The sequence below is a fragment of the Anabrus simplex genome, chromosome 6 (genome assembly GCF_040414725.1).
Source record: "Anabrus simplex isolate iqAnaSimp1 chromosome 6, ASM4041472v1, whole genome shotgun sequence".
Taxonomy (NCBI): Eukaryota; Metazoa; Arthropoda; class Insecta; order Orthoptera; family Tettigoniidae; genus Anabrus; species Anabrus simplex.
The window spans coordinates 8,091,167-9,244,599 of NC_090270.1; the positions used below are offsets into that span (position 1 = coordinate 8,091,167).

The window sequence follows — 1,153,433 nt, forward strand, 5'->3', positions numbered from 1 at the left end:
AATCCTCTCTGGATGATCTGGGAATAGTGTATCCACAATTTGTTTAATTGTTTGCGGATCCCCACTCGGGGTTGAAAATGTCCCGAGTTTCTTCATTACAATCTTATAACCTTGTCCCCATGGATCATCTTCTACTTCTTTAGCCAGTGCCCACCATTTATCGGCTTTACTTTTTCTGACTGCATTACGGAGTTCCTTCTTCGCTGATTTGTACTCCGCTGTGACTGAGGTATTCTCTTGACTGCCTCTCATCCTCTGAGCCCTGCGTCGAAGTCACAGACAATTCTTTCTCAGTTCAGCAATCTCTTCGGTCCACCAGTATGCTGGGCGCTTGCTATTTCGCGGTCTCCTTCGGGGCATTGAGGCGTTGCATGCTTGATGGATTAGCTGCACAGTGAGTTCAACACATACACCAGTTGCTTCTTTCCCTCTACGAGCAAAACATTTTCCAGTTATGTTCTCCATTCCATTCTGTATTACATCAATGAACTTTTCCTTGTCGATACCGGCTACGTTCCACCGTGCTGGCCTCCGCAAAATGTTTCTTTCTTGAGGAGATTCTTGGAGCAGTCGAAAGATGATATATTGGTGATCGCTCCCCGTGTAGTTCTCAATCACTTGCCATTCAGAAATCTTAGGCGTAATATACTCTGATGAAAAGGTTACATCCAGTATTGTTCCCTGACATCCTGGCAGTCAAAATGTTGGCACATTTCCAATGTTGTTGACCACCAAACCCGTTCTGGCTGCCATCTCCATTATACGACGTCCTCTGGAGTCTGTTTGTGGCATGCGCTATTCCAACGCTTGAGCATTTACGTCACCAGCGACCACTAGTTTTATTTTCATTCTGTGTATTACATCCTCAAGACCACCAAGTTTCATCTGAAAATTGGAAACAGATTCATTTGGCATAAAATAACAGCTTACAATAGTGGTTCCCCCAGTCTGTAGCCAAACAAAACCGTCATCGCATCCATGCTGTGTTACTGGGACTTTTCCTAGATCTGGTATCCAAATTGCAGCTGTTCTGAGGTTATCCACAAAGCACCCTAGATGGTCCCTCTCTTGATATGGTTCGCTAATAATAATGATGTCTACTTCCATCTAGTAAATCAGCTGTGTCATAAGATCGTTAGCTGTTTGACTCCTGTGCATGTTTGCTTGAAGTATTCGCATCATTTACTGTGATTTTTTGCCTTCTCCAGAGCTTCACGAAATATTGCACATGCTCCCGATCCAGGAATGTGATTTCGTTTAGCTTCATTGACATCCTTGTCTGTACAAAGCACTTTCTCCCGCACCCTTCAGCCCCACCTTAAGCCCTCTTCCTAAGCCATATTTCATTTCAATACAAGAACTTACTGATTTCCATGATTACAATTTTTACAACACCCCATTTATACTTTATTCTTTGTTAAAAACCTCTTAGTATGTATATTCCTTGTATTATTAACTATTACCATAATAACATCTCATTTCACTTGTTATTCTTTAAAATAACATTTTCTTAGGATTTTGCCACAAATGATCTTTGCTCCAATACGGCTGATGATGACCCCCTAGATGGGTCAAAACTAGTACCGTGTAATTTATAATTTTGTGAATATATTGTAGTATTGAAAAGGTGGAAACGTTTACGTTGTTATTATTATTACTTATATATTGTTCTTTTTACAGTCTACTGCCTTGTGGCCAGATTCTCCACACTTAAAACAGAGCTTACTTCTGTCGGGGCCTGTGCAGTTTCTTGCCAGGTGACCATATGATAGGCATCGGAAGCAGCGAGGTAACATGGTTCTAGCTCTTACTCTGCAGTATAGCCATCCTATCTTAATTCTTCCTGCTTCCAGTAATTTTTGAGCGTCCTCGTCTTTGGTTTCGAAGATGGCAAGTTTCTGTCCGCAGCTGTTTGGTTTCGAGACTGATATTTTCAGTTCTCCATGGGGATTGCCGGAATCTCGTCTTACAGCTTCCTCCACGTCTGCGGCGGTAATGACGCCATCCTTGTCTTGATTCTCCAGTGTAGTTCGGGGGATTAAAGCCTTTACATCGCCGTCACATCCGAGGGCATCTCTCAGAGAATTACTGAATACCTCCCTATTTTCAATCTTAGTTGTTTTGTGGAATTCAAGAAGAACAGCTCCAGCTCTTGTTTTACGGATGGATCGAATGACTCCTCCACTGTCTTCCGGCTTCACCCTGTTCCTGATATCCTTCAAAACATCAGCAAAAGTCTTACCGTTCATTGGTTTGATGATTATGGCTTCTGAACGACTCCTACATTTAGAATGAGGTCGTTTCCCATTTTTGCTAAGCACTGTAGTTTCAGGATCATTACTGGCCTGTTTTGTTGGAATATCGTCATGCTTCCTATCCTCATTCTTCTTCTTTCTCTTCTTCTTGGACAGAAACGTCTCCCATTTTCCTTGATCTTCCTCCTCCGAGTCATTTGTCACTGGTGATGTGTTGGACAATTCCTTATTCTCCATGGTAATTGGTCTCTGCTTTAGTTCTTCTGCAGATTTCTTCCACGACATCCTGCATGTTGCTCCAACCTCTAAACCTTCTAAACCTTCTAACCTCTAAAGCTTCTTCCAGCTTCATGAGGCCATTCTTTATTTCCGTTTTTAGGATTCTGAGAGGAATAGCCATTATGTTCTTCAGTCTCAAGATGCACCTCTTCTTTGTATTGATTCTCCATTATCTGCTGACTGATATCATCAATCAGATTTAGGTCAGTACTCCTACCATTTCGGCCATTGTGGAAACTTTCCCTTGATACACCAGGGAGCTCCACTGTATCACACAGAATGTCTGCTTCTGCCATCATGCCAATGCGAGAGTCTAGCTGGCCGTGTCTTGGGTCAAGGAGATGAAGTTGTGAGTAGGCGGCTGGGAGCGCTTACACTATAAAGTGATCGTCTATCTACCACAGTGTACCTTCTCCGTGATTTTGATCTTTGGCAAGATGGCTGCTCACAACAGGATTATTTCACCGCAAACTTTTCAATATTTCACTCAATATTCTGTCGTTCCAGTTGTAAACAAACACATCTATCATGCAATGGGGCTTAAAATAACCATACAAGCTCATTTCGGTAAGTGCCTTCACAATATAAACCCACTTTTTTGAGCTATTTTATAGCTGCGAAGTTCACGCATCCTTTCATGTCCAATAATAGTAATAATAATAATAATAATAATAATAATAATAATAATAGCTAACAATGATATTGTAGTAGCACGATCACTGAAAGGCCAGAAATTCACAGGTCACTCGCAACTTGCTGTACCTCTTAACGCTCTTTTAAATGACAATGTACTTGGTATTCCTCTGACATCGTCCAGTAAACGATTCCATTCTCGTGTGCCAAACACAGAGAATGAGCTGTTATATGCGGCTATACTTTCCAAAGTGGAACCACAATCAGTAATTCAATAGATTTTTGTAAAATAATTGAGAACACTAAATTAAAACCATCTTTCACCTTGAACTCATGCGACGTTACTAATATGTATTCTACCATCCCTACAAAAGAAACATTAGATATAATTAAGAATAACTTCAGGACACATAAGAAACTTAGTAACCATGAAATAGAAGAATTTATGCTACTCCTAGAATTTACCCTCAACAATAAGTACTTTTCCTTCAATAACGCAGTATATCAACAGAGAGGTCTCCCAATGGGATCCCCAGCATCAGGTATCCTTGCTGAAATATACACAGATCATTTAGAAAAAAATAAAATTTTAAATGAAGAAAAAGGTATTATTATCTGGCTAAGGTTTATTGATGACATTTTTGCAATTATAGATGAACAAATCAATAGTAGTGCTAATTTAATAGAACCTTTCATAAAATTTACATTTAAAATGGACAACAATAAAAAGCTAAATTTCCTGGATTTAACAGTCAAAAGAAGAAAATTTATCCTTTTCAATCTTTAGAAAACAGACCCAAACTATAAACACCATACAAAAGGATTCGTACCATCCTGCGGAACATAAAAGGAGTTCCTTTTTAAGCATTTTGACCCTTGTCCAAAAATGATTTCCAAACAGAAATTAATCTCATTTACAAAATAGCGATAAACAATGGATATACAAAACACAACATAGATAGATTAATAAATAAAATGAAGAATAAACCTCAAATACAGTTGATAATAGAGCATAAAAAGAAAAACATTGCCACCTTCACTTATAATAATGGGAACATTTACCAGATTATTAATGTTTTTAAGAAACTTAATTTCAAAATTTCTTTTCGCACCGATAATAATAATCAACATTTAATTTTCAATTCCAAAGCATTGCAAGTAATAACAGATATTCAAATTCGGGGATATATGAACTTAAATGTTCAAATTGTGCTAATTCATACATTTGACAAACAGGACATAATTTCCTAGTAAGATACCAGGAACATATTAATGCTGAGAAACATAGGAAATATTTGGCCATGAGTCTTCATATGACTGAATATAAACATAATTTACGACAATAGAAAAGGACTTGACCATTCTGCAAACGTTAAACAAAGGTAAATTAATGAACATTTTGGAAAATATCTATATTAAGATTGATCAAAATCAAAACCCTAGCCAGAACATTAATGAAATAACAGAGAATTTCAACATATTGTTAGAAGAGGCTACCAAATCAGATTTATCTAGAAAAGCCATCAACAAGGAGCCGGAAAAACATCCAACACATCTCCTCTCAGTTAGCTCCACCGTACACAGCATTCCCCCTACTCCTCGTACTGTTTCTCCTCGCCTATCACACCACCACTTCTCAGTTAGCTCCACCCTGCACAGCATTCCCCTTGCTTCCCCCACTTCCCCTACCTCTCCTTCCACTTCTCCTTGCCTACCGCAAGCTTCTCACACACACACAGAACTTAGTCAGTTGACGACATGGCGTAAGGGAGGACGCTAAATACAACACGACTGACTATGAGGTAAACAATTTCATGTATCCTTATATACTTCACCAACACACATTCTTACAAGGTTCTCTCCTTTAAAATATCTCCCTCCTTACTCAATTTCTTTTTGTTTCAGCACATTTTAACAGTCTAACTTCAAAGGTCAACTTCAACTACGGGTGTTTCAAGAGTTCTCCCGACAACCATATTTTAAGAAAATATTTTATATTCTCAATTTTATCTTCAAGTTCAACAAGTGTACATGTCTCCAGCATAAAGAAGACCCCTTACGCCGATTTTATTTGTCACTTGGACATTGACTTGGAAATTTTAACCAAACATGAATGAACATTTTATTTCATCACATAATCATTACCGGTACTAATGTTTTAATTGTCCTGCCCTTTTTTGTTTAATCTTTTAGCTGAAGATGTTCCATAATCGGAACTAAACATGATCTATTCTGTATACACCTAGAGACTAAGCTGGATTGTGTCATGTAAACAATAAACTAGCTATAGGAAATTGACAAATATTGGAAGGTGGGAATCTCCTTATAACTTAACCTTAGTTGTGTTGAGCCAATATGGTACAAAGTATGTGATTTATAAGCTGAGTTAAATCAAATAATTAGATTTAATTACCCCCCCCAACTTTCCTCTTTCAGCACCAAATAGTAATAGCTTTTTAAGGTTCCCATGGGAAAAAAGAATAAGGTTTTATAACATGCTTACTATTCATGTATTATCATCTAAGATTGTTGGACACAGCTGAAGATGACCACTAAGTGGTCAAAACATGTACTGAAATTGTTGATGTTTTTATAATTTGCCAAAGGCATGTAATAAAGTATCGATTAGGTGGTAATTTAATGTAATTTGTTATGGTTGTAAAAATATTTACGCGGGTTTGAAAAAGTTGACTGTGGAAAGAAAAGAAGTACCATATGTTATCTTTGTATGTTCATGTTTACTTGTTGAACTTCGAAAAATTGACTTGTGTAATATTTTAAAAAGAAGTTGTTTGTTTTTTCATGTGTGTTTTAAGTAAAAAATGTTATGTTCTTTTTTGGTATGTGTGTTTTAAGGGAAAAATTTTAATAATTTTAGGGTATTGGTTTTCGGCGATTTTATTATGTATACATCATGTTTTCCGTAAAGGTATTAACTTGCAAGGCACGGTGTAGTTGCACATGCCAGGTCCGGTAGGATGCTGTGAGGAATTTCCGGTTGCATCAGAATGGAAATTTGTTGAAGCTATGCTCGGTATTTTGTCAGCAGTTTTATCTGGCCCTTATTGGCCAAAATAAGCGCATTTCTTATTGGCGAATGTGGGAAGTCCAGGCGCGCTCATTGGTTGTTTTGTGATTTCACCACTTCTGGCCAAGTTCGTTCCCTCTGTCTTGTAGTTTTGACCGGTGACAGGAGAAGTTGTCTTCCCCACCTGATGGGTCCCCAGCCATCCAACGTAAGCACTATTCAGTTATGGTTTCGGGTTTTAAAGTTTCAAATGTAGTCAAGAAGGGGAATAGAAAAGAGCTTAAGAACTGTAGGGGAGTCACATTGATATGCCACTGTGCAAAGGTGTTTAAGAAGATTCTGGAGAATAGAATCAGAAAGAGAGTGGAAGAAAAGTTAAGAGAAGAGCAGTATGGTTTCAGATCAGGACGGTCCACAGTAGACCTTATATCCGCAGTACGCCAACTACAAGAGCGTCATTATGAATGGATGAATGGGGTAAGGATCTTGTGATGGCCTTCGTGTACTTTGAGAAAGCTTATGACTGTGTGTGTAGAAACAAGGTATGGGAAGCCTTACAGAGAAAAGGTGTCGAGGAACAGACCGTAGAATGAGTGAAGGAGATGTACAATGGCAGTGTCAGTTGTGTGAAAATAGGAGCAGAGAGAGCAGGCTGGTTTGAGAAAAAAGGTGGATTAAAACAAGGAAGTGCTCTGTCACCTTTGCTCTTTGTAGTAACAATGGACGAGATAATGACAAATACGGGAAAAGAAAATCAGAGAAGGAAAAATGAAAATGATGATGTTTGCAGATGACCTGTTTCTGGGGAGAAAACAAAGAGGATATCCAGGAACAGACAGTTAGATGCTTGGGTAGATGAGGAACAATATGGAATGAAATTTACTGCCCAAAAGAGCGAGATAGTGATCACAAGTAGAAAGAAGGAGAGACCTACAAGAGGGATAATGCTTGGAGGGAACAGCTTAGGAAGGCAGAGAGTTTCAAGTACTTAGGAAGTATCATAGGAGAAAGTGGAAGAAGGACAAGGAAATAATCGAGCGTGGAAGACAAGCAGGAGCTTCCTGAAAAGTGTCAAAAGCCTGGTTTGGAGCAAGGATGGCCCTCAGAGAAGCAAATGGGTGATATACAGGATGTACCATATACCTATTCTGACGTACGCAGCTGAGACTTGGGTAATAAGGCAGAGAGCCGTGAATAGAATACAGGCAAGTCAAATGAAATTTTTGAGAAGTAGGATAGGAGTGACAAGATGGGATAAGATGAGAAATGAGAAGGTTCGAGATATAGTAAAAGAAGAGCCACTACAGAATAAGATAGAGGCATCTAGACTTAGATGGTATGGACACATGAAGAGAATGACAGAGGAAAGGATACCGAGGAGGATGCACGAAATGTAGATAACAGGTAAACGACCAAGAGGAAGACCAAGTGACAGGTGGATAAAAGGAGTGGAAGGGTGTGTACAGAGAAGAGGAGAGGACTGGGGAGAAGTGGCGGGAAGACAAGAGGAGATGGAGAGGCTTATGTTACAAGCTGACCCGGACAACAGCTGGAAACTGCAGACGATGATGATGAAATGTGGTCTTTATTTCAATTTTCTTTTCCTCCGGAGTTTCCCTGGGATTACTTCCATTTGCCAAATTTAATTTCACATGACTTAGCACGTGTGGCTAGTCATATTCATTTTGTTTTAGAGACACTTCCCTTTTCTTCTAGTTTTGTAAATTGCTTTATATGTAAAATTTCAGTTTCATTTTTTTGGTTGTAATTGTATTAATGCATAAATTTTAATTTTTCCCAGGGTCTGCCTCTTGTAGTTCAGTTTCCTTTTAACATATTCTCATTCAGGACGAGCTCCTTGTTCTGAAGTGTTTTAGGAAAGGCTGCTTCTTGAACGGGTTCTGTGTTAAGATGTTATTCATTTTCACCTTTTCCTTCTGTCATTGTCTTAATATGTAGGCATAATTTGTGAACATGTGTTACTTTTCTTAGATGTATTAGGCTAAAGTATTCCTAAATTTCGATATATTTTTAAACTCATCACTGTGAAGCTTGTACACATCTGATGATGCAGAGTTGATTCCCATAGGGAACCTAAAATATTTGTCCTGAATGAGTAAATTTATAATACCAATATAATGGTCCGTTATTGGACATTATAAATTTTCCAGCTAACTCATTCTTGGTTGCCTGCGTTTCACCCTCGTGTGCTAAGTTAGGCTCGTCAGTTGGGACTTAGCACACCACCCAAGACGCAAGGCTAGTGCATAACGTGGAGGCCACTGCATAGGCTATTTGAAGCCACCAGCAGTGCAATGCACTATGAGAGCTATGTCTCATTTCCAAAAATAGATGCCTGCCTGGCCATCAAATGATGCAGAGTTGATTCCCATAGGGAACCTAAAATATTTGTCCTGAATGAGTAAATTTATAATACCAATATAATGGTCCGTTATTGGACATTATAAATTTTCCAGCTAACTCATTCTTGGTTGCCTGCGTTTCGCCCTCGTGTGCTAAGTTAGGCTCGTCAGTTGGGACTTAGCACACCACCCAAGACGCAAGGCTAGTGCATACCGTGGAGGCCACTGCATAGGCTATTTGAAGCCACCAGCAGTGCCAATGCACTATGAGAGCTATGTCTCATTTCCAAAAATAGATCCCTGCTTGGCCATCAAATGATGCAGAGTTGATTCCCATAGGGAACCTAAAATATTTGTCCTGAATGAGTAAATTTATAATACCAATATAAATGGTCCATTATTGGACATTATAAATTTTCCAGCTAACTCATTCTTGGTTGCCTGCGTTTCGCCCTCATGTGCTAAGTTAGGCTCATCAGTTGGGACTTAGCACACCATTCAGGACAAATATTTTCGGTTCCCTATGAGAATCAACTCTGCAATATTTGATGGCCAGGCAGGCATCTATTTTTGGAAATAAGACATAGCTCCCATAGTGCATTGGCTCTGCTGGTGGCTTCAAATAGCCTATGCAGTGGCTTCCACGGCCTCCTATATATTGTCGGTCCGTGGATGTTAGTATATTCAGTGTTTGGTATTTCTAGAACTTTCGAGCAGTATCGAGTGGTTTCTCTACTTCCGCTTCAAGAAGGTTCGAGTTTTCTCTCCGTTCTTGTTCTTGATCTTCGTCCTCGACATGACGCTTTGATGGCCTCTGATCTCCCGCCGTTGGGCTCGTCCAATATGGACGCCGAGAACATCAAACAAGGTTGACCACTCTCTCCGGAATCTGAGACTGAACGTAAGAAGTTGTGTGGCCCGCCGGCCGGTTCCAGCTCGTCTGGATCCACTTTTACTTCACCCAGCTCCACTAATACTCAGGTTTCCGGAATTCGACCCTTGGGCTTACAGGACGGTGATTCTACAGGATTGTCTCTACCACCACCACTTCAACCTACCCCTGCGCACTACTCGCCTGCCAATACTCGTAGCTATGCCCAAGCTGCCAAAAATCCGGCATTGGCTCCTACCATCTGCCAGCGCAGTGTGATTGCACCGGTACCGCTGCCCGCACCTCAATTCTACCTCATCAAACTCACGGATATGGATCCCGATAAATCGTCTCCGCAATATGTCTTTCATACTATCAGCACGGGTATCTATGGCTTCTCCTCCTGTGAACTGGAACTACAACCAACTAGAGATGGGTCTGTCAATATCAAGACGGCTCGCCCTTTCCTCACCGCTCTCAAAGAAACTATTGGCCTGCATCAATTTGGCAAAGGTGCCAAGGCTCAGGACCTTACTCGCCGGCCTCCTGCTCGGACCCCTGAATCACCGTCTAGATCGTTACCCTTGCACTCAGTGGTGGCTTATCGGGTTTTCGAGAGACTGGTCGGACGACGACATTAGTGACCATCTACGAACGACGAACTTCCAGATTTTTCGGGTGGTCTGTATCAAAAATGCTCAAGGTCCGACTACTCTCATCAGGATTATTTCCCACGATGTTACTACTCTGGACTCTTTCCTGCGTGATGGTGTTGTTATTCACGGCATCCGTCACCGTGTGGAACCGTCTCGCCAGGCACCCCCACAGAAGATCCGCTGTGGACGCTGTCAGCGCTACGACCATGCTGGAACATTGTGTCCGTCGGCCCAGTAGCCAGGAGCACCTTACCACTAACTGCCCTAACAAGTCAAATCCAAAATGTGTCAATTGTTCCCAGCCTCATCCTTCCTATTCGTATAAGTGTAAATCCTGTCCAACTCCCGATCCAGCTCATCCTGTGATCTCTCAGGATCTTCCTTCCCCCCAACCTTCCTTTCCCTCTCCTGCCTTTCACCTGGAAAACTTCATCCGCTTCATAACTATGTTACTCAAAATATCCTGCCTTTCCACCTTCCCTTTATCCTACAACAGGTTCAGTTGGCTTCCCGGTTGGCGTTTAATACCCATGTTGATGCAGTCTACTCGGGGAATAAAATGCACTTTGCATTTTTTCCCCTAACTGCTTCCCCTTTTATGGGTTAAACGTTACGCTTATATTACGCTCTCTACCAGCCCACCGGGATCTCCTGAACCTTTCCTTGGATCAGTATGACCCGGATGTCTTTGTCCTCAATGAAACTTTCCTAACGCCTACCCATCAGACCCATTTTTCGAAATATCGTTTTTATCGCGCTGATCGTATTGGCGAGGCACGTGGCGGCGTGGCTATCGGTCTTAAACGTTATATTACTAGCCGCTTGCATTATTACACTTTCACTACTGTTCCTTTTGAATATCTTATTCTTGAAACTTTTCTTTCTAACGGCTCTTCTCTTGCTATTGCTACACTCTATTTACCGCCTCGCACCCCTCCTCCAGTTGACTTTATTAAGTATCTCGACTCTAAATTTTCCACTTACATTCTAATTGCTGATATTAATATCTCTCCTACAATATTACTCAAACACAAATTTTTACTCACCTTCTTAACGACATCCGGGCTATACAGGTTCCTTTCCCTTTTCCCACTCGTCCCATTTCCAATACCACACCTGATGCCTTAATCCTCTCCCCTTCCCTTTTCACCAACCTCACAATAGATAAACTGCTCTTGATTGACTCCGACCACCTCCCCGCATTACTTACTATTCCCTCTGTCTCCTATCTGAATACTACCCCCCTCAATCGTCCCCCTCCTACCCATCGATATTCCAAAACAAACTGGACTAATTACCACACCACTATTACGAACCTCCTCCCTACTTACCCTCCTCCCACTACATTTGCCTCCCTCCTCACTCTCATTGCTCAGGTCGAACATGCACTTCAACTTGCAGACACTCAACATATCCCTCGTCATTCCTATCATCCCACTAAACCTCCCATTCCTCCTAAAGCTCTCTCCCTCCTCCGCCTCACTCATGAATATTATCATTCTTATATTCGCACTCGTGATCTGACCACTCTCCTTGCTCATCGACGCACACTCCGTCATGCTCGCTCATATATCAAAGCTATCAAGAAGCAACACTGGACTAACGCTTGTACCAACTTAACTGATATACATGACTCTCATAAATTCTGGACGACCTTTCGCAGACTTACTAAAACTGGCACCCCCTCTCCCACCTATCCTATTATTACTCCCCCTATTCCTCCTACTACACCTAAAGAAAAAGCCGATGCTTTTGCGGATTATTTTTCTACTGTATTCTCGCCTTCTCATTCCTCCCAATATTACCATCCTGACGAACCTCTCATTCTTCGCCATAACGATCCCACCCACCCTCATCATCAACCGTCTTTTTCCCACTATTGTACAATTGATTACTCCCACCCTTTAAATATGCCCATCACCCCTCATGAAATTCTCACCTATATCTGCAATAAACATAATACTGCTCCCGGCTCAGATCATATCACTTATCGACATATTCGTGAAGCCCCTTTAATTCTTATTTATCATCTTTGCACCATTTACAATACCATGCTCTATACTGGTTTTTTCCCTGCCCAATGGGGCCAGGCCATCATTCTTCTTTTTCCTAAACCTCATCTTCGTTCTTATTGTTCCATTTCTCTTCTTTCTGTTCTTTCGAAGATCTTTGAAGGTATCCTCAGTCAGAGACTCTCCCGCTACTTACACTCACTTCATCTCAATCCTTCCTCTCAAGCTGGTTTTCGACCCCACTTCTCTACTCATGATCATCTTTTTCATATTACTTCTTCACTGGACATCTATCTCCGTACTCATCGCCCTGCTGCCTTAATCTGTTTAGACGTTGATAAAGCCTTCGATTCAGTTTGGCATGCAGGTCTTTACTATAAAATGTCTCATCTCCCCCTCCCCACTAATATTCTTCATTTAATTTATAATTATCTTAAATGTCGCTCTGCAATGATTTCTATTCACGGTACTCATTCCTATTTGTTTCCTATCATGTCTGGAGTAGCTCAGGGTTCCCCACTTTCCCCACTTTTATATATCCTCTATACCTACGATATTCCCCACCCTGATCCCCCCCCTCCGACTGTATCAGTACGCTGACGATTTGGCACTATTAGCTTTTGCGCCTAATTTTACTTCTCTTTCTCATAAAATACAAATCTCACTGCCCTTGAAACTTGGCTTAATTCCTGGCACCTTACCGTTAATACTACTAAAACTCAATTCCTAACTTTCCGTTCTAAAACTCGTTCAGTTCAGAACTGTTCCAGAATAGTGACCATAAATCTCTAGTTGGGTGAGTAGCTGTTGGAAATCTGTGTTGTGGTCGAAAATCAGAGTGACATCATCAGCATAAGCAAACATATCCAATGTTCCTGGTGAGAATGTGCGCTTTAAATTACTAATAAAGGGTTCTAACGAGATAACAAACATTACCATAGAGAAAGGATAACCCGTCTCCGTCCTGTTAGTAATCGTCTTCATATTACTCTTTATAATGTTCCTCTTGTTGAAACTAAACTTCTCACCTATCTCGGTATACAATTTCAAAATAATTTTAAATGGTCCCACCACTTAGCTTCGATCCATCGTAAGGCATTATATCGTTTCCGCGCCCTTCGTACCTTAACCGGGTCCACTTGGGGATTGAAACCTCCACATATCCTTACCCTCTACAAAACCTTCATTCGCCCCTTATGACTTATGCCTCCCTGACCTGGATTACAGCCCATCCCACTGATTATGCCCGCCTATCCCGCCTTGATAGACATGCCATCCGCGTCGCATATAGTCTTCCCTATGATACTCCTTCTGCTCACTTTTTACTGTACTATGACTTTCGCCATATTCTCACCCATCTTTATTCCCTCCGTCTTAAATATCTCCAAACTGGTCACCATTACCGTCACCCTATCATTACCGAAGCACTCACATTATCTCCACTTGCCACCTCCCTTTTGCATAATACTCGGACCCCGCACACTGCTCATCTTTTTTCTCCCGCTCCGCTTTAATGTCCACTCCCTTCGCACATTGCGACCTACTTTCGAATAAGATATCCACTTTAAGCTCAGAGTGAGTTCATTGCCCCTGGCTACGGTCGCACATACCTCTGCCACACTCCGACAATGGTGCCATAAGCGCTCGACTATAACTGTGCAGTGCAATAAAGTGTTGTGTTCTCACAATTTTCTATCTTCACTAGTGGTTTATCGTTTCTCGTTATTCATGTAATTAATTTTTGTTGTTCATCATATACCTTGTGTTTTCATTTGTTGTGCTAAGACTCTTGTTCACCGGCACATCAGACTTAGTGACTGCTTATCATTGTGCTGATATAATACCGATATAATGTACCCTCACTTATTTCTGTCTTTTCTCTTTTGATGGCTGTGTTTACTACTTTTCTTGTTTATATTTTCTCTCTTCACTGTGTTTGGTGTGACAAAGTTGTCTTACATTAGTGATTACTATATCGCAAGATGGACAATATTTCTCTGTATTATTCGTACACTATGGACATATTTTCTCCCAGAGCTCTTTTTCTTGCCCATTAATGGATATTGTCTATATTGTATATATTGTATATGTTGTATCTTTGTGCTATTCTCAATAAACGGGGTCTAGTGGGGGTTTTTCCTTCTCGGGGTGGGGTGCGGGTCTCTCACTGGGGTGCCGCTTGTGGTCGCGTTTCCCCTGCGCCAGACATTCCCACGCTATTCCTTCCTCTCTACCCATGTTGATTTTCACTATGTTAATTATATTCTACGGCTGAAGAGCTCCTTTGTTGAGCTGATGGCCCGCTTTCCCCCATCACGGGAGAGAATTGAACATAACCTACTCTAGGCTAGGCTAGGCCTCCACGGTATGCACTAGCCTTGCGTCTTGGGTGGTGTGCTAAGTCCCAACTGACAAGCCTAACTTAGCACACGAGGGCGAAACGCAGGCAACCAAGAATGAGTTAGCTGGAAAATTTATAATGTCCAATAACGGACCATTATATTGGTATTATAAATTTACTCATTCAGGACAAATATTTTAGGTTCCCTATGGGAATCAACTCTGCATCATTTGATGGCCAGGCAGGCATCTATTTATGGAAATGAGACATAGCTCTCATAGTGCATTGGCACTGCTGGTGGCTTCAAATAGCCTATGCAGTGGCCTCCATGGTATGCACTAGCCTTGCATCTTGGGTGGTGTGCTAAGTCCCAACTGACGAGCCTAACTTAGCACACGAGGGCGAAACGCAGGCAACCAAGAATGAGTTATCTGGAAAATTTATAATGTCCAATAACGGACCATTATATTGGTATTGTACACATCTCTCTAAATTTGCTGTGTTAAACTTGCGTCATTGATGGTTCCGATTGTAATGTTATTTATTGTTATTATTTCAGTAAATTGTAATACATAAATTAAATCACCGCTAATTTTGTATCACCAGCAATATCAATACATTCTCACTGCCTGGGTAGGATCCCAACCACTTCCCATCTCCATTCCTTTAGTTGTCATGTTGCCTAAACAGATAATTACATTCTGCTGTTTTTCTGCATTAATCGTGCATATGTGTTCGAGGTTATTTGATCTGGTCTCATTATCATTATTATTCATCCATGTGTCATTATTAGTCAGTGATCCTGAGAAGAAGAGGATCAGTCACATTCATTTATCTCAAATCAAGATCCCTTAGTTATGAGATGATACTTTAGAAACCATTTAGGTACTTTGAGTAGTTATAAGGAATCTTAGTTGTAAGCATTTTTTTTTTTTTTTGAGGGGAAAAAAGCTGGCCAGCTATATTTGAGATTATATAGATTAGGATTTGTTTTGGTTGTAATGCGAATGGTCATTTGTGACCATGCTAGGTATAATTTTGAGACAGAATTAATAAAATCGTCTCCTTGTTTTGACATTTTCACGTTGGAGTTTATGAAGTAGAATAACAACTGCCAGATCATCTCAAACAACCAACAGGCTATAGTCACCTCTCTGTCAACACTAGGGTTTTCAACATGCGCTACATTGCGAATTCTTCCACATCTAAGGCTTTATTGAACACCCTATTTATTGAATCTACGCTAAACAGCTCACGACTACAATGTATTACAAAGATTATTCTAGAAGGAGGCACAACACCTCTATACTGATACTTCAAGCGCCTTTTGACCTTATCACGCAACCACTTGGAGTTAACAACTCTACCGTAATTCTAGTACCTGATTCTCAATCAACCATGTTCGAAGATTCATTTTTCAATATTTTAATTAATCCACGCTTCATTAATATCAAATAATCTTTACAATCCAAATGTATATCAGATCATTATGACTATGTCTCGTTCTACAAATAACCAACTTGTACTTTTTTAGACAAACACTAGTATTCATTCCTTGTACATATAATACTATGACAAGTTCATTATAGAATTTTAGTTGTATTTTAAGCATCGCTTTCTCCATAGACTAGATATTTCTGACTGTTTTATCTTGTATTAAAGCATGTATTATACTTTAATGAGGAACCCAGTTCAGGGCCCTGACTTAGCTTTAGATTAAGTATGGCTGAAGATGCTTACAAAGCCTAAGCAAAACATGTCTCATTTTAACATATTTGCAATATTTGTATCTTAAACATAAAAGATTGTATGGTAATGGAATGGTGGTTTTTTTATAAATTTGTTTGAAACTTTTACATTCTGTACTCCAATACGGCTATCATAATGAGACTCATGACATGTAATTATTGGAGTTTATCTCCGTAGAGATTGATTTGCGGCATCTTCCTGTGAGATGTGGACTTATTGGTTAAAGTCATTTAAAATTATGATCTGCTTACTTCTCCTATATGTGAGGATAAATTACTATTCATTTGAAACTTAACTGTATGCAGTTCCCTGAGATTACATTGTAAGAGTAAGATCCTGTCTGAACTACACTCTACCTGTCGTCGAGCGAGTTCCCTTGCTGGGTTGTAGCCTACTGCATAGTCCTCTTCAGGCATGTGCAAGCCAACTTTTGCTTGCCATTGGAGAAGAAGAATGGCCTGTCTGCCGAGAACATGGAAGGAGGACAGACGCGTGTTCCTAGCTTCGCTGTGAAGCTCTTGGACAATATGGATCCTGGATGATTTAGTGAATATTAGGGGTTTCATTCTCCCAACTGAAGTGCCTTTCTTCTCTGGACGGAACTCTTGGAACATCGCAGATGTAGTATATTTAACAAATTTTATTTTATTTTCTGCCTTGAGTAAGTTTGGCATCTACCTTCCACTACACTGCCAAGACTGTAAGTTTAAAAAATTTTCAACTTCATATCTGTTATGATTTCGTCGAAGTGCTTGTGCGGGTTGATTAGTGATACATGGAAAATCTTATCTGGAATAACAACATCGAAATGTACCTGAACTCGAGTTCGTGAATAATAATAATATTTTTGGCGGCGTGCTATAGTTGGAAATCAGTTCCCATGAAATGGTATTGTCCTTCAGATAAGGCAAAGTTCAAAATTAGAATCCTTAAAGATGTTTCACTGTTATTGTAATATTTATTTTATTATTATTATTATTATTATTATTATTATTATTATTATTATTATTATTATTATTTTCATTTCAAAAAAAGGTGATGCCTTAAGCCCTTGTTACAGAGGCTGTGTTAGGGTAATGGAATGTTACTAAGCGAGGCAGTATTCATAAGGTATTACCATGCGGTTATTTCCTGATTCTGCTTAATTCTACTTTTTTTTTCCTTCCCCTGGGAGCTGGTTTTTCAGATGGCATTGTTGCAACTCTAATTGGGATTGGCTCAACTTTTCCAGGGGCATTTATTGTTGTTGTTGCTATGGTGATTTGGTATTGATTGTTGGCAATGAATGGATTATTTTATGTTCCGGTGGGATGCTGTAATGTTGATTGCTAAATTCGATGACCTTATTTTCGGCAGATTATTTGTGTGTGATTTGATTTATTTCTTGATATCTCTCTTTATCCTCGGGATATTATTTTTCTGATTTTTCCCGGATTTATTTGTGGGATTTTTCTTTGCTTAACTCTGCGTGTATGTGGGTGTGAAAATCCTTGTGATAACTCCTCGCCTAGTGGCTTAAGGTGATTTTAAACTTACTTGGTGTATTTTCCGGAAGAAGGAAACATTGGTTTAAAAAAAAAAAATTAATTCAAGAATTAGAGTACCTCAACTAATAATTTTGTATGGATTTAAGCAAAGCCAAAGGCATTAAAATGTGTCATTATTTATTTGAAGTTCATTAACAAGGAAGGTAAGGTAGCTTAGTAAAGTTAATAATATTGGGTCCCAATAATCTAGGCCTGATCGATCCATAGGGTAATTTGTTGATTTTTCTTGTTAAATTTCTATTTTAACTTTTAATTCCTGTTGATGTTCTATTTTCCTGTTGTCCAGAGTTTATTTTGTTTTCTTCCTTTCTTTCATTAAATTTACATATTTATTCCAAAAGTACCTGGAAGTGTCTCTCTCGTAGTCATTTGAAAACATACACCCGTTTAATTTTCTTTCCATCCACGGGTTCTGGTCACCTGGTCTATTCGTGGAAAGTACTGCTTTTCACTGTGTTGTCTTTTTCTTATTGGGTAACAGTTGCTTCCACTTCGTTTTTGTTTTTCTGCATTTCCTTGTCTTGTTGCCACCAGTGCGGACACTGCAGGGATGGGTGTTCATGCGGGTTAATTTAGTATGATGTAGTTTGGGTAAGATTAAGATCTTCATTAATTTTCATAACTAGAGGTTCCCTGTAAAATTTTCTTGTGTAAGGGAAAACTCCGACAGGTTTTCTCTTACTGTACAAAAATAATATGAGTCACCACCTTATCAATACACTAATGTGTACAAATGCAAAAATAATTTTACTTCATATTGTGTAATATAAATTGTAAAGTGATAACATGTAGAACAGCATGTACCTCCCAGAAAATGTACATACTTTACTATCTTAGTAATCAATTCACTAGCATTTTGTCAAATTGATGAATTATATTCAATGCAATACTTTTGACACTATATGCAGGAGAACATAGGACCTATATACATAACAGCTCAAATAGAGTAGACCTATAAATCTCATATAACACATATTTCCAAACTAAGATGTACCTACCATATTCTAATGACAATTGAATTTAACTTAAACATTAATCATTATATGTGATGTTTTTGTAGATATTTTTGTGTATGTCAAATGAAGATGATCCCTTAGGGGTCAAAACCGGTCTTGACCTTATTTACCAGTTTGAAAGTAAATAAATTAGTGTATTGATAAGGTGGTGACTCATATTATTTTTGTACAGTGATACCAATCAATATGGAAATGAAGCTTATAAATAATAGTAGGTTTCCTCTTAGTCGTTCGCCATTTTTCTTTTTGAAATTATATTTAGTGCTTGACCCAGGGGGCTGGGGTATTCCCAAGTCTGTGGGAGGGGATCTCCCGATGGAGGTCGTTGAGACACCAGTTAAGTGGCTCGTAGCTTTTGTCCACCGAGGTGGCTTTGGCTTTGTATTCCCTGTCTGCTGCGTATTATGTTGCAGTGGCTGGAGGGGTCTGCAATCTCTCTTTGCAACCTGACGTGCCTAGTGGACGGGCACACTGAATGTCTTGGGCTCACAACCCAGTGGCCAGATGTCGAGACGGCGACTGCTTTATTTTTACCTGACAGCAACCTGATGTGCCTATTGGAGAGGCACATTGTATGTTTTGGGTTAGTGCCCAACACTACAATCCAGCGGCCAGATGTCCAGATGGCAGCAGTCGTGCTAGACTGCACCCCATTTCGCTACCAGATACCCGTTGGCTCAAAGTATGGATAGGCCGCGCTACAACTTGCCTGTGCACAGAGCTGGGACTGAACTTACATGGCACCGGGCGAGTTGGCCGTACGCGTAGAGGCGCGCGGCTGTGAGCTTGCATCCGGGAGATAGTAGGTTCGAATCCCACTATCGGCAGCCCTGAAAATGGTTTTCCGTGGTTTCCCATTTTCACACCAGGCAAATGCTGGGGCTGTACTTTAATTAAGGCCACAGCCACTTCCTTCCAACTCCTAGGCCTTTCCTATCCCATCGTCGCCATAAGACCTATCTGTGTCGGCGCGACGTAAAACCCCTAGCAAAAAAAAAAAAAAAATTACATGGAAGCTGGTGGAAATGGCCGTGTCGGCAACCACATATTCAGCGATAACCAGTGGTCAAGTGCAGCAAAGTCAATCCAATAACTAGAGTGAAAACTAATGCAAGATCTACTCATTTCAGACCTTGACAGGAAGAAGGTAGTGGGAGCCTTCTTAGAGAAAGTGAATACGACCTGCGTTAACAATTAACTATACCTTTACAGTGGACATAAGTGTCGAACATTAAATATTTTCACAAGATTCTATATTATTTTTTCACAGGGTTGTATTTTGTTATGTTATTTATCAGTGGACATGAAAGTTGATGTAGTGACATTTTAATTTATTTTTTTGGATATTCAACGTAAAGCTACAATGACTGACAATAAAGTGTAAGAAAGTCATTTGTCTCGAGCTATGCTCGAGTTTTGGGGAGGGGAGTATGTTATGATTATAAAAATATTTATCTGACTTTGAAATATTGGACTGTGGGAAGAAAAGAAGTACCATATGTTATCTTTGTATGTTCATATGTTTATTTGTTGGACTTCAAAAAATTGACTGTGTGTAATATTTTAAAAAGAAGTTGTTCGTTTTTCAAGTGTGTTTTAAGTGGAAAATGTTATATTTGTTTTTTTTTGGGTATGTGTGTTTTAAGGGGAAAATTTTAATAATTTTAGAGTATTGGATTTCTGCAATTTTATTATGTATTAATCATGTTTTCTGTAAAGGTATTAAATTGTGAGGCACGGTGTAGTTGCATGTGCCAGGTCTGGTAGGATGCTTCGAGGAATTTCTGGTTGCATCAGAATGGAAATTTCTCGAAGCTACGCTCGGTATTTTGTCAGCAGTTTTATCTGGGCCCTTATTGGCCAGAATACGGGCATTTCTTATTGGCAAATGTGGGAAGTCCGGGTGCGCTCATTGGTTGTTTCATGATTCACCACTTCCAGCTCTGGCCACTTGGCCATAGCCAATCTCGTACCCTCTGTCTTGTAGTTCTGACCGGCGACAGGAGAAATTGTCTTCCCCACCTGATGGGTCGCTGGCCCTCCAAGGTAAGCATATTCAGTTATGGTTTTGCGTTTTGAAGTTTCAAATGTAGTCCTTAATATAATTTTCTTTACCTCCGGAGTTTCCCCGGGATTTGTCCCATTCGCCAAATTTAATTTCACATGACTTAGCCCGCGCAACTAGCCATATTCATTTTGTTTTAGAGGCACTTCCCTTTACTTTTGGTTTTGTAAATTGCTTTGTATGTAAAATTTCATTTCCCTTTCCTTTAGTTGTAATTGTATAAATGCATACATTTTTATTTTCCTCAGGGTCTGCCCCTCATAGTTCAGTTTCCTCTTAAAATATTCTCGTTCGAGACGAGCTCCTTGTTCTGCAGTGTTTTAGGAAAGGCTGCTTTATGAACAGGCTCTTTGTTAAGATGTTAATCATTTTCACCTTTTCCTTCTGTCATTGTCTTAACATGCAGGCGTAATTTGTGAACATGAGTTACCTTTCTTAGATGTATTGGGCTAAACTATTCCTAAATTTTGGTATGTTTTTAAACTCACCACCATGAAGCTTGTACACATCTCTCTAAGATTGCTGTGTTAAACTTGCACCATTGATGGTTCTGATTGTATTGTTAGATGTAGTTAGTATAAGTGAAGTACGTTGGCAGGAAGAACAGGATTTTTGGTCAGGTGACTACCGAATTATCAACACAAAATCAAACAGGGGTATTGCAGGAGTTGGTCTAATAATGAATAAAAAAATAGGACAGCGGGTAAGCTACTATGACCAGCATAGTGAAAGAATTACTGTCGTCAAGATAGATACCAAACCAATGCCCACCACAATAGTGCACGTCTATATGCCTACTAGTTCAGCGGATGATGAGGAAGTCGAAAGAATATATGAAGAGATAGAATATTTAATACAATATGTAAAAGGTGACGAGAATCTAATTGTGATGGGAGACTGGAATGCAGTAGTAGGCCAGGGAAGAGAAGGTAATACAGTAGGAGAATTCGGATTGGGACAAAGAAACAAAAGAGGAAGTCGGATGGTTGAATTCTGCACTGATCATAATTTAGCCCTTGCCAATACTTGGTTCAAACACCCAAACGACGGCTGTATACGTGGACGAGACCTGGAGACACTGGAAGGTAACAAATAGACTTCATTATGATTAGGCAGAGATTCAGAAACCAGGTGTTGGATTGCAGACATTTCCCAGGAGCACACGTGGACTCTGACCACAACTTGTTGGTCATGAAATGCCATCTGAAGTTGAAGAAATTGAAAGAAGAAAAGAATGCAAAGAGATGGGATCTAGACAAGTTGAAAGAAAAGAGTGTGAGGGATTGTTTCAAGGAACATGTTGCACAAGGACTAAATGAAAAGGCTGAAGGAAACACTATAGAGGAAAAGTAGAGAGTCATGAAAAATGAAGTCCGCAGGGCAGCTGAAGAAATGATAGGAAGAAAAAAGATCAACTTAGAATCAGAGGATAACTCAGGAGATACTAGACCTTATTGATGAACAACGAAAATACAAGAATGCTAGAAAAGAAGAGGGCAGAAAAGAATACAGGCAGTTAAAGAATGAAGTGAATAGAAAGTGCAAGGTAGCTAAGGAAGAATGGCTGAAGGAGAAGTGCAAGGATGTCGAAAGTTGTATGGTTCTAGGAAAGGTAGATGCTGCATACAGGAAAATCAAGGAAACCTTTGGAGAAAGGAAATCTAGGAGTATGAATATTAAGAGCTCAGATGGAAAGCCACTTCTAGAGAAAGAAGACGAAGCAGAAAGACGGAAGGAACATATCCAACAGTTGTATCACGGTAAAGATGTAGATAATTTGGTTCTATAAAAAGAAGATGCTGTTGATGCTGATGAAATGGGAGACCCAATTTTGAGGTCAGAGTTTGACAGAGCTGTGAGTGACCTAAATAGAAACAAGGCAACTGGAATTGATGACATTCCCTCTGAATTACTGACTGCCGTAGGAGAGACTAGCATGGAAAGGTTATTCCACTTAGTGTGTAAGATGTACAAGACAGAAGTCCCATCCGATTTTCAGCAGAATGTTGTTATACCTATTCCCAAGAAAGCCGGTGCTGACAGGTGTGAAAACTACTGCACCATTAGTTTAGTATCTCATGCCTGCAAAATTTTAACACATGTTATTTACAGAAGAATGGAAAAACAAATTGAAGCTGAGTTGGGGGAAGATCAATTGGCTTCAGAAGAAATGTAGGAACACGTGAAGCAATCCTGACTTTACGTCTGATCTTACAGGATCGAATCAAGAAAGACAAGCCCACGTAGTTGGCATTCGTAGATCTAGAAAAGGCACTCGATAATGTTGACTGGACCAAACTATTTAAGATTCTGAAGGTAATTGGGATCAGATACCGAGAATGAAGAATTATCTACAGTCTGTATAAAAATCAGTCTGCATTGATAAGAATCAAGGGCTTTGAAAAAGAAGCAGCAATCTAGAAAGGAGTGAGGCAAGGCTGCAGTTTGTCCCCCCTCCTTTTCAGTGTTTAGACAGAACAGGCAGTAAAGGAAATCAAAGAGGAATTTGGAAAGGGAATCACAATCCAATGAGAGGAAATCAAAACCTTGAGATTTGCTGATGATACTATTATTTTATCTGAGACTGCAGAGGATCTCAAGAAGCTGCTGAATGGTATGGACGAAGTCTTGGGTAAGGAGTACAAGATGAAAATAAATAAGTCCTAATGGAGTGCAGTCGAACAAAGGCAGGTGGTGCAGGAAATATTAGATTAGGAAATGAAGTCTTAAAGGAAGTAGATGAATATTGTTACTTGGGTAGTAAAATAACTAACGATGGCAGAAGTAAGGAGGACATAAGATGCAGACTAGCACAAGCAAGGAAGACTTTCTTAAGAAAAGAAATTTGCTCACTTCAAACATTGATATAAGAATTAGAAAGATGTTTTTGAAGACTTTCGTGTAGAGCGTGGCATTGTATGGATGTGAAACATGGACGATAACTAGCTCAGAAAGAAAGAGAATAAAAGCTTTTGAAATGTGGTGTTATAGAAGAATGCTGAAGGTGAGATGGATAGATTGAATCACGAAGAGATACTGAATCAAATTGGTGAGTGGAGATCGATTTGGCTAAATTTGACGAGAAGAAGAGATAGAATGATAGGACACATCTTAAGACACCCAGGACTTGTTCAGTTTGTTTTTGAAGGGGATGTAGGTGGTAAGAACGGAAGGGGCAGACCAAGATATGAATATGACAAACAGATTAGAGCAGATGTAGGATGCAATAATTACGTAGAAATGGAAAGGTTAGCAAGTATAGCGTGGCATGGAGAGCTGCATCGAACCAATCTTTGGACTTATGACTCAATTAGGATGCTAATGGAAAAATAGTGGGAGAAGGACAAGCCTTTATTTCTAATATTTTTGGACATTGAGAAAGCATACGATAGTGTACAAAGGGAAAGACTTTGGTAATGCATGAAAGAACTTCAAGTGCGAGACAGCCTCATAGACAAAGTGAAAATGTTGTATAGTGGGAATAGAAGCTGTATTCAAGTAGGATGTGGTTTGTCGGACTGGTTTGAAACAAAGAGAGGAGTGCAGCAGGGCAGCTCATTGTCACCACTTCTATTTATTATTGTAATGGATGTAGTAATGAAATCTATTAAAAGGAAAGAACATGGAGATATCAAAGCCTTCACAGTTGCAGATGATGTTGCGATCTGGAGTGACTCGGAAGACGAATTGGGAGAGAGAATACAAAGCTGGAATGAGGAGTTTAAGAAATATGGTTTAAACATCAGCAAGACCAAAATTGTGGTGATGAAAGTGTATGGGGAAGGAGCAGAACCAATAGTCATATTAAATGAAGCCCAACTGGACAGTGTTCCAGTTTTCAAATACTTGGGTAGCGTTATATCAAATGATAACCTAGCAAAACATGAGGTGAACAATCGAATCAATAAGGCAACACAATTTTACCACCAGGTAAGACACCTGCTGTGGGATGAGCAAATACCCATGAAAACAAAAATGACATTGTACAAGTCCTATTATACTCCAATTCTTACATACAGTCTCGAAACCACAAAACTGACCAACAGAAATAATTCCAAGCTTCAGGCAGCTGAAATGAAATTCCTACGCACTGTGATCCAGAAAACCAGGAAAGACAAGATTAGGAATGAGAAAATTAGAGAAGAAGTTGGAATAGATGATTCTCTCCTCAATAAGATTCAGATATCAAGACTGAAGTGGTTTGGTCACATGAAGAGGATGCCAGTAAACAGAACTGCAAAGAAGGAATTTGACAGAAAAGTAGATAGGTCATGATTGGGACAAGTTGGTGGAGGAAGAATGGTTCAAGGACAGGATGAGATAGAGGAGGCTCATATACCACACCCGGGAAACTGGAGATGGTTTAGGATGATGATGATGATGATGATGATTATTATTATTATTATTATACGTGAATGGTCCCTTTTGGAAGGCACGAAGCTTTATTTATGATTTCGTTTGCGGAGGATCCAGGATGCTTTCATCTGTTGACTAAAGATCCTTTTCTGTTCTTCCGTCCACTTGGTACCTGCTCTTTTTGGTACTTCATTCTCTGGAGTAATTTCCCACTTGTCAATTTTCTTTCTATATATATTTCGATTCAAAATGTCTTCAGGTTGAATTTGTGCATTCTTCATGTCCACTTTTGTTTGTTGTATCCAAGGGAAATTCTTCATTTTATCAACTCTTTCAAGAACTTGGTGGGTTTATTATTATTATTATTATTATTATTATTATTATTATTATTTTATTATTATTTTATTTCAGTAAATTGTAATACGTAAACTGAATCACTACTAATTTCATTTCCCCAACAATGCCCCTACGTTCTCACCGCCCGGGTAGGGTTCCCACCTCCGTTACTTTAGTTGCCTAAACTGATAGTTCCATTCTGCTTTTTATCTGAATTAATCTTGCGTATGTGTTCGAGGTTATTTGATCTGGTCTCATTATCATTATCCTTTATACTTATAACTACTATTATTATGTTTTAATTTTTATGCAGTGTAATACCAAATGGGTTACATAATTATTTCAATCTCTACAGCATTAATATGCTCCAGCCCCATGGTGTAGGGGGCAACGCGTCCAACTGTCACCTGGCAGCCCCGGGTTCGATTCCCAGCTGGGTCAGGGGTTATTAATTGTAAAAGATTAATATGCCTATTCTGGGGACTGGGTGTTTGTGTTGTCCTTAACGTTCATTTCCTCACATTCAACACTCTACACTTCTGTAATTACACTTACACGCAGGTTCCTCTCATATGGTGAAAGTAGTGGCAAAAGATCTGCAGAGGTCGACACCACAAACGAATATCTTCTTTTTAAATTGGTCAAACATTATGCCATGAACTAAATGCGAGAAACATAAATATCATCTCAACTTGGATTCTGGAACATGCAGGGATTAATGGCAACATACACGCAGATAAATTAACCAATTACGCCGCAAATGGGTTTGGGATCAGACATTCTATTGCTCTTCCACATACGTATTATGGGAAAGCTCCAATATTAGCTAAAGAAGAATGAAATAATCAATGCCGAAGGCTGGCCGAGAAAAAAAAGAAAACACCTACATCGCATTCAAAGCTTGATTTCTAAAAGACTTGGTTTGCCACAGGAAAATATACGAGACGTACATCACAGCTATCATACGCCTACGTCTAAATCATGCATGTACTCCAGTACATTGTTTTAGAATCAAAATACGGGATAACAATTTGTGTCAAAGCAAAGAACATGTAGGTTTTACATACATACATTTTAAACATTTTTATTCACAGTCAATTTCATGGATATACATACAGAGGTAGTAAAAGATACGGTGTGAATCCCACATAGGGTAAATTTATGTGTGGGCTTCAAAGAATACAATATTTACCCCATGGCATCTACTGAATAGCATTTACTCCATTACCATCTGGTGATATTGTACTAATTTTATGAACTGGTTTCCTGCATTTGGTGTAATAAAGAAGAAGCTGGAAATGAGAGGCATGGGTTAAGGAGAAGGTGAAAGAAAGGAAGGTATTAAAATTATTACTATTAGGCAGTACCATATGGCTGATAAAGCATGCAAGAGGAAGTTTAAAAAAAGTTATTATGATCGGTGGAAAACGTTAAATAAAAATGTAAACAGACTCTGGGATGGGTTTAAAGCAATTGTTGAGGAATGTGAAAATGAGTTTGTACTTTTATAGGTGGTAAGGAATGGTAAAGGCCCACTATTTTATAACAGGGAAGTAAAGAGACTAAGGAGGTGGTGCAGACTGGAAAGAAAAAGAGTTAGAAATGGCTGTGGAACTAAGGAGAAATAGAAGGAACTTACCAGGAAATTGAATCTAGCAAGGAAGTCAGCTAAGGACAACATGATGACAAGCATAATTGGCAGTCATACAAATTTTGGTGAAAATGGAAGGATATGTATAGATACTGAACCCAAATGGGTCATATCATTGGCCTAGAATATTAATTATGGTAGAAAGTTACGGGAATAATGAAGACGAGTTACGTGGGAGGCCAGATGTGTGTTGCAATCCCGTTTGTTCAAGCTTGTAGCCAGATAGCACACGTGTCATGGTCATTTGATTGCACAAGAGAGAAGCTTCCACTCTACAGACAGAAAGTCTGCGACAGAGCTATTCAAAATTTAAGTTGGTAGGACTTCTAAACAGCGAATCAAAGCACAGCACGCTCGAGGCTGAGTGGAAAAACATATGGACACCAACATGAAAGCCCTCCAATACTGGTAAAAATCCACAGGGAGATAACATAGAAGAAGATTCAGGCTCTACACAGTCGGAAAATTAAGACGATATATCCTGGTAAATTATTGTAATTCATGAATATGAGTAATGTCCGGCTCCATGGCTAAATGGTTAGCGTGCTGGCCTTTGTTCACAGGGGTCCCAGGTTCGATTCCCGGCAGGGTCGGGAATTTTAACCATAATTGGTTAATTCCCCTGGCACGGGGACTGGGTGTATGTGTCGTCTTCATCATAATTTCATCCTCATCACGATGCGCGGGTCGCCTACGGGGTCAAATCAGAGGACCTGCATCTGGCGAGCCGAACTTGTCCTTGGACACTCCCGGCGCTAAAAGCCATACGCCATTTCATTTCAATATGAGTAATAAAGGCAGGATATTACACATCTGATCAGGGGATTCCCTAAACTCCATGCCATGAGGCAAGCATACGAAAGGAAGCCACACGCAGCCCAGGAGGCTCACTATGCTTTTTCGTTCGGGACAACTTGGATGGAGATGTGTGGTGTTCGCTGTGGAACGGAATTTTGAGCATTTCTCAGCCTAATACGTACTATATTGAGAACGCATAACTGAATCTGTTGGATTTATTTTACTAGAGAATTGGGAGTATAAATAACCAAGAATTTTGAGGTATAAAGTCTCAAGTTATAAACCTGTTCATTGGGCAGTAAGGACCGAAATGGTATAAAGTTGCGGGAAACTTTGCAGTGCCACGTGTTGGAAATCGCGAAGTTTGCAGAGACGGAATATTTACTAAATTGTGACAAGAGTGTATTGTGCACTTGTGTATAATTCATGTATATTTTTCTGTGTGTATTTTAGTGTAAAAATGCGAGTGATGTCATGTTCAATGTTGAACAAAACAAGAGTGAAGAAAATGGATGTCGAGGAAGGCATTTATGCACACGTTAACGCTACAGATATGATGGTGTGAATCACATAATGGGGCCTACCTGAGGGCCAAACATGCTTTACAGCTAACCAGGGAACAATGCCGGACTTGATAAGTACCTCCTGATTCATATTATTTTCACCTATGCATGATTAGCTGCATCAAACTTGTAAATAATTTTCTTGCATGAAATGATTAAGTTCAATTCTATTTTTCAACGTAGATATAGAGAGTAAATTTCAATACTGATGCCTTGGGGAGTGAATATGTGTAGGATAAGAAACATGTGTTGAGATATGATCTTCTGTAATAATAAGAAACACGTGTTGAGATGTGTATGTTCAGTCTTCAGCCCTAAGACTGGTTGGATCCTCAACAGCTCTGCCATCAGCTGTCATATATGGCCTAGGCATCACTGAAGAGGCGTACTAGGGAAATGAGGAGTGAGGTAGTTTCCCGTTGCTTTCCTCACTGAGCCAGAAGTTGCTATTACATATCAGTCTGCCAAGCCCACTGAAATGCATGCACCAACCAACCCTATGAGCAATGTTTTCACACCATTCATAGCAGGGACTGGCTGCAGAAGGAATGGCATTACTAGCATCGCTCATACCTCAGTCACTTTCATATTGTCAAAGCCAAGGATAAGACATAGACAGATCAATGAAAGTAACAAAATTGCTCTAGCCCATACCAGAAGACATAGTGCACTGTAAACACTAGGTCCTGCCAGCAAATGCTGGTATTGAGATATGATCTTATATAACGTGTGGTCTTCTAACATGATATTCATGTGTGTAAATATGTTAATCAGAATAGATGGTAATCAGTATGTGTTTTATAGTCATTGGGATAGGATAGTGATAATTTTAATCATCAAGAAAGAGTTCATTGACATCATGAAGATATGAACCAGTGACCAGTCATACACATCACAGTGCATATTCAGAGTCTGTTTCATCAATAAGTAACATGCATTTGACCAGAGAATGAAACTGTGCTGTGAGGAAGTAGATATTCTGTCATATAATTCATTTTTGTGATTTGGTTGAGATCAGCTTTGAAGTAAGACCTTTAACATACGACGCTAGTAGCAGGTAATGAACCAGTGATATTATGGAACGTGATATTTGAATATAGTGCCAGTAAATGAAGTAAAATGTTTCTCGATATGTTATGATAAATCCTGGTAAGAATTGCACCAGTAGACAAGTGAAGAGTGAGATAAATATTGTGTATTGAAAACTCTTGTATACTCATGAATAACTGATATTGTAGCCCAAAGGGAACTAAGTTATATGGAAGACGATTTCTGAAAGAAACATACGAAGTTAATTAGAACAGAGAGATGTTAGTCTGTGGTGACAGAAAGATTGCCGTGCGTGTTAAATAAATGAATGTAACTCGTTCTCAGATAAGATGTTCTTACTTGCTCTGCATGTATATAAAAGGAAATTTTAAACTACGTTGATTAGGGTCATAAAATTAAAGAATAAATGTCATTGGTTATATAATTCCGATTCAATGATTTAGGAACAGCACATTGAGGTTTAAAGATTTAATAATATTTCATGATAGTCCATTGTAAGATAGGAAATTATAGGTCACTGTAATGTTGCGATCCAGGTGGTCAGAATTTCAATTCCTGACCAGGTCAATGAACATGATTTTCCTGGTAATTATGAATATGACTGATTTTGTTTTTGTTGCATATGTGATTTATATTTACTGTGCATTTGACAACACAAATTTTGATTTGCAGTTGCAACCTTTGTGTTTGATGTTGTGAATTCATTTCATGTGGTTGTGTGTTTGAGGCAATAAGGTTCTGTCCTATTGTCATAGATTCAATGTAGATTAAGTTTTACTGAGCTCGATAGCTGCAGTCGCTTAAGTATGGCCAGTATCCAGTATTCGGCAGATAGTAGGTTCGAACCTCACTGTCGGCAGTCCTGAAAATGGTTTTCCGTGGTTTCCCATTTTTCACACCAGGCAAATGCTGGGGCTGTACCTGTACCTTAATTAAGGCAACGGCCGCTTCCTTCCCACTCCTAGCCCTTTCCTGTCCCATTGTCGCCGTGAGACCTATCTGTGTTGGTGCGACGTAAAACAACTAGCAAAAAACAAAAATTAAGTTTTTGGTGGGAATTCAAATTAGCTGAGGTCCCTTCGCTACAAGGTGATTGTTTATTTTATGTGTTAGTGAAACAGCTGATTATGTGTATGTGAAGTAATATCATAATGGTAAATTAAAATGTTAAATTAAAACGTTGACTTGAGTTTGTTTGCATCAGGAGTAGTTGTCGATCCGGTCGCATTCCGTGTTAAGTGTATATAGATGAGAGGAGGAAGCCGATATTAAAGAATGATTTAATAATTTTAGATTTAATAATTTTTGGATTTAATGAATGATTTAATAAATGTAATGAGTTAATAATTTTAACATTTAGTATTTTTAACAGAGGTAACATTTCGGATGATTTAATAATTTCTAATAGCTTCATGATTCAATGATCAAACTTACTGTAATGATTTCATAATTTTTAATAATAATAATAATAATAATAATAATTTTTTTGACAAGTCGACAGCTTCCGGTACCTAGGTGAGAACAGCACGGGTAAAGTACAAAGCAACAAAAGTACCACAGACAGAGCTCAACTGCTGCTGAAACTACGATATGCAGCCACGACTACATATGGAAAGAAGAACCTATTGAGGAACGCCAAACTGCAACACTACATGATAACCATCAGGAATGCTGCATTATATGCAACTGAAACGCTGACAATGGGCAAGAAAGCATGCATACAATTGGAGAAGGAGGAAAGAAGAATCTTGAGACATATATGGGGCACCAAAAAAGCAAGGTGAAATCTGGGTACACAGATCAAGGCAGGAACTATATGCGAGTATAGAACCAATCTCAAGTGTGATAAGAAAGAGAAGGTTAGGATTTGTTGAACATCTCATGAGGATGGATGACAGTCGGCTGACGAAGAAAATATGGAATGCAACCTGCTTAACTGGAAATAAGTGGATGAAGGAAGTCAGAGAAGATTGGGAGACTATTGGCATAAAGGTAAAATATCCACTGATGACAGTACAGGATAGGTCCAAATACAAAAATCTCGTGGAAGGTCACAGATGGACAGACACCAGGATCCAGATTCAGATCACGGAAGCCGAGAGAAAGAGGAGGAGTGAGAGAATGAAGAGGTATTGGGAAGAAAGAAGACATACTGAACAAGTCACTCGTGATCCTCAGGGGTCGTAAGAAACCAAATAATAATAATAATTAATTATTTGCGTATGGACCCTATTGGATCACGCATTACATTTATGATTCGCCTTTCTAACAGACCATATTGCTTTCATTCTTTCGCTGTGTGTCTGTTTTCTTTCTTCTGACCACTTAGTCCCCGATCTTTTAGGGACTTCATTCTCCGGCTTTACTACCCATCTATGTATCTTGTGACGGTAAATGTTTCTGTCCACTATTTCTGATGGTTCTATCTGGGCCTTTTCCAGATCATTTTTGACATCTTGTATCCATGGTACGTTCTTCAGTTTTTCGGTGTATGTCAAAATCTTGTGGGTTAGCCTTGAAGACGATAGTCTGTGAACGTGTCCATAGAATTTCAGTCTTCGTTTCCTGACGTCTGCGGCAAGGTTTGACAGTCTTTCCGTAGCTTTGCGTGATTTGAGCCTATACCCTTCTTCCTTGTTATCTGGGCCCAGAATTTTCCTCAAGATCTTCCTTTCCTCCTTCAAGATGTTTTCCAGATCACCTTTATTATTAAGAACCAAGATTTCACTTGCATACAGCACTTCAGGTTTAATCACCATATTATAATGTTTGATTTTTGTATGTATGGACATGCACTTCTTGTTGTAGATGTCACGGGTTCTCCAATATGCTCTTTTGAGTTTTTGTAATCGAACTTTCTGTGCTTCCTTTTCCAACACTGTTGGTTCTAGGATCTCACCGAGATATTTAAAGTATGGAACTCGTTTGATGTGTCCATATTTTGTTTGTAATTCCTGAATGTCGAATTTAGTGCAAATAAACTTGGTCTTCTCTAATGAGATTTTAAGTCCATTCTTCTCAGCGCATTCCTTGAGGATTTCAATCTGTTTGATCGCTGAAATATCACTGTCTGTTAGTATCGCTAGGTCGTCTGCGAAAGCTAAAAAACTGACCGTAATGTCACCGTTCTTTCGGCCAAGTTGAATGGGTTTCCAGTGCTTCTGAACTTTTAATTCCTTCTCCCATTCCTGAATGACTTTGTCTAGAACAAGATTGAAAAGCAGTGGTGACAGTCCGTCACCCTGTCGCACGCCGGTCTTAATGGCAAAGGGCTCCGATACTTCACCCATGAATTTAACTTTTGACTTTGTGTCCATGAGTGTTTCCTTGATGAGTCTTAATGTCTTTGGGTCAAGCCCTTGTTCTTCTAAGATGTTAAAGAGAGACTGTCGAGTGACCGAATCGTACGCTTTCTGGAAGTCGACGAAACTACAAATAATCGGGGAGTTTCGGGTTGCTCTATATTTCAATATCGTCTTCAAGTTAAAAATTTGTTCAACACAGGACCGCCCAGGTCGGAAACCGGCTTGATATTCTCCAATTTTGTGTTCAAGCTGTTCTTGTACTCTTTGAAGAAGACACGCGGAGAGAATCTTGTAGGTGACCTGAACGAGAGAAATCCCTCTGTAGTTATTTACATCGGTTTTGTCACCTTTCTTGTGTACCGGATGGATAAGTGCACATTTCCATTCTTCAGGTAGCTTTCTTTTTTCCAGATGTCCATGATTATTAGCGTGAGCTCCTCAAGTGTATTTGGGCCTATGTTCTTTAATAGTTCTGCAACTATGCCATCTTCTCCAGGCGCCCTGTTATTTTTGAGTCTGAAGATGTGTCTCTGGATTTCTTCTTTGGTAGGTGGTGGAGATTCAGGGTTTACGTGTACAGGAGTTTCTTTGGGCCATCATAATGTTGGCTCCTGGCAATTCAGTAATTCAGAGAAATATCGAGCCAACTCCTTACAATTATCCTGGTTAGAGAGCGCACGTTTTCCGTCTTGTTTTCGGAAGCATAAATTCTGTGGGGTGTATCCACGGATTCTTCCTGCAAAAGTCCTGTAGAAGTCTCGCATATTGTGATCTTGGAAATCTTTTTCTATAGATTCCAGTTGGTCCTTCATGTATCTCCTCTTCGTTTGCCTGATTACTTTTGATGTTTCCTTCCTTGTCTGAAGATAGTGTTGTTGAGCCTCGAGTGACTTCTTACAGTTACATTTCTGAAAGGTTCTCTTCCGCTTTTCCAGTGCTTCTTCACATGCAGAGTCCCACCAAGGGTGTTTCGTATTCTTCTTCAATGGAATCGTCTCTTTAGCTCTCGTAATTATCTTGTCATGGAACTGTTGCCAGGTGTCCGCCTTTTCCTTTTCCCATTCTTCTTTTATGTTAGTTTCCTTTATCTTTTTCGTGTCGAACTTCTGAAGATGACATTTCTTGTAGTGGATTATTTTTGGGGTAAATTTCACTTTGATACGCACTAAATAATGGTCAGAATCAATATTCGCACCTCTTCGAACTTGAACATCATGAATTTCTTTCTGTAAAGGATGTGTGATGGCTACATGGTCAATCTGATATTCTCCAAGAGATTGTAAAGGTGATCTCCAGGTCTTCTGTTTTCGAGGATGCATCCTCAGAGAAGTGGACATTACCTTCAAGTTGTTCTGTTGACAGAGCTCAATAAGTCTCATGCCATTCTTGTTGGTGAATTTATGAGCTGGATATTTGCCTACGGTCTTTTGATATTCTTTTTCCCTACCAATCTGTGCACTGAAATCACCTAGCAATATCTTTGTTTCTTCTCTGGGGACTGCTGCCAAGATTTTTTCGAGATTAGACCAGAATTGTTCTACTTTCTGCAAGTCCTTCTTATTTTCGATGTTCGTGGGGGCATGTACATTAATTATTGTGTATCTTTTGTTCGCACATTGTATGCGCATCGTCATTACCTATTACTTATGGGAGTGACTTCTTTGATCGAATCAACAATGCTTTTGTGGACTACAAAAGACATGCCCAAAAGAGGGGTGCCACCTCTTCCTATTCGTTTGTCTGTTTTACTTTTGATAATACGATAATTACCATAGTCTAGTGTGTTTTCATCCGGAAGGCGTGTTTCCTGAAGAGCTAGTATCTGTATCCTTTGTCGATCTAGTTCTGATGTTAAGGTGTGTAGTTTGCCTGGTTGTAATAACGTGTTAATGTTGAAGGTCCCAATGTATGTGGGTTTCTTTGATGGTAGTTTGCCAGAGAACTCCGACTTTCTCTGTGATCATGGTAGTCCAGGTCCCCCAGAATCCGAAGACCTGGTTGCCGTCCATTGACGGCTGGATTGGTTACCACCTGGGGTAATTTTGTAATTACTCTCACGAATCATAATTGCTTGAAATCAAGGATTAGTCCAGTGTTTCCACTGAGAGTTTAGGACCAGGGATTGCTAGTTCCTGGAATGTAATTTGTACAGCCGTACCTACTAGGTAAACAGACGCTGACCACTTTGCCGCTCGATCCAAGTCAGACGCGAAGTGGATTTCATTTTTGGTTCTTCCGCCCTCTCTGCCATTGAGACATAAGTCCTCTTCTGCCATCGAAGCCGTTGACCACAGTTCTATTCAGCTCAGTTGATCCGCGAGTGCTTATTTGACTAGGACTTATTCTTACCTGTCCTGTATATCTACAGGAAACTTCCCCTATTAGCCCCCCTCGTGTGTGCTTCTACAATTGTAGGGGGCTAACCTTGGTTACCCTCTTCAATTGAAGATCCTCTTTGTGGTGAGGGGGACTAGTAGCTCCTTTCTTGCGATGCCGAATGGAGCCCTATTGGGTAACCGTTCGGCATACAAGGAGGAGGAAGCTAAAGCACCGCCCAACCCTAAGGTGTAACGCGACCCGTGCCGATGGGGTGCATGGCACATGGGAGATGTGTCTTGGACGGAGCCTTCGAGATACTTGGCGCCCTCTCGAAGTAAGTAGCCTTACCCAGGTATGCGGGGCTCTGCCTGGGCGGACATAATTTCCCTAGCTACTCGTGGGATTTGTATGAATACGGTAGCCATCCATAAACCGGAGAGCCCTTCTGGGGCCTCCGAGAGAAACACTACAACAACGACCGAAGGGGACTCTTCGGAGATACCCTCGGATAGTTCATCTTCGACAGTTAGAGGGCTCACTCAAGAGGTGGGCAATCTACAGGTCCAGAAGAAGAAGAAGAAACAGCGCTCTGGCGCTGAAAAGAGGAGATATAAGAAGGCCTTAAAGGCCCGGGAGCAGGCCAAAGAGGGCCTGACTCCTGGGGCTGAGGGGACTTCTACTATCACAACAGCGACAACAGTGGAGGGATCCAATGGGCACAAGAGGCGGGACCCTGAAAAGGGCTCTGCTTCTAGGGCACAGAGGACCCCACCCACTACGATGCCAGCGGGGAAACGACTTCTGTCGGGGGCAACCCCAGAAGAAGACCGGCAGACCCGCAAGAGACCCAAGGTGGAGTACGCTAGGATAGCCAAAGCTGGGATCAGGATGGCCATAGTACCTGTGGGATATCCTGACCAGCAGCTATCCGAGAAACAGGTGGAAGCTGTGGAAGAGGCTATCACCAATCTGATAGATGGGCTTCCGGAGCAGGGGCCCATTAAGCCTCAGTTCCTGGATTGCTATCTGTCGAGGGGTGCGGCCGTCATCATAGCAGAGAACAACGAAACTGTAGCATGGCTTTCTAGTCTTGTTGCAGGTATACAACCGTGGGAAGGAGCCAGGCTCACAATTGTGGGCATGGACAAACTCCTTTCCTACAAGAGAGTCATGGTCTGGATACCAGGACAACCAAAGGACAATAATGTCCTTTTGGGAAGAATGGCACGCCAGAACCATGGCTTAAATCCCACCAGCTGGAGGGTCTACGACCGCAAGGAGGAGAAGAGAGGTGTCCGCCTTGTGGTCAGCATGGACTCGAGGGATGTGGAGAAAGTGGTGGGGAAGAAGATCTTCTGCGGGGTGCATGTGGCTACCTTCACCTTGGTGGAGGGCAAGCATGACAAGCAGAGGACCAACCACACCACAGGAAAAATCGAGACCAGCAGGGGCAAAGAGCTGGAGCCCGGACAAGAACTGGGGCCAGCCAAGCCCCAGGATCCATCGCGGGAGACGGAGCTGCAAGTTCCGGAGACCGCATAAGGTAAAGTATTCTATGAAAGTAAAGAATGATTACTTTCATACAAGCAAATATACAACATTGTATAGCGGCCTTTAGGGTACTTAATAGAAGTATCCAGAAAGGCGGGTTTTCGGTCGCCCTGATACAGGAACCCTGGCTTAGACAGGGGCATATCATGGGACTAAAATGTGCAGGTTTCACGCTATTCAGTGGAATAGCAGAGGAGAAGCCTAGAGCATGTATACTAGTTAAGGATCATAACGCTTGGGCTATACCGGGTTTCATTAGTAGAGACCTGGTAGCAGTCCTAATGAGATATGAAGAGGGCGGACAGCCAAGAGACTTGGTTGTCTGTTCTGCATATTTCCCAGGAGACTCTGAATCTCCACCCCCGCCGGAGGAGTTCAAGAGACTGGTGATATACTGTAGGAAACAAGGATTAAACCTCGTAGTAGGATGTGATGCCAATGCTCATCATAGCATTTGGGGAAGCAAAAATACAAACCGAAGGGGAGAGCACTTCATAGAATTTCTATGTACAACTGATCTTGAGATCATGAATATTGGTGATACCCCTACCTTTATTAATAATAGGAGCGAAGGGATCATAGATCTTACCCTGGGTTCCATGGGAATCATGCAGGAATTTAAAGACTGGAAGGTCTCTTTGGAGCCTTCCTTGTCAGATCATAGACACATTGTGTTTTATATAGAGGGATCCATCGAGATCCCGTCTTACAGAAACCCTAGAAGAACCGATTGGATATCTTTTAGGGAGGACGTGAGGAGGGGACTGGAGGGAGGACCCTCAAACATAATTAAAAACAAAGAGGAGCTGGAGCTCAGTGTGAGTTTTCTCACACGGACACTGGTTACCTCTTATGAATTAAACTGCCCTATTGTTAAGGCAAAGAGAGTAACAGGAAGCTTCAAGTGGAATAGTTATCTTGAACACCTGAGGAGAAATACACGAAGGCTCTGGAATAAATACAGGGAACTTCAGGATCAAGAAAGCCTAGATTCTTACAAAGAATCACAAAGAAGGTACAAGTCAGAAGTCAAAAAGGCTTCTAGGAAATCTTGGAGACAATTTTGTGACTCCATTGAAAGTCAACATGAAGCGGCAAGGCTTCATAAATTCGTCGCCATAAGACATATCTGTGTCGGTGCGACGTAAAGCAAATAGCAAAAAAAAAAAAAAGGCTTCATAAAATTTTAACCTTGGATAAAAGGGCAAGGCTGGGCTCACTGGAGACTCCTTCTGGTGGATACACATCCACAGAGGGGGAGACCCTGAGCTTACTGCTTGATGCCCACTTTCCAGGTTCGGTAATCACGAATTGTGAGGTAGAATCGAGCGGATCCTTCAGACCCGATAAAAGTGGCTGGAGGGAAGCCGCAGAGATTGTCACCCCAAGAAGGTTTAAGTGGGCATTAGAATCCTTTGCCCCTTATAAAAGCCCAAGTGTGGATGGAATCTTCCCGGCGCTTCTTCAGGAGGCGGGAGAGGTCCTTATACCATACCTGGTTAGAATTTTTAGAGCCTGTCTCACTATGGGGTACGTGTACTCCTTGTGGCGTCAGGCGAAGGTGGTATTTATACCTAAACCCGGAAGGTCTTCATATACTAGACCTAAGGATTATAGACCCATTAGTCTAACGTCTTTTCTACTTAAGACTTTGGAAAGACTGGTGGATAGACATATCAGGGAGAAAGTATTAAGAGACTTTCCCCTGCATTCCCACCAACATGCATATCAACCAGGGAAGTCGGCTGAGACGGCACTGCACCAGCTGGTTTCTAGGCTGGAGAGTGCCTTGGATCAACAACAACTTGCCATGGTTGTATTCCTAGATATAGAAGGGGCCTTCAACTATACATCTTTGGGCTCCATAGAACGTAGTCTAGAGAGAAGAGGAGTGAGCAGTATGCTCATAAAATGGATTATGGCCTCACTGCAGGGCCGTCAAGTTCTGTTTACCCTCAACGCTGTAATGTTGAGAGCTAATATAGACAGGGGGTGTCCACAGGGAGGAGTATTATCACCAACATTATGGTGTCTGGTAGTGGATGAACTACTTACCAGGTTAAATGTTGGAGGAATATACGCCCAAGGCTATGCAGACGACATAAGCCTGATGGTGGTAGGAAATTTCCCCAGTACGGTTTCCGAACTCGTACAGAGCTCTCTACGTAGGGTGGAAAGATGGTGCTACGAGACAGACTTGTCGGTTAATCCCGATAAGACGGAGCTTGTGGTATTTACCAAGAGGAGGAGGCTAGACGGACTGTCAGAGCCTTTCCTATTTGGGAAAAAATTAGTTAAGACAATTTCGGTTAAGTACCTAGGGGTAATCCTTGAGGCAAGACTGAGTTGGAAGAAACACATAGATCATAAGATAGATAAGGCTCGCAAGATTATCTGGGCCTGTCGCAGGGCCGTCGGGAAGACTTGGGGCCTAAGACCTAAGGTGGTCCAGTGGCTCTATATCTCCATTGTACGGCCCACGATCACCTATGCATCTATAGTTTGGTGGCCAGGCTCAGAGAGTAAAACTGTGAGCATCAAGTTAAACAGTGTCCAAAGACTTGCGTGTCTAGGAATAAGAGGGGCACTGGATACTACACCATTATGTGCAATGGAGGCCATCCTAGGTTTTCCCCCATTACATTTATATGTTAAAGTAATAGCGGGAATGAGTGCCTATCGCCTTTGGTCACTCGGAGGATGGTCCTTCAAAAACCCGAATAGAGGTCATGCCTCTATTCTTACAAGGCTTCACCAGACTTGCCCTATGACAATGATGATCGGGGATCTGATGAAGCCTAGCTTTAATTTGAACTATAAATTTACAGTGGTGATACCCACAAGGGAGGAGTGGGCCGCGGACGCTGGGGCCCGTCTTAAGTCTGGGGGCTGTACGTGGTACACAGATGGCTCGCGGACGGAGACGGGCACAGGCGCCGGGGTCTGGGGGCCTAAGACAAGGCTCTCCCTTCCTATGGGTAAATATGCTACTGTTTTCCAGGCTGAAGTATACGCAATACTAGCCTGTGCTGTAAATATATGGAATATGCCTGGACACAGAAGACATATCACTATTCGTAGTGACAGCCAGGCAGCGCTAAAAGCACTATGTGCAGTTAAAACTACATCAAAACTGGTATGGGAATGCCAAAGGATGTTAGATCAGCTGTGTGAGCTTAGCTCAGTTACCCTATTATGGGTTCCTGGGCACACAGGTATCAGTGGAAATGAAGAAGCTGACAAACTAGCGAAACAGGGCTCAATGGGTTCCTTCATAGGACCAGAGCCCTTCCTGGGAGTGTCACTCCGAAGTGTGAGACTGGCAATATCCCAATGGATAAACCAGTCTCACTTAGATAGTTGGAAGAGGTTAATTATAGCAAGACAGGCACGTGAACTTATCAAAGGGCCTAGTCAAAGCTATAAAAAGGTCCTAATGAATTTGAATAGGACCAGAATGAGAATGGTAGTTGGACTGTTAACAGGCCACAATACCTTACAGAGACACCTACACATCATGAAAATCACCCAGGATCCGATGTGTAGAAGATGCGGTAAGGAGGAGGAGACCTCTGCGCATGTGTTATGTCAGTGTGAGGCTTTTGCAAGCACTAGACATCGATTCCTGGGCTCACATTTTGTGAGCCTGGAGGACATCAGGAATGCCAAAATCCGGACACTGGTATCCTTTATAGGAGCACTAGGGCTGGACTAGGCAAACCCGTTCAAGGGGCACAAAGGGTCTTCATAGACCTACGTGTGGAGCTCTGCGAAAACAGGGCTCACCCATTTCTTATCTATCTATCTATCCCCTATTAGCCATTGGGATGTGCCGTGTCGGGGTTGAGAGCCCCATCCCAGTGTTTCACGCAGGGTTATGCTTAGCTCGTACTTAGTTCGGAACTAAACCCCCACGTGAACTGACCAGGTAATAATGTAGTATGCTATCCAGTACAGAAGTGTCGCATTGCCGGTCATAAAGATGGCTGACAATAGTGGCCGGCTGTGTGACCTAGGTAACGCCGAGAATATAAAGAATAGTGCATATCTTATTCGAGGTTTCTATGGAAATAATGACAAAGGAAAATAAAAGGGGGCAGTTAGGTCAAAAGTGCTATTCAGATATATGGAGTGCCCTCTAGATAGTGTTATCTATGGAATATTTGCCGCAATTACCAAGATGGCGGACAATTATGGCACAAAATTCATATTAAATATTACCCCAAAAAACACTATTATACAAGAACAAAATCACAAGATAACACTTACACACTTTTAGCACCAAAAGTTAAACCACTATTATTCCTCGGAAGCCACAAACAAAGTACAGTTCTTCTGTATAAGCCAATACAAGACGCAGCACCATTATACATGATCTTGGAGGCTGTGGACGAAATGAGATGGCTTCATGTTTCTTGAAATTAGCAATTAATCATCTAACTGATGAAACACACATCCTCACTGTATGGTCAGATAACTGCTCAGGTCAGAACAGAAATCATCAAATTATTATCATGTACTGTACTTCTGGCTTATTTCAAAATGGAAAAATTTGCAAGTTATTAACCACAAGTACTTGTTGCGTGGGCACACCCACATAGAAGTGGATACTGTACACAGCATTATTGAAAGGAAGAAGAAAAGGATCGAGACACAAAACATCTTCACTTGTAAAGACTGGATAAACTTAGTAGAAGAAAGTGGAAAAAAATCAAAGTTGAAAGAATGTGTTTGGCAGATTTCAAAGATTTCTACAGTTTTTCAAGCAAGGACAGCAACATGATTGCTCTGAGGAAGAAAAGCACCCTGGGAGAAAACGCACATATTTCTGAAATGGTTTGGATGCAGGTGAGAAAAGACAAACCATACAACTATCAGTACAAAACCTCATTCAAGGATGAAATGTTCAAAGAAGTCGATTTGAGGAGGAATACCAGAAGTGCCAGGACATCTTTCCCACAAACTCTTCCTGTGATTAGAACTGTTAACAAGTCAATTAGTAAAGAAAAATATAAGGATTGTGCACCATTTTGAAGTGGGTTCCAGAAGAATATCACTTGTACTTCAGGAATCTCAAGATTGAAGACTACCCTGACTCGGAATAAAAATTGCCCGGTTAGCAGTTTTGGCTCATGATTTCTAAAATTCAACATAAGCGCAATAGCGCTCAATGCTGTACTGAATTTTATTGATGTTTTATTTATTTTTATTTATTTATTTATTTATTTATTTATTCAGGATCAGCAACAGCATAACGCCGAATTACAACGATCTGAGCTATGTACAATAGATATGAACAGGGGTAGAAGAAAATAGAAATAATTCAGTAGCCAGCCCCTTTTTATCAGGAGCCAGCACATTTTTCGCAAATATACATTATGAACACCACAGGTTAGACTAGGATCAAGCTACGTATTATTTTTGAAATGTGGCCTTAAGTCGTATAGTCTCAGTTCATATAAGAATGGAAATTTATATTTTAAAGAGATACTAACCCAAATAATCACCAGTCACCTTCAAGGTCAGCGTCTTTTAAAATTACACTACATGTGCCTGTTTGATTTCCCACCAGTAACATTCAACTTGCTTAACAATGCAAACCAACCTTCAAAATCAGTGTAGGGTCTGTCTTTTTTTTGCAGTATGATAAGATGCTATGAACAATGCATTCATATGCTGTAACATATTAGCATTCATTTTCTTGACGCACCTCACTAAAAGTGCACATTCGGGATTTTTCATGAAACTTTCAGCCTCCTGCCGGCCCCGCGGTGTAGTGGTAGCGTGCCTGCCTCTTACTCGGAGGTCCCGGGTTCGATTCCCGGCCAGGTTACGGATTTTGACCTGGATCTGAAGGCTGGTTCGAGGTCCACTCTCTCTACATGATTACAATTGAGGAGCTATCTGACGGTGAGATGGCGGCCCCGGTCAAGAAAGCCAAGGATAACGGCCGAGAGGATTCGTCGTGCTGACCGCACGACACCTCATAATCTGCAGGCCTCCGGGCTGAGCAGCGGTCGCTTGGTAGGCCAAGGCCCTTTGGGACTGTTACGCCATTTTTTCAGCCTCCGGACACTTCGAGTGAGGATAGGATTTTATAGGATAGTAATGTTTTAAACATTTCCAGTTTAAATGGTCCTGAAAATCCGGATACACCTTTAGAATGTTTGTCGGCAATACTACGAAAGTTACTGCATAGTTTACATTTCGCAATTCCTTCTTCATAGCACAGCCACGTAGTCATTCAAGCTACGATTCTCTGCATTGTGTATCATTCTCATACTTCTCTGAATCGGTAACATTCAGCTTGCTTAACAATGTAACCAAACCTTCAAAATCAGTGTAGGGTCTGTTATTTTTTGCAATATGATAAGATGCCATGAGCAATGCATTCATATGCTGTGACGTATTACATTCATTTTCTTTACGCACTTCGCTGAAAGTGCTGAAATTTCCGTTTGCCTGAAAATTGAAATTTCGACGTATTTTTGATGTTTGACCTATCATTGTCTTGAACACCATAAATTTCACGCTGGTCATTGTCGTCCTGAAATCTACAGTCGGCACTTCCATTAAGTGTTTTCTCACATTCACTCCCTTCTGTATCACTTTGTGTTACGTTTACGGGCCCTACTTACGAAGAAATCTGAAAGAGTTCACTGTTTTTTACTCGCATCAGTCAATTTGTGCGGTTTTGTTCGTTTCAGTTTGCCAATTTTCTCCAGTACAGCACAGAAACGAGATATACACCAGCGTTAAATGGCTTCCGAGTTCGCGGGCTTCGATGTCTGACACTACGTTGCCAATTTTCTATACACGCACAGGAATAAAAACAATCGTATTTATAAAGTGCAAACTGTTCAATACCAAAATGCTGTAAGTAAATTAAAAGAATAAATATTGTTCGGTGAAAATACAAGAATTGATAAACACGTCATTCCGTATGTTCTAAATGCAAAGAATGAATTCCACGGGAATTTACAGTATCAGCACTGCTTTGGCGGCAATAGTTGAGGAACGGCTAGTCACGGGAAGGATGGCGGTAAAAAAAAAAAGTGTTTGTGGAATTATTTGACGTAGTAGTTCTCTGAATTTCTCCACAACTCTGGTCTGATCTTTGTACTCGGCTACCGATAGCTGATCATCTGTAATAGAACTCGATGTGTTACGATATGTTCACATGAAAGGATACTTGTTTGACGGGCTACAACGATATCTCCCATGGCCGTTAGGCAGCTCCCGCGCAGAACTGAAACGTCCAGTTCCAAGGTACGAAGAGCAATTACAGAATTCAAGACTCTGCCAAAAGCACAGAAAATGTTTATTGCACATATTAGAATATATGAGCTACAGAAAAAACCGTGAAACACCACACGACTTGTTACTTTGTAAAGTAATGGGAAAGTACATGTACGGGAACTCCGGATTTCAAAAAATAGATTTTCCAAACCGAATTTGAAAATTCAGGCGCCAGGTAAAAATTTTTAGGCGCCATGGCGACTGGGCGCCCGGTATTTTTCGACCCCTGGATATGAATCTAAAATGAAAGATATATAAATACTTACAAAGGACACGAGTATACACAATAAAAACTGTACAATCTATATATATAAAATAAGAGTTTTGTCTGTACATTGCTCAAAATTTGAAAAGAATGGTATTTCTGTATCGATCATGTCCACAGTAACAAGAAAATGCAGTTTTTACTTTTCTGTCATTTCTGTCTGTCTGTCTGTCTGTCTGTCTGTATGTATGTACACGCATCACGAGAAAACGGCTGAAGAGAATTTAATAAAAATCGGTATGTAAAGTCGGGGGGTGAGCCGCTACAATCTAGGCTATAAATAATTTTATTCACGCTGAGTGAAATGGTAGTTTAGGGGAAGGCCTGAAATTCAGTTCTCAAATATTTATATTATTAGTGGTCATATCGATAAACACTACATAACTAAAGTTATATAGAATTAAATTTCTGGTCATTTACGTTTTATACATTTTTACTGTACCGGCTATGATAACACAGATATTCATGAATTTGGATTTTTGTTGCTAAGTCCATATCAACGCCGAGCCCCGACAAAATGGGTAAACAGAATTTAATGAAAATCGGTATATAGAGTCGGGGAATAAGAAACTACAGTTTAAGCTATAAACAATGTTATTCACCCTGGGTGAAATGGTAGTTTAGGGGAAGGCACCTAAAATTTAATTTTTAAATACCTATGTTCTTGGTCCTATGGAAAAGTTCTACATAACAAAAGTTATAGAGAATACAATTTCCGATCATTTATGTTTTATTCAGTTTTACCGTACCGACTATGATAAGAGTGGTATTTCAGAACCGGAAGACAATTAATAATGTGAAGGCCTACAATATTGAAAGCGTGTAACATTGATCAACAATAACATTACACTGACCGTTGTTTGTTGTAATGTTCTTTATCTCTTATGCGGACATTCAACTCCGATAGATGGGATTACTGCTGCGTACCGAGTATAACAGCCTAACTGAATATTGGTGGGAATAGCTGAGGAGTTAAGATAACTTTCTTCTTTAGCATGCCATTCCTCTGGTTCATACATTTTCTGATACTGCTGGTACGTAACACACTGGTTCATCATAGTATGCCAGTTATTCGATACCTACCCTGACGCACTGTTTTGAATGAGCAGTGTGCGCACTTACGTCAGAGGCTCAGTTAGTAGTAGTATGAACTGGTCTAGAATTACAATTTAGGCCTATTCCAAATTATAGTACCATAGTTCACTAAATAACTGAAAATTCAACCCTGAAAAGGGCCGTTTCTTAAGAAATGCTTCTTTCTCTTCACTTTTATTAAATCTACATTAATTTTATTCCAAATTAGCAGCGAAGATGTGGTTTCTTCTCTGGCTTGGAGGAAAAATTGCCTCCACGTCAGATAGTTCTTTCCCCCGCCAGTGTAGTGAATTGAGATTTTCCGACTCATCGGGTACTCCCAGGAAACAGATAAGTAAACGGGCATAGTTTTTGCCTTGGGACTGTCCACTATTTGAACCCCCCGCCGAAAAAAGGATGAAGATTGTTCACGGATCACGGATGTCTGCGTCTTGGTCATTCCAGCTCAGTAGCTTTGGACTGTTAGTTTGAAGCATAGTGCTGTTCGTTAAAAGTGAGAAAATGTGTGGTTTCTCATTTGATCGAGTATTTCATATGAAAGCATTGCTTTTAATAGCGCCATTCCTACTAACGTCATTGTAATGACCCATGTTCATTAGAGTCTTTCTGAGAATCTATAAAGGCAGGCTGAGAGTGTCTGCCATTATAATGAAAACTCCCCAACCTGATTGTGACTGACGGTAGGCAAGCTGGCCTACCATTGCAATGAAAATTCCCTAACCCGGTCTTCATATGAGAAAAGACGTTGGTGACTTCCCCGTCGTGTATCTAGGGCAACATTAAGAGCCATGCAACTTAATATAATCTTGCTCATAACGTGTACACTACCTAACCTAGAATTCTGTATAAAATTTAGAATTCCGTAGCGAAGCACGGGTACATCAGCTAGTCATATATAATACATATTTACATAAACAACGTTATTAACAAAGAAAAATACATTTACAGTAAATACAGGAGCAGAATGGGAAAGAACAAGAAGGAAAATTACGTTATATGATAAATATCATGACAGAAGGAAGGAAACGTTTATAATAAAGTCAATGTGAAAGGAGTTAGCGCTATAATTTTATTCTTTAACATGTCTTTCTCCTATCCTAAGTCCTCTCCACATCCTGACAAACAGATATCTTAAGTCCACAAAAGTATTTAAAATATGAGAGAACAAAAACCTGTCATTACAGTATTAAGTACAAGTGCCTATGATTATATAAATGTAAGATAAATGTTATTTCAGTCTTTTGTTACGACCCTGTAGGGAAAGTTGCGAGCAAAAATATGTTCAGGTACAGATTTATGAACATGATTTAAGCTCTCAGAGTTGAGTACCCACACATGGGTTTTGTTTTTGTTTCAGTACATACACCCTGAATAAAATGTTGACACTTATGGAAAATGACGGAATAAATGTAGAGGGCACCGGTGAGGTGATGAATCTTATTTTAAGAGGAAGTACAACTAGGCAACCAACCTCTCAAAGGGCACTAGGAAAGTTTTGTAATACGCAAAAACGGTTGGTGAGGGGTGAAAACCGGTCTAGAAGACAGCAAGGTGCAACCTTCACACCAGTGGGATTGAAAGCAAGTTAAGATGTCAGTGTGGTCTAAAGGTGAATATCGCGCATATATCCGCTACAAATTTGCTCGTGGATTAACTGTTAACCAGTGCCTGGAGGCTGGTACAAAGAGTTCCAGAGGGGAAATTTTGGAGCGACGGTCTGAATCAGTGACTGAGGAAAACATTGAAGCTGCGAGGAAAATGTTGCAGCAAGAGAGGCAGTTGACATATTGGCAGGTAGAAGAGACCCTCCGCATCCCTGCACCAGCTATTCATTCAATTCTACATGACCATCTCCATGTTAGAAAAGTTTGTTTTCTTTGGGTGCCCCATTCACTTTCAGAGGAACAAAGGGCACATAGAGTGAAATGGTGCTGAACAATGCTAAAACAGTATGAAAATGGGACTTCGCGTAATGTTAATCGCATTGTTACAGGTGAAGAAACTTGGCTTTATTATTACGATGTCCCAACAAAATCCCAGAACAAGGTGTGGCTGTTTGAAGGTAAGGGTACTCCTGTGACTGTGCAAAAGTCAAGGTCAGTGAAGAAAAGGACGATTGCAGTATTCTTTACTAAACGGGGCATCCTGACTCGGGTTGTGCTAGAAACACAAAGGACAGTTACTGCGAAGTGGTACAGCGAGACTTGTCTGCCTCAGGTCATCCAGGCTCTCAAGCAGCTCCGTCCAAGGTCACGGCTCAACACTTGGCTCTTGCATCACGACAATGCTCCAGCACATCGTGTTAATGTAACAATGGATTTTCTTGCCAGATCAGGGTTGACTGTGCTTGATCACCCTCCATACAGCCCTGATCTTGCCCCATGTGACTTCGTACTCTTCCCAGAAGTGAAGATGAAGCTGAAAGGGCAGCATTTTGCATCCAACAAGGAGCTTCTGGCAGCATGGGATCAAGAGTGTGAAAATGTAACCAAAGAAAAGTGGCAGAGTTGGTTCAGTGACTGGTTTCGACATATGGAGAAGTGTATTGAGTGTGGTGGAAATTATTTTGAAAAAGTCTAAAGTGTTCACTCACATTGCAAAACTTACCTAGTGCCCTTTGTAGTAACACTAATCAGAGAGAAAAAATCGAAGGGATCCGATACTTGAAAAAATAAATATATTAGCCAAAGGAAGACAAGGGCCACGGAGGGCGTGAAAATGAAGGCTCCCCCGTTCAGAACCCTTGGGGTCCCTCTTAGTCACCTCTTATGACAGGCAGGAAATACTGTGGGTGTTACTCTACTGCCCCACCCACAGGAGGCTGGGCAATGGTGAGGTGGATATATACATGGATCCTCCTGATAATACCAACAAGGAAATATACATAGATCCTCCTGATAACACCAACAAGAATATAACTGACTAGCAGAAGTACCCGTTCTTCGTAGGGTTATCAGAAACTGGCTTTAGTTACTCATACTAATGGTGTGACTGACTTCATTAGATATTTATATCACTGGTGTATTTACTTAAGTACATAGAAATTATTTGTCATGTTTGGAATTATAGTGTATCTTCTTCTTCGTTTCTTCATGGTGGCCTCTAAATATTAGTTCCTAAATATTAGTCGACCTCTAAGATCTTTTGCTACCATGTTTTTCTTTCATTCCCACCTAAATATATATGCTCCCTTCACAGAGCTGCAGGTTTAGTGTAAGTATACTTCTGCTAGATAGTACCATAAATATAAATATTATTGAATGTATTTGTTTGATCCGACATTTCGTAACTATTACAAATGATCAAGGAAATACGCGATGCATAAAAGAAACTACTATAATTATCGAGAATTATAATACTCAGGGCTGCCACTCATGTCGCACATCATATAATGAAACTGAGTATAAATGTTGAGAATTTTTTTCAAGTCATAGACCATCTTGACAATTGTGTACAGTATATAGGTTGTTTTCATGGTTACAATGATCGTAAAAGTGGACCAAAATATCGGCACTAATAACATCAGTGATCCTTCTACTCCATGATTTGATATTTATTTATTTATTTATTTATTCAGGATCAGCAACAGCATAACGCCGAATTACAAAGATCCGAGCTATGTACAATAGATATGAATCTAAAATGAAAGATATATAAATATTTACAAAGAACACAAAGTACGTGAAAACGGAGGCCCGTTGGCAACCGCTGGTCACTGTACTATGGAGATCTCCAGGGCTATTATTTTTATACTTCACTACCTTTCTATCCCCGCCCAAAGGAGTGCTATGAGCGTCTTACACAACAGTTTAGTTTTTCCAGATAGTAAGTCATATGTGTATCGATTTTGGTTGGCAGCTATGCCCAAACATATATGCATAATCTAGCTGCTGTAGAATCCCGGAGCTGACGTTGCCATGGTTACAGCCGTTCGTTTCTTTATCCGATTCCTAGAGCAGGGGTAGTGTGGTTCCAATATCCCCATAACGGTAGGTTTTAAGGCCTTAAAACATGGTTTTCGGGCCCGAAGGGTTCAACGAGTTTTGTTCTTTGCGTCAAGGGGCTTAAAATGACCTTTGTCTCGTCCTTGTACGACAAATTTGATTTTGCCTATATTAGCCTATTATTTTAATATTTTCATATCTCCCCCCGTCGCCCCCCCCCCTCTCCCCCGCTCGAATTGTTTTGAAAATAAAGTACAGCCCATGTTACTCATTGCCAATGTAGCTTTCTATAGGTGAAGTAATTTTTAAAATCGGTTCAGTAGTTTTTGAGTCTATCCGTTACAAACATATATGCACAATTTTCCTCTTTATAAAATTAGTATGGAAGTATAGATTGCATCCCTGCACATACGGCTGCCATCAGGAAGGGCATCCAGCCGTAAAACAGGGTCAAATCTACATGTGTGACACGGTTTGCACCCGCAACCCCACAGGTGTGGCTAAAGCGACAGAAGAAGAAGATACTCATTTTAAAAATTCACCCGCTTTTTTATTCTTTTCATCCCCTTAAGTGGATTTTCCAAATAGAGTGTGTTCATTTTTAAAGGAGATTCCAAGTGCCAATTTTAAAGTCTGTAACATCTTCATTTTTTGAGATATATGTATCCTCATATAAATAATTCAACTCCTTCCTCACTTCTTTTCACCCTCCTCTCCCTCCCAAGTGGATTTTCTTAAAACGAATATTTGTGTTCTTTTATTTTTAAAGGGGATTCCAAATATCAGTTTTCATGTCTGTAACATGTTAGGTTTTTATGATATATTGCAGATAATTTCACTGCTGTAGAATCCTGGAGCTGACGTTGCCATGGTTATGGCAGTTCATTACTTTATCCGATTCCTAGAGCAGGGGTAGTGTGGTGCCAGTAAATCCGTAACGGTTGGTTTTAGGGCCTTAAAACATGGTTTTTGGGCCCATAGAGCTTACCAAGTTTTGTTCTTTGAGTCAAGAGGATTAAATTGAGCTTTGTCTTGTCCTTATACGACAAAATTTGATATTTTGCCTATATTAGCCTATTATTTTTATATCTCCCCCCTTCTGCCCCCCCCCAACTTGAATTGATTTGAAAATAAAATACAGCCCATCTTACTCACTGCCAATGTAGCTTTCTATAGGTAAAGTAATTTTTAAAATCGGTTCAGTAGTTTTTGAGTCTATTCGTTACAAACAAACAAACAAATTTTTCCTCTTTATAATATTAGTATAGATGAAGACTCTGGTGATGACAAATAACCTACCAGGAGTACATATCCTGGCCCCTGGTGAGCCACCTCAGTTGTCCCAGGGTGATATCAGTGAAAAAGGGGAGAATGGTGCCACAAACACAGACCAACCTCCTAAGAAGATACGCAAGAAAAGGAATGAAAAGACGTACACTTGGTGTAAACGTTGTTTAGATAACACTATGATTGGCCAGGAAAAAAAGATTGTAAACAATGAACTGAGTCCAATTGAGTTTATTTTCTGTTCTTTGATGAAGACATTAATATCTTTCATAGTGAATAAAACCAACCAATATGCTGTTTTGAATGACAGAATGGGTGATGTTACTGTTAATGAAATGTATGGTTTTTACAGAGTGCGTACATGCCTGTGCCTCGGAGATGAATGTTGTGGAAAAATACATCGGACACTTGAAATGAACTTGTTTTCTCATCAATGACTAGGGATCACTTTGCATTTTTATGGTAAATATTCACATTACAAGTTATAAATCTCATCGTTGGGTCCATATTGAGCAACGTATATCTTTCTAAAAGAATGGTTTTCTGAGAGTCCACCTTTTAAATACATATGTTTTTTGTTGATTTACAAAACTATTTTGACATTATTGTTATGTTTTAAGCGGGACATTTTTCGCCTATTTTCTAGGCATCTTCAGCTGCTGTTCTGACTACTTAAGATCAAAATAGCCAGGTTCCTGGGTTTTTGTTTAATAATAAAATACTTAAAATGGTTAAGGTGATATGAATTGCTTTAACTAAAAAATATTTTTATGTGTATTATATACTCTAGCTGATGTGAATTGTCTAAGATAAAATTCTAAAAGAATTTAATTGTATAAAGTTCAATACACATTTGCCACTTGATAAATGGTCTGTCTAAAAAGCTATATAGGACATGTTTAGCAAAGGGGGAAGTAACCAAAAACTTATATTGTTTATTTGAGGGAAGGCTATATCAGGAGCCCCAAGTATAAGTGGAACTAATCATATTTCTGAAACCCCCAATTATAATAGGTATTACCATGAAGAAAATTATTACAAATGAGTGGGTGGTGACAATTACATTTTAAACTTGAGATAAAATACAATCAACAAATGTAACAGAAATCTATGTTTAAATTGTACATAGCTTCAATCTTAAAATACAATCGACAAAATTTGTTGACAACCTTGTATCAAAAATCAAAACAAAAATACAAGGTCTATGGATGCGCTATGTCGATGACACGTTCATCATCATAGGCCAACGTTTCAACAACAGTAAAAATATTTTTGCAATACCTCACCTAACAAGATCAAAACATAAAATCCACAGCAGAAAATGAAATCAATAAGTCCATACAAAAAGATGGCAGATTCAAATACCACATTTATAGGAAGTCAATCTTTTCACCAAACACAATCAAGAACAACTAATTACATCCCAACACTCAAAAACAGGCAGCCTGCTATAGTTTAATACATCGAGCATTCAAAATACCCCTCACACCTAAAGACCTCAACAAAGAATTACAATATATAAGGAACATCCAAGTTCAACAGGTTTAACATAGAAATGGTCACTCAAATAATAAGAAAAATTTGAAATAGACAAATTTCAGAATTAATTCCAGAAAAACAAAAATGTCTTTATTTGTCACTTTTACTTACAGTAATCCTAAAGCCTCCATGGCTCAGGTGTCAGCATGCCAGCCTCTCACCGCTGAATACCATGGTTCAAATCCTGGTCACTCCATGTGAGATTTGTGCTGGACAAAGCGAAGGCAGGATGGGTTTTTCTCCAGGTACTCTGGATTTCCCTGTCATCTTTCATTCCAGCAACACTCTCCATTAACTTTTCATTTCATCTGTCAGTCATTTATCATTGCCCCAGAGGAGTGCGACAGGCTTCAGCAGTCAGCACATTTCCTATTTTCGCCGCTAGATGGGAGCTTCATTCATTCCATTCCTGACCTGGTCGAATGACTGGATTTTCATTTCAATCCTAACATATATCAAATTTCTAACCCATTCAAGAAACATGACTTTAAATTTTGTTCAAAACAACAAAAAACCAATCAAATCATGTTCCTAAGACCAATATTCAGGATCCGGGATTTACAAACTCACCTGTACCCAATGTTTCATCTCATACATAGCACAAACAGGATGAAGTTTCTCAATGAGATAATTAGAACACTATAATGCAAACATCATAAATTCTAGGCAATAAGCGTACACATGAAATAAACTGGACATGCCCACACGATCATAGAACAAGGTTTTAACTATACTAAAGAGAATTTTAAAACAAGGCATGCTGATGAGCGAATATGAAAACATCTAAATTTTCATAGAGCAGTTTTTCAACAGAAACCACAATTTAAATGACATTATAGACTTTACAAAAGAAAATATTTATAAAATCCTCCTATCAATACAAGTCAAGTCATCAGTTAGATGAAGCAAAGTGTATACATGTTTCAGCCTAATCTCAAGGCCATCTTCAGTAGTAAAACAATGATTACATAATATACAAACAAATTAAAAATCGTAATGATATGAAGTGACAGTGATCAAGATTAGTGAGTTAAAAACACATTGACGTGCAAAGTCCTCTCATCTAATAGATCTTGCTGGCTGTTAAATAAAACATTATGCTGAGGAGTGTAGTGAGACCGTCAATACTACGAATAAAACGTGTATAACATCTGTAATGAGAAAAAAAGGAATATATGAGTGAATGAAAAACAAAAACAAGTTAAAAATGATGTACGAAAAGAAAACTCACACGACTTACTTGTAATTAAAAGTTGTAGTCTCGAATGGAGATGACCTTGTAGGTCTCAAGTCACATTGACAACTAAGCCTGTGTGTGGCTTACTGTGTATCTGTGTCGATGTGGTTGGGAGGGGTAATGGAGGGGGAGGGGCAGGGAGGGAGGGACGTTGTGATTCGCGGAAGGAGGGTGTTGATGGAAGGGCCACAATTGATCAAGATTTAAAGATCCTGCATTACGAACAGAAAGGTCCCTTACTTAATATACTAGAGAATATATATATAGATATCGACCAATATAACAATTCCATCTATAACTTGAATGAAATCAACAAAAAGAAAAATATTTTATTGGAAACCTTTGTCCCGCTCATCTGCGAACAGTTCATTAATAAAAAAAGAGTTTCACTGCCGACATTCTAGAACAAGACCCGCCCTTCCATCAACACCCCCCTTCCGCGAATCACAACGTCCCTCCCTCCCTGCCCCTCCCCCTCCATTACCCCTCCCAACCACATCGACACAGATACACAGTAAGCCACACACAGGCTTAGTTGTCAATGTGACTTGAGACCGACAAGGTCATCTCCATTCGAGACGACAACTTTTAGTTACAAGTAAGTCATATGAGTTTTCTTTTCGTACATCATTTTTAACTTGTTCTTCATCCACTCATATATTCCTTTTTTCTCATTACAGATGTTATACACGTTTTATTCATAGTACTGACGGTCTCACTACACTCCTCAGCATAGTGTTTTCATTTTAACAGTCAGCAAGATCTATTAGACGAGAGGACTTTGCACCTCAATGTGTTTTTAACTCACTAATCATGATCACTGTCACTTCACATCATTACGATTTTTAATTTGTTTGTATATTATGTAATCATTGTTTTACTACTGAAGATGGCCTTGAGATTAGGCTGAAACATATATACACTTTGCTTCATCTAACAGATGACTTGACTTGTATTTATTTATTTTATTTAGCGTATGATGAATACAATATTATTTACAATATATACAACTACCATCTCAAGCTCGTAACTAAAGTTCCATGTCAAAATTTAATAGCCAGAGAAGAGCTTCGTTTGAGACACAGTTTAAGTCCTCAATAGAGCCTCTGTAACTACGCAAAGGACACTCAAATGCAAGGTGTTCCACTGTCTGTTCCCCTTGTCCGCAGTCACATTGCGGTGATGTCTTCCATCCCCATTTGAAGAGAGTGGCTCCACATCTACCTTGGCCGGTCCTATTTCGATTTAGCATCCTCCACTGCCGTATTGACTTGTATTGATAGGAGGATTTTATAAATATTTTCTTTTGTAAAGTGATAACCGTCAATACGGAATGAGATTCATAACTTGCAATGACATTATAGAGACTAAAATCCTTTATACGATCAAATTCCGCAATTATTAAAAATATTAAAAAGAAAAGAAAACATTCCAAAACATCATTAAATTTCCATACGTAAACAGATAAACTCCTCCTCCAAGAACAGCTACCCCTCCCCAACCCTAACACACACAGATACAACAGGAGGTGGAAGGAAGTAGCCATCACTAGTTGGACAGAAGATGTGAGGGGGTGAGTAAGAGCCCCCCATTTTACACTTCAGTTCACACAAACTTCACAACTAATCGTTATAGACTCTCAATCCATCAATATCAAGCCTTAAAAGAAGCAACAAGACCACAACAAATGTCACAAAGACCTTGAGAAGTCCCGTCTTCATACCCACACAGTGACAGGTGGCAACATTTTTACATAATTTTAATCTCCACAAAGCAACATTCAGACAACGGATCATACAATAGTTTATGAAAACGATACCTAATTTTGCTCCCAAGGTGACACTCAAGTCCATGAAGATTCCAGTGAGAGATGCACATTGGACTTTACAGACTAAAATCCCAAACCAACCAATGTCATCACAAGTTTTTAAAGCATATCAATTCACGTTTTTATCAAATGTACAATAATTGTAAACTTATCCATTTTTAGACAGACCAATTGTATGCAAGCTAAATGTTGTTTTATATATAAGAAATGTAAACACAATTCACTAGTCATAACAATTCACATCAGCTGTATGTATCTACAGAATATATAATACACAAAAAATATTTTTTAGTTAAAACACTTCATGTCAGCTTAACCATTTTTAGTATTTTATTATTAAAGAAAGACACAGGATCCTGGCTATTTTGATCTTAGGAAGTAGGAACAGTGGCTGAAGATGCCTAAAAAATAGGCAAAACATGTCCCGTTTAAAGCATAACAACAATGCAAAAAGATTTTTGCAAATCAATAAAAAAATACATATTGAAAAGGTGGACTCTCAAAAAAGAACATTAATTTAGAAAGAAATATTCACGTACTGTATATGAAACTGACAAACTGAATAAAGAATACAGGTGTGCTAAAGTTCACCCCCTGTATGATGCACTGAATGAAAGATTCTTACTGCATGCACCACATGAGGAAAACCACTCGAATGATGAATCTGTGTTGCCATATTATGTTTGCCACAGGTTAAAATAATTTATTCTGGGGAAACCCATAAGGTATGTGTTCAAAATCTGGTTTGGTGCTATGTTGTTTATCAAGGTAGATTGCTACAGTAAACCCTGACATCTATTGCGATAATTTAACCTCCGCTGCTCCATTTCTTTACCATTTCTTCTTTGACAGCCTTGTGTTATTGGAAGAACTGGAAAACAGAATGTACAATGAGCAAAAATCAAATTGCAAAATGTGCCTCAAAGGACAGCACTGTTATGAAGAAAACAGAGTGGGGCACAATTTGCTTCAAAACAGAAAGAGCAAGAAACTTGATTGTTGTGAAGTGGAATGGCAACAATATTGTTACAGTAGAATGAGGGGTATTTGGGGTTACAACACCCTTCCCATGAAAATAAATAGAAAGTGAGAATAAACAATTGACAGTCGACATTCAGAGAGACACAGCAACAGATATCTTGAATCTGTTTTCTAAGGAGTCTGAAAAGTTGGATTTTAGAATATACCATTCGTTCTAAAACTGTTGACCTTGATCGTATTGTCCTTGTTCTGTATTTTAATGTAAGATTTTGTAGTGCGCTGCAATAATTCACCTGTATCAGCACCTTCATTATGTTCTATCATCATTTCGTAATTATAACCCACCCCCATCGGTCGATCCTGACTATGAGTAACTCAGTTCTTTTTTATTTAATGTCAAAAAATTTATTTTTGGTCCGTATTGAAACGAAATTTACAATCAAAGATAAAGGTAGGGTTTTCCACTTGTTCAATAAGTTACTACAAAATAGTGAAATTATTACATCACATTTTTGTTGTCATTTTTTGGTACTGGTTTCGGCAACTTTATTTGCCATCATCAGCCTAGGAGATTGTTGCAGGACATTTTGATAGCTACATTCAAATATTTATAACATATGTACATAAATAGAACACAAAAGTATAAATATGAACACTTGAAGAAGAAGGCAACTTACTTTCCACAAAAGAGACAAGAGATCAGTTTTAAAATGTACACGTTCTTGTTACAGGGCAAGGAACTCCTGTCAGCTGTAATATATTCCCAGTGTTTTAGTGTAAATTACTTTCTTTTCATCCTAACATGATTTTGTATGCTTTCTAACATAACTGCATCTCCTAAACATTTTATTGAGGAGCAGTGTATAAAGGATATTTATTATTATACAATCTTCCTGCAACAGCTGCAGGTTGCTCAAGGAACAACAATATTGGATACAGACAGATACACAAGACAGTATGAAGTTAAGGGTAGGCAAAAGAGTGAGGCACATCAAATATTTATCTGAGGTCCACAAGCATGGCTCTTGAAGATTATGGTGGACTTCTTAAGTAACGGCATATCTTTTCATCAAATCTCTCAATTTTTCAAAGAAGGAAACAATGTTTTCAGATCATATAATTTTATTTCAATAAATTGTAAGCCATAGAAACAAAAGAGTGGATGGCCTGCTTGCTTCCTCTAGCATGTGTCAGTGTTTTGTTCTACATCAGGCATTACATGTACTGTATATTTCACTCCAGAGATTTACATCATTGCCTGAGGTTCTAACCCAACTTAAAGACATCATGTTGTGACAAGAAGTTCACAACCACAATTTTTGTTATTATATGTATTTTAATCTTATAATTATTCCTGCAACATTTTCTTGTGAGGCACATCAATGTTAATTGTTTGTTACCACATGATCTGTTTAATTTTTACTTTGGCTACAGATTTCTTATAACTGCACTTCAATATAGAAGAAAAATGAAATTTATAGCTTATAATTATGCTTGGTGGTGTTGTGGTATCAGAGGTAGCCTGGCCAGAGGCACACGTGATCATAATCCTGCTGCAAGCAGACGGTTCCCAATGGTCCTTGGTTCCAGTAGGTGCAACATGTGACCAGATTTCATTCAGTCGGCCACCGCAGCTCCCACAATGCATCCGTACTACGTGGACATCCGGAGCCTGGTCTATGGGTACGGGAAAGTTCCACAGACCACCGATACACTGAGCTGAACATGTGCAGAAATCTGTCGATGCGTCCATCCAGCTTCCCGCAGGCCCACAATGACTGTAGTTGTTCAACAGGAGCAGCAGACCATGGTTGAACCCTACAAACACTGTTCACCTATAACTCAGACAGGCCTGATCACCGATGTCCGTGACAAATGAATCGCTAACACAACAACCCCTCAATATGCACATATTACACCCAGGAGCCACAGAACAGTCCCTGAGGATGTTACATGGGTTTTTTCCCAGGAGTGTATATATTTTTCTATGTGATTATTTTGGTAAAATTTTTTATGTTAGAACAAGTTAAAATGTTTCGAGATCAATCTTTTATATGGACTTTTAATGTGATGTTTTTAAAGTGTTCTAGGATTTATTTCTTTTTCAAGCCTGAAGAAGGCCAAATGGTGCCAAAACATGTATCTTTAATATGATTTTACTTTAAATTTTCCTTTAGGCTGGGTTCACACGGAGTGAATTGACTCGGAGCGAGTGGACTAGCATGATTACATAAAATCAGCTTCATGGTTCGTATCGCACTTAAACAGATTCACTACTAAGTATTATTTATTTTCCACCTTGTCGATACACTAAATTGCGCATGTTTCGCCCACTACTCGCATTATGTGAACAGGTGATGTGAGTTCAGTTGCCTGAGTTTGAGAGAAGTGAGTCAACTCGGACCGTGCCCAACTTTCTACAAGCGAGTAACAGATTCAAGATGGCAGAAAGCTTGAAGACAATGCAAGGAAGGAAGTGGAGCAATACACAGAGAATAAAATTTGTACAATTATACGAATCTGAAGAAGTGTTGTTGAATACTAGGCTTCCCACTTATAAAATAAATATTCCTGGGGTAAGCATCGAAGAAATCATCAAAAAGATTAAAAACATTCGTAGCACTTACAGACAAGAAATATTAAAAATTAAGAAATCTACGAAGTCAGGCACGTCACCCGAAGAAATTTTTTATTTTTAAACGTTTTTATTTTGCAATTGCATTACGTCACACCGACACAGATAGGTCTTATGGCGACGATGGGACAGGAAGGGGCTAGGAGTGGGAAGGAAGCAGCCATGGGTTTAATTGAGGTACAGCCCCAGTATTTGCCTGGTGTAAAAATAGGAAACCACGGAAAACCATCTTCAGGGCCGCATCAAGATGGTGTCCAAGAGTAGTCGTGTGACGGTATTGCTCCGTGTCTTTTGTCTGTTAGTAGTGTTCAAATGTAGTATCACGTCTGTTCGAGTTTGCCTCCGGGATGAGAATGTGCTAGACTTCAACCTGAAATATGAAAACCGTTGGGAAAACACTTTTGTGTATGGTTCGGAGCTTCGTATTTCGGCCCACGTGCTGGCTTTAAATTGAACTATGTATCTGGTAACGTCACAACCAGGCACCCTGTCTGCGAGAAAACAGACGAACTCTAGCCCAAAGATATCTGGTTCAGCAATTTGTGTGCTTCTATTGGCTTTGTCCGGCGACATACATACTTCTGAACCCAGAACCCCAGCATGACAGCGGTATGAATTTCTTCTACCAAAATGTAGGGAGCATGTGTAATTCTTTGACGGACTTTAACCTCGCTTTCAGTGACGCCAGCAAAGATTGTATTTGTATAATTGAAAGTTGGTTAAATGATTCTGTTGGTGATAATGAACTGGTGTCTACTGATTACTGTGTGTTTTGACAAGACAGACATCAGGTCCATAGTAGCAAAGTGAAAGGAGGAAATCTGTGAAATCTGCTCTAAGGCCAGTTTCCCGGCCAGAGCTGGCAAGAGACTGGGAGTGTCTCGTGGTCAAGGCCACCCCAACATCAGGGAGGTCTGTGTTTATAGTGTGCTGCTACCTGCCACCAGAAGAAGTGACTACTAGGATGAGTAATCTTTGAGCAACACTGGCCAACGTCACAGCTGTTTTAAACCCGCAGGATATCCTTGTAGTTTGCGGAGACTTTAACATCAGGCATTTGGCTTGGAATCCTGGTCCCGTTATAAAACAAAGATGTGCGGGAGTATTCTTACTTCTTGAAATCATCAGTAAATTCAGACTCTAGCAAATATGTCACTTCCCAACAAGAAACAAGAACTTCCTGGACCTTGTTCTAATCTTAGATCAATACTGTAGACACTCGGACTGCTTTGAAACGGAAAAGGTAATTACATCCAACCATCGAGCTGTAGAATTCACTCCATCTTTACCGCGAGTTATGCGCCCCGTACCCCAGAGGAAGTCACATGGACTAAGGCCGATTTTCCTCAAATGAGAGATCTCCTTTTGTTGTGTCCCTGGAATTTAATCTCCCTCCGTCGACGAGGCGTTAACCCTTTTCTACGACTTCCTTCGCGCTGCAATAAAAGACATTGTACCATCCGAGATAGTTAGCACGCGGAAGTACCCATACTGGTACGACTCTGAGGTAATAGATAAATTAAAAGAAAAGGAGAGGGCAAGAAGGAAGTTTAAAAAAACAGGCCATAATAGTAATTATGTGCAATTTTCGACCATACACTGTGAATTTAAGCGTCTTCAGCTCAAAAAATACAGAAACTATATAACTTCGATGGAATCAAAATTAGCTGCCAACCCGAAGTGTTTCTGGAATTTTGTAAACAACAAACGGAGGTCATCTCGCCTGCCATCTACTATGCTTCAGGACAGGAAAGAACTACAGGACAAGAGAGGCATTTTGGACAGTTTTTCAGATACCTTTGAAAAGTATCACTCAACTGTCGCACAGTGTAATCTACCCACTTCGTCCATGTGTGATATAGGCCTAACTTCAATAGTAACCTCTCCAGCAGAGGTATCTTCAATTCTTGCTTCTTTGGATACCTCCAAATCATGTGGTCCAGATGACGTATCCGCAATAGTATTGAAGGAATGTACATCTGAGCTAGGTAGGCCACTTAGCATCATAATACACTGACTGACAGTGACAATGCAACACCAAGGAGGAGTGGTTCGAAAGGGATGAAAGTTGGGGAAAAAACAGAGACGGCACGGATGAATAATTGATGTTTATTTCAAACCGATATGCAGGTTACACAATGCGCACGGCATCGACTCAGTAGGATGTAGGACCACCGCGAGCGGCGATGCACGCAGAAACACGTCGAGGTACAGAGTCAATAAGAGTGCGGATGGTGTCCTGAGGGATGGTTCTCCATTCTCTGTCAACCATTTGCCACAGTTGGTCGTCCGTACGAGGCTGGGGCAGAGTTTGCAAACGGCGTCCAATGAGATCCCACACGTGTTCGATTGGTGAGAGATCCGGTGAGTACGCTGGCCACGGAAGCATCTGTACACCTCGTAGAGCCTGTTAGGAGATGCGAGCAGTGTGTGGACGGGCATTATCCTGCTGAAACATGGCATTGGGCAGCCCCTGAAGGTACGGGAGTGCCACCGGCCGCAGCACATGCTGCACATAGCGGTGGGCATTTAACGTGCCTTGTATACGCACTAGAGGTGACGTGAAATCATACGCAATAGCACCCCAAACCATGATGCCGCGTTGTCTAGCTCCACAGTTACTGCCGGATTTGACCTTTCTCCACGCCGACGCCACACTCGTCTGCGGTGCCTATCACTGACAGAACAGAAGCGTGACTCATCGGAGAACACGACGTTCCGCCATTCCCTCATCCAAGTCGCTCTAGCCCGGCACCATGCCAGGCGTGCACGTCTATGCTGTGGAGTCAATGGTAGTCTTCTGAGCGGACGCCAGGAGTGCAGGCCTCCTTCAACCAATCGACGGGAAATTATTCTGGTCGATATTGGAACAGCCAGGGTGTCTTGCACATGCTGAAGAATGGCGGTTGACGTGGCGTGCGGGGCTGCCACCGCTTGGCGGCGGATGCGCCGATCCTCGCGTGCTGATGTCACTCGGGCTGCGCCTGGACCCCTCGCACGTGCCACATGTCCCTGCGCCAACCATCTTCGCCACAGGCGCTGCACCGTGGACACATTCCTATGGGTATCGGCTGCGATTTGACGAAGCGACCAACCTGCCCTTCTCAGCCCGATCACCATACCCCTCGTAAAGTCGTCTGTCTGCTGGAAATGCCTCCGGTGACGGCGGCCTGGCATTCTTAGCTATACACGTGTCCTGTGGCACACGACAACACGTTCTACAATGACTGTCGGCTGAGAAATCACGGTACGAAGTGGGCATTTCGCCAACGCCGTGTCCCATTTATCGTTCGCTACGTGCGCAGCACAGCGGCGCATTTCACATCATGAGCATACCTCAGTGACGTCAGTCTACCCTGCAATTGGCATAAAGTTCTGACCACTCCTTCTTGGTGTTGCATTTGCTCTGTCAGTCAGTGTAAATATGTCATTCTCGTCAGGGTATTTTCCGTGTGAATGGAAGAAAGGTTACGTCATACCAGTGTTCAAGAAAGGAGACAAAATGGTGTTTGATAACTATAGGCCTGTTGTGTTATTGTCCCTAATTTCAAAGGTGGCAGAGAAGATCGTGTATAAGAGATTGTACAGTTCAGTTTCACAGTATATTAATATAGTGCAGCGCGATTTTGTACAGAAACGCTCTACCGTGTCCAATATGGTGGTGTATATCAATTTCATTTCCGAATCTCTCCATAGGAGGCAACAAGTGGATGTTGTTTATACGGACTTCTCCAAAGCCTTTGATTCAGTTCAACACGATGCTCTACTCACCAAATTTTCAGCATATGGGATAGGAAGAAGTGCTTTGGAGTGGATTAGAAGCTATCTCACTAATAGAGTTTGCGCAGTAAAAGCTGATGGTATTATGTCAAAGCCATACCACCCTACTTCAGGTGTCCCCCAAGGATCTTTACTGGGCCCTCTTTTCTTTGTCATATTCATAAATGATATAACATCAGTTATACAACACAGTAATTGCCTTCTCTATGCTGACGATCTAAAGATCTTTAAGGTAGTCAATAGTAAGTTGGACTGTAAGTTGTTACAGTCTGACTTAAACCTACTAAGTAACTGGTGTAAAAAGTTGCTGCTTGGTTTGAATGTTTCAAAATGCAACGCAATTACATTTTCACGCAAGTTGGAACCAGTAAATTACCCTTACTATTTAAGCAATTTCCAAATAGCTCGTGTGAATGAAATAAATGATCTTGGTGTGACACTTTCAAACTGCTACAGTCTTTCTTTTGAGAAACATTTAGACAAGATTTCTAGGGAAGGGTTTAAATTACTTGGCTTTCTGAAAAGAAGTTGTGCTGAATTTGTTTCTCCTAGAACTCTAATAACTTTGTTTTGCACTCTAATCAGGCCATCGTTAGAATACTGTTGCAAGGTGTGGCTGCCTTCTCAGCAGTATTTAATACAAAACTTGGAAAGAGTCCAAATAAGGTTTATGAAATGGATCAGCTAGAAGGGTTTGGGTATTTCTCTCTCTTCGTCAGATTACGAGTCTTTTTGTGAGACTATGAGCATGAGGACATTGCACTCACGCCGCAGATGTGCCAATGCCCTCTTTCTTTATAAGTGTCTGACGAATAGAGTGGATTGCTCAACATTACTGGAGCTGATTCCGTTACATGTTCCTTGTCGTAATACTAGGCAAAGATATATTTTTCATCTTCCTAAAGCGAGAACTGTGGCTCGGGCTAACTCATGGCTTGTAAGAGCACTAACATCACTGAATGAGGTGCATGAATCAGTGGACCTTTTTCACTCACCCCCGTCTAAAATCAGACATGCCCTATTGACCTCATGAATGTAAGGCCCTATCTGTAAGGTATGTAAAAATGTAAAAGATACTACATGTAGTACCGACCGACCGACTTATTTATTTATTTCTTCTTCTTCTTCTTCTTCTTCTTGCGTTCCGGCCTTCTAAGGACCACGTTACAATTTCAATTGTTTTCCTTAGTTGTTCTTTCCTTTTCTTCCAGTATTCTTTCATTGTTTCATTGTTTCACTGTGGTTTTTTTTCCTGTCTTCAGTCCACTTTGTGCCTGTTTTCCTTTCCTTCCTCCCTTGGAATCCTTCCATTTGTAAGACTTTCTTCCTAAAAATCTTTCTTTCCAATAATTCTTCTTCTCGTATGTTGTTCCTTTCCAGGTCTTTCTTGACTTCTTGAATCCAGGTGGTAGTTGATTTCTTTTCCCAAAGGTACTTGAAGATTCGTTTAGTTAGTCTATTGTCATCCATTCTGTAAATGTGTCCAAGAAATAGCAATCTCCTTTTTCTTATTGTTTCTAATATGTTTTCTACGTTCTGGTAAATTTCATTGTTACTTCTTAATTTCCAAAACTCTGCAATTCTTAGAGGACCTAATATTTTCCTTATAATTCTTCTTTCTAATATTTCTAATTTATCAAGCTTGTAGTTCAGTGCTAGACATTCGCTGGCATAAAGGCATTCTGGTTTCACTACTGTGTTGTAGTGCTTTATTTTAAGTTTTCTTGATAAGCACTTTTTGTTGTAAGTATTCTTAGTTATACCGTATGCTCTTTCCATCTTTTGTATCCTCTCCTCTATAGCAGATTTTTCTAAACCATTTTCTTGAATTGTCTCGCCCAAATATTTGAATTTCTTTACCTTTTCTATTTGACCAATATCCGTTACTAAAAACTTTGGGGCACTCTTTATATTCGTCAAAAATTTTGTTTTCTCGGCAGAGATTCTCAAGCCTGTCATGTTGGCTGTCTTTTTAAGGAGATTGACTAGCATTGCTGCATCTGTAAGGCTTTCTGAAAGTATGGCAAAGTCATCTGCAAATGCTAGGCAATTTATTGCAACACCTTTGTTCTTCTTCCCCAGCATGAGTGGCAATATTTTAGATTCTCTCAGTTTTTCATTCCAAATTCTCACAATTTTCTCCATGACACAATTGAAAAGGAGTGGAGATAGACCATCGCCCTGCCTGACACCTGTATTTATTTTGAAAGGTCGAGATATTTCACCCATAAATTTTACTTTCGAGATAGTGTCTGTACGTGTTTCACGAATTAGGTTTGCCAATTTAGTTTTAACTCCAAATTCACGGATTACTTTATCTAGGGTTTCCCTATCAACAGAGTCAAAAGCTTTTTTAAAGTCAATAAATGTTACAACTATGTCTTTGGAGTTTATTAATCTGTGTCGAATTATAGATTTCAGGTTGAAAATCTGTTCGGAGCAAGATCTTCCTTCTCTAAATCCACCTTGATATTCACCCAATTGACTGTCCAGTGTCGATTTTACTCTATTTAGTAGTATTGTTGAGAATATCTTGTAAGCAACTGGCAAGAGAGATATACCTCTGTAGTTGTTGACATCTTGCTTGTTACCCTTCTTGTGTAATGGGTGTATTAGAGCCACTTTCCAATCCTCTGGGATCTTTTCTGTTTCCCAAATTTCTTCAAAGATTATTTGCAGATCTTCTATAATTTTTGGTTCAGCCCATTTTAAAAGTTCAGCTGTTATGGAGTCTTCCCCACTAGCTTTGTTATTTTTAAGATTTTTTATTGCTTCCTTTATTTCTTCTGCTGTTGGAGGTGAATCAGATTCTAGATTTTCCTGAATTTCTGAAAATTCTAATTTATGATTTGACTCAGGGCAGTTCAGCAGGTCTTCGAAGTGTTTTGCCAGAATCTCACAATTCTCGGCATTGTTAAGGCCAATATTACCATTTGCATCTCTGAAGCAAATACTCCGGGATTGATAACCTTTCAGGTTATTCTTAAAGGTCTGATAGAAATTTCGGGAGTTATTTCTTACAAAATTATTCTCAATTTCTACTAGCTGCGATTTTTCAAAAGATCTTTTAACCTGCCTTATTATTCTTGTTGTTTCCTTTCTTTGTTGTTTAAATAGCTCATAGCGTTCATTCTTTCCGGAACATTTCCATTTTTTCCACTTCCTCGTTCTTTCCATAAGTGCTTCCTCACATACGTTATTCCACCATACTTTCTTTTTAGTTTTAACTGATCCAAATACTTTCTTCGCTGCACTATTAATCTGTTTAGATAATTCTGGCCATTTGCCATGCTGAGTTATTTTAATTTCTTCCTGAAAGTTTTCTATAGTTGCTTGTGTAATGTTGAGCCTATCTACGTTGTATTTCATTAATTTTCTTGGCCTTCTTTGATTCCTGCGAGGTAGAAGCTTTAGCTTAATTTTAGAGAGGTAATGATCGGAGTCAAACTCCCCACTTCTTATGACTTTAACATTCATAATTTCCTTAATACTTTTTTGAGAAATAGCTACGTGGTCCAGCTGAAACTCACCTAACATCGGATTTGGGGACACCCATGTTTTAGCCTTTCTTGGAAGTTTCTTAAAGAAGGTCGACATTAATTTTAGGTGAAAGGATTTACAGAGATTAATTAGTCTCATGCTATTTTTGTTTGTTCTTTTGTGTGCCGGATATGCCCCTACTATTTTGCTGAAAACTTTTTCTTTGCCTATCTGTGCATTAAAATCACCTAGTAGAATAATAACATTTGATTTTGGAATTTTTGACATTTCATCATCTAGAAGACTCCAGAATTCTTCAGTTTTACTTGGGTTCTTGCTATTATCTTCATTTATTGGTGCATGACAGTTAACAAATGTATACCTTTTGTTCTTGCATTTAAGTGTGAAAAGAGATAACCTTTCTGAACTAGATTTGAATTCCATAACATTATCAACTATTGCTTTATGGACATAGAAGGCGCTACCTAGTAGTGGCATTCCTTTCATAATTTTGATTGCTGGTTTACCTTTAAAGATTCTATAATTTTTGGTTTCTGTTACATTCTCATCCATAAACAGTGTCTCTTGAGCTGCTAGGATCTGGATTTCATGTCTATCTAAGAAAATTTCCAGTTCTTTCTGTTTGCCGGTTTTTAGCAAGGAATTTACATTAAGAGTGCCTGCAAAGAATTTCCTCTTAAATTTAAGTCTGAAAGGATTCCAAGGATGCTCCGACTCACCCTTAATGCAGATGTTGGGACTCCCCAGAACCCTAGGTCCCGATGCATTGCATAACGCAATGGTGGTTTTCTCTTCCGAGCTACCACCTGGGGTAGTGCTTTCATTCAGTGGACTTTCCATTCTGCAATTGAAATTGTACATTGTACAAGGTAGGAAATTAATTCCAAGATAAGATCGGATTGTTAGTCCGAAATGATTTTTTATTCGTGCTTTACTCCACTAGGTTCTTCCGCTCTCTCCGCCATTGGGACAAAATTCCTCATCCACCTTCGAGACCATTGACCAGGTTTCACCTGTAACCCTAGGCAGGGGCCCTTACAGGGTGCTACCATCCGGAGCCAGATGGACCCAGGTTTTTTTACGAGGTTGTTGCTCCTCCCCCTCCTCCTTCCCCATCACTTGCAAGATCAGGCCCCGGGCTTGGGACCGGCAATGGCAGAGTTTATTTATTTATTTATTTATTTATTTATTTATTTATTTATTTATTTATTTATTTATTTAAGGTTTTGTAAATATGCATATAAGAAGGTCTCTAGATTTAGTTAGAACTTGGTTATTATTTTAGGAAATTAGTGTTACTTACTTAAGGTGTATTGTTGTATATTATGTTTTATTAAATCATCTTTAATTGGGAAAATAACCTGTTGATGATAAATAAATCTATTTTATACTTAAGCGACTGCAGCTATCGAGCTCAGTAAGAAATTTAATCGCTGCCAATTCAATGGTTTGACATCACTGATAGATTCCTGAACGGAGTAATGAATACAAGAAGCATTTCACCAACTTTGTAAGTGTGCGATATTTTAGACATGATACTGTATAGGCTTTTGGGGCTTATGCCGTGTCAAGAAAATAAGGTGAAATTCTTTACGTTTCGCAGAGAACTGTGCTCTGTGTCATCAGAAGAAAACGATCTAGACTGTCCATGCAAAAGGCTTCTTAAACAATAAACTTTTGAAATTTAGACGTTATAATAGAAGTAGGAATGGTACATTCATTCGTCACCAGATAGCTCCCCACAAATGGCACTGTGCTAGCGTTCGAAGCGGAAGCTGACCAAACCATCAAAAATCAGTCTAAGAGGGTCACATAACATGTGTACGTAACATATGACATTGACAGGTGTACGACATTAACACAAGCCGGGAATGAAATTGGGGTTGTATTATTGATCCAGTAAAATAAAATATTGCTCCGTTAGGTCAAGTAGAAGACCTTTATTCATTATTTTGATGATATCTATATCATTATTGATGCCGTGGAAGGTGTGTTTGTAGTCTTGTATATGCTGTCCTATTGCCGAAAATCTTTTGTATTCGATAGCATTAACGTGCTCGTTGTATCTGGTTTTGAAGGATCTCCCAATGTATATGCTGGAGCAGTCATTGCAGTGAAACCAATAAACGCCTGACTTATCAAAAGGGTTGGAAATGTTGACACGGCTAGAGTTATGGAATATGTCAAGATTTCTATTATTGGTCTTGAAAGAGATTTTAGTATTTTTTAGTATTTTTCTTTTTAAATATGTTTGTTACTCGGTAGATGTCAGGATTAAATATAAAAGTAAATGTAAAATTTCAATCTTAACAATCTATTCCAAAAGCCTACTATTGTATTTGATATGCTTATTGCAGTTATTAATAATCTTAAAATACCACAAGATCGATCAGTATATAAAACAATACGTAACACGCTGGCTTACTACCTCCACCGGAATCTATGCCCCCCAACCCATGTTCTCCTATTACCGCGGCCTCCCCTCCCCTACCTGACACGCCCCGTTTCCCGCTGGTGCTCGTGGCTTGATGCCTGGACATTTTGCTCGGCAGTTCCTCTTTAACTCCTCGCTCGTGAACTTGGTGCGTGAGATGAGTTTCCTTCTTTTCTATTCTTTTTGCCAAGCAATTTTTTTGTCCCTGTTTTCGTCACACTAACACATAGTTAAAATTGAACGTTTGATTAGAGATCTTTCCAGATCCATGATTATCCACCTGAAAATAGCGCATTTTCAATGAAATCTCGTCTAACAATTCATGGTTTCAAGTTTACCACATAGGATTGGATGTAATATTAAAATATAGGACCAAAACTAATGACACACTATTAAGTTAAGCTGATTCAGTGAATCCATACAAGATATATGTCATTAAATCTTTTAATCTAACAACCAGAAAATCTTTTTTTTTTTTTTTTTTGCTAGTTGTTTTACGTCGCACCGACACAGATAGGTCTTACGGCGACGATGGGACAGGAAAGAGCTAGGAGTGGGAAGGAAGCGACCGTGGCCTTAATTAAGGTACAGCCCCAGCATTTGCCTGGTGTGAAAATGGGAAACCACGGAAAACCATTTTCAGGGCTGCCGACAGTGGGGTTCGAACCTACTATCTCCCGAATACTGGATACTGGGCGCACTTAAGCGACTGCAGCTATCGAGCTCGGTACCAGAAAATCTGAGCAATATAGATGGTTCATTGATTACATTCTATGAGGAACTGTTTTCTACAAAAATTGGTCACTGAAAATGGTCTTCTACCTACTTACACTTTACAACAATACTCTAGAATGAAACCAGCTGTTAATGTATTATTGTAAAGATTGCTCATGACAAAATGTTTTAAAATGTTTTTATACCTCTTCAAGGCTAGTTGTATGTCTTTAACAGCTGAATAAGATACACTTAAAAAGGAAATTTTATCTGAAACTGGTGTTATAATTTATTTTATATATAATTACAAACAGTTGACAATGCAAGGAGATATACATTTAAAAGATTATAAATAGAATTTTTTTTATGACTTTTCTAGAATCTCATAAGGAGTGATTTAGTCTCTGTTTTTCAACTACATAAGTTTTACAGTATATACGCAATTGTAAATAACAAAACTTATTCTAGAAGTTTCTGTTTATGTACATACATAAGTTATAAATATTTGAATGTAGCTATCAAAATGTCCTGCAACAATCTCCTAGGCTGATGATGGCAAATAAAGTTGCCAAAACCAGTACCAACAAAAATGTGATGTTTTAATAATTTCACTATTTTGTAGTATTGAACACGTGAAAAACCCTACCTTTATCTTTGATTGTAAATTTCGTTTCAATACAGGCCAAAAATGAAAGTTTTGACATTTAATTATGTGGCCTTGTAATAATACTCAACATGGCTTACTGTGTTGATACTGCTACGCAGCTGAAAGCAATGGAAAACTACAGCCGTAACTAACTCCTGAGGACATGCAGCTCTCTCTGTATGAATGATGTACTGATAATGGCTTCCTCCCGGGTAAAATATTCTGGAGGTAAAATAGTCTCCCGTTTGGATCTCCAGGTGGGGACTACACAAGAGGAGGCGATCATTAGGAAGATAGATACACAAGAACCTCATTTATCCGGCCCTCATTAATCCAGATCACCAGTTTATCCAGATCGAAAATAATTTTTAAAAATTTTACTTGTACAGTATTTCTTTTACGCCATCGACTCTTCTTGAATTTCTTTTCTGCCATGGATAGTTAAGGAGAGGAACTGGAAGTAATTCGACCATGGTCTATCAAAGGTACCATCCCGGCATTCGCCTACAATTGAGAATGGAAAACCCTGGAAAAACATTCCTGGGACGACCGAGATGGAATTTGAACCCACCTTCTTCTGAATGCAACGCCCTATTAATTCACTGATGGTGAATTTGAAAAAGAAACTGGCGCTCCATCAGAAGAACCAATGACTCATAGAGACAACAATGCAGCTGGACAAACTGATGGCCTATTTAGAATCTTTGACTGAAACCACACCGGCAGAACTGTTGTTAGTAAAACGTCTTCGTGATTGTGCTGCGTGCAAACGTGATACATATGTAAAAGAGAAAAAATTCTCATGCATTATTGTAGTGCATAAAACAGAGTTGTAAATGTACAAAAATTGTTCTTATATATTTTTTACAATTGAGAAACTGTACAACTTATGTTTATAGATTAGGTAACATGTACTGTATTTGTTATTTAGTATTTTACCTGATTATCCAGATTTACGATAATCCGGATCAGTTCCCGTCCCACTTAATCCGGATAAACGAGGTTCTTGTGTACTAACATTTTGCGAGTCGGAGCGTGGAATGTTAGAAGTTTGAATCATTGAGGTAGGTTAGAGAATCTGAAAAGGGAGATAGATAGACTGAAGTTAGCTGTAGTTGGTATAAGTGAAGTACGTTGGCAGGAAAAACAGTATTTTTGGTCAGGCGACTACAGAATTGAAAATGAAAATGAAAACCTACAACCTGTTTTCCAGTCATTGACCGGGTCAGAGATGTAATGAATGAAACATATATAGGGTGTTATTACAATGGGGTCGCCTATCCCAAGGTGATTTATTAATGAGTGACAATGATAAATGCTATGAAATGATAATGGAGAGTGTTGCTGGAATGAAAGATGACAGGGAAAACCGGAGTACCCGGGAGAAAAACCTGTCCTGCCTCCACTTTGTCCAGCACAAATCTCACATGGAGTCACCGGGATTTGAACCACGATATCCACCGGTGAGAGGCCGACGTGCTGCCGTCTGAGCCACGGAGGCACCCGACTACAGAATTATCAACACAAAATCAAACAGGGGAAATGCAAGTGTTGGTTTCATAATTAATTTAAAAAATAGGGCACCGGGTAAGCTACTATGACCAGCATAGTGAAAGGATTATTGTTGTCAAGATAGACACCAAACCATTGCCCACTACAATAGTGCAGGTCTATATGCCTACGAGTTCAGTGGATGAGGAAATCAAAAGAGTATATGAAGAGATAGAATGTTTAATAATACAATTTGTAAAAGAGAAAGTCGTTTGGTTGAATTCTGCAGCAATCACAAATTAGTCCTTGCTAATACTTGGTTCAAATGCCACAAACAATGGCTGTACATATGGAAAGACCTGGAGACACTGGAAGGTATCATATAGACTTCATTATAATGAGACTCAGAAACCAGGTGCTAGAATGCAAAACTTTCCCAGGAGCAGACGTGGACTCTGACCACAACTTGTTGGTCATGAAATCCCATCTGAAGTTGAAGAAATTGAAGAAGGGAAGGAATCCAGTGAGATGGGATCTAGGTAAGTTGAAAGAAAAGAGTATGAGGGATTGTTTCAAGGAACATGTTGCACAAGGATTAAATGGAAAGGCTGAAGGAAACACAGTAGAAGAAGAATGGACAGTCATGAATAAGGTCAATAGGGCTGCTGAAGACATGTTAGGAAGAAAAGAAAGATCAACAAAGAATCAATGAATAACTGATCAATGAACAACAAAAATACAAGAATGCAAAAAATGAAGAGGGCAGAAAAGAATACAGGTGATTAAAGAATGAAGTGGATACAAAGTGCAAGGCAGCTTAGGAAGAATGGCTGAAGGAGAAGTGCAAGGATGTTGAAAGTTGTATGATCCTAGGAAGGGCAGATATTGCATTCAGGAAAATCAAGCAAACCTTTGGAGAAAGGAAAACTAGGTGTATGAATATTAAGAGCTCAGATGGAAAACCACTTCTAGGGAAAGAAGAGAAGGCTGAAAGATAGCAGGTAGCAGGAACATATCCAACAGTTGTATCAAGGTAAGGACATAGATGATATGGTTCTGGAACAAGAAGAGCCTGTTGTGCTGATAAAATGGGTGACCCAATTATGAGGTCAGAATTCGACAGAGTTTTGAGAGACCTAAATAGAAATGAAGCACCTGGAATTGATGGCATTCCCTCTGAATTACTGACTACTTTAGGAGAGACCAGCATGGCGAGGTTATTCCACTTAGTATGCAAGATGTATGAACAGGAGAAGTGCCATCCAATTTTCGGCAGAATGTTGTTATACCTACTCCCAAGAAAGCCGGTGCTGACAAGTGTGAAAACTACCACACCATTAGTTCAGTATATCACGCCTGCAAAATTCTAACACATATAATTTACAGAAGAAGGGAAAGACACGGAAATGAAAAATGTTACGAGAGGAATAGACAGTTGTGTTTATGTTTCGTAGATCTAGAGAAAGCATATGACGGGTACCGAGGGAAAAGATGTTCGCCATACAGGGGGACGATGGAATTAAGGGTAGATTATTAGAGAAGAGCCCACTAAGATGGTTTGGGCACATAGAGCGAATGAGTGACGAAAGAATGCCAAAAAAAGTGATTGAAATGCAAATGCAATGAAGGAGAGGCCGTGGACGACCATGATTGAGATGGAAGTATACAATCCAACACAGTATTATAGAAAGAAACCTGGACTGGGACACAGTGTTGGAGGAGGAGTGGCGGAAAGATCGAAGAAAATGGAGAGGAACCATATTTGCTCCTACCTGGCTACAGCTGGATAAAAGGAAATGATGATGATGATGATGATGATGATGATGATGATGATGATATTGAAATCAATCAAAGGCATTTATGTTGACAATTGGGCTGCAGTGAGAATTGATGGTAGAATGAGTTCTTGGTTCAGGGAACTTACAGGAGTTAGACAAGGCTGTAATCTTTCACCTTTGCTTTACGTAGTTAGCATGAATCATCTGCTGAAAGGTATAAAGTGGCAGGAAGGGATTCAGTTAGGTGGAAATGTAGTAAGCAGTCTGGCCTATGCTGACGACTTGGTCGTAATGGCATATTGTGCCGAAAGCCTGCAGTCTAATATCATGGAACTTGAAAATAGGTGCAATAAGTATGTTATGAAAATTAGCCTCTCAAAGACTAAATTGATGTTGGTAGGTAAGAAATGCAACAGGACTGAATGTCAGATTGGTGCCACAAAGCTGGAACAGGTAGAAAATTTTAAATATTTTGGTTGTGTGTTCTCCCAGGATGGTAATATAGTAAGTGATACTGAATCAAGGTGTAGTAAAGCTAATGCAGTGAGCTCACAGTTGCAATCAAAAGTGTTCTGTAAGAAGAAAGTCAGCTCCCAGATGAAACTATCTTTACATCGGTCTGTTTTCAGACCAACTTTGCTTTACGGAAGCGAAGGCAGGAGTGTACTCAGAATGAGGAGATAAAGGCTAATTTAGGAATGAACTCAATGGATGAAGCTCTAGGCATAAACCAGCTTTGGTGGTGGGGTCATGTGAGGCGAATGGAGGAAGATGTGTTATCTGGGAGAATAATGGACTGTTATGGAGGGTAAGAGGAGTAGAGGGAGAGCAAGACAACAATGGCTAGACTCAGTTTCTAAAGATTTAAAGATAAGAGGTAAAGAACTAAATGAGACCACAGACCTAGTTGCAAATAGGGGATTGTGGCGACATTTTGCAAATTCACAGAGGCTTGCAGACTGAACGCTGAAAAGCATAATGGTCTACAGTTTAATAATGTATGTATGTATGTATGTATGTATGTATGTTATTTATTGTCCTCTTCAAATTTGGCCTACAATGAACATTTTATTGTGTATGGAAATAAGAGGTGATCATTCCTTTATTATGCATGATATATTTCAAGTTCAGTTTTACACTGTCGTATTCGCATACATAGAACCGGTTTTTACCAGCCGGGGGAGAAGTATTGATTTTTCAATCGACCAGTTGGTTGTATCATGTGACCTACTTGGAAACTTTCAAGGCCAAGCTATGAGCAGCGCGTGTGGATTATTCTGGAGAATGTAATTTCTAGACTTGCAGTAACCTATCAGGTGTAAGAACGACGTCCAATTACGAGACAATATTATGTCACACCCACCTGGTGGAAGGATTAAATACTCGTGTTTTATGAAGAAACACTCCCTTATACTTTGATAATTTGAGATGCTGGTACTTTCTCAGTCTTACTCTTACACTCTGATATTTGGACACTTTGAGACGCTGATACTACGATATTCTAACTATGATACTCTCCGACATCATACTAAGATGAAATACTGGTTAATAGAGCAAATGCCTGAAAAGCCATACATCTAATTTTTGATCTAATCATACTATTCGACGTGAAAAGCAGATTTTCAATGGCTAAGTTACCTACTGTTCTTCAGTAAATTCAACGTGGTTTCGTGTGGAACACAGACTAAAATTTTGTGTTAGTTTCAGCTTTCACCTCACCAAGAAAGAAGAGGACCGCAAAGTGTTCATGAACTTCGCCAGAATGTTTCAACTATCATCAAAAGGAGAAACCTACAATTCTACTGATCTGGACTTAGCTGTCATCATGATGAATTAAAATGTAGGCAACATCTAACATGAGGAGATAACTACTGGAGCAGATGACCAGCAACATGTGAACGAGCAGTTCCAGAACATCGACAGAGATCCACTTCCATCAGACATTTGAGTACCAATTTATAATATTTTTCCTGTTTATCTTTGTAGAAATAATACTTATTCATTAGTGGTAGTATTTCTATTAGATTTGTAAATTTTGATGATATTTCCATTCTTCTTTCATATGGGTAATGGTAGTGTTGTTATGTTGAGTGTATGAGTTATTGGATTCTATTAGAGTAGTTATACTGTGTGTCTCTTCTAACATGACTCTAAAATTCCCAACCAACAGCTTAGTGTTTTATTTAAAAATCATTGTCTTCAGCATTAAATTATAATTATTTGAGACGATTTTCAAACGTTGAACTTGTGTGGATCAGATTCATGGCATATTTAATATGTTGAATTTCAGTGTAAAATTGCATCTCACCTATTTCGTTGGATGTCGTGCGAGTTAGTATCATCTGATCTATTGTCAAACTCAGATTTATGTGGAAATAATATCCAGCACTACTGATAATAATGATAATAATAATAAATTTGCTCAGGTTAAACTAAAGATTAAGGGTCATGAGTTTAAACATTAAGTGTTCTTATTGTGAAATGTTGATATGTGCTCACTTAAATGGAATATGACTCTGGAATATGGCGGAATCCTGAGGGATCAATTATTGAATTTATTTGGGAAGTATGTGTTTGGTGAACTATGACTTCTGCAAATGTTAGAGCACGTGTTAAATGATGTGTGTAAGATTTAAAGTAATACTAATTTTAATCATGACTCATGAACCATGGGTTTGAGGTGTAAATGTTTTACCTGTATTATGTGCGTGTTTGTAGTCAACAATTCTTCTAAATATTAAACTGCTGACTTCTTTGTGACCAACATGTGAGAACTTTATTATCTCTGAATAGGTGATCACTCGTATTTTATCACATTTCCGTGAGGGTCATGAGCTGATATTTGACCGATACCGTCATCTTAAGATTCCATGAGCAGATGATAATAATCAAAATTTAATATTCAAACTCTAGAATCCGCTTGTAATATATGTAAATAATAATCATGTGTCATCTGTGTGAATGTGGAGTGAGTGTTGTAGTGATTTACATTGTTCTGTGATTTATTGAAATGGGGTTCTGACCTGGCCACGTGTTCACCATGTTGGGCCCAGGTTATTGTCAACGTTGTTTAGGATGATTTAATTTATGTGTATCTAAACCTTTAGTGAATTTTATTTATTTACATTGAGGCAACACTGAGGTACCAGACACAAATGAATAAGTCGGTACTATTTCCCAAGTGAGGACAAAGATTCCCGTATTTGATTTTTTTAAGGTGTCAAATGATAAGAATTAACTAGCATCACATGTTATTCAGTGAAATGATAGCGTTCGTGGAAATAATAATTATGAGAATGTAATTTAATAATGTTAAGTCTGGAATAGACATACTTTAATTAAAATTTCTATTATAAAAATTTTCCAAGCATGGTTCAATGGAACTCACCATAGATTGTGATAATAATGTAAATGAGACTTATCCACAAGGAGGACGACTTTGTTACACATTTTCTGATAGAGTTTTGGGAAGTCAATGATGCATAATTAATTTCTTGAGAGAAAGTCAAATTTTATTCATGTGAATGTAGATGTTACCACGAAATATAAGATAGCCTAGGATGGCACAGGATTGTTTACGAGCCATGATAGCTCTCTGATATTTAATTTTCTTATAACTTGTAAATAATTTCACCATTATTAAGAGGAGATTCTCCCATCATAACTTTAATTCCTTTATTCAATCCAGATGTAGGCTAATAACAATCTGTTATACTTTTGAGTTAATATTCAGCTTCGAAAGGGTTGGAGAACTATGGTGTTATGTCTCAGGCAACTTGCAGAGAAGAGTTTCGAGTTAAAATCTGTCAAGATTTTAATGTTAAATTCTGTTAAAAATTTTGTTTTCAGTGCTAGTGTTTAAATAAATGTCAAACCTATTGTTTTATGTCTTTTTTGTGATTGTCGCTAGTCCTTGTATCTTTCCTGCCTTTTAAAAGCAAGCAAAGCCAGACAGCAAACTGTCCACGCCTGGGACTTTCGCTCTCCAGCTGAGCATACCGGGAATAAAGGGGGCAGTATGTATGTATGTATGTATGTATGTATGTATGTATGTATGTATGTATGTATGTATGTATGTATGTATGTATGTATGTAATTATGTATGTAAAGACAAATTGAAGCTGAGTTGGGAGATCAGTTTGGCTTCAGAAGAAATGTAGGAACACATGAAGCAAGCCTGACTTTACGTTTGATCTTAGAGGATCGAATTAAGGAGGGCAAGCCCGCACACATGGCATTTGTAGATCTAGAAAAGGCATTTGATAATGCTGATTGGAACAAGCTATTTGAGATTCTGAAGGTGATCAGGATCAGGTACCGACAAAGAAGAAATATCTACAATCTGCGTAAAAATCAGACTGCAGTGATAAGAATTGATGGCTTTTAAAAAGAAGCAGCACTCCAGAAAGGAGTGAGGCAAGGTTACAACAGGCAGTAAAGGAAATCAAAGAAGAATGTGGGAAGGGAATAACGATCCAAGGAGAGGAAATTAAAACCCTGAGATTTGCTGCTGATATCGTAATTTTATTCTAGACTACAGAAGATCTGGAGAAACTGCTGAATGGTATGGACAGAGTTTTCAGCAAGGCGTACAAGATGAAAATAAATAAGTCCAAAATGAAAGGAATGGAGTGCAGTCAAACGAAGTCCGGTGATGCAGGAAACATTACATTAGGAAATGAAGTTTTAAAGGAAGTAGATGAATATTGTTACTTGGGTAGTAAAATAACTAACGATGGCAGAAGTAAGGAGGACATAAAATGCAAGAAGGAGGGCCTTCCTTAGGAGAAGAAATATGTTTTTGAAGACTTTCGTCTGGAGTGTCGCATTGTATGGAAGTGATACATGGCTGATAACTAGCTCAAAAAGAAACAGGATAAAAGCTTTTGAAATGTGGTGTTGCTGAAGATGAGATGGATAGATCGAATCACAAATGAAGAGATACTGAATCGGATTAGTGAGAGGAGATTGTTGTGGCTAAATTTGACAAGAAGAAGAGATAGAATGACAGGACACATCTTAAGACACCCAGGACTTGTGCAGTTGGTTTTTGAGGGAAGTGTATGCAGTAAGAACGGTAGGGGCAGATCAAGGTATGAATATGACAGGCAGATTAAAAGAGATGTCGGATGTAGTAGTTATGTAGAAATGCAAAGATTAACACAGGATAGGGTGGCATGGAAAGCTGCATCAAACCAGTCTAAGGGCTGATGACTCAAACAACAGCAACAAAAACATGAGAATGGGTGTATAATATGATTTACACTGACTGACAGAGCAAATGCAACACCAAGAAGGAGTGGTCAGAACTTTATGCCAATTGCAGGGTAGACTGACGTCACTGAGGTATGCTCATGATGTGAAATGCGCCGCTGTGCTGCGCACGTAGCGAACGATAAATGGGACACGGCGTTGGCGAATGGCCCACTTCGTACCGTGATTTCTCAGCCGACAGTCATTGTAGAACGTGTTGTCGTGTGCCACAGGACACGTGTATAGCTAAGAATGCCAGGCCGCTGTCAACGGAGGCATTTCCAGCAGACAGACGACTTTACGAGGGGTATGGTGATCGGGCTGAGAAGGGCAGGTTGGTCGCTTCGTCAAATCGCAGCCGATACCCATAGGGATGTGTCCACGGTGCAGCGCCTGTGGCGAAGATGGTTGGCGCAGGGACATGTGGCACGTGCGAGGGGTCCAGGCGCAGCCCGAGTGACATCAGCACGCGAGGATCGGCGCATCCGCCGCCAAGTGGTGGCAGCCCCGCACGCCACGTCAACCGCCATTATTCAGCATGTGCAAGACACCCTGGCTGTTCCAATATCGACCAGAACAATTTCCCGTCGATTGGTTGAAGGAGGCCTGCACTCCTGGCGTCCGCTCAGAAGACTACCATTGACTCCACAGCATAGACGTGCACGCCTGGCATGGTGCCGGGCTAGAGCGACTTGGATGAGGGAATGGCGGAACGTCGTGTTCTCCGATGAGTCACGCTTCTGTTCTGTCAGTGATAGTCACCGCAGACGAGTGTGGCGTCGGCGTGGAGAAAGGTCAAATCCGGCAGTAACTGTGGAGCGCCCTACCGCTAGACAACGCGGCATCATGGTTTGGGGTGCTATTGCGTATGATTCCACGTCACCTCTAGTGCGTATTCAAGGCACGTTAAATGCCCACTGCTACGTGCAGCATGTGCTGCGGCCGGTGGCACTCCTGTACCTTCAGGGGCTGCCCAGTGCTCTGTTTCAGCAGGATAATGCCCGCCCACACACTGCTCGCATCTCCCAACAGGCTCTACGAGGTGTACAGATGCTTCCGTGGCCAGCGTACTCTCCGGATCTCTCACCAATCGAACACGTGTGGGATCTCATTGGACACCGTTTGCAAACTCTGCCCCAGCCTCGTACGGACGACCAACTGTGGCAAATGGTTGACAGAGAATGGAGAACCATCCCTCAGGACACCATCCGCACTCTTATTGACTCTGTACCTCGACGTGTTTCTGCGTGCATCGCCGCTCGCGGTGGTCCTACATCCTACTGAGTCAATGCCGTGCGCATTGTGTAACCTGCATATCGGTTTGAAATAAACATCAATTATTCGTCCGTGCCGTCTCTGTTTTTCCCCCAACCTTCATCCCTTTCGAACCACTCCTTCTTGGTGTTGCATTTGCTCTGTCAGTCAGTGTATATTGAAAAGGGAATGCCCTGTCAGCATTCGCCGTTCATGTATTTCTTGAGGAGAATGCACTAACACCCGACTGTGTGGATTTAAAACAAGTGCTGAGCGTTCAGGCATCATGGGTGACAGCATGCAAGTGATCACTCGCTGCAGAGAACCAGCCAAGGCCAAGTGACGTCACGACCGAATGTTCCATTCGGTTCGATGTCATTATATCACGATTGGAATGTCAGATCGTGATTTGAAGAACGTCACCTTGTAGGCCTGGATAACAAATATACTACTGCACAAAATTTCATGAAAATCGACGGAAAGATGGCCGAGTTATAAATTTTTAAAGAAGCTCAAATATCCAGTCTGGCCGTCCAACCTTGAGCAATATAAGGAGCTCGCCAGCCCCGTAGTAGACAGCGTGTGATTTAGTCGTGTACCAGCCGCCACGCTGTGTGGGCCAGCTGAGGTAGTACAGTCCGCTACTCTGCCCGGCTAAGGACCGGTGATAGAAAATACGCGATACAAGTGTCCAACATATTCTCATCGGACTCTAACTTCGCGTACAAGCAGAAAATGTACTCACTTATAATATCGATCTGTCGAGCTGATTGACATTTTTTCCATCTTGTGAATTTTGTATTGCAGAGACTATACAGTAATCACTAGATATTTTTGAAACTGTGCTTAAAGGACTTAGGGCGTAAAGACTGTGCTTGAGTGAAACATTGTTTCCTCTTCAAGAGACTGTGTTAAGTTATTTCGTGAAACTGTGCCCTAGTGAAAGTACATTGTTTTCAAAGGACAGTGCCAACCTTTCTTTTCAAAGACTGTGTCAATTCACTTCGTGAAAAACTGTGTCGACATTTCTTTTCATAAGACTGTGCCAACCTTTATTTTCAAAAGACTGTGTTAATTTACTTCGTGGAACTGTGATAACATTTTCTTTCATAAGACTGTGCCGACATTTCTTTTCAAAGACTGTGTTGATTCGCTTCGTGAAATACTGTGCCTTCATTCCTTTTCAAGGGACTATGTTAATTCCCCTCATGAAAGACTGTGTCTACTTTTATTGCCAAGAAGTTCTGTTAAGCTACTTGTAAAACTGTGCCTCAGTGGAGAATTTATTTCTGAGAAACTGTGATTTTTTAAAAATTAAGACTGTGTCTTAATGGAACTTGGTTCCGACAAAAGACTGTGTCTTAATGGAACTTGGTTCCGACGAAAGACTGTGTCCGTAAGACTCAATTTATTTTTCTTCTTTGCACTGAGATTAAGTGAAGTTGAATCTCAGAAAGTTCCAGATTATTTTTCGTTACCTTCACTTCAAGTTTGCCAGTGACTATTTCATGAACAGTGTTAATTTCTATTATTTTCACAGAACTGTGATTTTCAATCCTTTTTTTTTTTCAAAAGTAATGTGCGTCCAACACCATTTACAGTGGTTCTTGTTCGGCTAATAAACAGTGTCTCGCCACAACTTGCAGTGCAATGCGGTAGAGAAGTGTCATATCAGATTCTATTGACATTCTGTGTGAACCTCTTACATACAAAGCTAATCAACTATTCCACGCTGCACTATCACCAGACGACCGCCCCAAGTTCGAGTCTTCTTTAACATCGAGGGTTGGTGGGAAGTGAGGAGTTCATTGACATGGGACGATGCCGACACCGAGGGACGATGCCTTCTTCACATCTTTGAGGACATTCAAACCATTCATCTGTAAAGGTGATATAATTTCTATGTTTTCTTGAATAAACTGTGAGATCCTTGCAAAGTACTTTGAAGACCTCCTTAACTGTGAATCACCACGAGAAAAATTGGAGATTGAGATGGACACAATCCAGAACCCAGATTCTGAACCACCAGATGAGGAAGAAGTAAGGGAAGTAATAAACTCCCTAAAGAACAACAAAGCATCTGGTGAAGATGGAGTAATAGCAGAACTGTGGAAGATAGCCAATGACGCCTTTATCACTGAAGTGACAGAACTGTTCTGGAATACTTGGAGAGATGAGAAAATACCAGAAGACTGGCTCGTGGCATTAATACACCCACTACATAAAAAGGGACCGAAAACAGACGTCAACAACTACCGAGGAATATCACTTTTATCTGTCACGTATAAGATTTTTTCTAAACTCCTATTGAACAGACTGACACCGCAAATTGACCACAAGTTGGGAGAATATCAGGGTGGCTTCAGGAGAGGGCGCTCTTGTCAGGACCATATCCTAAGTCTAAAAATGATAATCAAATATTACAATGCGCGGCCAAAGAACATCTTCATCTCTTTCGTTGATTTTCAAAAAGCATACGATTCAATAGATAGAGACACATTGATGGAAATTTTGAGAGAATATGGTATCGATCAAAAAACACTCAACTTACTTAGGTTAACACTAACAAACACCATATCCAAAGTGAAATTTCGAGGAGAGATCAGCAAACCCTTCCAGATAAAAACAGGTCTGAGACAGGGTGACAGCTTATCCCCAACACTCTTCAACGTGGTTCTAGATAAGGTCATGAAAACTCTGTGGAAACATAATGACTCAGGTGCTATAATAGATAGTAAAAATAAACATGTCAAACCCAAGTGTTTGGCCTTTGCTGATGATTTGGCACTCTTCGCTGAGACAGAACAGGAAGCAATAACACAGATAAATGAACTACAGGAGATAGCCGAGAAAACAGGTTTAAAAATCTCCTTCACGAAAACAGAGATGATGAGCACGGACAGGAATTATGTGAAGAGAACAATGAAGACGAAATATGGCGAAGTGAAGGTCACAAAACAGTTTAAATACCTGGGAGAAATTATCAGCAGCAACGGGATGGATAAAGAGGCCATGGAAAATAGAAGACTTAAGTTGGAAAGGCTAAACATTGCCACCAAAGCCATTTACAACAAAAAGAATCTCTCCATCAATGCGAAACTAAGACATTATGATGCTGTGGTAAAACCAGTGATTCTGTATGGGGTGGAAACAGCAACACTAACAAACCTGGAAAAACTACTAAAGATTGAAAGGAAAATATTGAGGAGGATTTACGGCCCAAGGGTGGTAGAGGGAAACTACAGATTACGCTCAAATAAGGAGATATACAAAATAACAGAAGACCTGGAAACAACAATAAGGAAAAGACGGTTGCGATTCTATGGACACAGGGTCTGAATGGATCCAACAAGGTTAAATAAACAAATTTTTATTAAAATATACTACTTGAAGAGCCAGGGGGGATATGCCAAGCAGATGAAGGAAGAACTCAAGAGGTTAGGAATTGCAGATGAAGAATGTCGTGATAGAGACCAATTCAGGAAAAGACTTTCCAACATAAAAGTTCTGGTTGAAGAAAAGAAAGAGCGCAGAGGGGGAAGATGGACTGAAGAGAGAAGAGCGCAACATTCTGAAAGAATGAAGGCACTGTGGAGAAAGAGGAAGGAAGAAGGGATGATTAGAAGGAAGTGAAGTGGTATTGGCGTGGTCCTAAGTTTGGCCGGTTCGCAAGAAAGAAAGAAACTGCAAGTTCCACTTTAAAAATGAACTCATTGCACTACCCTTCTCTCTTATACTCTCTGAGCATGAACCGTACACGCCCTAGCGTCATTCCATGCTCTCCACTAAGCTTAAGTATGGGCGTTCCTGTTTCAATATAATGTCACCTTTGCTTTCAATGGTACTTGTTTATCCCACAGCAGTTGTCTTACTTGGTGGTAAAACTGAGTTACCTTGCCAACTGTCCACCTCACATTTTGCAAGATTGTCTTTTGATACTATACTACCCAAGTACTTAAACATTGGAATACTGTCCAGTTTGGTGTCATTTATTCGATTTGTAGTTTGTCATCTCCCCTCTGTAACTTCATCACCATCATCTTAGCCTTGTTGATATTTAAATCATACCTTTTAAACTCTTGACTCCATTTCTTCAGCTTATCCTGCACATCATTTTCGGTTTCACCCCAGATCACCATGTCGTCTGTAAAGATGAAATTTTGCAAGTCCTGCTGCTCCTTCCTTTTTATGGCCTTTATTACGGCATCCATCAACAGTGATAAATAAGAGGGGTGATTTGCTGTACTCCTCTCTTCATTTCAAACCATTTGGACAGCCCACAACCCACTTGCACACAACTTCTGGTTTTATCATACAGCAACTTCACTTTTGCAATAAGACTGTCACGAACTTCCAGCTCTTTTAGGCATTCCCAGATATGCTCCCTTGGTACACTATCATAAGCCTTTTTCACGTCGAGGAATAGTAGAAAAAGTGGTTTCCCTTTTTCCCAGTGCTTTTCTATTAACATCCTGACAACAGAGATAAGGTCTGTAGTTATTCTTCCAAGCCTAAAACCATATTGTTCCTCTTCCAATAAAGGTTCTACAATTTCTCTTAATCTACTCTCTATGATTTTTCCAGAAGATTTAGAGCATGGGAGAGCAGAGTAATTCCACATTAGCTGATGCATTCCGATCTACTCCCCTTCTTAAAAAGAGGTGCAATTATTCCTCCTTCCAGTCTTCTGGGATAGTGTTTTCTTGCCATACTGTGTCAAGGAGTCTATATAACCACTGGACTGCTGGAGTTTCTGCTGCTTGTAACATATCTTTACTTAACTCATCCACTCCAACTGCTTTTCGTTTCCTCATACTTTTCATGGACTTTTCTATCTCCAGCCATGTAACTGGGGGTTCTATGCTTCTACTTTCCTCGTTACTACTACAGGGTTCCTTACTGTTTGATGTAGTACTCGCTATTTCATTTAAGAGATTATCAAAAAAGGTCTTAAATTCATTCCTGATTTAATCTTCTTCTCGCACTAAGGATCTGTTGTCTCCTCCTATTGCCTTTATATCCTCTTGTTCACACCTTCTGTTCTTGACTACACTGTACAATAATTTCCTACTTCCTCTACTGTCTAATTGCAATTTATCCACAAACTCATTCCATGCTTTTCTCTTACTACTCTCTTAACTATGAGTTTCTTTGTTCCTGTAGTCTATTAACTTCTTGGCTTGCTTGATCTTGGATAGTTTCTCTTTATTTAGCATCGAGTAATCACACATAAAAAACAAACCATATCATCTATATAATATACTTTGTACACAGAGTACATAAAAAATTATGAATAATGATTACTACAACTACTACTTAAGAGAAAGTTTCAAAAATATATACGTTTCTGCAATATACCGAGATAGATCATGTGGCCATGGATCGTAAATTTCACAAAGAAATTCATAATGTAAAGGTTCTTCGTGATGTTGGTGTTGATTAATATCATTACATCTCAAAGTCTGGCTCAATGGCTAAATGGTTAGCGTGCTGGCTTTTGGTCACAGGGGTCCCGGATTTGATCCCCGGCAGGGTCGGGAATTTTAATCACCATTGGTTAATTTCCCTGGCATGGGAGCTGGGTGTGTGTGTTGTCTTCATCATCATTTCATCCTCATCACGATGGACAGGTCGCCTACGGGAGTCAAATAGAAAAACCTGCACCTGGCGAGCTGAACATGTCCTCGGACACTCCCGGCACTAAAAGCCATACGCCATTTCATTTCATTACATCTCAAAGATTAAAATCAAATTAACTACTAAAAGGAAAAATAAACCACAAAAATTCATTAGGAAAAGAATGTATGGTCCTAGTTCAGTCACTAATAATCCAATATACTTTGAGAAATCCATAACGCTTTTAAGTGACAACTTGGGGACCACTGTTATCAAATTAACCTTTAATTACTCACACGGGGTCTTTGAGGCCCCACTCCCTTTTTAAATTGTTATATTTTCCCGAAGTGACTACCTGTGACCTTGACACATGCAATAGCTTCATGTAGTAGGGATGGGAGCTCAGTTCAGTAGTTGGCTCACTGTTGCCAAGTAAGGTACTCAGTGGAGAGCAGTGACCGGGCCTGGAAGACCCCACGCGAGTAATTACGTATGAAAATAAAAAAGTTAACTCTTTTCATATTCTTGCACATATTGCTTATAACTAACTATTTATTTAGTTTTGATGATGTGAATGTGTAATACACATATTTTGGCCAGCATCTGAACCTCTTGTGATGTCTGGAAATTGTTAATATATAAGAAGTAAGCCTATAACCTACAGTATAAGGCGCTCCTACTTTGACATGAGATACAGTGCAGCAAATAGAGCGATGTTCAGAGCAAAATTGATCCAGAGAGACTGTTCTCTTCTTGCACTTCATTACGTGATATGTATCACACTGTTCATTGCACAATACACATACACACTCCTGGCTGGCCCGGTGGTAGGATTTCTTGGCACAGATACATTGTGCGCAATAAAATTTATTATTAAATAGAGCGATGTGTTATTTTGAGATTGATTGCAGAAAAAAAGCCCGAGGGACCTTTCTGGTCAACCAATGATGATCAAAGTATAGTCAAGAGGCTGATTACCCCAATCAGGGGCACAGGGCGAAATGGTGGTGGTGCTGCTGCTGATGATGATGATAATTGGTATGGCAGCATTCCACTGGCTGAATTCCTACTAAATGAAGACAACCTAACGTTCGATGGTACACTGAAGATCAATAAGAAGGAAATCCCACAGAGCTTTAAGGCTAACAAAAACGGAGAAGGTTACAGTACTATGTTTGGATTTACTCACATCCTTACGCTCTGTTCATTCATCTCGAAGAAATCTAAAGCGGTAATACTGATCTCCACCATGCATCATGATAAAACTATTGAAGAATAAATCGGAAATAGTTCTGTTTTATAACAGCACGAAAGGTGGTGGAGACACAAATGACAAGTTATGCCAAACTTACAAGGTAGCACGACGAGCGAACAGATGGACACGCGTTGTTTTCTACCATCTCTTCAATGTGGTTGGTATCAATGCTTTCGTTGTATGGAAATTCAATTCCAGCCACGAGAAAAACATGCCAAGGAGAGTATTTTTGAAAGAGCTGGCGAAAGAACTCATTAAACCATGGCTGGTGGTGCGTGCTGCTTATACCTAGCTTGCCTAGAAATCTCAAGAAAAGACTACGTACAGATAATGGTGTTAGATAACATGTAGAGGAGCCAGACAATTCAAGAAAGAGATGCGTGATTTGCCCTAGGTCAGAGGACAGGAAAATAAAAACTAGATGTGAAAAATGCAAAGAACATGTCTGTGGAGAGCACATGAACAAGATATATGAGAAGTGTGTGTTATGTGAGAAAAAAAACCCTGTCATGAACTTAATGTGTATTGATTTCTTGTAAACATGCTTTTTAATGTGGTGCAGTGTTTGCAGTAAAATAAGATCCAATTGTATTGTAATTAGAGTATTTTTTCAATGAATACTATCCCGGAGGTCTTAAAGACCGCGAATGATCAGCAACAAAAAACTGAAAGTTCTAGGGAAGAATTAATCAATGCTAGATGATTAATGGCCAAAGAAATTAGGACATTAAAAAGGAACCATCAGAAGAAAACATTAAAATCTATTGATGAAGCTTTCAATCAGCATAAAACAAGAGATTACTATAGGACATTTAAACAATATCAAACAAATTATACTCCCCCTACTCTTCTGATGAAGGATGTGAACGGAAAGGTGGCCCATAATGGTTATGACAGCGTAATAATTTTGGCTGAATACTTCAAAACACTACTTAATAGAATTTTAGTTCTTGGGTAGTATAATGTCCAAGGATAACTTAGCTAAATATGAAGTAAACAGTCAAATCAGCAAAGCAATACATTTTTACCTCCATGTAAGACAGCTACTATAGGATAAACAAGTACCACTCAAAACCAAGATGACACTGTACACATCATACTACACCCCTATCCTCACATACAGCCTGGAAACCGCTTCATTAACAAGAAAGGACAACTCCAAACTCCAAGCAGCAGAAATGAAGTTCCTATGCGATATGATCCAGAAGAACAGGAGAGATAAAATCAGGAATGAAAAAGTCAGAGAAGACATAGGACTAAAAGACTCCTTACTCCAGAACATCCAAAAGGCAAGACTGAAGTGGTTTGGTCATTTGATAAGAATGAGTGCCAACAGGTCTGCATGAAAGGAGTATGAAAGAAAAATAAAGGGAAAGAGACCAGTGGGCAGACCTAGAGAAAAATGGACAGAGTGAAGAAGGATGTAGAGGAGTGAGATCAGAATTGGGAGAGGACTGTGAATGAAGAATGGTTCATGGACTGAACAAAATGAAAGGGGCTCGTATACCACACCTAGGAAACTGGAGTTGGTCAATGATGATGATGATGATGATTACTTAATAGTGATTAACCTGAAGATTATTTTGAATTTGATCAGTATCCCAGAAATAAAACACCTGTGGGAAAGATCACACCACTGGCTTATGATGAAGTGCGTGCAGCTTAAAAAATTTTAAGCGGTGGGAGAAAATCAACTAGTGGTGGAACTTTAAAAAAAATGCAAATGAACAGACTATTCAGAATTTACATAAACATCCCATTGACATATGGAATACCGAAAAATTGCCTGAAGAATGGAATGTTGCAATTATACACCCACTACACATAAAAGGCGATAGATCAGATCCTAGTAATTATCAAAGAATTTCTTTGCTGGATATCACTTATAAGATTTTTTCTAAGATTTTATATTCCAGAATTCATGAACTTATAGTGAATTTGGGGAATATCAGGGTGGTTTTCGTCCAGGACAAAGCTGTCCTGATCAAATTATCAGTCTCAAATGGATTATAAAACATCAAAGGATTAGGAGCAAAAATTTAGTGATAACTTTCATAGATTTTAGAAAAGCTTATGATAGTATCCATTGTGAATCATTAGTGCACATCTTTACTGAATTTGGTTTACATTAGAAACTTGTTAACCTTACTGCAGTCTTATTTACTCTTAGAAATACAAAATCTAGATTTAGGTTCAGAAATGAAATCTCTGAGCCATTTGAAATTCATACTGGTCTTTGACAGGGAGATGGATTATCCCCATTGTTGTTTAATTGTGTGCTGGAAAAAATTATGTATGAATGGAATAAGGTATGACCACCGACTCTTAAGATTGGAAGAAATATTCAACTAAATTGTCTCACATTTGCTGATGATCTAGCATTATTAGCAAATAGTATTACAATTTGCTTTATGTAACACCGACACAGGTAGGTCTTATGGCAAAGATGGGATAGGAAAGGCCTAGGAGAGGGAAGGAAGAGGCTGTGGCACAGGTACAGACTGGTGTGAAAATGGGAAACCATAGAAAACCATCTTCAGGGCTGCCAATAGTGGGGTTTGAACCCATTATCTCCCAGATTTAAGCTCACAGCTGCACGGCCAACTCACCCGGTCAATTAGTATTGAAGGAGCTAAATTTCAAGTAGAGAAATTGGAATGATTAGCAGTGAAGGTTGGTTTGAAAATTTCTTTTGAGAAAACAGAAATGATGCCATCTTTTCAAGTTGACACTTCACATATTATGTTACTCAGAAAATAAAGGATGTAAACAAATTTTGGTGAGATTATAACTTGGAATGCTAATGAAAAAGCATCCATAAACAGTAGAACTAAAAATCTGAGACGAGCACGATAAATTACCTGGCCGAGTTACAAGAAACAGTCTCTTTCGATTAAGGCTAGATTTCGACATTATTACTCCGTTGTTAAGCCAGAAGCAACATATGCAAGTGAAATATTATTTAAACTAAATACCCAATCAAGAACAGACAAACTGCAGAAAGTTAATAGAAGAATTCTTCAGACAATTATTAAAAAAAGCACCAGACTGATGGCCAGTGGAGACTTTTGTCAAATTCAGCACTTTACAAGGAAATTGAATCGATCACTGACATGATGCGAAAACAGACGATTGCACTCTTTGGACACATATACCGCTTACCAAATACTAGACTTCTGAAACAACTTTTTGATTTCTTTTGGAATAGTAAAACAAAAAATATCACAGCGTAAGCAGTATATCTGCAGAAGAACGGGTCGCAAGATCATCCAGAATGAAGAAGTCATTAAGTGTTAAAAGCTTAAGTTATTCTTTGAAGACATTGTTGTATAAGGTTTGATTCTGGTGCTCCAATGTGGGCATAAACAGTGTAAATAATTTTTTTAAGTACCAAGATATCGCATTTATCTGAGAGGTAAAGAGAAGGATTAGTAAGAAGAAGAAGATGATCTGTGAAAGGAAGAGGTAAATAATGAAGAGGAGGTAAGAGGACGTGTTTTCAGGTCAAAGGTTTATGATTCATACATGTTTATCTAGTAGTTCGACACAGGCATATTTAAAAGCTGAGCTGCTGGACATGCTTCTGACGCTCACTGGTAAGAGATTCCATTGTCGAGCTGAGGTAATGGTGAATTATTTCATGTAGATTGCTGTTCTGTGTACAGGAAGGGATAAACACATGATGCTGCAGGATCGGGTATTTTTGTTATGGTCTGTGGAGAGGAGTTTGATGTGATCACGGAGATAGACTGGTTGAGAAGTTTTAAGAATATTATGTAAAAAGCAAAGAGTATGAAGTGTGCATTGTTCTTGCAGGCGAAGCCACCCGAGCCATGTGTACGACGGTGTGACATTGTCAAGCATAATGAAATCCACAGATAAATCTTATACAAGTATTCTGAGCACACTGTAATTTCTACTCCTAGGTTGTTGTAAACTACCGTATATCGCAATAATCAAAATGAGGTAATGTGAGTGATTCAACAAGAATTTTCTTTAGTTTAAAAGGGAAAGTGAATTTGAATTTGCTGAGACAATGTAGCGTTCCATATATTTTTCTGCACACAGATATAGTTTGGGCAGACCAGGACAGATGTTCGTCAAATATTTTACCAAGATTCCTCATGTTTTGACTATACGGTATGGGAGTACCACTTATGGACAACTGTGGTAATACTGTTCGATTGAGTTTGCAAAGTAATTTAGGGTAACCGATAACTATTGCCTGGAATTTTCATGGGTTTGGACATGTACTAAGGGCAGACGCCAACACTATTGCAATAATAACGGGGTTACATGTTAGAAGTCGCCAGTAGGAGACCAAAAGGACGACCAAAACAGCGATGAGGAGATACCCTTCACAGAGATCTGAAGAGCATCAATCTCCACCCTGACATGGCCCAGGACAGAACTGAATGAAGACAACAAACCCATGTAGTGGACCCCACCTCCAGGAGGGACAAATGCTGAAGAAAATGAAGATTTTGATGGATTTAATTTTAATCCATGATTTTTGGCTCATATATCTATGGTCATTAAGTGTTCATTCAGGTGAAGTATTTCTGAGTGTAGGTTTTCGGGTTTACTGTCTATATATCTGTAAGTTATCTGCATATAAGTGGTATTACAGTGTTTTAATCCAGAAGCTATGCCATTTATATACAAAGAGAAAAATAGGGGGCCCAGTACAGATCCTTGTTGTATTCCTACGCCAACCGTACGCCAATTTGAATATTCATTGTAGTTATTAAGTACACACTGCCGGTGGCCAGTGAGATAGGAACTGATCCACTGGAGTGCACTCGTGGGGACTTTTAAACTATTTAATTTGGATATAAGTATGCCTCTGTCAACAGTGTCGAAAGCTTTACTAAAGTCCAATAATGCTAGAACTGTCAGTTGTTCGTTGTCCTTATGTCATCCATCACATGCGTTAATGCACTGCAAGTGCTGTGTCTTGATCCAAAGCCGGACTGGTGGATATCGAGGAGATTGTGTTGAGTAAGATAGTTGGTACTATAATTTGCTTGTGAATTATGAATTTTGAAGCTTTTGACAATATACATAAGATCCTAATTGGCCGATAGTCACTGACATCCATTTTCCATATTTCCAGATAAGTCCCTTGCAGCAGTGAATAATTAAAGATATTCACCAATGGATGTGATGGAGAATTTTCATGAGCATTTTGTGGTCTATATTATCTATGCCCCTAGCGTCGGTCTTGATGTGTTTTATTGACTCAATCACTTTTTTGCGGTGTGATGTAACTGAAGTAAAATTTATCCTTGTGTGGAGGATAAATATACATATCACATGTATTGTTTTCTCTTTCATGACTGAATTAATTCCCATTGGAGAGATGAAATGGTCATTTAATTCATCTATGCTAACATTTAGTTCTTCATTAGATGTCTAGTTATTGATGCCAAAATATTTCATAGATTTCCACATCTTTGCAGGGCGTACGTCAGGTCTAATCAAGTTATGGGCGTAATTTAGTCTAGCGGTTCGAATTTTAGAGGTTGTTTTATTATGCAGTGTTTTATAAGTCTGGTGGTTCACTTCTGTTGGGTAGTGTTTGTATCATCTAAGAGCAGTGCCTTGTTTAGCCATTAAGTGGCAAATTTTATCATCTATCCGTGGTTTACGAGCTCTGGAACCCTTTCCCATACGCACTGGGGCGTGCCCATCATAGCGTTGCGTTACTAGGTCATTCAAAATTGAAACCATATCCTGTACGAATTCTCATCCTTGTAATTGTTCTGACAGGTAGATAATGTCATGTCCAGATAGTCCCGGGGATGATATTTGTCCATGTCACAGAACTTTCACTGAATTATTTGTTATTATTAGATCAAGAAGTGTGTGACTGCAATTAGTGTAGTGGGTTGGTACAAGGGGTAAAATTGTCAAGTTACATGCTTCGAAATTATTACGAAACTAGCAAGTTGAAGCCACAGTACTGTCAAGAAAATTTGTGTTAAAGTCTCCCATTATAATAATGTGTTCATATTCTGGCAAAAGGTTTAGTATTTCAGTCTCGTGGTTGGTCAAATACCCTACTTTCGGAGGCTAGTAAACCACTCGTAGCAAGCATTTTGCTCTAAACAGTGTTATCTCTACAAACAAAAACTCTGGTTTACATTCATACTGTAAAGGTGAATGGCTAATTACTTGAAGGTTGAGGTCTCTGGCAAAACTAAGCAAGAAACACTACCCAACAACTTTACCCTCACGATCATTTTGTAGAAGGACGTATCCGTCCACATCAACAGCTGAGCTGGGACATTTGCTGGTTAACCACATTTCTGACATAAGAATTGCATGGAACTGATGCAAAAAAAAAAAACGTTAAGTGCTCTTGGATATTCTTTCACAGTTTCCTTCAAGATAGTAGCGGCTGAGAGAGGACCTGGGTTTGCTCTAGCAGCTATTTGTGTGAAGGGAGGTAAAGGAATGCGCTTAGACTTGCAGTTGACAGAAGCATGTCCTTGTTGTGTTAAAGGGTATGCCAACTTCAGAACAGAAAAGTAAAACTCAAACAGAACTAATAAGAAGACTACAAATTGTCAAACAAAATTAAAAGGCAAACTCCGTACGCAACTCAAAAAAGAGCAGAGTATAATAAGAAGAACTTTGCCATTTTCACCTACAATAACATTTATCAAATTACAACATTTTCAAGAGGCTTAATTTCAAAATAGTATTCCATACAAACAACACTAATAGACAACTCCTTTATAACCACCACAGCATAACAAATACCTTAGTTCTAGGATATATAGGATAAAATGCGCAGGTTGCAAATGTTTTTTCTTTGGACAAACAGGAAGAAAGTTTTCAATAAAATATCAGGAACACATCAAAGCAGAAAGACACAATAGATACTGAGCCATGAGCTCACACATGATAGATTCAAACCATACATTTAACAGTTCTACACACATGAACATCTTCAAACTCAAAAGCAACTTCAACACTAATGAGATTACAGAATACACAAACATACTCCTAGATGAGATTTCAAATTTAGATTCAAGAAGGAAAGTTGCTAAAAAGGACACCAAGAAACATGCAAACTTCCTGCTTATCTCACAACACTCCACTTACTTTCCCCTCCGTTTCCAATTTTGTCCCTCTCACTGATCAGCTGCTTGACATGAACATTCAGTCAGCAGACAAGCTCTCTCATAGAAAGCCTAACAGGACCAATGGGGAGGTGAGTAATTTGACACTTTCTAACAACCATCCTTCTCTTCTCATTTCAGATTCCTCAAAATATTTCATTACCGAAAGATAAAACTACATTCCTACAAACTTCAACTACAGTTTAGAGGAGTTTCTTCCTGTCCAATTAGAAACTAAGCTCCATAATAACTCAAATAAACAGCACCAATCATCTAGAAATAATCTTCAAATTACAACGTAGTGTTAAAGATAACAACTTGTTCCCCGAAGAGGAAGAAAGGAAGAAAGGAAGACAACACACAGCCAAACCTTTCACCAGTGCACGTTATCCTTCAAAGACTGAAATGTTATCACGCTTTTTTAATTGTCACCAAACATTTTACCAATGATGAACTAATTTTAAGCAATTTTAATTTGCCTAATGTTTATTGTCCACGTCAGTTTTCGCATGCACACTTTTTTAACTGAACACTTGCTGATGTACCCGTGCTTCACTACGGAATTCGCAGGAAGACTGTCTTTGTGGTTTTCCCAACTGAAGTCAACATAGGTCAATACAATGACCTATGTATTGATTAAAAGCAATGTTTTCATATAAGGTACGCGATCAAATGAAAAACCTACTGTTTTCTCACTTTTAATAAACAGTACTACGATGCCGATCTAATAGTCGAAAGTTCCAGAGCTAGAATGACCAGGCCACAGACAGCCGTGAATACTCCTCTGCCATTATTTCTGTAAACATGCACATTGCTCATTCCAATCAGCACCTCAGAATAGGGATTGAATAGGTGGAATGCTATGATAAACCAGTGTGTTACATTCCAGTAGCATCAGAAAATTTATGAACCAGAGGAGTGACATGCTAAAGAAGACAGGGATCTAACACCCCTGCCACTTCCTGCCAATATTCAGACAGCCTGTTACACTCGATATGCAGCAGTAATCCCATCTATTGGAGATGAGTGGCAACAGAAGACACAAAGCACATCATAACGAACAATGATCAATTTTGTGAGCTTTCTCTATTGTAGGCCAATTACATATAGTTTTGTTTTGACTCTGTGACATTAGGGCATCTTTAAAATTACTAATTTTCATTAAATTCTGTTTATCCATTTTCTTGTGACTCAGCACTGATATGGACTTAGCAACAAATATCCAAATTTATAAATATCTCTGTTGTCATAGCCGGTACGGTAAAAAGGTATAATGTGATACAAATTCTTATAATTTTGTTAATTACCACCTATTCAGTACAATAAAAACATAGTACAAACTTACATATTTATTAAGATGTTTATATGGTACATGTTTCGCTCCTTTTTCGTCAGCATCATCATCCAACTATCATTCACTTAAGGTTGTATAAGATCATGAAACAGTTCTTTTGGATCAAGATTATTCCTATAAAATTAATTGACACATCTTATAACATTTTAAAAGTCACACAACAATAAAATTATATCTTTAAGTTAAAACTTTTGTCTAAAATCTATCCAAGTCTAACATTTTATTGACGAAACTCATCTGGTGAACATCTTTTAAATTGTTTAAAAAATAAAAAATAAATAAAAAATGAAAAAACTTTTGAGATCTGGCTAATTCATGTTGCTTTACTTGTATGATTGTCGTTAAAACTTATTAAAACTTCGAAAATAACTCGATAACGGTTATGAAATAGAAATGGTTAACAAGATCATTAATAAGGTGAAAATAAAATTGGCCACTAATCTTATACCAGATAAAAATAAGAAATCCAAATTTGCAACTTTTACATTTACTAACCCAGTTATATACCAAATCACTAATACCATCAAGAGATGCAAGAGATATTAACATTGCTTTCAAAACCCAAAACACAAACCGAAATATTTTCTTCAACCACAATAAAGTTAATAAAAATAGTAATCAATATCAAGGATCTGGAATACATAGGCTCGCGTGCACAGAATGCAATTTTTCGTACGTTGGCCAAACTGGCCGAAGCTTTATGATAAGATATCTCGAACATGTAAATGCAGCCAAACACAAGAAACATTCTGCAATTGGTGCACACATGCTAGAAACTGGACACAGTTTTACAACTACTGAAAGGGATTTAAAAATTTTAAGAAGAGTAGAAAAAGGAAAAGAAATGACGGAATTGGAAAACATATACATTCATTTAGATCAACAATACACAAAAAAAACCTAAATGACGAAAGTGAAATAAAGAACCTCATCTTAGTACAATTACCGGAACTAATACAAATGCATAAATCAGATATAAATAAATTCTATAAACATTTTAATCCGACAAAAGTTAATGGCTTATTGACGCAAACAAACTCAACTCCTCCCCTTACTTCTCCTAGACAATCCCCTCCACAATCTACTGCAGCTATCAATGCACCGCCTACCTTAACTTCCCCTTCCCACTCCCCGCCAAAACGTAAACTCATCCACACGCACTCCTATAATACAAGGAGTGCAACAGAACAACAAGTAGTTTTCAAGAGGCTAGGAGTAACACCAAACAATTACGCAGTTGAAAGAAAAGTAAGTGGCAATTCTTCCAATAAGAAGTTATAGAATTATAATCAAAACCACAAACATATATTTTTTTTGATATTTCATTACAGATATACCGACAAGCCATTATGGAACGTACGAGAACATTTTAAATCCAATATCACATTAGAAAGTGTTTCATCAACAAGTTTGTTCACGAACAATGTTATCCTGTTAACAATATAAAATTAATACCAATACATTTGTATAAATGTTACTCCAGCAACCAGAACAAGTCAAATGTCCATAACATAGACAATTATCAACTGCAGAAAATTGTCAGTATAGTTTACGAAGTTTTAACGACAATCATACAAGTTAAGCAACATGAATCAATACAATTAGCCAGATCTCAAAAGTTTTTTATTTTTTAAACAATTTAAAAGATGTTCACCAGATGAGTTTCGTCAATAAAATGTTAGACTTAGATAGATTTTAGACAAAAAGTTTTAACTTAAAGACATAATTTTATTGTTGTGTAACTTTTAAAATGTTATAAGATTTGTCAATTAATTTTATAGGAATAATCTTGATCCAAAAGAATTGTTTCATGAACTTATACAACCTTAAGTGAATGATAGTTGGCTAATGATGCTCACGAAAAAGGAGCGAAACATGTCCCATATAAACATCTTAATAAATATGTAAGTTTGTACTATCGTTTTTATTGTATTGAATAGGTGGTAATTAACAAAATTCTAAGAATTTGTATTACAAGTAGATCTTCAATACGGACAAAGATGAAATTTATAACCTGCAACAAAAAAAGGTATAAGACGTAAATGATCGGAAATTGAATACTGTATAACTTAAGTTATGTAGTATTTATCAATAGGACCACTACTAAAATAAATATTTGAAATTCATTTTTAGGCCTTCCCCTAAACTACCATTTCACTCAGTATGGACAAAATTATTTATAACCTATACTGTAGTAACTTATTTCCTGACTTTACATACCAATTTTCATTAAATTCTCTTCAGCCATTTTCTTGTGATGCACTTACAGACAGACAGAAATTACGGAAAATTAAAAAGCGCATTTCCTTGTTACTATGGACATGACCGATAAAGAAATGCCGCTCTTTTCAAATACTGAGCAAAGTACAGACAAAACTCTTATTTTATATAGATACTAGCTGATGTACCCGTGCTTTGCTACAGAATTCTACATTGCATACGGAATTCTAGTGTACACATTGTGAGCAAGATTGCATTAAACTGCATACTAGAAACGTGACGGGGAAATCACCAAACATATTTTCTCATATGACAACTGAGTTAGGGAATATTCACTGTAATGGCAGACCCGCTTGCATACCATCAGTCACAATCAGGTTGGTGAGTTTTCATTATAATGGTAGACACTCACTCTCCATCTGCCTTTTTACATCCTCGGAAAGACTGTATTCGTGGTTTTCCCAACTGAAATGAACATAGGTCATTACTATGGACTCAGTAGAAATGGCGCGATTAAAAGCAATGCTTTCATATGAAATACTCGATCAAATGAAACCACACATTTTCTCACTTTTAACGAACAGGACTACACTGCCGATCTAACAGTACAAAGTTCCAGAGCTGGAATGACCAAGCCGCAAACAGCCGTGATTCGTGAACACTCTTCGTCTTTTTTCGGCAGGGAGAGGGTCGAATAGTGGAGACTCCCAGGTCAAAAAGTATGCCCTTTTAATAATCTGTTTCCTAGGAGTACCCGATGAGTTGGAAAATATCAGTTCAGTACACTGCCGGCGGAAAAATCTATCTGACTTGGAGGCAAATTTTCCCTCCGAGCCAGAGGAGAAACCCCCTCTTCACTGACAATTTGGAATAAAATTAATGTAGAGTTTAATAAAAGTGAAGAGGAAGAAGCTTTTCTTAAGAAACGGCTCTTTTCAGGGTTAAATTTTGAGTTATTTAGTGAAATTGTGGTGCTATAATTTGGAATAGGCCTAAACTGTTATTCTAGACCACGCCATACTACTACTAAGTCAGCCTCTGCCTTAAGTATGCACACTGTTCATTCAAAACAGCGCATCAGAGTAGGGATCGAATAACTGGAATACTATGAAGAAGAAGAAGTGTGTTACGTACCAGCTGCACCAGAAAATGTATGAACCAGAGGAATGGCATGCTAAAGAAGAAAGATTTCTAACTCCCCGGCTATTTCCCGCCAATATTCAGTCAGGCTATTATACTCGGTACGCAGCAGTAATGCCATCTATCGGAGTTGAGAGGCAGCATAAGAGACAAATAACATCACAACAAACAATGGTCAATGTAATGTTATTGTTGATCAATGTTACGCACTTTCGATATTGTACGCCTTCACATTTAGTTTTCTTCCGACTCTGAAATATCACTCTTACCATAGTTGGTACGATAAAACTGAATAAAACATAAAGGATCAGAAATTGTATTCTCTGTAACATTTGTTATGTAGTACTTTTCGATAGGACCAAATACATAGGTATTTAAAAATTAAATTGTAGGCACCTTCCCCAGTACTACAATTTCATCCAAGGTGAAAAAAAAGGTTTATATCTTACACTGTAGTTTCTTATTCCCCGACTATATATACCGATTTTAATTACATTATGTTAACCCATTTTCTCATGGCTCAGCGTTGATATGGACTTGGCAACAAAAATACAAATTCATGAATATCTGTGGTATCATAGCCGGTACGGTAAAAATGTATAAGATATAAATGGTCAGAAATTTAATTCTATATAACATTGTTTATGTAGTATTTATCGATACAACCACTAATAATGTAAATATTTGAGAAGAAATTTTAGGCCTTTCCCTAAACCACCATTTCATTCAGCGTAAATAAACTAATTTATAGCCTAAATTTTTGTGACTCGTTCTCCGACTCCGCATACCAATTTTTATTAAGATAAACTACTAATAACAAATGTTTGAACATTAAATTTTAGGCCTTCCACTAAACTACCATTTCTATCAGCGTGAATAAAATTATTTATAGCTTAGATTGTAGTGACTTATTCTCCGACTTTGCATACCGATTTTCATTAAATTCTCTTTAGACATTTTCTAGTGATGCGTGTACATACAGACAGACAGACAGACAGACAGACAGACAGAAATTACGGAAAAGTAAAAAGTGCAGTTCCTTGTTACTGTGGACATGATCAATACAGAAATACCTTTATTTTCAAATTCTGAGCAATGTACAGACAAAACTCTTATTTTATGTATATAGATATAGATGTCTCACAGCCTGACGAAACATGTAGTAATTAGACATTAAACTAAGTCTAAAATAGACATTAAGCTAAGTGTATGTAATTACTAGCTGAAGTACCCGTGCTTCACTACAGAATTCTGCACTGTATACGGAATTCTAAGTAGTGTGCACATTGTGAGTAAGATTGTATTAAATTGTATAGCTCTTAACGTTACCCTAAAAATGCAACGGAGAGTGACCATACGTCTTTTATCAGGTGAAGACTGGGTTAGGGAATTTTCAGTGTAATGGCAGGCGCTCTTGCGTACTATCAGTAACAATCAAGTTGGGGAGTTTCCATTATAATGGTAGGCCCACTTGCCTACTGCCAGTGAGAATCAAGTTGGGCATTTTTCATTATAATGGCTGACACTCACTCTACAGCTGCCCTAATACATCCTCAGAAATACTGTCCTTGTGGTTTTCCTAACTGAAGTCAACTTAGGTCACTGCAATGACATCAATAGGAAGGTCGCTATTAAAAGCAATGGTATCATATGAAATGCTCAATCAAATAAAAAAAAATTTTCTCACTAACTGATCTAACAGTCCAAATCCCGGAGCTGGTATTACCAGGCCGTGGACAGCCGTGAACATTCCTCTGCCATTATTTCGTTAAGTGTGCTTACTGCTCATTCCAAGTAGTGCCTCAGAGTAGGGATCGAATTGCATTTTCCACCAATAACAACATGAAACATAGTATTTTCAATTAAAAATAGGAAAGAATTTCCACCAAAAATACTTGTTTATTGCTTATATTAAGCTACAGGACCGGTTTCGACCCCATATACAAGGTCATCTTCAGCTGAACGATGAATACATATTTATATGATGAAGCTTTGATTAAATTGTCAAAGGAATGTCATATGATGATGTGCATTTAGTCACATACAAATGGGGCATGTCTTAACCCTCTCATGCATGAATTTAAGAAAAGTTAAATTAAAAATATTGTAATGTGATTTTCCTGGTTAAAATGACCCTATTAGATTATATAAACAAAAAACGAAGTTACCATACTTGGCGGGAATTTGATGTCCTCATATGAGGACATCATGCATTTAGTGGAATAATGTCAACAAGTCATACATTTACTACTTTGGTTTATTATACTAGTATTTACAAGAACGTTTTACATCTGAGGCAATTGTATGGGTACAGCGAAATTACACTGGTCCTACTGGGGCATTTATATGTAACTGATGTACTTCACATGTTCATATTTCAGGCAATGGTATGGAAACTCTGAAAGCACTTTGGAAACAGTGGTGCATTACATTTTCCACAAATATACTGGGTTTATTGCGCAGTTTTTGTCACGGCACCTGTTATCATTTCTAGCCTTTGTTTTCTGCGGATAGTGTACTATTCCATCCATCCTCTTTTCAGCAGGCACAGTATGTGTAGCCTGTTTCTTGAGTGGTGGTGATGGGCCATTTGTGCATGGCCGTCCCCTCTTCTGTGGTGCTTCTTCTGCCTCACCACTGAAGATAAGTCCTGTTGCCACTCGACTCTTGAACTCGAGCAGGTCGATAGGGGTCTTACAGTCCATTTTCCATAGTAACCAAACATTTACAACTGTGCCATTGAGCATATGGTAACTATCCTGAGAAATACTGTGATAAAAGGCACGTCAGCACAAATCTTACACAGAGGTTGTGCAATAATTTATCATAATAATTGATGTTACAGTTTTAATGGCCGGCCCCGTGGTGTAGGGGTAGCATGCCTGCCTCTTACCCGGAGGCCCCGGGCTCGATTCCCTGCCAGGTCAGGGATTTTTACCTGGACCTGAGGGCTGTTTCGAGGTCCACTCAGCCTACGTGATTAGAATTGAGGAGCTATCTGACGGTGAGATAGCGGCCCCGGTCTAGAAAGCCAGGAGTGGCGGCCGAGAGGATTCGTTGTGCTGACCACATAACACCTTGTAATCTGCAGGCCTTCGGGATGAGTGACGGTCACTTAGTGGGCCAAGTCCCTTCGAGGGCTGTGGTGCCATGGGGTTTGGTTTTTTACAATGTTAATATATTCTTTAAAATTGTAAGTTTAAAACATACTTGAGCCAGCTTGAGACGGTGAAACAGCTCAAAGTAAATGTAGAATGTTGTTTGACAATGGAGAAACACGAACACTGATTATTTCATGCTATCAGTTAAATGCTGCTATCTGGTGGGAAAATTGTAAACTACTATAATCTTGTCCTACAAACATCACTCGCTCATCTGATAACATTATAAACCATCTGGAGAATCCTGGAAAATAAATATTGGCTGAAGCAGTTGAGAATACAAGCTAACCTCAAAAATAACACATGGTAGTTTGTTGCATGATGTCCTCATACGTGGACGCCTATATTATACCAATATTGTGTAAAGACTATAAACTAGAATAAGCTAAATTATATTGGTAATGATGGTAGAATATACAAAATGAAGAACTACACACTTACCTTGGGCATTTTCAAGATAGGAACAGCTCAAAACAATTGGAAACTATGATGACTTCTCAAAAAATGGCGAACCATGAATATCATGTTTTCAATTATGCCAATTAAATGATGCCACCAATTGATTATTTTTAAAACTGATGTTTTCCACTCTTACCAACCTAAAATAATATTTTTAAAACTTTACCTCCGTCTTTGGAAACTCCATTGACTAAATAATGCCTAAAAATTAGGATGTCCTCATATGAGGACACCATGCATGAGAGGGTTAACGTGAATTGGCATATATGTCAGTATGCACAATATTGCAACTGTATGTCTAAAATATTATGTTGAGGTCCTAAAATTAGTGTATAAAACATATCTTTACTTAAACAGACTTATATATATGTACAGGATAAAATACAATATATAAAAAACATCAACATTCATATCTTGCTTGTTGGTCAATTCATCAACTCTCGTATTTAAGTCCCATTTACAGTTGTACACTCAGCTGCTGTTCTTGGAGTTTAAAAGATATGGTTGTAAAATTGCATGAGTAAAAGATTTAGTCTTCATGTGGGATAAAACACTTTCCATTTTTTTAAAAAGTTGCCAGATGTATGGATAAAATTCGGCTAAAATATGTTCAGCTCTGCTATGTATGTTGCCTTATGTTAGAATCAAATCTTGTTGTCCTGTGGCGTCCGTAAAATTGGGTTCAAAGTAGTGGCTCCCTTCCCATTTGTAGCTGTGCAATGGTGTTATGTTTATCTGTGGAAGATAAGATTGAGCTATGAGAGATATTATGTTGGAGGAATGTCTAAGGGTTATGTGTGTAAATTTGAATATGTACTTACTATTGTTGGTGTAGCCGAGTTGCGTTTGACGTGCGAGCTTGTAGTGTACTACTTCGTGTTCTTCTTGGGCTCATACTAGCTGCTGTGAGGGGAAGGGAAGGAGGGGTAGGGAGAGTTGTTGTTGTGGGGGTAGGGGTGGAGCTGGGTGTGTTGTTTGATGTTTTTCTGTTACGTGTCGCGTTCTGTTTGTCAATTAACTTAAGGTAAGAGTTTTATAGAGCGGGGATAACTGTATTGAAGATGATATTAGTTTTTTCTGTGATTTCATTTATGTTGTAATTTGGATTGGTGTACTGATCTAGAGTAATGTAAAATTCTTCTGTTATGTTGAGCAGGGGGCCTTTGGGGTTTATGTTTAGGATTTGCATATCGTTATCGATGTTTGTAAAACTGTGTTTATAGTCTGCGACATGTTGTCCTATTGAGGAAAAATGATTGTGTTTTACCGCATTTATGTGTTCGTTATATCGGGTTAGGAAGTTTCTACCGATGCGTCCGACATAGCTTGTCTCGCAATTATTACATTTGATACGGTATACCCCTGAGTGGTTGTATTTGTTGTTGCTATTGATTGTTCTGACGTTGTGTATGATGTTGGCACTATTGTGTGTAGTTCTGAAAGCTATTCTTAGGATATGTTTTTTAAAAATGTTGGTTACGGGGTATATGTGTGCATTATTGAAGATGAATAGTGCGTAATCGTTCTTGGATTCGTCTACTTTTGTTAGTTTGGTTTTGGGTTGGGATTTTATTTTGTGAACGATTTTGTTAACCATTTCTTTCTTGTATCCATTGTTCTTAGCTATGTCATGAATTAGTTGTAATTTTTTGTTTAGATCTTTTGTTAACGGTATATTGAATGCTCTGTGTATCATGCTATAGTAGGCTGCTCTTTTGTGTGTATTGGGGTGAACGGAATCCATTTTAATTGTATTTGAGGTTTGCGTGGGTTTTCTGTTTATTCTGTAAGAAAGGTGGTCATCATGTCTAGTTGTCGTTATGTCCAGGTAGTTCAGATTGCGATTGTTTTCGGTTTCCATGGTAAATTTTATATTGGAATCTATTGTGTTGAGTTTATCTAATATATCAGTTTCATTTGTGGACCTATTATCGATGATGACAAAAATGTCATCAACAAATCTGCACCAAAAAAATATATTGTATATTTTGTTGATGTATGTGTGCTCTAAATAGTCTATGTAGGTAAATTTCGGCGATTATACCAGAAGCGGGAGATCCCATCGGTAAACCCTGTTGCTGATAGATAGTATCGTGAAATTTTAAGTAGTTGTTACTAATGGCAAAATTAAGTGATTTAATTAACTCTTCTATTTCTAAAGTGCTTAGATTGCTGTGGCTTCTTAGGTTAGATTCAATGATTTCTATGTTTGCTTTGTGAGAATGTTCGGGTACATGTTTACTATGTCAAATGATGCGAGATTATGATATGGTTCAATCTTTAATCCTTTTGTTTTATTACAAAAATCTATTGAGTTCCGTGCTGCTTTTTTAGCTAAGAATACGTAGTGCTTTTTGAGAAATCTTTGAATAAATTGCGAGAGTTTATAGGTTGGGCTTGCTCTGTAGTTAATAACAGGTCTCATTGGAATATGTTCTTTATGTATCTTAGGATAAGCTTTAGCAGTGGGTATTTGAGGATTCATTAATATAAGTTTAGAGGATTCTACTTCTGTTAAAAGAAAGTGTGTATTTTTAATAAGATTTTGAGGTTCCTTTGTATGTTATTAGTAGGATCTTTGCGTTTGATAAGGAAAGTGTTATCTTGAAAACATTCTTTGGTTTTTAATATGTATTGGTCTTTGTCGATAATAACTGTGGTATTGCCTTTGTCGGCTTTCGTTATCAGTAGATTATTCTGTTTTATTTTATCTTTGAGTTTATTTATGTGTTCTTTATTAGTAGAGTTATTGTTTTGGGAGTTACTGTGAATTTTGTCGATATATTGTGGGAGCCTTTTTCTAATATATCTGACTTCATCTCGTAGCTCCTGTGGGATTTTCTGTACGGCGTTTTCTATTTCGGTGATAGTGGTTGTAATCTTCTGGAAGGTTGATGTGTTACCCCAATTGTGCTTGGGTCCCTTGCTCAAGATAACAGTTTCCATTTCGTTGAAAGTCGTATTTGTGAGATATTTTACGGGTGGGTGGAATTTGTGTTCAGTGATTTCGTTAGGAAAAGTTGGAGAGTTCGTGTTCGGAGTTTCGGTTTTTGGGTTTGGTTTGGATGGTTGTTTAAGTGCTTCTAATTTCTTATTTAGTGTATTCTGTTAGTTGATGGCTAAGTTCCTTATTTTTTCTGCCGTGATCTGCCGTTTTTTATATATTGTATTTTATCCTGTACATATATATATATATATAAGTTAGTTTAAGTGAAGATATGTTTTATACACTAATTTTAGGACCTCAACATAATATTTTAGACATACAGTTGCAATATTGTACATACTGACATATATGCCAATTCACGTTAAGACATGCCCCATTTGTATGTGACTAAATACACATCACCATATGACATTCCTTTGACAATGCAATTTAATCAAAGCTTCATCATATAAATATGTATTCATGGTTCAGCTGAAGATGACCTTGTATATGGGGTCGAAACCGGTCCTGTAGCTTAATATAAGCAATAAACAAGTATTGATTGGTGGAAATTCTTTCCTATTTTTAATTGTGTAATTCGTCAATACGGAAATGAAGATTATAGATTACGATACCGTAGCCAACCAGGCAAAACGGAACGCATATAGATTTCGAAAATTAAAGATCAAACTAACGAATGTGATTAAAAGCATTGATTTTCTGAAGGAATGTCTAGAGAATGACTTAACACCTAAATTCTTGAGAAGATATAACAATAAACACAGGCACACCATACAAACTCGTAATACGCAAAAAGAACAAACAAAATCTGGCTAAAAGAAGAAATAAAGTTTGTATACCGTAAAAAACAACATCTCAACAACGACCTATACCGAATACATTTAAAGGCATCTAATGAGTTACCACACAGCTATTGGGATGATTTTCAGCAGATCACGGCAGAAAAAATAAGGAACTTAGCCATCAACAAACAGAATACACTAAATAAGAAATTAGAAGCATTTAAACAACCATCCAAACCAAACCCAAAAACCGAAACTCCGAACACGAACTCTCCAACTTTTCCTAACGAAATCACTGAACACAAATTCCACCCACCCGTAAAATATCTCACAAATACGACTTTCAACGAAATGGAAACTATTATCTTGAGCAAGGGACCCAAGCACAATTGGGGTAACACATCAACCTTCCAGAAGATTACAACCACTATCACCGAAATAGAAAACGCCGTACTGAAAATCCCACACGAGCTACGAGATGAAGTCAGATATGATATTTAAAAAAAGGCTCCCACAATATATCGACAAAATTCACAGTAACTCCCAAAACAATAACTCTACTAATAAAGAACGCATAAATAAACTCAAAGATAAAATAAAACAGAATAATCTACTGATAACGAAAGCCGACAAAGGCAATACCACAGTTATTATCGACAAAGACCAATACATATTAAAAACCAAAGAATGTTTTCAAGATAACACTTTCCTTATCAAACGCAAAGATCCTACTAATAACATACAAAGGAACCTCAAAATCTTATTAAAAATACACACTTTCTTTTAACAGAAGTAGAATCCTCTAAACTTATAGTAATGAATCCTAAATTACCCACTGCTAAAGCTTATCCTAAGATACATAAAGAACATATTCCAATGAGACCTATTATTAACTACAGAGCAAGCCCAACCTATAAACTCTCGCAATTTATTCAAAGATTTCTCAAAAAGCACTACGTATTCTTAGCTAAAAAAGCAGCACGGAACTCAATAGATTTTTGCAATAAAACAAAAGGATTAAAGATTGAACCATATCATAATCTCGCATCATTTGACATTGTAAAAATGTACCCGAACATTCTCACAAAACAAACAATAGAAATCATTGAATCTAACCTAAAAAGCCACAGCAATCTAAGCACTTTAGAGATAGAAGAGTTAATTAAATCACTTAATTTTGCCATTAGTAACAACTACTTTAAATTTCATGATACTATCTATCAGCAACAGGGTTTACCGATGGGATCTCCCGCTTCTGGTATAATCGCCGAAATTTACCTACATAGACTATTTAGAGCACACATACATCAACAAAATAGACAATATATTTTTTGGTGCAGATTTGTTGATGACATTTTTGTTATCATCGATAATAGGTCCACAAATGAAACTGATATATTAGATAAACTCAACACAATAGATTCCCATATAAAATTTACCATGAAAACCGAAAACAATCGCAATCTGAACTACCTGGACATAACGACAACTAGACATGATGACCACCTTTCTTACAGAATAAACAGAAAACCCACGCAAACCTCAAACACAATTAAAATGGATTCCGTTCACCCCAATACACACAAAAGAGCAGCCTACTATAGCATGATACACAGAGCATTCAATATACCGTTAACAAAAGAAGATCTAAACAAAGAATTACAACTAATTCATGACATAGCTAAGAACAATGGATACAAGAAAGAAATGGTTAACAAAATCATTCACAAAATAAAATCCCAACCCAAAACCAAACTAACAAAAGTAGACGAATCCAAGAACGATTACGCACTATTCACCTTCAATAATGCACACATATACCCCATAACCAACATTTTTAAAAAACATAACCTAAGAATAGCTTTCAGAACTACACACAATAGTGCCAACATCATACACAACGTCAGAACAATCAATAGCAACAACAAATACAACCACTCAGGGGTATACCGTATCAAATGTAATAATTGCGAGACAAGCTATGTCGGACGCATCGGTAGAAACTTCCTAACCCGATATAACGAACACATAAATGCGGTAAAACACAATCATTTTTCCTCAATAGGACAACATGTCGCAGACTATAAACACAGTTTTACAAACATCGATAACGATATGCAAATCCTAAACATAAACCCCAAAGGCCCCCTGCTCAACATAACAGAAGAATTTTACATCACTCTAGATCAGTACACCAATCCAAATTACAACATAAATGAAATCACAGAAAAAACTAACATCATCTTCAATACAGTTATCCCCGCTCTAAAAAACTCTTACCTTAAGTTAACTGACAAACAGAACGCGACACGTAACAGAAAAACATCAAACAACACACCCAGCTCCACCCCTACCCCCACAACAACAACTCTCCCTACCCCTCCTTCCCTTCCCCTCACAGCAGCTAGTATGAGCCCAAGAAGAACACAAAGTAGTACACTACAAGCTCGCACGTCAAACGCAACTCGGCTACACCAACAATAGTAAGTACATATTCAAATTTACACACATAACCTTTAGACATTCCTCCAACATAATATCTCTCATAGCTCAATCTTATCTTCCACAGATAAACATAACACCATTGCACAGCTACAAATGGGAAAGGAGCCATTACTTTGAACCCAATTTTACGGACGCCACAGGACAACAAGATTTGATTCTAACATAAGGCAACATACATAGCAGAGCTGAACATATTTTAGCCGAATTTTATCCATACATCTGGCAACTTTTTTTAAAATTGGAAAGTGTTTTATCCCACATGAAGACTAAATCTTTTACTCATGCATTTTTACAACCATATCTTTTAAACTCCAAGAACAGCAGCTGAGTGTACAACTGTAAATGGGACTTAAATACGAGAGTTGATGAATTGACCAACAAGCAAGATATGAATCTTCATGTTTTTTTATATATTGTATTTTATCCTGTACATATATATAAGTCTGTTTAAGTGAAAATATGTTTTATACACTAATTTTAGGACCTCAACATAATATTTTAGACATACAGTTGCAATATTGTACATACTGACATATATGCCAATTCACGTTAAGACATGCCCCATTTGTATGTGACTAAATACACATCATCATATGACATTCCTTTGACAATGCAATTTAATCAAAGCTTCATCATATAAATATGTATTCATGGTTCAACTGAAGATGACCTTTTATATGGGGTCGAAACCGGTCCTGTAGCTTAATATAAGCAATAAACAAGTATTGATTGGTGGAAATTCTTTCCTATTTTTAATTGTGTAATTCGTCAATACGGAAATGAAGATTATAGATGACGATAGTATTTTCAACCATGATACAATAAATCTCTCGGAAAAAGATAAATTTTTTGATTCAAGAATATATAAACTCACATGCTTTGAATGCAAGAATACATACATAGGACAATCTGGCTGCAATTTTAATGTTAGATATTTGGAACATGTGAATGCTGAAAAACATAGAAGTTTCTCAGTAATGGGATCACACATGACTGCCACAGGTCATAAATTTACCAACATAGAACAAGACCTAACCATCATAAAAAAGTAAAAACAGGGCAGCTTAATGAACACATATGAAGATCTATACATTCATCTAGACCAACTTGTCAAGAAAAATGATAACCTTAATGAGGCTGTAGAATATAAGAATCCATTATATTATCAAATTCTAGTATATTTGAAAATGCTTGAGACAGATCACGAAAAAAAATTGGAATTTCTCCACCTACAGATAACCCTACAACTTATTCCTCCTCAGTTGAAGCTATAGGTGACAGCAAGGAAGAACGCATCATCAATATTACACCCGACGCAAAACTGTGAAAGAATGACAGGAGTTACTGTTCCAAAGGAAAGCAGGCTTAATAAGATTTGACAACTAGGAATTAGTTATATTTTCATCTGCATTTATAATAAGAGCCACACTGTGATATCTGGATTTCTTCATTTCGATAATTACTTATAAATTGTATAATTTTTAATTTATAAATTGACCTTTTTTCATGAATTATTAAGAAAAGAATATTCATTAGGACATATTCTCTATGGAATATTGTACAAGTGTTTCCTTGACGACTGCTTTCTATTGTAGAAATAATTTATGTAATTTCCCTGGAGTTATTTGTTTGTTTTAATGTTGTCAATCTTATGTTAACTTTAAGGACACTTCCTCTAAAGCATTACTTTGTCAATTTATATATTTTTCATCTAAACAGTGTTTTGTGGCTGAAGATGTTGATAATATACGAAACATGTACCACTTTTGACCATTAAAAATTGCCTTAAGCAATCATTGTATCGACTAGCTGGAAAATAAATAAATACTTAATTGTGAATCTAGCTGGAATACTACGATGAATCAGTGTGTAACGTACCAGTAGTTATCAACAAATTTATGAACTGGAGGAATAGCATGCTCCCCAGCTACTTCCCGCCAATATTCAGCAGAAGACACAAAGCACATCACAACAAACAATGGTCAATGAAATGTTATTGTTGATCACATTTAGTTTTCTTCTGACTGTGATATTAAGGCATCTAAAGTCTTCCTATCTTTCATGACTCCCTCTTGTCTTATTATTCCTTTATGGCCTTTTTCTCATTTTTATAATAATTTTCATGTCTTTGCTGGCGGGATGTAGTGTTTACAGTCTTCTGGTATGGGCTGGAATAAATTTGTTACCTTCATTGATCTGTCTCAGTCTGATCCTTGGCTTTGACAATATGAAAGTGACCAAGGTATGAGTGATGCTAGTAATACCATTCCTTATGCAGCCAGTCCCTGTTATGAATGGTGTGAAAAGATCACTCATAGGGTGCATGCATTTCAGTGGGCTTGGCAGGCTGATAAGTAATAGCAACTTCTCGCTCAGTGAGGAAAGCAACGGGAAACTACCTCACTCCTCACTTCCCTAGTATGCCTCTTCAGTGATGCCTAGGCTATCTATGACCACTGTTGGTGGAACTGTGGAGGATCAAACCAACCTTCAGGCTGAATACCCAACATACATACATACATACATACAAATCATTTTCACAATTTTCCTCGTGATATGGACTGATGACCATGTGTTCTTACACCTTAAGACAAATATGACAAAATCCATCACCAGTTAATGTTAAAATGATTGAATAATATTTTTGTGTCAGCAATGGTTGGCGTTGATATGGACTAAGCAACAAAAGTCTAAATTAATCTAAATTCATGAATTCTCTTATTATAGTCATCCCTCTGTGGGTGAGGACAGTATCCACTGTAAGGGGCGACTAAATGTGGCTCCAGGGGCTCTGAACAAGGAGGGTGGGCTGGCGATCACGGGGCTCTTTGCTTCCACTTACTTGTGCCAGGCGTCTCACCTTCAACTACTTTATCTGACCTCCCTTGGTCAACTCTTGTCCTTTTCTGAGCCCAACAGTATTACCTAGAGAGTCTTGAAATTTCACACCCTTCGTGGCCCTTGTCTTTCCTAAGCTAGTACCATCATTCTGCAAAGTGTTGGGCCCCTTCCATTTTTCTATCTGATTAGTAGTGAGAAGGCAGGGATGAAATGGCTTCATAGAGTAGAAAGATTAGCATGGAGTGTTGGTAAGGTACATTCAGATTGGACAAAAGCAGTAATTGCACCTATCTATAAGCAAGGGAACAGGAAGGATTGCAACAACTATTGAGGTATCTCATTGATTAATATACCAGGCAAGGTATTCACTAGCATCTTGGAAGGGAGGGTACATGCAAGCACATAAATGGTGTCCCAACGTAAACAATCAACACTGCCCCACTCTAGTACTGGAAAGGAGGAGAGTGAGTGAAGGGGTAGTGTTGAAGGCCACTTCAGCACCGAAAAGAAGGGGAAGGGAGTGAACGGGTAGTGCTGAAGGCACAGTGTGTGTATTGCTGTACATCCTCCACTGTGCCCATTTCAATCACAACAGCCTTGTAGCGGGCTGTCTCCCTGTAGCAATGCGTTAAGCGAGGAGGTGGGGGGATACAATGCTTTGTTTATATTGGAACACCATTTCTGTGCTCGGGTGTACAATGAGTCGTTGAGAGGAAGTTGGATGAAAACCAGTGTGGTTTCAGACCTCAGAGGGGCTGTCAGGATCACATTTTCAGTATGCGCCAGGTAATTGAAAAATGCTACAAAAAGAATAGGCAGTTGTGTTTATGTTTCATAGATCTAGAGAAAGCATATGACAGGGTACCGAGGGAAAAGATGTTCACTATACTGCGGGACTATGGAATTAAAGGTAAATTATTAAAATCAATCAAAGGCATTTATGTTGACAATTGGGCTTCAGTGAGAATTGATGGTAGAATGAGTTCTTGGTTCAGGGTACTTACAGGAGTTAGACAAGGCTGTAATCCTTCACCTTTGCTGTTTGTAGTTTACATGGATCATCTGCTGAAAGGTATAAAATGACAAGGAGGGATTCAGTTAAGTGGAAATGTAGAAAGCAGTCTGGCCTATGCTGATGACTTGGTCTTAATGGCAAACTGTGTCGAAAGCCTGCAGTCTAACATCTTGGAACTTGAAAATAGGTGCAATGAGTATGGTATGAAAATTAGTCTCTCGTAGACTAAATTGATGTCAGTAGGTAAGAAATTCAACAGAACTGAATGTCACATTGGTGATACAAAGCTAGAACAGGTCGATAATTTCAAGTATTTAGGTTGTGTGTTCTCCCAGAATGGTAATATAGTAAGCGAGATTGAATCAAGGTGTCGTAGAGCCAATGCAGTGAGCTCGCAGTTGCGATCAACAGTATTCTGTAAGAAGGAAGTCAGCTCCCAGACAAAACTATCTTTACATCGGTCTGTTTTCAGACCAACTTTGCTTTACGGGAGCGAAAGCTGGGTGGACTCAGGATATCTTATTCATAAGTTAGAAGTAACAGACATGAAAGTAGCAAGAATGATTGCTGGTACAAACAGGTGGGACCAGTGGCAGGAGGGTACTCGGAATGAGGATATAAAGGCTAATTTAGGAATGAATTCGATGGATGAAGCTGTACGCATAAACCGGCTTCGGTGGTGGGGTCGTGTGAGGCGAATGGAGGAGGACAGGTTACCTAGGAGAATAATGGACTCTGTTATGGAGGGTAAGAGAAGTAGAGGTAGGACCAAGATGATGATGGTTAGACTCTAAAGATTTAAAGATAAGAGGTATAGAACTAAATGAGGCCACAACACTAGTTGCAAATCAAGGATTGTGGCGACGTTTAGTAAATTCACAGAGGCTTGCAGACTGAACGCTGAAAGGCAAAACAGTCTATAATGATAATGTATGTATGTATGTATGTATGTATGTATGTATGTATGTATGTATGATTAGTGTGATAAGAGAGGATGGTTGCCTAGTACTTCCTCTTAAAACAATAATCACCACCACCACCAATCTTATCATAGTCAGTACGGTAAAACTGAAAAAGACATAAATGATCAGAAATTGTATTTTCTATGACTAATGTTATGTAATACTTTTTGACAGGACCAATAACATACGTAATTAAAAATAAAATTTTAGTTGCCTCCTCTTAAACTACCATTTCAACCAAGGTGGATAAAATTATTTATAGCATAGACTGTAGATCCTTATTTCTTGACTTAATATACTGATTTCCATTAAATCCGTTTACCCATTTTTTTGTGGCTCGGCGTTGATATGGACTTAGCAAAAAAAGCCGAATTCATTAATAACTCTGTTATCATGGGCGGTACAGCAAAAATGTGTAAGACATAAATGCTCAGAAATTTAATACTATATAACTTTAGTTATGTAGTATTTATAAATAGAACCACTAATAAAATAAATATTTGAGAATTAAATTTTAGGCCTTCCCCTAAACTACCATTTAACCCAATATAAATAAAATCATTTTATTACTGTTTATGGCCTAGACTGCTGCCATTTCTTGATGGATACAGTACTTTTGCATTCATCTCTTGGCACAGGCCAGAGTAAAGTGTAGCTTCCACCAAAGTCCCGGTCAACATCCGTGGCTGTGACAATATGGAAGTTGCTGGGGTATGGGTAGTGCTGAGTAATGACATTCAGAGCATGACTAGTGCATCTGAGTGTTATGAAAGGTGCTGCTCATAGGGTCAATCGTGCTACAATAGTACTTTCTGATCCAGTGAGGAAGGCAATGGCAAACTACCTCACTCCTTATCTTGCCTAGTACGCCTCATTTTGGTGCTGCCATTGGTTTTTGGGGTTTCCTTACAACCGCATAACCTTTGGTGGTGCTATTTGAGGATCTAACCAACCTCTGGGCTGATGACCTGACAGACAGACATGGCCTAGACTATAGTGACTCCCCTACTTTACATACCAATTTTCAGTAAAATCTCTTCAGCCGTTTTCTCGTGATGCACATACAATCATACAGACAGACAGAAATTACGGAAAATTAAAAAGTCCATTTCCTTGCTCCTGTGGACTCAACCAATACAGAAGTGCCATTCTGTTTAAATTCGGGGCAATGTACAGACAAAAATCTTATTTTATATACACTGACTGACAGAGCAAATGCAACACCAAGAAGGAGTGGTCAGAACTTTATGCCAATTGCAGGGTAGACTGACGTCACTGAGGTATGCTCATGATGTGAAATGCGCCGCTGTGCTGCGCTCGTAGCGAACGATAAATGGGACACGGCGTTGGCGAATGGCCCACTTCGTACCGTGATTTCTCAGCCGACAGTCATTGTAGAACGTGTTGTCGTGTGCCACAGGACACGTGTATAGCTAAGAATGCCAGGCCGCCATCAACGGAGGCATTTCCAGCAGACAGACGACTTTACGAGGGGTATGGTGATCGGGCTGAGAAGGGCAGGTTGGTCGCTTCGTCAAATCACAGCCGATACCCATAGGGATGTGTCCACGGTGCAGCGCCTGTGGCGAAGATGGTTGGCACAGGGACATGTGGCACGTGCGAGGGGTCCAGGCGCAGCCCGAGTGACGTCAGCACGCGAGGATCGGCGCATCCGCCGCCAAGCGGTGGCAACCCCGCACGCCACGTCAACCGCCATTCTTCAGCATGTGCAAGACACCCTGGCTGTTCCAATATCGACCAGAACAATTTCCCGTCGATTGGTTGAAGGAGGCCTGCACTCCCGGCGTCCGCTCAGAAGACTACCATTGACTCCACAGCATAGACGTGCACGCCTGGCATGGTGCCGGGCTAGAGCGACTTGGATGAGGGAATGGTGGAACGTCGTGTTCTCCGATGAGTCACGCTTCTGTTCTGTCAGTGACAGTCACCGCAGACGAGTGTGGCGTCGGCGTGGAGAAAGGTCAAATCCGGCAGTAACTGTGGAGCGCCCTACCGCTAGACAACGCGGCATCATGGTTTGGGGCGCTATTGCGTATGATTCCACGTCACCTCTAGTGCGTATTCAAGGCACGTTAAATGCCCACCGCTACGTGCAGCATGTGCTGCGGCCGGTGGCACTCCCGTACCTTCAGGGGCTGCCCAATGCTCTGTTTCAGCAGGATAGTGCCCGCCCACACACTGCTCGCATCTCCCAACAGGCTCTACGAGGTGTACAGATGTTTCCGTGGCCAGCGTACTCTCCGGATCTCTCACCAATCGAACACGTGTGGGATCTCATTGGACGCCGTTTGCAAACTCTGCCCCAGCCTCGTACAGACGACCAACTGTGGCAAATGGTTGACAGAGAATGGAGAACCATCCCTCAGGACACCATCCGCACTCTTATTGACTCTGTACCTCGACGTGTTTCTGCGTGCATCGCCGCTCGCGGTGGTCCTACATCCTACTGAGTCGATGCCGTGCGCATTGTGTAACCTGCATATCGGTTTGAAATAAGCATCAATTATTCGTCCGTGCCGTCTCTGTTTTTTCCCCAACTTTCATCCCTTTCGAACCACTCCTTCTTGGTGTTGCATTTGCTCTGTCAGTCAGTGTATATAGATAGGATTGGAAGGTAGAAATAATCTCTAAAAACCAAAGCTGAATTTAATGCCAATACAGAAATTTACAATGAAATTTATAAACTGTTTCTCTGAGCACATTTGTTCTTATCAAGTGGTTCAGAAGCTGCCCCAGTCTACTGCGAGTGTGGCAAGGGGTTCTGAGGATGCTGTTTGAAATTGTGAGAAAAGTAGTCAAGTGGTCCTTTACATGTTGGTGGTGGCAGCGGCAGTAGTGGAGGTGATGAGTGTGCTGGTGGAAAGGTACTTGGGTCATCAACATCATCGAGCTTGATGCGCACACCTGAGGGTATACTGGGTACATTTCCAGGCTTCATGTAGGGGTGTTGTGAACAGCAACATATCGTTCAAACAGTATGGTTACTTCACTTTCCCACCACTTTTAGGAGGCTTCAGGTTCCTGATAAACGCATTTATAATATTCTTTGACTTGTTCTTGAATTCATTAACTGAAACAGAAAGAAAATCACAACACGTTATGTTATGTAGACAGGATTTGCAGAGTTTTAAACTAAAACATTCTAATCGTGGCAGTGTTCATAATAAATGTCTCCACTATTTTGATTTTTGCTTCCTCATTCTTCAAAACGAGTATTTCTTGTGTTTGCAAGTACTTTGCAACTGGGCATTCTTTTGCCTCACATGGATTGTACTTTGCTAGAGGGCCAGGCTGAGTGGCCCAGAAGGTTAAGGCGCTGGCCTTCTGATGCCAACTTGACATGTTCAATCTGGCACAGTCCGGTTAGCCTCGTGTTGGTATATTTACTGACACTAAAAGAACTTCTGCAGGATTAAATTCTGGCACCTTGGTGTCTCCCAAAACTATAAAAGTAGTTAGAGCAACATTAAAACAAATAACATTATTATTCCTGCTGAAGATGAGACGACAGCTGAAACCTCAAAGATGTATTCATGCCCCTACCAAGAGATTAAAAGGAATGGAAAAGTATAGCAGAATGGTTTGGGATTTCCTAAACTGCGTGGGAGCAGAGTTAGTTATTTTAACCATAATGGTCAACTGCATGGGAGCACTCAGACATTCAGATACAGCAGCTTCCTAACAATGTCTATAATAAACATTATCATTCAACCGTTTTAATAGCATGCTATGATGCAGATGGAATTTTTACAATGACAGAATGTGGATATGCTGGAAGAAATAGTGATGGAGGCATATTTCATGTTTCATCATTCAAGCACTAATTGACCAGATCACATCTTAACATTCTACCACCATCAAAACTTTCACAGGATGAAAATGAATGCCTCGTGGTGGTGGTGGTGACAGCGGTGGTGGAGATTATTGTTTTAAGAGGAAGTACAACTAGGCAACCATCCTGTATGTAAAACTAATCACAAAAAAAAAATGGAAGGGATCTGACACTTCAAAAAATGAAGATATGGCCACAAAGGGCATGAAAATGAAAGACTCCCTACCGTCGGGATCAGAAAAGAACAACGAGATGACCAAGGGAAGGTGGATAAAGTGAGGAGATTGGCAGAAGCAATTGGAAGAAATTCCAGGACTCATCTCAGGGCCCCATTGTTGCCATCCTATGCTCCCAAGTTGGGAGACCCTGGGGGCCCTTTTAATCACCTCTTAAGACAGGCAGGGGATACCGTGGGTATTATTCTGCCACCCCCACCCACAGGAGTTAATGAATGCCTCCTCCCCTACTACCTCATTGAGGATGAAGCATTTCCTCTCAAAAAGAATTCTAAACAATGTCAAGAGAATTTTATAATTACATATAAGGTGGGGAAAATCAGCGGAGCTAATTGATTTTATGGAGAATGTTGCATTGATGGGACTGAGTGAGGTCAAGTGGAAAGGAAAGGGAGTGAAGAGGATGAGTAGAGGGTACACCCTATACTGGAGTGGAGGAGGTGAGGCAAAGAGTGGAGTAAAAGTCATTGTTAACAAAATCCTGAATGAAAATTTGGATAACTTAGACTGCATTAGTGATAGATTAATCAGAGTATGACAAGGACAGAAGAAGGAGGCACTCAAAGAAGTAATCATCGATGTGGAAGTGATAGGCATGGAAGACCTCAATGCGCAGGTTGGAAATGAAAGAACTGGAAAAGAAGAAGTGATTGGTCCGTTTGGATATGGAGAAAGAAGTTGCGAGGGAGATAAGCTGATTGATTTTATGAGAGAAATGGAATGATTGTGAATAATACTTCGCTTAGAAAGAAGAATAGTAGAAAGATCACATTGGGGTGAAAGAGAACAAAAACAGTTACTGATTTATTTATCTTTTCTTGGTTGAGAAAATAAATCGTAAACAGCTGATGGATGAAACAGCGCTACCAGGTGAGGCCTTTGATGCAGACCACAGAGTAGTGGTGGCAAAATTCAAAAGAGGTAAAACTGTGAGAGTAAAATAGATAAGACACAAGAAAATAAAAGTATGGAAATTAAAAGATAAAAGAATTCAGGAGAAATTTCAGGAGGAATTAACCTGATGAGTGCTACATCCGCCTACAGACGGGCGTAGCACTGGTGGACCAGCCGTGCGAGAATTTTAATTTTTTTGAGTTTCTCAGTTCACTTTCGAGTATGAATTTGATCTCTGACTTGTTCTGCCATCTGTTGGGCATTATGTAGAACTAACTGATCAGAGATTATAGCTTCGGGAAGTAACTTACAGAACTTTTCATAGACGTGTGTGGAGTTCTTCATCTGTGATGTAAACAAACATGGCGGAACAACAATTTAGTTGCTCTTGCAGCGATGTTATCTTTCAGTTATTAACTACAGCAGAAAGTGACGATGGAGATGATCATTTTAAGGAATTGTTAAGCAATTTTGAAAGTGAGAGTGATAGAGAGAGTGCCGAAAATATTGCATGTGCGAGAGAAACAGAGCCTCCTCCTAAACAAAAGAAGAAAAACACGGTGAGTACAAAAGCAATTTTATCGCTAATTTCATGGCGGATGGATTACTTTTCACCAGAGTTTCAGGTAACTGTGAAAGGCTCTGAGGGCCAAGTATTGTTTGATGACAACCCGAAAATCATTGATTTTTTACAAACCTTTGTGCCAGTGGAGTTGGTACAGATAGTTGAACAAATCAGTGTCACAAACAACCAGTAGGAAACAGTTAACTATCACCACATTCCAGGTTTGGAAAGTATTTTAAAATATCAACTTATATACTTCTAAGACATTGCCTACAGATTTTAGGAAATAATATTATTTTGGGCTCTTTACTTTGTATAAAGATAATGCACGCATGGGCACATAAGTGTAATTTTGTTTTCTCTCAAAATAATATTGAACATAAGTGTAGGATTTTCCATTTGCATGTAGATTTATAAACAACCAACATTTATAAACATTTTAAGCTAATCTCCCCACTAATAAGTTAAAAATTGAGGCTTCTACATTTTTTTTTTACATACGAATGAAAAAACTCAGCACTGAGGTACCGAGCAGTCAACTGGTAACTCAGCACTTAAAAGGTTAAAACAGGACATCCCTATATCAGAAATAGAAGGTGTAGAAGAATGGACCAAATTTAAAAACACATTTGTAAGCTGTGCAGAGAAGATTTCTGGCAGAACTTAGGCAAGAGTGAACGAAAAGGAGACACCCTGGTAGAACGGAAAGGTGAGGTGGTGGTGGTAGTGATTGTTTTAAGAGGAAATACAACTAGTCAACCATCCTCTGCATATCACTAATCAGAGATAACAAATGGAAGGGATCCGACACTTCAAAAAATGAAGGTATTGGCCAAAGAAAGACAAGGTCCACGAAGGGCGTGAAAATGAACGACTCCCTAGGCCTCAAAAACCTAATATTGTCAGGGTCTGAAAAGAACAGGAGTTGACCAAAGGAGGTTGGATAGGATAGATGAAAGTGAGGACCCTGACACAAGTAAGTAGATGCAATGCCAGGACTCAGCTAAGGGCCCCATGGTAGCCAACCCAAGCTCCAAAGTTCTGCATCTCTGCGGTCCCTGTTATTCTACCACCCCCACCTACAGGGGGAAATGAAAAGGTGAAGGAGGTTTTTAAACAATAGAAATTATAGCAGGAATGGATTAGAGATTGGAAATAAGGAAGTAAGATTAAGTATCTTTTTTTTTTTTTTTTTTTTTTTTTTTTTTTTTTTTTTTTGCTAATTGCTTTACGTCGCACCGACACAGATACGTCTTATGGCGACGATGGGCTAGAAAAGGCCTAGGAGTGGAAGGAAGCAGCCGTGGCCTTAATTAAGGTACAGCTCCAGCATTTGCTTGGTATGAAAATGGGAAACCATGGAAAACCATCTTCAGAGCTGCCGACAGTGGGATTTGAACCCACTATCTCCCAGGTGCAAGCTCACAGCCGCGCGCTCCTAACCACACAGCCAACTCGCTCGGTAGATTAGGTATCAGGAAATTAAAAGTAAGTGTAAAAAAGGTGGTGAATGAGGAAAAGAAAAGATACTGGGGGAGATTCACACAGGAGTTGGAAAAGGATGTAAATGGTGGACAAAAGTTGATAAAAAATAAGAGAAAAGAAAAATCTACACAAAACTAGTGAAGGAAGAGAGTGGAAACGTAATAACAGAAGCAGAGGAGGTAAAGAATAGGTGGAAAGATTATTCTGATAAACTCCTGTACGTGAGAAATGATGCAGACGAGAGTGTAGTGGTAAATAAGGGTGTGATCCAGAAATGGAGAGTGATAATTAAATGGCAGAGGTGGAAATGGCAAATGAAAACAGGTAAAGCAGCAGTGATGGATGAAATATGTGTGGAAATGATAAAGGCAGCTGGACATATTGGTCTACATAGGCTGCTAAGGTGTACCAAATACCTGATGATTGATGTAAAGATGTAATAATACCAGTATTTAAGAAAGGTGACAGAAAGGTATGTTATAATTATCAAGGAATTACGCTATTGTCACAAGTAGCCAAAATGTTGGAGAGAATAATAGAAAGGAGGATGAGAGGAAGGGTTGAAAGAAATTTAGAAGAACAGTATGTATTTCGATAGGGCAGGTCAATGATAGACCCTAAGGCCACGGCCGCTTCCTTCCAACTCCTAGGCCTTTCCTATCCCATCGTCGCCATAAGACCTATCTGTGTCGGTGCGACGTAAAGCCCATAGCAAAAAAAAAAAATGATAGACCCTATATTTACCATGAGATTACTCATGGAAAAAAAGTGGGAATATGGAAAAGATCTGGTGATGGTATTCTTTGATCTAGAGAAGGCATACGATAGTGCTAATAGAGAAAAGGTGTGGGAAACCTTGGAAAGGAAATCAAGGGAACTTGTGAAAGCAATGTATAAGAATTGTTTCAGTTATGTCCAGACTTCAGTGGGGAGAACAGATTGGTTTAGAAACCAAACTGGACTAAGACAGAGAAGTGTACTGTCTGCACTTATATTTATAATGGTTGTGGATGAATTTATAAAGGAAACAAAGGCCACATATGGAGGGGATATGAAAAAAAAAATGTTGTTTGCAGATGACACAGTTATCTGGGGAGTGCAAATCCAACTAGAGGCTTTAAATAACAATATTGAGAAATAAGGTATGAAAATCAATGCAGAGAAGAGCAAAACAGCAGTGATAACAAGAGGAGAAATAGAAGGAAAAGGACTCGATAGTATCAGAGGACAAAACCTTGAGGTTGTTGAATACTTCAAATATCTGGGAAGTGAAATAATGCAAGGTTGGATAACAAAATCGGCAGAAGTGTAAAAGCTGGAAGTACATTCTGCCAGAATGTAAGGAACCTGGTGTGGAACAAAGAAGTTCAGTCGTAATCGTGCAAGCGAAGAGGAAGGTTGTTAAGTGAGTGAGTGCTGACATGGGGATTTCAATAGAATTGTACCGGGCGACAATAGGTCGTTGGCATGGTAGAGGCGCAACATGGGTTGCAGAGCCAGACAGCAGGTGAGTCTGATTTCAATTTTGATGGCTGCATCAGTGATGGCAGTGTTGTTGGTCATTTGAGGGGTCGAGAAGAACCCCGGACCTGATCCTGCTAATGAAGTCGGATGGGAAGAAATGGAGAAGATAAGGGAAATCGTTAAGGGTCAAGCTGAACAAATGAGAGAGTTACTACGAGAGCAAGCCGATGAACTATGAGAAATAGTGAAAGAGGAGATAGGCAAGGTGACAGAAATGGTAGTCCAAAATAATAAAGGAATATCAAGTTTGAGGGATAAGGTGAGAAGAATGGAGGAAAAGTTAAAAGAATTGAGGTGGCAAGAGAAAAAGCGTCAGCAGGAAACCCGAAAGAAAAATATTTTTATATATGGGTTACCCGAGGACGCTAAAGAAGATCTGGTATCCAAAGTGCTGGAGCTAATAAACGAGAGGTTGAAGATCAGCTGCAGGGAGGCTGATATAGACGAGATACAGAGAAAGGCAAGAGACCAGTGAGAGTGAGGTTTGTATCAACCCTACTAGTGAAGAAGATTCTGTATAATACAAGCTGATTCAAAGGTGAAAAATTATGGATCAAACATGAGCTGGAGAAAGAAGCCTTCAGGAACCAGAAAATGCTACAGTTCCACCTAGGAAAAGCTAGGTGTGCAGGATTGATGGCCTACATAAGGGGCAACAAATTAGTGGTAGGTGATGGCAAGTGGACTAGAGCATAGGGGGTGGAGCAGTTAAAGAATATGTATAACACAGAAGGTACATTGGCCGAGGAGAAAGCTGAATGTATGAGGCAGCTGAGATCAGAATGCGGAGGAGCGAAGTGAAAGCAACAAGGACAGAGAGGGGAAGAAGCCGACACAGAGACAACTAATAGTGAGGGCAGTCCTGGTGACCTGCTGACTCCGTGAGAGACGCAGACATGTGAGTCTGAAGGACTTCTGGCACAGAAAAGGTAATTTAAACAAGGGTGGCCTCGATAGGGAATGTGTTAATACACTAGATGAGACCTCTGACGAACTGGGTGTTACTAGGATTACGAGGTCTAAGAAGAACAACCAGAGTGAGGGGCAGGGGAGAAAGAAATAACTACAGATAACAGTAGGGTGCATCAATATTGAAGGCCTTTTAAAGAGTTGGTACGAAGCTTGCATATCCTCGCATGTGTGGAAACCTTACAAGATATTAGAATCATTCCGTATTGACGGTTTTCACTTTACAATGGCAAAAAATGAAAGTATCCTCCTATTCAATACATCATATATTCCGTCATTAGACGGAGTAAACAAGTTCAGACATGTTTCGGCTCGTTTGAGCCATCTTCAGTGGAAAAAATTAGGGGGGTTGGAATAATTTACATAATATGAGTTGAAAAAATGCTAAAAAACATAATGAAAGCGCAAATGAAAAAACAAACAAAAGAGAGCCTAGACGGAAACAAAATTAACACAAATATACAATATTTACATCAATATGCAGAGCAAAAAACAACTTATTGTGACAAAATTCAGTGAAACAGGTGTTAATTTGAAATAATAATTGATACTAAAAACTGCGTTAACCTAAGAAACAAGGGAATGAGAAAACAAATGATGCAGATGGAAATGAATAATAGTAGTACATGGTGAGGTTTTTCGCCATTGTAAAGTGTGTGGAAACCTGGATTGCACTGAAAAGTAATGTAGAAATAGAAGAGTTCACGGTTTACTATAAGGCAAAAGAAAGACGAACCGGCAGGGGCAGGTGCCTGGGTGGGATAATGGTTTGGTTAGGGAGGATTTGCAAGCTAGAGTAGACCAAATTGAATCAGAAATGGAGGAGATGATGTGGGTTAAAATAAAGATGTACGATGAGAGTGAGCCAGATTTATGTATTGGTTTTGTCTACAACCCTCCTGAAGCCTCTCCATTTGCAGAAAAGGATTTCTTTGATGAGTTGGCACTAGAAATTAATAGAATTCAAAACATTTTTGAGGATGCAGGTATTCTAATAACGGGGGACTTCAATGCGAGGGCTGCGGATCAGAAGCCGGTGTACGACAAAGAAGCAGAAGAAGTTTATGTACAAAAGAGAGTGAGAATGGAGAAAAGTTGCTAGAGCTGTGTGGTACAGTAGAACTATATATTTTGAATGGATGGTGGCATGGTGACGAATTAGGGAACCTGACATACATAACGGAGACAGGGGGTAGTATCATAGATTTGGCACTATGTTCTAGGAATGCGTTGCCTGTGATTAAAAGCATGAAGGTTAAGGAATGGGGTGAGTCACATCATCTACCAATTATTGTCAGAGTAAATGATAGAGGGGGTAGGGCATAATAAGCAATACAATAAAATTCAAAGAAATGTTAGTTACTAAATACAGGTGGAGAGAGGAGCTAAAGAAAGAGTTTATGAACTATTATGAGGGAGAAATAGGCGAGATAGTGAAAGCTGGAATAGACTCAATGATCAAGATTAACCTACCAATACAGCAGTTAAAATAATAGAAAACACTGTAAAGATGGCAGGGGAGAAGATGAGGATAAAGGAGGGGAAGAACATAATAGGAAAGGGTTGGTATAATGACAAATGCAGGCATAAAAAGTATGAAGTACTGAAAGCATTGAAGGTGTATAGAAAGCACGGGGGAGAAAACCATAGGATTGAATTTTGTAACTTGAGATGAGAATATAGAGAAATACTGTATACAACTAAGTCCGAATGGCAGGAGCAGAGAGTTGTTGAATTGAATAGCAATGCAAAACAGAATGATAGTAGATAAGTATGGAGTACAATTAGGAGGATTTGTGGAATGCAAAAGCTTCCTTGGCAGGCTGAAATAAGTCAGGCTATCTGGGTGGAAAAACTATAAGAAACTATTAGAGGTTGAAGATAGGTGGAGACCGAGAATAGATGAAAATGGAATATCGGTAGGGCTGGGGTGATCTGTGCCTGCATTAGATAAGGAAATATCGATAGAAGAAGTAAGAGAGGTCTTAGGGAAAGCCAAGAAAGGCAAATCAGGAGCTATTTCAGGCATCACTAACGAATTTTGGAAGCACGTGGCGGAGAATAAGGATATCCTCGAAAGTATGGTGAAATTATTTAACAGAATATTTGAAGGGGGGGAGTTTCCAAAATCTTGGCAAGAGGAAGTGATCTGCCCAATCTACAAGAAGAAAGGAGATAAATCTAACCCAAATAATTACAGGGGCATAACGTTGCAGGGTACATATACATAGGTGTGTTAGCAAAAAGGATAATGAAGTGGGAAGAGGGGGATTGATTCAGGCTTTAGAGAAAGGATGAAGACAACTGATAATATTTTTGTAGTAAAAACAACAATGGTTAAGTATGTAAAAAAAGAAAGGTGGAAAATTATACATTACTGCTATTGACTTGGAGAAAGCATTTGATTCTGTGAGCAGAGGGGTGGTCGTGGCCAAGATGAGAAGGATAAGGGTGTCTCAGAAGATGATAAGAGCGGTTGAAAACGTATATTCAGAAGTGCAGTGCTCAATTAAAACTAAGGAGGGAGTAGTATTTAGGGAAATATTCTCAAAAGTAGGGCTGAAACAGGATTGTAAGTTGTCACCTGTACTGTTCTTACTGTTTATAAATGATATCTTTCAATCGAAAGGTTTTGAGGCAGGGGTTTACCCAAGTCTTGAGAACCAGGATATTCTAGGTCTCATATTCACTGACGACATACTTCTGCTCACTTTGACACCCAATAGTTATGCAGGGTAGTATAAATGTAGTGATAAATTACTGTAAAGAGTGGAATTTAAAAATTAATGCACAGAAAACCAAGGTAATGGTTTGTAAAAGAAAAAAAGGATATAAATTGTCAAAGAATGAAAAATGGTGGATGGGCGAGACAAGATTAGAAGTTGTCAAGAAAGTGGAATATTTGGGTTTGATATTAAGTGGAAATGGAAAATGGGCAGAGCAAATAAAAAGAGCTAAACTAAAAGGTATGAGTGCACTGTCAGCCATTAACCCACTGGAGAAAAAGATGCCCAACACAGATTACAGAGTGTATAAAAATGTTTATAATGCATTAGTTAAACCTAGAGTGTTGTACGGAGTGGAAATTTGGGGAGTTGAAGGGAGGGTTGATTCACCGATACAATCACCAGTAGATTTGGTAAAATAATTATGGGTCTACTCAGTTGTACAGCTAACTGTGGAGTGAGAATGATGTGCGAAGATATAAGTCTGCAAGCAGATATTATTAAAAAGATAATAAAGTATTGGCTGAGATTGAAGCTGCGAGAAGGTGGCGAAGTATTACAGATAGCATATCAACACCAAATGAAACATCAGAACCAAGGATAATGGGTGGATGGGGTACGGAACATTTTGGAAACAATAGGAATGGGATATTACTGGAAAAGAGACTGTATAGAGAAGATGAGAATATGTAAGAAAATAGTCCTAAGAGTTAAGGATATTGAAAAGCAATGTATTGCTGCACAAGTAAGAGGTCATTAGAAGAATTTTGTAATGCAAGTGGGAGAATGAAGATAAATGTAGAGATCATAACAAAAAGGGGAATGAGGGGTATATTATGGTGTTTAATGGGGATACATAAAAATAAAGCATACAGACAAAACAGAGATGAAAATAAATGTTTACTATGTTCTGAAGAAATGGGATGGGCACACCTTATAAAAGATTGTTCAATGACAAAGCAAATATGAGAGAAATTTATAGATGAGGAGGATGTAAGGAAAATTGAGAACGAAAATCAGATGTATACAATTGTAAAGTTATTGAACAGAGAATGGATGCACCCAGGGAGAATCGCAAAATTATTTAACATTATTAGGGGAATGTGGAGTAGGAAACTGAGGGAAGGATAAGATGTGATACATGTCAGCCAGGAACTGAATTGTGCCTAAGGTAACCTAGAAAATATAACTCCGTTGAAGTCTAGACCCATTAGGTACGTAGACTTAGGGTATAGTATGGAACTACAGTAGAACCTTAGATTGCGAGCATAATTCGTTCCGGCAACATGCTTGTAACCCAAAGTGCTCGTATATCAAAGCAAGTTTTCACATAAGAAACAATTGAAACGCAGGTGATTCGTCCACAACACAAAAATATTTATTCGCATACCATTTCTAAACCAAAATATAATGTAAAATAAATTAAAGTGCACTTTTCCTTACAATAGAATCATTGTTGGTGTGAGGGAGACGAGTTACTGTGTAGCACGAATTTCACTAATGGAATCACTGCTATCTGTTGGCTGACTGGAATTGTTTTCTTTTTGTGCATCTTTAACGAGGAACCTGTCCAGTGACTGTTGCTTTTGCCTCTTTTTGAGGATTCACAAAAACGTGACGTTTCATTGCCATTGAACTGATTCATCTTAGAAGTGAAGCTTCCACGGTGTGAAGAATTATTTAATTTATTTTCCGGGTTGAACCGTGTTGTACTTGTACGCATATCACGTACAGTTTGCCGACGTTTCGAATACATTGCAGTATTCTTTGTCAAGGCGACTGAAATACCCCTACTCGATCCGAGGTAATCAGTCTCGCAGGCAGAAATTAGTGTAATTAGTGTAATTTCTGCCTGCGAGACTGATTACCTCGGATCGAGTAGGGGTATTTCAGTCGCCTTGACAAAGAATACTGCAATGTATTCGAAACGTCGGCAAACTGTACGTGATATGCGTACAAGTACAACACGGTTCAACCCGGAAAATAAATTAAATAGAACTGATTCATCGCTCGCACTGTTACAGCCTTATTCGGGTGGTGTTTTTCTACAAAATATTGCACAGTTTCCCACATTTTGCACTTATCCTGATTCTCAGCTGAAGTGGGAGATTCCGTTGACTTTTCCTCCTCCTCCTCTTCCCTGGACGAAATCTCCATAACCTCCTCCTGTTGTTCGCAATGCAGGTCCATCAGTTCGTTGGTGGTCGGTTACTGGCTACGTTCTTCCACCAGCTCTTGAATGTCCATGTCATTCACCTCCAGCCCCATAGTCTTCCCTAACGACACAATTTCATCGACAATCAGTGGCTCATTGTCACCAACAATCCCCTCAAAGTCACGTCCAACAGCACAGTCAGGCCACAGCTTTCCTCAAGGGGAAGTGAGAGTTCTCTTGGTGACTCCAACTCAGGCTTTATCGATGATCTTCAGGCAGTTCACGATGGGGAAATGATTTCTCCCAAACTCTCGGAGGGTAAGGTTTGTTTCTTTGGTCACTTTGAAGCATCGCTGAAATAGTGCTCTGGTGTATAGCTTCTTGAAGTTCGAAATGACTTGCTGATCCATAGGCTGGAGTAGTGGAGTAGTGTTGGGAGGAAGGAATTTAACCTTAACGAACTTGAATTCCTCCAGTAAGTCGTCCTCAAGGCCTCAAGACCTGGAGGATGAGCAGGAGCATTGTCCATAACCAGCAAGACTTTGAGCGGCAGATTATGTTCTGTAAGGTATTTCTTCACTACAGGACCAAAGACCTCGTTCATCCATTCAACTAAATCACATGGGAGAGGAAAACGTAGGCAGATGTGACGCTCGTATTGCGAAACCTCAATCTCGCTTATCAAGTTACAATTTATTTAAAATGTTTGCTCGTCTTGCAAAACACTCGTAGACCAAGTTGCTCGCATTCCGAGGTTTCACTGTACTTTGTCGTAGTAGTTCTATTAGTCTGCCGAATTGCCGAATACTAATTTTCACTTTTTCCTTTTTCTCAATAGTCCAAAAAGGCAATATTGAGATTCTTTGAGGTTTTGTTTATAATCTGAAAAGATATTAATACTCATAGATGTTTTGGTTTTTCTTTCAAAGTGCCATCTAACAACGCAACTCCAACATTCAGTTCAGGGTATTCTTTCTCTGTTCAATTTCTAATCATCTGTGTTTATATTAATATTCTTTGAATGTATCATTTATTAACACAATGTCAATAGTTATTTCAGGTTACTCCTTCTAATTTTGTATACTGCATGTATCACAAATTATGAAACGCTTACAATAAAAAATACCCTCTCCCTAATCCATGGTTTTCGAGATTAGAAGAGACAGGTATCTTTGACGTGACTTGACGACAAAAACATTCCTATGAAATACAGAGAGATAATGTACAAGATGTACTATACCCCTATATTAATGCATGCAGCAGAGACCTGGACTCAGGCAGCAAGATTATGAGAATAATAATATTTTTTTTAAAATATTGTTGTTTTTATGTACTGCTAACTATTCTTATGGGTTGACTTGATGACAAAAACATTCCTATGAAATACAGAGAGATAATGTACAAGATGTACTATACCCCTATATTAATGCATGCAGCAGAGACCTGGACTCAGGCAGCAAGATTATGAGAGTAATAATATTTTTTTAAAAATATTGTTGTTTTTATGTACTGCTAACTATTCTTATGGGTTTTTGTTTAGATGCCGAGGTGCCAGAATTTAGTCCCACACAAGTTATTTTACGTGCGGGTAAAACTACCTACATGAAGCTGACACATTTGAGCACCTTCAAATACCACCGGACTGAGCCAGGATCGAACCTGCCAAGTTGAGGTCAGAAGGCCAGTGCCTCAACCGTCTGAGCCACTCAGCCTGGAAAGGAAATGAGAATAAAATTCAGGACAGTGAGATTAATTTCTTGAAGAGTATGGTAGAGAAGATGAGGAAAGACAGAGTAAGAAATGTTGAGGTCAGAAAAGATATAGGGGTAGAAAAACTGAGTGATAGGATGGAGTAGAATAAATTGAGATGGTTTGGACATGTTATGAGGATGGAGGAGGGAAGGATACCAAAACAAGTATTGGAGGCTAAGACAGAAGAAAAGAGGAGAAGAGGGAGGCCCAGAGCAAGATGGATGGACTCTATCAACAGCATAAGAAAAAAAGACTGGACTGGAATACAATTACTGAAGGGGAGTGGTGGAAGGAGAGGCAACAGTGAAGAAGTGGCATCAACAGGAGCTCGACAAGGGGAAATGAAAATTATCATGATTTATGCAGGGAAGGAAGACTTCTGGTACGACGACTGAATAATTTCAAGTTCTCAATAGTCCTCTTTGTTGTTAAATTATTGGAAAAGTTAAAGACATTGTAAAATCTTTGTTCATTCTCCACAATTATGTCCAGAATACACAGCCTCATGAGAATTAGAGAACGAGATGAACCTTCACCTCTACACTCAATGAATACACAAACCACGGCCAATGCTCATTATTCCTCATGCTGCACTGCATTGGCGTGTGTTCACTTTGTAGTTGTCCAATTTCTACTTACTGTCACTTGAAATTTCATACTTATACCTATACAACACTTTACGTCAAAGCTGTTCTACTTAAAACTGGAAATTTTCTATTTTTTTGGGTGTATACTGTAATAAAAGATATATAATGCTTCTTACCTGTCTAGTTGAATATTTTTCCAATCTCTGACCATGCTTGTTCAGTTAAATCCTTCACTGAAGAGCTGGAACTTGAGAAATTGTACAAAATATCCTTCTTCTTCCCTGACAAACCACGCTTCCATAGTACCTGACGTAATGCATGATCCGGAACACACCAAGATCAGTGTCATAAAGAACTGGTGAACATTTTAAACTTTCAAAACTACTCTTTCAAGCATATTTTATTACCACATCACTGTAATTTAGCATTAGTCATTCATAATTAACATAAGTAATGTTTTAATATTATATGTTGTTTTTGTCCGGCTCCATGGCTGAATGGTTAGCGCACTGGCCTTTGGTCACAGGGGTCCGAGTTCGATTCCTGGCAGGGTCGGGGATTTTAACCATCATTGGTTAATTTCGCTGGCTTGAGTGCTGGGTGTATGTGTCATCTTCATCATCATTTCATCCTCATCAATATGTCAAAGGAGATAAGAATCTAATTGTGATGGGAGATGACAATGCAGTAGTAGGCCAAGGAAGAGAAGGTAATGCAATAGGAGAATTGGAACTGGAACCAAGGAATGAAAGAGGAAGTCGGCTAGTTGAAATCTGTACTGGTCATAATTTAGTCCTTGCTAATACTTGGTTCAAACACCACAAACGAGGCTGTATACATGGAGGAGACCTGGAGACACAGGAAGGTATCAAATAGACTTCATTATGATTAGGCAGAGATTCAGAAACTGGGATTGCTAGGCGTTCCCAAGAGCAGACGTGGACTCTGAAACTGAAGAAATTGAAGAAGGGACAAAATGCAAGAAGATGGGACTGAGGCAAGTGGAATGAAAAGTGTGTGAGGGACTGTTTCAAGGAACATGTTGCACAAGGACAAAATGAAAAAGCTGAAGGAAACACAACAGATGAAGAGTGAACAGTCGTGAACAATGAGATTGGTAGGGCTGCTGAATTTCAAGTAAGAATCAGTGGATAATTCATGAGATATTAGATCAGATTGATGAACGGCAAAAATACAAGATTGCAAAAACTGAAAGGGTAGGGGGTTAAAGAATGAAGTAAATAGAAAGTTCATGTCAGCTAAGGAAGAATGTCTGAAGGAGAAGTGCAAGGATGTTGAAGGTTGTATGGTCCTAAGAAAGGTAGATGCCTGTGTACAGGAAAATCGAAGAAACCTTTGGAGAAAGGAAAACTAGTTGAATGAATATTAAGTGCTCAAATGGAGAACCATTTTTAGGGAAAGAAGACCAGTGGAAAGATGGCAGAAAAATTTTGAACAATTGTAACAAGGAAAAAAGTAGATGGTAAGGTTCTGGAACAAGAAGAAACTTGATTTTGAAGTCAGAATTAGACAGAGCCTTGAGAGACCTAAATAGGAACAAAAAACCTGGAATTGATGACATACCCTCAGAATTACTAATTACGGACCGCCTTAGAGGAAACCAGCATGGGGAGGTTATTCCATTTAGTGTGTAAGATGTAAGAGACAGGAAAAGTGCCATCCGATTTTAGACAGAATGTTGTTATACCCATTTCAAGAAATCAGGTGCTAACAAGTGTGAAAACTACCGCCTCATTAATTTAGTACCTCATGCTTGCAAAATTTTAACACATATTATTTACAGAAGAATGGAAAGATAAGGTGAAGCTGAGTTGAGAGAAGATCAGTTTGGCTTCAGAAGAAACGTAGGAACGCATAAAGCAATCCTGACTTTACGTCTGATCTTAGAGAATCGAATAAAGAAAGACATCCTTACATACATGGCATTCGTAGATCTAGAAAAGGCATTTGATAAATGTTCATTTTACCAAGCTATTTGAGATTTGAGATTCTGAAGGTGATGGGGATCAGATACCGAAACAAAGAATTATCTACAATCTGTACAAAAATCTGTCTCTGCAGTGGTAAGAATCGAGGGCTATGAAAAAGAAGCAGCAATCCAGAAAGGAGTGAGGCAAAGCTGCAGTTTATCCCATCTCCTTTTCAGTGTTTACATAGAACAGGCGATAAAGGAAATCAAAGAGGAATTTGGAAACTGAATCACAATCCAAGGAGAGGAAATCAAAACCCTGAGATTTGTCGATGATATTGTTATTTTATCTGAGACTGCAGAAGATAAAATATTCATATATTGACAAAGTATGAATGCTTTGAGAGAAAGGGTCCTTAAAATTAGCATAAGAAGATTAAATGACAACATATGAATTTTTCATATAAACAGTGTTATGTGGCTGAAGATGTGTATAATATACGAAACATGAACCACTTTTAATGTATTGACAAGGTGGAAAATAAAAAATACTCAGTTGTGAAACTGCAGAAGATCTCGAGAAGTGGCTGAATGGTATGGACGAAGACTTGGGTAAGGAGTACACGATGAAAATAAATAAATCCAAAACAAAAGTAATGGAGTGCAGTCGAACGAAGGCAGCTCATGGAGGGAATGAAGTCTTAAAGGGAGCAGATGAATAATTTGGGGTAGTAGAATAACTAACAATGGCAGAAGTAAGGAGGACAGACTAACACAAGCAACGAAGGTCTTTCTAAGAAAAGAAACTTGCTCACTTCAGACATTGATATGGGAATTAGAAAGACGTTTCTAAAGACCTTCAGACATCGGAGCATGGCATTGTATGGAAATGAAACATGGATGATAACTAGCTCAGAAAGAAAGAGAATAGAAGCTTATGAAATGTTATGGAAGAATGCTGAAGGTGAGATGGGTAGATGGAATCATAAGTGAAGAGATACTGAATTGAAATGGTGAGAGCAGAACAATTTAGAAGGGACACACATTAAGACACCCAGGTTTCTGAGGGAAGTTTAGGTGGTAAAAGACATTAGAGTAGATGTCGATTGTAGGGTGGCATCAAACCAATCTATGGACTGATGACCCAAATAACAATCATGAAACCTCAGCTACCATATGCAGCCAGTTTGTCAGGGAAACACCAATTGTGTCATCAACATCATCATCCCACTACCTCCACTAGGTCTATTCTCAGGACTCTGCCACTGATCTTCACAGCGATGGGAGAATGTTACTGCTACGCTCAGGAACAACTGTCATTCCTGTGCACAAGAATAATATGAAATTTCACGTCTTACTCAGTCATGAAACCTTCTCCGGCTCCTTGAATGAACGGTTGGTGTAATGGTTTTCTGTTCAGAAGCACAAAATTCATCCCAGCCAGATGGGTTTTTTGTCACTTTTTTTTTACAATTGCTTTATGTTGCACCAATATAGATATGTCTTACGGCGATGATGAGATAAGAAATATATAAGAGTGGGAAGGAAGCAGCCATGCCTTTAATTAAGGTACAGTCCCTGGTGTAAAAATGGGAATAAATGGAAAACTACCTTCAGGGTTGCGCACCCTAACCGGTTTAGTCATATCTGGTAGGCTATAGCCTAAATACACTACCAACCACCACAGTAGTTCAGGCCCGTGGTGTAGGGGGCAACGCATCCGCCTGCCACCCGGCAGTCCCGGGTTTGATTCCCGATATTCGCCGTGAAGTGGCAGCCAAGAAAGAAAAGAGAAAGGTGTTGACATCGGAAGCCCACCCTTTGTTTGGATATGAGCCACCACGCCAGCGGCTTAAGTCTAGGAAAAGCTTCTTGAGAGTAACCGAAACACTTGCGGGAACAGCGCAGCAAGCAAGAATTCAAGAATGGCGCGTCAGGAGTCAACATATGAGGATCAGTCAATGGATGACCCCAAAAGAGGAACTTCCTCCTGACCATGTCACAGATTGGGTGAATTGGAGAGCACTGAACAGACTGCGCTCTGGTGTTACGCGGTGCAGGGTAAACCAGAAGAAATGGGGTTTCGAAGTGGACAGTACCTTGTGTGTATGTGGAGAAGAGCAGACCACAGCCCATTTGCTGCAATGCAGTTCATGCCCATTCAGCTGCACAACAGAAGACCTGGTTAAAGCGAAGCCAAATGCACTTGATGTTGCAAGGTTTTGGGCTCACATAGTTTAATGTGGCTCTTCGCCATTGGAGTATTTATATTATGTTTTATGTTTTTCCTTATCTTTAATTTTAAACTTATGTATGCTTCTGACACGATATAAATAAATAAATAAATAAATATCCCTGGCCTGGGGACTGGGTGTTTGTGTCATCCTTAACGTTCCTTTCCACACATTCAACACTTTACACTGCCGCCATTTACAAAATACACACAGGTTCCACACATATGGTGCAAGTACAGGCAAAAGATCTTTCTAGGTCGACGCCCCGAACAAATAGCATTTTAAAAAACCACCACAGTAAATACATCCCTCCACATAGGACCAAAATGAAGTGCCGACACAAAATAATTGGGAAAAGGCCAAAACAAACCCTTCCTTCCCTTGCTCAAGAGAATACTCCAGCTATAGAAGTGGTGATGGTGATTATTGTTTTAAGAGGAAGTAAAAGTAGCTAACCAAAAGGAAAAAAAATGGAAGGAGTCTGAATGAATGTACAGGCCAAAGAAACACAAGGGCCACAGAGGGCATGAAAATGAAAGACTTCCTAGGCCTCAATACCTAATGCCATGGATGTTGGAAAAGAACAAGAGTTGAACAAGAAAAGGTCGGATAGAATAGATGAAAGTGAGGAGCCTGACACAAGTAAATGGAAGCAGTGCCAGGACTCAGCTAAGGACCCCGTGGTCGCCAATCCATGCTCCCAAGTTAAGAGCCCGTCAGGCTTTGTAGGACAGGAAGGGGATAACGTGGGTGTTCTTCTACCACCCCCTACCCACAGGAGGCTCCTGCTATGGCAGTCAAGAATGATGTGACCTATCACGAGTCCATTACAAATACTGTTGGGCGATGGGTTTATGACCCCAACTGGCATCCGTTACATAATGTATGAACTAATTTCGTTGTATGAAACCAGGAAAATTCAATTAACGTCATAGTGTGGACCATGATATTTCCTTCATCAATAATGAGATATACACTGGGGAAATTGCAACACCATGAATGAAAGGGTCATTTGTGTTGCCCATATGTGGACAGTGTTGTCCATCTTATGGCGAACAGGACAACACACACTGTAATTTCCATGGAAGCTCTCTAGGTCCTATTGAACATGTCTGGTATATGGTGGGTAGACAAAGTCAGGATGTGATGCCTGGAACAAGAGTGGCTATCCCACCCAAATGCGTAAAGAGGCACTCTCACCCGTCTAACGTGCAAGTTATTTGGGGGTGTTCTAAGCACACCCCCTTCATGATGTTGAAATTTGTATTTCCCCCAGTGTAATGACTGCCCATTCTGCTAAAATAAACAGATTAAATATTATCTCAGTACTAGAGGGAATAGAAAGATGCCTTGCCAAAGGAAAATAAAATATCTGAAGCACTCCGTGGCGGCTCGTGAAGTTTTGTGTATGAGGGGCACATTATGGTTTAAATACAGACATGGATATAATATACTGTAAATCTAAAATACTTGCACATATTTACACATACAAGTATAAAGAATAAAAGACAATATGCCAAAACACCTAAATTTACCACATCATTAATTCCTGTCAGATGTAGCATGGCCTCTCTCAGTTGTCAGGAATATCATTGGTATGGTTGTTGTATTATTTTCAAAAATAGCCAATGAACTGTGTAGCTTCCCTTACTCCAGGGTCCAAGACGTATATTTTCTTTGACTTGGTCCACCCTGTCTTCCAATTGAAATTTCCCCTCGCAGAGGTGGACTTCCATGATTTTCATCCTTAAACCAGCCAGCTGTACCATGCTCGTTGCACTGTAGGCTGCTACCCTTCTCGGTTACTGTTTGCTGGTGACAAAGGCAACCCCCTGTGGGTGGGGGCAGTAGAATAACACCCACGGTATCCGCTGCCAGTCGTAAGAGGTGATTAACAGGGACCCCAGGGGCTCTGAACTTGGGAGCATGGGTTGGTGACCAGAGGGCCCTTAGCTGAGTCCTGGCATTATTTCCACTTACTTGTGCCAGGCTCATCACTTTCATCTATCTAACCAACTTTCCTTAGTCAACTCTTGTTCTTTTCCGACCGCATCAGTATTAGGTTTGCAAATCCTAGGAAGTCTTTCATTTTCATGCCTTTCATCGCCCTTATCTTTCTTTGGCTGATACCTTCATTTTTTCTCTCTGATTAGTGTTGTATAGAGAATGGTTCCCTAGTTGTACTTTCTTTCAAAACAATAATCACCACCACTACAAGCCTCCACCCCAAGAAACATAGCCAGCAGCAATCTTTGGAGACCATATACTGTAACCGTCTGCTCTACAGTCACATGGGGGGAACCAACCAACCAACCAACCAACCAACCAACCAACCAACCAACCAACCAACCAACCAACCAACCAACCAACCAACCAACCAACCAACCAACCAACCAACCAACCAACCAACCAACCAACCAACCAACCAACCAACCAACCAACCAACCAACCAACCAACCAACCAACCAACCAACCAACCAACCAACCAACCAACCAACCAACCAACCAACCAACCAACCAACCAACCAACCAACCAACCAACCAACCAACCAACCAACCAACCAACCAACCAACCAACCAACCAACCAACCAACCAACCAACCAACCAACCAACCAACCAACCAACCAACCAACCAACCAACCAACCAACCAACCAACCAACCAACCAACCAACCAACCAACCAACCAACCAACCAACCAACCAACCAACCAACCAACCAACCAACCAACCAACCAACCAACCAACCAACCAACCAACCAACCAACCAACCAACCAACCAACCAACCAACCAACCAACCAACCAACCAACCAACCAACCAACCAACCAACCAACCAACCAACCAACCAACCAACCAACCAACCAACCAACCAACCAACCAACCAACCAACCAACCAACCAACCAACCAACCAACCAACCAACCAACCAACCAACCAACCAACCAACCAACCAACCAACCAACCAACCAACCAACCAACCAACCAACCAACCAACCAACCAACCAACCAACCAACCAACCAACCAACCAACCAACCAACCAACCAACCAACCAACCAACCAACCAACCAACCAACCAACCAACCAACCAACCAACCAACCAACCAACCAACCAACCAACCAACCAACCAACCAACCAACCAACCAACCAACCAACCAACCAACCAACCAACCAACCAACCAACCAACCAACCAACCAACCAACCAACCAACCAACCAACCAACCAACCAACCAACCAACCAACCAACCAACCAACCAACCAACCAACCAACCAACCAACCAACCAACCAACCAACCAACCAACCAACCAACCAACCAACCAACCAACCAACCAACCAACCAACCAACCAACCAACCAACCAACCAACCAACCAACCAACCAACCAACCAACCAACCAACCAACCAACCAACCAACCAACCAACCAACCAACCAACCAACCAACCAACCAACCAACCAACCAACCAACCAACCAACCAACCAACCAACCAACCAACCAACCAACCAACCAACCAACCAACCAACCAACCAACCAACCAACCAACCAACCAACCAACCAACCAACCAACCAACCAACCAACCAACCAACCAACCAACCAACCAACCAACCAACCAACCAACCAACCAACCAACCAACCAACCAACCAACCAACCAACCAACCAACCAACCAACCAACCAACCAACCAACCAACCAACCAACCAACCAACCAACCAACCAACCAACCAACCAACCAACCAACCAACCAACCAACCAACCAACCAACCAACCAACCAACCAACCAACCAACCAACCAACCAACCAACCAACCAACCAACCAACCAACCAACCAACCAACCAACCAACCAACCAACCAACCAACCAACCAACCAACCAACCAACCAACCAACCAACCAACCAACCAACCAACCAACCAACCAACCAACCAACCAACCAACCAACCAACCAACCAACCAACCAACCAACCAACCAACCAACCAACCAACCAACCAACCAACCAACCAACCAACCAACCAACCAACCAACCAACCAACCAACCAACCAACCAACCAACCAACCAACCAACCAACCAACCAACCAACCAACCAACCAACCAACCAACCAACCAACCAACCAACCAACCAACCAACCAACCAACCAACCAACCAACCAACCAACCAACCAACCAACCAACCAACCAACCAACCAACCAACCAACCAACCAACCAACCAACCAACCAACCAACCAACCAACCAACCAACCAACCAACCAACCAACCAACCAACCAACCAACCAACCAACCAACCAACCAACCAACCAACCAACCAACCAACCAACCAACCAACCAACCAACCAACCAACCAACCAACCAACCAACCAACCAACCAACCAACCAACCAACCAACCAACCAACCAACCAACCAACCAACCAACCAACCAACCAACCAACCAACCAACCAACCAACCAACCAACCAACCAACCAACCAACCAACCAACCAACCAACCAACCAACCAACCAACCAACCAACCAACCAACCAACCAACCAACCAACCAACCAACCAACCAACCAACCAACCAACCAACCAACCAACCAACCAACCAACCAACCAACCAACCAACCAACCAACCAACCAACCAACCAACCAACCAACCAACCAACCAACCAACCAACCAACCAACCAACCAACCAACCAACCAACCAACCAACCAACCAACCAACCAACCAACCAACCAACCAACCAACCAACCAACCAACCAACCAACCAACCAACCAACCAACCAACCAACCAACCAACCAACCAACCAACCAACCAACCAACCAACCAACCAACCAACCAACCAACCAACCAACCAACCAACCAACCAACCAACCAACCAACCAACCAACCAACCAACCAACCAACCAACCAACCAACCAACCAACCAACCAACCAACCAACCAACCAACCAACCAACCAACCAACCAACCAACCAACCAACCAACCAACCAACCAACCAACCAACCAACCAACCAACCAACCAACCAACCAACCAACCAACCAACCAACCAACCAACCAACCAACCAACCAACCAACCAACCAACCAACCAACCAACCAACCAACCAACCAACCAACCAACCAACCAACCAACCAACCAACCAACCAACCAACCAACCAACCAACCAACCAACCAACCAACCAACCAACCAACCAACCAACCAACCAACCAACCAACCAACCAACCAACCAACCAACCAACCAACCAACCAACCAACCAACCAACCAACCAACCAACCAACCAACCAACCAACCAACCAACCAACCAACCAACCAACCAACCAACCAACCAACCAACCAACCAACCAACCAACCAACCAACCAACCAACCAACCAACCAACCAACCAACCAACCAACCAACCAACCAACCAACCAACCAACCAACCAACCAACCAACCAACCAACCAACCAACCAACCAACCAACCAACCAACCAACCAACCAACCAACCAACCAACCAACCAACCAACCAACCAACCAACCAACCAACCAACCAACCAACCAACCAACCAACCAACCAACCAACCAACCAACCAACCAACCAACCAACCAACCAACCAACCAACCAACCAACCAACCAACCAACCAACCAACCAACCAACCAACCAACCAACCAACCAACCAACCAACCAACCAACCAACCAACCAACCAACCAACCAACCAACCAACCAACCAACCAACCAACCAACCAACCAACCAACCAACCAACCAACCAACCAACCAACCAACCAACCAACCAACCAACCAACCAACCAACCAACCAACCAACCAACCAACCAACCAACCAACCAACCAACCAACCAACCAACCAACCAAAAATATATTGATGGGGATGAGGTATATTTGTTCTACATCGCACCAACACAGACAGGTCTTATAGCGACGATAGGATAGGATAGGATAGGATAGGATAGGATAGGATAGGATAGGATAGGATAGGATAGGATAGGATAGGTTTAGGAACAAAGTGACTGTGGCCATAATTAAGGTGCAGCCCTGGTATTTGCAGGGTATGAAAATGGGAAACCATAGAATACTGTCTATAGCTAGGTGGGATTCAAACACACAATCTCCCAAATGTGTAGCTGGGGTGGGGGGGTTCTTTTTACAAAAGAAACTAAGAAGAAATGACGAGGAACAAGTGAAAGTTCACTCAAGGTGGTTGGTTGTTTCGAGCATTCACAGAAACATAACTGCAAAACCCACAGATCTCTTGATTCTGTTTTCAAAGAAGGCATGAAAGTTGTATTTCAGATTGTAATCTGAACAAACCATTCACTGTGAAATTGTGGACCTTGATCACATTGTTCTTGTAGTGTACTGCAATCTGAATATCAACATAATTCATTTGTATCAGTATCACTATAATGACACTCAAGCATGTGCACACCACATACGCACAAGCAGCTTCATTATGTCCTAACATCATTTTGTAACTATAATCCCCCAATCGGTCGATGCTGACTATGCTACTAATTTTGGGAGTGGGGATGAGGTATATTTGTTCTACATCGCACCAACACAGACAGGTCTTATAGCGACGATAGGATAGGATAAGGCTAGGATTAGGAACAAAGTGACTGTGGCAGCCCTGGTATTTTTCAGGGTATGAAAATGGGAAAGCATAGAAAACTGTCTATAGGTAGGTGGGATTCAAACCCACAATCTCCCAAATGCAAGCTGCAAGCTACAGGACTCAAATCACATAACTAACTTGCTCAATTGCAAATAACAATATATATATATATAGAGTACATGCATGTTCATCACACTAGCAGTGATCCACTCATTCCATACTAAGGCTTGATCATTCTAACAGGGCAATGGATGTTTCAAAAATGAACCTTACTGCACTAAGTCTGTTAAGTCATCAGCCTGGAAGCTGGTGGATGAATCCTCAAATAGTAAAACCAACAGTTATGTGGTTACAAGAAATCTGAAAAAAAAAAAAAAAAAAACAATGATCCCATAATGAGATGTACAAGTCATTAGCCTGCTCAAAACCATCCAACTGCCACAGCCAAAAATGACACTGAAAATTCTGTGGAAACTATAGGCTACGGTATTTTGCTCTAGCCTGTGCAAGAGACATGTAAATCCATCAAGAAATACTGAGCAACAGGTGGGACTTTTGACTGTTATTGTCATTATTTCCCGTAAGTACATTTCCGCTACGACTGTATCTTACACTACTGGTACCGTATTTTGAGTAATTTTCTTCGAAATCAACATCATCAGCTGATCCGTCAGATTTAATGCATAGGTAGATGTTAACAATTCTCCAGAAGTCCATCGTGCTCGCAGTAACAGATGAACATTTATCTGATATATTGCCGGATTAATTTTTGCAGGGAAGCACTCCAGTTTATGCAGTTGGTTAATGCCCTTTTCATTTTCAAATATTTGTAACTCACAATGGCAAATAATCATCCAATCACAGAACTTTGAAACCTCGTAGGCTATTGTGTACTCTAGCAACCAGTAGGAGTAGGCTATGTTTCTCTTTTTTCGTAAAATAGACCTATTCGCGAGTACGATGGTTTAGGTACCGGTACTAAGACATTACTGAACGTAATATTTCAATAATGTCTTGCCCCTAACGAACAATACAACATAAACGACACCCCTGTTTTATTTTGTTATTCGCTGTCGAAAATGAATAAATCAAATTATTTTTACTATATTTTACAGCGAAAATATGTTTTATATTTCCAAAGTTATCCTGAACACAGTGAGAAAAATAAATCCATACTAACCTGATCTGATTTTAAACTGTCAAGATCCAAATAATTGAATTCTTCTTTACAATGTAAACTAGCGATGTTGAAACAATCTTCTTGCGGAGTGGTCATTACTGCAATTGCAATGTTGCTCAAAATTAGTTTCAAAATAAATGAATACGGTAACTCATAAGTTTCTGAAATACGGTACAAAAAAAGTACCGCACGGTATTTTAATTTTGCAGTGACCAACGTATCTTTATTCAATTCGCAGGGTATAAACAAACCGCTCCATTATGACAGATAGCCCCGCACGAAATATTACCCCGTAACACGCTCGATCTGATGACAATGAAAAGCCTTCATTTGTTTCTCCACCGTTATGAAAAGCATACCGAAGGCCTAGTTGGAATTAAATCACACACTCTCGGCTGAGATTCCTTTTGTTTACAATCATTGTCTCTTCAATATTGTTTGATGCCATAGCCATCTTTTAAAAATATTTTGTACCGGTAACAAAATTACGACAGTGGTTATTGAAATGTTTAATGTTTTTTTAAATACTAAAACCTCCATTTACTGGTCAGTAATTGAATATCGATACGGTAACCGAAACCTCCAAGTTACAAACGGAAGTTTCTAAACGGAAAACCAAATCTGTTCGTAGAAAATATACAATAAAGAAATTCAAAAACATAAATCACGATTTACGAAATGATTATTTTATATTTAGAAACAATCATAATTCCCACGATAACCTACACCTTAATGTTTATGTTCTCATAATTACTTAAACAAACGTATGATGGCGATTTTTTTAAGGGAGAAAACAAGGTGATGTAAATCTCGTTCAGCAAGATATTAAGCTCCAGAAATAGGCCTACCTACATAATCATTTAGACGGCTGTGACCATTTTCGGTAATGCGATGCAATGTTACTTCACAGAGGAATCAGAAGCCTTCAGTCCTTGTGGGTAATTCGTAAGGCTTAAAGTAAGTCATTTTGTCGTATGCATGTCGAATGCACCATAAAACATAGTTCGGGATGGAGAGTGAAATGATGGTAGGGTTAGCTTCAAACAAGGATCATGTAGGCTTCAAAAGTACGGTACTTGGGGCAAATACAGTAGAGACAATATGCGACACTTCCGGATTTAGCCTTGTTAAAATGGGAGACCAAGGCCTGTCTAGGGAGGTCAAGTCACGAATGCTTCTTATGGAGCCGCCATATTGGGTCTTTAAGCGAGCGTAACAAAAGGAAAGTGTATTTGAATTTAGAGGATTTCGGTGCCGTTCATTGAAATAAAAACAAAATACCAACTATTTTTCATAAAGAATTTAATTGGGCATCTACTGTTATGTATATATAACTGTATAACAAATAAATGATATTAATACATTCACAGCTATTTAAATAGGAAAATTAGCAGAGTCTGATTTTTTTTAGAGACAAGAATCAACAACAAAGCTCATGTCCTACTCTTTTACTTCCTTACAACTTTGTCTTATTGTGTTTCTTATTAATATAAAACGCGGACGACATGGTGCTTGTATCCACTGAGTTAGCAAATCTCCAGGAGGCTTTCAACAAACTTACAGTATGGGCAACCGAGAACGAACTTCAATTAAATCAAAATAAAACTGTGTCAATGACTTTCAGGAAAGGAGGCAAACCGGCAGCTAACGATGTTATAATTTATAAAAGAGACGCACTATCGATCGTAACACATTACAAATATTTGGGAATCACATTACAGACTCACGGAAATGTATACAGTATCCATGTTCGGGAGAGAGTTATCGCCGCTTTATCAACTATGAACAGTATACCGAACTTACGGAAGTTATCATTAAATACCGCGTTAAAAATTTTCAAGTTAAAAATCACTCCAATAGTGACATATGGTTTGACTTTAATTTGGGACCAATTAAGAAAGAAGAATCTGAAGGAAATCGAAAAATTAAAAGCAAGATTCCTGAAGAAGGCCGTGTGCATTTCAAAGTATACACCCTCACGTCTGGCATATGTTCTCCCCAGAGAATCCTTCTACATTGAGGATTTAAGGTACGACCTATGCCTGCCATCAACAGAAGCATACCAGAGTCTACTCCGTGAACTGCAAGGAAAAAGAGAAGAAATATTTCCTGAATTTTACGCTACAGATGCTATGATCAACAGAGAATGGATAAAAGCCAATTACGCACTGAGACACTTCATGACGCGTTTTGCTGTTCATGATTTTCACCACGGTATCTGCGCGAGAGACATCTACCACCAACCGGATGAACTATGCGTGTGCAAACTTTGTGATAACTCATGTGACAGATATCACGTAATGACATGTAAGCGCAGAGAAATATCTCTGACAAAATTATGTGAAAATGCTTAAGAGTATGTCCTCTAATTATGGACATTGTGCGAAATTAAATTAAATTATTAATATCATCTGTCAAATAAAATACGTAATCTTATTGACAGAAACATAGAAATATGTAGGCCTACAGTACCTGTGTCATATTATGATTACCGGTACATGAAATACTGAACTTGAACTACTGTACTTAAAGTACGTACTAAAAGACAGTTGTAATAAATTACCTTCAGCGTTTTCTTTATTAAGAAAGTAATTACCCATACTGCGTTTCTGATAGGTTACCCAAGTATATTGACAAACACTGAATGCTTCTTGAGCTGAGTGCATTGAATTAGATATGGTAACTGTCGTTATCCATTCATGTGGTATTTCTTTGGGTTTGCAAATATGCAACAAGAGTGATGTTCTTAGCTACTCTTAACTAGTTTATTGATAACTCATGCAGCTATATAACACCAAGTAGTGGTGGTGATTATTGCTTTTAAGTGGAAGTACAACTGGACAACCACCCTCTACAAACACTAATCAGAAGAACACAAATGGAAGGGGTCCAACACTTCGAAAAATAAAGGTATCGGCAAAAGAAAGATGAAGGCCACAAAGTGTATGGAAATGAAAATCTTCCTAGGCCTCGAATGCGCTAATGCCGTCGCGGTCGGAAAAGAACAAGTGTTGACCAGGGGAGGTCGGATGGGCTAGAATAGGTGAGAGCCTAACACAAGTGAAACCAATGTAAAGACTCAGCTAACGGCCTCGCAGTCACAATCCAAATTGATTTCCCCTGTGGAAGGGGGCAATAGAACAACACCCACGGTATTCCCTGCCTCTCATAAGAGGTGACTGAAAGGGGCGTCAGGAGCTCCTAACTACTGACGACCTTCGATGTTAGGCCCCTTAAAACACCAAGGGGAGCGTGGGTTGGCAACCACGGAGCTCTTAACTGAGTCCTAATATTCATGCATATAATAATAATAATAATAATAATAATAATAATAATAATAATAATAATAATAATACCGGGCGAGTTGGCCGTGCGCGTAGAGGCGCGCGGCTGTGAGCTTGCATCCGGGAGATAGTAGGTTCGAATCCCACTATCGGCAGCCCTGAAAATGGTTTTCCGTGGTTTCCCATTTTCACACCAGGCAAATGCTGGGGCTGTACCTTAATTAAGGCCACGGCCGCTTCCTTCCAACTCCTAGGCCTTTCCTATCCCATCGTCGCCATAAGACCTATCTGTGTCGGTGCGACGTAAAGCCCATAGCAAAAAATAATAATAATAATAATAATAATAATAATAATAATAATAATAATAATAATAATAATAATATGCATGATGGCACAACATTTCAAGAAACATACCCCAGGGGGTAAATCTTCAGATAAATCCCTCGTCGTGAACGCCACGGCGCACGAGGTCTCGTTCGGATTCTGGGGGAGACTCGACATCATGCAAGAAACGAGTCGGAGCCTCTCGGTGTACCCCGAACAGTCAAAAACTCAGGCCAAAATCCAAAACCTTTCTAGCAACTTTCAACATAAATTCACTTACACAAACTGGCAAGCTGAAAACCCTCACCAAAGCTCTTCACGAAAATCAGATATCCATAATGGCCCTACAGGAAACAGGGTACCCAGATGAAGAAATTGTTTAATCCTAAGGCTACCGATTTTTCAAGAGCAAAGCGCAAAGAGGAATCCTCAATGGAGCTGTGATGCATGGAACCGCGTTTGCTGTTAGAACCAAGATCCTTAAATCGGTTGCAATTTTCGAACCTGTGAATGACAGATTGTCTATACTCACAATTAAATGCGCGAACAAAACCTACGCCCTAGTTAACGCACATGCTCCTACAAATGATAAGAACAAGTCTGATCCAGACGAAGTTGATAATTTCTGGGACCTACTGGATGAAAAATTAAACAAAATCCCCAAACACCATGTCAAGCTTCTTTTGGGTGACTTCAATGCCCAACTAGGTCGTGAACAGAAGTACAAGAAAGTTATAGGAAATTACCCTGCTCACAAAAGAACCAATCCCAACGGCAAAAGACTGGTGTCCATTTGCGAAAATCACAACCTGCAGGTCATGTCGACCCACTTTCGCCATCTACCCAGAAAGCAAATGACTTGGCGTTCTCCCGTCCAAGCTCTCGGAGAGTTCCAAATTGATCACGTTGCAATCTCCAGGAGAAACAGCCCTGAGATTATGAATGTGAAGGTAAAGAAAGGCATCAATGTGGCCTCAGATCATTATATGTCTCTTATCAAATTCAAACCAATTCCCGCAAACACAAGGAAGACAACCAAACAGATCACACGCTTCGACAATGATAAACTTCGGCAAAGTGTCGAGGAGTTCTAGGAGAAGGCTAGACCAAATGACTGTGACTTTAACAACGCCAAAAGTCTCCTTGTTGAGACCGCCAAAGACGTTGCAGAAATCAAGAGAAGCAAAAAGCACGCCTGGTGGAATGGTACCTGCGAATCAGTCCTCCAAGAAAGACTCAATGCGTGGAAACAGTACTACTCTACGAAATCAGAAAATGATTGGGAAACCTACAAAACCCAACGTGCTCAAGCAGCTAGGGTGTTCAGAACTGAGAAACGTAAATACGAAAATTCTCTCATTGAAAAGATAGAACAAAACTTTAGAAATAATGAAAGCAGAGAGTACTACAGAGTCTTCAAACGCAAACTCACTGGTTATAAACCACCATCTCTATGCTTTGAGCGAAAGGACGGCACACTGGCGACGTCAAATGAAGAAAATTGCAGCATTCTGGCAGATTACTTCAAAAATTTACTTAATTACATACATACATTTATTGAACATGTATGTATGTACTAAATTTACTTAATTGCTCTAAACCGCAAAGCGCCATTGAGACCAAGGAACCCTTACTCAGGTACCCAGATTCCAGACCACCCGACAGAGATGAAATCAAGCGCCACATTGCCCGTCTCAAAAGTAACAAAGCGCCGGGGGAAGACTCAGTAGTAGCGGAACTATGGAAATATGCCCCAGAGGAATCACTTGATATCTTGAAAAAGCAAATAGAAGAAATTTGGAACAAGGAGACCCTACCCGAAGATTGGAAAATAGCTTTGATCCATCCATTACACAAAAAGACAGCATGAAGAACATCAACAACTACAGAGGAATATCTTTGCTACCCGTGACTTACAAAATTCTCTCACTTGCCATCATGGAGCGTTTGGAAGCACAAGTCGAACATCAAATAGCTGAATACCAAGGAGGGTTCAGAAAAGGTCGCTCAACAGCTGAAAAGATCCAAAATCTCAAAACGATCATCAGATATTGTACACTAAGGTCCAAGCAGTATGTGTCTGTCTTTGTGGACTTTAAGAAAGCGTACGACTCCATTGACCGGGAAGTCCTGCTAAACATCTTAAATGAATTTGGAGTTGATTTGAAACTGCTGGCATTAATTAGAGCCACCCTGACCGATAAAATATCCAAGGTGAAGTTCCACGGATGTCTCTCGCACTCCTTTGACATCAAAACAGGAGTCCGACAAGGTGATGGGCTATCCCCGATACTCTTCAACTGTGTTCTTGAAAAGATCATCAGAACCTGGTGGGTGAGATTACAAGAAACCAACTATAGTCCATTGAGAATAGGAAAAAAATCCAAGGGAATCGCAACAGACTGCTTAGCATTTGCCGATGATATTGTTGTTCTCTCAAATGACATAGAAACCGCTAGAGCTCAAGTTGAAATTTTAAAGGAAATTTCGAACAAACTGGTTTGCAGATATCGTTTGAGAAAACAGAAGTAATGACTAACATTAAAGAGGCTCCACCAAAACTCCATACAAAATACAGGGACATCACCCGAGTAGACAAATTCAAATACCTGGGTGAGATCATCATGAAAAATGGATTGGACAAAGAAGCACTTCAGAAGCGAGTACGCAAACTGGAAATAACCTACCAAACATCCCGCACAATCTGCATCAAAAATGCCTTTCCCAAAACACCAAGATACGTTACTATGAAACAGTTCTGAAGCCAGTAGTTCTATATGCAGCCGAAACCCTGTCTCTAAATGCCAACAAAGGACTCCTTGAAGAACTGGAGAAAAGAGAACGCAAAATTGTGAGAGGAATCTTGGGATCAAAGTACAGAAATGGAATCCATCAAAAGAGATCCAGCAAGGAAGTCAATAGCAAAATAGAGAAAATTACCGACACAATCAGAAAAAGACGGGCACGATTTTACGGTCATCTGAAAAGAATGGACGGAAGAAAGTTAACTAAAGAAATCTGTCACTTTTTTTATTCAAACCCCAAAACCACAATTCCCTTGTTTAGAAATACCAAAGAAGACCTGCAAATGCTACATATCTCAGCTGAAGACGCCCTTAACAGAGATCTCTTCCGCAAGAAAATATTTACGGACGGGCTAAACCGAGACGAGGAACCGAAGAGAAGACACGGTGCCCCTTGGACAGAGGAACGTAAGCAGGCCCACTCACAAAGAATGAGGGAAATTTGGGCTCTAAAGAAGGCCAAGTTCAGTGTCAAATGCAACAAGACTTAACATGGTCCTTGATGACCCCAGCGAATTATATAATAATCATAATAATAATAATAATAATAATAATAATAATAATAATAATAATAATAATAATAATAATAATAATTGTACCGGGAGGTACACCTCTGCTCCTCTCATTCAAAATCAGCGCCTTAATAAACTCCTCTATCGACCAAAAAGTGAAACTGATAACACAACAAGTTGAAACTTTAAACGGAAGATGTCACTACTGAAATATTAAGTAATTTTGTTATTGTGAAGTTTCCTAAACTGATTGAATTCTCCTTGTTTTGTTTTGCTATACATCAAGAAGTTTGCTTATATTTTCCACAGATGACATAACCAAAAACTATGATCATGCACCCTGGTGCAAAGTAAAGGAAGTTGTTATTGAAATAAATTTTGTGTTTATAGGTTTTTTCAACTTTCATTTTTTTTTGTTTTTGTAACTCTAGGTTTGCAACACTTCTGTCTCATTCCGCGAGTTTTGAATTTGGCCAATGAATCATTTCTGTAATTAATTTTCAACCTATCACAGGCTTCTTGTTCGATTTTGAGTGTAACTTTTGTGTTTAAGCAATAAAATTGAGAGGGTGTGTACGGATTAGCCCAGAATTCTCTCGAACCTTCCCTGTGGGTATATAAACTGCGGCTTTTCATGTTTCCTCGTCAATTGATCGCCGTCTTTATAAGTGTGTGTGTTAAGGCAAGAGGCCACATAAGGTAATGGCCACATACAATATATCTTTCTTGCTGTCTCCGCAACTTTATCTGAGGGGAAGGTCCAAATCTTAACTATGTGACATACTTTTCTAAAATGTAAATTATCTTTGGGCTAATGTAAAACTTCATGAAGTCTTTAACTGTAAATCGGGTATAGAGAGTGAGTTACCCTCATGAGCTCCCCTTCATCTTGGTTTGAGGTGACTGCGATTTCGCAACCTTTCTTTCCTGTAATGTATTTCATTTATTTCCAGGCGTGCCACCTCAGTAGTTTGGTACTAGCCCCAGTTTCATCGGCTGAGAGCCCTGTAGGTTTTAATTTTTCATTATCTGGGAGTGCAGTGTACGCCTCCATTCATTTTGTGTTCGGGCCGTTTATTTAATCTGTTCTTTGTAGGTTGGGTAATAGATACTCCTGTGTAAAATTATTTCCATTTGTAAATCATGCATTGTGAGGCCTGAGAATGTAAGATTTTCATGTGAAGTTTGCATTGAGTGGGCCGTACGGAACTGAGAGCCTGTTAGCTCTTTTTCAAAGTATTGTAATAGTAACGAGTGCCTCTGGAAGGCTAGATATTGTATTTACGGAGCAAGTGCTCTCGAATTAGGGGATATCTGCCCTTGTCTAAATTGTTCCTTATTTTGAATTAAAGATTTGTAAACTGGATCCGGTATCTCTGAAATTGTAAAACTAGGGGCTTGAAGCCCAAAATTGTTTAAGTTCTGAATCTTGGATTTTTCAAAATCTTGTTTCAAGATTGGCATTGTACCTGATGTATCATTGCTATGTTCATTCAGTGAAAAAAATTGTTAAGTCTGAAATTCTAAAAGAAATATAACGTTTGTTAATATTTTAATTCAATTCTTGATATTGCAGTTAGACACATTCAAGACCGCACCTTCTTTCACCATCTCTGCGTTCCACACATACCCCGGAATAATAATAATAATAATAATAATAATAATAATAATAATAATAATAATAATAATAATAATAATAATAGTTAAGAAAATTAAAGCCATTGGTAGACACGATTCCTTAAGAAATAGAAATTCAGTCACTATTAAGTTGAGTTAACCTAGGTTAAGCTATTTTAGGAATTACATTAGGATATTATGTTAGGCTACGGTACGTTAAATTACAATAGTTGGTTAGTGCGAGTATTGTGATCTTTAAGTATTTGTTCAGCCATATAATGTACTCCATAGAGCATTTAAGAAGAATGAAATATAGCAGTAAATAAAAACTACAGTACCGTATAAGACTGCTATTAACAATTATTGTTGTGATGATAGCAAGCTGGTCACAAAGTGTTGCTTTAAAGAGATAGGCCAGCGAAATTAAGCAATTACGGTTAAGATTCCTGACCTTGCCGGTTATCAAACCCGGGACCCCTATGACCAAAAGGCCAGTACGCTAATCATTTAGCCATGGAGCCGGACACACGAAAAGGAAATTTTCATAAACAACAATACTACTATTACACACTTCCTGTTACTTGTCTTGCTTGTTTTGAAAGAAAATTCCCTCCTTTGTGAGATTTCCTATCATATGTCAAAGACTTGGGTGGATTAGGGACGTTGAAAATTGTTGGGATGGTATTCCACTTGATTAGTTTCCGTCCATCTGCCCTCTTTAGTTCAAATTGCGATTCTTCAAAATTATGCTAGAAGAAAATACATAATAAGACCTATAAATATAAAACATCGTTCATATAAACATACAATTATTCAGGAATAATACGAATGTATAACTTCACTAACCGCGCGCATGACAGAATTATCTGTTGATTACCATTTGTCACGCCTACAGTTTTGTACCCATTGAGCTCTTCTTTGCTTATCCCTCGGGAAGGGAAACTCTCTAATTCCGTCAGTTGTCTTATTTTGACAATTTGGTGTGGCACAGTATCCCATTTTCCTTCAAAATACAAGTAATAACTCACATCATTACATCGGGCACGCCCACATAATAACGATATTTAAGATCCAATATGGCCGCCAACGTAAAGGAATGTGGTAGCGTGACCAGACCTCCCTAGACAGACCTTGCGGGAGAAAAGTCGCAAGTGGCGCTCCTAGTGGCTTGACCTAAAAATTCGCGCTCAATTCAAATATCAATGGAAATGTATATAAGGAAATGGATAAATAAATTACGTCTAGAAAGAAAGTGTTACTAAGATATCAACTTCAAACTTGCTAAAGCAATTGTGGATAAATGAATGAAGAATTATTTAACAGGTTATTATTTAAAGACTGAAATTAGATGTGAAGATGTGAAATGGACTGCTGTGAAGGGGCTTTCATTTAATCTTTCATTTATGCATTACATTTTTAACTTTAGAATTCCTGCCTGAACGTTGACGGCTAGATTTTTCTTTTTTTCTCATTTAAAATCATTGTATCATGATATTAAAACACTTTTCAACAAAAATATCGCCACATTCCTTACACACATGTTTCAATGAATTTACATTTAAGAGCTGGACAATTTTCTTTTAAACTTGCCATAATGCTATTACATTAGGGTAAAGGAAATTTGCATCATCATATTGTTTCAAGAAAATATGTACATTTCTTAAATCACCCATATTTTCTTCAGAGTGCTTGACAACGCATTACGGCCTTCCAAATGGGGTAACTTGGAACACAATCAGCCACACTCATATGCATATGTATTTTCCTGAATTAAATCAAACCCACAGGTCACACCTACAACACATCGGTATTGAAGGTTAACTGCTGCACTATACAATAAAATATGCGTATTATATTTTAAGCCAGTTAAAATATGGGTCGAGCAGGTCAGAAAATTATGAAGTACTATAAAAATCTCTTTGTCACTGGAAGAATATATATATGCAAATGCAAACACAATATTACTTACATTTTCTTGTCACGAGGGAAGCAGAAGAAAGACCGCGCATTCTTCTCTACTTCATAGTTACTGCAGCCAAACACAGCACGTTCCCCTCATGTTGAGAGGAGATATCAAGGAATGACACACGCTACTATTTAATTATGTCAACTCACTGAAAACGCATGAATAACACCAAAAATTTCACACACAAATACACGTGCTCTTATGACAGAATCAGTAATTCTCAGGTCAATCCGCTAGAGAGAGAGCTCTAATAGCTGTCGCTCGATATCTCGCTGAGTGTCGCGTATTGTCTCTACAGTATTTGCTTGGGATGTTCTTCAAAATGTGCCTAGGCCTATATTAACCCTTTACTGCATACTTTACTGCAACAAACAAATTTTCACCTGTATAAATGGATACAGGTAGTTTTCCGGCACACCTTTAAAGGCCTTGGCACACAGAATGCGGGCTGCGACCACGGGCAGGACGTCGTGAAACCCAAAGCGGTCTACGATCCGGAGATGTCACACACATTGCGGCATGCTAGAGCGTGCGGACAGCTAGGAAGGCCACTTGCGTTTTGTCAGCACAAGAGAAATATATTCAAATATGTGGTGTTCTTCTGATGAAGAGGAACTATTAGCATTATTTGTCCTTATGACAAAGAATAAGAAGCGGAAATGGATTCACGAAATAAATTTGCAACGAGAACAATTAGGCGAATATCACAGATTATGTCGAGAATTAGAGAGTTTTGAAGATAGATTGTTACTTACTTTAGAATGTCTCGTGAGTGTTTCGAAATGTTATATAATCTACTGGAACCGACTATAAAGAAATTCACAACAAACTGGAGAAGCCCTATTCCTGCAAGAGAAAGGCTGGCAATTTGTTTAAGGTAAGTTATTTAAAATAATTAGAATATACCGTATGAACAAAATTTATTATAAATTGTTAATGATAAAAATTACAAATATTTTGTCACATGTCATAAAATGGAATGTTTAGATTGGAAAGCTAACAAAGCTTACGTGAAGTAAGAGGGTTTGCAGTTTATTGCTGAGCAAAAAAATTAGCTCCACCTTCGTATATGTCTCTTGTATTGAGATTTCCGATCATTGCTGATGTAGGAGGATCAGCTTCCTGCGATTGAAATTGTTCCGTACAAACAGGTTGTTCTGTAGCCGCAGAAGTGCTCTGACCATTGGAGAACCTACCAATAGTTGAACTGGTATCTCTGCTGCTGCTGCTGCTGCTGCTGCTGCTGCTGCTGCTGTAATCACGATAGAATCTTTCATCTGAGCCCAGTGAACTCCAAAAGGAAATACTTGAAGAACATGAATAATGTTCATCGATTTCTTCCAGTTCAACCTTACCAAATAGCTCAGCTCAGCTAACTGTATTTTCAGTTTAACCTGTCTCCTCAGCGAAAAACGTTTAAATGTTGCAGCGTAGCTCATGAAAAGATTATCTATTTCGTCAGCTTGACGTTTTGAGGCATTTTTCGTATCAAAATAATTTATGAGTTGTTTGACGTCATCACTCTGCTCTTTAGAATTTTTCTTCCTGCTTGGGGATTGGGCGTTTGTGTAGAGAGTGATTGCTGTTCTTCAGTCACAGGAACATTACTCCCTGAAGGGGCTGCACTATTCGTTTGGGAAACTTCCATAGCCCCGATTTCTGATGTTGGATTTTGGGATGGAACATGCGATTTTGTTGAAGGCCTTACTAATGAATCATCCAGGAACTGAAGGTGGCTGCTCCATGGCGATTTTTTATATTTAGTATATGCTGGAAAATTGCAATAGTCTAATTCATTTTTCGTCACATTTGTAAAGTTGTATTTCCAAAATAAATAAACTACCTCAGTCGCAAGTTTAGGGACCCTCAAACCCTTGTTGGAAAAACAATTCTGCCTGCAAAGCCTCTACCAGGGATGAACTTACCAGTCCCTCACGTATTAGTTGGAGATGAAGGGTTTGGATTACACACATTCTTAATGCGCCCCTTTCCCAAGACTGCTGCTCACAATGACCCACATGAAAAACAATTCAACCGACGACTCTCTAGGGCTCGACGAGTTGTGGAAAACGGTTTTGGTATATTAGTTCAAAAATGGCGTATCTTTCACAGACCTATAGAAACTGACGTCAACAAAGCGGTGCTCACTGTCCAAGCCTGTTGTTGTCTACATAATTACATTAATATAAATAAGACTTGGGACATAACCGCTGAAGTACCAAATCAAGAGGAAAACGGACAACCACATGCTTTACGTCCTCAAACACCAAACACTTTGTGAACTATTTCATCAATAATTGAAAGACACTTGAACTATTGTAAGCAATAATGTGTGTGTGACAGAGATGATACAATATTACGAAACTCTGTTTGGCGTCCAGCCCGCTGCGGGCTGAGTTCGCAGAACGTGGTCGCAGCCCGCATTCTGCGTGCCAAGGCCTTCACTGTACAGTTATTTAAAGACACATACCAGTGATGCCTTGTTTTTTTACATAACATAACATAACATAACATAATATAAGACAAAACAGCCAAAACAACCAAAGGCACTCCTTCCACCCCGTCAGCATCAACGCGTACCAACCACCGTTTATTTTACGTGGGCCCTCCCCATCACATTACCACAGGCTTCAGGAGTACCACTGGCTCAACCTCAAAGACATTACCGACCTACGGTCGTGCAAGTATACTTGCGCCCTGCAATATGTACCCATGGCCAGTAGGCAGTAATGTTCGGTCTTTGAATGTTAAAAGCTTAGCGTGGAATCGTGAAAAATCGTATATATACCCCGTTATGGCAATCCACATCACATACGAGTGTTAAGCTATTAGCCCCAGTTACGAATTGCTGGTAAATCTAAAACACTGAACGTAAGTTGAACATTGAAGCTTGAAATTTTCTTCACCAAACGAAAACGAAAAATAATTCATGCAGTAAAGGGTTAACATAAAGATATAAGGTCCCTACGACCGCTCAGCCTCAAAATTTTCGCCCTTCGCTTGTATCTTTCTCTGTCTACTTTATTAACTTCCAGGCTTCTCTGTGTTCCACGTAGTCCCAGTAAATTATACTCCTACATTATGCTTGCTGCCTTCTTTGCTAGATTCAATTTCCTAGTAAGGTCCTTCAATTTCTCCTTACTTCCACAGCCATTCCTAACTTTATTTCTTTCCAACCTGCACCTCCTTCTTGGTCTCTTTATTTATCTATTATAATAAGGTGGGACTTTGCCATTCCTTACCACCTTTAAAGTTACAACATGTTTTCCCATTCCTCAACAATTGCTTTAAGCTAGTGGTGGGTCGCGTGTTGCAAAGCTCCCGATGCATTCTGAGCAAGCGATACAGTACGTGCCTCATGAAGCTATCTCGATGCCGTATAGTGACGTCAGGCGCATGAGCTCTTTGTCTCGAGGCAGTGCTGGGAAACGTATCGAGAGCTCTCGATGCATTTCGAGCAAGTGATGCAGTCCATGACTCGTACCGGTAATCCTATCTCGAAGTTTGAATCGGGACATCATGCGCATGTTATTCCTCGCTATACTACGCCTGCTGATCAACTAACGACGTCTCCGAAAATCTTAATAAGTAGTTAGTGGGACGTAAAGCAAATAACATCATTATAACAATTAATGACGATACGCCCAGTTCTTTTTAATCTACTCGCAGTCAAATTAATACCTGTACTTCCTGTATTTTACTTCCGCACTGTCCGTTTCCACGGCGAAATGGTTAGCGTGCTGGCGCTTGGTCCAAGTACTTCCTGGTTCAATTCTCGGCTAGGTAAAACATTTTATTCTTCATTGATTAGTTCCTATGGTTCGGGAACTGGGTATGTTAGATAAATAGTAATGAAGAGTGTGACATATTTTAAACATTTTATTGAAACCATTTCTTTTACGACGCATCGAGTTGTGTAATAATTTTAACAGAACGGAAAATATACCGGTAATGGCATAAAGATACTGGTGTATGTGTGCATGTATCTGAAAAGGGACTCGTTCTCGCGTTAAGTCTCATTCTGGACTATCGATATTTTTATATAAGTATGGTAACAAATTGATCGTTTCCATGAAAAGGATCATTCAAGACCAGCCACAATATTATCCAACCTGAAGGCACATACACAGGATGAAGCCGAATTCCGTCGACAAACTTTCGGAAACTGTTGAGGGAAACCTTCTGTGTATATTGGTAGAAGGTACCCGTAGTCTCCGGTGGCTCGTTATAGAGTAGAACCGGTAATTAAATTATGATTTTTTCGGATTTATTACCACAAACAACCTTATTTCTGTGGAAATATCTTCACAACAGAGAAAAGGCCTGCAATATTCAAAACCAAAACGTACAACACAAAACCCAGAGTAACAAAGCCTGTAATATGTAATAACCAAAACGCACAACACAAAACACAGTAATGGGATAACCCTCTATAGAAACACGTACACTTTTATCACAGTGTGTTCAGTATTTTCTGTCAGTGTACTGTTTTAAAGGTAACAATTCCATGTCGTTGGCTTCCGGCACGTTAAAGAACTCCTGCGGGACATAATTCCCACACCCCGGCATCTGTCAAGAACTAGCATTTAGGACGGACGTAAAACAAATAACATTATTATGAGTACTATTTTTCAGTGCAATACAGATACAAAGCTAACTGATCTGATGACATGGCCACGAGGTAATCAGGTTTGTTTACATTATGATTGGTGTATATTGCATGTGCTCAAGTGGAAGAGATTTTATTATATATTGGTTATTTTGTATGTTCAGTAACGTTACAATTACTTCTATTAGCGATTTGGTTGTTTCTGCACGAACAGGCGTGTGTTTGGTAGCCGAAACTCCGATTGCAAAATAAAAAATTCTTTGAAGAGAAGATTCGAACCACCACAAAACGTAGCGGAGAATAATAACCAACGATGCTATTTAGCCAACTGAGCCATACTAATAGCTCGAGTTCAATGTTTGCTAATCATTTCTGTTTCTACCATATTCGTCCTGGCTGAGGTCCAATTGGAGCGTGCCTCGAGATGCATCGAGATAATGACGTCAGGCTCGAGTAACTCATACGAGAGTTATGCCCATCCCTACGTAGACCTCGAAGATGCATCGAGAGTGGTGACGTCAGTCTCGAGTATCTCGAACTTAGAGCATTAATACTATAGAGTGCGCTTAGCACCACCTCGTCCATGTTGCGGCTTGAAGCCAACATCTCGATCAGCTGACTGGGGGGTAGTTCGAAGCAGAGTCCGAGAGGATATAAGGAAATTGTCAAACAGTGACATTCGAAAAGGCGGCGAAATCGGAATATGATATGTACCCTGCTTAGCTGTTGTGGTTAAGCATTAATTACAATAAAAACCGTGGACATAAATGCATAATTACGACGAAAATGTTTAAAACCAAAAGAGAGCTACGATATGATACACCCTCATTATGATCGTTTTTTTGCAAGTATTACATCCCCGTGAGTAACACTAATTGTTTAATGTTAATTATTTATTATAATGTAAGAGACAAGTAATTTTTTCCAATTACCGCATCATATTGGGATTAATAGCTGAAAGCTAACCTCTGAAAGTTGTCCGTAAGGAAGTGTAGCCTATTTTGAAATATTAATGCGACTGACATCTACAATAAACACTTCATAACTTCCAAAAACAACTTTAAAATACTGCATTTACCGTGCTCGGTATACTTTTGACTGAAATAGGCCTACTTCAAACCAATGCCCAACAACACAAGATGCAAAGAGTGACACATAGCCTACAGGACCATTATGGAAAGAAAATAACACAAGTATCACACTTAAGTGAACCATACACCACCAACAGATGGCAACAAATATGAACTCTCCAGGGTAAACGATAAACAGGTACCATAACAAGAAATATTCACTTATCATAAGTTATAAAAATTCAGAATAGAGTAGGGTCAACTGCATATCAATTGGCACTGGTTGTAGTACCTATTTATGCCTATGAAGCAGGGATCTGTTGTAATATGCTGCTTCAACAACCACAAAATAATAATAATAATAATAAAATAATAATAATAATAATAATAATAATAATAATAATAATAATAATAATAATAATAATAAAGGGATACATAAAATGCTACACAGGTAAAATTTCACTCCACTGCCACCTACTAAATTAAGCTTAGTTTAAAGCACATGCCACATTTGAAGTAGGCCTATAAATAGGAGGTCACATCTGAAGAAAAGAAAACATCCTGCAGCATTCAGTAATGTTGTTCCCAAAATACAGAAACAAGACATGCCAATATAAAAGTAATTTAAGAATGAATTTCTATAAAAATCAACCTGACTCATAGACAGAATGATTAGAGGGAATATGCCTAAAAGTAGAACACTAATACAAATCAGTGAAACTAGCATACCACACCAGCATCCTCTTACATTAGCAACTTGAGTCTATATAAATATTCCAGTCATAGAAAGCATAGAAATCCTCATATAGGCCTACACACTCTAACACGTTTATATAACAAATGCAATAATTATATTATAAAGCAGCCTACCTTATATTACTGGTTCCTGAATAGAACAGTCTTTGTGTGAAAGCTTCGTACCCTCACACTGTGAAGTTTTTCTGTTTCAAGCCGTGCTTTATGGTGTAACCTCACTTTAAAGTATTCCATCAAAACTGCTCGCTTCAGCTGATGAATGTGGTTGTCAAGGGGCGGAGAAGCAAATGTATGCTCCTGAAGTTCATCAAACACTTCTCTCTTAGCATGGTTCAGTACTGCCATTAAAAGTACATTTAAAGGGTCCTTCATCCTTGTCATTTTGTGCTGGAATTGTCGCATCATCTTTTCACCTTCCCTGCAGAGGTATATCACATCTAATGATGGGATTGAAAGGCCACCTCTGTTTTTCCTCTTCAGGAGTGCTGAATGTGAAACTGCTGTTTGGAGAACCGCCTTACAAACATCACATTTAACTGCTTTCTGTAATCTTTTCACAACAAAACCTGCTATATATTCCACTACATCTTCAACATACAGTGTCAGGTTGGCTGGGTGTGGAATGTAGTCATGATCATGACTAACAAAAAGTACACCAGTACTGTTGGCAGGCAGATGAATAGGATCACCAGTTATTTGACTGCTGTCTCTACAATTCATAATAACAGTAGGGTCAACTGCAGAGCAATTGGCACTGGTTGTAGTACCTTTCTGTATATGGAGTAAAAGTCTTTTATATGCTGCTTCAAACTGCCTAGCTGTGGGGTTGTTGTTATGACCACCATGACTCCTAATGGCACTAAAAAATACTTCCAGATGATCCTGACTAAGTTTGTAGGTGAGCAGAAAATGCATCTTCAGCTGTGGCATGTTCAAAATTGAGTCATACACTCCTAAGACAGACTTTAGACACACAATCAAACCTATGAAACCAGTTTTCCTAGAGCACTTCACTAGACAAACACCACCATCCATCTCTTGCAGTGATTGTATATATTCAATAGCCTCCTGAATGTAGGCCCTCGTACTGTGGATATTCTCTGCTTTCAATGGTTTCTGCCATCCCTTTGAACAAAGATTACGGCTGTTCAAGATATCAAATATATTGTTCATGAGCCTAACAAATTTTACAGTCTCCTCACACCCTTGAAACTGAGGAAGATTTAAGTCTCTGTCACAATATGTCATTGCACTTGCAACACTTTCACTGAATGTTTGTGTGGCGAGCTTTACTTTCATGGGTTCCTTCTCCCAGTGAATGTGCCTTTTGGAAAGTTTTGTTCCTAGATGAAGGCCCTCGATACTCTGAAGTTTCTCTAACTCTTCTAAGTACCTCCAATCTATGACATTATCACCCCTGGCAAAAGTTCTCTTAGCTCCTAAAGTATTCCTCACTAATTTTATAGCATGGCAAGCATCTAGAAGAATAAACACTTTAGAATCATTTGAGGGATTTTCAAACCAGTTCACCATATTATTTTCATCAAAAGAAGCTCCCAAACAACGGGCCATGGATAAATTAGAAGCAGCACCATCAAAAGTAAGTGACACTACAATTACATTTAGGTCATTTAAAAATTTAAGGCACTCAATCACTAGGTTTGCTCTCTCCGAGCCACTTAAACCGTTAATCAAAAAATAACCCACTGGAATTTTCCAGTGTCCATTTAGTGAGACCACCATAAACACTAAAGCCTCCTTGGCTTCTGGTAAATCCTGATCCTCGATTTCAGTACCACAATTCACATAACCAAGAAATTATTTTCCATCAAATTCAATGTGCTTCCGGATGCACATTTCATCCATCATCAGTGCACACACTAGGGGCTTTCCACTGATAGCCATCTCCTTCCCTTTTGAAATGAGAGCAGTTGCAGCCTCTGAACTGAATCCTGGCTTACCATCCACTGACTGATACCACTTCCGCAGTGTACTTGGATGGGGCAAACCATGAGGAAATACATCCCTCAAGTAGCTGTATGCACGACTTGAATAGAAATTCAGTGTAAGTGCAAAGCAGCGTAGTTCAGGAGGATACTCTGCTCTTGTATCACCATCCTTTGTTCGCATCAGAAGTTGGGCAGCAGCAGGAGAAAGACATTTCTGGAACAATGGAAGTTAAAAGGTGCATTATGCTTTTTCACAAGTTAATTTATGGTATTACATTATTTTTGAAATATTTGTTTAACAGAGATTGTGATACAATAAAAACAAATTACAGACTTCTAAAGGCTCCAAATTTTATGTATGTATGTCTGTCTGTTAGGTCATCAACCCAGAGACTGTTTGGATCCTCAAATAGCACCACCAAAGGCTAGCGGATATAGGGAAACCGAAAAAATATTTAAGCTGTTGTTTTCTTACCTCAAGCGTGCAAGCAGCATCTTCAGTTATCATCATTTTCTCCTTCAGATTGTTTACTAAGGCTTTCCCATTCTGCAACTGATTAATAGCTCGCCGATACTTCTGCCTTTCCAATTTCAGCTTCTTATGGGATTTATGAACAACCTGCAACCTGCATGAAGGTCTGGGCTTTCCTTGGTGACTTTACCATTTCCTCAGTGTAATCACCAACATAAGATTTTCTGAACACCTTTGTTTTAGGAAGAGACTCATTCTCCTCTTCCTCAGGAACACTGAAAAAATATGAAAATTATAAGGGTCAACAACAAAAATGTATTACCTATGTGTAATATAGTAACCTAATATGCTGCAATAGATGTTGCAGTTGAACAGTATGTTAAATATCTTAAACACAAATATTTCACATAAGGATGACAGGCCACATTCCTGCATAAATCTATGGAAAATAATAAATAAAATAAAAAAATCTGCTCACACACAACTTGTTGATGCAACAGGATCCACTTGAAGTTTCCTCTTCACAGGAGGTTTTCTCCTCTTCTCAGCTGGTAAAAGGTGGGGTGGAAAATTAAAAATTGTTGGTACTGCATTTGGCTTCAGTTTAACTCCCACACCAAATGCTTCATTATCAAAACATTCTGGTGAAAAATGCTTAGAGCATAATCTTGAATGCTTTCCAGGTATGAAATTCTCTCTTCTTAATGCAACTACCCATTGCTTTTTCCTTGTCTCATCAGCAGGAAAACTGAAATCAATAAAAGCACAGTATTCAAAATTGCTGTAACCGGGAAACTGGAACTGTAACCAATACAATAAACGTACGTATTCTACAGACACCTGACAACTGTATGAAACCCCTTACATCATCATCATATTTACGTAAATATTTACTTACCCGTGAAAGGAAATGCCAGATCCTTTTTTGAAGGTCTCCTTGCATCCATACGCTACGCAATAGTGCACCATCGCTTCATTAACAGTAGCTAAAAGTCACTTTTAAGTACACTGATCACTATTCTCGCCTATAACACAATGTTCAAAACTCTCGCACTACCCACCAGTCAGCTGATTGAGATCCTTGCTTCAAGAATGTGACGTCATCAGCCATCTATTGGATATATGATCGAAGATCTCGAACGAGAGTTTTGCCCACCACTACTTTAAACCATGGCCGGACTTAACTAAGGCCGTGACATTGGAGATCCGACAACGTCGCTTGGAGTCAAGCATGTGACGTATCATTGTATTTTGTGTTGTGCGTGAATTAACTTTATGGTATTGTTTAAAATTCAGAGTATACTGAAGATATTTTATGTGTTATAGTTTAAAGCATCAACCTACACGCTATTTGGTTTCCTGGAACGGCATTAATTTACGGCAAAGGTGAGCTTTCTCATGTTACAACATGTATAAGAGTGACAATCCACATCGTTTTTTAAGCCATTCTGTGTTTGTAATTTTAAAATCGAGTACCGGTAGTTTAAAAGAGCGGCATGATTGTGTTATTTTATTTTACGTTGCAACAGTATGACAAGTATGACAAGTATGACAACCACGACTAAAGCTAGGCTTAATTTCAGATGCCAAGGCGTTGCTGTGTTCCTTCGTGCTCCAGCAACTATGGTTCTAATCAAGAAGGATACATTTCAGTGTTCAGATTTCCTAAAGATGATGCAGTGAAAGCTTTTTGGTTGAAATATATCCCCAGATACAACTGGAACCCTACTTCATCTAGTGTAGTCTGTGCGAAACACTTTGCTCCTGAAGATGTGGAAATATATGAGACTTACATTGATCACAATGATGAAAGGAAAACAAGGAAAAAAGATAGGCCTACATTAAAGCCTGGTGCACTCCCTAGGATTTTCCCAAACCTTCCCTATTATTTAACCAAACCCAGTCCACCCACAAGAAAAACTCCAGATGACAGGCGTAAAGAAATTCAGAAAAGAGAGGAGGAGGAATTTCAAAAACTTGTTGAACAAGACAAAATTGTAGATTTTGTAGCCTTAAAAGTTTGTAAAACCCTCCTTGTTGACTGTTTAGGAAACAGATAGTTGACAGAAAGTAGGTAGTGAAAATGAATTTGTATTTTACACTCTGTCAATCAATGAGGTACCAAAAGTTGAGGTAGCAGTAAAAGTGTCAGTGTTGTTGGAGCTATCAGTGTTTGTGAAAGGGAAAAATGTAGGTAAGGATGATCCCTTATTAAAGGGAAAGATACAGAAGTGGTCACAACTCAGGGACATTCTGAACAATTATTGTGAATGCCATGCAAATAATGAGTTGAAACCTCAGGTGCATTACAAGAAAAAGGTTAACCATATCAAAGGCCAGCTGTCAGATCTTGAGACTTTCATTGAATCTCACTCAGATGAAGAATTTCCAGACTCGAAACAAGCAGTGTTTTTAAGCCATCAGTTTCAGCTCCTGTGTGTGTCCAAGATGTTATATTCCTGCCTTCTTTTTCAGTTTTCATTTCTAATTTACTACATATCTTCTTCCTGTTATGCTGCTATTCACAGTCAAAACATTATGTTCCTTCCTCATTCTAGACATCTCAAACGCATAGCAAATGGATTACATGTGTCACCTGATAAAGATAATGACAGTTTTCTGAAGAGTATAGCTCGTGGTCTTTCTGTAAGACAGCGATATGTAAATCTCCTTTTGGATGAAATGTATGATAACTCATATTGCCAGTATAAGTCAGGTGTTGTGCATGGCCATGCTCAGAATCAGACAGGAAAGTTAGCTAGAACCATTCAGGCCTTTATGATAAGTTCTGCTTTGGGGAGTGTTTCTGCTGCAGTTGCACTGGTGCCAGTAAAAAAATTAACAGGTGATGACTTAGCTATCTTGACAAGAAAAAAGCTATAAGTACTGCCCAAAATTGCGGTTTTACTCTGCTTAGCATTATTACTGATAATAATCGGATAAATCGCAACATGTTTTCTGTTCTAGGTGGAAGTTTAAATTATAAGATGCAACCCAAAGTGTGATTCTTATATTTACTTTTTATTTGATACTGTTCATCTCCTTAAAACTGTAAGAAATAATTGGTTAAATCTGTGTGATGAAGCTAAAACCTTCTTTTATACCAAATTTGATCCAGTTGTTGGTCATGGTTGTTCAGTTTTCAAAGCCCAGTTTTCAGTATTGAGAGAACTGTACAAGTTAGAGTCCAACAAGTTATTGAAGTGTGCCTCTAGAATTAATTACAAGTCAGTGTGTCCATCAGTCATAGAGAGGCAGAACGTGGCTTTTGCTTGTAATATTTTTTGTAATGAGACAATTACAGCAGTGTCTACAAGGGGCTATTCTGAAGTAGAATATTTTCTTAACTTGATTAATGGATGGTGGACAGTTATGAACATTAAGAGCAAGTCAGTTGGAAGCAGAAAGAGAGAAGTGGATGCTTCTCCATTCACATCAAGAGACGATATCAGATTACAGTTTCTTGAAGAATTTGTGAATTGGTTGAGGACATGGTTTAGTATGACCTTCCAATAGGTCGATTTTCAGTAGACACTTTCAGGGCTCTCATACAATCAACAAGTGCCATGAGTGAGTTGATAAACTTTTGTTTAGATCTACCTGAAGTCGAGTATGTCTTGCCAGCAAAGTTTCAAACCGATAAACTGGAGAAGAGATTTAGTTCTTATAGACAGTTGTGTGGTGCCAATTATAATGTATCTGTTTTACAAGTTTTTGAAGCTGAGAAGAAGATAAGAGTGCAGTGTTTGCTAGGATTAAGGTCTGCAAAATATAAAGAAATATACTTAAGCAAGGATATGTTTGAATTAGATTCCGATTCATTGAACATAACGGACGAAACAGATGTATGCAGTGAATTTTCCAGTGTGCTAGTTAAAGTAAATGAAATAGAAGTAGACTTTGATAACATGTTTCCTGTCATTTACATTTCAGGTTATGTAGCTTTTAAGTTAGCCAGTAAACTTAATTGCAGGTACTGTATCTCAAACATATCAAATGAAACAGTGGAAAATGACATGTTTAATAGCTTAAACAGAGGTGGGTTATCGGTCCCATCACAATTACTTTTAAATGTGTGTACAAGTGTACCTATATAAGATCATGCAGATTAGGAATATGAACTAGTATTCCTCCAGAGTAAGAATCAGAAATGTGTATTGATTCAGCTTGCTAGGCAAAGTGTAAGTGATACAAGCGAGTGCTGCTCATATTGTGTAAACATTTTGATCAACAACTACACAAAACATGTTAATGATGCTGATGCCATGGTTAAGAGTTCTGGCAAGAAAAGAAAACTGATGACCCTGGAGTGATTATGTTGTAAGTTGATTCCCAATGTTAGAAATGTATTTTGATGGACATAGGATTGTATTGTTTTTTCTAGTTGTAGCCATATGTTTGTTTATTCTCACATTTACATTGACGTATTTATTTCAATTTTCATCTTGTTTTATATGTATCCAGTGAAAACTGCTCTTCCAGCAACGTTTTATTTGAGAAAACATCATTGAAGGTTAACTTCCCATATGTTACAAGTAAGACTCCAAAAAGTAGCAGTACAGTGTTGCCAAGTTTCAGTGTCACGGCCTTTAGTGTCGTCTGGCCATGTTTAAACTCATTCCAGAGTCTGTTTACATATTTACCGTTTTACACTGATCACAATTACTTTTTAACAACTGCCTCAGGCGTGCTTTATCAGCCATACGATTTACCAGCCTTAAGAATTGCTGGTAAATCTAAAACACTGAACGTAAGTTGAACATTGAAGCTTGAAAGTTTCTTCACCAAACAAAAACGAAAAATAATAGGCTTCTCTGTGTTCCACGAAGTCCCAGTAAATTATACCGCTACATTATGCTTGCTGCCTTCTTTTCTAGATTCAATTTCCTAGTAAGTTCCTTCAATTTTTCCTTACTTCCACAGCCATTCCTAACTCTATTTCTTTCCAACCTGCACCTCCTTCTTAGTCTCTTTATTTATCTACTAGCAAGATACCCGTGCTTCGCTACGGTATTATACTGAAATTTATAATTGAATGCTTATTGTTTTATATATAATCCGCCGAAATTCGCGATTTGACTGGTTATCTGAGAGAATCCACCAAAATTCGCAATCTGACTCGTTTTCTAATAGATTACGGCAAGTTTCCTCCCATTTTTCAATCTTTCTTTCCAGCAATCGATTTCGTACTTCCCGGGCTAGGTCCAGGTATTCCACCCGGTCAGTTGGGTCCCTAAATATTTGCCATCTTTTCCTATAAGAATTTTAATATGGATCAAATCCTTGAGGAGATCCGGCGTGGTGTCCTCTTGGGTGCCTTGGCGGTACTGAACCCGCGGCTGGACTGCATTCTTAGTCATTACCCGTCCAGGACCCGTTTCCAGCACGGTCTGCACATTTGACGACGGTCCAGAACATTATTATTATTATTATTATTATTATTATTATTATTATTATTATTATTATTATTATTATTATTATTAATTCTGTTGTTATTATAGATGTTCTGGACCCCATAGCAAGATGCAAGACCGCTACTTGGCAATAAATTACATCTGCTGCCACTGTAATTTTTGTGACCAGCACCATTGTCGCGCGTAGCCAAGTGAGCGGGATTTCTGGTGATACGAATGACATATTCCGTGGATTGTTAACCTTATTATAGAGGTGAACAATTGGACGGTCAATCTCATTCCTATCGTTTATTTCAAAGGTGTTTAAATTTTTATTTATATGCCAAGAGAATGTACTGTAATCTAAGAACGTTCTCCGAAGAAAAAGATGGCTCTCGAAAACGAACCCAGGAAAGATAAAAAATGATCGGTTTATGATCAGAATAAGTACATCGGAAATCTACAGCCTGTTTCCAGTCATTCGACAGGGTCAGGAATGGAATGAATAAAGCCCCCATCTGGCGGCGGCAGTAGGAATTGTGCCGGCTGCCGAAGCCTGTCGCACTCCTCTGGGGCAATGGATAATGAATGACAAATGAAATGAAATGATATTGGACAGTGTCGCTGGATTGAATGATGACAGGGAAAACCGGAGTATCCGGAGAAAGCCCTGTCCCGCCTCCGTTTTGTCCAGCACGAATGTCTCATGGAGTGACCGGGATTTGAACCACATAACCCAGCTGTGAGAGGCAGGTGCGCTGCCGCCTGAGCAACGGAGGCTCCTTATAAGTACATTATGAACAGTAAAATCAACTATTCTCACCTCCTTTTACACCCCACCGCCGTGTAGTTTATTTCCCCCCCCCCCCCCCCACACACAAAAAATAACAGAAAGCCATGTTTCTTTATGTTTAAAGGAGATTCCAAACACCAATGTTCACGTCTATTACCTTCAGCTTTGAGATATAAGTATCCCCATAAAAATAATTCACTTTTTAACTTCCTTTCACATTCCTCCCCCCCCCCCAATTGAATTTTCCGGCAAAAACCTTGTTTCTTTAATAGTAAAGGATCTTCCAAATACCAATTATCACGACTCTAACTTCCTCAGTTTTTGATTTGTGTGACCTCATGAAAGGAATTCAACTCCTTTTCAATCCCGCCCCCAAGAAGATTTCACCCCCCCCCCCATAACGCGTTTTCTTTGTTTCTAAAGGAGATCCAAATACCAATTTTCACGTCTGTAACAACTTTAGTTTTTATTAGACGTAAGTATTCTCATACAATTAAGTCAACTCATTTTTCAATTCTTTCAACCCCCCCCCCTTAATTGGATTTTTCGAGAATACGTGTTTCTTTACTTTAAAGCAGAATCCAAATATCAAATTTCACGTCTGTAACATCTTCATTTTTGAGATATCAGTAGCTTAATTAAAATAATGGCATTCTACCCATTATTCACCCTTTTACACCACCTATTAGTATTTTCCGAAAACAAAAAAATTCATGTTTCTTTATTTTTTTTGGATGTTTTAAATACCAATTTTTACAACTGTAAACTTTTCAAGTTTTAAGATGTAGATACACTCATTTTAAAAATTCATCCCCCTTTTCACCCCCATATTTGGATTTTCCAAAAACGAAAAAATACCCTGTTTCTTTATTTTTAAAGTAGATCCCAAATACCAATTTTCAGGTCTGTAATATCTTCAGGTTCTGAAATAAAAGTAGCCTCATTAAAAGCATTCAACCCATGTTTCACCCTTTTCCACCCTTATTACTGTATAAGGATTTTCCGAAAACAAAAAGGTACGTGTATCTTTATTTCTGAGGGAGATTCTAAATACCAATTTTTACATCTATAATCTTTAAAAGTTTTGAGATATAGATACACTCATTTTAAAAATTCACCCCCTTTCACCCCACATTAATTGGATTTTCCAAAAACAAAAAATACGTGTTTCTTTATTTTTAAAGGAGATCCCAAACACCAATTTTCAGGTCTGTAATATCTTCAGTTTCTGAGATATAAGTATCCTCTTGAAAGGCATTCAACCCGTTTTCCCCCCGTTTTCACCCCTCCTAATGGGATTTTCCGAAAACAAAAAATACTTGTTCCTTTATTTTTAATGAAGATTCTAAATACCAATTTTTACATCTGTACACTTTCAAAGTTTTGAGATATAGATACACTCATTTTAAAAATTCACCCCCCTTTTCACCCGCCCATTAATTGGATTTTCCAAAAATAACAAATCCGTGTTTCTTTATTTTTAGAAGAGATCAAAGGTACAAATTTTCCGGTCTGTAAATATGTTCATTTTCTGAAATATAAGTATCGGTATCCTGATTAAAGGCATTCAACCCCTTTATCACACTTTTTCAGCCCTCCTATTAGGATTTTCTAAAACAAAAAAATAAGTGTTTCCTTATTTTTAAAGACGATTCTAAATACTAATTTTTACATCTGTAAACTATAAAAAGTTTTGAGATATAGATACAATCATTTTAAAATTTCACCCCCCTTTTCACCCCCTTAGCGATGAAATATCCAAAAATCCTCTCTGAGCGAGTACCTACATCTTAATATGAATGTATCCCCAAAATTTCATTTCATTATGTTCAGTAGTTTTGGCTCGGCGATGATGAATCAGTCAGTCAGTCAGTCAGTCAGTCAGTCAGTCAGTCAGTCAATCAGGACAAGTTATTTTATATATATAGATTATAATAAGGTGAGACTTTGGCACTCCTTACCACCTTTAAAGGTACAACATGTTTTCCCATTCCTCAACAATTGCTTTAAACTCATTCCAGAGTCTGTTTGCATTCGTATTTACCGTTTTCCACTGATCACAATTACTTTTTAACAACTGCCTCAGGCGTGCTTTATCAGCCATATGGTACTGCCTAATAATACTACTTTTAAAACCTTCCTTTCTATCACATTTATTTTTAACTGCGACAAAAACAGCTTCCTGATCACCAATACCATCTATTACTTCGGTTTCCCTATAGAGCTCGTCTGGTTTTATCGGCGCCACGTCCAGGATATTTTTCCCTCTAATTGGTTCCGTCACTTTCCAAATCAGCTGTCGTTCCCATATTAGCTTTTTGTAGCTTACAAATTCTTCTTTCACCAGAATGAATACTCCACCTCCCACCATTCCTATCCCATCTGTACGATACACACTCCAGTTCCGTGAGAAAATTTCTGCATCCATTATATCATTTCTCAGCCAAGATTCAACTCCTATTACCGGTGCAATATCTGGTAAATGTATATCTATTAAATTACTTAAATCTGTCCCTTTCTTTACAATACTTCTACCGTTCAACACTAACATTTCTATGTCATTCCTACTTGACTTCCAGATTTTTGTACCTATACAACTCCGTTTCCCTGTGCGGCTCCATGGCTAAATGGTTAGCGTGCTGGCCTTCGGTCACAGGGGTCCCGGTTTCGATTCCCGGCGGAGTCCGGAATTTTAACCATAATTGGTTAATTTCGCTGACACGGGGACTGGGTGTATGTGTTGTCTTCATCATAATTTCATCCTCATCACGACGCGCAGGTCCCCTACGGGAGTCAAATCGAAAGACCTGCATCTGTCGAGCCGAACTTGTCCTCGGACATTCCCGGCACTAAAAGCCATACGCCATTTCATTTTTCCGGTTCCCTGAATGTACCTCCCTATCACCCTTCCAAACAATTTCCTAACTTATACGTACGACTGCGGTTTAAGTGTAGGCCATCTGAGCGCAGAGATCCATTAGGACCTAGAAATTTCACTCCTAGTTTCCCGCGTACCCACTCCATAGTCTCATTTAAATCCCCACTCCTCTCCAGTCAGTATCCCTACTACAGAGTATTCCACTGATAACAATCTCCGCCTCCTTAAACTCACCCGTGCTGCATTTACCAGATCCCACGCATCCCCAACTCTTTTAGAACAGTACTGATGAGAGCGAAAAAAGATTATAGAGCAAAAGGAGGGAACAAAGAACGAGAAGTCTTTTGTAGATTACAAACTTAGAATTGCCGAGAGGAAGAAGCTATGGATGAAGGAACAATAGAGCTAATAAATGTGGAATGTATGACGAGTCAACCTGAAAGAATATGGGAAAGAATAAACATAATTAATAAAGGAGGGAAGAGATACGAAGAAACGAATATTGATTATGATCAGTGGGTGACATATTTTAACGAGTTATTAGGAGGAAGAGATGAATGTGGGTATAAGGGAAGTAGGCAGGTCATATGGAGCAATATGGAAGCAAGTATATATGAACTAGATAAGGAACTTACAGTAGAAGAAGTTCAGGAGGTGATAGGTAAAATGAGGATGAGATCGGCGCGGGGAGAATGGTATTAGCAATGATGCGGGAGGGAATTGTAAAATTATTTAACAGGATTTTTAATGGGGGTAAAGTTCCAAAAGAATGGGAATATGGGATTATTTGCCCAATATATAAAGAAAGGGAATAACAACCTCCCGAATAACTACCGAGGGATAACTCTCTTAGGCTCACTGAGCAAGATCTACACAGGAGTCTTGTCAAATAGATTAAGAGATTGGTCTGAAGAGAATGCCATATTATCCATATTCCATGGAGGATTCAGGAAAGAGAGGCAAACGGTATATAACATCATAACTGTGAAGATGATAACAGATAAATACAAGAGTAGGGAAAGAGGTAGTGTATTTATAGCAGCTAGTGATTTCGGAAAAGCATTTGACACGGTGAGTAGAAGAGCGCTAATAGAAAAATTAGGGAGGATTGGAGTTTCTAGAAAGATGATTTGAGCAATTGGGGCGATATACCAGAATGTATATTGCTGTATCAAATTAGAGAAGAATTTAACTAGCAGACCAATAGAGTGCAAGGTTGGCTTAAAGCAACGGTGTAAGCTTTCGCCAATATTATTCTTACTATTTATAAATGATATACTAGATGGGCACGGAGGGGTAAAATGGATGGTACCGGTAGCGCACAATTTAGAGATTCCAGGACTGATATTCACGATGATATAATGTTAATGGCTCTAACAAAAGGCGGTTTACAGAAAAGTTTGAATGAGACTTCAGAATACGCAAAAAAGTGGTCACTAAAAATTAATTGTAACAAATCGAAGGTGCTGATTATACGTAAGTGAAAGAGGACGAAACATGGAATGAAATGGATGATACAGGGGCAGAGAATGGAGGAAGTCGAGGAGTTAGAATATCAAGGTGTGATGCCAATTAGCAGAGGATGATGGGACGATCACATTAATAGGGGTAAATTGAGAGGAGTTTCAGCTCTCGCAGCGGTAAAAATTCTAGTGGCTGAATACCCGAGGATAAACCATGAGGTACTGAGATTAGTATTAGAGATATTAGTACTAAGTAGGGCTCTAAGGGGTAGAATTATGGGGACTGAAAAAGGGACATTTTGAACCAAATCATACACAAATTTGGTAAGATAGTTATGAGACTACCACAATGCACTGCTAATGTGGAGGCGTTAATAATATGCGGAGTGTATTAGAGGTAGAATGTGTCAAAAGAGTAGTGAATTATTGGATGCGACTCAAGCGAGGAGGGGAAGTTATCGTGTTACAGGAAGCATTTTAACAAGAACTGAAAGGTATGTATGACGGCAGTCGGTTGAAAAAAATTAAAACCTATCTCGAGAATCTGGGTATGGGCTATATTTGCTGAGAGATATGGAAAGGAAAAGATAGCAGAAGCCAGAGGGTTATGATAGCGAGAATCAAGGATATTCAAATGCAAAAATGGTTATAAGAATGTAGCGAGAGACCTTCGCTCAGTTTGTTCTATAAGGTAATCCAAATCTCTAAGTTAAACATAAGATTTGGGGATAGAAGGAGGAAAGGCGGTCTATTATGGTGGCTTATGGTTTTGTACAGAAACAAGGTATGGACTTGGAGCAAAGAGAGATCACAGTGTATCCTATGTGGGGGAAAACTGATGACATGCATTTATTAGGCTTTTGCAAAGAAACAGAGACGTTAAGGGCATTGTTTCTAAGCTGGAAACAACAGGAGTTGTGCAAGAAAAATTGAAGAACGAAAAATGTTAGTGTGGATATTGAATAAGTTTAACAGTGAAGGAAACTTGAATAAGTTTTTATGTGCAGTCAAAAAACTTTTAAGAAAAGTGAAAGGTATCGTTTGTTAATATAGATGGTCAGGGATGTATGTATGTATGTTGGGTATTCAGCCCGAAGGCTGGTTTGATCCCCTGCAGCTCCGCCAACTTATGTCATAAATAGCCTAGGCGTCACTGAAGAGGCGTACTAGGGAAATGGGGAGCGAGGTAGTTTCCCGTTGCTTTCCTCACTGAGCCAGAAATTGCTATTACATATCAGTCTGCCAAGCCCTCTGAAATGCATGCACTAACCGATCCTGTGAGAGATATTTTCACACCATTCATAACAGGGACTGGCTGCATAAGCAATGGTATTACTAGCACCACTCATACCTCAGTCACTTTCATATTGTCAAAGCCAAGGATGAGACTGAGGCAGATCAATGAAGGTAACAAATTTGACATAGCCCATGCCGGAAGACATAGTGCACTGTAAACACTACATCTCGCTTGCAAAGGCATATGGTCAGGGATAGCAAAAATTAATTACGTAGTCGCGTAGGTGGTCTGGAATGTAAACAGAAAAGAGGCCAGCATATGTAGGACAATACACGATTTTCACTCAGCGATTTGCAATGTTTTGATAACGTCAGCTTGGAGTGGTAAGCTGTTACCAGACAAGCTGGCGAGGTCAGATGAACGTGTAGAAGTAGGTCAACACAAGGTTGCTTCTGCTTTCCCTCTCCTTGTTACGTAACCTAATCAGGATTCGTAACAATTCTTATTCTTTGTTAATCACCGGGCTCCATATCACTACTGGAGGGAGCTATTATCCCTATTATTCCAAACTCTTATTGTTATTATCGTGAGTATCCTCGCGTTTCCCTGGCACTATCCTTATTACAGTGTATAACTTTATATTAGATTTGATTAGTTCGTTACTAACATCACAGGATCTAAGTTGGAGGAGAACTCTGTATAGACCCTTTAGAAGTAAATATGTTATGATATGATGTGTTTTGATTTGGACTTTTGCATAGCTTAGGGGTTATTCTCGTAGACAACGAATGGGCATTCCACTTTGTCAGATTCAGTGTTATTAGGTGGGCGAGAGCCGTCTCCAATGGCGCACTTGGAGGTCGGCATGCGATTCCTCATCCCAATGCAAGACAAAAGTTTATATAGCCAAATCGGATCTGGTGTTGTTTGAAAACAAGACGAAAACGAGAAGCTGACAATACTGTCACATCCTTCAGTGCATCGGAATGTAATGGAGAAACGTGCATTATCCCGCTCTACAGTAACCACCGTCGCAGTTCACTGAGTAGACTGCTGGGTTATTAAACCCACATGCAAACCCACATGCACCATCGAGCTACGGCTCGAATCTACGTCAGGGTTTTTGTCTTTTGTGTGTGTGACGTCGGGCCCCTAGTTCCAGTCGTGTAACTGCGCTTCTAAGCATGACATCCTGTTGTCATATGACAATAGTCGCACAAATGACAGTGTGATCCATTCAACTGAATGCATGAGTCGACTAACCTCGCAGTGCGCAACCATAACTTGTCCTGTCAAGTGCATGTAGGGCGGCTTCCTGATGGAGTATACAAACGGCGAATACGTCGATATGCATTTAGTGTTGGGTGCATCCGATAACTAAGCTTATGCTGCTGCTCTTGAGTATGCAGCACGGTATCCTCAAAAGGCGCCATCACGATAAGAATGTTTTTCGTCGCCGTGAGCTATGGAAACTGGTAATCTTCGTCCACAAGTAGTGGACAGAGGTGGTCCAAGGAATAGACGTGCCGGTACTCCACAAACAGAGGACGACATTCTTGAAGCCTTTCACCAATCACCTGGGCAAAGTACCCGTGATATTGCAAGGCACTTTCAGGTATCTCAAACACTGGTTGTTGACTTGTTGCACGACGAAACACTGCATCCATATCATTACACGTTTACTCAACACCAGCGGCCAGAGTACAGTTCTGTGAATGGCTTTTACAACAAGTTGAAGATAACAAACATTTTATAATGTGATATGGAGTGACGAATGTAGCTTTACTCGGGAAGGTATTTTCAACCATCAAAACAGCCATTATTGGTCTGACCACAACCCGCATGTCACCCGGGCCCTCGCGAAGTCCTCGCTCCCGGCTACTTGCGCAAGGAGGATTTGATTTATGAGTTACTCATTAGAAAGTTCCAATCTGGAGGCACGGTTGTGGCAGATATTGCCAAACTCAAAGAATCCCTAGAATTACCAATTTGTATCCCACGGACAATACCACCGAGCTAGCGTCTGTAGTGAGTTTTTTGAAGTAAGCGATCCATCTTCTAACCAACTTAAGAGACTACAGGCTTGACTGTTTCATTTTTACAACAGGGCTAGAGACCTATTGTCTCTACTGTTGAAAGAAGGTCATGCTAAGGAGGCTAGCAATTTGGTAGAACATCTATCAGAAATGTTAAATAGAGTTAGTCAGTTGTTGACTGGTGCCGCCGCTCCCAAAATGGACCAAGTCCTTTAATCAACTTGCTTACTGAGGAGGATTCGTCTAAAGCTGTAGAAAGTAAAAAAATCTGCGGCTACTCAACAAACTCCGTCGCCATTGGATACTATGTCTGGTCATCCTAGACAAATTCCACCTTTCGTTTAGAACAATGGTGTGTTTGAGACCTCTCAACCCTCTACGCCGTCACCTGTTATGTCACCTGGTTTTAGTAGTTTGCCTCATCCATTGGATATGTTGGTGAAGGGCATTTCTAATTCTCAGTTAACTCCACTAACGAAGTCATTTCACTTCTCAGTTTCTTAGTTGAATTTCAAGATCACGCTTTAATGTTCTCTTTCTCTCATTCTCAAAAACTACAGATCATCCATATTCCGTAGGCGTCCTCTCGGACAAGATAGTCAAAACTATAGCTGATAGATCATCCATAGAAGACTTCCACGCCCACCTGTTGGCAAACTTGATTCCGGCTATAGCAATGTCATCATTGATCCAGAAGTTTTATTTTAGGGTACAGCGATGGGATGAGAAGCTTGCGGATTTTACCCAAGACATTAAATTCTACATCAGGGTGTTCGGACTCCATTCTGCGGAAGACAAAATAGTGCAAACTATTATCAAAGGCATCACTCCGCCCTATAGGTCTTACTTATGTTGCGCGTCTCGTCCCAAAATTTTGCAGATTTAAAGGCTATGGCCGTATCAGCTGAAGGAGTAAGGTATGCCGACACCTTACGAGTTGCAAAGAAGCCCTCTCCGTCTTCTAAAAGTTTTCGGCCTTCATCTCGGCGAACTTTCACCATCCGCAAATGCTATGCTTGTGAATAAACGGAACATTTGCGCAATAAGTGCCCATTGATAAAATCTAGTTGGACAAATAATGGAGCAGGGTCATCCCAAGGTTTTATCAAATGTGGCTCATTTACTCACCTCGCCAAGAATTGCACTAATGTCAAAAGCAGCCCCTCCTGCTCAAATTCTGGTACACCCTCCGCAAACTCCAATAACAGAAAGTGACTAGTGACATAGGCTGTGCCAGCATGTGCATCTTCGCAAGGCTCAGCCCCTGTTGAACCCAGTAAAAGCACTGGTAAGGGCAAAGGTTCTTCCAATTTATTGGTTGAAGGCCCCAAAGAATGCCTCAGAATTGCGGCAGAAACCCCCGCGTGTGTGCCATTTCTTAACATCGAAGTGAAATATGAACCTGTCACTGCTCTGTTAGACTAAGGGTGCGTGCGTTCTAATATTTCGACTGAATGGTATTCTAAATTTAAAACTGTTTGTAAGTTTCCTGACGTTTGTTCGTCTGCTGTCCAATGCGTTCCGGCTAACTCTTCTCCATTAGAAATTTTAGGTTTCATCTTTGCTAAAATTCGTATTTCCAAATTTACCTGGAGAATAAAATTGTTTGTGGCTAAACACTTGTCTTACCCTGTAATATTGGGAGCTGATTTCATGTCTTCCGCTGGTCTCTTGCTCGACATTCAGAGTAAGTCGTGTACCTTCAAATTTGCTAGTAATTGTAAGATTCCTATTTTAAAGTGTAATTCTGTGTCATGTTCATCTGTTTCGCCTACCCAGGATGAGATGTTGTTAGACCTTAGACATCTACCTGAGCAGCAGGCTGAAAGTATTCGTAAATTGTGTCAGTATTTTCCTTATGTATTTTCTGATACTCTTGGTGTTATTGACCGTATCGAATATAATATTGAGTTTACGGAATCGATTCCAGTTAGGTTTCCGCCTTATAGACTGTCCCCACCTAACATGAAGTCTCTTAAAGAGATCATCGATCAAATGTTAAAAGATGGTATTATTCGACCTTCACCGCCCATTTTTCTTGTGCCGAAACCGCAAGGTGGCTTCAGGCCTGTGATTGATTATAGGGCTTTAAACCGTAAGGTGGTGTTACAATCTGTGCCCCTTCCTGATCTTAACTCTTGTTTTTCGTGGTTTCGGAAAGCCAAGTTCTTTACCATCCATGATCTTAATCAGGCGGACAACCAAATTACTCTAACTGAATAATCAAAACATCTAACAGCTTTTGCCACGGATTGGAACTTGTATGAGTACAACCGCGTGCCTTTCGAGCTTCCCACGGGGTCAGCTGTTCTTACTAGACTGCTAGATAGGGTCTTCTCGGGCATCACATTTGAATACTTGTATCACCATCTAGATGATGTCATTGTATTTTCTGAGACCTTTGAAGAACACCTCGATCATCTAAAGGAAGTACTCTATCGCCTTCGTAAGGATCGGTTGACTGTGAAGATATCCAAGGTAGATTTTGCTAAGCCTTCCATGTCATTCTTAGGGCATATTGTGTCGCCCGATGGTGTTTCCATTGATCATTCTAGAATACAGTCCATCCGTGATTTCAAACCTCCTAAGGACATCAATGGTGTCGCCAGGTTCATAGGCATGGTGAATTTCTTCAGGAAATTTATTCCTAACTTCGCTAACAGAGCAGCGCCCTTGAACTTGCTCCGTAGGAAAGGCGTCAAATTTGAATGAGGTCCGCCGCAGCAAGACGCTTCCGAAGATCTGAAATTAGCTGTTTGTAACGCCCCTGTTCTAGCAATGCCAGATTTTTCGAAGAAATCATTCTCCAAACAGACGCCCCGTCATCGGCGGTTGCTGTTGTCCTTCTTTTGGAAACGGAACTCGGAAGGCGACCCATTGCCTATGCTTCTAGGACATTATCGGCTCAACAGGCCAAATATTCCATCTATGAACTTGAGGTTTGGTAGTTTTGTTTGATCTAGAGAAGTTCTGTCTTTATTTGGAACAGGTCAAATTTGATTTGGAAACAGATAATCAAGCCTTAAGTTGGGTATTAGCTAGGCCTCGTCGTGCTGGTCGTATAGCCCACTGGGCCATCAGGATTTCTGACTTCCAATTTGATGTGAGGCATATTCGAGAATCTGAAAATGTAGTTGCGGATGGATTAAGCCGCATGTTTTCTCTTGAAGTGGAGACCTCGAAATAGAAGATAGTTCTTCTCTTCCCACGCCCATTCTTTCGGGCATTAATGCCATTCTAACTGATGCCCCCATGTTATTTCAGGATCTTGAAAAATAGCAACGTGAAAATCCAGTGCTGGCTCCTATTATGGAAACTCTTTCTTCTGGGGAACATGTCGTCCTTTATGTGTTGAGAAACGGGGTTTTGTGTTGCCCGTCGGGGAATGATCAAAAGATAAAAGTAGTAGTTAGAGCGGTGCTTGTGCCTATGATCTCCATGAACTATCATCAGACCCCATTAGGGGCGGCACTTACGCATCTTCAAAACTCGGGAAAAGATGCGAGAAATATTTATTTGGAAAGGTTTGGACGGTGAAATTAGAGAAATTGTAAAAGCTTGTAAATCTTGCTTGCTTAGAAAGTCCACCATGTCCACTAAGCTAGGTCTATTGTCAGCGCATCAAGCGTCGCGCTCCATGGAACGTCTATACATATAGACTACGTCAGACCTTTCCCACAATCAAAGGCGAATGCTAATAAATTTATTCTGGTGTGTGTAGACGGCTTCACGAGATTTTCCTGGTTATTTCCGACTAAGCTGGCAACCGCTGAGTCTACAAATTCTTGTTTGAATACCATATTTTCTTCTTTTGGCCCTGTTCCGAGGTATATGTGGAACAGCAGAGGTGAAAGAAGGTGCGGGCTGGAATGGGTCTAATTATAAGTCCGCAAGATGATTTTTTATTTAAATAAAGGTTATATTTTCAACAGACAACAATATATAACAACTTTTCACTAGGTGAAATAACAATGAGAATTCGGGTACAATAATGTTTATACAAACGAAAACAAGAGTTTCGGGTATCAACAAGTTCTGGGCTTCGTGCCCCAAGTTACAATTCCTGAGCCCTCAGCTCACAACCACAAATTTCCAAAGGGCAGAATACCCCTAATTACATGGAGCATTTGCTCCCACCTCGTAACGTCAAGCCTCCTAGAGGCACCTTCCAAAATACCAGAAAGAGCTGACCTGCTCTCAATTTTACAAGCCTATCAAAGGCCACAACAAACTTTACTTCTAACTACCCTCAAAGCACACTCACAAAGAAACAGGGGTATTTGTACCCAACCTACAGGGCCTTCGCATGAAGAAAAAAACATCAGGTTAAGTTACTGGCCCAAAGTACAGAAAGGACTGGAGGCATGAACTTGCACTCCTAAATACACATTTTAAAACCTAAGTGGTGCTAGGCCGATAAACAGGGGCTAATCCCAAGCTAGGGAGGTGACTCGTATGAGAAAACTTTAATTCATTAAGGAGGAGAAGAAACGGTTACGAAAACGTAGTCACCTCAATTTCCAATGAAGGGGAGCTCGAGAGGGTAAAGCACTCTCTATCTCCGAATTACAGTTCAAGTTATGTGTTGTTTTTACAAGGGTAGAAAAGTTTTACATATTTAAAGATATAGGTTACATATTAAAGATTTCGAACCTTCCCCGGGAGTTAAACTGCTGAGCTAGCAAGAAATAAAGATGTTAAGAGGCCATTACCTTGATGAAGAGCTGCTACCTGAAGAAAGGGGCGCTTCCCGCCCCCTGCTACATATCCACACACTAAGCTAGATGTTACTGAAGTGGCCCGGAGACAAGAAAATCAGCAGTTTTTATACCCTCGTGGAAAATTCGAGACCTTTTAGGAATGAGTAGACTCACCCACTCAATTTTATTGGTTGACAGCAAAAACTTATACACAAGGCAATGAAGAAACACCTTATTGGTGGGAAATTAATTACAGAAATTTAGGATTGGTTCAATTCAAAACAGGCGGAAATTAAACTTGATATTGCCAACCCACCAATGACAGAACAAAATTTAGTAAAGACCAAACTTATGAATACAAACTTTCTTCAAGAGGGTTCATTCCATTGCACCAGAGTGTATTACCATAGTTTTTGGTAGAGACATCTGTTAGAGAATGTCCACACTTCTTGATCACTGAAAAACTAAAGCAAATCAAAAACACACAGTGACATCTTCTGATAAACAGTCGAGTTAATTCAGTTGTTAAAGTTCCGGGTTTCTCCAGTAGAGAAGTTTCAATTGGCGCAAGATTTGAACTTGCGTGTTAGAGGTGTAATGCCCGGTACAGGCCCCTGTCAATATATAGTTTCTGATAATGCTAAGGCTTTCACATCTAACTTATTCGGTAAATTCTGTTTTGATCTGGCTATTTCACATGTAATCACTTCAGCTTATTACCCTCAACCATCCCTGGTTTAGCGGGTCAATCGTAATCTTAGATCTGCTTTAATAGCATTTCATCATGAAGATCATTCCAAGTGGGATACTTCCCTGCATTGGTTGGCTTTTGCTTTAAATTCGGGTGTTCATGAATCCAATAATTTCACTCCAGCATCTCTCATGTTTAAATTTGTTCCTAACACGCCGGTCTCTAATCTTTGGTCACTTGATGAAGTATTACCATTGACAATAGATCCCGATAATCTTAGAGATCTATGGAAGAAGGCTAAACAGAACTAAAAGTCTTCCCATGAAAAGGTTAGAGAAAGATATGATCGTGGGCGGAGGCCCACCAATTTAAAAGTCTGAGATCAGGTCAAGCTAAAAAAATTGTTCCTGCTGGCAAGCTTGCCCCCAGATTCCATGGGCCTTCAATTTAGACTTTCCCACACCTGTTATATTGTTAATCAGTAAACCAGCCACAGAGAGGATCTTTAGTGTTCACCTCTCTCAAGTGAATACTGTGTAACTTCATTGTTGTTTACATTAGCCTTCTAAAGTTGGATGGAGTCGAGGGTTATGTTTCTTTGAAGAAACATGTTATATTAAAATTATTTCAATGTTTGATTCGAGGCCTTTTGCTCCGTGTTCGTATATTACCTGATATGTACGATCTTCCCCTCTGATTTTCCTGTGGTCAATTCCCTGGTGGCCTTTACCAAGCCCCGTCTCCTGCAACCACGCATTATTGACACACACTCACCATCAACGCCGCCGCCCCTCGGCCTTACACAAATAAAGATCGTTCTCTCAAAACTACTCCAACACATTTCTTTCGCCCAGATATTATTGTTTCAGTAACCCCTCAGCCGTCGGCGGGCGTGGCGCAATATCTAGCGAGCGATACCGGAGTTGGGAATGGCCCACTCCAGTCTAGTTAAGACTCCGTCTGGACGGCGCGCCGGAGTCCATCTTCCCGGCAAGGGCTGAAGTGCGGTGACACCACTGCCAATCCGTTTGGGGACTGCACATCTACATCTGATCTGCGGCGACCAGCATCACGACTACCCTTCTCATGGTAGTGGGAGAGGTGTATCTGAGGGTACTGGGAGGGTCCGGGCGACCTCACCTGGGTATCGGCTGCGGCGGCAGGATTTGCTGTCAAATTTTATCAGCCTGTAATTAACTGCTACGATCACAAGAAGACTTCAAATCTGGTTTTCCAAATTTTCTACGAAGGGACATTCTAAAAATACTTATCACCTTAAACAAATTAAATGGAAAAATTTTTCTTCTGTGTCACCCCAAGAAAGGACCTTTGGCGGGGAGGTCTGTACCAGAAGGTACACCTCAACTTCGCACATTCAAAAGAAGCGCCTTAATAAACTCTATCTATCCAACAGAACATGAAACTACTACTACCTTAAGTTGGGATATTAATCAGAAGATGTCACTGCTGCAAAATTGAGAAGTTTGTCAGTAGGTATAATGGGGGGTTCGGCCGCCTCCTCTTCCTCCGGCTACCAGGGACCCGCTCCTCCTCCTCCTCCCGAGGGGCCTTCCTAGGGGCCGCTCCTCCTCCTCCCGGGAAATTTTAATTGGTTAACAAAGCCACGTGCTTTTTGACTGCTATCAGCGACAACAACGCGTTCTATCGAACAAATTTAAACCTGCATCGCGAAGGCAAGATTGTGCAGCGATAACATCATTATGCGTGTTTAGACTTGCAGATGGTAAAAGAAACATAACAAGACTAGAATCAAACGATGTACTCGATACAATATGTGTTTAGAACATTGCTTGATGTGTTCAGAACACTAAATAAGTGATCAAGATTAGAATAGAACACTGTACTCCATACAACATGTGTTTCGAACATGTTAGGGGATACCTGAAGGTCAGATTACAAAAGAACAAAGTAGGAATCGAACCGTTGATCTCATCATTAGACTATGTTTTTCTTATGCTACCATGTTCCTCATACTGCGAACCCACATATTAGACGGAAAGATTTTGTCCGTTTTGCTCTACGAAACACCGTTTTCGAGATATCTAACCTTTTGCATTTACGCCCCAGATTTAATGAATCGAACTAGCACGACACGTTAGCCTCTATGCTAGCTTTCTTGATAAGAGCAGCAGCCATCTTGCGCAAGCACACTTAAGGCGTCTCATAACGAGTCGTGTATAGCCGCCATCTTGTGTCCGCCATCTTGCGCAAGCATCCTTAGGGCTTCTCAAGCCATGTCGTGCAAGCACCCTCAAGCCGTCTCATAAGAGCAGCCGCCATCTTAAGCAAGCATCCCTAGGGTGTCTCATAAGGAGCCATTTATAGCCGCCATCTTGCGCAAGCATCCCAAGGGAGTCTCATAAGAACCTATGTGTAGCAGCCATCTTGCGTAAGCACCCTTAAGGAGACATGTATAGCCGCCATCTTCTGCAATTAGCGTCGAGAGATAGCTGCTGTAGAATTTTTTAAATTATCCGCCACATATTTCAAAGGTAGTAGCTAAAGAGTGCAGCACTGAGGTTTGCGATGCAAGATTGCGGATGACAGCTAACGGAATTGACCGCAAGATAGCAGCACGGTGCTCTGTAGGTTAAAGATGGTGGATGACAGCTGTTAAGAAAGCACGTGAGTTTGTTTCCAAACAAGAGAATTTGGAATTTTTCAAATTGCCACCCCCACAATTCAAAGGTATGTACCTAAAGGGTGAAGCACGGTGCTCTCTTGATTAAAGATGGTGGATGACAGCTGTTAAAAAAGCACGTGAGTTTGTTTCCAAACAAGATAATTTGGAATTTTTCAAATTGCCACCACCACAATTCAAAGGTATGTACCTATAGGGTGAATCACGGTGCTCTCTTGATTAAAGATGGTGGATGACAGCTGTTAAAAAAAGCACGTGGATTTGTTTCCAAACAAGAGCACGTGGAATTTTTCAAATTGCCGCCACCACATTTCAACTAAAGAGTGCAGCACGGTGCTCTCTTGATTAAATATGCGGATGGCAGCTAAGGGAACTTTTCAAATTGCCCGCTACTACGTGCTTAAGGTAGTAGTTATAAAGAGGGCAGCACTGTGCTCCGTAGATGAAAGATGTCGGATGACAGCTGACGAAACTTCCTGCTACTACGGTAAAGAGGCAGCACGGTGCTCTGTTGATTAAAGATGGCGGATGACAGCTGTCAAGAATAGCACGTGGCTTTGTTTACCAATTCAAATCTCGCGCTAGTGCGGTAAGTTGGCAGCACTGAGGTTTAGGCCCGTTATGATAGCTACACCTTCGTTAGCGACGCGTTGTTTTCGATGATAGCTGTCAAAAAGCACGTGGATTTGTTTACCGATTCAAATCTCGCGGTAGTGAGGTTAATTTGGCAGCATTGAGGTTTAGGCCCGTCAAGAGATGGCAGTACTGAGTTTAGCGATGCGTTGTTGTCGATGATAGCTGTCAAAAAGCACGTGGCTTTGTTTACCAATTCAAATTTCCCCGCGGGAAGTGGAGCAGGCAACCTGGGAAGGCCTCCCGGGAGGAGGTGGAGGAACGGGCCCCTGGGATCCGGAGGAGGAGGAGGCGGCAGAACCCCCCATTATACCTACTTTTATCATTTCTAAGTTTCCTAAACTGATTGGATTGATTTTGGTTTTGTTTTGCAGTACATCAAGAAGTTTGGGCATTTCTCCATAGATGCCATTACCAAAAACTGTGGTCATGCACTCTGGTGCAAGGTAAAAAAAGTGTTATTGAAAGAACTTTTTGTGTTTATGGGTTTTCTCAAGTAAATTAACTTTCATTTGTTTTTTGTATATGTTTCAAAATTTGCAACACTTTTTTCTCATTCCGCCAATTTGAATCTGGCCAATAGGAATTTTATGTAATTATTCTTCAGCCTATCACTGGCTTCCTTTTGGTTCTTTGGGTGTAATTTTTGAATTTGCCAATAAAATTGAGAGGGTGTGTCCGGATTAGTCCAGAACCCTCTAAAACCGTCCCCTCGCGTATATAAGCTGAGGATTTCCTGGCTACCTTGTCATTTCTAAGAGAGTGTGTTAAGACAGGAGGCGGGGCGCCTCATTCATCGCCAGGCAGGTCATCAGCCGAGGTAATGGCCATCAGTTTTATCTCTCGTAGCTGCCGACTTACACGAAGGGAAGGTTGAAATTCCTTAACGATGTAACCACCTTTTTCAAAAATATAAATTCTTCTGGGTAATGTAAAGTTTCATAAAATCTAAAACGGTAAATCGGGGATAGAGTGTGTGTTGCCATCTCGAGTTCCCCTTCATCTTGGTCTGAGGTGACTTTTTGTAATGCATTAAATTAACCTTCATTCCTGTCACCTCAATAGCTTGGGATTGGCCCCTGTATCATCGGGCCGAGAGCCCAATTAGGGTTTTAATCTCCTAGGAGTGCATGGGTACGCCTCCATTAAGTTTGTGTTCGGGCCATTAATTTAACCTGCTTTTGTTGTTTTTACGAAGCCCCAGTAGGTTGGTATCCCTGTGTCGAGAGGCCAGAGATCGTAGCTCTTTGAATGTGGTTAATGTTGGAGAGCTTGTCAGCTCTTTTCTAACTTGTCTGTAACAGTGAGGAGTGGCTCTGGAACTTTAGGAGCAAAGTATTGGGGGATTTGTGCCCTTGCCTAAATTATACCTCATTTACAAAATTGTAAATTTGTAAGCTAGGGGCTTGAAGCCCAAAATTGTTAACGTTCTGAATCTTGGATTTTCCAATTCTTGAAATTGTCATTGTACCTGTAACCTCATTATTTCACTGAGTGAAAAATTTGTTGAGTTTGTGGTTAAAAAGAAATATAACCTTTGTTTAAGTTTTAAATTAATTTTTGAGATTGTAGTTAGACCCATTCTACCCAGCACCTTCTTTCACCTCTGCGATCCACCAAACCACGGTAACAGAAATAAATATGAATTACTGGGAAAGCATGAGAGAAAAATAATTTTTAAAATTCAGACTGAGGTGTTAAGTTTGTTGCCGAATTGTTTATTTTTCGAATTTGATCATTTGTTCACTACCGTGGAACCAGGCGAGGAATCTCATTATGCCACACCCATTAAATTAATTTTGCATCAGAATTTTACCTGTAGACTGCATCATGTTTGTAGAAGCAGATCTGAGAAGGAAAGTCTATAAGTATTTTGGATATTCAGCCCAAAGCCTGGTTTGATCCTCTACAACTCCACCAACAGCTGTCATAGATATCCTAGGTGTCACTGAAGAGGCATACTAGGGAAATGAGGAGTGAGGTAGTTTCCCTTTGCTTTGCTCACTGAGTCAGAAGTTGCTACTACATATCATTCTGCCAAGCCTACTGAAATGCATGCACCAACCGACCATATGAGCGATATTTTCACAACATCCATAACAGGGACATGCTGCATAAGGAACGGTGTTACTAGAATCGCTCATACCTCGGTCATTTTGATATTGTCAAAGCAAAGGATGAGACTGAGACAGGTCAATGAAAGTAACAAATTTATTCTACCCCATACCAGAAGACATAGAGCACTGTAAACACTACTTCCTGCCAGTAAAGGCATGAAGGAAGGAGAAAAGCAAGTTAGACAGATGTTGACAAAATTAATACAATGGGCACCTTAATATTCGGACAACACAGATAATGGAATGTTTCCTGACATAATGCGTTCGCAAACAAATGTATATACAACAAACACACCTCCAACAATTCATGAGTATATACCCCACGTATCACAACAAAATTAAATGTCAGGCGAATTGGTGAAGTGTTCTAATAGCGATAGAAAAGGAAAATGAGATACTACACATCATTTTAATATTCGGACACGTCATCGTTACTCCATTTGCACGTGACTACGTTACCCAATTGCGGCAAGGGAGAAACTTGAGGAGTAGGATACGTTTCCCTGAACTTCACTACAGAAACACGTTTGAACAGCGCCAACTGGTTATTTTCCACGATGCAAAGAGGCGTAGTTGCACAGATATTGCAAAAATGTTGTGTATGAGTAAGAGTACTGCCAATGACATTGTACGGCGATTTAAAGAAGAGGATGGGATTGCGTCTATACCGCAAAACGGGTCAACTGAGAAAGCTAACTGATCGTGGTAAGAGACTTCTCTTAAGAAAAATAGTGAACGATCCTAAACTGAATGTGCCACAACTTGCACGGGAATTAGAAGAGGGAGCTTGTAAATCAGTGCACCCTGAAACTGTGCGCAGGACTCTTCGAAAGGCCAGATTTAACGAGAGGGCGTCGAGGAAAAAGCCATTTATCAGTGAAGTGAACCGAAGGAAAAGACTGAAGTTTGCCATGCAATATGTACACAAGGACAAAGAATGGTGGAAACTTGTGTTGTTTTGTGATGAGAGAAAATTTAATATTTATGGATCGGATGGGAGGAGAATGGCTTGGTGCCAACCAAATGACGAATTAAAACCGAAGCATTTGCAACCGTCAAACATGGAGGCAGGAATGCAATGGTATGGGCGTTATTTCCGTCTGCTGGAGTAGGTGAAATGTCGTTTATTGAAGATACAATGGACCATAAAGAGTATCTAGCCATCCTGAAGCAGAATTTACACCAAAGTGAAGCAAAACTTGGGATAAGGGACGTTTTTCATTTCTATCAAGATAATGATCCCAACCATAAAGCGTGGAATGCCCGAATGTGGCTGTTGTTGAACTGCCTAAAGGTGCTTGAAACTCCACCCCAGATCCCGGATCTCAATCCCATTGAGAATTTATGGAGTGAACGTGACAAGAGAGTAAAGAATTCCAGATTAACGTAAAAAAGAACTGGAACGAAAACTGATACAAGAATGGGCTAATATTAACCTCAAGGACACGGTAAATTTAGTTTGTTCTATGCCACAACGACTGAAAGCCGTGGCAATGCCACAAAGTATTAGGTTGATCTGAGTTGCACGTTACGCTACAGTTTCGGTCATTATGATCCTTGTGTCCGAAAAGTGTTTTTTTATGTGATAAAGTGACGACTTATTTTTTGTCTACATATAATTTTTGTTCTGAGACACTTATATTATTATGTAATCATATTGGAAACATTGGGGTTTTGTACTGTCAAACTTTCTTTTCTCTATGTGTCAAAAATACAAATATAATGTTCAGATTGTCACATGCATATGGTGTCCGAATATTAAGGTATGTATTCACGTTTCGGACCAAAATCTGTACTATTTTATCAATGTTTTTGAAATTTTTACAATGAAATACTTGCATTTACGGAAGATATTTACACTATAAAAATTTCACACTTAAGGTATCGTTTCCTAAATAATTGACAAAAACCCCAAAATTTTGCATTAATTTCCAAAAATCATAGCTTCCTGGAAAATAGTTCAATTCCAATTATTTTTGCGCATAATTCATCCTAATAATGCATATAATGTGATGAACTAAACAGAATTTAAGAATTTATTGATATCATATTTTTTATAATATATTTTGCATGGCGGTCAAAATTTTAGAATATTTAGATTTGTTTTTTCATTTGGTACCTTCTTATTATAGTCTTATTTATTATTATGTTTAGTTCAAAACATTCTACTTTTAATAAGCTTCAATTTGACATATCAATGTATTCTATAACTTAAAATTTGATGACGTTATGATTTTTTTGAAATATGAAAACTCTGGAGAAATTCACTGTGTGGAAAATTGAACTTGAACTTGGAAGTTTATTTCGGGATTGAAGTTACTTACTTTGGCTAATTAAAACCCTCCTGACGCATAAGGGCCGGTCCAGTCGTGTGGGAGTAGTGTGCCTACCTCTTAGCCGGAGGCCTCGGGTTCGATTCCCGGCCAGATCAGGGAATTTTACCTGGACCTGAGGGCTGGTTAGAGATCCACTCAGCCTACGTGATTAGAATTGAGGAGCTACCTGACGGTGAGATAGCGGCCCTGGTCTAGAAAGCGAAGAATAACAACAGAGAGGATGCTTCATGCTAACCACACGACACCTCGAAATCCGCAGGCCTTCGGGCTGAGCAGCGGTCGCTTGGTAGGCCAACGCCCTTCAAGGGCTGTAGTGCCAGTGGGTTTGGTTTGGTTTGATGCATAAGTAGGTCCCTCTTATTGTAGTATTTTGTCCTCTTTGAATCGTTTTCTTCCTCAGATACTTTCAGTGGTAACTTCAGCCAGAATCTTGACATGTTCAGTATATACTGCAGGTGCGGGCGGTGAAGGTAAATTCAAAATATACGAAAATTTTCTTGCTTCACTTCGCCCACAACCATTTAAGCGCATCCCATACACAATTCTTCTATTAGTTTCAGGAATGTGACCAATTCTCCATGATGTACACTAAGGTTCAGATTGAAAATCACTACTACTACACACCAAACTAACAAGAAAAGCCCAATTTGTTTACAGAAGTTTTTCAGCGATATTGATCCACATTTCATACAGACAGGACATACCAGCAAATATAACATTTTTTCTACAAATTCCACACTAAATATAATGTTAAAACTACCTTGAGAATCACCACAATTACTGTCATAATGCGAAGTAGAAAGTTTTAGACTCAGAAGTACTACTGACATTGCGAAGTTTATTTTTATTGTTCTCATTTTGGACTACTGTCTCAGTAATATTTCGTTTATTCATTGTATACTTATTTCCATAGCAACGGCGCTTTCTTTTATAGCCACTATGTCTATTACTACCCATTATTCACTTAGCAGAAGTTAGTTACTCAATATAAACACAAATAACACAGCACATGGCATTCATAGTTGGATTGCACAGCATTTATGCAAGATTCAACATTCCTTCACCAGAGATATATCATATGACAACCAATGCTATCTTTTGGTTCACAAAGGTACTACGTGGGGAAACACCAGTGCAATGTATTGAAATGTAATTATGTAGAAAAATCTCCTAGAGTATGGAAAGCTAGTGAATGTTAGCACCTGACCACGCCCCCGGAGCAGAGAAATCATGAACGCAGTGGTCCATTTAAATACAATTTACGGCCTTTCTGTATGTCTCAGGTCAATGATACTTACATATTTGGAAACTAGAAATTCCAGGCTTTCATTTGACATCAAAAGCCAAATATTGATTATTTTGACCTAAATCGCAGTTTCAAACGTGAATACATACCTTAAGATGACTCACTGTATTATTAAAAGGGCAGTAGCTTGGCCTGTACCATGTGAAATGAGATACATTTTCTTTTTCTGTAATATTTTTTAAGCTTTTCAAATCTTTGTCAAAATACAGGCAAAGTTTATTCATTCTTTATGAAATAAACTGTTACCAGTCATAAGTTCTAAAAAGGGATCCAAAAATGTAGACACGTTTTGATAATTAATATCTTTGGAACAAAATGACATACTATTGCTATTCTTGTACAGTAGCGTAGTCCATTGTATTCTCAAGAGATCACGTGAATGGTGCAACAATCTTGGAGCGCGTTTTCCAGCAGATGACAGTGCCACTAGCGGCGATTAGGGGAGGCGAGGGGGGGGGGGGCAGTCGCCGAGCTACTTTGTAGAGAAAACCTTGCATTTGTATTCCATTTTAGCTGGATGAAACAAGGAATTATAGGAATTATTGAAACGAGCGATTTGTACAAGCCCTGTTTTTTATCAGCTAATTATTTGCTTTAATTAATTAATAACGAAATTATTAGCGGAAATACGCAAAGAAGTCGTTCACGCGGTTAACCGATTTGTATAGCGCCAGTGGAGACTTTATGTGCTGTGAGGAAGGGTACGCGCGCATTCGTTAGTCTGGCAGTCTCTTTAGTGTCTGTTAGTTTTTTTTAGTTTTTAGTCAAATACTAAATGATTTTTAATTATATAATCACGCCGTACGTCTATTTAATTGTAATACATGTGTAATATTGTTCTTCTCGTGAAAGTTTTATTGTATAGTATTGAATCAAAATCTCAAATAAATATTATCAACACCGTTAAGTTGTTTGGCTGAGAATCCTTACCTCTCTGTCGAAATTCCATTTAGTAGCTTTCTTTTCCAGTTTTAATGCACAACGTATATATACCCCCCATGCTATATCCCACAAACCCGGGTACTTCGTTGTCTTTACATTTTTTTGCCCCCCTACTTCTATTTCCCAATCGCCGCTACAGGACAGTGCAGCAATGAATGAAGTATGATTGTCGTTTGAACAACGCAAGGCCGTATTGAAGTGGTACTGGAAATACGAAAACATGGAGGAACTGCGGCAATGACGTAGTGTGTACGGAACTCAGCCACCAACACGCACAGCAAAATATCGTATTCGGGATAAATTTGAAGCCGATGGTACTGTTCAGAATGTGCTGACCCAAAATGTCAACAAATCCAGCTTCCAGCGCTGCTGTGTTGCAACATTTTACCAGGTCACCTCAAAAATATGTGAAGCAGGGTGCACGTGAAAGCGGGGTAAGCCGATTAACCGCATGACAAATTCTGAAGGCTGTAAAGTGGAAAGTATATGGTCCAAGATCGTTGCACACTGTGAACGAGGATGATGAAAAATTAAGTTTATCGACAGAAGCCAGTTACACTGAACGAGCTACGAGAAGCCATCGAGGCGTACATTTACGCCGGCAACGCTGACACCCGTAGTTCGGTCAGCTGTTCGACGTTGTTTAACTGCTAATGGGTCACTTTGAACACACAAAAGAACCTTCCCTCCGTGCAAGGATTGTTCCATTAATATTGACTATCAAAGAGTGTCTACAGTTTTCTGGACCCCTCATTATGAAAAGATTTTCTCAAAGTCTTTGAAATACATAGGGGAGTAAATCATTTAACAAAACTCGTGACTGGTAACAGATTTTATTATTTTATGAGAATAAATTCACGGACAAGGCCTTTCCTAAAACATGGTTATTTTTAAGATTAACGTTATTTATCTTTTTAAATACTTTGAATCAATAATGGCTCCATCAATTCAGTAGAGCGAATATGTTCACTTTTCATGTCCCTTTTTAATAAAGACTGTCATGTTTTTGCTCACTTTCATCTTTTAATCCGTAGTTTCTTAAACCATACACATTAACACAGTACCTATTAATTTCCTTGACTGTAATGTGTGCTAAATTAGAAACATGCTGTAAATTTATAACAGTCAAACTGACTGAGAAACCGATTGTGTGTTTTCTTTGTAACTCTCTAAGCAGTTTAATGTACTTTTATCGGCAATGTTCTGTGACTACTTTGGCATGTTTTTGTTATTCTAAGAAGTTGATTTTCTTGCTTAAATTATTGTTGCCGTGGAGAGTTATACCAAGTATTATGCTGAGGATAAGTGGCCTCCCACGACTTTATTTGTTTCTTTGTAGTATTTAATTGGTTTTTGAATATGTAGGGTGGGGATTGCTATGTTGGATGCGGTTATGGACGGTTGGCTGTTGAGAGAGCTCCTGCATTATTGTAGTGATAAAGTAGTTAAAACCTATTAAAATTATTTAATTTGTGTGTGTGTTCCATTTAGTGCTATTTATATATTGGTGTCTAGTGCTTGTTGGTAGAAATTGGGAGTAGTTATATTTATTTGAATTTTATAATAAGTAAATCATTTGGTATTCAGTAGATTACGTTTTCTAGGTTAAATAGGCTAACTAAGTGTACTTTGTATCGAATTCTGGTTTAGGTCGTAATATTAACTTTTAAAACAAAACTTTTAAATATCTGTAGGTCCGTTGTATAATACTTACGAAGGCAGATTATCATAAGGAGTTGTAACTCATTGTAATTTCCGCCGCTACTCTTTCGATATTTCGTATAGATATCCGTTGAAACTATCACGAAGGTAATAATTTATTACATTAAATAACAAGATACGCCTGTAAACTTCGATTTAAAAAGAAGTTGAAGAGAATACACGGTAATTTCACTGGATAATTACGGTACTTAAAAGTTTTTTGGATTGTTGACCTTTGTTGCTACATGCACATGGTAGTTGTGTAAATAAATACAAATTCAGCTGATTCATTATTTCGATAATTTGTAGTATTAGTTCCCTGCATACTTTTTACTTTCCACCTTCGTTTATTCATCGAGTAAAAGTTATTAATCAAATTACTATATCCCAATAATATTCCAGTTCAAGCCCCCGGCGAGGTTTTGAGAGAAATTATTGTAGAAAACCTCTTATTTCTCAGCATTTAAGGACACTTTTATTCTCCGTCCCGCGTAGTATGGAAAATAATAGTAATCCACCAGCGGTACAAGTACATATTGTACCCGCCCCTATCCAGAAAAGGCTCCAGCAAAATATCTACAGGGCATTAACGGGTTGAAAATATGATAAAATTGGCGCTTATCTAACATCACCTTAATGGCATACAGGGTAGGAGAAACGGGGCATACTTAACTACAATGAGAACGCAATCAAATTAAAGTTTAAATCAATACACGCGATTTATTAAACCTTGATGACGATGGGAATGACGCATCTATATTCACAAATGAATTACATTAATTATTAACAATTGTTGTGGTTTATTATCGACTTGTAGTCGTGTGTGATGGATCTAGTATTGTTTATCGCAAAGCGATCCGCCCTGACGTGATAAGAACGGAAACATTTACAATAAACACTGAGGCTATGTGACATTATTGACAAATAAAATTAACATTTTCCAACAAGTCTGAGCGATCCCTATTCTGAAAACACACAATTCTTTCCCAACGAAATACAATGAAAGAAACTATACAAATGTTGAACAAACACCCGGGTTTGAACCGACTCTCAGTTGAATGCAAATTCGCCGCGCCGATGAATTAGACCCATCGCCGACGCTAATTATAGTCACAACATGTTACATAAACAACATAGAGAATCATATATTATATACAATGAACAATTGAGGCACCCCATTCTTCATTTCAGCATTGTAGAATACCAATGGCGGCGTGTAGAACTGAACTGACAACCCCTTGGGATGAAAGTAGGACACTGAAATCCCTAGCTAAATTATACTTAAATGAATAACAGCAGTAGTCTAACAAATACTAGTACCAATCACCGTGTCATTTATTATTTAATACTTCATTCTGGTGTGTTGAATATTTCCCATTATTGGCCGATTCCTACAGGCCTTGTTTTCTTAGCTCAAGGCTCCCCTCTTATATGAGCGGACACACACACACAAAACGTATGTTTACTAGATCAAGCGCCTCACCCCCTACCACGGGTGGTCAATGGTCTTGGCTTTCACAGGCATAACAAGCACTTTCTTTAACAAAATCACCTCATCCCGAAGTACGTTCACAATAAACTGAGGTCTATTCCTCATTAAGCAAATTGCATCGACTACCAATAACTCACCTCGATTCAACACATATTTTTTTATGGCCTAATCATGCCTTCAAACATCTCACCTATCTTTCAACACGACACCAATATTTGTACGATTACCGTCATTACAATTTATATTATTATTATTATTATTATTATTATTATTGCTGGGTTCATCATTACGCTACATTCCGACGTGATTTGCCTGGTAATTAGATCATACAGTGTGATCACACCGAACTTCCTCGCAATTACGATGTGATTAAATAAGCCAGCGGCAATGAATTCATAATTAAACCCTAATAAATTTGCGATTAGCACAAAATTAATTTCTAATTAAATCGTCACACGGTAATACAATATTTATTTATTTATTTATTTATTTATTTATTTATTTATTTATTTAGTCTGATCCAGGACACCCTAGATTTGCCATAAGACACAGAATAATACACAATAACAATTTTGAGGGAAGATAAAAAGATTAATGTTTAAAAAAATGATAGGTTACAATTAACCACGTTAAATGGCATGAACTCCATATAAATGGTGACGAAGAATCGAAACGGAGTATTTGATGATTGAGACGACTATCTCATCTTGTAGGCTTCTCGCTAGTTTATATTTTTGTCGCCATGTGACGAAAGATTTGGGAATTGTTCCCCTCGCGCCAAATAAAAGTCCAGTCACCGTAATTTTTTTAAGGTTATACGACTCAAGAAAGAAAGGGATGGTTGGATTATAGACATCCTTTTTCTCATTGTCTACGTCAGTCGGCTGAGAGGCTGAAGATTCAAAGCGTACCGTAGGATCAATAATTTCTGCTTCGTTCCTCCGTCTGTCAATCGCTATAATATCAATCCTGCGAGTGATGCCTCCTTCGGCGAGGCAGTGGACTTCTTCGTACACTTCTAGATTTTTGAGACGAAGAGCATTAGCAATCAGGTTTCTGATGATGTTATGGCGTTTGATCCTAAGCAGTTCTCCTTGAGGGCAACTCCCCAGCACATGTGGTAAGGTTTCATACTCACTGCAGTGTCAGCAGTGGCCAGTGCTGGTAGAACGTCCCGGCAGAGTACGTACTGGGGCAACCATCGCTGTCATCTTCAACATCTCCCTCCATTCCGAACAAGTTAAACCATCTCTTCTGGTAACCCAAGAATTAGCAGCAGGAATTTGAGCAAATAACTCAACACCTCTTCCTTTTTGTGGATATACACACCAAGCTTCAAATTCGCGTGTTCTAAGTATATCGCGCAGTTGTCTAACAGATTTCGTTGATGTCTCTTCATTGAGTTGAAGTTCAGATAGGCAGGGAGTTTTTATTGCTGTGAAATTTCGAACAGCATTTACGTGAGAATCATTCACAGCTTCTAGCTTAAGATTGATGTTCAGCTGTTGAAGGTACGCTTCCCAAGTAGCGCGCATTAGTGCTAACCCTTTATAGTTGTGTCACGAATAGATCATACTTGTCGGTGTGTCACTCGGAAGTTGTAGAATTTCTTTAAGTGCGCTTCTGATCATGTTGTCGGCTTTTAACAGACTTGATTTGGGATTTTTGTCAACCGAAACAGTCTGGAAGGGGTATATCAGTGTAGGGCCAATAAACTGATTTATTACAATCAATTTTTGATGCGGTTGGAGTAAGTGAGTCCTGGTAATCTGATCTAAGTTAGCTTTTAATTTTTCAAGTACCTGATGTTCATTGAAGACTAAAGTCTGTCTGAAAGTTGCCCCTAAATATTTTATTTCTTCACTATCATTTATACTTCTAATGTTTCCAGGGACCGTCACGATATCATCAGAATGAAGTTTACCATTTTCTATAATAATGACATTTGATTTGTCTGCATTTATATGCAAACTTCTTGAAGCAGATATATGACAGAAGTGACTAGGATTGAAGCTGTTGCTTGGTCTTTAGATATGATCATCAGATCGTCGGCAAAGCATAGGGATGTTAAAGGTACAGTGTTAGGACTCAATTGAAAACCATACATTTCTGATACTTTGATGTCTGTGAGTTCATCAAGGATGTGGTTTATACCCCAGTTAAATAAGAAAGGTGAAATGGGATATCCTTGCATCACTCCACATTTGATGTTTATCTTATCTGTATTACCACGAGCAGTTTGAACTTGTGTTGTGTTTTCTGTGAGAAGGTTGACTAGTAACTTCTTAATGGATCAGGGTAGTATAGAGTTCTCTATTGTCGCCTTTAAGTGACTGTGTCCAATACTATCGAACGCTTTGCTGATGTCGAGGAATACTACGCAGTCTGAAATCTTTTTCATTACAGCTGTTCGTAAAATGCCATTAACAATGTTCACGTTAATGAAAGAGCCAGGGGTCATGACAAAACCTCTTTGGAACTGGTCCAAAGGGATGTATTTCCTTACAATTTTATCAAGGATCTTACTTAATATGCGCCGAATAATGGAGCAAATACTAATCGGTCTCCATTTGGACAGATCATTCTCTTCACCGCCTTTATGTAGAAGAACAGTCCTCGCTGCCTTAAGAACCTCAGGAATGAACCCACTTTCAAATATTCTTCTGATGATTTGGGCTAAAATATTAGCAGCAAGTAGATCATAAACAGATTTCAATAAAACCTTATCCGGACCTGGGCTAGTGTCAATTGCTATGCTCTTGATAATAGAGAAAACTAAATCTTGAGATATTGAAATTGTATCATCTAAGGTTGCATTCATATAATCAATATAGGAGTCTCTCATGCAATCATTAGGAGTTTCAAATCTGTTCCTAAAATATCCTTCAACAACATCTTTCTCTAGTTTCAAATTATTAGTTCTTTTGCCACTTAAAATTTATCTAATTGCTTTCCTCCTTTGGTAAAAATATTCATATCGAGTCAGTTCATACTCGAATTTAGCCTTCCGACGTTGACGATCATTCTTAGAGGATCTCTGTGGGTTACTGGAGGTTTTATACTGTCAGTTGTTATTTTTGTAAGTGCCACGTTTACGAGCTTCAATATATCTAGTAACTGGACTCTTTGGACCTGGCAGTAGGTCTGTAGCTGTGGCAAGGAAGTTTACAAAATTAGTGACTTGTTCGTTGAATTCAGCATCACTCAATTCATGCTGAAAAATACCTCGCCATTTACTCAGTTCGTCGTGGTAAGGTTTATTTTTTGCTCTCTTTGATCAGAGGTTATTTCCAACTTCGTTGATTGACCATTTTTACTAGAAATAGGAATAGGATCTGAAGGTGGAATTTTGGACTGGCTAGGTGTAGTCATAGATGGATTCAACAAGCAGGCTCTGTATTGCTCTGGGTGTGATTTACTGATATGTATCTTAAGGCCTTTATACATTTGCCCGCAAAATTAACATTGTGTTTTGTTTTCAGTGGTACTCTTATTGATGTCATTTGCAGCCATAGTACAGGTTGCATAACCTCGATAATATAGTTACAGATTACATTTGTCAATGATGATAATTTATTTGGCCCATGGACATTATTTCTATGAAACTGTAGAATATATCAGAAAGTAGGGATGTGTAAATTACTTCGTCTTGTAAATGCAAACCATGAACTGAAGTTATTATAGTGAGATATTTAAAGAGAGTTAAAGATGGCAAGAAGAGAGAAACAAAAATATTGAGAACATAGCCTAATTCAGACGTTGCTTGCAAATTTCATTTCTGTTTGTGCTTAGTAGTGACATACGGTACCGGTTTTGTAATTAGAATACATCTGAACGTAGTTAAAAAATTATTGTAGTGTACTGTACAGTAGTATACGAGTAATATCCTATTAGATTTTAGTGTGCTAATTTTATTATTGAAAAATATTTGTGTAGTACCGGTGTAGTAGAGGTATCCGTAGAAACTCTTACTAAAATTATGTTGTTGTAATTAGCATAGGCTTAAATGCAGTTTGAAATTGAGTAGTTCTTGTGTATTCCTTTTGTTATTCAGTATTTAACAGCAGTTTTTATCCTGTTAGGGGTTGTAGGGTAAAAATAGAGTACGACTAAGTAGTATTGTAGTGTAGGCGTATATTACCTTATCGTCGTGTGATCTTTGAGTACTATCCAAGATAATATAGCCCTCCGTTCATTTATTTTTTTGCAAATAAGTTATTTTATCTTTCCTTTTCTTTTCATTTTTTCCGTAAACAATGGCTAACGGGTGCAGGTGTAGGAACTGTGGGTGTGGCGAGGCATTGAGGGGTATGAGGGAGGAGTTGGAGTGTTTGAGGGAGATAATTAGGATTCTCGCAGAAGACAGGAAAGAAGATAGGACTCCCTCAAACGATGTACACGAGGGAGGGGAAGGAAAGGGGGAGTTTTAGAAGACAGGTGGTCTAATGTTCTAAGGGGAAGGCGATTGGAGGCTAAGGGCTCTCTTCAGGATCAGAATTCAGGACAGGTGTCCGTGCGAAATCGGTACGAGTGACTCCAGGTAGAACAACACAGCGGAGATGAGGGACAGGGAACTGTTGCTGAGATGTGTTGAAGTAGGTGGAAGGGAAAAGGTAGGAAAGGGAAATGTAGAGCAGAGGACAGGAAAAGACAGGTGGAACAGGGTCACGGGAGGGATAAAAGGGAGGAGGAAGTAGCTTCTACAGCTCTCAGGAAAAATAGGGCTGACCAGGAGGTGAGGAGGTCAAATGAATTGGGTAGGGTTGAGGCTCTGGTCATGGGGGATTCCATCGTTAGACATGTGGGGAAAGTGTGTGGAGGAAAGGGAACCAGGGTAGAGTGTTGTTATCCAGGAATTAGGTTGAGGCGGATGTTGAGGAAAGTATAAGAGAGGGTGGAGGGGGAGGAGAAGGTGGTAGTGTTTCACGTTAGTACCAACAACGTAAGGCAAGCTTATATAAGTACCAACATACTTCGGGATGTGTGGGATCTGGTAAATGAAGCACGGGTGAAATTTAAGGAAGCGAAGGTTCTTATTAGTGGAATACTGTGTAGGAGGGATACTGACTGCAGGGTGATTGGGGATTTAAATGAGACTATGTAGTGGGTATGTGGGAAACTGGGAGTGAAATTTCTAGATCCTAATGGGTGGGTAGGAGATAGGGATCTGCGCTCAGATGGCCTTCACTTAAACTGCAATGGTGCGTATAAGTTAGGAAATTTGTTTGGAAGCGTAATAGGAAGGTACATTCAGGGAAACAGGGTGGCCTAGGGAGCGGTGATAAGGGAGCAGGGAACTGGAAATCAAGTAGGGATGACATAAAACTGTTAGTGTTGAACGGTAGAAGTATTGTAAAGACGGGAATAGAATTAACTCTTTCCAGCTCAAATTTATTTCACCGAGGAAAACAAATATTTTTCTTGAAAATCCCCCTTAAGTAGGTATGAAAAAAGTTTGTGTGTCAAAATCCTTGCATTTTTGGAAAAATTATGAAAATGGAAAAATGATTTCAATTGGAATCATTGGGCAATACGAATGCGAAAGTTCTGAAATATGAAGCTTAATATTACACAATAGTGCCGACCCTGTCGTGTAGGGGTAGCGTGCCTGCCTCTTACCCGGAATACCCGCGTTCAATCCCCGGCCAGGTCAGGGATTTTTACCTGGACCTCAGGGCTGGTTCGAGATCCACTCAGCCTACGTGATTAGAATTGAGGTGCTAACTGACGGTGAGATAGCGGCCGCGGTCTAGAAAGCCAAGAATAAAGGCTGAGAGGTTTCGTCGTGCTCACCACATGACACCTCGAAATCTGCAGACCTTCGGGCTGAGCAGCGGTCGCTTAGTAGGCCAAGGCTCTTCAGGGGCTCTAGTGCCATGGGGTTTGGTTTTTGGTTTCGGATTAGATTTGACACTCAATGTCAAAGAATGTTCCAAACATGTAATAGCGTACTATAGTATGTTATGAAGAGTGGGGGTAATGTAAAATTGTGAATATCAGTTACATTGTGCAATACAACATTATTTGGACATGTCACCTGAGCACACACATTTAAAAATGAAGCGTAATTTGTCAGTTCTCGTCCATATTCATTTTTTTCATATGGAAGTCTTCGAAACTTTTTTATGAACGACAGAGAGCAACGCAACGTTTTGAGCATCGGAGCTTTGAATAGGTCTTGATAAACATGCCCTTTTGCTTCTAGTATTCAGGCCAGTGACCAATCTGGTCAAAGTGCTTGTTCACTAATGGAAGTTTCGGAGCAGGTGAAGATACCCGATCTGAAAAAGGATGCCCTCTTTCCTTTGATTCAGTTTTTCCAGCACTCATCAATGCAGACGCTATAGAAGCCTTGAACGCAAGGAGTGACCGGACCTTTTTTACATGATTTAGCTTGCAATGTCTCCTGTAAAGAATCCAAGCATCAACAGCACACTCATCCAATACAGAAAACACAACTCTCAATCTATTATGATAGAAGGAAGTCATTGAATTTGACAACACTACATGTACTTCATCTAGAACACTGCACACCAGAAAAGCCCACTGATTCCAGTTGGAATCATAAATTATTTGATCACTATATCATTCCCGTTCTTATTTAATGGTCAAATAAATACTGTTCATAAAAATTAAGCTGAAAGTCATACATAGATATTCATTCTAGCTTCATAGAGATGATATATTAACGGTAGAAGAAGTGTTGAATATCGCAAAACAACAAACTGTTCATAACATTGACAGAGCATATCATTCACTGCTATTACACACAAATGCTTGTGCAGATCATTCTGACAGCTTGACACATCTATGCATATGAAGCCAAAGCTTCCAAGGAATAAACTATATCTGGCAAAGAGTTACTTAGTAAAATCACAGAAAGTATGAAAATTAGTGATTCCATTTGGAGTCATCGGCCTGGAGAGGGTTAAGTAATTTAATAGATATATATTTACCAGATATTGTGATAGGAGTTGAATCATGGCTGATAAATGATAATGGATGCAGACATTTTCTCACGGAAATGGAGTGTGTATTATAGAGATAGGATAGGACTGGCGGGAGGGGGAATATTCATTCTGGTTAAAGAAGAATTCGTAAGCTACGGAAAAGTTAAAGATGCCATACATGAAATTCAATGTGTGAGCTCATTTCTAAAGATAATAGTCAACTCGATATATTTGGAGTGTACAGATTGGGAAAGGGTAGCGCTGTCATGGATTCAGAATTATTTGATAAGATAATCAGCTATCTGGGAAACGACATGGAAAGGAATGCGATGGTAGCGGGAGAGCTGAATTTACCAGATGTCAATTGGGAAGGAAATTCGAACGACAGGAAGCATGACCACCAAATGGCAAATAGGTTAATATGGGAAGGACAGCTGATTCAGAAATTGATGGAACCAGCTAGAGGGAAAAATATATTGGATGAGGTGGTGGTAAAATCAGATGAGTTCTATAGATAAACTGAAGTAATGGATGGTATTAGTGATCATGAAGCTGTTTTTGTCGTAGTTAAAAATAAATGTGATAGAAAGGAAGGTCTTAAAAGTAGGAATATTAGGCATTGCTATATGGCTGATAAAGCAGGCCTGAGGCAGTTTCTAAAAAGTAATTATGATCAGTGGAAAACGGTAAATAAAAATGTAAACAGACTCTGGGATGGGTTTAAAGCCATTGTTGAGGAATGTGAAAACAGGTTTGTACCTTTAAGGGAGGTAAGGAATGGTAAAGACCCACCTTATTATAATAGATTAACAAAGAGCCTTAAGACGGAGGCACAGACTGGAAAGAAATAGAGTTAGAAATGGCTGTGAAAGTAAGGAGAAGTTGAAGGAACTTACTAGACAATAGAATCTAGCAAAGAAGTTAGCAAAGGATAACATGATGGCAAACATAATTGGCATTCATACAAATTTTAGTAAAAAATGGAAGGGTATGTATAGGTATTTTAAGGCAAAAACAGGTTCCAAGAGGGACATTCCAAGAAAAATTAATGAACAATGGGAGTGTGTTTGTGAGGAACTTCAAAAGGCAGAAGTATTCAGTCAGCAGTATGTAAAGATTGTTGGTTACAAAGATAATGTCCAGATAGAGGAGGAGATTAATGCTAAAGAAGTATTGAAATTTACATATGATAACAATGACATTTGCAGTAAGATACAAAGGTTGAAAACTAGAAAATCGGCTGGAATTGATAAGATTTCTAGGGATATACTAAAGACAATGGGTTGGGACATAGTACCATATCTGAAGTACCGGTACTTATTTGATTATTGTTTGGTCGAAGGAGCTATACCAGATGAATGGAGAGTTGCTATAGTAGCTCCTGTGTATAAAGGAAAGGGTGATAGACATAAAGCTGAAAAGTACAGGCCAGTAAATTTGACATGCATTGTATGTAAGCTTTGGGAAGGCATTCTTTCTGATTATACAAGACATGTTTTCGAAATTGATAACTGGTTCGATAGAAGGCAGCTCAGGTTTAGGATAGATTATTCCACTGAAGTTCAACTTGTAGAATTCCAGCAAGCTATAACAGATATCTAGGATTCAGGAGGTCAAATGGACTGTATCGCGATTGACCTGTCTAAAGCATTTGATAGGGTGGATCATGAGAGACTACTGGCAAAAACGAGTGCAATTGGACTAGACAAAAGAGTGACTGAATGGGTGGCTAAGTTTCTAGAAAACAGATCTCAGATATATGGAGTAGGTGAAGTTTTATCTGACCCTGTGATAATTAAGAGGGGAATTCTTCAAGGCAGTATTATTCGACCTTTATGTTTTCTTATATATATAAATGATATGAATAAAGAAGTGAAATCAAAGGTAAGGCTTTTTGCGGATGATGTTATTCTGTATAGAGTAATAAATAAGTTACAAGATTGTGAGCAACTGCAACGTGACCTCGATAATGTTGTGAGATGGACAGTAGGCAATGGTATGTTGATAAACGGATTTAAAAGTCAGGTTGTGAGTTTCACAAATTGGAAAAGTTCTCTCAGTTTTAATTACTGCATTGATGGGGGTGAAAGTTCCTTTTGGGGATCATTGTAAGTATCTAGGTTTTAATATAAGGAAAGGTCTTCATTGACGTAATCACAAAAATAGGATTGAAAATAAAGGGTACCTATCTCTGCACATGGTTATGACGGTGTTTAGGGGATAATTGGTGAAAGGGCGATTAAACCCAAAGTTATTTATGACCGCAATCTCGATCCGCTTATCGGATACTCTGAGGCGCAATTAAAGGAATCGTTAAGAAGTTACAAAGTCGCTATCAGATTTCTCTGCTTCTTTCGTAAATTACTTATTTCGTTTAAGCATATTGTAAGAAATACGTTGTAGAAAATAAGTCAAACAATTGCTCTTGGTCTATCTTTGATCTCATATCTGTTTGCTGCCTTCTGTAATTACTAGTTTTAATGAATTTTTGTAGTTTTTCATATTCAAACGTGTTGTAATGAGCGGGCGAGACAGAACAGTAAAGAGAACTCTAGCGGCACTTGCTGGAAGTATCTGGAGGACGAGTCTATAATAGTGTGCTGTACTTTCCTACCTTGTGTATCTCGTAGGCAACGGCTGGGAACAATGTTTTTTTCACTGCCTGCTCGATCTGCATCCGATGGCTGCTATACTGCCTGCTCATTCCATATTCAAACGCGTAACACGACTTACAAACAATCTGCCGCTAGATCGCAGCACCTGACGAAGCCAGTTATTGCGTGAATACAGCTAGATAAGCATAGAAGCAAAATTTAAAATCTGAAAGGAACAGAAAAATTAAAGAATTGTACGTATAAAGTGGTGCTCTAGTGAGTGATAGCTTCAGGACTTTTCGAGAAAGAGATTTCGACGAACAAGAAAACCTGGAAACTTTGTCTGTATGGTACTTCCCTACATGACTAGGCAGAGGTTTCACGAATTTGGCTACCACAGTTTCTGACACAAGTTCCTGGTTCTTACTGTTACTAAAACCCTTTAAAATCTTGCAGTGGCACAAAGAGGGTAGAACATAGTATATTATAGTCTGGAGCAGACTAGCAGATTTCTTGCAGTACGATACGGTAGAGCCGCCTCAACAAATTTCTGTAGCCCCATAATTAGGCCAATAAATCGTTGCTTGGGATAGCGCAGGCATCCTCTATCCGACTGTCCGATTAAGTTCATCAACGGGGATGCATTAACTGATGTGGAAACGTTACTGAAGCACGTGCTACATTGTTCTTTCTTCGATTACACGCACTAAATAACCACACACTAATGCATGGGAAGCAGTTTCCAAAGTGACACACACCAACTCAGGGAACTCACGAACATCTTCCAGTAAATCAAGTACATACTCAGCGGGCATCACTGGTTCTGTTTCGTCAAGTCCGGAAGAGGATACTGAGGCAGAAAATTTTGAATTTTGCTTATGGATAACGTTAGCAACATCGTTGGACATTAAAATACTGGATTTTAGAATTCTCTTTATAGAATTCTGAGTAGCCCGGGAGTCAGTCATGTCATTCCACCCTCCTCCCATTCTTATAGAACTAAACATACCTTCAATTGGATCGCCTGAAAAAGCCCGTGTCATGGAATGATATACCACGGCATTGTGGTTTCCTTTTCTTCGATTTGCAGAATACGCAGCAGTACATAATTTTCACTGTAAACAAATATAGTACTACGGTACCCTACTTCCCGCTATTTCATTCCGAGAGTTCAGGAGCCGTTTGGTGCTGCCACCTGCGGTGGGTATTTGTAAATGGAGTGTTTCGTCACGGCCGACTGGATACCTCGCTGCGCTCCTCATACCGGCCTTGACAATCGCTTGTGAAGCCCAGCATAAAGCTGTAATTGGAAAGTTTCACCATAATGCCGTTGGAGCGCTGGTCTACTACCCAAGTTGCCGCATTTCCAGTGTTATTTTTTGGTTTTGCTGTCGTAAATGTTGGCAATGTGTTCGCAATGAGGTGCTTGTTGGCTTGATAATGAGATCTGATAGTTATGCGCTAGTGAGTTTATTTTTTATTGTGTAGTGTGGCGATTATATTTTTTAAATTGTGTTTACAAATCTTGGAATTTGAGACATTCGTGTGCACTTTTTCGTACTTCGAGCAGAAATTCTATGGAAACAAGAACAAAGAGATTTCTCGCTGTAACTTCGTCCTGAACAAGGATTTTAATTTATGTGCTAATTCTTTCTTTAATGGTGTGTTGATTTGTTTTTCTTTAACTGAGTTAAGAAATAGTCGAAAACTAAGACGAAACGAGAGTGTTACCTGCTTTTAGCCACTCCGTAGTGTGCCTTTTTGTATTCCGAACAGGAAAAAAGCAAAGGGACACTATCATTTCACGAATTCTCTGTAGACCAGGACAAAACTACGGAGTGGCTAAAAACAGGTAACACTCTCGTCTTAGTTTTCGGTTTCTATGTCGGGTATTTATCTTCGTTCTTTCTTCTTTTCTTACTCTGTTTACCCCTCCAGCGTTGACTTTTCTCTCGCACTCAGTGAGGGATGTCACCTCTACCACCTCAAGGGTAGTATCCTGGAGCGTGAGACTGCGGGTCCGGGATACAACTGGGAAGGATGACCAGTACCTCGTCCAGGCGGCCGCAACTTCTATGCTGATCAGGGGCCTTGTGTTGGGAAGATTGGAAGGCATAGCCAAGGAAGAGGGAAGGAAGCAGCCATGGCTTTAAGTTAGTTACCATCCCGGCATTTTCTTGGAGGAGAAGTGGGAAACTATGGAAAGCCACTTCGAGGATGTCTGAGGTGGGAATCGATACCACCCTCTACACAGTTGACCTCCCAAGGCTGAGTAAACCCCGTTCCAGCCTTCATACCACTTTTGAAATTTCGTGGCCGGGCCAGGACCCGAATCCGGGCCTCCGGGAGTGGCCACTAATTACGCTAATCAGGTATTTTTACCCATGAATTTTCTTTCATAGAATAATCCTTTAGGCGGTGTCGTATTTGCCATATGACAGCAACACAACACATTTTTGTTCAAGATAATCTGAACTTTAACATTTAAACACTGACAAGTAAGAATCACTACTGCTATGACGGTAAGGTCAACGTACGAAGTGTTGTTACCTGAGCAATGGGGCCGATGACCTAGAAGTTAAGCCCCTTTAGACAACAAGCATCATCATCATCATCATCGAGAAGAGAACAGTTTACAATTTATTTACTCAAAATACTTTTCTCTCACTGAATTTTTATTCAAAATTCTTCTTCTTCTTTCGCTATTTGTTTTACGTCGCACCGACACAGATAGGTCTTATGACGCCGGTGGAATAGGAAAGGGCTAGCAGTGGAAAGGAATCGGCCGTGGCCTTAATTCAGGTACAGCCTGATGTGAAAATGGGAAACCACGGTAAACCATCTCCAGAGCTGCCGACAGTGGGGTTCGAACCCACTATCTCCCGGATGCAAGCTCACAGTTCACAGCTGCACGCCGCGCGGCCAACTTGTTCCACCCTACTGCATTTCAAGTAAAATTTATTGTCTGAATTTAGCATGGCCAGCTTGCCCGGTATTTAATATTCTAGTGAAAGGTACGAATGAAATGAAATCTGAAACTATATATATATTGAAATTAACATTTAAACATGTTTGAGTCAAAATATTTGTGTTCTGCATACAACGAATGTGGAAAAAGTAAGACTCTTATGTTTTGTCCAGCCCCTCCCTGAGAGCAGCGCTTGAAGAATTCTAAAACTCTAATTTGTACAATGACACTTAATTTCAATATTAACATCAGAAGACAAAAGCATTGTGGTAAGTTCTGCTATGTATCTAAATGCCATTATAATAAAAACGATTACTATTATTCCTCACAATTAAGGAACGTCTGTTGGACTACTCCATCCTCCGCAGTTTCATTTCACGACGTTGTTTTGGCACATATAATGAAAGTAGCCCTTAGGATTAATCATTTTAACAATATTAGTCAATGTAACATACTATATTATTCCCTAAATTAAGATACATCGGCAATCAGAGTCAATATCAGAACGTCAGCTGGACTAAGTCATCTCCCCGCAGTTTCATTTCACGATATCATTTTGGCAAATATCAACGAAAGTAACCTTTAAAATTAATCATTTTAACAGTATTAACCCATTCTCCATAGCTCTCATTTATGATAAATCGGCAACCAAAGTCAATATATTTTCCATAAAGAAGTATGCATTTCTACCACAAATAGATAGGTCGGTCGCCAGTGCGTGGACCCGATTGTCAAGGCCGGTAAGGAGCTAGCTAGAGCGACGCATCAAGTCGGCCGTGGTTTCGTTAATGCCGTGTTAAAATGTAATGAGCAGGCAGTATAACGATTCGGTGTTAGGCTGTTGTGCAGTGCACACGTCTCTCTCCAGTCACTGGTGCAGCGGCTTTTTCACGTCTTTAGATAAGTAGAGTGCTTTGTGTTTTGTATCCTAGTAATTCTTCCCTTGTAGTTGTATAGGTGCTTGTATAGTGTAATCACCTTTCGGAGTACTATGTCTGTAGATAGTGGCGATGGCCCTTTAGGAAGACCTCCTGATATTGGCAAGGATGCCATGAGTGAGGACTTACACATGGACGCTAGTAATACTGATACCCAACGAGACAGTTCTCAAGATACAAAACGTGACATGGATCAGCGTCAGCACGTTCCTGTATCTACATATTCTAACACTCATCTTGGCCCCTACATAGTTTATGTAGAATCAACCGAATCTCAAAATAAAATAGGACATATTCACCCTATGACTCTGGGTCGGATTTTCTATGAGAGGCAAATTGGTGAAGTCAAGGCCATCCATAGGAAGGGAAGAAATAGGATCCAAATTACTTTCATGTCTAGCAAGGCTGCAAACGCCTTTCTTTCTCATCCCATTCTTAAAGAAAAGAAAGTGAAAGCTTTTATTCCGTCCTCGAATATTCATCGAGTAGGGGTAGTACGGGGAGTAGATACTACTATTTCCGAATCCGACATTCTCACCTATTTAGAATCGCCATATCCTGTAGTGAAAGTACAACGTCTAAATAGACGATCATCCAAAGAGGGAAAAACTGAATATATTCCTACAGGTACTGTGAAGGTTGTATTTGAAAGTCAACAACTTCCGAAAAGTGTGTCCATTTTTAAGGTCATTTTAGAGGTTCAGGCATTTATATTCTCTCCTTTATTATGCAAACGATGTCAGTGGTATGGACATACCGCTACTAATTGTCGTTCCAGGGAGCCGAGATGTGAAAAATGTTCACTTAATCACTCTACCGAAGATTGCACTCACCAACTAGTTAAATGCGCTAATTGTGCAGAAAATCACCCTGCGGGGGCTGAACGTTATGAAATCCACAAACAACAGAAAGAAATCAAACGCATTATGAGTGTTGAAAACAAATCATATTTAGAAGTAAAAAACTATTTTGCCCCATTAGAGTCCATATCCAACCCCCTTATGATGCCACAACATTTCCCTCCTTTATCCAATAGACCTTCCCAATCGGAAGAAACTCTCCCGCGAAAGCGTAAATTTACTATGGTGGTTAGTAACCCTCCCCGCCCACCCGTTAAACCAGGTTATGACAGGGCATCATATCTGAATTTGATAAGTAATCCGAAGACGGTTCCAGAACATTCTGGCACTCCAGTAGTGCGTTTGATGCCTGCTACTCCTAACGAGCCTGCATCTACATCACGGAAGTCAAGTCACCAAGGGCAACCTTCGGATCCCCACGCACAAATATCAGCATCTCCCTCTGTCATGGCTCTACATTGTAATTCAAATGTTAATTCTAATGAAAAATGTCGAAACGTCTCTAAAAAATTTGAAGATTTAATGGAACACATGGGACAAAACGTCCAATGGAAGCATCTGTTAAAGTCATTACATGATGAGGTTCTTCTTTTATTGGGACATTCCACTACTTCCAAGTAAAACATGGGGTTACTGCAATGGATTTGTAGGAGCATATTAAATAAGCAACATGAATTAGTGAGTTTGATAAATTCTCTTGATCCTGCGGTAATTTTATTGAGCGAAACTTGGTTGAAAACTCATTTTCATTTTCGTATGAAAGGTTTTACGGTCCTACGGCATGATGCATCCATCTCTGGAGGTACATGCATTTTACTCAAACAAGACATCACTTTCAGGAAGCCCCATTAAACTATATTATACCGGGAACTCAAGTCCTTGTAGTAAAAATTCAAGATTGGTACGTGGTTACAATATACTGCCCGCCGTGGATAAAAGGTAACTATGCCCAATGGGACAACATCTTATCACAATTCTCACAAAAAGACACTCTCATAAGTGATGATTTTAATGTCCGCAATCCTCTTTGGGGGAGCATATCTAGTTGCCCCAAAGGGCGGAATATTGAAAAAATCACCGTAAAACAGGAACTGGTTTTCCTCAACGACGGTTCTCCTACTCGTCTAACAGCTCCTAACATTAATAAAAGTTCAGTAGATCTCACTATTTGCACAGTTGATTTGGAACACAAAACAAATTGGAATGTAATTTATGATACCCATCAAAGCGACCATTTCCCCATTCTAATAGATATAGGCCCACAGGTTCACAGGAATGTCTCTCACTTTACTGCATCCCGTAATCTCCGCTCGTTTGATTCTACACTATTCACGACCTTTCTCGCAGATGAAATACGCTCTACAATTCCAGATCCACATATTCTTGACTATGATCTACTATTATCCTTTATCCATTCTTATTTAGATACCTATCATCCTATTGAACACAAGCAGCTTTTTAAAATGCAGAGCAATTCTATTCGTTGGTGGGATTCCGAATGTGCTTCTTTAGTTCGTCGAAGACAAGCTGCCTTAAAAGCTTATAGAACATATGGCACCTATGATCACTATATCCAATATAAAAAATAGTCGCTTCTATACAGACTATTTTTAATGCAAAACGACGAACAACGTGGAAGGTATTTGTCACATCTATCAATCGACAAACTCCTATCAAAGATATATGGGCAGCCATCCAACATTTAAGTAATGCTCACATAAATTTTGTTTCTCAATCGCACCCTAACGGAATTGCCCAATTTTACCACCAACTAACACCAGATTACGTGGAACCTTCTTATGAATACAGTTTAATACCTGCCTCCGAAAAATTTTCTAATCTATTACAGAATATCTCCCTCCATGAACTAGATATGGCACTCGAACATCGGAAAGATACTAGTCCGGGCAGAGATTCTATAACTTATAAAATGTTGAAATATCTACCGTCCCACGAGTAGTATAATAGGCGGATTCGGCGGCCTCCTCCACCCGCGAGAAATTTAAATTTTGGCGCGATATTTGAATTTGTAAACAAAGCCTCGTGCTTTTTGACAGCTGTCATCGACAACAACGCATCGCTAACCTCACTGCTGCCATCCTGACGCGCCTAAACCTCAGTGGTACCAACTTAACCTAACAAGCGCGAGATTTGAATTTGTAAACAAATCCACGTGTTTTTTGACAGCCACGTGCTTTTTGACAGACAACAACGCATCGCTAACCTCACTGCTGCCATCTTAACGGGCCTAAACCTTAGTGCTACCAACTTAACCTCACTAGCGTGAGATAAACAAATCCACGTCCTTTTTGACAGCTGCCATCCGCCATCTTTAATCAAGAGAGCGCCGTGCTGCACTCTATGTGGTGGCGGCAAAGTCGAAGTGCTTTACAAACTCACGTGCTTTTGTCATACGCCATCTTTAATCCAGAGAGGACCGTGCTGCCTTCTTTGTGGCGGTGGCAAATTCCACGAGCTCTTGTTTGGGAAACAAACTCACGTGCTTTTTTTCTGACAGCTGTCATCCGCCATCTTTAATCAAGAGAGCACAGTTCTGCCCTCTTTAGCTACTTACCTTTGAAATGTGGTGGCGGATAATTTGAAAAATGCTTTTTGACAGCAGCCATCTTTGAGCACCGTGGTGCCCTCTTTAGCTAGATACCTGTGGTAGCAGACAATTCTACGTGACAGCAGCCATCTTTGAGCACCGTGCTACTCTCTTTGTGGTGGCGACAAATTCCACGTGCTCTTGTTTGGAAACAAACCTATGTGCTTTTCTGACAGCTCCTATCCGCCATCTTTAATGAACAGAGCACCGTGCTGCACTCTTTGTGGTAGTGGCAAAGTCGAAGTGCTTTACAAAGCCACATGCAGCTGTCATTTGTCATGAGAGCACCATGCTGAACACTGCATTGTATGACTACAATCAAACACTGTTTAGAAAGAAAAAAATATCTTCTCAACATACTTACTAAGCTGCTCTTCTTCCTCTGTCAAGGTACATCTCTATGGAACATGCATTGCAAAAGCAAGAGTGTGCAAGTTTAGACTTGAACACATGCTACCATTCATAGTTCGATGTTGTTGAACACTGCATTGCAAGACTAGAATCAAACACTGTTTAGAAAAAGAAAAAATTCTCTTCTCAACATGAGGTAGACAATAACATACTTACCAATCTGCTCATCACCTTCTTTCTTGCTTTTCTTCTTTGAGTAATAAACGAAACTCTATCTTGCAAATAAGGAGCGGGAGGAAGGTACTACCTAACCTAAAATAAAAGAATATGCCATTTCTACATTATTTATTTACATCTTGTATGTACAAGTTTTATCTCGAATCATTTTACCCTAGTCATGTTTGCGTACTTCTCCTTTTCTCGACACAATTCTTGTATGTACAAATTTAAACTTGCCGTACTACGCTCTCAGCGTACCTCTCCCCATCTTTATACAATATGTACAGTGAATTGTGATGTAAGACAGCTTAACGTATATATTACAAAGTACACACCTCTAGCATAATGATTACACACATCTGCTTTATGTAAAGTAGTACCTATAAATACTAGTATGCCCCAGGCTAGAGTGTTGGTAGAATTTGGAATGACAAACCGTTTGCAATCATCATTATTAAGGGCTACCTTACTAATTAAATGAGTGTACAACTGGTGCTTCTTGTTTCTAATGACAGACATTTGCTTATGCAAAATAGGTGGATTACTTTTAATGCAATTGTTATAGTTTTCAAAACTTAGCTGATTCTGAACGACATTCTTTTAACCCCCTTCAATCTCCTTATTTGTAGTTCATTTAAGAGTTTTATGCAATATGACTTGGATTTAGTACCTACAAATGAATCGATAATATTCCCAGCACATTCATCTTTCATTTTACCTAGAACCTTTTTGTTCACTAGCGGTAGATGATATTGATTATTTTTCTGGATAGTTACTTGTATCAAACCTACCCAAGTCTGGCTTTATATCATTGTAACAGTCATCAGTTTTGATTTGATAAATAAACGAATCGGTATCTGTGTAGAGCAAATGCGAATTATGCGCGTACTTCTTCATCATATAATCGTAATGGAATTCATACATGAGTGTTTTAGCCAATTCAAGTACTGCAAAGCCGACGCAGGTAGGTTTGTCATACTTAACCTTAACACGATTCATCTGTATAATAACTAAATTCTCATGTATGATAGTGGAGCTGTGGAAATTTGGTTTACTTATTAAATAGTTAGCACCATACCTTTTCTTAATATTTTCCCAGTTTGTAATCAATTTTACATCAACGCGTTTGTCAACATTTTCCATAGTCTTACCAAACACGCTGTTATTCATGAGCTTGTAGAAATCTTTTTCAAACTCGTTAACCGCATTCGTTCTTAAATTATTGTTCAGATCGATATATGGCTTTAGCCACGGTGACTGATTAAATTCTAGTACGCGATGAATTTTGGATAACTTCAAACAATGCTGCAAACACTGTTTTAAATTTCGGTAATGAACGATATACTTAGATTTATCACACAAATTAGCAATTAGCATTTTCGTCGTTGATGCGATGTACGGGGACTTCATATTTTCAGGGCAGAACGGTAAGTCATTATAAGAAGTGTGTAAATCTTTAGGATACCGTAAGTCAACTTCGAGGAAATAGCCTTTATCAGCTTCATCGCCTAGGGCGTGCAGCTGTAAAGCATCAATTTCGCACTGCGTTAGCCAGCGGAAACCACTCACCGGTAGATGCTGACTCATCGCCCACCCATACTGATTATTAGCATCGAGATAAACAATATACTGAGATTCCTGACTAGAATCGAAACTCGGCATGTACTTATTATTTGCTTTAGAATACCGCCCGCTGCACTGACTTAGACCGCCTCGTATAGATGATTTTATAAAGTGCACCATATCAATATCAGTTAGCAGTTCCAAATTCACCTGCGTGTATTTTAACATCGCATCCCAACTTAACCCAGGCGCAGTAAAATACTGACATGGGTCAAGGCTGTAGGTTTTTTGCAAACACAGCGAAAATTTTCGAAAACATCAGCTAACAAAAGTACATCCGTCTTTAAATATAAATCGGAGTATTCACCTAGCGTTTGAATGTGGAACTGCTCCCAGATATGTTGTGCATGTAAATAGTCATCATCACTAATATCCGCTGAATTCAGCGAGCTGTAAAAGGATTGTTTCGATGGTAAAGCACGATCTTCGAGACGTTCTAAGCAGTCAAGATATTCATAACAAAAAACACCCTTACGCCGAAGTGAATTAAACTGCGTTTCTTCAGGAAAAACGCATCGAATTTCCGTAAATTGTTCTGACTGCAAATGACTAGAAAGTTTATCGAGGCTACTCGCCATAAAGAGAAACGAGTCAAGGAATCTCAGTTTTGTAGAATGCTCCTCATCTACTTTTACAGACTTTTCAAATGCAATGTACCGCTCTTTATTCTGAGGGATTATATCTACTTTTTCATCTGAAGCTCCAAATTGTGAAATGATGAAATGTGAGTCGTAACCAGATAAGTGATGAAAAATTACAGGGATAAATTTAGGAACTCTGTACTTAAGATTACAGCTATTATGAGCGGCACATCTGTAGAAACTAGTTAAATGATCATGATCAAAGACTTTTCGGAAAATTCCCCATCACAAATGCTACACTTTGTAGCACGTTCATGATCATTTAACTGAATTTCGGTGAGTGGCTTCATAGGAATATTACTATTTAGAATACGACCAAGACGAACTGCCTCACTTTCAAGTCTTTCTAAAAATACTTTAGCAGCATCGGGTCCTCGATACAGCTCTAACTTGTTAAGCGTACTATCATAACTACACTTGATGTAATACGCGAAGCTATACGGGACATGCATGTGCGTAGTATTAGTGAAAGAGTTGTCAGGATTAGGTAAGCATGTGTTGCATGGCGTGAGGGTGGCTTCAAAGTCTGCATAAATCACCAAAAGGTACCCACATCTGCTTGTGAAAATTTGTAAATTTTAAAACATCATTGCCCGTAGTAGGTATCTCTGTACGTACATGATTGCAGTCATTTTTGGAATGCTTCGTTAACTGATCTTCAGTTTTAAAATACTGCAAACATCCATCATATAGCCACTTTTTACACCTTTCTTTGGACAACTGACTACCAACAAGTCTACTCAGATTTTTAATCCAGCAAAAGTGGCTATTTTCACTGTTTTCGATATAGAGTAAGTTAATATGAGTACTCTTCATATGACATGTATAATACAGAGGGCTTACTACAGACTTTTTCTCTACACCATACACATTAATGCTAATGTTATTTAGTTCTTCAGATCGCTTAATATCTTTTAACTACACAGGAAATTCTATACTATCGAAATTTAGCTGCGTTGAATAGTGTGGATATGATGATATTCTCTTAGCTACGTCTGATTACGCAGGATTTAAAGCCGACATCACCGCCCATGCAAAACATGCCTCGTCATTGTTTTGGATGTTTACAACAGCTTCTTTTCGCTGAATCCATGTCGGCAGCTCGATGTACGATGAACCTCGCATGGGATTGTACTTATTGATGTTAACTAGATACATTATTTCAACTAAATGAATGTGGAACTGCTCCCAGATATGTTGTGCATGTAAGTAGTCATCATCACTAATATCCGCTGAATTCAGCGAGCTGTAAAAGGATTGTTTCGATGGTAAAGCACGTACTTCGAGGCGTTCTAAGCAGTCAAGATATTCATAACAAAAACACCCTTACGCCGAAGTAAATTAAACTGCGCTTCTTCAGGAAAAACGCATCGAATTTCCGTAAATTGTTCTGACTACAAATGAGTAGTATAATTGGATGGTTCGGCGGCTACCGCCACCGCAGGCTCCCAGAGGCCACCTCCACCACCACCACAGCCAGAGGCCTCCCAGAGGTCAAAACTTCCCATTTAATCATAGTACAAATACGCCTGCTTGTAGAACTTGTATATTTCGGTACCTCAGCGTTTCGTGTTGTTGCTAACAGGTAGGGGGGTACTGTGGATGTAGACTTAGCTTAACTCACGACAATGTCCGACCTCAGTAGGTTGAAGCTGGGTTTCTTCCGAACATCGTAACATTTAGCTAATTTCTATTGATGACGAGGTTCTTAGTTTTGTCCTGGCATTGCTTCTACTTACTTGTGCCAGGATCCTCACTTTCACATATCTACTCTAGGATTAGAAGGTGTAGACATGGCAGAGGTTAATATTGTAATTTCAAACTTACAGCAATGTCTGACCTCTATATGTTGAAACTTAGTTTCTTTCCTCAAACATTGCAATCACGTGCTAACTTTCCAAGGCTCGATCCACTGCAGAACTCTTAAATTCTGACACCTCGGCATCAACAGCAGGTTCGATCCCGGCTTAAATACGTCAGCCTGCAGAACTCAGCGTAAGGCACTCAGGCTAGCTCTTGTTGCATAAACATTTCGTTCCTACTGTACCACAAACGTCTGCAATTCTTGATATCCGCTAGGTAACAAAGAGCATATTTATTCACTGCAGTCTGCGTGAAGCGCTCACAGTTCTCTGTATGCGTTTATTACGTACACATCTCCCGTCTAAGTACTGTCTGCTGTGAATATTATTCTTCAGCCTTTATCTCAAGGTAAGCCAGAACTGTTAGTTACTGTTTGCAAAGCAACTTCTACGCTAGGTAATAGACATCTACATTCATATATGTCTGTTCTTTTCTTTTTAGGTACAAATAGAATATTATCATTCGAGTTACAGGCTTGAAAGTATGCATTTTATTCATCCGAGTAACAGTCTGCAGCACATGCATTTTTAAGGTATGTTTTCGAACTTTGAGTTGTAAAGATAGCTAGGTTAGCTGATGTACCCTACACTACATTCATATATGTTTGTTCTTTTCTTTTTAAGTACAACTAGAAAATTATCATTCGAGTTACAGGCTTGAAATTACGCATTTTATTCATCCGAGTAACAGTCTGCAACACGTGCATTTTTAAGGTATGTTTTCGAACTTTGAGTTGTAAACATAGCTAGGCTAGCTGATGTACCCTACACTACATTCATATATGTTTCTTCTTTTTAGGTACGACAAGAATATTATCATTCGAGTTTCAGGCTTGAACGCACGCATTTTATTCATCCGAGTAACAGTTTTGCAGCGCGAAGATTTTAAGGTATGTCTGACCTCAACAAGCTGAAACTTGGTTTCTTCTAAAACATCGTAACTTTAGTCTATTGATAAATAGTCGTTCTCTTCAATCCTCATGCTATATACGAGGTTAATTTTAATATTTCAAACACACACATAGCTATGTCTGACCTCAACAGGCTGAAACTTGGTTTCTTCTAAAACATCGTAACTTTAGTCTATTGATAAATAGTCGTTCTCTTCAATCCTCATGCTATAGACGAGGTTAATTTTATAATTTCAAACACATATAGCTATGTCTGTCCTCAACAGGCTGAAACTTGGTTTCTTCTAAAACATCGTAACTTTAGTCTATTGATAAATAGTCATTATCTTCAATCCTCATGCTATAGACGAGGTTAATTTTATAATTTCAAACACACACATAGCTATGTCTGACCTCAACAGGCTAAAACTTGATTTCTTCTAAAACATCGTAACTTTAGTCTATTGATAAATAGTTATTTTCTTTAATAAGCATGCTATAGAAGAGGTTAATCGTATAATTTCAAACTCACAGTCATGTCCGACCTCTATAGGTTGAACATCGCAACTTTAGGCTAATCTCTATTGGTTGTTCTCTTTTCAGATGTTTCCCTGCTCGCAGTGCGATGTAACTTTTACAAGACGAGATGCCCTTACGCGTCATGTAAAATCGAAACATCGTGAGGCGTCTGATACGTTCTCCTGCGAGCAGTGTGAGGCGACGTTTACGATGGTAGATACCCTTACGCGTCATGTTAAATCAAAATACCCTAGCATAACATCCGCTTTATGTGATGTTTGCGGGCTGTACTTCGCTAATGTAGAGCAATATCAGGCTCACTTAGCAGAGGTACATCAAATATCTACTTGCCCTCAGGTAGTAGGGAAAAAGCGTGCAGCTACTAATGTAGCTGTAGAAAGTACTAGTAGTAAAAAACCTAGGAAAAATGAACTTCAAACTATTCACTGCGAGCACTGTAACACTGATGTACCATCTTCACATTTTCAGGGACACTTACGGAGTAATGCACATAAAAATAATGCGTGTAGAAGTGTTAGCAACACAAACATCGAGGAAATTAATACAGCATTTAAAAGTAGGATTTCTAGTTACAGAATTCGCGTTAGTCAAAAGTTTCAGAGTACTGAACACTTTTTAAATTGTGTTCAACCGGATGTACAACAGCTTCTTGCTAAATCTTTGTCCAATCATAATTTATTTAAAGTTAATTTTGAACTTTTCGCCTTGTACATTAAAAGCAAGGATGAATCCGAAATAACGGACATTAAATCATTTAATACGAAGAATTTTGCCATAAGTCAGTCAACTAATTTTGGTGATGTACTTAGGGATGTCTCTAACATTATTTCAACTAAGATCGAGGAATTTCAGGAAAAGGAATCAGGGTGGGCTTTAGTTGAAATAATGTATCTAGAAGTTAACATCAATAAGTTCAATCCCATGCGAGGTTCATCGTACATCGAGCTGCCGACATGGATTCAGCGAAAAGAAGCTGTTGTAAGCATCCAAAACAATGACGAGGCATGTTTTGCATGGGCGGTGATGTCGGCTTTAAATCCTGCGAAATCAGGCGTGGCTAAGAGAATATCATCATATCCACACTACTCAACGCAGCTAAATTTCGATAGTATAGAATTTCCTGTGCAGTTAAAATATATTAAGCGCTTTGAAGAACTAAATAACATTAGCATTAATGTGTATGGTGTAGAGAAAAAGTCTGTAGTAGGCCCTCTGTATTATACATGTCATAAGAAGAGTACTCATGTTAATTTACTCTATATTGAAAACAGTGAGAATAGCCACTTTTGCTGGATTAAAAATCTGAGTACACTTGTTGGTAGTCAGTTGTCAAACAGGTGTAACAAAAAGTGGCTATGTGATGGATGCTTGCAGTATTTTAGAACTGAAGATCAGTTAACGAAGCATTCCAAGAATGACTGCAATCATGTACGTACAGAGATACCTACTACGGGCAATGATGTTTTAAAATTTACAAATTTTCACAAGCAGATGTGGGTACCTTTCGTGATTTATGCAGACTTTGAAGCCATCCTCACGCCATGCAACACATGCTTACCTAATCCTGACAACTCTTTCACTAATACTACGCACATGCATGTCCCGTATAGCTTCGCGTATTACATCAAGTGTAGTTATGATAGTACGCTTAACAAGTTAGAGCTGTATCGAGGACCTGATGCTGCTAAAGTATTTTTAGAAAGACTTGAAAGTGATGCAGTTCGTCTTGGTCGTATTCTAAATAGTAATATTCCTATGAAGCCACTCACCGAAATTCAGTTAAATGATCATGAACGTGCTACAAAGTGTAGCATTTGTGATGGGGAATTTTCCGAAAATGACCCTAAAGTTTTTGATCGTGATCATTTAACTGGTTTCTAAAGATGTGCCGCTCATAATAGCTGTAATCTTAAGTACAGAGTTCCTAAATTTATCCCTGTAATTTTTCATAACTTATCTGGTTACGACTCTCATTTCATCATTTCACAATTTGGAGCTTCAGATGAAAAAGTAGATATAATCCCTCAGAATAAAGAGCGGTACATTGCGTTTGCAAAGTCTGTAAAAGTAATAAAACTGAGATTCGTTGACCCGTTTCGCTATATGGCGAGTAGCCTCGATAAACTTTCTAATCATTTACAGCCAGAACAATTTACGGAAATTCGACGCGTTTTTCCCGAAGAAGCGCAGTTTAATTTACTTCGGCGTAAGGGTGTTTTGTGTTATGAATAACTTGACTGCTTAGAACGCCTCGAAGAACGTGCCTTACCATCGAGACAATCGTTTTACAGATCGCTGAATTCAGCGGATATTAGTGATGATGACTATTTACATGCACAACATATCTGGGAGCAGTTCCACATTCAAACGCTAGGTGAATACTCCGATTTATATTTAAAGACGGATGTACTTTTGTTAGCTGATGTTTTCGAAAATTTTCGCTGTGTTTGTAAGAAAACCTACAGCCTTGACCCATGTCAGTATTTTACTGCGCCTGGGTTAAGTTGGGATGCGATGTTAAAATACACGCAGGTGAATTTGGAACTGCTAACTGATATTGATATGGTGCACTTTATAAAATCATCTATTCGAGGCGGTCTAAGTAAGTGCAGCGGGCGGTATTCCATGGCAAATAATAAGTACATGCCGAGTTTCGATTCTAGTCAGGAATCTCAGTATATCGTTTATCTCGATGCTGATAATCAGTATGTGTGGGCGATGAGTCAGCATCTACCGGTGAGTGGTTTCCGCTGGCTAACGCAGTGCGAAATTGATGCTTTACAGCTGCACGCCCTAGGCGATGAAGCTGATAAAGGCTATTTCCTCGAAGTTGACTTACAGTATCCTAAAGAGTTACACACTTCTCATAATGACTTACCGTTCTGCCCTGAAAATATGAAGTCCCCGTACATCGCATCAACGACGAAAATGCTAATTGCTAATTTGTGTGATAAATCTAAGTATATCATTCATTACCGAAATTTAAAGCAGTGTTTGCAGCATGGTTTGAAGTTATCCAAAATTCATCGCGTACTAGAATTTAATCAGTCACCGTGGCTAAATCCATATATCGATCTGAACAATAATTTAAGAACGAATGCGGTTAACGAGTTTGAAAACGTTTTCTACAAGCTCATGAATAACAGCGTGTTTGGTAAGACTATGGAAAATGTTGACAAACGCGTTGATGTAAAATTGATTACAAACTGGGAAAATATTAAGAAAAGGTATGGTGCTAACTATTTAATAAGTGAACCGAATTTCCACAGCTGCACCATCATACATGAGAATTTAGTTATTATATAGATGAATCGTGTTAAGGTTAAGTATGACAAACCTACCTACGTCGAGTTGCAGTACTTGAATTGGCTAAAACACTCATGTATGAATTCCATTACGATTATATGATGAAGAAGTACGCGCATAATGCGCAATTGCTCTACACAGATACCGATTCGTTTATTTATCAAATCAAAACTGATGACTATTACAATGATATAAAGCCAGACGAGGGTAGGTTTGATACAAGTAACTATCCTGCAAATAATCAATATCATCTACCGCTAGTGAACAAAAAGGTTCTAGGTAAAATGAAAGATGAATGTGCTGGGAATATTATCGATTCATTTGTAGGTACTAAATCCAAGTCATATTGCATAAAACTCTTAAATGAACTACAAATAAAGAGATTGAAGGGGATTAAAATGAATGTAGTTCAGAATCAGCTAAGTTTTGAAAACTATAACAATTGCATTAAAAGTAATCCACCTATTTTGCATAAGCAAATGTCTGTCATTAGAAGCAAGAAGCACCAGTTGTACACTCATTTAATTAGTAAGGTAGCCCTTAATAATGTTGATTGCAAACGGTTTGTCATTCCAAATTCTACCAACACTCTAGCCTGGGGGCATAGTAGTATTGATCGGTACTACTTTACATAAAGCAGATGCGCGTGTGTGTGTGTGTAAACATTATGCTAGAGGTGTGTACTTTGTAAAATATATACGTTAAGCTGTCTTACATCACAATTCACTGTACATATTGTATAACAATAATAAGAAGTACGCTGAGAGTATAGAACAGCAAATAATTCAAGTTTAAACTTGTACATACAAGAATTGTGTTGAGAAGGGAGAAGTACGCAAACATCACTACGGTAAAACGATTCGAGATAAAACTTGTACATACAAGATGTAAATAAATAATGTAGAATTAGCATATTCTTTTATTTTAGATTAGGTATTACCTTCCTCCCGCTCCTTATTTGCAAGATAGAGTTTTTGTTTATTACTCATAGAAGAAAAGCAAGAAAAAAGGTGTTGAGCAGATTTGTAAGTATAGTATCGTCTAGTTCGGTAAAGTATAAACATGCAGGTACGCGATATGTGCACTGCCTTATGCATAAGATTGCGTTGTATGTTCGATAAAGCTATGCCTTAGCAAAGTAAAGGAAGTTATAAGAGTTGCTATCTTACGAAAGCTGTTCAAAATTTTAGTCTTACTTTTTCTCTTAGAACAAAGGTATACACCAGATATGTTGTAAACTCATCAACCGATGTTCTAATCGTATGTTGTATCGAGTACCGTGTTCGATTATATTCTTAATCACTTCTCTTGTAATATCTTCTTAGAACAAAGGTATTCCTTGACATTTCTTTTAAATTGTCTACCGCTACCACAAAGAGTGCACAGCACGGTGCTCTGTTGATTGAAGATGGCTGCTTTCAAAAAGCATTTTTCAACTTATCCGCCACCACATGTCAAAGAATAAAGATACCAGCACGATGCTCTCTTGGCATCTTTTCAAATTGTCCGCCACCACAGAGTGCAGCGCGGCGCTCTGTAGATTAAAGATGGCGAATGTGGAATTTGTCACCACCACATAGAGTGCGGCACTGCGCTCTCTTGATTAAAGATGGCGGATGACAGCTGATGGAATTGCCCGCAAGAGTGCGGTACGGTGCTCTGTAGTTTAATGATGGCGGATGACAGCTGACGCAAGAGTGCGGCACGGTTCTCTGTAGTTTAAAGATGGCGGATGACAGCTGACGCAAGGGGGCAGCACGATGTTCTGTGGTTTAAAGATGGTGGATGACAGCGCATAGGTTTGTTTCCAAACAAGAGAATGTAGAATTTTTCAAATTGCCGCCACCACATTTCAAAGGTATCTAGCTAAAGAGTGCAGTACTGAGGTTTGTGATGCAAGATGTCGGATGATAGCTGTCAGAAAAAAGCACGTGAGTTTGTAGAGTACGTGGAATTTGCCGCCACCACAAAGAGGGCAGCACTGTGCTCAAAGATGGCTGCTGCCACGTGGAATTGTCTACCACCACATTTCAAAGGTATCTAGCTAAAGAGGGCAGCACTGAGGTTTGCGATGCAAGATGGCCGCTGTCAAAAAGCATTTTTCAAATTATCCGCCACCACATTTCAAAGGTAAGTAGCTAAAGAGGGCAGCACTGTGCTCTATAGATTAAAGATGGCAGATGTCAGCTGCACGTGGATTTGTTTATCTCGCGCTAGTGAGTTTAAGTTGGTAGCACTAAGGTTTCGGCCCGCCAAGATGGCAGCACTGCGGATGACAGGTGACGAATTTGCAGTTACTGCGATAAAGAGGGCAGCACAGTGCTCTGTGGTTTAAAGATGGCGGATGACAGCTGTCAAAAAGCACGTGGCTGTCAAAAAACACGTAGATTTGTTTATCTCGCGCTAGTTAGGTTAAGTTGGTACTACTGAGGTTTAGGCCCGTCAAGATGGCAGTACTGAGGTTAGCGATGCGTTGTTGTCTGTCAAAAAGCACGTGGCTGTCAAAAAACACGTAGATTTGTTTATCTCGCGCTAGTTAGGTTAAGTTGGGACCACTGAGGTTTAGGCCCGTCAAGATGGCAGTACTGAGGTTAGCGATGCGTTGTTGTCGATGATAGCTGTCAAAAAGCACGTGGCTTTGTTTACAAATACAAATTTCCCGCGGGTGGTGGAGGAGACCTCTGGGAGACCTCTGGGTGTGGTGGTGGTGGATGAGGCATCTGGGAGGCCTCTGGCTGTGGTGGTGGTGGAGGTGGCCTCTGGGAGCCTGCGGTGGCGGTGGCCGCCGTACCATCCAATTATACTACTCAAATGACTAGAAAGCTTATCGAGGCTACTCGCCATAAAGCGAAACGAGTCAAGGAATCTCAGTTTTATAGAATCCTCCTCATCTACTTTTACAGACTTTTCAAATGCAATGTACCGCTCTTTATTCTGAGGGATTATATCTACTTTTTCATCTGAAGCTCCAAATTGTGAAATGATGAAATGAGAGTCGTAACCAGATAAGTTATGAAAAATTACAGGGATAAATTTAGGAACTCTGTACTTAAGATTACAGCTATTATGAGCGGCACATCTGTAGAAACTAGTTAAATGATCATGATCAAAGACTTTAGGGTCATTTTCGTAAAATTCCCCATCACAAATGACACATTTTGTAGCACGTTCATGATCATTTAACTGAATTTCGGTGAGTGGCTTCATAGGAAAATTACTATGTAGAATACGACCAAGACGAACTGCATCACTTTCAAGTCTTTCTAAAAATACTTTAGCAGCATCAGGTCCTCGATACAGCTCTAACTTGTTAAGCGTACTATCATAACTACACTTGATGTAATACGCGAAGCTATACGGGACATATATGTGCGTAGTATTAGTGAAAGAGTTGTCAGGATTAGGTGAGCATGTGTTACATGGCGTGAGGATGGCTTCAAAGTCTGCATAAATCACGAAAGGTACCCATATCTGCTTGTCATAACTTGTAAATTTTAAAACATTATTGCCTGTAGTAGGTATCTCTGTACGTACATGATTGCAGTCATTCTTGGAATGCTTCGTTAACTGATCTTCAGTCTTAAAATACTGCAAACATCCATCACATAGCCACTTTTTACACCTATCTTTTGACAACTGACTACCAACAAGTCTACTCAGATTTTTAATCCAGCAAATGTGGCTATTTTCACTGTTTTCGATATAGAGTAAGTTAACATGAGTACACTTCTTATGACATGTATAATATAGAGGGCCTACTACAGACTTTTTCTCTACACCATACACATTAATGCTAATGTTATTTAGTTCTTCAAAGCGCTTAATATCTTTTTACTGCACAGGAAATTGTATACTATCGAAATTTAGCTGCGTTGAATAGTGTGGATATGATATTCTCTTAGCTACGTCTGATTTCGCAGGATTTAAAGCCGACATCACCGCCCATGCAAAACATGCCTCGTCATTGTTTTGGATGTTTACAACAGCTTCTTTTCGCTGAATCCATGTCGGCAGCTCGATGTACGATGAACCTCGCATGGGATTGTACTTATTGATGTTAACTAGATACATTATTTCAACTAAATGAATGTGGAACTGCTCCCAGATATGTTGTGCATGTAAATAGTCATCATCACTAATATCCGCTGAATTCAGCGAGCTGTAAAAGGATTGTTTCGATGGTAAAGCACGTTCTTCGAGGCGTTCTAAGCAGTTAAGATATTCATAACAAAAACACCCTTACGCCGAAGTAAATTAAACTGCGCTTCTTCAGGAAAAACGCATCGAATTTCCGTAAATTGTTCTGACTGCAAATGACTAGAAAGTTTATCGAGGCTACTCGCCATAAAGCGAAACGAGTCAAGGAATCTCAGTTTTATAGAATCCTCCTCATCTACTTTTACAGACTTTTTAAATGCAATGTACCGCTCTTTATTCTGAGGGATTATATCTACTTTTTCATCTGAAGCTCCAAATTGTGAAATGATGAAATGAGAGTCGTAACCAGATAAGTTATGAAAAATTACAGGGATAAATTTAGGTACTCTGTACTTAAGATTACAGCTATTATGAGCGGCACATCTGTAGAAACTAGTTAAATGAACATGATCAAAGACTTTAGGGTCATTTTCGGAAAATTCCCCATCATAAATGCCACATTTTGTAGCACGTTCATGATCATTTAACTGAATTTCGGTGAGTGGCTTCATAGGAATATTACTATGTAGGATACGACCAAGACGAACTGCATCACTTTCAAGTCTTTCTAAAAATACTTTAGCAGCATCAGGTCCTCGATACAGCTCTAACTTGTTAAGCGTACTATCATAACTACACTTGATGTAATACGCGAAGCTATACGGGACATGCATGTGCGTAGTATTAGTGAAAGAGTTGTCAGGATTAGGTAAGCATGTGTTGCATGGCGTGAGGATGGCTTCAAAGTCTGCATAAATCACGAACGGTACCCACATCTGCTTGTGAAAATTTGTAAATTTTAAAACATCATTGCCCGTAGTAGGTATCTCTGTACGTACATGATTGCAGTCATTCTTGGAATGCTTCGTTAACTGATCTTCAGTTCTAAAATACTGCAAGCATCCATCACATAGCCACTTTTTGTTACACCTGTTTGACAACTGACTACCAACAAGTGTACTCAGATTTTTAATCCAGCAAAAGTGGCTATTCTCACTGTTTTCAATATAGAGTAAATTAACATGAGTACTCTTCTTATGACATGTATAATACAGAGGGCCTACTACAGACTTTTTCTCTACACCATACACATTAATGCTAATGTTATTTAGTTCTTCAAAGCGCTTAATATATTTTAACTGCACAGGAAATTCTATACTATCGAAATTTAGCTGCGTTGAGTAGTGTGGATATGATGATATTCTCTTAGCCACGCCTGATTTCGCAGGATTTAAAGCCGACATCACCGCCCATGCAAAACATGCCTCGTCATTGTTTTGGATGCTTACAACAGCTTCTTTTCGCTGAATCCATGTCGGCAGCTGACGTACGATGAACCTCGCATGGGATTGTACTTATTGATGTTAACTAGATACATTATTTCAACTAAAGCCCACCCTGATTCCTTTTCCTGAAATTCCTCGATCTTAGTTGGAATAATGTTAGAGACATCCCTAAGTACATCACCAAAATTAGTTGACTGACTTATGACGAAATTTTTCGTATTAAATGTTTTAATGTCCGTTATTTCGGATTCATCCGTTCTTTTAATGTACAAGGCGAAAATTTCAAAATTAACTTTAAATAAATTATGATTGGACAAAGATTTAGCAAGAAGCTGTTGTACATCCGGTTGAACACAATTTAAAAAGTGTTCAGTACTCTGAAACTTTTGACTAACGCGAATTCTGTAACTAGAAATCCTACTTTTAAATGCTGTATTAATTTCCTCGATTTTTGTGTTGCTACCACTTCTACACGCATTATTTTTATGCGCATTACTCCGTAAGTGTCCCTGAAAATGTGATGATGGTACATCAGTGTTACAGTGCTCGCAGTTAATAGTTTGAAGTTCATGATTTTTCTAGGTTTTTACTACTAGTACTTTCTACAGCTACATCCGTTTTTTACGCTTTTCTCCTATTACCTGAGGGTTGTAGTTGCAAGTTGATACCTGATGCGCTTCTACTAAGTGAGGCTCTTATCGCTCTATGTTAGCGAAATACACACCACAAACTTTACATAAAGCAGATGTTATGCTAGGGTATTTTGATTTCATATGGCGCATGAAGTTATCTCGCCTTGTAAACGTTACATTGCATTCCTCACAGCAGGGGAACATCTGAAAAGAGAACAACCAATAGAGATTAGGCGAAAGTTACGATGTTCGAAAGAAACCAAGTTTCAACCTACAGAAGTCAGACATTGCTGAAAGTTTGAAATTATAAGATTAACCTCTTCTACAGCATGCTGACTGAAGAGAATAACTATTTATCATTAGACTAAAGTTGTGATGTTCGTAAGAAACCAAGTTTCAACGTATAGAAGTCAGACATGGCTGTAAGTTTGAAATTATAAGATTAACCTCTTCTACAGCATGTAGATTAAAGAGAGCCACTATTTATGATTAGACTAAAGTTACGATGTTCGGAAGAAACCAAGTTTCAACGTATAAAAGTCAGACATGGCTGAAAGTTTGAAATTATGAGATTAACCTCTTCTATAGCATGCTGATTAAAGAGAACAACTATTTATCAATAGACTAAAGTTACGATGTTCGGAAGAAACAAAGTTTCAACGTATAGAGGTCAGACATTGCTGAGAGTTTGAAATTATAAGATTAACCTCTTCTACAGCATGCTGATTGAAGAGAATAACTATTTATCAATAGACTAAAGTTGCTATGTTCGGAAGAAACCAAGTTTCAACCTATAGAGGTTAGACATTGCTGTAAGTTTGAAATTATAAGATTAACCTCTTCTATGACATGCAGATTAAAGAAAATAACTATTTATCAATAGTCTAAAGTTACGATGTTCGGAAGAAACCAAGTTTGAACCTGTACAGGTTAGACATTGCTGTGAGTTTGAAATTATAAGATTAACCTCTTCTATAGCATGTGGATTAAAAAAACAACTATTTATCAATAGAGATTAGCTTAAAGTTATAATATTCGGAAGAAACTAAGTTTCGACCTATAGAGGTCAGACATACCTTAAAATGTACACGCTCCAAACTGTTACCCAGATGAATAAAATGCGTGCGTTCAAGCCTGAAACTCGAGCGATAATATTCTGGTCGTACCTAAAAAGAACTAACATATATGAATGTAGTGTAGGGTACGTCGGCTAGCCTAGCTATCTTCACAACTCAAAGTTCGAAACATACCTTAAAAATGCACGTGCTGCAGACTGTTACTCTGATGAATAAAATGCGTGCGTTCAAGCCTGAAACTCGAATGATAGTATTCTGGTCGTACCTAAAAAGAACAAACATATATGAATGTAGTGTAGGGTACATCAGCTAGCCTAGCTATCTTTACAACTCAAAGTTCGAAACATACCTTAAAAATGCACGTGCTGCAGACTGTTACTCTGATGAATAAAATGCGTGCGTTTAAGCCTGAACCTCGAATGATAATATTCTGGTCTTACCTAAAAAGAACAAACATATTTGAATGTAGTGTAGGGTACATCAGCTAGCCTAGCTATCTTTACAACTCAATGTTCGAAACTTACCTTAAAAATGCACGTGCTGCAGACTGTTACTCGGATGAATAAAATGCGTTCTTTCAAGCCTGAAACTCGAATGATATTATTCTGATCGTACCTAAAAAGAATAAACATATATGAATGTAGTGTAGGGTGCATCAGCTAGCCTAGCTTTCTTTACAACTCAAAGTTCGAAACATACCTTAAAATGTTCGCGCTGCAGACTGTTACTCGGATGAATAAAATGCGTACTTTCAAGCCTGTAACTCGAATGATAATATTCTAGTTGTACCTAAAAAGAAAAGAAAATATATGAATGTAGATGTTTATTACCTAGCGTAGAAGTTGCTTTGCAAACAGTAACTAACAGTTCTGGCTTACCTTAAGTTGAAGGCTGAAGAATAGTATTCACAGCAGACAGTACTTAGACGGGGGATGTGCACGTAATAAACACACACAAAGAACTGTGAGCGCTTCACGCAGACTGCAGCGAGTAAATATGCTGCTTGTTACCAAGCGGATGTGAAAGTCGCTGACAATAGCAGTACAGTTGGAACGAAATGTTTATGTAACAAGAGCTCTCCTGAGTGCCTTACGCTGAGTTCTGCAGGCTGACGTATTTAAGCCGGGATCGAACCTGCTGTTGATGCCGAGGTGTCAGAATTTAAGTGTTCTGCAGTGGATCGAGCCTTAGAAAGTTAGCGCGCGATCCTCGACCTCTGGACTTAAACGGGAGGGTACTAAGCTAAGCAAGAAGCCGACATCCGCGGTATTCCTTACCTGTAGGCACTTAAAGGTATTGAGCTAAGACCGCATCCGGCTAGATCATGTAATTACACGTTATGACGATCGCGCAGGTCCCTCGCCTAGCATTTGCTTTTTGTACAGCTTCCGACAGTAGGAGTTTGAACCCGCTATCTCCCGAAGTAGAGAGAATGATTGTGGGTACAAGAGTGTTGAGGGTGATTAATTTGTCGGATGGAGGCGATCCTACTGTTGCATATTACTTTCTCAGGTAGTTTCGAATAACCAGAGGGCGTGCAAAAAACCAGCATTAAGTAAGGGCATATAAAGCTGTTGATGGGGACGTTAAACCTTGCGCAGTCTCCTTCGAAAATGATTGTGAGTACAAGATGTTGATGGTGATTTATCTGTCGGATGGAGGCGATAAGCTATGTGCAGGCTTCTTCGGTAGGAGTAGGCTATGTGCCGGCACCGAGTTTTACCCTCTCCCTACTGTTGTATATTACATTCTTAGGTAGTTTCGAATAACCAGAGTGTGTACAAAAAGCTAGCATTAAGTAAGTGTATATAACGCTGTTGATGGGGGCGTTAAACCTTGTGCAGACTCCTTCGAAAATGATTGTGAGTACAGGATGTTGATGGTGATTCATCTGTCGGATGGAGGCGATAAGCTGTGTGCAGGCTTCATCGGTAGGAGTAGGCTATGTACCGGCACCGGGTTTACCCTCTCCCTACTATTGTATATTACATTCTTAGGCAGTTTCGAATAACCAGAGGGTGTGCAAAAAGCCAGCATTAAGTAAGGGTATATAACGCTGTTGATGGGGGCGTTAAACCTTGTACAGGCTTCTTCGGTAGGAGTAGCCTATGTGCCGGCGCCGTGCAGGCTCTTTCGATAGGAGTGGGCTATGTGCTGGCACTGTGTTTTAACCTCTCCGTACAATCATAATATTTTGTGTTAGGAACTTACACTAGAAGGAATTACCTACACGATTACGAAAATGTTCCGTGAGTTACAAGTAGCTTATCAGCACGCAGTGTCCTCGCTGTTCGTTCAAGGTTACTACAGCCGGAAGACGAGTGTACAATTTCAGTCAACGCATGCATTCCTCACTTCGCTCTGACTGACTGCGCCGATACAACTTCAAAGACAGTGTTCTAAACAGTGGAACAAAAATGTAATCTGGTGTGAGCACATAGCATGTTCCTAAAGCTTAACACTGTAAATGTTTGGAGCTCCTGTTTTTACAGCTAGATGTGGTTCCTAACGTAACAGGGCCGGGATTAAAATATATTTTACAGCCGAGTGCCCCTTCCAAACATGAGATTTTAAATCTCAAGAATCTGTTTTACGGCCGGTTGCCCTTCCTTGACGCTGAAAGACCAGGATTTAGCCAGTTACCCTTCCTGATGTAACAAGACTAGGATTTATTTTTAGACTGCACTTGGCTAGAAATAGCTACACGAAATTATTATATAGAAAGAGAATTGCCGGCTCCTACAGTTTGGTTTAGTGTGCTTGCCTCTCACCCGGCAGTCTCGGGTTCGATTCTCTTGGGATTAAAAATATGTTTTACAGCCGAGTGCCCCCTCCTGACACAAGAATTTAAATAGCAAGAATCTGTTTTACAGCCGATTGCCCTTCCTGACGCTGAAAGACCAGGAATTAGCCAGTTACCCTTCCTGATGTAACAAGACTAGGATTTATTTTTAGACTGCACTTGGATAGAAATAGCCACACGAAATTATTATATAGAAAGAGAATTGCCGGTTCCTACGGTTTGGTTTAATGTGCTTGCTTCTCACCCGGCAGTCTCGGGTTCGATTCTCTTAGAACGAAGGTGCACCCCAAACACATCATTCAATGTTCTGATCATATGTTGTATCCAGTACAGTGTTCGATTATATTCTTAATCACTTCTTTTGTAATATAATCTTCAAGTATTCGATAAAGCTATGCCTTAACAGAGCAGGGAAAAGGAGGCTAACACAATCGCTATCTTAGGCAAGCCGTTCAGAACTGTAGTCTTTTCTTCTCCTAGAACAAAGGTATTCCTTGACATGTTGTCCGCTACTACGATCAAGAGCGCAGCACGGTGCTCTCAGATGGCGGACGTGCAATTTGCCACCACCACATGTCAAAGAATAAAGATGCCAACACGATGCTCTCTTGGCAGCTTTTCAAATTGTCTGCCACCACATTTCAACTAAAGGGTGCGGCACTGCGCTCTCTTGATTAAATATGGCGGATGACAGCTGACGGAATTGCCCGTAAGAGTGCGGCACGGAGCTCTGTAGTTGAATGGTGGCGGATGACAGCTGACGAAATTGCTCGCAAGAGTGCGGCACGGTGCTCTGTAGTTTAAAGATGGCGGATGACAGCTGACGCAAGAGGGTAGCACGGTATTCTGTGGTTTAAAGATGGTGGATGACAGCTGACGAAATTGCCCGCAGGATAGCAGCACGGTGCTCTGTCGATTAAAGATGGCGGATGACAGCTGTGACGTAGAAATTGCCTACTACTCGATAAAGAGGGCAGCACGGTGCTCTGTAGATTAAAGATGGTGGATGACAGCTGACTAATTTGCAGCTACTACGATAAAGAGTGCAGCACGGTGCTCTGTTCATTAAAGATGGCGGATATTAGCTGTCAGAAAGGCACATAGGTTTGTTTCCAAACAAGAACACGTGGAATTTGCCGCCACCACAAAGAGGGAAGCACGGTGCTCAAAGATGGCTGCTGTCACGTAGAATTGTCTGCTACCACAGGTATCTAGCTAAAGAGGGCAGCACGGTGCTCAAAGATGGCTGCTGTCAAAAAGCATTTTTCAAATTATCCGCCACCACATTTCAAAGGTAAGTAGCTAAAGAGGGCAGCACTGTGCTCTCTTGATTAAAGATGGCGGATGACAGCTGTCAGAAAAAAAGCACGTGAGTTTGTTTCCCAAACAAGAGCACGTGGAATTTGCCACCGCCACAAAGAAGGCAGCACGGTCCTCTCTGGATTAAAGATTTCGGTTGACAAAAGCACGTGAGTTTGTAAAGCACTTCGACTTTGCCGCCACCACATAGAGTGCAGCACGGCGCTCTCTTGATTAAAGATGGCGGATGGCAGCTGTCAAAAAGCACGTGGATTTGTTTATCTCACGCTAGTGAGGTTAAGTTGGTAGCACTAAGGTTTAGGCCCGTTAAGATGGCAGCACTGCGGATGACAGGTGACGAATTTGCAGCTACTACGATAAAGAGAGCAGCACGGTGCTCTGTAGTTTAAAGATGGCGGATGACAGCTGTCAAAAAAACACGTGGATTTGTTTATCTCGCGCTAGTGAGGTTAAGTTGGTACTACTGAGGTTTAGGCCCGTCAAGATGGCAGCAGTGAGGTTAGCGATGCGTTGTTGTCTGTCAAAAAGCACGTGGCTATCAAAAAACGCGTGGATTTGTTTACAAATTCAAATCTGGCGCTAGTTAGGTTAAGTTGGTACCACTGATTTTCAGGCCCGTCAAGATGGCAGCAGTGAGGTTAGCGATGCGTTGTTGTCGATGACGGCTGTCAAAAAGCACGTGGCTTTGTTTAAAAATTCAAATCTCGCGCCAAAATTCAAATTTCCCACCAAAATTCAAATTTCCCGCCGAAATTCAAATTTCCCGCAGGAGGAGGAGGCCGCCGAATCCGCCTATTATACTACTCCCACGCTAAGTGAACGCTGCTAAATACATTTAACGCCATACTCGATAGCCATGCAATTCCTGTCGATTGGAACGATTTTCAAATTATACCACTATTAGAAAAAGGTAAACATCCTCAAGGCGCAAACGGGTATAGAGGGATCACTTTGGGTTCCTGTCTTCGTAAAACTTTTCAACGAATCCTCTTGCACCGTCTGCTATGGTGTTTAGAATATGATAATATACTTCCAGTGTATCAGTTTGGGTTTTTGAAAGACCGAAGTACGGCAGACGCTCTTAATATATTTTTTACAGATTTATTACTCGCTCGAAGTCGAGGTGACGTTTTGACGGCTATATTTCTCGATATAAAAGGAGCATATGATAATGTGGACATCGGAGTACTTCTTGCCAAATTACATAAGTGTCAATTTCCTATTCCGTTTATTAATATCATACGGCAATTATTCACCAATCGTCACATTTTTATAAAGAACCATGGCCAGAGTCTCGATTCTAGGTACACTTCTAAAGGTATCCCACAAGGTGATATTTTGAGCCCTATCTTATATCTGTTATATACCTTTGACTTAGAGCGGGTGATTTCTCAACAGGCTAGAATCCTACAATATGCTGACGATATGGTTATTTATTCCATTAAAGAATCGGCAATTGAATCCCGTACTACCATTGAACGTACACTAACGATCCTCCATAAATGGCTCTTACATCATAATTTAGAAATAGAATATCAAAAATCCTCTGCAATGATTTTTACGAGGAAACGAAATTATGATCATACGCCAATTACCTTTGGCTCCCATGAGATTAGTATCAAAACTTCGATCAAATATTTAGGAATTAAAATTGATAACAAATTACTCTGGAAAGAACATATCGAATACATTCTTTCCAAATCAGAAACTAAATATCATATCATTAAATCTCTCACTAAACGCACCTGGGTATCGGATCCATATGTCCTTCTTACGGTATATAAAAATATCATCCGGTCAGTATTCGAATATGGCTGTCACTTTCTTGATATAGCATCCAATAGCCACCTACGCAAACTCGATACCTTTCAGGTTAAAATATCCTCCCCAACGAACGCACTTTTAGCTGAAGCATCGGAACCGCAATTAAAGTTTCGACGACGACTACTCGCCAGCAAATATCTTCTTAACAAATTAAATAAATATCACCACCCAATCCTCCCGAAACTTCAGCTGTTACACGAATATTATCAAAACCGGAATGTTAATGAGGAACATCAACCGGCTCTATTATGGGAATTTAACCATTTCGGTCACTTTCGTACTAGCATGGTATAAACATTAAACCACCCGAAATACTCTATACCTTTTCGAGCTAGTACATTTAAACCCGACATTCCTCACACTATCTTCGAAAATAGTCCTCCAATACTACGAACAAATAGTCATGTCACGAACAGTCTATTTCAATTTGCGTTAAGTAGGCCTAACCACGAGCAATATATCACTTTTTACACTGATGGTTCAAAGAATCTATCCCCAACTGGTGTAGGTGCTACATTTTACTCCCCCCAACTGGCTGTGAACAAAAAATGCACTCTCCCACACCTAGCTTCTTCTTTCAAGGCCGAAATTTTCGCAATACGCCAGGCTTTATTGTACATAAAATATTCCGGAATATTAAAAGCTCTAATTTGTACTGACTCCTTAAGCACTTTGATGGCTTTAGACAATCCCGATCATACCAATAATGGGTACATTCAAAATTTACGCAAATTAAGTTATGACTTGTCCCTCCGTAATGTTAATGTATAATTCGCGTGGATTCCGGGCCATTCTGGAATACAAGGTAACATCACAGCAGATATCCTAGCTAAAGAGGCAGCCCAGGGTACCGGATTAGACTACTACATCGCAGTTCCACACACAGACTTATGGGAACACTGTCGTCACTTCATCCACGATCAGTGGAGTGCAGAATGGCGCCGAACTTCCCAGTTGAAAGGGAAGCACTTATTCACGCTTATGCCTCATATTCCTACACTCGGCGTCATATCAATCATACGGCTCCGTCTAAATCATGTCTGTACGCCTGCACATCTCTATCGCCTTAATCTTATCGAAAGTAACTTATGTTCATGCGGACGGGCAGTAGGTACTGTAAATCACATCTTTTTTCAGTGTCAGACATATGAACATCAATGTCGCGAATTCATAGCTAAGCTTCTTAATGCGGGTCACCAACTGCCGTTAAATGTTTCGTGTTTAGTGTTCCAACCGACTTTTAGCGTTGTAGACTTAATACTCAATTTTTTAGTTACCTGTAACATCCAGTTGTAACCTTTTCCTTTCCTCTAGGTATGGACTTTCACATCCCAACCCCTATTTGTGGTCCGGTCTTGTTTGTTTGTAGTAAGACGTCGTGACAGACCACACAGACGTGAAGAATTAGAACCCTGTGTCCCAGTGTTTTTGTGTTATGCCCTGATAGTTTAGCCTAAATATCATTGGTATTTTCCTAAGTTTCATCATTACCTGCTGTAATTAGCTTCGTTACATAGCTAACCCTACTCTCTCGTAGTGTACTAATTTCTTCTAATGTTGGCACCTCTCCCAGACATTAATTAACCCGCAAAACAGTGACTGGACGTAGCGTCTTACGACGATGTCCAACAACTAACCAAGCAGGAGAAGAAGATAAAGCAGGCAGTATAAGCAGCCATCGGATGCAGATCGCGCAGGCAGTGGTTTTGTTAGAATAGTTTTCTTAGGCGGTACTAGGTAGGGCTAGTATCGATTTTAAAGAGGAAGATAAATTCGATGGTGGTTCAGAGCAAAAATAGATGTATTTCTTGTGGGTTTTTTCTTACCTTTCAGTGTAGCCAGGACTACACTTAAGATTTCAAGCTAAACGAAATGTTACTCCTAGTGCTTTCATTAATATTATATATAAATGACATGAACTGTGGGAACTGGTAAGTCTACCTTGATGTTTACCACAATCAGCTGTCATATAAGTTTGTGCTGTGGTTTGAGGTTAAGGTCTTTTTCCTAATCATGTTGTTGCAACATCGGAACGTTGCAGTTTTCGACATGTCATATACTCCCGATTGGCTTACGGTAAATTGTTTATATTATGTCCTTTATACATTGAGCGTATTCGTTAAATTGTCATTGTGCATTACTGTGTTATTTTTCGGAAGGTGTCAGTTTCCGAAACTTCATGTGTTTTTCTGAGTAATGTCATGAATAGTAGATCAGTGTTGAAACTGGGAACGTTGTATGTTTTTCTCCAGAAAATGACAGCTACATTAGAGGCTAGTTATCAACCCCTCCAGCCATTCGGTGCTGAAATAGGGGATGAAGAAACCCCGCAAGAGAGTGGTGTTATGATACATGTTGTTCCCGAAAGTGGGCGAGGTGAGTTCTTGTGCTTTTTATTTAGCTTATAGTCTTGAATAAACATGTACAGAGTGACCAAGTAGGAAAAGGCAGGATTAGGTGTAACTTATTTATATTATTTGAATATTTACCTATGCATTTATTGCATCCAGTATCACGAAGGGAAGAAATTATACTTAGCTTTTCCTGAAATGACTGGTTTAGTTTCTGATCAGTGCAGAAATGTGAGATGGCTCAAATTGTAGGTCTGGGAAAAATTGGTCAGATAATATGATCATAATATTAACAGTTACTTCTTCAAGCTTACTTAACTCTAGGAGGGTAGATAACAAAATGTGCGGTGTGTGTAATGAATATTGAACATATTGTATGACTTATTTTGAAATAATAATAATTCCCTAATGGACATGAAATCGTCGCCATAAGACCTATCTCTGTCGGTGCTGCATAAAGCCAATAGCAAGAAGAAGAAAAAAGAAGAATGCACATGAAAATCTAATAGACATTTTTATTTACTTATTTATTTATTACCCCCTATGGGTGGGGGACGCAGACGAAGAATACACCCACTGTATCCCCTGCCTGTCGTAAGAGGCGACTAAAAGGTTCGACCTAGGCGCGGATATGATTGTGGTTTGGTATAATGTGTTGAACCTCCTGTGGATGGGAGTGGTTGAATACATTCACAGGTAATACCTGCCTGTCGTAGAAGGTGACTTAAAGGGTCATGTGGCCATGGTCCCCTCTTTATTTTTTATTATTTTTCCGAGGGTCAGTTGTAGACCATTTCAACATTTTTGATGAACTGATTATTTTCACCATGTTGGTCCGTATTTACTTATATTAAAATCTCTATAGAACACTTTCCCGCCTTGTCAATACTTTACATATTTTATTATATTTAATTACCGTACATGTTTCGAGAGCCAACTACTCTCTTCTTCAGCGGTGCCAAACATTAATTAATCTTTGGACTTGTTGCATTAGTACAAATAGAACAATTATATATAAATCTTGAAATTGTTACAGTATTTCTCTGTGTTTCACCTTTCACTTACGTACTACCAGTATGTCGTTTGTTACAGACTTTAAACTACAATTTTCAAATCATAAATAATGAAATCTATTAAATTAATCACTATATGTTAATTTTACGTCCTTATTTACATTTAAAAAGAATAAAATGTTTCTTCATGTCTAAATTTAACATTTACTTTACCATTTAGTAGAACCCTTAAAATAAAATAGTTCCAATTCGTAAAATAATACATAACATCTATAAAATTAGTCACTACCTTAAAATCATAAATAATAAATAGCCAATTCGTAAAATAATAAATAACACCTATAAAGTTAGCCACTCTCTTAAAATATTTTCTGCTCTCTTCTTTTTCTTCTTTCCTTAAGTCTGTTATAATTCCGAGACCTCACATGAATTAGAATTTCCTCCTCTTAATCCCATCCAATTCTTCATTTTATCTAATTTATCCACAAATTAAAGTGATGTAACATTGGTCCGAACCAAACAATATGTCCTCCTTGTTGTCAATGACCTTATTGGGGGGTGAGCTGCTACTATGCTGCCGTTACGTGATGACCATGCTACCTACTTTTATAACCGTCAAATTCTTCAGTTCGATTGGTTGCCAAATTTAACCATGAACAAAATATTATTGCACTAGTCTGAATAAACAAACATATTCTGACAGCGGAGTCATATTGTTTGGTTCAGACCAATGTTACATCTTTTTAATTTGTGGATAAATTAGATGAAATAAAGAATTGGACGGGATTAAGAAGAGGAAATTCTAATTCATGTGAGGTATTGGAATTATAACAGACTTAAGGAAAGAAGAAAAAGAAGAGAGCAGAAAATATTTTAAGAGTGTGACTAACTTTATAGGTGTTATTTATTATTTTACGAATTGGCTATTTATTATTTATGATTTTAAGATAGTGACTAACTTTATAGATGTTATTTATTATTTTACGATTTGAAACTATTTTATTTTAAAGGGTTCTACTAAATGGCAAAGTAAATGTTAAATTTACACACGAAGAAACATTTTATTCTTTTTAAATGTAAATAAGGACGTAAAATTAACATATAGTGATTAATTTAATAGATTTTATTATTTATGATTTGAAAATTCTAGTTTAAAGTCTACCGAGCTCTATAGCTACAGTCGCTTAAGTGCGGCCAATATCCAGTAATCGGGAGATAGTGGGTTCGAGCCCCACTGTCGGCAGCCCAGAAGATGGTTTTCCGTGGTTTCCCATTTTCACATCAGGCAAATGCTGGGCCTGTACCTTAATTAAGGCCACGGCCGCTTCCTTCCACTTCCTAGACCTTTCCTATCCCATCGTCGCCATAAGACATATCTGTGTCGGTGTGACGTTAAACAAAATAGCAAAAAAAAAAAAAAAGTTTAAAGTCTGTAACAAATGACATAGTAAGTAAGTGAAAGGTGAAACACAGAGAAACATTGTAACAATTTCAAGATTTAGCCTACTTATAATTGTTCTATTTGTACCAATGCACCAAGTCCAAAGATTAATTAATGTTTGGCACCGCTGAAGAAGAGAGTCGAAACATGTACGGTAATTAAATATAATAAAATATGTAAAGTATTAATTTATTTATCGTATGATGTGCACAGATAGATTATATAAATAAGTATACAATATATACACAGTATATACAAGCAGAAGCCTATAGTTCCAAATCAAGTCCATTGATCCATTTTAAGGCCTCCTCAGTTGCGTTATGAATGTCCTCCAAAGGACCTTGAAATGCTCTCTGTGGACACTCGGCAATTACGTTGTGGATGGTCTGTGAGGTAGCTCCACAATCACACCCAGAAGACTTCTGCCAGCCCCATTTATAAAGAGTATAGCCGCATCTTCCTTGATTGACTCTTATCCTGTTTAGAGTCCTCCATTGACGTCTGGGTAGATGGAATCCGGAAGGTTGAACATGAGGTAGAGTCACAGGCGTTCGTGATGGAGAACCCAGATTCTTCCAGTGTAAGTGCAGTGCGCCAAGGTGGAGATCTAGACTTAAGTCGTGGAGGGGCAGGTTGAGTAATATCCTGGTGAACGGGGAGGTTGGAGTCCTGGCTGGTCTTCTTCCACAGTTTTAGAAGAGCTTCAGACCTTCTTAGGCAAGGCGGTGGAATATTACTGAGTGTAGGCAGCCAGGCCACGTTTGTAGAGCGAATACAACCGGTTATAATGCGCATTGCTTGATTTAGTTGAGCATCAATCTTCGCAGTATGAGCACTTTATTGACTTCTGAAGTTAATAGCTGAAATGGCATTGGCATCTAATGATATGTAAAGTATTGACAAGGCAGGAAAGTGTTCTGTAGAGATTTAAATTTTTGATGTGCGTGCTGCTCGGAGATGGGCCTCTTACGTGTGCGATTACGCCCAAAAGCCCGCAATTGACCACCCAGGAATCTTGCGGGTGGGAGCGCCATGTACGTGGGCAGTAGTATCCGCCTGACAACACAGGTCCCCGCACAGCCGAATGCCAGAAGGACATATTATTATTGATTATTTTTTTCTCTATATTTAGTGCTCTGCACACGCTATGGGGTACATGCTATTGCGGGTGACTGGAGGAAGGGAGTCCTAGTGCTCATTGCCTCAGTCATCCCATACTAGGCATCGTCCAACATCGGACCCCGGGCAGTACCTGCTACGACCAGGTGGGTATTTCCTTGGCTGCTTGATTTGGCTACAGAGACCCCTGATCAGAGTGGGTGGTATTCGGGGAGGATGATTTCGGGCATGGCTTCGAAACAAAGTCACCCCTCTCAAGGTGGTCCCCCACCGAAGTCTTTAACATTTGCTTCCCTGAGAGGTTCAACTCCTTGGGAACATGCCCAACATGAAGGAATGGGATCCAGCTTCCCTAGGTTTCTGGTCGCTACCAGAACCGATGGGCATGATTTTAAGCTGGTAAAGTCGATCCTTTTTAGTAGACACATTGAAGGCATCTACGGCGAACTTGAGGACTTCAAGAAAATGCGCAACGGTAGTTTGCTTTTGAAGACTCGTACAGCACTGTAAGCTGATCAGTTGCTTCAGTGCGACTGCTTTGGTAAAATCTCCGTCAAAGTGGAGAAGCACAAGTCCTTGAAACTGGTTTGCGGAGTCATCTTTCACTGCAACCGTATTTTGAACACTGACGACGAGTTGATGGAAGACATGAAGAACCATGGCGTGACACACATCCGGCGCATTATGCGCAAGGACAATGGTGAAGACGTTGCCACTGGTGCCTTCATTGTCTCTTTCAAGTTGTCAGTGTTACCAGAGAAAGTCAAGGTAACAACTTATCGTTGCGATGTGAGGCCGTACATCAGTCTGTGTGTGGTACATGTGGACGAGTAGCTCACGGCGCGGAGGAGTGTACAACAATTACAAGTGTACAACTCCGTACAAGTGCACTAACTGCTCCGGTTTTTATTATCCTCGGGATCGGAACTCTCCGACATATTTGAGTGAGAAGAAGATCCAGGAGATTAAGACCCTGGATGGTCTTTCCTACCAGGAAGCGCACCGTGAGTTTAATTCCAGGAATACACCTGCCCGTACACTAGACTATAGCATGATAGCTTAGAGTCTTCCAGGTTCGTCATTTACGACATCGTCACCTGTGCTGATCACTGCACCCAAGGCGACTGTTGCTCCTCCGAGCATCGTCGCAAAGAGTAAAAGCTAGAAGAGGGGGGACCACCCCGCCTTCGACCAACCAGAAGTCTGTGCCAGCTGACAGTTCCCGGCCGGCACAGCAACGGGAGAAGGCTAAGTCCCCCCCCCCCCCCCTAAGAGGTCGGCGAAAGCCGTGCCCCAGCTGGCGGAGGCGGCAACGTCAACCAGGGCGGGGAAACCATCTCCCAGCCCGTCTAAACCAGAAAAGAAGGCAGCGAAGAAGAGTGCCCTTGCTGAGCGTTCTCGCACTTCCCTTGCGAAGGAGAAATCATGCCCCCTATCTGGGGAGTATGAGTTTGCGCCAAGAGGTACTCCTGCTCCAAAACCTGTGCGCTCTCTTCGTAGGGTAACTGCCCGCCCCCGAATATCGAAGTTCTGGGCGGCATCCCCGCCGTCTGTTGATGACGGGATGGATGTCGCGCTGTCATCTACATCTACGGATGTAGATGTTGATAGTGTTTAGGTTTGCGAGCATTTTGTCGCTAATAACGTAACACTACTTTTATAGTCCACACTATGGCACTGTTACAGTGAAATTGTAACTGTTATGACAGGCATCTTGCTGAGTTACGTCAGCTTATTAGTGAGTTCGCAGCGAGTATAGTCTGTATTCAGGAAACCAACTTCAGACCTGGTCATCATACGGTCTTGAGAAATCAAATCAAATCAAAATCTCTTTATTTGCAAATGAGGTGTCTACCTCGGTGGCAAATGGTACACTAAAATACATTATTGTCAAGCACTAAATATTAAATTAACAAGAGAAGAAAATTTTTCCTATAATACAATATTATACAATTTACGCTAACAATGTTTTCTATTAAACACACAGCTCATCCTTAATAAATTTATATTGTTTACAAAATTCTACTTATAATATATCCTGTCCTACTTACAAATATAGTCAACTGATATACAGTATGTGGAATTACTTCAAATGATACTATACAACTGGTATAACATTAATATTTACATTGCATTTATTTATTTACTTTTTTTTTTTTTACCCGTTCTGGATCCTAAGTAGCATAACGACCTGCTGCGTCTTAACCAGAGCCCCTTTTGCCACCACTTTTCAGAGTTCCTGAAGGGCCTTCACAGCTACCGTAGCGGTCCCAGGGCCCTCGAAGTCCCCACTGTACTTCACCCCTACAGGCAGTCCCCTACTTTGGCTGTCCAAACTCCTTAGACCAGGGGATGGAATTAATTTATTCACACACATTTTTTTTATATACAATAACCTGCACTGGTCGAATGCCTTCTAACATTTCATTTATTTTCTCTGTTGCTGTTTATTCTCTTCTTGAATATCTGTACAGATTTTGGAAAAGGATCAAACACTACCCCTGGTAAACTGTTCCACTCCTTCACACCCTTCCCAATGAATGAAAATTTACCCCAATCGCTTCTGCTAAAATTCCTTCTAATTTTATATTTGTGGTCAGTCCTGCCGATATAATTATTTTCCAACTGAAGCCTCTCACGGATATCTCCCCATGCTTCTTCTCCTGTATAGGCTCTATATAATCCTGTAAGTCTAGTTTTCTCCCTTCTCTTACTTAAAGTTTCCCACCCAAGTTCCTTTAACATTTCTGATACACTACTCTTTCTCCTGAAATCCCCTGTTACAAATCTTGCTGCTTTCCTCTGCACACTATCTATTTCTTTTATTAGGTATTCTTGGTGAGGATCCCAAACACTGTTTGCATATTCCAATAATGGACGAACCATACTCAAGTAACTTTTTTCTTTTAATTCTTTGTTGCATCCTTTAAGTAGCCTCATTATGACATGTAATGATCTGTATGCTTTCCCAACAATGTCATCAATATGACCCTTCCAGTGCAAATTACTTTCAAATCTCACACCTAAGTATTTGCACTTGCCATCTTTTGGGATAACTACCTCATCCAAGTATATTCAAATTCAGTTTTAAAGCTCCTGTTTGTAAAAGTTGTAACAGTTGATTTGCCTCCATTAACCTTCATATTATTTTCTTCAACCCATTGTTGGATACTTTCAAGGTCCCTTTGTAATTCTGAACAATCCTCAATGTTGTTTATTTCTCTATAAACAATTATGTCATCTGCATACAATCTTATTTTTGATGTTATATTGTTCCCTAAATCATTTGCGTATATTAAGAAAAGTAACGGACCGATTATACTACCCTGTGCAATTCCCTTCCAAACTTTCTCTTCCTGAGATACATTATTTCCTACTTTGACTTTCTGAACCCTTGAATTTAGAAATGCTTTTATTGTTGACAGAACGATATTATGCCCACCGGGTGTCTGGTGGCGTGGGCATTTTTGTCCATTCTGATACTTGTAGCGAAGAGGTTCCTCTAAGGACCCCACTGGAGCAATTGCGGTGCGGATTCCTCTGCCTGTCATAGCAACTGTGTGTAACGTTTATTTTCCACCAGGCCAGCCTCTTGACATAAATGATATCACTGATCTTATAGATCAGCTTCTACCTCCTTTCATCTTGTTTGGCGATTTTAACGCCCATCACCCCATATGGAGCTCTGAGACGCCTTGCCCCAGGGGACGAGAGCTTTAAAGATTAGTTACAGAGCTGGATTTATGTATTTTGAACACAGGGGAACCAACTCACTTTAGTGTATGTTACGGCACATATTCTCGCATAGACGTTGGTTCCGCTGTTTCGATGGAATACACACGATGATCTCTGTGACGGTGACCATTTTCCCATCATCCTTACTTTGTTGAAACATAAATCTGTCGAGGCTCCCCCTCGATAGATTCTTAAACATACTGATTGGCCAAAGTACACATCACTAGCTGTTTTTAATGACGATATCAGTCGGACCATCGGCGAGCAAATAACTTCCATCACACAAGTTATTCTTGCTGCTGCTGAGGAGTCCATTCCGTCCTTCTCGGGGACTCCTCATCGAAAACTCGTTCCTTGGTGGAACGAAGCAATAGCAGCAGCTATCAAAGAACGCCATCGAGCTCATAAACGTTACCGTAGACAGCCTACTGTGGCCAACCTGATAACATTTAAACAACTCCGCGCTAAGGCGCGAGTCCTTATTCGCCAAAGTAAGAAAGCTTCGTGGGAGAAATATGTGTCGTCTATGACGTCACAAACTCTATCATCTCAAGTGTGGACTAAACTTCGACGTATTTCGGGTATCCATGGATCATCTTCGGTACTGGGAATTTCCATTGCAGGCAATATCCTCACTGAACCACTCTCGATTACTAACCATCTAGCTCACCATTTCGCGGATGTGTCTGGCTCTGGGAATTACCATCGTGATTTCGTTGCTCTGAAGCGGGAGGCAGAACGTCATCACCTCAGTTTTTTGCCACTCAGGCTTCAGAGGACTATAACGTGCCCTTTACAGAGTGGGAACTCTGCAGCGCATTAGCGCTTTGCAAGGACACGTCTCCTGGACCAGACAACATCCATAACCAGGGCCCTGTTTCATAAAACATCTTTCACTAATATTATTAGTAAGAAACCAATAATATTAACTAATAATATTATATTATGCTTCATAAAATTATTAGTTAATAATATTAGTTATTAGTTTATGAGTCAAAATTATTAGTAGATGTTCCTAATAATATTAGTAAATTGTTTCATAGACAACATGACTAATAAAAGTTGCTCATATTATTTCCATGAGTGTACTTTGACTCATAATTCATATTATTAGTGATAAGGAACGAGTGTAGGTATTCACCGTTCAATAAATGTTACGCCAAAAACTGCCAGTACTGACATGTAACAAACATATGAATACCGGTGCAATGGGAGATTTAGGATAGATTACATAACTTTTGAGTATTTGCTTGATAGGATTTGTAGGTAAAAGAACGTTCCACTGCAAGGAATGAAGCATAACCTTAAAATAGCAGCTTCGCATTGCACTCCAGCGGTTGGCAGTGATACACAGTATCATTGTGTTTCTCTAGTGCAGTTGTTCTGCTTGGACACTCCAAGTATCTTTTAAAATCTTGGCTTATATCACCAGTAAACTAAGATGATGCTGGTGATGATTATTGTTTTAAGAGGAAGTAGGCTACAACTAGGCAATCATCATCTATAACAACACTAATCAGATAGAAAAATGGAAAGGGTCCGACATTTTGAAAAATTAAGGTATCGCCTAAAGAAACGGAAGGGCCACGAAGGGCGTGAAAATGAAAGACTCTCCGGCCTCGCAACCTAATACTGTCAGGGTCGGAAAAGAACAAGAGTTGAACAAGGGAGGTCAGAAGGGTAGATGAAAATGAGCCTGGCAGAAGTAAGTTGAAGCAATGGCAGGACTCATCTCAGTGACCCATGTTCACCAATACACGCTCGCAAGTTGAGATACCTGCGACCCCTTTTAGTCGCCTCTTACAACAGGCAGGGGATACCGTGGCTGTTATTCTACCGCCGCCCCCACCAACAAGGGTAGTAAATAAAGATTTTGCTAGTCCATCGCAACAGAGATTTTTAAGAGCACATAAAATAAAAAAGTAAAAGGAACAAGGAGAGTTATAGTGTGCAAAAGGCTGCGAATAGTTGATGCTTTAACTCAGTCACTTTCCGCAAAGAAATTTTCTTCTCTCACATTATTTTCACTTCTTTTATCCATTTTGATATGTATTGAAGTCACAACAACGAAAATATCAAGTAAGCCTTTTGAACATGTGGATTAATAGTCGGTTGTAGTCAAGCATTAGCCTACTGCTAGGAACAAACCCAAACCAAGAACATAAACAGACCGATTCTAACCTCCATTTGTATCAGCTGACTAATGAACTAATATTATTAGTGAAGATATTTTATTAGTCATGTGTAAATCTTTATGAAACAGAATTTGGTTAACTAATAATTATTTTTATGAGTTCTAATATTATTAGCTAATATTATGAGTTAGTTTTATGAAACAGGGCCCAGATGTTGAAACACCTTAGTGAGGACAGTCTTCTATATCTCCTTTGCGTACAACCGAATCTGGATGGAGGGTGATTTTCCGTCTCAGTGGCGAGAGGGCATCATTATTCCTGTCCTCAAGACTGACAAAGATCCTAAATATGCAGGAAGTTACAGACCTATTTGTCTTACAAGCTGCCTGTGTAAGCTATTTGAGAGGATGGTAAATCGCCGACTTGTGTGGTGTCTGGAGAAACAAGGACTCTTGTCCGAGTACCAGTGTGGTTTTCGAGCCACTCAATCCACCACTGACCACTTGGTATGCCTGGAGATCTCTATCCGGGATGCGTTTCTCCGCAAACAGCATTTGGGAGCTGTTTTCTTTGACTTCAAGAAGGCCTACGACACCACATGGCGATATGGTATGCTTTCAGCCCTGCATCACTGGAGATTCCGAGGTCACTTGCCGGTATTTATTGCAAATTTTTTGTCCCTCCGTCTATTCCGTGTCCAAGTAGGGAGGACATATTCGCAATACCACGTTCAAGAAAATGGAGTCCCGCAGGGATCGGTTCTTAGTGTCACACTGTTCGCGATTGCCATAAACAGTGTTGTCGCTGCTGCTGGTTCAGCAGTAATACCGTCGCTATATGTGGACGATTTTGCTCTGCACTATAGCCCGCGCAGTATGGCAGTCGCAGAGCGACAATTACAGCAAACTATTAGGAGGGTGGAGCAGTGGACCTTAGAACATGGCTTTCGGTTTTCTTACATGTGATATTGTGTATTGATTAGGTGGTCAAATTAATAAATTAACTTATTGTTATTATTCCAATATTGCAGTTTTCTACCACAAAGACCTCTGTTGTCCACTTTTGTTGTCAACGTACTCTTAACCCCCATCCTGAACTTTCTCTAAAAAATGTCGCTCTTCCCGTAGTTGACACTTACCGATTTCTTGGGCTCCTTTTTGACAGTAAATTATCATGGGAGCCACACGTGCAGGAGCTAAAAGTGCAATGCACCAAGATGCTTAATCTCTTGAAGTTTGTTAGCAGCACTAATTGGGGAGCTGACCGCGCGGTGCTCCTACGATTCTACAGGGCACACATTTTATCCAGGTTAGACTACGACAGTGCAGCATATGGCTCAGCAAGACCAAGCGTTCTTGCGAAGCTGAACAGCATCCACCACAGCGGGATTAGGTTGGCGACGGGAGCTTTTCATACAAGCTCAGTAGCCAGCCTGCTCGTTGAGTCTGGTGTGCCGCCTTTACACCTGAGGTGCCAGCGGCTCCTACTTTTGTATGCTGAAAATTTACGACAGATGCCACTTCATCCAAGCTATCCTTGCATGTTCAACAATGGCAACCGTTTGCTGTACTTTGCTTCTCCTTGAGCTACGTGGCCACTTGGAATACGCTTGGATAGCAGTTAGATTGTTTCACGTACCTTCGGTTCCTTGCATTGTCAGACAACCAAGTGGGGTACCTGCGTGGGTAGTACGGCGATCTGAAATAATCCTGGATCTGCACACTGGCCCGAAGAAAAAACACGGACCCTTCGATTTATTGGAGGCTCTTCGTGTCCGTTGTTGGCCGATATCCAGGTTCAGTCGTCATCTACATGGATGGTTCAAGGACAGACACGAAGGTGGGCTGTGCGTTCATTGTCGACAATGATAGGTTTCTTTTTGCTCTCCCGGAAACCTGTAGTGTGTACACAGCAGAGCTTTATGCTATCTGTGAAGCTCTGCGGTAAGCACTGTCCAATGAGCATCGACACTTTCTCTTGTGTACTGACTCCTTGAGCTCGCTCCAGTCTATTGATACACGTTTCCCTCAGCACCCTCTGGTGCAGCTGGTCCAGGACCTGCTGGCCAGGTGTTCGGATGCCGCCACCAGAATCACGTTTATGTGGCTCGCAAGCCACATGGGTGTAGAGGGTAATGAATTAGCCGATCAGGCTGCCAAGGAGGCAGTTACACTGTCGCCGTTGCCTTTCAAGGTTCCAGCAAGTGATATTCGCACTCTAAAGACATCTGGTTATGTCCCATTGGGAGATGGAGTGGCAGGCCATTCCACTTCCCAATAAGCTGAGAGCGATAAAAGGAACAATGAAGGTATGGAGGACTTCCCTTTGGGCTTCGCGGAGGGAAGCCGTGGTATTATGTCGTCTTCAGATTGGCCATGGTATCCTGACTCACTCGCATCTTTTGAAAGGGGAACCCCTCCGGTGTGTACCTGCGGAGACCACCTTACCGTGGTACACATCCTTACGGAGTGTATGGACCTGGCCGATCTTCGCCGTAGTCTTAACGTCCCGGGTACCATCTCCCTTATCTTGCGAGATGGCAAGCAGTCAGCAGACCTCGTCATCCGCTTTATGAGGGATAATGGTCTGTTTTATGGTGTATAATGATGTCCTTTGTCCTAGTGTATTTGTGTCAATTGCGCTTTTATCCCATTGACGTCATTTTAGTTTGTGTTGCGTATTTTAATTTGTTATTTTAACGTCTAATGTAAATAATGTATATATATCTGTACTAGCAGGCAATGCCTTATTCCTTTGTTTTCCCTGTATTTTCTCTTATTTCATTAGAAAATAAGTCATTGCGAATTAAATCCACTGATTGTTTTAATCTCATACTCATTTTCTCATCACCATTTTTTTAATTCTTGTCAGTGGATACATTTTAAAATTTTAAATATCATATATCATGTCGTCCATCTCGTTCCATTCGATGTTAGGCCCCTTAAAACAACAAGCATCATCATCATATTTATTTATTTTGATATTACCCCTGAGAACACAGTATACAAAACAAAAACAAAAAACAAGATGAATATTAGAAGTAATTATGAGTTGGTACCTTGATGTTTTCACTTAAGGCTACAGCCACTTCCTTCTCACCTCTAGGCCTTTCCCATCCCATCGTCACCATAAGACCTATCTTCAGGATTTGGATGGAATATTTCAAAGCAGTCACTGTAGTTTCTTTCCTTCCTTCACTTGTGTTGACCTTCGATTTTAGGCCCCATTTAAACAACAAGCATCATCATCAAGCATCAAATTATAATCCGTAAATAAAAGTTCATTTTGTAAGGATCTAAAAACCTGTAACTTATGGTAGTTTTACCACAAGCAAAGTTGGTTTAATAAGGTTACAACTCATTTCTTCTGAATACGTTCTATCAGAAGATAAGTGTCATCAAAAGATAAATGAAAAGCCATTAAAAGCTCAAAATTACTTATAGAGTTTCAGTTATGAGAGAACTGAGTAAATGGTCTCCAAACAATAATTTCATCTTGAATGCGTTGTGACTTAATTTTGCAAACTGATCTTACCCAAGTTTTCTTGGTTTTGTTTATTTTGAGAAACTGAATAGTAAGCTTCTGTTTGGGAGATGTATGACTAACATACGCTTGTAAACCATTATGTTAGAGCATTTAGTTCTACAAATTCATCCATTCTTAGATATGTCATGAACTGTGACATTTGTGGGGCGTAGATTTCCAGTGAATTAATTTTGTAATTACCAGACGAGTTGTACGTGCGGTTAGGGGCGTGCAGCTATGAGCTTGCATCCAGGAGATAGTGGGTTAAAACCCCACTTTTGGCAGTCTTGAAGATGGTTTCCGTGGTTTCCCATTTTCACACCAGGCACTTTTCATTACTGCCACGGCTGCTTCCTTCACACTTCTAGGCCTTTCCCATCCCATCGTCACCATAAGACCTATCATAGGTTATGACCTTGTTGACGTTTAACTAATAAGATAAAGTTTGAGGGATGTTCACCATTCAACACGTTGTAAAATATATTAAATTATAAGAAGACCGGTTTCGACTCCCTTGGAGTCACCTTCAGTTCTTGTTGAAAATCAAATCAAGGGGAATCTGATAATAATCATCATAATTGCATGGAAACACATCAGTGGGTTGCAAGGCATTACCTTGAAATGTAACGTACACATGGCAACCAGGACTTGTAACTTACAAAGTTCTTAGTTCTGGCTTAAACTGTCCCGTGTTCATGGAACACGGAACACTGGAAACACATGCACTGGTTGAAAACACACACATACGATATGAAACAATTGGCGCTTCAAGAATGTTCTTGGGCTTGACAGTCCTGCCTTCATCTGACTAAACTAGATGAAACATATATACATTGAATGTACAAACCACTTGATTTGATTTTCAGCAAGAACTGATGATGACTCCAAGGGAATCGAAACCGGTCTTCTTATAATTTTATATATTTTACAATGTATTGAATGGTGGAACATCCCTCAACTCTATTTTATTACCATAAGACCTATCTGTGTTGGTGTGACGTAAAACAAATTGTAAATTTAAAAAAAATATTAAAAATTGGGTTCTGATAAATATGTTAATTAATTAGTAATTTTGTGTTAAACATTCCAAATGTCTGCATACACCATCCCACCCACTAATATTTTTTTTGTAAAATACGTTTATACAATATTTTTGTGTAAGTCCGTCAGTGGTTCCGCTGGTGGGATCCTCAACAGCTCTGCCATCAGCTGTCATAGATGGCCTAGGCATCACCGAGAGGCGTACTAGGGAAATGAGGAGTGAGGTAGTTTCCCGTTGCTTTCCTCACTGAGCCGGATTTGCCATTACATATCAGTCTGCCAAGCCCATTGAAATGCATCAACTGACCCTATGAGCAACATTTTCACACCATTCATAGCAGGGACTGGCTGCATAAGGAATTGGCATTACTAGCATCACTCATACCTCAGTCACTTTAATATTGTCAAAGCCAAGGATAAGACAGAGACAGATCTATGAAAGTAACAAAATTGCTGTAGCCTATATCAGAAGACATAGTGCACTGTAAACACTAGGTCCTACCAGCAAAGGCATATTTTTTGCATCTGCTAACTACTAACAGTTTTGTGAACTTACAGTGAACTGCAGTGAAGTGGTAGAACTTGTAGTAGTCCTGGACTTGTAGAAGGGTTTAACATGCAAATCCTTTCTATGATGGTATTTTCCATCTTGTGGCATGTGGTTATATTGTTATTCTGTTGCCCTAAGACAAAGACAAGTGCTTATAGTTCTGGAAGTGTCACATGCCCTTAGCGCTAGTTTACAGAGGAAAACATCACCAGCAATAATCTCAAATTAGAATTAACTAAACTACAAAACGCTGTTCAGAAGTACATGAAACCGGGCGAGAAAAAGAGAAAGTCGTAGATGACAGATGAAATACTGAACCTAATGGAGAAAAGAAGAGTCAATAAAGGAAAACCTGCAGAATGCAGGAAGATAAATGCAGACGTCAGAAGAAAGATTAGGGAGGCAAAAGAAAAAGTGGAGCAATGTGAGGAGATTGAGTTATATCAAAGTAGGTATGGCAGCTTCAATGTACACAGGAAAGTAAGAGAAGTAACAGGGAAATACAGGAATGGCACTGGTGGGAAGTTAATAGATGAAGCTGGGAACTTGATGGTCGATTTAAAAGACAAGAAAAAGATTTGGAAAAAAATATATAGATGATTTATTTCGTGACACTAGATGTGCTTTTACACAAAATACAAATGCAATAAGCGGCACAGATATATTAGAAGAAGAAGTTCAAACAGCCATCAATCAGATGAAGGACGGAAAGGCAGTGGGACCAGATAAAGTAAAAGCAGAGTTCTTAAAACTGATGGATGAACATCATGTAAAATGGTTGACCAAAATTTTCAACCGGATTTATGTATCCGGTAACATTCCATCGGAATGGCTCAAATCAGAGTTCATCACCTTGCCAAAAAAGCCAAACGCAAACCAATGTGGAGATTACCACACAATAAGCTTGATGAGCCATCTCTTGAAAGTGTTCTTGAGAGTGATACACAGAAGAATATACAGACTGTGTGAAGATCAGATAGCCCCTAATCAATTTGGGTTTATTAAAGCCGTAGGTACGAGAGAAGCTTTGTTCAGTGTGCTGGTTCTCTTTCAGAGATGTAAATAAGAATGTATTTGCTTGTTTCATAGACTACCAGAAAGCCTTTGACTGTGTAAAACATGAAAAATTGATGGAGATTTGAGAAATATTGGAATGGAGGAGAGAGATCTGCAAATCATCAAGATGCTGTACTGGAATCAAACAGCGGTGAAGCATGTTGAAGAAGAACATACCGAAGCAGTCAAAATTCTGAGAGGAGTGAGGCAGGGATGTATCTTGTCACCTATACTATTTAATTTGTATTCAGAATACATATTTAGAGAAGCCTTGGAAGATATAGAAGAAGGAATTTTGATAAATGGAGTGAGATTAAACAACATCCGGTATGCTGATGATACAATTGTATTTGCTGATACTATCCAAGTGCTACAATCACTAATGGATAGAATTGTAAGAGTCAGCAGCCAATACGGGCTTGAAATAAACACCGCAAAGACAAATCTCATGGTTATAAGTAAGGAAAATATTTCCAAAATAAACTTGGTTATAAATCAAAAGAGTATAGAAAGGGTAAAACAATATTCATACCTTGGAACCATAATAAATGAAGACTGGGATTGCTCACAAGAAGTCAAGGTACGCATTGGAAAAGCAAAAAGTGTGTTCGAGAAAATGAGTAATGTGTTTAAAAGCCACAATCTAACTTTAGGGACTAAAATCAGACTTCTGCACTGTTATGTATTTTCTGTTTTTTTATGTGGTGTAGAGACATGGACCTTAAATAAAAACACAGAGAAGAAGCTGGAGGCCTTTGAAACATGGCTTTATAGGCAGATCCTGAGAATATCTTGGGCCCAGAGAATGACAAACGTGGAAGTAATGAGAAGGATGAACACAACACCTCAGTTGATCAAGGTAGTGAAATGCAGAAAGCTGCAGTATCTGGGACATATAATGCACAACACAGATAGATACAACCTATTCCAAAAAATACTCCAGGGGAAAATCAACAGCAAAAGAGGTCCTGGAAGAAGACAAATATCTTGGCTTGACAATCTTAGAGGCTGGTACAATATGTCATCAGTTGAACTGTTCCGCGCTGCCACAAACAAGACGAAAATAGCCATCATGATCGCCAACATCCGAAACGGATAGGCACCGAGAGAAGAAGAAGAAGAAGAAGAATTTATCCATCAGCAGGTCTTTTGTCTTTCACCAGTTTACCCATTGAATCTTCACCTGGATATCAATTATGCTGAGTTCATTTTTCTATTTCAACTTGTCTAATCATGTTCCAAGTTTCATCTGTAAGTTGTAATATGTTCACTCTATATTTCCTTATCATATCATAACATGGTGAAGTCATGACAGGCCCAGCAAGCCAGTGTTGGATTAAAAGATGCTTTTAAGAAAAGGAACATTAAGCTGGACGGATATCAGAAGACTACCTTGGTGAGGCAATGGACTACGATTTGGAACACTGAACATTACGACATTAACAAAGTGGAGGAAATTGTAGATGTGTTGGAGGGAAGGGAAGTAGATATACTAGGTTTGGCAGAGACAAGATTGAGAGGAGAGGGTAATAAAGAACAGAGGAATGGTTTCTGGCTGTGCTGGAGTGAAAAGGAAGAAGGGGAAGGGATAGTGGAGTGGGAGTAGTAGTGAGAAAGGGACTGAAACGAATAAGTGACTGGATTATGAATATAAAAATATTTGTAAAAGGAAAGAGCTTGGAAGTTCTTTGGGTGTATGCCCCTCAGGTAGGCTGCAGTCAACAAAACAAGGAAGATTTTGAGGATCAATTGCAGAAACAGCATATTACAGTCATGAGAGATTTAAATGCCTATGTGCATATGGACAGGAGGGGCTGGGACTAGAAGGTTCGAGGAAGAGAAATGGGCTGATGGTTCAAGAAGAAGGAGAGCCACAGCAGGGATTGGTCACTGAAATCAGTTGTGGACTGCGAGATGAAGAGGAAGTGACCACCGGCTCTTGATAATGAATACTAAAAGAAAGAAAAAATACAGAAGGGCAGGAAAGGAAAATAAAAGTATGGAAACTGAAAGAGAGCCAATAAGGAAGAAATTACCAACAGAGGAACCAAGGACAGGAGAGATTCAGTAGAAGCTGTGGAAACATGTGGAAGGAGATGCCATGGTGGAATGTCAGAGTGAAAGAAGCAGTAGGGAAGAGAAACAATACCAACAAAGAACACCAGAGACGAGAGAAGACTATACAAACAAATGGATGGTTGGACAGGAGAGGAGGAAGTGGACACAGATGATGGAGGAAGATAGCAAGGGCAATCTGAAAATATGGTATGGATTGGTGAGAAATAAAAGTAAGTGTAGGCAGAGAGAATAGAGGATAAAAATGGTGGAGAAAATTAAACTAATCTGGAAGGAATACTTTGAGGACCTCCTGAATGTGGTTGGATTAAGTGAAGAAGAAGATCATATTGAGGTGTAAGGAGAAAATGGAGGAATTAACCTGAGCACAAGTGGAGGAAGGTTTGAAGAGGATGAAACTGGGGAAGTTAAGTGTGGAGACAATAAGAGCTACAGGATGGTGTGGAAGGAGAAAATAGTACCAGAAGATTGGAGGAAGGATGTAATAGTACCCATCAAAGGAAAAAATGTCAGAATTACCGTGGCATAACCCTGAATTCAGATAAGAACAAGGAGGCGCTATGAGTAGTAATGGCTTCATGGACATACCAATCAATGATTAATAAAATCTGCATTTAGGGCTGTCACCCAGGTGACAGATTTACCTAGTTGTCAAAGAACTTTTAACTTACTCTTCATCCTATAAATGTATATTTGCCTCAATTTGTACTCTTGAAGTCCAACTTTATCTTCATGCTCCACTCGAGCTTCTATTTACGTCATTCCACGCTACCTCTCCACTGACAACTCGAAACATACCTGAAATATCCGTCCCGAATGAGCGAATTCATAATTTCAATATGAATTGTTTCTTATTCGACATTATAAATTCTCCAGCGAACTCATTCTTGGTTGCCAGCATATTGCCCCAGTGTGCCAGTTTGGACTCATCAGTTGGTAACTAGCACACTTACCAAGGCGCATGTCTCATGTATGTAACTACGTGGAGCCACAAGCAGTCAGATAAAAAATTAGATGTATGGCTTTTCAAGCGTTTGCTCTATTAACCAGCGTTTCGTCTTAGATCTGACACTAGACTCTTCAGAGTGGGATGTGTCAGACCCTACCCACTGACGCTGGGGTGTATGCAGGTACTGGCCTTCGGTTCAGAGGGTCCCGGGTCATGGATTTTAAACTTCATTGGTTAATTTTTGATATACTCTATTGGTGGAAAAATATCTAATTCCCTCCATGGGAACCTTTTTTTTGCTATTTGCTTTACGTCGCACTGACACAGATAGGTCTTATGGCGACAATGGGATGGGAAAGGCCTAGGAGTTGGAAGGAAGCGGCCGTGGCCTTAATTATGGTACAATCCTGCAACTCATTTACTACTGTTCTGCGGGACAACGCTTCTCCTACTCTAATTCTCTGAGTTTTATTTTCTAGAAATATAGCGAACCGTATGACCTTGCCACGGTGCGGAGGCTTGCATGTCCCAATGAAGCAGATAGCCGAGCCGCAGGTGCAACCATATCGGATGGGTATCTGTTGAGAGACCAGACTAACAAATGGTTCATCGAAAGGGGGGTAGCAGCCTTTCGGTAGTTGCAAGGGCGGCAGTCTAGATGATTGACTGATACGCCCTTGTAATAATACTCAACATGGCTTAGCTGTGTTGATACTGCTACACGGCTGAAAGCAACAGGAAACTACAGCCGTAACTACCTCCCGAGGACATGCAGCTCTCTCTGTATGAATGGTGTAATATTCCGGAGGTAAACTAGTCCCCCATTCGGATCTCCAAGTCGGAGTGTGGAATGTTAGAAGTTTGAATCGTTGTGGTAGGTTAGAGAATCTGAAAAGGGAGATGGATAGGCTAAAGTTAGATGTAGTTGGTGTAACTGAAGTACGTTGGCAGGAAGAACAAGATTTTTGGTCTGCTGACTACCGAATTATCAACACAAAATCAAACAGGGGAAATGCAGGAGTTGGTTTAATAATGAATAAGAAAATAGGACAGCGGGTAAGCTACTACGACCAGCAAAGTGAAAGAATTATTGTCGTCAAGATAGACACCAAACCAATGCCCACCACAATAGTGCAGGTCTATATGCCTACTAGTTCAGCGGATGATGAAGAAATCGAAAGAATATATGTGGAGATAGAAGATTTAATACAATATGTAAAAGGTGACGAGAATCTAATTGTGCTGGGAGACAGGAATGCAGTGGTAGGCCAAGGAAGAGAAGGTGGTACAGTAGGAGAATTTGGATTGGGACAAAGGAACGAAAGAGGAAGTCGGCTGGTTGAATTCTGCACTGATCATAATTTAGTCCTTCCCAATACTTGGTTCAAACACCACAAACAACGGCTGTATACGTGGACGAGACTGGAGACACTGGAAGGTATCAAATAGACTTCATTATGATTAGGCAGAGATTCAGAAACCAGCTGTTGTATTGCAAAACTTTCCCAGGAGCAGACGTGGACTCTGACCACAAATTGTTGGTCATGAAATGCCATCTGAAGTTGAAGAAATTGAAGAAAGGAAAGAAATAAAAATATGGGATGTAGACAAGTTGAAAGAAAAGAGTGTGAGGGATTGTTTCAAGGAACATGTTGCACAAGGACTAAATGAAAAGGCTGAAGGAAACACTATAGAGGAAGAGTGGAGAGTCATGAAAAATGAAGTCGGTAGGGCTGCTGAAGAAATGTTAGGAAGGAAGAAAAGATCAACTAAGAATCAGTGGATAACTCAGGAGATACTAGACCTGATTGATGAACGACGAAAATACAAGAATGCTAGAAATTAAGAGGGCAGAAAAGAATACCGGCGATTAAAGAATCAAGTGGATAGAAAGTGCAAGGTAGCTAAGGAAGAATGGCTGAAGGAGAAGTGGAAGGATGTCGGAAGGCTGTATGGTACTGGGAAAGGTAGATGCTGCATACAGGAATATCAAGGAAACCTTTGGAGAAAGGAAATCTAGGTATATGAATATTAAGAGCTCAGATGGAAAGCCACTTATAGGGAAAGAAGACAAAGCAGAAAGATGGCAGGAGCATATCCAACAGTTGTATGAAGGTAAAGATGTAGATAATTTGGTTCTGGAACATGAAGAGGCTGTTGATGCTGATGAAATGGGAGACCCAATTTTGAGGTCAGAGTTTGACAGAGCTGTGAGCGACCTAAATAGGAACAAGGCACCTGGAATTGATGACATTCCCTCTGAATTACTGACTGTCTTAGGAGAAACCACCATGGCAAGGTTATTTCATTTATTGTGCAAGATGTATGAGACAGGAGAAGAATGTTGTTATACCTATTCCCAAGAAAACCGGTGCTGACAAGTGTGAAAACTACCGCACCATGCCTGCAAAATTTTAACACGTATTATTTACAGAAGAATGGAAAAACAAGTTGAAGCTGAGTTGGGAGATCAGTTAGGCTTCAGAAGAAATGTAGGAACACGTGAAGCAATCCTGACTTTACTTGTGATCTTAGAGGATCGAATCAAGAAGGACAAGCCCACGTACATGGCATTCGTAGATCTAGAAAAGGCATTCGATAATGTTGATTGGACCAAGCTATTTATGATTTTGAAGATGATAGGGATCAGATACCGAAAACGAAGAATTATCTACAATCTGTATAAAAATCAGTCTGCATTGATAAGAATCAAGGGCTTTGAAAAAGAAGCAGCAACCCAGAAAGGAGTGAGGCAAGGCTGCAGTTTGTCCCCTCTCCTTTTCAATGTTTACGTAGAACAGGCAGTAAAGGAAATCAAAGAGAAATTTGGAAAGGGAATCACAGTCCAAGGAGAGGAAATCAAAACCTTGAGATTTGCCGATGATATTGTTATTTTATCTGAGACTGCAGAAGATCTCGAAGTTGCTGAATGGTATGGATGAAGTGTTGGGTAAGGAGTACCAGATGAAAATAAATAAGTCCAAAACAAAAGTAATGGAGTGCAGTCGAACGAAGGCAGGTGATGTAGGAAACATTAGATTAGGAAACGAAGTCTTAAAGGAAGTAGATGAATATTGTTACTTGGGTAGTAAAATAACTAACGATGGCAGAAGTAAGGAGGACATAAAATGCAGACTAGCACAAGCAAGGAAGAGCTTTCTTAAGAAAAGAAATTTGCTCACTTCAAACATTAATATCAGAATCAGAAAGATGTTTTTGAAGACTTTCGTGTGGAGCGTGGCATTGTATGGAAGTGAAACATGGACGATAACTAGCTCAGAAAGAAAGAGAATAGAAGCTTTTGAGATGCGGTGTTACAGAAGAATGTTGAAGGTGAGATGGATAGGTTGAATCACGAATGAAGAGATACTGAATCGAATTGGTGAGAGAAGATCGATTTGGCTAAATTTACACGTTATAATTCTCATGTTAGGTCCGTATTGAAATGTACGTAAATACAAAGTATGTTACAAGTGTTATTATTTTTTATATCCACCTATTCAATACAAAGAGATATTTTTAGAAATTAAATATTATTATAAAATGTTAAGGGACATGTTTCGCCCATATTAAGGGCATCATCAGCCTCAAACTCAAACCTGTATGGTGAAAAATCAGGATCCTGATTGCTCTTACAAGTCATAAAAAGATGATATCAGTGTAGGTGTCTGTCCAAACATACAAATTGTTAGAATGTCCTTGGCTAAAATTGCAGTATCAAGCTGCATGTCAAAAGTTCAGACGATTATACTTTCTGGAGCGTTGAAAAACTTGTTGGGGGTAGAGCAATAAACAGCTCAGTCTTTATAATGAAACAGAAATATGCCTCCTTGAATACTCCTGTTAGAGGATAAGAAAAAGCAAAGCTGATAAACTGTCACAGATGCCAATTTCATATGTTGTGAAAAGACAACAGCCTTCTTAAGTGGCTGTTCAGCTGCCTATAGTCTATTTAACTGGCTGAAGGAGTGAAAGTCGAATGCGTTATGATAAGATAACTGTCTTCTTTAAGTAATTGTGGGAGTAAGGAAAAAGCATTCCGTTGTCTATAGGTGTATTTATCTTGTTTGAAGGAGTGAAAGTCGAAGGTTTATCTGGGCTAAGCACTAGTCACTTGGTAGGACAAGGCCTTGACATAGTAGTGTTTGTTCAGTCCAACAGGTAAGAATAAGGACCAAGAAGATTTGTCTCCTCGTATTATACAGGCCCTCGGGCTAAGCACTAGTCACTTGGTAGGACAAGGCTTTGACATAGTAGTGTTTGTTCAGTCCAACAGGTAAGAATAATGACCAAGAGATTTGTCTCCTCATATTATACAGGCCTCCAGGCTAAGCACTAGTCACTTGGTAGGACAAGGCTTTGACATAGTAGTGTTTGTTCAGTCCAACAGGTAAGAATAAGGACCAAGAAGATTTGTCTCCTCGTATTATACAGGCCCTCGGGCTAAGCACTAGTCACTTGGTAGGACAAGGCCTTGGCGCTGCAGTGCTTCTCCAGTCTAGACAGCTAAGTGTAATGACCAAGAAGATTTGTCTCCTCGTATTATACAGGCCCTCCGGCTATGCACTAGGCACTTGGTAGGACAAGGCCTTGGCGCTGCAGTGCTTCTCCAGTCTAGACAGCTAAGTGTAATGACCAAGAAGATTTGTCTAGACAGCTAAGAGTAATGACCAAGAAGATTTGTCTCCTCGTATTATACTGGCCTCTGGGCTAACAACTAGTCACTTGGTAGCGCAAGGCCTTGACACTGTAGTGTTTCCGCAGTCTAGACAGCTAAGAACAAGTACCAAGAATATTTGTCTCCTCATATTATACAGGCCTCCGGGCTAAGCACTAGTCACTTGGTAGGAGAAGGCCAAGGCGCTGGAGTGCTTCTCCAGCCTAGACAGCTAAGAGTAATGACCAAGAAGATTTGTCTCGTATTATACAGGTCTCCGGGCTAATAACTAGTCACTTGGTAGGACAAGGCCTTGACATTGTAGTGTTTCTGCAGTCTAGACAGCTAAGAATAAGTACCAATACTATTTGTCTCCTCATATTATACAGGCCTCCGGGCTAACAACTAGTAGGACAAGGCCTTGACATTGTAGTGTTTTCCCAGTCCAACAGCTAAGGATAAGGACCAAGAAGATTTGTCTCCTCGTATTATACAGGCCTCCGGGCTAAGCACTAGTCAAGCGTCATGAAAGGAAAGAAAAATTCCACCTAATCAATACATTTATTTTCTTGTAAAATATTACAATCTAGGACCGGCTATATCAGCTCAGAATCACATTTGCATTTCTATCTTATACCTCCTATAGACCTTCATGATATATTATTTCATAATTTTCAATGAAAACTTACCTTAAAAACTTACAAATTAACAAGTGTTATGATAAGAATAAAATTACAAAACTTTGTCTATTATATACATGCATTTTGGCTGATAGAATGCGTCCTTGGGTTGATTAAGCATCTATCATAGGTATTTTTGCTTATTCTGTTGAATCGATTCCTATTTTATTCTTATTATTTACAATCGTGAATAGACTATCAGTAAAATGTGATAAATAAAACTTGCATGATAACTACAATAAAATATCATGTTACATCATTACACCATATTACTGGAGTGATACTATTTTAGGTAGAATATAAATGCGTGTTGATCTCTATAAAATATTTTTACATAAACACACTAAGATATTTTAAAGTGTAATTATTGTACTTTAAAGTCTAAAATACTTATTGCTTGGACCTTGCGTTGTTAGGTGGTAAAATATTGTAACAATTTGTCTTTATATTACTTCAGATATTTGATAATATTTAAATATGCTGTATATGGTTGGTTTTTAAGTCTAATGATTAAATGTTAGTTCCTTCTTGCATAAATTACAAGTTTCATATTATGTTGTTTATGTATTGTATAAAACATAAATGTCTATTAAATAGAATGCTTATCATTTACTACAGAAGTTTTTTAAAAACACTTAAATGTCTAGTAATATAGTCAATGTATTAGTGACATTGAAACGTGTTGGCCTTGATTCTTGTGTTGTATTTTTTTTGCATAATTTGCCTTTTTTATATATATGTCAAATATAGGTTTGTAAATAACAGCACTTTCCTATAATTATGAGATGGATCAATACAAGCTTGATACGCGTTAAATTATGCGACATATGTGTGATTCAATCCTTTGTTTACTGTATGTTCTGGAGTTTTTCTCCCATCAAATGCCATAAAAATGTGGTGGTTCCTTTCCCTTTTTGAGGCTGGTAAAGTCTGTAAGCCGAAATGAATGAAGTGAATTAGATTTCAATAGAAGTGTAATATTGTGTGAATATGTAAAGCCTGAAATAATCTACTTACTGCTGGATGTTTGAAATGCGAGTTTCTTGGCCGTTTGACGAGTAATGTACCTCGTACTCATGGTTCTGGTGTTGTCTGTTGTGAGAGGGGTGGAGGGATAAGTAGGGAAGGTTGTTTCGTGTGTACGGGCGGAGTCATTAAAGTTCGCTGTCTGCACCGTAGCTTGTGTATGACGTCGTCTGTTGACTAGTTTGACGTAGTCATTTTTTAAGACAGGAACGATTTTATTGAACAAAATATTAGTTTTTTCAGATAACTCATTTATGTTATTATTAGGATTTGCATACTGATCTAGTGTTATATATAATTCTTTGCATATATTAAGCAAAGGACCTTTAGGTTCTACATTTAATATTTTCAAATCGTTATTTATGTCCGTAAAATTGTGCTTGTATTCATGCATATGCTGCCCTATTGCCGAGAAATGATTATGCCTAATTGCGTTTACATGCTCATTATATCTAGTCGTCAAATTCCTGCCCGTACGCCCGACATAACTTGTTAAACAGTTGTTACATTCCATTCGGTAGACTCCTGATTGAAGATATTTGTTACTGCTATTTACTGATTTGCTATTATATATGATATGCCTATTATTTTGTGTAGTCTTAAATGCTATTTTAATGTTATGCTTCCTCAGAACATTGGTTAGTGAATATACGCCCGTATTATTGAAAGTTGCGTGATATTTTCTGGGTTGATCTGGTTTTGTCAGAGTAGTATTGGGTCGTGATTTTAACTTATGAATGATGGAATTAACCATTTCTTTTCTATAACCATTTTTTTGAGCTACTTCATGAATTAGTTGCAGTTTATCTTTGAGATCTGCTTTTGACATCGGTATATTAAACGCTCTATGAACCATACTTTGATATGCTGCTTCTTTATGCGGATTAGGGTGATTAGAATCTATTTTTCTGGTATTTATTGTATGTGTAGGTTTCCGGTAAATTTTGAAGGTGAGATGTTTTTCGTGTCCAGTAACCGTTAGATCTAGGTAATTTAGTTGACCGTTATTCTCGTATTCCTTGGTGAATTGTATACATGTGTCTATGGGGTTTATTTTATCTAGTGTTTCTGAAGTCTAGACAGCTAAGAATAAGTACCAAGAAGATTTGTCTCCTCGTATTATATAGGCTTTCGGGTTAAGCCCTATTCTGTTGTTAGGACAATGCCTTGGCATTGTAGTGTTTTCTTGAGTCCAACAGCTAAGAATAAGGACCGAGGAGATTTGCCTCCTCATATTATACAGGCCTCCAGGCTAATCACTAGTCACTTGGTAGGACAAGGACTTGGTGCTGTAGTGCTTCTCCAGTCTAGACAGCTAAGGAAGATAGGAAACTTAAAAGGGTCCACCTTTTCAATACAAAATTGTTATAGTTTATGACAACATATATTTACATTTGGAACTAGTTTCGACGCTGTTTGGCGTCATCTTCAGCCAACATGTGGGAAATAGGCTAGCATGTAGACATTTATATTACACAAGGCGTTATATTAAACAATACACATCTTGCAAGGAGATAAAAACAGGGACAAATATAGAAACAAATGAATCGTTGAGAAAGCAAAAGTTATACATATTAAAAATAACCTTAACCACACACCTTGTAGTGCGAAAATATTCGCCTTGAATGATTCCTGACTACAAAACGCACGCGCACACATTTCTGAAGAGCCAGCAGGCAGGAAAAAGTAAAGTGAAACCTTAAGAGTTCTTCTGAGAAGAGTTCATCATTTTCTTTATGTTCGGACTAACCAATGAAGTCTCCCTTGAGTTCCTGATAAACATACACAACAGGAAAAACTCCTTCACTCTCAACAATAGCTATAAAGACCAACGGTAAATTGTATTTTAAATACTGTGCAGAGACGTGAAAGCATGACCTTGAACATGATATAACTTCTTCATTTAATCACCTTTGAAAGCCTCTCTCTATATTACGTAGCTTCATTAACACCACCCTTCTGTAGATGCACAAAATAATCTTGTAATCTTCACAGGTCCGGTACTCAGCTCGACGAGAATATAAAATTGGTATTAAGGAATTCGTTTCCTGAGAGTTTGGAGGTTGACTGTGCCAGTATTTGTGGTGTAATGTTGCAGCGTTATGTGTAGGGTGGGGGCAGGTTTCTATGATGTTTATTGCGGTACATAAGGCGGTAAAGCTATGGCGCGAGATGAAGAGGAGCAGGGCGTGTTGGATAGTTTAGGTCTGGGGAGTGGCCATTGTTGGATTAGGAGGGGAGAGGGAAAGAGCGGTAGGGGAGGAGGAGTGGAAGGAGGGGAAATATGGAGGGTGATGTGGTGAAAGTGTGTGGCGTGACAAAGTATTATGCATAATGTGAAAGACAGATCTGTTTTTCGGGATATTCATGTTTTTGAAAAATTCAGTGAGAAAGTCGAATAGGATCTTTGGTTTCTCTGAGATATCATTTAAGTTTAGGTTGGGATTGAAATATTGGTCTAAATGAATATAGAGGTTTTCAGTGACGTCTAGGAAAGAACCTTTGTTTAGAATATCTAATACTTCAAGATCTTGATTAATTTCAGTAAAGTTGTGCTTAAATTCTTTTATATGTAGGCCGACCGCGGAAAAACGGTTGTGTTTTATGGCATTGACATGTTCTGCATATCTGATTTTAAAGCTGCGTCCTGTTTGCCCTAGGTAAGAACTTTTGCAGTCTTGGCAAGAAAACCTATTTACACCTGATTTAGAAAAAGGACTACTTTTATTTATTGATGAAGAGTTGTGTAGGATCTCTGTGCTTCTATTGTTAGTACGAAAGGCTATTTTAACGTTGTGTTTTTTAAGAACGTTAGTGACGTAAATTTCTTTATTGAAGGTGAATGTGGAAAACGTGGCAGTGCTAGTATTGTCTTTTATTAGGGTGGTTTTTGGGCGGTGTCTGAATTTATTGATTATTCTTTCAATAAAGGATTCATTATATCCATTAAATTTTGCTATAGAGCGAATGGTGTTCAATTCTTTATTTAAGTTTTTTCTTTGTTGATTCCCTTACTGAAAGAAAACAAATTCTCAATCTTAAAAAGAAAGTCAAAGACAACCAACTCATCATTACAAAGGTCGACAAAGGCAACACAACAGTCATTATGGATAAAACAGATTACATTCAAAAAACCAAAAATTTCTTAGATAATGACTCCTTTTCGATAGTTAAGAAGGACCCAACACCATCAATTCAAAGGCCATTGAAACAAATTATAAAGAGCACATCTTTTCTCCTCACTGAGCAAGAAAAACAAAAGTTAATTACTATGAACCCAGGCCTTCCAACAGCTAAAGCACTACCCAAAATCCACAAAACCGGTGTCCCTATTCGACCCATAATAAACTACAGACCAAGCCCCTTATATAAATTATCTCAAGTTATCCAACAATTTCTTAATAAACATTATAAATTCTCATCAAATAAATCCATCAGGAACACTGTAGAATTAGTGAACAAACTAAACAGTTTCAAGCTTCAACCATATCATTCAATGCACTCCTTTGGTATAGTCAACATGTATCCCAGTATAAAAACCAACTCATTATTCCCGATCATCGAAAAGAACTTACTTGCTAACAATCAACTAAGTAAACTAGAAGTTCAAGACTTTATGACCATATTAAGATTACTAATTAACAATAACTATTTCACATTCGATAAGATCATTTACAAACAAGATGGTTTGGCTAAGGGTTCACCAGCCTCAGGAATTTTAGCAGAGATCTACCTTGATTTCCTAGAGCACACCGCCATCGACAATAACATCAAATTTGCTAATATCCAATTCTGGGCGAGGTACGTAGATGACACATTTATAATCCTAGATGAACGCTCCATAGACGCGCCTTCCACCCTCAAAAACCTTAATACCATTGATCATGACATTAAATTTACCTTAGAATCAGAGATAAACAACTCCATCAACTTCCTAGACCTAACAATCAATAGGCACCCCTCTTCGTTCACATATAGTATCTATAGAAAGCCCACTCAAACGGCCACTACTATAAGAAATGACTCACTACACCCCCAAACATACAAAGCGGCTACATATAATAGCTTAGTAGACCGAGCATTCAAAATTCCGATGTCAAGAAAAAACTTAAATAAAGAATTGAACACCATTCGCTCTATAGCAAAATTTAATGGATATAATGAATCCTTTATTGAAAGAATAATCAATAAATTCAGACACCGCCCAAAAACCACCCTAATAAAAGACAATACTAGCACTGCCACGTTTTCCACATTCACCTTCAATAAAGAAATTTACAACGTCACTAACGTTCTTAAAAAACACAACGTTAAAATAGCCTTTCGTACTAACAATAGAAGCACAGAGATCCTACACAACTCTTCATCAATAAATAAAAGTAGTCCTTTTTCTAAATCAGGTGTAAATAGGTTTTCTTGCCAAGACTGCAAAAGTTCTTACCTAGGGCAAACAGGACGCAGCTTTAAAATCAGATATGCAGAACATGTCAATGCCATAAAACACAACCGTTTTTCCGCGGTCGGCCTACATATAAAAGAATTTAAGCACAACTTTACTGAAATTAATCAAGATCTTGAGGTATTAGATATTCTAAACAAAGGTTCTTTCCTAGACGTCGCTGAAAACCTCTATATTCATTTAGACCAATATTTCAATCCCAACCTAAACTTAAATGATATCTCAGAGAAACCAAAGATCCTATTCGACTTTCTCACTGAATTTTTCAAAAACATGAATATCCCGAAAAACAGATCTGTCTTTCACATTATGCATAATACTTTGTCACGCCACACACTTTCACCACATCACCCTCCATATTTCCCCTCCTTCCACTCCTCCTCCCCTACCGCTCTTTCCCTCTCCCCTCCTAATCCAACAATGGCCACTCCCCAGACCTAAACTATCCAACACGCCCTGCTCCTCTTCATCTCGCGCCATAGCTTTACCGCCTTATGTACCGCAATAAACATCATAGAAACCTGCCCCCACCCTACACATAACGCTGCAACATTACACCACAAATACTGGCACAGTCAACCTCCAAACTCTCAGGAAACGAATTCCTTAATACCAATTTTATATTCTCGTCGAGCTGAGTACCGGACCTGTGAAGATTACAAGATTATTTTGTGCATCTACAGAAGGGTGGTGTTAATGAAGCTACGCAATATAGAGAGAGGCTTTCAAAGGTGATTTAATGAAGAAGTTATATCATGTTCAAGATCATGCTTTCACGTCTCTGCACAGTATTTAAAATACAATTTACCGTTGGTCTTTATAGCTATTGTTGAGAGTGAAGGAGTTTTTCCTGTTGTGTATGTTTATCAGGAACTCAAGGGAGACTTCATTGGTTAGTCCGAACATAAAGAAAATGATGAACTCTTCTCAGAAGAACTCTTAAGGTTTCACCTTACTTTTTCCTGCCTGCTGGCTCTTCAGAAGTGTGTACGCGTGCGTTTTGTATTCAGGAATCATTCAAGGCAAATGTTTTCGCACTGCAAGATGTGTGGTTAAGGTTATTTTTAATATGTATAACTTTTGCTTTCCCAACGATGCATTTGTTTCTACATTCGTCCCTGTTTTTATCTCCTCGTAAGATGTGTATTGTTTAATGTAACACCTTGTGTAAAAAATTGGGTTAAATGAAGAAGTTATATCAGGTTCAAGATCATGCCTTCACGTCTCTGCACAATATTTAAAATGAAATTTACCGTTGGTCTTTATAGCTGTTGTTGAGAGTGAAGGAGAATTTCCTGTTGTGTGTATTTATCAGGAACTCAAGGGAAACTTCATTAGTTAGTCGGAACACAGAAAAAATGATGAACTCTTCTCAGAAGAACTCTTAAGGTTTCACTTTACTTTTTCCTGCCTGCTGGCTCTTCAGAATTGTGTGCGCGTGCGTTTTGTAGTCAGGAATCATTCAAGGCGAATATTTTCGCACTACAAGATGTGTGGTTAAGGTTATTTTTAATATGTATAACTTTTGCTTTCTCAACGATTCATTTGTTTCTATATTTGTCCCTGTTTTTATCTCCTTGCAAGATGTGTATTGTTTAATATAACGCCTTGTGTAATATAAATGTCTACATGCTAGCCTATTTCCCACATGTTGGCTGAAGATGACGCCAAACAGCGTCGAAACTAGTTCCAAATGTAAATATATGTTGTAATAAACTATAACAATTTTGTATTGAAAAGGTGGACCCTTTTAAGTTTCCTATCTTCCATTCTCAGTTCAATACGGACAAAAATGAAATTCTTAGATTTAAATAGACAGCTAAGAGTAATGACGAAGATGATTTGTCTCCTCCTATAATATAGGCCTCCGGGCTAAACACTAGTCACTTGGTAGGACAGCGCTTTGGCGCTAGTATTTCTGCAGTCTAGACAGGTAAGAATAAGTACCAAGAAAATTTATCTCCTCGTATTATACAGGCGTCCAGGCTAAGCACTAGGCACTTGGTAGGACAACGCCTGGACGCTGCAGTGCTTCTCCAGTCTAGACAGCTGAGAGTAACAACCAAGAAGATTTGTCTCCTCATATATACAGGCCTCCGGGCTAAGCACTCGCCACTTGGTATGACAATGCCTTGATGGCGTAGTGCTTCTTCAGTGTAGACAGCTAAGAGTAATTCCCTAGAAGATTTGACTCCTCGTATTATACAGGCCTCTGAGGTAAGCACTAGTCACTTTGTAGGACAAGGCTTTGACATTGTAGTGTTTATTCAGTCCAACAGCTAAGAATAAGTACCAAGAATGTTTGTCTCCTCATATTATAGAGGCCTCCGGGCTAACAACTAGTCACTTGGTAGCGCAAGGCCTTAGCGCTCTAGTGTTTCTGCAGTCTACACAGCTAAGAACAAGTACCAGGAATATTTGTCTCATATTATACAGGCCTCCGGGCTAAGCATTAGTCAGTTGGTTGGTCAAGGCCTTTGGCACTCTAGTGCTACCAGGCAACTAAGAATACGAGGTTCTCCAGTGTAGACAGCTAAGAGTAATGACGAAGATGATTTGTCTCCTCGTATTATACAGGCCTCTGGGCTAAGCACTAGTCACTTGTAGGACAAAGTCTTGGCGCTGCAGTACTTCTCCAGTCTAGACAGCTAAGAATAAGTACCAAGATAATTTGCCTCCTCGTATTATACAGGCCTCCGGGCTAATAACTAGTCACTTGGTAGGACAAGGCCTTCATGCTCTTGTGTTTCTGCAGTCTAGACAGTTAAGAATAAGGACCAAGAAAATTTGTCTCATTTTATGCAGGCCTGCGGGCTAAGCACTAGTCACTTGGTGGGACAACACCTGGTCGCTGCAGTGCTTCTCCAATCTAGCAGCTGAGGATAAGGACCAAGAAGAATTTTATGTAGTGGGTGTATCAAGGCACTAGGAGTAGTAAGGTTAGTCGTTCAGACGCAAATTTCTTTAACATTTCTGTCGCTTCAGTGATAAAGGCGTCATTGGCTATCTTCCACAGTTCTGCTTTTACTCTATCTTCACCAGATGCTTTATTACAGGCGGTTCCAGCTAACATCGACAAGACAAGTAAGTTCGTCGAGTTTTATGCGGCAAACACTTTCACTTTACAATTATGATTATATTGGGTTCTACATTCACATTCCATTTTTCTCTTATTCAGATATAGAGATCTCATAATTCCTGCCAAGGTTGAACAATGCACCAACATTAATCGACAAGAATGGCATAATATTAAAAAAAAAATTTCAGATGAGCACCAATGAACAATACCAACAATATGTTTCCAACATACATGCTTTAACCTGTTAAGCGTAACCATCCAACCATGCTTCTTTCTAAAGGAATATTCAAATCCAACACGATTGACTTTAACCACGGTTCCGGTTGCAACAATATACTTGTGATAATGACCATAACCGCTTTTGAATGAACCAGCTGCAAAGCCTTCAACCATAAAGTTTGAGAAGCCTCAATTCACGCTGTGATCAATCTCTAGCCAATACGTACACATTTGCATAAGCGTTCATCCGACGTCTCAAATGTTTTGTAGTCATATTTTATTGCTTCCTTGTTCACAAATTCTGGCATTTAGTTAATGTACATATTGTAAACTATGTAAATGTGTAATAAGCATTAGACCATTGTATTTAGTATTTGATATTAATTTAAGTTTAGTATTAAGTTCCAATGTTAATAGATTTAAGACTTGACCTTAAGATTAGTATTAGGCTGATGCCCAAAACTAGGGCAAAATATGTCCCTAGCTAGTGTTTATATTTCATGTAGAATTTAATCACTACAAAATATAATTGTATTGAATAGGTGAACACAGTAATTTTATTCAACAAAGAATTTTACTCAATTTCTTCATTGTAAACAGAAGTCACAGGATGATCTTGAACAGGCCATGATCTACCCAGGGATGCAGTAGCCCTATCGGTTGTCATCTATCTGGATAACGTTCTTGAGACCGGATTTGTGCCTGGTATGCATTCTGTCTACTTATTTCATAGATGAGTAACTTATCCACACACCGGAATACAGCACAAGCTTTATGCATGTTATTGTTGTATGAAGTTTGGAACATATACAACGTAGTTAACTGACCACCATCTCCTGGCTCTGTACCCTATGCCATGATACAGGGCGAAATAAACAAATCAGTCTGTGGAAGCTACCTTACCACATTGCAGGCAATTGGTAGTAAAAGAATACTTGCGTGTCCATATCGCATCCCCCACCATGTCCTTGCTACTGTGAGGCTCCTGATCTCTGTGTGTAAGGTACATGGGTTCATTTGAGTTCCTGCCGTCTTCTAGCCACTCCTCTCGTTATATGTCCGCCTCCGTAGCTGCCGTCCTCGGGGGCCCGGGTTCGAATCCCGGTACTGCAGGAGCGCTGGTACATGCAGCTCACCTCCAGTGGGGGTGTGCCTGAAAAGAGCTGCACCACCTCGGGATGAGGACACGAGTTTACCCTGACTCCAGAATAGCAAGGTTCTGGTATATATCTCAAGTACATACTTTTCACATTCCCAGTGCTGACCTGGAGATTCTTAGCACCCGCCAACCACTGAAAATCTGTCTTCCTTGATGATCGTCAGCCTCTCTCTCTGTTTGAAACTGCCCAGGGATTTGCTGGGGACGCACATGTTCCTCGCAACTGTAACTCTGTGTTTAATCATAAGCCACGATTTTTGATGTATTTTTGAACACTTATTGTTGCAACAATAATTTGTTTTCATGTTTAGCAGTCATGTTTGACATATCTTATCTCTCTGCTAAATCAGCAGCCATGTTGTTAGATGTAGTTGAGGTTTTATTTAATAAGAATTCGGTCATTACTTTATGACTCCTCAGTCAGAGAAGAAGAAAGGAGAGCCGTTGTAAACAAAATGATAAAGAGCTTCATAAAATTCTGGTTAATCACACAGGTAAAAATTCCTCTATCAATCAGGTATTACTCTTCTGCTGTATGTGCTTGTACTTCTGATTACTGAACAAGCCAATCCACGCAGTTTGTACTCAATGGATGGGGAAGGACAGATTCGTTTAGCATCTTCATGCCTGTGATGCTGTTGTCCAAACGTGTGCTAGGGTTGATGTTTAAGTTGGTCTTTATAATGCTTCAAAGTGGCAGCATGGGGTCTTGTGCCTGAGCAAATTTCACCATACAGAAATTGATGCCGCTCATACAGCATGCCACCCAAGCTGATGGCCAGCGTTCATGCACACTTTTTTAAGAACTGCAAGTTCAGGGACATGGTTCTCCCATTTGATACATGACATGGAGTGAATTTTCTTTTGATGGAAAAGGTCGCAGTGGTTGAGGGTCCAGGTTTCACATCCATAGAGTAACATTGTGATGACTGTTTTGGTATGAGGTGTTAAGACCTGGTTGGATAGCTGACGGAATGCCAAATTAGCAGCACCGAGTGTGTTCCTCACATCCTCTCCTGAGGAGCAGATGCTCCCAAGGTACGTGTTGGAGACTCTGCGATGCTAGTAGAATCTTGTTTGAAACGGTCATATATGCTCTTGACTGACTGCTGCCAGCATACTGGAGTTCAGCTGATCACCAAGTCTGTATACATGATATCAGGGCAACACCGCTCAAGACCTTTTCCAGATCATAGGTTGCACTATAAAGCTAAAAAGGGAGCGTTCATATTAGCCGACATAACATAAGCTATGGTTTCCAAGAAACACGTAAATATCATGCTCAAGAATCATCACATTAATTATATACTATCAGAATCCACCAAAAATAGTAATTGAAAACAATCATATTATAATAAACAAATCAAAATAGGGACAAACTGGAAACGATTATTGATAAACTAAAAAATATTGCCAAAGAAATTGCTCCTATGGAAAGGAGAAAGAAACGTGCCTAGTGGAATGAGGAATGTGATATGGCAATACAGAAAAGACACACAGTGTGGCTAAATGATCAACAAAGAAAACGGCACAATCTCGAGATGAACTAACTATTGCTAGAAGACAAACACCCAAATAACTTAGAAGAATCAACAGAGACCATCAAAAAGAAAACCTAGCTAACATAGATGAATCATTCAAACAACATAAGGCATGAGAAGTGGGGTACCTCCGTAGATAATACGATGAAGAAATAATCCTGGATCTGCACACTGGCCCGTAGGAAAACCCGGATCCTTCAATTTATCGGAGGCTCTTCCTGTCCGTTGTTGGCCGGTATCCAGGTTCAGTCATCATTTACATGGATGTTTCGAGGACAGAAACGAAAGTGAGCTGTGCGTTTGTTGTGGACAATGATGGGTTTATTTTTGCTCTCCCAGAAACCTGTAGTGTGTACACAGCAGAGATCTATGCTATCTGTGAATCTCTGCGGTACGCACTTTCTTCTGTGCACTGACTCCTTGAGCTCGCCACAGTCTATTAATACCTGTTTTCCTCAGCACCCTCTGATGCAGCGGATCCAGGACCTGCTGGCCGGGTGTTCGGATGCCAGCACCAGAATTACGTTTATGTGGCTCCCAAGCTACATGAGTATAGAGGGAAACAAGTTAGCAGATCAGGCTGCCAAGGAGGCAGTTACACTACCCCGTTGCCAGCAAGTGATATTCGCTCTTAGCTGAGACATTTGATTATGGCTCATTGGGAGATGGAGTGGCAGGCCACTCCACTTCCAAATAAGTTTGAGAGCGATAAAAGGAACAACGAAGGTATGGAGGACTTTGCTTCGGACTTCTTGGAGAGAAGCGTTGGTATTGTATCGTCTTCGGATCGGCCACGGTATACTAATGCACTCCCATTTTCTGAAAGGAGAAGCCCCTCCGGTGTGTACTTGCGGCGATCATCTTAGCGTGGTACACATCCTTACGGAGTGCATAGACCTGGTTGATCTGCGCCGTAGACTAAAACTCCCGAGCACCATCTCCCTCATCCTGCGAGATGACTAACATTCTGCAGACCTCATCATCTGTTTCATGAGGGATAGTGGTCTTTTTAATCGTGTGTGTTACCTTAACTACAGTGGTTACACAAAACAAGGCACAACACAGTAAAGGGGGAAGGTAAGAGCAACTACACAATATCAGAGAACACTACACAGTCAGAAAAACATTAGCTGGCATTACGCGGATCTCCAACAACAACATGTACGTAAATATCAGTACGGCCAACTACTGGACAACAAACCGGGAAGGTGGAAAAGGCTGGGAACCTCCCAAAGGCATGGACATGGCTTAGATTGCGGATTCCGAGATAAATCGGCGTGATCCTTAGATTTGAAAAATATTATTTACAAAAGAGGAGCCTCCGTGGTTCAGACGGCAGCGCGTTGGCCTCTCACCGCTGGATACCGTGGTTTAAATCCCGGCGACTCCATGTGAGATTTGTGCTGGACAAAACGGAGGCGGGACAGGTTTTCCTCCGGGTACTCCGGTTTTCCCTGTCATCTTTCATTCCAGCAACACTCTCCATTATCATTTCATAGCATTTATCACTCATTAATAAATCACCTTGGGAGTGGCGATCCCATTGTAATAACAGCCTATATCTGCTTCATTCATCCCATCTCTGACCCGGTCAATGACTGGAAAACAAATACAATCCCGACTTACGAACTATAAGTTCTGTGATATACATAACTTAGAGGTTCTTTGGTAATACCTTCGTAGCAGTATAAATTCAAATTTCAAATCAACTATATATCTAGTTACCAGTGCAGTCGTACAATGCAATATACAGTGAAGTGAACAGGTTCTCCAAAATCTAGCGTACCTCAAGTGATACAGAACTACCAGAGGCAAAGCCCAACTTACAATCTACATATTTTGTGAAATAAGAAAAAGGGAAGCCTCGGAAAAAAACAGGCCAGCCCAGCTGAAAAGCTAAGGCGTCCTAAATAATTAATTTGGCGAATCTAGGTTAGGCTAGGGCAGACTCCTATATGAAAAGCAAATCGGAACATCATGGAAATTTTAGCAGGAACGGAATTCAAGAGTGCTTACCCGAGGATGCGCCATTTCGGAAGCGAGGGGTTGCACATGACGCAGACCAACACAGACTAAAGGCAGATCAGGCCAAGACAAGACCGAATAATCATTATCGCTGCCTCGCTTACTATATATAGGAAAACTCTGGCTTGGAGTAGCCAATCAGAATGTATGAGTCCGCCCATCCCCTCCTAGGTTCACCGATCACAATTCCTACTCCCGTCGGGAACTTTAACTAACATTCTCGAAGACACACGTTCGCGAATCTTCCATTTCCAGAATAGTAAGAAAATTCCTTCAAGAAAACATAACCCACAAAAGGCACACACCCTGTTCAACAATTTTCTAGATACTTCCAGTAAGTACAGAATAGAAATCTACTATTTACAATACCATATGTTACAAATATTACACAGTACAGGTTAGGTCATTACAAATAAAACGTTATATTATACTTTACAAATAAAGTCTTCAAAAACACTTTCCACTTCCACAATATTGTTCACCTGTGACAGTGTGTAATAATTGTCTTAGTGTATTTGTGTTAACTGCGCCTTTATCCCATTTGTAACCGTTACTTCAGCGGCTACAGCAAACACCGTAAAGGGAGGAAAGCAAGTGCAATTACACAGTATCAAAGACCACTACACACACAATGAAACATCAGATGAACTACGCGGAACTACGCCGAAACAACACTGGTAAATATCAGTAGGGGCAACTTTATGATAATAAACAAGGAACGTGGGAAGGTTACTGGGAAACCTTACAAAGGGCATGGAGATGGCTTAGGTTACAGTTTTCGAAAAATCAACCGTGATCTTTGATTTTCAAAAATATTATTTACAAATGGACTTTACTAATGAATTCTGAACAAATTCAGCCATGCGGAAGGTACCGTTACACAACTTGTGAAATACAAGTTACATGTTCCTTGAGACACACAAATTGGACGTTCCTTGACAATAGCTTCCTACAAGTTCAAAGAGTCAAGCAAATACCATACATCTAGTTACAGCCCAAGTCGTAATATGTAATATGTTTAAGCGTACCTTTCAAAATCTCTGAACAATATAATTGAAAAAGGGTAAAATCAGAAATATCTAAACTTGGCGCAGAGGCCAGTTCAACTTGGTTACACACTAAAAACACTTCTGATGCGGGGCAGTGGAAAACTAGCGTGGGTCAAGTGACACGGAACTACTAGAGGCAAAACCCCAAGGTAAATACATAAAATTACAATTTACACGTTTAGTGAAAGAAGGAAAGTGGGAATGCCTCGAAAGCAAACAGGCAAGCCCAGCTGAAAAGCTAAGGCATCTGAAATAATTGAGTGGCGAGTCTGGGTGAGGTTAGGGCCGGCAAGCGAACATTAAAGGCAATTTAAGGGGGAACAGAAATCAAGAGTGCGAGGCATCACTGACGACAGTCAAGAGATAGAAGACACTCTCTTTAAAAAGGGAAACCCTGGCCTATCACCAATCACAAATCTTACTTCAGTCGCGATGTTTAAATAACTTTCCCGAATACGCGCGATCGCATATTTTCTAGAATACATAACTAACAAAGGCCAACACACCCTGTTCAAAAATTCATGTCACACCTTTCTTGACAGTTTTAGTAAATATAGAAATGAAATCTAGTTGTTACAAATACCATATGTTACCAAAATATTTACACTGTACAGGTTAGGTAGTTACACGGAATACAAATAAAATATTTTAGCACAATGCTCCAGATCAAACAGTAAGTACTACTTAACAAGGTTTACAAATAAAATCTTCAATAAACGCTTTCCACTCCCATATATACTACACCTGTGTCACCATTGACTCTATTTTAGTTTATGTATTTTATTGTGTTATTTTAACTTCTGACTTGATTTCTCTGTACTTTCAGGCAATACCTCATTCCATTGTTACCTATAACTCTATTAGAAAATGAGGCATTGCGAATTAGATCCACTGATTGTTTTAGTCTCATAATCATTTTTCATCACCATTTACTTTAAATTCTAGTCAGTGGATACATTTTAAGGTTTTAATTATCATGTTGTTAGTTCCATCTTGTACCATTAGGGACCGATGACCTAGCTGTTAGGCCCTTTTAAACAATAAGCATCATCATCATCATCATCATCAAAGAGTAGTGTTACAAAAATGTTACAAAGTTTGGGCTGGGAAGACTTGCGAGAAAGGAGACGAGCTGTTCAACTAAGTGGTATGTTGCATAAAGACAAAATGAGTCACCACTGCTGGGAGTTTGTTGTTGACTGAGGTAGGCTTGGTTTACCCAGAAGGACATGTGTTTAATTTCTTGTCAGAAATTTTGTTGTTTTGTTTGTTATAATGTAAGCATTTTTTCTTTGGTTTTGACTCAATTAATTTATGACTGTGAGTACAACAGTAGCAGATCATGCCTACTGAATTAGACTGAAAAACCTCGTAGTTATTTGAAAAGATTCCCATCACGAAGTCTGGGGACAGATTACATGTGACTGCATATCCACAGCTTTGGGGTCAAAATAGCTATAGTGAAATTAGTAAAATTGTGTGGTTTAGAGCATTACATTTACTTATATTGTATGATATTGTTTGCAGCAAGATGGAATCACATAGAAGATTTGGACTCCTTCTTCACACGCATGTACCAGTACCACCAGAAACATGGCTTCACGTGCATGATGTTGCAAGAAACTCTGGAGCTCCTACAGTTCATCTTTGTAGTTGTCTTCTCAACGTTCTTATTCCATTGTGTAAACTATCCAGTACTTTTTAGGTGAGTTACACTTTGTCTGAGTTAACTGAGTTCTCCATTTTCACACCAGGCAAATGCTGGGGCTGTACGTTCCCACTCCTAGCCCTTTCCTATCCCGTCTGTGTTGATGCGATGTAAAGCAACTTGTGTAATACTTCCTCTTTCTTCTTATTCTGAGTGCAAAGCATCATTGTACTTTCAAAATTGCACAACCATAAAACAATTTGAAGAATGCAATGGCCACTGTGTTGGACTCTCAGTAATGTGTGTTACGATCCTATCTGACAGTGTGTTGTGTCCTGCAGTAGTATCACCGATATACCAATGTGATGGCATGATACTGACAACTCGTTCTTGTAGTGGTTTGATGCAGCTACTACCTCCTGCATCTGCTTGTCATATTCATTTCTTGATCTAACATTCTTATGCCTACACTTCCCTCAAAAACTCCTGGGTATCGTAAGATGTCTCTTCTTCATTTGCTCTCCTTGGATTGTGATTCCTTTTCCAAATTCGTCTTGGATTTTCTTTATCGCCTGTTCTATGTAAGTCATAAATGAAAGAGAAGTTCCACCTAATCAATACTATTTTATTGTCACATGTAGGACCGGTTTCGACCTCTCAAAAGGTCATCCTCAGCTACACTAGGATTGCATTTACATATTATGCCTCATATTGAGAGCTAATGACATACTCTAGAATTCAACGATTTTAAAGTGGTTATGCCCATGTTGAGAATTCAATATTATACAATTACAAAAATTAATTGCTCTTCTTACACTCAATGTACATATGTGAGAAACTAGTATGAGTTCATCTTTTCTTTAATGTGATGAGTATGTCAGAGTATTTTTAAACATAGGCATTTGCCTAGTCAGTTTAATTGATCTCCAATCTTTTGAATATTTAGTCCTTAATGAAATGAACTTAATTGAACAATTGTAAAATGATCAGTATTATAGTCGTTTTAACAATTATAATATCAACGAACTGAGAAAACCAACATTTTATTTAATAAAATTATCCCAATTGTAAAGAATGATTACATCAAATTAGTTATTATAATTAATGTACCACCTTTCCAATACACAAAATCCTTATATTTAGGATGAAACCATTTAATCACAAATTGGACATGTTTCACTCAACTTTGTGAGCATCATCAGCAATAGTTAACATAAATCATTGGTGGGTCAGGGCCCTGATCCTGGTGTATATCACAAAAGAATGTCTAATATACATTGATAAAAATATATAAATTTAACACTTTAAAAATAATCAATAAGATTATTTATGTCTATTAAAACAAAAATTTTAATCATTCAAATTGTTTAAAATGTAAAACGGAATGGATGGCTTAAATGTTAAAAATAGTATATGGTAATTAGATGTTCTTAAAAATCGTTGTCCAACATATCTACGCTTGATTATATTAGACTGTTTATGATAAAATCAGTTTTCATATCAGACGACATTTTATCACTAGTGAACTCGTTTTTCAACCATCATGTGCGAATTTAGCGTTTCTCATCATGTTTATTCTTAAAAAACAGCAACATAGTCTATAATAAGAACTCACCCTGATATGAAAAACTGATTTTATCATAAACAGTCTAATATAATCGAGCGTAGATATGTTGGACAACGATTTTTAAGAACATCTAATTACCATATACTATTTTTAACATTTAAGCCATCCATTCCGTTTTACATTTTAAACAATTTGAATGATTAAAATTTTTGTTTTAATAGACATAAATAATCTTATTGATTATTTTTAAAGTGTTAAATTTATATATTTTTATCAATGTATATTAGACATTCTTTTGTGATATACACCAGGATCAGGGCCCTGACCCACCAATGATTATGTTAACTATTGCTGATGATGCTCACAAAGTTGAGTGAAACATGTCCAGTTTGTGATTAAATGGTTTCATCCTAAATATAAGGATTTTGTGTATTGGAAAGGTGGTTCATTAATTATAATAATTTGATACTCTGAACTCCAATACGGTTGGAAAATGAGATTTATAACTTGTAATCAAATTAGTTAACGAACAGCGTCATACGCAAGCCATAGCGCAGACAGCGGACACGCCCGGCCCCGCCCATACACACAACAAGGCTTCCCCCACACACCCCTCCAAGCCCTCCACAACAGCCGACAACATTATCAGAAGTACAAGGTATAATACGCGACAGACAGCCAAACAGCAAACATCTCAACCACCCCACAGCAGTAAGTAAATTTCATAGAACTCACACTAGTATTCAACTTTTATTTCAATCAGAATTTCTAATTCAATCATTTCGACTTGCAGATATTCACCATCATAAGAAAGGAAAGAGCCACCATTAACGTCCTTGGATTCAAAAAGTGAACAATTTCCAGAACATTAATCAACATCAAACAAATAGATTATCCAAAAGTTACAAATACTAAATTGGAAAGTGGTTGAGTAATATTCAATACATATTGGCAATGATTACAATAATTTAAGCTTAAAACTTGCAAACAACATAAGAAAGTGTCTGTCTCTTATTAATTTGGACTGTCAACTGAAGTTTACATCCAACGCACATTACAGTGATTTTAATGTTTTAATGTGTTTAAGAGTTTTGCTTATGAGCTATTTCACATAATTCTAACATAATACGCACTGCAACAACGCAAGAACTACTATTATCTGCCGCATTAGACAATCAACAGTGCAGTCAAGCACGTTAAACTATATTTACTAATGTTTTATTTTGGCTAGTGATTTGTTTTATTGAACTATCAACATGTATATCTCTACATTTAGTGTAAATTATTGTTAAAACGACTATAATACTGATCATTTTACAATTGTTCAATTAAGTTCATTTCATACAGGACTAAATATTCAAAAGATTGGAGATCAATTAAACTGACTAGGCAAATGCCTATGTTTAAAAATACTCTGACATACTCATCACATTAAAGAAAAGATGAACTCATACTAGTTTCTCACATATGTACATTGAGTGTAAGAAGAGCAATTAATTTTTGTAATTGTATAATATTGAATTCTCAACATGGGCATAACCACTTTAAAATCGTTGAATTCTAGAGTATGTCATTAGCTCTCAATATGAGGCATAATATGTAAATGCAATTCTAGTGTAGCTGAGGATGACCTTTTGAGAGGTCGAAACCGGTCCTACATGTGACAATAAAATAGTATTGATTAGGTGGAACTTCTCTTTCATTTATGACTTGTGGTGACTATCAATACGGAATAAAAAATGAAATTTATCAATCAAGATGTTCTATATAAACTCTGAATAGCAAAGAAGGGGTGGGGGGGCTAACTGCAGGCTTGCCTCACTCCTTTCTGGATTGCTGCTTCTTTTTCAGAGCCTTTGACTTTTATCACTGTAGACTGATTTTTATACACATTGTAGATAGTTCTTTGTTCTTAGTTTCTGATCCCGATCACCTTCAGAATCTCAAATAGCTTGGTCCAATCAACATTATGAAACGCCTTTTCTAGATCTACGAATGCCATGTACATAGGTTTGTCTTTCTTAATTCAATCCTCTAGGGTAAGTCGAAAAGTTAGGATTACCTCACGTGTTCCTACATTTCTTCTCAAGCGAAATTGGCCTTCTCACAACTCGCTTTCAACTTGTCGTTCTCTTCTTCTGTAAGTAATTGGTTTGCCCAGGATTTTGTTCATGACCACTTGAATTATTCTATCTGAAAGCATTGATTGATTAGATTTGTAGTGTTTTTAAGGTTTTCAGGAGTTTATACATAGATCTGTCCCTCCATACAGTGTCAAAAGCAGCCGTGAAATCCATGAATACCTCATTGGTCTTTAGCTTCTCTTCAAATCCAGCTTCAATGAATATCGTCAGAGCAAGTACTTGGTCTTCGCAACTTTGTTCTGGTCCAAAGCCTGGTTGTTCTGCTGGGAGGACCTTGAAGATGGCTGGATTGATTCTGTTGTAGATCAATCTTTCCAGTAGCTTGACCTTAATAATGCTGTGTATCTATAGCTTTTGGGAGCATTGTGAGGTTTTCCACGTTTCAAGAAGGCAATGATCTTTGATCTCTTGAACTCCGGTGGCAGGTGTCCTGTGTGTTGGATGGATGAAAAGAAGTCAGCAAGCCACTTCCTAGCGTTTTTACCACTGTGAATGAGGAACTTATTGTGGATTTATCAAAGCCTGGTGCCTTTCCATTTGGCAGCTTTGAAGGGCTATTGTGTCTTCATCTATGGTGGATGGTGATGCTAGCTCCGGTATACTGGAGCATGATTTTCTTAGTTTTCTCAGGTCTCTTCTGATTGTTTTGGAGTGTGCTTTGTCTGATTTAGCCCTGGACATCTGAATGATTCGGTCTACTATTCTGTCTGGTATGACTTCTTGAGGTGCTTGTGGTTTGTGGGAATGGCCGGTTTCACAGTTTGAGTTTAAGCCGAAGCTTTAGTAAGCCACGCACGCCACTTAAGCAAGGCTTACTGTTTGGCTTAAACACTATGAGTTTCACAGTAGGGGGACCATGTGCAGCTTTACTAAGCTGAACATCTCCGAAGTTGGTAATGCTTGCGCATGCGCAATGATTCAATTCTCATCTTTGTTTACATCTGTAGCCTATGATTGATTGACTTGTAGGTTATACATTGTTTATCAGCCAAGATAATTGAGAAAAATGAACGGAAAATGTGTTTCCAATAATAGTAACAAAAATAAAGTTTAAAAAAGGTCACTCGCCCGTCCTGCAGACACGCATTATCACTACAGTCTAAAATGGCCATAATTTCTGAATCATTCATGCAAATAATGTCCTGACAAGGTTATTGTAATCCTTATAAAATACTGGAAGAGGTCAAACAATTTATTTCGATGAGGAATTCGAGGATAATATGGAAATATTTATTTAATGTTAAGGAGTTATATTTTTTTACCGCTGAGTATAGCATAAAATCGCTTCTAGAGGGCAAACGGTTGGAAATAGGTATATACCATCGTGGACTTTTTTGTAGAGGTTTCTATGCTCTACAATTCGTACACTTACACTTGGGGGTCTATCGTTGATGGTTCACGCAGCGTAAGCCAAGAAAGCAAGTGACCGACCGACATTTTTGTCTCTTGAGCCTCGAAATATATTCAGAAATATAAGTTATTTAATGTTAATGTTATTGGTTTTACGTCCTACTAACTATGAATTTGAGCACCTTCACCACAGGACTGAGACAGGATCGAACCTGCCAAGTTGGGCTATAAGAGGGCCAGCGCTCTACCATCTGAACTGAATCCTTAGCTTAAACCTCAGTTTCATACAGCTTAAGCCAGTCACAGATAAGCTCGGCTTACCACTTGCACTCCCCACTGTGAAACTCGTCCAGAGTTTAAGCTCCCGCTTAAGCCCGATCCAAGGCTTAAGCGTATACTGTGAAACCGGGCCTTAGTTTCTTTAGAAGGCTCCAGGATTTCTTATTTGCATGCTTAAAGTCTAGTTCCTCAACTGTTTCAGTCCATCTTTCTTCTCTGTTCTTATCCAAACTGCTAATGAGATCATCTGCAACTTCTACCTGACCACTCTGTAAGAATTCTTGGTACAGAAACTCACTGGTGTCGCTCCAACAAGGTATGTTTTCAAATGCATCTAGGTATGAGTTTCTTGGCCGTTAAGATTATCATCCTGACGAACTTCTGGTGGTTACCAGGGGTGGGAGCAATCCATCGGATATTGCTGTTCAGTTTAAAGTTAAAAACTTCATCACTGATCCGTATTGAACTAATGGTTACAATGCTAAAAAGAGAAAAATGTTCCACCTTTTCAATACAATAACACTGTTGCACGAACCAATGTAGCAACATATTTAATTTATTAAGGGACCGGTTTCAACATCTGTCCATGTCATCATCAGCCTGCACAAAAAAATGGCAAGAAATTAACACAATTGTAGCACTTATGACACTTTTCTTGAATTAAAAATAGAAGTTCATGTAGAGGTTCTTGAGCACTCTTGCTGATCTTGAGGTTGACATGATGATGACATGGACAGATGTCGAAACCGGTCCGTTAATAAATTAAATATGTTGCTACATTGATTCGTGCAACAGTGTTATTGTATTGAAAAGGTGGAACATTTTTCTTTTTTTCTCTTTTTAGTATTGCTGTTTAGGTCTTGAGAAAATTGGTCCCAGTTGGCTTTGGAAAAATTCCATCGCAAGTGTGGTGAATTTTCAATGATTGGTATCTGCATTCCTACTTCTAGGATGATGGGCCGATGTTGACTGTGTGGTCGGCAGAGGTAATCCTGCATCGTCAGTTGTGACAAAGCCCAGGTCTGGATTTGTTTCACATTTTCATCTGGCTGAACAGAATGTGCGTTTGTCTTTAGGATCATACACAAGGTGCGGATAGTGTGCTTTGGCCCAGTTGATACTAGAGTACCATCCTGTCTATATCCTCGGTTGGTATATATATTGTACCAGGAACTGTTTTAGCCAGGTACATTATTTTAAAGTTGCCGGAATATTTGGAAAAGGACGGCAGTAGTATTTGTTTATGTGCCCAACATCTTATGTGAGCTCGATACGAAGTTCCTCGGGCAAGCAGGACACGTCACGAGCGATGAGCCTGCGGGTGACATCAGTGCCACATGTATGCTTTTCTCTCGAATGTACTGGAATAAAAATTTTCTAACTTTTTAACTGATGTAGATACAGAAATGAGACAACCTCGTCATGTAGCTAGTGTTCTGAAGGCCAACATATGTCAGTGTCAACAAATTCCATCAAGGCGTTCATGAGATAATAAGCGAGAAATAAACCACATTTCTCCTCGTGACGTGGCGAGTTACCTTGGCCGTACAGAATATAAACCGCGGTCCTGGCCGAAACAAACCAGTTCAAATCCTTCACAGCTGGCTTGTCAGTCATGCTACTCGCGACAAGTGAAGTCAAACTCAGTGTTCGGGAACGTCGTGATACTTGTATAATTTTCGACAGTAAGTTGACACTTAGTTTATGTGAACACCAGTGAGTAACCAATGGATTTTCTTGAGAAATTGTGGTACTTACATTTCGTCAGGAACATTTGAACTTCGGAAATTAACGTGTTTATAACATCAAAGTCATAAGACTTGTAATATTTCGCCAATATTTGAACTTACAAAATATATCGATTTTTGTGTGAATAACTTTAACAAACTTGAAGCTAGCATGACTACTTTAAATTTTAATGATCATGAATTGTTTCAACTTAGAACATCGCGAGTGTAGGTTTGCAACACATTAACTATTTCGAGCCGTGCGCGTAGTGGAGCGCGGCTGTGAGCTTGCATCCGGGAGATAGTAGGTTCGAATCCCACTATCGGCTGCCCTGAAAATGGTTTTCCGTGGTTTCCCATTTTCACACCAGGCAAATGCTGGGGCTGTACCTTAATTAAGGCCACGGCCGCTTCCTTTCAACTCCTAGGCCTTTCCTATCCCATCGTCGCCATAAGACCTATCTGTGTCGGTGCGACGTAAAGCCCCTAGCGAAAAAAAAAAAAAAAACTATTTCGAATGTTATCAAAGTCTAAAACCACTTTAACTTGTGCATAAAGACTGTTTCCTAATTTACATAACAGACTGTACCATCTGAAACAACTCGTGTGAATAGACTGTCTAATGAACTGTAAATACGCCGTAATACATTACGCATACTTCGTAATTCAGTGACATTGTGAATTATAGGATTCGTACACGAATACTTGAGGAACTGTGACAGTGAGAAGGAACATTACGATATATTACGAGAGAGAACTATTTATTTTTTTACTGTGAAAGTGAGTCATGATAAACTGTGCTTCGAACGATGTTTTTCATTTTCCAAATTCGTGCAACTTACGAAAAGAAACTGTGCTTCGACACATTTCTCATCTAGTGAATGGTGATTATTACAATCAGTTCTAACATCACAAATCAAATTGTGCTTGTTTCAACATAGGACACTCTATCAGTGGCCTAGTCAGATGGACTTTCTCGTGTTAAAGCCACTCTTTTATTAACATGAGAAATCCTGACTCAAGACAACGGAGAACGACGACGGAGAACGACGTAGATCGATGGAGGTTTGATGCAGATCAACGCGGAACATGGACTTGTTACTACGAGGGATGGTTCCTGAGAGGTGGTACTATGGAACATCGTAGTGCTTGCTGTTAGCTGAGTTCCAGAGTTGCAGAGCAGTATTCAACATTTCGAGCTTAACAAGAAGACATAATTCAGGTGATATAAGTGTCTTTTCATTCAGAAATATACTTCTGCTTTCAACAGAACTCTTATAGACAGTGTCATTGCTGACAAAGAACTTTCATTCAATTCAAAAGTTCACTTACCTAATATTTTGACGAACAATTATTAGCAGCTTATAAACTTAAAAAATTAACGTTTTACAATACTCAAAAATACGGACAGACTTTGGGAAGGCAGTGTGCTCTCGTAATATCATATGCTTTCATTTGTTGGAAATTTAGAACTTCAATTCAGTGCTTTATTTATAGTGAAGGCGTATAATAAACCCTAAATTAGCGATATTCATATAAAGTGTATAATAAGTTATGTAAAATAGGACAACACTTAGAACTTTCTACCAGAAGATCAAACTTAATTTAGTGTTTGATATTTGAATATAAATAGTTTGAGATGTTCACGATAAGGAATTACAAAATTTACCTTGTTTAATTTACGTAGAAAACATACTCTGAAATCACAAGTGAAATATTAACTTACTTTCAACATGCTTTATTATTTTATATTGCACCCGTCATGCCGGGCTCAGCTCGGCCGGTGAGCGAAGATCTCCAGGGTGTAGATCGTTCGCTTATCGGCTGTGCGAAAATTTTAAAGTGCAGGGATAGATGATGAACTAGTGGCAAATGAGAGAAAGCTAAATAGGTTTTACACATTTATTATAACTACTGCTCTTCATAAACTTCACAATAATTTACAAAATCTAGGTATTTTGTTTATATGATTTGTCTTCTTTTATGTCGTAATCACATAGACACTTCATCGAAAAACGGAACAGCAAATGGCTGAATCTGCAAATATAATATTTATATTTTTAGTGGAAAATTAATTAAATAATTAATAATAATTGATTTGAGATGATCTCTCCCATTGATAATTTAATAACTTGAAAATAAACTTCCTTCTTTCATAGATTTGATTTTAAACAAGTTTGAAAATGATCATTTTCATTCCTCTTTGAAAATTAAATAAAAAATTTTCTCTCACAAAATTATGGTTAAATCGTCTTCCTTGACCTTTAAATTAATTAATAAACTCAACTTTATAATTATTTAGTAGTTGCTTCTCACATAATAGCTTGGAACTTGACATTATGTCAATCTATGTTTATCCATTAATTGAAATAATTAATTAATTAACGCTTACAATTTTTGATTTTGTGAGTTCAATCCACTGACATGGCCTATACTTATTTATGTGTATTCGTTAAATAAGATCCTATTCTTCCTTAAAAATGAATAAAATTCACTAAAGGTTTAAATTCATTCAAATGGTGAACCACTAAAGTTGGCGTAAATTAGGCCAAAATTCCACGAAATAACGAAGAGCATCATCACAAATATGGATTGGAAACTTACATTAAGCAAAATACAGTCAAATCACACACACTACACTCACACAAAGATACACGGAAATATTATATACATATTTACACGAACGCTAGCCCTTGACTATTAATTTTCATGTTTAGACAAAGTTAGGAAAATTATTCTCATGATGACACTATCGTGGTGACCTCCTCTCATCAACTGGAAATGTGACAGAGCAATGATTGTCACTTTATTAAAGAGCATAGTTATACGACGATGTTCAGAGAAAATTTACGAACACAAAATCATCCAAAAATCATCGATAAAATCGCTTAAACATAGGCCAGAATTAACATTCCGCGCACGCGGTTCATGAGCTACGATATTTATTTTTACTTCTCCACTATAATTGTGATTCTCGATTAATCTGCACTCACAACGAAGAAATTACATCAAGTAACATATTTTATTCTTAAATTGACTCACTAATGGATGCACAGCTCGACTGCTGAATTCAATAATATCCATCTACCAGTCAACTAATCATCACAACACAGCAAATATATAAAAAATTGTATCGGTCAGATACTGCCATTTCCCAGGCCTAAATTACTATAAATGAGCGCACATCAACCATATTCAATAATAACTAATATTATGCTCATGACCTTAGGTGTTCTTTTACGCGATAATTTAGTTGAATTATTTTTATTATTATTATTATTATTATCCCTGGCCGCGCAAGATCATACGTGCGGAAGCTACTGCACAATAATATTTCAGATGACTCTATTGCACACAAAATTCAACCATACGTCGCATAATTGAAGAATGAACTCTGACATAATAGAATCTACGAAATTACTGTCCCATTTCATCTCATTTTAAGTCTAAAAATATTCAAATAGTCCTAGTTTAACATTGAGGTCGTTTTACATTTATTTCTCCTGCCACAATGAACTCGGGACAGTTGAAACACTTCTCGAAGACATCCACTCAAACAAACTAATAGGTTCAAATACTCACACATCCTCAATCTACCATCACCAAGAAAGAAGAGATGGAAAAATTCTAACTAATAGAAAGTTTCTAAACAAATAAGTAGAGGCTATGTCATTACAATTACATTACAAAAGGAAAGAAAGAATAACAAAGTTTAAATATTACTTGGTGGTGACTGTCGGTTGTAGAACTCGGGCTGATGACCTAGTGCATTATCACATTACGCACCATTGATCCTGGTCACGCCCGCCTGGACTGCCTCACATTTTACTCGTGCATTGGAGACATGCTGGCGCGCTGGAAATCACACCATTCACCAAGAAAGAAGACTGGCATCCTGACTTGAACTCGAACCGGTGATCTCTTCTGTGAAATTTCTTGTGAAGCTGAAACTGAAAATCACGTCTGAGACAAGGTCCAAAACTCACACCGATGTTTGATAAGATGGGAAAGAAACTTAACTTTTAAAATCTGTTGAATTATAGGTGGAATCCGTAAATATCTGAACTGCAGTTGCAACAAGTTGTAGGCTCTGAATGACGAAGTTCCCTCAGCAAGCGAAGTGCGTCTTCTTCCGTCCGTAGTTGAAGCTAGAGTAATTCTCCACACGACGTGTTCAGAGGTAGAAATTTCTGAGTAAATTTTCCTTAGGAAAATCCATTATTCACTGTCTTAAGACAGGGGTGCGTCTTTTCCTCATAAGCGATTGGTTAATTTATTAATTTCGCACCAAATTAATCGCTTGATTGGCTTCCATAGTCAGACGTCATGCACCTTCACTATTATCGATCGAGCACTTGACACACATTCTGCCTGGTCACGTGGCATTCACGGCTGATTTGAAGGTTATTTGGCTAGCTGTATCTGCGCTCTCCCCTCGTTTGCCCTTGAGTGGAATTCCCTGACACCTGGCGTATCTCGCTCAGCCGACTCGATGTGATAAAACTCCCTTCCTGGTTCACGAAATAATATTTCAACACACAGTAGAAATAAAATATTTTCCAATAAATGATTTTTACCAATTTTGAAGGGGACATTTTCTCCCTTGGTTGGTTAATGATTTAGTTGGAAGATGAAATCATTAATGCTGGAAATAGACCCTTAACATGTTCCCTGAAAAATTTGAGTGGTAAACATGTGTCACACTTCTAAGCCATATTTTCAGCTCTTGTTCCGGCACGTAGCCTCCTGTTGTCCGCTTCTAGTGCTGCGCCCAGTAGTCGAAGTTGATTCATTATCGTGCTCTGCATTACTTGACATTCCTCACAGGTTTCTTCTTGCAGGTTGACTTGGGTCGATGCATGGTGGTACACTGCATCCTCACTTGCATCCCATGACGTTTCTTCTTCCATTATAGTGTTGACTTGGGCATCATTTACTGGTTCAGGGCAGTTGTAGCTTCGTAAATTTGAGGTATTATGAATTCGCTCATAGCTCTTATCAAGACTTTGAATTTTATAGGCATTGTTCCCATATACTCGGATAATTTTGTAAGGACCCACGAAAAGAGGTGCGAATTTCGCGTAGAATTTGCTGGTAGGTTCCGAAATGGCTGGTTTCTTTAAAAGAACATATTCATTCAATCTCAGGGGTCGATGAAATTTTTTTTTCTTACTCTCCGTTGTCTGCGATCAGCTTGCTCCCGTAATGAAGTAGCAGCCTTTTGAATGTTTTCCTCTAGTAGATCCTCCGACTTTGTCATCCAGGAATCAATCTGCACTATTATCCATTCTCGTGTCTTATTGACAGTACAAGGGCTAGAATTCAGGCTATCTCCCGTTAGTTCAGGGATTGTTTTTTTTTTTTTAATAGCGCCCTGACTCTGTTCTTCCCTTTCAGGACGTTCCCTTTCTTCCTTTTCTTTGGCTCTCTGGTATTCTAGGCTCTCGGCGTCGACCATGTCCGGATTGACGTCTTGGTCGTGGATAGCACGGTGCCATTTGCGTCGTTCTTGGTTGGATTGTTGGAGCTTGCGGAAATATTTTTCACGCTCTTCTTGCCTCCAGTTCCTCTTCCGGTTTTCGAGTCTGCGGTCGTTGGGTTCTCTTCTCCAGCGATCTCTATTATTTTCATACGGCCTTCTTCGATTGTTCCGCCGGTAGTAATTCCATTCTCTTTCGTTCCTATAGCCTGGTCTTGGAGAACGATCCCTAGACGGTCTTTCTTCATTTTCGCGATTCCGGTTTCTCCCTTGGCTGGTAAGGTTCCTGTCGTCTGGTCGATTGACAGTTGCATGGAACACCTGTTGCTCTGGGTTTGTACTTCGCCTAGATGGCTCCCTGGATGTCATATCTAACTGTCTGAGAATAGCCTCTGCTTGAATTGCCGTCTGAACGTTCGAGGCTATCATAATTCTTTGGATATCCGCAGGCAGCTGTCTTACAATGACCTTTATTAGTTCAGTTTCTGTAGGTGGTGCGTCAAGCTCACGCAATTTGCGTAATTGACTTGAAAAAAATTCTGAGAAGCGCGTGGGTGTGGACTGAGCATATTTCTTAGCGTACAGTTCTGTCTTAAGCTGGTCCTGAATATCTGAGTTCCAGTACTTCTCTAAAAATGCCCTTTTAAAACCTTCAAAATCGTCAAACGAGTATCGGAAGGCTGTAAACCACGTCAACACTGAGTTTTCCAGGTATCTCTCGGTTACTCGTAGCTGACGTTCCACAGGAATTTTATTGTCTCGGAAGAACTCCTGCAATTCGTTAATAAAACTCTTGGGGGTTATTCCTTTTACATTATTAAATTTCTTTGGGTGATCCTCATGTAATCGTATTATATTCACGATTTGGGTTTGACCAGAAGTGTTCAGTTGACTCGTTTCCCCTCTAACAGGCTCTAAAAATGGGTTGGTGGTGTTTACGGGAACGTTTAGAATTACTCTTTCATCGGTCTTGGGAGTTGAGAATTGAGCTTCCCCGGACACACGTTTCTCCAGTTGTCCCTGCCGTTCTAACAGAGAATTAGCTACAGTGTTATTACTCTCTCCTTGTAACTTGAGTAGCTTTAGTTCCTTGGTAAGCTCCTGTATTTCTCCCTGTAATTCCTGTTTGTAGACTTCCGAACTGGCTCTAACTTCACTTATTTCCTTGTCCATCGTTTTAAGACTCTGCTGGGTCTCCTCGATCGTCTCATAAAAGTATTCGAGTCGCTCCGAATTAGTGACTTGGGCTACCTTAATCTCGGCTATTACGCCCTTCTCCACCTGTTTTACCATTTCATAGATTTCGGTGAACTTCCTGCTCCATGCGGTTTTAGTTGCAGACAAGTCCTCGGCATTGTCACTAATTTTCTCTTCAATGGTCCTAAAATTTCCCTTTACTTCGTCCTTGTATTGGTCTAGTCTATGCAGTATTCCTGTCTGTACTTTGGCTAGCCTTTCGCTAAACTCATTTGACATCGCTGACATGGAGCTATCGATTCCGGCCTGGATTTTCCCTTTCAGGTTAGAAAATTTTTGCTTAACGGACACCAACTCGCTTTGGACCGACGCTAATTTTCCGTTAAATAATTTAACGTCCATGTGCAGTTTCCCTAAGTTTTCATCCGTCCTAGCTTGAAATTCCTCTAGGGCACCCTTAAGATCTTGTTTGAGTTTGTCCTGTCCTGCATTCACATTCTCACTAATCTCACGCTTTAACAATTTATTGTTTTCACCTAACTCACGTTTTAACAATTCATTGTTCTCACCTAACTCACGTTTTAACTCCTGTTTCAGTAAGTTATTGTTTTCATTTAATTCCTGTTTCAATAAGTTACTGTTTTCAGCTAACTCCTGTTTCAATAAATCACTATTTCCATTTAGCTCAACTTTTAGCTCCTGTTTCAATAAGTTACTGTTTTTGTTTAACTTTTGTTCCAAACTGTCTTTCAAGTCTGCAGTCACTACCTCTAGGAGCCTACGAAGATCCTCCATAGTAACAGTACCCATTCTAATTTGAGACAACTAGCAGTTCAGACATTGGACGGACCAGGTTCGATGGTCTAATACTCGAGTTCCGATCGACAGTCACGTGTGGATTGAATTCACAGTCATAAAAGAAGATTATTATCGCATAAAGTAATATCTTATAATTTAAGTCCAAACTATGCGGAAATCTGCCGCAAAAGATAAATTTTGAAAATATCATCCAGATTTTGTTTATAATATAGCACCAAGGCCCTTCCTAACCTTTAACATGAGCGTAGTTCGCCACAAAAATTTGGGCTAATAAATGTCACAAAATAAACCTGAAATTTTTAATTTGCCACTGCATCTTGTTTGCATCCAAATTCTGGACTACAAGATCGAGTTCTTTTATTGGTACAGCCAATAAATCGGGCCTTAACACATTGGCCGCCAAATCTATACCTGCACCCGTCATGCCGGGCTCAGCTCGGCCGGTGAGCGAAGATCTCCAGGGTGTAGATCGTTCGCTTATCGGCTGTGCGAAAATTTTAAAGTGCAGGGATAGATGATGAACTAGTGGCAAATGAGAGAAAGCTAAATAGGTTTTACACATTTATTATAACTACTGCTCTTCATAAACTTCACAATAATTTACAAAATCTAGGTATTTTGTTTATATGATTTGTCTTCTTTTATGTCGTAATCACATAGATACTTCATCGAAAAACGGAACAGCAAATGGCTGAATCTGCAAATATAATATTTATATTTTTAGTGGAAAATTAATTAAATAATTAATAATAATTGATTTGAGATGATCTCTCCCATTGATAATTTAATAACTTGAAAATAAACTTCCTTCCTTCATAGATTTGATTTTAAACAAGTTTGAAAATGATCATTTTCATTCCTCTTTGAAAATTAAATAAAAAAATTTCTCTCACAAAATTATGGTTAAATCGTCTTCCTTGACCTTTAAATTAATTAATAAACTCAACTTTATAATTATTTAGTAGTTGCTTCTCACATAATAGCTTGGAACTTGACATTATGTCAATCTATGTTTATCCATTAATTGAAATAATTAATTAATTAACGCTTACAATTTTTGATTTTGTGAGTTCAATCCACTGACATGGCCTATACTTATTTATGTGTATTCGTTAAATAAGATCCTATTCTTCCTTAAAAACGAATAAAATTCACTAAAGGTTTAAATTCATTCAAATGGTGAACCACTAAAGTTGGCGTAAATTAGGCCAAAATTCCACGAAATAACGAAGAGCATCATCACAAATATGGATTGGAAACTTACATTAAGCAAAATACAGTCAAATCACACACACTACACTCACACAAAGATACACGGAAATATTATATACATATTTACACGAACGCTAGCCCTTGACTATTAATTTTCATGTTTAGACAAAGTTAGGAAAATTATTCTCATGATGACACTATCGTGGTGACCTCCTCTCATCAACTGGAAATGTGACAGAGCAATGATTGTCACTTTATTAAAGAGCATAGTTATACGACGATGTTCAGAGAAAATTTACGAACACAAAATCATCCAAAAATCATCGATAAAATCACTTAAACATAGGCCAGAATTAACATTCCGCGCACGCGGTTCATGAGCTACGATATTTATTTTTACTTCTCCACTATAATTGTGATTCTCGATTAATCTGCACTCACAACGAAGAAATTACATCAAGTAACATATTTTATTCTTAAATTGACTCACTAATGGATGCACAGCTCGACTGCTGAATTCAATAATATCCATCTACCAGTCAACTAATCATCACAACACAGCAAATATATAAAAAATTGTATCGGTCAGATACTGCCATTTCCCAGGCCTAAATTACTATAAATGAGCGCACATCAACCATATTCAATAATAACTAATATTATGCTCATGACCTTAGGTGTTCTTTTACGCGATAATTTAGTTAAATTATTTTTATTATTATTATTATTATCATCCCTGGCCGCGCAAGATCATACGTGCGGAAGCTACTGCACAATAATATTTCAGATGACTCTATTGCACACAAAATTCAACCATACGTCGCATAATTGAAGAATGAACTCTGACATAATAGAATTTACGAAATTACTGTCCCATTTCATCTCATTTTAAGTCTAAAAATATTCAAATAGTCCTAGTTTAACGTTGAGGTCGTTTTACATTTATTTCTCCTGCCACAATGAACTCGGGACAGTTGAAACACTTCTCGAAGACATCCACTCAAACAAACTAATAGGTTCAAATACTCACACATCCTCAATCTACCATCACCAAGAAAGAAGAGATGGAAAAATTCTAACTAATAGAAAGTTTCTAAACAAATAAGTAGAGGCTATGTCATTACAATTACATGACAAAAGGAAAGAAAGAATAACAAAGTTTAAATATTACTTGGTGGTGACTGTCGGTTGTAGAACTCGGGCTGATGACCTAGTGCATTATCACATTACGCACCATCGATCCTGGTCACGCCCGCCTGGACTGCCTCACATTTTACTCGTGCATTGGAGACATGCTGGCGCGCTGGAAATCACACCATTCACCAAGAAAGAAGACTGGCATCCTGACTTGAACTCGAACCGGTGATCTCTTCTGTGAAATTTCTTGTGAAGCTGAAACTGAAAATCACGTCTGAGACAAGGTCCAAAACTCACACCGATGTTTGATAAGATGGGAAAGAAACTTAACTTTTAAAATCTGTTGAATTATAGGTGGAATCCGTAAATATCTGAACTGCAGTTGCAACAAGTTGTAGGCTCTGAATGACGAAGTTCCTTCAGCAAGCGAAGTGCGTTGAAGCTAGAGTAATTCTCCACACGACGTGTTCAGAGGTAGAAATTTCTGAGTAAATTTTCCTTAGGAAAATCCATTATTCACTGTCTTAAGACAGGGGTGCGTCTTTTCCTCATAAGCGATTGGTTAATTAATTAACTTCGCACCAAATTAATCGCTTGATTGGCTGCCATAGTCAGACGTCATGCACCTTCACTATTATCGATCGAGCACTTGACACACATTCTGCCTGGTCACGTGGCATTCACGGCTGATTTGAAGGTTATTTGGCTAGCTGTATCTGCGCTCTCCCCTCGTTTGCCCTTGAGTGGAATTCCCTGACACCTGGCGTATCTCGCTCAGCCGACTCGATGTGATAAAACTCCCTTCCTGGTTCACGAAATAATATTTCAACACACAATAGAAATAAAATATTTTCCAATGAATGATTTTTACCAATTTTGAAGGGGACAATATCAAGAAAGTCATGATGGACATAACTGGTTGAAAAGAACATCATTCAGTTGGATTTTTACACGATCATAATTTTTCGATATTTTGTTGTTGGAATTGGGGTATATTTTCCAATAAATATCTATGATCACTACAATCAAGCGATATAATAGGGTAACTTTTCATAGATTGAATAAATGGAAGAAAGTTATATCTATTATTTTGCCTTGCGATCCCCCTCTCTGTACCCTCTCCTAAGGACTCAGAATGACCTCATGCTCTTTGAAATAAATTCTTCCTGGTACAATATATGTATATATTTATTGAATGAATCAACGACTTTCTGCAATTAAGGGTTGCTACAATAGACAAAGTAAAGTGTATCAAGATACAGAATGTTTTATTATTGTTACCTTTATTACAGCGGTTACACTAAACACAATAAAAGGGGGGAGAAGGTGCCTTTACGCAGTACCAAAAAACTTCGCACACAGTTGAACATCAGTTGGAACTACGTGGATCTCCGCCAACAACAACATACGTAACAATATCAGTAGGGCTGCTACCTCAGACTACAGGGGTAACACCAAACAAGGCACAAACACAGTTAGAAGGGTAAGCTAAGAGTACAATACACAATATAAGAAAACACTACACACTCGGAAAAACAGTAGCTAGCATTACGCGGATCTCCAACAAAACAAGTACGTAACTATCAGTAGGGCCAACTAGTAAACGACAAAACGGGAAGGTGGAAGGGCTGGGAACCTACCAAAGGCATGGACATGGCTTAGATAGCGGATTCCGAAATAAGTCCCCGTGATCCTTAGATTTGAAAAATATTATTTACAAAATAATCTTACAAATACATTCGAAGTTACGAGCTATAAGTTCAGTGGTATCCATAGCTTATTTTGTAGCAGGATAAATTCAAATTTCAAAACAACTATACATCTAGTTACCAATGCAGTAGTACAATGCAATTTACAGGTTATCCAAAGTCTAGCGTACCTCAAGTGATACAGAACTACCAGAGTGCCTCGGAAACAAACAGGTAACTCCAGCTGAAAAACTAAGGTGTCATAAGTAACTAATTTGGTGAATCTAGGCGAGGTTAGGGCAGACTCCTGTATGAAAACCAAATCGCAATATTACGGAAATTTTAGCAGGAACGGAATTCAAGAGTGCTTACCCGAGGAGAGTGCCATCCCGGAAGCCGGGGGACATCAACCAGATAGGCTGCTCGCAGACAGATAAACTGAGACCGACAGAATTCAGGATACAGAATTCTACTATTTACAAATGCCTATGTTACAACATTATACAGTACAGGTTAGGTCAATAAAAATAAAACATCATATCATATTTTACAAACAAAGTCTTAAAAAAAATACATTCCACTCGCATTACATAGTTCACTTGTAACAGGGCCAACTAGTGGATAATAAACCAGGAAGGTGGAAGGAGCTAGGACTTACTGAGGGCATGGGCATGACTTAGATTGCAGACTCCGAAATGATCAACCGTGATCCTTAAATTTAAAAATATTATTTACAAAAGGTTTTTACAAATGCATTCCGAACAAAATCTGCCAACTTGCAACTTATGAACTATATGCTCTGTGGTACACATAACTTAGAGGTTCTTTGATAATACCGTCGTACAAGTTCAAAATTCCAAACCAACTATACATCTAATTACAGATTCAGTTGTACAATGCAATTTACGGTGAAGTAAACGTACTCTCCAAAACTCTAGCATACATCAAGTGACATTGAACGGCCAGAGGCAAACTGCAAGGTAAACATATTAAACTACATCTACCTATTTAGTCGAACAAGAAAAGGGAATGCCTCGAAAGGAAACAGACAAGCACAGCTGAAAAGCTAAGGCATCATAAATAATTAATTTGGCAAATCTAGGTTAGGCTAGGGCAGACTCCTATACAAAATAACAACCAAACATTACGGAAATTTAGCCGGAATGGAATTCAAGAGTGCTTACCCGAAGGTGGCCCATCCCGTTAGCGAGGTGTGGCACATGACGTAAAACTTCAGATAGACTAAGGCAGACCAGGGCAAGACAAGACCATGAAATGCTGCCTCGCACTCTATATAAGGGTAAACCGTGGCCTTGGAGTAGCCAATCAGAATGCATGAGTCCGCCTATGTCCTCCTAGGTTCACCAATCACAATTCCTACTACAGTCGCACGTTCGCGAATCTTCCATTTCCAGAAGAGTTAGAAAATGCCTTCTAGAACACATAACCAACAAAAGGCAACACACTCTGTTCAAAAACTCATGTAACAATTTTCTAGATACTTCCAGTAAGTACAGAACTGAAATCTACTATTTACAAATACATATGTTACAAATACAAATGGAATACCGCCGTATGTACCGAAAGCATGTTCTAATGTGTTGGATTTTCCCTTACGAGCCTTATATAACATTGTGGTAAAAACGCAAACCTTTCCAAATAAATAAATGCTGTTTCCTTCAGATTTCAAATCAGAAAAATACATTGAATTATAAATATAAAATTAATAATGAAGAACTCAAAGTTGTTCACTCTGTTAATGACTTAGGGGTAATTGTTACAAGAAATTTATCTTTCAAGGACCATATTAATACAATGGTTAATGATTCCTATAAGAAATTGGGTTTTATAATTAGAAATTCAAGAGATTTTTCTAACACGTATGCACTCACCTTATTATTCAATAGTATTGTCCGGTCAAAATTTGAGTATTCATGTATAATTTGGTCTCCATGTTATAAATCTTATCAAAATCAAATTGAAAGGGTGCAGAAACGCTTTTTAAGATATATTTATTATAAAAAATATAAGATATTCCCCTTTAGAAATTGTTTTATATGGATTTTTGTTGAATGAATTTAAATATGTATCGCGAGCCAGTAGGCGTGTAATAGCTCAACAAATTTATCTCTATAAGATGGTCAATGCATTAATTGATGACAATAGTTCGCTTCACGAGTTATGCTTTAATGTTAGAAAAGGAAATTTAAGATTTCGGCAATTGTTTATTACTCCAGTCTCCAAAACTGTATTTTTTAAGAACTCTCCGTTTATCAATATGTGTAAAACATACAATAACTTAATTAATAAGTATCATATAGATCTTGACTTTGCTTATGAATATGACACATATGTAAATATATTAAAAGAATTTTTCTCGTCGAAGTGATTTGTTTATATGTATAATATTTACATGATTTTGTTACAATTTTTTTGTTTGATTTATTAGCAGGCTTCTGTATATGATATATTGTTTCATCCATTTCATACAGAGCATTATCATCTCATTTACATAGCGTTTTCACATTTTCTTCTTTTTGGTATTTCAATGTTATTTGTTCAAATAATTTGTAAAAGCCACGTATAATTGGAGCGTGTCTCTGTTGGTGGCACATTTATTAAATAAATAAATAAATAAATATTACACTGTACAGGTTAGGTCGTTACAAATAAAACATATTACCACACTTTACAAATAAAGTCTTTCAACAAACATTTTCCACTTCCACTACATTGTTCACCTGTGACATTATATATAAATATGGGGGTAATATGGATTTTTTTTAAATTTATGGAAGTCTGAACAAATGAGATGTGTACAGATCCACGTATGGTGGTGGTAACTATTCTTTCGTTGCTGTTCACAGGCAGGTTGAACTTCTTCCAGAATTCTATGAACAAGGCAGGTATCGTGCCATGAGCACCAACCATTAGGCCGATAATCTCTCTTTCATTCAGCTGGTATTTATTTTTGTAGAACAGTATGGTGGGCGCATAAATGTTCTGCTTTTCAAGATGAACTTCAGTGCACTGGCTGACATGGTGTTCGAATTGGATGGTCGGATCGATAATGAAATCTTGTTGTTGTCTTTACAGGCAATTATGTCAATTCGTCTTGTAGTCCCTCTCGTAGACAAACCATGGACTTATTCATGTACACGGAAGTTTTTACTACTGAGTTCTTCTGCAATCAGTGATCTTATCTTGTGGTGACATGAATTTCTCAGTACTTTGTCGTAGGGTTAAGAACCCAAAACATGAGCCAGTGTTTCTTTCTCTCTGACGCATCTGCGACAGAGGTTTCTGTCCTGAGTTCTGCCCAGAATAGTTTGAACTGCACAAATATTTGATGTTAAACCTAGGCATCGGTTGGGGTCTATGTTCCCGCCAGCTCCTCAGGGTAAACATATTGATTTGAACCCTAAAATATGATAATATTATCGTAGGTTCCATTGAAGAGTAAGACCATGTGCATTAAAATATTATTTAACCCCTAAACTCTACCAATGTATTTCATCTTTCATCATATCATCTCAGTAATCCTTGTCATTAATAGTTATATAATCTTACAGCTACATATCATTACCTATTTTCCATAATAAAACTGAGAAATAATCCTTACACTAGTTTATTAGCATGCTAATTTCATATGAAAGAAAATAAAATTGAAATATTTGTTGTAGAGAAAAGAAGATGTAAATACAATAATTAACAATCTTATATACATTGATTCTTTTTGTCAACAAAGTTGGAATTGGGTCTTTTGTATCCTTACATTCATCATTTTGCCATTAATGCTTCGCTGAATTACTTAAATCCATCATTTCGCACAACTGTTGTTCATAGGGTAATTTTTTTACAAGGTCATATTCTTTATTCATGGTGGGATGTTAAGGATTTTTCATATTTGATATTCGATATTTAATATTTGGTATTTGATACTTGATATTTGGGTTTTCATGTTCATTCTGTGAGATACGAGATAATTAACAAGTTTGTTTATTGTGGCTTTAAACTGACACCACACTCTAAAATACTATTATAATTAGAAATACTATCTAGGCAATGTTATATCAAATCATATATGTAATCAATAAGTGGCTCTAATGAAATAGCCTATCGTTATTAACTCTGAAATTGTGCCACTCGTTTATATATGTGCTAATATTAACAATGTCTACTCTACCGCTGTGCCAGTACTTCGACGTAATATAATTCCTCAATCTACATTTTATTCTGGGAGACATTCTCGTTCTTTAGGGCGATAATTATCAATGTCCCTACATGTACACCAATAATCACGTTATATCACCAATCGACATTAAATCAGCTATTCTGTAACTCAATATACGCATCAACATGACTTAACCTCAGAGCTTTCATTTTATTTAACATGGATTATCAGTATCTGCCACACGAATCCGTTACAACAACTTCCTTCCTATAACCTTATGACGAAATTAAAACATTATACCACAATTCTCTCATTACTACACATTTCTCATGTACCTCTTCCTATTAATCTACCAGAATATATATATTCTCATTTCGATTCTATTAAATAATATTTCTATTATGGTTTGACACTCCCACGACGATATATTCTTCTTATAAAATGCAGATTCCTAATATAATCCATCTCTTCGTATAATAAGGTCATTACAGCCATGTCAGTCGATTTGGTTTACTCAAAAATTAGGTTATGCTCTGCAATTCATGTCTACTCTTTTTAATCTTCTCCCATTTCATAGTAAAATAAACTTTCTGTGTAGATTGGAATGTTAAGATCGATATATTCACTTCACGTATGTTCAAAATAAACTAAAACTGCATTTTGGTTATATCCGCTACTGAAATTGGTACACACACTCGCGGTTAACAGCTTAAGATCTACCACTGACATTCACAATTTGGCACATATAATTCGTTTATAGGTAACACTTATTTGCCTTTAATTTAATACAACTACTACTATTTATTTTATATACATCGGAAACTTATCTCTTATCTCGATTCGTGTTGGTCAGCTGCTGGCTCCTGGTTATACGCTGTGCCATCTCTGATAAATTATATTCCATCTCCGGTCATGTCACAGCTGGTTACTGGCATCGTAATCTTGGTCTCCGTCATAGTAGCCTGGGCAGTCTTCCTCCATCAACTTAAGCGGTTCTCATCATGTTGGCAGTGTCCATGCAAGAAGAAAACAATATTGTACTAGCAGAATAATTATCTAATTCATTCATTTAAAACATTAGCAGATGTGAATAAATGCTAGTATTTCTCCTATATCTTGAAATTGCGCTTTTATCTGAATTTAAATGCGGCTTATTCTCATCAAATAGGTCTTTTTCTTCACATTGGCTAGTGCTTCTAGGTACTACTTCTGTTATTTTTTGTTATATTCAGCCACTTATAGTGCTAGAATTTTCCCTTTCTCTTCGATCTTGCACTGGTCCGTATATTCCTTTTCTTTCAATAAGTGAAATTGAAATAAATACGTATCCCCTCGTCTTGACTAATTCTTTAGCTGTGAATAATCAAATTTTTCACCAATATTTATATTTTAAATACACAGTTCTCTTCCTTTTTGTTGATGAGCCTTTCCTTAGTTTCAAGTAGATTACTTTTTCTAAATGCGATCTTCTTCCTCAAAGTAGTAAGAATTAATTGAATTCAATTATTTCTCAAGACAATAGTTGTTCCAATATGAAACTCCTTTCCGATGGTCTTTCATACGACTCCGCCTTCTAAACTGTGATTAACTTGCCTCTTGGTGACAGTTCATATGTGTTCATGTCACATGAAGCCGGCGCACGCCATTTTGTCCTCTGTATCTCTGCGAGTAGGATCGCCTCGACTGTAACGTAATGGTACAATGTCATCTTGATTGCCTCTCTCCATTCGCTACAAGAAACTCCCTGATGATGTCTAATCCAATTGAATACGTCATTTCGAAAAGGCCCCATGTGCATGGAGACTAGTTTTGAGAAAAACACCAAAATATGTTTTACAATTAAATTATTTGAGACCAACAATTTTTTGTACAATACATGTAAATGTCATAATAGATGTTTACAAACAAAATTTGTTTGGTCTGGTTCATTAGGAAGTACAGAATAAGCTTCCAAAATCTGTAAAATAAGGGCCTTTTAGAAATGACCCTCCAGAGTCAATATTTATATGTGCTAAATGTTTAATATTCTGATGGTTATTACTTTCTTTTTAATGATCACATCCGATAAACTTGTCAAAAACTTTATTTTGTAATGTTGTAATTTTGAATAATGTTAAGTATAATAGTATTTCATAGCACCGAGTAGCATCAAGTATTCTTCTTGTGTATGGCTCTAGTTCTCTTCTGTCGGGCATTTGAATATATCGTCATAATACTCCAAATATTCGTGGAATGTACTTCATAACTTTCTTGATGTCTTCTTTATTGTTCAAGTTAATTGGAAGACGTCCGTTGTACACAGGGCACTGAGGAAGATTAATGCGAGGATTTCCTGGCAAACTTAAATCAAAAGTGTGCTTTACAAGTCCACCAATGAAATCGAAAGTGGTCACAGTGTGTGGAATTGTTGACTTATATTTGAATTCACAGTAACTGGCAGGACTGAATGATGCCTTTGACTGGCGTTCACCTCCCTTTCCTCTAGATTCCATGGAGAGTCCTCCCTTTTTGTAGAGATTTGGACACCACCTGTTAAAATCCAAAATGTCCTCTGTACCTACCATGTGAACTGTAAATTTGTTGTTCTTGGCACAGTTTACAATGGTTCCCACATACTCTCTTGGTATATACACTGTCTAACTTATTAACAGCTCGCTTGATGAGTCCAAAATCCCTATCACATGGTAAGTGTGAATGACCATGAATTGGAAATCTATGAACAATTTCTTCAAACCAACGAGTGTCAGTGAGAGCTGTCAGAAGCTGAATCATGGAATGATGCTTGTTCTGACCTGCACATGAGTTAGAGTACAAATGCTAGACCTTCACAGAACGTAGAACATACTCCTCTGTGTAGTTGTAAAGAAACGAACACACCTCGTTGGCACCTTTCTTTGCTGTACTTTTATCATACACGTACAGTACAGCTTTCCCCTTTTTAATATTGTGTATGTAAAATACACTGACCCACAACTGCCGTAGATAGAACAGTTGCTGGACAGGAATATTAGGCAAAGGTAGGTTTTGCATAAAATCAAAACAAAGAGCAAGTACATCGTATCTTTCACGGCAAATGTCCTCAGATTCCTTCATGTTAACATAAAACATGTTTGCACGCCATTCATGAACCATTAATTCAGCAACTACCGGTAACATCTTGCTTATCTGTTTTTGCATCTTAAGGAGTCCTCTGAGAATGGGAGTATTTATAAGGCATCCTGACTGGTCGTTAAAGCCTCGTTGGTGTTTGCTGAAAGTTACAAAGGAGCGCAAATGCTGATCTAATACCCTTTCAATAACACGTCTAATTACTGCACAGTTCTAGCACGCTTTTAGACACTGGCATATTTTGCCTGTTGAAAGCATTTGAATCGCAATGATTGCTATGATTTTACATACTGTGTCTCCCTGATGACTCGTACTAGGATACAGTCGGAACCAGGAGCGGTGTCTACTGCAATTCGACGTGCTGCTATGGAAATTTCTTCTTTTGTGATTCTGGGACTGTACATTTTATCTAGCTCTACGCGGTCTACATCACTGATTTTGGAGCAGTAATTGTGCCTTATATTGGAATTTGCAATGGAAAATAAATCGGAGTAAGTAGCAAATATTTTGGAAATGTCGACATTGCAAGATTCGGATTTTGGATTCAGTAACCTATGCACGGCTTTCCTTTGCTGATTGTAGAACTGAAACTCAGTGAGCTCATAGTCATATTTACATTTTCTTTTGTGGCGTTCTCTTTTGGTCACATGTTGTGGATTCAAGGACTCGCTGTATGTGTTATCTTGATGTCCGAGACATTGTTTTCTCCTGGCTGTGTAATATTTTGTAGCAGGGTGTTTTGGACCAGGTAAGAGATGGATGGAGTTACTCAGATATTCTGACAACTCCCACACGAGTGTGTCAAACTCAGAATCCTTTTCACTGGAGAACTGAGTGAATTTGTTCTTCCATCCCTTTAATTCTGACCAGAAAGTAGTTTCCTCTTGAACAGGATGCTCATATCATCTTCTGACTGAGATACCCATTGACTGAAGTTGGTTAACAAGGTAGTTCAATGTATTTGTGGATGAATGTTTACACCTCTTGCTCCTTGAAAATATTCACCACAGTAAGGGCATTGGGCTCTTCGTGTATCAGAATTATCTTCCGGTCTGTTTGCAGTTTACTGATTTAGTTCATCTTGTACATCTTCACCTTGTGTCTCAGAGTCCGAATATTTATATTAAGGTATAAAATTTCTCCTTAATGAAGACTATATTCCCGTGGAGCCTGTGGATGTAGTAGATCGTTCTGTCGGGGCATAGTACTTATTCTCTTTCTGGCTTCTTCATGTTTCTTCCCCATATGGACAGGCAAGCCTTTCTGAGAAAAGGTTATATCACAGTGAAGGCATTTATTTCTTGTCTCTAAATCGGTCTCCATTCTGAATGAGGACGGTGGGTAAGAGGAGTACCAATTCATGCCAGAGTACCATAGCGACCCAATAACAGCTTAAGTAAAATCTGGCGCCTGACTGTTGCTGGATGTGAGGTGGTTGGCAGGAAACCATCAGGCCATGAAGCATTGCATAACTCCTTGATACTTGTGATGCTGAAGTTATTGTTATTGCTGAGGAGTTATTGTAAGAACTTATTGCAATGAGTTGGGCGTTCGGTAGCTGTGCCATGGTGAGTGGTAGGGTTTGGTCCGCGTTGTCCACATGTGACATAGATGTTGATTCCCATAGGGAATCTGAAATATTTGTCCCGAATGAGTAAATTTATAATACCAGTATAAATGGTCCGTTTTTGGACATTATAAATTTTCCAGCTAACTCACTCCTGGTTGCTAGCGTTTCGCCCTCGTGTGCTAGGTTAGGCTCAGCAGTTGGTACCTAGCACACCTACCAAGACGCTGGCTAGTGCATACCGTGGAGTTAGCTGGAACATTTATAATGTCCAATAACGGACCATTTATATTGGTATTATAAATTTACTCATTCGGGACAAATATTTCAGATTCCCTATGGGAATCAAGATCTATATCATCTGATGGCCAAGCAGGCATCAACTTTTGGTAAAGGGACAAAGTCTCTCATAGTGCATTGGCACTGCCGGTGGCTCCAAGTAGCGTACGCAGTGGCCTCCACGGTATGCACTAGCCAGCGTCTTGGTAGGTGTGCTAGGTACCAACTGATGAGCTGAACCTAGCACATAAGAGTGAAACGCTGGCAACCCAGGAATGAGTTAGCTGGAAAATTTATAATGTCCAATAACGGACCATTTATATTGGTATTATTGTCCACATGTGTCAACATCTCGTTCGCGCTCTCTAAGGATTGTACATTTTGATCTGTTGATGCCTTGAATGTTGAGATGGCAGATACGGAGAGCTCCTCCATAAAAGTAGTTGGTGGGACATAAATCAAATAATATCTCCAAACGTACTCGTTGGATTTGCAAAATAAGCACATCACTGAACTTGTCGCCATTTTTTAAAAAAGTTGCTACGGTTTTTCGGTAATTACTTATGTGATCGTGTCTAGTCTGCTTTGTGCAGTCTTTGCACAGAACATGCGACCTGAGAGACGGGGTTGGATGTGGTTGGGTTTGAGTTCTCTTCTTAGATGAGCCTTTGTTTGCAGTCTTTGATGGTCTCTTTCAAACTGCTGGACAGCAGTGGAATTGGTTGCATGCCAGCAGGGTGATCTTTAGCAAGTGGGCTCGATGTTTGTGCTTCTCATGGTCTTTTCGAGCTGATATTGGTAGCGTTTCAGAGTCCTCCTGCCAGAACTGAGTTCACTGTACAGTAATTGCCAAGGTATTCTGTTGCCACTCATGCGTAGGACATGTCCCTGGTGACTTGTATACTGTTCATCTGTGCCCTTTCAAGAGATGCAACATTGATTACATAATCCTCCCATTTGATATGATGATCCTAAGCTTCTGCTGGTGAAAACATTCCACTTTCTTGATGCCATGACATGAACTGCAGGAGTAACGGATGATGAGAGGAAAAGAACAGCATATCATGAGCTCGTTAATATAATTTAAGAATTTAAAAAAAGTCTATTTCTTTAACGGATCAGAAAATATTTCAGGTGGACAACTTAACTGAATGACCCTGTATATAACAAAATTTAAATACCCTACGACAGGAACCCTTACTCTGTTTTCTAGAAATTTAGCCACCTATTCAGCCACCCAGTAGCCCTCATTTTCATCTCTACTTTCCCCTATCGGTATTAATAGAGTCCATTTGAACTCCTGAATGTAAAATTCTGCTGTATCTTCTATCAAACCAGTTAGTAATTTCACAAACATGCCTAATTGTTACTGTTACAACTTTATTGGCCACATTGGAGCACTTGTCATTTCATGTTCACTTTCTCTTTGAAGATAGTATTGTTTGGTTCTTGTAATCTGCCCAGTTCTGATTGTAATTTTCTCAATTCATCTGAAATCATTATACAGCGTTTTTATTTATGCTTGGCAAGGACTTTCGACCTTGGCCGCCAGTGATGGTTCAGTTGCCGGCTACCGCGTGTGTATGTACGGCAGAATACGGTGCTCAAAATCATTATCATGCATTTTACTCACCATTTTTACAGTTTATGCTGAAAATGTTCCCCATGCGCTGCCAAACATAATTGGCATCTCCTAATGAAGTTTTTGGTTACTCTACCAAGTTCTTCAGCACTGACGGATGCAATTACAGCTCTTATGATGTCTTTAAGTTCATCTAGTGTGTGAGGGTTGTTCCCATAAACTACATTTGTTAACATTCCTCACAAATAAAAATCATATGCCGTTAAATCTGGGCCACAGATTTTTACTTATGATTCCTGTACCAAACACACTTCAGTAAGGAGATAACGACCTTTATGTCTATTTTTATTGTTTACTGAACCTGTACGTTTGAATCTCTTGGCCACTTGTTTTATTGTCCGATTGATAGGAATGGGTCTCCCTGGAAATTTCGCTCGAAACTTTTGTCTTGTCCTAGCGCACAACTTTCTGCACTTAATGTGAGTATTGTGCAGATGTACACGTTCACGTAACAAATATTTCAAATACATTACAGCACTACACACAATCACAATAAAACACTATACAATACTGTCACAAGCGAAATATGTAGTACAAGTGGAAAGTGTTTTTAAAGACTTTATTGGTGAAGCACTGTATAATGTTTATTTTTAATGACCTAACCTGTACTGTATAATGTTGTAACATAGGCATTTGTAAATAGTAGAATTCTGTCTATAGTTCCTGGAAAGATCCAGAAAGTTACGTAACTTTTGTACAGGGTGTGTTACTTTGTTGGTATGTGTTCTAGAAAGTGTGTTCTGTCTATTCTGAAAAAAATACGACTTTCGCGATCATGCGTATTCTAGAATGTTAGTCAAAGTTCGCGATCGAAAGTAAGGTTGTGATTGGTGAGTCTAGGTGGCGATAGGGAACTCGTGCACGCTGATTGGCTGCCTCCAAGGCCGGAATTTCCTATATATAGTGAGCGAGGCAGTGTTCGAATTAATTCTGTATCCTGAATTCTGTCGGTCTTGGTTTATCTGTCTGCGAGCAGCCTATCTGGATGACGTCGCCCGGTTTCCGGGATGGCACTCTCCTCGGGTAAGCACTCTTGAATTCCGTTCCTGCTAAAATTTCCGTAATGTTCCGATTTGGTTTTCATACAGGAGTCTGCCCTAACCTCGCCTAGATTCACCAAATTAGTTACTTATGATGCCTTAGTTTTTCAGCTGGACTTACCTGTTCGTTTCCGAGGCATTCCCATTTCTTGTTTCACTAAAATATGTATATTGTAGTTTAACATTATTTTCCTTGGGGGTTGCCTCTGGTAGTTCTGTATCACTTGAGGTACGCTAAGTTTTGGATAACCTTTTTCACATCACTATATATTGCATCGTACAACTACATTGGTAACTAGATGTATAGTTGATTTGAAATTTGAATTTACACTGCTACGAAATAACCTATGTATATCACTGAACTTATAGCTCATAACTTGGAATGTATTTGTAAAATTATCTTGTAAATAATATTTTAAAAATCTAAGGATCACTGTGATTTATTTCGGAATCTGCTATCTAAGCCATGTCCATGCCTTTGGTAGGTTCCCAGCCTTTTCATCTTCCCGGTTTGTTGTTCACTAGTTGGCCCTACTGATATTTACGTACATGTTTTGTTGGAGATCCGCGTAATGCCAGCTAATGTTTTTCCGAGTGTGTAGTGATTTCTTATATTGTGTAGTTTACTCTTACCTTCCCCTTTTAACTCTGTTTGTGCCTTGTTTTGTGTTACCCCTGTAGTCTGAGGTAGCAAATACGACATACATTACGCAGTAGCTTCATTGAACACCCTACTATCTCGGAGCTCAGCTCTCGGCAACTGCAGAAAGTGCCGGAAACCGCGCGCGCCAGCGGCCGGTAGCGGCCTGTCATCGGCGGCCAAGCGTAAAAAAAGACTCTGTTGCCCTTCTGGGTGTCATATCTGCTGAAAATTTGTGAGTCTCTGCATCTGTTATCTCGAAGTGAATTGCTTTGAGATCTTGCTCCTCCTGTCCTCTTTCCAAAATTTCTCATCGTAAGTTGTAACATCCAGTTTCCTGGCAGTTGCAAGATGTGAAAGAAATACGAGATTCTTTTTTCTTCCTCGTTCTGATAATCCACTGAATTTCTCAATAGAAAGGATTTTCCAGACTCCTTGGACTTGGTATTTTTTATTTAGACAAGTTCTTTGAGTTTTGAGGAGCTGGTTTTTAATTTGGAACAGGGTTTCACAAGTGTATGACCAGACTGTACAGGTGGATGAGTCCCCTCAGTGGAGTGGCCTTATCACCTGCTGGCAGCAGGGAGCGGCGAACCCATTGTAATCATCATCATTGTACAGTTCCAGTGTTAATGAGCCTCTTCCATATACAACTTGTCATCCACTGCCCATCCTCTGGTAACTAGATCAACCTTGATCATGTCCATCCATCGGGTTTTAGATCTTCCTGCAGGTCTTTTCCCCTCCACCTGTCTTTCCAAATTTATTCTGGCTGTTCTTATAGGCTCCATCGTTATCACATGCCCGTACCACCATATTCTGAATGTGCCGATTCGGTCTAATAGGGATGTCTTTATTCCGGCTTCTTTCCTTGCTTTCTCGTTTCTTAACTTGTCCATCTTGGCCTTCTGGGTGGTGGATGTAAGAAATTTCATCCCTGATGCTTGCAGTCTTAATGAATCCCTTTTTGTGCGGGTGTACGCTTCAATACCATAGGTCAATATTGGTATGATATAGCTGTTAAACATCATCAGTTTGGCCGGTTTTGGAATCATGTCATCCCATAAAAGTGTTCTTACTTGTTGGTAGAATTCTGATCCTTTTTGCACTCTGTAATTTCCTTTCTGACCGAATTATCACTGGAGATTACACTTCCAAGGTAAGGAAAACTGTCCACACACTCTAGCTGGTGATCTCCTAGTTATACACTTGCTGGTCACCCTTCTCTGTTGACTGCCATCACCACTGTCTTGGTCTCGCTGATGTTGAGGTTATATTCCTGGAACTGGGATTTCCATACGTTGAGTCTCGTCTGTACTTCCTCTTCTGTTTCACCCCAAATCGTGATATCTGGTACCTCTACTACAGTGGTAACACTAAACAAGGCACCAACACAGTTAAAAGGGAGGGTAAGAGCACAATACACAAGATAAGTAAACACTACACACTCGGGAAAACAGTAGCTAGCATACGCAGATCTCCAACAAAACAAGTACGTAACTATCAGTAGCGCCAACTAGTGAACGACAATAAGGGAAGATGGAAGGGCTGGGAACCTACCAAAGGCATGGACATGGCTTAGATAGCGGATTCCGAAATGAATCACCGTGATCCTTAGTTTTAAAAATATTATTTACAAGATAATTCTACATATACATTCCAAGTTATGAGCTATAAGTTCAGTGATATACATAGGTTATTCGTAGCAGTGTAAATTCAAATTACAAATCAGCTGTACATCTAGTTACCAGTGCAGTAGTACAATGCAATTTACAGGTTATCCAAAATCTAGCGTACCGTACCTAAAGTGATACAAAACTATGAGAGGCAAACCCCAAGGGAAATACTATTAAACTACAATATACATATTTTAGTGAAACAAAACGGGAATGCCTCGGAAAACGAACAGGTAAGTCTAGCAGAAAAACTAAGGCATCATAAGTAACTAATTTGGTGAATCTAGGCGAGGTTAGGGCAGACTCCTGTATGAAAACCAAATCGGAACATTACGGAATTTTTGCAGGAACGGGATTCAAGAGTGCTTACCCGAGGAGTGTGCCATCCCGAAAACCGGAGGGACGTCATCCAGATAGGCTGCTCGCAGACAGATAACCGAGACCAACAGAATTCAGGATACAGAATACCTTCGAACACTACCTCGCTCGCCATATATAGGAATTACTGGCCTTGGAGGCAACCAATCAGCGTGCACGTGTCCCCTATCGCCACCTAGACTCACCAATCACAACCTTACTTTCGATCGAGAACTCAGACTAACATTCTAGAATACGCATGATCGCGAAAGTCGTATTTTTCCAGAATAAACAGAACACACTTTCTAGAACACATACCAACAAAGTAACACACCCAGTACCAAAGTTATGTAACTTTCTAGATCTTTCCAGGAATTATAGACAGAATTCTACTATTTACAAATGCCTATGTTACAACATTATACAGTACAGGTTAGGTCATGATAAATAAAACATTATATGATACTTCGCCAATAAAGTCTTTAAAAAAAATTACATTCCACTCATCCTACATAGTTCACTTGTAACAATATCATTAGCAAAGCCACTACATTTGCTTCACCTAACTTTTCCTTGACGTTCTTCTCATTCGGGACAAATATTTCAGATTCCCTATGGGAATCAACATCTATATCATCTGATAGCCAAGCAGGCATCAATCTTTGGTATAGAGACAAAGTCTCTCATAGTGCATTGGCACTGCCGGTGGCTAGAATTAGCCTATGCAGTGGCCTCCACGGTATGCACTAGGCAGCGTCATGGTAGGTGTGCTAGGTACCAACTGATAAGCCCAACCTACCACACGAGAGCGAAACGCTGGCAACCAGGAATGAGTTAGCTGGAAAATTTATAATGTCCAATAACGGACCATTTATATTGGTATTTGCTTTATGTCGCACTGACACAGATAGGTTTTATGGCGACGATGGGATAAGAAAGGCCTAGGAATGGGAAGGAAGGGGTCATGGCCTTAATTAAGGTACAGCCCCAGCATTTGCCTGGTGTGAAAATGGGAAACCACGGAAAACCATCTTCAGGGCTGCCGACAGTGGGTTCGAACCCACTATCTCCCGAATACTGGATACTGGCCGCACTTAAGCGACTGCAGCTGTTGAGCTTGGTAGTAATTTCTCTCATCAAGAATTGAAGTGTATGTATTATGCAATGATCCACCCACATCTAACATACATAAGCTTCATTTGAGGAAGATGTAGGAAGGATTATGTTAATAATTTGGAAATCCTAGAAAAAAAAGCCATCAAAATCATGTATGGATTTCCCTTCCTCAAAGTCACATGAAGTTGTTTCAGAGTCAGATATTCTGCCATTCCATAAACAAATTGCATTTTCATCATCAGTCTTTATGTATAAGCTAGACAGGGTATTAACTCACTCTACTGTTAACTTCTCCCATTTTAGTGAAATTCATACATAGGGAACTAGAGGATAATTAAGGTTATATCCCTCTCACTGTAAATCAGTAAGGTATGGAGTGAAAGGTATAGAATCATCAATGTTTAAGGAATATAATGTGTTGTCTCCTGTTATAAAGAACTATAAATCGGTTATATGTTTTAAGAAAAAACTGAAGGAATATTACTCTTGTACAGATATCTTAATATAATCTGTATATAACTTACTTTAATTAATACAATAATATATTGTACATATTTAATATCTTACAGCCATGCAATATCTGAATATACTTCTGAAAAACTATGATGCTAACATGTTTTAAAAAATTTTAAAAGTTATCCAAAAATGTACTTGTCACTTTACTGAAAAAGCTATTGTATATGAAATGTAATTATTGTGTCGCCTTAAGAAAAGTATGTACTGTACTGTCCCTATCACGAGCCAGAGGCTCATGGGACCTTTTGTCACCAATAAATAAATAGATAAATATGTATGGAGAGAGAGAGAAAAGTGCCCAAGGATTTGGAAGACGGGGTTTTAACACCTAATTTGAAGAAAGGAGATAAGAAAACATGCGGTAACTACCAAGGAATCGCTATCTTCTGCCATGTTGCCAAGATAATGAAAAGGATATTGGAAAGAAGAATTAGAGAAAATGTGGGAAGTCATTTACAAGAAGTGGAAGATGAACAATGGAACCCATTTTTATTCTGAAGCAGATCACGGAAATGAGCTGGGAATATGGGAAAGTTGTAGCAATGACTTTTATAGACTCAGAAAAGGCATACGTCAGCATCCTGAGAACAAAACTTTGGGAAAGCCTGACGCACATTGTGTGAAGACAACAGTGGATAGAACTGACAGTGGGCTAAAACTGTTCATAATTGTGAGGATGACATCATAAAGACAGCAAGGAAAAAGAATGAATGTAAATGTACTGAACAGAAGGATTGAGAAGAACAGGACGGTGATGATGTGTACAGGAAGTAAAGAAGAAAAAGGAGCTATCAAAACTGGAGACAAGGAACTGGAAGTTCAAATACTTGCAGAAAATGGAACACTGAAGACCGATACAACTGGGAAGTGCCTTTCACCACCAGGTATGGAGATTAATATGGGAAGGCATGCAGCAGAAACCCTGACAATGACTCAGAGAGATGAGTGTAGAGTACAGGCAGAACAGATTGAGGTGGTTGGGACATGTCAACTGACTGGAAAGGCAGATGATTATGCTGCGTAGGACAACAGAACCTGGACTGGGACACATGGTGGAGAGACAGGATGAAGTAAAAGGGAGATGATGAGGATGATTTCTATTTCTATCTTACCTACAAATTCTCATTTTGTGTTCTTTCACAAAGTGAAGAATTTTGTTGTTAACAATTTGATTTTCTGAAAAGAAATATAACCTTTATTTCAAAGTTTTAGAAGAATATTTGACTTTCGTAGAGAGATCCATTCAGCCTGCACCTTCCTGTCACCTCTCTGTGTTCCACAGTAAACCCCGAAACAAGGCTGAACAGAGCAGACCGATGAGGGTGCTGCATGTGAGCATACAGGGAAGGATGAGTGTTTAGGCTGATTCACCAGGACACACTGGTGCGGCAGATACATCAGAGCATATTGGGCTGCTTGGTTGTCTAGATAATTGGCTCGAGATGTAACTAAAGCATTCGGTCTCCAGAGAGGTCCAGCAACTTGAAGGCTACTTGGTGCTCTAGAACGTAGCTCCACGTTTAAATAGAACACTCGGACTCCAGAGTGATCGAGCAGCTTGGAGGCTGCTTGGAAGTCTAGAAAATTGGCTTGAGGTGTAACTAGAGCATTCGGTCTCCAGAAAGATCCAGCAGCTTGGAGGCTGCTTTTTGGTCTGGCTCGAGGTGTAACTAGAACATTAACTCTGAAGAGAGCTCAAAGTAGTTGTTAGCTAAGAGAAGGTGACACGCTACAAGAATTCTCACAAATTCTGAGTTTGCATTTGTGAGAACCTAGAGAAGGTGACAGGGAATGAGAATTTGCGGCAATTCTCAGCTCGTAGAATTTGATATACAAGTATGAAATTTGGCAAGGGGTGAGAGGTGTTGTTCTCGGTGACAACATTGAGAAAGTGGCGGCCAATAAGAGTTTGCTGCATTTCTCAGCTCGTATTATTTGATATACAAGTTTGTCAATTGGCAAGATGTGAAAACACACAGAATGTGACAGGCATTGTGAATTCTTGCGATTTCTCAGATGGCAATCAGTGAGAACCTAGAGAAAGTGACAGGCAATGGGAATTTGTGGCGTTTCTTATCTCGTTGTAGATGTTAGCTAAGAGAGCATTTTGACATCCCGCAATTTCTCAATCAAAGTAGTTGTTAGCTAAGAGAAGGTGACAAGCTACGAGAATTCTCATAAATTCTCAATTCGCATTTGTGAGAACCTAGAGAATGTGTCAAGAAATGAGAATTTGCGGCATTTCTCAGCTCGTTGTAGTTGTTAGCCATGAGATGGCAGTTGTTAGCTAAGAGTGACTGGTATTTTGACTGTTCACAATTTCTTAAAGTAGTTGTTATCGAAGAGAATGTGACAAGTTACGAGAATTCTCGTAGATTCTCAGAACCAAGAGAAAATGACAGGAAATGGGTGTTCGCAGCTTTTCTCAGCTTGTAGTTTCTCAATTTTCAAGTGGTGAGAACACACAGAATGTGACAGGTTCAGGTTTAAGCAGACAAATCTGTCTCCAGAGAGATCCAGCAGCTTGGAGGCTGCTGGGTGGTCCAGGAACTGGGTGGATGTGTAACTAAGCCATTCGGTCTCCAGAGAGTTCCAGCAGCTTGGTGGTATAGAAAGTGGCTCGAGGTTCAACCAGAGCATTCGATCTCCAGAGAGAGCCAGCAGCTTAGAGGCTGCTTGGTGGTCTCGAAGTGTCTCAAGGTGTAACTAGTGCATTCGGACTCCAGAGAGATCCAGCAACATGGAGGCTGCTTGTTAGTCTCGAAAATGGCGCCTGGTGTAAGCAGAACACTCGGTCTCCAGAGGGATTTGTGTAATGATGAGTGGTGCCTTTGGAAGGCCGAAATTTGTAACGGTGCTCGATTTTGTGTTCTTTCACAAAGTGAAGAATTTTGTTGTTAACAATTTTATTATCTGAAAAGAAATATAACCTTTATTTCAAAGTTTTACAAGTTATTTGACTTCCCTTCCAACCACCACAGCACAGCGCGATGATCTTTGAGTACAATTAGTGGGGTAGGCCGCAGATAGTACGATCATGACTTCCACGTTCCTTCAAATTTCTTTGCTTAGTGTCAGAGGCAGAATTTCACATGTTCTAATGAAGGCCAATGCATTTGGCTGAAAGCTCGGTTTCATTAAATAAATATACAGTAGAAGTCCGATAGTCCGGCACGTTCGGGATTGGCCCGGTGCCGGATTACCGAAAATGCTGGACTATTGGGCGGTACCTCTTACTTTGATATAGGTTAAGGTGCACAGCAAAAACAGCTGTAACACAGCATTTTATAGTGAAATGTTGAGCAACAGAATTATTAGTTTAATAACTTTAGCTCAAAATTAGGGCAGCACTAAATTTTCATTCAACACATTCAGTTTATGTGCATGTACTGTACAATATTTTAGTGTGACTTCAAAAATTTTTGAATATCTTTTGGTTATCTAGATCGTTATGAGTCATAAATGAAAGAGAAGTTCCACCTAATCAATACAATACAATCAGTTCCACCTAATCAATACAATACAATCAATAGTATTGATTAGGTGGAACTTCTCTTTCATTTATGACTTATGGTGACTATCAATACGGAATAAAAAATGAAATTTATCAATCAAGATATCGAGATCGTTGTCGCTTGGCATAAAAGGTATTTCTGATGATATGTAAATCAATAAGTTCAGTGGCCTTTGTAATTAGCATTACACTCACAAAAGTGATGAATTTATTTAGGGACTCTGTGCGGCTTCTGCCCAGCTGATTCTCTCCTTTTCTTCGGTTTCCTCATCTGAGTCACTCTCTTCAAGGTTGTGTATATGTTGAGGGTTTAATACACTTTGGATAATAACCTCATCGGTTAGCTCCTGCTCGGTAGGTTCATTGTTATCTATTTGAATCCACTCCGCGAGTTCCTCTTCAGATACGTTATCCAAAGGATTGTTTTTGGTTACACTTTTTACAACATCCAAAACTTCAGACACTGATTTGGGATGTTGTTCCTCCTCAACAGTCTGTGATGTTGAATCAAATGTAGGATCCGCAGTTCGCCAAAGTTTTCCCCATCACTGTTGTAAAGTAACTGTTTTACTTGAGCCCAGGACAGTCCGACAGCATAGACGGTATCTTGTACATTAAACTTTCTTTGAAATTCAGTTACATCACACTCAACGTTTAACAGGTTGCGAACGAAAGAACTCCTATGAAAACGTTTAAAGTTCTGGATTACCCCTTGATCCATTGGCTGAATCATTGACGTAACATTAGGCAGCAGAAGTGTGGCAAATATATTTCCAGAAACTAACTCAGCTACTAGTGGATGTGCTTTACAGTTGTCCAAAAGAAGGATGGCTTTGCTGTCTTCTGGTAGACCAAAGTTTTTGAAGCTTTCTTTGACTTGTGACACAAAATGATGAAGGAACCAATCTTTGAATAGGGTGGCGGTCATTCACGCATTTGATTGAGCGTCATAATGAACAGGCAAGTTCGTAATATTTTTAAATGCCTGAGGTTTTCTAGATTTACCAATTACAAAAGGAGTTATTCGGTGGTTTCCGGACGCATTAGCACATAGCAAAACTGTCAATCTGTCTTTGTTGATTTAAAAACCTTTAGCTGCCTTTTGACCTCCCGCAGCTAGAGTAGATGTTGGTAAGCACCACCATAGTAGGCCTGTTTCATCAGCATTGTATATCTGATCAGCTGTTAGATTATTAACTGCGATTATTTCTTAAAACTCATCTTTGTATTTTTCTGCTGAATCTTGGTTTGCTGAAAGTGTCTCTCCGGTTACATCAAGTCTTTGAATTCCATGCCGAAACTTAAAGTTTCTGAGCCAACCATCAGAAAAATTGCATTCACTTCCTGCAACACCTAAGTCTTATCCAACTTTCTTTGCCTTTTCAATAACCATTGGCCCCGTTACTGGCTTTCCTTTGGAGCATACTGCACTGAACCATTTGTACAATAAGCTATCTAATTGTTCCAGTTTTTGTTACCGTTACTACAGCGGTTACACTAAACGAAACTAAACACAGTAAAGGGAGGAAAGTAAGTGCAATTACACAGTACCAAAAACCACTACACACTCAGTGAAACATCAGTTGAAACTACGCGAATCTCCGCAGATAACAACTTTAGTAAATATCAGGAGGGCCAACTAGATGGCAATAAACCAGGAAGGTGGGAAGGGGCTGGAACCTACCGAGGGCATGGACATGGCTTAGGTTGCAGTTTCAGAAATAATCTACCGTGATCCTTAATTTGAAAAATATTATTTACAAATGGACTTTACAAATGAATTCCGAACAACCTAACATTAAATTTACAGGCGAAGAAGGTGGTATGTTCAATTTTCTAGATATTCAAACAATTCGGAAAAACAACATTTTCCAGTTTAAAATTTACAGAAAACCTACTTTTACACTGACCACAATAAAAAGCGATTCTTTACATCCCATTTCACAAAAGAAATCTACTTACTATAGTTTTGTCAACAGGGCCTTTGAAATACTGTTAACAGAAACTGACAGAAATAAGGAACTGTCTTACATTCGTCAACAAGCCCTACATAATGGTTTCAGTCTAAAATTCGTCAACAAAATCATCTCTAAATGCAAATATCAACAACAAATTAAACAGCAATCAGAAAAGACTGAGAGGTACGTCAAATTCACCTTTAATAACTCGAGGATTTATGAAATCACAAATTTGTTTAAGAAATACAATGCCAAAGTAGCTTTTTCAACCAAACACAATACGAAACATAGATTCTTTAATCACAATAGAGCCAATAAACTTCAAGATGACGAATTCCAAGAATCTGGCGTTTATAAGTTGACATGTTCTCAGTGTAAAAAAACATATGTGGGACAGTCAGGAAGGAGCTTCATAATTAGATATCAAGAACACGTCAAAGCAGAGAAATACAGAAGATTCTCTGCTATGGGAGCTCATATGAAAGAAGCGAACCAGAAATTCACTAATATCAAACAGGTCCTTCAAATCATAAGTAAGATCAATAAAGGAACACTAATGAACAACCTAGAAAACATCTACATTATTCTTGATAAATTAGTAAATGGGGAACGGAATCTTAACGAAATGAATGAGCAAAAAGACCTCTTACACGAGCACATCAGTAGAAACATGGAATGGGTTGACAGACAACAAATAAGATGAAAAAATGTAATAATCAAGCACGACGTCGCGGAATCACTGCTAAGTCACCCTCCTCCCTCAAATGACGTACTAGACGATGACACAACTCCACTTCCCATTTCTTCTGTGGATTGCACGAACAATCAAACCGTGTCACTACACTAGATCGTGCACAAAGACAGATCCCCAAGGCAGCGCGGAATAAACATCTTTCCAAGATATGATAACGTGAGACAAGCTGCCCTAACGAGATGACCGCATTTTATAACAGAGAAGATACCAAAGAACTTTTACCAATCAAACAATCGACACAGCAAATATTTTTTCCGTAACTTAAAGATTAATGCTTGTGCTTATTGTCCAATATTTTTCATCTAAGTTTTCCTTATACAGCTGATGATGACCACTAAGTGGTCGAAACATGTTCTGTGACTGATAATGTATATTTAATTTTGCCCAACGCAAAAAATAAAGTATCGATTACGTGGTTCTTTAATTATACTTGTTAATTGCAGAAGGTACCGACACACAACTTGTGAATTACGAACTACATGTTCTTCTTGCTTTACGTCGCGCCGACACAGATAGGTCTTATGGCGACGATAACTACATGTTCGACGTTCTTTGATAATGGCTTCCTAAAAGTTCAAAGGTTCAACCAAACTATACATCTAGTTACAAATCCAGTTGTACAGTGCAATTTAGTAGGTAAGAAGAAACGTAATACGCTATTACAATTTACAGTGAAGTTAAACATACTTTTCAAACTCGAGCGTACATCAAGTGACACGTAACTACCAGAGGCAAAACCCCAAGGAAAATATATTAAACCACAATTTACATGTTTAGGGAAACAAGGAACGGGGAATGCCTCGAAAACAAACAGGCAAGCCCAGCTGAAGAGCTAAGGCATCAGAAATAATTAAGCGGCGAATCTAGGTGAGGTTAGGGCAGACTCCTATATGAAAAAGCAAGCGAACATTACAGGAAATTTAAGCTGGAACGGAAATCAAGAGTGCTTACCCACGACGTCAAAACTTCGGACAACCAGATAGACTGCTGACAGACCATAGGCAGACCACGACCCGACCAAGAATGCTGCCTTGCTCTCTTTATAAGGGAAACCCTGGCCTTGGAGTAGCCAATCAGAATGCATGAGTCCACCTATCGCCACCCAGATTCACCAATCACAACTCTTACTTCAGTCGCGAACTTTAAATACTTTCTCACCGAGCTCGATAGCTGCAGTCGCTTAAGTGCGGCCAGTATCCAGTATTCGGGAGATAGTAGGTTCGAACCCCACTGTCGGCAGCCCTGAAAATGGTTTTCCGTGGTTTCCCATTTTCACACCAGGTAAATGCTGGGGCTGTACCTTAATTAAGGCCACGGCCGCTTCCTTCCCACTCCTAGCCCTTTCCTGTCCCATCGTCGCCATAAGACCTATCTGTGTCGGTGCGACGTAAAGCAACTAATAAAAATCATTGTTATCCGTATTGAAGATACTGAATGTAGGATGCTAAAAGGTTTGTTTTGTCACCTATTCAATACATATAAATTTTACAATTTAGGAATTTATTATTGATTCCACTTGAGACATGTTTCGCCCTTCATTGAGGGCATCATCAGTCAAATTATCTCCTCAAGGCAAAAATCAGGTACCTGGTTAGTAGTTGACATGCATTATTAATACACATTACAAAAATTAAGTATGAGAAACAGTTGTACAATAGTGATGGTTGAACATATAGGTTTATAGAATAAGAAGTCAGCACCAAGCGTAAAATTAAAATAGTAGAGTTCGGCAGTGGTGCTCTGGAGAACAGTTGACGCAATCATAGGAAAATATAAAGTTTTAAAAATATTTACATTATAACAATCAAAGGAGAAGGGTGTAGTGCTCGGCGTCAATGTTTGTAACCAAAAATTAATGTCAATGGTTGGTAACTATACAGTATTTACATTGTCCAATTGAACAGTTGAGGATAAGGTTTTAAAAAATATTTACATTATAACAATCAAGGGAGAAAGGGTGTAGTGCTCGGCGTCAATGTTTTTAACCAAAAATTAATGTCAATGGTTGGTAACTATACAGTATTTACATTGTCCAAGTGAACAGTTGAGAATTTTACAATTTATATACATATTTACACAAGAGCAGCTTGGTGAGCAAGGATATAAAAAAAATCTAGTACTAAGTGCGTCCTGTTGTTTTAAAGGTTGGAAGAAGAATGTAGCATTGACGTTTCACAATATGCAGAGTGGTTTATGTTAGTTAAAATCACCGGGGGTAGGGAAATGTTCATAGCCAAATGAGGTTTTATAGGACTCAAGCTGAAAGTTGTCTGGTTGCAGCACCGAGATCGGTATGGAGACTGGTCAGTGTGGATGGAGACTCATGGGTGTTCAGTGCGTTTGAATGGCAACAATGATGACAGTTATTTGTAGGTAATTGCTTATTAGGAATATGTTGCGGGTTGAAACTTTTGCTTAATCTTTTAGTTGACTTCTGTAGCTTCGAATGTTATGTGAAGACATCGTTGTGAGATGCCGGTGAGACTAAATTGATATTATTCCGTGGAAAAAGTATGACGGACCTCGGGATGAAGTTATTGTTTTTTTTGTTGCTGGTCTGGTGAAATAGAATAGAGTTGCTTGTGTTGTGAACTGCGGTGGAGAGATTAGAATGTATACGGTAACTGCAAAGTCAGAGCGTTGTAGCTGGGATGAGGCATCTTCTCATTCTGACTGCGAAGAGGAGCCGTAGTGACACGCCATTTTCGTGCCGATGTGCGCTGGGTTCTGGCGTGTTGTTGAAAGTTTTATTGTATGAAGTGGAAGTTATCTGATGTGTCGCTGAGAGGTAATTGTTGATGAACATTGGTGCACTATGAAGGAGGCTCAGTCGGTAATACGCAGTCGGTTGATTGCCAACCGCATGTGCACATGCCTGAGCACAAGGAAGGCCATGACTCGGAATATGTTCGAAATGCCCTCTCCCATTCCATAGCAACTAGTATCCTGACCTTGAGGACCACTTACTAGGCCACTACAGTAACTCACACCATGAACCTGACATTAAGATGTAGATAAGCAAGCCAGTGGTAGCATCTTCAATCAAATGACCCTTGGATGGAGATAAAAAATAATACCAAAATTGACAAAGTCTTCGAGCAGATCTGGCAGCTATGATGACCAACATGTCCGAAGAACAATGTAAGAATTGGGACTATGAATATTTTGACCCTGACTGGAAAATCTGAAGAACTTATCGATATGATGAAGAAGAAAAAATCTATCCATATTGGGAATGAGTGAAAGGCAGGTAGCAAGATCCTCAGAAATGGCTACAAATTAGTATGTAGTGGACACAAAGAAGAGGCCAGCTTTCCTGATAACAAAAGACATGGACACCATTACTGAAGTATCCTTATTACACGGTAGTGCAGGTATATGCACCACTGGTTGGATGTAGTGCTCAAGAGAAGGATCAATTCTGTCAAGATCTAAAAGATAATAATTGATGATGAAAATGTCATTATCATTGGGGACTTAAATGCACAAGTTGGGACAGACAGACTTGGTTATGAGGAAATCATTGGACCACATGGGTTTGGGAACAGTTATGCAGAAGGCAAACAAGTGCTTGATTTGTGCAGAAGAAATGGATTGATCATCAAAAATACCTTAAAAAACAAGCGAAATAACCTAGAAGAATCAGGGTAATAGAGCAGGACAAGGGATCAGTAATCCGGCCCCGCGGTGTCACCCGGCGGCCCTGGGTTCGATTCCTGGCCGGGTCAGGGGTGTTCAATTGTAAATGATACATATATGTGGCCTGGGGACCGGGTGTTTGTGTCGTCCTTAATGTTCCTTTCATCACAGTCAGCACTTTACACTTCTGCAATTACAATTACACACAGCTTCATAACATTTGATCTTTAGAGGTCGACGCCACGAGAGGAGGATGGAATCAAGCTCTTGAATGGAGAGGCATAAAATGTAATTCAAAACAGAGAAGAAAGTGAAGAGCCCAGTAAAAATATGGAGCCACCAATCACATGGCTGGAGATAGAGAAGAGTATGAAGAAAGGGAAAGCTGCAGGAGTAGATGTGTTAAGAGCAGGAGAAACCCCAGCAATCCAATGGCTATATAGACTCCTAAATGTAGTATGGCAGTAAAATACCACCCCAGAAGACTGGAAGAAAGGCAGCAGATGGAATTGTACCAACTACCGTGTCATCACTCTACTCTCTCATGGACTAAAAATTCTGGAAAAAGTTGTAGAGGATAGACAATGAGGAATTGTAGAATCACTTTTAGAAGAGGAACAATATGGAAAATCAACAACAGATCTTGTATTTGCTGTCAGGATGCTGATGGAAAAACATTGGGAAAATGAGAAGCCTTTATATGTACTGTTCCTTGACATCGAAAAGGCCTATGACAGCATACCAAGGGAGCTTATTTGAGAGTGCCTGAGAAAGCTCAAAGTTTGAGACAGTCTAATTTCAAAAGTTAAGGTGCTTTACGAGAAACAAGTCGGTTCTGGACTGTCAGACTGGTTTGGGACAAAAAGCAGAGTACAACAAGGTAGTGTTTTGTCACCCCTATTATTTATCATGTAATGGATACCATATTTTATAGGCACCAAAAAAAAAAAGGGGCAAAAAGACTTAAAAGCATTTGCATTTGCAGATGATGTAGTAATTTGGGGTAACTCAGAGAAAGATGGGGAAAGAGAAACTGCAGGTGTAGAGTCGGGAGTTTGAGAGATATGGTTTAAACATCAACAAGGCTAAAAGGGTAGTGTTGAAGGTACAGAAGGGTGACAATCAGCCAGATATCATGCTAAATAGCACTAAGCTGGGCAGTGTCACTGTATAATGTCCAAGGATAACTTCCCTATGTAATATGATGTAAACAGTCGAATCAGCAAAGCAATACATTTTTACCTCCAAGTAAGGCAGCTACTATGGGATAAACAAGTACCGTAAAACGGGGTGATTTCGGACAGTATGGTAGATTTGCCGTATTTTGTTGCATAGCAACGAGCCACCGGTGCTTTGCACTTCCGTGCGTGTTTTAGTTTGATCTTGAGGTTATGTTTCCCACGTTCTGTGCTTTTTATTACCAGTCGACTTCATACTTTTGAAAATTTTTCATGTGCACTGGCATTGTTGAAAGTTCAAGTTTAAACTTCATGTTTCCATTAGATTGTTGAAAGTTCATGCATTTTCATTAGATGAATACTTTCGATTGTCGCGACCAGAAGGAATTCATTATAACTATGGTTCTTAGTGAGATCAACTGACTGAAGTGTTTATAAACAATTGCTGTGGAATTTTGGTGTGATTGAGTAGAAAATAGTGTTTTACGCATATTTTGCTGAAAATTGAAAGCTGACTGGGTGATTTCAGACAATGCCTAGAAATTATCAGAGGCAGAAAGATGCTGCTTTAAGGTGTAATAACAAACTGAAATTATTGGAAAAACCATACACGATATTAAAAGTGGCAAGTTGTTTTATAGGAAAGCCTTGGTCCACCCTACAAAATGAAGTGCAGAGAGTACATCCAAAAAATGGGAAGATGACCAGTGATAAATGAGGAAGAAGGAAATACTCAAGGAAATTCGTCACCCTCCGTCCATGCTTCAGCACTTCCCGCCGAGATGAAAGCAGTGCAGAAACAAATGATGGTGCTGGCAGCAGCAGTGAAAGGTGTTGGTGTTGCAAGAAGAGGCTTTGCTTGTTGCAGGTTAAAAAAAAAAAAGCATACACGCAGTATTTTAGCCTGGCCTGAAATATTCGTTCAAGGGATTTGGATGTCAAATAGTTGCGCCCACATAAAAACAGCAGAAAAGTGTTTGTGTTCCCTAACATCCCTGATAAGGATACAATAGCTAAAGAACAAATTTTGAAAATACTTCCAGCCCAAGTTGAGAAGAGAGGAATGTTTATTTTCAAAGAAAACTTATTTTAGATTTATATGCCGTGGCAGCTACATGTTCATTGCATCGACCTTTATTTTTGCATTGAAATTTGCATCGTTTGTAAGAAAAATGATTAAGATCTTGATCTCTGTGCAGTTTATAACTATTAATATTTTTAGACCGGAAAAAATTTCATTTACCTTGTCAGAAAATAAAGATCGATCAGTAAGTTACATTAAATTTATCATTACAATGATTTTAACCAGCTAGTCATATTTTGGTCACCCTCAGAACACTTTAAATATCACAACACTAAAGCAAAAAGAACGAAGAATTAAAATAAAAGACTATTTGTGTCCGAAAGCACCTAATATGCTTTGAAACTTCGGACAGTGCCTCCAAAATCACCTTCCTTTCTGGTTTCTCAGGAAAACATGTGTTTGTAAGGTATTGTATTAATTGGATTTATTCCTCATTATGAGGATGATAAACAATACAATTTAAGATTCCCTTCGTGAGTCAAGATAAAAATAACCTCACCCCGTTTGACGGCACTGTATAAATCATACGACACCCCTATCCTCACATACAGCCTGGAAACCGCTACATTAACAAAGGACAACTTGAACCATCAAGAAGCAGAAATGAAGTTCCTATGCAGAATCATCCAGAAGACCAGGAAGGATAAAATCTGGAATGAAAATGTCAGAGAAGATGTAGGACTAGAAGACTCCTTACACCAGAAGATCCAAAAGGCAAGACTGAAGTGGTTTGGTCATGTGAAAAGAATGAGTGACAACAGGTCTGCAAGAAAAGAGTATGAAAGAGAAATCAGGGGAAAGAGACCAGTGGGCAGTCCTAGAGAGACTTAGTGAAGAAGGATGTAGAGGAGAGGGGTCAGGATTGGGAGTAGATTGTGAACGAAGAATGGTTAATGGACCGGAAAAAAAATGGAAGGGGTTCGCATACCACACCTGGGAAACTGGAGTTGGTAAACGATGATGATGATGATGATGATGATGATGATAATGTTTAAGATGTAGATATTTTGGGGTGGGCCTATTGAAATAACTCAGTGGATGCATGAGAGAGGATGAAAATATAGATTACCACAAGTTCAGGAAGCAGCCTCCTAAGAAAGAAGAAGAAGAAGAAGAAGAAGAATTAAAAAGAAGGAAAGAAGCAAGATTGCAGGTACAGGGATGAAGAATGAAAAAAACAGCCAAATAATAATAAATAATAATAATAATAATAATAATAATAATAATAATAATTGTTTCTCTGGAGCAGAGAGGGGAAGGAAGCATGAGGGATGAAGGAGTGAACTCAACAGTAGAGCCAGAGAGGCCTAACTTACAATTATACTAGAGTTGACAAAAAAAATTTATGGTATTAAATTGAGTGACTGCCCTGACGAAGTTTAATAGGCTCCCCGATACGTTGAAAAATGATGACCGCCAGCGGTGTAAAAGTGGAAATTGTAACACAAACTACTTAACGACACCAACATGGCTGATTAATGTGGGCAGAGTTGTTCTGAGAATAATGAATGGGAAGATTTGAAATATTACTCAAAACATTAAAGTTGAAAAAAAGAAACCTTGTAAATTCGCAGATATTCTAACTCATAATAAATGGAATGTTTAAGACAAAATGAGAAGGCTTGGATATAAGGAGGGACAAGCACATTAATATCTAAACTTGGAAGAGAAAGAAACAAAATGATTGATACAGTGATAGTTACTTAAACTGGCTTCTCTTGTGGTAAATAAACTCTGAAGATTCGCTCAGTCTCCGGATTACTGACCAATAACGTAACAGGAGTGGCAAAATCTACAATAATACAAGGCCTATGAAATCTGGGGGCAAGTTTACCAGATGGAACGAAGTTCCTAACATAAACCTTTATAATGGTGGGTCGGCGTCCACAATCATACTTCTTCTTCATTCCCTATGGAGATCTTAAGAAGGATTATCATAGTCTTTTTCCACAAATCGCAGATGTTTTCAGGATCTATTTTCTCAGGTAAAAGCTCATTAATAGACCACAAGTTAGACAGTGGAGAGTTCTGGATGAAAAAGAGGAGAGAAGTTGTGACACTCATGAACAGCACAATTGAAGGTGAACACCAACCAATAGAGCGATGAGTGATTCTCATAATAAAAGGCAATGAGTGCCGAACGAAGGTTGTGATAACACACACTGCCAAGGAGATCATATGAGAAATAGAATGTTCAAAACAAAAGTTATGGAAGGTATTAGAAGTGAAGCTTTAGTATTATCGGAAATTAAATATTGGCAAGGTTCAAAAGAAGAGAAAATGGGCTTAAAACACAAATAGTAGTTTGAGCAAAGCAAGCTTAGTAGGGAATAACCAAGAAAAACGAGTGAACCTGTCCACACACACAGGTATGAATTATTGCCATTCCCTTTGGATTGTGGAAATGGTCACACATAGTTGTTATACAGCAGGTGTTTAATGGGGGCTTGCTAATGAAGCAAGTCGTACATGCTCTTTAATCTCACCGTCCATAGACTTCTAAATGAAAAACTCCCTAATGTTTTCTCTGGTGCCTGGTGTTTAATATAATACAAATCAGATGAAGGACATAAGGGACAACATGTTACCCAGAAGAAACGGTCTCGTTAATAGGAGCAACCAGAGAATCTTTTCGTTGGTGCTTGGCAATATCTCATACAAAACAGGAGCATCGGAAAGAATAGTTTACCAAAAATGAAATAGGAGAACTTTCTTCAGAATCAACATTCGACCTCGACTGTCAGTGACTACATTCTCAGAGCTCCGAATGTGTTGTACATCACATTGAAAAACTGAAATCTGACTGGTCCAAGTGAAATGGCGGGGAGTTCAGTCATAGTGTAAAGTGTGTGTCAAGGCAGACTCGTAAATCTGCAAGATAAACAGCAGCTAAGTGCCACTCGTGACCTAATCTCCGTAGTTTTAGTAATCACCGTCCAAGATTGACAACGATCATGACGCTACGGGATGTAGTTCAAAAGGTATCAGCAATTGAAGATGCAATGCAGCATTTCCGCGCCCAACTCAAGGAGGCGACGAGCAGCGCCAGCCAGGAGGAGAAACTACAGCGGCTGGAGGAGGAGTTCTGTGCGTTTCAAGAGAAAGTGTCTGGTGAACTGAAAGACATAAAAAACAATATTTTAAAAGTAGAGCAAAAGCTGGATGAGCAAAGTGAACGCATGGATGGAGCAGAGCAATATGGCCGCCGAAACTGTCTAATTTTGCACGGGGTCCCGGAAGTACCAGGTGAAAATGTGTACGCTTAAGTATTATCAACTATTAAAGAAAAACTGGATATCGAGCTTAATATGTCAGACATTGACCGTTGTCTGAAGCGAACAATGGCTGATGAGGTTGCCACCTGTCCACGCACGCAGGTACGAATTATTGCCATTCCCTTTGGATTGTGGAAATGGTCACACATTGTTGATACACAGCCACTCCATTGTGCAGGAGGTGTTTAACGGGGGCTTGCTAATGAAGCAAGTCGTACATGCTCTTTAATCTCACCGTCTATAGACTTCCAAATGAAATCATTAAGTTCCTGCGTTACCAGGATCGTGACCGCATCTGGAGGGCTAAACATCAGCTAAATGGCACGTGCCTTCTTCTGACGGAATCGTTCACGGGTACGAGGAAAAACATCTTAAATCGCGCACGTGATCACTTTGGCTTAAGTCGTGTCTGGAGCCAGGACGGTCACATTGTTGTGCTATGTGACAATGGACGAAAAGTGTTTGTTACTACAATGGTACAACTTGCTAGTTTAATGTAAAACACGAGTGAGCAATGATAACTGGCTTATTACTGTGATGCCATTAACGTGTAATGTTGTAGTTTTAAGTAAATGTGCGTGTGAGTGTGTGAGTGAATGTGATTGTGCTCCTGGAAGTACTTGTGGAGAAGACAAGGTGAGTAAGCAGAAGTATTTTCTAGACAATGGCTAGTCACAATACAAGTGTTATTTCTACCGATTGTAGTGCCCTTGATGTCAGTGACCCGCTCTCACTCCCTCCCCAGTCTCCCCCCCTCAACCTACCCTTCAACAACGTCAGCGGGAAACATTCTCAGGGAAAGTCTTGCAAGCTATTGGTGAGCCCTACAGTGTTGTCATATTAACGCGCAATTGTTAATGGCTCACATTGACGAAATACAATCCCTCTTTCATGATAGTAATACCTTGCACTGCATATGTGTAACCGAGACTTGGTTACAACCCTCACTCAACTCAGGCCTTGTTGAATTAAATAACATGACTATTCATCGTCTAGGCCAACGAAAACGTATAGGGGGAGGGTGTGCTATATACTGTCGTAATGATCTCCAGAGTAAAATAGTGGCTACTTCAGACCAGACAACTCCCAATCGACCTGAGTTTATGTTTGTGGAAGTTTCGCCTAACAATCAAGAAGTACTGATTGGAGTAGTTTATAAACCCCCAGACGTAAGACATATATCGGACCTTGAACTTTGCTTAGCCAAGTTAATTCCACTGTACGAAAATATAATTATACTTGGAGATTTTAATACAAATCTGCTGACTGCGACAAATGACTCATTACATTTACAAAATATGTTCTGTAGCTTAGACCTGAACATCCTACCTCTAAATGCTACTAACCATCTACATACAGTAAACCGGACGACTCATACTTTGATTGACTTGATCATAACTAACAATACTCAGAAAGTATTAAATCACAGACAGCTTGCAGTGCCAGGTATTTCTACTCATTATCTAATATATGTCTGCTATTCATTAAAGATGCCAAAATATGAACCTAAATATATAACACGTAGGGATATAAAAAATCTGGACAAGGAGAGAATACGACATGAAGCATATTATCTGCTGTGGAATGATATTTTACACATGGATGATATTGATGTAAAAATAAATTGCACCCGTCATGCCGGGCTCAGCTCGGCCGGTGAGCGAGGATCTCCAGGGGGTAGATCGTTCGCTTATCGGCTGTGCGAAAATTTTAAGTGCAGGGATAGATGATGAACTAGTGGCAAATGAGAGAAAGCTAAATAGGTTTCATACATTTATTACAACTACTGCTCTTCTCAAATCTACAAATAATTTACAAAATCTAGGAATTTTCATATGACTTGTCTTCTTTTATGTCGTTACCAACATGGACACTCCATCGATAAATGGAACAGCAAATGCCTGAGTCTGTAAATATAATATTTAGATTTTTAGTTGAAAAATAATTAAATGATTAATAATAATTAATTTGAGATTATCTCTTCCATTAATAATTAAATGATTTGAAAATAAAATTTCCTTCCTCAATGGACTTCACTTAAATCGAGTTTGAAAATGATCATTTTCACTCCTTTCTGAAAATTAAATAAAAAATTTTCTCCCATGAAATTATGGTTGAATCGTCTTTCTTGATCTTTAAATTAGTTAATGAATTCCCTTTCATAATTATTCAGTAGTTGATCTTCACACAATAATTTGGAATTTGACATCGTGTTAACCTACATTTACCCATTGATTGAAAATAATTAGTTATATTACTCTTACAACTTCTATTTTGTGAGTTCAATCCACTGACATGGCCTATACTTATTTATGTGTATTCGCTAGTTAAGACCCTATTCTTCCTTAAAAACGAATAAAATTCACTAAAGGTTTAAATTCTGTCAAATAGTGAACCACTAAAGTTGGCATAAAATTGTCCAAAAAATCCATGAAACAACGAAGAGCATCATCACAAATATAGACTGTAAAATTACAATGAGCAAAATACAGACAAATCACACACACTACATTCACACAAAGATACACGGAAATATTATATACATATTTACACGAATGCTAGCCCTTGATTATTTTCATGTTTAGTCAAAGTCAGGGAAAATATTCTCATGATGACAATATCGTGGGGACTTCCTCTCATCCACTTGAGATGTGATAGAGCAATGATTATCACTTTATTGAAGAACTCAGTCATACGACGATGTTCAGGGAAAATTTACGAGCAAAAATCATCCGAAAATCATCGACAAAATTGCCTAAACACAGGTCAGAATTAACATTCCGCGCACGCGGTTCATGAGCTGCGATATTTATTTTTACCTCTCCACCATCATTGTGGCTCTCAATTAATCTGCGCTCACAACGAAGAAATTACGTCAGGTAACATATTTCTTCTTAAATTGACTCAATAATGGATGCACAACTTATCTGCTAAATTCAATAATATCCATCTACCAGTCAACTAATTATAATAGCACAGCACAAATATATATAAATGTATCGGTCAGATACTGCCATTTCCCAGGCCTAAATTAATATAAATGAGCGCACATCAACCTTATTCAATAATAATTATTATTATGCTCATGACCTTAGGTGTTCTTTTACGCGATAATTAGGTTAATTTATTTTTATTTTTATTATTATTATTATTATCATCCCTGGCCGCGCAAGATCATACATGCGGAAGCTACTGCACAACAATATCTCAGATGACTCTATCGCACTCGGAATCCAACCATACGTCGTATAATCGAGGAATGAACTCTAATATAATGGAATCCACGAAATTACTGTCCCATCTGATCTCAATTCAAGTATAAAAAATATTCAAATAATCCTAGTTTAACGTTGAGGTCGTATTACTTTTATCTCTCCTGCCACAATGAACTCGGGACAGTTGAAACATTTCTCGATGACATTCACTCAAACAAGCTAATAGGTTCAAAATACTCACACATTCCCAAACTACCTTCACCAAGAAAGAAGAGGTGGAAAAAAAAATTCTAACTAATAGAAATTCTTCTAAGCAAATAAGTAGAGGCTATATCATTACATTTACATTTACAGATAGGAAGAAAGAATAACAATGTTTAAATATTACTTGGTGGTGACTGTCGATCGTAGAACTCGGGCTGATGATCTAGTGCATTACCACGTTACGCACCATCGATCCTGGTCTCGCCCGTCTGAGCTGCTTTACATTCTACTCGTTCATTGAGGACATGCTGGCGCGCTGGAAACCATACCAGAGCAATATAAGCAATATATATTAAGTCTGAGACAAGTCCAAAACACACACCGCTGTTTGACGAGATGGAAAAACAACTTATCTTTTAATATCTTCAGTTTTGTAAATAGAATCCGTGAATGTCTGAACTGCTGTCTGCAACAAGTTGTAAGCTCTAAATAAGACGAAGTTCTCCAGTAAGCAAAGTGCGTCTTCTCACGTCCGTAGTTGAAGTCAGAATAATTCCCCACGCGTCGCGTTCAGAGGTAGAAATTTTCAGAGTAAAGTTTCCTTAGGAAAATCCATAATTCACCGTCTTAAGATAGGGGTGTGTCTTTTCATTATACACGATTGGTCACTTCATTAACTTTACACCAAATTGATCACTTGATTGGCTGCCATAGTCAGACGTCATATACCTTTACTAATATCGATCGAGCACTTGACACACATTTCGCCTGGTCACGTGGTATTCACGGCTGATTTGAAGGTTACTTGGCTAGCGGTATCTGCTCGCTCCCTCATGCTCGCCCTTGGCTGGGATTTCCGTACACCTGGTGACTGGTTCTAGTCGACTCGACGTGCTAAAACTCCCTTCCTGGTTCACGAAATAATGTTCCAATTTACAGTAGAAATAAAATATTCTCCAGTAAATGATTTTTACCACTTTTGAAGGGGACAAAATAAACTATCTGATCTGGTGTTAGAACTGTATGACAGATTTGTTCCCAAGAAAGAGATCCGGGTAACTCGACCACATTCTCCGTGGTTGACTAGTGAGATTAAATCAGAAATGGCAAAGCGTGACTCATGGTACAGAAGGTTTAAACGAACGGGTAATGCTAATGACTTTGAAAATTACCGCATTCTCCACAACAGGGTTAAACAGTTAATCAGAAACAGTAAATATAAACACGTATGTCAAGTATCGAAATGCAAGAACTCGACAGAAATATGGAAACAATTACGAACGATGGGTATAGGCCGAAAGTTATTAAAGCAGGCGCCGAATGTATCCCTTGATGGCTTAAATTTACACTTCACGTCGGCTGAATCCACTGTAACAGCAAATAATAATAATAATAATAATAATAATAATAATAATAATAATGTTTCTTCTATGCCAATTCAAAATTCATTTGTGTTTAAAGAGGTTGATATAAATGATGTAAAGCGAGTTATGTATTCTCTCAAATCAAATGCTGCTGGACACGATGGCATACCTCTGTCTTTCTACAAATATATCATTATACACGAGAAAGGTTTCACCTTATCAATACAAATTTATTTATACAAATATCTACAGTACCGGTTTCGACTCTTTACATGTAGTCATCCTCAGCTGTACACCGTTACATGATTTACATGATTTTAGGCCTAAAAAAAAAATTCACCTACACATTTTAGATTGTACATAGTCGAATTTTACCCTGGTGTATGCTCAATTAGAAGTAAGAATATATCCTACCATTATGACTATTATTATGGACAAGGCAAATCAACTAATTTGATTTATGTGAAGGTAACGGTGTACAGCTGAGGATGACTACATGTAAAGAGTCAAAGCCGGTACTGTAGATATTTGTATAAATAAATTTGTATTGATAAGGTGGAACCTTTCTCGTCTATAGCTTGCAATAACGGTCAATACGGAAAATGAAACTGATAAATCAAGAAATATATCATTGGCGCCATTCTGCCAATCGTAACACACATTATTAACTACTGTTTAACCCAAGGAATTTTCCCTACGGCGTGGAAGGATGCCCTCGTCATCCCAATCCCGAAAAAGGATGGACCCAGTATTCCTTCAGATTACCGACCAGTTTCTATCCTACCAACCCTGTCCAAAGTGCTGGAATGCCTGGTACATGAGCAAATCCTTACATACTTACATAAATATGCTTTACTCGACTCTTACCAATCAGGCTTTAAGAAAAAACATAGTACCATGACAGCTCTGCTGAAAGTGACAGATGACATTAGATATGCAATGGACAACAAACAAGTGACAATACTTACTCTTTTAGATTTCAGTAGCGCATTTGATACTGTCGATCCTAGGTTGCTTCTTCCCAAATTACAGTCCTTAAACTTTAGCCAGAAAGTGCTGCAATTTTTCTATTCTTACCTCACGAACCATCGGCAGTGTGTGGTTGCAAATAGTAATAAATCAACGTGGCGAACAAAAAATATTGGTTTCCCACAAGGGTCAGTCCTTGGCCCTCTCCTGTTCAGTTTATATATAAATGATATCACCAGATCAATTAAGCACTGCAAGTACCATCTTTATGCTGATGATCTGCAAATTTATTACCACACTAGAACTAATAATATACAACAAGCAATATGTAATGTAAATGCTGATCTTGAGCAAATTAATGACTATGCAATTAAAAACAACCTTAAATTAAACCCCCATAAAACGCAAGCCATTATCATCGGTACATCAAAGAACCTTCACATTCTAAAACAAAATTGCATTCCTTCCATAAGTTTAACTAATACTGATATACGTTATTGTGAATCAGTTTCTAACCTTGGAGTTGTTATAACAGAAACTTTAAACTGGTCAGCACAAGTTAAGAATATCTGTAAAAAGTTTTATTGCAGCTTGCACCCCTTAAAACGGTTCAGAAATGTATTCCCTTGATCACTAAAAATTCAACTTATTCAGTCATTATTATTTCCCATTTTTTACTACTGTGATGTAATTTTCACATAACAAATGAATGAAGCTAGAAACTACAACGCACTCAAAATGCTTGTCTTAGATATGCTATGTATTTACGGTATGACGCTCAAGTTTCTCCCTCCTATAAACAATTATCTTGGTTACCACTAGATGACAGGCGTAAACTACATTCAAATACTCTTGTGTACCAGGTACTTTCGGAAGGCATCCCTGCTTATCTCGGCAGCAATTTTCGTCACCTTGGTTCTTTACATCTCCATGATACTCGCTCAGTGTCCCTCCTAGAAATACCTGTCCACCGAACAACCACATACCATCGATCATTTACTATCACCGCTTCGGGATGGTGGAATGCTCTTCCCAAAGACATCAAGGATGCTGCATCAAAAAGTATATTTAAAACCTCCTACCAGCAGTTCCTCGTTAAGTGCTTCCAGCAAGGTACGTGTATGAGTGGAACGAGTGATTGTGTGTGAAAATGATATGAGATTATTGTACAATAAAATATTCAGTTAATATGATAATTTAAATTAAATTAAAAGCATCTGTACTGTATTTACGAACTAGAAGTAGCCTAAACATAGCTAATAGTAACTACAGTATTTAACTTAGACTAGTATTGCAAGGATACAATTAGTTAGATTTCATTTAATATTTTTATTAAGCTTACTAGTATTTTTATATTAGTATTTCTTTCGTTGTGTATTGAAATGAGTATTTTTTGAAATCTGTATTATCTAGGCAGTTCCTTTTTCTTTCTTTCTTCTTTGCTTGTATATACTCATATTCTTGTCTTAAAAATTAGTGTTATTTGTAGTTGTTGGTATTTTAAGTTAATCAGTGTCATCGTGTGTGGTTAAGTGTAAGAGCCCTAACTTCGCCACAGAAAATAAAGGCTTTTATATATCTATCATAGTACATCTGGTACAGTGAGGTTTAGCAAGAACCCAACTCTTAATACAGGCGGAATCTTTCCAGGGCAAAAAGAACTGCCAGACCCTCTAGCTCATATACCGAATATTTAGCCTCTTGGTAACATGAAACTTAAATTTCCAAGTGAATTAAGCAATATGAATCTTTCCAAAAATGAAACCCAACATTTCTGAAGTTAGCCAAAACACATTTCAAAACTGAAGAAATTTACAACTGCACATTCATTTTGAATACCAATCTTCAGAAATAATAGGCACAATACTCCCATAATCTAATAGAACAGTAACAAATTCATTATTGTGTTCAATTTGAAGAAAAGGTACAAAGCCTGGAATGTTAAGCACTCAGTACTTGTACATCATCACAGGAAACAGATCTCTTGGCTCGGTCACAGAAAGATGGTTGGAGGTAGAACCAGAATGAAATGATTGGACACAATTAGCCACACTTAAAACAACGAGAAGAAGTGCTTTGAAAGCAAAAATGGGCACTTATTTCTCAAATGATCCATAGACCCACAAGCGGGGAGGAGACGTAGAAGGTGGTGGATCTGCGCAGATCTAAGACTATTGGTATACAATAGTCAGCCACAACAGACAGTCTAGAGGTGAAATGCCCTCATTTAATGTCTAAACCATCGGAGCTTCTGAATCATAAAGGGCATAGAACCGAATATGTGGAATGAAATCAGCTAAATTTTTGTGTAGCTTTGGAATTCTACCAAAAATTGTAGGAAGGAAATAACATCACTCGTAGAGTTGACAGAAAACCTAGGAATCCCTTTCAATGTGATAAATTATAACCGGAACAACAGGTGTAAGTTTAGTGGGTTCACCATGGGTTTGAGAGATGAAAATGGGGAAGACGTTAATGTCTAGACGGGTCACCAACTTGCATGCCAAATGGTGTAGAGGACTTATTGTGATCGTCTCCTTTAGAGGGAGGAAAGGGACAAACTTCTCCCAGAAAACACTGAATTAACATTTTGAGACAATGGGGGGCAGTCGGAGAATGCTCATCACTCAGTTACTTGGCGCTGGGAGTCAATAAGGACTTCCCCAAAAACAGGAATAGAAATAGGCTTTTCTAAAGAATCACTAAGGCGTGCCACATCAGCGGAAACGGTACCACCAGATTCAACATCCCTCTCCTCCTTATGGAGATGTCACAGATGTCTATGATGAAGGTACAAAGTTTATGAAAACTTATCGTTCTTATCGTTGTGATTTTATTTGACGTAAATAAATATGGAAGATAGGAAAAACTAGAAAGGTTCCACCTTTTCAATACAAAAATAAATATCACACGAGAACACGTTCACTTCCTTATATAAATTACTTTATTTGCACTGTACGACCCAACACACAATTATACACAGTCGCAAATGACACTATATAAAACACTCAATAGCTGAGTACCCTGAAGTCGATTCTGACAAATACAGATATCAACAAACTGACGCGCGCACTATAACGTACTCTCTCTTGAATCTGCTGCCTGACTCACTTGAGTCCAGTACTCAGACTCTACCTCAGAGACCAACAGTCACTCCCAGTCCATCACTTGCCTGAGTCCCAAGAACCAAGATCTACGAACTTAGAACTAAGAACTGCCTTCACTGACTGACAGCTCGATATTTATACTACTCGACCAACCATCTAGAATGATCGACTTCTGGAAGAGTTCTTACAACACTCTAATGAAACACACTCAAAACATCGTTCGACCAGCTAGTCGAATGGGTACTCGAATGTTCTTTCGATATAGAAAAATGTGCATGGAAATATCTACAACATTCGTAATGACTCTACATGTATCTGAATAATAAAAGCTTACAGTAAGTTTCCAGAACCTTTTACCTATACCAAATTATAGTACAATAAGTCTAACATACAAACATTATGGATTTTTCTACCGCTTTCAACCATATAGATTTTTTTTTTTTTTTTTTTTTTGCTAGGGGCTTTACGTCACACTGACACAGATAGGTCTTATGGCGACGATGGGATAGGAAAGGCCTAGGAGTTGGAAGGAAGCGGCTGTGGCCTTGATTAAGGTACAGCCCCAGCATTTGGCTGGTGTGAAAATGGGAAACCACGGAAAACCATCTTCAGGGCTGCCGATAGTGGGATTCGAACCTACTATCTCCCGGATGCAAGCTCACAGCCGCGCGCCTCTACGCGCACGGCCAACTCGCCCGGTCATATAGATTTTTAGGTTATACAATATGTATTTGAGGTTATACAAAGTTATACTACATATTTACAGAGAAGCCATATACTAGTCATGTATAACACTTAGTTTATTTAATGCTAAATTATCTTTTATTGTGATTAAAAATATTAAACATAATAATTGAAGGTTTTTACACCAATTACGATGTCGTACCTACGACAGTTATCCCCCCTAAAACCTTCAATATCTATCCTGTACATTCCTTATTCTTGGTCTTAAATTACATCTAGGTGTCCTTATATCTATATCTACGTCTCTCTCTTAGTCCTCACCATTCAGTTACACTTAGGCCACCTCAATCGCACTGTCTTCTCATTGGCATTGTTGAAGTCACATACCGCAGCTAGGTAGTTCAATCGATGACCACCACCTTCCCATGGGGGATCCGCTGGGTCTGGCTGACGGTGTCCCTGTTCTCCGTAGCAATGATTCGCAGGTCCTTGCGAGGCAGTCGACACTCCACTGACTCTCCCCTTGGTCGTGCCTTTGTATTCTGCCGGGTTGTACGCGTCTTCGTAGTCCATTGATGTGATGCACAGGGGAGGCTCGCACGTCGTGGTGTTGGTCCCGTTGAGTCTCCTCTTTTTCCGGGGTGCTGAATTCATGGTCCCTACCGGCATATGATTATGTGCCGGGACTAGTTTCCTGGTTATGTGGCACCCTCTTTTGTCGGTTGCCGTCGCCACAATGATCCTGTCGTCCCGTGGAGTTGTCGTCTTCACGACGCCGGAGTCGTCATCACTGCTTGCGGGCTTCACCAGTCTCTCCAGAGCCGTCGTGCTTTCACACAGCGCACTCGCTGTTTCCGCTGGGCCTTGAACTACGGACTCCACCATCGCTGCAATGATCCCGTCGACCCATGGAGTTGCCATCTGCATGACGCCGGAGCCGCCATCCGTGCTTGCAGACTTCACCCGTGTTCCGGCCTAGCTATGGCTAGACCACCTAGTTGCTCGCTACCACTTCCTAGGACAGATAGCAGCACCCTTCAGCACCCAGCCGGAAGTGGTGTGGACGGAAGGGGATGAGAGACTGTTATGCTTGCGTGCCTCGTGCGAGAGGACACGAGAACATGTGACTGACTGTTATCGAGGGCATCAGCCCATCAATACTCAGTGTTATGTATTATAATGTGTTATATAAGTGTCGTAAATGTAATAAATATTGTTATTTAAGCAAGTGAGTGAGTTACGTACAAAACATGGTCCAATTACCGGGCCGGATTATCTACACCACGAGGACCTCGTGAAAGCAGCGTGGCGTGTATATGGACGACTAGTTTCTACAGTAACATGGAAATACTTGGAAGTTCACTTTAATGACATCATCTGGCAGTCCCAGGTTCGATGTTCCAGCACCAGAGGTAAACTAAACTGAAGGCAGGTCAGTACTATTCATTTAAGGCTCTCCTTTTCTCCTTGTTATTGTCTTACCCTCTCCATCATGGAATCTTCAACAAGGCAAAAGCTTCTTAAGCAGAGGTCGCGATTTAAAGCGCAACTTACCCGCTCGGAAACTTTCGTTGAGAATTTCATCGCTCAACAACATTCGAATTCGCATGAAATTAAACTGCGATACGAAGACATGAGTGCATTAATGTCGAAGTTTGATGACGTGCAGTCAGAATTAGAATTAGGAGACGCTGAAAACGAGCAAGCTCATGATCAGGCGCGTGCCGTATTCGAAACCAAATACTACAAGGTAAAGGGCGAAATGAGTAAAATAATAGCGAACCTTGAAGAGTCATCACGCGACACGATAGATTCAGGAAAAACTCAGGTCAGCAGTGTCGCGAGTTTAAAGTTACCGGCTATTAACATTCCACATTTCGATGGAAAATACGAAAACTGGCTCTCATTCGCAGACAGTTTTCAAGTTATGATTCATAACAACAATAATCTGCCAAGTGTCCACAAATTTCACTACTTAGCATCTGTTCTCAAGGGCCCAGCCAGCCAATTAATTCAAAATTTACCCATCACAGAGGCAAATTATGAGGTAGCGTGGAAAATGTTGAAGGACAGATTTGAGAACAAGAAACTAATAGCAGCTACTGATGTTAAGGCACTCTTAACTTTAAAATCAGTCTCCAGTGAAACAGTCACAGAACTGTTAAGGTACTCTAACACTTTTAATAGTCATTTGAATGCACTCAAGGCCCTAGAACTTAACATTCCATTGCATGAAGTTATTTTGACTCAACTGTATGCTCAAGGACTTGATGCTTGTACTAGACGAGACTGGGAATTATCACAAGCAGACACTCGGGTTCCATCACTTGATGACTTGCTGTCATTTGTTGAGCACAAACGGCAAGCTCTGGAGAACTTCCCTAGCTCACAGCACACTGCACCATCGCACAGACAACAAGCTGACAGAAATAAGCCTAAACCTCAAGGGGATACTCAACCACGTTACACTTACACCACTACCAGTCTCATAAAGTGTCCCTGCTGTCATGGTAATCACCCGATATTTAAATGTGAAGAGTTTGCAGCTCTGAGTGTGGAAGATAGACAAAGAAGGGTTAAAGAAATGGACTTATGTTTTAACTGTTTGCGTACACAGCATTCTGCCAAACAGTGCAAATCACGTGGTTGTAAATTATGTAGTAGGAAGCATCACACCTCATTACATAATCCATCAGGTAGAGAGGGAGGTACAGCCCATCAAACTGCATCCAACTCCTCTCACACATACTGCAATACAAAAGACCCTGTAGGGGTTCTGCTGTCCACTTCCATGGTCAAGGTACTAGATTGTAGGGGGCAAATGCAGGTCTGCCGGGCACTTCTTGACAGTGGCAGCCAGGTTAATCTTTGCACTGAAAGTCTAGCACAGCGATTAGGCCTTAAGAAAATGAAGAATCCCATACCAATCAGCGGCATAAATGATTCCATTTCTCAATCAAGGTACAGTGTTCAGTTAGAATTGCAATCCACTGTAAGTAACTTCACTGTGAGTATGACTTGCTCTGTCTTTCCACGTATCACAGGTAACATGCCCAGTAGTTACATTCAGCATGAGCATTGGAACTTGCCCACTGATTTGAAGCTCGCTGACCCCAAGTTCTTCCAGCCAGGTGACATTGAATTGTTAATAGGCGCAGAACATTTCTTTTCATTACTGAAACCTGGGCGCAGAACTTGATCACCAGATTATCCTATCCTTCAAGATACTGAGCTAGGATGGATTATTGCTGGACACTACCATCGTAGGGAAGAGAAAAATCCTACTCTAACTACATGTTTCTTGAAGTCAGAGGACAGGTTAGACACTCAACTACAACGGTTCTGGGAAATAGAAGAGCTTACGTCACGAGTCATGACAAGAGAAGAGAGAGCTACCGAAAAACACTTTACAGAGAATACTACTAGGGATGCTATAGGTAGATTCATAGTTCACTTACCCCTCAAGCAGAAACCTGAGGTTCTAGGAAACTCCTTCAGTCATGCCATGTCAAGACTAACTCAATTAGAACGGCGTTTCAGCAGGCAGCCCTCACTTAAGCACGAGTACTCTAACTTTCTTCACGAGTATGAGGCGATGGGGCATATGGTTAAGGTGGATACATCTACTCAGTCAGGGAATAAAGGTGGAAGCTATTATCTACCCCATCATCCAGTTTTTAAGCTTAGTAGCTCGACTACCAAAACTAGGGTTGTATTTGATGCATCTTCTAAAACTTCTAATAATATTTCATTGAGTGATATATTAATGGTTGGAATGACAATACAACAGGATCTTTACTCTATCATTCTAAGATTCAGAATGCATACCTTTGCCTTCACCGCAGATATTGCTAAAATGTATCGGCAAGTCATGGTTCATGCAGATGATAGGCAACTTCAGCGGATTATCTGGAGGGAATCACCTAGGGACCCACCCTCTCACTATGAACTGACAACTGTAACATATGGTACAGCATCAGCACCCTTCCTAGCTACCAGATGCCTGCAGCAACTTGCTGAAGATGAAGAATCGAGGTTCCCCAGAGCAGCACAAGTTGTTCGCAGAGATTTTTATGTTGACGATTTATTAAGCGGCTGTGACGATATCCAGGATGCTCTTCAGTTGCAGTCTGAAATTATTAATTTACTAGAGAGTGGAGGATTTCACCTCAGGAAATGATGTTCAAACCACCCAGCATTACTAGAAGCAGTTTCAGAAGAGGACAGGGAAACCCAGCTGCCTTTAAGTCTTGATGAAGTTGCTAGCGTGAAATCTTTAGGCCTATTATGGCATCCAGTTACTGATCATTTTCTCATTTGTGGCAATCTGTATTCAGACAGTCCCTATCATGCTGACTCTCATGTAACTAAACGAAAGGTCTTATCTGTTATTGCATCAATATTTGATCCACTTGGGTTGGTCAGCCCTTTGGTAATTTCTTACAAGGTTTTTATGCAGAAACTTTGGCTAGTCAATCTGAACTGGGATGACAGACTACCATCTCAACTAGTCAGAGAATGGGAAGAACTTCACTTTAAGCCACAGGCAGTAAGAGAATTTTATATTGAGCGGTTAGTCACACGTAAGGGACCCCCTGTTGATATACAAATTCATGGTTTTCCTGATGCTTCAGAACAAGCTTATGGAGCTTGTCTTTATGTACGGTCTGTCGACAAAGGGGGACAGACCTGTGTCAGATTATTATGTTCGAAATCCAGAGTAGCACCGGTAAAGAAACTGACACTACCAAGACTTGAACTGTGTGGAGCGCTACTACTTGCCCAACTACTCCACAAGACCCTTCCAGCTTTGTCTCTGCCAGTCAGCAAGCTGTACCTGTGGACGGACTCCACCATTGTCTTAGCCTGGATCGCATCTCCTGCTACTCGCTGGAAAACATTTGTGGCCAACCGAGTCTCTTCAGTTCAAGAATACACTCACAAGGCTGAATGGAGACATGTTCCTACCAGTTGTAATCCAGCAGATTTAATATCCAAAGGTGTTGCTCCAGGACAACTACAAGGTATGAACCTGTGGTGGCACGGACCATCCTGGTTAACTGAGCCCACTGAATCATGGCCAGACACAAGCTCAGCCCATGCAGAAGAGGAACTACCTGAGTCACGAAGCACACTTCCTGTAGTTATGTTGATAGGTACAAACTGGGATGAAGTTATGCTGAAGTACTCGTCACTGTCCCGACTGACTCGAGTTACTGCATATTGTTGGCGATTTATTCATAATAGTGCCAATCCTCAAGACAAGAGGTTAGGGATATTAAGTTCACAAGAGCTGCAGATGGCCTTGCACTCCTGTATCAAAATTGCACAGCAAGTGTGTTACGCTCAAGAGATAGCCAGTCTCAACTCTAAGTGTTGCATTTTAAGGAAAAGTAAAATTGCAGATTTACATCCTTTCTTAGATGATAAGGGAATGCTAAGGGTAGGAGGAAGACTAGTAAATTCAAAACTACCTTATGACAATAAGCACCAGCTTATCCTTCCTCCCCAGCATGCTCTCACAAACCTTGTTGTGATGGCACAACACATTAGGCTTTTACATGCAGGTGCTCAATTAGTAATTGCATCATTAAGAGAAAGATTCTGGATTCCCACGGCTAGGGCAGTTGTTCGAAGAGTCATCCACAAGTGCCTGACCTGTTTTAGATTCAAGGCGTCAACAGCTGAACAGCTGATGGGACAGCTCCCTGTTACCAGAGTGCAACAGAGTCGCCCATTTCTTAATGTAGGAACTGATTATGCTGGTCCTTTCTTCGTCAAGAGGGGAAATGTGAGAAGCAAACAGACAACGAATAGCTACATTGCATTGTTCATCTGTCTGGCTACCAAGACTCTTCACCTGGAGGTGGTGAGTGACCTCTCTACTGATGCCTTTATGGCAGCCCTGAGGAGATTCATAGCTCGACGTGGGAAATGCTCCATCATCTATAGTGATAATGGGACTAACTTCATTGGTGCCAATAGAAGAATGCAGGATCACCAAAAACTATTCCTTTCAACCAGCTTTTGTGAAGAGATAAGGAATTCATTAGCGATGGAAGGCATCACGTGGCACTTTATACCTCCCAGCTCTCCACACTTTGGCGGACTGTGGGAAGCAGCTGTCAAGTCCATGAAGTACCACTTGAGAAGAGTTACGGGTAATGCGCTATTGACATTTGAGGAGCTCTGTACCCTTGCTGCACAGATAGAAGCCTGTCTTAATTCTCGCCCCCTATCTGCCTTATCTAATGACCCCAGTGACCTTAATTATTTATCACCTGCTCATTTCCTAATTGGTGCCCCCCTTACAACCATCCCTGAGCCTGACATTACTGACCTGCCCATCAACAGATTGTCTCGATGGCAGCGTATCCAGTCAATGCAGCAGCAGTTGTGGAAGAGGTGGTTTGCCGATTACCTGAACTCACTGCAGCAGAGGAAAAAATGGACCTGTCCCAAGGAGAACCTAGCTACTGGTACAGTTGTTCTTCTGAAGGAGGACAATCTTCCTCCTCTCTGTTGGAAGTTGGCTGTGGTGGAGACTGTTCACCCTGGGAAGGATGGACTTGCACGAGTGGCTACCATCAGGACAACCAGTGGTCTTTTTAAACGACCTGTTAACAAATTAATTCCATTACCTATTGAGAACTAAACAGGATCGTTGTGGCTAAAACATAAAGTGTTTCATGTGAATATTTTTTCTTGTTCATTTCAGAGTGTAATTATGGTGTTGTGTGTGTGATTTGAACTGAGAACTTACAGTGTTCTTAATTCATACTGCATAATAATGGATGAGGACACAGTCAACCTACTTAGTACCTTCTGTTAACAGTGTGTAAATATTTTGTTGCTTATGTTTCTGTTTTGCCTATGTTTATATGTATATTTTGTTGAATGATCAACTCATTTTGGTTACTGTACATGAACTCTGTATGTCAGTGCCTGTGTGATATTTGAACTGAACTCTCATGAGGGCATATCAGGCAATTTAATTCAGTTGAATCATGGTGATTCAACGGTGGGGAGCATGTTCCGGCCTAGCTATGGCTAGACCACCTAGTTGGTCGCTACCACTTCCTAGGACAGATAGCAGCACCCTTCAGCACCCAGCCGGAAGTGGTGTGGACGGAAGGGGATGAGAGACTGTTATGCTTGGGTGCCTCGTGCGAGAGGACACGAGAACATGTGACTGACTGTTATCGAGGGCATCTGCCCATCAATACTCAGTTTATGTATTTATAATGTGTTATAAGTGTCTTAAATGTAATAAATGTTATTATTTAATCAAGTGAGTGAGTTACGTACAAAACAACCCGTGTCTCCAGAGCTCTCATGCTTTCACACAGCGCACTCGCTGTTTGCGCTGGGCCTTGAACTACGGACTCCACCGAGGCTCGTACTTTGTTGTCCAACGACTTGATTTGGTCCGATATTCCTTGAGACTGGGTCTTGATTATCCGCCCGAGTTTTTCGGACTGGGCCTGAATTTTACCCTCGAGTTTTTCGGACTGCGCCTGAATCAACACAGTTAGTTATGCAAACATACTGCATACCCGGTCGTTGGTTTCTTCCTCCGAGGTGACTTCGAAGTCGAAACTGTCTGGGTCCTCCTCGCTGTCTATCAAATCCTGGCGTTGCCTCTCCTTTAGGTCCGCTTTGCTTCCAGCCGTCGGTAAAACTGCATCTAAGTAGTTATAAGTCTTTGATGCATGACGGGTTTGTTTTTGAGGGAAACTTTCAATATGTTCCCACAAAAGCTGTTTTGTATCTGGCAATTGGGCTTTTTAACGTGTTTTCCACATTGGTCAACAGGAGTTTTACCCAATAGTTTCAAGGATCTCAGTCTCTTAACTCTTTTTACTGACACTGAATGGAGAGCTGTTTGATCCTAGCATCACATGATAACGAAAAGTATTGCTATTTTCTCTGGCAGCATCTCCTTCATTGTACTGCACAAATATCAATCAAATGTTGCAGATGCAAATCTTGTACATCTTTGGAGGACAAATCATAAAACTTAGCCAAAATGTCAGCTTGTTCATCTTCGGTTATGATTTCAAACAATTCATTTTCTTGCAACTGAAAGAGAACATACAAATTATTAACATAGTTTAGAAAGGCAAACAAAAACACTTTGTTTATGTTGAGTTAGGCTATATTCTTTACAATATAAAAGGTGTAAGTCTCATTAAAAAGATTTTGATTTCAAGTTCCAAATTACATGTTTGTATGTGTAGAACTAAGTAGTTTCAAAGATTGCACTGATATATGTTACCTGCAGGCAAATTCTTCATTGTTAACCCTAGCTCTTCACTACTCTACTAAATCTTCCATTGATATTATTAAGTACAACAAACTTAAATGTTTTATAAAACTACAGTAAAACAAACGTTTATGACACACTACTCACAGTGCAGGCTTGCTAAGTATGACAGCTGATCAAGCGTGCGAAACAGTCAGGCAGTGTTGCAGCTGGCGTATGCCAGAAGGGCCTTAGTCTCAGACTGAGAACCTTTTAGCATACGTTAGGAATTTCCCTAGCTAATATTAGCTAATCGATGCATGTGACTCAATCCCTTTTAGCATAGATAGTTGAAGCTATCCTATAACATGCGATTTTCATGCTTAACTCACTTTGCCATTTTTTGTGACTGAGGCCCTTTTAGCATGTGCCAATTCATTTAGATTTACTGTATTAAGTGGTATACTGAATGCCCTGTCTACCATACTGTTGTAGGTAGCATACTTGTGTGCTTTGGGATGAAAGGAATTTTTCTTGATAGTAGTGGCTGTCTGTGTCGATTTTCTGTAAATTTCGTATTCTGTTGATGAAGGAAGCCTGTTTAACGTGAGATCCAGAAAATTTATGCTTCTGTTTGTCTCAGATTCCAGAGTGAACTTTATCTGAGGATCAGTGTTGTTTAAATTGCTAAGAGTGGTGGCTGCATCAGTAATTCCTTCGTCAAGGATAACGAGTCACAAAGTTGATACAAGGAGTAATTTTAATACCACCTATTCAGTATAATTTATTCCAGTATTGTGTGGAAATTACCAGAAATTTGCAGGGCACATGTTTCGCTCACTGTTTATTGGGCATCATCAGCCTCAATCAATCTTAAAACACACATGGTCTAAGGAGTCATAATAACTTACGTAAAACGTATTGAAGAATATTTACAAGTGTTAATACTGTAGATGCAAAATGTACAGTACAAAAATATGTCTGTAATTGTTTATTGAGGTTGCTATATTTATTTAGATTGTTTTGGATTGTAGGAAAGAGTTTCTTAGTATTGATGCTTGGATACATATTTCTTACGTCGAAAGAATGCATCGAGTAGAAAGGTTGCATTTCAAAGTCATCAAGTTTTTTAACTAACTCCATGGTATTTTTCACTGATTTATTTGATAGAAAATAGTAGTTCTTTTTCAGAAATTTCTGGATGAATTGTGTTAGCTTATAAAATGGACTTGGCCTATAATTTATGATAGAGCATATGGGGACGCCTGTTTTATGGATCTTGGGTAAAGCTTTCACTAATGGAAGTCCCGGGTTCATGGTTATTAGTTTCGTCTTGTCCTGTTCTGTGAATAAAAATGACATATTTTTCAGGGTTGCTTTCAGGAGATATTGCAATTTTGGGTTGGATCTTTTTAATCACTGAAAAAGAGCTATTCTCAAAAAATTCTTCAGTTTTTTCAATGTAATCAGTTTTATCCATTATTACTGTTGTGTTCCCTTTATCTGCTCTTGTGACAATAAGATTCATATTTTTAATTTTCTTTTTGAGGTTAATTATCTGTTCCCTTTCTACAGAATAATCTTGGTTTCCAATGTTAAGTGGTGGTTTTTGCTACCTCAGACTACAGGGGTAACACCAAACAAGGCACAAACACAGTTAAAAGGGGGAGGTAAGAGTACAATACACAATATAAGTAAACACTACACACTCGGAAAAACAGTAGCTAGCATTACGCGGATCTCCAACAAAACAAGTACGTAACTATCAGTAGGGCCAACTAGTGAACAACAAACCGGGAAGATGAAAAGGCTGGGAACCTACCAAAGGCATGGACATGGCTTAGATAGCAGATTCCGAAAATAAATCACCGTGATCCTTAGATTTTAAAAATATTATTTACAAGATAATTTTACAAATACATTCCAAGTTATGAGCAATAAGTTCAGTGATATACATAGGTTATTCGTAGCAGTGTAAATTCAAATTTCAAATCAACTATACATCTAGTTACCAATGTAGTTGTACGATGCAATATATAGTGATGTGAAAAAGGTTATCCAAAACTTAGCGTACCTCAAGTGATACAGAACTACCAGAGGCAACCCCCAAGGAAAATAATGTTAAACTACAATATACATATTTTAGTGAAACAAGAAATGGGAATGCCTCGGAAACAAACAGGTAAGTCCAGCTGAAAAACTAAGGCGTCTTAAGTAACTAATTTGGTGAATCTAGGCGAGGTTAGGGCAGACTCCTGTATGAAAAGCAAATCGGAACATTACGGAAATTTTAGCAGGAACGGAATTCAAGAGTGCTTACCCGAGGAGAGTGCCATCCCGGAAGCCGGGGGACGTCAACCAGATAGGCTGCTCGCACACAGATAAACCGAGACCGACAGAATTCAGGATACAGAATTAATTCGAACACTGCCTCGCTCACTATATATAGGAATTACTGGCCTTGGAGGCAGCCAATCAACGTGCACGTGTTCCCTATCGCCACCTAGACTCACCAATCACAACCTTACTTTCGATCGCGAACTTTGACTAATATTCTAGAATAGGCATGATCGCGAAAGTCGTATTTTTCCAGAATAGACAGAACACACTTTCTAGAACACATACCAACAAAGTAACACACCCTGTACAAAGGTTATGTAACTTTCTGGATCTTTCCAGGGACTATAGACAGAATTCTACTATTTACAAATGCCTATGTTACAACATTATACAGTACAGGTTAGGTCAATAAAAATAAAACATCATATCGTATTTTTCAAACAAGGTCTTCAAAAAAATACATTCCACTCGCATTACATAGTTCAACTGTAACAGTTTTCTTTTTGACGCATGGATTTTATTCAGTTTTCTGCTAATATCAAGTCTGATCTCATCCTGTATTTCCAGGGGCATTTTATTAACAGCTGTGTCTGATTCGATAATTTTCGGTGTTTTTTTGGAGCAGGTACAGAGACGGATAGTATCGCAGGGCGAATAATAGACGGTAATACTTTTTTTTTGTAAAATTTATTAACAATATCCACAGATATATCACCCTGCAATCTGAATTGAAAAGCTCAAATTTGTAGCTAATGTTTGCCAAAATGTAAAATCAAAGATTTATGTTGATCTTCTTGACGTCTGTTTGCTTGAGAAGATCCCCCCTCCCCCCAAAAAAAAAAAAAAAAAATATTGCTCTTCTATAAATCATGAACAACCTACAGTCTTTCTAATTTTCAATGTAAACACAAAATATCACTTTGCACCTGGGATCAGTTCATTATTTATAGTGCTGACCTAGAGTCTTTCTAATTTTCAACCACAAAAATGAACACACACTTGTCATGGAAAAATTAAATAAAATGTTTAATCTCTTGCTGAATGTCTTTCAGTTTGTTTGAATTTAAAAAAAATGGAATTAATAAAGCACTTGAAAATCCTAAAGTTTATCTAGGTAATGTGAATTAAATTAATTAATATCTTTGAAAATGAATTTATAGCAAAATATGAACTTCTTTTAAGTGACGATAACATTATGAATTGATATCCACACGAAGCATTTGTAATAGCACTGTACTGGACTAAGTGCTTTGTAAAAAGTCAGTCAGTTGTGATTACTCACTCAGAATACGAGAAGATCTGCTTACGAGTGTTGGAGTTGGAGAATTGGTGTCTGGGACATTCCGCGGAGTGCGGGCGAAGACTCGAACTCGGCACCAGCGATGTTCAGTGAAGATACCACGTCAATCTCCCTCGTCGACGTCCCTCGATGGGTACCATAACTGAAGAAACCGTGTAAATCCCTCGTTGGAAGCGGCGTTTGATGTAGCAGGATCTCGTAGTACTTTTGCCGAGATTTCCGTTGTTCTTGGAGGTAATATCGGAACATGGAAAGTTCAATTGGCACTATTGAATTCACAAATATCATGGAAATTAATACTACACACCGTCGTAATGCACAGTTTTATTCTTACACTGATTTTATGGTGTTGAATTAACATTCACAGTCCATGCTGCAGAAAACACAGTTCTTATATACACAGTTCATGGGTTTGAGATGTAACACAGTTCATAATCGTCACTAATTATGTCTGAAATACGATTGTAAAGTAGTGAACACAGTCCACAAGCACTTGAAAATGTGATTTGTATAGTCCTGACGCTCAAAGCATACCCACGCGGTATCCTCTGATCTCAAAACTTGGCCCACCCTGGTAATAATGAGGGTTGTCATTCTGCCCGCCCTAGTGATAATGAGGGTTGTCAGTCGGTTTCTTTCCTCTGGACACAAGAGGCACGTGTCATTTAAAAGGCAAGTGAGCTCTGTCAAAAGCAAGGTTGTCATATTTTGCGTTGATTATTGAAACATGTTAACATTTAATTTATTTTAAAGTCAAAATATAAATATAAAAACTTGATTGTGAACCGCAGCACACACCGATATCGCAGAATAATTTGTTTCGTGGTTAACACGTGCGGTGGTCGCAGATGTTGAAAGAAAGAAAGAAAGAAAGAAAGAAAGAAAGAAAGAAAGAAAGTAAAAACAGGAAGAAGGAATTGGCAAATAAACTCGACAAAGACTAAACTTAAATTGATACCAAAGTAGGCCTATTAAAATATTATACATAATTTCATGCTGCTAATATCAGTGTCTCGCTTTCAGTAAAGAAAGGAAAAGTACAACAATTATTTACAATTTGTTTTATGTCGCACCTTCACAGGTAGGTGTTATGGCGACGATGGGCTAGGAAAGGCCTAGGAGTGGGAAGGAAGTGCCCGTAGCCTTAATTAAGGTACTTCCCCAGCATTTTCCTGGTGTGAAAATGGGAAACCACGGAGAACCATCTTCAGAGCTGCCGACAGTGGGGCTTGAACCCATTATCTCCCCGATGCAAGCTCACAGCGGCGCGCCCCTAACCACACGGCCAACTCGCCCAGCAAAGGAAAAGTAAAATCACGAACTAGGGACTGGGATAATAATAATAATAATAATAATAATAATAATAATAATAATAATAATAATAATAATATTAATTGTCCGCCTCTGTAGTGTAGTGGTTACTGTGGTTAGCTGCCACCCTTGGAGGCCCGCATTCGATTCCCAGCTCTGCCACGAAATTTGAAAAGTGGTATGAGGGCTGGAACGGGGTCCACTCAACCTGGGAAGGTCAACTGAGTAGAGGTGGGTTCGATTCCCACCTCAGCCATCCTGGAAGTGGTTTTCCGTGTTTTCCCCCTTCTCCTCCAGGCAAATGCCAGGATGGTACCTAACTTAGGGCCACGGCCGCTTACTTTCCTCTTCCCTGCCTATCCCTTCCAATCTTCCAATCCCCCACCAAGGCCCCTGTTCAGCATAGCAGGTGAGGCCGCATGGGCGAGGTACTGGTCATTCTCCCCGGTTGTACAATTTCCATGGTCTCCACATCACTGCATGAAGTGAAATGAAAAGCAACACACTTCACCAATATTAATTAACGAATCAAAGAAATAGTCCAAAATTTTCAAACAGCGAACAAAGCAAGTGTGAATTGTCTGAGCTGAAAAAAGAGACTGACGTCTATTTAACAAGAGGTGCATTGGCAACAGAGTTGTGAGGATTTCTGAGTGGCCAGGGTGATCAAACGTTTGCCGAACTCTTTGAATGCCGCTGGGTACGCTTTCCCCGTCTCAGCTATAACAGTCTCTGAACAAATATTATTAACAGATTAAGGCGATTTTATGGTTGTATTTACACCACACTAGTCGGTTCTACTTAATATTATTGTAAAAAGTCCTTTATGTTCAGTGGGTTTCTCACAGTGGTGATCAAAAGATGAGAAAGTGCACTAGGAAAATAGTTAAGTCTTGCCCTGTTATGGGACACACAGTTCACTGATATATTATCGTAAAAGAAATATGTCTTAGAATGATTGAAGTTCTCGTAAATTATGATTTCAGTTTGCCACAGACAATGATTTAGGATATTGTCATAGTTCACAATTATACGAAATTAGTAAAGTTCACGATGTCGTGTACTAGTCCGTAAAATATTGGACACTTCAGTTCTCACTCCAAATTATAGCTTTACTCTGTTAATAAATTCACAAGTGTTATATTACGTTAATTCACCTTGAGAAGCGTCGGAAACTTCACGTACGGTACGACGTTCTTTCACTATTTCAACAGCGTTCGATTACGGCCATGATTACCGGTGATTCCTTTCTGAACACTCAAATTTACTGATTATTAATTTTGGTTAGGGTACAGATAAATTCAAAATAACATAATACAATATATGTGCTAGCACACCTCCGTTGAGAAGAACATTTCCACCTTGCTGGTTCTTGAAAAAATATTTACAATAAATAGTGAGAATCAATTATTGAATTATAGACGATGGTAGGGTATTCACCATCGTCTAGAAATCAACGTGAAAATTATAACATGAAATTAAAGAAGGAGCCTGTTGACGGCAGGTAGCAGCAAAATAATAAAATTTAATGTAGAGGCCAGTTAGGTTGCAGCATTTCCTAAAACAGTTCATAGCTTCAAACTGGTAGATAGAGATAGAGAATTACTGGAGGCATCCCCAAGGAAAAAAACATTACAAATTACTTGAAAGACTTGAAAACAAAGTGACGTTTACATTAGATTAGAATGTTCAAATCAAGAAAAGTGGATCACCTCCGAAAACAAGGGGGGTATGACTAGCCGTGAGGGCTAAGTCATTTGAAGTTAAAAATTGGCGAATGGAAGATATCCCGGGCAAACTCCGGCACACAAAGAAATTTAAATTAAGAATTTACATTTAAAAGTTAAAATCCAAAACATGAACCAAACAGTGGTCACGTCGGAGGGCCGGTAGTCCCATCACAGGACAGAGGGAGTGGACCTATGCTCCCTTCGCTGGTCACAAATCACACTAGAGCTGCCTGTCGCCGGAAATGGGGCAATCAGGAGATAACCAGTTAGGGCACAGGAATAACACTCGCTACTGTTACATTCACCAATAGGAAACTTTGTCATTCTAGCTATCCCAGAGCACTTCCTGAAAAATCTTTCCGCAGAACCAGCATATTACCAGATATGAAGAAATGACTGGAAAATACCTCTTACACGTGTCACTACACCCTGCCTCACAAGTTATTACCCTAAATGCTCCAGATGCTAATTACACTGTTATTTACATTATGAAATTTTACACTATAACCGAATTAATTTAGTAGAGTTGCAGAATAATTAAATAACACTAAATATCTTAAACGTATAATTTCAGGTTACATGAATAATTTATAGAGTTCACATTTCCAAATCAAATGACACTGTCTTGACGTACAGAAAATAAAATTATAATAACAATAACTAGCTGATGTACCCGTGCTTCGCTATGGATTCTCAGAAAGACTGACTTTGTGGTTTTCCTAACTGAAGTCAACATATCTCATTACAAAAACATCAGTAGGAATGTAGCGATTAAAAGCAATGTTATCACATAAATCAAATTAAAAACTGCACATTTTCTCACTTTTAACGAACAGTACTACGGTGCCGGTCTAACAGTCCGAAGTTCCAGAGCTGGATTGAGCAGGCCGCAGACAGCCGTGAACACTTCTCTGACATTATTGCGTTAAATATGCACACTTCTCATTCCAATCAGTGACTCAGAGTAGGGATTGAATAGCTCGAGTGCTATGATGAACCAGTGTGTTATGTACCAGTAGCATCGGGAAATTTATGAAACAGGAGAATGGCATGCTAAAGGGGAAAGTTACCTAACTCCCCAGCTACTTCCCGCCAATATTTAGGCGGACTGTTACACTCGTATGACTGGGCGATTTGGCCATGTGGTTAGGGGCGCGCAGCTGTCGGCTTGTATCCGAAAGATAGTGGATTCGAACCCCACAATCGGCAGCCCTGAAGATGTTATTCCGTAGATTCCCATCTTCACAGCAGGCAAATGCTGGGGCTGGCCAAGGCCACTTTTTCACACTCATAGCCCTTTCGAATCCCATTGTCGCCATAAGACTTAACTGTGTCGGTGCGACGTGAGGCAAATTTAAAAAAATACTCATTATGCAGCAGTAATGAGATGAGTGGCACATCACAACAAACAGTGGTCACTGTAGTGTAGACAGTAGTTCCTTATTTTCCGACTTTACATATCGATTTTCTTCTTCTTCTATCGATTTTGGCCAGCTGTGGACCACGTAAATAACTCCTCATTCTTTGGCGCCAGTACTCCTTCATCCTCCTGCTTGCTGCTTCTTTTCTTTCAGCCGTCCATTGGTCGCTGTTTCTGGCTCTAGGAAACCCTTAAATGTGTGTAACTTGTTTCTGAAGGTGGTTCTATTGTGGATGTCTTGATGTGTGATGTTCATTTCTTGCAAATCCTTCTTCGTGTTAACAAACCATTTTTCATAAGAGCTGCCTTTCCTATTGGGCTTATTGAAGTGGTTAAAGATTTTCTTGGCAAGTCTGTTATCAGGCATTCTTGAAATATGTCCAAAAAATTTAACTCTTCGCTTTCGAATGACATCTGAAATCCTACTGCATGTTTTATATATTTCTTTGTTACTGCGTAATCGATATGTGTCCGTACATTTCTTTGGACCGAGGATTTTTCTTAGAATCTTTCTTTCCTTCTTCTCGATTTCTTCAATGTCTTTCCTGGTTGTTAATCCCAGGCATTCTGAAGCATATAAGCACTCTGGTTGAATTACTGCCTGATAGTGGCGTAGTTTTGTCCTAATAGAGATCGCTTTCTTGTTATGTATTTTTTGTAAGGTGGAATGCAAGCTCCATTTTTCTGGCTCTCTCGCGGTTTGCTTCTTTATCAAGCCCATTAGGTTGTATAATCTCACCAAGGTATTTGAATTTAACAACTTTATCTATCTTATCATTGTTTATTGTTACTATGTATCTTGGGGCTTCTTTAATGTTGGTCATGAAATGTGTCTTTTCAAATGATACCGATTTTCATTAAATCCTGTTTACCCATTTTCTCGTGACTCGGCGCTGATAAGGACTTAGTAACAAAAATCCAAATTCATGAATATCTCTGATCATAGCCGGTATGGTAACAATGTATAAGACATAAATTATCTGAAATACTACATAACTTAAGTTATGTAGGCTAGTATTTATCGATTCGACCACTAATAACATAATTATTTTGGGAATTAAATTTTAAGTCTACCCCTAAACTACCATTTCATTCAGCGTGAATAAAATGATTTATGGCCTAGATTGTAGTGACTTGTTCCCCAACTTTGCATACTGATTTTCATTAAGAAATTGCAGATGAACTGATCCAGTCTCTAGATTCATCTAGAAAAGAAAAATGGTTCAATCTCATGGAAAATATGAGTTTTCAACATTCCACTCGAAGCATGGTCACTTCTAAGGAAACTTGGCAACAGCACTCGCAAATTCGGTCCCAACAGTTCTAAGATAAAACCAAACGAGGTGGCAAACAGATTAGTTAGCCTGACAAGAAAACCTGTCGGCACAAATAAGAAAGAGTCAAAAAGAATTCAACAAGAGCTAAAATCGAGGATAACCCAGGCCAAAGCAGTCTCTCAGTTTTCCTCTGATTTCACAGCTGCTGAGATCTCAACTGCGCCAAAAGAAATAAAGTCGGGAAAAGCAGCCGCATTGGATGGAGTATACCCAGAATTCCTTATACATTGTGGCCCCCGAACAACCGAATGACTTGCCAAATTTTACCGCAATATCTTACATGTTGGACAACTACCATCAATACTCAAAAGAACAAAAATAGTAGCAATCCTTAAACCAGGGAAAAGTGAAGACAGTGCAGTAGATTACAGACCCATAGCCCTTTTAAGTGTCTGCTACAAACTACTGGAGAGAGTAATATACAATAGAATCTCAGCCAAAATCCTAGAGCACATACCAGTTGAACAAGCTGGCTTCAGACCAAGCCGCAGCTGTACCGACCAGGTGTTAGCCCTAACCACCCATATTGAGAGGGGATTTCAAGATCGAAAGAAGACCGTAGCAGTGTTCGTGGATCTGTCATCAGCTTATGACACAGTCTGGCGAAAAGGAATGATCCTCAAATTCCTGAAGTTAATCCCTTGGAAGACGCTTGCCACCCTGCTGAATAATATGTTGGCTAATAGAATGATTGAAGTACACCTACATGGCAACATAAGTAAAACTTACAAACTGAGTGACGGATTACCACAGGGATCGGTACTGGCCCCATTGCTCTTCAGATCTACCTTCAACTAATGCTAGGAAGTTTATATACGCTGACGACATCTGTTTGGCAGCCCAGTCTAGTGATTTTGCTGGAGCAGAAATCACACTCACTAAAGATCTCTGCAGAATTGATAATTATTTTAAAACCTGGCGACTGAAACCAAACATAACAAAAACAGAGGTCAGCTGCTTTCATTTGAGCAACAGACAAGCCAATTATGTCCCTCAGGTTCAATTCAGAGGTCATATACTGAAGTTCAATCCTCATCCAAAATATCTAGGCGTTACCTTGGATCGATCTTTGACTTACAGCGAACATGTACGCAAAACATCTGCCAAGATCAAAACCCGCAATAACATCCTGCACAAACTCACAGGAACAAGCTGAGGCCCATCTGCATCCATCCTCCGAACTACAGCACTTGCGTTAGTATACCCAGTAGCCGAATACTGCTGCCCAGTATGGCTCAACAGTGCCCATACAAAGAAGATAGACACTTAGTTAAACGATACAATGAGGACTATATCAGGAACCATCCAATCCACACCTTTGGATTGGTTACCAGTTCTTTCAAATATTCCACCTCCTCATCTCGGAAGACAAATGGCACTGAAGAAAGAATGGCTTAAATGCTGTGACAATCCTCTTCTACCAATGCATCAAGACTGCCTACGTGAAGATCTCAGGCTGAAATCCAGGAACCCTTCTTGGTTACTAGGAAAGATGAATTTCATACTAACATACTAACACTGCCTGGCGCGATGGGTGGGCAGCTTCAAACCCTGACAGATTAGGTCTAATTTCAGATCCAGTTAATGCAGCCTCCTGGTTTCCACTTACCCAGAAAAATCTGGTCATCACTTAATCGGATCAGAACTCAACATGGCAGATGCAACTTCTGGAAAAACAAGTGGAAAATTACCAGCGATCCTTATTGCGACTGCTCTGACGTGCCTCAGACCGTTCAACGTATCGTCACAGAGTGCCCACTCCGAAGATTCAGCGGGACAGTAAAGGATATCCACGAGGCCAGTGATGAAGCTGTGAGTTGGCTAACAAAACTTGACATTCAGCTTTAGCATCAATGCAGATATTTGTAAATAATCAAATTGTAACAATGTATCCTCATGCCATACGAAATATATATTAAGATAGGACCACGAAGAACATAAATATTTGAGAATTTCATTGAAGGCCTTCCCCTAAACTACCATTTCAGTTAGCGTGAATAAAATTATTTATGGCCGAGATTGTAGCGACTTATTACCGGACTTTGCATACCGATTTTCATTAAATTCTCTTTAGCCGTTTTCTCGTAATGCGTGTACATACAGACAGACAGACAGACAGACAGACAGACAGACAGAAATTGCAGAAAAGTAAAAAGTGCATTTACATATTACTGTGGGCCTGACTGATACAGAAATACCATCCTTTTTAAATTCTGAGCAATGTACAGACAAAACTCTTATCTTATATATAGATAAGACACGTTTCCAAAAGTTCTTCTTTGTCGTCATTCAACATGATCACACTCAGTCAGTTTTTCAAGTCAAAACAAAATGAAGACGATGACTTTTGTCCGGTTATATTCGTAATGTCTTTTTTCTTAGGGTTTCCAAAATAAAATGAAGTGATGCACGACATCTTAACACCGTAGTACTTTCCTCTTCCCCATGAGCTCCGTTGCTAGCAACATCACCAAAAAGATTTCCTTTTATGCTGAGAAGATTTTCAAATTATTCGCTCCACCTGTCCAGAGATTTCCTGGGATCTATTATGAGTTCACCTGAATTACCCAAAACACAGTTCATTTCCTTTTTCCTTCCCTTCGTAAGATTCTGTATTACTGTCCAGAAAGTTTGCCCTGCTGCTTGACCTAGCCTTTCTATGTTATTACCAAAATCTTCCCAAGACTTCTTTTTGGATACAACTATTTGTTTCACTCTGTTTCTTTCATCTGTGTACAATTCCCAGGCTGTATCAGCCCTTGTTTTGAGCCATTTCTGATACGCCTTTTTTTTTTTTTACAAGCTGCTCTCACTTCATCATTCTACCACGATGTTAGTTTTTTCCTCCTCTTTACACACAGTTGTTCCTAGTTATTCCGTTGATGTGTCCACTGTTCAGAACCTCTCACTAACCACATCCATCTACTTCTCTAATTTCCTCATTCTGGAGATTTTCTGCCCTTATTTGTGTGCAAACAGATTTCACTTTCTTTATCCTAGGCCAGAGATACTTAGTTCACTAGAGATCAGATAGTGGTCTGTATCATCGAAAAATCCCTGGAAAACCCGTACATTGCTAACGGATTTCCTGAATTCGAAGTCGGTTTAGATATAGTCTGTTGTGGACCTGTGCCTCTACCCTCCCATGTGTAGTGGTGAATAACCTTGTGCTTGAAGAATGTATTTATAACTGCTAAACCCATACTAATGCAGAAGTTCAGCAAATGCTTCCCATTCCTATTAGCTTTCTTATTTTCTGAGCATTTACCAGTCACCCTTTTGTGTCCTTCAGTTCTATTTCAAACTCTCGCATTGAAATTGCTCATTAGCACTATCCTATCCTTGCTGTTCACCCTGACTATGATGTCACTCAATGCTTCATAAAATTTGTCAACTTCATCGTCATCTGCACCCTCACATAGTGAAACAATTCTCATCCTCTTTCCTCCAACTGCCAAATCTACCCACGTCATTCGCTCATTTACGTGCCTAACAGAAACTATGTTGCGTGCAATGGTATTCCTGATAAACAGCCCTACCCCCTACTCTCCCTTTCCCTTTCTAACACCCGTAAAGTACACATTATAATATCCTATCTCTTCCTCGTTATTTCTCCTTATCTGAATATCACTTACTCCTAACACATCCAGATGCATCCTCTCTGCTGACTCACACAATTCATTACTGCTATACAGGCTGAACGAAAATTCAACCAGGTGTCATTCAGACAGAAATCGAAGTTCCTCCGAGTAGCTCAGAAACAGGCGGTCCCTTGCACGAACCCGGAGGCTAGTAAAACTGTCGTCAATCTTTCCAAGATATCCTTGGACAAGAACCAAACAACAGTTCTAGCTAGGGGTCTTAATTTCGCAGACTCGGTCATGTCTCTCATTGAACACCTGTTCCCTGAGGACATTACGAAGCTATTTTACCACTGCATGACTTCCAGCTATTTCTTGTGGGGTGAGAATTTTTACGGACAGACTGAGTGGCTATGGGAAGCCCATTTTCTCTCGTAGCGGCTAATTCTTTATGGAGCATTTTGAGGAGGAGGCTATTGCTTCGGCGACCGTCAAACCTATGATATAGTGGATGTATATTGATGATGCATTTGTGGTCTGGACAGAAGGTCCTGAGAAACTTCATCTATTTCTAAACCACCTAAATCAGCAACATACTTCAATTAAATTCACTTCACCGAGCTTGATAGCTGCAGTCGCTTAAGTGCGGCCAGTATCCAGTATTCAGGAGATAGTAGGTTCAAACCCCACTGTCGGCAGTCCTGAAAATGGTTTTCCGTGGTTTCCCATTTTCACACCAGGCAAATGCTGGGGCTGTACCTTAATTAAGGCCACGGCTGCTTCCTTCCCACTCCCAGCCCTTCCCTGTCCCATCGTCGCCATAAGACCTATCTGTGTCGGCGCAACGTAAAGCAACTAGCAAAAAAAAAAGAAATTTAAATTCACTTTGGGGATGGAGTCAGACGGATGCCTTCCTTTCTTGGATGTTCTAGTAATAAAGAAACCAGACGGCTCCTTAGGACATACCATCTATCGTAAGCCTACCCACACAAATCGCTATCTTAATGCAGATTCTCACCACCATCCAGCACAAAAACAAGGCATTCTCACAACACTCACCAAGAGGGCGAGACAAATTTGTGAGCCATCAAATATCTAGGTGGAGATGGACATGCTCAAAGTCGCGTTCAAGGGTAATGGTTACAGCGATTTACAGATTCATAGAACCCTACATCCTAGAGAAATGACCAAGCAAAGCTCGCAGAAGGTAGAAGTGAAGGGAACTGCCTACTTGCCTTATATTCACAACACCATAGACCGAATTGCCAAGGTCCTCTGCAAACACAATATAGAAACCATGTTCGGCACTGCCACTAAAAATGCTCACAGTCTGAGTAAAACCAAGGACAAATTGTCCCCACTTTTACATCCTGGGGTATACGAAATTTCCTGTACTTGTGGTAAGGTATACATCGGCCAAACATGCCCATCCATTGGTACCCGTACCAAGGAACATGAACATAATATTCATCTCAACCAGCCAGACAAATCGGCAATAGCTGAGCACGCTTTATCATCGGGTCATGATGTCATGTTCCAAGGTGCTCGAGCTCTTACCCACACTAGACACTACAAGTTCAAGATTATACGGGAAGCTGTGGAAATACGTAGAAATCCTAACAATTTCAACAGGGACACTGGCTATCAATTAAGTAATACCTGACTGCCAGCCATTAAGGATTTACGTAGGTAGTTCCCATCCCTGTTCCTTCACTGTTTTTATTTCGTCTTGGTGTTTTCCAAATTTGTACATTCCTCATCGCCAGATGTTTCATTCCAGGCTTGTGTCAATGTCATACACCTGTCAATGTCATATGTTACGTACACAAGTTATGTGACCTCCTTAGGCTGATTCTGATGGTTCGGTCAGGTTCCGCTTCGAGCGCTTGCCCTGTGCCACACCTTGGGAGCCATCTGGTGATGAATGAACGTACAATTTCCACTCCTATTATAACGTTCTAAATTTCAAAAAAGCCTTTCTCGTGGACAGTTAAGATTTTCTTCTGATGATGCAGAGCACAGTTCTCTGTGAAACGTAAAGAATTTCACCTTATTTTCTTGACACGGCGTAAGCCCAAAAATCTATACAGTATCATGTCTATAAGTACGGGCCGTGAAAGCATCAATAGCAAAATGTAAGATAATACGGAACTCTTGAGTAAGAACTTCTCACTTCACATGCTTGCTTCAGAGCAAATTGCAATATCATGTCACTTCACGTGCTTGCTTCAGAGCAAGTTGCAGTATCTTCTCACTTCACATGCTTGCTTCACAGCAAGTTACAATATCATCTCACTTCACATGCTTGCTTCAGAGCAAGTTGCAATATCTTCTCACTTCACGTGCTTGCTTCACAGCAAGTTGCAATATCATCTCACTTCACATGCTTGCTTCAGAGCAAGTTGCAATATCTTCTCACTTCACGTGCTTGCTTCACAGCAAGTTGCAATATCATCTCACTTTGCATGCTTGCTTCAGAGCAAGTTGCAATATCTTCTCACTTCACATGCTTGCTTCAGAGCAAGTTGCAATATCATCTCACTTCACATGCTTGCTTCAGAGCAAGTTGCAATATCATTTCACTTCACATGCTTGGTTCAGAGCAAGTTGCAATATCATCTCACTTCACATGCTTGCTTCAGAGCAAGTTGCAATATCATCTCACTTCACATGCTTGCTTCAGAGCAAGTTGCAATATCATCTCACTTCGCATGCTTGCTTCAGAGCAAGTTGCAATATCATCTCACTTCACATGCTTGCTTCAGAGCAAGTTGCAATATCATCTCACTTCACATGCTTGCTTCAGAGCAAGTTGCAATATCTTCTCACTTCACGTGCTTACTTCAGAGCAAGTTGCAATATCATCTTTCCTCTTGAAAAACTATTCATTTTGTGTACATTCAATCACCAAATTCTCACGAAACTGTTAACTTCTTGTGGCTTACAATATTTCACTCTTGTTGTTTTCACGCTAATTTGCATGTGAAAATGCAGTCCTGTAACACAGGAAACAATAATAATGTTCCCAATAACAAGCACACTTCATTATCATACTCCAGTAGTGAAGGAAATGTCAATTGACTCTTCCTTTCCATGAACAAATTACTTAGAAGAGAAATGTCTCACATGTGCCATTTCCGTCCTAAAAGCACCCTGGACTGCCACCTTTATGCCACACTCTGAATCCACAGGGAATGGCAACAGGACTGTTGTATACAAGGAACTTGGTATACAAGGTACAACATAAAAGTTTATTGCTTCAACACATTTATAAAATATGTACATGAAATAGAACAAAACTTTTCTTGAAACTTGTTGAGTTGCACACGTTTAATGTTAATATAAGGTAGTAGGCTGAGGGCCTGAATAATATTTACATTTGTACCAATGGAGATTCCTATATACATTCAATCTTGTCTTGATGAGACAGTCTGTTCAAACAAGAGAATGTTCTCGATAGTCGAAAACTATCCGTCATGTATAATAACAAGTGGAACTTGTAGAGAGAGTTCGTATTAGCAGAATGCTAACCGGAGGCGTATAACTTGCAAGGAACTTGCGTCTAATGTCCATATATAGCAGAATGGTATGATTGGAGTTGGAGCGCTGTCGGGGACTTGAGTAAGTAGCAGAATGCTTGGATGGGTGCTCGACGTGGCTACGGAATGCAGGATGAATGAGGCAATGTCCACAGGTGAAACCTCACGGCCAGGAATCAGTCCGCCTGTTCAGAACACATTTTTAAGAGGGTACCTCCGTGTCTGACTTGTGGTGTAGTCTGGTCGTAGGACACTGTAGGAGTCCTGGAGAGGCTTTTTTTTTTTTTTTTCTTCGGGGGGGCCCCCGAAGCCCGCTCCCCCCGCGTGACCATCGACTCAATCTACATGGCCTCCGACATGCTATTATTTCTAAGAAGAAGAAAGAGATAGCAGGGAGGAGTGGGAGGTGATACAAGGAGTATCTGCCGGTTTCCGAGTCAGACTCGCTACCACGGCAAAGTTTGTATTGGTTGGATAGTGTTAAGGTATGGTATTGAAGGGTCAGGGAAAAACCACATAGGCAGAAAGAAGAAAGAGCCTACATGTAAAACCTGACATCTTGTGATAGCACATGCAAGGATGTGGGCTGGAAAAAGACCAGAGGTTATGTTAGTTAGGAACAGGTAACATGCACAAAACATAAACCAATTCCTTGCAATTTTTGTTATTATGGGGATCAGTCCTTCTTGTCACTGCCGGGTCGGCTCGGGTCTGCTAGCGTCTGGGCTTTGGGGCACAGGTTCGTCCCATTGTCCAGCAGCCAGCAGTCCCTGGTGCCAAGTCTCCTTTTGGAGAGGGGGGAATTAGAGCCAAGCCTTGCATGCAAGGGGCTATCTTCTTCCTCCTGTCGATGTCCCTCTATGCGGTGTTGTTTGAACACACTTGTCACTGCAGATCTAAAACTAAGATTATTAATAACATATGTATATACAAGTTCTCATTGGAGTGCCGGCTGTTTGCCTGCTCTCATGTCCAGCTTACAACCTAGATAGGAAAGAGATAACAGATAGATATTAGTGCTGTTTATAGGGCGCGGGCTGGTGTTCCGCTCCCATGTCTCTGTAGGGGGGCGGGGGTGGATTGACACGTCCTTGGCCATCTGGCTGCGTTGCCGTCGTCTTCTTAAGTTGTACTTTTTGTCAATCTTCCTCGCCTGGTCCCTGGGTCTAGGACAGCTGAAACATATTTACATAGGTGTCTGCAGTGTGTGGGTGTATGTGGTATATAGGTGTCAGCTTGGCGGGAGTGGGTTGGCTATCGGCCCCTCGCCCACCCAACCCTGTGGCTGAACAGAATGTGCTTCGGTGTAGGATACTTTTTGTACAGATCAACGTCGTAGCGTCCGATCCCGCTTATTAACGGGTTGATCTTATTACTCCATGACTTTCTGTACATGTTTAGTGTCTGTTTACGTATTTGGTGCCTTATTGAGCTGACTTTCGCAATACTGCGTAGTTGGCGTAGTGGCGTGTCGAAAGGGAGTCTGGTCGCTGCTCGTAGGCATTTATTTTGTATTAATTCCAGCTTATCCAGGTTCGTCATTGCAGTGTACCCCCACGCTGGGGCCGCGTACATGATTATTGGTCTGATTAAGGCCTTATACATGTTTATGGCTACTTCCGTTTTAATACTGGACTTTTTGTTCAGTATAGGATATAGCTGGTTAAGTCGTATGTGTGCTTTTCTTTGAATATCATTGATGTGGTGTAGCATGGTGAGCTTTCTGTCTAGGATTACTCCTAGGTATTTGACTTTGTCATGCCACACTATATCTTCGTTGAAAAGCTTTAGCGCTTTTATGTTGACTGGTTTGCGTGTGAGTCTGTTCTTCTTAGTGAACAGCACTGCTTGGCACTTGTCAACATTGACCTTGATGCGCCATTTCGTTAGCCAAGGCTCGAGAGTTCTTAGTGCTACTTGGAGCCTCTTTCGAGCGCACGCTAGCTGTGGATGTTGAACTGAGATAGCGGTGTCATCAGCGTAGAGGTGTGTGGTAGTGAGTTCTGTCGTAGGCATGTCGTTTGTATACAGGACGAAGAGGATTGGGCCGATAAGGGACCCTTGGGCTGCGAGTACTTGACAGCGTGTTATGTACGTCTACTTTGAACTCTCGGCCCTCCAGATAAGATTTAATAAGTCTTATATAGCCTGGGTGGAATTCGTGGTCTATTAGTTTCGCTAGTAGGCCTTCGTGCCAGACTTTGTCAAATGCTTTCTGGATATCAAGGAAAACCGTTCCTGTGTCTCTTCGTTTGTTGAGACCTATGGTGGCTTGTTCTATGAATCGAGTGAGCAGTTGTGGGGCAGAATGTGCGTTCCTAAAGCCAAACTGCTCGTTGCGAATTATGCCTTTTTCCTTGATATGCCCTATTAGTCTTTTCAGTAGTATTTTCTCGAATACTTTACTGAGGGCGTCCAGAAGGCTGATGGGTCTGTAGTTGTTGGGGTCTGACTTGTCTTTGCCTGGTTTTTCAAATACGAGGATCCTAGCCCTTTTCCATTGTTCAGGGTAGTATTGGAGTCTGAACATTGCATTGAAGATGCTGGTAAGTAGTGTTAGGGCTTTGTGAGTTAATTTCTTAATTATTATGTTCTGGATCTCGTCTGGGCCTGGCGCCTTCTTGGAGTTAAGATGACCTATAATCCACTTAATTTCGTGTATATTTGTCCTCTTAACCTCCGGCTTGGGTGCGTTTTCAAGGAATTCTGCTACCTTTGCCTCAGTTTGCCTGATGAAGGCTGGGTCAGATGGTATTTCGTTTGGGGTGAAAGCCGCCTCTATGGAGTCCGCTATGATTTCGGCTTTGTCACGGTTCTCGTATACCGGGCCGTTAGGTCCCTTGATGGTAGGGATGTTGTGTGGTTCTCGCGTGAAGTGTCTCGCTAAGTTCCACACTGGCCTGGTGTTGGTGTCGAAAAGTTTGAGGTGGTTGTTCCACTTTTCCGACCTGTATTCGAGTAGTTGCTTTTGTATTTCCGTGTTTAATTCGTTTTTCATCTCGCGGTCTTCGTCTCTGTGATGTCGAGCCCAGTTACGCCTGTGACTGTTGCGCCTGCGTATTAACTCTTTAATGTGCGCTGGAATCTCGAAAAGAGGTGTTTCTCTGTGTTTGCTTAGCGGTATGCTCGCAGTTGTGGCTGTTTGAATTGCTTCTACGAGGGGTTTGACTGCTTCGTCAATTTGGGCTGTGCTGTCTATTAGCATGCCTTCGCTTCCCTGTAGGAGTGTGTCTAGCTTGCGTTCGAATTTGCCCCAGTTGGCTGCTTTATAGTTGAGCCGGCGTCTGGGGTTTTTCTCATATTCCTCTGGGTTCGCATCTAGTGTAAATATCACTGGTTGGTGCCTCGACCCCAGGTCGTTCACTACCTTAATGCTATGCCTTTGAGGAATATGTCGCAATAGGGCTATGTCAAGTATGTCGGATACGTGATCGTTCGGTGCTAGGAACGTGGGCTCACTGGGGGCTGTTACCACATAGTCCTGGGATAGCATGTGGTCATACAGCCTTGTGCCTGCTGGGTTTGGTTTCAGGCATCCCCAGGTGGCGTGTTTCGAGTTTAAGTCGCCTCCTAGCACTGTGTTTCGATTTAGCCCTAGTACTGTTTCTATGTCCTGAGTGTTAAGGCTTGTCGGTCTGGAGTATGCTGCTATTACATTTATGAGTGTTCCCTGCACTGGTAGGGCTATTCCACATGCCTCTAGCGTGACCAGCTCTGGTATGTCTACCTCCATGTGCCTGATGTCCTTCCTTACCAGGACTGCCACTCCTCCAACTTTGTTAGCCTTATCGCTTCTGTGCATTTTGTAGCCTCTTATAGTGAACTTCCTCCCCGGAGGGAGGAAGGTCTCTGTTAGGAGAGCTACGTGTATTGAGTTCGCGGCTAGGAAGGCTTCGAGTTCATATTTCCTGGACCTGACGCCCTGGCAGTTCCATATTAGAACTCGAAGCTCCTGCGTGTTATTGTTGTTATTATTATTATTATTATTATTATTATTATCTTCGTTGGGTTGTTCAGCCATCCAGGGTTAGGAGTTCGGAGATTGCATTAGCCAGGTCCCTTAGCCAGGGGTAGGGGAGCATGTTGGCCATCATAACCCCAGTGGTTATGGCTACCGACAGGTTCAGGTTCGGAAAGAACGTTTTCAGGATTTCTTCTATCCTTTCCCTGAACGCCTTTACTGCCATGTTCCCCGCTGGCTGTTGTGCCTGTAGCTGTGTTGTTGGTGAGATTGGTGTGGTGAGAGGTGAGGGCGAGGGGGGTGGTGGTGCGGATGCCGGCTGACTATCGGCAGGTTCTCTGCGGGGGGTGGAGCTGGCCTGGGGTGGGCCTTCTAGTAGCTCGGGAAGTGCTGGCGTGGACTTAACCTGCCTTTGTTTGTTTTCTTGGGGCTGGGCCTTCTTGTTGTTCTTACTTGAGGTCTTAGCTCGGACGGTGGTGGGGGCTGGTTGGGCTGAGGGCCCGTACGGGCTTGAAATTTAAAATGCCTCCGCCTGATGGGCGCTGGTTGTCTGAAGGACCTTGCTTTTGGCCCTTTGTGCCTGACGGGCCTGCGAGACCTGAAGGGTCCTTTGTACCTGATGGGCCTGGGTTCTTCTTGCGTGATGCGCCTGTGCCTGAGGGGCCTGCTTGGGCCATAGGGTTGCCACGCTTATTACCCTTTGGCCCTTGCCTTGATGGGCGGCTTCGTAGTCCTTGCGGCTAGGACAGTCTTTAAAGTTGGCCGCGTGTTTTCCCCCGCAGTTAGCGCACTTAGAGTACGCGGGGTCGTTGCCGTGGGGGCAGTCGCGGGACAAGTGGGAGGCGGCGCATCTGCGGCATCTGGGCTCCAGTCGGCACGCCGCCCCTGGATGGCCATGCCTCTGACACACTCCACATTGGGGGCCAGTGGCTGGGGGGCGGTATGGCTCGACCGACACCAGCATGTTCGCGAGCATCCGCATTTTCCGCAGATTGTCCGCGTCTGGGGTGTCCGCCACTGCAACTAGGAATAGGTTGCCCTTGGCTGGCCTATTCCCTGCCCGCATCCGCACAACGGAGAATGCGGGGATATCCTGAGCTTTCAATGCAAGCTGGATTTCGTCCGCATTACTTCCGTTAACGGGGGTCCTCACTACGAACCGCTTCATAGTGCTATTGGGCAATATTCTTACAAATGTAATATTCAGCCGTTTTAGCACCTCGATAGCGGTTTCGTAGCTCTCAAAGCTCGTCATGTGCAGCCGAATCGCTAAATGTGCGTCTACTCTCGGCCTAGAGAAATAATATTTTCTCTCTTCATGCGGCAGCTTTTTGAGGAGCTCCGTTTCGAGTGTCTTGGTGTTGGTGGTGTATACCGTAAGGGGTTGGGGGGTTGACCCCTTACGGGTGATCTGTTTCTTTTGTTGTGGTGGTGGAGGTGGGCTCTGACGAGTCTGCCTCTTGTGTGTGGAGTGCTGGGGTTGGGTTGAGCCGATAGATGTTTCGGTGCTACTATCGACTCGGGTACTTGGCTTATTTCTCCCGCCTGCCTGGGCCTTGCGGCTCAGGGGCTGGGTTACTTTTCCTTTCCCCTTTCCCTTCCCCCTCTTCCTCCCTTTTGCCTCCCTGAAGCCGTCACCCTGGTTTCCCGGCTGGGTGGCTGGGACCTCGGGTTCGGTCACCCCGTGCTGGCTGGGTCCCTCTCCCTCGGAGCTCTCAGATTCGGCCTCCCGGGATGCGCCTGAAAGGTCGATCACCAGTGGGGCCTCGTCCGACTCCGAGTCCGAGTTTCCCGCTCGCCCGGGTGGGGGTTGGACTGTAGTTGGCGCCATCTGCCGAGTCCGTTTCCCCCTCTTATTCCTCCCCTTGTGCGCTGTTGTCCTCGCGCTCGGGTTTGCGGAACTGGGTCCCGCTTTCCCGGCGTCCGACCGGCTGACCACTGGGTTGGGTTCGAGGGTTCGGTTCGTGTTGGGGGGAGGAGTAGCCTCCTTTTTGTTTTCGTGTTCCTCCTCAGCCGCTAGCTCAGTGGAGCCATACGACTGTTCCTTCCCGTGTTCGGGTTCCGGCACATCAGGGGCTAGCCCCGGTTCCCGGTCGCCCGAGCACAACGTCACGCACTCCAGCTCAGCTTCCAGGCTTCGCCTGCTCTTATTTCGGGGGTCAGCCCTGTGGCTGGCCGGCCGATTGGGGAGCGGCTGCACTGGTATGTGCGAGCTGGCTTGTACTGACGGGGTGGTAATCGGAGATGTCGTGGTGTATGTAGTAGTGGTGGTGGTGGCGCACGCATAGTTACGCACAGCTTGCCCCGTCAGGTAAACGTTTCCCGTCAGGTTTATTTGCTGGGAGTCAGGGGTAATGTCTGCTCCCAGCTCCTGCACATTTCGTTTCCTGCTCTCGGAGCACGCTAGGCGCTGAGTCACCTCCAGCTCCCGCTCGGCCGGGTCATTGACCCGAGCGAGGACTGGTAGCGACAAGCTATGCGCGCTTGTAGCATTCCACCCTGCAGACAAGTGCAATATATTATTATTAAACAATATATTGCCGGTTGGGGTATTTGGCGGGGGGCGGCGCTGTGATAACTGCGCTATGCCCTCCGCTGATGTACTGACGGCCGTAGAGTGGTCAGAGTGCCGTAATAACGACAGCTCCTCACTCTCCGTCATTTCTAGAAGTTCTCGGAGTTTTGTCTGTGTGGTTCCAGGCTTGCCGACAAATTGCTCTTTCCGAAGCGTGACATTGCTCTTTTCTGAATAACAAGCCTGGTTCCGTGTGTGTAGCTGTTGGGACATACGAATTCGAGCTAGTAGACGCGGGATGATCCGTTGTTAAGCGGGTCCCTGGCCTACAGATTCCCTATCTAACCCTAGGTACCGAGAGGCGGTAACCGGCTGGGACAGGTAGTGTATTCTCTCGAAGTTCTCGGTGAAAGGAGAGAGAGAGAGCGCAGCGAGAGGCACGTACGTGCTTCCCCTACGACAGTCAGCTCGTCCTTTCCTGGAGAGGCGAGAAACGTTGCTCCTTATATAGCGCTGGCTGACGTCACAGAGCACTGCAGTCTGCCTCGTGGTCTCTGGAAACATCCATGCTCGGCGGGCTGCAGAGCTTGTAGGCACGGAGGACACACACAACAAGGACAACCACCCTTATTCCATAGATGTGGTCAATTATACCGAACACAAAAATGGCCGTAACTTAGAATCACATAAAATGGATATACACCCTTTTGCCTCTCAGGTCCAGAAACTGTATAACTCGTAAATGCCATGAATACATTGACAGCTATTGGAATAGAAAGATACTTAATAGAAGCTAAATTTCTTTTTTTTTTTAATTTTTTTTTTTTATTTTTATTTATTTTTTTTTTTTAGAAACAGGAATCGGCAGAAGTGCACATGTATACTCTTTCACTTCTATACAACTTGGTCTCACTGTGTTTCTAATTAATATCATCTGTAACCTCATTAACAAAAATCTGTTTGGTACCTCTGTTATATTTAACTTGAAGTACTTAAAGACAATTTCCTTTATTAAGAAAGTAGTTATCGGTACTGCAATACTTGAACATGTTGACAAATACTGAATGCCTCTTGAGTACAGTGCATTAAATGGTTCTGTTCTCGTATACAACAAGAGTGATGTTCCGACTAGTTTATGGATAATTCACACAGCTATGTATCAGTCAATCAATCAATACTGATCTGCATTTAGGGCACTCGCCCAGGTGGCAGATTCCCTATTTGTTGTTTTCCTAGCCTTTTCCTAAATGATTTCAAAGAAATTTGAAATTTATTGAACATCTCTCTTGGTAAGTTATTCCAATCCCTAACTCCCCTTCCTATAAATGAATATTTGCCCCAGTTTGTCCTCTTGAATTCCAACTTTATCTTCATATTGTGATCTTTCCTACTTTTATAAACGCTATTCAAACTTATTCGTCTACTAATGTAATTCCACGCCATCTCTCCGCTGACAGCCCGGAACATACCACTTAATGTAGGATGTTAAAAGGTTTGTTTTTTTCACCTATTCAATACATATAAATTTTATAATTTAGGAATTTATTGTAGATTCCACTTGAGACATGTTTCGCCCTTCATTGAGGGCATCATCAGTCAAAATATTACCTCAAGGTAAAAAATCAGGTAACTGGTTAGTGGTAGACATGTACAAATTAATACATATTATTAACAACATACAAAAATTAAGTATGGGAAATAGTTGCACAAAAGTGATGGTTGAACATGTAGGTTTATAGATGAAAGGTCAGCACCAATGCCTAAAAATAACATAGTAGAGTTCTGCAGTGGTGCTCTGGAGAAACAGTTGATGCAATCATATGATAATAAAAAGTTAAAAATATTTACATTATAAACAATTAAGGGAGAAAAGGTGTAGTGTTTGGCGTCAATGTTTTTAACCTACAATCAATGTCAAAGGTTGGTAACTATACAGTATTTACATTGTTCTATTGAACAGTTGAGAAAAAGTTTTAAAAAATATTTACATTTAACATTCAGCGTAAATGTTTGTAAATAAAAACTAATGTCAATGGTTGGTAACTATATAGTAATTACATTATCTAATTGAATAGTTGAGAATTTACAATTAAATACATATTTACACAAGAGCAGTTGGTGCGCAAGGATAAGAAAAATTTTTTTTTTTTTTAGTACCACGTGCGTCCTGATGTTTTAGAGGTTGGAAGAAGGAAATAGCATTGACATTTCAGAAATATGTAGAGCAGTTTATTTTAGTTAAAAATCACCGGGGGTAGGGAAATTTTCATAGCCGTATGAGGTTTTTTAGGCATCAAACTGAAAGTTTTCCAGTTGCAGCGCCGAGATCGGGATGGAGACTGGTCAGTGTGGCTGGAGATTCATGGGTAATCCGTGCGTTTGAACGGCAACAATGGTGACAGTTAATAGTGGGTAATTGCTAATTAGGAAAAATGTTGCGGATTGAGACTTCCGCTTATTCTTTTAATTGACTTCTGTAGCATCGATTGTGATGTGAAGACATCGGTGTGAAATGCCGGTGAGACAAAATGATGATGTTCCGTGGAATAAAGTAAGGCGGACTACGGGATGAAGTTGTTGTTCTTTACTGGTCTGGTGAGATAGAATAGAGTTGCTTGTGTTGTGGACTGCTGCGGAGAATTAGAATGTATACAGCAACTGCAGAGTCAGAGCGTTAAAGCTGGGGTGAGGCATCTTCTTATTCTGACTGCGAAGTGGAGCCGTAGTGGCACGCCATATTTGTGCCGATGTGCGCTGGGTTCCGGCGAGTTGTTGAAAGTTGTATTGTATGAAGTGGAAGCTATCTGTAATTGAGATGTTAATAGTATTAGTTGGTGTGTAAGAAAGGTTTATGGTAAGTAATGAAGAGTGAAAGTTATGTTACGTACCTGTTGTGTCGCTGAGAGGTAATTGTTGATGAGAATTGGTGGACTATGAATGAGGCTCAGTCGGTAATACGCACATACGGTTAGCAATGGCGGCGGGAGGAGTGGTGAGCTTTCGGGGGGGAGGGGCATGGGCGGAGTCATGCGCAAAGGTGAGCTATCAGAATGGAGGAAGGTAGAGGGGAGGGGCGAGCTTGTTGTGTATAGGGAGTGCAGGTTGATGTAGTGTTGGTTATAAAAAGAGGGGGGGGGGGGATAAAGAACCGAAAGTTACGCGGATAATATTGATGCCATTTGTTAATGTGGTGAATGTTATTTGCTTGTGCTGGGCGTTGTACTGTTTTTGAAGGTCGAGTGGTTCTTATTTCTCGTGTTGTATCGGTGGGGTCGTGGTGGAGGGGGAAGTGCTTGGGTGGGAGGACGTGTGGGCTTGCTGTCGTTGTGTGTGGGGGAATTGGTCGGAAAGGGGGAGGTGCGTGCCACTACGGCTCCTCTTCGCAGTCAGAATAAGAAGATGCCTCACCCCAGCTTTAACGCTCTGACTCTGCAGTTGCTGTATACATTCTAATTCTCCGCAGCAGTCCACAACACAAGCAACTCTATTCTATCTCACCAGACCAGTAAAGAACAACAACTTCATTCCGTAGTCCGCCTTACTTTATTCCACGGAACATCATCATTTTGTCTCACCGGCATTTCACACCGATGTCTTCACATCACAATCGATGCTACAGAAGTCAATTAAAAGAATAAGCGGAAGTCTCAATCCGCAACATTTTTCCTAATTAGCAATTACCCACTATTAACTGTCACCATTGTTGCCGTTCAAACGCACGGATTACCCATGAATCTCCAGCCACACTGACCAGTCTCCATCCCGATCTCGGCGCTGCAACTGGAAAACTTTCAGTTTGATGCCTAAAAAACCTCATACGGCTATGAAAATTTCCCTATCCCGGGTGATTTTTAACTAAAATAAACTGCTCTACATATTTCTGAAATGTCAATGCTATTTCCTTCTTCCAACCTCTAAAACATCAGGACGCACGTGGTACTAAAAAAAAAAAAATTTCTTATCCTTGCGCACCAACTGCTCTTGTGTAAATATGTATTTAATTGTAAATTCTCAACTATTCAATTAGATAATGTAATTACTATATAGTTACCAACCATTGACATTAGTTTTTATTTACAAACATTTACGCTGAATGTTAAATGTAAATATTTTTTAAAACTTTTTCTCAACTGTTCAATAGAACAATGTAAATACTGTATAGTTACCAACCTTTGACATTAATTGTTGGTTAAAAACATTGACGCCAAACACTACACCTTTTCTCCCTTAATTGTTTATAATGTAAATATTTTTAACTTTTTATTATCATATGATTGCATCAACTGTTTCTCCAGAGCACCACTGCAGAACTCTACTATGTTATTTTTAGGCATTGGTGCTGACCTTTCATCTATAAACCTACATGTTCAACCATCACTTTTGTGCAACTATTTCCCATACTTAATTTTTGTATGTTGTTAATAATATGTATTAATTTGTACATGTCTACCACTAACCAGTTACCTGATTTTTTACCTTGAGGTAATATTTTGACTGATGATGCCCTCAATGAAGGGCGAAACATGTCTCAAGTGGAATCTACAATAAATTCCTAAATTATAAAATTTATATGTATTGAATAGGTGAAAAAAACAAACCTTTTAACATCCTACATTCAGTATCTTCAATACGGATAACAATGATTTTTATCACTTGCAACATACCACTTAGTCGAGCAGCTCTTCTTCTTTCTCTCAATTCTTCCCAACCCAAACATTGCAACATTTTTGTAACGCTACTCTTTTGTCGGAAATCACCCAGAACAAATCGAGCTGCTTTTCTTTGGATTTTTTCCAGTTCTTGAATCAGGTAATCCTGGTGAGGGTCCCATACACTGGAACCATACTCTAGTTGGGGTCTTACCAGAGACTTATATGCACTCTCCTTTACATCCTTACTACAACCCCTAAACATCCTCATAACCATGTGCAGAGATCTGTACCCTTTATTTACAATCCCATTTATGTGAATACCCCAATGAAGATCTTTCCTTATATTAACACCTAGATACTTACAATGATCCCCAAAAGGAACTTTCACCCCATCAACGCAGTAATTAAAACTGAGAGGACTTTTCCTACTTGTAAAACTCACAACCTGACTTTTAACCCCGTTTATCAACATACCATTGCCTGCTGTGCATCTCACAACATTTTCGAGGTCACGTTGCAGTTGCTCACAATCTTGTAACTTATTTATCACTCTATAGAGAATAACATCATCCGCAAAAAGCCTTACCTCCGATTCCGCTCCTTTACTCATATCATTTATATATATAAGAAAACATAAAGGTCCGATAATACTGCCTTGAGGAATTCCCCTCTTAATTATTACAGGGTCAGATAAAGCTTCACCTACTCTAATTCTCTGAGATCTATTTTCTAGAAATATAGCAACCCATTCAGTCACTCTTTTGTCTAGTCCAATTGCACTCATTTTTGCCAGTAGTCTCCCATGATCCACCCTATCAAATGCTTTAGACAGGTCAATCGTGATACAGTCCATTTGACCTCCTGAATCCAAGATATCTGCTATATCTTGCTGGAATCCTACAAGTTGAGCTTCAGTGCAATAACCTTTCCTAAAACCGAATTGCCTTCTATCGAACCAGTTATTAATTTGACAAACATGTCTAATATAATCAGAAAGAATGCCTTCCCAAAGCTTACATACAATGCATGTCAAACTTACTGGCCTGTAATTTTCAGCTTTATGTCTATCACCCTTTCCTTTATAAACAGGGGCAACTATAGCAACTCTCCATTCATCTGGTATAGCTCCTCTGACCAAACAATAATCAAATAAGTACTTCAGATATGGTACTATATCCCAACCCATTGTCTTTAGTATATCCCCAGAAATCTGATCAATTCCAGCCGCTTTTCTAGTTTTCAACTTTTGTATCTTATTGTAAATGTCATTGTTATCATATGTAAATTTTATTACTTCTTTGGCCTTAGTCTCCTCCTCTATCTCGACATCATCCTTGTAACCAACAATCTTTACATACTGCTGACTGAATACTTCTGCCTTTTGAAGATCCTCACATACACACTCCCCTTGTCCATTAATTATTCCTGGAATGTCCTTCTTGGAACCTGTTTCTGCCTTAAAATACCTATACATACCCTTCCATTTTTTACTAAAATTCGTATGACTGCCAATTATGCTTGTCATCATGTTATCCTTAGCTGCCTTCTTTGCTAGATTCAATTTTCTAGTAAGTTCCTTCAATTTCTCCTTACTTCCACAGCCATTTCTAACTCTATTTCTTTCCAGTCTGCACCTCCTTCTTAGTCTCTTTATTTCTCTATTATAATAAGGTGGGTCTTTACCATTCCTTACCACCCTTAATGGTACAAACCTGTTTTCGCAAAGTTGTGATAAGGAGGTGCAACTGGGCAACCATCCGCTATTAACACTAATAAAACCAAACCAAACCCCATGGCATATCAGCCCAGAATGGGCCATGGCCTACCAACTGGCCGCTGCTCAGCCCGAAGGCCTGCAGATTACGAGGTTGCATGTGGTCAGCACGACAGATCCTCTTGGCTGTTATTCTTGGCTTTCTAGATGGGGGCCGCCATCTCACTGTCAGATAGCTCCTCAGTTGTAATCACGTAGTCTGAGTGGACCTCGAACCATCCCTCAGATGCAGGTAAAAAATCCCTGTCCTGGCCAGGAATCGAACCTGGGATCTCCGGGTAAGAAGCAGGCTCGCTACCCCTACACCATGGGGTTCTTAACATTAATCACAGAGAAAAATTTGAAGGGATCCGACACTTTGAGAAACGAAGGTATCGGCCAAAGAAAAACTAAATGCATGAAGTTCGTGAAAATGAAAGAGTCCTCTAATTCTGGTCAGGGTCGGAAAAGAAGAAGAGTTGACCAAGGGATGTCGGAAAGGATAGAAAACGTGAGGAGCCTGGCATAAGTAAGTGGAAGCAATGCCAGAACTCAGCTAAGGGCCCTGTGATTGCCAACCCACACTCCGTAGTTTAGAGTGTCTGGGTCCCCTTAGTCATCTCGTATGACAGGCAGGGGATACCGTGGGTGTAGTCTACCGTCCCCACAAAATTATATGAAATTGACATCTGTATTATGTTTGCCGGCAAGCCGGTTAGGAACCCCACCCCCCCCACCACAATCCGCCACCTGGGACGCGCCACGTGGGAGTATCACCTCTCCCCCTGCTACAACAGCGTAGTAGGTTCGTGGGGATAGCTTAGGACGAGGTCTGGATAAGTTAGAACATGGAGGCGAACGTATGACACAACCACATTGGCACTTCAGACAACTTACTAACATATTTGTATGTTTATAACATGTAATAAGATGTGTAGTGGCAGTGCGTCTTATATCCATCTGTTAAGAAGAACTGCACTTCGTTTGTGGTTTCCAGAGGGTATTTGTGATTTTATTTTAGGTGCTGAGTTTATGCTAGTGTTATCTAGGGAGTCCACGTTCATTTAATAGTGTTTTAGGGTCATATTTATTCTCAGTTTTGTGCCCTAAATATCTGCCATCTTGTTCACTGCTACAATAGTTCCACAGATATCACTACTTAGATGGAAACTCGCTATATCTCTTTTAAACATTTTGCCCTAACTGGCACCCATATTGTCTCGTCTGCCATCACTACCATGGATGTGCACTCTACTCTCTTTTCACGCGGTTGCCTAGGACACAGAGCCTGCCCATTTTGTCAGCCATCTTAAGAAGGGCACATTTTGATACGACGTGTAGCGTCTGATCCAGAGTGGGCGGCTACACCCAGCGTCTGTTCTCCATGTTAGGAGCGGCTGTATTCATACAGGGTAAGGCAACGGGTTTGATAGCAGGTAGAGACCCTCCTTGGAGGCAGCTCTACCCAGGGAGTGGCGCCCCTGCCTATGCGAGTCCCAGAGCACGCTGACCCGGTGTGTAGTATCTGGTAAGGGTCCCAGCTCAGGGTTACGAGTGAAGACCTCAACGACATCAACGGTGGAGAGGGTGACCTTCGGTATGGCGGAGATGTTGGAAGAGGCAGCCCTGTACATGGGGATTAATACGTGTACAACACACAAAGGGCACGACGGTTCCACATGTTAGTGGCGGTACCCCGACAGCGTCTGTTCCCCATGTTAGGGGCGGCTGAATCACAACTCACCAACACGTCTGGCAAGCGTGGTGTTTTATTGCCGAACACCTTCCATAAACTCCTATGACTTCGAATTTTCAAACGAAACTACCCCAGGTGAGTAGAGTGAAAGACTCAGAATCTCACACTGACAATACGTCAGTCTGCCTCAAGGATTCTGGGGGAGGCAAAAATTCGAAAAGAACGACTAAAAAAGTAAGAATAGCCACATACAACATAAGAACTTTGAGACTAGCTGAAGACCTTGAAAGGCTAGAACAAGAACTACATGACATAAAATGGGATATTCTGGGTATTTGTGAGACTCGCCTTCAAGGAGAAAAAGCTGAGACCCTTCCATCAGGTCATGTCATCTTACGTAATAACGGGGATGCTTCTACACATGGGGTTGCTATTCTTGTCAATAAAAATATCAAAGAATTCATACACAAGATGATTTGTTTCTCTTTCAGAGTGATATATATCGTCCTCAAATTGAATAGTAAATTCTCCATACAAGTCATACATGTCTATGCTCCAACCAGTACTTCTGACGAAAAGGCAGTGGAACAGCTGTATGAAGATATCACCAAAGCGAAAAATTCAGAAAAGACACAACTCTGTATCATCATTGGAGACCTCAATGCAAAAGTGGGTCAAAAGGAAATCGGAGACCCAGAGAACATTGGTACATATGGACTAGGCGATCAAAACGAAAGAGGAGAAAGATTGCTAGAATATCTCACAGCCGAAAATCTCTATTGCATGAATACTTTCTTTAAAAAGCCCATCCAACGAAAATGGACATGGAAGAGCCCCGATGGACAAACCAAGAATGAGATAGATTTTATCCTGACCAACAAGAAGAAATATTGTACAGATGTTACTGTTCTCAATAGATTTGATACAGGAAGCGACTATAGGCTAGTTCGAGCAACCTTTACATTTGACCTCAAACTTGAACGGTCCAAAATGACAAGGGGGTACACTTTTCCAAGAGTAGAGGACTTAGAAACACATCAATCATCATTTCAACAAGCTCTTACCAAAAAACTTAACCCAACAGAAGATTTGAAATACTTGGACGTGAACAAACTTAATGAGAAAATTACAGTCAGTATTCAAAATGCAGCAAAGGAGATCCCATTGAAGAAAACTAATAAGAAGAGCCGACTTTCACTCAATACCATGCAGCTCATTAAGGACAGGAAGACAATGGACAGGGATACAGCAGAATACAAAAATCTTAACAAGACCATTCGCAAGGAAATAAGAAAAGATCTAAGGAAATTTAATAATAACATGATCATGCAGACAGTTGAAGAAAATAAAAACATGAAGATTTTAAAGAACAGCATGTCTACAGGAAGACCAAAAATTACAAAACTTAAGAACCAAAATGGAGAAATAGTCACAGATAGGCAAAAGATTACTGAAGTTATTAGAGATTTCTACTACAAGCTGTATACATCAACCATTAATAAACCATCCAGTGATGAACAACTAGCCCAGAATTATACACATGAAGTAACACCGGAAGTAACCACTGCTGAGATTGAAAATGCTCTTAAACAACTAAGGAATAAAAAATCCCCTGGGGAGGATAAAATAACGAATGAAATGCTGAAATTAGGTGGAAGAGATCTGCTAGAAGCCGTGAGAATACTCATGAACAAGTGTATTAACTCTGGAAGAATACCAGAAAATTGGAAAAATGCTGAAGTGATACTTCTCTTCAAGAAAGGTGATAAGGAAAATTTAGAGAACTATCGTCCTGTGAGTTTGTTATCACACCTTTATAAGCTCCTGACTAAAATTGTAACCAACCGCCTCACAAGAGAACTGGATTTTTATCAACCTGCCGAGCAAGCGGGATTTCGTAAAGGTTTCTCAACTGTTGAACACATCCAGACTATTCGTCTTCTTCTGGAGAAAACCACTGAGTACAACATCAAGATTCATCTGGCCTTCATTGATTATAAAAAAGCTTTTGACTCAGTGGAGATCTGGGCAATCATGAAGGCACTTCAAAATGCCATGATAAACTCAAGGTATATAAAGCTTCTGGAAAACATTTATGATCAAGCAACAATGGTAGTCAGAGTGGACGAAGACCTCATCACCAATAAAATCCCAGTTGGCAAAGGAGTTCGACAAGGTGACACAATCTCTCCAAAGCTGTTTACCCTTGCCTTGGAAGATGTATTCAAAACCCTTCATTGGGATAACAAAGGAATAAGAATCAACGGGTTATATTTGAACCACCTGCGTTTTGCCGATGACATTGTGCTCATAAGTGAAAATCTAGATGAGCTAGAAAGCATGATCCAAGAATTAAAAACTGCTTCTGCTAAGATTGGTTTAGAAATGAACATTAATAAAACGAAAATACTAAGCCCAGAGAGTCGACCACTTAAAATGGGAAACCAATATATAGAAGCTGTCGATGAGTACATCTATCTTGGACACAAGATAAAACTTGGAAAAGACAACCAACGTGCAGAAATTCCTCACAGAATAGGTATGAGTTGGACTGCATTCCGAAAACTAAGATTCATCCTCACCAACAAGGATGTTCCAATTAACCTGAAGACCAAGGTTTATAATACGTGCGTGCTGCCAGTTACAACTTACGGTCTGGAAACGATGACTCTGACGAAGGAAAGTGCTCGCAAGCTTCAGCGAACACAACGAGCCATGGAGCGACAGATGCTAGGGATCAGCCTTAGGGATAAGATCCGTTCAGAGGACATCAGGAGAAGAACTAATGTAACAGACATCCTAGAGATAGTAGCAAGACTAAAGTGGCAATGGGTAGGACACGTAGCTCGACAAGACTACAACAGGTGGACCTCTAGGATTGTTCACTGGAGACCATGGGGACACAAGAGAGGCATTGGAAGACCCCTGAAGAGATGGCTCGACGACATAAAGCTGTTGGCTGGAACACGCTGGTTCCAAGTGGCTCAAGCCCGAAGACGATGGAAGCACATGGAAGAGGCCTATATCCAGCAGTGGATTGAAATAGGCTAGAAAAGAAGAAGAAGAAGAAGAAGAAGTATTATGTTTATGTGAACATCATTTGAAAACTACCACAATCGTAGTGGTGGAGGTGATTACTGTTTTAAGAGGAAATATATATATGCAACCAGGCAATCGTCCTCTTTGTGAATGGGTCACTTAAGACCACGCAGAATCAACGTTTGTCCTCCTTGCCCAATAGTTCTTCATTTTCGATTGTTGTAATTTCTGTTCATCCGACTAAGTGTGATGATTACCGTATGATTAGTTTGATGTCCCATGTCCTCAAAATATTTCTGCGAATCATACACACCCGGATTTCCAAGAAATGTGAATCTTATATGGATCAGACCCAGTTTGGCTTCCGAAATGGGGTCGGCACACGTGAAGCACTCTTCTCCTTAAATGTACTAGTACAGAGGTGCAGGGACATGAATGTTGATGTATATACTTGTTTTATTGACTACAAAAAAGCCTTCGACTCTGTGAAACATGAAAAGATGTTAGAGATACTAAGATCGACTGGTATTGACCAATGCGATTTACGCATTATCAGCGCATTGTACTGGAATCAAACCGCAGATGTCAAAATCGACCAAAGAACATCAGAAGCGTCTACAATCAGAAAAGGTGTTCGTCAGGGTGTGTGCTGTCACCTCTCTTATTCAACATTTATTCTGAGGCAATATTTAAGGAGGTATTGTTGGAGGAAAACAGCGGGATAGTTATAAATGGACAGACAATTAACAATATCAGGTACGCAGATGATACTGTTGTCATAGCAAATGAATTACCTGTGCTCCAACGCATGATAGACAAATTAGTCCAGCGCAGTGAAGAGTTTGGCCTGTTTGTCAATGCTTCCAAGACCAAAGTTGTAGTCTTCTCTAAAAGAAAAATTCCAGCAACCCTGTCAATAAACGGCAGTAAGATTGAACAAGTATACTCCTTCAAATACTTGGGTACTGTGCTAGATGAGGAATGTGATTCCAAGAGGGAGATAAAATCTAGAATAGAACAGGCCAGGAGGCAATTTTTTAGCATGAAACAGCTATTTACAAAATCGGACCTAAGTGTGCATTTAAGAATGCGAATGATTCGGTGCTATGTATTCTCCATTGTTCTCTTTGGATGTGAAAGCTGTACCCTTGACCAAAATCTAGAAAAAAGAATTGATGCTTTTGAAATGTATCTATATAGCCGCCTACTCCGAATACCGTGGGTGCTGAAAATTTCAAATGACGAAGTCCTTCATCGCATGAAGAAACGAAAAGAACTATTACTTACTGTTAAAAAAAGAAAAACCCAATATCTAGGGCACATTATGAGAGGCGAGAAGTACCAGCTATTACAACTCATCATTGAAGGTAAAATACATGGGAAAAGGTCTGTTGGCAGGAGGAAGAATTCATGGCTGAAGGACATCCGAAGATGGCACAACTGCACTTCAGAAGATGCTTTCCATGCTGCAACATCACGTTCAGAGCTGGCTATGTGGACCGCCAACCTCCGCTAGGAGAAGGCGCCTCAAGAAGAAGAAGCCTCAAGAAGAAGAAGACTAAGTACGTCGTGTTGGTTTCTTCTAGTCTCCCTCAAATCGCTTTTTCTGATTACATTTCCATCGTGAAGTGAGGTCTTTCTCGTATGTTTGATTTGTGTATTCAATAAGTAAGTCTATTGTTATTCCAAATGGCTTACAAATTGAATTAATCGCGGTCTCTTTAGATCTCTATAGGTCGACGCCCCAAACAAATAGCATTAAGTATATTTGCGAGTTGGGTTTGGGGTAACGTGGCCCTAACATTTTCCTTTCTTTAATCTCTAATTGTTCCTTTAAATTTCTATGACGAAAACTGAATGTATCAAGAGCTTCAGGTTAAGTAATGATGAATGTTACTGTTCCAGGACAAGCAGTTTTTGTTTGTGTGTTGAAAAGCAGTTTCCATTTTCCGAATTCTTAAAGCTACTGATATATTTTCATCGCCATTTTCAGTGATATATTCACCTTTACTCTTGGAATTCTATTTGTATCAACAGTAAGTTCAGGTGGAGCAGTTTTTATATTTGTCATAAATTTATTTTTTTTTCATATGAGATTTTAAGAGCTGCTTGCTCTTCCACAATAGCAATCTGTTTTTGTGCATCAGAGATGTCTTTGGCAGTTAGTGTCAGATCATCAGCAAACACTAGACAATCTATCTCAGTACCCGTAATTTTTGGTCCTAGTCGGTGACATGGTGCACTCTCTTACAACTTTTTCAAGAAGATAGTTAAACAGTAAAGAGGACATACACCTGTATTTATTTCAAATTCATCACTACATCAGGACAGTCTGAAATGCCAACAGCATGACCTATACGTAACGAAACGTTAAGGGGATAAGGACAGTCTGAAATGCCAACAGCATGACCTATACATAAAGGAACGTTAAGGGGATAAGGACAGTCTGAAATGCCAACAGCATGACCTATACGTAACGAAACGTTAAGGGGATAAGGACAATCTGAAATGCCAACAGCATGACCTATACATAAAGAAAGAAAAAAATAAGAAATAAAATAAAATGAGGCACGAAAATTTCTAAGTGCAAAATATGTGAGAACTGATTACTGATTTTCCTTGGGTATATTCTTCTTCTTAATGTGCCATCTTCTAGCAAAGGTTGGTGGTCAACATGGCGATCTTGAATTTCGATGCAGCGACACGGAACAGAGACATCGTGTCCAACCCATACCAGTCTACAGTGTTCTTCATCCATAGAGTTCGTCGTCTACCAGAACTCCTACATCCTTGTATTCTTCCTTGTATAACAAGCTGCGGGATTCTGTACTTATCATTCCGCATTATATGGCCGAAGTATTCCAGCTTCCGCCTTTTAATGGTCAGCATGACTTGAGTTTCCTTTCCAAGTCGACTTTGGTATATAATTACCCTAATTTAAATTTGTTTTCCAACAGTTTATACTGGAACCGCTTTCAACTTGTACATAACATTTGATAAGTTTTGATAGAAGGCTACATAAAATAATAATGTAAATCAAATAAAAATGGTTTAATTAAATAAATCGTGCACTTTTTCATTTTGAAGAATTTCTTACACATCTAGGTTCGAGTAGGCGATGTCATTTTCTGTGGATAAGACACCAAACATGGCTTTGCTTGATTTGCCACAAGATATTTACATTTACAAAAGTTTTTATTCTTAGTCGGGCTGAGTGGCTCAGACGGTTGAGGCGCTGGCCTTCTAGCACCAACTTGGCAGGTTCGATCCTGGCTCAGTCCAGTGGTATGTGAAGATGCTCTAATACGTCAGCCTCGTGTCGGTAGATTTACTGGCACGTAAAAGAACTCCTGCAGGACTAAATTCCCGGCACCTCGGCGTCTCCGAAAACCAAAAATGCAGTTAGTGGGACGTAAAGCCAATAACATTGTACCGGGAGGTACACCTCAATGCCGTACTTTCAAATTCTGCACCTAAATGAACTCCTCTATTGGCAAAACAGTCAAATTGAAACTACACCAACTTAGAAATTTACTCAGAAGATGTCACCACAGAAATAAGATGTAATTTTGTTATTGTGAAGTTTCCTGAACTGACTGAATTTCTACTAGTTTTGTTGCTATCCATCAAGAAGTTTGGACATTTTTCCACAGACGACACTACTAAAAACTATAACCATGCACCCTGGTGCGAGGTGTAAGAACTTATAATTTAAAGAAGTTTTGTGTTCATAAGTTTCTTTTTCTGATTGATGTTAATTTATTTTTGGGTTGGCAATATTTCCTTTTTATTTCCACCAGTTTTGAATCTAGCCAATCCCCAATTTCTGTAATTAATTTTCCACCTATCACTAGCTTCTTCTTCGATTCTTTGTGTAACTTTGAAATTAACCAATGAACTTGAGAGGATGTGGCTAGTTTAATCTTGAATGGTCCCGAACCTTCCCTGAGGGTTTATAAACTGTGGATTTTCATATTTCTTGGCCAATTGATCGTCATCTTACTAAATGTGTTTGTCTTAAAGCAGGAGGCGTGCGGCCTCTTTCATCAGTCAGCAGTACATCTACAAGGTAATGGCCACATAACATCTTTCTTTCTTGCTAACTCCGCAATTTAACCCAAGGGAAAGGTCCGAATCGTTAACTATGTAACCTACTTTTCTAAGCATGTACAGTAACTCTCTATGTTACTCTGCAGCGGAATATGCATCCCCATTATGGTACAAGTCAAGTCACGCCAGGAAGGTAGATGTTGCTCTAAACGATACCTGTTGCATCATTACCGGCTGTCTAAAACCTACTCCGTTGGACAAATTGTATAGTCTTGCTAGTATTGCCCCTCCTGATATCCGTCGAGAGGTTGCAGCAAAAAACGAGAGGAAGAAGGCGGAAACATCTGAAGCTCACCCTCTGTGTGGATACAGGCCAGTTACTCCAAGACTCAAATCAAGGAAAAGCTTCCTCAGAACAACAGAGGCTCTTAACAGGACACCTCAGCAATCCCGAATTGATATGTGGCTCGCAAGCTGTACTCGCTCCGAAGAATGGCTGACACCAAGTGAAGAACTACCACCTGGTCACATGGAGAAATGGAGTACTTGGAGATCACTGAACAGATTACGGGCAGGCGTGACAAGATGTAAAAGCAACCTGCAGAAGTGGAGTTTCAACATCGAGTCTTCATTGTGTGAGTGTGGTGCAGTCCAGACGACGTATCATTTGTTGCGGTGTAGTAGGTGCCCTAAAACATGTACAGTACAAGATCTACTTCAGACAACAGAAAATGCACTGGATGTCGCCAATTTCTGGGCAAAAGTAGTATAGACATTTTTATTTGATAAGTGTGACTTTGTCTATAATGTATACAATTCAGTTAGAGTATATATGTATTTATAGTATTAATGCTTCTGATACGAATAAATAAATAAATAACATATAACTTTCTGCCGGCTAATGTAAAAACTTCATAAAAACTTTAACTGTAAATCGGGGATAGAGAGTGCTGTACCCTCTCGAGCTCCCCTTCATCTTGGTTTGAGGTGACTACGTTTTTATAACTGTTTTTCATTCTGTAATGTGGTAGTAGGGTAATAGCCCCTGTTTCATCGGCCTAGAGCCCTTAGGTTTTTAAGTGTTCATTATATTGGAACGCCATGTGCTTCCATTCCTTTTGTGTTTGGGCCAGTTATTTTACCTGTTCATTTCCACATTGGCCCGGTAGGCTGGGTATTAAATACCCCTGTATAAATCAGTTTTCATATCGCAAGTTGTGCTTTGAGAGGCCAGTGTTTGTAAGTTGATGTTGCCTTGAGTAGTCAGTAAGAAACTGAGAGCCGGTGAGAGCTGTAAAGTGTGCCTCTGGGAGGCTTGATATTGTGATTTTGGGAGCAAGTGCTCTTGAATTAGGGGATTTCTGACCCTCACTATATAGTTCCTCTTCCTTTTGTAAAATTGTAAAACTAGGGGCTTAAAGCCCGAAGTGTTGATTCTGAATCTTGGACGTTTTTTTTTCCTATCTTGTTTGATGATTGCTACTTGTACTTGAAATATTGTCATGAAAAAATTGTTAAGTTTGAAATTCTGAAAATATAACCTTCAGTTTAAGTTTTAAATTCAATTCTTGACATTTTAGTTTGACCCATTCCAGCCCGCACCTTCTTTAACCTCTTTCTGCTCCACGGGTAACCCCGTAACAAGTAGTAGCAGAGCGTGGTTGAATGGGTCTCAATTAAGTCCCTTTTGATGTCTGAACATAGGATTTGATTTGTACTCTAACAATTTTCTCGGTCGCTGGAATTTTTTTTTCTAAATTCGTAACCTTTCTTTCATCATGTCCGGCCCTCACGAAGTCCTCCATCCCGGCTACTTGCACAGGGAGGAATAAATGTATGAATTACTAATTAGAAATGTTCAATCTGGAGGTATGGTTGCAACAGATACCACCAAACTTAAGGAATCCCTTGAATTACCAATTTGTATCCCAACTTTGGGAGAGAAAGAAATTGATGAGGCTCTATCCACTATCACAGACAACACCACTGAACTAGCCTCGGTAGTAAGTTTTTTTGAAGTGAGTGACCCATCTCCCAATCAACTTAAAAGAGTACAGGCAAGATTGTTCCATTTTTACAATGGAGTTAGTGATCTATTGTCTCTTAAGTTAAAAGAATGTCATGCTAAGGAGGTGAGTAAGTTGATCATCTATCAAAAATGTCAAATAAAGTCAGTCAGTTGTTGTCTGGGGCAGCTGCTCCCGAAACCGACCAAGCAATGGTGATAAACACTGTGAGTGAGGAAGATTCTTCCAAGAATGTAGAAAGCGGAAAATCTGTGGCAACTCAACAAACTTCTGCCCCATTAGAAAAAGAGTCTGATAGGCGTACCTCAATTCCACCTTTCTATTTGAATAATGCTGTATCAGAAGCTTCTCAATCATCTAGACCGTCACCAATTTCGTCACCTTGTTTTAGCAGTCTGCCCCATCCTCTGGCTGTGTTGCTTAGGAGAATACAAAATTTTCAGTAAATTTCACTAACTATGTCATTTCATTATTAAGATTTTTAGTTGAATTTCAAGATCACGTTCTAGTGTTTTCCCTTTCTCACTCTCAAATTCTTCAAATTATGTACCCATATTCCATAGGGGTCCTATCGGACAAGATAGTTGAGGCTATAGCGGAGGCTAGGCTATGCTCACCTGTTGGCAAATTTCATTCCACCTAGGGCAATGTCCTCTTTAATACAGAAGTTCTATTTTAGGGTACAACGTCTGGACAAAAATCTGCCTGATTACATCCAAGATATCAAATTTTATACCCGAGTGTTCGTCCTGCATTTTTCAGAAGTCCAGATAGTGCAAACTATTGTTGAAGGGATCTCACCAGTTTATAGATCTTATTTATGTTTTGAGTCTCTCCCCCAAACCTTGGCAGAATTAGAGGCTATGGCGGTCTCAGCCGAAGGAGTGCGGTATGCCGACACCTTGCGAGTCGCTAAGGAGCCCCCTCCATCTTCTAATAGTTTTCGGCCTTCACCTCGCTGAACATTCACCACACGTAAATGCTATGCTTGTGGTTCTACGGAACATCTCCGTAACATGTGTCCTTTGATCAAATCCAGTGGGACAAAGAATAGAGCAGGGTCATCACAAGGATGTTTTAAATGTGGCTCGTTTACTCATATAACCAAGAATTGCCCTAATGCTAATATCACCCCCTCCTGCTCAACTTCTGGTGCAACCTCACCAACTCAAATAATCGAAAGTGACTAGTGTCATCGGCTGAGTCAGCAGGGTCATTTTTCTAAGGGTCAGCCCCCGTTAAACCTAGCAGAAGCTCGGGTAAGGATAAGAGTTCTTCTAATTTATCATTTGATGGTCCTAAAGAATGCCTTAGGATTACGGCGGAGACCCCCGCACTTGTACCATTTCTTAAGATCGAGTTGAATAGTGAACCATTCACTGCTCTATTAGACTCTGGGAGTGTTTGTTCTATTATTTCGGCTGAATGGTACTCTAAATTAAAGTCTGTTTGTAAATTTTCTAATTAGTGTTCGTCTTCAGTTCAATGCGTTTCGGCTAACTCTTCTCCCTTAGAAATTTTAGGGTTTATCTTTGCCAAAATTCTGATTTTTAAATTCACCTGGAAAGTTAAATTGTTTGTGGCTAAGTACTTGTCTTGCCCCATAATATTAGGAGCGGACTTCATGTCTCATACCGGTCTAGTGCTCGACATTCAGAGCAAGTCGTGCACTTTCAAATTTGCTAATAACTGTAAAATTCTTTTGCTTAAGTGTAATTCTGTATCATGTTCATCTGTTTCGCCTACCCAGGATGAGATGTTGTTAGACCTTAGACATCTACCTGAGGAGCAGACTGAGAGTATTCGTAAGTTGTGTCAGTCGTTTCCTGATGTGTTTTCTGATACTATTGGTGTTACCGACCTTATTGAATACAAGATTGATGTTACGCACTTGACCCCAGTTAGGTTTCCACCTTGGAACTTGTACGAGTACAACCGTGTGCCTTTCGGGCTCCCCACAGGGGCAGCTGTGCTCACGAGACTGCTAGATAGGGTCTTCTCTGACATCAAATTTGAATACTTGTATCATTATCTGGACGATGTCATCTTATTTTCTGAGACCTTTGAAGAACACCTAGGTCATCTGAAGAAAGTACTCAATTGCCTTCGTAAGACCGGGTTGACTGTGAAGTTATCTAAGGTAGTTTTTGCTAAGCCTTCTATGTCATTCGTAGGACATATTGTGTTACCCGATGGTGTTTCTATCGATCATTCCAGAACACAGGTCATCCGTTATTTCAAACCTCCTAAGGACATCAAAGGGATTGCCAGGCATGGTAAATTTCTTCAGGAAATTTATTCCCAACTTCGCTAACAGAGCGGCGCCTTTGAACTTACTTCGTAGGAAAGGCGTCAAATTTGAGTGGGGGCTGTCTCAACAAGCCGCTTTTGAAGACCTGAAATTAGCTCTTTGTAATGCCCCTGTCCTTGCTATGCCTGATTTTTCGAAGAAATTCATTGTATAAACCGACGCCTCGTCATTGGTGGTGGCTGCTGTCCTTCTTCAGGAAACTGAACTCGCGAGACGACCCATAGCCTATGCGTCTAGGACACTATCGGCTCAAGAAGCCAAATATTCCATCTATGAACTTGAGGTTTTGGTAGTCTTATTTGCACTAGAGAAGTTCCTTAGCAGTCTTATTTGCACTAGAGAAGTTCCGACTCTATCTGGAACATGTTAAGTTTGACCTAGAAACTGATAACCAAGCCTTAAGTTGGGTCTTGGCTAGGTCGCGTCGTACTGTTCGTATAGCCCATTGGGCCATCAGGATTTCTGGCTTCCAGTTTGATGTTAGGCATATCTGAGGATCTGAAAACGTTGTTGCGGATGGACTAAGCCGCATGTTTTCTCATGACGGGGAGACCACTGAACAGGAAGATAGTTCTTCTCTTCTCGCGCCCATACCTTCGGGTGTAAATGCCATTCTAACTGATGCCCCCATGTTGTTTAGGGATATTGAAAAATATCAACGTGAAGATCCTGTGCTGGGCCCTATTATGGAAACCCTTTCTTCTGGGTAACATGTCGTCCCTTATGTATTGAGGAACGGGGTTTTGTGTTGCCCGTCGAGACATGATCAGAAGATGAAAGTAGTGGTTCCAGCCGTGCTTGTACCTATGATCTTCAAATACTATCATGAGACCCCATTAGGGGGGCATTTAGGCATCTTCAAAACTTGGGAAAAGATCCGAGAGATGTTCATTTAGAAAGGCATGGACAGTGAAATTCGAGAATTGGTAAAGGCTTGTAAATCTTGTTTGCTTAGTAAACCCACCTTGTCCACTAAGCTAGGTCTATTATCTTTTCACAAGTGTCACGCCCCATGGAACGCCTCTATATAGACTACGTCGGTCCCTTCCCCCAATCAAAGGGGAATGCCAACAAATTCATTCTAGTGTGTGTAGATGGTTTCACTAGGTTTTTCTGGTTATTTCCGACTTAGCTGGCTACCGCTCAGCCCATCATTTCTTGTTTAAATGCTTCTTTTGGTCCTTGTCAATATATAGTTTCTGATAATGCTAAAGCCTTTACCTCCAACCTCTTCCGTAAATTCTGTTTTGATCTGTCCATATCACATGTAACTACTTCAATGTATTATCGTCAACCATCTCTGGCGGAGCGGGTCAATCGTAATCTTAGATTGGCTCTCATCGCATTTCATCATGAAGATCATTCCAGGTGGGATACGTCCATGCATTGGTTGGCCTTTGCTTTGAATTTGGCAGTTCATGAGTCCCATAAGTTCACCCCAGCTTCTCTGATGTTTAAATTTGTGCCTAACATGCCGCTCTCTAACCTTTGGTCACTTAATGATATCCTTCCAGAGACAATAGATCCCTATAATATTAGAGATCTATGGAAGAAGGCTAGAGCCAATCTTAAAGTATCCCATGAAAAGGTTAGGGAAAGATATGATCGTGGACGGAGGCCCACCAATTTGAAAGTCGGAGATCAAGTCATGGTTAGAAACTTTGTTCCCGCGGGCAAGCTTGCCCCCAGATTTCACGGCCCGTGCATTATATTGGATTTTCTGACTCCCGTTACATTATTAGTGAGCAATCCAGCCACGGAGAGGATCTTTAGAGTTCTCCTATCTCAGGTAAAACTTGTGTAATGTCATTGTTAACTTAGTCATCAACGTTTAGCAGCTGTTTGAAGGTTATATTTTTTGATATTTTGAGGACTTCTGCACTATTATTTTATGTAATTATGTAGATGATCTGTACGAACGATCTTCCCCTCTGGTTTTACTGCTGTCAATTCCTTAGTGACCATTACCAAGCCCGTGACTCCTGCATCTCCGCACTATTGGCACTAAAACATCTTCCACGCCGCCCGCCCCTCTGCATCACCAATAAAGTTCGTACTCTCAAGTCTGTAACAAAACTTCTCTGTCGCTGAGATCTTACTGTTTCAGTGCCCTCTCAGCTGGCTGCCGCCATACTGTAACATCTTGTGAGGGACACAAGAGAGAAGAAAGGGCCCTCTTCACTGTAGTAAGGCCTCTTTCTGAACGGCACGCCGGAGCCCATCTCCCGGCAAAGGCTGAAGTGCGGTTCCTCTACCGCCAACTCATCTGGGAACTGTACATATACTTCTAATCTGCGGTGTCCTTCACCATGATTACCCCTCTCAGAGTACACGGGGAGTCCGGGCGACCTCAACTGGGTATCGGCAGCGGCGGCAGGTATTGCCATCAAGACTATCAACATGTTGTTAATATTCTACAACAAGGACACCCTAAAACTGAAGTTAAACAAGTTTCCAACTATCTACTTCAAAAAAATAAAAAGACTTAGAAATTTTCTTCAACTGGAAATATATTTTTTTCAAAATTCTTCTGCGTCACCCCAAGGAAGGACTTTGGGGGCGGGGGGGGAGGTCTGTACCGGGTACACGCCAATGGCGCGCATTCATATTCTGCACCTAAATGAACTCCTCTATTGGCAAAACAGTGAAACTGAAACTACACCAACTTAGAAATTTACTCAGAAGATGTCACCGCAGAAATAAGATGTAATTTTGTTATTGTGAAGTTTCCTGAACTGACTGAATTTCTACTAGTTTTGTATGCTATCCATCAAGAAGTTTGGACATTTTTCCACAGATGACACTACTGAAAACTATAATCACCTTCCCTGGTGCGAGGTGTAAGAACTTATAATTAAAAGAAGTTTTGTATTCATAAGTTTTATTCCTGATTGATGTTCATTTATTTTTGGATTGGCAATATTTCCTTTTTATTTCCACCAGTTTTGAATCTAGCCAATCCCCAATTTCTGTAATTAATTTTCCACCTATCACTAGCTTCTTCTTCGATTCTCTGTGTAACTTTGAAATTAACCAATGAACTTGAGAGGATGTGGCTAGTTTAATCTTGAATGGTCTCGAACTTTCCCTGAGGGTTTATAAACTGTGGATTTTCACGTTTATTGGCCAATTGATCGTCATGTTACTAAGTGTGTGTGTGTCAAAGCAGGAGGCAGGTGGCCTCTTTCATCAGTCAGCAGTACATCTACAAGGTAATGGCCACATAACATCTTTCTTTCTTGCTAACTCCACAGTTTAACCCGAGGGAAAAATCCGAATCGTTAACTATGTAACCTACTTTTCTAAACATGTAACTTTCTGCAGGCTAGTGTAAAAACTTCATAAAATCTTTAACTGTAAATCGGGGATAGAGAGTGCTGTACCCTCTCGAGCTCCCCTTCATCTTGGTTTGAGGTGACTACGTTTTTATAACTGTTTTTCATTCTGTAATGTGGTAGTTGGGGAATAGCCCCTGTTTCATCGGCCTAGAGCCCTTAGGTTTTTAAGTGTTCATTATATTGGAACGCCATGTGCTTCCATTCCATTTGTGTTTGGGCCTGTTATTTAACCTGTTTGTTTCCACATTGGCCCGGTAGGCTGGGTATTAAATACCCCTGTATAAATCAGTTTTCATATCGCAAGTTGTGCTTTGAGAGGCCAGTGTTTGTAAGTTGATGTTGCCTTGAGTAGTCAGTAAGAAACTGAGAGCCGGTGAGAGCTGTAAAGTGTGCCTCTGGAAGGCTAGATATTGTGATTTTGGGAGCAAGTGCTCTTGAATTAGGGGATTTCTGACCCTCACTATATAGTTCCTCTTCCTTTGTAAAATTGTAAAACTAGGGGCTTAAAGCCCGAAGTGTTGATTCTGAATCTTGGACTTTTTTTTCCTATCTTGTTTGATGATTGCTATTTGTACTTGAAATATTGTCATGAAAAAATTGTTAAGTTTGAAATTCTGAAAATATAACCTTCAGTTTAAGTTTTAAATTCAATTCTTGACATTGTAGTTAGGCCCATTCCAGCCCGCACCCCGTGACAAACATTATTATTATTTTTATTCTTAAAGCGAAGGTATAGGTCCCTCTTTGGGACATCGTCAGCCTAGCGAAGGTTAAAAAACATGTCTACAGCAACTTCTTAGTGTGCTGTTTGACAAGAAAGTGGTGAAACATCTCATCATAACTTCGCTTTAAGAATGAAAACTTTTGTATGTATTGTAAATGTTAATATCTTTATTGACAATACAGGCCAAACATATAACAACAACATTCTAAGCATTCGGATGATTGATGGGTGAATATAGGATAGTGAAGTGCAAATAGAAGACCTTTCCATTGTGGTTAAAATTGAAGAGGGTGATGTAGCAACTTAGCCTGGATCGTACACAATACAACTCGAAATGCGTCCAGAACAATGACAAGTCTCCTAGTCAGCCTGAATGAATAAATTTATAATACCAATATAAATGATCCATTATTGGACATATGGAAATCAACATCTATATCATCCGATGGCCAGGCAGGCATCAATTTTTGGTAATAAGACAAAGTCTCCAAGTGTCTCCAAGTAGCCTACACAGTGGCCTGCATGCTATGCGCTAGCCATGCTTCTTGGTAAGTGTGCTATTTACCAACTGATGAGCCCAACTTAGCATACAGAGGCGAAATGCTGGCAAGCAGGAATGAGTTGGCTGGAAAATTTATGATGTCCAATAACAGACCATTTATATTGGTATTATAAATTTACTCATTCGGGACAAATATTTCAGGTTCTCTATGGGAATAAACATCTATATCAGTCTTGAAAATGTTTCACACTTCTTGTGTCAGACTAAGTGCTGTCTTGTTGGCACACCGGAACCAGCAGCAGTGTATCTGTTGTTGAGTAAAACAACCAAATGATTGTTGGTTTTCGGCACTGGGCCTAACTTTCCTTAACTTTTTAATGCAATTCAAACTTGTTTTTGAATATGAAAACCTGCTAATTTTTTGCCAGACGCAGTGCTGAGTGCATCATTTTTTAGCAAAACTAGTTTTGGAAATGATCTCCTATATAAAGAGCTGTAATGAGGAGCCGTCATTGTATTCGTCCATGTTCTGAGTTGCTTATAACTTGGTTAATCACTGTAAACACCTGTACCTTTATTAAACACTCTGTGCACAAAAAACAAAAATTAAATATTTAACAAAATTTTAATTGTTTCGATAAAAACTCGGGGCCAGTGTCCTTCTGGCCCAGTGCTGCACATGTAGTGAAAAAACCCAGAGGAGATCGACGTTGCAGGTAAATTCCGTATTAGAATCCATGTGTATTCTGAAAACGTTGTGAGCATGTTAAGTTGTACTTCTGACCTGAGTGAATTTTAAAATTGTAATCTTGTCTGTGTAATGTGCTACTAGATGTTGACTTTTATAACAAAGCTGAAAATTGCATAAACTGTTTAGGTTTGAGGAGCCTCAAAGCAAGATTGTATGACTAATGACTGATATGTCAAGACAACTCCAAGTAATGGATGTTGTGAACAGCTCCTCCTCTTATCAACAGAATGTAATCCAACATTTACGAGGATGACCATACAGTTTCAGTTCAGTAACTAAATTTTAGATTTTCATTTGTCAAATTCCATTAACAAAGAAAAAATTGGTTAGATTTAGAGTAAACTCGTCATATCTTGCCTCATCAGGCTCCTCTTATACTTTACTTTTTGAGCAATTCCACAATAAAAAAGTGTCTCTGTCCAAGGTAGAACTCTTGCAGGATGAAATCGAAACATACTTGTGTTCACAACTTTGATCACATTTTGTGTTTATAGAGATAATGTTAGCGGGAACAACTCCCCTCGGAAGATCTCTCTCGGCGATGCTGTGATTTCGACCGACGTGTGTGTAGCAAGCCTTGGCTTGATTTCCTGGATCTGCATCTCTGTGGCGATTGTGTTTTGGTGTCTTCGTGCCATCAAAGTCCTGTACCATCTAGTCCAATTCTGGGATATCAAGGCCTTTTTCAACACTGCACTAAAGATAAATGATGTAAGTCAATACATTGTTTACATCTCAACTATTCTAATATTATATTTACAATGAGATAGAAACAATATTTCGTATGTAATCTAATTTAATCTTTATAAGAAAGAGTAAAATATAAAAATAAAAACCCTAACTTCATATCTAAACTATTATTTTGTTCCAATTTATGGCATGTAGAAGGTTTGAAGTACAAGTTATTTAGAGAGTTTTCGCGGAGATTATAGAAACAGTTGTAGGCATTGCATAACCTGTAAAGTGGGAAATTTTTCTGAGCAATTGTTTTGACTTTTTTATTCTGAAAAGTTATATTTGTCCTTGCATTAAAGCAGAGCATGTGAATATTCAAGTGGCATAAAAAGTCAGGGTTGTCAATACAGTAATAGAATTTACAGTTTTGTACAGAGACTTCATGTCATCCTTTTGTCTGCTCAGTTCCAAGCTTTCTATTTCAAGATTTAGGAGAAGTTCATTGTATATTGTATGTGGTAAATTACCGTTTTTTTTTAAACATAAGCATTTAATATCTCTTTTGCATTTTCTGATCTTTGCAATATATATTTTGTTTACTGGATTCCATATAACACTTGCATATTCTACTTCGGACCTGACAAGAGAGATATAAGGTTTTAAGACATTCCTCATCGCAAATCCTAATGTCCTGTATGACTCAGCACTCCCTTTTGTATATGTGGGGTGAAGGCGAGTTCTCAGTCTATAATAATATACCGAGGTCCTTCACCTCATTTACTGGTTTCAGGTCTTCGTATGTTTTATTTCGGGTGAATGACATTGATACACATTTCTATACATTTAGATACAGTTGATTTTCAGTCGTCCAGTGAAGTATGTTACTCAAGGCAGTTTGCAGTCGTTAATGCAGACAAAGTCATCAGCGTGTAAGAGACAGTCCGTTCAGCTATGTCAGTGATAAATGCGAGGAACATCCACAGCCCTAGATTAGAGCCGTGGACTAATCCTGAATTTACAGGGTATTCTCTATACGAGTTTCTTTGATAAATTGAAGGAGTGGGTGGAATATGGTCATAAGCCACAATAACTTAGTTCGGAGTAAATGACAAATTAAAGTTCAGCGCAAATCTGTAAATCATCCATTACATTTGTAATAACTTTCCTTGTATAAATGAACACTTGTATGGGAGACAGTGAAACAACACTTTGCCCTAGTATATGATTTAAGAACTTTTTTGATGAATGAGGGCTTATGACTTTATTTCCCGGAAAGAATTTTAAATACTTGACGGCGAATACATTTTTATTTATCAAGAAAAGCACAATATTAGAGAATGAATAAGCCTAAAGACACAATATTTGAGAACGAACACACTTAATTTAAGAAAACACAATATTTGAGAATGAATACACATACTTTAAGAAAAAACAATGTGTATCTCAAGGGAATTCTTCCACATCATTATCTTCAACATTATATCCTGTACGGGACAAGAAGATGTGTTGATTGGCTACATGTGAGACATGACATCAGTCAATTTCTTCTGGTTGACAGGGAGTTGATTTCTGTTTTTTACTCTGAGTTGAAATGGATCACGTTCCACAAGTCTTCCTTTCTTCTTGGTGCGAATGTTTGCATACTGAACTGGCCCTAATGTAGTATAACAGTGCTTAACACCTAGCTGAAAAGGATCCTTGAAATTCAATTGAAATTGTGTAGCTTCACTGAAGTGAACTGAATCTCCAGTTGTGAATTTAGTGGGTATTGATAGCAATGACTTGAGATCATCTAAAGTTTTGAAGTTATCTCTTTTCATTTTTGTCACAATGAAGTTTTCTGGACTTGCTGACTTCACAACATCCAGCCATTCATCTGTGGTATATACTATTGGTGATTCCTCACACATCCTACTAACTTCAAGCTGTAAAATTAGGAGTAACAAATTCAGACAATTTCAGATGAACATAGTTATAAGCCACACCAGCAGATATTTAACTGCTAATTGCTTTCACATGATATCCTATGTAAATATTATTGGTAATATTAATAGTTCTACTAAATTATTCTATGGTTATCAAATCGAACGCTATTGTTCATGCATTTCCAAAAGATACGAGTTATTTGTAAAGTAAGTAGAATGAGTAAAATACAGTCACAAGCCACAAACTAGAGGTTATCCATGATAAAATATGTCTATGTTCTTACCAAGTTGTCATTAGAGCTGGAACTGCTGCTTGATGGGTGTCAAGAATCATCACCATCTATATCAAACGGATCTGACTCTTCACTTTCAGCTTCATTATTCTCAAAAGTCCTCTAAACAAGAGATAGATCTTAATTCACTCTTGATTTCGACGCCACTAGATGGCAAAGTAAAGAACTTCCACCTAGCGTATGCTGCCATCATTTATAAATACAAGAAACATCTTGGTGTGATATTAAAGAGGGAAATTTAAAGAATACGATGGCATGGACATCTAAAAAAAAAAAAAAAAAAAAAAATGGTGACTTATGACTATATACCACCGAGCCCTACAATTACGTATCGCTTTCTATCTCTTAGGTAGGAGCTGAACAGACATAGTAATGGGCAAGATAATCCCACAAATTTTTATTTTTAGGAGTATGTCTCAGTCAATTTTGTCATAGGCCTTTTTGAAGTTTGGTAAATATTGCATCTATCTGGCAACCTCTATCAAGTTCTGCGGATATTGATTGCGTAAAATTTACAAGATTTGATACTGTAGATCGTTCTGAAATAAATCTACATTGCTATTCTGATATTAAAGGTCTTGTAAAGACGGTGAATCTGTGACATATGTAAACTTTAGCTATACAGTAGCTGAAGGAATTGTTAATTGTTATTGGTCAGTATTTTTGTATGGATTACATGATTTAAACTCAGGACATACTCGGAACATTGATACTGAGAGAAATAGGGAAGTTTTGAGAATTAAGTTATAAATGAAGAGGAGAGTATATTTCAGTACCGGCGCTATCTGATCTGGTCCCGCGGAACATTTTGGCTTGAGCTAGTTCGACATCATCTACAGTAATGCCGTCAATGTGGATATTCACAGATATGAAGTTTTGAAGCTTCCACCTAATCAATACTGTATTTATGTATTATTATTGTACAGGACCAGTTTCGACCCCTTTATAGGTCATCCTCAGCTGGCTAATATAACATATAAACAAAACATCACTAAATACAATAAAGAATGTCACATAGTATAAACAGAAGCATTATCAATTTACAATACTCTTCTTCCTGACGTCAAGTTAAATGATACGAGAATTAAGACATAAATTCTACTATTCTGTACATGGATGATATATGTTTAAAATACATGTTCTTGGATTTAAAAAGTTCACTGTTCCACACTAAAACTTATGGCTGAGTTGATAAAGCAGTTTTGAGGCACAGGTGAGTTCATACGACAATTTCGTATTATGTACTTATGTTACTATATTACATCATATGGTCCGCCGTGTTTGTCTACTAATGACATGGCTATGATTATAAAGGATTTCTGGATCCAGTGATAAATGCTGCTAGAAATGTTGTTAGCACTTATGTTGAAGTATTATCAAATTCATTGTCTGTATATAATGATATTAAAAACTTTACATAAAATCAGCTTCATGGTCCGTATTGCACTTCCTCTTAAGCATTACTTTGTCAATTTATATATTTTTCATCTAAACAGTGTTGTGTGGCTGAAGATGTTGATAATATACGAAACATGTACCACTTTTAACCATTAAATTGCCTTAAGCAATCATTGTATCGACTAGGTGGAAAATAATAAATACTTAATTGTGAATCTATTAAAAACTTTGTCGATCTACATTTAAATGAAACTTAATCTATCAGGTACCAGTGTTCTCCCTGAGCACTGAACAGACTGCGCTCTGGTGTTACGCGGTGCAGGGTAAACCAGAAGAAATGGGGTTTCGAAGTGGACAGTACCTTGTGTGTATGTGGAGAAGAGCAGACCACAGCCCATTTGCTGCAATGCAGTTCATGCCCATTCAGCTGCACAACAGAAGACCTGGTTAAAGCGAAGGCAAATGCACTTGATGTTGCAAGGTTTTGGGCTCACATAGTTTAATGTGGCTCTTCGCCATTGGAGTATTTATATTATGTTTTATGTTCTTCCTTATCTTTAATTTTAAACTTATGTATGCTTCTGACATGATATAAATAAATAAATAAATAAAGTGTTCTCCCTAGGACCTTTTTAATAGGCGCACCGCCCGGCTAACATAACCCAGATGTGTGCTAGTTCATATATTTCAGTCATTGGTTGTTTCGAATTAAAATATAAATACTGTGAAACTGTTTATTTAAATGATAAAACTTCATTGTTGTCAGCATAATTACATTGGGGTTTAAGTGTGTAGCGTTGTGCACCACGTGAGCGACTCTTGGACGTCACAAACTCGCACGGCACTCCACAGCAACGTAGTGGCCCAGCCCGATGATACACCATTATGAACGAGTGGTAGAACACTACAAGTTTGAAATTCTCTGTTAATACTTAATTTAATAACGATTATAATGACTTCTATGCAATACATATGGAAGAAATGCACCATGTAATATTGGCCAGGATCGTTAGAGACCAATATAAGAATGGGATAGTAATTGTGATATATTAGTAGCATTCTAAAACACAAAATTCTAACTACATTCTCTCAATATAGAAATATATTTACGAATCAGTTGGAGAGGATTGTCTGTTGCAGCAGCATTATTAAAGTCATGCATCCCAATATGGTACTTGGTACAGGCATCCTTCCAGTCACCTTGGTGAAGTCATTAACAATGTTATACTGATAATACTAATGTCGTCTTTACGTGCCAGTAACTACTTTGGACTGTTTTCGGAGATTCTTAGGTGACAGAATTGTGTCCCGCAGGAGTTCTTCTATGTGCCAGTAAATCTACCGAGGCTGACATATTTGAACACCTCCAAATACTACCGGACTGAGTCAGGATTGTACCTGCCAAGTTGGGGTCAGAAGGCCAGCTTCTCACCACCTGAGCCACTCAGCCGGGCAACATTATCACTAGTAGCTACAGAGAAATTACTGACATTCAGTCCTTCAGTACTGGTACTTAATTTGATGAAGTGGCAAGGCAAATACCACACTAATGTTTAATGAGATTATCGTAAGTTAAGATTTAACCGAGTTTGGGATTTTGTTCATTATTTTATTCTTAATTTGAAATGTATGTACTTCGCATGTATTGGACCATATCATTGTCTTGGAATCATTAAGTGTTATTTTAAACACACTTCCTTCGTTATATCATGATTTCCTTCCCGCTAGTTTCATTGTTACAAGTAATTTTACGAACTGTCAAGAGATATCGACGCATATTCCCATGGACTCGATTCTGGGGCATTGTCCATTTCCAGGAATAAAACTCAACTCAAGACCGACTTTCTCGACTCTACTCCATCGCTAGCTCATCACAATGTTTTACCAAACACTTTAATTCGCATTTGCTACGGCGGCCATTTTGACGGAAAATATCGAACTACAATCGAACATGAAACACACGAATCGATAGAGTATGTATTAGTGTTCAGTGTCACCAAATTAGTTGTTTTCTGTTTGTTCGATATTCTTTAACATTTACCACTCTTAAGAATGATTTATAGTTCTGATTTAATTACATTTTAACTATTGTTAATGTTGGTGTTTTCCATTTCTGCTTTACTTTCTAATTCATCACGAATATTGATATTATTTTCAAACTCTTGGCGGGAATTACCTACATGAACTGCCCGTTTCATTTCTTTGTGTTTTTGAGGCCTAATGTTGTATTCTCAAAATGAGCAGGAAATCTAGTCAAAACATCTACTCTTCTAAGTTTCTTTAAGAAAGAACCTAGTAAAAGAAGTAATTCAACACCAGGAGAGATTTCCGGAAAAAAAAAAAAAAAATTTGTATTTGTGGATTTTAAGAAAGCCTATGATTCAGTCGACAGAGCAACCTTGATAAGCACGTTAGAAGAGTTTGGGATAGATAAAAAAACTAGAAATTTAATCAAAGAAACCATCACTGACACTACATCACAGGTTAAGTTTATGGGTATGTTGTCAAAACCATTCAAGATCGAAACAGGTGTCCGACAAGGGGACGGGATGTCACCACTTCTGTTTAATGTTATACTTGAAAAAGTGGTCAGAGAGTGGAGGAAGTGACTGATGGAATTAGGGGTGAAAAATGGAATATCACTGGGAAGATCTGGAGTCAAAATTGACTGTCTAGCATTCGCAGATGATATGGCAATACTGGCAGAAGACACTGAAACAGCCAAGGTACAAATTGAAACACTTCAAGAGACTGCTGTAAAGACGGGACTTCAGATATCCTTCGAAAAGACGGAACTAATGATTCAGGACAAAAAGGATCCGACACAAAATATTGTCACCAAATATGGAACAATTAAAAGAGTACAGAAGTTTAAATATCTAGGGGAATGGATAACCCCAACAGGACTACCAGGAATAGCATTACAGGAAAGGGCAAGAAAGATGGAATCAGCATACCAGTTATGTCGAAATGTCTACAATAAGAAATCAGTTTCATTCACTGCAAAAATCAGACATTACAACACTGTCATCAAACCAGAAAGTCTATATGCGATCGAATGTATTCCACTGAACAGGAAGGGCTTACTAGAAAACATTGAAAAGACAGAAAGGAAGATCTTGAGGAAGATACTAGGGCCCAGGAAAGTGGGTCAAGAATTTAGACTGCAACCAAATGAGGAACTATACAAAAGGACCGAAAAAATCACAACATTCTTCAAGAAGAGAAGACTCTGCTTCTACGGACACATTAAAAGAATGCCACCAGAGAGAACAGCCAAGCGAATTCTGGAATACATGGAGAACAGGAAGACACAAACTAGCTGGCTTAAAGGGGTCAAGGAGGATATGGAGGAAAATAATATATCACAGCAGGCAGTATACAACAGACAGGAATACAGAAAAATCATCAACAAAATTAAGGGATTCCAAGATCAAAGTAGCAAAAAACGGACCGGCAACAACTGGTCACGAGAACGTAAAGAAGCCCACTCCGAAAGGATGAAGTAGTACTGGGCCGATCGAAAGAGGAAGAACCGTAAATGAATGATGCTTAACGTGGTCCATAATAGACCTATTCCAAAACAAGAAGAAGAAATAAATTGCTGAGGCTGGCTCATCTGGTGAAGTGGAAAGTATTCAAAATGAAAAACCACAAGTGAAACGTTCTTCTAAACATCGCTTATCGGGCATCAGCAATGACTTGGTTTAAGCAATTTACGTGGTTAGTTGTGAAAGAAAATAGTATGTTATGTTCGACATGTATAAAATGTTCATTGAAGAAACCGACAAAGAAAGAAGTGACTTGGGTGACTATACCGTGTGCAAAACTTTGAAAGGAGAGTTTAGTTGACCATGAACAAAGCAAGTTGCATACCGATTCTTGTTCAAATTTAAGTGAAAGACGTGCATACGAAGAAACTGGATTTGGGCAAATAGAAAAATCAGTTTCTATTTTAAACAATTTACAGAGATGCTTTTCTCGGAGCCCTAAGATCAATGTATTGGTTGGTAAAAAATGAGCTACCACACACTACATTATACGGAAAATTGCCCAAACACTGTGGGGCTATGGGTTGTACATATCTAAAGCATCTTAGTACTGGTGATAATGCTAATTATACTTCAGAAAGAATAACGCAGGAGTTACTTGATATTATAGCTTCAGAAATTAGATGGGAAATATTAAAGAACATACATTCATTGCTCTGTGTGTTGAAACTACAAATATTTCCGTACTGAATCAACTTAGTGTGTACATAAAATATGTCAACCAACTTGGAAAAGAGGTTAATGTTAGTTTTGTGTCAACCTGCAACATCATTGATGGTAAAGCTGAGACCATAACAAATAAACTAACTGAAATCCTTGAAAATTTAGGGTTAAAAACTTGTAATTTGGTAGGTCTAGGATCTGATGGGGCAGCTGTCATGATTGGTAAGCAAAAGGGAGTAGCAACACTGCTAAGAGAGAAAACAAATGGACTCATGGTAAACTGTCACTGCATTAACCACAGATTGGCACTTGCTAGTGCCCACGCAGCAGCTGATGTGCCTTATTTAGTGAAGTTTAATGACATTTTAAACAACTCTTTTTCTTTTTTCAAAATTACTCAGTCAGGATGGCTGGTTTAACTAAAATCCAGAATATCATGGACAGCGCTCAAATTAAACTAAAATTGGCCAGTGATACTAAATGGTTGTCTCATGACTCTGCTGTACAGTCTCTAAGAAGATCTATGGTGAGTGTTGTTGCTGCACTTGAAGGAGAGGCCACTGAAAGGAATGATATTACAGCTGTAGGCTTAAGCAAGTACATGAAGACATACAATTTCTTAGCTGCAATTATTATGCTTTCAGATATCTTACCTCTTCTGTCCACATTGTCCAGAGATTGGCAAACACAAGATATTGACTTGACAGAAATTGAGCCAATCTTAGAAGCCACAAAAAACAGCGTCGTACAATTGAAAGACACTCCAGAAAATCATTTTCAAAGTCTCAGTCACCATTTTGCAGGTGAATGGTCAGACTTCCACATCACATCACTCAGATGTCGATGTTGTGACCTTCAGGACAACAATTTATAACAAGTACATAGATACTGTTATCCAACATCTAGAGCAAAGATTTCCAGATATGCCCATCATTTCCTGCTTTTCAAGAGTGTTTAATGGAAAAAGTCAATATCAGAATGAAGCTTCTTGATTTCTACTCTACCGAGCTCGATAGCTGCAGTCGCTTAAGTGCGGCCAGTATTCAGTATTCGGGAGATAGTAGGTTCGAACCCCACTGTCGGCAGCCCTGAAAATGGTTTTCCGTGGTTTCCCATTTTCACACCAGGCAAATGAAGACCTGTACCTTAATTAAGGCCACGCCCGCTTCCTTCCCACTCCTAGCCCTTTCCTGTTCCATCGTCGCCATAAGACTATATGTGTCAGTGCGAGCAAAAAAAAAAAAAAAAAAAAAAAAAAAAAAAAAAAAAAGATTTCTACTCTAAAATGGGAAGCCCTCCAGTCATAAATTACAATAGCGCTAAACTGGAATGGTCTGTTGCATCAAAAATGTTCCAAGGAGAGTCCTACATCAGGTCAAGACCTAAACAAATAATGATTAAGTTTGCAACAACATGCGAGCTTAAGAAATATTTTCCAAATTTAGCAACACTAGCTACCTGTGAGCACAGCTGAATGTGAAAGGGGATTTTCGGCTTTGAAGAAAGTTAAAACCTGTTTGAGGAATCATATGAAGCAGACCACACTCAGCAATTTGATGCTGACTTCACTGGAGTGATCTGTTATGTAAGAGCTGCAGACAACTGGGCCTCAAAGAAGAATCAACATATATAGTGTCATGTTAAAAGTAAATTTCAATTTTGTAATGGTAGAAATAGATATATCTTATTTTGTCATGTTTGTGATTACAGTGAAATAGTTCAATTTTGCAGTTACTATGTAGCTCTCTGATATTATTGTTAATGCCTGAGGGGAATAGATTGAAATTTTATCAATCATTTTTGAAGTAATATTCCTCCACCTGGCTGACAAAAATTTCTGGGGACAACACTGAGGTACACTGTTGCTCAGCTTAGAGCTGTTGCATGGCATACTTGCAGTCCATGTTAAGGATTGCAATTGTGCTAGGAAACATTGTATAAAAATGCTTAGTAGAATTTGTGTAAAATTGTATGTAGGTGAATAATCTTGCCACGTGCTTCCCTCAGTCTTTATGTTATCTATTTTTGTTAAAATATCGTGACATGTTGTTTGACTTAGCGTACGTTATATGATAAGTGTGAGTTTGAGAAATTTACTCCTGCCTAGTTGGAATGTCTATTAACTCTCCGTCGGTCACACTATATCCAGAAGGCACCAGCGCTAGGTTTTCACACCCTAATACACAGCGCATGTGTCAGGTGAACCTGCACTCACAGTATCTTCACAGCTCCCAGTGTCTTACAGTACAGTTGAGAAGTTGTGATTGTTGATAACATTAGTGTTGGGATACTGAACGTTGGCGCCTACTGGATGCCACGGGACCTAAACCTTCCGTGTTTTTAGTATGGCCGGTAAACGACAGTGACTTGAAATTAATGCACAGTATACTTACTGATGATAATTTTGACGAAGAGCAACAGACATTGACGCTGAAGATCTTCCGACTGAGAACACTGAAGATAACTCTGATACTGAGGGACATCCTGTTCTATGCAGAGAAGGATGGAAGCACAAAATGGGGCAAGCACCTGAATCTAATCGTAGGAAGAAAACTCCAAACTGCCAGGAGTTATTGGTGATGCACGTCATGTGTTGGAAATTGTTTATAAGTGAAGAAATGTTACATAATGTCATTCGGTATACAAATCAGTATATATAACAATTAGGACTTGGCCGGTACAAAATAATGCTGAAGGACTTGTACAGCAATGGAGTCTTGTTATGAATTTGACGAGTTTGCTTCATTGCTTTCATTTTGACGAGCGTAAGAAGTTGGATAACTTGGCAGCTATTAGAATCATTCCGTATTGACAATGGCGAAAAATGAGAGTATCCTCCTATTCAATACATCATATATTCCGTCATTAGACGGAGCAAACAAATTCAAACATGTTTCGGCTCGCTTGAGCCATCTTCATTAATGGTTATGAATTTCATGTTTTTGGTCCGTATTGAACTGAGAATAATATATAAGTAATAATAATAACAACGTAAACATTTCCACCTTTTCAATACTAAAATATATTCACAAAATTATAAATTACACGGTACTAGTTTCGACCCATCTAGGGGTCATCATCAGCCGTATTGAAGCAAAGATCACTTTTGGCGAAATCCTAAGAAAATGTTATTTTAAAGAATAACAAGTGAATGTGGTAGATGAAATGAGATGTTATTATGGTAATAGTTAATAATACAAGGAATATACATACTAAGAGGTTTTTAACAAAGAATAAAGTATAAATGGGGTGTTGTAAAAATTATAATTATGGAAATCAGTAAGTTCTTGTATTGAAATGACATATATAAAATTATATATGGCTTAGGAAGAGGACTTAAGGTGGGGCTGAAGGGTGTGGGAGAAAGTGTAATTGTCTCGGAAAAGTACCTTTGATTAAATTTAGGATTGAGTTTAGGTTGGCTGCATTATTGTTTCTGAGGAAAGTGATAAATAGATCGAAGAGTATGTTGGGTTTCTCTGAGATTTCATTGAGATTGTGACTGGTGTTAAAGTATTGGTCTAGGTGTATGTAGTAATTTTCCATTATGTTGAGTAAAGGGCCTTTGTTTGCTAATTCGAGGATGTCCATGTCTTGTTCAATATTGGTGAAATTATGGTTATAATCTTGCATGTGTTGGCCGATGGCCGAAAACCTGTTGTATTTTATTGCATTAGTGTGCACGTGGTATCTGATAATGAAGTTTCTTCCGGTTTGCCCGATGTAGGTTTTTTTACAGGTGGTACATTTGATCCTATACACTCCTGATTTTAGAAAACTGCTGGTCTTGTTGATGTGTGAAGTATTGTATAAAACATTCATGTTCTTATTGTTGGTTTTGAAGGCTATTTTAAGCCTTGTTTCTTAACGATGTTGGTTAACTTGTAGATATCATTGTTGAACGTGAAGGTGGAAAATGTTAGAGGTTTGGTTATTTCTTTTTTGAGGGTAGTTTTTGGGCGATGTTTGTGTTTATTGATTATCCTTTCTATAAAATGATTGCTGAAGCCGTTGAATTTTGCGATTCCGCGGATTGTGTTGAGTTCATTTTTTAGATCTTTATTGGACATAGGTATGCTGAAGGCTCGGTGAACTAGGCTGTTGTATGTGGCTCGTTTGTGGGACTGGGGGTGCACTGAATCTTGGCGAATGGTGGAGGCTGTTTGAGTGGGTTTTCTGAAAATTTTATAACTGAAAGAATCTGAGTTTCTAGTGATGGTTAAATCTAGAAAGTTGATTTTTTGATTTGATTCGGATTCTAGTGTGAATTTGATATGAGGATCAATATTGTTGAGTCTTAAGAGGGTGGTGGGTGCGTTAATTGATTTCTCATTCATGATTACAAAGACATCGTCGACATATCTGGCCCAAAAGAGAATGTTTTCGAATTCGTTGTCAATAAACACAAACATCGCCCAAAAACTACCCTCAAAAAAGAAATAACCAAACCTCTAACATTTTCCACCTTCACGTTCAACAATGATATCTACAAGTTAACCAACATCGTTAAGAAACAAGGCTTAAAATAGCCTTCAAAACCAACAATAAGAACATGAACGTTTTATACAATACTTCACACATCAACAAGACCAGCAGTTTTTTAAAATCAGGAGTTTATAGGATCAAATGTACCACCTGTAAAAAAACCTACATCGGGCAAACCGGAAGAAACTTGATTATCAGGTACCACGAGCACACTAACGCAATAAAATACAACAGGTTTTCGGCCATCAGCCAACACATGCAAGATTATAACCATAATTTCACCAATATTGAACAAGACATGGACATCCTCGTATTAGCAAACAAGGGCCCTTTACTCAACATAATGGAAAATTACTGCATACACCTAGACCAATACTTTAACACCAGTCACAATCTCAATGAAATCTCAGAGAAACCCAACATACTCTTCGATCTATTTATCACTTTCCTCAGTTACAATAATGCAGCCAACCTAAACTCAATCCTAAATTTAATCAAAGGTACTTTTCCGAGACAATTACACTTTCTCCCGCACCCTTCAGCCCCACCTTAAGCCCTCTTCCTAAGCTATATTTCATTTCAATACAAGAACTTACTGATTTCCATGATTATAATTTTTACAACACCCCATTTATACTTTATTCTTTGTTAAAAACCTCTTAGTATGTATATTCCTTGTATTATTAACTATTACCATAATAACCTCTCATTTCATCTACCACATTCACTTGTTATTCTTTAAAATAACATTTTCTTAGGATTTCGCCAAAAGTGATCTTTGCTTCAATACGGCTGATGATGACCCCTAGATGGGTCGAAACTAGTACCGTGTAATTTATAATTTTGTGAATATATTTTAGTATTGAAAAGGTGGAAACATTTACGTTGTTATTATTATTACTTATATATTGAGCCATCTTCAGTGAAAAAAATTAGGGGGGTTAGAATAATTTACATAATATAAGTTGAAAAAATGCCAAAAAAACATAATGAAAGAGCAAATGAAAAAACAAACAAAAGAGAGCCTAGATGGAAACAAAATTAGCAGCTATCCGGGAAGTATTTCAATCATTTGTTGACAACTGTAAGAAGAACTATTCCCTCAGGGTGTTCGTAACAATAGATGAAAAGCTTGAAGCCTTTCGTGGAAGATGCCAGTTTAAGCAGTGTTTCGCATCAAAACCAACCAAATACGGGATGAAAATATACGCCCTGGTGGATGCAAAAACTTTCGATTGTCATAATTTGGAAATTTACCGAGGGAAACAGCCAGAGGGACCGTTTCATATTGTAACCGCAAAGGGACAAGTACGGTTACACATAATAATATAAGAGTAGTAATAATAAAGTACTTAATAATATGACTAAGGAAATAGTAAATAACGCAGTGGCGGAGTATTCATATCAGAACATAGAAGCGTGACGAGTATCTTTTAAAATGCACAAAATTAAAGCAAATATAGGGAACACTTACAGGCCTAAAAGGACAACTAAGACAGGATGTGGAAGCTGCTGGAAAACACTACGAGGTCTAAGGAACGTATAATGTTATGGGGAGAAAAGACTTGCATGAAACACCCTCTATCTCAATTCTGTTAAAATAACAAATAACCAAAATTACAGGAGACTAAGTTACATAACAGAGCAGCAGATACTTTACACATTTGACAAACGGAATAACTACGAAACAAAACACAAATGAAAGGATAGTTGATTAAAAGACAGGAGAAAAACTTTAAATTACGAGATCAAGAATCTAGGGCAAACTCAGACACGTTAAATATTAAAACTTTGAAAATCACATTAACCAAGAAAATACCGAAACACAAAGGAATTAAATTAAATTAAACAAAATCAGAAAACATTGATAATAACATGAAAATAGCACTGAAATAACACTTACCTCGGAAAGGCAGGAGTTCCCGAGGGTAGCCTTCGAGCGCGAACGCTCGCTAGGGCGGTCGGATGGAAAATGACACCGAGCGCATGCATCATTTTTCCAAAGCCGGCAAGAAGACCGGAAATAGCCCGATAACAATCGACCAATAAGAAACAATTTCCACTAGAGTCTCGTTCGCCAATACATTCGCATAACCATATATGGTCATTTCCGGGCTACTGATGCTAGAGAAATTACATCACTAATTTCAACATCCCTAACCGCGCGTGCGGTATAGGCTGTTCCAAATTAAAGCACCTTTACATTTTTTAAATGTTACCAAATTACATCGTGATATACAGATCACTTTATCACTCTTGCAATGTTAACAATCCAATCTTGAGGTTTTCTTAAATTACATTTTACTAGTTACATCATTTCAGAATCAAAATACTTCTTGCATCTTGCAATGTTCATACCTTGCCTATTGCCTAGAAGAAAAATTATTACACACATATTTCAGCTACATAAACAAATATTCCATTAGAGTCCAGAGTTCTTATTTCTTCATTTCTCAAAATATTACAAACAAAATAAAATCCTTCAGATATGTTAAATTTTTTTAAAAAAAACTTTTACATTTCCAAACTCTAACTTCTTGCAACACACAACATCCAGTTCCAGTTCTCTATCCCACCACAGCTTACACATATCAATAATAAACCGTCAGATGTTGTTAAACAGTTGGCACAGCCTATCTAAAACACATGTCGTTCTATTACGGAGGATAATTGGTTGACTTGAAGAAGAGATTATCTTATGTCGACACAATTAGAAAGAATAAAAGATGTCTGCCAGCTGAGCTAACTAATGTGAAACAAAGGACTGTAAAGTCATCAATGTTTGGTTTCAGTGAACATGCCCCTTTAGTCTCCTACGTTCCTAAGAAAAACAGAATGTTTCCAGTCATCATTTAGATGACGACTCGATTGATAATGAAACTGGAGAAAATGCCAAACCTATAATTTTGACATGCTACAATGGCACAAAGAGTGGAGTAGATGCCCTGGATAAAATGTGTGTTAGTTACAATGTAGCACGAAATACCATGCTATGTTGAATGTAGCTGGCATAAATGCTCAAGTAGTGGCTATTGGGGAGGGAATGAATGTCGGTAGCAGGAGACTATTCTGAGAACATTATCTGACCAGTTGGTGTCAGAAGAGATTAGGCGAAGGAGCATGAATCCAACAGGTCTCAATTCTACACTGCGTTTCCAACTTGAAAAGTACCGACCTGCAGAGCAAGACAAAGAAGCATTAGCCACTGGAACTACCCTTCTTCCACTTGCTGAAAAGAAACGATGTGACACTTGCAAACTCGCTAAACCAAAGAGAATCACTAGAATGACAAGGCACAGCTGCAGGAAGTGTAAGAAACATTTCTGCCTGGAACATGGAAGAATGATTTGTCATGAATGCTTTGAAAATCTGGACTTGGGAAAATAAAAGGAAAGATGAACAGTTCATTCTGTATTTTTTCTTTAGTTCTGTACTACATTGCATACTTCTCTGTTTTTATGTTGTTATTATTACCTACTTCAAATTCTGTGAACAAGGTTATGCTATAGTCCTTATTGCTGAGTGTGTGAAATAAATACTACCTAAGAGATATGACACTGAGCATTCTTGTAATATTTGAAACGAGGCAAACAACCTGCAGGACTTTATTGTTGCTCTTAACAATGGAAATAAGAGTCAAAGGAAATTCAACATTATTTAACTCAATTATATCCATACATCTTTACAGGAAATGTATTTTTAAAATTAATAACACAATAGCGCCCCCTAATGCTGCGCGTCTTACTGTATCGAAAAAGGAGCACGAACGACGGAGGCTTAAACATGAAACGTGTGTGTGCTTACTGCCACTGTGGACTTCTTGATGTGTGCTACTCGGGAGCACGTCGTGCACTGTTTCGTGTGCGTGGGGGCTGATGCTTGTGGTTGTGGAGGGGACGTTTGGAGGGGTAGGAGGAGCGGCTGTTAAGGGGGTTGGGGTGGAGCGGGGCGTGTCTTCTGGCGGTTCTTTAATGTGTATTGGGTTCTGTTTTAGGACTCTTTTTAGATAAGTGCTTTTTAGGGAAGAAAATGCTGTATTGGAAAGGATATTGATTCTATCTGTAATTTCATTTAGATTGAAATTTGGATTGGCGTATTAACCTAAACTGATGTAAAAATCTTCCATTATGTTGAGTAAGGGGCCCTTGGGGTTTACACTTAGGATTTGCATGTCGTTTTCAATGTTTGTAATCTTCAATACGGGTGAAAAATGATTACATTTTACTGCATTAATATGCTCATAACGTATTTGAAAGTTTCTTCCAGTGCGTCTGATATAACTGTCACACTTCATACGATACACTCCTGGATGGTTGTATTTATTGTTATTGTTGATAGATTTGGTATTGTGTAAAATGTTGGCATTATTGTATATGGTTCTGTAAGCTATTTTTAGATTTTGTTTCTAAAAAATGTTAGTTAAAGGATATATATGGGAGTTATTAAAAGTGAAAAGTACGTAATCTTTCTTGGTTTTATTAGCCCTGGTTAGTTTTGATTTAGGTTGATGTTTTATCTTTTGGATAATTTTATTGATAATTTCTTTTTTGTATCCATTTTGTCTGGCTATTTCATGCTTCAGGGTGGATAGAATCTATTTTTATTGTGTTGGACGTATGTGTGGGTTTTCTATATATTTTATTTGTTAGATGATTTTCGTGCCTATTATAGATAAGTCTAGGTAGTTTATGGTATGGTTATTTTCTGTTTCCATGGTAAATTTTATGTGTGGATCTATTTTGTTTCATTGTTCTACCAATTTGATTTCTTTGGTGAATCTATTATCAATTATAACAAAAATGTTGTCTACGAATCTACACCAAAAGAAGATGTTGTCTATTTTGCTGATTTCTTGATGCTCTATCTGATCTATGTAAATTTTGGCTAAATATGCCTGATGTTGGGGATTGCATTGGTAAACCTTGTTGTTAAGATGGTGTCATGAAATTTAAAGCAGTTGTTGATAGCGAATTCAAGTAATTTACAAGTAACAACTCTCATTATTGTTCCGTATTGAAGATGACGTTAGGCATAGATATCAAGGATAATTAAATAAAAAACCACCTATTCAATACTTTCCACGTTTAATGTGGTTATTATCTACATGATTTTATGTAGACTTATTTGGTCAGGTACATGTTTCACCCATTATTTTGGGCATCTTCAGCCTGTAAACAACCTTTAGGTCAAGGTTTGGGACCTTTTTAACCAATATAAACATACTAATATATGCACAATATACAACATATACATTATATACAATATATACAAACATAAGTCAATACAGTAAAGTTTTTTGGTCCTAATCTATCTAATATGGAAAATGTCCAAAACTAAAATGGATCTTCTTTTCGGTGAAGAGGATTGCATATCGGGGTTTATGTGACCCCTATATCACATTAAGTACTTGACGTATCGTGTCTGGTGACAGGATGTGTCGTCAACAATAAGTGGAGATTTGAACTGATTGTAGGTTGGTCAAGATTGAAAATATAAATTTAAATTGAATGTGTTTTAACTTGGCAGTTCTGGTTAACTTAAAATGTTCAAAACTAAAAATAAAATGAAACGGATCTTCTTTTTTCTTGAGAAGGGGTGATATTAAAACTGGAGCTTGTTTGACCCACGATTTTCATTTTCATGTTCTTGACGTAACTAATATTTAAATGTGTTGTCGTGCACAAGTGGAGATTCAAATGCCGATTGTTGTAGGTAGACTGGTCAAAAACGTTGTGAATGAAACTGTTAGCGTCTTGACTTTGGGTCTCATGTAACGTCAAGGAATTGACAAGAGTACAATATTTAGCTGTTTCATAGTTTTAGGCTGCTGCTTAATTGGGAAGAGACATCCTAGACACTTGATACAGTCTTGTGTGAAAATTGTTCCCGTTGATGTGTTGCTTGGTCTTTGGGAGGGATCTTAAGAATATCTGTAATGAAGTAGAAAATAATTTTGAATTAAATTATTTTTTTTTTTTTATTTTTTTATTTTTTTTTTTTTTTTTTTTTTTTTTTTTAGCACGCGTTGTGATAAAATGTATTAAATTAACACCTCTTAACTGTAAAATGACTTACTTGTTCAGTTAATACTAGATGGATCTGTCTGTTCCGGCAGCACCTGTCTTGTCACCATTTCTACTCCTGGTGTTGTACTGGTGCGGTAATGGAGGGGCGGGGCATGGAGGGAGAGTGGGGATAGGCTGGTCTATGGGCGTGTGTGCTGTTGCTGGAGGGGAGTTTTTAGAAGCAATATGGGCGGGTTTAACTTTTGGCATGATGGATGAAGCGTTTGAGTGTGGAGATTTAAATAATTGAGGGATATTGTTTTGATCTGAATTCACAATATTAATTAATCTAGGTGTTAATTCGTACAAAGGATTTTTAATATGGTCAACCGTTTGATTAATAAAATCAAAATTAAATTGTACACTAACCTCATCCCAGAAAAACCTAAAAAAACTAGTTTCGCCACATTTACATATAACAACCCAGCCGTCCATCAGATCGCAAATAATTTAAAGAAGCACAATATCAATATAGCCTTCAGGACAGTTAACACTAATCGAAACATGTTTTTTAACCACAACAAGGTCAATCACAATAGCAACCATTATTCAAGGTCCGGCATATATAAACTAACATGTACACAATGTGGTTTTTCTTATATCGGACAGACTGGCCGCAGCTTTAACACGAGATATCTGGAACATTATAACGCTCAAAAACACAATAAGTACTCAGCAATGAGCCAACATATGAGAGAAACGGGCCATCACTTTACATCCATAGAGAAAGATCTTACCATCATTAGAAGCATAGGTAAAGGGAAATTAATGAATGAACTGGAAAACCTACACATCTTTTTAGACCAAACCTACAATAAAAATAAAAATCTCAACGACGTCAATGAAATTAAAAATCCTTTGTACAAATTAACACCTAGATTAATTAATATTGTGAATTCAGATCAAAACAAAATCCCTCAATTATTTAAATCTCCACACTCAAACGCTTCATCCATCATGCCAAAAGTTAAACCCGCCCATATTGCTTCTAAAAACTCCCCTCCAGCAACAGCACACACGCCCATAGACCAGCCTACCCCCACTCTCCCTCCATGCCCCGCCCCTCCATTACCGCACCAGTACAACACCAGGAGTAGAAATGGTGACAAGACAGGCGCTGCCGGAACAGACAGATCCATCTAGTATTAACTGAACAAGTAAGTCATTTTACAGTTAAGAGGTGTTAATTTAATACATTTTATCACAACGCGTGCTCAAAAAAAAAAAAAAAAAAAAAAAAAAAAAAAAAAAAAAAAAAAAAATTTAATTCAAAATTATTTTCTACTTCATTACAGATATTCTTAAGATCCCTCCCAAAGACCAAGCAACACATCAACGGGAACAATTTTCACACAAGACTGTATCAAGTGTCTAGGATGTCTCTTCCCAATTAAGCAGCAGCCTAAAACTATGAAACAGCTAAATATTGTACTCTTGTCAATTCCTTGACGTTACATGAGACCCAAAGTCAAGACGCTAACAGTTTCATTCACAACGTTTTTGACCAGTCTACCTACAACAATCGGCATTTGAATCTCCACTTGTGCACGACAACACATTTAAATATTAGTTACGTCAAGAACATGAAAATGAAAATCGTGGGTCAAACAAGCTCCAGTTTTAATATCACCCCTTCTCAAGAAAAAAGAAGATCCGTTTCATTTTATTTTTAGTTTTGAACATTTTAAGTTAACCAGAACTGCCAAGTTAAAACACATTCAATTTAAATTTATATTTTCAATCTTGACCAACCTACAATCAGTTCAAATCTCCACTTATTGTTGACGACACATCCTGTCACCAGACACGATACGTCAAGTACTTAATCTGATATAGGGGTCACATAAACCCCGATATGCAATCCTCTTCACCGAAAAGAAGATCCATTTTAGTTTTGGACATTTTCCATATTAGATAGATTAGGACCAAAAAACTTTACTGTATTGACTTATGTTTGTATATATTGTATATAATGTATATGTTGTATATTGTGTATATATTAGTATGTTTATATTGGTTAAAAAGGTCCCAAACCTTGACCTAAAGGTTGTTTACAGGCTGAAGATGCCCAAAATAATGGGTGAAACATGTACCTGACCAAATAAGTCTACATAAAATCATGTAGATAATAACCACATTAAACGTGGAAAGTATTGAATAGGTGGTTTTTTATTTAATTATCCTTGATATCTATGCCTCAAGTAATTTTACGAACTCTTGTATTGCAAGTTACTAATCTCATGTTTTAATCCGTATTTAATCTGTTAATTTACAATAACAAAGTTTTAATATGAACAGGTGGATCATAATAAAATTTGTTATTGTGAACTTTCCTATTTCGAGGATGCGCAATTTGCTGTAGTTTTTTAAATTGGATTCTATTAATTTTATAGTTTTTTGAGTAGGTATATTAGGGCACATATTTGTTATGTCATATGATGCCAAGCTGTGGTGTTGTTCGATTTTTAGTTCATTTGTAATATTGCAGAAATCTATTGAATTTTGTATGTGAATTTCCTTATAAGCTTTGGCGGTCGGTAATTAAGGGTTCATTATACAGTGGAACCTTGAATAGCGAGCATAATTTGTTCCGGTAACATGCTTGTAATCCAAAGCACTCGTATATCAAAGCAAGTTTTCCCATAAGAAATAATTGAAACACGGATGATTCGTCCACAACACAGGAATATTTATTTACATACCATTTCTCAACCAAAATATAACTTAAAACAAATGAAAGTGCACTTCACCTTACAATAGAATCATTGTTGGTATGAGGGAGACGAGAGATGACATGAGAAGTGTTACTGTGTAGCACGAATTTCACTAACGGAATCACTGCTATCTGTTAGCTCACTGGAATTTTTTCCTTTTCGTGCAACTTTAACGTGGAACGTGTTCCAATGACTGCTGCTTTTGCCACTTTTTGAGGATTGCATGTTAATATGACATTCCATGATCATTGAACTGATTCATCACTCGTACTGCTACAGCCTTATTCGGGTGGTGTTTTTCTACAAAATTTTGCACCATTTCCCTCATTTTGCACTTCTCCCGAATCTCAGTTGAAGTGAGAGATTCCATTTACTTTTCCTCTTCCTCCATAACCTCCTCCTGTTGTTCGCGATGCAGGTCCATGAGTTCATTGGTGGACAGTTCCTGAATATGTTCTTCCACCAGCTCTCGAATGTCCACGTCATTCACCTTCAGTCCCATAGTCTTCCCTAAGGACATAATTTCATCGACAATCGGCGGCTCATTGTCACCAACAATCCCCTCAAAGTCCCGTCTCAGACACAGTGAGGCCACAGCTTTCCCCAAGCGGAAGTGAGAGTTCTCTTGGTGACTCCATCCCAGGCTTTATCGAAGATCCTCAGGCAATTCACGATGGGAAAATGATTTCTCCCAAACTCTCGGAGGGTAAGGTTTGTTTGTTCGGTCTCTTCGAAGCATCGCTGAAATAGTTCTTTGGTGTATAGCTTCTTGAAGTTCGAAATGACTTGCTGATCCATAGGCTGGAGTGGTGGAGTAGTGTTGGGAGGAAGGAACTTAATCTTAACAGACTTGCATTCCTCCAGTAAGGAGCATTGTCTATAACCAGCCTCCACGGTATGCAATAGCCTTGTGTCTTGGGAGGTGTGCTAAGTCCCAACCGACGAGCCCAACTTGGTACACGACGGCGAAACGCAGGTAACCAAGAATGAGTTAGCTGGAAGATTTATAATGTCCAATAATGGACCGTTATCTTGGTATTATAAATTTACTCATTCAGGACAAATGGGAATCAATGGGAATCAACATCTATATCATCAGTCTGAGGTATTTCCCCAATTATGTTTGGCTCATTATAATGAACCCTAAATTACCAACCACCAAAGTTTATCTGAAAATTCACATATAAAACATACCGATGAGACCCATTATAAACTAAAGACCGAGTCAAACTTACAAATTGTAATAATTCATCCAAACATATTTTTTTTTAAACATTACATATTTATAGCTAAAAAAACAGTACAGAATTCAATAGATCCCTGCAATATTACAAAAGAAGTAAAAATTGAACTACACCACAGCTTGGCATCATATGTTATAACAAATATGTACCTTAATATATCTACACAGAAAACTATAAAATTAATAAATCCAATTTTAAAAAACTACAGCAAATTGAGCATCCTCGAAATAGAAGAGTTCTGACATGCCCCCTCACATAAGTGATATCAAAATGGTGTCCGGCTAGTGACACCATGGGAAGACGTATCACTACAAGGAAGCAACAAAATCAAAATGCTACCAAAACAGAGAAAAAAAATTAAAATAAATGTGGAAGAGTGAATATAGAACACAAGGGACCCATTTCCCAAGGAACTAAAAGGGGTGGGATCAACAAGGGAACCAGAACAAGCATCTACGAGAAAAATTTATACACCCTTTTCAAAAAAACAACTATACTATAATTAATTCTAAAATTAATACAAACAATTACATCTTTGGCTGCAAATAAATAGGTGAAATAAACCAATTTTATCTAGTTAGAAGAAATATTTGAAGTTTCAAGTAAATGAAAATAAATACATAAGTCATATCTACAATTCTTTTTTAAAGGAAGAGAAATTTGGTTAAATATAGTGCTTTTTAAATTAGAGGTGAGGTTTTTAACAATAAATATACTATCTCTTAATTTGAATAAATAAATAAATAATTTATGTAAAAGTAGAAAACTTAAGAAAATATAAATTTATAAAATGAAATACTAACCCTAGCGACCTAACTAAGAAAGGAGCTCCTTCAATAAACCTAAAATATATCATATAACATGCTATCTACACTTAAAATAAATAAATTGTACAAGGACCATTCTTAATGGAGGGTTCACTACCCCGAACGCGTAGCAGGAGAAGATAAATGCAAAACGCGTCGCACGAATCAATCACCAAGACGTATCAGTCACATAGCATACCCCCGAATAGCATAGTAAAATAAACATCACCAGTATAAAACCACAAACAGAAGTCGTACACTTTAAGAGAGAACCGGTCAGGTAATTCCAAAATGTTAGTAATCACATACTTGAATACACACCCGTAAGAAAGCAACAACAATTGAGAGATCCGTACACAACAGCATTAGAGGTAGACTCCACACGCGTTACTACAGTTACGTAACGACCAGGAAAAGATAGGGGCAGATAATCTACAATGGCAGACAGAGACGGTTCGAGGAGATAATCTGACTCAACAATGCAAGAATGATGATACGAACGTTATAAAGTCCTCCAGTAACAATGTCCTTACATTCTACAGAAGCACTACATGTAAAATGAATAATACCGAACCTTACTGTCACCAAATAGCCCAAAATATAACTATCTACCTTAAATTACTTTTAATAATAATAATTATAATAATTTTGGAACGTAAGTGTCAACAGAGATTGCTCGGTGCACCGTACAGTTACAGCGGAGAAACTAACCCGAATTAAAATATAACGTCACACACCGGCAGAATTTACAGGTACGGGTAGCAATAAATCAAATGAAAACACCAGCATGAAGGGAACGTCACGAGAAACACACACAAATTTACCAGAATAAAACTAAATAAGATGAAAAAAGTAAAATGGAAAACGATCAAAACACACCAAGAGTTCAGCGGACATCACAGTGCACATCCAACGGCTCCAAAATACAAGTCCACATGACGAAAATGAACGAACATAAATTACGCCTCACAAAATTATGAATGCAAACAACAAGGCGCAAACAAAATTTAGAAAAAAACATATCCACAAATAAAGAGAGGCAGTACTTACAGAAATGAAAAAAATTAAATAAAGAGAGGCAGTACTTACAGAAACGAAAAAAATTACATACCAAATAACCCATAATGAATTAAGCAACCGAACAGTCACTATCAACTACAAGGCAACACTACACTTTAAAACAAATACCTCACCATATTCTTCTTATACACTAATGTTATACACATTATTTACAATTCCCAATACAGAATGTTTTTCACCCAATGCCTGAACTAGGCATGTTGAATACGCCAGCTGGCCTGAGAGACCCAGTTCTCAGCGTCATGCTCCAGCGAGTTCAAATTGCAGACAGTTCAAACAGCCAGGCGCTATCTGTTTAACAACGCTCAAACTGCGCGCGCATAGATGGCATTAACGCACATATTTCAGGCAGTTGAATACACTATGTTACCAACATAGGAGTGTGCAAATGGTCCAACAACACATACGAAAAGTCCAAATATATTATGCAGATATACGAAGATGTACACCGTCAGATTTCAAATTTATTCATTAATTATAACGCCTCAGTTCATACAATTACTTGAATTCGCTATCAACAACTACTTTAAATTTCATGACACCATCTTATCAACAACAAGGTTTACCAATGCGATCCCCAACATCAGGCATATTAGCCGAAATTTACAAAGATCAGAGCATCAAGAAATCAACAAAATTGGCAGACAACATTTTTGTTATAATAGATAATAGATTCACCAAAGAAATCAAATTGCTAGAACAATTAAACAAAATAGATCCACACATAAAATTCACCATAGAAACGGAAAATAACCGTACCATAAACTACCTAGACTTATCTATAATAGGCACAAAAATCATCTAACAAATAAAATATATAGAAAACCCACACATACGTCCAACAAAATAAAAATAGATTCTATCCACCCTGACGCACACAAATTACAGCATACCATAGTATGATATACTATACCACTAACACAAGAATTAAACAAAGAACTGAATCTGATTCACGAAATAGCCAGACAAAATGGATACAAAAAAGAAATTATCAATAAAATTATCCAAAAGATAAAACATCAACCTAAATCAAAACTAACCAGGGCTAATAAAACCAAGAAAGATTACGTACTTTTCACTTTTAATAACTCCCATATATATCCTTTAACTAAGATTTTTTAGAAACAAAATCTAAAAATAGCTTACAGAACCATATACAATAATCCCAACATTTTACACAATACCAAATCTATCAACAATAACAATAAATACAACCATCCAGGGAGTGTATCGTATGAAGTGTGACAGTTATATCAGACGCACTGGAAGAAACTTTCAAATACGTTATGAGCATATTAATGCAGTAAAATGTAATCATTTTTCAGCCATATTGAAGACTAGCTGATGTACCCGTGCTTCGCAACGGAATTCTAAATTTTATACAGAATTCTAGGTTAGGTAGTGTAAACGTTGAGAGCAAGATTCTATTAAGTTGCATAGCTCTTAAAGTTGCCCTAGAAGCACGACGGGCAAGTCACCAACATCTTTTCTCATATGAAGACTGGGTTAGGGAATTTTCATTGTAATGGTAGGCCAGCTTACCTACCATCAGTCACAATCAGGTTGGGGAGTTTTCATTATAATGGCAGACACTCACTCTCCGCCTGCCTTTATAGATTCTCAGAAAGCCTCTCGTAGTGGTTTTCCCAACTGAAATGAACATGGGTCATTACAATGACGTCAGTAGGAATGGCGCGATTAAAAGCAATGCCTTCATATGAAATACTCGATCAAATGAAAAAACACACATTTTCTCACTTTTAACGAACAGTACTATACTGCCGAACAAACAGTCCAAAACTACAGAGCTGGAATGACCAAGACGCAGACATCCGTGAACAATCTTCGTCCTTTTTTCGGCGGGGGAGGGGATTTTCAAATAGTGGTTAGTCCCAGGGCAAAAACTACGCCCGTTTACTAATCTGTTTCCTGGGAGTACCCGATGAGTCGGAAAATCTCAATTCACTACACTGGCGGGGAAAGAACTATTTGACGTGGAGGCAATTTTTCCTCCAAGCCAGAGAAGAAACCACATCTTCTCTGCTAATTTGGAATAAAAGTAATGTAGATTTAATTAAAGTGAAGAGGAAGAAGCTTTTCCTAAGAAACGGCTCTTTTCAGGGTTGAATTTTGAGTTATTTAGTGAATTGTGGTACTATAATTTCGAATAGGGCAAAATTGTAGTTCCAAACCAGTTCATACTACTACTACTACTAACTGAGCCTCTGACTTAAGTGCGTACACTGCTTATTCAAAACAGCGCGTCAGAGTGGGGATCGAATATGATGAACCAGTGTGTTACGTACCAGCAGTATCAGAAAATGCATGAACCAGAGGAATGGCAAGCTAAAGAAGAAAGTTATCTAACTCCTCAGCTATTTCCCGCCAATATTCAGTTAGGCTGTTATACTCGGTACGCAGCAGTAATCCCATCTATCGGAGTTGAATGTCAGCATAAGAGACAAAGAACATTACGACAAACAACGGTCAGTGTAATGTTATTGTTGATCAATGTTACGCGCTTTCGATATTGTAGGCCTTCACATTATTGTCTTCCGGTTCTGAAATACCACTCTTATCATAACATATGAATAGTAACACAGTAAAGGTTTCCACCTATTCAATACTAATATGTATTTACAATATTATAAATTACATGGAACTAGTTTCAACCCACCTAGGGGGTCATTATCAGCCATATTAAAGCATACATAAGTTTTTGTCGAATCCTAAAACATGTTATTTTTAACTGTAATAATTTATAAAGTGAAGTGTGGTAATGAGATGAGAAATGTTAGTATGGTACAGGTGAGTAGTAATTAATAATAATACGAGAAATATATATACAAAGAAGTTTGGAACAAAGTACAAGTGGTGTAAAAATATAAACTCATGGATATCAGTAGTCCTCGTACTAAAGAATACAATGTAAAATAACACATATATACAAGTATGTACAAAGTCTGGAGAGTAAAAAGTGATACTCTTTTAATGCCGAGTCGGCTTGACACTGATCAGCTTAGGCAGAGAAATTAGGCATTTGGTGTATTAAAGCTGTGTTGACCGGCTGCGTTGTTGATTGTTGGACGTGAAGTTGTTTTTGAATTTCTGGCTAAGAAGAAGGTGGATACTGCGCGTGGATGTATTAATTCTCAGTTCTTAGCGGAAACCAAATTTGACCTGTTAAAATGGAGAAAGCCGGTAAAAACAAAAAAACGGAGATAGGAAAAGGTTAACATAAAGTGAAAGGATGCTTACCTCGCGCTGCGGTGTGTGTAGTATAGCTGATGGTGTGCGATTGGTGGCGGGGAGTGAAATGTGGGCAGAGAGGAGGGCAGGCGCGTGCGGGTTAGGTGTGGGTTAGGAAGAGTGGGGGTGGCTTGGAGCGGGGTGGGGGTGGGAGCCTTAAGGCGGGGCTGAAGGGTGCGGGAGAAAGGGTAATTGTCTCGGAAAAGTACCTTTGATTAGACTTAGGATTGAGTTTTGGTTGGCTGCATTATTGTTTCTGAGGAAAGTGATGAATAGATCGAAGAGTATGTTGGGTTTCTCTGAGATTTCATTGAGATTGTGACTGGCATTAAAGTATTGGTCTAGGTGTATGTAGTAATTTTCCATTATGTCGAGTAAAGGGCCCTTGTTTGCTAATACAAGGATGTCCATGTCTTGTTCAATATTGGTGAAATTATGGTTATAATCATGCATGTGTTGGCCGATGGCTGAAAACCTGTTGTATTTTATTGCGTTAGTGTGCTCGTGGTATCTGATAATGAAGTTTCTCCCGGTTTGCCCGATGTAGGTTTTTTTACAGGTGGTACATTTGATCCTATACACTCCTGATTTTAAAAAACTGCTGGTCTTGTTGATGTGTGAAGTATTGTGTAAGACATTCGTGTTCTTATTGTTGGTTTTGAAGGCTATTTTAATGCCTTGTTTCTTGAAGACATTGGTTAACTTGTAGATATCATTGTTGAACGGGAAGGTGGAAAATGTTAGAGGTTTAGTTACTTCTTTTTTGAGGGTAGTTTTAGGGCGATGTTTGTGTTTATTGATTATCCTTTCTATGAATCAGTTCCAACTACTTCACTCCTTCCACCGTTGATAGAGAAAATCCGGTAACACATGAAACAGAATTAGGATTATGGAGAAATGAGAGCTTGAATGTTAATATGGTTCCTTTACAGCACACCTCCGCCCGGAACACACCTTTAGAGGCAAAACAAAATAGGGAAGAGTATCTTCACTTTTTTAACAATAAGGGGAGAGTTCCGTGGCAGGATGAAGTGATAAGAACTGGGAAGGCCTAATGTAAGCACACTGCTGTAGGACAGAGGCACAAGATTTAGGACAATCTTAAGGTCTTAACACATGTCTATTGGCAAAAATAAGAACCTAAAGGAGTGATTTCACAAACATCTAGCAGATATATTAAGAAACAACAAGAGACGGGCTTTTAAAATATGTACCGATCAGAAAGCGACATTCTTGAGTATATAGAAGTAATATGAGTCACCACCTTATCAATACACTATTTTATTTACTACCAAACTGGTAAATAGGGTCAATACTGGTTTCGACCCCTAAGGGGTTATCCTCAGTTGACACATACAAAATATCTACAAAAACATCACATATAATGGTTAATGTTTAAAATTCATATGTCATTAAAATGCTGGTAAGTACATCTTAATTTGGATATGCGTATATTATGGGATTTATAAGTTTGCACTATTTGAGCTATTATATAGGTCTTCTGTTCCCTTGTATACAGTGTCAAAAGTATTATATTGAATGTAATTCATCTATTTGACAAAATGCTAGTGGATTGACTATTAAGTGTGTACATTTACTGAGAGGTACATGCTATTCTACTTTACAATTTTTATTACACAATATGAAGTAAAATTATTGCATTTGTACACATATGATGATATTGAGTCCAATGTAGGGTCTTAAAGATATACTGTTTGGATTTTCAGTATCTTGATTACATTTCATGTAGTGGTTTGTAAGGTTTACTTATTCACTTATTTAGTTCCGTTAAATACAGAGAAGGACCTTGTTGATTTGAATTCTTATGATTAAAATATTGGTATATGATACCTTGTTGACGTGGATCCTTAATACTAATGTATAAGTTTGTAGCACCTTCTATTCTTGTTTTTTGTCTTAAAATAGAGTTGTGTCTTGACACTGTTTATTTTATTAGGTATATAAAAGTCTTGTTAAAATGAACCCTTGGGGCTAAAACACCGGTATGAGATACCTGTTAAAATACTTTAGATTAAAAGTACTGATATGTGGTGCTATGTGCATATTCTTGAAACATAAATGAATTTAAACATAGTTTGATAACAGTACTGTAGGTTATTGTGATTAGTTGTTGTAGTTTAATGACTGGTCCATTAGAAATATATAAATGTTTACTTGAATAGGACCGATCACATGTTCATGCTGTATGCATTACGAGTGAAATTGCGTAACATATGATAGTAATAACTGGCAATTTTGTGGGATGCTGCTGTTGTTGTAGCTGGAAATCTTGAATCTTATTAAGAAAGCGTTCTCATCTTGTCGCGTGTCGTATACAGGTTGGGTTGGTGACAATTATGAGATGAAGTACATTTTGGATGTCGTATGTCTTAATTGGGTTGCACGTTGGTTGTATCGTAAAAGCTTGTTGTAAATTAATATATCTGTAAGTAGAAATAATGAGTGTGTGAGATGATGTATCATAGGAATGTAGTGGCAAGTTATGTATCGTATTACTCATATTACTTACGTTAGCTGTTGAGATCGTGCACTCTGGGTGGCTGTCAGTTGAGATCTATAGCGTGTTGTTCTGAGGTTATAGTTTGCGGCGGTAGAGGGGAGGCTTGGAGGGATGGGTGGAGCGCTTGTAACGGGAGTGGGGTTAAAGGAGGAGAGATCTTGGAGCGGTTGATTTGTATTTATGGATTTTTGTTTATCAATTCTTTTTAAGTAATAATCTTTCAGGAGGGGAATAACTGTATGAAAAAGAATATTATTTCTGTCTATGTTATCGTTCAAGTTGGAATTTGGGTTAGCGTATTTATCTAAGTTTATATAGAATTCTTCTAGTATACTGAGCATTTTATTTTATTACGACGTAATCTTCTTCGAATATACAACAGCTAAGAAGAAGCCAGCATTCAACCTACTATTCTTCTTTATTACATCATTTAGTGCACAGTGGACTTTTATAATATACGGCGCACCGAACTTTACATAACTTCCGCTCAGTGCTTCGTCAATTGGAAGAGTTATTTTTAATATATCACTACTCAATTTACCACATGGTATGTACCTTTAAAAAGACTGTACTTGTGTTTACATTGTTTATGTTTTCTTCGATATTTACGCTTTAATTTACTTCAGGCTGATGATGACCTATTACTAGGTCGAAACTAGTCCCTATGTAATTTTCATTTTGTATTGAAAAGGTGGACCAATAATAATATATTATTTTACTCTATGTATTCTTAAACTTCAGTTTAAACAGCAGATGAGTGGCAGTAAAATTAATCTCTAGTTAAACTTAAGATTAAGTTTTATAATACACGACTAACAGATAAACCGAAGTTTAAACTGAACCAACAGTTTAAACCTCTATTATAATACCGGCCCTTAGAGGTGTATATCATAATAACATTCGCCCACCTTGTACACCACTGTTGATCTTTTTAGAGGTGTATATCTTAATAACATTCATACATCTTGTGCACTACTATTGATCTTCTTAGAGATGTATATCTCAATTGCATTTGGAGAGAAACTTAGGAAAAGGATTCTTAAGTTTTACGGGAATACAGAGAGAAGAAAGCAGGTTGTAAGGAACAGCGGTTACAAATTTTATTTAAATTATAACTTGTAACTGCAGCAAGTACACGCATTACCGACGATGAGGTGGTTGACCTTGGGCCAGAGTGCTGATGAAGGAATGCAGCTGAATGCGTGCAGCCAAGGAGCCGTCAATGAACGTGCGTGTGTGGCCAGCGAGGTGTGAGTGCGCATCAGCAAGCCAGGGGCTGGCGTTATGTAGAGTTGTAGAAAGTTCTCGAAGCAGCAAATGAAAAATAGTGCTGGAAAACTAACGGTTAAATTACTACAAAGAATGACAAAAACTAACAAAAAATGCAAGGTAATTGGGAAAAAGGTCCGGAAAGAATATTAACAATAACATGAAATAAATAATTCAAGAAAGTGTTAATAATGTAATGGTTATAGCGTCCGCCATGCCAACTTGCTATGGGCCCGGCTCGTCACCGTATTCGGCCCACCCCCTTACTTCAACCGCACCAATCACGAGCAGCACTTAAGTGCTAGGCCAGCCCCACTCGCTTCCGCCCGCGGTCCTGTAGCAGAGGAGTATGGAAATGACTCCACGATTAATCTGAATTCTTCCAATTCGCGAGGTTCCTGGATCCATCGAGCATCCAGACTATTCTAGAAGGGCCAGCGCAGGTATATAAGAAAGGAACGACCTGCCTGTAGTTAGTGAGAGTTAGACTGGGTTAGTGAGTGAGTGAGGGCGAGATTGAGTTCGCTGGTAGCCTGGGCTGGGGATGTCAGCCTGATGGAGTATCTGCCTGTTGGAGCTGAGGACTTGTTCCTAGTTCCCTGACGTCGCATGTGTGAGTCTCTTGGATCCAGCTGCTGGAGAAGAACTTTGGGTGTTCTGGAGCAGCGCAAAGGAAACACTGGGTGACGACGTGTGCAGACTGCTAACAGAGTTCGACGGATTGAGTGAACAGCCGATACTACCCCGACCCGTGTGGACTGCCGTGATGTCGGACTAGCGTGCTACAGTGCGGACTGACGGCGAAGGAGTGAACATGTAGCCGTGCGACGTGAAACCTTGTCTGTGAATGTAGAACTGTATAGCGTGAGAACATGAGAAACTAAGAGAGAGAGTGCGAACCGTGTAGGTATGGAATCGTGTGTGTGTGTGTGTGTGTGTGTGTGTGTGTGTGTGTGTGTGTGTGTGTGTGTGTGTGTGTGTAAATCTGTAATTGTAGTGCTTAGTTAATAAATCATAGACACTACAAGGTTCTGAACTCATTTATTTATTTATTTATTTACCGAGACAACACGTTACAATAATGAATTATTAAGAATAGCCGATGAAAAGAAGAGAACAGCGGAAGGCTACATTATCAGTAGCAATCAGCAAGAAAGTTGCCGATGACTTACACAGTCTTGTCGAGGTAAAAGTAGCGAATGAAAAGTCGACAATTTGATAGCCGTAGGGTCAACATACCCAGCGAGAAAGAAAGGCAGATAGTCTCCATTAAACCTGTGACATGTATGTACTCCAAAAGGGAACTTATACTGAAACAATGGAAGAGAAACCACATTAAAGGTAAGAAAAGTATCATTAAATAATGAATTTAGCGAAAGGCAAGAGGTGCCGAGAATACATAAATTTGCCAACAGACTTCACGTATGTTCAAGTGAAGCATGAACCAACATTCGTCCACGTTGAGCAGTACTGTTGATCTTCCTACAGGTATATACCTTAATAACATTCGTCCCCCATGTTCACAACTGTTATCCATGGCCATGGCTAAATGGTTAGCGTGATAGCCTTTGGTTACAGGGGTCCTGGGTTCGATTCCCGGCAGGTTCAGGAATTTTAACCATAATTGGTTAATTCCCCTGACACGGGGACTGGATGAATGCACAGTATTCATCATCATTTCATCATCATCATCATCATCATCATCATGCGCAGGTCGCCTACGGGCGCCAAATAAAAAACACCTGTACCAGGCCTGTCCAAAGGCCACATGACATTTCATTTCACCACTGTTGATCTTCCTAGAGGTGTATCTATATATATATATATATATATATATATATAAAGTAACTTGTCCTGACTGACTGACTGACTGACTGACTGACTGACTGACTGACTGATTCATCATCGCCTAGCCAAAACTACTGGACATAAAGATATGAAATTTTGAGGATACATTCATATTAACATGTAAGTGCTCGCTAAGAGAGGAATTTTGGATATTCCGTCGAAAAGGGGGGGTGAAATTTTGAAATGAGTGTATCTATATCTCAAAAGTTTAAAAGTTTACAGATGTAAAAATTGGCATTTAGAATCTTCTTTAAAAATAAGGAAATACGTATTTTTTTGTTTACGGAAAATCCTAATAGGAGGGGTGAAAAAGGGTGAAAAAGGGGTTGAATATGTTTAATGAGGATACTTATATCTCAGAAACTGAAGACATTACAGACCTGAAAATTGGTATTTGGGATCTCCTTTAAAAATAAAGAAATACGTATGTTATTTTTTGAAAATCCAAATGATGGGAGGGTAAAGAGGGGGGTGAATTTTTAAAATGAGTGTATCTGTATCTCAAAACTTTGAAAGTTTACAGATGTAAAAATTCGTATTTAGAACCTCCTTTAAAAATAAAAAACACGTATTTTTTTGTTTTCGGAAAATCCCACTAGGAGGGGTTAAAAAAGGTTGAAAAAGGGGTTGAATGCCTTTAATGAGGATACTTATATATCAGAAACTGAAGATGTTACAGGGCTGAAAATTGCTATCTGGAATCTTCTTTAAAAACAAAGAAACATGTATTTTTTTGTTTTTGGAAAATCCAATTAATGGGGTTAAACAGGAGTGACAAATTGGAATGAATCTTTAGAAAGACTATATCTAGAGTATATTTCATAAACGTAAAATATTACAGACGTAAAAATTGGTATTTGGAATCTCCTGTAAAAGTAAAGAACCATAGGTGATTTATTTTTGCAAAATTCACTTAAGGGGAATTAAAAAAGGGGGTGAAATTTTAAAATGAGAATTTCTACAGCATATCTCAAAAACTGAACATTGTACAGAAGTGAAAAATGGTATTTTTATCTCCATTAAAAATAAAGAAACGTGTATTTTTGGTTTTCGGTAAAACCACTTCGGTGGGTGGGGGGTAAAAGTGACTGAAATTGGGGTTGGATTCTTTTAATTAGGATGCTGATTTCTCAAAATCTCAAGAAGTTACAGATGTGAAATTTGGTATTTGGAATCTGCTTCAAAAGAAAAGAAACGTAATCTCGGAAAATCCAATGAAGGTTGGGGGAGGGGTAGGTGAAATAATTGAAACATTAATTGAATTAATTGTATGAGGATACTTACATCTAATAAAAACTAAAGTTGCTATAGACGTGAAAATTGGCATTTCGATCTCCTTTAAAAACAAAAAAGAACGCGTTTGGGGGGAGGGGGTGGAAGTCATCTTGGGGGCGGGAGTGAAAAATAGCTGAATTCCTTTTATGAGGTCAAATATCTCAAAAAATTGAAGATGCTAGAGTCATGATAATTGGTATTTAGTAGATCCTTTACTGTTAAAGAAACAAGCATTTTTTGCCGAAAAATTCACTTTGGGGGTGGGGGGTTGTGAAAAGAAGCAAAAAAAAGTGAATTAGTTTTATGGGGTACTTACATCTCAAAACTGAAGGTAACAGACGTGAACATTGATATTTGGAATCTCCTTTAAACGTAAAGAAACACGCCCTACTTTTTGGGAGGAGGGGGGGTTAAATCAACTTAACGGCGGTGGGGTGAAAAAGGAGTTGAGACCAATTGATTTTACTGTTCATAATGTACTTAATAGGAGCCTCTGTGGCTCAGGCAGCAGCGTGCCGGCCTCTCGCCGCTGGTTCCGTGGTTCAAATCCCGGTCTCTCCATGTGAGATTTGTGCTGGACAAAGCGGAGGGGGGACAGGTTTTACTCCGGGTACTCCGGTTTTCCCTGTCATCATTCATTCCAGAAACACTCTCCAATATCATTTCATTTCATTTGTCATTCATTAATCATTGCCCCAGAGGAGTGCGACAGGCTTCGGCAGCCGACACAATTCCTATCCTCGCCACTAGACATGAGCTTCATTCATTCCACTCCTGACGCGGTCAAACGATTGGAAACAGTCTGTGGATTTTCAATGTACTTATTCTGATCATAAACCGAACTTTTATCTTTTCTGGGTTCGTTTTCAAGAGCCATCTTTTGCTTTGGCGAACGTTCCTAGATTACAGTAGATTCTCCTGGCATATAAATAGAAATTTAAACACATTTGAAATAAACGATAGGAATGATATTGACGGTGCAATTGTTCACCTCTATAATAAGGTCAATAATGCACGATAGTGTATCATTCGTATCGTCAGAAATCTCGCGCACTTGCACACGCGCGGCAATGGTGCTGGTCACACAGTCAGCAATGGAAATGGCAGCAGATGTACTGTAATTTACCACCAAGTAGCGGTGTTGTTCTTGCTGTGGGGTCCTGAACATCAATAATAATAATAATAATAATAATAATAATAATAATAATAATAATAATAATAATATTGTTGTTGACCGTCTTCAAAATGTGCGGACCGCGCTGAAAACGGGTCCTGGACGGGTAATGACTACGAATACAGTCCGGCCACGGGTTTAGTATCGCCAAGGCACCCAAGACGACACCACGCCGGATCTCCTCAAGGATTTGATCCATATTAAAAATGCTTATAGGAAAAGATGGCAAAGATTTAGGGATCCAACTGACCGGGTGGAATACTTGGACCTAGGCTGGGAAGTACGAAATCGATTGCTGGAAAAAAATTGAAATATGGGAGGAACTTCGCCGTAATCTGTCAGAGAACGAGTCAGATCGCGAATTTTGGCGGATTCTCTCAGAAAACGAGTCAGATCGCGAATTTCGGCGGATTATATATAAAACGTTAAGCATTCAGTTATGCATTTCAGTATAATCCCGTAGCGAAGCAGGGGTATCTTGCTAGTATCTTAATAATATTAGTCCACCTTGTGCACCACTGTTGATCTTAGAGGTGTATATCTTAATATTAGTCCATCTTGTGCACCACTGTTGATCTTAGAGGTGTATATCTTAATATTAGTCCACCTTGTGCACCACTGTTGATCTTAGAGGTGTATATCTTAATAATATTAGTCCATCTTGTGCACCACTGTTGATCTTAGAGGTGTATATCTTAATAATATTCGTCCATCTTTTGCAGCACTGTTGATCTTAGAGGTGTATATCTTAATATTAGTCCACCTTGTGCACCACTGTTGATCTTAGAGGTGTATATCTTAATATTAGTCCATCTTGTGCACCACTGTTGATCTTAGAGGTGTATATCTTAATAATATTAGTCCACCTTGTGCACCACTGTTGATCTTAGAGGTGTATATCTTAATAATATTAGTCCACCTTGTGCACCACTGTTGATCTTAGAGGTGTATATCTTAATAATATTAGTCCACCTTGTGCACCACTGTTGATCTTAGAGGTGTATATCTTAATAATATTAGTCCACCTTGTGCACCACTGTTGATCTTAGAGGTGTATATCTTAATAATATTAGTCCACCTTGTGCACCACTGTTGATCTTAGAGGTGTATATCTTAATAATATTAGTCCACCTTGTGCACCACTGTTGATCTTAGAGGTGTATATCTTAATAATATTCGTCCATCTTTTGCACCACTGTTGATCTTAGAAGTGTATACCTTAATAATATTCGTCCATCTTTTGCAGCACTGTTGATCTTAGAGGTGTATATCTTAATAATATCAGTGCATCTAGGTGCACCACTTGTCAGGGATTGAGACGCCCTCTATGTCCTCTATCAGTGTAGCATTCTATGACAGAGACTACAGGGAGTTGTCTATCTGTAAAACCAGAGAGTTTGTACTAACTAACAATAAAGGGATTTGTTTATAAGTTGTAAACGGTCGTTACTCGCGAGGAACAAAATATAATACTGGTGCCGAAAACCCCGGGAACGAAGAATCATCAACACTGGCATTAAAGAAGACTACAATGAACGGATATCTGTAAGAGATTTTCCTTTCCTTCACGCCGCGAGTATTAATATCACAAGAGAATCAACATCACGACAGACGGCAGATGAGTAGATCGCATTCTATTTATTCTGTAATAGTTAATTAGGAAAGTTGTTGTAAAGGAAATAATGTTGAATGAAAAGGGTTGTAGTAAAGGGAAGCATGCCTATTGAGAAATGGTCAAGCTTACATCGCAATAGAAGTTTATAAGTGCATGATATCTTAGAAGCAGAGAGCAGCCATCTTGAATATTAATACATACGTAATCTGCTGTTATACGAAGGTCATCCACGAATCAGTAAGGTACAGGTGCTGCCATCTGTCGCAAAGCAATACAATTACAGAAGATCCAAAAAATCTGTCAGCGCACACTCACAAACGTCTCCATCACTGCCATACTAGCCCACCTCAGGTCAACTTTCCCTTGAGTTTCACGATGACGGAAAATGAACAGCTTCTTAAAAAACTTAAAAGGACACGAAAGACCCACCAGTCGACTGTTACACGTTTCTCCACGTACCTGAATGAAGTTAACGACTCGACGGAACAGGATGAAATAGCTCACGCTCTTGACCGCTTACAAGACACTCTACAAAAACTATTAATCCTAGATGAACAAGTACACGATTTGTTGAATGATGATGAGTACGAGACGGACGCACAGGATTGCGAGCAATATATTGACCGCTCGAAGCGTGCATTACGGAAGGCCACTAATCTCATTAAAGAGAAGCATGAGGACATCACTCAAGCCACCGCTGATTCCATTACACAACCTCCAATCACTCAAGACGTTAAACTACCTACTATCAGACTTGAACCTTTCACAGGCGATATCGAGACATGGCCCAGGTTCTGGGAACAATTCCAGTCTTCTGTGGACAACAACGCGCGTCTTTCAACCATAAATAAACACGTGTTTCTCCGAGGTTACCTAGAGGGTGAACCTAAGCTCCTGGTTGACGGAATAGCGGTCACGGCAGATAACTACGACCGAACGAAGCGGATTCTTCACTCGAGATACGGCGACACGGACCGAATCATACAAAGCCACCTAGATTTCTTGGAAAATTTAGAACCTGCCACCTCGGATAGCCCAGCGATGTTAAACACTACCTACATTGAGTGCCATCGACGATTAGAAGCACTAAGAGCACTAGGGGAAAACATAGACGCGTTCGGACGGATATTAGCACCCAAACTGTTGAGAGCATTCCCAGAAGACCTTTGCCGCCGCTGGCTAATTCATGCAAAAAGAAATGGCTTACAAGAAGGCAACCTTACACGTTTAATGGAATTTTTAAATGAAGAAATTCAAGGAGCTCTAGCTGCTCAAAAGATACGTGGTGATGCTACTCAACCACTGAACTACATGCCAACGGCAGCCGCTCTTCAAGTAAATACGAAGACCAATAAGAGTAAGAGAGGGGTCAATTCCACACTACAGCCTTTCTGCGTGTATTGTGAGAAGAATTCCGGACATTGGGGTCAAGACTGTCATCAAATGAAAGATATCCAGTCAAGAATCGAAAAACTGAGAGCTACGAATCGTTGTTTTCTATGCTTAAGGCGAGGCCACAACAAAGGTCAATGTTTCAAACGCGGGAAGGCATTCTGCACTAAATGTAAAGAGCAACACCATGTCTCCATCTGCAATAGAAACGACAGCTTGCAGACATCAGTTGGCAAGATTTCAGTTACGACTCCAAACTTCACGTACTTACAAACAGCACGCATATGGATCAAAGGCCCAACAGGGAGAAATAAACTAACGCGCTGCATACTGGATTCGGGAAGCCAGTCGAGCTTCATTCATAGTTCCTTAATACATTCACTGGAACTTAATGTCACCGGTAACACGAGTCTAGAAATCACTGCTTTTGAAGCGCCCTCTAGCACTGCAGAAAAAAGAAGAGAAGTCAGCTTTGACATCATGGGATACTCAACAAAGGCTTTGATTACCGTTAAGGCTTTCGAAAGTAATAACACATATTCAGCGCAACCAACACCGCCGCAAGACATCGGAGTTCTGGCTGCGGTCAGGAAGGTAAAACTAGCTGATCCACGAGACGAATCTAACGAAGACCTACCTGTAGAAGTTTTTATAGGTGCGGATTACTATTGGAAGATCGTGACTTCAAAACAGCCAATTAGAGTGTCACCTTCACTGGTCCTGATTTCCACAATTTTCGGACACATACTTAGTGGGAACAGATCAAGTACTACAGTCAAACAAACCACAGTACATCACATTTCATTGCACGGAGACGTGATATTGGACAACGTCGTTAGACAGTTCTGGGAGCTAGAGTCTATCGGGATACAAGAGAAGGCCACCAGGACACCCCTGGCGAAAGATAAGCTTATCCTTCAAGAGTTTCATGACAGTTATTGCATTAAAGATGGAAGGAGAGTAGTGTCACTTCCTAGGAAGAAGGATGTTCAGTTTTCAAGTAATCTCCCCACAGCAAGAAAACGGTTTCAAGCCCTAGAGATGAGACTGAAGAGAGATGGAGACTTTCGTGACATGTATCACAAGCATATGCTAGACTACTTTGCTAAAGACCAGATAGAGAGCGTGCCTGCAAACGATTCATCTGAAGATGTGTTCTACTTGCCACATCATGCCGTGAAGAAGAAAACTGGTAATGTTACTAAGTTCAGGATTGTATTTGATGCGTCATCACATGAAAAGGGGTCACCGTCCTTAAATGATGCCCTAGAAACTGGACCAAACTTACTGCCCGAAATTCTTGCTACCCTATTACGTTTTCGGCAGTATCGTAATGCAATCGTTTCAGATGGAAGCCAAGCATTTCTCCAACTTTATCTAAATGAGAAAGACCGCAACTTAACTAGATTTCTGTGGTATCGCATAAATTCAGATGGCTCCGGAGACTATCAGGTGACGGAAGAGATCATAGCATATCGCTTCACACGCCTTCCCTTCGGTCTGGCAAGCAGCCCATTTCTATTATCTGCCACTTTAAGGGAACTAGCTTCACTTCATAAGGAAACGTACCCATTAGCGACAGCTCTTATTGACAAATCAACCTTCATGGATGATTTCACAATCAGCCTAGAAGATAACAACGAAGTGATCACAACCTACTACGAGTTGAATAGTCTTCTGAGACTAATAAAACTCCCGCTTTCAAAATGGGCTACGAACTCAATACCACTTAAGGAGATATGGAAAGCAGAGGGCAGGGAAACAAAAAACGAAACTACTGTACTTGGAGTTAGTTGGGATACAGACAAAGATTCCCTGACATTCGATTTCAAGCACATCTTAGAATATCTGGCAGAAGAGCCTGGAACCAAACGTAGCGTTTTAAAGGGAACAGCTAAATTCTATGATCCCTTAGGTTTACTTGCACCGATACTCATCACGGCGAAGATCATCTTTCAAGACACTTGGCGTCGAGGACTCGCATGGGAAGAAATTCTCCCACCAGATCTGGCGCAAAGATGGCAATGTTGGTTGTCAGAACTAATTCACTTATCACCAATATACGTTTCCCGATGGATTGGCATTTCAAAAGGCAAAGGGAACACTGAGATACATGTATTTTGTGACGCAAGTGAGAAGGCATATGGTGCTCCACTATATTTGAGGTCAGAGTCTGATATGTTGTGTTCCGTATGCCTTGTTTGCAGCAAGGCACGACTAGCTCCTGTGAGGAAAGTAACGATTCCCAGATTAGAATTGCTTGCTGCTCTAATTGGTACACGCCTCCTCTACTACATCTGCACGGAGACCGATCTCAGCATAAACAAGGCCACGCTATGGAGCGACAGTAAGATAACGCTTGGTTGGATTCGCAGTGACCCAAATAGGTGGAAACCTTTCGTTGCTAACAGGGTTAATGAAATTCTAAGCTACACAGCCCCTAGTCAATGGCGACATTGCCCCGGCGACACTAATCCCGCAGACTACCTCTCGCGGGGACTCTCGACAAATGACTTACGCTCAAATGATTCTTGGTGGCATGGTCCTTCTTGGATCGTTGGTGAACACACATCATGGCCATTGGAAAACCCGTCAGACATAATATCTCTACCAGATGCAAAAAAACCAACTAAGCAAATTCGACTAATCACTTCGCATGAATCACCGCTAGACACATCACAATTCAGTTCGTACTGGAAACTGATACATGTTACTTGTTGGGTTCTACGTTTTATCAGAGTGATGAAGGAAAGAGTACGATACCCCAAGTATCTCACAGAAATAGATATAAATAACGCTCGACTTTACTGGATACGTCAGACTCAAGAAGAATGTTTCGGTATGGAACTCACCGCTTTGAGACGAAACATTCCGCTTCCAAATAAGTCCAAGATTGCAAGATTCAATCCATACATCCAAGACGACATTATTCGACTTGGTGGACGACTTCAATACGCAGACCTGACGCATAGAGAAAGGCATCCAATACTTTTGGATGGATCCCACACTTTCACCAGACTTCTGATAAGGCAGACACACATCAGGCTTCATCACTTAGGTGTACGGATAGTGCTGTCAGAGCTACGATCAGAATATTGGATTCTTCGCGCCAGGCAAGCCGTAAAGAAAGTTCTGCACACTTGTCTGCCCTGTAAAATGGCGCACAACAAATTTGGTGAAGCTATTGAAGCACCCTTGCCACCTGACCGTGTAAAGCCCTTACGACCATTCGAAGTGACTGGCATTGACTTTGCAGGCCCCTTATATATCAAGGTGGGGAATGAGTCGAAGAAATGTTATATTGCTCTCTTCACGTGTGCATCAACGAGGGCCTTACACCTAGAATTATGTTCAGACATGACCACTGAAACATTCATCCTCGCATTACAAAGATTTGCAGGAAGACGAGGGTTGCCGCATGTAATCTACACGGACAACGCTAAGACTTTCCACGCTACAAACAAAGAATTGTCTTCACTCCGGCAATACCTCACCGCATCTTCCGTCCACCAGTACCTAGCACATCATTCTATCAAATGGAGGTCCATTCCTCCACGGGCGGCTTGGTGGGGAGGATGGTGGGAGAGGATGGTTGGCACTACAAAACGATGCCTGAGGAAGGTGTTAGGCAAGGCGTTGATAACCGAGGAAAGGCTTAACACCATTCTAGTAAATATTGAAGCCGCCATCAACTCACGACCCATCTCTCAGAATGAAGATGAAACAGAAGCTCTGACTCCCGCCCATTTCTTGACCGGACAAAGATTAACGGCCATACCAACTGGACCAGAACCACCATTAAGGACAAACCTGACAAAGGAGTTAGCAGTACGACGAAAGATCTCAGACGACTTCTGGAAGCGCTGGACTAAGGAATACCTCATGGAGCTGAGGAGCTTTCACGAAGTTCGACGTCCTCGAGGTAACAGACCACATCTGAGAGTTGGAGACGTAGCACTCCTTCAAGAAGACAACCAACCACGACACATGTGGAAGAAGGCCCGCATAGTGGAAATCCGAGCTGGAAGAGACGGAGTGATCAGAACTGTGATCCTTAAGGATTCAAAGGGGACTGTGATAACTCGTCCAGTGCAGCTGGTCATCCCCCTGGAGATAGACCAGGGTGAGGAGGATGTCAGGGATTGAGACGCCCTCTATGTCCTCTATCAGTGTAGCATTCTATGACAGAGACTACAGGGAGTTGTCTATCTGTAAAACCAGAGAGTTTGTACTAACAATAAAGGGATTTGTTTATAACTTGTAAACGGTCGTTACTCGCGAGGAACAAAATATAATACCACTGTTGATCTTAGAGGTGTATATCTTAATAATATTAGTCCACCTTGTGCACCACTGTTGATCTTAGAGGTGTATATCTTAATATTAGTCCATCTTGTGCACCACTGCTGATCTTAGAGGTGTGTATGTTAATAATATTAGTCCACCTTGTGCACCACTGTTGATCTTAGAGGTGTATATCTTAATATTAGTCCACCTTGTGCACCACTGTTGATCTTAGAGGTGTATATCTTAATAATATTAGTCCACCTTGTGCAGCACTGTTGATCTTAGAGGTGTATATCTTAATATTAGTCCATCTTGTGCACCACTGTTGATCTTAGAGGTGTATATCTTAATAATATTAGTCCACCTTGTGCAGCACTGTTGATCTTAGAGGTGTATATCTTAATATTAGTCCACCTTGTGCACCACTGTTGATCTTAGAGGTGTATATCTTAATAATATTAGTCCACCTTGTGCAGCACTGTTGATCTTAGAGGTGTATATCTTAATATTAGTCCACCTTGTGCAGCACTGTTGATCTTAGAGGTGTATATCTTAATATTAGTCCATCTTGTGCACCACTGTTGATCTTAGAGGTGTATATCTTAATAATATTAGTCCATCTTGTGCACCACTGTTGATCTTAGAGGTGTATATCTTAATAATATTAGTCCATCTTGTGCACCACTGTTGATCTTAGAGGTGTATATCTTAATATTAGTCCATCTTGTGCACCACTGTTGATCTTAGAGGTGTATATCTTAATATTAGTCCACCTTGTGCACCACTGTTGATCTTAGAGGTGTATATCTTAATAATATTAGTCCATCTTGTGCAGCACTGTTGATCTTAGAGGTGTATATCTTAATAATATTAGTCCACCTTGTGCACCACTGTTGATCTTAGAGGTGTATATCTTAATATTAGTCCACCTTGTGCACCACTGTTGATCTTAGAGGTGTATATCTTAATATTAGTCCACCTTGTGCACCACTGTTGATCTTAGAGGTGTATATCTTAATAATATTAGTCCACCTTGTGCACCACTGTTGATCTTAGAGGTGTATATCTTAATATTAGTCCATCTTGTGCACCACTGTTGATCTTAGAGGTGTATATCTTAATAATATTAGTCCACCTTGTGCACCACTGTTGATCTTAGAGGTGTATATCTTAATAATATTAGTCCACCTTGTGCACCACTGTTGATCTTAGAGGTGTATATCTTAATAATATTAGTCCACCTTGTGCAGCACTGTTGATCTTAGAGGTGTATATCTTAATATTAGTCCATCTTGTGCACCACTGTTGATCTTAGAGGTGTATATCTTAATAATATTAGTCCACCTTGTGCAGCACTGTTGATCTTAGAGGTGTATATCTTAATATTAGTCCATCTTGTGCACCACTGTTGATCTTAGAGGTGTATATCTTAATAATATTAGTCCACCTTGTGCACCACTGTTGATCTTAGAGGTGTATATCTTAATATTAGTCCATCTTGTGCACCACTGTTGATCTTAGAGGTGTATATCTTAATAATATTAGTCCACCTTGTGCAGCACTGTTGATCTTAGAGGTGTATATCTTAATATTAGTCCATCTTGTGCACCACTGTTGATCTTAGAGGTGTATATCTTAATAATATTAGTCCACCTTGTGCACCACTGTTGATCTTAGAGGTGTATATCTTAATAATATTAGTCCACCTTGTGCACCACTGTTGATCTTAGAGGTGTATATCTTAATAATATTAGTCCACCTTGTGCACCACTGTTGATCTTAGAGGTGTATATCTTAATAATATTAGTCCACCTTGTGCACCACTGTTGATCTTAGAGGTGTATATCTTAATATTAGTCCATCTTGTGCACCACTGCTGATCTTAGAGGTGTGTATGTTAATAATATTAGTCCATCTAGGTGCACCACTGTTGATCTAAGAGATGTATGTTGTTGTTGTTGTTTCTTGAGTCATCAGTCCATAGAGTGGTGTGATGCAGCATCCATGCCACCCTATCATGCGCTAACCTTTTCATTTCAACGTAACTATTGCATCCTACATCTGCTCTAATCTGCTTGTCATATTCATACCTTGGTCTACCCCTACCGTTCTTACCACCTACACTTCCTTCAAAAACCAACTGAACAAGTCCTGGGTGTCTCAAGATGTGTCCTATCATTCTATCTCTTCTTCTCGTCAAATTTAGCCAAATCGATCTCCTCTCACCAATTCGATTCAGTATCTCTTCATTCGTGATTTGATCTATCCATCTCACCTTCAGCATTCTTCTGTAACACCACATTTCAAAAGCTTCTATTCTCTTTCTTTCTGAACTAGTTATCGTCCATGTTTCACTTCCACACAATGCCACGCTCCACATGAAAGTCTTCAAAAACATCTTTCTAATTCCTATATCAATGTTTGAAGTGAGCAAATTTCTTTTCTTAAGAAAGCTCTTCCTTGCTTGAGCTAGTCTGCATTTTATGTACTCCTTACTTCTGCCATCGTTAGTTATTTTACTACCCAAGTAACAATATTCATCTACTTCCTTTAAGACTTCATTTCCTAAACTAATATTTCCTACATCACCTGCCTTCATTTGACTGCAGTCCATTACTTTTGTTTTGGACTTATTTATTTTCATCTTGTACTCCTTACCCAAGACTTCCTCCATACCATTCAGCAACTTCTCGAGATCTTCTGCAGTCTCAGATAAAATAACAATATCATCGGCAAATCTCAAGGTTTTGATTTCCTCTCCTTGGACTGTGACTCCCTTTCCAAATTTCTCTTTGATTTCCTTTACTGCCTGTTATATATAAACATTGAAAAGGAGAGGGGACAAACTGCAGCCTTACCTCACTCCTTTCTGGATTGCTGCTTGTTTTTCAAAGCCCTCGATTCTTATCACTGCAGACTGATTTTTATACAGATTGTAGATGATTCTTCATTCTCGGTATCTGATCCCTACCATCTTCAGAATCATAAATAGCTTGGTCCAATCAACATTATTGAATGCCTTTTCTAGATCTACGAATGCCATGTACGTGGGCTTGTCCTTCTTGATTCGATCCTCTAAGATCAGATGTAAAGCCAGGATTGCTTCCCGTGTTCCTACATTTCTTCTGAAGCCAAATTGATCTTCTCCCAACTCAGCTTCAACTTGTTTTTCCATTCTTCTGTAAATAATACCTGTTAAAATTTTGCAGGCATGAGATACTAAACCTGACTCATACATCTTGCACACTAAATGAAATAACATTGCCATGCTGGTTTCTCCTAGGGCAGTCAGTAATTCAGAGGGAATTTCATCAATTCCAGGTGCCTTGTTCCTATTGAGGTCACTCACAGCTCTGTAAAACTCTGACCTCAAAATTGGGTCTCCCATTTCATCAGCATCAACAGCCTCTTCATGTTCCAGAACCAAATTATCTACATCTTTACCTTGATACAACTGTTGGATATGCTCCTGCCATCTTTCTGCTTTGTCTTCTTTCCCTAGAAGTGGCTTTCCATCTGAGCTCTTAATATTCATACACCTAGATTTCTTTTCTCCAAAGGTTTCCTTGATTTTCCTGTATGCAGCATCTACCTTTCGCAGGACCATACAGCCTTCGACATCCTTGCATTTCTCCTTCAGCCATTCTTCCTTAGCTGCCTTGCACTTTCTATCCGCTTCATTCTTTAATCGCCTGTATTCTTTTCTGCCCTCTTCATTTCTATCATTCTTGTATTTTCTTTGTTCATCAATCAGGTCTAGTATTTCCTGAGTTATCCACTGATTCTTAGTTGATCTTTTCTTCCTTCCTAACATTTCTTCAGCAGTCCTACTGACTTCATTTTTCATGACTCTCCACTCTTCTTCTATAGCATTTCCTTCAGCCTTTTCATTTAGCCCTTGTGCAACATGTTCCTTGAAACAATCCCTCACACTCTTTTCTTTCAACTTGTCTAGATCCCATCTTTTGCATTCTTTCCTTTCTTCAATTTCTTCAACTTCAGATGGCATTTCATGACCAACAAGTTGTGGTCAGAGTCCACGTGTGCTCCTGGGAAAGGTCTGCAATCCAACACCTGGTTTCTGAATCTCTGCCTAATCATAACGAAGTCTATTTGATACCTTCCAGTGTTTCCAGGTCTCGTCCACGTATACAGCCGTCGTTTGTGGTGTTTGAACCAAGTATTGACAAGGACTAAATTATGATCAGTGCAGAATTCAACCAGCCGACTTCCCCTTTCGTTCCTTTGTCCCAATCCAAATTCTGCTACTGTACTACCTTCTCTTCCTTGGCGTACCACTGCATTCCATCTTAATAATATTAGTCCACCTCGTGCAGCACTGTTGATCTTAGAGGTGTATATCTTAATAATATTAGTCCACCTTGTGCAGCACTGTTGATTAAGAATGTGACATCAGTTGTAAATTCTGGTTCTTGTAATCCTTCCGGGATTACACAGCATTAAAATTTTAAACATAATAATAATAAATGTTATAAAGGAAATAATGAGTTTCAGACCTGATCAAATAAAATCAAACACTCGTGCACGATAAGTACACGAAAACATGAGAATGTGACTATCAGGTTAGCGAACATAGCAACTAAAGGAATGGAGATGGGAAGCTTTTGGGACCCTAGAGAGGCTGTGAGAAGGTATTGTGTTGCCGAGAAAATAAAAATAGTGGTGATTCTATTTAGGTACTACATTTACTGAAATGATAACAATTTGAAAGTAACATTACATAGGGGCCATCAGTGACGCAAATTAAGGTTAGAGAGAGCCATCATACCAAGAGTACAAGCATCACGGCGGTGAGTTTAAAATAACATACAGAAATAGTTAGAAATATTTTAATCAAATACGTTTAAAAGAAGGACACACACACACAAACCACACCTGCATGTTAAGACGTAAGGAGTGTAATTAATTAAAATCTTAACCCAGAGTCTGCTTAGGAAGCAACCTTTTCTAAAACACTTCCGAATAAGGAGCTTATCCTGAACGAGAGTATGCTAAGATGCAAACCCGAGGGAAACTTAAACTTACTACACTGTTAATAAAGCCAAATGGGTATGACTAGCCGCAAGACTAAGAAATCTGGGCAAACTCCCGAGGGTAAAGAAATTTAAATCAAGAAACTAGATTTGAAAGTTAAAAACCTGAAACATGAACTGAGTAGTGCTTACCTCGGAGGGCTGGGAGACTACTTCTCCCTTCGCCGGGCCAACAAGAAAGAGCTTGGCTCTGGGCAAGTGGCCAGCGGCCGGGTGGTGAATTAGTGCACCCGCAGATCTTACATTCGCCTATAGGGACCAATGAGGGCCCAGAGAAAACTGATGACCAAATACTTTACAACGCTTCCAGAATATTCCTTTCTGATGCAACGGGAAATTGCTAGAATCATCTTACCAGCACAACCACATGTGGCTACACCCTTACATTCAGATGCTCATAATACAGTTATGTACATAATAAATTTTTTTCACACCAACCAAACAAATTTTAGAAGCAGCAGAGTAATTAAATAACCCTAAATATCTTCACATACAGAAAATAAAGTAGGAAATTTTTACAGTATTAAACGATTTTGCACCAGTTCTTCTTTTCCACAGTCCAATTTTCAAAGTCAGACAAATACACATATTTTACAATCATAACATTGAACTCCCAGATTTAAAATAAATCCTCTCTTCACACAATAACTGAAAGAAATAGCTTTTGAGTTCATCTGAAGAAATATTTGCTAGTTGCTTTACGTCGCACCGACACAGATAGGTATTTTGGTGACGATGGGACCGGGAAGGAAGCGTTCGTGGCCTTAATTAAGGTACAGCCCCAGCATTTGCCTGATGTGAAAATGGGAAACCATGGAAAACCATTTTCAAGGCTGCTGACAGTGGGGTTTGAACCTACTATCTCCCGAATACTGGATACTGGCCGCACTTAAGCGACTGCAGCTATCGAGCTTGGTCTGAAGAAATCGAAAAGCATTGTAGTGGACAGAGATGATATTATATTGTGGCATAGGTGTTATCTCCACAAGATAAGGGAATTTAGACAACTAGCTTGAAAATTATACTATTTGGACAGGACGTGGATTAAGGGACGACATGGCGAGACAGTACCGTAAAGTCGAAGAAACACTCATTTCTTTGAGGTTTGGCTCAGCGACTGATAGTGTTACACAGTGCAAGTGATGACGGCTTTGTGGAGTGTGTTTATCTTGTGTTCAAGTCTTAGAAAGACAGAGACTATCACGATGAAATGACTGGTGATTTATTTAAATTGTGGCTTGAAGGAAGATTACCAAAGCTGATGCCCAGTAATGTTATCGTGTTACAGGACGCTGCTTGTCACTGTGTGAAGTTAGAATGTATCTCAAACAAATCCTGGAAGAAAACTGAAGTAATTTCCTGGCTGAGAAGTAAAAACGTAACGTGATGAAGGAATTGCTCGAATTGGTGTAAACTCACAGGCCTCGGATCTAGAAATAGGTAATCGATGACTGCCATACTGTACTCAGACTGTAAATTAAACCCAATTATGCCAGTTCACATTACGACATGCCCCATTTGGATGTGACCTAATGTTTATTATCGTATGGCATTCCTTTGACAATACTATCTTAATCATAGCTTCATCACTTAGATATGTATGCATGGTTCAGCTGAGGATGACCTTATGTAAAGGGTCGAAACCGGTCCTGTAGCGTAATAAGTGCAATAAACAAGTATTGATAGGTGGAAATCCTTTCCTATTTCTAATTGAATCACTATTGAGACCTGATATTTTGTATCGCTTGTGTGCTTTCTTCTTTTCAGTAATCAGGGACTTCAATTTATGATTAAACCACTTTGGGAATTTGGGAGTCATAAAATTCCGTATAGGGATGTAAAGTTCCATGCCATAATGTAGTACTGAATAGAAGGTATCCACTGCTTTATCAATTGATACATTTTGAAACAACACCTTCCAGCTGAACTGTCTTTCTTCTTTCTTTATTAATGTCAGATGTATCAACTTTACTTACAGGTATTTAACAAAAAGCAACAAGATATCTACATTCCTACTATACAAATATACAAGTCTATTATACAATCACAGATAGAGCAACAATATTCGAGAGCTAGATGATGCTTGCCCAGTATTGGGCGACGTCAATAGCGTTGGGGGAGGCTGCAATCAAGTCTTTCATAGCGCACATTGAAGGACATAAAACACACTGACATAGATGTTGGATCGTCTGCTGCTCTCCACAATCACAAAGTGATGAATCACTTGAGAAGCCCTACTTCCGCAAATTTACTTTGGTTCTGCCGACTTCTGTACGGAGTCTGTTAAGGGCTTTCCATGCTGTCCACTTCTCCTGGTGTCCACATGGAAGACTTTCCTTCGGCTCTATCCAGTTGGAAAGGTGGTGGATTCTTTCTTTCCACATTGTGACTCTAGCATTCTCTGCTTTCCCCTCAAGGTTAACTGATGTGCGGAGAAAACTTTTCCTAGATTTTAGCCTCTGTGTGGCTGGGTGGTATCCATAAAGAGGATGTGCTTCTGAAGAAGATGACTGGAGCCTTTCTTTGTTAGCTGCTACCTCCCTACGAATCTCACCGGGAGCAATACCAGCTAAAAGTTGGACCTTCTCAATGGGTGCAGGTTTCAAACATCCAGTAATGATCCTGCAGCTTTTGTTTAAAGCGATGTCGACCTGCTTCGTATGAGCTGACCTGTACCAAACCAGGGAGGCATATTCTCCTGCAGAATAGCATAGAGCAAGAGCTGATGTTCTAATTGTTTGTGGTTGTGTTCCCCAACTTGTTCCTGATAACTTTCGTAGAATGTTGTTTCTGGCAGCTGTTTCAGGGTTTGGCAAGGTTTCTCATATGTTAATGTGCGATCCAGCATAACTCCCAGGTACTTTGGTGTAAAACAGTGTTCCAGTAAGTTCCCCTTCCACAGTACTTTGAGTTTCTGAGAGGCCTGTGCATGCCGCAGATGGAACGCACAAATTTGAGTCTTAGCTGGATTTGGTTTGAGTTGGTTTTTCTCATAATAGGTACCTAGCTCTTCTAATGCAGCAGTTAGAGAGATCTCTGCTTCATCATAGGTATCAGTTTGAGTTGTAAGTGCAAGGTCATCGGCATAGATAAAGCTTTTAGTATTTTCTGGTAATGGCTGGTCATTAGTGTAGATTTTGAAAAGAATAGGAGCCAGTACACTGCCTTGAGGTAGTCCATTCCTTTGATAATAATTTAGTCCATTATAGTCACCATTTAAAAAGTCAAAATAAAAACTATCAGCAGGCAAGGAATTGTATAGCTCATTTATAGGTAGAAATCTCTAATGCTGGGTGGTGTCTATCGAGGCGGACAATGCTTTCATTGCTAGATTTTACTTCAATGGAACTGGAGTTACTGAAAACCAAATCAAGAAAGTGATTCAGAAAATTTGGGATAGTATTAAACTGATTTAAACAGAGATAAGAAAAAGTGTCTATAACTAAACTGGACTGCATAGTGTGGTTACCTACTGACATAAGGCCAGAATATGTTTCTTCATTTACTATCCAATTAAGATGTGGTAGATTGTAGTCACCAACAATGAGCAATAAATGGTTGTCGAGATTTGACATAATTTTTTCAACAGCACTGCAATGTTTGAAATATTTTTGGACAGGAGACTTGGGTGGAATGTATACAGCACCATTGATTAATTTTGAGGTGTTAAAAGTCAGGGACACAAACAACTGTTCAACTGTGTTAATGCACGGTATCAGAGTAGGTTTAAACCTCTTGCTAATACAGATCATGGGATGCCTTCATACTCGTTAAAAACGACCCATCACATCTGAAAATTGAATACGTTTCGAGTCCGAGTTCCACATCACTAATTTCAGTTAACAGTCAGCTAAACGTGAAGAAATTTTAAGTTCAGTTCGAAGTCCATTTACATTTTGATAGTATCCTCTAAAGTGTGGTGAAATGTTTCCTGATATAAGTTATACTTTCTAAATCACGCCTCATTTTCTTAATTAGTTTCCCGAGAGCATTCTATTGAGAAGTTTACCAAACTTTTCTATTAAGGTGTACTCACTGATCTCTATACCTGGATGGCTGGTGGCTTGGGTAGCAGTAAGCCGAATAGATGATGACTGGCGTAGTAAGATGGTATCGAGCGCACGGTGCAATAGACCCATTGAATAGACCACGAGGAGCGCGTTTGCTTTGTTTTGCTTAGTTCAGTGACGCCAACCCCTTTGATTGTAGTTCCACGGGTGTTCTGTGCTGGGTTATTTCAAAAGAAATAGTAGTGTATTTTATGAATTTAGGTTTGTTGCCTTGTAGTATGCTTGTAAATTCGTTTCCTCCAGGGTTGGTTCTTCCCTCGGACTCAGCGAGGGATCCCACCTCTACCGCCTCAAGGGCAATGTCCTGGAGATTCAGACTTCCAGTCGGGGATACAACTGGGGAGTATGGTCAGTACCTCACACAGGCGGCTTCAACTGCTGTGCTGACCAGGGGCTTTGTTGGGGGATGGGAAGTTTGGAAGGGATAGAGACAAGGAAGAGGGAAGGAAGCGGCCTTGGCCTTAAGTTAGGTACCATTCCGTCATTTGCCTGAAGGAGAAGTGGGAAACCACGGAAAACCACTTCCACGATGGCTGAGGAGGGAATCGAACCCCCCCCCCCCCCCCCTCTACCCAGTTGACCTTCCGAGGCTGAGTGGACCCCGTTCCAGCCCTCATACCACTTTTCAAATTTCGTGGCAGAGCCGGGAATCGAACCCGGGCCTCTGGGGGTTGGCAGCTAATCACACTAACCACTACACCACAGAGGCGGACACTGCTTGTAAATTACAAAATTAAATTTAAATGTGCATGTATTTATGTGAAATCCAAATGAAGAAACATCCTACCGGGTATTAACATACCGCAGTGTTCAGCTTATGGATGTACAAACAGAAACGATCAGCAGAAGGAAAAATCATTTCATCGGTGAGTTTTATACTGTACATAATAATCTCTCTAGGGTAGTGTTTTGAGTTTTAGGTTTATTGTATCTTATTTCGCATATTCTGGGTGCAAAATGGCAATTTTTCTAGGTTTCCTTTCTCGAAACCCGAACATCTAAGATCATGAATTAGGAATATCAGGCGGGAGATTTGGGAGCCTTCTAAAACAGCTGTTCTCTGCTCCCATCACTTTGAGGAAGACTGTTTAGATAAAAATGGACAAACTGCACGGCTTAGAAATGATGTATAGCCAACTGTTTTCAATTTTACTGAACTTTAACTGCAAGTAAAGATTTACTTATATTTTTATTTATTTGTCATAATTAAACTGACGGTTTTGATGAAAAATTGACGTGACCTTATAACAATCTTAGAAAATTAAGTCTGGAGGAATTCTAGACCTTATTTACATCAGTAATAATTATGGGTTTCAGACACTGGAGTGGTGGGAGAAGGCAAAGTGTGGTGGGTGTTTTAGGCTATCCCATTATACTAGTTGTGGTATTTGGGGCTCATTTAACGGGTGTTACATATTTCTGATGATGACCAATATTGCTTAGGTAGCTGAATTTAATTAAATAGGTCTGTAATAGTAAATTAAGCTGCAGGTAATGTGATATATTGACAAGTTTTGAATATTTGCTGGTTGTATGAATGTGTACATTTGCTTCAATTATATTTTAATTTGATAAACTGCGCGTTATTTCATAGAAACAGGAAACAGGAATTCATTATCAAGCACCGATTATGGTATGTCGAATCTAGGCCTGTATAGTGAGCTACGTTTATAGGTACATCATTTTAAGAATGCATAATTTCGTGACATGTATACAATTTACAGCAATGTTTCCAGAAACTGATTTTCACTCGTATTGTGTTACCGATCGCTAATTGCATGTATTCAGCACCTAAGTTAATATTAGTCGGCCGTTATTATACACTCATTTTTATTGCTATCCCGGAGATTTACTGACCTAGGAACGACGTGTCAGTGATCCCAATGTCCTTATGCTTTGAGTGAACATGTCCCTATATTTTTAATTATTCCAACGCGCCATTAATTGCGATTTAAAATTGACTATATTATCATTGCTTCCCCATAAGGAGAGCTCTAGGATGGGTACGCCAACATGGCGAACCGCGCTCTCAACTTGGCGTACTTTCTCCTGCAGCGGAGAGCTGCCATCAGCGATCCATGTATAGAGATCAGTGGGTGTAGCCCATCTTTTCTAAGCCAACTATTACCATCGACAAAAACGACATCTCCATTACAGGATAACCAGTCAAGAGTGGAGTTTACAGCATCATGCCGATATAAAACAAAGCTTTGCTGCTGGGAACCTCCTTTTTATCGCAGTAATAAGCCATTATGTCAGTAGGTGTTGAGAAATTATGAAGGTCATTTGTGCCAATATGAACTATCAGGGCTTCAGGATTTTCTTCAATACTGTCACTGTTTACATGTTCAGCAAGTTGACCCACTCGTATGCCTGGATAGCAGAACGCAATTCCCTCTTCCACTTCGGGTCCAACATTTCTTATCATCGAGTCCCCCACTGTTACTGTACGGGCTTGTTTATGAACCGGTCTTTTCGACACTGCAGCTGAATCATGTTCTATGATTGCCTCATGATCATTACATTCTAACATTTGAAAACTGTTTTGTGTCACTAAATTACTATTTACAGAATCCTTAAATGCAACATGTTTCTGGTTAGGCCTAACAGTCTTCGACTTAACCTCTTGTCTCGGCATTTCAACATCATTTTGTTAAAGTTCTTCAATTCCAGCAGAGCATTTTCTAGATCTGTTGATAACATTTTAATTATTTCATCTTTGGATGAGAGTTCAAGTTCCAGATCTCTTATTCTAAACCTCGAATGCGAGGAGATCAAAGTGAGGTTATCAGAAACGAGATCGTCTACCGGATCTGAAACTTCGCTACCAAACGTATTCTTAAATACGCACTCATAAGAAGCATTAAGACCATTAAGACGAGCATTACTTCCGTGAATAGCTCCATTACACTTCATGCACATATTATTACCGAACATATCACCACTCGGAGAAAAAACTAAATCACTGTTTACCGCCATGTTGCAACTTGAGAACAGAATATTATGCTCCAAAAGAGATTATTTGAACAGCAATTTGGCATTTGTCACCGCAGTTTCATTACTTTTTACAAAGAACGATGAAACAGACTAGTTTCGTTAAGTTTGATTCATCATGTGTGTGATGTTTCTTGGATTCTATGTGTCTTCTGCAATCATCTCGTCCACCGTGAGCCTCAGAGAAATCACATGAACACACACTGCTGTCTTCTTAGAAGAAGATGCAATTTGACAAGTGCTCTGCTTGGTTTTACAAAACCAGTCACTTCTTTTTGATGAATGACTAGGATAATTAGAATTCAAATACGCTAAATATATCACTCACCGTCTACGCACTCAGCAAAGAGAGAGCCAAATGTGCGCACTGGAGAACAGCAGAGCAAGGAGTAGAGCCTACTTCACGGCCGACTTGATGCGTCACTCTAGCTGAGAGAGCAGCGTATATCTATGTAGCTGGCCGTGATTTCACACCGCTCGCAGGAAACAAAAGGAAGTGATGTCCGAATAACCACCAAATATGTTTATTTGCCAACTTACAAACACTGAAACGAGGAGGGTTGACCAGTAATGCTTTGAGGGATTGAACTTTTTTTTTTTTTTTTGTAGAAATTAATTTTTATCGTGATAATGTTCTTTTCTGTAATAATTTCCTCTTTGACCATAATGCTGTAACTGCAAAGTGAAATCCGTAATAGTTGGCACCTCTGTAATAATTATAACAATAACGAAAATGGGAGCTCGTATGCAATTTTATTTTTATATTTTTATGTCACTGTAGTGGCTCGGATGGCAATATTAGCAAAGATAATGAGAGTGAAGATAATATGTTAGGCCCCTTTAAACAACAAGGCATGAACCTCTTACATTTCATTATGACTGGAATTGTAACATAATCTACTTACAAATAACCTATCTCTGTGATCTCAGTTCAATACGGAAACAATAATGAAGCTTATGTTTATGAATATCTACTTATTAGTAAAGTTTTCTGTTTTTTTTCCCTCCTAGATACGAGGGACTATAAAATATCACTTTTATCAAGTACTTGTTTGTCTCGAGAAGCCACATTGAGTGCACGCTCCTTGATAATATCGTAAATTGTCCGACTTAGATAATACTGCCATCTGTTGTGGCATAGCTCGCTCTCGATTTTTGGTCAATTGTCAAAGAACTATGCTCGCAGCTGCTGCGACCATCTTCATAACATCTGTCCATACCATTTTTGTGTATAGGAGTGAAGATATTAGGAAATACTTTTTATTTCACAGAGTGACCTGGATAACCTGACGTGGCACGAGATCCAACGGCGTATTCGAGAGGTGCAGTTGGAGCAACAGATGTGTATCCACAAGCAGGATTTGAGTGAGCTGGACATATATCACAGGATACTCAGGTAGTTTCCTCTTATTCATCACATGTATTGAGATGTTTCCAAAATAAGTTCAATGATTGTGTGAATTCGCTCTCATTCTTTATTGCACTGCTCCCTCCCTCTTTAGATTCTATGTCAGTTCTTGACTGGCTCATAAACTTCACTTTGTGTGACATTTAGATCACTCAAGATCTTGAACATTGTATGGTAATGAAATACTGCAAACAACCTGGTAACTTGCCTTTCCCGTTGAGTCTGTGGTCACTCGCAAGGTCTCAGTTTGATGTAGTGAGTACAGTGATTTTATTGTACTCTGCTTCTATAATCCAAGTGTAGCTACAGTCAGCACCCAGAGTATTGAGTGAAGTGAAGGTGCAGATGATACTTAGAGCACTCAAATATAACACATTTTATTAGAGACAGGACCATCGCAGTGTTTCATAGCACATGTGATTTGCATATTCTGGGGGAAGTGAATATTTACAATTTTTTACGTAAAAAATATTTATTTTATTTATAGCTGCTATGTCATTGACTAATCACTAATAATAAAATCCCTGCAATCAGTTGGGTGTAGTCTGTGTAACTCATGCTCATTAAGAAGTTGTCATACAATCTAGGACAAGGAGGACAACTTTCCTTACATTACATATGCAACAAAGAGTTTATTTCATTTTTGTTCACTTGAAATTGCATATTTGCACAGATGTTGTGCTATTTAATTGTGCACACAAATCTAGGCTCTACACATCACCAGGAAAAGGACAGTAAGTTGTATTGCGGTGCTGGATGCTGTACCCCGCTATTAAGCGAACACTATCTGTTATTGTGTTAGACCAGCCCCATGTTATTCTTCTCGCATGCCCACAATTTCTTTTATTATTTTCTGATTAATTGTATTATATGTGTGACTGAACCTGTTGGCTGATTCAAGTTATGAGGATAGTGAATTGTGTATCAAACCCATGTATTGTTTCCAACTGGGCTGGTTTTCCATTCTCTTTTTGATTTTCGTGTGGCCATCTATTATTTAATGAACTCGTTTGTTGTTGGAATAGGAGGGGCAGCCTTTTCACTTAATAGGCTCCAGTTCAGTTCAGGACTCATTTTCAACCCAGTCCACGTGATTTACCTCTGCTTCATTTGAGCTTCCACTGATTTTTTTCATTGTTTTCATTTCTTGGTTATCTTTCTACCTGTCTGTGTGTTGTGTTTTTTGGGCTATTTATTCCTCGGTGCTCATCATGCCCAGATCTGCAGATTCAGACTTGCATTCATTTCTTAATTTCGAGAAATGCTGATAATCACTATTGAGACCTGATATTTTGTATCGCTTGTGTGCTTTCTTCTTTTCAATAATCAGGGACTTCAATTTATTATTATTGGAGTCATAAAATTTGGTATAGGGATGTAAAGTTCCATGGCATAATGTAGTACTGAATAGAAGGTTTCTACTGCTTTATCAATTGATACATTTTGAAACAACACCTTCCAGCTGAACTGTGACAGATAATAATTTAGTCCATTATAGTCACCATTTAAAAAGTCAAAATAAAAACGATCAGCAGGCAAGGAATTGTATAGCTCATTTATAGGTAAAGAAATCTCTAATGCTGGGTGGTGTCTGTCGAAGGGTTGGAAGAACCTGCATCAACAAAAAATACCAGAAAGTTGGACAGTGGTGGTTAATACCTAACAAAGTCGTGTACAGAGAGCTAGAACCCATTACAGATACTATGTGTAAGAGGAGACTGGGATTCTTTGGACATATCTTGAGGATGCATGAGTAGAGACTTCTGAAATAACTAATACAACACAATCTCGTCTCAAAAAATGCCACAACAGGATGTAAATGGATCAGAGAAGTAAGAGAGGATCTGAAGGAAATAGGCCTTACAACACCACAAATAAGATAAAATTGAATACAAAACTCAAGAATACAATCCTCCGCTTTACCCTTACACAAAACAAACCAACAACACGCACATTTTCAACTGAGGAAAGGGCACGAAGATCGGAGCGTGTGAAGAAGTACTGGGAGGACCACAAAGCCCGAACAATCCCTTCAAAGAGACCTGAACGATGTACTGGCTAAAGTGATCCTATGCGCTCATAAAAGAAGAAGAAGAATGTGAATAAAAATTGTTACACGTAGACCAATTATTTGACATCACATGCGGATATATTGTAATAGTTTTAATTTCTATGTTAATAATTTTTATATCCTATATCACAGTTATACGACATAATATATAAGATAATTATATTTATGAGGTTTCTTAAAAATTGTTTGCTAATGACAAATCATGTATACAAATTCAAGATCAATGTTCCTAATTAACCTTGTAATGACAATATGGCTGAAGATGCTCAGAAAATGAGCAAAACCTGTACCACGTTTTTAATAATTTGGCAATAAAATAAGGATGCTAGTTAAGTATTGAATAGGTGTGAAACAAAGTTTTATTATTCTCCTTTCAATTGATTTTCAATTCTTTTTCTTCTTCTTCTTCTTCTTCTTCTTCTTCATTTTGCCTCATGACTGAGGCGTCATGACTATCATAAAATTCAGCTATCTAGCCGGTGAACCATACTCTGCCATTCTTCCCTATCTAAAGCTTTCAATGTGGTTGCTCTGAGAGAACTCTGTAGGGGGCCGTTTACCATGTCAATCCATCGTGTTGGTACTCGTCCTCGTTGTCTGGTTCCCTGGACTTTACCCTCAACAATCAACTTTTGAAGACTACCATCTCGGCGCATTATATGTCCAAAGTAGCGTACAATCTGCTGGGAGACCTTACACGATAGACAAACTTTTATCTGAAGTTGGTTCAGGATTGATGTGTTTGTGCAATGAGCTGTCCAAGGAATCCTTAACATTTTCCTCCAGCACCACATTTCACCACATTTCAAAGCTTTCTATCTGTTCACGATCACGTTTGAGGATGGTCCACGTCTCTGCACCATACAAGAAGACTGAGAAGACTAGAGATTCAACGAGCTTCTTTTTTGTATTCATGGTGGTGTTGTTATCTTTCCAGATCTTCCACAGACGGATCATTGCTACCTTTGCTATTTCAATTCTTCGCTTTATTTCATCTTTGGAACCACCAGAATTGGATAGTAAGGAGCCTAGGTATACATACTGATGTACAACTTCACAACCTCCAATCTCAAGTTGTTGATCTTGCATCCCCCAATGGAAAATCCTTTGTCCCAGTCATCTAATGCAGTTCTCATTGTATATTCATCATAGAGATTGGAAAGTAACGGTGACAGGATACATCCCTGATGGACTCCAGCCCTCGTACGAAACTGCTGAGACTGTTTGTTTTGAATCTTCACAGTGGCTGTATTTTCCTTGTACAAGGACTTGAGGAGATCAATCAAATGGAGTGGCAAACCCATGTCATCTAAAATTTTCCAAAGATGGTTCCATTTGATGGTATCAAAGGCCTTTTGGTAGTCAATAAAGCACAAGTATACCGGAACATTGAATTCCCTTGCCTTTTCTATGATTTGTCTTAGGGTTAAGATCTTTTCTCGAGTGCTTTTTCCTTTCATGAATCCAGTCTGGACTTCAGGAATTTAATACTCTAGGAATGCCTGGAGTTTCTTATGCAGAATATGAAGCATAACTTTACTGGCATGTGACATCAAAGCAATTAAGTGATAATTTCCACATTTTTCCTCGATCCTTTCTTATGGATTGGGACAAAGATTGACTGTATCCATTCCTCGGGCCAGCTTCTAGAATTCCATATTGCTTAGCAGATTTTCAACAGCATTTCAATTCCAGCATCACCTGTAGCTTTCAAGAATTCTGCACTTATTCCATCAGGTCCACACGCTTTTCCAGTTCTTAGCATTGTCAAAGCCATTTCTACTTCATCTCGGAGGATGTTAGGTTCAGGATTGTTTGTCCATCTTCACTTGGTCTTTTGCATTGCATTGTTCACTGTACACATCCTGGGAGTACAATCTCCGTGTTTCTAGAACATTTTCTATATCCACAACATCTTCACCCTGTGTGTTCTGTACAATCCAGGAATATGGCTTGAAATCTCGAGTGATTATTCTAATTTTGTCAAAAAGATCCTTTTGATTTGCACGGTCTTCAATCTCAAAACAAATGTTACTAAGGAAATTATTCTTATCTCTTCTACAAGAAGACTGAATCCTTCTGTCAAGATCAGACATTTGCTCTCTTTTTTCTATAGTGTTAATGCCAGATTTTTTAAGGCACCTTCTTTCTTCTACAAGCTGAAGGGTCAAGTCAGAGATCCACTGTTGCCTTCTAGTATTTGGTACTCGAGATTCATTCAAAGAGGACTCTATCCAGTTTTTAGTCACATTCCACAGCCCTTCTGCAGTTGTTACTGGATCCTGTAATATGGAGGCTCTTCGCGCCAGTGATTCCGTGAATGACGACATATTAACTACTTGTGGTATCCTGTGTGATCTTTTAACTGGTGTTTGAAGTTTTATTTTTGTTCTAAGAAGCTGATGATCACTGCCACATACTGCACCTGGACAGGTTTTGGTGTCAATTAGAGAAGACCTCCATCTTGAACTGATCAGGATGTAGTCAATCTGATTTTTATATTGACCATCAGGCGATGTCCATGTGTACATGTGCCGTATGTGATGCTTGAAGACTGTATTAGTTATAGTGAACCTGTTTTGAATTGCAAACTCAAGGAGTTTTCAAAAGTGAAAACAGCACAAACTATCCATGTACAGGTCCTTCTGACACATGACAACATAGTGGGGACATCGGAGAGTAATTTGGTACATGAATAATAATAATAATACAGAGACTTCCACACATGAACCATAGAATAAAATTGACGTAAAACATATCCAAGGTACAACAGAGCTCATTCATGCAATACAGACATCCAATTATAGTAAGATGCAAATCAATGTACTGAATTGTGTCGCAAAGAAAAACATAGTTGAAGTGAATAACGTTACATGGGCAACAACAGAAAGATCAAAACGGACCACCATATAAAGAAATACCACGCCGCGAGGTGATATAAAAAGATATGATCCACGAGGCCAACATCAAATAACAGAAAGAACAGAAATAAAAGGTAGTTATACTACCTTTATCAGGCCATACATATATGTGCAAAGGCACGTTGGAAACCTCTGAGACAAAATGCATATTCTTAAAGCATTTATAATAACGCTTTACAAGCGTTTGCGAACATTGCGTTGCTCGCTTCCCTGTTGCACTCACCGCTCACACTTCACTTCCTCTCTACCGGCACACTCGACCCAGCATGACTGCATCCGATGCTTGCTTAGGCTAGACAGTCATTACAACAAAACCTGTAGACTCCTGATTTAAAAAAAATGGTTGGTTTTGCTTATTGAAGTGGAATTATGCAAGACCTCGTATTTCTGTTGTTGGTGCGGAAGGAGATGTTGACATTATGTTTTCTAAAGATGTTAGTGACGCTGTATATGTCTTTATTGAAAGTTAAAGTTGAAAACATACTAGGGCTAGGTTTGTCTTTTTGTAATGTTGATTTAGGACAATGTCTGAATTTGTTAATTATGTGTTCTATAAATGCCTTGTTAAAACTGTTAAATCTAATAATAGAGCGAACATTGGACACTGACTAGTATAAGATCTCGGCTATTTTGTCAGAGCCTGTTTACAGACTGAGCTCACGTGACCCCACCACTCGTGTGTCCAACGCCACCGTGAAGCTCTTAAGGCAATCTTCAATTCAAAAAGAGGAGGCTAAACATCTTTCCCCGGGGGATGCAGTGCCACCTAGATTATATGGACTGCCTAAGATCCATAAAAAAGATGTTTCCCCCAAACCTATTGTTGGTGCGATAGGTTCTCCTACGTATGCTCTGGTTAAATACCTAAGCAAATTGCTTCAGCCACACACAGGACGTACTGAATCATAGGTCAGGGACCTACGGTATTTCATCAACAAGCTCTCAACCATAATCCTTCAACTTAATGCACTTTTGGTGTATTTCGATGTGGAGTCCTTGTTCACTAAAGTGGCGATTGACTGGGTCATGTCTCTCATTGAACACCTGTTCCCTGAGGACATTACTAAGCTATTTTACCACTGCATGACTTCCAGCTGTTTCTTGTGGGGTGGGAATTTTTACAAAATAGATGGTTGGAGTGGCTATGGGAAGTCCACTTTCGCCTGTAGTGGCTAATTTCTTTATGAAACATTTTGAGGAGGAGGCTATCGCTTCGGCGCCCATCAAACGTATGATATGGTGGAGGTATGCTGATGATGCATTTGTGGTCTGGACAGAAGGTCCTGAGAAACTTCATCTATTTCTAAACCACCTAAATCAGCAACATCCTTCAATAAAATTCACTATGGAGATGGAGTTGGACGGATGCCTTCTTTTCTTGGATGTTGTGTGTAACAGTGCCGGAAATGTTTTCAACAACTACTATTCAGATGAATAGAAATAGTTTTTAAAGTATCCATTCCGTCTCATTTAACCACCGCATTGTTTTTAATTTCATTTTAATTCTATTTATATTTAAATAGTTTTTAAGAGGAACAAGGTACCTGATGATAATGTACTTAAAAAACATAGTAATTCACCTAAACTATGTAACAAAACATGTAGTGTTTGTAATTAGTTAATTTGCTAAAAAAGCAAACAAAAGTATCAAAAAGGGGGAAGATTTTTAATATTGTATATCTCTGTGAATAGAATTTGATACGGAAAATGAAGCTGATTTCTTGCAAACTCCCCAAGAGGGCGAGACGAATTTATGAGCCTTCACATATCCAGGTGGAGATGGACACGCTCAAAGTCACGTTCAAGGGTAATGGTTACAGCGATTTGCAGATTCATAGAGCCCTGCATCCCAGAGAAACGACCAAGCAAAGCTCACAGAAGGAAGAAGTGAAGGGAACTGCCTACCTTCCTTAAGGATTTACATAGGTAGTTCCCTTCCCTGTCCCTTCACTATTGTTATTTCGTTTTGGTGTTTTCCAAATTTGTACGTTCCTCATCGCCTGATGTTTCATTCCAGACTTACTGTGTCCGAGGAGAAATCTGGTATGAACTTACCATTTCTACATCTATTGGGTGACGTCTAAATTCAAAACTCATTTTAGAAGCTTTTCTCGAGGGCAGTCAGAGCGAAACCTTATTTTCTTGACACGGCAAGCCTATATCATGTTTAACTCTTTATTTAAATTTACTGTGGTCATAGGCACGATCGACCAAACTGTTGTAGGTGGCATAGTTATTGGTTTGAGGGTGTGATGAATCTTGTCTTATCGTTGTCGCTGTGTGGGTAGGTTTCCTATAAATCTTGTATGAGAGAAAAGAGGGAGGTCTAGTGCATGTCAAATCAAGGAAGTTAATTGACCAGGTAGTTTCTGATTCTAGGGTGAATTTAATGTGAGGATCTGTACTATTAAGATTTATAAGGGTGGCCAGCGCATCAGTGGTGCGGTCATCGAGAATTATAAAAGTATCAACAACATACCTAGCCCACAAATGTATGTTTGCAAATTTCAGAAAGTCTAAATAAATATCGGCTAAAATGCCGAAGACCGGTAACCCCATCGCTAAACCTTCTTGTTTGTAAATGACATTGTCAAAGGTAAAATAGTTGTTCTTGATAAACAGTTTTAAAACAGACATGAAATCGAGAATTTTGAGTTTGCTTAACTGGCTGTTAGTATCCCTTTCAGACCTGAAAGAAAACTGGAGGTGTGAATTTTTGTTTGTATGTCAAAAACTGACTAAAATGCTCTTCAATACACATATTGATAGTTTATTTTACAAAATAAAAACTAACATCCGAAAAACAGGACCCACACAATTGTGCGTATCAAAATTCAAAACCTCGTATCATGTACGATGGTGTAGCTTCAAAATTTACGTTCACTAACCAATGTACACACTTCATTGAATATATTCCGATATTCGGTAAAGCTTCTAGATTAATATAAACGCAATAAATAAATACTTACTTTCGGCACTACTGCTTCTCGCCATCTCGCCGATCAACTGTGCTTTTTAAACTCTTCTTCCTTCGCCCTGGCGGTCAAGCGCATACTAAAATCAATTGAAATACACGCCACGTGTCCTGCACAATCACTGCAGTCCGGTCTAGCGCCGAAAAAACATCAAATACGGTCAGGGATAACTAAAATACGAACCCACACAATTGTGCGTACACGGTCTGAAAGGGGTATTTAGGTTCTTTTCAATGATGGAAAATAGTTTTTATGCTTGGATACATATTGACGATGTCAAAAGAGGGTAGGGTTGAAGTTCAAAACTATCTAGCTTCTCAATTAATTCTATAGTGTTCGTAATGGCTTTACTAGAATAAAATTTGTAGTGTTTCTTGAGAAATTTCTGAATAAATTGAGATAGCTTATATAAAGTGCTAGGCATATAATTAATTATAGGGCAAATGGGGACAAAGTTTGAGGATGCATTTTCTTTCTGCTAAAGATTCATTAGTGTTATTAGAGTTGGAAGAAGTAAATATTTTATTTAATTGCCTTTTTACATCCAGTCTTACTTCTTGAAGTCCTGCAGCATTTTTATAATGGCTACTTCTGATTCTATAACAAGCTTGGAAGCTGTATTGGTTATGTTAGAATTAGGTCAATTATGTTTCGGACATTTTGAAAGAATTAAATTCTCCTAGGATAGTCTTAGATTATTATTATTATTATACAATCTTCCTGCAACAGCTGCAGGTTGCCCAAAGACAAAGAGTACCTTCGCAACAATAATGGATGTGGATACAATAGATAATGTGTTCGTATGATGTTAAATGTAGGCAGTCGAGTGAGGCATGTCAAACATTTATTTGAGGTCCGCAAGCATGGTTCTTGAAGATCATGATGGACTTCTTGAGTGTGGTAATGGCGATGTTATAGATAAAATCTCTATTTAGCCCAAAGGTATTGCAGAAGTTGACAAAAAATGCAGGTATTGTTCCTCGAGCACCTAACATCAAGCCGATTACAGAAATGGATGAGAGCTTATATTTTTGCTTGTAGAAGTCCGCCGTTTCTTCATAAATTCTTCTTTTTTCTGCATCGACCTCTTCCGGCTGGTTTTCGTTGGTCTCAAATCTAATTGTTGGATCAATGATGAAACCTTCAGAACAGGATGGCTTAAAAGCAATAATGTCAATGCGTCGGTTGCTTCCTCTGTTGGAGAGACCGTGTACTTCTTCATAGACATTATAACCTTGTCCTCTAAGAGCGTTAGCTATCATTGATCTGACTACATTATGGCGTGAGGTGCGCAGTAATTCACCATGTGGACAGGCTTCCAGGACGTGTGAAAGAGTTTCGAACTCTCTGTGGCAATGCCGACAGAGGCTGTTGCCCTGGGATCTGCCAGGTACAGTACGCACAGCAGAGACATTGGCGTTCATTTTTATTGCATCACGCCATTCACTGCAAGACAATCCTTTACGATCACGAATCCATGTATTCGCTGGAGTGTACTGTTTAAATAGGACTACACCTTTGCCTTTATGCTCTTTTTTGCTCCAGTTGTCAAAGGCTCTTCTTCTCAGTTCGAGTCGGACTTTCTTTGTATCTACAAAGCCATGTCTTTTGTCTCGAATAGATTCTGTTTCTGCTACATTTAATACGGCAAGGCTTGTGCTGATTTCTTGACATAAGTTTCTCGTTGAATGTAGAAAATTACTATTGGAAGATTTCAAAATTTTGCATGCATTAATATGTTGCAGATATATTTCCCATGATACACAAAATAAACCCAGACCTTTAAATTTCATTTCAGCGTATATCATATCATTCGGGACATCCATGGGAAGTTGCAAAATTTCCTTTAATGCCCCCCTAACCATAATATCGGCGTCATTTGTAAATTTGACTGGAATCTTTTGTGGTGGTACTGTCTGAAATTTATATACCAAACTGGGACAGATTGAAGTGTTTATGATTACAAATTTTTGATCGGAATGCAAAAGGGGTGAAGAAATGAGGAGCTCTAGGGTGTTTTTGAGCTTATTTAGGACCTCGACGGACTGGAAGGTAATTTCATTGGAAAAATTTACACCCAAATATTTGATAGATTCTCCTTTCTTCAGACATGGTATCTGTTTTTCATCTGCCGTGAATAGTTTTTCTTCTGACAGGTGACCATGTTTGATGCATATTCCTTTACATTTTCCAGTATTGATGCTAAGTCCAATTTCTTGTAGTTGATGTATGGCCGCATGAGCAAGTACTAAAGCTGACTCAGAATCTTTTCCAACAATAACTACATCATCAGCAAAACTTAACACTGTTAGAGCTTAATGATCTGGACTCAACTGAAAGCCATATTGGGTAGATATCGACGTTTCGCTAAGGTCATCCAGAATATGATTGATGGCGAGATTGAACAGGATTGGCGACAGAGGAGAACCTTGCATAACTCCCCTGCTTATCAAGAGAGGTCTTGTTTTGCTTCCCTGCGTCTGAATTTGTGTGACATTTCCTGATTGCAGATTCATGATTAAATTCGTAAGTTTGGATGGAATTGGTAACGACTTTAGTGTCTCATTTAAATGGGCATGACCAACGTTGTCAAAGGCTTTCTGGATATCTAAGAATATAGCAGTCAGATTAGCTTGTTTATTTTTGGCTTCACGGAGAAGAGAGTCGAGTATCGCAGTGTTGACATGCGTTCCAGAGGAGTTGGTAAATCCTCGTTGATTGGGGTTTAAGACAACATGTTCACGAAGACGCCTGTCAAGGACCCGCTCAATTATTCTCCTTATTACTGAACAGATTGTGATAGGTCTCCAGTTCTTAATATTGAGTGAATCTCCACCTTTATGAATTAGAACAGTCCTGGCCTTTTTGAAGATAGAAGGTACAACCCCAGTTTTCAACATACGTGTGGCAATGTGAGATATTATGTCGATTGCAATACTTATGTAGAAACTTCAATTCCTTTAACCAATGTTTATTAGCTTTTTGTTGAACTTCCTGTTGATGAAAAGGGACGTGATGTTTTTTTATGACACCTTTTAAGCAATTAGGGGTTAAGTTATGCTTCATACGTGGCTTAATAAATTCTATATCTTTGCCCAATATTTCAATCTTAATTTTTAAGCCCATATAATATTGGGCTTTTGACATTGCCTAGTAGGCCATATCATTTAAAGTTAATAACTTCATCATGGGTCCGTACTGAAGTGATGTTGGTCACAATTCCATCATAATATTGGGACCTTTCCCATGAACCCCCATTTTCGCAATATAAATTCCTGAAAATGCCTATTGAAAGTGTCGAAATGCCTATTTCTGCAAAGGCCAAAAATGCCCCACATTGGGCGCCAAATGGGACATTTCCCATCAACCCCCATTACTTTATTGAATGATATGACGGCAAAATCACCTCAATTGGCCCGTAGTCATATGGGGCCACACGCCACGGAGATCAATAGTCAAGGGACCTTTTTAGTCTAGATACAAATGTCACCTCATCTGGATTACCAAGAATGATCCATATTAATAAGCCAACAAATGCTCTTACAACTGTGCGAGGATCCACCACACCTCCTCCGTTCTGAGATATGAACACCAGCCTCCCAGGGCCGTAGTGCGTCCGCGGCTAAGATTAACTAATAATCTAACTTATAGGTCTAAATGAACGGAGGAAAAATAGGATGCATTTTATTTCGGCAAATGATAAGCATAACAGCTTTTAAAGAATTTAATAACTCTTGTTAAAGTAAAACATGATCAAATGCATAAATTAACACTGAGCAGCAAAAATATAATTGAACAAGCAAATCATTTGGATTAAATAAAGTTTTGGAGATCTCACTCGCTTCGTAAAATTTTAAAGATAACATCACATTTTGATCAAGTATTGATCATAAATGTCCTTGAATTAGTTTCAACTTGATCAAACCCTATATTCATAACTTGGCATTAAGTACACGATTATCCCATCCGTAAACACTCATTTGAAACTTCGTTGAATACAACACTAAATATCTTCTAAATGCGAAGGTATTTCTTAAAATCTACCATCCCAACTTGAAAACACAACACTTTCAAGAACCTGGAATCGCTTTAGAGTGGTCACCTAATTATAATCGTAACACTCAAAATTGCAAACAAAGTAAAAATTGAAAACACTACCCCTGATACAACTATAACACAACAAACAAACCAGTTAACAGATGTCGGGCGTGGAATTGAACCCTCATCTCCATGAACATGATGACTCACAACAATACAACATACATGGCAGAACCCTCTTCACAAAGAGATATCAACGATAAAAATAACCCTCAAAATCACGTTAAAAGAATAGACACTGTATTTACACGTAAGTCACACTAAAATCCATTTTAAAAAATAATCCTGAAAGAAAGGACAAATAAACAAACAAAAAAAGAACACAAATCTCTGGCTGTAGTCCTTGACACGAATAAGTTTGTGTGTGATGGGAAATCCCTAATGTGCCCTGGAACTTGAACATGTGGCCTCTAGTGTACCACCATCAACTGGTTCATGGGAAATCCCTATATAAGTTTACCTTAGGATGAATAAAATCTAAATATGACGTTCTTTTATTCAAATCTGTACTGCAGCAAAATGGGAAAACAATTATCAATAAATCCTCTAATGCAAGCTATGTTTACTATAGCACCCGGCATTCATTTCTTATCTGGAAGCTGTCATTCAGCAGAGCCATTCCTTTTAACAGGCCATGGTCAAGGGCGCACCCTTGATGATCATAAATCTCCCGGTAAGGTCTCGCCTCTAGTCGGTTAAGAGCTTCATCTTTTACAAATCTCACAACAACGAAGCATTATTGTCAAGAAATTTTTGTGGCAATTATCTAATTCCACTGCACCATTGTATCACATTGGGTGCTTAATTTAACTAATGCATTCTCTGCCCACTTCAATAATATTATCATGTCATGCCATCTCATGAATCTATTACAGAGCTATTTAAAATAGTTCTGTAATAGATTCAGACAAGTCAATAGAGGATCAAACAACCATATTAACCTATTATGACTAAGTTCATCAATAATACAGTCTCATCTCGTCACATCTCTTATTCCTAAAGACTCTGGTTTGTTCACAGCTCATCACATAGAAGATCTCCCTACAGTTTTCTCAAAGCTCAAACATCACCAAAAAATTCATGATTATTTAACGTGAAAAGAGTGACTTTAATAAAATAAATAAAACAAAATTCAATTGGTTGAAAGAAGGAAACCCTATCTATATGAGTGGACGTAGCTTCGAGCACAGGCACAGTGTATTTTCACATACAATATACAGCCACAACTATCTATATTCATGCAAACTAACTACAAAAGAAAAAAAATTACATTATAGTCAGAGTGCATTGCTATTCCCACGATTGACATATTACAACAAGCAATTTTGAAGACGCTGTCATCATGTAGAATACAATATGAGTGCTTATTTGAATCTGAACAGATATCATCCATTGGCTTAGCAGCAACACATAAACATTTTTCCCTCTGTATAAAGCACTCTCGAAGCTTATTGAAAATTTAACTCCATGCATATGCATTGCCCCAAATAAAGCTAGGGTGCTTGGCATTATATCTGATTCTCTAGTCTCCATTTCCCATCTAAGCTAACCTGATTTAATAAAATCCTAAAGACCACTACAAGCTATTCCCTACTTGAAAATCTAAATTCAACATACTCTGATAATCCTATTATAACATGATCTTCATATTTACAGAAAGGAAATTACCCCGCATTCACAAATATTTCAAATTAATGTTTGAGCCTCGGGAGGCTCCTAGGTGTTAATAGACCATCTTGATTTTGGTGTTGACCACTGGTTCACATCGTCTTGTGTGCATTCTGGGTGTCTTCATGATCCTTGGTTTGTAAACACTGGAAAAAAATACACACCACGTTCAATGTTAATCCTGTCATCACAGTCAGTCCTAACGATTTCAACTGCAATATCCATATCCATTGCACCTTCACCTACACTCACTAGCACAGTTTATGAAACATCAGTCCTCTGAATTCCACCTCTTGGTTTTACGTTCAGACTATTGTATATTTACTACTACGGTTTGTGCGATTCAAAAATTATGGTGGATTCCTACATTCGAGTTTCCATCACAGTTTCTGTACTTCTGCAGCTCGCTCGATATAACCGCCACGAGATTTGTCTTTGATACAACGGCACCATACTAATTTAACGTCCTGATTGTCCCGTGAATCAAATTTTCACCACCGTCTATAATGTGACCACAGAGCACGCGTCAAGTGTCCTTCTCCCCTAACAAGCAGGCTCTTTTAGAGATTAGTTAGGGAGTTGTCCCCACTCCAATTCACATTTCTCACGTTCTACGGCATTACGCGGATCTCCAACAAAACATGTACGTAAATATCAGTAGGGCCAACTAGTGAACAACAAACCGGGAAGATGAAAAGGGCTGGGAACCTATCAAAGGCATGGACATGGCTTAGATAGCGGATTCCGAAATAAATGGCCGTGATCCTTAGATTTGAAGAATATTATTTACCAAATAATTTTACAAATACATTTCACATACAATTCCAAGTTACGAGCTATAAGTTCAGTGTAGCTTATTTCGTAACAGTGTAAATTCAAAGTTCAAATCAACTATACATCTATTTACCAATGCAATATACAGTGATGTGAAAAAGGTTATCCAAAACTTAGCGTACCTCAAGTGATACAGAACTACCAAAGGCAAACCCCAAGGGAAATAATATTAAACTACAACCTACGGATATTAGTGAAACAAGAAATGGGAATGCCTCAGAAACAAACAGGTAAGTCCAGCTGAAAAACTAAGGCGTCATAAGTAACTAATTTGGTGAATCTAGGCGAGGTTAGGGCGGACTCCTGTATGAAACGCAAATCGGAACATTACCGAAATTTTAGCAGGAACGGAATTCAAGAGTGCTTACCCGAGGAGTGTGCCATCCTGGAAACCGGGGGACGTCAACCAGATAGGCTGCTCGCAGACTGATACACCAAGACCGACAAAGTTCAGGATACCGAATTCATTCGAACCCTGCCTCGCTCACTATATATACCAAATTCCGGCTTTGGAGGCAGCCAATCAGCGTGCATGAGTTCCCTATCACCACCTAGACTCACCAATCACAACCTTACTTTCGATCGCGAACTTTGACTAACATTCTAGAATACGCCTGATCGCGAATGTTGTATTTCGAGAACAGTCAGAAATATTTTCTAGAATACATTACCCACAAAACAACACATCCTGTACAAAAGTTATGAAACTTTCTGGATGTTTCCAGGAACTATAGAACAGAATTCTACTATTTACAAATGCCTGTGTCACAATATTATACAGCACAGGTTAGGTCAATAAAAATAAAACATCATATCGTATCTTACAAATAAACTCTTCAAAAAAATGCATTCCACTCGCACTACATAGTTCACTTGTAACAGATAAAATAAGGAATGTGTATATCCAACAACAGGTTGGATTGGAAAGATGCTTGTTGGAGACTCTAGAAGAAAAGAGATTGCAATGTTATGGTCACATGAAAAGAATGAACCCTCACAGGACCCCTCGAACATACTTTGACCACAATGTTCCTGGCAAGAGACCAAGAGGAAGACCTCGTGATGTTTGGGAAAAACAGATGTTGAAGGACTTTGAAAATAGAGATGTGAACTGGTGTCACATATATGAGCAGCAACTGTGGATGTATAGAACAACTGGAGGAGACTCGTACACAACCGCACCTGGCTTGCTGGAGCTAAGAAATGATGAAGATGACCGATACGGTTATAATATACGTCCATCTCCTTGCATCTAAAGCTGACCATCTTCATCTCGTATAGTAACCAATAGGATTTATGTTGGACATCTGTTATAATACATGTCCACCTCCTTACTTCTAAAGCTGACCATCTCCTGCTCATATAGTAACTTACAGGACTGGTGTTGGACATAAACCTGTCATAATGCAGGAGATATATACCTCCTTACTTCTAAAGCTGACCATCTCCTGTTCATATATTAACTTACAGGACTGGTGTTGGACACAAACCTGTCATAATGCAGGAGATATGTACCTCCTAACTTCTGAAGCTGACCATCTCCTGCTCATATAGTAACTTACAGGACTGATGGTGGATACAAACCTGTCATAATATACATCCACCACCGTACTTCTAAAGCTGACCACCTCCTGTTCATATAGTAACATACAGGGCTGGTGTTGGACACAAACCTGTCATAATGCAGGAGATATATACCTCCTTACTTCTAAAGTTGACCATCTCCTGTTCATATACTAACATACAGGACTGATGGTGGATACAAACCTGTCATAATATACATCCACCACCGTACTTCTAAAGCTGACCACCTCCTGTTCATATAGTAACATACAGGGCTGGTGTTGGACACAAACCTGTCATAATGCAGGAGATATATACCTCCTTACTTCTAAAGTTGACCATCTCCTGCTCATATAGTAACTTACAGGACTGGTGTTGGACACAAACGTGTCATAATGCAGGAGATATATACCTCCTAACTTCTAAAGCTGACCATCTCCTGCTCATATATTAACTTACAGGACTGATGGTGGATACAAACCTGTCATAATGCAGGAGATATATACCTCCTTACTTCTAAAGCTGACCATCTCCTGCTCATATAGTAATTTACAGGACTGATGGTGGATACAAACCTGTCATAATGCAGGAGATATATACCTCCTTACTTCTAAAGCTGACCATCTCCTGTTCGTATAGTAACAGGACTGGTGTTGGACACAAACCTGTCATAATGCAGGAGATATATACCTCCTTACTTCTAAAGCTGACCATCTCCTGTTCATATAGTAACAGGACTGGTGTTGGACACAAACCTGTCATAATGCAGGAGATATATACCTCCTTACTTCTAAAGCTGACCATCTCCTGTTCATATAGTAACAGGACTTGTGTTGGACACAAACCTGTCATAATGCAGGAGATATATATGTAAGCTATGGTGAGACCGTGAACTGGAACTGGATGTTGTGTGTTGCATGAAGTTAGAGTTTGGAAATGTAAAAGTTTTTTTTTAAATTTAACATATCTGAAGGATTTTATTTTGTTTGTAATATTTTGAGAAATGAAGTAATAAGAACTCTGGACTCTAATGGAATTATTTTATATAACTGCGAGAAATATTAATTTAAATATGTGTGTAATCCTCCTCTGCGAACCATGTGACCTTGCCGCGGTGGGGAGGCTTGCGTGTCCCAATGATGCAGATAGCTGAGCCGCAGGTGCAACCATATCGGATGGGTATCTGTTGAGAGACCAGACTAACGAATGGTTCATCGAAAGGGCGGTAGCAGCCTTTCGGTAGTTGCAAGGGCGGCAGTCTAGATGATTGACTGATACGGCCTTGTAATAATACTCAACATGGCTTAGCTGTGTTGATACTGCTACACGGCTGAAAGCAACGGGAAACTACAGCCGTAACTAACTCCCGAGGACATGCAGCTCTCTCTGTATGAATGATGTACTGATGATGGCTTCCTCCCGGGTAAAATATTCCGGAGGTAAACTAGTCCCCCATTCGGATCTCCGGGTGGGGACTACACGAGAGGGGGCGATCATCAGGAAGATGGATACTGACATTCTGAGAGTCGGAGCGTGGAATGTTAGAAGTTTGAATCGTTGTGGTAGGTTAGAGAATCTGAAAAGGGAGATGGATAGGCTAAAGTTAGATGTAGTTGGTATAAGTGAAGTACGTTGGCAGGAAGAACAAGATTTTTGGTCAGGCGACTACCGAATTATCAACACAAAATCAAACAGGGGAAATGCAGGAGTTGGTTTAATAATGAATAAGAAAATAGGGCAGCGGGTAAGCTACTACGACCAGCATAGTGAAAGAATTATTGTCGTCAAGATAGACACCAAACCAATGCCCACCACAATAGTGCAGGTCTATATGCCTACTAGTTCAGCGGATGATGAAGAAATTGAAAGAATATTTGAGGAGATAGAAGATTTAATACAATATGTAAAAGGTGACTAGAATCTAATTGTGATGGGAGACTGGAATGCAGTGGTAGGCCAAGGAAGAGAAGGTAGCACAGTAGGAGAATTTGGATTGGGACAAAGGAACGAAAGAGGAAGTCGGCTGGTTGACCTTGCCAATACTTGGTTCAAACACCACAAACGACGGCTGTATACGTGGACGAGACCTGGAGACACTGGAAGGTATCAAATAGACTTCATTATGATTAGGCAGAGATTCAGAAACCAGGTGTTGGATTGCAAAACTTTCCCAGGAGCAGACGTGGACTCAGACCACAACTTGTTGGTCATGAAATGCCATCTGAAGTTGAAGAAATTTAAGAAAGGAAAGAATGTAAAAAGATGGGATCTAGACAAGTTGAAAGAAAAGAATGTGAGGGATTGTTTCAAGGAACATGTTGCACAAGGACTAAATGAAAAGGCTGAAGGAAACACTATAGAGGAAGAGTGGAGAGTCATAAAAAATGAAGTCAGTAGGGCTGCTGAAGAAATGTTAGGAAGGAAGAAAAGATCAACTAAGAATCAGTGGATAACTCAGGAGATACTAGACCTGATTGATGAACGACGAAAATACAAGAATGCTAGAAATGAAGAGGGCAGAAAAGAATACAGGTGATTAAAGAATGAAGTGGATAGAAAGTGCAAGGCAGCTAAGGAAGAATGGCTGAAGGAGAAATGCAAGGATGTCGAAGGCTGTATGGTCCTGGGAAAGGTAGATGCTGCATACAGGAAAATCAAGGAAACCTTTGGAGAAAGGAAATCTAGGTGTATGAATATTAAGAGCTCAGATGGAAAACCACTCGTAGGGAAAGAAGACAAAGCAGAAAGATGGCAGGAGCATATCCAACAGTTGTATCAAGGTAAAGATGTAGATAATTTGGTTCTGGAACATGAAGAGGCTGTTGATGCTGATGGAAAGGGAGACCCAATTTTGAGGTCAGAGTTTGACAGAGCTGTGAGTGACCTCAATAGGAACAAGGCACCTGGAATTGATGACATTCCCTCTGAATTACTGACTGCCTTAGGAGAAACCAGCATGGCAAGGTTATTTCATTTAGTGTGCAAGATGTATGAGACAGGAGAAGTCCCATCCGATTTTCAGCAGAATGTTGTTATACCTATTCCCAAGAAAGCCGGTGCTGACAGGTGTGAAAACTACCGCACCATTAGTTTAGTATCTCATGCCTGCAACATTTTAACACGTATTATTTACAGAAGAATGGAAAAACAAGTTGAAGCTGAGTTGGGAGAAGATCAATTTGGCTTCAGAAGAAATGTAGGAACACGTGAAGCTATCCTGACTTTACGTCTGATCTTAGAGGATCGAATCAAGAAGGACAAGCCCACGTACATGGCATTTGTAGATCTAGAAAAGGCATTCGATAATGTTGATTGGACCAAGCTATTTATGATTCTGAAGATGATAGGGATCAGATACCGAGAACGAAGAATTATCTACAATCTGTATAAAAATCAGTCTGCAGTGATAAGAATCGAGGACTTGAAAAAGAAGCATCAATCCAGAAAGGAGTGAGGCAAGGCTGCAGTTTGTCCCCTCTCCTTTTCAATGTTTACGTAGAACAGGCAGTAAAGGAAATCAAAGAGAAATTTGGAAAGGGAATCACAGTCCAAGGAGAGGAAATCAAAACCTTGAGATTTGCCGATGATATTGTTATTTTATCTGAGACTGCAGAAGATCTCGAGAAGTTGCTGAATGGTATGGATGAAGTCTTGGGTAAGGAGTACAAGATGAAAATAAATAAGTCCAAAACAAAAGTAATGGAGTGCAGTCGAACGAAGGCAGGTGATGCAGGAAATATTAGATTAGGAAATGAAGTCTTAAAGGAAGTAGATGAATATTGTTACTTGGGTGGTAAAATAACCAACGATGGCAGAAGTAAGGAGGACATAAAATGCAGACTAGCGCAAGCAAGGAAGAGCTTTCTTAAGAAAAGAAATTTGCTCACTTCAAACATTGATATCGGAATTAGAAAGATGTTTTTGAAGACTTTCGTGTGGAGCGTGGCATTGTATGGAAGTGAAACATGGACGATAACTAGCTCAGAAAGAAAGAGAATAGAAGTTTTGAAATGTGGTGTTACAGAAGAATGCTGAAGGTGAGATGGATAGATCGAATCACGAATGAAGAGATACTGAATCGAATTGGTGAGAGGAGATCGATTTGGCTAAATTTGACGAGAAGAAGAGATAGAATGATAGGACACATCTTAAGACACCCAGGACTTGTTCAGTTGGTTTTTGAAGGAAGTGTAGGGGGTAAGAACGGTAGGGGTAGACCAAGATATGAATATGACAAGCAGATTAGAGCAGATGTAGGATGCAATAGTTACGTAGAAATGAAAAGGTTAGCACAGGATAGGGTGGCACGAAGAGCTGCATCAAACCAGTCTATGGACTGATGACTCAAACAACAACACATGTGTGTAATAATTTTTCTTCTAGGCAATAGGCAAGAAATGTTGAATCATATGAACATTGCGAGATTCAATAAGTATTTTGATTCCGAAATGATGTAACTAGTAAAATATAATTTAAGAATACCTCAAGATTGGATTGTTAACATTGCAAGAGTGATAAAGTGATCTGTATCATGATGTATTTTGTGACATTTAAAAAATGTAAAGGTGCTTTAATTTGAATCAGCCTATACCCCACGTGCGGTTATGGATGTTGAAATAACTGATGTAATTTATCTAGCATCAGTAGCCCGGAAATGACCATATATGGTTATGCGAATGTATTGGCGAACGAGACTCTAGTGGAAATTGTTTCTTATTGGTTGATTGTAATTGGGCCATATCCGGTCTTCTTGCCGGCTTTGGAAAAATTATGCGTGTGCTCCGCGTCATTTTCCATCCGACCACCCTAGCGAGCGTTCGCGCTCGAAGGCTACCCTCGGGAACTCCTGCCTTTCCGAGGTAAGTGTTATTTTGGTGCTATTTTCATGTTATTATCAATGTTTTTTTGATTTCGTTTGATTTAATGTAATTCGTTTGCGTTTCGGTATTTTCTTGCTTAATGTAATTTTCAAAGCCTAATATTCAACGTGTCTGAGTTTGCCCTAGATTCTCGATCTCGTAATTTAAAGTTTTTCTCCTCTTTTAATCAACTATCCATTCATTTGTGTTTTGGTTTCGTAATCATTCCGTTAGTCAAATGTGTAAAGTATCTGCTGCTCTGTTATGTAACTTAGTCTCCTGTAATTTTGGTTATTTGTTATTTTAATAGAATTGAGATAGAGGGTGTTTCATGCAAGTCTTTTCTCCCCCATAACGTTATAGGTTCCATAGACCTCGTAGGGTTCCCAGCACCTTCTACTCTCCTGTCTTAGTTGTCATTTTTAGGCCTGTAAGTGTTCCCTTTATTTGATTTAATAAAAGATACTCGTCACGCTTCTAAGTTCTGATATGAATACTCTGCCGCTGCGTTATTTACAATTTCATTAGTCATATTATTAAGTATTATATTATTTACTAATGGTATTATTATTATTATTATTATTATTATTATTATTATTATTATTATTATTATTATTATTATTATTATTATTATTATTATTATGTGTAACCGTAATTGTCCCTCCACGGTTACAATATACCTCCTTACTTCTAAAGCTGACTATCTCCTGCTCATATAGTAACTTACAGGAGTGGTGGTGGATATAAACCTGTCATAATATATGTAACCGGCACGTCAGCGGCTACACCAAACACAGTTAAAGGGAGGAAAGTAAGTGCAATTACACGGTACCTAAAACACTACACACACAATAAAACATCTGATGAACTACGCGGAACTCCGCCGATAACAACACTGGTAAATATCAGTAGGAGCAACTTGATGATAATAAACCAGGAAAGTGGAAAGGAAACTGGGAAACCTTACCACGGGTCATGGAGGTGCGAAGGTTGTGGTTTTCCAAAAGGCCAACAGTGATCTCCTGTTTTCAAAATGTTATTTACAAAATCAGCAATACAAATTAACTTCCAAAACAAATTCGCCAGTACATCAAAATCAAATCAAATCAAAATCTCTTTATTTGCAAATGACGTGTCTACCTCAGTGGCGTATGGTACACTAAAATACATTATTGTCAAGCACTAAATATTAAATTAACAAGAGAAGAAAATTTTCGTATTATAATGTGCCTTTTCACTGTTCACAACAAGATCCAATCGGAACAAAAATAGAGTTCAAGTCATCAGAACGTCGATATTAAATTGTCAGTATACTACTATGAGCCAAAGGAGTGATGTTTCCGTCAAGCGCTCGGCGAAAAAGAAATATAGAAGGCGGTGGTAAAGAATGACGTATGAAGATTTTTAAGAGTTATTATTAAAAAAATGTAACATTCAATTTGCAAGGAAGGAAAACGTCACGGTCATACGTAAAAGGAAGAAAAGTATCATTACACCAGAAAACTAGCTACAAGAGAGAGTGAAACTATATTCACAAGTATTTTATGAAGTATTAGCGCTACAGAATATTTCACGCTGCAAAATTAAATTGTATTTTAAAATATAGAGAGTTCCACATTGCTACGTCGCAATACACACCCAAGACGACGTATTAGCCGATACCAGCAATTCTAAGAGACTAAAGGGCTGTAATATCGACAAGGAAAGAGAGAAGAAAAATATAAAGACACATACATCTCCATAATTTGATTGGAGTATTCACTTTTACATATTCCAAAACTTAGAATACTTCCAAGATTAACTTTTCTAAGATCAGTATTCATTTATCACATGCAGATGGTAGAAAAGCAGATCCATAAGATGACGACATTAACCAAACTGACGTCTTGTTTTGTTCCAATTGCTCGAGAGACCAGCAGCATGCATTAAGAAAATGGAGGCGAGGCTACCTAGATGAAGGCCACACAGGATGACGTTTCCAGCCCATAAGGACCCGTAACCAAACGAGACAGGCCCAGATGTTCCCAAACAGATGAGGGAAATCAGATATTTTCAATCTAGTATTTTTCAATTAATATCTTTTATTGTAATGCTTTACATTTTTAATTATCCTAATTTGATATTTTATTTTGATTCAGTGTCTCTAATGTAATATTTCAAGATGAATTTTGAGACTCATTACTTACCATTTCAAAGAGGAAATCTTGACAACCTTTTGCGTCTAACCTTTCTTGATTCATAATATTTGTCGCATAGTAAAAGTTAACCATTCTTTTAATGACTTTTAGAATAGTTGCTTAGATGTAAGTACTTACAACTTGATAATTTTATAAGCCGCAGGTAGAAACTAACTAGGAATACGAGTAGGAGACGTGCTCTGCGTAAGTTAGGTATTTCTACTAGTATAAATCGGTGATCTTGTCTCTAATGCGGAACCCATAGCCCGTAAACTGTGAACAGTGACAAGTGTGATCACATTTGAGCTAGCCTGGATCTTGTGCGTCAAGACCTGGACGCGGGAACGGTGCAATACAATATTATACAATTTACGCTAACAATTTTTTCTATTAAACACACAGCTCATCCTTAGTAAATTTATATTGTTTACAAAATTCTACTTATAATATCTCCTGTACTACTTACAGATATAGTCAACTGATATAAAGTATGTGGAATTACTTCAAATAATACTGTACAACTGGTATAAGATTAAACTTTACATTGCATTTAATTACTTTTTTTTTTTTTTTACCATTCTGGATCCTAAGTAGCATAACGACCTGCTGCGTCTTAACCAGAGCTCCTTTTGCCACAACTTTTCAGAGTTCCTGAAGGGCCTTCACAGCTACCGTAGCGGTCCCAGGGCCCTCAAAGTTCCCACTGTACTTCACCCCTACAGACAGTCCCCTACTTTGGCTGTCCAAACTCCTTAGACCAGGGGATGGAATTAATTTATTCGCACACATTTTTTTAATTTACAATAACCTGCACTGGTCAAATGCCCTCTAACACTTCATTTAATTTCTCTGTTGCTGTTTATTCTCTTCTTGAATATCTGTACAGATTTTGGAAAAGGATCAAACACTACCCCTGGTAAACTGTTCCACTCCTTCACATCCTTCCCAATGAATGAAAATTTACCCCAGTCGCTTCTGCTAAAATTCCTTCTAATTTTATATTTGTGGTCTGTCCTGCCGATATAATTATTTTCCAACTGAAGCCTCTCATGGATATCTCCCCATGCTTTTTCTCTTGTATAGGCTCTATATAATCCTATAAGTCTAGTTTTCTCCCTTCTCTTACTTAAAGTTTCCCACCCAAGTTCCTCCAAAGTTTCTGATACACTACTGTTTCTCCTGAAATCCCCTGTTACAAACCTTGCTGCTTTCCTCTGCACACTATCTATTTCTTTTATTAGGTATTCTTGGTGAGGATCCCAAACACTGTTTACATTCCAATAATGGATGAACCATACTTAAGTAACTTTTTTCTTTTAATTCTTTATTGTATCCTTTAAGTAGCCTCATTATGACATGTAACGATCTCTATCCTTTCCCAACAATGTCATTAACATGACCCTTTCAGTGCAAATTACTTTCAAATCTCACATCTAATATTTGCACTTGTCATCTTTTGGGATAACTACCTCATCCAAAGTATATTGAAATTCAGTTTTAAAGCTCCTGTTTGTAAAAGTTGTAACAGTTGATTTGCCTCCATTAACCTTCATATTATTTTCTTCAACCCATTGTTGGATGCTTTCATGGTCCCTTTGTAATTCTGAACAATCCTCAATGTTGTTTATTTCTCTATAAACAATTATGTCATCTGCATACAATCTTATTTTTGATGTTATATTGTTCTCTAAATAATTTGCGTATATTAAGAAAAGTAACGGACCGATTATACTACCCTGTGCAATTCCCTTCCAAACTTTCTCTTCCTGTGATACATCATTTCCTACTTTGACTTTCTGAACCCTTGAATTTAGAAATGTTTTTATCCAACGTGTAACCCTTATATCCAATCCTATTCCCTCCAATTTCTTTAATAATATTCCATGTTCCACTCTATCAAAGGCTTTGGAAAGATCTATGGCTATGCAGTCTAACTGACCTCCTGAATCCAACTGATCTGATATGTCCTGCTGAAATCCCACCAGTTGTGCCTCACCTCGAAATTTCTTTCTAAATCCATACTGGCTCCTCATGAACCAATTTTTATCATCACATATCCCTCTGATGTACTTTGATATTAAACTCTCTAGTATTTTACAAACTATACTGGTCAGGCTGATTGGTCTGTAGTTCTCTGATTTCCTTTTATCACCCTTTCCTTTATAAATTGGTATTATCATAGATTCCTTCCATTCCTTTGGTATTACACTATTATTTATGACATAGTCAAGGAGAAATTTTAAATAAGGCACTATGTACCACCCCATTGTCTTTAATACCTCCCCAGTAATTTGATCACTTCGTGCTGCTTTTCCTTGCTGAAGCAGTTGGATTTCTCTGAAAATATCTTCATTTGTGAATGAGAAGCTTCTTGTTTCCCTCTGTGTCTCTCCTTCTGTATCTTCTGTTTCGGTTTCCAACTCCTGACAATCGTCTACTAAATCTCTGAATTCCCTACTAAAGAGGTTTGCTTTCTCAGTATCTGTTAAATAGTGTTCACCCCCTTCTCCCACCATTGTAGGAATTTGGATTCCTTTTCCTTTTTGATTCCTGATATATGAATACAGCTTTTTCCATTTCCCTTTGTGGTCATTACCCTCTTGAACAATGCCATTCATATAATTCTCTTTTGCTTCCTTTTTCACTCTATTCAGTTCCCTCATTAGCTGTTTTCTAGTTTCTCTACTCTCCCTACCTTCTTTGATTTTCCTGTTTACTATTCTACATTTTCTTTTTAATTTTCTTATTTCCTTTGTATAATAAACAGGATCTGAGGTCATTTTACCCTTCTTAACAGGTACAAATCTCTTCTCTCCTTCCCAAATGATTCCTTTAAATTTAGCCCAAAGTGTATCCACATTACTCCCTTCACTTATCCAACAATTGAATTGTGATTTAAGGTAAGTCCCAAATTCATCAACTTCAGTTTTTCTGTACAATTTCTTGTCTTGTGTAACCCTAATATTAAGCCTTTTTGGTACCAGTCCTACATCCATTATTACAGCCTTATGGTCACCTATTCCTTCAATTACCTCAGTTTTATCAACAATTTCCCATGGTTTAACCAAGAATACATCTAGTAAGTTATTGAGAAGAGTCGGTTCTGGTACTACTTGTGTAAATCCTCCCTCCCAAATTAACTTATTTGCCAGTTTCTGTTCATGGGCTTCACTTGCAGCTCCATTCCATTCTACTTCAGGCAAATTTAGATCTCCCCCAATTATTACCATATCATTATTATTGTTTTTATGAGTATAATCTATTATTTTCTCAAATATTTCTATGTCTCTTTCCCCTCTTCCAGGCCTGTATGTTCCTATAATTCCCACCTCCTTCGTATTATCACAAACTAATTTTATCCCTAATATTTCATCCCTTTCATCGTAAACCATTCATGTGAACAATAAATTTCCTTCACCAGAATAAACACCCCACTCCCTTTTTATCTCCTCGGTCTCTAGGATAGACTGTGTACCCTTCTGGAAATACTTCTCTATTACCCACCCCTTCTTTCAACCACGATTCCACTCCTATCACCACATCAGTCTCATAAGATTCCATCAATGTACCGAATTTTAATTGTTTATTTACTACACTTTGACAGTTTACCAAGAGCTATCTCAGACCCCCTTCCTCCCTAAAACTTGACTGTTGCAATTGGGTAACTTGAAATTCCTTACTACCCTGAGTTTCTTTTTCTAGTTGACTGAGCCAGCTTGAAGTACAGCTGGCTCTTTCTACTAGTTTTCCTGGTCAGTATTATAACTCAAGGGAGCTGCCTTTTTTTACAGTAGGCTACATATCTTAAGATTAATAAAATCTAGAACAATATTTGCTATCTTTCGTTTACCTGAATTGTTTAGATGGAGGCCATGTTTTGTATAACAGTATCCCTCAAAACTGCTGCATTCAATAACCTGAGTATTCCAAAAATGTTTACAAATTTTAACATTATCTGTATTGACCTTGTCCACTTCAATGTTCACACACGAGTCTCTACTCAAATCATGCCTGTGGGGCACGTTCACTGCAAAGACGTTAGTGTGGGTCAGCTTCCCTAGTGTATGTTTAAGTTGTGATCTTACATTCTTGGCGTCGTCGCGAGCTACGTCGTTCGTCCCACCGATGATAAGCACTTCATCGCCGCTCCCGAAGTTCCTAGTTGCTGCTTCTACGTTTTCCACAACACTGCTGATAGAAGCTCCTGGATACATATCTCCGGTTGCTGCTATATTCTCGTCGTAAATCACTCCCGCAATTCCCCTTCCTTGGCCATCACCAAACACAGCTACCTTCGCTGATTTAGGCCTAACTGGGTCTTGAATCTGAATTCTCGGCCTAAATTTTAAACTCGGCACGGCAACGGCAGCGGGTCGCGATGATGTGGTTTCACGCGCGATACATAAAATCTAGACACACACTACACACGACATACACGTTCTTTGACAAATATAATTTTAGATTTTCCTAGACAAGAGCTTTTCCTTAAGTTCAAAGAGTTCAGCAAATACATCTTGGTACAAAACAAATTCCACAAATACAATATTGAAAGTAAGAGGAAGCACAAAATACTATTACAACTTAGAGTGATATCAAAACTTTCTTTTCACATCTGATCAGAAGATTGGCGATTAGCATAAACTCCTGTGATATACCAACAAAAACTAAAAGGAACTTAAAACCGGACAGAAAGCAACAGCGCTTACCCCAAGGCAGCCCATGCTGGTACCGAGGAGACGTTCACGATGTCATAAACTTCGGCAGGCCAAGACCACGATGGCTCAGAGACTTAAGACCTCTCACGAAATGCTGCCTAGCCCCTTTTAATGGGAACTCTGGCCTTGGAGTAGCCAATCAGAACACAGGAGCTTGCCCGAATTGACCAATCACAACTCTTTCAGTGGTCGCGATCTTTGAACCATTTTCTCGAACACAATCGCAATCCTTCCATTTCCAGAATAGTAAGAACATATTTCTCGAGTGCGTAACTAACAAAGGCCAACACACCCTATTCAAAAATTTGTGTCACAAACTTTCTGGACTGTTCCAGTAAATATAGAAGTGTAATCTACTAGTTACAAATACAGTACGTTACAAAAATATTTACACTGTACAGGTTAGGTAGTTACATGGAATATAAATAAAATATTCTATCACAACACACCAGATCATAGAGTAAGAACTACTTAAAAAGGTTTACAAATAAAATCCACTACAATCACTTTCCACTTCCAATATATTCCACACCTGTGTCCACCTCCTTACTTCTAAAGCTGACCATCTCGTGCTCATATAGTAACTTACAGGACTGATGGTGGATACAAACCTGTCTTAATATACGTCCATCTCCTAACTTCTAAAGCTGACCATCTCCTACTCATATAGTAACTTACAGGACTGATGGTGGATACAAACCTGTCTTAATATACGTCCATCTCCTAACTTCTAAAGCTGACCATCTCCTGCTCATATAGTAACTTACAGGAATGATGGTGGATACAAACCTGTCTTAATACACGTCCATCTCCTAACTTCTAAAGCTGACCATCTCCTGCTCATATAGTAACATACAGGACTGATGGATACAAACCTGTCATAATGCAGTAGTTATCCACCTCCTTACTTCTAAAGCTGACCATCTCCTGCTCATATAGTAACTTACAGGACTGATGGATACAAACCTGTCATAATGCAGTAGTTATCCACCTCCTTACTTGATGCGTTGATCCGTAAGCATGCATGGGGACTCTCAAAGCACTAGACATAGAACATGCCCAGCTCGAGAGAGAGTTGCACCTGAGTTCATAACTTGATATTATTCGTAGATTGAAGGAAGGTAAAAACTTGGTTAGGAAACGCCATGCTCCCAAATTAAATTTCCAAAGGGAAGGTTTTCCTTCTGAAGTTTCAAATTTAAAAGAAAGAATAGAAATGTTTGTCATACCTCATCACGTAGTTCGTTGCACTTGCACAGGAAAGGCACTCATATCTACAGCTCCATAATGATGGAGACGATGTTTGATGTTCCATCCTCCATACAGGCTAAGGTCCATCTCAATTAACATGGTTTATATATGCTTGAGTAGAGGGGAAACAAATGTTCTGGGATGTTGTGCAGCAAACTAAACATTATTGTGTGACGTCATCAGGAGTGGGAGCAGGCAAGAAGGTAGTCAGTTGACAGCAGACGGTGGACATGAATAGAGCTGAAGTCCGTAGAGAGTATATGATTTTCAATAAATATTAGCGATGAGGGTATTGAGTCCCAGTTGCAGAGAGAAATGCGGTATGTTATCGTAATGAAGATGGGTTATGTGCATGGTAGATTTCCTTGAAGTAGACGCTGGTGATGAGACGAATCCATTACACCTGCTCATAATATTCTCCTTACTTCTAAAGCTGAGCAGTATCACAATTTCCGATTTCCAGTGCCCATCAGAGGATGAACATTTTTTTGGGTTATTATCATGTGGATGTGACTGTCCAGTCGAGTAGTGGTTTAATGCATCTTTCTTAGCTTCCTGCCATTCAGGATGAGTGGAGCATGGCTATTTTCCTTGGTCCCAGTTCTAACATATACTCATTAACATACTTTTCCTTTACACTTGAGATGATCAGATTGCAATTCCAGTGTTTTACTGGACATTTTCCCTATTATGAACGACAAAATTAAAAATTTAGTGTAATTTATCTTGTATGGCATGGACCAAGTGGCCATCAGTATAAGTGGCCCCCCTCAATGTCGTCAACAGCCTCCTCCGAGGGTGGATGAACGAATTGAGGTCAGGGCACTCTCTTGTCCTTGGGGTAAGAAATTGCCCCTAAAGGTGGATGAACCTATACATATTGGTCAACGGCATAGAATGGAGAAGGCAATGGGAAACCACTCCATTAAAGATCCTAAGGATATCCCAAGTAGAATGCAACCATGGAAGCTGATATTAATGAGGAAACGTTAATTACTGATCATGGATTTCGAAACTCAAGATCTGGCAGGAGGGGTAAGAGGGCTTCTCAGGTCATTAGCAAGCGAAATCCCTCTAAAACTGCTATGAAGATGGGAACATGGAATGTACGAACGATATTGAAAGCTGGAAACTGGATGAAGTGAAAGTCCAGATGAAGAAGAATGAGATAGATATATTAGGTATGTGTGAGACAAGATGGGAAGGAAATGGAGTCGTATACAGTGATGAGTTTAGAGTAATTTATAGTGGTGGAGAGAAAAGAGGAAAGCATGGAGTGGCAGTTATAATAAGAGGAAAATGGTCAAATAATGTTTGCAGTACCTACCATGTCAGCGACCGGTTAATGATGGTGAAAAATTAATAGTGCACCCGTGGACTTAGTAATAATCAATCAATCAATCAATCAATCAATCAATCAATCAATCGCAATTCTCAAACCAGGAAAAGACCCAAATGATCCAAAAAATTACAGACCTATCTCACTGTTGTGTCATCTGTATAAGATCCTAGAACGGATGATCCTGGAAAGACTTACTGTGATCATAGAACCACTTCTTATCCCAGAGCAAGCAGGATTTCGTAAAGGGGAAAAGTTGTACTTCACAGGTCCTCCATCTGACACAGTATATCGAAGATGGATATGAAAATCATAAAATCACAGGGGTGGCTTTTATCGACTTATCTGTTGCATATGATATAGTTAATCATCGTAAACTGTTGCGCAAATTATACAACATGACAAAAGATTATAAGACGACTCAAGTAATTTACAATCTTCTCCAAAATCGTAGGTTTTTCGTTGAATTTCAGGATCAGAATAGTCGATGGAGGAAACAAAAGAATGGTTTGCCACAAGGCAGTGTTCTTGCCCCTATGCTCTTCAATATCTATACAAATGACCAACCTCTTCCAGTTGGCACCAGAAGCTTCATATATGCGGATGATCGAGCTATTGCTACTCAAGCAAACTGCTTTGAGGTTGTAGAAGAAAAGTTATCAGAGGCTCTTTCTGAACTATCCTACTACTACAGAGGAAACCAATTGAAGCCTAACCCATCTAAAACTCAGGTATGTGCCTTCCATTTAAGGAACAGACAGGCATCAAGGAAATTGCAGGTAGTATGGGAAGATACTCAACTAGATCACTGCCCAACTCCTAAATATCTAGGTGTAACATTGGATCGTGCTCTCACCTACAAACAACACTGCATGAACATCAAGCAGAAAGTGTCGGCTAGAAACAACATCCTTCACAAGTTGTCTGGAACCAATTGGGGTACACATCCAAAGACGTTGAGAACTACAGCCCTAGCTCTGTGTTACTCCGCTGCAGAGTACGCTTGCTCTGTTTGGTACAGATCAAGTCATGCTAAACAAGTTGACATTTCTCTAAATGAAACATGTCGACTCATTACTGGCTACTTGAGACCAACTCCACGAGATAGAATCTACTGTTTGGCTGGAATCGCCCCACCAGATATAAGAAGAGAAGTTGCATCCATGAATGAGAGAACTAAAGCACTTGCCTCATGTGCACACCCATTGTATGGATATGAACCTGCCCACCGAAGATTGAGGTCTAGGAGGAGTTTCCTGAATACAACCGAAGATGTAAACGAATCTGCTCAATCCACAAGGTTGAGATTATAGAGAAATAGAAATCGTCAGCTTGCTGGTTGGATGCTACCAATTCAACATCTCCCTCCAGGACACGAGGAACATTGGTCTACGTGGAAATCGTTGAACAGGCTTCGCACTGGGGTTGGTAGATCAAGAATCAATATGGTACAGTGGGGCTTTCCTGGCACATCCAGACAATGTGAATGTGGTGAAGACCAAACCACAGCCCATTTCATGAACTGTAGTATATGTCTTTTAAGTTGCACAATAGAGGACTTGATGGCTGCGAAACCTAATGCCTGTGATTTGGCAAAATTCTGAGCAGACACTGTTTGGTATGTATGTCATTACATACCATTATGCTATGTAAAATATATGGTTCTGATACAAATAAATAAATACTACTGATCTACATTCAGAGCAGTCACCTATCTGTTGTTTTCCTAGCCTTTCCTTAAATGATTGCAAAGAAATTGGAAATTTATTGAACATCTCCCTTGGTAAGTTATTCCAATCCCTAACTCTCCTTCCTATAAATGAGTATTTGCCCCAATTTGTCCTCTTGAATTCCAACTTTATCTTCATATTGTGATCTTTCCTACTTTTAAAGACACCATCCAAACTTATTCATCTACTGATGTCCTCCCACGCCATCTCTCCCCTGACAACTCGGAACATACCACTTACAAGTCATCACTCTCATTTTTGGTCCGTATTGGAAACAGCGATCTCGCTTAGTTTACAGAAGCAGTACATTTATTGTTCAACCTATTCAATACAATCAGTACCACGTTATATGGTTAATTAGACAAAGAAAATCTGAATATTATGGGGACATGTTTCGCCCTTCTTATTGGGCATCCTCAGCCATATTTATTTAATCTTAAAACAAACATTGTTAAAAAGACAATGACATTTATAATTTGTAAAAATAGAACTTTGATTTGTTATGATATTAACTTTATAAAATAGTGGTTATAAAATATGATATTGGGACATACAACACCAGTTAAAGTTCAATTTTTACAAATTATAAGTGTCATTGTCCTTTTAACAGTGTTTGTTTTAAGATTAAATAAATATGGCTGATGATGCCCAATAAGAAGGGCGAAACATGTCCGTGGTACTGATTGTACTGAATAGGTTGAACAATAAATGTACTCCTATTGTAAACTAAGTGAGACATACCACTTAGTCGAGCAGCTCGTCTCCTTTTTCCCAAGTCTTCCCAGCCCAAACTTTGCAACATTTTTGAACGCTACTCTTTTGTTGGAAATCGCCCAGAACGAATCGAGCTGCTTTTCTGTGGATTTTTTCCAGTTCCTGAATCAAGTAATTCTGGTGAGGGTCCCATACACTGGAACCATACTCTAGTTAGGGTCTCACCAGAGACAAATATGCTCTCTCCTTTACATCCTTACTACAACCCCTAAATACTCTCATAACCATCTGCAGAGATCTGTACCCTTTATTTACAATTCCATTTATGTGATTACCCCAATGAAGATCTTTCCTTATATTAATACTAAAGTATTTACTGTTACCTCTACTACAGTGGTAATACAAAACAAGGCACAAACAGAGTAAAAAGGGGAAGGTAAGATCACAATATACGAAAACACTACACACTCGGAAAAACAGTAGCTGGCATTACGCGGATCTCCAACAAAACATGTAGGTAAATATCAGTAGGGCCAACTAGTGAACAACAAACCGGGAAGATGAAAAGGGCTGGGAACCTACCAAAGGCATGGACATGGCTTAGATAGCGGATTCCGAAATAAATCGCCGTGATCCTTGGATTTGAAAAATATTATTTACAAAATAATTTTACAAATATATTACAAATACAATTCCAAGTTACGAGCTATAAGTTCAGTGATGTACATAGCTTATTTCGTAGCAGTGTAAATTCAAATTTCAAATCAACTATACATCTAGTTACCAATGCAGTTGTACAATGCAAATTTACAGTGATGTGAAACAGGTTATCCAAAATCTAGCGTACCTCAAGTGATACAGCACTACAATCTACATATTTTAGTGAAACAAGAAATGGGAATGCCTCGGAAAAGAACAGATAAGCCCAGCTGAAAAACTAAGGCGTCATAAGTAACTAATTTGGTGAATCTAGGCGAGGTTAGGGCAGACTCCTGTATGAAAAACAAATCGGAACATTACGGAAATTTTAGCAGGAACGGAATTCAAGAGTGCTTACCCGAGGAGTGTGCCATCCCGGAAACCGGGGGACGTCAACCAGATAGGCTGCTCGCACACACATAGACCAAGACCGACAGAATTCGGGATACCAAGTTCATTCGAACACTGCCTCGCTCACTATATATACGAAATTCCGGCCTTGGAGGCAGCCAATCAGCGTGCACGAGTTCCCTATCGCCACCTAGACTCACCAATCACAACCTTACTTTCGATCGCGAACTTTGACTAACATTCTAGAATACGCCTGTCGCGAATGTCGTATTTCAAATCAAATCAATACATGATTCTACTTATTTTAATTTACTCAAATCAAATCAAATCAAATCAAATCAAAATCTCTTCATTTGCAAATGAGGTGTCTACCTCGGTGGCAAATGGTACACTAAAATACATTATTGTCAAGCACTAAATATTAAATTAACAAGAGAAGAAAATTTTCCTATAATACAATATTATACAATTTACGCTAACAATGTTTTCTATTAAACACACAGCTCATCCTTAATAAATTTATATTGTTTACAAAATTCTGCTTATAATATCTCCTGTACTACTTACAAATATAGTCAACTGATATACAGTATGTGGAATTACTTCAAATGATACTATACAACTGGTATAAGATTAAAATTTACATTGCATTTATTTATTTATTTACTCTTTTTTTTTTTTTACCCGTTCTGGATCCTAAGTAGCATAACGACCTGCTGCGTCTTAACCAGAGCCCTTTTGCCACCACTTTTCAGAGTTCCTGAAGGGCCTTCACAGCTACCGTAGCGGTCCCAGGGCCCTCGAAGTCCCCACTGTACTTCACCCCTGCAGGCAGTCCCCTACTTTGGCTGTCCAAACTCCTTAGACCAGGGGATGGAATTAATTTATTCACACACATTTTTTTATTTACAATAACCTGCACTTCATTTATTTTCCCTGTTGCTGTTTATTCTCTTCTTGAATACCTGTACAGATTTTGGAAAAGGATCAAACACTACCCCTGGTAAACTGTTCCACTCCTTCACACCCTTCCCAATGAATGAAAATTTACCCCAATCACTTCTGCTAAAATTCCTTCTAATTTTATATTTGTGGTCAGTCTTGCCAATATAATTATTTTCCAACTGAAGCCTCTCACGGATATCTCCCCATGCTTCTTCTCCTGTATAGGCTCTATATAATCCTATAAGTCTTGTTTTCTCCCTTCTCTCACTTAAAGTTTCCCACCCAAGTTCCTTCAACATTTCTGATACACTACTCTTTCTCCTGAAATCCCCTGTTACAAATCTTGCTGCTTTCCTCTGCACACTATCTATTTCTTTTATTAGGTATTCTTGGTGAGGATCCCAAACACTGTTTGCATATTCCTATAATGGACGAACCATACTCAAGTAACTTTTTTCTTTTAATTCTTTGTTGCATCCTTTAAGTAGCCTCATTATGACATGTAATGATCTGTATGCTTTCCCAACAATGTCATCAATATGACCCTTCCAGTGCAAATTACTTTCAAATCTCACATCTAAGTATTTGCACTTGCCATCTTTTGGGATAACTACCTCATCCAAAGTATATTGAAATTCAGTTTTAAAGCTCCTGTTTGTAAAAGTTGTAACAGTTGATTTGCCTCCATTAACCTTCATATTATTTTCTTCAACCCATTCTTGGATACTTTCAAGGTCCCTTTGTAATTCTGAACAATCCTCAATGTTGTTTATTTCCCTATAAACAATTATGTCATCTGCATACAATCTTATTTTTGATGTTATATTGTTCCCTAAATAATTTGCGTATATTAAGAAAAGTAACGGACCGATTATACTACCCTGTGCAATTCCCTTCCAAACTTTCTCTTCCTGAGATACATTATTTCCTACTTTGACTTTCTGAACCCTTGAATTTAGAACTGCTTTTATCCAACGTGTAACCCTTATATCCAATCCTATTCCCTCCAGTTTCTTTAATAATATTCCATGTTCCACTCTATCAAAGGCTTTGGAAAGATCTATGGCTATGCAGTCTAACTGACCTCCTGAATCCAACTGATCTGATATGTCCTGCTGAAATCCCACCAGTTGTGCCTCACCTCGAAATTTCTTTCTAAATCCATACTGGCTCCTCATGAACCAATTTTTATCATCACATATCCCTCTGATGTACTTTGATAATAAACTCTCCAGTATTTTACAAACTATACTGGTCAGGCTGATTGGTCTGTAGTTCTCTGGTTTCCTTTTATCACCCTTTCCTTTATAAATTGGTATTATTATAGATTCCTTCCATTCCTTTGGTATTACACTATTATTTATGACATAGTCAAAGAGAAATTATAAATAAGGCACTATGTACCACGCCATTGTCTTTAATATCTCCCCAGTAATTTGATCACTTCCTGCTGCTTTTCCTTGCTGAAGCAGTTGGATTTCTCTGAAAATATCTTCGTTTGTGAATGAGAAGCTTCTTGTTTCCCTCTGTCTCTCAGCGCAAATCATAACCTCCAATTAAATGTGGCTAAGACCCAGCTTATTTGCATAGGTTACACAAAACTCCTGAAAACTGTAGACCTCAAATCCCTCCCAGCAATAAAAATTCTAGAGACAGATATTCGTTATAGTGACACCGTTAACAATCTAGGTCTAATTTTCGACAGAACCTTATCCTGGTCTGATCATACGTCAAATGTAATCCGAAAAGTTGTGTCATCCATGCATATTTTGAAACGTAACGTGTCATGTACACCACCTTTCATGCGAAAACTACTTGTTCAACGTCTTATATTTCCAATAATTGACTATGGTTCAGTCGTATGCAACGACTTATCTGAAACTTTGAACATAAAACTACAGAGGGTACAAAACGCATGTGTTCGTTACGTTACAAATGCCAGACGTGATGAACACATAACACCCTATTACATAGAGCTACAATGGTTGAAACTCCATGAACGTCGGGAAATCTCAGTAGCTGTTGCTACGCAGAAAATTCTCAAACTGAAGTCACCATCCTACCTTTATAATGCATTTAAACCTATGGAGTCGGTACATAACAGAGATAATAGGTTTACAAAAACCACCCTTCAAATTCCCTTCATCGTACCACTAAATTTAACAAATTCTTTGTTTGCACTGCATCACGTATCTTTAACGTCTTTAATCTTCACCGTTTCGCAAGTAACACTAACTGTACCCAACTAAAGCAGTTCTTAACATCTATCTTTCTGGAGGAGTATGCAAGAGGCTGAGATCAGGCATTCTTGTGTCGAACAATCAGGAATATGTATATTTCGAAGAAAATTGTTTCTCTGCTTTAGCTTTATATTCTTTAAACCCATGTAGTCCAGAATAACAGAAGGGCCTAATGATTTACTTTCTTACTTATTATATAATGTATGTCTTAACCTTACTGGATTTGGTTTCTGTATTTTCATTTTTTTTAAGTTTCTTGTTTAGTTTAATACTTTATATTATAAAAATGTAGTTACTGTTTTCATAAATCTGCATTGTATTATAAGAAGACGCTGCATAAAGGGGCTTTTCAGTCTCAGTGGCATGTAAATCATGATCAATAAATTCAAATCAATTCAAAATTCAATTCTCTATCTTCTGTTTCGGTTTCCAACTTTTGACAATCATCTACTGAATCTCTAAATTCCCTACTAAATAGGTTTGCTTTCTCAGTATCTGTTAAATAGTGTTCACCCCCTTCTCCCACCATTGTAGGAATTTGGATTCCTTTTCCTTTTTGATTCCTGATATATGAATACAGCTTTTTCCATTTCCCTTTGTGGTCATTACCCTCTTGAAGTATGCCATTCATATAATTCTCTTTTGCTTCCTTTTTTCACTCTATTCACTTCCCTCATTAGCTGTTTTCTAGTTTCTCTACTCTCCATACCCTCTTTGATTTTCCTGTTTACTATTCTACATTTTCTTTTTAACTTTCTTATTTCCCTTGTATAATAAACAGGGTCTGAGGTCATTTTACCCTTCTTAACAGGTACAAATCTCTTCTCTCCTTCCCAAATAATTCCTTTAAATTTAGCCCAAAGTGTATCCACATTACTCCCTTCACTTATCCAACAACTGAATTGTGATTTAAGGTAAGTCCCAAATTCATAAACTTTAGTTTTTCTGTACAATTTCTTGTCTTGTGTAACCCTCTTATAAGCCTTTTTGGTATGAGTCGTACATCCATTATTACAGCCTTATGGTCTCCTATTCCTTCAATTACCTCAGTTTTATCAACAATTTCCCATGGTTTAACCAAGAATACATCTAGTAAGTTATTGAGACGAGTCGGTTCTTGTACTGCTTGTGTAAATCCTCCCTCCCAAATTAACTTATTTGCCAGTTTCTGTTCATGGGCTTCACTTGCAGCTCCTTTCCATTCAACTTCAGGCAAATTTAGATCTCCCCCAATTATTACCATATCATTATTATTGTTTTTACAAGTATAATCTATTATTGTTTCAAAGATTTCCATGTCTCTTTCCTCTCTTCCAGGCCTGTATGTTCCTATAATTCCCACCTCCTTCGTATTATCACAAACTAATTTTATCCCTAATATTTCATCCCTTTCATCGTAAACCATTCATGTGAACAATAAATTTCCTTCACCAGAATAAACACCCCACTCCCTTTTTATCTCCTCGGTCTCTAGGATAGACTGTGTACCCTTCTGGAAATACTTCTCTATTACCCACCCCTTCTTTCAACCACGATTCCACTCCTATCACCACATCAGTCTCATAAGATTCCATCAATGTACCGAATTTTAATTGTTTATTTACTACACTTTGACAGTTTACCAAGAGCTATCTCAGACCCCCTTCCTCCCTAAAACTTGACTGTTGCAATTGGGTAACTTGAAATTCCTTACTACCCTGAGTTTCTTTTTCTAGTTGACTGAGCCAGCTTGAAGTACAGCTGGCTCTTTCTACTAGTTTTCCTGGTCAGTATTATAACTCAAGGGAGCTGCCTTTTTTTACAGTAGGCTACATATCTTAAGATTAATAAAATCTAGAACAATATTTGCTATCTTTCGTTTACCTGAATTGTTTAGATGGAGGCCATGTTTTGTATAACAGTATCCCTCAAAACTGCTGCATTCAATAACCTGAGTATTCCGAAAATGTTTACAAATTTTAACATTATCTGTATTGACCTTGTCCACTTCAATGTTCACACACGAGTCTCTACTCAAATCATGCCTGTGGGGCACGTTCACTACAAAGACGTTAGTGTGGGTCAGCTTCCCTAGTGTATGTTTAAGTTGTGATCTTACATTCTTGGCGTCGTCGCGAGCTACGTCGTTCGTCCCACCGATGATAAGCACATCATCGCCGCTCCCGAAGTTCCTAGTTGCTGCTTCTACGTTTTCCACAACACTGCTGATAGAAGCTCCTGGATACATATCTCCGGTTGCTGCTATATTCTCGTCGTAAATCACTCCCGCAATTCCCCTTCCTTGGCCATCACCAAACACAGCTACCTTCGCTGATTTAGGCCTAACTGGGTCTTGAATCTGAATTCTCGGCCTAAATTTTAAACTCGGCACGGCAACGGATCGCGATGATTTGGTTTCACGCGCGCGATCACTTTCTTCCAGAATTAAATTATTTAGGGCAGAAAACCTATTTCTGATGTTTATTTTTGGAAATTCAGTTGTAGATTTCTTCTTAGCCGGCCATCCACGAACTACTTGACACCACGTGCTCGAGTTTGTTACTTGTACCGGTATATCACTCGAAGAATGGTCAGTCCCAAATTCTAGCGATCGCAGTCTTTCTTTTAATTCTTGATTTTCGACTTTAAGAGTCTCATTGTCCTTTTTTAGAATGTTTATAATTTCTAATGCACTTTTATATTTCTCATCGACTATTTTCGGTGCTTCGTCAACGCTGTCCCCAACAACAACATTCCGAACACACTGCTCACAAATCCAGTCAACATTTTCATTAGTTTTTACGTCTCTAGGGCAATTTCCGCACTTATAATGCCACCATCGATTACATGAATCACACAACATTCCATTTTTCACTAATTTTCGACATTTTCCGCACTTTTCGTCACATTTTACGGTTAATTTACTCGGAGAATAAAACACAACGTCGTCATTACCGGGCGCCATTTAAAAAAAAAAAAAAAAAAACAGAACAAAGTAACACACCTTGTTCAAAGGTTATGTAACTTTCTGGATCTTTCCAGGAACGATAGAACAGAATTCTACTATTTACAAATGCCTATGTTACAACATTATACAGTACAGGTTAGGTCAATAAAAATAAAACATCATATCGTATTTTACAAACAAAGTCTTCAAAAAAATACATTCCACTCGCACTACATAGTTCACTTGTAACATTTACAATGATCCCCAAAGGGAACTTTCACCCCATCAACGCAGTAATTAAAACTGGGAGGACTTTTCCTGTTTGTGAAACTCACAACCTGACTTTTATCCCCGTTTATCATCATACCATTGCCTACTGTCCATCTCACAACATTATCGAGGTCATTTTGCAGTTGCTCACAATCTTGTAACTTATTTATTACTCTGTACAGAATAACATCATCTGCAAAAAGCCTTATCTCTGATTCAACTTCTTTACACATATCATTGATATATATAAGAAAACATAAAGATCTGATAATATTGCCCTGAGGAATTCCCCTCTTAATTTTTACAGGGACAGATAAAGCTTCACCTACTCCAATTCTCTGAGTTCTATTTTCGAGAAATATAGCAACCCATTCAGTCACTCTTTTGTCTAGTCCAATTGCACTCATTTTTGTCAGTAGTCTCCCATGATCTACCCTATCAAATGCCTTAGACAGGTCAATCGCGATACAGTCCAACTGACCTCCTGAATCCAGGATATTTCCTATATCTTGCTGGAATCCTACAAGTTGAGCTTCAGTGGAATAACTTTTCCTAAACCCAAACTCCCTTCTATCAAACCACTTATTAATTTTGCAAACATGTCTATTATAATCAGAAAGAATGCCTTCATGGGCGCCCGCAAGGGGGGGCGCTTGCCCCCCCCTGGAATTCTAAAAAAGTTGATGTTCAATTGTTTAATATCATACCAGATTATTTCATAAACTGAACTTACTGACAGTCATCTAGCATCTGTTATATTCGCAAATTTCTGTAAACAATTTAATGTTGCTGACGTTATATTGGTATTTATATTCAAGAAAATTGTTAATGTGCCCCCCCTTGGAAAAGATCCTGCGGGCGCCCATGAATGCCTTCCCAAAACTTACATACAATGCATGTCAAACTGTCTGGCCTGTAATTTTCAGCTTTATGTCTATCACCCTTTCCTTTATACACAGGGGCTACTATAGCAACTCTCCATTCATTTGGTAAAGTTCCTTCATGCAAACAATAATCAAATAAATATTTCAGATATGGTACTATATCCCAACTCATTATCTTTAGTATATCTCCCGAAACCTTATCAATTCCAGCTGCTTTTCTAGTTTTCAACTTTTGTATCTTACTGTAAATATCATTGCTGTCATAGGTAAATTTTAATACTTCTTTAGTATTAGTCACCTCCTCTATCTGGACATTATCCTTGTAACCAACAATCTTTACATACTGCTGACTGAATACTTCTGCCTCCCCTTGTTTATTAATGATTCCTGGAATATCCTTCTTGGAACCTGTTTCTGCCTTATAGTAGGTACCACTCTTCCATTTTTCACTAAAATTTGTATGACCATCAATTATGCTTGCCATCATGTTGTCTTTAGCTGACTTCTTTGCTACATTCAATTTCCTAGTAAGTTCTTTCAATTTCTCCTTACTTCCACAGCCATTTCTAACTTTATTTCTTTCCAACCTGCACCTCCTTCTTAGCCTCTTTACTTCCCTGTTTTAATATTGTGGATCTTTCCCATTCCTTACCACCTTTAAAGGTACAAACCTATTTTCACATTCCTCAACAATTGCTTTAAACCCATCCCAGAGTCTGTTTACATTTTTATTTACCATTTTCCAGTGATCATAGTTACTTATTAAAAACTCACTCATGCCTATTTTATCAGCCATATGGTACTGCCTAACAGTCCTAATTTTAATCTCTTCCTTTCTTTCACATTTATTTTTAAGTACCACAAAACCAGCTTTGTGATCACTAATACCATCTAATACTTCGGTTTCTCTATAGAGCTCATCTGGTTTTACCAGCACCACATCCAGAATATTCTTCCCTCTAGTTGGTTCCATCACTTTCTGAATCAGGTGCCCTTCCCATATTAACTTATTTGCCATTTTTTGGTCATGCTTCCTGTCGTTCGCATTGCCTTCCCAATTGACATTTGGGAAATTGAGATTACCCGCTACAATCACGTTCCTTTCCTTATTGTTTCCCACATAGCTGATTATCTTATAATAATTCTGAATCAGCATCTGTGCTACTCTTTCCTGGTATGTACACTCCAAAGACATCAAGTTGCCTATTATCTTTAGAGATGAGCCTTACCCCTAGAATTTCGTGTTTGTCATCTTTAACTTTTTCGTAGCTTACAAATTATTTTTTATAAGAAGTTATTATATTAATAAAACCACCTTTTCAATACACAATAGTCCTTTATATTTTGGATTTCTATTAATGGTTTTATCCTAAATATAAAGGACTATTGTGTATTAGAAAGGTGGTTTTATTAATATTAAAAAAAATGTCGTATGGCTTTTAGTGCCGGGATATCCCAGGACGGGTTCGGCTCGCTAGGTGCAGGTCTTTCTATTTGACACCCGTAGGTGACCTGCGCGTCGTGATGAGGATGAAATGATGATGAAGACAACACATACACCCAGCCCCCGTGCCATTGGAATTAACCAATTAAGGTTAAAATCCCCGACCCGGCCGGGAATCGAACCCGGAACCCTCTGAACCGAAGGCCAGTATGCTGACCGTTCAGCCAACGAGTTATTAATATAATAACTTCTTATTCTGAAATCCAATACAGTTTTATAATGAGATTCATAACTTGTAAATTCTTCTTTCATGAGAATGAATACTCCCCCTCCTACCATTCCTATCCTATCTCTACGATACACCCTCCAGTTCCGTGAGAAAATTTCTGCATCCATTATATCATTTCTCAGCCATGATTCAACTTCTATTACAAAATCTGGTAAATATATATCTGTTAAATTACTTAATTCTATTCCTTTCTTTACAATACGTCTACAGTTCAGCACTAACAGTTTTATGTCATCCCTACTTGATTTCGAGTTCCATGTTCCCTTATCACCGCTCCGTAGGCCACCCTGTTTCCCTGAATGTACCTGCCCATAACCCTTCTAAACAAATTTCCTAACTTATATGTATCACTGCGGTTTAAGTGAAGGCCATCCGAGCGCAGATCCCTGTCTCCTCCCACCCATTAGGATCTAGAAATTTCACTCCCAGTTTCCCACATACCCACTCCATAGTCTCATTTAAATCCCCAATCACCCTCCAGTCAGTATCCCTCCTACACAGTATTCCACTGATAACAATCTCCGCTTCCTTAAACTTCACCCGTGCTGCATTTACCAGATCCCACACATCCCCCGTGCTGCATTTACCAGATCCCACACATCCCCAACTATGTTGGTACTTATACCTGATTGTCTTACTTTGTTGGTACCAACGTGAAACACTACCACCTTCTCCTTTCCCTCCTCCTTCTCTTCTACTTTCCTCAACATCTGCCTCAACCTAATTCCTGGATAACACTCTACCCTGGTTCCTTTTCCTCCACACACTTTCCCCACGTGTCTAACGATGGAATCCCCCATGACCAGAGCCTCAACCCTACCCACCTCATTTGATCCCCTCCCCTCCTGGTCAGTCCTATCTTTCCTGACAGCTGCAGAAGCTACTTCCTCCTCCCTTTTCTCCTTCCCATGACACTGTTCCACCTGTCTTTTCCTATCCACTACTGCACATTTCCCTTTCCTACCTCTTCCCTTTCTCCTACTTGCACACTGCTCAGCAACAGTTCCCTGTTCCTCATCTTCCCTCGGTTGTTCTACCTGCAGTGACTTTCTCACGGACACCTGTCCTGAATTTTGATCCTGAATGGAGCCCTTAGCCTGCAATCTCCTTCCCCTTAAAACATTAGACCATCAGTCTTCCACAATTCCCCCCTTTCCTTCCCATCCCTCTATTACACCTGCTGTATCCTGTACATTGTTTGGAGGCCTACTTTCCTCCCTCAAGCTCTCCAACTCCTCCCTCATACTGTTTAATGCCTGGCCACACCCACAGTTCCTACACTCACACTGCTTAGCCATTTTTTTTACTAAATAATGAAAAGGAAATGAAAAATAAGATAACCTATTCTGTGCAAAATAAAAATGAAAGGAAAGAAATATTGTCTAGGTTAGTTCACAAAGATCACATGACAGTAAGTTAATTAATATAGGCTACTACTACACTACAATACTACTTAATCGTACTATTTTTTATTCGTACAACATGCTAACACGATGAAAATTGCTGTTAATTATTGGAAACAGAGAATAATACACAAGAATTACACAATTCTTAACTGCAGTTAAGTCTACCCTAATTACAACAACAGAATTTTAGTAAGAGAGTTACTACAGATACCACAGAAATGGTACTATACTACACAAATATTTCACAGTAATAGAATAAACACACTACTTTCTAATAATGCACTACAATAATTTTAACCCGGCAGTGGTCGCGTGGTCGGTGGCACATAAATGGTCGCGTCTGAGGGTTTCCCTCACCCAGTAATTTTTATGTTTTTGTGATAAGTAGTTTACTTAAATGCATCTGTTAAAGATATGGAAGTATTCACGGACATGCCTCATCGTGTAATATGAACTAAAAGAGTCCACAAATTATTTACGGTGTTAGTTTCCAACATAATATTCTAGTCTGAGAATTATGATGTCATTCTGATATATAAGTAATAATAATAACAACGTAAACGATTCCACCTTTTCAATACTAAAATATATTCACAAAATTATAAATTACACGGTACTAGTTTCGACCCATCTAGGGGTCATCATCAGCCGTATTGGAGCAAAGATCACTTTTGCAAATTTTGTGAATATATTTTAGTATTGAAAAGGTGGAAACGTTTACGTTGTTATTATTATTACTTATATATTATTCTCAGTTCAATACGGACCAAAAACATGAAATTCATAACCATTAATGTCATACTGATACAAAAGTGGTCGCGTGTTGAGCATTTCGCTCTCTTCAAAACCAATACTAAAATCGGTTTTGTTTATTGTTTATCCTTTCTTTGGTTTTATAATTATCTTGAAGTGGCTTTTAATGTATTTATTTTACAAATGTAAATAATACATAAATACAATATAAAGCAATACCAAGTTTTAATGTGTGTCATCGAGAATATGTTATGTAACGTTTCAGAGGGAAAGAATAATTTGCAGGACTTAAGTGGTGATCTGACAAACTTGGCATTTGCTTTCACGCCTGGTAACTTAAGGATAAGGTTGATGTGCTCGGTACACAAAGGATGCCCCACACAGTGCAGTTGTCCTCCTCTTCCAGCTCTTCTCTCGATACCTCTGAATCAGTATATGATCACTGTTTTCCACGTGGTCACTCTCACTCTCATAAGGATCACCAAATCACTTTCACCATCCGTATTTGTTACTTGCTTTAGTTCCTGTTCCACTTCGTCCATCCATTGCACGATTCGCTATTCTTGTGAATTAGCCACAACTCGGTAAATCACTAACGAAAGAACACCCTAACAAATAAAACAATACACCAGAGATACATTGTCGAGTTATAATAAAACAGTAACACTAGTGCTGAGCAAATCCCTCACCGAGCGCACTGCATATTAAGAACAAAAATAACTCTTCTCTAGTGAACGGCTAACTCCTGCATGGAAGATAAGGGATTAGCCAAGGAATACCTAGAGGGGAGGGGAGCTGTGCACATGGGTTGGGCAACGACAACACTTCACTCACCACGCGACCACGTTCAGACTAAGTACAGATACTACAATACACTAGAATAATTTTAAACTATGTACAGACGTATTCTAATTGTTGTTGTGTTTGAGTCATCAGTCTGATGCAGCTCTCCATGCCACCCTATCCTGCGCTAACCTTTTCATTTCGACGTAACTATTGCATCCTACATCTGCTCTAATCTGCTTGTCATATTCATACCTTGGTCTACCCCTACCGTTCTTACCACCTACACTTCCTTCAAAAACCAACTGAACAAGTCCTGGGTGTCTCAAGATGTGTCCTATCATTCTATCTCTTCTTCTTGTCAAATTTAGCCAAATTGATCTCCTCTCACCAATTCGATTCAGTATCTCTTCATTCGTGATTCGATCTATCCATCTCACCTTCAGCATTCTTCTGTAACACCGCATTTTAAAAGCTTCTATTCTCTTTCTTTCTGAGCTAGTTATCGTCCATGTTTCACTTCCACACAATGCCACGCTCCACACGAAAGTCTTCAAAAACATCTTTCTAATTCCGATATCAATGTTAAAAGTGAGCAAATTTTTCTTAAGAAAGCTCTTCCTTGCTTGTGCTAGTCTGCATTTTATGTCCTCCTTACTTCTGCCATCGTTAGTTATTTTACTACCCAAGTAACAATATTCATCTACTTCCTTTAAGACTTCATTTCCTAATCTAATATTTCCTACATCACCTGCCTTCGTTCGACTGCACTCCATTACTTTTGTTTTGGACTTATTTATTTTCATCTTGTACTCCTTACCCAAGACTTCCTCCATACCATTCAGCAACTTCTCGAGATCTTCTGCAGTCTCAGATAAAATAACAATATCATCGGCAAATCTCAAGGTTTTGATTTCCTCTCCTTGGACTGTGATTCCCTTTCCAAATTTCTCTTTGATTTCCTTTACTGCCTGTTCTATGTAAACATTGAAAAGGAGAGGGGACAAACTGCAGCATTGCCTCACTCGTTTCTGGATTGCTATTTCTTTTTCAAAGCCCTCGATTCTTATCACTGCAGACTGATTTTTATACAGATTGTAGATAATTCTTCGTTCTCAGTATCCGATCCCTATCGTCTTCAGAATCATAAATAGCTTGGTCCAATCAACATTATTGAATGCCTTTTCTAGATCTACGAATGCCATGTACGTGGCCTAGTCCTTCTTGGTTTGATCCTCTAAGATCAGACGTAAAGTCAGGATTGCTTCACGTGTTCCGACATTTCTTGTGAAGCCAAATTGATCTTCTCCCAACTCAGCTTCAACTTGATTTTCCATTCTTCTGTAAATAATACGTATTAAAATTTTGCAGGCATGAGATACTAAACTAATGGTGCGGTAGTTTTCGCACCTGTCAGCACCGGCTTTCTTGGGAATAGATATAACAACATTCTTCCGAAAATCGGATGGGACTTCTCCTGTCTCATACATGTTACACACTAAATGAAATAACCTTGCCATGCTGGTTTCTCCTAAGGCAGTCAGTAATTCAGAGGGAATATCATCAATTCCAGGTGCCTTGTCCCTATTTAGGTCACTCACAGCTCTGTCAAACTCTGACCTCAAAATTGGGTCTCCCATTCCATCAGCATTAACAGCCTCTTCATGTTCCAGAACCAAATTATCTACATCTTTACCTTCATATAACTGTTGGATATGCTCCTGCCATCTTTCTGCTTTGTCTTCTTTCCCTAGAAGTGGCTTTCCATCTGAGCTTTTAATATTCATACACCTAGATTTCCTTTCTCCAAAGGTTTCCTTGATTTTCCTGTATGCAGCATCTACCTTTCCCAGGACCATACAGCCTTCGACATCCTTGCATTTCTCCTTCAGCCATTCTTCCTTAGCTACCTTGCACTTTCTATCCACTTCATTCTTTAATCGCCTGTATTCTTTTCTGCCCTCTTCATTTCTAGCATTCTTGTATTTTCGTCGTTCATCAATCAGGTCTAGTATTTCCTGAGTTATCCACTGATTCTTAGTTGATCTTTTCTTCCTTCCTAACATTTCTTCAGCAGTCCTACTGACTTCATTTTTCATGACTCTCCACTCTTCCTCTATAGTGTTACCTTCAGCCTTTTCATTTAGTCCTTGTGCAACATGTTCCTTGAAACAATCCCTCACACTCTTTTCTTTCAACTTGTCTAGATCCCATCTTTTTGCATTCTTTCCTTTCTTCAATTTCTTCAGCTTTAGATGGCATTTCATGACCAACAAGTTGTGGTCAGAGTCCACGTCTGCTCCTAGGAAAGTTTTGCAATCCAACACCTGGTTTCTGAATCTCTGTCTAATCATAATGAAGTCTATTTGATACCTTCCAGTGTCTCCAGGTCTCGTCCACGTACACGGCCGTCGTTTGTGGTGTTTGAACCAAGTATTGGCAAGCACTAAATTATGATCAGTGAAGAATTCAACCAGCCGACTTCCTCTTTCGTTCCTTTGTCCCAATCCAAATTCTCCTACTGTACTACCTTCTCTTCCTTGGCCTACCATTGCATTCCAGTCTCCCATCACAATTAGATTCTCATCACCTTTTACATATTGTATTAAATCTTCTATCTCTTCATATATTCTTTCTATTTCTTCATCATCCACTGAACTAGTAGGCATATAGACCTGCACTATTGTGGTGGGCATTGGTTTGGTGTCTGTCTTGATGACAATAATTCTTTCACCGGGTGAGTTGGCCGTGCGCGTAGAGGCGCGCGGCTGTGAGCTTGCATCCGGGAGATAGTAGGTTCGACTCCCACTATCGGCAGCCCTGAAGATGGTTTTCCGTGGTTTCCCATTTTCACACCAGGCAAATGCTGGGGCTGTACCTTAATTAAGGCCACGGCCACTTCCTTCCAACTCCTAGGCCTTTCCCATCCCATCGTCGCCATAAGACCTATCTGTGTCGGTGCCTGTAGCAAAAAAAAAAAAAAAAAAAAGTTCTTTCACTATGCTGGTCGTAGTAGCTTACCCGCTGCCCTATTTTCTTATTCATTATTAAACCAACTCCTGTATTTCCCCTGTTTGATTTTGTGTTGATAATTCGGTATAGTCGCCTGACCAAAAATCTTGTTCTTCCTGCCAACGTACTTCACTTATACCAACTACATCTAACTTTAGCCTATCCATCTCCCTTTTCAGATTCTCTAACCTACCACAATGATTCAAACTTCTAACATTCCACGCTCCGACTCGCAGAATGTCAGTATCCATCTTCCTGATGATCGCCCCCTCTCGTGTAGTCCCCACCCGGAGATCCGAATGGGGGACTAGTTTACCTCCGGAATATTTTACCCGGGAGGAAGCCATCATCAGTACATCATTCATACAGAGAGAGCTGCATGTCCTCGGGAGTTAGTTACGGCTGTAGTTTCCCGTTGCTTTCAGCCGTGTAGCAGTATCAACACAGCTAAGCCATGTTGAGTATTATTACAAGGGCGTATCAGTCAATCATCTAGACTGCCGCCCTTGCAACTACCGAAAAGTTCCTACCCCCCTTTCGATGAACCATTCGTTAGTCTGATCTCTCAACCGATACCCATCCGATATGGTTGCACCTCGGCTCGGCTATCTGCATCATTGGGACACACAAGCCTCCCTACCGCGGCAAGGTCACATGGTTCGTAGAGGAGGGTATTCTAATTACAGCAGGTTATTACCAACCAAAAACAGAAAAGAAAATTACCATTAAAGTTCAAAATTCACAAAATTACGTACTCAAAGTTATTCAATAGGCACTCTAATTTCTAACAAGTTTCTATACTACACTACAATAATGCTAAAACTATGTTCAGACGTATCCTGGTGTTAGGAATGTATCTTCGAACACCATATTTATTAACATTCAACTGTTTGATATATGTACCAACACAAATATTTACAAGAAAAGGTCAAAATTTCCCAAACATACCGGCCACCAAAAGGCACTGGCCTTTTAAGAAGGGAAGAAGAAAGATAATTCACTTCAGGAATAAACACATAACACAGATAGTCAGGGAGTTCATAAATGTATAAATCACATCACTGAGTAACTCGAAACTTTTAGTATTCTTTCTCATTCTCAGGCAAAACACACAACTTCTTGATGGGTCGTTTTATGATACCGGAGTTTGTTCTCACAGTGGCGACCCGTACGAGGTTGTCTTCACCAGGATGAACAGACTCTATTATGCCCATTCGCCATTGCAGAGGTTGTAGGTTGTCATCTTTGATGAACACGAGATCTCCAATTCGAAGATTAGGATGTTTCTCAGTCCACTTGTGGCGCTGCTGCAGAGTGTTAATATATTCCTTATGCCATTGTTTCCAGAAGTCCTGGGTCATCTTTTGAAGATGTTGCCATCTGGAAAGTCTGTTTATGGAACAGTGAACAAGGTCGTGATCAGGAAGTGCAGTAATTTGTTCCCCAATTAGGAAATGAGATGGGGTTAAACAAGATAAGTCTGTAGGATCATCGCTGAGTCTTGTTAGAGGACGAGAATTCAAGCAGGCCTCTATTTGGGAAGAAAGGGTAGTTAGTTCTTCAAAGGTAAGCACCGTGCTACCCATAGTTCTTCGCAGATGGTACTTGAAAGATTTCACCATGGACTCCCAAACTCCGCCGAAATGCGGTGCTGATGGAGGGATGAAATGCCAGGCGATCCCCTTTGTGATTGCAGCTTCGACAATATTTCTGTTTTGATCAGAATCTTGGAGAAATTCTTGCAGTTCTTTCAGCTCCTTTGCAGCACCAACGAAGTTAGTGCCATTGTCGCTATAGATATTTGATGGACATCCTCTGCTTGACGTGAAACGTCGCAGTGCGGCCATGAATGCATCCGTTGTAAGGTCTGAGACAACTTCCAAATGTACAGCTCTTGTGGCAAGGCAAGTGAAGATGGCGGCGTAGGCCTTGCCCATTCGTTTGCTTCTCAGTGTTCCAATTCTTATAAGAAATGGACCAGCATAGTCTACCCCCACGTTCAGGAATGGTCTTGCAGGGGTGATTCTTTCTTTGGGAAGATTTCCCATCTTCTGTTGATTTGTTGTCAATTTTAATTTGTAGCATGGCAAGCATGAATGAATATACCCTTTAACGACTTGTCGAATTCTTGAAATCCAATATCTCCCACGTAATGATGATATCAGAAGTTGGGGTCCAGCGTGGAGTAATCTTTGATGTTCACTTAAAATAATAAGTTTCGTGAGGTGATGCTTGGGAGGTAATATAAGTTGATGTTTAGCTTCGTAAGAGATGGATGATGCATTGTACAGTCTTCCACCAACACGAAGAAAGCCATGTTGGTCCAGAGTCGGGCTTAAATTCCTAATTTTGCTAGCTGAGTGAATGTTCTTTCCTTGCTCGAGGCAATGAATTTCTTCGCGATAGGATATTGCTTGAACAATCTTGATACATACATTGAGGGCATTACTTATTTCTTGAGGCCTTAACGGGGACATGTCGCGATCATCGGGGTTTCTCCTGCAGTTTGAAGCAAATCTGAGGCAATAGCTAATCGTCCTGAGTAGTCGGTTTAACGAAGAGAATGTGTTTAGAGATGAGTCGTTATGTTGCACAATAACAAGTGAAGTTAATATTCTTTTGTCTGGTATCTTGTTAGGGTCGGAGATAGTTTCTTGTTTCGGCCAAGCTGAGGGGTCTAAGCATAGCCAGGCTGGACCGTGCCACCACAGCATGTTGTTCTTCATGTCTGTTGGTTCAATGCCTCGCGAGACAAGATCTGCTGGGTTATCCTGTGATTTAACATGAGACCAGTGATTCGAGGGAGCAATTTCTTGAATTTCTGCAACCCTATTTGCTACGAAAGTCTTCCATTTAGTGGGGCACGCATTTAACCATGCTAGTACAATTGTCGAGTCAGTCCAAAGCTGTATCTTAGTGAATGGCAGTTGTAGAGAGGCAAGTGTTTTCTTCAGGAGATGGGAGAGCAGTAAGGCACCACACAATTCTAGTCGGGGAATTGAGACTTGCTTTAAAGGTGCGACTCTCGATTTTGCGCATAACAATCTGATAAGAACGTCACCATTGTTGTTCACAGACCTCACGTAAATACAGGCGCCATAAGCGTGATGTGAAGCATCGCAGAAACCATGGATGTCTATGGACTTGATTTTCCCTTCAGCGAGAACACACCTTGGGACCTTGATGCTATTAAGCGTGGGGATCTGATCATATAATTTCAACCAAATATCAAGTAAGTTTACTGGTAAAGGGTCATCCCATCCTGACCTTTCCTGCCAGAGACGTTGCATGAAAACCTTGAAGCTGATTACTTTTTTTTTTTTTTCTTTGCTAGTTGCTTTACGTCGCACCGACTCAGATAGGTCTTATGGCGACAATGGGACAGGATAGGGCTAGGAGTGGGAAGGAATCGGCCGTGGCCTTAATTAAGGTACAGCCCCAGCATTTGCCTGGTGTGAAAATGGGAAACCACGGAAAACCATTTTCAGGGCTGCCGATAGTGGGGTTCGAACCTACTATCTCCCGAATACTGGATACTGGCCGCAATTAAGCGACTGCAGCTGATTACTACAGGGCTTATAAATCCAAGTGGGTCGAAAATTGAGGATATCGTTGAGAGCACCATTCTCTTTGTGAACGTCGTATCACCCATTAATTCTTGAAAATTTGCGTTACAGTTTATTTGAAACTTGTCCGTGGATGGATGCCAAGTCAACCCTAATGTCTTTACCATGTCACTAACGTTGTCAGTTAACGAGTGCTTAGTTTCTCGTAAGCTTTCTGGGATGGAGTTCAGTAATTCAGGGCTATTGGAACACCATTTTCGCAAAGGAAACCCTGCACGACTGAGAAGCTGTTGTAACTCGATTCGCAGCTCCAAGGCTCCTTCTAAAGTATCTGCTCCAGAAAGACAGTCATCAACATAGAAGTCACGTTTGAGGATCGCGGCCGCTCTCGGGAATTCGGACGCTTCTTCGAGTGCTAATTGCTGGAGACATCTTGTGGACAGAAACGATGCTGCAGACGTGCCGTATGTGACAGTGTTAAGAGCATAAGGTTTTAGATTATCTTGAGGATGTTCTCTCCATAGGATGCACTGTAAGTGTCGATGTTTAGGATGAACCATTATCTGGCGGTACATCTTTTCAATATCAGCGGTGAAAGCAATGTTGTGAGTGCGGAATCTCATAACTATTGAGCAAAGATCTTCTTGAATTGTAGGTCCTACCATTAAGATATCATTTAAGGCAGTACCGTTGTCAGTCCTTGCTGATCCATCAAATACGACTCTTGTTTTAGTAGTGCTGCTAGAATGCTTGACAACAGCGTGATGAGGCATATAATATCTTTCTCCTTCAACGGGTTCTGACGGAAGTTCTGTCATGTGTCCAAGGGTCTGGTACTCTCTCATGAAGGTGATGTAATTTTTACGAAGGTCGTCTTGAGTTTGTAGTTTCCGTTCTAATAGATGAAAACGTCGGCTGGCAGTCTGCATTGAGTTTCCAAGTTGCAACTCTCCCTTAAGGGGTAGCTCTACGATGAATCTCCCAGTTTCATCTCTTCTTGTGGTGTCCTTGAAATGGGCTTCACATTCCTTCTCTTCAGGTGAGTGTGTAACATGGTTCACTTCCTCGAGGCTCCAGAACTTCTGAATTTGTATTTCTAAGTTGAGGTCAGATCTGATAAAGAGCGATTTGGTTGGTGTCTCCTCTTCCCTTTCTCGATTGAGTTGTGAATATTCTCCGCTGAGAATCCATCCTAGCTGTGTGTTCTGTAGGCATGGGTACCCTTGTCGGCTTTTTCTTCCGGGTTGCAGGAGCTGTAAGAAAAATTGTGCGCCAATCAGTAAATTGGTAGCCCGAGGGATGTGAAAGTCAGGATCAGCGAGAGTGATGTCTTGTGGAATGTTCCAGTCCTTGCAATTGATATGTGAGACAGGTATATTGCCAGTTATTCTGGGAAGAACAATACATTCCATGTTGAAGTGATAATCGTTGATTGTTGAGTGAACCTCAATATTCACTGCTGTGTTTGCTTGGGATGTGAGTTCACCAAAAGCTTGCAGTGTTATGGCGCTGGTCTTTTTCTTTTTCAGTCTCAGTTGTTGCACCATGTGTTCGGATATAAAGTTACTCTGCGAACCATTGTCGAGTATGGCACGAATTAAATGGAATCTTCCCTGACCGTCCTTGATCTTTACTAAAGCCGTACTCAGAAGTATCTGATTCTTGGATGTGCTTCTCAGAGAATGATAAGATGATTGTTGTGGATTGTTGTTTTGATTTGCAGGAGATGATATATGGTCAGTCTCATGATGCAACAACGTGTGGTGATATTTGTTACATGATCTACATGATGTTTTTGATGTACATGCCTTCCAAGTGTGGGATGAGCTCAGGCAATTGCTGCATAGATTTTTATCCTTTACTACTTTGAACCTTTCATCACAATCTAATTTAAGAAAATCTGGGCACCTATAAAGCTGATGTTCATCTGAACAGATGCAACATTGTCTTGACGTTGTAATGTATGACTGTTGAGCTGCGATTTTTGACCTTGAACTTGTCTGATGGTTTTGCGATAGACTGGGAGAGGGGTTGGAGGCACAAAGTTGCAATGTCTGACAACGTCTCTCCAAGAACTTAACAAGTTCTTTAAACTCTACAGCTTCGAGATGAGAATGTTTATTTTCGAACTCTAGTCTCAATTTCTTATCCACTCGCGATAGTAGGAGCTCATTTAGGAGAAGATCTAGAATGCTTATCTTAGCATCTAGTGCGTTCAGCGCATCAATGCTACCTCGGAATTTATTTACGAGTTGGCGTATCTCTGTTTCGGTTGAACATACTTTACCCGGTGATTCTAGGATCTGTTTAATATATTCAGCAGCTATTAATTTTGGCGAGTGATACCTGCTCACGAGAAGGTCATAAGCTACAGTAAAATTGGAGTCTGAAATGCCAATATTCCTAATAGCATCCTTGGCTTCACCTTTAAGCGAGGATAACATGTAATGAAACTTCTCAACATTTGACAGATCATTGTTATTAACTATCAGGTTCTGAAAGGTGTCCCTGAAGTGAAGCCAAGTTGTTAATGTACCGTCAAATGTAGGGAGCTTGATTTCTGGCAATTTTATTTGCCTTGCTACATCATTGGTTGAAAGAGAACGTACTTCGTCAGCTAAATGTGAAGTCTGGGAAATGATAGCCTTTCTAAGCTTAGCTTCCAGAAGATCGCTATTATTTTCGAATTCCTGGTGGTAATCGATATGTGAATCGATATTTTCGTCATCATTTAGCTCGAGTTCAGTTTGAATGTATTTGAAATCTTCCTTAAGAGAAAGTAGCCTATTCAGTTTTACTTCGATTAAGGTTGCGTCTGCCGTATCAAGTTCTGAGCTCACAAAGCTTTGTATGCGTGTTAAACCGGCTTTAAGAACGGATCTTTTCTTCATTAGAGCTCTCTTTGTATCGGGATCCATATTGCATTTGTAGAGATTAATACGAATGATTGGTGTCGTCTTTACGACGTGTCAATTCCGTCTAATTTCCGCCTTCTAAATCATGTGGCACGAATGTAACCGTGTAGAATTTCCGTGCCATGGATAATAGTTCTCATATGTCACACTAGATGACGCTACTTGTCATTATAACGATGTGCAATCCGTTGTTTTGTACAGGTCGCTTATTCTCTTTGGCACAAGTTAGTTTGTAAACACTGCGGTAGATGTCGTAATCGAAATGTCCAAGGCAATGCGTTGAAAACACACAAAATCAACATGTTTCACGAAATTGATGCAGTAAGTAATAGTATTTCATTAGATTATATCCTTTGATACCTTGTAAATACCAAAACTTGCCAGGTTCATGGAGTTTGCCGTTGAAATCCACATCCAGGCCGGAGGACCAATGTTAGGAATGTATCTTCGAACACCATATTTATTAACATTCAACTGTTTGATATATGTACCAACACAAATATTTACAAGAAAAGGTCAAAATTTCCCAAACAGCTGGCGTATTACTAAGCACAAATATAAATGAAAATTCCTGTTAGGCCTAAATTAGATATTCGCTAGAACTACCGGTAGGTACTCAAAGATTACCAACAGAGTTAAACACGTATACAGATTAATATTAGTACTACTTTGTCCTACTATGCTGTAATAGAAATGAAATCTGCTGTTCGCACAAAATTACACACAAATATAACAGGCAAGATACTATCTAATATACTGTAGGCTATTTACACTACAAATCTCAACTGAAATGTGGTTATGTGTTCTTTACAGATGGTGGATTACTATTATTTTCCCTACTCCGCAGGACGGAGAATAAAAGTGTCCTTAAATGCTGAAAAATATAAGGTTGTTTACAACAATGTCTCAAAAGTATTTCTGTCTAAACTACGCCATGGACTTGAATTGCAATTATTGGAATGTAGGAACTTGATTATTAGCTAACCGCTCATAAATACTGAAATGTCGAGGGTGTGAAATATAAATTACGGATACTTTAACTGCCTACTCAGAACTACAAATGATCGGAATACAAGAATCATCTGATTTCTATTTTTATTTTCTTGATACACTACACCCTTTGTTCAGGACTGTAGCCAACAATGCCAATATTTGAATATGAAGAACGACAATAATCAATAACAATACGACTGTTAACTATTTCGCCACTGAAATACTGTCTATTCTGTTGAAATCCTTTCTTTTAAAAAATTTACAACAGTATCGCGTTATTAAAAGAAGTTATTACCTTCGTGATAGGTGGGACCGTTGACTGCTATTTGAAATAACCTGTCAAATGCCTGCACTAATGGACTATAACCGCTGCCGAAAATTACAACTCTTTTTAATATCCCATCTTTGTAAGTATTTTATCAACAAACCTATTGATATTTTAATAATACTATTAAAAAGAAAGAGATATTTCTTCTTTCACACAGACCTAAATTACAGGTTGTAATCTAGCGAATGCCTATGGAACTACTCAGTGTGAAAACTGTAAATAAATACCACTAATCGCAGATTACTACAAACAAACACTAAACACAATTATTTGTGGAGCTAAATATATATTACACGCACGCACGCACGCACACACACACACACACACACACAAAATATTTGGTAAATTTCTACAATTATTAACTACTTTATCATTAAAATAACACAGAGCTCTTGGAACAGTCAACCACTCGCTAGCGCATCCAACAATTCAGAACTATTAAAACTAACTAAAGAAAAAGATGATGTCGCAATAATGGGCGATTTTAATGCAATATTGGGATCCCATACAGGCAATAAGATAGTAGGAAATTTTGGTCTGGGGGAAACAAATGAAAGAGGTTAAACTTTGGCAAATTTCTGCAGTCAAAATGATATGGTTATTACAAACACATTGTCTGAAGTTCGTCTTAGAAGAAGGTACACGTGGGAGGCGCCAGATTTCAGTTGGATTGTATACTAATGAAGCAAAGATACAGCTACCCAGGTCCTGATATAGATAGTGATCATACACTTGTGTTAGCCAACATTAGATTTAAAAGAACCAAAAGATTTGTGAAAAAGAAGTGGAGACTAGAAGGACTGAATGAAGCAGCTTGTGAAGAACGAACCAATAAAGTAGATAATGGAAGTGATGACCCAACGCAGTGGAATAACATGAAGATGAGCAACAAATGAGCATTTGGGAAAAAAGAAAATTGGAGCCCAGAAAACCCTGGATGACAGAAGAAATACTAAACCTAATTCAAGAAAGGAATAAGTTCAGGAAGGAAAACAATGTAGATGACTACAAAAGGATTAAAAAGTCAGATCACAACCAAATGCAGAGAAGAAAAAGAGAAATGGACCAAAAACATTGCTGAAGAGATACAATAAGTTATAAAAAACGGGAAACAGGATCAAGTTTATAAGAAAATCAGTGCCCTTCAGTACAAAAATAGAACCAAATCTGCAGTAATAAAAAGCAAAGAAGGAATGTTACTGATAGACAACGATAAGACATGTGCTCGATGGAAAGAATACAAGAAGAACTGTACGATGATAAGGACTTCAAGTATGACAATAAGCTAATTGAAGACATCAGTGAGTGTGGAAGAGAAAAGCAAGGTCCTCCAATCATGAAACATGAATTTGAACATGCCCTAAAGAGTCTGAAAGAAGGAAAAGCAACCGGTGTAGATGACATCCCAGCAGAATTACTGAAAAATTTAGGTATCAGCATGAAAGACCAGTTATTCAGAATAATAAATGAATGCTGCTAAAGAAGAATCGTTCCAGAAGACTTCACACAATGCAGAACCATTACATACATAAAATAGGAAGGTCAGTTAACTGCACCAATTATAGAACACTATCAATATTAACACATGCCTCCAAGATACTCCTTAACATAGTTAAGAACAGAATAAAAGGAAAAGTTGATAAGTATGTTGGAGAAGACCAATTTGGATTTAGAGAAGGCAGAGGAAGAAGAGAAGCAATTCTGGCTTTACGCATGTTATTGGAGAGAAGGATGCAAATGAATAGAACGACTTCAAATCAAAATCAAAATCTCTTTATTTGCAAATGAGGTGTTTACCTCGGTGGCAAATGGTACACTAAAATACATTACTGTCAACCACAAAATATTAAATTAACAAGAGAAGAAAATTTTCCTATAATACAATATTATACAATTTATGCTAACAATGTTTTCTATTAAACACACAGCTCATCCTTAATAAATTTATATTGTTTACAAAATTCTGCTTATAATATCTCCTGTACTACTTACAAATATAGTCCACTGATATACAGTATGTGGAATTACTTCAAATGATACTATACAACTGGTATAAGATTAATATTTACATTGCTTTTTTTTTTTTTACCCATTCTGGATCCTAAGTAGCATAACGACCTGCTGCGTCTTAAGCAGAGCCGCTTTTGCCACCACTTTTCAGAGTTCCTGAAGGGCCTTCAGAGCTACCGTAGCGGTCCCAGGGCCTTCGAAGTCCCCACTGTACTTCACCCCTACAGGCAGTCCCCTACTTTGGCTGTCCAAACTCGTTAGACCAGGGGATGAAATTAATTTATTCACACACATTTTTTTATTTACAATAACCTGCACTTCATTTATTTTCTCTGTTGCTGTTTGTTCTCTTCTTGAATATCTGTACAGATTTTGGAAAAGGATCAAACACTACCCCTGGTAAACTGTTCCACTCCTTCACACCCTTCCCAATGAATGAAAATTTACCCCAATCACTTCTGCTAAAATTCCTTCTAATTTTATATTTGTGGTCAGTCCTGCCGATATAATTATTTTCCAACTGAAGCCTCTCACGGATATCTCCCCATGCTTCTTCTCCTGTATAGGCTCTATATAATCCTATAAGTCTAGTTTTCTCCCTTCTCTTACTTAAAGTTTCCCACCCAAGTTCCTTTAACATTTCTGATACACTACTCTTTCTCCTGAAATCCCCTGTCACAAATCTTGCTGTTTTCCTCTGCACACTATCTATTTCTTTTATTAGGTATTCTTGGTGAGGATCCCAAACACTGTTTACATATTCCAATAATGGACGAACCATACTCAAGTAACTTTTTTCTTTTAATTTTTTGTTGCATCCTTTAAGTAGCCTCATTATGACATGTAATGATCTGTATGCTTTCCCAACAATGTCATCAATATGACCCTTCCAGTGCAAATTACTTTCAAAACTCACACCTAAGTATTTGCACTTGCCATCTTTTGGGATAACTACCTCATCCAAAGTATATTGAAATTCAGTTTTAAAGCTCCTGTTTGTAAAAGTTGTAACAGTTCATTTGCCTCCATTAACCTTCATATTATTCTCTTCAACCCATTGTTGGATACTCTCAAGGTCCCTTTGTAATTCTGAACAATCCTCAATGTTATTTATTTCCCTATAAACAATTATGTCATCTGCATACAATCTTATTTTTGATATTATATTGTTCCCTAAATAATTTGCGTATATTAAGAAAAGTAACGGACCGATTATACTACCCTGTGCAATTCCCTTCCAAACTTTCTCTTCCTTAGATACATTATTTCCTACTTTGACTTTCTGAACCCTTGAATTTAGAAATATTTTTATCCATCGTGTAACCCTTACGTCCAATCCTACTCCCTCCAATTTCTTTAATTATATTCCATGTTCCACTCTATCAAAGGCTTTGGAAAGATCTATGGCTATGCAATCTAACTGACCTCCTGAATCCAACTGATCTGATATGTCCTGCTGAAATCCCACCAGTTGTGCCTCACAAGAAAATTTCTTTCTAAATCCATACTGGCTCCTCATGAACCAATCTTATCTTCATTGACTTAGAAAAAGCTTTTGACAATGTGAACTGGGAACTAGTATTTAGAACTATGGAGGAAATTAGGACTGGACTGGAAGGATAGAAGAATGATTAATCAACTGTATCCGAACCAAAGCACAAAAATAATCATCAATCAGGTAGAAGAAAAGGCCAGGATTAGGAAAGGAGTTAGACAAGGTTGTCCCCTATCACTGTATTTATTTACTATGTTCATTGAGGAAGCTATTCAAATCATGAAGGAGAAGACAAAGGGAATAAAAGTCAATGGTGAAAGGATACATTGTATCAGATTTGCAGATGACATCTTATTAATTGCACACTCAGAAAAAGAAATGAATAGAATACTAAAAGTCCCCTCAAGCACTCTTAAACTATGGAAATTAAAAGTAAACAAACAGAAAACGAAAGTAATAGTAGTACGGAGAAAATATGGAAGAAATTAAAACCAGTATAAACATTGATGACGTCAGAATTGATCAGGCAAAACAATTCTGTTATCTTGGTAGTATGATAAGAGGATAATCGGTGCTTCCTGGAAGTAAAGAGAAGAATAGCATTGGCAAAACAGACATTTTAACCAGCACACACATGAATATAGATGTCAGCAAATCTTTTGCAAAATCATTTGTATGGAGTACACTTCAGTATAGAAGTGAGAGTTGGACTCTGGGTAAATTAGAAAAGAATCGACTTGAAGCTGCTGAAATGTGGATATGGCGGAAAATTGACCAGAATGAGGTGGACAGAAAGGGAAACCAAACTGGAAGTCTTCAGGGAAGTTAAAGAGGAGAGAAGATTTTAAACAAAATGGAAAACAGGAAATTAAAATTTATTGGACATGTCATCAGACAAGGTACTTGAAGGGAAAATGCTGGGAAAGAAAGGGAGAGGAAGACCCAGGATGAAGTAGGGTTAGATTGTTTCAACTACATGGAACTGAAACGAACAGCCAAGGAAAGAAAAGAAAAGAGCGGTTGCATAGACAAGGCATTAGCCTTTAGAATATTGATTGATTGATGTAGTTTTTGTCAACTTGTGATTGTCCACTCAGTGCCTTAGTTTGGAGAATGTAAAGTGCGGCAGATAACTAATTATAGTAAGCTGATGTTTATTTAAGAAGTGGAGTGCAGTGTGTGTGTGATATTGCATACATACTAAGCAAGGGAAAATAAATTGAACATAGCTGTGGAGAAGGCCAATGGAGCGCGAGGGCTGTGTTGAAGTTGCGAGGAGACCATACACACTTCTCGAGAATTACATTCAAATGATGATTTCAATGTTTTAAAAAATGCAAAATCCGTTTTCTTGTGACCAGTGTGCAGCACCATGTAATATCACCATACTACTGGGTACTTCTCCACCTTCATCTCCCCTTCCAGTCTAGGCTTCTTCTTATTGAATTGATCCAGCTTGTTCGAGGTCTCCCACTCGAGGCATTTAGTTTAATCTTATCAATTCTCACAATCTGTCATACTTATCAGCTTGAATTCTACTCCCCTCCCTACTTGCCATTGTCCAGGTTTCAACCCATTGGAGCACCTTTTACAATGAAGTCTTCAAAGAATAACATTTGATGACTTCTTCATTCTGGATGATGTTACGGCCTGTTCTTCTGCAGATACTGCTAATGCCGCAATATTTTTAGTGATAGTCATGTGTTACTTAGAATCTGTTTCTTGTCTCTATTTTCAGTTTGATCTATAGGATGATGTTCTCCATGACAAGTTGTATATGGACAGGAAGAGGCTCATTAACACTGGAACTGTACAATGATGATGATGATGATGATGATGACTGCTCCAGAAGATATCAAAATGTTGTTTCAGGAGTTTCCTTTTTGTACATTATCTCTCTATACTTCCTTATTCCAGACAAGGCTTCTTACACTCTGGTCGAATGCATGGCCCTGTTCCTAATCTCCACATCCAGCCTTGCTATTTGAAACTGTCAAGGCTTCGATCACCATTTTTCACTGCCTTTCCCATGTGAATATCTGTTGTACTTTATTGCCTTGAAATGTTCTTGATACACTGAAGAAAATGAAAATTGCAACACCCAGAAGCAGTGGTGCTACATTGCTGCAATTGAACATGCAGGATGAGTGTTCAGTTGTGATTCGATGATTACACTTTCAGGTCCCTCTGACTGCAAGTTTGGACAACAATCAATACAGGATGTGCCCACCACGAGCTGCAATAGATTGATGAATTCATCGAGGCATTGAGTCAATAAGGCCCGGGATCGCTTCCTGAGGAATTGTGGCCCAATGCTTGCTGCACTGCACGGGTCAGTTGTTCCAGAGTTGTGGGTGGCTGGGGATGGTTGGCCATTTGTCGACCCATCATGTCCCACACATTGTAACCGTACGTATGTACGATCCCCGAATTTTTAGGTTAGGAAATTTTCGTATATAGTTTGTAATGTTAAAATCATGTAATTTTGTTTATTGAGAATGTAAAAACGTAATATTATAAGAAGAATGTGTAGTTAGGGAATATTGCATATGTGCATCATTATATTTGTATAAATTTCCGTTTGGGTAAGAGTCTGTAAATATGGCCTAGCCGTAAGGATTGTACAACCGGGAAAACTGCGACTATATTGGGAAGGACGGTTGAAGTCTGTTGAATGTGTTGCAGCAAAGTGGCTTGGAAACACGCGGTACGGCAGGTGGTATAGGCTGAAGATTGGAGTGGATCAATGTGTTGCAACAAAGTGGCTTGGAAACACGCGGTACGGCAGGTTGTATAGGCTGAAGATTGGAGTGGATCAATGTGTTGCAACAAAGTGGCTTGGAAACACGGCAGGTGCTATAGGCTGAAGATTGGAGTGGATCAATGTGTTGCAACAAAGTGGCTTGAACCGGGCGAGTTGGCCGTGCGTGTAGAGGCGCGCGGCTGTGAGCTTGCATCCGGGAGATAGGAGGTTCGAATCCCACTATCGGCAGCCCTGAAGATGGTTTTCCGTGGTTTCCCATTTTCACACCAGGCAAATGCTGGGGCTGTACCTTAATTAAGGCCACGGCCGCTTCCTTCCAACTCCTAGGCCTTTCCTATCCCATCGTCGCCATAAGACCTATCTGTGTCGGTGCGACGTAAAGCCCGTAGCAAAAAAAAAAAAGTGGCTTGGAAACACGCGGTACGGCAGGTAGTATAGGCTGAAGATTGGAGTGGATCAATGTGTTGCAACAAAGTGGCTTGGAAACACGGGGTACGGCAGGTGGTATAGACTGAAGATTGGAGTGGATCAATGCTGAATGTGTTGCAGCAAAGTGGCTTGGAAACACACGGTATGGCAGGTAGTATAGGCTGAAGATTGGAGTGGATCAATGTGTTGCAACAAAGTGGCTTGGAAACACGCAGTACGGCAGGTAGTATAGGCTGAAGATTGGAGTGGATCAATGTGTTGCAACAAAGTGGCTTGGAAACACGGGGTACGGCAGGTGGTATAGGCTGAAGATTGGAGTGGATCAATGTGTTGCAACAAAGTGGCTTGGAAACACGGAGTACGGCAGGTGGTATAGGCTGAAGACTGGAGTGGATCAATGCTGAATGTGTTGTGGCTTGGAAACACACGGTACGGCAGGTAGTATAGGCTGAAGACTGGAGTGGATCAATGTGTTGCAGCAAAGTGGCTTGGAAACACGGCAGGTAGTATAGGCTGAAGATTGGAGTGGATCAATGTGTTGCAACAAAGTGGCTTGGAAACACGGCAGGTAGTATAGGCTGAAGATTGGAGTGGATCAATGTGTTGCAACAAAGTGGCTTGGAAACACGCGGTACGGCAGGTAGTATAGGCTGAAGATTGGAGTGGATCAATGTGTTGCAACAAAGTGGCTTGGAAACACATGGTACGGCAGGTAGTATAGGCTGAATGTGTTGTAGCAAAGTGGCTTGGAAACACGCGGTACAGCAGGTGGTATAGGCTGAATGTGTTGTAGCAAAGTGGCTTGGAAACACGGGGTACGGCAGGTGGTATAGGCTGAATGTGTTGTAGCAAAGTGGCTTGGAAACACGCGGTACGGCAGGTAGTATAGGCTGAAGATTGGAGTGGATCAATGTGGATGTACGTGAGTGGACGTTCGATGTCACATCAGACGCACGATGGCCAATACGAGGGCTTTGTTTTAAGAGAGGTTGGGTTGACTGAGTGACGCGTCAAGAAGTGCCTGTGAGAGCGTTGCTATCTATAAACTTTCCAGGACGCTATAACCACGTGTAGCAAGCCTATATAAGCAGGTACGCGTGTGCGGCAAGTCATTCCAATGCTGTTTCTGACTCTGATACTGATTGTGTTTCTGTGTCTGATTCTGTGTGTTTCTCACTCGGACCGGCGCGCGGGAGCTACTTTGCGCATAGTCGTAGGCAATGTTGTATTGTTCTTGAGTATCGTTTTCGGAGTGAGCATGCTATATGCGCTGATGCTAATGAGTTTCTGGTGGCTGTTAGGTCAAAGACGCTACTTTAGTGTTTATTTGTAACTCCAACTCTGTATAATAGTTGGACTACAATTCTTCTACGAGATTATGTACAGTGGATGTGGTGATGCGTACAGAATCGAGATTCGGTAGTGGATGTGTGGTTGTGCACAGAGCTGATTCTTGGTCGAGGAAATCGTCGGCCGAGTATCTAGTTTCAGTTGCAGAAACCTGAGGCGTTACACCAACCTCTGCGGCAGTCAGGAAGGACTCAAGACGTCGATGAAGTGTGTAAATAAGGTTAGGGATTCTCTTCGCAAAGAAGGTTGCATCCGTACGTAGAGAAAGTCGTCGTACTTTTCTTTACCAGAATACGATTTTGATCTGCAACAGTAGAGTAAGGTATGATAAATGTAAATAGTGAAAATAATTTTATAGTCGTTTGAAGGCGTTTGTAATTTGCCTTTATAAGCAGCAAACACGAGTTGGTCTCGTTAAGTGATTTTTTTAAATGGGTGTTTTTTTAGTGGTAATTCTAAATTCCCATAGAGGGAATCAGATATTTTTCCACCAATAGAGCATATCAAAAATCAGATCAAAAATTAGATGTATGGCTTTTCAGGCGTTTGCTCTATTAACCAGCATTTCGTCTTAGGTCTGACACTAGACTCGTCAGAGTGGGATGTGTCAGACCCTACCCACTGATGCTGGGGTGTATGCAGGTGATCTTATCAGAAGCCTCTTATGTGGCACAGTCTGATAACTGCATACGGGAGATAAAACTCCACAATGGAATTAATGCCCGCCTAGCAATTCCAAATGGTAATTCTAAATTCCCATAGAGGGAATCAGATATTTTTCCACCAATAGAGCATATCAAAAATCAGATCAAAAATTAGATGTATGGCTTTTCAGGCATTTGCTCTATTAACCAGCATTTCGTCTTAGGTCTGACACTAGACTCGTCAGAGTGGGATGTGTGTTTTTTTGACTTTTTTTAAATGGGTGTTTTTTTAGTGGTTTGTAATTTGCCTTGTAAACGGCAAACACGAATTGGTCTCGTAAAGTGATGTTTCTTTCTTCATGTTGGTGGTTTGTAGATGTTTGTAATTTGCCTTGTAAACGGCAAACACGAGTTGGTCTCGTAAAGTGATGTTTCTTTCTTCATGTGGGTGGTTTGTAGACGTTTGTAATTTGCCATCATAAGCGGCAAACACAAGTTGGTCTCGTAAAGTGATGTTTCTTTCTTCATGTTGGTGGTTTGTAGACGTTTGTAATTTGCCTTGTAAACGGCAAACACAAGTTCGTCTCGTTAAGTGATTTTTTTAAATGGTTTTTTTTTTTTAGTGGTTTGTAATTTGCCTTGTAAACGGCAAACACGAGTTGGTCTCGTAAAGTGATGTTTCTATCTTCATGTTGGTGGTTTGTAGACGTTTGTAATTTGCCTTCATAAGCGGCAAACACGAGTTGGTCTCGTTAAGTGATGTTTCTTTCTTCATGTTGGTGGTTTGTAGACATTTGTAATTTGCCTTTATAAGCGGCAAACACGAGTTCGTCTCGTTAAGTGATTTTTTAAATTGGTGTTTTTTTAGTGGTTTGTAATTTGCCTTGTAAACGGCAAACACGAGTTGGTCTCGTAAAGTGATGTTTCTTTCTTCATGTTGGTGGTTTGCAGACGTTTGTAATTTGCCTTTATAAGCGGCAAACACGAGTTCGTCTCGTTAAGTGATTTTTTTTAAATTGGTGTTTTTTTAGTGGTCTGTAAAGTTGCCCTTTGTTAACGGCAAACACGAGTTGGTCTCATAAAGTGATGTTTTTTCTTCATGTTGGTGGTTTGTAGACGTTTGTAATTAGCCTTCATAAGCGGCAAATATGAGTTGGTCTCGTTAAGTTTTTTTTTTTAATTGGTGTTTTTTAGTGGTTTGTAATTTGCCTTGTAAACGGCAAACACGAGTTGGTCTCGTAAAGTGATGTTTCTTTCTTCATGTTGGTGGTTTATAGATGTTTGTAATTAGACCTTGTAAGCGGCAAACACGAGTTGGTCTCGTCAAATTATTTATATTTGTATGTGGTTTTTAGTGGTCTGTAAAGTTGCCGTTTGTTAACGGCAAACAGGTGTTGGTCTCATCAAGTGATGATTATTGAGGTAATTTATTTATTTTTATTTATTTTGGGAGTAAAGTCATGGAAGAAAAGTTGCAGACAATCTTTTATCAGTAGAGTATGGATGAACCTGGCTTGCTACCCAAATCTAATTTCAGGGGTAAACAGGTAAGGTAAGTCTGGAGCTTCGTCAGCCTGATGACCATCGCCTTGGGAGAGGGAGTTACTCATTGCTCTACAAAGTTATATATTCCTGTAAATGTTTTACAGCTGGCGCCCATTGTCTTGGTATTTATACTTATTTCACTCACCGTTAATTCATTTCATATTTTCTATAGATTGCAAATGGTTGCAATTGGTGCCCAACGTGGGGCCCGAATGATATCCAGACTTGCTATATGACCTCGATAGGCACATTTGGTCCAGTGTTTTAGTGAGCTTGTGTTAGGAGTTGTGTATCGGTGTTGTCATGTTTTGAGTTCTGTGTTTTATCAGTGGAATATGAATAATAGTAAGAGTAATAGTAGTGTAATGAATTTGAGAAGGAGAAAAGTGCATAAAGGAAGTATGTCAGTTAATGATGAGGAGAGCAGCTTTGACGCAAGCACACAAAGTTTGATGAAAGTAGTTTTCAGAGTGATAATATGTCTATGGAAAAAGTGTATGGAATTGTAATGGGGGGTGCAGGGGAAGGTAGTGAGCAAAATCAAAGTAACATGGGGGGTAATAATGAGTTTATGAAGTTAGTATTGGAGCAGTTGTCCAAATTGATTGATCAAGGGAATAATTTAAGTAGTCAAATTAGTAATCAGGGAAGGAATTAAGTGATAAAATTAGTAATGTAGGGGAGGAGGTAAGTAATTTAATTGATAAGCATTGCACGGCAGCTAATTATTGGGGTAGTAGTGTGGAGAAAGGAATTGATAATGTAGGGAGGGAAGGTGATGATTTGAGAGATTTTGGGGGTAAGGGGTGTGAAGAAAAGGAGGAGGATTTGTCGGAGGACCTACTATGTGCTAAAATTGATGGTGATAACACGGTGGTAATTGATACTCTTTGGTAAGTTGCAGAAATTGAAAAGGAAGTTAGTTGTAAAGGTGATGAAGATTATTTTGTGGAGGAGGAGTCTTTGAGGAAGACATATCATGTTGTAGAGGATGGTGTAATTGAGGAGATTAATGTTACGTCGATAATGTGTCAGAGTAGTGATGATTTTGAGATTAATGAAACTTCCGTTAAGAGGGTCAAGAGCAACAGTGTTGATAGCATGAATGATGTGCGAGTGGGAACAGCGATGAAAGATATGGAAGTGGGAGAATTTAGTAGTAATGGTCGGGATCTCGAGTTCAGTGATAGTAGTGATTTCAGGAAGAGAGAGAGTGTGAGTGAAGGAAAGTGTGAGAAGGGTTGTGTGAATGGGATTGAGGTGATTGAAGCTGGTATGTCCGATAAGGATGAGTGGAGGAAAACTGTCGATGCTGTGGGTGAAAGTCTTTGTGAAGTGGAGGTTAGGTCACATTTTGTGCATAATGAGAATCATAAGAGTGGTTGTGAATATTATGGGGATTCAGGGTTTGAAGATTTTATGAGGAGTAATTGTGTTGGAAAGCTTTTGGGTATTTGGAGAAAGTTCAAAGAAAGTGAGAGTGATGATGTGTATGAGAGAACAGGAGGTCGATTCAAACGTATGTTGAGTGAAATATCTGATGCTGAAGATCGTACGAATGATTTCATTGAAGTGTGGAAGAGTATTGATGAAAGAGGTGCGATTGTGGTGTGTTTTCAGAACAGGAGGGATGTTTTGATTGTGAAATGTATATGTGTTCCGAATGAAAGTCTGTGTAAGTTGTGTGTGAAAGAATGGGAAGAGAGTTTTTGTGTGAGATTGGCAACCAGGGTAGATCTACCCTCAGCAGAAGTGGTATCTTCAAAGGGGATTGAATTAGCAAGGCAGTATTTAAGGAAGCTGATAGGAGGATGATGCAGCAGGGGAGGCATCATGGAGATAGTTTTGAAGTAGGGGAGGAGGTGTTACTAAAGGTTCCACACATTTCATCTGCAGACAACAAAGAAATTCATAAGTTTTTTAAATTGTATCAGGGACCTTACACAGTAGGTAAGAAAGTTGGCAAGTGTGCTTATCACCTGTTGAATAACAAAGGTGACATGATTGGTACACACAATATTCACAATCTTAAGAGGTATGTATGGTGAAGTATTGTAAGTTCGGGTGTTCTGTGTATGGTAAGAAGAATGTGTGAATTTTCTTTAAATCTTGAGTGACTTTGACAGGCTGTGTAGACTGCTGTACTGAAAAGATTGTGATTTGCTCAGATGTATTGTATATAATCTTCACAAATCAAGGGGAGGTATTTTTAATTGCAACCATTTGCAATCTATAGAAAATATGAAATGAATTAACGGTGAGTGAATTAAGTATAAATACCAAGACAATGGGCGCCACCTGTAAAACAATTACAGGAATATGTATCTATGTAGAGCAATGAGTAACTCCCTCTCCCAAGGCGATGGTCATCAGGCTGACGAAGCTCCAGACTTACCTTACCTGTTTACCCCTGAAATTAGATTTGGGTAGCAAGCCAGGTTCATCCATACTCTACTGATAAAAGATTGTCTGCAACTTTTCTTCCATGACTTTACTCCCAAAATAAATAAAAATAAATAAATTACCTCAATAAGCATCACTTGATGAGACCAACACCTGTTTGCCGTTAACAAACGGCAACTTTACAGACCACTAAAAACCACATACAAATATAAATAATTTGACGAGACCAACTCGTGTTTGCCGCTTACAAGGTCTAATTACAAACATCTATAAACCACCAACATGAAGAAAGAAACATCACTTTACGAGACCAACTCGTGTTTGCCGTTTACAAGGCAAATTACAAACCACTAAAAAACACCCATTTAAAAAAATCACTTAACGAGACGAACTCGTGTTTGCCGCTTATAAAGGCAAATTACAAACGTCTTCAAACGACCATAAAATTATTTTCACTTTTTACATTTATCGTACCTTCAGGTAAGAGTCGCACTACACTCTACTGTTGCAGATCAAAATCGTATTCTGGTAAAGAAAAGTACGACTACTTTCTCTACGTACGGATGCAACCTTCTTTGCGAAGAGCATCCCTAACCTTATTTACACACTTCATCGACGTCTTGAGTCCTTCCTGACTTTAGGCATAGATATCAAGGATAATTAAATAAAAAACCACCTATTCAATACTTTCCACGTTTAATGTGGTTATTATCTACATGATTTTATGTAGACTCATTTGGTCAGGTACATGTTTCACCCATTATTTTGGGCATCTTCAGCCTGTAAACAACCTTTAGGTCAAGGTTTGGGACCTTTTTAACTAATATAAACATACTAATATATACACTATATACAACATATACATTATATACAATATATACAAACATAAGTCAATACAGTAAAGTTTTTTGGTCCTAATCTATTTAATATGGAAAATGTCCAAAACTAAAATGGATCTTCTTTTCGGTGAAGAGGATTGCAAATCGGGGTTTATGTGACCCCTATATCATATTAAGTACTTGACGTATCGTGTCTGGTGACAGGATGTGTCGTCAACAATAAGAGGAGATTTGAACTGATTGTAGGTTGGTCAAGATTGAAAATATAAATTTAAATTGAATGTGTTTTAACTTGGCAGTTCTGGTTAACTTAAAATGTTCAAAACTAAAAATAAAATGAAACGGATCTTCTTTTTTCTTCTTGTGAAGGGGTGATATTAAAACTGGAGCTTGTTTGACCCACGATTTTCATTTTCATGTTCTTGACGTAACTAATATTTAAATGTGTTGTCGTGTGCAAGTGGAGATTCAAAAGCCGATTGTTGTAGGTAGACTGGTCAAAAACGTTGTGAATGAAACTGTTAGCGTCTTGACTTTGGGTCTCATGTAACGTCAAGGAATTGACAAGAGTATGTTTATATTAGTTAAAAAGGTCCCAAACCTTGACCTAAAGGTTGTTTACAGGCTGAAGATGCCCAAAATAATGGGTGAAACATGTACCTGACCAAATGAGTCTACATAAAATCATGTAGATAATAACCACATTAAACGTGGAAAGTATTGAATAGGTGGTTTTTTATTTAATTATCCTTGATATCTATGCCTAACGTCATCTTCAATACGGAACAATAATGAGAGTTGTTACTTGTAATCCTTCCTGACTGCCGCACAGGTTGGTGTAACGCCTCAGGTTTCTGCAACTGAAATTAGATACTCGGCCGACGATTTCTTCGACCAAGAATCAGCTCTGTGCACAACCACACATCCACTACCGAATCTCGATTCTGTACGCATCACCACATCCACTGTACATAATCTCGTAGAAGAATTGTAGTCCAACTATTATACAGAGTTGGAGTTACAAATAAACACTAAAGTAGCGTCTTTGACCTAACAGCCACCAGAAACTCATTAGCATCAGCGCATATAGCCTGCTCACTCCGAAAACGATACTCAAGAACAATACAACATTGCCTAGGACTATGCGCAAAGTAGCTCCTGCGCACCGGTCCGAGTGAGAAACACACAGAATCAGACACAGAAACACAATCAGTATCAGAGTCAGAAACAGCATTAGAATGAATTGCCTCACACGCGTACCTGCTTATATAGGCTTGCTACACGTGGTTATAGCGTCCTGGAAAGTTTATAGATAGCAACGCTCTCACAGGCACTTCTTGACGCTTCACTCAGTCAACCCAACCTCTCTTAAAACAAAGCCCTCGTATTGGCCATCGTGCGTCTGATGTGACATCGAACGTCCACTCACGTACATCCACATTGATCCACTCCAATCTTCAGCCTATACTACCTGCCGTACCGCGTGTTTCCAAGCCACTTTGTTGCAACACATTCAGCCTATACAACCTGCCGTACCGCGTGTTTCCAAGCCACTTTGTTGCAACACATTGATCCACTCCAATCTTCAGCCTATACTACCTGCCATACCGCGTGTTTCCAAGCCACTTTGTTGCAACACATTGATCCACTCCAATCTTCAGCCTATACTACCTGCCGTGTTTCCAAGCCACTTTGTTGCAACACATTGATCCACTCCAATCTTCAGCCTATACTACCTGCCGTACCCCGTGTTTCCAAGCCACTTTGTTGCAACATATTGATTCACTCCAATCTTCAGCCTATACCACCTGCCGTACCGCGTGTTTCCAAGCCACTTTGCTGCAACACATTCAACAGACTTCAACCGTCCTTCCCGATATAGTCGCAGTTTTCCCGGTTGCGCAATCCTTACGGCTAGGCCATATTTACAGACTCTTACCCAAACGGAAATTTATACAGATATAATGATGCACATATGCAATATTCCCTAACTACACATTCTTCTTATAATATTACGTTTTTACATTCTCAATAAACAAAATTACATGATTTTAACATTACAAACTATATACGAAAATTTCCTAACCTAAAAATTCGGGGATTGTACATACGTACTGTTACAACATGCTCAATAGGACTGAGGTCTGGGGATCTGGCGGGCATGCTAAGGTTGTGATGTCGTGGAGAGCTTCTCTGGAGATGCATGCAGCGTGAACCCGGGCACTGTTCTGCTGAAACTTCCCATTAGCAATGTTTGCCATCATAGGGACAACCACTGGATTGAGTACCCTATCAACGTACGGTCGAGCAGTCATAGTGCCCTCAACAAGCACTAATTGTGATTTCACATTAAAACCAATAGCTCCCCAGACCATAATGCTTGTATGTTGGCTCTGTGTGCCTCTCGACAATAAGATCTGGGCGGCCCCTCTCCCCGGTACATCGGCGCACACGATTCCGGCAATCACTGCGGGCAAGACAGAAGTGCGATTCATCACTAAAGACAACCCTATGCTGTTCGTCGACCCACGTCGATCTTTCTCGACAGCAGGCCAGCCTTACACGTCGCTGTTGTGGGGTCAATGGAACACCTTCTGCAGGGACACGGGCTCGTAAGTCAGCTACACGCAGGTGATTACCAACTGTTTGTTGTGTAACATGGGGTGCCACAGCTGCTCGAATTTGCGCTGCTGTTGCATGGGGTTCCATCCGGGCTATGCGAATGATGCGGCAATCCTCTCTCACAGTTGTCTGTCGCACTGGGCCTGTGCCAGGTCTGCGAGTGTGAGTACCTTCATTTGACCACTGCTGCCATACACGTTGTACCGTAGATGCCTGTCGGCCAATACGTGCAGCGACAGTCCTTAGCGATAATCCAGCCTTGCACAGCCCAGTTATCCGAGCCCTCTCAAACGGCGACAGTTGTTGATAGCGTGGTCTTCTCTGTCGTCGAGGCATGTTTGACGGGGATACTTCACTGCACAGACCGCAAGTCAACTACGCTACACCAGAGTCCGTATACTGGAGTTGATTCCTCCGCGACCAATCACGTGGGGAGACCTGTAGCAACAATCCAATGGGTCTGAAACTTTGATCGTTCACATACCTACATGTCATCGTTCCATATCTTTAAAATCAACACAAACGACCAATGCCTTCATGGTGTTGCAATTTCCATTTTTTAAAGTGTATCTTTGATTTAAGGTTCATCCATTTCTTCCTATATAAAACATTTTACAGTCCTCACAAGTGAACCTATATACTCCCAAATTTGTATATATGTCTTTTTTATTAATGATATGTGCATTATATATAATTATGTTCTGATATTTTATTTCTAGTTTTAAATGCTGTTTTGCGATGAAATTTCTTAAGTATATTTGCGAGGAGCTGGAATGCAAAGTCAAAAATGCAGCTTATTTTCTTCTTTCGTTTCACCCTCTTTGGGGTACGTTGAATCAACCACTTCTTTGTGCATTGTTCTTTCCTTCTTCTTTTTGCTACCTGTCTTAATATCGCTGGCCGGAACCTGTGTATCAGCTCTCTCAGTTCAAATACTTATACGAACAGGACATTGAGGTCTTTGAGAACTTAGGAAAAGGAAGTTTGCTGGATGTTACGGAGTGTTGCCATATGAACCTGGAACCGTATTTTAATCCAAACCTTAATTTAAATGAGATTTCCGAAATATTCTATTTGATTTCCTTATTACGTTTTTAAAAAACGTACATATCCCGGCAAATAGTTTGGTGTTTCATATTATGCGTAAGAGCTTTGCTAGTTGCTTCTTACGACCACGCCCTCCAGAGCTCCAACAAATTGCCATTCCTCAGTTGCTCCTCCCACTTCTCCTCTTCAGTTCCGTCCAACCTTGAGCACAACACTGCTTGCTGTGCTTCATTGCACTTTGCATGGCCGGCAATCTTTTGAGGTGAGTCACGTAAAAGGCATTACGTTATAAGACGTAATTTTATATCTTGCCTCTTCAGTGAAGTGATAGTTTATTACATTCTATTATTACAGGTCCACATTGAACTGGGAACGTTGTCCTTAATAACATCTCAAAGGGCTTATGACTCGTTTCCACCTCACTAGGATTGCTCCATTAAAGGGACACTGTAGTTTTTAGTGAATCATTTCTACTATGATTCTACGTCAAATTTTAAGAAGCGCAATAAATTAAGCACAAAGTTACTTCAAGACTATTTTATTTTTATGTTTTTGTTCTTTTAAATCCATGTTATTTCATAAGCGAGGAAACCGGTTTGCATATGTTTTTATCAGTTTATGGCTTAAGACTCACAAGTCTTGGACTTGTAGAAAATATAGTAAAATTTTAACACAGTTTCAAGTTGTTAATATGGTTTTAAATTGTGATCAATTTGAAGTAGATAAACTTATATGATCGTTGATTTTTCCACAAACTTATATCAGCTGATGAAGACGCAGTGGGGCATCGAAACTAGTTCTGATTGAAATATATGTTGTAATTACCCAAATTATAATAAATGTTGTAATCTTGGTTCAGTACGGACAAACAGTGAAGTTTATTCATTTAATTGACCGTCATGTCTTGATGGGTTGCAGCTAATTATTTCATGTGGTATTTATTCAGTGAAAAAATTATATTGATGGTAACGAAATTCAGAATTATGCATAGATTATTTCCACTTCTTATTTTTGTTGCTGTATTTTGTCAGTGATAAAATTACAATGACAATTTTACAAATTCTATTATACTGGTAAATTTATTCAGTGACACTTGTGCTTTTTTTGCAGTAACAAATTCTCACAAAATAATAAAACGTTCCTGGAGCCCATCAGTGCAGAAATTCAGCGAAACCTGAAATATATTATTATTTATAAGTTTCATTTTCCGTATTGATTGGATGCACTATACAGACAAATGTGTTCCACCTATCAATACTTTATTATTTATTATAAGCAGATTTTCGCCACTACCAGTTTCGGCAATCATCAGCTGGTATATTACAATATTGTAGCCATTAGACATATGTTAGATGATTCGGATGTCTAATGGGGTATATTGTAGTAATGTTTCGTCTCTGTGGGTTTAAAATAGTATATGATCAATGTGGCTTATTGAGTATATGTTCTTCTTGTACATGAATACTTTTTGGCAGTATTTACATCAAATTACCCTTCTCCCACAACCGTAAAACATCGCTGTTCGTGAAGGGTTAAAGACTGGTTTTCCAAGTCTTCTGACACATGTTTCTGTTTCCATATGCATTTTAGCAATCTGTACACAGATTGTAGTCCATCATATCCACACTAATTTCATCCATCCCTGGTGTTTTCCCCATTTTCATTTTACAGACCACTGATTCCTCCTCCGACAGTGTTATATCATTTTCTACCATTGAGTCATCGCACCGTATTTCTACCATCTCCTCGGCACAATTTCTCACATTCAGCAGTTTATCAAAATACTCTTTCGATCTTCTCTTTATGTGTTCCCCCACCGGGCGAGTTGGCCGTGTGGTTAGGAGCGTGCAGCTGTGAACTCGCATCCAGGAGATAGTGGATTCAAACTCCACTGAAGATGGTTTTCCGTGGTTTCCCGTTTTCACGCCAGTTAAATGCTGGGGCTGTACCTTAATTAAGGCCACGGCCGCTTCCTTCCCATTCCTAGGCCTTTCCTGTTCCATCGTCACCATAAGACCTATCTGTGTCTGTGCGACGTAAAGCAACTAGCAAAAAAAAAAATTTATGTGTTTCTGTGTCATTACCTTTGTATAAACTATTTTCTTTCCTAATACTTCATGTATGCCCAACCCTAGAGAAAGGGGACAGGATTCTTTTAGTGTCAGCTGCATCTAAGTCCATCCTTAGTGTAAATTCTTCCAACTTTTCTTCTCTTACCAATTCCTTACATTTCCTATATTATCAAGGTACTTCATTTTGCTTTCTTCTTTTTTTAAATTTCTATTACATTCTTGCCATGCTTTCTTCTTTTCTTTCACTGCTTCACTATCCTGTTGCTGATATATCCACATAACTCCTGCCGGCCCGCTCCACTTTTCACCTCTCGCCCACCACTTCCTTTCCTCATTCTCTTTTTTCCCTTCCCCTTTCCCCATAAAATCCAGCACTTTTTCCTGCCAGGGACCTTGGCAAGAGTTCCCCTAGCACCCAAGGAAGAGCGCATCGCTTGCAGCAGGGTACACCCTTCTGCTCCCAGGTGTAACTTTAGGCTGCTTCTCAGACATTGGGACTGGGGTCCTCTTCCGCCATCTAAACTTTTCACCACCTTTCTGGTGAATTTGTGTCACAAAGCCTTTTCTTTGGATGCCAGACAGTTGCAAAGTGAGGACGATGATGGGTTCTGTCACCCCAAAACAGGCAACATTAATTAAAAGAACACATTTAAATCAATAATAATCATAATAATAATCATAATAATAATAATAATAATAAGGATAAAGGGAAATATACCAAATGACAAGACAACAGGTATTACCATAGCAAGTTTCGGAAACACACGTTGCTAGATACAAAAAACAAACAGGATAACCAACATGACAACTAGTGAAAGATGTAGGAAAACGGGCTGGGATGCGTAAGAGAATGGAGTATTACTTTCCTTTGTAGGGAAAGAAACGTTAATGCAGTTACCCTTCAGTCCACATTTACTGACAAATTAAAAGAAAGCTTAACATGAGAACAGAACAATAGCGAATTAAAACAAAGATAACATTGGCAATAAAGGTTTAACAAAGAATAATGTAAATGAACCACGAGGTTCGTATCCATGACTTTCAGAAAACACAAATTTAACATTACACGAATCGGAGCTGCTGCACGTCAGTTACTACCTTACTTTTCTTTAAAGGCGTATTTAACCTGAAAACACAAAACTCTTCACACAAGTGACCAGCGGCACCCTAATTACAGACGGTAATCTTTTAAGGTTACGCTGAAGAAAACGAAATCAACTTTACAATTTGATTTACAGGGAAAATGAAGGAAACAAGAATTTAAAACTTAATGCAAAGACCTTTGGAATGGCTGCCTTTCCTAAAACGCTTCTGCGAAAGACTCATAGCACCAACTCGTGTGCATTAAATCAGAACAGATTTACGGGAGGCAATCCCGGAGGAAAATTAGTTTTACATGTAAACAACCAAATATGTTAATTAAAAGAAAAGGGAATTGCCTCCAAAATCAAAAGGATGTGCCTAGCTGTAAAGCTAATGCATTACAAAGAAAGGTGGCGAATGCCAAGGTCTAAGGTAAACTCCATGTCCAAAAGAAATCTACATTTGAATTTAAAGTTCGAGAGGAGGAAACATGCTTACCCTGAGGTGGCTGGAGCCCGCTGCCAGGACGAGATCCGAAGTGCGTCCAGCTGCTAGGCCGTTCAAAAACCAAAGATGTGGACAAGAGCCCTGCTCCCACCAAGGAGCCAATGGCCGGAAATTGAGAAACGCGCAAAAAGCCAATCAGGGAAGCTCACTACAATTCAGACATAAATTTCACCAATAGGCGAGGTTGTTATTCTGACCTATCAGAAGGCTGTTTGAGCAACATCTTTCTGATGAGCCAGCAAAGGACAGGAAACGACAAGAAAAATGCTCCTAGAAATGCCACGTGTCCACACACCCTGTCACAAAAGTTAGGTTCTGCACACGGTTTCACCTTATTACAAAATACAGTTTGTTCAGTATCAAACAAACATAAGTTGAAATAAAATTTTACATTTTTCCTAGATCGAAACTTCTTCATAATAATGTCTCTGAATTAAGTCCTCTCAGGCATTGCTTTTCGTAAAATCTGAAAATGACGTAAGTAGCTCTTTAAGAGGACGTCAGATGCTAATCTATGTTGAAGGTGAAGCAGTAATATTTTTGTTTTAGGTACAAGAACTACATGGTAGCCATGGTGAACAAGTCCCTCCTGCCTGTTAGACTTCGCATGCCGTTGCTGGGTGAGGTGGTATTTCTGACAAGAGGACTCAAGTACAACATAGAATTACTTCTTTTTTGTAAGTATATAAGGCACTGATTACACGTACCTGTCGTTGTTGGTCCATGAAGTACATGTGGTGTTTCCTCAGGGGGACCGTGGGCACCCTTCGAGAACTGGCGACTTAAAGAAGACTACAAGAAGGTTTCGAAACGCCAGGAGTTAGCCCAGTACTTGTCCAAGCGTATCTTATGGGTTGGGATAGCAAACTTCGTGTTGTGTCCTGTCATCCTTCTCTGGCAGATTTTGTACTCCTTCTTCAATTATGCTGAGGTGAGTTCAGTTGTCTTAAGTTGTCTGAAGTCCTTTAAGGTTGTATTCAAGAACAAAGTCTACTTTGTAGCCACCTAAGTCACCATACTCGAGACTTTGCAGTAAGTAGACTTTACTTCAAAGTCACCAATGACCCGTACTTTGACCTCACAAAGTTGACTGCAGAGGATAATACAATGGCGCACGTTCTAAACATAATCCAGTTTGTAGAAGATTTTGAATATGTCCAGGAGATTATCTAAGTGCCACATATTCTTCATTGAGTTATACAATTGATTATTTTAACCATGATAGTTCAATTTTGTCCGTATTGACTTGCATTCAATATATGAAAACACTTCTCTGCCTTGTCAGTACTTCACATTTTATTATATTATCTCCCTTACATGTTTCGAGAGCAAAACATCAAACAAAAATCCTTGGACTTGACACATTTGCACAATACAGTATGTTAACCTGCATGTTTAAAACCTTGCTGTGTTGAAGGTTCAATGGGAGAACACTAGCTATAAGAATCCTTCCAAAAATATCAGTTTTTAAACTACAAGTCCCTCCTGACAAGAGAATTACTGTGTTTTGTTTTAGGTACAAGAACTACATGGCGAACAAGTCCCTCCTGGCTGTTAGACTTCACATGCATCGTTAAAACATCCCTTTTATGTCTAAAATTTTCACTTATCGTTACTATGTCCTTTAGTAAAAACTTTAATCAATTTCAAATCACAAAATGAATAAAACCTCTTAAGTTATTTATTTATTTACATAGTTTACGCCCACATTGGAGCACTTAAATCAAACCCAAATACATTTACGTTAACAAAGAATTAACTGAAGATTTAGCTTGCATCATCTTCTTCCTTTCCCAAAACTTCTTCATTCTTGCTGACCTGGCTGCCCTTTCTTCATCAGATATGACATATTATTTATTATATACTAAAATTTGAATCACTCTCTGCTCCGTTCTTGAAAACTTCTCCTTTCCTTAAATCCCTATTTACATCTTAAAAAGAAAACACATTATATTTAAATTTCTTAATCTGTAATTCAAAGATGTTATTTGTATACTTTATTCCAAAAAATTGTTAGTTGACTTACTGCTAAAGTTCTAAGACTTATTCGACACTATAAAGTGTCAAATCCACTATGTTTTTGTGACTTTTTTAAAATTTCTATGGACTATTTGATACATTGTGCAACTCGCGCTTTTGGCTGATGATGACCCTGATAATGGGTCAAAACTAGTACCTAATGTTTCTTCTGTAAAGTAACCTACTTTACTTGAATTTGTATTGAAAAGGTGGAACTATTGTACTTTTAATTTTAATTGTAATCACAGTTCAATACAGACCATTCACAATGAAATCTATATGTCTTAAAGTTAGACTCTGTAAATTATCCACTCAAATTCATGTTCTTGAATATGACCCTTAGTAGAAGGTAGTGTTGGTGAGGTGAATGCCACCTTCAAAAATAAATTCGCCAAGGCAAATGCTCAAATGGAAAGGAGGCTTACGGAGTCCTTCACTTAAATTGACACAGGAATTGAAAGTAAGTTTGCTGAGACAAACAATAACTTAGAACGTCAACTAGTGTTACGGTTGAGCTGAGATTAATACTGTAATCATGCAATGTTGAAACACTTAAACTCAAGTAACTATCTTGAAGGTGCTCATTCTCAGAAACTGACTGACTTGGTAATCTGCCTTCAAATTCAGCTTTAACACTTGTTTGGAGTCTAAGACATTTCTTAAACAATTTTGGAATGCAGAAACACATCTTGTAAAAATGAAATTATATTCCAAAAAAATACAACACGTCACTAAATTTGTCTAGTATTCAGACTATTTCATTTCACAACTGAAGATAATACAATTCCTTGATCTGCCGTTGAGGGGATGGTCTACTCGAGTATCGCCCGAGGATGTTGAGGTCACAACCCCAGGTAAGTACTTATTAGTGAAGAAAGACTCCCATGAAAAAATGAAGCCAAAGATTGAACTGCTGAGTGAGGTTAATGAAAATTGATCATCATGCTAACCTGATTAAGAATGCTGTAAGTCAAGGAGTAGCGACTGAAGTGCCTATTGAACATACAAGCCCAACATGGCAGTGCCATCTGAAAACAACCAGTGTATACTTTTTTCGGAAGTAGTGATTGGCAAAACTGAAAAGTGCTACAAGTTCACAGTTAAGCCTAAAGGAAACCAGTAAGTCGACTTGGTCAAACAACTATTAAATTCAGAAGTAAATTCTACAGAAAGTAAAGAAGCAGGAGACGTGAAGCAAAATGAATTATAATTATTAACCACAACATGGGGGAGCAATTAAAAGTTAATGTATACAATTTACTGTACATGACATAACCACTGAAAAAGCTGAAGCTACAATATTAGCTCAAAATCCAGAGCTCAGTGTTTATTTTCAAGACAAATAGTGGTTGAAGTAGGATCTGAAAGTAGGAAAGTTTTGTTGAAGACCAAATTGAGTATAGGCTGGTTGATATGTAGTGTAGAAGATTACATAGTCGCTAGCACATGTTTTAAATGTTGCAGGTACAATCACAGGTATAAGAATGGCAGAGGAAAGGAAACTTGCCCCGTGTGTGCTGGTAATCATATGCTACGGGAGTGCACTGCATCTGACTGTATATAAATGCATAAATTGTATTACGTATGTCTGAAAGTCATTCGTCACTTGACAAGAACTGTCCAAGTCAGCATGCAGTTTTAGAAAAATACATTCATAACACTGATTATTAAATGGAATGTCAAACCGATTATAGTGAGAGGCAAAAGAATACATGTTAAAAACAGAGAATCACTTTGGTCAATCAAGTGCACTCGCGGGTGGCGACTACGGGTCTGATCATTCAAGAACCCTATGTAATGAGAGAGAGAATCCGTTCTCCAATGATGGTGACCATTCGGATCCGGAATACAGTTACAATTTCAATGGAGTTTAAAAATTCCAAAAATTGAAAATTTAATCAATAATGCTGTTATCTTCTTTTCTCCAGGTTTGTCACGTTCTCAGAGAGTCCCTCAGTATCTGTATTACAACTAGCAGAATGGAACTTTCAAATTTTGTAGGTAGGTCGATGTCTAAATAGCAGGCCTCTGACAATCCACCAATAGAGAGGTATTTTATACTTAGATGACAGGTAAGGCAAGCATGGAACATAAATAGCTTGCTTTTCCAGGTCCACATCCGGAGTCTGATTAAGGTCTCTTTCAAAGCGAATGGTGGTATCTAAGACCATTCCTTCTTTCTGTTGATGGGTATGGTGTGAGCTTCATCGGTAGAAATGCAGTGAACCTCCCACCTACGCGTTTCAAGCCTTGAGCAATCGACGTTCTTACGCGGTGGTGACGATGGTTGCGCATTAGCTCAGTCATAAATAATACATTAGATGCTCTACTTATTAGACACTTATCAGATGAGGACAATGTTTTTGTAGAAATAGCTTATGAGAAAGTAAGGTTCTACATAGTTAGTATGTATTACTCAACAGCTAGATAAGGAATTTATCATACTTCAAAAGGACTGTTGACAGCCTGGCAGACTAACAAACTCAAGAGTCAATATCTGATGAGGAAACAGCTTCATATAATGAATGAAGAATCCAGCCTGTGCACTTCCCAAAGCAGAAGAGGATCTAGCAATGTCTGCATACTGCCTTAACAGATAAAATAACAATATCATCGGCAAATCTCAAGGTTTTGATTTCCTCTCCTTGGATTGTGATTCCCTTTCCAAATTTCTCTTCGATTTCCTTTACTGCCTGTTCTATGTAAACATTGAAAAGGAGAGGGGACAAACTGCTGCCTTGCCTCACTCCTTTCTGGATTGCTGCTTGTTTTTCAAAGCCCTCGATTCTTATCACTGCAGACTGATTTTTATACAGATTGTGGATAATTCTTCGTTCTCGGTATCTGGTCCCTATCATCTTTAGAATCATAAATAGCTTGGTCCAATCAACATTATCGAATGCCTTTTCTAGATCTACGAATGCCATGTACGTGGGCTTGTCCTTCTTGATTCGATCCTCTAAGATCAGGCGTAAAGTCAGGATTGCTTCACGTGTTCCTACATTTCTTGTGAAGCCAAACTGATCTTCTCCCAACTCAGCTTCAACTTGTTTTTCCATTCTTCTGTAAATAATAGGTGTTAAAATTTGGCAGGCATGAGATACTAAACCTGACTCATACATCTTGCACACTAAATGAAATAACCTTGCCATGCTGGTTTCTCCTAGGGCAGTCAGTAATTCAGAGGGAATGTCATCAATTCCCGATGCCTTGTTCCTATTTATTTCATTCACAGCTCTGTCAAACTCTGACCTCAAAATTGGGTCTGCCATTTCATCAGCATTAACAGCCTCTTCATGTTCCAGAACCAAATTATCTACATCTTTACCTTCATACAACTGTTGGATATGTTCCTGCCATCTTTCTGCTTTGTCTTCTTTCCCTAGAAGTGGCTTTCCATCTGAGCTCTTAATATTCATACACCTAGATTTCTTTTCTCCAAAGGTTTCCTTGATTTTCCTGTATGCAGCATCTACCTTTCCCAGGACCATACAGTCTTCGACATCCTTCCACTTCTCCTTCAGCCATTCTTCCTTAGCTACCTTGCACTTTTTACCCACTTGATTCTTTAATCGCCTGTATTCTTTTCTGCCCTCTTCATTTCTATCATTCTTGTATTTTCTTCGTTCATCAATCAGGTCTAGTATTTCCTGAGTTATCCACTGATTCTTAGTTGATCTTTTCTTCCTTCCTTCCTAACATTTCTTCAGCAGCCCTACTGACTTTTTTTTCATGACTCTCCACTCTTCTTCTATAATGTTTCCTTCAGCCTTTTCATTTAGTCCTTGTGCAACATGTTCCTTGAAGCAATCCCTCACACTCTTTTCTTTCAACTTGTCTAGATCCCATCTTTTTGCATTCTTTCCTTTCTTCAAATTCTTCAGCTTCAGATGGCATTTCATGACCAACAAGTTGTGGTCAGAGTCCACGTCTGCTCCTGGGAAAGTTTTGCAATCAAACACCTGGTTTCTGAATCTCTGCCTAATCATAATGAAGTCTATTTGATACCTTCCAGTGTCTCCAGGTCTCGTCCACGTATACAGCCGTCGTTTGTGGTGTTTGAACCAAGTATTGGCAAGGACTAAATTATGATCAGTGCAGAATTCAACCAGCCGACTTCCTCTTTCGTTCCTTTGTCCCAATCCAAATTCTCCTACTGTACTACCTTCTCTTCCTTGGCCTACTACTGCATTCCAGTCTCCCATCACAATTAGATTCTCGTCACCTTTTACATATTGTATTAAATCTTCTATCTCCTCATATATTCTTTCTATTTCTTCATCATCCGCTGAACTAGTAGGCATATAGACCTGCACTATTGTGGTGGGCATTAGTTTGGTGCCTATCTTGACGACAATAATTCTTTCACTATGCTGGTCATAGTAGCTTACCCGCTGCCCTATTTTCTTATTCATTATTAAACCATTTCCTGCATTTCCCCTGTTTGATTTTGTGTTGATAATTCGGTAGTCAGCAGACCAAAAATCTTGTTCTTCCTGCCATCGTACTTCAGTTACAAAACTACATCTAACTTTAGCCTATCCATCTCCCTTTTCAGATTCTCTAACCTACCACAATGATTCAAACTTCTAACATTCCACGCTCCAACTCGCAGAATGTCAGTATCCATCTTCCTGATGATCGCCCCCTCTCGTGTAGTCCCCACCCGGAGATCCGAATGGGGGGCTAGTTTACCTCCGGAATATTTTACCCGGGAGGAAGCCATCATCAGTACATCATTCATACAAAGAGAGCTGCATGTCCTCGGGAGGTGGTTACGGCTGTAGTTTCCCGTTGCTTTCAGCCATGCAGCAGTATCAACACAGCTAAGCCATGTTGAGTATTATTACAAGGCCGTATCAGTCAATCATCTAGACTGCCGCCCTTGCAACTACCGAAAGGCTGCTACCCCCCTTTCGATGAACCATTCGTTAGTCAGGTCTCTCAACAGATACCCATCCGATATGGTTGCACCTCGGCTCGGCTATCTGCATCATTGGGACACGCAAGCCTCCCCACCGCGGCAAGGTCACATGGTTCGCAGAGGAGGAAATAATACCTATAGTGTAATAAAACCAGGTAAAGAAAGTAGCAAAGAAGTATCTAAATTAAGTTTAATAAATATAGGAGGAAAGGTACTTGAGAAAATTATCATTAAAAGAATAATGCATCATTTCTATACTAACAATCTTATGAATTGCAACCAATATTGATGTTGTGATGTTGGCTAAGGAATTTATTGAAGAAGTTTTAAAAGCAGGTCAGATAGTGGTGCTTGTTAGCCTTGATGTTGGCTTGGTGGCTGAATATTCTAAAAGCTTTAAGAGACATATGATGTCCAAGAAAATTTTACAATCTGACAAGGATTTACGACCGTTAATGGTGAAGTCTTCGAGACAAATATAACTAAGGGCTGCCCACAAGGATCAAGCTGTGGACCAGGATTTTGGAATATACAGTACGACTCATTGCTTAAGCTTGAATTTACAAAAAGTACATTAGCAGTAGCATTTGTAGATGATTTAATATTAGCCATCAAAGAGGAAACTGTTAAAGAAACTGCATGCTATACAAACATGGAAATGAATAAAATAGCAACATGGGCTAAAAATTGTCCTGGAGGTATACCCGCTCCATGCATTTAAATTAAGCGCATTTAGAACGCCATCTATAACTGGAACAATGAAGCTCATTTCGGAAGAAGTTTGATCATTCATCAACAGATGTCTCTTCTATCAACTTATGTGTGCCCTCTGCTGAGAGGAGGGACACTTAATTTTCAAGAAAATTTTTGTAAACATTGGTTTCCTAAACTGTGTTGTTTCTAGATTGTTTTTGGTGTTCTAATGTTATCAGCACTTCTATCTCTTCCTGCCAGCTTAATATTGTAGCCAATAGAAAATTTCGTACATTTATTTAAGTAACCAATCAGGGTTCTTGATATTTATTTCATTGTCCAATGGAAATTGGGGTGTGTCAGGGCTTCGGCCCAGAGAAGTGTGGAATCTTCCTCTCCGCTATAAGAGCTGGGACCTTTCGATCGCTCCAGTCCAGCAGTAGTGTGTGTTAGTAGAGGAAGTTCCACCTGCTCAGGGTAATGGCAGACAGAAAGTTAAGTCAAAGTGAATTCTTTTTTAATGTAATCTGGCCATGAAAATTCTACATCTGGTTTAACTTAGGGAATAAAGAGTGGGTACCTAGTCACCTTTGTTAGGGCCACCAGGTATTTCAGAGGAGTGCGAGGGTTTCTCTTTTAACTAAGGCCTGTTACCCCTGTTAAAGTTAACTTCCATTATTCATTTTCTTTTATCAAACCGTTGAGCAGGTATGCAGTAGTGCTCTAGTTGTAACTGGGGAGCTTAACGGTACCTGACTATTTGTTATTGCTTAGCAAAGTGTAAAAACTGAAAAGAAAAGAAAAAGCAATGTAGGAAAGAAATAAATTCAGTATTTTAAAGTTTCAAATTACTTTTCTCTATCCACCCATTCATGCCCGCACCTTCTTTCATCTCTGCGTTTCACAGAATCCCTGAATCAGAAATAATAAAATTCATTTCATTGAAGAGAAATCACAGAATATGCTTATTACAAGGAAAAAGCGATGAAGACAAAAAGATATAAACATCTACCTCAGTAATAGTACCTTGAATCAGGTTCTAGGATGAAATATCTGGGGATAATATTTGACCACAAGCTTAACTTTAAGCACCATGCAGCTGAGAAGTGTACAAAATTAATTTACTCATTGTCAAAGTGAAAATATGTTCAGACAAATTTGTCTTTAATCAGAGCCATGCTGGCCGTCATACCTACCAGATCTGCTCGAAGACTTTTGTCAATTTCAGTATTACTTTTGATCTCCATCTGAGGCTCGTTTGATTGTTGAGAGCAATACAAAGGCACTACCACTGGCTTGCTAGGCCTACCATGGATCTTCGTGTCAATACTTTATTATGCACTAGATTGTCAGTGCCTGACACGCATTTCCCAATCTCGGTTAAGTCTGTGGTTTACCAGCCAATACGTGGGAGGCTGGGCGATGGGGTCGCCACATCCCTACGCCAAAATTAAAGCATCCACAAGATAAGACAGTGTGATGCAACAGTACATAAATGATAAAACAAACATGGAGAAATATGTTAACTTTACTTGTATTTCATTATTGGCCTTGTTTTGTATCGTCATTTTCCAATGTTTTAAATTCAGTAAATGTAGCGTTCAATTGGGATCACCGTTTATTTCGTTTTCCCAGCAACGCACTACCTTTTTACGGACCTGATGGCGTTCCCAACTGCTACCCATTTCCTTTCTCATAGTTGTCATGTTGGTTAAACTGTTATCTATATCTCTATGTTGTTTTAGGAGTGTTAATGTGGTGTGTATGTTTCCTTTACTTTGGGCGATGAAAATTTATTATGTTTAAAATTGTCTTGTTCCTTGTTGTGCAATCCATAGCAGTTACAAAACTGAAACCAAGAGAAGGTATTGCTAAATTTACATATAAATTACCATTTTTTGAACAAAAAAAAATGGAATTGCCTCCAACAAAAAAAGGTGTTAAATGACTAGTTGAATATTAAGTCATTTCAACGAATGAATTTGTGACATGTATATGGGAATCCATAACTTTTGGACATGTTTGTGTACGGGGATTTTATTTCCATCTAATCATCCATTGTTTGAAATGGTTGTCTATTCGTGTGGTCTACAATGCAAATTTTTTTAAATCTGTACTCTGCAATTATTACATCAATTGCTGCATATTCCCATTCGTTCAATGAGCGAATCGATAATGGCACGTATGCGCATGACTCATTTCTGATCTGTGAGTTCCGGCACGATGGTGACTTGTCCCCTGGTGTGCTACAAGATGGTTGTACAGTCGCGTGTGCTTAGTTAACTTTAGATTCGTATATTAGAAAAAATTTATGATGTGAGTGTTAACCATTACCTGCGTGTATCGTAAGTTTGTGCCATTGGATATTCTACTACAAAGATGTACAAACTGGTAACTCTTACTATTTTGGAAGCGGTTCCAAGGCCATGGATTGTTTGAAGTAAAAGACTTTTCGTGAATTCAACTAAAAAGGGATCGTTCATCATGTGACCTCACTAAAATTTTTCCTACATATTAATGGACATTTTCAGCAACCGTTTATTTATTTAATTGAACTTGCGCAGGTGAAATTTTCTTAAAAAGGACAAAATCGTGTCATCAAGATTTGTAAAATGTAACTAGCTCTGAATGTTAGACCATTGTCTTAAAATTTTAGGATCTAATGGTAATTAAATATTGAGGTAATTTGGAATCCCTATATATGTGCCTATGAGGCTGTGTGTTGGTCTATTTATTTAAATTTATTTAGGTTATCGTTTGCGCTGGACTTTCTGCTAATTTTTTGGGGGGTATTATTATTATTATTATTATTATTATTATTATTATTATTATTATTATTATTATTATTAATTTTTGGGTCGGTTTCATCATCATCATCATCATCATCATTTCCCTTTATCCAACTATAGCCAGGTAGGGGCTAATATGGCTCCTCTCCACTTTCTTCGGTCTTTCCGCCACTCCTCCTCCACCAACACTGTGTCCCAGTCCAGGTTTCTTTCTATAATACTGCGTTGGATGGTATCCTTCCATCTCAATCATGGTCATCCACGGCCTCTCCTTCCTTGGATTTGCGTTCCCATCACCTTTTTTGGCATTCTTTCGTCACTCATTCGCTTTATGTGCCCAAACCATCTTAGTCGGCTCTTCTCTATTCTATATTAATTTTTTCCACTCCAATTTCTTCCCAGATTTTCTCATTCCTTATTTTGTCTCTTCTACTCTTCTGTATCGTACATCTCCAGAATTTCATTTCGGCTGCCTGTATTCGACTCTCATCCTTCTTTGTCATTGTCCAAATTTCTCCTCCGTAAGTTATTATGGGTACATCTTGTACATAGTTTCCTTTGCTTCCATTGGCACATCTTTGTCCCATAACATGTCTCTTACACTATGATAGAAACAACTTCCAGCTTGAATCCTCTTACTAATCTCAGCATCCAGTCGAGCATTCTCCATTAATTCACTCCCCAGGTATTTAAACGTTTCCACTACTTCCAAGGGCTTGTCTGCAAGTCTAATCTGACCTTTCCCTTCTTTCTCCCCTCTAGTCATAACAAGAGTTTTACTCTTTTCTACACTTATTTTCAATCCACATTCTTTGATCTTCCCATTCACCACATTCAACTGTTCTTGAACCTTCCTGTCGTCTTCTCCCCAAATTTAAAGATAAAAATTTCATTGTTCCGTATTGAAAAGTATCAGAGTTAAATTGAAATAATAAATATGGTAGTTCAACCTATTCAATACAAGTAAATAAGAGATGTTGAGATTACATTCTTATTTAATTAAAAGTGGAAATGGTACCGGTTTCGACCCCAGTCTGGGTCATCATCAGCCGATTATAACTCGAAAAACAATGCATAAGTAAGAAAGAAGTTAACGGTCAAGTCCACACAATATCAGCTGAAGAGGTGATATAAAAATGACGGGGGTAGGCACTGTAAAATTCAGGCGAAGTGGAATGTAAGTCACTTAAAAGAAGTAATGCGTAATCTTCCGAGCATCAGCATGGCACACGCAATGTTTGGCACTGTCTCACCATGTTCACGAAAGGCAGAGAACAGTTAAATGAGCCAGACTGCATACACCGTCAGGCACAAAGTCACAACACAATCCAAATATGAAGATCTAAAGTCATAAAGAAGCTGAAGACGAGCAGCTCAACCGAAGTAACTTGCAAGCTCCAGAAGATCGGCGCGGTGTTTACAACGTCAAGTGCTGTAGTTTAATACTCTGGCGGAGATTGAAGGATAGATTAATGATCAAGTATTTGCTTAGTTCATGAAAATGTACCTATATGTATACTTATAATACGATTCAATATAATTGAATGCGTAATTCTGATCTTGAAGATTTTTAGAACAGTTGACATGAAAAAACAATAGTGAATAGAAAAAATGGTAAAAAGCGCAATACCGGAAACAAATGAAAACGTGTATTCACAGTACGCTATTTCTTGAATATTAAAAAATTCAGGTTGTGATTGAAGTAGTCAAAGTTGGCAGACGCAAGGCATGAGTGGTTTGTTTTTGTTTTTTGGATGAAAAGAAAGATAGGATAAATTAATAAAGAAAGAAGATTAGTGGATAAGAAAAGATTAAAAGGGTTTAAAGTTGAAAGGTCGTGAGAAAGGATAAGATAGAGATGAAGGAGGGGTAGTCTAGGGTGGGTTACTGGGGGTACAGAATGTGGGTAGGAACTTTGTAAGGCATGGAAAATTGAATTCAGGTTTTGAAATTTAGAATTTTTGAGAAGAAGAATTAGGAAGTCACTCAAGATGCTTATAAAATAACTAATGTTCTTAAAAAACATAACATGAAAATTTCCTTTAGAACCAATAACAGAAATTTTGATATATTATGTTACAAGTGAACTATGTAGGATGAGTGGAATGTAATTTTTTTAAAGACTTTATTGGCGAAGTACCATATAATGTTTCATTTATCATGACCTAACCTGTGCTGTTATTTGTAGAGCATAAGATAATTTAATGACCTAACCTGTACTGTATAATGTTGTAACATAGGCATTTGTAAATAGTAGAATTCTGTCTATAGTTCCTGGAAAGATCTAGAAAGTTGCATAACTTTTGTACTGGGTGTGTTACTTTGTTGGTATGCGTTCTAGAAAGTGTGTTCTGTTTATTCTGGAAAAATACGACTTTCGCGATCATGCGTATTCTAGAATGTTAGTCTAAGTTCTCGATCAAAAGTAAGATTGTGATTGGTGAGTCTAGGTGGGGATAGGGAACACGTGCATGCTGATTGGTTGCCTCCAAGGCCAGTAATTCCTATATATAGTGAGCGAGGCAGTGTTCGTGAGAGTCTGATTCTGTATCCGAATTCTGTCGGTCTCGGTTTATCTGTCTGCGAGCAGCCTATCTGGTTGACGTCCCCCGGCTTCGGGGATGGCACTCTGCTCGGGTAAGCACTCTTGAATTCCGTTCCTGCTAAAATTTCCGTAATGTTCCGATTTGCTTTTCATACAGGAGTCTGCCCTAACCTCGCCTAGATTCACCAAATTAGTTACTTATGACGCCTTAGTTTTTCTGCTAGACTTACCTGTTCGTTTTCCGAGGCATTCCCGTTTTGTTTCACTAAAATATGTATATTGTAGTTTAATAGTATTTCCCTTGGGGTTTGCCTCTCATAGTTTTGTATCACTTTAGGTACGGTACGCTAGATTTTGGATAACCTGTAAATTGCATTGTACTACTGCACTGGTAACTAGATGTACAGCTGATTTGTAATTTGAATTTACACTGCTACGAATAACCTATGTATATCACTGAAACTTATAGCTCATAACTTGGACTGTATATGTAGAATTATCTTGTAAATAATATTTTTAAAACTAAGGATCACGGTGATTCATTTCGGAATCCGCTATCTAAGCCATGTCCATGCCTTTGGTAGGTTCCCAGCCCTTCCATCTTCCCTTATTGTCGTTCACTAGTTGGCCCTACTGATAGTTACGTACTTGTTTTGTTGGAGATCTGCGTATGCTAGCTACTGTTTTTCCGAGTGTGTAGTGTTTACTTATATTGTGTATTGTGCTCTTACCCTCCCTTTTAACTGTGTTTGTGCCTTGTTTAGTGTTACCACTGTAGTAGAGGTAACATATTACACAACTCTAAATCACTAAATAAATCTAATGCTTTTTCAAAATCTGGAGTGTACAGATTCAAATGTAACAACTGCAGCTCCTCGTACATCGGTCAAACTGGCCGCAACTTCAACATCAGATACTCCGAACATATCAACGTCATTAAATACAATCGATTCTCCGCCATAGGACAACACATACAAGACTCCAACCATAGTTTCACCAATATTGAAAAAGACATGAAAATACTTAAAATCATTAACAAAGGCCCCCTCTTGAACACTACTGAAAATTGTTTTATTCACCTTGACCAATACTTCAACCCCAATTTCAACTTAAACGACATTTCTGGAAAACCGAACATCGTATTTGACTTCCTAATTCTTCTTCTCAAAAATTCTAAATTTCAAAACCTGAATTCAATTTTCTATGCCTTACAAAGTTCCTACCCACATTTTGTACCTCCAGTAACCCACCCTAAACTACCCCTCCTTCATCTCTGTCTTATCCTCTCTCACCACCTTTTGACTTTAAACCCTTTTAATCTTTTCTTATCCATTAATCTTCTTCCTTTATTAACTTATCCTATTTTTCTTTTAAGCTAAAAAAAAAAACCTCATGCCTTGCGTCTGCCAACTTTGACTACTTCAATCACAACCTGAATTTTTTTATATTCAAGAAATAGTGTACTGTGAATACACGTTTTCATTTGTTTCCGGTATTGCGCTTTTTACCATTTTTCCTATTCACTATTGTTTTTTCACGTCAACTGTTCTAAAAATCTTCAAGATCAGAATTACGCATTCAATTATATTGAATCGTATTATAATTATATATACAGTATATAGGTACATTTTTGTGAACTAAGCAAATACTTGATCATTAATCTATCCTTCAATCTCCGTCAGCGTATGAAACTACAGCACTTGACGTTGTAAACACCACGCCGATCTTCTGGAGCTTGCAAGTTACTTCGGTTGAGCTGCTCGTCTTCGGCTTCTTCATGACTTTAGATCTTCATATTTGGATTGTGTTGTGACTTTGTGCCTGACGGTGTCTGGCTCATTTAACTGTTCTCTGCTTTTCGTGAACCTGGTGAGACAGTGCCAAACATTGCGTGTGCCGTGCTGATGCTCGGAAGATTACGCATTACTTCTTTTAAGTGACTTACATTCCACTTCGCCTGAATTTTACAGTGCCTACCCCCGTCATTTTTATATCGCCTCTTCAGCTGATATTGTGTGGACTTGACCGTTAACTTCTTTCTTACTTATGCATTGTTTTTCGAGTTATAATCGGCTGATGATGACCCAGACTGGGGTCAAAACCGGTACCATTTCCACTTTTAATTAAATAAGAATGTAATCTCTACATCTCTTATTTACTTGTATTAAATAGGTTGAACTACCATATTTATTATTTCAATTTAACTGTTCTCCCCAAATCACAATATCATCTGCAAATAACATCATGTTCATTTCTCTTCCTCCATATGCTGCTCATGATTTCATCCATTACTGTTGTAAACAGGATTGGTGATAGAACACCACTAGTTATTTTGAACCAACTTGTGTTTGCACGCAACTACAACATTCCTTATACAATGTCATGATCCCCGTCCAATTCCTTTTTGCACCAGACTGTTGGACACTTTTCACCATATCATTCCCGTAATTTGATCTCTAATTCTGATGTAATTGTCTGTGTTGCCCGAATTATTGTAATGGGATCATTATTTTAATTTTTTGGGGTCTAATTTATATGATACCTCATACACGCACCAAAGCCACCTCTATTTAAATTTGTTAAGAAAGATTTTGGCCTACTGTTTAATGAAATGTAAATCTAATTTCATACAGTCATCTATAATAATAATAATAATAATAATAATAATAATAATAATAATAATAATAATAACATACATTATCATTATAGACTGTAATGCCTTTCAGCATTCAGTCTGCAAGCCTCTGAGAATTTACTAAACGTCGCCACAATCCTCGATTTGCAACTAGTGTTGTGGCCTCATTTAGTTCTATACCTCTTATCTTTAAATCGTTAGAAACCGAGTCTAACCATCGTCGTCTTGGTCTCCCTCTACTTCTCTTACCCTCCATAACAGAGTCCATTATTCTCCTAGGTAGCCTATCCTCCTCCATTCGCCTCACATGACCCCTCCACCGAAGCCGGTTTATGCGTACAGCTTCATTCATCGAGTTCATTTCATTCCTAAATTAGCCTTTATCTCCTCATTCCAAGTACCCTCCTGCCATTGTTCCCATCTGTTTGTACCAGCAATCATTCTTGCTACTTTCATGTCTGTTACTTCTAACTTATGAATAAGATATCCTGAGTCCACCCAGCTTTCGCTCCCGTAAAGCAAAGTTGGTCTGAAAACAGACCGATGTAAAGATAGTTTCGTCTGGGAGCTGACTTCCTTCTTACAGAATACTACTGATCGCAACTGCGAGCTCACTGCATTAGCTTTACTACACCTTGATTCAATCTCACTTACTATATTACCATCCTGGGAGAACACACAACCTAAATACTTGAAATTATCCACCTGTTCTAGCTTTGTATCACCAATCTAACATTCAGTTCAGTTGAATTTCTTACCTACTGACATCAATTTAGTCTTCGAAAGGCTAATTTTCATACCATACTCATTGCACCTATTTTCAAGTTCCAAGATATTAGACTGCAGGCTTTCGGCACAATCTGCCATTAAGACCAAGTCGTCAGCATAGGCCAAACTGCTTACTACATTTCCACCTAACTGAATCCCTCCCTGCCATTTTATACCTTTCAGCAGATGATCAATGTAAACTATGAACAGCAAAGGTGAAAGATTACAGCCTTGTCTAACCCCTGTAAGTACCCTGAACCAAGAACTCATTCTACCATCAATTCTCACTGAAGCCCAATTGTCAACATAAATGCCTTTGATTGATTTTAATAATCTACCTTTAATTCCATAGTCCCCCAGTATGGCGAACATCTTTTCCCTCGGTACCCTGTCATATGCTCATATGCTTTCCCTAGATCTACAAAACATAAACACAACTGCCTATTCTTTTCGTAGCATTTTTCAATTATCTGGCACATACTGAAAATCTGATCCTGACAGCCTCTCTGTGGTCTGAAACCACACTGGTTTTCATCCAACTTCCTCTCAACGACTGATCGCACCCTCCCTTCCAGGATGCCAGTGAATACTTTGCCTGGTATACTAATCAATGAGATACCTCGATAGTTGTTACATTCCTTCCTGTTCCCTTGCTTATAGACAGGTGCAATTACTGCTTTTGTCCAATCTGAAGGTACCTTACCAACACTCCACGCTAATTTTATTACTGTATGAAGCCATTTCATCCCTGCCTTCCCACTATACTTCACCATTTCAGGTCTAATTTCATCTATTCCTGCTGCCTTATGACAGTGGAGTTTTTTTCCCATCCTTTGCACTTCCTCAAGCATAATTTCACCAACATCCTTTTCCTCCTCCCCATGAGCTTGGCTGTTCGCCACACTACCATGATGATTTCCTTTTACATTGAGAAGATGTTCAAAATATTCCCTCCACCTCTCCAGTGATTCCCTGGGATCTATTTAATAATAATAATAATAATAATAATAATAATAATAATAATAATAATAATAATAATAATAATAATAATAATAATAATCATTCTTTCCGCATGAGAAATTTTCTTCTGAGATTTTCTTCTGATGACACAGAGCACAGTTTTCTGCAAAACATAAAGACTTTCACCTTATTTTCTTGACACGGCACTAGCCCAAAAGCCTATACAGTATCATGTCTATAAGTAAGGGCCAGGAAAGCATCAATGGCAATATTATTATTAATATTTATTTTCTATAATCTCGACTCTGTGGAGAATTGAAATTTGTTTGTCACGATTTTTAAAAAATCTCATTCGGTTAACGTTCTCCTGTGCTATTCTTCTCCATGTTTGTTTCCTTATCTTTTATGTGTTTTGCGTCACATTATCTTTTCTTGTGGACGCTTTAATTTTGACTAGCCTTGGCTTGGGTAGCGGCAGGCTTCTGTTTGTGTGTGTCGTCGTTCTGTTTTTAATTGTGGAACAAATATTTTTTCTCCCTTTTTAAATTTATAATTGGTTTGGGGAATACTTTCTACCATTTATAATCATTTTTAATTATCTATTTGTGTAATTCTAACTACTGATCCAGTTACATTTTTTGTTTATGTGTGTGTCCATGTTTTTGTAATTGCTTAAACATTCACATAAGAATGAATGCAAACAAATTTCAATTTAACCAGATTAATAGTTACTGGCCAGTATTCTAATTTTGAAAGGTATACCTTAAAATTAAATTTAAATTTTTTAAAAAGGTGTCAGTTTCATAGTAATAATCTACACGCGTCTCAACCTTTCACTATTATAATTTTTAAAGGTTGTAGTTAAATATTAGTTATTAATTTATTTAAAGATATCTGTATAGTCTGTGAAGGTATCAGCTATTCAGTGTTCTTAGGTTTTAAACAATGGTTCAATTTAATATTATTTACTAGTTCATCTATTTCTCAATTTTTTTGTTATTTTCATTGATCTTATTAATTTAAGAGGTGTCAAGCTTCAATTGTAAATATTCATGAAATTTTAATCTTTATTCATTAAATAAATATTTGACTCCAATTCTAATTTGGATTCATTATTTCATTTTATTAGTCACGTTGATCAGGCAACCCTTCAAGTGTTTATTCAAGATCCTGTCCTCTTTAATTCCTCAATATTTCTGGGCCCTTCCACATTTTACGTTCGTATGCTACTGCCACAAGGTATCGATTGTTGTTTGTGTCCTTGGGCGTTACAAAATTGGCAAATATGGACACTGTGGGCAAACTCTAGGGCACTAAGTAAAATTTTCATCCAAAAACAGAAATAGTGCTTACCTTAGGGGCAGGTATCCCCACAACGGGATAGACAACGAACGCGTCTGGTCAGCAATCAAAGACACGGAAAGCTTGCTTCGCTCTCACGGCGAGCCTGACGCTGGAAATCGTGCAATGACAGGTGACCAATCAGGTCACGGAATTTTCTCACTCGGCAATATTCACCAATTAAAAACGGTCTTATTCCTACCAATAAGAACGTTTTTTTGAGATGAAACCAGAAACAACTAGAACCATCCTTCTAAAATCGGCACATGCAGGTCTCGAAAGTACATGCTACAAAAATTTCAAGAACTTAACGTAGTAATGATAATAATAATTTTTTACAGTTCCAGAAAAGATTTTCAGTATAATATTTCTTTGAATGTAATTCTTGCAGTGTTCGTTTATAGTTCCAAATAATAAATAATTTTTTTCTTCACCAGTCTAAATTATAATATTAAACGCCACACAAATATTCCCACCCAACTAATTTTCCAGTTCGAAAGGTCCAATTCTCAAATAAACAATAAATGAATATTTTGATGACTTCAAGCCTTTGCTGTCCCAAGTCAGGTCACAGTACTGAAGATTGCCTCTCACCAGTCGCTACAAGAAAGTCCTTAGTGATGCCGGAGTGTACTCTTTATACAGCTCTACACCGATCCCCTTCTGAAGTAAACAGCACCAAATTGCCATCTCACGATTTCTTAGGTCTTGGCAGAGTTTTCTTGGATTTGGAAGGTCACTGCCCTTTTTTGGGGAATCTCTTAATATCTGCGATGTTAGGGCCTGTAAACAATGCGTCATTTCGGTTGACAGATCACGCATCTTTAAAACATGGCTATTGCTGGCTCGGTGAAGAGCGTTGCATGCGCTTATTTGTTGCAGATGTACTTCCCAGGTCCAACGCCTTGAATCTTAAATTAGAATACAGAGCACTATCGGGTGTATCCATGGGTAACTGCGAAATTTCCTTTCGGGAGCTCTTTAACATTTTGTTAGCGGTTTTCATGAAGCTAACTGGTACTTTTCTTATTTCAGCATACACAAGTGTAGGGCTGACTGTTTTGTTCAAAACAAAACCTTTAAAAAAGGTGAGGGTTTCATTAAAATTAATGCGAAATATCAAATTTCTTCTCTTTTGTTAATAGTACTAATCTTAAAATTTTCCTGAATATAGAGGACTCCATCTACGAGCTTCCCCTTCTCAGTACATATGTCCACACATTTGTTGACATTTATCTGTAAACGGATTTCCTGGAACGTGATAGCATTGCGTGTCAACTGAAGAGCTGCTTCCTTATTTTTGCCAGCAATGACTCTGTCATAATACTAAGAGAGGGCAATTCTGCAGAAACTGTTTTACCATATTCTTGCAGTACGTAATCTCATCAGAAATGCAATCTGTGGTGATAATGGTGATCCATGCACAAGTAAACTGATCTGTGTTGTATTGTCAGTCTGCAGACGGATTCCTTCAATTTAGATGGAAGTGGCTCAGCAGTTAGTGTTAGATTTAGGTGCTGATGTCCGATGTTGTCGAAGGCTTTTGATATGTCTAAAAGAACCGCAGTAACATCTTGCTTATTTATCTTTGCTGTCTTGAAGAGCCCTCTGAATATGGAAGTATTTATAAGCCTTGTTGGTGTTCGCTGAAAGTTACAAAGGAGCGCAAATGCTGATCTAATACCCTTTCAATAACAGGTCTAATTACTGCACAGATCATTATCAGTCTCCACTTTGACAGACGTTCATCAACACAGTTCTAGCATGCTTTTAGACACTGGCATATTTTGCCTGTTGAAAGCATTCGAATCGCAATGATTTCACATACTGTGTCTCCCTGATGACTCGTACTAGGACACAGTCGGAACCAGGAGCGGTGTCTACTGCAATTCGACGTGCTGCTACGGAAATTTCTTCTTTTGTGATTCTGGGACTGTACATTTCATCTAGCTCTACGCGGTCTACATCACTGATTTTGGAGCAGTAGGTAAGGTAAGGGTTGTTCTGCCCGAAGGCAGGTCCGAACCTCCGCAGAGGTGTTCCTGAGCCGGAGTTTACGTGTGGTAGGGTGGCCAGTTCCTTTCCGCTCCTCCATTCCCTTACCCCCCTTACCCATCCAACTCCTGACCACGCCCAATGTTGCTTAACTTCAGAGATCTCACGGGATCCGGTGTTTCAACATGGCTACGGTCGTTGGCTTGGAGCAGTAATTGTGCCTTATATTGGAATTTGCAATGGAAAATAAATCGGAGTAAGTAGCAAATATTTTGGAAATATCGACATTGCAAGATTCCGATTTTGGATTCGGTACCCTATGCACGACTTCCCTTTGCTGATTGTAGAACTGAAACTGAGTGAGTTGCTAGTCGTCAAGGACTCACTGTATGTGTTATCTTCGCTTGGCTGTATAATATTTTGTAGCAGGGTGTTTTGGACCAGGTAAAAGATGGATAGAGTTACTCAGATATTCTGGCAACTCCCACACGAGTGTGTCAAACTCAGAATCCTTTTCACTGGAGAACTGAGTGAATTTGTTCTTCCATCCCTTTAATTCTGACCGGAAAGTAGTTTCCTCTTGAACAGGATATTGGTGCTCATATCATCTTCTGACTGAGGAAGAGAAAGTTTGGAAGGGAATTGCACAGGGTAGTATAATCGGTCCGTTACTTTTCTTAATATACGCAAATTATTTAGGGAACAATATAACATCAAAAATAAGATTGTATGCAGATGATATAATTGTTTATAGGGAAATAAATAACATTGAGGATTGTTCAGAATTACAAAGGGACCTTGAGAGTATCCAACAATGGTTGAAGAGAATAATATGAAGGTTAATGGAGGCAAATGAACTGTTACAACATTTACAAACAGGAGCTTTAAAAATGAATTTGAATATACTTTGGATGAGGTAGTTATCCCAAAAGATGGCAAGTGCAAATACTTAGGTGTGAGATTTGAAAGTAATTTGCACTGGAAGGGTCATGTTGATGACATTGTTGGGAAAGCATACAGATCGTTACATGTCATAATGAGGCTACTTAAAGGATGCAACAAAGAATTAAAAGAAAAAAGTTACTTAAGTATGGTTCGTCCATTATTGGAATATGCAAACAGTGTTTGGGATCCTCACCAAGAATACCTAATAAAAGAAATAGATAGTGTGCAGAGGAAAGCAGCAAGGTTTGTAACAGGGGATTTCAGGAGAAACAGTAGTGTATCAGAAACGTTAGAGGAACTTGGGTGGGAAACTTTAAGTAAGAGAAGGGAGAAAACTAGACTTATAGGATTATATAGAGCCTATACAGGAGAAGAAGCATGGGGAGATATCCGTGAGAAGCTTCAGTTGGAAAATAATTATATTGGTAGAACTGACTACAAGTACAAAATTAGAAGGAATTTTAGCAGAAGCTATTGGGGTAAATTTTCTTTCATTGGGAAGGGCGTGAAGGAGTGGAACAGTTTACCAGGGGTAGTGTTTGATCCTTTTCCAAAATCTGTACAGATATTCAAGAAGAGAATAAACAACAACAGAGATAATAAATTAAATGTTAGAGAGCATTCGACCAGTGCAGGATATTGTAAATAAAAAATGTGTGTGATTAAATTAATTCCATCCCCTGGTCTAAGGAGTTTGGACAGCCCAAGTAGGGGACTGCCTGTAGGGGTGAAGTACAGTGGGGACTTCGAGGGCCCTGGGACTGCTATGGTAGCTGTGAAGGCCCTTCAGGAACTCTGAAAAGTGGTGGCAAAAGGGGCTCTGGTTAAGATGCAGCAGGTCGTTATGCTACTTAGGTTCCAAAATGGGTAAAATATAAATATGTAAATAAATTCAATGTTAATTTTAATCTTATACCAGTTGTATAGTATTATTAGAAGTAATTTGACATACCGTACTGTATATGAGTTGACTATATTTGTAAGATATTATAAGTAGAATTTTGTAAACAATATAAATTTATTAAGGATGATGTGTGTGTTTAATAGAACAAATTATTAGCGCAAATTGTATAATATTGTATTCTAGGAAAATTTTCTTCGTCTCCTGTTAATTTAAAATTTAGTGCTTTACAATAATGTATTTTAGTGTACCATTTGCCACCGAGGTAGACACCTCATTTGCAAATAAAGATATTTTGATTTGATTTGAGATACCCATTGACTGAAGTTGGTTAACAAGGTAGTTTGATGTATTTGTGGATGAGTGTTTACACCACAGTAAGGGCATTGGGCTCTTTCTTCCGGCCTGTTTGCAGTTTGCTCGTTTTGTTCATCTTGTATATCTTCACTTTCTGTCTCAGAGTCCGAATATTTATATTGTGGTATAAAATTTCTCCTTAATGAAGACTATATTCCCATGGAGCCCGTGGACTTAATAGGTCGTTCCGTCAGGGCATAGTACTTACCGTATTATCTTTCTGGCTTAACCTATCTTTATGCTTCTTCCCCATATGGACAAGCAAGCCTTTCTGAGAAAACATTTTATCAAAGTCAAGGCATTTATTTCTCGTCTCTAAATCGGTGTCCATTCTGAATGAGGACGGTGTTTTAAGAGGTGACAGCTTAACTAAAATCTAGCGCCTAGCGATTGCGGCGGAAGTATTGTCAAGTAACAGTGAGGTCAGACTGCACACCATATTATGGCAGCCTTTACCAGCCTCTGTTGGCAGTTACTTGAGTTAAATGTAGTATAATCCATGCGCTATTTTCAGTGGATGGTTTGCTTGGTAACATGCAATCTGTGACTAACTTAAAGTGGCTACTATCATTGGTACCAAGTACAATAACTCACGATTACATTGGATAACATCAGTGCACTATTAGAATGCACGAATAAAGAATGACACCTTAAAAACTGACCTGGCACTTAAAGCTCAGTGTCAGAGTACAGCCATTTTGACCCTGATGCCAAAGAACATGCTGAATGGGTGATGAGTAGGGCCTGGATTCATATCCACAAAAAATAAATAATAATACATTTACCAATTTAATTTTAACGCAGTATTAAATTGATAAACATGTTTCATTCCTAGCCAAATTGTGCATGGCAGTAGGTTATCAACAGTGTTTCAATGTTTTCAGTGATCAATGACTATTTTTTTGTCGGACAGAACTAATTTATACGCTGAAAATTATAATTCAATGTCGATAGATGTAACCGGGCATTACTTGTTCACTGGCACTGACTGTTCAGAACATTCTTCTGGCAAAATCGGTCTGATTCCACTTATGTAGTTGCTTATAGATTGAATCTTCTTCAGTCTTGGGTTTGAGTCTAACACCGCACTGAGTTTCCTTTTAACCTTTCCTCCATTTTCATTAGTGTGCCATTTCATTGTTCTGAGAGAAATTACGCGGAGTCGAACTGCATGCGATTACTGCTAATGTTAAAACATCAAGGAAATATGGAATTGCACGGAACAGTTATGATCGGAATCCTATTGGCCGTGAGCAAGACAAAGTAATGGTTGAATTGTTAACGCACATTGAAAGAAACGGCGCACGCAAGTTAGCTGCAAGAAGAGCGATTCGAAGGGAAATACCAGGGTTATTGAGACCTGTCTAGAATCTCTTTTAAAGCTTTTCTCTATGATGTGGAAATTTGTTGTAGAATATTTTATTTGTAAATCTTTTAAGGAAAACTTACTGTGAGATGTGGAGTGTTGTGGTAGAATATTTTATTCATATTCCATTTAGCTACCTAACCTGTAAGGTGTAAAATATTTTGTAGTATGTTTTATTTGTTATTCACCTTATCCACTTAAGTAACTACTAGATTGTGAATTGTTGTTGGTCTATAATAGCTGGAACAGTCCAGAAACATTGTGATGCAGACTTTTAGAACAGGGTGTGTTGACCCCTGTCAGTTGTTGGATTCTAGAAATATGTCCTTACTAATTCTGGAAAATGGAAAGTTCACGATTGGTGTCTGTATGTGTTTGGGAACATTGTATAAACATCGTGACTGGATAAAGAGTTGTAATTGGTGAGTCTGGGTGGCAATAGGCAAACTCCTGCATTCTGATTGGTCAGTCAATAATCGGACCAAGGCCAGTCTTCCCTTTTTAAGTGAGCGAGGCAGCGCTTCGTGGTCTTTCGTTCTCTCGTCAGCGCAAAGTTTTCACGGACGTCGGCGACTTCTCGCTCCCGGGAGCTTTGGGTAAGCACTTTTGATTTCTGTTCCACCTTAAATTATATTTAAGGGTTCTCTTGGATTTTCATATAGGAGTTTGCCCTAACCTCCCCAGACTTGCCACTCAATTACTTCAAATGCCTTCACTTTTCAGCTGGGCTTTTCCCCATTTCAATTATGTTTCTCAGATGTGTTAGAAAGCACGTTTTCCTTCATTCTAAATTGTATTTGTATCTCGTGTGCTTACTTACCTTCAAAAATGCATTGTAGAACTTGAATTATGCTAGGGTGTATTTAGTTAACCTCTTGACCTAATAGCAAAGATCTTATCAAACAACATCTAAACTTGTATTCATAAATTGTGTATCTGGATTGTGGAGGATAGATGCATTTTGTTCAAAACTCACCTTGTAATGTTCACGTCGAGAATATTTTGAAAACGGGACATCACCATTGATTTTTCTGTAAACCCACAACCTTCTCATTTCTATGGCCCTTGGTAGGATCCCAGTCCCCATTCCACATTCCTTGTTCATAGTCATCAAGTTGTTTAACCTGATATTTGTTGATGTGTATTTGGCACAGTTCATCGGATGTTTATGGCGTAACTAGGGTTTAAGGTACCGTGTAATTTGATTTCTTTTTCCTTCCTTTTAACTGTGTATTGTGTAACTGCTGAAATACCGGTTACAGTTATAATATTAACTAAAGAAGAAAGAGATATTGTACGCTTATACGTGTAAAATACATATAAGTTTAATATTAACATTAAAAGAATTTCATTGAATATGAAAAGCACAGCAAGACTCACCTAGCCAAATCATAAGAAGAGGGCATTGAACAGGCCTTGGCTTATAAGAAGAAAGATTCGACTAGAATACACAATTTTAGCTAAACAAATACAACTAGCAATTACAGTTGAGATAAAGCTAAAGCAGATATATTGGTAGTCTGCAGAGAATTTAAAAAAATATCTAAGCCAATATTTAAGATCATTATCATACAAAGAAGGCTTTGCATTTGTCAGTATGTTTTCACTAATCTCTTCTATAATTTTGTATTTCCTGATTGCTCAAGACATCTATGTCATGGACCTGTAAAGAAGAATATGGGAGAGCTGTCCGGAGGAAACCCAGCCGATTTGATGGGCAAAACAGAATTCAATTCCTGAGGAAATCCCGACGGCTCGTGGCGGAACAACGAGGCTGACCAATGCAACTGATGCTAAACAGAATTAATGCAATTTTGGCAGGTGGAGAATGAGATAAATTTCAGAGTAACATAAATTGAATTCCATAGTTTTCATGCATTGTAGATTGTTTGATTATCATGTGATAGATCGTTTATATCTTTGAGACATATCAATCTAAGCTCTTTTCTTGCAAGTGACTCAATGGTGTGTCGTTTTAAGGCAGTCTTCTTAAGAAAATAAGATCATATCCAATTAGGGAAGAGACTATATTATATGATAGTGTGATTTTTGACGATATCAGTTATAGTATATCATGCCATAACATGTGTGAAATATTTTAAGAATAGAATGCCGTGGGAAGTTTCTGGAAATGTAGGATATCGTATTTAACAAATATAGGCTACCTGTTGCCATAAATGGTGAGATAGATGGAAGATATGCTGATATTGAAAATGTAAATATTGATCCAAAGATGAAGAGAATTTTTGCGTCAATGTCGGTTATATAGGATGGATATTGAAATGTGTTACATTAGATATGAAGTGAAATATGAGAATAGAGATATGACATGATGTTATATGAAGATAGGAAGGAAAGAATTGAGAAAAGATGTTAATGCACATCACTAATATTTATTGAAGCAATAAAGATGTTTCTTTGGTAGATAATCCATATCACATTAATAAATGGCAGCGTAATACGATACTTATGAATAATATGGCAGGAAAAATAAAATAAATAAAACTCTAAATAAACTCTAATATGCATGATTATTTGTTTAAATGAACATTACATACCTACTTCTAGGTTGCAATCAAGTGTGGCAGGCATGTATTGTCACTAATACATCTTATTAATAATATTGACTTGGGCCATACATGAAAAAGGCAAAGAAAAATCAACAATTTTGGCCCTGGTTAAAAAAAATAAAACACGAAAAAAAACCGGTGCCGCATATTTTCGGAATTGTTATATTTATACTAAAATGGCCCCACCTATTCCTAAGTCTACAGAAAAATCTTGTTGGTGATACTTGCAACCAATTAGAGTATTCAGTACATTACATTACCAAAATTTTTGATTTTTTGTTGTGACCGTCCAAGAGTTAAAAATTCATAACTTCTACAGTACTTGAACTAACTCAATGAAATCAGGCGACATATATCCTATTAGATGTGAGATATTAGAAAGAAAATTACAGAGGTCTAGTGGCACAATTTTAGGTTCTAGGTGACATTTCGTGATTTCTTTATGTGGTCCTAAACATTTGACTGGTACTGTATATACATTATATATAATATATACAAACATTAATGAACTCTTAAGATGGGTAACATAAGTTAATACACTTAAGGTTTTTGGTCCTAATCTATCTAATATGAAAACTGTCCAAAACTAAAATGGATCTTCTTTTTGGTAAAGAGGATTACATATCGGGGTTTATGTGACCCCTATATCATATCATGTTCTTGACGTACCGTGTCTGTTGACAGGATGTGTTGTCAACAATAAGTGGAGATTTGAACTGAACAGACTGGATCCTCCGCAAACGAAATCATAAATAAAGCTTTGTGTGTTCTGAAAGGGACCATTCACGCATAATAATAAGAATAATAATAAGAAGAAATAGAAGCTCACTGGAAGAAATCATGTGTAGTGGAGTTCCGTGATCTTGACATTTATTCTCGTGTTCTGTGTAGTGTTAGTGGGTATCAGGGAGTATTTGAACATTTAATTGGTGTGGTGGTTGTGTGAACGTGTTGTCTCAAGAATCTGGAGCTTATTTTAATTGATTTGAGGGCATAATTTTATTTCATTTTATTGCCCTAAGTGCCTCCATGATGGATTTTGCTACAATTGCTCCATAGATAAATTACTAAGAGTGTATTTTGGTTGCTAACCTTGCCCTAACAACCACCCACTCGCCTAAATTTTCTTGGTCTCCATAGATACTAGCCACTAGATATATAACTCCACTCTTCCATTGAGACGTTTCTAAGGCAACAGATCTTTGCCTACTGCTGGGAGCCATCTTGGTGGTCTGCAATAATACAATAATAAACTTAAGAGAAAAACGGTCAACGGCTTCTGAGGCGGATGAAGATGGTTTACATCATCCAAGGGCAAGGAAGGCGGAAGAACCACTGTGGGGAAGATTGGTCTCTGTTGTAAGCCTGGGAAGGCAACCAGTCTAAGGGAGAAAACCCTAAATAAACCTACCGGAGCTCACAACCTCAGTAGTAACTCGATCAAGGGGTTTAACCTCTGGTCTCCTAAGACAATTTTCAACTAAAGCATGAAGGACAAACTCACTTAAGTAACTACCCCAGGTGGTATAATAGAGGATGGTTGCCTAGTTGTACTTCCTCTTAAAACAATAATCACCACCACCACCAGGTGGTATCAAATCCACCTCCGCCTTATGCAGTGTTAGTAGGCCTTCGGATTCTGGGGAGCCCACACCAACATGCTTTGAGGACGAGTCGGAGCGTCCTGGAACTACTAGCAATAAGATCCGATATAAGGAACAGGACTATTTCGCCACATTGAACATCAACTCGCTACTTAAGCATTTAACTGACACTTTGACTCACCACAAGATACTACTCGCAGCAATACAGATGAGCATGCCTTTGATTCGCAGGAGAATGAAGAATGTGCCACACCTGGGGACTGGGTTCATTGTAAGCCCAATAGTCGAGTGTCCCTTCTGACCTGCCGGTGCACAAACAAGATAATGAAGACAATAAACGTCACCCTGAAAGTACCGACAAATTTTGGGAAGAAGTAGAGGGCATCATCAGCAAAGTCCCAGAGCGACATACAATCATTTTACTCAGGGACTTCAACGCACAGTTAGGGAAAGGGCGCAAATTTAGAGACATTGTGGGAGAATACCCAGCTCACTTACGAACAAATAGAAACGGGGAGCGTCTAGTGGGACTCTGCAAAGCCTTCAACCTCGTAATGAAGTCAACGGCCTTTAAGAGACTACCAAAGAAACAGAAGACCTGGACGTCACCCAGCAACCTCTTAGGAGAATTTCAGATAGATCATGTTGCCATTGCAAGGAAAGCTCATAGAGAGATCCAGAATGTAAGAGTGTTAAGAGGAGCAAATTTGAACTCCGACCACTACCTCTCCAAAATAAAGCTGAAATTTCTACCTACGAAAACTAAAAGAACCAAGTCAGTTAAACTTTCTAAGTTTGATTTAGAAAAACTTGCAACTTGCAAACAGTTTACAGAGAAAATGGAAAGAATAGAATGCAGAGACTAGTTAAAGTAGCAACAGAGACTGAGCCATTACTAAAACAGAAGAAGCATGCCTGGTGGACAGCTAGATGTGAAGAAGCGGTAATGCAGAGGCAGATGGCCTGGTTAAAGTGGAACTCACAGAAGACAAGACAACAGAGTGAAGTTCTTAGAGCAATGGAAGATAACTGCCAATATCATCAGGCAAGTGAAACAGCAATTCACAAAAGACCAATTGACAGAGTTGGATGATCACTTCAAGAGGAACAACACCAGAAACTTTTACAGAGGCTTTAAATGGAACCTTAGTCACTTCAGTCCACCCAGTCTCCATTTCCGTGGACCAGATGGGAAGATAGCCTATAATGACTCTGACAACTGCCACCTTCTCACCAAGTACTTCAAGGATCTCCTTAATTGTGAATCACCTGATACCTTTTTTACTTACCAAGACAACATCAAGCAACGAAACTCACAACCACCATCCAAAGAAGAAGTAATACAAATCATCCTGTCTCTGAAAAGCAACAAAGCATCCGGAGAAGATTCAATAGTAGCCGAACTTTGGAAGCAGGCTGGAGACAAGACTGTAAGCAAGTTGACAGAAATTCTACAAAACATCTAGGAGACCGAAACATTACCTAGTGACTGGACCACTGCATTGATTCATCCCTTACACAAGAAAGGAGACTTGACTAACATCAAACGGGGTTAAAAGTCAGGTTGTGAGTTTCACAAATAGGAAAAGTCCTCTCAGTTTTAATTACTGCGTTGATGGGGTGAAAGTTCCTTTTGGGGATCATTGTAAGTATCTAGGTGTTAATATAAGGAAAGATCTTCATTGGGGTAATCACATAAATGGGATTGTAAATAAAGGGTACAGATCTCTGCACATGGTTATGAGGGTGTTTAGGGGTTGTAGTAAGGATGTAAAGGAGAGGGCATATAAGTCTCTGGTAAGACCCCAACTAGAGTATGGTTCCAGTGTATGGGACCCTCACCAGGATTACCTGATTCAAGAACTGGAAAAAATCCAAAGGAAAGCAGCTCGATTTGTTCTGGGCGATTTCCGACAAAAGAGTAGCGTTACAAAAATGTTACAATGTTTGGGTTGGGAAGAATTGAGAGAAAGAAGAAGAGCTGCTCGACTAAGTGGTATGTTTGAAATAATAACATTAAGTTATTTATTAGACCACCTAATCAATACAAAATCGTCTTGGATGATTTACATTTACATTTGTTAGCTAACAAATTTATGTAAATCATCCAAGACGATTTTGTATTGATTAGGTGGTCTAATAAATAACTTAATGTTATTATTTCAATCTAATATCATCAATACGGACCAAAAATGATATTTATTACATGTAAGTGGTATGTTCCGGGCTGTCCGCGGAGAGATGGCGTGGAATGACATTAGTAGACGAATAAGTTTGAATGGCGTTTATAAAAGTAGGAAAGATCACAATATGAAGATAAAGTTGGAATTCAAGAGGACAAACTGGGGCAAATATTCATTTATAGGAAGGGGAGTTAGGGATTGGAATAACTTACCAAGGGAGATGTTCAATAAATTTCCAATTTCTTTGAAATCATTTAGGAAAAGGCTAGGAAAACAACAAATAGTGAATCTGCCACCTGGGCGACTGCCCTAAATGCAGATCAGTATTGATTGATTGATAATAATTATCAAGGAATTTCATTGGTACCTGTCACATAAAATTTTTTCTCTAAAGCCTTATTAAATAGAGCCGAACCTCAACAAGACCCACAATTAGGAGAGTACCAGGCAGGATTTAGAAAAGGACGCTCTTGTACAGAACAGGCACTCAATCTTCAATAGTATTACATCAAGCAAAAATGGCCGGTAAGAAATACGTTGTCATTTTCGTCGACTTTATAAAGGCGTATGACTCAGTAGACAGACCTACTCTAATGAAGATTTTGCAGGAACTAGGACTAGATGAGAAGACCCACAACCTAATCAAACAGACTTTAAGCAACACCAGGCCACGAGTAAAGGTCAGAGGAACCATATCCGAAAGTTTTGAAATTAAATCAGGAGTGAGACAGGGAGATGGTTTGTCCCCTCTCCTCTTTAACTGTGCCCTGAAAAAGGTAATAAGAGAGTGGCGAAAGGAATTAGCAGAAAGGAGATTCCAAGTGGCATTTATCTGGGACATAAGCGCAATGAGCTCAATGTTGACTGTCTGGCGTTTGCCGACGACCTGGACATTATATCTAATTCAATAGAAACTTCAGTGAAACAACTAAATGTTCTCAGACAACAAGCAGCAAAGGTTGGGCTACATGTGTCTCTTGAAGAAACACAATTCATCACGAACATCGGTGAATCTCCTTGTACGTTGCATCTGGAACAGGGAGAGATCAGGAAAACTAACAGGTTTAAGTACTTGGGAGAATGGTTGGAATCTAATCTCACTGAAGGAACAGCTTTGTCAACTCGAGTTAACAGGCTTGAAATGGCCTACCAACTGACGAAGAATACCTATAATAAAAAGTGTCTCTCTCGTAATACTAATATGAAGCACTACCGGACAGGCATCCGCCCTGAAGTGTTATATGCTTTAGAATGTTTAACACTCAACAGAAAGGGACTTATGGAAAAACTTGAAATCCGGGAAAGAAAGATAATGAGGAAGATTTTGGGGCCAGTCAAGGAAGGTGACAGTTATAGAAGACGGCCTAACCAAGAGCTCTACAAGTACTGTGAAAGGACGAATGTAGCAAGGAAGAGACGCCTAGCATTCTATGGGCACATCTATAGGATGCATCCGACCAGGATGACCAACCGGATTCTCAGCTACTGGCAAAATAGGAAGACCAAGTCACCATGGTTGATGGAAGTGGATAAAGATCTACAGGAACTGGGAATAACAGAAGGAAACTTAAAGGATCGGACAACACTCAGGAAGGTACTTAAACATAAGGAGTTCCAGGACAGACTACCAACGAAGAAGACTGGCGCCCTTTGGACAAAGGAGAGGAAGGAGCAACACAGCCTGAGGATGTGCAACTACTGGGCAAACATCAAAGCCCATTCCAAAATGTAAGAGTTCAATGTCGTGGTCCTTAGCTGGCCTATGTGAAACAATAATGATAATAAATAATAATAATAATAATAATAATAATAATAATAATAATAATAATAATAATAATAATAATAATAATAATAATTTGGCGTAGGGATGTGGCGAACCCATCGCCCAGTGGGAAACCACTGCAATCAGCCACCCGAGTATTGGCGGGAAAACCATAACGATTCGGGTAAGGAGGAAATGCCTGCCCGCAGCCGGAAAACATCTTGAGGCTCTCCAGGGCTAACAACCTTGGTTGTATGTAAAATGAGCAATTTGCTCCAAGCTAAGCTAAAGCTTCTCAAGCATGATGGTAAAACAAAGACATGAAGTTAATACCCCAGGTGGCAACTTTTCAAAGAAATCCACCGTCGCCGACAAGCGACGCATGCATCCCGTTCGGATTCTGGGGGGGATGCAACATCATGCTAAAGACGAGTCGGAGCGTCTTGGAAATCCTGAACAGTCACGAAAGCTGAAACCCATATCTAAGACTTTTTTGGCAACGTTCAACATAAACAGTTTAATACAAACTGGTAAGATGAAACAGCTGACCAATGCCCTCCATGAAAATAAAATCGCAGTAATGGCTCTGCAAGAAACTCGCTTCACTGACGAAGATACGTTTGAGTCTGAAGGGTATCGGTTCTTCAAGAGCAGATCCCATAAGAGAGTAATGAAAAACACCCCTATCTTCGGTACAGCTTTTGCTGTCAACACCAGAATTCTTAGGTCAGTCTCAAATTTTGAAGCTGTTAATGATAGGTTATGCCTACTATCCCTGCGTTGTGCAAATAAAACATATACGCTAGTCAATGCACATGCTCCAACTAATGAACAAAACAAAAAAGACCTGGAAGGCATAGATAGATTCTGGAACATCCTGGATGCCAGATTAGCGAAAATCCCAAAGCACCACGTCAAGATTCTATTGGGTGATTTTAATGCACAGGTAGGACGTGAGCGGAAACACAGGAAAGTTCTTGGGCTCTACCCAGCACACAAAAGAACCAACAAGAATGGAGAACGCCTCGTTGAACTATGTGATAACCACAACCTCCAACTGATGTCAACACACTTTCGTCACTTACCAAGAAAACAGATGACATGGAGATGCCCAAACAAAACAATAGGAGAATTCCAAATAGACCATGTTGCTATATCTCGAAGATACAGTCCGGAAATCATGAACGTTACTGTAAAAAAGGGAATAAACATAGACTCAGATCACTATGTATCAGTAATCAAGTTTCGGCCAATCCCTCTCAACAAAAATAAGAACGAACCTACCATAATTCGCTTTGACACAAAAAAGCTCAGAGAAAGAGAGAAGGAATTCAAAGAACTTGCCCAACCAGTGGAAAAAGACTTCAACAGCACAAGAAAGATGATGATACAAGCTGCAAAAGGAGTGGCGGAAATCAAGAAGAGGAAGAAGCACACGTGGTGGAACGATAACTGCGAGAAGACCTTAGGGGATCGTCTGAATGCCTGGAAAAAGTATTACACCTCGAAAAAAAGAAGAAGATTGGAAGATGTACAAAACACAACAAGCACAAACAGCAAAAATAATACGCAGTGAGAAACGCAAGTATGAAAAGGAACTACTGGACAAGATTGAGCAAGACTTTCATAGAGGCGAGACCCGTGAATACTTCAGAAATTTTGAAAAGAAGGTACAAGGATACAAGGCACCTTCCCTTTGCTTTCTAAGGAAAGATGGAACTCTTGCAACATCAAATGAAGAAAACTGCAAAATCTTAGCTAAGTATTTTAACGACCTTCTAAACTGTGAAAAACCAGCCAACCCCATCAAAACAAACAAACCAGTGAGCCAAAACCTGCCATCTTCTCCACCAAATCGCGAAGAAATCAAACGCCACATAAAGAGACTGAAAAATAACAAGGCTCCTTGTGAAGACTCCATGATTGCAGAACTGTGGAAACATGCCCCGGAAGAAGCAATTGACATCCTACACCAAACCATTGTAGATATGTGGGAAAAAGAACAACTACCAGAGGACTGGAAGCTAGCCTTGATCCATCCTTTACACAAGAAAGGAAATATAAGAGATGTGAACAATTACCGTGGAATTTCTCTTCTGCCAGTAGCCTACAAGATCCTGTCACTATCCATCCTTGAAAGACTAGAACAGCAAATTGAGCACAAACTCGGGGAATACCAAGCAGGTTTTCGGAAAGGCCGATCAAGTGCAGAACAAATACTTAACCTAAAAACCATAATAAGATACCATATGCTGAGAGGTCGAACCTATGTATCTACATTTGTAGACTTCAGGAAAGCATACGACTCCATCGACCGTGATGTGTTGTTTAACATCCTTGCAGAAATGGGAGTCGATAAGAAACTGCTGGCGATAATAAGGGCAACACTAACCAATACCAAATCCAAAGTAAAATTCCAAGGATGTCTCTCTGAACCCTTTGAGATCAAGACAGGCGTTCGACAGGGAGATGGGCTGTCACCTCTTTTGTTCAACTGCGTACTTGAGAAGGTAATACAGGAGTGGCGAAAGACGTTAAAAGAAAGAAACCTTTACAAACCCATAAAGTTTGGGACAAAGAAAAATGGAGTGGAAATAGATTGCTTAGCGTTTGCTGATGATATAGCCCTTATGGCAGAAAATTTTGAAAGTGCAACAGAACAGATCAATGTGTTGAAAGAAGTAGCAGTACAAACAGGTTTACAAATTTCCTTTCAAAAGACAGAAGTAATGTCAAATATCAAAGATGATACGGCACAACTAAACACCAAATATGGAACGATAAACCGTGTTAGTAAATTTAAATACCTTGGGGAATGGATTCAGCAAAATGGACTTGACAAAGAGGCCATAGCAGCAAGAATCAAGAAAATAGAAGTCACTTTCCAAACCACCCGCAACATTTACAACAAAAAGTGCTTTTCCCTGAACACAAAAATTCGTCACTACAACACTGTCATTAAACCAGTATCACTGTATGCATCTGAATGCCTTATCCTGTCCGAGAAATGTTTGCTTGCGGATTTAGAGAGGAAAGAAAGAAAGATCTTACACACCATACTTGGTCCAAACTACAAAAATGGCATCTACATTAGGAAATCCAGGCAAGAAGTATACTCTAAGATAGAGAAGATCACGGACACAATGCGTAAAGGCAGAGTTCACTTCTACGGTCATATGCGACGGATGATCGACTCTCGATGGACGAAACATATCTTCAGTATATTTGACGCAAAACCAAAAACGGCAATGCCATGGTACGTTAATGTCAAGAAAGATCTTAAAGAACTGGGCCTACAAGCAGAAGATGCACAAGACCGAAATCTTTTCAGAGCAGCCATCAAGACTTTTGGGACTTTCCGGGACGAAAAACGGGCAACTGATGCTAAATGGACAGAAGAACGTCGTGCTAAACACAGTGAGCTAATGAAGACGATGTGGATCAAGCGAAAGATGAACAAATGCCAGAATGTAAAGTGAGGCTTATCGTGGTCCCTAGTTGGCCGATTAGCGAAGTTGAATAATAATAATAATAATAATAATAATAATAATAATTAAAATACTGTGATAAATAGTGCTTACATAGTACATAGGTCAATACAAGGCAGAAGTGAGTAGAAACATACGCAAAGATGCACGAATAAATCAGATCAGAATTACAACTGAAAATAAACACAGCTACGGGCCAAAAAAACTCAGCAACGTCCCGCGATATATTTAAAATAGTAACCACTCACACACCCAGGAAATCATACCCATAAAACACTCGCCAAATATCTGGAAAAACAAATATATCTACGAGTAAGGGGAAAAATGAAATTTAGTAAGGCAAAGGAAAAATTCAAAAGGTACCGGACATCAATAGCACCACGTTCACGCGATACGCTTGAACGTTGTCCCACACGAATTCATATCACAAGTAGTATGACACATTAACAGAAGTAAATCATAAAAGGAGTACTTACAGGTAAGAATTAAAATACATTTAAATATTTACAGGAGTTTCAAAATATTAACACTAAAGAAAGATGTATACATAATCCTCGCTTGATGGGGTATACTACCCATTTCAACCGATGCCAGATGGTTCTGTCATTATGTTAGAAGCTGGGAAGCCACCCATGGCTCACAAGCATCTCTAACGGTAGACAGTCTCTTCCTGAGGTAGGTCGCTCACAGTCTAGCGATGCAGAGTCAGTACACAATCCAAGTTCCAAGTTTCGCACACAGATGGCATAAGTGAACGTATTACCAACACAGAGGCCAAGCGCTCAAAGCATTTATCATAGAAGATGAACCATGCCATCTAGACACGCCATTAAATTATATGCCTCGTTTAATATTCAGATTCCAACTTATATATATGTACATTTTACATTAATTACGCCACACTAACACGGAAGTACAAAGTGGAGAAGAAGAGTGGGACAATTTAAGACAGACATTGTAGAAGGAGCAACTGAGGTATGCGGGAAAACAGACAAATGTTGAGGGAAAGGAGACACGGTGGTGGACACACAAAATAAAAGAAGAAATAAAAGAAAGGAACAAGGTGTAGAAAGAAATGGATAAGGAAAAGTAAAAAAACATATCAGAGGGATGGGAATAAGATAGAAAGGTTACAAGTGGAATACAAAAGATTGAAACTACAAGTAAAGAGGAGTATCAAGAAAGGAAAGGAGAAATGTTGGGGAGGGCTTATCAACAAAATTGAGCAAGATAGTCGAGGTTATCAGAAACTATTATGCAGACTAATAAAATCAAAAAGAATAAATCAAGAAAAAATCAAGGCATTAGAGAGAGAAGATGGATCCATCGTACATGACGAAAAGGATCTTCAGAAGGTGATGGCAAAGTATTTTGAAAATCTTTATAATGAGGATGACTGCTCGGAGGAAGAAGGAGATAAGAAAATGGAAATAGCAGATGGAGAAATAGAAGAGAACCCAATAACATGGTTGGATCTTCAAAGGGCAGTGAAAGCAATGACTAAAGGTAAAGCAAGTGGAAAAGATCAATTCAGTGTTGATATGTTATAGCAGCATTGGACTACAGTGGCTATACAGAGCCCTCAATGTCATATGGAAGGATGAAAGGAGACCTGAAGATTGGCAACAAGGAAGCATTGTACCACTGTTCAAAGAAGGAAATAGGAAGAAATGTGAAAATTATATTATCACATGGGCTAAAAATAATGGAGAAAGTCATAGACAAAAGACTGAGGGATATAATAGAAACACAGCTAGAGCAAGAACAATATGGCTTTAGACCAAATAGATCAACAATAGACTTCATATTTACAGTGCGAACGATAATGGAAAAATATCTGGAAAGTAACAAGGAAATCATCTTCGTATTTTTGGATTTGGAAAAAGCTTATATATAGTTAAGAGAAAACATGTATGGGAATGCCTACTGAAAAGGAATGTACCAAATTCATTAATTAACAAGATAAAAATGTATCATGAGAGTAAAAGGAGTGTACAAGTGGTGAGTGATGACTCTGAAACATTTTATACAAAAAAAGGTCTCAAGCAAGGAAGTGCACTGTCGCCATTATTGTTTATTATATTGATGGATGAAATCATAAAACGTCTAAAACAGAGTATCAGTAGTGATGAAGTGAATGCTGTGGTATTTGCAGGTGATGTGGTGATTTGCAGAAAGGGAGAAAAGGAAGTACAAAGGAGACTGTACATTTGGAATGAAAATCTGAAGGAGTTTGGAATGGTAATTAATAAAAAGAAAACTGTAGTCATGCATTGTGGAAAAGAGAAAAAGAGAAGCCAAGTGAACATAGACGGAGAACGGTGAGAGAATGTGGAACAGTTTACACATCTGGGTAGCTTTATTGATGGAAGAAATGAAATCAACCCTGAAATTAATAACAGACTAAGTAAAGGTGCAACATTTCATCATCAAGTCAGAGAGCTTTTATGGGATGACAAAATACCCAAGAGAACTAAACAGTATAACATACAGACGAGAAACACTGGTAACTAATAAGAGACAACATAGTAAGATCCAAGCAGTACAAGTGAAATTTTTAAGAACATAGGTTAAAAGGACAAGAAGAGAGAGAATTCAGAATATTAAAATCAGAGAAGAGCTAAATATAGAACCAGAGGCAGATGTTAAGGAAAGTAGAAGAGAAGGAGGAGGGAAAGGAGAAGGTGGTAGTGTTTCACATTGGTACCAACAACGTAAGGCAAGCTGATATAACTACCAACATAGTTGGAGATGTGTGCGATCTGGTAATTGCAGCACGGGTGCAGTTTAAGGAAGCGGAGATTGTTATCAGCGGAATACTGTGTAGGAGGGATACTGACTGGAAGGAGATTGGGGATTTAAATGAGACTATGGAGTGGGTATGTGGGAAACTGGGAGTGAAATTTCTAGATCCTAATGGGTGGGTAGGAGATAGGGATCTGCGCTCGGATGGCTTTCATTTAAACCGCAGTGGTACGTATAAGTTAGGAAACTTGTTTAGAAGGGTTATAGGCAGGTACATTCAGGGAAACGGGGTGGGCTAGGGAGCGGTGTTAAGCGAACAGGGAACTGGAAATCAAGTAGGGATGACATAAAAATATTAGTGCTCAACTGTAGAAGCATTGTAAACAAAGGATTTGAATTAAGTAATTTAATAGATATATACTTACCAGATTTTGTAATAGGAGCTGAATCATGGCTGAGAAATGATATAATGGATGAAGAAATATTCTCACAGAACTGGAGTGTGTATCGTAGATGCTACCTCAGACTACAGGGGTAACACCAAACAAGGCACAAACACAGTTAAAAGGGGGAGGTAAGAGTACAATACACAATATAAGAAATCACTACACACTCGGAAAAACAGTAGCTGGCATTACGCGGATCTCCAACAAAACGTACGAAATATCAGTAGGGCCAACTAGTGAACAACAAACCGGGAAGATGAAAAGGCTGGGAACCTACCAAAGGCATGGACATGGCTTAGATAGCGGATTCCTAAATAAATGGCCGTGATCCTTAGATTCGAAGAATATTATTTACCAAATAATTTTACAAATACATTCCAAGTTGTGAGCTATAAGTTCAGTGATATACATAGGTTATTCGTAGCAGTGTAAATTCAAATTACAAATCAACTGTACATCTAGTTACCAATGCAGTAGTACAATGCAATTTACAGGTTATCCAAAATCTAGCGTACCTAAAGTGATACAGAACTACCAGAGGCAACCCCCAAGGGAAATAATGTTAAACTACAATATACATATTTTAGTGAAACAAGAAATGGGAATGCCTCGGAAACGAACAGGTAAGTCCAGCTGAAAAACTAAGGCATCATAAGTAACTAATTTGGTGAATCTAGGCGAGGTTAGGGCAGACTCCTGTATGAAAAGCAAATCGGAACATTACAGAAATTTTAGCAGGAAAGGAATTCAAGAGTGCTTACCCGAGGAGAGGGCCATCCCGGAACCCGGGGGACGTCAACCAGATAGGCTGCTCGCAGACAGATAAACCAAGACCGACAGAATTCAGGATACAGAATTCATTCGACCACTGCCTCGCTCACTATATACACTGACTGACAGAGCAAATGCAACACCAAGAAGGAGTGGTTCGAAAGGGATGAAAGTTGGGGAAAAAACAGAGACGGCACGGACGAATAATTGATGTTTATTTCAAACCGATATGCAGGTTACACAATGCGCACGGCATCGACTCAGTAGGATGTAGGACCACCACGAGCGGCGATGCACGCAGAAACACGTCGAGGTACAGAGTCAATAAGAGTGCGGATGGTGTCCTGAGGGATGGTTCTCCATTCTCTGTCAACCATTTGCCACAGTTGGTCGTCCGTACGAGGCTGGGGCAGAGTTTGCAAACGGCGTCCAATGAGATCCCACACGTGTTCGATTGGTGAGAGATCCGGAGAGTACGCTGGCCACGGAAGCATCTGTACACCTCGTAGAGTCTGTTGGGAGATGCGAGCAGTGTGTGGGCGGGCATTATCCTGCTGAAACAGAGCATTGGCAGCCCCTGAAGGTACGGGAGTGCCACCGGCCGCAGCACATGCTGCACGTAGCGGTGGGCATTTAACGTGCCTTGAATACATACTAGAGATGACGTGGAATCATATGCAATAGCGCCCCAAACCATGATGCCGCGTTGTCTAGCGGTAGGGCGCTCCACAGTTACTGCCGGATTTGACCTTTCTCCACGCCGACGCCACACTCGTCTGCGGTGACTATCACTGACAGAACAGAAGCGTGACTCATCGGAGAACACGACGTTCCGCCATTCCCTCATCCAAGTCGCTCTAGCCCGGCACCATGCCAGGCGTGCACGTCTATGCTGTGGAGTCAATGGTAGTCTTCTGAGCGGACGCCGGGAGTGCAGGCCTCCTTCAACCAATCGACGGGAAATTGTTCTGGTCGATATTGGAACAGCCAGGGTGTCTTGCACATGCTGAAGAATGGCGGTTGACGTGGCGTGCGGGGCTGCCACCGCTTGGCTGCGGATGCGCCGATCCTCGCGTGCTGACGTCACTCGGGCTGCGCGTGGACCCCTCGCACGTGCCACATGTCCCTGCGCCAACCATCTTCGCCACAGGCGCTGCACCGTGGACACATCCCTATGGGTATCGGCTGCGATTTGACGAAGCGACCAACCTGCCCTTCTCAGCCCGATCACCATACCCCTCGTAAAGTCGTCTGTCTGCTGGAAATGCCTCCGTTGACAGCGGCCTGGCATTCTTAGCTATACACGTGTTCTGTGGCACACGACAACACGTTCTACAATGACTGTCGGCTGAGAAATCACGGTACGAAGTGGGCCATTCGCCAATGCCGTGTCCCATTTATCGTTCGCTACGTGCGCAGCACAGCGGCGCATTTCATATCATGAGCATACCTCAGTGACGTCAGTCTACCCTGCAATTGGCATAAAGTTCTGACCACTCCTTCTTGGTGTTGCATTTGCTCTGTCAGTCAGTGTATATAGGAATTACTGGCCTTGGAGGCAACCAATCAGCGTGCACGTGTTCCCTAGACTCACCAATCACAACCTTACTTTCGATCGCGAACTTTGACTAACATTCTAGAATACGCATGATCGCGAAAGTCGTATTTTTCCAGAATAGACAGAACACACTTTCTAGAACACATACCAACAAAGTAACACACCCTGTACAAAAGTTATGTAACTTTCTGGATCTTTCCAGGAACTGTAGACAGAATTCTACTATTTACAAATGCCTATGTTACAACATTATACAGTAGAGGTTAGGTCAATAAAAATAAAACATCATATCGTATTTTACAAACAAAGTCTTCAAAAAAAAATACATTCCACTCGCGTTACATAGTTCACCTGTAACAGTAGAGATAGGATAGGAATGGTAGGAGGAGGAGTATTTATTCTTGTGAAAGAAGAATTTGTAAGCTACGAAAAAGTTAAGGATGAAAAACATTAAATCCTGGGGGTAAGGCTCATCTCTAAAGATAATAGACAACTTGGCGTCTTTGGAGTGTACAGACCGGGAAAGGGTAGCGCTGACGTTGATTCAGAATTATTTGATAAGATAATCAGCTATGTTGGAAAGGTGGTAAGGAATGGGAAAGATCCACAATATTATAACAGAGAAGTAAAGAGACTAAGAAGGAGGTGCAGGTGATCTCAATTTACCAAATGTCAATTGGGAAGGTAATGCGAACGACAGGAAGCATGACCAACAAATGGCAAATAAGTTTTATGGGAAGGGAAGCTGATTCATAAAGAGATGGAACCAACTAGAGGGAAGAATATTTTGGATGTGGTGCTGATAAAACCAGATGAGCTCTATAGGGAAACTGAAGTAATAGATGGTATTAGCGATCATGAAGCTGTTTTTGTGGTACTTAAAAATAAATGTGAAAGAAAGGAAGAGATTAAATTTAGAACTATTAGGCAGTACCATATGGCTGATAAAACAGGCATGAAGGAGTTTTTAATAAGTAACTATGATCACTGGAAAATGGTAAATAAAAATGTAAACAAACTCTGGGATGGGTTAAAAGCAATTGTTGAGGAATGTGAAAATAGGTTTGTACCTTTAAAGGTGGTAAGGAATGGGAAAGATCCACAATATTATAACAGAGAAGTAAAGAGACGAAGAAGGAGGTGCAGGTTAGAAAGAAAGAGAGTTAGAAATGGCTGTGGAAGTAAGGTGAAATTGAAGGAACTTACTAGGAAATTGAATCTAGCCAAGAAGTCATCTAAGGATAACATGATGGCAAGCATAATTGGTGGTCATACAAATTTTAGTGAAAAATGGAAGGGTATGTATAGGTACTATAAGGCAGAAACAGGTTCCAAGAAGGATATTCCAGGAATCATTAATAAACAAGGGGAGTGTGTATGTGAGGATCTTCAAAAGGCAGAAGTATTCAGTCAGCAGTATGTAAAGATTGTTGGTTACAAGGACAATGTCCAGATAGGGGAGGTCAGTAATACTAAAGAAGTATTAAAATTTACCTATGACAGCAATGACAATTACAGTAAGATACAAAAGTTGAAAACTAGAAAATCAGCTGGAATGATAAGATTTATAGGGATATACTAAAGGCAGTGGGTTGGGATACAGTACCTTATCTGAAATACTTATTTGATTATTGTTTGGTTGAAGGAGCTATACCAAATGAATGGAGAGTTGCTATAGTAGCCCCTGTGTATAAAGGAAAGGGTGATAGACATCAAGCTGAAAATTACAGGCCAGTAAGTTTGACATGCATTGCATAGAAGCTTTGGGAAAGCATTCTTTCTGATTATATTAGACATGTTTGCAAAATTAATAACTGGTTTGACAAGAAGGCAGTTTGGATTTAGGAAAGGTTATTCCACTGAAACTCAGCTTGTAGGATTTCAGCAAGATATAGCAGATGTCCTAGATTCAGGGGGTCAATTGGACTGTATTGCGATTGACCTATCTAAGACATTTGATAGGGTAGATCATGGAAGACTACTGGCAAAAATGAGTGCTATTGGACTAGAAAAAAGAGTGACTGAATGGATGGCTATATTTTTAGAAAATAGAACTCAGAGAATTAGAGCAGGTGAAGCATTATCTGATCCTGTAATAATTAAGAGGGGAATTCCTCAAGGCAGTATTATTGGACCTTTACGTTTTCTTATATATATCAATGATATGTGTGAAAAAGAAGTAGAATCAGAGATAAGGCTGTGTGCAGATGATGTTATTCTGTACAGAGTAATAAATAAGTTACAAGATTCTGAGCGGCTGCAGGGTGACCTCGATAGTGCTGTGAGATGGACGGTGGGCAATGGTATGATGATAAACGGGGTTAAAAGTCAGGTTGTTTCACAAATAGGAAAAGTCCTCTCAGTTTTAATTACTGCGTTGATAGGGTGAAAGTTCCTTTTGGGTGTTAAGATTGATTTGATTGATTGATTGATTGATTGATTGATTGATTGATTGATTGATTGATTGATTGATTGATTGATTGATTGATTGATTGATTGATTGATTGATACAGAATGCAAGGCTGAGATGGTTCAGACATGGAAAAAGAATGGGAAAGTAATGGATATCAAGGAAGGAATTGGAAAGAGAAGTTAAGGGAAAGAGACCAGTTGGAAGACTGAGAAGAAGGTGGATGGATCAGATTTGGAAGGACATTAGAGAAGCTGGATTGGATGTGGCGGAAGTAATGGAGCAGGAAAAGTGGAAGGACAGAAAGGAGTGAAGGAGGTTTGTTAACCACACCCTGGTGGCGGGAGTGGGACGTTGGTGGTGATGATTATGATGATGAATATACTGCCTGCTGAGGATTGATAAGAAACTATCTCGCCACACCAGTTTACTAGCAAAACTTGTCTGAACTACAGGATCATTTGTCCAATAATCTTTCAATTTCGGCTTCTTCACGGGGCACATGTGTAAAACTACGACAAAGAAATTTTGGAGATCATGTAATTTTACGCATGTCCATTTATTCCACATAGAATTCACTTTCAACATGTTAACTTGTCAGTTGACTGCCTGGCGTAATTATTAGTTTCTGTCCTGATTGTTTTGAACAAATCAATATGTGAAGGGGTCCATTGCTGTTTGAATTCGTTCACCAGATATTTAATCAAACAAAGGAAGTTGAGGCTGTTTCTTAGCAGTGATGGAGGGGAATATTTGGTTAACTTTTGCTTGAAAGTTCTATAATAATTCCTTGTTTAAACACATCTTCTATATTATATCCTCACTTTGTATTACATCATTTGAGGGTGTCATCTACTTTACCCACCTTGTTAATTGCCAAGAAAATCCACTGACTTCGCCGCACAGGATGTACTTGTGCGACTTTTTCGTATTGAATGTATAATGTAACTATTTAAAATAGTTTATTTGAATCCGCCTTCATCAATACACTCATTAAATGAAAGAAAAACTATTTATTAAACCAAACATGTTTTGGGAAATCTCAACCATTCCCTTCCTCAGTGGACAGATAAATCTATTAAACAATTTCGTTGCCTGGCTGGCATACTCACTGTTAATCAATTGAGGGTGTCGTCTACTTTATTGGCCCTGTTAATTGCCAACAAAATCGGTTTACAATTGAGTTAATATGATAGTTTATCCAGTAATTCATCCCCCTCCTGTTTACTGTTTTAGGTTATAAAACGTGAACCTGGCAGCTTAGGGTCGCGATGCTGGTCATTGTATGGGCGGCTCTACTTACGTCACTTCAATGAACTGGATCATGAATTGAATGCCCGGCTGAATAGAGCTTATCGCCCAGCATCCAAGTACATGAACATCTTCACGTCACCACTGATGACAGTTGTTGCCAAGTAAGTAAATATCTTGAGTCTGATACTAGATGTCATTATGGGCATGTTCTGTTGTCTTGTCTACGACACTTGTGACTTAAGGTGTTAATGCTTTGAAGATCCCATGAGTCATGCCAGCATATTCAATTACATCTTCCCAAATGATCCAATTAATCGTCAAGAGATGTGTAGAGAGGCGTGAGTAACATGGATAGTAACCATAATGTTCATGTCCCAGGAACTTGGCGTTCATAGCAGGAGCTTGCCTGGCGGTTCTGCTCATCCTTACTGTCTACGATGAAGATGTACTTACTGTGGAACATGTCCTCACAGCAATTACTGTCCTCGGAGCCATCGTTGCTGCCTGCAGGTAGGTTTGTCATACAAATAGCAGTTGTTAGTGTTAGAACAACAAGTAGAGGAGTTGTTAGTGTTAGAACAACTACTATTCACCAAGAGAACCGAACCTGATGTAAACAAAGAACATTGTGTATCCATCCGCGGTGTGAACGCTGATTGGAGGATCACTGGGCTTCTTCCAAGCGCATGGCAAGAACCCAGTGTTGCCAACTTAGCGGATTTTCCGCTAAATTTGGCGGAATTAGAAGATTGTCGGCGGAGAAATATACCATTTAGCGGACAGCGGATTTTTTGGTGGAATTCTAGATTTATTATAGCGGAATTTAGAGTTTTATCCATTTTACTTTAAAAAAAAAATTATACTCCAGTCTGTCTCTGAGCTATTCCATATTTCTTGTCAGGAGCTAGCAGACACATGAGGAAATCATGTTATTTGGATTTGATGTTATGTGATCGTGGTATCATAAATTTGTAATGGGTGAGGAAAGGTTACTTATCTCTTAGTTGACGAATGACGACAAATAAGGAAACTGTGAGAGATTAGCATTTATATTTATGATATGAAGGCCGACCGTTTAATGAACTGGCCTGTTCTGTGTGTGGCCGTTGAGGTAGGGGATTCACCTAGTTTGCACCCGGCAGTAATACGCCTACAAGTTTTAGCTCGCCGGCTCGCAGTCAGGGGGTTAATCCCAGCGGAACTCACAGATCAGGTGAGTACAGACATTTACTAAAATAATAATAATAATAATAATAATAATAATAATAATTATTATTATTATTATTATTATTATTATTATTATTATTATTATTATTATTATTATTATTATTATTATTATTATTGCCCATTATTTGAGATCAGATTTCTTGGCGGAATTTTAGCGGATTTTTAGTAGTATTTGGCAGATCTTGAAAATATAAGTTGGCAACACTGCAAGAACCATGTGGGCTGTCTTGACTTCGCCTGGTTGCGGCGATTACATCAGAGTTAGTTCTACATAGACTTGCCGGATACCACTGATTGACACGCAATTGTGACAGTTAAAATTGAAATAATTGATAAATAGATTCAACCTATTCAATACAAAAGAATAAGAAATGTAGTAAATTACATTCCCATTTAATAATAAGAAGAAATGGTACCGGTTTCGTCCCTAGTCCAGGTCATCGTGAGCCGATTAAAACATGAAAAACAATGCATAGGAAAAGGAAAAGATTAAGTACACTCCGGATCAGTAGAAGAGGCGATATAAATGAACGGGGGTAGACACTGTAAAACTCAGACATAAAATGCAAGTCACTCAAAAGAAAACAGTGCGCAATTCTCTGAGCGGCAGCGTGGCACACGCAGCGGTAGGCAAAGTCCCACAATGTTTACGAATAGTAGAGAACGGTTAAATGAGCCAGTTTTTAAACACTGTCAGGCACAAAATCAAATCAAAATTGAACACATAATTGTGCAGGAGTTGAACACAACATGAAAATTTCTTTTAGAACTAACAATAGAAATTTAGATATTTTACACAACTCTAAATCACTAAATTAATCTAATGCTTTTTCTAAATCTGGAGTGTACAAATTCAAGTGTAACAACTGCAATTCCTCCTACATCGGTCAAACTGGCCGCAACTTCAATATCAGATACTCCGAACATGTCAACGCCATTAAATACAATAGATTCTCCGCCATAGGACAACACATACAAGACTCCAACCTTAGTTTCACCAATATTGAAAAAGACATGAAAATACTTAAAATCATAAACAAAGGCCCCCTCTTAAACACTACTGAAAATTGCTTTATTCACCTTGACCAATACTTCAACCCTAATTTCAATTTAAATGACATTTCTGAAAAACCCAACATCCTTTTCGACTTCCTAATTCTTCTTCTCAAAAATTCTAAATTTCAAAACCCCAATTCTATTTTCCATGCCTTACAAAGTTTCTACCCACATTTTCTACCTCCAATAACCCACCCTAAACTACCCCTCCTTCATCTATCTTATCCTTCCTCAACACCGTTTAACTTCAATCTCTTTTATTCTTATCTTATTCCACTATTCCTCTTCCTCTATTAATTTATTCTATCTTTTCTTTATATTTAAAAAAAATGCAGTGCCACCTTCATTCCGGTTCTTCTCATTCAAATTTAACTCTTGCCTTGCGCCGACTTCGACTACTTCAATCACGACCTGAATTTTTTACGTTTTAAAAAATAGCACACTGTGCATATACGTTTTCATTTGTTTCTGGTATTGCGCTTTTTACTATATTTTTTTTCTTCACAATTGTTTTTTCACGTCAACTGTTCTAAGTATTCTGTAGGAGCACAATTACTTATCCAATTATATTGAATTATATTATATTTATCTATATACTTACTTTCCCGTGACCGAGGAAAATTACTGGATCTTCAAGCTATTCTCCATTTTACTTTGGCTTTTGAAACCAGAGTGCCTGATATTGAATGTGTCGCGCTGATCACTGGGAGCTGGCAAGTTGCTTCAATGGATCTGCTCGTCTTCAACTCCTGCACAATTATGTGTTTGATTGTGATGTGACTTTGTGCCTGACGGTGTTTAAAAACTGGTTCATTTAATCGTTATCCACTATTTGTAAACATTGTGGGACTTTGCCTTGCGCTGCATGTGCCATGCTGCCGCTCAGAGAATTGCTTACTGTTTTCTTTTGAGTGACTTGCATTTTACTTCTAAGTTTTACAGTGTCTACCCCCGTTCATTTATATTGCCTCTTCTACTGATCCGGAGTGTACTTAATCTTTTCCTTTTCCTATGCATTGTTTTTCATGTTTTAATCGGCTGACGATGACCTGGACTAGGGTCGAAAACGGTACCATTTCTTCTTATTATTAAATGGGAATGTACACTGACTGACAGTGACAATGCAACACCAAGGAGGAGTGGTTCGAAAGGGATGAAAGTTGGGGAAAAAACAGAGTCGGCACGGAAGAATAATTGATGTTTATTTCAAACCGATATGCAGGTTACACAATGCGCACGGCATCGACTCAGTAGGATGTAGGACCACCACGAGCGGCGATGCACGCAGGAACACGTCGAGGTACAGAGTCAATAAGAGTGCGGATGGTGTCCTGAGGGATGGTTCTCCATTCTCTGTCAACCATTTGCCACAGTTGGTCGTCCGTACGAGGCTGGGGCAGAGTTTGCAAACGGCGTCCAATGAGATCCCACACGTGTTCGATTGGTGAGAGATCCGGAGAGTACGCTGGCCACGGAAGCATCTGTACACCTCGTAGAGCCTGTTGGGAGATGCAACCAGTGTGTGGGCGGGCATTATCCTACTGAAACAGAGCATTGGGCAGCCCCTGAAGGTACGGGAGTGCCACAGGCCGCAGCACATGCTGCATGTAGCGGTGGGCATACAACGTGCCTTGAATACGCACTAGAGGTGACGTGGAATCATACGCAATAGCGCCCCAAACCATGATGCCGCGTTGTCTAGCGGTAGGGCGCTCCACAGTTACTGCCGGATTTGACCTTTCTCCACGCCGACGCCACACTCGTCTGCAGTGACTATCACTGACAGAACAGAAGCGTGACACATCGGAGAACACGACGTTCCGCCATTCCCTCATCCAAGTCGCTCTAGCCCGGCACCATGCCAGGCGTGCACGTCTATGCTGTGGAGTCAATGGTAGTCTTCTGAGCGGACGCCGGGAGTGCAGGCCTCCTTCAACCAATCGACGGGAAATTGTTCTGGTCGATATTGGAACAGCCAGGGTGTCTTGCACATGCTGAAGAATGGCGGTTGACGTGGCGTGCGGGGCTGCCACCACTTGGCGGCGGATGCGCCGATCCTCGCGTGCTGACGTCACTCGGGCTGCGCCTGGACCCCTCGCACGTGCCACATGTCCCTGCGCCAACCATCTTCGCCACAGGCGCTGCACCGTGGACACATCCCTATGGGTATCGGCTGCGATTTGACGAAGCGACCAACCTGCCCTTCTCAGCCCAATCACCATACCCCTCGTAAAGTCGTCTGTCTGCTGGAAATGCCTCCGTTGACAGCGGCCTGGCATTCTTAGCTATACACGTGTCCTGTGGCACACGACAACACGTTCTACAATGACTGTCGGCTGAGAAATCACGGTACGAAGTGGGCCATTCACCAACGCCGTGTCCCATTTCTCGTTCGCTACGTGCGCAGCACAGTGGCGCATTTCACATCATGAGCATACCTCAGTGACGTCAGTCTACCCTGCAATTGGCATAAAGTTCTGACCACTCCTTCTTGGTGTTGCATTTGCTCTGTCAGTCAGTGTAATTTACTACATTTCTTATTCTTTTGTATTGAATAGGTTGAATCTATTTATTAATTATTTCAATTTTAACTGTAATATTCTTCAATACAGAACAATTAAATTTTAAACTTTAAACGCAATTGTGATGCGTACTGTATGCGAGAAATAAAAATTGAATGGCAAATGACATCTGGATATTTAACATATCAGAAAAGAAAGGTAGATTTGAATTTATGGCCGAAACGTAAATACGTAATCAATCAATCAATCAATCAATCAATCAATCACAGCAGCGCATATAAGTAAAACTTCACACATTTAATATTTCAATAAAATAAAATTCTAGAGAAGAACATACAGCATAGACAAGGCAATATTAAAACAATAAAAAAAGTGCAGTACTATACCTAATCAAAATCTGATAAAGGACGAACTCCTTCCAAGTCGGATTCCTCTCTCGCCTCTTCATTACTGCTGCTCACTTCATTCAGATTAACGACCAGACGCTCCACTGTTATATCGCACAGACCGTCCAATTTCCGAAATGTCTCCTCTTCCCCCACCATGTGATGAATAAAGGCTTGCCACATTTCAGCGGTTACGTTAATCTCCTCATGAATATCATTCGTTTTCTTCGATTCCATCATAAATTCTCCACCCTCTAAAAACCCATCTTCACTTCCTATGTGCAATAAAATCAGACCTGTACTTAATCCTGCTTTGAATGCCTGTTTATGTTTGTATCTACCCACACTCTGGAAGTGGTATGTCCTTCGTTTACCCGCGTTTCATCCAAATAATACAATTTTCGCCCAGCTTGCCTAAATGCACGATTTTTCCTCAAATAATACCTCCGCTAAAGCAGTATGTCTTCGCAATCAAAAACAAGATTTTTCCTATTTCTTTTAACAAATTCGAAACCTATTTCCCGAAGAAGCTTGTGAAATGTTGTTCTTTTAAAATTGGGTAGTCGGGGATCATCATTCACAAAATCCATTATTTTTTCCACTGTTGGCTGCTCGTTTCTCTCGAACTGATGTACTTTACGCCGCACAGCACTTCTAAAAAGTTCATCGCACTGAATCTCTAACACAGGTTTCTGGCGCTTCTTCGATTTCTCGGGTGTTTTTATCAATCCTTGATGCACTTTAAGGTTAAGTCAATATTCCACCTTTACAATACCAAAAGTTTATTGTCTAATTACTTAAACATCATTATTTAAAATATGACGGGACATGTTTCGTCTAACTTGTAGACATCATCAGCTGTAAAATATTGAAGAAAAAGCACAAAAAAGACAAGGACAGAATAACACATTGAAATAAATCGGGCTGCCGAATACGTCAGTTAAAATAGTGAGGCTGTTCTAGATTGTTCCGAGCACAAACATTAAAAAGTTGTTGATGAGCTTAAAAAACTTAAAATTATACACGAGATGATACAGTAAAACTTGGTATTAAAATTCTTCTTGACTGTGCTGTTGACATGCAGTATTCAGGTCCGTCGGTACAAGCTGATAATTAGGTGCCCAATGTTATTTCTAGTAGAAAAAAGACGATCACCGAGCATGTGAGAAGATATAAAGATCGTCTAATTGGTGCAAAGTTGACATTCTTATTAAAAATTAGGTGGAATATCTGATTGTATGACGTATGTAGAAATACAGTGGATGGCCCTAGAATAAGAATAAGGACTATTGTAATTATTGAAATTAGGCAGTTTTTTTGTATCTTACGATATAAGAATGAAAGAAAGGGAAGAATGCGGCACATCTGATTACTTGCATTCTCGCCTCTCAAGAGTAATTAACTTAGCATGGATGATTGTGGCTGACTGAAGACGAACTATGGAGGTCCTGTGTGATGGGAGCTGGAGTGAGGGAAAATTAGGGGAAGGTTGGAATCAATAGGCGGGGAGCAATCACGTGAAAGCTTGTTTGAATGTTTGTCGAAATAAGAACTGTTGAGCAATGCCTCAAAAATTACGTTCGTAGTTTCAGAAATCTCATTCATATTAAGAGTGGGGTTGCGTTTTTGATCTATGTTGATATAAATATTTTTTAAAACATTGAGTAAACTGTCCTTATCCTTATTATGAAAATAAAGAATTTTTAGGTCCTGTTCTATGGAAGTGAAGAAATGATTGGACTCTGTCATATGAGTGCTCATGGCGGAGTATCTTCTATGTTTAGTGGCGTTGACATGTTCCTTATATCTGATCAAAAAGCCTCTCCTGGTTTGCCCAATATATTGCAAGTAATCAACTTCATTTTCCGTATCAAAATTTAATCACTAAGTTTTACAATATTTAAAATTCTTCCACCGTTTTGATACTTTTTTTGCCTTTCGGCAAATTTATTTGTCAACAGTACATGTTTCGTTCCTTATTTAGGAACATCCTCAGCTGTTATTGTAGCTTAGGTGAATTGCTAAGATTTTAAACACGTTAATTTGCAGGTACATTGATTCACTTAAAAACTACTAAAAATACCAATTAAATTAAAAGATATTAAAAACAGTTGAGGGGTTAGTGTGTTAATGATATGAGAACGGACGATTACATAGTTGGTCAGCTTAAAAACTATGTCTATTCATTTGAATAGTTGTTAAAAATCTCATTTTGTTACATTAAAATGTCTTTTTGTGGTTAAAAGTTTTAAAAATGTTTGAATTCGTAACACTGGTCAAATTATTGAATGTTTTATCTTCTGTTCCTTCCAGGTAAGTTGTTATATATTATGAGTTTGCTTATGGTGTCTTGGATTGAGTTTAATGTGGAACCTTGAAGCTGATTGCTGAACAATTTTTGTGAAGGGAGCTTCGTTTCAATTTCTGAAATGAAATAAAATAAGGAGGAGCATACAATGGAACGCACACACCATTACTATACAAGACGCAAAGCAGCAACAAACGTCCCTCCAGGGTCACAGTAGAATTGGAGTCTACCATAGCAAGGTAAAGGACTTTTTTACACATTTAGTTATTACGTAAAGACACATGTTCTTTAAACAAATTCCCAATTCCTTATTTTTTTCATTTCATTTCATTTGTACCTGCAAATTAACGTGTTTAAAATCTTAGCAATTCACCTAAGCTACAATAACAGCTGAGGATGTTCCTAAATAAGGAACGAAACATGTACTGTTGACAAATAAATTTGCCAAAAGGCAAAAAAAAGTATCAAAACGGTGGAAGAATTTTAAATATTGTAAAACTTAGTTGCCCAATATAGCTCGCGGAACATTGATTGTAATTCAACTTATATACACCTGATTTATTGTATTTGGTCACAGTGTTGTTGATTTTACGATGAGATTAATGTTATTGTTAACTGTTTTAAAGGCAATGTTGATCTTATGTTGGCGATTTCGTAAATCTTATTATTGGTATAGGTGAAAGAGGCATAGTTGTCTGTTTTTCTTTTTGTTTCTCTAAGAAGGGTTGAACTGGGTTTGTTGACAATTTTGTTGACTATCGTGTCAATGAAATGCTTACTAAAACCGTTTTTTCTCGCTATTAAGCGAATGGAGTCGAGTTCTTTTTTTACGATCTGCATCAGATAAAGGGACATGGAAGGCTCTATGGATCAAACTATAAAAGGTTGCTCTTTTTTGAGATTCCGAATGTATTGAATCTTGCCGATTGGTATTAACAGTTTGGGTGGGCTTCCTGAAAATAGTGTAAGAGAATTTATTGGAGCTGTTGTTGATAGTGATATCTAAAAAGTTTAAAGAATTATTAACTTCAGCTTCGGAAGTAAACTTGATCCATGGATCGACTGCATTTAACTGTTCGAGATGTTATGATCTATTATGGCAAATATATCATTGACATAGCCTATGCCTCTTTAATTTCTTTCTTACCTATGCATTGTTTTTTGCGGAACATTATGAAATTTTTATCTCTAAACAGCTTGTAAACGTAAAAATAAAGAAGGCTTATCACAAAGGGCTCCAAGCAAGGGCCGATGCATACAATTCCCTGTATGCATCGGCCCTTCCTAAGGTTTCCCTGCTGCGTATTGATGAGAGAAACAGAGTGAAACAAATAGTTGTTGAATCCGAAAAGATGTCGTGGGAAATTTTGGTAATAACCTGGAAAGGCAGCAGGGAAACCTTAGGAAGGGAGGGAAAGTGGAAATGAACAGTGTTTTGGGTTATTTATTTATCGTATGACATTTAAAATAAAAACACACAATCACAAATATGCAAACAATTTTATCATCAAGCTCTGCAAATACAAGAAGGATTTGGGTAAAGAAAGTCTTTTGCGTTACCTGCAACTACATTCCGGGGAGGGAAGTCAGCGCAGTTTCCATGGCCTGTCCTGATACGATTGAGGGTTGTCCAGGTTTTGCGACGTAGGTAAAATCCTTTTGGTATTCTTGTAATACAGGGGAAGTTTGATACTCATCTGGAGCCATGGAAGTCCATTCTTGAATCCAATACTGCTGCAGGCTGGATTTGTCAACCAGGATTTTGGCAGTCCTTACTGGTGGATTTCTGGACCGAAGTATGTTGTTCAAGGCGTTGACTATATCTCCATGAATTGGCAGATTGGAATTCCTCGACAGTTTCTGTTACTCACGCAGCAAGGCATTCTTTCTCCGTAGGTGAGGTGGAGGAAATATTGCTCAAAACTGGTAGCCAAGAAGTGGGGGTAGATTTTATGGTTCCCGATATAATGAGCAAAGTATGATTTAGCTATATGTCAACCAGTTGTGTGGAAGAGCTGTTCAGTTAGACTGGAGAGCAATATTCAGCAGCTGAGAAGACAAAGGCAAGGGCTGAAGTTCATAAGGTCGAAGCGGAAGAACCCCAGGTGTTGCCACACAGTTTGTGTATGATATTGTTCCAAGACTGGAGTTTAGCTTTTGTCATTTTCAGATGTTCCTTAAAGGACAGTATTCTGTCAAGGGTTACTCTGAGGTATTTTGGGTGTTTGTTCTGAGGAAGTCTAGTGTTCTGGAATTTGACATTAAGTTCACGGTGGGCCAGTTTGTTGTTGAGATGGAAACATGAGACTTCAGTTTTACTCATACTTGGTCTAAGTCTCCACTTACGAAAGTACTGATCTAAGGTGGCGAGATCAGCTGTCAGCGTATCTTCGATGTGGTCCATAGATTTGCCCTGCGTTGCGAATGCCCATTTATCCGCATAACCGAATGCTTTGGAGGCTGTTTTCGGTAAGTCTGATATACTGTACCTAAGTTAAACAGCAGAGGTGCTAGTACCGATCCTTGAGAAAGACCGTTATTAAGGATCCTTTCCTTACTTGTCTTGTTTCCCAAAATTACACAAAACCTCCTATATATAAGCATGTTTTTGATGAGTTTGGCGATTTTCTTGCAAGGTATTACTCGAAACAGGTTGTAGATGAGTCCTTGTCTCCATACTGTAGTGTTTTGAGTAATTCAGGTGAACTCATAATATATCCCAGGGAATCACTGGAGAGGTGGAGGGAATATTTTGAACATCTTCTCAACGTAAAAGGAAATCTTCCTGGTGGTGTTGCGAACAACCAAGCTCATGGGAGGGGGGAGGAAAATGATGTTGGTGAAATTACGCTTCAGTAGGTGGAAAGGATGGTAAATAAACTCCATTGTCATAAAGCAGCAGGATTAGATTAAATTAGACCTGAAATAGTGAAGTATAGTGGGAAGGCAGGGATGAAATGTCTTCATAGAGTAGTAAAATTAGCGTGGAATGTTTGTAAGGTACCTTCAGATTGGACAAAAGCGGTAATCGCACCTATCTATAAGCAAGGGAACAGGAAGGATTACAACAATTAACCGATTAAGAACTGGTGTCGGCAGTGCTAAGTCCTCACTTAAGTTATGGGGTTTCACTTCAGAGGACAGCAAGTGCAACTGCGGTGAAGAACAACCAGTGCACCATTTGTATCAGTGTCCTCTCTGCCCATTTTCATGCTCAGAGCAAGATTTGATGCTTGCTGATGACAACGCCCAAGGTGTGGCTGAGTTTTGGAAAAACACCATCTAGATGTACAGTAAATTTGGTCAATTTCCTTTCTCTGTTAATTTTTGTAAATAGTTTAATTATTTTATTTTTAGCTGTATGCTTCTGACACGAGTAAATAAATAAAAATCTCATTGATTAGAATACCAAGCAAATTATTCACTGGCATCTTGGAAGGGAGGGTGCGATCAGTGGTTGAGAGGAAGTTGGATGAAAACCAGTGTGGTTTCAGACCACAGAGAGGCTGTCAGGATCAGATTTTCAGTATGTGCCAGGTAATTCAAAAATGCTACGAGAGGAACAGACAGCTGTGTTTATGTTTCGGAGATCTAGAGAATGCATACGACAGGGTACCGAGGGAAAAGATGTTCTGCGTACTGGGGGACTATGAAATTAAAGGTAGATTTTTAAAATTAATCAAACTCATTTATGTTGACAATTGGGCTTCAGTGAGAATTGATGGTAGAATAAGTTCTTCGTTCAGGGTACTTACAGGGGTTAGACAAGGCTGTAATCTTTCACCTTTGCTGTTCGTAGTTTACATGGATCATCTGCTGAAAGGTATAAGGTGGCAGGGAGGGATTCAGGCAGGTGAAAATGTAGTAAGCAGTCTGGCCTGTGCTGACGACTTGGTCTTAATGGCAGATTGTGCCAAAAGCCTGTAGTCATTCTTTAATATCTTGGAACTTGAAAATAGGTGCAATGAGTATGGTATGAAAATTAGCCTTTCGAAGACTAAATTGATGTCAGTAGGTAAGAAATTCAACAGAATTGAATGTCAGATTGGTGATACAAAGCTAGAACAGGTAGATAATTACATGTATTTAGGTTGTGTGTTCTCCCAGGATGGTAATATAGTAAGTGAGATTGAATCAAGGTGTAGTAAAGCTAATGCAGTGAGCTTACAATATTCTGTAAGAAGGAAGTCGGTTCCCAGACGAAACTGTCTTTACATCGGTCTGTTTTCAGATCAAATTTGCTTTATGCGAGCGAAAGCTAGGTGGACTCAGGATATCTTATTCACAAGTTAGAAAAACAGACTTGAAAGTAGCGAGAATGATTGCTGGTACGAACATGTGGGAACAATGGCAGGAGGGTACTCTGAATGAGGAGATAGAGACTAAGTTAGGAATGAACCTGACAGATGAAGCTGTATGCATAATCCGGCTTCAGTGGTGGGGTCATGTGAGGTGAATGTAGGAGGATATGTTACCTAGGAGAATAATGGACTCTGTTATAGAGGGTGAGACCAAGACGACAATGGTTAGAATCAAGTTTTTAGCGATTTAATGATAAAGAGGTATAGAACTAAATGAGGCCACAGCACTAGTTGCAGATAGAGGATTGTGGTGACATTTAGTAAATTCACAAAGGCTCGCAGACTGAATGCTGAAAGGCATAACGGTCTATAATGGTTATGTATGTAGTGTTAGAACAACTACAGGATGAACAAATGTAAGTTGTTAGTGTTACAACAACTACTAGAGGATGAACAAATACCAGTTGTTAGTGTTAGAACAACTACTAGAGGATGAACAAATACCAGTTGTTAGTGTCAGAACAACTACTAGAGGATGAACAAATACCAGTTGTTAGTGTTACAACAACTACTAGAGGATGAACAAATACCAGTTGTTAGTGTTACAACAACTACTAGAGGATGAACAAATACCAGTTGTTAGTGTTACAACAACTACTAGAGGATGAACAAATACCAGTTGGTAGTGTTAGAACAACTACTAGAGGATGAACAAATACCAGTTGTTAGTGTCAGAACAACTACTAGAGGATGAACAAATACCAGTTGTTAGTGTTACAACAACTACTAGAGGATGAACAAATACCAGTTGTTAGTGTTACAACAACTACTAGAGGATGAACAAATACCAGTTGTTAGTGTTACAACAACTACTAGAGGATGAACAAATACCAGTTGTTAGTGTTAGAACAACTACTAGAGGATGAACAAATACCAGTTGTTAGTGTCAGAATAACTACTAGAGGATGAACAAATACCAGTTGTTAGTGTTACAACAACTACTAGAGGATGAACAAATACCAGTTGTTAGTGTTACAACAACTACTAGAGGATGAACAAATACCAGTTGTTAGTGTTACAACAACTACTAGAGGATGAACAAATACCAGTTGTTAGTGTTACAACAACTACTAGAGGATGAACAAATACCAGTTGTTAGTGTTACAACAACTACTAGAGGATGAACAAATACCAGTTGTTAGTGTTACAACAACTACTAGAGGATGAACAAATACCAGTTGTTAGTGTTACAACAACTACTAGAGGATGAACAAATACCAGTTGTTAGTGTTAGAACAACTACTAGAGGATGAACAAATACCAGATGTTAGTGTTACAACAACTACTAGAGGATGAACAAATACCAGTTGTTACTGTTAGAACAGGGCCGCTGAGGGTGCATGCGCAGGTGCACTATACATTATAAGGCGCAGGAGACGACTTCACTGCAGAGTACGAAACCCCACCCCCCTTTGGCTACACCTGTCTCACCTATTCGTCCAGTCTCTGCCTTCCTCTCCTTGCCCGCTGTTTCTCCCCTCACTGCGAAATGTTTTTGTGCAGTGAGCCGACACACTCTGTTGTATGTGACAATTTTTCTTTCAATTTGGTTTGAGCACACTTGATTTTCTCTAGCTCTTCTTTTCCTTTTTCTTAGCAATTATACCAGTAATGTCTAAAACGAGGGATTGGCTGACAGCAATTCTTAGAGCATTCCTTAAATTACAATCAGAAATGCTTGAATGCTATCTAGTTTTCGGACAAGTCAAAACAGAAAAAACCTTTCACATATGCATGTGGAAGCAAACCTAGAAATAATCTTAGCTGCTTCTTGATGCAGCTTTGGAAAATCTTCCGTTGACTAATTTTGGTAGAATTTGAGCTAAGTCTTTTAAATGAAAAATAGATCTTTTTGATTATCATAGTTTTGAAAATCTATTACTTCAAAGTGCAAATTATTTTTACAAACACATCAAGTAGTGGCTGCAGGTCAGTAATATCCTGTAACAAAAAAAAATAGTTTTTTAAAATGTTTTTAGTATATTGTAGCTGCTCAGGAGCACGTACACCTATAGTAATAATAATAATAATAATAATAATAATAATAATAATAATAATAATAATAATAAAGAACTCTGAAAATAATAATAATAATATGAATTTAGAATAAGAAAAACATGAATTAGGCGAAGAGCATAACACATAATAATAACAGGTAAAATGGGAAAATTATTAATAATAATAATAATATAAATAGTGAAATAACGACGGTTGACTTATAAACCTAATTTTTAGGCCTAATAAACGACAACTAAGGAAGGATTGTGGAACGCACTGGGGTCCGCGGGAAGGTATGCCGTTATGGGGAAGAAAAGGTTCACGATCTTCGACCTTCAACTCATAATATTGACAAATTAAAGGATACAATTACAAATAAAGGAAACAGCTAGATAGCAGAACAGTTGGCAATTAATTTTTAAAATAAATGCATTAAACTTTCATCAGAGATTCACAGAGTGATTGGAGGCATCTTCGATAGAATCAAAATTAATACAATATGTTATTCAAGAGAGAATGTTACATTTACTTGTAATAACAAAATATTGAGTCAGAAAAGGTTTGCCTCTGAAGACAACATGTAACGAATTAGCCTAACAGCTAAGATCTACCGAAACTCAATTATGGTGAATATGGTAATCTAGAGGAACCTCCGGGGCACAAAATAAACTCTTACATTATCACAGAAAGTTACATAAAGGTGACAAAGGCCAAAACATAAGAATGATTTTAAATTAAAGGAAATACAAAAGAATTTGAAAATTAGCGCTTACCGTGGAGACCATGAGGCGGGGCGGACGCAAAACACGTCCGCCCGCTTGAGTGATCTGAATTCAAAGACCCTGACAATACACATCGCACACGCGAAGCCGGTAGAAGGCCGGAAAATGGACCAATCACAAATAACCAATAGAACACTGAATTTCTCTAGATTCCCGTTTTTTGGCCAATTGGAAACATCGTTATTGTGACCAATCCAATTGCAAGACCATATATAGTAATTTCCTAACCTGCTGATGCAAGAGGACTTGCATCACCTAAGTCTCCACGGGCCAAAAGTTATGTACCGCATGCGTTTCGCCAAAGCACAATATTACAATTTTCTTCCAATTACGTTAAAAATCTACAATCTTGAAATTTTTTTCTCTTGAGGCTTCTTGAAATCAATTTAATTGATCCACAACACTAATACACCACAACTAAATGAAATTTAAATACAAGGTTACTTCAAACTCCAGGTATTCTCAAGTGAGTATATGAGTCACATGTATTGCTTCGTTACAAACAAATATGAAAGGAGAAACTATAAGCCAGAATATAGTTAGTAAATTACCAGGTGTCAAAGGTAATGCAAAACATTGTAAAACAGTTGTGGATTGTTGGAATTTTTTTTCTAATGAAACAATCAGTGACATTGTTTCATTCACAAATATCCACCTTTCTGAAATGGCCTGTTCTTATAAAAATGGTGAAAATGACTGTCCACAAACCAATCTTGATGAAATATTGGCCCTGTTTGTTGTTTTATATATGTTGGGTACGAAGAAAGGCAATCATCTAAACACATCAGAAATGTGAGAAACTAATGGTACAGCTCCCGAGTTCTTCAGGGGGTTATGAGTGAAAATATATTTCACCAGTTGTACAGAGCTATTCGGTTTGATGACAAACGTACTCAAAATGCTCATACGATAATTGACAACCTGGCCCCTATTAGACAAATGTTTGATAGTTTCGTCAGTAGTTGTATTTCAAGCTATACACCTGGAGAATATGTAACCATTGATGAAATGCTTGAAGTTGTCTCAGGAAGATGTAAATTCCGTCAGTATATTAGTAACAAACCTGATAAATACGGAATTAAAATCTATACCTCGGTTGATGCCAGGACCTCTTTTACTGTAAATATGGAAATTTATCCCGGTAAACAACCAGCTAGAAGTCCTTACGCTACAGACAATTCTGCATCCGCTGTTGTGAAGAGGCTAATTCAACCAATTGACAGTTGTCCCTATGGACAATTACTATACATCTGTTCCACTTGCCATTGACCTTTTTACTTACCATAGAATGACAATAATTGGCACAGTAAGAAAAAACAAACCTCAATTGCCACCAGACTTTTTGAATGTCAAGAACAGACCCGTTGGAAGTAGCACGTTTGCATTCGGCAAAGAACCTAACAGTATGCTATTAGTTTCATACGTTCCCAAGAAAAAGAAAAATGTTCTTATGCTGTCCACTTTACATAATGATGACACCATGGGCCCAGCGACCGGAGATGTCAACAAGCCAGAAGTCATTACATTTTACAACTTTACGAAAGGAGGAGTTGAATACCAATATAAATGGTCCATTATTGGACATTATAAATTTTCCAGCTAACTCATTCTTGGTTGCCAGCGTTTCGCCCTCGTGTGCTAGGGTGGGCTCATCAGTTGGTACCTAGCACACCTACCAATACGCTGGCTAGTGCATACCGTGGAGGCCACTGCGTAGGCTAACTAGAGCCACCGGCAGTGCCAGTGCACTAAGAGACTTTGTCTCATTATCAAAAATTGGTGCCTGCTTGGCCATCAGATGATATAGATGTTGATTCCCATAGGGAATCTGAAATGTTTGTCCTGAATGAGTAAATTTATAATACCAATATAAATGGTCCGTTATTGGACATTATAAATTTTCCAGCTAACTCATTCTTGGTTGCCAGCGTTTCGCCCTCGTGTGCTAGGGTGGGCTCATCAGTTGGTAACTAGCACACCTACCAATACGCTGGCTAGTGCATACCGTGGAGGCCACTGCGTAGGCTAACTAGAGCCACCGGTAGTGCCAATGCACTAAGAGACTTTGTCTCATTATCAAAAATTGATGCCTGCTTGGCCATCAGATGATATAGATGTTGATTCCCATAGGGAATCTGAAATGTTTGTCCTGAATGAGTAAATTTATAATACCAATATAAATGGTCCGTTATTGGACATTATAAATTTTCCAGCCTCTCCGATCTCCGTAGTGCACAAATCACTCATCGCAAACTTTTTTTCTCGGCCGGGTGGCCCACATCTCTAATCGCAGCCCAGCCGAGCTCAAAAAAGCACAAATAGGCAGACGCCTAGTTGGCAGTCGCCTCCCCAATACCATGCCCTATGTACTCCTCCCCTGGGTAGATCTCTCTATCCCAGAGACAGAAATACAACAAGCACTTAAAACGCAATATGCCCAAGTTGTAAAATCCTTTCGTGTAATAGATGGCCGAACAAGGAGAGCTTCAGAGCACATCTTACTACAAGTCATGACCGACCAAGAAGTGCACCGCCTAATACTGCAGGGAGTCAACCTGAGGAACTACAACTACGTGGTAATAACACCACCACAAAACATCCTCGACCAACTTCAAGCCAAACCTGAATTAATTCCCATCCTCCATGAGCCTCCAATAAAGACAAAACCATTGCCACTCTCCCTCCCTATCACAACCACTACCACAACCATCATAACCACTACCAGCACCCATGCCACAACCATAACCACCACCAGCACACCCTGCCGCTCCTTCCCGGTCATTACATCAACCCTTCCCCCCCCTCCCATCTACCAACCCCCCAGTCCACAGCAAACAATGTCCGAAATAACTCTGCAGGACTATACCGCTGACCACGTAACACCATCCAAACAAGAGTACTACACCGATCGAGCAACGCCGACCGAGCAGCCACCATCTCCCATGTCCATCCACAGCTGTGTACTGCGTGGCATCAACCCGGACATCCCTACAAGAGCCATCATTCAGGAACTCCGCGCTGCAGGCATCCCAGTGAAGAAGGCCATAAGGATCCGAAACAACCATGGCCCTACCTATATGGTCCGCCTGCAACTACCATCGGAACGAGATGTACAACAACTCATCAACAACGGAGCACAAATTTACGGCGAACATCACCGAGTGGAACCCTCCTTTTCACCACCCCCATCCACCCGCCAACCATCAGCCACTATACATCCCCGCCCCCGGCCACCCCCCACGCAAATCCCACCATACCACCAAGCTCTCCCACCTCTCCCTCACTCCAGCCCCTACCAGCCGCCCCCACCCTCACTGGATCTCCTCCACTTCCTCATCCTGTCTCTTCACAACTGTACCACCACTCTTCATCTCCTAACCTCACACCTGCTCCCAACCATGGCCATCCCACCATACCCACAGTCAAACCTAATCCCAAATCACATATACTAAAATTGTAACCCCTAGCATAACAGCATAACACCAAATTGTAAACCAAATGTAAATATGAAACACCATTGTATCTATTGTATCTCCAAATGTATATATGTATCACCATTGTAACACCATTGTATTTAACCTAATAAAAAGCACAAGAGCAGAGACTGCACACTTAGCCAAGAGGCCAAACTCCTTCACATCTCCAAATCCCAAAGCTACTGCCCTCTTAACTTCAAACCCCCATCAAATCCCCAAACCCCGCCAAATCTCCTGGCCAGAGAGAAGGCGTAACCTTCTAGGTGGCCCGCCCCTCCCCTTCGGGGAGGGGAATGAAAACATCCCCCTTGGTCCTTGGTCTTACGACCTGGCCGGAGAGAAGGCGTATATTTGTTTTACGTCGCACCGACACAGATAGGTCTTATGGCGACGATGGGATAGGAATGGGAAGGAACCGGCCGTGGCCTTAATTAAGGTACAGTCCCAGTATTTTCCTGGTGTAAAAATGGGAAACCACGAAAAACCATCTTCAGGGCTGCCGACAGTGGGGTTCGAACCCACTATCTCCCGGATGCAAGCTCACAGCTGCGCGCACCTAACCGCACAGTCAACTCGCCCGGTATTCTGAAAGGGAAGACGTCGCAAGTTCTCGTATTACGCTCGTACGTTTGAGGACTTCGACAATAGGGCTCAGCAGCTTAAACAAACTCCTGCAGATGCTTCACCAGAGCAACAAAACAAGGTTTTGGGTATCGAACTCCTCCTCTGTCCTGATGTATAATCAGTTCCATTTAGAGGTGTCGAAGCTCTAGGCAGTGAGATGTTACTGACACAAATGTCACACTCCATCCTCTCTTCAACAACACGAACCTAGTACCCTCAAATTGGGATTTGATTTCCGGTTTCTAGTTTGATTGGAATATTATCGTCTGGATATCTGAGGTTGTACAAAATGTCTAAACATGAACACGTTTGTTTTGTGATTGTCCGTCACAATTCTTATCACAAGGAATCCACTATCCTTCACGGCTTTAATCACCTTCTGAAAAAAATCCGCAGCCTGTTTCCAGTCATTTGACCGGGTCAGGAATGGAATGAATGAAGCCCCCATCTAGCAGCGAGGATAGGAATTGTGCCGGCGGCCGAAGGCTGTCGCACTCCTCCGGGGCAGTTATTAATGAATGACAGATGAAATGATATTCGAGAGTGTTGCTGGAATGAAATATGACTGGGAAAACCGGAGTATCCGAAGAAAAACCTGTCCCGCCTTCACTTTGTCCAGCACAAATCTCACATGGAGTGACCGGTTTTTGAACCACAGAACCCAGCGGCGAGAGGCCGGCGCGCTGCCGCCTGTGTCGTGGAAGCTCCATCACCTACTGAAATAAGGTGTAAAGTCACAGATGCGAGAGTAATCTGAGGATATCCAATTACTTCCTTCATTAGGTCCTTGCCTAGATAAAGCCGACAGCCGCTTTTCGCTTAATTCCCTTCTAGACGGTATTTCATTGAGCCGTATCTGTTCTGCCTGCGAACCACCTGGCCGAGATTGGCAAAATGGTACACAACAGTTGAATATTTCGGTGAAAGAATCTGAAGTTTCAGTTCTATGAAAAATATACCTTGCACGAACGGAAAGAAACAAGTACCAACACCTTAAAATCACTTTTGAAATATCTATAAGCATAACATGATTAATTCATTTCACAGTTCTGTACAAAATATATCTTGTACGAACGGAAGTGACCAGACACGTTTACTCATTGTACGAAATAACTCAGGTTTTCACACACATTCATGCACCAACAACACAGTGCTACACCCACACTGACAGCGAAGATTGTGCGTCTGCTGCTGCACTCTTACGGCGACTTGGAGAAATATTGGTAGTCGCGCCTTCGCGTGTTAAACTAGTGGCATAGAGCAGGCAGTATAAGAGGATCGAGACGGCGGTGGTCTAAACTTTTACGTCTTCTTTCTTTTCTTTCTTTCTTTCTTTCTTGAGGAGATTGGTTGGGATTGAATGTTCTATTTCCCAGTCACAAGCCGTTCTTAATATTGCACTTAATTCACTTTTTGGTTACACGCGCATCACTAGTAGTCTTCAGAACCACTAAAATACTTAATAGCATGTAATAGAAGTAAACGCTATATGGCCTACAAAAAGGGATGTGGGGAATGCCCTGTCAACTTATAGAAGTGTCACTTCCATGCATTCGTGAAACAAGTGAATGACTATAGCGTAATTACAACCTTATTTGAGCGGAATCAAGATAATCGTTAGAATAGTGATGATTTGTGGTTAAGGTTGGAATAGCAAGACTGAAACTCGCGTGGGCAAAGGTACGTGAAGACTGATTAACTTCCGCATTAAGAGTCTCTGTTGAGGCACATATTGGGGGCACTGAAAAAATAAATGATCACTATCTCCATTATTGTATCCACAAGAACAAGATGGGCTATTTGCTATGTGAAACCGATGTTGATAAACAGGGGTTAGTGAATGGTTAAAGCGTAATCTTATAATATTAATAATATGGCGTCGCGTGTACGTACCATTGACAAACCATGGTTGTTTCGGAATGGTAGGCTGCAATTGATAATAGTGTTGTCCCTTCGTACCGGCAGAAAGTCGCCATAGTGTATTCCATGCTTGATGAGCATCCCCTTTAATACGTGAGAAGAAATCGGAAACCGGGATTTTAAGTTGCAAATAATGTGCGATATCATTACTTGCCTCTTTGGCTGCTAAATCGGCTGTATCATTATCTACGTGATTACTATGTCATTTTATCCAAAGTAACGTTATAGAAAAACCAGACTTCTCGAGTTGAAAAAGAAGGTATTTAACCTCGTATACATACATTTTGTAAATTTGTGAAAAAGATTGTAGAGCCTGAAGCACACTTTGGGAATCGCTAAAATATTAATTTTTCGGGAACTCAGTCGTTGAACATATAAAAGAGCTTGGTATATTGCATAGAGTTCCGCTGTAAATATAGTTAGACTATTCGGCAACGGATATTTAAAACTTGTGTGGGTTTGGGGATCAAAGAATGCTGCCCCTACGCCAGTAGATGATTTTGCTCCATCAGTAAATATATGATAATCTTGGGAATGTAATAAACCTTTAAATCTCTTATGAGGAAGAGTTTGCGAGTTAATTTCACGTGAATATTGGGTAGGTGGACAAGAAGAAGCTATAATTATGGATGGACGGAATATGATAATGTCATAAATGTCTGAGTACATGATGAAACGCGGTGTTCGTAGTGTGGAATCGTGAATATTTTGCATTTCAACGTATGCCGCATATATTGCAGGGTATCGGTGTTTCTTTGGGGAACGCTGTTGGTAGTATTCATATAGTACCGGTAATTTCAATTTAGGAAATATAATAGAGTTCGATCTACTGATGTGCTTGAGCAGAAATTTTTTCGCAATTTTTAACCGTCGAATATGAAGAGGCTCTTCTGTGGCTTCAACTAACAGAGCGTTAGTCTGTGTTGTTTTGAGAGCACCAACACTTATACGTAAAGCGGAAAATTGTAAAAGCTAATATCCGGGCATACGGTGTTACAATAGATTCTAGATCCCTAATATAGAGAGAGAACAAGATTCCACTCAGTATGGATCCCTGTGGTAAACCCTATGAAGTATGTCGACTGTCAATTTGATGTTGGGTTGATTTAATTGTTAAAATGCGGCTGGTGAATAATTGGTGTAAAATAGAAATGAAATGGGAGGGAAAGCCATAAGTAGACAATTTGTCCCATAAGATATGTAATAAAACGGAACCATAAGCACCTTTGATATCCAAAAAAACTGCAATAATAGATTGCTTCCGCCATTTAGCTAATAAAATATCAAGTATCAGAATGGTAAGGGGTTCTTGCAAATTGGTACTTAGGGAACAAGGAATAATATTCTAAAATCCACGCAGTTCTTTTCATTATAATTTTGCAAAATATTTTACGTATACATAATCCTAATACAATTCCTCAAAAAGTTTCGGGTGCATTCGGTCGTTTGGTGGGTTTTAATATGCGGGTTATAAAAAAGTTGTTCCAGTGTATTGGGACGTTTAGAGACGTAAGAATATCATTATAGTATTGTAGTAAATGAACTTACGCTTGCGAAGGAAGTGATTTCAGCATAATATACGTGATAGCATCTGGTCCTGGCGCGGAACTGTTGACATATAGGACAGATTGAAGTTCATTATAGGTGATTGGTTGTAACAAAATAGTAAATTGGCGAGAATCACCAGATGATGAGGGTAGAAAGGGAGGAATTGCTGAGTCTGGGGAGATTGCTTGGAGAAATTCTTCTAAAACCGTTCGAGGAAAAGAATATTGAGGTTGATATTGAAACGTTCTAGTTATCATACGAATAACATTCCAGAATTTCGCGGCGGGTAGCTGAGGGCTTAAAGATGAAATAAAAGATTTGCAGGCCGTACGTTTCTTGGTGTTAAAAATGAGCCTTGTTTTTGCGATATGCTTGCGTAATAGTAAGTAATGATGTGTCATGGATTGACGATATTGCTTAAATAACTGTTTCCTCTTATTGATGAGTTCATGACATTCCTTATCCCACAATTTAATTTTGTGAACCGGGGGAGGACTCGATGCTTTGAAGGCCTGCACGGAAGAAACATGTTTAAGTAATGGGTTAAATAGGTAACCAAATTTGGAAAAGTGATAGGGGTGCCACATTCATGCTGCAGAATATGATTTATATATGCTTGATAAGATTGGGTATTGAAATTTTTGTATGAACGTACGTTACTTACTATGTGTGAGGCGTAGGATTTGGGGACAGATGGGCTATTATCATACGTTATAATGATGGGAAAATTATCGCTGGTGTGTCTGCTAAGGTATGCCACGTGGTAATAGGAACCATGTTCATACAACACAACGTGAGGTCCACCGCACTTGGTGGGGATCCGGGATGTCTAAGACGTGTTGGTGAACCATCATGTAAAATAAAAAGGTCGTGATTACTTGACATGACGAGTAAATTTGAGCCCTTTATTGTATCAGTTGTACACCCCCATTCGGTGTGGTGACAATTGAAATCGCTGACAATGAAGAGATGCTGAAAGTGTGTAAATTGTTCAAAAAATTGTGCCCATTGTCCTTGGGTGATATAAATTTGAGGGGGGCAATATATATTCAGAAAACAAATGTTACTATAGACTATCCCTACCGCATAGGTATGTGGGATAAGATATTGTAGAGTTAGCGTGGTATAACTTAAAGTCTTCTGAATGCACGTGGCTACACCATCATAACCGTTACCATCATGGCGTATGACGTGATAACCTCGTAATCGAAAGGAAAAATGTGTTTGAAACCACGTTTCCTGCAGAAAGATAAGATTAGCCTGCGTCGCATTTATTAAGAGATGCAATTCTTGTTGCTTGGGAATGACACTTCTACAGTTCCATTGCAATAATCTGATCATGTAGTAATATTCATAATATGGTCCCTCAATTTATAGATTATATTACTTAGTTGTGGCTCGTGACCTAAATATTGAATTAACATCACTAGGATACGTTGAATTTCATGTTAGATGTATTCCTTCGTAGAGACAGAACTTGTGGCTTGGGGGGCCAAAGGAGTTCGTTGCTCACGTTGTTGTGACAAAGGTGGTGTATGTAATACTGGTTCCGTTGTTATCGTTGTACTCGATGATGGAATAGGACGTTCTGAAATGGCGTGGTCATTCCTAAGAATGGCTAAATATCCCTGCTTATCGTATCCAGGCTCGGGCGTGGGGGTGGAGATTGTAAAATAACTTGGGTAAACTTGCGCTTTCGGGGGATTTTTGTGGGTGGAGATTGAGGATCTGTTGGTAAGGGGGGAGATTGGTTTGCCTGTTGGTCTGAGTAATACACTGGAAGCGTATGACAGATATTCCGTACTCATAAGCCGTTTAATTTTGACTTGATATTTATGCTCAGGACAATCCTGGGAGCCCGTAATATGGTCTTTCTTGCAATATACACATTGCAGGAATTGTTCAGTACAGGTATTGGTTTCATGTTGTTGGGAACGTTTGCCACATCGGGAGTTTTTTGCCTGACATTGTCTGATATTGTGTCCATATCGCTGAAATTTTCGGCAGCGGATAGGAGAGAAAATAAAAGGCTCAACCTCCATATAAACTTTATATAAAGCAACCTGTTGAGGGAGCATTTGCGCACGAAACACTATCTTAATGGAACCCGTAGGGAGATACTGCATTTCACCGTCTTGGACAACCCTGCCTTTGCACAGATTTAACTGCAGCCACAGATTCAAGATGCTGGAGAATGTCCACATCTGAGATACCCTTATCAACCCAGCGTATTATTCCCACTCGCAGAACTTGGGAGGAGGGAATATAGGCTTTAATTTTCAAATTTTCTAAGATGGAGTTGTTCAAAAAAGCATTGGCTTGCACAGCAGTATGGAAGGTCACCTGTATTCGGTTTCGGCCTTTAGGCTGAATGGATTTGACATTTAACTGTTGTTCATAGAAACGGCGACCAAGGGCCATGGGATGTAAACTACCAACATTCTGATCGGTCGTATATAATACAAATACGAAATATGACTCATGATGAAACCTGTTATAATACTCCAGTGTAGGTACTGCTTGTTGCACTGGTGGTTGTTGGTTAGGTTGTTCATCATTAGAACGAGGTGATACTTCTGTATTGAGACGTTGCTGGTCACTCTTAGTTGAATGGGATACCTGCTGTTGCTAAGTATTGATAGAGGTATCCGACATGGATTCCTCTTCCATGGGAAGCTCAACTTCACTTTCCACTAGTAATTTATCCCCTGTCATCGCCAATTGCCCTCCACTAGCGGCAGCTATGGCTTACTACTCCCTCACCACACACTCACTAAGCACATTTAATCACCAATGCCGCACTCAACTAAGACTCACGACCGAGATAGTGTGCCGCACGGGAAGCAACGACGAACTGTCGAACTTTTACGTCGTGTGCGACGCTTCGCTACCGGGATGGGCCACCTTCGGGTAAGCACTCTTGAATTCCGTTCCGGCTAAAATTTCCGTAATGTTCGGTTGCTATTTCGTATAGGAGTCTGCCCTAGCCTAACCTAGATTCGCCAAACTAATTATTTATGACGCCTTAACTATTCAGCTGGGCTTGCCTGTTTGTTTTCGAGGCATTCCCATTTCTTATTTCACTAAATATGTAGATTGTATTTTGATATATTTACCTTGGGGTTCGCCTCTGGTAGTTCAGTGTCACTTGTACGCTAGAGTTTTGGAGAGTGCGTTTACTTCACTGTAAATTGCATTGCACAACTGGATTTGTAACTAGATGTATAGTTGGTTTGGAATTTTGTAACTTGTACGTAGATATTATCACAGAACCTCTAAGTTCTGTGTATCACGGAGCTTATAGCTCGTAAGTTGCAAGTTTCTTGATTTGGTTTCGGAATGTATTTGTAAAATTTCACTTGTAAATAATTTTTTTTTTCAAATTTAAGGATCACGGCGAATTATTTCCGAATCTGCAACCTAAGCCATGTCCTTGGCCTCAGTAGGTCGTAGTTCCTTCCACTTTCCTGGTTTATTGTCCACTAGTTGGCCCTACTGATATTTACGTATGTTTTGGTCGGCGGAGATCCGCGTAATTTCAGTTAATGTTTCTGAGTGTGTAGTGGTTTCTGATGTGGTGTAGTTGCTCTTAATTTCCCCCTGTTATTGTGTTTAGTGCTTTGTTTTATGTAACCACTGTAGTGAAGGTTACATTTGGTAGCAGAGACAAGCGCTGGGTTGCGGACGACGAACGGTGAACCGTGATCATACCTAACCTAAAACTCCTAAAAAGTTGTGATTCGAAATCTTGTTTCTACCTGTCAGGATGGCTCGCGCTGTTCCTAATCCTTTCCATTTGAGAAAAGCTGAACTCGTTTATGAACTTCGTATCCGAAAAATTAATTCAACAGGCAATGTCAGAGATGACACTAGACTGTTGAAACAGTCGCTTAACGTACCTATAACCATACCTGAGTTAACGACAGACGAGTTGCGTGAGTCTTTGTCCGTGATTAAAAATAGGTTACCTGAATTGAACGCCATTCTTGTGCCCTTTGGTGCTTCTAAGCCCTCGCATGGCCAGTTAGCGCGTGTTAACGGGCAGTTACTACATTATCTCGACAGAATTAGGATTTGTTGTCTCTCAATTTGCCGGAAGTTGAGCGGCCGGAATGTCAAGCCTTACTAGAACAGTTTTCCAGAATTTTCGATAGAATCAGTGGTTTGCTTGAAGGCAATAAGTTAAATCACAGTTTCTGAAATTCAAGTGTCTATCCCATCTGAAATGGATGAAAGTGTTAATTCTGGTGATGCATCTGTTGCTGCTCAAGTGTGCAATCCGACACCTAGTGCTGGTGTTAGGCCTATTCAGGAGTCTGAGGTGAATAATGCTGCCCTGGGATCTTCTGTTTCATTATCTGGAACTAGGACATCTGTAGGTCATTCTAATGATATATCTCTTTTGCATGTTGGTACCCGTACAAGTTTTCCTGTGGTTCTGCTAATTCTGTTGTGGCTCATTGTTTGCCCTCTATTATTACACAACCCGGTTCTGATGCAATGGTGCAAAACCACCCCCCTGTCTTAGCGCCATCGGTATCAGGTTGCATAACCTCTACACAACCGGCTAATGCCCAAATGGTCTCTCAGGTTAGTGAGAAACTTTCTCATATGAGGTTATCTGCCCCCGTAACTTTGCAGGATAACGTTAGTCCTAACCTATCCTGTACTCTGTCCTTTTCACAAGGGCACCCGAATCAAAGGCACGAGGCCTCACTAAACTCTCTGGACTATTCTAAGCCTTCCCAAGCACCCCTACACCTGTTTTTCCCTAGATTTTCTCCAATCTGCCTCACCCGTTGACCACTGTGTTTAAGGGAGTCTACATTTTCAGCTAACTCTGTTGATGAAGTTATTTCCTTCCTTCGCTTCCTAACAGCGTTCAAGGATCAGACAATGGTGTATAATCTCAGTAACGACAACGTATTTCAAATTCTATACCCGCATGCCTCTGGCGCTCTTTCTGAGCTTATTGTCAGGACCATTTCCGAAAGATGGTCTGTAGATCAATTTCATGCCCATGTGCTTGAATATTTCATTCATGCTCGTGCCCTGTCTGCATGAGTGCAGAAGCACTATTTCAGAGTACATCTCAACGAGTCATTATCCGAATATGTCCAAGACATTAAGCTCCAGTCTAAGATTTAACGGCTCCACTATTCAGAGGCTCAGATGATTGCCAACATAATTGAAGGTCTCGCCCCGAACTATAGATCATATCTGGCTCTTTCACCTCGACCAGCAACTTTCGCCCAGTTGGAAGCCGTTACAGTGTCTGCTGAAGGCATTCGATATGCCGACCACTTACGCCTTGCATTAGCCCCACCTCCTATAAGCATGCCCTCTCCTCAGGATTCTAAAACCACCCGTCACCTGCTTCCAACTCGAGTAATCCTCGTTCGTGCTTCAGTTGTAGTTCCACGGCTCATCTCAAGCGGGATTGTCCCAATGTTGCGACATTAGGCAGTGCGAAACCTGCCATGGGTAGAGGCTCTTCCACCAATTCTTTCTGTAGCTGTGGATCAACTGAGCACTTCGCTAGGCAGTCCCCACGTAACACTTCAGGCTTTGGACCCCCAGGCCATAGTAGTGCTAGATGACTAACAGCCAGTTCTGATGGTAAACCCCAAAGCGTGGCTTCTTGTCTTGTCGATGATGACTGCACCTTGGATGATTTACTTAATTCTGAGGCTAATGTTTGTTTCCAGTCTGACTCTGGTGTTCATTTCTTGCAATCTTGTAGGATTTCTGCCATACCTTCTTGTAAACTACCGTATTTATGCATAGAGGTAAATAATGAACCTGTCTGTGCGTTAACTAGACTCTGGGAGTAGTGTCAGCTTGATGAGTGAGACCTGGTACGATTCTATGAAAACTGTTTGCAAGTTACCTACATTAGAACCCGTGTCCTTAACCTGCCATACTGCTAATTCTAATTCGTTGAACATTGTAGGATCACTAGTGGTCAAGATTAGAGTCCGTGATTTCACCTGGAAAATGCCAGTACTCATGGCAAAGGATTTAACCTGCCAATTCATACTGGGTGCAAATTTTATTGTTGAAACAGGCATTATTTTGGACCTCCAGTTCAACAGATTCCATTTTAAATTTTGTGCAAGAACCTTTTAGCTGTGTGATCGCTCCCCTATTCTGCCTTGTCACGTTAATGCTATTCCTGAAGATTCTGATGAACCCAAGGCTTTTGATTTTAATCACTTACCCGAAGAATGGGCCAATCAACTTAGAAAACTCTGCGATAAGTTCCCTGATGTCTTCACCGACAGGTTAGGTGTCACCAATGTCTTAGAATATAAAATTGAAGTTACGGATAACATACCTGTTCGCTCTCCTCCGTACCGGTTGTCACCACCCAAAATGAAAGCCCTGAAGGCTATCATTGATCAAATGCTCGCTGATGAAGTGATACGCCCGTCCAAGTCAGCCTATTCTTCTCGCATGTTTCTGGTCCCTAAACCGCAAGGTGGTTATCGGCCTGTAGTTGACTATTGGATGTTGAACCGTAAAATAGCCCTCCAATCTGTCCCACTTCCTGATTCGCACTCTTGTTTTTCTTGGTTCGCTAATGCAAAAATTTTCACCACCTTTGATTTAAATCAGGCTTATTACCAGATACCCCTTGCCGAAGAATCCAAGCATCTCACAGCATTTGCGACCGATTGGAACCTATATGAAATTGAACGCGTCCTTTTTGGGCTGGCGACTGGAGTGGCTGTCCTTACACGGTTACTATATTATATCTTATCGGACATCAAGTTCAAGTTCGTTTATAATTACCTTGATGATCTCGTAATTTTTAGTGAAACCTTCGAGAAACACCTACTCCATCTCAACGAAGTGCTTGAAAGACTGCGTAAAGCAGGTCTAACCCTCAAGGCATCCAAGGTTTCCTTCGCACAACCCCAGATGTCCTTCTTAGGACATATTGTGTCGGGGAGGGGTGTCTCAATCTATCAGTCTCGTACTGCCGCTATCCAGAATTTTCCCCCTCCAAAGGACGTCAAGGCTGTAGGCAGATTCATTGGCATGGTTAATTTCTTTCGTAAATTCATTCCCAATTTTGCTGAAAGTGCAGCCCCATTAAATACTTTTAGAACAAAGGATGCCAAATTTATGTGGGGTGATGCCCAACATGAAGCCTTCATGGACTTGAAATCTGCCTTATGTAACGCTCCTGTACTGGCTATGCCAGACTTTTCAAAAACCTTTCATCCTTCAGACGGACGCCTCTTCCTCAGCATATCAGATGTTCTTCTTCATGAATTTCAAGAAGGTCGTCCTACTATTTCTTATGCTTCACGTGCCCTGAATCCTACTGTGCGAAATTATTCCATTTATGAGTTGGAAGCCTTGGCCGTTGTCTTCTCTTTAGAATGCTCCAGAGTGCACCTGGAACATCTTCCTTTCGAACTGGAAACTAATAATCAGGCGTTGAATTGTGTACTGGCCAAGTTGCGAAGGACCGGTCGTCTAGCACGTTGGGCAGTGCTGTGGCTACTCCAACCACTACTCTTATACCTTCATATCTTCCACACAATATTGCACCCGCCCACCTCCTGAGTCCCAGACTAGCATTTATCTCAGGGGTGATCAGTTCGAAAACGATAAAAAAATTATATAAAGAAAATCAAAAAAATATATATCGGCGCATCAAATGAACACAGGGATGAACGGGGCATGCAAATTAAAGGTTACGGGGGACGACTCATTCATGGATACAAATTTCTGACTCCACAATAGGACTGGGAAGTGACAACTTAAATTCCATGGGCATACTGGACTAACTACAATGAAAAGATATGGAAACTGTTTCCTATTGAAATTGCAATGAAGAGCAATTTATTCACTTATTTTGCATACTACACATGATGACAAATTTACATTGTGACACTTTAATCCTGAAAAATAAATGACATAATACTTGGATTTTACCTCACTACTCTGGTAGTGTAAAACATCTGGTGAATTCGCCCCAATTGGTTACTGGGGATCGAATTCACATCCGTATGATTGGACGTTTCACCGCTGGAGATCCTCTTTCGGAGACGAAGGCACGATAGTCACGCAAAGAGACAGAAGAGCATTCCAACATTGCAGCAGACATCCGCAAAAGACGTTTGAAATTCTATGGGCACGTCCACAGATTGCCGGCAAGTAGACTGACACACAAGATTCTCACTTACATAGAACATCTAAAAAACATTCCATGGGTACTAGAAGTGAAGAAGGATCTGGAAAAAGCCCAGATAAACCCAAATGACACCGCGGACAGAAACCTTTATAGGAAAAAAATTAATGGATGGAAAGTGCAACCAGAGAACGAAGTGAAAAAGAAGACTGGAGCAAAGTGGACAGAAGAACGAAAAAGGATCCACGGAGAAAGGATGAGAGCTGTTTGGCAACTCAGAAAACAGAATCGTTAGAGCTTTGCGTGATCCATTGGGTCCATACGCACATAATAATAATAATAATTATGATATTCGTAACAATGAATCATCGCCCATTAAATATCTTAATTTCCGTTCATCATAATTATTATTCTCAAATTACTATTGCAAGTTCTTTATCTTCTGCTCCTTCAACTTTTCATTATTATTATTATTATTAGTTAAAAATCTCAAATCTTTCATTTCATCTCCCCACATCATTATTATGTCCAAAATATAAAAAAATTATTCTTCAAAAAAAAAGTAGCTTAGTTTTTTTTGATTCGTTGTGCCCAGCTGTGGAGCGCGTTTGAACTTATTTTGCACAATGTTTCTTCTTCTTTTCTTCCCAATATCTCTTCATTTTTTCACTGGGTTCCTTTCTGCGTGTTTCTGTCCAGCCTGTATTTTTTCTTGTTGGTTTCTCTGCAAATTTATGTTTGTTTACTAAGCTTCTAAATTTCATTCTATCTTGAATGGTTTCGTCCTCGATACCCATTTCTTGTAGATCTTCATGTATTTCTGCTAACCAATTGTTGCGGATTTTCAGGGTTAGAGCTAGGTTTAGAATGTTCTTTGTCAGGCTGTTGTTATCCATTCTGTGTAGGTGTCCGTAGAATTTTAGTCGTCTCTTTCTGATGGTATCTGTGATTTTTTCTGTGAATTGAAAAATTTCGTGTGGTTTCTTTTTCATCCAAATTCCATTTTCGAACTTTGGTCCTAGGATTTTTCTGAGAATTTTCCTCTCTTGTTTCTCAATGCTTTTCATTTGTGACCTGCCGCCAATGATCAGTGTTTCAGATGCATAAAGTGCCTCTGGTTTGATGACTGTATTGTAGTGTCGTAATTTTGCATTTTTTGATATACATCTTTTGTTGTATCTGTTCCATGTGATTTTGTAAGCCCTTTGCAGTTTAGCAGTTCCTTCTTTGTTAGCTTCCTGATTTAACCCTGCTGGCTGAATAATTTCACCTAGATACTTGAATTTGTCTACTTGGGAAATTATTCCACAATTGGTGATTAATGGTTGATTGTCGAATCTTGATTTAGTTCCTTCCATAAACTGCGTCTTTTCAAATGAAATTTGAAGTCCGGTTTTTGCGGCTGTTTCATTCAATTTTTCTATGGATTGGATTGCTTCTTGTCTGTTGTTCGAAAGGATCGCAAGGTCATCTGCGAAAGCTAAGCAGTCAAGGTGAATTTTGTCTTTAAGAAGTCTGCCAATGTTTATACCTTTAGTTTCTTTTCTCCATTCACGAATCACTTTTTCCAAAACTAAATTGCATAGTAGTGGGGATAGTCCATCTCCCTGTCGGACGCCAGTTCTGATTTCGAACGGTTCAGAAATTTCTCCCAAGAACTTAACTTTTGATGTTGTGTTGGTCAGAGTTTGTTTAATCAATTCCCTCGTTTTCCTGTCGACTTGAAATTCCTCTAGTATGTTGAACAGGGTCTGCCGATCTATGGAATCATACGCTTTTTTGAAGTCAACAAAGGTGATTACTGTTTGTTTGGTTTTGCGAATCTGTAGTATGGTTTTTAGGTTTAGGATTTGTTCTGCGCAGGATCTCCCTTTTCGGAATCCAGCCTGATAATCTCCGATCAGGTGGTCTGTTTGTTTCTCTAATCTATTAAGTAGAGCTTTAGAGAAGATTTTATATACGAGTGAGAGGAGAGAAATTCCTCTGTAGTTATTAATATCTGATTTGTCTCCTTTCTTGTGAAGTGTGTGAATCAATGCACATTTTCAATCCTCCGGAATTCTTCAGAAAACCAAATGTTTTTAGTTTTATTATTATTATTATTATTATTATTATTATTATTATTATTATTATTATTATTATTATTATTATTATATAATAATACTTAGATTCGCCTGTTACACGGTAGTTCACTCTTAATATGTTTAACGCATAACCCCTTTTTTACAATTTCGATTTATCTTGGCACTAAGCACTCGATTTAAGACAAGATTCACTTGGAGTATGATTATTGTTATTATTATTATTAAAAATGGAAAGATGATATTTTAATATCCACTCTTTAGAATTTAGTCACATATGTTAAATCCCGTTATGAACCACTAAGATCTGCTTTATATCGGTCGGGACAACACGGTATTCGGGACCGTACCTTCAACTTCGTACTGCCGTTAATTTTATATGGGGACACCTGTCCTCCCAAGACACATCTCACAACCTATGGCACATCGCGGCTGGGCAAATACCTCGAATGCCGGCGATTGCTAAACTATTCCTTCAAATTTGAAGTCCATTTCCTTTCATCGGAACTCTTCAAACATTTAATTCATAAAATAATCCTCGGTGCGTGGATTCTATCACTAATAACACCGGCATATGCATTTATATCATCTTAGGCCTTGAGATTCATCTATTTCATCATTACAAACAATACGGCTCAATTTATTTCACGCCGGATATTCGTCCCTCATGACTTCCAACTCTAAATATGGGCTCAAATCATTCTGGGCTTTTAACATATCGTGACCATTCTAATTCACGTGCCTATATCGCTTTTAAACAAAATTTTAATGGTTAAATTAAAGTCCAAAAACGTAAAATCAAAAATTTACGTAAAATCAAACTGACTACGCGAATGAAGGTCTTTAACGCTACATGTCATCTCCACTTTGATTATTATATTTGCACTGGCTAACTCGCGAAGCACCGTCATTATTATTATTATACTTTAACTTGCACACGCCCAAATATTATTATTATTACTTTACTTTCCTTTGTCAACTCACAAACATGATTATTTTTAGTATTTTAATGACCTTCCGTACGCAACACAAATCTTCCATACTCTGGCTCTTTCATAATCTGGCTGTCTAATAGAAAATATTCCTAATTAAATTACAAATGATCACCGCAGTGAATGAAATTCAAATAAATGGGTTAGCACAAAAAAAAAAAGAATTTAACACTTGAAATGAACTTAATTCAAAGTATTATAAACAGCATGCATTAATTGAAAGAAATATATCCCATATTTACATTATATACAACAAACAAATACTCAAATTAATTAATCTAACCCATTATTACGTTAATATACATTAATTCGTCCGTCTAACAAAAAAATAAAATCATGGACTCGGGAAGCGGACCATGTTAAGTAACCATAATTAATTTACACTGAACCCCGTTTAGTCGCGATAACATCCCCTAAATATCAAAATTGTGTACTCATTCCTATGTAGAATTCCATTGTCTCGTAGCGGAGGAGATATAGGCCTTACGGCCCCATGGTGATCTACACGTCCATCATGCCGCACAATACAAATTTAACACCATAAAACACTTCTGGGTGACTACCCATGATTAATACCTTATTACACTATTTTACACAGGAATACTAATAACAAAAAAAACACTTATAGGTGCTCCTAGACCCCTGACACTCGCACAATATACTCTTCATATACGCCCGAAACACACGTCGTGACACATTACGACGAAATGTCGTTCATTTGAACCGGCGCGTATCGCGTCTTCAACCGGCACTTCCTGGTTTATTTTCAAGCCGTCTTGATCATCGCCTAGCTCCTATAATTCCCTGCTCGGATAGTTATTCACCGTCTATCTTGAGGTGTTTACTTCAGGCTCCGCACACTGCCTTCCAAAGGTACTATCGGCGTTCCGTTAGTTATTTATTATTTAAACACATGACATTCATTAAATTCAACATACAATTGTACTGATTATACACACTCGGTACTATGGATAATTTCACTGTTCGTATTCATTCTCCTAATAATTCACGTACTTTCAGCTCTAATTGACTTCGAATACGTCCCGAGGTACTGACTTACAGAGTCAACGTGTCAGAGTCTCAACTACTCCATTACGACGGTCACAACTGGTGACTTCCAACGACTGGGTACTGGTAAGAACTGAGTACTGGTAAGAACTGAGTGATGTGAGGTCCGCTTCTGGACTTTTATGGACGATACGGTTTCCCGCCGGGGTCATCTGCGGTCATTTCCTGGAGAGGGGGGTTGGTTTCCTAAATCGGCATATGCAGGTGGATTTGGATCTCCTGCTTTATCCCACTTAATACACTGGCGATACACATTCATGTGTCGTATTCTGAACTCCTATCGTTCGGTGATCATGGAAATATCACTTAATTTCTGTCCTCCACCTTTCGCGCGCTAACTCGGCGTCCCTGATGGCGTGCTCATCTCGACCAATGGCGAGATAGCGTGGGTCATTTCCACGAATTCATTACTTTAATTTATTACGATTACCATTATTCAACATGGGAACGATATCACAAAAATCCCCTCTATTCAATTATGTGGTTGGAATAATTTAATTATTGTTATCGGAGAAGCTAACTGGAGTTCACTCTGAGTTTTTCTTATGTTGGTTTATCTGCGGGCCTGTGATATATTTTCTCATTGGTCAACACCGTTTCGGTTAGTTTGAAATCTCTCCCTTGAAACGTTGACAACACCAAATGCCTCGGGCGTGGAAAAACTGGCACGTCACATTCTCGGTATTGGTGACACATCCGCTCGCCCTTGGTCCGAAATATATACTCTTTCACTTCCTCGAAGTCATTATTCTGTTGTTGTGAGCTCTAGATCTAATCCTCTTATCTTCTGGCCAAGAAACATTTTCCCCCTAATGACAAGCTTATTGTGGCGCCGGACAGTCGCGATCACGGCTGGCTTATGTCGAAAATTTTCCCGTCCACACAAAACTGCCACTGTATTCATTTAATATTCCTATATATCTGTATTTCTCGTATCAAATCAAATCATGAAACTAGGGGCCTATCTCATCAGGGTACATTTTCCTGTTGCTCGGTAAAAAAAATCTTGTGATAATCATGAGATTTTTTTATATATCCGCATCATACTTTCATCATGATTTGATTACTGCTTTCGTTCCTTTTCGATGGTGACTGATCTCGTCCCGCAGATTGTGGTTATTGAATCTCAATTCTTCATTCTCTCGTTGAATCAGGTGGATCCTGTTAACGAAATCTTGGACATCACTGTCGATCTCTCCGCATTCTGGGCATGCTCTTGCTTCTATTTGCCTATGGATCAGCAGGACTTCTTCTCTTCCGTCTTCTTCTTCATCATCCTCTCCTTCGTCCTCATCTTCTTCTTGTTCATCCTCTGCTTTATTGAAACTCTCTCGTTTTTCTCCTAGCTCCGAGTTGTCGTTCGTCCTCGAATCTAGGGGCGTTTGGATTTAGCTGGCTACCATATTGAGAATGTGACAACGGCGCGTTCCTTTCCCCGTTGCGACCACCATTTGCCTCCTTCTTCCATTTGTCTTCTAAATATTGCTTGGTCTCCTGATGTAGCTCCTCCATAGTTTGTATCGTCGCCTCTATGTATGGTTTCCCATCGTCTCGGTCCCAAACACTACATGGCTTGTCATCCTTTCGGTCATGATTTTGGATTGCCTCCTTCCATTTCCTCTTCTTCAGCTCATCGAGGTACTGCTGGGTTTCTGGGTGTCGATCGTCCCCATTTCTACGGTATTCCTCCGTGTAATGCCTTCGGTTATTCTGATTTCTTCGGTGGTATGGCTGAGTTTCGCTCCTTCCATTCCGATATCCACGGTATCCCGTTTCGTCATGGAATTTAACATGCTTCGTTTGCCAGTTGCCTTCCGCAAATCCTCCTCCGTGATTCCATTGTCGGGGTCTCCATCCTGGATCATACATCCTCTTGGGTTCTGGATCGGTACTCGTTCCTTGACTTCTAGTACTGATGGTTCTAGTTTCCGTCTGCCTCTCGACGTTATTTATCTGTTGCTCTCTAGGCCTGGGTTGCCTCTGGTTAGAGTGATACGTGGTCTGATCTAATTGAGGTAATAGAGCTTCCGCTTGAACTGCAGTCTGAATATTCGACGCAATCATCATCCGCTGGACCTCAAATGGTAACTGCTTCCCGATAGCGCTAATGAGTTCTGTCTCACTGACCGGATTGTCTAATTCCCGCATCTTATGAAATTGGGATACGAAATACTCTGAATATTTAGTTGGGGACGATGTTGAATAACGTCTAGAATACAACTCCAACCTAAGATCTTGCTGTTCTTGGATACTCCAGAATTTTTGCAAAAACGCCTGTCGGAATCCTATGAAATCCTCGAATGTGTATAAGAAGGCCCTGAACCACATTGCAGGTGCTCCGTCCAAAAACTTCTCTACAGTTCGTAATTGCCGCTCCGCCGGAATTTTATTTTCACTAATATAGTTAGTGATCTCGCGGATGAAGCCTTTAGGGGTTATATGTCCTCGAGCGTCGTATCTAGGTGGTTTGTCGTCTGACATTTTGATGACGTGGACCACAGATGTCGGAAGGGCATTTGATGATGATGACGATCCGTCTCCTACTTCAAACTTAAGTCCGGTCGTATCGGCTTGTGACATGCCTTCCTTTTTATGAAAGCCCTGATTGTCTGGGGTCTCGAACTCTCGGTACTGGAGATGGAAGTCCTGAAGTGGTCCTGGCTGTTCTAACCTGGCCTTGACCTGTTCCAGATCCTTTCTAATTTCTTCCAGCCTTTCGGTATTACTGTCGGGCATTTGCTTGGACACTGAATTCTGCCCCGTGTGGACCTTAAATTGTTCCACTATTCTGACCTCTGTGTCAGCGATCGTCTGGCTTTGTTCCGCCAACCCATCAGTTTTTCTGAACAATGCTATATTTGCCTCCTCACACTGCGTGAGTCTACGGCTACGATCTTCCGAATTCGTCTTTATATCCTGAATTTCATTTCTGAGACCGGCTACTAGTACTAGGGTACGAACAGTTTCACCTCGTAACTCATCGATTCCCTTTTCGTGCCTGTCCAAAGTATTTGCAGTATGTGCACCTTTACTTTCCACGTGGCTTCGGATGATATCGTTTTCCTTGCGACATTCACCCCTCACCTCTTCGATGTGCGCCTTTAAATCTTCGCGGTCGACCAACCTCTGAGCTGAAATCTCCTGAATACTGGCCTTTAATTTCTCCTTAATTTCGTTACGTTCTAGTAACGCCTCATCCCTGAATCGGTCAACCATTTCATTGACACTAATAATACAAGAGTCGATATGCCCTTTCAATTCGTCCTTAGCGAAATGACACGCCTCCTGGACTTGGGTCATTCGGTCCCGTAATTCCTGTCCTAGTGATATACTGGCGGCATGAACCTCAGCTATTTGTTCTGTGAGTTTTATTTTATTAAATTCACACGCGGCCTGTACCATCTCGACTTTATTTTCTAATGAAACATTAGCGGCATGTATTTGTTCCGTCAGTTCCTGTCTATTAGTCTCAATTTTACGCTCTAGTGAAACACTCGCGGCCTGAACCCTGTCCACTTTATTTTCTAGCGTACCACTAGCGGCATGAACTATAGATGTCAATTCCGTGAGTTCTTGTTTATTTAGAACCATAACTCGCATTAAGTCTTCCAAAGTGAGAGCTTTCACCTCTCCCTGTCCTTCTAACTGTTCACCTTGGGGACGCTCCCCACCTTCGTCTGACATTATATCAAATGAGAAAAGAGGGCCGATCAGCCTCTCATCCTATCGCACACGATTACGACAATTCTGGGTCTAGGCCCTATCATACGGTTATATCCTCGTTAATAATTTCTAAAATTTTTAAATTTCCAAATTCAAAACCAAAACAATATTTTTCGCTTTCACATAGCGAATTATTATATAACGTAATTCAAATTTGCCTATTAATTGCCATCACGTGCTTATAATGCCCGAAATCCATATCATTAGTCACTCCAGACTATGACAATAACAACAACAACAATCGATAATACAACGATGGAAAACCTTGAAGTCACCTGTCTTGAAATAATTCAAATTTAACTTACACAGTTCCATTATCTTTTTATTAATACTTGAATCTGGTTCTCAGTCACATTTTTACCAAATACAGTATTCCTAATAAATTTTGCCTATATAAAATTCCTGCCCATGGATAGTTACATTTATGTGGAGTCTCACTAGATCACAATAAATTTTAATTTCATAGAATAGGGAATTATTAATTTAATGAGTCTTTATAGCAATAAACTACTCTTGTATAATTATCAAGTCTAGCCCCGTTCGAAACTAACCTTACTTTAACATGAAATACTACTTGACATATCTAAAACCACTATTCAACCGTGATGCGGTCAAAATTTAATTAAATATCCCGATTGGGTTTACATTGAAGTTAAACAACTGGGCCTATTTATAATGCAATCGGGCACTGAGCTGCTCGCTAATGATATCGTCGCTAATACAACAAAAGGTTCAGATTTTTTTTTTTTGCGAAAAAAATATAAAGTCACCCGTTGCTCAAACATGATGCAATAGGCCCTTTTACGTTGGGCGCCATTATGCACCCGCCCACCTCCTGAGTCCCAGACTAGCATTTATCTCAGGGGTGATCAGTTCGAAAACGATAAAAAAAATTTATATAAAGAAAATCAAAAAAATATATATCGGCGCATCAAATGAACACAGGGATGAACGGGGCATGCAAATTTAAGGTTACGGGGGACGACTCATTCATGGATACAAATTTCTGACTCCACAATAGGACTGGGAAGTGACAACTTAAATTCCATGGGCATACTGGACTAACTACAATGAAAAGATATGGAAACTGTTTCCTATTGAAATTGCAATGAAGAGCAATTTATTCACTTATTTTGCATACTACACATGATGACAAATTTACATTGTGACACTTTAATCCTGAAAAATAAATGACATAATACTTGGATTTTACCTCACTACTCTGGTAGTGTAAAACATCTGGTGAATTCGCCCCAATTGGTTACTGGGGATCGAATTCACATCCGTATGATTGGACGTTTCACCGCTGGAGATCCTCTTTCGGAGACGAAGGCACGACAGTAACTTTTTACTGTCGTCTCCTCGTTCCGTTTGGACATGAGACACTTCCGGTATGTACATTCTGGTGAGCCGGACACCCACCGTAGAAAATGTTATCGCCTCGAAAAAACGGGAATTTATAATACGGACAAACTCTAGCCTATTATTTCCAGATTCACAAACACACCAGGTAGAGTTCATTAACTCAAAAGCTACTTTAATATTTACACTTGTCAATACGACAAGACGTACGGAAAGGTTCATTACTATGCTCTGACCCTGCAAACATGTGCCGTCCGTGGGTTATTTACGTATCTACTGCTAACAATCTCCCCGTGAAAACCCAACATCTGGTTCAGAGCAGTTCGACACAGGATGACTGTCCCTAGCATATCCTCCTATTATTATTATTAGATAATATCAATACCATTCTTTATCTGATCATTAGCATATACTTTGACTACCATCAATTTATTTTATTATTATCATTAATTTCAATTTTAATCCGGTATTTGATTATTATCATTTGTCATCCGGGTTGATTATATGCCAACCCTTGCCGGCGTTTCAAACGAGGGTCGTTCTTACTCCTAATTTATCCGCACAATATAATGATCAGCTTCCTCATAAATATTTTTATTATTATTATTATTATTATTATTATTATTATTATTATTATTATTATTATTATATTCGTAACAATGAATCATCGCCCATTAAATATCTTAATTTCCGTTCATCATAATTATTATTCTCAAATTACTATTGCAAGTTCTTTATCTTCTGCTCCTTCAACTTTTCATTATTATTATTATTAGTTAAAAATCTCAAATCTTTCATTTCATCTCCCCACATCATTATTATGTCCAAAATATAAAAAATTTATTCTTCAAAAAAAAAGTAGCTTAGTTTTTATTATTATTATTATTATTATTATTTTAAAAAAAACTTAGATTCGCCTGTTACACGGTAGTTCACTCTTAGTATGTATAACGCATAACCCCTTTTTTACAATTTCGATTTATCTTGGCACTAAGCACTCGATTTAAGACAAGATTCACTTGGAGTATGATTATTGTTATTATTATTATTAAAAATGGAAAGATGATATTTTAATATCCACTCTTTAGAATTTAGTCACATATGTTAAATCCCGTTATGAACCACTAAGATCTGCTTTATATCGGTCGGGACAACACGGTATTCGGGACCGTACCTTCAACTTCGTACTGCCGTTAATTTTATATGGGGACACCTGTCCTCCCAAGACACATCTCACAACCTATGGCACATCGCGGCTGGGCAAATACCTCGAATGCCGGCGATTGCTAAACTATTCCTTCAAATTTGAAGTCCATTTCCTTTCATCGGAACTCTTCAAACATTTAATTCATAAAATAATCCTCGGTGCGTGGATTCTACCACTAATAACACCGGCATATGCATTTATATCATCTTAGGCCTTGAGATTCATCTATTTCACCATTACAAACAATACGGCTCAATTTATTTCACGCCGGATATTCGTCCCTCATGACTTCCAACTCTAAATATGGGCTCAAATCATTCTGGGCTTTTAACATATCGTGACCATTCTAATTCACGTGCCTATATCGCTTTTAAACAAAATTTTAATGGTTAAATTAAAGTCCAAAAACGTAAAATCAAAAATTTACGTAAAATCAAACTGACTACGCGAATGAAGGTCTTTAACGCTACATGTCATCTCCACATTGATTATTATATTTGCACTGGCTAACTCGCGAAGCACCGTCATTATTATTATTATACTTTAACTTGCACACGCCCAAATATTATTATTATTATTACTTTACTTTCCTTTGTCAACTCACAAACATGATTATTTTTAGTATTTTAATGACCTTCCGTACGCAACACAAATCTTCCATACTCTGGCTCTTTCATAATCTGGCTGTCTAATAGAAAATATTCCTAATTAAATTACAAATGATCACCGCAGTGAATGAAATTCAAATAAATGGGTTAGCACAAAAAAAAGAATTTAACACTTGAAATGAACTTAATTCAAAGTATTATAAACAGCATGCATTAATTGAAAGAAATATATCCCATATTTACATTATATACAACAAACAAATACTCAAATTAATTAATCTAACCCATTATTACGTTAATATACATTAATTCGTCCGTCTAACAAAAAAATAAAATCATGGACTCGGGAAGCGGACCATGTTAAGTAACCATAATTAATTTACACTGAACCCCGTTTAGTCGCGATAACATCCCCTAAATATCAAAATTGTGTACTCATTCCTATGTAGAATTCCATTGTCTCGTAGCGGAGGAGATATAGGCCTTACGGCCCCATGGTGATCTACTCGTCCATCATGCCGCACAATACAAATTTAACACCATAAAACACTTCTGGGTGACTACCCATGATTAATACCTTATTACACTATTTTACACAGGAATACTAATAACAAAAAAAACACTTATAGGTGCTCCTAGACCCCTGACACTCGCACAATATACTCTTCATATACGCCCGAAACACACGTCGTGACACATTACGACGAAATGTCGTTCATTTGAACCGGCGCGTATCGCGTCTTCAACCGGCACTTCCTGGTTTATTTTCAAGCCGTCTTGATCATCGCCTAGCTCCTATAATTCCCTGCTCGGATAGTTATTCACCGTCTATCTTGAGGTGTTTACTTCAGGCTCCGCACACTGCCTTCCAAAGGTACTATCGGCGTTCCGTTAGTTATTTATTATTTAAACACATGACATTCATTAAATTCAACATACAATTGTACTGATTATACACACTCGGTACTATGGATAATTTCACTGTTCGTATTCATTCTCCTAATAATTCACGTACTTTCAGCTCTAATTGACTTCGAATACGTCCCGAGGTACTGACTTACAGAGTCAACGTGTCAGAGTCTCAACTACTCCATTACGACGGTCACAACTGGTGACTTCCAACGACTGGGTACTGGTAAGAACTGAGTACTGGTAAGAACTGAGTGATGTGAGGTCCGCTTCTGGACTTTTATGGACGATACGGTTTCCCGCCGGGGTCATCTGCGGTCATTTCCTGGAGAGGGGGGTTGGTTTCCTAAATCGGCATATGCAGGTGGATTTGGATCTCCTGCTTTATCCCACTTAATACACTGGCGATACACATTCATGTGTCGTATTCTGAACTCCTATCGTTCGGTGATCATGGAAATATCACTTAATTTCTGTCCTCCACCTTTCGCGCGCTAACTCGGCGTCCCTGATGGCGTGCTCATCTCGACCAATGGCGAGATAGCGTGGGTCATTTCCACGAATTCATTACTTTAATTTATTACGATTACCATTATTCAACATGGGAACGATATCACAAAAATCCCCTCTATTCAATTATGTGGTTGGAATAATTTAATTATTGTTATCGGAGAAGCTAACTGGAGTTCACTCTGAGTTTTTCTTATGTTGGTTTATCTGCGGGCCTGTGATATATTTTCTCATTGGTCAACACCGTTTCGGTTAGTTTGAAATCTCTCCCTTGAAACGTTGACAACACCAAATGCCTCGGGCGTGGAAAAACTGGCACGTCACATTCTCGGTATTGGTGACACATCCGCTCGCCCTTGGTCCGAAATATATACTCTTTCACTTCCTCGAAGTCATTATTCTGTTGTTGTGAGCTCTAGATCTAATCCTCTTATCTTCTGGCCAAGAAACATTTTCCCCCTAATGACAAGCTTATTGTGGCGCCGGACAGTCGCGATCACGGCTGGCTTATGTCGAAAATTTTCCCGTCCACACAAAACTGCCACTGTATTCATTTAATATTCCTATATATCTGTATTTCTCGTATCAAATCAAATCATGAAACTAGGGGCCTATCTCATCAGGGTACAATATAAATGACATTTGTTTGAGCGCCAGTTGCTTTTTTAAGAAAAACAACAAAATTCGGTAGAGCATACCTCTTATATCAATTATCTCAAGGCGTGAGGTGATAAACTCACATATCTGGCAATATACAGGGATATGGATCAGGAAAATATTAAATTACTGTTGCATTTCCACAATTGAGGATTGTACATGGAACTGGAATCACTTATTATAATTAAAATAAAACTGAGTTTATGACTATAATTTCCGTCACAATGAACAATCATTGACGTCTTTTAATTTAACAAAAGAAATATATCGTGAGATTTGCGGTACTAATAAAAGGAAAATTTAATCTAAACAAAAAAGCTATTGGCATGAACTTGAAGTGAGATGTGATATCGCCGCTGATTACATTCTTCTTCATGTTATGAATGCATAACATGTCTGATGCTTTAATTACCTTATGTCGGCATACACCGCTGTTGAACTTGAAATTCTTGGGAAAACCTCTCAGCTGAAGTCGGGAGCCGTCTGCTGTTATCTTCTTATATAACAAGAAGTTGGCCTACATACCATGTATGCGTGTAGGGAGCTCCAATGTAATTATGTCCACTCAATATATTATAAGAAATTTGAAAATATTGAAACATCTTGTGAAGTCCATCCTCACAAGAAGATGATGTTTCTTTATCAGCATAGTACCCGTCTCTGCTCGGATACAACCACCACTTGTAGACCTCCTCGATGATTACAAGACCTCTTGAAAACACAACTCTTAGCTCTGACCATCACACTAAGACCACTTCTTCCATTTGATACATCTGACTGTTACATATGATCTGCACAATATGATCTGAATAATATGAACTGAATACCTCTCCCCACCGTTGCATCAGCAAACCCGCCCCGAATACTCTTCTAGGTCTCTTGTCTTCTGAGCAAGCTTCTCGCCCAATGGAAAGACTGTTCATAGACTACATCGGGCCCTTCCCGAGATCTCGGAATGGTCATCGTTTCATACTTGTGTGTGTTGATGCCTTTTCGCGTTTTAGGTGGCTGTTCCCCACTGGATGGCTAACGCCAACACCACCATCTCGTGCCTGTTTGGACCCTCTGAATTTTTGGTAAGTGATAACGCAAGGGACTTTACTTCTATCCAGTTCCGAAATTTCTGTTTTGATCTATCCATTGCTCATGTAACCACCACCCCGTATTACCCGAAGCCAAATTATGCTGAGAGAGTGAATCGTAACCTGCGATCTGCCCTCATCGCTTATCACTCCTCACACCACTCCAAGTGGGATTCCTCACCGAATTGGTTGTCATTTGCATTTAACACTGCTGTCCATGAAAGCCACAACCAAACCCCTGCTTCGTTAATGTTGGCTTTTACTCCAAATTCTCCTCTATCTAATCTGTGGTCAATTAATGATCTTCTGCCCGATGATGCTAGCCCAGAAAATATCCGAGCTAATTGGCACCGTGCACGAAAGAACTTGAAGGTTTATTACACTAAGGTCCAGCGTAATCACAACCACGGGCGAAGGCTGCACGATCTGTCTGTGGGTGACCAGGTGATTATTAAAACACATCCCTTCAGTAGTGCTGCGGACCATGTTATTAGTAAGTTTGCCCCAGATTTCGAGGTCTCTGCACCATCTTAAAGTTCCTTACCCCGGTGACATTATTGGTGAGCGATCCCAAAAGGAAAAGGATTAGCAGAGTCTATCTCTCCCAGGTCAAGGTACCTTAAGTCTGGTAGGGAGAGGTAAATACCATTGTTGGTGACCATGTAGATTTAGTTATAAGATAATAAGTTTAATTGTAAGTTAGTTGTAAGTAATTGTGTAAGTGAATACCTTAGGTACCCTCTAGTGTAATAGATTTAGTATTATAAGTTAGGTAGGTTTTAGTTTAGGGTCACTCCTTGGAATTTTTTCCCCTTACTTTCAGGTTTAGGGTAATTTCCCATAGGTTCCTTTCACCCCCACCATATTCTTGTCAAATGATTTATAGAAAGCAGTGCTTACCCCGGGGCTAGTGCCCTAATATCCCTGGTGTGCGAGGGAGAGTCCCTATTGCACACTCATTAAGCCACCCATTGGGTGACTGTACGCAAGATCTTTGAGCCCAGCAGCATACTTTTACCTCAAGTATTCCCCTTTCTGCAGCGGTTTGTTTATGTTGCAGTGGCTGTAGTGATCAGCTTCTTCTGACGGCAACCTGAAGTGCCAAGTTGGGAGGCGCACTCTGTACGTTGGGCGCTACCATCCCACACCACGATCCTGTGGCAAACATCCTAATGGTGGCAGCCTGACTGGACAGTATCGCACCCATCTGTCGATTTTGTGCAAGATACCACTGGACTGCAATTACATAGCTACCTGGGTCGGACTGAAGTTGAATGTAGGCTGGCGGCTGCGGCCGTGTCGGCAGCTGCATCATAAGTGAGAACCTGTGGCATAGCTGTGCTGTGACTGGTGTGGAAAAGGGGTGCAATAATACTTAGTCCGTAATCTCGCCTATAAGGAGGCTTTGAACGCTGTTTGGCAACAAAGTGAGGAGTTCCCGGATGACTAACATTTGGCAGCAAGAAAGTGTGTACATCCTTTGGTGGACAGTCTAGAAATTGTCTAAATAATTGTAAAAGGTTCAGAACGCATTTTTGAAGTGTAGTGTGACTATCCATGTGGATTTTGTTGTATTTATTGAATAGGTGGATTTATGAACTCCTTTATTATTTTTGAAAATTATTGGTGATTCGTAAAATCTTGGCTACTGAAATTACCTTGATGTAACGACAGTTAGTTTTGATTGCTTAGAAAGTCAACTTCAAGAAATCGTGTGTGTTAGAGTAATGTATCTTTACTATATGTACTGTGCGAGAATGTTTTATTGCGCTCTCCCCAGTGAAACTATGTTAATGGTCGAGCGTGGCTCGACTTTCGGGGGGGAGGAGGATGTCACAGGTGAACAATGTAGTGAAAGTGAAAAATGTTTGTTGAAGACTTTATTTGTAAAGTGTGGTAATACATTTTATTTGTAATGACCTAACCTGTACTGTGTAATATTTGTAACATATTATATGTGTAAATAGTAGATTTCAGTTCTGTACTTAATGGAAATATCCAGAAAGTTAGATGAATTTTTGAACAGGGTTTGCTGCCTTTTGTTGGTTATGTGTTCTAGAAGGTATTTTCTAACTATTCTGGAAATGGAAGATTCGCAAACGTGCGTATTCGAGAAGTTCGCGACTGAAGGTAGGAATTGCGATTGGTGAAACTAGGTGGGGGTGGGCGGACTCATGCATTTTGGTTGGCTACTCCAAGGCCAGGGTTTACCTATATAGAGAGAGCGAAGCTGCGTTTGTAATAATTCGGTCCGCCTTAGTCTGTCTTCGTCTGTCTGAACTTTTACGTCGTGTGCGACGCTTCGCTACCGGGATGGGCCACCTTCGGGTAAGCACTCTTGAATTCCGTTCCGGCTAAAATTTCCGTAATGTTCGGTTGCTATTTCGTATAGGAGTCTGCCCTAGCCTAACCTAGATTCGCCAAACTAATTATTTATGACGCCTTAACTATTCAGCTGGGCTTGCCTGTTTGTTTTCGAGGCATTCCCATTTCTTATTTCACTAAATATGTAGATTGTATTTTGATATATTTACCGTGGGGTTTGCCTCTGGTAGTTCAGTCTCACTTGATGTACGCTAGAGTTTTGGAGAGTACGTTTACTTCACTGTAAATTGCATTGTACAACTGAATTTGTAACTAGATGTATAGTTGATTTGGAATTTTGTAACTTGTACGTAGATATTATCACAGAACCTCTAAGTTATGTGTATCACGGAGCTTATAGTTCGTAAGTTGCAAGTTTGTTGATTTGGTTTCGGTATGTATTTGTAAAATTTCACTTGTAAATAATATTTTTTTTTCAAATTTAAGGATCACGGCGAATTATTTCCGAATCTGCAACCTAAGCCATGTCCTTGGCCTCAGTAGGTCGTAGTTCCTTCCACCTTCCTGGTTTATTGTCCACTAGTTGGCCCTACTGATATTTACGTATGTTTTGGTCGGCGGAGAACCGTGTAATTTCAGTTAATGTTAATGTTTCTGAGTGTGTAGTGGTTTCTGATGTAGTTGCTCTTAACTTCCCCCTGCTATTGTGTTTAGTGCTTTGTTTTGTGTAACCACTGTAATGAAGGTTACAATAATATTAACTCTAAGCCATATATATGGTGTATATACACACTGTTCATTTCTTGTTAATGTCTGTTGTAATGCAACACATTGACACATACTAGAACACTTTAAAACACTCGTGAAAAGTTCAAATATTCCTCCTATATTGTACAACTCTTACAACTATGTATCATAACTGTAACCGTTACTACAGCGGTTACACGTAACGAAAACTAAACACAGTAAAGGGAGGAAACTAAGTGCAATTACACAGTACCAAAAACCACTATACTCTCAGTCAAATATCAGTTGAAACTACGCGGATATCCGCAGATAACAACTGTAGTAAATATCAGTAGGGCCAACTAGATGGCAATAAACCAGGAAGGGGGGAGGGGGCTGGAACCTACCGGGGCATGGTCATGGCTTAGGTTGCAGTTTCAGAAATAATCAACCGTGACCCTTAATTTTGAAAAATATTATTTACAAATGGACTTTACAAATCAAATTCCGAACAAATTCCGCCATGCGGAAGGTACCGACACATAACGATAGTAAAATACAACCTGCAGACACACCAACTATTAATATACGTTCTTTGACAACAGCTTCCTATAAGTTCAAAGATTCAAACAAACTATACATCTAGTTACAAATCCAGTTGTACAATGCAATTTAGTAGGTAAGAAGAAACGTAATATTCTATTACAATTTACAGCGAAGTTAAATGTACCTTTTAAAAGCTCTAGCGTACATCAAGTGACACGGAACTACCAGAGGCAAAACCCCAAAGGTAAATATATTAAACTACAATTTACATATTTAGCGAAACAAAGGAACGGGGAAAGCCACGAAAACAAACAGGCAAGCCCACCTGAAAAGCTAAGGCATCATAAATAATTAAGTGGCGAATCTAGGTGAGGTTAGGGCAGACTCCTATATGAAAAGCAAATGAGTACAGAAAATAAAAGCTGGAACGTAAATCAAGTGTCAAAACTTCGGACAACCAGAGAGACTGCTGACAGACCACAGACAGACCAAGACCAACCACGAAAGCTGCCTCGCTCTCTTCATGAGAGAAACCCTGGCCTTGGAGTAGCCAATCAGAACGCATGAGTCCGCCAATTGTCACCCAGATTCACCAGTCACAGCTCTCACTTCAGTCGCGAACTTTAACATACTTTCTCGAATACTTACGATCGCGAATCTTCCATTTCCAGAACAGTCAGAAAATACTTTCTAGAATACATAACAGACAAAAGGCAACACACCCTGTCAAAAATTCTTGTGATAACTTTCTGGATACTTCCAGTAAATATAGAACTGAAATCTACTCTTTACAACCAACCTATGTACAATAATATTTCTTACTCTGTACAGGTTAGGTACCTGAATGGAATACAAATAAAATATTCTATCACCACACTTCAGATCATACAGTAAGTACTACGGAAGGTTTACAAATAAAGTCTTCAATAAACACTTTGAACTTTCCAACACTTTCTACACCTGTGACATCTTCCTCCGCCCCCCCCCCCCGAAAGTCGAGACATGCTCGACCAATAAGATAATTTTACTGGGAGAAGGCGATCAATATATAAAACCTTGTCACACAATATAGATAGTGAAGGTACATGACCCTAACAATCATGATTTCTTTAAGTTGACTTTCTAACAAAGACAAAACAAACTGTCACTACACTTCAAAATGCCTTCTGAACCTTTTACAATTGCTTTGACAATTTCTACTCTGTCCACCAAAGGATGTACACTCCTTCCTTCTGCCCATTGTTAGAAATCCAGAACCTTCTAGCTTTCTAGTCAGACAGTATTCAAGGTCTCTTTAGTCAAGTTATGGACTAAGAATTTTGCACCACTTTTGCACACCAGTCACAGCAGAGCTAGGCCACAGGTTCTTGTTGATGATGCGGCTGCCGACACGCCCGTTTGTCCCCAGGCTCCATTCAATTTCAGTCCAACCCAGGTAGCTATGTAATTGCAGTCCAGTGGTATCTTGCACCAGATAAGTAGATGGGTGAGACACGGTCCAGTCAGACTGCCTCCATTAGGATGTTCGCCACAGGATTGTGGTGCCGGGTGGTAGCGCCCAAGGCACAGAGTGCGCCTCCCAACTTGGCACTTCAGGTTGCTGTCAGAAGAAGCTGATCTCTGCAGCCACTGTAACATAAACTGCAGCAGACAGGGGAATACTTCAGGTAAAAGTATGCTGCTGGGCTCAAAAATCTTGCGTAGAGTCACCCAATGGTTGGCTTAATGAGTATCCAGTAGGGACTCTACCTCACACACCAGGGATATTAGGGCACCAGCCCCGGGTAAGCACTGCATTCTATAATTCTTTTGACAAGATTATGGTGGGGGTGAAAGGAAACTACAGGAGTTTACCCTAAACCTGAAAGTAAGGGGAATAAATTCCTAAATTAAGACCTACCTAACTTATAATACTAAATCCATTACACTATAGGATACCTAAAGTATTTACCTACACAATTACTTACGATTAACTTACACCAAAAATTATTACCTTATTACTAAAACCTTATAAATACCCTACAATAATCTAATCATTATCTTATGAATAAACTCTTACAAATAGCTTACAAATAAATCTACATGATCACCAACAATGGTATTTATCCCTCCCTTCCTGACTTAAGGTACCTTGACCTGGGAGAGGTGCTGATCCATTTCCTTTCGGGATCGCTCGCCAATAATGTCACCGTTGTAGGGAACTTTAAGATGGTGCAGCGACCTTGAAATCTGGGGGCCAACTTACCTATAACATGATCCGCAGCACTACTGACCGGGTGTGTTTTAATAAACACCTGGTCACCCACAGACAGATCGTGCGGTCTTCGCCCGTGGTTGTAATTACGCTGGACCCTAGCATAACAAACCTTCAGGTTCTTTTGTGCACGGTGCCAATTAGCTCGGATCTTTTCTGGGCTGGCATCATCGGGACGAAAGTCATTAATTGACCACAGATTCGATAGAGGAGAATTTGGGGTAAAAGCCAACATTAAGGAAGCAAGGGTATGCTTGTGGCTTTTATGGACAGCAGTGTTAAATGCAAACGACAACTAATTTAATGGGGAATCCCACTTGGAGTGGTCTAAGGAGTGATAAGCGATGAGGGCAGATCGCAAGTTACGATTCACTCTCTCAGCATAATTTGGCTTCGGGTAATACGGGGTAGTGGTTACATGAGCAATGGATAGATCAAAACAGAAATTCCGGAACTGGACAGAAGTAAAGGCTCTTGAGTTATCACTTACCAAAAATTGACAGGGTCTGAACGAAGCCAATATCTGTTTCAAGCACGAGATGGTGGTGTTGGTGTTAGCCATACGAGTGGGGAACAGTCACGTAAAATGCGAAAAGGCCTCAACACACACAAGTATGAAACGATGACCATTCCGAGATTTCGGGAAGGGGCCGATGTAGTCTATGAACAATCTCTCCATTGGACGAGAAGCTCACTCGGAAGACAAGAGACCTAGACAAGTATTCGGGGCAGGCTTACTGATGTTAAGAGTTTTACAGGATTTGACAAGGGTACGGATCTCACTATCCATGGATTTCCAAATGAAGTGGTAATGAATCTTTTCTCTCGTTTTGAAAATGCCCACGTGGGATTCATGAAAATATTTGAAGAGAGCAGAGATCAGGTTAGTTGGGACTACAATTTTGGGGTCTCTGCGACCGCGAGCGGGATAACACAGGACATCACTCTTAAGAATGTGGGGCTTAACATGCTCACCGGAATTAATCCTGTCGATAATACCTTTTAACTCAGCATCGTCCTCTTGATGTTTGGTTATACCCTTCAAAAGGAAGGGAGAGTCTGTTAGAACCATATTCACGAAGCTGATACTTTTTCTGGAGAGGGGTCTGCAGGCTCTAATTGGGGGTCAGAGCTGTCTGGATAGAACATCCTATTGAGGCCATCAGCCACATTTTCCATGCCATGAATGTGGCGGGCTTCAAATTGGAAGGCTGCGATGCGCACTGCCCAACGAGCTAGACGACCGGACCTTGACGGCTTGGCCAGTACCCAACTCAAAACCTGATTATCAGTTTCCAGATCGAAAGGAAAATGTACCAGGTACATTCTGAAGTGTTCTAAAGAGAAGACAACAGCTAAGGCTTCCAACTCATAAATGGAATAATTTTGCTCAGCAGGATTTAGGAACGAGAAGTATAAGAAATAGGATGATGGCCTTCTTGAAATTCCTGAAGGAGAACACCATTATGCCTAAGGAAGAGGCGTCAGTCTGAAGGATGAAGCGTTTAGAAAAGTCTGGCATAGCCAGTACAGGAGCGTTACATAAGGCAGATTTCAAGTCCATGAAGGCTTCGCGGTGGGCATCACCCCAACAAATTTGGCATCCTTTCTTCTCAAGGCATTTAATGGTGCTGCACATTCAGCAAAATTGGGAATGAATTTTCGAAAAATTCACCATGCCAATGAATCTGGCTACAGCCTTGACGTCCTTTGGAGGGGGAAAATTCTGGATGGCGGCAGTATGAAACTGATCGATTGAGACACCCCTCCCCGACACATTTGGCGTTGTGCGAAGGAAACCTTGGATGCCTTGAGGGTTAGACCTGCTTTACGCAGTCTTTCAAGCATTTCGTTGAGACGGAGTAGGTGTTTCTCGAAGGTTTCACTAAAAATTACGAGATCATAAAGGTAATTATAAACGAACTTGAACTTAATGTCCGATAAGACATAATCTAGTAACCGTGTAAGGACAGCCGCTCCAGTCGCCAGCCCAAAAGGGACGCGTTCAAATTCATATAGGTCCCTATCGTTCGCAAATGCTGTCAGATGCTTGGATTCTTCGGCAAGAGGTATCTGGTAATAGGCCTGATTTAAATCGAAGGTGGTGAAAATGTTTGCATTAGCGAACTAAGAAAAACAAGAGTGCAAATCAGGAAGGGGGACAGATTGGAGGGCTATTTTACGGTTCAACATCCAATAGTCAACTACAGGCCGATAACCACCTTGAGGTTTAGGGACCAGAAACACGGGAGAAGGATAGGCTGACTTGGACGGGCGTATCACTCCGTCAGCGAGCATTTGATCAATGATAGCCTTCAGGGCTTTCATTTTGGGAGGTGACAACCGATACGGAGGAGAGCGGACAGGTATGTTATCCGTAACCTCAATTGTGTATTCTAATACATTGGTGACACCTAACTTGTCGGAGAAGACATCAGGGAACTTATCGCAGAGTTTTCTAAGTTGATTGGCCCATTCTTTGGGTAAGTGATTAAAATCAAAGGCCTTGGGTTCGTCAGAATCTTCAGGAACAGCATTAACGTGACAAGGCAGAATAGGGAAGCGATCACACAGCTCAAAGGTTCTCGCACAAAATTTAAAATGGGATCTGTTGAACTGCAGGTCCAAAATCATGCCTGTTTTAACAATGAAATTGGCACCGAATATGAATTTGCAGGATACATTTTTTGCTACTAGTACTGGCATTTTCCAGGTGATATCACGGACTCTACTCTTGACCACTAGTGAACCTACAATGTTCAACGAATTAGAATTAGCAGTATGGCAGGTTAAGGTCACGGGTTCTAATGTAGGTAACTTGCAAACAGTTTTCATAGAATCGTACCAGGCCTCACTCATCATGCTGACACTACTCCCAGAGTCTAGTAACGCACAGATAGGTTCATTATTTACCTCTATGCATAAATACGGTAGTTTACAAGAAGGTATGGCAGAAATCCTACAAGATTGCAAGAAATAAACACCAGAGTCAGACTGGGAGCAATCAATAGCCTCAGAATTAAGTAAATCATCCAAAGTACAGTCGTGATCGACAAGACAAGAAGCCACGCTTTGGGGTTTACCATCAGAACTGGCGGTTAGTCATCTAGCACTACTATGGCCTGGGGGTCCAAAGCCTGAAGTGTTACGTGGGGACTGCCTAGAGAAGTGCTCAGTTGATCCACAGCTACAGCAAGAAGAATTGGTGGAAGAGCCTCTACCCATGGCACATCTCGCATTGCCTAATGTCCCAACATTGGGACAATCCGGCTTGAGATGTGCCGTGGAGCCACAACTGAAGCACGAACGAGGATTACTCGAGTTGGAAGCAGGTGACGGGTGGTTTTAGAATCCTGAGGAGAGGGCATGCTTATAGGAGGTGGGGCTAATGCAAGGCGTAAGTGGTCGGCATATCGAATGTCTTCAGCAGACACTGTAACGGCTTCCAACTGGGCAAACGTTGCTGGTCGGGGTGAAAGAGCCAGATACGATCTATACTTCGGGGCGAGACCTCCGATTATGTTGGCAACCATCTGGGCCTCTGAATAGTGGAGCCGGAAAATCTTAGCTTGGAGCTTAATGTCTTAAACATATTCAGATAATGATTCGTTGAGATGTTGTACTCTGAAATAGTGCTTCTGCACTAATGCAGACAGGGCACGAGCAGGAATGAAATATTCAAGCAGATGGGCATGAAATTGATCTACAGACCATCTTTCGGAAAAGGCCCTGACAACATGCGCAGAAAGAGCTCCAGATACATGCGGGTATAGAATCTGAAATACGTGGTCGTTACTGAGATTATACACTATTGCCTGATACTTGAAATCTGATAGGAACCGAAGGAAGGAAATAACCTCACCACCGGAGTTAGTTGAAAATGTAGAGACTCCCTTAAACACAGTGGTCAACGGGTGAGGCAGATTGGAGGAAATCTGGAGAAAAACAGGTGTAGGGGTGTCGGGAAGGCTTAGAATAGTCCAGACGTTTTAGTGAGGCCTCGTATCTTTGATTCGGGTGCCCTTGTGAAAAGGACGGAGTACAGGTTAGGTTAGGACTTACGTTAGCCTGCAACGTTACGAGCACAGACAACCTCACTTGTGAAAGGTCCTCACTAATCTGAGAGACCATCGGGGCATTAACTGGTTGTGTAGGGGTTATGCAACCTAAAGGAGCACTTGATACCGGTTGTGCTAAGACAGGGGGGTGGTTTTGCACCATTGCATCAGAACCGGGCTGATTAACAATAGAGGGCAAACACTGAGCCACAACAGAATTACCAGTTACCACAGGAAAACTTGTACGGGTACCAACATGCAAAAGAGATATTTTATTAGAATGACCTACAGATGTCTTAGGTCCAGACAATTAAACAGAAGATCCCAGGGCAGCATTATTTACCTCAGATTCCTAAATAACATCGGCACTAAGTGTCAGATGCATCACCAGAGTTAACACTGTCACACATTTCAGATGGGATAGACACTAGAATTTCAGAAACTGTGTTATTTAACTTACTGCCTTAAAGCAAACCACTGATTCTGTCGAAAATTCTGGAAAACTGTTCTAGTAAGGCTTGACATTTCTGCCGCTCAACTTCCGGCAATTTGAGAGACAACAAATCCTTAATTCTGTCGAGGTAATGTAGTAACTGCCCCTTAACCCACGCTAATTTTCCATGTGAGGGCTTAGAAGCACAAAAGGACACAAGAATGGCGTTCAATTCAGCTAACTTTCCGTTGATCACGGCCAAAGACTCACGCAACTCGTCTGTAGTTGACTCAGGTATGGTTATAGGTAAGTTAAGCGACTGTTTGAATAGGCTAGTGTCATCTCTGACATTGCCTATTGGATTAATTTTTCAGATACGGAATTCATAAACGAGTTCTGCTTCTATCAAATGGAACGGATTAGGAACAGCGCGAGCCATCCTGATGGGTAGAAACAAGATTTCAAGTGATACACGAATCACAACTTTTACGGTATTTTAGGTTAGGTATGATCACGGTTCACTTTTCTTCGTCCGCAACCCAGCGCTTGCCTCTGCTACCAAAATGTAACCATTACTACAGGGGTTGCACGTAACAAAAACTCACCACAGTAAAGGGAGGAAACTAAGTTCAATTACACAGTACCTAAAACCACTACACCCTCAGCGAAACATCAGTTGAAACAACACGGATCTCCGCAGATAACAACTTTAGTAAATATCAGTAGGGCCAACTAGACGGCAATAAACCAGGATGGTCTGAAGGGCCTGGAACCTACCGAGGGCATGGACTTGGCTTAGGTTGCAGTTTCAGAAATAATCAACCGTGATCCTTAATTTTGATAAATATTATTTACAAATGAACTTTACAAATCAAATTCCGCCATGCGGAAGGTACCGACACATAACGATAGTAAAATACAACCTGCATGTTCTAGAGAGACACACTAACTATTATTATACGTTCTTTGACAACAGCTTCCTATAAGTTCAAGGATTCAAACAAACTATACATCTAGTTACAAATCCAGTTGTACAATGCATTTAGTAAGTAAGAAGAAACGTAATATGCTATTACAATTTACAGTGAAGTTAAATGTACCTTTCAAAATCTCTAGCGTACATCAAGTGACATGGAACTACCAGAGGCAAAACCCCAAAGGTAAATATATTAAACTACAATTTATATATTTAGCGAAACAATGGAACGGGGAAGACTCGAAAACAAACAGGTAAGCCAACCTGAAAAGTTAAGGCATCATAAGTAATTAAGTGACTAATCTAGGTGATGAAAAGGCAAACAAACATTAAAGAAAATAAATGCTGGAACGGAAATCAAGAGTGCTTACACACAAGGTGGCCCATCCCGGTAGCGAGTCGACGTCAAAACTTCGGACAACCAGATAGACTGCTGATAGACCACAGACAGACCAAGACCGACCACGAAAGCTGCCTCGTTCTCTTTATAAGGGAAACCCTGGCCTTGGAGTAGCCAATCAGAATGCATGAGTCCGCCTATTGTCACCCAGATTCACCAAGCACAACTCTCACTTCAGTCGCGAACTTCAACATACTTTCTCGAATACATAAGATCACGAATCTTCCATTTCCAGAACAGTCAGAAAATACTTTCTAGAATACATAACAGACAAAAGGCAACACACCCTGTTCAAAAATACATGTGATAACTTTCTGGATACTTCCAGTAAATATAGAACTGGAATCTACTATTTACAACCTACCTATTGTAACAGGAACGCCCGTACTTCAGTTTGTCGGAGAGCATGAGGAACGACAAGGCGTGTACGGCCCATGCTAAGAGAGTGAGAGAGAAGGGTAGTGAAAAAAAAATTCATGATTAAGTGGATCCTTCAGTTTATTCAATAGATATGCAAAGAATTATGTCACCTTTTACAGCTGAATCGTGGAGTTATCCCTGAAGGCGTGGAGAGGACGTCGTCCTGCGGCGGCTGCGTCGTCTTGCGGTCGGCGTCGGCGTTGTCTTCCGTTGTTGGGGTTTTCTCTGTATTAGTGTTGATGACTCGAACCTGAGGCAGGAACGGGGAAATGTGGAGCTTCCACATTGGACGTCATGGGACACTGGTGTGACACTTCTCTAAGGCGAAGCACGCCGAAATAGTTCCCACAGTCAATGATGTTGAACGCACTTTAGCAGCAAGGATAAAGTTAGAGTCACAGTTCCACGAGGATAAGATGGAAGGAATTATCGTATTTGGAATAATAAACAAACGAAAACAATCTAGGACCTTCCGAGGTGCAGTGATTAAGCACTTCATAAGGAAAATTAAATTTACCGGGTACAGTCTCTGCACTGTACTCCATCAGCACAATACACTTGTTGAAAGAAATGACAGACCAAGTTCCATTACGTCGTAAATTTTAGAAGATTGGCACTTAAGATCATACGTGATTCTGAACAGGTTATGATGGGAATTGACATGGTTCCTCGGAAAGAAATCACGATACTGCATTCCACTGTCTTTAAGAGGGAATGTTGGCACAGTTTATTATAAACACAGTTCAACGGATAGACACAGTCTTTAAATGAAATGAAGATCGGCACAGTCTATGCTAGAAACACTGTCGCTGTTTTCACACAGTCTTTAAATGAAATCAAGGCTGGCACAGTTTATGCGAGAACACAGTCTTTAAATGAAATCAAGGCTGGCTAGAAACACTATCGCTGTTTTCACACAGTCTTTAAATGAAATCAAGGCTGGCACAGTTTATGCGAGAACACAGTCTTTAAATGAAGTCAAGGCTAGTTAGAAACACTATCGCTGTTTTCACACAGTCTTTAAATGAAATCAAGGCTGGCACAGTTTATGCGAGAACACAGTCTTTAAATGAAATCAAGGCTGGCTAGAAACACTACCGCTGTTTTCACACAGTCTTTAAATGATATCAAGGCTGGCACAGTTTATGCGAGAACACAGTCTTTAAATGAAGTCAAGGCTAGTTAGAAACACTATCGCTGTTTTCACTCAGTCTTTAAATGAAATCAAGGCTGGCACAGTTTATGCGAGAAACACAGTCTTTAAATGAAATCAAGGTTGGCTAGAAACACTACCGCTGTTTTCACACAGTCTTTAAATGAAATCAAGCCCACGGAGAAAGCTCTTAACACGAACGTTCTGAACTCAAGTATACAGCCGGACCGAGTGACGAATTATGCCGCGACGTGCTTGCTTGCACACACTCACTAAACTCACGGCTTACTGCCGACTCCATTCACTCACTGCCTACAGCACACTGCCGCTGCGTACCGCACACTCTCTCTGCTTTACCCCAGGCTGGCGACTCGCTTATATTGCCGAAGGCCGGTGGGCGTGGCTACACATGTGGGCCCCAAGAAATTTTTTTATCTTGGCCATCTTCACACCGATTGACACGAAATTTCGGCTAGCAGCGTTCATTATTCCTGCCTGCAAGGTGACGTTATTGAAATATTGATATTATATTTCGTTCATGCAGCAATGCTATGGAACACGAAGGAACCTTCTGCGTGACGTCGCTTGTCCTTGGCCGGTGTTCTAGAACATCGCGAGCTTGTTTGCAGCTCCCACTATGCCTGTGCGCTCGGCGCAAGTTTTAAATGCTTACGGCCGGGTGTTAGCGAGCTCCTCATAATAAAAGAATGAAACGTGAATGCTCGTAGGGCGTTCCCGTTTCATCTCCCCCCCTGCTCGGGAAAAAGAAAATTGCTGGGCGATTTTCTTTTCGCTCATCTTCTAGTAAAGTATTTCAAAAACTTGAACAGTCTTCTCACTATAGCCAGAGGATTAATGTAAGGTGTGACGCATTTTGATATGATTCCATCATTCTCCATCTGTTTAATGATGACCCGTGCTTCTTCCAAGTACTTCATGGGTATCGGATAAGGCCGTTTCTTATAAGGTGAAGTGTCAGTAACATCTAAGTGGTGCTTGAAACCCTTAATGACTCTAGGTTTCTCGGGAAATACATCTGGAAACTTCTTGAAAAGCTCTTGGATTGCCTTTATTACTTCATCATCATCGTAATCTGGGCTTTCAGCTACATTGGCGTAAAGCGTGAAGTTGTAGTGGTCCTCGTTAAACTCATCATCGATAATGGACGCCATCTGGTCCTCTACGGGTCCCACTTCCTCGGGTCGCCCCTCTTCGTGGACGCTTTCTTCAACAGGCGGAGCCTCGCTCATCTTGCCTTCTACTATGTCCACCGGGGTCTCACATTCCGGATTCTTCACGTCATTATAAGTAACCAACTGTAGCCCTACAGATTCGACGTGGAAAAATTTAATTACATTAGCGGGATAATCAATGATTCCCCCATGTTGAATGAGAAAGTCTGATCCAAGAATTAAGTCAAATTTCATTTGCGTCAAAATCAAAAACAGATGTTGGAACTTAACACCACCAATTTCTAACTCAAGAAACGCTTGGAGTTTGCATTTAATAGCTTTGTCAGGAACTATGCCTTTAACCTTAACTTGAGCAACCGGCAAGATGGAGATGTAGGTCGTCTCCTGCGCCACATCTATTAATTTCTGCGAAATTAGTGAGGCTTGCGATCCTGAGTCTACTAAAGAGTGGACAATCATATTGCCTAACTTAATGATAATGATCGGTAAGCCGCGTTGTATCTGAGGCTGTCGTGGTGTTGAATCCTCATATAGTAAATCTGCATCCTCTAAATACCAATGGTTAATGAGTGCGCTACATACTACTTCTCCTCCCTCCGGGTTTTCAGGCAATCTCTTTATTGCTTCGACAAAGTTTTTTTTTTTTTTGGTACCCGTAGCTCTTGGATCCATTTCCGTTCTCTCATTTCTTCTCTGCATCTCTGCCTGGTATTCCAAAGAAGCTGCTCCAGGTAAGCCCTCTTCCCTGTTCTTATTCCTTACATATTCCGTAGTCTCTCTCCAACGTTTCTCTAATTCTTCCCGCTGGGAGTTCCTATTATCATTGGGTTGGTTAGCTGCCTGCTTCCATGAAGGTCCAGGTTGAAACTTAGCCCTCCCTTCGTAGGGACGATTCCTAGATCTTCTGTACCGAAACGGAATATCTCGGCGAGTTTCTCCTTCTTCTCGCGGTCCTGGATTTACTTGAACCGGAGTCTTCATTTCCGTAAAGTTGGTCGTAGTTTCTTTGGTTCGACCTGCTTTTGCTGCGCTCTGAGTGTGCGCAGTATCGAGTTTCCTCAGGACATCATCGAGCTGCTCCAAGTCCTGGACGTTTGCTGCCACCAATATTTCCTGAACATTTGGTGGAAATTGCAGCGTTATGACCTGAATAAGTTCTTGCTCCGGTAAAGGAGGATCGAAAAACTGCATCTTTTTAAGCTGAGATATAAGATAATCTGAATATCGCGAGGAATTAACGGATGTGTTATACTTTCTGGAGTATAATTGAAGTTTTATCAGGTGCTGAGCCTCAGCACTCCAAAATCGTCTAAGTAAGGCTTCCTTAAACTCTTCGTAAGTGTTAATACTGAATTTAAAAGCGGTAAACCACATTAACGCCCTGCCTTCTAACAATCGAGACGCTATTCGTAATCGGCGGTCGGTCTTAATGTGATTTTCTTGAAAGAACTCTTCGAGGTTGAGGAGAAACTCCTTAGCAGTATACTCCTCCTTCCCCGAAAATTTGGCTGGTTTTTCCTCAGTTATTTTAAAAACTGTGGAAACATTCATGGATTCTCCACTAGTGTTGTGAAGGCTAGATGATGAAACATCCTGTTCGATTTGCGATACTTTGCTGTTGAGAGCTTCTATACCTCCTTGGAGTTCAAGTTTTAGGGTTTTAATTTTCCCCTGTACGGAATTCTCAATTTCCTTGACCTCCTTTTCTATGTCGGTCTTGACTTCCGCTACATCGCGACAGATACGAGTAATCTGCGTGTGAGCATTATCTAACTGAGTCTTGACGCGTTTATCGGCCTCCTCTTGCTGACTTTTCAGAAGAGTAATTTCGTTTCCCAACTTCATGAAATTATTTTTAACAGATTCATGAAGTTTGTCTTGAATAGAAGCGATTTTAGTTTGCGCAAGAGATAATTGAGCATGGGACTCTTGAAATTCTTCCTTTAAGCTTTCTACTTCTTTAAGGACTTCCTGAGAAGAAGACGGGAAAGCAAGTTTTAAGTCCTCCGCCACTTGTGATTTTATATCTTGCGTAATGGTTTCCAAGTCACGTGTTAATCTTTCATTTATTTCCGTAAACTTAGAATCCATTCTTTTGTTAGATTCTTTAAATCGTTTTTCAATTTCGGCACCTGCACTATTGAGCCTACGTTCCAAATTATTATTAACTTCTGCAAACTTTTGCTCAACAGCTTCTGTCAATTTTACAATGTTGGCATCATTAGCCTCCCTAAGTTGACCTATACTAGCCTTAGTGTCTTCCATACGACTTTTCAAGGCCGCGTTAGATTCAGCAATCCTACGCCCGAGATTAGTGTTACTTTCCGTAATCCTGTCATTTAGACTGATTTTTAAAGCCTCAATGGCAGCTAATATATTTTCCATATTAATGTCGTTATTTTCACAAAATGCAGAAAATACAATCATTCACTTCATACGTAAAATCACCATTATTGTCCAATGGTAAAGTTCAATGTTTCACTGACATAAATATCAAACACTTGTGCATAAAATTAAATATCACCATTATTGTCCAATGGTAAAGTTCAATGTTTCACTGACATAAATATCGAACACTTGTGCATAAAATTAAATATCACCATTATTGTCCAATGGTAAAGTTCAAAATTTCACCAACACAAAATATCAAACACTTGTGTATAAAGTTAAATATCACCATTATTGTCCAATGGTAAAGTTCAATGTTTCACTGACATAAATATCAAAAATTTATATGAGACTGTGCATAAATATTATGCCTGAAATGTTTTACATAACCAGAGAAAGAGAAAAAAAAAAAATCACTTGTGCCATAAACTTAATCAGAGTTCTGTGCCAAAAGTTTAAAATTTCGTCAAAGTCATTGAATTGAACTTCGTAAAATTTTAACACATTCACTGAACTGGAATTAACGTATGTACTATGCACTTTTATTTGAATTGGTAAGTTAAGATATCACTGATTTCAAAGTTAATTTTTATCACTTTACTCTCTTTAATCTGGCCCCAACGTCACGGGTGCCACGATTCACTCTCTTTAATCTGGCCCCAACGTCATGGGTGCCACTATTCACTACCTTCTCTCTGTAACAGGAACGCCCGTACTTCAGTTTGTCGGAGAGCATGAGGAACGACAAGGCGTGTACGGCCCATGCTAAGAGAGTGAGAGAGAAGTGTAGTGAAAAAAAAATTCATGATTAAGTGGATCCTTCAGTTTATTCAATAGATATGCAAAGAATTATGTCACCTTTTACAGCTGAATCGTGGAGTTATCCCTGAAGGCGTGGAGAGGACGTCGTCCTGTGGCGGCTGCGTCGTCTTGCGGTCGGCGTCGGTGTTGTCTTCCGTCGTTGGGGTTTTCTCTGTATTAGTGTTGATGACTCGAACCTGAGGCAGGAACGGGGAAATGTGGAGCTTCCACATTGGACGTCATGGGACACTGGTGTGACACTTCTCTAAGGCGAAGCACGCCGAAATAGTTCCCACAGTCAATGATGTTGAACGCACTTTAGCGGCAAGGATAAAGTTAGAGTCACAGTTCCACGAGGATAAGATGGAAGGAATTATCGTATTTGGAATAATAAACAAATGAAAACAATCTAGGACCTTCCGAGGTGCAGTGATTAAGCACTTCATAAAGAAAAGTAAATTTACTGGGTACAGTCTCTGCACTGTACTCCATCAGCACAATACACTTGTTGAAAGAAATGACAGACCAAGTTCCATTACGTCGTAAATTTTAGAAGATTGGCACTTAAGATCATACGTGATTCTGAACAGGTTATGATGGGAATTGACATGGTTCCTCGGAAAGAAATCACGATACTGCATTCCACTGTCTTTAAGAGGGAATGTTGGCACAGTTTATTATAAACACAGTTCAACGGATAGACACAGTCTTTAAATGAAATGAAGATCGGCACAGTCTATGCTAGAAACACTGTCGCTGTTTTCACACAGTCTTTAAATGAAATCAAGGCTGGCACAGTTTATGCGAGAACACAGTCTTTAAATTAAATCAAGGCTGGCTAGAAACACTATCGCTGTTTTCACACAGTCTTTAAATGAAATCAAGGCTGGCACAGTTTATGCGAGAACACAGTCTTTAAATGAAGTCAAGGCTAGTTAGAAACACTATCGCTGTTTTCACACAGTCTTTAAATGAAATCAAGGCTGGCACAGTTTATGCGAGAACACAGTCTTTAAATGAAATCAAGGCTGGCTAGAAACACTACCGCTGTTTTCACACAGTCTTTAAATGATATCAAGGCTGGCACAGTTTATGCGAGAACACAGTCTTTAAATGAAGTCAAGGCTAGTTAGAAACACTATCGCTGTTTTCACTCAGTCTTTAAATGAAATCAAGGCTGGCACAGTTTATGCGAGAAACACAGTCTTTAAATGAAATCAAGGTTGGCTAGAAACACTACCGCTGTTTTCACACAGTCTTTAAATGAAATCAAGCCCACGGAGAAAGCTCTTAACACGAACGTTCTGAACTCAAGTATACAGCCGGACCGAGTGACGAATTATGCCGCGACGTGCTTGCTTGCACACACTCACTAAACTCACGGCTTACTGCCGACTCCATTCACTCACTGCCTACAGCACACTGCCGCTGCGTACCGCACACTCTCTCTGCTTTACCCCAGGCTGGCGACTCGCTTATATTGCCGAAGGCCGGTGGGCGTGGCTACACATGTGGGCCCCAAGAAATTTTTTTATCTTGGCCATCTTCACACCGATTGACACGAAATTTCGGCTAGCAGCGTTCATTATTCCTGCCTGCAAGGTGACGTTATTGAAATATTGATATTATATTTCGTTCATGCAGCAATGCTATGGAACACGAAGGAACCTTCTGCGTGACGTCGCTTGTCCTTGGCCGGTGTTCTAGAACATCGCGAGCTTGTTTGCAGCTCCCACTATGCCTGTGCGCTCGGCGCAAGTTTTAAATGCTTACGGCCGGGTGTTAGCGAGCTCCTCATAATAAAAGAATGAAACGTGAATGCTCGTAGGGCGTTCCCGTTTCACTATGTACAACAATTTTTCTTACTCTGTACAGGTTAGGTACCTGAATGGGATACAAATAAAATATTCTATCACCACACTTCGGATCATACAGTAAGTACTACGGAAGGTTTATAAATAAAATCGTCAATGAACACTTTCCTTTTTCCAACACATCTTCACCTGTGACAGTAACCTTACTGTCGTGTAATCTTTGTGAACTAACCTAGACAATATTTCTTTCCTTTCATTTTTCATTTGCACAGAAAAAGTTATCTTATTTTTCCTTTTCTTTTCATTATTTAGTAAAAAAATGGCTAAGCAGTGCGAGTGTAGGAACTGTGGGTGTGGCCAGGCATTAAGGAGTACGAGGGAGGAGATGGAGAGCTTGAGGGAGATAATTAGGATTCTCTCAGGGGACACGAAGGAAAGTAGTAGGTGTAAAGGAGAGATGGGCAGGAAATGGGGGAATTGTTGAAGACAGGTGGTCTAATGTTTTATGGGGAGGGAGATTGCAAGCTAAGGGCTCCATTCAGGATCAAAATTCAGGACAGGTGTCGGTGAGAAATCGGTACGAGTCACTGCAGGTAGAACAACCGAGGGAAGATGAGGAACAGTGAACTGTTGCTGAGCAGTGTGCAAGTAGGAGAAAGGGAAGAGGTAGGAAAGGGAAATGTGGAGTAGTGGATAGGAAAAGACGGCTGGAACAGGGCCATGGGATAGAGAAAAGGTAGGTGGAGGTCGCTTCTGCAGCTGTCAGGAAAGATAGGACTGACCAGGAGGGGAGGGGATCAAATGAGGTGCGTAGGGTTGAGGCTCTGGTCGTGGTGGTTTCTATCCTTAGACATGTCGGGAAAGTGTGTAGAGTAAAGGGTACCAGGGTAGAATGTTATCCAGGAATTAGGTTAAGGCAGATGTTGAGGAAAGTAGAAGAGAAGTAGGAGGGGAAGGAGAAGGTGGTGGTGTTTCACATTGGTACCAACAACGTGAGGCAAGCTGATATAAGTACCAACATAGTTGGAGATGTGTGGGATCTGGTAAATGCAGCACGGGTGAGGTTTAAGGAAGTGGAGATTGTTATCAGTAGAATACTGTGTAGGAGGGATACCGATTGGGAGGTGATTGGGTATTTAAATGAGACTGGAGTCCGTATGTGCGAAACTGGGAGTGAAATTTCTAGATCCTAATGGGTGGGTAGGAGACAGGGACCTGCGCTCAGATGGCATTCACTTAAACCGCAGTGGTACATAAAATTTAGCAAATTTGTTTAGAAGGGTTATAGCCAGGTACATTCAGGGAAACAGGGTGGCCTACAGAGCAGTGATAAGGGAACAGAGAACTTGATATCAAGTAGGGATGACATAAAACTATTAGTGCTCAACTGTAGAAGTATTGTAAAGAAAGGAATAGAATTAAGTAATTTAACAGATATATACCTACCAGATATTGTAATAAGAGTTGAATCATGGCTGAGAAATGATATAATGGATGCAGACATTTTCTCATAGAACTGGAGGGTGTGTCATAGAGATAGGATAGGAATGGTAGCAGGGGGAGTATTCATTCTCATGAAAGAAGAATTTGTAAGGTACGAAAAAGTTAAAGATGACAAACACGAAATTCTAAGGGTAAGGCTCATCTCTAAAGATAATAGGCAACTTGATGTCTTTTGAGTGTACAGACCAGATGCTGATTCAGAATTATTTGATCAGCTATGTGGGAAACTATAAGGAAAGGAACGTGATTGTAGCGGGTGATCTCAATTTACCAAATGTCAATTGGGAAGGTAATGCGAACAACAGGAAGCATGACCAACAAATGGCAAATAAGTTAATATGGGAAGTGATGGAACCAACTAGAGGGAGAATATTCTGGATGTGGTGCTGGTAAAACCAGATGAGCTCTGTAGAGAAACTGAAGTAATAGATGGTATTAGTGATCACGAGCTGTTTTTGTCGTAGCTAAAAATAAATGTGAAAGAAAGGAAGGTATTAAAATTAGAACTATTAGGCAGTACCATATGGCTGATAAAACAGGCATGAGGGAGTTTTTAATAAGTAAGTATGATTGGTGGAAAACGGTAAATAAAAATGTAAACAGACTCTGGGATGGGTTTAAAGCAATTGTTGAGGAATGTGAAAACAGGTTTGTACCTTTAAAGGTGGTAAGGAATGGGAAAGATCCACTATATTATAACAGGGAAGTAAAGAGACTAAGAAGGAAGTGCAGGTTGGAACGAAATAGAGGTAGAAATGGCTGTGGAAGTAAGGAGAAATTGAAGGAACTTACTAGGAAATTGAATCTAGCAAAGAAGTCAGCTAAGGATAACATGATGGCAAGCATAATTGACACTCATACAAATTTTAGTGAAAAATGGAAGGGTATGGATAGGTACTTTAAGGTAGAAACAGGTTCCAAGAAGGACATTCCAGGAATCGTATTGAACAAGGGGAGTGTGTATGCGAAGATCTTCAAAAGGCAGAAGAATTCAGTCATCAGTATGTAAAGATTGTTGGTTACAAGGATAATGTCAAGATAGAGGAGGTGACTAACACTAAAGAAGTATTAAAATTTACCTATGACAGCAATGACATTTACAGTAAGATACAAAAGTTGGAAACTAGAAAAGCAGCTTGAATTCATAAGGTTTTGGGGGATATGCTGAAGACAATGAAGGAACTTTACCAAATTAATGGAGAGTTGCTATAGTAGCCCCTGTATATAAAGGAAAGGGTGATAGACGTAAAGCTAAAAATTACAGGCCAGTCAGTTTGACATCCATTTAATGTAAGCTTTGGGAAAGCATTCTTTCTGATTATATAAGACATGTTTGCGAAATTAATAACTGGTTTGATACAAGGCAGTTTCGGTTTAGGAAAGGTTAGTCCACTGAAGCCCAATTTGTAGGATTCCAGCAAGATATAGCAGATATCCTGGATTCAGGAGGCCAAATGGAATGTATCGCGATTGACCTGTCTAAAGCATTTGATAGGGTAGATCATGGGAGACTACTGGCAAAAATGAGTGCATTTGGACTTGACAAAAAGTGACTGAATGGGTGGCTCTGTTTCTATAAAATAGATCTCAGAAAATTAGAGTAGGCGAAGCTTTATCTGTCCCTGTAATAATTAAGAGGGGAATTCCTCAAGGCGGTATATATATATATATATCAATCATATGTGTAAAGAAGTGGAATCAGAGTTAAGGCTTTTCGCATTTGATGTTATTCTGTACAGAGTAATAAATAAGTTACAAGTTTGTGAGCAACTGCAAAATGACCGTGATAAAGTTGTGAAATGAACAGTAGGCAGTGGTATGATGATAAACGGGGATAGAAGTCAGGTTGTGAGCTTCACAAAGAGGAAAGGTCCTCTCAGATTTAATTACTGCGTTGATGGGGTGAAAGTTCCCTTTGGGGATCATTGTAAATACTTGAGTATTAATATAAGGAAAGATCTTCATTGGGGTAATCACATAAATAATTGTAAATAAAGGTTACAGATCTCTGCACATGGTTATGAGAGTATTTAGGGGTTGTAGTAAGGATGTAAAGGAGAGAGCATATTTGTCTCTGGTGAGACTCCAACTAGAGTATGGTTCCAGTGTATGGGACCCTCACCAGGGCTTCTTGATTCAGGAACTGGAAAAAAATCCAAAGAAAAGCAGCTCGATTTGCTCTGGGCGATTTCCGATAAAAGAGTAGCGTATAGAGAAGAAATGTGTTTTCCACCAATTAATACACGATTTATTGTAAATAGATTACACTAGTAGCGGCCATCATCAGCTAGTACACAGCCACAAGTTGTTATTGTGTTAAACATCCGGATGTTTAATGGGGGATGGAAATGCAGTATACAGTAGCATGAAGTTAAAATATCTGTGGTCAAAGGTAAAAAGTTACAATAAGTTAGAACATGAGTAGCGTTACAAAAATGTTGCAGAGTTTGGGCTGGGAAGACTTGGGAGAAAGGTGATGAGCTGCTCGACTAAGTAGTATGTTCTGAGCTGTCAGTGGAATTGTGTTTTCCACCAATTAATACACGATTTATTGTAAATAGATTACACTAGTAGCGGCCATCATCAGCTAGTACACAGCCACAAGTTGTTATTCTGTTAAACATCCGGATGTTTAATGGGGGATGGAAATGCAGTATACAGTAGCATGAAGTTAAAATATCTGTGGTCAAAGGTAAAAAGTTACAATAAGTTAGAACATGAGTAGCGTTACAAAAATGTTGCAGAGTTTGGGCTGGGAAGACTTGGGAGAAAGGTGATGAGCTGCTCGACTAAGTAGTATGTTCTGAGCTGTCAGTGGAGAGATGGCGTGGAAAGACATCAATAGACGATTAAGTTTGGGTGGTGTCTTTAAAAGTAGGAAAGATCACAATATAAAGATAATGTTGGAATTCAAGAGGACAAATTGGGGCAAATATTTGTTTATAGGAATGGGAGTTAGGGATTGGAATAACTTACCAAAGGAAATGTTCAATAAATTTCCAATTTATTTGCAATCATTTAAGAAAAGGCTAGGAAAACAACAGATAGGGAATCTGCCACCTGGGCGACTGCCCTAAATGCAGATCAGTATTGATTGATTGTTGTGATTGATTGTAGATGGATTTACTAGCCAAGTCGGTCACAGATAATCTGATTCTTCTTACTATTTGAATTTTTGTTGCCATTTAAGCATATGCCCATTACTTTTCAAGGTGAGCTGCTTTTCACACAGATCCTCGCAAACAAACCATAGTAGCGTTTTGATTAAAGCACTGTGTAAAACTTAGAGTATTTATTCAAAGTTACAGTATATATCCTTTACCTAGTTCAGTAAAGGGTTCTCTATTTTTTTCCGAAAGGTAGTTTTTGAGGAGTTGAAGTTTTGTGTTGGAAAGCTCACCATGTCGTTGATGAAATGATTTTGTTTTTAGAGCTTCGGACTTAGATAATTCAGAGGAGCCATAAGTCTGCTGCCCATTCAGAGTCATTTAAAAGTGGCTCTGGACGTCCTCATTCCTCCTAAAAATTCAGCAATTGTGTGGCGTATTCGAAAAACGAAAAATCTCCTTCCCCTTGATAGGGGATATCAGGATACTCTTCCTCAAGTGAAACCAAAATTTCTTTAAATTGGCGATATGTGAGCCCGTGGGAGCGAATATATTTCACGACATGCACTATTACTCGTGGCCATGTAGAATGTATTAGCCAAGGATATTGCATGTGGTCTTTATAGGATAAATCTTATAAGTGATGTATTCTTCAGCATAATAGGATTGTGATTGTGATTATTTATATTGATTGTTATACGATACTATGTTATCTGTGTTATTGTCAGCATATTTTTTGATATAATCTTTTCAAGTTGAATGTGTATACATCTTCAGTCTGGGAAGCCATGTTTGTTTATTTACTTACAGTGTTTAGTTACCATAGCACTTGAATGATCAGCTGGTGATCACCTAAGTAAGGTTAACCGAAGTTTATATACCTCTGCTGACACATCACTCATTGAGATGGATGATTCAAACAGCTAATGACAAAAGTAACTCGGGGGGGTCAATATTCATATCTCAAAAGCACATCCCAATGAGCACCAAACACGGCTATTGAATAGACAGATAGCTAGGGAATCGAACCACCAAATAAGTACTGACATAAATTTAGGAACATCTGCAGAACAAGGGCATAAATCTTGAAAAGACATAAACCAACAAAACATACATAACTCGTACTACAAAGAGCAAATGGTGATATGGAGGGAAATGCTACAAGGTGACATCAATGATTCTGAATTTTTCTTATTTGTAGAAGACTTTGTAAAGTTTCTGTCCAATGCAATTGATTTTTTTCCTGGGCCTAAACACCCAGAAAGGAAACTTTATGTGGCGCGTAAAAAGAAATCGTGTGTTAATACGGAAAAAGGATCTAAACAAAGTTCAAATCGGCAAAGGTCCGCTAATAGGGATAGAGAAAAAAGACGAAGTAAATATTTATATCAGTTAACTCAATTTCAGTTCCACAATCAACGTAGGAAAGCAGTTAGAACTTTCCTTCATGAAAACAATGAAAGCTGTCTGATTAATTCTCAACATGTATATGGCTATTTCCATGAAATATTAGGATATGAAAATAATTCAGTGAGAGAAAATTATCCCCCAAAAGTGACTGAAGCTACACAAACGATTTATAATGACACGTTTAATGATGTTACATCTAAAGATGAAATACAGCTTGCAACATGTAGAATTGCGGTGGACACTTCACCTGAACCTGATTACGTCATCGTTAGAGCTATCAAAAGTGACATCGCTTCCGAGATAATTGCCACAATAGCCACTCGTTTGCTTCAAACAGAACAGGTACCACCGTGTCTTAGAAAGGCAAGAACCGTTCTTATACACAAAGGAGGGGCCCCTGATGACATTGCAAACTGGAGACCAATCGCAATATTTTCTGTTGCTAGGGGAGTACTTGAGTGAGCTCTTGATAAACGCCTGAGAGAGTACGTTGCTTTTAATCCACAACAACGGGGATTTATATCTTCAGCCGGTACACATATCAATACTTCTACACTCGATTCGGTTTTAAATTCCGCGAAACTGAACAAAACTGATCTAACAGTGATTTTTTCTAGACGTCAGAAACGCGTTTGACAACATTGGGGACCTTCATTTACATGAGACCTTGAGGACATTAGGAATACCTGAGAAATTAAAGGAACTAATAGTTAATCTCCAGACAGGTAACACTACAAAAATAGAAACTAACTGGAAGGACAGCCACCTTAAGCCTAAAAAGTGGTGTTATGCAGGGCTCACTTCTTTCTCCATGTCTCTACAATCTAGCGACAGATCATATTTTAAACGAACTAACTGAAGACTCTCTCACAAGCCACTATGGATTTTCTTTAGTACCACATCTTCCACCTTTAACGATCATGGGTTTCGCTGATGATTTGGTTGTCATAGGAAATAGTCGAACAGCAGCACTTGAGCTCTCGAAAATAGTCACAAGGAGATTTCATGAAATAGGGCTTTATATCAACCCAATTTAATCTACGGCAGTCTGCATCGAACACGGAAAGTTAATCAAGACGTTAGTATAAATAACCACCTAATCGATTAGGTGGTTATTTATACTAACGTCTTGATTATACTCATCAATTGAAATAATAAATATGGTAGTTCAACCTATTCAATACAAGTAAATAAGAGATGTAGAGATTACATTCTTATTTAATTAAAAAATGGAAATGGTACCGGTTTCGACCCCAGTCTGGGTCATCATCAGCCGATTATAACTCGAAAAGCAATGCATAAGTAAGAAAGAAGTTAAAGGTCAAGTCCACACAATATCAGTTGAAGAGGCGATATAAAAATGACGGGGGTAGGCACTGTTCAGCAGGAGCACAATTACTCATTTAATTATACTGAATTGCGTTGTATATTTCTATATATACGTACTTAACTTCCCGCAACCGAGGCAAATACTGGACCTTCAGGATATTCTCCATTCTACTTCGGCGTTCGAGACCACAGCGCATGACCTTGGATGTGCCGCGCTGATCACCGAGAGCTGGCAGTTTGCTCCTATAAATCTGTTCGTCTGCGACTTCAAAATATTTATGGATCTTCATGTGTTGTTCGATAGTGTTGTGACTTTGTGCCTGACAGAGTGTAAAAACTGACCCATTTGACCGTTCTCCACTATTCATAAACATTGAGAGACTTTACTTATCATTGCGTGTGCCGTACTACCTTTCATAATATTACGTACTGTTTTATTTTAAGTGACTCACAATTTCTACCCCCATTCATCAATTTATATTTCATCTTATACCGATCCAGAGTTCACTTATTCTTTTTCATATGCATTGTTTTTCTTGTTTTTTATGTTTTGAACGGCTGACGATGACCTGGACTAGGGTCGAAACCGGTCCCATTTCTAATCACTATTAAATAAGAATGTAATCACTACATTCCTTTCTTTTATGTATTGAATAGGTTGAACCTCTTTTTCAATTATTTAATTTTTAACGTCAGCACGGCACACGCAATGTTTGGCACCGGTACCATTTCCATTTTTTAATTAAATAAGAATGTAATCTCTACATCTCTTATTTACTTGTATTGAATAGGTTGAAGTACCATATTTATTATTTCAATTTAACTGTTATAATTTTCAATACGGAACAATGACATTTTTTCTTTAAATATACTCATCGATACGGTCATGAAATGGACACACCGAGCTCGATAGCTGCAGTCACTTAAGTGCGGCCAGTATCCAGTATTCGGGAGATAGTAGGTTCGAATCCCACTGTCGGCAGCCCTGAAAATGGTTTTCCGTGGTTTCCCATTTTCACACCAGGCATATCCTGGGGCTGTACCTTAATCAAGGCCACGGCCGGTTCCTTCCCACTCCTAGCCCTTCCTTGTCACATCGTCGCCATAAGACCTATCTGTGTCGGTGCAACGTAAAGCAACTAGCAAAAAAATAAAATGGACAACTTGTAATGCAGAAAGTTAATCGAAGATCCAGCTGAATTTAAGAGCTATGATATATCGAGTTTGCATTTAAAATTGAAATAATAAATAAAGAGGTTCAACCTATTCAATACAAAAGAATAAGAAATGCAGTGATTACATTCTTATTTAATAGTAAGTAGAGATCGGGCCAGCTAGGAAGACATCCGGTGAGGGGAAGTGTGCGAGTGAGAAAGCAGAGCCGTGGGAGCGAGAACGCTGACTTCCCCTTCTCGCTCAGTGTTGTGGCGACGTACAGTTGACCCGAAATATTTGTAATACTGACATGTAACACTCCGCAGATTTTCAGTTAGTGGAATTCCCTTCCGGCTGTAAATTACAGACATACCTAGCCAAAATGAATGCATTTAGAAGTGTTACAGATGACAGATAGATTGAAGGAGTTAGAACATAATTTAACCTCTTATTACAGTAGCTGTCAAAGTCGTTTCCATGTATCAATTTGCGTAGTCCTTATTTGTAAATTATAATTTGATGTAAAATTAACTTTACGACGCTGTAGATGTACAGTGTAGAATATGGTTTGCTATAACACCAGGCTTCATAACCTGAGCCACGTCATGTAAAACAACTCGATAAGAAGAAGAAGAAGAAGCTTCAAGAAAATTGAAAAACCCTCAGAAACTATGCGAAGAAGGAGGATAAACTTTTATGGTCATCTTCTCCTCAGAATGAACTCTATAATTAACCGAACAAATCTTGACTTCTTCCGTAACCCAAAACAAAACCGAACTGTTTTATAGAAACTGAAAAAGACATGGTAGAATTAAAAACTACAGAAAATTCACTATTCGGTCGAACAGCTAAAGTAATAACTAAAGAAGAAAACATAACGTTCCAAAACAAATCTACATTAAAAGCCAAATCTATTTGTCTCGGAAGACGAGAAGAAACGAAGATCAGAAAGAATGAAGAAATACCGGGCACTAAGAAAAGAACAACACAGAGAGAAAGAATTGATTCAACATACCCCAAAGAGGGTGAAACGAAATAATAATAATAAGAAGAAGACGAAGAAGAAGAATGTCCGCCTCTGTGGTGTAGTGGTTAGCGTGATTAGCTGCCACCCCGGAGGCTCGGGTTCGATTCCCGGCTCGGCCACGAAATTTGAAAAGTGGTACGAGGGCTGGAACGGGGTCCACTCAGCCTCTAGAGGTCAACTGAGTAGAGGTGGGTTCGATTCCCACCTCAGCCATCCTGGAAGTGGTTTTTCATGGTTTCCCACTTCTCCTCCAGGCAAATGCCGGGATGGTACCTAACTTAAGGCCACGGCTGCTTCCTTCCCTCGTCATTGTCTATCCCTTCCAATCTTCCAATCCCCCACCAAGGCCCCTGTTCAGCATAGCAGGTGAGGCCGCCTGGGCGAGGTACTGGTCATTCTCCCCAATTGTATCCCCCGACCTAATGTCTCACGCTCCAGGACACTACCCTTGAGACGGTAGAGGTGGGATCCCTCGCTGAGTCCGAGGGAAAAATCGACCCTGGAGGGTAAAAAGATTAAGAAATAATAATAATAATAATAATAATAATAATAATAATAATATAAGTACTTTTGCTTTAAGGCGAGAAAGCAGTGTTAGACTATGAATGTGACTCAACGATATGACATATATAATTATATAATTGTTCTCAGGTACAGAAACATAAAAGGAAACACCATAAAGGGTCTACATATGCTGAGTAACAACGTATGTACACGAAGATAACTTAAATGGCACTATAAATAATAAGTAATAAAATAATGACACTGTAATTATTCACAAAATGAGCACATTCTTGTTTTATTATGTCCACTACATCTCTTCAATTTCGCTGAGTCCTCCGTCATCACTTCTGTCGTCCTCACCGGATGACGTGTCGTCGGCTCCCAGCTGGATCGCAAAGGACTCCATAACGTCTTCAAAATGTTCCCCATCGCTTATGTTCCAGTCTTCAGCGGATATTGACGCGAATTTCTGTCTAGTGAGTTTCTCTACGTCGTCAATAGGGAAGGTGACGTTGTGAGAAGCTACCCAGTTCTTCACTTTTGCCCACATTATTTCAGTACTGTTTAATTCAGGGTGATATGGGGGCAGTCGAATTACCGAGTGTCCGTCCTGTTCATCTAGGACGTAGGTTTTGTGTGCCGGCTTGTGCAGTTTGATAAGCTCGTAAAGCTCGTGTTGGTATATCGTCTCACGGTGTGGAATGTTCCTATTCACTAGCCAGGAGATCATCGTCACTTTACGTGAGCTGGAGGTTGGAGTACGATCTACTTCCTTGTTGTGATATGGCGAGTAGTCAATTACGAGAACACTGCGAGGTGGAAGTTATCTTTCATATCTTTCATTCTCTTTTAAAAAAAGTCACTATTCATGTCATCGTGGTAGTCGCCACTCTTGCTGCCAGACTTCCAGATTAGCAGACAGTTCTCGATGAAACCCATTTCACCGCCAGCATGTACAACTACCCTCCACCCGATACTGGGTATTTTTTTTAATAAACAAACCTTTTGTATTTAACGTCATGTTTTTCCATTAGGATGCGCTTGTTAGTGTTAGCTTTTTCTGATGATATCCTAATGATCGAAGAATTCGCTTGACACTAGTATTGGATCCTATGAACTTTAAGTCTTTACCTAACTTTGCACGAATTTTTGAAACTGTAGGTAAACATTTTTCATCTAAATAAAAATTGCCAACAATAAGACGTACGGCACCTTCGTCAAAGTTGTCCAATCCAGTAATATTCTTTGTGCGCATTCGGTTTTTGTTTGGTGTTTCAAACAGACTATCCATAGGTTTTCCTAATTCTTTCGTTTTTCGCTCTTAATCCGTACCAAAGAACTTTCTGACACGCCAATAACTGCTGCTACTCTTTCCTGCACTTTTTGTACAATCTGTCACGAAGTTTTCTTCCATTGCCTCCCTTTCCATAAAGTCTATACTCTATAATGTTCAAGATTGCTGCACGAGTCTGACTCTTTAGCACCATACGATGCAGGCTACTTTTAACGCCTTCCATACTGTTACAGATAGGCCTAACGTACACTACCACTAACCACAGTTACTACTCAACGGGAAATTAGAAAGGAGAGCGCGGCAGCTGAGTGTTAACTTATGCACTGAACTGTCCTTGTAGCAGGAGCTCTGTTAGGAGGGGATACGCTACGCGAGATAGTCCAAAGTGCGCATGCGCTCCCAGATGTCTTCCTACCTGGCCCGATCTTTAGAAGTGGTACCGGTTTCGACCCTAGTCCAGGTCATCATCAGCCAATTAAAACATGAAAAACAATGCATGGGAAAAAGAAAATAAAAGATCAATTTCACTCCGGATCAGTAGAAGAGGCAATCTAAAAATGACGGGGGTAGACACTGTAAAATTCAGAAGAAGTAAAATGTAAGTCACTTAAAAGAAACAGTGAGTAATTTTCTGAACAGCAGTATGGCACACTCAGTGTTTGCAAAGTCTTATAATGCTTATGAAAAGCGGAGAATGGTTAAATGAGCTAGCTTGTATACACTGTCAGGCACAAAGTCATAACACAATCGAACACATATGAAGATCCATAATCATGCTGAAGCTGAAGATGAGTAGATCAATTGAAGTAACTTGCCAGCTCCCGGTGATCAGCGCGATATATTCAACATCAGGCACTGTGGTTTCAAACGCCAACGTAAAATGAAGAATAGCTTAATGATCCAGTGTTTGCTTTGGTCGCGGGAATGTAAGTATATATAGATACATATAATATAATTCAATATAATTGAATAAGTAATTATGATCCTGTGGAATTTTTGGAACAGTTGACGTGAAAAAAAAAACAATTGTGAAGAGAAAAAAATACAGTAAAAAGCACAATACTGGAAACAAATGAAAACATATATGCACAGTGCGCTATTTTTTAAAATGTAAAAAATTCAGTTCGTGATTGAAGTAGTCGAAGTCGGCGCAAGGCAAGAGTTAAATTTGAATGAGAAGAACCGAAATGAAGGTGGCATTGCATTTTTAAATTTTTTTCTTGAGGTGAAAAGAAAAGATAGGATAAATTAATAGAGGAAGAGGAATAGTGGAATAAGAGAAGAACAGAAGAGATTGAAGTTAAACGGTGTTGAGGAAGGATAAGATAGAGAGATGAAGGAGGGGTAGTTTAGGGTGGGTTATTGGAGGTAGAAAATGTGGGTAGGAACTTTGTAAGGCATGGAAAATAGAATTGGGGTTTTGAAATTTAGAATTTTTGAGAAGAAGAATTAGGAAGTTGAAAAGGATGTTGGGTTTTTCAGAAATGTTGTTTAAATTGAAATTAGGGTTGAAGTATTGGTCAAGGTGAATAAAGCAATTTTCAGTAGTGTTTAAGAGAGGGCCTTTGTTAATGATTTTAAGTATTTTCTTGTCTTTTTCAATATTGGCGAAATTATGCTTGGAGTCTTGTATGTGTTGTCCTATGGCGGAGAATCTGTTGTATTTAATGGCGTTGATATGTTCGGAGTATCTGATATTGAAGTTGTGGCCAGTTTGTCCGATGTAGGAGGAGTTGCAGTTGTTACATTTGAATCTGTACACTCCAGATTTAGAAAAAGCATTAGATTTATTTAGAGATTTAGAGTTGTGTAAAATATCAAAATTTCTATTGTTAGTTCTAAAAGAAATTTTCATGTTATTTTTTTTTAAAACATTAGTTATTTTATAAGCATCTTGAGTGAAAGTGAAAGTGGAAAATGCAGTGGGTTTGGTTTTGTCTTTAGATAAAGTGGTTTTAGGACGGTGTTTGAATTTGTTGATGATGCTGTTTATGAAGGAGTGGTTAAAGCCATTGAATTTAGCGATGTTACGGATGGTGTTCAATTCATTATTTAAATCTTTTTTAGACATAGGGGTGTTGAAGGCATGAAAAATTAAGCTGTTATAAGTAGCGCGTTTATGTGCTTGAGGGTGCGAAGAGTCTTGTCGTATTGTGGTTGCTGTTTGGATTGGTTTTCTGAATATTTTGTAAGATAAAGAAGAAGGATATCTAGTGATAGTTAAGTCTAGAAAATTAAGAGTTTGGTTGTGTTCTGATTCGAGGGTGAATTTAATGTTAGAGTCTATGTTATTGAGGTGAAGAAGTGTAGAGGCTGCACTGGCTGATTCTTCATTTAAAATTACTAATGTGTCATCGACATATCTGGCCCTAAAGAGGATGTTAGAGAAATTATTATTATTAATTTTTGTGTTTTCTAAGAAGTCAAGGTAAATTTCAGCAAGAATGCCTGAAGCTGGTTAGCCCATAGCCAAGCCATCTTGTTGATAAATGGTGTTATCAAAGGTAAAATAATTATTGTTGAGAACCAATTTTAAAATTGTCAATTAAGCAACAAACCCTGGAGAAAAACTCAACATTCTTAAGAAAAACTCTTCTTCACATAAATTTCAGATTAAGAACAATAACACACCATCCAAAACCATTGAACAATTCCATCATCCCATTGTAAATTTATCTGAAACAACTCTGAGTGATGGTGAAAACTTAATTCTTTCGAAGGGCCTCAAACACAATTGGCCCAACCTCAACACTTTCAATGTAGCCACCAATTTAATTATTGAATCTGAAATAGCCATTAACAAAATGCCAACAGATGAACAAGATGAAATCAGATATGAAGTAAAAAGAAAACTCGAAAAAATCTTCATTAACAATAACAAACACACTTCTCTAAATAATTATAATAATAACAATAATATTAATAACTTAATTAATGATAATAAACTCATTTTAGATCTAAAAAAGAAAATCAGTGACAATAATCTCATCATCACCAAATCTGATAAAGGCAACACTACTGTCATAATGGAAAAAACTGACTACTTAGATAAAACTAAAAATTTTTCAGTGACTCTTCTTTTTCTATAGTAAAAAACCCAACCACGAAAATCCAACGCCTACTCAAACAAACTTTAAAAATCACTTCCTTTCTCCTCACTGATCAAGAAAAAACTAAACTCATAAACATGAACCGAGGCCTACCCACTGCGAAAGACCTCCCGAAAATTCACAAAACTAACATTCCCCTCCGTCCAATAATCAATTACAGACCCAGTCCCCTATACAATAATTCTAAATTCATCCAAACATTTTTACTAAAACACTGTCAATTTTTATCCAACAAATCTATCAAAAACACTTCTGATCTAATCAACAAATTAAAGAACTTTGATATTCGACCAAATTTTTCTCTCATAAATAACTCCTGTGACAAATTAAAACTTGAAATAAAATGAAGGCACATTAGGAAATCTATGATTTATCATGATCCCAAGATGGCTTCCCAAAGATAGCCCGCACTGGGTGCTGCAACAGGAAACAGGACTGCACAGAAGTTAGCTTCCCATTTTATTTAAGCTAATCTAATTAAAAATTTTGTCTTCTCCTGGTAAATATCTCGAAGCTAGTATCTTGTGCAAGTCTCAGAAAAATCGACTCGTGCAGTACAGGTTGTCCCACAAATTTTGACAATTAAATGTAATACAATTTTGGATAGAGACCCGCGGAGAATCTCTTTCAAAGGAATGTTTACTGTATGATGTAAAATATTATTGTAAAATATTTTATTTGTATTCCGTTTATCTACTTAAGTAACTACAAGATTGTAGACATGATATCATGTCTATAAGTACGGGCCATGAAAGCATGAATGGCAACTGTAAATTATTATTGTTCAGTGATATTTGGTAATGTTCCAGAAATGTTCTGACGCAGACTTTTGAAAACTCTGGCGCAGAAAATAAACTTTTATATTATCACGGAAAGTTAAGTTTAAGATGATAAAATCTGAAACATAAGAATGAATTTAAATTAAAGAAAATACAAAGAATGACAAAAATATCGCGTACCATGAGAGGCAGTATGCCCCGACGGAGCACAGCTGCTTGCGAGGACGTCAGATGGTAAAGACCCGGGCCACACGCATCACACACACGAAACCGGTAGAAAACCGGAAATGACCCCATCACAAATAACCAATAGGACACCGAATTATTCTAGATTCCCGTTTTACGCCAATTGGAAAGGTTGTTATTCTGACCAATGCAAATTGCATGACCATATATGGTCATTTCCTAACCTGCTGATGCAAGAGGAATTGCATCACCTATCTCTCCACGTGCTGTACCTACTGATCCAAAAGTTATGTAACACACGCGTTTCGCCAAAGCACAATATTACAATTTTCTTTAAATTATATTAAAAATATTTCTTCAGTGTCCAAAATGTCTTTCTTGAATTTTTCTGAAATTAATTACATGACACACAATCAAACACAACTACATGATATTTAAATATGAGAATCACTTCAAAAATAACTCTTACAATGTAAATCATTTCTTGATCTGTACAGAAAATTCTTCAATAGTTTGTAAGTCCCAAATTCTATTCCTGAGGTTTCCTAAATTGCATTTTTTAAATATTACAATAATATTCAAAACACATTCTAATTAACATTTTCTCATCAAACATAATTTATTCTAGTTACATTACATTCTAGTCCAGAGTCCATATTAATTCATTTTTGGGAATAAGTAACATAAACTAAAATAAAGTTCTGCTGTCCTTTCTTGATGATGCACAGGTCACAAGAAGTTAATATTGTGTGAAATTGCGTATTATAATTTGTGCAAAATCTTTACGCCTTCACCATCTCTTCTGAGATTCACTCTACTTATGTCCAATATTTATGTTGGCAACTCTGCGTGTGCCATCCTGACAGGAACCTGTTATGCTGTCATGTACTGTGTGTGTCTTACTTACAAGAACCTGTAGTGATGTCATGTACTGTAGTGTGTGTCTGTTTTACTGACATGAACCTGGAGTGATGTCATGTAGTGTGTGTGTTGTACTGACATGAACCTGGAGTGATGTCATGTAGTGTGTGTGTTGTACTGACATGAACCTGGAGTGATGTCATGTATTGTGTGTGTCTTACTGACATGAACCTGGTGTGGTATCATGTTGTGTGTGTGTCTACATGTGTCTTACTGACATGAACCTGGTGTGGTATCATGTTGTGTGTGTGTCTACATGTGTCTTACTGACATGAACCTGGTGTGGTGTCATGTTGTGTGTGTGTCTACATGTGTCTTACTGACATGAACCTGGTGTGGTGTCATGTACTGTGTGTGTCTACATGTGTCTTACTGACATGAACCTGGTGTGGTGTCATGTACTGTGTGTGTCTACATGTGTCTTACTGACATGAACCTGGTGTGGTGTCATGTTGTGTGTCTACATGTGTCTTACTGACATGAACCTGTGGTGATGTTATGTACTGTGTGTGTCTGCAGGGTGTTCATTCCTGACGAGAACCTGGTGTGGTGTCCAGAGAAGTTGATGACAGCAGTCTTGGCGCATGCCCATTACCTTCCTGACAGCTGGAGAGGACAAGCTCATACCCACAGAGTGAGGGAGGAATTCTCACAGCTGTTCCAGTACAAAGCGGTTTGTATGTTAAGGTGACACATCGCATGCTTCTCCGCTATATGTAGGAAACTCACTCTCATCTGGTTGTCCAGGAGACACAGTATTGCATGACTTCCCTCATTTCAATCAACTCAGAATGCTGATACCAATTTGACTCACGGTTAGAGAATGTCGCCAGTTCCCATGCCTCTCTGGCGCGAAGTGTTGTAAAACTAGTTTCATTTCTTGTCTCTCAACTTAAATCCTTCGTGGCAGTGGCTTTGATTTAAGTCTCCAGTAAATTACCCTTGCATTTTGCTCCTTCTCCTTTAAGTTTGATGTTGCTCGGTCACTTACTGACTACTTTCGTCCTTCTCTGAAAGTTGTTTCACCCTCTTTCCAAGGAGTTTTCCTGCACTTCAGGCATCTACACAAAATAATAAAATAGAAATGTTGAAATAAAGTCAAATCACGTCATGTTCACTTTAAACTTCCAGGACTAACAACGACAACTATGGAAGGAGATCGTATCTTGTAGGGAATGAGAAACCACCCTTGATTAACAAATGTAAAGATACGAATTAAAATAAAACTAAACACACAAATGACAATTAAGCACATTTAAGACAAAGAATACCTTTAACACAAACGGTAATCTTCCGACGATATGGATTAACTTTAACATAAAAGATGATACAGAATTACAGTAAGGCAAACTCCAAAAACAGTTAAATATACGTTAATTACACAACTCTGAACAGTCAAAGAGAGTTGCCAAAAGTAAAATGGTATGACTGTGTGTCGAAGCACAGTTGTTCTGCAATGCGAAATTGGTGAATGTAGGAATCTAGGGGAAACTCCGACATGCAAAATAAAATCTTACATTTCTACGGAAATTTACGTTAAGTGAGAAAAGGCTGAAACACAGGAATGAATTTTAAAAAATCAGAAATAGCGAAATACTGGGCGAGTTAACCATGCGGTTAGGGGACGCAGTTGTGAGCTCGCATCCGGGAGTTAGTGGCTTCGAATCCCACTGTCGGCAGCCCTGAAGATGGTTTTCTATGGTTTCCCATTTTCACACCAGGCAAATGTACCTTAATTAAGGCCACAGCCGCTTCCTTCCCATTCCTAGGTCTTTCCTGTCCCATCGTCGCTGCAACCTTACCAAAAGGTACACAAAACAACAAATGAAAACAAAACACAATACTTACCGTAAGGGCAGTAGCACAAAATACGAAGCGTGGAGGGCAAAAACATGAAGGAAGAAAGGCCTTGATCTTATCATTAACGGTTGACAGGTTGCCAGGTCAGTATTACTAATTACTAAATAACACTCGACATAAAATTTAAAATAAATAATATTTACTTAGTAAATAAAATTTGAAAATTAGAATAATGTAAGAACAGCTATATATATATATTCCATTTTCTAACATTTTCTAAAAAAATTTTAAAACGCAATTAAAATAAAAGGGAGAAACGGTATTTTAAACTGAAATTTAAATGAAGATGAAATGAAGCTGACATTAACATAGGCTTCCACAAAATTAACATAACATTAAATTAGTCAATTACATTACCTTAATTATTTCATGGAAATTCATTTAAAATATAAAATAGAGTATTACAGTATGCGGGCCCGCGATATAAATACTGTTTAAAATTGAAATTTGCTACACTACTAACAAATAAGAGGACAGACAATAACACACGTACAATAGGCTAATAAATCAGTGGCTCCAACCGCGAATGAAATCTACATAAATTAACAAAACCAGAATAAATAAAATAAACAAAGGGGGAAAACTATCCCAACAGAATAAAAATATCATTGGAAAAGATACAATATTCGTTCCCACTTAGTAACAGAACATAGAGGCATGCGTCTGTGAGCTTGCATCCGGGAGATAGCAGGTTCGAATCCCACTATCGGCAGCCCTGAAGATGGTTTTCCGTGGTTTCCCATTTTCACACCAGGCAAATGCTGGGGCTGTACCTTAATTAATGCCACGGCCGCTTCCTTTCAACTTCTAGGCCTTTCCTATCCCATCGTCGCCATAAGACCTATCTGTGTCGGTGCGACGTAAAGCTCCTAGCAAAAAAAAAAAAAAAAGTAACAGAACACGGAAGCACACAACAGGAGTGACCTTTTCCGACGCCAAGCCATGATGCCATTATAATCATCAAAGCACCAAAAGTTTAATCATCGAGTCCATCAGATAAGATAAGAAAGGGATGACCATTACGTAATAATCCACAAAGGCAAGGAACTCAAACAATGGGTAGTATGTGACAAGAAAACGTTAAGAGAATGGCATACCTTAAATTAAATGTCAACCAGCAAATTTCAGTTTTTCACAGACTCGACCTTACCAAAAATTATAATAATAATTTTAATTATTACTCCCATGGGTTATAGTACGAAAATACATTTACCTATTTTTAAACAGTACGCCAACAGCTTGGATAATTTAGAATGGAGGGGGCTTTGGATAACGCTAAGATGCATACATGAGGCGTCATTTAATTAACGTCCCGACAATGCAAATAATGATCTCATACAAGTGGTCAGCCAGCAAACGCAAAAGCAACACAGTTGGAAGGCAAATCCAAACAATGAAGGATAAATTAGAGAGGAAAATACACATAGAAAAAAAAAATTAAAAAAAAAAATAATAATAATAATAATAATAACAACGACGGAGATAATAAAAACATCACTAAGAATGGGTAGGCAAACAAGATACGAACCACAACACAGTAAGTTTAAACAACACCCACGAACTACAGCCTCATACACGCATACCTAGCGATTCCAAGTTCCCGTAAAACTTTGTTACATACTTTTACAAATTTAAATCCTATCCGTTACAGTAAATTTTGTTACCAGACGTTTACAGTTTTTTTATTAATAAACAGACGTTTCGAAGATGTGCTCCTTGGCTGTACGAGGTCACTTTAATAATATATACTTTACAGTACTTACTTGAGTAGAGTTAAGATATCCAACTTACAACACATTTTGCACATCCCATCAGGTTAACGGTAAACACTCACACGAAGTTTTCTTCTTACACCAATAAAAATAAATTAAGGTTGGAGCACACTGAGAAATATTTAAAAAGTAAAGGGCAGTAGATTATCCCCCGGAGTCAGGCTCCATTACAAAGCCGCTCTCCTCAACACAGCCATGTTGAAGGCCGACTGCCTCGCTCTCCGCAGAGAAACCGGAAGCTCACAGTACCCAGCATTCAACGTCGCACACTGCGTCTGCCTGCACGGCAGTCGATCAAACTCGAACGAATCAGATTAATCCAGCAAATACGTAATAATAGGAGAAATAGTTTGAATTAAGTGTGCATGGCAAGTTCCACAACTAGATGACAGTTTCCAACAATGAACGATAGATAACGTCTCGTTTCACAAGTACACATGCCAGAGACATAAATAAATATTCATAGGCGTTTTCAAGTAGTAATTCCATCATGCCAAATAAATGTTAGTTCCCATTTTCACGTCACAGTCGCCATAAGATGCATCTGTGTCAATGCGACGTTATGCAAATAGCAAAAAAAAATGAAATAGTGCTTACCTAGAAGCTAGAGTCCCAAGGCAGGACGGACGCATAGCACGTCCGCCCACTAAGGAGATCAGAATTCAAAGACACAGACAAATTGCCTTGCACGCACAAGGAGCCCACAATCGGGAATCATGCGATTATGAGGTAACCAACAAAAACTAGAATTTCCCCTCATCTCTGTATTCACCAATGAAAAAAGCTGTTATTCCAACCAATAAAAATACATCTCCTTACATGGGCAAGTTCTAGAGGGTTCAATTACGAAACATAGCAGTTTCGTTATCGAAACCTCCACGTGTTGGTACAAGCTGACACGAAACTTGATTATCAATTTTAAATAGAATTTACAACAGACTGATGACTACAGGAAATCTTAAATACCCATCACTTACAATAATTCCAAAAAAAAAAAAAATATCTTTCAATACATTCTTCAATTATTCTTGCAGTATCTGCTGGGTGGATTGAGTAGCTCAGTAGTTGCTGTTGCCGGTCCCAAGCCCGGAAAAAATAGGAGGGTTGGCGTAAAGCTGTAAAATTACAGCCAGAAAATAAACATCATGAGGCAATAAAGGGCACAACGGTTCCACATGTTAGTGGCGGTACCCCAAGAGTATCTCTTTCACATGTTAGTGGTTCCTGAATTAATATCCTCTGCGGCTAACAACCGTAGTTGTAAATCGGAGCTTGCTCCACTTAAGGTTGATAACCTTTGATAGGCATATATGGAAAAGTTTTTTAGCAAAAGAATTCCACCGTCCAAACCCTTAAGGATGGAGAAGACTACATCGGATTCGGTGGATAGTCGCCTAAAGGACAAGAATGAATATGAACACTGAAATATACATACATAGAATCAAACATAAGCATATTAACTATATTGCGATGCACAATATAAACTCTTTACTGAAAACTGGAAAGCTCAAGAACTTCACAGATGAATTAGATAGGCAAAATATTCTTGTGGTAGGACTCCCGGTAATGAGAAATTAACAGAAGATCCGTTTGAATCTCAGGGTTATAGAGTGTACAATGGGAAGCCAGGCCAAAGGGTCATGAAACATTGCCCCCAATTTTATACAGGATTTATAGTAAATTTGAATATAAGAGTTTCTGTAATAGATTTTAAAGCCATTTCACTGAGAATTTCAATTCTGATTTTACAAACCACAAACAAACTTTACACCATCATAAATGCTCATGCCCCTAACAATCAAAAAAAATTCCTAACAAAAACTCTGCAAGAAGTCAATAATTTCTGGGATCTCTTTGATCACACAATGAATGAAATAAATATTAATAACATAAAGATCCTTATAGGAAACTTTTAATGCTCAACTAGGTAAGGAAAAGAAGTATCGAGACATAGTAGGAAAGTGGGCTCCTCATAAATATACTAACAGAAATGGCCAAAGACTGATAGAAATTTGCAGAACCCATGGGCTAATCTCCAAATCTACATATTTTAAAAGAAAACCACACAAACTTAAAACTTGGAAACATCCTGATTGGACAAAAGGACAAATTCTTTCACAAGGAAATCCACAATGTCAAAGTTCTAAGGGGAACTCTGTGGATTAGCGGTAGAGTGTCGGCCTACGGATCCCAAGATAGCGGGTTCAAACCCGGCAGAGGTAGTCGGATTTTTGAAGGGCGGAAAAAAGTCCATTCGACACTCCATGTCGTACGACGTCTGCATGTAAAAGATCTCTGGTGACACATTTGGTGTTTACCCGACAAAATTCATTAAATCTCAGCCATAGACGCCCAAGAGAGTTTCGGTTTACTCGGTCTGCCATCTAGTGGGGGCCTAGAGTAAAACGGAACGTCGAAATTGCCGAGCAGACAGCCAGATGGCATCAAATTGAAATGTCTGCACACAGTAGCTGAGGCCATATGATTATTATTATTATTATTATTATTATTATTATTATTATTATTATTATTACTGGTTCAGATCAATACTTAATTAAAATCAAGATTAAATTTACTCCATTAAGAAGAAAAGGACAAAATAGGGTGGGAGAGAAAAGGACATACGACTCTCATCACTTAATCCAGAATGCCCAGTGTCGGAAAAGAACAGGAATTACAAACAGTTTAGATGTCCTAATACCAATTTTTAAACAGAATGCAGAAGATGTAGCTCCATTAAATCCAAGGAAAAAAACATGCCTGATGGACCTCTGATTGTGATAGAATGCATGAAGAAAGACATCAAACTTGGTTGAAATTTCAAGCCCATGAAACAGAAGAAAACACCATGAACCTCAAGATTGTCAGAAAAGAATTCACCCAAACTATTAGAAGAATTAAGAGAAAATATCTAAAAGATTTAAAAACTGTATTGAGAAAAGTTATTACAAAACCAATTCTAGAGATTATTACAAAGCCTTTGGTAAACACCCCCACATTATTGTTGAAAAATAAAGATATAAAAATAGCGCATAATGATAAGGAAAACGTAGAAATCATGGCGGAAGCTCTTGATACACATACTGCGATAAACCCAGCTACAGCAAAAGAAGTTGAAACAATGCCTAAAGAACTACGAAGTGTTCGGAGAAGACCAGCTTTTTGGAGAGGTGTGGAAATATGCCAGCAGTGCAACTCAGACATCCCTCCATATGATATTACAGAAGATTTGGATATCAGAGAAATTCCCAGAACAGTGGACAACAGCTATATTTAATCCAATTCATAAGAAAGGTGAAAGAAGTAATCCAGACAACTATAGAGGTATTTCCATCCTTGATTGCACGTATAATATTTTCTCTAAGATACCATATAATCGGATTAAAGAACAATTGATCAAGAGTTAGGTGAATACCAGGAAGGCTTCAGACCTTGGAGAAGCTGCTCTGAACAAATAATAACTTTGAAGCTAGTCTTGACATATTACAGAAAACAAAACAAGCCCCTTTCAATAACATTCATAGATTTCAAGAAAGCTTAAGACTCCATCCACAGACCATCGTTATTACAAATTTTAAGACATTTCAGACTTCACCCAAAGCTAATCAAATTGATTGAACTTACTGTAACAGATGCATTGAGTAACATCGTGGTCAGGGCCAACAGCAAGGATAGAATAGTGCTAATGGGCGATTTCAATGCGAGAGTTGGGAATAGAACTGAAGGATACGAAAGGGAGATTGGTAAATGTGGGGAAGATATGGAAGCTAATGGGAATGGGAAGCGTTTGCTGGACTTCTGTGCTAGTATGGGTTTAGCAGTTATGAATACATTCTTTAAGCTGTCTGTACCTTGTCGTCCAACAGTATGCATATCGGGTAATATTTCGTGATCCTTCCGTTTTGGATCTGTTCTGTCTCTATCATCAGGTATGTTCTCCCGTATGGACGGGGTCTACCTTTGCTTCAGTTTGTGTTGCTGGTTGGATTTCCTGCCAGTGCTGTTTTCCTTGACTAGCCACCTCTCTGAAGCTCTTCATGGAATTGGTTGGGCCGGTTGGGTTTGTTGGTTCCTTGCTATGTTGTTCGGAATACTTTTGTTGGTACCCGGAGTTGTTATGTCACCTATACCTGCTGTAGGGGATCTGCTATGTTGTCCGGTGACGGTTGGTCTGATATCTGCTAATTCCTTCTTTGTTTCTTCCACTGTTTCCTTGATCATCGTCAGGATGTGACCAGTCAGATACTCTATGAGAAAATTCAACTTCTGATCTATTTAATTTATTTTCCGATCTCTGTCGTCATTCCATTTTAGCGCGTGGGGTTTGCATCTACTGCATAACCAAGTCAGCTTGCAGTTCTTTCTTTTCTTCATATCATATTCACCCTTGATCATGCCGGTAAATTCTTGGTGCTGCCATCTGTTGCTACTCTCACATTCAATGGCGTGGTCTTCATCTCCCACTGGTTTCCTACAGATGTCACACTGCCTCTCAGTCATTACCTGCTCCGCTCCTGACTCTGTATTCTCCTTGCTGCTTGTCATTGTCAAGACGTCAAAACGGTGACTTATTGCTATCTGCAAAGTAAAGTTCAATGTCCCTCTCAATCCACAATGCAATGTCCCCTAGATAATAACATTGCATGACAAGGATTTCTGCACGTGGCTGTTCAATGTTGCTCGCATATTGGTAGATTGAAACTTTTTCATTATTAACGTCCCACCACAGGCGACAGTTAAATCCAAATGGCCCTGAAGTTTTTCTCTCGTCTAAAATTAAAACCTTTAATTTAAATCCTGGGTGATTCCCTCGACAGGTGATATCTGTGCCTCCCACGTACGTCCTTGAGCATGCTTGCGAGGATATTCCACTACTGGCCTTTAGCTATTTCTGTGGGCGGAATATTTTTAAGTCGAACCACAAGTCTGTAGAGACTGGTGCACCCTCGATACTTGCTGCAAGTGGGCCAAGTGGACCGGCATCTGCAGAAAATTGACACTAAAATTTCAGAAAATAATAAAAGGAAAGACTGGAAAATGTCACATCCTGACCTTGGCAAACACTATGGACATCATAAATGAGAAGTATGAGTGACTTAGCCACACACCTGTTCAGTTCCTGAGTCTTGTCATTCTCAACTTTCCCGATGCTAACATCACTCCCGTGCTTAAAGATGGAAAGGGAAAAGATTTCACAAATGACGCCCTGTCACTCATCTGTGAAAATATTATACACCAGGCTCTCCATTCCTTATATATCGTCTCAACAGTGTGGCTTTAATCCTGGCAGCTTGTGGCCTTCTCCATCACGCAACGTATGCTCTTATTGTATGTTAACTCTTCTACAGAACTTCCTCTATACCAGAACTCAGCATGTGGTTCTTGATGGATTCAGTTTCACTCCTGATGTCCCACAGGGCAGTGTCCTTGGTCCCCTTCTTTTTGTCCTATTTATTCTCCAATTTTTGTGAAGTTCTACTATTTCCAGAAGATTGGAGAATATTCAAACAAATTGATTCTTGAACAGATGTAGCCGCCATGCAGAATGGGCTTGCATCTTAAGCGTGATCCTAGTCTCAATCACTCTTCATAAATCTCCTATTCCTAGTAAACACTTCCTCCTCAATAAGCCATTCTATACTCTAAGAAAACAGAATAAAGTTGGAGTGTATACTCCGTACGGCTCTACTTCTACTTCTAAATTGACGTTTTAGCAGATTTTGGCTCTGTCTGGTGGTTATGCGCTGAAGCATAGACATCCAAGCAATCCCAAGCTGCCATTCATATCGATTTATATCGGCAGAGCACGATCTCTAAATTCAGTTGCCACGTGGTTAACCTCTCTCGCTCAGCGTGTGTGGTATTCGGTACGGTTCGCGATCTTTTGCATTTTCCTTCAATATTTAGTGTGTTTGTCATATTGTTGGAGGGTTCCAGTGACTCTGAGATCAGTCGAGTGTTCCCTTTGTAGGCCATAACCTCCTTTCTGTGCCAGCCATTAGCCGTTAGTGATGTATTATTTCCTCTTTATTGTTAATAATATATTCTCTTTTAGTGCCAGATATTGTTAGAACGTGTAGTTTTTGTGAATTTGTTTTCAATCTATATTCATTCGTTTTTCTGAGTATGTATTACAATTTAAAAAGGGCTGTTTACCGCGGTCATATTGCATCAGCTGTTCTCGCAGGCGTAGCGCACTGGCAACAGAGGGAAGGTGATGCTCATTTGTTTTGCGAAACTTCAATTTAGAAGTAAGGCCGTGCGGAGTATAGTTTGACAGTCGTGTAATGGCCCACACCTTGGCTATAAGTGATGGGAAACATATTTATTTTACTTAACTTTATGGGAAAGACAAGGGTACTAATATAATAAATCTTGATAGGCAGACCAGATTGATGAAAATATTTATTAAACTATGGCATGTAATTAAACTTGATCAGAACAACAAATTTACATATTAAAAATGCCCTTCAAATAATATCTCTTGATGGAGTTCATCTTGATGCAAGCTCTTTATGCGCCGTCACGTGCATTTAACGTTAATAAATTGGGCTGGCATCTGCTTACATCGCTGTGGAACCTGCATTATCGCTTTGGGAAATTCCTAATGGTAACCATATAGAGTTGCAGTAAACATCACAAGAGATAAGTGTACAAATTTCACACCAACAAAGGTCTCAATTCTCCATGAAAGGAAACAGTCCCTGTCAAAGTTGTTTCATGTAATAAAAGACACACTGCTGACTTAATTCTGTCATAAATTGAACTTTGTTTCCTGAAATAAAAGACAGCACTCACCAGGCAAGTTGGCCGTGCTGTGAACTTGCATCCAGGAGATACTGTGTTCCAATCCCACTGTCGGCAGCCCTGAAGATGGTTTTCTGTGATTTCCTATTTTCACACCAGACTGTACCTTAATTAAGGCCACAACTGCTTCCTTCCACCTTCTAGGCTTTAGTATCCCATCATCACCATACGACCTATCTGTCTTGGTGCGACGTAAAGCCACTAGCAAAAAAAATAAATAAAAAAAGACAACACTCGAAATAAGTAACACACTCTGGACTTAATTCAATCATAAATTCAACGTTGTTTCCTGAAATAAAAGACAAGACATACGGTAACTCAGTCCTCACTGAATTACGATGAGTAAAGATCATAAGTACCACACTAAGGATCAGGTGTGAAATATAACAGTTAGCTACTTTAGACAAAAACACTCCTTGATGGACAATTATTACCCTCCCCTGACTATTCCACAGCAGTACACAAAAACCAATGCTCCTTATGGAGGTACATAATTCTTGTGTACCAATCCCCAAATGATTAAATAACACACTGGCCTCCAACAGGCCCAGGCTGACACAACAATGCTGCAAATTACATAACTTCAGAAAGCAAGTCTGACACAAAGTATATACACACATTAGAACAATCTTGCCATTAACAAATAATCACTACATTAAATTTGGTTTAAATTATAACCACTCTGATTATCACAATTATGTGTACTAGAATATATATAATCTTATGACTGAAACTTAACTCAAGCGGTAACTGAACTACATTTATAACATTGATGACTTAGAATACAATTAACCCCTTAATAATGAGCTACTTAGATCCTGCAGATTCTTTCCATTCTAAATTATGACAAGACGACTCTATATCGGTTCCTGGAGCACACTCATAAGCTGGTTAATTGTATAAAAAGTGACCTATAACATGACTGCGTATATCCCAAAAAATGACCAAAAACTTTTTAAAAATGTCCTAAAAATTTGAATGAAAGTGACTAAAAATGCAGATTATGTCATTGTTTGTTGAAATAGGTACCTAATATTGTTACCCCAGCATTAAACACATTCAAATCAAGGATAAAGGGAAATATACCAAATGACGATTATAACCATCGCAAGTTTCGGAAGCACACGTTGCTAGATACAAAAAACAAACAGGATTACCAACATGACAACTAGTGAAAGATGTTGGGAAAACTGGCTGGGATCCCGAAGAGGATGGACTTGTAGGGAAAGAAACGTTAATGCGGTTACCCTTCAGTCCACATTTACTGTCAAATTAATAGAAGGCATAACATGAGAACAGAACAACAGTGAATTAAAACAGAGGCAACATTGGCAATAAAGGAGTAACAAAGAATAATGTAAATGAACCACGAGGTTCGTATCCATGACTTTCAGAAAACACAAATTTAACATTACACGAATCGGTGCTGCTGCACGTCAGTTACTACCTTACTTTTCTTTAAAGGCGTATTTAACCTGAAAACACAAAACTCTTCACACAAGTGACCAGCGGCACCCTAATTACAGACGCTAATATTTGAAGGTTATGCTGAAGAAAATGAAATCAACTTTACAATTTGATTTGCAACGAAAATGAAGGAAAAACGAGAATTTAAAACTTAAAGCACAGGCCTTTGGAGTTGCTGCCTTTCCTAAAATGCTTCAGTGAAAGACACATAGCTCCAACACATGTGCATTAAATCAGAACAGAATTACGGAAGGCAATCCCGGAGGAAAATTCGTTTTACATGTAAACAACAAAATATGTAAATTAAAGAAAAGGGAATTGCCTCAACAATCAAAAGGATATGTCTTGCAGTAGAGCTAAGGCATTACAAGGAAAGGTGGCGAATGCCAAAGTCTAAGGTAAACTCCGGGTCTGAAAGAAATTTACATTTTTATTTAAAGTTTGAGAGAAGGAAACATGCTTACCCTGAGGTGGCTGGAGCCCGCTGACGGGACGACACCCGAAGTACGTCCGGCTGCTAGGTCGTTCAAAAACCAGACGCGGACAAGAGCCCTGCTCCCACCAAGGAGCCAAAGGCCGGAGATTGAGAAACACGCAAAAAGCCAATCAGGGAAGCTCGCTGCAATTTCAATCAATCAATCAATCAATACTGATCTGCATTTAGGGCAGTCGCCCAGGTGGCAGATTCCCTATCTGTTGCTTTCCTAGCCTTTTCCTAAATGATTTCAAAGAAATTGAAAATTTATTGAACATCTCCCTTGGTAAGTTATTCCAATCCCTAACTCCCCTTCCTATAAATGAATATTTCCCCCAGTTTGTCCTCTTGAATTCCAACTTTATCTTCATATTGTGATCTTTCCTACTTTTATAAATGCCATTCAAACTTATTCGTCTACTAATGTCATTCCACGCCATCTCTCCGCTGACAGCTCGGAACATACCACTTATTTAAAGTCAAAAACTTCATGATCGTTCCGTATTGAATAGAGAAATAAGAAGATGTACAATATTAGAAGGATCCACCTTTCAATACTCCGTTGTAAGTTGAACTAAAAAGAAGTCACAACTTGTTTATTGGGACTGGTTTCGACACATTACAAGTGTCATCATCAGCCAAATAGTAAAATAGGGCAAGATATAAAGATCTTAAAACAACTAATACATTGAACACAGGCAAAAAATTAACATTGATTCATATCGTAACAATTCAGTTAATGTCCAAAACACAATGATCGCAGTCAAGAGAGTAAACTGAACATCATTGTCTTGCGCCGAAAACAAATATAGTTGAAGTTCACAAGCAGGTCAAGTTTGCACTTATGTAGAGTCGTTGCTAGGCAAGTCTTGTAGGCATTTGTTTCTCAGGCCGAAGAGTAAAAGGTGACGTAATTGAAGTCTTAGGAAAACAGTGTAGGATTTAATTTCGTCAAATTCAAAGTAGGTATATAAGTTTGAAAATAATTTAAAACATTAAAAAGAATAAAGTCAAATAAAAATATATTAAAAATAGGAAGAAATAATAAAAGAAAATTGCAATGTGAGGTTCAACTCGAAACAACTTGCCGTAGTAATTGATAGATGAATGGGAGATGATAAATAGAGAAAAGGTTGGGGAACGTTTATTAGAGGGTGGTGGTGGTGGTGGTGGTGGTGGTGATTATTGCTATTAGAGGAAGTACAAATGGGTAAATATCTTCTATATAACACTAAACCGAGGAAAAAAGAGGAAGAGGTCCGACACTTCGAAAAATGAAGATATCGGTAAAAGGAAGACAAGGGCCACGAAGGGCATGAAAATGAAAGACTCTCTAGCCCTCGCAAACCTAATAGCGTCAGGGTCGGAAAAGAACAAGAGTTGACCAAGGGAGGTCGGACAGGATAGATGAAAGTGAGGAGCCTGGCACAAGTAAGTGGAAGCAATGCCAGGACTCATCTAAGTGTCCCGTGGTCGCCAACCCACGCCTCGACGTTCAGAGCCCCTGGGGGGTTAGAGAGTGGGAAGGAAAGGAAAAATGGAAGGGATCCGATATTTCAAAAAATGAAGATATCGGCCAAAGGAAGACAAGGGCCACGAAGGTCGTGAAAATGAAAGACTCCCTAGTCCTCGGAAACCTAATAGCATTGGGGTCGGAAAAGAACAAGAGTTGACCAAGGGAGGTCGGACAGGATAGATGAAAGTGAGGAGCCTGGCTCAAGCAAGTGGAAGCAATGCCAGGACTCAGCTAAGGGCCCCGTGGTTGCCAACCCACGCTCCGAAGTTCAGAGCCCCTGGGGCTTAGAGGGTGGGAGGGAAAAGGAAGAAAGGGGGGGAAACTAAGGAGGATCAAGGGGGGTGTTGCGGAAGGGGGAAGTGGCATGAGAGGGTATTGTGTAAATTGTGAAAGATTGATCTCTTACTTGTTGACTTCAGGTTATTTAAAATGGAGATGAGAAAATCGAAAAGGGCATTGGGCTTCTCAGAAATATTCAGATTAAGATTTGGATTGAAAAACTGGTCAAGGTGTATAAAACAGTTTTCGGTGATGTCTAGGAGAGGGCCTTTATTTAGAGTGCTGAGAATTTCAATATCCTGGTTTATTGTAGTGAAAACATGTTTTGTGTCATGTATGTGTTGTCCCACTGCTGAAAATCTGTTGTGCTTTATTGCATTAACGTGTTCAAGGTACCTAATTTTGAAGTTATGACCAGTTTGACCTATGTAAGAAGAATTACAGTTGTGGCACTTAAAACGATATACGCCTGATTTAGAAAAGACACTTGTTCTATTTATGGAGTTGGAGTTATGTAACAATTCAAGGTTTCTACTATTAGTTCGAAAAGAAATCATGGTATTATGTTTTTTGAAGACATTAGCTATTCTGTAGGTATTTGTATTGAATGTGAATGTGGTGTAAGCAGCTGGTTTAGGAATATCTTTTAAGAGTGTTGTGTTAGGGCGGTGTCTAAATTTGTTAATGATTTGTTCAATAACATATGTATTATAACCATTAAATTTGGCAATGGAGCGGATGATGTTTAGTTCCTTATTTAAGTTATCTTTTGATAGCGGAATTTTGAAGGCACGGTTAACCATACTGTTGTATGAGGCACGTTTATGTGACTGTGGGTGAAAAGAGTCTTGTTTTATGGTATTAGCTGTATGTGTGGGTTTTCTATAAATCATATATGATAATGAGGAAGGTAATCTGCTTATTGTTATGTCTAGAAAATTAATTGATTTGTTTTGTTCTGTTTCAAGAGTGAATTTAATATGCGGATCAATTTAATTGAGGCTATTAAGAGTAGAAGCTGCATTGATAACTCTATCATCCAGTATCACAAAAGTGTCATCTACATATCTAGCCCAAAATAATACATGTTTAAAGTCGTCATTGTTATCAATGAAATTGTGTTCTAAAACGTCTAGGTATATTTCTGCTAGGATCCCTGAGGCTGGAGAACCCATAGCCAAACCATCTTGTTGATAAATTATATTGTCAAAGATGAAGAAGTTGTTAGTAACTACTAATTTTAAGATGGTCATAAAATCATTAATTTCAAGTTGGCTTAAGCAACTATATGTGTTTAAATTATTTTCAATAATAGCAATTTTCTAAATCAGGTGTATATTGTCTTAAGTGCCACAACTGTAATTCTTCTTACATAGGTCAAACTGGTTGTAACTTCAAAATTAGGTACCTTGAACACGTTAATGCAATAAAGCACAACAGATTTTCGGCAGTGGGACAACACATACATGACACAAAACATGTTTTCACTACAATAAACCAGGATATTGAAATTCTCAGCACTCTGAATAAAGGCCCTCTCCTAGACATCACCGAAAACTGTTTTATACACCTTGACCAGTTTTTCAATCCAAATCTTAATCTGAATGATATTTCTGAGAAGCCCAAAGCCCTTTTCGATTTTCTCATCTCCATTTTAAATAACCTGAAGTCAACAAGTAAGAGATCAATCTTTCACAATTTACACAATACCCTCTCATGCCACTTCCCCCTTCCGCAACACCCCCCTTGATCCTCCTTAGTTTCCCCCCCTTTCTTCCTTTTCCCTCCAACCCTCTAAGCCCCAGGGGCTCTGAACTTCGGTATGTGGGTTGGCAACCACGGGGCCCTTAGCTGAGTCCTGGCATTGCTTCCACTTACTTGTGCCAGGCTCCTCACTTTCATCTATCCTGTCCGACCTCCCTCGGTCAACTCTTGTTCTTTTCCGACCCCAATGCTATTAGGTTTCCGAGGGCTAGGGAGTCTTTCATTTTCATGACCTTTGTGGCCCTTGTCTTCCTTTGGCCGATATCTTCATTTTTTGAAATATCGTATCCCTTCCATTTTTCCTTTCCTTCCCACTCTCTAACCCCCCAGAGGCTCTGAACTTCGGAGCGTGGGTTGGCGACCATGGGACCCTTAGCTGAGTCCTGGCATTGCTTCCACTTACTTGTGCCAGGCTCCTCACTTTCATCTATCCTGTCTGACCTCCCTTGGTCAACTCTTGTTCTTTTCTGACCCTGACGCTATTAGGTTTGTGAGGGCTAGGGAGTCTTTCATTTTCATGCCCTTCGTGGCCCTTGTCTTCCTTTTACCGATATCTTCATTTTTCGAAGTGTCGGACCTCTTCCTCTTTTTTCCTCGGTTTAGTGTTATATAGAAGATATTTACCCATTTGTACTTCCTCTAATAGCAATAATCACCACCACCACCACCACCACCACCACCACCCTCTAATAAACGTTCCCCAACCTTTTCTCTATTTATCATCTCCCATTCATCTATCAATTACTACGGCAAGTTGTTTCGAGTTGAACCTCACATTGCAATTTTCTTTTATTATTTCTTCCTATTTTTAATATATTTTTATTTGACTTTATTCTTTTTAATGTTTTAAATTATTTTCAAACTTATATACCTACTTTGAATTTGACGAAATTAAATCCTACACTGTTTTCCTAAGACTTCAATTACGTCACCTTTTACTCTTCGGCCTGAGAAACAAATGCCTACAAGACTTGCCTAGCAACGACTCTACATAAGTGCATACTTGACCTGCTTGTGAACTTCAACTATATTTGTTTTCGGCACAAGACAATGATGTTCTGTTTACTCTCTTGACTGCGATCATTGAGTTTTGGACATTAACTGAATTGCTACGATATGAATCAATGTTAATTTTTTGCCTGTGTTCAATGTATTAGTTGTTTTAAGATCTTTATATCTTGCCCTATTTTACTATTTGGCTGATGATGACACTTGTAATGTGTCGAAACCAGTCCCAATAAACAAGTTGTGACTTCTTTTTAGTTCAACTTACAACGGAGTATTGAAAGGTGGATCCTTCTAATATTGTACATCTTCTTACATACCACTTAGTCGAGCAGCTCTTCTTCTTTCTCTCAATTCTTCCCAACCCAAACATTGCAACATTTTTATAACGCTACTCTTTTGTCGGAAATCACCCAGAACAAATCAAGCTGCTTTTCTTTGAATTTTTTCCAGTTCTTGAATCAGGTAATCCTGATGAGGGTCCCATACACTGGAACCATACTCTAGTTGGGGTCTTACCAGAGACTTATATGCACTCTCCTTTACATCCTTACTACAACCCCTAAACACCCTCATAACCATGTGCAGAGATCTGTACCCTTCATTTACAATCCCATGTATATGATTACCCCAATGAAGATCTTTCCTTATATTAACACCTAGATACTTACAATGATCCCCAAAAGGAACTTTCACCCTATCAATGCAGTAATTAAAACTGAGAGGACTTTTCCTATTTGTGATACTCACAACCTGACTTTTAACCCCATTTATCAACATACCATTGCCTGCTGTCCATCTCACAACATTTTCGAGGTCACGTTGCAATTGCTCACAATCTTGTAACTTATTTATCACTCTATAGAGAATAACATCATCCGCAAAAAGCCTTACCTCCGATTCCACTCCTTTACTCATATCATTTATATATATAAGAAAACATAAAGGTCCGATAATACTGCCTTGAGGAATTCCCCTCTTAATTATTACAGAGTCAGATAAAGCTTCACCTACTCTAATTCTCTGAGATCTATTTTCTAGAAACTTAGCCACCCATTCAGTCACTCTTTTGTCTAGTCCAATTGCACTCATTTTTGCCAGTAGTCTCCCATGATCCACCCTATCAAATGCTTTAGACAGGTCAGTCGTGATACAGTCCATTTGACCTCCAGAATCTAAGATATCTGCTTTATCTTGCTGGAATCCTACAAGTTGAGCTTCAGTGGAATAACCTTTCCTAAAACCGAATTGCCTTCTATCGAACCAGTTATTAATTTCCCAAACATGTCTAATATAATCAGAAAGAATGCCTTCCCAAAACTTACATACAATGCATGTCAAACTTACTGGCCTGTAATTTTCAGCTTTATGTCTATCACCCTTTCCTTTATACACAGGGGCTACAATAGCAACTCTCCATTCATCTGGTATAGCTCCTCCGACCAAACAATAATCAAATAAGTACTTCAGATATGGTACTATATCCCAACCCATTGTCTGTAATATATCCCCAGAAATCTGATCAATTCCAGCCGCTTTTCTAGTTTTCAACTTTTGTATCTTATTGTAAATGTCATTGTTATCATATGTAAATTTTATTACTTATTTGGCCTTAGTCTCCTCCTCTATCTCGACATCATCCTTGTAATCAACAATCTTTACATACTGCTGACTGAATACTTCTGCCTTTTGAAGATCCTCACATACACACTCCCCTTGTTCATTAATTATTCCTGGAATGTCCTTCTTGGAACCTGTCTCTGCCTTAAAATACCTATACATACCCTTCCATTTTTCACTAAAATTTGTATGACTGCCAATTATGCTTGCCATCATGTTATCCTTAGCTGCCTTCTTTGCTAGACTCAATTTTCTTGTAAGTTCCTTCAATTTCTCCTTACATCCACAGCCATTTCTAACTCTATTTCTTTCCAGTCTGCACCTCCTTCTTAGTCTCTTTATTTCTCTATTATAATATGGTGGGTCTTTACCATTCCTTACCACCCTTAAAGTACAAACCTGTTTTTGCATTCCTCAACAATTTCTTTAAACCCATCCCAGAGTCTGTTTACATTTTTATTTACCGTTTTCCACCGATCATAGTTACTTTTTAGAAACTGCCTCATGCCTGCTTTATCAGCCATGTGGTACTGCCTAACAGTCCTACTTCTAAGACCTTCCTTTCTATCACATTTATTTTGAACTACGACAAAAACAGCTTCATGATCACTAATACCATCTATTACTTCAGTTTCCCTAATAGAGCTCATCTGGTTTTATCAGCACGACATCCAGGATATTTTTCCCTCTGGTTGGTTTCATCACTTTCTGAATCATCTGTCCTTCCCATATTAACTTATTTGCCATTTGTTGGTCATGCTTCCTGTCGTTCGCATTTCCTTCCCAATTGACATCTGGCAAATTCAGATCTCCCGCTACAATCGCATTTCTTTCCATGTCGTTTCCCACATAGCTGACTATCTTATCAAATAATTCTGAATCCGCGTCAGTGCTACACTTTCCCCATCTGTACACTCCAAATATATCAAGTTGCCTATTATCTTTAGAAATGAGCCTTACACCTAGAATTTCATGTGTCTCATCTTTAACTTTTTCGTAGCTTACAAATTCTTCTTTCACCAGAATGTACACTCCCCCTCCCACCATTCCTATCCTATCTCTACGAATACATACTCCAGTGCCTTGAGAAAATTTCTGCATCCATTATATCATTTCTCAGCCATGATTCAACTCCTATTATAATATCTGGTAAATATATATCTATTTAATTAATTCTATTCCTTTATTTACAATACTTCTACAGTTCAACACTAACAATTTTTAGTCATCCCTACTTGATTTCCAGTTCCCTGTTCCCTTATCACCGCTCCCTAGGCCATCCCGTTTCCCTGAATGTACCTCCCTATTACCTTTCCAAACAAATTTCCTAACTTATACGTACCACTGTGGTTTAAATGAAGGCCATCCGAGCGCAGATCCCTATCTCCTACCCACCCATTAGGATCTAGAAATTTCACTCCCAGTTTCCCACATACCCACTCCATAGTCTCTTTTAAATCCCCAATCATCCTCCAGTCAGTATCCATGCTACACAGTATTCCACTGATAACAATCTCCGCTTTCTTAAACTTCACCCGTGCTGCATTTACCAGATCGCACACATCTCCAACTATGTTGGTACTTATATCAGCTTGCCTTACGTTGTTGGTACCAACGTGAAACACTACCACCTTCTCCTTCCCCTCCTCCCTCTCTTCAAAGACCCTTTAAATTTTTCAAACACATTTCAAAATGAGAGTACAATTTAGTTCAGTAATTCTTTTTTAGAGTTCATGGTCTTCATAGGCTTAAATTTTAATCTTGGTAGTAGTAGTAGTAGTAGTAGTAGTAGTAGTAGTAGTAGTAGTAGTAGTAGTAGTAGTAGTAGTAGTAGTAGTAGTAGTAGTAGTAGTAGTAGTAGTAGTAGTAGTAGTAGTAGTAGTAGTAGTAGTAGTAGTAGTAGTAGTAGTAGTAGTAGTAGTAGTAGTAGTAGTAGTAGTAGTAGTAGTAGTAGTAGTAGTAGTAGTAGTAGTAGTAGTAGTAGTAGTAGTAGTAGTAGTAGTAGTAGTAGTAGTAGTAGTAGTAGTAGTAGTAGTAGTAGTAGTAGTAGTAGTAGTAGTAGTAGTAGTAGTAGTTTTGTCAAATCATAATTAACCTTCTTTTCGAGTCCAAATTAAAATTTTACATTCTTCGTAGATCAAAACTTCTTGATGTCTCTGAATTAAATTAAAAAACATATTACAATAAATTTTAGAACAAATAAATTTCTCCATCCTTTCTTGATGACTGTTCAAACTATTCAAACACAGGTCACATCTCCCCCCTTTAAATTCGAGCCACACACTTTAATTTTACTGGGGGGTTGTGACCACACGCAGCACTCGTTCTCCCCGGGAACGTCTATCGGGATCAGCATGTTCCAAGTTTGACTACTGGTTTTGCTGTTTATAGGGTCGCTGGCATTGGCCAGTTGCCAATAACTGTATCCACATTCAGTCCTACCTTTGCCTCCAGCGAAGCTTCATTTCAGCTCACCCGTGTAGTGAACTTACAATAAGAAAGTAGTGAAGCGTGGCACAGTACAGAGCAACTGCTACCACTAGGAACTTTAGGTCACTCAGCTCCAGCGTCTGATGCTAATCGGCCGGGAAATTCATAGTGCCCTTCCCACTGGCACGGCAGATTATCCCAGTCACTGTAACCACCAGAGATATCTGCAGCAGAGAAAACAAGACATAAAGAAAAGCCATCGTCCAGCCATTCAGAAGGGCTGAAGGGTGGTTTTCTATTTTTCTTCACTTAAGCTGAGGTACCAAACCGGTGGCTAAATAAGTCGCACACTATGCTTTCAGGATCTCCAGGGCAGGCACATTTAATAAATTTCAAAAGATGAAAAATAAAAGATAGAAGAAAGGGAGGTTTACCACATATAATCCCTAGTTATGAGCACGAATGCAAACCTTAATACAACATTCATTACTCTTGAAGGACACCTAATGTGGTCACCTAATTCCCAAACTACTAAAACCAACTATAATTTAAGTATGAGGGTACCCAAATAACTTGCTGGCCAGCATAAAAAAAGAAATTTGTTTACAACTTACAACTTTTCCTTATAACCAAAATTTTCTTATAGTTAAAACATAAATGGTTGCCAACTCATTAATTCATAACTACAGGATTATTATTTATCACATGATGGATGTTTTTAGGATAAATGTGCGTAATCACTAGTCTGTACAGTACTACAACTCTAGGTCTAGTATTTTGACCCAATCAACTGCTTCATCCGATGTGCGGTGAATGTCCATTAGCGTTCTTTGAAAGCTCGAAGTGGGCAGTCAGCAACAATGTGGTGGACTGACTGAGAAGAGGTATCACAATCACAATCTGCAGAGCTAGTCAACCCCATTTGCACAATAGATAACCACATCTGGCTTGTCCAGTTCTTATCCACTGTCGCCTTGTACGTGTTTAGAAGGATTCTCAACTAGATGTTTGTTGACTACTGAAGACTGATCCCACTGGGCTTTCCATGAACTGTTAAGATGAAAAGAGGTTTTTTCAAGATCTGTTGCTGTTCGCCAGAGTGGTTTCCTTGATATCAATCGTTGATATTCAGTGTTTGGAATATCTTGATGGATGGGTAGTTGGGGGTTCTGCTGAATGTTTTTCCAAACCTTTAGGAGAGCTTCTGATCGTCTGAGGGCTTGAGGTAAAATGTTGCTGAGAACAGGAAGCCATGGCGTGTTCGTGCTCCAAATGCATCCCGTGATTATGCACATTGCCTGATTGAGTTGTACATCGATCTTCTTAGTGTGAACACTATTGATACAAGAGGGGCAGCAGTATTCAGCAACAGAATATGATAAAGCTAATGCTGTTGATCTTAGAACATGAGTATTGGCTCCCCATGATGTACCAGCAAGTTTCTGAAGAATATTATTTCTAGTTTTAACTTTAGCAGCTACATTTGAGAGAGGTTGCTTGAAAGTCAAAGTTCTATCAAGAGTTATTCCCAAGTAGTTTGGTGTACTGCAGAACGGCAACACTTGACCTCGGAAAAATATTGTTGGTTTGTAATTAGACTGTCTGTTGCGTAAGTGGAATGTAGATATAACTATTTTTTAGGATTTAGGTGAAGGCACCATTTCTTGAAGTATTCATCCAAGGCTTCCAGATCAGTGGTCAAAGTAGTTTCAGCATCATAAAAGCATGTTAAACGTGTTGTTACACAGACTGAGCCGGACGAAGTAGGAATTCATCTTTATTTATATCACGATCTTACATGATCAAAGTAAACTTCCCTGGAACCACCTAATATCAAGGGAATAAATGTCACTCACATAGACAGCATACAACAGCACAAATTCACTTATCCTGGATGTACACAGACTTAACTATGTAACGAACAGCCAGAATTTTAAGAATTTTATATCACAGCAATCAATTGTAACATAATTTTAACTTATCTCATGTAACACTGCAGTAATTGTATTTTATAATGTGTTAAAATGTGTTTTAGATGTTTTAGGAATATATATATTGTTTAATTTGTACTTACGGCTGATGATGGCACATAGATGCCGAAACTAGTACCATTTGACCATTTGACATGTGATTGAATCACAATAAAACGTCATTGTATTGAATAGGTGGACCTTGAAAGAATTTAATTTAATTACTTCTGTCATTATCAATGTCGATCTGGAAGTACCTATTACTAAGCATATTGCTAAGTAAGACCGTAAGTTTACGACATGGGATAATACTCAAAAATTTTGGAAGGAGTCTTTCTCCCCAGACAGTCATAGGCAGCTGATAGATCCAAAATGGCAACCACGCTTACTGATTTCCTCTCATATCCATTTTCGATATACGTGGTGAGAGACAATACTTTATCATTACAACTTCTTCCAGGTCTAAATCCTGCTTGCTCTATAGGAATGTAGCTGTTGATTGTTTTATAAATTCTATTGTAGATCAGTCGCTCAAGGAGTTTATATGTGACACTTAGAAGCGCTATTGGACGGTAGCTTTCCACTTTAGATGGATCTTTAATTGGTTTCAGTATGGCTATTATCTTTTTTCTTCCTTCATCAAAGGTGGGATGTTTCCAGTTTGCAGAATATTAGTGAAGAAGTTGGTTAACCATTTTATTGTGGCTGGTCCACAGTGAGCCAAAAATTGAGGATTAATTCTATCAAATCCTGCAGCTTTTCCAAGTTTCATACTTTTTATTCTTTGAATGGAGTAGAGAACTCAGAAGACTGCAGCACTGCTCTTTTCTTGATGTTCAACTTTAATTTGATATCCTTTTTGGTTCGCTTGTCTTATGTGTTTTTGGAAACTGATATTAGATGATTAGTAAAATCATTCAGATTGATGGCTGTTTTTGATCTTTTAGTTGCAGGGTGTGAAGAGTCCAATTTCCTAATTATATACCAGGCCTTCCTGTTAGAATGGGTGTAACCTAGGGATTCCACTGTTTCATGGCAGATCCTTCTTCGTCTCTCATCCAAGGATTGGAGGAGACCAGCTGCATTGTCAGAATTAGGATGTTCTTCATATTCTCGTAGTAATTCCTCACTCTCTGAACTCCAGGCAGGGATATACCCTTATGATATCTTCTATGGATGCATCATCTGGCTGCACCTTTTATAACGCCTACAAATCTGCTGTAGTTGTTGTATGTTGGTTTGATCCATCTGATACTGGAATCTGTGTGCTTTGCAAATTTAATCCAGTTAGCTTTCTTGAAGTTCCACCTCAGTTCATTGAACAACTTTATAGACATCCCAACCTAGAAGAGAACAGGCCTGTGTTGACTATGTGGGAAATCGTTGGGCACTGTACGTCAAACTTCATCATCGTCATCATCATCATCATCATCATCGGTTTGCCCTTCCAGCAAGCCGGGTAGGGTGTTTGAAAACGAGCGTCTTCCAAAGTTGCCTGTTCAAAAACATTTCGTTGTCTTATACAGATTCCCAATTCCATCCTCTTCTCTCTACGTCTTCCCTCAGTTGGTCTATCCATCTTCTTCTTGGTCTTCCAGCTGGTCTTCTACCTGTTATTCTCTTTTCCAAATAAGCATATGGTAACCTTGTGCTATTCATTTGTTTAACGTGCCCAAACCATTTAAGTCTAGATGACCTAAGTCTTTCCTCCATCGATTCATTTAGACCTAGGTTAGATGGGATCTCATCATTTTTCACTTGATCAAGTCGGGTCTTTTGGAGGGCTGTTCTAAGAAATTTCATTTTACAGGCTTGAATCCTACTACAATCCTTTGATGTTAGTGTGCAGGTTTCCAGGGAATATGTAAGGATGGGAATGAAATATGACTTGTACAGGGTCATTTTTGTTCTTTGTGGGACCTTCTCATTCCATAGTAGGTGTCCAACGATACTGTAAAAGTTAGAGCTTTTGGTTACTCTGTTTGTTATTTCTACCTCAGCTCTGTTATTACTAGCGATTACGCTTCCTAAATAACTGAATTGGTGTACTACTTCAACAAGGTGGTCATGTATTTTTATGTTGCATTCTGTATTATGTCTGCAGATTTTCAACGCTACTGTTTTTGATGGGTTCAGTTTCATTCCATAATCATCAAACTTCTTACACCATGCGTTCAGATTATTTTGCACTCCCTTCACTGTTTCATCCCATATTGCCACATCATCTGCAAACACCAGAGCCTGAAGATCTTTATTACCTTTTCCTTTTAGTTCCTTTAAAATGGTATCCATAACTGCTATGAACAGAAGAGGTGATAAGGCACTTCCCTGTTGTACTCCTTTGGTTGTATTGAACCATTCAGAGTGACCATCTCCAATTCTGACACAGCTTTTACAATTAGTATATAGCATTTGGATCTTCCTAATAAGGTACTCCGGTACACCAAGTTTTCTAAGACTTTTCCAAATAGTTGATCTAGGAACATTATCATACGCCTTTTCAAGGTCCATAAACACAATAATTAGGTCTTTTCCTCTTTCCCAGTGTTTCTCTGCCAACATCCTCAAAGCAAATATCAGATCTCTTGTGCTTCTTCCAGTCCTAAAGCCCTGTTGTTCCTCTTCTAAGATAGGCTCTAGTATATCCCTTACTCTGGCTTCAATGTTCTCCATAATTTTAAGGCCGTGTGTTAAGAGGGTAATGCCTCTGTAATTTTCACTTTTCTTTCTACTCCCTTTCTTAAAGATAGGAACTATCATCCCTTTTGTCCAATCTTCAGGTATCCTTCCATATTGTTCTGATAACTCTATACAGCCACTGTATTCCTGGCGGTCCAGCAGCTTTAATCATATCAGCTGTAACTTCATCAGCTTCTGCTGACTTACCACTTCTCATCCTATGGAGAGCTTGCTCTACTTCTGTCCATGTAATTCGGATATCTTCCTCTATTGTTTTCTGTCCTATATTCTCAACAGACCGGGCGAGTTGGCCGTGCGCGTAGAGGCGCGCGGCTGTGAGCTTGCATCCGGGAGATAGTAGGTTCGAATCCCACTATCGGCAGCCCTGAAGATGGTTTTCCGTGGTTTCCCATTTTCACACCAGGCAAATGCTGGGGCTGTACCTTAATTAAGGTCACGGCCGCTTCCTTCCAACTCCTAGGCCTTTCCCATCCCATCGTCGCCATAAGACCTATCTGTGTCGGTGCGACGTAAAGCCCCTAGCAAAAAAAAAAAAAAAAAAATTCTCAACAGAGATCTCTTTAGGGCCATTTAGGAGCTTGTCAAAATACTGCCCCATTGTATCCGTGATATCTTTCATATTGCGAACTATATTCTCATCTGCTGTCTCCAGAGCTGTAATTGCTTCTTTATCCTGATCTTTTACTATTCCATATATCATTTTCATATTCCCTTTACTGTCTTCTTCCAGTTTAGTTGTAAATTCTTTCCAACGTTTCTCTGTTTCTTCCCGTACAATTCTCTTGACTTCCAACTTTCTGTATCTATATTCCTTTGCCATCTCTTCCAATTTATTGTTGTCTATTTGGTCGCTGTTGATTCTTATGTCAGACTTAGCCACATCAAGAAGTTTTTTTGGCTTTATTCCTTTTCATTATGGCTTATTTCACTTTATCATTCCACCAAGATGTTCTTTTCTCTCTCTCACTCTTCTGCTTGTTCTTCCACATATTTTATCTGCACTACCAAGCAGACTTGCCTTAAAATCATTCCATTCTTCATTACCTTTCTTTGTGTCTGTTACGGGTATTTTAGCTCTGATTTCCTCTTGAAACTGCTGTTTGACTTCCACATCTTTCAATTTCCAGTCTTTAATTTGTGGTTTTTTTCTTCTTGTTTACTTTAATAATAGGTTTGGTGATTCTTAGGTCTGCAATGAGGAGTCTATGGTCACTATCTCAAGGCTCTTACTAGGTATCACTTTTACATCATGCACCTTTTCTCCACTTGACCTGTCTGTGATGATAAGGTCTATCACTGATCTATACTGACCATCCCAGCTGTATCTCGTTATCTTGTGGCTATCCCGTTTCTGAAACCACGAGTTCTTCACCAGAAGTTGGTTTCGTGTACATAGATCAAGCAGAAGTTCACCCTCTTCATTTCTATTTCCAAATCCATTTGGACCAATAATGCCTTCATAACCTGACCTATCAGTTCTTACCTGGGGATTATTATCATTATGTTCTATTCATCAATGATGTCCTCTAGTTTTTCTAGGAAGCTTGCTTTTTGGTCATTGCTACAACCCTGCTGGGGAGCATAAACTTGGATGACAGTTTGAGTTTCTCCATTTAGGTATATTTTAGCTTTGATTAATCTCTCATTGATGAAGGAGACATCTGTTACACTATCAGATTCTTTATGGAGTATAAAACCAACTCCATTCCTCGCCACTGCAGGATTACCACTCGAGTATAATTTATATCTGTCTTCTAACATTCTTGTGTTGCAGCCTTTCCATTTAGTTTCACTTAGCCCTAGGATGTGAATATGTCTACGGTTCATTAAATCCGTGATTTCATTACATTTTCCTGTTAGAGTCATAACGTTTTAGGTTCCAGTCCGAAGCTTGTTTCTATGATCGGTTCTTCTCATGCATCTTGAATGAACATCGGACATGACTTCATCATTAGTTCCAAGAGTACTTGAAGTATTGTCGACATTCAGAATATGTTTCTTTCCAAGGCTCGTTTTCATTTTGAAAGCAACTGCATTGTACTCCTGTACTGACTTGCTAGGCCTAACGTACCAGAGGATTTTTTTTCAGGGTGGTCTCCCTTAGACTTTGGCAGTCCCCTGCCTCACTGCAAGGCAGCAACTGATGAATTTAAGTGTTATTTCCCACACAAAGGTCTCATCTTACCCAACCTTCTAAGGGAAAACTCCTCTGCTCGCAGCTATTGGTTTTCCCTTAGTTTGCCTGGTTTGGTATCGGCCGCCAGACCCTCGGCCAGAAAGTCGCAGGTAGTACCGTCTACTGTCGCATACGATAGCAGAATATATTCTGACCTGACTGTGTGTACGTACGTCAAACTTGATTGTGTGAATTATGAAGCCGATTCGTGAGACAAAGATCTGGGGTGTTGCCTCAAGACCAGTGAGCTGATTGAAAGGTAGGCAGGTCCTTAGCATCAAAAATCAGATTCAAATTTTCAGTTTCCATCCAGTCCACAAGACCTTCACCATTAGAGTCATCCTTGTTATATCTCCAAAGATGATGATGACTGTTGAAATCACCAAAATATTGCCCCCATTATTGCCTGGCTAAGCCCAGCCAGTGAGCGAGAGATCCCGAGGTGGACCGTTCGTTCCTGGCTTTCCGTTTTCTAGAGGCATTTAAGGGTAAAGGGGTTGACGACCAAGCAAAATAAAATAAATTTTTAAAACACAACACTCTTACATTTATAACAAAGAACTACTGGTGGACACCTCAACTTACAGCACTCCGAAATCGCTTCTTAGCAGCTCAGAGAAGATACACTCTCAAGCTTGCATATGAAGCCTCGTATAAAAGTATCAGAGAACTATATAGAAAGACAATTATGCAAACTAAATTAAATAGCTGGAAACAGTTCTGCTCTCGGAATCAACTAGAAACCCCTGGGGGGAAAATTTATGAAGTATGTCGAAAAACAGGGAACCTCAACACTACTCTGCATACTGTTGACACTGGCAATGGATTCACAACAACACGATTAGAAACTGCAAATGCCCTAGCAGAGACATTTTTTCCCAGAGACGATGCTGATAATGAAAGGCAGGCTACACTTTGAAAGGAAACCATGCTTGCACCGGAAACAGAAGATGAAAAGCCTTTTAGCATGGAAGAAGTTAATCATGTGATCTCGAAGTTAGATGATAAGAGAGCCCCAGGAATTGATGCCATATCTGCAAATATTGTGAAACATATTCATAGTGCCTGTCCTGACTTTCTCCTGAAACTGTTCAATAAATGTTTAGAAATTTGTGTTTTTCCAGACTGTTGGAAGGAGGCCACGATAAAAGTGATCCCTAAACACGGAAAGCAAAATAAATATACAGCCAAATGTCTACGCCCAATAAGCCTACTCCCTGTGTTAGGAAAAGTCTTAGAGAAACTCATAATTAATAGAGTGATGTTCAACTTCGCGATGAAGAACAGTTTACATGAAAACCAATTTGGGTTTATGCCATCAAAATCTACGGAGGATGCAGTACATAAGGTGACACAATGGATGAAATCTGTCTACGATTGCAAAGAATTCGGACTACTATTATCATTAGATATCTCCGGCGCTTTCAACTTTGCTTGGTGGCCTAAAGTGTTGCATCAGCTGAAAGTGAAGGGTTGTCCAGAAAACATTTATAGGCTAATGCAAAATTACTTCACAAATAGAAAAGTGCACCTGACCATTTGTGGCACAACTGTGACAAGAAACGTAGATCGAGGATGCCCACAAGGCTCTGCTTGTAGCCCTGGTCTCTGGAACATACTCTATGATGAAATTCTTCAACAGAAGCTTCCCGATAACTGTTCGCTAACTGCTTATGCAGATGACTACTAGTTAGGAGTAAAACAACAAATACATTAATATCTGCAGCAAATGAAGCACTCAACATACTTCTAAGGTGGGGACAGAACAACAAATTGAAATTCAACGCATCCAAGACTGTTGCTATGCTAGTCACCAAGAAAAGGAAATTTGAGACACCGGTGGTTAAACTAGACGGCCAAAAATTAGATATTGTAGATAGCATGACATATCTAGGAATAATTTTAGACAGCAAACTTTTATTTAGACCGCACTTTCAACATTTGGAAACTAAAGCAGCCAAATTGTATAGGAGCCTGACAATGGTAGCACAACCCACCTGGGGACTAAACTCGGAAATTTTGAAGATTATATATCGTGGAGCTGTTGAACCAATGGTGCTTTATTGTGTCACTGCTTTCGAACATGTTCTGCATAAGAAATGGGCGCAACAGAAATTGTCTCAAATTCAAAGAGGTTTCGTGTTACGCATCACACGCGCTTACCGTACAATATCGACAGACGCTGCCCTTATTATTTCTGGTATAGAACCTCTGCATCTCACAGGACTCAGCATGTCAACTTCTGTCAACTGTAAGAAGAAAAGAATACATCCACGGGATTTGGAAGGAGTGGAACTTGAACTTCCTGCACACCATACTGCCGCCAGACATCCAGCAGACTATATGAGATCTGTATTTGACCAACCATGTACCAGAGATCACAGCCATTCGATATACACAGATGGTTCTTGCATTTCCAGCAACGGAACACTAGTGGGCTGCGCCTTCGTGGCATATGAGGGTGAAGACGAAGTTCATTCTGAGAAAATAAAACTAAAGGAATACTGTTCCGTGTTTCAAGCCGAGCTGCTTGCAATACTGAAAGCAGTCGAGTGGTGCATAAACAAAAATACGTGTGCGACTATACTCAGTGACTCACAAGCGGCGCTGAATTCCATAAAAGATAAATCTAACTTACACAATTAGGTAGTACATGTAAGAGAGAATATAAAGTACAATAAGCATATATGTTTCGGTTGGGTGCGAGGTCATTCCGCCATAAAAGGGAACGAAAGAGCTGACCAATTGGCCAAAGAAGCTTGTAATTCTAACTTGTCAGAGAGTTTACTAAATGCCCATTTTCTTTTTTCGAAAGAACCGTAAAGGATGAAATGCTCTCTCGCTGAAATGAACTGTGGTTAACAAGTAAAAATGGCTCGGTAACCAAAGACCTGTTCTTTCCAAATGTATATAGTAGGCTGGGATGTAAATATATAGTGTGCAACTTTCATTCAACTCAAGTTCTATCAGGTCATGGTAAATTCAATGCTTACTTCGAGCGATTCAAAATTCCAACACAAAATGGCTCACTGTGCTTCTGCACTGAAGGCATTCAAACTGTAGAACACATTCTGTTCAACTGTCCTGCTTTTGAGAGAGCACGTTTTGAACTTAAGATGCATTTGTTAACTTGCAGTTGCTATTTTGAAAAACCACTAAATTTCATATTTCATAAAAAATGCTGCACTTCTCAGTTTTCAGAATTTATTGACTATGTATTTAAACATATATAATTTGATACTGTCTGCTTTATTAGCTGCTTAACATATGTATTGTATATACTGTATATATATTGCATGTCTGGTATTTTTAAATATTAGTACGGTACTCTTAGTATAGGATTGTATATATCATACTTTTATTTTTCCATTTCTGTTCATGTCTATTTTGCTGTTTATGTATTTTGAATTTTATCAGAGAAATTGTATATTTTTTATAAACTACAACCCTAACATACCTTATGGTAAAATAGGGTTCACAGCACTTTGGAGATTAAATAATAATTTATAACATAAAATATCCTTGCTGGATTTCTTACGGTGAACTTTCATAATATCTCATTTTCCAGTAGCACTTTCTAACCAAATGTACTTCTCGTCCTCCAGCATTACTGTTCTGGAATGAAAATTAACAAACAATATCAGGCCTTTACTGCCTTAAAAAAGTAAAGTATTTAACTGAAAGAGTCCAAAGACTTCAATAAAGGTTTGTACAAAATTAGTAGACAGCTGTCTCGCTTCTTATTCCACAGAAAAATTTGCTAAAGGCTCCATGAATTTTTATTAATCTCAACACGTGGTGAATGTTGAATTCTGATGAATCTCAGTCTTAAAGTGTAAAATACTCATCAATAACACCAGTAAAAGTTTTAGTGAAAATCAGAATTAATTCCAAAATTTTATAATCAATTAATTATTATTAATATTAATAATCTCTAACCTTGTCTGTGCAATATTTTACCTTGTCATCACACGATCGTGTTTTCCAACTAGTGTATCTCACTAAATAATTCTCATGGTAATTATAATTCACATTTTTAAATGATTATCCTTCAATTAATTACTATTACTCATTATCACAGAATCCAAGTTAATTATGCCACTTGTGAACATTTAATTCTTACATTTGCATAGCATTCCAAATTTCAAATTCATTTGAAAATATTTCGAAATTTAAATATAAATGTATTGGAAAATTTTCTTATCCACGTGTGAGTTAATTGGAAATTAATTACAAATCGCTTGCCTTTGCGGAAAAATAACGAGATGATCTTTCCCTTAAATCTTAATAAACAGCAAATTAAATCCTAGTCTAGTCTTACTTGACACTAATCTCCTTAAACTTTTCCTTAAGGTGCGCAAAATAAATCCTCATGGTGGCAAACTACGTTGGACACAATCTGTGCCGTTGCCATAAATGCACGACCAGATGAAATCACATCGAACAATCAAAGACAAGGAAAATATTTATAATTACAACACACAAGGTAACACGTACTTTTTATATACATTATTTACAGCGAATCCTGCCCTTATAAATTTATTCTTTATTTTTAAGCATGGTCACGTCGATAGTTTCCGGAAGATGAATTTGTGAATGAAAATACTCTTTCTTCAATAGTGGCTAGTGATCTAAATTCGTGATATCACTTGGGTTGAAATGTTCCACAAGCAACAATGGAGATTCATCTAAATTTCCGAAATTTATTTAAAGATTCCGATAAGATTCCATAATCATCACCATCACATGGGTTACAAGTCGCAACTATCGCATTCGTGAGCCTCAATCGCATTATTATTACTCCCTATTCGTGAAATATATACACAACATGTGCTCCACTTACAATAAATTATTGTGCTCCCAAAGACACAACAACCAGTCATTCATCAATAATAAATTCTCCAATTAATAAATAACTCAATTAACATCCCGCAGGATAGCTGTATTCCAGGCACTCATGAACTGAGCACATTAAATCTCACATATAAAGAATCTAAGATAATTTATAGCTCACGACCGTTTAATTCCATTTTAACCCGATCTTTACTTGATTTATTATTATTCACGTGATTATTATATCTATCAATCCTCATGAAATATCATGAAATCAGATGACTCGATCCTATCTCACAAATTTTACACATAATTCCAATCCAGATTAATTCCAATATCACAGGCAAATAAATAAAGTTTATTGCATGGTCAGTGATTTTTATATAAATCTAACTCATATGCATGGGAACTCACTCAAAGACAGACTACACATCTAATCTAATAGGTTCCAAATTTCAGTCACACACATGTAACTCGACTACCATGACACCTCAAGAAATGGAAAATGAAATCTACAACAAGAACTAATAGATCTACGATTTGGAGAAGAAAGATCCTCTAGTTTTACAAAGATGAGAAAGAAAATAAATTTTTAGATGGTACTCAAGTTTTAGATGAGGTTCGATCCCTGGTTGCAGTCAGTCATTCCGGCATTTCTCCGGTCAGTCACCTTCCCTGTCCAGAAGCGCCTCACATACGTAGAAGATCATGGAGACACGGCAGTAGACGTCCCACGATGAAATTAAGATGCACATTGTAGAGGAGTAATCCATCTTGATGTACACAGCGATTACTGGGATGAATGAAGTCACGTTCCAGAAGTGTAGGCTGTAACTAAGATGACAAATATTAAGATATGCTCACACATGCAGAACTACTGAATGTTCTCCTGGATAAATACACTTAACTTGGATCTCCGAAGTTGGAATTCACTCCATAAGAGTTGTTAATAAACTTCACTAAATTAGGCCGAACGGATGTCTGCTTGCACGGCAAAGTTCTCCTTCCACGTGGTTACGATGAACAGCAGAACAGCGCCTAGTAGACCAAAGTAGAGTACAGCAGAGTAGAGAATGATTTACTTTGAACATGGCTTTTTGTAGTCTTGGCTTGGGAGGTGTGTATTTCTTGAAGACGATCATTGGTTCACGGGGTCTCTTATAATTGGCTATGACTGTTCTCGAAGCTTGCTCGCAGCTCTGGTCATCCATGCGTGGCAGGCTAGAAACACAGGCACGTCAGGTGATCTACCTTGCACTCAGTCGAAGATGGATCAATACATCGCCCCTCTGAATGACAAAAATATCTGGTTTGGAGCTCGCTCACTGCTTCCGAAATGACAAATACAGCACCCGGCGAACAATAAAACTTTTAATGTTAACTTGTCGTAAATATTCTAAATATCGTCAAATTTGAAGGGGACAATATATAGAAGGACACTGCAGAGAAGGTATAGAAGGATTAGGCCAAGTAATATCTGGTGGCTTGTACACATTAACTATTGTCAAGTTTTAGTGTTGACCGTAGTAGTAAAAATGTCATTTTCAGAGTTTACTGATAGTAATTGGTAATTTATTATATAATTCCTGACATAAGTTGCAAGGTCGTAATATTGATGTTAGTTGGATGCTACCAATTTAAAGCCTGGAATTTTCTCCTACTCTGTAACAGTAGTTCGTCTGCTGTGTGTGTTTCTTGAAGCACGATGACATCAACTCCATATTTCAGTGCAATCCTGGAAAGATACTCATATGAAGCTGGACTAATCCCTTCGATATTCAATTGACAAATACACAGTGATGGTTCAATTCTACGAACTTGAGGGTCCTGAAAATGACCCCACATCTCCTTCTTGCTCGCTCTTTGACCGAGAGGTCGTTTCCGACAGTTCGGTCTCATCTTATCACTGTTGCTTTCTTAGCACCACCCGGGGGACAGGTGTAGGGCTGTGTAGTGGTTAAACCTACGGATGTGGGACAACTGGACTCTGCTGATCCTCTTTCTCTCAGGATCGCGGTCTAATAACGTCATACTGACAGGGACCTCAAAATCAGGGGGCTAACGTGCTAATGACATGGTCCGCAGCACTACTGACAGGATGCGTCTTAATATAAACCTGGTCACCCACAGACAGATTGTGTGGTCTTCGCCCGTGATTGTAGTTACGTTGAACTTTAGCGTAATAAACCTTCAAATTTTTACGGCCACGGTGCCAAGCAGTTTCTGGATTAGCGACGTCAGGAAGAAGATTGTTAATGGACCGTAGATTTGAAAGTGGAGAATTGGGTGTGAATGCTAGCATTAATGAAGCAGGAGATTGCTTACGACTTTCATGAACGGCAGTATTGAAAGCAAATGACAACCAATTGAGCGATGAATTCCAGTTTGAGTGGTTAGCCGAGTGGTAGGCAATAAGAGCAGATCTAAGATTTTGATTGACTCTTTCAGCATAATTTGGCCTTGGATAATAAGTGGTAGCGGTTACATGAAAAATTGACAAATCAAAACAGAAATTACGGCATTGTCAGTCACCAAAAATTGACAGAGTCCAAACGAAGCAAAGTTCTGTTTCAAGCAAGAAATAGTAGTGTTAGCATACGAATAGGGAACACGAGAATGCATCAACACACACAAGTTCCCGTGACCTGGGGAAAGGACCAGTGTAATCTCTCCATAGGGCGGGAAGCTTGCTCAGATGACAACAGAGTATAAGGGTGGGTTTACAAGATTTGACAAGCGTACAGATTTCACCATGTGTGGATTTCCAAATAAAATGTTTACGGATTTTGTGTCTCGGTTTGAAAATCCCAAGGTGACCACCAACTGCAGATTCATGAAAATATTTGAAAAGTGCCAGCACTAGGTTAGATAGGACGACAATTTTGGGGTCTTTGCGACAACACAGAACACCATTCTTAAGAACATAAGGTTCGACATGTTCACCAGACTTAATCCTGTCAATAATAGCCTTTAATTCTGCATCATCTTCCTGATGTTTAGCAATATCTTTGGAAAGAAATGAGGAGTTAGTGAGAAGTACATTGACAAAGGCTGAAACTTGTTCAGGGGAGAGATCTGCAGGCTCTGATTGAGGATCAGAACTACGAGGATAGAACATCCTACTGAGACTATCAGCAACAACGTTTTCCATGCAACGAATGTGACGAGCTTCAAATTGAAAAGCTGAGGTGCGTACTGCCCAACGCGCAAGACGACCAGTCCTTCTTGGCTTGGCCAGTACCCAACTCAGTGCCTGATTATATTATCAGTTTCAAAATCAAAAGGAAGATGTTCAATGTACATCATAAATCTTTCTAAAGAGAAAACAACAACTAAGGCTTCCAATTCATAAATTGAATAGTTCTGTTCAGCAGGATTTAGATTGGATGATGTCCCCTTCACATTTCTGAAGGAGAACACCAGATATACCTGTCAATGAGTCACTGGTGTGAAGAATGGAACGTTTAGAGAAATCTGGCATAGCCAGAACGGGGGCGTTACACAAGTCAGATTTCAAGTCATAGAAAGCTTCAAGTTGGGTATCGCCCCACTCAAATTTAGCATCTTTTCTTCCCAAAGCATTTAATGGAGCTGTTCTTTCAGCAAAATTGGGGATGAATTTGCAAAAGAAATCGACCATGCCGATGAACGTAGCTCCAGCTTTGACATCTTTAGGGGTAGGAATATTCTGGATAGCTGCAGTATGAGATTGATCAATAGAGACACCTTTCTCAGACACAATATATCCCCTAAGAAGGACATCTGGGGTTGTGCAAAAGTAACCTTGGTAGCCTTAATCGCCCGACATGATTTTCTTCCATATATAACTCCTTTGTAGGGTTGTGTGTGCATGAATTACAGCTACAGTAAGCTACTGCTATCCTTCAATTACAATTTGAAGCCAGGCTTTGTGCGCATTCTTTGAAAACCATGTGAGTTTGTAAACAAACGTTGCTCAGCAACATGGTGTCGTTCGAGCAGCATGAGAAAGAAATAGCCAGACGTTTAGGTGAAAGTGACGTTGATTTCAGCGATAGTGAGGGTGATTTTCAATTAAGTGGTGAGGAAGATATTGCGGAACAAGATTGTGTTGGTAAGTTGAGTGATGAAAATCCTGATAATGAGAAAATTATGCTAAATGGCAATGCTGGTACCTCTGCTAATAGCTGGAGGAAATACCGTGACACTGACTTGGACTTCAAATGTCCATTCACTGGTACGTCAGGTTATAAACCACCGCAAGGTGAAATGAACTTGACTTTTTCCAATTATTATTCCTGACAGACGAGTTATTGTCGGTAATTATGCGCGAGACTAACCGGTATGCTAGTGTAAACATTCAAAAGGTTACGCCCCTCACACATGAGTCTATTAGGAGGTCATGGATAGATGTTACTCTTCCTGAATTCAAAGCATTTTTAGGCGTAATCATAAATATGGCAGTGAACAATAAGCCTAAATTACGACGCGAGACTGTGTTTTTCAGCAATACTTGCAGAATAAAGCCTATATTACATCCCGGCGAGTGTTTTGGGAAGTTCCACACAATGCACTATTACAGAAAAAAGTGGCTGTCTGAGATATTTTCAGGATGAAAATGCTGAACATTGCATTTGAATACTATATTGTACTTGTATTATATTTATTTTGCATTTGCTTTAGTTGATTTTTATAAACATGCTGTCAGTATTTTTGTGGTATCTGTTATCCATCTGTAAGCAGATTCTTAAATAGAGCTGGAGAGGCAAGAGTGTTCAGAAGGAAAGGAGGACTATGGGTTAATATGAAGTTATATACGGGACATGTTTCGCTCCTTTATAGAGCAACATCAGCCAATCCAGAATCTGAAAGGTTGGTTTATGTTCATAAAAATGACTTAAAAACTATTTGTACATATTACAATCTTAAACTTATTTTATTACCAGCGTAATAATTTATTCCCTCTCAGTAAACATTTTTGGACTGGCTCCGTGGCTATTGAAATTTGTGTCTTTAAAATGGTTCACCGCTACGTATTCAACAAGTAATTCATGGTCACAGGTGTCATGGTTTTCAATGTCTATAAACAGAAACTTCCACCGACTTGAAAGGTTATTAAGATGCCCATCTGTAGTGTATGCCCAGACGGTGCCTTTTCCTGTATTCTCCGGCATTCTAGTGTCGAAGGTATGAAGTACATCGCAATGCGCTCCCCCTCCACTGGGCGCGTATGCGCACACCATCATTGCGGCTGTGCACTGACTGGAGGCACCTGGGTAATCACCATTATTGTTTTGAGAGTGAAGCGTGATGCTTCTCTGCCTGGCAGCATGGATTTGGTATTTAAAATCGAGCATGGTTGAAGTTAATTCAATAGGGCTTACACCCTTGTGAACTTCAAGGTTTTTTCCCTGATTTTTAAAAGTTTTTATCTTCCTCATCTGGAAATTCTGTGTGCTTTTAAGGATTCCCTCTGCCATACGTAAGTAAACATTGGAGGCTGCAACTACTTCTCTACCGCAGCAAGCTGATGCAATGTAAGTGTTTTTACTACGCTCCGTTTACTGATTCGGTGTGGTGAACTGAATATTTCGAAAAGTGGAGTGCACTCCGGAACATAATGAAACTTTGCGTCATCTAAATTCTGTAATTTAACCTTGTGGTTTTCAAACTTTTTTTTTTCGTTTCATGTTCCAAAATAAAAAAATAAGTAATTTGTGTGTCAACTAGTTCTGTTCACTGAGGACTTACGTCTACTGTAATTGTTGATTTAATATTTAACGTTTGGTGGTAGCCTTTCTAGGCCCGATAGGTAGTGGTTAACGCAAAGTTTTGGCAAGGTTACTAACCAAGCAAGTTCCTACGTTCGTCTTCTATTTTCATTCTAACTTCTTTTGCGACTTCTTAACCTAACATTATTTATTTGGGTTCTATTTTGGTGGTTTATTTGCATTCTGTTTTTTCTTATCTCTCAAAATGCTTTTGCCTATTGTTGATTGGCCTCTTCCCTGAACTGACCTAGCATGTGTTCGTTGCGATGGGAACAGTAATGTTGTTGTGGGAGGTGCGGATTGTTGATGGAAATGAATTGATGTTCCTGTTATAAAATTGGTTTTATGGGTGGTTCAACCTGTTCCCTTTAATTATATTTGGCACTTTCCTCTCCCGGATGGCATGTGTTCCTACACCGTATCGCTGACATGATTATTATTATTATTATTATTATTATTATTATTATTATTATTATTATTATTATTATTACTATTATTATTTTTTTTTATTTTTTTTTGGGGGGGGGGGGGAGGAAAACTTTTCTTGACACTCGATAGTGATATTACGCCTTTCCTTGCTTGGGATGAACCTCAAATAACATTTACGTGAACTCCATTCTTAAAATTCAAACCAAGTATATTATGGCAAAATCAAATTTGGAGTGAGGTGTATTGGATTCTATTGATTTCTAACGAATCGGTCGACTGTAGGTTTTTCTTAAAACAATTTTTAAGTACTAAGTTTTGGTTTTGGTTTATTTCCAGCGAGGATTTTTCAATTAATGTGTAAGTTCCATTAAACCTGTTATTTGTTTTCCAAGTTGTGTAAAAGGTAAACATTTTAAGTCTCTTCAGCGGTTCATTAAATGGTGAGTTCTTGTTCATTTTTCTCTTTCTTATTTATTTAGTTTTGCACATTTTCACAACTCTGATCTGTACCTTTTAGGTATGGTCAGAGAATTTGTGCTGCCACTTAGAGTAATGGAGTAGTTGATTGCGCTAAGTGGTACTATCATAGATGGCAGAATCATTGGTAATGTGCCTTATTAGCAAGGTCTTAATAGTAGAAAAGGTGATAAAAATAGATTCATTTAAAATTATGATAGAATAAGTTTGCTGTCAAATATTTACAAACAATTGGTATGTCTAAAATCTTGAAGAATGATTCAATCTTAAGAACTAATGATTAGGTTATAGTCATTTGAAGTTTGAAATGAGATCGGGCTAAAAGTTTAGATAATTTTTTGTGGATAAGAGTCTCTAAAATTCTAATATCTCATCATCTTGATAATTGAAACATGTGACAGTCTTCATGAAGTTTAAACTCTTGTTGTCATTTGACACTGGCAATGTTGTTGAAAAAGTATGTATTTGTTGACATCAATGACCAAAGCTTTGAAGCAATGAATTTAAATGGAGCGTAGTTGAAAGGGATGCAATCTGTCACCCCCTTCACTTTTAGCCGCTGGGTCACATAAAATTTGCACATGTCAAACAAGGTAATAATGTAATAATCAAAAATAACAAACCTAAAGGAACATACGACAGCCGGTGATACACCACGAAAAACATTTCAAATTTCAACAGCATACACATGGCTAGAAACAAAGATACGCAGGATTACCAACATGACAACTAGAGAAAGGATATAGGAAGCAGGCCGGGAAACCCTACTGAGGACGTGATCGTACGTGACGTAGGGAAAAAGACGTGAGAGCGTCAGACAAGTTTAGTAATAATTAAGAAAATTTAACAAGTTAAAATCACAGTAATTAAAAAGATAACATTAACCAACAAACAAGATGAAACGAAACACAAGATTTCTGTCCATGGTTCTTCAGAAAATCAAAATTGCGATAAAATGTTTTAACTATTTTAAGGAAGGTGAGCCTAGCTTGACAATGAAATTCACAAGGAAAATTTAACAAGGAACATAAACATAATTACAACCATCTTACAAGGCAAATAGAAAAAGAGTTTACAAATTATTACCAATAGCGTACAAAGAAAATAACGAAAGAATTTGAAATGTAATGCAGAGACCTTTAGAGTTGCTGTCCTCTCCTAATGCACATCAGCGAGAGACGCATCACCTCACAGGCTTACCCTAAATTGACACACCACTACGGAATGCAACCCGAATGGAAAAAATAAGTTTTACGTTACACAAAAGGTTAATAAAAATGAATTGCCTCCAAAACAAAGGATATGCCTAGCTGACGAGCTAAGGCATTACAAAACAAAACGGCGAAAACCAGGATCTAAGGTAAACTCTGCGCCACTTGGGAAGCCAAACTACAGCATATTAACATCTGTAATAAATTATCGCTTGCAAATAACGGCTACATTAATGCAACTAGGAACTTGGAACAAGAATGTACAATTTGTTTGCAAGATCTAGGCATAGAAATGAATGATCGAGTTACGTCCAAAAATAGCCATCTTCCCAATTTAAGGAAGGTCCGACAGATACTACGAGACAGAGAAGTTCAGTCATGGACGAAGTTGCCGCACAAAGGAAAGAGCTTTGGACTCTTCCAGGAATACACGCCAGGGAACAAATGGATAAGAGATCACCGAGGCTTATCCTGTGCGGAATGGAGAGAAGCATCAAGATGACAGCGAATATGTGCGCCGTTCGCTCCGTGCCAGGAAGGTCCCAGGACAACATCCTCTGTCGGTGTTGCCACAGAGAGCACGAAACTATTGCCCATGTCCTGGGAACCTGCCCTCATGGGGAGGTATTGAGAAATTCCTGCCATCATACAATACGACACATGATTGCGACCTCGCTGAGGGATCACGGTTTCACGGTGCACGAAGAGGTCTCTGGCCTAGCTACCGATGGGAGTAACAGGCGTTTTGACATGATAGCCTTTCAACCAGCTAGCAAGCAAGGAGTAATCTTAGAACCCACGATACGCTTCGAGTCACACGTTGGCCAGGCCGAACAGGTGGACGCCGAAAAGAAGTCATTTTACCAGCCAACTGTAAACTACTATAAAGATAAATATCACCTAGACAATATTTCCGTCCATGGACTCATGATCGGAGCTCGAGGCACAATCCCTAAATTTATTGTACAGCTATGGGATTCCCTCGGTCTCAGCCGGACACGACTTCACGACATCGCTATCGCCGCAATACGAAGTTCAGTGACCATACTCCATAATCATCTATATAACATCTGAAGAACCGTATTGCAAATTTATTCCTAGCCTTGTGGTGATTTTTCTACCTGGCACACTAGCAAAGTCAACAGTAACTTAGAAGACAAAATACTGTGTAGTCGACATACTTTGTCCTTGTGGCAGCCTCCACATGGGGGAAGTTGTAATAACAGTTTAACATTTGAGAAAAGAAAACATGCTTACCCCGAGGTGACTGGAGCCGCTGAGTGGACCACCTTACAAGGCGAAGATGTAAGAAAACCAAAGACACAGGCCAGAGCCCTGCTACTACCGAGTAGCCAAAGGCTAGAAATTGAGAAACACTCAAACAGCCAATCAGGGAAGCTACCTACGAATTGACCTGAAATTTTCACCAATAAAAATGATCGTTATTCCAACCAAAGAGAATACCTTACCTAATATGGTAATGTGGGAAACACATTCTAGAGGTTTTGATTGCGAAGCCTCCATGTGGCAAATACAGGGTGATGCAAAAATGGGTTACAACAAACACACTACTGGAGATCTCCAATACCAAAATACAACATTTTTTCAACACTCATAATGATTAAATAAACGCAATCATCTGTCTCTCCTGTGAGCCCTGAAAATTCTTATTAAAATTTTTACATACACACATACATACATTCATACATTATCATTATAGACTGTAATGCCTTTCAGCGTTCAGTCTGCAAGCCTCTGAGAATTTACTAAACGTCACCACAATCCTCGATTTGCAAATGGTGTTGTGGCCTCATTTAGTTCTATACCTCTTATCTTTAAATCATTAGAAACCGAGTCTAACCATCGTTGTCTTGGTCTCACCCTACTTCTCTACCATCCATAACAGAGTCCATTATACTCTTAGGTAACCTATCCTCCTCCATTCGCCTCACATGACCCAACCACCGAAGCTGGTTTATGCGTACAGCTTCATCCATCCAGTTCATTCCTAAATTAGCCTTTATCTCCTCATTCCGAGTACCCTCCTGCCATTGTTCCCACCTGTTTGTACCAGCAATCATTCTTGCTACTTTCATGTCTGTTACTTCTAACTTATGAATAAGATATCCTGAGTCCACCTAGCTTTCGCTCCCGTAAAGCAAAGTTGGTCTGAAAACAGACCGATGTAAAGATAGTTTCGTCTGGGAGCTGAATTCCTTCTTACAGAATACTATTGATCGCAACTGCGAGCTCACTGCATTAGCTTTACGACACCTTGATTCAATCTCACTATATTACCATCCTGGGAGAACATACAACCTAAATACTTGAAATTATCAGCCTGTTCTAGCTTTGTATCACCAATCTGACATTCAATTCTGTTGATTTTCTTACCTACTGACATCAATTTAGTCTTCGAGAGGCTATTTTTCATACCATACTCATTGCACCTATTTTCAAGTTCCAAGATATTAGACTGCAGGCTTTCGGCACAGTCTGCCATTAAGACCAAGTCGTCAGCATAGGCCAAACTGCTTACTACATTTCCACCTAACTGAATCCCTCCCTGCCATTTTATACCTTTCAGCAGATGATCCTTGTAAACTACGAACAGCAAAGGTGAAAGATTACAGCCTTGTCTAACTCCTGTAAGTACCCTGAACCAAGAACTCATTCTACCATTGATTCTCACTGAAGCCCAATTGTCAACATAAATGTCTTTGATTGATTTTAATAATCTACCTTTAATTTCATAGTCCCCCAGTATAGCGAACATCTTTTCCCTCGGTACCCTGTCATATGCTTTCTCTAGATCTACGAAACATAAACATAACTGCCTATTCCTCTCGTAGCATTTTTCAATTACCTGGCGCATACTGAAAATCTGATCCTGACAGCCTCTCTGTGGTCTGAAATCACACTGGTTTTCATCCAACTTCCTCTCAACGACGGATCGCACCCTCCCTTCCAAGATGCCAGTGAATACTTTGCCTGGTATACTAATCAATGAGATACCTCGATAGTTGTTGCAATCCTTCCTGTTTCCTTGCTTGTAGATAGGTGCAATTACTGCTTTTGCCCAATCTGAAGGTAGCTTACCAACACTCCACGCTAATTTTACTACTCTATGAAGCCATTTCATCCCTGCCTTCCCACTGTACTTCACCATTTCAGGTCTAATTTCATCTATTCCTGCTGCTTTATGACAGTGGAGTTTATTTACCATCCTTTCCACTTCCTCAAGCATAATTTCACCAACATCATTTTCCTCCTCCCCATAAGCTTGGCTGTTTGCAACACCACCATGATGATTTCCTTTTACATTGAGAAGATGTTCAAAATATTCCCTCCACCTCTCCAGTGATTCCCTGGGATCTATTATGAGTTCACCTGAATTACTCAAAACACTGTTCATTTCCTTTTTCCCTCCCTTCCTAGGATTCTTTATTACTGTCCAGAAAGGTTTCCCTGCTGCTTGACCTAGCCTTTCCAGGTTATTACCAAAATCTTCCCATGACTTCTTTTTGGATTCAACAACTATTTGTTTCGCTCTGTTTCTTTCATCTACATACCAATCCCTGTCTGCCTCGCCCCTTGTTTGGAGCCATTTCTGATAAGCCTTCTTTTTACGTTTACAGGCTGGTCTCACTTCATCATTCCACCAAGATGTTTGCCTTTTCCCATCTTTACACACAGTTGTTCCTAGGCATTCCCTTGCTGTTTCTACTACAGCATCTCTGTATGTCACCCATTCACGTTCTATATCCTGAACCTGCTTCCTGTCTACTGTTTGAAACTTTTCACTAATCATATCCATTGGGCCAATGACCTCGATGTTAGGCCCCTTTAAACAACAAGCATCAATCATATCCATGTACTTCTGTCTAATTTCGTCGTCCTGGAGATTTTCTACCCTTATTCGTTTGCAGACAGATTTTACTTTCTCTACCCTAGGCCTAGAGATACTTAGTTCACTACAGATCATATAGTGGTCTGTATCATCGAAAAATCCGCGAAAAACTTGTACATTCCTAACAGATTTCCTGAATTCAAAGTCCGTTAACATATAGTCTATTATGGATTGGTACCCCTAGCTTCCCATGTGTAGCGGTGAATAGCCTTATGCTTGAAGAATGTATTCGTAACAGCTAAACCCATACTAGCACAGAAGTCCAGCGAATGCTTCCCATTCCCATTAGCTTCCATATCTTCCCCACATTTACCAATCACCCTTTCGTATCCTTCAGTTCTATTCCCAACTCTCGCATTGAAATCGCCCATTAGCACTATTCTATCCTTGCTGTTGACCCTGACCACGATGTCACTCAATGCTTCATAAAACTTGTCAAGTTCATCCTCATCTGCACCCTCACATGGTGAATACACGGACACAATTTTAGTCCTAATTCCTCCAACTGACAAATCTACCCACATCATTCACTCATTTACGTGCCTAACAGAAACTATGTTGCGCGCAATGGTATTCCTGATAAAGAGCCCTACCCCAGACTCTGCCCTTCCCTTTCTAACACCCGTCAAGTACACTTTATAATCTCCTATCTCTTGCTCGTTATCTCCCCTTACCCGAATATCACTTACTCCTAGCACATCCAGATGCATCCTCTTTGCTGACTCAGCCAGTTCTACCTTCTTTCTTCCATAAGCCCCATTAATATTGATAGCTCCCCATCGAGTTCCATTTCGTTCGCCAAGTTGTTTCCAAGGAGTCCCTCGCCTGTCAAATGGGAGTGGGACTGCGTTACTTCCATAGGTCCAAGGCTTGCTTAAAGTGTTCTGAGCTCGGTAAATTCATGAAGCAGGATGCTGCCCTACTTGCACGTAGTCCAAGTGAGGATCTCTTTTCTAACGGGTTATGGACCAATATATAAGTAATAATAATAATAACGTAAATGTTTCCACCTTTTCAATACTACAATATATTCACAAAATTACAAAATTATACGGTACTAGTTTCGACCCATCTAGGGGTCATCATCAGCCGTATTGGAGCAAAGATCATTTGTGGCGAAATCCTAGCCGCCTGAGCACAAGGAGAGCCATGACTCAGAATATGTCCGAGATGCCCACTCCCATTCCATAGCAACTGGTATCCCGACTTTCAGGACCACTTACTAGTCCACTCAGCCTTTGCCCATGGTTCACGAACTAGGACGTGACTACAGTAACCCACAAACATGAACCACTTCACAAAATATTCACAAGAAATGAAACAAATATTTCATCAATTTCTTCGCAAATGTCTTAATTCTTGCGATGGTGATTTTACCAAAGATTTTCATCAAACCAAAAAACAAATATTTAATTGAATTCTTCGAAAATGTCTGAGAGTTCCTTAGTTTCTTTTCTTGACGATTTCACAAAAATGTTTAGCATAATGACAAGAATTAAATGATTCCATCCACGTTACAAACTTCTCACCACCGGCGACAGATTCCACGATCTATGTAGTTAAAAGTTGTTAAATAGGATATCGCTTGTTGTCATATCTGTAACGAGAAAAACGATTTGGATGAGTCAAATGTTGTGTTACTAGTTGAGTGAGCACATAAGGAAACTTCACTTACCCCTCCCATTACTGCTTGTCTGTCTGCTGATCACCGAGAGCTGGCAGTTTGCTTCTATAAATCTATTCGTCTGCGACTTCAAAATATTTATGGATCTTCATATGTTGTTCGATAGTGTTGTGACTTTGTACCTGACAGAGTGTAAAAACTGACCCATTTGACCGTTCTCCACTATTCATAAACATTGGGAGACTTTACTTATCATTGCGTGTGCCGTACTACCTTTCATAATATTACGTACTGTTTTATTTTAAGTGACTCACAATTTCTACCCCCATCATCAATTTATATTTCATCTTATACCGATCCAGAGTTCACTTATTCTTTTTCATATGCATTGTTTTTCTTGTTTTTTTATGTTTTGAACGGCTGACGATGACCTGGACTAGGGTCGAAACCGGTCCCATTTCTAATCACTATTAAATAAGAATGTAATCACTACATTCCTTTCTTTTATGTATTGAATAGGTTGAACCTCTTTTTCAATCATTTAATTTTTAACGTTAATACTTTCAATACGGAACAATGAAATTTTTATCTTTATATAGCCATTATCTAGAAAATACTTCCGCTTACTCACCTTGTTTTCTCCATACACGCGTATTTACTTAAAACTACAACATATCTAGGCAGAACGTCTCTACAACAAATCACTTCGCCTCTCTCACACACCCCTCCACACCTCAACCAACCCAAAGCAAGCTACCCCCCCCTTTCCCCCCACCTCTCCTAGCCAACAATAAGCACCACACACACACAAGCACAGTTGAACACATCGCAACCCACTCTTCCAATGGCAGGTCAGCTCGAGCGGGAACAGAGTGAGTAATATAAATATAATTTTACAATTATACTCGAACACACACAACAGTTTCTCATTTCTTTCTTTTCTTTTTGTTATTGTCAGACACCCACCTTCAATGCACGGTTCCATAAGCCAAGGCCATACCATCACCAACAACAATAGTAGACGACAGTTTCAACTTCATAGGCAAGTGTTCCATAACGAAGAATGTTCCCCCAGCCAATTTAAATCTACTAATTATTCATAACATCAGCTCACCACAAAACCAATAAGTTTACTCCATACTACAGTATACTAAAGCACTGCAACTAGAACAAGCAAATTCTACATTTTGTTACAGCTACTACAGTGGTTACACAAAACAAAGCACTAAACACAATAAAGGGGGGAAGTAAGAGCAACTACACAATATCAGAAAACACTACACAGTCAGCGAAACATCAGCTGGACTACGCGGATCTCCGCCAACAACATAATACGTAAATATCAGTAGGGCCAACTAGTGGACAATAAACCAGGAAAGTGGAAGGAGCTAGTACTTTACCGAGGGCATGGGCATGACTTAGATTGCAGACTCCGAAATGATCAACCGTGATCCTTAAATTTAAAAATATTATTTACAAAAGGATTTTACAAATGCATTCCGAGCAAAATCTGCCAACTTGCAACTTACGAACTATTTGCTCTGTGGTACACATAACTTAGAGGATCTTTGATAATACCTTCGTACAAGTTCAAAATTCCAAACCAACTATACATCTAGTTACAGATTTAGTTGTGCAATGCAATTTACGGTGAAGTAAACGTACTCTCCAAAACTCTAGCGTACGTCAAGTGACACTGAACTACCAGAGGCAAACCGCAAGGTAAATATATGAAACTACAATTACATATTTAGCGAAACAAGAAAAGGGGATGCCTCGAAAACAAACAGGCAAGCCCAGCTGAAAAGCTAAGGCGTCATAAATAATTAATTTGGCGAATCTAGGGCAGACTCCTATACTCCTATACGAAATAGCAACCGAACATTACGGAAATTTTAGCCAGAACGGAATGCAAGAGTGCTTACCCGAAGGTGGGCCGTCCCGGTGGCGAAGCGTCGCACACGACGTAAAACTTCAGACAGACCAAGACAGACTAAGGCAGACCAGGCCAAGACGAGACAGGACAGACCGAATTATCACAAACGCTGCCTCGCTCTCTATATATAGGTAAACCCTGGCCTTGGAGTAGCCAATCAGAATACACGAGTCCGCTATGCCCACCTAGGTTCACCAATCACAATTCCTACTACAGTCGCGAACTTTAAATAACATTCTCGAATACACACGCTCGCGAACCTTCCATTTCCAGAACAGTCAGAAAATATATTCTAGAATACATAACCAACAAAATACAACTCACCGTGCTCTAAAATTCATGTAACAATTCTGGATGCTTCCAGTAAGTACAGAACTGAAATCTACTATTTACAAATACCATATGTTACAAATATTACACAGTACAGGTTAGGTCATTACAAATAAAATGTATTACCAGACTTTACAAATAAAGTCTTCAATAAACATTTTCCACTTCCACTACATTGTTCACCTGTGACACATTTATTAAATATTTCATAGTCAAATGTATTTAATTTCAATTATGTCATATGTTCAAGTTGATTGAAACAGGACCGACAATTATGTTCCGTGTTCCACAAACACACGGCAATAATTTTAGATCAGATCCAAGAACTTTCTTAAAATACCAAGCGTTTCAGGTCAATGTATATATTTCAACTAATTCATTTTTCCAAGTAGATTTATTTATTTATTTATTTCGTATGGCATATAGAGGGTACAGAGAAACATATATATACACACTTAAAACTATATACACTTAAAGTAGATAAAAACAACAATCGGACAAATGATCAATCAATGGTAATTAACTTATAATTTAATGTCCAGAGAACTTAGCGAATTCACTGCCTCTTCACGTGTTGCATGAAGTTCGTGGTATCCTCCCTGGAAGCTCCGAAGTGGGCACATCATTACAACATGGTGGACTGTCTAAGCCACGTCACCACAGTCGCAATGAGGGCTGGAAATTCTTCACTTGTGGAGCCAGAAGTTGCGTCTTCCAAGACCAGTCTGCACCTGTTCAATGATGTCCAGATACTTCTTGGCAAGTTGAACCCAGCAAGTTTCCTACAAGGGTCAGATATCAATCCAAGCTGGTAAGGGTTTGAAGCAGCCCACTCTTCCCTCCAGGCATTATTCATGTTGTACTTGATTCAACCAGTCTCTTTCCTAGTTGCCATGATGGATGTCGCGATTTAAACTTCCATTCTTCTTAGCGTTGCAGTCCTGATGAATCGGCAAGAGTGTATTTGCAGAACACTTTAAGCAGAGCAGTTAGCCTTCGAAGGTGAGGAGGATGGATGTTAGTTAATACTGGCAGCCATTTGAGTGTGCCAGACACTGTCCTCATGGTATCATTCAGCTGTGTGTGCACTGTTGATCCATACAGAGCTGCAATATTCTGCAGCGGGGTATACTACGGCAAGAGCTGTTGTTCGGAGGACATTGGCAACTAGTGCCACTGAGTTTGTGAAGGATGTTGTTACTGCTGCTGTTCTGCAGAGGTGTTCTTTATACGTCAAAGAGCGATCCAGGGCCGACGACCTAGATGTTAGGCCCCTTAAAACGACAAGCAACAAGCACAATACCCAAATATTTTGGATGAGCACAGTATTTTAGCTGTTGGCCCCTGAATTGAACTTGTGGAATGTAATGGGCTCTCCTGTTGTCTAGATGGAAGGTACTAATCTCTGTTTTGTTTACATTGGGTTTCAATCATCAGGTGTTGAAGTATCTATCCATTGTTAGGAGATCTTGTGTGAGAATGGCTTCAGCTGTCTCAAAGTCTGTGCTGTTAGGGCTATGTCGTCAGCATATATAAACTTTTGGCACGTAGTAGTTTTTAAGATCTGCCGTGTAGAGATTGAAGAGAAGTGGAGCACTTCAGCATTTAATCTGTAAGATATGCTTCTGTTTCCATTGAGATGTACTTGAATTAGGCGATTGCATATCATGTTGTTGAGCAAGAAGCTAGGGTCTTGCAAGGGATAATTTTCAGGAACTTCAGGATCATCCCTTTTCGCCAGACTGTATCATAGGCTGATGATAAATCCACAAACACAGCAACCGTTTTCATTTTTTCTTGAAAGCCTGGCTCAGTATGGCTGGTTAGTGCCAGAACCTGATCACAACAGCTCCTGTTAGGTCTGAATCCTGCCTGTTCAACTGGAATGTGCTGAAGTACTGTAGCTGAGATTCTGTTGTAGATCAATCTCTCTAGTAGTTTGTAGCAGATACTCAGTAGAGCAATAGGTCGATAATCTTCCGCGTTACAGCCACTTTTCCCAGGCTTCATAACAGCAACTACTTTAGTTCTTTTAAGAAGAGGTGGGAGCCTTCTTTTCATTAGGATGTCACTAAAGAATTTAGCAAGCCATTCCATAGTTCTAGGAACACTGCACATCAGAAATTTGGGGTGGATACCATCCAAGCCTGCTGCTTTCCCTGATTTTGTTTCCTTCAAAGCAGCTGAGATCTCTGAAACAGAAAAATCCTCAGAGAACTGCGAGTTTGTTTCAGCTCTGGGCAGTTCGTTTAGGATTTGCCTTGTTCATCCCTTTTTGTGTCTGCTAATGCTCTGGTTAAGCCAACAATTCTGTTTGCTATATGTTTCGGCTTTATTTTAGAGTTCTTGCTATGGTAATTAGGGGCACTACTGCCCAGCTTCCTAAGGAGGGACCATGCTTTTCTGCTGGAATGTTGAAAGTTAATACTAGACGTCAATGTATGCCATTTTTCCTTCGTGGTAAGCAATGCAGTAATCTTCAGCGACTTCCATTTGATTGCTGTGTTGGTATTCTTCGTACAGCTCATTGCACCTCTCGCTCTACCCTGGGATGTATTCCTTTCTAAATCCTCAGGGAATGTGCTTCTTTGCTATAGAACATATCAGCCCAGTAAAACGGTTATAGTTTTCAAGACCTGGTAGTATCCATTGGATGTTGTATTCCATCTCACTGGTGAAGAGATCCCATTTAGCCCTGGGCACTGGATTTGATCTTGTAATTGGAATTTCAATACCGACTTTCAGAAGAACTGGTCTGTGCTGACTTCGGGGAAAATTGTTTAGCACTTTTCTTCTTCAGGGGAGAGGTCTGGGTCATAGTCATGTTTCCATATAGCACAGTGAAAGGTACCTCTCTCTTTGGCATCATACATCAAGAAAATATCTTCAGCCTCTGCCCATTGTAGTATACTGTTGCCATCAGAATTGGTATCTTGATATCCCCGGATGGTATGGCGACTGTTAAAATCCCCGAGGATGGCAGTAGGATGTTTCACATTCTGGATGGTTTCATTAACCCAGGGCTGGGAAGGAGGTTTATAGATGTTGTTGACTTCTGTGCCAGCAGCTCTAATTTTGAAGGTGAATATACTATTATCAGTGCTTGTACTTAAAGCTTCTATCTGCTCGATGTTGTTCTTAGCGTAAGTTGCTGCCACAAGACTGTATGCTGGACAGGAGTTGGCTTTGGTCTTCACAGTGAGTTTCTTACATCCACTTGGTTGTCATTTGAAAGTATATCGCTCACTGCCTTTATTTGTAACATTGTCAGTGAATGTCCTAGGTCCTGATCATGTATCCTATATTTGCTGGGATATCCACAAGAAAATTTCTTTTGGTCCAGCGGCCAATGTTGTTGCTTACTTATCACCACCCGGGGGACACATGTAGGGCAACAATGACCCCCTTCCAAGTAGATGAAACAAGTCCAACAAGTGTAGTGTTCTAGCACAGATCCAAGAACTTTCGTAAATGACCAAACGTTTCATGTGATTGTGTGGTATAATTAGTCATTAAGTTTTGTTTCAAAAGGTTCACATGTTTTCAAGATGATTGTGGCAAGACTGATAAGTCTTGTTCCAAGTCATACAAACATAAGATGGTATTTTTTAACCCAAATCCAAGAACATTCTTAAAGTGCCATGTGTTTCATGTCAATGTGTATATTTTCAACTTGTGCATTTGTTTCCAGTAGATTGAAACAAGACCAACAAGTCTGTTCCGCATTCCAGGAACACACGACAGTTTAAACCAGAACCAAGAACTTTTTTAAGCTCCAAGTATTGCATATCATATGTACGTTACAATTCAATGTGTATATTTCACTAGTTCACATTTTTTCAAGTAGACTGAAACATGACCAACAAGTCAGTTCAGTGTTCTACAAATACTTGGCAGTATTTTCAATCCAGAACTAAGAACTTTCTTAAAGTGCCAAACACCTTCAGTCAGTATGTATATAATTATTCACTAGTTTTTTATTTCAAATGATTCACATATTTTCATATTGATTGTAACAAGACCGACAGTCTGCTCTGTGTTCTACGAACACACGACAGAGTTTTAAACCCAGAACCATGATCTTTCTTAAAGTGCAAAATGTTCCATGTCATTGTGAGCATAATTTGTCACTATGTTTTACAACCCATCAATATGTTTTTAGGCAATTGCCATTGGGTGATATGAATAAACCGGAGACGTATCTCTTGTCTCATAAATATTAAGACATGTCTCAAATGTATATGAATAAAAAAGAGCGATGTCTCAGCAGTGACCTTTGCTCCTTGAGACACAACTCGTTAGCGGATTCTCTCGGAGACACATCTCCAAATGTATATGAATAAACTCGAGTTTCGTCTCTCTGGATGGAGACTGGTCTCAGAATTTCTTGAGACTGCCCAGAAGGTGACTCAAGCCGATAGAATCAGGCTGAAAACGTGATGGCGGAGCTTATGATGGTTTTACAACGGAGAAGAAAAATTTATGAACCACGAAGAAATTCTCTCGAACATGATTATAAAGATCTCTACCATTACCGGAAAGAAAATGGGGAATGGTTAGCACATTTTCTGGGGTGAATACACGAGACATTCATAAAACAATAATGATAAAGATAACGATGATAGCCATTTGCAATAGAATTTACATGCAACATAAAGTCTAAAATGTTCAAAATCAAACCAGAAATATGCAAAACCGTGCAACATACAATTCTCATAATTTTCTTAGTAATTATTAAATTAATTTAATTATTCTTAATCGATTCTACATTTGTGATTTTTTCTGTACGTTGACATTTTTTCTATTCACAAAATACGACTAACATTTTATAAATAAAATTAATTCACAATCACGGAAAAGGCCGAAACAAAACATAGCTATGTTTAAGATATGACTTACAATTATTCAAGGTTTTCATTATTCACTTTGTCCTGCTCCTTAGCTGAATGGTCAGCGTGGTACTTTTCGTTTCAGGGGGCCCCTGGATTCGATTCGCTGTCGGGTCAGAGATTTTAACTTTAAATCCTCAACATTTCTGCAACTCACAACACTATCCTCCACTACAATAACACGGCAGATGACACCCATCCTCGACGGAGGGTCTGCCTTACAAGGACTGTACCAGGCTAGAAATAGCCACACGACGTTATTACCTATTATTATTATTATTATTATTATTATTATTATTATTATTATTATTATTATTATTATTATTCACATTTTGATATCTGCAAGGATATTTTTTCAAGTCTGAATATTATCGCTCTCCATCACATGTTGGCCAAATGGTATTGAATGAATGTGCGAGTATCTTTGGTCTTGGTGTAAGCTATCCCATTTATGTTTAAGTGCCGTAAAATTCCCTGCCCATGCCTTTTTCGATTGCACTGTTTCTAAGTTTATTTAAAAGTTTCAACCGGCGGCTCGTGCCCTTGAAAAAAATATGCTGTAACTGGTTTCACAACATTTAACAGATTCGCATAATGACGTTATTCGGCCAAGGATTTGCTGCCTCTATGAGTGCTGCTCTTTCTTAACCATCGCACCAAAATCTCACTTACGCCGAATACTACGAGGGAAGCATTTGGTTTGGATCAGACAGATACAATTGAAGCTAAAATATGTAATATGAAACCTCGTCATTTGTATATAAACTTGCATGCTATAAATAGCCTTAAACTTTCGGATTCTTGTTGAGAGTGATTCATTTTGTTACACTGCGGGTAACCTATATTATAACAACGTCAGTCATGCAGCAATGTTCTGATATCTTAATTGACCATCCTACCACGTTCCATTTAAAACTGGAGCAAAAATGTACTGTCAATAAATACCGGTACGAAAATGTTATTTCACGGCTATCACCATTGAGTTCCGGATGTCTTAGCTCATCGTGTTATTAAGTTTCATTGCAATTTATCCGGTCCAAATCAAACAACTCCCTTGTTAGTTATATTCGTTAATGAATATGGATAGCATTTTGTATTATTTCTATGTTTTGAAAGTTTGAAATTTAGACAGTTTATGTAACAGAATATAGGTATTTGTTGTATATTATATACCGGGTGAGTTGGCCGTGTGGTTAGGGGCGCGTGGCTGTGAGCTTACATCCGGGAGGTAGTGGGTTCAAGCCCCACTGTCGGGAACCCTGAATATCGTTTTCCGTGGTTTCCCATTTTCACACCAGGCAAATGCTGGGACTGTACCTCAAGGCCACGGTCGTTTCCATTCCACTCCTAAACCTGTCCCATCGTCGCCGTAAGACCTATTTGTGATATAGATGTTGATTCCCATAGGGAATCTGAAATATTTGTCCTGAATGAGCAAATTTATAATACCAATATAAAGTCCAATAACGGACCATTTATATTGGTATTATAAGACCTATTTGTGTCGGTGCGATGTAAAACAAATTGTAGAAAAAGTACATTATATGCAGAAACACCCCTAGCTGTGCACAGGTATGATCGATAAACTCCTCATATTCGTGAAGAATGAAGTACGAAGCATGTTTAAAAAGTGTTTGAATGACTTTCAATGACTGCAGAAAATTATGCATTTGTATGTGAATCTTAAATGTGATGATAAGTACAATGTAACTTCTTACACAATATCTTGAAGGAAACTTACAGGAAAAGAAACCTTAAATCAGTCGTTCCCAAGCTGGGTTTCAAGTATACTAAGTGTACGAGCCACTACGTTTATGTAAGCCTAGAAAGAAGAGAAATAAGAACTAGTGATTATTGAATATTGATTAATACGAAAGGTAGCCTATAGTTTGCAGAACAGGCTCCCAAGTTAAACATAACTGAAGAAGAAAAAAAGTCTATCAAGAACTATTCTAAATGAAAAAAATATCGGTGGGTGTTCCATTTCGGTTGTACTTGTTTGTTCTGCTCTTTTCTCGCTTTCATGTAAAAGATTTTCCATTTGCAGTTGCAAAATGTATTTTTGCACTGAAATGAGTTCTTCTGTTTTTTTCGAGAACACACTGTCGCTTTTCAATCTTTTTTGCTTGTAAATCTAACACTTTCATCTGTTCCAACAAAACCACTTTTTGTTGTAATTCACTCGTCAGCTGACAGATACCAGAGCCAGTGTGCGAGACTCGTCTCAAGTGGAAGGAGACAAGTCTCGTTAGCGAGAAACAAACTTTATTCATATACATGACGAGTTCTGTCTCGCAAGTGACTTCCGTCTCCGAGTTACATCTCATTTTTATTCACATCACCCATTATGTGTATAATTTTATATTGATGTCTTATGTCAACCAATCGAGATGTATGTAGGCAACCCTAATGATGATTGTTATCAGTTTCCCCTTGATTTGATATTCAACAAGAATTGATGATGACTCCAAGGGAGTCGAAACTGGTCTTTACACCGAGCTCGATAGCTGCAGTTGCTTAAGTGTAGCCAGTATCCAGTATTCGGGAGATAGTAGGTTCGAACCCCACTGTCGCCAGCCCTGAAAATGGTTTTCCGTGGTTTCCCATTTTCACACCAGGCAAATGCTGGGGCTGTACCTTAATTAAGGCCACGGCCGCTTTCTTCCCACGCCTATCCCTTCCCTGTCCCATCGTCGCCATAAGACCTATATGTGTCGGTGCGACGTAAAGCAACTAGCAAAAAAAAAACTGGTCTTTGCTTAATAAATTTAATATATTTTACAATGTGTTGAATGGTGGAACATCCCTATTAGTTACACGTCAACACAGAAATGAAAATCATAAGTTCGCTCACTGATCGGTACCTAATTTAAAGACCTGAATATACTTGTTTCTTGTAGCTTTTCAGTATTTCCGCCAGATATTTATAAAATTATTACTTCAGGTTCCTATTCTTGCCAAGCGATGTCTCTGACTGTACTGTAGTGGATGTCGGTGACTCAGGCAGCTCGTTTTATTGCTATCTAAGTGTACTTTGTGTGTTAGGTGAAAATGGAGAGTGAAGAACAGTTTGACAGTGAATCTGATAGTTGTGTGTGCACGATGCTAGAGGGTGAAAACACGAAGGAAATCCAGGTACATGTGTAAGGAGTGCAAGGTAGCATTGTGTGTTGATCCTTGTTTTAGGGCATTTCACACAGTCACAAACATATGAACAATGTCTTTCTTGTACAGTGTTGAGTGTCATGTTATCTGTTTAGTGCTGTGTCCCACTACAGTCATGCATTTTCTCTCCATCTGTTCATCGGATGTCCTACAGATCTTTTTCCTCTGGATTGGTATCGAGGAATCTCTTTTGGCAATCTACCAGGTTCCATCCTTTGTACATGACGTTTCCAGCTTTTCTGATAACTGTAGATGTAGTCAGTTGTTTTATCTGTACGACACATGAATGTCATTTCTCGTGCTGACGTCCATAACAAAGTGTTGGTTTAGCTAGCATATTATAAAGGCACAATTGTGTGTGTTTCTGAACGAGTGATGGTTTCATGATGTTCTTTATTATTCCTGTTGTTTTTGTGAATTTATTAATTTTTGCTGATATATCTAATTGTGGTTGGTATGATAAGTTTTACCCAAGATAATTGAACACATTTACTCTTTCCAACGTTGTATTATCAAAACATATTTTACTAGGAATTTCTTATAAGCATCTCTTTTTATCCAATATGACCATTTTTTTCTCTTCATCCCAGATTCTCAGGCCCTTTTTTCTCTTCCATTTTCTTTTTATTCCTCAACTTTCAAAAGCTGCCTGTTTCAAAGCGAAGCTAATATTTAACCATTCTTCCTCTACATTGGGTTTTACTTGAATTAGATGCTACAGCCATCTTATGCTTGGATCTCCTAAAAAACCAATTTTAAAAGTTGTTTCATTTTGTTCCATGCAGGTTGTATGTTTCTTCATCAATCTTTGTTTTATGCAGACTGGTGTAACTACTAACAAATGATCTGTTTCCACTTCAGGACCTCGATATACTCTTAACACCTAAAATTAATCCTGCAAGCTTTTCGTTGCAGATGACATAATCAATGATAGATCGCTGATTCCTAGCTGACCATGTGAACTTATGACTGTCTTTATGTGGAAACATATTCATTATTTTTAACTGATTGAAGAGAAGAAACTCGGTATGTTTCCTCCATTACTATTGCAAGTTTTCTTCCCATTTGTTCCTATATTGTTTTCAATTTTGCGATTTCCTGCTGTAGCGTTAAAATCTCCCAGTAAAAGTATCATATCTTGCTTATTAATTTTGTTAATTACATTCTGTAAATTGTTAAAGAAACTATCATTGTCCCTATGTTGGGGCATAAACACCTCTGGATAGCTTTAGCCTTATCATTCCAGAAAGTGTAGTTATCTATTCTCGATCTTAGTCTTTTATGTACCGTGCTTGCATCCGGGAAATAGTACCTTCGAATCCCACTGTCAGCAGCCCTCAAGATGGTTTTCTGTGGTTTCCCATTTTCACATGAGGCAAATGCTGGGGCTGTACCTTAATTAAGGCCACGGCCACTTCCTTTCAACTCCTAGGCCTTTCGTATCCCATAGTCGCCATAAGACCTATCTGTGTCGGTGCGACGTAAAGCCACTAACAAAATAAAAAGTATTTGATGTATCGTGATCATGACTCCTGCTTGGGCTCTATCCTCTTTCTTTTTCTTCCACTTATTATCCTTATCATTAACCTTTTTTTTGCCACGTTCATCATCTTTAATATCCGTCCGGTTTCTTTTCCTTTTGCAAGACTCGAAAGCAATCAAATGTCCTTCCGACGGGTTGCTAGCCCGTTGCTGCCACCTCTCGGCTATGGACTAGCTCCGTAATCGATGTAACTATGACTCGTTTGTAGAAAATAAACTATCACGAGTTTACTCAGGATTTTAAAACAGAAACTTTTCAGCGGCTTGTTACCACTGTCACTGTTTCTCTATAAGAAGTCCATTTTAACAATTAAAAAATTAGGTAAAAATGATTCACAATTTTGTAAATAAGAGCAAGAAGCCAACAGTTTTAAAATAATATACTAACAATTCTTATTGTTAGGGATTATTTCGTGGAACAGAGAGGTGGTGTGCGCTACGAGAGACAAAACTTTAAAATAAAGGTTATATTTCTTTTCAGAAACTTAATATTAATAAAAGATGTTTTCGGGTGCAGGTAGTAATTTAGATACAAGAATAGAAAACCCAAGGACTGGTAATTGAAGCTCCAATTTTACAAGTTTACACGTCGCTAATGTTAGAGCACTCTGCTCCAACCGTACAGTTTTACAAGTTAACACGTCGCTAATGTTAGAGACAGAGCACTTTGCTCCAACTGTACAGTTTTACAAGTTTAGAACGTCGCTAATGTTAGAGCACTTTGCTCCAACCGTACAGTTTTACAACGTCACTAATGTTAGAGACAGAGCACTTTGCTCCAACCGTACAGTTTTACAAGTTTAGAACGTCGCTAATGTTAGAGCACTTTGCTCCAACCGTACAATTTTTAGCCTTCGGAAGGCATCACTCAAAGGTACACAGAAATTTATTCCAGAATTTCACAAGAGCTTACATGCTCTACAATTTCTGCCAACGAGACCGTGCTCCCCAACTCTTACGCCCTACTCGAGGCAACTTTACACAATACCTTTCAATTTATGGCCTCTCTAGGCATAATCTACAATTAACAATTTACATTACACAGGGGTATCTAGAACAGGTTTAATTACTGGCCCAAATTCCAAATGGAGTCGTACACTTGCAAGTTCAAAACCCTACTTGGGCTTGTGGCCCGATCATACAGATGCTAATTCCAAACTACTGAGGTGACTAGAAGGACAAGTTATTTAATGATTTACAGGATCACCGGGCTGAGTGGCTCAGACGGTTAAGGCGCTGGCCTTCTAACCCCAACTTGGCAGGTTCGATCCTGGCTCAGTCCGGCGGTATTTGAAGGTGCTCAAATACGACAGCCCCGTGTCGGTAGATTTACTGGCACGTAAAAGAACTCAAGCGGGACTAAATTCCTGCACCTCGGCGTCTCCGAAGACATTAAAAAGTAGTTAGTGGGACGTAAAACAAATAACATTATTATTATTGATTTACAGGATGAAAACAGTTACAAAATCATAGTCACTTCAAGATAAACTGAAGGGGAATTCGAGAGGGTAACGCACTCTCTATCCCTAATTTACAGTTTAAGTCTTTATGAGATTTTACATGAGAAAGAAGAAAGTTTACGTTTATCAAAACAGACACTTACATAATTAAAGATTAGAACCTTCCCCTTGGGTCACTTTGTGGAGATAGCTACAAAGATAGAAAACTGGTGGCCATTACCTGAGCTGATGTTCTGCCTGCCGAAGAACGAGAAACCCCGCCTCGTCTCTAAACACACGCACTCAATAACAAAAGTTAACTTGGAAAAGCTGCAGCTTTTATACCAGAGGGGAAGCTTCGAGAAGGCTCTGGACGAAATCCGGACACACCCTCTCATTTTATTGGATAATCAAAAAAGGTACAAGAAGCCTATGATTGCCTGAAAAATGAATACTGAAAATTTTCCATTGGCCAGACACCAAGCTGGCGGGATGAGAAAGAAGTGTTGCAAACCTTAAAGTTTCAAAATAATAAAAGTCAATTCAGTTGAGAAAACCTAAAAACACAAAACTTCTTTAAATCTCCAATTATATCACTGAGCCATCTATGGAGAAAAGTGCGAACTTCTTGTGATACATCAAAACAAAATAAGGAAATCCAGTCAGTTTAGAAAACTTTAAAATAACATGTTACTCTGTCATTTAATAGTGACATCTTCTGATCAATGTCCCAACTTCATGTACTAGCAGTTTCAAGATTTGTTCAATAGATAGCGTTCCTTAAGGCGCTTCTTTTAAATGTGCGGAGTTGAGGTGTACCTCGCAGTACAGACCCCCCCTCCCCCCCAAAAAAAGTCCTTTGCTGGGGTGATATAGTAAAAATTTGAAAACAAAAATTTTACATATGAGAAGCTTCTTGCTGAAGGTCCTTTGTAGACACTTCATTTTGAAATTAGTCTTGAAGTATTCTTTTAGTCATAGAAGACTCGGATAAGCCAATCAAGTTTGACGGCAAGCCCGATACACCTCAGATACACATCTCGTGCTAAGTTACTATGAGAGGGGTAGTCGTGGTGTAGATCAGATGTAGAAGTACAGGTCCCAGATGGGTTGGCGGTAGAGTCACCGCACCTCAGCCCTTGCCAGAAGGATGGAGCTCCAGTGCGCCGCTCGCCAGATGTTGAGACGCAGCCGCCAACCGCTGAGAGGGCACTGAAACAGAGATTGATTGATGGAGCTGGTAGAGAGGGGAAGGTTTTACAACTCTGATGGTATGTTACCATCTACTAGCCTTCAAGGTAATACACCTGAGAGAGGTGAACCCTAAATACCCTCTCTGTGGCTGGGTTACTGACCAGTAATGTAAACGTGGTTAGGAAATCCAAAATTATACACGGCCCATGGAATCTGGGAACAAGCTTGCCCGCAGGTACAAAATTTTTAATCATGGCCTGATCTCCGACTTTTAAATTGTTGGGCCTCCGTCAACGATCGTATCTTTCTCTAACCTTTTCGTGAGAAGCTTTAAGATTACTCTTCGCCTTCCTCCATAGATCTCCAAGATTATCGGGATCTATTGTCTCTGGTAATATGTCATTAAGTGACCACAGATAAGAGAGAGGCGTGTTAGGAACAAACTTAAGCATGAGAGATGCCGGAGTGAACTTGTGAGACTCATGAACCGCCGAATTTAGAGCAAACTCTAACCAATGCAGGGAAGTGTCCCACCTGGAATGATCTTCATGATGAAATGCAATTAAAGCAGATCGAAGGTTTCGATTGAGCCACTCAGTCAGAGATGGTTGAGGGTAAAAAGCAGAAGTTGTTACATGTGAGATAGGTCAAAACAGAATTTGCAGAATAAGTTAGTTGTGAATGCCTTAGCATTATCAGAAACTGTATATTGACAAAGACGAAAAGAAGCAAAGATAGTATTCAAACAAGAAATTTTAGACTGAGCTGTGGCCAGCTTAGTAGGAAACAACCATGAAAATCTAGTAAAGCCGTCTACACACCCAGAATGAATTTATTTCCATTCCCCTTTGATTGTGGGAAAGGTTCAACGTAGTCTATACAGGGTGTCCCACCCAACTCTGCAACCCTAAATATCTCCGAAATGAAACAAAATATGAAAATTCCAATTGCCCAGGAACGTACCCATGTCAGGGGCTCACACAGTGAGAAGGTGTGCACAATCCATAAAGGTGAACAAGTAGCACTTCCAATGCCAAGTTGCGGTTTTTTAAATGGGGCATGTATGCTTGTTCTAGCAAAATAAAAACTAGAGCTGCAATTGGTGATCACACACTGCTTCATGTTTCTAAACCTCATACGTTGTGAAATACGTGGCTGTTAGAGGATGGCAATGGCGCCACCATTTCTGACGTAATGCAACGCGTGTATCAGAGCAGGGGTTGCTTCCACTGGCCTGTAGCCTGTTATAAACAAACCGATATCAGCTCGGCACGTTCTAGCTTCAGTGTACTAGTGTCTCCTGATCTGGTCTGCTGTCATACTGTACCGTAATTCACGTACATTTCGGATATTGCTTTCCATATTGACACATTAAACCGTGTTTTCGTATGGCATGTAACAATTGCCATCATGTAGTCGATATGCCGGCCTTCAGTAACGAAGATTACCTGGATATTATTTTAATTTACGGCGAATGTCGCAGAAATGCAACCATAGCTGTGGCATTGTACGCTGAACGCTACCCAGATCGACGGTGTCCTTCGCCTCGTACCATTGCCGACATCTGCATGAAACTCAGCGAAACAGGAAGCTGGGCTCCCACAAAGCAGCAATGTACAAAGACAGCGACTAGCACTGGAAACGAAATTGCTGTTCTGGCTGCTGTAGCGCACAATCCTCAGGTGAGTGTCCAACAGATTGCACAAGGTTCTGGAATAAGCCGCAGTAGTGTGAGCAGAATTTTGCAGAGGCATCGGTTTCATCCGTTCCATATCTCACTGCACCAGGAACTGTACGGGACAGACTTTGAATCCCGCATTGTATTCTGTCGTTTTTCACTTCAGCAGTTGCAAGGTAATCCAGCATTCCTACGTAATACGTTGTTTACGAATGAAGCTTCATTTACAAATCATTGCCATGTGAATCTGCGGAATATGCACTACTGGTCCGAGCAAAATCCCCACTGGATTCACCAAGTTGCTCATCAACGACAGTAGACTGTCAATGTTTGGTGCGGATATCATTGGTAACCGTATTTTAGGTTCCTATTTTTATCAGGGAACATTAAACGGACAGTGATATTCATCATTTCTGCAACACACTCTACCCATCCTCATGGAGGGTGTGGGATTGGAAACGCGTCTATCAATGTGGTTCCAGCATGATGGATGTCCCGCACCTTTGGCACAAGTTTCCAGAGATGTTGTGGATGCAACGTTTTCAAATAGGTGGATAGGATGGGGAGGTCCTGTGTGATGGCCACCTCCGTCCCCAGACTTGACGCCATTAGACTTCTTTCTCTGGGGCACAGTGAAAGATAGAGTGTATCAAGAACCGCCAACGACAGTAGAGGATGTGCAACATCGTATTACTGGGGCATGTGCGGAAATATCTGCAGAAACAGTGCAATCCGTGCAACACTCTCTTGTTACCAGATTCCAAAGGTGTATTGATGCAAACAGAGGGCAATTCGAACATCTGTTGAAGTGACACGGTTTCATCGGACAAGACGCTACTGGTGATTTGTGGGTGCATTTTCCATGCCAGATGTACTGCACAACAATGAAGTTTCTGCGGGCTATAGGCCACTAGTAAATGTGTTTAGAAAAGCGGAACCAAGTGTGTTATCACTAGTTGTAGCTCTAGTTGTCATTTTGCTAGAATAAACATACATGTTCCATTTAACATGTTGGAGGTGTTATTTGTTTGCCTTTGTGGATTATGCGTGCCTACTCACTGTGTGAGCCCCTGAGATGGGTACATTCCTGGGCAATTGGAATTTTCATATTTTGTTTCATTTTGGAGATATTTAGGGTCGCAGAGTTGGGGACATTCTGTATATAGGCGTTCCATGGGACGAGATGCTTGATGTGATGGCAATAGCCGAAGCTTAGTGGACAAGGTGGGCTTACTAGCAACAAGAAAACAGCTTTTACCATTTCCCTGTCCGGCTCTATGGCTAAATGGTTAGCGTGCTGGCCTTTGGTCACAGGAGTCCCGGGTTCGATTTCCGGCAGGGTCGGGAATTTTAACCATCGTTGGTTAATTTCGCTGGCACGAGGGCTGGGTGTATGTATCGTCTTCATCATCATTTCATCCTCATCACGACGCGCAGGTCACCTATTTGCGTCAAATCAAAAGACCCGCCCCTGGCGAGCCGAGCTTGTCCTCGGACACTCCCGGCACTAAAAGTCTTACGCCATTTCATTTCATTCTCACCATTTCCCTAATTTCACTGTCCATACCCTTCCAAATAAACATCTCTTGGATCTTTTCCCGAGTTTTGAAGATGTCTAAATGTCCCCGTATGGGGTCTCATGATAGTATTTGAAGCACAGCTGGAACCACAACTTTCTGCCTCGAAGGGCAACACAAAGTCCCGTTGCTCAAGACATAAGGGACGAAATGTTTCCCAGCACTGGTTCTTCACGTTGATATTTCTCAATATCCTGAAATAACATAGGGGCATCAGTGTTCCTGTTCATGTCCATCAGCCACTACATGTTCAGATCCTCTAATGTGCCTTACATCAAATTGAAATGCAGAAATCCTGATGCGTCCAGTCCGACGAGGCCTAGCTAACACCCAACTTAAAGCTTGGTATCAGTTTCTAAGTCAAATTTGACATGTCCCAGATAAAGGCGGAACTTCTCTAGGGCAAACAAAACTGCCAAACCCTCAAGTTCTTAGACTGAATATTTGGTTTCTTGAACCGATAAGGTCCCCTAGAAGCATAGGCAAAGGGCCGCCATCCGAGTTCCGTTTCCTGAAGAAGGACAACCGCAACAGCCGATTATGATGCGTCTGTTTGGACAATGAATTTCTTAGAGAAAACTGGCATGGCTAATACAGGGGCATTACAAAGAGCCAATTTCGGGTCTTCAAAACCGGCTTGCTGAGATGGTCCCCATTCAAATTTGACACCTTTCCTACGCAGTAAGTTTACGGGCGCCGCTCTGTTAGCGAAGTTAGGAATACATTTCTTGAAGAAATTCACCATGCCTATAAACCGGGCAAGGCCTTTGATGACCTTAGGAGGTTTGAAATCACGGATAGCCTGTGTTCTGGAATGGTCAATGGAAACATCATCAGACGACACAATATATCCTAAAAACGACATGGAAGGTTTAGCAAAAGCTACCTTAGATAATTTCACAGTCAACCCAGCCTTACGGAGGCCATTGAGTGTTCTTCAAAGGTCTCAGAAAACGCGATGACATCATCGAGGTAGTCGTACAGATATTCAAATTTGATGTCCGAGAAGATCCTATCTAGCAGTCTAGTAAGAACAGCTGCCCCCGTGGGAATCCCGAAAGGCATGCGGCTGTACTCGTACAGGTTCCAATCCGTGGCCAAAGCCGTTAGGTGTTTCGATTCTTCTGCTAGAGGGATCTGGTTGTACGCCTGATTAAGATCTAAGATGGTAAAGGACTTGGCTTTCCGAAACCATGAAAAACAAGAGTGAAAATCAGGAAGGGTCATAGATTGTAACACCAGCTTCCGATTTAAAGCCCTATAATCAATCACAGGCCTGAAGCCACCTTGGGGTTTCGGCACCAGAAAAATAGGCGATGAATACGCTGACTTAGAAGATCGAATAATACCATCCTTTAACATCTGACCGATGATGTCCTTAAGGGCCTTCATTTTAGGCGGGGACAGCCTACAAGGCAGAAACCTAACTGGAATTGAATCTGTTAACTCGATCTTATATTCAATAAGGTCAGTAACTCTAAGTGTATCAGAAAATTCATCAGGAAAGGACTGACACAACCTTCTAATACTTTCAGCCTGTTTCTCAGGAAGATGTCTAAGATCTAACAACATTTTACCCTCGGTAGGCGAAACAGATGAACATGACTCAGAATTACATTTCAAAAGGGGAATATTCCCATTACTATCAAATTTGAAGGTGCACGACTTGCTCTGAATGTTGAGCACAAGACCAGTAGAAGACATGAAATCGGCCCCAATATTACAGGGCAAGACAATTGTTTAGCGACAAGCAATTTCACTTTCCATGTGAATTGTGAAATACAAACCTTAGCACAAATGAAACCTAGAATTTCTAGTGGAGGTGAGTTAGCCGAAACACATTTAACAAGACAGGAACAATAGTCCTGAAACTTACACGCAGTTTTTAATTTAGAACACCATTCTTCCGAAATTATGAGGCTCACACTCCCTGAGTCTAATAGAGCAGTGACTGGTTCACTTTTTTACTTCAGTTCTAAGGAAAGGCACAAATGCGGGTGTGTCTGCCGCAATTCTAAGGCTTTCTCTGGGGCCTCCAAATGATAAATTAGAAGAAACATCACCCTTAACAGAACTTTTACTGGGTTTAACAGGGGCTGAGCCTCGGGAAGGAGAACATGCTGACTCAGCTGATGACACTGGTCATTTCCTATTATCAGTGTTAGCGAGGTAGCACCAGAAGTTGAGCAAGAGAGTGTGCTATTGAAATTAATACAATTCTTGGCAAGGTGAGCAAATGAGCCAATAACCCTGAGATGGACCTGCTCCGTTCTTAGACCCACTAGATTTTATCAAGGGGCATTTGTTGCGAAGATGTTCTGTTGAACCACAAGCATAATATTTGCGAGTTGGCAAGGTTCAAGAAGTAAGTATAAATAACCACCTAATCGATACTTTATTAATGCCTCAGGCAAAATTGAATAAAATTAAAACTTACAGGACATGTTTCGACCACTTAGTGGTCCTCTTCAGCTGTATAAATAAAGAACTGAAAAGAAAAACATTGACAATAAGCACAAATAAAAGTTCTTTGGAGAATCCTTTGATAAAAATGGAGGTCGTCAGAATAGGTTATCTTGCCTTTCGTTCTTGTTTGGAAAAGATGTTTATTCTGCGCTGTCTAGAGGGTCTGTCTTTGAGCGCGACCTGGTGAAGTAACGATGTGATACAGTTTGACAGTTCATGGAAAGCTCTGGAGAGAAGGGAAGTAGAGTTTCATCGTCATCTAAAATAACATGTGAGGGAGGAGGGAGATTGGGCTGTGCTTCTGCGATGTCGTGTTTGATTATATCTCTTGTTCGTCTAGTCTGTTTCATGTCTACCCATTCTAAGTATTTGCTAATATTCTCATATAAGATGTTTTTATGCTCGTTGTTTTCGTTGAGATTCTCTTCACCGTTTTCCAATTTATCAAGAACGATGTGGATGTTTTCCAGGTTGTTCATAAGATTACCTTTATTAATCATACAGATAATTGGAAAACGGTGAAGAGAATCTCAACGAAAACAACGAGCATAAAAACATCTTATATGAGAATATTAGCAAATACTTAGAAAGGGTAGACATGAAACAGACTAGACGAACAAGAGATATAATCAAACACGACATCGCAGAAGCACAGCCCAATCTCCCTCCTCCCTCACATGTTATTTTAGATGACGATGAAACTCTACTTCCCTTCTTTCCAGAGCTTTCCATGAACTGTCAAACTGTATCACATCGTTACTTCACCAGGTCGCGCTCAAAGACAGACCCTCTAGACAGCGCAGAATAAACATCTTTTCCAAACAAGAACGAAAGGCAAGATAACCTATTCTGACGACCTCCATTTTTATCAAAGGATTCTCCAAAGAACTTTTATTTGTGCTTATTGTCAATGTTTTTCTTTTCAGTTCTTTATTTATACAGCTGAAGAGGACCACTAAGTGGTCGAAACATGTCCTGTAAGTTTTAATTTTATTCAATTTTGCCTGAGGCATTAATAAAGTATCGATTAGGTGGTTATTTATACTTACTTCTTGATTAAACATCGATACGGTCATGAAATGGACAACTTGTAATTGGCAAGGTTCGGCGATACGGTGGCTGAGAACTGTTAGAAGACAGAGGAGGCTCCTTAGCGATCCGTAATGTGTCAGCATACGTAACTCCTTCGGCTGACACAGCCATTGTCTCTAATTCTGAAAAGGTTTGAGGTCGATATGCAAAACATAGGTACGTACTATAGGGTGGAGAGATGCCCTTGACAATCGTTTGCACTATTTGGTCTTCAGAGAAATGAAGAGCGAATACCCTAGTGTAAAACTTAATATCTTGGATAAAGTCTGCTAGGTTTTCAGCCAACCACAGTACTCTAAAGTAGAACTTTTGGATTAATGATGATATTGCTCTAGCCGGAATAAAGTTTGCCAGGAGGTGGGCGTGGAAGTCTTCTATTGGTGATCGATCAGCTATGGCTTGAACTAGTTTGTCCGAAAGGACGCCTACCGAATAAGGATACGCAATTTGAAGTATTTGGGAATGAGAGAGGGAAAATACTAGCACATGGTCTTGAAATTCTACTAAGAACCTAAGGAAGGAAATGACTTAATTAGTTGACTTTACAGAAAATTTTGAAATACCCTTAAGCAGCATAGCCAATTGATGAGGCAAACTACTGAAACCGGGTGACATAATAGGTGACGGTATAGGAGGTTGAGAAATTTCAAACACAGCATTATTCAAAACGAAAGGTGGAATTTTTCTTGGGGCAGATGTTTGTTGAGTTGCCACAGATTTCCTACTTTCTATAGCTTTACTATAATCCTCCTCAGTAGCCAAATTGTCTTACAAATTGTCAAATTGTGTTTAATTATCCTCCTAGTCAATACATAATATACATAGTTAAGATGAACTTTCAGTTAGACAGGTTTCAACCCAACATAGTAAAATACATATTAGACACACGACTGTATACATCGCTTGTTAAGAAGATTTTCCTTAAAAATCACGATGAAATTAAAATATGAGATGATGGTCGTTATAAAAGATTTTGTGCTGGGGGTCTTCATTGTTGCCCCTTGATGGAGTTCTCTTCATGAAGTGTTACTTCACCTTCTACAGGCAACTTTGCACAACCTCATTCAAAGATGGCCAACGGATGAAGATAAGGTGATCGCAGAGGCCAAGCAATTGGTCTCCGTCTACCTATCCAGTGACCAGGGCGATGTAAGGTGTTCAGAGAGATTACGACTAAAATGTATTAATTGTGTATAAAGTACATATCTTGACGTATTTATAGTGGCATGTCTTAACCTATTAGTAATAATATGTATAAGCTCTAATATATTGACTTCATCGCTCGCAGCAGGAGTGCTCAAGACCGTCACATTCCTTACGATGTCCGAAAATTTTATCTTCGTAGAAAAGTGTTATATTTTACTTCAGTTCTTTTAACACTCACAGCAAGAGTATAAAAACTATATGAACTTCAATGGATCACTTCTTCATGAAAGTGTTATATGTGTTTAGTGTGTTGATAATTGTATACTTCTTGCGATGATGGCTCCAAATATGTGTCGAAACTGGTCCCAAATTAAACATGTTGTAACATAAGTTTGTGCAGCAGTATATTGAATAGATAGAACCTCTCAGTTTTTAACTTTAAATAATGTGATAAACCTCTTCCTGTCCATAGCCAAGATTTTCTTTCCTTTGATGTTGTTCAGCATTTGATAATTTTTGCTTCGTTGTCTTGTCCCTCCTCAAACAATGTCCGTATGTAGCCACAGCACACAGATGAGATATCTATTAGGTTCCACCTATTCAATACTAATTACGTGTTGATGTTACTAATAAGTTTCATTCCACTTGGAACTGGTTTCGACACACATAATGTCTGTCTCAAGTATTATTACAATATTGTAATTGTAATATTGTAGTAATACTTGAGACATACGTCAACTTCAATACGGAACCAAAATGAGAATAGTTACTTGTAACTTGTAACACATAATGTCATCATCAGTCATAAAATGAATCACAAATATATAAGCAAAGACATAATAATCAAAACTATTGTAGATACATATTGAAATATGATCATTAAAAATCTTTAACCGTTCATTCACACATGTATTAAGATAAATCACCATAACAGAAGAGCAACGGCATAATAATTAAATCTGGCGCAGTGACACTTTGAAGTATGCATATAGCCTCTCATTATTCAAAGAATAAAAGAAGGTTCTTCAATATGTAGTATTTGTGCATCCGTTTAATAGAAGGCTCCGACAGCCTTCCAAAGTAAGGACTTATTTAAAACATTCACACATGCTGTGTGTCAACCACAGCGTCGAGAACTTATTTCAATCACTTGGTATGTAATTTATACCTGATAAAAATTTTGAACAATGATGAATATGAAACCACTCAGCGGTAAAAGACGTTAGTCTTGTGAGAAGGAGACATAAAATGTTATATGTGGTAGGTCTGGAGGGGAGAAGACGGATTGGGGGGGAAAGAAAAAGATCTTGTTAGGGGAGTAGTAGGTTTAAGGTGGGTCTTGTGAACAGTGTGGTGGGGATTTGTAACGTGATAGGATACTGTGTATCGCGCTAAATATTGACCTCCTATTCGGAAGATTAAAATACTTAAATACTTTAATTAAAAAATCAAACAGAATGTTTGTTTTTTCTGAGATGTCGTTCATATTCGAATTGGAGTTGAAGAACTGGTCTAAGTGAATGAAGCATTTTTTTTGCGACGTCAAGAATAGGGCCTTTGTCCATATTCATGAGCACCTCTATATCTTGTTGTATGTTACTTAAGCTACGCTTTGAATCTTGAATATGCTGGCCAACTGCCGAGTATCTATTATATTTTGTAGCAGTAACATGTTCCATGTATCTGATTTTGAAGTTCCTCCCTGTTTGACCAATGCACGAGGATTGACAGTTTTGACATTGGAATCTGTAGACTCCTGATTTTTGGTAAATCTTAGCCTTGTTAATTGAGCTGGTATTTGATATCCATATTTCTATTATTAGTTTGATATGCGATTTTGGTGTTGTGTTTCTTCAGAATATATCAAGGTGGCACTGCATCCCCCGGGAACAGATGTTTAGCCTCCTCTTTTGGAATTGAAGATTGCCTTAAGAGCTTCACTGTGGCGTTGGACACATAAAGGTCCATAAAAAAGATGTTCCCTTCAGAACTATTGTTAGTACAATAGGCTCTCCTACGTATGCTCTGGCTAAATACCTAAGCAAATTGTTTCAGCCACACATAGGACGTACTAAATCATACGTCAGGGACTCTCGGTATTTCGTCAACAAACTGTCAGCCATAACCCTTCAACCGAATGCACTTTTGGTGAGTTTCAATGTGGAGTCCTTGTTCACTAAAATGCCGATTGACTCGGTCATGTCTCTCACTGAACACCTGTTACATTAGAAAGCTATTTTACCACTGCATGACTTCCAGCTATTTCTTGTAGGGTAAAAATTTTTACAAACAGACGGACGGAATGGCTATGGGAAATCCACTTTCGCCCGTAGTGGCTAATTTCTTTATGGAATATTTTGAGGAGGAGGGTATTGCTTCGCCGCCCGTCAAACCTATGATATGGTGGAGGTATGTTGATGATGCATTTGTGGTCTGGACAGAAGGTCCTGAGAAGCTTCATGTATTTCTAAACCACCTAAATCAGCAACATCCTTCAATAAAATTAACTATGGAGATAGAGTCCGATGGATGCCATCCATTTTTGGGTGTTCTAGTAGGAAAGAAACCGGACGGCTCCTTAGGACATGCCACCTATCGTAAGATTACCCACACAAATCACTACCTTCTTGCAGATTCTCACCACCGTCCAGCACAAAAACAAGGCATTCTCACAACACTCGCCAAGAGGGCGAGACGAATTTGTGAGCCATCAAATATCCAGGTGGAGATGGAGATGCTCAAAGTCGCGTTTAAGGGTAATGGTTACAGCAATTTGCAGATTCATAGAGCCCTGCATCCAAGAGAAACAACCAAGCAAAGCTCACAGAAGGAAGAAGAGAAGGGAACTGCCTACTTGCCTTACATTCACAACACCACAGATTGAATTGCCAAGGTCCTCCGCAAACACATATAAAAATCGTGTTTGGCACCGCCATTAAAATTGCTCACAGTCTGAGTAAAACCAAGGACAAATTGTCTCCACTTTTACATCCTGGGGTATACGAAATTCCCTGTACGTGCGGTAAGGTATACATTGGCCAAACATGCCAGTCCATTGGTACCCGTATCAAGGAACATGAACATAATATTCGTCTCAACCAGCAGACAAATTGGCAATAGCTGAGTACGCTTTATCGCCGGGTCATGATGTCATGTTCCAAGATGCTCGAGCTCTTATCCACACTAGACACTACAGTTCCAGGATTATACAGGAAGCTGTGGAAATACATAGGAATCCTAACAATTTCAATAGAGACACTGGCTATCAATTAAGTAATACCTGGTTGCCAGCCATTAAGGATTTACGTAGGTAGTTCCCTTCCCTGTACCTTCACTATTGTTATTTCGTCTCGATGTTGTCCAAATTCGTACGTTCTTTATCGCCAGATGTTTTATTCGAGGCTTGTGTCAATGTCAATACACCTTTAACGTACACACGTTATGTGAACCGCTTCGACTGATTCTGTTGGTTCGGTCAGCTTCCGCTTCGAACACTAGCACTGTGCTATGTCCGAGGACCCATCTGGTGGCGAATGATCGTACCATTTCCACTTCTATTATAACGTCTAAATTTAAAAGTGTCATTGTTTAAGAAGCCTTTCTCGTGGACAGCCGAGATTTTCTTCTGATGATGCAGGGCACAGTTCTCTGCGAAACGTAAAGAATTTCACCTTATTTATTGACACGGCATAAGCCCAAAAGCCTATACGGTATCATGTCCACATAAAAATTGAATTAAGAATATTTTTAAAATTCGGCAGCCGGCAAAATTCCTATCCTCGCCGCTAGATGGGGCTTCATTCAGTCCATTCCTGACCCGGTCAAATGACTGGAAACAGGCTGTTGATTTTTCATTTTAAAAATGACATTAAAAAACAACAAACTTAAACTAAATAAATTAAATAAAGAATACGGAGAAATCAATTCTTTCACTGGAACAATATTCAATCACAAATCATTTAATACGAACTGCAGATTTTTTACTTTTAATCGATGGTCATATGACTATACCAGTTTGTGAGTTCTCAATAACGATTTTTTAAATAATGGGGTACCCCTTTCAGTAGACTGATTTTTCTACTAGAATATTGAAGTACCTAAAAATAACAACTCCATTTAAAGGTCACACAAGAAATAAAATAAAGAAAATGAACCAGAAGGGAAGGTGAAACATCTCAACCAACAAATTCAAAACACCATGAATGGCAGAAGGCGAAGTAGGAAACAAGTTGGCAACATGTCTAAACACTACATGTTGACACCAGAAAACGCATCACAAATTAAACCGAAGAGATCACATCGGCAATGTTATTTAATACGAGGTACAATAAACCACAGTCATCATTAATAGTCAAAGGCTAAACCACCACACCGCACAACGCTTCCCGAAACAGTGGCGGAATGCATATCTTACCAATACCCATTATGTTTACACAACAATGACATAACCATTATAAGATGATGTAACAACAACAATAGCAAAAGTAAAAGTTAACAGAAATTTGAATAAATCCATAACGTTAAAGGAAGTGAAGCTCCAATAGCAACCAAGAAAACCTATTAATAATAATTAAGTAGAGTACATCTGAAAACATCAAATTTAAGTATTAACAATTATAATAATATGCTATTAGGCTTTAGCTGTACTTAGAACTAGAAGAACACTGAATGACGGAGATAACAGGTTTGTTTTGTTTTAAAGCCGTCAAAGTACATACTGAATATCACTTCGGTATTTAGAAAGGAACACGTTTAAACTGCTTCAGATATTATTTCAACCGATGAATCCAAAATTTGAGACATTTTTCACTCAAAACCGCAGGAACGAACAATGCGCTGTAATCCAGTCGAGCTTCTTCTGTTTGCAACTTCCCATGCATGTCCCGAATGATGTGATATACGCTGAAATGAAATTTATTGTGTGTATTATGGGAAATATATCTGCTACATATTAATGCATGCAAAATTTTTAAATCTTACAATAAAGTATTTTTACACTCAACGAGAAACTTATGTCAAGAAATCAGCACGAGCCTCGCCGAATTCAATGTAGCAGAAACAGAATGTATTTGAGACATAAGGCATGGTTTTGTAAATACAAAGAAATTTCGACTCGAATTGAGAAGAAGAGCTTTTGACAATGAGCAAGAAAGAGCATAAAGGTAAAAGTGTATTCCTATTTGAACAATATACTCCAGCGAATACATGGATTCGTGATCATCTTGCGGTGAATGCTGTGATGCAATAAAAATGAACGCCAATGTTTCTGCTGTGCGTACTGTACCTGGCATATCCCAGGGCAACAGTCCCTGTCAGCGTTGCCACAGAGAGTTCGAAACTCTTTCACATGTCCTGGGAGCCTGTCCACGTGATGAATTACTGCGCACCTTGTAGCGTTGGTTCGAGACAACGCGTACACAATAATAATTACTTAAAGTGTCAATAAAGAAATAGTAAAATAACGCAGTGGCGGTGAATACACATCAGAGCATGGCAACGTGACGGATAACTTTCAATACGCAAATTTAAATCAAATACAAGGGATCACTTACAGGCCTAAAAATGACAACTAAGAAAGGATGTGGAAGCTGCTGGAGCCCTATGAAGTCTATGGGAAGATATGGCTTTGTGGGGGAGAAAAGGTTTACGATCATCACCTCGAAACTCATCATATTAATATAATTATAACCAATATTACAAGAAACAAGATCATGACATAGCAACTGATACCTATGCACAAACGAAGTGTGTTTAAAATACTTTAACAAAATACAGTTCCACGACACGGAATGAAGACAAGTTAGTGAAAATTTGATTTAACATAGAAAGGTGTTGCTACATTACAATGTATAGTTTTAAAACAAAAGTAAGTGATAGAACTGAAATTACGGCAACGGGAACCGTGAATAAACTCGGACACGTTAAATTTACAACTTTGAAAATGACATTAAGCAAGGAAATACCGAAATACCAATGACATGAAATTAAATCAAATGAAACCAGAAAACATTGAAATAACAGTTACCAACAAAAACTGGAGTTCCCGAGGGAAGCCCTCGCTACGGCGGTCGGATGTAAATGACGCCGAGCACACGCATCGTTTTTCCGAAGCCGGCAGAAGACCGGAAATATCCCGATCACAATTAACCAATAAGATCAACCTTACACTAGATTCCTGTTTGCCAATACAATTGCATGACCATATATGGTCATTTCCTGGCCTACTGATGCGAAAGGAATTACATCACCTGTTTCAACATCGGTAATCACGCGTGTGGTATAGGATGCTTCAAAATCACACCTTACAAAAGTTTACATCAGATTACAATTTTGACATACAGAATTTCATAAAACTCACATACAAAAAAATCACTGTTTGCATCTTGCAATGTTCATACTGTTCAATATTTCTTGATGTTTCCTTATTTAAAAAATTACAAACATGTTTCAATTACATAAAAAATATTCCAGCAGAGTCCAGAGTTACAACACAAAAATGAAATCCTTCAGACACGTAAAATAAAAAACTTTCAAATGATATTTCCCATAGTTTCACTTCTCCGTCCCACCACATATTACATTCTCCCATAGTTTCACTTCTCCGTCCCACCACATGTTAAATTCTCCTCCTCCCAACGTCGAGCTCTGATCGACAAAAATCAATTTAAATGAAATTAAAAGGGAGGCTTAAATGGAGATTTGAAGATTCTCGCAACGCCACAATTGCACCACACCACCAATTTTTATCGTTCTCTTCAGGATCGTCTACACAGGCAAAAACAAGTAGAACGTTGGTATCGCTGTCAAACGAAGGCGCAGACCACGGCCGACAACAACGTCTACATCCATACCATAGCTCTCTTACAGCCCACCAGCTTAGTGAACTGGCCCAAATCAGGCAAAGGTTACCGACATCAGAACCACCTTCCTTTTCCACCATCAGATAGTAGTGGCCAATAGGTGCGTTGCAGGCTCCAAACAGATACCCCAGGTTGAACAGAGTCCGTGGTATTGCAGTCACTGGAAGATAAACAGACACAGCAGAAACTTGGAACTGAAGAAATAAGGCCACTGGCCTGAACTACTGAAGACTTAAAGTTGAGTTTCGAGGGTGGTTTTTTTGTAACAATAACAAACCCATTAGGGAGGTTCCCTCTGATAGTTCTGGGATACTCCAGCACCCTTGGCAAGTGCTATTTCAAAATTTAGGACAATTTAAAAGACTGAAAGGAAATCTGCCATAGTTTACCCTAGTACCAAACACGTTACAGAAATCCCTAAGTAAGCATATAAATAAAATTCTAACTTTACCTCAAATACATAACATTAAAAATTTACCTAATATGGTCACAAACGACCATCCTAATTACAACTAAGGCTATCCTTAATTAAATTATTAACTATAAGGTCCAAAATATGTGTGTGCAGCGAATTAAATAGAATTTTGCCTACAACTAACTACATTCCTAATAACTACTAAATTAAGTTACCATGTGCATTCTTAATCACACTACATTAAGAAAGAACCAAAACAAATAAAAGGAAAAATTTAGAATGTTGCAAGGGAACTCAAAACAGGAAAATAAATACTTCATCACGTTAGCTTGAAACCGTTTTCAATGCATTGAGGTTAGTAAGTAACCATTCGTTTACCATGCCATGTAGTCATAGAATGTTTGCATAGATAAACTCACATTATGTATTACGTGTCACACCAGTCAAAGTTAAACGCAATTAAGCCAGGAATACCAAATCAAAATCACATTACTTGACCAACGGGAACTCAAAAATGAAAACCGAAAGCGATGCGCAAGAGTGCGCATACAGAAATCCAACTCATTGATAAAAGAAATAAAAGGCACAAGTACAACCTTCATACCAGAGTTTACCAGATAACCGCATGACACATAAGACTATCGAACTTATCTGTCCCACAACATACACACAGACAACATCACCAAACCCCCAAAACAAGTGCGACGATCCCCGAATCAGCATAACCAACCAATGGTAAAAGGCACGAACTACCTCAACACCGACTCCCATCATATGACATCACAAAACACAGTACACACACACAAACCCGTGCGATGACACATCAAGTAATACCCACAAAAGAAAAAGGACAATACATGACCTCAAGTGCACTTGAACTTATCACACGACAATGAGACTCTTAGGACCAATATCGTACTCCCAGGAGAGGAATGGCCTCTCAGCACCTTAAGCGCTAAGTCTCAGTACACACACATAATATGCCTACCCAAGGCACCCAATGCAGACACACAATTATTTACAAGAATGGTAGGACAGATACGGCATGGCTACCCAAATTTTGAAACTTACTCAGTTTACAGAATCCCATACTTCCACAAACTGAGTAAATTTAGAAGATACGAAACCCGTAATACACGAAATATTAACATCGAGTAAATCGGATAAAATAAAACAATCAGGAAAATGAATTACAGAACTCTTCCTAAATTATAACACCTACAAAATTTCACACATGATGGATTTAAATAACAGAAACGGAAATCTTGACAACCTGCAGACCTACTACGAATTTAACAACAATTTATAGCTCAACATAAGGACACCGAAATGAACGTTTGCAGAAAATCTTCCTAGTTTTCATTCTACAGTCACAAGGGACATTATTTTCCATCTAGGCACCTAATACCAAGAAGAAGATTACGAGGAATCCCATACGAAACGCACCAGATTTCAAACATGTCACGAGCACAAGTGCAGATCCGTAACCCGTCAGAATTGCGAACGCTGGCCTATTAATATGGTGAGCACGTTTCACCCTATCACAGCCAATGTAGCACCCTCCTAGCAAGTATAGGACCACACGTGACAAGGGAACAGACGCTTACACGATGGAAAAGCACAAGACAAACTAGGAAACTTTCAAATTTACCAGCTGGCTGGAACTGTCCCCAAAATAGTCCTATACCTACTCAGAAAAGAACCCAAACACAGCAACAGACCAAAAACAACATCACACGAGCGGGAATTTAAATTTACACCGAGCTAAAATACGACACCATAATAATTTTAAAACATCACACACGTGGAATACTGCCATATAAAATATAGCAAGCTTTAAGGGACAACATTTTGAAAATAATTTACTATAACACTAAATTCACGAACAGAAAGACTCTCAAAGAAATCGATGAAAAGTTACGAACTTTAACTTCAAAGTTTGCGAACAGAAAAGCACCCGAAGAAATAGATGAAAATTTACGAACATTAACCTCAAAATTGTTGCCGGAAATTTACGAACATAGACATTTCAGAAAATTTAATGAGACGACATGCTAAACCACAGAACACAATGATCATTCTGACAATTCACACAACAATTTACGTGGTCTAGAAGGAAAACAAGCAGAACGGACACGCTATAACTTCGGATGTCGAGAGTGCATTTTGCAATGGGTCAAACGCTAAGCTGTTTTTAACACACTTCAGCTGTTTAAGAGATAAACATGGATTCAGACACGGAAGTACAGTACTTAGCACGATATCACGATGTAGTTTAAAACAACCGGAAATTACACAAATGTTACAATCGGAACACAAATGGAAGACAACATGACATAATCAAACATATTGAAATTTATCAAAGAAGACTTTTGGAACGTGAACAAAGCACACGAAATGTGAAGATATCGCTTTACTACAAAATACCTGGTCAAGCGAAACCTTGCCACACAAGAAAATTTATTAAATTTAACGAAACCAAAAACTACTTATTACAAATAGTGACGCCCCACTTCCTTCAACCACAGAGCTCGATAGCTGCAGTCGCTTAAGTGCAGCCAGTATCCAGTATTCGGGAGATGGTAGGTTCGAACCCCACTGTTGGCAGCCCTGAAAATGGTTTTCCGTGGTTTCCCATTTTCACACCAGGCAAATGCTGGGGTTGTACCTTAATTAAGGCCACGGCCGCTTCCTTCCCATTCCTAGCCCTTCCCTGTCCCATCGTCGCCGTAAGATCTATCTGTGTCGGTGCGACGCAAAGCAACTAGCAAAAAAACTTCCTTCAACTGTTAATTACAAGGTGAAACACAGCAACGCAAACCGCACAAAAAAATGGTGAGATGAACTCGCGCAAGATTCATAAAAAAATAGAAATAAATAGGGATTAAAACTACACACGCAACACTTACAACCTATATTCAAACTTAAGATATAAAATTCATTTTAGAAAAATTAGCCGATAATGATCATTTTAAACCCTTTATACTTCCATAACCTACGATTCTGCTACCAATGTAGCGTTGATTAGAGCGCGTACACAAATAAATAATAAACATAATAATGCGAACATAATAATAATAAAATAATAATAATTATTACTTAAAGTGTCAATAAAGAAATAGTAAAATAACGCAGTGGCGGTGAATACACATCAGAGGATGGGAACGTGACGGATAACTTTCAATACTCAAATTTAAATCAAATACAGGGGATCACTTACAGGCCTAAAAATGATAACTAAGAAAGGATGTGGAAGCTGCTGAAGCCCTATGAAGTCCATCATATTAATATAATCATAACCAATATTACAAGAAACAAGATCATGACATAGCAACTGATACCTATGCACAAACGAAGTGTGTTTAAAATACTTTAACAAAATACAGTTCCATGACACGGAATCAAGACAAGTTAGAGAAAATTTGATTTAACATAGAAAGGTGTTGCTACATTACAATGTATAGTTTTAAGACAAAAGTAAGTGATAGAACTGAAATTACGGCAACGGGAACCGTGAATAAACTCGGACACGTTAAATTTACAACTTTGAAAATGACATTAAGCAAGGAAATACCGAAATACCAATGACATGAAATTAAATCAAATGAAACCAGAAAACATTGAAATAACAGTTACCAACAAAACCTGGAGTTCCCGAGGGAAGCCCTTGCTACGGCGGTCGGATGTAAATGACGCCGAGCACACGCATCGTTTTTCCGAAGCCGGCAGAAGACCGGAAATATCCCGATCACAATTAACCAATAAGATCAACCTTACACTAGATTCCTGTTTGCCAATACAATTGCATGACCATATATGGTCATTTCCTGGCCTACTGATGCGAAAGGAATTACATCACCTGTTTCAACATCGGTAATCACGCGTGTGGTATAGGATGCTTCAAAATCACACCTTACAAAAGTTTACATCAGATTACAATTTTGACATACAGAATTTCATAAAACTCACATACAAAAAAATCACTGTTTGCATCTTGCAATGTTCATACTGTTCAATATTTCTTGATATTTCCTTATTTAAAAAATTACAAACATGTTCAAATTACATAAAAAGATATTCCAGCAGAGTCCATTGTTACAACCAAAAAAATCCTTCAGACACGTAAAATAAAAAACTTTAAAATTATATTTCCCATAGTTCCAGTTCTCCATCCCAACACATATTACACACCTCATGCCATAATATAGTCAGATCAATGATAGCTAACGCTTTGAGAGGACAAGGTTATAATGTCCATGAAGAAGTACACAGTCTCTCCAACAGAAGAAGCAACCGACGCATTGACATTATTGCTTTTAAGCCATTCTGTTCTGAAGGTTTCATCATTGATCCAAAAATTAGATTTGAGATCAAAAGAAACCAGCCAGAAGAGGTCGATGCGGGGAAAAAGAAGAATTTATAAAGAAACGCTGGACTTCTATAAGGAAAAGTATAAGCTCTCATCCATCTCTGTAATTGGCTTGATGTTAGGTGCTCGAGCAACCATACCTACATTTTTTGTCAACTTCTGCAATACCTATGGGCTGAATAGAGATTTCATCTATAACATCGCGATTACCACTTTCAAGAAGTCCATCATGATCTTCAGGAACCATGCATGCAGACCTCAAATAGATGTTTGACGTGCTCACTCGTTTGCATCATACGATCGCATTATGTACTGTATCTAGATCCATTATTGTTGTTAAGGTACTCTTTGTCCTTGGGCAACGTGCAACTGTTGCAGGAAGATTATAAAATAAATAATAAATTCACACCAAATATGAAGTTTTCAAAACTTACCGACGAAGAGGTCCATTAATAATCCTTACAGGTCCCCTTTTATTTAATAGTAGTATATAACACATGGTTAGTATTTTTAAAAAAATTAAATTACATTGCACCAATCACCCACTTGAAGAGTAAATAGTACCAAATAAATTAACTTATCACTTAGTATCTACACAATAAGTAAGAGGCTCCACAGCCACTTAGGTCCCTTAACTAGGGCGGTAAGTCATCATTTCGTTAGCCATAATGACTAGACAGAGCGTCGCTTCAAACACAGCCATCTTGGAGATGACCAGCTGCTGACTCCCAGTTCACAGAGTAGGTTCACAAGTCAACGCACGTTGACATTCGCACAGCAGAGTCAAGGAATAAAAGCCTTAGAAATCACTCCACATCATCCCATCAATATATTAGATGTACCACAATTAACAAATTGCAGCCAATTGTTGTCCTGCAGTTCATGGCGCATTGATAAATGATACATTTTAAATTCCATACATACAAAAAGTCATAGATGGCAGTTGTTATACTAATCCTTTTTTAAATTATACTGTCACAGCAATATTGTTTTAATGTCATAATATTTGATTTTGACTGTGTTTCAAATGGGTGAAAATTAATTTTTGTCTGAAATACGTAGTGTTTCACCTTTTTACCAATGACTGTAGTTTAGCTTGTAGGAGAGAATGAAATAGAAATGTAAACGCCCCTGAACAGGCAAAGTTTGATGAAAAAAACAGTTCATGTTAAAGTTGGAAATTTGAAGAAACAGCATGGTGCTGCCAATGGTTAGAGATAACAGTTCACATTTCGTTATCATAGATCTTGAAGTAAATGGGGAAAAAATGGTGAAATTTCTGCACCCGGCAGAAAGTAGAAGCTTGAAGCCATCCTTATTGATGAATTGTGCTACACGCACAATTTTTAATGAAAAGAGTTCTGTAGAGATCACATTAGCATGAACTACTTCACTCATTCACACTCTTTACTGTGAATCGTTCAAATGAAGTAGGTCTTTAACGATGAACCTGCTGAGTATGTCATTCGGCAGCAACTTCGTTCACAGCATCTCATTCACTCAGTAATATTACCAACAGATGGCAGATGGACACCAAATGGCTTACCCGCTTACAGCATCTAGATGATGGAAAAGATGAACAGAGAAACCTGTCTCATATAATGAAGGAAATACATTTAATCCAGGCTTGTCTGATTCGCATGATGCCCTCAACAGTGTCTTTACCTGCGATGTTATATTTTTTTAGCTGTACTCTAGCAGAAAACACCAGGGACGATATTCATCATACGCCTAAGGACACACACATGAAATGACAAAATGAGCACAAAGCACAAAATACTTACCATTGGGGGCAGCAGGAGTGGAGGGCCAGAACATAAAGGATAAGAGGGCAGGATCTTAACTTACTACTTGACGGGGTGCCAGGTCTATATCGCTAACTACTAAATGAAAGCGAAGTTAAAATTCAGTACATCATCTTTACTTAAAAATTAGGAAAAAAAATAAGTTATGAATGATACTTAAATAAGATTTATAACTTTCTGCAATATATTGAAAAATTAAGTAAGTTATGAATAATTTAATGATAAAATAAATTATTTGAATTATGCATTAAAAATCAATTTTTAAAATAATTAAAATTATTAGTGCACACTCAGATAGCAATGTAAAATAATTCTTATGATGTAATAAAATAAGCAAGTCAAAGAACTTATACCCAAAAAAAATTTCTTGTTAAATTAATTCATTCAAATAAGAAACACTACAATTAATCTCACTAAACTCTACGTAAACATTTCAATCATCCCAGAAACACGGTAACGATAGCAAACCAGAACAGACAAGAGAACTTCAGGAAATCAAAAGAAAATATTTCCCAAATTAGTTACAAATTACGAAGGGAAACAATTAAAATTCCACAGTTAACTGAACAATGGTACATACGACAAAGCCTACAGCTTCGCAAGCCAATCCAACAGCAATCATAAAACAGCAGGCAAGGTCCACAGAAAATTAGCGTACAGGGAGATAAGATTAATGAAAGAAAGAAAGAAAACACGGACATGAATAGTCCGAGGAGCGTAAACGTAAGTAATTGGAGAAACAAATTTCAGTTCCCTACAACCATGATATTACAGTAATACGTCCAACAAAATATTGATAGAGGACAAAAATGCCTGTTGATAAATTTAAATTTTAGGTGGCCCTAGAAAATGGTAATGTGTGAATAAGACAGGAAATAACCATCCTATTAAGGAGTTAAAGAATGATCCCATAAATATGAACCAGGAAAAGTAGAAGGAAATCCACCAACCAATATTAATAATAATAAAAATAAGAATAATAATAATAATAGCATTAAGAAACAATAAAAGGTATCACAACGATAATCTTGATTAAATGAAATGAATGGAATAATATGCCTCTCATCCGTGCATATACCGAGTTCCAGAATTACTCCGTAATTAATTATAATTTGGATACAGAATTTTACAGAAACCTTGTTACATTTTAATAGCTTGAAGATTCAAATTATATCTTTAAAATGTCCGATGCAGAAGAAATCCCAGTTTAATTTAATAAATAAACGGTGGCCGACATGTCCATTAAAGATAGGCGTAATTTCAATTGTGGTTGCGAAGTTGACCTGAAACAATTCTGGCAGCGTTGCCGAAACTTCCCACATTATTAATGTCAATGATAGCGTGTTACTCGCATTCTTCTTCTCCAAATAATCTGGCAGTAGAACAGTTTCGAAACAATGAAGAAGATCTTTGGGTGTCCAATTTAATATAATCCGATAGCTTACGTTGTTAGGTTATTTTGCAATGAAGTACACTCACTCAATATTCAGGTCACGCTAATACTGAAGAACAGTAAATAGGAAATACATTTAAACACACTACAACTAACGCAAACGCCCTAGTTCACATGGCTATCAGCTTGGAGTAACACATTGTATTCCAGCAAATCTCAATCGCGTCGTGCACAGAGCAGCTTTATGAAATGCTTTCATCATGGCGCTGGGTTCCCCACTGACTGGCTTGCAGCCAGCAAGCAGCACATAGCTCAGTTTGAAGCAGTAGCTTATTGAGCGAACCAGAAAAATCAAAGCTACCGATGTAACAATAGCAGATTACACATTTAAGTAGGCAGACATGCACAGTGTTGGCTTAACACCAGAAGATGTCAACGACAGACAGAAATGGAGGAGATGTAGCAAAGCAGCAGACCCTGCAAGTCGGGATTAATGCTAAGAAAGAGAGAGAGAGAGAGTTCAGTCACATAAATTAGCGGCAATTCAAACAATGGGCGATTATGGTAGATAAACTCCCCACACACAAATACATATGTCCAATAAATGAGGGTAGCTTTAATTCTTGTCACAATGTTTTCCTCTTAAAATTGAATCCAAAATAGAATGAATATGATTACCACTGCCATAAATATCTATTTACCTACCTTGATGAATCTTTCATTAATTTTCTTTTCTATTTTATTTTTGTCAGGAATAATATTCCTTGAAATTCAGAAAGTAAATTGTCATGTTGGGCCGTTTGAGTTAAAATTCCTCTTTCTTGTATTTGTTTTTTTTTTTTTTTATCTCTTCTATCACGTTATAGTGGGAGTAGATGATCAATCACCACTGATCTGCATTTAGGGCAGTCTTGTTAAATAATTGCAAAGAATTTGGAAATGTATTGAACATTATTCCAATCCCTTACCCCTCTTCCTATAAATGAATATTTGTCCCCATTTTCCCCCTTGAATTCCAGCTTTCTAATAGTCCTACATTTACGACATTCCTTTCAAATTCATTTATATTTAGCTACGACGAAAAAAACTTTGTGATTGGCTACACTTTAATATTATACGATCACATTATCTACTGTATCCATATCCAGTATTGTTGTTAAGGTACTCTTTGTCTTTGGGCAACCTGCAGCTGTTGCAGGAAGATTCTATAATAATAATAATAATAAACTATTACTTCAGTTTCTCTATAGAGCTCATCTGATTTTACCAGGACAACATCTATAATATTCTTCCCTCTAGTTGGTGCCATCGCATTCTGATTCAGCTATCCTTCTCAGATTAACTTATTTGCCATTTGTTGGTCATGCTTCCTGTCGTCGACATTACGTTCCCAATTGGCATTTGGTAAATTGAGATCACCTGCTACAATCACTTTCCTTTCCATATCGTTTCCCACATAGGTGGTTATCTCATAATTCTGAATCATCATTGAGGTCATTGCTTCTTTTAACCCTTTGAGAGTCAGGTTTCTTAGCCTACTGCACACCCCAAAATTTAGGTTTTTGCACATGTTTGTAAAACTACTCTCAAGAGGCATTATATTTTAATGAAACAATTGAATTTAACACAGTATGTTAACAAGACATCAAACAACTAGTTTAAGCAAAAAATTTGTGCAATGCTTTTTGGTATCATAATCCTCAAAACAAGGTACAAGGCACTCCTTACAAAATGTCAGTTTCTGAGGAATGTTTCATCAGTGAAACATCCTGAATTCCTGAATGTCCGGCTCCATGGCTAAAGGGTTAGTGGTCACAGGAGTCCCGAGGTCGATTCCCGGCAAGGTCGGGAATTTTAACCTTAATTGGTTAATTTCCCTGGCACGATGGCTGGGTATATGTGTCGTCTTCATCATCATTTCATCATTATAATTTTACCTTCCGCAGCCCAGCACTCGCTACATTCCGCTGCGCGCTGTACGACTGTCGTTTGTTTACACACTCGGGTAGAATGTTGTCGAGGCGATCAGGGCTGCCAATCTCTGTACATAGGAACTAATGAGTGGTACTTATTGTTACTGGTGGTGATTATTGTTTAGGATTCTTGCTGTGGGACAAGGCTATTGGTCTGGGCAGTTAGGATTCTTGCCGTGGACAAGACCATTGGTCTGGATGGTTAGAAGCCACGAAGCGGCCTTAGGCACCTAGTTTTGTGAGCAAACACAATTGATCTGGACAGAAGACGATTGGTCTGGACGGTTAGGATTCTTGCTGTGGGACAAGGCCATTGGTCTGGATGGTTAGAAGCCACGAAGCGGCCTTAGGCACCTAGTTTTGTGAGCAAACACGATTCGTCTGGACAGAAGACGATTGGTCTCGACGGTTAGGATTCTTGCCGTGGACAAGACCATTGGTCTGGACGGTTAGGATTCTTGCCATGGACAAGACCATTGGTCTGGACGGTTAGGATTCTTGCCATGGACAAGACGATTGGTCTGGACGGTTAGGATTCTTGCCGTAGACAAGACCATTGGTCTGGACGGTTAGGATTCTTGCCGTGGACAAGACCATTGGTCTGGACGGTTAGGATTCTTGCCGTAGACAAGACCATTGGTCTGGATGGTTAGGATTCTTGCCGTGGACAAGACCATTGGTCTGGACGGTTAGGATTCTTGCCGTGGACAAGACCATTGGTCTGGACGGTTAGGATTCTTGCCGTAGACAAGACCATTGGTCTGGACGGTTAGGATTCTTGCCGTAGACAAGACCATTGGTCTGGACGGTTAGGATTCTTGCCGTAGACAAGACCATTGGTCTGGACGGTTAGGATTCTTGCCGTGGGACAAGGCCATTGGTCTGGGCGGTTAGGATTCTTGCCGTGGACAAGACCATTGGTCTGGACGGTTAGATTCTTGCCGTAGACAAGACCATTGGTCTGGACGGTTAGATTCTTGCCGTAGACAAGACCATTGGTCTGGACGGTTAGATTCTTGCTTTAGACAAGACCATTGGTCTGTATCACGGCCATCTTGAGGCCTGCTACGTGACGCGTATAGTGCTCACTCTCCGTCGTCGCGTGTAATTCCTATCTTAATGATACGATACTTGTTCTCACAACATGATTAAAGAAATGCAATAATAAGCCTATAAACACATAACATCGAAGAAACACTATCAAAAGAAAACATACGACAAATATATGCACACAAGGTAGTATAGGGTCTGTTACATATCGTGAAATGTTCGACTGAAGGGTCCTCACCTGGACTGTACGCTGATGGTGACTAGGTGAATTATTTTCTCTCAAAACAATGTCATTATTTTATACTTGTTTGAGCACATAATTTTGTTAATTATTTATGAATAACTGTTAAAGAAAATATTTCCCAAAATATCACAGATCTTAGTCACAACACTCATTAACTCAGCACCACATACCCACACTTGTCACAGGTTTTTCAACTTTCATTATCAAAACATTGAAAGAAACATCCCTACGATTTCTACTGTTTAAAAATGCATCATTGAATCAGGTGCCAAGGTCTCAGTTAACGTGTAGCTCTCCACAACAAATTAAAAATAGCATAATGGTCACTAGGCAAACTGTTGCTAAAATGATATTATATTACACGTATTTGAGCACATAGTCTTGAAGGTTAGTTTGTCATTCTGCAAAATACCCTCTCTCCTTTCTTCTGGCGATTTTCGTTTGGCAGGTGTCGGTTGAGAAATATATAACGGTTACCCAGGAAATATAGTTGTCACAGCATCATCAGTTAATTTTGGCTTTACCCTAGGCACAGCTAAAACTGAACAGTCTGATCTTTTTGCAGTGTCAACTCGAATAATGTGATTTTCGGAAAAATGTTTAATACAGACATAGGCATATACTGGGATCAAAATTAGCTCGGTGTATAGCATGAACCCACTTAGCTCGCTTTCCCTTTGCTAGGAAACGCAAATGTTGAGATAGCCACCTCCTTGTTTGAACGGTAATTGGATGTACATCCAGGCACACTACACCTTCGTCCCGTTTTGCAAAAAGGAGCATACACTACACTAACACATTATAATAATAATAATAATCATAATTAAGTAATAGCTCAGTGAATTCACTAAACCTATCACATAACCTAGGAATACTTCCTAACACTAGGCTTCTGAAATTACAATGCTATAGTATTTAACACATACTATTGCTGAAAATACATATTTTACTGATGCGTTTTCATACAGTTGTCACTTGGAAACACCTCTAATAACGTTGAAATAACAATAACGTGCTACCAAACCACCACGAGAACAAGACTCGTACCTCCATACAATGCACTAAAAGGCTGACATGATCACTATGGAACTGTCATGTGTAGCAGGCCGGAATTTCGAGTTGGCCGTGTCTGCCACAGCCCTGTATCCGCCTCTACATTAACGTAAGTATTAAATTACTGCTGTTGTGTATTTCACATTGTTTCTTTTACATGGTGTTTTTTCCATGGCTAAATGGTTAGCGTGCTGGCCTTTGGTCACAGGAGTCCCAGGTTCGATTCCCGGCAGGGTCAGGAATTTTAACCTTAATTGGTTAATTTTGCTGGCACGGGGGCTGGGTGTATGTGTCGTCTTCATCATCATTTCATCCTCATCACGACGTGCAGGACAGCTACGGGCGTCAATTCAAAAGACCTGCACCTGGCGAGCCGAACTTGTCCTTGGACACTCCCCGCACTCAAACCAAATGCCATTTCATTTCAATTCTTGAATTACTGTTATCAAAGTTAAAAGCGGTTGACGTGAATTGGTTAGTTATAGTCTCGTCTTCCCAAACTCTGTGATTACTAGGCACTTTATTTACCTTCGTTCGCTTTGGACGTACGACCTCATCCTCACTTTCATTTAAGTCTTCACCACTTTCAAATATTTCCAGATTTACCTCCTACATCGTGTTCATCACTGTCTTCAAATACTGAACATTCACTTTCATCATTCATAAGAATTTCACGAACTGTATCCTCGCTTGTAAGCAAGTGAGCTCGAATTGGCGCAGCTATTTTCAACTGTTTGCAATTGACTCGCTAAAGCTGAAGACATCTGCTTAAAAACATTTCATTTCTAGCGCTCCTTGTGGTGATAACAATAACCTAACAACTTCAGAAAATTGGTCAAACAGGGAGGAACTTCAAAATCAGATACATTGAACATGTTAATGCTACAAAATATAATAGCCAACAGATGTCGGGAGCTCTCCATTTTTCAATTGTTGTCCAAAGACATACAGTTACGAAGATATATCACTTCAAATTCTGACACGCAATATATTGCACCATAACCAGAGCGGCACTTACCGCTACACACAATATATTGCACCATAACCAGAGCGGCACTTACCGCTACACACAATATATTGCACCATAACCAGAGCGGCACTTACCGCTACACACAATATATTGCACCATAACCGGAGCGGCACTTACCGCTACACGCAATATATTGCACCATAACCAGAGCGGCACTTACCGCCACACACAATATATTGCACCATAACCAGAGCGGCACTTACCGCCACACACAATATATTGCACCATAACCAGAGCGGCACTTACCGCTACACACAATATATTGCACCATAACCAGAGCGGCACTTACCGCTACACGCAATATATTGCACCATAACCAGAGCGGCACTTACCGCCACACACAATATATTGCACCATAACCAGAGCGGCACTTACCGCTACACACAATATATTGCACCATAACCAGAGCGGCACTTACCGCTACACGCAATATATTGCACCATAACCAGAGCGGCACTTACCGCTACACGCAATATATTGCACCATAACCAGAGCGGCACTTACCGCTACACGCAATATATCACAGAGATGAGTTCAACCTATGCAATACTAATTACGTGTTGTTATTCACAATATTTATTTAACATGGGACCGCTTTCGACATTTAAATGTCATCATCAGCCATAAAATAAATCACAAACAAATGAGTGAGTAAAACTGGTGTAGTTTAATATGTACATTAAAAGTCTTTCTACATCTATTCACACCTTGTGTCACATAACAGTCTGTACCTCCTTCTCACAAGGTTAACGTCTCAACATGCTGTTCCAAAGCTTACGAAATCCTTCCAAACTGAACTGACAAGCGCTCAAGTTTTTTGATGTCACGGTGATAGAGTGTCCAAGTTTCACAGCCATACAGCAGCTTTGTACACCATGAGTTTGGTATGCAGTTTTAGGTCGTTATTCATGCATTAACCATGCTCCATGAGCAGCCCCATTCTTTTATCAATATCTTGTTCACAGGTACCCCGTTTAGACAAGATGCTTCCAAGATATAAAAAGTGATCAACCTGTTCCAGTGTTGTGTCTAAGATGGAGATACCGAACACAGGAAGAGTTAATCCTGGGGCCGGTTGTGAAATTACCTTTGTTTTTCTGCATTAATGGCAAGACCAAAGCGATCACATGCAGTTGACCGACTGTTGTAGTTCTGCAGGTGTTAGAGCAGGAGATGCGGTGTCATCGGCATACTGCAGAAAAAGCCTCCATCAAAACGAAATTTAATCTCCATGCCTAAGTTGTTTGCATATGATTCATGCAGCATGGCAGCCATGTACAGTGCAGAGTGTAGGAGCAAGCACACAGCGTTGTTTCAATCTATGAGTGATTGGGAACGAATCTGATACTGAGTTAGCATGAAGAACCTGTCCAGACATGCCATCATGAGCTTGAACCAATTCCACACAACGTTCACGACATCCAAAATGTCTCGATACTTTCCACATAGCACATCTTGGTACTGAGTCAAAGGCTTTTTCCAGATCATAGAAAACTAAATACAGAGGCTGCTGCTGATCTGGAGTTGTCTAGCACAGAAGATCATATCTGTTGTGCCTCTGGAGGTTCAGAAACCACATTGAGACTCAGGCAAAATCCTCTCTGAGATAACTCAAAGCCAGTTTAATAGAATTCTTGCGAGAATTTTACCTGCAGTCGACAAAAGTGATACACTGCGGTAGCTCCCACATACACTACGATTGCCTTTCTTGAAGATAGTGATGATGGTAGCATTCTTCAAGTCGTCATCGTGTGTTTCTCTAGTCTTCAAAGGTATACCTCCATTCTGTACCAGTTTCAGAGGGATGTTATCAGGACCAGGAGTCTTTCTTGGTTTTGGTTGATTGAGTGCTTTGGTGAAGTTTCTGTATGTAGGTGGAACTGCCATCCATGGTTGTTGGGGCTGCTGAGGGATATTACGAAGAAAGTCCTCACCAGCATTGGAGACACGATCTAGAAGCGCAGAGAAATGTTCCTTCCAGTGCTCTAAAATTTCTCCATTATCAGTTAAAATGATGGAGTTGTCAGCAGTCTTCAATGACCCCGATGAAGATAGAGTTGGACCATATATCTCCTTTATGCCAGCATAGAAGTTTTGCAGGTCACGGGCATCAGATAGTCTTTGCAGTTCTTCAACTTTTTGCTGCCACCAGTCCCTAATTTGTGCCTGACATTTTCCTTTAAGTTCCAAGAATTGTGATTTCTTCACATTGGAAGATGGATCTTGAAGATAGGATAGGTGGGCTTCCCATTTGGCATTGATCAGACATTTAATTTCTTCGTTATTTTCATCAAACCAGTCCTGTCTCTTTTTCGTCACAAAACCAATTGTTTCTTCAGCTGACTCAGTTATGACCTACTGAAGCATGGCCGATTTCTGATTTGTACTATCACTGCTGACTGGATGACTAGCCAGTTTGTTTGAGATTGCATTTCTGTAATGTGTAGCAATGGATTCAATTTGAAGTTTAGAAGTATCATATTTCTTTTTGGATAGGTTGTGGATAGATCTTTTTTGGTTTGCAACAGATTGAGGTTCTCAGCTGGCAAAAAAGGAGCTTATGATCTGTCCAGCAGTCATCTACGTTTCTTGCGTCGTTGGAATAAGGACATCTTTTTTATCACATTGCCTGGTGATGATATAATCAAGGATGTGCCAGTGCTCTGAGCGAGTATGCTTCCAAGTGGTCTTGTAGCGATTAGGCAGGCGGAACAGAGTATTAGTAACAAAGAGTTCATGTTCAGCACATAAACCAAGGAGCAGTAGACCATTGGGATTACAGTTGCCAAGTCCATGTTTTCCCATCACACTGCCCCATAATTGGTGATCTTTACCAGCTCTGGCATTGAAATCGCCAAGTAGTAAGAGTTTGTCTCTTGGTGGTCCTTTGGTGATGGTGGTTCTCAGCGGGTTTAGCTTCTACGTGGGCATTCAAGGTGGGAGCATACGCAGAGATGAGTGTCATAGATTTGGCTCCAGAGAGTGGGGAGAGTCTTCACTGACTGCAGTTGCAGTTAGCTCCAATGTGGTCTTCACAGCGAATCCTACACCATGAATGCGGTATTCTCCCTTCCAGCCTGAGCTGAACTCTGGAGAGTCTGGCTCGTCTTCTCACAGGTCAATATTCCAGGTTCTTATAATCAAAGTTTTGGTAATCTTCGTTTTTCGACCGCGCTGGGTGCGGCCTCCCAGCGACCGATGAGAACCACAAAAACAAGGTTCCTCCATCCATTTTGCCGCTGGGGCAAAGACGCAGATGATGGGTTCCGGTGTCATTTCCTACACCGAGGGGACCATCACCCCACTCAAAGGGGCTCATCCGCCCGAAGCTGTTGCCCCCTAGGGGGGTAGATATATTTCTCTGAAGAGTCTCGATACATCCATGTTGTGCTTAAGGATAGTTTTAAAAACTTGTTCCTCTAGGTCAACAAATTTCATTAAATAAAGGGTCTGTTCATCATAATTTGTAAATGCTAGGAAATAGGACAGTTTTAATTCACACTCAATTCTTTACACCCAGATCTCCTACACATTTTACTGGAGTAAGCTGCCTCCTGCATCTGTTTTTCATCAACTTGTGTACACCGCTCGGGGACAAGAGAACATTACGACCGCTAAACACCAGAACAATAATCTGACTAGAATTCCTTACATTGCATTCAATTTGTAGCACTTCCGAGCGCTCGTGCAGGGAACGATGTAACACAGAGATTTGGCCCGTTATTGCATTTTGGTTCACAATTTTGGGGCTGACGTGTGCTCAAACTACCTGCAAATACAGATCCAGGACACATCCTTGCCACCAAATGTAACATACAACTGAAATACAGTACACTCAGTTCAGCTCGTCTTCTTCTTTGTGAATAACTAATATCCAATAGCGCAGTGATTTCCTGCCTTGGTTCCATCGAATTGAGTAAAATATTTTTAGAAATTTTGCTGAGGATGTAACATCAAAGTTGTTGCCAAGAATATAAATTTTGTGCTCTATGAGGAAATAAAGTAAATAAGTCTGTAGTTTGAATCCAAAAAAAATAGGAATATTAAAAATCTAAATTGGTGTCATTATTTGCAGGTATATCTATTGGAAGAGCTCCTCTCTCCTGTGATAACTCCGTTCATCCTCTGCTTCCATGTGCGCTCTAAAGCACTCGACATTGTAGACTTTTATCGTAACTTCACGGTGGAGGTGGTTGGCGTAGGAGACGTGTGCTCTTTTGCACAGATGGACGTTCGACGCCACGGGAATCCTGCCTGGCAGACTTGTGCCGTGGCTTCTCCAGTGCCTGCTGCAGGTGAAGGTCTCCTGCCCAAGACAACACTGGAGCAGGCCAATCAGTATACTCAGGTAACCACTTCTTGCCTCTCACCCCTAAAATGTACGCACCACAGAATACAAGTTGTTAATAACATTGTGCTTTCAAGACAAAAACTAAGCTCAGTTCAAGATTACTTTCACTTAGTTGCTTATGTCCTGTGCGCACTGTACCCAGCTTCAACAATCTAGCACTTTGTTTAGTGATGAAGATGTTGTGCCCACACACTGTTTCCTAGGTCTGTCTCTATAACACTTTGTTTAGTGATGAAGATGTTGTGCCCACGCACTGTTTCCTAGGTCTGTCTCTATAACACTTTGTTTAGTGATGAAGATGTTGTGCCCACACACTGTTTCCTAGGTCTGTCTCTATAACACTTTGTTTAGTGATGAAGATGTTGTGTCCGCACACTGTTTCCTAGGTCCATCTCTATAACACTTTGTTTAGTGATGAAGATGCTGTGTCCACACACTGTTTCCTAGTTCCACCGCTATAACACTTTGTTTAGTGATGAAGATGTTGTGCCCACACACTGTTTCCTAGGTCCATCTCTATAACACTTTGTTTAGTGATGAAGATGCTGTGTCCACACACTGTTTCCTAGTTCCACCTCTGTAACACTTTGTTTAGTGATGAAGATGTTGTGCCCACGCACTGTTTCCTAGGTCCATCTCTATAACACTTTGTTTAGTGATGAAGATGTTGTGCCCACACAATGTTTCCTAGGTCTGCCTGTATAACACTTTGTTTAGTGATGAAGATGTTGTGCCCACACACTGTTTCCTAGGTCCATCTCTATAACACTTTGTTTAGTGATGAAGATGTTGTGTCCGCACACTGTTTCCTAGGTCCATCTCTATAACACTTTGTTTAGTGATGAAGATGCTGTGTCCACACACTGTTTCCTAGTTCCACCGCTATAACACTTTGTTTAGTGATGAAGATGTTGTGCCCACACACTGTTTCCTAGTTCCAGCTTTATAAGAATTTGTTCAGTGATGAATATGTTGTGTCCGCACACTGTTTCCTAGGTCCATCTCTATAACACTTTGTTTAGTGATGAAGATGTTGTGTCCGCACACTGTTTCCTAGTTCCACCTCTATAATACTTTGTTTAGTGATGAAGATGTTGTGCCCACACACTGTTTCCTAGTTCCACCTCTATAACACTTTGTTTAGTGATCAAGATGATGTGTCCACACACTGTTTCCTAGTTCCACCTCTGTAACACTTTGTTTAGCGATGAAGATGTTGTGCCCACACACTGTTTCCTAGGTCCACCTCTATAACACTTTGTTTAGTGATGAAGATGTTGTGCTCACACACTGTTTCCTAGTTCCACCTCTATAACACTTCGTTTAGTGATGAAGATGTTGTGTCCGCACAATGTTTCCTAGGTCCACCTCTATAACACTTTGTTTAGTGATGAAGATGTTGTGTCCACACACTGTTTCCTAGGTCCACCTCTATAACTAATTGTTTAGTGATGAAGATGTTGTGCTCACACACTGTTTCCTAGTTCCACCTCTGTAACACTTTGTTTAGCGATGAAGATGTTGTGCCCACACACTGTTTCCTAGGTCCACCTCTATAACACTTTGTTTAGTGATGAAGATGTTGTGCCCACACACTGTTTCCTAGTTCCACCTCTGTAACACTTTGTTTAGCGATGAAGATGATGTGCCCACACACTGTTTCCTTGGTCCACCTCTATAACACTTTGTTTAGTGATGAAGATGTTGTGTCCGCACACTGTTTCCTAGTTCCAACTCTATAACACTTTGTTTAGTGATGAAGATGTTGTGCCCACACACTGTTTCCTAGTTCCGGCTTTATAAGAATTTGTTCAGTGATGAAGATGTTGTGTCCGCACACTGTTTCCTAGTTCCAGCTCTATAACACTTTTATTAGTGATGAAGATGTTGTGTCCACACACTGTTTCCTAGTTCCAGCTCTATAACACTTTGTTTAGTGATGAAGATGTTGTGCCCACACACTGTTTCCTAGTTCCGGCTTTATAAGAATTTGTTCAGTGATGAAGATGTTGTGTCCACACACTGTTTCCTAGTTCCACCTCTATAACAATTCGTTTACTGATGAAGATGTTGTGTCCGCACAATGTTTCCTAGGTCTGCCTCTATAACACTTTGTTTAGTGATGAAGATGTTGTGTCCACACACTGTTTCCTAGTTCCACCTCTATAACACTTTGTTTAGTGATGAAGATGTTGTGCCCACACACTGTTTCCTAGGTCCACCTCTATAACACTTTGTTTAGTAATGAAGATGTTTTGTCCACACACTGTTTCCTTGGTCCACCTCTCTAACACTTTGTTTAGTGATGAAGATGTTGTGTCCACACAATTTTTCCTAGGTCTGTCTCTATAACACTTTGTTTAATGATCAAGATGATGTGTCCACACACTGTTTCCTAGTTCCACCTCTGTAACACTTCGTTTAGTGATGAAGATTTGTCTGCACAATGTTTCCTAGGTCCACCTCTATAACACTTTGTTTAGTGATCAAGATGATGTGTCCACACACTGTTTCCTAGGTCCACCTCTATAACACTTTGTTTAGTGATGAAGATGTTGTGCCCACACACTGTTTCCTAGGTCCACCTCTATAACACTTTGTTTAGTGATGAAGATGTTGTGTCCACACACTGTTTCCTAGGTCCATCTCTATAACACTTTGTTTAGTGATGAAGATGTTGTGCCCACACACTGTTTCCTAGGTCTGCCTCTATAACACTTTGTTTAGTGATGAAGATGTTGTGTCCACACACTGTTTCCTAGGTCTGCCTCTATAACACTTTGTTTAGTGATGAAGATGTTGTGCCCACACACTGTTTCATTGGTCCACCTCTATAACACTTTGTTTAGTGATGAAGCTGTTGTGTCCACGCACTGTTTCCTATGTCTGCCTGTATAACACTTTGTTTAGTGATGAAGATGATGTGTCCACACACTGTTTCCTAGGTCCACCTCTATAACACTTTGTTTAGTGATGAAGATGTTGTGTCCACACACTGTTTCCGAGGTCCACCTCTATAACACTTTGTTTAGTGATGAAGCTGTTGTGTCCACACAATGTTTCCTAGGTCTGCTTCTATAACACTTTGTTTAGTGATGAAGATGTTGTGTCCACACAATTTTTCCTAGGTCTGTCTCTATAACACTTTGTTTAGTGATGAAGATGTTGTGTCCACACAATGATTCCTAGGTCCACCTCTATAACACTTTGTTTAGTGATGAAGATGTTGTGTCCACACACTGTTTCATTGGTCCACCTCTATAACACTTTGTTTAGTGATGAAGCTGTTGTGTCCACGCACTGTTTCCTATGTCTGCCTGTATAACACTTTGTTTAGTGATGAAGATGTTGTGTCCACACACTGTTTCCTAGGTCCACCTCTATGACACTTTGTTTAGTGATGAAGATGTTGTGTCCACGCACTGTTTCCTAGGTCTGTCTCTATAACACTTTGTTTAGTGATGAAGATGTTGTGTCCACACACTGTTTCCTAGGTCCACCTCTATAACACTTTGTTTAGCGATGAAGATGTTGTGTCCACACAATGTTTCCTAGTTTCAGTTTTATGACACTTTGTTTAGTGATGAAGATGTTGTGTCCACGCACTGTTTCCTAGGTCTGTCTCTGTAACACTTTGTTTAGTGATGAAGATGTTGTGCTCACACACTGTTTCCTAGCTCCAGCTCTATAAGAATTTGTTCAGTGATGAAGATGTTGTGTCCACACACTGTTTCATTGGTCCACCTCTATAACACTTTGTTTAGTGATGAAGATGTTGGGTCCACTCACTGTTTCCTAGGTCTGTCTCTATAACACTTTGTTTAGTAATGAAGATGTTTTGTCCACAAACTGTTTCCTTGTTCCACCTCTATAAGAATTTGTTCAGTGATGAAGATGTTGTGTCCGCACACTGTTTCCTAGGTCTCTCTCTATAACACTTTCTTTAGTGATGAAGATTTGTGCCCACACTGTTTCCTAGGTCTGTCTCTATAACACTTTGTTTAGTGATGAAGATGTTGTGCCCACACACTGTTTCCTAGTTCCACCTCTATAGCACTTTGTTTAATGATGAAGATGTTGTGCCCACACTCTGTTTCCTAGGTCCACCTCTATAACACTTTGTTTAGTGATCAAGATGTTGTGTCCACACACTGTTTCCTAGTTCCACCTCTGTAACACTTTGTTTAGTGATCAAGATGATGTGTCCACACACTGTTTCCTAGTTCCACCTCTGTAACACTTCGTTTAGTGATCAAGATGATGTGTCCACACACTGTTTCCTAGTTCCACCTCTGTAACACTTTGTTTAGTGATCAAGATGATGTGTCCACACACTGTTTCCTAGTTCCACCTCTGTAACACTTCGTTTAGTGATCAAGATGTTGTGTCCACACACTGTTTCCTAGTTCCACCTCTGTAACACTTTGTTTAGTGATCAAGATGATGTGTCCACACACTGTTTCCTAGTTCCACCTCTGTAACACTTCGTTTAGTGATCAAGATGATGTGTCCACACACTGTTTCCTAGGTCCACCTCTATAACACTTTGTTTAGTGATCAAGATGATGTGTCCACACACTGTTTCCTAGTTCCACCTCTGTAACACTTCGTTTAGTGATGAAGATGTTGTGTCCGCATAATGTTTCCTAGGTCTGCCTCTATAACACTTTTTTAGTGATGAAGATGTTGTGCCCACACACTGTTTCCTAGGTCCACCTCTATAACACTTCATTTAGTGATGAAGATGTTGTGACCGCACAATGTTTCCTAGGTCCACCTCTATAACACTTTGTTTAGTGATGAAGATGTTGTGTCCACACACTGTTTCCTAGGTCCACCTCTATAACTAATTGTTTAGTGATGAAGATGTTGTGCTCACACACTGTTTCCTAGTTCCACCTCTATAGCACTTTGTTTAGCGATGAAGCTGTTGTGTCCACGCACTGTTTCCTATGTCTGCCTGTATAACACTTTGTTTGGTGATGAAGATGTTGTGTCCACACAATGTTTCCTAGGTCTGCCTCTATAACACTTTGTTTAGTGATGAAGATGTTGTGTCCACACAATTTTTCCTAGGTCTGTCTCTATAACACTTTGTTTAGTGATGAAGATGTTGTGTCCACACAATTTTTCCCAGGTCTGTCTCTATAACACTTTGTTTAATGATCAAGATGATGTGTCCACACACTGTTTCCTAGTTCCACCTCTGTAACACTTTGTTTAGCGATGAAGATGTTGTGCCCACACACTGTTTCCTAGGTCCACCTCTATAACACATTGTTTAGTGATGAAGATGTTGTGTCTGCACACTGTTTCCTAGGTCCATCTCTATAACTCTTTGTTTACTGATGAAGATGTTGTGCCCACACACTGTTTCCTAGGTCCATCTCTATAACACTTTGTTTAGTGATGAAGATGATGTGTCCACATACTGTTTCCTTGGTCCACCTCTATAACACTTTGTTTAGTGATGAAGATGTTGTGCCCACACACTGTTTCCTAGGTCCACCTCTATAACACATTGTTTAGTGATGAAGATGTTGTGTCTGCACACTGTTTCCTAGGTCCATCTCTATAACACTTTGTTTAGTGATGAAGATGTTGTGTCCACACACTGTTTCCTAGTTCCACCGCTATAACACTTTGTTTAGTGATGAAGATGTTGTGCCCACACACTGTTTCCTAGTTCCAGCTTTATAAGAATTTGTTCAGTGATGAAGAATTTGTGTCCGCACAATGTTTCCTAGTTCCAGCTCTATAACACTTTGTTTAGTGATGAAGATGTTGTGTCCACACAATGTTTCCTAGGTCCACCTCTATAACACTTTGTTTAGTGATGAAGGTGTTGTGCCCACACACTGTTTCCTAGGTCTGCCTCTATAACACTTTGTTTAGTAATAAAGATGTTTTGTCCACACACTGTTTCCTTGGTCCACCTCTATAACACTTTGTTTAGTGATGAAGATTTTGTGTCCACACAATTTTTCCTAGGTCTGTCTCTATAACACTTTGTTTAGTGATGAAGATGTTGTGCTCACACACTGTTTCCTAGTTCCACCTCTATAGCACTTTGTTTAATGATGAAGATGTTGTGCCCACACTCTGTTTCCTAGTTCCACCTCTATAACACTTTGTTTAGTGATCAAGATGATGTGTCCACACACTGTTTCCTAGTTCCACCTCTGTAACACTTCGTTTAGCAATGAAGATGTTGTGCCCACACACTGTATCCCAGGTCCACCTCTATAACACTTTGTTTAGTGATGAAGATGTTGTGCCCACACACTGTTTCCTAGTTCCACCTCTGTAACACTTTGTTTAGCGATGAAGATGTTGTGCCCACACACTGTTTCCTAGGTCCATCTCTATAACACTTTGTTTAGTGATGAAGATGTTGTGCCCACACACTGTTTCCTAGTTCCACCTCTGTAACACTTTGTTTAGCGATGAAGATGTTGTGCCCACACACTGTTTCCTAGGTCCACCTCTATAACACATTGTTTAGTGATGAAGATGTTGTGTCAGCACACTGTTTCCTAGGTCCACCTCTATAACACTTTGTTTAGTGATGAAGATGTTGTGTCCACACGTGTTTTCTAGTTCCACCTCTATAACACTTTGTTTAGTGATGAAGATGCTGTGCCCACACACTGTTTCCTTGGTCCACCTCTATAACACTTTGTTTAGTGATGAAGATGTTGTGTCCGCACATTGTTTCCTAGTTCCAGCTCTATAACACTTTGTTTAGTGATGAAGATGTTGTGCCCACACACTGTTTCCTAGTTCCGGCTTTATAAGAATTTGTTCAGTGATGAAGATGTTGTGTCCACACACTGTTTCCTAGTTCCAGCTCTATAACACTTTTTTTAGTGATGAAGATGTTGTGTCCACACACTGTTTCCTAGTTCCAGCTCTCTAACACTTTGTTTAGTGATGAAGATGTTGTGCCCACACACTGTTTCCCAGTTCCGGCTTTATAAGAATTTGTTCAGTGATGAAGATGTTGTGTCCACACACTGTTTCCTAGTTCCACCTCTATAACAATTCGTTTACTGATGAAGATGTTGTGTCCGCACAATGTTTCCTAGGTCTGCCTCTATAACACTTTGTTTAGTGATGAAGATGTTGTGTCCACACACTCTTTCCTAGTTCCACCTCTATAACACTTTGTTTAGTGATGAAGATGTTGTGCCCACACACTGTTTCCTAGGTCCACCTCTATAACACTTTGTTTAGTAATGAAGATGTTTTGTCCACACACTGTTTCCTTGGTCCACCTCTATAACACTTTGTTTAGTGATGAAGATGTTGTGTCCACACAATTTTTCCTAGGTCTGTCTCTATAACACTTTGTTTAGTGATGAAGATGTTGTGCTCACACACTGTTTCCTAGTTCCACCTCTATAGCACTTTGTTTAGTGATGAAGATGTTGTGCCCACACTCTGTTTCCTAGTTCCACCTCTATAACACTTTGTTTAGTGATCAAGATGATGTGTCCACACACTGTTTCCTAGTTCCACCTCTGTAACACTTCGTTTAGTGATGAGGATGTGTCCGCACAATGTTTCCTAGGTCTGCCTCTATAACACTTTGCTTAGTGATGAAGATGTTGTGCCCACACACTGTTTCCTAGTTCCAGCTCTATAACACTTTTTTTAGTGATGAAGATGTTGTGTCCACACACTGTTTCCTAGGTCCATCTCTATAACACTTTGTTTAGTGATGAAGATGTTGTGCCCACACACTGTTTCCTAGTTCCACCTCTGTAACACTTTGTTTAGCGATGAAGATGTTGTGCCCACACACTGTTTCCTAGGTCCACCTCTATAACACATTGTTTAGTGATGAAGATGTTGTGTCAGCACACTGTTTCCTAGGTCCACCTCTATAACACTTTGTTTAGTGATGAAGATGTTGTGTCCGCACATTGTTTCCTAGTTCCAGCTCTATAACACTTTGTTTAGTGATGAAGATGTTGTGCCCACACACTGTTTCCTAGTTCCGGCTTTATAAGAATTTGTTCAGTGATGAAGATGTTGTGTCCACACACTGTTTCCTAGTTCCAGCTCTATAACACTTTTTTTAGTGATGAAGATGTTGTGTCCACACACTGTTTCCTAGTTCCAGCTCTCTAACACTTTGTTTAGTGATGAAGATGTTGTGCCCACACACTGTTTCCTAGTTCCGGCTTTATAAGAATTTGTTCAGTGATGAAGATGTTGTGTCCACACACTGTTTCCTAGTTCCACCTCTATAACAATTCGTTTACTGATGAAGATGTTGTGTCCGCACAATGTTTCCTAGGTCTGCCTCTATAACACTTTGTTTAGTGATGAAGATGTTGTGTCCACACACTCTTTCCTAGTTCCACCTCTATAACACTTTGTTTAGTGATGAAGATGTTGTGCCCACACACTGTTTCCTAGGTCCACCTCTATAACACTTTGTTTAGTAATGAAGATGTTTTGTCCACACACTGTTTCCTTGGTCCACCTCTATAACACTTTGTTTAGTGATGAAGATGTTGTGTCCACACAATTTTTCCTAGGTCTGTCTCTATAACACTTTGTTTAGTGATGAAGATGTTGTGCTCACACACTGTTTCCTAGTTCCACCTCTATAGCACTTTGTTTAGTGATGAAGATGTTGTGCCCACACTCTGTTTCCTAGTTCCACCTCTATAACACTTTGTTTAGTGATCAAGATGATGTGTCCACACACTGTTTCCTAGTTCCACCTCTGTAACACTTCGTTTAGTGATGAAGATGTGTCCGCACAATGTTTCCTAGGTCTGCCTCTATAACACTTTGTTTAGTGATGAAGATGTTGTGCCCACACACTGTTTCCTAGTTCCAGCTCTATAACACTTTTTTTAGTGATGAAGATGTTGTGTCCACACACTGTTTCCTAGGTCCATCTCTATAACACTTTGTTTAGTGATGAAGATGTTGTGCCCACACACTGTTTCCTAGTTCCACCTCTGTAACACTTTGTTTAGCGATGAAGATGTTGTGCCCACACACTGTTTCCTAGGTCCACCTCTATAACACATTGTTTAGTGATGAAGATGTTGTGTCAGCACACTGTTTCCTAGGTCCACCTCTATAACACTTTGTTTAGTGATGAAGATGTTGTGTCCGCACATTGTTTCCTAGTTCCAGCTCTATAACACTTTGTTTAGTGATGAAGATGTTGTGCCCACACACTGTTTCCTAGTTCCGGCTTTATAAGAATTTGTTCAGTGATGAAGATGTTGTGTCCACACACTGTTTCCTAGTTCCAGCTCTATAACACTTTTTTTAGTGATGAAGATGTTGTGTCCACACACTGTTTCCTAGTTCCAGCTCTCTAACACTTTGTTTAGTGATGAAGATGTTGTGCCCACACACTGTTTCCTAGTTCCGGCTTTATAAGAATTTGTTCAGTGATGAAGATGTTGTGTCCACACACTGTTTCCTAGTTCCACCTCTATAACAATTCGTTTACTGATGAAGATGTTGTGTCCGCACAATGTTTCCTAGGTCTGCCTCTATAACACTTTGTTTAGTGATGAAGATGTTGTGTCCACACACTCTTTCCTAGTTCCACCTCTATAACACTTTGTTTAGTGATGAAGATGTTGTGCCCACACACTGTTTCCTAGGTCCACCTCTATAACACTTTGTTTAGTAATGAAGATGTTTTGTCCACACACTGTTTCCTTGGTCCACCTCTATAACACTTTGTTTAGTGATGAAGATGTTGTGTCCACACAATTTTTCCTAGGTCTGTCTCTATAACACTTTGTTTAGTGATGAAGATGTTGTGCTCACACACTGTTTCCTTGTTCCACCTCTATAGCACTTTGTTTAGTGATAAAGATGTTGTGCCCACACTCTGTTTCCTAGTTCCACCTCTATAACACTTTGTTTAGTGATCAAGATGATGTGTCCACACACTGTTTCCTAGTTCCACCTCTGTAACACTTCGTTTAGTGATGAAGATGTGTCCGCACAATGTTTCCTAGGTCTGCCTCTATAACACTTTGTTTAGTGATGAAGATGTTGTGCCCACACACTGTTTCCTAGGTCCACCTCTATAACACTTTGTTTTTTGATGAAGATGTTGTGTCCGCACAATGTTTCCTAGGTCCACCTCTATAACACTTTGTTTAGTGATGAAGATGTTGTGTCCACACACTGTTTCCTAGGTCCACCTCTATAACTAATTGTTTAGTGATGAAGATGTTGTGTCCACACACTGTTTCCTAGTTCCACCTCTATAACACTTTGTTTAGTGATGAAGATGTTGTGTCCACACACTGTTTCCTAGGTCCACCTCTATAACTAATTGTTTAGTGATGAAGATGTTGTGTCTGCACACTGTTTCCTAGGTCCACCTCTATAACACTTTGTTTAGTGATGAAGATGTTGTGTCCACACGTTTTTCCTAGGTCCACCTCTATAACACTTTGTTTAGTATTGAAGATGTTTTGTCCACACACTGTTTCCTTGGTCCACATCTATAACACTTTGTTTAGTGATGAAGATGTTGTGTCCACACAATTTTTCCTAGGTCTGTCTCTATAACACTTTGTTTAGTGATGAAGATGTTGTGCTCACACACTGTTTCCTAGTTCCACCTCTATAGCACTTTGTTTAGTGATGAAGATGTTGTGCCCACACTCTGTTTCCTAGTTCCACCTCTATAACACTTTGTTTAGTTATCAAGATGATGTGTCCACACACTGTTTCCTAGTTCCACCTCTGTAACACTTCGTTTAGTGATGAAGATGTGTCCGCACAATGTTTCCTAGGTCTGTCTCTATAACACTTTGTTTAGTGATGAAGATGTTGTGCCCACACACTGTTTCCTAAGTCCACCTCTATAACACTTCGTTTAGTGATGAAGATGTTGTGTCCACACAATGTTTCCTAGGTCCACCTCTATAACACTTTGTTTAGTGATGAAGATGTTGTGTCCACACACTGTTTCCTAGGTCCACCTCTATAACTAATTGTTTAGTGATGAAGATGTTGTGCTCACACACTGTTTCCTAGTTCCACCTCTGTAACACTTTGTTTAGCGATGAAGATGTTGTGCCCACACACTGTTTCCTAGGTCCACCTCTATAACACTTTGTTTAGTGATGAAGATGTTGTGCCCACACACTGTTTCCTAAGTCCACCTCTATAACACTTCGTTTAGTGATGAAGATGTTGTGTCCACACAATGTTTCCTAGTTCCAACTCTATAACACTTTGTTTAGTGATGAAGATGTTGTGCCCACACACTTTTTCCTAGTTCCGGCTTTATAAGAATTTGTTCAGTGATGAAGATGTTGTGTCCGCACACTGCTTCCTAGTTCCAGCTCTATAACACTTTTATTAGTGATGAAGATGTTGTGTCCACACACTGTTTCCTAGTTCCAGCTCTATAACACTTTGTTTAGTGATGAAGATGTTGTGCCCACACACTGTTTCCTAGTTCCGGCTTTATAAGAATTTGTTCAGTGATGAAGATGTTGTGTCCACACACTGTTTCCTAGTTCCACCTCTATAACAATTCGTTTACTGATGAAGATGTTGTGTCCGCACAATGTTTCCTAGGTCTGCCTCTATAACACTTTGTTTAGTGATGAAGATGTTGTGTCCATACACTGTTTCCCTGTTCCACCTCTATAACACTTTGTTTAGTGATGAAGATGTTGTGCCCACACACTGTTTCCTAGGTCCACCTCTATAACACTTTGTTTAGTAATGAAGATGTTTTGTCCACACACTGTTTCCTTGGTCCACCTCTATAACACTTTGTTTAGTGATGAAGATGTTGTGTCCACACAATTTTTCCTAGGTCTGTCTCTATAACACTTTGTTTAATGATCAAGATGATGTGTCCACACACTGTTTCCTAGTTCCACCTCTGTAACACTTCGTTTAGTGATGAAGATGTGTCCGCACAGTGTTTCCTAGGTCTGCCTCTATAACACTTTGTTTAGTGATGATGATGTTGTGCCCACACACTGTTTCCTAGGTCTGCCTCTATAACACTTTGTTTAGTGATGAAGATGTTGTGCCCACACTCTGTTTCCTAGTTCCACCTCTATAACACTTTGTTTAGTGATCAAGATGATGTGTCCACACACTGTTTCCTAGGTCCACCTCTATAACAATTTGTTTAGTGATGAAGATGTTGTGTCCACACACTGTTTCCTAGGTCCATCTCTATAACACTTTGTTTAGTGATGAAGATGTTGTGTCCACACACTGTTTCCTAGGTCCATCTCTATAACACTTTGTTTAGTGATGAAGATGTTGTGCCCACACACTGTTTCCTAGGTCTGCCTCTATAACACTTTGTTTAGTGATGAAGATGTTGTGCCCACACACTGTTTCATTGGTCCACCTCTATAACACTTTGTTTAGTGATGAAGCTGTTGTGTCCACGCACTGTTTCCTATGTCTGCCTGTATAACACTTTGTTTAGTGATGAAGATGATGTGTCCACACACTGTTTCCTAGGTCCACCTCTATAACACTTTGTTTAGTGATGAAGATGTTGTGTCCACACACTGTTTCCTTGGTCCACCTCTATAACACTTTGTTTAGTGATGAAGCTGTTGTGTCCACACAATGTTTCCTAGGTCTGGGTCTATAACACTTTGTTTAGTGATGAAGATGTTGTGTCCACACAATTTTTCCTAGGTCTGTCTCTATAACACTTTGTTTAGTGATGAAGATGTTGTGTCCACACAATGATTCCTAGGTCCACCTCTATAACACTTTGTTTAGTGATGAAGATGTTGTGTCCACACACTGTTTCATTGGTCCACCTCTATAACACTTTGTTTAGTGATGAAGCTGTTGTGTCCACACACTGTTTCCTATGTCTGCCTGTATAACACTTTGTTTAGTGATGAAGATGTTGTGTCCACACACTGTTTCCTAGGTCCACCTCTATGACACTTTGTTTAGTGATGAAGATGTTGTGTCCACACAATGTTTCCTAGTTCCAGTTTTATGACACTTTGTTTAGTGATGAAGATGTTGTGTCCACACACTGTTTCCTAGGTCCACCTCTATAACACTTTGTTTAGCAATGAAGATGTTGTGTCCACACAATGTTTCCTAGTTCCAGTTTTATGACACTTTGTTTAGTGATGAAGATGTTGTGTCCACGCACTGTTTCCTAGGTCAGTCTCTGTAACACTTTGTTTAGTGATGAAGATGTTGTGCTCACACACTGTTTCCTAGCTCCAGCTCTATAAGAATTTGTTCAGTGATGAAGATGTTGTGTCCACACACTGTTTCATTGGTCCACCTCTATAACACTTTGTTTAGTGATGAAGATGTTGGGTCCACTCACTGTTTCCTAGGTCTGTCTCTATAACACTTTGTTTAGTAATGAAGATGTTTTGTCCACAAACTGTTTCCTTGTTCCACCTCTATAAGAATTTGTTCAGTGATGAAGATGTTGTGTCCGCACACTGTTTCCTAGGTCTCTCTCTATAACACTTTCTTTAGTGATGAAGATTTGTGCCCACACACTGTTTCCTAGGTCTGTCTCTATAACACTTTGTTTAGTGATGAAGATGTTGTGCTCACACACTGTTTCCTAGTTCCACCTCTATAGCACTTTGTTTAATGATGAAGATGTTGTGCCCACACTCTGTTTCCTAGTTCCACCTCTATAACACTTTGTTTAGTGATCAAGATGATGTGTCCACACACTGTTTCCTAGTTCCACCTCTGTAACACTTCGTTTAGTGATGAAGATGTTGTGTCCGCACAATGTTTCCTAGGTCTGCCTCTATAACACTTTGTTTAGTGATGAAGATGTTGTGCCCACACACTGTTTCCTAGGTCCACCTCTATAACACTTCATTTAGTGATGAAGATGTTGTGACCGCACAATGTTTCCTAGGTCCACCTCTATAACACTTTGTTTAGTGATGAAGATGTTGTGTCCACACACTGTTTCCTAGGTCCACCTCTATAACTAATTGTTTAGTGATGAAGATGTTGTGCTCACACACTGTTTCCTAGTTCCACCTCTATAGCACTTTGTTTAGCGATGAAGATGTTGTGCCCACACACTGTTTCCTAGGTCCACCTCTATAACACTTTGTTTAGTGATGAAGATGTTGTGTCCACACAATGTTTCCTAGGTCTGCCTCAATAACACTTTGTTTAGTGATGAAGCTGTTGTGTCCACGCACTGTTTCCTATGTCTGCCTGTATAACACTTTGTTTAGTGATGAAGATGATGTGTCCACACACTGTTTCCTAGGTCCATCTCTATAACACTTTGTTTAGTGATGAAGATGTTGTGCCCACACAATGTTTCCTAGTTCCACCTCTATAACACTTTGTTTAGTGATGAAGATGTTGTGCCCACACACTGTTTCCTAGTTCCACCCCTATAACATTTTGTTTAGTTATGAAGATGATGTGTCCACACACTGTTTCCTAGGTCCACCTCTATGACACTTCGTTTAGTGATGAAGATGTTGTGTCCACACACTTTTTCCTTGGTCCACCTCTATAACACTTTGTTTAGTGATGAAGATGTTGTGTCCACACAGTGTTTCCTAGGTCCATCTCTATAACACTTTGTTTAGTGATGAAGATGTTGTGCCCACACACTGTTTCCTAGGTCCATCTCTATAACACTTTGTTTAGTGATGAAATTGTTGTGTCCGCACAATGTTTCCTAGGTCCATCTCTATAACACTTTGTTTACTGATGAAGATGTTGTGTCCACACACTGTTTCCTAGGTCCATCTCTATAACACTTTGTTTAGTGATGAAGATGTTGTGCCCACACACTGTTTCCTAGGTCCACCTCTATAACACTTTGTTTAGTGATGAAGATGTTGTGTCCACACTCTGTTTCCTAGGTCCATCTCTATAACACTTTGTTTAGTGATGAAGATGTTGTGCCCACACACTGTTTCCTAGGTCTGCCTCAATAACACTTTGTTTAGTGATGAAGATGTTGTGTCCACACACTGTTTCATTGGTCCACCTCTATAACACTTTGTTTAGTGATGAAGATGTTGTGCCCACACACTGTTTCCTAGGTCTGCCTCAATAACACTTTGTTTAGTGATGAAGCTGTTGTGTCCACACACTGTTTCCTATATCTGCCTGTATAACACTTTGTTTAGTGATGAAGATGATGTGTCCACACACTGTTTCCTAGGTCCACCTCTATAACACTTTGTTTAGTGATGAAGCTGTTGTGTCCACACAATGTTTCCTAGGTCTGCCTCTATAACACTTTGTTTAGTGATGAAGATGTTGTGTCCACACAATTTTTCCTAGGTCTGTCTCTATAACACTTTGTTTAGTGATGAAGCTGTTGTGTCCACGCACTGTTTCCTATGTCTGCCTGTATAACACTTTGTTTGGTGATGAAGATGTTGTGTCCACACAATGTTTCCTAGGTCTGCCTCTATAACACTTTGTTTAGTGATGAAGATGTTGTGTCCACACAATTCTTCCTAGGTCTGTCTCTATAACACTTTGTTTAGTGATGAAGATGTTGTGTCCACACAATTTTTCCTAGGTCTGTCTCTATAACACTTTGTTTAATGATCAAGATGATGTGTCCACACACTGTTTCCTAGTTCCACCTCTGTAACACTTTGTTTAGCGATGAAGATGTTGTGCCCACACACTGTTTCCTAGGTCCACCTCTATAACACTTTGTTTAGTGATGAAGATGTTGTGCCCACACACTGTTTCCTAGGTCCACCTCTATAACACTTCGTTTAGTGATGAAGATGTTGTGCCCACACACTGTTTCCTAGGTCCACCTCTATAACACATTGTTTAGTGATGAAGATGTTGTGTCTGCACACTGTTTCCTAGGTCCATCTCTATAACACTTTGTTTACTGATGAAGATGTTGTGCCCACACACTGTTTCCTAGGTCCATCTCTATAACACTTTGTTTAGTGATGAAGATGATGTGTCCACATACTGTTTCCTTGGTCCACCTCTATAACACTTTGTTTAGTGATGAAGATGTTGTGCCCACACACTGTTTCCTAGGTCCACCTCTATAACACATTGTTTAGTGATGAAGATGTTGTGTCTGCACACTGTTTCCTAGGTCCATCTCTATAACACTTTGTTTAGTGATGAAGATGTTGTGTCCACACACTGTTTCCTAGTTCCACCGCTATAACACTTTGTTTAGTGATGAAGATGTTGTGCCCACACACTGTTTCCTAGTTCCAGCTTTATAAGAATTTGTTCAGTGATGAAGATGTTGTGTCCGCACACTGTTTCCTAGTTCCAGCTCTATAACACTTTGTTTAGTGATGAAGATGTTGTGTCCACACAATGTTTCCTAGGTCCACCTCTATAACACTTTGTTTAGTGATGAAGGTGTTGTGCCCACACACTGTTTCCTAGGTCTGCCTATATAACACTTTGTTTAGTAATAAAGATGTTTTGTCCACACACTGTTTCCTTGGTCCACCTCTATAACACTTTGTTTAGTGATGAAGATTTTGTGTCCACACAATTTTTCCTAGGTCTGTCTCTATAACACTTTGTTTAGTGATGAAGATGTTGTGCTCACACACTGTTTCCTAGTTCCACCTCTATAGCACTTTGTTTAATGATGAAGATGTTGTGCCCACACTCTGTTTCCTAGTTCCACCTCTATAACACTTTGTTTAGTGATCAAGATGATGTGTCCACACACTGTTTCCTAGTTCCACCTCTGTAACACTTCGTTTAGCGATGAAGATGTTGTGCCCACACACTGTTTCCTAGGTCCACCTCTATAACACTTTGTTTAGTGATGAAGATGTTGTGCCCACACACTGTTTCCTAGTTCCACCTCTGTAACACTTTGTTTAGCGATGAAGATGTTGTGCCCACACACTGTTTCCTAGGTCCACCTCTATAACACTTTGTTTAGTGATGAAGATGTTGTGCCCACACACTGTTTCCTAGTTCCACCTCTGTAACACTTTGTTTAGCGATGAAGATGTTGTGCCCACACACTGTTTCCTAGGTCCACCTCTATAACACATTGTTTAGTGATGAAGATGTTGTGTCTGCACACTGTTTCCTAGGTCCACCTCTATAACACTTTGTTTAGTGATGAAGATGTTGTGTCCACACGTGTTTTCTAGTTCCACCTCTATAACACTTTGTTTAGTGATGAAGATGCTGTGCCCACACACTGTTTCCTTGGTCCACCTCTATAACACTTTGTTTAGTGATGAAGATGTTGTGTCCGCACACTGTTTCCTAGTTCCACCTCTATAACACTTTGTTTAGTGATGAAGATGTTGTGCCCACACACTGTTTCCTAGTTCCACCTCTGTAACACTTTGTTTAGCGATGAAGATGTTGTGCCCACACACTGTTTCCTAGGTCCACCTCTATAACACATTGTTTAGTGATGAAGATGTTGTGTCTGCACACTGTTTCCTAGGTCCACCTCTATAACACTTTGTTTAGTGATGAAGATGTTGTGTCCACACGTGTTTTCTAGTTCCACCTCTATAACACTTTGTTTAGTGATGAAGATGTTGTGTCCGCACACTGTTTCCTAGTTCCAGCTCTATAACACTTTGTTTAGTGATGAAGATGTTGTGCCCACACACTGTTTCCTAGTTCCGGCTTTATAAGAATTTGTTCAGTGATGAAGATGTTGTGTCCACACACTGTTTCCTAGTTCCAGCTCTATAACACTTTTTTTAGTGATGAAGATGTTGTGTCCACACACTGTTTCCTAGTTCCAGCTCTCTAACACTTTGTTTAGTGATGAAGATGTTGTGCCCACACACTGTTTCCTAGTTCCGGCTTTATAAGAATTTGTTCAGTGATGAAGATGTTGTGTCCACACACTGTTGCCTAGTTCCACCTCTATAACAATTCGTTTACTGATGAAGATGTTGTGTCCGCACAATGTTTCCTAGGTCTGCCTCTATAACACTTTGTTTAGTGATGAAGATGTTGTGTCCACACACTGTTTCCTAGTTCCACCTCTATAACACTTTGTTTAGTGATGAAGATGTTGTGCCCACACACTGTTTCCTAGGTCCACCTCTATATCACTTTGTTTAGTAATGAAGATGTTTTGTCCACACACTGTTTCCTTGGTCCACCTCTATAACACTTTGTTTAGTGATGAAGATGTTGTGTCCACACAATTTTTCCTAGGTCTGTCTCTATAACACTTTGTTTAGTGATGAAGATGTTGTGCTCACACACTGTTTCCTAGTTCCACCTCTATAGCACTTTGTTTAGTGATGAAGATGTTGTGCCCACACTCTGTTTCCTAGTTCCACCTCTATAACACTTTGTTTAGTGATCAAGATGATGTGTCCACACACTGTTTCCTAGTTCCACCTCTGTAACACTTCGTTTAGTGATGAAGATGTGTCCGCACAATGTTTTCTAGGTCTGCTCTATAACACTTTGTTTAGTGATGAAGATGTTGTGCCCACACACTGTTTCCTAGGTCCACCTCTATAACACTTTGTTTTTTGATGAAGATGTTGTGTCCGCACAATGTTTCCTAGGTCCACCTCTATAACACTTTGTTTAGTGATGAAGATGTTGTGTCCACACACTGTTTCCTAGGTCCACCTCTATAACTAATTGTTTAGTGATGAAGATGTTGTGTCCACACACTGTTTCCTAGTTCCACCTCTGTAACACTTTGTTTAGCGATGAAGATGTTGTGCCCACACACTGTTTCCTAGGTCCACCTCTATAACACATTGTTTAGTGATGAAGATGTTGTGTCTGCACACTGTTTCCTAGGTCCACCTCTATAACACTTTGTTTAGTGATGAAGATGTTGTGTCCACACGTTTTTCCTAGGTCCACCTCTATAACACTTTGTTTAGTATTGAAGATGTTTTGTCCACACACTGTTTCCTTGGTCCACATCTATAACACTTTGTTTAGTGATGAAGATGTTGTGTCCACACAATTTTTCCTAGGTCTGTCTCTATAACACTTTGTTTAGTGATGAAGATGTTGTGCTCACACACTGTTTCCTAGTTCCACCTCTATAGCACTTTGTTTAGTGATGAAGATGTTGTGCCCACACTCTGTTTCCTAGTTCCACCTCTATAACACTTTGTTTAGTGATCAAGATGATGTGTCCACACACTGTTTCCTAGTTCCACCTCTGTAACACTTCGTTTAGTGATGAAGATGTGTCCGCACAATTTTTCCTAGGTCTGTCTCTATAACACTTTGTTTAGTGATGAAGATGTTGTGCTCACACACTGTTTCCTAGTTCCACCTCTATAACACTTCGTTTAGTGATGAAGATGTTGTGTCCGCACAATGTTTCCTAGGTCCACCTCTATAACACTTTGTTTAGTGATGAAGATGTTGTGTCCACACACTGTTTCCTAGGTCCACCTCTATAACTAATTGTTTAGTGATGAAGATGTTGTGCTCACACACTGTTTCCTAGTTCCACCTCTGTAACACTTTGTTTAGCGATGAAGATGTTGTGCCCACACACTGTTTCCTAGGTCCACCTCTATAACACTTTGTTTAGTGATGAAGATGTTGTGCCCACACACTGTTTCCTAGTTCCACCTCTGTAACACTTTGTTTAGCGATGAAGATGATGTGCCCACACACTGTTTCCTTGGTCCACCTCTATAACACTTTGTTTAGTGATGAAGATGTTGTGTCCGCACACTGTTTCCTAGTTCCAACTCTATAACACTTTGTTTAGTGATGAAGATGTTGTGCCCACACACTGTTTCCTAGTTCCGGCTTTATAAGAATTTGTTCAGTGATGAAGATGTTGTGTCCGCACACTGTTTCCTAGTTCCAGCTCTATAACACTTTTATTAGTGATGAAGATGTTGTGTCCACACACTGTTTCCTAGTTCCAGCTCTATAACACTTTGTTTAGTGATGAAGATGTTGTGCCCACACACTGTTTCCTAGTTCCGGCTTTATAAGAATTTGTTCAGTGATGAAGATGTTGTGTCCACACACTGTTTCCTAGTTCCACCTCTATAACAATTCGTTTACTGATGAAGATGTTGTGTCCGCACAATGTTTCCTAGGTCTGCCTCTATAACACTTTGTTTAGTGATGAAGATGTTGTGTCCACACACTGTTTCCTAGTTCCACCTCTATAACACTTTGTTTAGTGATGAAGATGTTGTGCCCACACACTGTTTCCTAGGTCCACCTCTATAACACTTTGTTTAGTAATGAAGATGTTTTGTCCACACACTGTTTCCTTGGTCCACCTCTATAACACTTTGTTTAGTGATGAAGATGTTGTGTCCACACAATTTTTCCTAGGTCTGTCTCTATAACACTTTGTTTAATGATCAAGATGATGTGTCCACACACTGTTTCCTAGTTCCACCTCTGTAACACTTCGTTTAGTGATGAAGATGTGTCCGCACAATGTTTCCTAGGTCTGCCTCTATAACACTTTGTTTAGTGATGAAGATGTTGTGCCCACACTCTGTTTCCTAGTTCCACCTCTATAACACTTTGTTTAGTGATCAAGATGATGTGTCCACACACTGTTTCCTAGGTCCACCTCTATAACACTTTGTTTAGTGATGAAGATGTTGTGCCCACACACTGTTTCCTAGGTCCACCTCTATAACACTTTGTTTAGTGATGAAGATGTTGTGTCCACACACTGTTTCCTAGGTCCATCTCTATAACACTTTGTTTAGTGATGAAGATGTTGTGCCCACACACTGTTTCCTAGGTCTGCCTCTATAACACTTTGTTTAGTGATGAAGATGTTGTGTCCACACACTGTTTCCTAGGTCTGCCTCTATAACACTTTGTTTAGTGATGAAGATGTTGTGCCCACACACTGTTTCATTGGTCCACCTCTATAACACTTTGTTTAGTGATGAAGCTGTTGTGTCCACGCACTGTTTCCTATGTCTGCCTGTATAACACTTTGTTTAGTGATGAAGATGATGTGTCCACACACTGTTTCCTAGGTCCACCTCTATAACACTTTGTTTAGTGATGAAGATGTTGTGTCCACACACTGTTTCCTAGGTCCACCTCTATAACACTTTGTTTAGTGATGAAGCTGTTGTGTCCACACAATGTTTCCTAGGTCTGCCTCTATAACACTTTGTTTAGTGATGAAGATGTTGTGTCCACACAATTTTTCCTAGGTCTGTCTCTATAACACTTTGTTTAGTGATGAAGATGTTGTGTCCACACAATGATTCCTAGGTCCACCTCTATAACACTTTGTTTAGTGATGAAGATGTTGTGTCCACACACTGTTTCATTGGTCCACCTTTATAACACTTTGTTTAGTGATGAAGCTGTTGTGTCCACGCACTGTTTCCTATGTCTGCCTGTATAACACTTTGTTTAGTGATGAAGATGTTGTGTCCACGCACTGTTTCCTAGGTCCACCTCTGTAACACTTTGTTTAGTGATGAAGATGTTGTGCTCACACACTGTTTCCTAGCTCCAGCTCTATAAGAATTTGTTCAGTGATGAAGATGTTGTGTCCACACACTGTTTCATTGGTCCACCTCTATAACACTTTGTTTAGTGATGAAGATGTTGGGTCCACTCACTGTTTCCTAGGTCTGTCTCTATAACACTTTGTTTAGTAATGAAGATGTTTTGTCCACAAACTGTTTCCTTGTTCCACCTCTATAAGAATTTGTTCAGTGATGAAGATGTTGTGTCCGCACACTGTTTCCTAGGTCTCTCTCTATAACACTTTCTTTAGTGATGAAGATTTGTGCCCACACACTGTTTCCTAGGTCTGTCTCTATAACACTTTGTTTAGTGATGAAGATGTTGTGCCCACACACTGTTTCCTAGTTCCACCTCTATAGCACTTTGTTTAATGATGAAGATGTTGTGCCCACACTCTGTTTCCTAGTTCCACCTCTATAACACTTTGTTTAGTGATCAAGATGATGTGTCCACACACTGTTTCCTAGTTCCACCTCTGTAACACTTCGTTTAGTGATGAAGATGTTGTGTCCGCACAATGTTTCCTAGGTCTGCCTCTATAACACTTTGTTTAGTGATGAAGATGTTGTGCCCACACACTGTTTCCTAGGTCCACCTCTATAACACTTCATTTAGTGATGAAGATGTTGTGACCGCACAATGTTTCCTAGGTCCACCTCTATAACACTTTGTTTAGTGATGAAGAAGTTGTGTCCACACACTGTTTCCTAGGTCCACCTCTATAACTAATTGTTTAGTGATGAAGATGTTGTGCTCACACACTGTTTCCTAGTTCCACCTCTATAGCACTTTGTTTAGCGATGAAGCTGTTGTGTCCACGCACTGTTTCCTATGTCTGCCTGTATAACACTTTGTTTGGTGATGAAGATGTTGTGTCCACACAATGTTTCCTAGGTCTGCCTCTATAACACTTTGTTTAGTGATGAAGATGTTGTGTCCACACAATTTTTCCTAGGTCTGTCTCTATAACACTTTGTATAGTGATGAAGATGTTGTGTCCACACAATTTTTCCCAGGTCTGTCTCTATAACACTTTGTTTAATGATCAAGATGATGTGTCCACACACTGTTTCCTAGTTCCACCTCTGTAACACTTTGTTTAGCGATGAAGATGTTGTGCCCACACACTGTTTCCTAGGTCCACCTCTATAACACATTGTTTAGTGATGAAGATGTTGTGTCTGCACACTGTTTCCTAGGTCCATCTCTATAACACTTTGTTTACTGATGAAGATGTTGTGCCCACACACTGTTTCCTAGGTCCATCTCTATAACACTTTGTTTAGTGATGAAGATGATGTGTCCACATACTGTTTCCTTGGTCCACCTCTATAACACTTTGTTTAGTGATGAAGATGTTGTGCCCACACACTGTTTCCTAGGTCCACCTCTATAACACATTGTTTAGTGATGAAGATGTTGTGTCTGCACACTGTTTCCTAGGTCCATCTCTATAACACTTTGTTTAGTGATGAAGATGTTGTGTCCACACACTGTTTCCTAGTTCCACCGCTATAACACTTTGTTTAGTGATGAAGATGTTGTGCCCACACACTGTTTCCTAGTTCCAGCTTTATAAGAATTTGTTCAGTGATGAAGATCTTGTGTCCGCACACTGTTTCCTAGTTCCAGCTCTATAACACTTTGTTTAGTGATGAAGATGTTGTGTCCACACAATGTTTCCTAGGTCCACCTCTATAACACTTTGTTTAGTGATGAAGGTGTTGTGCCCACACACTGTTTCCTAGGTCTGCCTGTATAACACTTTGTTTAGTAATAAAGATGTTTTGTCCACACACTGTTTCCTTGGTCCACCTCTATAACACTTTGTTTAGTGATGAAGATTTTGTGTCCACACAATTTTTCCTAGGTCTGTCTCTATAACACTTTGTTTAGTGATGAAGATGTTGTGCTCACACACTGTTTCCTAGTTCCACCTCTATAGCACTTTGTTTAATGATGAAGATGTTGTGCCCACACTCTGTTTCCTAGTTCCACCTCTATAACACTTTGTTTAGTGATCAAGATGATGTGTCCACACACTGTTTCCTAGTTCCACCTCTGTAACACTTCGTTTAGCGATGAAGATGTTGTGCCCACACACTGTTTCCCAGGTCCACCTCTATAACACTTTGTTTAGTGATGAAGATGTTGTGCCCACACACTGTTTCCTAGTTCCACCTCTGTAACACTTTGTTTAGCGATGAAGATGTTGTGCCCACACACTGTTTCCTAGGTCCATCTCTATAACACTTTGTTTAGTGATGAAGATGTTGTGCCCACACACTGTTTCCTAGTTCCACCTCTGTAACACTTTGTTTAGCGATGAAGATGTTGTGCCCACACACTGTTTCCTAGGTCCACCTCTATAACACATTGTTTAGTGATGAAGATGTTGTGTCTGCACACTGTTTCCTAGGTCCACCTCTATAACACTTTGTTTAGTGATGAAGATGTTGTGTCCACACGTGTTTTCTAGTTCCACCTCTATAACACTTTGTTTAGTGATGAAGATGCTGTGCCCACACACTGTTTCCTTGGTCCACCTCTATAACACTTTGTTTAGTGATGAAGATGTTGTGTCCGCACACTGTTTCCTAGTTCCAGCTCTATAACACTTTGTTTAGTGATGAAGATGTTGTGCCCACACACTGTTTCCTAGTTCCGGCTTTATAAGAATTTGTTCAGTGATGAAGATGTTGTGTCCACACACTGTTTCCTAGTTCCAGCTCTATAACACTTTTTTTAGTGATGAAGATGTTGTGTCCACACACTGTTTCCTAGTTCCAGCTCTCTAACACTTTGTTTAGTGATGAAGATGTTGTGCCCACACACTGTTTCCTAGTTCCGGCTTTATAAGAATTTGTTCAGTGATGAAGATGTTGTGTCCACACACTGTTTCCTAGTTCCACCTCTATAACAATTCGTTTACTGATGAAGATGTTGTGTCCGCACAATGTTTCCTAGGTCTGCCTCTATAACACTTTGTTTAGTGATGAAGATGTTGTGTCCACACACTGTTTCCTAGTTCCACCTCTATAACACTTTGTTTAGTGATGAAGATGTTGTGCCCACACACTGTTTCCTAGGTCCACCTCTATAACACTTTGTTTAGTAATGAAGATGTTTTGTCCACACACTGTTTCCTTGGTCCACCTCTATAACACTTTGTTTAGTGATGAAGATGTTGTGTCCACACAATTTTTCCTAGGTCTGTCTCTATAACACTTTGTTTAGTGATGAAGATGTTGTGCTCACACACTGTTTCCTAGTTCCACCTCTATAGCACTTTGTTTAGTGATGAAGATGTTGTGCCCACACTCTGTTTCCTAGTTCCACCTCTATAACACTTTGTTTAGTGATCAAGATGATGTGTCCACACACTGTTTCCTAGTTCCACCTCTGTAACACTTCGTTTAGTGATGAAGATGTGTCCGCACAATGTTTCCTAGGTCTGCCTCTATAACACTTTGTTTAGTGATGAAGATGTTGTGCCCACACACTGTTTCCTAGGTCCACCTCTATAACACTTTGTTTTTTGATGAAGATGTTGTGTCCGCACAATGTTTCCTAGGTCCACCTCTATAACACTTTGTTTAGTGATGAAGATGTTGTGTCCACACACTGTTTCCTAGGTCCACCTCTATAACTAATTGTTTAGTGATGAAGATGATGTGTCCACACAATGTTTCCTAGGTCCACCTCTATAACACTTTGTTTAGTGATGAAGATGATGTGTCCACACACTGTTTCCTAGTTCCACCTCTATAACACTTTGTTTAGTGATGAAGATGTTGTGTCCACACACTGTTTCCTAGGTCCACCTCTATAACTAATATTTTAGTGATGAAGATGTTGTGTCTGCACACTGTTTCCTAGGTCCACCTCTATAACACTTTGTTTAGTGATGAAGATGTTGTGTCCACACGTTTTTCCTAGGTCCACCTCTATAACACTTTGTTTATTATTGAAGATGTTTTGTCCACACACTGTTTCCTTGGTCCACATCTATAACACTTTGTTTAGTGATGAAGATGTTGTGTCCACACAATTTTTCCTAGGTCTGTCTCTATAACACTTTGTTTAGTGATGAAGATGTTGTGCTCACACACTGTTTCCTAGTTCCACCTCTATAGCACTTTGTTTAGTGATGAAGATGTTGTGCCCACACTCTGTTTCCTAGTTCCACCTCTATAACACTTTGTTTAGTTATCAAGATGATGTGTCCACACACTGTTTCCTAGTTCCACCTCTGTAACACTTCGTTTAGTGATGAAGATGTGTCCGCACAATGTTTCCTAGGTCTGCCTCTATAACACTTTGTTTAGTGATGAAGATGTTGTGCCCACACACTGTTTCCTAAGTCCACCTCTATAACACTTCGTTTAGTGATGAAGATGTTGTGTCCACACAATGTTTCCTAGGTCCACCTCTATAACACTTTGTTTAGTGATGAAGATGTTGTGTCCACACACTGTTTCCTAGGTCCACCTCTATAACTAATTGTTTAGTGATGAAGATGTTGTGCTCACACACTGTTTCCTAGTTCCACCTCTGTAACACTTTGTTTAGCGATGAAGATGTTGTGCCCACACACTGTTTCCTAGGTCCACCTCTATAACACTTTGTTTAGTGATGAAGATGTTGTGCCCACACACTGTTTCCTAGTTCCACCTCTGTAACACTTCGTTTAGTGATGAAGATGTGTCCGCACAATGTTTCCTAGGTCTGCCTCTATAACACTTTGTTTAGTGATGAAGATATTGTGCCCACACACTGTTTCCTAAGTCCACCTCTATAACACTTCGTTTAGTGATGAAGATGTTGTGTCCACACAATGTTTCCTAGTTCCAACTCTATAACACTTTGTTTAGTGATGAAGATGTTGTGCCCACACACTTTTTCCTAGTTCCGGCTTTATAAGAATTTGTTCAGTGATGAAGATGTTGTGTCCGCACACTGTTTCCTAGTTCCAGCTCTATAACACTTTTATTAGTGATGAAGATGTTGTGTCCACACACTGTTTCCTAGTTCCAGCTCTATAACACTTTGTTTAGTGATGAAGATGTTGTGCCCACACACTGTTTCCTAGTTCCGGCTTTATAAGAATTTGTTCAGTGATGAAGATGTTGTGTCCACACACTGTTTCCTAGTTCCACCTCTATAACAATTCGTTTACTGATGAAGATGTTGTGTCCGCACAATGTTTCCTAGGTCTTCCTCTATAACACTTTGTTTAGTGGTGAAGATGTTGTGTCCACACACTGTTTCCTAGTTCCACCTCTATAACACTTTGTTTAGTGATGAAGATGTTGTGCCCACACACTGTTTCCTAGGTCCACCTCTATAACACTTTGTTTAGTAATGAAGATGTTTTGTCCACACACTGTTTCCTTGGTCCACCTCTATAACACTTTGTTTAGTGATGAAGATGTTGTGTCCACACAATTTTTCCTAGGTCTGTCTCTATAACACTTTGTTTAATGATCAAGATGATGTGTCCACACACTGTTTCCTAGTTCCACCTCTGTAACACTTCGTTTAGTGATGAAGATGTGTCCGCACAATGTTTCCTAGGTCTGCCTCTATAACACTTTGTTTAGTGATGAAGATGTTGTGCCCACACACTGTTTCCTAGGTCTGCCTCTATAACACTTTGTTTAGTGATGAAGATGTTGTGCCCACACTCTGTTTCCTAGTTCCACCTCTATAACACTTTGTTTAGTGATGAAGATGTTGTGCCCACACTCTGTTTCCTAGTTCCATCTCTATAACACTTTGTTTAGTGATGAAGATGTTGTGCCCACACACTGTTTCCTAGGTCTGCCTCTATAACACTTTGTTTAGTGATGAAGATGTTGTGCCCACACACTGTTTCCTAGGTCTGCCTCTATAACACTTTGTTTAGTGATGAAGATGTTGTGCCCACACACTGTTTCCTAGGTCTGCCTCTATAACACTTTGTTTAGTGATGAAGATGTTGTGCCCACACACTGTTTCATTGGTCCACCTCTATAACACTTTGTTTAGTGATGAAGCTGTTGTGTCCACGCACTGTTTCCTATGTCTGCCTGTATAACACTTTGTTTAGTGATGAAGATGATGTGTCCACACACTGTTTCCTAGGTCCACCTCTATAACACTTTGTTTAGTGATGAAGATGTTGTGTCCACACACTGTTTCCTAGGTCCACCTCTATAACACTTTGTTTAGTGATGAAGCTGTTGTGTCCACACAATGTTTCCTAGGTCTGCCTCTATAACACTTTGTTTAGTGATGAAGATGTTGTGTCCACACAATTTTTCCTAGGTCTGTCTCTATAACACTTTGTTTAGTGATGAAGATGTTGTGTCCACACAATGATTCCTAGGTCCACCTCTATAACACTTTGTTTAGTGATGAAGATGTTGTGTCCACACACTGTTTCATTGGTCCACCTCTATAACACTTTATTTAGTGATGAAGCTGTTGTGTCCACACACTGTTTCCTATGTCTGCCTGTATAACACTTTGTTTAGTGATGAAGATGTTGTGTCCACACACTGTTTCCTGGGTCCACCTCTATGACACTTTGTTTAGTGATGAAGATGTTGTGTCCACGCACTGTTTCCTAGGTCTGTCTCTATAACACTTTGTTTAGTGATGAAGATGTTGTGTCCACACACTGTTTCCTAGGTCCACCTCTATAACACTTTGTTTAGCGATGAAGATGTTGTGTCCACACAATGTTTCCTAGTTCCAGTTTTATGACACTTTGTTTAGTGATGAAGATGTTGTGTCCACGCACTGTTTCCTAGGTCTGTCTCTATAACACTTTGTTTAGTGATGAAGATGTTGTGTCCACACACTGTTTCCTAGGTCCACCTCTATAACACTTTATTTAGTGATGAAGCTGTTGTGTCCACACACTGTTTCCTATGTCTGCCTGTATAACACTTTGTTTAGTGATGAAGATGTTGTGTCCACACACTGTTTCCTGGGTCCACCTCTATGACACTTTGTTTAGTGATGAAGATGTTGTGTCCACGCACTGTTTCCTAGGTCTGTCTCTGTAACACTTTGTTTAGTGATGAAGATGTTGTGCTCACACACTGTTTCCTAGCTCCAGCTCTATAAGAATTTGTTCAGTGATGAAGATGTTGTGTCCACACACTGTTTCATTGGTCCACCTCTATAACACTTTGTTTAGTGATGAAGATGTTGGGTCCACTCACTGTTTCCTAGGTCTGTCTCTATAACACTTTGTTTAGTAATGAAGATGTTTTGTCCACAAACTGTTTCCTTGTTCCACCTCTATAAGAATTTGTTCAGTGATGAAGATGTTGTGTCCGCACACTGTTTCCTAGGTCTCTCTCTATAACACTTTCTTTAGTGATGAAGATTTGTGCCCACACACTGTTTCCTAGGTCTGTCTCTATAACACTTTGTTTAGTGATGAAGATGTTGTGCCCACACACTGTTTCCTAGTTCCACCTCTATAGCACTTTGTTTAATGATGAAGATGTTGTGCCCACACTCTGTTTCCTAGTTCCACCTCTGTAACACTTTGTTTAGTGATCAAGATGATGTATCCACACACTGTTTCCTAGTTCCACCTCTGTAACACTTCGTTTAGTGATGAAGATGTTGTGTCCGCACAATGTTTCCTAGGTCTGCCTCTATAACACTTTGTTTAGTGATGAAGATGTTGTGCCCACACACTGTTTCCTAGGTCCACCTCTATAACACATTGTTTAGTGATGAAGATGTTGTGTCTGCACACTGTTTCCTAGTTCCGGCTTTATAAGTATTTGTTCAGTGATGAAGATGTTGTGCCCACACTCTGTTTCCTAGTTCCACCTCTATAACACTTTGTTTAGTGATGAAGATGATGTGTCCACACACTGTTTCCTAGTTCCACCTCTGTAACACTTCGTTTAGTGATGAAGATGTGTCCGCACAATGTTTCCTAGGTCTGCCTCTCTAACACTTTGTTTAGTGATGAAGATGTTGTGCCCACACACTGTTTCCTAGGTCCACCTCTGTAACACTTCGTTTAGTGATGAAGATGTTGTGTCCGCACAATGTTTCCTAGGTCCACCTCTATAACACTTTGTTTAGTGATGAAGATGTTGTGTCCACACACTGTTTCCTAGGTCTACCTCTATAACTAATTGTTTAGTGATGAAGATGTTGTGTCCACACACTGTTTCCTAGTTCCACCTCTGTAACACTTTGTTTAGCGACGAAGATGTTGTGCCCACACACTGTTTCCTAGGTCCACCTCTATAACACATTGTTTAGTGATGAAGATGTTGTGTCTGCACACTGTTTCCTAGGTCCACCTCTATAACACTTTGTTTAGTGATGAAGATGTTGTGTCCACACGTGTTTCCTAGGTCCACCTCTATAACACTTTGTTTAGTAATGAAGATGTTTTGTTCACACACTGTTTCCTTGGTCCACCTCTATAACACTTTGTTTAGTGATGAAGATATTGTGTCCACACAATTTTTCCTAGGTCTGTCTCTATAACACTTTGTTTAGTGATGAAGATGTTGTGCTCACACACTGTTTCCTAGTTCCACCTCTATAACACTTCGTTTAGTGATGAAGATGTGTCCGCACAATGTTTCCTAGGTCTGTCTCTATAACACTTTGTTTAGTGATGAAGATGTTGTGCTCACACACTGTTTCCTAGGTCCACCTCTATAACACTTTGTTTAGTGATGAAGATGTTGTGCTCACACACTGTTTCCTAGTTCCACCTCTATAACACTTTGTTTAGTAATGAAGATGTTTTTTTGTACACACACTGTTTCCTTGGTCCACCTCTATAACACTTTGTTTAGTGATGAAGATGTTGTGTCCGCACACTGTTTCCTATTTCCAGCTCTATAACACTTTGTTTAGTGATTAAGATGTTGTGCCCACACACTGTTTCCTAGTTCCGGCTTTATAAGAATTTGTTCAGTGATGAAGATGTTGTGTCCGCACACTGTTTCCTAGTTCCAGCTCTATAACACTTTTTTTAGTGATGAAGATGTTGTGTCCACACACTGTTTCTTAGTTCCAGCTCTATAACACTTTGTTTAGTGATGAAGATGTTGTGCCCACACACTGTTTCCTAGTTCCGGCTTTATAAGAATTTGTTCAGTGATGAGGATGTTGTGTCCACACACTGTTTCCTAGTTCCACCTCTATAACAATTCGTTTACTGATGAAGATGTTGTGTCCGCACAATGTTTCCTAGGTCTGCCTCTATAACACTTTGTTTAGTGATGAAGATGTTGTGCCCACACACTGTCTCCTAGGTCTGCCTCTATAACACTTTGTTTAGTGATGAAGATGTTGTGCCCACTCACTGTTTCCTAGTTCCACCTCTATAACACTTTGTTTAGTGATGAAGATGTTGTGTCCACTCACTGTTTCCTAGTTCCACCTCTATAACACGTTATTTAGTTATGAAGATGTTGTGTCCACACACTGTTTCCTAGTTCTACCTCTATAACACTTTGTTTAGTGAAGATGTTGTGTCCACAAATGTTTCCTAGTTCCACCTCCATAACACTTTGTTTAGTGAAGAAATTAGTGATTGCGTAAATATTAGGGTTGTTGAAGGTGAACCTCACGTACTTTTTTGTTTGCTCTGACTGTTTTAATAGATTTGTTTGTAGTTTGTGTTTACGTTTGGTAATTATCTCCTTAATAGTTTTTAAACTAAAACCGTTAATGTGGGCGAGTTGATGGATAAAAGCTAATTCTTTATTCCCCTCTTTATTGGTTAACGGGATTTCGAAGGCTCTATTAATAGAGCTGTAATACGCGTATTTTTTCTGTGAATCAGGGTGTAGAGAATTGTTATGTATCGTAGTTGGAGTGAATGTAGGTTTTCTATAAATTTCAAGTGAAATTGGTTGTCTTTTTTTAGTTGTAGTAACGTCTAAGAAATTGATCGAACCGTTTTTTCCTTCCTCAACAGTAAACTCTATATTAGGATCTAAGGTGTTCAAAGTGTGAAGACTATCATTGAAATTCTTGTCAATTATAGCATGTGTCACCCACATAGCGTACCCACAAATCAAGCCCTTTGATGTGGTCTACGATATACGAATGTTCCAGGTGATCCAAATATATATCAGCCAGTATGCCTGAGGCTAGAGTACCCATAGGGAGGCCATCTTGTTGATATATCTTGTTGTTAAATAAAAAGTACCGGTAGTTCTGGCTAAGTACATATTTAAGGATTGCTATAAACTCTTTTATTTCGGGTATACTTATCCATTTGTGTTCTAATAAATAAGTTTTTATGATTTTAATCGTCTTCTCTATGGGGATATTAGTATACATATCTTTTATGTCGAATGAGTATGTTACATGAGAGGATTTAAGTTTAAAGTCCTTAATCTTCTTGCAAAAATCATTAGAATTTTTTACGGTTGTGTTAGAATAGAAAACATAGTTTTGTGTTAAGAACCTGTGAATGTATTGTGATGATTTATATGTGGGGCTCTTACGGAAATTGATTACTGGTCTGATAGGTATATCTCTTTTATGCAACTTGGGCATGGCTCTTGCCGTAGAGAGTCCTGGGTTCATATTTATCAACTTTTTTGTTTCCTACTCACTAAGAAGGAAAGTATTTTGTTTAAGTATTCCTTTCAAGTTTCTTTGAATCCGTGGGGTAGGATCTTTACTTACGACTTTGAACTTCGGTTTTCTCAATATAATCGGTTTTATTTAGAATAACTATTGTTTCTCCCTTATCCACTTTAGTTACGACTACGTCACTTTGCCTGATTTTTCGTTGTAGTTCATTGTTTACTCTAGTGTTGTGAATGTTTTTCTTAAAACCGTTTATAAGGGAAGGGATTTTTTTTCTTTGCCTCAAATCTCAAGTCGTTCTGTACTTCGGCTGGGAGAGTCTGTATGGCTGCTTCGGTTTCTGCTAAAGTGAGGGTTAGTTCCTTGCTTTTGTTAGAAGCGCGCCAGTTATACTTCGGGCCCTTACCTGTGAAAACTGTTTCTGAAAAGTTTTCGACTGCGGGTGGGTATCTGTTTTGTTCAATGGTTGATTTAAACTGTAACCTGTTCCCCTTTTTTGGATTGTCCTCTTTCAGGTTCTCTAATTTCTTGTTTAATGTGACTTGTTTCTTTTCCATTAACTTCTCTATTTTGTCCCTGCTATGTACAAGGAAGGAATTCCATTCTAACAGTAAAAGGGTGGCTGCCGCTGTAAGATGAGCTGTGTATAATTCGTGGTTGAGAAATTGATTCTTTTTTATACAAGAATTTTATTTCCCTCTTCAACCAAGTTCGAACAACCATTTTCTGAGTTGCTGAATGATATTCTGAGTGTAAATTTTTCTTTTGAATTCCTTTTAGAAATTTGGGTATTAAGTCGTTTCTTTCAGAAAAGCTATGTCTTTGTTTACTTTTGCTATTTTCACCTTTAGTTTTGAATAGGTGTTCGCGATGGTTAGCACCTATGCGCTTTCTACTAACACCTGTTTTTAATGTTTTAATGTAAATTAAGAGATTGACTTTATGCTATTTTTACCTAAGCTACATGTAAACAGCTGATGGTGATTGCTAAGCAATCGAAACATGTTCTGTGATTATTAATGTCTTTATAAATAGCCCAAGGCTAAATAAAAAAGAGAAAGTATCGATTAGTTGGAACCTTTTTTCATTTATTGATTGGGCCATTTATATTGTTGGTGATTTCAACCTAGAAATTACGTGGTCCAGAAATGCTGCACCTGTTCCAAATAACTCCCTCGCCAAGAAATTCCTTTCCGCTTTCTATGATTTATTCCTTCATCAATTAATGTTCGAAGTCATGCGTACTACGCAAACAACACGCTCAAACCTTGACCTTTTCCTAAGTAACATACCATAGTCCGTCCAATCTCTTAATACTATTCCTGGATTCTGTGACCATCAGGCAACTCTCGCAACACTGACCCATATAAAACCTTCCCCCAAACTGCATACCAGAACAGTTTATAACTTTCCCCAAACAAACTGGAATGATCTATCCAACTGCCTCCCCGTTCTCACCTCAGATTTCACCGGCAGTACGGACATAAACAAGATATGGAATGACTGAAAGAAAAGTTTCTTTCAATGCATAGAAGAAACCACACCGAGGGTAAATATAACCAGCAGACGGAAATCTCCATGGATTACCAAGGAGATAGTGCGAGAAATTCGAAGAAGGGACCGCCTGTACCAGAAATGGAAAAGAAATCCAACCGATTATGAGTGGGAGAAATACAGGCTGGCTAGGAACAAGGCTAAACAATCTATCAGAGATTCCTACGATTCTTACATCCGCAGTCTCAACACCAACTCCAAGGAACTCTGGGCTCTTCTCAGAAGTAAAGGTTGCAACAGAGCTCCATCTGTATTTAAACATAACGGTACGGCAGTCTCCACACCACAAGAAATTGCAGACACCTACAACAGGAAATTTAAAAGTAACTTCTCCGTCCCTACTGAGGAAGAGAACATGCTATATTCAAGGACAACATCTACCCCTCTCTTCCCTCTAACCAACCTGTATTTCTCAACGAATGAAGTAAAGGAGAGCCTTCTGAAAACAAGACCTCATGCCGCGCTCGGGCCGGACCGAGTGCCAGCAAGAATTCTCAAGAATTGTGCAGTCGCCTGGGCGCCCTCTCTTTGCGCTCTCTTCAACTATTCCATTAATGCCGGGTCTGTACCTGTGGAGTGGAAAGAAGCCAACGTAGTGCCGGTTTTCAAAGATGGAGATAAGGAAAACGTAGATGATTACTGTCTAGTTTCTATAACATCAGGGGTCTGTAAATGTATGGAACGTCTAGTTGCTAAATGTATGTTGGATTTTCTCAAGGAGAGAAACCTGTTGAACTCAAACCAGCACGGCTTCATTCCGGGAAAATCCTGCACAACACTTTTAACTAAAGTCATTGATGACTGGCAGTTCTCTTTGGATTAGACTGATGTCTCACAAATAGACTGTGTGACTCTGGACTGGAGCAAAGCTTTTGATCAGGTGTCACATCAAAGATTTCTGTTAAAACTTAGCAACTACGGCATTCAGGGTAAACTGCTGTCATGGTTGAGGTTACTTTTGGTGGGTTGAACGCAATGTGTTGTGTACGGAGGAGCCAAGTCAGACCAAACCATAATTACTTCTGGAGTAATTCAGAGCAGTGTGATAGGGCCCCTCCTGTACACGATTTATGCTCTCGACTTACCGGATTGTGTAAATTCAACCATGGCGCAGTATGCCGATGACACAGTTATTTACAGAGCCATGAAAAACAGTGATGATATTGTACAATTCGAATCGGATCTGGATAGTATAGCTCTGTGGTGTGAGGTAAATAGATTGTATATAAATATTAAGAAGTGTAAATATATAAGACTAAGCAGAGCTGAACAACCACTCCGGAACCAACCTACTCTATGTGGAATCCAACTGCCGACTTCTAACTCCATCAGACTGCTCGGTACTCACATTACGGACAATCTGAAATGGAATAAACACGTGGAGGAAGTGAGGTGTAAGGCATACCGGGCGCTAGGTTTCGTCCGTAGATGTCTCTCGGGAGGAAGAAGTAAAGCCCTACGAACGGCTTATATTTCCCTTGTGCGGCCCATACTATTATATGGCCTTCCTTCCTGGCATCCAACTACAACGGAAAATATGAGGAAACTAGAAGGTATCCAGCGACGAGCAGAACGTTTAATTAACAAACACATCCCCTTAAACACAGCCAGGTCATTGCCACCAGAGAACTCGCTATGTACACAAATAGATGTAGCCTTCCTTAGGAAATCCCTGACAGATCACACACACCTCTTCCCTTTCCACCGCCTGCAGCTCAATTACCGCTCTGTTAAAAGAGGCCAAGGAGTAACTCTTGTCCCTCCCTTCGCTAGAACAACCTCATATTTAAATGGGTTTTACTCAAGGGCTGCTCTTACCTGGAATCTTCTACCATCTGAGGTAAAGCTGCTTCCTCTCCCTCACTTCCTCCGCGAAGTAAAGAAAATGTATATGTAAATAGAAACCCATATGCGATGTATAATGGGTGCAAGTACAGGTGTATGTGGGCGAATGTGTATGCGTGCGCGTGTGTGAGTGGTTGTGAATGAGTGTGTATACAGGGGTCTGAGTGAGAGTATAAATGGCTGGGTGTTCTTACTCTAATATTTGCAGGATAAATCAAGATAATTATTATTCTAAGGGTACAGTGTTTGTAGTTTAATTATGTAAATTTAAAATTGACTACATAAGTTCATATGTAAATATTCAGTAGAATTTATGTACACATGTGGAGATGGAGGCACTTCCGTGTATGGGGGGCTTGCCCTTTCTCCATCTACCACCCCTTAAGGAAAATAAATAATAATAATAATAATAATTTATAGTCTGTAAAGAGTCTAATATCTCGAAAAATGCCTTTCTGGACACATGTGTATATGTACTTTACTCTATATTCCACCCGTGCAATTCTTCTTCTTCTTCTTCTTCTTCTTCTTCTTCTTCTTCTTCTTCTTCTTCTTCTTCTTCTTCTTCTTCCTAGCTGGTGCAGGGTCTGCTGTTCTTGGCTCACCATTTTGCACGATCTGTGTCATGTCAGTGCTTCTTTGGTCGTCTGGATAGTCGTTGTCTATTAATTTCAAAGGTGTGGTTGAAATTGGCAGCAAGCAGGACATGGCCATACCATTGATGCTGGTGGACAGGAGTGTGATTGTCGACATTCAACAGGATGTACTATCATGTGGTCTGCCATTTCTCTCCATCTCATCCTACTTCACCCTTCATCACCATCAGTCTGTAGGCAAGATCCTAGGTACCTGAAGCTTACGGCCTTCGTTAAGGTCTCTCCATGAACATGAATCGAGCCTTTTATTGGGATGGTTTCCAGGTATTTGGTCGTCTTTTTGTTCAGTCTAAGACTACATTGTCATAATAATAATAATAATAATAATAATAATAATAATAATAATAATAATAATAATAATAATAAAAGACCACTACAGCATGGATTAAGTAAACGAAGAAGGATATGGAAAGGTTGAGCATCTTGGAAAACCAGCTGTTACAAAGGAATACGTTTAGGAACACACTGAAGAATTTGGAAGGTGTTCAAGCCGTAGCAAGAACTAGGAAGACCAGAAGAGCCTGGACAGATGAACAACGGAAGCAGGCCAGCGAACGCATGAAGGAGTATTGGACACAGAGAAAACTCCGCACGAAGGGAAAGAAATGAAGTTGTAGCATGATCCTTAGTGGTCCATTCGTTTGTAAAATAATAATAATAATAATAATAATAATAATAATAATAATAATAATAATAATAATAATAATAATAATAATAATCTTATTTTCTTTACATCCCACTAACTACTTTTACGGTTTTCGGAAACATTGAGGTGCCGGAATTTTGTCCCGCAAGGAGTTGTTTTACGTGCGAGTAAATCTACCGACATGAAGCTGATTATTTGAGCACCGGACTGAGCCAAGTTGAGGTGAGAGACGGCAGTGCAACATCATCAGTGACGAGAACAAAGAGCAACTTGTGTACACCACGGTAACGAAATGCATACCTGATCACGGTCCAAGGCCAAGGAAGGCAAATGCAGTGGCTGTTGTTTCTGTCAATGCTTTTCAATGAGCATTCTGGCAGCAAAGATGGCATCGGTTGTTCCAGCACCCTGCTTGGTACTAACGTCGTCGATCGAGGAGTCTCTCAAAAATCTTCATTGTGTTCGACAGGAGGCAAATTGGACAATAATTTGCACAGAGATTCTTGTAGCCCAATCACTGGGAACACAGCCAGAGTCAGCCAGTTGATCCATACGTCTGGTCCCGGCACTTTTTGCTTCTTCATACTTGTGATGGTGTTGCCAGCGTTTGAGGATGTCCTTTGAGTCCAATGTTGTGTAATGGACTTGGACCATCAATACAGCGTGAACTAAGTTTTGTTGTGGGGAATATTTGACATGTTCACATTTCTTCTTGCAATTTCTTCAACAGATGTCATGACAGTCTTCGCGAGTTCCAACCTCTTTATTTCACAGAAATTAGTATGGCAAAATTTCTTGGAAGTTGAGCGACGGATCTGACCTTGAAGTTATTAAGAATGAATCAACAGATTTGGAATGTCTATCAGCTGTTTCTTCACATCAATGTATGAAAGTGATGACAGACTTTTCATGAAGCAACCTATCATAACAATGTTGTATAAGGTCACGCCTCCAATTGATTGCATGCCAATACATTGTTCCTAATATTTTCAAGAACATGCTTCTCAGATTGATGAAACTTTTGATAGTGCATTGCAGGTACATTATTGACAATCTGTATATCTCGCTTCTTTTGTCACATGTTCCACTTCTCTGTACATATGATCGAAAATTTTATTATTATTATTTTGAAGGAATTACACTTTTTGAACAGACTGTAATTTAGTCTCACCATGACAATCCTCAGTTTATAAAACTTTGTACATGTATTTCATATCTTGTATTTATTTAGAAAAGTGAAAGATGCCATCACAAGAATCAGCATTGCCAGTTCTAGGGTTAATGTGGTCCACATGTTGTCAATCGCATTCATTATGCCAGTTCATCTGGAGATATTGTGTTTCTATCTCAGCAAGGTGTAGTGAACTTTGAAGGACCTTGACAATATCTGATGACCTACCCGTGTAATGGTGATGTAATGACTTTCAGGCTGAAGACGGTAAGACAGAACTATCTCTCGTCCACTTCACGCTGACAAACCCCGAATGGCGCCCGCCTGCTGATGCAGAGAATTTCGTAATGGCTCTAAGAAACCAAGCTAGGAGAGATGCTGGCCAGATGAATGCAGAAAATGCCCTTTACTCATCTCTTCATTCTGTGTCTAGTCTAGGAGCTGGGGTAAGTATAGTACTGTCTTTGTGTTTCACTTGGCGATGGGGACCTATCAACATTAATGGGGCTTATGGAAGAAAGAAAGTAGAACTGGTTGAGTCAGCAAAGAGGATGCATCTGGATGTGCTAGGAGTAAGTGATATTCGGGTAAGGGGAGATAACGAGGAAGATATAGGAGATTATAAAGAGTACTTGACGGGTGTTAGAAAGGGGAGGGCAGAGTCTGGGGTAGGGCCCTTTATCAGGAATACCATTGCACGCAACATCGTTTCTGTTAGGCACGTAAATGAGCGAATGATGTGGGTAGATTTGTCAGTTGGAGGAATTAGGCCAAGAATTGTGTCCTTGTATTCACCATGTGAGGGAGCAGATGAGGATGAAGTTGACAAGTTTCATGAAGCATTGAGTGACTTCGTGGTCAGGGTCAACAGCAAGGATAGAATAGTGGTAATGGGCGATTTCAATGCGAGAGTTGGGAATAGAACTGAAGGATACGAAAGGGTGATTGGTAAATGTGGGGAAGATATGGAAGCTAATGGGAATGGGAAGCGTTTGCTGGACTTCTGTGCTAGTATGGGTTTAGCTGTTAGGAATACATTCTTCAAGCATAAGGCTATTCACCACTACACATGGTAGCCTAGAGGTGCCAGATCCGTAACAGACTATATCTTAACGGATTTCGAATTCAGGAAACAGCCAAGCTGATCGGGAGGAGGAAGATGATGTTGGTGAAATTATGCTTGAGGAAGTGGAAAGGATAGTAAATAAACTCCATTGTCATAAGGCAGCAGGAATAGATGAAATTAGACCTGAAATGATGAAGTATAGTGGGAAGGCAGGGATGAAATGGCTTCATAGAGTAGTAAAATTAGCGTGGAGTGTTGGTAAGGTACCTTCAGATTGAACAAAAGCAGTAATTGCACCTATCTATAAGCAAGGGAACAGGAAGGATTGCAACAACTATCGAGGTATCTCATTGATTAGTATACCATGCAAAGTATTCACTGGCATCTTGGAAGGGAGGGTACGATCAGTCGTTGAGAGGAAGTTGGATGAAAACCAGTGTGGTTTCAGACCACAGAGAGGCTGTCAGGATCATATTTTCAGTATGCGCCAGGTAATTGAAAAATGCTACGAGAGGAATAGGCAGTTGTGTTTATGTTTCGTAGATCTAGAGAAAGCATATGACAGGGTACCAAGGGAAAAGATGTTCTCTATACTGGGGGACTATGGAATTAAAAGTAGATTATTAAAATCAATCAAAGGCATTTATGTTGACAACTGGGCTTCAGTGAGAATCGATGGTGGAATGAGTTCTTGGTTCAGGGTACTTACAGGGGTTAGACAAGGCTGTAATCTTTCACCTTTGCTGTTTGTAGTTTACATGGATCATCTGCTGAAAGGTATAAAATGGCAGGGAGGGATTCAGTTAGGTGGAAATGTAGTAAGCAGTTTGGCCTATGCTGACGACTTGGTCTTAATGGCAGACTGTGCCGAAAACCTGCAGTCTAATATCTTGGAACTTGAAAATAGGTGCAATGAGTATGGTATGAAAATTAGCCTCTCGAAGACTAAATTGATGTCAGTAGGTAAGAAATTCAACAGAATTGAATGTCAGATTGGTGATACAAAGCTAGAACAGGTCGATAATTTCAAGTATTTAGGTTGTGTGTTCTCCCAGGACGGTAATATAGTAAGCGAGATTGAATCAAGGTGTCGTAAAGCTAATGCAGTGAGCTCGCAGCTGCGATCAACGGTATTCTGTAAGAAGGAAGTCAGCTCCCAGACGACACTATCTTTACATCGGTCTGTTTTCAGACCAACTTTGCTTTACGGGAGCAAAATCTGGGTGGACTCAGGACACCTTATTCATAAGTTAGAAGTAACAGACATGAAACTAGCAAGAATGATTGCTGGTACAAACAGGTGGTAACAATGGCAGGAGGGTACTCAAATTGAGGAGATAAAGGTTAATTTAGGAATGAACTCGATGGATGAGGCTGTACGCATAAACCGGCTTCGGTGGTGGGGTCATGTGAGGCGAATGGAGGAGGATAGGTTACCTAGGAGAATAATGGACTCTGTTATGGAGGGTAAGAGAAGTAGAGGGAGACCAAGACGACGATTGGTAGACTCAGTTTCTAATGATTTAAAGATAAGAGGTATAGAACTAAATGAGGCCACAACACTAGTTGCAAATTGAGGATTGTGGCAACATTAGAGGTTTGCAGACTGAACTCTGAAAGGCATGACATTCTATAATGATAATGTATGTATGTATGTATGTAATGTTGTTGATTGTGTTAAGTGTTTGTTGTTTTCTAGGTCTGTCTTAAGTTCCACCATTTTGATTTCTGTATCGGGTCCATAGATTACTCTCTTTTATCATCTTACCCTCGCAGTGTCCATTTTGAATTCCTTTGATTAGTACTTCAAGCTGGCTCAGTCAACTAGAAAATGGAACTCAGGAAAGTAACGAATTTCAAGTTACCCAATTGCAACAATCATGTTTTATGGAGGAAGGGAGTCGGAAACTGCAGTAAACAAGCAGTTGGAATGGAATAGAGAAGGAAACTTATTGCTCACATGAATGGTTTACCGATGAAATCAGTTTGTGATAGTATGAAGGAGGTGGGAATAGGTTATACTGATAAAAACAATAATAATATGGTAATAATTGCGGGAGATCTAAACTTGCCTGCAGTTGAATGGAATGGAGCTGCAAGTGAAGCCCATGAACAGAAAATGGCAAATAAGTTAATTCGGGAGGGTGGATTTACTTTGAGAGGGTCACACAAAACAAGAAATTGTACAGAAAAACTAAAGTTGATGAATTCGGGACTTGCCTTAAATCACAATTCAGTTGCCGTATAAGTGAAGGGAGTAATGTGGGGACACTTTGGACAAACTTTAAACGAATCATTTGGGAAGGAGAGAAAGATTTGCTCCTGTTAAGAAGGCCAAAATGACCTTATACAAGGGAAATAAAATTAAAAAGAAAATGTAGAATAGTATACAGGAAAATCAAAGACGGTAGGGAGAATAGAGAACCTAGAAAACAGCTTACGAGGGAACTCGATAGAGTGGCAAAGGAAGCAAAAGAGAATTACATGAATGGCGTACTTCATGAGGATAATGACCATATAGGGAAATGGAAAAAGCTGTGTTCACGTATTAGGGATCAAAAGGGAAAAGGAATACAAATTCACACAATGGTGGGAGAAGGGAGTGAGCACCTTTTAACAGATAGTGAGTAGGGAATTCAGAGCTTCAGTAGAAGATTGTCAGGAGTTGGAAAGCGAAACAGAAGGGAGGGAGAGACGCATAAGGAGTTTCTCGTTCAGAAATGAGGATATTTTCAGAGAAATCCAACTGCTTCAGCAAGGAAAAGCAGCAGGAAGTGGTCAAATTACTGGGGAGGTATTAAAGACAATGGGGTGGTACATAGTGCCTTATTTAAAATTTATCTTTGACTATGTCATAAATAATAGTGTAATACCAAAGGAATGGAAGGAATCTATAATTTATTTACACTGTTCATGCCCACATTGGAGCACCGAAATCAACCTTATACAATAAGATCTTCAAAAAATAAGTACATTAAAAATAAGTTCATTTTTTTAAACTTGCTCATTTCTTCTTTTCGCAAAACTTCTTCATTCTAGACGATCTTGCTGATATAACATACTGCTTATGTTTTGATGTTTTAAGTGATAAAAAACCCAGGCACTTAACGCACTTGAAAGGACCTTGGCCTGTCCAGCGACCGCTGCTCAGCCCAAAGGCCTGCAAATTGCAAGGGGTCGTGTGGTCAGCACGACACGTCCTCTCGGCCGTTATTCTGGGCATTCGAGACCGGGGCCACCATCTCACCATCAGATAGCTCCTCAATTCTAATCACGTAGGCTGAGCGGACCTCGAACCAGCCCTCAGGTCGAGAGCAAAATCCCTGACCTAGCCGGGAATTGAACCCACTACCCCTACACCACGGGGCCGGCGTTTACAATCTTTTTTCTCCTCTCTATTTTCAATTTGCTCTGTAGTAATTTTCAATTGATCCAAATACATTTGTATTTCTTTAAACCAAGTGTTTTTTGTTTTACTATTCCAAAAGAAATCAAAAAGCTGTTTTAGGAGTCTAAAATTTGGCAAACCGTATATGTGTCCAAAAAATACAATCGTCCATTTTCTCATCGTGTCAATAATTGATTAACATTCCTTGTAAATTACTGAATTGGATAAAAGTCTCCACTGGCCATCAACCTGACGTTGCTTGGGTATGGTGGAGTTATAACTTGTCTCAGTTTTAGAGTTCTATTCGCATTCCAAGTGACAATTTCACCAAGATATTTACAAGTTTTATTTTCTGAGTGTTAACCTTCCTAGTTCCTCTACTTGAAATGTTGCTCCTTCTGTAGCGCCAGATCATCATCAAATGCAAGACAGACGGAGGACATACCTTACTCCATTCACGCATAATTTTTTCCGGCACGTAATTAAACATCAATGGGGATAATCCATCTCCCTGTCGAAGACCAGTATGAATTTCAAATGGTTCAGAGATTTCATTTCTGAACATAACTTTAGACTTTGTGATTCCCAAGTTTCTGATTTCGACCAAATTCAGTAAGGTTATGTAGTAATGATTCACGATGGATTTATCATAAGCCTTTTGAAAATCAACAAAAGTGATCACTATATTTTTGCTCCTAATGCGTTGATGTTTTATGATCCATTTGAGACTGATAATTTGATCTGGACAACTTTGTTCTGGATGAGAACCACCCTGATATTTACCCGATTCACTATCAAGCTGGTCATGGATTCTGGAATACAGGATCTTAGAGAAAACTTTATAGGTGATATCTAGCTAAGAAATTCCCTGATAGTTACTAGGATCTGACATATCACCGTTGTTGTTGCAACATTCCATTCTTCAGGCAATTTTTCTGTATTCCAAATATCAATGAGATGTTTATGTAGATTTTGAATAGTCTGTATTGGGACATATGAGTCCAGTCCCACAGTTGGGTAACTTTAAATGGGACATACTGTCTATAAACAAATTAAGCGCAGTGAAAATACATGAGGCCTAACTGTTACATTGTTTATAATATGTGCTGTCAATATCATTCATCCTACAGCTTCTGCCATATGATATCCAGCAAGATATAGCAGATGTCCTGGATTCAGGAGGTAAAATGGACTGTATCAGATTGACTTATCTAAGGCATTTGATAGGGTAGATCATGGGAGACTACTGGCAAAAATGAGTGCAGTTGGACTTGACAAAAGAGTGACTGAATGGGTAGCTCTGTTTCTAGAAAATATAACTCAGAGAATTGGAATAGGCAAAGCTTTATCTGTCCCTGTAGTAATTAAGAGGGGAATTCCTCAAGGCAGTATTATTGGACCTTTATGTTTTCTTATATATATCAATGATATATGTAAAAAAGTGGAATCAGAGATAAGGCCGTTTGCGGATGATGTTATTCTGTACAGAGTAATAAATAAGTTACAAGATAGTGAGCAACTGCAAAATGACCTCAATAATGTTGTGAGATGGACAGCAGGCAGTGATATGTTGATAAATGGGGTTAAAAGTCAGGTTGTGAGTTTCACAAATAGGAAAAGTCCTCTCAGTTTTAATTACTGCATTGATGGGGAGAAAGTTCCCTTTGGAGATTATTGTAAGTACTTAGGTCTTAATATAAGGAAAGATCTTCATTGGGGTAATCGCATAAATATGATTGTAAATAAAGGGTACAATTCTCTGCCCATGCTTATTGGGGTACTTACGGGTTGTTGTAAGGATGTAAAGGACAGGGCATATAAGTCTCTGGTAAGACCCTAACTAGAGTATGGTTCCAGTGTATGGGACCCTCACCAGGATTACTTGATTCAAGAACTGGAAAAAATCCAAAGAAAAGCAGCTCTATTTGTTCTGGGTGATTTGCGACAAAAGAGTAGCGTTACAAAAATGTTGCAAAGTTTGGGCTGGGAAGAACTGGGAGAAAGGAGATAAGCTGCTTGACTAAGTGGTATGTTACATGTTACAAACCTCATGTTATGATCCTTATTGAAATGTACTTAAAGTCAAATAATAATACTAGATTATAAATTCCACCTGTTCTTGTAGCTCTACTCAACCTCGCACATTTTCCTTTCGACTTATAATACAAGAAGCTACCAACTAATTATAAATATAGCTAAGTTTTCTGACGAGTACCTGTCCTCGCTCCTAAGTGCTTCAAGAAGTTTGTCGTCTTAACTTTTCATATAAAATTAACAACTTCAACTTTGGATTTAAATTTAACTACCACTAAGAGTGACTTTTATCCTAAATATTAAGTTATTATAAGCTCCTTATGCCATCTCCAGAATAAGGCACCATATATACCGAATTTCATTTCAACGCAGCAATTTACGTATTCTTTTTGAACTTTTAACTAACTACTTGTTACCACACTTAAAAAACAAGCCTTTCATAAAGATCAATAAGGTTTGATTATAAGACTTTGTCATAAGAGTACTTATAACTACTATATTCTACTTGCTTGTCATTTTATACACATTTGTACCTAAAACAGTATCCTTTTATTTATATTCTAGACCTTTGTTAAAAACTATGTATAAGAACAATCAGGATTCTGATCTATCTTTCTTTCAGGTAACAACTTCAACAGACAAACAATTTTTAACCAAATTAACATAACTGCCGAAGGGACATAACACCACAAGCACTGCTCAACCTCGCACATTTTCCTTTTGACTTTTGATACAAGAAGCTACAACCACGTCTACCAGCTAATTATAAAAAAAATAGCTACATTTCTGATGAGTACTCATTATGGGTGAAACATGTCCCTATATCTAATATGTTAAGAACTATTTCTTAAATTTAAATAAAAAACTCTTATATATTGAACAGGTGGAATTTATAATCTAGTATTATTATTTGGTATGTTCCGAGCTGTCAGTGAAGAGATGGCGTGGAATGACATCAGTAGATGAATAAGTTTGAGTGGTGACTTTAAAGGTATGAAAGATCACAATATGAAGATGAAGTTGGAATTCAAGAGGACAAATTGGGGCAAATATTCATTTATAGGAAGGGGAGTTAGGGATTGGAATAACTTACCAAGGGAGATGTTCAATAAATTTCCAATTTCTTTGCAATCATTTAAGAAAAGGCTAGGAAAACAACAGATAGGGAATCTGCCACCTGGGCGACTGCCCTAAATGCAGATTAGTAGTGATTGATTGATTGATTGATTGATTCATTCATTCATTCATCATAAATCCATTACAAACAACAACAGATATGTACATCATGGATCATAATTACATCAAAATCATTGTTATGTAGGATGTCATAATAGATATCTCATGTGGGTTCCGCGCATATTCATATTCATCACATCGCATATCATCATATCTTATTATTGTCATATTATATCATTTATGTACATATTTGTATTTTGCTTAGCTCCGGCAGAACATAAGATTCCTAACTCATGAGTATGTTCTCACAACAGTTTCACCACAGTGTTAAAATAATCGTAAAAGAATAAAATTTTGTATAGTGAAACAACAACAAACTGTACCAACAATTGGAGAGCAATTACAACATCTATGAGGAAGAGGAGATTGAACTTCTACGGTCATGTCATGAGAATGGACAATCAGAGGCTCACCTCCAGAATCTTCCACACCATCTCTAGAGGGAAAGTGACTAATGCCAAGTGGGCAAGACTCGTCAGAAAAGACCTTCAAGAATTGGACATTGCTCCCAGTGAAATTTAGGACAGGAATAGGTACAGGACGTTGATCAGAACATCAAACTCTCTCCAGTCACTAACAGAAAAAACAGTACGTCTGGGAGGAGGTGTGAAATGGACTCAGGAGCGAAAAGACATTCACAGTGCAAGAATTAAGGAGTACTGGTCAAAGAAGAAAACGGCTAGATATAAGAACCACGTGGTCCATAGCAGGCCCAAACGGAACTAAAAAAAAGAAACAGATAGGTGCCTTGTGCAATGGTAATAATTAATTATTATGAAGGAATGTGGAAGATTTCTAACTATCAAATAATAAACTTAAATAAAGGATGGCTGGTTTATTTACATAAGATGTGCTATTGTTGGAGGACACAATGTACATTGTTGAAGATAACATGGGATTAATGGCGGTCTTTAGTGACAACAATGATGTATCTAAATAATGACCTTTAAATGACATCATGTCCATAATTACAATTGCGTTTACAAATATTTAATCGTTAGTCCATTTGAAATTTCGTATAGTGTAACATTGACTCAATCATAAATAATATCTCTTCAAATGAATATTTAAGTACCTTGAAAATGATTTAAAACATTGCCATAAATGGTGGTTTAAATATCACCTTAATCATTGATTTAATACATGTCACCATGATATAAGTTAATCTTGATTGTAATTGATAATAACATGATTACCAAATATTACCTACAGTCTGACATGTAAATATTTTATATAAGTTTATTGTATGTTTCCTGTGTATCCTTATTTTGGCATACAAAATTCATAAATAAAAACATGATTAAATTTGGATATAAATGGGTCCGAATGAGTTTGAGTTGGTTGATTCTCATCTCCTTTGCCCGTGGTTCTAAGAGAAATCCTTACATTGGTCAGTATTTGCCTTCGGGTTATTTCATTTGAGCAATTATAAATTAACGTTAATTCAATGGCAGCAACATAAAAATATTCATAAAATATGAGAGAGATTTTCCCTTTCTCAAACAATGTACTCAATTCAATGCAGAAATAAATAATGTGAGATTAAGGATCGATCCAAAGAAGATAAACAAAATGTGGTACCATCAAGTAAAGAATTAATAATCTCAATATACTAATAAAATGAGAAGAATGTGGCATCACCCTAGAATGTATAAAGTACATCCCACAATATTACAATATAGCCACACTGCATCGATTCAAGGCTGAAATAAAATCTCGTGCACAACCATAATATTACAGTACTACTGTTGGTGATTATAGGATCAATTCTGGTCAGATACTCATGGAAATACATCCGTAAATAACAAGAGCAGAACTCAACATACGGCTTCTAATATTCATTGAATAATATTGCCTTTCTTATTTCATTGCTACATGCTATCTATTCATTTCTATACTCAAAGACTCTATTCAACAAATACCTCTCATAAAATATCAACACGTAGATTCAGTAGCTTGTAGACTCATAAACATGTAGATTCAATAACTTGTCGACCTGTGATACAAAAATTCAATAATACTGTCCTCGATTCTCATGAAAAATAAAAATTACCGTACAAATCTGCTGAATACTCTGAAATAGAATTGCTACTCTCTACTCAGTCATAATAGTATGCTCGATGCATAATCATTGTTTCGAAGATCCTAATTTACCTGACCCGTGGCTTGAAATTGTTAATTGAAGATATACTATGACCTACGGTATCTTGATATATTTGAAGATATACCAGCAATATCAATCTCATATTCCAAATATTATTTTCTGCTCTGCAGATTGTAAATGATATGTATACAAGAATCAAAATAAATAAAATAACCTGAAAGAGAATTTGGTATTCTTCTTCTTAAGATGCCGTCTCCGAGTGGAGGTTGGCGATCCATGTAGCTAGCTCTGATCTTGACAGCACAGAATGGAATGCCACTTCTGAAGTACAGCCGTGCCATCTTCGAAGGTCTTTCAGCGATGAATTCCTTCTTCTCCCAACATATCTCTTCCCCTGTGTCTTCCCTTCGATAATAAACTGTAATAACTGATACCTCTCACCTCTCATGATAGGTTCTCTGTTTTATGGTGAGCAGTAGTTCTTTTTGTTTTTTCATCCTACGAAGGACCTCGGCATTGGGGATTTCCACTACCCAGGATATTCGCAAGAGACGGCGATACAGGAACATTTCAAAGGCATCAAGACGTTTTTCTATGATTGGATCCAGAGTCCAGCTTTCATATCCATATAGGAGAACAGAAAATATATAGCAGCGGATCATACGAATTCGTAGTTGGAGACTGAGATCTGACCTCACAAAGAATTTCTTCATGGTAATGAATTGTTTCCTGCCCTGCTCAATTCTAGATATTATCTCCCGTTTGGAGTTACATTGGACATCCAAGATGGTACCCAGATATTTGAGAGAAGATACTTGCTCAACTATTTTATCTTTAATTGTGAGATTAGTCTGAATTGTCTTCTTAGAGAACACCATCAGTTTCGTCTCTGAGGGGTTAACATCTAATCCAAACTCTTTACTGTGCTGAACTAAGGAGTTTATCATGCACTGAAGGGCAGGCATGTCATCAGCTATGACAACAGTATCATCTGCATATCTGATGTTGTTGATGATTTTCCCGTTAATTTTGATCCCACCATAGTCTGCCAATATTTCTTTAAAGATTGCCTCTGAGTAAATGTTAAACAACAGAGGTGACAGTACACAACCCTGGCGGACGCCCTTCCTGATCGAAGCAGTTTCTGACCTTCCTTGATCAGTTTTGAAATTTGCAAACTGATTCCAGTACAGGTTACTGATTATACGTAAGTCACCGGAGTCAATACCTGTTGATCTCAGAATCTCTATCAACTTATTGTGCCTGACACAATCAAAAGCTTTCTTATAGTCTATAAAACAGGCATAGCCATCAACATTCATATCTCTGCACCTCTGTAACAACACATTTAACGAGAAGAGTGCCTCACGTGTACCAACGCCATTTCGGAAACCAAACTGATTCTGATCCATGTGGGATTCACATTTTTTGTATATTCTAGTGTGAATGATTCGCAAGAATATTTTGAGCACGTGAGACATCAAACTTATCATACGATAATCATCGCACTGAGACGAGTTAGGCTTCTTCGGTAGTGGTATGAAGGTTGATTTCAGCCATTCTGATGGTATTTCTCCTGATACATATATTTGATTGAATAATGATGTTAAGATATTGAGGCGGGCAGATTCCTGTTCTGTTATTACTTTGAGAACTTCAAGGTACACACCGTCAGGTCCAGTTGCTTTACCATTCTTTTGAAATTCTACGGCATGTACAACTTCACGTTTTGTTATTTCAGGGCTATTTTCATTTATTCTCTCGTCAGGTGAAGGAGGATCATTTCTGTCATCTTTGAAGAGGTTTTCTATATATTTCTTCCATCGTTTGAGTTTCCCTTCCACACCCAAGATGATTTCATTATTGGCATCTCTCAAAATTTGACCACATCGTCTGCGTTTCAAACCAGCAAGTTCTTTCACTTTCTTATGCAAGTTAAAATAGTCGTGCTTCTCCTGAAGGATCTCAATTTCTTTACATCTGTCTGTCATCCATAATTCTCGGGCTTCCCTGCACTTTCTGCGTACAGCTTTGTTTAGAATTTTGTATTGAATGTGATCTGTATTTTTGTGCTTTCTCCTTTCATCGATAAGTTCTAGAATTTCATCTGTCATCCAGCCCTGTCTTTTGATGTTGTTGCAGTGTCCAATTTCAGTTACTTGGATTTCAATCACACAATCTTTAACGGCGTTCCATGTGTATTCTACCTCTGATGACTCAGTGTTTCTTTCTTAATTCTATCTTCTTTTCCAGTGCAGTTCCAACATTAGTTCTTATTTTGGGATCCAATAGTCTCCTAATATCTATCAGCTTGGATGGTTTAAGATTTCTTTTAATTTTTCTGAAACGTAGCATTTTGAAGTACATTACAACTGGATTGTGGTCACTATTTACATCAGCACCGGGATACGTCTTCTCGGATGTCACATATTTCTTTAGTTGTTGTTTTACCGAAATGAAATCAGTTTGATTTCTTATGACCTTTTCGTCGTTATTGGCGGGTGATATCCATGTGTAAAGCCGCCGAGGAGGAAGTTTGAAGAATGTGTTAGAGACAAACAGATTGTGCTCCATACAGAACTGAACAAGTCTTATCTCCTCTTATGTTACGTTCACCAAGACCATGTCTGCCTACAGTATTGTCTTTTGAGTTGAAATCACCCATGACCAATGTTATTTCTCCATTCTTAGTTATTTTCATAGCTTCCTCTAAGGTGTCATACCATGCTTCTACTTCATCATCATCTTTATCGGCAGTTGGCGCATGGACCTGAATAACGTTCATGATCCGCTGTGATGTTTGTAACCTCAGCAACATTACTCTATCACTAAGTGGTATAAAATCTAGAAATGAATTTGCGATCATTGATGAAATAAGCACAGCAACTCCATATCTGTGATTGGTGTCGGTTCCTCCGGAGAAGTACATATATCCTTCCTTCGTGTTCTGAATTCCTGATCCAGTCCATCTTACCTCACTCAATCCAAGGATGTCTGCTTTCAAACTAAATCTTTCTGCTTCCACATTTCCTAGTTTTCCACTCATATACAAACTGCGTACATTACAAGTAGCAACTCGTAATTTCTTGTCATAGATTTTGATTTTCCTAGCACTGTCAAGTACACAATCGTTCACAACTATGTTCGCAGCATTCCTCCCTGGAGATCCGATTGGGGAATAGAAACTCCGGATACTAATTTCCGAGCCATGTTATGTGAATTTATAGGAATGTCCTTCAGGACCTTTAATGCAGTGGTTTCTGTTGCCTTCTGCATTCTACTGCCGTTGACCACACTTGCCCCTAAGGGCGGAGGAACCCCTTTAGGGGCAATTTCTTACCCCTTGGCCAATAGAGTGCCCAGACCTACACCCGCTCATCCACTCTCAAGGAGACTGTTGGCATCTGGTGTAGAGTGTTTCCTTATACCGGGAGATATTCGGTCCCCTTTTAGTCACCTTTTACGACAAGCAGAGGTTACCGTGGGTGAATTCTAACCCGCAAACCACACCTTCCAAAAATGAACTGCAGAGTAGACACTATCAATAAAATATTCTACAATAGAAATTTTGATTAGTAGTATCACTTTATAAGAGATGACAATTTAAATTCTTTTAAGTTACGTTTAAAACTGGATACAAGAGATGTAGCTTTATATCTCTTCAGCAATCCTCAGTATTATCTGAAATGCAACGCTCTATTACGTGACATAAATTTTTGGCGACGAAATACCTAGCATCCTTCGAAATATGACGTAGCATATGTTACACGAAGGACTTAAAGCCGCCTCTGCTGGGATTAGGTTAAGTATTACAGTCCTTGTGTTTCACACACTAAAGAAAATACACATCTTGAATGTCGCGCACTGTAATAAGCGTGCATAAATTACAGTTAATAAAATCAATATTTATATGATCGAGACATTATAATTCCAATCTCGAAATTATCACAGCAAACAGTTCAGATTAATGTTAAATTCCGTAACTTTGACCATACGACAGAATACCGGTTGCATCAGTCGTGAATATTGGCGACAATCCTTAGCGTGAAATGCGGCGATGATGATAATAATAATAATAATAATCATAATAATAATAATAATTTTTTATGAGGCATTGTGGAAAATCTTCAAAAGACACTTGTGAACGGTCTGCACTCCACAAGTGTGAAGGATTCTTACCCACTAGAAATCACACACCCTTTTCCCACGATGTGTGTCAACACCCCGGAATCGCTCTCGCATTACTTCAGGGTGATATCGTACTTTGTCTTTCAGACGTCTTCTTTCTTCAATTCTCCTTTATGAACGTTCGTATGCTTCCAAATCCTTCTTCTTCTTCTTCTGACGAAGGACGTTCTCCACGTACACTGCCACACGATCCCAGGATTCCTGGTTTCGCAGCATTCCGAAATAATATTATTTATTGTCAATTCTCCTAGTTCAGTTTCCACACATCTTCTCTGAATCGGCATACAAAAAAGGTGTGAAATACGTCGTCAATGTCATCACAGTATATGCATGCTGTGTCACTCGCTCTGCCCACTTTATGTAGGGATTTCCGGAAATATCCATGCCCTGTTAGAAGCTGCGTGTGGTAGTAATTTACTTTACCATGGGCCCTTTCAACCCAGATATCCAAACGTGGTGTCAGTCACTTGATCCATTTGCCTCGAGGGTCACTTTCCCATCTGAGTTGCCACCACCTCATCCGTTGACTGAAGGCACGCTTCTTTGCACATTTCTTTCCCAGCTCTCCTTGGGTACGCCAGATTTCATGTCGCTCCAATGCAAGTAGATCTATTGGGGCTATTGCTGCCACCATGAGGATTGCAGGTTCGGAAACTGTGAGGTATGCACATGCAATACGTAAAGCCGCTCTCCGTTGTACGGCAGCTATCCTTCTCCGATACCAAGCAAATCTCAAGGATTCAGCCCAGTTTTCAGAGCCATATAGGAGCACTGACTGAACCGTCGACATGAGAAGACATCGTTTACTGGATTTCGGACATTTAATATTTCCCATTAGTCTGCTAAGTGCAGTCATGTATTTTACTGCCTTGTCTGTCGCTCTCTGAATATGATTCCAGAATGTGAGCTTGGAGTCAAGTGTCACTCCTAGATATTTTGTGCTCGCAGATGTTTCAATCACTAACTCTCCAACAGTCATTGGTACACGAGTTTCGATCTTTTTCCTCGTCAGAAGAACTATCTCCGTTTTGTGTTCAGCTAATGTTAGACTGTGGATCATCATCCATTCTTTTATGCACCGCATCACCTGGTTCAGTTTGATTTGAGCCATTTCAACATTACGAGCTACTATCAAGCTTTGCTAAGCATTGTACTATCAAGGTGGCCACATCGTCAGCGTAGCCCACAAGCTTCGTGTCCTCTGACATCTCCAAACGTAACAAGCCATCATACATTATGATCCAAAGATCTGGACCAAGGATCGATCCCTGCACTGCACCAGCCGTCAGGCGTTTTCTCTTTTCTCCATCTTCCATATCATACAACAGAGTGCGATCTTTGAAGTAATCTCTCATTATGCGCATAAGATATCGTGGTAGCTTGAAAGTTTCCTCAAGAGCTACCAACATGTCGCTCCATCTTGCCGAATTGAAGGCATTCTTCACATCCAGGGTCACAAGAAATGTCAATTTACGGGAATGATGGTTGCCCATTTGTGCCTTTTCTGCTGTATTCAGCATCTCCCACACTGCATCTAACGTCTAGTGTCCTCTACGAAATCCATGTTGGCGAACAGATAGATCCACTGCTAGTTGAACTGCTGAGAGGATTCTGGGCTGCAGAAGTTTCTCCAGGCCTTTTCCAGCTGTGACCAGCATACATAAAGGTCTATAACCACCAAGTTTCCCTTTGCTGATCAGAACCAAACGAGCCATTTTCCATCGGGGACTAAAAACACCCGTTTGCAGGCAATTATTGTACATATTCAGCAACAGTTCTGGACATAGTTCTGCTATTATCTTTAGCACTTCTGTAGGTATACCATCTGGTCCTGGAGTTTTCTTGTTTCTAAGAGAGCTAATAGCTCTATTCAGCTCTTCTACAGTGAAGAGGGGTATATCATCCAGGTCTTTTTCGTCATCACAGTCAATCCTCTCTGGATGGTCTCGGAATAGTGTATCCACAATTTGTTTAATTGTTTGCGGATCCGCACTCGGGGTTGAAAATGTCCCGAGTTTCTTCATTACAATCTTATAACCTTGTCCCCATGGATCATCTTCTACTTCTTTAGCCAGTGCCCACCATTTATCGGCTTTACTTTTTCTGATTGCATTACAGAGTTCCTTCTTCGCTGACTTGTACTCCGCTGTGACTGAGGTATTCTCTTGACTGCCTCTCATCCTCTGAGCCCTGCGTCGAAGTCGCAGACAATTCTTTCTCAGTTCAGCAATCTCTTTGGTCCACCAATACGCTGGGCGCTTGCTATTTTGTGGTCTCCTTCGGGGCATTGAGGCGTTGCATGCTTGATGGATTAGCTGTATAGTGAGTTCAACACATACACCAGTTGCTTCTTTCCCTCTACGAGCAGAACATTTTCAGTTATGTTCTCCATTCCATTCCATATTATATCAATGAACGTTTCCTTGTCGATACCGGCTACGTTCCACCGTGCTGGCCTGTGCAAGATGTTTCTTTCTTGATGAGGAGATTCTTGGAGCAGTCAAAAGATGATATATTGGTGATCGTTCCCCGTGTAGTTCTCAATCACTTGCCATTCAGAAATCTTAGGCGTAATATCCTCGGATGAAGAGGTTACATCCGGTATTGTTCCCTGGCATCCTGGCCGTTGAAATGTTGGCACATTTCCAATGTTGTTGACCACCAAACCCGTTCTGGCTGCAATCTCCATTATACGACATCCTCTGGAGTCTGTTTGTGGCATGCCCCATTCCAACGCTTGAGCATTTACGTCACCAGCGACCACTAGTTTTTTTTCCATTCTGCGTATTACATCCTCAAGACCATCATCTGAAAGTTGGAAACAGATTCATTTGGCATAAAATAACAGCTTACAATAGTGATTCCCCCAGTCTGTACCCAAACAAAACCGTCATCGCATCCATGCTGTGTTACTGGGACTTTTCCTAGATCTGGTATCCAAATTGCAGCTGTTCCGAGGTTATCCACAAACCACCCTGGATGACCCTCTCTTGATATGGTTCGCTAATAATAATGATGTCTACTTCCATCTCGTAAATCAGCTGTGTCATAAGATCGTTAGCTGTTTGACTCCTGTGCATGTTTGCTTGAAGTATTCACATCATTTACTGTGATTTTTTGCCTTCTCCAGAGCTTCACGAAATATTGCACATGCTCCCGATCCAGGAATGTGATTTCGTTTAGCTTCATTGACACCCTTGTCTGTACAAAGCATACATCGTGGATTGTTCTTTTTACAGTCTACTGCCTTGTGGCCAGATTCTCCACACTTAAAACAGAGCTTACTTCTGTCGGGGCCTGTGCAGTTTCTTGCCAGGTGACCATATGATAGGCATCGGAAGCAGCGAGGTAACATAGTTCTAGCTCGTACTCTGCAGTATAGCCATCCTACCTTGATTCTTCCTGCTTCCAGTAGTTTCTGAGCGTCCTCGTCTTTGGTTTCGAAGATGGCAAGTTTCTGTCCCCAGCTGTTTGGTTTCGAGACCGATATTTTTAGTTCTCCATGGGGATTGCCGGAATCTCGTCTTACAGCTTCCTCCATGTCTGCGGCGGTAATGTCGCCATCCTTGTCTTGATTCTCCAGTGTAGTTCGGGGGATTAAAGCCTTTACATCGCCGTCACGTCCGAGGGCATCTCTCAGAGAATTACTGAATACCTCCCTATTTTCAATCTTAGTTGTTTTGTTAAATTCAAGAAGAACAGCTCCAGCTCTTGTTTTACGGATGGATCGAATGCCTGCTCCACTGTCTTCCGGCTTCACCCTGTTCCTGATATCCTTCAAAACATCAGCGAAAGTCTTACCGTTCATTGGTTTGATGATTACGGCTTCTGAACGACTCCTACATTTAGAATGAGGTCGTTTCCCACTTTTGCTAAGCACTGTAGGTTCAGGATAATTACTGGCCTGTTTCGTTGGAATATCTTCGTGCTTTCTATCCTCACTTTTCTTCTTCCTCTTCTTCTTGGACAGAAACGTCTCCCATTTTCCTTGATCTTCCTCCTCCGAGTCATTTGTCACTGGTGATGTGTTGGACAATTCCTTATTCTCCATGGTAATTGGTCTCTGCTTTAGTTCTTCTGTAGATTTCTTCCACGACATCCTGCATGTTGCTCCAGCCTCTAAAGCTTCTTCCAGCTTCATGAGGCCATTCTTTATTTCCGTTTTTAGGTTTCTGAGAGGAATAGCCATTATGTTCTTCAACAGTGATCTTGCAGTCTCAAGATGCACCTCTTCTTTGTATTGATTCTCCATTATCTGCTGACTGATATCATCAATCAGATTTAGGTCAATACTCCTACCATTTCGGTCATTGTGGATACTTTCCCTTGATACACCAGGTAGCTCCACTGTATCACACAGAATGTCTGCTTCTGCCATCATGCCAATGTGAGAGTTTAGCTGGCCGTGTCTTGAGTCAAGGAGATGAAGTTTTGAGTAGGCGGTTGGGAGCACTTACACTATAAAGCGATCGTCTATCCACCGCAGTGTACCTTCTACGTGATTTTGATCTTTGGCAAGATGGCTGCTCACAACAGGATTATTTCACCGCAAACTTTTCAATATTTCACTCAATATTATGTCGTTCCAGTTGTAAACGAACACATCCACCATTCAATGGGGCTTAAAATAACCATACAAGCTCTTTTCGGTAAGTGCCTTCACAATATAAACCCACTTTCTTGAGCTGTTTTGTAGCTGTGAAGTTCATGCCTCCTTTCATGTCAAATAATAATAATAATAATAATAATAATAATAATAATAATAATAATAATAATAATAATAAAATAGGAAAATCTCAATGTTGCGGCAATTACACACCTAAGGGTGTACATCCCTTTAACCCAACAACGATCCTTAACCAGGATCATATTCCTTTCCTCTTACCATCCTTTTTAGAAAGAAACACAACATTCCATCTGAAGCAGACTCCATCACCATATAGACAACCAATAACATTCTTCACTTGTCCGACTCAATAACTCATTGTCGCAGTTTATACTGGCAGCTGCTAGGAGTGCCACCAACTGGGCGATACTCTATTAACGAGGTACGCCAACAGAGTGCGCAGAAATGCACACTCGTTTCAATTCAAATTACACAAATCTCAAATTATTTGCCAAAGAAATCCAAGTTCTTTAATAACGTCTAATTCTCCTCCCGCAAAACTCGAAGGAGGGTGAGAATAGAGAACGGACATGGTATATCAGAATGTAGAGGTGAGAAAATTCAGTTTTCTAGATAACGTACCAAACACTGTCCCGAAATAAGGAGATTATTTCACATAAGTGATGCAAGAGATAAAATTTTCAAGAGAAATATCCACGAGGTTTTACAATAATAAGTGGAGAACAGTGACCAACCAGAAAATAATACTGAAGCATGCATCTTACTTTACGTCATCACCAGTTCCAATCTGGTAGCAGGCACAGTTTCGCGATGAAGATATGGCCAGTACCGCCATCACAATGCCAATGATGTTGTTAATACCTTTAGTATACCGCAGAAGTTCATGATGAGTTGAAGCAATAGCACGGCCAATTTTCGATTGCTTCTTCAGCTGAGATGAAAAAGAAATGAAATGGCGTATGGCTTTTAGTGCCGGGAGTGTCCGAGGACATGTTCGGCTCGCCAGGTGCAGGTCTTCTGATTTGACACCCGTGGGTGACCTGCGTGTCATGATGAGGATGAAATTATGATGAAGACGACACATACACCCAGCCCCCCGTGTCAGCCAAATTAACCATAGATGGTTAAAATTCCCGACCCTGCCGGGAATCGAACCCGGGACCCCTGTGACCAAAGGCCAGCACGCTAACCATTTAGCCATGGAGCCGGACCAGCTGAGATGATGTTAATTGGACGTCCATATAGCTGCAACATAACCAGAAGGCAAGAGCGAAGAGTCAGAAGAGCTTGCAGAACCATTAACCTGAATATCCCAAAATTGTTCGTTGTACTAATTCCTTTAGTACCAATGTCAACTGGCAAACACAATTCCAGATGAATAAGTAAATTCTTTTAATTGACTGCTATTTGAATATAAAATTGCACATCGACAATTAGTGTGATGACATTACACAATTAAAGGTTCCTATTACCTTGTGCATCCACAACATTTTCATTACTTTAGGCCTGATTACCTTTAACATACATTTTATATATAACCTGAAGAAATAGTATATCAACTCCTTGTAATAATATTAACAAGCACCGAATCTTTCAAAATTACATGACTGCCATACAATACAGTGAAAGGAGTTTGAAGCAAAACCTTAACTTCTGATCAACATATTTTCAGGCATTTTTGATTTGGCTAAGGTGAACTTGCCTAATACACTTGGTATTAGGGTCACTGACCAACAGAGTAACAGGGGTCAAAAATTCTAGGATGGTGCAAGGACCGGAGAAACGGGGGGCTAACTTAGCAGCAAATTTATTTACGGCCTTGCTATGCGGATAAGTTTTTACAAAAACTTCATCACCGATGGCGAGCTTGGTAGGTCGGCGACCTTTATTGTATCTTTCAGCAACCTTTTGGTAGGAAACAACTGATCTCTGTTTAGCCTTACGCCACATTTTCCGAATTTCATCAGGATTCCTGCTATCAGAGAGAAGCTGGTCAATATTCATTAGGTTAGACAGAGGAGAATTGGGTGTAAAATTAAACATGAGAGCCATAGGAGTTTGCATACGTGATTCATGAACCACAGAGTTAAATGCATACTGCAACCATTGGATGGAAGTATCCCACTTGGCATGATTATCACTATGAAATGCAATAAGAGCAGGCTTCAGGTTTCTATTCATCCTCTCACTAAATGAAGGCTTAGGGTAATATGGCGTGGTGGTTACGTGAGATATAGAGAGGACAAAACAGAATTTTCTAAACAAACGAGAAGTAAAAGACTTCGCATTATCAGACACAATGAACTTGGGCGGTCCAAAAGATGAAAATATTGAGTTCAAGCAGCGGAAAGAGAAAAAGAAATTGGCAGTTCTAACTTTTCGAAATAAGCATTCTTATCAACTGGCTAAAATTTTCAGGAAAAACAACATCATTGTCACATATAAAACGGATAATAATACTAATAAGATAATTTTTAATTCAGAAAAGACAGAGAATAAATGTATATTTAATAAATCAGGAATTTACAAATTAACATGCCAAACATGAAAACAAGGATACATAGGACAGTTTGGCTACAAGGTACAAAGAACATGTTAATGCGGTTAAACATATAAGATATTCGGCAATGGGAGAACATATGATTGAAATGAATCATAAATTTACAGAGATTTCCAATGACATGAAATTATTACATTCGGCCAAAAAGGGAAAATATTAATGAATGTTTTGGAAAATTTAGAAATTTACCTTACACAAAAAAAAAAAAAAAAAAAAAAAATTTGAATCAAATTTAAATGAGAGAAGTGCAGAAGAAAACCCACTGTACTGTTACGACTGCTCTACTACATCTTACCTTCTGCCTTCTGTCGCATTCTACCGTCCATCTGCTTGCTCGCCCAGCTGTTCACTGACTGGCCTGTTCTCCGGCACTGTTGCTGCTCCCTCGTTGTGACGTCACACCTACGTATTTTTCATCGAGTAACTTCTCGAATCTCTTCACCACGTATATAAGCAAGCTATTCCTTAGTTTCCCCGGTCAGACATCGAGTTGGAAAACAACACGAGTGGAGAGAGCGGAACTGTTCGCTAGCGGCTGGCCCGTTGCGACGTTTTACCTACTTTTAGTTTGTGAATAGCTGCATTGTTTATCAACAGACTGGGTGAGCAAAATGTTACAACTTTTTATATCTTTCGTGGCTTATATCAAGATTTGAACTTTGAATGTTAAATTATTTGGTGGCTTCATGGTCTCCACTCTAACTGAGTCCTTCAGACTGATACCTTTATCTATCTCATACACCAAAATAAACTCGTGCTTGGACAAGTGATAGAAGTGTTGCCACATCCTGAACATTTTTACAGGCCCGAGTGGTCGCTTACGTTGCCAACGTGATAGCGTTTAAGCAGCCTGGAAGGATTTCCCCCCCTCCTTTTCCTCTTTTCTTCCCTTCTCACTCAGTTTTCTTTTCCTTTCCCTTTTTTCTTTTCCGGTATTGAGTGGTAAAAATTTTGCCTCCCGACGTGCTTTAATTCTCTTGCTTTCTTTTGGGTTTCAAATGAAGATTGTAAGGGTGGCCTTAAATCATTATTTTCAGTTATACTAATGTGCCCCCCCCCCCTTTAATTCTTAACCAATGTGTTAAAAAAAAAAAAAAAGGTAGTAGTAAATTTAAATAGGTGCTAATTCTGGTTTTTTTCTGTCGAACTCTGGTCTTGGGCTTTTCTTGAAAATCATAATCGTTATTCCCAAGAATTCTTAATTATTATTCATATTGATTGTATTTTGGTTGTCAAACGGGCTGAGCCCTTGCTAAATGTTTGTAATTCCCATTCTTTGTTTGTTATACACTGCCTATTCTAGTCATTTGAAGTTTAAATACAATTTGTTTTAAATCAATTCACCTTTCTTACATTTGGTTCGTTGTACGTTCTCTCTCACTCTTTACCTTTTCCTTCTCTTTTTTTTTTGAACATTGTACTTACCACGGACAGCCCTCTCGGTTAGCCCGCCGTGGCGTCCACTGGCTCTGCTGATTGATAAATAATAAGTCTGATATACTAGGTTTGACCCAACGAGGCATCAAGCGCCTGCCTTCCCGTGGTCCGACAAGTCACCACCAGTGAAATAACATTTGTTTGCTTCTAGCGTTATGGTGTCTTAATGATTACCGTTTGACGATCTTTGATGTTGTGGGTCGACCATCCTATCATTATCTATACCAAGATTTTCGTCCTGTTAGCCATTTGTATGAACATAATATTTATTAGCACCCCACATTGACTAATACGCCACAAATGGTAGCAGACAATCTTTTCTATTAATTATACGCCCTGTTTTTCTTTTACTTATCGTTATGGCATGTTTTTCGGATAACTTTCCTCTGGGTGACAGTTCTAATTCTTCACCACTTCCTTCATATCATAATTTGTCCTTACCCAACCCTCCTGTGGGGGACTTGATTTCTTTCTCTCCTTCTTCTGATTCATTGATGCATTCTTCTGATGACATAAAATCTCCTCCAGTCCTTGCTCAGCATGCAATGTTTCCTTCTCCACCATCCCATTTTTCTTCCTCCCCTCACCTTACTTCTGTTGACAGTGCACTTAATATTCAGATAGTTAAGCAGTCATTGCTTCTTGTACCTCAGCTATAGGCTACTGATCCTCGCAGCTTGACCATTTGGCTTTTCTCTGTGAGAAAATTTTTAAATATTACACTTGCTTTCTTCCCTCAATTAATCGGTCTTTTGTCAGCTAAAACTACTGGTTTCTTTTCAAAATTTTGGCGTGATAATATGTCTAATTTCTCTTCATGGTTTCACTTACGGACTACAATACACAATTATTTTTTGCCATATGAGATTCGTTATAAATTAAGTACTGAGTTTGTCCGTCGCCACCAACTACCTACTGAATCTACACATGACTATCTTGATTCTATTACCACCTATAGTGATGTATTGAACATTGCTTATAATACTTCTGAATTAATTTCAATTGTCCGTTTTTATGCTGCTCCTTCCTTTCGTCAGCTCCTTGATGCACTTAACCCCCCCACTACCATGCTTCAGTTATATAATTTGGGTCAGTCTCATGTCATTAATTCTGTAGGAGATCTTTCATATTATTCATCTATTCCCCCACCTGGTATCGTACCCCCTCCCTTACCTATTTCGTTACCTTCGCCTTCCGTCTCCCCTTCTCCATCAACAAATCGTTCAACTATAACATGCTTTCGTTGTAAAGGTCAGGGACATATTTCTCAGTATTGTACTGCCTCACTTTCGGGAAACACCTTCCACCCACGTCGTTAGGCAGTCGTCGTATTATTGGGGAAAACCTGCCTTCATCTACTTTTTCTCCAGCTGAAAATGTTCCTCAATTTTCTTCCAGTATATATAACGCTTCTTTTCTTCCATGTACTTCTCATGTGTTGATAACTGTGAATAATTTGCCATCGGTTGCTCTTTTAGATTCAGGTGCTGCCGTATCCCTTATTAGTTTACCATTTTTTGAATCATTAAAAGCTAATTTTCCTCATTTGCAGTATACTCCATCTTCTCGGCAATGTATTTCCGCATCAAACCAACCCCTTCATGTCCTTGGTACTATATCTTTAAACATTAAAATGCAATATTTTTCCTGGCCTTTTACTTTTCTTGTGGTTGAACATTTATCATTTCCTCTCATTTTAGGTTTTGATTTTTTTTCTCACACTGGTCTCATTCTTGATTCAGTTCACTCCCAGGTTTCTTTATATTTTTCATCTAAATCTGTTCCATTGATAAACCTCTTTGATTATCCCTTTTTCCATCAGTCTTCCTCCCTCACAATTAATTCCCTTTATTCTGATCAGGTACAGTCTCTGCTCCAGGAATTTTCTGATGTGATCACCCCTAACTTAGGGACTGTTAAGAACTTCACTGCCCATATCGATCTGACCGCAGCGCATGACCTTGAATGTGCCGCGCTGATCACCGGGAGCTGGTGGTTTGCTTCTACAAATCTATTCGTCTGCGACTTCAAATTATTTATGATCTTCATATATTATTTGATAGTGTTGTGACTTTGTGTCTGACAGAGTGTGGAAAGTGACCCTTTTGAATGTTCTCCAATATTCATAAACATTGTGAATCTTCGCCTATCATTGCGTGTGCCATACTAGCATTCTTAATATTACGTACTGTTTCATCTTGTACCGATCCAGAGTTTAATTAATCTTTTTCTTTTTCATATGCATTGTTTTACATGTTTTTACGGCTGACGATGACCTGGACTAGGGTCGAAACCGGTCCCATTTAAATAGGAATGTGATTACTGCATTTCTTTCTTTTAAGTATTGAATAGGTTGAACCTCCTTTTCAATTATTTAATTTTTAACATCAATAATTTCAATACGGAACAATGAAATTTTTATCTTTAAACTGACTGACACTACTCCGGTTTGTTCTTTTCCGTATTTTCTCAGCCCTCCTAGGATGAAGATTCTTAATGAATTAATTGATAAGATGCTTCGTGATGGCACTATCGTTCCTTCATCCTCCAATTATGCTTCTCCTGCCTTCATTGTTAATAAACCTGATGGCTCCTTTCGATTTATTGTCGATTATAGGAAATTGAAATCCCATATATTGTATGATGCCTATCCAATGCCCAAATTACAATCCGCTTTTCAACATTTTTCTAATTCTCATTATTTTACTATTTTTGATTTCAATTCCGCTTACAATCAGATTCCCCTTGATGACATTAGCTCTCGCTACACTGCGTTCATTACGCCTAATGGTTTATATCAGTTCAAAAAAGTTCCTTTTGGTTTAAATCTTGGATCCCAGATCATGCAGCAGTAGTATAATTGGATGGTTCTGCGGCCTCCTCCTCCTCCGGCTCTCGGGAGAGGCCTCCTCCCGCGGGAAATTTGAATTTTGGCGGGAAATTTGAATTTTGGCGCGAGATTTGAATTTGTAAACAAAGCCACGTGCTTTTTGACAGCTGTCATCGACAACAACGCATCGCTAACCTCAGTACTGCCATCTTGACGGGCCTAAACCTCACTAGTGCCAACTTAACCTAACTAGCATGAGGTAAACAAAGCCACGTGTTTTTTGACAGCCACGTGCTTTTTGACAGATTTGTAAACAAAGCCACGTGCTTTTTGACAGACAACAACGCATCGCAAACCTCAGTACTGCCATCTTGACGGGAATAAACCTTAGTGGTACCAACTTAACCTAACTAGCGAGAGGTAAACAAAGCCACGTGTTTTTTGACAGCCACGTGCTTTTTGACAGATTTGTAAACAAAGCCACGTGCTTTTTGACAGACAACAACGCATCGCTAATCTCAGTACTGCCATCTTGACGGGCCTAAACCTTAGTGGTACCAACTTAACCTAACTAGCGAGAGGTAAACAAAGCCACGTGCTTTTTGACAGCCACATGCTTTTTGACAGCTGCCATCCGCCATCTTTGAGCACCGTGTTGCCCTCTTTCGTCACCTGTCATCGGCAGTGCAGCCATCTTGACGGGTCTAAACCTTAGTGCTACCAACTTAACCTAACTAGCGCGAGATAAACAAAGCCACGTGTTTTTTGACAGCTGTCATCCGCCATCTTTAATCCAGAGAGTACAGTGCTGCCCTCTTTAGCTACTTACCTTTGAAATGTGGTGGCGGATAATTTGAAAAATGCTTTTTGACAGCAGCCATATTGCATCGCAAACCTCAGTGCTGCCCTCTTTTGTGGTGGCAGGCAATTCCACGTGACAGCAGCCATCTTTGAGCGCCGTGCTGCCCTCTATGTGGTGGCGGCAAATTCCACGTGCTCTTGTTTGGAAACAAACTCACGTGCTTTTTTGACAGCTACCATCCACCATCTTTAATCAACAGAGCACAGTGCTGTACTCTTTAGCTAGATACCTTTGAAATGTGGCGGCGGCAATTTGAAAAATTCTATGTGCTCTTGTTGGGAAACAAAGCCACGTGCTTTTTTGACAGCTGTCATCCGCCATCTTTAATCAATAGAGCACTGTGCTGCGGGCAATTTCGTTAGCTGTCATCCGCCATCTTTAATCCAGAGAGAACAGTGCTGCACTCTATGTGGTGGCGGCAAATCCCACGTGCTTTACAAACCCATGTGCTTTTCTGACAGCTGTCATCCGCCATCTTTAATCCAGAGAGAACAGTGCTGCACTCTATGTGGTGGCGGCAAATTCTACGTGCTTTACAAACCTATGCGCTTTTCTGTCATCCGCCATCTTTAATCTAGGGAGAACAGTGCTGCGCTCTATGTGGTGGCGGCAAATTCTACGTGCTCTTATTTGGAAACAAATTCTACTCGCTCTTCAGCTGTCATCTACCATCTTTAATCAAAAGAGCACCGTGCTGCCCTCTTTGTGGTGGCGGATAATTTGAAAAATTCAGCAGCCATCTTTAATCCAGAGAGAACAGTGCTGCCCTCTTTAGCTACTTACCTTTGAGGCGGTTAATTTGAAAAATTCAGCAGCCATCTTTAATCCAGAGAGAACAGTGCTGCCCTCTTTAGCTACTTACCTTTGAGGCGGTTAATTTGAAAAATTCTAGCTGCCATCTTTAATGAAAAGAGCATCGTGGTGCTATCTTGCGAGTAATATTTTACGTCACAGCTGTCATCCACCATCTTGCATTGCTAACCTTAGTGCTGCCCTCTTTAGCTACTTACCTTTGACGAGCTGTCACCTGCCATCTTGCATCGCAAACCTCAGTGCTGCACTCTATGTGGTGGCGGATAATTTGAAAAAATCTTTTTTGACAAGCAGCCATCTTTAATCAACAGAGAGAACAGTGCTGCCATCTTTAGCTACCGCCATCTTACATCGTTTACCTCGCTGCTGCACTCTATGTGGTAGCGGCTAATTCGAACAAGTTTAATCACCCATCAGGCAAGCTAGAGTAAGCACGTGCTGTTGTGATGACATCATCATGCATGTTTAGACTTGTCCGTTTTCTTAAGAGTAAGTCGATGTAAAGGAATGTGGTAGCGGTAAATTCGAACAAGTTTAAACATGCATCGGGAAAGCTAGAGTAAGCACGTGCTGTTGTGATGACGTCATTGTGCATGTTTAGACCTGATCGTTTTTCTTAAGAGTAAGTCGGAGTAAAGCAATGCAATAAGTACAACATTTTTGAATGCGATCAAATATTTATTTACAAATCTACTACAACAGTGTTCGTTTTTTGCTGCTGACAAGGTTGGTGTGCTTCTTAACAACGTATGCTTCTGAAATGCCTCCTGCAACATTCAAATTAAACAAAGCATTTAGAAATATATTATACTAAGTATGTTATGCTTTACAGAGAAGATCATATACTTCTTACCTTGCTGTTATTCCTTTTCGGAATCATCATCATCATCATGAAGTACTAGAGAAAGTTCATTCATACACTGTGTACAGTGTTCAATCCTCGGATTTGGTCCATCCCAATCATCATCACCATTTTCTCCTCGATGCTTGTAATGTCGTTCACAAGTTCTGCATAAAGCTACTTCGATTGACATCTTACTGTGTAGAGGAAGGATGTCCCAAAAATTATGTACGTAAGAGGCAGCGTACGTATATAAAAATCCTGGTGGTAAGTATTGAATAAGATGTTTCGGCATCGACGATCTACGTTTATAGAACATCTTAATAGCCTCACTCACTCGTGAAACATAAATAAGATGTTGCGTATGAGCATGCAAACAGCATGCACATTTACAGTTTTGTTCCATAGCGTACGATGTCGAAGCACACACTAATGAAAATGAAAAAGATCTATTCTTATTTATAGTCTCGTAACAATATTCGTTAGCGGATGGTAAGTAACATCACTCATATGAATAATAAGACAATAGGCTGCTGTGTTAGCAGGAATGTTTTCAGATGTTTCAAATTCTAAACGAATATCAACTGGAGATTCTTTTATAGATTCTTCATGATAAGAGCAGTCTATAACTACAATCGGTGCTTTATTTTTAAATTCTTGAGGTGTAAATAGCGGACGATCTTCTTTCTGATAATACGATGATTGAAATTTACAAAACATGTCATAGAGCATCCCAAACTTATTTTTCTCAAAGTTAATGTCTATGTTTTCGTAGGGATACGTAATTCCATTGAGATATAGTCTAACGTGTCTTAATTTGCAGTGATCAAACAGTGAGCTATCTTTTTCGTGATTGAATTTACGATTAGTTTGAAATCCAAAAATAATGTACAAGGGCTTCTCAGTAAAACGTGATGTTTTAACAGCCCAGCTATGCTTGTTTGTAGGTGGTAACACAGGATATTCATGCAGCTCCCAACTTCTAAAACGTATAGGTAATGGTGTATCATTTTCTACAATCTTGAGCAATCGAAGTTTTTCACGATCAGATAAGGTTACATGTGGGATCCGCCACAGTATACGATGCAGTGTTATTTTCGATTCTACAGGTGTTTCTACTGCTTTAAGAGAATTGTAATCACTTCGATCACGGATTAGAATAAGCTCTTGTTTTGCGTTGAATATAATACGTGTAAAGTCTTCTGCGAATCCAAAAATATGTTTCAGTGATAACATACCCGTAAAAGTTCCATCCTCATTAATCATCCAGTTGTTAGTAGCTTTTGGACACCATCCAGCCATCCGCAAAAGATTACTTTCTTCATCACAGAAAGAAGGGTAGAGTTTCATTGCACTTGTAATACCAACATTCTTCGTTCGATCTATTTCAACATTATTTACTTCATATCGCGCTTCAGAAAAGAGAAAAGCTAGAGCATGGTTGTTTAGTTGTGAAGTGCTTGGTCCACTTCCATCAGACTTTTCTAATCGTCCTTCAATATAGAGGTAGCTTTCGTGTGGTAAGGTGTAAACATCTTGTTGATTAATGATAAAATGAATTTCATCATTGTTATTTAATCCAAACGTAAAAGGTTGATAGGAATGAAGCTCACTTCGTACTACACCTTCACGACTTTCTACTGTATTCGTAATGTCTAGCATTTCTTCCATTCTGTTGTAGTAGTGTATATCCTAAATCTTGGAGTATCTGCTTATGGGTATCTGTTAACTCGATGAGTCTCTGCACACATGTAGTATGTCTTCGGAATGTACACCGTGTTTTATAGATGGTTTTCATACTGGTTTAAGATGTAGTTTGTAAGCTACGTACGCGTGCTGATCTAAATGAATAAGCTGATTATGTTTATTTACAAGTCTAAGAGTAATGTTGCTAATGTGTTTTACAGACACAGGATGATAAAGAACTACTGCTGGTTTCTCACAAATAGTATATCCACGTTCCTCTGTAACGATAAAGTCGTGCAGGACGTGCGAAGGTTGTAGATTACTATTCAAGTCTGTAATAATATTACAAGTAATGTTCACATTATAATCATCGAAGAGTTTTATAGGTTGATCAGACTCGTAACGTACGTTCGGTAGGAGCTCCCTCGATGAAAATCCAAGCAGTGGTCCAATCGAATCAGGTTGTGATTTGAAGTCAATCTTAAATGATGATTCAATAACACATTTATGCGTAATGTTGCTTATAGTGATTGAGAACTTGTAATTAAGATTACTAAAACTATCTTCCCCAAACTGATCAATTAACGTACTTTCAATATAGTCGTGAATATCATCTACTGTATAACTACCTGAGGGTAGTGTTAGCACATACTCATCGTAATAGAACTTGTTTAAACCATCACGCACATTATAGATTTTATTGTAGCTTTCAAACGATACTAGTCCAAGACTATGCGGCTGATAACCAAGTTCGATTGGTGGATTAAAATAGATGGTTGTTTCAGGTCCTTCTCCACGTACAGCAAACGTTCTTTCACTGTTCGTCATCACGTAGACACTAATACACTTTCTCTACTGTCTGGGTTTGATATAAGAACATAAGACATAATCGTCCGCACATGCGTGTATTAAAGTTTTGCACACGGTTTTTATTGTAAACAATGTCTGCACTGCTTCCGAAATAACGTATGAGCTCAAAAGGAGGAGGTAAATCTCCATAGCTATCAAAATACCATACTTTAGATTTACGTTTTACATAAGCAACGTAATGAGTTCCAGGTCCACGACTGTCGTCCAAGTTAATTACGGCACTTTCACGTTCACGTGGACGTGCTGGTAGTTGATCGCGCATATACACTCCTCGAAAATAATGAATTCCTAGTTGTTTAGCAAACGTAAAAACTTCATCATGCGTTAGAGCTCGATATGGCAGTGCATTCAGTAGACGTTTTTTGGAGAAATGTAGATACCAAGCCCTTTCTTGTATGGCGCTAGCTTCATGTTCACACCTTTGCCTCGTAACGCAATTGCCTCCATCGTCTTGTTATGACGTTCACTCTCTTTCAACTGTTGTTTCGCTTCTTCTACAGCTTTGACAGTTCTCGCTACAGCACTAGCACCACCTAGCAATGACCCTAAAGCTGCTAAGCCAGCAAACAGCGCAGGAAGAAATCCACCTCGTTTTGGTACAGGAATAATTCGCGCACGTTTACTAAATATTGCTCTGCACTTTGGAGAAATTCTCGCTCTTGCTGCGCGTAACGCCTTAGTAATAGCTACACGAGGATTTTATTCCCCTCGAATAGCTTTTTGCGCAGCCTTTATAACATCTTTCCATCCAACAGTTTTTACTTTCTTCTTCTTCTTCATGTCGTTTGGATATCGTTGTTTCACCATGCTGGACACGACTTTACTAGTCAAGAGCAAATCATAAACTAACCGTTACCTCTTGTTTCGTTTAATATATATATTACTATTACGTACTTTATGATTCAGTTATCATGAAGATTATAAAGCAGCAAGACACGCTACCTGTTACCGACATTGTACCACATCTCTTACCTAGTTCTAGTACAACTACAAGAAAACGTCATGGAACGTTGTTTCCTTTTACTGTTCGATGTATTATATCAGGTCCGTCGGGATGCGGTAAAACAAATCTTTTACTCACACTTATTACTTCTGTAAATGGTGTACGCTTCGAGAATATTTACGTTTTCGCAAAGTCACTCTATCAGCCGCTATATACTATTCTACAAACTGTAATGCACGATCTAGTTAAAGATGGAATAAGATATTTTAAATTTAATTCACATGAGCAAGTACCATCACCAGACGATGTGCTTCCTAATTCTCTAATGATCTTCGATGATGTCGCAACAGAACAGCAAAACGTTATTCGTGCATTCTTTAGTATGGGTCGACATAAATATGTTGATTGCATCTATTTGTGCCAAACCTATTCTCGTGTGCCCAAGCAGTTGATACGCGACAACGCAAATGTTATTGTGCTTTTTCGGCAAGATGAGCGCAACATGCGACATGTGTATAACGATCATGTTAACACTGATATGACATTCGATGACTTTAAACGTATGTGTGCTAAATGTAGGTCATTACACCGTTACAGCTTTTTAGTTATTGATAAAGAAAGTGATGTACAGCATGGACGATATCGCATGGGTTTCGATCATTTTATATGCATTAACACAGAATTACAGTAACTACTTGATTAAAAACCGCCATCATGTTAACATCTAGCAAGGAGATCACAAAACATATCATCCAAGCTCGAAACAATATTCGACGGAAATTTAAAGAGCTTAAACGTATTCAAGCAGACACGGATTTATTTTTAAAAACACAGCTAAGTACACCACTCAAAGAAATTTTTAATTCTACTTCATTACCGCAGCCTACTTCAAGTTTTGCTTCTATGCAAACATCATATCATAAAGAGAAGCATGAAGAAGAAAAGCATGAAGAAGATACGGAAGAGAAGAAGCAGGATGTAGATCAAGAAGAGGAAGATAAGGAAGAAGAAGAAGAAGAAGAAGAAGAAGAACTTAATGATGCATCACCATCTAAGCGTGTTGAGTTTTTAACTACAGATGTTATTGCAGAAACACCTACTACATCGACGCAAAATCTACCATCTTTGTCTGAGGTTATGATTACACCAGAGTATCGCAATCAGTTTAGAACTTTTATTCAAGATACCTATGGATCTCTCTTTGCACCTTATATAGAAAAACTTTTTACAGGACAAACTGACACTACCTATGGTATTCGCTACGAAGATGACTGTTTCCGGATAGGAAATTCAAATGTTAAGATTAATAGCAACAAACTCATTGTAAAAGGTGTTACCTATAAACCTACGAAAGGACTCTTAGAACTTCTTTTCTCACGAATACCTGACAAGGATATAATTTTACAGGATGATCTTAAAAAGTATAAAGCAATACTTTTTGCTACAGATGCAACACGACGTAATTACAAGAGAACAGAAGCTGTAAATGCGAATAAGAGTTACAAGTATCGTGAGTTTTTTTCTAAGCTGTTTCCGACTGCACGTAGTCTAGATGTTATCTACAAGCCTTTGTTGCCGTATGTGGATGTAAGATACTGGAATGACCCAAACTTACTCGTTGAACGATTACAACTTTTAAGAGCATCGCAAGAGGCTGGTCACACGGGTCACGGATCAGAAATTCTAGAAATAGAAAGAGAACTACGTTATGCCGGTATTATTTTGTAATGGCTCGTCAAGAGAAGATCTCACCTGTAAAGGTAAACATCGCACATGAGTTACATAAACCAGCACGTCGCACCTACTGTCGCAGACGCGTTATTACACGAGGAAAAGATGATCTCTGGCAAGCAGACTTAGTGGAAATGATTCCATATGCTTCTAGTAATAAGGGTTATAAGTATCTACTTACTGTTATCGATGTGTACTCAAAGTTTGCTTTTGCACAACCCGTGCGTTCTTAAACAGCAGCTCAAGTTAAAGAAGCATTTAAACATATTGTTGAAGAATCGAAACGCTGCCCAAGGCTTCTTCAAACTGATCAAGGTAAAGAGTTTTACAACAAGGATTTTTCTTCTTACCTCAAGTTACTTGGCATTCAACACTACTCTACGTTCAGTAATCTCAAGGCAAGTGTTGTAGAACGCTTTAATCGTACACTCAAAACAATGATGTGGCGAGAATTTACAGCGCAAGGTTCATATCGTTGGATTGATCTGCTACCTAGACTTTTATCTACCTACAACGATACACCTCATCGCACTATCGGAACAAAGCCACGTCTTGTTACAAAGAATACACCTCGTCTAGATGCTATTCTTCTTGTAATCAAAACAGCTGATCCACGTCGTCATCGCTTTAAAGAAGGTGATTTCGTTCGCATCAGCAAACACAAGTCTATCTTTGCAAAAGGATACACACCTAACTGGAGCACTGAAATTTTTCAAATCAGAAGTGTTAAGCTTACTAATCCAGTTACGTATTTACTTCGCGATCTCAGAGGACAGCCTATTGAAGGAGGATTCTACATCGAAGAACTGCAGAAAACAAAATATCCTGATCACTATTTAGTTGAACGTGTTATTCGACGTCGTGGTAATAAACTGTATGTTAAATGGCTTGGTTTTAATAACAGCTTTAATTCATGGATTAATAAAGAGGATATACTTTAAATCTTATGTGTGTTTTCTTTTAATCCTCTACGTTTCCTTTCTTCTAAGTCACTAGGACATGCTGTAGGATTAAACAACACCTGTAATATGTTTTGACAATTCATATTTATTTTAGACTATATACATACATTTTTATCCTTTGTTTATGTTACGGTCTTTGACACTCAGTTTTCGTTTTATTACACCAACAACGACAAGTGCTGCTATATTCTTCTGAGCAGCTAAAGCACTAGGTAATAACACATACACACACACAGCATAACTTTACGAAGCAGATTTTAACAGCTACACGACATACTCTATGCAGGCAGCATGTAACTACATGTCAGGCGAATGTGTTCTAGGGCCGCAGGGGAGATGAAGCACGAAGAAAAGAAGATCAATCACTCTATTGATGAGCCCACGCCCAACATGCTTCCTCATCTTTCTCCCAGCACGTTTCTTCACCTTTTCCTTGTTTACTCTCTCCACAGCCATGATAAGTGTTTATAAGCGAAGACAACTCGTTAGTTTTAGGTCCGTGATACAGTTTAATTAGTTGACATGTACGGCACTGTCTCACAGAAGGTCTTCTAGCTAAACTCACGTGTTCATGATGTAAACTACACGTTTGAAGCTCTGACAAAACAGGATCTTGAGTCCACTCACGGGGCACCTTTTCCCAAATCTTCTTTACAGCATTCGCAGCTACATTAACCAAAAATGCCTTTGGTAATGCATTTAACTCTTCTTCAGTAAAAGTGTTTAGTTTCTTCTTGCATGCATAAAACTTTACGATCGCCTTTTCAACTGCGTTACACTTAGTATCTGTTAGAAATGACATGATGTCTTTACAAATGTTTCTTTTACACTAAGGTTATTTCGACACTGCACTTTACATATGTTGTTCACTTCCCGGCATGCACTGCGACACAACCAATCAAAGAGCATACCTACATGTTGTAAAGACTGTTTACTTGTTTCTCTGCTATGCTCTTTCGGAAGAGTTTTAAATGATGGGCACCCCAATTCATGCATGTCGATAACTTCACATGATGATGGTAGAAAATCACGCAACCATTCTTTCTTTTCACAACCCTTTAAAAGAACAAGATCTGCTCTTGACAAATGTGCATTCATCATTAAAGGTAGAAAACGATAAGGTATTCCTTTTTCTTCCCACTTCAAACCTAAATTGTTTTCAATCCACTGAGTCTGCTTTTTATCTTCATCTGTTTGCAAACAGTAAGGGAACGGTGGACTAAATACTAAACTAACAAGTTTTGGAGCCCACAACACACTGCAATCTAACACAGCCACCTCTTTAAACACAAATTTGTTTCCATTTACTTTAAAGCCTTGCACATCAACTATTAATGTTTTTGTCATGTTTGCACTCTACACTCTATCACTGTTTCTCGAAGACTAAACCTTTTAGTCAACGAACGGGTTTAAACATGCACAATGACGTCATCACAACAGCACGTGCTTACTCTAGCTTGCCTGATGGGTGATTAAACTTGTTCGAATTAGCCGCTACCACATAGAGTGCAGCAGCGAGGTAAACGATGTAAGATGGCGGTAGCTAAAGATGGCAGCACTGTTCTCTCTGTTGATTAAAGATGGCTGCTTGTCAAAAAAGATTTTTTCAAATTATCCGCCACCACATAGAGTGCAGCACTGAGGTTTGCGATGCAAGATGGCAGGTGACAGCTCGTCAAAGGTAAGTAGCTAAAGAGGGCAGCACTAAGGTTAGCAATGCAAGATGGTGGATGACAGCTGTGACGTAAAATATTACTCGCAAGATAGCACCACGATGCTCTTTTCATTAAAGATGGCAGCTAGAATTTTTCAAATTAACCGCCTCAAAGGTAAGTAGCTAAAGAGGGCAGCACTGTTCTCTCTGGATTAAAGATGGCTGCTGAATTTTTCAAATTAACCGCCTCAAAGGTAAGTAGCTAAAGAGGGCAGCACTGTTCTCTCTGGATTAAAGATGGCTGCTGAATTTTTTCAAATTATCCGCCACCACAAAGAGGGCAGCACGGTGCTCTTTTGATTAAAGATGGTAGATGACAGCTGAAGAGCGAGTAGAATTTGTTTCCAAATAAGAGCACGTAGAATTTGCCGCCACCACATAGAGCGCAGCACTGTTCTCCCTAGATTAAAGATGGCGGATGACAGAAAAGCGCATAGGTTTGTAAAGCACGTAGAATTTGCCGCCACCACATAGAGTGCAGCACTGTTCTCTCTGGATTAAAGATGGCGGATGACAGCTGTCAGAAAAGCACATGGGTTTGTAAAGCACGTGGGATTTGCCGCCACCACATAGAGTGCAGCACTGTTCTCTCTGGATTAAAGATGGCGGATGACAGCTAACGAAATTGCCCGCAGCACAGTGCTCTATTGATTAAAGATGGCGGATGACAGCTGTCAAAAAAAAAGCACGTGGCTTTGTTTCCCAACAAGAGCACATAGAATTTTTCAAATTGCCGCCACCACATTTCAAAGGTATCTAGCTAAAGAGTACAGCACTGTGCTCTGTTGATTAAAGATGGTGGATGGTAGCTGTCAAAAAAGCACGTGAGTTTGTTTCCAAACAAGAGCACGTGGAATTTGCCGCCACCACATAGAGGGCAGCACGGCGCTCAAAGATGGCTGCTGTCACGTGGAATTGCCTGCCACCACAAAAGAGGGCAGCACTGAGGTTTGCGATGCAATATGGCTGCTGTCAAAAAGCATTTTTCAAATTATCCGCCACCACATTTCAAAGGTAAGTAGCTAAAGAGGGCAGCACTGTTCTCTCTGGATTAAAGATGGCGGATGACAGCTGTCAAAAAACACGTGGCTTTGTTTATCTCGTGCTAGTTAGGTTACGTTGGTAGCACTAAGGTTTAGACCCGTCAAGATGGCAGCACTGCCGATGACAGGTGACGAAAGAGGGCAGCACGGTGCTCAAAGATGGCAGATGGCAGCTGTCAAAAAGCATGTGGCTGTCAAAAAGCACGTGGCTTTGTTTACCTCTCGCTAGTTAGGTTAAGTTGGTACCACTAAGGTTTAGGCCCGTCAAGATGGCAGTACTGAGATTAGCGATGCGTTGTTGTCTGTCAAAAAGCACGTGGCTTTGTTTACAAATCTGTCAAAAAGCACGTGGCTGTCAAAAAACACGTGGCTTTGTTTACCTCTCGCTAGTTAGGTTAAGTTGGTACCACTAAGGTTTATTCCCGTCAAGATGGCAGTACTGAGGTTTGCGATGCGTTGTTGTCTGCCAAAAAGCACGTGGCTTTGTTTACAAATCTGTCAAAAAGCACGTGGCTGTCAAAAAACACGTGGCTTTGTTTACCTCATGCTAGTTAGGTTAAGTTGGCACTAGTGAGGTTTAGGCCCGTCAAGATGGCAGTACTGAGGTTAGCGATGCGTTGTTGTCGAGGCAGCTAGAATTTTTCAAATTAACCGCCTCAAAGGTAAGTAGCTAAAGAGGGCAGCACTGTTCTCTCTGGATTAAAGATGGCTGCTGAATTTTTCAAATTAACCGCCTCAAAGGTAAGTAGCTAAAGAGGGCAGCACTGTTCTCTCTGGATTAAAGATGGCTGCTGAATTTTTTCAAATTATCCGCCACCACAAAGAGGGCAGCACGGTGCTCTTTTGATTAAAGATGGTAGATGACAGCTGAAGAGCGAGTAGAATTTGTTTCCAAATAAGAGCACGTAGAATTTGCCGCCACCACATAGAGCGCAGCACTGTTCTCCCTAGATTAAAGATGGCGGATGACAGAAAAGCGCATAGGTTTGTAAAGCACGTAGAATTTACCTCCAGCGACTTAAGCAGTTTTTTCCTACCAGTGTTTCTTGTTTGCTCTGTAATCCTACAGAAGAGATTATTAGAGTGCTAAATTTGTTTCTAGATGAAGCCAAGATCGTGTTATAATTTTGTCTATAATATCCAGTGAGAATTACTCATGCTTTCTCAGGTTCCATTTGAGTGATTCCTCATATCATTAGTGTATTACTTGTGAGTGCTATTTTGGATTCTTCGTGTGGGTGACGCTTTAAACGCAGTGTGATTGCAAGATTGGACGTTTCCCGTATGACAACAGTCTATACTAGCAAAATGGGGTAGTTATGTGATATAGTGAAGTTTCGTGTTTTGTGTTTTTCTACTTGCAAGTTCAGGCATCAATTATTGAATTGAAGTGTTTTCATTTAGACTAGTGTGTTTACATGCGTAAGCGAGTATTGACTGGGTGAAATGTCGTAGACACAGCCCAATAAGCATCAGCAAGCAAGCACGTAGAATTTGCCGCCACCACATAGAGTGCAGCACTGTTCTCTCTGGATTAAAGATGGCGGATGACAGCTGTCAGAAAAGCACATGGGTTTGTAAAGCACGTGGGATTTGCCGCCACCACATAGAGTGCAGCACTGTTCTCTCTGGATTAAAGATGGCGGATGACAGCTAACGAAATTGCCCGCATGATAGCAGCACAGTGCTCTATTGATTAAAGATGGCGGATGACAGCTGTCAAAAAAGCACGTGGCTTTGTTTCCCAACAAGAGCACATAGAATTTTTCAAATTGCCGCCGCCACATTTCAAAGGTATCTAGCTAAAGAGTACAGCACTGTGCTCTGTTGATTAAAGATGGTGGATGGTAGCTGTCAAAAAAGCACGTGAGTTTGTTTCCAAACAAGAGCACGTGGAATTTGCCGCCACCACATAGAGGGCAGCACGGTGCTCAAAGATGGCTGCTGTCACGTGGAATTGTCTGCTACCACAGGTATCTAGCTAAAGAGGGCAGCACGATGCAATATGGCTGCTGTCAAAAAGCATTTTTCAAATTATCCGCCACCACATTTCAAAGGTAAGTAGCTAAAGAGGGCAGCACTGTGCTCAAAGATGGCGGATGACAGCTGCACGTGGCTTTGTTTACCTCGCGCTAGTTAGGTTAAGTTGGTAGCACTAAGGTTTAGACCCGTCAAGATGGCAGCACTGCCGATGACAGGTGACGAAAGAGGGCAGCACGGTGCTCAAAGATGGCAGATGGCAGCTGTCAAAAAGCATGTGGCTGTCAAAAAGCACGTGGCTTTGTTTACCTCTCGCTAGTTAGGTTAAGTTGGTACCACTAAGGTTTATTCCCGTCAAGATGGCAGTACTGAGGTTTGCGATGCGGTGTTGTCTGTCAAAAAGCATGTGGCTTTGTTTACAAATCTGTCAAAAGCACGTGGCTGTCAAAAAACACGTGGCTTTGTTTACCTCATGCTAGTGAGGTTAAGTTAGCACTACTGAGGTTTAGGTCCGTCAAGATGGCAGTACTGAGGTTAGCGATGCGTTGTTGTCTGTCAAAAAGCACGTGGCTGTCAAAAAACACATGGGTTTGTTTACCTCATGCTAGTTAGGTTAAGTTGGCACTAGTGAGGTTTAGGCGCGTCAAGATGGCAGTACTGAGGTTAGCGATGCGTTGTTGTCGATGACAGCTGTCAAAAAGCACGTGGCTTTGTTTACAAATTCAAATCTCCCGCCAAAATTCAAATTTCCCGCGGGAGGAGGAGGCCTCTCCCGAGAGCCGGAGGAGGAGGAGGCGCCAGAACCATCCAATTATACTACTTGCAGCGTTTTGTTGATTCTTTATTTTCCGATCTTAAGTACAAATATTTATTTCCTTTTAATGACGATATCCTTGTTTTTTGAATCTCACCTACTGCATGTCCGTGAAGTTCTTACACGTCTTCATTCCGTTGGCTTGACTGTTAACCCTTCTATGGTTCTTGTCGCTCAAACATCTATCAAATTTCTTGGTCATATCCTTAGTTCACAGGGTGTCGCTGTTGATCCTGACCGTGTTTCCGCCATTCATAAAATTCCCCCTCCTCAGAATTTGAAACAATTGCGATCCTTTTTAGGTATGGTGGGCTTTTATGCCAAATACATTCCTAATTTCTCTCAAATTTCGGAACCTTTAAATCTCCTTAAAAGAAAAGGCATTAAATTTCACTGGACTAATTCTCAACAACTTGCTTTTGATACCTTAAAATCAAAACTTTCTCATGCCCCTCTCTTGCAAATTCCCGATTTTTCCCTCCCCTTTGAACTCTCAACTGATGCCTCTGACATCGCTCTTGGTGCTGTCTTACAACAAACTTGTAATGGCCAAACCTTACCCATCTCCTGTTGAACGAAAATATTCTGTCTACGAAAGAGAAGCTCTGGGGCTTCTTCTGGCTATTGAACATTTTGCCGAATACTTGGACCATCGGGAATTTGTAGTAAATACCGACAATCAAGCACTATCCTGGTTACTTCATAATGCTCCTAAAATAGGCCGTACTGGTCGGTGGCTCCTTCGGTTACCTCGCTTTACATTTTCACTCAAGTTTGTATCGGGTTTCCATAATTCAGTTGCTGATGCTTTATCCCGCCTTTTTGAAGATAATCAATCCCTTGAACCTGAAATTGATTCTTTGCCTGTTAATGCTATTACTTCTATTTCCTCCCTTACCAATTTTCCTCTTTCTTTTCAGTCCTGTGTAGACCATCAGAAACAAGATCCGTATTGCCAACAGCTGATTCATGACCTTTCTCTTCCAAATTACTCTGGTCCTTTTCGTTTGCAGAATCATCTCCTCATTTTTAAACCTACTCCACGTGCTATTTCTCGCCTCGTTCTTCCTTCAAATTTACGTCCTATGATTTTTCAGTATTTTCATGGTTCCCCTGTTGGGGGCCACTTTGGAATGGCCAAAACTTATGCTCGTCTTGCCTCTTTATTTTTTTGGCCACAGATGAGAAAAGACATATATTCATGGGTTCGTTTATGTGATTCTTGTCAAAAACATAAGCCACTCAACCACCAACCATATGGTACTTATGCTGCTTCCCCTGCTATTCATTGCGCTGAGAAATTCTATATTGATATTGTTGGCCCATTAGTTAAATCTTCAAAAGCAAATGCTTATATATTCACTTTGCTCGACGGTTTTTCAAAGTTTCTTATTGTTCGTCCGTTACGAAATATTTCTTCCCAAATAATTATTAATTTATTATCCACTCAGATTTTTCCTATCATTGGTCTTCCTAAAGTATTAATTTCCGATAATGCCTCTATTTTTACTTCTAAGGCCTTTTATAATTTTTGTTTCACGCACAGGCCACAGTAAAGTGTAGCTTCCACCGAAGTCCCAGTCAACATCCATGGCTGTGACAATATGGAAGTTGCTGGGGTATGGGTAGTGCTGAGTAATGACATTCAGAGCACTAGTGCATCTGAGTGTTATGAAAGGTGCTGCTCATAGGGTCAGTCGTGCTGCAATAGTACTTTCTGACCCAGTGAGGAAAGCAATGGCAAACTACTTCACTCCTCATCTTGCCTAGTACGCCTCATTTTAGTGCTGTCATTGGTTTTTGGGGTTTCCTCATAACCGCATAACCTTTGGTGGTGCTATTTGAGGATCCAACCAGCCTCGGGGCTGATGACCTAACAGACAGACAGTTTCTCTCACGGTATCAAGAAAGTTTTTACCTCCCCCTATCATCCTCAGGGTAACATTGTAGAACGTTACCATCGAAATCTCAAAACCTTTCTTTCTATTTTTCATTCTACTGACCATAAGTCTTGGGATTCCAAACTCCCCCATTTTGTTTTGGCATTAAATGCTACTATTAACTCTTCTACCTCTTTTACTCCTGCCAAGTTGTTTCTTGGCAGAGAGTTACACACACCCCTTTCTTTCTCTTGGAATTTATCCTCATTATTGGATACCCCCTCTCATCTTCTCACTGATACTCAACTGAATCACGCCCTTCAACAACTTCTTCACGCCAGAGATCTTCACCGTAAGGCTTGCAATTCCTGAGTCCGTTCTCCATCTTTTTAAGTTTCTGATTTTGTATTATTAAAGAATCACCCCATTAGTTCTACTTCTCAAAATTTATCTGCAAAACTCTCCCCTCGCTGGATTGGCCCTTTCCGTATCCTCTCTTTTCCCTCTCCGACCACTGCCCTCCTCCAATCCCTTGACACTCCTACTGATGTTAAAAAGGCTCATTTTTCTCAGATGAAGAAATTTTTTCCTCCTTCTGTTCCTGAGGGCCAGGGATAGGGACTTCTTCCAGGCTGCCTTTGTTGTTCCTTTTGGTTAGGTTATTTATCTTCTTTCATTTGTCCATTTTGAGTTTTCTATACTTGTATTTTTTTTTTCTTTTCCTTTTGCTCACTCCGTTCTGCTCTCTCCACTCACCCTCGCCCTATGTCTGACTCTCCCATATATAAATTTTGGGGGTTTTATATCCCATTTTTAATTTCTAATATGGGAAACTTTACTTTAAATTACATATATTGTCCTAAAACATCTATCTTTATTGCATCTCTCTCTATATATATATATTAAGGCCACTCCTTTTTTATTAATGTATATATGTATATTTTTGTAATTCTCTCTTTCAATCCATATCATTTTTCTCTTCCTTTTTCTTTATACCCCTTTTTTCCCCCTATTTATCTCTCTATCCCATCCCATCCCTTTTTCCCATTCTTCTCTTTTTCCTTTTTTTATTTCGCTGCTTATGCCTGTTTGGTTTTTGCTTTCCGTTTCTGCTTCATCGTTCTACGAGTTCCGGCTATGGTACCTTCTTTGGTCAACATGCGAATTTCTTCTACTCCTCTGTATCATCGTCGTCATCTCCCCCATCCTTCGGATTCGCCGAGTGGTGGGAATATGTTACGACTGCTCTACTACATCTTACCTTCTGCCTTCTGTCGCATTCTACCATCCATCTGCTTGCTCGCCCAGCTGTTCACTGACTGGCCTGTTCTCCGGCACTGTTGCTGCTCCCTCGTTGTGACGTCACACCTACGTATTTTTCATCGAGTAACTTCTCGAATCTCTTCACCACGTATATAAGCAAGCTATTCCTTAGTTTCCCCGGTCAGACATCGAGTTGGAAAACAACACGAGTGGAGAGAGCGGAACTGTTCGCTAGCGGCTGGCCCGTTGCGACGTTTTACCTACTTTTAATTTGTGAATAGCTGCATTGTTTATCAACAGACTGGGTGAGCAAAATGTTACAACTTTTTATATCTTTCGTGGCTTATATCAAGATTTGAACTTTGAATGTTAAATTATTTGGTGGCTTCATGGTCTCCACTCTAACTGAGTCCTTCAGACTGATACCTTTATCTATCTCATACACCAAAATAAACTGTGCTTGGACAAGTGATAGAAGTGTTGCCACATCCTGAACATTTTTACAGGCCCGAGTGGTCACTTACGTTGCCAACGTGATAGCGTTTAAGCAGCCTGGAAGGATTTCCCCCCCTCCTTTTCCTCTTTTCTTCCCTTCTCACTCAGTTTTCTTTTCCTTTCCCTTTTTCTTTTCCGGTATTGAGTGGTAAAAATTTTGCCTCCCGACGTGCTTTAATTCTCTTGCCCTCTTTTGGGTTTCAAATGAAGATTGTAAGGGTGGCCTTAAATCATTCAGATATACTAATGTGCCCCCCCCCCCCTTTAATTCTTAACCAATGTGTTTAAAAAAAAAAAAAAAGGTAGTAGTAAATTTAAATAGGTGCTAATTCTGGCTTTTTTTTTCTGTCTAACTCTGGTCTTGGGCTTTTCTTGAAAATCATAATCGTTATTCCCAAGAATTCTTAATTATTATTCATATTGATTGTATTTTGGTTGTCAAACGGGCTGAGCCCTTGCTAAATGTTTGTAATTCCCATTCTTTGTTTGTTATACACTGCCTATTCTAGTCATTTGAAGTTTAAATACAATTTGTTTTAAATCAATTCACCTTTCTTACATTTGGTTCGTTGTACGTTCTCTCTCACTCTTTACCTTTTCCTTCTCTTTTTTTTTTGAACATTGTACTTACCACGGACAGCCCTCTCGGTTAGCCCGCCGTGGCGTCCACTGGCTCTGCTGATTGATAAATAATAAGTCTGATATACTAGGTTTGACCCAACGAGGCATCAAGCGTATGCCTTCCCGTGGTCCGACAAGTCACCACCAGTGAAATAACATTTGTTTGCTTCTAGCGTTATGGTGTCCTAATGATTACCGTTTGACGATCTTTGATGTTGTGGGTCGACCATCCTATCATTATCTATACCAAGATTTTCGTCCTTTTAGCCATTTGTATGAACATAATATTTATTAGCACCCCACATTGACAAATACGCCGCAGTACAGACTAGCATATGATCATTTAAGGAGCAAAAAGAAGAAAAACTTGTAGATCCTAAATTTATATAGTATTCTCATTCAGTTCAACCAAAATTTTATGTATTGATCATTTTTATAATATTTCTTTTTACTCTTTTATATGGTGTATTAGGACAATACTTCTTTAAATTGCAAAACAAAAGATTGTGTGATAATGTTTTGTTCTTTGATCTGACCACTGTGGAAGGGAATGGTTGAGATTTCCCGAAACATGTTTGGTTTAATAAATAGTTTTTCTTTCATTTAATGAGTGTATTGATCGAGGCGGATTCAAATAAACTATTTTAAATAGTTACATTATACATTTAGTAGAAGGAGTCAGGAAGAGCCTGGAAAAATGGGTAAAACCGTCAACGCAGACAAGCATAAACCAGTGCCCCCGGGCCGTTCTAGGTAACGGACCTACGTGGTCTATAAAAAGCCGCTGCATGGGGCGAACAGCATGAGATGAAGCTAACAAGCCAATGCGAGTGTTGACCGCAGGTTTACTAATAGCACACTGCTTACATGTTTTCACTAATTCTCTAATTTCAATATCCATATTTTTCCAAATAAAGAAATGCCTGATCTTTTGTCTAGTTTTAAACACACCCAAATGTCCTCCCAAAGGAGTATCATGGTAATATTTTAAGACAACGAGGATGAGAACCTGAGGACAAACGATCTTCATCTTATGGCCATTTCACGAGTTGCAACAAAGGACCTTATTTTTGAGGAAATAAGGTTTAACAGGTTTACCAGAGTTAATACTATCAATGATGGGTTTCAGCTCAGGATCCGCATATTGAAGCTTAGTAATATCTTGCAGGGGAAAACCAGTCAATAGGGCATTGACACACCCAGATGAGCACAAGCATAAATCAGGGAATTTAGGGGTAGGAACTTTGTTGGTATTTTCCGAGACTTCACCAAACGTACGACTCGAGCCATCCGCAATCACATTATCTGTGCCACGGATGTGTCGAACATCGAAATTGAAGGATCCAATCCGAATGGCCCATCTGGTCAGACGACCTGAACGACGGGGTCTATTGAGTACCCAAGACAAGGCCTGATTATCGGTCTCCAAAAGAAAATGGGAATGCTCAATATATGAGCGGAATTTTTCCAATGAAAAGATCACAGCTAAACATTCCAGTTCATATACTGAATACTCAGAGCTCTGGAAGCGTATGTGATGGGTCTCCTTCCTGAAGGAGTACACCAGCAATGGCGGAGCAGGATGCATCAGTTTGTACAATGAAGGGTTTGTTAAAGTCCGGGATAGCAAGGACGGGAGCGTTAGCAAGAGTGAGTTTTAGAATTTCAAAAGCCTTTTCCTGAGGTTGTTCCCAGATGAATTTAGTATTCTTACGTCTTAGGGAATTGAGGGGAGCAGCAATCTCGGCAAAATTTGGCACAAACTTCCGAAAGAAGTTTGCCATGCCCACAAATCGAGCGATACCCTTTTGATCCTTGGGAAGGGGGAAGTCGTGAATAGCTTGAGTTCGACTTTTATCAATGGTTATCCCACTAGGAGACACAATGTGCTCAAGAAAGGAAATATGCGGCTTAACAAATGACACCTTAGACAATTTTACGGTTAGCCCAGCACGTTGCAATCTAGTGAGGACTTCCTCGAGATGCTGAACATGTTCCTCAAACATCTTCAAGTACACGATCAAATCATCTAAGTAGTTGTGGACATAGGAAAATTTAATGTCTGATGGAATGAAATCTAAAAGCCTAGTCAGAACAGCCACCCCTGTGGTGATCCCAAAGGGGACACGAACGAATTCATAGAGGTTCCAGTCTTTAGAAAATGCAGTTAGGTGCCTTGACTCTTCAGCTAACGGAATCTCGTAATATGATTGGTTCAAATCAAATGAGGTATAAAATCTAGCATCGTGGAAGCAGGAGAAGCAAGTATGGATGTCAAGAAGTGGGACAGATTGAGGAATAATCTTTTTGTTCAAGGCTCTGTAATCCAAAACAGCTCGATATCCACCTTGAGCCTTGGGAACTAGGAAAATAGGAGATGAATAGGCTGAGGTAGACAGACGGATGACTCCTTCCTTTAACAAATCATCAATCATTCCATTCAATATTTTCATACGTGGGGGAGCCAGACTGGAATGTTGTCCGAAACATCAATTTTATACTCTAAAATATTAGTTAACCCAAGACGATCAGTCAACACACCAGGAAACATCCGCCTGGACCTTGGGTAGATGATCTAAACTGATTTTAGGAGGGGTAACCTCTTCCTCAAATTCAGAAAATGAAATATGATTGGCTGCAACAATGTCTCTACAAGTTAATGGAATCACAGCATTAGGAGCAAATTTGAAAAATAGCAGCCCTTCCTGAAGATTAATTATCAGCCCAAGATGGGACAAAAAGTCAGACCCCAAAATCGTATCATAACACAAGTCCTTTACAACAATAAGTTTAAACTTCCGGGTAAAATTCTCAATACGGAACAACCTAACACAGAAACCGTTGATCCATTAGCAGTGAAACAATTAATTGACATAGGTTGAATAGAAGGCAGTTTACAGGGTGACTTAAAGCGGTTATACCATGACACATGAAGTAAGGACGGAGCACTGCCAGAGTCAACCAATGCTGACACAGGTTCATTGCTAACCTCAGCTGAAATAAAAGGTAAATTATGGCACACATTAGCTGAAATTCTTTGACAATCAGTATGACAAATAGTATCGTTACTACCAGACAAACTATTTAACAGAGTATCGGTTACTGGTTCTTCAACATGTTTATTTTTAATCAGATTTGTGGTCTAGGGGAAGGATTATTAGGACCATTTTGGGAGGCCAATGGACAGAATCTCTTAACATGCTGTTTAGAACCACATAAATAGCATGCAGCATTAAGATTTAACTTACTGGTGGTGTTCCTCTTTACTGAGGGACAAGTATTCCTGAGATGATCCTTAGATCCACAGGCATAACATTTCCTTTCAGTAATAGGCACAACAGGTTTCCTATTACTGGGAGGAACAAGTGGACGACATAAGTCATCATACCTGATACTCTCTGCCTCAACACATGCAGCTTCAAGTTGAACGAAATTTTGATGTTTAGAAATAAAAAATAGGTAGGACCTATATGATGGAGAGATACCACGCACATTATTATCTACCATCTCGTCCTCTGGCATGGTCACCTTAAAGACCTTATCTCTCACATAAGATGATAATTTCTCATTCAAGGATTGTGGTCTATCACAACAACGTTGTGTCACCATTAGGGATATACTTCTTAAGGATCACTTCATGAAAATCATTAATGGGACAACATTGTGATATAGCATTTGATATTTAATCTTTTAACACACCTATTGTATGTGGAAACAAGACAATAAAACTATTGGAAGAGTTCAAATTAAAAACTTTAGCAGACTCTAGTAGTTCCACCAAAAATCTTAGGAAACGGACAGTTTCTTCTACTGATTCTACAGTAAAATCTGAATCCCTTTTGAATAAGTCAGTAATTGAAGTTGGGATAGCGCTTAGTTTCATTAGGGCATGCTCATCTAAAGGAACAACACAGTCCTTGGCTTCAGTTTTACAAACACAGTGGTCTGGAGAGCATGAAACAGAATTATGTTCCTCATTGCACTTACTATTCTTGTCACGCAAGGGTCCCGAACAAGAGATAGAGAAATTTTGCAACTTGTCATTCATGGTCAACATATCGATATTACATGCTAGTGTAGTAACCTCACATAAAAGCATAGAACACTTTTCTAGGTAATTGGGGTTAAGTTTTAATTTCAAGAGATCCTTCACTCTATTCAGGTAATGTGACGAATGAGCTTTTAATTGTATTGTATTGTTGTATTGTATTTTATTTCGTCCAACTGATCATACAGTGATATGGGACACGTCAATAATCATATTTACAGTAACAAAGGATAAAACAGTAATATACATGCCATGATAAATAAAGAGAAATATACAATGTGGTAAAGAGGCACAGATTTAAAAAAAAAAAGTGATACATAAGTTAATTTTCAAGAGCTAAGTATTCTTCAATAGAATAAAAACAATGGTTAGAAACAAATTTGAATAATTCTTTCTTAAAGTTTGAACATGGTTTTATCTGCTTAATGTAGTCTGGTAATTTATTAAATAAATGTACTCCTTCATAACTCAAACTTGATTCATATAGCTTAATTTTGTGTGGTTCTATGTGCAGACTGTGTTTATTTCTAGTATTATACCTATGTACATCAGAATTTATGGTGTAGCTGTTTACATTCTCCTTCATATATACAAGTGTATGGAAGATATAAAGCCTAGGCAATGGTAAAATAAAATAAAGTTTAAAGTATTTCTTGCAGCTTGTCCGCCTGCCGACACCGGCCATTCCTCTAATTATTTTCTTTTGTAACTTAAAGATGACTTCTCTATATCGTGAATTCCCCCAGTAAATGATTCCATAGGTTAGTATGGGATGGACATATGCAAAATACATAATTTGGCAAGCCTTTAAATTAAAACTATTTTTCAAAGATATTATCATGAAATAAATTCTACTAAGCTTTTTCCCTATAAACTCTGTATGTTTATCCCAGGTTAATGATTCATCCATCCACAAGCCAAGAAACTTTGTTGATGATGAGTACTCAATTATGGTCTCTCCAAATGATATTGGACTAACTTCCATATTGAAATTAATCTTATGGTGAAATCTAATCACAGAAGTTTTCTGTTTACTTAAAATTAATTTATTATCTTCAAGCCAGCTCAGGATATTACTCACTATATTGCCTGCCTTCAATTCTAACCCTTCAGAACTTTCATCAGCTACAAAAACAGTAATATCATCTGCAAACAAAGTTAATTGCACTCCTTGAATATCATCAACAATTTGGACGATATCATTAATAAATACTAAAAATAATAATGGTCCTAAAACTGACCCCTGTGGAACACCATGATCTATGTTTCTGGCACAGAAATACACATTCTTAATTACATTTTTGCTCAAATCAATACCGGTATATGATATTTCAACAATCTGTCTTCTATCCCCTAAAAATGATTTGAACCAGTCATAGGCCATTCCCCGAACTCCATACATGTATAACTTTTCTAAAAGCAAGCTGTGGTCAATTATATCAAAAGCTTTTGTTAAGTCCAAGAAAATACCTAAACATGCACCCTTCCCATCTAGTGTGTCATATATCCGTTCAATAAAGTGCTAGTTGATCTATTTTTACGAAAGCCATTCTGGCAACCAGCTAATATATTATGCTTCTCTAAGAATGATAACAGTCTATCGTACATAATTCTTTCCAGTATTTTGGAGAATACAGAGGTGAGGCAGACAGGCCTATAGTTACCAGCATCTTCTTCACTACCCTTTTTATGTATCGGAACAACTTTGGTTACCTTGAATTTGTCTGGAAATTTACCAGTGGTTAGTGACAAATTTATCAAGTAACAGAGAGGCTTGATTATGTATTGGTAACAGCATTTAATAAGGTAGTTTGAATAACCATCTAAACCAGAAGACTTCTTTTTACCCATCTGTTTTATTACCTTATCTATCTCTTGCTCAGTCACAGGAGTAAGAAACATGGATGATACATTCCTGTGAACTGTATTCAAGTTTGTTCTTGTCACTGATGTTTGAAAATTTTCTGCTAACCTCAGAACTGCTTCTATAAAATAGTTACTAAATATTTCTGCAACTTCTTCTGGATCACTGATTTCTTTCCCTGCATTTGTAAGAGTAATATTATTTTTTAATGGAACTAGAGTACCTTTCTCCCTTTTTATAATGTTCCACATACATTTAGACCTGTTTTTAGAATTTTTAGCTCATTCTCATTATGCAATCTTTTGGCAGCCTTCAAAACTTCTTGATATATGTTCATATATTTCTTATAATAATCCTTCAATTCAGATGAGGTGTTACTCCCTTTCACACATTTGCTTAAAAACCTTAATCGTCTACTTGAATTTCTAATTCCTGTTGTAATCCACCCATTCCTATAATTCTTTACAATTACCCTTTTGACTGGTATTGCCACTTGATAATAATAATCAAACAAACCCAAAAACTCACTGAAGGCCTCACTAGTTGAGTTATTTCTATATACACTCTCCCAAGTTTCCTTGGCCAATAACTGGTTAAAATATGAAATATTTTCCTTGTTGCACATTCTAGTTTCCCTGTAAATTACATTGTTATTTTTTAAATTATGGTTTCCTATTACCCTAAAATTTAGATGCACAATTTGAGCAAAATGATCTGAAAAACCTGTATCTTAAACTTCTATTTCATAGTTCCACATTTCCTCATTCAATACGACTTGATCTACTGCTGACTTTGTATCCCCAGATATTCTAGTTGGTTGATTTAAAACTGCCTTTAGACCGTACAAGGAAAACAACATTTCTAGCCTTTGCTTATCTCGCCCACCATTATTCCCTAAAAAATCTACATTGAAGTCACCCATGATTATTACATTTTTGTTATGATTCTGTAGGTCATCTAAAATAATTTCAATATTATTATAAAAAGTTTCAACATTACTAGAAGGATTTCTATAAATGCATATAAGTATTAACTTATAATCCACTAGTTCAACAAAGCTAGCCTCGAAATGCTCCTCTACATTCAGATATTCAAATTTATCCAACTGCTTACATTTGATATTATTATTCACATATATACATGAACCTCCACATTTCATTTTCTTTCTACAAAACTTACTTGCCAGAGCATAACCTTCTAATACAAAATTTGAAATCTCATCCTCTATCAACCAATGTTCAGTTAAGCATAAAACATCATACCCTTGTAGGTTATCTGCCAACAGAACCTCCATACTTAGAATTTTATTTCTTAAAGATTGAACATTCTGGTGGAACAAATTTAGCTCTCCCTTTAGATTATAACTATTGCTACCTTTTACCGTAAAAAATCCTGCTCTAGTAATACTGGTCGTTTCCTTGTCCTACTTGACGTTCTTATTTCTGGTTGTTTAGCTTGCCCTCCTTCAGTTCGTCCTGATGGTGCTCCAACATCCAACTTCTCCAGTAACTCCTCTCCTCGTTCATCCAACTGACTGCTACTGACGATCTCAATGGTTTCCTCACAAGTTTTCCCTGAGTACTCAGTGCTTTCTGGTATTGCTGTCTCTGATGATTGTGGTAGAAGCACATTAATCCCTTTCAGCTGATTTTCTTCTCCTAGGCATCCTTCTTTAGTGGTAGCACTCACCTCAACTACTTCCTCAACTCTTCTTACTTTCATTACCTGCAAATATTCTGCAACTTTCTCATCTTTTTCGAACAGCAGTGGTATGGCATTAGTTGTGATAGTTGTTCCTGAAGTCTGTTGTATTTTCTTTCTTATCATATTACATAGCTGCTTTTTCCCTCTTCTGCTAAGATGCATGCCATGATTTGTGAAATATCCTCGATCCATATTGCTCATATCAATTATTTCTGTATTTTGAAAGCATTTGACAGTTTTCTGTAGCCGTCTGTTTGTATCATCAACTAACTTATTTACACAAGACCATTCAATTAAATCATGTCGATGTGGAATATTACATTGGTGGTCTTTAATTTGCAAAGTGCTCTAGAGAAAATAAATATATATATTGACCAGAGAAGCAATGATGAAAATAATTTAATTGAACCGCTGAATGAAGAAAATGCGATGTACAGATTAGCATAGACAATCATGTAATGAAGGAGAGAAAGAGAGAGCGGAAGAAATAGTTCCGGTTGTTGACACGCTCCCCTACATTACGTAACCGGCAGCATAGCAGCTCACCTCATAAGGTCATTGTCAGCAAGCAAAGAGCAAGAACAAGTTTGTTTGATTTAGATTAGTGCAATGTTATTTTAATTTGTGGATAAATTTGGTAATCAGCTAGAAACTGAAGTAAGTAAAATAAGATTCTCTAATCACTTGAGATGTCGTCCATTAATTTTCCTTTCCTTTCGTTGTCGTGTGCGGTATTTCCTTATCTTTATCTGTTTCCGTAAAATTATGATTGTACTCTTCCATGTGTTCGCCCATGTGTCTTACTCCATTCACGTGTTCCCTGTATCTCATCTCCAAACTCCTCCCTGATTGTCCAGTATATTTCTTTCCACAACTTTGGCACTTGATGCAATATACTCCTGATTTATTGAACCTACTGGACCTATTAACCTTATGCAAATTGAATAAAATTCTCTTATTATTGTCGTTTGTCTTAAACACAATATCACTGCCCTTTTTCCTTAAAAATCTTTTTTATTCCGTATGAGTATCTGTTGTGGAATGTTATTACTGCTACATTCTTCCTTTCTTTCTTTTTGTTTTCCAAAGTTGATCTCTATTTGTTAACTTGCTCTGTATTTCCATTTCTCTTCGCAATCTCATATATAGTATTCATCTCTTTTTTGAAAGCTTGTCTTTTTAAGGGCACTACTGATCATACTATAAAATGTTGCCTTCTTCTGCTGCCCTGGATGGTTCGAGTCCTTCCTAATAATAGTGCTAGTGGATGTTTCTTTTCGATAAACCTGGTACTCTAATTCCCCACCATTTCTCATTATTTTGACGTACTTCAGTGATCATCCTTCGTCTGACTCCATTGTAAATTTGATATCTTTGTCTATTTCGTTCACCCTTCTTAATACTTCTATGAGACCTATTTCTTTTTCTTCTATAATAATGAAAACGTCGCTCACCTATCTCAACCATTTGATTATTCCTTTAATTTTCTCAATTATTTTATTTGATTCCAAATACTCCATGTAAATATTCGCCAGAATAGCCGACGCCAGGGAACCCATAGCAACCCCTTCTCCTGGTTGTATGTTTTGTTGTTAAATCCAAAATAAACGTTATTTAATGTGTATGCTAACAACTTGATAAATTCTTCAATCTCTATTTTGCTTAAACCGCTATGTTCTGTTAAATTCCTTCTAACAATATTTATTGTTAAATTCCTTCTAACAATATTTATTGTTTGAGATAGGGATGTTGGAATACATGTCTTTAATATCGAAGCTATGAATTGTGTAATTTTCCTTCATTTCAGTATACCTCTTTCTATTATAGAAATCACGTGTGTTACTGACTATTTCCTCTATTGCGAATTTAAAATGCTTTCTTAAGAATACCTGTATAAATTTGGCTAACCCGTACGTTGGACTATTTCTATAGTTTACTACCGGTTTTATGGGAATTTCTTGCTTATGGATTTTCGGCAATGCTCTCATAGTGGGCATTCCTGAGTTGATATTGATTAGACTATTTGCATCCTTTGAGTCTAAAACAAATCTTACTTCTTTCAACATCTTTTTTAAAATTCTTTTGAACTACATTCATTGGATTTTTCTTAATTAAAGTGAACTTTTCATTCCTTAGAAACTCCTCTGTTTTATCAACATATTCTTGTTTATTCATGAGAACAATCGAATTACCTTTATCTGCTTTGGTTACTGTAATGTTGTTGCTTTCAATTTTCCCTTTCAATCCTATAATTTTCTTATTAATTATGATTGTTTCTTTATCTTTGTGCTCTATTAACTTACACAATATTTTTCCTACTTCATACCTTGTCGCTTCTTGCCCCTCAAATTCCACTGCGGATATGACCTGTTCTATCTCTGCTATTATCTCCACTACTTCCCTCTTATTATTATTATTATTATTATTATTATTATTATTATTATTATTATTATTATTATTATTATTATTATTATTATTATTAGCGTATTCTCCCAATAATGGAAGACGTTAAGCAAACAACTCAATCAAGCTTTCTTTGGGTTCTTCTTGTTCTTCCAATAGGCTTTCATTCTCTCTGAGAAGGCTTGTTTACGTTCTTCCGACCATTTCGGTCTGCACTGTTTTTGCTTTGGTTGCTCTGATGTAACTTCCCACTTGTTGATTTTGTGACTGAAGGTGTCTCTTTCTAAAATGTCTGTTGCACATATGTTTGCGTTTTTGAGGTCCTTTCGAAGTTCGTCCAGCCAAGGTGTTGAATTCTTAAGTGAGCTAACATAATTTAATATTCTTTTTGACAGTCGATTTTCTGTTAATCTTGTGAGGTGTCCAAAGAATTTCATTCGTCTTTTCTTAATGTCAATTTCAATGTTTGAAACTTTTTCTGTTGTTTTGATTGATTGTAGCCTGTAACCATCTTGGGTATATCTTGCTCCTAGGATTTTCCTGATGATCTTCCTCTCTTGCTTTTTTATTTCTTCTAATTCTTGTTTACTGTTAAGTGACAATGTTTCACTTGCGTAAAGGACTGTTGGTTTTATGACTGTGTTGTAATGCCGAATTTTTGTCTGTCTTGACATGCATTTTTTGTTGTAGATGTCTTGAACTAACCCTAATGCCTTCTTGACTTTTTGGAGACGGTTTTGGTGTGAGATCTTCTCAAGGCCTGTCGGTTCGATGAATTCTCCAAGGTATTTAAAGTACGAGACCCGGTCGATTTTACCGTATTTTGTTCTCAGGCTCGTGATATCTGTCTTTGAACAGAAGAATTTAGTTTTCTCAAATGAAATCTGTAGTCCCAATTTTTCTGCAGATTCCTTAAGTATCTCAAGCTGCTTGATGACAGTCTCCTCATCCTCTGTTAAAATCGCCAGATCGTCTGCAAATGCGAGGTATGATACGTAGAGGTTGTTTTTGGGAAAGCCCAATCGGATCGGTTTCCAAGATTCACGTTTCTTGAGTTCCTTCTCCCATTCTTCCATAACCTTGTCTAGGACGACGTTGAACAGACTAGGAGAGAGTCCATCACCTTGTCTCACACCTGTTTGAATGTCGAAGGGTTCTGAAATTTCTCCCATAAATTTCACTTTAGATTTTGTGCCCGTTAGTGTTTGTTTTATGAGTTCTAGTGTTTTGGGATCTAGTCCTCTCTCTTCTGGAATTTGGAATAGTGAGGGTCTGTCTACCGAATCATATGCCTTTTTGAAATCTACAAATGTGCATACTGTAGGCTTTTGTCTGAGGGCTCGTAGTTTAAGTATGGTTTTGAGGTTGAAAATTTGTTCTGGGCATGACCTGTTTGGTCTGAATCCTGCTTGAAATTCTGATAATTTGGGTTCTAATTGTTGTTGTGTTCTATGCAAGAGACAGGCTGATAGTATTTTGTATGTGACTGATACAAGTGAGATTCCTCTGTAATTGTTTACGTCTAACTTGCTGCCTTTTTTATGTAGTGGATGGATTAGAGCAATCTTCCAGTCATCCGGAAGCTTTTCGGTTTGCCAAATGTTTTGGATTATTTGTGTAATTTCTCTGAGTGAATTTGGGCCTAAATTTTTCAGAAGTTCAGCTACAATTCCGTCTTCCCCTGATGCTTTGTTGTCTTTAAGTTTCTTGATATGTGAATAAATTTCTTCTTGAGTTGGTGGTGACGAATTTTCCGGTATGATTTCTGGCTGTACTTTCGGGAATCTCTTTTTGGGTTCTGGACAATTTAAAAGCTGTGAAAAATATGTAGCTAATTCTTGGCAGTTTTCCTTATTTGTCAAGGCTAGTTTACCATCTTGCTTCCGAAAGCAAAGGTTCTGTGGGGAATATCCTTTAATTTGGTTCGCAAAGGTCTTGTAGAAATCGTGTGTGTTGTAATTTTTGAAGTTGTCTTCAATTGACTTCAGTTGGACATTGATGTATTTCCGTTTATTTTGTCTTATCATCTTGGATACATGCTTGCGAACTTCGAAGAATTTCTTCTGTGTTTCTTCTGATTTGTTACAATTGTAGTTTTGAAATGCCTTTTTCCTTTCTTCTAGTGCGGTCTCACATTCTTGATTCAACCAAGGATGTTTTGGTTTCTTGCGAAGAGGGATTAGGTCCTTCGCCGTTTCGATGATTTTAGTCTGGAAATTCTCCCAGCTCTCTGCAGGTCGTTTTTCCCATTCTTCTGAAATTTTGGAGTCCTTGATTTTGTGTAGATCAAATTTTGGAATCACCGATGTTTTCCTGTTGAATTTCCCTTTGGGTGTGAATTTAATTTTGATTCTGCTTAAATAATGATCCGAATCGATGTTAGCACCTCTGCGCACTTGCACATCATGAATTTCCTTTTGGTAATCATATGATATTGCCACATGATCAATCTGAAATTCTCCTAAATGATGGATGGGTGATCGCCAAGTTTTTTGCTTTTTGGGATTCTTCCGGAGTGATGTTGACATAATTTTGAGGTTATTTTGTTGGCATAACTCAATGAGGCGTGTGCCATTTTTATTGGTGAATCTGTGGGCTGGATAGTCTCCCACTGTCCTCCTGTATTTGTATTCCCTGCCAAGCTGTGCATTGAAATCACCGAGTAGAATTTTCACATCATTTTTAGGGATTTTGGCCATTTCTGTTTCAAGTTCTTCCCAGAATCTTTCTGTTTTTTCAGGCTTCTTTTTATTGTCTCCATTTGTTGGTGCATGTACATTAATAAAGGTGTATTTTTTGTTTGTATGCCTGATTCTTAAGGTCATAAGCCTATTGTTGATGGGTTTCACCTCTATTACTGCATCCAAAACTTTTTTGTCTACACAGAAGGCCATTCCTAACAATGCTTCTCCTTTACCAATTTTCTTGTTTGTTCCACTTTTGAAGATCCTATAATTATTGTAATCCATCGTTTCTGAATTGGTGAAGTGTGTTTCTTGTAGGGCCAGAATTTGGATTTTCTGCTTTGTAAGTTCTGTTGTGAGATTGTGCAGTTTTCCTGTTTGAATCAGTGTCTGGATGTTGAATGTGCCAATAAAAGTGTGAGTCTTTCGTGGAAGTTTATCAGAGCACTCCGACTTGCTCTCTCGTATTCGCCTAAGCTCCCCAGAATCTGAATGCTTGGTTGCCACTTTAGAGTGGGTGGATTGTCCACCTGGGGTAATTTTGTCTTTACTTGTACGAGTCATGTCTGCTTGTAAGCAATCTTCTAGCTTTCGCTAGTGGTGTAGAACCAGGGATTGTTAGTTCCTGGAGCATATTTACAGCCGCACCTCTGGTGATCAGACGCTGACCACTTGCCGCTTGCTACAAGTCAGACGCGAAGTGGATTTGATTCGGTTCTTCCGCCCTCTCTGCCATTGGGACATGTCCTCTTCTGCCGTCGAGGCCATTGACCATTTCTCTGTTTACCTCAGTTGATCCGCGGGTGCTTATTTGGCTAAGCCTTATTCACACCTGTCCTGCATATCTACAGGAGCTTCCCCTATCAGCCATATGGAACGCGCCGTGTTGGGGTTGAGGGTTCTCTTATGATTATTATTATTATTGCTGTAACAAATTTTCATCCAATTATGCTTAGGCTCTGTTTCTAATATTGCCATTTCTTCCGTGCTAAATTTTTAACTGGAGGAGAGAACTTAATTACATTACTATTCGATCTCCTCTTTCTGCCCCTTCAGTAATTTGAGTGTATCCTGCTGCTTTTTTCTTCTACACTATCTTCTATCTGATCGCATACCAAGCACGGAGTACAGTCCTGGTTCAAGAGGCTTTTCTTAATATATAAGATCTTAATTTTACATTGCAACCATATCTGATTCACTTTCAACTGAGTCACCCTCTCATGTCTTCGCAAAATGCCCCTCCTCTCTACCGACTTCAAATGTTTTGGAATTTATTTGCTAGACAATTCTTAAGAAATTTCTAGTCCTTAGATATTTTGCCTATTTTTACTTCTGTGTTTTTAAATTTATTCTTTAATTTTCTAGCCTGGCTGGCATGCTCAGAATTGGTTGTTTTAACCATGTTGGTCCGTATTGACTTATATTCAGTTTTTATAGAACACTTTCCTGCCTTGTCAGTACTTTTCATTTTTCATTATACATAATTACCGTACATGTTTTGAGAGTTAACTACTCTCTTCTTTATCGGTGCCAAAACTTCAAAACTTGATACATTTGTACAAATATAGTTATCAACAGAACAGTTACATATAAATCTTGAAATTGTTAAAATACCGTATTTCTTTGTGTTTCAACTTTTACTTACTTAATATATAATTTATTACAAACTTAAAAATAGAAAATTTCAAATCATAAAATGAATAAAACCTGTTAAATTAGTCATTATGTAATAAATTTTAAAATCTGCTCTGCTCTTGGAACTTACGCCCTTATTTGCCTTGTGCTTGTACTTGTCTATTTCTAATTGGTCATGTACCCTCAGCTGGTTATGGTATATTGTCCTGTGAGTGATCTACCACTAGTTTTACTTACCTGGTAAATTTTATGATGTGCCCCCTTGAGGGAATTTTGAAAATTTTCGATTTTTCTAGGGACCCTGGGGTCATCAGCTTCTCCCGTACCAAGTTTCAAATTTCTGAGATTTCTGGAAGTGCCTCATTAATTCACGTCTTTTTTCATTTTTAAATATTTATATATACATCGCTCTAGACCAACTTGCTTTTATATGATACAGATGTTGATTCCCATAGGGAATCTGAAATATTTGTTCTGAATGAGTAAATTTATAATACGAAAACAAATGGTCTGTTATTGGTATTGCTTTTATATATATAGATGAATACCAGCATTACCACTTTATACTAGCAATATGATGAAAACAGCTCAACTTCACAAAGATGCAGTTTAGTAGACGGGCAGTGGTAAAAAATGTGTACCAGTGACAAATGAAAGCAGTGACAAAGCTCTTAAGTAGTTCTCCAAAACACCAACAGATGGCAGCTGGGCTTTATGGAGCCGGCACGTGAGTGGTACCGTAGTTGTACCAAGATCTCTAACACCAATACGTGTTTTTAAAAAGTGGTACCAGTAACCTATAAAGATTTAAGGTGAATAATCAAGGTTCTGCAATACTAAGGAGAGAATCATACAGATAATTTGACTGCACATATATTTACAGTTCAGCAGCCTTGTCACCAGCATCTTGAGGGGAAATACCCTTGGAACTGTGGACTTGACACTGGGAGCGGGCTTCCACCCGGTGTTTGGTGTGAGCGGAGAACAGGCGGCGATGGCAGAGTCCAGCAGTGGAATGCCTCCAGCGATCAGAGGGGGCCTAAGTCGAGCAGAAGGTCCTATCTTCAATGATAGAGGCTTGTTATATAGGTAAGTGTGGTCAGTAATTTTCATTGCACATTTAGAATGGCTTGAATTGGTCAGTAATTCTCATTGCACCATCAGAATGGCCTAAGTGTTGTCAGTTCAGCTACCATCCTATGTTTCTTTCCCATTGTCGAACTTAACAACTAGTGGTACATTGTTAAGTGCAGCAGCACTAACTAATGGTACAGAAGGGGGTGTGGACGTCTGGGGTTGTAAGCCCCAAGGTCAGGCCTTTAGCATTGCATTCTATGTTAGACAGTGGCAAAAAGCTGAATGAATTTTTCTTTTTTACTTAGTGACAAAGCCATTGGTCTGGATTGGTTAGTTCCAGTTAGTGACAAAGCCATTGGTTAGTTCCAGCTAGTGACAAAGCCATTGGTTAGTTCCGGGTAGTGACAAAGCCATTGGTCTGAATTGGTTAGTTCCAGCTAGTGACAAAGCCACTGGTGTGGATTGGTTACTTCCTGGTACTGACAAAGCCATAGATCTGGATTGGTTAGTTCCAGGTACTGACAAAGCCATTGGTCTGGATTGGTTAGTTCCAGGTACTGACAAAGCCATTGGTCTGGATTGGTTAGTTCCAGGTACTGAAAAAGCCATAGATCTGGATTGGTTAGTTCCAGCTAGTGACAAAGCCATAGATGTGGATTGGTTAGTTCCAGGTACTGACAAAGCCATTGGTCTGGATTGGTTAGTTCCAGCTAATGACAAAGCCATAGATCTGGATTGGTTAGTTCCAGGTACTGACAAAGCCATTGGTCTGGATTGGTTAGTTCCAGGTACTGACAAAGCCATTGGTTAGTTCCAGCTAGTGACAAAACCATTGGTCTGGATTGGTTAGTTCCCAGTACTGACAAAGCCATTGGTCTGGATTGGTTAGTTCCAGGTACTGACAAAGCCATTGGTCTGGATTGGTTAGTTCCAGGTACTGACAAAGCCATAGATCTGAATTGGTTAGTTCCAGGTACTGACAAAGCCATAGATCTGGATTGGTTAGTTCCAGGTACTGACAAAGCCATTGGTCTGGATTGGTTAGTTCCAGCTAGTGACAAAGCCATTGGTCTGAATTGGTTAGTTCCAGCTAATGACAAAGCCACTGGTGTGGATTGGTTACTTCCTGGTACTGATAAAGCCATAGATCTGGATTGGTTAGTTCCAGGTACTGACAAAGCCATTGGTCTGGATTGGTTAGTTCCAGCTAATGACAAAGCCATTGGTCTGGATTGGTTAGTTCCAGGTACTGACAAAGCCATAGATCTGGATTGGTTAGTTCCAGCTAGTGACAAAGCCATAGATCTGGATTGGTTAGTTCCAGCTAATGACAAAGCCATTGGTCTGGATTGGTTAGTTCCAGGTACTGACAAAGCCATAGATCTGGATTGGTTAGTTCCAGGTACTGACAAAGCCATTGGTCTGGATTGGTTAGTTCCAGGTACTGACAAAGCCATTGGTCTGGATTGGTTAGTTCCAGGTACTGACAAAGCCATTGGTTAGTTCCAGCTAGTGACAAAGCCATTGGTCTGGATTGGTTAGTTCCCAGTACTGACAAAGCCATTGGTCTGGATTGGTTAGTTCCAGGTACTGACAAAGCCATTGGTCTGGATTGGTTAGTTCCAGGTACTGACAAAGCCATAGATCTGGATTGGTTAGTTCCAGCTAGTGACAAAGCCATTGGTCTGAATTGGTTAGTTCCAGCTAATGACAAAGCCACTGGTGTGGATTGGTTACTTCCTGGTACTGATAAAGCCATAGATCTGGATTGGTTAGTTCCAGGTACTGACAAAGCCATTGGTCTGGATTGGTTAGTTCCAGCTAATGACAAAGCCATTGGTCTGGATTGGTTAGTTCCAGGTACTGACAAAGCCATAGATCTGGATTGGTTAGTTCCAGGTACTGACAAAGCCATTGGTCTGGATTGGTTAGTTCCAGGTACTGACAAAGCCATTGGTTAGTTCCAGCTAGTGACAAAGCCATTGGTCTGGATTGGTTAGTTCCCAGTACTGACAAAGCCATTGGTCTGGATTGGTTAGTTCCAGGTACTGACAAAGCCATTGGTCTGGATTGGTTAGTTCCAGGTATTGACAAAGCCATTGGTCTGGATTGGTTAGTTCCAGGTACTGACAAAGCCATAGATCTGGATTGGTTAGTTCCAGGTACTGACAAAGCCATTGGTCTGGATTGGTTAGTTCCAGGTACTGACAAAGCCATAGATCTGGATTGGTTAGTTCCAGGTACTGACAAAGCCATTGGTCTGGATTGGTTAGTTCCAGGTACTGACAAAGCCATTGGTCTGGATTGGTTAGTTCCAGGTACTGACAAAGCCATAGATCTGGATTGGTTAGTTCCAGGTACTGACAAAGCCATAGATCTGGATTGGTTAGTTCCAGGTACTGACAAAGCCATTGGTCTGGATTGGTTAGTTCCAGCTAGTGACAAAGCCATTGGTGTGAATTGGTTAGTTCCAGCTAATGACAAAGCCACTGGTGTGGATTGGTTACTTCCTGGTACTGATAAAGCCATAGATCTGGATTGGTTAGTTCCAGATACTGACAAAGCCATTGGTCTGGATTGGTTAGTTCCAGCTAATGACAAAGCCATTGGTCTGGATTGGTTAGTTCCAGGTACTGACAAAGTCATAAGTCTGGATTGGTTAGTTCCAGGTACTGACAAAGTCATAAGTCCGGATTGGTTAGTTCCAGGTACTGACAAAGCCATTGGTTAGTTCCAGCTAATGACAAAGCCATTGGTCTGGATTGGTTAGTTCCAGGTACTGACAAAGCCATAGATCTGGATTGGTTAGTTCCAGGTACTGACAAAGCCATAGATCTGGATTGGTTAGTTCCAGGTACTGACAAAGCCATTGGTCTGGATTGGTTAGTTCCAGCTAGTGACAAAGCCATTGGTCTGAATTGGTTAGTTCCAGCTAATGACAAAGCCACTGGTGTGGATTGGTTACTTCCTGGTACTGATAAAGCCATTGATCTGGATTGGTTAGTTCCAGGTACTGACAAAGCCATTGGTCTGGATTGGTTAGTTCCAGCTAATGACAAAGCCATTGGTCTGGATTGGTTAGTTCCAGGTACTGACAAAGTCATAAGTCTGGATTGGTTAGTTCCAGGTACTGATAAAGCCATAGATCTGGATTGGTTAGTTCCAGGTACTGACAAAGCCATTGGTCTGGATTGGTTAGTTCCAGGTACTGACAAAGCCATTGGTCTGGATTGGTTAGTTCCAGGTACTGACAAAGCCATTGGTCTGGATTGGTTAGTTCCAGGTACTGACAAAGCCATTGGTTAGTTCTTCCAGCTAGTGACAAAGCCATTGGTCTGGATTGGTTAGTTCCCAGTACTGACAAAGCCATTGGTCTGGATTGGTTAGTTCCAGGTACTGACAAAGCCATTGGTCTGGATTGGTTAGTTCCAGCTAATGACAAAGCCATAGATCTGGATTGGTTAGTTCCAGGTACTGACAAAGCCATTGGTCTGGATTGGTTAGTTCCAGGTACTGACAAAGCCATTGGTCTGGATTGGTTAGTTCCAGCTAATGACAAAGCCATAGATCTGGATTGGTTAGTTCCAGGTACTGACAAAGCCATAGATCTGGATTGGTTAGTTCCAGCTAATGACAAAGCCATAGATCTGGATTGGTTAGTTCCAGGTACTGACAAAGCCATTGGTCTGGATTGGTTAGTTCCAGGTACTGACAAAGTCATAAGTCTGGATTGGTTAGTTCCAGGTACTGACAAAGCCATTGGTCTGGATTGGTTAGTTCCAGGTACTGACAAAGCCATTGGTCTGGATTGGTTAGTTCCAGGTACTGACAAAGCCATTGGTCTGGATTGGTTAGTTCCAGGTACTGACAAAGCCATTGGTCTGGATTGGTTAGTTCTAGGTACTGACAGAGCCATTTGTTAGTTCCAGCTAGTGACAAAGCCATTGGTCTGGATTGGTTAGTTCCCAGTACTGACAAAGCCATTGGTCTGGATTGGTTAGTTCCAGGTACTGACAAAGCCATTGGTCTGGATTGGTTAGTTCCAGGTACTGACAAAGCCATTGGTCTGGATTGGTTAGTTCCAGGTACTGACAAAGCCATAGATCTGGATTGGTTAGTTCCAGGTACGGACAAAGCCATTGGTCTGGATTGGTTAGTTCCAGGTACTGACATAGCCATTGGTCTGGATTGGTTACTTCCTGGTACTGACAAAGCCATTGGTGTGGATTGGTTAGTTCTGGCTAGTGACAAAGCCATTGGTACAGATTGGTTAGTTCCAGCTAGTGACAAAGCCATTGGTTAGTTTCAGCTAGTGACAAAGCCATTGGTTAGTTCCAGCTAATGACAAAGCCATTGGTTAGTTCCAGCTAGTGACAAAGCCATTGGTCTGCTTTGGTTAGTTCCAGCTAGTGACAAAGCCATTGGTCTGCTTTGGTTAGTTCCAGCTAATGACAAAGCCATTGGTTAGTTCCAGCTAGTGACAAAGCCATTGGTTAGTTCCAGCTAGTGACAAAGCCATTGGTTAGTTCCAGCTAGTGACAAAGCCATTGGTCTGCTTTGGTTAGTTCCAGCTAGTGACAAAGCCATTGGTCTGGATTGGTTAGTTCCAGCTAGTGACAAAGCCATTGGTTAGTTCCAGCTAGTGACAAAGCCATTGGTTAGTTCCAGCTAGTGACAAAGCCATTGGTTAGTTCCAGCTAGTGACAAAGCCATTGGTTAGTTCCAGCTAGTGACAAAGCCATTGGTCTGGATTGGTTAGTTCCAGCTAGTGACAAAGCCATTGGTCTGGATTGGTTAGTTCCAGCTAGTGACAAAGCCATTGATTAGTTCCAGCTAGTGACAAAGCCATTGGTCTGGATTGGTTAGTTCCAGCTAGTGACAAAGCCATTGATTAGTTCCAGCTAATGACAAAGCCATTGGTCTGGATTGGTTAGTTCCAGCTAGTGACAAAGCCATTGGTTAGTTCCAGCTAGTGACAAAGCCATTGGTTAGTTCCAGCTAGTGACAAAGCCATTGGTTAGTTCCAGCTAGTGACAAAGCCATTGATTAGTTCCAGCTAGTGTCAAAGCCATTGGTCTGCTTTGGTTAGTTCCAGCTAGTGACAAAGCCATTGGTCTGGATTGGTTAGTTCCAGCTAGTGACAAAGCCATTGGTTAGTTCCAGCTAGTGACAAAGCCATTGGTTAGTTCCAGCTAGTGACAAAGCCATTGGTTAGTTCCAGCTAGTGACAAAGCCATTGATTAGTTCCAGCTAGTGACAAAGCCATTGGTCTGCTTTGGTTAGTTCCAACTAGTGACAAAGCCATTGGTCTGGATTGGTTAGTTCCAGCTAGTGACAAAGCCATTGGTTAGTTCCAGCTAGTGACAAAGCCATTGGTTAGTTCCAGCTAGTGACAAAGCCATTGGTTAGTTCCAGCTAGTGACAAAGCCATTGGTTAGTTCCAGCTAGTGACAAAGCCATTGGTCTGGATTGGTTAGTTCCAGCTAGTGACAAAGCCATTGGTTAGTTCCAGCTAGTGACAAAGCCATTGGTTAGTTCCAGCTAGTGACAAAGCCATTGATTAGTTCCAGCTAGTGACAAAGCCATTGGTCTGCTTTGGTTAGTTCCAGCTAGTGACAAAGCCATTGGTCTGGATTGGTTAGTTCCAGCTAGTGACAAAGCCATTGGTTAGTTCCAGCTAGTGACAAAGCCATTGGTTAGTTCCAGCTAGTGACAAAGCCATTGGTTAGTTCGAGCTAGTGACAAAGCCATTGGTTAGTTCCAGCTAGTGACAAAGCCATTGGTTAGTTCCAGCTAGTGACAAAGCCATTGGTTAGTTCCAGCTAGTGACAAAGCCATTGGTTAGTTCCAGCTAGTGACAAAGCCATTGGTTAGTTCCAGCTAGTGACAAAGCCATTGGTTAGTTCCAGCTAGTGACAAAGCCATTGGTTAGTTCCAGCTAGTGACAAAGCCATTGGTTAGTTCCAGCTAGTGACAAAGCCATTGGTTAGTTCCAGCTAGTGACAAAGCCATTGGTTAGTTCCAGCTAGTGACAAAGCCATTGGTTAGTTCCAGCTAGTGACAAAGCCATTGGTTAGTTCCAGCTAGTGACAAAGCCATTGGTCTGGATTGGTTAGTTCCAGCTAGTGACAAAGCCATTGGTTAGGTCCAGCTAGTGACAAAGCCATTGGTTAGTTCCAGCTAGTGACAAAGCCATTGGTCTGGATTGGTTAGTTCCAGCTAGTGACAAAGCCATTGGTTAGTTCCAGCTAGTGACAAAGCCATTGGTTAGTTCCAGCTAGTGACAAAGCCATTGGTCTGGATTGGTTAGTTCCAGCTAGTGACAAAGCCATTGGTTAGTTCCAGCTAGTGACAAAGCCATTGGTTAGTTCCAGCTAGTGACATAGCCATTGGTTAGTTCCAGCTAGTGACAAAGCCATTGGTTAGTTCCAGCTAGTGACAAAGCCATTGGTTAGTTCCGGCTAGTGACAAGGCCATTGGTCTGTGTTATTTTGTATCACAGTATTTGTTCACCAGAGTGCAGCACCTTTCAGGCAGGACAGCCTCCAGCAATGTGTTCCCGGGCGGCTGGGGGTGACTTCTGGTAGAGAGATACACCATGGTGTGATACACGCATGATGTTAAGATGCCTCGCAAACATCAAGCTCCACAGCTTTGTGCAGTCTCAGTTTTATCATGTAGTTAAATTATCAAGTGTTTCAGTGTATATAACCAATGTTTATAAACCAATATGAATTATATTTCATGCATTATTGAGATCCGAGTGATTATTTGTGCCAGCTCAACTTCGTGGAAACAGTCCACTCAGTCAGTAACTTGTACTGAACCATATCATGATATGCTTCATTGGCAAATTTTAATCGTGATAAAACACTGTGGACTTATTGCGCAATATGGCTTTGTGTAGGAGTCTGTTTGGGAGATGGTTAGATACGTGAGGGGAGCGGCCCGTGGATGGCTTCAGACGAGTTTTGTTTAAATTTGAACGTGGTTGCTGGAAACCGCCGCAGTACTCTTTGTCCAGCCAGTTTCAAAATCCGGCAATCACGAACTAGTAGGAGGACTCTGCGAACTGCCGAACCGCGATGGTAGGATAACCAACCCTCTAACTGCCTCTTTGAAACAGTTTCATTTATGATAATAATCTGTCATTTTGCCGATATTCCACAGTTCTAATGTGTCCAGATGGACAATAATTTTTTAGCATGCCTGAGAATATATTTGGTAGCTACTTAAGACCTAGATGTTAATTCGCATTATCAACAGCTTCTCATTCAAACTAAACTGCCGCTCAACAGACTTTCTGTTCTTCAGAAGGGTGTTCCGGCCTTTGAATAAACTCTGCGAGTAACTGCTAGTAACGAGGTAGCGTCACCTCACTCTGTGTCTGAATTTTGTGTCGGCTGGTCGATTGCCCGCCGAAGACCATATTTGTTAGAGGACGCTTTGTTCTGATACATGAGAACTGAGCCAGTGATACATGTTCGAGATAACACACTTAATAACTGTGGCACAATGTGTATATATGTTGGGTATTCAGCCCGAAGGCTGGTAGGATCCTCAACAGGTTCACCATTATATGATACAGATGTTGATTCCCATAGGGAATCTGAAATATTTGTCCTGAATGAGTAAATTTATAATACCAAATTCAGGACAAATATTTCAGATTCCCTACGGGAATCAACATCTATATCTGTTACCTCTACAACAGTGGTAACACCAAACAAGGCACAAACAGAGTTAAAAGGGGACGTTAAGAGCAAACTACACAATATAAGAAATCACTACACACTTGGAATAGTAGCTGGCATTACGCGGATCTTCAACAAACTTGTACGTAAATATCAGTAGGGCCAACCAGTGAACAACAAACCGGGAAGATGAAAAGGGCTGGGAACCTACCAAAGGCATGGACAGGGCTTAGATAGCAGATTCCGAAATAAATGGCCGTGATCCTTGGATTTGAAAAATTTTATTTACAAAATAATTTTACAAATACATTTCACATACAATTCCAAGTTATGAGCTATAAGTTCAGTGATATACATAGCTTATTTCGTAGCAGTGCAAATTCAAATTTCAAATCAACTATACATGTATTTACCAATGCAGTTGTACAATGCAATATACAGTGATGTGAAAAAGGTTATCCAAAACTTAGCGTACCTAAAGTGATACAGAACTACCAGAGGCAAACCCCAAGGGAAATAATATTAAACTACAACCTACGGATATTAGTGAAACAAGAAATGGGAATGCCTCGGAAACAAACAGGTAAGTCCAGCTGAAAAACTAAGGCGTCATAAGTAACTAATTTGGTGAATCTAGGCGAGGTTAGGCCAGACTCCTGTATGAAAAGCAAATCGGAACATTATGGAAATTTTAGCAGGAACGGAATTCAAGAGTGCTTACCCGAGGAGTGTGCCATCCCGGAAACCGGGGGACGTCAACCAGATAGGCTGCTCGCAGACAAATAGACCAAGACCGACAGAATTCAGGATACAGAATTAATTCGAACACTGCCTCGCTCCCTATATATAGGAATTACTGGCTTTGGAGGCAGCCAATCAGCGTGCACGTGTTCCCTATCGCCACCTAGACTCACCAATCACAACCTTACTTTCGATCGCGAACTTTGACTAACATTCTAGAATACGCCTGATCGCGAATGTCGTATTTCCAGAACAGTCAGAAATATTTTCTAGAATACACTACAAACAAAGTAACACACCCTGTACAAAAGTTATGTAACTTTCTGGATCTTTCCAGGAACTATAGAACAGAATTTTACTATTTACAAATGCCTATGTTACAATATTGTACAGTACAGGTTAGGTCATAATAAATAAAACATTATATAGTACTTCGCCAATAAAGTCTTTAAAAAAAAAAAATTCATTCCACTCACATTACATAGTTCACCTGTAACATCTTCCTCCCCCCCGAAAGTCGAGCCCTGCTCGACCAATAATATAACCTTACTGGGGAGCGAGCGATAGAACGTTTTCACACAGTACCGATAGTAAAGGTACATTACTTTAACACACCTGATTTCTTGAAGTTAACTTTGTCATAACCAACAACACAAACTGTCACATAATTTTCAAAAATAATATAGATCCACCTCTTGAATAAATATCACAAAATCCATATGGATTGTCACATTGCACTTCAAAATGCCTTCTTTCACAGATGATTAGACAATTTGTAGTCTGTCCACCAAATCATGTACACTATACTTTCTTCCAAATGTTAGAAATACCAAAACTCCTCACATGTTGCTAACACTTTTGCACTACTTTCCCACAACAGTCACAGCACAGCTAGGCCACAGGTTCTTGCTGATGATGCGGCTGCCGACACGGCCGTTTGCCGCCAGCCTCCATTCAATGTCAGTCCAAACCCGACACCTAGGTGAGATGCAGTTCAGTGGTCTCTTGCACCAAATAAGCCGGGGTGAGACACCGTCCAGTCCGCCTGCCACCAATAGGACGTTCCCCGCAGGATAGTGGTGCCGGATGGTGACGCCCAAAGCACACAGTGTGCCTCCCAATTTGGCACTTCAGGTTGCTTCCGAAGAAGCTGGTCACTGCACCCACTGTAACACACACAAACCGCAGCAGACAGGGGAATACTTTGGGGTAAAAGTATGCTGCTGGGCTCAAGATCTCGCGTAGAGTCACCCGATGGGTGGCTTAATAAGTATGCAGTAGGGACTCTCCCTCGCATACCAGGGATATTAGGGCACTAGCCCCGGGGTAAGCACTGCTATCTACAATTCACGTGACAAGATTATGGTGGGGGTGAAAAGAAACTACAGGAGGGTGCCCTAAACCTGACCGTAAAAGGAAGAAAATTCCAAGTGGTGACCCTAAACTAAAACTTATCTAACTTATAATACTAAATCGATTACACTAGAGGATACCTAAAGTATTCACTTACACAATTACTTACAACTAACTTACAATAAAACTTATTATTATCTTATAACTGAAACCTTATAAATAACCTTACAATAAACTTATTTTATAACTAAATTCTTACAAATAACATACAACTAAATCTACAAGGTCACCAACAATGGTATTTACCCTTCCCTACTAGACTTAAGGTACCTTGATCTGGGAGAGATGTACTCTGCTGATCCTTTTCCTTTTGGGATCGCTCACCAATAATGTCACCGGGGTAAGGAACTTTAAGATGGTGCAGGGACCTCGAAATCTGGGGGCCAACTTACTGATAACATGGTCCGCAGCACTACTGACGGGATGTGTTCTAATAAACACCTGGTCACCCACAGAGAGATCGTGCGGTCTTCGCCCGTGGTTGTAATTACGCTGGACCTTAGCGTAGTAAACCTTCAAGTTCTTTCGTGCACGGTGCCAATTAGCTCGGATCTTTTCTGGGCTGGCATCGTCGGGCAGAAAATCATTAATTGACCATAGGTTAGATAGAGGAGAATTTGGGGTAAAAGCCAACATTAACGAAGCAGGGGTTTGCTTGTGGCTTTCCTGGACAGCAGTGTTCAATGCAAATGACAACCAATTCAATGAGGAATCCCACTTGGAGTGGTCTGAGGAGTGATAAGCGATTAGGGCAGATCGCAGGTTACGATTCACTCTCTCAGCATAATTGGGCTTCGGGTAATACGGAGTAGTGGTTACATGAGCAATGGATAGATCAAAACAGAAATTCCGGAACTGGGCAGAAGTAAAGGCTCTTGCGTTATCACTTACCAAGAATTGACAGGGTCCAAACGAGGCGAATATCTGTTTCAAGTACGAGATGGTGGTGTTGGCGTTAGCCATCCGAGTGGGGAACAGCCACGTAAAACGCGAAAAGGCGTCAACACACACGAGTATGAAACGATGACCATTCCGAGATCTCGGTAAAGGCCCAATATAGTCTATGAACAGTCCTTCCATGGGGTGAGAAGCTTGCTCAGAAGACAAGAGACCTAGACGAGTATTCGGGGCAGGTTTACTGATGTTGCAAATCCTACAGGACTTGACAAGGGTACGGATCTCACTATCCATGGATTTCCAAATAAAGTGGTTACGGATTTTTTCCCTTGTTTTGAAAACGCCCAGATGACCGCCCACTGGGGATTCAAGAAAGTATTTGAAGAGAGCCGGGACCAGGTTAGTTGGGACTACAATTTTGGGGTCTCTGCGACCACGAGCAGGACAACACAAGACACCATTCTTAAGAATATAGGGCTTAACATGCTCACCAGATTTAATCCTGTCGACAATGGCTTTTAACTCAGGATCATCCTCTTGATGTTTGGCAATATCCTTGAAAAGGAAGGGAGAGTCAGTGAGAACTACATTGACAAAAGCAGATACTTGTTCGGGAGATGAGTCTGCTGGCTCGGATTGAGGATCAGAGCTGTCTGGATGGAACATCCTACTGAGGCCATCAGCCACAACGTTTTCCGTGCCACGAATGTGGCGGGCTTGAAATTGGAAGGCTGAGATGCGCACTGCCCATCGTGCTAGACGACCGGTCTTTCGCGGCTTGGCCAGTACCCAACTCGACGCCTGATTGTCAGTTTCCAGATCGAAAAGGAGATGTTCCAGGTACATTCTGAAGCGTTCTAAGGAGAAGACAACAGCCAGGGCTTCCAACTCATAAATGGAATAATTGCGCTCAGCAGGATTCAGGGCACGGGAAGCATAAGAAATAGGACGACGCCCTTCGAGATGTTACAAGTGAACTATGTAGTGTGAGTGGAATGAATTTTTCGGGGGGATGAAGATGTTACAAGTGAACTATGTAGTGTGAGTGGAATGATTTTTTTTTTTTAAAGACTTCATTGGCAAAGTACTGTATAATGTTTTATTTAATATGACCTAACCTGTACTGTTATTTGTAGAGCATAAGATAACGTAATGACCTAACCTGTACTGTGAAAGATTGGTGACGTGCATTTGTAAATAGTAGAATTCTGTTCTATATTTCCTGGAAAGATCCAGAACATGACATAACTTTTGTTCAGGGTGTGTTACTTTGTTTGTAATGTATTCTAGAAAAGAAATACTACAATTTTCTAGAATACATTACAAACAAAGTACCACACCCTGTACAAAAGTTATGTCACGTTCTGGATCTTTCCAGGAACTATAGAACAGAATTCTACTATTTACAAATGCACGTCACCAATCTTACACAGTACTGGTTAGGTCATTACGTTATCTTACACTCTACAAATAACAGTACAGGTTAGGTCATATTAAATAAAACATTATATAGTACTTTGCCAATAAAGTCTTTTTAAAAAAAATTCATTCCACTCACACTACATAGTTTACTTGTAACAATATCATCTGATGGCCAAGCAGGCATCAATTTTTGGTGATGAGACAAAGTCTCTTAGTGCATTGGCACTGCCGGTGGCTCCAGTTAGCCTACGCAGTGGCCTCCATGGTATGCACTAGCCAGCATATTGGTAGGTGTGCTAGGTACCAACTGATGAGCCCACCCTAGCACACGAGGGTGAAACGCTGGCAACCAAGAATGAGCTAGCTGGAAAATTTATAATGTCCAATAACGGACCATTTATATTGGTATTATAGGTTCACCATTAGCCGTCATAGATGGCCTAGGTGTCACTGAAGAGGCGTAGTAAGGAAATGAGGAGTGGGGTAGTTTCCCGTTGCTTTCCTAACTGAGCCAGAAGTTGCTATTGTACATCAGTCTGCCGTGCCCACTGAAATGCGTGCACCAATCGACCCTATGAGTGACATTTTCACACCATTCATAGCACAGACTGGCTGCATAAGGAATGGCATTACTAGCATCACTCATACCTCTGTCACTTTCATATTGTCAAAGACAAGTATAAGATTGGGACAGGTCAATGAAAGTAACAGTTTTATTCTAGCCCATACCAGAAGACATAGTACACTGTAAACACTACATCTTGCCAGCAAAGGCATGGCACAATGTATGTGCAGTATATTAATTTGATCCAGGAGTGATCAGTATATATATTTAATAATAACAATTTGTGGGCGTGATCGGGAAACTCTCGTATTCGTGCGTTGCGTTGCCGCGCCAAGGACTCTTCACGTCCGGGCCGAGTCGCCCTTAAATTAATGGTGAGCGGGACGAACTAATTTTTCGCTTGCGGGTCTTAGTCAATTAACGGCCAAGCATTAAGGGCGTGATCTTACGTACGTGTATGACTAGCGGCGAAGAAACGGTGCCTAATTCAACAGTTTACAGGAGTCACATCAATCAGCGCTATGGAGCCCGCGCCGAGCATCGATGGAGTGACTTCCCACATCCTGAAGACTGAGATGACCATGGCTTAAGTTCGCGATGATGCCAGAGGCCATGTAAGCGTCATGGGTAGAGACGAGAATTATAGGCACTAAAAACAGTTAAAATAGGCATTTAAATAGGCACTAACATGTAAAATAGGCAAGAAAATAGGCATGAAATAATTACTTATAATTTAATAACAAACTCAATTACTATAAAAGGGATTTACAATCTTGTTCTCGTCCCAAGCATAATGTTTTTGTACTGAGAGAAAGATCTCTCAACATGACATGAAGTGATTGGACAAAACTTCAATGAAGTCACTTCATCTGGTTTTATTTTGCTGCCTTCCTAGAGGTTCAGACAAAACTTCCCCTGACTTCTTCCACAATCCTAAATGACTCCACCAGGGGCATGCCACTCTTCTCCAACTTGGTGACTGCCCCCGGCAGCTTGTTTAAATTTGAAGATGCTCCGGTTTATGCAGGGGCATATTAACTCCCAACATTACAGTGCATAGGTCTGAAGAAAATGGTTGTTGGTCGCTGCCCAAAGTGGACTGGTAGAAAGGCTGCGTTGATGCAGATTTCTGTACTCGTATCAGATGCATCGCAGTATTCTTAAGTTTTCTCACATTTGATCTGAAAATTATAAAATTGATATACATTACATTGTCCATATATCTTAAATTTCTACAGTTGGGCTAATTGGCAATAATGCTTTGTATATATCATGCATTTGTTTCATAAAAAAAAAGACTATTAGAGATGTTGCTTCTAGAACTACAAACCTTTAAAGTAAGAACAAGGGAATTAGTAATTTACATGGAAATATATCCCCAAGAATTTTCAGTTATAATTTGGCAATATCGTGTCGAGTTCACCGAGTGAAAAATATAATAAAAAAGACGTGAAATGATACCGGAGTAGCGCAGAGGAGGGATCCGTCCTTTATGCTTGTCAAGGACCCACCAAGCTGGCCCTAGCGGTACAAGAATGAAATCTTGGACACTACAGTACAGTGGTAAAGCCAGAGGTTCTCTACGCTTCAGAGAACCTGACAATGAATTAAAAGGGTGAGCTTCAAGATCTCGAAGAAAAGGAGAGGAGAATCTTAAGGAACATTTTAGGAGCACAGAAGAATGCTAATGGGGAGTGGAGGAATGGAAAAAATTATGATCTCTACAAATACACCGAAAAGTCAGTCACCATGCAAAAGCGAAGGCAAAAATTCTATGGGCATCTAGAAAGATGAGAAATGGCTAACTAAGAAAATATTCAAGTACATCACTGGACTGAAAGCTTCGACGAAGTGGCTAGAAGAGATAAAAAGAGATGCAATAGAAAGTGGACTTACAATGGATATGATCCACAACAGAAAAAAAATTAGAAGCCGAGTGTACAGCATCAAAATATTCCAGGAGAAACCACCAGAATGTAGACTCAAATTGGTAATATTTGAGAAAGAAAGGAAGATCAGAAAACCGGGCGAGTTGGCCGTGCGTGTAGAGGCGCACGGCTGTGAGCTTGCATCCGGGAGATAGTAGGTTCGAATCCCACTATCGGCAGCCCTGAAGATGGTTTTCCGTGGTTTCCCATTTTCACACCAGGCAAATGCTGGGGCTGTACCTTAATTAAGGCCACGGCCGCTTCCTTCCAACTCCTAGGCCTTTCCTATCCCATCGTCGCCATAAGACCTATCTGTGTCGGTACGACGTAAAGCCCCTAGCAAAAAAAAAAAAAAAGAGAGAAGATCAGAAGTGAAAGGGTGAAGAGGTTTTGGGAGAAGAAGAAGAAGAAGAAGAAGAAGAAGAAGAAGAAGAAGAAGAAGAAGAAGAAGAAGAAGAAGAGAAAGCCTTAGGTTCCTTGCGGTCCATAGGCGAAGAAGAAGAAGAAGAAGAAGACGAATGAATGAAAACGGAGGCACTTTAAATCTCAGATTTGTGAATATTTTATTTGTTTCTATTCGCCAGCTTTGGTCATCCAGGTCAGCTGTCATGAAGACTATTTTCTGGTGCCTGCAATAGATCCTGCATCATGTGTACCCACAAGACCGCGCCACCCCCCGTTGAAAATTAAAAAAACGCGTAATTTGAAATTGTCGTGACATGCGCCCATAACATTATTTTTGTCACAATTTAGTAAGACTGTTGAGGGGATGCTAAGGGCTTGTTAACCTGGGAGCTTACGCCCCTCAGACTCTCTCTTTCCACGAATCTACTACGCTGGCGTAGCAGCGGGAGAGGTGATACTCCCATGTGGTGCGTCCCAGGTGGCGGATAGGGGTGTCCTAACCGGCTTGCCGGAGGACTTGAAGGAAATAAAATACCTCTCGCGGACCAAACACACAACCCCCTGCGGGTGGGGGACGCAGACGAAGAATACGCCCATGGTATCCCCTGCCTGTCGTAAGATGCAACTAAAAGGGCCGACCAAGGGATGATTGTCTTGGAACCATGAAACTACTTGTGCTTAGTACCACCACGCGGAGAAGATCATGGGTCGCTTTTACTTGCGCGTAGCACCACCATATTAGGTACCAAATAGGTTTGTGATTAGTAGCACACAGGAGCACCGTGTGGTCGGCTTTTTCAGTACCTATGATTAGTACCACCATATGAGCAAGACCATGGGATGGTAGCTACTATGGTTGAGCCTTGCCTGTGATTAGTACCCACTATATGAGGAACACCACGGGATAGGGGAAGGTCCCTCTGGTTAGTACTCTTACGTGATGAACACCATAGGTTTGCGTTGCCTGTAAATGGCGCCGCAAAGTGAGAAAAATGTATGTCTGTATTATTTGTCGAATTTCATAACCTCTGAGTAGTACAATAATGTGTGGAATACCGCAAGTCTCTGCTAGTTTTGATTAGTACCGCAACAGGACAAATACCATGGTTCTACTTTCCTAGTGATCAGTACCATTATGAGGGGCCGATAACTTGGATTTTTGACCCCCTTTAGACTGCAAGCATCATCGTTTCAGTGTTATGCTATAGCAGCAGTCCCTTGGTCAGTAATACTATTCTTGTGTGAATGTAAGGCATTGCGGGTCGCATCCACTGATTCATTCTTCGTTCTCACGCTTTGAATTCTGGTCAGTGGAGAATTTTAGTCTTTTAATTTGTCATTCCATTTCGTCTCATTTCGTTCCATTAGGGGCCGATGACCTCGATGTTAGACCCCTTTAAACAACCATCATCATCACGACTGTCTCTTTGCTTCCTCCTCACTTCTCCACAATGCACAACGGTTACTACTAACCTGGCCTCACCAATCCAGACCAACGGTATTTTTGCTGACCTGGTCTTGTAAAGGTAGTCTTGGCATCGTCCTAGCCGGGCTACATTGGATCTGCAACTTGTGTTTCGCGAAAGCTTAGCAGAAGTGTAATAGAATTCACAATGTCATTTTTTGCAACTTGCTTTATGTCGCACCGACAAAGATAGGTCTTATAGCGACGATAGGACAGGAAAGGGCTAGGAGTGGTTAGAAAGCGGCCATGGCCTTAATTAAGGTACAGCCCCAGCATTTGCCTTGAGTAAAAATGGGACACCACGGCAAATCATCTTCAGGGCTGCCGACAGTGGGGTGGTTCGAACCCACTATCTCCCGAATACTGGATATTGGCCACACCTAAGTGACTGCAGCTATTGAGCTCGGTTCACAATGTTTTAAAGGAAGTTTTAAAAATTGCATTTCAGTTGTAAATCTCCATTTTCACAGGAATTGAATCACAGTTCAAAATACCGATTCAATTTTCATCCATTCTGTGACAAGAGGACACCAGCGTTCTAACTCCTCGTTCATTAATTTAATTATTATTTATATCTTAGCAATATAAAAGAATAATTTAAAGTTCACGACTAATACAGCATTGCAGCTAAACAACTTTCCACAATACATAAATTAACAGGCCTATATATGCTACAATGAAATGCGATCATAGTTCTCAATCATAAAGAAAGACAAAAGGAACAAACGAACTCACCTCCTGACAGCAAGCTTACAGACTACCCTTCCATCCGTCGTGAAATTGGGATCCCCTTGTGATCCACTGCTTCAGCCAGTAGGACTTTGACGATTTTTCTTGGCATTGCTGCAAACACACTTCCTTTTCTTCTTCCACTTCACAATAAATCACAACACGTTCTGAACATACAGCGTACGCCTACAACAGTTCACATCGAAAGGGAGGTACAGGGCATATGGGTTGTGCAACACAGTTCAACGTTGACTGTTTCTCGCTTATGTCTTAGGAGGTTGAAGGGGTTGGAGGCTTCGAGGTCAACTTGTTCCTTGTTTCTCCTGATGGAAATTTCCCTAGAACTATTTCTGGTGACTTCTGAGAAAACCCATTTTTGTTCGTGGGGTAAACAGATATTGAAAAAAGAGAAGATAATTCTGTCGAGCACACAATATAATGCACTGGAAGAAAATTGGCTTTTTTAAAACACAGTCAAAAGGCATCAAAGAGGCATTTATACTCGAAATAGGCACAACTCCCTGAAATAGGCATTTATAGGTACAATAAAACCAACGAAATATAGCTAAGAAGACCCTAAAATGGATTTATATCTCAAAAGCCTACGTTTCCGAACACAGGAATAAAATAGGCAAGTAGGCAAATTTCCGTCTCTAGTCATGGGTGATCAAGCCGGCGCAAGATAAGATCTTTGTCATTGTTTAGCATGCCTGGGTAATAGTTGCACACTAGTTTAATCAGATGTGTATAAATAATTGAAAGTTAATTGTCAGCCAGAGGGCACAGTGGTTTTCCAATTCAATTTACAGTAATTACGTCCTGGGCTGATGCGAGCCTTTATTTATTATTATTATTATTATTGATTTAAGCCCACTAAGGAGTGCTGGTGACTAGTTCTTCCTCGATGCTCTTCTTTGTTCCCAGTATCTCTTGAGCCCTGCTGATAATTTCTCCTTTCTCTCCTGTGAAAGGGGCTTCCGACTTCTAGGAACTCTAGGTGGTGGGGTCCAAGACTGTACCATAGCACAAAATTTGGAACGATCTTCTATATCAATATCTGAAATCCCAGCCGAATCCAAGTCCTTCTGTACTTCATTAAGCCACAAGCTTCCAGTCTTGTAGCTTTTAACCAAACAAAAGATCTTCTTGGTAAGCCTGTTGCTGTCCATTCGTTGTAGGTGTCCATAGAACTTAAGCCTCCTACGTCGCATGCTGGTATTGGCTGATTCTAACTGTCGATACAGCTCAGTGTTCGATTTAAGTCTGTAGGTTCCATCTGGGAGCAATCTCGGTCCATGAATTTTCCTGAGGATACGTCTTTCGGCTTTCTCTAGATCATCCATGGTGCCTTTTTTGTTCATCAGGAGGGTCTCTGAGGCGTACAAAAACTGTGGTCTGACAACAGTTTTGTAATGACAGATCTTAGCATTTTTCGAAATGCACCTCTTATTATAATGGTTGTGGGATAGTTGGTACGCTGCATTGAGTTTGTTACACCTTTCTAGGATGGATGTACCGTCTCTACCATTGGGGTGGACCCATTCACCAAGATAGCAGAAGCGATTGACTTTCCCAATCGTTCCATGTATGGTCGTCAAAGGGGGGTTATCGGGATGCCGAGTCTCAAAGTACTTAGTTTTGTCATACGATATGTGTAATCCAGCCTTCACCGCTATCTCGTGCAGGGCTTCAATAGCAATGACAGCATCCTTAGAGTTGTTGGTTAGGATTGCAATGTCATCTGCGAATGCTAGGCACCTGATCTCAATCTTTCGAGTCCCGGCTCCAATGGCAACTGGTTTGATTTCTAGATTCCTCAGTGTACATTCCCAGTTCTTGATGACTTTATCAAGCACTAGACTAAACAGAATGGGTGAGAGGCCATCACCCTGCCGTACTCCAGTTTTTATCTTGAAAGTCCGAGATAGTTCTCCCCTGAACTTCACCTTAGATGTTGTATCCGTAAGAGTCTGTTGGATGAGGGTGCGTGTGTTGTAATCAACACCTCGTTCTTGCAGTACGGAGAAGAGTGTCTGGCGGTCGATGGAATCATAAGCTTTTTTAAAGTCGACGAAAACCACAGCGATGTTCATACTCCTTACTTGTTTTAGTTGGAGAATGGTTTTTAGGTTGAAGATCTGCTCGGTACAAGACCGTCCCCGCCGAAATCCTCCTTGATATTCACCAATCGTTCGATCACATTGGCTTTCTACATTGTCCAGTAAAATCTTTGACAGCACTTTGTATGCTACTGACAGCAGAGATATCCCTCGGTAGTTGTTGACATCACTGTGGTCACCTTTTTTATGTAAAGGGTGTATGATAGCTGATTTCCAGTCATCAGGGATCCTGCCAGTCTCCCAGCAATCGATCAAGATCTGGTGTATGGCCTCTGTGATCTTATTTCCACCTGCTTTTAGAGCTTCCGCAATGATGCCATCTTCCCCGGGTGCTTTGCAGTTCTTAAGATGTCCGATGGCATTAGCAACTTGCTGCATTGTTGGTGGGTTAGATGGGAGGTGTATCTCTGGAGGATCTTCAACAGGTAATCTTTCCGTGGGCTCTTCGCAATTGAGCAGCTGCTCAAAGTAGTTTGCCAAAAGTTCCACATTCTGGCTGTTGCAGGTGACCAACTCCCCGTCTGTATTCTTAAAGTGAAGACATTGTGGTTTATAACCTGAAAGTTCCTCTTTGAAGGCCCGATAAAAGTTTCTGGTGTTGTACATTTTGAATTCTTCATCTAACTTCTCCAGTCTTGACCGATCGTAAGATCTTTTCACACGTCTGATGGTCTTACTCGACAGTTTCCGCATCATTCTGAAATTCTCCCAATCTTCCTTTCGTTTAGTCGAGTACCACTTCGTCCACGCTGCGGCACGCTCATCAACTGCAAGATCGCATTCAGTATTCCACCATCTATGTCGTCTCTTCCTTCGAGGTTGTCCGAGGTTATTGGTCGTTTCGCATATGGTGGACTTCAGTTGGTTCCAGTCTTTCATATCTTTTTGCAAGATGTCGGTTGCAAAACGTTCTTTATTCTCCGACAGGAATTGGGGATCAATCCTTGGTGGAACTGTGGTAGAAGGTATATTTCGTTTTGGCAGTAATCTGGTCTTTATTTGTGTGAAGAAATGGTCAGAATCAACATTCCATCCTTTACGAACTCTGACATTCATGATCTCTTTCCTGCATTTTACACTGATTGCAACATGATCGATTTGAAATGATCCTATAGATGCGTTCGGTGATTGCCAGGTGGTCTGATATTTTGGCTTTCTGGGGAAAACTGTGGACATGATCTTCAACTGATGTAATCTACACAGTTCAATTAAGCGCTTGCCGTTGGTGTTTGTTCATCTATGTGCTGTGTAAGGCCCCAGTATATCTTGGTACTGTCGTTCTTTTCCCAGTTGAGCGTTGAAGTCACCTACGAGTATTTTGACATGGTGACCGGGGATCTTACCGATCTCGTCTTCTAGCATCTGCCAGAAACTTTCGACCTTTTCAGGGTTCTTCTTATTGTCATCATTAACTGGAGCATGTGCATTTACAATAGAGTATCCCTTGTTGCCACATCTTAGAGATAACACAGAGATGCGTTCGCTAGCTGATGTAAATCCGATGACAGAATCCATTATATCACGTCGTACTAAAAAGCTGTACCAAAAACGCTGGCGCCATGTGTGTTCTTAGATGCTGGTTTCCCCTTGATTACTCTATAACCTTCTGACTCAAAAGCCACATCATCAGTAAATCGGGTTTCTTGGACTGCTGTTATTGCAATTTTGCGTTTATGCAGGATGTCCGTCAATTGCTTGAGTTTTCCGGTCTTACAGAGGGTTTGAATATTGATGGTTCCAAAGTGTGTGACAGTTTTGGGTCTCAATAGGTTGGTGATATTGGGGAACTCCGACTTTCCCCGCACGATGAGGTCAGGCTCCCCAGAATCCGAAGGCCTGAATGCGCCACCATTGGTGACGGGAGATTGGATACTCCCTGGGGTAGTGACATCTGCGTCGTTGTTTATCATCGTATGCGAACTAGTAAAGAAATTTACTAGGGGTGAAGACTAAACGCCTTCAGGGTTGGCCATTCCGAATCTTATTCAGGAGCGTTGATTACAATGGGGTCGCCACTCCCAAAGGCATTTTAGAGCTACTGCCAGCAATTATTTAGGCCGCCCCTTACATGGGGAACAGACGCCCTTGCAGCCGCCCCTGACATGGGAAACAGACGCTGCTGATGCCAAGTGTACTTATATTATTCCCTAAGCACTGGGCTGCCTCTTCCGCAATCTCCACCATTCAGAAGTCCATCTTCTCTGCTGTAGATTCCGTTGAGGGCTTCACTCGTAACCCTGAGCTGGGACCCTTACCAGATGCTACACACCGGGTCAGTGTGCTCTGGGACTCACATAGGCAGGGGCGCCAATCCCTGGGCAGGGGTTTCTCGGTATGTCAGTGTAGTTATAGGAGTGTTGTTTTATGTTTTTCAGTGTATTCCATTATGTGGTCAGTATGCAAGCTCTCATCGTCATTTACAGAGGCTATACGCCGGTGATGATGTAGGGGAGATCAGATTACAGTTGTAGTTTTATCATATATTTTTTTAATTCATTCATGAGAATTTCAGATACGGTCCGGAAGCAGAATTGCGGAAATTTAACGTTGTTTAATTAGGGTCATTACTATTCAGCGAAAACATGACTAACGGTCTTATCAGATCAAAAATTAGTTGGATGGCTTTTCCGGCGTTTGCTCTATTAACCAGCGTTTCGTCTTAGGTCTGACACTAGACTCTTCAGAGTGGGATGTGTCAGACCCTACCCACTGACGCTGGGGTGTATGCAGGTGAACTTATCAGAAGCTTATTTATGAAGCACAGTCTGATAACTGCATACGGGAGATAAAACTCCACAATGGAATTAATGCCCGCGTAGCAATTCCAAATGGAAATTCTAAGTTCCCATGGAGGGAATTAGATTCTTTTCCACCAATAGAGCATATCAAAAATCAGATCAAAAATTAGTTGGATGGCTTTTCCGGCGTTTCCGGTCTTATAGAACAGCTGAATGACCGATGTGCACGTATAGATGGAGGAATCTTTAACCTGGGGCTGGTTATACAAGCCATGAGAATTCACGAGGGAGTTGATGTATATTTTAGGGGATGCTATATTGAGACATTTGAAGGAGGCTGGAATTGCCGCTGTCATGATATGAGGAGGGCGAGAACCCATATACTGCCGAGTGCAAGGCCCGAGTTGGTCTCGAGATTTATTGATGCGACGTATGTATTCAAATGAAAGAGGCTAAGCCCTTGTTGATGTGTGTTGGTCTTTAATCTGCGGACTGAGATCGCAGGTCATTTTATGCAGAAAGCAGTAACAGTATTGTGAATTTAGCCTTGTCTTCATAAGAGAGTTTGCAGGTATATGCACCCTGTGTCTTGAGAAGTCAGGTGTACCGCCCCAAGGCCATGTTTTGTTGAAGGCCGGTCAGGCCGTTATGTGTGTATCTCCCAAGACAATTAGGAAGTTACAGATAACAGCTGTTTGCGACAGCGAAAGTGATCTTTTTTTTTGCTAGTTGTTTTACGTCGCACCGACACAGATAGGTCTTACGGCGACGATGGGACAGGAAAGGGCTAGGAGTGGGAAGGAAGCGGCCGTGGCCTTAATTAATGTACAGCCCCAGTGATCTTTAAGGGATTGCCCTTGCGTCTGACTTATGGACGTAACCCATGTACCTGCCTGCGGAGGAGGATACCGCTGACCACATGTGAAGCATTTATGCATATTTCATGTTGTTATTTTACAGGTTCTATACACCTATTTTATTTACATGTGTTCTCATGGCTGTCTGGTGTAACCCAATGGGGTATACATACATACACTGACTGACAGAGCAAATGCAACACCAAGAAGGAGTGGTTCGAAAGGGATGAAAGTTGGGGAAAAAACAGAGACGGCACGGACGAATAATTGATGTTTATTTCAAACCGATATGCAGGTTACACAATGCGCACGTCATCGACTCAGTAGGATGTAGGACCACCGCGAGCGGCGATGCACGCAGAAACACGTCGAGGTACAGAGTCAATAAGAGTGCGGATGGTGTCCTGAGGGATGGTTCTCCATTCTCTGTCAACCATTTGCCACAGTTGGTCGTCCGAACGAGGCTGGGGCAGAGTTTGCAAACGGCGTCCAATGAGATCCCACACGTGTTCGATTGGTGAGAGATCCGGAGAGTACGCTGGCCACGGAAGCATCTGTACACCTCGTAGAGCCTGTTGGGAGATGCGAGCAGTGTGTGGGCGGGCATTATTCTGCTGAAACAGAGCATTGGGCAGCCCCTGAAGGTACGGGAGTGCCACCGGCCGCAGCACATGCTGCACGTAGCGGTGGGCATTTAACGTGCCTTGAATACGCACTAGAGGTGACGTGGAATCATACGCAATAGCGCCCCAAACCATGATGCTGCGTTGTCTAGCGGTAGGGCGCTCCACAGTTACTGCCGGATTTGACCTTTCTCCACGCCGACGCCACACTCGTCTGCGGTGACTATCACTGACAGAACAGAAGCGTGACTCATCGGAGAACACGACGTTCCACCATTCCCTCATCCAAGTCGCTCTAGCCCGGCACCATGCCAGGCGTGCACGTCTATGCTGTGGATTCAATGGTAGTCTTCTGAGCGGACGCCGGGAGTGCAGGCCTCCTTCAACCAATCGACGGGAAATTGTTCTGGTCGATATTGGAACAGCCAGGGTGTCTTGCACATGCTGAAGAATGGCGGTTGATGTGGCGTGCGGGGCTGCCACCGCTTGGCGGCGGATGCGCCGATCCTCGCGTGCTGACGTCACTCGAGCTGCGCCTGGACCCCTCGCACGTGCCACATGTCCCTGCGCCAACCATTTTCGCCACAGGCGCTGCACCGTGGACACATCCCTATGGGTATCGGCTGCGATTTGACGAAGCGACCAACCTGCCCTTCTCAGCCCGATCACCATACCCCTCGTAAAGTCGTCTGTCTGCTGGAAATGCCTCCGTTGATGGCGGCCTGGCATTCTTAGCTATACACGTGTCCTGTGGCACACGACAACACGTTCTACAATGACTGTCGGCTGAGAAATCACGGTACGAAGTGGGCCATTCGCCAACGCCGTGTCCCATTTATCGTTCGCTACGTGCGCAGCACAGCGGCGCATTTCACATCATGAGCATACCTCAGTGACGTCAGTCTACCCTGCAATTGGCATAAAGTTCTCACCACTCCTTCTTGGTGTTGCATTTGCTCTGTCAGTCAGTGTACATACAAAAAAATGATGATAATAATAATAATAATAATTGTGCTAAGGCAAGATCCCAATATATCGACAACACCGAGTAGTTTCCGGACCGGTAGGTTAAGGTAATCCGCCATCCAGTTATGCCAGATTAAAAATAGAGGCCGTGGTAATAATGGTGATTTCCTAGTACCAAGATAATTGTATTCACGACGAACTAACAAATAGTGCAGGGGAAACCGTGCGTAAGAGCATTAGAGAAAACCGGGAGTGTCAAGTCAAATTAGGAACATGATGGGTGAAGAATAGAAAAGAAAGCATAATAAACTTGAAACAAACAAACCAGACCTCTTACAAATTTTCACAAAAAGAAGAAGAATGTACAAATGTGGTACTTTCCCAACCAGTAATACTAAAATTCAGATTTTTATACAAAATGAAATCTACCAAAAGGAAAGAGAGCAAATAAGGAAGAACAAAACAGGAACGGAAAGGAACAAGCAGGAAAAAGGAAAAATATGCCTATCTGTTGAGAAATCAAGAGTAACAAGAAATATAAAGAAAAAGATATACACAATTACAAGATCAGGATACAACAGCAAAAAATCTTCGAAGTAAAGTCCAAATATATAAATCAGAACTGCATCAGTTACCAGTCTGTCACCGCAAAAAAACTTATTATGCAGGCCGAAATCACAATATTATTCGATAAAGTTGTTCCAAGACAGTCACATTCAAAGCTAACCAACTGTAAACATGATTGGCGAAGCACTATTTACGCATTAGCACGTATAGGACTCACGGAGTTCCAGATACCGCACACGCACAGCTCGAAAGAGAGTTGCAACTAAGGTCTTGAATGGAAACATTAAATAGTTTGAAAGTGGGTGGAATCTTGGTCTGGAAATGCCATGCTCCCTTTAAAATTTGAAAGGAAAATAGTTCCTGGTGAAGCTCAAAATTTTACAGAAAATAAATTAATAGTTTGTCATACCTCATCCTGATATTTGTAGTACTGCCACAAAAAGGACACTCATGGGCACAAGTCCCTAAGGACGGAGACGACGTTTGGTGTTCCACCCTCCACACAGGCTAAAGTCCATCTCGAATAATCCGGAGAAAGGCCAGGTTTATATACGGTAGAGTAGTCCAGCACGCGCAACAAACCAAACAGTGTCGTCAGTAGAGATGGATAGAGCAAAGTATGTGATGTCCAAATAAATATTCACTCAAGTATTTAGGTCCCAGTTGCAGAGTAAAATCCAGTGTATTATCAAGATGAGGGTTAGTCCACATTAGTAATAGAAAGATAAAGGTTATATGCATGGGGAATTTCGTTGCCGGTGAAGTGACGAGTCCGTGACATGGCTGATTGTTTGTGATTGTTTTGTTTCCTTTGTATATGTGTCGATGATATCAGTGTTGCTTTAGGTTAATTTTTTCTGTGTGTTTTATTAGCTCGGTAGCCAATTAGATGGTTGCTGGCCTCAATGCCATCCAATTGCTATGTGGGCGGCTACATATTTGCAGCTCTGAATTGAATTGATTTTGTTGTTGATATGTATATATGTATAGTTTGGATCGGTTACCAGTGTGTTTAACCATCTACCGCGGTCATGTATAGACGCATTTCGTAGCGCATCCCATAAGGGAAGTATGACATTGAAGCGAAGCTTGCGTCGACTTAAATTAAAACGTATTCATCCGAAGTAAAATCCCAAGTTGTGTTTTTCTTTGTAGGGCCGAGTCCCTAGTGTATAAATTTTGTGTTTAACATGGACATGTGCGGGGCACATATTTTACTTTGATTTTATGTGGCCAGCAGGCTTAGTGTTGTTATATATATTTCATGTCGTAAGTGAATGGGTTAATGTCTTAATAAATCCATTGTACCCTCATTTCTCTGTCTTATTCACGTAGTCTGTGTACCCGAATTCCTGTCATGTACCTTTGGTATATTGCTCATGACGAGTTTTGAATTTAGTTTTGCCCATATCAATTTTTTTCGAATGGTAACCACGTCTCTGCCGCGACTAGCCCAGGATATTATGAAGACGGGTACAGTACAGTACCAGGCCGCACATTATTTTGGTCATCACCAGACCCGCATCTTTAATAATCGTGTGTAATTCGTGAAAATGGTAAGTACATCTACGACAGTTACTCGCGCTTCCTTCATTGTGTGCATACCAGTACTTACATCACACCACGTGGCGTGTTGACGCGGTAAAATCTTAGCATAAGCTGCGTGTTTATTGTTACATATCCCATCAAACTACTGTTTAAGCGGTCCAAAACTGGCATGGCTCACAAGTACGTTAGTGTCTGAAAGCATCAATTTGACTGCCCAACACGACAACGCAGTCTGTGGAGTCCAGGGTTCATCTCATCAACACGAGTACAAGGCGAAGGATGCAGGGAAAATAAGTATTATACCTGTACAGGACAGATTTTCCTTCTCTTATTTGTTATCCTTTCCATTCCGAGATGGATGAGCAGCAACTACAAAGGTTAGTAAAGCAAAGAACCAGTATTAAGACTCGAATAAGAAGAATAAGCACATTCATCGAGTCATTCAGTAGTGAACAAAACTTGCATGAAATCAGAGTGCACTATGATACGTTAAGTGATTTAGACAGTAAATATGATGCCATTGAGTCTCGGCTAGAGGTGGAAGACGTAGCCACTGACCAGACTACGGATAGGGAGAATACGTTAACGACCATATATAGTTTGAAGACTAGGATGCAAGAATTATTGTTCCCACCACAAGCTCACTTAAATTATAGCTCAAATTTAAGGTTACCTGCAGTCAGTGGGAACTACGAAGAATGGTTTCAGATAATTTTAAGACCATAGCTCATAATAATGCAAGTTTGGTAACAATTGAAACATTTCACTGTTTGCTAGGAGCACTGCAAGGCCAAGAAACTTACCTATTACTGAAACCAATTACAGTGTTGTTGTGCAGTAGATTTCAGAATAAAAGGTTAATTGCATCAACATACATCAGAGAGGTTTTGAATATTAAACCTATAGAAAGAGAATCAGACAGTTCATAAACACATTTTTCAGTAATTTGCAAGCCTGGAAAGCCCTTCAGTTAGACAGCATGCAGTAGACCAGTTGGATCATGAAACAAGGAGACGTTGGGAATTTGAATTAGATTCTATGGAAAATCCAACACTTCAGCACCTTTAGAGCATAAATGTCAAGCATTAGACAATCCAGCTCCAGTCAAGGTCAATCAAGACCTGCTGTTTCTAAGACTCACTTTCACACATATGACTCGCACTGCCCTTGTTGTAATCAAAAACAAATTGTTTGCTTGAGAAATATTTCAGAAACTAGGCACTAATCAAAGGGTACAGTGTGTACGTGATAATAAACTATGTTTTAATTGCCAGAAACCAGTTAAGGAGTGCACCTCTAGTCATTGTCGCGGGTGTAATAAACCTCACAATACATTGTTGCACATAGAGAGTAGCCGCAGTACAAGTAGAGAGGTTACTCGTCCTAGATCTAATGATGTAGTCATCGCCAGCGTCCACACAGCAAGAAAAGTACTCAGGTCAGGTCATAATGTATTATTGTCAACTGTCGTTGGTAACATTAGAGACCACACAAGGTACGAGGACAGTGGCAGTTAAGAACCTAGAGAAATAACACAATTGTGCTAGCGCCTCTTCGTCAATTACACACAACGTTGACATTGAGATACATTCCATTGTAACCTCGTTCAAGGCTAGTAGTTCCAGTCATAACAGGACAGATGCCCACAATGCCATTAGATTACAAGTCTTGGTTCATTCCTGATCACATAAAATTAGCAGATCCTAAGTTTTACCACCCGACTACCATTGATATAATTATTGGGGCGGAACTATTTCATGACATTTTGATAATGGAAAGACTGACTCGCACAGGTTATTTTCCTGTATTTCAAAACACTGAGTTAGGCTGGATAGTTTCTGCCGGGTTTCAACACCATACCGTAAATGACAACCCCGTGACATCATGTTTCATAAGAAGTGAGGAAAACCTTGATCATCAGCTACGCCAGTTTTGGGAAAACGAAGAATTGAACACAACCCAGAACAGTGGAAGAAAAACAATGCGAGCAACATTTTAAGGACAACACAACAAGAGACAGGTTCATAGTCAGGCTACCTCTAAAGGAGAATCATCAAGAGTTGGGAAAGTCATACGAGCAAGCAGTCCAGAGATTCCACCAACTAGAGTACAAACTTAACAAGCATCCTGATTTACACATATGTTATGTACAGTTCATGACCGAATATGAGGAACTAGGTCACTAACGATGAGGACACACTTCAGTTCTACCTACCACATCATGCAGTATTCAAAGAAGGCAGCACCACCACCACAACTAGAGTTGTATTTAATGGATCCAAAATCCAGCACAGGTGTTTCACTCAATGATATCTTACTGGTACAACAGGATCTGTACTTAATTGTCCTGCAATTTAGAACACACAACATTGTGTTCACAGCAGACATTACAAAGATCTATACCCAAATCAGAATTCACAGAGATGACACAAAATTACAGCGTATATTACGGAGAAAATCCCCACAAGAGCCACTGAAAACCTACGAGCTATTAACGGTGACATGATTTTTCAGAGGGATTTTTATGTAGATGATCGCATTGTATGGAGCATCAGACATCACAGAAGCACTACAGCTACAGAAGGAACTAATGGCATTACTGAGCAAGAGAGGTTTTCCCATCAGAAAATGGTGTGCTAATCATCCAGCCATTCTCGAAGGCATTCCACCCTCAAAGCAGGGAAATGAATTTGCCAGATAATGATAGCACTGTGAAGGCTTTAGGATTGTCATGGCGCCCAACATCAGACACATTTTAAATTGCCAACAAGGTTAAACACATCTCACAACAAGAGGAAGTAACTAAACGCACAGCATCTATATTTGACCCATTAGGATTGATCAGCCGATTAGTGATGCTGTACAGGATATTTTTGCAGGACTTCACTGGGATGACCCACTGCCAGATCCATTAGCATCAGATTGGGCAGCTAACGCACATTGACAATATACAAGTAGAACGCCATGTATTGATTGAGGGTGATTTGACAAATATTCAAAGTTCATGGATTTTCAGATGCTTCCGAGTGAGCCTATGGCGCATTCATTTACCTTCGGGCAGTGAATGAGGGGGGTGAAGTATCAGTCAAACTGTTATGCTCTAAATCTCATGTAGCTCCAGTTAAACGAGCCACACTTCCTCGTCTAGAACTTCTCTTTTTTTTTTTGGTATTGGCTTTACGTCGCACCGACATAGAAAGGTCTTATGGCGACGATGGGACAGGAAAGGGCTAGGATTGGGAAGGAAGCGGCCGTAGCCTTAATTAAGGTACAGCCTGGTGTGAAAATTGGCAACCACAGAAAACCATCTTCAGGGCTGCCGACAGTGGGGTTCGAACCCACTATCTCCCGAATACTGGATACTGGCTGCACTTAAGTGACTGCAGCTATCGAGCTCAGTCTAGAACTTCTCAGTGCAGCATTATTAGCTCAGTTGGTACACAAAACTATGCCAGTCTTAAACTTGGCCATTAATGAAACAGTTCGAAAGGGCATTGAATTAAGATCAGATAAAGATGTGCTGAGAAGTTTATGGATTTATTAAGAACTAATGCCTCAGTTGTGGTTCTAAGAGCTGTCCATGGTGTGTTTATATGTGATGTCCATGTGGTGTTGTTATCTTGTGAATACATTCTGTTACAAGCGATATTAAGTTCATATTTTTACTATATTTGTGTGCCCTAAGTGTCCGACATCTTGTTTTCCTACAATCCATCCATAGTAAACACTAGTTAGAGGGGCAATTTATTATTCTTTTCTAATTTTTTTTTTTTCTATCACTCTTACTGCACTAAATGTCGGCCATTTTACACAACCATGGAAACCCCCCCTCTAGGGACACCATGACCTTGAAGTCGGTGTGGGGGCTTGTGTGCTTGTTGATCCCGAGGGCTGTGCCAGCTCAGGGTTACCCATGCTGGATAGGCCTCGGTGTAGGGCCAGACTAACAAGGTGTCCCCCGAGTTGCCTGAGAGGTGTCTGTGCTCTTTATTCTTCATCACTATTTCTACCCTTCTATTCTCACCATCTTTAATTTCATTCCTCTTCCTGTCTGGCCACCCTCTCTGCCTCGGCTAGATTAGGTTAGACATTACAGAAAAAATAAATAAAAAAAATTAAAAAATAAATTAAAAAAATAATTAGGTTAGTACGGAGGTTTTATCCTCCCCCAATCACAAGTTTTGGGTCGTGGCGAGGTGATGCATGGCTACTGGGAGAGTAGTTCCAAGCGACCCCCTCCAGATACCGGGCGCCCTCTGGAGTATATAGCCTTGCCTCCGGTAAATCTCCTTGGCTCTGCCGGAGGTCGACCTCATATTTCTGTGAGTACTCGTGGAACAAAAGACGGAACCTGTTTCTCTTCCTTCTTTTACAAAGGGTGGCACCCTTCAAAAAACAGCGTCAAATATTGGTAAAAAACGTAAGCGGTATACTCCAGTTCCTGTAGACTACATGAGTGACGAACATCTTCCTCGATTCCTGGTTGCTTCCAGGGTCGATGGTAAAAGTTTCCTTGACGAATATCCTTTTATGATAAGTAATTCAATGGAAGAAATTGTTGCTGGTGAAGTCGACGAGATGCGCAAGCTCCGAGATGGATCCGTACTTATCAAGACATCTACAGCTGAACAGTCCAGACGGCTACTTAAAGCCAAGTTATTCGGTAAGGTAGAGGTGAAAATCGAGAAGCACCAAACCCTTAACTCCTGCAAGGGAGTTATATTCCACAGGGATTTGGTTAAGTCTTCCGATGATACAATGATCCGGTACCTAGCACGTCGGGGTGTAACCGACGTGAAGAGGTTGAAGAGGCGTGTGGGTGATAAGCTACTCGATACGGGTGCTTTCATCCTTACCTTCGACGCTGAGACCATACCTAAACGAATAAAGGTAGCAATGTATCGCCTGACTGTTCGTCCGTACATTCCGGCACCAATGAGGTGTCATAACTGTCAAAAGTTTGGCCACACCTCATTGCAATGTACAGGTTCGACGACCTGCAAAATGTGTGGGAAGTGCGAGCATGCTGGGGTTGAATGCACACCACCACCTGTGTGCGTTAACTGCCCGGGTACGCATGCTCCAATCTCCAAGGAGTGCCCCACATTCAAGCGGGAGAAGAAAATCCAGGAGATAAAAACGCTGGATAAGCTATCTTATCCAGACGCCCGGAGGAAGTTCAAATCCATGGCTGCTCTGGAGTTCTCCATCTCATTCGCGGAAAAGGTCGCAAACGTACGGTACTGAAAATGCATTGAAAAGTCAAAGCCAGCAACAAAATTCAGTAACTAAAGAAACTGGAGATTCAGCATGTGAAGCACCGAAAAGAGCGTTACTGTCGACGTTGCCTGGGAAGGGCCCTTCCCAGGAACGTTCGGCTGGGAAGTCCTCCCCCAACAGGGCGGGGGGAAAGACTTCCCCAAATAGGGCTGGAAAGTCCAGCCCTCCTTCCAATGCCCAGATCATAAAGGAGAAGGTGAAGCCACAGAGCTCCCTCAAAAAATTGGAGAAGAAGCCTTCTCCAACTCAGTCGGGGTCCACAGGATCACTGAAGAAATCCGGCAAGCCATCTGCCGGCTCTCCTCTCAAAAAGAGAGAAACGGTGGGCAAGAGCGAGAGGCCCCGACGCCCTCTTGTTCGATCACTTTCTGGAGAACCTAGTTCTCCCAGGAAGAAGGCCCACTGTTCCAGACCAATGAGATCACCGTCCGCGGAGGGTCCAGTCACCGCGCCTCCTTCTTCTGAGGAGACAATGGAGACTGAACCACTCATTGTCGTGGATGGTGACGACAATACCGACAACAGCGGCGGAAAATGGCAGGTAGTTGACAAAAAGAAGGGCAAGCAATTGTCCTAATTTTGCGACACTACCAATCCACACAATGGCACTATTGCAGTGGAACTGCAGTAGTTACCACTGTCGCCTAGCTGAGTTACGTCAACTGATATCCGTTTATGCGGCCTCCATAGTCTCTCTACAGGAATCTCGTTTGAGACCTGGACACGACACGACTATGAGAGGATATCGTCTTTATTCCAAAGACAGAGTAACTGTGGATGGCGCGGCAATTGGGGGCGTTTGTACCCTAGTTCTCTCCGACATCTTCAGCGAAGAAGTACCGCTCCGTACTCAGCTAGATGCAGTTGCAGTTCGCACTCCGTTGCCAGTAATGACAACGGTTTGCAACGTGTACTTTCCACCGGATTATAACCTTGATATGCATGTACTACAAGATTTGATCGCTCAGTTGCCTCCTCCTTTCCTCATGCTGGGGGATGTGAACGCCCTTAACACACTATGGGGTTCTCCGTCTTCCTGTTCTAGGGGGAGGAAGCTCGAGCGAATGATCAACCTATTTGATCTTTGTGTGCTCAATACAGGGGAACCGACACATTTCAGTAGCGCGCATGGCACATTCTCACACCTGGATGTCACTTTGTGTAGCCGTGCGTTAGTTCCCCTGCTACGGTGGCAAGTTCACGACGACCTCTGTGATAGTGACCACTTCCCGATAATTCTGTCTCTCTTGAATCAAAGACAGCCCGAAATACCCAAGCGCTGGTTACTTCAGCGGGCAAATTGGCCAGAATTTACAAAACGCGCAGTGATGGCTGATGATATGCTGGAGTCTGTTGACGACCACGTCTCTTCCATTACTACTGGAATTTTGGCTGCTGCAGAGGAAACAATTCCTTCCTCGTCCGGTATTCGTCGCCGGAAACAGGTCCCATGGTGGACGGACGAAATTGCAGCAGCCATACGTGATCGCCGACGGGCTTTTAAGCATTATCGTCGGAATCCTACGATGGCCAATCATATCGCATTTAAGCGTCTGCGCACGAAGGCCCGTTTTTTGATTCGAGAAAGTAAGAAAGCTACGTGGGAAAAGTATGTGTCATCCATCACGGCACATACTCCGTCATCACAAGTGTGGACAAAACTCCGCCGTATTGTCGGAGTACAGAATGTGCCCTCAGTATCCGGAATCTCCATTAATGGAGATATAGTTACGATTCCTTCAGTCATTGCAGACCACATCGCGTCACATTTCGCAGATACGTCCAGCTCTAGGAGATACGACCCTGCATTTCTTCCAATTAAGCGCGAAGCAGAGGCCCACCATGTCTCTTTTGCCTCTAGTGCTTCGCATCCCTACAACGTGGCCTTCACGGTGTGGGAGTTGCGAAGTGCACTTGCGCTATGCAGAGATACGGCTCCTGGACCGGACAAAATCCATAATCAAATGCTTAAGCATTTGAGTGACAGATGTCTCAAGGATATCCTCACCCTATTCAACAGAATATGGAGTGAGGGAGTGTTTCCATCTCAATGGCGTGAGGGAATTGTAATACCAATTCCCAAGCTAGGTAAAGATCCAAAACTTCTGGATAGTTATAGGCCAATATGCCTTACAAATGGCCTCTGTAAGCTATTTGAAAGGATGGTTAACCGGCGTCTTGTGTGGGCCATGGAAAGGGAGGGCCTCTTGTCTAACTACCAGTGTGGTTTTCGCTCTCATCGGTCTGCCACTGATCATCTGGTCAGACTGGAGAGCACCATTCAGGAGGCCTTTCTCTGGAAGGAACACCTAGTCGCCATGTTTTTTGACCTGGAAAAAGCTTACGATACTACCTGGCAATATGGGATTCTCTCCACTCTACACCAGTGGGGATTTCGGGGAAATTTGCCAACGTTTATTGAGAACTTCATGTCCCTCCGTCTCTTTCGAGTCCGAGTAGGGAATGCATTTTCTCAATATTACGTTCAGGAAAATGGAGTACCTCAGGGATCGGTACTGAGTGTCATGCTGTTCGCAATTGCCATCAACGGCATAGTTGCCGCTGCTGGGCCCGCAGTCGTTCCATCGCTGTATGTAGACGACTTAGCCCTACATTACAGCTCCGGAAGGGTGGCGTTTGCAGAGAGACAGCTACAGCAAGCTATTAACCGAGTCGACAGATGGGCCCTGCAACATGGTTTTCGATTTTCAGCAGCGAAAACCTCAGTTGTACACTTCTGTCGACGTCGGCCTGTGCATCCCGAACCAGAGCTCCGCTTGCGAAACAGTGTCTTACCAGTGGTTGACACCTGCAAATTCCTGGGTCTCCATTTTGATAAGAGACTTACGTGGCAGCCCCACATCCGTCAGTTAAAGGTTGCCTGCATGAAGAGACTTAACATGCTTAAGTTTGATGATAGGAAAAACTTAAAACGGTCCACCTTTTCAATACAAAAAGTATTGAATTTGTATTGAAAAGGTGGACCGTTTTAAGTTTTTCCTATCATCCTTCTCAGTTCAATACGGACAAAAAATGAAATTCTTAGGTTTAAATGCTTAAGTTTCTCAGCGGCACTTCGTGGGGGGCTGACCGTGCGGTACTGCTACGATTTTACACGGCGACGGTCCTCTCCCGAATTGACTATGGAAGTGCGGCTTATGGCTCAGCATCAAAATCTACGCTGAGCCTTTTAGACAGTATTCACCATAGAGGAGTAAGGCTGGCAACGGGTGCTTTTCGTACTAGCCCCATTCCCAGCCTGCTCGCTGAAGCGGGAGTTCCACCTTTACGGATAAGGAGGCAGCAGTTACTCCTAACGTACGCTGCCAAAATTCGTGAAATGCCGCTACATCCAAGCTATCAATGCATCTATCGCACCCAATACCACCAGCGGTGCCAAGACCGGCCGAATGCCACACGGCCGGTTGGGTTTCAGATTGATAGCTTGTGTCATGATTTGAATATTGATATCGGTGGTTGTCTTGAACGAACTCATAGCGAGGTACCTCCGTGGTTGGTTCCGCGACCGGATATACGTCTAGATCTGCTCCGTGGACCCAAGGTGAACACGGATTCCTCCGTTCATCGGAGGTATTTCCAGGACTTTGTTCACCAATATCCGGCCACGAGACTTATCTTCACGGATGGTTCTAAAATCGGAGATAATGTTGGTTGCTCTTTTGTCATTGATGATATGAGTACGAAGATCTCGCTCCCTAAAGTATGTAGCGTGTATACTGCAGAGCTTTACGCCATCTTAGAGGCTCTGCAGTTTGCACTGCGTGACGAAAGAAGCCACTTTCTGTTGTGTACCGATTCGTTAAGCTCTCTGCAGTCTATTGAAACCTGTTTCTCACAACACCCACTGGTGCAGCAGATACATGACCTTCTAGCCAGGTTAAGCGATGCTAGCACCAGAATTACTTTCGCGTGGCTTCCAAGCCACGTTGGGATTGTGGGAAACGAACTTGCGGATGAAGCAGCAAAGGAAGCTGCACTTTTACCTCCAAGACCCGTCAATGTACCTGCTAAGGATATTTGTTCTTAGCTACGTCGAACCTGTTGGCGTCCTGGGAATCGGAGTGGCTAGATATCCGAACTCCCAACAAGCTGAGAGCAATTAAGAAGACAACTACCGTGTGGCGGTCCTGTTTCCGACCTTCACGGAGAGAGGCCATAGTACTGTGCAGGCTGAGGATAGGTCATTTACGATCCACGCACTCTTATCTCCTAAAGAGGGAAGACCCCCAGTGTGTTCTTGTGGTGCCGAATTCACCGTGGCCCACATCCTCACAGAGTGCGCCGATCTCTCTGGCCTAAGACGGAGCCTCGGCCTGCAGGAAACACTCGAACGCATACTAGCCGATGACGCGACTACTGCTGATCTCGTCATCCGCTTTATGTGCGACAGTGGACTTATCAAGGGTATGTAAATTACAAGTGTACTGTTACTCAGGGAACGTACGTTCCCTTTTGATACGTTAGTAATCCTTTCGGCCTAGTTTTATAATTATTTTTTGTTTTATTTTGTACTGCGTTTCCAAATTCCTTTGTTGAATAAATAATTTTGTTTTATATTTTAAATTTCTTTTCCACTTATTTGTTCAGAGAGGATGATTACCTCGTTGTACTTCCTCATAAAACAAAAATCACCACCACCACCACCACCACCATGGAAACCACGATGCAGATGGGAACTCTACCCTACATTTTATGCGTTGCCTAGGCCACAGAGCTTAAATTGTTTATTTACACCTTCTGCCCTTACTTTAGAGCGGGGTTTCCGTTGCTACACGTGACCCCTGGGTGGTGCTAAGAGAGCAACAACATTGGCTGCTGGACTGTGGATATCCCAGCAATTCAGAGGATTCATCAACTCAATATGAGTATTAGCAAACAACGGCCCTTTACTCAACATAATGGAAAATTACTACATACACCTAGACCAATACTTTAATGCCAGTCACAATCTCAATGAAATCTCAGAGAAACCCAACATACTCTTCGATCTATTTATCACTTTCCTCAGAAATAATAATGCAGCCAACCTAAACTCAATCCTAAATTTAATCAAAGGTACTTTTCCAAGACAATTACACTTTCTCCCACACCCTTCAGCCCCACCTTAAGCCCTCTTCCTAAGCCATATATAATTTTATATATGTCATTTCAATACAAGAACTTACTGATTTCCATGATTATAATTTTTACAACACCCCATTTATACTTTATTCTTTGTTAAAAACCTCTTAGTATGTATATTCCTTGTATTATTAACTATTACCATAACAACATCTCATTTCACTTGTTATTCTTTAAAATAACATTTTCTTAATATTTCGCCAAAAGTGATCTTTGCTCCAATACGGCTGATGATGACCCCTAGATGGGTCGAAACTAGTACCATGTAATTTATAATTTTGTGAATATATTTTAGTATTGAAAAGGTGGAAACGTTTACGTTGTTATTATTATTACTTATATATTATTCTCAGTTCAATACGGACCAAAAACATGAAATTCATAACCATTAATGTCTAGAGGAAGCTGAAATAATAAGCACAAATACTGATAACAACATGTTTTGCTCTAAAACAAAGATTGCAAATACAGAAATTGTAAACATCTACAAACCACCTTGTCAACCTTGGAGCCTAAATGAGACCATCCTGAATATACAGCACCCAGCCATAATTCTTGGCGATTTTAACAGTCAGAACACTAAATGGGGTTATAACTATACCAACAAAGAGGGATAAGATGTGTCTGAATGGGCTGATGCGAAAGATCTTTTTCTATTGTTTGATGCGAAAGAAAAGGGTTCCTTTCACTTTACCAGATGGAATAAGGACTATAACCCTGATCTGTGTTTTGTATCAAGAGACTCTGTTGGAAGACCTCTACACTGCACTAGGAAAATTCTGAACAACTTTCCCCGAAGCCAACACAGACCAGTGCTTGTCAAAGTCGGCCTGGAAATACCTGCCATCAGATCAGTCCCACTTCCTCGCTGGAATTTTTCCAAAGCCAACTGGTCTAAATTCACCAGCGAACTGGAACATAACGTACAGTGGATTCCTCCTGCAACAGGAAATTACGAGCGCTTTGTCAAACTAACATCCACCATCGCGAACAAGCATATCCCAAGAGGATACAGGAAGGATTATATTCCTGGATGGAACACAAAATGCAAAGAGCTATACGAGGAATATATGCTCAGTAGTGACCCTGAAATTGCAGATGAACTGATTCAGTCTCTAGATTCATCTAGAAAAGAAAAATGGTTCAGTCTCATGGAAAATATGAGTTTTCAACATTCCAGTCAAAAAGCATGGTCACTTCTAAGGAAACTTGGCAACAGCACTCCCAAATTCGGTCCCAAGAGCTCTAAGATAAAACCAAACGAGGTGGTAAACAGATTAGTTAGCCTGACAAGAAAACTGAGAGACTGCTTTGGCCTGGGTTATCCTCGATTTTAGCTCTTGTTGAATTCTTTTTGACTCTTTCTTCTTTGTGCCGACAGGTTTTCTGATTTCAGAGCTGCAGAGATCTCAACTGCGCCAAAAGAAATAAAGCCAGGAAAAGCAGCCGGATTGGATGGAATATACCCAGAATTCCTTATACTTTGTGGCCCTCGAACAACCTAATGGCTTGCCAAATTTTACAGCAATATCTTACATGTTGGACAACTACCATCAATACTCAAAAGAACAAAAATAGTAGCAATCCTTAAACCAGGAAAAAGTGGAGACAGTGCAGAAGATTACAGACCCATAGCCCTTTTAAGTGTCTGCTACAAACTACCGGAGAGAGTAATATACAATAGAATCTCAGCCAAAATCCTAGAGCACATACCACTTGAACAAGCTGGCTTCAGACCAAGCCGCAGCTGTACCGACCAGGTGTTAGCCCTAACCACCCATATTGAGAGGGGATTCCAAGATCGAAAGAAGACCGTAGCAGTGTTCGTGGATCTGTCATCAGCTTATGACACAGTCTGGCGAAAAGGAATGATCCTCAAATTCCTGAAGTTAATCCCTTGGAAGACGCTTGCCACCCTGCTGAGTAATATGTTGGCTAATAGAATGATTGAAGTACACCTACATGGCAACGTAAGTAAAACTTACAAACTGAGTGACGGATTACCACAGGGATCGATACTGGCCCCATTGCTCTTCAACGTATATACAGCAGATCTACCTTCAACTAATGCTAGGAAGTTTATATACGCTGACGACATCTGTTTGGCAGCCCAGTCTGGTGATTTTGCTGGAGCAGAAACCACACTCACTAAAGATCTCTGCAGAATTGATAATTATTTTAAAAACTGGCGACTGAAACCAAACATAAGAAAAACAGAGGTCAGCTGCTTTCATTTGAGCAACAGACAAGCCAATTATGTCCCTCAGGTTCAATTCAGAGGTCATATACTGAAGTTCAATCCTCATCCAAAATATCTAGGCGTTACCTTGGATCCTATTCGACTTTCTCATTGAATTTTTCAAAAACATGAATATCCCGAAAAACAGATCTGTCTTTCAGATTATGCATAATACTTTGTCACGCCACACACTTTCACCACATCACCCTCCATACTTCCCCTCCTTCCACTCCTCCTCCCCTACCACTCCTTCCCTCTCCCCTCCTAATCCAACAATGGCCGCTCCCCAGACCTAAACTATCCAACACGCTCTGTTCCTCTTCATCTCGCGCCATAGCTTTACCGCCTCATGTCCCGCAATAAACATCATAGAACCCTGCCCCCACCCTACACGTAACGCTGCAACAATACACCACAAATACTGGCACAGTCAACCTCCAAACTCTCAAAAACGTATTCCTTAATACCAATTTTATATTCTTGTCGAGCTGAATACCGGACCTGTGAAGATTACAAGATTATATTGTGCATCTACAGAATGGTGTGTTAATGAAGCTATGTAATATAGAGAGAGACTTTCAAAGGTGGTTAAATGAAGAAGTTATATCATGTTCAAGAACATGCTTTCACATCTCTGCACAGTATTTAAAATACAATTTACCGTTGGTCTTTTATAGCTATTGTTGAGAGTGAAGGAGAATTTCCTATTGTGTATGTTTATCAGGAACTCAAGGGAGACTTCATTAGTTAGTCGGAACATAGAAAAAATGATGAACTCTTCTCAGAAGAACTCTTAAGGTTTCACCTTACTTTTTCCTACCTGCTGGCTCTTCAGAAGTGTGTGCGCATGCGTTTTGTATTCAGGAATCATTCAAGGCTAATATTTTCGCACTGCAAGATGTGTGGTTAAGCTTATTTTTAATATGTATAACTTTTGCTTTCTCAATGATGCATTTGTTTCTACATTCGTCCCTGTTTTTATCTCCTCGTAAGATGTGTATTGTTTAATGTAACACCTTGTGTAAAAAATTGGGTTAAATGAAGAAGTTATATCATGTTCAAGATCATGCTTTCACGTCTCTGCACAATATTTAAAATGAAATTTACCGTTGGTCTTTATAGCTATTGTTGATAGTGAAGGAGAATTTCCTGTTGTGTATGTTTATCAGGAACTCGAGGGAGACTTCATTAGTTAGTCGGAACATAGAAAAAATGATGAACTCTTCTCAGAAGAACTCTTAAGGTTTCACTTTACTTTTTCCTGCCTGCTGGCTCTTCAGAAATGTGTGCGCGTGTGTTTTGTATTCAGGAATCATTCAAGACGAATATTTTCGCACTGCAAGATGTGTGGTTAAGGTTATTTTTAATATGTATAACTTTTGCTTTCTCAACGATTCATTTGTTTCTATATTCGTCCCTGTTTTTATCTCCTTGTAAGATGTGTATTGTTTAATGTAACGCCTTGTGTAATATAAATGCCTACATGCTGGCCTATTTCCCACATTTTGGCTGTTGATGACGCCAAACAGCGTCGAAACTAGTTCCAAGTGCAAATATATGTTATAAATTAACTATAACATTTTTATAATCACAGCAATAGAACCAGCTTTTGGGTGGTTAGGCCGTGTGCATAAAGCAGAGTTTCGTCCAGACGTGCCATTTGGACTCATCAGCTGGAATGGCACGCCCCTCCAGGACTCTGCTTAGCAGTGGCAGACCAAACTGTGTGGCCTCGCCGAGTTAGCAAATCAAGTTTGCTAACCTGCTAAAGGAGAAAAGATTTCTCCGTTCAAAAAACGCTCCCCCATTGGAGATACAACATCAAAAAAAGGCTTTCACAGCCGCAGATCTTATAATCACAGCAATAGAACCAGCTTTTGGGTGGTTAGGCCGTGTGCATAAAGCAGAGTTTCGTCCAGACGTGCCATTTGGACTCATCAGCTGGAATGGCACGCCCCTCCAGGACTCTGCTTAGCATTGGCAGACCAAACTGTGTGGCCTCGCTGAGTTAGCAAATCAAGTTTGCTAACCTGCTAAAGGAGAAAAGATTTCTCCGTTCAAAAAACGCTCCCCCATTGGAGATACAACATCAAAAAAAGGCTTTCACAGCCGCAGATCTTATAATCACAGCAATAGAACCAGCTTTTGGGTGGTTAGGCCGTGTGCATAAAGCAGAGTTTCGTCCAGACGTGCCATTTGGACTCATCAGCTGGAATGGCACGCCCCTCCAGGACTCTGCTTAGCAGTGGCAGACCAAACTGTGTGGCCTCGCCGAGTTAGCAAATCAAGTTTGCTAACCTGCTAAAGGAGAAAAGATTTCTCCGTTCAAAAAACGCTCCCCCATTGGAGATACAACATCAAAAAAAAAAAAAAAGGCTTTCACAGCCGCAGATCTTATAATCACAGCAATAGAACCAGCTTTTGGGTGGTTAAGCCGTGTGCATAAAGCAGAGTTTCGTCCAGACGTGCCATTTGGACTCATCAGCTGGAATGGCACGCCCCTCCAGGACTCTGCTTAGCAGTGGCAGACCAAACTGTGTGGCCTCGCCGAGTTAGCAAATCAAGTTTGCTAACCTGCTAAAGGAGAAAAGATTTCTCCGTTCAAAAAACGCTCCCCCATTGGAGATACAACATCAAAAAAAAAAAAAAAAAAGGCTTTCACAGCCGCAGATCTTATAATCACAGCAATAGAACCAGCTTTTGGGTGGTTAGGCCGTGTGCATAAAGCAGAGTTTCGTCCAGACGTGCCATTTGGACTCATCAGCTGGAATGGCACGCCCCTCCAGGACTCTGCTTAGCAGTGGCAGACCAAACTGTGTGGCCTCGCCGAGTTAGCAAATCAAGTTTGCTAACCTGCTAAAGGAGAAAAGATTTCTCCGTTCAAAAAACGCTCCCCCATTGGAGATACAACATCAAAAAAAAAAAAAAAGGCTTTCACAGCCGCAGATCTTATAATCACAGCAATAGAACCAGCTTTTGGGTGGTTAGGCCGTGTGCATAAAGCAGAGTTTCGTCCAGACGTGCCATTTGGACTCATCAGCTGGAATGGCACGCCCCTCCAGGACTCTGCTTAGCAGTGGCAGACCAAACTGTGTGGCCTCGCCGAGTTAGCAAATCAAGTTTGCTAACCTGCTAAAGGAGAAAAGATTTCTCCGTTCAAAAAACGCTCCCCCATTGGAGATACAACATCAAAAAAAGGCTTTCACAGCTGCAGATCTTATAATCACAGCAATAGAACCAGCTTTTGGGTGGTTAGGCCGTGTGCATAAAGCAGAGTTTCGTCCAGACGTGCCATTTGGACTCATCAGCTGGAATGGCACGCCCCTCCAGGACTCTGCTTAGCAGTGGCAGACCAAACTGTGTGGCCTCGCCGAGTTAGCAAATCATGTTTGCTAACCTGCTAAAGGAGAAAAGATTTCTCCGTTCAAAAAACGCTCCCCCATTGGAGATACAACATCAAAAAAAGGCTTTCACAGCCGCAGATCTTATAATCACAGCAATAGAACCAGCTTTTGGGTGGTTAGGCCGTGTGCATAAAGCAGAGTTTCGTCCAGACGTGCCATTTGGACTCATCAGCTGGAATGGCACGCCCCTCCAGGACTCTGCTTAGCAGTGGCAGACCAAACTGGACGAAACTCTGCTTTATGCACACGGCCTAACCACCCAAAAGCTGGTTCTATTGCTGTGATTATAAGATCTGCGGCTGTGAAAGCCTTTTTTTGATATAACATTTTTGTATTGAAAAGGTGGACCCTTTTAAGTTTTCCTATCTTCCTTCCTTGACTTACAGCGAACATGTTCACAAAACATCTGCCAAGATCAAAACCCGCAATAACATCCTGCACAAACTCACAGGAACAAGCTGGGGCCCATCTGCATCCATCCTCCGAACTACAGCACTTGCGATAGTATACCCAGTAGCCGAATACTGCTGCCCAGTATAGCTCAACAGTGCCCATACAAAGAAGATAGACACTCAGTTAAACGATACAATGAGGACTATATCAGGAACCATCCAATCCACACCTTTGGATTGGTTACCAGTTCTTTCAAATATTCCACCTCCTCATCTCCGAAGACAAATGGCACTGAAGAAAGAATGGCTTAAATGCTGTGACAATCCTCTTCTACCAATGTATCAAGACTGCCTACGTGAAGATCTCAGGCTGAAATCCAGGAACACTTCTTGGTTATCAGGAAAGAGGCTAGCCCAAGATGAATTTCATACTATCACTGCCTGGCGCGATGGGTGGGCAGCTTCAAACCCTGACAGATTAGGTCTAATTTCAGATCCAGTTAATGCAACCTCCTGGTTTCCACTTACCCAGAAAAATCTGGTCATCACTTAATCGGATCAGAACTCAACATGGCAGATGCAACTTCTGGAAAAACAAGTGGAAAATTACCAGCGATCCTTATTGTGACTGCTCTGACGTGCCTCAGACCGTTCAACGTATCGTCACAGAGTGCCCACTCCGAAGATTCAGCGGGACAATAAAGGATATCCACGAGGCCAGTGATGAAGCTGTGAGTTGGCTAACAAAACTGGACATTCAGCTTTAGCATCAATGCAGATATTTGTAAATAATCAAATTGTAACAATGTATCCTCATGCCATACGATACAGACTGTATTATTGTACTGTCATGGTTAGCATCACCAGCATCACGGTGGAAGATCTTTGTAGCAAATAGGGTAGCTTGCATTCAACAGTCAACAAACACTAGTGACTGGCATCGTGTACAATCACAAGATAATCCAGCTGACTTGATTTCTCGAGGCATCAGACCAGCAGATCTGCAAAACTCAGGACCCGCCTGGTTGTCCACAAAACAACAATGTTGAGGAGGATTTGCTCGCCATAGCAGAGCAGCGACAATCATCCACACTATTAGTAAGGACATAAGCTGGAACTATTATTGAGAAATTCTCATCATTAATAAGATTGCAACGAGTAATAGCTTATTGTTACAGATTTGTGCATAACATTAAGCATGCTAGGGACAAGAGAGTTTGACCTTTAAATGTGGTCTAGCTGCCTTGCATAGCGAGACATATAGAGCGATCCCGTCATTTCAGCAGAATTTGGGAAGTAGGCATTAAATCAGTAGAGTTGTAGCTAATGCAGCTCTTACATATGAAGAAATGATACTATACACTACAAACTGTAGCAAACTTATTCCACAGGTCACATCCAAGACACTGGTGCAACATGGCGGTAAACAGTGATTTAGTTTTTTCTCCGAGTGGTGATATGTTCGGTAATAATATGTGCGTGAAGTGTAATGGACCTATTCACGGAAGTAATGCTAGTCTCAATGGTCTTAATGCTTCTTATGAGTGCGTATTTAAGAATACGTTTGGTAGCGAAGTTTCACATCCGGTAGACGATCTCGTTTCTGATAACCTCACTTTGGTCTCCTCGCATTCGAGGTTTAGAATAAGAGATCTGGAACTTGAACTCTCATCCAAAGATGAAATAATTAAAATGTTATCAACAGATCTAGAAAATGCTCTGCTGGAATTGAAGAACTTTAAACAAAATGATGTTGAAATGCCGAGACAAGAGGTTAAGTCGAAGACTGTTAGGCCTAACCAGAAACATGTTGCATTTAAAGATTCTGTAAATAGTAATTTAGTGACACAAAACAGTTTTCAAATGTTAGAATGTAATGATCATGAGGCAATCATAGAACATGATTCAGCTGCAGTGTCGAAAAGACCGGTTCATAAACAAGCCCGTACAGTAACAGTGGGGGACTCGATGATAAGAAATGTTGGACCCGAAGTGGAAGAGGGAATTGCGTTCTGCTATCCAGGCATATGAGTGGGTCAACTTGCTGAACATGTAAACAGTGACAGTATTGAAGAAAATCCTGAAGCCCTGATAGTTCATATTGGCACAAATGACCTTCATAATTTCTCAACACCTACTGACATAATGGCCGAAACTGATAGGCTTATTACTGCGATAAAAAGGACGTTCTCAGCGGCAAAGCTTTGTCTCAGTGGAGTTTTATATTGGCATGATGTTGATTATCGCTATATAGATGCTGTAAACTCCACTCTTGACTGGTTATCCTGTAATGGAGATGTCGTTTTTGTCGATGGTAATAGTTGGCTTAGAGGTAGTGATTTTAGAAAAGATGGGCTACACCTTAACAGAAAAGGAACCTCTAAGTTTGGTAAACTTCTCAATAGAATCTCGGGAAACTAATTAAGAAAATGAGGGGTGATGCTAAACTTAAGTGATACAGAAAGTATAACTTATATCAGGAATACAATGTAGATAGGGAAACATTTCACAGAGATCAGATACACACCACACTTTAGAGGATACTATCAAAATGTAAATGGACTTTGAAGCAAACGAACTGAACTTAGAATTTCTTCACGTTTAGCCGACTAAGACTTCATGGTATTAACGGAAACAAACTTAAATGATGAAATTAGTGATGTGGAACTCTGACTCGAAATGTATTTAATTTTCAGATGTGATAGGTCTTCTATAACGAGTACGAAGGCATCCCATGGGGGTGTAATGATCTGTATTAGCAAGAGAAACCTACTCTGATATCGTGCATTAACACAGTTGAACAGTTGTTTGTGTCCCTGATTTTTAACACCACAAAATTAATCATTGGTGCTGTATACATTCCATCCAAGTCTCCTGTCCAAAAATATTTCGAACATTGCAGTGCTGTTGAAAAAATTATGTCAAATCTTGACAACCATTTATTGCTCATTGTTGGTGACTACAATCTACCACATCTTAATTGGATAGTAATGAAGAAACATCTTCTGGCCTTATGTCAGTAGGTAACCACACTATGCAGTCCAGTTTAGTTATAGACACTTTTTCTTATCTCTGTTTGAATCAGTTTAATACTATCCCAAATTTTCTAAATCACTTTCTTGATTTGGTTTTCAGTAACTCCAGTTCCATTGAAGTAAAATCTAGTAATGAAAGCATTGTCCCCCTCTATAGACACCACCCAGCATTAGAGATTTCTTTACCTATAAATGAGCTATACAATTCCTTGCCTGCTGATAGTTTTTATTTTGACTTTTTAAATGGTGACTATAATGGACTAAATTATTATCTGTCACAGTTCAGCTGGGAGGAGATGTTCCAAAATGTATCAATTGATAAAGCAGTAGAAACCTTCTATTCAGTACTACATTATGGCATGGAACTTTACACCCCTATACCGAATTTTATGACTCCCATAATAATAAAATGAAGTCCCTGATTATTGAAAAGAAGAAAGCACACAAGCGATACAAAATATCAGGTCTCAATAGTGATTATCAGCATTTCTTGAAATTAAGAATTGAATGCAAGTCTGAATCTAAATCTTGCTATACAATGTATGTCTCTAGCTGTGAACGAAGTATTACTTCCAATCCACATAAATTCTGGCAATATCTAAGTTCTAAAAGGTCATGTAATAATATTCCTTCAACAATGCATCTTAATGAAGTTACAGCCGATACTGGAGAAAATATTGGCAATCTTTTTGCTAACCACTTTTCATCTGTTTATTCTTCTTATCAGAATAGTAGTAGTATGTCATATGATTATCCTTTCTCTGTCAATCTATCAGTTATAAACATTAGTAAGGCAGAAATTTACAACAAACTGATATCTCTGGAATTAAAGAAAACTGTCGGACCTGATGGTGTTTCAGCGTACCTGCTCAAGTACTGCTCATTTATTTTATGTGAAGCACTCTTTTATCTGTTCAACTTACCGTTAAACCAAGGCGTTTTTCCAGTGGAATGGAAGAAAGGATTTGTTAGTCCAGTTTTCAAAAATGGTGATAAAACTGACATAAAACAATATAGACCAGTTATAATTTCTTCTCATATTTCCAAAATGTTTGACTCAATAATTCTTGACAAAATCACACCTCTCTTTAGAAACATCATCAACATGGATTCTTTTCAGGACGATATACCCGTAGCAATCTTCTTTTATTCTATCAGTTCCTCTTGCATGCAATAGAGAACCACTCCCATGTGGACTGCATTTATACAGACTTCTCAAAAGCTTTTGACACTGTCGACCACGATATCTTGCTGCAAAAACTAACAGGCTACGGAATTAATGAGCCTCTCCTCTCATAGTTTGAATTGTATCTTAAAATTCGCCTGCAGATTGTTAAAATAAGGAATCATTTTTCTGCGCCTATTATTGTTACCAGTGGAGTTCCTCAAGGGTCTCACCTTGCAGCCTTACTTTTTACTCTCTACATAAATGACATTAAAAATATACTTGAGAATTATGAATTGCTTTTGTTTGCTGGCGATGCAAAAAATTTTATGAAAAATTAATTGTCCACTTGATTATTTAAAACTTCAAGAAGATTTAAATCATCTGGAAAAGTACTGTGTTCAAAATGGGTTGAAACTTAATCATGAGAAATGTAAAATAATATATTTTTTTACAAACAAGAAGAAAATATCACTTCAGTACAAATTTAGTAATAACAACATTCTAACTCCTGTTTCACAAGTTAATGACCTTGGTGTTTTATTCAGTTATAACCTATCGTTTAATGAACATATTGAAAATATTTGTAAGAAAGCATTTCAAAGATTGGGTTGCATTACTAGATATTCTAGAGAATTTTCAAACTTAGCTACCTATCGATTGCTGTATGTGTCTATGGTAGCCCTATACTAGAATACTGTACACCTGTTTGGAACCCTTCTCATCAGACCTCTATCCATAGATTAGATTCAGTACAACATAAATTTCTTTGTTTATATTCATTTAGAGCAGGATTCTCATATGATAATGTTGATTATACATCCCTACAACAGTCCTTAAATATGCATAGCCCGTCACAACGCCATGAATTATTGGATACACGCTTCATTTTTAAATTGCTTCATTCCTTGGTGAATTGTCCACAACTCCTTGCAAAAGTTAACGTACATGTACCAGACAGACGCACAAGGTTCAAGAATACATTGTCTACAAATGGGCATTGAACTAACTGCACTTCAATGGGCCAATTGAACGAATGTCGACATCTCTAAACAAAGTGGATATTGATATATCTTACTGCTCATTTAGAAACCTCTTACATAATCTCCAGAATTGACTATTACTTGTAATATAACCTGTGTATATATCTGTAGATATTTTTCTACTTATACTCCATTGAACTTTTGTTTTAGTGTGTTGTGTTTTGTTTTGTTTATTCTTCTCTACTGTTATGTAAAATGGTATTACCGTTAATAAAGTATTATTATTATTATTATTATTATTATTATTATTATTATTATTATTATTATTATTATTATTATTATTATTATTATTATTATTATTATTATTAAGATGATACTATACACCACATAGTAAGCGTTCTTTGAAAGAGACCTATTCCACAGGTCATATCCAAGATGATATTATACACCACATACTGTAGTAAGCGTTCTTTGAAAGAGACCTATTCCACAGTTCATATCCAAGATGATATTATACACCACATACAATAGTAAGCGTTCTTTGAAAGAGACCTATTCCACAGGTCATATCCAAGATGATGATATACACGACATACTGTAGTAAGTGTTCTTTGAAAGAGACCTATTCCACAGGTCATATCCAAGATGATATTATACACAACATACTGTAGTAAGCATTCTTTGAAAGAGACCTATTCCACAGTTCATATCCAAGATGATATTATACACCACATACTGTAGTAAGCATTCTTTGAAAGAGACCTATTCCACAGTTCATATCCAAGATGATATTATACACCACATAGTAAGCGTTCCTTGAAAGGGACCTATTCCACAGGTCATATCCAAGATGATATTATACACCACATACTGTAGTAAGGATTCTTTGAAAGAGACCTATTCCACAGTTCATATCCAAGATGATATTATACACCACATACTGTAGTAAGTGTTCTTTGAAAGAGACCTATTCCACAGGTCATTTCCCAGATGATATTATACACCACATACTGTAGTAAGCGTTCTTTGAAAGGGACCTATTCCACAGGTCATATCCAAGATGATATTATACACCACATACTGTAGTAAGCGTTCTTTGAAAGGGACCTATTCCACAGGTCATATCCAAGATGATATTATACACCACATAGTAAGCGTTCTTTGAAAGAGACCTATTCCACAGGTCATATCCAAGATGATATTATACACCACATACTGTAGTAAGCGTTCTTTGAAAGAGACCTATTCCACAGGTCATATCCAAGATGATATTATACACCACATAGTAGGCGTTCTTTGAAAGGGACCTATTCCACAGTTCATATCCAAGACAATATTATATACCACATACTGTAGTAAGCGTTCTTTGAAAGGGACCTATTCCACAGTTCATATCCAAGATGATATTATACACCACATAATAAGCGTTCTTTGAAAGAGACCTATTCCACAGGTCATATCCAAGATGATATTATACACCACATAGTAAGCGTTATTTGAAAGGGACCTATTCCACAGTTCATATCCAAGATGATGATATAGACCACATAGTAAGCGTTTTTTGAAAGAGACCTATTCCACCGGTCATATCCATGATGATACTATACACCACATTCTGTAGTAAGCGTTCTTTGAAAGGGACCTATTCCACAGGACATATCCAAGATGATATTATACACCACATACTGTAGTAAGCGTTCTTTGAAAGAGACCTATTCCACAGGTCATATCCAAGATGATATTATACACCACATAGTAAGCGTTCCTTGAAAGAGACCTATTCCACAGTTCGTATGCAAGATGATACTACACACCACATTCTGTAGTAAGCGTTCTTTGAAAGGGACCTATTCCACAGGACATATCCAAGATGATGATATACACCACATACTGTAGTAAGCGTTCTTTGAAAGGGACCTACTCCACAGTTCATATCCAAGATGATATTATACACCACATACTGTAGTAAGCACTCTTTAAAAGAGACCTACTCCACAGGTCATATCTAAGATCATATTATACACCACATAGTAAGCGTTCCTTGAAAGAGACCTATCCACAGTTCGTATGCAAGATGATATTATACACCACATACTGTAGTAAGCGTTCTTTGAAAGGGACCTATTCCACAGGTCATATCCAAGATGATATTATACACCACATACTGTAGTAAGCGTTCTTTGAAAGGGACCTACTCCACAGTTCATATCCAAGATGATATTATACACCACATAGTATGCGTTCTTTGAAAGAGACCTATTCGACAGGTCATATCCAAGATGATATTATACACCACATACTGTAGTAAGCGTTCTTTGAAAGGGACCTACTCCACAGTTCATATCCAAGATGATATTATACACCACATAGTAAGCGTTCTTTGAAAGGGACCTACTCCACAGTTCATATCCAAGATGATATTATACACCACATAGTAAGCGTTCTTTGAAAGGGACCTATTCCACAGTTCATATCCAAGATGATATTATACACCACATAGTAAGCGTTCTTTGAAAGAGACCTATTCCACAGTTCATATCCAAGATGATATTATACACCACATAGTAAGCGTTCTTTGAAAGAGTCCTACTCCACAGGTCATATCCAAGATGATATTATACACCACATAGTAAGCGTTCTTTGAAAGGGACCTATTCCAGAGGTCATATCCAAAATGATATTATACACCACATACTGTAGTAAGCATTCTTTGAAAGAGACCTATTCCACAGTTCATATCCAAGATGATATTATACACCACATACTGTAGTAAGCGTTCTTTGAAAGAGACCTATTCCACAGGTCATATCCATGATGATACTATACACCACATTCTGTAGTAAGCGTTCTTTGAAAGAGACCTATTCCACCGGTCATATCCATGATGATACTATACACCACATTCTGTAGTAAGCGTTCTTTGAAAGGGACCTATTCCACAGGTCATATCCAAGATGATATTATACACCACATACTGTAGTAAGCGTTCTTTGAAAGAGACCTATTCCACAGGTCATATCCAAGATGATATTATACACCACATACTGTAGTAAGCGTTCTTTGAAAGAGACCTATTCCACAGTTCATATCCAAGATGATATTATACACCACATAGTAAGCGTTCTTTGAAAGAGTCCTACTCCACAGGTCATTACCAAGATGATATTATACATCACATAGTAAGTGTTCCTTGAAAGGGACCTATTCCACAGGTCATATCCAAGATGATGATATACACCACATAGTAAGCGTTTTTTGAAAGGGACCTACTCCACAGTTCATATCCAAGATGATATTATACACCACATACTGTAGTAAGCGTTCTTTGAAAGAGACCTATTCCACAGGTCATATCCAAGATGATGATATACACCACATAGTAAGCGTTTTTTGAAAGGGACCTACTCCACAGTTCATATCCAAGATGATATTATACACCACATACTGTAGTAAGCGTTCTTTGAAAGAGACCTATTCCACAGGTCATATCCAAGATGATATTATACACCACATACTGTAGTAAGCGTTCTTTGAAAGAGACCTACTCCACAGTTCATATCCAAGATGATACTATACACCACATAGTAAGCGTTCTTTGAAAGGGACCTATTCCACAGGTCATTACCAAGATGATATTATACACCACATAGTAAGTGTTCTTTGAAAGGGACCTATTCCACAGGTCATTACCAAGATGATATTATACACCACATAGTAGGCGTTCTTTGAAAGGGACCTATTCCACAGTTCATATCCAAGACAATATTATATACCACATACTGTAGTAAGCGTTCTTTGAAAGGGACCTACTCCACAGTTCATATCCAAGATGATATTATACACCACATAGTAAGCGTTCTTTGAAAGGGACCTATTCCACAGGTCATATCCAAGATGATATTATACACCACATACTGTAGTAAGCGTTCTTTGAAAGAGACCTATTCCACAGGTCATATCCAAGATGATATTATACACCACATAGTAAGCGTTCTTTGAAAGGGACCTATTCCACAGGTCATTACCAAGATGATATTATACACCACATAGTAAGTGTTCTTTGAAAGGGACCTACTCCACAGTTCATATCCAAGATGATATTATACATCACATAGTAAGTGTTCCTTGAAAGGGACCTATTCCACAGGTCATATCCAAGATGATGATATACACCACATTGTAAGCATTCTTTGAAAGGGACCTACTCCACAGTTCATATCCAAGATGATATTATACACCACATAGTAAGTGTTCTTTGAAAGAGACCTATTCCACAGGTCATTACCAAGATGATATTATACATCACATAGTAAGTGTTCCTTGAAGGGGACCTATTCCACAGTTCATATCCAAGATGATATTATACACCACATAGTAAGTGTTCTTTGAAAGAGACCTATTCCACAGGTCATTACCAAGATGATATTATACACCACATAGTAAGTGTTCTTTGAAAGGGACCTACTCCACAGTTCATATCCAAGATGATATTATACACCACATAGTAAGTGTTCCTTGAAGGGGACCTATTCCACAGTTCATATCCAAGATGATATTATACACCACATAGTAAGTGTTCCTTGAAAGAGACCTACTCCACAGTTCATATCCAAGATGATATTATACACCACATAGTAAGAGTTCTTTGAAAGAGACCTATTCCACAGTTCATATCCAAGATGATATTATACATCACATAGTAAGCGTTCTTTGAAAGAGACCTATTCCACAGTTCATATCCAAGATGATATTATACACCACATTCTGTAGTAAGTGTTCCTTGAAAGAGACCTATTCCACAGTTCATATCCAAGATGATATTATACACCACATATTAAGTGTTCCTTGAAGGGGACCTATTCCACAGGTCATATCCAAGATGATATTGTACACCACATTCTGTAGTAAGCGTTCTTTGAAAGAGACCTATTCCACAGTTCATATCCAAGATGATATTATACACCACATAGTAAGTGTTCCTTGAAAGAGACCTATTCCACAGTTCATATCCAAGATGATATTATACACCACATAGTAAGTGTTCTTTGAAAGAGACCTATTCCACAGGTCATTACCAAGATGATATTATACATCACATACTGTAGTAAGAGTTCTTTGAAAGAGACCTATTCCACAGTTCATATCCAAGATGATATTATACACCACATACTGTAGTAAGCGTTCTTTGAAAGAGACCTATTCCACAGGTCATATCCAAGATGATATTATACACCACATAGTAAGCGTTCTTTGAAAGAGACCTATTCCACAGATCATATCCAAGATGATATTATACACCACATAGTAAGCGTTCTTTGAAAGAGACCTATTCCATAGTTCATATCCAAGATGATGATATAGACCACATAATAAGCGTTCTTTGAAAGAGACCTATTCCACAGGTCATATCCAAGATGATATTATACACCACATAGTAAGCGTTCTTTGAAAGAGACCTATTCCACAGGTCATATCCAAGATGATATTATACACCACATAGTAAGCGTTCTTTGAAAGAGACCTATTCCACAGATCATATCCAAGATGATATTATACACCACATAGTAAGCGTTCTTTGAAAGAGACCTATTCCACAGATCATATCCAAGATGATATTATACACCACATAGTAAGTGTTCTTTGAAAGAGACCTATTCCACAGTTCATATCCAAGATGATATTATACACCACATAGTAAGTGTTCCTTGAAAGGGACCTATTCCATAGTTCATATCCAAGATGATATTATACACCACATAGTAAGCGTTCTTTGAAAGGGACCTATTCCACAGTTCATATCCAAGATGATATTATACACCACATAGTAAGCGTTCTTTGAAAGGGACCTATTCCACAGTTCATATCCAAGATGATATTATACACCACATACTGTAGTAAGCGTTCTTTGAAAGGGACCTATTCCACAGTTCATATCCAAGATGATATTATACACCACATACTGTAGCAAGCGTTCTTTGAAAGGGACCTATTCCACAGGTCATATCCAAGATGATATTATACATCACATATTAAGCGTTCCTTGAAGGGGACCTATTCCACAGGTCATATCCAAGATGATGATATACACCACATACTGTAGTAAGCGTTCTTTGAAAGAGACCTATTCCACAGGTCATATCCAAGATGATATTATACACCACATACTGTAGTAAGCGTTCTTTGAAAGAGACCTATTCCACAGGTCATATCCAAGATGATGATATACACCACATACTGTAGTAAGCGTTCTTTGAAAGGGACCTATTCCACAGGTCATATCCAAGATGATATTATACACCACATAGTAAGCGTTCTTTGAAAGAGACCTATTCCACAGGTCATATCCAAGATGATGATATACACCACATACTGTAGTAAGCATTCTTTGAAAGGGACCTATTCCACAGGTCATATCCAAGATGATATACACCACATACTGTAGTAAGCGTTCTTTGAAAGGGACCTATTCCACAGGTCATATCCAAGATGATATACACCACATACTGTAGTAAGCATTCTTTGAAAGGGACCTATTCCACAGGTCATATCCAAGATGATATTATACATCACATAGTAAGCGTTCCTTGAAGGGGACCTATTCCACAGGTCATATCCAAGATGATGATATACACCACATACTGTAGTAAGCATTCTTTGAAAGGGACCTATTCCACAGGTCATATCCAAGATGATATACACCACATACTGCAGTAAGCGTTCTTTGCAATGGACATATTCCACAGGTCATATCCAAGATGATATTATACATCACATAGTAAGCGTTCCTTGAAGGGGACCTATTCCACAGGTCATATCCAAGATGATGATATACACCACATACTGTAGTAAGCGTTCTTTGAAAGAGACCTATTCCACAGGTCATATCCAAGATGATATTATACACCACATACTGTAGTAAGCGTTCTTTGAAAGAGACCTATTCCACAGGTCATATCCAAGATGATGATATACACCACATACTGTAGTAAGCGTTCTTTGAAAGAGACCTATTCCACAGGTCATATCCAAGATGATATTATACACCACATACTGTAGTAAGCGTTCTTTGAAAGAGACCTATTCCACAGGTCATATCCAAGATGATGATATACACCACATACTGTAGTAAGCGTTCTTTGAAAGAGACCTATTCCACAGGTCATATCCAAGATGATATTATACACCACATAGTAAGCGTTCTTTGAAAGGGACCTATTCCACAGGTCATTACCAAGATGATATTATACACCACATAGTAAGTGTTCTTTGAAAGGGACCTACTCCACAGTTCATATCCAAGATGATATTATACATCACATAGTAAGTGTTCCTTGAAAGGGACCTATTCCACAGGTCATATCCAAGATGATGATATACACCACATTGTAAGCATTCTTTGAAAGGGACCTACTCCACAGTTCATATCCAAGATGATATTATACACCACATAGTAAGTGTTCTTTGAAAGAGACCTATTCCACAGGTCATTACCAAGATGATATTATACATCACATAGTAAGTGTTCCTTGAAGGGGACCTATTCCACAGTTCATATCCAAGATGATATTATACACCACATAGTAAGTGTTCTTTGAAAGAGACCTATTCCACAGGTCATTACCAAGATGATATTATACACCACATAGTAAGTGTTCTTTGAAAGGGACCTACTCCACAGTTCATATCCAAGATGATATTATACACCACATAGTAAGTGTTCCTTGAAGGGGACCTATTCCACAGTTCATATCCAAGATGATATTATACACCACATAGTAAGTGTTCCTTGAAAGAGACCTACTCCACAGTTCATATCCAAGATGATATTATACACCACATAGTAAGAGTTCTTTGAAAGAGACCTATTCCACAGTTCATATCCAAGATGATATTATACATCACATAGTAAGCGTTCTTTGAAAGAGACCTATTCCACAGTTCATATCCAAGATGATATTATACACCACATTCTGTAGTAAGTGTTCCTTGAAAGAGACCTATTCCACAGTTCATATCCAAGATGATATTATACACCACATAGTAAGTGTTCCTTGAAGGGGACCTATTCCACAGGTCATATCCAAGATGATATTGTACACCACATTCTGTAGTAAGCGTTCTTTGAAAGAGACCTATTCCACAGTTCATATCCAAGATGATATTATACACCACATAGTAAGTGTTCCTTGAAAGAGACCTATTCCACAGTTCATATCCAAGATGATATTATACACCACATAGTAAGTGTTCTTTGAAAGAGACCTATTCCACAGGTCATTACCAAGATGATATTATACATCACATACTGTAGTAAGCGTTCTTTGAAAGAGACCTATTCCACAGGTCATATCCAAGATGATATTATACACCACATAGTAAGTGTTCCTTGAAGGGGACCTATTCCACAGGTCATATCCAAGATGATATTATACACCACATACTGTAGTAAGCGTTCTTTGAAAGAGACCTATTCCACAGGTCATATCCAAGATGATATTATACACCACATAGTAAGCGTTCTTTGAAAGAGACCTATTCCACAGATCATATCCAAGATGATATTATACACCACATAGTAAGCGTTCTTTGAAAGAGACCTATTCCATAGTTCATATCCAAGATGATGATATAGACCACATAGTAAGCGTTCTTTGAAAGAGACCTATTCCACAGGTCATATCCAAGATGATATTATACACCACATAGTAAGCGTTCTTTGAAAGAGACCTATTCCACAGGTCATATCCAAGATGATATTATACACCACATAGTAAGCGTTCTTTGAAAGAGACCTATTCCACAGATCATATCCAAGATGATATTATACACCACATAGTAAGCGTTCTTTGAAAGAGACCTATTCCACAGATCATATCCAAGATGATATTATACACCACATAGTAAGTGTTCTTTGAAAGAGACCTATTCCACAGTTCATATCCAAGATGATATTATACACCACATAGTAAGTGTTCCTTGAAAGGGACCTATTCCATAGTTCATATCCAAGATGATATTATACACCACATAGTAAGCGTTCTTTGAAAGGGACCTATTCCACAGTTCATATCCAAGATGATATTATACACCACATAGTAAGCGTTCTTTGAAAGGGACCTATTCCACAGTTCATATCCAAGATGATATTATACACCACATACTGTAGTAAGCGTTCTTTGAAAGGGACCTATTCCACAGTTCATATCCAAGATGATATTATACACCACATACTGTAGCAAGCGTTCTTTGAAAGGGACCTATTCCACAGGTCATATCCAAGATGATATTATACATCACATAGTAAGCGTTCCTTGAAGGGGACCTATTCCACAGGTCATATCCAAGATGATGATATACACCACATACTGTAGTAAGCGTTCTTTGAAAGAGACCTATTCCACAGGTCATATCCAAGATGATATTATACACCACATACTGTAGTAAGCGTTCTTTGAAAGAGACCTATTCCACAGGTCATATCCAAGATGATGATATACACCACATACTGTAGTAAGCGTTCTTTGAAAGGGACCTATTCCACAGGTCATATCCAAGATGATATTATACACCACATAGTAAGCGTTCTTTGAAAGAGACCTATTCCACAGGTCATATCCAAGATGATGATATACACCACATACTGTAGTAAGCATTCTTTGAAAGGGACCTATTCCACAGGTCATATCCAAGATGATATACACCACATACTGTAGTAAGCGTTCTTTGAAAGGGACCTATTCCACAGGTCATATCCAAGATGATATACACCACATACTGTAGTAAGCATTCTTTGAAAGGGACCTATTCCACAGGTCATATCCAAGATGATATTATACATCACATAGTAAGCGTTCCTTGAAGGGGACCTATTCCACAGGTCATATCCAAGATGATATACACCACATACTGTAGTAAGCGTTCTTTGAAAGAGACCTATTCCACAGGTCATATCCAAGATGATATTATACACCACATACTGTAGTAAGCGTTCTTTGAAAGAGACCTATTCCACAGGTCATATCCAAGATGATGATATACACCACATACTGTAGTAAGCGTTCTTTGAAAGGGACCTATTCCACAGGTCATATCCAAGATGATATTATACACCACATAGTAAGCGTTCTTTGAAAGAGACCTATTCCACAGGTCATATCCAAGATGATGATATACACCACATACTGTAGTAAGCATTCTTTGAAAGGGACCTATTCCACAGGTCATATCCAAGATGATATACACCACATACTGTAGTAAGCGTTCTTTGAAAGGGACCTATTCCACAGGTCATATCCAAGATGATATACACCACATACTGTAGTAAGCATTCTTTGAAAGGGACCTATTCCACAGGTCATATCCAAGATGATATTATACATCACATAGTAAGCGTTCCTTGAAGGGGACCTATTCCACAGGTCATATCCAAGATGATATACACCACATACTGCAGTAAGCGTTCTTTGCAATGGACATATTCCACAGGCTCATTCTTCCTCCCCCATCCCGCAAAAATCGAGCTACACTCGATAATTACCATAATATTAACTGGGGTGGGGGGTTTATACACAAGGAAACTTACACACCATAGCACTGATATGTTGCAGAACATCACATAATGGTATTCACAAACAAATTTCAAGTATACAGTGCACTGATAGATCGACAGTCACTTTACACCCAGGTATGATTACTTCAAGTTCAACTACCAATAAAAAAAAAAGAGAATAAAACTGTCACTACATCAAAGGTCCCTTCAGTAACTTGAGGTATTTTATGAGTTACATATAAAGACAACATAAATATCAAAAGGTTATAAACATAAAAAATTGGAATTTTCATCTACAAAATATAACCGTCCGAAAATATTCTTACAGTCTTCCAAAATTGCTTCAATATTTTAACTCTGTCCACTCATTGCTTCCACTTGTCGTCAGTAATTCAGAGCCCATTTATTTTCATGTAGGAAATTGTCCACTCCCTCCTCCTTTGCAAAGATTGGAATAAGTTGATCCTGCATCAGTTTTCACTTTAGTCATAGAATTGAAGTCGCCCAACCTGACCATTGGTTATTGCTGATTATTTGGCTGCCGACACGGCCATTTGCCAACAGGCTCCATACATATTCAGTCCCACCATGGTCACCTGGCAAGTTGCAGCGCAACCCAACCGTATCTTGAACCAACGGGTAGCAGGCAGAGAAGAGAGGCGCAGTCTAGGAAGACTGCTGCCATCTGGACATTTGGCCACTGGACTGCAGTGCCGGATGGTAGCGCCCCAAATCACACAGTGTGCCTCTCAACTAGGCACGTTAGGTTTTCGTCGGATGGAGTTGGTTATCGCAGCCACTGCAACATAAACCAACACGCAGTAGACGGGGGAATAGTTGAGGCAAAGCTACCCTGCCAGACTAGAAGATCTTGGAGACAAGACAGTTTTCAAGGGAGGATTTTTATAATTTTCTTTCTTTAATTTACTGACCAGCTTACAGTCACCCAACCAGTGTCTCAACGAACTTCGTGTAGAGACCCCTTCCCACACCAGGGACTTAGGGCACTCAGCCCCCAGGACAAGCACTATTCATACGTTTCAGACAAGATAAAAGATTGGTGAAAGAAAAATAAAACTCCAGGATTTTACCTGGAGCCAGAAATGTTAGGGGAATACATTGCAATCAGTAACCCTAAACTAAAACCTGCCTAACTTATCATACTAAACCCATTATATTAAAGGAGCCAAATGCTTAAGAAGGATACTTTTTATTATTATTATTATTATTATTATTATTATTATTATTATTATTATTATTATTATTATTATTATTATTATTGCTGCCTTTATTTGTAGTATTACAAGTTGTCCATTGCATGACCGTATCGATGAGTATAATCAAGAAGTTAGTATAAATAACCACCTAATTGATACTTTATTATTGCCTCAGGCAAAATTGAATATAAATTAGCACTTACAGGGAATGTTTCGACCACTTAGTGGTCCTCTTCAGCTGTATAAAGAAAGAATTGAGAAGAAAAAACTTGTAAAACTACAAATAATGGCAGCAATAATAATAATAATAATAATAATAATAATAATAATAATAATAATAATAATAATAATAATAATAATAATAATAATAATAATAAGTATCCTTCTTAAGCATTTGTCTCCTTTAATATAATGGGTTTAGTATGATAAGTTAGGCAGGTTTTAGTTTAGGGTCACTGATTGCAATGTATTCCCCTAACATTTCTGGCTCCAGGTAAAGCACAAATAATAAAAGTTCTTTGGAGATTCCTTTGTTAAAAAATGGAGGTCGTCATAACAGGACATCTTGCTTCTCGTTCTTGTTTGGAGATGATGTATATTCTGCGCTGTCTAGAGGGTCTGTCTTTGAGCGCGACCTGGTGAAGTAACGATGTGACACAGTCTGACAGTTCATGCAAAGTTCTGGAGAGAAGGGAAGTAGAGTTTTGTCATCATCTAAAATATCATGTGAGGGAGGAGGGAGATTGGGCTGTGCTTCTGCGATGTCTTGTTCGTCTTACCTGTTTTATGTCTACCCATTCCAAGTACTTACTAATATTCTCGTATAAGATGTTTTTTTGCTCGTTGTTTTCATTAAGATTCTCTTCACCGTTTTCTAATTTATCAAGAACGATGTGGATGTTTTCCAGGTTGTTCATTAGATTTCCTTTATTTATCATACAGATAATTTGAAGGTCCTGTCTGATATTGGTGAATTTGTGGTTGGACTCTTTCATATGGGATCCCATGGCAGAGAATCTTTTGTATTTTTCAGCATTGACATGTTCTTGATATCTTATTAAGAAGTTCCTTCCAGATTGTCCGACGTAAGTTTTTTTACATTGAGTACAAGTTAGCTTATAAATACCAGATTCCTGGAATTCGTCATCTTTAAGTTTATTAGCTTTGTTGTGACTAAAGAACCTATGTTTCATGTTGTTATTGGTTGAGAAGGCTACTTTGGTGTTGTGTTTCTTGAATAAGTTGGTGATTTCGTAAATCTTCGGGTTATTAAAGGTGAATTCTTTTTCTGAAAGCTGTTTAAGTTTAATTTGTTGTTGGTACTTGCATTTAGTAATGATTTTATTGATGAATTTCAAACTGAAACCGTTATGTAGAGCTTGTTGACGAATGAAAAATAGTTCCTTCTTTCTGTCTGTTTCTGTTACATTGTTACTTCACCAGGTCGCGCTCAAAGACAGACCCTCTAGACAGCGCAGAATAAACATCTTTTCTAAACAAGAACGAGGGGCAAGGTGTCCTGTTCTGATGACCTCCATTTTTTAACAAAGGACTCTCCAAAGAACTTTTATTATTTGTGCTTATTGTCCTAATGTTTTTTCTTCTCAATTCTTTCTTTATACAGCTGAAGAGGACCACTAAGTGGTCGAAACATGTCCTGTAAGTGCTAATTTATATTCAATTTTGCCTGAGGCAATAATAAAGTATCGATTAGGTGGTTATTTATACTAACTTCCTGATTTATTTGTAGTGGCGAAGTTAGGACTCATGATCCTCTCTTACACTTAACCACACTTCATTAACATTGTACATCCGAGAGCAATATTCATAATCTTATCTTAAAACTACCATTACAAACTATGAAACAAAATAACATAAACTCTATAAATATTCTTAGTCATGTCTTTCTTTATACAGCTGAAGAGGACCACTAAGTGGTCGAAACATGTCCTGGAAGTCCTAATTTATATTCAATTTTGCCTGATGATATTAAAAATTAAAAGTTGAATGACACAAAATACCATACGCACAGTAAACGTACATTCATACACACATTCACTCTACCAGATTCATTCAGACTGGTGGCACACATCGAGGAGATGCTCACGGCAAGACAGCTTGAAGGAATTTAAGGATTTTATGGCTCTAATGTTGTGGGGGAGAGAATTCCATATTCTAGCTCCATTTGCAACAAAGGAACGGCTAAATGCTGCTGACCTACTGAGAGGGATAGCAAGTGTACTGCCGGAGCGTGTGTTATGCTGGTGGAAAGAGGATAGGAAATTGAGTTGTGAAGATAAGTAGTATGGAATATTCTCTTTTAATACTCGAAAGATTAATACTGCCACGTGGAGGTTTCTATATTGTTTAAATTTTAGAAGGGAAAGTTGTTGATAATAAGGGGAAACATGAACATCATAGCATAAGGAAAAGATAAATCTAATACATGAGTTCATAGCACGTTGTAATTGGTTTAGTTGTTCTCTCGTGGCATCAATTAGTACTACATCACAGTAGGAAAATATAGGGAGGATAAGAGTATTTATAAGCCTAATTCTCATGTTTAGTGGCAGCATATTTTGATGATATTTTAGTGGGTGAAGGGACGCATACACTTTTCTACAGATATTTGTAATGTGCTCTCCCCAGTTAAGATTCTCGTTTATAATTACACCAAGATTTCTTACCGAGTTTTCGTACGGAATAATTTTACCAGATGAAGTTAGTGGAGGAATATTTTTGTTTTTTGCCGCACTGATTTGTTTCGTCTGCCCAACATTAATAGCTTTAGATTTTGATGGATTAATTAAAATACAGTTTTCATGAGCGTATGCACAGATATTATTTAAGTCAGAGTTCATATAACCTATTGCTTGATTGATGTCTAAAATTTTGGAATGATAATAGATCTGTAGATCGTCAGCATACAAGTGGTATTTACAGTGTCTTAGCCATGTCGATATATCGTTAATATAGATAACAAAGAGAAGTGGTCCAAGTACAGAGCCTTGTGGTACTCCTGAATATTTAATTATCCATTCGGATGACCTATTCTGAAGAATTACGCATTGTTTTCGTTCCGTAAGCTATGAGAGAATTCTAGAGCTGTCTGTCCAAGATGAAGCAATTTCAATCTATATTTACTGTATCAAAAGCACTGCTAAAATCAAGAAGTGTAAGTAACGTCACCTGCCTTTCGTCCATAGCACGTCTCATGTCGTCTGTAACTTTAAGCAGGTCAGTGGCCGTACTGTGTCCCTTTTTGAAACCCGATTGTAAAGGGTTAAGTAGTTTGTATTTATTTAAATAGTCGGTTAATTGCACGTGTACTATGCGTTCAAGAGGCTTGGAGAGAGATGAAAGTATGCAAACAGGTCGATAATCTGTTATAAGTACAGGTGAGGAAGTTTTGGGAACACGATTTATAGCGGCATTTTTCCACATTCTTGGAAAGAGGCCACTTGTGAGGCACGTGTTGTATATATGAGTAATGGCGGGAAGAATGTCAATGATGTGTTGTATTATGAGTATGGGTATTTCATCAGGTCCTACAGCAGATGATGTGATTGATAATACCTCGCATTTCACGTCAATCTCTGTGACTTCGCGAAATTGAAAGAATGGCCTATTTGGTGGTGGCTGGTTCAGAAGAGATTTTATAGTCTGTGATATTGTGTGTATTTCCAGTTTAATTTTTACTTCAGAAAAATGAGCATTCAATCTCTCCAGAGAGATGTCTGGATTACATGGCTGGGGCAAAGCTTTCCCGATTCCAATGGAACGAAGTTGTTTCCAAGTGTTTGACACATTTAAATTTCCAGCCAGGTGATTGTAAAAAGAAAATTTCTTATTTCAAATTATTACTTTAATTCTATTCCGAAGTGTCCGATACTGTTCAAGTGCACTGGAAGAGTGTGTGCGTCTGTAGAGCCGGTGTAACGCGTCACGGTGAGACATCATTTGTTTAATGTCATCGGGCAGCCATGGAGAAGGAGGTCGGGAGACTTTTTTTTTGCTAGTTGCCTTACGTCGCGCCGACACAGATAGTTCTTATGGCGACGATGGGACAGGGAAGGGCTGGGAGTGGGAAGGAAGTGGTCGTGGCCTTAATTAAGGTACAGCCCCAGCATTTGCCTGGTGTGAAAATTGGAAACCACAGAAAACCATCTTCAGGGCTGCCGACAGTGGGGTTCGAACCTACTATCACCCGAATACTGGATACTGGCCGCACTTAAGCGACTGCAGCTATCGAGCTCGGTCGGGAGACTTTGGCCGTACGCTTAGGTGCATGTTTATCAAGGAGACCAAGTATAAGTGAACTTAAAGTTTCAACTTTCTTATCGATACCGTTTATATTTTTTACGTCATCCCAAGAATTATTCTAGGCGTCAACTCTCAGATGATCTAAGTTTATATGTTTAATGCCCCTGAATGCGATGTATCTGGACTTATACTTCGGTACTTTGAGTGAGTAAGACAAGTATATTAAGTCATGTGTCGATATGCTAGGGGTAGGAATTTGTCCATGTGACACTATTTTCTGTGGGTTGTTAGTGACCATTAAGTCAATTAGTGTATGTGAAAATGAGGTATGATTTGTCGGTATTTATACACGACAATTAAAATTCCTATTACTAAATTACTCAAATAACTTATGATTAGGGACATATAAAATCTTACAAATATCTTACAACTAAATCTACATGTTCATGTAAAATGGAATTTACCCATCCCTATAGAACTTACAGTACCTTTACCTGTGAGAGATGTACTTTGCTAATCCTTTTCCTTTCGGGATCACTCACTAGTAATGACACCAGGGTAAGGAACTTTAAGATGGTGCAGGGACCTCAAAATCTGAGGGCCAACTTACTGATAACATGGTCCGCAGCTACTGACGGGATGCGTTTTAACAAACACCTAGTCATCCCCAGACAGATTGTGTGATCTTCGCCCGTGATTGTAATTACGCTGAGCTTTAGCGTAATAAACTTTAGCATGGTGCTATTTAGCGCAGATAGTTTCTGGACTAGTGTCGTCTGGCAGAAGATCGTTAATGGACCACAGATTTGAAAGTGGAGAATTTGGAGTAAAGGCCACCATTAATGAAGCAGGAGTTTCCTTATGACACTCATGGATGGCCAATTTAGTGATGAATCCCACTTAGAGTGGTCAGCAGAGTGATAAGCAATGCGAGCATTGTTCACTGTTTCAGCATAATGTGGCCTTGGATAATACGGGCTAGTGGTTACATGAGCAATGGATCGAGTAAAACTGTACAGAGGTAAAAGCTCTGGCAATATCACTCACCAAAAATTGGCAGGGTCCAAATGAAGCAGAGGTCTGTTTCAAGCAAGAGATAGTAGTGTTAGGATTAGCCATATGAGTTGAGAAAAGCCACGTGAAATGCGAAAATGCGTCAACACACACAAGTATGAAACGATGGCCGGTTCGTGACCTCGGGAAAGGACCAATAAAATCTATGAACAATCTCTCCATAGGATGAGAAGCTTGCTCGGATGACAACAGACCTAGGCGAGTATTAGGAGCGTGTTTACTGATGTTGCAAGTTTTACAATATTTAACAAGGGTGCGGCTCCCACCATCCATGGATTTCCAAATGAAAGTTTACGAATTTTCTCTCTAGTTTTGAAAACGTCAAGATGACGCTGAGGATTCATGAAAATACTTGGAGAGAGCCGGAACTAGGTTAGCTGGAAAAACAATTTTGGAGTCTCTGCGACCGCAAGCAAGACAACGCAAGACACCATTCTCAAAGACATAAGGCTTAACATGTTCACCAGATTTAATCATGTCAATAATAGCTTTTAATTCAGCATCGTCTTCACGATGTTTAGTTATATCTTTGCTTGGCCAGTACCCAACTCAACGCCTGATTATCAGTTTCAAGATCAAAAGGGAGATGTTAAAGGTACATTCTGAACCATTCTATGGAAAAGACAACAGATAAGGCTTCCAACTCATAAATGGATTAGTTTCGTTCACCAGGATTCAGAGCACGAGAAGCATAAGAAATGGGACGACGCCCCTCTTCAAATTCCTGAAGGAGAACACCAGATATACCTGTGGAAGAGGGATCAGTCTGTCATAGCCAGTACAGGAGCAGATTTCAAGTCACAAAAGATTGCCGGGCTGAGTGGCTCGGGCGGTTAAGGCGCTGGCCTTCTAACCCCAACTTGGCAGGTTCGATCCTGGCTCAGTCCGGTGGTATTTGAAGGTGCTCAGATACGACAGCCCCGTGTCGGTAGATTTACTGGCACGTAAAAAGAACTCCTGCAGGACTAAATTCCGGCACCTTGGCGTCTCCGAGGACCTTAAAAAGTAGTTAGCGGGACGTAAAGCAAATAACATTATTACAAGTCACAAAAGAATTTACGTTGGGCGTCGCCCTACGCAAATTTAGCATCTTTTCTTCTCAAAGCATTTAATGGAGCTGCTCTTTCGGCAGAGGAAAACTAGGGTGCGTCAAGTGATACAAACCCCGAGGGAAGTAAAATTAATGTCCTAATTATACGGTTTACGAAACCAAAAGAAAAGGGGAATGCCTCGAAAATGAAACAGGCAGGCTTGAGCGGCGAGTAGTACAAGCAAACATTGAAAGTAACAGCCCATCCCCGACGTGCGTCTGATGGCTGGACTGACGAGAAACGAAAAGACCACGAAAACTTGCCTCGCTCTCTTAAGAAGGCACCGATTAACCAATCAGACCAGAGAAGTTTCCCTCCCGCCACCCAGATCCACCAATCAAAACCCCTTACCAAGTCGCGATGTTTTCACAATATTCCAGAACATCACCTAAAGCTAATTGCGAACTTTCCATCTTCCAAAATTAGTAAAAACATGCTTCTAGAATCGACAGGGGCAGACACACCCTGTTCCGAAAGTCCGCGTCAGGGAAATTTCCAGAACATTACAAAATATCACTCAACAATGATAATAGTTTACAATTTAGTAGCTACATTCCCAAATTTAGATATTTGACAGGGATACAAATAAAATATTCTGCAATAATATTTTACACCACACAGTAAATATTTCTTTCAAACAGACATATTCCACCCTACAAATGTGCACACAGTTTAAGTACAACACTACAAGTGATAATAAAGTAAAGCTATACTACCCAACAACTGCAACAAACAAACCTATCCCCATGGCACTACAGCCCTTGAAGGCCTACCAAGCGACCGCTGCTCATTACGAGGTGTCGTGTGGTCAGCACGACGAATCCTCTCGGCGGCCGTTATTATTAGCTTTCTAGACCGGGGCCGCTATCTCACCGTCAGATAGCTCCTCAATTCTAATCACGTAGGCTGAGTGGACCTCGAACCAGCCTTCATGTCCAGGTAAAAATCCCTGACCTGGCCAGGAATCGAACCCGGAGCCTCCGGGTGAGAGGCAGGCACGCTACCCCTACACCACGGGGCCGGCACAACAAACAAATCTATGGAATGAAAATGTTACAAGAAATACTAGTAGCTTAGCTTTCTAAATCCAGCATCATCATTTACAAATTCACACACTACTACTAGCTTAACATTACTAGTGATAATAAAGTAAAGTTAAAAACAACAACAACTACAACAAGCAATGCAATGGAAAGACAATATCACAAGAGAAACTACGAGTTTCACAATCTAAACCAAGCAGAAGATCACATATTCAGTGTCTGTAATTTACAACTAGCACTAATGGTCTTCTTAATTTGCTTGATACTGGAAGGGAATCTATCAAAGACTGTTGCAGGTAATTTATTCCAATCCCTTATGGTCCTGTTAACGAAGGAAAACCTGACCACGTGCATATGCTGGATTCTGACCCTAATTTTATGCTTATGGTCATTTCTTGATAAGTATGACGGAGCTTCCAATCTATTCCTAATACTACTCCAGGCAGCTCTTATAAAGAGCACATAGGTGAGCTCTAATTTTTCTACATTCAAGAATTTCCCAACTAATGGTATCCACTTGCTCTGACCAGTTTGTCTTTTCTAATAGTAACACTAAAGTACTTACAACTATCAACTTCGGCAACACTTTCCCCTCCAATTTCGCAATCCCTCTTTCCTGGCATTTTTTTTTACTGAAACACAATTTCTTGCTTTTTCCGCTGTGGATTTCCATTCAGTGTTCACGCGCCCATTTTTCAATCGTATCTAAATCCTGGTGAAGCAATAGTTCGTCCTCCTGTGTCTTTATCTCCTGATATATGACGCAATCATCGGCAAAGAGGCGCACTTCCAATTTTATCGAATCAGGCATATCATTCATGAAAAGAATCGGCCCAATAACACTACTTTGAGTCCCACCAGACGTAACGCTTATTGGAGTTCTTCCATTGAGGAGTTCTTGTATCGATTTCACAACTCTGATGTCAATGCCCGTACGCGCTAGCTTGTTAAGGAGGATGTCATGTGGCGCAAGATCGAATGCCTTAGCAAAATCAATTACTATTGCGTCATTCCTTGACCTACTGTTGAGCTTATCCGATATATCTTGGCATACGGAACAGAGCTGACTTTCGCAGGAGAAGCCTTCCCTAAAACCATGCTGCCCCTGAAATATCATTCCAGAAGAGTCCCATTTTAACCTCAAATAATGATTAATTTGCTCCATTTGTTTATATACGATACGATTGACGTCTGTGGTTATTCAAGTCGCTCTTGTGAATAGGAACCACAATGGAACCTTCGTATTGTTCAGTGATATATTAAAGATTCTTGGTTCACTCCCGAGTTTAAGTGCCTCTCCGGAAATAGAATCTGGCCCACAAGATTTTTCTGAGTTTAGAAATACCTTTACGCAATAACACTTTAATTATTAAATCCTTATTAGTTTTCAGAAAATTGTCCCTGAATAACTGTGCCGCTGGATTACAAACCATTCCGTAGTGCTCATTTAATGCTACATCTGTTGTCGCCAATAAATCCCGTCCTATACAAAGAAAAGGAACTGACTTGTTCTCTCCCTTCAGTCTTCGTATATATATTTAAAAATGGGTTCCAGGAATTTCGATTTTCTTTTAGGATATTTCAAGATATTTCTCTTCAGCCACTTTCTTTTCTGCTGTAGCGAAAGCTTCACCAAACTTCTATACTCCACTTTGCACGCATCGTTATTATTTCTTCTGATGAACGCTCTCCTAATCTTACGTTTAAGCTTCCTAATAGTCGCGCAGTAGTACGGCAGATCTGAATTTTCCCTGATTATCCTTTTGGGAACGAATTTATTCAGCCCAGGATTTAAAATGGTTTTGAAGTTCTCCAAAATGTCGTCCATCCCGTTGCCCTCCTTTAACCAATTAGTATAGCACAACGTCAAATAGTTTTGAAAACATACGGAGTCTCCCCTCGCATAACACCAAATAGTCTTAGAAATTCCCACATGTCTCGAATTACAAGTTTCCCAAAAGAGGTCGAGTACCACTGCACTGTGGTCACTAATCCTCATCCGGTCTGACTAGAAAAGCATCTAAAAGTGCTCGTTTACGTGTGTTCTTTGTAACGACTTGTTCCACACTAATAAGTTAACTGCTTCTTGTGGTTGGCAGCCCAGTTTACTGAAGGTAGGTTTAGGTGCAATTATGGTTCTTTTCCCGTTGCTAATATTTGTGCATGTCAATTCTGAAAGACGAGTGATCGTGTTTAAACCTGATTTCGACGGGTGATAAGCTCCAATAATGTCTATATTTTGTGTATCGGTTGCTTTATTTACCTCCACCTCAATTATTTTGCAGTCATCGAGAACACATTTTAACGTACTGCTTAGCTCTGACCTAACACAAATGAAAATTCCCCCTTCTTTTGACCCTCTATCCCGTCTAAACGTTAGAAATTTTGACCTGAATATTTCTGAATTTTATATGTTAGCCGATAACCAACTTCCCGTTCCCACAATTATATCAGGTCACTCGCATCAATTAAGTTTTCGAATTTTGCGATTTTATTACCAGAACTTCCGCTGTTTACCTGCAACAATCTATGAAACTTACCTGATCCGGTATCACTGCTTTTCACAATATCCTGTTGGTGGCCCCGTTGTCGTTGAACTTGCATCGAATCGGCCCCCGTCGTGGATGGTCATTCGGCTGCCTGTTCTGCGCCGTCATCCATTTGGGTGGAAAGGGACTCGGTAACCCTCGAAAAGAGTTCACCCAGTCTCGCCACTCCTCGCTGGTTCAGACGAAGTCTACCCCTGCTGAAGTCGCTGTCGTTGATCCAACTGTTGTCGTCTACAAAGAGTGATCCGGAACTTTCAGCCACCCACTGAAGCTCTTCGTTCAATTGGATAATCTTCTTCTATGGTACACCTGGTCTCCTTAGTATACCACTAATTACAACATTTGTCTTGGGGAACTTCGTCTTAATTCAACAATTATTACAAAAGTTTATTTTGAGATCCACGTATTCAATACATATTGGGTTTTTAAAAATTAAGATTTACATCTTGTCATACTAATTTAATGGAACATGTTTCGCCCATTTTATGGGCATCATCAGCCGTAATCTCATGCCTAAAAGATAAAGTCAGGATCCTGATTACTCTAGTCAGAATGTTACATAGAGAAACAAATATGTTATAAAAATGAGGAAAGCTTGTTGGGAGTTAAAACATGTTTAAAAATATGTATGAGAAAAATGACTAATGTTGGTGCAATCTTACATTGAAATTTCTAAAACATTTTAAAAATAGCCACACTGTCCTTATTTACATGAACGATAAGAAGGTCTATGGTTAAAATTATGACCTTGAGGTACAAGATCAAAATTAATGGAATCTAGTTAAAAGCAACCCAATTTGAAGTCGTAGAATGGTTACAATGAACCTTGAAGAATACATTAAATATTCTTGTAGAAAGCTTATATTATTATCATCGAGTATACAGCTGTGTGACTGATGGGGTTGTTGTTGTTGTTGTTACTAAACCCGTATTTGTGAGGTGAGTCCACAGTCTTCTTATTTTTGTTGTAAAATGATAAAAGGTTCACGGCTGAGTGTTGCCCTGTGTGTCTTTACTAGCTGATGCGATTGTTTCCTCGTTGTGCTAATAGTCAAATGGGAACGCTCATGCTTGATGTTGGCTGTACCTTGAACATTGAGAACGACTGTTGATGGATGTGAGGTGAGGAATCTGTAATGAGAGGAGGGTAGAAAGACTTTAAGTTTAAAGAAAAGACGGCAATATTTGGCAAAAAACGCTGTGTATACATTTACTTATCCTCTCAATTTTTGTGGTATGAACTAGTTGCCTTTGCAGCGTCAGAACGAGTGACACTTGCATTTCTTGAATTGTATCTGTGTGGAATTGCGGGAGGGGAGTGTGATGCAGGAGAGGAAATGGGCAGAGCATTAAGTTTATGCGCTCTAGGCTGTGGGAGGTTAGTAGGGGCGGACACGGAGGGAGTTATCTTTAACTCTCTTGGTGCCAGGCGGTAGTGCGAGCATCCACCCTTTAAATTGCCAGAGCCGATCTGGTCGGCCGTTAACAATCCAGTCGGAAGTTGCCAGAGCCGATTACATCGGCCGGCTTAAAATTCTGTGATATACGTAATTTTGAGGTAACCTATAGTGAAGTGCATACTTTTGTTACAACCTGTAGTAAAGGGGCTACACGTCATTGTGTGCCTGGCCTTGCTTTGGCAGTTCTAAGAGGGTGTTATACCTTTCACAAGAGTCGTTTCCTGTGTTTACAAATACCGCTAACCGGTCAGTAAGAGATTGCTCCTTGCAGTGAGTGGTTTTGTGACAGGAAAATGGCATGTTATTCACGTGATAATTTTTCAGCAGGTATTGATGACAATAAATTAATGCAGTATTTAGAACAGTGCGAAGTTAACGCTGATGGTTTATCGGATAGCGATAGGGAATTTAGTTCAGAGAGTAGCGACGAAATTATACCGGACACGTCCGCGCAATCACCGCAGCTAAAGAAGAGACGTTTAATTATGTCTAACAGCACTAAAGCTGCTCTGAATATGGTGGTAGATGAAACTAGTGATAACGAATATGATGATGATGATGATGATGATGATGTCTCTGGAGAACATTTTGTGGAAATTTGTCCCAATGAACCCGACAACATTCCTCAACCTCCTGTCTGCTTCAAGAAAGTTCTTGGACCTAAACATGCCCTACCGTCTGATTCTCCGCCCGTATCACACTTCTATTTACTTTTCACTTACTCTCTGCTAAACCTTATAGTCACATATAGTCCTCTATCATTACCTAAATGCCGGACTCCGCGGGCGAAGTGTAGCGTGCCTGCCTCTCACCCGGAGGTCATGGGTTCGATTCCCGCCCAGGTCAAGAATTTTCGCCTGGTCCTGAGGGTTGGTTCGAGGTTCACTCAATCTAAGTGACCCTAGGTGATTGCAATTGAGGGGATATCTGAGGGTAGGGGACCCCGGTCTGGAAAACCAAGAATACTTACTGAGAGGATCTGTCTCACTGACCATGATTCACCTCGTAAAGTGCAGGTACCGAACTGAGCAGCGGTCGCTTAGTAGTTCAAAGCAAATCACGGCTTTAGTGCCATACATTTATTAATTTCGTAAATTCTGTTGTATTGTAAAATTATTTTTCTAATATATACTACAACCGAAAACGAGAAACTACTTTTTCTGAAAACAAAAAAAAACTATAATATCAACTACTATTTTTTACTTATTTAATAATTCAGAATTATTTTAATACTGTGTTGTCCACACGTAGAAAATTTGTTGTCAGTATTTGCCAAACATCGACACATACACGCGAATTTTATCGGTGAGTAAAATTGTCTTGTTTTTATTAGTGACATATGTTTGAATTTTTATTTTTTACGTTTTTATTTTTCTCGTTCAAATTAGTTATTCTATAGAATTGTATTTTGAAATACATTATACATAATTACGTATATTCTTTTGTATCGTAAATTATTTTTTCAAAGTAGATATTGAGAGAGAAAGTGCGAAAATATTTTTCTCTTCCTAAAAATAAACCTTTTCGACAACTATAAATCAACAATAAAACGTTTTTGACTCTTTACATCACTCCAAACCAGTTTCATATTCTACGTAGTCGATATGTAGAAAATTTCCTGCCGGTATTTGCTATACACCGGTAGATATACGCGAATTTTAAAATACATGTATTTCCACTGAAAACGGCCTGGCAATTTACAGTAGTAGAGTGGAGGCGGAGCTCTGGCCTCTTCCAGCTGATGGGGAGCGGCCGACTAGATCGGCTCTTGGCTCCAAGAGGGTTAATGTAATGTTGGGAGCTTTTGTGGATGTTATTGTACCTCATTGGTCCCGAGCCACGAAACCGTTCCGTTCGTCGTCTTTGTGGACCAAAAGCCAGACCACAGAACTTTTCCGTTGTCTCCCTTTACTGAGTAATTCAACTTTTCCTCAAGAGACGGCAGAGTGAGTTGCAGTTGAGATTTGTGTAGGGACTCTTTCTTTGCAATGTTATATGTTCTTTGCTAATATATATTGATAGTGTGCTCGGTAAATTACTTTGAAGTGGCCTATCTCTAAACTTTGAGACTCGCTTGTAAACAAGATTGCTGCCAGTAAACAACTGAAATTTACCGAAATTTACTCTTTAGAAAGTAATGTTGATTAGGAATGTCATTTTTTCAGTGAAATTATTAGTAATATTAGCAATAGTGTGAGCATTGCTCCTGAAGAACACAAATAGATGTGGAAACGGAAGACGAAGTGCAAGGAAAAGACTGTGTTACAGCTCAGCAGGCGAACCCGTGATGATGATGCAATAAAATATTGTTAATGTATTCCTTGTTCTGCAGTTCGTGGTATGAAAGCCATTTATTTTCATGTATATTTAAATCTTTAATGGTCTTGTAAATAATAAATATCTCATGATATGAAGTGACACTATAATTTCCTCCAAAATAATTCCAGCTCCAATGCAGTTTCAATCCAACAAATATGCAGGGCTCTACAGGTTAAGATATTATTTTAAGATGGATTTGCTAGTGGCTTTACGTCGCACTGACACTGACGATGGGATGGGAAAGGTCAAGGAGTTGGAAGGAAGGGGCCGTGGCCTTAATTAAGGTACAGCCCCAGCATTTGCTTGGTGTGAAAATGGGAAACCTCGGAAAAACATCTTCAGGGCTGCCAACAGTGGGATTCGAACTCACTATCTCCCGGATGCAAGCTCACAGCTGTGCGCTCCTAACCGCATGGCCAACTCGCCCGGTGTCATTGAGATTAAGGTTTTTGTTATAGTATTGATTAAAATAAATATAAATGCTTTCTAATTTATTCATTAATTTCCCTTTGCCCACTCTTTCGATAATTGTAGGGTCCTGTTCGATAGTTGTAAAATGATGCCCTGTATCTTTCATGTGAGAACTCATGGCTGAGAACTTGTGTGTATTGGCATTATAGTGCTCTTGATATCTTGTAAAGAAACTCTGCCCTGTTTGTCCAATATGTGAAGTGTCACATCGGGTGCATTTGAGTCTGTATATGCCTGAACTTGAATAGTTGCTACTGCTTGAGTTCAATGTGTTGTGATTGAGAAACAGGTTGCGGTTAGTGTTTGTTGCCCTAAAGACAATGTTGATACTTTGCTTTCTTAAGGGATTTGTTATCGGGTAAATACCTGGATTATTGTAGGTGAAAGTGGCAAACTTAGAGAGGTTTTGGGTTTATCTGGGACATGGTTTGTTGCTAATTTAAGTTTAATCTTGTTGATTATTCGGTTAACTATTTCTGTTTTAAAGCCGTTAGGTTTTGCCAAATTCTTTATATAATTGATTTCTGTTTTTAGGTTGTTAGGTGTTAGAGGGATTTTTAAGGCTCTGTATATTAATCTGTAGAAGGTTGTACTGATGAATTTTTAATTGTTAGTGTGGCATGAGTAGGTTTTCTAAAAATTTGGAAATCGAACGTACTTATTGAGTGTTACTGTGATGTATAAAAAGTTGATGGATCTGCTGACCTCGTCCTCCTTGGTCGAGGGTGTTTTAAAAAATCTAAATTGCATCCGGGAGATAGTAGGTTCGAATCCCACTATCGGCAGCCCTGAAAATGGTTTTCCGTGGTTTCCCATTTTCACACCAGGCAAATGCTGGGGCTGTACCTTAATTAAGGCCACGGCCGCTTCCTTCCAACTCCTAGGCCTTTCCTATCCCATCGTCGCCATAAGACCTTTCTGTGTCGGTGCGACGTAAAGCCCATAGCAAAAAAAAAAAAAAAAAAAAATCTAAAATTTCGTTACTATTGTTAAGATCGTCTACATAGCTGAGTCCCTTTACTTTGTGGAGTATCGTCGCCGTAAGACATATCTGTGTCGGTGCGACATAAAGCAAATAGCAAAAAAAAACTTTGTGGAGTTTTAACGAATCCATTATATGTCGGCCAAGATGCCTGACAATGGATCGCCCATTGCTTGGTGATAAATTTTGCTGTTGGAAGTGAAATAGTTGTTCTTTAATACAAAGTTTAGAATCTTCATAAACTCAGCTATTTCAAAAGTGCTTAGATTACTGTGTTTGGAAAGGTTTTCCTTAATAATGTTTACTGTTTCGTTTGTCGGCAGGTTAGAACATATGTTCGTAATATCATAAGAGCACATAATGTGGTTGGGTAATAAAGTAAATTTCTTTAAAATATCACAAAAGTCGACAGAGTTCTTTAATGGGGATTTGTAATTAAATCTATAATGGTGTTTGAGAAAATGGTGAATGTACTTTGAAGTCGTATAAGTCGGGCTATTTGTGCAGTCGATAAAGGGACACTTGTAATTACGGTAAGACTCTAGCCGTGGGTATATTAGGGTTCGCGTGGATTAGTTTTTTCTGCTCTTGCTCATTGAGTAAGAAAGTTGAACTCTTTTTGAATTTCGTTGTATTCTAGTAAAAACAGAAATCAATTATATAAAGAATATGGCAAAACCTAACGGCTTTAAAACAAAAATAGTTAACCGAATAATCAACAAGATTAAACTTAAATTTGTAACAAACCACGTCCCAGATAAATCCAAAACCTCTCTAAGTTTGCCACTTTCACCTACAATAATCCAGGTATTTACCCGATAACAAATCCCTTAAGAAAGCAAAATACCAACATTGTCTTTAGGACAACAAACACTAACCGCAACCTGTTTCTCAATCACAACACATTGAACTCAAGCAGTAGCAACTATTCAAGTTCAGGCATATACAGACTCAAATGCACCCGATGTGACACTTCACATATTGGACAAACAGGGCAGAGTTTCTTTACAAGATATCAAGAGCACTATAATGCCAATACACACAAGTTCTCAGCCATGAGTTCTCACATGAAAGATACAGGGCATCATTTTACAACTATCGAACAGGACCCTACAAATATCAACAGAGTGGGCAACGGAATATTAATGAATGAATTAGATACCATTTATATTTATTTAGATCAATACTATAACAAAAACCATAATCTCAACGACTTAATTGAAGTAAAAAATCACTTATACGAGATTTTACCCAACTTGTTACAATCACTAAATTTAAATCACAATAACATTCTTTAAAGTCTTAAAATAACATCCACAAAAGCATCCACCATTCCATTAAAGGGTAACTCCCTCCGTGTATGCCCCTACTAACCTACCACAGCCAACAGCGCGTAAGCTTAATGGTAAAGTCAAAGAAATATTAGTGTTTATTTAATTTCACCTATTCAATACATAAAGAGTGAGTTTAATTAAGAATTAAATCTTATGAAGTAAATTATAGGGATATGTTTTGCCCTTTTTAAGGGCATCTTCAGCCTTAATCTCAAACCTGAAAGATAATAAATCAGGATCCTGATTGTTCTAAATTGTCGGTTTTTAAGACAAATTATAAAGGTGAGGATGATGTAGGTACATGCGTCAAAAAATGAGCAAGAGGGATGAAAGTAGTTAAGATATTATAAAGCCTTTACAAACAGTCCTAATTTATATACTTTTATGAATGTCCTTGTCTAAAAATGAGGTAACAAGTTGCATATTAGCAGTTCTACAAGAACACAATTATTGCTGCGTCGAATCTTGTTAAACGGTGCCCTGTATTGGTTGAGGGCGTAAGAAGTAAGTTTGGAGACTAAACAGTTCAATCTTCAGAATAATGACGAAGAAAAATGTTACTGATTACACCAAGTGGAGTTTAAATTAATTTTAAAGCTAGTTTGTGTTTAATCTTTTGTGATGAGACAATTCTGCCACCATCCCAAATTACGCTGTAGGAGCGAGGGAAATGCTTGATAGTAAGTAGCCACAACTACAAAGTTCTATGAGAACAGAGTTAATTCTACTAAAAGGCGCCCTGTAAAGTTTGAGGGCATAAGAAATCAATTTAGAGCTTAAACAGTTTGATCTTGAGAATAATGACGAAGTATTTCTGATCACTCCAAGTGGGGTTTAAGATAAAATTTAAAGTTGTTAGTTTGTTGTTAATCTCGTGTGATAAGTCTGCAGTCCTCTTAAAGCACGTACGAGTGAGGAAGAGTGCTCGATGCTAAGTCGCTGTGTTTATATTAGCTGGATGGTGCGACTGGCTTCTTATTTCCCTTTCGATTCTCTACTTACCATCGAGCACTCTTCCTCACTTGTACGTGCTTTAAGAAGACTGCAGACTTATCACACGAGATTAACAACAAACTAACAACTTTAAATTTTATCTTAAACCCCACTTGGAGTGATCAGAAATACTTTTCTTCGTCTTTAAAATAAAGATCAAACTGTCTAAGGTCTAATTTGATTTCTTACGCCCTCAGCATTTTAGTAGAATTAACTGTGTTCTCATAAAACTTTATAGTTGTGGCTACTTACTATCAAGCATTTCCCTCGCTCGTACAGCATAATTTGGGAGGGCGGCAGAATCGTCTCATCACAAAAGACAAACTAGCTTTAAAATTTATTTAAACTCCACTTGGAGTAATCAGTAACATTTTTCTTCGTAATTATTCTAAAGATTGAACTGTTTAGGCTCCAAACTTATTTCTTACGCCCTCGACCAACACAGGGCGTCGTCAAACAAGATTCGACGCAGCAATAATTGTGTTCTTGTAGAACTGCTAATATGCAACTTGTTACCACATTTTTAGACAAGGACATTCATAAAAGTATATAAATTACGACTGTTTGTAAGGCTTTATAAAAGCTTTATTATAAGAATATCTTAATTACTGTCATCCCTCTCGCTCATTTTTGACGCATGTACCTTACATCATCCTCACCTTTATAATTTGTAATTTATCTTAAAAAACTATACAGTTCAGAACAATTAGGATCCTGATTTATTATCTTTCAGGTTTGATATTAAGGCTGAAGATACCCTTAAAAAGGGCGAAACATGTCCCTATAATTTACTTCATAAGATTTAATTCTTAATTAAGATCACTCTTTATGTATTGAATAGCTGAAATTAAATAAACATTAATATTTCTTTGACTTTAATGTCCAATTCAATAAGACCAAAATATGAGAATTATAACGTGTCAGCTTAACGTTCCGCTCATTTCCTCTCCTGCATCACACTCCCCTCCCGCAATTCCACGCAGATACAATTCAAGAAATGCAAGTGTCACTCGTTCTGACGCTGCAAAGGCAACTAGTTCATACCACAAAAATTGAGAGGATAAATAAATGTATACACAGCGTTTTTTGCCAAATATTGCCGTCTTTTCTTTAAACTTAGTCTTTCTACCCTCCTCTCATTACAGATTCCTCACCACACATCCATCAACAGTCGTTCTCAATGTTCAAGGTACAGCCAACATCAAGCATGAGCGTTCCCATTTGACTATTAGCACAACGAGGAAACAATCGCATCAGCTAGTAAAGACACACAGGGCAACACTCAGCCGTGAACCTTTTATCATTTTACAACAAAAATAAGAAGACCGTGGACTCACCTCACAAATACGGGTTTAGTAACAACAACAACAACTCCATCAGTCACACAGCTGTATACTCGATGATAATAATTTAAGCTTTCTACAAGAATATTTAATGTATTCTTCAAGGTTCATTGTAACCATTCTACGAATTCAAATTGGGTTGTAAGTAAAATTCTTTCAAGAATAAAATTTACTGTGTCCACCTATTCAATACAATTATATTCTGTAGTGATTAAATCCTACATGAATTACATCTAATAATTAGTTACGTTTAGCCCTAGTTATGGACATTTGCAGCATAATAATAATCTTAAGGTCAAGTCCTTAAACCAATTAAACATTAGAACTTAAACTAAACACAGTGGTCCTATGCTTAATTTTTTTTACAAAAAGTTGTGCTTTAGCAGATATTTACATAGATGTAAAATGTGTACATTAATTAAAACCCCAAATTTGTGACAAGGAAGCAATTAAAATATCATACAATGACTAGAAATTGCCCAAAGCGTAAATTGGAACTTCTCCAACTGTATGGATGAATCATTAGGTTGATAGTTTATACAAATGTGTTCATTCAAAAGGATCACCTATGTCGTAAGAACACAGCTACAAAACCGGAACCGTGGTATAATACCAATATAAATGGTCCGTTATTGGACATTATAAATTTTTCAGCTAACTCATTCTTGGTTGCCAGCGTTTCGCCCTCATGTGCTAGGCTGGGCTCATCAGTTGGTACCTAGCACACCTACCAATACGCTGGCTAGTGCATACCGTGGAGGCCACTGCGTAGGCTAACTGGAGCCACCGGCAGTGCCAATGCACTAAGAGACTTTGTCTCATTATCAAAAATTGATGCCTGCTTGGCCATCAGATGATATAGATGTTGATTCCCATAGGGAATCTGAAATATTTGTCCTGAATGAGTAAATTTATAATACCAATATAAATGGTCCGTTATTGGACATTATAAATTTTCCAGCTAACTCATTCTTGGTTGCCAGCGTTTCGCCCTCATGTGCTAGGGTGGGCTCATCAGTTGGTACCTAGCACACCTACCAATACGCTGGCTAGTGCATACCGTGGAGGCCACTGCTTAGGCTAACTGGAGCCACCGGCAGTGCCAATGCACTAAGAGACTTTGTCTCATTATCAAAAATTGATGCCTGCTTGGCCATTAGATGATTGATGCCTGCTTGGCCATTAGATGATATCATCTAATGGCCAAGCAGGCATCAATTTTTGATAATGAGACAAAGTCTCTTAGTGCATTGGCACTGCCGGTGGCTCCAGTTAGCCTACGCAGTGGCCTCCACGGTATGCACTAGCCAGCGTATTGGTAGGTGTGCTAGGTACCAACTGATGAGCCCACCCTAGCACATGAGGGCGAAACGCTGGCAACCAAGAATGAGTTAGCTGGAAAATTTATAATGTCCAATAACGGACCATTTATATTGGTATTATAAATTTACTCATTCAGGACAAATATTTCAGATTCCCTATGGGAATCAACATCTATATCACCGTGGTATAATGTCGATCTTGTAAATCCCATTAGAAAGAAGCGTGGTTGGATTTTAGAGGTTAGAAACGTTGGAATATGTTGTCAATATCATTCATTAGTCAGGTGCTCATTTGATAAAATGTTTCTTGGAATTTGTGCCATTCTTTTCGGATTAATGTTCCCGTTGGTACATTGTTATACCCTTGGGAGGGTTTATGAGTATTGTCTGTAACTGAATAAGAGAAAAAAGAATTTAGAATGATGAATGTAGAGCCCACATAATAATTGTAAAGATGAATGTGTAATACCCCGTAAATGTGGACGAACTTACTTGTCCAGTCAGATGTTAGATGGATCCACTTGTTCCGGTTGCGTCTGAACGACTAACCTCGTTACTTCTAGTGAAGTATTGATGCGGTAACGGAGGGGTGGAGCGTAGAGGGGAAAGGGGAGTGAGTTTCAACTTGCGTGTCTGTGTTATTGTTAGAGAGGCGTTACTCGAATTGGATTGGGCGGGCGTGGTAATTGGGGTGCATGCATGCTGTGACGGACACATACTGGGGACTTTATTCTGATTTACAGCCTGGATTAACCTTGGAGTTGCCTCATATAACGGATTTTTGTTGTCAATGACGTCGTTAAGATTATTATTTTTATTATAATTTTTCCCCAAATAAATGTACATCCATACGTTTGGAGAAGTTCCAATTTACACTTTGGACAATTTCTAGTCATTGTATGATATTTTAATTGCATCCTTGTCACAAATTCTGGGTTTTAATTAATGTACACATTTTAAATCTATGTAAATATCACCTAAAGCACACCTTTTTGTAAAAAAAATTAAGCATAAGAGCATTGTATTCAGTTTTAAGTTCTGATGTTTAATTGGTTTAAGGACTTTAACTTAATATTATTATTAGGCTGAAGATGCCCAAAACTAGGGCGAAACATGAACCTAATTAGTAGATGTAATTCATGTAGGATTTAATCACTACAGAATATAATTGTATTGAATACGTGGACACAGTAAATTTTATTCTTGAAAGAATTTTACTTATTGTTATCTTCAATACGGAACAGATATCAGATTATTTACTTGTAACTTGATAGCCAACCAGGCAAATCATCGTTTAAACAGATATTTGAATCTTAAGGTCAAAATAGGCAAATTAACAAGATATAGCATATTTAAAACAATGTCTGGAGCATAAATTGGTTCCAATTTTTTTTAACTCGCGCAGAGGAAAAGTTTAACCAATACGAATAGAATTCAGAGCATGGTGAATGAGATTTGGATAAGAAATGAAATTAAAGCAGCTTACAAAATAAATCCCTCTTAAATCTACAATTATATTAGGTTCATTTATTTTTGGCCCAAGTGTTGTCTCCGTTGGAATGGGAACTACATGTAGACTATAAATTGAATGTTTCATTAGAAAAGAAGCAAGCAACACTTGATAAAAAGACTCTCCCAATCAGTAGAGTCTAATTGTGAGAATTGGTGACATCAGAAATTCCTGATAATCATGTAAAAATACTACTTGGGGATTTCAACGCACAGGTAGGACGAGAAAAAATCTACAAGAGAATAGTGGGGGATTTCCCAGCTCATAGAAGAACCAACAGAAATGGGCAAAGACTTATAGAGTTCTGTAGGAACTTTAATTTGAAACTGATGTCCACTCATTTCAAGAAGCTTCCTAGGAAACAAACGACGTGGGCATCACCAAACAAACTATTAGGAGAATATCAAATTGATCACGTTGCAATCTCCCATAGAAGTCAAAAAGAAATCATGAATGTTAAAGTTAAGAAAGGAGCCAACATAGAAACAGATCACTATTTAACAATCATCAAGATAAAGTTTATTCCCAGCAGCAAGAAGAAACGTACAAACAACAGAGTACTAAGATTCGACACTCAAAAGCTGAAACAGAACAGCAACAAGTACCAAGAACTGACGAACATTGAAACAACTGAATGGAAGCAAATGCAGCAGACCATGATAGGAGCAGCCAAAGAAACAGCGTTACTCAAGAAAACACGAAAACATCCATGGTGGAATGAAAGATGTGAACAGGCAATATCACTCAGACTACAAAGATGGAAGAAGTGGTACTCATCAAAGAAAGAGGAAGATTACAACAGCTTCAAAGAACAAAGAAAATCAACAGCAAAAATCATAAGAGGAGAAAAAAGAAAATTTGAGAAAGAACAACTGGCTGCAATAGAACAAAACTTCCAAAAGAATAACACGAGGGACTTTTACAAGACATTTAAGAGGAGTCTTTCTAAATACCAACCACCGAGCTTGTGTTTCAAGAAAGAGGATGGCACCATCGCAACAAACAATGAAGAAAATTGCCAACTGTTAGCAGAATACTTTAAACAGCTACTTAACTGCCCAGTTCCAGAGGAGAAGCTCGCCACAGAACATACTCAACAGAACCCAGACTCCACACCGCCAGATGAAACAGAGATCACAAATCTAATCAAGAAGCTTAAGAACAACAAAGCAGCTGGTGAAGACTCAATAACGAGTGAACTATGGAAGCATGTGAGCCCCCAAATGATCAAGAACCTATGCCAGTTAATGCAAGAAATCTGGAACACTTGTAAGATTCCTGATGATTGGAAATTAGCCTTAATACACCCACTACACAAGAAAGGGGACAGAACAGATGTCAGCAATTACAGAGGCATCTCACTCCTTCAAGAGACATACAAGATACTATCTATGGCATTGCTATCAAGATTAGAACAACAAGTTGAACACAAAATTGGCGAATACCAGGGAGGATTTCGGAAGGGACGATCATGTGCGGAACAAATTTGGAACCTTAAGACAATACTGAAGGACAGAGTTGCCAGGGGCAAGAAGTATGTAGCAGTTTTTGTTGACTTTCAAAAAGCATATGATTCAGTTGATAGGAGCACATTGTTTAACATCCTTAGAGAAATGGGTACAGATAACAAGACATTACAACTAATAAAGGAGACCTTAACAAACACATATTCAAAGGTTAAGTTTATGGGAGAGATATCTGAACCCTTTGAAATCAAGACAGGTGTAAGGCAAGGAGATTGCCTATCCCCACTGCTGTTCAATTGTGTCCTGGATAAAGTCATCAAAGAATGGGAAAAAGAACTCGCAGAAAAAGGCATTAAAGACCAAATAAGGATAGGATACAAGAAAGAGAACATCACTATCAACTGCTTAGCATTTGCTGACGATCTTGTACTGTTATCAGAAAATATTGAATCGGCGATAATACAAGTTAACACTTTAAAAGAGGTAGCAATGAAAACTGGTCTGCAGATATCATTTGAAAAGACACATTTCATGACCAACATTAAAGAAGCCCCAAGATACATAGTAACAATAAACAATGATAAGATAGATAAAGTTGTTAAATTCAAATACCTTGGTGAGATTATACAACCTAATGGGCTTGATAAAGAAGCAAACCGCGAGAAAGCCAGAAAAATGGAGCTTGCATTCCACCTTACAAAAAACACATATAACAAGAAAGCGATCTCTATTAGGACAAAACTACGCCACTATCAGGCAGTAATTCAACCAGAGTGCTTATATGCTTCAGAATGCCTGGGATTAACAACCAGGAAAGACATTGAAGAAATCGAGAAGAAGGAAAGAAAGATTCTAAGAAAAATCCTTGGTCCAAAGAAATGTACTGACACATATTGATTACGCAGTAACAAAGAAATATATAAAACAGGCAGTAGGATTTCAGATGCCATTCGAAAGCGAAGAGTTAAATTTTTTGGACATATTTCAAGAATGCCTGATGACAGACTTGCCAAGAAAATCTTTAAACACTTCAATAAGCCCAATAGGAAAGGCAGCTCTTATGAAAAATGGTTTGTTAACACGAAGAAGGATTTGCAAGAAATGAACATCACACATCAAGACATCCACAATAGAACCACCTTCAGAAACAAGTTACACACATTTAAGGGTTTCCTAGAGCCAGAAACAGCGACCAAGAAGAAACAACAATGGACGGCTGAAAGAAAAGAAGCAGCAAGCAGGAGGATGAAGGAGTACTGGCGCCAAAGAAAGTTTAAATCATGAGGAGTTATTTACGTGGTCCACAGCTGGCCAAAATCGATAGAAGAAGAAGAGTCTAATATACGATCTTGCACACATAACAAAGTTTCGCAAAGAACAGTATCCCCACACGATAACACATCCACAGTAGTCAATTTAACGAACGTTCAGTTTTCTGAGGAAGAGATTGGGATATTAAATAAGGGCTTAAAGTATAATTGGTCTAGCGCAAATAAAATAACATGTCATCAATACAGTAGCAGAGATAGAAACCAGTATTTCGAAACTCCCCATTGAGATACAAAGCGACGTTAGTTTCGAAGTAAAAAGGAAATTACCAAACTGGCTGGAATATAAATGTTACTTTTGATTTCTATCATAAAAAACAAATTGAGAATTTAAAAACTAAGATAGACGATAATAACATTATTGTTACAAAGGCAGATAAAGGAGGTATTACGGTCTTATTAGACAAACAGTTTTACACTCAAAAAACAGAAGAAGTTTTTAATGATACAAGTTATTCGATAGTTAACAAAGATCCCACTGTAAGAATTCAGCGAAATTTAAAAACTTTAATAAAAAGTTCTAATTTTCTTTTTAACGAACAGGAGCAACAAAAACCTTTCAACATGAACCCCAATATCCCTACCGCCAGAGCTTTGCCGAAGATTCATAAGAAGGACACCCCAATGCGTCCCATTATAAATTGTAGGAAGAGCCCTACCTGTAAAGTATCGAAATTCATTCATAGGTTTTTAAGAAAACTTTGTTTTAAACAATAAATTCCCCTTAAGAAATTCAATAAGTTTTTGCAAAATATTGAAGAAATTGATCTACAACCCAACCATATTTTATGTTCTTACGATATCACAAACATTTTTCCAAGCATTCCCACTAAAGAAACAGTTAAAATTATCCATGACATCAACAAACACAGCGGCCTTAGTAAAATGGAAATTGAAGCATTCATGAAGAAATTGAATTTCGTTCTAAACAATAATTTCTTCTCCTTTAATGGTAAATATTATCAGCAGAAAGGCCTAGCTACGGGCATTCTAGCAGATATTTACACGGACTCTATAGAACATTCAAAAATTATTTCACAAATAAAGGGCATTTGTTTATGGCCAAGGTTTGTTGACGATACTTTTGTGATCATCGATAAGGACATTACTGACAGTGACGATATAGTAGTCTCACTAAACGAAATAGATCCTAACATCAAATGCACCAAAGAAGATGAGGTCAATAATTCCTTAATTTTTTAGATTTAACAGTTACACGCTTGGATAACACTTTTGAATTTCAATGTTTCAGGAAACCTAGTCATTCACCCATAACTATTAAAGATCATCCTTGCATCCTAAGACCCAAAAGCTAGCTGCTTATCATAGGCTAATATACAGGGCACTAAAAATTCCTCTTTCGCCAAAAGGTTAGGAAATAGAGCTGAATTACATAAGACAGTTAGCTCAGTTCAATGGCTTTAAAATATAATTAATCGGTTAATTAATAAGATCAAAATTAGACTATCTTCCACCTAGTCCCAGAGAAATCTAAGAAAAATAGCTACGACACATTTACGTGTAACAGCCCGGCTATTCATCAGATCATTAATGTTTTAAAAAACACAGCGTCAACATAGCCTTCAGGACAGTAAATAACAACCAGAACATATTCCTCAACCACAATAAGGTCAATAATAATAAGAACGTTTAATCAAGATCTGGTGTTTATAGGTTAAAATGTACACAGTGTGGGTTCACGTATCTCGGTCAAACAGGGAGAAGCTTTTATGCAAGGTACCTGGAACATTACAATGCTCCCAAACATAACAAGTATTCAGCCATGTGGCAACATATGAGGGAAACGAGACATAAATTCACCTCAATAGAGAAACATTTGACGATCGTTAGGAGCCTACGTAAGCGGAAATTATTGAGTGAGACGGAAAACTTGTACATTTATTTGGAGCAAACTTATAATAAAAATAATAATCTTAACGACGTCATTGACAACAAAAATCCGTTATATGAGGCAACTCCAAGGTTAATCCAGGCTGTAAATCAGAATAAAGTCCCCAGTATGTGTCCGTCACAGCATGCATGCGCCCCAATTACCACGCCCGCCCAATCCAATTCGAGTAACGCCTCTCTAACAATAACACAGGCGCGCAAGTTGAAACTCACTCCCCTTTCCCCTCTACGCTCCACCCCTCCGTTACCGCATCAATACTTCACTAGAAGTAACGAGGTTAGTCGTTCAGACGCAACCGGAACAAGTGGATCCATCTAACATCTGACTGGACAAGTAAGTTCGTCCACATTTACGGGGTATTACACATTCATCTTTACAATTAATATGTGGGCTCTACATTCATCATTCTAAATTCTTTTTTCTCTTATTCAGTTACAGACAATACTCATAAACCCTCCCAAGGGTATAACAATGTACCAACGGGAACATTAATCCGAAAAGAATGGCACAAATTCCAAGAAACATTTTATCAAATGAGCACCTGACTAATGAATGATATTGACAACATATTCCAACATTTCTAACCTCTAAAATCCAACCACGCTTCTTTCTAATGGGATTTACAAGATCGACATTATACCACGGTTCCGGTTTTGTAGCTGTGTTCTTACGACATAGGTGATCCTTTTGAATGAACACATTTGTATAAACTATCAACCTAATGATTCATCCATACAGTTGGAGAAGTTCCAATTTACGCTTTGGGCAATTTCTAGTCATTGTATGATATTTTAATTGCTTCCTTGTCACAAATTTGGGGTTTTAATTAATGTACACATTTTACATCTATGTAAATATCTCCTAAAGCACAACTTTTTGTAAAAAAAATTAAGCATAAGACCACTGTGTTTAGTTTAAGTTCTAATGTTTAATTGGTTTAAGGACTTGACCTTAAGATTATTATTATGCTGCAAATGTCCATAACTAGGGCTAAACGTAACTAATTATTAGATGTAATTCATGTAGGATTTAATCACTACAGAATATAATTGTATTGAATAGGTGGACACAGTAAATTTTATTCTTGAAAGAATTTTACTTAAAACCCAATTTGAATTCGTAGAATGGTTACAATGAACCTTGAAGAATACATTAAATATTCTTGTAGAAAGCTTAAATTATTATCATCGAGTATACAGCTGTGTGACTGATGGAGTTGTTGTTGTTGTTACTAAACCCGTATTTGTGAGGTGAGTCCACAGTCTTCTTATTTTTGTTGTAAAATGATAAAAGGTTCACGTCTGAGTGTTGCCCTGTGTGTCTTTACTATCTTTAATATCTCCTAAAGCACAACTTTTTGTAAAAAAATTTAAGCATAAGACCACTGTATTTAGTTTTAAGTTCTAATGTTTAATTGGTTTAAGGACTTGACCTTAAGATTATTATTATGCTGCAGATGTCCATAACTAAGGCTAAACATGTAACTAATTAGTAGATGTGCCCTAAATTCAAGCCGAAATTAATTACATATAGAGATTTTAAACACTTTAATGAAGACGCATTTTTTGAAGATGCTCTTAACACACCATGGCACAACATTCAGTTCATAAATGACATTGACGGAAGAGTAAATCATTTTAATGAACTGCTTCTGCCTTTGCTGGCAGGACCTAGTGTTTGCAGTGCACTATGTCTTCTGGTATAGGCTAGAGCAATTTTGTTACTTTCATTGATCTGTCTCTGTCTCATCCTTGGCTTTGACAATATGAAAGTGACTGAGGTATGAGCGATGCTAGTAATGCCATTCCTTACGCAGCCAGTCCCTGCCATGAATGGTGTGAAAATGTTGCTCATAGGGTCAGACGGTGCATGCATTTCAGTGGGCTTGGCAGACTGATCTGTAATAGCAACTGTGGCTCGGTGAGGAAAGCAATGGGAATCTACCTCACTCCTCATTTCCCTAGTACGCCTCTTCAGTGATGCCTAGGCCATCTATGACAGCTGATGGCAGAGCTGTTGAGGATCCAACCAGCCTTAGGGCTGAGGACTCAACATACATACACACTTCTGACTCTGTATGACAGACATGCACCACTACGCACTGTTAGGGTAAAGAGACCTTCAAACCCATGGCTGTCCCAAGAAATACGCGACCAGATGAAAATAAGAGATGCAGCCTATAATTATTACGTGAAATATCCTACATCTGACAATTTCGGAAAGTATTAAAAAACTCCGAAATAGAACAACACACTTAATTAGAAATGCTAAAATACGTCACTCTTATGATATTTTGAACACTCAAAATTCTAGTCAGATTTGGAAATCTCTTCACGAAATGGGATTCTGCAAAAACAAGACAAATGACAACAACTGTAATGTATCACTAGCTGACCTAAACTCATACTTTAGCTCACGATCCTCTCAGATTGACGAACAGACCAAAGCCGCAGTAATTAACAGAATATCCTCAAAACAAGACGAAATGGCGAGCAGTTCTACTTCTCTCATGTGACCCCCAGTGACGTTAGGGAAGTCTTCAGTGAAATAAAGTCAGGGTCCACTGGCCATGATGGAATCAACCTGTCTCTTTTAAAAAGAATCATAGACATCATACTTCCAACGGTCACGCATATCATTAATAACTCACTCATGACTGGAGTATTTCCTTCGAATTGGAAACATGCAATCATCCGACCTTTCCCTAAAAACAACAGTCCCGAAGGTTATCGTCCTGTAAGTATCATTCCTATATTAGGAAAATTGTTGGAGAAAATAGTACATAAACAAATGACTGAATATCTTATACAGTACAACTTACTTGACAAATATCAATCGGGATTCAGACAAAACCACAGTACTGCCACTGCATTAGTTAAAGTGACAAATAACATGCAACTAGTGATAGATAAAGGACAAATGACTATACTTGTTCTCTTGGGCTTAAGCAAAGCCTTCAACTGTGTAGATAGAGACATATTACTCGCTAAACTTAAGGCGCTGAAATTTTCTTACAGCACTCTAATCTGGGTACAGTCCTATCAGTGATCGTCAGCAGCGCGTATCAGTGGGAAACGATACATCTTCGTGGCAAACCACTAAGGTGGGCGTGGCTCAGGGAGGAGTATTGTCACCACTTTTGTTCTCATTGTACATGAACGACTTATCTGAGACGCTGACCAATTGTAAATATCACCTGTATGCATATTATATTCAGTTATATATTCATACAAAGCCTAATGACTTAAACAATTCAATCACTAAGTTAAACGAAGACCTAGCAAATGTTAATGACTGGACTGAAAGTGAACCCATCAAAATCACAGGCCATCATAATAGGCACGTATAAATCTCATGCTAAAATACAAAACACGTCTATACCCAGTGTTATGCTCAGTGGAATACCAGTAACATTTAGCGATCATGTAAAGAACCTTGGAGTAGTATTCGATAAATATTTAAGTTGGTCGGAACACATCACAAAAATCTGTCAAAGAGTATTCTACTCATTACATTCTGCAAAAAGGATGAGGGACTTCCTTCCAAGAAACACAAGAAAATTATTAGTACAGAGTCTAATATTTCCAATATTTGACTACGGAGATGTAGTTTATAATAGTATGAGCAAAACACTTTCATGTCGACTACAGCGAGCCTACAATGCTTGTGCTCGATTCGCATTAAATATCCCAATACAAACTCATATTAGCCCTTTCCTCTCTCAGCTGTCGTGGCTAAGATTGACTGAACGACGTAAATACCACGCTGTTTCCCTTCTCCACAGTATTCTGCAAACGAGCAAACCAGATTATCTTAGAACAGACTTTAAATACCTCTCCCCTTCTGATAGAGCTCCCTCAAGGTCATCCACACGTTCCCTCTTGTCCATTCCCATTCACCACAGTAACTCGTACAACTCATTCATACCTGCTACCGTACGTTCCTGGAACTCAATCCCAGCTGAAATTAGAGGCATAGGCAATACGAGGCTCTTTAAAAGGAAATGTTTAATGTGGTACTCAAATATGTAAAAGGTAGATTTCACCAACGTAAACATTTAATAATTAGCTCTTAATTATCAATAAGGATACAAAATTATAGAGGTTAAGTAAATTAATTTTAGTGTTTTTTAGAAATATATGTAAAAATGATTTTATGTACATTATTCTGTAAATTGTGAGTTTCACAAATAGGAAAAGTCCTCTCAGTTTTAATTACTGCGTTGATGGGGTGAAAGTTCCTTTTGGGGATCATTGTAAGTATCTAGGTGTTAATATAAGAAAAGACCTTCATTGGAGTAATCACATAAATATGATTGTAAATAAAGGGTACAGATCTCTGCACATGGTTATGAGGGTATTTAGGGGTTGTAGTAAGGATGTAAAGGAAAGGGCATATAAGTCTCTGGTAAGACCCCAACTAGAGTATGGTTCCAGTGTATGGGATCCTCACCAGGATTACTTGATTCAAGAACTGGAAAAAATCCAAAGAAAAGCAGCTCGATTTGTTCTGGGTGATTTCCGACAAAAGAGGAGCGTTACAAAAATGTTGCAAAGTTTGGGCTGGGAAGAATTGGGAGAAAGAAGACAAACTGCTTGATTAAGTGGTATGTAATACCAATATAATAAATATTTTAGGTTCCCTATGGGAATCAACATCCACATCATTTGATGGCCAGGCAGGCATCAATTTTTGGAAATGAGACATAGCTCTCATAGTGCATTGGCACTGCTGGTGGCTTCAAGTAGCCTATGCAGTGGCCTCCACGGTATGCACTAGCCTTGCGTCTTGGGTGGTGTGCTAAGTCCCAACTGACGAGCCTAACTTAGCACACGAGGGCGAAACGCAGGCAACCAAGAATGAGTTAGCTGGAAAATTTATAATGTCCAATAACGGACCATTATATTGGTATTATAAATTTACTCATTCAGGACAAATATTTTAGGTTCCCTATGGGAATCAACATCCACATCATAAGTGGTATGTTCCGAGCTGTTAGTGGAGAGATGGCGTGGGAGGACATCAGTAGACAAATAAGTTTGAGTGGTGTCTTTAAAAGTAGGAAAGATCACAATATGAAGATAAAGTTGGAATTCAAGAGGACAAATTGGGGCAAATATTCGTTTATAGGAAGGGGAGTTAGGGACTGGAATAACTTACCAAGGGAAATGTTCAATAATTTTCCAATTTCTTTGCGATCATTTAAGAAAATGCTAGGAAAACAACAGATAGGGAATCTGCCACCTGGGTGACTGCCCTAAATGCAGATCAGTAGTGATTGATTGATCGATTGAATACAATAACAGATCGTGGGGGGGGGGGGGGGCATTCTGAACATTCTAGACAGCTTAGAAAATGATGATTGTGATGATGACCCGTTTGTAGAAGCAGATGAAATAGAATTAGTGCTTACGGGAGTTGTTGATGGCAATGACAGTGATCAAGACGATGGGCCTAGTGATGATGATGATTGTGCTACAGCTTGGGACGTAGGGAAGGGTATACTTAGACAGGAAATCGATTTCAGAGGTGTAAAGAAAACTGCATCTGGCTTAAAAGAGTGACTCGATATATGCATTTCTGAAAATTCAGAGAGAGTATTTACTGCAGCTGATGAGAATCAAGTACCACTACATAAGGCTCCTACAACTACCGAATCCATTGATGTATCTTCCGAATGGAATAAATACCATCTCTATAGAGCTCATCTGGTTTTATCAGCACCACATCCGGAATATTCTTCCCTCTAGTTGATTCCATCGCTTTCTGAATCAGCTGCCCTTCCCATATTAACTTATTTGCCATTTGTTGGTCATGCTTCCTGTCGTTCGCATTACCTTCCCAATTGACATTTTATCTGAAATTGAAAAATTTAATCTTGCGAATGCCCAGCGTATGATATTTCATACATTAAAAGATATTCGTGTTCGAATGCCATCTCGATCAGTGAAGATAGTAACTATCATACGAGGTCAAATCCTCATACTATTCCCGTAACAACTAAACCGAAATATGATTAATTTTTCATAGCTCAATTCCACAATAATTATAAATACTCACCAGTGCGTCATTTTGGTCAGCCTGCTGCGCTACCCGCACTTTCTTGCCAACTATCATCGTAACTGGAGGAAAATAATGCCATTAGCTAGGAAACATTATTTGCGTCCCTGACGCGCTAAATGATGCCTTTAAAAAATCCAAAACAGTTACGGTGACGGAGATATAACGCAATTTGGAAAGCACGTTTTGCGTATGATATATCATACGGTGGGCATTAGTGGGTTAAGATGATGAAAGAAGAATAAGCATGGGAACAGAAGCGAACAGTCCACGTTGCAACTGTGTTTTAAGTTTTCAGTATTCTATTTGTTTGACATTTTTTTGTAAGAACGAATATCGTGGTGCTGTCACTGCATGCCACCGTACCAGAATGGAGAATCTCTCAGATGCAGCCCTCGGGCTAAACTTATGTGCCTATTTTATTGTTACAGTTTACATAGTGGTGTACCCAATACGTCGATGGGTGCATCTGTGTTTGGTCCTGGGTCCGACATCCCACCTGAACTGACAGCAGCTGACATGAGCCTGAACACGCTGTACCTCCACGAGCTCCATCGCAGACAGGTAAGGGACTATATCTTATAAAACTAATAACATCATAGACAGTCAACACATAGGTGATACTAGCTACATTGTAGACAACTAACAAACTTATCTTATAACTGTCAACACAGAGATGATACTAGCTACATTGTAGACAACAAACAAACTTATCTTATAACTGTCAACACAGAGATGATACTAGCTACATTGTAGACAACAAACAAACTTATCTTATAACTGTCAACACAGAGATGATACTAGCTACATTGTAGACAACAAACAAACTTATCTTATAACTGTCAACACAGAGATGATACTAGCTGCATTGTAGACAACTAACAAACTTATCTTATAACTGTCAAAACAGAGATGATACTAGCTACATTGTAGACAACAAACAAACTTATCTTATAACTGTCAACACAGAGATGATACTAGCTACATTGTAGACAGGTAACAAACTTATCTTATAACTGTCAACACAGAGATGATACTAGCTACATTGTAGACAACAAACAAACTTATCTTATAACTGTCAACACAGAGATGATACTAGCTGCATTGTAGACAACTAACAAACTTATCTTATAACTGCCAACACAGAGATGATACTAGCTGCATTGTAGACAACTAACAAACTTATCTTATAACTGTCAACACAGAGATGATACTAGCTGCATTGTAGACAACTAACAAATTTATCTTATAACTGCCAACACAGAGATGATACTAGCTACATTGTAGACAACTAACAAATTTATCTTATAACTGCCAACACAGAGATGATACTAGCTACATTGTAGACAACTAACAAACTTATAACTGCCAACACAGAGATGATACTAGCTACATTGTAGACAACTAACAAACTTATCTTATCACTGTCAACACAGAGATGATACTAGCTACATTGTAGACAACTAACAAACTTATCTTATCACTGTCAACACAGAGATGATACTAGCTACATTGTAGACAACTAACAAACTTATCTTATCACTGTCAACACAGAGATGATACTAGCTACATTGTAGACAACAAACAAACTTATCTTATCACTGTCAACACAGAGATGATACTAGCTACATTGTAGACAACTAACAAACTTATCTTATAACTGTCAACACAGAGATGATACTAGCTACATTGTAGACAACTAACAAACTTATCTTATAACTGTCAACACAGAGATGATACTAGCTACATTGTAGACAACTAACAAACTTATCTTATAACTGTCAACACAGAGATGATACTAGCTACCTTGTAGACCGGTAACAAAACCTAGAAGCACAGTGGCAGCTAGCACGTATGGTATGCTGCTCTTCAAGAACTTGCTTCTGGCTTCATCTATGTGATTCATCGTCGACTTATTGAGGGTTTTGGTGACTTTTCAACACACAGCGCTAACCCTGAAATTATTATAGTGCTTCATGAACTGCATTCGCTATTGTTTTTATATTTTATATGTTCGGCTGATGATGACCCGGAACCGCATGTAATTAACTAGGAATGTAACATTACATTTCTACTTTTACTGAATAGATGATCCACTATTTATCTTATTTGAACTCAGTTCAATACGGAATATTGTCCCTTATCCTCCTTGTTGCAGGCTCGGCGGCGCGGCTACCAAGAGATGAACATCAGCCGTTCAGTGTGGCAACGCCCTCATCAAGACATGCCAGGAATACGTGAACTAGGAGATGAAACTGCAGACCTCACTCGTGCAGAACGAACGCCTCTTTTGGATTCCACAAATCGACCTCCTAGGCAATCCTAGTATTTTATATGTTTTGGCCTGTTTATGTCATTTAACTTCAGTAATTTTGTATTTTTATCTACTAGATGTTTGATATTGTTGTTTATAATCTCGAAATTAACCCTTCTCACCACATGGCAGTGTCACTTGTCATATTTTTAAGAGTGTTATTGTAGAAAGTCCTTTGTATTAAATATTCTCTAGTACCAACTTGTTTCTTCCTTTGTTCTCAGAAAACCATTTGGAAGAGAACTAGTGGTGTTCTCTCAAGGCAAGGAAAGATAACAGCTAACATTTCCGTGTGTAGTGAGCAGGTAAGTAGGTGACTTGGTCTTGCAGTGAGCTCCTCCATCCCTCCAGCGGCAGAGTAAACAATAAAGACGAACATAGCATTTACAACATTGAAGAATTTTGTGTGTTTTATAGTCCAAGATGCTGGCGATTATCATAATGAAATAAATCTCAAAACTACTAAAAGGTGGGATATCCTAGCAGAAAAGCTGATAGCAAACAGCGAACTATGAGCAGTACTGTACGTACTGCAGCAGAGATGCCAACTTTCAAGAAAGGTAATTCGTAATGCAGCTACTAACTTACATATCATTGAAAGCTTGTAGTTCCAGTTTGGTAAACGTACACTGCTGACATGTTTTTTTCTTTTCATATCATGTGCATCCTCAGCACTAACAGAGCACTTAACAGTTCGGAGTTCATATTAGCATGAAATTCAGTCTTGTTCTTCCACGTCATGCGCATCCGAAAAATCGCGGCTACACACACTACAAAACACATGTGAATGAGATTTTGAAGAACGCAGTAAACAGGGCCATTCTTTCGAGTATACCTCCCTAAATTTTATTACTAGCGTCACCACACATATTTTCCTGCACAAGAAATCGCTTCATTATTTCAAACCTTTCGCGACACATGATTAGCCTATGTCCTAGAAGAGAGATATATGTAAATTTGGCAACCAGAATCGCAATAAATACTTCTTCAACAGTCAAGCACACAGTATTTACAATTAAACGGAGTTTGTCACCACTTTACCGCCAAAACAAAGACAAAAGAACTCGCAAACTTGCACGGAAGTCTGATCATGTGACGAACAAAGACAACAACTCCACAAGATATACCACTTCACAGATGCCTATATTTCCGAAACTGGAAGCATACACTGTGTTCGTCACATGAAAACTCGAAATATTCTTAAATGAGGAACAGGAAAGGGGTATAAATTATTACTAAGAAATCCGAAAATAATATTCTGAGAATTTAAGCTGCCTTGTGTATCCTTTTGAACACTTCATACACTTAGATTTAAAAATCAACAAAAAATCTTAATTTGTGATGTGTGATTCGTAAAGGCGTAATTATGATGGGTAATTCGTAATTATTACAATTGAATCGTAATACCGTATTTCACGGCATAATCGTCGCCACCGCGTAATTGTCGCATCCTTTATTTTCAATACAAAAATCGGACTTTAAACCTTTAATTACATAATCATCGCACGTCCAAATTTTGTTCACTAATCTGGTTAAAAGGTAAATGGAACTGCAACGTAAGTTGCACATGAATGCGCAATTTAAATACGTGTATGGTTTATGGGCAATTTGGCAACACAGTCACGTTTGCGACATGTTGCACAACGTATAAATAAATAATACCGGTATATGTACGACGCATGGCTTACCGGTAGACTATCGGCAGTTTGACAACGTGGTCGCGAGACAGTGTACTATTTATTCACCACCTACATATTATGCTTACCGGTAGGCTATCGGCAGTTTGACAACGTGGTCGTGAGACAGTGTACTATTTATTCACCACATACATATTATGAGTTCCCATTTGAAATACGTAAGGCTGTAAGTTATCGCTTATCGGCAACGTCGCCAAGAAATACCGGCTAGGTAGGTTGAATGGACCTCGAACCAGCCCTCAGATACAGGTAAAATTCCCTGACCCGGCCGTGAATTGAACCCGAGGCCTCCGTGTAAGAGGCAAGCACGCTACCCCTACACCATGGGGCCGGCTCCTGTGTTATTGCGCACGAAGTGAAATCCAAGACGATAACGCAGATTTCCACGGAATTATTCAGCCGAATTATTTACGATGTCTCAGTTGTCATCGCTAGACTCTTATCTTACTACTACGTCATACGTGTCCGGGCATGGGATGAAAACTTTTATCCAAGCAGTCCAGATAATTATTATCCAATGCTATTAAAGTTTTATTTTATAAACTTGTCAGTAATGTAATGTAAAATCATCAATAACTGGGAAGAAATATTAACCTAATTACCGTATGTTTAAAAGAAATTGAAAAAAATGAATGTTTGTTACTGACGTCTCGGAATACAGTCAACTATACAGTAGATCAAAGAGAATAAGTACAGTAGATCTACACCGCGCTAGCTAGAGCTCCGGTTTGCGAGCTTTGCGCAAGCGCAGTAGTGTGTCGCAACCAACGAGCTAAACTGATAAATTGTTGCATGCTTCCTTGCTGCCTAACAGTATTGGCTGCTCTGGAATGGACAGATCACAGATGCATTTATTTGTTTCAGATTTACGTGATTACTGTAGACATGTGTGCGTGAGAATTTAAGTTTTTAATTTGTGTTTTGGGTGTTTGCAGAAATAATTTGTTTTAATAGTGAACAATTACGGAAAGTCATTTATATCGCAAAACATTAACGTGTGAAGCATTTATAAGCGATTATGGGTAAATATAGAAACTATTCTGCGGGCTTCAAGCTAAGCGTAATTGCCTTCGCTGAACAGCACGGGAACAGAGCTGCAGAAAGAAAATTTTCTGTGAGTGAAAAGTTGGTGCGTGACTGGCGGAAAGTAAAAAACAAGCTAAAAAGCACAAACCCTCCTAGACGCGCGTTTAGAGGTCCTAAAACAGGGAAGTTTCCTATAATTGACGAAGAAGTGTTTAGGTACGTCAGTGAAATACGTAACAATGGCTGCAGTGTATCATATGAAATGTTACAAATTAAGGGACAGGAGGTAGCGCGCAAACACAACATACCGGTAACTCAGTTTAAGGCGACTCGTGGGTGGATTAAGGGGTTCATGCGACGACACAATCTGTCAGTGCGAAGGAGAACAACACTAAGCCAAAAGTTGCCTGCTGATTACACGGACAAGATTGTAAATTTTCACCGATTTGTCATACGTTTGCGCAAGGAAACTTCGTACTTGCTTTCTCAAATCGGTAATGCCGATCAGACTCCAATCTTTTTTGATATGCCTCGCAACAGCACTATTGCGCTAAAAGGATCACGGAGTGTATTAATGAAAACCAGCGGTAGTGAGAAGTTGCGATGCACGGCAATGCTAGCCATTACAGCTGACGGGAGAAAGTTGCCGCCTTACATCATTTTCAAGAGGAAAACGATGCCTAAGAATATACAGTTTCCCCGTGGAATTCATGTACGAGTGCAACCAAAGGGTTGGATGGACGTAGAACTCATGCTGGACTGGGTTAAAACTGCGTGGAATAGAAGACCTGGTGCACTACTAAAACAACCAGCTCTGCTTGTTTTAGATAGTTTCCGAGGTCATCTCGTGAACGAAGTGAAGCAAATTCTCACTACAAATAAGACACGACAGATAGTCATTCCAGGTGGCCTAACATCTGCTTTGCAGCCACTAGACGTATGTGTTAATAAACCCTTTAAAGACCACTTACGTTGATTTTACAACGAGTGGATGATGAGCGGCGATCAGCAATTGACGCCCGCCGGAAATATCAGGCGTCTACCCTTGGACTTGTTATGCTCGTGGGTGAAGAAGAGTTGGAATCTTATACCAGCTGAACTAGTCTCCAAAGGACTGGGATTTCGAATGCACTAGACGGTTCCGAAGATGACGCAGTGTGGCAGGGAGACGAAGAATCTGATACTGGTATTAACAGAGGCAAGGACGGCGCATCAGATAGCGAAACCTGCGATAGCGACACCTAAGATTTGGAATAAATTGCGTACCGGTAAGTCCGCATTTCACAACAAAGTGATAATTTTTTGCAAGTGTAATATTTTAACTTTAATACTCAGATTAATGACAAATTAACTTAATACGTTCATTTTTATTTTCAGGTTGGAAAAACGTTCGCCGAATTGTTGCGAAAAATTATGAATTTTGTTTTAGACTATTTTAATTATTTTGATGTATAAACGCGAGTATTACGTGCATCTTAAATTTGTATCAAATACAATTTAGTTATAAATACATTTTTTGAGTAATACAAATACTGGTATTAAATATTCATCGTATAATGGTTGCACCCTACAATTTTTTTCGAAAATTTTGGTATAAAAAGTGCGACGATTATGCCGTGAAATACGGTAGTTGGCATCTCTGCTGCAGTAGTGAGGTGGGAGACATGAATTTTGCTGAATCAGCATTTCTGATGGGTGATGATGTTACACCCCTGGGCCAATGCAGTCCTCCAGTTCCCGTCAGAAGACCAACTGGAAAGATGTAACATATGGGCACCTCTTTTATGTGCTGTAGGAAGTAAATCACCATCCACTGTTCTGTCTAAATCCCAGACTCCCCGCAGCATCGTTCGTTTACTCGCAGCTTGTGGGAAACCACCCTCTATTAATGGAGGATGTTACGGAATTTCCGTGGAGCAGGAAGAGGTAAAAGAAGGTGCTGGTGTAAATGGGTCTAACTACGATATCAAAAATTAATTTTAAAATTTAAATAAAGGTTATATTTATTTTAGAATCTCAAACTTAACAAACAATATTTTCAGGTACTGGTAATCAGGTACAAAATAGCAATAGAGATACAAAAATTGGAAAACTCAACATTAGTGAATTTATCAGATTTGGGCTTCAAGACTTTACAATGTCACCAATTACTGTTTACATAGACAAGGAGAAAACCCCCAAAACAAGAGCACTTTGCTCCAAAGGTTACAAATCTATAGCCTTCCAGAGGCACCTCTAAATGTTACAAAATCTCAGAAAAGAGCTTACATGCTCTCCAACAGTAATCATGGAGACTGTGCTCCCAGTTTCTTACAGCCTACTCAAGGCAACATTAAACAAAATTATACAGTTTCCGGCCTCTCTAGGCTCAAACTACAAGTTACTATTTTACACAGGGGAAACTAGTACCCAACCTACTGGCCTTTGTGGAAAAAGAACAAGTTGAATTAATGACACAACACAAAATGAATGGAGGCATACACTTGCGCTCCTAGACAATTAAGAATAAAATCCTAATTGGGCTCTCGGCCTGCAGAGGCTAGTCTCAAGCTACTGAGGTGACTGTCCCGCACAAACACCCGTCCCCACAGGTAGCAACAAGACAAAGAAATATAGGGGAAAACTAAACAAGGTGGAAGCAAAGTCACCCCATAAGAAAACCACCACAATAAAAGGGTACTTACCGCGGTTAAGGCACGTGACCAGAGCCCGTGGAAGAATGAAAATAATTATCACTATGATTTCAAATTACTACAAGAATGACACATCCAGGTACTTTTGAATAAAAAAATATATATATTTAATAAGAGAAAGAAGTAAACTTAAGATCAACTCTGGACTCAAAAGAGAACATCAACAGGAAGGAGGAAAATGTAAAATAGAGAAATAACACAACTAGCCTACGGTTCGAACCGGCCTAATACAACAAGGAAAATCCCGTAACTTAATTAGGGAAAAATCAGGGAAATCAAATCAAGCGGTTAAACAGATACCAAGAAATAAATGAAATCACACATAGATAATCGGGCCGAAAATTAAGGACAAACGAACTTAGCATCCCACCGGAGCATAAAAATAATTTCCAAGTGAACAACCATTATATCACATCCCCATGGCAACGACAACAATTAATGTTCACGTCAGAGGGAGTGAACCAATTCCAATCAGGATCACAAATATGACATCAACAAACCGCATGAAAAATCGGAAAACAATTTCCCCAAGGGAAAAGAAAAGCCCGAAATGAAAGGCAGAAAAAGGAAATAACCACACAGAAAAACCGTATGAAAACTGCCCTAATAAATCATGATACCGTTTGATGCCTTAGGTTTACATTAATTCTTTACACAACATTTATTTAGTTAATTTGCATGAAATAAACTTAAGTTAACTTTCCTTAGCTTGGAAAATACACTTAGCGAAGTACTAGGCGAGGAGTTTATACAAGGTTACTATACCCACGTGCAAATAGAGAAAAACAAGGAATATGCAACGAAAAAATGAATCCAAAGAGATAAGTATTATTTACTGTATTAAATATTAGTTTATTTACATGTTAAGCGATATGCAGTAGTAATAATAATAATAATAACAACAAACGTGTGCAATAAGGAAAAAGGAAATAAATACAAATAAATATAATTTACAACATTTAGAGCCATTCCATGGTCACTGAATTACAAAGCAGGGGTATGAACAAACAAACATAATAAACATGAATACTAATATTTAAAAAGCAAAAAGCAAAGTCATCTCCGTACAAACCATGAAAGCCATTGGAAGGGTGGAAGGTGAAGGCTTCCACTACCCATAACGTTGGCACTTGGTGGAGTGGAGTGGTTAGCTCTACGCATGACCGCCTTTGCCCCCCAGTAGTTAACCTGGTACTCATTTATCATACGCAAAACATTCCTTCCAAATTACGTTAAACCCCTGTCACTCATTATTATTATTATTATTAATAATATTATTATTAATAATAAATTGCAAATGGGAAATATCCCAGTGGCAATGGTCACTTACAGTAATGTAATAATAAAATTAACATAACTACCAAACTACAACAAACAAACAAAGAACAAGAGTACAAGAAGCAGATAAATGGAAGGAAAATATTACAAGAACTACTGCTAGTTTAATATTCTAAATCAAGCAACATCATATACAAATTCACACACAACTTAAGTATTTACAGTGCTTAACAATATGGCTTACAATATTATAGGTTGACCTTACTACTAGCTTAACATTATAAGTGATAATAAAGTGAAGTTAAACCGTAATTACCCTACAAGCAAGAAATACAACTAATTTAACTTTCTAAATCCAGTGCGTCATTATATACATATTCGCACACAACTTAAGTATTTCCAGTACTTAACACTACAAATTACAATACTATAGAATGAAATTACCACTAGCTTAACACTACAAGTGATAATAAAGTTAAAACATACTACCCAACAACTACAACTCAAGTATAGTAATCGCCGCGTAAGGAAATACCCAACAAGCTAGAATAACATAGAGGGGCTGTAAGCCTGTCATCAGCGCTCCCTGCTTGAAGCAAGTTGGTAAGGGGCAGCCATGTTAACAGTTGTCAAAACAAAGCGAATTGGCGCGAGAGCATATGTTGAGGTGACAGGGAGATCGTGCATGCCAATTTAATTCCCTAAGTTTTAAGAAGTGAAAACATAGATTCTCACTTTCAAGAATGCCAGCCGTAAGCTCAGCGTATGGTTGTTCTAATCGGAGTAATAAAACCAAGGATATATCGTACTTTAAGTAAGTATTACTGAATTATAGCCGAGATCCTTTTTGTAATTTCTGTTTGTAATTAAATCCATTTTATTGTTTACTTAGCGAAAGTACGGATAGCCACGGTTATTATTAGTCGAATTTTGTTTCAGACTTTACAAAAGAAAATATTTATAAAATCCTCCTATCAATACAATTCAAGTCATCTGTTAGATGAAACAAAGTTGTTTCAGATTTCGTTTAAAGAACAAGGAATTAACGGAACAATGCATTGTGAGGGCGAAAAGAGATAAATGGTATCCCACTCAATTCAGTTGCTTATGCTCTGTACATTTCCAGCCCTATTTAATTTTCATTCACATTTACAAATAAAGGAAATGGAACGCCCACCACCAAGAAAACTTAACCACAAAAAATCACTTATTTCGTTCAAACGTACACTAAGTATGGTAAATACAATATTTTACTGCTATTTTTGAAATGTATACAGCCTTTATTGTAGATGTCTGTTGCCTTGGTTTTTAAAATTATGCCACACTTCATAATGGACAACTTTCAAGCTTACCGTTCAGTTAGTAATCCCAGTATGATATGGTAATGGGAGAAACATGGTATCTCCCCCTATATTATAATAAATAATAATTACACTAAACGATTATTGTGGTAAAGTATTCATGGGCCGCCTCTGTGGTGTACTGGTTAGCGTGAGCAGCTGCCACCCCTGGAAACCCGGGTTCGATTCCCGGCTCCGCCACAAAATTTGAAAAGGGGCACGAGGGCTGGAACGGGATTCTATCAGCTTGGGGAGGTCAACTGAGTAGAAGTGGGTTCGACTCCCACCTCAGCCATCCTCGAAGTGATTTTCCGTGGTTTCCCACTTCTCATCCAGGCAAATGCCGGGATGGTACCTAACTTAAGACCACGGCCGCTTCCTTCGGCCCCCCCCCCCCACAAGGCCCCTGTTCAGCATAGCAGCTGCAGCCCTCCCTCACATTTGTATCCCCCGACCCAATGTCTCACGCTCCAGAACACTGTCCTTGAGGTGGTAGAGGTGGGATCCGTCGCTGAGTCCGTGGGAAAAACCATCCCGGGAGGGTAAACAGATTAATAAAGGAACACAGTACTCATGAGGATGCAATAATTTTAAAAATATTAACAGAATGAGGTTGTAACCTATTGTAGGTCCCTATGATTTTAAGGCTTCCTGTCATAAATATTTATGTCCATCGTTTTTGTTCAAATTTACGCTTAACCACAACAGCCAAGCAGGGTAACGCTCTTGTTCCGATTTCGAAGCCTATTCGTATGTCACTGTGCGATGATTTCGAACTACCCTACAATCAACTGATCGTGATGTTGGCCTCGTGCCGCAATATAATGAAGTGGCGGTATTCGCTTTCATGCTTCCAAGCTTTCGGCAACGGTCTTTAATTCTCCCCCAGTAATCCTAAAATGCATATTTTCTACACTTTTCGTCATTTAAAGGCCATGCCCCCTTGCTTGTGTGACGACAGGAAACATGGCGGACTTTTGTTCTATTAGCTTCACCCAGGCAGCGCTTCCGCCTCTCTATGTTATTCTAGCTCGTTGGAAATACCCCAGAAAGTAAATATCGCCGCCCGATGCTCTTCTCTTCTCTTCTCTTTTTTTGTAATGGCTGATCACTGCTGCCAACCTGCCTGGTTACATATTAAAATCACCAGACATAACCATAACAAACTAACCTCAATGTAAATACCGATAATGAATGTTTCCCTACTCTAGTAAATGATAAAAGTTAAGATGAAACAAATCCAGATATTCATAATTAAGACTGTTTCCACGCTCAATGAGGAATTAAGGAAATAAACACCCTTTCTCACTCAAATTAATGTTACATATATCTGTCTTTATTTTGATATACAGTAGGCATACTATAACCATATTCTTGAAAAGAGGGGCGTGATAAACGATGCAATTTATTTAATAAGTCTTTGCAGTGTGATTTTCGAAAGTTACAGACATCCAATGACTTCCCTTTCTTTTGCGTGAACATTTCCTTCTCTCTTCAATACCGGTAACCAGTAAGGAGAGAGATTATTGGGCATATTTTCAGCCTGCAGGCTGGTTATATCTTCAAGGTTATCAGCAAACATATACCGGTAGGAATATTAATGTGCCAAGCTCCGTGAACGGAAATTAGGTCAGCTTTCAAGTTCACTGCGGATTTGAAAATAATAATGCAATAAGTTCTACTGCCAAAATTTCGTCCCGCAATAGTTATTTCATGTACCGGTAGATCTAGACATGAGACTGGCGTATTTGAGCACTTTCAAATACCGACGGACTCGAACCCACCATATAGGAACACTAATGTGCCAAGCTACGTGAACGGAAATTAGGTCAGCTTTCAAGCTCACAGCAGAATTGAATATTAGTTCTACTATCTATTTCTGTCGTTTTCACATACGCCGAGGTGCCAGTATTTCGTCCCGCAAGAGTTCTTTATGTACCGGTAGATCTAGATATGAGGCTGGCGTATTTGAGCACTTTCAAATACCGCCGAACTCGAATCCGCCAACCTGAGCTAGTCATACATTCTCTCCTTCACTCGCTTAAATTAATGTTAAACATTTCCTGCCTTTATTCTGATGTATGCATTACTATAACTGCATTCTTAAAGGAAGGGGGGAGGGAGTATAGATTGTATCATTCATTGCGATTTCTGCAAGTTTATGGATTTACCGCATAAGACATATGTCCTTCTTTTTAATAATAATGCTAACAGCTTTACATCCCACTAAGTACTTTTACGGTTTTCGGCATTTGGCATTTTAAACATATTTTCAGCTTACAAGTTGGTCTATCTCAAGCTTACAACATTACGGAAACCAATGTACAGGCCCACTATGAGTCAAACAACATTACCAGATTTTTACATATATATATATTGGTTCAAATCACATGAAGACAGGTTGTGAGGCAAGAATGGGATAGGAAAGAGGGCTAGGATTTAAAATGTTTAAAATGTAAATAAGTGTACAGACATAGCACTAGCCTGAAGTGAAAATGACGGGCGAAAAAAAACTTCAGACCTGCCGACTGTGGAGTTCGAATCCATCACCATCTCCTGAAACCAAGGTCACGGCAATGTGATCAAACTGCACAGCCAGATCACTCAGTTTCCTATGACGCGTAATAGGCCTACCACATGGGCGACCCACTTACCTGTATATGGATCTTCAATTCTTCAATTATACATGCATGCAAAAACATTATGCACCTTAGTAAGATGTACTTCCCTAGTTGGTTCTCTGATTGGTGCACGTGTAACAAATATGTTTGGGAAGAAATACTTTTATATTTATTTATATAATAAAGGAGTCATGTTGTCATAGCAAAAAGAATATGCAACGAAAAAATGAATCCAAAGAGATAAGTATTATTTACTGTATTAAATATTAGTTTATTTACATGTTAAGCGATATGCAGTAGTAATAATAATAACAACAAACGTGTACAATAAGGAAAAAGGAAATAAATACAAATAAATATAATTTACAACATTTAGAGCCATTCCATGGTCACTGAATTACAAAGCAGGGGTATGAATAAACAAACATAATAAACATGAATACTAATATTTAAAAAGCAAAAAGCAAAGTCATCTCCGTACAAACCATGAAAGCCATTGGAAGGGTGGAAGGTGAAGGCTTCCACTATCCATAACGTTGGCACTTGGTGGAGTGGAGTGGTTAGCTCTACGCATGACCGCCTTTGCCCCCCAGTAGTTAACCTGGTACTCATTTATCATACGCAAAACATTCCTTCCAAATTACGTTAAACCCCTGTCACTCATTATTATTATTATTATTATTTTATATATATATAGTATATAATTCGCTGCGGCCATCAAGGACCACGTTAAGTCTTGTTGCATTTGACACTGAACTTGGCCTTCTTTAGAGCCCAAATTCCCCTCATTCTTTGTGAGTGGGCCTGCTTACGCTCCTCTGTCCAAGGGGCACCGTGTCTTCTCTTCGGTTGCTCGTCTCGGTTTAGCCCGTTCGTCAATATTTTCTTGCGGAAGAGATCTCTGTTAAGGGCGTCTTCAACTGAGATATGTAGCATTTGCAGGTCTTCTTTGGTATTTCTAAACCAGGGAATTGTGGTTTTGGGGTTTGAATCAAAAAAGTGAAAGATTTCTTTAGTTAACTTTCTTCCGTCCATTCTTTTCAGATGACCGTAAAATCGTGCCCGTCTTTTTCTGCTTGTATCGGTAATTTTCTCTATTTTGCTGTAGACTTCCTTGTTGTATCTCTTTTGATGGATTCCATTTCTGTACTTTGATCCCAAGATTCCCCTCACAATTTTGCGTTCTCTTTTCTCCAGTTCTTCAAGGAGTCCTTTGTTGGCATTTAGAGACAGGGTTTCGGCTGCATATAGAACTACTGGCTTCAGAACTGTTTCATAGTGACGTATCTTGGTGTTTTGGGAAAGGCATTTTTTGTTGTAGATTGTGCGGGATGTTTGGTAGGCTATTTCCAGTTTGCGTACTCGCTCCTGGAGTGCTTCTTTGTCCAGTCCATTTTTCATGATGATCTCACCCAGGTATTTGATTTTGTCTACTCGGGTGATGTCCCCGTATTTTGTATGGAGTTTTGGTGGAGCCTCTTTGATGTTAGTCATTACTTCTGTTTTCTCAAACGATATCTGCAGACCAGTTTGTTCGGCAATTTCATTTAAAATTTCAACTTGACCTCTAGTGGTTTCTATGTCGTTAGAGAGAACAGCAATATCATCGGCAAATGCTAAGCAGTCTGTTGTGATCCCCTTGGATTCGGTTCCTATTCTCAATGGACTGTAGTTGGTTTCCTGTAATCTCACCCGCCAGGTTCTGATGATCTTTTCAAGAACACAGTTGAAAAGTATCGGGGATAGCCCATCACCTTGTCGGACTCCTGTTTTGAAGTCAAAGGAATGCGAGAGACATCAGTGGAACTTCACCTTGGATTTTGTATCGGTCAGGGTGGCTCTAATTAATGCCAGCAGTTTCAAATTAACTCCAAATACATTTAAGATGTTTAGCAGGACTTCCCGGTCAATGGAGCCGTACGCTTGCTTAAAGTCCACAAAGACAGACACATACTGCTTGGACCTTAGTGTACAATATCTGATGATCGTTTTGAGATTTTGGATCTGTTCAGCTGTTGAGCGACCTTTCTTGAACTCTCCTTGGTATTCACCTATTTGATGTTCGACTTGTGCTTCCTAACGCTCCAGGATGGCAAGTGATAGAATTCTGTAAGTCACGGGTAGCAAAGATATTCCTGTGTAGTTGTTGATGTTCTTCATGCTGCCTTTTTTGTGTAATGGATGGAACAAAGCTATTTTCCAATCTTCGGGTAGGGTCTCCTTGTTCCAAATTTCTTCTATTTGCTTTTGCAAGATATCAAGTGATTCCTCTGGGGCATATTTCCATAGTTCTGCTACTACTGAGTCTTCCCCCGGCGCTTTGTTATTTTTGAGACGGGCAATATGGCGCTTGATTTCATCTCTGTCGGGTGGTCTGGAATCTGGGTACCTGAGTAAGGGTTCCTTGGTCTCAATGGCGCTTTGCGGTTTAGAGCAATTAAGTAAATTCTTGAAGTAATCTGCCAGAATGCTGCAATGTTCTTCATTTGACGTCGCCAGTGTGCCGTCCTTTCGCTCAAAGCATAGAGATGGTGGTTTATAGCCAGTGAGTTTGCGTTTGAAGGCTCTGTAGTACTCTCTGCTTTCATTCTTCCTAAAGTTTTGTTCTATTTTTCAACGAGAGATTTTTCTTATTTACGTTTCTCAGTTCTGAACACCCTACCTGCTTGGGCACGTTGGGGTTTGTAGGTTTCCCAATCATTTTCTGATTTCGTAGAGTAGTACTGTTTCCACGTATTGAGTCTTTCTTGGAGGACTGATTCGCAGGTACTATTCCACCAGGCATGCTTTTTGCTTCTCTTGATTTCTGCAACGTCTTTATTATTATTAATAAATTGCAAATGGGAAATATCCCGGTGGCAATGGTCACTTACAGTAATGTAATAATAAAATTAACATAACTACCAAACTACAACAAACAAACAAAGAACAAGAGTACAAGAAGCAGATAAATGGAAGGAAAATATTACAAGAACTACTGCTAGTTTAATATTCTAAATCAAGCAACATCATATACAAATTCACACACAACTTAAGTATTTACAGTGCTTAACAATATGGCTTACAATATTATAGGTTGACCTTACTACTAGCTTAACATTATAAGTGATAATAAAGTGAAGTTAAACCGTAATTACCCTACAACAACAACACTACAACAAGCAAGAAATACAACTAATTTAACTTTCTAAATCCAGTGTCCTTACATACATATTCGCACACAACTTAAGTATTTCCAGTACTTGACACTACAAATTACAATACTATAGATTGAACTTACTACTATATTAACACTACAAGTGATAATAAAGTTAAAACATACTACCCAACAACTACAACAACTCAAGTACAAAAAGGAATTCCATGGAAAAAAATTACAAGAAATACTACTAGTCATTCTAAATCCAGCATCATGTACAGTTTCATACACAATTTAATTATTTCCAATACTTGCCATTATGGCTTACAAAACTATAGATTGAGCTTACTACTAGTGTTGAGAAAAGTGCTTATAATGTAACGTTAACACAATTTAACACAAATGCTCCAATTTATTTACATAAAACAAGTTTACAATTCACTGCACTGACCAAGAGATACATTGTACGCCATGATCTACACCACAACCAAAGATTACACCAACAAGATAAACAGTGTTGTGTCACTTGTAATGTTCATAGATATGCCAGTAAGATATGACACGGCAGTCCATGGAATAAATGTGGTTCCGTAACATCCTCCCACCTTGCAATTGTTATTTTCAATTGCAAAATACTCCGTACCACAACTGAAACACAAACACATAACACAATAAATAAATGAACACAAAAGCAAGGTCACATCAAGAGTATTCAAAAATCAAGTCTTGATGGCAATTTAATTCTCCGCCCCCCTTTTGACAATTTGAATTCTTCATGTGGAGGCTTTGTCTCAGGCGAAGTGATAGTCACAGTTTCAGGCTGCTTCCAATCCTCTGGAGTTGTGTGCACCTCCAATGGATAGAGACGCTGGAGTGGTCTGATCAGCTCTCCCTAAGATGTCTTCAGTTTGGCTACTCTTGCTACTTCATCCTTCCCTGGATACACTTCCACGACGACCGCGAGGGGCCAGTTGATGCGTTTTGTGGAATCTGCTCCTATCAATACCACATCTCCCACCTTGATGCTGATGGTCTTCCTCTGGCCGTGGTGAACTAGGAGCGCCAAATATTCATTCCTGAATCTTTGTCGTAGGTCCTCACGTAGTTTCTGGAGGTACCTACATCGTTTAACATAGTCAACCTTGTCAACTGCGTCCAAATCTGGAGTCTCATTTGTAGCAATACCCTGCCGAAATGTTGCTGGTGTCAAAGGCTTTAGTTCAGACGAATGGTCCGCAATGTATGTAAGTGGTCTAGAGTTGATCGTCGCCTCGCAATCACACAACACAGTATATAACTCTTCATAGTACACAGAGGCTCGTCCCAAGATTCGACGCAGTAGTTCTTTCACTGTTCTGATTAGTCTCTCCCACCATCCTCCCCACCAGGCTGCTGTAGGTGGGATAAATTTCCAAGTAATCTTTCTCACAGCCGAGTGGGTGACAATCTCATCCCAATCCAACGCTTTCAGGGCATTATTAAGTCCTATGAAATTGGTCCCGTTGTCTGAGTACAGCACAGAAATTCTTCCACACCGGGCAATGAATCTTCTTAACGCCAGAATGAAAGCATCAGTTGTCAAAGACTGCACCAGCTCCAGATGTATCGCACGATACACCGCACAAGTAAATAATACAACCCACGTCTTTTCTCCAGACTTTAGGTACAGCGGTCCAGCATAATCCACTCCAGAGACCTCGAAAGCTGCTGTTGAGCCCACTCTATCCTTGGGCAAAGGAGCAAAAGCTGGTGCTGTAGGACTAGCCTTGTACCTTTTACATTTGACACATCTTGCAATAACTCTTTTTGCCACTTTCCTAACTCCAAGAATCCAGAATCTTTCCCTGAGTCTAGCTAACAGCATCAGTAGCCCTGCATGCTCTGACCGATGATGTTCGTCCCAAACCAATCTGGTCACGATGGCATGGTTTGACGGCAACAAGATGGGTTTCGTGAATGCTTCACTTTCTTCCCCAAAGGTAAGTTTTGTTTCAACCCTCAGAACTCCCATTTCGTCCTTGAATACCCTGACTTTCTCCTCAAGTTCCTGCTCGTGATCTCGAAATCATTCCTGCTGCACAACTCTCAACAAGGTGTTCTCGGCTTGTTGCATTTCTTCAACAGTGAGTTCACCTCTTCTTGCTTGTTTTGCCTTAGTAAGGTTGCGGAAAAATCTGATGATCCAACCAATCATTCTGACTATCTTGACATAACTTGAGAAATACAAGAGACGCGAGCAAAAGTCAGGTGAACTACACGCCACACTCGATATAACTGTCTTCCATTTCTCAACATTGACTTCGTCTTCAGGTGCGGCAATTTCATAAAAAGGCCACTGCTCTGGATTATCCTTTAGCCACCGTGGTCCTTCCCACCATTTGCTCTCAAAGAGTGCCTTTGGACTGCATCCCCTTGATGGAAGATCTGCTGCGTTCAGAGTCCCCGGTAGGTGGCGCCAATCCTCAGTATTGGTGTACTGTCGTATTTCATGACAACGGTTACCCACGAATGTACTCCAGTTGTCCGCCCGCTTTATCCAAGTCAAGGCTACTGACGAGTCGCTCCAAAAGAATGTTCTGCACCGTTGTAGTCCCAATGCCTCTTTCACTTGGGTAGAAATTCTGGTACCAATGACTGCTGCCAACAGTTCCAAACGTGGTATAGTGACATGTTTGACAGGTGCAATCCTCGCCTTAGCCTGGACCAACTGCACCGATACCTCTGCGCCTCTCCTTGCCCTTAAGAACACACAAGCTGCATAAGCAAGTTTGCTCGCATCACAAAATACATGAAGACTGATATCTTCCGCTCCCCAGTCCACTTGTACCATTCTCCTTGGAAGGCGACATCTAGCTAACCATTGCATCAGCTCCACCCAGTTCTTGAATTTACTTGTAATGCTATCCGGAAGCTCTTCATCCCATCGAAATTTGTGTTTCCATGTTTCTTGCAGCATCAGCTTTGGTAGTAAGGTAGACGAACATGTGAAGCCAATTGGGTCGAAAACACGCTGAGCCACAGACAACAGATTCCTCTTGGTAACTCGACAAGTGGTCATCGCAATGGTTTTGACATCACAGAGAAGCTCATCTGTAGTGACATCCCATAAGAGACCCAGGACTGGAACAACTCCATCTTGCATCGCAGATCTGTCTTCTTGATGAACGGGGCTGCTGATGCATCCGCGAAGATCAAATTGTGCTGCAGACATCAGTGCAGTAGCTTCCCTCACAAATTTCTGCAACTGTTCTTCATTGGCTACACTGGTAACACAGTTGTCCACGTAGAAATAGTCTCTGATTCGCTCTGCAGTACTATTCAGTTCCTCAGGCGCATGTCTCAAGTGATGTGATATAGTCGCACCCAGTAGAAATGGACTAGACGACACTCCAAAGACAACTCTGCAGTGCCTGAGGATTGCCACCTCTTTGTTACGACAGTCCTTCCACCAAAGAAATCTTAAAAAATCCTTGTCACCTTGGGCTAGCTTGATTTGTAAAAATGCCTTTCTGATATCAGCTATCACTCCAATAGCATGTTTTCTGAATTGTATCAACAGCTTGGGTATTAATTCCACCAAATTGGGCCCTTTTTCCAGACAGCTGTTAAGTGAGTTGCCTCTTTTATCTTGGGCTGAGGCATCGAACAAAGGCCTAATTTTGGTGGTCATACTAGATTCCTTTATTACTGGCTGGTGAGGGAGGTAGTGACCATCATTCTTGCTGGCAGAGGGTATCATTTCCACTATGCCCTCCCGCAGCCATTCACGAAAGATTTCATCATACTCTTCCAACTTGCCAATGGTTTCTAGTCTTTTGCTTACACTCAACAATCTCTTCTCCGCTAGATCGTAGTTGTCCCTCAGCTGCGGGTGCCCCTCTTTCCAGGGAAGGCAAACCTCGTATCTTCCTTCTTGGTCAACTTTCACTGTCTTCTCGAAGAATTCAAGTGTCTCTGCTTCTAGAACTTCTTTGGTTTTGACATCTGCCGGGTCGCTAATGCCTATGGCTTCCAGACGCCACAAATCAGCTACATTAAAACCTGCCATACAAAAGAGGTCAGTTACTGTATTGCAGTTGCTGAATATTCTACGCTGCCCCATCACCGTCCAGCCCAGCTTAGTTTCGAGAGCAACCATCGTGTCATCTAAAACTAATCTGCAGCCTGTTAGCAGTTGCCCCATTACGTCTGCTCCAAGTAATATCTTTACCTCAGGAACATTATAGCCTACATCTGATAAGATTATGTTGTGGTTTCGAAGCACTGGGTAATACCGCTGTGTCTCAAGCCGGGGTACAAAATCACAAATTTTCTGTTGGTCCAACATAGGAATGGTGCACTCAAATTTTTCATCTAAACTTCTAAGAGTAACTTCATAAATACCATGCACTTCTCTCCCTGTCTCTACTCCACCAAACAGATTATGTATTAACGTCTCTTCCCCTATCTTCTCCAGCCCAAGCTTGTGAACACTGTCCACTGTGATGTATGATCTTTGAGCTCCCGAGTCTAGTAACACTCTTGCCAACTTAACAACCTTGTCCACCGACACTTTAACTACCAAAGTTTGCAACAATGTCTGACCCTTTTGATGAGACAGTAAGTACTCTGTTCTACCTGGTTCGTTTCCTTTCTCAACTGAACTTTTCTTGCTGCTATCGACTGGAATTATATCCTTTAAACCCTTGCACATAATAGTGTGATGCCCCTTGCAACAAATCAAGCACTTGAGCACAACTTTGCACTTTTTTGCACTATGGCCCACCTTGAGGCAATGGAAACTTGCTCCTTTCTTTTTCAAAACTTCTTGTTTTTTCTCTGTATTGAGACCTCTAGCTTTAAAACAGTCCTGAGACATGTGGTTCCCTTTATCGCACCAAATACATGCCCTATCACCCCTTTTCGCTTCACTCGAGAAAATTACTGCTGATGTCGGTAGCTTTTCTTTGTTATTTTGCGAAGCACTTCCACAGCCACCTAGGAAATTAGAACGAGCCAGAAGGAGACGTTCTTCACTACTTTCTACCTCTTGTCTCAAAAATCTCAAAAGTGTCTCGAGATAATTAGATTGGTCACCCTTCTTACATGCCTGCGACATACGAGACCGCTCCCATGCTTTCAAAATGTCATCTGGTAGTGCTGATTCTACAAGCGGGTAGAGCATTGCCGCATATTTATCGCTAGTAACCCCTCGTGACTCTAGTGCCCTTAACTGGGTCTCCAGTTTATCAAAAACACTCCGTAGACTTATATCATTTAGCATGCTACTCTTTTGAAGTACTAATTGCAAGAGTTCACGAACGTAAATCTCAATCAGAAGTTCATCTCTTGCAAACCTCGATTTTAATTGCTCTATAGCTTTCTGATAATTTGAAGCTGAGGGTGGGAAACTTTCCACGAGTTCTCTAGCTGACGTCCCGGGTACAGTAGCCTGGCAAAGGTATTGGAATTTATCCTCTTCCTCGATTTCGTCGTCCTCATGTATCTTTCTGAACTGCCCCCAGAAGGCTATCCAGTTTGCGCACATCTTCATCGAACTGTTTAAGTTCTAATTTCGGCAATCTTAAATTTCTTTTACTCCTGGATTTACTAGAACTAGTACTAGCAATACTATTTGCCCCATTGTCAGTGAGCGTGTCATCATGCAAAAAATTCTCATACCTGGTCTTTAAGGTTAACCACCTTTCGCGGTATCCCTCCATGATTTCGTATTCGGCAGCGATCTCTTCTTCTCCTTCGTGCTCTCCGGCGTACCAAACATCACGAATTTTTTCATCGAGCACGAATAATCGTTCAGCTTTGTCCTCGAAGATCTTGAATCCTGCGGAGACCTCTTCTCTTGTGGGTTGTTCTGCATTTAACTTCTGTTCAAAGTCATTGCCAGCACGTGTAAACAATCGGCGCAATTGTGTTCGTTCACTTTTCGATTTCGTAATTTCTGCCATATTTACGCGGAAACTTATCCTGTCGCGGTCGCCAGTTGTTGAGAAAAGTGCTTATAATGTAACGTTAACACAATTTAACACAAATGCTCCAATTTATTTACATAAAACAAGTTTACATTTCACTGCACTGACCAAGAGATACATTGTACGCCATGATCTACACCACAACTAAAGATTACACAAACAAGATAAACAGTGTTGTGTCACTTGTAATGTTCATAGATATGCCAGTAAGATATGGCACGACAGTCCATGGAATAAATGTGGTTCCGTAACAACTAGCTTAACGTTACAAGTGATAATAAAATAAAGTTTAAAACATTGTTAATTAACCAAGAACAACAACAATTACAAAAACATGAGTACAGCAAGCAATTCCCTGGAAAGAGAATACCACAAGAAAAAACCTCCCAGTTTCACAATCAAAACCAAGCAGAAAATCACAAATTCAGTGCCCGTAATTTACAACTTTTACTTTTCACTTTACACAAACACTAATGGTCTTCTTAAAAGACTTGATACCAGAAGACTGCTGCAGGTAATTTATTCCAATCCCTTGTGGTCCTGTTGACGAAGGAAAACTTGCCCACATCCGTATGCTGGTTTCTGGCCCTAATTTTATGCTTATGATAATTTCTCGATAAGTATGAGGGAGGTTCTAACCTATTCCTAATACAACTCCAAGCAGCCCTTCCCGTATAGCTCTTATAAAGACCACACAGGCGAGCTATAGTTCTTCTATATTCAAGTTCTCAATTAATGGTATTCCTCCTATTCCCAGTTACGAAACGCATCGCTCTTCTTTGAACTTTCTCTAGGGAATTTATTAAACCCATCCTGTACGCACCCCAGCATGCAGATCCATATTCGAGAATGGGTCTTACGAAGCATTTAATTTAAACCTACTAGAGTGGTGAACACATAAATAAGAATTGCAATGAAAGTATTTTCCTTCTGGACCTTCTTGCCAGACAGATTTTTTAAAACAATTTTTTATCACTATAATATGATTTATCTATATAACGAAACCGCTATGCAGTGTGCGTCTCATAGCTATCGAGATGGAATTTGTAATGTACCATGTATCTGTAGAGCCTATATATAAGACTTTTTACAATTACCTCTGAAGTGAATTTCAGCTGTGTGACAACGCTAAAAAGACTTCGAGATTGGCATTCCTGAAGAGGGTTTTCTGCACTTTCCCATTTTCACACATTGATTCTAGAGTCTGTATTGGCTTGTGACAAAACCACTGTATTCTTCCGAAAACCACTGATAGAGAAAGGTTTGGTTGTGATCCACCGAAAACAAGTTAAAATGCCGGTTAGGTTGTGATCCACCGAAAACTACTGATTGTCGCAGGGTTAGGTTACGTTCGACAGGATTTGTAATTGAGCGACTGTTGTCATTGAAAGCACTGTCGTGACGACTGAAGGCAATAAACATAAAACTGAATCCATTGGTCTACAAAGTTTTCATTCAGTAGATACGCTAGGAACTGGCGAACCAACACCGTACATACAAAGTTTACAGGAATCAACAAAACAGGATATTAATTCGTAGTACTCACTGTTCTTTAAAGAGAAGTAATATCCAGTCAACAATAGCTGCAGTGAACGTGGTTTTTCACTATTATTGTCCGGCCCCATGGCTAAATGGTTAGCGTGCTGACCTTTGGTCACAGGGTGTGGGTTTGATTCCCGACAGGGTGGGGAATTTGAACCACCGTTGGTTAATTTCTCTGGCGCGGGGGCTGGCTGTATGTCGTCTTCATCAACATTTCACTATTATTGTGTAAAATAGAAACTTACTAGTTTTGACAAGTACAGTATGTTCAACAGCGACTCCTGAATGATGACGGGCAGGATGTCCAACCTCACTAATCTATGTTCCAGACGATTTCTACTTAAAAAATTGTATTTGTCCTTTAATGTGATTTTGCAATTTTTGCTGAATATTTATGTGGCTGAAATGAAGGTGGATAAGCTACATGGTCTCCTTTATATAGGAAGAATGTATCGTGGAAATGAAACTCAATTTCGGTTTCATGTACATTACAGTTTCTCTAAGATACATTGATAGTAATTCAGTCATGTACGACGACGATGTATTTCATGGTAAAGACAGCTGCCTCTGTGGATCAGTGGTTGAGTGACGGCGTCCGGATCCCAAGATAGCGGGTTCAAACCCGGCAGAGGTAGTCGGATTTTTGAAGGGCGGAAAAAAGTCCATTCGACACTTCATGTCGTATGATGTCGGCATGTAAAAGATCTCTGGTGACACATTTGGTGTTTACCCGACAAAATTAATTAAATCTCAGCCATAGACGCCCAAGAGAGTTTCGGTTTACTCGGTCTGCCATCTAGTGGGCCTAGAGTAAAATGGAACGTCAAAATTGACGAGCAGACAGCCAGATGGCGTCAACTTGAAATGTCTGTACACGGTAGCTGAGGCCATATTATTATTATTATTATTATTATTATTATTATTATTATTATTATTATTGTAAAGACGAATTACTTTGCAATGCTATCTGTCGTAATGGTAATGTACTATGTACCTGCATTAGTGTAGGCTACTGAGTGTATGATTCGAAGCAGTGTATCGATTCATTCAAGTGTCCGAGTGAATCGATTCACAGGAACGGCAAGATCACTGCACACAAATCATGCACAATCACGGCTCAGTGAGCCACACGACTCCTTATCGGCACACTGGACACTGGAGGGGAGCCGAGCTTCCGCTGCAGCAAGACACAGTGAATCATGGCACACTGAAAGAATCGTACGCAGTCACGGATCAGTGAGACACAACACACACACGGTTCATTATCGGTACACTGGACATTGGCGGGGAGCCGAACTTCCTCTGAAGCAATACATACAGATTCATGGTACACTGAAAAAATCGTATGCTATAATGCACTCTCGAGCCCAGCTCATTTGAAAATAATACCCATTCGCATTCACTGTCCTCTTCTTATAGGGAGTTTTAAATAATAGATGGATTTATTTGCAGTATTAAAAGGATAGAACACAATTCCAAAGTACCTAGGTTGTAAGTAGGTAGGCAATTAGGTTATTCTATTTACCGCATTAGTTTAATCAATCAGTATTTTTATAACTAGTTGACGTTCGACAATTACTTAAACTCATCTCTCTAGCCTCCACGCCTGGCTGAGTGGCTCAGACGGTCGAGGCGCTGGCCTTCTGAACCCAACTTGGCAGGGCCGAGCTCAGTGCGGTGGTATTTGAAGGTGCTCAGCCTCGTGTCAGTACATTTACTGACACATAAAAGAGCTTCTGCAGGACTAAATTCCAGTACCTCGACGTCTCAAAAACCCTAAAAGTTGATAGTGGGACATAAAGCCAATAACATTATTATTTAGCCTACTCTATGACTATGAGTCATGCTCATGACCACTCGAAATTGTCTGTTTTATATATGGAAGAACTACTCGGTATTCTCTTAGTTTGTATGTCGCATCATTGCACAATACTTCAATAATCGAATCACGAGGTTACCGGTGTACGTGGACAGTGAGTATGTAAGTAGACTGATGCAATAGCTTAAATAAATGATGTTTAATCAGAAAACCAGTGGGCTACTGTACATCTCCTGTAGCCTATACAAAATATGACGATTTTGAAAAAGCCTCTGCTGATAGAAAAATACATTTCCAAAGATGACCGAGTTAGTTGGCCGTGCGTTTAGGGTCCCGTAACATTTGGGGAATGGTGGGTTCGAATCCTACCGTCGGCAGCCGTTAAAATGGTTTTCGGTGGTTTCCCATTTTCACACCAGACACATGCTTGTGCTGTACCTTAATTAAGACCACGGCCGCTTCCTTCCCACTTCTAGCCCTTTCCTATCTCTTCTATCCTCTTTTTCGCCATAAGACCTATCTGTGTTGGTGCAACGTTAAGCAAATTATTTGATTTATATTTAATATGTGGGCTACTTATTGTGGACACATGTATTTTTATATGTAATTATCTGTATATATATATATACAGTATATGTGAGTTGTGACTTTCAGAGAACTGTGAAAAACCATTAGATACTGTATAAAATTTGAGTTATGTCAGTAGTTATTATTATTATTATTAACTAAGTAAGTTTTGTGCTGTAATATAATAAGCAAGTGTAGTACTGAATCTGAAAGTTAGATGACGCATAGGAAAGCAGTTCATAGAATGATGACCAGATGGCAGCAGCAAGCATTGAATGTTCTTGCTGCTGTCTCATCAGTTCACACTACAAAGATGCAATAGGATCGATGACTCTAATGAGCCGGGAATCGGCTCACTGTATCGATTCGGTAACGTGAACGGAATAAAATGAATCGATTCATTAAAATGACTTTTTACAATTACCTCTCAAGTGACATTTTAGCTGAGTGACAATGCTAAAAAGACTGGTGATTCAAGTCGACCCGTCGCCAGGAATTTATAACAGGTAAGTTAAATTCACGTAAGGTGCAAATATATATGGTGTAAATAAATGTAAGACAAAAGAAGTATAAATTAATTCCAAGTTTGGTGATTACTGCGTTATGATTTAAAAGAAATGCATACGTATTTTAACAGGCGTACAATGTTTACATGGTGTATTGGTGTCACAGTGCTGTCTCCCTCTCTCTTCCTCTCCCACTCCTCCTCACATTGCGCCACAGCAGTTCTAGGTAATTTCACTCCGATTGGACACTGATCCCCGCCTGCACATCTATACCGCCCTGTAACCAGTGGCGGCTCGTGAAAAAATCGTCCTACGTGCTACAAAAAACAAGCTAAATACGCTGTTTTAAATCTGCATATTGCCATGATGAACAACGCATACTTCAAACTTGGTAATAATAATAATAATAATAATAATAATAATAATAATAATAATAATAATAATAATAATAATAATACAACTTTTCTCACAATTTATAACTCAGAACAAACAAAAACAACATTAATTTGGAAGCAGATTAATTCTTCGACAACTGTCTACGAGATAAATAATCCATTCGAGAAATATTGTTTTTACTAACCTAATGGCGCAACTTACATCAGTGCAAATAGAATCGTGGGAATATAGATCCCCACTAAGAACACTAATTTAATTTCACTTTGTATACACTGCAGTGGATAAATAATTTGATAAATCTCCGTATAAACTTGAGCACTAACACAATGACAGAAAAAACACGCACCAGTAATATAACCGCGAGATTAAAAACCGCACAAAGCAACTGAAAGAGCTGCCGACTGTTTCATTGAGACCTCCCCTATTACCAGAGTAAATGTCCGGCTCCATGGCTAAATGGTTAGCGCGCTGGCCTTTGGTCACAGGGATCCCGGGTTCAATTCCCGGCTGGGTCTGGAATTTTAACCATCATTGGGTGTATGTGTTGTCTTCATCATCATTTCATCCTCATCACGACTCGCAGGTCGCCTACAGGCGTCAAATCAAAAGACCTGCATCTGGCGAGTCGAACATGTCCTCGGATACTTCCGGCACTAAAAGTCATACGCTATTTCATTTCACCAGAGTAAATTACATTGTAATGCGGGATCACATTTATGGTCACTCAAAGATTCTTTGACTCACCTACGAATTCCTTATTTTTGACACAAAAGGAAGATGGATATTTTAATAAGCATGTGTGAGATAAATTGCCTCCGCTTACGCTTTACTTTCGAGCCCAGACGATGCTACTCTCTAGTGGCAGACTCGCTTACCACGTTCAGCATCACACGGCCGACTTGATGCGTCGCTCTTGCTAGCTAAGGAGCGCAGCGAGGGATCCAGTCGGCCGTGAACATCAAGGTAGCAGGAGATATCGAGTACTTCTACCCCCTTGCGGGAGAGGAAGTAACTATAGACGGGATCAGTGAAAGTTGATCCCGGTTTACGGTATACTCCGCCGGCTAGGGGGAGTGTTGCAAGCTTGGCTGCGCCTGCGTATTACTTCCTCCAGGCTACAGGCAAGGGCTCACTTCACATGAGCACGAGCCTTGTTCCCCGGGAGAACGGCGCTAGGTGTTCGACAGATCTCGTCCTGATTTTCACAAAACACAAATTCATATCGTACTCAAAACGAAAAGGCACCAGGATAATTTTACTGTACATAAATAATATTCCTTACAGTTTCAAGCTACGTGCTGGAGCCCGGTAGCACGTACTGACCGGCCGCCACTGCCTGTAACTCGTAGATACAAAATTCCCACAATTTTCAAATGTAACTTTGTTATATCTGAAAGGACAGGGCAATCAGAAATGTATTATTTCCCAGCAAAGTTATAACATTCTCAATCTCATGGAATGGCTCTTACAATGGAGGCAAGGTTGGTGAGCATTCATTAAAAGTATCACATGATTCAAAATAACCATCTAATATCAATTTTAAAAAGACTACACTAGCTCAAAACTAAAGTGCATCACTAGATTTAAAAATAAAATTAAAGGATACACCACAAAATTGAGCTAGAATCCACTAGTACAAAATAAGGCCACTTATATTAATAAAACCAAGGACAAGGAAACCATAAATACTAATAATCAAATTCCAAGCATAAAAATAAACAGGTTTTCACATTGCACAGTAAGGAAACAATCGATTAGGAAATGAAGCTAAATTTTTCCCATGGATCAAATTCCTAATAGCAATAGTAAGTTTCAACACTACAACTAATCATAACAATTGCACAAGGGGACCATTCAAGTACATACTGTACGCCAAACCAATGTAAACTTATGAGTTTTGAAACCCAGTCATTTTTCAACATACCATACTTTCCATAAGCGAAATTTCTGACACCGAATAACTAAGAATTTAACACCAAACGAACACCATAGAGCAAGAGAAAAACCAAGAGAAACGATCTCAAAACCTCAAACATTACCAAAGGAGACGCAGAACTAAGAAATCAGATATTCATCAACCTTCAGAATATTACTGACGTATAAATCAACCATTTAGTACATAACCGGCGCGAATACCAACCAGAAAGGAGAAACCGCACACTAATATCATAACTACATATCTTGGCGGAAGAAGGTGGAGGGAGGTGAGCACTAATAGCAAACAGTAGTTAGTTCACCGAATGGCGAAGTTAAGAAAGAAAAAGAGAATAGAAACCCATGATTAAAGTTTTAACTGGTTATTCGGGCAATGGTGACCGTGAGAACAACAGTTGGAGGCCTCTCAAATAATCGAGATGGTGGGTGCGCAATTAGTCTGTCACCAACAACAGGTCTGTCAATCGACACCAAGCCACATATAACATGTGGATGGGACGAAATTAACATTTGACATGAGAAACTTAACCACCATGGGAATAGCGGGACAGAATATATTTAGTGAAAACTCAGAAAGAACGTTGATCTGAAACCAGAAAACCAACCAACTTCGTCAAGAACACAAACCACGTTTCACAATGGACATACGACCAAATGAAAAGGTTAGAAAATACCTCAGGTAGAATGACCACGAAGAATCGAGGGAGCAAGATCTTCCCCATAAACTACTAATTGGCCACTAGGAACCCTCGGTTTATCCAGGACTAAAGATAAGTGAAATGCATAGATTCACACAGTCTCACATCAGAAGACAGATACCTCCTCCAAACAATAGATAATGAGAAAGATCGTTAGAAAACGCTCTGTGAAAGAATGACGATGGCCGAAACACTACTGAAAGATGCAGAAGATTACAGCACCGACAGGAGTCTCCAAGATAATCCCATACTTATCTAGCAGACCCAGAGAGAGTAAGAATGACAAATCCAACGTTTCACTGAGAACAAAACCATAGATTGGCAGGAAAGCCTTAAATAGGGATATTTAAAAAAAATACTACACATTAAGTTAAGACACCGCCAGAGTCTCAAGTCATGTAGGAACAGGCAGCAAAGGTCACAGAAAAATAAGAAGTAGTTTGGTCAGCAAGGAAAATCATCCCAAGAAATTTGCGGACACCTCAAATTAAATAAACATACCAACTACCAGAACACCAGAGAAAATCACAGGACAAATACCGTCCCAACAAAGAAGTGAAACTACTCAATAAATGCAACCCAAACTACAACAACCAAAATGCCAACGATGAGAAATGCGTTAGAATAACACCATTCTCAACAACATGCCATAAAGCTACAACGCTTCCAAAATTTAACTCTAAGTTGAAACCGCGGACCAGCAACAATTACACCGGGCCCAAGATCAGTATGCCAACCACAAAGTGAAAAGAAGTAAAACTTCTCAGGCAAGACATGGGTAGCCCTCAACAGAGTCCGTACTAACCACGGGAGATGTGGTTCAATGATGTTTAAATGGGGTATGAGATCTTCCCCAGCCTGTGACTGTGGGGCAGTTAAACAGACTATCGACCATATCGTCACCGAATGCATTGGAAGGGCATTCGCTGGATCTAGCCAGGACTTTGTGGTGGCTTCTGCTGAGGCCATACAATGGCTAGAGAATTTGGATCTAAATCTTTGAACCCTTTTGCTTGCATGATTGTTTTCAATGTTATGTGTATATCTTATAATTATGTATATAACGGTTTGTGCTTACTGTTCATTTATATTTAATCTTTGTATTGTTTTGTGTACGTTACCATACGCTAATAATAATAATAATAATAATAATAACACGACCGAGAAGGTCAAAAATACTTCACACCACATACCGTCCACAACTCAAATGGAGCCCAACCTTTTTTACTAGTAGGTTACCACATTTCAGGAAAACTGTCCACAAACAATAGCTTACGATAGTACGCAGGACCAATAGCTAGGTTATCTTAGGTACACAACAGCAATAAACATAGCTCACAAGGGAATTAGCACTGATCGCCACCAAGCCACCCACAGACCACCATAGGCTACGAAAATGGATCAAAATGGACACCATTCATGCAAAGAGCCGGTACATGATCGCAAGGAAGTAACCAGGCTCAGTGACCAGACAGGAGGCATAAATTACCAAAGATTACTGAAAGATGGGACTCCAAGTTCAATAAACTTACCGAAGCAGATAGAAACGCGCAAATTTTTCAAAACCAATCCAAAAGGAAACACACATTTTTTTGGTGGACAACAATTAACTATTACTCAAGAAAGACAAACTAACGGAAATTGGCTTACACACTACCACAGCACGATACTCAAGAACAAGGTCAAATGGCCAATGCATTTTCACCAGAAAACAATTCAACTAGAACATTAACCAAATTTAGTACATCCACAAGAATAGTTACTAAATTAATCCGGTACACAAGGAAGTATAGAACAGAATCACCACAAGGTTGATTAAATATGTCAACATGTCAACCTGCGTCTCCAAGTATACTAACATGCAAACTCAAACACCAACTAGCAACATTAAATAAGGAACACTAAGAGCAAGTTCTCCTACAATATTAAAATAGAACGGCCAATAATCTTCAGTTAAGGTAATAATTTTACACAGACATACGACAGGGAAACAGAGGCAAAACATCCTCGAGTCAAACAGACAACCCACATCAACCAGGTTTAACTTGGACAAGCCCTGAAGATGGTTTTCCGTGATTTCCCATTTTTACACCAGGCGGCAAATGCTGGGGATGTACCTTAATTAAGGCCACGGCCGCTTCCTTCCAACTCCTAGGCCTTTCCTATCCCATCGTCGCCATAAGACCTATCTGTGTCGGTGCGACGTAAAGCCCCTAGCAAAAAAAAAAACTTGGACAAATGTACTCTCCTAATCTGTTTGGCGATAGGGTCATTTACCAACAAGGATACTGGAGTAAGAAACTGTAATACGGTACAGGGGCCCTGGTACCTAGGAGCAAGTTGGGCAGAAAACTTATTGACGGCCTTACTGGTGGGGCAGCAATTGATAAAGACTTGGTCCCCAACTTTCAACTTAGTAGGTTTTCTACTTTTACTATACCTAGACTTAACCTTCTCATACGATACAGCTAATTTGTTCTTAGCTTCATCCCAAGTCCTACGAACATTATTAGGCGTGGATAAGATCCTCAACACTAAGAACATTAGACAAAGGGGAGTAAGTGGTATAGCAGAATATAAGGGACATAGGAGTTTTACCATGAGATTCGTGCTAAGCATAGGCTAACCAGTGTAAGCATGAGCCCCACGTTGTCTGGTTCACACAAGGCCCCACACCGCTGGCTGCGCAGAAGCGTGTGGCTGGGGAAGGCCTGTCCATGAGCGTACCGCCATGTTGCGGGCGCTCCTCAGCTTGAACTTATATTTCGCACACATTGAAACATTCGCCTTATAAAATTAATGACAGCCTACACCGATTACCGTGCACACACGCAATAAATATACATAATATCAAGACTGTGGTTAATATTAAAATATACTTCTGTGTAAAAACTGAACAATCTACACAAATCCTTTGGAGAGCCTATAGGTGGCGCACCTAAAAAAGAAACCTTTTGCAGACTGAATAAGAAGACTGTAAAAAATGCACTACTACAAAAATACACTAGCGGTACCTCGAAAATGATCATGTCGCTCACTTTAATATAAGGGTCATATTTGTAACTGATGTGTTCGAACATTGTGCGTATGGCAAGAAGGCCAGACTCAAAGGACGAGAATCACATGGTAATCTGTCTCTTGATAAACATAGGATCAACAATTATTTAGCTTTACTGAAAATATGAAGACATGTTCCAAAAGCGGTCTACAACAGAAGCCATCAAGTATCGTATGCAGTTGACGTGGCACCTGGTTGGATCTTATCAGTCTTCAATGATTTATTAAAAAAGCGTGAATTCCCCGATGAGTGGAAAGTAGCCAGGCTAGTGCTGTTATTGAAGGCAGGGAAACTGTCATTAGATCCATCAGCGTACAGGCCACTTTGCTTATTAAACACCTTGAGCAAACTTTACGAAGGATTGATTAAAACGAGACTGGAGAAAGAACAGGGAGGACTTTCTTCGAACCAGTATGGATTTAGAAAGGGTAGAACCACAACCCAAGCTATTGAGATGGTGATTCAAATACAGGCAGAAAGCAGCGAGAAATGGGCTGCCTTGATAACACTAGATGTCAAAAATGTTTTTAACACTGCTTCTTGGAGCATTATTTTGAGAGAACTTCGTAGGATGAACATTTCTCGGTATCTACAACAAATAACCGTTAAGTACTTCAAAGGACGAAGAATACGACTTCATGATTTAGAAGACCTTGAAATGAGTGCTGGCGTTCCACAGGGATCTGTCCTAGGACCCACCTTGTGGAACATTCTATATGATGGTGTCTTTCGCCTGCAGCTGACAAAGGGGACAACATCTATTGGTTATGCAGATGACCTTGCAATAGTGGTAATAGCAGAGAATGTAGAAGAACTGACCTTCCGAGAAATGAATCACTGAGACGAGTTAACCTTTGGATGGTAAATAATAAGTTGAGATTGGCTCCACATAAGACTGAGGCTGTAATTTTGAAAGGTTCCAGGAATTGGAAAAATGTCCGTTTCTTATTAAATGATACAGTGATTATACCAGGGAAGACTGTACGATACCTTGGGGGTTCTTATTGACAGGAATTGCACATTTGGTGCACATGTGAAGGCAGTAACCCAAAAGGCAGAGAAGAAGGCATCGGCATTAGCCAGACTTATGCCTAACATCGGGGGACCAAGAACAGTTAAGAGATAGATTATGTGCTCTGCAGTATATTCCATTTTACTTTATGCTGCACCTATCTGGCGCAATGCACTCAGGAGGGAGATTCACCGAAGAGCTATGGAAAGAGTACAGAGGAAAACGCTGCTCAGAGTTACCAGTGCATATCTAACTGTTTTGATAGCAGCTTTACAAGGTGTAGCTGCCAGTATTCCCATTGACCTCCTCGTTGTAGAGAAAGGGGTGCGACTATATCTGCTGAAAAAAAGAAAGCCTCGAGGAACCAACTCTTACTAGACTGGCAAGACCGATGGGATGGCACAACCGGTGTTGGCCAATGGAAAAAAAGGCTAATACCCAACATAGGAGACTGGCTTAAATGTAGACATCGGCAGGTAGATTACTATCTGTCGCAGATCCTGACAGGACATGGAAGATTCGGCGTATACGCCATGAAGATGGGAAAGACGCAAGGAGATGGTTGTCGGTACTGTTCTGAAAGGGATACAGTAGAACACACCTTTTTCTACTGTTTTCGATGGGAAGAAGAACGAAGGAAAACATGCCAAAAATTTGGCCGACGACGCACGCCAGGGAATCTGGTTCAGATTATGTTAGAGCACCCGCTTGCCTGGAACACAGTGAAGGCAATGGCGACAAGCATAATGGGGATGAAGGAAAAAGATGAGAAAAAAGCACTTAATAATATACAACACACCATTCTGATGTCATGCCGACAAGCAGTTTCAGAATGAGATGAGTGAAGAGGGCAGGGGATTTTGGTTGGAGAAAATCCAACTCCCACAGAGAGTGGTGTCTTTAAAAGATTTTCCCCTGCCATAACAAAACAAGAACCAGATTACTGGATATTACTAGCAGATTACTGCATATTAATAATACCATGTTGGATATTACTAGCAGATTACTGGATATTACTAACACACTGCTCGATATTACCAATATTTTGTTGGATATTACTAGCAGATTAATGGATATTACTAAAACACTGCCGTATATTACTAATACCTTGCTGGATATTACTAACACCTTGTTGGATATTACTAGCCGATTGTAGGATTTTATTAACTTATTACTGGATATTACTAACACCTTGTTGGATATTACTAGCCGATTGTAGGATTTTATTAACTTATTACTGGATATTACTGATACCTTGTTGGATATTACTAACTTATTACTGTATATTACAAACACATTGATGGATATTTCTAGCAGATTACTGGATATTGCTAACACACTGCTGGATATTACTAGCAGATTAATGGATATTACTAGCAGATTACTGGATATTACTGACAGATTAATGTCTATTACTAGCAGATTACTGTATATTACCAACACACTGCTGGACATTACTAATATACTGCAGAAAATTACTAGCAGATTACTGGATATTACAAATACCTCGTTGGATTTACTAGCAGTTTGCTCGATATTATTAACACACTGCTGGATATTACTAGCAGCATGCTAGATATTACTAGCCGATTGTTGGATTTTACTAACTCATTACTGTATATTACAAACACATTGATGGATATTACTAACACACTGGGGGATATTACTAGCAGATTACTGAATATTACTAACTCATTACGGGATATTACTAACACACTGCTGGATATTACTAATACACTCCTGGATATTACTAGCAGATTAATTGATATTACTAACACCTTGTTGGATATTACTAGAGGTTGGCTGGATATTACTAACTCATTACTGGATATTACTAACACACTGCTGGATATTACTAGCATATTACTTGATATTACTAGCTTATTACTGGATATTACTAATAATTTGTTGTATATTACTACCAGATTACTGTATATTACTAGCATATTACTGTATATTACTAACATATTACTGGATATTACTAGCACACTAGTGTATATTACTAACATATTACTGGATATTACTAACAAATTACTGGATATTACTAACGTATTACTGGATATTACTAACATATTACTGGATATTACTAACATATTACTGGACATTACTAATACTTTGTTGTATTTTACTACCAGATTACTGGATATTACTAATAATTTGTTGTATATTACTACCAGATTACGGGATATTACTACCAGATTACTGGATATTACTAATACTTTGTTGTATATTAATAACATATTGCTGGATATTACTAGCATATTGCTGGATATTACTAACATATTACTGGATATTACTAATACTTTGTTGTATATTACTACCAGATTACTGGATATTACTAATAACTTGTTGTATATTACAACCAGATTACTGGATATTACTACCAGATTACTGGATATTACTAATACTTTGTTGTATATTACTATCAGATTACTGGATATTACTAATACTTTGTTGTACATTACTACCAGATTACTGGATATTACTAATACTTTGTTGTATATTACTACCAGATTACTGGATATTACTACCAGATTGCTGGATATTACTAACATATTACTGGATATTACTAATACTTTGTTGTATATTACTACCAGATTACTGGATATTACTAATACTTTGTTGTATATTACTACCAGATTACTGGATATTACTAATACTTTGTTGTATATTACTACCAGATTACTGGATATTACTAATACTTTGTTGTACATTACTACCAGATTACTAGATATTACTACCAGATTGCTGGATATTACTAACATATTACTGGATATTACTAATACTTTGTTGAATATTACTACCAGATTACTGGTATTACGAATACTTTGTTGTACATTACTACCAGATTACTGGATATTACTAATACTTTGTTGTACATTACTACCAGATTACTGGATATTACTACCAGATTGCTGGATATTACTAACATATTACTGGATATTACTAATACTTTGTTGTATATTACTACCAGATTACTGGATATTACTAATACCTTGTTGTATATTACTACCAGATTGCTGGATATTACTAACATATTACTGGATATTACTAATACTTTGTTGTATATTAATAACATATTGCTGGATATTACTAGCATATTGCTGGATATTACTAACATATTACTGGATATTACTAATACTTTGTTGTACATTACTACCAGATTACTGGATATTACTAACATATTACTGGATATTACTAATACTTTGTTGTATATTACTACCAGATTACTGGATATTACTAATAATTTGTTGTACATTACTACCAGATTACTGGATATTACTAATACGTTGTTGTATATTACTACCAGATTACTGGATATTACTACCAGATTACTGGATATTACTAATACTTTGTTGTACATTACTACCAGATTACTGGTTATTACTAGCATATTACTGGATAGTACTAACATATTACTGGATATTACTAACATATTACTGGATATTACTAATTCTTTATTGTATATTACTACCAGATTACTGGATATTACTAACATATTACTGGATATTACTATTTCTTTATTGTATATTACTAACATATTACTGGATATTACTAACATATTACTGGATATTACTAATTCTTTATTGTATATTACTACCAGATTACTGGATATTACTAATACTTTGTTGTATATATTACTACCAGATTACTGGATATTACTAACATATTACTGGATATTACTAATTCTTTATTGTATATTACTATCATATTAATGGATATTACTAACATATTACTGGATATTACTAATTCTTTATTGTATATTACTAACATATTACTGGATATTACTAACATATTACTGGATATTACTAATTCTTTATTGTATATTACTACCAGATTACTGGATATTACTACCAGATTACTGGATATTACTAACATATTAGTGGATGTTACTAATACTTTGTTGTATATTACTACCAGATTACTGGATATTACTAGCATATTACTGGATATTACTAATCCTTTGTTGTATATTACTACCAGATTACTGGATATTACTAATAATTTGTTGTATATTACTACCAGATTACTGGATATTACTACCAGATTACTGGATATTACTAGCATATTAGTGGATATTACTAATACTTTGTTGTATATTACTACCAGATTACTGGATATTACTAATATTTTGTTGTATATTACTACCAAATTACTGGATATTACTAATACTTTGTTGTATATTACTACCAGATTACTGGATATTACTAATATTTTGTTGTATATTTCTACCAGATTACTGGATATTACTAATACTTTGTTGTATATTACTACCAGATTACTGGATATTACTAATACTTTGTTGTATATTACTACCAGATTACTGGATATTACTAATATTTTGTTGTATATTACTACCAGATTACTGGATATTACTAATACTTTGTTGTATATTACTACCAGATTACTGGATATTACTAGCATATTACTGGATATTACTAATACTTTGTTGTATATTACTACCAGATTACTGGATATTACTAGCATATTACTGGATATTACTAATACTTTGTTGTATATTACTACCAGATTACTGGATATTACTAATATTTTGTTGTATATTACTACCAGATTACTGGATATTACTAATATTTTGTTGTATATTACTACCAGATTACTGGATATTACTAATACTGTGTTGTATATTACTACCAGATTACTGGATATTACTAACATATTAGTGGATGTTACTAATACTTTGTTGTATATTACTACCTGATTACTGGATATTACTAGCATATTACTGGATATTACTAATACTTTGTTGTATATTACTACCAGATAACTGGATATTACTAATGCTTTGTTGTATATTACTAACATATTACTGGGTATTACTAATAATTTGTTGTATATTACTACCAGATTACTGGATATTACTAGCATATTACTGGATATTACTAATCCTTTTTGTATATTACTACCAGATTACTGGATATTACTAGCATATTACTGGATATTTCTAATACTGTGTTGTATATTACTACCAGATTACTGGATATTACTAACATATTACTGTAACCGTACAACAGGGTTACAGATTCCATTCAGTATTTATTATTATTATTATTATTATTATTATTATTATTATTATTATTATTATTATTATTATTATTATTATTATTATTATTATTATTATTATTATTAACCCGATTCATTAGATTTTATATTCTGTTTCTCATCATTTAGACTGTAATAATTAGATATCACGCATATTATTGTATTTAATCATAGGTTAAGTGAATATGTTTGTAATTATGCTGTATATTAGTACGTGAGATTTGTTGGTTTCATATAGTCATGCTATGGCTTGTAACTCTGGCTAGATGAGCTGGTATAGTATTTTGCAATCGAGGCTATGTTTAACTGAGAATGTTGTGTGCAAGTAGAATTCCCGGTGACGCATGAAACTTAGTCATCTGCAATCCGCTTGGGCACGCTTAGACAACACTTGACTGATGACATCAGTGCGTGGGCACGTGATTGCGACCAAGTGTCAGTATTCGCCAGCTACTGTATGTTGAAGTGGAAGGGATGAACAGAGAGTAGGGAGATGAGTCGTCATCGCGAGGTTATAAAAGTCGATGCAACGGTGGTGAGAGTTATTCAGATCATATCGTGCAGATCATATGTAACAGTCAGATGTATCAAATGGAAGAAGTGGTTTTAGAGTGATGGTCAGAGCTAAGAGTTGTGTTTTCAAGAGGTTTTGTAATAATCGAGGAGGTCTACAAGTGGTGGTTGTATCCGAGCAGAGACGGGTACTATGCTGATAAAGAAACATCATCTTCTTGTGAGGATGGACTTCACAAGATGTTTCAATAATATTTTCCAATTACTTATAATATATTGAGTGGACGTAATTACATTGGAGCTCTCTTGACGCGTACATGGTATGTAGGCCAACTCCTTGTTATATAAGAAGATAACAGCAGACGGCTCCCGACTTCAGCTCATAGGTTTTCCCAAGAATTTCAAGTTCAACAGCGGTGTATGCATACATCAGGTAATTAAAGCATCAGACATGTTATGCATTCATAACATGAAGAAGAATGTAATCTGCGACGATATCACATCTCACTTCAAATTCATGCCAATAGCTTTTTTAGTTTAGATTAAATTTTCCTTTTATTAGTACCGCAAATCTTACTATATATATATGCTTTTTGTTAAATTATAAGACGTCAATGATTGTTCATTTTGACGTAAATTATAGTCATAAACTCAGTTTTATTTTAATTATAATAAGTGATTCCAGCTCCATGTACAATCCTCAATTGTGGAAATGCAACAGTAATTTAATATTGTCCTCATCCATATCCCTGTATATTGCCAGATATGTGAGTTTATCACATCACGCCTTGAGATAATTGATATAAGAGGTATGCTCTATCGAATTTTGTTGTTTTTCTTAAAAAAGCAACTGGCGCTCAAACAAATGTTATTTATATTGTGTGGAAGATATGAAGGTATAAGAGTAGTGGTTGGAGTAGCAACATTACTGGTATATTACTAACATATTACTGGATATTAGTAGCGCACTGCTGCATATTACTAATACTTTGTTGTATATTACTACCAGATTACTGGATATTACTAACATATTACTGGATATTACTAGCATATTACTGGATATTTCTAATACATTGTTGTATATTACTACCAGATTACTGGATATTACTAATACTTTGTTTTATATTACTACCGGATTACTGGATATTACTAACATATTATTGGATATTTCTAATACTTTGTTTTATAATACTACCGGATTATTGGATATTACTAACATATTACTGGATATTACTAGCACACTTTTGGATATTACTAATACTTTGTGGTATATTACTACCACATTACTGGATATTACTAGCATTTTACTGCAGATTACTAACATATTACTGGATATTACTAGCTTATTACTGGATATTTCTAGCATTTTACTGGATATTACTAACATATTACTGGATATTACTAGCATATTACTGGATATTTCTAATGCTTTGTTGTATATTACTAACAGATTACTGGATATTACTAATACTTTGTTGTATATTACTACCAGATTACTGGATATTACTAACATATTACTGGATATTACTAAGTTAATACTTTGTTGTATATTACTAACATATTACTGGATATTACTAGCATATTACTGGATATTACTAATACTTTGTTGTATTTTACTAACATATTACTGGATATTAATAATACTTTATTCTATATTAGTACCAGATTACTAGATATTACTAATGCTTTGTTGTATATTACTAGCATATTACTGGATGTTACTAGTACTTAGTTGTATATTACTAGCATATTACTGGATATTACTAATACTTTGTTGTATATTACTAGCAGATTACTGGATATTACTAACATATTACTGGATATTACTAATACTTTGTTGTATATTACTACCAGATTACTGGATATTACTAACATATTACTTGATATTACTAATACTTTGTTGTATATTACTATTAAATTACTGGATATTACTAACATATTACTTGATATTACTAATACTTTGTTGTATATTACTATTAGATTACTGGATATTACTAACATATTACTGGATATTACTAATACTTTGTTGTATATTACTAACAGATTACTGGATATTACTAATACTTTGTTGTATGTTACTACCAGGTTACTGGATATTACTAACATATTACTGGATATTACTAATACTTTGTTGTATATTACTAGCAGATTACTGGATATTACTAATACTTTGTAGTATATTGCTAACAGATTACTGGATATTACTAATACTTTGTTCTATATTACTAACAGATTACTGGATATTACTAATACTTTGTTGTATGTTACTAACAGATTACTGGATATTACTATCATATTACTGGATATTACTAATACTTTGTTGTATATTACTAACACATTACTGGATATTACTAATACTTTGTTGTATGTTACTACCAGGTTACTGGATATTACTAACATATTACTGGATATTACTAATACTTTGTTGTATGTTACTACCAGGTTACTGGATATTACTAACAGATTACTGGATATTACTAATATTTTGTTGTATGTTACTACCAGGTTACTGGATATTACTAACATATTACTGGATATTACTAATACTTTGTTGTATATTACTAGCAGATTACTGGATATTACTAATACTTTGTTGTATATTACTAGCAGATTACTGGATATTACTAATACTTTGTTGTATATTACCAGCAGATTACTGGATATTACTAATGCACTGCTGGATTTTACTAATACGCTATTGGATATTACTAGCAGATTACTTTATATTATTAGCAAATTACTGGATATTACTAACTCATTAATAAAAAGTTCCAGAAGAAGACACACCAAGTTGTCCAAATAATTTTAAATCCATTGGAGGTAACCTACAGAAGAAGAAAACCAACCGGAAGTCAAGATCGCCAAAAATTCATCTCTACGCAGACAGTCAAGGGCGGGGTATGGCAGATGGCATCAAGGATGAGCTGCAGAATCCAGAAACTGAGGTTTTAGGACCAATAAAACCAGGTGCTAAAACTGAAGACGTCCTTTCAAGTTGTGATCCTGTGTTAGAGAAGGACAATTATGTGGTGATTGTGAGTGGTACAAATGACATTGCTGCAAATGAAGGTGAGGAACTAATTACGACCCTCAGAGGTAAGATTTCCAAACTACCTGACTCAAAAGTAATTGTAGTTAATGTGCCACCCAGGTATGACCTTTTAGAAGACTCGTGTGTGAACAAATCTGTACATGATGTAAATATAAAAATCAAGAGATTAAGTAAGGGTTTTAGAAATGTCTATGTAGTAGATGCTGTAGGTCTTGGCAGGCAAATGTTCACTAGGCATGGGTTACATCTGAATGGTAATGGAAAAGCAACTCTCCGTAGACAAATTGCTACAATTATCAACAGAGATTTGCAAACTGATATGCACTTAAGAAAACCCATACCACTAAATTGGCATATACAGGGAAACTTGCCAGAAAACCCAGATCCTTAAATCAAGATCTATGTACAAAGATCTGGGTTCCAGGGATATTCTCAACTCATGAGTCAAACGTTACACAATTGCAACAGTCAAGTTTTAGGGAGGAAGGGGGTCTGAGATTGCTCTTGGTAAACTGTCAGAGTGTAGTAAATAAACAAATAAAATTCAGTACATTGATGGAATCTTATGAAACTGATGTGGTGATAGGAGTAGAATCATGGTTGAGAGAAGGGGTGGGTAATAGAGAAGTATTTCCAGAAGGGTACACAGTCTACCGTAGAGACCGAGGAGATAAAAAGGGTTGGGGGGTGCTTATTCTGGTGAATGAAACTTATTGTTCACATGAATGGTTTACCGATGAAAGGGATGAAATATTAGGGATAAAATTAGTTTGTGATAATATGAAGGAGGTGGGAATTATAGGAACATATAGGCCTGGAAGAGAGGAAAGAGACATGGAAATATTTGAGAAAATAATAGATTATACTCATAAAAACAATAATAATGGTATGGTAATAATTGGGGGAGATCTAAACTTGCCTGAAGTTGAATGGAATGGAGCTGCAAGTGAAGCCCATAAACAGAAACTGGCAAATAAGTTAATTTGGGAGAACCGACTCGTCTCAACAACTTACTAGATGTATTCTTGGTTAAACCATGGGAAGTTGTTGATAAAACTGAGGTAATTGAAGGAATAGGTGACCATAAGGCTGTAATAATGGATGTAGGACTCGTACCAAAAATGCTTAATAAGAGGGTCACACAAGACAAGAAATTATACAGAAAAACTGAAGTTGATGAATTTGGGACTTACCTTAAATCACAATTCAGTTGCTGGATAAGTGAAGGGAGTAATGTGGATACACTTTGGGCTAAATTAAAAGGAATCATTTGGGAAGGAGAGAAGAGATTTGTACCTGTTAAGAAGGGTAAAATGACCTCGGACCCTGTTTACTACAATTAAATTAGAATCTAGCGGGTTCCACCTTTTCAATACAAAATACAATGTTGTTGGATGGTATTTACAACATTATTTATTACAGAACATGTTTCGGTGTTCAATTTTTGACACCATCATCAGCTGCTCAGAAAGTGCGAAAAAACTTGGCAATCTAAACATTAAACAACATATTGTCATACGTAACTCCTTAATATACATATATACAAACAATAGAATACTGCACTAGTTAAATCCTAAAACATCTACAGTAAATTATGCTATATTAAAACTAATATGTAACAAGAGAATTCTTGTAAGTCATAAATATAAAATTTCTCGTCTGTTTGATGAGTTGTCTTCACATTCCTTAATGTCTGTGATTTTGTACTATCGTAATATCGAATTCAAATTCGAACTTAAGATTGAGGATTTAAAATTGTATGCAGTCCATTTGATGTTAAAATGTTCATTTCATGTATATAATAACCACTTTGATGGATTAAAAGCTCGTTATATAAAATATGATTGTTAAATCTGGGCCGTCGTCTTAAATTTATTAAGTATAAAAATCTTCGTACTTTTAATGCTGTATGCGTGGCTGGAACTGTAATTTCATTTCTCCTACAGTTGTTAGGCGGACATGTCTTCTCAGTTCAATAGAACCCTGCAATAATGAAACCTAATGTTAAGAGAAAAGCGATAATATTGATAAAGAAAATTGATTGAATCTAACTGTTGATACGGCTGACTCACCTCTAAAGCTGTGTAATTCGCGTGACGGCTGCGGCGCGATGAATATGTCTGCTAGTATCTTGTGCTCTGTGATGAAGCGCCAGGGAAGGAGAAGTAGGGGCGGCAAAGGGGCAAAGGGGATGTTTCTAGAACGTCGAACTTTTTGGGAGAGAGTCCGGGGGGCGTTGTGGGCGAAGACAGTAGTAAGCAAAGTTGTTATGTAGAGTTCGGAATACGCTCGAATTTTCTGGAACTTTTTACTTGTTAAGTAATAGAATAAAACAATGAAATAATATCTTGGATTTTTCCGAGATTTCATTCAGATTCAGGTTAGCGTTATAGTATTGGTCTAGATGTATTAGACATGCCTCCGTAATGTCAAGCCTCTGTCCCTTAGACAGTGTTTCCATGATCTCGAGGTCTTTATCTATGTCTGTGAATTTATGTTTGTACTCATGGATATGCTGGCCTACCGCTGAGAATCTGTGATATTTTACAGCGTTAAGGTGTTCCTGATACCTGACATTAAAGCTACGCCCAGTTTCCCTATGTATCCGCTTCCACAGTCCCTACATTCGAACCTATATACCCCTGATTTAGAATATGGATTGACTTTGTTGACAACCGAAACATTATGTAAAACTGTTGTACTTCTATTATCTGTCTTGAATGCTATCCTAATGTTACGTTTCCTGAAAATATTTGTAATTCTGTATACATCTTTATTAAACGTGAAGGTTGCAATTTCCTTTGCTTCTATTTTATTTTTCATCAGACTCGTGTGAGGGCGATATTTGAATTTGCTTATTATTCGTTCTATAAAATTCTCTTCAAAACCATTAGTTTTAGGCATAGCTCGAATGATGTTCAGTTCCTTGTCCAAGTTTTGTTTGGACATTGGTATACTAAAAGCGCGATTCACCAAGCTGTTATAGGTCGCGCATTTATGAGCTAAGGGGTGTATCGAATCATTACGTATTCTAACTGCAGTTTGTGTGGGTTTTCTGCAAATACTAAAAGAAAATGGAGAAGCGTGTCTATTGATCTTTAGATCCAGATAATTAATGGATTTTTCTATTTCGGATTCTAAAGTATATTTTATATCCGTATCTATTGTGTTAACCGCCTCTGTGGTGTAGTGGTTAGCGTGATTAACTGCCACCCCCGGAGGTCCGGGTTCGATTTCCGGCTCTGCCACGAAATTTGAAAAGTGGTACGAGGGCTGGAACGGGGTCCACTCAGCCTCGGGAGGTCAACTGAGTAGAGGTGGGTTCGATTCCCACCTCAGCCATCCTGGAAGTGGTTTTCCGTGGTTTCCCACTTCTCCTCCAGGCAAATGCCGGGATGGTACCTAACTTAAGGCCACGGCCGCTTCCTTCCCTCTTTCTTGTCTATCCCTTCCAATCTTCCCCATCCCCCGCAAGGCCCCTGTTCAGCATAGCAGGTGAGGCCGCCTGGGCGAGGTACTGGTCATTCTCCCCAGTTGTATCCCCGACCTATAGTCTGAAGCTCCAGGACACTGCCCTTGAGGCGGTAGAGGTGGTATCCCTCGCTGAGTCCGAGGGGAAAAACGAACCTGGAGGGTAAACAGATGATGATGATGATGATGATGATGATCTATTGTGTTAAGATTATTAAGAGTCGTAGAGGCGTTGGTTATGCGTTCAGCCAAGATAACAAACGCATCGTCTACATACCTAGACCAAAATAGAACATTCTTGAATTTTTCATTATTAATTATTTGTGTGTCCTCTAGAAAATCTAAATAAATTTCTGCCAAAATTCCTGAGGCCGGAGACCCCATTGCAAGGCCGTTTTGTTTATAAATGATCTGGTCGAAAGTGAAATAGTTGTTATTGATCAGCAATTTTAAAACCGTCATGAATTCATCAATTTCAAGCTTGCTTAAGTGACTGTATTTTTTCAAATTTTTGGCAATAATGGGGAGCAATTTATTAGTTTTGATATTAAGAAACATATTTACTATATCAAAAGAATGTATTGTGTGGTGATCCTGTAATCGAAATTTAATTAATTCTTTAGTGAATTCTACGGCATTCTTTAGGGATTTATTTGCAGTGAATCTGTAATGTTGTTTTAAGTATTTTTGAATATACTGCGCTAATTTATAAAGGGGGCTAGGTCTGTAATTGATAATTGGCCTAATGGGGACTCCGGCCTTGTGGATTTTTGGCATCGCTTTAGCGATAGGAAGGCCGGGGTTCATGCTAATTAATTTCTGCTTCTCATATTCATTAAAGAGGAAAGAAGATGTCTTCAATGTTTGTTTCAATTGCTTCTGCAATGACTGAGTCGGGTCCTTCTTATTAATAGAAAAAGAGTCATCATTAAAAAAGTTTTTTTGTTTTTTGGATGTAATCAGCTTTATGCATGATAACGGTCACGTTGCCTTTATCTGCTTTAGTGACTATAAGCTCTTCGTTTTTTATTTTCTTTTTAAGTTCAAATATTTGTTTCCTATCCTTGTAAGAATCTTTAGGGATGACAAACTTATTATATTATTATTATTATTATTATTATTATTATTATTATTATTATTATTATTATTATTAGCATTATTACTATTATTATTAACCGTTTTGTTCAGCTGTTTCTTTACTTCTATTCTGACTTCATCCTGCAAGTCGAGTGGCAATTTTCCGAGTGCGATTTCTGTTTCTATAATCAAATTTTTAGTTACTTTGGCTTGATTGAAGGTCGGCCAATTATGTTTAGGACCTTTCTCAAGGATAAGTCTTTCCTCTTCGTTCAATTTGACATTGGAAAGATTAATGAGTGGAGTATGAAACTGTTTCAATGGATCTTCGTTATGTGTAAAATTGGACTTTTGAATCGGGGATGAAAATTGGGTTCGACCTTTTTCTGCATCCTTCCTTAGTCTTTCTAGCTTTTTCTCCAATGTTAGTTGTTTACTTGCAAGTACATTAGATAATTTGAATTGAACTTTATTTTGAAAAAGGTTCCATTGTGATGCAGAGAGCAAGAATGTAGCTTTGAAGTGAGTCTCATATAATTGCTGATTCAAAAAGGATTTCTTTTTGTGGAGGAATTTTAATTCGTTATTGAGCCATAGCCTTTTTGACTTTACCCAGTTTTTACTTCGATGCGGCACACCAGGGTCCCGTTTTAAAACACTTTTCAAGAAATTTGGAGTCAAATCGTATGCTATACATTGTCTAATAATTTTTTTTTACTAGGGGCTTTACGTCGCACCGACACAGATAGGTCTTATGGCGACGATGGGATAGGAAAGGCTCAGGAGTTGGAAGGAAGCGGCCGTGGCCTTAATTAAGGCACAGCCCAAGCATTTGCCTGGTGTGAAAATGGGAAACGACGGAGAATCATTTTCAGGGCTGCCGATAGTGGGGTTCGAACCTACTATCTCCCGGATGCAAGCTCACAGCCGCGCGCCTCTACGCGCACGGCCAGCTCGCCCGGTCTCTAATAAATTTAATATCCTTACCAAGTTTTCCCACTTTTATTCTTAAATTCATATAACGATGAGCTATAAAAAATGCCTGGTGGGCTCCGTCATTAAACGTAAGGAACTTCATCTTTTGGTCCGTATTGAACTGAGATCACAATTAAATTAGAATCTAGCGGGTTCCACCTTTTCAATACAAAATACAATGTTGTTGGATGGTATTTACAACATTATTTATTACAGAACATGTTTCGGTGTTCAATTTTTGACACCATCATCAGCTGCTCAGAAAGTGCGAAAAAACTTGGCAATCTAAACATTAAACAACATATTGTCATACGTAACTCCTTAATATACATATATACAAACAATAGAATATTGCACTAGTTAAATCCTAAAACATCTACAGTAAATTATGCTATATTAAAACTAATATGTAACAAGAGAATTCTTGTAAGTCATAAATATAAAATTTCTCGTCTGTTTGATGAGTTGTCTTCACATTCCTTAATGTCTGTAATTTTGTACTATCGTAATATCGAATTCAAATTCGAACTTAAGATTGAGGTTTTAAAATTGTATGCAGTCCATTTGATGTTAAAATGTTCATTTCATGTATATAATAACCACGTTGATGGATTAAAAGCTCGTTATATACAATATGATTGTTAAATCTGGGCCGTCGTCTTAAATTTTTTAAGTATAAAAATCTTCGTATTTTTAATGCTGTATGCGTGGCTGGAACTGTAATTTCATTTCTCCTACAGTTGTTAGGCGGACATGTCTTCTCAGTTCAATAGAACCCTGCAATAATGAAACCTAATGTTAAGAGAAAAGCGAGAATATTGATAAAGAAAATTGATTGAATCTAACTGTTGATACGGCTGACTCACCTCTAAAGCTGTGTAATTCGCGTGACGGCTGCGGCGCGATGAATATGTCTGCTAGTATCTTGTGCTCTGTGATGAAGCGCCAGGGAAGGAGAAGTAGGGGCGGCAAAGGGGCAAAGGGGATGTTTCTAGAACGTCGAACTTTTTGGGAGAGAGTCCGGGGGGCGTTGTGGGCGAAGACAGTAGTAAGCAAAGTTGTTATGTAGAGTTCGGAATACGCTCGAATTTTCTGGAATTTTTTACTTGTTAAGTAATAGAATAAAACAATCAAATAATATCTTGGGTTTTTCCGAGATTTCATTCAGATTCAGGTTAGCGTTATAGTATTGGTCTAGATCAGCCCTGTCCAACGCGGCGCCCGCGGACGCCATGGCGCCCGATGTACCCTTTTATGGCGCCCTTCGCAATTAATTTCCAAATTAAATGTTACTTAGTATTTGAAAACAATACTTTTGCATTTCAATAAATACTCTTACTTTTCTCTTAAAAATATCGTCCTCGAAGTCAGGATATTTGTTATATCCGTACCTCCAAATATACAAAGAGCTTTGAGTAAGCCATAAATGTGATCTAGGCCTAACTGACTCGTGTCCGCAATTAGTGAAGAGATAGAAGAAAGGTTAAGAAAGAGAGCTATTCGATATGTAAGTAGTTGCGACAAAGGGAAATCCTCCACAAACCTCTCACCGTGGGGGGGATAGCGTCAGGTATAAGGCCCTCTCTACTTACGGAGCCAAATATAGCCGCATATTTATTCTGCCAAACTAAACCGCTTCCTTATGATTCACTTGATTGCAATGCCATAAATACCTATAAATACCTACCATGACAGAGTTTCACCAGGACGACAATGGGACACCCAATTTGCCCACAAAGTAACTCTAATCCCAACAAAGCTGTGCCGTAAATATAGAACAAACGATTTATGAAAATATTGCAATTTGAATATTCCCAGTTCCTAGCTTTCAGGCGAACATTTAGTATTACTTGTGAGCTTATGCAGGGCTTATGGAATACGTTTTGAGTGCCTTGTGTTGTGATAAGTTGTAAATTCAACATGTTTCGTGTGCTTTTTTTCATTACTATTTAAAATTTAAATCATTCAGTTTATAATCAGTTATATTTCATTAAACATAACACTATTTAACATGGCTAAAAGGTAAAGAAATTATAACTTTAACAGTGAATGGGAGGACCAGTATTGCTTTACTGAAAACAAAGGAAAGTCTGTGTGTTTATTGTGTAATTTTAGCGTGTCTGTTCCTAAAAGAAGTAATGTACAGCGATATTTCTTGACTAATCACAAAAAATTTGACAGTGAATTTCCTGTTAATTCTGAACTAAGGGAATAGGATATGACGTAAGGGTTATACGTTGGATAAGAATATTTCTAAATTCAAGGGTTCAGAAAGTCAAAGTAGGAAATAATATATCACAGGAAGAGAAAGTTTGGAAGGGAATTGCACAGGGTAGTATAATCGGTCCGTTACTTTTCTTAATATACACAAATGATTTAGGGAACAATATAACATCAAAAATAAGATTGTATGCAGATGATACAATTGTTTATAGGGAAATTAATACCATTGAGGATTGTTCAGAATTACAAAGGGACCTTGAGAGTATCCAACAGTGGGTTGAAGAAAATAATATGAAGGTTAATGGAGGCAAATCAACTGTTACAATTTTTACAAACAGGAGCTTTAAAACTGAATTTGAATATACTTTGGATGAGGTAGTTATCCCAAAATATGGCAAGTGCAAATACTTAGGTGTAAGATTTGAAAGTAATTTGCACTGGAAGGGTCATGTGGATGACATTGTTGGGAAAGCATACAGATCGTTACGTCATAATGAGGCTACTTAAAGGATGCAATAACGAATTTAAAAAAGAAAGTTACTTAAGTATGGTTCGTCCATTATTGGAATATGCAAACAGTGTTTGGGATCCTCACCAAGAATACCTAATAAAAGAAATAGATAGTGTGCAGAGGTAAGAAGCAAGGTTTGTAACAGGGGATTTCAGGAGAAACAGTAGTGTACCGGTATCAGAAATGTTAGAGGAACTTGGGTGGGAAACTTTAAGTAAGAGAAGGGAGAAAACTAGACTTATAGGATTATATAGAGCCTATACAGGAGAAGAAGCATGGCGAGATATCCGTGAGGGGCTTCAGTTGGAAAATAATTATATTGGCAGAACTGACCACAAGTATAAAATTAGAAGGAATTTTAGCAGAAGCGACTCGGGTAAATTTTCATTCATTGGGAAGGGCGTGAAGGAGTGGAACAGTTCACCAGGGGTAGTGTTTGATCCTTTTCCAAAATCTGTACAGGTATTCAAGAAAAGAATAAACAGCAACAGGGAAAATAAATGAAATGTTAGAGGGCATTCGACCAGTGCAGGCTATTGTAAATGTTAAAAAAATTTGTGTTAAAAAAATTAATTCCATCCCCTGGTCCATGGAGCTTGGACAGCCAAAGTAGGGGACTGCCTGTAGGGGTGAAGTACAGTGGGGACTTCGAGGGCCCTGGGACCGCTACGGTAGCTGTGAAGGCCCTTCAGGAACTCTGAAAAGTGGTGGCAAAAGGGGCTATGGTTAAGACGCAGCAGGTCGTTATGCTACTTAGGTTCGAAAATGGGGTTAAAAAAAAGTAAATAAATGCAATGTGAATTTTAATCTTATACCAGTTGCATAGTATTATTTGAAGTAATTCCACATACTGTATATGAGTTGACTATGTAAGTATAGGAGATATTATAAGCAGAATTTTGTAAACAATATAAATTTATTAAGGATGATCTGTTTGTTTAATAGAAAAAAATTGTTAGCATAAATTGTATATTATTGTATTCTAGAAAAAAAATCTTCTCTTGTTAATTTAAAATTTAGTGCTTGACAATATATTTTAGTGTACCATTTGCCACCGAGTTAGACACCTCATTTGCAAATAAAGAGATTTTGATTTTGATTACTAACACACTGCTGGATATTACTGATACCTGTTGGATATTACTAACACACTGCTGGATATTACTGATACCTGTTGGATATTACTAATACACTGATGGATATTACTAACACACTGCTGATATTACTAGCAGATTGCTGGATATTACTAACTCATTACTGTATATTACTAACACACTGCTGGATATTATTAGCAGATTGCTGGATATTACTAACACGCTGCTGGATATTACTAATATTTTGTTGGATATTACTAACACACTGTTGGATATTACTAATACACTGTTGGATATTACTGATACACTGATGGATATTACTGATACACTGATGGATATTACTAACACACTGCTGATATTACTAGCAGATTGCTGGATATTACTAACTCATTACTGTATATTACTAACACACTGCTGGATATTATTAGCAGATTGCTGGATATTACTAACACGCTGCTGGATATTACTAATATTTTGTTGGATATTACTAACACGCTGCTGGATATTACTAATATTTTGTTGGATATTACTAATATTTTGTTGGATATTACTAATATTTTGTTGGATATTACTACCAGATTGCTGGGTATTATTAATACCTAGTGATGGGCAACGCTCTCGCTCGAGACTCTCGAGACTGACGTCGCAGATCTCGAGACTCTCGCGAGAATCCCGAGACCGATCCTCCTGTAGCGCAAGCTGTGCGACGTACCAGTAAGTACGACTGTAAACTTGACAGTATATCATTGGCAGTTATTGCGTGAAATAACGTTCTCTTATGAAAACGTGTGAGCCAATACATTTTGTCAAACGCCTAGAAAAGTACTGCATGTTCAACTATGAACCCCTTAATACCATTAACTAAAGAGGAAACAGAATGTCCGTATCTTAAACTGTTCACGACTTATTTGGGGTGGACATCTTAGCTGAATAACTGTAGATAGGATGTACACCTACTTGAATACTAGAGGCGTGCATTATTCGAACCTGAGACAGACGGGGAAGATGTGCAACCCCCATTACACAGGAGTGGAACGTGTAACAGGGGTGATGGGCAACGCTCTCGAGACCGATTCTCGTGTGCTACGTCCCAGTAACTACGAGCGTAAGCTTGATAGTTACCATCAGCAGTTCTCACATGGAAACGTGTGTGACGATAAATTTTGTCAAAATCCTACGAAAGCACTGCATGTTGGAACTATGAGCTCCTTACCATTAATGAAAGTGAATACAGAATGCCAGTATCTTAAAATGTTCACGAGTTATGTCAGGTGGACGTCTTAGCTGAATAACCTATATAATTTGCTAATAATTGTTATTAGGATGTAATCCTACCTGGATGCCTCACAATCGTTGTCGGCAGCAGGGTAGTTTCTTGTGATTCAGACCGGGCCGGAGGTGTTCTGTGACGAATCCTCTTCATTGATTTCTTTTTTTTTGCTAGGGGCTTTACGTCGCACTGACACGGATAGGTCTTATGGCGACGATGGGATAGGAAAGGCCTAGGAGTTGAAAGGAAGCGGCCGTGGCCTTAATTAAGGCACAGTCCCAGCATTTGGTTGGTGTGAACATGGGAAATCCATCTTCAGGGCTGCCGATAGTGGGATTCGCACCTACTATCTCCCTGATGCAAGCTCACAGCCGCGCGCCTCTACCCGCACGGCCAACTCGCCCGGTCTTCATTGATATTATGCGTTTGTAAGTGCCGAATCATCCCAGAAGTATTTCTGCCGATGTATTTTACTTCTTTTGAATAAGCAACACAGTGGGCTGTGCTATGTGACATCTCTTAAAAATAACCGACATCCACGACTTACGTTGCGTTTCGGACATCGTCTTCAAGTTGTCGCGTACAATTCGACACAGTTCACATTGCACCGTCATATATCGAAGTACCTACCTAATTATGACGCGAATACTCTATAGCAATTTAGATTGCACATTCCACTCGTGCGTAATGGTGGTTGCATATGCAGCAAGGCGCGTCTTGCCTCGTCTCGAGTTCGAATAATGCACGCCTCTAGTATCCTGGTACGTGTACCTACAGTAGCCACCAGGTTCTGTACTTAAACCACTCATTCGTGTACCTACCAGTGCATACAATGCCCGAATGCGTATGCTTTATAATTATGTTCTACTTCGTCACAATAGACCTCGGTAGAAATGAACGCCCTAGTCGCTTGTTGACACGTATTTACGAAAATGAGAAGGCCCGTGGACTATTCGCATCTTCGGAACAAACAACATTCAGCTCCGACTACCTGCAGGCCTACTACAAGCTGCTCGCCGTACATTGTGGGGACAACCCTCTCGAGATTTCTCGCGAGAAATAACGCCTGCGCTAGTCTCGAGAAATCTCGAGACCTCGTCTCAGACTGCCCATCACTACTAATACCTTGTTGGCTATTACTAACAGATTACTGGATATTACTAATACCTTGTTAGATATTACTAACAACCTGCTGGATATTACTAATACCTTCTTAGATATTACTACCAGATTATAGGATATTACTAGCAGATTACTGGGTATTACTAATACCTTGTTGGATATTACTAGCATATTACTGGATATTACTAATACCTTGTTGGATATCACTAATACTTTGTTGGATATTACTAGCAGGTTACTGGATATTACTAATACCTTGTTGGATATTACTAATACCTTGTTGGATATCACTAATACTTTGTTGGATATTACTAGCAGGTTACTGGATATTACTAATACCTTGTTGGATATTACTAGCATATTACTGGATATTACTAATACCTTGTTGGATATCACTAATACCTTGTTAGATATTACTACCAGATTACAGGATATTACTAGCAGATTACTGGGTATTACTAGCAGATTACTGGATATTACTAATACCTTGTTGGATATTACTAGCAGATTACCTAATGGACGTTACTAACACACTGCTGGATATTACTAGCAGATTACTGGATATTACTAATACCTTGTTGGATATTACTAATACTTTGTTGGATATTACTAGCAGATTACCTAATGGACATTACTAACACACTGCTGGATATTACTAATACCTTGTTGGATATTACTAGCAGATTACTGGGTATTACTAGCAGATTACTGGATATTACTAATACCTTGTTGGATATTACTAGCAGATTACCTAATGGACATTACTAACACACTGCTGGATATCACTAATACTTTGTTGGATATTACTAGCAGATTACTGGGTATTACTAATACCTTGTTGGATATTACTAATACTTTGTTGGATATTACTAGCAGATTACTGGATATTACTAATACCTTGTTGGATATCACTAATACCTTGTTAGATATTACTACCAGATTACAGGATATTACTAGCAGATTACTGGGTATTACTAGCAGATTACTGGATATTACTAATACCTTGTTGGATATTACTAGCAGATTACCTAATGGACATTACTAACACACTGCTGGATATCACTAATACTTTGTTGGATATTACTAGTAGATTACTGGATATTACTAATACTTTGTTGGATATTACTAGCAGATTACTGGATATTACTAATACCTTGTTGGATATCACTAATACTTTGTTGGATATTACTAGCAGATTACTGGATATTACTAATACCTTGTTAGATATTACTAGCAGATTGCTGGATAGTACTAATACCTTCTTAGATCTTACTAGCAGATTACTGGATATTACTAATAGGCCTACCTTGTTACATATTACTAGCAGATTGCTGGATATTACTAGTACCTTGTTAGATATTACTAGCAGATTACTGGATATTACTAATACCTTGTTGGATATTACTAGCAGATTACTGGATATTACTAATACCTTGTCAGAGATGCCAACTTTCAAAAAAGGTAATTCGTAATGCAGCCGTTAGGGCACGGGGGGGGGGGGGCTGTCGTAGATATATTTTTTTTTTAAATCGTGATCTTACTAACTTACAGATCATTTAAAGCTTGTAGTTACTGTTTGGTAAACGTACACTGGTAACATGCTTTTTCTTTTCATATCATGTGCATCCTCTGCACTAACAGAGCACTTAACAGTTCGGAGTTCATATTAGCACGAAATTCAGTCTTGTTCATCTTCATCATGTGCATCCGAAACATCGCGGCTCCACACACTACAAAACACGTGTGAATTAGATTTTGATGAGCGCATTAAACTGGGCCATTCTTCCGAGTATACCTCCCTAAATTTTCAACTATATTTATTACTAGCGTTACTAGTCACGGTAACGTAATCACACGTATTTTCCTGCACAAGAAATCCCTTCATTATTTCAAACCTTTCGCATTTCGTAACACACGATTAGCATATATCCTAGAAGAGCAATATATGTAAATTTGGCAACCAAAATCGCAATAAATACTTCTTCAACAGTCACCAAAACAGTATTCACAATTAAACGGAGTTTGTCACCACTTCAGGACGAATAGAAGTACATAGTGTGACGACTTCTGCTGTTTGATATGTTCCTACACTACGCGGCGCTGGTGTAGGTAAACAGGGATCAGCTGTCCCTGAACATGTGATTTTAAATGAAATCTGATCTGACTTAATTCGGAATTTATCGTTTAAATAAATTATTTAAAACCGTGTGTTTATTATTGTTATGTTTCAGGAATGTGCATTCTCTTTACTGACCGTTGACTGTGTTTATGTGCGATCTGTGTGTCGTGCAAATTAAGATATAGTGTTCCTTGTTTTGAAAGTAATATGTGACAAATTCGTAGGAAATATTTTACATTTAGTAATGATTTAATAACATTATTTCTGAAATTGGCTCGTCACTGTCTTAACGAATATGTCAAAACGGGCATGTGTGTATAGAGCTATTTCATTAATTCACCACAAAATCAAACTCAGTTGCAATTATCAGCTATAACCTTAAAAACACACGTTCGACTGTTAGTGTACATGCTGCGTAATATAGACACATTAAAACTCTGCAGGCACCCACATGGTGTTACGTACCGGTATGTCATACATATGTAATTCCTACATAACTACTTAAGTTAAATTAAATATTAACATGCTCAAATGAATGAATCTTATCAGCACTTCACCCCATCAGTCAGTTAACTGGATACCTTGGACATTTTCCGGGTATGTTTTGCGGTCGTACAAGCTTGCATTTCTTTCCGTACTTCTTTTGTTCGGAAATATAATCGGCATCGTATGTAATGAAAAAATAATTATGGTACCAAGTCCTGAGCATGTACAGTACAGCACCCAAGTCTATAAGAAACAGTAATTGAAGGTAAACTATCCAGGCATTCTTGAAATATTTCACCCCATATGCTTCTTGTACACTAATATTTCTCGCAACAACTTCCTATACATGAGAAAACATAAATAATAATTCACTCGATGGATAAATAATATAGTTGGATGCGTTAAAATATTCTTCTAGACTTGTTAGGTCCTCCTCTGTATTGTTTTGCAAAGAACCAATACATGCTGTACAGCCTATCACTTCACTTGCATGTTTAACAATATACCCACAGAACTGATGAATGACATTAATTTTTGAACTTTTGAAAGGAGCTATTTGTTCATCTTCCCAAGTTGATAATGGTGGACCGAGCTAGTTGGCCGTGCGGTTAGGGGCACGCGGCTGTGAGCTTGCATCCGGGAGATAGTGGGTTCGAATCCCACTGTTGGCAGCCCTGAAGATGGTTTTCCGTGGTTTCCCATTTTCACACCAGGCAAATTCTGGGGTTGTACCTTAATTACGGCCACGGCCGCTTCCTTCCAACTCCTAGGCCTTTCCTATCCTATCGTTGCTATAAGACCTATCTGTGTCGGTGCGACGTAAAGCAACTAGCAAAAAAAACCGAAAAAAAAGATAATTGTGGCTGATCAAAGGTAAGCGTGCTGTAATTTTTTTCCTGAGCTGTACTTGTGATTTTGGCATTCTCTTTGACAACCAGCTTTTGCCATGGCTCTAATCTGACCGAAAAATTATGTTAAGGGTACTATCACTTTAAGACAATTGTTGACGTGGGATAGCCTTCGACCACTTTGAGAACAGAGTGGGATCTTTTGGGGGTGAAACAAAATGACACTTATCATTCGAATGTTTATTGTAACCCGAATTACAACCCGGGACATTGCAAGTTGTAGGCATATTCACATGCGGTTAGTAAATTGAAGCATATGTCAAAGTATACGTCCTACTTCTCAAATATTCATAATCTTTTTCACTTTTCAGTTCATGAAAAGTTAATGCCAGCTATTTTGCACTTATACAACTGGAGAATGTATAAAACTACTGAAAAAGACCACAAACTGTTTGAACACTTCCACAGTAAGCCGACGAAAAGCGCGCGTACTTGGCCCTTTTATCGACAGCAGCGCTGCAGGTGGCGGAGAACATGTACACCGTGTCTGTTAACCACCGCCGTCTCGATCCTCCTATACTGCCTGCTCTATGCGAGCCTTTTTGCGACTACGCTGCGACAAAATTTCTCCGCTAGATGGCAGACATGGACGCACAATGGTCTAAACTTATTCTAATGACGACAGCCTACAAAACACTATGCAGTATGGTCATATGTTCACTGAAGCTTGTAAATTACATCAGTAATATTAAATATCGGCAATATTACCTGCACGATGTCGCAGTTGGCCTCTTCATGCACAATTTGAAGATTTTTCTGGACGAAGGCTTGGAGTGGTACCGTACTTTTTGTGTTCTTGCCAACGCAATATGAAATAATAGAGGTCTTACGAACTTGGCTAGGAAAATATCACTAACATTTTGCTGATGTTCTTTGACCTCACACTGTAACAAAACACATTCTGAAAGTTTTTTTAAATATTTATTTTACGTCGCACCGATACAAGTGGGTCTAATGGCGATGATGGGATAGGAAAGGCCTAGGAATGTGAAGGAAGCGGCCGTGGCCTTAATTAAGGTACAGCCCAGAATTTGCCTGGTGTGAAAATGGGAAACCACGGAAAACCAACTTCGGGCTTGCCGACCGTGGGGTTCGAAACCACTATCTGCCGGATGCAAGCTCATAGCTGCTCGCTCCTAACCGCACGGCCAACTCGCCCGGTATTCTGAAAGGGAAGACGTCGCAAGTCTTCGTATTACGCTCATACGCTTGAAGGACTTCGACAATAGGGCACATCAGTTTAAACGAACTCCTGGAGATGCTTCACCAGAGCAACAAAACTAGGTTTTGGGTATCAAACTCCTCCTCTGTCCTGATGCATACCGGTAATCAGTTCCATTTAGAGGTGTCGAAGCTCTAGGCAGTGAGATGTTGCTGACGCAAATGTCACACTCCATCCTCTCTTCAACAACACGAACCTAGTACCCGAAAGTTAGGATTTGATTTCCTGTTTCTAGTTTGATTGGAATATTATCGTCTGGATATCTGAGGTTGTCCAAAATGTCTAAACATGAAGGCGTTTTGTGATTGTCCGTCACAATTTTTATCACAAGGAATCCACTATCCTCCACGGCTTTAATCACCTTCTGGAAAAAATTCCGCAGCCTTTTTCCAGTCATTCGACCGGGCCAGGAATGGAATGAATGAAGCCCCCATCTAGCAGGGAGGATAGGAATTGTGCCGGCTGGCGAAGCCTGTCGCAACCCTCCGGGGCAATGATTAATGAGTGACAGATGAAGTGAAATGATATTCGAGTGTGTTTCTGGAATTAAATATGACAGGGAAAATCGGAGTATCCGGAGAAAAACCTGTCCCGTCTCCGCTTTGTCCAGCACAAATCTCACATGGAGTGACCGGGATTTGAACCACAGAACCCAGTGGTGAGAGGCCGGCGTCTTCCGCCTGAGCCGCGGAGGCTCCATCAAATTCTGAAATAAGGTGTAAAGGCACAGATGCGAGAGTAATCTGAGGATATCCAATTACTTCCTTCATTAGGTCCTTGCCTAGATAAAGCCGACAGCCGCTTTTCTCTCAATTCTCTTCTAGACGGTATTTCATGGAGTCGTATATTTTCAGGCTGCGAACAACCTTGCCGAGATTGGCAAAATGGTATACAACAGTTGAATATTTCGGGGAAAGAATCTGAAGTTCCAGTTCTACGAAAAATATACCTTGCACGAACGGAAAGAATCAAGTACCAACACCTTAAAATCACTTTTGAAATATTTATAAACCTAACATAATTAATTCATTTCACAGTTCTATTCAAAATACATCTTGTACGAACGAAAGTGACGAGACACGTTTACTCATTGTACAAAATAACTTAGGTTTTCACACACATTCATGCACCAATAATACAGTGCTACACCCACACTGATAGCGAAGATTGTGCGTCTACTGCTGCACTCTTACGGCGATTTGGAGAACTATTGGTAGTCGCGCCTTCCTGTGTTAAACTAGTGGCATAGAGCAGGCAGTATAAGAGGATCGAGACGGCGGTGCTGTTAACATGTGATTCAGAGGGAGTCGTCACACTATTCATTTCTATTCGTCCTGACCACTTTACGCCAAAACAAAGACAAAAGAACTCTCATACTTGCATGGAAGTCTGATCAAGTGACGAACAAGGACAACAACTCCGCAAGATATGCCACTTCACAGGTGCCTAAATTTCCGGTACTGGAAGCACACACTGCGTTCGGCGCGTGAAAACTCGAAATATTCCTAAACGAGGGAAAGGAAAGGGGGATAAATTATTTCTGAGAAATCTGAAGATAATATTCTGAGAATGCACGCCGCCTTGTGTATCCTTTTGAACACTTCATACACTTAGATTTAAAAATCAACAAAAAATCGTAATTTGTGGTGTGCGATTCGTAAAGGCGTAATTATGATGGGTAATTCGTAATTATTACGATTGAATCGTAATAGTTGGCATCTCTGCCTTGTTGGATATTATTAATACTTTGTTGGATATTAATAGCAGATTACCTAATGGGCATTACTAACACACTGCTAGATATTACTAGCAGATTACTGCATATTACTAATACCTTGTTGGATATTACTAGCAGATTACCTAATGGACATTACTAACACACTGCTGGATATTACTAGCAGATTACTGGATATTACTAATACCTTGTTGGATATTACCAGCAGATTACTGGATATTACTAACAACCTGCTGGATATTACTAATACCTTGTTAGATATTACTAGCAGATTACTGGATATTACTAATACTTTGTTGGATATTACTAGCAGATTACTGGATATTACTAATACTTTGTTGGATATTACTAGCAGATTACCTAATGGACATTACTAACACACTGCTGGATATTACTAGCAGATTACTGGATATTACCAACATACTGCTGGATATTATTAGCAGATTGCCAGATATTACTAACTCATTACTGGATATTACTAACACACTGCTGGATATTACTTCTTTTTTTGCTAGTTGCTTTACGTCGCACTGACACAGACAGGTTTTACGGCGACGACGGGATAGGAACGACCTAGGAATTGGAAGGAAGCGGCCGTGGCCTTAATTAAGGTACAGCCCCGGCATTTGCCTGGTCTGGATATTACTAATACCTTCTTGGATATTACTACCAGATTACAGGATATTACTAGCAGATTACTGGATATTACTAATACTTTGTTGGATATTACTAGCAGATTACCTAATGGATATTACTAACACACTGCTGGATATTACTAGCAGATTACTGCATATTACTAATACCTTGTTGGATATTACTAGCAGATTACCTAATGGACATTACTAACACACTGCTGGATATTACTAGCAGATTACTGGATATTACTAATACCTTGTTGGATATTACTAGCAGATTACTGGATATTACTAACAACCCGCTGGATATTACTAATACCTTGTTAGATATTACTAGCAGATTACTGGATATTACTAATACTTTGTTGGATATTACTAGCAGATTACTGGATATTACTAATACTTTGTTGGATATTACTAGCAGATTACCTAATGGACATTACTAACACACTGCTGGATATTACTAGCAGATTACTGGATATTACCAACATACTGCTGGATATTATTAGCAGATTGCCAGATATTACTAACTCATTACTGGATATTACTAACACACTGCTGGATATTACTTCTTTTTTTGCTAGTTGCTTTACGTCGCACTGACACAGACAGGGTTTATGGCGACGACGGGATAGGAACGACCTAGGAATTGGAAGGAAGCGGCCGTGGCCTTAATTAAGGTACAGCCCCGGCATTTGCCTGGTCTGGATATTACTAATACCTTCTTGGATATTACTACCAGATTACAGGATATTACTAGCAGATTACTGGATATTACTAATACTTTGTTGGATATTACTAGCAGATTACCTAATGGATATTACTAACACACTGCTGGATATTACTAGCGGATTGCTTGATATTACTACCTCATTACTGGATATTACTAACACCTTGCTGGATATTACTAACACACTGCTGGATTTTACTAATACTCTGTTGGATATTACTAGCAGGTTTCCATTACTGGATATTACTAACACCTTGCTGGATATTACTAACACACTGCTGGATTTTACTAATACTCTGTTGGATATTACTAGCAGGTTTCTTGATATAATTAGCAGATTACTGGATATTACTACCTCCTTACTGGATATTACTAACACCTGCTGAATATTACTAATACTTTGTTAGATATTACTAACAGATTGCTGGATATTACTAGCGGATTGCTTGATATTACTACCTCATTACTGGATATTACTACCTCATTACTGGATATTACTAACACCCTGCTGGATATTACTAACAGATTACTGGATATTACTAGTGGATTGCTTGATATTACTACCTCATTACTGGATATTACTGACACCCTGCTGGATATTACTAACACTTTGTTAGATATTACTAACAGATTGCTGGATATTACTACCTCATTACTGGATATTACTAACACACTGCTGGATTTTACTAATACTCTGTTGGATATTACTAGCAGGTTTCTTGATGTAATTAGCAGATTACTGGATATTACTACATCATTACTGGATATTACTAACACCCTGCTGGATATTACTAATACTTTGTTAGATATTACTAATACTTTGTTAGATATTACTAACAGTTGCTGGATATTACTAGCAGGTTACTTAATATAATTAGCAGATTACTGGATATTACTGGCACACTGCTGGATATTACTAATATCTTATTACTGGATATTACTAGCAGATTACTGCATATTAATAATACCTTGATGGATATTACTAGCAGATTACTGGATATTACTAACACACTGCTGGATATTACTAATACCTTGTTGGATATTACTAGCAGTTTCCTGGATATTACCAACACTGTTGGATATTACTAGCATATTACTAACACACTGCTCAATATTACTAATACCTTGTTGGATATTACCAACACTGTTGGATATTACTAGCATATTACTGGATATTACTAACACACTGCTCAATATTACTAATACCTTGTTGGATATTACTAGCAGTATCCTGGATATTACCAACACTGTTGGATATTACTAATAGCTTGTTGCTGCCTCTGTCTATCCGTGGTAGAGTGTCGGCCTCCGAATCCTAAGATAGTGGGTTCAAACCCGGCAGAGGTAGTCTGATTTTTGAAGGGCGGAAAAAAGTCAATTCGGCACTGCATGTCGTACGATGTCGGCATGTAAAAGATCTCTGCTGATACATTTGGTATTTACCCGACCAAATTAATTAAATCTCAGCCGTAGACACCCAAGAGAGATCCGGTTTACTCTGTCTGCCATCTAGCGGACCTAGCGTATAACGGAACGTCGAAATTGACGAGCAGACAGCCAGATGGCATCAAATAGAAATGTCTGCATACGGTAGCTGAGGCCATACGATTATTATTATTATTTTGTTGCATATTACTAGCATATTACTACCGGGCGAGTTGGCCGTGCGCGTAGAGGCGTGCGGCTGTGAGCTTGCATGCGGGAGATAGTAGGTTCGAATCCCACTATCGGCAGCCCTAAAAATGGTTTTCCGTGGTTTCCCATTTTCACACCAGGCAAATGCTGGGGCTGTACCTTAATTAAGGCCACGGCCGCTTCCTTCCAACTCCTAGGCCTTTCCTATCCCATCGTCGCCATAAGACCTATCTGTGTCGGTGCGACGTAAAGCCCCTAGCAAAAAAAAAAAAAAAAAAGCATATTACTGGACATTACTAACACATTGCTGGATATTACTAATACCTTGTTGGATATTACTAATAACTTGTTGACAATACTAGCAGTTTACTGGATATTACTAGCAGTTTACGGCACATTACTAGCAGAGTACTGGATATTATAACACACTGCTGGGTATTACTAATACCTTGTTGTACATTACTGGCGGATTACTGGATATTACTAGCAGATTACTTGATGGTAGTAACACACTGCTGGATATTACTAATACTTTGTTGGATATTACCAGCAGTTTACTGGATATTACTCATACCTTGTTGGATTTTACTAGCAGATTACTGGATATTACTAGCAGATTGCTGGATAGTACTAACATACTGCTGGATATTACTAATACCTTGTTGGATTTTACTAGCAGATTACTGGATATTACTAACAGATTGCTGGATAGTACTAACATACTGCTGGATATTACTAATACCTTGTTGGATTTTACTAGCAGATTACTGGATATTACTAACAGATTGCTGGATAGTATTAACACACTGCTGGATATTACTAATACTTTGTTGGATATTACCAGCAGTTTACTGGATATTACTCATACCTTATTGGATTTTACTAGCAGATTACTGGATATTACTAACACACTGTTGGATATTACTAATACCTTGTTGGATTTTACTAGCAGATTGCTGGATAGTACTAACATACTGCTGGATATTACTAATACCTTGTTGGATTTTACTAGCAGATTACTGGATATTACTAGCACACTGCTGGATAGTTCTTACATGATTGCTGGATATTACTAATACCTTGTTGGATTTTACTAGCAGAGTACTAGATATTACTAGCAGATTGTTGGATATTACTAACAAACTGCTGGATATTACTAGCAGATTACTTGATATTATTAGCAAATTACCGGATATTACTAGCATGAATGCTGGATATTACTAACTCGTTACTGGATATTACTAACACATGGCTGGATATTACTAGTACCTTGTTGGATATTACTAACACACTGCTGTATATTGCTTGCATGATTGCTGGATATTACTAACATAATGCTGGATACTACTAGCAGATTACTCGATATTGCTTGCATGATATTACTAACATATTCCTGGATATTACTTGCAGGTTACTTGATATTAACAGATGACCAACTGGATAAAACTTGGTTTAGTATCCGGCAGGATGTGTACAGCATATGAGTTGTCTTGTAACGGTTTTATTTAGAAGGGTAAGAATCAGGATAGGACAAGGACTAAACTTGGGAAGGTGATGTGGATTTAGAAAGATGACACAAGGTGCCTGTGTTTGTTACCTGCCCTGTTTCTGTTAAAGGATGACATGGCAACATTTATAACATATTTACTATGATATTTTGCAAAGTACATATGAATATAATGTTAGTATGTCTAGCTTTCATGAGTAAATCTTCTACTTTGTGTCGCAAAATTCCAACTTTCTCTTGAACAGGATTCCAGTATCACCCATATCTGCATTGTAGCCGAGTGTGTACTTATTTCCTGGAGCCTATAAAATAGAGAACATCAGTTAAACTCCAGAATGCACATAACGCTGCACCCTTGTGAATACAGAATAGCAGAAACAACTTACATTGTTCATGACTTTGTGCCAAACAAAAGCTTCATTCGGTGATACTGTTAGTTCTGGGACATCAAACCGAGGAACATTGAAGTAATTCATCAGAATGTTTTTCTCACTTGCATATCTGAAATAAAAAGCACAATACAGCAGAATTTAGTGTCATCTATTTTGTTACTTTCATCCATCAATTTGATTCCATTTGATGGAAGAAAGCAAGAAGGGAATCCAGCTAGCTTCTTTTAAGACTGCTGAAATATTCCTGGCCTTGGTGAGGTGTTGTCAAGGGAGTGCAGGGATTCTTAGAATTCCATTGGCCATAGAAGCACTAGTCTCCAGCGACATCTAATTAAATATGTCTATAAATATTAAATTTTCATAACCACATTGTAATCGAAACAGACTTTCAACCTATTAGGTCGTGTTGCGTACATTTGGTAGGCGTTGAAGAGATGTTAAGTAGAGAACAAAAATGGCCAACCGGACACCAGTGGGATCCGAACCCACAACCTACCGATTTTGCGTCGGTTGCTCTACCAACTGAGCTATGGTGGCCTAGGCCATCTTTGTTCTGTTGGAAAGGATCTAAGCTACAGGTCTGGTACTACTGCTATCACACTGTAGAGGGCGCTTAAGTCGCCCGTTGAGGGCCAAGGCAATGAATCTTGAATTTTCACGACCGCATTGTAATCGAAACAGACCTTCAACCTGTTAGGTCGTGTTACATACATTTAGTAGATGTTGAATTCCGTGGAACGCAGAGGTGAAAAAGGTGCCGGAGTGAATGGGTCTAACTACAATGTTAAGGATTGAATTTAAAACTTAAACTGAAGGTTATATTTTCAGAACTTCAAACGTAACAGTTTTTTTAATGACAATATTACAGGTACAAGTAGCAATCATAAAACAAGTCTAGGAAAGACAAGATTAGTGGTTTTAACAGATCCTGGGCTTCAAGCCCTCGCCTTACTTTTCCTGAGCTCCTAGCTCAAATTTACAAAAGAGCACAAATTTATACAAGGGCAGAAATCCCCTAATTCAAAGAGCACTTGCTCCCAAAATTACAACATCTAGCCTTCAAGAGGCATTCATTAATCTTACAAAAACCTTGAAAAAGAGCTAACAGGCTCTCAGTTTTCCAAGCATACTCAAGGCAACATCAACTTACAATTGGAAAATGATTATACAGGGCTATATAATACCCAACCTACTGGGCCTTCATGGAAAAAGAACAATGGTTAAATAAATCGCCTGAGCACAAAAGGAATGGAGGCGAATACTTGCACTCCTAGATATGAACACTTAAAACCTAAAGGGCACTGGGCTGATGAAACAGGGGCTATTCCCAAACTACTGAGGTAACTCGTATAGGAATTGCTTTAACACCTTACAGAAGAAAAGTTACAAAACGTAGTCACCTCAAACCAAGATGAAGGGGAGCTCGAGAGGGTACATTACTCTCTATCCCTGATTTACAGTCCAAGATTTTATGAAGTTTTTACATTAGCCGGCAGAAAGTTACATTTTTAGAAAAGTAGGTTACATAGTTAACGATTCGGACCTTTCCGTATCGTAATCTATAATCTTCATTTCCATATTGCCGAACTACACAATTAGAAATAGGAAAGGATTTCTACCTATCAATACTTGTTTATTGCACTTATGCTACAGGACCGGTTTCGACCCTTTACATAAGGTCATCCTCAGCTGAACCATGCATACATATCTATGTGAGGTAGCTATGATTAAGATAGTATTGTCAAAGGAATGCCATACGATAATAAACATTAGGTGACGCAAATGGGGCATGTCTTAACGTGAACTGGCATATATGTCACTATGTACAACAATGCATTGTATGTCTAAAATAGTATGTTTAAGATCTTAAAGTTAGTTGATAAAACATATATCCCTTAAAACTAACATATATATATATATACAAGATGAATACAATATATGGGAGCACTTCATGCACATGAACGTTCGTATCTTGCTTGTTGGCTAACTCCCGTGTTCAAGTCTTGTTTACACAGTGTACACTCAGCTGCTGTTCCTGGAGTTTAAATGATATGGTTTGCTTGTAAAATTGTATGAGTAAAACATTTTGTCTTCTTGTATGTACATAGAGTAAAACATTTTCCACTTTTAAAAAGGTGCCAGATGTATGGTTAAAATTAGGCTAAAATATGTTCAGCTCTGCTGTGTGTGTTGCCTTATGTTAAAATCAGATCATGTTGTCCTGTGACATCCATAAAATTTGAGTGACATTGGGTTCAAAGTAGTGGCTCCTTTCCCATTTGTAGCTGTGCAGTGATGATATATTTATCTGTAGAAGATAAGATTGAACTATGAGTGATATTTATGTTGGAGGAATGTCTAAGGGTTGTGTGTGCTAATTTGAATATGTACTTACTTTTGTTGGTGTGGCTGAGTTGTGTTTGATATGCGAGCTTGTTGTGTACTGCTTCGTGTTCTTCTTGGGCTCATACTAGCTGCTGTGAGGGGAAGGGAAGGAGGGGTAGGGAGAGTTGTTGTTGTGGGGGTAGGGGTGGAGCTAGGTGTGTCGTTTGATGTTTTTCTGTTACGTGTCGCGTTCTGTTTGTCGATTATCTTAAGATAAGAATTTTTTAGGGCGGGGATAACTGTATTGAAGATGATGTTAGTTTTTTCTGTGATTTCATTTATGTTGTAATTTGGATTGGTGAACTGATCTAGAGTAATGTAAAATTCTTCTGTTATGTTGAGCAGGGGGCCTTTGGGGTTTATGTTTAGGATTTGCATATCGTTATCGATGTTTGTAAAACTGTGTTTATAGTCTGCGACATGTTGTCCTATTGAGGAAAAATTATTGTGTTTTACCGCATTTATGTGTTCGTTATATCGGGTTAGGAAGTTTCTACCGGTACGTCCGATATAGCTTGTCTTGCAATTATTACATTTGATACGGTATACCCCTGAGTGGTTGTATTTGTTGTTGCTGTTGATTGTCCTGATGTTGTGTTCTGTTGTGTGTAGTTCTAAATGCTATTCTTATGTTATTATTATTATTATTATTTTTTAATGTTAGTTATGGGGTATATGTGTACATTATTAAAGGTGAATAGTGCATACTTTTTCTTGGATTAGTCTGCTTTAGTTAGTTTGGTTTTGGGATTTTATTTTGGGAATGATTTTGTTGATCATTTCTTTCTTGTATCCAATGTTTTTAGCTATGTCGTGAATTAGTTGTAATTCTTTGTTTAGATCTTCTTTTGTTAACGGTATATTGAATGCTCTGTGTATCATGCTGTAGTAAGCTGCTCTTTTATGTGTGTTGGGGTGAATGGAATCTACTTTAATTGTATTTGAGGTATGCGTGGGTTTTCTGTATATTCTGTAAGAAAGGTGGTCTTCATGTCTAGTTATCGTTATGTCCAAGTAGTTCAAATTGCGATTGTTTTCGGTTTCCATGGTAAATTTTATATGGGAGTCTATTGTGTTGAGTTTATCTAATATATCAGTTTCATTTGTGGATCTATTGTCGATGACGAAAATGTTATAGTGACATATATGCCAGTTCACGTTACGACATGCCCCATTTCCATCACCTAATGTTTATTATCGTATGGCATTCCTTTGACAATACTATCTTAATCATAGCTTCATCACATACACTAGATATGTATGCATGGTTCAGCTGAGGATGACCTTATGTAAAGGGTCAAAACCGGTCCTGTAGCATAATAAGTGCAATAAACAAGTATTGATAGGTGGAAATCCTTTCCTATTTCTAATCGGACCTTTCCCTCGGGTTAAGCTGCGGAGTTAGCAAGAAAGAAAGATTAATTATGTGGCCATACCTTGTAGCAGTTCTAGCTTCCGACAAAAAGGCCACCCGCCTCCTACTTAACACACCCGCTCAGAAGATGTCGATCAACTGGCCAAGAAACGTGAAAATCCGCAGTTTATAAGCCCTCAGGGAAGGTTCGAACCATTCAAGATTAAACCAGCCACACCCTCTCACTTTAATTGGTCCAATTCAAAGTTACAGTTCAGGATCGAACAAGAAGCCAGTGATTGGTAGAAAATTAATTACAGAAATTAGGGATTGGCTAGATTCAAAACTGGTGGAAAGGAAAAGAAAATATTGTCAACCCAAAAATAAATGAACCTCAGTGAAAAAAACTTATGAATACCAAACTTCTTCAAATTATAAGTTCTTTCACTTCGCACCAGGTTTTTGTACTGTCATCTGTGGAAAAATGTCCAAACTTCTTGATGAATGACAAACAAAACAAGGAGAAATTCATTCAGGTTAGGCAACTACATAATAACAAAAGATGGCCTTGAGATTAGGCTGAAACATGTATAGACTTTGCTTCATCTAACAGATGACTTGACTTGTATTGATAGGAGGATTTTATAAACATTTTCTTTTGTAAAGTGATAACCGTCAATACGGAATGAGATTCATAACTTGCAATGGTAACGTCATCCAGGCTAGTAAGAAAGCAAACCTATATTGTAATTTGAAGATAAAGGTTGCCAAATTAGGTAAAGATTTATGTTTTTTAAGAAAATGCTTAACTAATGACGTCACACCTAATTTCTTAAAATTTACTAAGAAAACTCCTAGTGACATGGCTAAAACCCGCGCGACTCAACGAAAAACGGATAAAATTTGGATAAGAGAGGAAATTAAATTCCTTCAAAAGAAAAAAGCTCTTCTTAACAATAATCTTTACGACACTCATTTATAAGTTTCGACCTTATTATGTCCTCTCGAATGGACTTCTTTTCAGGCTCACGTCACCAATAGACTCGATAAGGTTTTATCGAAAAAAACAAAGCACTCTTGACAAGAAGTGGAATAACTTAATAAAAGCTTCCCACAATACCCCAAACACACAGAATCACGCGGAATCGAACGTTTTTCACCCGCCGGTAGTGAACCTCAGTCAAGTTGACCTTGATCCTAAGGACCTCAAGATATTAAATAAGGGACCAAAAAATAACTGGGACACGTCCTTCAACCACGACGATTTAATCATTACGTTGGCTGAATCTGAATTAGCGATTAATAGGTTACCTACAGACGTTCAAAATGAGGTTAGATATGAAGTTAAGCGAAAGTTACTTTCATCTTTCGATCAGAAACATACCAGTTCTGGCAAACCCAATAAAGAACAAGTCACCAACATACGCAATCTCAAAAAGAAAATTAAAGATAATGATTTAATAGTAACTAAAGCAGATAAAGGTAATGCTACTGTTATGGGAAAAACTGACTACGTAAATAAAGCACAATTCTTCTTTACTAACAATAACTTTAACGCAGTAAAAAAAGATCCTACCAATAGAATACAAAGAGAGCTGAAAGCTTTAATTAAGAATTTTTTATTTTTGTTTAATGACGTAGAAAAACCAAAACTGATCATCATGAATCCCAAGTTACCTACGGTGAAAGCGTTACCGAAGATTCACAAGGCGGATGTCCCCATAAGGCCCGTTATTAACTTCAGAAGTAGTCCGACGTATAATATATCCCAATTTATTCACATTTTTCTTAAAACACACTATTCCTTTCAAGCTAACACGTCAGTTAAAAATTCCCTGGAATTCTGCAATAGAATAAAAAATCTCACGTTACCGAAACATTACTCCCTTCACTCCTTTGACATAGTAGTAAATATGTACGCGAATGTACCCGTCAATAAAACCATCGAAATAGTAAAAAACAATCTTTCCAAATTCAGTCAATTGACTATAGGGGAGATAGAAGAGTTTATTCAGATTCTCAAGTTTACATTAAATAATGGCTTCTTTACTTTTAACATCATATACCAACAGAAGGGGCTTCCTATGGGGTCACCGGCCTCGGGAATCCTCGCTGATATTTACGTAGATTTCCTCGAATACACTCACATTATAGGTAAAATTAATGGGATCAAACATTGGACTCGGTATGTGGATGATACTTTTATTATCCTGGATTCTCACATTACTGACAGCAACGCAGTTCTTGAATTACTTAACCTGGATCCACACATAAAGTTTACGATAGAATCCGAGAACAACAATTCCCTTAATTATCTCGATTTAATTATTACTCGCAATCAGAATAAAACCATTTCTTTTAATATTTATAGGAAGCCCACTCACACAATAAACACAATCCATCAAACTTCTCTACACCCAGGGACACAGAAGAAGACAGCTTACAATAGTATGATTTTCATAGCTCTTAATGTTCCTTTATCCCGTAAGAATTTTAGAAAGGAAATCAACACCATTTATGCAATAGCCGAAGGTAATGGTTTCAGTAAAGCTTTCGTGAATAAAATTCTCAATAAATTTAGAAATAAACCCAAGACCACCTTAGAAAAACAATCTTCCCATAAAGAGAAGTTCACCACATTTACCTTTAATAATAATAATATATATCCTATTTCATCATCTTTAAAAAGCACAAGTTAAAAGTAGCTTTCAAGACCGTTCACACCAATACAAAAATGTTTTTTAATTCTTATACTGTCAACAGCAAAAAAATTTCTAACTCTGGAATATACAAATTAAAATGCCAATCATGTCTTTCAACGTATATTGGGCAAACAGGCCGCAGTTTCAATGTAAGATACTCCGAACATCTTAATGCCCTACAATATAATCGCTACTCAGCCATGAGCGAACACTGTAGAGAGAAAAATCATAAATACACAACAATTGATCAAGATTTAAAGATCCTGCATTACGAACAGAAAGGTCCCTTACTTAATATACTAGAGAATATATATATAGATATCGACCAATATAACAATCCCGTCTATAACTTAAATGAAATCAACGAAAAGAAAAATATTTTATTGGAAAGCTTTGTCCCGCTCATCTGCGAACAGTTCATTAATAAAAAAGAGTTTCACTACCGACATTTTAGAACAAGACCCGCCCTTCCATCAACACCCTCCTTCCGCGAATCACAACGTCCCTCCCTCCCTGCCCCTCCCCCTCCATTACCCCTCCCAACCACATCGACACAGATAGACAGTAAGCCACACACAGGCTTAGTTGTCAATGTAACTTAAGACCGACAAGGTCATCTCCATTCGAGACGACAACTTTTAGTTACAAGTAAGTCATATGAGTTTTCTTTTTGTACATCATTTTAACTTGTTCCTCATCCACTCATATATTCCTTTTTTCTCATTACAGATGTTACACGTTTTATTCGTAGTATTGACGGTCTCACTACACTCCTCAGCATAATGTTTTATTTAACAGCCAGCAAGATCTATTAGACGAGAGGACTTTGCACCTCAATGTGTTTTTAACTCACTAATCATGATCACTGTCACTTCACATCATTACGATTTTTAATTTGTTTGTATATTATGTAATCATTGTTTTACTACTGAAGATGGCCTTGAGATTAGGCTGAAACATGTATAGACTTTGCTTCATCTAAGAGATGACTTGACTTGTATTGATAGGAGGATTTTATAAATATTTTCTTTTGTAAAGTGATAACAAAATTACATAATATTTTAGTGGTGACATCTTCTGATTAAATTTCTAAGTTGGTGTAGTATCAGTTTCACTGTTTTACCAATAGAGGAGTTCATTTAGGTGCAGAATTTGAATGAGCGGCATTGAGGTGTACATCCCGGTACAGACCTTCCCTCCCAAATGTCCTTCCTTGGGGTGACACAGAAGAATTTTGACAAAAAAATTATTTCCAGTTGAAGAAAATTGAAGTAGATGGGTGGAAACTTGTTTAAATCCAGGTTTAGAGTGTCCTTGTTATTGTAGAATATTAAATACATGTTGATAGTCTTGATGGCAAGACCTGCCGCCACTGCTGATACCCAGTTGAGGTCGCCCGAACGCCTCAAGTACCCTCAGATACACCTATCCCGCTACTATGAGAGGGGTAGTCGTGGTGATGGTCGCCGCATATTAGAAGTATATGGGCAGTCTCCAGATGAGTTGGTGGTAGGGGCACCGCACTTCAGCCTTTGCCAGGCGATATTCTTCACGGGAGTGGAGTGGACCTGTACCCCACTTCTGTTGCAGTACAGCGGCGAACGGCTGAGGGGCATTGAAACAGTAAGATCTCAGCGACAGAAAAGTGTTGTAGGAGACTTGAGATTAGAGGGTACAACCTTTATTGGTGATGCTGAGGGGCGGGCGGCGTGGAAAGTGCTTTAGTGCCAATAGTGCGGAGATGCAGGAGTCGGGGGCTTGGTAATGGCCACTAAGGAATTGACAGCAGGAAGACCAGAGGGGAAGATCGAACATACAGATTATATTTATAACTAAATAAAATAATTTGGGGCAGAAGGCCTCTATAAAAAAGATAACCTTCAAACTCCAGCTAAATTTTAGCGGCTATGAACATAAACTAATTATACAGGTTTAACTTGCGAGAGGTGCACTCTAAAGATCCTCTCTGTGGCTGGATTGCTAATAATGTAACGTGTCAGAAAATCCAATATAATGCACGGCCGGTGAAATCTGGGGGCAAGCTTGCCGTGGGAACAAAGTTTCTAACCATGACTTGATCTCAGACTTTTAAATTGGTGGGCCTCCGTCCACGATCATATCTTTCCCTAACCTTTTCATGAGAAACCTTCAGGTTGTGCTTAGCCTTTTGCCATTATTATCGGGATCTATTGTCTCTGGTAAAATATCATTGAGTGACCAAAGGTTAGAGAGCGGCGTGTCAGGCACAAATTTAAACATCAGAGAAGCTGGAGTGAACTTGTGGGACTCATGAACTGCTGAGTTCAAAGCAAAGGCCAGCCAATGCAGGGATGTATCCCACCTGGAATGATCTTCATGATGAAACGCAATTAGAGCAGATCTAAGATTACGATTGATCCGCACAGCCAGAGATGGTTGAGGATAATACGCCGATGTAGTTACATGTGATATAGACAGGTCAAAACAGAATTTGCAGAATAAGTTGGATGTGAATGCTTTAGCATTATCAGAAACTATATATTGGCAAGGACCAAACGAAGCAAATATGGTATTTAAACAAGAAATGGTGGACTGAGCGGTTGCCAGCTTAGTCGGAAATAGCCAGGAAAATCTTGTGAAACCATCTACACACACTAGAATGAATTTGTTGGCGTTTCCCTTTGATTGGGGGAAGGGTCCGACGTAGTCTGTAGAGGTGTTCCATGGGGCATGACACTTGATGATAACATAATAGACCTAGCTTAGTGGACAAGTTTTTACCAATTCACGAATTTCACCATCCATACCTGTCCAAATAAACATCTCTTGGAAATTTTCTCGAGTTTTGAAGATGCCTAAATGCCCCCCTAATGGCGTCTCATGATAGTACTTGCTCATAGGTACAAGCATGGCTGGAACCACTACTTTCATCTTCTGATCATGCCTCGACGGGCAACACTAAAACCCCGTTCCTCAGTACATAAGGGACGACATGTTCCCCAGAAGAAAGGGTTTCAATAATAGGGGCCAGCACAGGATCTTCACGTTGATATTTTTCAATATATCTAAACAACATGGGGGCATTAGTTAGAATGGCATTAATATCCGAAAGTATGGGTGTTAGACGAAGAAGAACTGTCTTCTTTTTCAGTGGTCTCCCCACCTCCTGAGAGAACATGAGGCTTAGTCCATCCGCCACGACATTTTCAGATCCTCCAATATGTCTTACATCAAATTGGAATGCAAAAATCCTAATGGCCCAACGGGCTATGCGACTAGTACGACGCGGCCTACCTAAGACCCAACTTAAGGCTTGATTATCAGTTTCCAGGTCGAACTTGACGTGTTCCAGATAGAGGCGGAACTTCTCTAGTGCAAATAAAACTGCCAAACCCTCCAGCCGTTCCCTATTTGGGTATTGATTTAGTCCAATGAGTTTGGGGTGGATGCACTGTTGATAATGCTACTCTTACTGGATTCTTTACTTTCCATTTCGTTCTACCATTTATTGTAGCTATAATAGTTATAATTCACCTCTTGTTAAGTTCATAGATGGAATATTTGGCCTCTTGGGCCGATAATGTCCTAGACGCCTTCCAAGTTCAGTTTCCTGAAGTAGCACAGCAGCCACCGCCGACGAAGAGACGTCGGTTTGAACGATGAATTTCTTGGAAAAATCAGGCATAGCGAGGTTGGGGGCATTGCACAGAGCTAATTTCAGGTCTTCAAAAGTAGCTTGGTGAGACGGCCCCCTCTCAAATTTGACGCCTTTCCTACGAAGTAAGTTCAAGGGCGCCGCTCTGTTAGCGAAGTTAGGAATAAATTTCCTGAAGAAATTCACCATAACGATAAACCCGGCAATACCTTTGATGTCCTTAGGAGGTTTGAAATCACGGATGGCTTGTGTTCTTGAATGATCGATCGAAACACCATCGGGTGACACAATATGCCCTAGGAATGACATGGAAGGTTTAGCAAAAGCTACCTTATATAACTTCACAGTCAACCCGGCCTTATGAAGGCGATTGAGAACCTCTCTTAGATGATCAAGGTGTTTTTCAAAGGTCTCAGAAAATACGACATCATCAAGGTAATGACACAAGTATTCAAATTTGATGTCGGAGAAGACCCTATCTAGCAGTCTCGTGAGCACAGCTGCCCCCGTGTGGAGCCCGAAAGGCACCCGGTTGAACTCATACAAGTTCCAATCAGTGGCAAAAGGTGTTAGATGTTTCGATTCTTCAGCTAGAGGGATCTGATTGTACGCCTGATTAAAGTCTAGGATGGTGAAGAACTTAGCTTTCCGAAACCATGAAAAACGAGAGTGAAGGTCGGGAAGAGGCACAGATTGTAGCACCACCTTCCGATTTAAAGCCCTATAATCAATGACAGGCCTGAAGCCACCTTGGGGTTTCGGCACCAGGAAAATGGGCGATGAATAAGCCGACTTGGAGGGTCGCATATTCCCGTCCTTTAACATCTGATCGATGACCTCCTTGAGAGCCTTCATTTTAGGAGGAGATAGCCTATAAGGTGGAAATCTAACCGGGATCGAATCAGTAACCTCAATCTTGTATTCAATGAGGTCAGTAACACCAAGAGTATTGGAAAATACATCCGGAAACGACTGACACAATTTACTAATACTCTCAGCCTGCTCCTCAGATGTCTACGGTCTATCATCATCTCATCCTGGGTAGGCGAAACAGATGAACAATACACAGAATTACAAATAAGCAAAGGAATTTTACAATTATTGGCAAATTTGAAAGTGCACAACTTGCTCTGAGTGTCGAGCACTAGACCGGTATGAAACATGAAATCCGCTCCCAATATAACGGGGCAAGACAAGTGTTTGGCCACAAACAACTTTATTTTCCAAGTGAATTTAGAAATCCGAATTTTGGCGACTATGAAACCTACAATTTCTAAGCGAGAGGAATTAGCCAAAATGCATTGAACCGAAGACAAACAATAATTAGAAACTTTACAAACAGACTTTAATTTAGAATATCAGTCAGCCGAAATAATAGAACAAACACTCCCAGAGTCTAATAGAGCAGTGATCGGTTCACTATTCAATTCGATTTTGAGAAAAGGCACAAGTGCGCTGGTCTCCGCCTCAATCCTAAGGCTGCTTGTCCACTGGAAGCGACTACGCGCGATTACGAGATCAGGCGACTACGTGCGTAATAGCGCGACTGATCCCAAAGCGAAGAATGTAATGGAACCGCGCCCACTGCAAGCGATCTTGAGCGGCCGATTCACGCGATCACAGGCGATAACAGGCGACAAGCGATGGATCCCAATCAAATGGGATTTGCCGCGTGTAGTCGCCTGTACTCCACGGTTCTTGCAAGCATCCGGTTGTCTGCCGTCGTCATATGCAACATTATTTTTATCATTACTACATTCATCATGGATGTAGATAGTGAAAAGTTGATAAGTGCAGTTTGTGAAAATACACCACTATGGAATATGAAAGATAAACGCTATCATTCTCGAGATATACAACGCAAACTATGGTCGAAGGTTGCAGAGGAAGTGGGTGTTGATAATGGTAAGTACTCTAATTAAATAATTTATTCATTTTATTTATTTAATTTATATAATATGCTGGACTGAGTAGCTCAGACTGTAGAGCACTGGCCTTCTGAGTCCAACTTGACAGGTTCGATCCTGACTCATTCCTGTGGTATTTCAAGCAGTGGCGATTCGTGACATTTTACTCTGGCAGGGCTGTGTTGCCACCTCTTTCCCCTCCCCAGTCGGTCCAGTTTTCACTGACCAACACCACGATACTTTTATATGAATAATAACAATAATCTGATGACACCGTCTGAATATAAATCTGCTTTTACTACATTAATTCATTAATTAATTACGTACATTACAATGGCATTTATGAAGACACAGTAATGAACAAGCTAACAGCTAATGCAATTCCAACTATTATAGCACTGCACTGTTTCACTGATCACAATCACAACTGATATAACAACATTCTTGAAAACAAATAAACAGTGCACTCCCCACGTATTTAACAATCTGACCACCTTACAAATAGTGCCGTCACGTTACGGTTATGTTTTGAATCTTTATTTTAGCTTCTTTATAGAAGTGAATTGATTAAATAGTCAGTATAATGGAATTCATTGTTTTGTAAAGTGTTTTGGAATGAACCTCTAACAACACTTAATATAAGACGTGGGGAAAAAAGCCTAGGTACATTTTAAAGTGTAATCATTTACAGAGTGAAATAACATTAAATGTTTTTGAAAAGGCTGCGGAGTGGCGCCCGAAAACCCTTAATGCACGAACCGCCACTGATTTCAAGGTGCTCAAATATGTCAGCCTCGTGTTGGTAGATTTACTGGCACATAAAAGAACTCGTGCAGGACAAATTCCTTTACATCGTTGTCTCCAAAAACCATAAAAATGTAGTTAGCGGTACATAAAACAAATAACTTGACCATTATTTATATTATTTTTATAATTTCAATACGGGAACATATGCAGTTTCTGTTGTAATATAAAATGAAATGAAAAAGAAATGAAAAAAGCAAATTTAAGTAGTAACAGTACCTAAACATTTTCAACTATTCGGTTCATGTTCATAAAAGTATGCTACAAATTTGTCTCTGATCACATAAGCAGTGGTAACACTTCTATTTTTGCCTAGTGAAGCACCACTGGTTTCCAATTGCGACTGTTGATGTAATACTGTCACAGCTCGTTGTTCACCTTCTTTATCGACGAAATCGGGCTCAACCTCAATACGCACACACCATCCCCGTCGTCCTGGACCATTGAACCAACGACACTCTCCAAGCGGGATCCGGCTCCGTAGATGTGGGCTTACGACAATTATTTGGCAACTTTCCCGGTGCATCATAACAGACTTCGTGTTAAAGTGTTTAAAACGATATGTGTTGAGGAGGTACAACCAACTAAAAAGAGAGTATGATTGAAAACAACAGACTCTTCAAATTAGATTTAAAAGTTTCATATTTCTCTTTAACCCTTTTTACTTTTCTCTTATAGATTGTGTGCTTTTCTCTTGTTTTTGTATGTTACACTGATAAATTACATTGCATACTAATTCGTTTTTTGATTCTTTAATAAATATAAATTAAAATAGAAAATAAAAAGCAAAAATAAATATAAAATAAAAAAATCAATATCAACACTTTTTAATAACTATTCATATCACTTACCTTAGAGTCACAGTTAAATGTTCCTGAGGTGTTATTGTCTCCCTGAAGTTTGACGTTTTGGCTATTTTGGGCTCTATTTCATTCAAAATATAGTGAAACGTTTCTGGACGGATCCAATAATAAGCAAAGAACTTCTGGGGGTCTTTGTCCAAATCATTGTGCAGATGATGGCTTCCTTGGCTTCCTTTTAGCTAGTATTGGCTTTACCCAGCACGATGTCTTCTTTTGCGATTTTTCCTCCGACGCCTCGTCAGGTAGGGACTCTCCAGAATGTAAACTAAATCATCATCATCCATCTCACAGACTATTTAATACGTTTAATAACTTGACAAACTGAAACACTCATTCAAGGCTAATATTTTCGCACTGCAAGATGTGTGGTTAAGCTTATTTTTAATATGTATAACTTTTGCTTTCTCAATGATGCATTTGTTTCTACATTCGTCCCTGTTTTTATCTCCTTGTAAGATGTGTATTGTTTAATGTAACACCTTGTGTAAAAAATTGGGTTAAATGAAGAAGTTATATCATGTTCAAGATCATGCTTTCACGTCTCTGCACAATATTTAAAATGAAATTTACCGTTGGTCTTTATAGCTATTGTTAATAGTGAAGGAGAATTTCCTGTTGTGTATGTTTATCAGGAACTCGAGGGAGACTTCATTAGTTAGTCGGAACATAGAAAAAATGATGAACTCTTCTCAGAAGAACTCTTAAGGTTTCACTTTACTTTTTCCTGCCTGCTGGCTCTTCAGAAATGTGTGCGTGTGTGTTTTGTATTCAGGAATCATTCAAGACGAATATTTTCGCACTGCAAGATGTGTGGTTAAGGTTATTTTTAATATGTATAACTTTTGCTTTCTCAACAATTCATTTGTTTCTATATTCGTCCCTGTTTTTATCTCCTTGTAAGATGTGTATTGTTTAATGTAACGCCTTGTGTAATATAAAGGCCTACATGCTGGCCTATTTCCCACATTTTGGCTGTTGATGACGCCAAACAGCGTCGAAACTAGTTCCAAGTGCAAATATATGTTATAAATTAACTATAACATTTTTGTATTGAAAAGGTGAACCCTTTTAAGTTTTCCTATCTTCCTTTTTTGACTTACAGCGAACATGTTCGCAAAACATCTGCCAAGATCAAAACCCGCAATAACATCCTGCACAAACTCACAGGAACAAGCTGGGGGCCATCTGCATCCATCCTCCGAACTACAGCACTTGCGATAGTATACCCAGTAGCCGAATACTGCTGCCCAGTATGGCTCAACAGTGCCCATACAAAGAAGATAGACACTCAGTTAAACGATACAATGAGGACTATATCAGGAACCATCCAATCCACACCTTTGGATTGGTTACCAATTCTTTCAAATATTCCACCTCCTCATCTCCGAAGACAAATGGCACTGAAGAAAGAATGGCTTAAATGCTGTGACAATCCTCTTCTACCAATGCATCAAGACTGCCTACGTGAAGATCTCAGGCTGAAATCCAGAAACACTTCTTGGTTATCAGGAAAGAGGCTAGCCCAAGATGAATTTCATACTAACACTGCCTGGCGCGATGGGTGGGCAGCTTCAAACCCTGACAGATTAGGTCTAATTTCAGATCCAGTTAATGCAACCTCCTGGTTTCCACTTACCCAGAAAAATCTGGTCATCACTTAATCGGATCAGAACTCAACATGGCAGATGCAACTTCTGGAAAAACAAGTGGAAAATTACCAGCGATCCTTATTGCGACTGCTCTGACGTGCCTCAGACCGTTCAACGTATCGTCACAGAGTGTCCACTCCGAAGATTCAGCGGGACAATAAAGGATATCCACGAGGCCACTGATGAAGCTGTGAGTTGGCTAACAAAACTGGACATTCAGCTTTAGCATCAATGCAGATATTTGTAAATAATCAAATTGTAACAATGTATCCTCATGCCATACGATACAGACTGTATTATTGTAGTGTCATGGTTAGCATCACCAGCATCATGGTGGAAGATCTTTGTAGCAAATAGGGTAGCTTGCATTCAACAGTCAACAAACACTAGTGACTGGCATCGTGTACAATCACAAGATAATCCAGCTGACTTGATTTCTCGAGGCATCAGACCAGCAGATCTGCAAAACTCAGGACCCGCCTGGTTGTCCACAAAACAACAATGTTGAGGAGGATTTGCTCGCCATAGCAGAGCAGCGACAATCATCCACACTATTAGTAAGGACATAAGCTGGAACTATTATTGAGAAATTCTCATCATTAATAAGATTGCAACGAGTAATAGCTTATTGTTACAGATTTGTGCATAACATTAAGCATGCTAGGGACAAGAGAGTTCGACCTTTAAATGTTGAAGAATTAGAACATTCATTAGAAGTCTGCATTCGTATTGCACAAAATGCAACCTTCTCAGAAGAGATCGGAGAGCTGAAAACACGGAGGCGTAGTCTCTAAGAAGAGCCAGATAAGGAGCTTATGTCCCTTCCTACACAGCAATATTCTAAGAGTCGGAGGGAGAATGAAGAATGCATTGATTTTGTTTTCATCCAAACATCGAATATTGTTGCCATCTAAACATCATCTTACAGAGCTCATCATGTCTTCAACAGTCCCACGCAGGACCTGGATTGTTATTGGCTTGTCTTCAGGAAATGTGATAAGACATCAGACAAACAAATGCATAAGATATCACAGATTGATCATGACCACGCTACCCAAGCAACTCGACCATTCAGCACTTGGGTGCAGATTGTGCAGACGATGGCTTCCTTGGCTTCCTTTTAGCTAGTATTGGCTTTACCCAGCACGATGTCTTCTTTTGCGATTTTTCCAGCAGATCTGCAAAACTCCCATTTGGTGGTCAGGAACCGCCTGGTTGTCCACTTCTGAATTAAATTGGCCACAAAACAACAATGTTGAAGAGGATTTGCTCGCCATAGCAGAGCAGCGACAATCATCCACACTATTAGTAAGGACATAAGCTGGAACTATTATTGAGAAATTCTCATCATTAATAAGATTGCAACGAGTAATAGCTTATTGTTACAGATTTGTGCATAACATTAAGCATGCTAGGGACAAGAGACCAATGGTTTTGTTACTAGCCAGACCTAACCAATCCAGACAAGTGGTTTTGTTACTAGTCAGACCTAACCAATCCAGACAAGTGGTTTTGTTACTAGTCAGACCTAACCAATCCAGACAAGTGGTTTTGTTACAAGCAGACCTAAAAATCCAGACAAGTGGTTTTGTTACTAGTCAGACCTAACCAATCCGGACAAGTGGTTTTGTTACAAGCAGACCTAAAATTCCAGACAAGTGGTTTTGTTACTAGTCAGACCTAACTAATCCAGACCAATGGTTTTGTTACTAGCCAGACCTCAAAATCAGGCCAATGGTTTTCTTACTAGCCAGACCTAACCAATCAAGACCAATGGTTTTCTTACTAGTCAGACCTAACCAATCAAGACCAATGGTTTTCTTACTAGTCAGACCTAACCAATCCAGACAAGTGGTTTTGTTACAAGCAGACCTAAAAATCCAGACAAGTGGTTTTGTTACTAGTCAGACCTAACTAATCCAGACCAATGGTTTTGTTACTAGCCAGACCTCAAAATCAGGCCAATGGTTTTCTTACTAGCCAGACCTAACCAATCCAGACCAATGGTTTTCTTACTAGTCAGACCTAACCAATCCAGACAAGTGGTTTTGTTACTAGTCAGACCTAACCAATCCAGACAAGTGGTTTTGTTACAAGCAGACCTAAAAATCCAGACAAGTGGTTTTGTTACTAGTCAGACCTAACCAATCCAGACCAATGGTTTTGTTACTAGCCAGACCTAACCAATCCAGACCAATGGTTTTGTTACTAGTCAGACCTAACCAATCCAGACCAATGGTTTTGTTACTAGGCAGACCTAAAAATCAAGACCAATGGTTTTCTTACTAGTCAGACCTAACCAATCCAGACAAGTGGTTTTGTTACTAGTCAGACCTAACCAATCCAGACCAAAGGTTTTGTTACTAGTCAGACCTAACCAATCCAGACCAATGATTTTGTTACAAGCCAGACCTAACCAATCCAGACGAATGGTTTTGTTACTAGCCAGACCTAACCAATCCAGACCAATGGTTTTGTTACTAGCCAGACCAAACCAATCCAGACAAGTGGTTTTGTTACTAGCCAGACCTAACAAGTACAGACCAATGGTTGTGTTACTAGTCAGACCTAACCAATCCAGACAAGTGGTTTTGTTACTAGCCAGACCTAACAAGTACACACCAATGGTTTTGTTACTAGCCAGACCAAACCAATCCAGACAAGTGGTTTTGTTACTAGCCAGACCTAACCAATCCAGACAAGTGGTTTTGCTACTAGCCAGACCTAACCAATCCAGACCAATGGTTTTGTTACTAGCCAGACCAAACCAATCCAGACCAATGGTTTTGTTACTACCTAGACTTAACCAGTACAGACAAGTGGTTTTGTTACTAGTCAGACCTAACCAATCCACACCAATGGTTTTGCTACTAGTCAGACCTAACCAATCCAGACCAGTGGTTTTGCTACTAGTCAGACCTAACCAATCCACACCAATGGTTTTCTTACTAGCCAGACCTAACCAATCCAGACCAATGGTTTTGTTACTAGTCACACCTAACCAGTACAGACTAATGCTTTTGTTACTAGCAAGACCTAACCAATCCAGACAAGTGGTTTTGTTACTAGCCAGACATAACCAATCCACACCAATGGTTTTCTTACTAGCCAGACCTAACCAATCCAGACCAATGGTTTTGTTACTAGTCACACCTAACCAGTACAGACTAATGGTTTTGTTACTAGTCAGACCTAACCAATCCAGACAAGTGGTTTTGTTACTAGCAAGACCTAACCAATCCAGACAAGTGGTTTTGCTACTAGTCAGACCTAACCAATCCACACCAATGGTTTTGCTACTAGTCAGACCTAACCAATCCAGACCAATGGTTTTGTTACTACCTAGACTTAACCAATCCAGACAAGTGGTTTTGTTACTAGCCAGACCTAACTAATCCAGACAAGCGGTTTTGTCTACAGCAAGACCTAACCAGTACAGACCAATGGTTTTGTTACTAGCCAGACATAACCAATCCAGACAAGTGGTTTTGTTACTAGCCAGACCTAACCAATCCAGACCAATGGCTTTTTTACTAGCCAGACCCAACCAATCCAGACCAATGGTTTTGTTACTAACCATACCTAACCAATCCAGACAAGTGGTTTTGTCTATAGCCAGACCTAACCAATCCACACCAATGGTGGTGTTACTAGCCAGACCCAAAAAATCCAGACCAATGGTTTTGTTATCAGTCAGACCTAACCAATCCAGACAAGTGGTTTTGTTACAAGCAGACCTAACCAATCCAGAGCAGTGGTCTTGTTACTAGTCAGACCTAACCAATCCAGACAAGTGCTTTTGTTACTAGCCAGACCTAAATGATCCAGACAAGTGGTTTTGTCTATAGCCAGACCTAACCAATCCACACCTATGGTTTTGTCTATAGCCAGACCTAACCAATCCACACCAATGGTTTTGTTACTAGCCAGACCTAACCAATCCACACCTATGGTTTTGTCTATAGCCAGACCTAACCAATCCACACCAATGGTTTTGTTACTAGCCAGACCTAACCAATCCAGACAAGTGGATTTGTTACTAGCCAGACCTAACCAATCCAGACAAGTGGATTTGTTACAAGCAGACCTAACCAATCCAGACCAATGGTTTTGTTACTAGTCAGACCTAACCAATCTAGACAAGTGGTTTTGTTACTAGCCAGACCTAACCAAACCAGACCAATGGTTTTGCTACTAGCCAGACCTAACCAATCCAGACAAGTGGTTTTGTTACTAGCCAGAACTAACCAAACCAGACCAATGGTTTTGTTACTAGCCAGACCTAACCAGTACAGACCAATAGTTTTGTTACTAGTCAGACATAACCAGTACAGACCAATGGTTTTGTTACTAGCCAGACCTAACCAGTACAGACCAATGGTTTTGTTACTAGCCAGACCCAACCAATCCAGACCAATGGTTTTGTTACTAGCCAGACCTAACCAGTACAGACCAGTGGTTTTGTTACTAGCCAGACCTAACCAGTACAGACCAATGGTTTTGTTACTAGCCAAACCTAACCAATCCAGACCAATGGTTTTGTTAGTACTCAGACCTAACCAGTACAGACCAATGGTTGTTACTAGTCAGACCTAACCAGTACAGACCAATGGTTGTTACTAGTCAGACCTAAGCAATCCAGACCAATGGTTTCGTTACTAGCCACACATAACCAGTACAGACCAATGGTTTTGTTACTAGTCAGACCTAACCAGTACAGACCAATGGTTTTGTTACTAGCCAGACCTAACCAATCCAGACCAATGGTTTTGTTACTAGTCAGACCTAACCAATCCCGACGAATGGTTTTGTTACTAGCCAGACCTAACCAGTACAGACCAATGGTTTTGTTACTAGCCAGACCTAACCAGTACAGACCAATGGTTTTGTTACTAGCCAGACCTAACCAATCCAGACCAATGGTTTTGTTACTAGCCAGACCTAACCAGTACAGACCAATGGTTTTGTTACTAGCCAGACCTAACCAGTACAGACCATTGGTTTTGTTACTAGCCAGACCTAACCAGTACAGACCAATGGTTTTGTTACTAGCCAGACCTAACCAGTACAGACCAATGGTTTTGTTACTAGCCAGACCTAACCAGTACAGACCAATGGTTTTGTTACTAGCCAGACCTAACCAGTACAGACCAATGGTTTTGTTACTAGCCAGACCTAACCAGTACAGACCAATGGTTTTGTTACTAGCCAGACCTAACCAGTACAGACCAATGGTTTTGTTACTAGCCAGACCCAACCAATCCAGACCAATGGTTTTGTTACTAGCCAGACCTAACCAGTACAGACCAATGGTTTGGTTACTAGCCAGACCTAACCAATCCAGACCAATGGTTTTGTTACTAGCCAGACCTAACCAGTACAGACCAATGGTTCTGTTACTAGCCAGAGCTAACCAATCCCGACCAATTGTTTTGTCCACAGCCAGACCTAACCAATCCAGTCGAATGATTTTGTTACTAGCCAGACCTAACCAATCCACAGCAATGGTTTTGTGACTAGCCAGACATAATCAATCCAGACAAGTGGTTTTGATACTAGCCAGAGCTAACCAATCCATACCAATGGTTTTGTTACTAGCCAGACCTAACCAGTACAGACCAATGGTTTTGTTACTAGCCAGACCTAACCAATCCAGACAAGTGGTTTTGATACTAGTCAGACCTAGTTCATCAACAATAAAGGTGTTTTAATTTAATCCACCTATTCAATACTTTAATTTTCACTTATAGTTATTACATAAATTGACTCAACAGTTAAATGGGCATGTTTTGCCCGGAATTAAGGGCATCTTCAGCCTAAAAACAATCAAGAGTACAACTAATATTAAAACTGGAAGCTTAAAGTTTAGCCAGTTATTAAAATTTGGGACATAAAAATGTGAAAAATGATACAATATATAAAGATGCTCATGGAAACACTGTCAATGATTAAACTATAATATTGTCGGAGACTAAAACGTCTTCCATTAAAATTCCAATTATAACAGTTTTAAAATGTTAGTGGAAAACCAAAGCGGTAATAATATAAAGCCAACGACATGAGGGTGTGAACACTAAACATGATTGTCATAAGTACAATATGTCCAAGGCCGCTGATGAAATTCATCAGCAAGAAGTGAGACAGAAGCATCAGTTGAAAAATTTTAAGTGGCCTTTAGCACCGGTAGTTAATACTATTGGCTGAAACCTTGCCAGGAAATGTCAGTAGATACTGTAATAATGTTTTCAGTAAGAGAAGGGAAAGATGAAATAAGAAGTTGAATGTAAGGAGAGAATTCGGATTACATAAATTGAAACAGATGAGGATTTACATGTTAGTTGAAAGGTGTTGCTCGTTATCTACTGTTGTGTTGGTTGCTGCCCTTCTGTTGGCTCCGAGTCTGGTGTTGTAACTGTGCTGCAGGGGCAGTAGTGAACTTGGAGAGGAAGGAACAGCGGAGTGCGGAAGGGAGGAGAGGATGGGTGGAGTCAATTGTGACGAGGCTGACAAAGGGGTGGATTCAACCGTATTGCTGGAAGTAGGCTTAATATCTGTAGGTATGGGAGGAGTATTAGAGTATGAAGAATTAAATATATTAGGTACCCTAAATTTATTCGAACTAACTGACTAATAATTTCGGCAGTAATTCATGTAACATACTTTTACTGTCTGTGGTTTCATTAAGATTCTGTTGCTTATTGTACGTCTGATCTAAATAGATATATAAACTTTCTAATTCGTTCAACATTCTCCCTTTTCTATGTTTTTAATTATCGCTAGGTCTTTCTCGATGGATTCAAATCTGTGACCAGTCTCCCTCATATGCAAACTCATCGCTGACTATTTCCTATGTTTTTCTGCGTTAACATGTTCCATGTATCTTGTCATAAAACTTCTACCAGTCTGTCCAACGTATGAAAAATTACACTGAGTACATTTGAGCCTATACTCCTGATCTCAAATAACAATTTTTATCATAATTAAATTTTTTATGATTAAAGAATATGGACTGGTTAGTATTAGTAGTTCTAAAAGCTATATTAAAATTATGTTTCTTGAATACGTTAGTAATCTGGTGTATAGCTGGATTATTAAAAGTCAATGTAGCATACTCAGTTTTTTGTTTTCTTCTGGTATCGGATTTGTGGATAACTTGTTTGTAATCAAACAAAGATGTCACTAAGAGTCAAGAAACCTCAAATAAGTTAAATGAAATCGAAACTAATTTGAAATTCACGAAGGAGGACGAAGTCGATAACTCATTGAATTTTCTAGATGTAACAGTTACGCGTAAGGTTAACACTTTTGATTTCCAAATATTTAGAAGACCAACACAATCATCTACAACTATAAACAATTTTTCTTTAGACCCGAATTCACATAAACAAAATCTTTTCACAGTCTGATTTATAAAGCACTTAGAATCGCTCTATCTCCCAAAAATTTGAAGAAAGAATTAAATTATATTAGGTAACTCGCTAAACAAAATGGTTTCAAAATAGAAATGATCAACAAATTAATCAATAAAATTAAGAACAAGTTATCCACAAATCTGATACCAGACAAAAACCAAAAAAACTGAGTATGCTACATTCACTTTTAATAATCCAGCTATACACCAGATTACTAACGTATTCAAGAAACATAATTTTAATATAGCTTTTAGAACTAATACTAACCAGTCCATATTCTTTAATCATTAAAATTTAATTATGATAAAAATGTCCTCAGTGTAATTTTTCATACGTTGGACAGACTGGTAGAAGTTTTATGACAAGATACATGGAACATGTTACCGCGAAAAAACATAGGAAATAGTCAGCGATGAGTTTGCATATGAGGGAGACTGGTCACAGATTTGAATCCATCAAGAAAGACCTAGCGATAATTAGAAACATAGAAAAAGGGAGAATGTTGAACGAATTAGAAAGTTTATATATCTATTTAGATCAGACGTACAATAAGCAACAGAATCTTAATGAAACCACGGACAGTAAAAGTATGTTACATGAATTAATGCCGAAATTATTAAAGTCAGTTAGTTCGAATAAATTTAGGATACCTAATATATTTAATTCTTCATACTCTAACACCCCCCGCATACCTACAGATATTAAGCCTACTTCCAGCAATACGGTTGACTCCGCCTCTTTGTCAGCCTCGTCACAACCGACTCCACCCATCCTCTCCTCCCTTCCACACTCCCCTATTCCTTCCCCTCCAAGTTCACTGCTGCCTCTGCAGCACAGTTACAACACCAGACTCAGAGCCAACAGAAGGGCAGCAACCAACACAACAGTAGATAACGAGCAACACCTTTCAACTAACATGTAAATCCTCATCTGTTTCAATTTATGTAATCCGAATTCTCTCCTTACATTCAACTTCTTATTTCATCTTTTCCTTCTCTTACAGAAAACATTATTTCAGTATCTACTGACATTTCCTGGCAAGGTTTCAGCCAATAGTATTAACTACCGGTGCTAAGGGCCACTTAAAATTTTTCAACTGATGCTTCTGTCTCACTTCATGCTGACGAATTTCATCAGCGGCCTTGGACATATTGTACGTATGACAATCATATATATGCTTGTGTTCACGCCCTCATGTCGCTGGCTTTATATTATTACCGCTTTGGTTTTCCACTAACATTTTAAAACTGTTTTAATTGGAATTTTAATGGAAGACGTTTTAGTCTCCGACAATATTACAGTTTAATCATTGACAGTGTTTCCATGAGCATCTTTATATATTGTATCATTTTTCACATTTTTATGTCCAAATTTTAATAACTGGCTAAACTTTAAGCTTCCAGTTTTAATATTAGTTGTACTCTTGATTGTTTTTAGGCTGAAGATGCCCTTAATTGAGGGCGAAACATGTCCCATTTAACTGTGAGTCTATTTATGTAATAACTATAAGTGAAAATAAAAGTATTGAATATGTGGATTAAATTAAAACACCTTTATTGTTGTTGAACTGTAAATTTTCAATACGGACGAAAAATGAGATTTAGAACATGTAACAGTCAGACCTAACCAAACCAGACCAATAATTTGTTACTACCTGGACCTAATAAGTGCAGACCAATGGTTTTGTTTCTAGCCAGACCTAACCAATCCAGACCAATGGCTTTGTCTATAGCCAGACCTAACCAATCCACACCAGTGATTTTTTTGCTAGCCAAACCTAACCAATCCAGACCAATGGTTTTTTTTACTAGCCAGACCTACCCAATCCAGACAAGTGGTTTTGTTACTAGCCAGACCTAACCAATCCACACCAGTGATTTTTTTGCTAGCCAAACCTAACCAATCCACACCAGTGATTTTTTTGCTAGCCAAACCTAACCAATCCAGACAATGGTTTTGTTACTAGCCAGACCTAACCAATCCACACCAGTGAATTTTTTGCTAGCCAAACCTAACCAATCCAGACCAATGGTTTTGTTACTAGCCAGACCTACCCAATCCAGACCAATGGTTTGTTACTAGCCAGACCTAACCAGTAAAGACCAATGGTTTTGTTACTAGCCACACCTAACCAGTAAAGAGCAATGGTTTTGTTACTAGCCAGACCTATCCAATCCAGACAAGTGGTTTCGTTACTAGTCAGAACTAACCAAACCCTACAAGTGGTTTTGTTACTAGTCAGACCTAACCAAACCAGACCAATAGTTTTATTACCCAGACCTAACCAATCCAGACCAATTGTTTGTTACTAGCCAGACCTAACCAATCCAGACCAATGGTTTTGTTACTAGCCAGACCTAACCAATCCAGACCAATTGTTTGTTACTAGCCAGGCCCAACCAATCCAGACCAATGGTTTGTTACTAGCCAGACCTAACCAATCCAGACCAATGGTTTGTTACTAGCCAGACCTAACCCTGGAACATGAAATATTAATTCAGCTTTTCACCTCTGTCCAACTTAACGTGGTGCTATCAGGCTACAGAATGCTAGTAACCTAACAGCTAATTCACTGATGCCCTTTGCTTGATTGTACACTCCAACTTAACGTGGTGCTATCAGGCTACAGAATGCTAGAAACCTAACAGCTAATTCACTGATGCCCTTTGCTTGATCGTGCACTCCAATGAATTAATTTTCTATCAAAATATAAATTTTTTAAGACACCTGCAGGGAAAACTTTTCCCTGCGAGTTTGATATATTTGTGAATATCAGCTCGTATCTGTTTCTTAGAAAATGTTTGAAACTCATATTCTTTCCGGTATTTTGTTCTGCTAGGTAATGTATTAATAACATTTAATATTGTATGGTTATAAACTATAGCCCTAAGCATAATTTTAGGTAAAATAGAGGGGGTACGTGAATGAATCATATCCATGAAATTTCATTATAATTTTTGCCCTAGCTGAATGATAATAATTGCTTTTACGAAAATGAGTTAAATTAGTAGTAAATTAATAAATACAATAGCTACCAGAGGAATATATACATATATATACTTTGCTACATTAAAACTATGAATTCTACTACATCACAGCGCTTCAGTATCTCTTTTGTTCACGTAACACTTTTGTGTGTTAAGTCTTTGCTCACTTTAACTTCTCCAAAATTCTTTGCTTTGCTTGATGTTACTTGGTGGGGCGAGTTGTTGATCTGTGCTCATAATAATTATTGGTCCAGGGATCATGCTATTTTTCTTTCAACAAAAATCATTTTTGTGTTATTTACGATATTCTTTTCACCTCCATATCCCATCTGAAATGCCCACGCTAGTCATTATGGGCAAAGATATTGAGAATTAATAGACACAGCACTTCCATTCATCAATGCTAGCCCAGGACCTCAGGAACTGAACAAAAGACGGTACGATTAAGCGGAATGCCACAGAAGAGAGTCATGTCTAGAGCAAAATAATCGCCGTAGTTATGTACTTATATTTCTCTAGTAATAATGGCATTTATTAATTTACCGCTAATTTTACTGTTGATTTATGTCAAAGCAAACATTATCCTCCATTTAAGACAAAAATTACAATGAAATTTCATGGATAGGATTCGTTCACATAACCAAATAGAGGTACCTTCCTAAGAGTAATAATAATGCCCATGTGGGGATTTACCATTTACCTCCATCGGGTGCGTCCCGTTGGAATTGGGGAAGCTCGCTGGCTCTGCCGCCAGCAGTCAGAGGGTAATAGGAAAATCAAATCAAATAAAAAACTGGTCCCTTGCCAGGGTTACGGCGAAGATTGGTAAATGACCAGAAGCCAGAAAACATCTTGAGGCAACCTCTAGGGCTAACAACCCTAGCTGTAAAAGGATGGGTACCCGTCCAAAACAAAGTCAAGTCAAGAAGCATGATGGCACAACGTTTCAAGAAACATACCCCAGGGGGTAAATCGTCGGATAAATCTCTCGATGTGAATGCCACGGCGCACAAGTCTCGTTCAGATTCTGGGGGAGACTCAACATCATGCAAGAGTCGAGTCGGAGCGTCTGGGTGTATCCCGAAGTCAAAAACTCAGGCCAACATCCAAAACCTTTCTAGCAACTTTCAACATAAATTCACTCACACAAACTGGCAAGCTGAAAACCCTCACCAAAGCTCTTCACGAAAATCATATATCCATAATGGCCCTACAGGAAACAAGGTACCCAGATGAAGAGATTTTTGAATCCGAAGGCTACCGATTTTTCAAGAGCAAAGTGCAAAGAGGAATCCTCAATGGAGCTGTGATGCTTGGAACCGCGTTTGCTGTTAGAACCAAGAGCCTTAAATCGGTTGCAAATTTCAAACCTGTGAATGACAGATTGTCTATACTAACAATTAAATGCGCGAACAAAACCTACGCCCTAGTTAACGCACATGCTCCTACAAATGATAAGAACAAGTCTGATCCAGACGAAGTTGATAATTTCTGGGACCTACTGGATGAAAAATCAAACAAAATCCCCAAACACGATGTCAAGCTTCTTTTGGGTGAGTTCAATGCCCAACTAGGTCGTGAACAGAAGTACAAGAAAGTTATGGGAAATTACACTGCTCACAAAAGAACCAATCCCAACGGCAAAAGACTGGTGCCCATTTGCGAAAATCACAACCTGCAGGTCATGCCGACCCACTTTCGCCATCTACCCAGAAAGCAAATGACTTGGCATTCTCCCGTACAAACTCTCGGAGAGTTCCAAATAGATCACGTTGCAATCTCCAGGAGAAACAGCCCTGAGATTATGAATATCAAGGTAAAGAAAGGCATCAATGTGGCCTCATCACTATATGTCTTTGATCAAATTCAAACCAATTCCTGCAAACACAAGGAAGACAACCAAACAGATCACACGCTTCGACACTGATAAACTTCAGCAAAGGGTCGAGGAGTTCCAGGAGAAGGCTAGACCAAATGACTGTGACTTTAACACCACCAAAAGTCTCCTCTTTGAGGCCGCCAAAGACGTTGCAAAAATCAAGAGAAGCAAAAAGCATGCCTGGTGGAATGGTACCTGCGAATCAGTCCTCAAAGAAAGACTCAATGCGTGGAAACAGTACTACTCTACGAAATCAGAAAATGATTGGGAAACCTACAAAACCCAACGTGCCCAAGCAACTAGGGTGTTCAGAACTGAGAAACGTAAATACGAAAAATCTCTCATTGAAAAGATAGAACAAAACTTTAAGAAGAATGAAAGCAGAGAGTACTACAGAGCCTTCAAACGCAAACTCACTGGCTATAAACCACCCTCTCTATGCTTTGAGTGAAAGGACAGCACACTGGAGACGTCAAATGAAGAAAACTGCAGCATTCTGGCAGATTACTTCAAGAATTTACTTAAATGCACTAAACCACAAAGCCCCCTTCAGATCAAGGAACCCTTACTCAGGTACCCAGATTCCAGATCACCGGACAGAGATGAAATCAAGCGCCACATTGCCCGTCTCAAAAATAACAAAGCGCTGAGGGAAGACTCAGTAGTATCAGAACTATGGAAATATGCCCCTGAGGAATCACTTGAGATCTTGCAAAAGCAAACAGATGAAATTTGGAACAAGGAGACCCTACCCGAAGATTGGAAAATAGCTTTGATTCATCCATTACACAAAAAAAAGCAACATGAAGAACATCAACAACTACAGAGGAATATCTTTGCTACCTGTGACTTACAAAATTCTATCACTTGCCATCCTGGAGCGTTTGGAAGCACAAGTTGAACATCAAATAGGTAAATACCAAAGAGGGTTCAGAAAAGGTCGCTCAACGCCCGAACAAATCCAGAATCTCAAAACGACCATCAGATATTGTACAGTAAGGTCCAAGCAGTATGTGTCTGTATTTGTGGACTTCAAGAAAGCGTATGACTCCATTGACCGGGAAGTCCTGCTAAACATCTTAAATGAATTTGGAGTTGATTTGAAACTGTTGGCATTAATTAGAGCCACTCTGACCGATACAAAATCCAAGGTGAAGTTCCACGGATGTCTCTCGCATTCCTTTGACATCAAAACAGGAGTCCGACAAGGTGATGGGCTATCCCCGATACTCTTCAACCGCGTTCTTGAAAAGATCATCAGAACCTGGCGGGTGAGATTACAGGAAACCAACTACAGTCCATTAAGAATAGGAACCGAATCCAAGGGGATCACAACAGACTGCTTAGCATTTGCCGATCTGTTCTCTCTAACGACATAGAAACCACTAGAAGTCAAGTTGAAATGTTAAAGGAAATTGCCGAACAAACTGGTCTGCAGATATAGTTTGAGAAAACAGATGTAATGACTAACATCAAAGAGGCTCCACCAAAACTCCATACAAAATACGGGGACATCACCCGAGTAGACAAATTCAAATACCTGGGTGAGATCATCATGAAAAATGGACTGGACAAAGAAGCACTTCAGGAGCGAGTATGCAAACTCGAAATAGCCTACCAAACACCCCGCACAATCTACAAGAAAAAATGCCTTTCCCAAAACACCAAGATACATCACTATGAAACAGTTCTGAAGCCAGTAGTTCTATATGCAGCCGAAACCCTGTCTTTAAATGCCAACAAAAGACTCCTTGAAGAACTGGAGAAAAAAGAGCGCAAAATTGTGATAGGAATCTTGGGATCAAAGTACAGAAATAGAATCCATCAAAAGAGATACAAGAAGGAAGTCTACAGCAAAATAGAGAAAATTACCGACACAATCAGAAAAATACGGGCACGATTTCACAGTCATCTGAAAAGAATGGACGGAAGAAAGTTAACTAAAGAAATCTTTCACTTTTTTTTATTCAAACCCCAAAACCACAATTCCCTGGTTTAGAAATACCAAAGAAGACCTGCAAATGCTACATATCTCGGCTGAAGACGCCCTTAACAGAGATCACTTCCACAAGAAAATATTGACGAACGGGCTAAACCAAGACGAGCAACTAAAGAGAAGACGGTGCTACTTGGACAGAGGAGCGTAAGCAGGCTCACTCACAAAGAATGAGGGAAATTTAGGCTCTAAAGAAGGCCAAATTCAGTGTCAAATTCAACGAGACATAACGTGGTCCTTGATGGCCCCAACGAATTATATATAATAATAATGTCAGATGTTGGCCCGTGACGTCGTAGTTTCATTATGGCTGACTTTCAACGAATTGACGGGATGTACTGACTATGAACTATGTAGTCATAAACATGGCTATCATGGCAAGAATGTTGCAGCGCTTGACAAATATTTGCATTTAATAATCACTTATGAATTGCAAAAAACAATTTTGCATCTAAGGTCCTTCTTTGGACGTAGTAGAATTCGTCCTTTAGGTTAAAAAATTGGTTACGTCGCGCATTCCTATCGATGAAATAGCACCGTAAAATTTGTCACAAATGGAACATAATAATTGCTTTTACTTAAATGAAGTGAAAAATCTGCGGTAAATTAAGAAATACCGTCGTTATTAGAGAAATATGAACACATACTTAAGGCCTGTAGATAGGACTCCTTTATGTCGTATTCCGCTGCTGGTGCCGTCTTTTGTTAATTTCTTGAGGTCCAGGGCTAAAACCGGGAAATGGGAATGCTATGTCTGTGGGTAATCATTATCTTTGTCCATATGACTAGTGCGGCCAGTTCAAACAGCAAAATGGTGGTTAACAGCATTCACAATGTTATTTCGTTATTCAATGAGCCAAATGACCATGTTACAAAAATCATTTTTGTTGAAAGAAAAATGGCATGATCCCTGGACCAATGAATATTTTTATTTTTGTTTGAAGGAAAATAGCATGATAGCACTACCGTGAATTGACAACTGAAGCAATGAAACGAAAGCAAAGAAGTTCAGTGAACACAGACATCACACACGAAACTGTTCAATCAATCAATCAATACTGATCTGCATTTAGGGCAGTCGCCCAGGTGGCAGATTCCCTATCTGTTGCTTTCCTAGCCTTTTCCGACATGATTTCAAAGAAATTGGAAATTTATTGAACATCTCCCTTGGTAAGTTATTCCAATCCCTAACTCCCCTTCCTATAAATGAATATTTGCCCCAGTTTGTCCTCTTGAATTCCAACTATCTTCATATTGTGATCTTTCCTACTTTTAAAAACGCCATTCAAACTTATTCGTCTACTAATGTCATTCCACGCCATCTCTCCGCTGACAGCTCGCAACATACCACTCAGATTGAAATAATAACATTAAGTTATTTATTAGACCACCTAATCAATACAAAATCGTCTTGGATGATTTACATAAATTTGTTAGCTAATAATGGGACATGTTTCGCCTTCCCTGAAGGCATCATCAGCCATAGTCTTAACCTTAAATTAAAAATAAGCGTCTAAATAACATGTAGTAATGAAATGAATTTTAAAAATCTTGAAGAGATTTGAAGTAAAATAACATTAAAAATAACAATGATGGTTTGAAAATACAATGTGACGAGATACAATAGTGGAAGTATTAACAAAATTGCACTATCCTTTACATCCTTACTACAACCCCTAAACACCCTCATAACTATGTGCAGAGATCGTTACCCTTTATTTACAATCCCATTTATGTGATTACCCCAGTGAAGATCTTTCCTTATATTAACACCTAGATACTTACAATGATCCCCAAAAGGAACTTTCTTGGCCGTGCGCGTAGAGGCGCGTGGCTGTGAGCTTACATCCGGGAGATAGTAGGTTCGAATCCCACTATCGGCAGCCCTGAAAATGGTTTTCCGTGGTTTCCCATTTTCACACCAGGCAAATGCTGGGGCTGTACCTTAATTAAGGCCACGGCCGCTTCCTTCCAATTCCTAGCCTAGGCCTTTCCTATCCCATCGTCGCCATAAGACCTATCTGTGTCGGTGCGACGTAAAGCCCCTAGAAAAAAAAAATTAAAAAAAGAAAAAAAAAAAAAAGGAACTTTCACCCCATCAACGCAGTAATTAAAACTGAGAGGACTTTTCCTATTTGTGAAACTCACAACCTGACTTTTAGCCCCGTTTATCAACATACCATTGCCTGCTGTCCATCTCACTACATTTTCGAGGTCACGTTGCAGTTGCTCACAATCTTGTAACTTATCACTCTATAGAGAATAACATCATCCGCAAAAAGCCTTACCTCCGATTCCACTCCTTTACTCATATCATTTATATATATAAGAAAACATAAAGTCCTATAACACTGCCCTGAGGAACTCCCTTCTCAACTATTACAGGGTCAGACAAAGCTTCACCTACTGTAACTCTCTGAAATCTATTTTCTAGAAATATAGCAACCCATTCAGTCACTCTTTTGTCTAGTCCAATTGCACTCATTTTTGCCTGTAGTCTCCCATGATCCACCCTATCAAATGCTTTAGACAGGTCAATCGCGATACAGTCCATTTGACCTCCAGAATCCAAGATATCTGCTATATCTTGCTGGAATCCTACAAGTTGAGCTTCAGTGGAATAACCTTTCCTAAAACCGAATTGCCGGCTCCGGTAAAGAAGTAGGGGACTGGAAATAATAATAATATTGCATTGAAAATTACTCACTTGTTTTCAGGACTCCATTTTGAATATTATTAGGTCCCGAAATGTGGCATTCTTAGTGATTTTGTCGATAATATTGGTAATAATTGCAGATATTAAAAGCATAGTAGCATGGAAGTTACAATGCAAAGCATGGATGTTACAATAGAAAGCATGGATGTTGCAACATAAAGCATGGAAGTTACAATGCAAATATGTTATTGTCATGACAGAGCTTGGCCTGGATTTTGCAAAGATAGGTTAGAGCCACCAAATTATACTTTTTTCTTGCCGTGCGGGCAGTATGCGCCGCGGCGATAGTTTAGAGCCTCTCGAAGGGAGTGTGGCCCCCGAAGGGGGCCACTGTTCTCATGACAGAGCTTGGCCTGGATTTTGCAAAGGTAGGTTAGAGCCACTAAATTATACTTTTTTCTTGCCGTGCGGGCAGTATGCGCCGCGGCGATAGTTTAGAGCCTCTCGAAGGGAGTGTGGCCCCCGAAGGGGGCCACTGTTCTCATGACAGAGCTTGGCCTGGATTTTGCAAAGGTAGGTTAGAGCCACTAAATTATACTTTTTTCTTGCCATGCGGGTAGTATGCGCCGCGGCGATAGTTTAGAGCCTCTCGAAGGGAGTGTGGTCCCCTTATGACAGAGGTTGGCCTGAATTTGCAAAGATAAATTACAGCTACTAAATTAGAGGAGTTGTAACATCCATGCTTTATGTTGTAACTTCCATGCTTCTCACCTATCTGAAATTCCTTGCTTTGTTGTAAAGTCAAAGTAACCAGTCTATACTATAACATCTCTGGAAACAAAGATGGCCATCATAAATATATCCTCCTACTTCTTGTGTGCAATTATTACCAATATTACACACAAAATCACTAATAATGCTACATTTCGGGACCTAATAATATTCAAAATGGAGTCCTAAACACATGTAATTTTCCATGCAATATGATTATTATTTCCAGTCCCCTACTTCTTTACCACTGCCGAATTGCCTTCTATCGAACCAGTTATTAATTTCACAAACATGTCTAATATAGAAATATAGAAAGTGAAAGACAAACAAAAGGCATACGTGCCTTACTGTAAGCGTAGCACTAAACGTACTTGTAAACTAGTAAATTAGGTATACATAATACTCTCCAAAAATAAAATATTTCTTAATTTACTGCAGATTTTAGATTTCATCTGTGTAAAAGCTATTATTATGTTCTATTTGTGACAAATTTTATGGTGATATTTCATAGATAGGAATGCACAACGTAACCTAAAAAATTTCTGAAACCCAAATTGGCAAAGGTCAGCTTCTATAACTGGACACGCTTAAATGCTATACATAGCTACACAATGTCACAATAGATGCCTGGTTACTCCCACAATACTTACAACATCCTTGCTTCCTTCCAATCCCATTCTCCAGCCATTCTCCAGTCTTTCATCTTATTGTCATTTTTATCAAACCGGTCAAAATCAATCCTTTCAATATCTTCAACCACAACTTCTACATCTCCTTTCTCAGACCAATCATATACAAGGAGTTCAGCATGGGAGCTATAACATACAAAGATACTGGTTAAGTAACAAATATCACTACTGAACAATATACGAAGATCACATTTCTCATAGTCCTACCTGATATCTTTAAGATAGTGCTGCTTGTATACTTCTTCCATTGTGGTCAAGTATTGAGGAGTAAAGACTTTAGAGTTAACTTCATATGATACATTTCGCTTCTTGATACGTTCTTGCACTTTGGCAACGGGAATATCCAGATATATAACTAAATGTGGCCTCATGATTTCTGTGATGGTGTTCTTTACAAGTTCATAGTAAACACTCTTAGCTGAAAGGATAATGAATAAATTACAGAGGTTATAAGTTACAATAGTGGTACAGACAACCTGTACTAGGATATTATTGAACAAGCTGTCTGCAAATTTGACTTGCCAAGCAGAACTACAGAAATAATATAACAATGGCCATTTACTGAAATCATCACAGGTTAATAAACTCAGGTTATACCATACTGACTCGTGTCTCCTTACTGTGAAAGCAATGTATATAAAATTGCTCCATACTTCACATTTGCTAAAGAATACAAGCATAAACTTGGGCCAAACTCTGACATTCATTTCTGGTAGTTTGTTAGGACAGCACAGCAACAAACTGTTAACTCACCGCCTTTGCTTATGTACCCACTCTTAAACATAGTTTCAACGAACACAAAATCACTATAGGCACATCTCTCCAGAACTACACCCTGCCCTGAAACAAAGATATTTACTTGAATTATAATTCTAGAATTTTCCAAAGACGGCAAAACGGCTATTAACCAAAACATATGGAAGAGAACAGTACTTATGAATACTTACCAGTGCTAAGGACATGAGCCAAGGCATCAATATATTGAGAATACCTCAGTTGATACATCTGTATCTGAAACCTAGCAGTATTTTCATGTTTCGGATTCTGACAAAAGCTTTTGACATCATAACTTTTGCAAGATTCAGGTAGGAGTGTGTCCAACTGTCTTAAATCATAATTGTAGCTATTTATGTAGAACATATCCATAGTCACTTCAGGAAGATGCAACATGTCAAGATCTTCTGCAAGACACTTTGCAAATTCAGTTTTACCCGAGGCAATAGGACCTTCAACAACTATTATCTTTGAATTTTCGTCAAACCTGTGTGTTGTATGATCAAATAGAGCTTGAAGAAATGTATACTTCTTTTCCTTGTAAGGCCATGGAGTTGGTCTTTTCTTGGTGGGGTCTCTTAAAGCTTTTCCAGAAATATTAGCAGACTGCACTCTTGTAAGAGGCTGAGCCTTATTTACTTTCTTAAATGGTTTGAGCAATGAATTGCTCTGGTTTTGGTATCCATTGAGAAGTTTACCAATATTTGTTCTTACACAAATCCACGCCATGACATAAACTATATTGAAAAGTCCTTACAGGACGTGCAAAAAAAAAAATGTATTCAGACAGCTTACAACGTACACAAATAATCTATATGCTTCAACATATGAAACACATACGTATCGCCAGAAACCGACTCATTCCATACTTATAACCTACCTACCCTAAGAGAAAAAGCAAAGGCAAAGAGTACCAAAAAGCATCGATTCCTATCAGTTTGGCCAACATCATTGTTCTTGTTCTTGAAGTAGATTTGGGCTTGTCATTTCACCCAGACACAAGAAAGGAGAGCGCAAAAGTGGTTTGACAGGCAATGCTACATAGCACGAAAAGACACCTTACGCGCGTTAAGGCCGGTCTCCACTGATTAACATTGAACACCAACATGTTAAATTTAACATGTTACAATTGACATGTATATAGTGATTGTGTCTTCCAATTGACTTTGCATGTTAACTCAGAATGTTGAGGTTAACACTTTTAACATGTTGCGTGTTTTCCGCTCCAAGTGGAAAACATGTCAAGTCAATTACTTGTTCGTGAGATGTTGGCACAGCTTCGGCACCTTCCTTGCCATTTCCATGTCAACAGATAACCAAACGACGCAAACGAAGTGCTTCTCGTGAAGTAGGATTATAGTTACAACACTCCGCAACACTCATTCTCTTTGTTATAAGCTACAAATACAGTACCGGTACCGGTACGCACACGCGTATCGTTCTCTCTGCACTATACTAAAATTTATAGTCAGAAATGGAGTGGAGAAAAAATATTTTAGACTTAATTAATGACATAATAGAAAGGCCTTGTTTGTGGTATGTCTCATCAAAGGAATACAGAGATAAAGCGAAGAAAGCCGACAGTTTCCAGGAACTCTAAATTATCTAGAATTATTCCTGCGAGTGCATCGAAAAAAAAAAAAAGAAACTAGCGTCCCTCCGCTCCCAGTACAGTCGAGTATTGCAAAAGAAAAGAAAAAAAAAAACAACAGAAAAATCGGTAGGCGGGGGGGGGGGGCGGGAGCGGACGAAGTTTATTCTTCAAAGTGGTTTGCTTTTGAAGCAGTGAGCAGGATGAGGGGATGAAATGTGTCTAATAAAATTGCATTTGTAAATCATAACAAGAAGCAACAGTGGCAAAAACAAAGGCCAAATCCTCTTCATCTGAGTCCATTGTCTTTGTTTGAAAATACTAGACACCACCTAAATGTATTACCGGAAATTTGATATGATGAACTACCTATATACAAACAAAGAAGGTCAAGTTTAACATGTTCATTAAATGTGGACACAATGTTTAATGAAACAGCGTTCAACATTTTACATTTAACATGTTGATGGTGTCACCAGTTAACATTTAACACTTTTAACATTTAACATGTTGTTGTTAAATGTTAATCAGTGGAGACCGGCCTTTATACTCAGCCAGAAAAATGGAGACCGCTGATTACTTGGAAGCATATGCCATCAAAAGAAGAAATTACAGAAAACTTCTAAAAGAGAAGCGAGCTAAATACCTGGAAGCAGAAGCCAAGAAGATTGCAGTCGAAGCAGAAACAGACCCATTTCGGGCCCTCAAGAAAAAGCAAGAGTGTAGAGCGAGGGAAATACCAATGGAAACATGGGAAAAACACTTCTCAGCGCTTCTAAACAGGGACAGCAGAGCAAAAGGTGACACCGCAAACCACCCTATCGATCCAGAACACGAAATTAGACTAACCACAGGGGAAGTACAGATGGTAATCAGCAAAGGAAAAAAAGGGAAGTCAGCAGGACCGGACAACATATATACAGAACACTTAAAAAGTACTCAAGACCATTTACTACAGCTTTGGACAGAACTATTCAACAAATGTCTAAATTTAGGCAAAATACCGAAAGTTTGGAGAACGGCAACGCTGAAGATTTTGTACAAAGGGAAAGGAGAAACTGACAACCCCGACTCATATAGAGGTATAGCTCTAGAAAGCAACTTATACAAAGCATTTGCAACTATTGTAGCGAATCGCCTAAACAACGAAATAGACCCATTCATACCAGAATGCCAACTAGGCTTCCGCAAAGGAAAAAGCACGTTACAAGCCGCAGCATACCTGAAAGAAAAAATTGAAGAGGCACTGAGGCATCCAAAAGGGAAGTACTACGTCGTCTTTGTTGACTATAAGAAGGCTTTTGATATTATCGACAGATATATTCTGATAGGAAAATTGAAACAAATGATTGGTGACAACACGCTCGTGAGAATCGTTGAGACCATACTAGACTACAACCTAATCAAAATTGAAGATGGAGCATCCTCATCCGGGAAAGTAATTCAAACAAACGGGGTACCCCAAGGAGACCCGCTAAGCCCGCTACTATTCAACGTAGCAACGGCAGATATCACACAGATAATGACGGACTCCCCTGAGACTACTCTAATAATGTACGCTGATGACATGGCTCTGGGATCGAGCTCAAAAGCAGAACTACAGTCGACAGTGATGAAGTTAGAAGCTTGGGCTTCAGATAACAAATTTGAAATTAACCAGGAAAAGACAGTACAGATGGTCTTCAGAAAAGGTGGCAAGGCGGCCAAGGACGACGCTATAACATCAAATAATAAACCACTAGAAGTAGTCAAGAAATTCAAATACGTGGGCATCACGTTCCAAACGAGCATGGCATCCTTCAACAGCCACGTCATAGACAGAACGACAGCAGCAATCAGAGCCATCCACAATATCAAGAATATTTCTATGCTATCCCTTAACACAGCGATGACTCTATTCAAGACCGCAATAACCCCAATTGTCTCGTACGGAATCGAAATAATATGGGATAACCTGACAATCGGTGACTTGGAGAGGATAGAAAGGGTCAAAGCAAGGTTCCTGAAGAAGGCCCTAGGAGTAGGCAAACTGGCACCCTCCAGACTTGTTTATGTACTGGCACGGGAAACTTACTTCATTGAGGATCTACGACTCAATCTACCACTGCCATCTACCGGCCCATTGCAAGAGCTTCAGAAAAAACTTCTCAAGAAACGCGCAGAAATAGACCCCGAATTCTACGGAAATGACGCCATGATCGATCGAAACTGGACCAAGCAACTTCAAGAGCAAAGACATGTCATAACAAGATATGCAATACATGGCTTCCGCCACAAAATATGCGCAAAGACAAAATTCCACAATCCAACAGATGACTGTGTTTGTACACTGTGTAAGGAAAAGTGCGTCCGCTACCATCTGCTAAAGTGCAAGAACAGAATAAAGACTCTAACAGAATACAGCACAATGTAAATTGGGACAACAAACTTAATACTCATTCGAGTGCTCCTTATATAATTATAATACTTTATTATAATGGGCGTGTATCTGTCAAAAGTTGTCACCAGAGTGCAGCATAACCACAACAGGTCCCATACGTAATGCGGCTAATAGCGAATGTTAAGTAAATTTTATAGTTTATGACATTTACAAGCGTGAATAATGCCAAGTACGAGCTGCTGTGTACCACTGTGTAAAAACAGAGGAGGGCATAGGTTTCCAAAGGATCCCAGTTTGAGAAAACAATGGATAAAACAAATTCGGCGGATTAAATGGAATCCAACTGACAGCAGTGTTGTTTGTTTCGAACATTTCGCACCCAAGGATTATATAAGCTCTACTTGGCGAGGTAGGACATGTAATTCAATCATCAGTAACATAGTTTAGAAACTAAAGGTCCCTTAAATGCCTGATTGGTACTTAATTAATCGCCTCAGGAAATTCCTATTTAATTCTAACCTTTAATCCCGTACATATAACAGGCATGTGTAGTAGGCCTACAGTTATTGTCCTATATATTAGAAAGATCTGCAGAAGTCATAGCTACTTTTATTTAACATTAAATCTTAATCCCAAAATTCGATCTGCAATTCCATAACATCCCTCAATGTGTTCATTTTCAGGAGGCAATGTACCTCTTAAGATGACCTTGCAAAAGACAGCTGTCTCTTCTGTATTTGCATGGACAAAAGTAAAGGAGGGCAGTGAAACAGCAAAGAAACAAAAAGAGAGACATGACAAGAGACAGTTACTGTTAATCCCAGGAGGCAAAGATAGCAGTGTCTGTGTACCTCCTGCGAGTAGCCAGAATGCTTTTGAGGTTTTTGATGACATTTGCCCCTTTCCATTTGGTGAAGAATTAGAGGTTTCTACTACTGATCATCCCCATAACCAAAATACAGCAAGGCTACAATCTACAAGTACTGCAACACAGACTGAAGAAATAGGCCTACAGTTAAAAAGTGAAATTTCTAGAGAATCTCACTTCATCCAAACTAAAAGCAAATTTGTCCCATACACTATAAATAATTTTCAAGGAAATGACAACATGCTGCACTATTACACTGGTTTAGAAAATTATGTGAAATTTATGTTTGCTTTTTATTCCCTAGGATCTGCATCATATCATCTTAACTATATAAATAGCCCACCACCTACACATTTAGAAGTTCTAGATTTATTCTTTTTGACTATGATCATTCTAAGAAGGAATTTACCCTACAAAGAGGTGAGTCTCATGTTTTCTACTTCTGTCTCTCAAGTCTCAAACATTTTAACACTTGGATAAGATTCATGTATCTCCAGTGGCAAGAGGTAGATATATGGCCTTCAAAACAGCTGGTGAAGTTTCATATGCCAACTGATTTTAAAATTAAGTATCCAACCACACGCTTGATCATAGACTCAACTGAATGCCCCATCAAAAAAACCATCTCTTCCAACAGCTCAACAAGCAACATTCTCCTCTTACAAAAATAGAAACACAATAAAAGTTTTAGTTGGTTCAACACCAGGTGGATTGATTTCATATATTTCACAATGCTATGGAGGTGCAACTAGTGATAGACAGATGATGGAAAGAAGTGACATTCTGGAAAAATTTCACTTTGGTGATTCCATTATGGCTGATAAGGGATTTGATATACAAGATATGCTTGTTCCTCATGGTGTCACTGTTAACATCCCAAGATTTTTTAAGAAAATGAATAGGCTTCCAAGTGAAACTTTAAGAAGAGACAGGAAAATAGCCAGTAAAAGGGGACATATTGAGAGACTAATAGACTTGGGTAAAACATATAAAATACTGCAATCTCCAATGAGTCCCTCACATACATCCTTGTCATCAGAAATCATATTTATTTGTTATATGCTCTGCAATTTTAGAAGAAATATTGTTGGGAAGGATGCTTGATTAGTTACAGTGAAGTCAGTTTTAAGTAACTTTTAAAATACAATACCCATAAAACAGAACTTCTAGTGATGTGTAGCAATTTCCATTATACGTGTTGGTCAGTTGTAGGCTTACAGCCTTTTAGGATATGAGCACAGGTGCTTATTATTTTAGGAATTAAGTTTTAAGAACAAAAATTTTGTAACAAAATAAATTAAATGTATTAAATTGTAATTTCATTTAAGGTAAATGATGTTGCAGCATTAAGATTACAAAACATTACAAAGATTACATTGTGTTATACAATGTTTATGAACTCATCTCTTATTTACTGCCTAAGTAGAGGAAATTATTTATGATATATGATTTGTGATAGTTATTGTGAAAGAGTTTTAGTGAAGAAATCATATGTTTAATAAATTCTTCATTCCTATGAACAAGGATAACTTTCATGTCCCTGAAGGTGTATATTACAAGTCTACAAAGACTCCTGTCAGCACAGTACAGCTGCCCTTGTATCTGATAGTAGTATGAATGATCAGTTTTCAAAGCTAGGTTTCCTGATACATCACAAAGATACAAGTATTCCACAGTTTCACAGGAAACCATTTCATCTTTGCATGAGTATGGGCACTTGATTTCAAGAAGTTCATTCTCATCCAGAACTCGGTCAGGTGAAGCACATAAGTATGGATGTTCTATGCTTATGAATAATCCACACTCATGTGCCTTCATACAGTAAAGTTCCTCAAAAGCTTTTACTGCCACAGCTTCATACTTTCTTCCATGAACAATAGCAGGTGTAGACAATTCATGACTTGATGTTAGTTGAGCTAGGAATTGTTTTGTGTCAGTCCTCTCGGTAAGGTGACAAAAACCTTTAAAACAATGAGCTAGGTATTCTGATGGAGCGTTCTGTGAACCAAAGTGGATTTGAACTCTGTCCCCTCGTTTTAAGTTCCACATCAGTACAATCTCCTGGAGAAACATCTTTCAACTTTCTAGAAGTTAAAAATTTCTCCTCACCAGATCCAAAATAATCATGATCATTATAAACAGCTTTACGATGTGCAGAGGGATACAACTGTAAGATTGGCATGGGATTTGGAGATGGGTAATTTGTAGTGAAGTTTATGGATAAATTTCTGAAGTACTCATTGTATGAAGAAGTATTTCGGAACTGGTGTGGCCTGTGATCATGACTTCTTATATCTTGAACAGATGACTTGACCTGGACTGTCTTTAAAACTAGTGCATTTGCCTTAACTGGGGAGGGTTTAAATCTTTTGCACTTGTGGAAAGATTGTAGCTGGCTGGTACAGGTTTCCTGGCAGATGAAGGTCTTGCTGGTATTGAAATCTAACAAAGCATGTAATGTAAGTAGTACATACATGTTTGCAGTGAGCAAATGGCCTCATACCAGCACTACATTCACACTGGCACTCCTCAATTAAGAAGTCTGCTGTTTCAAGTCTATATGGTATACCACACTTTTCCTATACTGTGATGCAACTCTGCCTTTTTAAAATGTAAATTTACCTTCCTGTGCCCAATGCAAGCACAACAAATACCTCTCTTTGTACATTTTACTACCCACACCTGAATCACGTTGCTCACAGTTCTTTAAATATCTTGAAAAACACTGGGCAGTCACAGTTGGAAGGTCTGTACTTTCATTTACGTCCTTGTACACAACAGCATTTGGTACTTTCATCATGAAAATATCCTCCTCCTCATCATCCTGCCGATTTTCCACATTAAATGTGGCATCATAATCTTCGAGCCTACAAAAGATAAAATACGAAATGTTACGCGGATATTGACAATTAAAGCATCCATAAAATTGACATTGTACTAGGCCTAGGCCCATGTCAGGTAATGAAAATATACAGCAGCTTTAATCCAAACAACAATACCTCTTTATAAGTTCACTCTTCCTTCCATGAACTTTTGCATTTCTTCTTCTGAGTTCCGCCTTCAACTGAAATAAATTCCAGTTCCCATAATTCTTTATTTCACTCATTTCGATGCCTGACAGAACAGCTGATTGCATTAGAAAGAATGAAGCATGTCCGCGCTCTTGTGGCGGCAACACGAAGTTCGCCTAGAACACTCCCATTGTACTAGTTCTACACTCGCACACAATTCCGATAAAGTAGGACAACAATGCTGTTCGCAATTTTCTTTGCTTGATAAGTACTTGAAGATTGAGTGAAGTAGATGGTGCAGTTGACTCACAAAATAGTTTCAAAGCACTTGAAATAGTTCACTAGAAGACGTAGCACCTAGACAACTGTGAGTGATTAAATTATGTATACAATACTAGGAACAATAGAAAAATCACAGGGACACAAGGTATACTAAATCTTCACGCTAGAGTTACTCATCTCAGCGACTTCTACATAACAACCAACACCGGGTCGACATATAAGGGATAAGTAGGAGAGGGCGGTGGAACTACTGAGGGGTGATTACATGTGAGAGTGTGGGACTTTGGACAGAGGGGAAATAATATCTGATCAACATATATGGAGGACTTAGAGAGCGGAAAGCGTTATTATGATCGTAAACAAAAAACCAAGGGGCGTAACAGTGTGATGATATGACGGCAATGAAAGTGTACACGCGATCGGTGGAGGGGGACAGATGACAATATACAGTAGCTATGTGCCTTGGTTTAAAAGCAGGCGGTAGGGAGGATGTGAGTCAAATGAGAGTATTATGAAATATTATGAAATAAGTGAAGAGCCTCCGTGGCTCAGACGGCAGCGCGTCGGCCTCTCACCGCTGGATACCGTGGTTCAAATCCCGGTCACTCAATGTGAGATTTGTGCTGGACAAAGTGGAGGCGGGACAGGTTTTTCTCCGGGTACTCCGGTTTTCCCTGTCACCTTTCATTCCAGCAACACACTCCATTCTCATTTCATTGCATCTATCATTCATTAATAAATCACTTTCGGAGTGGCGACCCCATCGTACTAAGAGCCTATCTCTGCTTCATTCATTACATCCCTGACCCGGTCAATGACTGGAAAACAGGTTGTAGGTTTTCATTTTCATGAAATAAGTCAGTGATGTCAATGCATGTTGGTAATGATCAATCAACCAATCAATACTGATCTGCATTTAGGGCAGTCGCCCAGGTGGCAGATTACCTATCTGTTGCTTTCCTAGTATTTTCCTAAATGATTTCAAAGAAATTGGAAATTTATTGAACATCTCCCTTGGCAAGTTATTCCAATCCCTAACTCCCCTTCCTATAAATGAATATTTTCCCCAGTTTGTCCTCTTGAATTCCAACTTTATCTTCATATTGTGATATTTCCTACATTTATAAACGCCATTCAAACTTATTCGTCTACTAATGTCATTCCACGCCATCTCTCCGCTGACAGCTCGGAACATACCACTTAGTCAAGCAACTCTTCTTCTTTCTCTCAAATCTTCCCAGCCCAAACATTGCAACATTTTTGTAACGCTACTCTTTTGTCGGAAATCACCCAGAACAAATCGAGCTGCTTTTCTATGGATTTTTTCCAGTTCTTGAATCAGGTAATCCTGGTGAGGGTCCCATACACTGGAACCCTACTCTAGTTGGGGTCTTACCAGAGACTTATATGCACTCTCCTTTACATCCTTACTACAACCCCTAAACACCCTCATAACCATGTGCAGAGATCTGTACCCTTTATTTACAATCCCGTTTATGTGATTACCCCAATGAAGATCTTTCCTTATATTAACACCTAGATACTTACAATGATCCCCAAAAGGAACTTTCACCCCATCAACGCAGTAATTAAAACTGAGAGGACTTTTTCTATTTGTGAAACTCACAACCTGACTTTTAACCCCGTTTATCAACATACCATTGCCTGCTGTCCATCTCACAACATTTTCGAGGTCACGTTGCAGTTGCTCACAATTTGTAACGTATTTATCACTCTATAGAGAATAACATCATCTGCAAAAAGCCTCACCTCCGATTCCACTCCTTTACTCATATCATTTATATATGTAAGAAAACATAAAGGTCCAATAATACTGCCTTGAGGAATTCCCCTCTTAATTATTACAGGGTCAGATAAAGCTTCACCTACTCTAATTCTCTGAGATCTATTTTCTAGAAATATAGCAACCCATTCAGTCACTCTTTTGTCTAGTCCAATTGCACTCATTTTTGCCTGTAGTCTCCCATGATCCACCCTATCAAATGCTTTAGACAGGTCAATCGCGATACAGTCCATTTGACCTCCAAAATCCAAGATATCTGCTATATCTTGCTGGAAACCTACAAGTTGAGCTTCAGTGGAATAACCTTTCCTAAAACCGAATTGCCTTGTATCGAACCAGTTATTAATTTCACAAACATGTCTAATATAATCAGAAAGAATGCCTTCCCAAAGCTTACATACAATGCATGTCAAACTTACTGGCCTGTAATTTTCAGCTTTATGTATATCACCCTTTCCTTTATACACAGGGGCTACTATAGCAACTCTCCATTCATCCGGTATAGCTCCTCCGACCAAACAATAATCAAATAAGTACTCCAGATATGGTACTATATCCCAACCCATTGTCTTTAGTATATCCCCAGAAATCTGATCAATTCCAGCCGCTTTTCTAGTTTTCAACTTTTGTATTGTAAATGTCATTGTTATCATATGTAAATTTTATTACTTCTTTGGCCTTAGTCTCCTCCTCTATCTCGACATTATCCTTGTAACCAACAATCTTTACATACAGCTGACTGAATACTTCTGCCTTTTGAAGATCCTCACATACACACTCCCCTTGTTCATTAATTATTCTTGGAATGTCCTTCTTGGAACCTGTTTCTGCCTTAAAATACCTACACATACCCTTCCATTTTTCACTAAAATTCGTATGACTGCCATTTATGCTTGCCATCATGTTATCCTTAGCTGCCTTCTTTGCTAGATTCAATTTTCTACTAAGTTCCTTCAATTTCTCCTTACTTCCACAGCCATTTCTAACTCTATTTCTTTCCAGTCTGCACCTCCTTCTTAGTCTCTTTATTTCTCTATTATAATAAGGTGGATCTTTACCACTCTTTACCACCCTTAATGGTACAAACCTGTTTTCGCATTCCTCAACAATTTCTTTAAACCCATTCCAGAGTCTGTTTACATTTTTATTTACCGTTTTCCACCGATCATAGTTACTTTTTAGAAACTGCCTCATGCCTGCTTTATCAGCCATATGGTACTGCCTAACAGTCCTACTTTTAAGACCTTCCTTTCTATCACATTTATTTTGAACTACCACAAAAACAGCTTCATGCTCACTAATACCTTCTATTACTTCAGTTTCCCTATAGAGCTCATCTGGTTTTATCAGCACAACATCCAGGATATTTTTCCCTCTGGTTGGTTCCATCACTTTCTGAATCAGCTGTCCTTCCCATATTAACTTATTTGCCATTTGTTGGTCATGCTTCCTGTCGTTCGCATTTCCTTCCCAATTTACATCTGGCAAATTCAGATCTCCCGCTACAATCACATTTCTTTCCATGTCGTTTCCCACATAGCTGACTATCCTATCAAATAATTCTGAATCCGAGTCAGTGCTACCCTTTCCCGATCTATACACTCCAAATATATCAAGTTGCCTATTATCTTTAGAAATGAGCCTTACACCTAGAATTTCATGTGTCTCATCTTTAACTTTTTCGTAGCTTACAAATTCTTCTTTCACCAGAATGAACACTCCCCCTCCCACCCTTCCTATCCTATCTCTACGATACACACTCCAGTGCCGTGAGAAAATTTCTGCACCCATTATATCATTTCTCAGCCATGATTCAACTCCTGTTACAATATCTGGTAAATATATATATCTATTAAATTACTTAATTCTATTCCTTTCCTTACAATACTTCTACAGTTCAACACTAACAATTTTATGTCATCCCTACTTCATTTCCAGTTCCCTGTTCCCTTATCACCGCTCCCTAGGCCATCCTGTTTCCCTGAATGTACCTCCCTATTACCCTTCCAAACAAATTTCCCAACTTATACGTACCACTGCGGTTTAAATGAAGGCCATCTGAGCGCAGATCCCTATCTCCTACCCACCCATTGGGATCTAGAAATTTCACTCCCAGTTTCCCACATACCCACTCCATAGTCTCATTTAAATCCCCAATCACCCTCCAGTCAGTATCCCTTCTACACAGTATTCCACTAATAACAATCTCCGCTTTCTTAAAATTTACCCGTGCTGCATTTACCAGATCCCACCCTGGCCTTACGTTGTTGGTACCAACGTGAAACACTACCACCTTCTCTTTCCCCTCCTCCCCCCTTTTCTACTTTCCTCAACATCTGCCTCAACCTAATTCCTGGATAACACTCTACCCTGGTACCCTTTCCTCCACACACTTTCTCCACGTGTCTAACGATGGAATCCCCCATGACCAGAGCCTCAACCCTACCCACCTCATTTGATCCCCTCGCCTCCTGGTCAGCCCTATCTTTACTGATAGCTGCAGAAGCTACTTCCTCCTCCCTTTTCTCCTTCCCATGACCCTGTTCCACCTGTCTTTTCCTATCCTCTACTCTACATTTCCCTTTCCTACCTTTTCCCTTCCTCTTACTTCCACACATCTCAGCAACAGTTCCCTGTCCCTCATCTTCCCTCTGTTGTTCTACCTGGAGTGACTCGTACCGATTTCGCACAGACACCTGTCCTGAGGGATTAGAGTTGTAAATTAGAGTGATCTAAGAACTGATTTAATATATTTATTATTGTGTGAGAGGGCTTGTATACCAGATATGCGATTGACGTGGGGAGAGGAAAATTGAAATGTATTAAGCTTTAGTAGGAGTTTATACAACGGACATTGAAAAAAGAGATGATTGATATCGGCATCTACGGATCCACAGTGACATAGGGGATGCTGTTGTAAACTAAATCGAAATTTATATAGTGGTGTTAGAGCATGATTAAAGCGAAGGCGTAAGATATTGATGATATGCCGACGAGTGTAGGTTGCGTGTTGATACCAGGAAGTAGTAGGTAATAGTGGTTGTAGACTATGATAGAATTTGCCTTTCTCACGTGCTGATGTTGTCCATATGTGCTGCCATAATTGTTTTTGTTGTGATTTTAACAGAGATATGAAATCTGTGGCTGGAACAGAAACTGTAGCTGGGTTTGAAGATAATAGTGAAGCCTCTTTCGCTAATCGATCAGCTTTTTCATTACCTGGTATGTTTTAATGTGCGGGTATCCAAATGAGTGTAACTTGGACACCTAATTGGTTTAAAGTAAATAGGATGTGCTTTACGTTATATGCATACCAATTCAGCGAAAACTTGTTAGATTTTAGTGTTTGGAGCACAAGAGAGAGTCAGTAAATATATTAGCAGATTGTATGGGTGAATTTTTTATGTACAGTAACGTTTGTCGTATGGCAAAGAGTTCTGCAGAAAAAATAGAAAAATATGACGATAAATTAAACAATTCAGCATACTGAGTTTGTTCGTAGTTAAAAGCAGCTCCAACACCACAAGAATTTTTGGATCCAACAGTATAAAAGTTGGTACATGTATTAATGGATGAAATACGAACTTTTTTAGAATATGGAGGAAAATATGAAAGCCGGTAAGGGAGCGTAGCAAAGGATCATTCTTTAGAATAAATAATAATAGGAGTATGTTGAATTACGTCATATGACACAGAATAGTATGGTAACACGTGACTACAAATAATATTAGGTTTAAATGGGGAGACAGACTCTAATGCCCAAATTAAGGCAGGGGCTCGGCAATTTAGTGTAATACGTGATGGGAATGATTGAGCGAGTAGTTGTATTTTGGGTATACGGTTATTGGAGATCACTAGAAGTCGTTTGAGAAGATACTTAGATGCGTCGAAGCAGAAGAGGAGGGTCACCAGTTTCTACTAATAATGCATTAGTAGGAGTGGTATATAATGCACCAAAACAAACTCGTAGCGCTTGATTTTGTGTCGTATTGAGGGATTGAAGGGAGGATGGTGATGCAAGATCAGTGATATGTGCACAGTAGTCGAAACGAGCACGGATGGTGGAGTAGTCTACTAATTTTGCTGTAACAGGATCAGCTCCCCACGAACGACGTGTAATAGCTTTTAGTAGTCGAAACAGACTTTCAACGTATTAGGTCGTGTTACGTACATGTAGTACGTGTTGAAGAGATGTTAAGTACAGAACAAAAATGCCCAGCCGGACACCAGTGAAAGTCTGTTTCGATTACAATGCGGTCGTGAAAATTCAATATTCAGCTTTTAGTAGGCGGTACTGTTTCACAGGTGTTGTATATGTTGGGAGAAGTGTAATTTACGATCAAGTATAATGCCAAGATATTTATGGTGCAAACGTATGGGAATTTCATATGTATCGAACAGTAAAGGCTCTGAATTATAAACACGCTTGGTAGTAAAAATTACCGCAGAGCATTTATTAGGAGATAAGGATAACACATGAGTATATAACCAAGCCTGGACTTTAAGCATGAGCTGTGTTATGCATTTCCGGGAAACATCTAGATCTTTATGGGGAAAATAGATAACTATGTCGTCAACATACATAAGAATTCTGGCAGATTGGAGGGCAAGTTGCTCAAGATCGGGTAAATATAAAGCAAAGAGTATTCCACTGAATATATCACCTTGAGGGATGCCGACAGTAGCTTGACGAGGTGATTGTGTAGTGAGGGAAGATTTGAAGATAAGAGTGCGATATATTAATAGATGACGTAGAAGAGTTATGAAAGTGGTCGGGATTCCTTTCTGTAATAACACATCCCATAACATATTCAGGGAGCCTGAATCAAAGGTACCTTGTATGTCTAGGAAGACAGCAATAGTGTGCTGTTTCCTAGATTTAGCTAATCATATGTCAATAATAAGCACACTGATCGCATCCTGAGCATTTCTACCTTTACAGTAAGCATACTGATACTTTGGAAGACGGGAATAATACTCTAAGTACCACAGAAACTTCTGGAGCATGATTTTTAGAAATAGTTTGCGTAGACAAGATGGCAAGATTATTCCCCTTATATTGTGAAGGGTGGTCATTGGACGACGAGGCTTTGGAACCGGGACTAGGAAAGAAGTGTTCCATTCCGGAGCAGGAGTCGTAGTGGTTAACACAAAATTAAAGTACTGAACAAGCACTTGTAGGGCTTTGATCGGCAATTGTTGTAACATAGCATAAGTGATATAATCAGGACCTGGAGTGGACGATTTGCAGGAGTTAAGTATGGTCGTGAGCTCTGGGAGATTGATGGGACGAGAAAGGACGGTAGACCGATTAGTGGAAGCAAACATAGCTGGGGTATAAGGTGGGAGTACATAATCTGGAGTGAGGGACGTTAGAAATTCATTCAGAATATTCGACGTGATTTGAAGGCGTGGGACATGAATGGAAGCCCGAGTGAGAGCACGGATAGCATTCCATAACTGAGATGAGGAAATATGGGTATGGAAGGAGGATATAAATGTTTTCCATGCTTGTCGTCGTTTTTGATTGAATACACGTCTGATATGAGCAATATGATGTTTGAGGTGAAAGTAGTGTGAAGGGGTTAAAGTTTTATGGTATATTTAAAAAAGTCTCTTGCGCTTAAGGATTAACTGGTGGCATTCAGTGTCCCACCACTTTAATTTAGAGGTACCAGTTGTTATGGAGTTTGATGGTGTTTTAAAAGGATGGTATAGGGCCAGATATTGTGTTATTATTTTGAGAATTGTTTGATAGGATAATTCTGTTACAGGGGATTTCTCTAATTGGGTTACCATAAAGGACTTAAAGCACGATGCATTGAAATGTTTCATGGAACGAATTTGACCGGTATAATAGTGGTTAAGAGGGTGTTTAGTAATATATCAATGTCCATAACTAATGATGATAGGAAAGTGATCACTTGTATGAGTGCCACTTAGTACTCGCCACGTGGTTATAGAGGCAAGAGTGTTGCGGCAAAGTGATAAATCGACTGCGCTAGGCAACGAACCAGGAGGAGTGAGCCTGGTAGGGGAACCAGGAGATTATGTTGATGTACAGCATGTAAGAACTGTGTGTCTTTAGAGCGGTGCTCCCCACTGAGTATGATGTGTATTGACATCTCCCCCCCAAAATACTTGGGTATCCGATGGAAATTGATTGAAAAATTTGAACCATTGTGCGAATGAGATGTAATTATCGGGAGGATTATATAAGTTTATAACATATGTGTTATGATATATAAGGCTCAGGGAATAGGTGTTTGGTATTATGTATTGCAGATGTAATGGAGTGTACGATAACGAATTATGTATCATGAGTGCGACACCATCAAATCCTGGTCCGTCATAGCGTTCAATAGAATAAATAACCTGGAAAATAAAAGTTAGTTTTATTAGAAAACCAAGTTTCTTGTAGAGCGACTATATGAGGAGATGTTTCGTGCATTAGAATTTTGAATTTGGAGTGTTTATTTTGTAGGCTCCTAGCATTCCATTGAAGGATGCGTACTACCATTATTAAAGATAAGGTGTAAACTTTCTCGAAGTTGACTAATAACTGGTAAGATATTAGGGTGATCTCCATTTAGTTGTGTAAGCTTCATGAGAAGGTTGAGAACACACTGTTGAACATGTTCTCGCTGTCGGAGTGTAGTAGCTGTTTGGTGATGCTGTGCGGGTTGCATATGGATTGACGGGCTCGATGTTGAGGGAGTTGGCTGAGTGGGTTGAATGGGGTATTGATAACACAGAGATTAAGAGGGGCGAGAGGATGTAGTGGGTTGCACTAGCTCGAGATATCCAGGTCTATCATAGCCGGGAGGAGGCTTAGATGGCAAATCATTAACGATCACTTGCGTGAATTTGCATTTGCGCTGCATATCTGGTATTGGAGAAGAATGTTGAGAGGGTAGGGGAGGAAATTGTTGAATGTTATTGTAATCAGAATAAGTAGGAGGAAGCTTCTGAAGAGGAGATGTTATCTATGCACATGAGTTTTTTTATCTCCACTTGCTTCTGATGAACAGCACAATCAGACGAGCCCGTTTCATGCTCCCGATTGCAATGTAAGCATAATTTGACATTAGTAAGGCAGTCTGAGGTAACATGATTCAAACCATAATTGCGACAACGAAAGTTAGTGGACTGGCAATTGACCATAACGCTGGCATTTGGAGCAGATAATGGGGTAGAATATAAAGGGATTGACTTCCAATATTACGTGATAGATTGAAACATATTTGGGCAAAGTTTTGGAGCAAAAAACAATCTTTACTGAGCCGGTAGATAGATATACTGCCTGACCATCTTGAGGGGTTTTACGACGTAGGTGATGAACAGAGTGAACTTTGACGTCACTCTTAAGTAAGGTAAGAATATCTGATTCAGTTAATCTTTCTCAACACCGCGTATAATGCCTACTCGGAAGATACTGGAGTGAGGAATAAAGGCATGTAACTTGTGTGTACCAAGGAACTTATTCTGAAAAAAGTCATTAGCATGATTAGGAGAGTGAACGTTTACCTGAATTCGATTACGGCCTTTATACTGTATGGATTTAACAGGAAAGTTGCATTCATGGAGTAAACGCCCGATAGCCATAGGGTGCAGGTTGCCAATGTTATTACCTTGTTTGGATGAAACAAAAACAAGATATGGTCCTGGGTGGTTTAATGGGTATAAATTACATGCAATATTGTTAGGAGGTTGAGCAGGAGGGGGAAGGTTATTATTGCACTGGGTCGAAGTTTGCAACGAAGGGGTAGTAGGAGAATTATCAGTCACGTTTGTATCCATTTTCACCTCTTCTTTCCGCTCAACATTGCTATTTGACGCGGTACCTCCACTGTCAGAACTCATGCCACCACTGCACAATCACAAGCTGCAGGAGTAAGTTCTAGAAACTTCAAGACACGGAACACGAAACCTCGAACACTACCAAACGTACAGTACGATATCGCGGACGACATCAGACAAGGCGAAAACGTAGGCCAAAGAGGATAGAATAGAAGACGTAGGCACTAGCACTGTGAAGAGGAAGCAGTGTTGCCAACTCCTAAGTCCAAATTCCCCCCAGATCACTTCTAAAATCTCTCTAAATGAGACAAAAAAACCAAATCATAATTATTATTTTCGTCACCATCATATCGATCAAACAAAATATTTTCAAAAATCTACAGAAATACTACGGTACACAAAAAGATGATTGGAAACATACAATAAAATTTTTAGAAACCATGCATGCTACTGTTTAAGAGGAAACTACTCACAAGTTTGTCTTTCTTGTATTTCTTCTGAATGATCCTGCAGGTCTTAAAATTTGCTGAGATCCTCTAACACCTCCTCTTCTTCTTCGCTTATTTCAACGTTTTTGTGATGATACATGGACACATTGAACATTTTCTTTATTTGAGGGGATGGTTGAAAACGAATACCGGCACAACATGTTTTCCCTAATTAAATAATATCTAGTTGCAAGTAGAGAATTTATTAGTTCCAACGATAACCTGTTCCTTAATTTGTTTTTATAATAGAAAAGATTGAAAATGCGCGCTCCACTGTGGCGTTTGATACTGGTAACGTTAGCAGCCTAACTGGAGAGTTACCAATATTGCAGAAACGATCATTTTCAGCTGCACCTTTATCCTGGAGAACCTCAGCCCAGAAAGCCGTAGTACTTGATGTGTTGTGCCATTGTTTATCTTGGGGACTGTTCCACTCTGAGACAATGTCATCTATATTCCCAACCACTTTAGGAACATGAAATTGGAGACAAGTTGAAGTATTTCAGGTTTCTTCTGTGATGTTGCCGTGGAAGGATGTAGCACTGCCATCGTCTGTAAAGTAATCTTGTCTGTAGTTCCTTGCACAATTCAATGAAGAACTTCTTGCATCTTTCATGAACGTCGTTGTGCTAAACATTCAAACTCATATACTCAATACATACATCACGTACCGGTACTTCTCAAAGTAGATCTACATCCTTCTGCTTTTCCAACTGACTGGGAACAACAAATTTTTCGGTACTGAGTATGTTAGGTAAATTTATTCTCTATAGCAGTCTTTGTCTTGTAGGTTGGCAGCTGTATAAAATGTGTACATTATTAAAAATACAAGATGTCGGAAAGCTTAGTTCGCATTTATTTCATGGTCCTCGCAGCCCGGATGAACTTGCTTCAAACTCCTACAGTCCACCGTCCTATCTAAGGCAATTAACGCAACCATTGGATTACAGTCACTTAAGTATAAAATTTCATGATTCTGATTGAATTCAAACGAATATTAGATGCTTGACCAAGTTAATCTAGCACAAACTTAGCCCAAAGTCACAACTTATCAAGGAACTTGCAGCTAGGTTATGGTACAACTACCACTACCTTTCGCCCAAAGTCATAACTTCTTACAAGGTCCACAACCGTCCACTGCTACAACTACCCTGGCTAGTACCATCTATTAACAAATTTACGAACCTTTGTAAAATCTTGTAATTAGTTCCTTTTTCTTCTTTTTCTTGAAAGGTGTGGTTGGACTCATGTGTTATCGTCCAGTCACGAAAAGTCATTAGTTCCTACTTACTTTTCTGTTCATCCAGAAAGTTACGTGTTACCTCGGAATAATTATTATCCACTACACTGTGGTAACTTATCGAAATTTTACTCATTTTATAGCACCACTATATTCTATAAATATGGAAGACTCCAACAAACGAACATTAACCAAAAGGAGAGCAGCCTTGAAGGCTTGTGTAACTCGCATTCAACACTTCGTTGAGTCGGAAATAAATTCTGTAGATATTAACCTCATTCAGGTTAAATTAAACAGATTGCTCTCCACCAACGAAGAATTCAAGTAAATTTAAAGCCAACTAGAGTCGTATGATGAAGAAAATGAGGAATCTAACACGATCTACCGAGAAGAATTCGAAGACACAATCGACTTGCTGGCGGCTAAATTAAGGAAGGCCACCAATCTGCAAAACATGTCAGGTAATGTTGAAGTGCTCACTCAGTCATCACATGACATGCCTAGAAATATCAAATTACCGAAAATAAATCTCCCTACCTTTAGTGGGTCTCCAATTACCTGGCTGCATTTCAAAGACACGTTTGAAGTCCTGGTGGTCAACAATAATAACCTATTAAACATAGAGAAATTCCACTACTTGCTCTCCTCTCTGAAAGGCGAAGCGAAGGACAGCATAAGAAATATCAGCATTTCTGACTCCAACTTTCAAGTAGCCTACAACATTCTGGTCAATCGTTTCACCCAAGTTAATTGCAGTTGAACACATTAGGCAAATTACGGAAACTTTACATAAAATAGGTTCAACGGAGAGTGAAATACGCAAACTGATCAATATATTCAAGGGCAGTATAGATGCTCTTAATGCCCCAAACGCCCAACCAAGTATCCTAGATTTACTTCTTAATGAACTCCTACTCTCTCGACTAGACAAAAAACTAAGGTTAGAATTTGAAAAGGAGCATTCTCATTCCGATGCAGTTAAATTCGAGGAGCTCATTAGTTTCTTGGAGAGACGCTGTCAGACACTACAACTCTGCTCTTCTACCCAACCACCTGCAGTCAGTCTTAACTATTACCCCAAAATAGCGCCACGCTTCATAACACAACAACAGCCATACATTTCGACAGCAGAGAGATATTACATCTGCTCAGAAGAGCACAGGCTGTATAAATGTCCTGATTTCCTCAATTTGAGTTCTGGTAAAAGGTTCAAATTGATCAAAGGTAGCAAGCACTGCAGTAACTGCCTTAGTCCATCACACACTTGGAAGGCATGTAGATCCAGTACTACATGTAAGGTATGGAAGAAATACCACCACACGTTGCTACACCAAAACGATCAGAATGAGCAAAAACTAACATAAACAACACTATGGCACAAAACCCACAGGAAATCGACACATTCCAATCGTCGCATCACTCTCTCAGAAGTACTTCAAACACTCAGGTTCTTCTAAGCACAGTCACGGTTAAAATCAAGGACTCAAACGGAAGATATCATCGCATGCGAGGCATATTAGATAGCGGTTCCCAAAGCAACATCATATCCGAGCAGGCGGTACAACAACTTAAACTTAAGAAGAAAAGAACGACCGTTATACCCCTAAAGGCATTCGGTGAACTGACATCCGAAGCTGATTCATCGGTAAACGTAGAAGTGCACTCGACAGTCAGTGACTTTCATTTCAATATGGAATGTGTAGTACTACCTAGGATAACTGGCATCAAACATCGACCTCAAGGAATGGAATATCCCAAAGGATGTCATCCTCGCTGATCCAGATTCCCACCTTCCTCAGAGTACTCACTAATCGGGGCTCAGTTCTTTTTGGATCTCATGAAGGAGGGGAGGAAATTTCGCGCAGGATATCCCACACTGCAGAACACTCAGTTAGGATGGATTCTAAGCGGGGAGTATCCACAGCAAATGAATGAAGGAGAAGACAATGAGCAAAGATCTAATTCATTCTTCATTAGGTCTGACCTCAGTCTTAAGAATCAAATACAACGATTCTGGTCCATAGGGGAAATAAGTAATGAAATTCGTTCACCAGAACATGCGGAATATGAGAAAAAAATCATCGACACCACCTTAAGGGACGAGAGTGGAAGATATGTAGTAGAATTACCCCTGAAAAAGGAAATAAACCTAGGAAGCTCAAAGGAGATTACAAGACAATGTTTTCATTTCCTGGAGAGAAAATTGCAAGTGAAGAGCAAACTTCGTCAAGATTATGTCGAGTTTATGAGGGAATATGAAGCACTTGGACACATGGTCGGACTTCAACCAAATTCCACACTAAGACAAACAGAATATTACCTTCCTCATCACGCGGTTCACAAGCATTCGAGCAGTACTGCCAAGACAAGGGTGGTTTTAGATGCCACTACAAGAACCGACAATGGCGTGGCACTAAATGACATTTTAATGGTAGGACCAACAGTACAAGACGACTTATGCTCATTGGTCATGAGGTTTCGTATGCACAGAATAGCCTTTACAGCTGACATAGAGAAATTGTACCGACAAGTAAGAGTGCACCCAAAACATCAACCCCTGCAATGCGTATTATGGCGAGAAAGCCCTCAGGACGAACTAAAAGCCTACGCCCTCACTACCGTCACGTATGGCACATCATCAGCAGCTTACTTAGCTACAAGATGCTTGGTACAGCTGGCTACAGATTCCCTCGAGCGGCTTCAGTCCTTCGCCATGATTTTATGTGGATGATTGCATATCAGGGACAGATACTTTGGGATGAAGCTCTAAGGTTGCGAATCGAACTTCAAGACCTTCTTCAGCTTGGAGGATTTCCGTTGAGAAGTGGTGCACAAATAGCCCAGAACTCCCTGAATCAATCCCAGAGAACTTACGAGAATATAAACATTCATTGACTGACTGTGAGAGCAGCGTAGTAATAACGTTTGGTTTAACTTGGCAGCCTTCAACGGACCAATCTTAAATCAACTATAGCCTGAAGCCACATCAATCGATCTCAAGGGAATCCAAGTGCTCTAAACGTATGGTGCTGTCCATAATATCATCAATATTCGACCCACTAGGGCTGATAACTCCCCTAGTTGTTCTCTTCAAGTCTTCATGCAATGCCTGTGGCAAGAAGGTTCAGGATGGAATGATCAACTGCTCGGGAATTTGCTCAATACCTGGATTCACCTTTATCAACAAATACCACTACTTAATATTTTCAAAATTCTAAGACTGGTCCTCAGTGAAGGGATAGTGAAGAATATCGAGATACATGGCTTCTGCGATGCTTCACAGACTGCTTACGGGGCTGCTGTGCACATAAAATCTGTTAACCACAAAGCCGAGGTTCTCACGAGAACTCTTTGTGCAAAATCAAGGGTTGCACCTCTAAGATTTCAATTCCCTGTCTCGAATTATGTGGTGCCTTAAATTTGGCTCGTCTTGTCAAGAAAACGCTTGAAACTCTACGCACTACCCTTGATGGTGTACTACTTTGGACTGATTCAGAGTAGTATAATAGGACAGTTCTGCCGCCGCCTCCGCCTCACGGGAGGCCCTCCCAGAGGCCTCCTCCGCCTCCGCCTCCCGAGGGGCCTTCCCAGAGGCCTCCTGCGGGAAATTTGAATTTGTAAACAAAGCCACGTGCTTCTTGACAGCTGTCATCGACAACAACGCATCGCTAACCTCACTGCTGCCATCTTGACGGGCCTAAACCTCAGTGGTACCAACTTAACCTAACTAGCGCGAGGTAAACAAATCCACGTGTTTTTTGACAGCCACGTGCCTTTGACAGACAACAATGCATCACTAACCTCAGTACTGCCATCTTGACGGGCCTAAACCTCAGTAGTACCAACTTAACCTAACTAGCGCGAGATTTGAATAGGTAAACAAATCCACGTGCTTTTTGACAGCTGTCATCCGCCATCTTTAAACCACAGAGCACTGTGCTGACCTCTTTATCGCAGTAGCTGCAAATTCGTCACCTGTCATCCGCAGTGCTGCCATCTTAACGGGCCTAAACCTTAGTGCTACCAACTTAACCTTACTAGCGCGAGATAAACAAATCCACGTGCTTTTTTGACAGCTGTCATCCGCCATCTTTAATCTATACAGCACAGTGCTGCCCTCTTTAGCTACTTACCTTTGAAATGTGGTGGCGGATAATTTGAAAAATGCTTTTTGATAGCAGCCATCTTTAATCAAGAGAGCAACGTGCTGCCCTCTTTAGCTAGATACCTTTGAAATGTGGTGGCAGGCAATTCCACATGACAGCAGCCATCTTTAATCAAGAGAGCACCGTGCTGCCCTCTATGTGGTGGCGGCAATTTGAAAAATTCTACATGCTCTTGTTTGGAAACAAACTCACGCGCTTTTTTGACAGCCGTCATCCGCCATCTTTAATCAAGAGAGCACAGTGCTGCCTCTTTAGCTAGATACCTTTGAAATGTGGTGGCGGCAAATTCCACGTGCTCTTTTTTGGAAACAAAGCCATGTGCTTTTTTGACAGCTGTCATCCGCCATCTTTAATCAACAGAGCACCGTGCTGCTACCATGCGGGCAATTTCGTCAGCTGTCATCCGCCATCTTTAATCCACAGAACACCGTGCTGACCTCTTTATGGCTACTACCTTAAGCACGTAGTAGCGGGCAATTTGAAAAGTTCTGTTAGCTATCATCCGCCATCTTTAATCAAGAGAGCACCGTGCTGCCATCCTTAGCTAGATACCTTTGAAATGTGGTGGCAGCAAATTAAAAAAACCACGTGCTCTTGTTTGGAAACAAACTCACGTGCTTTTTTGACAGCTACCATCCGCCATCTTTAATCAACAGAGCTTAGTGCTGCCCTCTTTAGTTAGATACCTTTGAAAAGTGGTGGCGGCAAATTCCACGTGCTCTTGTTTGGAAACAAAGCCATGTGCTTTTTTGACAGGTGTCATCTGCCATCTTTAATCAACAGAGCACCGTGCTGCTATCATGCGGGTAATTTCGTCAGCTGTCATACGCCATCTTTAATCTACAGAGCACCGTGCTGCCCTCTGTAGTAGCGGCAATTTGAAAAGTTCTGTTAGCTGTCATCCACCATCTTTAATCAAGAGAGCACCGTGCTGCCATCTTTAGCTAGATACCTTTGAAATGTGGTGGTGGATAATTTTAAAAGAAACATTCTACAGCAGCCATCTCTCGACGCTAACCCCCTGTGGGTGGGGGCGGTAGAATAACACCCATGGTATCCCCTGCCTGTCGTAAGAGGCGACTAAAAGGGGCCTCAGGGGCTCTGAACTTTGGAGCGTTGGTTGGCGACCACGGGGCCCTCGGCTGAGTCCTGGCATTGCTTCCACTTACTTGTGCCAGGCTCCTCACTTTCAGCTATCCTATCCGACCACCCTTGGTCAACTCTTGTTCTTTTCCGACCCCGACGCTATTAGGTTTGCGAGGGCTAGGGAGTCTTTCATTTTCACGCCCTTCGTGGCCCTTATCTTACTTTGGCCGATATCTTCATTTTTCGAAGTGTCGGATCCCTTCCCATTTTCCCTCTGATTAGTGTTAAATAGAGGATGGTTGCCTAGTTGTACTTCCTCTTAAAACAATAATCACCACCACCACTCTCGACGCTAATTGCATAAGATGGTGGCTATACATGACTCCTTAAGGGTGCTTACGCAAGATGGCTGCTATACATAGGTTCTTATGAGACGCCTTTCGGATGCTTGCACAAGATGGCAGTTATACATGACTCCTTATGAGATGCCCTAGGGATGCTTGCTCAAGATAGCGGCTGCTCTTATAGGACGGCTTAAGGGTCCTTGCACAAGATGGCCTGAGACGCCTTAAGGATGCTTGCACAAGATGGCGGACACAAGATGGCGGCTATAAACAACTCCTTATGAGACGCTTTAAGGGTGCTTGCGCAAGATGGCTGCCACTCTTATGAAGAAAGCTAGCTTAGAGGCTAACGTGTCGTGCTAGTTCGATTCATTAAATTTAGGGCTTAAATGCAAAATGTTAAATATCTCGAAAACGGTGCACCGTAGAGCAAAACGTACAAAATTTTTCCGTCTAATACCTAGGTTCGCAGTATGAGGAACAAGAAAACCATAGTCTAATGATGGGATCAACGGTTCGGTTCCTACTTAGGCCCTTTGGCATTTGCTCTGTTTTAGCTTGTATTGAAGCGAGTCTTCGTAACATGATCAGGTCTAGCTATGGTAGAGAATATAACGTACCGTGCTGGTTCGATTCATTAAATTTGGAGGCTTAAATGCAAAACGTTAAATATCTCGAAAACGGTGCATCGTAGAGCAAAACGGACAAAAGTTTTCCGCCTAATACGTAGGTTCGTAGTATCAGGAACAAGAAAAAACATAGTCTAATGATGAGATCAACGGTTCGATTCCTACATAAGCCCTTTGGCATTGGCAGCTATCTATTTCTACAAGATGGTGGCTGCTTTTATGAGACACAAGATGGCTTGAGACGTCCTAGGGATGCTTACGCAGGATGGCGGACACAAAATGGTGACTATACATAGCTCCTTATGAGACAACCTAGGGGTGCTCGCACAAGATGGCGGCTACTCTTATGAAGAAAGCTAGCTTAGAGGCTACTGCGCAAGATAACAGCTGCTGTTATGCATGCGGTGGAGGGCAATTTGAAATTCTATGTGCTTAATCAACAGAGCACCCTGCTGCCCTCTTTAGCTGAAATGTGGTGGCGGATAATTTGAAAAATTCTTTTGACAGCTGTCATCTTTAAACAATGGCGACTATACATAGGCTGTTAAGGCCTTATCATTCTCCTCCTCCTCCTCCGCCTCTTATGTCAAGGCATAGCTTTATATCGAACAAGTTTAAACCTGTATCGCGAAGGCAAGCGTGTGCAGCGATAACATTATTGTGCATGTTTAGACTTTCGAAACATAAGAAGAGTAGAATCAAACGCTGTACCCGATACAACATGTGATCAGAACATTGATTGATGTGTTCAGAAAACAAAATAAGTGATCAAGACTAGAATCGAACACTGTACTCAATACATCATGTGTTTAGAATATGTCAGGGGATACCCTTGTTCTAAGAAGATCAGATTGAAACATAACAAGACTAGAATAGAACACTGTAATCGATGTTGTTAACTTCAACATGTGATCAGAACATTGATTGATGTGTTCAGAACACAAAATAAGTGATCATGACTAGAATCGAACACTGTACTCGATACAACATGTGATCAGAACATTGATCGATGTGTTCAGAACACAAAATAAGTGATCAAGACTAGAATCGAACACTGTACTCAATACAACATGTATTTAGAACATGTTAGGGGGTACCCTTGTTCTAAGAAGATCAGAATGAAACATAACAAGACTAGAATCGAACACTGTAATCGATGTTGTTAACTTCAACATATGATCAGAACATTGTTTGATGTGTTCAGAGCAAAAGTACAATTTTGATGATTTGCTTAGTGTAAAAACAAAAACTATGGAAACACACTGTGCACATATCGCGTAGCTAACTCGCTCAGTAAGCAATATCGCAAAACTACAACTTCAATGATTTGCCTAGTGTAAAAATCAAAAACACACTGTACCCATACTGCGCAGCTAACTCGCTCGGTAAACGATATAGCAAAAGTATAACTTCAAATTATTTACCTTTCATCATTCGTCTTGTGTGAAAATCAGTCGAACAAGTTATCGCATAAACATGTAACATGAAATATCAGTCAATCTGTTGGCATGGGTTACAAGCATGTAGCTTATGCGGGAAGTAAAATTAAACAGAACGCTAGTGCTATAAGAAATACTCTGCTTACATTTAAGTCCCTAGCTGTTGAACAAGTTGTGCTTTAAGTTCGTGCACATGGGTTAGGGATACACAAAAGCAATTGCTACATGCTCTAGCAGAAGAAGCCTAGTACGACAGTCGGTGCATGCATCATCGATACGTGATGTGTACACGCTATTCTTTATGTTTTAAATTCATGCACATAGGTAGCAGCACACAATTGTGATCGTTGTACACTCTAGCGGGAGAAGTTTAACTTTATACACATACGCTAGCAATACACATATGCGATCGTTGTCCGAAAGTCGATGCATGCAAAATCGATAGGTGATCTGTACACGCTTTGAACTTAGCTGTTCTTTGTAGTTTAAGTTCATGCGTATAGATTATGCTAAGATAGCAGTACAATCTAGCGAAGAAGTTTAGTATCAGAGTCGATGCATGCAAAATCGATAGGTAATGTGTGCACGCTGTGAAACATAGCTATTCCTTGTACTTTAAGTTCATACGTATAGGTTATGCTAAGATAGCAGCATAATCTAGTGGAAGAAGTTTAATATGATATTCGATGCATGCAAAATCGATAGGTAATGTGTACACGCTGTGAAACATGACTATTCTTTGTACTTTAAGTTCATGCGTATAGGTTATGCTAAGATAGCGGTACCATCTAGTGAAAAAAGTTTACTATGATAGTCGATTCATGTAAAATCAATAGATAACGCGTAAATACTTTGAGACATGGCTATTCTTTGTACTTTATGTTCATGCGTATAGGTTATGCTAAGATAGTGGTACAATCTAGTGAAGAAAGTTTAGTATGATATTCGATTCTTGCAAAATCAATAGATAACGCGTAAATACTTTGAGACATGGCTATTCTTTGTACTTTATGTTCATGCGTATAGGTTATGCTAAGATAGTGGTACAATCTAGCGGAAGAAGTTTGGTACGAGAGTCGGTGTATGCAAAATCGATAGGTAATCTGTACACGCTTTGAAACATGGCTATTCTTTGTACTTTAAGTTTATGGGTATAGGTTATGCTGAGATAGCAGCACAATCTAGCGGAAGAAGTTTAGTACGATAGTCGATGCATGTAAAATCGATAGGTGATGTGTACACGCTTTAAAACATGGCTATTCATACTGCTGCTCTGTTCCCAAGTTTTATAAACATAGCTAATCCTAATGCTGCTCTTAACGACGTAGAGCTAAGGATTGATTACGTGACCGTGACGTCACAGCCACGTGCTCTTGTTTGGTAAACATAGCCACGTGCTTTTTTGACAGCTGCCTCCTTGACTAACCCTAACCTCAGTTTGGAGGACAATAGAGCGTCGCTAACCTCACTGCTGCCATCTTTACGGCGGTAAACCTCAAGGCTGCCACCTTATGCATGTCATAGGGCGGAATTTAAAATCCAACAACAGAACATTGCTAACCTCACTCTTGCCATCTTTACGGCGGTAAACCTCAAGGCTGCCACCTTATGCATGTTATAGCGTAGAATTTAAAATCCAACAACAGAACATTGCTAACCTCTCTGCTATCATCTTGAAAAGTTCAGTGTTCCAAACACTAGTTAGAAAAACGTAACTCATCGCACCTCGGGGATTTTATTAGGTAAGACGTAACCCCTAGGTTCCATTCCTTGTTCTGAACTTAAAACCATTTACCAATAAAGATTAATTTTCCATACTTAACAAAGTACAAGCGTTCTTGCTGATAGCGATCGATGAGGTTGTTGCTCCTTTAGCCCTTTAGGCCATTAGCCCTTTAGCCCATTAGCCCTTTTGCCCATTAGCCCTTTAGCCCTTTTGCCCATTAGCCCTTTAGCCAATTAGCCCTACAAGGAATGTGCGGTAAGGAGGAGGAAGAGTCCTTTCATCCTTTCTGCCCTTCTGATAAGATGTAACCCCTGGGTTCTATACCCTAACACGATTTTTTTCGGCTTTAGGCTTTTTGCATAGAAGCCCTAGCCCGCACAAGCTACATGCTTGTAGTCCGTGTCAACAGATTGAAACAATATGTTTCCGAAGCGATATTTCATGTTACATATTTATGTAAAAACTTGTTCAACAGCTAGGGACTTAAATGTAAGCAGAGTATTTCTTATAGCACTAGCGTTCTGTTTAATTTTACTTCCCGCATAAGCTACATGCTTGTAACCCATGCCAACAGATTGACTGATATTTCATGTTACATGTTTATGCGATAACTTGTTCGACTGATTTTCACATAAGACGAATGATGAAAGGTAAATAATTTGAAGTTATACTTTTGCTATATCGTTTACCGAGCGAGTTAGCTGCGCAGTATGGGTACAGTGTGTTTTTGATTTTTACACTAGGCAAATCATTGAAGTTGTAGTTTTGCGATATTGCTTACTGAGCGAGTTAGCTACGCGATATGTGCACAGTGTGTTTCCATAGTTTTTGTTTTTACACTAAGCAAATCATCAAAATTGTACTTTTGCTCTGAACACATCAAACAATGTTCTGATCATATGTTGAAGTTAACAACATCGATTACAGTGTTCGATTCTAGTCTTGTTATGTTTCATTCTGATCTTCTTAGAACAAGGGTACCCCCTAACATGTTCTAAATACATGTTGTATTGAGTACAGTGTTCGATTCTAGTCTTGATCACTTATTTTGTGTTCTGAACACATCGATCAATGTTCTGATCACATGTTGTATCGAGTACAGTGTTCGATTCTAGTCATGATCACTTATTTTGTGTTCTGAACACATCAATCAATGTTCTGATCACATGTTGAAGTTAACAACATCGATTACAGTGTTCTATTCTAGTCTTGTTATGTTTCAGTCTGATCTTCTTAGAACAAGGGTATCCCCTGACATATTCTAAACACATGATGTATTGAGTGCAGTGTTCGATTCTAGTCTTGATCACTTATTTTGTTTTCTGAACACATCAATCAATGTTCTGATCACATGTTGTATCGGGTGCAGCGTTTGATTCTACTCTTCTTATGTTTCGAAAGTCTAAACATGCACAATAATGTTATCGCTGCACACGCTTGCCTTCGCGATACAGGTTTAAACTTGTTCGATATAAAGCTATGCCTTGACATAAGAGGCGGAGGAGGAGGAGGAGAATGATAAGGCCTTAACAGCCTATGTATAGTCGCCATTGTTTAAAGATGACAGCTGTCAAAAGAATTTTTCAAATTATCCGCCACCACATTTCAGCTAAAGAGGGCAGCAGGGTGCTCTGTTGATTAAGCACATAGAATTTCAAATTGCCCTCCACCGCATGCATAACAGCAGCTGTTATCTTGCGCAGTAGCCTCTAAGCTAGCTTTCTTCATAAGAGTAGCCGCCATCTTGTGCGAGCACCCCTAGGTTGTCTCATAAGGAGCTATGTATAGTCACCATTTTGTGTCCGCCATCCTGCGTAAGCATCCCTAGGACGTCTCAAGCCATCTTGTGTCTCATAAAAGCAGCCACCATCTTGTAGAAATAGATAGCTGCCAATGCCAAAGGGCTTAAGTAGGAATCGAACCGTTGATCTCATCATTAGACTATGTTTTTTCTTGTTCCTTATACTACGAACCTACGTATTGGGCGGAAAACTTTTGTCCGTTTTGCTCTACGATGCACCGTTTTCGAGATATTTAACGTTTTGCATTTAAGCCTCCAAATTTAATGAATCGAACCAGCACGGTACGTTATATTCTCTACCATAGCTAGACCTGATCATGTTACGAAGACTCGCTTCAATACAAGCTAAAACAGAGCAAATGCCAATGGGCCTAAGTAGGAACCGAACCGTTGATCCCATCATTAGACTATGGTTTTCTTGTTCCTCATACTGCGAACCTAGGTATTAGACGGAAAAATTTTGTACGTTTTGCTCTACGGTGCACCGTTTTCGAGATATTTAACATTTTGCTTTTAAGCCCTAAATCTAATGAATCGAACTAGCACGACACGTTAGCCTCTAAGCTAGCTTTCTTCATAAGAGTGGCAGCCATCTTGCGCAAGCACCCTTAAAGCGTCTCATAAGGAGTTGTGTATAGCCGCCATCTTGTGTCCGCCATCTTGTACAAGCGTCCTTAGGGCGTCTCAAGCCATCTCGTGCAAGGACTCTTAAGCCGTCCTATAAGAGCAGCCGCTATCTTGAGCAAGCATCCCTAGGGCATCTCATAAGGAGTCATGTATAACTGCCATCTTGTGCAAGCATTCGAAGGGCGTCTCATAAGAACCTATGTATAGCAGCCATCTTGCGTAAGCACCCTTAAGGAGTCATGTATAGCCACCATCTTATGCAATTAGCGTCGAGAGATGGCTGCTGTAGAATTTTTCTTTTAAAATTATCCACCACCACATTTCAAAGGTATCTAGCTAAAGATGGCAGCACGGTGCTCTCTTCATTAATGATGGCGGATGACAGCTAACAGAACTTTTCAAATTGCCCGCTACTACAGAGGGCAGCACGGTGCTCTGTAGATTAAAGATGGCGTATGACAGTTGACGAAATTACCCGCATGATAGCAGCACGGTGCTCTGTTGATTAAAGATGGCAGATGACACCTGTCAAAAAAGCACATGGCTTTGTTTCCAAACAAGAGCACGTGGAATTTGCCGCCACCACATTTCAAAGGTATCTAACTAAAGAGGGCAGCACTATGCTCTGTTGATTAAAGATGGCGGATGGTAGCTGTCAAAAAAGCACGTGAGTTTGTTTCCAAACAAGCGCACGTGGAATTTTTCAATTTGCCGCCACCACATTTCAAAGGTATCTAGCTAAAGATGGCAGCACGGTGCTCTCTTGATTAAAGATGGCGGATGATAGCTAACAGAACTTTTCAAATTGCCCGCTACTACGTGCTTAAGGTAGTAGCCATAAAGAGGTCAGCACGGTGTTCTGTGGATTAAAGATGGCGGATGACAGCTGACGAAATTGCCCGCATGATAGCAGCACGGTGCTCTGTTGATTAAAGATGGCGGATGACAGCTGTCAAAAAAGTACATGGCTTTTTTTCCAAAAAAGAGCACGTGGAATTTGCCGCCACCACATTTCAAAGGTATCTAGCTAAAGAGGGCAGCACTGTGCTCTGTTGATTAAAGATGGCGGATGACGACTGTCAAAAAAGCGCGTGAGTTTGTTTCCAAACAAGAGCATGTAGAATTTTTCAAATTGCCGCCACCACATAGAGGGCAGCACGGTGCTCTCTTGATTAAAGATGGCTGCTGTCATGTGGAATTGCCTGCCACCACATTTCAAAGGTATCTAGCTAAAGAGGGCAGGACGTTGCTCTCTTGATTAAAGATGGCTGCTATCAAAAAGCATTTTTCAAATTATCCGCCACCACATTTCAAAGTTAAGTAGCTAAAGAGGGCAGCACTGTGCTCTATAGATTAAAGATGGCGGATGACAGCTTTCAAAAAAGCACGTGGATTTGTTTATCTCGCGCTAGTAAGGTTAAGTTGGTAGCACTAAGGTTTAGGCCCGTTAAGATGGCAGCACTGCGGATGACAGGTGACGAATTTGCAGCTACTGCGATAAAGAGGGCAGCACAGTGCTCTGTGGTTTAAAGATGGCGGATGACAGCTGTCAAAAAGCACGTGGATTTGTTTACCTATTCAAATCTCGCGCTAGTTAGGTTAAGTTGGTACTACTGAGGTTTAGGCCCGTCAAGATGGCAGTACTGAGGTTAGTGATGCGTTGTTGTCTGTCAAAAAGCACGTGGCTGTCAAAAAACACGTGGATTTGTTTACCTCGCGCTAGTTAGGTTAAGTTGGTACCACTGAGGTTTAGGCCCGTCAAGATGGCAGCAGTGAGGCTAGCGATGCGTTGTTGTCGATGACAGCTGTCAAGAAGCACGTGCCTTTGTTTACAAATTCAAATTTCCCGCGGGAGGCGGAGGAGGCCTCTGGGAAGGCCCCTCGGGAGGCGGAGGAGGAGGAGACCTCTGGGAGCCCTGAGGCGGAGGCGGCGGCAGAACTGTCCTATTATACTACTATTCAGCAATCGTATTAGCTTGGTTACGCGTATGTCCTTCAAAATGGAAAACATTCGTGGCAAACAGGGTGGGAGAAATTCAAGACACTGTACTGGCGTCATGTTGGATCACTGGACAATCGTGCAGATCTTGCATCACGAGGAGTACTGCCATGGCTTCTTCAAGACAGTGCACTATGCTGGGAAGGCCCCAGCTGGCTGCGTCTAGACCCTGCATCATGGCCAGCACAATCAGGATGCGACACCTCGAAGATCCCTGATCAAAGAATTATAACATCACTTCTCATCCTTAAACAGATTACTCAGAACAGTTGGTCAGTGTCTCAGATTCTCTTCCAATTGCAAGAAAAATCGCAGTGAGCGCGATACATCACCACTGAAACCACAAGAGGTAAATAATGTCTTCAGGGTCTGTATCAAAATCGTACAATCGGTCTCTTATCAAAGAGAAATACTCTGCCTAAAGCAAGGTAAAGCTGTTGATGCAAATAGTACACTGAAGAGTCTGAGCCCAATTCTGGACCAAAATGGTTTTCTTCGAGTCGGAGGAAGACTACAAAACGCACCAATTCCATCCGAAGCCAAGCATCAACTTATATTTCCTCCTGAACATCATCTCATCAAACTTCTCTGCCTGAGTGAACATGTAAGATTACTACACGCAGGACCTCAATTACTCATTCCATCTCTGCGACAGAGATATTGGATACCGAGGATTCGCCAAATCGTTAAGAAATGCATTCCTTCGTGCTACACATGCTTCAGACTGAGAAAATCAGCAGCTCAACAGAAAATGGCAAACCTCCCAAGATTTAGGGTTACTCCTACTAGAGCCTTTATGAACGTTGGAGTAGACTACACTGGCCCATTCCTAATACGGATAGGCACACGACGAAGTAAGACAACAGGAAAGGCTTATGCTGGAATATTCACATGTTTTCGATCAGAGCTGTGCATCTCTGATCTTACAACAAGTGCATTCGTGGCAGCACTACGTCGAGGTTGTCCTGCCAATATCTACAGCGACATCGAGGGAATTAAAGGAACTTGAGAAGTTCTTACAAGATCCGAAGCAAGAGAAAGAAATTGTGAAGATCACAGAAGGAATAGGCATTACCTGGCACTTTGTCCCTCCATCTGCACCTCATTTTGGAGGTGCTTGGGAATCCATGGTAAAAGTATTTAAATTTCATCTTCGAAGAACGATGGGAACAACAATACTCACCTTTGAAGAATTAACTTCCCTATCTTCACAGATCGAAGCTTGCCTGAACAGCCGCCCGCTATCCAGATTTAGCGATGATCCGACAGATTCATCCTATCTCACTCCATCACACTTCGGTGAGGAACTCATGGCACTTCCCGACCGCGATCTCAAACCTTGTCCCATTAATAGTCTCTCTAACTGGAGACATATACAAAAATGACTCAAGACTTCTGGAATATGTGGTATAAGGATTACCTCAACACACTTCAGCAACGTTACAAATGGACACAAGAGCATCTTAACTTACGTCCTGGTGATATTGTGTTCATCAAGGATGACAATCTCCCTCGTCTTCAGTGGAGAAGAGGATTGGTGGAAAGGGAGATGACGGTCTCGCCACTTCTGGTGCCATGATGCGTCCTATCAACAAGTTGTGTGTTGGGAATGATCATCACACGACAGTTTGCTTGAACATTATCAACGTATTGTTATAAAAGTCGTGTTTGCCCTATTTTTGACTAGTGCATTTTTGTGTGCATATGTCCGTTTTATTATTTTTCTGCAAAAGGCCAATACCTTTTGGTGGGGCAGTTTGTTAGGTAAATTTATTCTCTATAGTAGTCTTTGTCTTGTAGGTTGGCAGCTGTATAAAATGTATACATTATTAAAAATACAAGATGTCGGAAAGCTTAGTTCGCATTTACTTCTGAGTAGAAAGACACCCTCCAGTGCTTTCTCTGCTTCAACTCGCTCACTTTGAAATATCATATTAATCCTGCATATAGCTTTTAACTCAGTTCTGAGGAACAGCAGAAGGGCTTTATACGCAGTGCAGCCCATTATAGTATACAGTTGTTCAGCCATGAAACATATGTCCACAGTTCTGGAAAATAGCAATTTCAGTTCTTCCCATTGTTCCAGAATTGTTTCAATGGCAGCATATCTCGCGAGTCACAAAGCCCTTGAATCCTTTTGCGGTCGCGATTGTCATTCATTGTTCTAAACAGTTATTTGTAATGACCTAGTCTCTTAGGACTGTAAGAAAACCAGTTGTGGGTCTCCCTGATTTGAAACTCCAACTGACGAGGGAAAATTCCAGTAGCTTTTTCGTCACAAAGATGGAGAGAATGACACACGCACTTCATGACGATAAGGTCAAGGACAGTGCGTTTCAGCAGAGCTGTTACAGAATTATTGATCCCTACCATTACAGTTGCACCATCCACCCCAATGCCTACTAAGTTTTCAAGTTTAATGCCATCACTTTCAAGCTTTCCTTTCAGTGAATTGTAAAAGGTTTCTGCATCACAACAAGTCAGTTCCAAACTACAATAAAATGTAGAAAAAATATCTTTTCTAACAACTGAAAAGTACCGTAACATAACGCAAAGCAGCTTTTGAGTTGTGAGAGCGGTACTTTCGTCAATAATAATAGAATAAGGGGAATTTCCAAATTCGAGAACCAAATCTTCTTGCAGAGAAGGACCTATAACGTTCTTCTGTGGATCTTTATACTTTGTAAAGTGGTAGAAGAAGAACACTCTAAGAGAGGAAGAGTTCCCCCAGATGATCAACATTCCTAATGGAAGAATGTTGAGGCTCATAAAGGGCAATTCTAATTTCTGTCTGTTTAACAGTGCTGCCAATTTCTACAGGTTTGATCTTTTGGTATGATTTTGCGACCCTCTCGATCTGAACTTTATCGCAATGCTTTTTCGTTTTTGAATGATCTAACAAGTCCTTCTTATGAGCTTTGAGACTAGCGTTGCAATATCTGCAGAATGCTTTGGAGTCCTGGCCAGATGGGTCGGGTGCTAACCAGTCTGAAATGTGATGAAGAGATTTGTTACCGGTACTCACTAATTATCACAGATGAAAATGTTTATAAACTAACCATAACAGCAAAACTGACGGTTCTAGGACATTTCGTACCATTTGACCGGCCGATCACCTGCGAAGTGTCAGCTCATGACTTTAAATTATTTAGGAGAGGACATTCCTTACCATTTGAAAGAGTGGGAAGTGTTGCGAAGTAAAAACGGTATCCTAAGGAATGTATTCATTACCGGGCGAGTTGGCCGTGCGCAGCTGTGAGTTTGCATAGCGAGTTCGAACCACACTGTCGGCAGCCCTGAAAATGTTTTTCCGAGGTTTCCCATTTTCACACGAGACAAATGTGAGGCTGCATCTTAATTAAGGCCGCGGCCGCTTCCTTCCCATTCCTAGGCCTTTCCTATCCCATCGTCGCGATAAAACCTATCAGTGTCAGTGAAACTACTGCAGCAGAAGCCTCTTCCGTCGGGCGCAGCTGATCTGATTGGCACACGTGTTCGTCATTCGCTTCTTCCACCTTTCAGCAGTCTCTTGTTTCTGTACAATCGTCAAGCCTATATCGACCAGTTACTTGATAATGCAGTAGTTTATAAATATTCACAATAATAGTAATATTATCCATCGTCAGGAACATTGCGCCTCTATTGTATTGTTTTGTTTCAAACAATGGACATTCTTGTGTTAATATGTTAAGTGACAGGGGCAGTTATTAAAATAATATACCGTACAAGTTTTCTTCAGCAAATGATGTTGTTTCTGATTTCTAATGTGTGTCTGTCAGACTCTTTACTCCCGCTGGCGTGAAAATGGAATACCAATTTGACATCAAGTGGTACGGATTGTCCTGAAAACCGTTCGCAGGTAGATAACGATCTAGGTGGCACGAAATATCCGTGTACCGAGATCTTTAAACAGCCGTTTATATCTGTTAGGACTGTAGGAAAATCAGTTGTGGGTTACGTCATATCTAGCAAGATTCTTTCTTGTTTGAGATGATAACATGAGAGCATTTTCTAACGTGGTACGGTATACTCGCATTGCTGAAATACGTAACCTTCTATGCTACATACATTTCATATACAACTTACCTTTCAATACGGGATCGGTTTCCCACTGCAGAGTCACAGTGAAAACTGCTTCGAGTTACGCTATCAGACTGCTACAGTCAGGTACTGCGGGGATTTCCCTCCTACATGACGTTTATTCTACAAAATGGACCAATGAACTATGTGCGAGGTCCGAAGTCTGTGCTTCCCCTCAACATGTACCAATAGGAATCAATGCTGCTGCGATCACCGAGGAGAAGGAGATACAGAGAGAAAGAAAGTGAGAGATATGCATATCTGTAATGTTTTGATGTATCGGTAGTTTGTAGTTCTGATTAATTGAAAAAATCAGTAGATTTTATATAAATACACCTCTCCGCTGATAGTCAATAAAAATGTAAAGAATAAGGCGACTGCTGGGTTCGTAAAAGAGACGAGAAAAGGGAATCCCAAGGCACGTGAATGAATCGTACGTTATGAGCTGCTAGAAGAGTTGCGTAACTGCAGTGTCGCACACAGGCTGGCCAACAGTGAAACATTCGACACACTAGCGCACGCAAGCATGAAATAAATACATAAATACATTGTCATTCCCAGAGCCCCTCAAAATTCCTCAAAAAATAATTTTCTCCCTAAAATTTCCCCTGACTTTTTTATCCCCCAACTTGCCCTCTAAGACGAAACAATCACCCTAAATTTAGCGGGAAACCCCCTCAGTTGGCAACACTAAGAGGAGGCGGTCATCCTGTTGATTGAATCGGATAATACGATTACAGCGCTTCTCCGGTGATCTCCGGTACTATCGACGGACGCAAAGCATTTACGGAGCTCCGGAGGTTAACCGGAGGGCCGTCTCCTATTCGCAGCAGTAGCTCCGAGTGTAAAGACGTAGTGGGTTGTAATTTCAAACTTACGTCCGTGAATGTATGCGCCCTATAAAAATCGTTGCCTACATACACAAAAAATGATCTGTATCACCGATATTCCATACAATACCCCTTAACAAAGAACGTATAGTCATTACAATAATTCATGCATCCTCGCATTTCTTATCAAGGAAATGTAATTATCATCGACATATAATTCATATCCCATATACCTGTAGGTATAAACCCTGTAGATACAACAAACAATGTATCTAAATAGGTTCAGTTGTTTCTCAGAAAAGTGCAGAACTTACACAATATACTTCGTTTGTTATTATTATTATTATTATTATTATTATTATTATTATTATTATTATTATTATTATTATTATTATTATTATTATTATTATTATTATTATTATGGAAGTATTCCCATTAAATTGGCGCTAGAATGCAGTAGTTTCAATTTAAATTTGAATTCGCTTTTAATTTCTTAGCGATGAGGACAAGAGCCGAACAGTTGATGGAATCGGTTCCTCCTGACGTGAGCTCACCGAGCAAGTGACGACGTAGCTTGGGTCACGTCGCTATCAGCTTGCGTTCGGAAAATAGTTGGTTCGAACCCCACTGTCGGCAGCGCTGAAGATGGTTTTCCGTGTTTTCCCATTTTCACACCAGGCAAATTCTGGGGCTTTGCCTTAATTACGGCTAGAGCCGCTTCCTTCCCACTCTTAGTCCTTTTCTATCCCATCGTAGTTGCGACATACGGTATTTAAAAAAAACAAGACGTGCGCTCTCTATGAATTTCCCCGGTACAACTGCCCAATGTTTTGCCCCACTGGAAGGAACGGAGCAATCGGAGGCGCGCGGCCATCAGTTGCTTCGTGTACACTGCACAGGATTGAATGGAAAGGAACAGGACTAGATGCGATATTCGTTATTTTCAAGTACCGTGCCGCAGTGATTCCAGGTACGTTTATAAAATACTGACGTTTTATTGCCTTCTATATTACGTCAGGTCTGGTTGTTGTACACTTTCTAATGCAGTGCTTTTAATTACATTAGTTACCTATGCCAAACGCAAATCAGAAGTCTGGAATTTCTTCGAGAAGTGATACGTGTCCGTCAATACATTGAGAAGGCTCCCGCTCCTCAAACTACCAATCCAGTAATAATAATTTCGTGTGGCTATTTCTAGCCGGGTGCAGCCCTTGTAAGGCAGACCCTCCGATGAGGGTGGGTGGCATCTGTCATGTGTAGATAACTGCGTGTTATTGTGGTGGAGGATAGTGTTATGTGTGGATAGCACAACTCCGGCGGAGAGATTATAACCGACAAAAGTAACTTTCTCGAGTCTTTCTGTATGACTCGTGAAGGAAGACTGTTGTATCCCACAACGCGAATTACCATCCGATTGTGAAATGTCCCACTAACTACTTATAGACGCCGTGGTGCCAGAATTTGGTCCCGCAGGAGTTCTTTTACGTGTTATTAAATCTACCGACACGAGGCTGACAGCACCGGACTGAGCCCGGCATGCAATGCTAATTTACAGTCACAGGCAAGGCCTACATTATAACATGTTTATATTTAAGATAACGCATAATTATGTTTTTATGTAAGAATGGTAAGTGTAATACCGCCAAATAGGCGCAGTATTAAATTAAAGGAGGAGCGTAGTTTCGCGCAATAATAGCGACAAGTTATAAATTCCTATGAGAATGCTCGTTCATTTCTCCCGTACCAAGTCTAAACTACGCGCTTGTAATTCAATCGGAGGTTCTCCAGAGGCACCGATTGAAAGCGCCCGGAGCCTCCGCTCCGTTAACAGCGCTAGTAGGCACACTACAGAGCTGGATATGGACACTGCCATCCTGATCTTTACTTTATTTTTATTTTATTTTTTTGCTATTTGCTTTACGTCGCACCGACACAGATAGGTCTTATGGCGACGATGGGATAGGAAAGGCCTAGGGATTGGAAGGAAGCGGCTGTGGCCGTAATGAAGGTACATCCCCAGCATTTGCCTGGTGTGAAGATGGGAAACCACAGAAAACCATCTTCAGGGCTGCCGACAGTGGGGTTCAAACCCACTATCTCCCGATTACCTTTACAAATTAAGAAAGATGAAGGGTTGATGGAGGAAATAGATATGATTAGCGAAGTACGAAGAGGAGGGATTAATTTTATTAGGGGATTGGAACGCGAGAATATGTTGAAGCATATAGATTATTTGTGTAGGTACGTTGTAAGTTGTCAGAATACATTTTTTTGCAGATCCCTTGAAGCCCAGTGCATAGCAAAGAGGGGACGGGAATAAAGACGAGAAGAAAGGCTGAAGGAAAGGGAGAAACGGCTACGGGCAGAAGCGGGCAACTTATACATTCTGAACGGCTGCCGGGAATCAAATGGAGGATGCCTTAAGTCACATCACAACAAGGCTCCTTAGCTTCCGTCCGGTCTCATGCATTTAGGAAAATGTTCCTCATAAAACCTCTGTAAAAATAATAAGTGTACCTCACAAACGCCTCCTTTCCATGTGGCTCAGTTGGTTGTGTCGCTGTGCTTCTGACTCCGAGTTCGCAGGTTCAAATACAGGCTTGGGTCGGTAGCGCTTTATTGCAACAGCTCCGTGTCATTGGCTTCTGGCACGTTGAAAGTCTTCTGAGGGATAAACTTCCGACACTCCGGTGTCTGTTAATTTGGGATGAACTTTACACAAATAAAAGTACTGTCCCCCATAAATACGCCACTGGCACAGACTACCGGCTCCAGAGAGTGAGACTCAAGGAACTTAGAATACTCTACAGGTAGGCCATTCCGGGCATGTGTGCTGCCATTGGTCAGCGGCTTGTGACGTCATCGGGAAGAATACATCTGCGGTCTGTAATATTCTCTTGCATTAAATGCTGAATGCAAAGTAATATTTATCGTTTCTTTTGCGCTTTCAAACTGGAATGTTTTTCTTTCTTGACTTGGAACATATATTTAAATCATGAATATGTTTAATGAATGAGAGAAAATAGAAAATATTTATCGTAGGGCAAATTATAGTGCATAATGTATGTGCCAGCCTCATAAACCTTAGTTAGGCATGTTTTTTCTTAATAATCATATTACAATGAATAGGTAGTTCTTAAAAATGTTTTAACATTTTTTTTCTTTACCGGACAAGACGGATGTGGATTTCGCAAGGCTATCCTTCCACTATCTGCAGGCTACCACGACTTAGCAGGCTACGGTGCTCAGTGGGCTGTTTTTGCCACGGTAGGTTTTAAACATCCTTCAAAAGTTGAAGTGAGCGACACTGTCACTGGCTAAGGCAGGAAATGTAATCTATGGCTGTTAAGGAGATACAACCCAGAGTGGGTTCTTCTTTACTGCATTCTTCTTCATTGCTTCCCATTTGGCCTTTTTGTTCAAATGTCTGATACCTACGAATTAAAGTCCTTGTCTTTACATATAAGGCAATGATTTTCCTATCGACTTCGGGAAATTTCGAGTGTATAGTCGATGGTAATGTTTCCATTAGTTTGTAGCACCTTGAAATACAGTGTCCGTGGAAGGAAGCAAAAATAACTTCAAACTCCATTGTCGTAGCCAACCACTCAGGGGAAGTATACATGATAGAGATCCGGTCTTGTTCAGAGGGTAGTATCGGATCAAGACGACATATATCCGTTTTTGTTCCCTACGAACTGTCAGTGTTTTTACACTTGTAGATGACGTAACCTGCCAAGTATTTTAAAGCATCGTCTGTTACATCTTCATTGGGAATCGTTAAACTGCTTAGGTCAATATCAAGTAGCAAGTTTTCTTCACTTCTATCAAAACTCAAAACATCGGACGGGTTGTCAGTCACTTCGATGCAAAGTTCGCTGGAAAGGAAATTTTGGAATCCTTCTTCAGTTCCTTCGCCAGGTGTCAGGGGGTCAGAAAATGTAGAAAGTTGACTTCTGTCCTGAGCAACAGAGGCTCCACGAGATAGAGGCATGTCGTTCGCGTTCCCAGTTAGTGTTAAGAGTCGCATTCTGTTTTTCACTTCGAAAGGAGTGGGATTGTTATAACATATACCGAGACCCCGAAGTCTAGAAAAATAATTTTCCAGACAGTCTGATTCAGTCTGGAAGTCAAAACGTACTTTGCCCTAATGCTTTTCACATCTCCAAGGAGTCCAATAAAGGAGTATATGGATATTAAAAACCCTTTCTCGAACGGAAGGAGACTGCTTCTTTTCGTCAACCGCATACTCGAGCAAATGTCAAAAAATATTTTTGAAGTGTTTTCTTGACTTCGATGTTTGAGGCCATAACCACTTCTAAGAGGAACTTTTCCGTCGTTAGGGACCCTTGAGTTCAAAACAACGAATACATCATTTATTAATGATGTTTGTGTAGAATATATTTAATTTCTGGTCTTTCATTAATATATCTGGATCAGGAGCGGGTTTTGTGTTGGTTGCCTGGTCTAGTTTCGGTTTCTTCGGAGATAAGGAGTCTAATACTGTTACGGCCCTTTTCCTAACTGATCTCATGTCACCGCGGTGTTCTCCCTCCGTTATAACCTAAACAGAAAAGAAAGGTATTGTGGTTTCTGAGTATGGCACTTTTCTTTTTACAATTGGCTTTACGTCGCACCGACACAGATAGGTCTTATGGCGACGATGGAACAGGAAAGGGCTAGGAGTGGGAAGGAAGTAGCCGTGGCCTTAATTAAGGTACAGCCCCAGCATTTGCCTGGTGTGAAAATGGGAAACCATGGAAAACCATCTTCACGGCTGCCGACAGTGGGATTCGAACCCACTATCTCCTGCATGCAAGCTCACAGCTGCGCGGCCCTCAACCGCACGGCCATCTCGCCCGGTATATGTTACTATTAATAACAAGCATTTCAAGTCTGAATGTAATTTCAAATTTAAAAACATCAAAATAAAAGCCGATATTAAGGAAAGTGAATATGACTTACTGCACTAGCCTCATTATTCTTCTTCTTTTTAATCACTTTACACTCCAGGTTTGGTTTTTCCCTCGGACTCAGCGAGGGATCCCACCTCTATCACCTCAAGGGCAGTGTCCTGGAGCTTCAGACTCTGGGTCGGGGGATACAACTGGGGAGAATGACCAGTACCTCGCCCAGGCGGCCTCACCTGCTATGCTGAACAGGGGCCTTGTGGAGGGATGAGAAGATTGAAAGGGACAGGCAAGGAAGAGGGAAGGAAGCGGTCGTGGCCTTATGTTAAGTACCATCCCGGCATTTGCCTGGAGGAGAATTTGGAAACCACGGAAAACCACTTCGAGGATGGCTGAGGTGAGAATGGTACACACCTCTACTCAGTTGACCTCTCGAGGCTGAATGGACCCCGTCCCATTTCTCGTACCACTTTTCAAATTTCGTGGCAGAGCCGGGAATCGAACCCGGATCTCCGGGGCTGGTAGTTAATCAAGGTAACCACTACACCACAGAGGCGGACCTCAGTTTTATTTCCATGCCAATTCGGTATTTTCTAGGATGGAACAGCGTCCGATTTCAATATCTTCCGTATTGGGAGACCCAGTAATTCATTTTTCAAGTCTCGTTCATAATCATCCGAAAGAAAATGTTCTGAACATACGCTTGCGCCGAGCTACCCATGTGTTTTGGAGTGCCTCATTCTTTCGGAATCGATGGTAAACTATGACTTCAGTTTTGTAACCAATATTATTACACAGAGCAACGGCACAGTTTTACTCATTTCGCTTAAATACGTAGAACACTAAAGCAACCAATCGCCTGTTAAATGAGGAACGAAGTGTTTACACAGGCAAGTTAGATTTTATAACATAGACCTCACTATTTATCACACACAAGCTCAACACAACCAAGACTTCAAAGCGAGTGGCGAGTTCAAAGCTCACTGTATCTTCCCAGTGACGTTACGTTAGTCTTGACTCGTTTGCCACCAAATGCGCGGGAAGCCGGAATACACCCCCCTGAGTGAGACTAATATTGAGGGTTACACACCCACAGTCACTCTACTCGGTTTGGAATGTCTATTGCCACTGCCTTCGTGATCTCCAGGCCGTACTGTAGCTCTGATGACGTTACGCTCTGGGTGGGACTTGGAGGCGACACGCATCCGCTCCGCTTGAATTACATACTCGTTTAAATTATTTAAGAAACTATTAAACACCTTATAAAACCAAAAACTATTTATAAACATTTGTTAATTCTGACATACAATGCATATCCTTCCCCGTAATGTTCTATTTCTCGCGTATATCCGTTCGTTTCCGTGAGTACAGGCTAACACTTTGGCACATATTCTTGTGTTTCTATCCATTTTCTAGTCAACTGGAACATTCACATCATACACAACTGATATAAAACAAGCAACCATTTACCAATATAATATGCTACAAATGTAAATTATTTCTGTACCACCAATTCAGTACCTACAAGAAAGGTTACGAGTAAGCTAACCTCCAACAATAACAAAACATTTACTGTCACTGTCATGAAATTCAGTTACTGTTTCAAAAAAAGTAGGATTTTATACAGCAAATAATGCCTATGTAATTATTTTCATATTCAATTTTTGTGGAATAACCCTGTTCCAATGCCTATGATATGAAATTTGATAGGAAAAATCTCACCAGAGTAATTTCACAATAGATTTCTACCTAAAATAGTAAATTGTACTTAAATATACAGATACACCGAATTCAAATAAGCCGTAAGTCTGATTACATAAAAATATATCTAATGTTGCCCATATTCTTGATATAATGAGAAATTTTAACTCACCATCTGGATGAGACACTATTATTTCCCTCAGGATTTAGTCTTCAGGAAATTGGTTGATGCACACAAATGTTTGGTGATTCACCATTAATTTCTCGCTAAGGATAGCCTTGCTCCATAAGCTAACTGTTTCTTCATCAGAAGAAAACACAAATACTGGAGTGTACTCTCCTTGTTTATAATGTGCTTTGCAGCCAGGCACACAGCAACTCTTAGCATGGTGATTCCTCTCACTGATAACCTTAATTCAACTTTATACACATCGTGGTTGATAATAAACCCCTGAATGCACTAACTCAATTCATTTTACACTAGGGTTATAATATTACACAAATAAACTACAAAATTAAAGCACGGCAGAGCGATATTCTTAACCTATAGCCTCACATGATAACACGCTCACACTAACTTTTCTCCACTAATTAAGTTAAGGGCTTTTCACTTAATAACGCAGTCTACAACGCCTCAGTCTGATTGATATTGGAGTCAACATGCGGCCAACGTTAAAAATTTCAATAAAACAGCGAAGAATTCACATGTAATTCAACTAACTCACGTGCTAAACTTCCCCACTAACGATCAGCTGATTGCTTTCCCGCGCTTGCTACAGTATGGCCTGTACTTCACGAAGGCAATGCTATTGCCAAAATGCGGTTAAGAAAGATTTTGGTGACATTGTGAAAACGATTGAATATTACGAAAGCAATCTTGAAAATGCAAAGAAAGACATTCCGGAGGAGAAAATCAAACAAAGACTGTGACTGAAGTTCTAAAAGAAATTGAAAATACCTCTTTTCCAAACATTGCTACACTTGTTACTATCCTGGCTTTTATTCCAGTACCGGTAACTACAGTATCTGTGGAAAGACGTTTCTCCACCCTGAAGAGTCTAAAGACATATTTGAGGAGTAAAAGGAAAGGCTGACGGCAGTACATAGAGATATCAATGTGGACACAGTGCTCGAAGACTACCTCATGCTTGTTCTGATATACCGGGTGTAAGGGTATGAGCAGTCAACCACCCTGTAACCTGTTCGGGAGCAAAGGAATACAGTTTTGGGAGTGGGCAATAGAAATGAGTAGTTGCATAGTTATAATATTCAACAACTTTGTCATATACTTCACTCTTATTTCTCATTAGATATCGTGCAGTAAAATGTGTGAAATCATCAGTAAATATCACAAAATATCCATATATATTCCATGTTAAAGGTTTAATCGGACCACAGACATAAGTATGAACAAGTTCTAATGGCTTACGAGATTTTTCCCTCCTACTAGTAAATGGTTGTCTAGTCATTTTACCATAGATACAATTTTCACAACTATAATTCTCAAATTTAGCAATTTGTATGTCACTCAATCCATTAACTAGCTCTTTCTTCACCAACGTACCAATACTTATGCAGTTCAGATGGCCACAGTTCTAATTCATCATTGGGTTTACACACCATAACTAACACCACCTTTATCAGTTTTCATCCTAACAGTATACAAGGAACCATCTCTTATTCCTGATATTATTAATCTATTGTTCCAAAAGCTTTAACGCTGTTTCTATGGAATAACACTTTACATCCAGCTTGTTATATTTCAGACACTGACAAAAGATATTTCCTAAATTCAGGCACATGATATACATTAACGTAAATACATAAATGAATACTGGATATAAGCAACTACATTTATTTATTGAATCCGAACTTTCAGCCAAATTGCATCGGCCGTCATCAGGGCATGTTAAGTTGTGCTTCCGACAGTGAGCAAATAAATTCTTCTTCTTCTCCTTCTTCTTGATAGTGTGGGTTGGACTCTGTGAATTTCGTCCAGTCACTATATCTGTGGTGTAAACTCAAGTGTATAGGATACGGAATTTTATTATATGCCTTTTATTTTGAATGTGAGATACATAATATGTTATGGGACCAATTATTGTAAAAAATTTCACACGCTTTGTTATGATTCGCTTGTATTTATCTGTAGAGGTTGGAATAAATTTAACAATGGAAACAAGCAGCATATTTTGACTATATGAACGAGGGAATAGCTCATCTTTTACAACTGCAATTTGGACTCATCAATACATTTATTTAATATATAAATTAAAGTGGGAGTGAGGGTTGACAATAAACAGGAAACACTTGTAGGAAGGGGAATGGACAAATTTAGAAGGCGCTGCATAAATTGACGACGGGGAGAATCAAATTGTGGACACTGAAATAAAATGTGATTACTGTCACCATGTGGGTGGCCACACACGCAGATAGAGAGGTTAGAAAGGTGGAAACGGTACTTGTATTGCGGTGTAAGTGCGTGGTTGAAGCGAAGACGTATGATATTTGTGATATTTGTGATATGTCGATGAGTGTATGATCCAAGGTTTATGAAGAATATGCGGCTGAATTTGTTAAAAAGTTTGCCTTTTGTATGAGTGGAATATTGCCAATTATCTTGCCGCGAACTGTATGCTACATCGTAAAGTTCAGGAAGGAAGTCAAGGGAAGGAAGGGCTACAAGAATTGGTGCTGTATTTTGAGTACTAGCTGCCTTAGCTGCAGAATCAGCTCGCTCATTTCCAAAAATACCGGAATGCCCTGGGATCCACACTACTGTTATGTACACGCCTGATTGTTCGAGTTGATACAATAAATATTTCACATTGTATAAATACCAATTATAAGAGGGCTTGGGAGGGTTAATGCATAAAGTATACTTTGAGCTTTCGTATATATATAGTTGTTCGTTTATAATGCTGTTGCTGAACGTGAATAAGTGCTTGTCTAATTGCAAATAATTCTGCAGAAAATTTAAAAACATTATTTGGTAAATGGAAGGTTTCAATTATATTGTAATTGGGAATAAAGAATGCTGCTCCTACGCCTTTTTCTACTTAGAACCGTCAGTGTATATACTGATCTCGTTCTCGCATAAGGAAATTCTAATTATTTTGGAATTAGAAGGACTATGGAAAACATTGTGTTCTAAAGGAGAAAGATGAGTTGTAGAGGATATTATGATCTTAGGTTGGGAAAGTAGGCTATTATAAGGGATAGAATACTTAGGAAGTTTTGGCAAACGTAGAAATTTATCGCTCTGTGTGTACAACAGTTTGTATGCCTGATAGATAGAAGGGGTTCGTTCGCCTCTTGGGGGGTGTTTCGTGTAATATTCATGTAGAAGATGTAATTTTGGAATTAATGGTGACCGGGCAAAAGCAAATTTCTTTAGTAGGTATTTACCTGCTAGAGTCTTTCTACGAATCCACAAAGAATATTCACCTGTTTTTACAAGTAAGGCATTCGTGGGAGTAGTTTTAATGCACCTATACATACTCGAAGCACTTTGTATTGTATGGTATTGAGATGTGAAACTAGGGATGGTGCGGCCATATCTATAAAAAATGAACAATAATCTAATACATAGCGGACTGTAGCACGATATAGCGATAAAGCTACTAATGGACCTGCTCCCCAACTTCTATGTGTTACTGTTTTAAGGATTTGGATATACCCGTCCGTTTTTGCCGAATTGCATTAATATGTTTCCACGAGAGCTTATGATCAAATATGATAACGAGGTATGTGTGTTGAAGTGAGAACGGAACTAGAAATTGATCAAGTATTAAGGGGGAGTGGTCATACGACCTCTTGGGTGTAAAAAACATTGCTGTGCATTTAGGAATTGATAGAGTTAGACCATGGGTATCCAACCACTTAATTACGTCACGCATTACAATAGCAAAGATGTTCCTGCATTCAAGGATGCTCTCATGGGAGATATATAGTAAAATCATCAGCGTAAGAGAAAGCTCTAGCGTATGGTGAAATTATCTGTTCTAATTCACGCATATAAAAAGCAAATAGAACACCGCTTAAAACGTCCCCATGTGGTAAGCCGGTCGAAGTCTGTTGACCCGCAAGTGAACTATGTGGTGTTTTGACGATAAGAGTGCGGTATGTAAGTAATTGACATAAAAGTAATACGAACTTGTACGGAAATCCATCAGATCCAAGTTTTTTTTGCTAGTTGCTTTACGTCGCACCGACACAGATAGCTCTTATGGCGACGATGGGACAGGGAAGGGCTAGGAGCGGGAAGGAAGCGGCCGTGGCCTTAATTAAGGTACAGCCCCAGCATTTGCCTGGTGTGAAAATGGGAAACCACGGAAAACCATTTTCAGGGCTGCCGACAGTGGGGTTCGAACCTACTATCTCCCGAATACTGGCCGCCCTTAAGCGACTACAGCTATCGAGCTCGGTAGATCCAAGTTTTTCCCAAAGTAAATGTAAGAGGACTGAATCATATGCACCTTTGATATCTAAAAATAGACCAATTGTACTATGTTTGCGATATCGAGCTAACAAAAGATCAACGATGAAAATATTAAGGGGGTCTTCTGTACACATTCCTTTAAAGAAAGAATATTGTGATTTGGGTATGTGATAATATTCCATAATCAAGACCAAACGGTTTAATACTATTTTTAGGAATGTTTTTCTTACACGTGAACCCAACACGACTCCTCTATAATGCGCCGGGTCGGTTGGCGTTTTTCCAGGTTTAAGTATTGGTATAAGATGAAAGATCGATCGATCAATCAATCAATCAATCAATCAATCAATCAATCAATTAATCAATCAATCAATCAATCAATCAATCAATCAATCAATCAATCAATCAATCAATCAATCAATCAATCAATCAATCAATCAATCATCAATCAATCAATCAATCAATCAATCAATCAATCAATCAATCAATCAATCAATCAATCAATCAATCAATCAATCAATCACTACTGATCTGCATTTAGGGCAGCCGCCCAGGTGGCAGATTCCCTGTCTGTTGTTTTCCTAGCCTTTTCTTAAATGATTGCAAAGAAATTGGAAATTTATTGAACATCTCCCTCGGTAAGTTATTCCATTCCCTAACTCCCCTTCCTATAAACGAATATTTTTCCCAATTTGTCCTCTTGAATTCCAACTTTATCTTCATATTGTGATCTTTCCTATTTTTAAAGACACCATCCAAACGTATTCGTCTACTGATGTCCTCCCACGCCATCTCCCCACTGACAGCTCGGAACATACCACTTAGTCGAGCAGCCCGTCTCCTTCCTCCCAAGTCTTCCCAGCCTAAAATTTGCAACATTCTTGTAACGCTACTCTTTTGTCGGAAATCGCCCAGAACAAATCGAGCTGCTTTTCTTTGGATTTTTTCCAGTTCCTGAATCAGGTAATCCTGGTAAGGGTCCCATACACTGGAAACATACTCAAGTTGAGGTCTCACCAGAGACAAATATGCTCTCTCCTTTACATCCTTACTACAACCCCTGAATACTCTCATACACATGTGCAGAGATCTGTGCCCTTCATTTACAACCATATTTATGTGATTTCACCAATGAAGATCTTTCCTGATATTTATACCTAGGTATAAATGATCCCCAAAGGGAACTTTCACCCCATCAACGCAGTAATTAAAACTGAGAGGACTTTTCCTATTTGTGAAACTCACAACCTGACTTTTATCCCCATTTATCATCATACCATTGCCTGCTGTCCATCTCACAACATTATCGAGGTCATTTTTCAGTTGCTCACAATCTTGTAACTTATTTACTAATCTGTACAGAATAACATCATCTGCGGAAAGCCTTATCTCTGATTCCACTTCTTTACACATATCATTGATATATATAAGAAAACATAAAGGTCCAATAATACTGCCTTGAGGAATTCCCCTCTTAATTTTTACAGGGACAGATAAAGCTTCACCCACCCTAATCCTCTGAGTTCTATTTTCTAGAAACAGAGCCACCTATTCAGTCACACTTTTGTCAAGTCCAATTGCACTCATTTTTCCCAGTAGTCTCCCATTATTATTAGCGTATGGTAACGTGCACAAAAAAATACAACGATTAAATATACAGCACAAGTAGTATAACTGGATGGTTCCGCCGCCTTCCCCCGCGGGAAATTTGAATTTTGGCGCGAGATTTGAATTTGTAAACAAAGCCACGTGCGTTTTGACAGCTGTCATCGACAACAACGCATCGCTAACCTCACTGCTGCCATCTTAACGGGCCTAAACCTTAGTGGTACCAACTTCACCTCACAAGCGCGAGATTTGAATTGGTAAACAAATCCACGTGCTTTTTGACAGCTACGAGCTTTTTGACAGACAACAACGCATCGCTAACCTCAGTACTACCATGCTGACGGGCCTACACCTTAGTGGTACCAACTTAACCTCACTAGCGCGAGATTTGAATCGGTAAACAAATCCACGTGCTTTTTGACAGCTGTCATCCACCATCTTTAAACCACGGAGCACCGTGCTGCACTCTTTATCGCAGTAGCTGCAAATTCGTCACCTGTCATCCGCAGTGCTGCCATCTTAACGGGCCTAAACCTTAGTGCTACCAACTTAACCTCACTAGCGCGAGATTAGAATCGGTAAACAAATCCACGTGCTTTTTTACAGCTGTCATCCGCCATCTTTAATCCATAGAGCACAGTGCTGCCCTCTTTAGCTAGATACCTTCGAAATGTGGTGGCAGGCAATTCCACGTGACAGCAGCCATCTTTAATCAAGAGAGCACCGTGCTGCCCTCTGTGGCGGTGGAAAATTCCACGTGCTCTTGTTTGGAAACAAACTCATGTGCTTTTTTCTGACAGCTGTCATCCGCCATCTTGCATCACAAACCTCAGTGTTGCACTCTTTAGCTAGATACCTTTGAAATGTGGTGGCGGCAATTTGAAAAATTCTATGTGCTCTTGTTTCGAACCAAAGCCACGTGCTTTTTTGACAGCTGTCATCCGCCATCTTTAATCAATAGAGCACTGTGCTGCTATCATGCGGGCAATTTCGACAGCTGTCACCCGCCATCTTTAATCCACAGAGCATCGTGCTGCCCTCTTTATGACATGTAGTAGCGGGCAATTTGAAAAGATCTGTTAGCTGTCATCCGCCATCTTTAGCTAGATACCTTTGAAATGTGGTGGCGGCAAATTGAAAAATTCCACGTGCTCTTTTTTAGTAAACAAACTCACGCGCTTTTCGTCAGCTGTCATCCGCCATCTTACATCGCAAACCTCAGTGCTACACTCTTTAAGTACATAGCTTTGAAATATGGTGGCGGATAATTTTGAAAGAAAACTTCTACAGCAGCCATCTCTCGACGCTAATTGCACGAGATGGTGGCTATACATGACTCCTTAAAGGTGCTTATGCAAGATGGCCGCTATACATAGGTTCTTATGAGACTCCCGTGGGATGCTTGCGCAAAATGTCGGTTATACAAGGCTCTTTATGAGATGCCCAAGGGATGCTTGCGCAAGATGGCGGTTGATCTTATGAGGCGACTTAAGGGTCCTTGCACAAGATGGCTAGAGACGCCCTAAGGATGCTTGCGTAAGATGGCGGACGCAAGATGGCGGCTATACACGACTCCTTATGAGACGCCTTAAGGGTCCTTGCACAAGATGGCTAGAGACACCCTAAGGATGCTTGCGCAAGATGGCGGACGCAAGATGGCGGCTATACACGACTCCTTATGAGACGCCTTAAGGGTGCTTGTGCAAGATGACTGCTGCTCTTATGAAGAAAGCTAGCTTAGAGGTTAACGTGTCGTGCTAGTACGATTCATTAAATTTGGGGCTTAAATGCAAAATGTTAAATATCTCGAAAACGGTGCATCCTAGAGCAAAACGGACAAAACTTTTCTGCCCAATACCATGATTCGCAGTATGAGGAACATGATAGCATAAGAAAAACATAGTCTAATGATGAGATCAACGGTTCGGTTCCAACTTAGGCCCTTTGGCATTAGCTCTGCTTCAGCTTGTAATGAAGCAAGTCTTCGCAACATGATCAAGTCTAGCTATGGTAGAGATTATAACGTGCCGTGCAGATTCGATTCATTAAATTTGGGGCTTAAATGCAAAATGTTCAATATCTCGAAAACGGTGCATAGTAGAGCAAAACGGACAAACTTTTTCCACCTAATACCCAGTTTTGCAGTATCAGGATCATGATAGCATAAGAAAAACATAGTCTAATGATGAGATCGACGGTTCGATTCCTACTTAGGCCCTTTGGAATTGTCATCTATCTAATTCTACAAGATGGCGGCTATACATAGCTTCTTATGAGACAGCTTAAGAGCGCTTGCACAAGATGGCTGCTGCTCTTATGAGACTCCCTAGGGGTGCTTGCGCAAGGTAGCAGCGACAAGACGGTGACTATACACAGCTCCTTATGATACGGCCTAGAGGTGCTCACAGAAGATGGTGGCTGCTCTGATGAAGAAAGCTAGCTTTGCATCGTGCAGGTATCTTTACAGCACTAAACCTCATACCTTTGAAATGTGGTGGCGGGTAATTTGAAAAATTATACGTGCTTTTTCTTAACAGCGGTTATCTTTAAACAATAGCGGCTATACGTAAGCTGTTAAGGCCTCCTCTTATGTCAAGGCATAGCTCTATCGAACAAGTTTAAACCTGCATCGGGATAGCTAGAATAAGCACGTGCTGCAGTGATGACGTCATTGTGCATGTTTAGACTTGCAAATCACAAAGAAACATAACAAGACTGCACTCTATGCCGTTAACTTTATCATGTGATCGGAACATTGATTGAAGTGTATAGAACACTAAATAAGTGATCAAGACTAAAATAGAACACTGTACTCGATACAACATGTGTTTAGAACATGTCAGGGGATACCTTTGTTCTAAGAAGATTAGATTACCGCACATTCCTTGTAGGGCTAATAGGCTAAAGGGCTAATGGGCAAAAGGGCTAAAGGGCTAATGGGCAAAAGGGCTAAAGGGCTAATGGGCTACAGGGCTAGGGTGCCTCTCCTCTCTTTATCCTGGCTTGAGACCGTCTCTACAACTAGAGGTGGAGTTAACACCCTAAGGAAGGGAGAATTTGGGAAATAATCTATACGAATATAGCTACTCGATCGATTATATACTACAGATGGATGACTTAGGTGAGGGTAAGCGCTTACTTAATAATACCTACACGACGTAATTCATGCTCTATTTCAAAAATATCTTCTTTGTACTGTGTGTAACCAGCATCATGATAGGCTCTTAGCAGTTGTAAACGTTTTACGAGTACGTTGGGGTCTTTACAGTACCATATATCTACATAGGGTAACAGAGGCTTGTTGTGAACTTTGAGTCTATATGCAGAGAGTTGATGTGTGGGGACTTGTTTTGATGTAACACGTGCTTCAGCAGTAGCGTTTCTAGGTACAAACTTGTTTCGATAGCGATGAAGCGTTGAAATTTCCTTCTTCTTTACCTTGCATCTCTTCTTGAGATGTTTGCACTGCGACAGAACGTGTAGTAGGCTTAGGAAATGAAGTAAAATCTTCAAGCTGTAATGGCAATGAAACATTAAGATTTTCTTCTTCTTCTACTTTCCCTTTACTACTGTTTTGATCAACATCATTATCGTTATTATCATAATCATGATCTTGCCTCTCTTTATCTTGAAGTTTGTGCTTAGTAACAGAACTTGTAGCAGGCCTATACCACAAGGGAGAATTTAAAATCTCTCGCAGAGGTGTACTTTTTAAACATAAATCAGTGTTCGCTTGAATATGGTTGAGCTCTTTGTGTTTTGTTCCCGAAGAAGCTACATTACACGCGGCTTCATGACTCTCTTCTACAATGTCTGCATTGAAAAATTGTCCTACATTATATCTCATGACGTCTCTTGTGATAGCTTCGGGAAAATTCTTTTCCACACTCTTCGCAAATATACCTAGAAATAGGTTTTTCCATGACGGACTTTTATCTTCTGCTAACAGATTCTTCTTTAAATCTACTTGACATTTGTTACTCTCTACTTCGATGATGCGAACAGCTTAGCAATTATCAGTAAACTAACACAAAAGCGTATAAGCAAGGTAGCAACAGTAAGGTTTAAGCCCATCAAGATGGCAAGAGTGAGGCTAGCAATGTTCTATTGTTGGATTTTAAATTCCGCACTATAACATGCATAAGGTGGCAGCCTTGAGGTTTACCGCCGTCAAGATGGCAGCAGTGAGGTTAGCGACGCTCTATTGTCCTTTAAAGTGAGGTTAGGGTACGTCAAGACGACATCTGTCAAGAAAGCGCGTGGCTTTGTTTACTAAACAAGAACACGTGGCTGTGACGTCACGGTCACGTAATCAATCCTTAGCTCTACGTCGTTAAGAGCAGCATTAGGATTAGATATGTTTAAAAATTTTGGGAACAGAGCAGCAGTATGAATAACCATGTTTCAAAGCGTATACACATCACCTATCGATTTTACATGCATCGACCCTCGTACTAAACTTCTTCCGCTAGATCGTGCTGCTATCTTAGTATAACCTAGACGTATGAAGTTACAGTACAAAGAATAGTCATGTTTCAAAGCGTGTACACATCACCTATCGATTTTGCATGCATCGACTCTCGTACTAAACTTCTTCCGCTAGATTGTGCTGCTATCTTAGCATAACCCAAGACCAACTACAATATTATCAGACCTGAAGGCACATATCGATACGTCACAAAATGGCCGCCGCATTGGGCTTCGCGTATCCGGCATGTAGGGCCATGTTTACATTCAGTTTGGTGTAAGCTCAGCACGTTTCTAGTTCGTTGAGGTTATCTTGCTACTGGAATTCGCAAATTAATTATCCACCGAATATGTTTGTGTGTTAAGTAATGTTTCAGTGTACTTTTATTTGTTATCTAGTTATTTTTAATGTGCTAGTGATGTTTTAGTTGTATTCAGAGGTTATTACGGCCGTATGTAATGTGTTGGTGATTCAGTGAGTTTGATCTGGTGGATTGGAATTAGTTTTAGTATTTTAGAGGTTATTAGTGCCGTATATTATTTGCTGCTGCTTCGGTGAGTTTGGTCTGGTGGAGTGCATAAATGTGTTAGATAAGTACAATCGGTCGTAAATGTTCTGTGCCCGGTTGTCGATCAAATTATGGATCTTCCAATACCACAACTTTTTGGTTTCCTAAGGACAAAGTTTTAAGAGACAAATGGGTTAGGAATATTCATCGTGACCATTTTGAGGTTACTGATAATACTTCGGTATGCATTAAACATTTTGACCCCAAGTTTATTATAAGTGAAGATGTTTTTCCTGTGCTCAACGGTGATCCCATTAGAGTGCCCAGAAAAATACCAAAACTGACTTCTGATGCATACCCCACTATATTTCCTAATCAGCCCTCTTATCACACTGTTAGTGTTTCAAAACAAAGGACAAATCGCGAAGACAGGGTCCAAGAGCTTATTAGGAGAGATGAGGAGAATTTTAATAAGTGGTGCGAAAATGACAAAATTACTGATTTTAACACATTCATCTGTGAAGTCGAGAAAAAATGTGTTAAACCATTCACTGCAATAGTGAAGGAAGATTACGTGTTGTTTGTGAAGGTGGATGATGAGTCATTTACTAACGTTCCATTCATTTCAGTGAGCTTTAAGGTTTCCAGTTCTTTTACAAGTGTTTTACAAAAATGTGTGTTTGCCGACAGAGCATTTTAGATTTATATTGAAATCTGATGGTTGTGAAGACCTGAAGTGTGACAGATGGACAAAGTTTGACACTTTGGTAAGTCACCTCGCAAGTTATTCTGATGATAATATTGGTTTCACTGATAAACTTTCTTTTTTTGATGAAGCTTGTGAAAAATGCACTTGAGTTAGACTGTGAGTTTAGTAAAGAGAGAACTAGTAAAATACATTTTGTCTTGGAACAATTAGAGCTCTCTATAAACAATCAAATACGATACTCCCCAGAACTACTGATATGGGCTGCGACTTTCTCTTATTCGTACCCTGGTGCATACAATTTTTTGCGTAAAACAAATGTAATGACATTGCCTCATCATGTATATTTAAGACAGTTTTTTTATCAAAAATAGGCCCCAGCAGTCCAGGAATAGGTCCTGCACAGGTAGCTTTTTTGAGAGAAAAAAGCAAACTTTTGAAGGAGAATGAAAAGGTTGTGTCCGTAATGCTTGACGAGGTTCATGTAAACTCAAAAATCTCATATAAAGCTGGTAAATTAGTAGGAATGGCTGAAAATAGTTCAGAGTATGATGCAGCATCTACCATGCAAGTATTTATGGCTTCATCATTGCATTCTGGTAATAAAGATATAATTGGTCTTTTTCCGGTGAAGAATATGAACTCTGAAACACTGCATGATCTCACATAAGGTTTTAAAAGTCATGGTTGAATTAGGTTTTGATGTTGTCTGCTTGATTGCTGATAACCATCACACCAACAGGAAAATGTTTGAACTTTCATGTGGTAGTAATAACTTGAAACCTTGTATTCAAAATCCAGCAGATCCATGTAAGTCCTTGTTTCTTCTTTTTGACAGTGTACATATTCTAAAGTGCATTAGAAATAATTGGTTGAACAGATGAGATGAAACCTTCATTATACCAAACGTTGATCAGACATTTGCTGTTTTAAGTGAATTGGTGAACGTTGATGTTGGTACAGAGTCAGTCTCTAAATTTACAACTACTGAGGCCAAATTTTCAGACCTCAGAGAGTTGTTTCACTCAGAGAAGAGATTGGTGTTAAAAATGGCTCCAAATTTATCTAGAAAGGCGTTGTATCCAACACCAATAGAGAGACAAAGTGTATCGTTAGCAGTAAAAATCTTTGATCGTAAGAATATTGCTGCTTTGGAATTGCTTAAAAGTCAAGGTGTGGATGTTTCTGATGGCACAATCCAGTTTGTAAAATTAATTCAAAAGTGGTGGTCAATCTGTAAAGTACAGCATCCCATGAAAGGTACATATACCAGGAATGAAGAGGCTAGTCCAATTATTGGGCCTGATGACAAGAAACTTTCATTCCTTACATGTTTAAAAACATACATAGACATATGGCACATGTCACAAACAGAAGGAAGATTAACAAGTGAAACGTATACTGCTTTGACACATACTCTTACCACAGTGGTAGAACTGTGTAAATATATTTTCAGGAAGTACCACTGGTCTTATGTGCTTACTGCCAAATTGCAGACAGACAGTTTAGAGGGAAGATTTGGTGCCTACAGAAGATTGAGTGGTTGCACTTATAATGTTTCTGTGGAACAAATTCTTGAGTCTGAAAGAAAGCTCAAAGTGTTAGGAGTATTGAAGATGAGGTCTGCAAAACTTGGTGAATTTTCTTTGAAATACTTTGCCCATAATGTCCATAACAATAGCCATGATGGAATTATTGATAATTTAGATGCATTAGAGTCTGCATTAGAAGAAGTAGTTCACATCACGGTTCCCCTTGAAACACTGCGGAATTTAGTGTGCATCGCTAGCTACACCAGTTTGCAAGTGATTGAAATATTGTGTAAAAAGTGTGATGACTGCATTAAAATGTTGCAGAGTGAAAATGAATTACTTGTGGATAGTGACAGGGAAGTGATGATGTATTTTACTCTAGTGAACAGAGGTGGTTTGAAGTATCCATCGTCTATGGTCATGTCCTTGTGTTGTAACATTTTCAGACTTTCCCAGGCATTAATTAGTGACAGTTACGAACCAGAATTTCTTAAGTTACACAATCAAAGAGAGGCACTGGTAGTGTTAGGATTTCAGTTAATTGAGAGTAGTGTGTGCAACCTTAATGATGAGTGTCAGTGTGGTATGAAGTTGAAAACAATGATTAAAAAGTGCAATCATGTGATAGCAAATGTTTTCATCAATAATTATGGTAAAGCCCTTGAGGAAAGAAGTGTCTCAAAAGAACTGGCAAAGAAACATCAATCTAAAAACTTCAAGAGAAGTACCTGTGATGCTGCAAATGCAGAACCAAGTCAAAGAGCTAAGCAACGCAAAGTGTTGAAACTTAGCAGTAAATTATCGTCTTCAGAAGATAACGTGTCAGTTTAATTTGTTAAGAAAGAAGCCCTATTTTCCAGTATTGACTCATTCACACTTGTTACATTAGCGCTTAACGAATCCCACAGGAGGTAATCTCTGACTTAAACGCCTGGAATGTGGGTTAGGATATTCTTATCTATAGTAGGTTCTGTGAACTTACGTACCGCCCTCGCCACTTGAGATGATCCTTGAATTGATTATCATTTATCACTAAAAATAACATCTTACAAGGACTCTCTAGTTAAAAATGTTGTGGTATAATAGGCAGACCATTAAATGCTCATTAAGAACCCTTGCGTAGTTTAAAAAAATAATTGTAATATAAGAAATAATAATGATAGCAACTACAATGAATAGTATTACTATGAACATACTAGAGGTAAAGCACCTGAAGGAGGAGTGCAGCAAGTCATTGACCTGACCAGGTGGGACAGTGATGTAATAAAGAGCAGAGGACTTGTAGCTGTTGGGATTTGAGCCATTGAAGGAGTATCAGTTTTGCAGACGCCTCACAATGTATGGTGGAGTTGGAGAAGGCACGACTTTATTAACGTAAGTTCCAAATTTCAAATTCATAGGTGTTTGGACAAAGTAAACAAATATTTAAAAATATTGAATGTGACTTGATAGAATCTGATGTTCTTTTTAAGAATGAAGCATGTCATTCTTTGTTTAATAATTTGTTTTTTTACAGGTATCTTATAGTGCAATATTTAGCCTATATTTAACTTGTGTGCTCGACAAATTGAAAAGCTTTTTTAAATGTATCAGTTAAGTTTGTCTCTAAACTCGATTAGTGTCATTGAAAATAACCTGATGTTTAAATATACCTTTAATTCCATATTTAAAGTACAGTGTAGCTGGTGAATGTGTATTTGTAGAGCATGTTATTTCACTGTCCTGGTTAATTTGTATTTTTCATGTAATATGCCTTTGCTGGCAAGACCTAGTGTTCTCAGTGCACAATGTCTTCTGGTATGGACTAGAGCAATTTTGTTACTTCCATTAACCTGTCTCAGTCTCATCCTTGGCTTTGACAACATGAAAGTGATATAGATGTCGATTCCCATAGGGAACATGATGGCCTGGCATGCATCAATTTTTGAAAATGAGACAAAGTCTCTCATAGTGCATTGGCACTGCCGGTGGCTCCAGCAGCCTACGCAGTGACCTCCACGGTATGCACTAGCCATGCGTCTTGGTAGGTGTGCTATTCACCAACTGGTGAGCCCAACTAAGCACACTGGGACAAAACGTTGGCAACCAGGAATGAGTTAGTTGCAGAATTTATGTCCTATAACAGACCAAGAATATTGGTATTAACATGAAAGTGACCGAAGTATGAGTGATGCTAGCAATGCCATTTCTTATGCAGCCAGTCTCTGTGATGGACGGTGTGAAAATATTGCTCATAGGGTCAGTCGGTGCGTTCATTTTAGTGTGCTTGGCAGACTGATATATAATAGCACCTTTTGGCTCAGCGAGGAAAGCAACGGAGAGCTACTTCACTTTCCCTAATATGCCTCTTCAGTGACACATAGACCACCTCTGACAGCTGATGGTGGAACTGGGAGGATCAAACCAGCCTCCAGTTCTGAGCACTTAACATACGTACGTGTTGTGTATTGATGTGATTTACCAACAAATGCTGCTTTAATTCTGTCATTTTCAAGTGTACTGGCTGTAGGGTTATGTTAGTGAGTCATGTGAGTATTTAAAGTAGACTTGGTTCCTGAATTTCTTATTTTCTGAGTACGGTACACTATTTCAGTGCTATGAGTTTTTTCTTTTGTAATGTGTTGCGTGTGCACTGTTGTGTTTTACCAACAAATATTTATTAAATGTTGTCAATTTCAAGTGTTGCAGGGTTATGTTACTGAGTCGTGTGATATTTAAAGTTGACCTGGTTGCTAAATATCTTATTTACTAAGCACAGTGTGTCATTTCACTCTTATGAAGTTTTTTGTAATGTGTTGTGCGTGGTTGTTTTACCAACAAATATTAATTTTGGTACTTACATTTTGTCATTGTAGGGTTATGTAAGTTGAATACTTATTTCGATTTTGGTATATTATTTTAAACTGTTTATATAGTGGTGTTTAGTGCTTGTTGGTAGAAATTGGGAGTAGTAATAATTATTTAAATTTTGTAACAAGTAATTCAGTTGGTCTTCAGTAAATTACGTTTTCTAGGTTAAGTAGGCTAGCTAGGTGCACCTTGTTTCGAATTTAGGTTTAGGTAATACTTTAGGTAACAATATTAACTTTAAAAATATTTGTAAATATCTGTAGATTCGTTGGTTGTACTTACAAAGGCAGATTATCATAAGGAATAGTACCGTAAATTCTGCAGCAACTTCTCCGATATTTCGTATAGATATACGTTCAAACTATCGCCAAGGTAATAATTTACTACATTAAAAAACACGATACGCCTGTAAACTTCCATTTAAAAAGAAATTAAAGAGATCACACGGTAATAGTTAACAGTCGTATTGTTATTGATTATTGTCGCTCCTCATATTCAAATATTGCATTGTTGGCTACAGTCGTGAACAAAGGGTGTAGTGTAGTCAAGTAAATATAAATAAAAATCAGCTGACCTTGTATTCCATTCATTTGTACTTCTGAGTAGGTAGTTAGTATCCGTAATTTATATTTCGCTCCCTCGATCTTTCAGTATTTATGAGCGGTTAGCTAATAATAATAAAGTTCATATATCCCAGTAATTGCAGTTCAAGTCCCTGGAGGAGTAGTAGTAGTAGTTTTGATAGAAATATTTGAGAAATTATTGTAGACAACCTCGTATTTTTCAGTAGGCCTAATTAAGGACACTTTTTTCTCCGTCCCGTGGAGTAGGGAAAATAATAGTAATCCACCAGCTGTAATAATCACATAACCACATTTCAGTAGAATTGTAGTGAAGATAAGGTATAATATATTAGATAGTATCTTGCCAGTTATATTCGTGTTTTTCTTCGTGTACGGCAATCCTTTTGATACTTAAGCATTTAACCAAACGCAGTGTAGTGTAGTGTAGATACATTGTAGTATAGATACAGTACATTTAGATAGTGCCGTATCTTGCGTGCTATATTCGTGTGTTATCTTTCGTGTATATCTATTAGACCGTAATACTAATAATAATTTGTCTAAGCATTTAGCTTCGTTGGTAAACTTTGAGTACAGTAGTTCTTGCAAATTTTATTTCTGTTGTGCTTAGTAGTGACATACGGTACGGTACCGGTATCGTAATTAGGATACGTCTGAAAGTAGTTTAAAAATTACTGTAGTGTACTGTACAGTAGTATACGAGTAATATCCTATTAGAAATTAGTGTGCTTATTTTATTATTGTAAAATATTTGTGTAGTCCTGGTGTGGTAGAGGTATCCGTAGAAACTCTTACTAAAATATTGTTGAAATTAGGATAGGCTTAATTGCAGTTTGGAATTGTGTAGTTCTTGTGTATTACTTTCGATATTCAGTAATTAACAGCAGCTTTTATCCTGTTAGGGTTTGTAGGATAAAAAATTAAAAAAATAATAATAGAGCACGACTAAGTAGTATTGTAGTGTAGTCGTATATTAATTACCTTATTGTTGTGTACTATCCCAGACAATATATCCCTCCGTTCATTTATTTTTTTGCAAATAAGTTATTTTATTTTTTTAATTTAAAATTTTCCCCCCGTAAAGAGTGGCTAAGGAGCGCGAGTGTACTTATTGTGGGTGTGGTGAGGCATTGAGGGGTATGAGGGAGGAGTTGGAAAGTTTGAGGGAGATAATTAGGATTCTCACAGAAGACGGGAAGGAAGATAGGACTCCCCCAAACAATGTACAGGTTACAGTAGGTGTACAAGAGGGAGGGGAAGGAAAGGGAGGAGTTGTAGAAGACAGGTGGTCTAATGTTCTAAGGGGAAGGAGATTGCAGGCCAAGGGCTCTATTCAGGATCAGAATTCAGGACAGGTGTCTGTGCGAAATCGGTACGAGTCACTCCAGGTAGAACAACAGAGGGAAGATGAGGGACAGGGAACTGTTGCTGAGATGCGTGGAAGTAGGAGGAAGGGAAAAGTTAGGAAAGGGAAATGTAGAGTAGAGGATAGGAAAAGACAGGTGGAACGGGGTCATGGGAAGGAGAAAAGGGAGGAGGAAGTATCTTCTGCAGCTATCAGGAAAGATAGGGCTGACCAGGAGGGGAGGGGATCAAATGAGGTGGGTAGGGTTGAGGCTCTGGTCATGGGGGATTCCATCGTTAGAGGAGGAAAGGGAACCAGGGTAGAATGTTATCCAGGAATTAGGTTGAGGCAGATGTTGAGGAAAGTAGAAGAGAGGGAAGAGGGGAAGGAGAAGGTGGTAGTGTTTCACGTTGGTACCAACAACGTAAGGCAAGCTGATATAAGAACCAACATAGTTGGAGATGTGTGGGATCTGGTAAATGCAGCACGGGTGAAGTTTAAGAAAGCGGAGATTGTTATTAGTGGAATACTGTGTAGGAGGGATACTGACTGGAGGGTGATTGGGGATTTAAATGAGACTATGGAGTGGGTATGTGGGAAACTGGGAGTGAAATTCCTAGATCCTAATGGGAGGGTAGGAGAAAGGGATCTGCGCTCGGATGGCCTTCATTTAAACCGCAGTGGTACGTATAAGTTAGGAAATTTGTTTGGAAGGGTAATAGGGAGGTACATTCAGGGAAACGGGATGGCCTAGGGAGCGGTGATAAGGGAACAGGGAACAGGAAATCAAGTAGGGATGACATAAAAATGTTAGTGTTGAACTGTAGAAGTATTGTAAAGAAAGGAATAGAATTAAGTAATTTAATAGATATATATTTACCAGATATTGTAATAGGAGTTGAATCATGGCTGAGAAATGATATAATGGATGCAGAAATTTTCTCACGGCACTGAAGTGTGTATCGTAGAGATAGGATAGGAAAGGTGGGAGGGGGAGTTTTCATTCTGGTGAAAGAAGAATTTGTAAGCTACGAAAAAGTTAAAGATGAGACACATGAAATTCTAGGTGTTAGGCTCATTTCTAAAGATAATAGGCAACTTGATATATTTGGAGTGTACAGATCGGGAAAGGGTAGCACTGATGTGGATTCGGAATTATTTGATAGGATAGTCAGCTATGTGGGAAACGACATGGAAAGAAATGTGATTGTAGCGGGAGATCTGAATTTGCCAGATGTCAATTGGGAAGGAAATGCGAACGACAGGAAGCATGACCAACAAATGGCAAATAAGTTAATATGGGAAGGACAGCTGATTCAGAAAGTGATGGAACCAACCAGAGGGAAAAATATTTTGGATGTGGTGCTGATAAAACCAGATGAGCTCTATAAGGAAACTGAAGTAATAGATGGTATTAGTGATCATGAAGCTGTTTTTGTGGTAGTTAAAAATAAATGTGATAGAAAGGAAGGTCTTAAAAGTAGGACTGTTAGGCAGTACCATATGGCTGATAAAGCAGGCATGAGGCAGTTTCTAAAAAGTAACTATGATCGGTGGAAAACGGTAAATAAAAATGTAAACAGACTCTGGGATGGGTTTAAAGAAATTGTTGAGGAATGCGAAAACAGGTTTGTACCTTTAAGGGTGGTAAGGAATGCTAAAGACCCACCTTATTATAGTACAGAAATAAAGAGACTAAGAAGGAGGTGCAGACTGGAAGGAAATAGAGTTAGAAATGGCTGTGGAAGTAAGGAGAAATTGAAGGAACTTACTAGAAAATTGAATCTAGCAAAGAAGGCAGCTAAGGATAACATGATGGCAAGCATAATTGGCAGTCATACAAATTTTAGTGAAAAATGGAAGGGTATGTACAGGTATTTTAATGCAGAAACAGGTTCCAAGAAGGACATTCCAGGAATAATTAATGAACAAGGGGAGTGTGTATGTGAGGATCTTCAAAAGGCAGAAGTATTCAGTCAGCAGTATGTAAAGATTGTTGGTTACAAGGATAATGTCGAGATAGAGGAAGAGACTAAGGCCAAAGAAGTAATAAAATTTACGTATGATAACAATGACATTTACAATAAGATACAAAAGTTGGAAACTAGAAAAGCGGCTGGAATTGATCAGATTTCTGGGGATATACTAAAGACAATGGGTTGGGATATAGTACCATATCTGAAGTACTTATTTGATTATTGTTTGGCCGAAGGAGCTATACCAGATGAATGGAGAGATGCTATAGTAGCCCCTGTGTATAAAGGAAAGGGTGATAGACATAAAGCTGAAAATTACAGGCCAGTACGTTTGACATGCATTGTATGTAAGCTTCGGGAAGGCATTCTTTCTGATTATATTAGACATGTTTGTGAAATTAATAACTGGTTCGATAGAAGGCAATTCGGTTTTAGGAAAGGTTATTCCACTGAAGCTCAACTTGTAGGATTCCAGCAAGATATAGCAGATATCTTGGATTCTGGAGGTCAAATGGACTGTATCGCGATTGACATGTCTAAAGCATTTGATAGGGTGGATCATGGGAGACTACTGGCAAAAATGAGTGCAATTGGACTAGACAAAAGAGTGACTGAATGGGTTGCTATATTTCTAGAAAATAGATCTCAGAGAGTTAGAGTAGGTGAAGCTTTGTCTGACTCTGTAATAGTTGAGAGGGGAGTTCCTCAGGGCAGTGTTATCGGACCTTTATGTTTTCTTATATATATAAATGATATGAGTAAAGGAGTGGAATCGGAGGTAAGGCTTTTTGCGGATGATGTTATTCTCTATAGATTGATAAATAAGTTACAAGATTGTGAGCAACTGCAACGTGACTTCGAAAATATTGTGAGATGGACAGCAGGCAATGGTATGTTGATAAACGGGGCTAAAAGTCAGGTTGTGAGTTTTACAAATAGGAAAAGTCCTCTCAGTTTTAATTACTGCGTTGATGGGGTGAAAGTTCCTTTTGGGGATCATTGTAAGTATCTAGGTGTTAATATAAGGAAAGATCTTCACTGGGGTAATCACATAAATGGGATTGTAAATAAAAGGTACCGATCTCTGCACATGGTTATGAGGGTGTTTAGGGGTTGTAGTGAGGATGTAAAGGAAAGGGCATATAAGTCTCTGGTAAGACCCCAACTAGAGTATGGTTCCAGTGTATGGGACCCTCACCAGGATCACCTGATTCAAGAACTGGAAAAAATCCAAAGAAAAGCAGCTCGATTTGTTCTGGGTGATTTCCGACAAAAGAGTAGCGTTACAAAAATGTTGCAATGTTTGGGTTGGGAAGAATTGAGAGAAAGAAGAAGAGCTGCTCGACTAAGTGGTATGTTCCGAGCTGTCAGCGGAGAGATGGCGTGGAATGACATTAGTAGACGAATAGGTTTGAATGGCGTCTATAAAAGTAGGAAAGATCACAATATGAAGATAAAGTTGGAATTCAAGAGGACAAACTGGGGCAAATATTCATTTATAGGAAGGGGAGTTAGGGATTGGAATAACTTACCAAGGGAGATGTTCAATAAATTTCCAATTTCTTTGAAATCATTTAAGAAAAGGCTAGGAAAGCAACAGATAGGGAATCTGCCAACTGGGCGACTGCCCTAAATGCAGATCAGTATTGATTGATTGATTGAACCGTTTCGTGTTTTATAACTATGGAAACATGATTTATCTTTCATGTACTAATTCTTCTTTACGATTATGAATTATGAACGTTATCGGCGTTAATTATATTAGTTAGGAATTAATGCCTAGCTGCTTCCCAATGCAGACAGTGAGCCCAATGTTTCCGCCATGTTGGATTCTGCATTACGGTCTGATAGGTTGTAGTTGGTCTTGCATAACCTATACGCATGACCTTAAAGTACAAAGAATAGCCAAAGTTTCAAAGCGTGTACACATTACCTATCGATTTTGCATGCATCGACTCTCGTACTAAACTTCTTCCGCTAGATTGTGCTGCTATCCTAGCATAACCTATACGCATGACCTTAAAGTACAGAGAATAGCCATGTTTCAAAGCATGTACATATTACCTATCGATTTTGCATGCAACAAATATCGTACTAAACTTCTTCCGCTAGATTGTGCTGCTATCTTAGCATTACTTATACACATGAATTTAAAGTACAAAGAATAGCCATGTTTCAAAGCGTGTACACATTACTTATTGATTTTGCATGCATCGAATCTCGTACTAAACTTCTTCCGCCAGATGGTGCTGCTATCTTAGCATAACCTATACCCATAAGCTTAAAGTACAAAGAATAGTCATGTTTCAAAGCGTTTACACATCACCTAACGATTTTGCATTCATCGACTCTTGTACTAAATCTTCTTCCGCTAGATTATACTGCTATCTTAGCATAACCTATGCGTATGAACTTAAAGAACAAAGAATAGCCATGTTTAAAAGCGTGTACACATCACCTAACGATTTTGCATTCATCGACTCTCGTACTAAACTTCTTGCGCAAGATTGTGCTGCTATCTCAGCCTCGCCTGTACGCATGAACTTAAAGTACGAAGAATAGCCGTGTTTTAAAGCGTGTACACATCACCTATCGATTTTGCATGCATCAAATATCGTACTAAACGTCTTGCGCAAGATTGTGCTGCTATCTTAGCATAACCTGTTCGCATGAACTTAAAGTACAAATAATAGCCATGTTTCAAAGCGTGTACACATTACTTATTGATTTTGCATGCATCGAATCTCGTACTAAACTTCTTCAGCCAGATTGTGCTGCTATCTTAGCATAACTAAAACGCATGAACTTAAAGTACAAAGAATAGTAATGTTTCAACGCGTGTACACATTACCCAATGATTTTGCATGAAACGACTATCATATTAAACTTTTCCACTAGATTGTGCTAAAATCGTGTAAGTGTGCTGCTATCTTAGCCTAACCTATCGATTTCACATGCATCGACTATCGTACTAGGCCTCTTCCGCTATAGAATGTAGCAATCGCTTTTGTGTATCCCTAACCCATGTGCACGAACTTAAACCACAAAGAAGAGCTATGTTCCAAAGTGTGTACACATCACCTATCGATAATGTATGTATCGACTACCGTACTAAATTTCTTCTGCTAGAGCGTACGACTATCGCTTGTGTGTGCACGAACTTAAAGCATAAAGACTAGCAATGTAAAAAAATCTTGTAAACATAGCAGCACCATTAAGTATAGCCTTGTTAAATGCGTGCACACATCATGTATCCATGATGCGTGCAGTACTAAACTTATTCCAATAGAACGTACAAAGTTCGCATGTGTTTGTGCTGCTATCTTAGCATAGCCTATGTGCATGAACTGGAAGTACAAAGAATAGCGATGTTTAAAAATCTTGTGAACATGGCAGCGGTAAGAATAGCAAGGTTTGAAAGCGTGTATACACCACCTTTTGATAATGCATGCATTTTCTACTAGAGCGTGTGAACATCGCTTGTATCTGCTGCTATCTTAACATAACCTATGTACACGAACTTAAAGCATAAAGAATAGTTATGTGTAAGAAATCTTGTGAACATAGCAGAGTGTTAATTACGTAGGTGTAGACATTGAACTTTGCATGCTGACACAGCATACCACGTGACCGTGACGTCACAGCCACGTGCCCTCTGAAACGAAGGCCAGTACGCTGACCGTTCAACCAACGAGTCGGACCAGCGAACACTGATTTATGCTTAAAAAGTACACATCTGCGAGAGATTTTTAATTCTTCCTTGTGGTCTAGGCCTGCTACAAGTTCTGTTACTAAGCACAAACTTCAAGATAAAGAGAGGCAAGATCATGATTATGATAATAACGATAATGATGTTGATCAAAACAGTAGTAAAGGGAAAGTAGAAGAAGAAGAAAATCTTAATGTTTCATTGCCATTACAGCTTGAAGATTTTACTTCATTTCCTAAGCCTACTACACGTTCTGTCGCAGTGCAAACATCTCAAGAAGAGATGCAAGGTAAAGAAGAAGGAAATTTCAACGCTTCATCGCTATCGAAACAAGTTAAGTTTGTACCTAGAAACGCTACTGCTGAAGCACGTGTTACATCAAAACAAGTCCCCACACATCAACTCTCTGCATATAGACTCAAAGTTCACAACAAGCCTCTGTTACCCTATGTAGATATAAGATACTGTAAAGACCCCAACGTACTCGTAAAACGTTTACAACTGCTAAGAGCCTATCATGATGCTGGTTACACACAGTACAAAGAAGATATTTTTGAAATAGAGCATGAATTACGTCGTGTAGGTATTATTAAGTAAGCGCTTACCCTCACCTAAGTCATCCATCTGTAGTATATAATCGATCGAGTAGCTATATTCGTATAGATTATTTCCCAAATTCTCCCTTCCTTAGGGTGTTAACTCCGCCTCTAGTTGTAGAGACGGTCTCAAGCCAGGATAAAGAGAGGAGAGGCACCCTAGCCCTGTAGCCCATTAGCCCTTTAGCCCTTTTGCCCATTAGCCCTTTAGCCCTTTTGCCCATTAGCCCTTTAGCCTATTAGCCCTACAAGGAATGTGCGGTAATCTAATCTTCTTAGAACAAAGGTATCCCCTGACATGTTCTAAACACATGTTGTATCGAGTACAGTGTTCTATTTTAGTCTTGATCACTTATTTAGTGTTCTATACACTTCAATCAATGTTCCGATCACATGATAAAGTTAACGGCATAGAGTGCAGTCTTGTTATGTTTCTTTGTGATTTGCAAGTCTAAACATGCACAATGACGTCATCACTGCAGCACGTGCTTATTCTAGCTATCCCGATGCAGGTTTAAACTTGTTCGATAGAGCTATGCCTTGACATAAGAGGAGGCCTTAACAGCTTACGTATAGCCGCTATTGTTTAAAGATAACCGCTGTTAAGAAAAAGCACGTATAATTTTTCAAATTACCCGCCACCACATTTCAAAGGTATGAGGTTTAGTGCTGTAAAGATACCTGCACGATGCAAAGCTAGCTTTCTTCATCAGAGCAGCCACCATCTTCTGTGAGCACCTCTAGGCCGTATCATAAGGAGCTGTGTATAGTCACCGTCTTGTCGCTGCTACCTTGCGCAAGCACCCCTAGAGAGTCTCATAAGAGCAGCAGCCATCTTGTGCAAGCGCTCTTAAGCTGTCTCATAAGAAGCTATGTATAGCCGCCATCTTGTAGAATTAGATAGCTGACAATGCCAAAGGGCCTAAGTAGGAATCGAACCGTCGATCTCATCATTAGACTATGTTTTTCTTATGCTATCATGATCCTGATACTGCAAAACTGGGTATTAGGTGGAAAAATTTTGTCCGTTTTGGTCTACGATGCACCGTTTTCGAGATATTTAACATTTTGCATTTAAGCCCCAAATTTAATGAATCGAATCTGCACGGCACGTTATAATCTCTACCATAGCTAGACTTGATCATGTTGCGAAGACTTGCTTCATTACAAGCTGAAGCAGAGCTAATGCCAAAGGGCCTAAGTTGGAACCGAACCGTTGATCTCATCATTAGACTATGTTTTTCTTATGCTATCATGTTCCTCATACTGCGAACCATGGTATTGGGCAGAAAGTTTTGTCCGTTTTGCTCTACGATGCACCGTTTTCGAGATATTTAACATTTTGCATTTAAGCCCCAAATTTAATGAATCGTACTAGCACGACACGTTAGCCTCTAAGCTAGCTTTCTTCATAAGAGCAGCAGTCATCTTGCACAAGCACCCTTAAGGCGACTCATAAGGAGTCGTGTATAGCCGCCATCTTGCGTCCGCCATCTTGCGCAAGCATCCTTAGGGTGTCTCTAGCCATCTTGTGCAAGGACCCTTAAGGCGTCTCATAAGGAGTCGTGTATAGCCGCCATCTTGCGTCCGCCATCTTACGCAAGCATCCTTAGGGCGTCTCTAGCCATCTTGTGCAAGGACCCTTAAGTCGCCTCATAAGATCAACCGCCATCTTGCGCAAGCATCCCTTGGGCATCTCATAAAGAGCCTTGTATAACCGACATTTTGCGCAAGCATCCCACGGGAGTCTCATAAGAACCTATGTATAGCGGCCATCTTGCATAAGCACCTTTAAGGAGTCATGTATAGCCACCATCTCGTGCAATTAGCGTCGAGAGATGGCTGCTGTAGAAGTTTTCTTTCAAAATTATCCGCCACCATATTTCAAAGCTATGTACTTAAAGAGTGTAGCACTGAGGTTTGCGATGTAAGATGGCGGATGACAGCTGACGAAAAGCGCGTGAGTTTGTTTACTAAAAAAGAGCACGTGGAATTTTTCAATTTGCCGCCACCACATTTCAAAGGTATCTAGCTAAAGATGGCGGATGACAGCTAACAGATCTTTTCAAATTGCCCGCTACTACATGTCATAAAGAGGGCAGCACGATGCTCTGTGGATTAAAGATGGCGGGTGACAGCTGTCGAAATTGCCCGCATGATAGCAGCACAGTGCTCTATTGATTAAAGATGGCGGATGACAGCTGTCAAAAAAGCACGTGGCTTTGGTTCGAAACAAGAGCACATAGAATTTTTCAAATTGCCGCCACCACATTTCAAAGGTATCTAGCTAAAGAGTGCAACACTGAGGTTTGTGATGCAAGATGGCGGATGACAGCTGTCAGAAAAAAGCACATGAGTTTGTTTCCAAACAAGAGCACGTGGAATTTGCCACCGCCACAGAGGGCAGCACGGTGCTCTCTTGATTAAAGATGGCTGCTGTCACGTGGAATTGCCTGCCACCACATTTCGAAGGTATCTAGCTAAAGAGGGCAGCACTGTGCTCTATGGATTAAAGATGGCGGATGACAGCTGTAAAAAAAGCACGTGGATTTGTTTACCGATTCTAATCTCGCGCTAGTGAGGTTAAGTTGGTAGCACTAAGGTTTAGGCCCGTTAAGATGGCAGCACTGCGGATGACAGGTGACGAATTTGCAGCTACTGCGATAAAGAGTGCAGCACGGTGCTCCGTGGTTTAAAGATGGTGGATGACAGCTGTCAAAAAGCACGTGGATTTGTTTACCGATTCAAATCTCGCGCTAGTGAGGTTAAGTTGGTACCACTAAGGTGTAGGCCCGTCAGCATGGTAGTACTGAGGTTAGCGATGCGTTGTTGTCTGTCAAAAAGCTCGTAGCTGTCAAAAAGCACGTGGATTTGTTTACCAATTCAAATCTTGCGCTTGTGAGGTGAAGTTGGTACCACTAAGGTTTAGGCCCGTTAAGATGGCAGCAGTGAGGTTAGCGATGCGTTGTTGTCGATGACAGCTGTCAAAAAGCACGTGGCTTTGTTTACAAATTCAAATCTCGCGCCATAATTCAAATCTCCCGCCAAAATTTAAATTTCCCGCCGAAATTCAAATTTCCCGCCAAAATTCAAATTTCCCACCAAAATTCAAATTTTCCGCGGGAGGAGGCGGCAGAACCATCCAATTATACTACTAGCACATAACATTGAAAGCAATCGTGCAAGCATAAGGTTGCAAAGAGTTAGATCTAAGTTCTCTAGCCATTGTATGGCCTCAGAAGAAGCCACCACAAAGTCCTGGCTGGATCCAGCAAATGCCCTTCCAATGCATTCGGTGACAATATGGTTGGTGGTCGGCTTAACTGCACCACAGTCACAGTTGGGAGATGATCTCATACCCAGAGCCGGGTATATTTTACAAGCCGGAGTCATGTAAGTTTGGCAACGTCTAGCGGAGGCGGAGGCGAAAGCGCGGGAGCTATCTGTGTATGATGATGTGTAGTGAACTTCGTGTTGTGTTTATTTGTATTTTTCATGGATATGTTCGAGTATATGTAACATGGTAGGTGACTGAGTGACATACGTAGAACCTATTATCAAAATACGTGAAGGCATGCCCGAATTTGGGTTATTAATAACACGTTTCGTGTATTTGCAGATGCCCAGAAAATGTTGTGTTCCTATGTGTCGTAGCAACTATGACATCAAAAAAGTATGGTTATGTTACCTCATGTAGGTTTCCTTCTGATGAGGAATTAAAACAAAAATGGATTCGTCAAGTTAAGCGGGATAATTGGGAACCTGGGAAGGATTCAGTCGTGTGTATAAAACATTTCACAGATGATAGTTTTTCAAAAGGGGAAAAGTTTTGTGATAGTAAAGGTAATATAACTGTACAACCACCTAAACCTAATGAACTTCTTCCTAATGCATGTCCAACTATTTTCCTAAATTGGTCCAAATATTTGTCATCAAAGAGTGTAAAAAGAAAAGATCCTAAAGATAGGAGACTGGAAATTAAGAGTAGGGAAAACAAGAGGAAAACAAATTTGGAGGAATCAAAGCTTCAAGATGACTTAATAGCTGACTTTAATCATTTAAGATCCCTTCTTCATACCAAAATTGACATGTAAGTATGGCAGATCAGTATCTGTAATGAATTTCTTTGCATATACAGATTAAATCTGGATGATTTGCCAAATGTAAGTAATTTACTAAAAATTCACCAGGATATGCATGTGACTGTATATGTTAATAGTTATCAGGTGTCAGTCAAAGAAATTAAATGTTTAGCTGATGGTAAAATCTCCAAGTGGTCTCAGCTAAATTAATATTTATTAAATTATACAGGAGCTACTGCTAGTAGTGTTAGTGTTGAATGTGTACAAAGTAATGTACTTAAAATGGTTGACAAGCTCATAGAGTTTTGTTTTGTGAGGTTAGCAGTGAAAGCACAGACTTCTCATCGAACCTTGTTTTCTTAAGGGAACAATTCGACAACAATAGGGTAAATAAGAATATGTTTAGCAGTATGTGTTCATTGTTAGGAAGTGAAAGTCCATATTGTGTACCAAATCCCCAACACAAGAATTTACAGATATTTCTCATGTTTGATCCTGTACATATATTTAAGAACATCAGGAATAACTGGCTGAATCAGAAAGACAGACAAAACTTTTATTTTCCCTGATTTTGAAGTAGTTCAGATTATCCGTAAGGTGTGCTTTAATGAATTAAGGATCCTTTATGTGTACCACAGTCATGCATCCAACCTGATTGCTACAGCTTTTAAACTTAATTATAAAACGGTGTATCCCAAAAATATTGATAGGCAGAAAGTGTTACTTGTTGATAATCTGTTCCATGACACCACCATAGCTGCTTTAAAAACCAGTCAACTAGATTCTAATGCCACTGCAATTTTTTTAGAAATTGTTACTAAGTGGTGGCGTATTGTAAACGTCAAAAGTGTAACTAAAGGAATTTGCAACAGGGACCACAATCAAATGCCTTTTACTGAACTAGATGATGACCACATTAAATTTCTTCAACATTTCTGTGAGTGGGTATGCAGTTGGGATGATTTAAATTTGGTTCATGGTCACTTAAAAACTGACACTTCAAGAGCTTTGGTACATACCACAACTGTCCTATTAAAAATTATCCAATTTTCATTTGAAGCTGTGAAACCAAATTATTTACTGTTAGGGAAGTTTCAGAGTGACAATCTGGTAAGAAGGTTTGGTCAGTACAGACGGCTTAGTGAATGTAACTACAATGTTACTGCACTTCAAGTTATAGAAAATGAGAAGAAAATTAGGATTACGAGTGTTCTGGGCTTGCACTCATCTAGGTATGGAAAAGTTCAGTTTGACTGTAGCCAGTTAGAAATGTCTGATTCCACCAAGACAGATGATATTAGGCTCAATATGGCAGTGATAAAAAAGTTCGACTCACTTTTATCATGTGACATTTCTGATGGGTATTTTTTGATGGCAGGTGTAATATACATTTCTGGGTATGCAGTAAGGGCAATATCCAAAAGGATAAGCTGTGACACATGTTTAGGTCTCCTGCAGTGCAATGAAACAGATGACCCCCATTTTGAAGAACTTCAGAGAGGTGGGTTAGTGGTGCCATCAGATTGTGTTGTGTGTGTCTGTGTAACAGTGACAGGAATGTTTACCTTGTTGGTGTCTGAAGACTACAAGGAAGACTACCTGGATTGTGGAAATCACAAAGAAGTTCTCTTCTCTCTATCCAGAGCTGCTTTAGGGAGAGATGAAAATCAACAGTTCTGGTTTGAACAGGGTAACTGTGGGCATGACAATAATAGTCTAATAGACTGTTTATTGTCCACATTTTGCAACGTCATGTTGAATAATTATAGAAAGCAGATTAAGAACAAGAGTTATGCCAGCAGTGATGATAAAATCAGTAAACGAAGGAAGCTGTCAACACTCCATAAATATTCAGCTTCTGAGTACTGTTCTTTAAAGGGTTTTGTTTTTATGCATGTAAAATGTGTATTTCTAACTTTACTGAGTGCATTTCTTGATGTGTGTGTTTCTTAGTGTCATTTTTCGCAGTGTGTATATTTTTGATAACCATCATGTTGGTCTAAGTGCGCTGAATATCATTGAAGTCAATTCAAAGTCGGACACGCCCCCTTTTCTCTCGGCCTCCGCTTGACAGATAGATACAGCGTTGCCAAGCGTACCTTCCGGCTTTAACTGTAGATGGCTCTGTCATACCCCATTTAAACAACATTGATCCACATCTCCCGTGGTTGGTACGTACTCTGTTGAAGGCTACCCATGTCTTGCGTGGCAAATCAAAGCCAGCTGGAAGATTCTTATAATTGAACATTGTCTGCCATTGAATCGGATCTACACTGTTCCACTCTTGTTGTCAATCAGTTTTTGGATTGAAATCCCTCCTAACAAGTTCCTGTGCTGTTTGTATAGGAGGAGATCTTGATTTGAGGCGACTGAATCTGACGTTAACATCTTTATTAATAGGGAGATCAGGATTGGTTAATATCTTATTTATTCTCTATACAAGTTGTTCAATCATCTAATTCTAGGAGGTTCTATGTGGCAGAGCACTGGCAACCAGGAAAGAGGAGTAGATTTTACTGTGCCACTTATGACACGCATTGTTTCATTCAAGACCGAGTCCACCTTTTTAGTATGAGAGCTGTTGATCCAAACTGAAGAACAGTACTCAGCTGTTGAAAGCACCAGCGCCATAGCTGAAGTACGCAAAGTACATGCAGAAGCTCCCCATGTGGAGCCAGCAAGCTTGTGGATGATGTTGTTACGTGACCTTAATTTGGCTGGTAGGTTGGTTTGATGTTTACTGTCCAAGAAGGACATTCCAGGAATAATTAATGAACAAGGGGAGTGTGTATGCGAGGATCTTCGGCGTTCGGCCGAGAGCAACTCCAAGATATTTGGGGTTGGCATTGTGTGGGAGAAGACTTCCATTAAGTGACAATTTCAAGGTGATATTCGCTTGTCGGTTATTTAAATCTAAGAAGCAGGTTTCCGTTTTACTAGGGCTTGGTTTCAAGCACCACGTTTTGAAGTATGCACACAGAACATCCAGGTCTGCATTTAAAGTTCTCTCTATCACATTAGCATCCACATGCTGTGTATTATTGCCTTAGATATGTCAATCGCAATACAGTCCAATTGACCTCCTGAATCCAGGATATCTGCTATATCTTGCTGGAATCCTACAAGTTGGGCTTCAGTGGAATAACCTTTCCTAAACCCAAACTGCCTTCTGTCAAACCATTTAACCATTTATTAATTTTGCAAACATGTCTTATATAATCAGAAAGAATGGTTTCCCAAAGATTACATACAATGCATGTCCAATTGACTGGCCTGTAATTTTCATCTTTATGCCTATCACCCTTTCCTTTATATACAGGGGCTATTATAGCAACTCTCCATTCATTTGTTAATATTCCTTCATGCAAACAAAAATCAAACAAGTACTTCAGATATGGTACTACATCCCAACCCATTGTCTTTAGTATATCCCCCGAAACCTTATCAATTCCAGCTGCTTTTCAGGTTTTCAACTTTTGTATCTTACTGTAAATGTCATTGCTGTCATAGGTAAATTTTAATACTTCTTTAGTATTAGTCACCTCCTCTATCTGGACATTATCCTTGTAACCAACAATATTTACATACTGCTGACTGAATACTTCCGCCTTTTGAAGAACCTCGCATACACACTCCCCTTGTTCATTAATTATTCCTGGAATGTCCTTCTTGGAACCAGTTTCTGCCTTAAATTGCCTATACATACTCTTCCATTTTTCACTAAAATTAGTGTGGCCACCAATTATGCTTGCCATCATGTTGTCCTTAGCTGCCTTCTTTGCTAGATTCAATTTCCTAGTAAGTTCCTTCAATTTCTCCTTACTTCCACAGCCATTTCTAACTCTATTTCTTTCCAACCTGCACCTTCTTCTTAGTCTCTTTACTTCCCTGTTATAATATAGTGGACCTTTACCATTCGTTACCACCTTTAAAGGTACAAACCTATTTTCACATTCCTGTTTACATTTTTATTTACCGTTTTCCACCGATCATAGTTGCTTATTAAAAACTCCCTCATGCCTGCTTTATCAGCCATATGGTACTGCCTAACAGTCCTAATTTTAATCTCTTCCTTTCTTTCACATTTATTTTTAATTACCACAAAAACAGCTTCTAAGGGGGGTAAGAATCTCTCGCGGAATGGGTGAATGTGGGCGTTGTTGGGCAGCACGCGTAAGAGTTCTAATTGCATTCCACAAACAGGCAGTGGACATTTCTGAAGTCAAAGATGATATGAAGGTTTTCCAGGCTGTCCGTCGCTTTTCACGAAATACTTGTTTCATTCTTGTATTATGACGCTTGTACTGTATAATTAGCGATTTATACGAAATAAACAACCTCTTTATTGACAGTCGCCATTACATCCAAAGCATAAACAACAATCATCTTCTCTCTGATCTTACAACACACACCTCGATCTCCTGTATATCGATAGTACACTACATCACTCCCTTTTTTCTTTTTTCTTTTTTTTTACTTTAAATCGTAGTCTGACAAAAATCCTGGGGGTTTCCTCTCCCGTTGACTTCGTCTCGGTCCCGATTCTTGACTTCCTTCTTCTTCTTTCTTCTCTGGTTGATCTTCTTCTTCTTCTGGTTCCTCTGGTTGCTCTTTCACACTCTTTGACTCGTCCTCAGACAACAGCTCATGAAAAGGCCGGAAGAAGGTAGAGTTGCGAGTTATTTGTCTACCATCCGAAGTCTCTACTGTCACAGCGATGCCATTCTTCTTGACGACTTTCAAGGGTGTGGGTCCAAATGTAGTTGAAAATTTGTTTACTTTGGGGTTACGCATCAAAACCTTGTCGCCCTCTGATAATTTATTTTCTCTGGCCCCACGTCTAATGTCCGCGTATTCTCCCTTTTTAAACTTTTGAATAAGGTCTCGTTCCACCACCTACTCTAATATTTTTTTCTGTCTTGTATGGGGCCAGACCGGGAATTTTGTCCCTCAATTTTCTGTTAAAAATAACTCCGCCGGACTAACCCCTGTAGTCTGGTGCTCATGGTTCCGGTACATCAGTAGGTACTTGTTTAGCTCTAACTCCCAATCTAATTTCATGGCATTGGCAATCTGTAGTCGTTGAGTTATCCCTGGGTTCAGTCTTTCCACTGTGCCATTTGCTTGTGGGTGTAACGGGGTAACTCTGTGGTGATGAATTCCACACTGTTGCAGGTAATTTTCCGTCTCTGCGCTGACGAAGTTCGTGCCGTTATCTGTTGAGAGAACCTCAGGATATACGTATCTTGCAAAAATACCATCTAGGGCCTTTATTATGCTTTTAGAGTCAGTACTACTTAGTCTTGTTACTTCCATGAAACGGCTAAAATAATCTATCACGATCAATAGTTGTACCCCATTAGGGAAAGGACCCAAAATATCAGCAGCTATTCGTTCCCAAGGCTTTTTAGGAATTACTTTCGGAGATATTTTTTCGGGTTTCTCGGGTTTACTGGTAATCTGACAACCCAGACATGTTCTCACTGTCCGTTCCGCTGCGTTGTCCATTCCAGGCCACCATACTTTAGATCTGAGTCTGTTTTTCATTTCCAAAATTCCCGGATGACCCTCGTGTGCCAAACTAAGGACCCTAGTTTGTAAACTTTTCGGAATTACCAACTTAGTTTCTTTCAGTAATATATTGTCCATGGCGCATAATTGTGACATCATCGCCCGAAATGGCAGGAGGTCAACGTCATTATGATCCCAACACCGTGTTTTAAATGTGACCGGACTTTTTTAGAGTGGGATCAGTTTTTGAAGCTTCCTCTATTTCTTCCAAAGATAATGCAACTGGTGCCAAATACGTAGCCAAGTGCATCAGATAATTGTCCTTCTCGGCTTCACCGATTGAATTCTCACTTAACCGTGATAAAGGATCTGCTGTGTTATTTTTCCCCTTTACATACTTAACCTGGAAGTCAAAAGATTGGAGTCTCAGGAGCCAACGTTCAATTTTCGCGCAGGGTTTTGATCTAGGCCCAAAAATTACTGTACCTCTAGTGGTTTATGGTCCGTATACAGGCAAAACTGCTTACCCGTCAGGAAAATCCTTAGACGCTCACACGCCCAGACAATCCCAAGTGCTTCTTTCTCCGTCTGCGAGTACCTTTGTTCGACATCCGACAGGCTGCGACTAACGTAGCAAATTATGCGTGGGATCCCTTCATTGTTCCGTCGTATCAGCACCGCACCAAGTCCTTTTGGGCCAGCGTCTACCATCACTATCGTTTCGTCCTTGGGGTTGAAATATCCTAAAACTGAACTAGATGTAAGTACTTTTTTATTTTATTAAAAGCTTCTTGGTGTACTTGTTTCCATACAAACTGTGCAGATTTATGTGTAAGCTGTCGCAGTGGTTCTGTCATGGTTGATATGTTCGGAATAAATCTACTTACAGAGTTCAGTAGGCCTAGAAAACCTCTCAGCTCAGACACATTTTGTGGTCTTCTGCAATTCTTCAGAGCCGCCACTCTGTCTTCGGTAGGCCTAATACCATTAGCTGATATTATGTGACCCAAGAACTTAATTGAATTTTTACCATATTCTCACGTTTCCTCATTCAGTTCAATACCGTGCTCGCGAAAAACTTCAAGAACCTTTTTTAATCTTGAATCATGTATTTCTTTAGTTTCCCCATACACCAGAATGTCATCAATAAATACGTAAACTCCTTGCTCCATTATCTCTTGGAACTCAGGAGCTGCTCGATTCAAACCGAACATTAGCCGCTTGAACCTATATAAGCCTAAATGTGTGCTAAATGTGCTAATCTCCCGTGAGTCTGGATGCAGCTCCACATGGTGAAAAGCTGACCTAACATCCAACTTTGAAAAGTATTTGTTTCACTAATTTCAGGGTGTAGGTCTTCCATGGTTGGTAATGGATGACTAGCCTTTAGTACAGCTTTATTTGCCATTCGCATATCGACACACAATCTAACGCTGTCACCTTTTGGAATTGGTACGAGAGGGGAAACCCATCTTGACGGTCCTTCAACCTTTTCAATTATGTCATTTTGCTCCAGCTCAAGGATACGTTCTGCTATTTTTTTTAATGCCAATGGCACCCTCCGTAGAGGTTGAATAACTGGTGGGACTTCCGGATCGATTGGTAATTTAAGCTGAAAATTCTTTATTTTGCCCACCCTCGATGTGTCACAAACCACCGTCTGGTTAACGTGCTCAGAAATTTGTAATATTCCTAGTTTTGTAGCCGAGGAACCTTTAATAACTACAACAGTGCTACTAATTTTTCTATTGGAATGCGTTATGTCCGCCTCGAACTTTCCTAAAATATATAGCGGATCGGTTCTACCATAAGTGAAAAGTCTTTTCGAACTATTTAGTAATTTTACTTTATCGGTTACCTGCTTCCTTTCAAATTCATTCCAAGTTCCTTGGTCAATAACATCGCAAGTAGATCCTAAGTCAATAATAAAAACGAAGGGTACCCCTGACAATAGGCAAGTGGTCTTCCCCGTTGTCTCCCGGTTTTTTTCCGTCATTTGTAAGAAAGGTGTAGTCTAAATCACTACTACATCCAGGGCCGACTTCATATTTGACGTTGCCCACGTACGAAATTTCGTCATCAACATTTGACTCCCCCGATTCTAACGTATATGTCCTTTTTGTTCTACAACACTTCCGATAGTGCCCCGTTAAATTACAAGCCTGGCAAACTTTGTTTCTTGCAGGGCACTGGGGGTCACTTGCTAAGTGATTTGTTTCCCCGCAGCGATAACATTTCCTTTCTCCTCTATTTTGATAACTATTATAACTAGTTTTCGGCGGAGCACCAGTGTTTTTGCCACCATTGGAAATAGTTCTTTGTGAAATCCCATATTACTTCCTATTCGACATACTATACACCTCTTGCTCAGAACCGTCGTCCTTACTAAAATGTGATGTCTGTATGTTTATCATTTCGTGAGCCCGTCCAATGTCAACCAAATCGTCTACTGTGACAGACGATTTTTCCAATATTCTCTTTCTGACTTCAGCTGATTTACAACCCTCTACGAACTGGTCACATATAAACATGTCTTCTAATTCTTTTTTTGTTGTGGTATCTTTAAAATCACATTTGACAACTTGTTGACGCAACCTAGATATAAAGGCGTCAGATGTTTCACTAACATCCTGTTTCATAGACTTCATAATATGCCACTCAAATAGCGGATTGCTTTTCGGTAAAAAATGTTTATCTAACAATTCTAAAGTATATTCATGCACAGCTTTACCTGTTGTGTTCAGGGATGGAATAAAATATGTCTTGCAAGCCTTCTCCACCCGAATGTAGGTAAAGTGCCTGTTTTCTAGCAGAATCTGTTATTCCTTTTGCGGCAATATACAGTTCGACCGAACGTTTCCATTTTTTCCATCTAGAAGCAAGGCTGGTGACATCTCCATTTACATCGAAAATTGGTATAGGGCTAGTGCTGCTTCTTTCCATTTTAATATCTTCTGAAGGTTTAGTTTACGGATTTAACCGACTGCGCCAATGTACTGTATAATTAGCGATTTATACGAAATAAACAACCTCTTTATTGACAGTCGCCATTACATCCAAAGCATAAACAACAATCATCTTCTCTCTGATCTTACAACACACACCTCGATCTCCTGTATGTCGATAGTACACTACAACGCTTAAACATAAATAATGTTGTAACGTCATATCATTTCGGTACGTCTGAAATAAACGTTTTAGTTTTAATACTAATAGGTGGCACTCACTGTCCCACCAGTGCATATACTGATAGGGTCGTAAATACGTGAACACACAAGGTTTGTAAGGATGAAATGTATCAATGTAGGTATTAATAATAGAAAGAAGTGTATTATACGAGAGAGGAGTTTGCTGAAGGTTACTAAGTTGATTGTGTATAAATGTGCAGTAAGTTTGCTTATCGAAAGTGTGAAATGAGCGGACATTGCTACGGATTTGAGTTGCTCTCTGCGGTAAGCATGGTTTTCCAATACCATGCGTGATAAATATAGGATAATGATCACTAGAATATGTGTCTGATAGCGTTAGCCATGTGATTATGGGAGCCATGTGGGATCTACAAAGAGTTAGATCTACAGCACTAGGAGGTGCGTCAGGGGGGATATTCTCGTGGGAGATCCATCATTTAATAATGTGAAATCATATTGCTGAAACTCAGATAGGAGATGATTTCCCTTTGGTGTATCATGCTGACTTCCCCATAACGTATGGTGACAGTTGAAGTCTCCGAAGTATGAAATTGCAAAAAAAATTGTGCCCATTAATTTGCAGTAATGTAAACATCAGGAGGGCAGTAGACATTAATGAAATGGATATTATTGTGCGTAACACCTATGGCGAAAGTATAAGGAATTTGGTAAGTGAGAGGTAAAATATGATAGGTAAGATTTTGTTGATTAAAAATCGCTAAACCAGCACTATCTGGTCCATCTTGTCGTTCAAGATTGAAACCCGGTAAACAAAATGTGGAAGAGTTAGAAAACCATGTTTTCTGAATGACAATGATATGAGAAGAGGTTTCGCGGATTAATAATTGTAACTCATGTTATTAGGAACTATGCTTCTTGCATTCCCTGCAAAATGCGAATCATATAATGCCATCATATTAGTTATTTGATCCCTTAAATGATATAGAGCATGTGAGAGTTTCCCGTCTTCACCGGCACTTTGCAATAGGAGTCCTATGATTTTTAGAATTTCTTGTTGAAGTTGAGTTTTTTCTGATGTACAATAGTTGCCTGTTGTGATTGTGAATTGCTGATACTCTTAGAAGGGGGAGACGTAGAAGAAGTAGAAGTGGAAGATTCAGTAGGGGTTACCTGGTGGAATAAATAGACTGGCCCTTGTGAGGGGGTTCGTTCATTACATAAAATTGCCATATATTGCTCTTTATCAAAGCCAGGGGTTGGAGTGGGTCGTGGAGATTGCATTACCACTTGGGTGAATTTTCTTTTTCGAGGATTTTCTGGAGGAAGGGGTGTAGAGGGGTCATTTCGTGGAAGGGGGGGAGTGATTTGGATGCTGTTGTGGATAGTAAATGGGTAGCGCAACTTCCGCTTTAGCCTCTTCAAACGAAAGGTAATCCGTACTCAGAACGTTTTTATTTCCTGTTGGTATTTATGCTCTGGACATCCGTTGGATCCGGTTGAATGACTATCCTTACAGTACGCACATGTTTGAAACTGCTCGGTACATTGATTGGTAGGATGTGCAAGAGAACATTTTCTGCATCTGACAAATTAAGCTTTGCACTGTTTTTCTGTGTGACAATACCGTTGGCATTTTCGACATAATATGAGTGAGAAAATGAACTGTTCAACTCATAAATATACGCTAAAAAGAGAAACGTATTGAGGCAAAGCCTGGGTTCGGAAAATAATTTTGACAGACCGTGTAGGTAGATACTCAATATTTTCATTATTGACTACCCGTCTGTTTAGTCTTTGTACTGACTTAATGGGAACGATAGATTGTATTGTCCCCGTCAAATTTGGTGATATCTAGTATATTTCCAACAAGTGGATATTAAAAGTTTTATTGTCTGCCTGGAGTGATAATTTATCATTTGGGAAGTAGTTGGCGAGCTCAGAACCAGTTTTTTCGTCATTCAGAGGGGCGATGTATTGATCGAGCTTCGACAAGGCCAAGGCAATCACGTGACGAGTCCATGCACTACCCTGCCACGCGTGAACGACAGACAGCCTGATTCCAGAATAGTCTGAGCCAATTAAAGGAGACCTAACGAACAATTACCGTTATCGTTGGAGTACACGCCTCCCAAGCCGAGAATATAAAAAGCCTCGTTCCGAGCAAATTACTCTCTGAACTCGGCACTTGCTATTCTACGCTGCTGTGCGACGCTACGACCACGTGGAGAAATATCTTTTCAGTGCAAGCAGACGCCTGTTCTGCCACAATTTAGTGAAATAATTAGCTAAATCCTACGGAGTAAAAATCATCTCAAAATCCAAGTTAAGTGACTATCTAGAAGAATAATCAAAATTCTGCGTGTGTTTGTGCCCATATTTATTCTTGCCATCTCAGTTACAGCTTACGTCCGGAACTCAACAGAAGTCGTCTTGAAAGCTGCAGTACACCAACATGGATAATTCTGCAATCATCTGCAACTCAACTTCATCGAGGGACCGCGACTACCGAGTCTCCATGGATCTCTAAAATGTGAGGCGTCTCTGGTCATTGGAAGGAAACTGACCGGGGAAATGCTGGAATGATTGACTGCTACCTGGGATCGAACCTCATCTAAAACTTGAGTACCATTTAATTTAATTTCTGTCTCATCTTTTGTAAAACTAGAGGTCTTTCTTCTTTAAATCGTAGATCTATTAGTTTTGTTGTAGTTAGGAGCATTTCATTTTTCCAATTCTTAAGGTGTCGTGATAAACGAGTTACGTGTGTGAATGATATTTTGAACCTGTTAGAGTAGACATGTATTCTGTCTTTGAATGATTTCCCGTGCTTATGAGCTAAATATCTAAAACTCACTGACCACGCGATAAATCTACTTTTTTTGTAATGTCGAAATTTATCGGATATGAATTTACGTGTACATTTTGTGAGATAGGGTCGAACCTAGTGTCTTTTCAAGATCACTTGTATTCCTTAGGATCGAGTCATCTAATTTTATGATATTTCACGAGGCTTGGTAGATGTAATAATCACTTGAGTAATAATAAAAATGACTAAAGATCGGGTAAAAGAGAATTAAACGCTTGTGAGCCATAACTTTACAGTAGATTCCTTATATGTGAGACTGAATGTGCTCTGTTCATGAAGTGTCTGGAATATGACCAATCCTGCGGGATATTTATTATGTAATTGAGCGATTGGATGATTTATTTATGATGATTGACTTCTTCTTGTGTTATTGGGAGCGCAAGATAAATTATAATTAATGGAGCACGTGTTGCGTGTGTATTTCACAGCTAGGGAATAATAATAATAATAATAATAATAATAATAATAATGCGATTGAGGCTCACGGACGCGATAGTTTCAACTTGTCACCCATGTAATGGTAGTGATTATGGATTTTATTGGAATCTTCAATTATAGTTTCAAAGGTTAGATGAATCTCCATCGTTGTGAGAAGTATATTCCTACCCAAGTGATATCCCTAACTTCGATCACTAGTCACCATGGATGATAAAAATAATTTCTGTACACAAATTATCTCCTACTGGATATGACGTGACCTGACCGTTCTTAAAAATCAAGATTAAACTTGCAGGAACAGGATTCGATGTAAATAATGTATATAAATACGTGTTTCCCAGTATGAATGAGTGTGTGTGTAAATATGTGTATTTTTCTTGTATCATGATTGGTCTATTTAACTCGATCTGGTCGTGTACTTGTGGCGACGCAGATTACATTCATCGTTGTGTGTTACCTTAAGAAAAATTTTCGTTCCCTTAAGGAAAAATTTGATAAGTTTAAGTCGAGGAGGACTAGGAAAGGATTTATTTTGTTGATGAACGTGATTTAAAAGGAAAGACCATCTCGTCATTTTCCCAAAGGCAATCGATTTGTAAAGTAAACTATTTATTAACTAGCCCACACGTGGATAACAAAGTTTTCTAACACATTTATACTTGAATTTTGAAATATTTTAAAATTGATTTGAAATATAAATGCCATACAAAGATCAGAAGTAGATGTTCATTAGCTGCATAATTAATTTGAATTTTGGTGATAATGAGTCACAATAATTAATTGGAAAATAATTATTTTGAAATGAAAATTACGATTGCTATGTGAATGATGCAGTGAGCAATTAATTACAAACACGATTGTGTGATGGTGAAGGATGTGTTAATTAAATAAGGAGAGAGATTGATAATAATAATAAGAATAATGATTAATTAATTTTGAAGTTTTTGAAATTAACTTCGATTTTCTATTAAAGCTTATACTGCTGTAATTGATCAATGTTAAATACTTTAAATGATAAAACTTAGTAGAATTGAGCTTAAACCACGTGTTGAGGCTACTTTAGTCATGATGCCTTTAACTACTTTAATGTAAAAACATTAGGAAGACAGTTATCTAGTTATTTTGTGCACCTCTTTGTTAAGTTTTTTAATTCTTTCAGCCGAATATTTGGATTTTTAAAAGGCGGTAGGCTAATTTTTCTTTGATTTTCGTTACAGAACAGTAAGGCTGGAGGTTAAGAAATACGTGTCTCTAAAAGACTGAGTAAGAAATGGATATTATGAAAGTTCAATGTAAAAAAAGTAATATCAGTAAGAACATTTTTATTTGTGATCTGCTTGTGTTAATAAATGTCAGAGTGTTGTTTTAAAAAAAATTTATCCTTGCTTGGTCATCAACCCTTCTTTCCCTCTCGCTCACTGGCTGGGCTTAGCTAGGCAATAATGGGGGCAGTATGTATTTGAGTATTTCATCTTCCGTGACGTTTTTATCAACGTCTCGGATCAGGCCAACCCTTAGTATATTTGAGGACGGAATGTATGCTTTTAACTTTAATGTATCGAGAATGGAATGGCACAAAAAATCGTTAGATTGTATAGTAAATGACACTTGCAAACGATTCCTCCCCTTTCGGGTAATGGATTTCACATTTAAATCATTTTCGTGAAAATATCGACCAAGTGCCATAGGGTGTAATTGTCCAAGATGCTGGTTATTATTGGATTCTACGAATACGTTAAATGGGCCATAATGATTTGGAGGGTAAAATTCCTGTTCTATTTGAACACTAGCACCGTTATCTACTTGAGCAGGTGATTGTTCAGAGCTTTGAAGTGGATCTTCTACTTCCTGATTCATTGGTATTTGATCACTCAAATTATGTCCGCGGCCATCGTACCCACAAATAACTAACAATTAATATTGATTAAGTGATGCACACAGTATATCAAATGTATAGGAAGCACACGTGATACACTCACGAACTCGTAAAAAATCACTAACGCAAACGCAAAATGTTATGCAGACCTCAGAAATCCTCAATTTACCACGCGGATACTAATAAACTTTCAAAACAACACCTCTTCACGGTTTCTAAGGTAAACAATGTGAGAAAAGAAATTCAAAGAAACGTGGAAGTCATGACCTTACTATCCACGGCCTACCCCAACAATAGGACTCAAGGATCGTCGTGCTGTGATTCACCGCCCTCTGTCGACGGTTTATTGAGTGCGTCCCGCTGTTCCATGGTGGTGTTATGCATGTATTTCTGCAGTACAGGTCTCCATGTATTTGATAACTTGAAGTCGTCTTCCTCTTACCAGTCGAGCATAGAAGTCTTTTACAGGCGCGATGACCTTCGCCTGGTCAAAGAGGATTTCATGGTCTGTACTGTAGAAATGTGCTGCTATGGCAGTCTGGCTTATAGCGTTCTCCGTGGAGGATGAAAGAGCGACATTCTTCACCGACCTGATGTGTTCTTTCACCCTGGTGCTAACAAGCCTTTTCGTCATGCCAATATATGAGCAACCACAACCACATGGAACTTCATACACGCCCGACGTTTCAAGATGTGTTTTTTCTTTGAATGGTCGAAACAGGGATTTTAGCTTCCGGTCTGTGGTGAAAACTGGAATTATATTGTACTTAAGAATGAGCCCTATTCTGTCAGTTATACCTGCCACCTAAGGTAGTCCTGGTTGGTACTATCCTTGATCTTCACAGCTCGTGGTATGTCTCCTGACGTCTAGCCGTTTCTCTTCATGGATGTTGTCAGTTCTCTTAAAGCTCTTGATCGGTTATCAGCGTCTGCAACGTTATTCGCCCTAGTAAATAACGTTCGAAGGAGAGCTGATTTTTTACAGTCGAGTAGTCAACGTGGCTCTACTCGCTGCCATAATCGTCGGAGGCTATCTTCGTGTGGTTATAGTCTCACTGGGGAACTCTGAATTTCCTCGAAGTCTTTATTTACGAGTGTTGAGGAACGAATTCTTCTAAGTCTTTATAAATGGGACTTGTAATATTTACGAGTGTTGAGGAACTCTGAATTCTTCTAAGTCTTTATAAATGGGACTTGTAATATTTACCAGTGATGGACTCTAAATTTTCTCCAGTGATTTTTTCAAAGACTTGTGATATTTACGAGTGATGAACTCTAACATTATTCAAAATTTTCATGAGCATAGACTTGTGATTTTCACCAGTGATTTTTCAAAGACTTGTATTATTTACCAGTGATGGACTCTAACTTTTCGCCAGTGATTATTCAAAGACTTGTAATATTCACGAGTGATGAACTTTACATTTATTCGAAGTTTCCATGAGTATAGACTTGTGAATTTTGCCATTGATGAACTATAACATTATTGAAAGTCTTTATGAACATTGACTATTGATTTTACTAGTGGTGAGAAAACTAATTATTCAAGGTTTTCGTGAACTTTGACTCATAATTCTGCGAGTGACGAAGAACACAATTTGGATTTTTGTGGGCATTGATTCTATCAACCTCATTGTACTTGGGTAATGTGATTACCCTCAACATGGTCAGGAACCATCGGAGGTCATCCCGAGCATCGGGAATTTGAGGCGTATTCCGTGCAACCAACCTGGATGTTCCGTCCGCATCTTGACGGAGTGCCTGGGCATCTTCTGGAACGTGTTCCAGCCGGTGCGGCCTGGTGAGCTGGAGACTCGGGCCATTTAAAGGACAATGTGGAAGACAACCCCTATCTACCATGAGGTGATGTGCAATTTAGTATGCATTACATGAATAAACTCTTATCAAATCAGATTCAAACTTTTCTTGTAGATAGGACCCTGCCTCCTGTACCAAGCCCTAGCTAATATTCATCCAGTTTTGCCCTGAGAACTATTCCATGCTTACGTTGAAAATAAATCTTAAAGTCGGGCTCTTTTACTGGTACAATATATATAACAAGAAATGTTTTACAAATATTGATTAACATCATAATATCATTATTTTACATAGAAAAAAGAAGATATTCAAAATAAAATAAACATAGTTGGAAAAATAGGTACACAGTGGTTATCGATTTATTCTCCAACATACTGTTCTAGCTGGTACCTGCGTACTTCTTTCTTAAATCTGTACAACTTGTTGATTTGTTTCAATTTGGGAGGTAGATTGTTAAAGGCTGTGCTTGCCAAATAAGAAATGCTTTTAACATCATATTTTGTAGTGTTAGTGGAATCTTTGTAAAGGTGGTTTGCTGATCTTGTCTTATGTGTGTGAATGTCTTCGCTGTATCGTAGTTCTGTATTAACAGTAATCATTTTATTTTTGTGTTGTTGTTTGAGTTATCAGTCCATAGACTGGTTTGATGCAGCCCTCCATGCCACCCTATCCTGTGCTAACCTTTTCATTTCTACGTAACTATTGCATCCTACATCTGCTCTAATCTGCTTGTCATATTCATACCTTAGTCTACCCCTACCGTTCTTACCACCTACACTTTCTTCAAAAACCAACTGAACAAGTCCTGGGTGTCTTAAGATGTGTCCTATCATTCTATCTCTTCATCTCGTCAAATTTTGCCAAATCGATCTACTCTCACCAATTCGATTCAGTATCTCTTCATTCGTGATTCGATCTATCCATCTCACCTTCAGCATTCTTCTGTAACACCACATTTCAAAAGCTTCTATTCTATTTCTTTCTGAGCTAGTTATCGTCCATGTTTCACTTCCATACAATGCCACGCTCCACACGAAAGTCTTCAAAAACATCTTTCTACTTCCTGTATCAATATTTGAAGTGAGCAAATTTCTTTTATTAAGAAAGCTCTTCCTTGCTTGTGCTAGTCTGCATTTTATGTCCTCCTTACTTCTGCCATCGTTAGTTATTTTACTACCCAAGTAACAATATTCATCTACTTCCTTTAAGACTTCATTTCCTAATCTAATATTTCCTACATCATCTGCCTTCGTTCGACTGCACCCCATTACTTTTGTTTTGGACTTACTTATTTTCATCTTGTATTCCTTACCCAAGACTTCATTCATACCATTCAGCAACTTCTCGAGATCTTCTGCAGTCTCAGATAAAATAACAATATCATCGGCAAATCTCAAGGTTTTGATTTCCTCTCCTTGGACTGTGATTCACTTTCCAAATTTCTCTTTGATTTCCTTTACTGCCTGTTCTATGTAAACATTGAAAAGTAGAGGGGTCAAACTGCAGCCTTGCCTCACTCCTTTCTGGATGCTGCTTCTTTTTCAAAGCCCTCGATTCTTACCACTGCAGACTGATTTTTATACAGATTGTAGATAATTCTTCGTTCTCGGTATCTGATCCCTATCATCTTCAGAATTATAAATAGCTTGGTCCAATCAACATTATCGAATGCCTTTTCTAGATCTACGAATGCCATGTACGTGGGCTTGTCCTTCTTGATTCGATTCTCTAAGATCAGACCTAAAGTCAGGATTGCTTCACGTGTTCCTACATTTCTTCTGAAGCCAAATTGATCTTCTGCCAACTCAGCTTCAACTCGTTTTTCCATTCTTCTGTAAATAATACGTGTTAACATTTTGCAGGCACGAGATACTAAACTAATGGTGCGGTAGTTTTCACACTTGTCAGCACCGGCTTTCTTGGGAATAGGTATAACAACATTCTGCCGAAAATCAGATGGGACTTGTCCTGTCTCATACATCTTACACACTAAATGGAATAACCTTGCCATGCTAGTTTCTCTTAAGGCAGTCAGTAATTCAGAGGGAATGTCATCAATTCCAGTTGCCTTGTTCCTATTGAGGTCACTCACAGCTATGTCAAACTCTGACCTCAAAATTGGGTCTCCCATTTCATCAGTATCAACAGCCTCTTCATGTTCCAGAACCAAATTATCTACATCTTTACCTTGATACAGTTGTTGGATATGCTCCTGCCATCTTTCTGCTTTGTCTTCTTTCCCTAGAAGTGGCTTTCCATCTGAGCTCTTAATATTCATACACCTAGATTTCCTTTCTCCAAAGGTTTCCTTGATTATCCTGTATGCAGCATCTACCTTTCCCAGGACCATACAACTTTCGACATCCTTGCACTTCTCCTTCAGCCATTCTTCCTTAGCTACCTTGCACTTTCTATCCACTTGATTCTTTAATCGCCTGTATTCTTTTCTGCCCTCTTCATTTCTAGCATTCTTGTATTTTCGTCGTTCATCAATCAGGTCTAGTATCTCCTGAGTTATCCACTGATTCTTAGTTGATCTTTTCTTCCTTCCCAACATTTCTTCAGCAGCCCTACTGACTTCATTTTTCATGACTCTCCACTCTTCCTTTATAGTGTTTCCTTCAGCCTTTTCATTTAGTCCTTGTGCAACATGTTCCTTGAAACAATCCCTCAAACTCTTTTCTTTCCACTTGTCTAGATCCCATCTTTTTGCATTCTTTCCTTTCTTCAATTTCTTCAACTTCAGATGGCATTTCATGACCAACAAGTTGTGGTCAGAGTCCACGTCTGCTCCTGGGAAAGTTTTGCAATCCAACACCTGGTTTCTGAATCTCTGCCTAATCATAATGAAATCTATTTGATACCTTTCAGTGTCTCCAGGTCTCGTCCACGTATACAGCCGTCGTTTGTGGTGTTTGAACCAAGTATTGGCAAGTACTAAATTATGATCAGTGCAGAATTCAACCAGCCGACTTCCTCTTTCGTTCCTTTGTCCCAATCCAAATTCTCCTACTGTACTACCTTCTCTTCCTTGGCCTACCACTGCATTCCAGTCTCCCATCACAATTAGATTCTCGTCACCTTTTACATATTGTATTAAATCTTCTATCTCCTCATATATTCTTTCGATTTCTTCATCATCCGCTGAACTAGTAGGCATATAGACCTGCACTATTGTGGTGGGCATTGGTTTGTGTCTATCTTGACGACAATAATTCTTTCACTATCCTGGTCGTAGTAGCTTACCCGCTGCCCTATTTTCTTATTCATTATTAAACCAAGTCCTGCATTTCCCCTGTTTGATTTCGTGTTGATAATTCGGTAGTCGCCTGACCAAATATCCTGTTCTTCCTCCCAAGGTACTTCACTTATACCAACTACATCTAACTTTAGCCTATCCATATCCCTTTTCAGATTCTCTAACCTACCGCAACGATTCAAACTTCTAGCATTCCATGCTCCGACTCGCAGAATGTCAGTATCCATCTTCCTGATGATCGCCCCCTCTCGTGTAGTCCCCACCCGGAGATCCGAATGGGGGACTAGTTTACCTCCGAAATATTTTACCCGGGAGGAAGCCATCATCAGCACATCATTCATACAGAGAGAGCTGCATGTCCTCGGGAGGTAGTTACGGCTGTATTTTCCCGTTGCGTTCAGCCGCGTAGCAGTATCAACACAGCTAAGCCATGTTGAGTATTATTACAAGGCCGTATCAATCAATCAATCATCTAGACTGCCGCCCTTGCAACTACCGAAAGGCTGCTACCCCCCTTTCGATGAACCATTCGTTAGTCTGATCTCTCAACCGATACCCATCCGATATGGTTGCACCTGCGGCTCGGCTATCTGCATCGTTGGGACACGCAAGCCTCCCCACCGCGGCAAGGTCACATGGTTCGCAGAGGAGGTTTATTTTTGTACCTGAACATAAATAAAGCTTGAGAGTATTTAATCTGGCATTGTACTGGTAATATGTTTGTTTCCTGAAGAACTTCCGGAGATGGTTTTAGTAAATCATATCCATACATAATTTTTAAAGCTCTATTTTGGAGTATGTCTAGTTCCTTTATAGCTTCCTGTGTACAATTTCCCATATTGTATTCATGTACATAATGTGTGAATGTATGAGGGAGGTATATATGTTCCTTAAGTGTTGGTTGTTTATTCCATAGTCTTTCAATCTTTTTAGTATTCCAATTACACTAATAATTTTTTCTTTACATTTAAGATATGCTCATTCCAGCTTAAGTTATTGTCTAAAGCCAGGCCTAAATATGAAAACTGCTTTACGCTTTCAATGGGCTCATTACAGGTATTGATAATTTGTGTTTCTGCAAACTCATCGACATGCACACAGGCAAAACAATGCAAATGTACAATTAGCAAAATGAAAACAAAACATAATTACTTACCGTGAGGGCAGTAGCACAAAATACGAAGCGTGAAGGGCAAAAACAAGAAGGAGGGAGTAAGCTGTAAGAAATGGAGAGCGTGTAAGTTCTTTTAGATAGTTTGTTATAGTGAGGGGTGCCTCTGGAAGGCTAAATTTTTAACTTTTAGAGCAAGTGCTCTAGAATTTGGAATATACCTATCTTTGTCTAAGCAATTCCTCTTCTGAAATTGTAAATGTATAAACTGAGGCCTCGAAGCCCAAAATTGTTAAATTCTCTATTCTGGGGTGTTCCTCCCTTGCAAATGAATTGACATTGTACCTGAGATTTCATTGTTATTTCACCTAGTGAATATTTGTTAAGTTTGTTTGTTTGCGAGATATATAAGCTTTACTTAAATTTTTAATTCAAATTTTGATATCGTATTTAGACCCATTCAAACCCAGCACCTTCTTTCACCTCTCTGCGTTCCACAGATACCCCGGAACATGGGGTAGCAGAGCGTGGTTGAGTGGGTCTAAATTAAGCCCGTTTTGACGGCTAAACATCGAATCCGCGCCGAACTCTAAGAATCTTCTCGGTCGCTGGGAATTTTTTTCTAAATTTGTAGTTTGCTATCATCATGTCTGGCCCACGTGAAGTCCTCGCTCCTGGGTACTTGCGCAAGGAGGAACTGATCTATGAGTTACTCATTAGGAAGGTCCAATCTGGAGTCACGGTTGTGGCAGATATTGCCAAACTTAAAGAATCCCTAGAGTTGCCTATTTGTATCCCAATCTTTGGGGAAAAGGAAGTTGATGAGGCTCTATCCACCATCACTGACAACACCACCGAACTAGCATCTGCAGTAAGATTTTTGAAGTAAGCGATCCATCTGCTAACCAACTTAAGAGAGTACAGGCTAGACTGTTTCATTTTCACAACAGGGCTAGGGACCTATTGTCTCTCACATTAAAAGATCATGCTAAAGAGGCTAGTAATCTTGTTGAACATCTTTCAGAAATGTCAAATAGGGTTAGTCAAATGTTGGCTCTGGCAGCTGTTCCCAAAACCGACCAGGTCCTTGTGATAAACATAGCGAATGAGGAAGATTCTTCCAAAACGATAGAAAGTAAAAAATCTGGGGCGACTCAACAAGCATCAGTCCCATTGCAAACTGAGTCAGGTCATCCTAGAAAAAATTTCACCTTTTGTTTTGAACAATGCTGTCTTTGAGACCTCTCAACCTCTATGCCGTCACCTATTATGCCACCTGGTTTCAGTAGTCTGCCTCATCCATTGGCTATGTTGCTGATGGGCATTTCTAAATTTTCAGTAAATTCCACCAACGAAGTAATTTCATTTCTCAGGTTCCTTGTTGAATTTCAAAATCACGCTCTAGTGTTTTCCCTCTCTCATTCTCAAATTCTTCAAATCATGTACCCATATTCCGTAGGCATCCTTTCGGACAAAATAGTTAAGGCCAAAGCCGATAGATCATTCATAGAAATCTTCCACGCCCACCTCTTGGCAAATTGCATTCCGGCTAGGGCAATCTTTAATACAAAATTTTTATTTCAGAGTACAGAGACTGGATGAGAATCTTGCCGATTTGATCCAAGACATTAAACTCTACACCAGGGTGTTCGCACTCCACTTTTCGGAAGACCAAATAGTGCAAACTATTGTGGAAGGTATCTCTCCGCTTTATAGGTCTTACTTATGTTTTGCTTCTCGTCCCCAAACTTTTGCAGAGTTCGAGGCTATGGCGGTGTCAGCAGAAGGATTAAGGTATGTTGCAAAGGAGCCCCCTCCATCTTCTATTAGTTTTCGTCCTCCACCTTGCCGAACCTTCACCAGCCGCAAATTGTATGCTTGTTGGTCTACGGAACATGTGCGCAATAAGTGTCCATTGATAAAATCAAGTGGGACAATGAATGGAGCAGGGTCATCTCAAGGATGCTTCAAATGTGGCTCGTTTACTCACCTCGCCAAGCATTGCATTAATGCCAATAGCAACCCCTCCTGCTCAACTTCTGGTGCAACCTCAACGAACACCAATAATAAGAAGTGACTAATGTCATCGGCTGAGTGGGTATGTTCATCTTCCCAAGGCTCAGCCCCTGTTGAACCTAGCGAAAGCTCGGGTGAGCGTAAAGGTTCCTCTAATCTATCGTTTGAAAGCCCTAAAATGCCTCAGAATTGCGGCGGAGACCCCCGCGCTAGTGCCATTCCTCAAAATTGAAGTAAATAATGAACCCGTCACTGCTCTATTAGACTCAGGAAGTGTGATTTCCATGATTTCGGCTGAATGGTATTCTACATTAAAACTGTGTGTAAGTTTCCTGACCTTTGTTCGTCTTCGGTCAAATGCGTTTCCGCTAACTCGTCTCTATTAGAAATTTTGGATTTCATATTTGCTAAAATTCGTTTTTCGAAATTCACCTGGAAAATAAAATTGTTTGTGGCTAAACATATGTCTTGCCCTGTAATTTTGGGGGTGGATTTCATGTCTTCTACTGGTCTCGTGCTCGATATTCAGAGTAAGTCGGGCACCTTTAAATTTGCGAATAATTGCAAAATTCCTCTGTTAAAGTGTAATTCTGTGTCATGTTCATCTGTTCCGCCTACCCAGGATGAGATGTTACACATCTTTCTGAGGAGCAGGATGAGAGTATCCGTAAGTTGTGTCAGTCCGATACTCTTCGTGTCACTGACTTTATCGAATACAAGATTGAGGTTGCGGATTCCATTCCGGTTAGGTTTCCACCTTATAGGCTATCCCCACACAAAATGAAGGCTCTTAAGGAGATCATCGATCAAAGGCCCATTTTTCTTGTGCCGAAACCCCAAGGTGGCTTCATGCCTGTGATTGATAAAAAGGGTGTTGAACTGTAAGGTGGTGTTACAATCTGATCTTCACCCTTGTTGTTCATGGTTTCGGAAAGCCAAGTTCTTTACCATCCTTGATCTTAATCAGGCGTACAACCAAATCCCTCCAAATCTCTCTAGCCGAAGAATCGAAACATCTAACAACTTTTGCCACGGATTGGAACTTGTATGAGTACAGCCGCATGCCTTTCGTGCTCCTCACGGGGGCAGCTGTTCTTACTAGACTGCTAGATAGGGTCTTCTCGGACATCAAATTTGAATACTTGTATCACTATCTTGATGATGTCGTTGGATTTTCTGAGACCTATGAAGAACACCTAGATCATCTAAAGGAAGTACTCAATCGCCTTCGTAAGGCTGGGTTGACTGTGAAGTTATCCAAGGTAGTCTTTGCTAAACCTTCCATGTCATTCCTAGGCCATATCGTGTCGCCCCATCGTGTTTCCATTGATCATTTCAGAACACAGGCCATCCGTGATTTTAAACCTCCTAAAGACATCATAGGTATTGCCAGGTTTATAGATATTGTGAATTTCTTCAGGAAATTTATTCCTAACTTCACCAACAGAGCGGTGCCCTTGAACTTACTTCGTAGGAAAGGCGTCAAATTTGAATGGGGGCCGTCTCAACAAGCCGCTTTTGACGATCTGAAACTAGCTCTTTGTAACGCCCCTGTTCTTGCAATGCCTGATTTTCCGAAGAAATCATTGTCCAAACCGACGCCTCGTCATCGGCGGTTGCTGCTGTCCTTCTTCATAAACGGAACTTGAAACGTGACCCATTGCCTATGCCTCTAGGGCATTATCGGCTCAAGTGGCCAAATATTCCATCTATGAGCTTAAGGGTTTGGCAGTTTTGTTTGCTCTAGAGAAGTTCCGCCTCTATCTGGAACATGTCAAATTCGACTTGGAAACAGATAACCAAGCCTTAAGTTGGGTATTAGCTAGGCCGCGTCGTTCTGATGGTATAGCCCGCTGGGCCATCAGGATTTCTGCCTTCCAATTTGATGTGAGGCATATTAGAGGATCCGAAAATGTAGTTTCGGATGGACTAAGCCGCATGTTTTCTCATGGAGTGGAGACCACCGAACTAGAAGATACTTCTTCCCTTCCCACGCCCATACCTTCGGGCATTAATGTCATTCTAACTGATGAACCTATGTTGTTTCGGGATATTGAAAAATATCAACGTGAAGATCTAGTGCTGGCTCCTATCATGAAAACCCTTGCTTCTGGGGAACATGTCGTCCCTTACGTACTGAGAAACGGGGTTTTGTGATGCCCGTCGAGGCATGATCAAAAGATGAAATTAGTTGTTACAGCTGTGCGTGTGCCTATGATCTATCATGAGAGCCCATTAGGGGGCATTTAGGCATCTTCAAAATACTGGAAAAGATCCGAGAAATGTTCATTTGGAAAGGTATGGACGGCGAAATTCGAGAATTAGTAAAAGCTTGCAAATCTTGCTTGCTTAGTAAACCCACCTTGTCCACTAAGCTAAGTCTATTGTCATCTCACCAAGCGTCGCGCCCCACGGAACATCTATATGTAGACTACGTCGGACCTTTGCCACAATCAAAGGGGAACGCCAATAAATTTATTCTAGTGTGTGTAGATGGTTTCACTAGATTTTCCCGGTTATTTCCGACTAAGCTGGCAATTGCGCAGTCTTCCATATTTTGTTGGAATACCATATTTGCTTCTTTTGGCCTCTGTCAATATATAGTTTCTGATAATGCTAAGACATTTAGATCCAACTTATTCCGTAAACTCTCTTCTGACCTGTCTGTATCACATGTAACTACTTCTGCTTATTACCCTCAACAATCTCTGGCGGAGCGGGTCAATCGTAATCTTAGATCTGCTCTAATTGCGTTTCATCATGGAGATCATTCCAGGTGGGATACGTCCCTGCATTGGTTGGCCTTTGCTTTGAACTCAGGAGTTCATGAGTCCCACAAGTTCACTCCAGCTTCTCTGATGTTTAAATTTGTGCCTAACACGCCAGTGACAATAGTTCGCGATAATATTAGAGATGTATGGAAGAAAACTCAATCTTAAAGCTTCCCATGAAAGGGAAGGATATGATCGTGGACGGAGGCCCACCAATTTAATAGTCGGAGATCAACTCATGGTAAAAAATGTTGTTCCTGCGAGCAAGCTTGCCCCCAGATTCCATGGGCCATGCTCCATTCTAGACTTTCTCAAAACATTTACCTTATTGGTCAGTAATCTATTTTTTGCTATTGGCTTTAAGTCGCACCGACACAGATATGTCTTAAGGCAACGATGAGACAGGAACGGGGTAGGACTGGGAAGGAAGCGGCCGTGGTCTTAATTAAGGTACAGCCCCAGCATTTGCCTGGTGTGACAATGGGAAACCACGGAAAACCATCTTCAGGGATGCCGACATTGGGGTTCGAACCTACTATCTCCAGAATACGGAATACTAGGTCAGTAATCCAGTCACATAGTGGATCTTTAGGGTTCACCTCTCTCAGGTGAAACCTGTGTAATGTCATTGGTGCTTACGTTAGCCATGAATACTTGGCAGGAATAGAAGGTTATGTTTCTTTGAATTTTGTTTATGATTGATTCGAGGCCTTCTGCCCCACTTATATAGAATTTTGTATATTACCTGATATGTACCATCTTCCCCTCTGATTATTCCTGTGGTCAATTCCCTGGTGGCCATTACCAAGTCCCCGTCTCCTGCATCTCCGCACAGTCGACACGCCGCCCGCCCCTCTGCCCCACAAATAAAGACTCCCACAACACTTCTCTGTCGCCTAGATCTTACTGTTTCAGTGCCCCCTGAGCCGTCAGCCGCCGAGCTGCAACATCTGGCGAGAGATACCAGAGTGGAAGTCTCCTTCTCGACGGTGCGGCGGAGTCCAAGTGGGATATCTATACCGCCAACCCATCTACATCTGATCGGCGGTGACCCGCTCATAGTGGGGTCCGGGCAGCAGCGGCAGGTCTTTCAGTCAAACTTAATCAGCATATAATTAACTTTTACCTCACAAGAAGACTTCAAATCTGTGTGGGTCAAAATTTTTACAAATACACTTTCGGAAAATACTTCTCTCTTTAAAAATTTTAACTGAAATTTTTTTACTGTCTAATTCTTCTGTCACCCCAAGGAAGGACCTTTGCGGAGGGGAGGACTGTACCGCGAGGTACACCTCAACCCCGCAACAATTATTACCATTATTAATTTTTCCTTTCTTTAAATTTTGATTAATAGTTACTGTTCTAAGGCTGCCCTCCATTTTATTGCATTGTTGTGGTATTCTTCCGTCTTTGTTTCTTTGATAATGGTTTGATTAGCTTGCATTGTCGCGGCGTACTGAGTGTTGTAACAATACTTGAGGTGTGCTGACGTTCGTTGTTGTGTGGTGTACTTATGCCGTTGGTGTGGTGAACTGGGTCACGAGATGTGTTTTAATTGCTTCTATATTATTGTGTTACCTCATTATTGATTTCTTTCAATCATTCATTGTTTCTCTTTTGATGTGGGCTCCTTCTTAATTTTATTTTAGCCTACCTTTTGTTACTTAGGATATTATCGTTCTGTTGGAAGGGGGGGGGGACGCGGATAGATGTTTTCGTTCCGTGTTCACTGAGGGATCCCAAACCATGTATCTTTAAATTGTATTAATGCCTGTTGGCTTTTGATTGTTTAATATCAATTCTAAAAACTGTAAATGGGCAAAGTGAAAGGGGGCGCGCGTACCCAGAAAAGTGAACATAAGGTATAAATGACATAAAAAATCATTACATTTTCTTTTAAAAGAAAAGGGGTTCGAGTTCGAACAGTAAATTGTTATGAACTTAATGATCAAACTCAAGTTAATTTCTTCTGGAAAATATTATTGAACCTTTTAAAATAGTTGAGATTGTAGCTTGGTGATAATCCTTTAAAAATGAGCTTTACAAAAAGTCCTTTTAAATTTAATTGATTTTAATTTGTTTTATATACCTAAATTGCACCACCCACCCTACTTATTGTCTTTCTTATATTGTATTAAATTTTGGTCCTTTAAGTGTGACGGTGAGTGTTATCATAGTGAATTGCTCTACCCCTTACTCCTTCCACCTTCTGTTATATTCATTGACCTATTGGTTTAGCCCAGATTCCATCACTTCCCTATCCTGTGTTCGTATTTTTTATCGAGGCCCTTCCCTCCGTAGTTGGCGTGAATCCGCGCTGGGAGGAGCCTCTTGTCTCTTTGGTGGTAGTGCTAACAGTCGAAGACTTGGGCTGCGGTATTGTGACTTCAGTTGTTTGATTGCCCCACTTCTTCGATTGTGCAGAGCTCGATTACGAGCTGAAGATCCGTAATTTGAGCAGCACTGGTACTATTGCTGTCTGGTGTTGGTGATACACCTATTGCTATTCCTGATCTTAGCCCTGAGGATGTACGTGAGCATACGACCTTCATTAAGCACACCTTGGTAGAAATTAGTGAGATTTGTAATCATTTTGAGGAACTTGAACCATCTAAATATCAGTCAGATAGGATTAAGGCACGTATCTCACACCTTGTAGGTCGCGTGCACGACTTACTAGATACTGATATGGAAGTACAGAGTTTGAAAGAGTGTTCTGAATTACTTTCTCTCGGTGTAACATTGTCTGATCGTATTGGTATCATGCTTAACTCACTTGGAATTAAGACTATGTCCTTTACTGTCACTCATGATAGTAACGCTGACAAGGGTGTACAGTTTGAGAATGTCACGTCTAATAATCCTGTACCTACTATAAGTGTTACACCAACACTGTTCATCGAGCAATAATGTTCCCTCTTCCGTTAGTGATTTGTTCAAGGGTCGGAATTGTGAGTTCAATATTGACACCAGTGAAGAGGTCATCAATGTGTTTGACATTTTCCGCGCTTTGTATCTAAATTGTAGTTAAACATGAAGTGGCCCTGGCTCTTGATGAATCGGTGTCAACCGATAAATTCCATGACTTCATTTTGCGAAATTATATTCCTGCTAAGGCGTTAAGAACATTAATTCCAAAATTTTGCTTTAGAGTCCAAGCATCGAAGGAGACGTTGACAACCTATATTCTTGATTTGTGTTTCTGTTGCGAAGTGTTCAGGCTGTCTGTCCCGGAGTCTGAGATGGTAGAGGATATCTTGGAAGGTATTTCTCCTCAATATAGGTCATATTTGTCCGTCATCGACACTCCTAGTACTCTTGCCGATCTTAGAGCCATGTGCGTGAAAGCGGAGAGTATCAACGTGTAGCTGACGAACCTACTCCATCGCTTGTCCAAACTAGTCAGGACCGTCTTCTAACTTCACCCAAACCTAATCCTGTCAGGAAGTGTTATGCCTGTGGCGCGCAGGACCACTTGTGCAATAACTGTCCGTACGTTCGACGTACTAATGTGTCATCTCCTACCAACCCTAAACCTGGTTGTTATGTTTGTGGTTCACTGTAACATTTTCAAAGGTATTGTCCTTCCAAAAGAGTTAACAGTGTTAAACCCCCTGATCGTGCAGAAAACAATGACTAGACCTTAAAAACTCTAACCCGGTAGCTCCGAAAATGGGCTCGAGAAGTGTTAACGAGGGTTATAATCCTCTGAAAACTAAACTTCCCCATCCTGCCATTATGTGTGTACCCATGGTGGATATTGACACAGGTAGAGTTTTATATCTGATGGACGCAGGAAACTGCCTTCTATTCAACCCGAGGTTGTGTTAGTGCTGATGGGAGACAGATGAAAATGCTGGGATCTTTTTCGATTAAGATTCGATTCTTCAATTTTACTTGGAAAATTAAGTGTTTCGTTGTACAAAATCTTTATTGTCCATTTATCATTGGGGCTGACTTCATATCCAAGATGGGAAGTGTCTTAAGTGTCTTAAGTGTCTTAAGTTCAAATTCTGTCCATCTCTTAGCTCTCCAATGCGTGCCACATATTCGTGTGCCGCTATGGCTGTCATGGATGTTGTTGATTGTGTTGAGGCAGATCTTGATTTAGATAATGTGAATGATGACCAGGCTAACAAAATTCGGGAAATGTGTGACCAATTTCAGGATGTCTTCACTGATCTTTTGGGTTGTACCAACGAACTTACTTAGGAGATTGATGTTTCTAATTTCGGTTCGATCTGCTTCACATCGTTTGGCCCCTCCTAAAATGAAATTTCTAAAGGATATCATTGATGAGATGCTTTGCGACGGCATTATTCGACCCTTCACTTCTCCTTATGCTTCTCCAATATTCTTTGGTGGCTTCCGTCCAGTTATCGATTATACGCAATTGAACCGTAAGGTAATACTTCAGTCTGTACCTCCTCCTGATTTACACTCATGTTTTGCATGGTTTCATGGAGCTATATTCTTCAGCGCGTTTGATCTCAATAAGGCCTATTATCAGATCCTCCTCAACGAGGAGAGCAAGCACCTCACTGCCGTCTGTACTGACTGGAACTTGTATGAATTCAATAGTTTACTGATCGGGCTGTCGACCGGAGCTGCCGTCCTTACCAAACTCCTATATTCTATTCTGGGAGACATAACAATGTATAGCACTATTTACATGACGTCATCGTGTACAGTGAAATTTCGAGGATCATCAAGGTCGTGTTAGAGCTGGACTAACTGTCAAGCTTTCCTGTCCGCTCCTACATACCAACAGCGCGTGGCAACCCATCCAAATCTTGACCACGCCCAATGTTGCTTAACTTCGGAAATCACGGCTACGGCCTACAAAGGTAGCGTACACTGTAGAATGGACTTGGATGGAAATTAATTTGTGTATAGCATCTGTCCTGAGAGCAATAGACCTGTGGGTTTTCCCAATCCACTGATTCCACCAGGGATGACGGAGCAACGAAAATATTATCTCTTCAAAAACATCAGGACCTTTTGTAAAGAAGAATACAAATACATTCTGTGCCCTGAAGTAGAAAGTGAACCAGTTACTGAAGCCAGTTGCAATGGAGATGCTGAGGAGGAACCTAACGATTTAAATGCACCAGAACCAAAGACGAGGCGAAAAGCTGTACTTAAAAGAGCTTTAACCAGTTAATGTAAGTAGTATAATAGGCGGATTCGGCCGCCACCACCACCACAGGCTCCCAGAGGCCTCCTCCACCACCACCACAGCCAGAGGCCTCCCAGAGGTCTCCTCCACCACCCGCGGGAAATTTGAATTTGTAAACAAAGCACGTACTTTTTAACAGCTATCATCGACAACAACGCATTGCTAACCTCAGTACTGCCATCTTGACGGGCCTAAACCTCAGTAGTACCAACTTAACCTAACTAGCGCGAGATTTGAATTTGTAAACAAATCCACGTGTTTTTTTGACAGCCACGTGCTTTTTGACAGACAACAACGCATCGCTAACCTCAGTACTGCCATCTTGACGGGCCTAAACCTCAGTAGTACCAACTTAACCTCACAAGCGCGAGATAAACAAAGCCACGTGCTTTTTGACAGCCACATGCTTTTTTGACAGCTGTCATCCGCCATCTTTAAACTACAGAGCACCGTGCTGCCCTCTTTATCGCAGTAGCCGCAAATTCGTCACCTGTCATCGGCAGTGCTGCCATCTTGGCGGGCCTAAACCTTAGTGCTACCAACTTAACCTCACTAGCGTGAGATAAACAAAGCCACGTGAATTTTTTGACAGCTGTCACCAGCCATCTTTAATCTATAGAGCAGAGTGCTGCCCTCTTTAGCTACTTAACTTTGAAATGTGGTGGCGGATAATTTGAAAAATGCTTTTTTGACAGCAGCCATCTTTAAGCACCGTGCTGCCCTCTTTAGCTACTTACCTTTGAAATGTGGTGGCGGTAAATTCCACGTGCTTTACAAACCTATATGCTTTTCTGACAGCTGTCATCCGCCATATTTAATCCAGAGAGAACAGTGCTGCAATCTTTAGTTGAAATGTGGTGGCGGCAAATTCCACGTGCTCTTGTTTGGAAACAAATCAACATGCTTTTTTGACAGCTGTCATCCACAATCTTTAATCAACAGAGCACCGTGCTGCCCTCTTTAGCTACTTACCTTTGAAATGTGGTGGTGGTAAATTCTACGCGCTCTTGTTTGGAAACAAAGCCACGTGCTTTTTTGACAGCTGTCAACCGCCATCTTTAATCCAGAGAGCACCGTGCTGCCCTCTTTATGCCGGTAGCAAATTCCACGTGCTTTACAAACTCACGTGCTTTTTGACAGCTGTCATCCGCCATCTTGCATCACAAACCTCAGTGCTGTACTCTTTAGCTAGATACCTTTGAAATGTGGTGGCGGCAAATTCCACGTGCTCTTGTTTGGAAACAAAGCCACGTGCTTTTTTGACAGCTGTCATCCGCCATCTTTAATCAATAGAGCTCTGTGCTGCTATCATGCGGGTAATTTCGTCAGCTGCCATCCGCCATCTTTAATCCACAGCTGCTCTCTGTAGTAGCGGGCAATTTGAAAAGTTCTGTTAGCTGTCATCCAGCATCTTTAATCAAGAGAGCACCGTGCTGCCATCTTTAGCTAGATACCTTTGAAATGTGGTGGCGGCAAATTCCACGTGCTCTTGTTTAGTAAACAAACTCACGCGCTTTTTGTCAGCTGTCATCCGCCATCTTACATCGCAAACCTCAGTACTACACTCTTTAGTTGAAAAATGGTGGCGGAGCGGCAAGTTCTACATCCACAATCTGAGAGCACCGTGACGTACTCTTCGTTGTGGCGGACAATTTAAAAAAGAACATGTCAAGGAATACCATTGTTCTAAAAGAAAACAAGACTACGGTTCTGAACGGCTTGCGTAAGATAGCGATTGTTATAACCTCCTTTTCCCTGCTCTGTTAAGGCATAGCTTTATCGAACATACAACGCGATCTTACACATAAGACAGCATGCATATCACGTACCTGCAAGTTTAGACTTGAACACATAATACTGCTTATAGTTCGACGTTGTTGAACACTGCATTGCATGACTAGAATCGAGCACTGTTTAGAAAGAAAACAAATTATCTTCTCAGCATACTTACTAAGCTGCTCTTTTTCCTCTATCAAGCTACATCTCTATCGAACATGCATTGCTGTAAAACATATTTTTAATCCCAAGAGAATAGAACCCGAGACTGCCGGGTGAGAGGCAAGCACACTAAACCAAACTGTAGGAGCCGGCAATTCTCTTTCTATATAATAATTTCGTGTAGCTATTTCTAGCCAAGTGCAGTCTAAAAATAAATCCTAGTCTTGTTACATCAGGAAGGGTAACTGGCTAAATCCTGGTCTTTCAGCGTCAGGATGGGCAATCGGCTGTAAAACATATTTTTAATCCTAAGAGAATCGAACCCGAGACTGCCGGGTGAGAGGCAAGCACACTAAACCAAACCGTAGGAGCCGGCAATTCTCTTTCTATATAATAATTTAGTGTAGCTATTTCTAGCCAAGTGCAGGCTAAAAAAATAAATCCTAGTCTTGTTGTATCAGGAAGGGTAACTGGCTAAATCCTGGTCTTTCAGCGTCAGGAAGGGCAACCGACCGTAAAACAGATTCTTGCGATTTAAACTCTTGCGTCAGGAGGGGGCACTCGGCTGTAAAACATAGTTTTAATCCCAAGAGAATCGAACCCGAGACTGCCGGGTGAGAGGCAAGCACACTAAACTAAACTGTAGGAGCCAGCAATTCTCTTTCTATATAATAATTTCCTGTAGCTATTTCTAGCCAAGTGCTGGCTAAAAAAATAAATCCTAGTCTTGTTACATCAGGAAGGGTAACTAGCTAAATCCTGGTCTTTCAGCGCTAGGATGAGTATCTAGCGGTAAAACAATAGTTCAAGAAACTGTGATTTAAATTTCTAGCTGTAAAAAACAGATTCTTGCGTCAGGATGGGCATCTGACCGTAAAATAGGTTCTCACAATTAAATTTTTCTCATGTAAAACAGGAGGAGAGCAGCGGCTATTTGCTTCCTAGTGCATTTCAGGTGTTATGCCTTACGAGTAGCTATGTACTAGCACCGGATTTAGAATAAGCAGACTCTAGAACGAGAAAAAATATCTGGGATGTGCTTTTGAAGCATGCCTACACACACGCGCGCGCAAGCTGCATCCGGCTAGCCAGCTCCTACCTGGAATGCGTTTGCCTCAGCAGAGTGCGATGTCTGCTGCACGCGTACAGTTCGCATTAAAATTATTAGCAGCTTCTCGAGCTGAGCTCAAACCACCCCGTTCAATCACAGTACAAATACGTCAGCTTGTAGAACTTGTATATTTCGGTACCTCAGCGTTTCGTGTTGTTGCTAACAGGTAGGGGGTACTGTGGATGTAGGCTTAGCTTAGTAAAACTCACGACAATGTCTGACCTCTCTAGGTCGAAACTTGGTTTCTTCCGAACATTGCAACTTTAGTCTATTGATAAATAGTTGTTCTCTTCAATCCTCATGCTATAGAAGAGGTCAATCTTATAATTTCAAACTTACAACCATGTCTGACCTCTATATGTTGAAACTTAGTTTTTTCCCTAAACATTGCAATCGCGCGCTAACTTTCCAAGGCTCGATCCGCTGCAGAACTCTTAAATTCTGACACCTCGGCATCAACAGCAGGTTCGATCCCGGCTTAAATATGTCAGCCTGCGGAACTCAGCGTAAAACCCTCAGGAGAGCTCTTGTTGCATAAACATTTCGTTCCGACTGTACTGCAAACGTCTGCAATTCTTGATATCCGCTTGGTAACAATGAGCATATTTACTCGCTGCAGTCTGCGTGAAGTGCTCCTCACAGTTCTCAGTATGCGTTTATTAAGTGCACAACCCCGTCTAAGTACTGTCTGCTGTGAATATTATTCTTCAGCCTTTAACTTAAGGTATGTCTGAACTGTTAGTTACTGTCAGCAAAGCAACTTCTACGCTAGGTAATAAACATCTACATTCATATATATTTTCTCTTCTTTTAGGCACTGTTCGAGTTACAGGCTTGAAGGTACGCATTTTATTCATCCGAGTAACAGTTTGCAGCGCGTGCATTTTAAGGTATGTTTCGAACTTTTTCTATCGATCTTATATGTTTACGTTCTTTTTAGCATTATAAGATAGGAGAATTAGAAGGCATAGACATAGAAGAGGATAATCATGTAATTTCAAACTCACGACTATGTCTGACCTTAATAGGCTGAAACTTGGTTTCTTCTGCACGTTGCAATTCTAGGTTAGCTGACTTGTCCTTTCGATATCCTATTATCACATTTGCTTTTACGCTAGGTAATAAAGGTCTTTGTAACTTCAAACTCACGACCATGTCTGACCTTAATAGGCTGAAACTTGGTTTCTTCCGCACGTTGCAACTCTAGGCTAGCTGACTTGTCCTTTCGATATCCTATTATCACATTTGCTTTTACGCTAGGCAGTAAAGGTCTATGAGTTAAAGATAGCTAGGTTACCTGTTAACAAACCAAGTATCTTTTGTAACCTTCATTGTTTTTAACATTTTACGTTAGAGGATTAGAAGGTGTAGACAAGGAGGTAGTTAATCTTGTAACTTCAAACTCACGACCATGTCTGACCTTAATAGGCTGAAACTTGGTTTCTTCTGCACGTTGCAACTCTAGGCTAGCTTTGTCCTTTCGATATCCTATTATCACATTTGCTTTTACGCTAGGCAATAAAGGTCTTTGAGTTAAAGATAGCTAGGTTACCTGTTAACAAACCAAGTATCTTTTGTAACCTTCATTGTTTTTAGCATTTTACAATAGAGGATTAGAAGGTGTAGACAAGGAGGTAGTTAATCTTTTAACTTCAAACTCACGACCATGTCTGACCTTAATAGGCTGAAACTTGGTTTCTTCTGCACGTTGCAACTCTAGGCTAGCTGACTTGTCCTTTCGATATCCTATTATCACATTTGCTTTTACGCTAGGCAATAAAGGTCTTTGAGTTAAAGATAGCTAGGTTACCTGTTAACAAACCAAGTATCTTTTGTAACCTTCATTGTTTTTAGCATTTTACGATAGAGGATTAGAAGGTGTAGACAAGGATGTAGTTAATCTTTTAACTTCAAACTCACGACCATGTCTGACCTTAATAGGCTGAAACTTGGTTTCTTCTGCACGTTGCAACTCTAGGCTAGCTGACTTGTCCTTTCGATATCCTATTATCACATTTGCTTTTACGCTAGGCAATAAAGGTCTTTGAGTTAAAGATAGCTAGGTTACCTGTTAACAAACCAAGTATCTTTTGTAACCTTCAATGTTTTTAGCATTTTACGATTAGAGGATTAGAAGGTGTAGACAAGGAGGTAGTTAATCTTGTAACTTCAAACTCACGACCATGTCTGACCTTAATAGGCTGAAACTTGGTTTCTTATGCACGTTGCAACTCTAGGCTAGCTGACTTGTCCTTTCGATATCCTATTATCACATTTGCTTTTACGCTAGGCAGTAAAGGTCTTTGAGTTAAAGATAGCTAGGTTACCTGTTAACAAACCAAGTACGGTATCTTTTGTAACCATTGTTTTTAGCATTTTACGATAGAGGATTAGAAGGTGTGGACAAGAAGGTAGTTAATCTTGTATCTTCAAACTCACGACCATGTCTGACCTTAATAGGCTGAAACTTGGTTTCTTCCGAGCATCACGAATTTAGTCTAATCTCTATTGATGAATAGTTGCTCTCTTTAATCCTACATGCTAGTTAATCGTTAGTAATTAAATTTTCTTTTTTTCTTTGCGACTCGAGGAAAGGATATTGAGTTACTATATTTTTAACAACATGAGTGCTTCGACTTTGTTAGGTATAGAACATTTTTTCTATTTGTTTTTAAAAACTTATGACAATGTCTGACCTTAATAGGCTGAAACTTGGTTTCTTCCGCACATTGCAACTCTAGGCTAGCTGACTAGTCCTTTCGATATCCTATTATCACATTTGCCTTTACGCTAGGCAGTAAAGGTCTTTAAGTTAAAGATAGCTAGGTTACCTGTTAGCAAACTAACTAACCTTTTCATATCCTACATCACAAGTACTTCTACGCTACATCTATATATTTTCGTTCTTTTTTAGGCGCATCGACATCTCTGGAAGGAAAGGATTATACTGTTGCAAATGTCTGATAAGAAGCTCAACAAGACCTAAGAAGGATTCTAAAATTAGGGTATAAGTTGTAGGAAATAGTATAAAATAAATAACGTAGAATTAACATATTCTTTTATTTTAGATTAGGTATTACATTCTCCTCCTCCTACTCCTTCCTCTCTAAGAAGAAATAAGAGTAGGTGTTGATTAAATTTGAAAGTATGTTATCATCTAGTTCGGTAAGTATGTTGAGAACAGATTTTTTCCCCCCCCAAAAGTGTTTAATTCTAGTCTTGCAATGCAGTGTTCTACAACATCGCACTATAAACGGTAGTATGTATTCAAGTCTAAACCTGAACACTCTCGCTTTTGCGATGCATGTTCGATAAAAGATGTACCTTCGCAGAGTAAGGAAGAGTTGCTATCTTACGCAAGCTGTTCAGAATTCTACTCTAATTTTTTTTCTTGGAACAAAGGTATACCCCAGACATGTTGTAAACACATCCACCGATGTTCTGATCATATGTAGTATCGAGTGCAGTGTTCGATTCTAGTTTTGATCACTTATCTAGTGTTTTGAATACATCAGTTAATCTTCTGATCACATGTTAAGGTTAACAACATCGAGTGCAGAGTTCGATTCTACTTGTTTAGTGATCTGAGCACATCAATCAATGTTCTGATCACATGTTAAGGTTAACGACATCGAGTGCAGTGTTCGATTCTAGTCTTGTTATATTTCAATCTAATTTTCTTAGAACAAAGGTATCCCCTAACATGTTGTATCGAGTCCAGTGTTCAGTTCTACTTGTTTAGTGATCTGAACACATCAATCAATGTTCTGATCACATGTTAAGGTTAACGACATCGAGTGCAGTGTTCAATTCTAGTCTTGTTATGTTTCAATCTGATCTTCTTAGAACAAAGGTATCCCCTAACATGTTGCATTAAGTACAGCGTTCGATTCTATATATGTAGTGTTCTGAACACACCAAACAATGTTTAATCACATGTTGAAGTTAACGACATCGAGTACAGTGTTCGATTCAAGTCTTGTTATGTTTCAATCTGATCTTCTTAGAACAAGGGTATCCCCTGACATGTTGTATCGAGTACAGTGTTCGATTCTATTTATTTTGTGTTCTGAACACATCAATCAATGTTCTGATCACATGTTGTACCGAGTACAGCGTTTGATTCTACTCTTCTTATGTTTCGCAAGTCTAAACATGTACAATAATGTTATCGCTGCACACGCTTGCCTTCGCGATGCAGGTTTAAACTTGTTCGATATAAAGCTATGCCTTGACATAAGAGGCGGAGGAGGAGGAGGAGGAGGAGGAGGAGGTAGAGAAGGAGGAAGAGAAGGAGGAAGAGGAGAATGATAAGGTCTTAACAGCCTATGTATAGTCGTCATTGTTTAAAGATGACACCTGTCAAAAGAATTTTTCAAATTATCCACCACCACATTTCAGCTAAAGAGGGCAGCAGGGTGCTCTGTTGATTAAGCACATAGAATTTCAATTTGCTCCACCGCATGCATAACAGCAACCGTTATCTTGCGCAGTAGCCTCTAAGCTAGCTTTATTCATAAGAGTAGCCGCCATCTTGTGCGAGTACCCCCTAGGCTGTCTCATAAGGAGCTATGTATAGCCGCCATCTTGCGTCCGCCATCTTGCGCAAGCATCCTTAGGGGGCGTCTCTAGCCATCTTGTGCTAGGACCCTTCAGCCGCCTCATAAGAGCAACCACCATCTTGCGCAAGCATCCCTAGGGTCTCTCATAAGGAGCCTTGTATAACCGCCATCTTGCGCAAGCATCCCAAGGGCATCTCATAATGTGCCGTTTCACAGTTCTTTATAAGAGCTGTAGTAACAAAGATGGAGTCTCTGCCATCAAAATGTCAAATAAAATGCATTTAACGTCAGTACGGGCCGAAATGTAAGTCTTTTCGTCGGTCGGTTACGGAAATAACCGCGTATAGAAGGCGCAGGAAAAAATGACAAATGGACATTATTTAAAACCATTATTCAAAAAAAAAGTGCTCATCACTTATTATATAATCTGACTTCGATGTGTTAAGAAGACGCACGACTAGATTTGAAAGGGATTATCCAGCGGAGCTAAATACTATAAATTGGAAACGAAAGATAATTCGCGACTACACGCCAATCTGCTGATATCAAGATTTAAACGCCGCGCGGGAGATTAAATACGTAAAAAGAAGAGATAAATAGACTACAGTAGAACTACGTCACGGAGTGGCGCAGGGCCTCAATAAAATTTTCCCGATTCTGTTTAATGTTGAAGGACACCTACTGATCAGTTGTTGAGTGCATTTACGCCAATAAAAAGATAGCGGAAAGAGATTTATTTTCAAACTGGAATATATACAGAACATCTATCTTAGTCGATTTGGAACTAGTTTGTTGGATCAACTGTACCCTAACGAAATCTATACCACTTGAGCAACACAAGAGATATATTAATTGAAAGATGTCAGCAATGAATCAAATATTTTATTATTGTTCTGTTTCATACGCTCGAGTTTCAACCATGAGTCGGTAAAGAAGCAAGGCAACGCTACTTGGATCCTGATGAGGCGATACGATGTTGGCTGTCCCGGATGACCCGTAATCAGTGTTGAGAAGCTACGATGTACCCGACCACTTGTGGAGGAACCAGATGACGAGATCCTAATCTCAGATGACCGGAGATGAGGAAACACCGAGACCATCTTGAGCAAAGCTAAGTCCATTATCCAAGTCGTTTTCGTAAGTAAGAGTATATTATTTCCTTTATTGTATATTGATGTTTGTTGATGTTGATGTTTTGTGCGAAGACAGTGCGTAGATAAACGTCTAGCTGAGATGATTGGAAGTAAGTACTCATCCAAAGGAAATGTCAATTCCATTTATAGGCGTGGTCACCAAGTGATTTTCCGATCGTAATGTTTTCCAGTGATATGTGAGGAGAGATAGCTAGAGTTATTATTATTATCAGTGAAGAGTAAAGAGTGAAGTTGGCATTAATACCTGTGTGTCCTAATTTAATCAATGTCAATCAGTTCGAGATCGTATATTGGAAGTGTTTTATGAAGGAATAAGGCAGTAGACTACTCCGAGTTCATGTTAAGTCTAGCACTATGATAGTAGTAAGTAATGTAGGCATTTTATGAATGTCACGGCACGTTGATGTGCAAGTTAAGGGAGTGATTTACATATGATGAAGTGAAAGAGTTGTTATATATGAAATGTGAGTATATTTAACGCGTTATAGATATGATGTAAGGTTGTTAATGATTTATGATGGTTGTATTTATTGTTTTCTTCGAGAGAGAAAGAGTCATAGTTGTGCGAAGTGAGATCTCGTGATTGCGAATGATGTTTCTGAGAGTGTCACTGAATTCTCGCCAATTCCTTGTAATAGTTCTGGATCCTACGCATTTTACTTAGCTCAGGATATGATCTCGAGACGTGTAGTGCAATGTTTTTGTCCATGTTAGGATTACCTAGAGAATCATATATGTACGCAAGATGAGATTTGAGCCTTCACTGATTTATTTAGGATGATCTTGAAAACTCTCACTGTGTATAACATTATTCTGGACAAAATTCATCCTACTAGGCTAATCACTGGTGACATAGATTTTCAAAAGAGAATTTTTTTTTAGTCGGAGATAGTGTCATCTGATCAAGTAGATTTTCCATTGGTAGTATGTGTTATGATAACTATGTATGATATGTGTGGTGACGTTTCTTGCAACCTTATACGCACGTAGTCTAATATCAATAAGCTAAGGCCACATTACCTTAAGTTCATAAATTAAATCTTACAATAACGTTACTTGAAGGGTGATTACGACTTACAATGGACGTAGCTTAGCTTATGGTGTGTGACACAGGGAAATATGAGCAACTAAGAGGCAACTAAGTATGCGGAAGTGAATATTTTAAACTGTAAAACATACAAGAGAGTACTTGTCAGATCAAAGGAAGAAGAACTTTGTGATAGCTTTTATTGAGAATTTTTAAACCTGCATCCAGACAAACAGTCAGTGAAAATTAAGTAATGCGGCAGTTTAAAGAGTAAGGAATAGGTGGTAACTAACAGAATCTAATAGGCTTACTTATTCCAAGAATAATTGATTCAGACAACTTGAACTCCAATCCTGAACTGAACATTAACTCGGCAATTCTACAAGCGTTTCTTTATTTTCTCAAGAGAGTATCGCTAGGAATATTGTAAATAGTAACTAATACAATTTTTTTATTTTTCTTCTTTGAGGATGCATCCTATATTCTTGGTATACTTGATTTTAATGTTTATTTTCTTGCCAGTACGGCACATGTAAATACCATTAACTGCATTCGCATTAATTTATTTTATTGTCGCCCAACTTCGTGAGTTGTATGCGAAGGAAAACCTGTCTTTTTCAAAAGTTTCCCAGATGTTACATAGTATTTATTCTAATAATTTATAATTTTGAGATCAATGGACTTATGAAAGGAAATAGTGTAATCCGAGAAGACATTTATTTAGGATGAATTCGGAAGATGTAATTTTTCTGAAATGTTGTTGACGGATATAGACTATAGGGATGACAGTGAGTCACTCACTTCAAAAAAATTTTATTGGCAAAGTTTGAGATAATTTTCTTGAATGTTTGAGTTAATATAAAAAAAATAAATATGGAATGGTGAAACCTAAACATTCTTTCTCTGTGTTCTTAGGATAAGAATTAGTGGTAAGACTGTAGTTGTTTCAATCGACGGCAATTTCTCTAAGAGCTAATAAGAGTATGGTATCTAACTAGTTACGAGTTAGAGACGTCTTTCTGCATTAGTTAGAAACTACCATTACCTGGACGTTTTTCCATTACGGAACTCACACCCGTAAAACTTGGTCACCGGATTATTTGAATTTAGAGCTAGTCAGGATCTCTTGTGTCCACGCCTGGACGCGGGAACGGCGCAAGTAGAAAATGGCGCCTCAACGTGATGCGAATGGAGGAAAACGCCACGGGAACCGTTGGTCGTAAACCAAGTAGAATTTTTGGGATACTCATGCATGTGGAAATTCAAGAGAAAGTCGTCGTGGGAATTCCAAGAGAAAGAATACGACACAGAACTGTGAAGTGGTTGATTCCCATATGTAACAGTAAGAATGAGGAAAACATCGGGAAACCTGTTAAGAAGATGACAGAGATGATAGTCGAATGACGGATCTTTGGTGCAATATTCGAGTAAAATGGGAGAATTTACTCAAAAGAAGTGGGTAAGATAAAGGAGATATTTTAGGAATTAATGGATGAGGAGTTATTGATTGTAACAGCAAGATGATTGCATGGAGATGGAGATGTCGTACGGTAATTTCTTTACTAGACTGTTATGCATTATTATTTTATGGGATCGAAATGGACACAGCAAGATATTAGACTGTGAGAACGAGTAGATGCCCAGTATAGATAATGGAATAGGAGAAAGAAGAAATGGATGATTGCTCTGAAGAGAATAGCAGAAAAGGGCTGATGGCAGTCAGAACTTGGAAAGAAGGATAGATTACCGCTAATATGTTGATTTATTTAGATGTAACTTAGATATAAGAGATAGATTGTAAGAGGTTATTTGAGTTATTTTCAGTTAAGAATTGGAGTCATAAGTACATGAACAAGTTCCTCATATTTCCTAGTGTGATTGGGTCAACATCGTGAGCTGAGTCAGATCCAAGTAGTGAAGCCTGCCTGTTTATTTACTGAATATATATATTGTTGATTGAGGTAGTGGTAGAGACATTGCTGGAGAACTTGAGTTGTGGAGAACTTAGGGAAAATATAAAGTTTATCAGGATTTTTAGAATTTAGAATACTAATTGAATATCGATATGACGACGTTAAGCCATTTGAAAGCTCAATTTGAGGAATATCAAAGGGAACAACGAGAAGAACAAGAACAGTATCGGAAAGGCCAAGAAGAGAAACAAGAGAAATATCAAAAAGAACAGGAAGAGAAAGAAAGAAGACAGAAAGAAGAGCAACGGGGATTGTTGCAGGCTATAAAAGAAATGATGGAAGAAGCTAAAAAGGAGAGATTGGAAGAGAATAGAAAGCGCGATGAAGAAGCTAGAAAGCGTGATGAAGAAGTTAGAAAGGAGAGGTTGGAAGAGAACAGAAAGCGTGATGAAGAAGCTAGAATGCGTGATGAAAAACGGAAGGAAGAAGCTAGAAGACGCGACGAGGAAGCTAAGAAAGAGAGGCAGGAAGAAATGAGAAAGCAGGAAGAGACGTTGAAGAAGATGATGGAAGAAATGAATAAGAAACAGGTGGAAGAAATGGCTAAGAAGCAGGAGGAAGAGAAGAATAAAGAGAGACAAGAACGAGAGGAGCAGGAGAAGAGGCAGGAAGAAGAGAGGAAGAGAGAGAAGCAAGAACAAGAGGAACGATATCAGAGATTCATGGAAGATTTGGAGAGAAAAATGGGGGAGATACAGGAAGTAAAACATAGAGAAATGATGGAGGAAATAAGGAGAGGTCAGCAAGAACAAAGGGAAGAAAAGAATAAATATCAGGAGAAGATGGAAGAAGTGACTAGGGAACAAGAAGAAAGACATAAGATAATGATGGAGGAGATGAAAGAAGAGATCAAGAACAATATAGATGAATGGAAAGCTGAAATTAGTGGAAGTATAGAGGAGAAGAACCGAGAGATACGAGAAGAAATAAACGAAATTAGGAAAGAAATGACAGGGAACAATAACTATCTCCAGTCTTTAAAGGAGAATGTAATAAAGGATTTATCAGACAACATGGAAAAGTTAAGCCTAGATTCCCAAGAAAAATGGAGATTATGTGAAGAAAGTATAGGAAAACTAGGTGAGGACGTGCAAACCACGAGTACAAGTCTGGAAAAGAAGTACGACCAGGCTGCAAACCAAATTGGGAGCAGAATAACGGAGATAAGGGACGAAATAGAACAACATAAGGATGAGTTAAACCAAAGAATATCGAAATCTGAAGAAGGGCTTAGACAAATGCAAGCTCAGTTACGAGAAATTCGGGAGGAAGGACCAGGAAAGACTGTTATGATGTCTGGTAGCGAGCGGAACAGAGGAGTTGAGTTTCAAATAAATGAAAGAGAAGTGACACCCATACCAGTCACACGTTCTAACCACAGTATGGGGGAGACAAATGTGGATAACGGAAGCAGTGGTTATCCTACGATTATTAACGTCATAAAAACTTTCGATGATAGACCGAAGCACTTTAATAATTCAACCAGTATTTCGCCCAAACGTTTCCTTAGGGAAATGGAGGATTACTTTAAGGAACATGGCATCGCTGAGGAGAAGAAATTGAAAATAGTGGAAAAGCATTTAGATGCTAATCCAAGCTTATGGTTCCAAGCATTTAAGTATACTTTCCATGAGTATAGCGACTTTAAAACGGCGTTCTTGCAAAAATTTTGGAGTCCAGAAGTGCAGCAGAGTTTACGTCTAGAGTTGTATTCTCGCAAGTATGCTACTAATGGTCAAACAGGGTTTAGTGATTACTTCGCTTACCAGTTTCACCGTTTTCAAGATCTTGATTCGCCACCCAGTGAACTTGAAGCGATCAAGACGATACAACGACAATTTCCCTCAGACGTACAACGACTGCTGGCTACTGCTAACCCAACTACGGCAGTACAAATGGAAACGATACTTAGACAGATCGATATGACTACAGCACCACACCCTCAAAGAATGGTTAGGAATACTTACGGTGAAGAAACGGTTAATGTGCTCACACAGGAAAACATCGATAGGAATACCCCTGAAGAAAGAGGAAAAATGAACAGGAAGAGACAATGGGGAAACCAGGAGAGTGGAAGGAGAGATGAAGAAAAATGCTATTGCAGGAAAGGGTCCTACAACCAAGAAGCATATATGGGAAATAGAGCATATAGACCCAACATGCGATACAGGAACCCGTATAGAGAAAACAGAGGAAGAAGTAATTTCAGAGGAAGATATGGTTACGGAAAAAGAAATGTGAGAGACAACCAAGGAAGGGAAACTTATAATCGGAGACCTATACGCGAAGTAAATGAGGACCGAAACGAGAAAGTCAAGTGGGAGAAAACAATTAGAGAACAAGACGTCAACGCTGATGTAGAGGGAGCGGAGAGTCTTGAGTTACAGAGATACAAAAAGAGGAAACAGGAAGAACAAATCCTCGATCCAAATTCGAGAGAATTCGAATGTAGAAGAGAAAATGAGAAGATAACAAGCAAAAAAAACGCCGATTTTGAACTAGAAGGTGAGGTTGAGAATATAAAGAACGCATTGGATTCCAAATTTCACAGTTATTTCATAACGCAGATTGATTCATGGGAAATCGATTCGGAAGAACTGATAAAGGATTTGACAGTACATCACATGAAAAGAAAATATGAATTGCCTATTATCGTAGCAAGAGTTGGAGAGCTGAAGGTACGTTGCCTAGTTGATTCTGGGGCTAGCATCAGTGTGCTTTCAAAGGAATTATTCCAAGATATGAGTAGAAGAATGAAATTATTAACCATCCCAGTTTCGAAAATTAAAATAAGAGGTATAATTCCGGATAAAACGGTAGAATGCAATATACAAACATATTTGGAAATCAATATTGGAAACAGGCATTTTGAACATCCATTCATTGTCATGAACAAAATCAAATATAATATTATACTAGGAATAGACTTCATGACGGTAACTGGAATGACGATCGATATGGAGAAACAAGAAATAAGATTCCCTATATCTGACGAACACACCAGGGAAAACCAAGAACGGATTAAGATCAATGACGACATTATGATCATAGATAACAAGGAGGTACCGGAAGAAGAAAACTTACCATCGGAAGAGCATCCAAACTTTCAATCAGAGGAAGGAGAGATATCTCTGGCAGATGAAAACATTGTTGAAAGCATAGAAAAAGTAATGGCTATGGAGGAGGAAGAAGACATGCCGAACATTGCAGAAGCAGTGGCGAATGCTAAGATTTCATCGGTCGAAAGGTCAAAACTTCATGGAATCTTACAGGAATACTCGGATTTATTTAAGAATAAACCAGGACAGATTCCAAATTTTAAATATAAACTAATAGTGAACGATTGGACACCCTATAAAGGCAAACTCTATGGAATTCCGGAGAAACACTTCCCAGAAGTGAAAAAGATCATAAAGGAAATGGAAGACGATGGCATTATAATGAAGACATCTAGTCCTTATTTGAATCCCTTAGTAATTGTGGTGAAAAGCAACGGGAAACTCCGTATGTGCCTTGACGCGCGTTTTTTGAACGGTCGGTTGATTCCAGAGTATAATCAAACTCCAAAGATAAAGGATATTATTCAGAAATTCCGTGACATGAGGTATTTTTCAACCATGGATTTTACGTCCTCATACCATCACATCGTTCTGGAGGAAAAATCCCGATTGTTAACCGGATTTATGTTTGATAATCAGACATATATCTATTGTCGTCTCCCATTCGGTTTGAGGAATAGTTGTGCAGTTTTGGTGAGAGCTTTAGACAGAAATTTAACACCGGAAGTAAAGGAGTTTTTAACTTACTACGTGGACGATCTAATTCTGGCAACTAAAACATTTACAGAATATTGTGACAAGCTTGAAAAGTTGTTTCGAAACCTAAGAGCCACTGGATTTAAGATCAACCTTACAAAATCAAAATTCTGTCAAGAAGAGGTCCTATTCGTCGGTCACATGATAGACGGTACAGGTGTACGGCCAAACCCAGTTAAGATCCAGGCCATATGCGATTTTCCCCGACTGAAGCGTATAAAGCACGTCAGACAATTTCTTGGTATGGCGCAGTTTTTCTCTAACCATTGTCAAGGATATACCCAGACCGCTGCACCTTTACAGGATTTGTTAAAGATCAACAACAGGTGGAAATGGGATGAAAAGGCAGAGAGAGCATTCCAAGAATTAAAGACCTTGTTAACCAAAAGCATCAAATTAGGCTATCCGAACTATGAAAAAGAATTTATAATACAGTCAGACGCATCTAATGTTGGCATCGGAGCTTGTTTGTACCAAGAAGAAGAAGGAACACCTCCCAAAAAATATATCTAGCATTCACTAGCCGAAAATTGAG

At 39.4% G+C, this 1,153,433-nt stretch overlaps 2 protein-coding genes and 1 non-coding gene across 4 annotated transcripts; 1 reads left to right on the top strand and 2 right to left on the bottom strand.

The window, feature by feature from the left end:
* The first annotated feature begins 234,755 nt into the window (after positions 1-234,755).
* Atg9 (autophagy-related protein 9) lies at positions 234,756-936,822 on the top strand. 2 transcript variants are annotated; one of them, XM_067149655.2, is made up of 15 exons: positions 234,756-234,937; positions 235,259-235,382; positions 275,419-275,596; positions 391,815-392,031; positions 448,239-448,363; positions 526,454-526,581; positions 526,654-526,835; positions 570,916-571,094; positions 571,312-571,443; positions 651,818-651,971; positions 744,095-744,367; positions 782,558-782,746; positions 841,510-841,715; positions 934,739-934,871; positions 936,466-936,822. In XM_067149655.2, exons 2-15 carry the CDS (start codon positions 235,262-235,264, stop codon positions 936,631-936,633), a joined length of 2,385 nt encoding a protein of 794 aa, XP_067005756.1. In that variant the 5' UTR covers positions 234,756-234,937; positions 235,259-235,261; the 3' UTR covers positions 936,634-936,822. The 2 variants fall into 2 exon arrangements, with proteins under 2 accessions (XP_067005756.1, XP_067005755.1); XM_067149654.2 differs by lacking the exon at positions 234,756-234,937 and adding an exon at positions 234,982-235,082.
* A 62,562-nt stretch (positions 936,823-999,384) lies between these two features.
* Positions 999,385-1,035,024, bottom strand: ND-42 (NADH dehydrogenase (ubiquinone) subunit ND-42). Its single transcript, XM_067149653.2, has 6 exons — positions 1,034,291-1,035,024; positions 1,034,097-1,034,183; positions 1,033,551-1,033,761; positions 1,033,305-1,033,469; positions 999,650-999,764; positions 999,385-999,565 (listed from the first exon to the last, which is right to left on the bottom strand). The coding sequence occupies exons 1-6, from the start codon at positions 1,034,844-1,034,846 to the stop codon at positions 999,470-999,472; spliced, it is 1,230 nt and encodes a 409-aa protein (XP_067005754.1). The 5' UTR covers positions 1,034,847-1,035,024; the 3' UTR covers positions 999,385-999,469.
* TRNAL-CAA (transfer RNA leucine (anticodon CAA)) lies at positions 1,000,120-1,000,193 on the bottom strand. The gene has a single exon. It is a non-coding gene; the product is annotated as a tRNA-Leu (tRNA).
* Positions 1,035,025-1,153,433: the final 118,409 nt, after the last annotated feature.

What these genes read in the sequence shown, in the direction of transcription:
- Atg9 (XM_067149654.2), top strand. Translation starts at nt 235,020, where the DNA reads ATGTTGTTGCAACATCGGAACGTTGCAGTTTTCGACATGTCATATACT. An exon ending in ATATATCACAGGATACTCAG is followed by an intron (nt 448,364 to 526,453) that starts GTAGTTTCCTCT and finishes TTTTTGTTTTAG; the next exon opens with GTACAAGAACTACATGGTAG. An exon ending in AGGCCAATCAGTATACTCAG is followed by an intron (nt 744,368 to 782,557) that starts GTAACCACTTCT and finishes AATGACTTTCAG; the next exon opens with GCTGAAGACGGTAAGACAGA.
- ND-42 (XM_067149653.2), bottom strand. Translation starts at nt 1,034,846, where the DNA reads ATGGCGTGGATTTGTGTAAGAACAAATATTGGTAAACTTCTCAATGGA. An exon ending in GGCTCATGTCCTTAGCACTG is followed by an intron (nt 1,034,184 to 1,034,290) that starts GTAAGTATTCAT and finishes TCTTTGTTTCAG; the next exon opens with GGCAGGGTGTAGTTCTGGAG. An exon ending in GGCACAAAGTCATGAACAAT is followed by an intron (nt 999,566 to 999,649) that starts GTAAGTTGTTTC and finishes TCTATTTTATAG; the next exon opens with GCTCCAGGAAATAAGTACAC.